Source organism: Kogia breviceps, chromosome 12 (genome assembly GCF_026419965.1).
Source record: "Kogia breviceps isolate mKogBre1 chromosome 12, mKogBre1 haplotype 1, whole genome shotgun sequence".
In the NCBI taxonomy this organism is placed as follows: Eukaryota; Metazoa; Chordata; class Mammalia; order Artiodactyla; family Physeteridae; genus Kogia; species Kogia breviceps.
Window position 1 is genome coordinate 37,456,833 of NC_081321.1, and position 1,059,853 is coordinate 38,516,685.

The 1,059,853-nt window shown below is 44.3% G+C and overlaps 19 protein-coding genes, 1 long non-coding RNA gene, 2 other non-coding genes and 2 pseudogenes across 71 annotated transcripts; 10 read left to right on the forward strand and 14 right to left on the reverse strand.

Annotated features, from left to right (window-relative positions):
* Positions 1-14,400: 14,400 nt before the first annotated feature.
* AMIGO2 (adhesion molecule with Ig like domain 2) lies at positions 14,401-17,785 on the reverse strand. Its single transcript, XM_059080713.2, has 2 exons — positions 17,272-17,785; positions 14,401-16,896 (listed from the first exon to the last, which is right to left on the reverse strand). Exon 2 carries the CDS (start codon positions 16,831-16,833, stop codon positions 15,268-15,270), a length of 1,566 nt encoding a protein of 521 aa, XP_058936696.1. The 5' UTR covers positions 16,834-16,896; positions 17,272-17,785; the 3' UTR covers positions 14,401-15,267.
* On the forward strand, positions 17,245-292,832 carry PCED1B (PC-esterase domain containing 1B). 13 transcript variants are annotated; one of them, XR_010835797.1, is made up of 7 exons: positions 17,245-17,530; positions 40,910-40,988; positions 122,580-122,786; positions 135,109-135,310; positions 258,266-258,439; positions 271,999-272,115; positions 292,622-292,832. XR_010835797.1 is itself a non-coding variant. In XM_067009152.1 (5 exons), the coding sequence occupies exon 5, from the start codon at positions 146,670-146,672 to the stop codon at positions 147,984-147,986; it is 1,317 nt and encodes a 438-aa protein (XP_066865253.1). In that variant the 5' UTR covers positions 17,245-17,530; positions 40,910-40,988; positions 122,580-122,786; positions 135,109-135,310; positions 146,614-146,669; the 3' UTR covers positions 147,987-148,441. The 13 variants fall into 13 exon arrangements, 10 of the variants coding, with proteins under 10 accessions (XP_066865253.1, XP_066865255.1, XP_066865254.1 ...); XR_010835798.1 differs by lacking the exons at positions 258,266-258,439; positions 271,999-272,115; positions 292,622-292,832 and adding an exon at positions 169,448-169,497; XM_067009152.1 differs by lacking the exons at positions 258,266-258,439; positions 271,999-272,115; positions 292,622-292,832 and adding an exon at positions 146,614-148,441.
* A 70,595-nt stretch (positions 292,833-363,427) lies between these two features.
* On the forward strand, positions 363,428-842,198 carry PFKM (phosphofructokinase, muscle). Of its 8 annotated transcripts, none has more exons than XM_067009181.1 (23): positions 363,428-363,437; positions 820,297-820,389; positions 827,814-827,887; positions 828,738-828,815; positions 830,654-830,843; positions 831,072-831,237; positions 831,989-832,033; positions 832,455-832,563; positions 832,675-832,770; positions 833,033-833,125; positions 833,711-833,836; positions 834,938-835,002; positions 835,524-835,587; positions 836,332-836,481; positions 836,991-837,061; positions 837,417-837,504; positions 837,595-837,747; positions 838,244-838,408; positions 839,403-839,464; positions 839,687-839,798; positions 841,128-841,227; positions 841,307-841,412; positions 841,651-842,198. In XM_067009181.1, exons 2-23 carry the CDS (start codon positions 820,305-820,307, stop codon positions 841,793-841,795), a joined length of 2,343 nt encoding a protein of 780 aa, XP_066865282.1. In that variant the 5' UTR covers positions 363,428-363,437; positions 820,297-820,304; the 3' UTR covers positions 841,796-842,198. The 8 variants fall into 8 exon arrangements, with proteins under 8 accessions (XP_066865282.1, XP_066865281.1, XP_066865277.1 ...); XM_067009180.1 differs by lacking the exon at positions 363,428-363,437 and adding an exon at positions 799,067-799,420; XM_067009176.1 differs by lacking the exon at positions 363,428-363,437 and adding an exon at positions 816,931-817,160.
* On the reverse strand, positions 368,075-403,330 carry RPAP3 (RNA polymerase II associated protein 3). Of its 2 annotated transcripts, none has more exons than XM_059082753.2 (17): positions 403,229-403,330; positions 400,312-400,495; positions 399,015-399,155; positions 393,797-393,919; positions 392,836-392,963; positions 388,820-388,941; positions 388,018-388,088; positions 386,878-387,003; positions 385,291-385,418; positions 382,774-382,895; positions 381,378-381,448; positions 381,160-381,261; positions 376,303-376,541; positions 372,422-372,608; positions 371,573-371,670; positions 370,771-370,871; positions 368,075-368,395 (listed from the first exon to the last, which is right to left on the reverse strand). In XM_059082753.2, exons 2-17 carry the CDS (start codon positions 400,462-400,464, stop codon positions 368,310-368,312), a joined length of 1,998 nt encoding a protein of 665 aa, XP_058938736.1. In that variant the 5' UTR covers positions 400,465-400,495; positions 403,229-403,330; the 3' UTR covers positions 368,075-368,309. The 2 variants fall into 2 exon arrangements, with proteins under 2 accessions (XP_058938736.1, XP_066865264.1); XM_067009163.1 differs by lacking the exon at positions 368,075-368,395 and adding an exon at positions 369,069-369,222 and having other exon boundaries at positions 403,229-403,292.
* Positions 418,692-434,479, reverse strand: ENDOU (endonuclease, poly(U) specific). The gene is given in 14 exon segments (XM_059082755.2): positions 418,692-419,465; positions 420,097-420,138; positions 420,140-420,207; positions 420,210-420,236; positions 420,935-421,041; positions 421,707-421,820; positions 424,719-424,826; positions 424,829-424,911; positions 425,294-425,385; positions 425,387-425,466; positions 425,949-426,092; positions 426,630-426,684; positions 429,228-429,343; positions 434,425-434,479. Coding segments are annotated over 14 exon segments (1,215 nt in total). The 3' UTR covers positions 418,692-419,341.
* Positions 436,790-442,549, reverse strand: LOC136792266 (uncharacterized). The gene is made up of 2 exons (XR_010835800.1): positions 441,238-442,549; positions 436,790-437,280 (listed from the first exon to the last, which is right to left on the reverse strand). It is a non-coding gene; the product is annotated as an uncharacterized lncRNA (long non-coding RNA).
* On the reverse strand, positions 445,442-468,893 carry RAPGEF3 (Rap guanine nucleotide exchange factor 3). Of its 7 annotated transcripts, XM_067009164.1 has the most exons (29): positions 468,156-468,172; positions 468,064-468,116; positions 467,386-467,598; positions 460,925-460,978; positions 460,733-460,839; positions 460,401-460,522; positions 460,093-460,261; positions 459,394-459,478; positions 459,073-459,133; positions 458,886-458,962; positions 458,542-458,688; positions 457,877-457,989; positions 457,496-457,584; positions 457,113-457,191; positions 456,756-456,906; positions 456,595-456,677; positions 455,724-455,781; positions 452,829-452,910; positions 452,397-452,543; positions 450,122-450,219; positions 449,547-449,672; positions 449,279-449,460; positions 448,915-449,005; positions 448,725-448,775; positions 447,694-447,781; positions 447,292-447,356; positions 446,785-446,860; positions 446,635-446,706; positions 445,442-445,863 (listed from the first exon to the last, which is right to left on the reverse strand). In XM_067009164.1, the coding sequence occupies exons 2-29, from the start codon at positions 468,067-468,069 to the stop codon at positions 445,745-445,747; spliced, it is 2,811 nt and encodes a 936-aa protein (XP_066865265.1). In that variant the 5' UTR covers positions 468,070-468,116; positions 468,156-468,172; the 3' UTR covers positions 445,442-445,744. The 7 variants fall into 7 exon arrangements, with proteins under 7 accessions (XP_066865265.1, XP_058938732.1, XP_066865269.1 ...); XM_059082749.2 differs by having other exon boundaries at positions 446,806-446,860; positions 455,742-455,781; positions 468,064-468,893; XM_067009168.1 differs by having other exon boundaries at positions 446,806-446,860; positions 455,742-455,781; positions 458,542-458,646; positions 468,064-468,650.
* Positions 481,670-489,523, forward strand: SLC48A1 (solute carrier family 48 member 1). The gene is made up of 3 exons (XM_059082756.2): positions 481,670-481,934; positions 487,476-487,643; positions 488,275-489,523. The coding sequence occupies exons 1-3, from the start codon at positions 481,799-481,801 to the stop codon at positions 488,409-488,411; spliced, it is 441 nt and encodes a 146-aa protein (XP_058938739.1). The 5' UTR covers positions 481,670-481,798; the 3' UTR covers positions 488,412-489,523.
* On the reverse strand, positions 490,459-526,233 carry HDAC7 (histone deacetylase 7). Of its 10 annotated transcripts, none has more exons than XR_010835801.1 (26): positions 525,830-525,948; positions 510,528-510,578; positions 506,686-507,099; positions 506,282-506,393; positions 505,536-505,651; positions 505,184-505,309; positions 504,690-504,781; positions 504,412-504,507; positions 504,095-504,275; positions 503,708-503,904; positions 503,374-503,547; positions 501,987-502,206; positions 500,578-500,711; positions 500,291-500,411; positions 500,005-500,054; positions 499,079-499,335; positions 498,686-498,793; positions 497,712-497,767; positions 497,446-497,533; positions 496,241-496,360; positions 495,919-496,016; positions 494,370-494,488; positions 493,620-493,753; positions 493,218-493,302; positions 491,857-491,995; positions 490,459-491,682 (listed from the first exon to the last, which is right to left on the reverse strand). XR_010835801.1 is itself a non-coding variant. In XM_059082742.2 (26 exons), the coding sequence occupies exons 1-26, from the start codon at positions 525,846-525,848 to the stop codon at positions 491,637-491,639; spliced, it is 2,961 nt and encodes a 986-aa protein (XP_058938725.1). In that variant the 5' UTR covers positions 525,849-525,967; the 3' UTR covers positions 490,459-491,636. The 10 variants fall into 10 exon arrangements, 9 of the variants coding, with proteins under 9 accessions (XP_058938725.1, XP_058938726.1, XP_066865272.1 ...); XM_059082742.2 differs by lacking the exon at positions 499,079-499,335 and having other exon boundaries at positions 506,686-506,776; positions 506,912-507,099; positions 525,830-525,967; XM_059082743.2 differs by lacking the exon at positions 499,079-499,335 and having other exon boundaries at positions 506,686-506,743; positions 506,912-507,099; positions 525,830-525,957.
* Positions 546,192-601,603, reverse strand: VDR (vitamin D receptor). Of its 2 annotated transcripts, XM_059082754.2 has the most exons (10): positions 601,534-601,603; positions 581,111-581,192; positions 578,086-578,232; positions 567,663-567,793; positions 560,375-560,559; positions 560,055-560,169; positions 557,229-557,400; positions 551,098-551,249; positions 550,812-550,928; positions 546,192-549,544 (listed from the first exon to the last, which is right to left on the reverse strand). In XM_059082754.2, exons 3-10 carry the CDS (start codon positions 578,229-578,231, stop codon positions 549,285-549,287), a joined length of 1,278 nt encoding a protein of 425 aa, XP_058938737.1. In that variant the 5' UTR covers position 578,232; positions 581,111-581,192; positions 601,534-601,603; the 3' UTR covers positions 546,192-549,284. The 2 variants fall into 2 exon arrangements, with proteins under 2 accessions (XP_058938737.1, XP_066866746.1); XM_067010645.1 differs by lacking the exon at positions 581,111-581,192 and having other exon boundaries at positions 546,785-549,544; positions 601,534-601,562.
* On the forward strand, positions 640,857-640,929 carry TRNAG-GCC (transfer RNA glycine (anticodon GCC)). The gene has a single exon. It is a non-coding gene; the product is annotated as a tRNA-Gly (tRNA).
* Positions 649,547-654,938, forward strand: TMEM106C (transmembrane protein 106C). 3 transcript variants are annotated; one of them, XM_059080412.2, is made up of 8 exons: positions 649,547-649,689; positions 650,165-650,379; positions 651,323-651,386; positions 651,892-652,051; positions 652,142-652,282; positions 652,725-652,774; positions 653,267-653,320; positions 654,195-654,938. In XM_059080412.2, the coding sequence occupies exons 2-8, from the start codon at positions 650,193-650,195 to the stop codon at positions 654,289-654,291; spliced, it is 753 nt and encodes a 250-aa protein (XP_058936395.1). In that variant the 5' UTR covers positions 649,547-649,689; positions 650,165-650,192; the 3' UTR covers positions 654,292-654,938. The 3 variants fall into 3 exon arrangements, with proteins under 3 accessions (XP_058936395.1, XP_066865274.1, XP_066865275.1); XM_067009173.1 differs by having other exon boundaries at positions 649,552-649,615; XM_067009174.1 differs by having other exon boundaries at positions 649,562-649,611.
* On the reverse strand, positions 673,804-704,679 carry COL2A1 (collagen type II alpha 1 chain). Of its 2 annotated transcripts, XM_059080407.2 has the most exons (54): positions 704,441-704,525; positions 700,058-700,264; positions 698,521-698,537; positions 698,278-698,310; positions 698,144-698,176; positions 697,992-698,045; positions 697,726-697,827; positions 696,659-696,736; positions 695,982-696,026; positions 695,822-695,875; positions 695,180-695,233; positions 694,354-694,407; positions 693,923-693,976; positions 693,741-693,794; positions 693,410-693,454; positions 692,805-692,858; positions 690,317-690,361; positions 689,781-689,834; positions 688,248-688,346; positions 687,882-687,926; positions 687,692-687,790; positions 687,473-687,526; positions 687,028-687,135; positions 686,563-686,616; positions 686,383-686,481; positions 686,178-686,231; positions 685,630-685,728; positions 685,182-685,235; positions 684,741-684,794; positions 684,347-684,400; positions 684,093-684,146; positions 683,806-683,850; positions 683,543-683,641; positions 683,234-683,341; positions 682,851-682,904; positions 682,506-682,559; positions 681,908-681,961; positions 681,511-681,564; positions 681,108-681,215; positions 680,435-680,488; positions 679,951-680,004; positions 679,094-679,255; positions 678,743-678,850; positions 678,428-678,535; positions 678,086-678,139; positions 677,833-677,940; positions 677,631-677,684; positions 677,382-677,489; positions 677,051-677,104; positions 676,488-676,595; positions 675,829-676,117; positions 675,174-675,361; positions 674,609-674,851; positions 673,804-674,154 (listed from the first exon to the last, which is right to left on the reverse strand). In XM_059080407.2, exons 1-54 carry the CDS (start codon positions 704,523-704,525, stop codon positions 674,008-674,010), a joined length of 4,464 nt encoding a protein of 1,487 aa, XP_058936390.1. In that variant the 3' UTR covers positions 673,804-674,007. The 2 variants fall into 2 exon arrangements, with proteins under 2 accessions (XP_058936390.1, XP_058936391.1); XM_059080408.2 differs by lacking the exon at positions 700,058-700,264 and having other exon boundaries at positions 704,441-704,679.
* SENP1 (SUMO specific peptidase 1) lies at positions 737,555-800,144 on the reverse strand. 4 transcript variants are annotated; one of them, XM_067009182.1, is made up of 19 exons: positions 799,403-799,998; positions 795,817-795,864; positions 793,783-793,913; positions 792,434-792,515; positions 791,517-791,558; positions 787,157-787,316; positions 783,249-783,420; positions 775,999-776,102; positions 775,630-775,916; positions 774,031-774,085; positions 770,152-770,190; positions 769,253-769,337; positions 768,866-769,021; positions 767,854-767,985; positions 747,420-747,623; positions 746,470-746,549; positions 745,469-745,553; positions 744,847-744,942; positions 737,555-737,616 (listed from the first exon to the last, which is right to left on the reverse strand). In XM_067009182.1, the coding sequence occupies exons 1-19, from the start codon at positions 799,452-799,454 to the stop codon at positions 737,608-737,610; spliced, it is 2,019 nt and encodes a 672-aa protein (XP_066865283.1). In that variant the 5' UTR covers positions 799,455-799,998; the 3' UTR covers positions 737,555-737,607. The 4 variants fall into 4 exon arrangements, with proteins under 4 accessions (XP_066865283.1, XP_058936392.1, XP_066865284.1 ...); XM_059080409.2 differs by lacking the exon at positions 737,555-737,616 and adding an exon at positions 742,130-743,667; XM_067009183.1 differs by lacking the exons at positions 737,555-737,616; positions 791,517-791,558; positions 799,403-799,998 and adding exons at positions 742,130-743,667; positions 800,036-800,144.
* A 1,403-nt stretch (positions 842,199-843,601) lies between the features above and the next one.
* Positions 843,602-852,275, reverse strand: ASB8 (ankyrin repeat and SOCS box containing 8). Of its 6 annotated transcripts, XM_067009184.1 has the most exons (5): positions 851,889-851,929; positions 851,540-851,599; positions 848,944-849,107; positions 847,381-847,485; positions 843,602-845,525 (listed from the first exon to the last, which is right to left on the reverse strand). In XM_067009184.1, exons 3-5 carry the CDS (start codon positions 849,070-849,072, stop codon positions 844,893-844,895), a joined length of 867 nt encoding a protein of 288 aa, XP_066865285.1. In that variant the 5' UTR covers positions 849,073-849,107; positions 851,540-851,599; positions 851,889-851,929; the 3' UTR covers positions 843,602-844,892. The 6 variants fall into 6 exon arrangements, with proteins under 6 accessions (XP_066865285.1, XP_058936660.1, XP_058936661.1 ...); XM_059080677.2 differs by lacking the exon at positions 851,540-851,599 and having other exon boundaries at positions 848,944-849,103; positions 851,889-852,275; XM_059080678.2 differs by lacking the exon at positions 851,540-851,599 and having other exon boundaries at positions 851,889-852,089.
* A 4,475-nt stretch (positions 852,276-856,750) lies between these two features.
* Positions 856,751-862,444, forward strand: LOC131767222 (ERO1-like protein alpha; annotated as a pseudogene).
* A 1,497-nt stretch (positions 862,445-863,941) lies between these two features.
* Positions 863,942-864,070, reverse strand: LOC131767519 (small nucleolar RNA SNORA18). Its single transcript, XR_009338728.1, has one exon. It is a non-coding gene; the product is annotated as a small nucleolar RNA SNORA18 (small nucleolar RNA).
* A 15,759-nt stretch (positions 864,071-879,829) lies between these two features.
* On the forward strand, positions 879,830-881,266 carry CCDC184 (coiled-coil domain containing 184). Its single transcript, XM_059080982.2, has one exon. It carries the CDS (start codon positions 880,324-880,326, stop codon positions 880,909-880,911), a length of 588 nt encoding a protein of 195 aa, XP_058936965.1. The 5' UTR covers positions 879,830-880,323; the 3' UTR covers positions 880,912-881,266.
* A 14,540-nt stretch (positions 881,267-895,806) lies between these two features.
* OR10AD1 (olfactory receptor family 10 subfamily AD member 1) lies at positions 895,807-905,160 on the reverse strand. Its single transcript, XM_059082441.1, is given in 2 exon segments — positions 895,807-896,745; positions 905,143-905,160. Coding segments are annotated over 2 exon segments (957 nt in total).
* A 40,627-nt stretch (positions 905,161-945,787) lies between these two features.
* On the forward strand, positions 945,788-946,603 carry H1-7 (H1.7 linker histone). Its single transcript, XM_059080648.2, has one exon. It carries the CDS (start codon positions 945,788-945,790, stop codon positions 946,601-946,603), a length of 816 nt encoding a protein of 271 aa, XP_058936631.1.
* Positions 946,604-956,697: 10,094 nt separating this feature from the next.
* On the reverse strand, positions 956,698-964,662 carry ZNF641 (zinc finger protein 641). Of its 3 annotated transcripts, none has more exons than XM_059080634.2 (6): positions 964,540-964,662; positions 961,660-961,868; positions 960,944-961,035; positions 959,625-959,754; positions 958,715-958,828; positions 956,698-957,842 (listed from the first exon to the last, which is right to left on the reverse strand). In XM_059080634.2, the coding sequence occupies exons 2-6, from the start codon at positions 961,841-961,843 to the stop codon at positions 957,088-957,090; spliced, it is 1,275 nt and encodes a 424-aa protein (XP_058936617.1). In that variant the 5' UTR covers positions 961,844-961,868; positions 964,540-964,662; the 3' UTR covers positions 956,698-957,087. The 3 variants fall into 3 exon arrangements, with proteins under 3 accessions (XP_058936617.1, XP_066866747.1, XP_058936619.1); XM_067010646.1 differs by having other exon boundaries at positions 959,625-959,712; positions 964,540-964,618; XM_059080636.2 differs by lacking the exon at positions 964,540-964,662 and adding an exon at positions 964,478-964,529.
* Positions 964,663-1,025,588: 60,926 nt separating this feature from the next.
* Positions 1,025,589-1,028,282, forward strand: LOC131767224 (olfactory receptor 8S1-like). The gene is given in 4 exon segments (XM_059082442.1): positions 1,025,589-1,025,694; positions 1,025,697-1,026,354; positions 1,028,119-1,028,212; positions 1,028,214-1,028,282. Coding segments are annotated over 4 exon segments (927 nt in total).
* Positions 1,028,283-1,032,885: 4,603 nt separating this feature from the next.
* Positions 1,032,886-1,034,627, reverse strand: LALBA (lactalbumin alpha). Its single transcript, XM_067010616.1, has 4 exons — positions 1,034,495-1,034,627; positions 1,033,982-1,034,140; positions 1,033,428-1,033,503; positions 1,032,886-1,032,946 (listed from the first exon to the last, which is right to left on the reverse strand). Exons 1-4 carry the CDS (start codon positions 1,034,625-1,034,627, stop codon positions 1,032,886-1,032,888), a joined length of 429 nt encoding a protein of 142 aa, XP_066866717.1.
* Positions 1,034,628-1,034,754: 127 nt separating this feature from the next.
* On the forward strand, positions 1,034,755-1,048,622 carry LOC131767226 (olfactory receptor 11A1-like; annotated as a pseudogene).
* Positions 1,048,623-1,059,853: the final 11,231 nt, after the last annotated feature.

Below are 1,059,853 nucleotides of genomic sequence, written 5' to 3' on the forward strand. Positions count from 1 at the left end.
CATTGTAAAAGGTTGGTTATCAAATTCAGATGCTTCAGGGAAGGACTCATCTTTTGTACCACAAAATAAATAGTTTGCGTTAGGGAAAGGTTCCCCTCAATGGTCTGAATCATCTTTGACTGGCTAATAATTAAGCCAGTGATTTTTAATTTTTAAAACTACTTTGAGACTGGGAAAGGTTGAATTAATGTAGATTCTGTTATTATTCTTAAATGCTTTTAAAACAATGAATTGAGAATAGCAATGCCTGGATTAGATTTCCAGACCTACAACGATTGAAGAACTTCTACTGCCTTATGTCAGTTAGTCAACAAATACATCTTGCTGCTAAAAACAAACAAACAAAAAACTGAGAATGTGATGATGAGCTACATGTTTTGTAAACCGAGTTTAAGTCATATAATTATTTCTCAGGAACATATTAAATATTAGCTATCATGATTTTGAATGAGGGTTGTGACAATATTGTGGGATATTTTATGACACTTAAAGGAATATTTAAGGCTAGTGAAAGGGAGGTCTGTTGAATTGAATGTAAGTATCTTCCTCCTGCCCTCTGTAAGAAGGACATTTACTGATAAAGGCAGCAGCCTTAGGAACAACACGAAAGATGATCTCTACTGGTTACATACCATTTAAGAAAGACTGGTGGTCAGCCATAAAAAAGAATGAAATACAAAATGCCATTTGTAGCAGCACAGATGGACCTAGAGATTATCATACTAAGTGGACTGAGTCAGACAGAGAAAGACAAATACCATATGATATCACTTATACGTGGAATCTAAAGTATGACATAAATGAACTTATCCACAAAACAGAAACAGACTCGCAGACATAGAGAGCAGACTTGTGGTTGCCAAGGGGAGGGGGTTGGGGGAGGGATGGATTGAGAATTTGGGATTAGCAGATGGAAGCTAGTATATATAGAATGGATAAACAATAAGTTCCTACTGTATAGCACAGGGAACTACATTAAATATCCTGTAATAAACTATAATGGAAAAGAATATGAAAAAGGATATATATGTGTGTGTGTGTGTGTATGTGTGTGTAACTGAATCACTTTGCTGTATAGAAGAAACTAACAGAACATTGTAAATCAACTGTAGTTCAATAAAATAAATTTTTTAAAAAAGAAAGACTGGTGATTCAATGAGTTGAATTTAATGTTAGAAATTGAGCTGAATGATAAAACATAATGTGTTTTCAGACTATAAAGGCATATATTAGCAGAGTCTAAACTATGAGATTCTAAAGAATGTATTAGTCTAGGAGAGTAGTACTAAAGCTTTTCTAGACTAAAATTAAAATAATTATTAAACAAGTAGTGATTTAATTTTAAAAAAAGAAAGAAAGAAAAAGACAAGAGAGAGAAAGAGTGAGAAAAAGGAAGGGATGGAGGGAGGGAGGGAGCAAGGGAGGAAGGAAGGAAGGATGGAAGGAAGGAAGGACAGAAAGAAGGGAGGGACATGGGAAAAGAAGAGAAAATTTAAAGGAACTGACTTAATACTCGGTGGCAAATTCAGTGGGATTTTTTTCACATGAGAATAAAACCAAACATTGGACAATAAACATGCATAATATGTATGGACACAAATTTTGTAATCGCTGCCAAAATGATAATGCTGCTTCTATTTTCAGAAATATTTTTATTGGACACACTCGGTTGATTTTATCCAGCTGTCAGCGAATACTTTCTGGAAGTTGCCAGAAAGTGAATTGAATGTGAACATTTAAAACAATGAGTAAATCATCTTAATCCATCCATGAGCATAAAGAAGGGCCTGTGGGCCAAACGGCTTCCATATCTGCTTTTTGGTACAGGTATCGAGGGGTTCCTAGACCTGGTTTGTGTAGGATGTGCTCTCAGAATTGTTTTTCCAACGGCAAAGCTAGGTTTATGATGAATATCTTCAGTCTTAAAAGGTCTTCCTGGTGGCCAATAGTAGCATCTTTTCCTGAGAGGGCTGCCTGGGACCGGAGAACGTCTGCTGCCTGTGCTAGATGAATTCAGACAAGCTCAGGTAGGGATGTGGCCCTCGAGTTCACACTCAAAAGTTCCCCAATGCAACGATGAGCAATCTTAGTTCTTCTGTTACAAAGAAAAAATAATGGCGTGGCTAAGATGCCTGGGTACCCAGCAGCACGTGGCTTTTGTACCAACCCCTTGAGGAGGGAGGAATGTGAGCCAAGCAGGAGCTTTGGCCAAGGGATGTGGAATCACATCCCATCTCAGCTACCTGCTAGCTCTGTTAAGTAACCTCAGGCAAACTTGCCCATCTGAGAGCGGGTCTACTGATGCCTGCCTCACAGGGATGGCGCACTTCTTTGCAATTCTGTCAGCAAGAATCTGTGTGCCAAGCGCACAGACCAGTCACCGTCATGCTTTTAGACTCTGAGGTGTTGCTGCTCAGACTTTGATAATCGGTTGTTTTTTAAAATGAAGCTAAAAATGATATAGACTCTTTACCTAACACCCAGGGATATCTGGATGCCTGCCTCCAACAAAAGTTATGCTACTACCAAATTCAGACTATGAATAATGAATCAAGAAGAGTGGGCTTTACCCCAGAAACCAAAGTACAGCCAAGGGCTTTGAAACCAGACAAACTTGGGTTCGGATCTTAACTTCTTAAGAGCCATGTGGACTTGGGTAAGTAATTCATTTCTGTCCATTTTCTCCTATGCAAGATGGCTTCATGGTACTTACTTCAGTATGGTGTTGCCTAGATTAAATGAAACGATGTGTATGAGCACTGGCTCTGCCGTTGACTGGCTGGGTGACCTTGGGCAAGTTTCTAAATCTCTGTGCTTCGGTTTGCGTGCATGTCAGAGGCTTTCAGTCTCCCTAATTCAGAGGTTGTTGAGAGGATTACGTGGAAAACGATTAAAACAGGGGCTGCCACGTGGTGAGTGCTCACTCAATGTTAGCCGTTCATTTTTTCATCGTCACTTTTTAAAAGAATAAATTTATTTATTTTATTTATCTATTTTTGGCTGCGTTGGGTCTTCGTTGCTGTGCATGGGCTTTCTCTAGGCGAGCGGGGACTACCCTTTGTCGCGGTGCGTGGGCCTCTCATTGCGGTGGCTTCTCTTATTGTGGAGCACGGGCTCTAGGCGTGCGGGCTTCAGTAGCTGTGGCACACGGACTCAGTAGTTGTGGCTCGCAGGCTCTAGAGCACAGGCTCAGTAGTTGTGGCGCACTGGCTTAGCTGCTCCTTGGCATGTGGGATCTTTCCGGACCAGGGCTTGAACCCGTGTCCCCTGCATTGGCAGGCGGATTCTTAACCACTGCGCCACCAGGGAAGCCGTCATCATCACTTCTTATTCATCAATGTTATTATAATAGCCAGAAATTAGGTTGATTAGATGACAATAGCACAGACTTGAAAAAAATGCTTTAACCATATAGAGTATAAAACGGCAAGAGGAGTAACCTCCTCAAAGCAGTATGCAGATTCTTGCTCTCTTGAGTTTAGCCTTACACAGACTCTCAGTGGAACGGAAAGAGGGGTCCAGGTGGAGGAAAGGAGCAGTAGCTGTTTTGGAAAACACTGAGAGAGGAGAGGACCACTCTACAGGAGCGAACCACCCATGAGCCACCAACGCCGGCCCCGCTGCCATCTTTGAGCATCACCATCATCTTGCATTTCACGGTTCACCAAGCACCTCCCATCACACACTTGACCCTCACCTGGAGCAGGTGGATATTCTGAGTGGCCAACCCTCAATTTACACACCCCACCCCTTTCAGGTTTTGCCTTTTGCCTGGTGTTCTCTGTGGCAATGTAACTTTTTCCTCATACCAGGAACTAATTCAGAAAATATGTTGCCATGGAAGTTGCTGGAAGTTGCCACGTATTGACAAGGAAAAGACTTAATTGACCTGTCGCACCACACCACCTCCCCAGAGCTCATCTTTAGCTGCACTCAGGAGTCACTGAGTAAACACAGCATCTCTGCTGTGTGGCCTCTAAAGCAGGCGGGATGCCTCTTGACGGAACTAGATTTTTAAAAAAACAAACAAAAAAAACACCTGCTCCAAAGATAGGAGACAGCTTATTAAAGCTGTGTCAGGCTTACTGCCTGATACCTTTTAAGCCCAGTCTGATTCTTTACAGGCCCTTGACACATGCTAATCGGCATTACTCACTCAGCACATGCTGAGAGGAGACTGGCTCGCTTCCTGCTTCTCCTGTACCCAGCAGGACATCTTTCTGTAAACACCAAACGGGATGCCTTAAATAATGGGAAAATATGTGAAATGGGACTTAGATGTATTGAGACCGTTTATTCACCACTGAATATGGCCAAGACCTTCTTGCGCTCTTTCGGGGGGTGAAGAAGAGCGTCACAAACCGTGGGACAAAGTAGAAAATGTAACACGTGGAAACCAGCTGTTGTCAGCACTATTTGCCCGCTGTGGTCTTTCCTCACCTCAGTGGGCTGCCTCACAGCTCCTTCCCGAGTGTGTTTCACTCATTGGATAAGTATTTATTTGCGAATATTTATTTCTACTGTTCTTGGTGCTGGGAACACAACACACACAAACCTGCTAAAAATTCTTGCCCTCGTGGAACTCCATAGTAACATTCAAAATACATGCGACGTCAGTTGGCGATGAATTTGATGCAGAAAGATAAAACAGGAAAAGGGGAGAGGGAAAGTGGGCTTGGGGTGGGATATCCAATTTTTTTTTTTTTTTTTTTTTTTTTGCAGTACGCGGGCCTCTCACCGCTGTTGGCCTCTCTCTTTGCGGAGCACAGGCTCCGGACGCGCAGGCTCAGCGGCCACGGCTCACAGGCCCAGCCGCTCCGCGGCATGTGGGATCTTCCCGGACCGGGGCACGAACCCGTGTCCCCTGCATCGGCAGGCGGGCTCTCAATCACTGCGCCACCAGGGAAGCCCGGGATATCCAATTTTAAATAAATTGGTCAGAGGCCTCGCTGAGGCAACACTTGAGCAAAGACCCGAAGGAGGCAAAGCCAGTCAGGCAGGAATCGGGAAAAGAATTCCAAGCACAAAGTGGTAGTGTGCCTGGTGAGCACAGAGGCCGACGGGTGGGTGCAGAACGAGGGGGGATGGGGCCGTGGCAATGAGGCCAGAGACCTGGCAGGGGGCGGGGAAGGGTTGAAGACCGTGATGAGGACCCAACCGTGGCTTTACAGTCACCTGTGGAACTTTTTAAACCAAGTGATGGCTGGATGGAGCCGAGGCCTGGGAGTGTTTTTGAAGTCTCCACTGGTGCCTCCCGGGAGCAGTGAAGGGTTGAGACACACTGAGTCCAGAGGAAGGACATGAGCTAGCTTACGCTTCAGAAGGATCATCGTGGCTGCAGTTTTAAGAACAGGCTGTAGGAGGACAAGGGTGGAAGCAAAGAGACCAGCAAGGCTACAGCAATAATTCAGTGAAGGATGCTGGGGGCTTGGATGGGGATGGAAAAGAGGTGGTGAGAAGAGGTCAGATGCCTCCAGCTAATTCTGAAGGTAAAGCCACGGAAACTTCCCCACTGATGGAATGGATATAGGGTATGAGAGCAAAGAGGGGTCAGACTTGACACCGAGCTTGGGGGCTGAGCGGTTGGAAGGATGGAGTTGCCATTTGACTGAGATGAGAAAGACCATGGGAAGAACCACGTTTATTCAACAACCCAGAAGGCATTTCTAGGTCAAATATAAACACGTTGCATGGAAATGCCCATAGATAGTGAAGTACTCTGCGCCTGGCACTTTCCAGGGGTCAAGAATGCCTTTAAGAGGGACAGGGTGGGGTGGGGCTGGAGGGCGAGTTTCTATAGCCAAGTATGGTTAAGGTAGTTTGATAGCAAATAATAAACACGTGTTCCAAGCATTTTCCAAAAATAAACTGAGGAGATAAAGACATAGCCAGGAAAAACTTCTTCCCATAAATGCCTCTGCCACCATCTTCTCTAAATCTTTAGGACCCCGTGGGAAAAGGCTTTGTTGCCTTGCAGGAATCCTGGCAATGGCCCTAAATTCAAGAGATGTAAGGGATGCTTGCTTGCCTCTCCCTTCTCCCCAAGTGTGCGGTACTGAAAACTGAACAGAATTAGAGACTACTCTGAGTGACAAAGAGCAGGGGAGTTAATCAGCCTCCTCATCATGATAAGCAGGGAATCCTTAAAGGGCGATGCCTGAGTCCAGTTCCTCAGGGAAATCTCAGACCCTTTACAGGGCTGCATATAATCTCATTTTCCAAAACGCTGTCAAATGCCCAAGATGCTTAACGTTGACCAGTTAAATGAGAAAAAACATGTAATAACACATTTGTCATTCAAATCACTTCATACCATATAGTTAAGTCCTATTTAAGGTCCTTATTCAAATTATATATTATGATTAATGATATAATTTTTTTAATTGAATCCTTACGTGAATAAGATTTATTAACACAAATATTTCCTGACAAACTTGACCCGGGATCAAGAACGACATTTCCTCTGGGTTTTAGGAAAGAGTCAAAGTTATTATAAATGGTTGCTTAGGGGAGATATGGCTATTTTCTCCACTTATTGAAGTAGGTCAGATTGAGACCTCAAGGCTTCCCTAAGGTTGTAATTAAGTATAAATATTAAAAAGCTGAAAACAAATAAAAAATAAACAGCCTTCTTAGGCTTTCACATCACAGGCCTTTCATTAAGTTTGTACCTCAGGCAAGATCCTTTTCTTTGGAAAAGAGAATACAGTTAAAAAAGAACAGGTTAAAGAAAACCAAAACAAACGAACAAACAAAAACCCCTGAGCCATAGTTCTTGAAGTCTAGACTTCTAGAAAGATTCACTCAAGCATGAATGCTTTGGAAAGTATTTAACCAGGCAGAGTTGAGGCAAAAATGCACACAAATGCTCAATAAGCAGCCTGAACTGTTGTAATTCAATCCTGCATTTCGGTCACATCTTTCTGTCTCTTCTCACCCAAATCATTTACTCTTATAAAACTGGCTTAGTCAAATCAATATCTAGCTAGCAATGTAAATTTAATTACAGTGAGGCTTGGATAAACATTTGCTCTGAGATATTTCTTGGTCTATAGAGTGATAACTGAATTAAGTAGCATTCTTTCATCACTACCGTACTAAGCCCACATTGTTACACAAGAGAAGCTAATAGTTCTAACTCTTTTTAGCTATAAGCCTTTACATGAGCCAATTTACTATGCATCCTCCTTGAAGAGCTATGAAATAGGACCACACGGAAGCTACATTTTCAGCGAGGGCGGAATGCGGAATGAGAAGGGTTCAGGCTGGGCCGCATCCAGAGGACCAAGTGATCAAACTACCGACAGGGCCCCACTGCAGGATAGTTCCGAGGGCACCAATGCTGTGTGTCCTACAGCCGCTCTGGTTGAATTCCCAGGGCCCCAGGGTACGTTCACAATCCTGCCTTCCATCCTGTCTGCAAGTCCAGCTGTGGAAAACAAACCAGACCTCTCCAAACGCAGAGGCCTCCTTGAAGCCTCCGCTCAGGCCTCCTTTCTTCAGGAAAACTTCCCTGACCTCCCTGTCTTTGGGCACTTCTCTAGCAGCGCACTTGCCTCATTAAAGTTGTGTTTCACCTCTCTTCAAACACTGGGAGCATCTGGATCGTCGCTGATCTCTGGGTCAAACTCAGGGACAGGCACATATTAGGTATTCAATACTGTGTGTTGAATGAATGAATGAATATAATTGAAAAGTTTATACATGCAAACACCTACTATGGGCTAGGTGCTGGATAAAGGGATAGAAGACATCTCCTCAAGTAGCTGAGGATCTGGTCAGGAAGATGAGGAATGTGAATAGAGACAGAACAATAAAAGTCAGCATTGCTTAAGGGCCAAAGCAGCTGAGCTGCCAAGGGGAGGGGGAATCACTGCGGGACAAGGGTACGGAGTCTTGAAAGAAGAGCCAGATCACTGGAGGAAAGGTCTCCTGAAGCCAGATAAGCAGAGGACAAAGGGGACATGATGAGCAAAACCCTCTTATGGACCTGGAAAGTATTACAGTTTAGTATATTACAGTACAGACATTAAAAGGCTGGGTTCTGGATGGATCCAGACAAAACCAGATTCAAATCCTGACTCTTTCACTATATGTTCTTTAGACAAATCATTTTTAAGCTTCAATTCTCCCATTGTGAAATGGACGTAAAAATACCTTCCTCATAGGTATGGGACAAAATATGTAAAGCCCTTATCATGGAGCTTACATATAAAAATGTTATTCTTTTTTGTGTTTTTATAATTTTATTGGAGTATAGTTGATTTAAAATGTTGTGTTAGTTTCTGCTGTACAGCAAAGTGAAGCAGTTATATATATACAAATATCTACTCTTTTTTAGATTCTCTTCCCATATAGGTCATTACAGAGTATTGAGAAGAGTTTCCTATTTTTATTATTATTACTCTCATTCCTCAGGACATGGCTCGGACATTCAGAAGTCTTCATTCTAACTGTGATGGACGTGAAGTTTGGGGCTGTGAGTGTAGATAAAGGACCAGTGTGAAATATTAAGGTCTCTTTCTCCTCTAGATTTGATCATAAATGATAATAAATGAGCAGTCAAATTTTAAATAGAGTCCCTGACATTCATTTTGGAGCACTATTAACTAAGTTTGCACCACCTCCTTACAATATTGTCTTTCTACGGTAAGGATCCCAGCTAATGTAACATTCAGAGCATCTATGGGTTGGCTGTTTAGTGTTCAAGCCTGTGTCACATTAGCCCAACTGGGTAAAGCAAGGTCTCTGCTAATTATCTGCCTTTTCTCATCTCTTATTAGCCAGTTTAGTCACTAGTAGACAGATCAACTCTTACTCTTGAATTGTTTCAGTTTTTTTTTGGTTTCATCTCTCAGTTGTACTGTAATCTCCTTTAAGGGGAGAGAATAGTTATTATACATCATTTACGGCCTCCACACTATGTAGAAATGCTTAATAATCTTCTCCTGGTTACCACTGGCCACTCAACGCCAAGGGTTTGACCCTTGATCTTATGATACTCAACTCCACGACGCCAAGATCCTAGTGCATAGCTGTTAGTGTAACTGACACCATCTTGGGCCCTTACAATTTCTCCTGTCCTTCCACTGACCCTACCCAGGACTGTACTGTGCAGTAAATCACTTCTCTGTCGTCAAGGGCTTTGTAGTTAAAAGATATTGTTTAATAATCATTAGGACCAGGTGGCCTCTATGCCCTGTTGGTCCCCAAACAATGATGGAAACCTTCACTGACGTATTCCTGGCGCCCAGGAGACTAGTGACCCATTCATGAATCTTGACTTAGGAATGCATGTCCTGTTTCCAAGCACCTACCGCCTTACCCTAGGTTAACTACAAAATTGCCTCAATGGCCCCTCAGTGGTACGGTGTATGGCTGCAAATGCTTCTGGATGGTGATCTGCCGGACCCCAATCCCACCCTGTAAGTTACCCTATAATTGACTGATCCATTGATTATACGCAGCTGCCTGCCTCATTTTTCAGTCTCAAGGTGCCCTGTCAGTTCGTGGGCACTTTTCGGTCCCTCCGTCCTATAGACACATACTCTGAGTATGATGTTTGATACTCTGCTGACATATTACCTAATAGAGAAGTTTAATCAGGTAAGCTGATGACGCTACCTTATGCAATAATTTTTAAAATTATTTTGAGAAATCTAATTTGAAAATTAGCTGAAAAAATCCCCCACTGGGGCTAAATTGCCTCCTCCATTCTTCTAGACATTTAAGGCAAATTTTCAGATGCCCCCTCCAATAGGATTATTTTTTTCCTGTAAATTGGGGTCATTTTTAATTTAAAAAATGGAACTCAGTCACTTATTCACTTTAAAATCTTAAATATGTCGCTTATAATGATAAAGCAGATAGTTGCTTTGCATATTAAGCAGTTTCATGTGTGAAGGGCAACCAGACTGAAAAGAGCCAGCAGACTAAGGAGGCTTCGTCTATTAAACCAACTCTTCTTGGGTAGATTTCTAATTTTGCTACTTGTGACTCGTTGTGTTTTAAGGGAAAAAATAATAATCATTTCCATCTTTATTATGTTTGAACGACTTATGATCCCCCCGACCCTTTATTCCTTTTCTCCCAGATTGGCTGTGAGCACTAATTACATTTATGAGTTTACTTATGGCCCATGCTTTACATAGTTGTTCTGTTGGTAGAACATCCCTAAGGGTTCTGTGCAGAGATATTTTTTAAATGATTCTCATGATAAAAATAACTTATTAGCTGAGTCACCTGGGAAATTTATTTATCCCTTTTAAGCCTCTTTTTCCTATCTGTAACAGTGGTGTTGGGGGGGGTTAATATTTCCCATTTCAGGGCTTCTGTAATGAGGGATAATAAACCTCAATTATCACACTTAATAAATTAAAGCCAGTATAAATTCCATATATGTATGTATATATGATACATACACACACGTAAAAATATATATATATATATATATATATATATATATATATATATATATATATATCTCACCTCTTACAATTTATAAAAGGATCTGTGTTTCCATACTCTAATCCTCACTGGATTCCCCTTCTGGAATCTATTCACAAATAACAATGGTCCTGTAAGCAGTCTTCTCAATTAGTCAAGAGATTATTATAAGAGTTTTTGGTTCTACATTTTATACGTTACTAACAAATAGTACTTGCAAGGGCGAACTACCATCATCTTTCCATACTAACTTTCATATTATAAAAAATAAAAAATATGGCTTTGGGGCTCGCTCTTGGGCAAAGAGGGATGAGAAAACCATGAAAAGAACTTCACTGCTCTCTTTTAAAAACATTATTCTAATATATTGAAAAAACAAAGAAGTTTGTTCTCTGTAGCTGAAATCTGCACTCATATCTTTGGAATATGCCTTCACTTTACTATGATCTAATCAAATTTGAAAGCCCCAAAGCTCATGATTAGGAACCAGATCTGCTGTTGCTGCTTTCAAGCCAAAAATAGTTTTTAAAACTGAAAGAATCAGAGATCTAGTCATCTCAAAGTAATTATTCTATATTTCATAATTTAGAAAAATAGAAATCATAAATTATAGCCAACAATTTACTCTAGACGTTATTATCAGAGAATCACTCTTTCGTTTTCCCAACGTATTAGAATTTTTTAAGTGAGCGCTAAAATTCTTTTTATTAATAAATCCATTAGCAAGTAATAATAATGTATTTTGACAGAGCCCCAAACACAAAATTTGCTACAGCCCCAGTTTTTGGGCTGTGTTTCAACAAAATAAGCAGAAACATAATTATTTGGAAATTAAAAAAAAAAATGTATGATATTCAGGCCTTACCTCAGGTGGCCTGAACCAGAACCTCTGGTTGGGGAATGTATAGAGGGTACCTGCTGGAAACTCTTGTTTATCTAAGTTTCCCCTGTGATCCCATGGAGAAGCCTGGGTTTAGACCTATTGTTAGACCACTTGGTAAACCAGATGACACTAAAAGGTGACAATCATCAAGCAAGAGTCATGGCAAAGAAAAGCCAGCAATATTGCAGGGTGTTTAGGCTATAAACTCTTTTAACAGTGCTTAGCAGGTTGATCCAAATCAGACGTCTTTTTAGAATCTGAACTGTGTGTCTTCTTGTCCCTCTTATATTTCCACCCCCATAAGTTACACCTATGTCCCCTCTGATTAACATTTCAGAAAAATGTTTATTTCGAAAAATAGAAAAAAAACATTTTCTGGGCAAATAAGTCAAGCAATCAGAACTAAAAATTAATTTAAAATTTTTTAAAAAATATTTCAATCTCTCTAGGCCAAACGGTGAGGATTCATGTAGAAGTTAACTATAAATTAATGTTTTAGGCCATTAGTTCAGATTATAAGTCTTAAAAGTGTATTTTTAAAATGTAACTCATGATTAACTAGACAGTCTGTTACCATGAACCTAATATCTTCTAATTATAGTGAAAAAATATTGTAAGCCCAGGAAAATTTCACATCAATGATCTTTGCTTGATTTTTCCAATGAGTATCCACCTCTCTCACAACTCTATAATAAAAAATACTAAGTACCTTAAAAGAATAACCCAGTTACATAAATCCAGATTATTACTTAGAAGGAAAATTATATAAAAGTTTTGAGTGGAACAAATTTATAAAGTACAAATTAGTTCCGTTCCTATATTTAAAATACATGTGATCAGGCTACTACCAAAAAAAAAAAAATAAAGGTCCACGTAAGAACTTAAAATTCCACATCATAACAGTCAGTTCTATGCTTTACATCACCGCGCCTTCCTAGTCCTGTCCAAAACAAAGCTTTGCTTTGCAGCATTCAGGATTTTTGTTTTCTTTTTCATTATTTTTATTTTTATTGAAATAGTTGATTTACAATGTTGTCTTAGTTTCACTTGTACAGCAAAGTGATTCCGTTTTTTATATATATATGTTTTGTTTTGGTTGTAAGTACGTTAGTTTTGATCTCAGCTCAGCCTATCCTTTAACCAAGCATCTGGATTAGGACCTGCCAAGATCAGGCTCTCCAAACTCCCCACTCTAGCACTGTCCATGTCCCCTTGCCAAAGGCAGCATGCGTTTCCTAGGAGCAAGGGTTTGAGGGCTGAAGGACCCTAGAGAAAAGGTTGAATTCAGAGAACCTCTGCAAACTCCCTGCCAGCCAGGCTCTTTCACCCTGAGCATTGGGGTCATCACGGGCCCTGGAGGCAGCCCCTCCCCTTGCTGGAGAGTGTCAGTGGTTTGAGCGAGTTTTCCCTTGTGTCCAGACTCCCTCATGACCTTGAACAAATCACAGTATCTTTGAGTCTGAGATTCTCCAAACATGAACAATGAAAGGAGTGATGATTTCAAAGGTCACACGGATCACAGAATTCTTCCTAATTACTTAAATGGCAGGAACTGGAATAAAATGTTTTCCTACAGGGACTTCCCCGGTGGTGCAGTGGTGAAGACCCCACACTCCCAATGCATGGGACACAGGTTTGATCCCTGGTCGGGGAAAGATCTCGCAAACTGCACAGCGTGGCCAAAAAAAATAAATAAATAAAATAAATTAAATTTAAAAAAATGTTTTCCTGTAATATCTTTGGGGCTGAAGGATCTTATCTAACCGCTAAGGTCTGTGTTTAAAAGGCAGAGGCAGGGACTTCCCTGGCGGTCCAATAGTTAAGATTTCACCTTCCAACGCAAGGGGTGCGGGTTCGATCCTTGGTCAGGGAACTAAGATCCCACATGCCTCAGGGCCAAAAACCAAAACATAAAACAGAAGCAATATTGTAACAAATTCAATAAAGACTTTAAAAATGGTCCACCTCAAAAAATAAAAATAAAAAAAAAATCACTGGGCAATAAAGAATTGTCAACGCAACTGAGCAGGGGCTAACATCCTATTCCCTCCGCGCACATCCTGACGGCTCACCCACTCCTTAACCCCCAGCTGACCAGCGTCTGCCCCTGGGAGCCTGGCTTGGCACTTATCAAGCTGTCACCAAGTACCCAGTTGCCCCAAAACCTCCATTGCCAAAGTCAGTCCTCCCTCCTCATCAGGTTCTCCAGTTCTCCAAATATTTGTTACTGTTGCCTACTTCCATCTTTTAAAAATTCTCTTCTCTTGGCCCCAGGGACAACACATCCCTGATTCATTCCCCTTTGCCATTTTCTGACCTCTCTTTTGTCTCATTCTTTGGCTCCTTCTCCCTCCCCATCGTTAAAAATAACCACTTTTTGACCCTCTTATCTTTGCCAGGAAGAATCCCAAAACTGAGCTCTCCTCGAAACCCTGTCACTAACTCACTGTGTGGCCTCAGACAACCCACAACCCTCTCTGGGTTTCATTTATCCCTGAGAAAGGAAAGGAGCTGGACTTGATGATACAACATCATAGTCTCTCGGAGCTAGGCAGTGCTACGCTAGTCTGTCCTAATCCCATTCCTGTCCTCCATCAGCATATGGTACATTTTCAGAAAGCCAGTCCAAGTCTGTAATGCAGCTAAGACCACCAGGAAGTCATCAATTCCAGGGTAGAACAAACCTTAGACATCACCTAGTCTGAAATCTTCATTTCATAGCTGAGGAAACCTAGGTCAAGAGCGGGTACTCGATTACCTCACAGCAGGAATGGGAATAAGGAGGAGGTCTCCGGGGCTCTCACATGTTCCAAAATCAGAGCTTAAATATCTTCCAAACCTGGTTGAAATGTATAATGGTATCAGAGTAAAATGTGATATAAAAGGTATACACTGGGTAGGACACTTTAGAGCCTTTTTCCCTCTCTAAAAAAAAAATAAACTCTGTACTGTAACTCGAAGAAATTTGGAGAAGTATTTGCTATAGAGGGTGCTTAACACAAAAGTAGCAAAATCAGATCACATAAAACATCTTAGATGTATATTTTTAAATAGGCAAATAAAACAGAACATCAAGTCGCAGAACACATATATTTACAATAATTCAAATGTCCAAAGCACAATACAGTGGTATCTCTTTAACAGTTCATATAATTTAAGACATACATTCACACAAGCATATAAACAAATACTAGTCTCCTAGACCAAAGGTTGAAGAAGTTACTCAGACGTTTTGGCACTGACACCTACATATTTATGGCAACAAATAATGATGGCTTTAAACTCTCAGTAAGATTTTTTGCACAAAGATAGGAAATGTACAGAATGGGAAGAAGACAGTCAAACAAATGTACCTTTACAGTACTATTTATCTAACACCATATGGGATGCGGCACTGCTCAGTAAATTTGATCAGGATAGTCTATTTACTCTGGTCTGCAATGATGACATGAACCGAATTATTCCCAAATCTAACTTCACTTTGTGCTTTATAAATAATTGCTGCTCAGTCCTCCCTTCTACATCTTTTAAAAATGAACACAACACTTTTCTTTAACATAACTCAACTTTGATCCCAATAAGTTAGTAAAATTTTTTTTAAGAATACTAATACTTGGAATTTATTTTTTCTTTCAAGAATCCTGAGTGAAAGGACAGTGTCAGTCGTATCACCTCCAGGCCAGCTTTGAAATTATCAGTGGTGCTAAAGACTAAGATATTATCTAGAACTTAAACGCTGAAAAACCACCCCATCTTTCTCTGGCACGAACGTAAGTGCTTTAGCACATTTCCTATTAACCAGGGAAAGAGACCCTTTGGTTGTATTTCAGAAAAACAAAACAACCCCATTTCTGTCCTGCTCTTTATTTCTGCAGACCACACACAAAGCTGAGTATGAAGAGATTCAATCACTACATCATAAAAATACAGGCACAAAATTAAGTGGACGCCACAAAGGGTGTGTCTGAAAACACCGAATTGACTGAATCTGAGTCAGATTTCACCCTCGTGGACTTTAAGATGCCCTCAGCTATGACCGTTTCACTGGGAAAGAGCCTGACTTTCCCATTCTGCCCTGTTGCAGTATCCTTCAGGGGTTCCAAAAACACCACTCTTTTCCCGGCCCCTGCCTTCCGTTCATCGGCGGGGGCATCGCTTTCAGGGCCAGGAGTGAGAATAGATGCATGGGCATTGCTTTGGTTTAACATATTTTTTCGTCTCTTGGGTTTACATTTGCAGGGACACGGTGTCAGATAGAGGTACAGAAGTACCAAAACAATGCTGGCCACACAGGCTGCAAGAGTGGTAAAAGCTGTGTTAAATGCCTCGTGAGCATGGGATCTGTTTACGGTGAAATTGCTCACGTTTATTGTGATATCCACAGTTTCATTTAACAGACGTTGCCGATTCATTGCAACACAGGAATACACTCCAGCATCCTCAAAACGAGGACTTTCTATAACCAGACTTCCATTGGGAAATATGTGAAAGTTTTCTATCTCTTTATCGGGCTCCAGCACTCTGTTATCTGGACCGACCCACATGAAATCGGTATTCACGTTACCAGTCTTGCTATCACAGTGGACAATCAGCCTTTCCCCCACTTGAGCCTCATGAATGAAGCCAAGGGCACGGAAGGAACCATTGATGACACTGTCAGAGCAGTTCATAAAGCTATCCTGGGGCAGAAGCACCTGATGGAAGTGCCTAGCGCCAGACCACAAGCGACAGGTATAATCATTCTTAAAATCCATCACTGAGCTGAAGTGCCTACGATACCAAAAGATCAGCAACGAGTAAAGGGAACAGTCACAGACAAACGGGTTGCCATGAAGGTAGATGCCTCTCAGCTGCTTTCCTGGCACTAAATTTATATGATGCATCGGCAGGGAGGGGATCCGGTTATAAGAAACATCTAGAAACATCAGTTCTGCCAGCTTGAACCTTCCAACGTACAAATCCATGGGAAACTGCGTGAGAAAGTTTCCACTTAAGTAGAGTTTTTGCAGTTGGGAGAGCCCTCCAAACGCTGAAGGGTCGAGATAGGAAATGTGATTGTTGTAAAGCAGGAGCACTTCCAGAACCTTCAACTCTTGGAACACTGCACTTTTCACAGTCTTCAGCTTGTTGGATGATAAGTCAAGACACTTCAGATTTGGAGTGGTGGAAAAACTGTCCATAGAAATGCTCGTGATGTTGTTATGCCGAATAATGAGGGTGTTCAGCTTTACAAACGATACCGGAATCCACTCAGAATCCAGAAGCCCAATTCTGTTATAACTCAGATCCAGTATCTTGATCAGTCTGAAAAGGTTCCCAGGCACCTTGGACAGGTTTTTGTTGGTGCAGCTGACGATGTCAGTGGCACAGATGCAAGCGGTGGGGCACACCCCGGAGGCCCCACGGCTCGCAGTCACCGTGATCACCAACAAACACAGCAGTTCCCTGCAGCCCGGTCTGACAACTCCAGGCAGGCTGGGCAGTGCGTGTAAACGTAAAGACATTATGGTCGCCTCTAAGGCTCTTCCAGACGCCTTTTCCACCAGCTCAGCCTCCCACCAGTGAACCTGGTAAACAATCAATATTTAAAGAGGGGTAAAAAAGCAAAGTTAACTAGCACTAGTTAGCCCTTAAGAGAAATATCTGGCTTTCTTTCCAATAACTTTTGAAATGGAGGATTTTTTTTTTTTTTCCACACTGGGGTGCCTATGTGTCCTTTTACTGTTGGATGCAATTTTTCCTGGGTTACTCCTGCTTACAGACATTTGCGGTCCCATTCTATCAACACAACCGTCTCAATATCAGAAACTCAATTGTTTTTTAAGGTGCATCCTGCGTTGTTTTTTTTAACTCTCTCCAAGAGTCACAAAAATATACAAACGCGTCTTATAAACAATTACACGGAAATACTTAGCAAGCCACCCGTCCAGAAAGCAACTCACAGAGCTGGGAAGCCTCACGGGCTCCGGGGATAGGCCGCCGACGGTGGTGTCTTCGGCAGGTCTGTGCGTCTGTCTGTCTGTCACTCCGGCATCTTACGAGTTCCTTTCCCTTTAGCTCCCGGCGGGCGGCAGCCTCTCGCTGGCTCGCAACTTTGGGGAGTTTCAGGCAGCCGCAGCGGCGGCAGCAACCCCGGGCGCAGGAAACGTCTCGGCCGGCTGCGGTTGCTTCTCCCCGGCTCTCTTCATTGCTCTGCTGAAGGTACCGCCTGGGCGCTCTGGCCGTCGCGTGCCCGCGCGCGGGGCGCCTTGCTCCCGGAGCCCGGTCCGAGGGGCGGAGGCGCGGGGAGGGGGTCGGACTCGGCCCCGCCTCTCCGCGCACGGGAGGCTGCAGGGCCCGGGTTCCCGGGCGGCGCCGGCTGGGTTTTATCCCCGCGCGTCCGGGGTCGGGTGCGGGGCGGGGAGACCGGTCCCGCCCCCGCACGTCCTCCCGCCAGCCGGAACCAGCTCCCGGGCTGCGGGCCGGGGGCGCGCGGCGCGGGGAGAGGGCGGCGGCGCAGCCAATCGGGGCAGCGGCCGGCTCCCCCTTCGCCCCCACCCGGCAGCCCCGCCGCCGTCTCCACCACCCTCCCCCCAATCCCGGGTCCCGGGAGAGCGGCCGCGCGGGCGGGGCGGGGGTCGACACCTGAGGCCGGGGCCGGCGTCCCCCGGGATGAGGACGCGCTCGCGCACTCCTGCCAGTCGCGTCCGCGAGCCCAGCCGGGGTCAGCAGGGTGATAGGGTTGGGGGAGGTTAAGGGACACGCCCAGCCCCGGAGGGAGAGGTCGCACCCTTCAAGACCCACTTCGTCGCGGCAGCGCAGGTCGCCTCCCTCTCCCACCCAGTCCGCTGAGCTTCCCGACCTCTTTACGGCTTGCTTTGGGCGAAGGCCAAGGGGGCTCGCAAAGCGCTAAGTGCAGGAGGTTTTAAAGGTTTACAAAAAACAAACACAGAAGCTGCCTTCCGTCTCCGCCGTCATTTGGGGGCGGGGGGCGGCGCAGAGAAATGGGGCACGTTCCCTCCGGTGCAACAGGATCTCTTCTGGGGGAAAGGAACCGGGAAAGCGCAGCGGGGACACTCCGCACCTCCCTGGGAAAGTTCTATCCCTTTCCTAACTCATGAGGAAGCATCAGGGATGGTCCCCCGTTCGCGAAGGAGAAGCTCAGGAAAGAAGGGTTGGAGCCGACCTTCCGCCTGGAAGGCAAAGATAAAGAGTATTAAGATTAAAAAGGAAAAAAAAAAAATCCCAGAGCCAGACTTTTTTTTTTTTTTTTTTCAAAATGTGTTCGCGCCGGACAAGGGCGGAGGTTCTTCATCCTTTCGCGAGAGGCAGGCTAGGAAAGTTGCAAGCAGGGTGGACAAGGCCAGGTGACAAGACCAGGCAAAATGAGGTGGGGGAAGGGGAGTGGAGCTGATGAGCTTTTCGATTAAAAATCCATTTTTGGTTGATTCCGAGATCAGTTTTAACGATGGGACTTTACTGAGCCAACTGACCCATTTAGCCGTTATATCCGGATTAAAAGAACTAAATTACTGCGCTGACAAGAGATAGTAACCAAAGCAGAAGGGAGGGGGACATTGAAAAGAGGACCAAATTGAGAACAACAGTTGGGGGCAGGGCACATAACTTGTAATATTACTTAAAAAATAGAAGCGATGACGTAGACAATCAACTTCCCCCCACACACACGCACACCCACTTGCGGTACGTGAATTCAGTGAGAGTTGTTCTCCACATTGTCCATGAATGGATTCATGTGGTAGCACAGACCTGCTAGGCCAGGGCCAAATTTAAATAGAATGGTGTGCATCATTAATTTAGTTAGGTTTTTTGTGGGATGAATCTGAAATAGCACTGGGAAATTAAGATTTTTCAGGTGAGAGCAGCTTGATTCAGATTAGTTTCAGTTTTATGAAAAGTTGCAGTTTATCATAAGACTACAGCCTGAAATGCTTCAGAAATGCATTCCTTACTGTGAGCTCCCAGGGGAGAGGAAGAGGTTGAGATTTTCTAAAGTTTAGGCCACACTTCCTTGGGTTCTCAAAACAACTTGGTCTCCAGGCCTTCATTTTTACAGTTAGAATGATTAACACAGAGAAATAGATTAAAATTACTCAGAGGTATACTTTTTAAATGACTAATAAATGACCGGGTATTTGCAGTATTTTACTGAGTAACTAACATCCTATTCAAAAGAAAACATGGGGGCTTCCCTGCTGGCGCAGTGGTTGACAGTCCGCCTGCCGATGCAGGGGACACGGGTTCGTGCCCCGGTCCGGGAAGATCCCACATGCCGCGGAGCGGCTGGGCCCCTGAGCCATGGCCGCTGAGCCTGCGCGTCCGGAGCCTGTGCTCTGCAACGGGAAGGGGCCGCGACAGTGAGAGGCCCGCGTACTGCAAAAAAAAAAAAAAAAAAAAAAAAGGAAAACATGAAAGTGGGAGAAAGACCTGTATTTAAAAGGAAAATAGTCTAAAAACAAAAGTGACTTATGGGGCTTCCCTGGTGGTGCAATGGTTAAGAATCCTCCTGCCAATGCAGGGGTCACGGGTTTGAGCCCTGGTCTGGGAAGATCCAGGGCTCTTTCTGGTATCCCTTCTACCAGATCCACTCTTCCCACTCAAAGGTACATTCCACAAGGGTGAAATGTTATGTCTTGGACACTGCTCTTTTCTTAGCTTCTAGAACCCTGCTTGACACTGGCTTGTCATTGAAGGAATTTTTGATGAATCAACTGCTGAATGGAGAACCTATTCTAGGCTTACCTGACCTGAATCTGCTCATTGCCCTCCTGCTCTTTATACTTCAAAAAGCTTTTCTGAAAAATAGAAGAGAGGAAAAGACGACCCCCGTGAACATTATTTGAGTCCTGGATCCCACAGTGCCTGAAGGCCACTGCACAATTTTACTTCCTTTCTAATTACATTCTCCACCCTGCATCCTTTTTCTTTTTCTTCTTTTTCTCCCCTCCCCCCTCCTCCTCCTTTGCTTAAATTATTTTGAGTTGTGTTGATGTCACTTGTGACTGAAAGAGTCCCAGTATATATAATGATGGTAATAATAAATAAATATGTATTGGGCTATTATGTGCCAGATCTGAGCTCTGTGTTTTACATGCATTATTTTGTTTATGGCTCACCAAAACCCTGTGACATTGTATAATCCTATAACGCAGATGGTAAACAACTGTGTTCCAAGTTATCTGAAAATGGAATGGGACAAAATTAGCTTGAAGCTCCACTTGAAGGATTTAGATTAAACAGAAGAGAGACATTTTTGACAGGGTAGTTCCAGCCTGCAATGGGTTGCCAAGACAGATGGTTGAGTTGCCTTCTCAGGAGTTTAAAATAGGACACACAGATATTTCTCTGGTCTTTTCCACATGGCATAATCTATTGGTTTTTTTGACCATTCAGTAATGACTCCAACGGATAGGAGAAAGTGAATTGACACTTGATGTGATTCTGAATCTAGTGTGCTCAGGCATGTGTGGTCCTTTGAGTGTCTGGCTGGGATTGGAAGTAACTCCTGACTGGGGGCAGGGATTTGAGTAGATGAAATCCCAGGGCATTTTCTAGCCCTATGATTTCCAGAATTTCTCAGGTTGTAATCAAAGATGTAAGGAATTAGGTATATGAGACAATAAATTGTAACAGCACTAGTTTGATGACTTCAAGTCATTTTTACTAATAATGAACACTTTAATAGCACTTTATATGCTATGCGGGGCTTTCACTTTCTGTGTCTCATTTGATTCTAGCACACCTGTAACCAGGTGTAGTTGAGACACCAATCTAAAGTTGCCTCTTTTTTAAAAAACTTGTTTTATGCAAGTATAGTTGATTTACAGTATTGTGTTAATTTCTTCTGTACAGCAAAGTGATTCAGTTATACATATATATATTCTTTTTCATTCTTTTCCATTATGGTCTATCACAAGATATTGAATATAGTTCCCTGTGCTATACAGTAGGACCTTGTTGTGTATCCGTTCTATATATAATATTGATAGTTTGCATCTGCTAACTCCAAACTCCCAGTCCATCCCTCCCCACCTCCCTCCCCTTTAGCAACCATAAATCTGTTCTCTATGTCTGTGAGTCTGTTTCTGTCTCATAGATAAGTACATTTGTGTCATATTTTAGATTCCACATATAAGTGATATCATATGGTGTTTGTCTTTCTCTTTGTCTTACTTTGCTTAGTATGATAATATCTAGGTCCATCCATGTTGCTGCAAATAGCATTATTTCATTCTTTTTTATGGCCGAGTAATATTCCATTATATATATATATATATATATATATATATATATATATACACATATATGCCGTATCTTCTTAAGCCAATCATCTGTTGATGGGGACTTGGGTTGCTTCCATATCTTGGCTATTGTAAATAGTGCTCCTATGAACACTGGGGTGCATGTATCTTTTTTTAATATAATTTTATTTATTTATCTTTGGCTGTGTTGGGTCTTTGTTGCTGCGTGCGGACTTTCTCTACTTGTGGCGAGCAGGGGCTACTCTTTGTTGTGGTGCACGGGCTTCTCATTGCGGTAGCTTCTCTTGTTGCAGAGCACAGACTCTAGGTGTGTAGGCTTCAGTAGTTGTGGCACGCGGGCTCAGTAGTTGTGGCATGCGGGCTCTAGAGTACAGGCTCAGTAGATGTGGCGCACGGGCTTAGCTGCTCCGCGGCATGTGGGATCTTCCGGGACCAGGGCTCAAACCCGTGTACCCTGCATTGGCAGGCGGATTCTTAACCACTGTGCCACCAGGGAAGCCTGCATGTATCTTTCTGAATTATATTTTTCTCCAGATATATGCCCAAGAGTGGAATTGCTGGATCATATGGCAACTCTATCTTTAGTTTTTTAAGGAACCTTCATACTATTTTCCATAGTGGGTGCACCAATTTACATTCCAACCAACAGTGTAGAAGGGTTTCCTTTTCTCCACACCATCTTCAGCATTTATTATTTGTAGTCTTTTTGATGATGGCCATTCTGACCAGTGTGAGGTGGTATCTCCCTGTAGTTTTGATTTTCATTTCTCCAATAATTAGTGATGTTGAGCATCTTTTCATGTAAGTTGCCTTTTTTTTAAACCTTGGAACACATCAGGTGTTCTTCAGGGACAGCTCACAGGAGTTTCTAGCTCTGCAGGAGCCTGACTGTTGCACGCAGAAGCTTTCTGCTGAGAGCCCACTCTGGGGGCAGCACTCCTGGCAGGGTTTTTGCAATGTGACTGCAGCCTAGGCCTGCAGGAAACATAACATTGCTCACCAGCTCTGGAAGTGCGCTCCACTCCTGCAACAGCCTTTTGACCTGTTCCGGTTGGTTTTTGTAAATTGCCCAAGATTTAAGGTAGAACCAGATCTCGAACCCAGTACTATGTCTCTGGCTGTATGGAGACTTGAGCTCCAGCCCCTGTGCTCTCTTAACTCCAAGTGACATATGTCACCTTGTGGCTGGATTCTTTGGAAACTCTGTAGGCTAGAAATGGGGCAGGGAGTGGATATGGAACATGCAAGAAGTACCCACATACCCTCCCCAGGGAGAGCCCACAGGGGGGCAACTCCTCAAGCAATCACCATTCACCCACCTGCTCTTTCCATCTCCTGTCTTCATGGACATGGACTGGAAAGGATCTTTGTTGTTGTTCTTTTTAATTTAGCTGAAATAAAATTCACATAAACAAAATTCACTGTTTTGACCATTTGAAAGTATACTATTCAGTGGTTAATGTCGTGCAACCATCACCATGATCTAACTCTGGAATAATTTCATGACTTCCCGAAAGAAGCCCTGGACCCATGAAGCAGTCACTCCAAGTCCCCTACCTCCCAGCCCCTGGCAACCACTAATTTACCTTCTGTCCCTATGGATTTGCTTATTCTGAACATTTCATATAAATGAAATCATACAAGATGTGGCCTTTTGTGCCTGGCTTCTTTCACTTAGCATAATGTTTTCAAGGTTTGGAAGGGTTTTTTTGGCTAAAGGTTGTAGAACCAGTTGGGATCATCCCTTTGAAAGTCTTGCATAGTTGGGTTAGTTGCACTTGAGCTTAGACGTGGGGCATCTGCCCCTGCCGTTGTCAGCCTTGAGGCCAGAAGTCCCATGTGTCCAGAGTCTTCAATTATGAAACTATCAAGCCCCTGTGTGATTATAGAAACCTAGCAGTCTTCTGAGCTAAAGACATCTAAGTTCTAGGCTTGGGCAAAACTGCTTTCATCTCTCCATAAAACCCAAGAATCAATTAAGGATATGACAATTCATGGTTTCTTAAATTCCTTTTAACTTCAAAAAATGAATCTGATTTTCTGATCACAACCTGTCTCCTGTTGCCCAGGCCCCAGGAAGACAGACGATTAGAACACAGGTACTAACCAGTTAGAGCCGATCTGGGTTTAGTTCCTTCCTCTGGGTCAGTTATCGCTGCACCGGGCCAACACAAACTCCTGCTCTTTCTCCCCAGTGATGTCAGTCTCATGGCTGCTTCAGGAAAAGCAACTGAGGGCACGTTGTCTATAGTTGAGACATCACTTTAATTTATTAAGTATTCAATCATGAAGGGGCAGCATCATTTCTCAGAGGAAAAAAAAAGTGTATCCTTAATGTGCAACAGAGATGTGGGTGAATAAATGTACATGCATCCATCATTGTGCCATATTGTGATTAAAAATAATGTGGCAGAGAAATATCTGGTGACATAACAAAAAATTACCAAAAACGTGCTCTTCCAATTTTTGTAAAAGAAAATACATATGTATATTAATTATATATATGTATCAAAGGTAATCTGAAAGAATATATACCTATCATAACAGTGGTTTTAAAATTTTTCTTCTCTTATCTGCATTTTCTGTTTTTCTGCAATGCTTTTGTGATAAGAAAAATCACAGAGACAACTTATCATTGTTTAAAGTCACCGATGACTAAGTCATATACATCAATGTTTCTTCTTTATTGTGATTACTACTTAATATTCAGCAACTCTAGTTTTAGAGAACAAACCCTCTTCTGGCTTCTCAGGCAGGAAGTGACTCTGATTTTCCCTGGTTTGAGATAATAATTGCTGTCCCCTCTTAGCACAACTGTCATTTATTTGGCAAATATTTCCTGAGTATCTGCTATGTTCCGGGCACTATTCTTTTTTTTTTTTTTTTTTTTTTTGCGGTATGCGGGCCTCTCACTGTTGTGGCCTCTCCCGTTGCGGAGCACAGGCTCCGGACGCACAGGCCCAGCGGCCATGGCTCACGGGCTTAGTTGCTCCGCGGCATGTGGGATCTTCCCGGACCAGGGCACGAACCCGTGTCTCCTGCATCGGCAGGCGGATTCTCAACCACTGCGCCACCAGGGAAGCCCCGGGCACTATTCTTTAGCCTGAGAATTTTAGCAATACACAAGTGCTACTGTAGCTCACAAGTCTTACTAGAATGAGGCACATATAGTCACTCACATATTTCTTGTTGGCCAACTGTCCATATTCCCAGGTTTGCAACTCAACATCCTTGGTTGGGATCAACTCCCAGCAGCTGTGAATCCTTCCCGCTCACAAAACATTTTTAGACCAGCCTTTGTAAGGAGCGTGATCCCCTGCCCTATACCACCATTGGTTTTTCAATGAGAAGCAAAAAAAAAAGTAACAACTAAAAACCTTTTTTCCTAATCCTAAAGGTACTATGCATTCCTTGTAGGAAAAGTGGAAGATACAGAAAAACTGTAGAGAATCAGAGAATGCCATTTATAATCTTACTGGTAAATTTATTTATTCATTTATTTATTTATTATTTCTTTTGCGGTACGTGGGCCTCTCACTGCTGTGGCTCCCACCTCCGTGGAGCACAGGCTCCGGACGAGCAGGCTCAGCGGCCATGGCTCACGGGCCCAGCCGCTCCGCAGCATGTGGGATCCTCCCAGACCAGGGCACGAACCCGTGTCCCCTGCATCGGCAGGTGGACCCCCAACCACTGTGCCACCAGGGAAGCCCTGGTAAATTTATTTTTGCTGAAAGAATAAATCCATTGTGAGGTGCCTGAGAGTGTTGCAAAAGGATGGTTTTCTCTTTGTCATAATTATGTAACAAGAGAAACAAGCAGACCTTTCTTTTCTTTCTTTGTTTTTAATACTCTGAATTCTCAGCCTTCGGAATGAAATAAGCAGATGAAAATTTGCTTTATGAAATTCAGTCTTAAAGCCATGCATGTAGCATTATGGTTCCTTTTATGACTGGTCATAAATGGTAGGTGCTCTAATTTTCACTTTGCTTTTTATTAGCCTGAAGGGATCGTCTATTTGAATTCTTAAATGCTGTTATAGCTCTCAAAACTGGGGCCAATTTTCTGTCTCTGAAAAATAAGGATAATTTTTAACAAACCCAGTTTAGAGAACTAGATGAAGCATTCAGACTCCAGTTTTATGTCCTTTAAAAAATATGATTTCCTGTAGTAGTAATTAATTTATCGTACCTTTGTTAAGGTGATACTTGATTATTCAAGGAACTATCCGATTGGAAGCAATCATTATTTGCTAGTCAACATTTACACAAAATAGAGTAACATAAAATTGAGAGAGAAAATAATAAATACTCTATTATATAACCAGCACTGTTGCAAATACTAATTTAATTATTTTCAGCAAATCCAAGGCCCTCTCTTGGTGAATGCTCCGTGAGTAATTGGCTCTGAAACTCTGACCTTTCAGTCTGTGCTTGTGGAAAGAAACATTGTATTCAAATGGGGAAAAGGCAGAAGGACCTCTGGAAAGATCCAAGGAAGTGGGCTTGATAATAAGACCCAACATTCATTCTCACCATCTACCAGGCTTCTCATTTAATTCTTACAGGGGTCCTAAGAGACGGTCATTAACATCCCCATCTTCTAATGAGGGCCGTGGGGCTTAGTTGATTTATATAACTTGCCCAAGATTAGTGGTAGAACCATATCTGTCACCCAAGTCTACCTCTCTCTGATCTCATGCTCAACCATTAACTCTAATGCTTCCCATTAGGGAGTAGAAGGGTCAGCCATAATTTAAATTCCATTCAGCAAATATTGTTAGTTCTGGCCACACTCCCAGACCCATGATATGGTTGCTCTCCTCTAGGAATTTGTAGTGTTATTAGAATAATTATAGGATATAAGACAATATATAATTCATTCCATTTCAAATTGGATATTACCAAGAGCTAAAATATTTGCAACAGAAAATATGTACTTTGGGCACTGAAAATTCCAATACAAGTAGAATTTTAGGTCTTACTTTTTCTAATTGTAGGTCAACCATTTCTTGGTTGACCAAGTAGCTGATTCAACAGAGTGAATTGGATGCAAATAAAAACATCATTCAGGAGAAACTATTTGAATAGTCAGTGATGAAAGTGAACTCTCAGAATTAAGCAACAATAATATGAATCCTTCTGGCTCAGAAGGATTTTATCCACACCATTCACAATGGAGAATAACAAGCAAGGAAAGTAGCATCTCTCTCCCCTGTCATGTGCAAAGGGCCTGAAACATCCTCTAATTGTATGCCAGAGGGCAATGTATTAAAAAACAAAAAGGGCCATGTGGTAAAATTGAGCATTGAATAAAGAATCATATCTCTGGGTTCTGGTGCCAGAACTTACATTTACTAACTGTGTGACCTTAGGGAAGTTGAGCTGGTCTTTCAGACTCTGAAGTCTCCCAATTGTGAAATGGAAATGCAGTACCCATGTAGGCTCTATTTGAGTTCATGAGGCTGATGGAGATGAGACGTGTGGAAAGTGCTTTGGGAACTATAAAGCTGTAAAAAATATTACAGTGAGTCCTGTTCATGTGTTGTTCAACCTTATTGCCCTTGTGCCTTGGATGTGATCTGACACAGCCCAGATGTTTAACAAATGTTTGTTGAACCTAATGGAACCGAAGCTAGGTCTGTGTACAAAATAAACAGATCTGGAGAGGTATCTCACCACAGTGATGTTTGTACTAATTATATGGCTCCCCTGAGCTGGGCTGTACCAGAGCACAACAGGTCTTCATTTTGTCCTCGTTTGGAGAACCTGTTGTTCGCTAAGCCCTGCCTTACTCTCCATGGTACTCTCAGCTGCTGCAGATGGGAATGAGCCGCCAGTCTGCATGCCTGGGCTGCCCAAAGCCCCAGGGGAATTGAAGCTGGCAGGTTGTGGGGAACATCCTGGGTGAAGACCTTTAGTTAGCAGAGACGACTGGCAATGTCTATACACACTGGAAGGTACCCAAAGGGGTTTTGAACTACAGGGAAAAGCAAAATTAAAAAAATAATAATCACTCTCTCTGGAGAGCAGTTTTGACACGCTGCTGCTTGCCTCTTGCATTGTGATAGAAATGCATGGTAGGAAACTAAGGAAGCTTTCCTTGGAAGCTGTTATGTAGAAGAGGTCAGGTGCAAATCTGAACAAGTTGCTGGAGGATAAGTCTGCTCACTGACATTTCCTACTTAACGGCAACAGCAGGATGATGGAAAAAAACAGGCTCTTGTGGCAGCTGTCCACATTTATCTCAAAGTGGAATTTTTTATTTACTCAATTATATTTATTAGAACTGTTGGACATCTGAACTCCTCTTTCCTAAATCTCCTTTGCTGGGAAGGCACTGAGCACCTTAGTTCTATTTTCATAAGCAGAATAACATTGACACAACGAGTATCAAATGTGTTTGTTTGGGCTTCCCTGGTGGCGCAGTGGTTGAGAATCCGCCTGCCGATGCAGGAGACACGGGTTCGTGCCCCGGTCCGGGAAGATTCCCACATCCCGCGGAGCAACTAAGCCCGTGAGCCATGGCCGCTGCGCCTGCGCGTCCGGAGCCTGTGCTCCGCAACGGGAGAGGCCACAACAGTGAGAGGTCCGCATACCGCAAAAAAAAAAAAAAAAAAAAAAAAAAAATGTGTTTGTTTGCTTGTTTGTAGGCTGTGTCTCGGGGGAAAGCTGGACGGTGGGCTCTCCAGATGGACTACCTTGAAAGCATCAAAATAGCCCATGTTGGCAGGTCCAAGCTTGATATTTTTGATGTCCCAGAGTTAATTTGTTGTGTGGAGAAAGATTTATAATATAAACCAAAAGAATACCTACCTGTGAATTTAAAGCAAAAATCAAGTGGATCAGAACTTGATATGGTCCTAATCATAGTTTCTGCCTAGAAGAAGCTTTGGGAAGCCAAGTTTATAATCACAAACAAATTTACTGAGTGCGAAATAGAAGAGAAGAGTAGTTCGTTTGATGAGTTTAATGTTTAGTGGTATCAAGCATGACAAATCCATTGCCACAGGAGAGGTATGTCTGCCAACAAGTCCACAGATTCAGGTTGGCTGGACTGTCATCCCCGAGCAGAATATGCCAAGCAGTTAATCAGTGAAATCTTAAATCACGCAAGATACACAATGACATCATGACTGCCCCAATCAGAAAATTGCTCTTCCTATTGAAGATAATCTCTCCCTCTTTCTTCATCAGTACAGTAACAGAGTAGCAAAGGCAGAACAACAAAAAATAAGGCAGAATGGTGATCAGAAGAGAGGGAGATGGACAAAGAACACAGAACTCATCAGAAAGAGTTCTCAGAAAGCTGCGGAGCTACCTGGAGAAGAAGTCAGTCTCCAGAAATAATCCTGAGAAGCAGACATCTTGCAGAGCCTCAATAAAACATAATGGTAAATATGCATATCGAAAGTAAACTGAACAATTACATAAGCAGAAATTGAGTTCTGTCCAACCATTTTGAAGGAAAAAAAAAAGTTCCGGCAAAGACAGTCATGAGATAAGAATCATGTAGCACGTACAGAAGAGGATTAACAAAACAAAGTCCCCCAAATCGAGGAACAGAACATTTACCAGCACCCACTAGGTCCCATGTTCCCTTCCAGTCTCTAAATGCCCAACGATAACAGCTCTCCTGACGGCTGGATGAGTTCTGCCTGTTCTGATACACTGTATACATGAAATATATACTCTTCTTGTCTGGCTTCTGTTGCTCAACTCTATGCGTTAGAGTTTCATCCATATTTTTGCAGGTAGTAGTAGATTATTCTCACAGCTACGTAGTATTCCACTATGTGACTATATCACTATTTACATAACCTCTTTTATAAGTCTTTTGCCCATTTTGCTGTTGAACTGTCCATCTTTTTCTTATTGGTTTGGAGGAGCTTTCTAAGATTTCTGGATCTGTGTTTTTTTATCATATATATTACCTAAATGTGTATAAATATATATGTTTAACATTTTATCCCACCCTGTAGGTTGCTGTTTTACTCACTTTGGGTGAACATACGTTCTTAGTTTTAATATGGTCAAGTTTATCACCATGTTTTTCTTTTGTTTTCCTTCTTTTTTATTTCTTATTTTAAAAAGCATTGCCTAGTCCAAGGTCATGAAGATGCTTCCCTCTAAAAGCTTTATTGTTTTATCTTTCAATTTATTTCTCCAATCCAACCTTGCTATGGTCTGAGTTCTCCAATCCATCTTGCTATGGTCTGAATATCTGTTTTCTGCCCCAAACTCATATGTTGAAATCTTAACCCCCAAGGTAATGGTATTAAGAGGTGGGGCATTGGGAGATGCTTAGGCTCCAGAGAGATCCCTATCCTCTTTGCCATGTGAGGTCATAGCAACAAGACACCATCCATGAATGAGGAAGCAAGCCCCTCACCAAACGCCAAAGTTTATGGTATTTTTTTTATAGCAGCCTGAACGGACTGACACGTCTGGAATTGATTCTTGTGTGTAAAGTGAGGTAGAAGTCAATAGACATTTTTTCCCCATATAGATATCCAATTGACCCAGCACAATTTTTTGAAAAGACAACCTTTTTCCTTTACTGAATTGCATGGTCATTTTGTCATAAATCATGTGATCATATATGTGTGGGTCTGTTCCGTTGACAGTTATCTGGTCATGTACTAGTATCACACAGTTTAGCTTTATATTAATATTTCCTGATATAGTATACGTCCTTCACATTTGTTCTTCTTCAAGAATACCTTGGCTATTTTTGGCCTTTCGCATTTCCATATGAATTTTAGAATTGATTTGTACATTTCTGGAAAAATTATCCCATGGTTTGGATTTTGGTTGAGAGTACATAGAAGTATGTAATAATTTGGAGAGAACTTATATCTTTACAATATTGAGTCACCCAATCCATAACAAGTCCATTTATTTGGCTCTCCTTTATTTTTTTCTCAATAATGTTTTGTAATTTTTAGTTTAGAGGTCCTGTACATGTTTAATGAGATTTGTTTCTAAGTGTTTGAGTTTTGGCATGCTATTATAAATGTTTTATTTTCTATTTGTTTATTGCCAGTATATACAACCATGACTCATGTCATAATCAGCTCAGACTGCTATAACAAAATACCATAAACTCGGTGGCTTATAGACAACATAAATTTATATCTCACAATTCTGAAAGCTGGAAAGTCCAAAATCAAGGTGCCAGCAGATTTGGTGTCTGGTGAGGGCCATCTTCTTCATACATATACAGTGGCTTTTCCCTGTGTTCTCACATTGTGGAAGGGGTTAGGTATCCCTCTGGAGACTGTTGTAAGAGCGCTAATCCCATTCATGAGGGCAGAGCCCAAAGGCCCTATCTCCTAATACCCTCACCTTTGGGGTTAGGATTTCAAAATATGAATTTTGGAGGGAACACAAACATTCAGTGTATAGCAACTAATTTTTGTATGTTGACTTTATATCCAGTGTCCTTCTTACATTCTCTTATTAATTCTAAGAATTTGTCTGTAGATCTTTTAGAAATTTTCTATGTGCATGATCATGCTGTCTGGAAATGACAGTTTTATTTCTTCCTTTTCAATCTTCATGACTTCTATTTCTTCCTGTTGCCTTTTGCCCTGGTTAGACGTCCAGTTACAATGTGGCCATTCTTGACCCAGTCCCAATATTAGGGAGAAGGTTTCAGTGAAAGTTTCATTTTCAGTGAAAATGATGTTTGCTGGGGGGTAATTTGTAAACATTCTTCATCACATTAAGATAGTTCTATTCTTACTTGGCTAAAAGTTTTCATCACAAGTAAATGTTGAATTTATCATACTTTTTCTGCATTTGATATGATCATGTGATTTTACTCCTTTTTAATGTGGTTAACTGAGTTTATGACATGTGAATGTTAAACCTGTTGCCCACCTAGACTAAACTGTCCTCAGTTTACTATACCACTGGATTTGATTTCCTAGTATTCAGTTAAGAATTTTTAAATAATGTTTATGAGAAAGATGGGTTTGCAGTTTTCTCAGAAGGCTTGTCAGAGTTTTAAAATCAAGTTCATGCTGTTTTTATTTTTTAAAAGTCTGGAAGTTCTGCTACTGTTTCTGTCTTCATGAAGAATTACATGTGTTATTTTTCCTTAAATTTTTGGAAAATTCATTGATAAGCTCTCTGGGCCTAGAATTTTCTTTGGGGAATGGATTTTAAATAATGGGTTCAAATTTTTAAAGCGTACACAGAACTATTCATATTTTCTATTTCTGCTTCTATCAGCTTTGGTAAGGAGTGTTTTTCAACAAATTTGTCTATTTCATGCAAATTGTCAAGTTTATCTGCATAAAGTTGTTTTTGGAATATTTTTATTGTGCAATCAATAGTGATATCCTCCCTTTTATTGCTGTTGTTGCTGATTTGTGGGTTTTCTACTTTTCTTTATCAGTTTTGGTTTTATTAATTTTGTTAATCTTTTCAAAGCCAGTTTTTGGATTTGTTGATTGTTTTCTATTATATGTTGGATTATTATTTCCTTGATTTCAGTTTTTGTCCCCATCATTTATTTCCTTAGGTTTGATTGCTGCTCTTTTTCTAGTTTCTTGATATTAATACTTAAATCATTGATTTTAAGACTTTTTTCTTCTCTACTATATGCTTTTAAGGCTATATATTTCCTTCAAAGCATCATTTAAATTCTTCCCATAAGCTTTGAAATGTATTTTTAATTATTCAGTTTAAAATATTTTTTATTTTCTTCTTCATCCCATGGATTATTTAGAGTGTATTGTTTAATTTTAGCAGTTGTTTTTTTTCTATTTTCATTATTGATCTCTAGTTCAATTCCATGGTGGTCACTGAGGATATTCTTAAATATGTCAACATTTTGAAATTGTTGAGACTTTATATTACAGTACATTGATTTTAATAAATGTTCCATGTACCTTTGAAACGAATATGAATTGGTCATTAATAGGTGCAATTTTACATGCATGGCAACTAGATCAGGCTTGCTAATTGTACTGTTAATATCTTCTATATCCTTACTGATTTTATACTTTTGGCTTGTCCTACCAGCTATTGAGAAAGATATGTTAATGCCTCCCACTGTGATGCTCATTTGAACATTTTCCCTTTTTGTTCTGTCCATTTTGGTGTGATTTATTTTGAAGCAATGCTACTGAGTGCATAGAGAAGGTGTAATATCTTCCTATTGGATAGCCCCATTTACAATTATAAACTGTCTGTCTTTATCTCTAATAATGTTTCTTATCTTAAAGTTCACATTGCCTGATATTGGTAGAGTTACACAATCTTTTTTTGTTGTTGTTAGTTTTTGCTTGGTGTTATTTGTCTCTTCTTTTACATTAAACATTATTATTATATTTAAAGCATACGGGTTTTTTTTCAATCTAGTCTGACAATCATAGTCTTATACTTCAAATTTAGTTCATTTACATTCAGTATAATCTCTGACATAACTAGCTTTCTAGATAAAATTTTATTTTTCATTTTTTATTAGGCTCGTCCCTTTTATATTCCTTTTTTCTTTTTGTTTTATGTTCCTTTTCCCCTTTTTTTGCCTCTTTTAGATTATTCAAAAATTTTAAATTATTTAATGTTTTTATTCTAATAACTTACAAATAATACATTAGTTTCTTGTTCTGAGAGTAGTTATCCTAAAGAATACAACACATATCTTTGATTGATTACAGAATTATACAAATTATTATTTTACCACTCCTCTGATATTATCAGACCCTTAAAACTTTTAAACTGTTTACCCTTCCTGACTTTTCTGTTCTTCCTGTTTTGCATTTTAGTTCTACATAGATTTTACTCTACAAAAAATATTACATTTATTGTTTTGTACAGTCAATAGTAATTTATAAATACCCATACACTTACCCTTTTCAGTGTTTTTTTTATTCCTTCCTGCATAGTTTTTCAAAAATAAACTTGCAACGCAACCACTATGTGAGTTAAGTATGCTGGTTTAAATATATTTGAGATAGAATTTTGATTAAATAATCACCAAAAATAGACTGTAAGTTTGGGTAAGACAACTTTAGTATCGAGGTCAAGCAGTAATACTGATTTTTCAATAAAGTCCTGAATTTACTCAGTCAAATTCAAACACTTACTGAATGGTGTTCTCCAGTGTTCAAAGAGCATTAACGTTCAGCTCTCAGTTGATACTGTTAATAACTTGATGGATAAGCCAAAAAGACAAAGAAGTGGGGATCATGGGAGGAAAGAGACTTGCCCACATTTACACACCTTACACTGAACCCAAGTCCCCTGATGCCTAGTTCAGGTCTTTAACTATCTGTATCCACTAGAAATACCTAAAATAACTCATCTGTCTACAAAGATAAGTGTGGGTATGGAAAATACATCCCTCAAAATACACAATTTAATTACAACTTCTTAAATGATCACCCTCTTCCTTCTTTTTTATAGATCTTAATCTAGATTTTTAAAACTCAAAACAGACATAAATATCTGCCTGTAGCAAACATAATAAGTTTCCTCCCAGCTGGAAGCTCCCATTAAAGCCGCAGGAGTGAGGAAGGGGAAGTGAGATGGATTATATTATGTTTATTTTAGTCTTTCTGCTTAGTTTTTCTTTCCAGGCACTGGACTGAACTCAGTTTTCAGAACCAGAAATAAGCATTGTTTATGTATCTGTATTTATTAATACTCTGCTTTTAGAAATTTTTAGGTACAACAGATTCCAAGAGTATTTTGGGAACTTCTCACTGGTGATATCTAGATTGTATTCAGTGGAAAGTCAACAAACACATACCCCAAAGAGCCATGAATAAAATAAACTCTTGGAGTATGTAAGGGTCTCCTACTCTTCTAGCAGAAGGCAGAACAGAACAGGTGATTACTAAGGTTAACTAACTGAACGAATGAATGGATGAAAAGAACCTCAGTACCTAGCTCTGTCTCCTCTGTTTACCCAAAGATTCTCTTGGCCCCATTCACAGGGATGGCAGTGCCACCGTTGAAGCAGCAGCTGACGCTCTGTTAAATTTGTAGCAGAGGGAGAAAAGGGATGGAGACTCAGAAACCACATTTTCATCCATGCTCCCAACACAGTGCTACTCGGTTTTGTGCCATAGCAGACAAGGTCCTGCCCCTCTGCAAGTGAGGCTCGCCCACTGCCACACTGTAAGGGGAAAACGTTTGGTCTGGAGTAGTGGTTGACATGCTTTGGGACACTTGTGTGTCTCCTCCCCAGTTCCTGTCCCTGAGGATTCCTGCTGTTCACAGTCTGTGCTATAAAGGACAAGCCCTGAGCCCACCCCATGTCCACCTTGCCCCAGTCTGAATAGACCAGGAGTAGACTCATGGACAAGCACGATCAGACTCTCTCAAGAATTTGAGCCAAATGACAGAAACGACAATCGATGGTTGTGGACTCCCGCTCCGAGCTCACGTCCCGTCTGGGCTGAGGTTGGCACCAGTGCACGCCAAAGTCAAGTACAAACAAAGTTGCTTGAAAGCCAAATTATGAATAATCAGAGGAGGCCAAGTCTTTAGAGGGAAGATATTAGATATGCTTAAAAATCAAGGAGAAGAGTCAAAAGAGAAAGTTAAAAAAAAAGAGAGAGAGAGAGAGAGAGAGAGAATCAGAGACTAGAGACCCAGTGAAATTCTAGTTCCCAGCTTAGGTCGCTATGAAGTCCAGCTGGACTTTGTTTCCTGCCTCTGGATGTCTGTAAGGTTGCCGGTTTTATCTTTACAGTTAACTCCTCTTTTTAATTTGAGTTAATTCGAGTGAGGCTGGACTCCTAGCAACCAGCAATCTCTTGATGGATCCCTTCTCCCCAGGCACCCTGCTTTGGTGTGGCCCCCTCTCTGTCCTGTGAGGAAAGAACATGATCTGAAAAACTTTCCCACTAGCAAAGTGTCTGACTTTTCCAGTAACATTTCAGAAAAGCAGCGCACTGAGAAGGCAACAGAAGGCACTAAGGAATAACAATTCCCAATATCATTTTGGGCATTGGTTGGAATATATTTTAGGAATCTTCCCAGAGCACCTTCTATTATCTCAGTAGCTAACCATTCTGTCTGCCTAAAAGGGCTACTTATCATTACACAGAAACCTTTCCCTGTCCTCCCACACTCTGCGCCGCGTGCCCACACACTTAAAACTCTTCTATCAAATTGTAAGTGCCTGAGAATAGGGATTACGTCCCCACCGTATCTGCCTACTTAGCACCTAAGGACACTGGCTGACACCTATAGCGTTCATTTGGATGGATACATGTCATATACATAAATTGAACGAATATTCTTTCTCCACCTCTCTCGAATGTTTTTAGAATGTCAGAACTAATATTCAGATATTACCTTTTTAGGAACTTTGCTTTTCCTTTCTGCTACTCCATCTGGACTTCCACATGTCCGTAGACTTCTGGGAGCCCTGCTAGAAAGCTTTGAAGAGCATGAGAAAGACAGGAAAGCAGTATTAGCCTTTACTTAGCCCAGGAAAAGAAGACTTAGAGGTGGCCCAGTCATAGTCACAAGGTCGTGATTAAAGGAGCCAATTTAGGCATTTGAAAGGGATTTTTCTGAGCCAGCACAACCTCCTGTTCCATCTGGGCACTCCCAACATTGGCCTATAAATCCACAAGCCCACATCCATTACCTGCCAGTCATAAAGCTGACATTCTAATGAGGACATTCAGCACATTTTCATCAATGCAGGTGTCAGTGCATAAACCCAGTGGCTCCAAAGAAAGGGCTACACTGTGCAATGTTCCACTTCTTCCTTGGAAAAGGGGCCATTCTCACAGACTTGACCTAAGGCCAATGAAGGATTATTAATAGAAACTCTTGAATCCAGTACTATTTATAAATACTCTTTTAGAAAAAGTATTTGCATGCATAAAAGAATGTTTTTTTCTAACAACCATTAACACTGTATTCCCCTTTTCTATGTCATTAAAGGCCAGAGTAATATTCAGAACACTCAAGAAAGTCATATATGGAAATAAAACTATTTTGTGAGCATGTTTGGTTCTCTAGCATATTATGTGCTTGTCTTTTCTGGTACAATAATATGAATTATTTTATAAACATGCCAATTTTTACAGAATGAGTCATTGTTAATGTAGAAACCAACTGAATCATCCATCCGTCTATGAATATACTTATTTTCCTTTTCTTTCTCTGTATGTTTATCATTATACTAAAAGGATATTAGGTATTCTCTTATTTAGGGTACTTCTCCCCTTTGGTTGTGTCATTTGGTTCACAAGTAATATGGTAAAGCTATCGTAAACTTTGTGATGGTTCAGATTTCTATTCATAATATTGAGTCAGAAACGTGAGTCATGTGAAATCCTCATTATCTCAAATCGGATGCCTCCCATACAAGAGGTAAACAGAGAATCCGGAAAGGGTCAGATAGAAAGGAAATCTTTTCTGACCCTGAGAAAGGCCAGTCAGACTTTGGATTCTGTTAATAGATCCGTAGGAATTTACTTTTAAAGTTATTTGATCATCCTGTTTCAACAAATCTAAAGAATCTAGTTTATCCCATCTTAAAATATAATCACCCAGGATATTGAGTTCATTTTAATGTATTAATTTGTTAGGCACAGCTCTTATTATTCATTCCAGATGTCTTCACGGAAAAGAAATGTAGATAAGGAGAAATGAAATATTACGTGGAGCCAGACTATGATTTTAGAGAGGGAAAACATTAACTCAGAAGTCAAGAGAACTGAACGCTAGTCATTGAGGTATCACCAATGAGTTGAATGGCTCTGTCATTTATTTGGCTTTCTTCTGTCTCAGTCTCCCCTTCAGTAAAATGAGATTCTTCCCCTGACTGAAATCTCAGTCTAAGACTCATTGACCCTTTTCTTATTATTTACCTTTTGAGCCAAACTTGTGACACTAAACCGTCCCAATTATGCATTTAACAGTTTACTCTTCAGTAGCCATCACATATTAAATGCAATAATTACTATTAGCCACCTTAATAGTTCCCATTCTAACTATATCAATGGAGAAAATTGTGAATTAAAGAGTTGGGTTTATTTTGCACCATTTTTAAGAGAATGCAGAGACATAATTTGTCATGGACAAAAGCTCCTATCTAAGCCACAATGCTATCGACTTTCAGGTAATTCCCGAGAAACTAAATTGCTCTTGCCAAATTATCTTTTTGATGTATATGTGTTATAGACTCATAGCCTACCTCCTCACTAAAACGTGTGGTCTATCAAAATTATATCTTAACACCACTAGCTTTTTTTTTTTTTTTTTTTTTTTTTGCGGTATGCGGGCCTCTCACTGTTGTGGCCTCTCCCGTTGCGGAGCACAGGCTCCGGACGCGCAGGCTCAGCGGCCATGGCTCACGGGCTTAGTTGCTCCGCGGCATGTGGGATCTTCCCGGACCAGGGCACGAACCCGTGTCTCCTGCGTCGGCAGGCGGATTCTCAACCACTGCGCCACCAGGGAAGCCCACCACTAGCTTTTAAATACTAGAAATCATTTCAGTGCTTGGAAAAGTCTGATGAGCATGATTACATGTGGAGATTTTCAGATAGAATGTATCAGGGAATGTGAGTAGAATAGAGAGTTTTTGACAGGCTTTGCCATTTTTTTGGTGCAGTTTTATATTATGTCCCTATTTGTGATGGGAATAATAATTGGTGGAAAAAAAAATAGATCATTTGACCAATTCCCCTCCTCCTCCTCCCAGTACTGCATTGGAAAATTTTCTGATAAAATGAATGGTGATGTGTCAGAAGGAGATTCTAGGTTTCCTTTCAGGGCCAACACCCTGTAGTAGTAGGTTGAACCATCAAATCACCATTGTTGGTCAGAAATGATTGACAACTGACAGTTTCATATGGCTCAAGCCAAGGAGCCTTGAATTTGAATTCCAGCCCTGAGACTCACTTGCATGTCAGCTCAGGGCAGTTAATTAATTTCTGAGCCTTGGTTTGTGAAGTAGGAGTAAGATCTACTTTGTAGGGTTGATGCAAAGCTTAGCAAATGTATAGAAACACTGTGTCTGGAGATAGTAAACGTTCAAGAAACAGTTAATAGTACAATATTATAATCAAGTAAGTAACTTAGGGAGTTTTTTTCACTTGCCCCTTAGCAATTTCTGCATATAAGGCAAAGGTGACGGTTGCTATGGTAGAGATAAATGGAAAATGTTTGTTAGGCACGATTTTGAAAGCCCCAGTAGCTTTAAAAGGCTTTTCGTTCCCGTCCTGTATGCTCTGGTATGTCCTAGTAAGGTCACAGATAAAGTCTGACATATACGCAGTGGAGTATCTAAATAGGAAATGTACTGTGGCAAATCAAGAACAGAGTTTAAAAAAAGAAAAAAATCAAAGCACTGAGCAAACATTCTTAACTTTTGGCAGAGGAACTGGACTGCCTGAATCTCCATGACTCTGAGTTATTAATAGCGACTCATTTTGCTATATTCGGGGCAGTTATATATTTATATATCATGCAGCGTGTGTGAGGCTTTCAAGGCTCGATGGTCTTTTGAAAAACGTGTTACTCTGGAACAGAGTGGGGCAAGGAGTATGCCATGTTGTCATCTGCGTCGCATCTACCGGGCTGTGCTCATTAAAGCCTGGGGACAAGCCGGGCGCTGGAGCACTGCCCGGAACGTGGCTCCGTCTGCTAGGCCAGAAGCCGTGATGAAGTCATGAGTTTCATAACAGTAGTAATTCGCAGCTATCTGTTACCATTTTTTTTTTTTTTTTTTTTTTTTTTTTGTGGTACGTGGGCCTCTCACTGCTGTGGCCTCTCCCATTGCGGAGCACAGGCTCCGGACGCGCAGGCTCAGCAGCCATGGCTCACGGGCCCAGCCGCTCCGCGGCATGTGGGATCTTCCCACCGGGGCACGAACCCGTGTCCCCTGCATCGGTGGGCGGATTCTCAATCACTGCACCACCAGGGAAGCCCTATCTGTGACCATTTTAATAAAGAAGGTCTAGATTAGAAGGCTGTGTTTACATGCCGTGCAGCAGAATGCTTCCATGAATCATTCCCACTGTAACTTTTGGTCAAACCAATCAACCAAGTAATGAAAAACCAATCAGTTGGTCCTGGGGCTGAGACAAACAGGTCTCCACTTGCCTGATGCTCCTCGAATCTGAGACTGAATGGACCCTGATAAAGGAAATGGTCACGGGCTTCCCTGGTGGCGCAGTGGTTGAGAATCCGCCCGCGATGCAGGGGACACGGGTTCATGCCCCGGTCCGGGAAGATCCCACATGCCGCGGAGCGGCTGGGCCCGTGAGCCATGGCCGCTGAGCCTGTGCGTCCGTGAGCCTGTGCGTCCGTGAGCCTGTGCTCCGCAACGGGAGAGGCCACAACGGTGAGAGGCCCGCGTACCGCAAAAAAAAGGGAAAAGAAATGGTCACATATTGAGGTATGGGGAAGTCATTCTGGCTTATACATGATTTAATTTAAACTTTAAATGAAAACAGCCTGTTTGTGGCCTCTCAAACATACATCGCACATCTGCTTTAATTACCAAAGAAAACGGCACACTGACCAGAAGTAAAGAATGTCCATGCTAAAACTTAAGATTAAACACCCCTCTTCCTGGGATGCAATGCTGGTACTCCTTTGATGAAAAGACTCCTTTCCCAGGTGCCAAGGCCATACTGACTCACTGTGTACGTTCTGGTATTTTTTTTTTTTTTTTTGAAACACTGTAGAAATGTAACCCTGACTTGTTTAATGTTCTTTTTTCTGACAAGATATAAACCTGTGCTGAAAACCCTCCTTCTCCAGAGCAGTTTCTCAGAGTAATCTGGGAAGTAGGCTTCTGGGCTAGTCCTCAGTTTGGCTCAAATAAAACTCTTTTCTGTTCTTATCATTGATTATGTATTGATTATTTTTGTTGACAATTCCCACCCCCATGCACACAGCCTCCCCTCCCCTGTCCTCCTAGCAAGCCAGGGTGCTGCAACCTGTACCCACACACACACTCAACCCCCCCACCCCCACACACACACTCAAAACCCTAAGACAGCAGTGAGTCGGAGGAGCTTTGGAAACTCCTGAAGAGCATCTGTAAACAAACTGTAATTTAGAAAATGTCTATTTTGGGCATATGTTTATTTTTTCATTGTCACTGCTCCATTATGTGACTTCCATCAGTGACTCTGACAGCTCATTTGCATCAAGAGCAGTGAAACACTTTCATTTGTCCATTTCCACTGACTGGAGGTTTTAGTTAATTATCACTTCCTGACAGCCTGAAGGTCAGACTGCTTCCTTTTGTTTCACACGGCAGTTAATCCCCTCATTAAAGGTGATGGAAAATGAATAATTAAACTTATGCCATTTTCATATTTCAGGTAATGAGATGCCCTAAGATCCCAGAGGTACCATATGAGAAGTCTGGAACGTGTTGAGGACTCTACTTCCTGCAAACATGTGAGTTTCTCTCCTGTGGTTTCATGGTAAAGCAGGTTCAGCTAAGGTTCTTCCCCTAAACAAAAACAGCTTTGCCACTCAGTAGCGGTATAACTTGGGGAAAGGCAACTCACCTTTGGAAATGAAAGATTTTCTCATTGTAGAATGGAGAGAATAATACCCAACTTAGAGAAGTGTTGTGAGCATTAAATGCATGAATGAAAGGTACAACAAGAGGGCCTGCCACATGGTAAGAGCTCAATGTAAATGAATTATATCATCACTTTCATTATCACCCTGGGCAAGTCATCTTCTGAATGTTTTGGTTATCGGGCCTCCGCCAAACATCTACTTGCAGAGACCTTGCTCATACCTGGGTCAAAAGTTCACTTTGACCCACTGGGGCAAGGATTAAGGTTAAATTGTGTTAGGCTCTGGAGAAAAAACCCAGGTCTTAAGGAATTCAACTTTTACTCATCCCCTTCTAATTACTCTAAAAAGATTGGGAGAGGGAGGGAGGGAGAAGGTGGTAAAAAGTAGATGGGGGCTTCCCTGGTGGCGCAGTGGTTGCGAGTCCGCCTGCCGATGCAGGGGACGTGGGTTCGTGCCCCGGTCTGGGAAGATCCCACATGCTGCGGAGCGGCTGCGCCCGTGAGCCATGGCCACTGCGCCTGCGCGTCCGGAGCCTGTGCTCCGCAACGCGAGAGGCCACAACAGCGAGAGGCCCGCGTACCACAAAAAAAAAAAGTAGCTGGGACTCAGAAGACCGCACCTGGTAAGAGAAGGTGCCTCTGGCACCTCCTGGGGTTCTCCATCTCCCTGGAAGCTGGCTCATCCCCGCACCTCCCAGTCTCCTTCCGTTGAGACTAGTCAGGGGGGCCACCTTTGTACTTTGACTCCTGTTTCACCTGAGCATGTTTTAGGGGGCCCTTAAGCTTTTAAGTGCTGACTAAAAGCAGACTCAGCACTGCAAAGGAAATCGTGGCCCCATGAGGGAATACTTCTGAGTCTAATGTGGTCATTTTTGCTCTGTCAGGCAGTGGACTATACAAGGTAAGGATAGTGCCCTTCAAGATGCAGAGCTCTTGGAAAGCTCCACAGAGGAAGGGGGGTCTCCGCTGGGTTTTGAAAAACTGGTAGGATTCAAATGCCAGAGAAAAGGAGGGAAGATGTTCCAAGTCAGTAAGGAGAATGAGCGAAGTGGGAAAGGTCTGGGATGTGCCTAGAACTGAGAATCTTCCCAGAGACAGGGCCACAGACTAAGGGGGTAACGATAGCTGGGCTGCTCAGATAGACGTGAACCAGTGAGGAAGTGTCCCAGGGTTGAGTCAAGGCTTTAGACATTATCCTGCAGTCAGTACAGACATGGGAGGGTGGAAGCAAAGTGTGTCGTGCTGCGCATGTGCAATGGGTGGGGCTCGACTCAGTGGGAGGAGCCTAGGGCCTGAGGTAAGGGAGACCTGGGAATGAAAAAGGAAAATAAGATGCCCTGGGATGCTTATATGGTTATTTGCAAAGTGGGTGGAAACCATTGCTCAACACTGAATTTAAAAATTTATTTTGTCAATGCTTTACCCAAAATTGTTATTCAGTAAATCCTGTTCGGATTTTTGTAGGAAAAATATTTTGGTCCTTTAAAAAGGGTTCGAGTAAGAAGCAGCTTTAAAACTGCTTCTGGAAGAATAAAGGTCACAAGGGGAAAGTGAGTGGAGCATGGGTGATTGAAAGAGTGACAAAGTACTGGTGTCTTTTGAAAGAACATGCACTGAGTTGATGCTTTAATGTGACAAGTACAATCTCGTAGCCATTTCATGCCCTCGTCCATGTTGGAACATACTCCCTATATCTTCCCGTAAAGAGTAGAAAAATATCCTAACAATGATGCAGTTAGCAAGTTTTATCATTTTTAATTGAGAAACTTCTATGAAAGTTAGAAAATTAAATCTGGAAGAGAACGTAGGTATCCTTTTACAGAAGGGAAAACAGGACCAGAGGGTAACCTACCACAGAAAGCCACCCAGCTGCGTGTGCCAGACCCATTGCTCAAGGTAACTGCTTTGATGCCTGGTCTGAGCTCTTTCTGCTTTGCTGCGTGAATCCCCCAAGACCATTATTTTGCCGATGTAGAGGAGCTGGTGCTTTCCATTTTCTCTTTCTAAAGTCAAGAACTGTTTCATTGCATAAATTCTTCACATTTCTCCTTACTGCACAATTTTTTCCTGTTTTTCGAATTAAGTCTAACTGCTAGGTACTTGTGTTGAAAATACCTTAACTTGTGGGGGAGAGTTGCACAGTGGGAAGGAAAGTGGGTTCCTATGGGAAACTGCTCTGGCCAGCCCAGTCGACGGGTGTTTGAGGAAAGGCAAAGTCACAAAGCATCAGCAGACCGCTGGCTCTGTACTCACCTGTGCCCATGCTGACTGTCATCGCAGTTCCTTGAGGGGAGGCATGAAACCTCCTGCTGGGGGGGTCACAGGGGTCACTCGCTGCCCCTTCCCCTCTGTGTGAGTCTCATTACCATTCTCAGTGCGGGGATTTGCCTGGAGATAGCATCAGATCCCACAGGCTAAGGGGTCAATCCTACATGACTTCCCGGCGCCACCGCCTCCTCTTCCTCAGACACCCGTCACAGGTCCAGGTTGTCAGCTGGGCTTCTGATACACCGGCTGTAGATTGGAGATTCCAACTACCCCCTCCTTGGGTTCGATTAATTTGTTAAAGTGGCTTACGGAACTCAGAGTAACATTTTACTTACTAGATTACCAGTTTATTATAAAAGGATATAACTCAGGAACAGCCAGCTGGAAGAGATGCATAGGGCAAGGTGTGGGGAAAGAGCGCAGACTTTCCATGCCCTCGCCGAGGCTGCCACTGTCCCCTAATCTCCACATGTTTACCCACCTGGCATCTCTTCCCCCCCCACCATCACCCCCCTGCCCCCGGACTACTATTTTTATATGAGTAGGCTTTTATGTTATGGAGGCTTCCTCATGTAGTGTGATCAATTTTTAACTCCACTTCTAGCCCCTCTCCCCTCTCTAGAGAACTGGGGGCCAGGCTAAAAATTCCAAGCTTCTAATCGTGGCTTGGTCTTTCTGGTGATCAGCCCCCATCCAGGAGCCATCCAGGAGCCCACCCAGAGTCACCACATTAGAAATAAAGATCCTCCGAATGCTCATGTCACTCGCTTAGGAATTTACAAGGGTTTGAGGATCCCTGTGTCAGAGATGGGATCAAACATATATTTCTTATTATAAATCGCAATATGACAGGGACCCTCCCCTGACCTCACAGAAGTCTTGGTTTCCTACAGGGCACCCATCAGCCTCAAAATTTCTCATTGTCCACCTTTCTTAGAAGAAATTTAAAGAAAAAATAAATTCCTCCTGTCAGAGCATGCTTTTTTTCTTTTTCCTCCAACCTTTTTCTTTGTGTCTTGGGCCCTGGCCCTCATCCAGGCGGAATGGCATTTCCCCACCGTGGCAAACGCACTTCAGGGCCCACAGCCTCCCCTGCACGGCACCCTCTCCCCCAGATCTGCGTCTCTCTGTGTGTTAAGAACTATGCTGTGGAGCCAGTGTCATGGCCTGGCCTCAGGAAGTCCAGGTCACCGGGAGCTGAGAGCTTAATTAACAGAAGCTCAAAGAGTCGTGTTTTATTCAAGTGTGCATAGGGCAAGAGCATGTGCGATCGAGAGTCTTTGAAAGGCCATAATTTTTAGCACAACCCAGTGAAGCACCCAAGCAGTGTGTTTTCATGAGTGTGTAGTTCCATTAAACACAGGCCGATGAGGAGATCTCTCTGGATGTCTGGCTTGATGATATTTCCATCTGAAAATTGGGTCAAATAGAAATATAGTGATAGGTGGTAGTTTTTTTAAACAAATTCTGTTTTTCACATAATATAAATGTCAACTTTTTCTGTAAACTTTAATTTCAGAATTAGCTAGAACTTTGAACCTTTTTCTTTTACGACCATCTTAAATTTTTGATGTTTATCTCATTGGACCCTTATTATTTGGTATTACCATGTTTCTGTTCTGTGGATTTCCTGCTGGCCGTGAATGGTGAGGCTAGTTGGGTCTTCTTTTTTTAAAATACATTTATTTATTGATTTTTGGCCACGTTGGGTCTTTGTTGCTGCGCGTGGGCTTTCTCAAGTTGTATGGAGCGGGGACTACTCTTGATTGCGGTGCACGGGCTCTAGGTGCATGGGCTTCAGTAGTTGTGGCTCACGGGCCCTAGAGTGCAGGTTCAGTAGTTGTGGTGGACGGGCTTAGTTGCTCCGCAGCATGTGGAATCTTCCCAGACCAGGGATCAAACCCGTGTCCCCTGCATTGGCAGGCGGATTCTTAACCATTGTGCCACCAGGGAAATCCTAGTTGGATCTTCTAATTCCAGGCATTCATCTAATTTCCTCTTTCTTTCTGTTGCTGTTTCTTATGATTCTCTAACTTTGGAGTCACCTGGTGCTGCCTTACGTTGTCTAGCAAAGGTTGAGTTGACTCTTCATTTAGTCATTCACAGGATGTGTTGTATGCCAACTGTATGCCAGGAATGTTCTAGGTGCTGAGGAAATCATGGTGAATAAAGATATCCTTGCCCTCGTGGAGTTTACATTCCAGTCGAGCAGGCAAGCAATTATCAAAATGATCAAATGATCATACCATAAGCATATAATTAAAATAGTGACAAATGAGATAAAGGAAAAAATATGGATAATAAGTTAAGACCTAACTTCCAATGGGATTTCCTAATTTCCTTTGGGATTCTCTCCATGGGAATCTATTTAAACTGCTTTTTTTTTTAAACAAAATTGATGATGAAAATTGAACAAAATAAATGTAAATCTTACAAACATTTATTCATTATGTAGAACGGTAATGGCCATTTTTCATTTTGTGCCCAGTACTCCTTCCTCTTTCTTATGGTAACAAAGACCATTCCATTTCTCAGAGATGGTCACATGATCCAAAAGAGGACTATTTGAATCCTTCTCCAGGATTTTTCTAAGTGGAGCCACTGGGAAGGTTTTCCCCTTGGTTGTGGAGGGGAGGGGATGTGAGCTTGGGATGCTGTTCTCCATGCCTATCCTCTTCTCCCTTCAAACTCTCCACTAGCACCTCTGAACTCAGACAGAGTGAAGCCAGCCTGCGGAGAGAGGCAGAGATTAGAGACAAAGAGAATCCCAGAGAGGGGTTCCTGGCTTTGGAGCAATCTTCTGTGGCTTTTTCCATGGTTAGTATACAGGAGACATTAAAAACTCCTATTTCCAGCTTAAGTGAATTTGAGTCCATTTTTGCCACTTGCTAATGACGAGTCCACATTAATACAGAAAGCAAGCACTTCATGTTGTAAAAGTTTCTTAGGGTGGTTGGGCTGCCGGGGCATATCTTCCAACGAATCCACTGAAGTTGTGCTTTTCTTCCTTAATCTCCTTGAAGCAAATTTTCTGTACACAGAGTACCTAAATTCTTTGTTTGAAGTCAGTGGGAGGAAGGGGGTGCCATCAGTTTTGATAATCAAGTCTTCATTGTTGATTCATATTCATGAGAGATTCCTGAAGTTCTGATTGGAGAACGCTGTACCAAGTGTCATAAGTCCAAGGAGTTACCGTATTGCATCACATGAAGAGGCTGGGGATCTCGCTGGGATCAGAGCCTCACCCATCTCCACAGGACACTGTCCTGCTTTTCCCGGCCAGCTCTATGGGACAGGATAGCAAGTGCTCTGCTCTAGGAGGAAGGAGGCTGTTCTCTCTTCTCCCAATAGGAAAAGGTGGGAACACATAGGTGGAAGCCCTTGGGGCCCCAATTTAAGAAGACATATGGGGGAGAACTTGTTGAGGTTTTGACCATTGTCCCAGAAGAAGGAGAGGGTGCAATGGATGGAAGTTAAAGCACCAGGGAGGGCCATGGCATGGCCCTGACATCAGCTTGGGCAGAGAGACCAGTTTCCAGCAGGTGGCAGCAATGGCAGCAGAGGCTCCTTCCTTCAGTGGAGGTGGCTCAGGGATTAGTCACTGGAGTCACCAGCCTGGGGTTAGCATCCCACACATTAACTGGTTCCTCAGGGATGTGTTCAGATATAGTATCCCTAAAAGAGGAAATTGGTGGAAGAGTATATTTTCACTCCTCAAAACTATTTTACATGCAGGTGACACTCCTGAATCAGAAAAAAGAGGGCCCATTACACGCTAGGTGTCCTCATGGAAGGCATTTAAACTCTAAACTTCAGCTTTCTCATATGCAAATAGAAATAAAAATAATAACTACCTTATAGGATTGTTGGAGGACAAAATGAGAATATGGCAGAATGAAGTGCTGTCCTGATACCAGCAAGCACTCAGGAAATGGTGGGAGGTGCACAGCCAGCAACTGAGCTATTGAGAAGGTTACCACCTAGGAGTATAGAGCTCGTGGATGTGCACGGTGTTGAGGAATCCAGGATGGAGGAGTGGGTGAGCATTGCTTTCTCCAGTCGAGAACATTGAGATCCATTGCTGGAGTGGGCTCTGGATGGGAGCAAGGGCCCATGAGACGAAGAGTAGCCCAGACACTGCTGAGCTTCTCAGGAGCTGATCCATACACACTAAACAAGGACCTAAGACAAAGAATTAGGGTCCTTTGTGTACACAAATTTTGCTTCAAGGAGATTAAGGAAGAAAATCAGAACTTCACTGGGTTCATTGGAACATATGCCCTGGCAGCCAGGCCACCCTAAGAAACTTTTGCATGAAGTGCTTACTTTCTGTATTAATGTGGACTCATCAATAGCAAGTGGCAAAATGGACTCAAACTCACTCAAGCTGAAAGTAGGAATTTAAAGGAAGAGATATGGGAACATATGTATATGTATAACTGATTCACTTTGTTATAAAGCAGAAACTAACACACCATTGTAAAGCAATTATACTCCAATAAAGATGTTAAAAATAAAATAAAAATTAAAAAAAAAAAGTCTCCTGTATCTGGACCATGAAAAAAGCCACAGAAGACTGGTCCAAAGCTAGGAACTCCCACTTTGGGATTCTCTCTGTCAAGAATCTGAGTGGAAGGCAAAATAACATGTTTAATGAAGAACAACAGGTCTTTCCCAAGGACTTCCTCTCCCAAGATCTTTGGTAGTCTGTACATTCCTGTTCAGAGACTGTTTGGAAGTGACACATGTTCCAAATGTGCCTTGGATTCCCCTTTTCCCCATGTCTTCGCCAGGCCTGGATGTTATCAATTTTTCTAATCTGATAAATCAAGCTGTAGTTTAATTTCCATTTTCCTGACCACTGGTGAGACTGAGGCTCTTTTCATATGTATTGGCCATTTGTATTTCCTCTTGGGTTTCCATTACTTGACTTTTACAGCAGAATGGAATCATCTTTAGAATCAGTCCTGTTATTTCATCTCTGTTTTCTTCTCTTCTTTAAACTTTGTGCCTCCAATTAATCTATTTAATTATAGTAGTGTATAATATTTCAAGGCACACACAGACTTTTTCTTCCTTTGGCAGATTTCTGATAATAGGTAGAATTCTTTCACTTTTTGGATTCATTGCCATTCAGACATTGAAGTGAAAACTAAAATAAACTTTCCAGTTTGCCTTTAATGTCAATTTAAATTATCCTAGGTTGAATAAAAATCACCTGCTTGATAGTACTTTATATTTTTGCACTTTCTACAGAACAGAATTGGAGGCAGAGTACTGTAAAAAGAAGTTTCAAAAGGTTTAGAGTACTAGATTTGGGATTTTAAAATTCCTGTTTGCATCATTCTACTGATTTCTGTGTTACTTTCAGCAAATCATTTCCGTTTCTCTCTCTAAATGGGGGCAAGGAAGGGGTTGAGCTATATCAGTGATTGTCAACTCTGGCTGTACATTAGTTACCTAAAAAACTTTGAACAGTACTGATGCCTACCCCCAGGCCAGTTAAATCGGAATCTCTGGGAATGGGATCTATGCATCAGTATTTTTATTAAGAGCCCTAGGTGATTTTGATGTGCAGCCAAGAATGGGAATCACTAAACTTGATGGTCTCGCATATCCCTTCTAGCAAACATTTCTCTGATCCTAAAACATATTGAGATTTGATCAGTGTATGGAACCCTTGAGTGACTTTTAACCTAGTAAAATGGAGATTCTACTTTATTTTTCCACATAATGCAATGGAGTTTAGAACTGGCTTAAATAGATAGCTTGAAGGATATTTGCTAGTGGCTGAAATTGTTCATGAATCCTCTTGCTTTTCCCAGTCCTCTTATGGTGTTCGTGTCTCTAATGAATTATTACTCTGGACTTTTGTTGAGCTAAAAAGTAGGTAAACATGAAGTCATGTTCATAGCAATGTTATTCACGATGGCAAAAACATGGAAGCAGCCCAAATGTCCATCAAGAGATGAATGGATAAGCAAAATGTGGTATATACACATAATGGAATATTATTCAGCCTTATAAAGGAAGGAAGTTCTTTTTAAAAAATATTTCCCATCTCTCCTCCTTTCCTGTCCTATTTTTTAAAATTAATTAATTTATTAATTTTTGTCTGTGTTGGGTCATCGTTTCTCCACGAGGGCTTTCTCTAGTTGCGGCAAGCGGGGGCCACCCTTCATGGCGTTGTGTGGGCCCTTCACTGTCGCGGCCTCTCCCGTTGCGGGGCACAGGCTCCAGACGTGCAGGCTCAGTAGTTGTGGCTCACAGGCCCAGTCGTTTCGCGGCATGTGGGATCCTCCTGGAACAGGGCTCAAACCCGTGTCTCCTGCACTGGCAGGCAGACTCTCAACCACTGCACCACCAGGGAAGCCCCAAAGGGAGGAAATTCTGACATATGTTACAGTATGGTTGAAACTTGAGGACATACACCGTATGAAATGTCAGTCATGAAAAGAAAAGTACTGTATGATTCCACTAACATGAAGTACTTAGAATAATTAAAATCATAGGGGCAGAAAGTAGCATTGTGGTTGCTGGGGGCTAGTGGTGTTGGGAGCGGGAGGAGTTATTGTTTAATGGGTACAGAGTTTCGGTTTTGCAAGATGAAAAGAGTTGTGTGGGTGGATGGTACTGTTGGTTGCACAACATGATGGATGTATTTAACACATCTCAACTGCACACTTAAAAATGATTAAGATGGTAAATGTGTATTTAATGTACCATTAAGATGGTACATGTGTATTTTACCACAATAAAAAACATTTTTTAAGTAGATGAACAAAGAGAGAGAAAAGAATGAACAATCTGTCATGTAAATTACTGATTCAGAGGACAGCCAACAATCACTTCTGTCCCCACTTGGTTGAGTTTAGAGTGTGTAATGCGAGTTTTGCAGGCATGGGTCAGTGAAGAGGGAAGTCCACTGGTTGCATTGAGACTGACTTCAATAAGCAATTTTCCATTCAGTCAATAGACATTCAACCAATCACTTAATTATGAATTGCAAGCGCATTTCACCCAGGAAGTATTGGGTAACGGTTTGTAGTTGACAAGGACAACGTGTCCAGCATAGTATCTGACCCAACTTTACTAACAAAATATGGTATCTCTCTACACAAGGAACTTTGAGTATGACTAGGGAGACAAGACCCTTAAGACACAAAGATACTCCATCACATTCTTATTGCCTGGTAGAGAATATAAACGTAAGAGAAGGAGCCTCACGTTGAAAGTCAAGTGAGAAAGGTTTCGGGAGGCCTCCGCGTCAGGATGTGAGAGCATAATCAATGCAAGGGTATGATTCTCCTTGAGAAGCTGCTTTGATCATGAAAACATGAGCTTCATTTTTAGATCAAACGAGCATTTTCTTTCAGGTAATTATTGATCAGGTTGTTCTCTGCCAAGTCAATAACCAACACATAGTAGAGGTTGGTCCAATGTGAAGTTTGATTTCCCAGGCTACAGTTTCAGGGAAGCATAGTGTCAGAGCACCAAAGGTTTGAGCTCTTCAGCTCAAAAAAACATATGCAGCATGAAAGAATGTGCTGGTGTTCTTTGAAGTTTGACTTATATAACTTCAAATTTCAAAGAGAAATACATTTTTCTTCCCACTGAATTCAGTTGCTTTAGAAGCAGTCTGATTTTTTTTTGTTTTTTTTGATCATTAAATTTTGGTAAGACTGAAGAGTCCATTTAACATTTGGGTTATCTTAGTAATATAAACCCAGGGACACTGTGAACCTCATATTTTGAGCCACAAGGACACAAAGATGAAGGTGGTATGACACTGCCCTGGAAGGGCTCATGCTCTAGGGAGAACCAACTCCTACAAGAAAGCGTTGTGGAGGACCGTCTCTTAAATGCTTCAACACGCGTCCGCTCTCTTTTTACGATAGGAGGAACATCACTATGGGTTTCACTGACCCTCCGAAGAAATAAGTGTTTATTAGGTTTTTATTTATGTGTCTATTTACATATTTTTTCAAATTTTTAAAATTTAAGTATAGTTGATTTACAATATTTCAGTTATACAGCAAAGTGGTTCAGTTATACATATATATATTCTTTTCCAGATTCTTTTTCATTATTGGTTATTACAAGACATTGACTATAGTTCCCTGTGCTATATATACAGTAGGTCCTCATGCTTATCCACTTTATACATAGTAGTGTGTATCTGTTAATCCCAAATTCCTAATTTTCCCTCCCTTCTACCCTTTCCCTTTTGGTAACTGTAAGTTTGTTTCCTATGTCAGTGAGTCTATTTCTGTTTTTATTAATATGCCTATGTATAAATTTTTATATTGTGGTAAGATACACATAACATAAAATTTATCATTCTAACCATTTTTAAGTGTACAGTTTAGTGATATTAAGGACATTCGTATTGTTGTGCAGCCACCACCACCATCCATCCACATAACTCTTTTCATTGTGCAAAACTGCAACTCTGCATCCATTCAGCAATAACTGCACTCTCCCCCTTCCTCAGCTTCTGGCAACCACCATCTTACTTTCTGTCTCTATAAATCTGACTCCTCCGGGAACCTCATATTACTGGAATCATTCAGTATTTGTCCTTTCATGACTGATTTATTTCACTCAGTGTAGCGTCCTCAAGGTCGAGTTTTTTTTAGAGAGCTAATACTTTCAAGTCTCACAAACGCTCAACTGTACTTGTTCTAGCTAAGGTCCCTCAGTGTATCTACAGATCTTATTAGAAAGCTGCTTCTCTCAGTGGTAAAGGGAACTGATAAGGTGCCATTCCACGCGTAGTTGAAGGAAACTGGAGTCACTCAGGAATTGTCTGAACCCATCCAAGGCTCTGTGAGCTCTCAAAAGCCCCAGCACTGCTCCTAATAACTGTTGGCGGAGGTCGTGAAGCTCTTCCACAAGACGGGGCGGGGAAGGCAGCCGCCTGACTCAGAGCTGCCACAGCCAGACCCCAGCCCACACGGCTCTGCGTTTGATTACGGGTGTGTTATAACCATCTGGTATGTAGGTTTAGCATTAAGAATGAGAGAATCAGGCTCCCATGTCACATGTTGCTATTATTTTATTTAACACTTGTTATGTGGCCAACACTACACCAAGCATAAACCTGGGATTATTCGATAGTCTCTGTCTGTAATACAAGGGGCACCTCTGCTACAGGGGATCGATTCCTGCAATCCACTGAATAGTAACCTCATTTCCTAACGCCTTGCGAATACAGTCTTGTTTGTTTAAATTCCAAACAGAATTTTTTTAAGTGCTATTTCAGTAGGAGTCTCGAGGCACATTTCACTATAGTTCATTAGCTTTCTGTCTCGCAGGAAAATGTATCCCTCCATATTCCATGGTGTTAGTGCAGAAAATGAAGCAACTGTTTCTACCCACTGTATCCCTTGTGGTTTCTATTTAACAAAACAGTTAATTTTGGCTGAAGCTTTATTTGTGATTTTGATCACAATCTATGTATTAGACTTTAGCAAATAGAAATTTGTGTTTTCTTCACAGGAAAGCCGCTTCCGGGGTACATTACTTTACCAGAATGCCTTCCAATGTTGTAATCCTTTAGCCAAAACTTTGTATGGTCCCATTATTTGCAAATATTTAGAACAGACATAAAGCTTGCTTTTCTCTTATGCCCTTTAAAAGATTCCCCATTCTCTGAGCTCCAGGGAGTACTGGAATATTCAAGTGCTTGCTCCCTTCAACTCGGAGACTTAAATTTCATTTCTACAGTAGAGAACCTCAATCTTCAGTAGCTTCTTGGGCAAGAGATAGTCATTGATCTGACCCTGGCACATCCTCCTGCCCTGCTGGGTACAAAACCAGGTGGAAATTCCTTTCTCTTTCTCTTAACTAATATTCCCCCACTCTTGGTACGTTTGTCTTTACAGTCTTTTACCGAAAACTGGCAAATAGAACTAGCTTTCTTTAAAACCACACACAGTCCCCTCCTAATTATATGGAATGTCTTAATCATTTCATAAGTGAATGTTTTTATGACCGGTTTAGGTCTCTGGAATGTACTAAGAGGAATCAGACAGAGTCCTTGTCCTGAAGGAGTGGGGAGAGGATGTCTTTTCCATTATTATAATGCAAGTCAGGACATAATACGTGGAAAAGAGAAGGCTGGCTCTTCCCTGGTGGCGCAGTGGTTGCGAGTCCGCCTGCCGATGCAGGGGACGCGGGTTCGTGCCCCGGTCCGGGAGGATCCCACGTGCCGCGGAGGAAGCGGCTGGGCCCGTGAGCTGTGGCCGCTGCGCCTGCGCGTCCGGAGCCTGTGCTCCTCAACGGGAGAGGCCACAGCAGTGAGAGGCCCCCCCCCCCAAAAAAAAAAAAAAAAAAAGAGAAGGCTGTGGGAAGTCATAAGACAGGAATATCTCTGAATTTAGGATCCACAGATGAGAAGTGAAAATAACCGACTTGAACACATACTGTGTATCAGGCACTGTGTTAGGCAGCTTCCATAAATTATCTAGCTCAATCCTCACACACCCCCAATTTAGAAGTGAGGACACCAAGACTTGTCCAAGTATGATTGTTTGCTCAGCTTTTATCCTTTTCATCACACTAATCCATGCTGGTGACACTTCCTGCTTCATGTCCTGCCCTGACCCTGATCCCACCCCCAAAAAAGAAGAAGAAATATTGGAAGGCTTCAGACAGTCAACTTTTACCAGATTTGAATTACCTTCTCGTTGGCATCAGAAATTTGTGGGACATATAGGCAGAGGAATGCACGTGCTCAAAGGATAGCCAAAAATGGAGTTTTTTTTAAGAATGTGGTTTTGAGTGTCATATATTTTATTTATTTTTAAGGAAAGAAGTATTACTTTAGTTTATTTTATTTTTACAGTACTATTTGTTTCCTTTATTTAAAGTGTTTTAAAAAATAAGTCTATAGAGAAGGGCTTTATTTATTTATCTAAATTTTTATTGGAGTATAGTTGATTTACAATGTTGTGTTAGTTTCAGGTGTACAGCAAAGTGAATCAGTTATACATGATCGTATATCTGCTCTTTTTCTTTTAGATTCTTTTCCCATATAGGCCAATACAGAGTACTGAGTAGAGTTCCCTGTGCTATACAACTGGTTCTTATTAGTTACCTATTTTATATATAGTAGTGTGTATATGTCAATCCCAATCTCCCAGTTTATCCCTCCCCCCACCTTATCCCCTGGTGACCATAAGTTTGTTTTCTACATCTGTGACTCTACTTCTGTTTTGTAAATAAGTTCATTTGTACCATTTTTTTAGATTCCACATATAAGCAATATCATATGATATTTGTCTTTCTGTGTCTGATTTACTTCACTCAGTATGACAATCTCTAGGTCCATCCATGTTGCCGCAAATGGCATCATTTTGTTCTTTTTATGACCTAGTAATATTCTGTTGTATATATGTACCACATCTTCTTTATCCATTCCTCTGTCAATGGACATTTAAGTTGCTTCTATGTCCTGGCTGTTGTAAATAGTGCTGCATGAACATTGGGGTGCATGTATCTTTTTGAATTATGGTTTTCTCTGGATATATGCCCAGGAGTGGGACCAAAGGATCATATGGTAGCTCTATTTTTAATTTTTTAAGAAACTGCCCTTCTATTCTCCATAATGGTTGTACTAATGTACATTCCCACCAACAGTGTAGGAAGGTTCCCTTTTCTCCACACCTTCTCCAGCATTTATTGTTTGTAGATTTTTTGATGATGGCTATTCTGACTGGTGGGAGGTGATACCTCATTGTAGTTCTGATTTGCATTTCTCTAAAAATTAGTGGTGTTGAGCATCTTTTCATGTGCTTTTTGGCCACATGTATGTCTTCTTTGGAGAAATGTCTCTTTAGATCTTCTGCCCATTTTTTGATTGGGTTATTTGTTTTTTTGATACTGAACTGCATGAGCTGTTCGTATATTTTGGAGATTAATCCCTTGTCAGTTTTCTTCATTTGCAGATATTTTCTCCCATTCTGAGGGTTGTCTTTTTGTTTTGTTTATGATTTCCTTTGCTGCGCAAACGCTTTGAAGTTTAATTAAATCCCATTTGTTTATTTTTGGTTCTATTTTCATTACTCTAGGAGGTGAATCAAAAAAGATCTTGCTGCAATTTATGTCAAAGAGTGTTCTGCCTGTTTTCCTCTACGAGTTTTATAGTGTCCGACCTTACATTGAGGTCTTTCATCCATTTGGAGTTTATTTTTGTGTATGGTGTTAGGGAGTGTTCTAACTTCATTCTTTTACATGTAGCTGTCCAGATTTCCCAGCACCACTTATTGAAGAGACCATTGAGTAGCACACTGAGGAAGTCCTTTGTATGTTTGCATAATTCTCTCTTCTCCTGTGATTCCAATTACAAGGGAAAAAACTAAGTTTGGGTCTTTGGTAATTTACTGAAGATTTGTTGGGTGTAGGAAGAGACACAGAGTCATAATAAAGAGAGACACACACTTCTGTAGAGAGAGCAGCTATCAAAATTCAGATTCAGAACACCTCCCTGAGCACCATTACACTTGAGGCTTGTCTTCTACCATTTTTCTTCATAGCAAATCCAGGAGGTGGATGCTAATCTCCTCCAGTAGACACATGACAGAACTGAGGCCCAGATAAATAGTAAGTGATTAACTTAGATTCACACTCAGGCCCTCTGTCTCCACATGCAGCCTCTGATTTAGAAGCAGAGATCTAGTCAGAATCTTTTCAGCTAATTACAATGTGGCCATCAAAGCTGGAAATGCAGCTTTCTCCAGACTCTGGTTTGTCTAGAGACAGAGAATATTGCCCCGGGAAAAGATCTGTGTCAGACTCATAAGATATATGCACACACCTCGATTCTAGCTCAAAATTACATTGCCCTAGGTTAGCAATGGCTGCCTCTCTGCAACTCCTGCTATCACTTGACCTGTAGAACTTCCTCAAGAAAAAGAAAATGTCCCTATCTCAGAAGGCTTAAGGTTGCTGCCACCACACCCTCCAGCTAGAGCAGGAATGGAGGCTCCTGTTACCAGGGACTGCCACCAAGTGACAGTCCTGAGGGTAAGCCTGTAAGAGCTCGATCATGCCAGCATCTGGCTTTCCATTTTGAGCATCTTGCTCCAAGACAAGCAAGTTTCTAAGAGGATCTTCTTTCATGTTTCCTAAAGTTCATTAAGCAAAGTTTAACAGCCTAGTCTGGAGATACAAGTGGGAAGAAGGTTTGGGAAGTTAGACTATGTGCAAGTGAAAACTGTAACTTCGGGGGCTTCCCTGGTGGTGCAGTGGTTAAGAATCCGCCTGCCAATGCAGGGACCATGGGTTCCATCCCTGGTCTGGGAAGATCCCACATGCCGCGGAACAACTAAGCCCGTGAGCCACAACTACTGAGCCCACATGTTGCAACTACTGAAGCCCACATGCCTAGAGCCTGTGCTCCGCAACAAGAAGCCGCCATGATGAGAAGCCCATGCACCACAGCAAAGAGTAGCCCCCACTCAGCAGAACTAGAAAAGCCCGGGCACAGCAACGAAGACCCAACACACTGAAAAATAAATAAATAAATAAAATTGATTCTTTAAGGAAAAAAAAAACTAACTAACTTTAAAATACTCCAAAGTTGATATCTTCTTCAAAAATAATAAAGAAGACATTTTGCAAAATAAGCCAATTCAAGTCTCAATCCCTGTGATCTGAATATAATGTGATGTTACCAGTTTATCTAAGTATCTGAAGGGGTATATAGTAAAGCCTGGCACATAGGTTATCAATATGTGTTTGTATAAATGAACAAATGGACGGTGGTTTTAGGACCTTGTGCAAACGAATGGGGGCAAACTTCTCTGGATATTAGGCCCAGTTTGGAATCTGTATAACAATGATGGAGGAAATTTCAGGCACAAGAATCAGAGAGCAGTTAATATCACCTTTTAGTGCTCCTTTATTGTCTGCCAAAACCAGTATTAAACCACCTTCCGGTGATATCTGCTCTGGATTCTGGCCTCTGCTGGTGTGGTTTCTTCCACCACCCTGTGCCACGCCCCCTCCTTCAATGTCTGTGACTTTTTGTACCTTCCGTTTTGTCATTTTCAGAGAGCGAACAGAGGGTTTGTCTTAAAGCCGTAGTTGTGCTCATGAGGAACAACTAGAAACTGCTTTGAAAAAGCAAGGTATTGTCAATACTGATTACCTCCTCTTGGGCAGAATGATGAGCTCTAAGTCAACCAGGCTCCGGACGCGCAGGCTCAGCGGCCAGGTTCACGGGCCCAGCCGCTCCGTGGCACGTGGGATCTTCCCGGACCGGGGCACGAACCCACGTCCCCTGCATCGGCAGGCGGACTCTCAACCACTGCGCCACCAGGGAACCCCAGAATTTTCTTACCTCACTGGAGATGAGCTCAGTGAGCAAGCCCCTCTCCTGTACACTAAAAGAGTTTTCATGGGAATTTTAAAGGCACCACAAATTCTATCACAAGCAGCAGTTAAGTTTTAATGTCCTCTGGAAGTGTGTTAATGAAACTTTGATGCAATTACAAGGTCTCATTAGTTAATCCTGGTTGTTTCTCGTAAGAGGAAAGATAATCACTTATGGGGTATTAGGGGAGTCAGGTCTATAATGGGGAATTTTATTGAAGTCTTCCAGAACAGTTGGCAAATGAATGGATTAACAGGTGAATGAATTAAGCATTTAAGGAAGGTATAAAGGATGGCTTTATTCATCTGGCCTGCATAGTCTTACACTCCTTTGACAACTTGGCTGAGAATTTTAAATCTTTAATATTTTAAAGAATTTTTAAATGGCTTTTAGCTCCCAGAGTTTTAAGATTCTTCCTTGGTTTGCATTAATTCAAGTACATTGTTGTAGTTCCAGAAATAGCATCCTTTTTAAGATTAAAATTCTTTTTCTTAGTCTTGATTAAACTTCTTTAAAAATATTCACTCTTGGAGCTCTTTTATTTCAACCGTTCATGAGCTCATGTGAAACATTTAAGTTCTCAGCCAAAGTGTATACATAGCACTTGTATTATTAAATCAGCTTTTCTGTATTTTTACTTAAATATTATAATGTACTTTTTAACTTTTTCCAAGGTGTAGCCGTCTGATGCTTACAAACAAAAAAATAAGAAAAAAAGTTATTTGCCTTATTTGTTTTCTCTCCTTTCTCTTCTTGATCTCCTCCCCTTCCTCCTCCTCCTCTTCTTCCTATTCTTATTTTTCTTCTTCTTTTTCTGTCATATTTTTATTCCTCTCCTTCTTCCAGAAAGATTTCAATTAGGAAATAGTCTGTTTCTTTGCTGTTAAAAATGTGGTATGGATTGAATCTCCTTATTCATCTTAGAGATCAAGTTTGGTATTCATCTAATGTGCAAGGATTTATTGTCTAAGTGATGTGATGATTATCTACAGCAGATTGGAGGACCCCTTTCAGATTGATACCTCTTACATCTTCATATAATCCTTTTATGTGCAACTACAATGAAAAACAATTGTAAACACAGTGTGAATGCTGTGCTAGGTTCTGATCCTAAGAAACAGTATAGATTGGTTTTCAGCATGTAAAAGCATGTGTTAGTCAGCTTGGACTGCCATAGAAAAGTGCAATAGACTGAACAGCTTAAACAACAGAAATGTATTTCTCCCAATCTGGAGGCAGAGAAGTCCATATCTTGTTGCTGGCTGATTTAGTTTCTGGTGAGGACTCTCTTCCTGGCTTGCTGATGGCTGCCCTCTTGCTGTGTCCTCATGTGGTGGAAAGTGAGAGCTTTAGCGTCTGTCCTTTTTCTTATAAGGACACCAGCCTTACTGGATTAGGGCTTCACCTCATTTAACATTTATCGCCTCCTCACAGGCCCTATCATCAAATATAGTTACATTGGGGGTTAGGGCTTCAACATGTGAATTTTGGGGAGACACAATTCAGTCCATAACAGAGCGCCTGATCTTTTGTTAAACATCAGTAAAGCCATATTCCTGTAAAGTAACACACTATAAATCTATATTAATTAGATTAATAAAAATTTAAATATATAAGATATATAGAACACAAAAAATATTTCTGAATCACTCCATGATTTATTAGTTTATTTCTTTAGCATTTTGTTTCAAAATATGACATTATTCTCTCAGTGTGTTTCTGTGTTAAAATAATCTTTACTAATAAGATTTTTTTCTTGGGTCTACATGGTGCCAAGTATCCAAATGGCAAATACAGAATTCTATCATCTAAATATTTACTGACACAACCTCTGTATGATGGGCCTTGACTACAAAAGAGATGTTAATAAGTTCTGTGCACACCAATAATTGTTTGTTCCCTTTAGAGAAGAAGTACACAGTCTGTCAAAACACCTGAATTATTTCTAGTCTGCAAATGAATTCAATGGAGGAGATGCTTTTAAGATCACAGTTTGGGAGAGGTGACATCTTTATTATGAAAAGAGCCAAGGTTTATTTTTTAATCTGTAAAACAAAAACAAATAGATTGGCCTAGCTGATGTCTAAGTTTTTTCAGTTCCAAAATTGTATAATGTACTTTATTTTGAGAGTTTAATTTTCAAAAAGCACAGTCAAATAAGAAAATGTGACTTATTTTTGTCATATAAATTTCATCCTAAACATAGTAGATAGCAGGTGACTTTATAACAGTTCACTACTGATACAGTATAAGTTTTAATAGGTAATTGGATTATTTGAGCCAAATTATTTGCCAATCTCAAGGCTAGGTAATCATTTATTAAAAATATTGGAGTTGTGAGGTTCTGGACTGTGTCAATCATGAATGTTTGTAAAACCTCATTCTTTGAAAAGCAACAGTACTGGCACTGACATAAGGACAGACGTACAGGTCAATGGAATAGAATTGAGAGTCGAAAAATAAACCAATGCGTCTATCATCAACTTATTTTTGACGAGGGTGCCAAAACCATTCAAGAAGAAAGAATAATCTTTTCAACCAGTGGTACTGGAACACCTGGATAGCCACATGAAAAAGAATGAAGTTGGACCCTCACCTCTCACCATGTACAAAAATTAATTCAAAATTGATCAAAGACCTAAACTAAAAAGGTAAAACTTTAAAACTCTTAGAAGAAAACATAGGGTTAAATTTTTATGACCTCATATCTGGCAATGGATTCTGAGATATAGCACTAAAAGCACAAGCCACAAAATAAAAAATAGATAACTCGGACTTCATCAAAACCAAAAACTAGGGCTTCCCTGGTGGCACAGTGGTTGAGAGTCCGCCTGCCGATGCAGGGGACGTGGGTTCGTGCCCCGGTCCGGGAAGATCCCACATGCCGCGGAGCGGCTGGGCCCGTGCATCCGGAGCCTGTGCTCCGCAACAGGAGAGGCCAGAGCAGTGAGAGGCCTGCGTACCACAAAAAAAAAAAAAAAAAAAACCAAAAAACAACTTTTGTGCATCAAAGGACACCATCAAATGGCCGGGGATTGGGGGTAATTTAGGAGTTTGGGATTAACATATGCACGCTGGTATATATTCAATATAAAATATGTAAACAACAGGGGCCTACTGTATAGCACAGGGAACTATACTCAATATCTTATAATAACCTACAATGGAAGAGAATCTGAAAAAGTATATATATATATAAAACTGAAGCCCATAGTAATTTGAGTTTTTTAATTACTGCAAAATATTGGAGATTTTTTTAAGAAACCTTCCTTTGTAATTTTTACTTAATCTGCAAGTACAAAACTGCATGTTTAACATGTTCTAATACAATTTCTAATGCAATAATTTAGTCTAATTCAATGTCCAAAGAGAATATTTTAGATAAGTTGGCTAGGCTGCCTCAGGAAGTTCCTTCTGATTGGGGGCAGTAGAGAAGTGGTTAAGAGCACTGAGGACTTAGGCATCTGTCTTGGCTCTGTCAAAACAAGCTGTGAAAAGATGCTCTCAACTTCCCTTTCTTGATCTGTAAAACGGGTGTGAGTACAGGTCAGTCTTCACTGATGTTATAATTAATTGGAATAATAAAATGAGTACACCTTGCATATAGTAATCACTTTAAATGTTTCTCATCATTATTATTTTTAATTAGGCATTCATCACTTGGCCTAATAAGCGTTCTATTGGAGGACAATGTATAATCTAGTGATTCACACTGGCCCTCTTTTTTTTTTTTAAAGCCCCATGGCCGATTTGCCACTGACTTAAGTGTTTACACCACAGAAAATGTGCTTCATTTGTAATTGGAGCCAACAGGATGTTTCCCTGAAGATGGGCAGAAAGCCAACCACGCGTACTTGATTCCAGAACTTGGTATTTCACTTTGTCGGGCTGTGACTTACATCATAGTTGCTCAAACCATATTTTGTTAAGTATGAAAAACAAATGCTTTCCTTATGTCCTCAGTAATAGAAAGTCATTAAACATCTTGCAGCTCCTTAATCTTTTAGTTAAGGTATGTAGTATAGAAAACTAGATTGATGGTGCCTCTCTCCTGGCAACCTCTGCTCTCAATATCTGCCCTTCTTTTTTAGAAAATGAACATTGTCCTCAAGGCATTAGCAGCTTCTCTGTAGCCTATAGTTAAGTCCCTCAGATCTGGAAAATGAGAACCTGGAGATGCTTGCAATCCTTGGTGCTTGGATCAATGATTTACAAGTTTATCTTGTCCCTTTGTAAGAGCTTGGCATACAGAGCAAGTCTTATCAAAAATCTGTTCTATGTTTACAAATTTATTAAGAGCTCTGAAATGTCCTGTCCATTTTTGAGAAGTTGCAAAAGAATTAGTCACTGACCTCCTGGAGATTATAACCCCCTAAATCAAAAACAAATACCATATGCCCATTTTATTTCCCTATTTTCTCATTAGTGGGGGACATTTGAGTTTCATGGGAAGCATACCATAGTATGGGAAGCAGAATATAGAAAATCAGGTTATTAGATTAGAATGAAGAATTTAACATTGTTGACTGAGAAATCTTACTTTCTAATATAACTATACAATTATGTCATAGCCTAGATTATTTGACCAAATAGTTTTCCACAAAACAAGGTGCTACCTTTGACAGCAGTCACACTAAAGAAATCCATATTCAGTTGCAATTAGCGGTCCAAGAGATTTCCTACAACTTTTGTTAGGTAGTAACACTTTCCTCTTTCTGAACATTAAAAGTTATTTTAGAAGGTATGATGACATTATCTGAGCTCTAGCATGGCTCCTTCTAAACAGTGTGTGAGCACAGCCTCAAACAGTATATCCATATATATCTGTCCATGCATAGTTGGATTTTATCTAAGCAGAGGTCATATAGAGATGCTTAATTCTTATGACCTCAATTATCTTTGGAGAACAGAGATTGCAAAAGCATTGCACTTGAAAGAGCTTATTTAATCTATGGTTAAGATATATATACTCTCATTAGAATCAATAAAACAATGCAGCAAAATTCTATAGTAAGTCCACCAGGATATTCAAAAAAATTAATATTTGCGTTTCCCCTTCCTTAATATATTTTATATTCAAGTGAAAACTAGGTGAATATAAGAAGACAAGAACAAAAGTTAAAGATAGGTGATAAGATGCCATAGACCCAATGAATCACAGGTATTAAGCAAACAAGATTTTTCTTCCCATTTTGTTTCTATTATATTTTAACTTACAAAATCAGGATTATCACAATCATTCTTATCTATAATTTTGAATTCTCTTTTTTATTAACATTTGCCTTGTAACATGACCCTTTAATCATGTTATTTTCTTCTGAAAATATTTTAGTGCTTGCGTGATAATTATATTTTATGAATACATTATTATTTATTTAGCCATTTCCCTACTGTTAGACACTTTGTTGTTTCCATTTGGGGCTACTATAAATAAGAGTGCAATGAACATTTTTACACATACATTTTGAACAGTTACTGATATATAATTGACATACAATAAATAATATAAAGTGTATAAATTGATGTTTTCACATGTATACACTCTATAAAGCTATCACTATAATCAAGATAATGAACATATTCATCACCCCCCAAAGTTCTCTCATGCTCCTTAACCCCCTCCTTAATCCACATCCCCAGGAAATCATTTATTTATTTTATGCCACTATAGATTAGTTTGTATTTTCTAGAATTTTATATTAATGTAATCATATGGTATATACTCTTTTTGTCTGGCTTTTTTCACTCAACATTATAATTATTTTGAGATTGATACATGTTGTTTTAGTATTGAGAGTTTATTCCTTTTTATTGCTGAACACTGTTCCACTGTATGGATACCATAATGTGTTTATTCATCCACCTGTTGATGAACATTTGGGTTGTTTCCAATTTCCGGCTATTACAATAAATTCAAAGCTTCTGTAAACATTCATGAACAAATCCTTGTGTAGACATATGCTTTTGTTTCTCTTGGGTAGATAACTGGGAGTGAAATGGCTGGGTATGTGGTAGGTGTATATTTATCTTTTTAAGAAGTCCGACAGCAGTGCATGAGAGTTCCAGTTGTTCCACTTACTGATGCTTACTGATACTTGTTATATTCAGTCTTTTTAAGATATTTTAATAAGGTATGGTGTTACTATATTGTAACTTAAATTTGCATTAACTAATGGCTAATGATGCTGAGCAACTTTTTATGCCCTTATTTGCCATCACTATATCATCTTTGGTGATGTGCCTGTACAAATTTGTTTCCCATTTTCTAATTGCATTGTTTGTTTTCATATTATTGAGTTTTGGGAGTTCTTTATATATTCTGGATACAGATCCTTTATCCGATAGATGATTTCCAAATATTTTCTCTCTGTTTTTGGCTTGATTTTTCAACCAAACCAAACCAAATAAAGCAGTGTCTTTTAAGTAGCAGATATTCTTGATTTTGGTGAAGTCCAATTCACCAGGTTTTATTGTATGGATTGTTTTTTTGGTGTCATACTTGAGAAATACTTGCCTAGCTCAACATCACAAAGGGTTTCACTTATGTTATCTTTTACAAGTTTTAAAATGTTGCATTTTACATTTAGGTCAATGATCTTTTTTTTTTTTTTTTGGTTAAGTTTTGTACACTGTAAAAGGTGTGGAATGCAGTTTGTTGTTGTTGTTGTTGTTATTCTTTTTCTTGGTATATGGATTGCAAATTTTTCCACTACTATTTGTTGAAAAGACTACCCTTTCTCTAGTAAATTGCCTTTGTATCTTTGAAAAAAATAAATTGTTCATATATATGTGGGTTTGGACTTTCTGGTCTTGCTATTCTGTTCCATTGATCTATCTGTCTATCCTGATGAGCAATGACTTGCAGCTTTGATTACAGTAGCTTTATAATGTCTTAATATCAGATTGTGTTAACCCTCCATTTTTGTTCTTTTTAAAATTGTTTTGGCTGTTCTAGGTCCTTTGTATTTCCATATGAAATTTAGAATCAACTTGTCAATTGACAAAAAATCCTGCTTAGATTTTGATTGAGATTGTGTAGTATGTACAGATGGATTTGACAATAATTGTAATCTTACTAATATGGAGACTTCTGATTCATAAACATAGTATATCTCTCCATCTATTTAGGTCTTTAATTTTTCTCAGCAGTGTTTTGTAGTTTTCAATGTACAGGTTTTACACATCTTTTATAAGATTTATCCCTAAGTAGTTCACACTCTTTGATACTATTATAAATGGAATTGCATTCTTATTTCAATTTCTTATAGCTTATGGCTAGTATATAGAAAAAAAGTTGACTTTAGCACTTTGGGCTTGTATCTCACAATTTCACTGAACTCACTTATAAGGTCTAGTAGCTTTTTTTATAGATTTCCTTTGATTTTCTACATACACAATCATGTCATCTGCAAATAAAAGCAGTTTTATTTTTTCCTTTCCAATCCAATCTTTTCTAAAAATGCCTTCTATTTCTTTTAATTTTCTTTCTGCATTGATCAAACTTCTAGTACAATGCTAAGTGGAAGCAATGAGAGTAAACATCCTTGCCTTGTTTTCATTCTTACAGGGAAAACATTTCAGTCAATCTTTCATCATTAGCTATGATGTTAGCTGTAAGTTGTTTTGTAAAAATCCTTTTTTCCCCCGAGGTTGAGAATTTTCCCTTCTATTTATAGTTTACTGTGAGTTTTTATAAGGAATGTCTGTTGGATTTTGCCAAATGGTTTCTCTGTATCTGCTGAGATGATCACGTTTTTCATTTTAGTCTGTTAATATGGTGAATTATATTGATTGGTTTTCTAATGTTAAAACAACTGTGCATTCCTGAGATAAACCCCACTTGTCAAGATGTATTATGCTATTTATGTAATGTTGAATTCAATTTGCTAAACTTTTATTAAGAATCTTGGCACTAAGTTTCATGAAGGATATTGGTGTGTAGATTTCTTTTGTTATGGTGTCTTTGGTTTTGGTCTCAGTATAATACTGGCCTTCTAGAATGTTTTGGGAAGTAACACACCTCTGCAATTCCCTTGGAGAATTTTTTGTAGAATTAGTAGTATTTCTTCCTTAAAGATTCACCAGAGAAGTCATGTGAACCTGGAGTTTTCTTTGTGGGAAAATTTTAATTTCAAATTCAATTTCTTTAATAGATGTAGGATTACTTAGGTTATTTATTTCTTGTAGAATGAATGGGCTTTCATAGTTTGTGTCTTTCAAAGAATTCATCCATTCCATCTATGTTATCAAATTTATTTGCATAAAGTTTTTCATAATATTCCCTCATTATCCTTGTTACTATCTGTTGAGTCATCTCTCATCTCTGATGTTAGTATCTTGTTTATTCTTTTTTTCCCTCTTGATTGGACTGGCTAGAGTTTTTATCAATTTTAATGATTTTTCTCAAAGAACCAGTTTTTGGTTTCGTTCCTTTTCTCAGTTATTTATATTTTCTATTTCATTGATTTTCACTCTGATCTTTATTATTTCATTTCTTCTGCTCCCTTTTGGTTTTCTTTGCTGTTTATTTTCTAATACTTAAGGTGGAAGCTGAAGTTAATGATTTCATAACCTTCCTTTTGAATACAGGCATTTTAGTTTTAGGAACTATCCTTTAAGAATTGTGTCAACTGAATGCCACTGCATTCCACAAATTTTGGTATGTTTTGATTGCGTTGGCATTCAGTGCAAAATGCTTTCTAATTTACCTTTTATTTTTATTTTTATTTATTTATTTTTTTTGCGGTACCCAGACCTCTCACTGTTGCGGCCTCTCCCTTTGCGGAGCACAGGCTCCGGACGCGCAGGCTCAGCGGCCATGGCTCACGGGCCCAGCCGCTCCGCGGCATGTGGGATCTTCCTGGACCGGGGCACAAACCCATGCCCCCTGCATCGGCAGGCAGACTCTCAACCACTGCGCCACCAGGGAAACCCCCTTTGATTTGTTTTATTACCCAGGGGTTATTGAGAAATGTGTTATTTCATTTCCAAATATTTGGGGACTTTCTAATTATCTTTCTGTTATTGACTTCTAATTAAATTCCACTGTGCTGAGAGAATATAGTTTGCATGACTAAATCCTTTTAAATTTATTTAAACGTGTCTCATGGCTCGGAATATTGTCTATTTTGGTAAATTTTCTATGTATATTGGAAGAGAATGTGTATTCTGCTGTTGTTGGGTGAAGTGTTCTACAAATTACTATTAGATCAAATTGGTTGATAGAGTGGTCAAGTCTTCTATATACTTATTAATTTTTTTGTCTATTTGGTCTATCAATTACTGAGAGAGTGCCTGTACATTTTTTCGCATCTTGATACTTTATTATGTTTCATTAATACCTAATAAGAGAGCAGTATTGTGAATGCCATATGGAAAATCTTGGTATCATTTATTAATTTAGTGTTTATCATTTATTAATAAAGTACTTAGAAATGTTGTTCTACAGATTTAGATCTTGAAATGAGAAATTTAAGTAGCTGGCTGATTCTGGCAGTTGACAGCCTCAAGTCAGATTGATCTATGAAATGATTCAGTGGTATGAACACTAGGATCCAAATGAGGTATAATTTAGTGATTTCAAAATTTTTTTTCTCAGTTGTAAAAAACTTCCCTCACATAAAAGTTTACCAGAAATTCAATACAGATAGAAAAGTGAAATTGCTTCTCTTTTATCTGGACTTCAGTTGTTCAGCCTCACTGTGGGCCTCACTCTCCTTCCCCCAGAGGCACCCCCTCTGGTACCTCAGCAGAAGACTTCAGACACCATGGAGAGTATTGAAAACAGTAGACGTAGCCAAATACTCTGCTCACCAAGAAAAAAAAAAAAAAAAAAAAAAAGATGATCCCATTCAAAACATTTACTGAAGTGAAATTGTAAATGGATTTCAACTCTCACATCAACAATAGGGATTGGTAACCTGCCTAGTAAACTGTCTGAAAAAACATCTGCAATTGATTCCTGTCTCATTAGTAACTTAAGGGGTCATGTTCAATTACTGATGTCTGCCAGGGGCACACGTGTGGGAACTGGAAGAGCCCATGCCACACATTTGATATTCTTAGACTTGAGATATTGCCATATCTACTGTTCAGACCTGGTTCCACATGACATCTCCTAGCTGAATAATATGTTTGGCAAATTAGGAAAACTATACAGTGACATTTGTCAGGCTTTTCCAAATTGAGATCGACAAAGAGTGCTTAAGTAGCCTTGCAGGATAAAGATTTTTGTAAGGCTACGTGGGATGGTGAGGAAAACACAGGACAGCCTCTCAGAATTTCCTTCCCAGCATGTCAGAAGTCCCAGTGGTCTGTCAAGGGAACTCTGAACCAGGGGCCTGCTGTCCCCTTCTTTAGTGCTGTGCCAGCATGATGACTGAGCTGCTCTCTCCTTTTCTTTCGCTGCTCCTGCCATAACAAACTAACTCTAATTCTCTTTGCCTCAAGGCTTCTGCTTTCTGCCTTCTTTCTGTATATCTCCTTGCCACGTTCCAATTTCAGATTCCCCATGGAGAATGATAGGTCAACGAACGACTGTCCAGGATGGAGTGTCCCCTTGGGCAGAATTCTCATGCCAGGTTACTTACATGGCACTGGGCAGCCTATAGATAACTGTCCTTTATTGTGGTACCCATCCCTAGTCCAATCACTCATGGTTAAAGTGGCTAAAATCACAAGGTACGAAGGATGGAGAAGGGGCCATGTGTCTGTCAGGACCTCTGAAGGATCCCAGCAGGAGGCGCTTTACCTGGCAGGCCTGAGACGTGGCCTGTCCATCATAACCATGTCCCACAGCATGGTGATCACCAACTGGACTCGCTTGGTGGCACAGAAAGAATAAATTTCCTTATGATGGGCTAAAGCAGTGGTTTTCCAATTGTGCTTGGCAGGAGTCTTGAGTTCTGCCCAAAGGAGAAACTTAGTAGGTGGGACCCTGAGCTCCGTATGCCCTTTTTCAACCACTGCAGTTTCATATTATTCATTTTTACATATTGGATTTTCAAGTAAAATTTTACTTGAAATTAACATTCCTCTATTAACAAATAGTGAACTGAGAGCCACTGAGCTATAGGAGTAGAAAAACTTTCATTTGGATAATTTTTTTTAAGTAGTGAAGCTTTTGTTTTTAAAGAGTAAGTGTTATTAAGATATACAGTGGGACTTCCCTGGCGGCACAGTGGTTAAGAATCTGCCTGCCAATGCAGGGGACACGGGTTCGAGCCCTGATCTGAGAGATCCCACATGCCGTGGAGCAACTAAGCCTGTGCTCCACGACTACTGCCTGCGCTCTAGAGCCCACGCGCCACAACTACTGAAGCCCGTGCTCCACAACAAGAGAAGCCACCGCAATGAGAAGCCCGCGCACCGCGACGAAGAGTAGGCCCCGCTCCCCACGACTAGAGAAAGCCCGTGCGCAGCAACAGACCCAAAGCAGCCAAAAATAAATAAATAAATAAATAAATAAGCATATTACTAAAAAAAAGAAAAAAAAGATATACAATGAAATATAAAATGTCACTGAATGCATTTTACCCAGTTTTCTATAAACTGCTTCTGAGAAGGGTAAAGAGGAAAATAGAATAAGTTTATTTAACATTACTTTCTTCATCACAATTGTTTTTATGTCAGATCTTATCATGGGAAAGTGTTTAATTACGACTGTAAATATTTATTTGATGAGTAGGATAAAAATTTTGATACCAACAAGCAGATTACAAATTCAAACGGTTAAAAATAACATACTATTAAAGCTGTCTTCGTTGCTTTAGTTTACAGATACAGGACTGTAAAGTCCGTATTAATTGCTAGTTACATTGACAGTTAACTACTTATGATGAACTGGGATGCATTCGAGCAGCCGTCCCCAACCGTTTTGAAGACAATTTTCCACGGATGGGGTGTTGGCGGGGGAGTCGGTAGGGGGAGATGGTTCAGGCGGTAATGCAGGCGATGGGGAGCGGTGGATGAAGCTCCTCTCCTCGCTCAGCGGCCCCTGCTCACCTCCTGCTGTGCTGCCGGGTTCCTAACAGGCTGCGGACTGACAGCGGTCCGAGGTCCGGGGGTTGGGGACCCCTGCATTGGAGGACGGAGAGAATGATAAAAGTGCCCACTGAACTGAGAAGGCATCTTGAAACCAAAAAAAAAAATGAGGCAGGCAGCTCTATATAATCAATGGATTGTTTTTTTTTATAGGGTAACTTACAAGGTGGAAGCAGGATCCGACAGACAAAGATCTGGAAGCATTTGCAAATGCGTTCCACACAGCCAAGGGGCCATTAGGACAGTTTTATAGTTAACCTAGGGTATGGGTGTAGGAACTTAGAAACAGGATATGCATTCCTAAGTCAAGATTCATGAATGGGTCACTAGTCTCGTGGGCACCAGTAATACATCAGCAAAGGTTTTCATCATTGTTTGGGGACCAACAGGGCATAGAGGCTACCTGGTCCTAATGATTATTGAACAATATCTATTAACTACAAAGCCCTTGACTTTGGAGAAGTGATTTACTACACAGTACAGTCCTGGGTAGGGTCAGCGGAAGGACAGGAAAAACTGTAAGGGCCCAAGATGGAGTCAGTTATGCTAACAGCCATATGGGATGCATCACAGCAATCACACGTCACTTATATGTTAGGTCAATGTATACATTTTATTTTATTATAACAATCATATTTGTTATGCTTAGTCTTATCATAGAATAGTTATCTCCAAGAACATCTGTTTTTAACTGAAGGCATCTTGCTGGTATTTATAAATATGAGTTACTTTTATAACTGAGGAACCATATCCTTATTCTATGACTTGGGACATGCCAATACTTATTTAAAAGAAGACTGACTCATCCAGTAAAGATTTCATGTCACCGTTACTTGTTGAAATGACAGAACTATCTGAAACTCTCTTCTAAGCATTCCACCCCTGAGGCTGAGCAAACGCACCCCCAGAATGCCCCCCAAGTGCCCCCTTTAACCAATGCAAGACAACAGCCTTCCTATACTTTCTCTCCGAATCTTAGTGCATGTCTGGTTTAAGCAGAAAACGATTCAGCTAGTCTCATTTCCTAGAAACTTGTTAGAGTGAATGTATAAAAACACCCAGATGGGTGCTCTGTTCTATGCATCACCTGTCCTGGCTGGGATTGCACCAGAAAATTCTCAGTGCAGAAACCACTACGAGCAAAAGGGAAAGAAGGTTGGAGGGAGCAGCCTGGCACGGGTCATTTTTGCTCCTCCGTGGCTCATTTTCAGTTTTCTCCAACTTCTGATCGTGCCGAACCTGTTGTCATGTTTTGCTTCATCTTTACATGAATAATGAGGAGGCTGGGGTGAAAGTAAATGGACTTTACATGGAAAGTCATTGGCATCAAGGCCAACTAACAACAGTGGAAACCTTGAGATTTTTCCAGTGTGTTTTCTTTTTTAATAAAGCAGTGGGCTTCCCTGGTGGCGCAGTGGTTGAGAGTCCGCCTGCCGATGCAGGGGACACGGGTTCGTGCCCCGGTCCGGGAAGATCCCACATGCCGCGGAGCGGCTGGGCCCGTGAGCCGTGGCCGCTGAGCCTGCGCGTCTGAAGCCTGTGCTCCGCAACGGGAGAGGCCACAACAGTGAGAGGCCCGCGTACCAAAAATAAAAAATAAAAAAATAAAGCAGTAACTGGCTGCCAGTCTTCATATTAATAAATAATTAATCGCCCCTTCCTTTTTTTCGTGAACTCTTATTTGCATATGAACTTCTAAAAAAGTCAGTTGAGATGGAGCCTTGATTTATTGAAGTGGATCTGCATAAACATTCTTATGGGAAAAAGAACCATGTCATAAACATACTGCACCAATTAATTTTTTTTCCTACGTGTACTTAAGCCTGCAGTCTGGAGCTTGGACTCAGTTTACCCAAACTGAAAATGACCCTAATATAGCTGTAGTAAGACTTTTTCCTCTGACATAAATGCCACTGTAAAAATGTCCCAGTGCAAAGGAAGAATTAAATGGCTTACACTTGGATTTATAGTTCAGGGCTTGAATGCCATCATTATATTATCAGGAAGACAATATTCTCATGCAGACTAAGGGGCAGGCTTCATCTGACAGTGAAGTCAATTCAGTCACTGTAGTGTGTTGTAAGTCGATTTCTAGATGGCCCTAACTACACGCTTCACCCTACCCAACTACGTCAGAAACTGTGCTGTCAGTTAAAAGGGAGACTGGAGGGGACACTGCATGTGACTCAGCCTAAAGGTATTGATTGCTGTTACTGGGATAAAACCCAAACCATGACCTAAGGATGGCAAGTAACATCCTCTTGAAGTTGAAAAACAGCATCACTACCAAAGAAGAACCGCACCCAGCTGGGGCACAATCAACGTCTGTGGAATTCAAGTTAGAAGTTCTTTTGTTAAAGATTATCATTAGAAATATAGTACATTCAGGGGGAAAAAAATGAAAGAAATATGACAATATTGTAATCCCATAACACTGATGACTAGACAGTGGTTCAATATACTATTCTACTTTTATATGTGCTTAAAGTTTTTCATATTTAAAGCTTAAAAATACAGTTTAAAAGTAATTCTCCCATCTTTCTTATAAAGGAGGCTTTAGGGGATATTTTCTTTATGTGTAGTTCCATAAAATAGTACCAAGTTGGGGCTTCCCTGGTGGCGCAGTGGTTGAGAGTCTGCCTGCCGACGCAGGGGACACGGGTTCGTGCCCCGGTGCGGGAGGATCCCACATGCCGCGGAGCGGCTGGGCCCGTGAGCCATGGCCGCTGAGCCTGTGCTCCGCAACGGGAGAGGCCGCAACAGTGAGAGGCCCGCGTACCGCAAAAAATAATAATAATAATAGTACCAAGTTAATTTAAATTACTAAGACACAAATATCATTTTCTGACTATTTTCACCTATTTATAGATCTGCACAAGTTTGGAATTCATCCTGGATAAGCTAAACTGAGTAAGGTAACATGACATCAGCAAGCATACTTTCCAGGTACCTCAAGGGCCATGATTTCTATAGTAGGGATTGTACTAAGAGAAGAAAGACAAGTCTATCCCTGTCTTAAACAGTTTGCTTTGATGGATGCCCTTGCTAGAGCACCCCCCGTATATGGTGCCCTGAAACATCAGAGACAGAATGGCTAGATGGTTGGACCAAAAGCAATTGTATAATTCTTGGTTCACTAATAATGACAGGTATAATTATGGGAGTGGACTGGTGGGAACTGGGGACACATCATGCCAGTGGGATTTGGAAAAATGACCATGGGCATTCTGGGTTCAGACCTGATATTCACTGAGATCTGTTGCTAAAGATAAAGCTGGACACTAGTTAAAATAGTGAAGATAGGTTCTACCCAGAAATAAACTATTGCAACAGGGAAGGAGGTCCAGCATGAACTGAACTCAGCTTTGCCAAAACAAAAGGCAGGAGGCTTTTTAAAGGCAGGGGTGGGGGGCTTCCATGGTGATGCAGTGGTTAAGAATCCGCCTGCCAATGCAGGGGACAGGGGTTCAAGCCCTGGTCCTGGAAGATCCCACATGCCGCGGAGCAATGAGCCCGTGCACCGCAACTACTGGAGCCTGTGAGCCTAGAGTCCATGCTCCACAACAAGAGAAGCCACTGCAATGAGAAGCCTGCACACAGCAACAAAGAATAGCCTGCATGCAGCAACTAGAGAAAGCCAGCGCGCAGCAACAAAGACCCAACACAGCCAAAAATAAATAAATTTAAAAATAAGGCAGGGGTGGGCCAAGGACAAGGAAATGGGGAGTGTTAGGGGGGTTGGTCCCTGTGACTGGATCTTCTGGCTTTGTTTATCGGTGTTTATCTGGAAGAGAAACAGATGTCTCCTATCTTAATGGCAGGAGCAGTGAAGCAAGTAAAAGTGAGGCCCCACCAACTTAGGCCCTGATTCTCCCACTGGCCTGTGGGAGAGTCATCTCCACAGATGTTTGCATTTCAAAGACTCTCAGGCCCTTGAAGAAACCGTAGTAGAATTACATCTGAAAGGGCAGAGAAAGGATTTATAATTGCAAGCTTTCTAAAGTGTCTGCTCAAAGAGAGGGTGCAAGAGCCTGTCTACCAATTACCAGGTTTTGGCCAGGAACAAACAGTAAATTCTCCCGGAAGCACTAGGCTTTTTCAGGCAGATACTTTGAAAAGGAGTGCAGACTTGAGCTGTTAGAAACTGTGCTAGTGTTTGTTTAGGTCTCTTGGTGGTGGAGGGAGCAGGGCAGGAGTAGACAAAATCACTTGTTCTGAGAGCCTGCAAGTTTTATAGGCCAAGGTTGCAGTCTGTTCGAGAACAGGGCTCAGAGGAGCCTGAACACAGGTTGGTCAAGGAGATTGTCTTTGTCACAGCTCAGAGTGTCCACTAATAAAATCCTTTTGCATATAAAGTACATCACTGTTCTCTGAAGACCATTATCGCGGTTCTAGCATAAGACGCCTCACATCAGGTATCTTACTTGCCAGGGCAAGGGAAAGAAAGAAAATCCTAATAGTGACTTTCAAGATACAATTTCCAGTGACTGAGATCCCTGACTGCTTCATGACGTGAATGGTCAGTCCAGAAGTGAGAGCATCTTCAGATGCTCAAGGAAGTAGTCCATAACATGATGGGCATTTTGTGCCACATGGGAAAATAAAGAGATTTAGAATGCAAGGCCTTCATTAGATTAGGATAGGCGATATTGTGAATTTACTTTGTGGACAGGGCTTTATGTGTTTGTTTCCTTATCAACATGGAACACCTTCCTTCCTTTCTCTTTTTCTTCCTTCTTTTTTTTTTTTTTTTCAATTCAGTGAAATGTAGAGAAGACATCTCTTATTAACACTTAAATAGTACACCAAACAGAAAATAATACAAATGTCTGGTTAGAAGACAGGAAATTCAAACAGGGCAAAAACTGTACAAAATGAAAAAAACAAGCAACCCCCCCCCCCGATTGACTCCATCCCACCCAATCTTTGACCTAAAAGTAACTGCTATTGAATAATGTCTTGTGATTCATCCATGACCCAAAAGATACACATATGCATATACACATGTACATGTGTTTATGTCTTTTTCTGTTTATTTTTATATCTATAGAATAGGGATCATACTATACACACCTCTTTACTTGTTTTTCAACTTATTACCAAATATTGAAAATCATTCCATATACAGATTTACATTATCTTTTAGTCATCAGTATTTTCTTCTATGGATTTGTCTGTTTTTTATTTCACCAATTCCCTACTGATAGGAATTGGTTGTTTAGAGTTTTTAGCCATTACAAATAATGCTGTAATTAATAAAGTTTGATGATATACATAGATCTAGGTGAACTCCATCAATCTATCCTTATACTAAGATTCATACAATGGGATTAATGGACTTGAGGACATGGAGAGGGGTAAGGGTAAGCTGGGACGAAGTGAGAGAGTGGCATGGACATATATACACTACCAAATGTAAAATAGATAGCTAGTGGGAAGCAGCCCCATAGCACAGGGAGATCAGCTCCGTGCTTTGTGACCACCTACAGGTGTGGGGTAGGGAGGGTGGGAGGGAGACGCAAGAGGGAGGAGATATGGGGATATATGTACATGTATAGCTGATTCACTTTGTTATACAGCAGAAACTAACACAACACTGTAAAGCAATTATACTCCAATAAAGATGTTAAAAAAAAGACATTGTTCTTTTAAAAGATATATATATGCAATTAAAATTTTTATAGACAATGCCAAATTGCTCACCAGAAGGGCATTCAAATTTACACTTTCACCAATAGGACACAAGAGTCTTTTTTTTCCCTCCTACCTTCACCAGGAGTGAGTACTATCCAACTTTTTTTTTCTAAGTTGATAAGTACCTCATTGTTTTGCTATTTACTTCTTTCATTGTAAGCATCTTTCATATATTTATTGGCCACTTGTGGTTTTGTACTGTAAGATTCATGATCATATCTTTTGCCCATTTTTCTATTGGTTTGCTCACCTTTTAATTTATCTGAATGAGCTCTTTTCCATCTGTCAAAAGATTTAATGGTAAAAATAAATTATTCTCTTCCTCTTAGCAGATGGAATTATTAAGCCCTTTAAAAAAAAAAAGAATTTCAGCCTGATTCCATTTAAAAATGAGATATGGGAGATGACAAAAGCCAGACTATCACTTACTTTAAAGGATAAGTAAACAGTTTACGAAGGCACCGTGATGTACCCAAGGGAAATTTGATCCATCAGAGTTGGGAAAGCAACCAAATATTCATGCCTTTATAATCTGCATAAAACTTGCACACCACTCACCACAACTAGAGAAAGCCCACGCACAGCAAGGAAGACCCAACACAGCCAATAAATAAATAAATAAATTTATAGAACAAAACACTTGCACACCAGAAATTCAAAGAGTGTCTTTCATGTAGCTCTTCAATATCTTTCAGAATCCTGAATCTTCCACATTTTAAATGACGTTTCTGACAATTTTTAAGTTCTGTTTTGAGCATCTCAGTATCATTGTGAAATAGTATTAAGCAACACCTTCAGTTAAAATGGTATCAACTCATATTGGAAGGTAAAGACAGCATAGTACAGCAAGACAGGCAGGTTGAAGAATGGCCATCATGATTAGGGTCAGTAAACTTGGATTCTGCACCTGTCTCTGTCACTTTCTTGCCATGGAACCTTGAGTAACTCCCTCGGGTACTCTGTTTCAGTTTTCTCATCTATAAAATGAATATAATAACTTTCTACCTATCAAATAGGTTATTTTGTGAATTAAAAGAACTCATGGTAAAACATTTTGTAATCCATATGACCCTCTGAACTACTTTAACTGTTGGAAAGTAACATATCTGTAGATTACATTCTGCAATGTCTTATTGGCTTCCTGTTTATTCTCCAGCTTGTGAAAGATCATAGTACTGATTACAAAACCTAATACAAGTTTTTTTCGTGAAGTGGGTATCAACATTACCTTAATTTCACTTTATTTCCTTCATATTTAAACAATGACATATTTTGATTAAATGTGCACATTTTATGTTATCGTATTCAATATATATCTTCAAACATAGAAAGGATCAGAATTGGAATCATCAACAGATCCAAAGCAGTCCTTTGCAAAAACGATTTATCTGTTATAGAAAATAAAATATTTAATGTATATAAAGTAAGCTCCACAATAATGCTATTAGATAGATTTCTATATAAAAAGTATTTCTAAAATGTTCCTATTCTAATTTTTACACATTTAGGGAAAACTTTTTTGGCTTTCAAAAAAGGAATCTTTTTAATGCTTAAAATTACAAGGATTATATAGTCCCAAAAATCTACGTTGTACCCAGAGATGTTTATACTGAAGCTGAGAGGTTTGAGCCACATTAGAGATTTGAAACTTTATTCAGAAACCCTCAAACCTTGTCACTGAAGAGAGCCCTGTAATTTATGTGCAAATGGCCTATTTTGTTGAAATTGCCACTGAACAGTTCTGATGATCTGAGAAGCAGCCCTCATTCTGGAGGTTCATGTAGCATAAAAGCCCAGGCTACCATTCCTAAGAGAATTCTTTCCTTCCAAAGGTAATGAGTTGGATGAAGTGTGCCAGACATGGCAGACAGGACATATCATTAAACATGTAGGGGCTCCTCCAAAATATGTCTGTTCCTTCCTCTCTTTTACACACACACACACACACACACACACACACACACACACGCACACAAATATACATGCATGCCCACACGTGTACCCACACACTCAGATGTTTCTATTCGGTGCCTGCCTCCTGTACAGAACCTCACAAATGAGGAGAGAAAGAAATTATTTTCCGTTGCTTTTTGGTCTCTTCTTTTTTCAGATCTGGTCTGCCATTTTTAGCTGTTATATCATCTGGCCACATCTTACGATGGCACCAGTGGACTTTTACCTTCCAAAATGAGTATATGTTAGGACATTCCTAGATGAGTAGTCTGATTCTGGTCTCGCCTTGTGCATGACCAAGGCATGAAAGGTCCTGCCTTTCAGTAACTTGGCTCCCACTTTTAGACTGTTGATTATTTTCTCAGAAGAATCTGTGTTGCTGGATTTCAAGTCAGCTCTAGCCACTATCAGTAATTGACATTAACAAAAGTATCTCAACTCTACGATGGGTCATTCTGCAGTGTTTTGAGTGAATTCACTCCAGATTCCACCATTATCTTAACTGCAATTATTGCTACAGTGAAAGTCATTAAACCATCTAAGGGTCTTTTACAGGATTCTTGCCTTGAGCCTAGATTCAGAAACTATGCCTCCTTTTCAAATGTGAAGGAACCCCTTGCTAAACTTTCTGTATTCATGAGTTAGCCTGCCACCTGGCTACCATCTTGAATGAGCAGATGTTTTAACATCTGGAGAATTTCCAACAGACTGTATCTCCATGTGCCTTCGGGATAATGTTTCTCAACTATTCCTGGCTCTTTCTTACTTCTGGCTCCTTTTTCCTCCCTCCTGGATTTTTTTTTTTTAAGTATTAATCACTACTTAACATTATGCGATGTGTTTATTTGGTTATTACCTATCTCCCTGAATAGAATGTAAGTTTCCTTGCCCTTTTTGTACCCTTCTGATAACCAGTACTTAGAACAGAGTCGGCACATAGGAGCTTACTAAATATTTGCTGATGGATGAATGAATGATTTGTGTAACTTTGGACAAGTTACTTCTCCTTTTTGAGATTTCCATTTTGTTATCTGGAAAATGAGAGTGTTAAACTAGATTCAATTATTTCTAAGGCTCATTCACATCTTGTGGTTGGGATTAAGAGTACAGATAAATTAAGGCCCGTCTGGAGAGTGATGGGAAGGGGCAGACAACACAGAGATCTGTGTGCTGCCCTGATTACGGGGTCAGGGAAGGGCTTTCTTAGGAAAGCTGAGTAAGCCATGTGCATGTCCGGGAAAGAGAAACTCAGCAGAGGAAACTGCAGATGCAAAGACAGGAGTGTGTTTGGCTTGTTCAAGAAGTGGCAAGGGGGAGGGTGTAGCCAAAGTACAGAAAACAATAGAGAGAGGGTTGGAAAGTAGGTCAGGAGGTAGCCAGTGGCTAGATCTCATTTGTGAGGGTAAGTGCAGCAGGGTGTGTGCTTGGTGTGAGAGGGAATGTGTGTGTGGTATGGTGTGTTTGGTGCATCTGTAGAAATGTCTTGTGTTTGTGTGATGTTTGTGTATATGTTGTGTATGTATGTATGTGGTGTGGTGTGTGTGTGGTGTGTCATGTATGCAGGTGTGTTTGGTATGAGAGGGGAGTATACATGGGGGTCCTGCATGTGCATGGTGGTACATACGTGTATTGAAGTTACTACTCTTGTTACAACAAAAGCTGGTCAAAATTCATCCTGCTAGGGTGTTTGAAAAACCATAGCTTGAAAAGGAAAGAAACATTCCTTTTCTGATTCTGAACAAACTCACAGGATTAAAAGACCGCCTTGCCTATGTTACTGTATACTAACAAGGAATTTTACTTATTGAGCAATCCAGATTTTCAATAGTGCGTTGATGTTTTCTGAAAAAGAACCCTGTTTTGTTTTCTGCTACATCATCCTAATCATTTAAATTTAATGCCTGACAACATTGTCAACACATAATGCAGCAAACACAGATTCCAAAACAAATCCATAATACATTTTAAATAAGTAGAGAGTTTTAAGACCTATTTGTTTGTAATTCTGGTTAACATGTGGGTTTGAAAGCCCAAGGATTCTTGACCTATATTACCTAGACTCTTATGCCCCTGGCATCTTGGGCTGCCAAGAAATGTGTAGCAAAGTGTCAGGGACAACAAAATATGTTGTCACTTTCAACTCTGTTTTATGCATTAATATCTGTACCCCAAACCTCTCTCCTCATTCAGTCAGTGAAATGCAGTGATATCCAGTCTCCATCTTGACCCACATAGAAAAAACAACCAAGACTGAAATACTGAAGGTGTGTTTCACAATTGAGATTTTTAGTTATGTCAGAAGACAGTGGAAAATGCTTCACATATTTGACAGATGATGTAATAGATTTTTCCACTCATGATGGTGGCAAGTTGTATGCAAAAAGGAAAATTTGTCCAAAATACCTGGATAAACATGAAAAGGGAGCAAAGACAGTGAGTCCCCCTTCTCCTGTAGTGTTGTTGGCTGGTGTGTCCCTAAGATATGAGCCAAGATATGTTTACTTGCTAAATATCCTTACCCAAAACAAAACAAAACAGAAAGTTCTTAGGCAAGAGTGGTGTATTTCATAAAGTGTCCTTGATTTAGGGGCGGTTTCTAAGACATTCTCGGTACTTTCAGATGACAAGACTGCACATGTCTAAGGGGTTTCATATTTAAGAGACTGAATTTGCTGGACGTACTTGAAAGGATGGAATTACGCTATAAAATGGTGGATCACTCGAGCTCTGCAATCAGAAGACTGTGTTTTGAGTTCCTGTTTGCTCTTTACCAGTTATAGAGCTTTGGGAAGGTTGTTTAATATCCTCCTCACAAAGTTTCCTACACATATAACATGAGGCAGATGCTAGAGTGGGGATTAAATGAGCCACTATATGAAAATGCCTGGCACAAATTCAGCCCTCAATGTTAGCTATTAAGATTCCACTTTTGTGTCGAGTATTAAAAGTATATAGAACACCTAACGATTAGAAGTCCCTACAATTTTCAAAGTGTTGCCACATGCATTATCTGATGTGCTCCACACAACAACCCATTGTAGTGGAGCAGATATTGTCCCATCTGGCAGAAGAGGGCAGATTAGAGAAGATCTGTGCCTTCCCCAAGGCCCCCCACCACCATGTCATGCAACCAGGATGTGAATCCAAGTCTGCTGTGTCTCAGTGCTCTTTCCAGTAAACCAATGAACCCAGTATAATATTGAGGTGACTCTGGAAAGAATATAAGAGATTCCAAAAGAAATGTTAAGTTTTGGTGTAGCAGGAGTTTTGAGGATTCTGCAAGACCATCCTCAGGTTCAGTGATTCACTAGAGGGACTCACAGAACGCAGAAAAGCTGTTATACACATGGTAATGGTTTATTACAGTGACAGGATACAGATTAAAGTCAGTAAAGCCAAAGGCAGAGTCCAAGGGAAATCAGGCACAAGCTTCCAGTTGTCCTCACCCAGGGTTGTTGGAAAGGCAGCGCTTAACTCTCCCAGCAACGATGTGTGATGACGCACAAAGTACTATTGCCGACCAAGGGGCCCACCCGAGCCTTGGTGTCCAAGGTTTTTATTGGGGTTCAGTCACATAGGCATGGAGCACCTGCATGACTGACCTGGATTACTCAGTGTTCAGGCCTCCACAGGTCACACTGGGACATCGTGGTCCAAGGCCACAGGTCAACAAAGCAGGCGTTCTCCATAAATCACCTCGTTAACACAAATTCTCTGGTGGGGCTCAAGGTCTCAGTTATACAGAGGCAGATATCCTTCTTATCAGGATGGATATTCCAAGGGCTCAGAGGTTATCTCCCTGGAGCCCGTTAAGGCCAGTCCATTCTTTAAAATGTGCAAGGTTTGAGCACCCCCAACTCTGCTGAGCTAATCCTCCACTGCACAGCCGAGGCATAGTATCTGGGCTCTTAAGGATATCAGAGCACAGCAAGACGCAGCTCAGAGGCAGACTCGGCCCGAATGTGAGCCTGGGAGTCAACTTCTAAATTTGGTCCATGCGTCAGTCCTCCGAGCCAATGGGTATTTCTGCTATTGCAGGGGGTTACTGCAACCAGGAAGGTCTGCCTTGGAACCTAGCTGTGATGGGATCTCTTGTCTCTCCTCTGGGCCCTTTAGCATTCTGGGCGTGTCACACTGTCCCCACTCTGGGAGACCTCCCACGGAGTGAAAGGGAGGGAGGACTTAATATTACTCAGCAGTCTACTCTGAAGTAAGGATTTTCTTGCTAGCATGTTCAAAATTTCATTATTAGAGTCAGAAAGAGGTAGGACTCAGGCAACAGAAAACTCAACTCAGCAAGGCTGAAACAGCTAATGGATTTATCATCTCACATAACAAGAAGCCCCAAGGGAGCACAGCCCCAGGGTCGTTCGATACAGCTCCTTGACAACACCACCAAAAACCCAAGTTCTTTCTTCAGCTTTTCCATCCTGAGCATGTTGGTTAGATTTCCTCATGGTTTAAAAATGGCTATAGTAAGAACAAACTAGTGGTTATTAGTGGGAAGGGGAGAGGGGCAATATAGGGGTGGCACTGGGAGGTGCAAACTATTAGGTGTAAGATAGGCTCACGGATGTATTGTACAACATGGGCAATACAGCCAATATTTTGTAATAACTGTAAATGGAAAGCAGCCTTTAAAAATTGTATAAAAATTTAAAAAAAAATTTAAAGAAAAAATGGCTATAGCAGGTTCAGGCATCACATCTTCACAATCCATTACACAGACACAAAAATGGGACTTTTCCTTGTGTCTCTTTTAAAGAGTTAAGAAACTTTTCCCAGAAGCCTCCCTTATCCGCTTCCCTTGATGTCCTGCTGGCCAAAACTGCCTCTTCCAAAGCCAATCACTAGCAAACAATGAACATTTTTTTTCCCACTGGGTTAGTATAATCAAACACAGGACTGGGAATGGGACCAGCATTCCCTAAAGCCTATGGATTCTTGGAGAAGTATAGACACTAGAACAAATTCAGGGTCTGTTAGAAAATACTGAGTAGGGAATCGCTACTGGGTAGGCAACCAAAGCTGTCTGCTGCAGCAAATTCCCAGGTAGAAAAGCACAGCAGAGGCAATTCTCTGCAGCTTCTGAAATCTCTAGTCCTCAGGGGGACCCCAGAGGTCATTTGTGTTGCCTCAGTTTCCTGGAGTTAATTGATTCCTAGGAGAAAAAAAAAGAAAAAAAAGTCTTGAAGAGCCATGTTTGATGCTCATATAAGGTCTATTTTCCCATTTTTTGTTCAGGTGTTCTCCCTAAAGGAAAGCCCTCTGCTTTAGGAAGGAAACATGCCCTCTGTTTCACAGATTTCCTCATCATTAATTCAGATATGCCTACCCCGTTGGCCAGATTCTCGTGCTGCTGACTGGAGTTCCTTAAACCTCAGACATATCCCTGTTACCAGACAGACCACAGCAGTGTTCAACATTTGTGCCCCTTAAGAGTCTTTCCTTTATCCAGTGAGATTTACAAAATCCGGACTTTCTGTCCCCCTTTTGTCTTCCCCTTCCCCAGTTCATTTTTCCATTGTCTACATACCTTCAGGATTGGTAACATTCCATCAGAAATGGGATTGCTGAGAATCTCCCCTCGTGGAACTCAGTGGAAAATTCCATGAATCTAACAATCCCTTTGGCTATTCCTGGTCTTTTCAATTTACAGAAATAAATCTGTGCTCTCAAATGGTGGAAACAACTTTCCAGCTATTATTTCTCAGTTTAGACATTACTCAATTGCTTTCATAATTTGGTATTTTGTGTCTGGCTTCCAAACACCCTAAACCTAGAACTGACAATACATTTCACTTTTCTTAAGTGCTTCCCCTCCAGAGCGATACCCCCCAAAGTCATTGGGTTTCAATGCAGGAAGAGACGTTGACATCCTCACCTGCTATTAGAACTCAATTCCTTTTTCTTCACACTTCTCTCTTCCTTTGTCAGGTTCCCTGAAAACTGGCATAATAGTAGCCTCACACTTTCTCTACCTGTTATTATTTCCTTATTCTGCTGTTCCCTGATGAATGCTTGGGGATAACTGTCTTTTTATCGGCTGGCTTGCACAATAGTAGATGGCCTATCTGTAGGAGCAAATATGCTTCATGATCATTTTCTCAGACAGATGCTTTAAAAGTTGATACTGGAGCCTGTCAGCCTGAAAGATTCCTCAGGAGCATGAGTAGGGAGGAAGGCATCACAGTAGTTCTATGACAAGGACTTACACTTTAACATATGAGCTTCTTGTTTTAATAGCTTTTGCACTTTTTTTCGGATTTTAAAATAGTATATGTTTATTGCAGAGAATTTAGGAGGAAAAACCCATATTTCCTTTGTATAAGGACAGGCAGCTATTAGAAGAGATGTGGAGGAGTATATTGAAGGCAAACATTCTAATGAATAAGACTGAATCACGTACTGCACTGGCACAGTTACTGGAACATGCATGTGAGGCAGAAATACAGATTGTCAGTCCTTATGCTGGCAATGTGTCATCAGCTGACACTCGTCCTTGACATCTAAAGCATCAAAGATATTTTCTTAAAGAAATATGAAGCAGGTTAATTCAACAAACATTCAACACAAATATACATATATATACATATAAGTTCCTACTAAGTTCCAGGTACTGTCCTAGTCAGGAAGTATGGCAGTGAACAGAACAAAGCCCTTGGGGAACTCACATTCTTGTAACTAAGACAGACAGAGAAATCGGTAAATAAGGTGCCTCAGGAAGCCTGAAGGAAGCGAGGCCTCAGCCCTATTGATGTCTGCTGGAGAGCATGTGCAAAGGCACTGAGGTGGGAGTGTGTGGGGGGTGTTGATGGAACAGCAAGGAGGCCAGTGTGACTGGACGGCAGCTGAGCAAAGGGTTGGGGGGTAAGGAGATGAGGTCAGAGAGGCATAAGGAGACCAGGTCATGCACGGCTTTACATTAGGGAATATCTTCTAATTTGACTTAGAGTGAGAGGAGAAGTCCTGGAGGGTTTTGTGCAGATATGATCTCACTTACTCTTTAAAAGGAATGTAAGGGGTAAGAAATGTACAATTACAGATGAACACTAGAACCACAATGAAGGGAGTACAGAAGAAAGCATTAACCTAAGTGATTTTGGAAAAGAGTATTTTGACTATATACCGAAGATTAGTAATCTGGGTTCTCCAGAGAAACAGAACCAATAGGAGAAGATATAGATAGATATAAAGGTAGAAATATATACCATGAGGTCTGTCTATCTATCTACCTATCCATCTATGATTTAGTATAAGGATTTGCCTCACATGGTTATAGAGGCTGAGAAGCCCAGGACCTGTAGTCCACAAGTTGGAGACCTGGGAGAGCCGATGGTAGAGGTCCAGTCTGGGTGCAAAGGCCTAAGAACCAGGAGAGCTGATTCAGTAAGTTCTAGTCTGAGTCTCAGTCCAAAGGCAGGAGAAAACCCATGTCCCAGCTCGAAGATAGGCAAGGAGAAAGAATTATTTCTCTCAGCTCTTTATTCTATTCGGGTCTTCAATAGATTGCATCTGGCTCCCACACTGGGGAGGGCAATCTGCTTTGCTCAGTCTACTGATTCAAATGTTAATCTCCTTCAGAAATAGCCTCACAGACACACCTAGAAATAACGTTTAATCATATCTTGGTACCCCCTGCATGTCCCAATCAAGTTGACACATGAAATAAACCATGATGCACCGTAAAGCTAAAAGCAAAAAGAACTATACAGAAATATTTTATTTGAATTGATAAATTTGTTTTTCACAGAGGTATGGGTTAAACAACTCTGAAATTACTTTATGTGCATTATAGGATTGTGCAAATAAATAACTAGATTGTGGATAATGGGAATCAGGTACCTTAACCAAGGAGAAAAGAAGATACAAATAAGGAAAGGGGGGAGACTGTAATGAAACTTGTCATGTTGTACTAGAGTCAGAGATACCAATGAGAATCATGGTGATAGATAGATAGATAGATAGATAGATAGACAGACAGACATATGTGTGTGTGTACACATACATATATATCCTAGTTCTGTTTGCTGAAACAGCCTGTAAGCAATGACACCCAGTAATGATGAGCACATCTGACATCCACAAGATTTTGGTTTCTAATCATCATTCTCTAATAAAAGGAGCCAGGGCTCCTTGGAAAAATGGCCAATTCCAGGGCAGGAGAAGAGAAGTAAAGGGTGAGCTTGGGCTATTTGTGGTCTCAAAAAATATGGCAGTGCTTAAAAAATGATGGGAGCAAGTCAAAAGAATATAGGAGCCAATTTAAAGGAGCTACCAAGGGCCAAATATGGAACAAATTGAGGAAGAAAATAAAATATATATCCATGAGTATGCACTAATATAAATAAATTATTCAATTGTTCTTTACAGTAGAATTCCAATTAATAAATGCTGAAAGCATAAGGGAAATAGAAAATCACTCTTTAGTAAACACCAGAGTAAACACTAGTAAGTGTTGCAGGCTGGCAATGTTGACAGATGCCGAAATTAAGTGGGCAACACCATGATGAGAAATAGGATATCTGCATAGTCTCAAAGTATCTCCCTGCAAGATACTTATTAGTTACATGGGAAAAAATCATAACATTATGGTGGAGAAACCTTAACCAAAGGATCAAAGTCATCATCACCAATTATGAGGCATACTGACATCATATATGTCCTCATATGCTGCACTAAGACGTATTATCACTTCTGTCGTCTTCTTGACAAAAATGAGTAATCTCTGTATAATCACGAAAAAACATTAAACCAAGTCAAACTGAAGGACTCTTCAATATACCAAGGTCTTTTTTTTTTAACTGAAGAATTGTTTCAGATTGGAGAGGACTGAGGAAACATGAAAACTACTTGCAGTGTGGGATCCTGAATTGAATTTTGGGCCTGAAAGAGAAGAACTGGAGACACAGTATTGGAATAAGGTCAGAAGCTTAGTTAACTGTGCAGTCGACTCTCCATATCTACAGGTTCCATATCTGTGGATTTAATCAACTGTGCATTAAAATGTTTTGGAAAAAAATTCCAGAAAATTCCAAAAAGGAAAACTTAAATTTGCCATGCAGTAGCAACTACTTACATAGCAGTTACATTGTATTAGATATAAGGAGAATGTGCTTAGGTTATATGCAAATACTACACCATTTTACATAAGTGACTTGAGCATCTACAGATTTTGGTCTCCCAGGTGGGTCCTGGCACCAATCCCCCACAGATACTGAGGGAAGACTATTATATCAACGTTACCTTCTCAAATAGCATTAGACTGCCAATTAGTAAAAGTTATAAAGAAAATTATTATTACCTAGGGGACTGAAATCAAATGGACTAATTCTAGGAAAAGGAGAAAATGCTTAGAATTTAGAAATTGAAGTTATAGCTGAATTATGTACTTTAAAACTGCAGAAAATGTTCTCTATGTATATTTTATAGATAATTTGATAGATAAATTCAAAATGATTGGAGTTCCAGTCATCTCACATCTGGTAACTGGCTTTATCTACCAATTCAAGTCCTTGAAGTATGAGGACCAGGAACTGCTAGATATAGCCGAAAGAAAGGAAAAGCCATCTGTGCTGAAAGAAGAAACAGTTTGGTCTCCATAGCTGAATGGTGAACCCTTGCATTGCCCTTAGGCTAAGATTCTTCCAACTACTTTTAAGCATCCAGATTTATTCTCCCCCACTGAATTATGAAATATATAATAGGTGGTCTCTGAATAAAAAGGGAAAAGAACTATTCATTGTTTCCTTTGTCCTATTCCCTTCTCTGTGAATTGACCTTTTCATTCAAGTTCATTCCCGTGGAAAGACTAACCTTGCACTGCTCCAGACCACAGCTGGACCCCGTGAACTTCCTAGGCAGGCTATAATCTATGCCTCTTCACACGCATATTCTTTCAGTACATGTTTCAATATGTTTGTTCTCATATGTAGTTCACTATGTTTGTTTAGCGGGGTGGGAGCTGCTCTACTATATTCCACTATGCCACGTTACTATGTTGTTGCTGGGAGACAGTTCTCCAAGGTCTCTCCCATTTCTATACCTCTTGTGAGCAAGGCACTGACTGCTCTTTGTTCCAAACCATCTGACACATGTAGACTGGTACCATCAACTAGAAACCATGAAACGGTAGCAGGCTAACTCGTTCGTTCACAAGGAGGGCTGCTCTTGACAGTTGTTTGAACTTACTGAACCCAAGCCCTACTTTCAGCGGCCGGGATGTTAGGATTGGTGGCCGATGCCATAACTGCACTATGTGACTTGCCTGTGAGCACCACACAAATACTCATTTCAAACAGGTTTAGCACCTGTAGGGAGATTTTGGTTTTAAACTATTTCTCCTAGAAGTCGGTATCTCCTTTAGTGGGCTCGGAACCAACTTGCATGTCAGCCACCATGTAGAGTTGCTCTCAAACACCTGAGTTAGCAGGTCTCCTAGTTTTGATTTATGCCAATGATATTTTAGTGCCCTTGCAGGTTGGTTTCCCAGGCAAATATCTACTAACCCGTTTCACAGTCTTGTTCTGTTACCTATAAAAGTGTGTGTGTGTGCATCTCCTGTTCCCAAGCAGGTGACACCAGCTACTCTAGAGTCCCACCCACCTACATTCCCTTAGAGCTCTGATTTTGGGGGTTCCTGAAGCCTCAAGGCAGAGCTCCATAATATGGGACAGAGGGATACGTGTGTGTGTGTGTGTGTGTGTGTGCAATAAGCCATGCTGCTGTTACCAACATGTTTCTACAAGGCTGGAAAATTACATTCATCACATTCTTGCCTGGTTTCACTGTAGAAACAGCTTTGAAAATCTCTAAAGTCTTTTTCTGTTTTGTTTAGTTTTAGCAGCAGCACGTGTGGTGGCGAGAAGAACAGTTGAGGAGATACTGAAAGGTGCCAGCAGATGGTATGGATTACATAGGAGACTGAATAGATGGGTGATTCTGATATGTCTTCTCTTAGGAACAGATGTGTTGCCAGGTTGCAACAGCTCAGAAAGATGAGATGGGTCCTTGCCATGAATCTGATCTTCTCTGTCAGAGATTTATTGAATAAGAGTAGGGGTTGGCTCCTTCTTTTATCTGTTGGCCTGGAACCAAAGTCAAATGCTCCATAGGCTGAAAGGGATTACCCTATTTCATCTAATCTGAGACTTCCTCCACGGTAAGATGCTCCACTATTTTATGATCCACTAAGTAAGGAAAATCATTGCCGATTGCAAGATACACCCCAATTTCAGAAACGTTAAGACATGAAAAACAGAGAGGCTAAGAATGTATGAACTATGATACATAAACGGGGGGTTGAAAACTTTTTGCCTAGGCTATTTCACAGTGTTTTTTTAATCTAACTTATCATTTGAGTTTGTGACTCTAAATACATAATAATAGCTACTGATTGTAGAAGATATAGTATATGTGTGCCCACCGCGTTTACATTCCTTAGCCCCAGTCCTTTCAGCTCTACTGCAAAGAAGAGGTATAAAGCCCGTTTTACAAAGCAGAAAACTGAGCTCCTGGAGGTTAGGTAAGGTTTGAAAGGGAAGATGCTAGAAGGAGTGGGAGCCATGACTTGGACCCAGCTGAGACTGCTCTCAAAGCTGAAGAGCCTTCAGTTACCCTAAGGAATTGCCTCTTGGAAGAAGGGTAGCTGTCTGAGTGGAGAGTAGATTTCAGAATGGCACCAAATCTAAATATTTGTGGGTTGTTTTAGAAACAAGTTCCCACCCATAGCACAGCTGTCACACAGCTATAACGGGGAGCCTGGGCTCCTTTCTTTCAGCCAGAGTTAGCAGGGAAAGGAGGGGTGAGGGAGCGGCTGTTCACCTCCACAGAAATCATTACAGACATAATGGAGCTAATGCTTCGTGAAGCTACAAAACGCAGCATCATTGTTTATTCTTAGGAGGGAGAGAAAGTCTTTATTCTTAGGAGGGAGAAAGTCTTTATTCTTAGGAGGGAGAAAGCCCTTTCAGAACTCTCTACCTTGTTAAGGTTTTTGGCCTTTTCAAGGGCCTAAGATGTTAAGGGCTTTGAATTCTTAAAGCATATGCATAAAGTATTTCCAGTACATTATTTAAAAATATACCTTTCTCTCTCTTGCTTTCTTTTCTTTTCTCTCTCTCTCTTTTTTTTTTTTTTTTTTTTTGGCTGTGATTTTAAGAAGTCTTCACCATAGCCAAGAACAGAATTTTAACTGATGGCAAAAATATAAAGCCTTGAGGTAATGTTTTATCACTGTTTATTACTGTATCCAAAGAAGAGGCCTTGACAAGTGTTGGCTGCTGCTGGGTTACCATGGTAGTAATCAGTCAAACAAGGATGGGATTTTTTAAAGCCTGCTTAACCCTTTTCTTTACCCACCAGTGGAAACTAAGAGAGATTTTCATTTTGCACAATAGCGTAGGATGAGGCAAGTGTGTCCCTTTGCTCTGAGATCCCAGTCTTGCTCTCTGATCCTCACACCCCCTCGCACCCTGCTGTAGCCAGAAGGGAACCACATGCCTGGCTGCAGAGTGTGCCCCCTTCTCTCCAGCCTCTGATCACAGATGCATGTGGCTTCTGCCTGGAACCCCCTTTTGCTCCTATCCTAACCCCAACTCCTATAAACATTCTATTCTGTGAAAATAACACCTCCTCCAGGAAGCCTTCCCCATCCTTTTCTCCACTAACTATGGGTTAGAAACATGTCCTAAGTGCTCCAGTAACGCTCTGTATTTACCTCCATCCTAGCATATATCTCCTTAATTACAGTTGTTTGAGACACTCTTGTTGAAGAAGAGCGTCTAGAACTGGTCTGCCTGGGCTTGAAGCTCTCCTTTATTACTTACTGGCTGTGATCTTGGGCAAGTCACTTGACCTCTCTAAGCCTCAGCTTCTCGCTATGAAGAGAAAAATAATATTTATTTCAAAGAATTATCATGGGGGTTAAAGAAGATAAACTAAATAAAATGCCTAGCACCAGTGAATGTTCAGTAAACGTTAGAGTGAAAACTTGTCTCCTCATAGAGTCTAAGCTCCATGAGGGCAGGGACCATGTATTTTATCTTTGAATATTCAGGACCTAACAGATATCAGGCACATAGCAGACAGTTCCTAAGGGTCTATAATAGTATGGACAAGGAATTGGTTTATCTACATAAATGAATTTTCCATATAGCTAAAGCTTACCTCTGAACACAACACACAGAAAATTCCTCCTTGTTTGTAATTAGTAAATTAATTCATATCTATTGGTGAAAATTTGGAAAACGCAGAATTATAAAGGAGGAAATAAAAGCTATCTGTGACCCTACCAACCACTAATCTCTATCTTAATCTATACCTTTTCACATGCACGTGCATCCTTTTAATGTACGTGTGTACATTTATATTATATTGAAATATTCTAATTTAATTTTTACAAATCTTTGTTGGTCAATATTTCTCTATTGATGGGCAGTTTTTCATAGTAAATGTTAATACTGCAGTATACATCCTGTCGTACATTTTTGCAAGCATCTTGCATTGTGCTTAAAACTTTAAAAAACTTTTTAAACAGTATACAACTTTTTAAAACTTAAAACTGTTTGCACCACTCAACAGTTTATAAGCATACCTATTTTACTGTGCCCTTAGCAGCACTGGGATTGATCTTAAGAAAACATCTTTGCCAATTTGATAGAAAAATGGCCTCTCATTTTTCCCATGCCCCTGTAAGCCCAGCACATAGCTCCTCATTTAAACCTTCAGAAGACAGTGTGGCGGTTCTAAGCACCAGGTACAGTATTCCTCTGAATCTCCACGCAGTACCCCAGGGCTCCAGAGGTGCACATGGGCAGAGCTCTTTCTCCCTACACCAAAGGGTCAGTCCCATATAACTGGGCTTCCTCATGCATCAGCCCTTTGATTTTCGTTTCTTCCTACACTGTCACCAGCCATACATGACTTCTTGCTGCTTCCAGCAGGACATCAAATCTTCTCATGCTCTATTTTCGATTCATAGTGTTTAACGAGCATTTATTGTATACCCACAGCATCAAGGTTCGGGGAAAGGCTTTAAAGGAAAGAGGAATACAAACATTAATCGGAGAAGAGCTAGAGATGTAAACAATCGTACAAAGGAGTCAACTGGGGAGAGAGGCAGATGTCCTGAACTAGGACTCGGGATAAAAACAGACAGGTTCCAAAGTGGGACCTGGTATTGCTTAAAGCATGATGCTCTACAATTCCAGCCCAGGAAATTAACATCATATAAAACCCTTCTAAGTTGTGGCGTAGAAACCAGATAAACAAAATTATTTAAATCCTGTGCTAAATGAGATTAAATAAGCTTTGGTTGGGGCTCAGGGTGCTTCTTCTGTGATAAGGGCTTTAAACCTGCTGGCTCTCACTCCAGGAGCTTTGTCTGGCTCTTCAGAGGCCATTCTGGCTTCTTTCTTTGGTCTCAGCGACGCTTCTTAGAGGGAAGATTTGGTGCCAGGAGTATCCAATTAAATTCAATGCTTCTGTGTAACAGTGAGAACGGATGACATTGATAATACGGCTTCTTTGTAACTGAACAACCTGAGCTTCTTTCCCTTTATCATTTGTTTGAAAAAGATGCTTAGTTAGGGCTGATTCAACAGTTTGAAATGTAAATATTACTCAATATCTCAAATACTTTATTTACGTGTGACCAAAAGAGGCATTCTGAAAACTCCACGTAACATATATCTCCAAAATGCCTACTGTGTGCCAGGCACTAGGTATTCTATTATACGTTTGCAAATTCCTACCTAAAATTGCTTTGTTCAATTTTCACCCAGATCTGCTGCCATCCTCTAGGCCCAAATGCAATCTGTAGTAAGACAAGCCTTTGGTTTTTTTCCTGTTGAACCTTCAGCTTACAGTGCAGAACCAATTTCACCAAGGGAATATCTGAAATGTTAGTGAAACATTTATTCTATTTTTCTATGACATATTCTCCCACCTAATGCTTCTTGTTATTGCAAAAATAAGACCATTTTACAACCAGTAATGAATGAATGATGGGCAATTTTTCTAGAATTGCTTTTCATTTTTGTCCGCTTTATGGAGGTTTTCACATTTTCATATATATGTATGTAGATATATATATATTTCTATATAGAAATATATACATATATATATTTCCATAGAGTATGTGTGTACTGGAAAAACATTCTGATAACTAACTGGGCACATATTCTTTTAACAGCTCCAGAGAGAACAGAGATCATTTATTTCAGTTGTTTCAATAATTTTCCTACAGTGACAGGAATGATAAAAAGTTCCATCCTATATTCACTTGTTCAAGTGCCTATTTATAGGCTTTTACGACTAACTCCTTGATTCCCTATCACCACTTAAAATTGGTGGGCAAAAGTTGTCTGTCTGAGTTATGCATCCACCAAACCTTGCTCCTCCATTTAAAAAGATGGTTCCAGATGGCTATCCTTTAGAGCTGGTTCTGTACATATTATGCTCTTACTTAGGAATATCTTCAGGGATTACTGGGGCATAATGTGCAATTAGTCTTCTACTCAATTAAAAAGTTCACATGTAGTATGCATTTGACTTTATTTTAGTAAATGAAATTATAAATTTAGTGACAAAGAGGAATCATATAGTAACAGCTGTATATATTAAGATTATTATTAGCATGATTTCTTTAGGTTACATCTGAGAACTGCTGATTTTGTCTCATCACGAATGATTTTGTCTACCCCCAACACTAAGACTTTGAACAAACACTAACATGGCTTCTAATAGCTCAAGGCTGTGTCCCTGGAATGACACAGGGACAGCCCCCCTTAAGTTCCTGTCTGGGAAAAGTCAAGGCTGACTAAAGAATTTACTGTTTGTTCCAACCAACACCTGAAGACAGGGCCCCTTTTTCCCAGTCCCCGTGGGAGGGTAAAAGCCTCACTTCCATAAGGGCCAGTTAATACTCCCAGGTGGCCTAATCACATTGACATCACCCCCCCACCACCACCACTGCCCCCCTACCCCCACCACTTGCTTTTTGTAATTTTCCACTTTCCTGACTTTGCTCAAGCCCTGACTCCAGCTCTGCACCTCTACATGGATCAGAGTTGAGTTTGGTTTTATACTGAAGTCCTTTTCCCCTACTGCAGTAGTTACTGAACAAAGTCTGTTTTTACTACCTTTAACTAATGTCCAGCATTGTTTTTCTTTTTTTTTAAATTAATTAATTAATTTATTTATCTTTGGCTGTGTTGGGTCTTCGTTTCTGTGCGAGGGCTTTCTCTAGTTGTGGCAAGCGGGGGCCACTCTTCATCACGGTACGCGGGCCTCTCACTATCGCGGCCTCTCTTGTTGCAGAGCACAGGCTCCAGATGCGCAGGCTCAGTAGTTGTGGCTCACGGGTCTAGTTACTCCACGGCATGTGGGATCTTCTCAGACCAGGGCTCGAACCCGTCTCCCCTGCATTGGCAGGCAGATTCTCAACCACTGAGCCACCAAGGAAGCCCCCAGCATTGTTTTTGTTTAGCACATACAGCCCCAAACTTGAAGGAAACCAATTAAATTATGGATGCCTAGAAACTTTTAGCTGACCTCAGAAACATGTCATGGCAATAGTCTCTGAATTAAGTATGGTTGAATGGCCACTGGCCACAGTCATGACAGAGGGTGATTCACAATTCATTCTAGTAAGAGAATTTGAAATAATGCTGTGCTCATCTCAATTATTCTTCCATAAAATGAAAGGATCCAAGAGGGAAGTCTTTTCGAAAGTTGTTTTCGACTGGGTTTTCATGAATATAAGATAGATATTTGGCTCAGTAGTGGCTGTTTAAGTGAAAAAGATCTAGCAGTTTTCAGTGGCCATGAACTCAATACCAGTGTGGTGTGGCAGCTTACAATGATAATGCAATTTAACTGACAAGTAATAAAGGCTTAGGGTGCCTTTAAGGAAGTAGTACATCCATTGTACTTCCTACTGGTCAAGCCACATATAGAATGAAACATGCAATTTCCAGTGCTACATTCTAAGGGGAAATTTGGCAATTAGAACATGTCCTGTAAGATGGAAACAGATGAGTATTAACCCATGATATGTACATGGCTCTGAATAATTTATGACTCACTGAAATTAATGAATGAGAGGTGCCCTGTCATTTGCAATGTAACTGAGAAAATTTTTTTTGTGGACTCAGATTGAGCTGTCTCTAAGAGCTGATTTTTGCTCTTGGGAGACATGTGGGCATAATCTGGTAGAACTCTCAGAAGCAGTGAGGATCATGAGGTTGAAGAAGCAAAGCTCACTGAAGGTCATACTTCCTGGTACTTATCTACCTGGAGTCTTTATTTATTTATTTATTTTTTGTGTGTGTGGTACGCGGGCCTCTCACTGTTGTGGCCTCTCCCATTGCGGAACACAGGCTCCGGACACGCAGGCTCAGCGGCCATGGCTCACGGGCCCAGCCGCTCCACGGCATGTGGGATCTTCCCAGACCGGGGCACGAACCCGCGTCCCCTACATCGGCAGGCGGATTCTCAACCACTGCGCCACCAGGGAAGCCCTACCTGGAGTCTTTAAAACTCAGCCTTTAGGGACTTCCCCGGAGGTCCAGTGGTAAAGACTCTGCGCTCCCAATGCAGGGGGCACAAGTTCGGTCCCTGGTCAGGGAACTAAGATCCCGCATACATGCTGCATGCACAGTGCAGCCTAAATAAATAAATTAAATTAAATTAAATACAGCCTTTAGGCACTATTTTCTCCTGCACAGGTGCTGTGGATTCTCTTTCTGCCTCAGCTTAGTGCCCCCAACTGCCTGATACCACTCCAGTGCCATAAGCCTAGATAGATTCTGTTGAGACTGGCTATTGACATGGAGAATTAGAAAATGTGGAAGCAGTGATAATGAACCGCCACAATCAAGCTGCCTTGGTACATGCTTGTGCTCTGGGTATTCCTGTTGCCCTGTCATCCTTGCAACCCCTGTCCCCCGGCCCCAATCTTCTGTGTGATGTCCGGCAGTAGTGTCTTTCTACCCCGCTCACCCTCGTGTGCTGATTCCCGGCTCCCTCAGACTTCTGCTTCCTCTGTGCTCTCTGTTGGTTGCCCTTTGGCTTACTCTACCCACTGATTCTGGCAAACATCCACTGCTCTTGCTCTTGACTTCGCATCTTTTCCAGCATTTACTTTTTCAGATTCTTAGCTAATTTGAAAGAATGTGGCAATTTTATGAGGGGGTAGAAAAATAACTTCTGGGTTTCCCTGGTGGCGCAGTGGTTGAGAGTCCACCTGCCAATGCTGGGGACACAGGTTCGTGCCCCAGTCCGAGAAGATCCCATATGCCGCGGAGCGGCTGGGCCCGTGAGCCATGGCCACTGAGCCTGCGCGTCCGGAGCCTGTGCTCCACAACTGGAGAGGCCTCAACAGTGAGAGGCCCGCGTACAGCAAAAAATAAAAATTAATTAATTAATTAATTAACTTCTGTATACTTTTGCATGCTGAGATTTAATCTTTTTTTTTTTTTAAGTGGCTTCCTCCTTCCTGCCTCATAGCCCAAGGGTTAAATGCATAATCTCTGGGGTCAGATGTGTAGGTTCGAATCCTGGGCCTGCCTCTAACAGGCTATATTAACTTGGGGAAGTTCTTTTTTTTTTTTTTTTTTTTTTTTTTGCGGTACCCGGGCCTTTCATGGTTGTGGAGCACAGGCTCCGGACGCGCAGGCTCAGCGGCCATGGCTCACTGGCCTAGTTTCTCCACAGCACGCGGGATCCTCCCGGACCGGGGCATGAACGCGTGTCCCCTGCATCGGCAGGCGTATGGTTACCAGGGGGGAAAATGGGGTAAGAGGGAGGGATAAATTGGGAGACTGGGATTGACATATACACACTACTATATGAAAAAAAAAGATAACGAATAAGGACCTGCTGTATAGAACAGGGAACTTTTCTCAACATTCTGTAATGGCCTATATGGGAAAAGAATCTTAAAAAAGAGTGGATATATGTATATGCATAACTGATTCACTTTGCTGTACAGCAGAAACTAACACAACTTTGTAAATCAACTATACTCCAATAAAAATTTTTTAAAAACCTATCTACTGCATAGATTAAATGGGGTAATGTAAGTAAGTTCTCACAAGTTATCCGGTATATAGTAAGCCTCAAAAATGAAAGTTATTATTGTTGCTTATAGCACTTATAACTATATACCATATAATTTTATGTGTCTAGGTACTATAACACTTAGAATTATTTTAAAATACCCCTTTAACATTCCTCCTCAAATTTCTCTAGTTCTGCATTGTTGATGTTTATTAGGAGATTGAATAACAAATTGTAGAAAAATTAAATTGCTAGTCAAGTGGAATATTTACAGGTAACATATGGTACTGGCTTTAGCTTAGGAATCTGATCTTAGAAATTAAATTTGATTTTTTTTTTTTTTTTACATTACATTATCCTAGAAGCAAAGTGGGCCAACTGCCCATAATATCTGGGCAACAAAACCAAGTTCAATGAAAATTTTTTCACTCCTGGACCTTTGTATTATTTGAGTTAGTAATTCGATATTAACTTGCACAGTATCCTCATAGGCATGAATTGAATTAATTCAAGGCTTTTTCGCAAAAGAACCAAACCTCATAATTTTATCTGGTCATTATCTAGAATATGATGGTTTTTAAATGTTGGGTCACAGACATTTCTAATGTATAGAAATTCCATTTGGGAATTCAGAAACCTATCTGTTTGTTCCTTTTAATATTGGTGTGCCCTAGCCAATGGCTCTTTAAATAATATTATTGCTCAGTACTTTTCCTTCTTAAAAAGTGTCTGGTCTTCAGACCAGCTAAAATCAGGAAAACATGAGGAAGAGAAGTCAAAGTTGTCCCCCAGTGAGGACAGCAAGAAGATGGAATTGAAGCTGAGTAAAGAAACAGGCGGAGGGGAGAAAACAAATAAGAAGACGAAAGACCGTTCCTTTGGTGCAATCTGGGATTCGGTGTCAGCTGTGAACTCGGAGAAGACTCAGAACGGAGTGAGCAGCTCAGGCTGCCTGTTTCATGGCTCTGGAGGAGAGGAAAAGGAATGCTACCAGTTGCAAGGCGCCCAACAAACACAAATTCTAGCGTGGGGGGCAGGTGAAGAACTCCTTGTCCCTAAGAAAAATTTCCACAAAGACCCTTTATATTCAACAAAGAGATGACTAAGCCCGAGGCCCTGGAAGGGCTGGTGGGCAGCATCACCTGAACGGTGCCGGGAAGGAAATGGTGTGTGCAGCCCGAGGTGGTTAGGTCTTGTTTCATCACTTCAGAAATAAGAGAAAAAGGATTCCTTCTGTAAGAGAGCATTTAACCCACTGCATTCCATCCCCTCGCTGTGCTCCCGTCACACACAAAACTTCTCTGTACCAGTGATGTCCGTGGAGCTTCTGCTTGTGACTGACTTCGGCTGGAGAGAGAGTGCCAGAGGAGAGGGGAGAGATGACGATTGTGGCATCTTTGCCCCAGCTGATGCCTTAGCCCCAGCCTGGGGGTGGGGGTGGGGGAGGAGTGGTAACTAGAAACTTAGAGAATGTTTCCAGAACAATTTTGGCCAAGGAATGAGTGCCAGGTACTGACAGAATTCGTAAGATTCTGAGTGAAGGTAGAAGCCAGAAGCTGGAAGCGTAGAAAGGACTCTGGATGTAATCAGATCGGGTTAAGGGCCCAGTGACCGAGTGTTGCAGGGAATTAGAGAAAGGGCCTTTCTCCCCTCCTCTGCATAAACCACACCCACACCCCAAGAATATAGCACTTTGGGCATGAACGCTGATGTTCTCACCTCAGACAGTGGCTCCTGGCAGTGGTAGGCAAGTCAGATGGCAGCGAGGCAAAGACATGAGTAAGTGCAGGCCAACAGAAGGGCGTGGTGGACGCCATGTGGTAACTGTGTCTGACAGACAGATGGGTCTGCAGGCAAATGTGAAGCACATCTTCGGGGGGGGGTCTCCAAAATAAATAGGGACAATTTGAGAGAGGGGATGCTAAGTTACTGTTTGAGAAGATGGAGTGCTGCCACAGGAACTTCCACGGACTGGTGAGGCCAGATTAGATCAGGTTTACTTTCAAATAATGAAACAGCAGTCAAATATCCCATATAGCTCTGCCACCATTTCAAAAAATAAAGGAAAAAAAATAGAAGAGGGGGAAGGCACCTCAAATGTACTCATGAAATTAATGTAAGGTTAACTCTCTTCATGCTGAATGATACAAAAATGCCAATACCATTGTTTACAAAAGCCCCCGAGGCAATTGCCTATCATTTTTAATTTTGAAAAGTAAAGAAGGATTAATGATACAAAGTTGTACCCAGACAATACAAATTACAAATGGAAGCATTGCCATAATTTGCTTTATGAAGAGCTCAGTCAGCTACCCTGAGGTTGCATCCACAGTTTAGATCCTAACACCTAATCTCCATCTTCCCTTCCTGCTTCTCATCTTCTGCATCTCTGAAAGGCTCAGACAGGACCTTCTGTGCCAATGTTAGCTAGTCACAATTAAGTTCCAGAAAATTAATATGGAGTTTAAATTGGGGTGGCCGCTTCTCAGAGATAAAACAAGAGACCATCAAACTCATCAGAACATCTGGGAATGCTTAGCTGAAGGATGGATTTTCATAAAGTTTTATTACTAAATGCAAGGTCTGCACCTTTATTCTTCAACTTGAAGCCTCAATTAATTGGAATCGGTAGACCGTTCAGATGAAATGATATTTCTGGTTAATCAATCATTTCTTTTAAAAAGTCAGTACTTCATCAATATCTTTCCTAATACTTTACAAGTCAACTGCTCTGCTTGAAGAGGACCAATTCCATTCCAACATTACTGATATTATGTTGATTATTACAGACCTTGAAATGCCTCTGCTTCATAATTCTGAACTATCACTTCCTATCTTTCCAGTACCAAACATACTGTTTTCATTCATTCATCAATCCATTTGATAAATATCAACTGAATGCCTACTATGTGCCAAGTGTTCTTCTAGAGGCTGCGGGCATAACAGAGAACAAAACAGACAAACATATCTTTCATGGAGATTAAATTTTAATACAATGTTATATGTATAAGGAATAGGAGGTTGGGTTGACTTAACTTATACACGGACATACCCTTGTAGTTGATTTTTGATTAATCACTGAGGTCAGCTAGCTTTATGTTATTTGATGTTTTCTCAGGAAGTTTGTATTTCTAATCTATTTAAATCATGGTTTCAGGGAGTTGAGTTCTGGCTAGTGAAGGTGTTTTCCACTGTATTCTCTTGATTGAGTACAATGACATAGAAAAACCAAATATAGTAGAAAGAATGTTGAATCTCGAAATTCTTTTAAACCTAGAACTTCTTAAACCTCCTCAGCTTAATTTATCCCCTCTCCTGAAAAAAAAAAAAAAAAAAGTAAAACAACTCAACTTTTTATCAGTGCTAAACAGAAGACAGACCATCATTAGCCATCATTCCAACCCTTCTGCGATCTTAGTCCTGTCACAAGAAACATCCTGTAATTTCCCCCCTTCAAAATCAGAACTGAATCCAAGAAGATCCGTGCAGAACTGGATGCTAATAATAGTCCACTCCCACTGACAACAGAAAGGCTGAAGGCTTCACAAACCTTTTCAGAGAACAGTTTGATGTAATTTTGAAATCACAAATGGTTCTGTTTCTCTACGCAGGCATTTTTCAGAGCAGTGAGCTCAGTTAGAAATCCTAAAACTAAAGAGAGCCAGTGAAACTTGAAGCTCGTTCAGAAAAGAGCAGCTGAAATGACTGAAAGCTTGGAAGAGCCTCCTAGTGAGGAACCTGTTAGAGGAAATGAATTTATTTCTTTGACTTAGCTGGGTAAGAAAGAGAGGGCTTGGAATTCAAAGGTGCATGGTAGTGAGTCACTATAATAATAGATCTAAGCGCTTGTTAAGAGAGCTATAATACTACCTTGAGTGCTTTATACGTATTATCTTTTTTAAGCCTTTTAGTAACTCAGGGGCAGATGTTATTGCTATTATTCCCATTGCACAGTTGAGGAAGACTGAGGCTTAAGTAACTTGCACACAGCCACACAGCTAGTAATGGAAGAGCTGGAACTTGAATGCAAGCTGCCTCCAGAGCCTCAGCTCTTCATCAGTACACCACGCTGCCTTACGAGCAGAAACATTCAGTTGTCTGAAAGGATGTGAAAAAAACGAGGCCATATAAACAAATGTGATTTTGATACTTATCACTCCAGAGATTGTAAATGGAAATGGAATGTCTCATTGGGATGGAGGGAGTTCAGGTCTGCCTGAAAACCAAATGCTAAGTTAAAATGGCTTTGAGGTCTCTTTCTTTCTCGTCATGATTGAAAAGATGGTTTTTACTCATTATACTATTTGAAAAACAGTTGACATAAAGAAAATTAACATTTTGATTAAATAACATATCTGATATATTGGGAGTGTTAATTATCCAATTAGAGAGGAGAGTGAACTTTTTCCCAATTAAGGAAATGTGGAATACCTGTAACCGCTGTACTCTAAAATTATAATAGGTAAGTGTTCATGTCTTGATGATTCCGTATCTGTAAAAAGGTGGGCAGAATATACCTATAAAAACTTCTCTGGTTTGTCTGGGGGTGGAATTCCTAAATATATTTTGCTTTAATGCCTCATAGAAAGCCCCTCAAGGAAATCGACATAAACCTTTCAAGAAATCTAAGATGACAATGTGCTCGTGTTTCCTGAAATATGCTCTGTGGAACACTAATTATATGTGATGCACTCAAAAATGGATTCCATGGTCAAAGTAAAGATTCACTACCACAAATTAAAGATTCACAGTATCATATTCAAGACTCAGAGTAGTTTAGCAATAAAGATACCGATTTAACTTGGTTTGACCAACATTCCCCAAATGTATTGCCTACAGAACCATTTAAATTTTTTCAACACCTATAAACCTCCCATTGAACCAGTGTTTAACTGAACATACTACAGTAGATTGTTTAAAACTCACACTCTTGTGATTTTCACTACTTGAAATTACATGGTACTTTTGTTACTTGCATTTTCCACTTAGCCATCTTAGAATGTACACCCCGTGAGGCAGGGATTCGTTTGTCTACAGATCCCTCACTGGTACATATTCTTATGTTACGATAACTTTTGCTTCCCTAAGCATCCTGATGACTGTGGAATCTCTGATAATGATTCCTAGGAAAATGAGGACCCCAGAGCCCACTACGTGCTGTGGCAGGCAGTGAGGATATTGTTTGAATAGACCAGATGTGGTTCCTGCTGAGGCAGAGCTAATATTTTCATGAGGGAAATGGACTGTCAGATAACTCAACAAGCAATGAGAGACAATATTTTACATTGTAAAGTTTTAAGTTACTGAATTAGGTCCATCTCAATCTCATGTATTTTTTAGTCGGTATGAGTTGTCCCTTGCATGCTTACCCCCTGGACACCTGCAAGAGGCAGGTATGGGGCAGTGTTGTGCTGGAAAACAACCAGCTGTGGGAGAAGGGATTGGATTTATAGCATCTGCAGATTTCCATGATGTAAATACTCCCATCATGTCAGATTTCAAGTTACCAAGGTGATGTCAAGCCACTTCCTGGAAATTTAACCACCTACTCTCATGAGCAGCATATCACTAATTCTAGGTTTCAAGGCAAATTCAGCAGCATTTTTATCATCACAGACTTTTGGATTTCAAAAGCTAAAAGAAAAAATGTTTGAAAATTAGAGAAAAACTAACTTTCCAGAATTTTTCCTCTGTCTTTCATTCATTCACTCATTCATTCTTTCCTTCCTTCCTTCCTCCTTTCCTTCTCCAAGTAAGGATGCTAAAAAACAAATGACCTTCTACAATCACCATCATTTCATAAAAGAAAGCATATTTTAATAACAAAAAAGTGAGAATGACATAACTTCAGAATTTTAAAATATCCTTTAAATTTAATGAATCTTGCTCTATGAAAATTTTACTACCTTACTTATTTTTATAATTTTGTTATGAACTAGGGAGATTTTGGTGTATCCATTAGGATTTTTTTACTACAAGTGACAAAAAACCTGGCAGTGACTTAATAGCTCAGGGTCATTTTCTGACAAATCAAGCGGTCTAGAAGTAAATGGTTGCTGGCAGTAGTTCAACTGCCAGCAACCATTTACTGGTTGCTGGCAGTTGATGCTATTAGATGCTATGATGCTATTAGACACCTACCGTTTCCTTAGCTTTCCTTTCCACCATCTGCAAATTGTAGACTCTTTTCAGGCCTATAACCTCATAGTCATCAGATGGCTGCTGTACTTCCAAGAAGGTAAAGTGAAAAGGGAACAAGGCCTTGTGGTTTGAATTGTGTCCACCAAAAAGTGTGATGAAGTCCTAACCCTGTGGATATGACCATATTTGGAAATAGGGCCTTTGAAGATGTAATTAATTAAGAGAGGTCATTCTGAATTAGGGTGGTCCCAATCCAATAACTGACCTTGTAAGAAGAGAAAACAGAGACAGACTCAGAGAGGAAATGCAAAGAATACATGGAAAGAAGATGCTCACTTGAAGACGGAGGCAGAGGAAGCTACAAACCAAGGAACGGCAACCATCAGAGATGAGAAAAAGACAAGGCAGAAGTCTTCCGTAGAGCCTTGATTTCAGACTGATAACCTCCAGAACTGTGCGGGAATATGTATATGTTGTTTTAAGCTGACCAGTTTGTGGCATTTTGTTATAACAGCTGTAGGAAACTTATCACAAACATCATCACAAAACCTTATCTTAGGTGGTCTCCAGATTTCCTTTTACATTCCATTGGCCAGATGTGGGTCAGATGTCTAAACTTAGAACAATCAATGGCCAAGGAGAAGTGGATTTCCATGACTGGTTTGGACCTAATTCATCGTTGTGCCTGGGGTAGGGACAATTCTCCCTGTGACCAAGGGATCTCTACCCACCATCTAAACACACAAGAAGAAGGGGAAATGGCTTAGGGGAGGCAATGGGAAGCAAATATGAAGATGGATGGTTTTGTTGCTCTGCAGCTGGCATGTTAGCAGTGCTGCCCCAATTAATGGGGCACATTCACATTCTTCAGAAGCCCTCAGAAATTTAGGTAAAGGAGGGGGGAGTCAAGATGGTGGAGTAGGAAGACCCTGAACTCACATCCTCCCAAGAGCAAACCAAAATCACAACCTCTTACAGAGCAACTGTCTATGAGAACAACTTGAAGACTAGCAGAAAAGATTTTCCACAGCTAAGCATATAAAGAAGGAGCCACAACAAGATGAGTAGGAGGAGCAGACACATGATCTAGTCAGGACCCATGTCCCCAGGTCATTGACCCACAAATAGGAGGAAAATCATGACTGTAGAAATTCGCCCCAAGGACCAAGAGATCCAAGTGCCACATTGGGCATCTCAGCCCAGGAATCCAGCACTGGGAAGATAAGCCCCCAGAAAGTCGGGCTTTGAAAACAAACTGAGCTTACTTTGGAAGAACTACAGGGCTATAGGAAACTTCACTCTTAGATAGTGTATGCAAAATCTTACATGCTCTGAGTCCCAGCACAGAGGTAGTAGTTTGAAAGGCGCCTGGATCAGACCTTGCTGATCTTGGCGAGCATCTTGGAGAGGCAGGTGGCAGCTGGGACTCCTCCTGGAGACTGAGACTCTGACAGCAGCCATTTTTGACCTCTTGTTCTTCCGTGCTGACACCAGTGCTGGCAAGGACCATTTTGGAATCCTCCCTCTAGCCTACTAGCACTAAGGACTTGCCCTGCTCATCAGCAAGCCTGCAGCAGCCACAAACTGTCAAGCCACACAGTAAGCCACCTAGGGAACCAGCCCATCCACTAGCAAACCCACAGTAGCTGTGTGTAGCCAGGCCACACTGCCAGGCAGGTCAGCAATCAGCACCGCCACAACGGAAGGGCACATGCAGCCCACAAAGGGGATACCCATGGAGCATCTAGCTCCATTGGACAAGGGGAGTGTGCTGCTGGGCCCAATAGGACCTCTCCTACATAAGGCCCCTTATTCAAGGTCAAGGGATGAAACGGACCTACCGAATACACAGAAATAAAATAAAAGACTAGGCAAAATTGGGAGACAGAGGAATATGTTTCAAACAAAGGAATAAGACAAAACCTCAGACAAAGACAAGAAATCTACCCAATATATTAAGGGTAATGATCATAAAGATGCTCACCATTTTCAGGAGAAGCATGGATGAACACAGTAAAAACTTCAAAGAAGAGTTAGAAAATATAAAAAAGAACAAATCAGAGCTGAGGAATACAATAATGAAAACAATACAAAAAAACTACAGGGAATCAAAGTAGATTAGATTATACAGAAGAATGGACCAGTGATCTGGAAGACAGAGTAGTGGAAATCAACCAAGCTGAAAAGAAATAAAAGAAATTTAAAAAATAAGAGTACTTGAAGGGACCTCTGGGACAACATCAGCCACACTAACATTTGCATTATGGGGGTCCCAGAAGGAGAAGAGAAACATAAAAGGGCAGAGAATTTATTTGAAGAAATAATAGCTGAAAACTTCCCTAATCTGGGGAAAGAAACAGACAATGAGGTCCAGGAAGCAAGAGTCCCAAACAAGATGAGCCCAAAGAGGACCACACCAAGACACTTTGTAATTAAAATGTCATATTGAAGATAAGAGAGACTTTTAAAAGCAGCAAGAGAAAGCAACAAGTTTCAAACAAGGGAACTCCTGTAAGACCATTGGCTGGCTTTTCAGCAGAAACATTGTAGGCCAGAAGGGAGTGGCACAATACATTCCAAGTGATGAGAGGAAAGAGCCTAAACCAATAATACTCTACCTAGCAAGGTTATCCTTCGGAATTGAAGGAGACGTAAAGAGTTTTATCAACAAGCAGAAGCTAAAAGAGTTCAACACCACTAAACCAGCCTTATAAGAAGTGTTAAAGGAACTTCTCTAGGCACAAAAGAAAAGGACACAATTAGAAGTAAGAAAATTATGAAAGGAAAAACCTCATTGGTAAAGGCAAACATATAGTAAAGATAGTGGATCAATGACTTATAAAGCTAATAGGAAGGTTAAGAGACAAAAGTAGTAAAATCATCGATATCTACAATAAGTTAAGGGATATAGAAAAATAAAAAGATGTAAAATATGATGTCAGAAACAAGGCATGGTGGGAGGGACTAAAAATGTAGAGCTGTTAGAATGTGTTCAACTTAAGAGATCATCAATTTAAAGTAAATTATCTATCATCTATATATCCATCATCTATCTATCATCTATCTATCTATATATCTATCTATCATCTATCATCTATCTATATATCTATCATCTATCATCTATCTATCATCTATCTATCATCTATCTATCTATCTATCTAAGTTCTTATACATGAACCTCATGGTAACCACAAATCAAAAACCTACAAAGATAAACAAAACAATAAAGAGAACAGAATCCAAATGTAACACTAAAGATAGTTATCAAATCATAAGGAAAGAGAACTAGAAAAGAATAAAGGAAAAAAGAAGAACTACAAGAACAGCCAAAAACCAATTAATAAAATGGCAATAAGTACATATCTATCAATAATTACTTTAAATGTAACTGGAATAAATGCTCCAATCAAAAGACACAGAATGGCTAAAAAAATTAGAAAAAAAATGAGACCCATATATATGCTGCCTGTAAGAGACTCACTTCAGATCTGAAGACACACAGACAGAAAGTGAGGAGATGCAGAAAGATATTCCATGTAAATAAAAATAAAAAGAAACCTGGGGTAGCAATACTTATATCAGACAGAATAGACTTTAAAACAAAGATTGTAACAAGAGAGAAAGAAGGGTATTACATAATGACAAAGGGATCAATCCAACAAGAACATATAACACTTGAAAAAAGATATGCACCCATATCTGAAAAGGAGTTAATATCCAGAATATAGAAAGAACTCATACAACTCAACAACAAATAAACCAGAAATATAATTTTTAAATGGGCAGAGGATAGACATTTTTCCAAAGAAGGCATATAGATGGACAGCAGGCACATGAAAAGATAGTCAACATCACTAATCATGAGGGAAATGCAAATCAAAATCACAATGAGATATCACCTCACACCAGTCAGAATGGCTATCATCAAAAAGACAACAAATAACAAGTATTGGTGAAGATGTGGAGAAAAGGGAACTCTCACTGTTGGTGGGTTGTACGTTGATGCAGCCACTATGGAAAATAGTAAGGAGATTCCTCAAAAAATTCAAAATACAACTATCCTATGATCCAACTATCCATTTTCACTTCTGCGTATTCTCTGAAGGAAACAAAACCCTAATTCAAAAAGATACATGCACCCCTATGGTCATTGCAGCATTATTGACAATTGCCAAGATATGGAAGCAACCTAAGTGTCCGTGAATAGGTGAATGGATAAAGAAGATGTCACACACACACACACACACACACACACACACACAATGGAATCTTAGCTATAAAAAAGAATAAAATTTTGCAATTTTGCCATTTGCAACAACATGGATGAATCTAGAGGGTATTATGGTGAGTGAAATAACTCAGAGAAAGACAAACACCGTGCGATCTCACTTATATGTGGAATCTAAAAAACAAAACAAAATGAAAACAGACTCATAAGAATACAGAGGGGAGGTGGTTTTGCCAGAGGGGAGGTTGAGGATGGGGAGCTAAATAGGTGAAAGGAATTAAGAGGTACAAACTTTTAGTTGTAAAATAAATGTCACCGGGATATATCGTATGGCATAGAGAATGTTGTCAGTGGTACTATAATAGCTTTTTGTGGGGACAGATGTTTACTAGACTTACTGTGGTGATCATCTCATAATGTATTTAAATGTCAAATCACCATGTCGTACGCTGAAACGAACATAATACTGTATATCAACTGTATTTCAATAAGAAAGGAAGGGAGGATGGAAGGAAGAAAAATTTAGCTAAGGGATCTAGTTATATGGTTCCAGGTAAGAAGTTAGAAAAGTGAGGGGCAGTGTTCACAGGGAGAGACCATGGAAGCTCATGGAAAACCAAGAGAGGGATGGAAATTTTCAAGAAAAGCGAGTGTCAGGGAACTGGAAATCTCAGGGAGAAAAGGCAGGTGAAATGATCTGGTACTAATAAAAATCCCCCATCCCTACTCCAAGGGAATTATTAAGCCAGTTTCAAAAAGAGAGAGAATAAGGGAGAGAGAAACAGAGATGTCATTTTAACTGTAGGCAGTATCATATAGTGAAACAAATTTTTCATCTTCATTCAGTGACAAGTTTAAACAGTTAAACCCAGCACTAAACAGTAAAATGTTTAAAAATTCATGTTTTAAAATCTATTTTTTTCACAGTTAAGACAGAGACTAAAGATGCTCAGGAATTTAGCTCTGAGAACCAGAGGCATTAGGGAAGTAGCTGTCTGAGCATTCTGTCTCCCAGGCAACCCCCTGGAATTGCTCTTAAACATTAAGTTGGCTTCATTGAAGGCATATCTGGGAACTATAGACCATCATATGGGGGCCAAGTCTTGTAAAGACTGTGGCTTTATGGGTTACACTCCCACTGGCCCCGTCGGCCACCTCTTCTACCTGGACCTATCCTTTATCCCACCTGCTCCAAGGATAGGATTTCGATTGGTCAACTGGATCTACCTGCATCCTCCTGACTATCCCAAACTCTTTGACCCATGGCTGCTTTATTTATTCCCACAGTTTGCTCTGCCTTGGAGCACCTCCTTGTCCTTTGTGTCCCCTGTCTTCCCCAGACATACATGTCATAGCACCAGAGTACTTTGTGGCATTTATTAAATTAAATGTCTGTTTTCCCTTACTAAATAAGGACTTTGGAAGCAATAGCCATGCCTCAGTGATCTTTGTGTTCCCAGCATCTAACACAGTGGGGGATCTATTAAATGTTGGATGAATAAAAAAGTTTTCAAAGGCTAATCCCGAGGGAAACAGATCATGTTATAAATTCCTCAGCTGGAACCCATAGGAATCAGTGATGTTCCATGCAAAAGCCTTATAGGGATAGGAATCCAGAGTGTTGACCTCAGGTCTTCTTGGTCTATTGAAAAGTGTGGGATATACTGTGAGCCTAAAGACAAATATCCTTTGAACTAATCTGATTTATTTCTATGAAATTCTTTGCTTAGGTGTTGTGAGCTCTGTTTCTAATGTGCAAATTCTGCTTTCCTTAGAAATTGAAAGGGGCTTGAGACATTTCTTAGGCAGTTTCAAGATGCAACTGCTTGTGAGAGTTAAGGACTTCCTTTTCTGACTGTGTACTAGAAAAGTTAGCAGTTAGAGGTGAGAGTGGCAGAGCCTTGCCGATATGAACATAATATAGAAACTCATCATCCAAATTGAAACGTAAAACATTAGCAGTAGCCATCCAGTTCCACTGAGGTGTTGGAATGGGCTGAGGAGGAAGGGATTTTGGATGAAAGTGAAAAGAAGTGCAGAGGACCATTGGAAACATACTCATTTTATATTTTCTCTCTAAGAATAGACTTGCTGCTGGTAAAATGGACTTTTTCTAGCCCCGGTTATACAATTGCTGGATTTAGATGCCAGATTCGTGTTGCTTCTTATTGCAGAATGCCTCTGTGTTGCATTTTGCCTCGTTTTCATTTCTGCCATTTATTAGGTCACTGAATTTTCTCTCCGTGTTTATTCACAATATCAGAAAGACATGGGGGGAGAATCCACTTATCTTATCTCTGCTGTTCTTTTACATTTCGTCTTATATTTGATCATTTTTATCTTCTCTTCTTTCTTCCACTTTATTGCTCACATCATTCGTTTCCTACTCTAGGTCTGGAAGTGACCTTAAGAGGTTACTTAAGCAGAAGAGCATTAACTATGTCTTCAGACTTTCAGAGATGGGCTGCCACTACTCCATGGGGTGCCTTTGTGTGAGGTGGGAAAAGGCATCCCTTCATCTGGGCTGATGCAGCCCACACTCGGGTGCACGGCTTAGTGAGCCCAGGACAGACTGATTTCAGGACCAACTCTATTATTCACTCGTGTGACATGAACAACCAGCCCTACCGGAAGGTGCAAAGCTGTTCAGAAAAGAAGAGTCCACAGTCTTGCTTAAATAAACCATTATAGTGACCATTATTCTCATGATGAAAATACTCTTCTTTAAAGTCCTCTTAAGGGATGAATAACCTTGGACACATTTATTTCTTCAATTTTCAGTAGTTTACAGGTCCTTAAACACTACTCAAGGTTACATCATGGCTTTCTGATGCCAGTAGCATCAAATCCAAACACCATGATCTAATTTGCTAGGCCATCTCTTCTTTTTTTTTTTTTTTTTTTTTTTTTTTGCGGTACGCGGGCCTCTCACTGTTGTGGCCTCTCCCGTTGCGGAGCACAGGCTCCAGACGCGCAGGCTCAGCGGCCATGGCTCACGGGCCCAGCCGCTCCGCGGCACGTGGGATCTTCCCGGACCGGGGCACGAACCCGTGTCCCCTGCATCGGCAGGCGGACTCTCAACCACTGCGCCACCAGGGAAGCCCCATCTCTTCTTTTTAGTGCTACATTATCATCCCACATTTTGTCTTCATTTCAGCAAACAATTAATGAGCATGGACTATGACTCAAACTCTTGAATCCCGTCTTTTGTTCCTCTCCAGCTTGGCATTTTCACTTCAGCTAGCCCTACGACAAAATAGGCATCCTTGAAATCTCCAAACAGAAGGCTCCTGAGCTGTTTGGCAAGCCCTGGGCATAACTTTCTGCTGCTTCAGACCTGGAATCCACAGAAAAGAACTCATGGGTCAGTTCCTCCAGCCCTGCCTGGCATTTCTCTTGGTCACCCTCACCCTCCGCCCCACAAACCCACACGCCCGCTTCAATACAATGTGCTCAGAATCCTGCTTGAAGTGCATAAGCACCGCACTTGAAGTGCACTAGTTCAAAGTCATTTGAGGGGATCTCTAGGTACAAACTCCACACAGAAAATCAATGGTAAGTCTTTATTCACACAGTAGTGTGTTATTTAGAAAACCCTTTCATATGCATTAGTTCTCTACACAGACTTACCAATATTTGTCATCTGGTCTTCGCGCCAACGTGGAGCTTCTCAGCCTTTGTTGCACTTTAGAATCACCTGGGAGCTTTCATAGAGTGTGGGGACCCGGGCTCCCTGCCCCGGAAACGGAAACAGGATCTCTGAGGGTGGGGGCTGGGTGCAGGTTCCTTTGTTTGTTTCTTTAGTACCAGGTGATCTTAATGAAAATCACTGCCTGCCTTTCTCTTTGCCAGTCTTTACCATTTTTAGAGCTCAGAATTATCCAGATACTATACGGAACACCCAGCATAGAACTGGTCAAAGAGATGATTCTTTTCTCTCCATACATCCTCATTAGCTCCTGCCCAATACACCAATTGACTTTGTCTCCTCTGTGTGAACATGTCCAACCTACCCCATATGACCATGGAATATCTATACATTATCATAGAATTATTGTTTTCTCTTTGCATGTAGATCTGGTTTATTTAAACAAAACGGCAACTGTCTCAAAGATGGAGGCTATCTTTTCTATTCTTTGTCTCCTTCCATAGTGCTAGCAAAGAGCTTCTGAACCACAAGAGACAGTAAACGGATGTTGATTACAAGTAGAACCTATCCATTTTGCTTTCATTTTCCTTTGATATGAAAATCAAATAGGCTTCAGAGAATGGGGTTAGCGGGTTGAAGTAAGAGAAATATGTAACCTGGAAAAAAAACAAAAGCAAAACCAAGACGTCCAGTAAGAAAAAGTAAATTTATATGTACTGCAGACTTAGTACCTGTCAAAGTGGTTAATCCTTTTACATATGAGCTCATTCAAATGTTAAATGATTTCATTCAGAACTTCATTTGGGAAAAGTTGCTAAGTTTCCATGTTACACAAAAATATCCAACACTTTCTTTAGAATCTCCAGTAGGAAAACTAGGATGGATGAGTCTAGAGCTCTACTTTTGTTTTGAGCATAAAATTGTGGCCTGGATCCTAGTCTAGTCTCTGCTATTAACTAGCTGTGACCTTGATATGTCATTGAGTTCATCAGAGCTCTTTAGTCCCAGAGTTCTCCATAGTAATAATGTTAATAAAAATAGCCAACGTTGGAGTACTTGCTATGTACCAGGCACTGTACTGGGCATTCTTCAGGGATTATTTCAGTTAACCCTCACAATCACTCCTTGGGATGATTACTATTATTATCCCCAACAGAGGAAACAGAGGCTCTTGGAGATTAATTTGTCCAAGGTCACAGGGGAGATGCATTTTAGTGGAAACGTATTCATTCAAGCCTGGCTCAAATACCCATTCCCCTCTCCCCACATCTGTAAGCAGAGCACCTGACTCTGGGCTCCTCGAACACTTTAGGGAGGCTGATATTTTTGTGCTTATCACTTGCCCCTTTGTAGTGTGTTGATTGTTTTTGCATGTCTCTCCCAGCATACTGGACTTTGAATTCAGGGTTTGGCAATTAACAGACTATCAGTATATGTGTCAAGTTAGTGGTATGAACTCTCATTTAGCTCTCACAACTTTGTAAGTAGAATTTTTCTTGTTTTTACAGATAAAGACTGAGAGAGGTTAAGTGATTGGCTCAAGTTCATACAGAGCATAAAAACTGGAGTCAGTTTTTGACTCCAGACATCAGACTGTGCCTCCTCTGTGCTGGCATCCCTGACTCAGTTGTCTGAGCCAATCCAGAAACCAGTGTTCAGTTAACTCAACAAGGAGACCATTAAGACGGGTGCCACCGGGCTTCCCTGGTGGCGCAGTGGTTAAGAATCCACCTGCCAATGCAGGGGACACGGTTCGAGCCCTGGTTTGGGAAGATCCCACATGCTGCAGAGCAGCTAAGCCCGTGAGCCACAACTACTGAGCCTGTGTGCCACAACTACTGAAGTCCACGAGCCTAGAGCCCGTGCTCCACAACAAGAGAAGCCACTTCAATGAGAAGCCCGTGCACCGCAACAAAGAGTAGCCCCTGCTCACCACAACTAGAGAAGGCCCGTGCACAACAGTGAAGACCCAACACAGCCAAAAAAAAATAAATTAATTAATTAATAAATTTATTTTTTAAAAAAAGACTGGTGGCACTAATGCCGTGGCAGCCTACGTAAGCAAACCCAAATAGAAATGCAAACCTAAGGACAACCAGTCACAAACAGCCAACGAGGCTTTAAGCTATAGTCAACCAATAATTCCTTGCTTTGCTTCCACCTTCTTCCTATAAAGCCTCTCCCAGAGTTTCTGTTGGTGGAGGGTTCCTAACAACTTCCCATCTGGTGCTGCTCCATTCCAATTGATTTTTTTCTCAAAGAAACTAAAAAGTTTTAATATGCCTCAGTTTATCTTCTAACACCAAGTAAGCATTCTGTACAATACCTCCCAGCTCATGATTCCCGCCCATCCCCCACTCCCCTCCAGTCACTGTTCAGTCAATCACCTTGTCCCCATCCCCTCCATCACCACCACCTTCACTCACCTGGATTACTGCAATGGTTAGTGTAAAAGATTTGGAATTTTGGCTGACCTCCAAAACAAAAAGATTAAAAATTATCGGTGACTTTCATAAACTGCAAGCATTTCTTATTATCTCCCTTAGAGACGAAGACATACTTCCACACACTCAGCCCTGTGTAGCTTAAATCATGGTTCACTGGGAAGTTAGAATTGTGTTTTCACCTTGTGACATAAATTTCGGTATGAGAATCAACACACTTCTCCAATCCTATAAAATCACATGAAGCAACTGTATAGTTTCCAAGGTTCTAACCTCGTTTGCTGATTGCATTTACAAGTTTATTTCAGAATCTGCCATTTGGGACCCAATTGTGATCATTGCACTTGTTTTTCTGAGTTGTTGTTTTTAACCCATTTCATTGCTCTTTCTCTCTGGTGCTGGGGCCTTGCCTTGCTCTTACCTTCACTAAGCTGCATTTCTGGTTTCCTGCCTTCCTACCGTGGCATTGAATATCATATGCTCCTGATATGCTATTGCTATGCTCTGTCACCTGTAGGGACACTTGGTCATGTTGTGTTAAGACCTCCCTGCAGTACTGGCTGCCTGCCCTTTGCTGCCAGCATCCTTCAGAAAACTTCCTCTCATGCCCCTGAAACAGATCTGTCTCCCAACTGCCTGCCTCATCTCAGGGTGGCCCTCTTGACAAGCACCGGAACTGGTTTAGACCCATAAATGTCCCTTTGATACCTACTTATTGCAAACACGAGAGAAACTTCTTCAGAGCAAAGGAAGTCAGTCATTTTTGGCAGTCGGCTCAGGCTGTTTCAACAATAAAGCTTCTCCGAATATTAAGGTCTCCTGCTCTTCTGGGAACAAAGTACTCTAGCTAATATTGTCAGATGACCTGCCAGAAAGAAAGGTCACTGTGGTAGGAGTTCCACATGCTATTTAAAGATCAGACGTCCCTTGGATGGGAAAGCCGTGATATATGGCCAGGGTTTTAATGAAGCAGAGGAAGGTACAATGTGGCAAAATTTGATAGTAAATGAAATTGTTCTCTTGAAAAATAACAGTGTCCATTTATTCTGTTTTGTAATTCCATTTAAAGTTATTGTCTTCATTGGAGTATTGTGAATTATTTGTTAGCATTAGGTATTTAACTTGTTAAGTGAAGACGTGTTCTTGAATGAGAGGAAAACAAACTTGTTTTAATCTTTTTTTTAATAGTCTTAGGAATATTTCTAAAAGTTGGAGCTATGTCTCAAGGGAGAAAATGGAGATCATGAGAAAATGAAACAATCTCTCTCCATATTTATTATGTCTACCCTCAACTCCATCTAATAATTGATGCTTGTAAGGCTATTCCTTTTTTGCTCTACCAATCCTTCTTCTTCCTCTGATTGTTCTACATTCATTTAGAAATAGCAACTCCCCAAAACTAGAGTTGTCTGCTCCACTTTCTCCATTTTCCACTTCCTCACCTTTCGTTCACTTGTTTTGTGTAAACATTCATTTTTCCCTTTATTATGTCCATGCAAATAGCATTCACAACAATGTGTGCACTGTAAACATGAGGTTTCTCTTTACCATTTGCTTTTTCCCTATAGTTAATAATTGCCTTTTCTTAAAAATTGCTTAGTTTTCCTTGTCTCATAATTTCTCCCACATCTTCCAATATTCTATCAGTCCACTTTTCCATAAGATCAAAGTACATAATGCATCAATTCCAGTTCCAAAATAAATGAATTCTTTTAAATTTGCAAGAGCTATGACATATAGCTCTATATTATAAAATTTGAAAATCTTGACATTTTAAAAGTAGAGTGTTTGAGTGTCCTTTTTGAAAAATATGTAGACTATTAAAAAATATTGATAAATCATACCATCTTAAAGTGGTAGCACTTCTCTGGGAGGCAGTAAAGCTTAGGGGCTGAGTGTCTGGTATTAGAGTGCCTACCTTCAAATCCTGGCTCTGTGCTCACCTGCAACTAGAGGCTCACCATCTTGTGCCTCAGTTTCCTAATCCTTAAGATGGAGATAATAATACCTGCCACAAGGGTTCTTGGAGGTTTAACATAGATAATATACAGTTATCTATATACTATAGATAACTATGTTATATATATTATATATAATTATATATCTATATATCTATACTCTATCTATAAAGTATGTAAAGTATTATATACTTTATATAATGCCCGATGCACAGTAAACACTTAGTGAATGTTAGGTATTATTTAGCATGATAGCAAAGGAAGAAACAACATTTAAAATACTGAAAGACTTTATTTAAAGCTTATGTATGAAAAATATGAACAGAAAATTAAGAGGAAAGTAATAACTGGAATAAAAACATTTGCAGCCTGTGTGACAGAGCAAAAGGTAAACATTTCATATATCATAAGCCTTAGATAAAATAGAAAACAGGCAAAGTACATAAATTCTGTGGTTTATAAAAGAAATAAAACTGGGGACTATATGGGGACTTCCCAGTGATCCAGCTATGAAGACTCTGTGCTTCCACTGCAAGGGACGTGGGTTCAATCCCTGGTCTGGACTCTAAGATCCCTCATGCTATATGGTGCAGAAAAAAAAAAAAAAAGCTATATGAAAACATATCTGCTTTCACTTATAATACAAATTGCACATTAAAATATAATGTATACAAAAAAAGAGAGAAGACAAATTGCTAATATCAGAAATGAAAGAAGGGTTATTACTACTGATCCACAGATATTAAAAGAATAATAAAGGAGTGTTATCAACAACTCTATGCCCATAAATATGATAACTTGGATGAAATGGACCATTTCTTTGAAAGACACAGTCTACAAAAACTCATACCTAGGAGAAATAGACAATCTGAAAAGCCTATATCTATTATGGAAATTGAATTAGTAATTAATAATATTCCAAAACAGAAAGTACCAGGCCCAGATGGATTCACTGGTGAATTCTACCACACATTTAAGGAAGAAATAATACCAATTCTCTACAATCTCTTCCAGAAATAGAAGCTGAAGGAATACTTCCTAACTCATTCTATGAGTCCAGCATTACCCTAACAGCAAAACCAAACAAAAACATTAAAGAAAGGAAAACAAGCCAATGTCTCTCATAAACATGGATGTGAAAATTCTCAACAAAATATTAGCAAATCAAATCCAACAATGTATAAAAAGAAATATACACCATGATGAAGTAGGATTTATTCCAGGTACATGAGGCTGATTCAACATTTGAGAATAAATAAATGTAATTCATCACATCAACAGGCTAAAGGTGATCATACGATTATATCCGTAAATGTAGAAAAAGCATTTGAAAAAATCCAATACCCATTCATAATTCAAACAAACAAAAGAAACCTTAGCAGACTAGGAACAGAGGGTAACTTCCTCAACCTGATAAAGAATGTCTACAAAATACCTACATCTAACTTCATACTTAATAGAAACTATATGCTTTCTGCCTAAGATTAGGAACAAAGCAATGATGCCTCCTCTCACCTCTCCTTTCCAACACTGCAGTGGAAGTCCTAACTAATGAAATAAGATTAAAAGAAGAAGTAAAAGGTATACAGTTTGGGAAGAAAGAAATAAAACTGTCTTTGCTCACAAATAACATGACTGTTTGTGTAGAAAATCCCAAAGGAAGAACAAAAAACCTCCTGAAACTGATACATGATTGTAGACAGGTTGTAAGATACAGATGAATGATACCAAAGTAATTGCTTTCTTATATACCAGCAACGAACAATTGGAATTTGAAATTTTAAACACAACACCATCTACATTAACACCATTTACAAAAGAAAGAAAAAGAAATACTTAAGGAAAAAATCTCCAAAAATATATACAAGATCTAGCTGATAAAAATTACAAAATTCCGATGAAAGAAATAAAAGAAGATCTAAATCAATAGAGATGTATTCCGTGGATAACAAGAGTCAATATTGTCAAGATATCAGTTCTTTCCAATTGGATCTATAGATTTAACTCAATTCTAATAAAAATACCAGCAAGTTATTTTGTGGCTATTGACAAATTGATTCTAAAGTTTACATGGAGGGCCTTCCCTGGTGGCGCAGTGGTTAACAATCCACCTGCCAATGCAGGGCACATAGGTTCGATCCCTGGTCTGGGAAGATCCCACATGCCACAGAGCAACTAAGCCGGTGCGTAAAAAATACTGAGCCTGCTCTCTAGAGCCTGTGAGCCACGACTACTGAGCCCATGCACCACAACCACTGAAGCCCGTGCACCTAGACCCTGTGCTCCATAATAAGAGAAGCTACAGGAGTGAGAAGCCCACGCACCGCAACAAAGAGTAGCCCTCGCTCACCAAAACTAGAGGAAGCCCGCACGCAGCCACAAAGACCCAACGCAGCCAAAAATAAGTAAAATAATTTTTTTAAAAAGAAATTTTTATGGAGAAGCAAAAGACCCAGAATAGCCAACACAATATTGAAGAAGAAGAACAAATTTGGAGGACTGCCACTATCCGACTTTAATTCTTACTCTAAAGGTATAGTGATGTGGAATTAGCAAAAGAATAGACAAATATATCAATGGCACAAAACAAATAACTCAGAAATAGACCTACACAAATCTAATCAACTCATCTTTGACAAAGGAGCAAAGGCAATTCAGTGGAGAAAAGATAATCTTTTCAACAAATGGCGCTGGAAAAACTGGCCATCCACAGGCAAAAAGAAAAGAAAAGAAGGAATTGACACAGACCTTACACCTTTCACAAAAATTAACTCAAAATGGATCACAGACCTAAATGTAAAATGCAAAACTAAAATTCTAAGAAAATATAAAAGGAGAATGTCTAGGTGATCTTGTGTTTGGCAATGAGTTTTTAGATTCAACATCAAAAGTGCAATCCATGAAAGAAAAATTAAGTGGAACTTCATTAAAATTAAAAACCTCTGCTCTACAAAAGACACTGTTAAATGAATGGAAAGACAAGCCATAGACTAGGAGAAAATATTTACAAACCATGTATCTGATTAAGAACTTATATCTAAAATGTACAAAGAATTCTCAAAACTCAACAATAAGAAAACAAACAGCCTAACTTTAAAAATGGGCAAAAGATCTAACACCTTAACAAAGAAGCTATAGATGGCAAATAAGTATATGAAAAGATGCTCAACACCATATGTCACTAGGGAATGACAAACTAAAACAAAAATGAGACACCTATTAGAATGGCCAAAATCCAAAACAATGACAATACCAAATGCTGAAGAGGATGTGGAGCTACAGGAACTTTCATTCATTGCTGGTGGCAATGCCAAATGGTCCAGCCATTTCAGAAGACAGTTTCTTACAAAGCTAAACTTAGACTTATTGTACAATCCATTAATTGTACTCCTTGGTATTTACCCAAATGAGTTGAAAATTATGGCCACAGGAAACCCTGCATTTCAATGTTTATAGCAGCTCTATCATACTTTCCTGAACTTGGAAACAACCAAGATGTCCTTTAGTAGGTGAATGGATAAACAAACTGTGGTACATTTATAAAATGGAATAGTATTCAGTGATAAAACAAAATGAGTTTGAAGCCATGAAAAGACATGGATGAACCTTAAATGCATATTGCTAAATGGAAGAAGCCAACTAGAAAAGACTATATACTGAATGATTACAGCTATATGGCATTCTGGAAAAGGCAAATTATAGAAATAGTAGAAACAGTAGCGGTTGCTAAGGCTTCTGGGGGAGGGGAAGATGAGTAGGTACAGTACAGAGAATTTATAGGACAGTGAAACTATTCTGTATGATACTGTAATGGTGGATACATGATATGGTGAAGCATGATAATACATGACACCATGAAACATAATGGATGCAAATAAACACTTGTCCAAATTCATAGAATATACAACACAGAGTGAACCCTAATGTAAAGTAAGGACTTTAGTTAAAATAATATATCAATATTGGTTCATCAGTTGTAGCAAATATACCACACTAATGCAAAATTTAATAATAGGGGAATCTTTGGGGGTGGGAGGAACGTGTATGATAACTCCATACTTAATAGTCTATTAATATATGTTTTATATATCATTTTATATAATGATATAACATGTTTCATCCATGACATTTCAAAATTGGTTTTGTATTGCAATATCCACTGTTAGTGAGGATGAAATCTATTCTCCACTCAAGGCCTGAGTTATCCATTTTTTAAATTACAGACGTATTTTTACATATAGTGTAGGGGTGTGTGTGTGTGTGTGTGTGTGTGTGTGTGTGTGTGTGTGTGTGTACACCTTTTTTAAAACCTCTATTTTTCTCAGTGTTCTCAAAAAAAAAAAAAAAAATTCATATTCGCTCCTATCCTTATAGAACCTAAAGCAGTACCTAGTCCATAGTGGATTTCCAGTGAATATTTGCTAAATCAATGTTGAATGATATGTTGAATGTAGATGACTAACTATGAATGCACTAAAATGTGCTGTCATCTAGTTCATGTGTACTTCTCCATCTTATTTCTAATGTTATAATGATAGGCATTACCAAATGCCTTGCTGATATCTGGATACAATGTGCCTATAGCTTTCCCCTGCTGTGTCAGACCACTAACTCTAATCCATCTCAATTTGGCTTATTAGAGAGTATGTGGAAAAAATAATAAGGACAGTTAAACAGTAAAGGGCCCATGAGATGTGGATTAAAAGGCACAGTTGTCCATTTAAATTCTATTTCCCCAGTGTTCTTAAAAACAAAGTAGAGATTTGTTTAAAGTTATTTGGAAGGCTTTTTGAAGTCCTAGACAGTATGGTTATTCATACTGCCCAAACAGTATTTTATTACCATTATTATTCCTTAACAAAAAAAGCAGATATTTTTAAGTTCATCTTTGAGTAAAACTGAGCCTCTGACTGAGCTGTGCCCAACTGTGAAGAAATATTAAAATCCATTTAGATCAACTACAATATCAGCATATTGGTGTTACAAATATCCAATTATCTGTATTTGTTTTAAGCACCACAGATAAAATAAAAACAATGCCTAGAAGAATCTTATGTGGCAGTCAGGCTTTGAGAACTTGACTTCAATGAACTACAAAGACAAAGAAATGAGAATTCATTAAGAACTCTGTACTTCACAGAAGGGTTAAATTTGCCATGACAGGGAGTTGCTACCCAATAGCACCATCTCACCTTCCATTCTTGGGTTGGTTATACTCTGAGAAGTGGTGCCAAAATTTGCCTATCAAGAAATTATGCTGCACTGCAGAAGTACATGAGTTTTCAGTCTATGCCAGCCTGGATGTTGCCTGGGAAACTGTCACTGGTTTGTACTACGACTAGAAGGGAAAGTGTTCCCAAGGCAAGAGTGTTTTCAGAATTCTGTATCTCTCTGGCCCTTCTGTAGCTCCTGCAATCCTCACTGCTTCCCTGTCTTCTACCCACTGCTCCCATTTGATAGGATTCTATGTGGTTCCCCATTCCCAGATTTTTGCTCTAACTTGACTCCCTCACTATCTAGATAGAAGTAAAAAAAACTGGATACTGGAGCCATATTCTCTAATGAAGCAATCTGCTAGAACAGAGTGGCTCCTGCCCACTTAAATGGTACATGTGTTCTCCAGTTTGCCACAATCCCCACTCTTCCCTAATGTCTTCAACACTGAGGCTGAGTATTAAGTTTTTTATTTACCACTATACTTTCACTTTTGTTTTATCCTATGGTAGAGAGGTACTTCTCTGTTCCCATATATAATATTTATCAGAAGTGGCAAAACACAAGATATGAGAGGTTTAATAATTTTTTTTTTTTTAAAGTATAGCATAGTCATCCCTTGGTATGCACAGGTGATTTGTTCCAGGACCCCCAGTAGATACCAAAGTCCATGGATGCTCAAGTCCCTCATATAAAATGGCATATATTTGCATATAACCTATGCACATCCTTTTGTATACTTTAAATACTCTAGATTATTTACAATACCTAACACAATGCAAATGCAATGTAAATAGTTGCCAACACGTGGCAAATTCAAGTTTTACTTTTTGGGACTTTCAGGAATTTTTTTTTTTTTTTTAATATTTTCAGTTCCCAGTTGGTTGAATCCACGGATGCAGACAGAACCTATGGAAACAGAGGGCCAGCTATACAAGTCTTAGAATTAACAAAGACTATTCCTACATGTTTAATATGCAAAATGATTGTCCATACAACGAACAGACCCTGTTCCTGTACCCTCTTCCATCTCACGTCTAATCCCTACAGCCACGGGAGCTTGCAACTCCTGGTCTTGTTCTCAGGCATCTGGGTGTTCCTGGCGTGTGTCTTAGGTTCTGGATTAGTCTCAGTCCTCGCTAGTTTCCTTAATCCCCCACTGCCTACAGACAAGGACAAGCAGGTCAGATATCTAAAAGTAAAGGTTCTGGTGGCTCTAATTCTCCTCCTCATTTACATGCCTCACTGTCCACAAATAAGTTGATTTCCACAGTTGAGCCATAATATTTCCTCCTAGTTTAGCATTCATGCTATATATTCAGTGGTACTTAGTGTAGAAGAATCTGAATACCCTAGTTCAGTTACCTCCCTAATCATTTCGTCTCCTTGTAATTGAAGTTATGTGCAGATTGTTATAACCAGCAATTCATTTAGCCAATAGTTTTTTTTTTTATGAAAATGAAGGAAAGGGAGGGAGGGGAGGAGAGAGCAGAGACAGAAAGAGGAACACAAACAGGGCTCAGTAAATGTGAACCATAACATGATCAATAGTTGGCATCAGCACTAGTGTGTTTTACCCTGAGCCCTCTCTCCTTGGTAATTCCTTCAGCCTACTGGAGACCAGGCAAAACTGTACTTCCATTTTCTGCACTCTCTCTTTATATTAATTAATTATTTAAAAAATCCTCGGTTTTTAAAGGACCTGTTTAATGTTGGAAAGGGAAGTGAAGAAACAGATCTGCGTGTAAGCATCCGCCTTCCACTCTGCACCCCCAAATCTCAGCACACCTCTAGGGAATAGACTGCTTAGCCAGTGTCCCCCTCCATCAATAGATGGCTGTCTGAATGGACAGGGACTTTGATAGACTCATCAGAAGAACTGCAGCCAGCTTCATTGGCATCCAGATAAAATGTCTCACTGCTCAGACTGGCAGGGGCATTGAATGGGATGTCAGCATAACTGACAGATCGTTTCTCCAAAAGCTCATTAGGAGAAGGTGTAGCCCAAGGTGACCCTGGTGGTCTCTGGCTGAGGACCTTTAGGGAAAAAAAAATCTTTTCAGGTCCTAGGAGGCATCCCGTGGTACAACCACCAAGAAAAGGGACTTTAGCCCCAAAGTGACAGACTGAGGACTAAATTAGTTTAAATCTTTGTCCCCAAATGTAAAAGAAATGATTAGGAAATCTCAGTGTTGGCTTGAAGAAGTGTGTGGGATTGGTTGTGACGAAGTGGGGAGAGCCAGCCGGCAGCTGGGCCCATCTGGGAGCACAGATAAGAGTTGAGACTCTGTAATTAGCTCCGGGAAAGAGGAAGCCCTGAGCCATCTCCCCGAGCAGCCTGAGGCCACAGGGCCATGCCCTCCAGCTGGCTGAGGCTGCTGCCCCCACCCAAGCCCTCTGACGGAGGTACCATCTCTCTCCTGATAGGACGAGAGTGACCCAGCAGATGGGCCGGTGGCCAAGAGGAACTCCCAACAGCCTTCTTCTCCTCTGAGCACGGGTGACAGTGTGGTATGCCTCCGACCTCTCTTCCTTCCTCCTCTGGACTAAGCCCTGATGGGACAGGACAATAAGGAAATCGTCCTTGCACGACCCTGTGAGTAGGCATTCCTCATCGGCAGACTTGGCCACAAGGTAAAGGACTTGTCTCAGGCTGGTGAGCTGGGTTCTGGCCCCCGGCCATCAACGATACATCACCTGTTCTTAAGACATCCACCCAGAGAACTTATTCAGACAAAACATTTGGGGGCTTTTTCTATTGAGGGCTTTCCCACTTAAAGAAATAAGAAGCTCCTCATCTAGTTTTGTTTGACAGCCTCAGCAGACGACAGGCAAAGTTTGCAGATTTTTCTGAGGCTACTTCCTCCTAAAATTTGTCTGTGGTTAATCACGCTCTGCAAGAGACAGTTTCTCTTTCAGCCTGGGGGCTAACATTCTGTGACTCCACCATATGTCCAGGACTTCTGAGCCTGCTGTCACCAGACACAACCCCGAAACCCAAACAGGAACACTTTAGGTGATGGACTTGGGGAAGTCAGCTTAGCGCCAGGCTTTGTTCCCCAGAAGTCGTAAGTCAAAACAGTCTGCCTGACTTGGCCACAATATTTTAATTTCCATTTCCATCACCTTTCTTTTTTTTTTTAACTTTTTATTTTATATTGGAGTATAGTTGATTAATAATATTGTGATAGTTCTAGGTGTACAGCAAAGTGATTCAGTTATACATACACATGCATCTATTCTTTTTCAAATTCTTTTCCCATTTAGGTTGTTACATAATATTGAGCAGAGTTCCCTGTGCTGTACAGAAGGTCCTTATTGGTTATCCATTTAAAATGTAGCAGCGTATACATGTCAATCCCAAACTCCCTAACTATCCCTTCCCCCCAACCCTCCCCCCCATAACCATAAGTTCATTAAGTCTGTGAGTCTGTTTCTGTTTTGTGAATAAGTTCATTTATATCATTCCTTTTTAGATTCTGAAAATAAGCAATATCACATAATATTTCTCTTTCTCTCTCTGACTTACTTCATTCAGTATGACAATCTCTAGGTCCATCCATGTTGCTGCAAACGGCATTATTTCGTTCTTTTTTATGGCTGAGTAGCATTCTATTGCATATATGTGCCACATTTTCTTTATCCATTCCTCTGTCGATGTACATTTAGGTTGCTTCCATGTCCTGGCGATTGTAAACGGTGCTGCAATGAACACTAGGGTGCATGTATGCTTTCAGACCATGTTTTTCTCTGGATATACGCCCAGGAATGGGATTGCAGGATCATATGGTATCTCTATTCTTAGTTTTTTAAGGAACCTTCATACTCTTCTCCATAGTGGCTGTATCAATTTACATTCCCACCAACAGTGCAAGAGGGTTCCCTTTTCTCCACACCCTCTCCAGCATTTATTGTTTGTGTATTTCCATCACCTTTCTTGATGTGGCACCACTCTAGGCGTGTAAGTGGTGAGGTGCCCAGTACTGAGGGTGGGCAGAGAGCAAGGGCGGGGAGAGTTGGCTGGCTCTGGACCTTGCTACTTCCTAGCTGACTGGCCTGGGGCAACCCCTGACCTAAGAAATCCCTTCCCTCATTTCATCTTCCTCCTGGAGACAGGAACACTAGCCCTGCATGGTGGTTTAAAAGGTAACAACTAATGGACACCTAATGTCTGGATGGAAATTAGACTCCCAATAAATGATGGCAATTATTATTGTTGTTGACTTTGTAAAAAGAGTTAAAACACTTAAAGTGCTCAGAATAGTATACCGGATAAGTGTTTGTTATTATTTATTCTTCTGATCTAAAGGAACTCAGATGCCTTGTCACTTTGGGATCTGCAGGTCTCACTGAGGTAATGCTATGTATTTGGCTAACATGCCTGATTACGAAAAGGCAGAAGGTTTGATATTTTCAGAAAATTTTTGACATGATTTAGCAGGTTAAATTTAGCCTATGAAAGGGAAGTGAAATTGTATGATCTGCGTCTTAGGAGGAGCAAAGACTGCAGGTCAGAGAATGGGGTGGAGGAAGAAAAGAATATACATGGGAAGATAAATTAAGAAGCCACAGCAGGACTGCAGATCTGAGCTGAGGTCAAGGCTGTAGGGAGAGAAGGGGACTTATCCAAGAGTGGTTCAGCAGGTGGAATCTACTCTACTCCAGGTAGATGAAGGCAAGGGAGGAATCACAGATGACCTTGTAATTTCTGTCGTGGGGCAATTAAGTAAATGTTGGCTTCACTAACTGAGAAGGAGAACAAGCTTGAGGAATAGGCTCATTAGTTTAGAACTGACTTTAAATTGGATCTTTGCATAGTTGCAGAGTTTAGTCAACCAGCAACAAAGAGACATTTCTTTCTTCTTAGGAATTTTTGTCATGTATTTTAAAACTACTCCGTGATTTAACTAGCATGCATCTCCAAGGATAAATGCATATATGGAACATAAACACAATCAAAGTTTTTTGTTCTGATACCAGTATATCAGGTGACTGAGTCAACAGTTATGCAACACTTAGAAATCATGACTAAGAAAATAGAATATCAACATATGATTCAAAGATTTACAGTCATAGGTTAATTAAACTGGTGAACACTAGATTCAGAGAAGTGGAAGTAATTTGTAGCTCTCCATCTTCATTTTTTTAAATGTATTTCAGAGAGTCAACAACAAAATGTGTTAAGGAAAGGAATGTCCTAAAGGAGAAAGAAAGGAAGGCAATAAGAAATAGCCAGTAACATTATTTTTGTAAATAATAATTTGGAAAAATATTTAAAAGCCTACTAGTTTACTGGTAGAATGGAATAGGGATACACATTTGATTTATAAAACAAATGATGCCATTTGGGGCAATCATTATCTTTATAAAGCAAATGTCCTTCTGAAGAGGGTCTGACCAGAAGCCACTTTTCGCAATGCTATTTTCAATCATATTCATATCTTCAATAAGATTTTTCAAATCCTTTCTCAGTGATAGAAGTGATGCCCTAACATAAGGCTGTAACTGCACTTCCAACATTGAATTACAATCATCTGCGCCTGTGTTTCTCCCTGACTGACTGGGAACTCTTGAACACAAAGACTGTATCTTACTCAGCCTCGTATCCTGGTGTCAGGCACTGTGCCTGGCTCTGGAAGCACTCAGTGAGATTTACCTAACAAAAAAAGAACGGAAGAGTAGCATGCCTCAAAAATATTAAGCAATTTCTACCTTCCAGGACAAGACAACTTCAAGTTCAGGAATTCTACAGTAAATAATGTTTAAAATAGTAGAACTTTTCTCTATAAATGTGGTATGACCAAGTTTCAGATAGCTTTGAAAATAAAGGAAATTATTGCATCCATAATCCTCCCGTGCAAATAGATGAAGGGTTAGCATTTTGGTTTTAGCAAATAATAATGCTACCACTGTTAGAATTAATGTATAATGCCACTTAAAAGCATGTATTTTTAAAAAATACACCCAGTTTTATTTTATTGAAGTATAGTTGATTTAAAATGTTGTGATAATTTCTGTTGTACAGCAAAGTGACTCAGTTATACATATATATATACATTCTTTTTCATATTCTTTTTCATTATGGTTTATCACAGGACATTGAATATAGCTCCCTGTGCTCTACAGTAGGACCTTGTTGTTTTTCCATTTTATATATACTAGTTTGCATCTGCTAACCCCAAACTCCCCCTCCCTCCCTCCCCCCTACAACCACAAGTCTGCTCTCTATGTCTGTGAATCTGTTTGTATTTAAAAGATAAGTTCATTTGTGTCATATTTTAGATTCCACATATAAATGATATATGATATTTGTCTTTGTCTGACTTATTTCACTTAGTATGATAATCTCTAGGTCCATCCATGTTGCTTCAAATGGCATTATTTTGTTGTTTTTATGGCTGAGTAGTATTCCATTGTGCACATGTACGACATCTTCTTTATCCATTCATCTGTCGATGGACATTTAGGTTGTTTCCATGTCTTGGCTATTGTGAATAGTACTGCTATGAACACTGGGGTGCTTGTATCTTTTTGCATTATAGTTTTGTCCAGATATATGCCCACGAGTGGGATTGCTGAATCATATGGTAGCTCTATTTTTAGTTTTTTAAGGAACCTCCATACTGTTTTCCGTTGTGGCTGCATCAGCTTACATTCCTAAAATACCCATATTTTTTAAAACTGACAGGGTTATGAATAGTCCCCTCCAATATGACAAGTTGAAAAGTAAAAGGCATTTTAAGGAGAAATTTTTCAAACACAGATCATGAATGTAAAAGGTAAAGGGAGATTCTTTGCCAGCTTTTCTTGGTGAGAGAAAAATGATGTTCCTAGCATTTTGCAGGTCTAGGATGGAGCTTCTTTGTTTGCATAGTTTATGCCAACATGGATTGTGTATAGGAAATGTGTTGTCACTAATAAATAGCTAAGTCAACTGACCCTTAACATAAAACATCTCAAAAAGACTGTCTTCGAGCATTAGCCTGGGGTTGGACAAAGCTGTGTTCTTACAGATATGGTGAGCAGGTGAATTTTAGAGAACTGGATGTTCAATGTTATTCAGCCTGAAAAAAGAAGGAAATCCTGTCACCTACATCAACATGGATGAACCTTGGGGACATTATATTAAGTGAAATGAGCCAGACACAAAAAGACAAATACTTGTGATTCCACTTTTGTGGAATCAGCCAAATTCACAGAAACAGAAAAGTAGAATGGTCGTTCCCAGGGGATGTGGAGAGCAGCAAAAGGGGAGTTATTGTTTAATGGATAGAGTTTTTCAGATTTGTAAGATGAAATGGTCTGTTTCACAACAGTGTGAATATACTTAACAGTGCTGAACTGCACACTTGCAAATGGTTAAGATGGTAATAAGAGAGAGAGAGAGAGACACTGGAATCAGAAAACTAAGCCAGTAGTCTGGAGTCTTCTAATAAAATGTAATATTATTTAGAGGTGAGGGACATTGCTAAAAAAATTCAGGGCCCAATTCTCCTAGGGTGTTAAATTATTTTTTGTGAAAAATGTTCACAAGCTTTTATTTTTCCTGATTTTCCTGAAATTCATGAACCGTGGCTCTGGGACTATGGGACCAAGATTCAGGAGGCCTGGTCCTTGGTTCAAGCTCAGTAGTTAGCCATTGAAAGTCTATTTTTATACTGCTAAATTACTAAGATAATTTAGTAATTATTTTGTATTACTAAAGCATGGATGTATGTATACTAACTCCTAGAATAAATTGAACATTGACCAAGTGCCAAGCACTCTGCTTAGCACTTGGCCTGTTCAATCTCCACAAGTGGATTTGGACCAGAGAGGTTAAGTAACTTTCCCAAAGTCACTCAGCTCGCAGGTTACAAACTTCGGACTCTGAACTCATTTCTTCTGCCTGCAAAGGCCGTGCTTGGAACCATGAAGCTACACTGGAGCAGAATAGAGAAGTCACATGAAACATAAAAATTCTAAGAAAGTTTGCAGAAAAGTTAAAGCAATCCTGACAGGATGAGGTCTCTATAACTTCCGTTCATCCGAAATTGAGTTATTTGTAGTGAAGTGGATGGACCTAGAGTCAGTCATACAGAGTGAAGTAAGTCAGAAAGAGAAAAACAAATACCGTATGCTAACACATACACATGAAATCTAAAAAACAAAAGAAAAAGAAAGTGGTTCTGAAGAACCTAGGGGCAGGACAGGAATAAAGACGCAGACGTAGAGAATGGACTTGAGGACACGGGGAGGGGGAAGGGTAAGCTGGGACGAAGTGAGAGAGTGGCATGGACATATACACACTACCAAATATCAAATAGATAGCTAGTGGGAAGCAGCCGCATAGCACAGGGAGATCAGCTCAGTGGTTTGTGACCACCTAGAGGAGTGGGATAGGGAGGGTGGGAGGGAGACACAGAGGGAGGAGATATGGGGATATATGTATACATATAGCTGATTCACTTTGTTATACAGCAGAAACTAACACACCATTGTAAAGCAATTATACTCCAATAAAGATGTTTTAAAAAAATAAACAAATAAATAAATAAATTCCGTTCCTCTCATTCCATCCATCTTGGTGAAACCACGACCTGGGCTCTTGCCAGCCTGTAACCTCCCAAACTCTAGCAACTCTAGCCTTGCTCCTCTACAACACAGAAGTTTGCACATACCGAATTAGTGCAGAATTGAGTCTAGTTACTAAATTCAACTGAGAAGTTTTGATCCAGTCTCAAAGTTCTTTTTTTTAAAATTTTTTTTCTTTTTATTTATGTATTTTTTATTTATTTTTGGCTGTGTTGGGTCTTTGTTGCTGTGCACGGGCTTTCTCTAGCTGCGACGAGCAGGGGCTACTCTTCGTTGAGCTGTGCAGGCTTCTCATTGCCGTGGCCTCTCTTGTTGCAGAGCACGGCCTGTAGGCACACAGGTTTCAGTAGTTGTGGAGACGGGCTCAGTAGTTGTGGTACACGGGCTTAGCTGCTCCGTGGCATGTGGGATCGTCCCAGACCAGGGCTTGAACCCGTGTCCCCTGCATTGGCAGGTGGATTCTTAACCACTGTGCCACCAGGGAAGCTCTCAAAATTCTTAATATACTCTCAGAGAAGACTTTGTGCCCCCAAAGAGACAAATTATTCATATGTGCTTGAAAGTGCTAAATGCAAATGCTTTGAAGAGAAATGATCAAAAATACGTACTGTTTCAAGTCATACAAGCAAAGAAAGCACATATTTTTTGTGATTTGCCAAATTTGGTCCTCTTTTTAAGGTAACCAGGCATTGATTTGAACACAAACACACACCAGCTGGCTGAAATAAGTACATTTATAAGTAAATATTTAGTGGGCTGATTTCTGGTCCGCTTGAAACACTCAGTTCCAAGAAGATAAGAAAAGTGTTCCTTAAAATAGAAAATGTAGCTATAATGATAATGGCTCATAGAAAGATAAGTCTAAATTAATCAGTGGCTGGAACTATTAAAAAGTTGTTAATATTAAAGGAACCATCATTTTTGCCCTTATATTCAGAATAGTTTTTCACTAAATTACATTTCACTTTTGTGAGTTTGCTTTTAAATAAATCACGGTTTAAAATAAATTATAAATTTTTAATGGCACATTAACGTAAATAGAAACTGAAAGGCAAAACCCCAATCCGACTAAATACCATTCTTGCCTACTCTGCACCTGCACCCACGTGGCTGCAAACAGACTAGAGAAAACCAACCACCCCTGCTGGGCATCCTCGGTCGAAATAAGAGTTCCCAGCTTTAAGTGGGCCTCCATACTCTTGAGTAATGGTAGCCTCCTCATCGCCCAGATGACTATTTCATACCTTCTTCTCCATCCTCCAACCTCTAATCCCACCTTCCCCAGGTTCACTCTCAACTGGTGACCTAGACCTTGCTGCCTATTTCACTGAGAAAAGAGCAATCAGGAAAACCCCAACCAGCTGTCACCTCCACATCACGTGTCTTCCCTGGTGTTTCTCTGGTTGAACTGTCCACGCTCCTACCCAAGGCCAAGCCCTCCACTTGGGTACTAGAGCCCATCCCTCTCGCCAACTCAAGGGCATGGCTCCAGAATTCTCCCCATTCCTCCTGCAGCATCTGTTTTTCCCTGTTTACTGAATCATTCCTGTAAGCATACAGACACGCTACCATTGTTCCCCATCTTAAAAGAAACAAAAACTCTCTTACCACCACTTCCCCTCCAGCTGACTTCTCTCTCTTGGCTTCCCTTTAGAGTAAAACTCCTCTCGAGGGGGGCACTGCCTCCAATTCTCCTCCCATTGTGTCTTAACCCCTCTAACCCACAGTTTTCCCCACCACACTGTCTAGGTTCCCGATGTCCTGCCAATGGCCAAACATCCCACTTGACTTACCAGCTATCTCTGACTCAGACCATCCCTCCTTGGAGTCCTCCCTTGACACATGTTTTTCTCTTGGCTCCTGGGACCTCACACATTCTTCTTCCTGCTTCATCAACTCTTCCTTCTCAGTCCCTTTCCAGGTTCCTTCTCCTCTTCCTGACCTCCCAGGTGTGGAGCGCCCCAGGGCTCAATGCTCAGACAGCTTTTCTTCTCTAGCTTCACCGTCTCCATTGGCAACAGCATCCAAACCCAAACCAAACTTCTGTCTCCAGCCTCTCTCTTCAGCTCCAGATCCCCATTCCACAAATGACTATGGATGCATAAAAGGAATCTCGAGTAGATCAAGCCCTCCACCCGCAAACCTGTTTCTCCCAAAGTTTCTCCATCTCAGTAACTTCATCCGGTAACTTCATCCCTCCTGTTGTTCAGGTCAAGAGCCATGGAGCTAGCCTTGTCTTCCGTCCTTTTCTCACACCCCATCTAATCTCCACAGGCAAATCCTACCACCTCTACTTTCAAAATATATCCAGTATCTGGCCCTTCCTCATTCCTTGGCTAATGTCATTTCGGCTTAAGGCTCAACTCCTGCCTTGCTCAGTAACCTCCTAATTGGTCCCCCTCCTTCCCCTCTTACCCCAGACAGTCTAGACTAAAGTGGTGTTGATTTTCTGCTCAAACCCTGCACAATGGCTCCCCAAATAAAAGCCCAAGTCCTTTCAATGACCTTGATCTGCCTCCCTTCTTCCCTGAGTGTGTCTCCCGTGTCCCCCTCCCTTGTTCACTCAGTCTAGTCACGTTCGCCTCCTTCTCGTTTTCTCTGCTTGGAGCTTTCTCCCCACAGATTTCCACATGGTTTGCTCCGTTACCTCCCTCTGGATACTGTTGGATCCGTCCGTCTTCTGGTTCTCAGCTGGGTCTCTGTAACAAAAGACAGATTAACAGTAGAAAAGCTACAAAGTAGCCTTCCAAAGGAAATGAAGACCTAAAGGAAGGTTCAGCCAGAGTGTTTTCACACTGGGTTTGATGAAGATTGATAAGACAAAGGGTAAGAGCTAAGGGCCGTGAACAGAGGGAACTTAACAAGGCCTGTTTGTTGAAATTCCTCTCGAGTCCCTTTGTCTTCAAAGATAAGGATGCTCCTTTCTTATGAGTATAGAGAGGGTCCCTCCCACACAGGGTCTTAGGACCTGCTTCAGAGGGCATCAGAGTCCTTCCAGTACCTGCTGTTTCTCACATTCTTTCAGCTTAAAATATTTAGTATGTCCGAGGTGCTGTATTCTAGGGTGCAATGTTATGAACCCTGTTGCCACACCATTTAAAATTCCAACCCACAGTCCTCCTCATGCAGCAATCATGTTCCTCTTTTCTTTTATCTAACATATTATTCTACTTCCTTTTTAATTGTCTGCTTCCCCTCAGCCCCAATGTCAACTCTATAAGGGCAAGGTGTTTTGTTTTGTTTTTTTCCGTGTTATTCACAGTGATGTCCCTAGCCCCTCTAATACTGCCTACCACAATTATTTTGAATGAATGAGTGAAAGGGAGAATGTTTTATTTTTTTTTCCATGTTATTCACAGCGATGTCCCTAGCCCCTCTAATACTGCCTACCACGATTATTTTGAATGAATGAGTGAAAGGGAGAATGAATAAATGAGCCATGGTTAATGATATAGATATATTTTATTAGACACCACCGTGTACCTGGTTCTTGTCTGTTTTTCTCGTTTAATCCTTGCATCTCTGTAGTGCTTATTTGTATCCCTGTTTCGCAGATGAGAAAATCACAGAGTCACAGAGGAGTTAAGTGACTACCAAAGACATGCAGCTACAAGTGACAGAATCCGGTTTCAAACCCAAGTCTGTTTGGCCCCAAGGCCAGTGATCTGACATTTCATTTATTTCACAGCATTATAGCTCTGGCTCTAATCCTCACCATCAATAGACATGCAGTCACCAAACCACAAATCAAGATCAGGGTTTCTGAGTGGTCCCCAGATGAGATACCACACCACAGGGACGGCGGCCCACCTGCTCTTACAGGCTGTTGTGAGTCTTGAGTTTTTTGAAAACATTTGAGTGTTTGGAACATTCTGGATGATCAGTTTACCAAAGATCAGTTTCTGCAGTTTAACATAGGTTCTAAGTGATGTTCATATTCTTTCCAAACAACTGCCTTCAATGAAAAGGGAAGCTGACTCTTTCAGAAAGAAGAAAGAGAATAAAATATTTCAGAGAGGTATAGAAGATCTGTATATAGAATATTTCTGGTAGAATAGACAAGAAGTTGATGACAGTATTGTTTCTAGAAAGAAAAATGAGGGCTTCCCTGGTGGCACAGTGGTTGAGAATCCGCCTGCCGATGCAGGGGACACGGGTTCGTGCCCCGGTCCGGGAGGATCCCACATGCCGCGGAGCGGCTGGGCCTGTGAGCCATGGCCGCTGAGCCTGCGCGTCCGGAGCCTGTGCTCCGCAATGGGAGAGGCCACAACAGTGAGAGGCCCGCGTACCACAAAAAAAAAAAAGAAGAAAGAAAAAAAAAAAAAAAGAAAGAAAGAAAAATGAGGGATTAGGGAACAAGAAAGGGAGGGAGACTTACTTCTCACTCATATACCAGTTGTACCTTCTGAAGTTTTGTGCCATGTGCATTAAATAGCTTCTAGAAATAAGCAAAATGTAAGAATCACAATGAGGGCAGTGTGCCCTGTTCTTCCCCGCCCCCCAACTCCCCAGGCCCCCAGAGGGCAGTGACGATGAATCCCTGCAATCAGAAGCACTTCATCCTGTTCTGATCCACCGAGGGGATTTAAGTCACTTAAGCTCTCCCAGGGCCTCAGTTTCACCATCTACAGAGTGAAGAGAATAATTACAGCTTGCCTTACTTTATGTACTGGGATCTGTTGTGAGATAGCACATTCTAAGTGTAAAACATTACACATGCATAGTTCTCATTATTTTTTTGGAAAAAGCCAGGTTTGGTGGATGAGAAAGGCAGCTAGCTCACTGAGCTACGGAACCTGAAATGGGGCCAGAAGAGCAATCATAACTGTCTCCATATATCATAATAGGTTCTTGGAAGTAAGAAAATCAGTGGAAAATCTGTTGCTTGGTCTCAAAAAAATTCATTTTAAATTTAAATTGTACAAGCAAGATTATCATTTGCATTATTACAGCTCCTCTGTTCTCTGGTCTTAGGATAATTATGTGAATTTTAGTCATCCTCTAAATTGTTCTTTTATTCTCACAAAGTACACACTAGCTGGAATTTAGAGAAATGGAAAGATCTGCAACTCATTTATAGAATTGCAAGAATCAAATAATGGCAAGTTTTCAAATTATGTCATAGATTACTCTGAATTTTAAAATACTAAAGTTAGATTTGCAACTCATTTATAGAATTGCTAGAATCAAATAAATGGCACATTTTCAAAGTGATGTCACAGACTACTCTGAATTTTAAAATACTAAAGTTATCAACTGGGTTCTAGATGCAGCCCTGCCTTGAGACACAATAATGATTGTATTAAAACTCATGGAAAAGGCTTCCCTGGTGGCGCAGTGGTTGAGAGTCCGCCTGCCGATGCAGGGGACACGGGTTCGTGCCCCGGTCCGGGAAGATCCCACATGCCGCGGAGCGGCTGGGCCCGTAAGCCATGGCCGCTGGGCCTGCGCGTCCGGAGCCTGTGCTCCGCAACGGGAGAGGCCACAACAGTGAGAGGCCCACATACCGCAAAAAAAAATAAAAATAAAAAATAATGTAGTGGAGACATATTCTATCCTAAAGTGTTTAACACACCTCTAGAGGGTTCGCCATTTAGGAAGAACGTTTAAAACTTAATTTTCTCGTTTTTTATGATTTATTTCCTCCGTCTCTTTTGTCTTGGTATCTGTAGAGGATGTGATATGATTTTCCTCCTCTTCCAAATCAGGTCCTTCCAAAACAAAACAAAGCTCTGAGCTTATCTAATCAATCAGAGGACCACTTCCCTTTTCCCCCTCCTTCACATGCTGGTTTCAAATCGAGCAGGAGAGAAGGCATCCTGGCTCTGCCCCTTTCTGTGTTTACCTGAGGCCTGTGGCTGAGGCCCCTTGCTTTCTGCAGCTGTGGAATTGTCTATTCTTCCGCCCACAGTGGGTGGGAGGTGCAAGGGAAGCGATTTGAAAGTGGTTTGTAAGCTGTAATGCCCCACACAAGTGCAAGATTACGACTTTAAAAAATTAATTAGAAAAGGGAGCGATCCTCCTCTCATCATTTCCTGTGTCTCTCTTCTCACTTCTGCCTCCTGTCCCCTCGCTGTCTTTCCTTCCTTCCCCCCCTCTAATAGCTTTCCCAGCTGTGAGCAAACCACACAAGTAAGGGTAATAAGAGCCCAGGGTCTGAACTGTTAGAACGAAACCAGGCAAGAGTCAATACACATTACACCCAAATTACTGAGAAATGTGAAATGAAAACTAGCTCAGAGCCAAATTCCAGGAAGATGCTGTATTTTGATTTACTTACCACTTTGTGTTTTCGTATTTGCCCAGTTCTTAAAGCTTCGGTCATTAGTCTTCCACTTCGTAATGCAAGAAAGTAAATGCTGACTCGTGTCATTTACCCCAGATGCCACCAGAAATGGCCTCTTCTCCCCAGACGCTGGCTCACAAACGGAGCAGCACCCAGAGGTGAACTTATCTGCCTTGCAGCCCAGGCTCTGGGCTCTCCAACCTGACACGTCAACCTCCAGCTGAGAAAGGAGTCTGTCTAGGAAAAGAACTAGAATCAACTGAGAGGCACATTTTTTAATCACCAGTTACTTTAATGAGTAAGTACTTTCCAGTTTTTCCATTTTATTTTAAGCATTAATTTCGCATTTCTGACCAGCCTTTCTCGGGATCCTGACTTCTTGGGCACTTTGTATAGGAAGAAATCACCATCCTAGCCCACTCCACCCTACCCCCACTTAACTGAAGAGCCCTAAAGAGACCACTATTATTATTGTAATATTATTTTGTAATAAGGATTCGTGACTGATAAGCTACTAAATCTCTAAAAGCGTACAGTGAGAGGAAACAGCCAGCTGTGAACTGGAGAAAGGAGGTGACACGTCTATGGTCTGTGTAATCGTGTATGTTGCGGTTCACCACAACGGCTTGGCATCAGTTATGACTCCCAGCGTCACCTTTTATAAAATGGATGGCCTCGGGCAGATGAATCAATCTTTTAATTTTCAAACGTGTAAAATGGAGAGAATAAAGTACCAATTCCATACGGGTCTTAAGAGGAATAAATACGGAACATACTTTCGGTGTGGGTACTAAATAACGTGACTAAATAACAAGTTAACTTAGTAAATAATAAGGTAAAGACTAGATTTCACTGGAAAGCTCCCTTAACTGCTAAATCCCATCCCCCAAATATGCTGAGCTGACTCAGAATAATAACAATTAACATCGTGGAGTTTACAGGGCATTTCCTTTCATTTCCACAATTAACCCTGAGGTAGGCAGGACTGTTGGCTTAGTTTTGTTACTGAGGGATAAGGGAGACGCTGAGAGCACTCCGGAGCATGTGGTAGGAAGAAACTCTTCGGTCCAAACTCAGGTCTCAAGGGAGGAAAGCACGACTTGGGAAAGGCCTGGTGTGAGAAGTGAGCCGGTGCCTTCAGTTCTCCAGCCTAGATTCTCATTTCCTCAGCCCCCTCCCCTCCTGCACCTCATCCCTCCTCCTGTTCCCAGCCTTGGACTTGAAACTGGGGCAATCTTTGACATATATACACTAATACGTATAAAATAGATAACTAATGAGAACCTGCTGTATAGCACAGGGAACTCCACTTTGCTGTACAGTAGAAACTAACACAACATTGTAAAACAACTATACTCCCATAAAAAACAAAATTAAAAAAAAAAATGCTTCCTTGGGGCTTCCCTGCTGGCGCAGTGGTTGAGAGTCTGCCTGCCGATGCAGGGGACGCGGGTTCGTGCCCCGGTCCGGGAGGATCCCACATGCCAGAGCGGCTGGGCCCGTGAGCCATGGCCGCTGAGCCTGCGCGTCCAGAGCCTGTGCTCCTCAATGGCAGAGGCCACAACAGTGAGAGGCCCGCGTACCGCAAAAAAAAAAAAAAAAAAGTTTTCTGAAAGTAAGAACAAAACCTTTTCACAACCCAGAAAAACATTAAAAATAATTTAAAAAAGAAACTGGGGGAATCTACACGGAAAGCAGTGAGAACCCAGGGCTTCCAGATCCCTCTACCAAAGAGAGGTGGTAGGCAGCAGGGCAGACAGAGACTGGTTCTAAGAATCCTATTTTTCCATTCAAGACCTTTGTTCCCCATTGAAACACTATTGCACCTAGTATCTCAATACTATGTAATATGGTTAATAATAATACCCACAGCAATAATAAAATAATATTCATTTTAAAAGCTCTTCTGGGCAATCTCCCTAGAGAAACATAGGGGCCATTTCTTCCATTTCAAGGTTGAACACACAGACACGAAGTGAGCACTGGAGCTGGCCGAAACCCTCAGCCTGCTGACTCAGCCTAGGGTTCACATCGCTGGTTAAATGGACTTTTGTGGCCATTCCTGAAGACAGAATTTTCAGGATCCAACCTGTTAATCAGTTGAAAGCAGTTTAGTCATTATTAGCACCACCACCCACACTCTTTTCAGTCATGGAAACTTTTACTCAGCCATTGCACCTAGAGTAGTTAGAATCTAGAGTAAGCAACGTAAGAATAGAAAAATTTGAAGCATTAATGTAGCTTTAGTGCGGCACTGACTTTCCCACTGACCCACTCAGAAGAAGAGCTAACTATCAGTGATGGAAACAACTAGGTTGATTCCATAACTGCCTTGTTTTCACATGGAAAAATGGAAAGCTGTGCACACAGCATTGCTTTGTTTTGTTTTTCGACGGAGAATAAAAAGGAAAATTACATGCAAATTTTTTCCCTAGGTGAGATTATTTTTTCCTCTTGATTTCAATAAATCTGTATAGCTGAGGTTAAAAGCCTGGGCTCTGGAGCCATATGTCCTCCTAAAGAAGCAAAACAAAATCTAAAGCTTATCTAATCAATCAGTAGAGTCACTGTCCATAAGGGACCAGTGCTGCCTCTTCTTACTAGCTGTACAACCTTGGATGATTGACATAACTTCTCCAAGCCTCACTTTACTCACCCATAAAATGGAGATAATAATAGTCTCTACTTCACTAGGTCATGAGAATAGAATAGGCCTTGCTCAATGGATAATAACCGTTGGTCCATGAGGGGTACAAGGATGGGTGAGAACCATTTCTGCCACCCAGGACTGGGATGTACTGGGGTAGAAATACACATGGACAGTTAATTATAGAAAAAACAGAACCAAGTGCTAAATAGAGGCATCTGTCAGAGGAAGGGGAGATTTTTCTGTCTGGGAAACTAGGAAAGGCTCTCAGACAGAATTGTACTCTAAACTGGGTCTTAAAGAGGAAACAGAATTTCAGTAGGAGAAGGGGTTAGGGAATGCTCAATGCTGAGTCACGGAGCAAACATGAAGAGGTAAGAAAAAGCCCTCTGGGTATATGCAAGCTCTATAATTCATCCACAGGCTTTGGAGAGATGCACAGAAGGAATGATCATACCCTAGGTTAAAAAACAACGTTTATAAATGCAAAATGTTGTCGTTATGCTAGCGTATCAGATGAAAGTGAAGATATGAAACTGAGAAATATGAGAAAACACGTATAGAATAAAAACTCTCCCATTTTAGAAAGTATTTCAATCAAAATAAGACACACTTCCTTAAGGATTAAGAGAAATGTATGGGAAGTAGAAAATTTAACCACAAAATCTATAACGGAGGTGAAATTGATTACTGTGCACAGCCTCCTAAAATATATTGCATCATTCTCCTCCCTAACGTGTATTTTCAAAAATTACGTCTTATTTTTTTATTGCCAAGAAATAGTTGAACTGATCTATATCCAGGCTGTCACTGAAGGCTTTTGATGTTTTACGAACAGTGTAAATGGCCACAGTCGTGAAAAATAAAAATGACTTGGCCCAAGCGTTTTAGAAGCAGAGTTTGTTTCCACCTCGTTATCCCCAGCCAGTGATGCAAGCATAAATTATATAGCAGTTCTCTGAAAATGCACAGCAAAATATGCCATCATTCCCACGGACGATCGATATTTACCTTTAGGAAGATTGTTCAAAGGTCACAAGAGAATTATGTTAGGAATTCAGCCACAGTGTGATGGGAGGATAATGGCATCTAGAGAATTTAGAAGTGATAAGAGACCCACGCAGACTAGGTCACTCCTTGTCCCCCTCTTGGAACTCACCTGAACTCACCTTATTCTACTCACCAGACTATGTCAGGCACTCGGGAGACAAGTTTGGGCTAGCTAAATTTACTGAGCACTTAAAAATATGATAGACCTCATGTTAAGGACTTTACCTGTGTTCATTTAGCCGTCACTTCTTAAGAAATCTGTAGTAGTATTCTTGTTTTATAGGTAAAAATTCTGAAGGGTTACTCTACCCAGGGTCTCAGAGGCTAGTAAGTGGTGGAGCAGGATATAAACCCAGGGGGGCCGACTCGAGGGCCCACCCCCTCAGCCTCTGTGCTTTATGGCCTCCATTCGGAGTCATCTGCATACTAATAGTAACTGATATGGGGACTGTATCATTTGTTTCTTTCCCAAATAGGACATTTAGGGGGAGGGAAAGCAGAGGTAAACCAGAAAAGTTGGGGCAAATAGGAGTGTATGTTCACATTACGATGGACACCAGGAGCGTGGATGAATTCACCAAAGGAAAGAATGTTGAAGAAAAGAAGGAAGGAGCCAATGAGTGGGCCTCGAGAAAGACCGACGTTTGGGGATGGCCAGAGAAAGAGAAACTCACACAGGATACCGGGAGAGGTGAGACAGAAGACCAGGGTGTCAGACTCTCCAGCAGAGACGTGGAAGGGGATCACCATCAGTGCCCCAGCCCCCAGGAGCTAGGAATGCTACAGATGTGATAACGACGGAGAAGTAGTCGCTGAAAGGAGCAACAAGGAAATCGCTGGGGATTTACTGACAAACGTTTCTTCGCTTTGGTGGAGTTGGAAGCCAGAAATCAAGTCAAAGGAGGAGTGGGAGGTGAGGACCCAGACACAGCCAGCTCCAACAACTTTGCAAAAAGTGGCCTTGAAGGGGAAGCAAAAGATAGGACTGTCCTGGAGGTGGAGTCAAAGACGTTTCCTTTCTTTTTTAAAGCAAGAAACTAGAATGTGTTTAAGGTTTAAAGAAAGGAGCCAGCCCCAGGAGATTGAAGGAAACGTAGAAAGCATAATTCTCCCCTCTCCGGGGGACCTCCTGGAGCAAAGTGCCTGAGGATGTAGGAGGACCAGCCACCAGAGCTGAGGGATCACCTTTACAGCTGAGGAGGTACAGCTCTGCCCCTTTGGGAGGGAGGAACGGGGAGCTGTGGGTTTGAAGTTTGAGGCAGGGAACCAGGGCAAGCTGCCGTCTGCAGGCTCAGCATTCTCCCCACAGGGAGGGGTAGCTGTGCGGGGAGGTTTAAGGGTGCCTAATGCAAGTCGGCACTTGCCTAGGCCTCTGATGGACGCTGACCTTGATCTCTTTTCATCTTCACTATTATTGAGTGAAATGGGGGATATTACCCCTGTTTGACACCAGAAAAATACCGTGGCTCAGGGCAGTGGGCAGGCAGCCCAAGAGCACACAGCTGTTCAAGGCCAGAGTCCACACCTGACTGTGTCGTCTCCTGGAAGTGAAAGCCAGGTCACTGCCTTCCAGTATCTTTCATTCCTGTTAGAGGAGTAACACAAGGTAGGGAGTTAGCAAATGTAGTTTTGTTTTGTTTTGTTTGGCCTCACCATGTGGCTTGTGGGATTTTATCGTTCCCGTTCCCCGAGCAGGGACCGAACTCTGCCCTTGGCTGTGAGAGCTTGGAGTCCTAACCACTGGACCGCCAGGGAATTCCAACAGGTGTAGTTTAAATAATGGTTCGAGACCAGAATGTGGAAGTTCGTCATAGGCTGTACAAGATGGAAATCATATTTTGTCTATATGAATTGCTTTGATTTTTTACTTTAGGAGGTCCTTTTGTAAAACACAAGGTTTTTGTTTGTTTGTTTGTTTGTTTGTTTTTTTAATGGAGCTCTTTGGAAAGGCTCCATAGTTTATCTTTGTTTTTATAGAAGTTACCTGCATATCAGGTATTATGAACCCGCACTTCATTCATACAGGATGTCCCCTGCGTTTCTTTGTATAATCCATAAGAAATTTTTATATTGGACTATTACTATGGGAAAAATATGCTGCCTTAAGGATTTTTAAACTTGGTAATTTTCAGATTCTTCAAGTGTGTGAAATTCTTCTGTTGACACTTTATTACAAAAGAATCACAAATTAAGACTGTGGCCTGGTGAGGATGGTACGGATACAAACGGAATATGTCCACAGTGATTCCTGCCTCCACAAGGAAAACTTGTGGTTACATTAATCTAAATGTTCGAAGATCATTAATCTAAATTCAGTTTTCCATTTATGCCACATGTTGCTGAGATTTTAGCTGTGGTGTATAAGAACTAACTGAATAACCAAGTGAGAAATATAGGCCATATGACATATGTGTTGGGATGGGGTAGAGAAACCATGAGAGTTGTTGGGGGATGTGAGCCAAACTTGCAGAATGACACCTGTCACAGCCCCAGGTATACACGGTGTTTTCTAAATTTTTACTGAATTAATTGATGGGCTGCAGAGCTGAGGCCTATATTAGAGGTGAGGGGTGTGGGATTAAAATCGGTCTTTCCAATGGCTAATATTTGGAAATCATCTTTCTATTGCTTTATTTATCACGGTATCTCACAGTACTTTCATGTATCTTTAAAAATTTCTCCTAAAACCACTTTTAAAAATAATAGGCCTGCATCATTTTCCCATTTTTGTGTTTACAGAGGAGTAGAATGTTAACTGACTTGCCCCAAATCAAAAGATCAATCTCTTGAGAATCCCCATCTGCAGAAAAGAGAAGTTTGCTTTCCCAAAGAGAAGTTTGAATCTTTTGCTTTTCTCTTTCCTTTGGAAACTTTACATGATACGCAATTTAATTTTTGACCAGTTTAAATTCCACATAGGAAACTAAAGAAATACCGAGAACTGGTAAGCTGTATAGGTGAGTTCACGAAAAATCATTTTCTTATTTGTAGCATCTATTCCATTAATGTTTAAGGGGATCTTTGATAGTTCAAACATAGATCTGATCACCAAAAATGCAGTTAGAAGGAAATGAACTATTTATATTCCTAATACAGTGTTGCATTAAGACGGTTAGTCATATGCAAGAAACTTCTAAACTAGTTAGAAGTACTTCCTACAACTAATCAAAACAATGTCCTAATTGTTAGTGATTACCTCTGTGATTTAAGACTTCTTTGCAGGGTCTCCACAGTAACTGGCCTCTGTATCTTTGCCACTCTTCCTTTAACTAAAGATCAATAGGAAAAGAAAAAAACTAACCTAATTTCTACAACACTTGATTAATAAAAAACAATGCTATGTGTTTGGTTTGTGATGGTTATAAAGCAATAGTCAGTGATTTACAAGTGACGGTTTATGAAGCTATTAAAAAACCAATTATCCCCAAATGGAAATCTAAGCAAGATGCCTAAAAGTAATTTATTATAGTAGTAGCCATTATTAATGAAAATTTCTGTCAGAGCTTTAGCCAAAGCCCAAATTTTACTTTGAAAACAGAAAAACGTGGGACTACTTATAATTATGATTTAAGGACTCATCATAAACTCTTTTAAAACTCGATTTTAATTTGAGGCTGGAATCACAGATTGCATTGTATCATCCGTCTATCTCCTCCCTCCCCTTTGACTCTTCTTACTGGCTTTGATATTTCATTTACATACATCAGTTCTAGCTGTTAGCTCCTTTGATATTTGTATATGCCCATTTTCTTACCCCTCCTCTTGAGAGAAGAGACTGCCTTTTTATACCTCCTCCTTCCACCTAGCACAATATCTAGTTGTCAATGAATTCCTTAAGGAATGAATGAATGCGTCAATTGATCTATAAAATAGCTACTACCCAAACTAGTAAGTTTTGCAAATTTGAAGCAAAGAAAAACTCTTAAGCCAAAAAGATCACTGATCTGACTGTTTTCAAATCCCTTTTTTGTTTCATTTTTATAAATAAAAACTTTGAAAATGGAACTTACCAACCTTTTTTTTTTGCCAGACCAGAGAAGATTCAGCTCTCCAAATTATTCTTCCCTCACACCTCTGAAAAAAATCACTTTGTTTCTGTTAGGTTTTGTTTTTAATGCTTGGCATCTTAGTTTTTAAATGATTTTTTTTTCCCACAATGATAGTCCTGAGGATGTCTGATTTGTTAATTCTGTTGTGACAGGAAGTTTATGAAGAATTTCACGAATTTCCTTTCAGTTTCAGCTTCTAACTGGAATGCTTCTTTCTAGTCACTTCCCCCTCCCTTCTTTCCTACAGTCCAATCTTCGTGTTCCATTGTAGAAGAACAATAAGAAATTCTTAGGCGGACATTTTTGCCCGGTTTTGGCTCCAAGCCCTTGGAACAGCATCTGGGTGGATTAGGTTTACTTGTCAGGATATAGGGCAGCCAGAATTTCTCAAACACTGTGAGACTCTGAAATCTGTAGAAGTTTGTTTTGGTTATTCTAAAATCCAGGTCTTTTAATTTGTGCATGTCTCTTGCTTGAGATCAAGGTATGGGATGAGATATATCTATATCCTCACTTGATCCCCAACCCCCTAAGTACACATGGACCCCTCTCCCAAGCAGGCAGAGTAAAGGATTACCTGACTATGCTTAAAGGCACACTGAAACACTCTTCTCCCATCTTGCCCCCAAATATTTCCCTGACATGAGCCAAGCTTTTGGATTCAGACTGACCTGCAGGGGTTCTGCTCTAAGGGATGTCTCCTACAGGAACAGGCTTTGCCAACAGTAGTTTTAAATCTTAGCTCATCACACCAAGATCCTTCCCTATAACATGGAAAGAATAAGAAGCTTCTCACAAATCGGATAATATTTACAAAGCACTTGGCATCTGGTAGCTGTTCAATAAATGTTAGTTTTGCTTTATTCAAAATCTTTCACTTGCTTCTCATTTTATCTTCACAGAACCCTGCTAGACAAACGGCACAAATATTGTAACTCCCCTTTTATAGATGATTAACCGGGTGTTCTGAAACTTGCTCAATGAATAGTAACTCATTCATGCTGACTATTTGTCAAGGCATCATTCTAACCACTTTATATTTAATCTTCAGATCAAATCTCTGAAGTGGGTGCTAAAAGTCGCATTTTACAGATGAGGAAAGGTAAGACAGAGAAAGGCTAAATAAGTTGCCCAGGGATAAAGAGCTAGCAAATAGAAGAGCTGAGATTCAAACCCAGAGAGTGTGGCTCTAATAGCAATGTTCTTCACCAGTATATTTAAAAGCCTCCGTTTTCCACAGCTTTTAGGTAGTGGATTTGACTCACATTGTGAGTTCAGATCTAGGGCACTTCATACTCAGAGAAGGAATGCATTGGGCCGTGTAAACACAGTACCACTGAAGGAGAGAGTGCTGGGTTATCACATCTGCCAGCCTAGGGGAGGGAACTCCAGTGGAAGGGGATGATGTCCTCTACTCAAGGGCAGGGGTCCCCAACCCCCAGGCTGTGGACTGGTACAGGTCCGAGGCCTGTTAGGAACCGGACCACACAGCAGGAGGTGAGTGACGGACGGGTGAGCGAAGCTTCATCCGCTGCTGCCCCGTCACTTCCCATTGCTCACGTTACCGCCTGTGCCATCTCGCCATCCTGCCCCGTCCGTGGAAAAATTGTCTTCCATGAAACCGGTCCCTGGTGCCAGAGAAGGTTGGGGACCGCTGCTCTAGGGGACTAGAACAGAATATGACAAGAGTCCAGCCCAGAGAAGGCACATATAGCTGGGGTGGCATGGGAGCCCTGAAAACACCGGGAAAGTTTTTCCGCTTCACTTTGCACTTTGGAGACTTGGGTCTGGGGTAGTGTAATCCTGTTCACAAGGACCCCTGAAAGTCCACCACACCTGCTCATTCTATTTGCATGGCGCTTAGCACTTCCAACTTTTTATTACAGTTATCAATGAATATATCTGATCTGCTCCTGAAGGGCGAGACCAGGTTTTACTCATTTTTATATGCTCCATGTAGACAATTTAGTCAGTGCTTAGTAAGTGTGAGTTGGATGAACAAATGAATATAAACAAGTGAACGTGCCTGAGCCCCAAGGGGATCTGGAGTTTGCTTAATTACGTTTTATTTTGTTGTACCACAATGAGCAAAATCCTAGTTCTAAGCTTTTTGTCCGATAGCAAAATCATTTAAATGAAGATTCATATAAGCCAATATTTTAAACTGTTCTCTTAGTGGAGCACTTTTGTACTCCATCCATCTTCATGGCTTTTTTTTTTTTTTTTTTTGTACTCATACCCATTTAAAACCACAAATAGTATAGCTTTTAAAAACCAGATGTGTAATTTAATAATAGCTATCCACCACACCTATTAAAATGTTTACTAATGCATGAAAGCCTATGAATATCAAGCCACAGCAGATTTTAACAGCTTCTGTGTGTGTGAAGTGGATGCCATGTTCCTCCCCATGTGAGATTTGCCAGTAGTATTTTAGTGTGTCTCCACCTTTTATTCTACTGGATATGGCTGTAAATGGCAGCTTGCAATAAACTCGTTCTGAAGTTCTGAAGACAAGTTTCACAACTTTTGACGTTTTATTCAGTGTACTGGGGAAGAAAAATCTTTTCCTCTACACTTTTAGGTTCAGTGTCTGGGGCCCTGTTAATAAAACTAACAAAAGACAGATTAACAGGAGAAAAGGCACACAATTTTTGTTAATATTTATGTGCATAAACGTTCACAGAAAAGGAATGACACTCAAAGAAGCGGTCAGACTTGGGCTTATATACCATTTTAACAAAGAACAAAGGATATGAGTTTCAAGGGATGATAAATTGTGGGGAAGGGATTTATGGGGGTACTAATGGAGAATAAGGGCTCTTTTGTTTATGCAGACTCATCTCGGGGTTGACAATTCACTGTCTTCTTCCTTGGCTCTTCTCTCCTTGCTGGGGGAAGGGGCAACTTCCTCAAAAGGAAATTTATGCCCTGCTCTTAGGTTCATAGTGGGAGGGCAGAGAACTCTTCCTGTATCTATTGATTCTCAGTGGCCCTTAGCTAAAATATTTCTTATGCCAAAGCATATTTGGGGGTGGCATATTCTGATCTCCTTCAAATGAAATACAAAGAATATTACAGCTGAAACACATGTGAATTATTTCCAATTTTATTTATTTCTTACAAGTCCCATTAATAAGAAACAGTTGCTCGCTTGTGAAAGAAATCTGTTTTTATGTTTTCTGACCTGGCATATGTGCTCTTCCTTTCTGCGGCCTGTTGCATTTCATTACATTCCTTTTAAGTTATTAAAATCGATTTAAGACTATATAAAGTATAGTTACAAAAAGGGGAGGGGGAGGCAAGTCACCCATAATCCTACTGTCCTATTAAAAACTGGTTTTTGCCTATTTTCTTTCAGTGTGATCTATGCATATCTATTTTATACCATTTTAGGGAAATGGGGCACACATATGGTAACTTCCTCAACTTAACAGTATATATCACACTCTCCATGTTCTTGCTTGATCATAATCCTCAGTATTTAACAGCTGCAAAATTTGCCTAACCATTCTCCAGTTGTCAGACTTCTGGGCTGCCTCCAGGCCGGTGGTGGTGGGGTATCCTGTGGTGGTTGTACCTCCAGCCCGGGAGGGCAGGGCCTCCCCTGGCCAGGTAGAACCTGGGTTTCCTGGGTGTTCAGAGTTATGTCTCAGGCAGAAACTGCATCCAGGGCAACCAGGGCTTCTGGCTCCAGGCTCCCTTCTTTCCGGGCTGACGGTAGAGGGTCCGTCCCCCCCCCCCCCCCCGGCCCTGCAGGTGCCCCAGGCTAAAGCTCCATCCCAGTCCCCGGGCCCTCCCAAACCGTCCTGCCCGAGGTGGCTCCTTCCCATACGCTCTCTCCTTCTGTCCTAGCCATCCACAGACCCACCGAGTGAAAGGAAGGAGCTAGGCGGCGCGTCCCTGGCGTCATGGTCCACCTGCTCGCCTCCGAAGTACGGCAGCTGCTCCACAACAAGTTCGTGGTCATCCTGGGGGACTCGGTCCAGAGGGCCGTGTACAAGGACCTGGTGCTCCTGCTGCAGAAGGACTGCCTGCTCACACTCAGCCAGCTCAAGGCCAAGGGAGAGTACAGCTTCGAGCAGGACCAGCTGGTGCAGGGGGGCATGCAGGGCCGCATGCATAACGGCAAGCACTACCGCGAGGTGCGCCAGTTCTGCTCCGGCCAGCACCTGGTGCGCTTCTACTTCCTGACGCGCGTGTACTCCGACTACCTCGAAGCCATCCTGGAGGAGCTGCATTCGGGTGAGCACGACCCGGACCTGGTCATCATGAACTCCTGCCTCTGGGACCTCACCAGGTACGGGGAGGACTCCTGGCCGAACTACCTGCGGAACCTGGAGAGCCTGTTTGGGCGCCTGCGCCAGGTGCTGCCCGAGTCGTGCCTCCTGGTTTGGAACACAGCCATGCCCGTGGGCGACAACATCAATAGCGGCTTCCTTCCGCCCGAGCCCCGACCCGCGGCCTCCAGACTGAAAACCAATGTGATTGAGGCCAACTTCTACAGCTCTGTCGAGGCCGAAAAGCACGGCTTCGATGTGCTGGACTTGCACTTCCACTTCCGCCGCCACACAGGGAAGTACCTGCAGCCCGACGGAGTGCACTGGAACGAGCACGCACACCGGCATCTCTCCCAGCTTCTGCTGGCCCACGTGGCCGACGCCTGGGGGGTGGAGCTGCCCCAACGCGACCTAGTGGGCAAGTACATCAAGGATGGCCCCGCGAGGGGAGGACCTGGCAGGAGAATTGAGAGGCAGCTCCTGGCCTGCAGAGATCAACCGGCCTTCCCTTCTCCGCCCGGACCTCTGCCTCTACCTGGATGCTGCCCCCTGCCCCCCACGCCATCTCACCGCCCACCCCAGTTCCCACTCCTGCCCCTAAAACCCCGTCCCACCCCCCTTCACCAGGTGACACCCCCGTTCCTAGTCTGTCCCCAAGATGCCCATTTTTCTTCAGACCATCCTTTACAATGGGATCAGTTCTCCTTGAACCATTTTCATTCAGATATTCCCCCATCTACCCAGACAGAATTTGCCTTCGATGGTGACTTGTTTAGTCCCCAGCCACCTAGGCCCCCCTTCCCCCAACCCTGTTATCAGCAGCGGGCCCCTGTGGTCCATAGGGGTTTTCCCCGCTATTGTCCCCGTGGCCCCTACATGCCCTGGAGAGGGGGGCCCAGAACTTCCAAGAGAAGGGCCCCAGCCTATAGAGAGCCAAGGCCTCAGTAGACTGACTTGGGCCTTCCTCTTCATGCACATGGACTGGACAGATCGTCCGACTCTCCCCAGACAGACTGACCTTGTTAACTGAAGCCTTTGGTCCGTTGCTGTTATCAATAATGGCAGGGAAGAGCAGTCTGACCTATTCTTGCTGGCTGTGGCCTCTCACTGCACTCTGTGAGGGGGGACCAGGCATCATTCCTGCCTCCCCACTGCCTATTCTCTTTGTCTTTTCGTAAATATAAAATTGAAATTAACAAGTTGTTTCATAAAAGTCATTGTGGGTTTTGTGAGTCTGTATTTAATGGTGCCTTTCCCTTCCATTGAATACTTAGCTTCATAAGAGCAGGGACAGTATCTGCTGTAGAGTTACGGCCTCTTGATAAACTACTCAAAATGGAATTTCTCTAAAGGGTTTCCATAAAATGGATCTGATTCCTTACAAATAAACAAAAGAACTTGAACTTTTTGTGGTGATATTTTCCAGAGATTCTCGAAGACTCATGGAATTTTAGAACAGAAAACTAAAAACATAAAATTTAACTAACATTTACAAACAGGGAATCTGCGGTCAAGAGGTGGGTGACTTGTTCTAGATCACACAGAAAAATCACTCCTTCACTAGTCTTTCATAGTTTATACTAGTATCCAGTTTATATTAACTTTCAAACTTGATTTATACTGCAACAAACCAAGAAGGGAAGTTTACCAAACATGGTCTTTCTATGGAAGTGATGATGAAAAACCCTTATAGCTCCATAACCAGAGGTTTATTGGTTATGTAAACTAGAGTGAATGGCATGCTTATGACTTTATGATTTCTTTAATAGTCTTGAGTTTGGGGCTTGAGAAAATTAAATTGCACTCAATGACAGTATGAATCATCATAGAGTAAAACTAGGAGTTGGAAGGGACCACCCAGTGCACAAATCCCTTCCTTGCAAATTGGACAGGTGGACACCACCATCTCTTCTCTGTTTCATAGGAATGTTAACATCATTGAGATTGTTTAAATGTTAGGCCCTTTTTCACACTAGATTAGTGAAATGTTAATGCCTAGATAAAACAGTCAAAATAGGACATGACTAAAATTGTCCAGATAACAGGATTTTTCACTGAATTGATTTGACTGTTTTACAGGTCCTCAATTGGACCATCCCTAAATTTGGCAATGAAGGTAAGGAAATGTTATTCCGCAAAAATGGAGTCCATGAAATCACCAGACATGGATGAGATCAGCTAATTATAGAACAAATACGCAGAAACTTTTAATCCACTAAAACACCATAAGAAAATAGGGCCTTTATCTTACTTATCTTTGTGTCTGAAACCCTAGCACAATGTCTGGAACTTAGTAAGTACTGAATAATATTTCTTGGATGAATCAGTGAGTGAATGATGAGGTGGAGTATGTGTTCCTGGTGAGACTACATAAGATGAGGTAAACTGACATTTAATCTTTATGGTACATTGGAGGGAATCTTGCCAAAATAGGGTCATGATGATCTTTGAGGACTCTAGCAAGGTATTTCCTACAAGTTAAAATTTGCCAGAATGTCCCAACATAATCAGGAGGGAAGGGACCCATCTGACCAGTGTAAATGTTCTCATCCCATGGAGATGAGTGCAGCAGGCTATGAGATTTGGTAACATTAGGCATCAAGATGAGCCCGTTGCCATCATTCTGGCTTTACAATTCCCAAGCAAGATCAAGCAGCATTTAGCTGCTGATCTAAGTAAGTTGACCCATTTAGTATTTCTACTTCCATGAATAAGCCAGTTAATTGTTGTGTTGTGGTTTATATCTCTCTCTTGTGAGTTAAGTTAGTATGTATTCATCCTCCTTAATCTGATCATGCCTAATGAACCAAGGAGAATGAGTTCTTAGACATACAGTGCTGAGCACCAGACACTGACTCGATGATGAATCCACTATGTTATGGATTAAGTGGCACTGATCACTTTAACAGTCCTGTTTCTCTTAGCTGTTTAGGAGTACGGGTAGGCTCAGATAATCTTCTTCCCACGTGTATTATGGCTGCTGTAACAAATACTACAAACATGGTGGCTTAAAACAACACATATTTATTCTCTTACAGTTCTGGAGCTCAAAAGTCCAAATCCATTAGCCCAGAGTACAATCCTTACTATGTCTTATGCTGTCCTACATGATCAGGCTTCTGCTTGTCCCTGCAGTGTTATCTTTTGGAACTCTCCTTGTTGTTCTTTACACTTTCAACCCCACAGGACTTCTTTCTATTTTTACAAGATGTCAAACTCTTGTATAACTTGGGTCTATGCACTTGCTATTGCCTTTGCCTGGAATGTTCAACATCCTCTACTCCCTAGTTCTTTGGATATCTAACTCTTCATCCTTCCCCCCACATCTTCCAAGTCGTCTCCTAAGTGGCCTTCCATGACCATCTAAGAGTGCTGTTAGGATCATCATAACACACTCTTTATTTCCTTTGTGTTGCTCCCCACTCAGGGGCATCAATGGCTGCTTGTTTGTTAGCTTCTCCAGGAGTCTTGCTCGCTGTTGAATTCCCAATGCCTACTAGCATGGTGCCTGGCAAAGAAGGTGTTCAAGCATGTTTACTTTAGTAAAATGTTCAAGAATACAATTACTTCACATTCTATCCTTAAGTAAGAATGCAATTTATATCAGAATTGAGTTGTATTTGTTTACTTTTCTTTCCAAACTGTCTACAGAACTCTCCTATAACTTTACCTCAGTCATTCTGGGAAGCTAACACCCCTTGGACCTCCCCACCCCCACTGGGAGTTAGAGCCTGAGGGCACCTTCAGTGGCCTTCCTGTTAATTTCCTACATATCCTGGCCTTATCTTCCAGCCTAGAGCTTTCTTCTGTGCCCATTTTTTTTGCTATTGTCTTCTTGCTCCTTAAGTCAAGCAATGCAATCAAGCTATTGTCTGGTAAAAAGAACCAAAATTATTCAGCCTTTATGAGAGAAATTATTGCTCTATTGTTAAGACTTAGAATTCAGGGTTCATTTGGCCTATTCCCCAGCCTCAAGAAATGACAGCTTCTTTATATTTGACTCTTGTCTGCAGTTTTCTGGGGAAAAAATAAAAAGAGGAAAATTAATGATTAAATTAACATCCGTGCAGCACATTTTTCACAAGATTCTATAATAAGGTATACTATGTTATACCAAAAGCCAAAACTTTAAAGCTGTAACTTTTTTTTTTTTCGTTAGTACAAGCAAAGCAAGGCCCAATATTTGAAAACAAATGGAAACTTACATCCTCCCACAGGATCAGGATCAGCCCCATCCCTGGTCAGCCACAGAGCTCTTGTTTGTTTGCATGCACCCCCCCTCCAACTTCCCACTCCCAACCCCTCCCCCGCATCTGCATTGCATAACAGCAAGGAACAATTTTCATTTTAAATTCTGGAGTTGTATGTAGCAGCAGCTTCATCTCTGGAGCTTTCAGTTCACGAATTCCACAAAGGTAAGTTGTTTTGAAAACTTAGATCATGTCAGAGAAAGGACTCACCATTGTTTTCAGCTACTGTATGTTTGTTGCTATAAACTAGAAACAGTATTCTCATTGTCACAACTTTAAGAAAAGCCTTTATCATGCTTAATTTATAGATATAATTTGTCATGAGACTTTACCCATTAATCTTTAAAGAAACATGTCCCTTTAATCCATAATCTTTACTCCTCATGCATTCTGTGGGCAAGGATGCTTACAAAAGGATTCACTCTACAGTCACCCCACGTGGAAACTCACAATGGCTTTTAACGGATTAGAGGCTCTGAGAGGTTCTGTATGAAATAAACTTGATTAAATGTACTTAACCTAGTATTTCCAAGAATTATTTGACCACAGACACTTTCATATGTAGCATCTTTTAAAAGCATGTGTGGGGAACTATTATGCTAGAGAAGGCCAGATAAAATAGTTGGGCTAAGTGAAGAGAAAAGGTTTGTTGTTGACACTTTATATATGAAGCCCTTTTTTAATGGAGCATTATAATAATCTGTGCCCAAATATGAGCTAAAATTTATCAGATAAACCTGAGACAAGTCCGAGATTAGCTAGTTAATCCAAGTGGGATGAAATGTACAAGGAATGGTTGCCCTCTTCTTCCCCCAAGATGGGGGAGGCATCAGGACAGCCTTCCTTGATAACAAGCATTGGGGTGGGTCTACTCCAGCCTGCAGAGTATTGCGTGGAGTGGAGGTATCCCACCCCAGGTATTTGATGCCCAGCACAGGGTCACAGAACATCCTAAGACACGTCCCAGTGGAGCATGGTAATGGGAAGTGGAGAATAAACAATATTCTGAAACTGAGCAGGGATAGTCATTCAACACAGCACCCTCTGCCAACACCGTGGTTAAGAGCAAGACTAAATCTCTAGGAAAAGGTCTCTTTTTGAAGAACAAGAGCACCAGCAGAAGCTGCTCTGACAACTTGTTGAAATTGTCTGCTTCTGTTATGGACTGAATGTTTGTGTCCCCCACCACCCCAAATCATATGTTGAAACCCTATCCCACCATATGATGGTATTAGGAGGTGAGGCTTTGGGGAAATAATTAGGATTTGATGAGGGCATGAGGATGGAGCCCTCGTGAGTGGGATTAGTACACTTGTAAGGTTCACAAGAGAGCTTGCTTCCTCTCTCTGCTCCTCACCGTGTGAGGACACAACAAGAAGTTGGAAAAAGAGGGGCCTCGCCAGAATCCAGCCATGCTGACCCCCTCATCTCAGACATCCAGGATCCAGCACTGTGAGAAATAAATTTCTATTGTTTAGAAACCACTCAGTCTACAGTACAGTAGACTCCCTTATCCACGGTTTCACTTTCCATGGTTTCACTTACCTGTGGTCATTTGTGGTCCAAAAATATTACATGGAAAATTCCAGAAATAAACAAGTCATAAATTTTAAATTGTGCACCACTCTGAGTAATGTAATGAAGTCTCTCACCCACCTACCCCGACTCCACCCGATCCAGGATGTGAATCATCCATTTGTCCAGTGAATCTCACCCATTGGTCACTTAATAGAGGTCTGGATTATCAGATCAACTGTCACTCTGTCACAGATACTTGTGTTCAAGTATCTCTTATTTTACTTAATAATGACCCAAAGCACAAAAGGAACTATGCTGGCAATTTGGATATTCTCTTACTGTGCCTAATTTACAAATTAAACTCTATCATAGGTACGTATGTGTAGGGAAAAACATACTATATATAGGGTTCAGTAATATCCAAAGTTTTGGGTATCCACTGGGGGTCTTGGAACACATGACCTGCAGACAGGGGCAAACTACTGGACTTGATACAGCAGCCGAAATAAGACAGATATTCAGTCCCCAAAATGTTTTCGACACCTATTCAGATTGGGATCCACTAAAGAATCACACATTGCATTGCTTATTATGTCTCTGGATTTCTTTTAATCTAGAAGAGAACCCAAAGCACTCCCTTCTTTTTTTCATGGCATTGACTCATTGAAAACATTTGTCCTGCAGAATGTTCCACTTTCTGAGCTTGTCTAATGTTTTCTTCATAATGTCATTTAACTTTTACTTTATCCCCTGTGTTTCCTATAAAGTGAATGATAGATCCAAAGGTTTGGTTTAGAGGCAAGTTAAATGTTTTTGATAGAACATGTCACAGACAAGGCAGTGAGCTTCAACTGTACCACAGGAGAGGGCATATACGCTGGTTCCCAGTATTCTATGCTGAGATTGATCACCAAGTAGACGGTGACAGTCGAACTCCTAAACTTCAAAGTTATGTTTTCCTCCTTGCAACCAGCATGTGTCTTGTGGGTGGTACATTGGTACCAAGTCAATATTTCTGTTCCTCATCAATCTTTCACTTAATGGTTTTAACACACATTGATGATTCTTGCTTGAAACAGATTTCATTAGGGGTGGGAAAATGGTGATTTTCTGATTTTACCACTGCTTGCACATTTCTTAGTTTGTCATTCTTTTGTAAAGAAGAGATTTTCTTCATCTACGGGAGTTGTTTGCTTACTCTGAGATACACTTCCTACAGAAAAGCCTGGTCACCATGAGATATGGTAATGGATACAGGTGGACTCTATTCTCAGAACCCCTCCTCCACTCCGCCCCCCCATCAATCATCTAGGGCTCTACTGACACAGACCCAGACACAGGGAGAAAGGAATAACACTGATCATCTGAAATGTGATTCTAGACAGAAGCCAGGTATTTGAAACAACCCCATAAAGAGCCCCAATATTAACACTGGGAAGTAAGCTCGGAGCTAGAACAATACCAAAGATATAGACCAGATGGAGATGAACCTGCAAACAGTGGACAGATTGTCCTGATTTTGCAGATGGGAAGGAATCAAAGTCTGGGGATTAGTTTAGACTCTATAAAATCTACCCAATGGGTTAGTTAATAAATGGACAATAAAGTGGAAAAACTCCTTTGCATGTCAAGTGATCTTTGTTTTGGTATTATATCTTCCTTAATTTACCAATAAATAAATTATTACACATCAGAGTGAGGGTATTTATGTGTCTATGTCAATTTGCAAATGATATACTAGTCTCTAATTAGTTTATTGACAAATACATATTTGTTAAGTCAATAAAAATATTTATTAGGCAATACATTAAATTTTCATGGATAGAGATAAAATTTAGATAAGAAATCATATTATATAAGGTTATTCAAGGAAATTACTACTGGGTGAATTAACTTAATGCTTTACTAAGTAATTCCTTAATATCATGTTCTCACTTTTCCACTGGAATACCTCTAATGGTGGAGGAGGCTGAACCTTTATCTACAGGAGGTCTCCCTGGAGCAGCCTACCCCCCAAATTAAATTTATTTCATGTCTCATATTAAAATATTAATGGATGGAATCTAAAAAAAAGATACAAATGAACTTATTTACAAAAACAGAAATAGACTCACAGACATAGAAAACAAACTTATGGTTACCAAAGGGGAAGGAGGGTGGGTAGATAAATTAGGAGTTTGGGATTAACAGATTCACACTACTATACATAAAATAGAAAAAAACAACAAGGACCTACTGTATAGCACAGGGAACTATATTCAGTATCTTGTAATAACCTATCATGGAAAAGAATCTGAAGAAGAATATATATATCAGTTAGAACAAGCAAGAGATGTCAGAGCATTGAGGCCGAAGTTGACTCTGAAAGTTATCGTGAAGTTCCAGAGCCAGACCAGAAATGAAGATGAGATTACCAAGGTAAGCCAAAACAGCAGCACTAGAAAAGAGTAAACTTAACCTTGCACAATTTCTCAATGAAGATAAAAGTCAGGAGAAGATATGATGGAGGTGGAGTTCTTTGAAAAATGTCCATTAAAATTATGTTCAGTTCTTTGCTTTAATAAAGTTACCCTTGTATGAAAATTTAAAAATATATATATATGTATACACAGACACATATATATATATTCTCAGGGTTAATATATATATATATATATATAACTGAATCACTTTGCTGTATACCTGAAACTAACATAACACTGTAAATCAACTATACTTCAATAAAAATTTAAAAATAAAATATTATTGAAATTCTATGTTCAACTCTGTACAGTTTAATTTAAAAAATAATGCTCTTCAAAACTGGGTAGTATCAGTGCTACAAAAATACAGTGGAATTTAGGGTCCTAATTTGTAAAATTAGGATGGTAGCACCTACCTCATAGGATGATTATAGATGGACATCAACCAAGTTAATGTTTATAAAGCCTTACAGCTGTGACTGGCACATACTTAGCACTATGAAAATATTTGTTAGACAAAATTAAAGATTTGTTCCAAGTTCATCCTACTGTTCTAGCTACCACTGTATAATCACCTTTAGGGTATGAGTAACTTAGTTTGGTGTATTCTTCGTTTTATTTATTTAGTTATTTATTTTTAACTGAAGTATAGTTGATTTGCAATGTTGTGTTAGTTTCTGGTGTACAGCAAAGTGATTCAGTTAGATATATATATATGTATATATAGATAGATAGATAGATAGATATATACATACATATATATATACTTTTTTTCAGATTCTTTTCCCTAATAGGTTATTACAAAATATTGAGTATAGTTCCCGAGTGTGTTTTTAATATTGAAAGAAAAATGGGCATGGAGCCATGCAGCTGGTGGAGGACAGTGGAATGGCCAGGCAGGTTAGTGGGGCAGCCACTTAGCAAACATTTCAGAGCACTGGCCATAGGCCCAGTGCTAAGTACTGGTCCAGCCTCCTCATTTCGCAGATGAGGAAACTGGAGACTCAGAAATAACTTACTTAAGATGGAAGATCTCTCTTCCAAAAGTAATTGTGTAAGATAGACTAGCTATGTACTAGTGTCATGATTTTCAAAATAAAGGTAATAACCTGTTAGTGAGTTGTGATAACAATCTAGTGGTTCTTGACCGGAATTATAAAAAATGAAATAGAGTAGAATAAAATATATCAGAGCACACATAGAGTAGAAATGATATTATGGGGTGTGTGTGTGTGTGTATGTGTGTGTTCTGTGATTAGATGTTAAATGTGATTCTTATTATGGGTTGTTGTCAAAAAAGTTGGAAAGTCCTGCCCTGGAGTTTCTTTAAGTTCTAATATCTAAGGTTAGAAGCTGACATCTGTGTACAGGAGGGATGTAGCTCTTTCCTCTGCCTGATAAGTAGCCCACAGGGAAGTTCTGGATGGCACTGAGGTCAAGAACATGGGATTAAGGATGCAAACACCTTGGAGTAAATGGCATCTTGTGCCCCTTACTGGTGATGAGAGCTTGTATAAGAACCTAAACTCTTTATGGCTCAGCTACCTAAACTTTAAAATAAAAATTATAATACCCACCTCACAGGATTGTTAGTTTCTTTAAAAAAGTTTTTAAATTTTTATTTTTTATTTAATTTTTAAAGGTTACACTCCATTTACAGTTATTACAAAATATTGGCTATATTCCCCATATCGTACAATACATCCTTGTAGCCTCTCTTACAGCCAATTGTTTTTACCTCCCACTCCCCCTTCCCCACTGGTAACCACTAGTTTGTTCTCTATGTCTGTGAGTCTGCTTCTTTTTTTGTTATATTCACTAGTCTGTTGTGTTTTTTAGATTCCATCTTTAAGTGATATCATATAGTATTTTTCTTTCTCTGTCTGACTTATTTCCCTTAGCATAATGCCCTCCAAGTCCCCCCATGCTGCTGCAAATGGCAAAATTTTGTTCTTTTTTATGACTGAGTACTATTCTGTTGTGTGTATATATAGCACATCTTCTTTATCCATCCATCTGTTGATGGACTGTTAGGTTGCTTCCATATCTTGGCAATTGAAAAAAATGCTGCTAGGAACATTGGGGAGGATTGTTAGTTTTAAATGGCAGAATATCTATAATCACTTAGCATAATGTCTGGCATATAGTAATAATAAATACAGACAATTAAAAATTCATTTGTGATGTATCATTTCCTGACTCTAAGAGGAAAGAACTAAAAACATACCAGGATTAGAATAGTCTTTGGAGGGATGTGTATTCTTGGGTCTAATGTTTCTTTTAGAAGGACAAAAGCTAAAAACTGGCTAAAGTAATTGCTTTAATATGCAAAATATGAACAGCAACAATTTTCTATTTTCACAGAACTGGAAATTGTGGTGCCACAAAGCTACCTGCTTATCTTTAGAGACAAAACTTAAATTTTTTTTTTTTTTTAAAGAATGGCGCTGTCTCACAGACGCACAAGCCAAGTGTGCCATCACCTCTTTGATGCTGTGGCTTGTTTAGCTTCGTTCTTGGTTTCTTTCTTTCGAGAAAGATATTGATCAACATCTGCATTTAAAAAAAGCGTTTTGCATTCTTTTCTGGTGGGCAGCTGGATCCAAAATAAAATTTAAAATTAAGCTGTTGGCCCAAGACCTTACTGCTGTTCACGGACCTCACCTTCCTCTATTTGTTCAGATCCTGTGCCTGAATGCAGGGGTGTCTCAGGCACAGCTCTCCACTTTTACTGCACATCTCCTCCACCAAGGGGTAAACGTACCATAGTCTTCCGTGCTTCGATAGCCATCTTGTAAAGGGAGGAGTGCTCAGCCTAGTCTTATAGATGTGTCTGGGATGCTTGACATTTGTGTAGCAGCTAGTGAAAAACCTTAGTTTTCTTTTTTCCTTTATTCTTTTTTTTTTGCGGTACGCGGGCCTCTCACTGTCGTGGCCCCTCCCGTTGCGGAGCACAGGCTCCGGACGCGCAGGCTCAGCGGCCATGGCTCACGGGCCCAGCCGCTCCGCGGCATGTGGGATCTTCCCGGACCAGGGCACGAACCAGCGTCCCCTGCATCGGCAGGCGGACTCTCAACCACTGCGCCACCAGGGAAGCCCTTCCTTTATTCTTATGAGGGCCTATGGTTCTGTATGACATACTATAATGTCATTTACATATACGCACATACGTACATACACACATACATGCATATACACATACACACGTTCATATATGTACACACATATAAAGGACTGTGATTACATGTTAAGTTCATAGGACATAAACCTATTGGGCTAAACATTATAGAAGATTTAGAGATGAGTCAAACACTAGCCCTGTCATCAGGGAACTTAAAATCTTGTAGAGAAGATATAATAGGTGAATGAATAACTCTTTCAGGAGAAAATGCAGTAAATGCCAGGACAGGGAGAGACAGACGCAGCACTGCAGGAGTTCAAAGGAGGGAGAGATTGCAGGCAACTGGCAGATGCAGTAACAATGGAGGTTGAGGCAGAGGAGGTATGTGAGCTGCATCCTGGAAGAGGGACAGGATTTGACTCTGCTGAAATGAGGTGGCATGACACCCTTATGAGGGAGATCATAAACAAGGATCCAGAGGAGTTGGAAGAGCATGCCAGGCACCACGGACGAGGTCACTTTGCCCAGAACACAGGACTCATAAGGAGAGTAGAGGTCAATAACTTGAGGAAAGAGATTTGTAGTAGTTTTCTTGGCTGCTGTAACAAATTGCCGCAAACTGGTGGTTTAAGATAACATAAATGTATTATCTTACAATTCTGGAGGCAAGAAGCCTGAAATTGTTCTCACGGGGCAAAATTAAGGTGTCGGCAAGGCTGCGTTCCTCTCTGGAGGCTCTAGAGGAGAATCCAGTTTCTTGCCTTTTCCAGCGAGAAGCTGCTCACATTTCTTGGCTCCTGGCCCCATACGTCTTCAAAACCAGCCATGGCCAAGTGAGTCTTTCTCACACCATATCACATCACATCAGTCTGACAGGGACTCTTCTGCCTCTCTCTTCCACATTTAAGGAGACTTGTGATTATACTAGGCCCACTTGGATAATTCAGGATAATCTCATCTCCAAATCAACTGGCTAGCAACCATAATTCCATCTGCAGCCTTAATTTTCCTTTGCCATGAAACCGAACATATTCACAAGTTCCAGGGAATAGTACATGGACATTTGGTGGGGAAGAGAGTGGTGGAAGGTTGGAACCAAAGACTAAAGGGTCCTGAGTGTCAAGATTCTCATCACCATTCTTCCTGCTGGGGGAGAAAACACAATGTCTGTTTTCAGATTAAAGATGGTTTTCTTTCAGATATTTTCTTGCTTTTAACTGGAATTATAGCAATTCTGTGTAGTAACCCAGGTTGTCTCATACCAATTGGATGCTCTGGTTGGCAGTTATAGATGACTGTGATTAATTTAAAAAATGGGAAGATAAATTAAACATTGACAAATGCAGTTTGGTGTGTTCAATTTTGCAAAACACAGGGCCCATGGGGATGGGAAGTCATAAAAGAGGATCTCAGTATTGGAAATCACTGCCTTAAAAAATATGGTCTCTGATTATTCCAGTTGGTTCCAGCTGTGTATGTGGCATTTTTCTCTATTACTGACACATCTCTAGGGTTAGAGGATGAAAAGTTTGGAAAAGATTAAAATAAATTGCAAATGCATTTCATCTTCCAGCTTGTTTATGGTTTGATCAATAATTCATCCCTTAACGTCTGTCTCTAAAAGACTATCTTGTCTGTTGTCTTTATGGATGAAAAATTAGGATATTGGGGAAACAAAAGGTCTTCTTTTTAGAGTACACAGCATCTCAAATGAAATGCCCGAAATTTATAGTGTGTAGATAACAAAAACAAAGGACTTAAAACTGTGCAACAGGCATAGGGAAGAAAGATCTGATAAGGCAGGAAGTACAAATAAGATAACAGAAAATCCATCTGGACGTGGGCACCGAACTGTTCAAAGGGCCTTTATTTATGTGTTTAGCCAATCTGAAGATTCTCTCTTTTAAAATATCATTTAAATTAAAATGTTCTACTATGAACCTAGGGGTAGGGGCAGGACAGGAATAAAGATGCAGACGTAGAGAATGGACTTGAGGACACAGGAAGGGGGAAGGGTAAGCTGGGACGAAGTGAGAGAGCAGCATGGACATATATACACTACCAAATGTAAAATAGCTAGCTAGTAGGAAGCAGCCGCATAGCACAGGGAGATCAGCTCCTGCTTTGTGACCACCTAGAGGGGTGGGATAGGGAGGGCGGGGGAGGGAGGAGATATGGGGATATATGTATATGTATAGCTGATTCACTTTGTTATACAGCAGAAGCTAACACACAATTGTGAAGCAATTATACACCAATAAAGATGTTTAAAAAAAAAGTTCTACTATGAACTACTGGAGTATAAGTTTATATAGCTGTTCATTGACCTGAACATTAATACCTTTCTAGTATAGCTGTTTGTGTGGAATATATTTTTCTCAGAATTTTAGTGCTTGTCTTTTTGAGTTGAATAACGAAATGATGAGAAGGCAGAACAAACTAGTTCTATGGAGAGACACATCTAGTCAGGGAGAGGAGTGTCAATTAGGCACGGTGGTTTGTGAAGTTTTTTGACTCATCACAGCTAATACTTCCTATGCACCAGGCATTGTGCACGATTACTCATCTTCGTGGCCACTCCATGAGCCCTGCACTACCATTAATCTTATTTCTGATGAAGACACTGAGGCTTGGAGACGTCAATTTGCTTGTCAAACCTCCCACTGTCAGTGAGTGAAGGAGCAGGGCATCAATCCCTAGGCTGTCTTTTAAAAATGCAAATTTAGAACCCTAATCCTAACCCGAAAAAAATATGTATATATGTAAATACAGTTGTTTCACTCCCCTGCTTTGTAAATATTATTTTGTTTGAACATCACTGTCTTGTGGTTCTCTACCTTGGCTTCACCTGTTACAAAATGCCATTGCTGGGGGAAGGGATAAATTAGGAGTTTGGGATTAACATATCACACTACTATATAAAATAGATAATCAACAAAGACCTACTGTATAGCACAGGGAACTCTACTCAGTATTCTGTAATAACCTATATGAGAAAAGAATCTGCAAAAGAATGAATATATGTATATGTATAACTGAATCACTTTGCTGTACACCTGAAACTAACACAGCATTGTAAATCAACTATACTCCAATATAAAATACAAATTTTTTTAAAATTGACGTGCCACTCGATACTCTGGGCCATGATACATTATTTTATACCAAGGACCACTCTCTGTGCTCATAGAATAAAGCAAACAAACACACAAACAAACAAAATACCATTGCCTAGAATCCATTCAAGACTATTTAAATACAACAATGATATCACTAATAATCAGGAACACTTACACTTGGGCTAACTATATGCCAAGCATTTTTCCAAGTGCTGTATATATTCTCATTCAATCCTCAGAACAACCCTGTGATGAAGACACCATTACGTTTACAATTGACAAACGAGGAAGGTAAGGGTAAATGCTTAGCTCAGAGTCATGTGGCAAAACTGGGCTTCAGAGTCTGCGCTCAGAAAACAAAAATCAAACAAATTAAACAATCACAATGAACACCTTCACTGGTAACCTCTGGACACGATCCTAGAGAATCATGCATCTATTTTTTTTTAATGGCAAATAAAGAGAAAGAATCAAGCATTTATCCTGCCTTTATATGTATAAACTGTACCTCAGGATAACTACGAGGGGAAATCTCTCATTTTAGGAGAATTTCAACTAATAAATGAATGAGAGACAGAATTAGAATATTCTCATTTTGACACCCTCAAGGAAATCATCTAATCCACGATCATCAGTGGATGAAACTTCTCCAAAAGGGATGTCCAGACCCTTCCAAAAAGAAGTACACATTATTACTTCTTTTGAAGTGTTCTTTGCTAGAAGAATCAAATCTCTTCAGGATTCTTGAATCAAATACCACTCTGAGATAAAAAACAGGAGATTTGAAAAACATGTCACATGACACCTTGGGGTCACAATCAGCAAAATCGAGAGTGGGGAACTCAACAGGCAAGACCATTTCTTTCACGTGTAAGTTAAGAGAAAGAAGAGAGAGAGAGAGAAAGAAAAAGAGAGATGGAACCTATAGATTAAAAGATTCATATAAACTAATTGCAATGTAATGCATCATATTTGGATCCTGATTTGATCAAATACCTATAAAAATTAAATTTGGAGAAACGTAAACATTGACTAGATATCTTATGTCATTAAAATAATTATTTTTTTTTTCTTTTTAGTGTGATAGTTATATTGTGGTTACGGTTTTGTTTTTTGGTTTTTGGTTTAGGTTTTGGGACATTATGTATATATTTTTCTTCCAGTTTTATTGAGATATAATTGACATACAGCACCGTATACGTTTAAGGTGTACAGCATGATGATACGATTTACATACATCATGAAATGATGATCATAAGTCAGTGAATATCCATCATCTTGTACAGATGTAAAATTAATGAAATAGAAAAAATATTTTTCCTTGTGATGAGAACTCTTGACATTTACTCTCTTAACTACTTTCATATATAACACACAGCAGCATTAATTATGTTTATCATGTTGTACATTGTTGTACAATGTACAATGTAAATTGTACATTGTAAATGTACAACATGTAAATGTTGTACATTTCGTCCCTGGTACTTTATCTTTTAACTGGAAGTTTGTAACTTTAGACTACCTTCATTCAATTCCCCTGCCCTTTACCCCCCACCTCTGGTAAACACAAATCTGATTTCTTTTTTTATGAGTTTGTTTGCTTGTTTTTGTTTTGAAGTATAAATGACCTACAACACTGTGTTAGTTCTTGTTATACAACATAGTGATTTGATATTATTATACACTTCAACATGATCACCACCATAAGTCTAATTAGGATATGTCACCATACAAAGATATTACATAGTTATTGACTATATTCCCCACACTGTATAGTTCATACCAGTAACTCATTTATTTTGCAGCTGGAAGTCTGTACCTCTTAATCTCCCTCACCTATTTTTTTCCTCCCCTCAGGGGGCCATCAATTTGTTCTCTGTATCTATAACTCTGTTTCTGTGTTATGTTTGTTCATTTGTTTTGTTTTTAGATTGCACTTATAAGTGAAATCAGACAGTATTTGTCTTTCTCAGTCTGACTTATTTCACCTAGCTTAATATTCTCCATTTACATCCACGTTGCTGCGAATGGCAGTACTGCATTCCTTTCTTATGGCTGAGTCATATTCCATTGTAAATGTATATACCACATCTTCTTTATCCATTCATCTATTGATGGGCACGTAGGGCCCTTCTATATCTTGCTTATTGTAAATAATGCTGCAATGAACATAGGGGTGCATATATCTTTTCGAATAAGCGTTTTTGTTTTCTTCAGGTAAGTACCCAGGAGTGGAATTGCTGGATCATATTGTAGTCTATTCTTAATTTTTTGAGGATTCTCCATACTGTTTTCCACAGTGGTTGCACCAATTTACTTTCCCATCTATGGTGACTGAAGATTCCCAAACTAATCCGTTCCTCAGTTTAGCTACCTCTTGACCTGGAACCTTGACCCCATCATGGGGCTTAAGTAGAACTGTGAACAAATATGCTCTTTTGTAGGATATTCTTATCTGACTTCATTCCAAGAGCTCAAATTTTTTTCCACCAAACTCATGTAAATTGATCAAATAAAATGGAGAATGGAGAAGGACCCCAGGGGGTTGTCCAGAGGGCAGAACTCTTCACCTTGGGTTCAACTTTTAAAACATACATTGACACAAGTTCATGGCTGAGACTCAGATGCTTCTGGAGAGTGAAGTGTGGAGATAACAATCCCCTGGTACATGTATTTGAATCCTTCATTTACACTGAAGCTGAGGAGCCTCCAAGGAAAAAGACTTGAACCATGTACACCCTAGGGGATTAGTTTTGTGTGTGTGTGTGTGTGTGTTTTCAAAGCATGCCAGTGGTTCCAAAGCAGCCAGATTACAGTGAGAATTATAGGGACTGCTACAGGAGAACATGTTATGAGGGGGGAAGTTCTCTGGCCTTGGGAGTTCAGGGTGCTGGTGGTTCTAGAAATCAGGAGGAGCCTTATAGTAGAAGTCAGCTTTACTGACACCCAAATACAGCAGGACTCTACCTGTAACAGCAACAACATATGGTGGGATTCCAACCTCATGGACAGATATTAATTTTGGCCACATTAATGTGGCATTAGGAACAATAATCTAGCTCAATGGCACTGTAGACCTGTCAGGGGAGGGACTGCAGAGTTGAGAAGTGAGCAATAAGCAGGGATGATCCATGGACACATGTGAGCCCAACTGGAGAGTTCCAGAAGTTGCTGAGGAGGGGAACTTTGTCCAATCATCTAAGCCCAGGTGCTCATGCCTTTAGGCCTTTCTCTGCTATTGTAGCATCTTAAAAAAAGGCCCATAAACTCAGTTCCAAAAGAATTTATGAATAATGTTAAGGTCCCTGAAGAAGCCTCAAACAGTACTCCTCTTCCCCATGCTGGGTTCTGAACAAGTTGAAAAAATATAACAAAGGTAGAGCAAATGGAATCACCTTTGTTACTGCTAGAGACCAGGCTGGAAGACTAGGCTTTAGGTCTGGCGGTCAAATGGGCTGAAATTAGACAGACTTGCCCATATGCAGGCACTTGCTGGACCAGAGCAGGCCTGCCCAGGCAAGACTTTCAATACAGAGAGATGTTGTGCTCTCTTGGAAGGCTCACTCCAAAAAGGAAGAAGTGGAGCTGATCCAATGCGCCCAGTGATTCTTCCAAAATTATGATCAGATTACTCACTCCAGAGCCCAAAAAGGAAGAAGCAGAGCTGATCCAAGGAACGGAATAAGTAAAGGGGCAAAGCCTGTGTTTCAGGAAATCCTCATTATAGAAACCAGGAGGAGAGAAAAGAGGCTTCTCCTCTGTATCAATCGGGGTCTGCCAGAAAAACAAAATCCACACAAGGGTTATTAAATAGAGGGTATTAAACACAGGGAATTAGTTACAAAGATGTTAGTTACAAAGAGGAGTTGAAAGAATAACCTAGGTAGATGAGGCAACCCGAAAATTAGCAACTGGGAAGCCACTATCCATTCCTAGGGCTGGAGGAACAAATAGAAAAGTGGTGTTACCTGAGCCCAGGACCTGGGACCACTCGGTAGACCCTAATATCATAAGGGCCTAATTTGGGCAAGAGCTGGAGCCACACAGGAGTTGCCGCTGTGGCCAGACATGCCTCCTGAAGCAGAGGAAGATACCCAGCTTCTTCTTTCTTCCCAAACTCCAGTCTCCACCAGTGCCTAATATACAGCTGGTGGTCGAGAGAGCCTGGGAGTCATAGCTCGCAAGAGTCAGACAGAGAGAGCACAGGCAGGGAATGGGTCCAGAGCAAACAGGCAAATAGCCAGCACAACCTTTAACAAGAATAGCTTTAATGTTTCTGTAGATAAAGAGGAATGTATATCTCATATCACACACCAAAAAACCTTTTTGAATGTCATTTCACCATTTCTTTAAATTTCTCTCCTGCAGCAGCTACCATATCGCGCTCCATCTTTGCTCCCCACCTCATCTCACCCCTCTTCCTCCCCTCCGCTCCCCCATAACTCTCTCCTGAATCTTCTTCACATAAGCTTTGTCCATAAGCTGGGGAATTCAGTTTACCCCCTTCTTACCTTCTCTATCAAAGATGGCTCTCCATGGGGCCTCCCTCACTGGCTTAGGGCTTTGAGGTTGGGTAAATATTGAATTGTATACATTGTACACAATAGTATTAATGTAACCAACTTGGTCACTGCAGTTTGGTTAAGCCTGAAGCAGCTGAGTTAGGCACTAAGGAGAGAATATTCACCTGCTCAGAATAAGGTCACCAGCAGGAGCTGTGCTGCTTGCCTTTCCTCTTTCAGATTAAAGCAATTGACCACTTAGTTACCCCTGCAGCAGCACCACCACCACCATCCCCACCACCACCCCCCACCCCCACCCCCGCCTTTAACAGAACTGAAAGGACTTCTGTTTCATTTTCTTGGAACCACAGAATTTAAATATCTGTGGTTCGGCTTGTGGACTCACTATTCGAGGGTGATAATCATTGCTATTTCAAGATAAATGAAAAAAGGTTAGAATAGTGCCTAGGACATAATAGGAATTTTAAAACTGTGTGTTGATATGACACAGATAGATTATATGATTGTATTCATTTACTAAGCCAGTCATAACAAAGTGGTTTAAACAACAGGAACTTATTTCCCCGCAATTCTGGAGGCTAGAAGTCTGAGATCAAGGTATCACAGGGGTAGTTTGTTCTGAGGCCTCTCCTTTTGTTGTTGTCTTCTCCCTGTGTCTTCACATGGTCTTCCCCCTGTGTAAATCCGTGTCCTGATTTCCTCTTCTTCTAGAGACACTAGTCAGATTAGATTAGGACTCACCCAATTACTTTCTTTCAATTCAATTACCTCTTTAAAGAGCCTATCTCCAAAAAAGGTGACATCCTAAGGTACTCAGGGTTAAGACCTCAGCATATGAATTTGGGGGGAACAAAATTCAGCACATAAACCAGAGTCACACTGTATTTCACGCAATGACATTAATATTCGAACTACAGAGAACAACACAAATATTTACATGGTTAACTTTACTGTTGATAGTAGCAGGTTACAGATTTCCTGGAACACTATTCCATGTCTGCTGGCTCTGTTAGACTGTCTTCCCATTATGTTGGGATTACAGCATAATTGTTAGATGATCTGGCAGTGTAGTCATATAGGCATGAGCCCTAATCCCAGACCTGCTACCTATCAGCTGCTTGACCTTGAATCAGCTGCTTCACACTCTTAGTTTAGTTTCTGCGTCGATGTAGTGGGATAAGAGTAGGACTTTCTTTACTGAGAGGGATGGAGGGTTCAATGAGATGATGATGTATATTGTCAGAGAGGAAAAACTTTTCTTCTACTCTCGTAGGTTTACTCTTTGGGGCCCTGCAAGTTCAACTAAAGGAAGGCAGTTTAAAAGGAGAAAACACAGACAATTTTTATTAATATTTACATGTACATGAGTTCACAGAAAAGGAGTGAAACTCAAAGAATTGGTTAGACTCGGGGGTTTATATACCATTTTAAGAAAGGAAAGGAGGTTTGGGCTTCAAGTGACGAGGTAATATATGGCGGAACTAATGGAAGATAAGGGTTATTTTAGTTAGGTCTGTTTATGCAGACTCATCTCGGTTTTGACTCTCCAGCTCCAGAGATCAGAGTCGCTCTTCCCTTCCTGGTGGGGGAGGGGTGGGGGAGGACACCTTCATACAGGGAAATTGATGCCCTGCTTTTAGGCAGACAAGGGAGAGCCCGAGAACTCTTTCCACATCTGCTGCTTCTCATTTGCTTTCAGCTCAAAGTAATCCTTATGCCAAAGTGGCATTTTCTGATCCCCTTCAGTGTAAAGTGCTGAGCACCAGGTCTGGTCACAGTAAATGCTGGATAATCATCTGTTATCAGAGCAAAATGTGTCCTTCCGCTGTAGTCCTAGCCATAGCAGCATGGAAAGGGGACAAAGCATTTTTTTCTTTCCTCCAGTTTTTCTGACTAGGCTTTCCTGCAAACAAGATTTCCCACCCTTCAAACACATTCGATCCACCCTGAGAGCTCATTCAAGTCTGCACCCCTTTGCCACAGTCCTAGTTCAGGTTCATACAGCATTGACTGCCCTCTGTCCAGCTCCTCTCCACCCTACCAGATGGTACACCCGAGAAAATGCAGAATCCTTCATGGGCTCCCCACTGCCTTCAGGGTCAAGTTCAAGTGCAAAGCCCAGCACCATTTGCTCTGCACCTAACTTTTCAGTCTGATTCCCCTCTCCCCCCAGCTCGCCAATGAACTAACAGCTATCACTGACTCAAGGAAACTCTCTCCTGTCTCTGAGCCTTTGAGTTGGGGATCATCACTGCATGAAGCTCCTCTCTCCCCCTTACTCACTCACATGTTGCCTGCTCTTGGTAATATTTCTCAGGTGCCCTGCTGCCACCCCTTCCCATTCTGGCTGATTTAGGTGCCCCTCCCTGCCCCCTCTCCACTACAGAGTTGTAATTGTGCATTTTCTTCCTTGACTCTGCCTTTAAGTCATGAGGTCTTTGAAGAAGGGACCATATTTAGTTCATCTCAGAATCCAAGTGCCCAGCACAGGCCTGGCATAATAGGTGAGGCATTCCTTAAGTGCATATTGACACTATGGTGACACTGTAGACCAATGATAATTTTTTTTTTTTTTTTTTTTTTTTGCGGTTCACGGGCCTCTCACTGCTGTGGCCTCTCCCGTTGCGGAGCACAGGCTCTGGATGCGCAGGCTCAGCAGCCATGGCTCACGGGCCTCGCCGCTCTGTGGCATTTGAGATCTTCCCGGACCGGGGCACGAACCCGTGTCCTCTGCATCGGCAGGCGGACTCTCAACCACTGCGCCACCAGGGAAGCCCCATTGATAATTTAATAGCCTCATCTCTGATCTGAAGTTCCGGGCTTCTGTAGAGAGTATATGGGGGGCAAGATGAGGTGACTGGTAGTGATTCTGCAAAAACATGTGCATGAAAGGAATGGTTGTAATGTAATGAAATAGCCTTCATATGTTTCCTTGTGGAAGATATATGTTAATTTCCCAAATGTATGAGCATCTGTGTATTTTCATGGGGAATACACAGTGCCTTTTCTAACACTAAGATGCTTGAAATGGGGTTATTTCCCTTTCAAATGAAAACCAATTAAATAAATTATATTTTTTTCCCTTAGTGCTTACAAAGTGTGGGAGTTGTCTCCAAACATTACTAAATGTTCTAATTTAGTCATAAATAGGCTGGAAGAATGTAGCGTAATTACTAAGTCCAAAGTAAGTTGTTCTAAATATTTTATCTCGTTCAGCATATGCTGTTTAAAAAAACCCCTCAAACTATAATTGTCAACATTCAATTCACAAAAAGTAAACAACAGCTGAGTATAATGGGATGATAAAGAATCTCTCCATAATTCCCACCATATGGCAAAGAGTATGTCCATTTTGAAGTCGAAGATGGTCACGTTTATCAACTGAGTTATTTTCTTTCTTTGAATTATTCCTATAGGAAAAACATCCCCAGGAAAACTAGAGGCATTTTCCTAAAGCAGACAGGAGGACATGAGAAAAAGTTGTACGGTATGGCTGGATCATAGATGGGAGGAATTTAAAACTCACTATGGCAATTGAAAGGGGTGAAGTTAACAAATTCCACCTATTTCTGTAAGATCAGCCATTCTAGAAACATCACACATGAAATGAACAAGCATAAGTGGAAAATGTATGGATACATTTTTATTTATCAGTTTCTGTGAACAAGCTCTCATGGGCCCAGCTCATGATACTTCTTGTCATGATTTGGATTCATTTTAAATGCATGGACAATTAATCTGTTTCTAGGCAAGAAGAGCCGCTTGAAATTTCTTCTTTTTTTTTTTAATCAGACGTTTTGTATATGTGGGTTTTATGCTCAGAGGAGATACTTACAAACCATTTCTCTTCAGAGTGAAGTACTAGATGGAGAGGGGGACATAACCCAGCCACCGTTCCAACCAGATACTTCAAACCTGTCCTAGAAGAGAAAAGTGGGGCCCATCTCCAAAGAACGGGCTTTGGTTCTTGGCTGAGAGAGATAAGGAACAGAAAAGTCCAGCCTGGGGACAAAGGGCTTTGTGAAAAAATGCTGAAGAACAAGACACCCCCCCCTTGTTTTTCCACAAGAAGGATGGCAATCTACCTTAAATCCTTTTTGGAATGCGCAGTGGGATTTGGGAGCAGGTATAGTATTGAATGAATAAATGAACAAATCATGGAACTAATTTGTTAATTACTAACCACAGCTAGGCAGAGAGGAATGAACAAGATTTCCCAAGAATGCTTGGGAGGAACGGGCAAGTTCTGCATGGTCTGATGGAGGGGAAATCCAGCAATTTGGAGATAAAGGACGGCTATCTGAACTTTAGTTTTCTGGAGATTATAATTAGTACCATGAATATGTTGTGCAACTCTAAAATTCCATAAAGGTGTACTTATTTCATTCTGCTTGTCTCCTTGAGATGCCGTTTGAAAATGATGGCATTATAATTAATCAGAGTAATATCTGAGTAAAAATAAAGGCTGCCTTTTCCAAGAGCTCATCATGCCAGGCAGGGTGTCTGTCCACACACAATGACTCTTTCTGTATAGAGACACTGTTGAGCTCAGAAGGAGCTCCAAGAGGCATCAAGATGGTTGCCATAGAGACAGCACAATAAACAGGCACACACACCGCTCAGTTATTTAAGTCTACTTGAAGGAAACCAAAAGAATTCTAAGAAAACAAAGGGACTTCAGAGAAAAACTCAGGATGATTTGTCTGAAAAAAAATCTGTAATGTTCATTGTAATGATTCTTTTTTTTTTTTTTTTTTTTTTTTGTGGTACGCGGGCCTCTCACTGTTGTGGCCTCTCCCGTTGCGGAGCACAGGCTCCGGACGCGCAGGCTCAGCGGCCATGGCTCACAGGCCCAGCTGCTCCGCGGCACGTGGGATCTTCCAGGACCGGGGCACGAACCCATGTCCCCTGCATCGGCAGGCGGACTCTCAACCACTGCACCACCAGGGAAGCCCCCATTGTAATGATTCTTGATGGGAAAGATGGCATTACCACTGCCTGAGACACAGAAAAGGAAGAGTGAGATTCTGGACAGAAAACATCCTTATCATGAAAGGAGAACATGAGTGACTGGGTTGTTTGATTGATTTCACTTCCATCAATGTCTGAGACCTGCTCAGCGCTGTCCTGGAGGAATTGAGAAACGTAGAAAGTCTGTGTAAGGCCGAGAATTGCTTTAGGCATGACAGTCCCATGAAGCACGCCAAAACTAGGACAGGACCGGACGGGCTGCCAAAGCGAACAGGATGGGTCTTTTCTCAAAGAAAAGAAAGAACACTATGAGCTGAAGCAGCCCGGAAAGAGCCTTACCGTGCTAGCAGGTAGCCCTCCGGGCCCCTCCTCTTATGAAACACATAGTTATTTCTTCAGTGTTGGATAATGATGGTGATGATGATGGTAATGGAAGAAAAAGGTCTTAAAAGTGAAAATCTGAGAAAATGGTGCACCTTGGTCCCCATCCCAAGTCATTTAATCAGGAGAAATAACTGGATTTTATTTAACATGATGTTACAATGACACCAAATTCATGGTATGGATCCTAAGGGCAGTTTCCCAGTCATTCTCTTTCTGGAACAATTTTAGTACTATTGATTCTTCCCCTTTAAGGTGTTCCTTTCCATCTATTATCTGCTCTGAGGGTACTTACCTAACAACTAAATATCAAGTTGGGAGATGGTAATTATATGCCATATCTTCTTCTTCTTATTCTTCAAGCTTAACTTGACCTTTTTATTTTTTTTAAGATGTTGGGGGGTAGGAGTTTATTAGTTAATTCATTTATTTTTGCTGTGTTGCGTCTTCGTTTCTGTGCGAGGGCTTTCTCTAGTGTGGCAAGCTTGACCTTTTCTTGATGATGCATTTTTCTCCCCTTGAGCACTGGCATTTGGATGCCACCTAAGCAAGCTGTTATGGATTGTTCCTTGATACGGAACTTCTCATATGAAGGGTTTCAATTTGAAAAGTCAGTCCATCACTTTTTAAATTAACAACGTTTTTACTGATTTAAACAGGTTCTGCACAGCTCTCTAGACAAAGGCACAGAACATATGTGTATATTACATTACAGATGACAAGGGCTCCCAGAGGATGTAAATATTATTTTAGGTTCTAGAGTTATCTCTATCTTATCTAACTTTCCATTACTGAACAGAGAGTCATAGTGATCTTCCTGCAGAAGATATGTTGTTCTTTATTCAAGTTGGGATTTATACTGACTGACTTAACATATATTTGGGGGGAACACCTGTGCATGGTAGGAAGGGTGAATGATCTATCAAGTTGCTCATTGGTTTTTCATAAAAGATTTCCTCATTTCCTTGTTGTTAGAGAATTATTGATGCTGTGGTTTGTTTTTTTTAAGGCAGATCTTTAAGTTGGTGGAGTAAGTACATTTGCACTTGTCTTTTATGCCTAAGAAATAGTTGATGATGCTTGTGGAATGTTCATATGTCATGTTGCCTGGTTAGATTATTGAGGATGCTTAGTTTTCTGGTCTGTGTTTTCTTTTGCTTGTTTTGTTTTTGAGAGAAAGAGGTCAGCAGGGCACAGAAAGCTACTTCTCTGAGATTTATACAGAGAGACTTATACAGGTCCCTTAAAAAAATTATAGTCTAAAGGCTTGCAGGAAAAAGAGGTCCAAGCAGGGAAAATAAGCAGATTAGTTTCTCAGGAAGAATATATGTTTGGGTGCCTCTTAAATGTTATGATTTTAGGGTAATTTGGTCCCACCATAATCACAATACCACCATATTCTACATAGTGATACTCCTGTTTAGCTCAGCAAGCTTTACAGATGTTTGCTGATTCCTGCAGCAGCCAGAGCAGCTACTGAGTCACTTGTCCATAAATCCTTAATGAGCCCTGTCTAGGAGCAGGACACTACGGGCCCATGCAGGAGACATTTTTAGATTAAATCTTACTTAGTCCTAGTTAAGATCTGGTTAAGAGAGTTAAGCACCATTTTTACAATGTTTAATTACACTGTTCAAATAACCAGTATACATTTGCAAATCCTAAATAAGTGACATTTGAAACAAACTTACTGTGACTCAAGCACTGTACCACAACTCACCACCATGCAATGCTGTGGTCCTCCGATCTTGGCAGTACCTTGCACAGAAATATTTGTTGATGGCAGCCTGACTGAAGGTAGGTATAAGAAAGGTAACTCCCTGGGCTTCCCTGGTGGCGCAGTGGTTGAGAATCCGCCTGCCGATGCAGGGGACACGGGTTCGTGCCCCGGTCCGGGAGGATCCCACATGCCGCGGAGCAGCTGGGCCCGTGAGCCACGGCCGCTGAGCCTGCGTGTCCGGAGCCTGTGCTCCGCAACGGGAGAGGCCACAGCAGTGAGAGGCCTGCGTACCGCAAAAAAAAAAAGGTAACTCCCGGTCCCCGATGCCCTGTGCAATTGATTGCATTGTAGTGGGCTTCTGACCATATTCTTCTAATGAACTCTTGGTAGCTATCAAATGAAATGGGCCCAAACTCCGACCACAAATCCATGTTTATGGCTTAGACCAGATTGACTTTCACTCTTTAAGTGTGTGAGCGCAAAGGAGTTAAACAGCAGAACCCAGGGAGACAGGAAGCAGACAGTTTTAACCATAGCTGTTGTCCCTGAAGGGCAATGGGCAGGTCGAGCTTTACTGCACAAGACAGGAAGCGTCCAGAGAGAAGGAAGGGTGTGAACTTGTACTGAGTGCTGTGGCGCATACTACTCCAGCTATTGACATAAACCGTTCTTGGGCCTAGGGCAGTCCTGAACAATAGGCACTTCCTGGCAGGAAGGACAAGTCTCAGAAGTAGGTAAGTAGGTAAGTAACCTGCCCAAAGCTCCACAGCACACACGTGGCAGATCCTGGCCTGCAGCTCAGACCTGTGTGCTTGGAAGACCATGCCTTTTCCATGATGCTCAGCTGTGTCCATTCCACCTTCTGTGCTGAGGGGACCATTTGAGTTCGGCTCTCTAAATTTTAAGAATAAGACTCAGGGACTTCCCTGGCTGTCCAGTGGTTAAGACTCCGTGCTTCCAATGCAGGGGACGCGGGTTTGATCCCTGGCTGGGGAACTAAGATCCCACATGCCGTGCGGCACAGCCAAAAAAAAAAAAGACTCAGGTCACCTCACGTAATGAAGAATGTGCTGTATCTAGTCTTATAGAAATGAGGAAACAATGATCTCAGCCTCATGGTCAAGTCTCAGAGAACCCCAGAAAAGCAGAACACCCAGGTTTCAGGAAGGTTAGAATGGTGTCAGAGCCAGGCTCAAGGGGACTGCAATGAGGAACTCATTGAGATGCTGAGAACCTTCTGGGAGCTCAGGTGGTGGAGTTTCTGGGTCTTCTGGAACGTGCCCTGCTTACTCTCTGCAGGTTTGCTCCTCTAGGCATCTCTGATTCTCTTTCACTCTCAACTGCCTTTCTCACATGTTACTCACAAGCCTTTCTCACATGTTACTCACAATATTTTCTTAAAGCACCCTTGTGCACATTGATTCTGCTTCCTTTCAAGTTCAGCTTGCTCATGACTCCTCACGGCCTCTGCTCTACTTCAAAGCCTCTTTCTTTTACATAATCTGAACAACTCTTACTGCAAACTGCCCCCTTTTCTCAGTGTTTCTTAATTCTAACTCCTGAAAGTTAGATGGCTGAAGCCAACTGATCCTTGTTTGGAAAGGTTTTTCATGCCAGAATATCATGGACAGTGAACCAGCCTATATGTTTTGACTGCCCTTGAGTCAGGAATTCAGCCGGGTCCAGTCACCCCAGAAGAGTTGTGAGTACACCTAGTTCCTTTAGGAGGGGCTAGGGGCTTGGCTGGCAGGGTGACTGGCAAGAATGAAAATTTATCTCCCATCAATATCAGGTCAGCAGCCGTAGGAAAGATCACAAACTTTCAGTGGCACAAGATGCTAGCTTCGTGGAGTAGGGGGCAGGCAGCGTCAGGCAGAGATGGAAAGACTCTCGGTGGGGAATTGAGAGTGCTTGGGGAATGAGCTGCACGCTGTGAGTCATCGATAAAACATCTGCTGGGAACAGCTTCTTACAAAGGAATCACTAAAGACGGCCAGGATCACTTCTCCCCTTTCTACTGGTTGTTGAGTTTCATGAAAATGTGTACAATCTCATTGAGAGATGAGATTTTCTCTTACTTCCAACCTTGGTATCGAATCTGAGAATATGACACTTATCTTGTATTTTTCTCTCTCAAACTTATTTTTTAAATTATTTTAATTATATAAATAACATACAAAAGTTATGAAAAATTCAAACTTCAAAGGTAAAGCCTTCACTCTCCTTTTCAAATCTTGCTTCTTTCCCAGAGAGCATTCTGGGTACCCTTCCAGACCTGTTTCTATGTGAATAGAGAGTTCCATTTTATTGCTTTGTATGAATGAACGGCCATATTTAGTACTGTGCAATCTAGAACCATTTAAACCAAAGTAGGTAGGTGAGATTTTTCACATCTCAGAAATACCTGCAACCATTCCCCACTCACAAATATTGAATGCCAGCAAAAGCTAAACCATTAAGCAGATAATTCAAAGGCCAAAAGAATCATTTAGTCAAAGTGTAAAAAGGCACACGGATGATATGACCCCTTATCTCAGGAGCAGAGACTCTCCGTCCATGGCTTGGCTCCTGCCTGGTTTGGTGCTGTGAACTCTGTAAACATTTGCCTGATAATAGCAGCTGAATTGAACCAGTATAGAGGTCAGGGTCAGCTGATGAAAACGGAACTTCCCGGACACAAACAACTATAAAAAGTCACACTAGATGATAATAGGAAAGGGAAGACCTAAGTAAACAAATGAAAATTTTATTTGACAGCCCTCCCTCTCCCCACAATTGTTGTTATTTCCATTCCAGCCTCATCAGATAAAATTCTTCAAAGGAGAGTTAAATCAGGAATTTAACCCTACATAGAATTCTCACCAATTTATGATTTAAAACTTCACCGATTTGGAAAAATTAGAAAAGAAAATCCAGAATTGAAAAATTCTCTCTTCTAGAACAAACGTATGGACACCAAGAGGGTGGTGGTGTGATGAATTGGGTGATTGGGATTGACATGTATACACTGATGTGTATAAAATTGATGACTAATAAGGACCTGCTGTATAAAAAAATAAGTAAAATAAAATTTAAAAATTTAAAAATAAAAATTCTCTCTTCTAGAGTGCAGTTTATGGAGGGGTGGTGGGTGGGAGGGAGGTCCAATAGGGAGGGGATACAAGTATACATATAGCTGATTCACTTCACTGTACAGCAGAAACTAACACAACATTGTAAAGCAATTTTACTCCAATGAAAAAAAAATTATGTTGCTAAAAAAAAAATAAAATAGGGACTTCCCTGGTGGCACAGTGGTTAAAAATCCGCCTGCCAATGCAGGATACATGGATTTGAGCCCTGGTCCGGGAAGATCCTACATGCCGCGGAGCAACTAAGCCCATGTGCCACAACTACTGAGCCTGCGCTCTAGAGCCCACAAGCCACAACTACAGAGCCTGTGTGCCACAACTACTGAAGCCCACGTGCCTAGAGCCCATGCCCCACAACAAGAGAAGCCACTGCAATGAGAAGCCCGCACACCCCAATGAAGAGTAGCCCCTGCTCGCTGCAACTAGAGAAACCCCTCGCACAGCAACAAAGACCCAGCACAACCAAAAAATAAATTTCAAAAATATATATACTTTACATACTATCTGTGTCTTTCCAAGAATAATATAAAAATACTCAATTTCTTTAAAAAAATTTTTAAAAAACAAATAAAAGTGCAGTTTAATTACTAATTATAAGTATTCTAATTAAGGTTGTGAGACTTAAAATGATCAACAATCAGGGCATCATTTAGTACTATTTACATATGAACATGTGCTTTTTTTTACATATATATATATTCTTTCTCAGATTCTTTTCCCTTATAGGTTATTACAAGATGTTGAGTAGAGTTCCCTGTGCTGTACAGTAGGTCCTTGGTTATCTATTTTATATATGGTAGTGTGTATAGGAACATGTACTTTTAATCTGTAACATCTATTTGCTTAATCCAAAATCATTCAAGTATGGATTAAACTTGGACTGTAAACCATATGGAGGCGACGATCCCGTTGTTGTATTCCAACACCCCTCCCTTTCCTCCAACATATACGCACAGGGCACTGACTATATCTCACATGTGAACTTGCAGTGTCTGCATATGGACTGTTGAAAACATGATGAGACCCTGGAGATACAGGGATGAACAAGACAGACAAAATAGTTGCTTTTTATAAACAACCAACATTGGGGTGGCTGGTGAAGATAGAAAATAACATGTAAATGAATAAATAAACATCATTTCAGATAGTGATCAATGAATGAAGAAAATGTCACAAGCTAAAGGGAGAGAATGCCTGGGGGTGGGTGTATTTTAGTTAGGGTGGGCTGGGAAGTCCTTCCTCAGGGGCCCATTGAAGCGGAGACATGAATGATGAGAAAGAACTAGTCAGGCTAAGACCTACACAGTGCAATTGGAGAAACCAACATATCCATGTGAAGCAATTAGCAAATAATTAGGGGCTACACTATGGGGTGATGACCACGATGACCAAGAAGCATCCACAGTCAGAGAGGAGCAAGTGACTCTGGTGTAGGAGAGGAAAAGTTTTCATGGACCCTATTAGGGTCCTTGGCTGGGTCTGAAAATTAAACTGACAAAGACAGATTAACAGGAGAAAAGTATGCAAATGTATTTAATACGAGTTTTATGGGACACGGAGGTCTTCCTAAGGAAATGAAGACCGGAAGGAAGAGTTAGATTTGAGTATTTTAATGCTGGGTTTGAGAAGAGTGGACAGTCGGGGGGTGGGTACAATAGGGCAAGGAGTATGAGGTAAGTGTATTAAATGGGGCAACTTAGCAAGACCTATCTGTTAGGATTCTTCTTGGCGTCCTTTTGTCTTGTTTTAGAGACAAGGATGTTCCTTTCCTCCAGGTACAGGGAGGGGATGTTTCACATGAGAGGTTTATGACCTGTTTCAGGGAAGCAGGGTGAGGTGAATGTTAACTCTGAGCTCAGAATAACCTTCCTGTTTCTGCCATTTTCTCAAACTCTTTCAGCTTAAAATATTCAATATAAGAAGGAGCCATATTTTGAGGTCCATGTCCTGAATGCCATCACCGGTCTCAGTGTGTCTGTATCTGGTCTGGTGTGTGATCTCAGTCCCGGCGTGCAGGTTCAAGTCCCAATCTGAGTTGCACGGTTTCACCTGCTCAAAGTAATAGTAACACACTTGAGTTGTGCAGGATGTTGCTGGGGGTGCTTGCTGGCAGGGTTTGACAGAGGTGAGAATGCTTCTGCTGAAGGTGGAGAGAAGCAAGGTGGGGCGGTAGAACCGTAAGCAGATAGGTTGGCGGGTCCCTGGAGAAAGAGAAACAGGAATGGCTTTCTTGACATAAGAGAAGCCATTTTGGCCTAAGGCTTTTTGTGATCTAAGCCTGGCTGCAATGCTTGCCCTTGAAAAGTCTTAGTAATTAATGATCTTAAGGAAACAAAGGAATGCAAGAACAGGAAAAAAAGGCAGTCAAACAATAGTGTAGTGATAAAGCAGAGTCCTATTTCCTCCTCAAGGCATAGGCATAATAATATATCTTTGAGTTCTGCAGGAACTCAACTCAGATATGTATCAGAGTGTTATGTATATCCCTTTGAAACAGGGTGGAAGGGGGCAGGGCACAACCTTTAAAAGAATGACATAGCCCTTGTGGATACAACATAAACTGGTTAGAATCAACTAGGTCCAAGACAGTGGAAGATTCAACTACCAGTAGACCTTGAGCCTCATTATATGCTCATTGTAATACATTAGCATATGCTAAATGACACACCCGCAGGCCCCATGACAGTTCCAAGGCTGACCATAAAAGGCCAAAAAGTGGGTGATGGCCCAAATACTGGAAATCCCCACCTCTTTCTCCAAAATAGTTGGAATAATCCTTCCACTCATCAGCATATGAAATTACCCAGCCCATAAAAACTAGCCACCCCATATTTCAGGGCCTCTCGCCTTCTGAGATGGCCCATACTCTTGTCTGTGGAGTATATCTCTACCAAGGTCATTCTCACCTTTTGAGATGGAATGCATTCTGTCAATGGAATGTGTATCTCTCTAAATAAATCCACTTCTTACCCATCACTTTGTCTCTCACTGAATTCTTTCTGCAATGAGACATAAAGAACCTGGGCTTCATTAAGTCCAGAGACTAGGTGTATGATCTTAATTAAAAGACAGTGGGTTCAAGTCCCAGTCTGGGTTCTGTCTGGGTTCGAGTCCCAGCCTGTGGGTTCAAGTCCTAATCTGTGTGCTTTCACCTGGAGGAGGAACTAGGACTCTGTTTTATCACTGAACTATTATTTCTTGCCTGTTTTTCCTTTGTTTCTGCATTTCCTCATGTCCCTAGTTAGTAACTGCTTAAGTCTGCTCTTTCGAACTCAGGAAAGACCTAGGAGACTAAAGTCTTTTTTATACAAACAAGAAATGGAGGGCACCTAGGTGCTTTTGTACCCAGGAAGGCCCTGCAGCGTCCTGGGCTTGGTTTCAATTTAAAAGGAAAATAGATGTTCTAGGACTAGGTCACAGAGAGAAAGTCTTCTCCACCTTGGAAAGGACAAAGCATGGACCTGTGTTCCAGGCTCTGAGGGAGAAATTGTCATTTCCCTTCCTGGTAGGTCTGTGTGGAACCACCTCTCCCTCTACCCTCAGGTTATTTTTGTGTGTGTTTCCCGCCTTTCTAGACTGGCAGATGCCAGAGGGCAGGATGCCTCACTGATTCGCCCCTGTGTTCTTCATGGTGCTGTTAGCGGAATCACTAACTCAAACTGCTCACCCTGGCCAGGGCTTCTAGAAACCAGTCGCACGAGTTATCTTAGACAGGAGGTACTAGTAAGGAATGCAGGACTAACAAGCTATCACCAACCAGAAGAATTCGGGAAAGGTCAAAAGGAGAGAGGAGACCCCAGTCCATATGTCCTACCCACCTCCCAGAATGCTTCTTGCTGGAATCCAGCTTGGCTGAGTGATGCCCATGCCATCAGGAAGGCCCCTGAGTCAGGGTGATTGGCCAGAGACAACCCGGAAACTAACCCCGTCACCATAAAACCTGAGACTGTGAGCCATCACGTGGCAGAGCAGTTCTCTTGGGTTCCCTTACCCTCCTGCTCTCCACCGGGGTTCTCCTTCTCAATAAAGTCTCTTGCTTTGTCAGCACGTGTGTCTCCTCGGACAATTCATTTCCTAGCGTTAGACAAGAGCCCGCTCTCGGGCCCTAGAAGGGATCCCTCTTCCTGCAAGAGTGTTATTCTAGTGCCTGTCACAAAGTTAGTTCTTGGTCATTGACTTATTGTCTTTGTATCTGTCATGTACTGGAGAAATGATTCAAAAATAGTTGGCTTTCTCTAATGGGAGTCTTGCTGGCTGGGAAGGTGATGTAGGGTAACTTCTCAGCAGGGTTTGAATTTTGAGTGCTAGGGAAAGAACAGCATGATTGGAAGAGAGGCACATTTTACTCAGATACACTCTGTTATTTTTGTTTTACATTTAAATGAGGCATTTGGGTCTACATAAAATTTGGATGATACATTAAGGGCAATTTCCTCAGTGTGATTCAGGTTGAACTGAGGCCTCCTGGAGTATGCTGTTTGTGCTACTGATCGGTTAAGGGCTTTTCCAATGTGGGGTGAGCTCATTTTCCCTAGGAGAACTGAAGAGCAGAGCCTTTCAGGCCCTGCCAAAGTGAACTCTGTCTGCAAAAAGTCAGATCCCCTGAGCTGAAACTCTTGAGTTCTCTTCTTCACTACACAGGAAGCAAAGAGATGTCAGCAGTCCTGTGTAGTGAAGAATTAACCTCCATCACAAGAGGTCTGACCTTTGTCCCCAGCTGCTGGGAGGTGATCTCTGTTGTCTTTCTTCTCCTGGGGAAGTAGAGAGTCTGACAGTGTGATTTAGGGTAGGGCAGGCCATGCCAGAAAGACCAACCACAGAACTCAGGGCCGAGGCTTTGGGTCTCCCGGGATCAGGGGCCTGAACACTGAGATCGACCATGTGGGCAATTGAGCAATCACGTCTATGTAATGGACCTCAGTAAAAACCAAACACCTGAGTTTCCCTGGTTGGCAATACTCTGTGCATATTGTCACATGTTGATGTCACAATACCTCTGATATGTTACATTCATTTGCTCATACTAAGTCTGTGAAATCTGGTGTGTATTTTGTGCTTACAGCACATCTCACTTTGGACTCGCTGCATTTCAAGTGCTCAGAAGCCACCTGTGGTTCCCATACTGGACAGAGTAGCCCCAGATCTCATCCCTTCCTCCCTATCCAAGGACATCACTCGTTCCCTGAATCTTCTACACAGATCTGTTTTCATCTCCCACCTGGATCACTCCTTCTTCCATATAAGTGTGCTGTTAATTTTCCCATTTTAAAATAGCCTTCTCATGACCCCACTTATTTTTCCATAAACCCTATTTGGACTGCTCTTTTTTAAAGTAAAATGACATTGTTCTGCTACTTGTCTTGTCTACAATCATTGTTTACAATTTCTTTCCCACATTCTCCCCTAAATCCACTCCAAATCAGGCTTTATCTGCCAAAACTCCAACAAAACTCTCTTTATTAAATTCTCCAGATGGCCACTGTATTAACCAGTTCGATGCTAATTTCCAATTTTTTGTCTTGCTTGATTTACCTGATGGCACTCCGTCTAAAAAGACTGTTTAACTTGAGGATACCACACTCATGCTTTTCTCCCTACTGCGTTGGTCACTTTCCTTACCTGGTTCCTCTTCATCTTCTCAAACTGAATATTGAGTGTCCCAGGGCTGAGTATTTGGTCCTCTTCTCCAGCCTATTTATATCATTTTACTTGAAATTGAATTTTGTGGCTGTAAATATTATCCATATGGTCTCTACGCACAAACGTATATCTCAGGTCCAGGTATTTTCCCTAAACTTCACTCATGTTTTCACCTGCCTGCTTCTATTAGTTTCTTAGGGCTACCCTAGCAAATTACCACAGACTGGGTGGCATAAAACTGAAATTTATTCTCTCACAGTTCAGAGGCCAGACATCTGAAATCAAGGTGTCAGCAGGGTAGGTTCCTTCTGGAAGCGTTGAGGGAGAAGCTGTTCCATGTCTCTCCCAAGGCATCTGGTAGTTGCAGGCAATCCTTGTCATATCTTAGTTTATAGACACATCACTCCAATCTCTGCTTCTGTCCTCACATTGCATCCTCCCTGGTGTGTCCCTGTGTGTTCACCAGGCCTTCTTATAAGGACAACGGTCATTGGATTTAGAACTCATCCTAAACCAGTATGATTAATTTAATCTAAATAATTAAACTTGCAAAGGTCCTATTTCCAAATAAGGCCATATTCTGAGGTTCTGAGTGGACATGATTTTGCTATTCAGTCCAGTATACTACTCAGCTTTGTCATTTAATATCAAATGGGCATCTAATTTAAGATGTCAAAAACTGAACTGAACTAATCTTATCCATCCCTCCTCCACCCATACTCTTTTTCATCTCAGTTGATAAAAAGTCCATACTTCCATTGGAATCCTACCTTGACCATATATCCCAAATCTGTCCACTTGTTACCATTTCTACAGTTAACTGTGGTCCGGGCCAACATCACATCTTGCCAGGATTATTGTAATAGCCTCTTAACAGGTCACTCTGCTTCTAATCTTATCTCCCTACAGTCTATTTTCAGAACAGCTAGAGTGACCTTGTCAAAACCCAACTTAGATCATGAATCTTCTAATGGCTCCCACTTTATTCAGAGTAAATGTCAGAGTCCTTACAATGTCACACAAGAGACCCCCTACCTCTCTGACCACATCTCTGGTTAATCTCCCACATTCTCACTCTCCTCCAGCCATGGTGGACTCCATGCTGTTCCTTGAACACTCCAGGCACCCTCTGACCTCAGAGCCTTTGTACATGCTGTTCCCTTCACCTAGAATGTTCTTCCCCCAAATATCTACATGTCTTATTCATGGTCTCTTTTAAGCATCTTCTTCAAATGTCACCTCTTCAAATGAGTTCTACTCTGATCACCTTGTTTATAATTACAAGCCCCCACCTCCCAGCCCTTGTCCCTACACTATTGGTTTCCATAACCTCACTCTGGGTTTTTTTCCCCCATGGACCTTATTACCTTCTAATACATCATATAATATACTTATTAATTATGTTTTTTGTCTACTACCTCTACAAGTAAGGTTCATGAGGGCAGGAAATATTGTCCGTTTTGTTTTCTGATGTATACCTAGAACAGTGTCTCACATATTAGATGCTCAATATTTATTAAATAAATGAGATTAATTAGGTGAATGAGAAATGAATGAGGAACTACTTTCTAGGCACAGAAAAGATTAAAAGGAATTACAAAGTAGGGAATTCTACATTTTACTACATACAAATTTAAAATTTTATCATGTATAATAGAACACAAAGATACGCTACTATACTATATATTTTAGAAAAACCTCATATCTCTCTCAAAGTAAGACCTTTTAAAATTTTAGAATACATGAGTACTTATAATAAAAATTCAAACTTTAAGTCATTTTTTCCAATTCTAGAAAAAAAGAGTTGAGGTGATTATACTCACTTTTTCGGAAGGCTGTCTACATAGCTTTATGTTTTCTCCATAGTACTGATATAAATTAGGATTTAGTTATGGGACTTTTACACACTTTTAATTTTCTATCCATGCTTGTTTATCCAAATTCCTATTGGCCCTTTGATTTAAATTTTTATTTTAAACAATATTTTAAGCAGATGAAACCTAAAGATGTAGGAAAGACATTTTGAGACTGTAGGGGCAGGACAAGAATAAAGACACAGATGTAAAGAATGGACTTGAGGACACAGGGAGGGGGAAGGGTAAGCTGAGACGAAGTGAGAGAGTGGCATGGACTTATATATACTACCAAATGTCAAATAGATAGCTAGTGGGAAGCAGCCGCATAGCACAGGGAGTTCAGCTCAGTGCTTTGTGACCACCTAGAGGGGTCGGATAGGGAGGGTGGGAGGGAGAGGCAAGAGGGAAGAGATATGGGGATATATGTATACATATAGCTGATTCACTCTGTTATAAAGCAGAAACTAACACACCATTGTGAAGCAATTATACTCCAATAAAGATGTTAAAAAAAAAAAACAGACACTGGAATTAAAATAAGTTTAAAAAAACTCACATGGAATGATCTTAATGATATTAAATGGCTTTACTATAAATAATCTTCTAAGGAACTTATATAAAAAGGTTTTAGGTAATTAAGGCCAATTTTTGACACTTTTTTAATCAGAAAGGGTTTGGATTGAAGTTGAGAACAGACTAAGGAGATTGCTGGCTGATGCCCTGTGTTATTCCCTGTGCTAGGGCCCCATCCACAGCCAGAAGAGACTTTCTAGCTCATCCCTCACTGTGCAGGTGAGAAAACCAGAACTCAGGAGTTAAGTAAGTTCCATGCTGAGTAGCTAAAACCATGATTTTGGTTTGATTACAATAAAACTCCAGAGGGCAATTCTTTACTTCACCTATTTATTAATTGTTAGTGTTAATATTAAAAATGTAGGAAGTTATGAGGAGTAAGGTATTAAAGTATTCTTTCTAAAGAAAGAATTCTCTCTGAAGAAAGTAACATTTAAATTTTTCTAAATATTCACTTTTTCTATGACATTTTACTGAGAAATATGCAAATACAGGAAAGTGCCTAAGACAAAAATACAACTTAACAAATTGTTGTGATGTAAACACCCATGAGATCACCATTAGGTCAAAAAACAGACTATTTCCAGTATCCAGAAGACCCCTGTGTGCCCCTTCTCAACTGCAACCGCCTCTCTTCCTCCTTTCCCAGAGTAAGCGCTATCCTGGCTTGAATAATAATCAATTCCTTACTTTGCTTTAGAGTTTCACCACCTAAACATGCACCCCTAAGACATAAGTTTAATATTTATTTTCTGCTTATTCCTTCTGTTTTTTGTTGTTGCTGTTGTTTTTCTGTTTCTCTTTTTCTGCATTCTCTTGAGCTATTTGAATGTTTTGTAGTATTCCATTTTAATTTGTCTACTCTGATTTTTTCTATATTTCTTTGTATAGCTTTTAAGTGTTGCTTTAGGGCTTACAATATACATACTTAACTTTTGACAGTCTACTTAGAATTATTATTTTACCACTTTATGGAACGTAGAAATCTTACCATCTTTTAGGTCCCTTTGTATCCCTCCCCTTTTACATTGGCACTTTACTGCATATTGTATCAACATACATTCACACCAATCAGCCAATTTCATAATTTTTGCTTTCAAACACTTTTTAAAGAACTCAGTCTATTATGTATACCCAGTTAATTTTCATTTATGTTGCTCTTTTTTTTTTCATATATTTATTTTACTTATTTATTTTTGGCTGTGTTGAGTCCTCGTTGCGGAGCGCGGGCTTCTCGTTGTGGTGGCTTCTCTTGTTGCGGAGCGTGGGCTCTAGGCACGCGGGCTTCAGGAGTTGTGCCTCACCGGCTCTGGAGCACAGGCTCAGTAGTTGTGGCTCACGGGCTTAGTTGCTCCATGGCATGTGGGATCTTCCTGGACTAGGACTCGAACCCATGTCTCCTGCATTGGCTGGCGGATTCTTAACCACAGCGCCAGCAGGGAAGCCCTATGTTGCTCTTTTTAAAGTACTGATGTTCCGAGTTTCTTTCAGGTATCAGAGTCAGTTTGCCAGCAATAAATCCTCTTAATTTTCCTTCATCTGAGAATGTCTTTATTTCACCTTCGTTGCTGGAGGATATTTTACCTACATATAGAATTCTAGGTTCTTTTCTTTCAGCATTTTAAAAATGTGATACTTCCTTTAAGCCTTCATGATTTCTGATGAGAAATCCACAGTCGTTCAAATTACTGTTCCTCCATAAGTAAGGCATCTTTTCTCTCTGTCCGCTTTCAACATTTTTTTTCATTGCCTTTGGTTTTCAGCAGTTTGATTATGATGTCTGAGCACAGACTTCATTGAATTTATCCTATTTGGAATTATGAGCTTCTTGAATCTATAGGTTTATGTCATTTGCTAAATTTGGAAAGTGTTCAGCCATGAGTTTTTCAAACAATTTTTCTGCACCATACTCTCTCCTCTCCTTCTGGGACTCTGATGACGTGAATGTTAGACCTTTTGGTATTGTCTCTGAGGACAGTCAAGTCCCTGAGGCACTGTTCTTTTTCTTTTTCCTCTGTTGTACAAATAGATAATTTCTATTGATCTATCTTCAATTCCACTAACTTTTTGACTCGTTATTCTGTTGCCTCTGTTACATTATTAAGTCGATCCAGTGAGATTTTCTTTTATGGTTACTCTAGTTTTCAGTTCTAAAACTTCCATTTAATTCTCTTTTTATATCTTCTATTTCATGAGTACTTGCCTTTACTGCTTGGAGCATTTTAAAGTCTGTCAGATAATTTCCACATCTGGGCCTTCTTGGCTTTGATGTCTACTCATCATTTTTTTCCCATCTGAGTTGAGATTTTCCTGATTCTTCATATGCTCAGTAATTTTGGATTATACACTGGATGTTTTAAATATTGTGCTATGAGACTCTGGGTCTTTTCCAAATCCTGTGGATTATGTCATTTTTATTTCAGCAAACAATGGTTATGACGGAAAGTTCTTTTGGTTGTGGTTTCACGATCAGTTTTCCTTTCAAAGCCTTTGCTGTGCTGTTCAGATATGTCCTGTGGATGCACCATGTAGCAGCCAGTCCAGGATCTGGATAGAAGTTTACTCTTTAGTTCAGTCCTCAAAGTCTTTGGTGGTGTTTAGGATTGGATCCACTTTCAGAGGTAAGCCTAGGATTTCATAAAGAACTTTTATGGACTTATGTTCCAAAATTCCTCTCTTTGCAGTCTCCCTGGTACTTTTATGTTCACTGGGCTTCCCCCTTACAATCTTTAGGCCAGTAACCTGGGCTTTAGTTACTCTGTTCTACCGTGCACTTGCCATGATTGTACCACATTTGGCACAGATGGGAGGAGAGTGGAAGGAGAGAAAGAATGAAGAAAACAACAGGGGCTTGTCTTCCCTTTCTTGAGACCTCAGTTCCTTCACTTGGAGAGAAAGTTCTCTCTTCCTGAGAGTTTAGGTCCCTGGGCCTGTCACTGCTGCAGGATTGCTGGGGACTGGGGAGAAAGAAAATGAAGAAAAGAGAAACAAAAGCAAAAACAAACACACAAACAAAACACCATGAGTTCCCCTACTCTTTCTGAGCATGAGAAACCCCCTTGCTTGCTCTTTGAGCTGAGCTAGAAGGCTTCTAGAGCTCTCTCTCTTTACGTCCTTCCAAGTTCAGGCTTACTTGAGTCCAAGGAGATACCAGGGTTAAAGCAGCAAACTGACAGCCTATTCAATGGTACTTTGAATCCTGGTCTTCTTTCCTGATCCTCCTACCACTATTTACTTTTGAGAATCGCCAACTAGCTGTACCATGCATTCTGTCCAGGTTCCATAGCTACACTTAGTGGAGGCACAGGATGGAATATGCTTATTTCACCTTACCCAGAACTACAATGAAACATGTTAACTGAAAAAGTATAAAACTAGAAAATTCACTTAATCAAAATATAAGTAAGAAAAAGTATTAGAAATTCACCATTCTAATAGAACTATTGTGTATGTTTGGCATACACAACTTTTCAGATATTTTCTATGCAAATATATTAGTTTTAATACATAAAAATGTAATTGGTATAGATTAGTGGTAGAAGCATGAATGCTGCCCAGTTTGAATTTCTTCTCTACCATTTATAACTTGTGTGATCTTGAGCAAACTACAAAATCTCTCATTATAAGATAATCATAAATAAATATTTGTAAAGTAGGAATGACATTACCTGTCTACATCACAGATTGTGAGGGTTACTTTAGCAAATACCTGTAAAGCATTCAGAATACTGCTTAACACATAATAAGTTCTATGTAAGTGGGCATGCTATTATGTGTGTTCTCTTTTTATTACAAAAACAAGATCACCCTCTAACCCATTCAACTAAGACACATTGAGTACTGCTATGTTGCTGTCATTAAAAAGCCATAGACACTTTGTTGATGGTAATAGTGGTCTATGGTCATGGAAACAATGATGTGCTGGCCTATAATGATCAGTTCAGATTTTTACCTTGGCAGGATTCTAATAGGCAAAGGCTTGGAAAGAAAGTCAGACTCCTCCCTTGCCTCCAGCTGCATTCCCTGTGAGTGAGTCTTCTGTGCAGAAAAAGATCTCTCTAAATAGCCGGGTTGGAGGAAACTCCGAAATGAGAATTGAGGATGCTCTGGAAATCACGTACCATCCTCTAGTTCTGAATCAGAGAAGCTGGGGTGGAGGTGTGACTGTCCTTGAGGAAGACAGAGGGGGCAGCTGTGCAGCTCATTTTCCCGTTTGTCTTTCAAAAAAGTCTATCTTTCTTCTCTTTTGGCCAGAAGATAAGGATGTTGATGGGTTTCAGAACACGCTCCTCCAATATATGGCACCTTGGCATGTTGAATATTTCAAGCTGAAAGAATATAGAGAAGCAGCAGGTACAGGAAGGTCACTCTGATCTCCCCCATTCTCCCCTGAAGCAGGTTGTAGGACCCTCTTGTGAGAGATACCCTCCCTACACCCAGTAAAAAGAAGCATCCTCATCTCCAAAGACAGATGGAATCCCAACAAACAGGCCTTGATAAGTTTCCCCCAGTTTACCACTCTAGCTTATACCTTTTGTTCTATCATGTTTTCCCATAGCTTTCTACTCTTCATTAAACCTGGTATAAAAATGCTCAGGCTTGGGACTTTCCTGGTGGCGCAGTGGTTAAGACACCGTGCTCCCAACGCAGGGGGTCCAAGTTCGACCCCTGGTCAGGGAACTAGATCCCACATGCCACAGCTAAGAGTTCACATGCCACAACTAAGACCTGGTGCAACCAGCCAAACAAATAAATAAATACTTTTTTAAAAAGTGCTCAGACTTAACCTTGTCTCCAGGTCTTCATTGCTTTATGAAGGCTCCTATGTCACTTAAAACTTACATTAAATAAATTTGTACACTTTTCTCCTGTAAATCTGCCTTTGGCAGTTTAATTTTCAGGCCCAGCCAAGGACCCTAAGAGAGTCAAGGGAAAGTTTTTCTTCCTCTAAAATATTAAAAAGGGGGCTTCCCTGGTGGCGCAGTGGTTGAGAATCCGCCTGCCAATGCAGGGGACACGGGTTCGTGCCTCGGTCCGGGAAGATCCCACATGCCGCGGAGCGGCTGGGCCCGTGAGCCATGGCCACTGAGCCTGTGCTTCCGGAGCCTGCGCTCTGCAACGGGAGAGGTCACAACAGTGTGAGGCCCGCATACCGAAAAAGAAAAAAAAAAAAAAAAATTAAAAAGGAACTCTAATTGTAATTTTTGAAAAATTATTTGGTGTAAAGCCATTTATATTTGTGAGTTTCTATTTTATGAGCTTTACTAGTTCCTGAGGGCAATTCGTATGTCAGCATTGTGCAGTAATGATGTTCGGATCAATGAAGCAAAGTCAATAAGAAAATACCAAGAATAAGAAAAATCATCTAATATGGCCACCTAAAATGTTATTTATATGCATGTGTACACATACATTTAATAAATACTAGACATAATTACATAAAATACATTTAGGAAATATTTTTAGGGTTTTGATATTTAAGGGTTTGGTTTTAGTAATTTGGAAATTTTACTTACGTGGCATGAATGCTTCATTTACTCGTGGTTCCAGATAAAGAAGGTTTTACCGTACTGAAAATAAGTATTTCTATTGGTAATATTTTAAAAAGTGTTTTTTTTTTTTTTTTTTGTTTTTTGCGGTACGGGGGCCTCTCACTGTTGTGGCCTCCCCCATTGCAGAGCACAGGCTCCGGACGCGCAGGCTCAGCGGCCATGGCTCACGGGCCCAGCCGCTCCACGGCACGTGGGATCTTCCCGGACCGGGGCACGAACCCGTGTCCCCTGCATCGGCAGGCGGACTCTCAACCACTGCGCCACCAGGGAAGCCCTAAAAAGTGTTTTCTTTAAAAATATTAATACTGTCATTTAAATTTCATGATCTAAAATTATTAAATAGTAATTCATATTATGCTAAATTTTAGTATATTAAGACATTTAAACCAGCTGCATTCTGAAATGCTATATACTGAAAAAACTCCTTAAAAAAAAAGTTCACATATAAGCATTACAACGAATGGATGTTAGACAAATCCTCGAAAACTAAGGATGATTCCTCAAATTGACTATTCGTGACTATTCTTAAAGTTGACTATTCCTATGCTTTTTCTCTCTGATAAACCTTTTATGTAATTTCCCCCCATTACCAATACAAATAGCCAGAATGTATTGAACATTGTGCTGTGCTTTACATACGTTTTCTCATTTAATCCTCATCACAGACCTACCTAATATGCTGTCTTATCTCCTCTTACTGAACAAGAAAATGGAAACTTAGAACTGTTAAGTAGCTTGCCCCAAGTCCCACAAGTCAATGGAATACAAGGTTTCAAACCCAGGTCTGTTGGAAGCCAAGAACCTTAGTAAATTACTGACTATGATGCAGAAATAAATAACCCATGGACATGTAAGGGAGATGTTCAATTTCTCCTGGGACAACTTCTTACTCTTACATTTAGTCCTTCCATCCCCATCTTCCCTACTTGATTTATACAAGGGAGTTTTTCTTCAGGCAAAGAACACTTTCTTCTGACCTAGGATGGAGAAAAAGAATGGAAAGACAGCTCATGTTTTCCTTTGGGTAAGCAGTTATTTTTCAAAGCCCTTTATCAGTAGTTTCAACAAATGATGTCACGGTAGCCTGGTCTGGTATGTGGCAAGCACTCAGATATGTCCATCTGACATAACCTCTGGGAGAACAAGGTCTCCATTTCTACTCTCTGAAGTGACTCCTCTTTTATGTGGGGCTGGTGTCATGCAAACTGGGGTTTCTTTGATACTGTCATTTTACAGATGCACTGTACTTTCCAGCTGCTAATCTTAGATCTGGAAATGATGATCTCGAGCTTCATTTCCCCTCTGTTAGAGCCAAACCCTGTAATTTTGCTTGTCAGATTTGCAAATGAAGGTTATCTTATTACTGTTTAGCTTGGTTTAAATGTTATCAACGTGGGTGTTTATAGGCCTCCTGTCATGCTGATGAGAAGCGTGCCTCCCTGGCTATGTTCACCAAGGCCTCCTGCTTGAAGGGGAAGATGGTGTGGAAAAGGTGCTGGAAATCCATGGATGGGGCAGTTAAGGAAGAGGAAAGCAGGGTCCAGAGCACTCAGCCTGGAATGTCTCCACCTCCCTGGCTCTTGAGCGTTTAAACACCAAAGAGTGGTCCTTATCATGGTGCTTTACAGATTACAAAACACTTGCACAAATTATCATCTTAATTCATTTAATAAGCACAGTAGCCCTGCAAGATAGGTTTTATTATCCTCATTTTCTACACTGGGAAACAGTTCTATTAAGTGGAAAATATTTGATTCAAATGGGGTTTTCCAACTGGAAATCCAGACCCAAGCACACGACGCCACCCTGGGTGAAGGATTGTGATGGAAACAGGTACTACCGGCCTCAGGCAGTCCTGCCGTCCTTCCCTGCCCCCGACTGGCTGCTTCTCTAACTTCTTCAGCTCTTACAACCCCCTCACTCCAGCTTCAGTCCCCTGGTTCCTTGAATGCACCAGCTGCATTCTGGCCTCAGAACTTTCGTTCTTGCACGAATCCTCCTGCAGACAGTAGCATAGCTCATTCTTTCACTTCCCTGGATCTCTGCTTAAATATTACCTCATCAGAGAGCCCCTCCCTGGAAACCCTACACATAATAGCACCCTCATTACTCTCTGTCTCCTTTACCAAGTGCCCGGAGGTTGGGGTGGAGTGTGCCCCAGGCACGGACTAGCAATAATACAACTGACTCAAACTCAGTCTGCTTTTTTTTTTTTTTTTTAATTTATTTTTGGCTGCATTGGGTCTTCGTTGCTGTGCGCTGGCTTTCTCTAGCTGCGGTGAGCTGGGTCTACTCTTTGTTGCGGTGCGCGGGCTTCTCATTGCGGTGGCTTCTCTTGTTGCAGAGCATGGGCTCTAGGCGAGCGGGCTTCAGTAGTTGTAGCATGCGGGCTCAGTAGTTGTGGCGCACTGGCTTAGTTGCTCCATGGCATGTGGGATCTTCCCGGACCAGGGCTCAAACCCGTGTCCCCTGCGTTGGCAGGTGGATTCTAAACCACTGCGTCACCAGCGAAGTCCCTAGTCTGCTTTTCATTATCACCATGCACCAGGAATTACAAACAACATCAGTGATGGAATACTCTTGAGAAAAAAAAAAAAGCAAAACTTTCCTTGGTCTAAGTTCTAGACAATCGCTGCAATTACTTTTATAAAAATCTATAATGCACACTTGAAATTGGCACATTTTAATCACTTATTCTTTAACAAACATGGTGTTCTACTTTTTAAAAATTGAAGTATAGTTGATTTACGATGTGTTAATTTCTGCTGTACAGCAAAGTGACTCAGTTATACATATAAATACATTCTTTTTCGTATTCTTTTCCATTGTGGTTTATCACAAGATATTGAATATAGTTCCCTGTGCTCTACAGTAGGAACTTATTGTTTATCCATTCTATATATACTAGTTTGCATCCACTAATCCCAAACTCCCACTCCATCCCTCCCGCACACCCCTCCCCTTTGGCAACCACAATTCTGTTCTCCACCTATGTGAGTCTGTTTCTATTTTGTAGATAAGTTCATTTGTGTCATATTTTAGATTCCACATATAAGTGATATCATACGGTATTTGTCTTTCTCTTTCTGACTTACTTGACTTAGTATGACCATCTCTATGTCCATCCATGTTATTGCAAATGGCATTATTTCATTTTTTCTTAGGGTTGAGGAGTATTCCATTGTATATATGTACCACATCTTCTTTACCCATTCATCTGTCAATGGACATTTAGGTTGTTTCCAGAAACAATGTGTTCTACTTGAAAGTGCTTGGACGTGGTATTCTACTTGGAAGTTACTTCAGAGAACTGTGAGCTATACAGTCGGCCCCTGACACAAGTAGACAGGACAATACATGTTGTTTGTAAGTAAATTTGTAATAGTTCAGAGTCACTGAGCTTGCTTTGCGTGCAGCTGGCCATCCCAACCACTGTGTGGTATAGACAAATTCCTATGTAAGGATCAACTATGGGCAGTGATAAATTAACAAATCTAGCTATATTCTGTTGAACATGAATATGCAAAAGAGATCTATTTTGAGGAAGCCACTGACAAATTTGCAGATATCAAGGCTTAAAAACAAAAACCATAAATTTGTTTATTCACTCCTGTGACAGGCCAACATTTCCTCTTTTTCAAAAAAATTAATTAATAATTTAATAATTTTTAATCCATTTTCTCTTTTTTTCTTTTAGTTATTTATCTTTATTTTACTTTTTATTAATTTTTCTTTTTTACTAGCATGATTATAAATGTGAAGTTTGATAAAACAAAAATGTCACCGTCTGCCCTTGTTTTCTGGCCATTATTAACATGTGTTTTGTATTCGTTATCTATTGCCATATAACAATATTACCACAAACTTAGAACCCTTTAAGAGCACACATTTATTATCTCATCATGTCTGTGGGTCAGGAATGAGGGCATGGCTAGGCCGGGCTCTTCAATTCAGGGTCCCCCATGGCCGCAATCTAGATGTCAGCTGAGGTTAGGCTGGGGAAGGACCCATGCTCACGTGGCTGTTGGCAAGATTCAGTTCCGGGTGAGATGTTGCACAGAGGGCCTCAGTCTCTTGCTGGATGTTGGCCAGGCCAGAGGCTGCTTTCAACTCCTTGCCTCATGGACCTTCCCAACCTAACCCTTACTTCCTCAAAGCCAACAGGTGAGGGAGCCTTGGAGCAGGATGGGTTACCCTTTTATGTAATCTGTAATCCCATCCCAACACCTTTGCCTTATTCTATTGGTTAGCAGCAAGTCACAAGCCCCACCCAACTCAAGGGGAGGGGAGAACGCATGTCCTCTTAGCGTGTGTCTGCCACATGTTTCATTTCGTGATTATTAAATATAACTTTCCCCATAATAATTTTGCCATATAAAGAAGGAGTATATTTAAAAACGAGGGCTTCCCTGGTGGCGCAGTGGTTGAGCGTCCGCCTACCGATGCGGGGGATACGGGTTCGTGCCCCGGTCCGAGAAGATCCCACATGCCGCGGAGCGTCTGGGCCCGGGAGCCGTGGCCGCTGAGCCTGCGCGTCCGGCGCCTGTGCTCCGCAAAGGGAGAGGCCACAGCAGTGAGAGGCCCGCGTACCGCAAAAAAAAAAAAAAAATCTGCTCAGGATGTCAAGTGCACTAGGTACACCAGTACCCTGTACCCTACTTGATTTTCTTCATAGCATTTACTTCATTTATTGCATATTTTCATTGTTTTACACATTTAATATTTATATATTTTATTAATATGTTATAACTAATTTTATATTTAAGTATATATTTTATATAATATTATGTTATTTGTATTTCATATATTATATATTTATTTGTTCATTGTCAACTCCCATTTATAACCTTCTTGAGAGCAGAATTTTTTCTGTTTTGTTTACTATTCAGCATCTAGAGCACTGGCTGGTACATAGTAGGCACTCAATACAGATTTGATGTAATGAAATCTGAAATATGTGTAATGTTCAGAAGCATTAGTTTTGATGAAAATAGTTAATAATTTCCTCAGGAGTTTTCCAGTCTCAGATTTTTCAGTTAATTTTCACTGCTGTCATTGATATGTTCCTGGTTTAGAAAAAAAAGGTAACAGCATAAGGCTCAAATGAAGAAGAGCAGTCCTCCCTGTGCCCCAACTTCTCCCCAAAGCAGCTAATCAAGACTTTCAGTCCTTGCCCCTTGCTTCTACCTCCTCATTTCTAAATAATTTGTTTGTATTTCTAAGCCCTGTACCTCATCAATGGGATACTAAAATAGCTGAATAAAAAATAAGGTTTTGGGCAATGGCCCAAGATTCTTTGTTTCAGTAATACCAAATGACAGTTCGTTGTGACAGGTCCATCTTCTAACTGTTCTACTTTCTGAACTTTGTCCTTTGTGCCAAGAATCTTACACCTCTCAGGGAGAGAAAGTGAAGTTGACTTTCTGCAAATTTCTTTTCGGTAAAAATACGGTTAAAGAACAACCCCAGAGGCTGACCAGGAGTGATAATCTTAGTGGTGTATGACTCCTTCAGATACAAAGTTAGAAATCTCTGCAGGAAAACAAAGTTTAGAGCAAAGGACTGCTGTCCTTAGAGAATGATGCTGCTTTGACCATAATCCCAGACTAAATAAATAAATAGATAAATAACTATCTCACAAAACTCTGGTTGGCCTCATGGGTTAGGGATCTGACTATGGCAAGAGAGAAGGACTTAAATTTTATGAGACCTGAAAGAGAGATGTTCTGTGACCTCGGTCAAATGAGAGAAAATCAGAGAGATATATTAGTGATAGTGCAGAACTTGCCTGAATTCTATCAACTTTATTGTGCGTCGGGGAGAAGGAGCTGGGTAGGATGAGGATGCAGCAAGAACTTGGTGGCTTTGCCAGATGTTACTGTGTATTCAAGTTGAATATAGATCCACAAATTATGGAGTCGTTTGTTACTCACAGGGCTCCCAAAGCCTCTATATCAATGGACATCTCCAAAGCATTTTAATACTTTCATAGTATATTAATTGCATTCTCTAAAACTTAATAATAGCCTTATTTTTTAAATCAAAGCCTTCAGCATAAATTTATGTGCCTTTCATGCTTACATACGTCATGGCTGCCTTTAGCCCAGGCTCCTTTCTGCAGGAGGCATTGTGTATTATTATTAAAACATGCAAAAGAAAAAAAAAAGATGTCTTGTGACAACTTTGGATATTCTTTGCAAGGAAATACCTGTCTTGACCTCATAGAACATTTGGAACTATGTCCCTTATAAATAGAACTCTCACTGTTTAGTACCATTCTTTTCCAAAGTCTCCATAGTTCTTAGTTCTAGGAAGAGCAGTATGAATATACTCATTCATTTGAAAAAGAAAGGGTCTGCTCCTATTGCAGATCCAAGTACTCCACAAGGTCTGTCCTTGGTACCTCACTTTAACCTTCTTAAAAGAAGGGACTAGCACTAGAACATTCATTCATTCATGCAAATAAACATCCATATTCTAAAATTAAGGCTTCTGGAAAAGACCTTTAAAGGGAACTGAATCACTTGTCATAGGCCCTTTTTTCTCCTTTACCCTTCTCCTTCTTTCTGCCTGGAACGTGGATGTGATGGCTGGAGCTCCAGCAGCTCACCTGTGACCACAAGCACATGATGACTAGGAGAAAGTATAGAAGAAGCAAGACCCTGATAATATCATAGAGCCATCAGACCATCCCTAGAGGCCAACCTTAATCTCCTTGTTATATAACAAAAATAAATAAATAAGCATTCATATTTTAAAAGCCACTCTTGTCTGGGTTTTCTCTTATATACAGCCAAATTTAACCCCTAACTGAAAAGCACCCACTACTTTTTGGATTTTGTCAAGTCTTCAGATGCCAAAGGGGTTATCTCATGGGCTGCACTCATTCTCTGTAATCTCAGAGAAAATTGTCCCAGACCGTGAGTGTGGCAAAATATCAAACTATTTGACTTTCTCATCCTTTCCATTGCTGTAACAATAGGACCACTTTCATAGACCTACAAGCTCAAAAATGAATTTTCCACTGTTGATCCTTTCACTTAAGGTTAGAATGAGGAACACTGGACAGACCTTGTGGAATACTGTAGCTCATGTCAAGAAAACTCTGAGAGAGTTTTATATATTTCTATAAATTGAAGAAATGTTATAACTGAAGTGCTCTCCTATGGTAGAGTACAGTGATGAAAAACCTGGCTGAAACCATATTGCTGGATTCAAATCCCAGTTCTACCACTGACTAGCTGTGTGATTTGGGGCACAATATTTAACATCTCTTAGCCTGAGTGTCCTCATCTATAAACTGCGGAGAGTAAGAGTCCCCACATCATAGAGCTGTATGAGGAATAAAAGGTACCAGGTACATAATTAGTGCTCAGTAATGGTTAATATTATTATCACAGTCTACCTTAGATTATAATTATTTTTTACTGTGTTTTTAATCCCTATAGTTTATAAGCTTTTTCAAAGCAAGGATGTGTCTTATTTATTTTTGTGCCCTTCCCACCCATCCCAGAGAGAGGAAAGTGGGTGGCACATAGTAAATCTTTAGTACATGTTTAATGTTGGAGTGAATAATTTGCTTCATTTTATTATCTAATAAATTCTTGATTCAGTTAAAAAGATGGCTGGGAAAAAAAGCATTTGGGGACTGATAATATTTATCTACACAGAGTAATAATATCTTATGAAAATCTACTATATATATGTGAAAAGAAAGCCATCAAATTTTAATAGCAGTGAGACTGTCTATTTTCCAGATTTTCTTCACTTGACATGTATAACATTTGTAATTAGAAAAATAGTTAATCTTAAAAAAACAATCTGCTTGGAGAAAGATCAGAGTTTACAGTAGAAGAAAAAGTAATGAGATGCATATTAGTAAATTTGATTTCCCAATAATTTTAGTTCATTATGCCTTCCAAAAAAAACAATGGCCTGGGCTTCCCTGGTGGCGCAGTGGTTGAGAGTCCGCCTGCCGATGCAGGGGACACGGGTTCGTGCCCCAGTCAGGGAGGATCCCACATGCCGCGGAGCGGCTGAGCCCTTGAGCCATGGCCGCTGAGCCTGCGCGTCCGGAGCCTGTGCTCCGCAACAGGAGAGGCCACAACAGTGAGAGGCCCGCGTACTGCAAAAAAAACAAAACAAAACACAATGGCCTAATAAAATTGAGTTTGAAAGTTCTCAATAGATTAACATATTCTGATAAATCTGTAAGAAGAAATGGAAGCACAATCTTTGGTCTAGAAAGTAAATATCCAGTCATCATCTGAGCAAGGAACACTATCTTTCACAAGGTAAACAGCATGCAGCTGTTTCCATCATGCTGACTGTAAGAAGATTATCATACTCAGAATGGAAATTCCAGGAACCTACATTCTAATTAACATGGAAATGAAATCCAAAAAATAAATATGTATCCAAAGTATATGCAGTCCCAGGGTACACGGAGACAGATACATATTGATCTAATCTGGTTGTGTTAGAAACATGAGTGCGTGCTGGGGAATATCACATGGAAAGTTGACATTTGATCCAATTAGGAGGGACAAAGTAAAAACAATGAAAGCAATTTCCTTTGTCCAGATATATTAGGCTACTACTCTTTGACCTTCCTAGGAAAGGTAAGGATGATTTCAAAGTGGTCATTATGAGGGGTGAGATAGGGAGGATGAGAGGGAGGCTTGAGAGGGAGGGGATATGGGGACATGTGTAGGCATATGGCTGATTCGCTTTGTTGTGCAACAGAAACTAACAGTATTGTGAAGCAACTATACTCCAATAAAGATCTACTAAAAAAAAAAAAAAGTTTTAAAAAAAAGGTAATTAAATGTATAACCAGCCTACTCTTGCAATTGCTTAATACATAGGATTTAGGGAAATACATTCTACACTGAAAATCAGCCAAGAAGGAATCTGCAAGAATTTCTCAAATGTATTCTTATTATTTTTATTTATCAATTTTTAATTTGGAGAAAGAAGGACTGGTAAGAGCGTCAGACCAAACTGAATATGGGGTCTATTAAACAAAATTAAGAGGTCACTTTCTGCTTCTTACTAATGTGTGGTGTAACTGCTAAAGAAAGATTTTTTAAAAATAGCTCTTCTGGGTGCTTCTCCAAGGTCTCTCTTGAAATAGTTGAGAGCATCCTTGGCATTTGTAAAGGTACATGATTTCTTTAATTAGACTGGTGACTTGTAGGACTAGAGTTTAAGGGCCCCCTTGATTCTGCCCTAGGTTATAATTCCCAGCTACTGCTACTTATAGCAATGGTCACGCTGCTATTTCATCCAGCAGCCCATGCTTGCAAGTGTATGCAAGTTAAATCAAATCTCTTTTCCTACCCATGAAATTCCAAGTTGCCATGATAAAAACTGATATAAACAATGAATTAATAGGACAGATTTTAAAGCTATTTTCCCCTGATACATACATCTTTTTTACTCCCATCCTCTCATTCAGATTCAGATTCAGCAAATATTTATTAAGCATTTATCATGTGCTGAGTTCCATGCTGGAGATTTCATGAAATCCTTACCTGGCCTTACAGTTAGAGGAAAGCTGAAGACATACCCTGAATTAGGTGTTGTGACTCAAAATCATGGGTCCTTTTAAGTGTCAGTGGATTATTATCCCGGGGTGTAACTTAAGTAACATGAGAAATATTTGAAGTTATATTTTAGTATTATTTTCATGACTGTTATTATTATGCAAATAATGTGTATGTGTACATGATTTTAAAAATTCAAACAAAACAGAATGGTATAAATGAAAAGTAAAAGTTGTCCATCCCTCTCTTCCCCTACTCCCAGTTTTTTTCCACTGAAATATAGTACTTTGTAAAAATGGCTATAATACTATGCAGTTCCTCCTGACAAGAGATAGGATTACTTTGAATGTGGGATGGCCTTGAAACTTACTTTAATAGAACACTGTGGAAGCAGCAGTGTATGAGTTCCAAACCTAGGCTTCAAGAGAACTTGGCGCTTTCTACTCAGAAAACTATAAGACACTGATGAAAGAAATCAAAGAAGACACAAATAAAAGGAAATGTTAATGTTCATGGATTGGAAGAATTAATATTGTTAAAATGTCAATACTACCAAAAGCCATCTATAGGTTCAACATAATCTCTATCAAGATTCCAATGGCATCTTTTACAGAAATAGAAAAACACTCCTAAAATTTATGTGGAACCACTAAAGACCCTGAATAACCAAAGAAATCCTAAGAAAGAAGAACAAATCAGGAGGCATCACACTTCTGATTTCAAGATATACTATAAGGCTATAGTAATTAAAACAGTGTGGTACCAGCATAAAAACAGACAAATGGATCAGTGAAACAGAATTGAGAGCCCAGAAATAAAACCAAGTACACACAGTCAACTAATATTTGACAAAAGAGCAAAGAATATTCAATGGAGGAAAAGACAGTCTCTTCAATAAACAGTGCTGGGAAAACTGGGTATTCACATGTAAAAAAATGAAACTTGACCCCTATCTTACACAATTCACAAACATTAACTAGGAATGGATTGAAGATTTAAATTCAAGGCCTGAAATATGAGGAAAGCATAGGAAAGAAACTCCTTGATGTTGGTCTCGGTAATGATTTATTGGAAATCACACCTAAAGCACAAGCAACAAAATAGAAAATAAACAAGTGGGACAACATAAACCTAAAAAATTTCTGCACAGCTAAAGAAACCAACAACAAAGTGAAAAGACAACCTACAGAATGGGAAAAATTATTTACAAATTACATGTCTGATAAGGGATTAATATCCAAAATATATAAAGAATTTATACAACTCAATAGCAAAAAAAAAAAAAATCCAATTTAAAAATTGACAAAGAAGACTTCCCTGGTGGCACAGTGGTTAAGAATTCGTCTACTGCAGGAGTCCAGCGCCTGCAAGTCCAGGAGTACCCGAGGGATGGACAGTGTCAGCAAGGGGAGGTTAAATAAATCAATAACACTGTGCATGTGCAAGCATGGTCTCCTATTTTATTTTCTCACAGTCAGGTTTATATACCCTAAGTGATCTTAGAATGTACCTAATATTTCTAGATGTACTTTTAAGATAATTCCAAAGGTTCTCAAAACATCATTGTTCTTTCCTAGAGTAGGTTCAATCCGTACTAATAACAAAGCCAAGCTAATATGTAACAAGCCATTAAGAGGAACTATGGAGGAGGAAGTTTCCTGACCTTTCCTATGTGTCCTAGAGGTCCGCATGGACAGGCTTTAACAATGTACCCCCTAAATCATCTACAATATTTTTCACAATTTAATCTATCACTGTGTTCCTCTGGGCATGAAGCCTGTCTGAATAGACGAGTCAACAATTCCAATGTTGGCAGTTGACTCTGTATGATTAATCTTTCCTTATACCAGAACCAACGATACCCATAATCATCTATCATTCCCATGTAGGGCCATTGTTTTTCTATTTCTGGTGTTTTCCATACAAACATCCCTACATTTCCAGGTTATTTATTTTTCTCCCACCAGCCAGGTGGGGTGGTCAAAACATCCCAAGTGGTGGTTTTAGAAGGGGAAGTGGGGAGTTTTGTACGTGCAAGCTTTGGACGAGGGACAAGTCCCCCGTGTACTTTTTCAAAACATAAACACAGAACAACAAGGCAGGTCAGAAGGGATGTGTTTAGCCCCCTGGGCGCAGCACTGCTTTGCAGTGTTGTCTTGGATCGTTGTTCCATGACTTTGTCACGGGACAGAGCCTCCAGGTTGGCTTCCAGCAGTCTACCAATGCAGGGTATACGGCTTTGAGCCCTGGTCTGGGAAGATCCCACATGCTGAGGAGCAACTAAGCCTGTGCATCACAACTACTGAGCCCGTGCTCTAGAGCCTATAAGCCACAACTACTGAGCCCACGTGCCACAACTACTGAAGCCTGTGTGCCTAGAGCCCATGCTCCGCAACAAGAGAAGCCACTGCAATGAGAAGCCCATGCACCACAACCAAGAGTAGCCCCTGCCCGCTGCAAATAGAGAAAGCCCTGCACAGCAACAAAGACCCAACACAGCCAAATAAATAAATTAAATGAATTAATTAATTTTTAAAAATTGACAAAGAAACCAAATAGACATTTTTTCAAAGAAGAAATACAAAAGACCAACAAGTACATGAAAAGATATGCAACATCATCCATCATTAGGGAAACACAATTAAAACCACATGGGATATCACCTCATGTCTGTTAGAATGGCGGTCATCAAAGAGATAAGAGATAACAGATCCTGGTGTGGATGCGGAGTAAAGGGAACACGGTTGGTGGAATTGTAAATTGGTACAGCCACTATGAAAAACAGTATGGAAGTTCCTTAAAAAATTAAAAATAGAAATACTATGTGATCCAGCAATTCCACTTCTGGGAATATATCCAAAGGGAATGAGAACACTAACTTGAAAAGATATATGCACCTGTGTGTTCATAGCAGCATTATTTACAATAGCCAAGACATGGAAACAATCTAAGTGTCCATCATGGATAAATTAATAAAGAAGTTGGGAGATATATATAGATATATAGATATATTTATATTTATATATATGTGTGTTTGTGTTTCCTATATCCCCATATATATAATGGAACATTACTCAGCCTTTAAAAAAACAAGGAAATTCTACCATTTGCAGCAACATGGATGGACCTTGAAGGCATTATGCTAGGTGAAATAAGTGAGAGAAAGACAAATACTGTATGATATATGTGGAATCTAATTTTTAAATAAAAGCCAAACTTAGAGAAAGAAAACAGATTTGTGGTTACCAGAGTCAGAGGTCAGGGGTGGGGAGTTGGAGGAAACTGGTCGAAAGGTACAAACTTCCCATTATAATTTAAATAAGTCCTAGGGATGTAATGTACAACATGATGGCTATGGTTAACACTGCTGTATGGTATATAGCAAAAGTATTGAGAGTAGACCCTAAGAACTCTTATCACAAGGAGAAATTTTTTTCTTTGCGTTTTATTGCACCTATATGAAATGACAGATGTTAATTAAACCTATTGTGACAATCATTTTACAATATATATAAATCAATCCCTCATGCTGTACATCTTAAACTTATACAGTGACATATGCCAGTTATTTCTCAATAAAATTGGGGCAGGGGAGGGAAATATGCCTTGCAGCTTCCTATATTTTTCTCTTGGAACAATGCATTCACCAGATGACCATGCCGGGGAGAACATGCTGGAAGATGAGAACCCACATACAGTAGACAAGGGCCATCTCAACTGAGGCCCCCCAACCAGCCAAATCCCAGCCAACCTGACCTTAATTACCTAGATGAACCCAGTCCAAATTGCCAAACTGCAGAGTCATGAGCTAAAAAACAGTTGTTATTTTAAGTAACTAAGTTTTGTGGTAACTTTTTATGCAGCTAAAGCTACATCGTCCAAGAAGTAATCATTTCTAACATCTTCAGGCTATAAGGACACAGGAACACCTAAAAACCCTTGGAATAATGAAGTGGTAATGGAAAGAAGTAGAAGTGGGAGCCCAGTAGGACCCTGGGGTAGGTAGTATTGTACAACTGTCATGAGGGAAATACAAAGGAAATGGGGAGAGCAGAGACAGAACAAAGTAAGGAAGGGGTTTTGATCTTGTACAAATATGTAAATTCAAGCATGCATCCTTAAGTACTCCTCAGGCACAGTGCCTACCCACCCATGTGTTTGCTGTCAGTTTAAGCAGATTCTTGCTTCCTCACCTTCTCCACTTGACAGAAATGCTGTGTGGATCGGACTATGGTTTGGGAATCAGCAGAGAGAATTCTAGTGATGGTGTGATGGTGTTTATAGATTGACTCGGCTCCAAGCAGGAGAAAAAAAGGGGTTGTCGACATCTTGGTGTGACAAGAGCAGATTGAAGCCAGTCTCTGCAGACACCCGGTAACTGAGGCCAGCTGGCCTGGGGTAAGGAAATCCACATTTATACTCAGAAGATAGGCCTTCAGGAGAAAGGGTTTGACCACAATATTGCCTCAAGTGGAAGAAAAAAAAATCTCTGTGAGTGGCAAGATTTACAAGGCTACAAATAATGCCATTCTTAAAACCAGTCCTTTGTATGTAAAGTGGTTTTCTCTTTATCTGGAAGCTTTTGGGATATTCTCTCTATCCCTGGGTTTTTGAAATTTCACAATGATGTGGCTTTATGGTAGCCATATTTTTCATTCATTGAGCTGAGCAATCAGATCAACTTTTCAATCTGGAGACACTGTGATTTAGTTTGGAAATTTTTCTTCTATTGTTTCTTTGATAGGTTTCTCCCTACTATTTTCTCTGTTCTCTCTTTGGAACTCCCATTTCCTCTTCCTCCTGCATTCACATTCAATTTCTATCAGCTATATCATCAATTTACAGTTTTCAAGGTTTAGATTAAAACATTTACACTTTGTTCTCTAAACATACTTTGTTTATAGGTTGGTTCTGAAAACTGAAAACAGAACACATCACTCACAATCCGTGAGTATATGATCATTATTCACTGAAGAATCAAGTAATGTGATTTGATTCATAAAAAAAAAAGGAAGTATAATTCCTCTGTCAGTACACTTCTGCAACTTCAAGGAGAATGTAAAGGGTCTATTTTTCTTATGTTGCATGAGCTGCTCAAAACACTACCATATTAAATTTGATCCATATATGGACTAACATTTTCTTCTAAGCTTTATGTTTTTCTTAGAGCGTCTACTTGAGTCTGCTGGAGGAATAGAGGGAGTTTCTATTCTTCTAAGGGAATGTTTGCTAGAAAATGGGAATTAAAATATTAATAACCTTTAAAAATCTTGAGAATTAATAACCTTAAAAAATTCTTGACAATTTTCCCTATTTGCCTGTCATGTTTCTCATTGCAGTTAGATGATTATTTAGGTAGAAATGTGACCTGATAATACCGAAATCTGTGTTTAACTCTGGGAAATATAAGCTGTCAAGTTCAGATGTCCTTAAAACTTCAGGAAGAGTGCTGTAAGGCAGAATGTCTTTGAGAATCAATCTCTTTTTTTATATGAAGCATACAAAATATTGAAAACATAAAAAAAGGGACAGTGTTGGGACAAGCTACAAGGATGTGTTTTTCTGTGAGCATACCTGTTGTACATACATGGCAGAAATTATCCCCAAACATTGCCAGTATCTTTTTTTTTTTTTTAATGTATATATTTTGGCTGCACTGTGTCTCTGTTGTGGCGTGCTGGCTTTTCGTTGCAGGCTTCTCTCTAGTTGCGGTGTGCAGGTTTAGTTGCCCTGCAGCATGTGGGATCTTAGGTCCTGAACCAGGGATACAGCCCTCATCCCCTGCATCGGAAGGTGGATTTTCAACCACTGGACCACCAGTGAAGTCCCTCCAGTAACTTCTTGATGTCAGCTCAATCGGTACTAATCTTTAGAGAAGTTTAACTAGAAGGATTTAAGTAACACATCAACTGCTATCGTGATTAAGGAGGAAAGGAGAAATGAGCCTACTATACACTATGTATTGTCCTGATGCTTTTGTATGCAAATACTGTTTAATAGAACATATGTTATCACATACAATTATTTATATTATATTATTATATTATATTATTTTATATTTAAAATATTATTACAAAATATATTTGTTTAAGGCCAGCAGAGTTGGTCCACCTTGCCTGGGAGTTAAGATTGCCTTCTCCTCAGCTTCCTTTTTTTAGCGATCCTGGCATCTGACCTTCTTCCTGGTATGAGCCTATAGTGTAAGCCCTGACACTTGTTTTTTTTTTTTTCCTTTTTTGTAATGCAAGTGCCTGAATTAAAGTTTTGTGAAAGGCATCACTTCAAAGCCGTCTATCTCAAACACATCGCCAGCCACTGGCTAGATAAAGAGCCAGGCGGCCTCCCCTCGGAGGTTCCTTTTTTTTAGAGATCTTGGTTGATTTCAGTAAGTGACCTGTTAGGCTACTTGTTTTCTCTTCCTGTGCTTTTTTTTTCTTTTTTTTTTTTGCTGTACGCGGGCCTCTCACCGCTGTGGCCTCTCCCGTTGCGGAGCACAGGCTCCGGACGTGCAGGCTCAGCGGCCATGGCTCACGGGCCCAGCCGCTCGGCAGCATGTGGGATCTTCCCGGACCGGAGCACGAACCCGTGTCCCCTGCATCGGCAGGTGGACTCTTAACCACTGCGCCACCAGGGAAGCCCTTTTCCTGTGCTTTAAATTCCGCACTTAATGTTTTAAATTCACCAATAAAGAGTGAGTTTGCAAAACCCTAGGCCCCCATCTTCGACCCCAATAAAAGCAGAACCCCAGGCCGGCATGCGTTCTCTCCCTACCCACAACCTCACTGTATGACCTCAGGTGTGCTGGGTAATTTCCAGGTCTTGTAAGTAATAAACCTTTTTTTAAAATTTAATTTATTTTATTTTTTAAACATCTTTATTGGAGTATAATTACTTCAAAATGGTGTGTTAGTTTCTGCTTTATAACAAAGTGAATCAGTTATACATATACATATGTTCCCATATCTCTTCCCTCTTGCTTCTCCCTCTCACCCTCCCTATCCCACCCCTCTAGGTGGTCATAAAGCACAGAGCTGACCTCCCTGTGCTACGTGGCTGCTTCCCACTAGCTATCCACCCTACGTTTGGTAGTGTATATATGTCCATGCCACTCTCTCACTTCGTCACAGCTTACCCTTCCCCCTCCCCATATCCTCAAGGCCATGCTCTAGTAGGTCTGTGTTTTATTCCCGTCCTACCCCTAGTCTCTTCATGACATTTTTTTTTCGTAGATTCCATATATATGTGTTAGCATACGGTATTTGTTTCTCTCCTTTTGACTTACTTCACTCTGGATTCTTTCAAAGTTTCCTGATAATTTTTGCTGAAGGGCATCTTGCAATCATAATAACCACAAGGCTGGCGCAACCACAGCACAGGTTTTTGGTAGGCTGAAATGGGCACAAAACAGAGCCACGTTACGTAGCCCTTCTCCCCATCCTGTCTCCCAGTTCCTGACACTGCTCTTCAGTACTGGTCCTTCCTTCCAGCTTCTCCCTCAGCTCAGATTCTTAGACCCTGAAATCTGCCTTAATTCATCTCTCTCAAAAACTTCTAGTGCTGCTCTTGAGTCTGGTAATATTTAGTGTCAGCTTTCCTCTTGAATAAATGAATGTTTCTAAGGAGTCCAAATTCTTCTGACTTGAATCCCAGAATATCAGAGCCAGAAGGGACCTCAAAGTCAACTAGACCATTGGTTCCAGCCTGTGGCATTTGAACTCAGAGACTGGAGTTACTGCAAATCTTGGAACCAATATACACTTACAGGGTTTTTTTTCTTTCTCTGAGCAACAAAATTGACACTATTGTCACGTGCCATCCATAACTTTTTGAAATTAAGAAGAGTTTTCATATTGTAAAAATCTGAAAACCACTGATTTACACCATTTACAAATGAAAACGAAAACAAGATGCCCAGAAAATGCTTTGATTTGCCCAATGTCGCAGAGTGAGTTAAGATCATGTTGGATTCCCACCTCTCAACCTATTGTTCTTTCAAGTACCCCAACCCCCCAAATACCACAATTCTCACAATTTCGTAACAGCTCCCACAGACTCCATTGCCAGGGGCAATAAAGGGTCCCCATCTGGCCCCGGGCTGAATTATGAGGGAGCAAGTTTTCGCTCCAAAGCTTTATTGAAAAGTATTGCCAGGATATAATAAGCAAATAATCAAATATCTTTAGAGAGTATGCTAGTATTTTAAAGAATTGCTCCATCTTTTTTTAGCTAATCTTATCTTGCTCACGGCCCCTGCCACAGGTGAGTGAGAAGCCCTAGATCCCAGAGGAAACCTAATCCTTCCCTAGGATTCCAGAAGCTCTCTAGATCTTAAAATGAGTTCTTTATACATAGGCTAATTTGACTGGAGTTTGGGGGAATAAATTCAGATCTCATGAATAAAAACCTCAGAGCCCCCTGAGATACGGTGATTACCCATGACGTCTCATGGCTGAGGCGGCCTCATCAGGAACGTGAAGGACAAGAGCACTTTCACTGGAACCAGAACAGCCCAACACGCTTCAGCATGTTTCAGTGCTGATGATGGATGCTGGTCGGGGAACTGAAATCATCTATTACAAGAGTCTCAGTACACACGCGACTCCATGATACACAACACAACTCTGCAGAGACCTCATCTTAGTCCCAAATATTTCTGGATTTTTTTCCTGTTCAGAAGGATCCTCTCTCTAAGTACTTGAGAATAGGAAAGAAGATTTTGTATAAGCGCTCTGGCATCCTTCATTTCAGCAAAAATAATAATAACAATAATATTTGATTTTGAGATCTCTATTCTATAAGGCACTTGATGTGAAACCTCTAGTTCTGAGGCAATTCAGAAAAAGAAAAAAGTTGACTGTGGTGTTGAAATCGATTTATCTTTCTTGATTCTCAAGGGCAAGAAACAAAACTAATAATAAATAATAATAGGTTTCCAGTGTGGTGACAGAAAGAATCGGTAAAATCCCATGGTGGAAATAAAGAAGAAAAGAGAAGACAAAGCGAGATTACTGTTTGAGAAAGATGCGGGGTGGGGGTGCGGTGGAGATACAAAACCAGAACGGAAAACAGGTGGTGATTGTTAGTGATAACCAAGATTCTTTTTGTGTGTGTGTGTGGTACGCAGGCCTCTCACTGTTGTGGCCTCTCTGGTTGCGGAGCACAGGCTCCGAACGCGCAGGCTCAGCGGCCACAGCTCAAGGGCCCAGCCGCTCCGCGGCACGTGGGATCCTCCCGGACCGGGGCACGAACCCGTGTCCCCTGCATTGGCAGGCTGATTCTCAACCACTGCGCCACCAGGGAAGCCCCACCAAGATCCTTAAAAGATAAAAGATACTAATTCATCTACATAAGTAGAGGTAGCACAAAAAACAAACAAAAAACCAAGGGATGAAAACTTGTTGACACTTTGATCGGAAGTCTCAGGGATACAACATTGTAGTTAAATTCTGATTTTGGCTTAAAAAAAAATCAGAAAAAGAGATTTGGGGAAATAAGCAAGGAAAATTGTGTGAAATGAGTTGCTGATAAAATAAAAGCCAGTATATGAGAAACAGTGTAATATCTTTCAACCACTGTCTCTATAATGCACATTCTAAGTTGTTAAGAGAATTAATTAACAGACTTAGAGAAATTCTAATCGTTACATTAGGGATCACTTTGGAGGCAATATTTCAGAAAGCTGTCAAAGTAAGAACAGTTCTTTAAGATATTAGAGGGAAAAATAAGAAAAAATGAGCACACGTGGACCTGATTTTCTTCTTTTCATTCTCCTTCCTAGGAAAGGCCTCCCTGGAGGGCATTTTGTTAAGTGAAATAAACCACAGAAGTATTTTTGTGTTGACTGCTTTAAATCTATGTCAGACAATTCAACATCCCCATTACCTTGGTGTTGGTATCTATTGGTTGTCTTTTTTTTTCATTTAGTTTGAGCTCTTCCTTGTTCTTGGTGTGATGAGCAGTTTTTTAAATTGAATCCAGGACATCTGGGGCATTCTGTTAGGAGGCTCTGATCTTATTAAACCTTCGTTGTCTCTGGCTTCCTCTGACACTACTTCGGCACCACCTCATCATTGCCAGGTCGGGGTAGAAACAATGGTTTCCCATTTGGCCTTTGTTGACACCCAAAGTGGGGCTCCTCTTTACTGTTGGGTGTGGGTGGGAGTTTGGCTCTGCTCTAGGCCAGTAGTGATGGTACCTCTCTGGGTGGGCAGAACAGGGGTCTTCATTATTGCTTCTCTCACAGCCTCACTGACTTGATGGTGGAGATGTGAGAGGACCTCACTACTGCCGGGCCGTGGGGGAAATCCTGACACCCCATTAGGCCTCCTTTGACACTCTCTCAGGGGGCATGGGGAGGGGTGCCCCATCCTTGCCAGATGGCTCTCTGCTGATCTCCACTGATAGCACAGGAGGAGGCCTCACTACCCCCCCCCCCCCCCCGGAATGAAGAGATGAATGTCCTGGCTCTCTGTTTTGCCTTTTCTGACACCATCCTGGCAGAGAGCCTGGGGCTTCTGGTGAAAGCCTCACAAGGTGGAAATCTAGGCTCCCCACTGGCAGGGGTAGAAGGGGTTCCACAGATCTGCTGTAGTGTTTGGCTGGAGAACAGCAGTTACTGTCGAAGAGGTTTCTGTCTTGCTAGGCTGCTTCTCTGACTGGAGAGAGCAGGCATCTGCTGGGGCTTCTTTTGTCCACATTCACTGGCATTTCCAAGTTGCCAGCTTCTTCAGCTACAAGTCTGGGATACGTGAGGCAAAACACAAAATGCAGGCAACTCACCACCATACTGTTCCTTGGATTCCAAGGTCCCTGGTCAGTCTGCCTTCCTCTCTCCACCTCTCAGGGCCTTTCTGTGTTTGGTTTACATACTGTACAGGTTTTCAGTTGTACTCAGCGGGAGAAACAGGGAAAGGTACCTCTACCTATTCCACCTTCGCATTTGTGGAATTCTTTACAGATCATTTAAATACAGATGACAACCACACCTGCCCCATAGATCCTTCCAAGGGCCGCTGTAACATTTAGAACATTTAGAACAGTCTCTGGAACATATTAAGCCTTATATAAGTGTTACTCCTATTGTTATTAGATAAACACTCTAATGTGGATGTTCAAGAAGCAGATTCTGGAACCAGACTGCCAGGGTTTAAATCCCAGCTCTTACACTTAATAAATGTGTGACACTTTGGGAAATTACTTAATCCCCCTGTGCCTGAACTTCCCCACTGTAAATGCCAATAATAACAGCTTCACAGGGTTACTGAGAGAATTAAAATAGTTACTATATCTAAAACACTTAGACAATTGCCCGGCACAAAATAAGCTCTATTTAAGTATTAGATATTACACTTTTAAGCTAAAGTACTTCATTTTTTTCTCCTCAAAACACCTCATGACATACGTAGTAAAGCATCGTTATCTCCATTTATAAATAAAGAAACAGAAGTTCTGAGGCATGCAGTGACCTGCCCAAGGCCGCAGAGCCAGCCTCAGCCCCAGGTCTTCTGACACCAAGTCCAACGCTCCTGCCATCATGTCAGCACTGAGCCGAGGCTGGGTTAGGAGTGTAAGGGGAAGGCCAGTCTTTGTGCTTGGACACAAGGACAGGCAAGCAAGTACAGAAACCACACCAGAGCTGGAAGGTGGCAGGAGGATGGGAACAGGATGGCAAGAGGGGCAGGAAAGGCTATGGTTGTTGGGCTAAGTCTATGTCAAGAAACTGGTGCTGAAGAACCACCAAGATAATTTCCAGCGAGAGACTTTACCCCAGAGAGTATTCCATCAACGTCACCTGTTGGCAGGGCAGGGAAGGGCAGTCTTCCCTAATAGCTCACCACTCCCACTCCAGGGCAGTCAAACACTCTTCAGGGAGACTCTAGTTCTATGAAAATGGAGGCCGTGCCTTCTTCAGTTCAGTGTCCTCAGGTCTCCCTCCTTAAGGATTCTCACAGTCACCCCTGCCCAGCCCGCTGTCTTTATACTTCTGAGCCTGTCCAAGTTCAGCTGGAACCTCTGTGCTTGTATCAGGAGCCACCAAGCCTTTCTGGAGACACCAGCCCAGACTGAGCTTCCTCCTTCCGAAACCCTGAGCAGTAACTATTTCTGCCATATGTTTTGGGATGTGTCTAATTAAGCACCATATACTATCTAGTCTTATATTTTTCCCGATACGTTTCATATGTCTGAGTTTTGTGTAACCAGCAAGACTGTGATTCTTGAGGGCAGTAGTTGCATCACAGAGGTTTTGTGGTATGACTCACGGCATTTGACGTAGAACATGGTACTCTGTAGTGAGTCAATTAATACTAACTTTGAAAGAAAAGGTCACAGACAAGCAGAGCTGCCCCTATTTCGATATTTGGGGGTCCCAGGCTTCTTTTGCACAAGACCCTGTCTAACTAAATACTGTGATTAAAAAATATTTTATAAAATGTGTGGACCCCTGGAAAGTATAGGGATTTATTGACGAAGATTCAGAATAGTGGGTAGAAAGAGGTGGAAGACATACTTTGATATGTATTTATTGTCCAGTCGTGGCAAATGTCCAAGGGCCATCTTTTTCTGTTTAGGTCCAAGATTCATCTCTTCATGTTCTTTATCATTGAATGTGCCATTCTTGGATCATTTCATATTTTCCACCCCCCAAAAAGGAGTAGCGTGCTATTACTACTCACAATGTCATGACTCTGTGAAACAAGTTTATATTGAAGGCTTGCAGATCTCCTCATCTCTGCATTTATTTAATGCTGGTTGTATCATTTATGTATGACACTAGATCATCCATCGTGTGGCCTGTGAGTATCAGTTTCCAAGGACTCTCTCAAAAGTAATGACTATGCTTCGTTGATGATAACCACAGACGCAAGTCTCGCCCAGAGGATGCCAGAGAATGTGAACGATAATCCGTCTGGGGGTCATATAAAGTTTACAGTTTGGAATTTTTTTTTTTTAGCTAATGTTGAATTGTGCAGTAGAGCTTGGAATTTTATAGGATAGAGGTAGAGCAACTCGTCTTCCAACTCTGTCTCCTCTTTCACTGCATTCCCAGAACGTGATCTCTTTCCCTGCTGACCACACCCCTACTTCCACCCATCCCCACCAGCCGGGACTGTAGGAGAGGAGTCTGTGGGCAGAATTAGTAAAGCCAAGAAATATTCTTCCATTACCCCAGGGGGGCATGAAGTCATCATATCCACTGGGAGCAAAGGAGAATCCAGATCAGAAGGGCCCATCAGTGTTCTAAAGCAATGGTCTGAAAGCCCTTGGAGGAGATAGGCTTGACCACCTCTGGGGACTGCCCAACTCGGCAAGGAACTTACAGAGGCGTGGGGTAACCCCTGGGTGCCAGCAGTGAAGGGTTTACAGGGCAAGGGATGCCCTCAGCCCCCTGCTGCCCTTGGGTGTTGATCAGAGGAGGCCACAGAACGGGGACAGGCAAGTGCTGATGCTGCGTGAGCTCAAGTCCAAAGCTGGGGATGGGGCGTGTTCTGTCCTGTCATCCCAGAATTCTGAGTAGCTGTGTCCAGTGTGAGAGAGTCACCTCAAATCAGAGTGTCACACCCTTTGGGCGGTCACAATCTCATTAAAAACATACTGGCCAGTAGAAATTTTTACAGGAAAAAAAATACTGTCCTGCACAGCTCACAAGCCCGCCCTCCTGGAAGCAGTCCAGGTCACAGGCCGGGACTATGACCCCAAGAGCGTGAATCCTGGAGCTCCTTGGGACTAGCAGGGACTTCACCTGCAGGATCAAGGGTCAAAGGGTGCCTCGGAGGATGGAAATAGGAACCAAGACTCACAGGGCTTTGTCCAGGTTGGGTGCGTTCCACCCAGGTGGCACTGCCAGCCCTGGTGGGTCCCAGGCACCCCAAGAAACTTTTTAAAAATTAAGGAAAGCGCTGCACCCCTGAGATGGGCCCAGGGTAGCAACCTACTCCCCCAGGTCTACAGGTCTCTTCCTGAAGAGGAGCTTTCCTGTGCTTCTGTCAATCCCAAGACCAGCAGCCTGAGTGACGAGGGGGGCGGTCTCGGCCAGACATGGACATTGACCATCTGCAGGACCCTGTGCTCCGGACCTGTTTTGGCACAAAGTACCGGCCCCCTTTTTTCTATGCGGGGGCTCACAGCATTGAGCACTTCCTCTGAGATACATATCAAATCTCACCTTGCTTAGTTCTTTGAAAAGAACAAATATTGTGAACTAGTTCACAGGACAATCTACCCTCCCCCCCAAAAAAAGGCCTTCCTTTTTTTTTTCCATGTTAATAAGTGTTAAACAGCAATGAGTTTTTCATTTTTCCTCGTGTGGGCACTTCCCATTATACCTGGCATTTTGAGCCACCTACACGGGCTGGATTCTGCAAAAACAGAGAGGTAGAGGCTAGAGGGTGAAGTGGGGAGAGACATTTTATGCGTCATGAAAATATAAATTTTTAAAAGACACTAAAAGTATCTCACTAAATTGTATCATTGGTAGCATCCATTAAAATATCCCATCAAAAATATCACTGATAGGATCCATGATTTGTTATTAAATCTCATTGGTCACTAGTTGGTTGTCTCTCTGTCACCATCACCTTCACTGCTCAGACAACCACCGGTACTTCTTAGTTTCACTCAAAAGAATGTTGTCAATATGCAAATTTCTGGTTACCCTGAAATCGGTTAAAGCAATGGGCATGCTGGTAAATACAGAACAAAGTATTCGTTTTTAGCTTAAAACAATCTTTGAAGGCCTTGGTCGACCAGTAACTAGCCTTTACTCATATTTGCCTTTGTTTTCCTTTCTCAATAGACAGTGCTGGGGCTTCCCCCGTTTAGAAAAGAGAATTCATAACTCTTATGTCAGTTCAGGCACAGTTTCTAACACTTAACCTCACAATATACAGACAGGACTGGTATTTATGTAATAGAAAGAAACTCTAGTAAACTCATGTTTACCGCGAGCCCCCTGCTCTGCTGGGTGGGTCTCTCCTGTTATTGCGTTTAATCAATTGAGCAACTAATGTTTATCCACTGTTTGGTGTTTCTTTTAAATGCAGTGGGTCTCAAATGTCAGTGGACACTGGTATCACCAGGAGAGGACGTGTTAAGACACAGACGACTGGACCCACTCCCAGAGTTTCTGATTGAACAGGCGGGGAGTGAAGGCTGAGAATTTGCGTTTCTAACAAATTCCCAGGTAATGCTGGTGCTGCTGGTCTAGGGACCACACTTTGAGAATCCCTGGAAGAGCAGTTAAAAACTTTGTTATCACACCGACCTGGATTTGAGTCCTTTAACCTTTTTTTTTTTTTTTTTTGGCTACACAGCGTGGCTTGTGGGATCTTAGTTCCCTGACCAGGGATAGAACCCCAGCCCTGGGCAGTGAAAGCACTGAGTCCTAACAACTGGACTGCCAGGGAATTCCCGAGTCCTTTAACTTGAGTAAGTTATATAACCTCTTTAGGCACAGTTTCCTCATCTGTAAAATTATACCTTCATCATTAGACTGTTTGAGGGATTAAATGAGATAATATACATGTAGTGTTTAGCATGGTGTCTTGTATGAGTTAGAGCTCAGTAAATGTTAGCTGTTACCATTGTAGCAGTTACGACGGTACTACTGTCGTTACTAAAGTTACAAAATGACTGATTTCAAAATAATTTTTAAATTGTTAATGCTATCCCTTCTCTAAAGTGAAGATGATCTCCAACAGCTAATATGCTATGACATGATAATGTGTTTGATAACTAAGACTGTAAGGAATGATATATTAATGGATTTTTCATATTATCGTAGAGGTGCTATCTCTATCATTAGAGATAATATTTCATATTATCATATTATCATCGTAACTAAGAAAAATATGTAAAATGAGTGTCTTCTTTAATAAGGAACATAACCGTGAAAAAAATCTCTAGGGAAAAGAGCTGTAATTGAGTTAATTTATTAGCTTCATAAACTTTATTGAATATGTTATTATTGGCTATCTAAAAAAAAGGATACTTCCATTCAGTGGTTAAACACACACACACACACACACACACACACACACACCCCAAAACAAAACAAAAAGATCAAGAACCTTCACAAAAAATTGCTTAATCTTAAATAATACTTGAGAAGACTTAGCATGTACTTAGACCATAGAAAATTCCAGTAACTTATTCAAGTGAAATTACCCTGCTACTAGTCCGCACAATTTTAGAGTCCCAGAGATGGCAGAGTATATAAGTTGGAAAGATATTCATCATCTATTCGTCAAATACCACCCTAGCACTGCCATCGGTTGTGTGTCTCTGGATACCCGGAGGCTCATCCCAAACTCTTTTCATCATCTGCATCCAGATTCTTCTCTATTTGAATGCAGAGCCACTAAGAAGTACAACAGATAAGCAAACACCAAAGATTTCATCCAAATCATTTAAAACAAGTATGGTAAACATTCACATTACAGAAATGTCACATTCAATGTTGGCTTTGAATGATCTAATATTAATAGTGATGTAAAAAATTAATAAATGTCACTTGGCTTCTTTGGTTTGAAAGTCTCTTGGGCATATAAGTAGAAGCAGCATTTATCATCTGGTGACTTTGACCCTGTAGCCCAGCGATGAGCAAACTATAGCCCTCTACCCTGTTTCACAAATAAAGTTTTATTGCAACACAACCATGTTCATTCTCTTACCTATTGTCTAAGGCTGCTTTCAGGCTACAATGGCTGCAACAGAGACCATGAGACCTGCAACACCCAACATCGTTACTCTTTAGTCCTTTATAGAAAGGTTGCCCATCTCTGCTGCACACTGTTAGTTGGGATACTTTGGAGAATAATGTAGCAAGAAAAAAACGTAATCTGCTTCCTTAAAATATCTGCCCAAAGAGATCATTTGTCTTCCACAACATAGTTTCCTACTACAGTAACCATCAATTAGCCTTACAGTTGGTTTCCCCTTAACCTCAGGCAGTTCACTAGCTCTTCCAAATACTTAACGTCATCAGAGTGACACATCCAAAAGCCATGGGCAACATCCTACTCCAGGCCAGAGGTTGTCCTCAGTTTCGCATTATTCTTGCTTCATTTAAAGAGCCAGACCTAATTTTATTAAGGTTAAGGAAATCCCAGAACCTCATCAATGGCTAAAGAAATAACCTCTGTCTGGGAGCCACACGGTTATTTCAGAAGTAGTACTTCACTTAACGCACCTATAAGCCATTTTCTTCTTTTTTTTTTTTTTTCTTGCGGTACGCGGGCCTCTCACTGTTGTGGCCTCTCCCGTTGCGGAGCACAGGCTCCGGAAGCGCAGGCTCAGTGGCCATGGCTCACGGACCCAGCCGCTCCGCGGCATGTGGGATCTTCCCGGACCGGGGCACGAACCCGTGTCCCCTGCATCGGCAGGTGGACTCTCAACCACTGCGCCACCAGGGAAGCCCAAGCCTATTTTATTGTACTAGAACATGGCACTGGCCTGTGTTTTAAAATAGATTTCTATTTCTTTAACCAGTGTCTTTACAAGTACTTGAGGTACAATTTCTATGATTTTTCCAGAAAAAAAATTGACACACATTAGCTAGGTGAATTTTGCATAAACAAAGCGTAAGTATCAGAGTGCGAAGAGCATGTCCTTTGGGGTCAAAGGGAGTGAGGTCAATTCTCAGGCTTTCCTCCTCCTACTAGTGCGTGACAACCCTCCAAACCTCAGTTTCCTACCCTTAGTATAGAGATAATCCCTACATCATACGTACATAGGATTGTAGGAAGGATTTTAAATAATGCATGTAAAATGCACAGTCACAGCCAGGCACACAGCAGGTTTGCAAGTGGTAATTTGGTGAATGGGAGTTAAGTGGGTGCTATGGTCTGAATGTTTGTGTCCCCTCACGCTCCAAATTCATATGTAGAAATCCTAATGTCCTATGTGACTGTACTGGGAAGTGCTTTGGTCATGAAGGGGGAGCCCCTATGAATGGAGTTAAAGTACTTATAAAAGAGACCCCTCAGAGGTCTGTGGCCCCTTCCCCTATGCCAGGGAGAAGACTGAGATCTGGAAAAGGCCTCACCCGACCGTGCTGGCCCTTGATCTCAGACTTCCAGCCTCCAGAACTGTAAAAAATAAAATTCTGTTATTCATAAGCCACCCAGCCTGTGGCATTTTGTTACAGCATCTCAAATGAACTAAGACAGTGGACATAGTCATTTTTCTTTTCAAATTTCTTTTTGATTTAATTAGATTTTCCTAGAGGTAAATGAGATGCTTAAAAGCAGTGACACTTACATTTATTCAGGTAAACGTTAACAAATCTAGGAAGCTATACCTTTACTGTAAACAGTAGTTTCAAAACACAGTTTCCAGCTTAAACTAGAAAGAGGATCTGGAGATAAGGGAACCCTTTGGTTTCAAGGGTGCCCAGGAGCAACCCTGGTGTCAAGGATGTTCCTCGGCCCCTTTCCTCACTCCTGCAGAGCTTCACAGATGCTTGCCGTTGGAACCATTGCATCCAGGGAATGAGCATTTGGATGATTCCTTGCAAATCTTCCATCCCAACAGGGAAGACAATAGCCATCCTTGCAATATGATACACAGCTGTGTAATACATTCAGCCCTTTGTGGGGAGTGGTGCCAGTAAAGCACAGGCCGCAAGCTCAGAAGTCTGAACTGCAGATCCACTTCTGCAATTTACCAGCTGTGTGACTTCAGACAAGGCACTCAGTGGTTCTGAATCCCAGCCGCCTTTACCGAGGTAAAGGAGATCTCTGTGGTCCTTTCAGATCGATAAAGTCTTCTCCATCAGTGAAATGTAGCATATGCATGGACTCTTTTTTAAAAAAAAAAAATAAGTTTATTTATTTATTTTTGGCTGCTTTGGGTCCTCGTTGTTGCACACTGGCTTTCTCTAGTTGCAGCGAGTGGGGGCTACTCTTCGTTGTGGTGCGTGGGCTTCTCATTGCGGTGGCTTCTCTTGTTGCAGAGCATGGGCTCTAGGCGCGTGGTCTTTAGCAGTTGTGGCTCGCGGGCTCAGTAGTCGTGGCTTGCGGGCCCTAGAGCGCAGGCTCAGTAGTTGTGACCCATGGGCTTAGTTGCTCTGCGGCATGTGGGATCTTCCTGGACCCGGGCTCGAACCCGTGTCCCCTGCATTGGCAGGCGGATTCTCAACCACTGAGCCACCAGGGAAGTCCCATATGCATGGACTTTACTGGAACAGATGACTGACTGTGCTAACCTAAAATACTTGCTCCCTCTGATTTGGGACAAGTTTCTCAGACATTTATACCCTAAAGAATCCCACATTTGCTATTTTCTGAGGAGCTAAAATTGGGCCCTTGCAATTATCTGGTTTTCAGAGGTAGTAAACACAATAAATTAGTAGTCCCCAGCTGGCTTGCACTGGCCCTCTCCTCCCTATGTAAAGACTCATAAACAGTCACTCAGTCACCCATTCTAGAACCTTGTTAGAGGCTGGTGTCAGTCTAATTGGTTTGCTCTTTACAGAAATCACTTTTACCCCCTCTTTGAAAACTAGGACAATATTGACCAATCTCTGGCCATTTGGGTCATTTGCTTATGTGCTCTCAGCTGTGTACTGCTCTGGATTGTAAAGGGCTTGCGTCCTGCCAACTGTGTTTTCCAGGCCCCCTTGTTCTCTGGCTTCCCATTGGATTCAGGCAATGGGGGGCAGTGAGGGGAACCTGGCAGGTAAAAAGAAGGGAGAAGTGACTCTCTTCCCTTCTTGGCTGTCAATTTGGGATACCAAATGGCAGCAGCTACAGCAGCAGTGTCAACAGCATGGGTGATGGGGTGGTGACCTTAGCTGCGGCAGTGGCCTTGCACGGCTCAGCAGGCCAGCTCTGGAAATTCTGCTCCTGACGCCCGAGTCACAGTGGCATTGGTTCAGAGAGAAATTGATTTCCTGTGGTTACTAATCTTTCAGTAAACGAATTCTTTTTTCTTCCTCCTCCAGCCTTACCAATATCCTCATAACCAATTTTTGTGTTAAGTTTCCTCTGTTTGAAATATCTAAATGATTTCTCTTTTCCTAAATGGACCCTAACTAATACTATATACAATTTTTCAGAGCTTGAATCCTGAAACTAATTTAAAGTTGCTCTATCATCTTTATTTTGAAAACTGGAGCTTTAAAAATCTGGATGCAACCCGCTGCTCATTTCATAGAATCAAACCAACAGAATGTAAGGGGGAGAAAAGTGTTCTTATCAAACTCCAATAGACTTCAAGAAAGGATCTTAATTAGTTAATGTATTGAAAAGTGTTCATAATAGCGGCTCATCATTTGCTGTTTGACAATGTACTGGTTATGAAAATATTTTACCATGACAATACTCATTGTGATGAAATTTATTCTACAAACAACTTTCTTTAGAGTTTTTTTTTTTTTTTTAATCTTAGGATTATACAGAACTACCTGATAAAAATAGGCACTATAATTCCTGGGCTTTTAGTTTCAAAATCTGTTTTCCCATCTGTTATCCAAAGTCTAGGTCTGCACAACCAAAGCAAAATGGAAGATTGTGTAATTATCCTTTGACTCAGAGACAAATAAGAATATCAGAGTAGGGAAGGGACATCTGTGCTCATTTGATTTAACACCTGGTCCGATGTATGATTCCTTTGAAATATCTAATAACCATAGAGTGGATATTTATGCTATAGTTGAATACCCTCAATGATGGGTAAGTCATTACCTTTCCAGGCAACCCATTCATTTCCTGGAGAGCTTGGATTTCCAGAAATGTGTGCCTTTTATTGAGCCTAAGAGCAGGCATGACAGTAGCTTCTACTCATGGGTGCTAGTTATTCCACTGAGGTTTATAAAGAATAGCTAGATTCTCTGTTCTACTTAAAAGCTCTTTTAACCAATGTAAAAATAGACACGATGTCTCTTTATGGAAACACTTTCATCATCTCAGAGGCAGGCCCAGTGACCTGGGCACGTTCTCAGTGTCAGGAGGATCCTATGACTACAAACTGAAGGCTTACCTCTTCTCTGGAAACAACGAGCTTGAAAACAAAACAGGTTTTCGTTAAACCTCTGTACAGGTTCCTCCAAAGGCACAGCTCTACCCCTTCCAGAAGAGGGCTCAGCCAGAAGTGAGGTCACCATCAGATATTCTATCTCTAAGGAGCCACCCTTTACCCAGAAACATGAGGACCCTGCATAACCAAGAAAAACATACTTCTTTGAGAATGTGACTCAGAAATATTTATTCAAAATACGTCTTGCACAGCATTGTGCAAGTGTGATGTTGCTAGTGTGAATGGTGGCATCAGAGCAGGATGGAGATGAAAGAAAGAGAAATGGCAAGAAGTAATTTTTAGGAGTTAGATATGGACTTAATTTTAAATGGCTTTGTACGCCATGCCTAAAAGCTTGAGTGTTATCCTACAGCAAAGAGGATCCACTGGAGAATATTAAGTATGACTGTAGAAAGATTTCACTGGTGGGGGGTGGAACAAATTGGTGGGAGACAAGATTGGTGGTAGGGCAAGTAGTCAGGCAATAATTCAGGAAAGAAAGGATAAATCTGTGGATGATATGGTGTCAGTGGAGCTGCACAGTCAAAGGGATAGAATCGACAGGGTTGGATGTGAGGGTAAAAGAGAGGAACGAATAGACCATGATTCTCAGGTTTCTGGTTTGGGCGACTGGGTAGATGGTGAAGCCATTCACAGAAGAAAGCATGGTAAGAGGAATGGTAAGTTTAGGTTATGGGGGTTGATGAATTCTCTTTGGGGCATGGAATAAGGACTCTTCTGGTTACAGATAGCTGACTTAATATATGCATTTACCTCTGCTTCCTCCAAAATCTCACTAAATGACAGTGAGGGAAATTTTTAATCACTTATCCCTCCCCATATACAATTTGGAAGCTGGAAAACATGGAGACAAATGCAACTAAGTGAGAAGATCTGTGAAAGCTGAATGCCTAGCCAGCTCTGGGGAAAACCAAGGAGCAATCATCATAGAACGGGCATAGGAGCAATGGCATCACAGAACACCTAAAAGTCTCAGAAATTTGTGATACAGGTTCAACTGGGAGTGAGGGCTAAAGGTGGGCCTGAGAGTTGTTTAAAAAGGAGTTCCAGGGACTTCCCTGGTGGTGCAGTGGTTAAGACTCCACACTCCTAATGCAGAGGGCCCGAGTTTGATCCCTGGTCAGGGAACTAGATCCCACATGAGTGCCACAACTAAGAGTCCACATGCAGCAACTAAGGAGCCGTGAGCCGCAACTAAGGAGTCCTCAAGCCACAACAAAGACCCAGCGCAACCAAATAAATAAATATTTTTTAAAAAGGACTTCCACACCCAGATGCCCCCACCATCTCTCATAGCTGGGAAACTGACCTCCCCAACCAGGCATGAAATTGCAGGAGGATGAACCAGATATCCACTGGATTTATAGTGAGAGGAAAGATACTGGAGGGAGGTGGTGGGATTACATGACATCAACACACTGAATGGTGAGATACCTGCTGTTTCTTTTTCTGTCACCAACATTTCTTCCCAGAATGTTGAAAACCAGGCTTGAGAGGGGATGATGTTCTCAGGCGGCTCTGATCAGGCAAAGAGAAAAGATGTAAAGGTAACTTATGACTTCAGTCAGCAAGTCCCTCCCGTGCTCTGGCCTGTACACACACCAAGACTCCAGCCATCATTTTAGTGCCCTATTTTTAAATGTGAGTAGATAGCCAAGGACTACTAAACATTTGAAGAAAGCTTCTAACACGAAAGATAGAAATAAAATCATCAAACAAGTTACTTGAAGTTTCAGATTATACAGAGAGAAAAAAAACAACTTGAAAACAAACCATCATTGATAGGAGGTGATATTGGATCTACAAAACAAAAGCAAGATGGTGCAAAAAAAGGGAGGTAAACATTAATAAAACAAAAGGAGTTCTTGGAAATTAAAAATATGATAGCTCTATACAAGGATTGGAAGATGAATTGAGGAAAGCAGAGCAAAAAATTAAAGAGAGGGAAAATAGGCAAGAAAAAACAAAAAAAACAGAAAAATAAGAGGATCAGTCCAAGAGGTCTAACATTTGAAATGTTAGAAGCCTCAGGAGCTCCAGAAAGACGGAACAGAAAAAATAAAGGTGAAGACATCAAAGGAACAACTGCCCAAAGGAAAATTGCCCAAAGCTGAACTACATGAATTTCTGTATTAAAAAGGCCCACTGAAAGTCCAGCATAATGAATGAAAATAGACCCATAGTAAAGCATCTCATGAAGAAATTTTATACCAGTCACAAAGAGATGGAAAACCAGGTTGTATACAAAAGAATAAGAGTAAGAATATCTTTGGACTTTTCAACAACTGTGGAAATTGGAAGTTAATGAAACAGTGTTTTCATAATTCAAGAGAAAATTATTCTTGTTAAAAAATTAATTAATTAATTTTTAGCTGCATTGGGTCTTTGATGCTACGCGCAGTCTTTCTCTAGTTGCGGCGAGTGAGGGCTACCCTTTGTTGCGGTGCACGGGCTTCTCATTGCGGTGGATTCTCTTCCTGTGGAGCATGGGCTCTAGGCGTGCGGGCTTCAGTAGTAGTGGCTTCTCTAGTTGTGGCTCACAGGCTCTAGAGCACAGACTCAGTAGTTGTGGCTCATGGGATTATGTGCTCTGTGGTATGTGGGATCTTCCTGGACCAGGGCTCGAACCCGTGTCCCCTGCATTGGCAGCTGGATTCATAAGCACTGCGTCACCAGGGAAGTCCCTGAGAGAAAATTATTTCTGACCTAGAATTCCATACACAGTAAAACTCTTAAGTGGGAAGGTAAGCTAAGGACATTTTCAGACACACAGGTCCTCAAGCATTTCCTTTTCATAGTTACTGCTGGAGCAATAGCAAAATGAGGGAGTATGTGAAGAAAGGGGACAGCATATCCAGGAAACAGGGGAGCCAAGTAAAGAAAGAGGAGAAGGGAATCCCCAGCATGGTGATGGGAAACCCAGGATGCTGACTGAGCAGCAGGCTCAGAGAGTAACCTGAACAGATGGTGTAGGACAGAAGACTTGGGGAGAAGGGACTCCAAGAAGAGGAAATTGATGTGTCTGACCATATGGAAAGAACATTTACATTTTTGGGAAAGAGACTGGGGTCAAACTCATGATAAATATGGACATAACTAAGCAAATTTTAGAAAAAGAGTATTAACTCTGGGGAAAGCAAAAAGATCTGAAAGAAAACGTAATCAGGATATATCACATGGACCACTTGTGAACAGTGGCATTTCTTAATAATGAAAACACTGAATACTGATCTAACCATAAAATAATTTATTCTTTTGGGAGATAGGGAAACAGGAAGTGTACACATGTGTGCAATGTGATGGAGGAGGAATATGGGAAATGCTAAATCCATATATTCCATAAAGGAATCATGATAATGCCCAAACCTTGGAAAAGAATCAAGAAGAAACCGTATAAGAAAATTTAGAATTATAGACACATATATTCTTTTTTTTCTTTTAATTCTTAATACAGCAGGTTCCTATTAGTTATCTATTTTATACATATTAGTGTATATATGTCAATCCCACACTCCCAATTCATCTCACCCCCACCTCCACCCCACCAGACCCCACTTTCCCTGCTTGGTGCCCATACTTTCATTCTCTACATCTTTGTCTTTATTTCCGCCTTGCACACTGGTTCATCTGTACTATTTTTCTAGATTCCAAGTATATGCGTTAATATACAATATTTGTTTTTCTCTTTCTGACTTACTTCACTCTGTATGACATTCTTTAGGTCTATCCATGTCTTTACAAATGACCCAATTTTGTCCCTTTTCATGGTTGAGTAATATTCCATTGTATGTATGTACCACATCTTCTTTATCCATTTGTCTGTTGATGGAGATTTAGGTTGCTTTCATGACCTGGCTATTATAAATAGTGCTGCAATGAAAATGGGGGCCATGTGTCTTTTTGAATTATGGTTTTCTCTGGGTACACACCCAGGAGTGGGATTGCTGTGTCATATGGTAATTGTATTTTTAGTTTTTTAAAGAACCACCATACTGTTCTCCATAGGGGCTGTATCAATTTACATTCTCACCAACAGTGCAAGAGAGTGCCCTTTTCTCCACACACTCTCCAGCATTTGTTGGTTGTAGATTATCCAATGATGGCCATTCTGACCAATGTGAGGTGATACCTCATTGTAGCTTTTTTTTTTTTTTTTTTTTTTTTTTTTTTGTGGTACGCGGGCCTCTCACTGCTGTGGCCTCTCCCATTGCAGAGCACAGGCTCCGGACGCACAGGCCCAGCGGCCATGGCCCACGGGCCCAGCTGCTCCGCGGCATGTGGGATCTTCCCAGACCGGGGCACAAACCCGCATCCCCCGCATCGGCAGGCGGACTCTCAACCACTGCGCCACCAGGGAAGCCCTCATTGTAGCTTTGATTTGCATTAATCTAATGATTTCTGATGTTGAACATCCTTTCATGTGCCTCTTGGCCACCTGTATGCCTTCTTTGGAGAAATGTCTATTTAGGTCTTCTGCCCATTTTTTGATTGGGTTGTTTGTCTTTTTAATATTGAGCTGCATGAACTATTTATATAATTTGTAGATTAATCCTTCATCAGTTGATTAGTTTGAAAATATTTTCTCCCATTCTGAGGGTCGTCTTTTCGTCTTGTTTATAGTGTCCTTTGCTTGGCAAAAGCTTTTAAGTTTCATTAGGTCCCATTTGTTTATTTTTGTTTTTATTTCCATTATTCTAGGAGGTGGATCAAAAAAAGATCTTGCTGTGATTTATGTCAGAGTGTTCTTCTTATGTTTTCCTCTAAGAGTTTTATGGTGTCCAGTCTTACATTTAGGTTTCTAGTCCATTTTGAGTTTATTTTTGTGTATGCTGTTAGGTAGTGTTCTAATTTCATTCTTTTACATGTAGCTGTCCAGTTTTCCCAGCACCACTTATTGAAGAGACTGCCTTTTCTCCATTGTATATACTAGCCTCCTTTGTCATAGATTAGTTGACCATAGGTACGTGGGTTTATCTCTGGGCTTTCTATCATGTTCCATTAATCTTTATTTCTGTTTTTGTGCCAGTAGCATACTGTCTTGACTACGGTAGCTTTGTAGTATAGTCTGAAGTCAGGGAGTCTGATTCCTCCATCTCTGTTTTTTCCCCTCAAGATTGCTTTGGCTATTCGGGGTCTTTTGTGTCTCCATACAAATTTTAAGATTTTTTGTTCTAGTTCTATAAAAAAATGCCATTGGTAGTTTGATAGGGATTGCATTGAATCTGTAGATTGCTTTGGGTAGTATAGTCATTTTTACAATATTGATTCTTCCAATCCAAGAACGTGGTATATCTCTCCATCTGTTTGTGTCATCTTTGACTTCTTTCATCAATGTCTTATAGTTTTCTGACTTACAGGTCGTTTACCTCCTCAGGTAGGTTTATTCCTCGGTATTTTATTCTTTTTGTTGCAATGATGAATGAGATTGTTTCCTTAATTTCTCTTTCTGATCTTTTGATGTCAGTGTAGAGGAATGCAAGAGATTTCTGTGCATTAATTTTGTATCCTGTAACTTTACCAAATTCATTGATTAGCTCTAGTAGTTTTCTGTGGCATCTTTAGGATTGTATATGTATAGTATCATGTCATCTGCAAACAGTGACAGTTTTAATTCTTTTCTAATTTGTATTCTTTTATTTCTTTTTCTTCTCTGACTGCTGTGGCTAGGACTTCCAAAACTATGTTGAAAAAGAGTAGCAAGAGTGGGCATCCTTGTCTTGTTCCTGTTCTTAGAGGAAATGCTTTCAGTTTTTCATTATTGAGAATGATGTTTGCTGTGGGTTTGTCGTATATGGCCTTTATTATGTTGAGGTATGTTCACTTTATGCCCACTTTCTGGAGAGTTTTTATCATTAATGGGTGTTGCATTTTGTCAGAAGCTTTTTCTGCATCTATTGACATGATCATGTGGTTTTTCTTCTTCAATTTGTTAATATGGTGTATCACATTGATTGATTTGCATATATTGAAGAATCCTTGCATCCCTGGGATAAATCCCATTTGATCATGGTGTATGATCCTTTCAATGTGTGTTGAATTCCGTTTGCTAGTATTTTGCTGAGAATTTTTGCATCTATGTTCATCAGTGATACTGGTCTAAAATTTTCTTTTTTTGTCATATCTTTGTCTGGTTTTGGTATCAGGGTGATGGTGGCCTTGTAGAACGAGTTTGGGAGTGTTCCTTCCTCTGAGATTTTTTGGAATACTTTTAGAAGGATGGTTGTTAGCTCTTCTCTAAATATTTGATAGAATTCGCCTGTGAGGTCATCTGGTCCTGGACTTTTGTTCGTTGGAAGATTTTCAAGTATAGTTTCAATTTCATTACCTGTGATTGGTCTGTTTATATTTTCTAATCTTCCTGGTTCAATATTGGAAGGTTGTACTTTTCCAAGAATTCATCCATTTCTTCTAGGTTTCCCATTTTATTGGCATATAGTTGCTTGGAGTAGTTTCTTATGATCTTTTGTATTTCTGTGGTGTTGGTTGTAATCTCTCCTTTTTTACTTCTAATTTTATTGATTTGTGTCTTCTTCCTTTTCTTCTTGATGAGTCTGGCTAAAAGTTAATCAATTTTGTTTATCTTCTCAAAGAACCAACAGGCCCAACAGGCTCCCTGGTGCCTAAGTGGACAGGGAAAGCACTGGCCATGTTCCCTTCTGTCCCTCTGCACCTGCCCTGTCTGCCCCAGGGTCTTCCCCAGGGTCTCCCCATCCCCACTGGACCTCTAACCATGTGTGGGTCCCACAGCATGTAGGAATTCCTCCCCTCCCCAAGCCACCCCTCGGGTGATGGTCCTGGAGGTCCGGCCTTTACTTTTGCTCCCCCTTCCCTCCCTCTCACTCCTCAGGATCCACAGGGCTGTAGGGGGCCTCAGTGGGCAGAGGATCAGGCCCGGATCTCAACAGGTTCCCAGGGGCCCAATGGGCAGGGGAAACTTGGCCATGCTCGCTTTTGATCCTTGGCCTTCACAATGGTCCCCCATTTCCCCCTTTGGGTGTGGTATCCCTTCCCCTCCCCCAGCCATGCCTCAGGGGTGCCAGTTCCATCTCACCTCCACTTCTCCTCCCCCTCACTTCCCTGAGGTGCTCCTATGTTGGGTGCGTATATATTTAAAATTGTTATATCCTCTTCTTATATTGATCCCTTGATTATTATGTAGTGTCCTTCCTTATCTCTTGTAACAGTCTTTATTTCAAAGTCTATTTTATCTGATATGAGTATTGCTACTCCAGCTTTCTTTTGATTTCCATTTACATGGAATATCTTTTTCCATCCCCTCACTTTCAGTCTCTTTGTGTCCCTAGGTCTGAAGTGGGTCTCTTATAGACAGCATATATATGGGTCTTGTTTTTGTATCCATTCAGCAAACCTGTGTCTTTTGGTTGGAGCATTTAATCAATTCACATTTAAGGTAATTATCGATATGTATGTTCCTATGACCATTTTCTTAATTGTTTTGGGTTTGTTTTTGTAGGTCATTTTCTTCTCTTGTTTTTCCCATTTAGAGAAGTTCCTTTAGCATTTGTTGTAAAACTGGTTTGGTGATGCTGAATTCTCTTAGCTTTTGCTTGTCTGTAAAGCTTTTGACTTTTCCATCAAATCTGAATGAGATCATTGCCAGGTAGAATAATCTTGGTTTTAAGTTATTCCATCACTTTAAATATATCATGCCACTCCCTTCTGACTTGTAAAGTTTCTGCTGAGAAATCAGCTTTTAACCTTATGGGAGTTCCCTTGTATGTTATTTGTCATTTTTCCCTTGTTGCTTTTAATAATTTTTCTTTGTCTTTAATTTCTGCCAATTTGATTACCATGTGTCTCAGTGTGTTGCTTCTTGGGTTTGTCCTGCCTGGGACTCTGCAGTTCCTGAACTTGGGTGGCTATTTCCTTTCCCGTGTTAGGAAAGTTTTCTACTATAGTCTTTTCAAATATTTTCTCAGGTCCTTTCTCTCTCTCTTCTCCTTCTGGGACCCTTATAATGTGAATGTTGGTGCATTTAATGTTGTCCCAGTGGTCTCTTACTCTGTCTTCATTTCTTTTCATTCGTTTTTTTAAAAAATTCTGTTCTGCAACCGTGATTTCCACCATTCTGTCTTCCAGGTCACTTATCCATTCTTCTGCCTCAGTTATTCTGCTTTTGATTCCCTCTAGTGTAGTTTTCATTTCAGTTATTGTACTGTTCATCTCTGCTTTTTTGTTCTTTAATTCTTCTAGGTCTTTGTTAAACATTTTGTGCATCTTCTCAATCTTTGCCTCCATTCTTTTTCCGAGGTCCTGGATCATCTTCACTATCATTATTCTGAATTATTTTTCTGGAAGGTAGCCTATCTCCACTTCATATAGTTGTTTTTCTGTTCTTTCATCTGGGACATAGTTCTTTGCCTTTTCATTTTTTCTATCTTTCTGTGAATGTGGTTTTCATTCCACAGGCTGCACAATTGTAGTTCTTCTTGCTTCTGCTGTCTGCCCTCTGGTGGATGAGGCTATGTAAGAAGCTAGTGCAAGCTTCCTGATGGAAGGGCCTGGTGGCGGGTAGAGCTGGGAGTTGCTCTGGTGGGCAGAGCTCAGTAAAACTGTAATCCACTTGTCTGCTGATGGGTGGGGCTGAGTTCCCTCCCTATTGGTTTTCCTGAGGTGACCCAGCACTGGAGGCTAAAGGCTCTTTGGTGGGGCTAATGGCAGACTCAAGGAGGGCTCACACCAGTGAGTACTTCCCAGAACTTCTGCTGCCAGTGTCCTTGTCCCCACAGTGAGCCACAGCCACTCCCAGCCTCTGCTGGGGAGTGTTGGAGAACCTCCGACACTAGCAGGTAGGTCTGGTTCAGTGTCCTATGGGGTCACTGCTCCTTCCCCCTGGGTCCTGATGTGCACACTACACTACTTTGTGTGTGCCCTCCAACAGTGGAGTCTCTGTTTCCCACTGTCCTGCCGAAGTCCTGCAATCAAATCCGTCTAGCCTTCAAAGTCTGATTCTCTGGGAATTCCCCCTCCCGTTACCGGACCCCCAGGTTGGGAAGCCTGACATGGGGCTCAGAACCTTCACTCCAGAGGGTGGACTTCTGTGATATAATTGTTCTCTAGTTTGTGAGTCACCCACCCACCCAGTGGTTACGGGGTTTGATTTTATTGTGATTGCGCCCCTCCTGCCATCTCATTGTGCCTTTTCTTTTGTCTTTGGATGTAGGGTATCTTTTTTGGTGAGTTCCATTGTCTTCCAGTGTCAATGACTGTTCAGCAGTTAGTTATGATTCTGGTACTCTCACAAGCGACACATATACTCTTTAAAAAACTGAAAGAACTGAACATGATTGCTTGGAGAGTAGAAAATGTGGAAAGGAATGAAAGAGCAGTTGCAGAGCCTTTGGGCTCTCTAAACTATGCACATGTATAAATTTGATATTAAAATTTTTTATTTAAAAAAAGAATGATAGTATGAAGTGAAGATGAAGTATAGAGTAGCACTGTCTAATAGAACTTTCTTCAATGACGGAAAGTACATCAATGTGGAAGTTACTTGAAATGTGACTAGTGTGACTGAGAACTAAATTTTACATTTTATTAAGTTCTAATTAATTATGCCTAGTGGCTGCCATATGAGACACTGCAGCCATACACAATGGCCTGCTCCTAACTAGGAACAACTTTATTTCATTGACTCTTCCTTCTCCTGCTTCATCCATTTTTCTGTCTCTCCTGGATCATTCCCACCAGCCATGCCAAAATATCACTTATCTACCTTTTTAGAAAATGCTGCTTTGACCCCCATCCCTTGTGACTATCCATCCCACTTCTTTTTTCCCTTGATAGCAAAACACTTCTAAGGAGTTCTCCATACCTGCACTGTCTTACACAGCAGTCACTAGCCACATGTTGTTATTTAAACTTAAATTAATTAAAATTCAATAAAATGTAAAATTCAGTTCCTTGTTGCATGCTGCATTTCAAGTGCTTAATAGCCACGTGTGGCTAGTGGCTACTGCATTGAACAGAGACAGAGACAGGACATTTCTGTCATCGCAGAAATCTCTATAGGATAGTACTGGAGTGTGGCAGAGGGTGCAGAGTAAATGCATACAGTTGCTGGTTATTTGGCAGATTTGGTGCTGGATGGATAAGACCATTGTCTTCTGGCTATTTTTTGTCTCAGTGGAAAAGGAAGTGAGGTCATCAACTGAGAGTGAGAAAGGAGAGGGGATGTTGCTGGTGTGAGAAGAAAGCAGATGGTAGGAAAGAACATTTCCAGAGAGCAGGAGAGTAAATTGATAACAGAAATAAAGAGTAGCTTCTTCCAAGAAAAACTGGAGCCATTATATTTCATTTTAATATTATGGTTCTTCAATGTCATTATTAAAGAGGTAATCCTAAAAATTGGCCAGTGTTGATGCAGATGGAAGCATGAGCCAATTTCCCAGCTACTCTTCTTCCCTCATAAAGACTTTGAAATCTGACCATGCTGAGAAATCTCATTGCCACGGCTGTGACCACAACCATAACCTATACAGCAGGAAGGAAGGGGAGGTCCCTTCCTGGAGATGTTTTGCTGTGATAAGGGTTGGGAACTTCCTCAGTCAAGTTTGTTTTGATTTTAAGAAATAAAAACCAATTCAATCAAACTTAAAGAAGAACAGGGGTGTCTTCTGGAACCCTCAGGAATGCAGCTGGTCCTCAAAGGGACTTGAACCAGGGGTAGCCAGGGGGATTAGAAAGCTCCCAGGGACTCAAGCAGAAGCATATTTCTCTCTCTCTTTCCCTTCTCCCCCTATAAATATGGTTTCTTATCTCTGCTTCTGCACAAGAAGCATTTCTTTTCTTTTCTTTAAAAAAAAAGATCTCTACAGAATTCTCGGCAACTTGGTGCATGAGAGGTGGCCACCCCCATAATACCCTTAGCTCTTATTACCACAGAACAAGAAAACAACTCAGACTAATAGGCACAGGGCAGTCCCAGCCTCAAACATCCAATTGAACCTGATGAGTCAAATTTAAGACAACTGCCTTACACTGGTTCAAGCAGCTCTGACAGGTGACAGTGCCATGGGTACAGACTTGACTTCTGGGGCCCATTTCCAGGGTGTGGGGCAGTCCCAGAGCTTCTTGGCAGCTTGACTTCCTCTGAGAAGTCCTTCTGTGCTATTGCCTTCTCAGTCACACCTGAAGTGGGTATTGTGGGTGTTGCCTTGCCACAGAGCTGTAGAGCTTTCATAGCCTACTTCCTGCCCCAGAATGGAGGTTGGGGCCTCAGGCTTTTTAGACCAGGCTCATGGCTTCTTTGTCACTACTTCACAACTCTCTCAAACATACAGTAGACCCAGGCCATGTGCTTCCAGACATTTCCATGAGCAAGGAACCATATTCAGTGTTCTCTTTGAGGGACTTTGATATGAGCTTTATGCCTTTGATTTTTGTCGCCAACCTATCCCAACTCTTTCTGTCTATCTCTGTCTCTTTGTCTGTCTCTTTCTCTCTTTCAATACTTTGCCAAACACAAACAGTAGCAACCACATATAGAACTGAGGTTCTGTTTTCTGACATCTTCCCCCTGAATTACAAGTTCAATAGGTAAATTATCTGCCTTCAAGGTAATCACAAGTAACACCTTTACCAAATGTTTTGCCTTCTTCCCATTGTTTCCTCATTATTACCACTGCTTGCTAAGCCAATATTTTAAGGTTTTTTTTTTCAGCAGCATATCACTTTTGGTACCAATTTTTGTATTGGTCAGGGGTTTTTGTTTGTTTGTTTGTTTGTTTTATTGCAGTAGCAATTTACCCCGAGAGTCTCAGGGACCTTAATACAATAAAGGTTATTTCATATGCACACCAGGTCTGATGTGAGCCAGGTGAGTCTCCAGAGCAGCTGCCTCCCATGAAGTGACTCAGTTATTGAGAAGGTGTCTGTCTTGGGCTCTGTCACATCAATTCATGGCCTCAGCAGTTGACTGACAAGGGAAGAGGTCACACAGAAAATTCACATCAGCTTTTCCCATTGGCCAGAAGCAGTCTTATAGCCAAGAGGGCTGGAAATTCGAGGGAGAACATGGATAAGTTTTGAGCATTAAATCTCTTCCACAGTCCACTGACGCCTCGTGTTGAGAGAGCAAAGCTATAAGATCAAAATAGCTTGGACAGACAGTGGAGGATCCTATCCTGGAGAGCAGTGCATTGGAGTTTGTATGAGAAACAAAATTCTGTAGAATTAATCCACTGAGATTTAGAGATTTCACTATTCTTGTGGCATGGTCAATCCTATCCTGATTAATACAGGAACATAAAAGAAGATGGGGTAAATGAAACAACATAGCTTACTTTCCCTGAAGCAACTGTAATTTCTCTCCAAATACTAGTAGGATTTTTTTGGAGAATCTGACAAAATGATACAAAGCTAATGTGGAATAATAAAGGAGTGAGAATAGCCAGTACAACTGTAAACAGAAAAATGAGAGAGAACTAATTTTACCCAACATAAAGACATTTTATAGGTAGAGAAATTATGGGAAATCGAGAAAGACATGACAGAGAAAGTACAGGAAATAACAAAGATGTTATTGGAGAAGAGAGATCCCACAGATAGACTCAAATACATTTGAGAATTTAGAATATAAATATGCTGGTATTTTAGGTCAGTGGGAGAACATGAATAATTCAGAAATGTTGTTGTGACAAACAAGACATTAGGAAAAAAGTACTGAAGTACCTCACTTCTTTTTTTGTTGTTGTTGTTTTGTTTTTGTGGTACGCGGGCCTCTCACTGTTGTGGCCTCTCCCTTTGCAGAGCACAGGCTCCGGACGCGCAGGCTCAGCGGCCATGGCTCATGGGCCCAGCCGCTCCGCGGTATGTGGGATCTTCCCGGACCGGGGCACGAAGCCGTGTCCCCTGCTTCGGCAGGCGGATTCTCAACCACTGCTCCACCAGGGAAGCCCTCACTTCTTACACCCAAATAATATATCGGTAGATCAATAACTTGATGTAAAACAAATAATATCAACACTGGAAAAATCATTGGTAACGTTTTTTTCATAACTTTGAACTGGAGAAGGTCAAGAGTCATATAAGACAAGATTGACAAATTTACATGAAAGTTAAAGCTTCTGCAAGACAAAGAATACCATACACACAGTCAAGTGAAAAACCACAGGATAGAAAAAAAATGTTTCAATTTCTATAACAGGAAGGGGGTTAATTTCTTTAATATACAAAGTGATCTAAGAATTAGCAAGAAAAAAAAAGAAAAATTCAATGGAAAAATAGTCTAAACATAGAGGGTGTGTGGCAAAGAAAGAAAATAGACAGTAAACATATTAAAAAGTTTTTTCTAGCTTTTTAAATAATCAAAGAAATGTAAGTTGAAATAAGATACCATTTTCCACTTACTCAATTGGCAAAAATAAAACTTTGCTCATACTCAAGGGTATGGGAAACATGAACTCTCACAATTGTTAATGGAATGTAAATTGCTACAACTTCTTTGGAAAGAAATTTGGCAATAACTATTAAAATTTTTAAAGTACATTCTCTTTAACTTATCAATTCCCTTCTAGGAATTTTTACCACAGAAACATTTGCACAAGGAGGCAAATATATACAGTACAGAGACAGCATAATAATATTGCTTGTAATAGTAAAAAACTAGATGAAATTTAAATGCCCATCAAGAGAAGATTAAATAAACTACAGTAGCCCCATAAAATGGAATACTACATAGCTGTTCAGAAGAATCAATACAGTTATCTGAATTGATAATAAAAAACATCAAAACTAAGTTATTTCAAGTGAAAAAATAAGGTAGAATACAGTATTATAAATGAAAATTCCAAGGGTTATATTTTTACACATATATTTACATACATGTACATATATACATACAAATTTCTGGGGAAAGAGAAATAATAGCTCTAATTATGTTCAGCTATAATTATGTTATATGTGAGGGTGTATGTATAGAGGTAAGCTTTTACATTTCATGTTATACTCTACTGTATTGTTACAATGTTTTTAACTTGTGCATTCATTACTTTATTATAAAAAACCAAAAATTTAAACCATTAATTCTTTCATACAAATATCAATTCTATATTTTCACCCGTCAATCTGGATCTTAAAAGATATTAGCAAATACCAAAAAAAAAAAGAAAGAGAAATAAAGTTAGATAATCAAAATATGTTACAAATGAGTAAAGTAGTCACCAATCATAAAGAAAGAAGAGAGCCACAATGTTCAGGAACTGTCAAGTCCTATTCCACTGCCAGGAAAAAAACCCCAGGTTTATATTGTAGTCTTTCCAAAAAGAAAATCAAAAATAATTGTAGTAGCTCATATTTACCGAGCAGAGACTAAGTTGGATTCGGTACATGAATTATCTCGTTGAATCCTCATAGCCTCTGTGCGGTGGGGCACTGCCATCAGCTCCATTCTACTGATGAGGAAACTAAGCACCAGAGAGAAATTAAGAGATATCACAAGAGATCCAGGGCTTGTGTTTGAAAGCATTTGTAATATGGTTCCATGGGCTTCCATGCTGAGTCCACTCACTCTCTGTGTCCTCAGGAAAGTGACTTAACATTCCCCATCAGTAAAATGAGGAGAGTGATAGCACCTACCTCACAGGGTTGTCATGGGGATTAGATGAGATAGCACATGTGATGTGCTTCACTCAGTGCCTAATGCAGAGCAAGCTCTCAATAAATGTCCGCCATTGTGGTGGTTGTGGCAAGGTCTCTTATGATATGGACTCTTTACCTGTCCAATCTGGTACCTTTGCAGGCCCTCCTCCTCCCCTCCTTGAACTCATTTTCCATTCCTTCTAAACTCCTTGCCCTTCCCCCATGGCTTCTCAAGGTTTCTGTTCCTCTATTGCCCCCTCTGCTAGAGTGTTCATTCCCACCTTCCATCACTTCTTCACCTGGCTGACTCTATCCTTAAGACTCACCTGAGATATCACCTCTTCCAGGAAGCCTTCCTTGACCTCAATTTTCTGGGTTAGGTGCTCCCCTTGAGTTCCAATACCATCCGTTGCTTCCTTCTCTCATTGTAGCTGTCAAACTGCAACCTTCTGCCCCCACCCCCTAACCTGTGAGCTCCTGAAGTTAGGTTTTAGTTTTTCTTTATCTGCTTTCCTCCAGTGCTTGGCACACAGCCTGGCAATAACTACTTGCTAAATAAATTAAGTGGTAACTGAAAGAAGAATGGGCTACTTGTCCTGTGACCTCTGTTGACCATTCCCAGGAGGTTATTCCTTTTGGAAAGTAGGATGTAAGTCAGGCAAACAGAGTTATTCATTCATTAAATTCCTATTATTATTTGCTCCTACTATTGTTCTAGGTGTGGAGGCCACCATAGTAAATAAGACAAAGAGTCCTGCTTTCTGGTGTTGATAGTCTAGTATGAATGGGAAAGACACAGAAAACCAAACAAATAAGTGAACAGATAACTTCAATAGCAATGTATTCAAGAACAAAAATAGAACAAGGTTAAGGGTAGAGAGTGATGGAGGACAAAGGGCTAATTTAGACTGCCTGATCTGGGAAGGCCTCCGTGAAGAGGACCTTTAAGCTGAGACCTGAGTGACAGGAAAGAGCCAATCATGCACAAGTCAGGGAGCAGAGCAAGCTGAAAGGCCCTGGGTGGGAGCGAGTCTGCATTTTCACGGGCAAGAAAATGGTCTTGGTGCCTAGAGCTGAGTTTCGCCAGGTGAGATCAGACAGAGACAGGTCAAAACAGGATTGGGGGGCTTCCCTGGTGGCACAGTGGTTGGGAATCCGCCTGCTGATGCAGGGGACACGGGTTTGTGCCCCGGTCCGGGAAGATCCCACATGACGCGGAGCAGCTGGGCCCTTGAGCCATGGCCACTGGGCCTGCGCGTCCAGAGCCTGTGCTCCGCAACGGGAGAGGCCACAACAGTGACAGGCCCGCATAACGCAAAAAACAAAACAACAACAACAACAAAAAAAAACAGGATTGGGTAAGGCCTCCCAGGCCATGATAATGTATCTAGATTTTGTTCTGTCCACAACAGGAAGCCACTGAAGTGTTTTATACACGGCAGTGAGATGATCTGATTTAATATTTTTAGAAGATTACTCTGGCCTCTGTGCAGACAGCAAGAATAGAGGCAGCATCAGATGATCACTGTAGTTCAATGAGATGACTGGAGTTGCAGATGAAGAAAAACATATGGATTGAGGCTGTCTTGGGGAAGAGATGACAGGAATTCCTGAGGGAGTATGTGAAGGGCCTCGCATGGGAGAAGAGGAACGAGGAAGGACACCCAAGTTAGACTGTAGCAGCTGTGTAGATGGTCGTGTCACTCACTAAGAGGGTGATGATTAGAGGAGAAACAGGTCCGAGGGATAGAGGATGGGGAGAAAACAAACGTTCTGTTTGGTGCGCGTTGAGTTGGAGATGCTATGAGACGTCCAAGTAAAGGGTGCAAGAAGCCAAGTAAAGGGTCCTGGGCGCCACCAGCCCAGAGCTCCAGGCCTGACCATCACCTCACTGGCCAACGAATGTTTAAACAGGGGGTAGAAAGACACGTTGGGGCCCATGCACATGGAAGGAGATAGAGGGGGAGGTACGGAAGGAAGAGGAGAGGAGAGGAAGGAAGGAGAAAAGAATAAGGGTCCAAATCAAGCTCAGTCGTGCCCAGAGAGGAGAGTGGGAGACACGAGTGATATAGCAGGTAAATCCACCCAAAAATCCACCTGGGAGAGAGCGTGCTCTAGAAGCCAAGAGAAGAACATGAGGGGTTGAAGAAAGTGCCGAGGGGTCAAGTCAGACAAAAGCAGCAGGCGCCTGGATTTGACAAAAGGGAGGCCTTTGATTACTTGGATTAGAGACATTTCAGGGGCCTGACGATGGGGTGAAAAGCTCAAGGTTGGTGAGTTGAGGGGATGAGGACCGAGAGGGCACAGGCAGCGATTCTAGACAACACTTGAAAGAGGTTTCTTTGTGGGAAAAAGAAGCAAGGCTTGAGCAGGAAGGAGAAGGTCGAGGAAGAGGTTTGGGGCTTTGTTGTTAACAGGCGAGCTTCTGTCACCTTTGTGAGCCCATAGAGTTGGAGAGAGGGGCTGATGGCCTGAGAAGGGGGATGGGGAGGAGACTGGAGCACAGATGGAGGGAGAGGGGCCAGGTCACCTACTGTGACCACAGGGCAGACAGAGCACTGGCCGGAGGCCGGATGGTACACTTGATCACAGGAACAGTCTGGCAGCTGCTATTCGCACAGTGAAGTCGGAGAAAATGGTGTCCGCAGGATATGAGGAGAAGAGGAGGCAGGTGTTGGGGTTTGAGCGGTGAGAAGCTGTGACCAGCTTCCCGTCAAGGGGATGGTGAACCACCAAGGGGCATGTAGGCAGGTGGCCAGCACTGGGAAAGCCATCCTGATTTGTGGTCATGAGTTACAGTGAGACCAGTTTCTGCGCTTTCTTCTTGTCACTTCTAGCTGCTCGGAATAGCTAATGGTGGATGATACCATGGGAGGACTTTTGACCAGGAGCACAGACGCTTCAGGGATGTACATTCCTGGTGTCTGAGGGAACAGAGCTGGCCTGAGGCCACACTGTGAAGTAGGAAAGCTTCCTGTAGGAGTGACTACATCTCTGCCAGCGTCCTTTTCTCTTTCGTCTTCTGTAATAGAATCCAGATGTTTTTTGGGGGGGGGTGTTTTGGGAGTTTCTTTCGACTTGATAAATGAAAGCTAAAATTTATTCTTTCAAATACACATAGTTCTAGAAATGTTTACACTAAAATAAGAGAAAACACAAATAAACAGTTTTAGGAAAGAGAAAGTATACATTAGGAAATATTTGTATGTTTATAAATAATAATAACAAGTACTTGTGGAGAGCTTTCTATGTTTCAGGCACTGTTGTTGAAATATACTATGATTAAATAAACTGTTCATACAATAGAATATTGTGCAACTATTAAATGAAAAAAGGTAAATCTGCACATATGACATTGAATAGAATCCAGTTTTGTTCGGGTGTTCATACAGCTCCTGGGATTCACGGAAATGGGAAACTGAACTTATCTGCAGCTCCAGGAATGGATGCTGGTGTTCAAACCAACCAGCACATGCCACTCCTCTGATGATGGTTATTAAGAAGTCTGGGGTGGTCATGGGGTCCAAGTTGGGCCAGTCAGGTGGAGGGGAAGGACCTGATTCCTGGGTGGATGCCTGTTGTTCCTCACTCCCACTTAATAAGAGAGAGCTGAGGCCTCAGCTGTTGGCCACAGTTTCAAGATGAAGCTGATGTTGCGAATAACAGCGTGGGGAGGTGGAAATAATGTGGGACCCTCCATGTCACTGTGAAATCCCTGAATCCATCAGCCTTGAAACTCATCTTACTTCTAACCTGCCTGTTATTTGAGATAATTAATCTCCTTATTTTTAAAAAAACAGCTTGTGTCCAGGTTTATGTTACTTGTAGCAAAAGCATCCTCCTGGACACAATCATTTTTCTGTATTTACAGTGGATCAGAAACCTTCAAAGCTGGGTTGACCGATGTGTGCCTCGCTCTCAGTTAAACCTTCTGTCTGATGGCAGAGCGAATGCTTGTGTCCACGGGCAGGACTCAGGGTCACTGGGCCACTTCTGCCCCCACGGTTTAGGTTCACCAAGAGGCAGATATGGTTGTCCACAAACTGGTTTGGCCAGTTGTACTGGTTTTTGTAACGATGTAAAGCAAGGAAATATGACTGAGGAAAAGGACAGTTATTGTGTAAAATCCAAGCTGAATTCTTCTAATAAACAGTAACAAGAAAGTATCAATACTTTAAAAAACAAATCAAAAGCAAAATCTTAGAGTTTGACGTGGGCCAGACAAATGTAAAAAATTTGGGAAATTTTGTTCAATCTAGAAGAATTCTGAACTCACATTGATTCCCAACTCTTTCTGAGTTCTCTCCCTACTTTAAAGATGTTGGAACTGGAAACCAGTGACCTTGTGTCAACTTTTACCTTTTAAAAAATCCACACAGGACTCCCATCAGCTGTCACATACTTAAAGAAGAGGGCTCGTCTCTTCAAAGTATTGTCAAATGAAGTTATATTTTATATTTTACTTTTTCAAAAAATGTGTTTTACTTCAGTAAAATATTCAAAGTGATTTCCATTTTCACTGTTTCCCTACGTTAACTAACTGCTTTATCTGATTATTCAACTCACTGCCAGAGTGGAGGCTTCTGAAAGGATGTGTCCACTGTCCGCTCTCAGCACCCTCTCCCACATGGTCAACCTACTGCCCTCAAATTCTCCCCTTTCTCCACCTCTTCAGCATCTGTTTTTACAAAATTATAATTACAATAGCAAGAGCACCTTTCATTTTAATAAAAGGTCTCAAAGGATCTATATTAAAGTGTTAACTGCTATTTCTGCACGAAAAGATTACAGCTTTTTTTTTCTTATTATCATGGATGTGAATAATAATGATGTGAACTAGTATTGATTTGGTGATAAGAAAATAAGAATAAAAGTTTTTCCCCCAAGAACTAAGACTACCACGTCTTTTTATGAGAATTTACTCTTTACAAAGAACTTTTAGGCCCATTGTTTCAATGGTGCTTCATCATCACCCTACGAAGAAATAATTTATTCCCACTTACAGATGAGGAAACCAAGGTGGAGAGAAGGGAACAGTTTGGCCTCAGACGACAGAACTAGTAAGAAATAGAGCCTGTTTAGGATAGAAAGTCCAGAGATAAACCCACCCACCTATGGTCCCCTATCTATGACAAAGGAGGTAAGAATATACAATGGAGAAAAGTCAGTGTCTTCGATAAGTGGTGCTGGGAAAACTGGACAGCTACATGTAAAAGAATGAAGTCAGAACACTCCCTAACACCATACATAAAAATAAACTCAAAATGGATTAAAGACCTAAAAAACTACAAATAGAACTACCTTATGACCCCACAATCCCACTACTGGGCATATACCCTGAGAAAACCATAATTCAAAAAGAGTCATGTACCAAAATGTTTATTGCAGCTCTATTTACGATAGCCAGGACATGGAAGCAACCTAAGTGTCCATCAACAGATGAATGGATAAAGAAGATGTGGCACATGTATACAATGGAATATTACTCAGCCATAAAAAGAAATGAAACTGAGTTATTTGTAATGAGGTGGATAGACCTAGAGTCTGTCATACAGAGTGAAGTAAGTCAGAAGGAGAAAAACAAATACCGTATGCTAACACATATATATGGACTCTAAGAAAAAAAAATGTCCTGAAGAGATTAGTGGTAGGACGGGAATAAAACACAGACCTACTAGAGCATGGACTTGAGGAGGGTAAGCTGTGACAAAGTGAGAGAGTGGCAGGGACATATACACGCTACCAAATGTAAAATAGATAGCTAGTGGGAAGCAGCCACATAGCACAGGGAGATCACCTCTGTGCTTTATGACCACCTAGAGGGGTGGGATAGGGAGGGTGGGAGGGAGGGTAACGCAAGAGGGAAGAGATATGGGAACATATGTATATGTATAACTGATTCACTTTGTTGTGAAGGAGAAACTAACACACTACTGTGAAACAGTTATACTCAAATAAAGATGTTAAAAATAAATAAATTAATTAATTAATTAAAGACCTAAATGTAAGGCTGGACACTATAAAACTCTTAGAAGAAAACATAGGTAGAACACTCTTTGACATAAATCACAGCAAGGTCTTTTTTGATCCACCTCCTAGAGTAATGAAAATAAAAACAAAGATAAACAAATGGGATCTAATTAAACTTCAAAGCTTTTGCACAGCGAAGGAAACCATAAACAAAACAAAAAGACAACCCACAGAATGGGAGAAAATGTTTGCAAATGAGGCAAACAACAAGGAATTAATCTCCAAAACATACAAATAGCTCATGAAGATCAATATCAAAAAAAAAAACAACCCAATCAAAAACTGGGCAGAAGATTTAAATAGACATTTCTTCAAAGAAGACATACAGGTGGCCAAGAAAGCACATGAAAAGATGCTCAACATCACTAATTATTAGAGAAATGTAAATCAAAACTACAATGAGGTATCACCTCACACCTGTCAGAATGGCCATCATCAAAAAATCTACAAACAATAAATGCTGGAGAGGGTGTGGAGAAAAGGGAACCTTCCTACACTGTTGGTGAGAATGTAAATTAGTACAACCAATATGGAGAATAGAATGGCAGTTTCTTAAACAACTAAAAATAGAGCTACCATATGATCCTTCAATCCCACTCCTGGACATATATCCAGAAAAAAACATAATTTGAAAAGATACATGCACCCCAATGTTCACTGCAGCACTTTTCACAATAGCCAGGACATGGAAGCAGCCTAAATGTCCATTGACATAGAGATGGATAAAGAAGATGTGATACATATATTTGATGGACTATTACTCAACCATAAAAAAGAACAAAATAATGTCATTTGCAGCAACATGGATGGACCTAGAGATTGTCATACTGAGTGAAGTAAGTCAGACAAAGACAAATATATGATATTGCTTATATGTGGAATCTAAAAAAATGGTACAAATGAATACTATTTACAAAACGGAAATAGACTCACCGATGTAGAAAACAAATTTATGGACACCAGGGGGGAAGTGGGGGGAAAGATAAATTGGGAGGTTGGGATTGACTTATACACACTACTATATATAAAATAGATAACTAATAAAGACCTATGCATAGCACAGGAAACTCTTCTCAATACTCTGTAATGACCTATGTGGGAAAAGAATCTAAAAAAGAGTGGATATATGTATATGTGTAACTGATTCACTTTGCTGTACAGCAGAAAGTAACACAACATTGTAAATCAACTATACTCCAATAAATACTTTTAAAAAAAAAGAAAGAAAAGAAATAGAGCCTGTTCAGATGTATGGGTCCCTGATGCCTGCTTCAAATCATTCTTGCATTCCTCTAAATTACTAAAAATTTAATGAAAATAAACTGACCAAATCTAAATGTACTACCTCTGCCAGAATAGAGAAGTATGTTACTATGTTTTAGCAATATAAATACGTGCAGTTTTAAACGATAGAAGCACAAGTCTAAAAAGGACACTGGAGGGGGAGGAAGGCCTTCCCAGCAGAGCTGACAACTCCCATACAAAGTCAGTGTCATTTGGGAGATGGCACTTACGACTCCCACTTACGACTTCAAGATCAGCTTTCCTGGAAAATTGAGGCCCTTTGTTTAACCTCTTTAGGCTTTGGCACTGTGTCCTAGGAATTGAGAGTGTTAATACCTAATTACCTGAATACTCTTGTTAGGGTTTCAATGGTAACGTATGTAAAGCCCTTAAAACAGTAGCTAGGGGCTTCCTGGTGGCGCAGTGGTTGAGAGTCTGCCTGCCGATGCAGGGGACGCGGGTTCGTGCCCCGGTCCGGGAAGATCCCACATGCCGCGGAGCGGCTGGGCCCGTGAGCCATGGCCGCTGAGCCTGCGCGTCCGGAGCCTGTGCTCCGCAATGGGAGAGGCCACAACAGGGAGAGGCCACAACAGGGAGAGGCCCGCGTACCGCTAAAAAAAAAAAAAAAAACAGTAGCTAGTAGAGTCTATCGTTTGCCCTCATGATCATGATCATCATCGTCATCACTAGTAATACTGTTAAAAGTAATCTCACTACTACTGTATTCATAGAAGGTAAAGAGCTTGCTGTGTGCCACCTTGGTTGGTGGGCATTAGACCCAGATGATGGTGAATCAGAACGACACTCTCTAAGGATTCATCTTTTAATTCGCACGCTGAGCATTTGGCCTCTTAGAGCTTGGGGAGCAACCCAAACTCTAAGGAGGTGATAAAGAGCAACCTCTTTATCATCTCCAATAGTTATCTCCTCCAATTTAGCCCCCTAAGCCCAATGAGAAGGAAAAACTAGCCAGTTTGTGGAAGAATGGCATGCTTCCTCAGTTCCTTCCATTCTGGTAGTTGATTTTGATACCCCACTGCCATAGAGGGTTCCAGGAGGCTGATACCCTATATATTTCCCTACAGAGAAAACAGAAGACAGGGGTCTCATTCACGGGTGGCCTGAGAAGCCCTAGTGTGAGCCATCAGACACAGCAGCACCCACAGCCTGTCTGTGGCTGGCCCCCATCCTTCTAACAAAAAGGCCAAACCCACCACAGGTGGACATGATTTATAGGTTGCAAGCATTTCCCAAAATACGTCATTTGCGCCGCGACCTTGTAAGGAGTTGTTACTGTTCCGTTTTGTACTTATAAAACCCAAATAGTCCTCGAAAGCTGACCCTGAAGAAAACCTTCGAAGTTAGCCAAACCCCACCCCTTCCTTGTTTCAGATGAGGCTGTTGAAAGGTTAAGTGGCTTGTTCAAAATCACAGTGACACCCATGACAAGAGGGGCTTGATCTGCTATGGCGCTATGCACTTTACTTATATCCTCTCCTCTTGTTCTCAGAACAATCTTACAATGTAGGACTCAGCGGAAGAGGAAACGGAGAGGGTAGGAGTCAAACCCAGGTTTTTTGATGCAAGCGCAGTGCAGGCTCTGCTCCCTCTCCAGGGGGGCCCTCTCCACCCCTGACATCAGGGCATCCAGATGGGGGACGGACATGCTCCGAGCTAGGGAGAGAGAAAGGGGCAAGGCCTGCTGCAGAGCAGGAAGGAATCCGGACAAGGCACAGCACTGGGAAAGTGGGTGAGTCGCAGGGAAGCTTGGCTAAAGATGATGCTTGGAGACGGGTACCAGTAAAATGGACAAAACCACCACTTCAGCGGCTCACTCCAACGACCCAGGAGTCCTCTTAGCAGTGATGAAATAATATTTATATTTTAAGGCAGGACAAGAAAAACATAAAATTCTCTCTGTGTGTCTGTTTGGGGCTCCACCCTCCCTCCTTAATGTGCAGTGTGTATCTGCATTACACATTAACCTGAGCTCCTCAAAGATAGGAGTGTCTGTTTCCCATAAAGGTCTTTTTTTTTTTTCCACCTTAAAGATCTTTTTTTCTCCCCTTAAAGATATTTTCCCCCCATTCTTCTGAAGCTAGCAATGTAACTTCTTAAAAGAATGGCATTCTTGGACTTCCCTGATGGCACAGTGGTTAAGAATCCACCTGCCAATGCAAGGGACACAGGTTCAAACCCTGGTCTGGGAAGATCCCACATGCCGTGGAGCAACTAAGCCTGCGAGCCACAACTACTGAGCCCAAGTGCCACAACTACTGAAGCCCACAGGCCTAGAGCCCGTGCTCCGCAGCAAGAGAAGCCACTGCAATGAGAAGCCCACGCACCGCAACAAAGAGTAGCCCCCACTCGATGCAACTAGAGAAAGCCCACGAGCAACAACGAACACACAACGCAGCCAAATATTAATTAATTAATTAATTTTTAGAAAAAAAGATCAAGGTAGTGATTGTGCTCTCTCATCAAATTCATTAAAAAAAAAAAAAAAAAGAATAGGGTTCTTTTTCCCAGCTCTGCAGAGGGTCATGGTGACTTGCTGCTGGCTTTGTACATGCTTACCTGGACTATGTATTCTTGGTGAACTTTATGGAAAACATCAGGATCTCATTTTGATGTACGATCCTTTGTCTCAAAAATGTACATGACTGTACATTGGACTTCCTGGACTTCTAACAGGCAAAACAGTTTCAGAGCTTTCTGTCTCCCAGGTTATAATCCTCAGTTTGGCTTGAATAATACTCCCATATTTTCTTCTCAACTTGATCGTTAATTGAATTTTTGTCAACAGCAGCAACACAGTATGAGTAAGGTTGAGTTGCACAAGGGTCAAGGAACAGGCCAGAGATTTTTATCAGGATTTATTTTTAATTGAAGTATAGTTGATTTACAAGGTTGTGTTAATTTCTGCTGTACATCACAGTAATTCAGTTTTTTTTTTTTAACGTTTTTACTGGAGTATAATTGCTTTACAATGGTGTGTTTGTTTCTGCTTTATAACAAAGTGAATCAGTTATACATATACATATATCCCCATATTTGTTCTTTCTTGCATCTGCCTCCCTCCCACCCTCCCTATCTCACCCTTCTAGATGGTCACAAAGCACCAAGCTGATCTCCCTGTGCTATGTGACTGCTTCCCACTAGCTATCTATTTTACATTTGGTAGTGTATATATGTCCATATATACACTACCACTCTCTCACTTTTTCCCAGCTTACCCTTCCCCCTCCCCATGTCCTCAAGTCCATTCTCTAGTAGTTCTGCATCTTTATTCCTGTCTTGCCCCTAGGTTCTTCATGACTTTTTTAAAAAATTCCATATATATGTGTTAGCATACGGTATTTGTTTTTCTCTTTCTGACTTACTTCACTCTGTATGACAGACTCTAGGTCCATCCACCTCACTACAAATAACTCAATTTCATTTCTTTTTATGGCTGAGTAATATTCCATTGTATATAGGTGCCACATCTTCTTTACGCATCCATCTCTCGATGGACACTTAGGTTGCTTCCATGTCCTGGCTATTGTAAATAGAGCTTCAATGAACATTGCCGTACATGACTCTTTTTGAATTATGGTTTTCTCAGGGTATATGCCCAGTAGTGGGATTCCTCAGTTGTATGGCAGTTCTATTTTTAGTTTTCTAAGGAACCTCCATACTGTTCTCCATAGTGGCTGTGTCAATTTACATTCCCAACCACAGTGCAAGAGGGTTCCCTTTTCTCCGCACCCTCTACAGCATTTATTGTTTGTAGATTTTTTAATGATGGCCATTCTGATGGGTGAGAGATGATATCGCATTGTAGTTTTCATTTGCATTTCTCTAATGATTAATGATGTTGAGCATTCTTTCATGTGTTTGTTGGCAATCTGTATATCTTCTTTGGAGAAATGTCTATTTAGGTCTTCTGCCCATTTTTGGATTGGGTTGTTTGTTTTTTGGATATTGAGGTGCATGACCTGCTTGTAAATTTTGGAGACTAATCCTTTGTCAGTAGCTTCATTTGAAAATATTTTCTCCCATTCTAAGGGTTGTCTTTTGGTGTTGTTTATGGTTTCTTTGGCTGTGCAAAAGCTTTTAAGTTTCATTAGGTCCCATTTGTTTATTTTTGTTTTTATTTCCATTTCTGTAGGAGGTGGGTTAAAATGGATCTTGCTGTGATTTATGTCACAGAGTGTTCTGCCTAGTTTTTCCTCTAAGAGTTTGATAGTGTCTGGCCTTACATTTAGGTCTTTAATCCATTTGGAATCTATTTTTGTGTATGGTGTTAAGGAGTGTTCTAATTTCATTCTTTTACATGTAGCTGTCCAGTTTTCCCAGCGTCACTTATTGAAGAGGCTGTCTTTTCTCCATTGTATATTATTGACTCCTTTATCAAAGAGAAGGTGACCATATGTGCGTGGGCTTATGTCTGAGCTTTCTAGCCTGTTCCATTGACCTATATTTCTGTTTTTGTGCCAGTACCATATTGTCTTGATTACTGTAGCTTTGTAATATAGTCTGAAGTCAGGGAGCCTGATTCCTCCAGCTCCGTTTTTCTTTCTCAAGATTGCTTTGGCTATTCGGGATCTTTTGTGTTTCCATACAAATTGTGAAATTTTTTGTTGTAGTTCTGTGAAAAACGCCAGTGGTAGTTTGATAGGAACTGCATTGAATCTGTAGATTGCTTTGGGTAGTATAGTCATTTTCACAATATTGATTCTTCCAATCCAAGAACATGGTATAACTCTCCATAGATTTGTATCATCTTTAATTTCTTTCATCAGTGTCTTATTGTTTTCTGCATACAGGTCTTTTGTCTCCTTAAATAGGTTTATTCCTAGGTATTTTATTCTTTTTGTTGCAATGGTAAATGAGAGTGTTTTCTTACTTTCACTTTCAGATTTTTCATCATTAGTGTATAGGAATGCAAGAGATTTCTGTGCATTAAGTTTGTATCCTATTACTTTACTAAATTCGTTGATTAGCTCTAGTAGTTTTCTGGTGGCATCTTTAGGATTCTCTATGTATAGTATCATGTCATCTGTGAACAGTGACAGTTTTACTTCTTCTTTTCCAATTTGTATTCCTTTTATTTCTTTTTCTTCTCTGATTGTCATGGCTAGGACTTCCAAAACTATGTTGAGTAATAGTGGTGAGTGTGGACATCCTTGTCTTGTTCCTGATCTTAGAGGAAATGCTTTCAGTTTTTCACCATTGAGAATGATGTTTGCTGTGGGTTTGTCATATATGGCCTTTATTATGTTGAGGCAGTTTCCCTCTATGCCTACTTTCTGGAGAGTTTTTATCATAAACGGGTGTTGAATTTTGTCAGAAGCTTTTTCTGCAACTTTTGAGATGATCATATGGTTTTTCTTCTTCAGTTTGTTAATATGGTTTATCACATTGATTGATTTGCATATAATGAAGAATCCTTGCATCCCTGGGAAAACACTTGATCATGGTGTATGATCCTTTTAATGTGTTGTTGGATTCTGTTTGCTAATATTTTGTTGAGGATTTTTGCATCTATATTCATCAGTGATATTGGTCTGTAATTTTCTTTTTTTTGTAGTATCTTTGTCTGGTTTTGGTATCAGGGTGATGGTGGCCTCATAGAATGAGTTTGGGAGTGTTCCTTCCTCTGCAATTTTTTGGAAGAGTTTGAGAAACATGGGTGTTAGCTCTTCTCTAAATGTTTGATCGAATTCATGTGTGAAGCCATCTGGTCCTGTACTTTTGTTTGTAGGAAGATTTTTAATCACAGTTTCAATTTCAGTGTTTGTATTTGGTCGGTTCATATTTTCTATTTCTTCCTGGTTCAGTCTCGGAAGGTTCTACCTTTCTAAGAATTTGTCCATTTCTTCCAGGCTGTCCATTTTATTGGCATAGAGTTGCTTATAGTAGTAGTCTCTTAGGATGCTTTGTATTTTGGCAGTGTCTGTTGTAACCTCTCCTTTTTCATTTCTAATTTTGTTGACTTGAGTCCTCTCCCTCTTTTTTTTGATGAGTCTGGCTAATGGTTTATCAATTTTGTTTATCTTCTCAAAGAACCAGCTTTCAGTTTTATTGATCTTTGCTATTGTTTTCTTTGTTTCTATTTCACTTATTTCTGCTCTGATCTTTATGATTTCTTTCATTCTGCTAACTTTCGGTTTTGTTTGTTCTTCTTTCTCAAGTTCCTTTAGGTGTAAGGTTAGATTGTTTATTTGAGATTTTTCTTGTTTCTTGAGGTAGGATTGTATTGCTATAAACTTCCCTCTTGGAACTGCTTTTGCTGCATCCCATAGGTTTTGGATCGTCACATTTTCATTGTCATTTGTCTCTAGGTATTTTTTGATTTCCTCTTTGATTTCTTCAGTGATTTCTTAGTTATTTAATAATGTATTGTTTAGTCTCCATGTGTTTGTGTTTTTTACTTTTTTTGCCTGTAATTGATTTTTAATCTCATAGTATTGTGGTCAGAAAAGATGCTTGATATGATTTCAATTTTCTTAAATTTACTGAGGCTTGATTTGTGACCCAAGATGTGATCTCTCCTGGAGAATGATCCACGCGCACTTGAGAAGAAAGTGTAATCTGCTGTTTTTGTATGGAATGTCCTGTAAGTATCAGTTAAATCTATCTGGTCTATTGTGTCATTTAAAGCTTGTGTTTCCTTATTAATTTTCTGTTTGGATGATCTGTCCATTGGTGTAAGCAAGGGGTTAAAGTTCCCCAGTATTATTGTGTTACTGTTGATTTCCTCTTTTATAGCTGTTAGCAGTTGCGCTATGTATTGAGGTGCTCTGATGTTTGGTGTATATATATTTATAATTGTTATATCTTCTCCTTGGATTGATCCCTTGATCATTATGTAGTGTCCTTCCTTGTCTCTTGTAACATTCTTTATTTTAAAGTCTATTTTACATGATATGAGTATTACTACTCCAGCTTTCTTTTTATTTCCATTTGCATGGAATATCTTTTTCCATCTCCTCACTTTCATTCTCTATGTGTCTGTAGATCTGAAGTGGGTCTCTTGTAGGCAGCATATATGTGGGTCCTGGTTTTGTTTCCATTCAGGAAGCTTGTGTCCTTTGGTTGGAGCATTTAATCCATTTAATCCATATCTTATTCCTTCATCTGGTACATAGCCCTCTGCCTTTTCATCTTGTCTATCTTTCTGTGAATGTGGTTTTTGTTCCACAGGCTGCAGGATTGTAGTACTTCTTGCTTCTGCTGTCTGCCCTCTCCAAGACAACTTTTCTAACAATTTAATAACTTGAAGTTACTGTGTGATATGGTTGTTCCTGTGGCTTCAGTTCATTTCTCACTTCACCAGTCTCTTTAGCATTTCAGGATTTTTTAAAAAAACCCATTGAAAACAAAATGCTTCCACAACAATTTTGTTTTTACAGTCAGTGAGTATCAAAGTTGAGGCATTAGTCACAGAAATCATTATAACCCAATCTTCTGGACATCCTCACTTTCTTTCTGCTGCCTTCATTTGTTTCATCTCAGTTGGCTGTTGTTTGAAATTTAAAATGTCATCATTTTTTCTGGGATAATTTGGACTACTATCAATTTTTTCTCAGATGCTTTTAAATTTAAATTTTAATTTAAATACAACCTCCTTAGTGACATATATACACTATTATGTATATAATGGATAACTAATAAGAACCTGCTCTATAAAAAACTTAATTAAATAAAATTCAAAATGTCAATAAATAAATAAATACAACCTCATCTGTTTCTTCCTAAAAATCACCAGTAAAAACTTCAGCCCTTTATCTTAAGCCTTTACAATTTTAATCTAATTTGACTTAATGTAATATGATCAAGTTTTAATTGCTGCAGTTCAAAATTAAGGTTGACATACCATTTGAAGAATCGGCAAAGAATAGTAAGCACTGAAAAATAGACAATTGATATTCAAATCATTAAAAGAGACAACCTTTTAATTATTAGTAAAATTTTAAAGTTAGATAAATTGGTCATTAGGAAACTGAAATACAGTGAATTGATCTCAAGCCAATTTAGTGTAAAATGTCTCAGATACTCCATTCTGTTCTTAATCCACATTCAGCTCTTTCACTTGTTCTTCTGGTAGCAATTAAATGGTATGTATGTGGTAGGCTGAATAGTGAAACATAATTCCAAATGTGTTCAAGTCCTATTCTCCAGAACCTCTGAATGTTTCCTTACATGGCTAAAGAACTTTACAGAGAGAATTTAATTAAGGACCTTGAGACGGGAAGATTATCCCAGATTAGTGGATGGGCAATGTCATCACAAAGATCTTTATAAGAGGAAGACAAGAGAGTTGGAGTCAATGGAGAAGCTCATCTGTAATGAGCACAGATTGGATGAGCATCTCCTTGAAGATGGAGAAAGGAGCCACAAGGTAAGGAATAAAGGCAGCTACTAAAAACTAGAAAAGGCTAGGAAATAGATTCTCCCCTCAGAGCCTCTAGAAGGAACCAGTCCTGTTGAGACCTTGACTTTATCCCAGTGAAACCATCTTAGGACTTCTGACCTCCAGAATTGTAAGAGAGTAAGTGTTGTTTTAAGCCACTAAATTTGTTGTATTTGTTACAGCAGCAATAGGAAACTAATACAGGGTATTACTGACTCCCGCCTCACAGGGTCCTTTGTCCCGTTGATGTCCAGATTTTTACAGGCAGCCTGTGGACCACCCAGGATGATGTTCATCTTCTCAAGGGAGAAGACCAGAAAAACCTGCCTGGACTTTTGTGAGACCATTCCCCTTCTCCCCGCTCCCAGTCTTTTTCCCAGCTCCTGTATATCCACTTGGAACCCATGAGACAGACACTTGTACAGAGCCTCTTAGGTTGTGTTAATGTTGTCCTAGGAAGTCACCAAAATATACTACAAAATTGTCTCAATTAAGAGCCACTGTACACTAGCCTCTCCATCCTATTTTCCATCTCCAGCCGTGCCTAGCTACATTTTCCCATAAATCTCATCAGCCAGAATGTGCACCAGATAATGGTGCTAAATGATTCAGATAGAATATGGTTAGCATTACAAAAAGCACCCAGTTTGCACACACATCCTTGCAAAATTTAGCTCTATAGATTTCCCCTCTTTTCCTATAAAAGTTCCTGCTATCTTCCCTGCAATCGCATGAGGCAAGCACACTTCGTCTAGCCCCAGAAGATCTGTGAGATTAACTGACATCCCCAAAGCCTCACTGACAGAGACAGGCCAAGGGTTCAAACTCACTCGGGTCTCGTAACTAGCTTCAACTTTGCACCTGTAACTCTGAGCATGGGAGCACACCGGTGGAATAGGCAATTTCAGCGGCACTGCTACCAGAAGCAATACAACCCCACCTGCTGGTTCTAGTCTGAAAAGCCCTGGTAAGAACTTGATCCCTTCTTAAATTGCAAATGACCTGGAGAGAAGCATTCCAGAGCACCTGCCTCACTCCAGGCCCAAGGTCCCCAGCCTTACTTCAGGACTCAGGTGAACTCCTGCATCTGATCCTCCCAGGCTCCTGGGCAAGTCTGGGATTCCCAAAACGGCAGCGGTCCTCCCAGCAGGTTCTTTGTCTGGGAATTGGTCCCTGTGCGCTGAGCATGACTTGTTTGGGGATTCCTTCAAGTTAGAATGTGAGAGGAGAAATTGTGTCTGAATCCTGCCCTGCAGATGAGATGCTGGAGAATGGAAAAACCTGGGTATCACTGGCATTTCCAACTTGCAAAGAAGCTATGATTTCTTAATTACAAGATCCCTGGGTCCTGCTTTCCCAAAGGGCTAAGAAGAGAGAGTTCCTGATACTAACCAAGCGATCTGTGAGGTCATTAGCATTTTCTGTCTACTGTGTCAGATGACAACACAGAGACCCGGAAGGAGCCATCTGCTTCGGAATGTGTGTCTCTGCTGCAGCAGGTGTGTACCAGACCTCCCCAGGGTCCCCTGAAGAGAGGAGTTACTTACAAAGACAGCAGAGGGGAAAAGAGAAGGAAAAGCCCCTTCCCCAGCATTGCATCCAGCAAAGTGGAGACCAAGCAAAGAAAATCCCACCAAAGAAAGAGTGATTACAACAAGAAATTGGAGGAAATTGCCAGCATTCCTAAAGAAGGACTCTAAATTTTTTAATGTTTCTTTTGCTAATTGTGGCAAAATACATATAACAAAATTTACCATTTTAACCATCTTTAAGTGTACAGTTCAGTGGCATTAAGTGCATTCACATTGTTGTGCAACCATCACCACCATCCATCGCCAGAGGTTTTTCAGCTTCTCAAACTGAAACTCTGTGCCCATTAAACAATAATTCCCCTCCCCCCACCCAGCTCCTCGCAACCACCATTCTACTTTCTGTCTGAAAGAATTGAACTCTTCTAGGCACCTCATGTAAGTGGAATCTTATAGTATTTGTCCTTTTGTGTCTGACTTATTTCACTTAGCATAGTGTTTTCAAGGTTCATTCATGTTGTAGCATATGTCAGAATTTCCTTCCTTTTTAAGGCTGAATAATATTCCATTGTATGTATATGTCATATTTGGCTTATCCATTCATCCATCAGTGGACATTTGGGTATTGTGAACAATGCTGCTCGGAGCACAGCTATATAACTATAAGACTTTTACATGTGAATCTCCAACTATTAGAAAATATAATAGTTTGGAAAAGTGGAATTTGGAAAAGAATATCAAAATTTGGAAAAGAAATCTTATATATGTGATGACTGTGGAAAATCATGCCAGAAAAATCCCACCATAAAATGCCACAAATTCTTAGGATCTGGTTCTCTAATAAAGCTAGTCTGATGAACAAGCCAGGGGTCTCCTGGCAATCACATATCTGTGTTTTAGCAGGTGCTGTCAACATCGCTAAAACAGTCAGCCCCTGACTAGGTTGGAATGCGAGGAGCGTCTGAATATGGAGTTAAAACTCCTAGTCCCGCCATGGATAAGAGGTCTGGCTTAACTCCCCTCTGAGCCTCAGTGGCCTCATCTGTTCAATGGGCATAACAATGTCCACTCACAGAGTTGTCACGAGAACCAGGAGAGACGGTGTACACATTGCTGTAGCTCAGACCCTGGCACATAAGACAGGTACTTCATAAACAGCAATGAGCCAGGTAAATGTAGCTGAATAATATATTTACAACAGTAAGATCCGCAACACCAGTAAAATACAAGGCATTACTAACATCGTCCTCAAGTAGAAACATTAGTCACTGCGACAGAGCAAATGGGAGACATAATTTAGGGCACATTAGATCAGTCATTCTATGGGGCAGCACTTGGTTCGCATCAGTGGGTAAAACCTATCCTCTTTCAACCTATCGAGTCCCAGAGGTTAGAAACATGTGTGTGTGATTCCTGAAAGAAAGGCAGCTATATTGTCCCTGTCTTATCTTTCAGGAATCAACTTGCTTAGGCCCTCTTCAACTTGTCAACCAGTTATTCTGCTGGCATAATATGCAGTTTCTTTCTTTTAACGTGACCTTATTTCGCAGTACTGTCCTGAGGAAATGTGAACATCCTAGTTGTAGAAGAGAACGAGAAACAGCCAACCGCGTAGAGACGGGAAAGAGCTGAGGGACTCAAGTCAGGGCAAAACACGAAGAGATTGAAAAAGAAGCGAGGAAGGGGTGAGGAAGGGAGCCGACCAATAATCTGGAAGCCAGCCAAGATGCGGGGTCCCAGGGAGCCTGTCAATCCACACACTGTACCATTTCATGTGCATTTCTGTTTCTTCTTAAGGCAATGATGCGTACTTCATTTCATCCTTTATTTGCTTTATGGTTTAACTAAGAGAAGAGGAGGAATCTAGGCATGAAGGAAGAGTTATTTTTTTCCCCAAGTGCTGCATCTGTTACAGGTTGGATATAAGTGAATTAATTGCCAAAATATCTGAGGGGGAAGGTACATGTTTGTCCTCTGGTTTAGTCACCAAGGAATTGCCAGGGCCTCATTCCAGCATCCTAGCCCTGGTTGAAAAACAAGTACTCACCAGCCAGGGTGCCAACACTTGAACAATGAAGAGGGAGTTTAATCTGAAATGATTCTTTTTCTACTCGCAAATACCACTGCTCACACAATGGAGGAGTCTACTTCTGACTCCTTAAGTTACACACACACACACACACACACACACACACACACACACACAGGCACAGAAAACGTTTGCCCTACCACAGCTGAATTGTTAGTTATTGGAATAAATATAGAGATAAGCAATTTAGTCCTTTTGGTGAGGAGGAAATTTGTCCAATAAGTATACTTTGTTAAACCATTTGGTTTACACTATAGTGAAACTCTCTTGGAACACAGAAACGAATTTCCTGTTTTCAAGAAAATTCCAGGGACAACTCATTCATATGAGTAACCAAAGTAAAAGTGTGATGGGCCAAAAAGTATCAGGATGTGTACTAGTACCAGTGCCTACTGGTATGTTACTAAGTCTTTCTTTCTAACAACCAGTCCTGCTGCCCTCCTCCCTCCTCTCCACCTCCCCCCTTTCCCAGGGAAATGTCCTCTTCCCCAATTATTTGGGTTTTTGTGATACCAAACAAGGGGAGGGGTGGGAAGGAGGGGCACTGAAGAGGCAGGAGAAAAGGGGAAGATCGGGGCCCAGAGCTGCACGCGTGCACAGCACAAGGCAAGCGCAGGTGGCAGAGGAGGTGGATGGGGAAGGAAAGAAAGGGGACTTTATCCGAGCTGCCAGGTGGCCGTTCACTTCATCCTCAGTATCTCACCCTGTCCCCCGCACAGAGCTAAATCATCCACACACTGAAGATGCCGAAATCTGTAACTCAAGCTCTGACTGCTTCCCAGAGCTCCAGACCCACTTGGGTTCTGTTTAAGAAACATCTCATGACTTTTCCAAAACAAACCGTTGATTCGCGCTCCCCCAATGCTTGTTTCTCCCCATTTTTCTCCAACTCAGGAAATAGCAGCAACACAGTTTGCAAGCAAAGACCTAAAGGGTCAGCCTTGATTCCGCTGTCTTCCTCTCCACACCTGCAACCACTCCTTCAAGAAGTCCTGTCGGTGTGAGAGAGCGGCAGGGACATATACACACTACCAAATGTAAATTAGATAGCTAGTGGGAAGCTGCCGCATAGCACAGGGAGTTCACCTCTGTGCTGTGTGACCACCTAGAGGGGTGGGATGGGGAGGGTGGGAGGGAGGGAGACGCAAGAGGGAAGAGATATGGGAACATATGTATATGTATAACTGATTCATTTTGTTGTAAAGGAGAAACTAACACACTACTGTTAAAACAGTTATACTCAAATAAAGATGTTAAAAAAATTAAAAAATTAAAAATAAATAAATAGGAAAAAAAAAAAAAAGAAGTCCTATTGGGTGTACCTCCAATATAATAAAAATGGCACATGGCGGGTCGGGCCGGGTGGGAAATCTACTTCAGGAGGAGCAGAACGCAGAACTTCACGTAGACGCAAATATGGGAGTTCTCCTTCTAGACTTTCCTTCTGCCCTGGTGACCACTGGCCGCCTGGCCTCCTGATCTACCAGCCTTCAGAACAGAATGATACCCCTCCTTCCTCTCCACCTCGTGCTGTCAGGTCCACATTTTTATCTTCACAAATACGTTGTTGAGCAAAAGAATCCAAACACCGAAGTGTACATACTATATGCTTCCTTTCATGTAAAGTTCAAAACCAGACAAAACTGCTACCATCATGCTGGTGATGGGGGTTCATGGCCAGGCAGTGACTGGAAGAGATTTCCAGGGGGTTTCTGTTGAGCTGCTCGTTTTGTTTCTTGATCTGAACACAACGCCCTCACTTCATGAAAATTCATCAAGCTGTATGCTTAGCATTGGTGCTCATTTCTCAAGGCATGCTGTAATTCAATAAAAAGTTTAAATAGGGCTTCCCTGGTGGCGCAGTGGTTGAGAATCCGCCTGCCGATGCAGGGGACACGGGTTCGTGCCCCGGTCTGGGAAGATCCCACATGCCGTGGAGCGGCTGGGCCCGTGAACCATGGCCGCTGAGCCTGCGCGTCCGGAGCCTGTGCTCTGCAACGGGAGAGGCCACAACAGCGAGAGGCCCGCCTACCGCAGAAAAAAAAAAAAAAAAAAAAAAAGTTTAAATAGAAGTGTTATTTAGACATTTGGAAAAGACTAAGCAATTACTTCTGGACTGGGGATGTTTGTAAATCATTAGAAACATCAAAGTGTCTGTATGTTGAAAATATGTGATTTAATCCTTGGTGCCCAACAAGATTCAAAATGCATCCTCTTTCAACAATGAATGAATTTTTCCTCCCATAGTACAAAATCACTCACTTTTTTAATTCAACAAAAACAAAAATAGGAATCAATCACTGCTACACTTCGGAGAATTATAAGAACATCTGAAATATGAGGAATGTTACCAAAAATTGGATAGAGACTGTCTGGGGTAGATGTCACAACTCGTGTAAGAGAAGCCAGCCCTCAGCTAAGCCTATCAAAATTATCCTGAGACTTCCACTGAATCAGACGTTCTTCTTTCCTAAAAAACCCGAGCAGAGCCACTGCGTCTCCCCATATGTCCTCTTCTGATTGTCTGAAATGCGAAGCGTAGAACCAGAGAGATACCCTTATAGCCAGGGACAGCTCCTACTGATGTCCCCAGGCTGGTCTGTGAAAGGCTAGCTGGGCTGCCAAGGACAAAACGAGACCGGGCTTTCTGCTTCCAATGCCAGCAGGTACTCCAAACAGCTGCCTTCGTGGTGGAATTTGCAAAGAGCAGGACGTTCTCCACATAAGTAGCCCCCCACCAGCCTGCTTAGGTGCTGAGATCCCAGCATTAGTACTACTCCCTGTTTGTCAGGCCCGGCCATGACCCTTGTCTCTGCAGCACCCCTCGACCCCCCCAAGCCGGCACCTTTAGACCTCCTCCTCCTGGCTCAGATGGGCCCCGCCACCAGTTCTCAAGACTCACTGCAACCTGAGGCCATGCTGAGTTACCCAGCTTGTAACCCAAATAATCCTTAGAGCATCAGCAAAGCTTAGAAAAAAATGGGGAGAGAGTTTTATGTGTGATTTATTCACTCAGTAAATATTTATGGAGGATTACTTGCCAGGCACTGTTCTAGGCATGGGAAACATAGCAGTGAATTTATAGCATTCGATTCGAATGATGTGACGCAGACAATAAACAAAATAAATAAACGCATTGCATAGTATTATTAGAAAGTGATGAAGTGTGATGAGAAGGAAGATAAGGAAAGTGGGATGGGGTGCTAGAATCTTTCATTAGAGTGATCAGAAGCAACCTTGCTGATATATTTTTCTTAAGCTCTGATATAGTCATCATGGGAAAAATGAGAATTTTGCCAGACCTTCGAACACTTATTCTAAGGCTTAGTATTGTTGCTCCTGTCTCAGCTTTCATCCCTCACCAGCAGTTTCCCCCTTCCTACTCCCCACTCCTTAATTTCACACTCTGTGCTCCAGCCTTTATGAAATACTTTGTCTCCCAAATATCCGGCTTTTTCTTCCAGGATTTTGAAACGGCCACTGCCTCTGCCTGAGCTTCTTTCTCTTTGAGCTGCCTAACTCCTGGTTCCTCAGGTCTCACCTGAGATATCACTTCTTTCTGGAGGCCTCCTCTTGCCTCACGGGTGCTCCCACAGAAGCCATCTTACCTCCGTTATAACATTTATCACGTGATGTACTTGCCTGTTTATGTGTCTGTCTTCCTCTCTGAACCAGAAGTTTCCTGAAGACCAAAGCAATGACCTCTTTGCCAGGTCTCCCCAGCATCCAGCATGGGGTCCAGTGTAGTAAATATTTAGTGACGAAATGCCACCAAGTGTCCAAATAAGGACATATTATGTCCATAAGAGGCAGAGTTGGGGAGGAAAGCCTGGAACAAGAATTCCACTTTATTAAGTCTTTATTAAGTGGAAAATGTTCTTTACACACACAGAGCTGTGAAGAATGGCAGCAACCTCAGCACGGAGGCTGTTTGGACCAGCTGTGGGATTATGTGGGCTCTAGTGTTGGCTCCACATTCGTGAACTGAGAAACCTTGTGCAACTAATTCGGCCTTTCTCCATCTGTCCGAAGAGCTGTTCATCTTGATGTATTATTGGTGAATCCGGTAAGTGAATGTACATTATGGACTTTTAACATTACAAGATGCTACATAAATAGAAGGAATTACTGTGTACTGCAATTGTTCTACTCTTCAGAATAAGCCTTTTCAATCTTAAAGTTACACACACACAATAATTTTATTACTTGGAAAACTTATAACAATAATTCCTTGGATTAGCATCATATTTGGACTTTTCAAAGTACTTTCATGTCCATTATCTCATTCGATCCTCATAAACGAGATGGGAAAAGCAGGAATTAGCATATCTACTTTATAATTAGCGAAACTGAGACCCAGAGATTATGTGATTTGCCCAAGAGAAGCTACTACAAGCTTCAGGGAAAGGGCTGGGTCTTCAGTTTCCTAACTGGGCTCTGCATTTGCCATATCAGACTTCTGAGGATTTCAACTCTGGAATGTTCCATTTCTCACAACCCCAAACAACACACACACACACACACACACACACACACACACACACACACACACACACACACAATCCCTAGGTAATTACCCTCAACTTCACAGAAAACTCCATCCAAGAAAATAGTTGCCTCCAGGAAGATTTAGAAAGAAACACTTAGCAGACTCCAGACTCCCGTGGGCCCCAAGCAGTTGGGCAAAGCATAACACTTATTTCTATATAAATCTAAACCTCTCATTTCATGAGCCAATGGGAAAAAAAAATCAACCAAAGTTCTGCATTGAGATAATAAAAATATCTTTTGTCATCCCATAAAGACAGATTGTAGATATGCTACATGTTAATTTACTGTCAATTTATTCATTTTTATATAATCTCCTCCAGTCAAGGTAGATTTCATTCCATTTTCATCTTGTGTACTTCCTTTCAGAGCTTGGTAATTTCTTTTCTATTTTTATTCATTCCACTTTTGCTTCCTGTCAATTTTTATATCAAAATCTGCTTCAGTTCCATTTGGCAAGGTGCAGTCATAAAAATATTCCTCATGCTTTAATGTTTAAATTTGCCGTTGCACTTTAAAACGGCTCTCTGTTTGTGCCAATTGCGCAATGTCAGCGCTTTGCCTGGCGCAGCTCCCGGGCTTGCAGAAGGCAGGGGCTCCATTTCTCTAACAGCTTTTCATCATTGTCTGAAATTATCTTCTTTTATTTCCTAGTCATTGAGCAGGCATTGAGCACCTACTGTGTGCCAGGCACTCTGTGTGTGCGGCGAGAATACAGATCAGAGGGGAATACAGGTCAGAGGGGAGGTGAAATAGACAGTAGCTAACCAGAAGCCGGTTTATGACGGCAGCACAGGGGTTCGGAGGGTGCTGCCCGCACTGTAGTGAAGGAAGTGGCTGGCAGAGGAGGAAAGAAGACCTGGATACCAGTCTTAAAAACCGGGTGCTCTTCCTGTTACCTAGAAGAGGAATGTAGAAGCAGTGTGTCAAATATTGCATCAATTCTGCAGCCACTGGGCCACGGGACACAGAGAATAATCTAGAAAGAAGCTTCTCTGGTGTGCTTGACTAGAAGTGTGGCCCGGCAGTGGGTTCGGCGGGGATACGGGGGTGCTACTGCACCGTTTGAGACCACAGATATGGGTTACAGACTTTTCATGTTCCCGGCTTTACAGGACACCTGTCATGCCCTGGGGAGGGAGGAGGGCACAGTGGTGACAAGTCGGGCTTGGGAGCCAAACTGCTCAGGTTCAAATCCCAGCTCGGCCATTCACTACCCATGTGCCATGAGAGAGTTATTCGACCCCTGTAACGCAGTTCCCTCACCTGTACAGTAAGTAGGATTCTTACGAGGAATGACTGAATTAATTGAAAGCCGTACTGCTTAGAACAGTGCCGGGCACACAGTAAGCTCTCGATAAGTGTTTGTCATCATGAGGATCTCTGGTTTTGGTTTTTGAGGAAGCAGAACTTCTTGGTTCTGTGGCTCTGGGTCACCCTTTCTAGGTGCCCTGGTGGATGTCGTGCAGTGGCTCAAGGTGCGGCAGGGAGCAGGGAGCTGGGAATATTAGCTGGTACACCATCTGGCAGCTTCCACCATATCTGTAATTGACTTGTAACTTCCTGGTCCCCACCACAAGCCCTTTCCCTCTCACTCTGGGAAAGGAAGAAGCATTTATCTGAGTTTCTGATTCATTTATTTACTAAGCACAGAACAGGGTAACTGCCTCATAGAAAACGCTCATGAAAAAGTCGTGAGATCAAGGTGATGGTGGTTTTAAAACAATTTACTCAAAACCTCACAGTTTTCAAGAGCCAGAAGAGGAATTTGGACCCAGACCTGTCCAGCTTCAAATGCCTGCCCTCCCCTGCTTCACCACACTTCAAGTGGTACGGGAACACACATACACATCACATGTGTTCCTGCACTTCAGGAATAAACTTCAAGTTCACTGTGATCGCTTGCACCTGCATATACTGTGGGAGGGACAAGGGGTGTGCAGGGAATCATTGCCCCCAGGAACAACTAGAAAAGACCACCAAATGTTATTTTTTCCTACTTTGCCACTCACTCACTCACTCATATACCACAAGTACTCTCTCAGGCTTAATTATCTAAATGAACAAATACATTCACTTATTCATTCAACAAACAATTTTTAGCACTTACTATGTGCCAGGCACTATTTTAGACACTTGGGTGAACAGCAGTGAACTAAATGGGCAAAATCATCACATTAAGAGTTTGTATTTATTGGTGTGTCAGAGGAGAAGACAGATAATAAACAAGTATATACATAAACAGGCAGATTTCAGATTATGATGGCTGCTAGTAAAAAGATAAAATAGGTCAATGATATAAAGAGAATCATTCATCACTCAGCAACCAAAGCAAGCTTTTAAAAACGGATATCAGGTCCTTTCACACCCCGGCTTCAATCCTGTCAATTTCATTGTACTTGGAATAAAATCTAGATTTCTTTCCATGTCCTTCAAGGCCCTACATGAACTGGCCGCCCTCTGACTTCCTCTCCTACCATTCTGTCCCTCCTTCAATCATCTCCAGTTGTCCTGGCTTTCTTTCTGTCCTTCAAAAATATAAAGCTCTGTTCTCTCTCCAGGCTTTGCACATGTTGCTTCCCTTTTCTGGAACATTCTCCTCCCACCTCATCCCCACCAGTAGGCCCTTTGTATGTCCCCAGCTCTTTAATTTCTCATTCTCATCTTTCTGCTGAAAAAATAACGCCTCTTCAGAGAGCCATCCCTGATGACTCTACAACCACATGATTCTAAATCTCCTTCCTTTTGTTTTGTTGGGTTTTCTTTATAGCACTTACCATTATCTGAAAGTACCTGAGTTATTCACTTACCTGTTTATTGTCTCCCTCTCCTGCTCATGTGAGGGCAGGGACTCTGTCCCCTGCACCACTGTATCCCCAGTGCCTAGAACATACATAGTAGGTTCTCGCTCAATATTGATTTAATGAATGAAAGCACGTCCACAACAACAGCCGAGAGAGAACCCTGACAGTTAGCAAATGAGATATGCTTCTGAAGATTGCCCTCCAAACACCACAAATGTTCTGTTTAATAAGCCCAGGAAATCAAAATGTTGGGAAATGGAGAATATGTGAGAATACAAAATACCAAATAATATGTTTAGTCTTCAGACTCCACTGGCTCTGAAATTAGGGACAATTTGGAGAGAAACTATCACAGGTTTACAAAGGGATGTTTGCAAACTGATTTTTCATTTTTGAGACCAGAAGCTGGGTTAGCACCCAGCTAACTATTGGTATAGATATCAAAATAAACACATGATTGCTTTTCTAACATGATTTCTTTACATGATTTTTTCTACTCCCAGAAAGAAAAATACCATAAAACTATGAACTGATCATTTGAAGTAGTCTGTAGATCTTGAGAAGAATCACAGAATTTCAGAGATAAAGGAATTTTTTTTTGAAGTAATGTTTTTCAGTAACAGAACCTTTTGTTCAAACAAGGTATTATGCAGAACATGTAAGTACACATAAAAGAGATAAAAGCAGAGGTGGTCTGGCTGCAGTCAGGGCAGCCACCTACCCCCACCCCCTCCAGACATCTCCCTGGTACCTAAGCACAAGAGCACAGGGTGAAACCTATGGGCAGAGCCAGACCCGCGTATTTCATTGGCCACGAGAAGGAAAATGCCAGCCCACATCACAAGGGCAAATAAGGAAGTTTCAGAACTGACACTCAAACCTGGGCTCCTGATGCCTGTTAACCCTTTCAACTAAACCATAGCAGCCTTTCAAAAAGATTGAATAGCATACTTAACTCTTTAAGTTCCCTTGGCTGGGCTCGCCAGGCTTCCTCTAAGTACCATCACATCTTGTAAGAAACATTTCATCTGCCAGTGATCAGGTTGCATCCTCTGTGGCATGCTTGGTCCTCTCAGCCAGCCTCAGCCCAGCCTGCACAACCTTCCCTGTGCTTTCCTTTTCTAACCACTCATATATATCCATGAAGTTCGGGGCTAACGTTAGAATGCTTTTCTTAACTGGTCTCATTAAACACTGCTATACAAAACCACTCTGGACCAAATAGTTTGCAGGATTCTCTTGTTCCCTAAAACCAGCGAGGAGAGGTATGACCCAGAGACTTGTGAAGCTGTGACAAAAGCAGACAGAGCTTAGTGGAAAGCACTTCTTCCTGTGATTCTTCCACACCTCACAGCTGGCATGGGAAGGATGCAGTGCAGGAATTGGGGAAATCAGGGTAGGAGTTTATATCTCACGACTTCATCTTTAGCTCTTCCAGCAAGGATTGGAGTACGTCACTTAACCCGTTCACCCCATCACTGGTCTATCCAATGTATATTTACGCATTAACCAGGAGCTATGCCAAGCTCTGAGAATACGTAAACGCGACTGTAACCCAAGGCATTTACAGTTTGGTAACAAAATTAGCGATCACAGAATAGACGCTGCTGAAGAATGAGCAGAGAGAGTCCCTGTGGTAGACTTTTACTTGTGTGCTGTATCTCCTCCAAATTCATGCGCCTCTTATTCGCGCCGTTGCACAGGCCCTGCCCACACTGATTTTGTCCAGTCAGAGAGCAGCAAGCATGCTGCTAGCTGGTGATTGGAAAATGCTTGCCCGTGAAGGCTTTTTTTTTGTCTTGAAAAAAAGCCCAGACTAGTCATACAGAGAAAGACACATAAAGAGAGCGACTGAGAGAATTTCCAGCTTTCCAACTGTCTTCACTAACTTTCCAGACCAGTGAATGTAGGCATTTTAAATGGTTCTGGCCCCATCCACCAGCTGACTGCAACAGCATGGAGGACCCCAAGGGAGACAGCGGAAGGACCACCCTCAGGTCCCAACCAACCCACAAAATCACGACCAAATAAAATGGTGGTTAAGTCACCAAGTTTGGGGATGATTTGTTACATAGCAATGAAAGCATAAACATGTACTTTTTTTTAAAGATACCCTCTTTTGTTAAAATTGATACCAGGTTGGGGGTTTTAATTTTGATTGATTCTTTTTCCCAATGTGATCTCTTTTTTATTTATTTATTTATTTATTTTATTTTATTTTATTTTTTTTTTGTGGTACGCGGGCCTCTCACTGCCGCGGCCTCTCCCGCCGCGGAGCACAGGCTCCGGACGCGCAGGCCCAGCGGCCATGGCCCACGGGCCCAGCCGCCCCGCGGCACGTGGGATCCTCCCGGACCAGGGCACGAACCCGCGACCCCCGCATCGGCAGGCGGACTCCCAACCACTGCGCCACCAGGGAAGCCCATGATCTCTTTTTTAAATTCGTGTTTTCTGGGCTTCCCTGGTGGCGCAGTGGTTGAGGGTCCGCCTGCCGATGCAGGGGACGCGGGTTCGTGCCCCGGTCCGGGAAGATCCCACGTGCCGCCGAGCGGCTGGGCCCGTGAGTCATGGCCGCGGAGCCTGTGCTCCGCAATGGGAGAGGCCACAGCAGTGAGAGGCCCGCTTACCGCAAAAAAAAAAAAAAAAAAAAAAAAAAAAAAAAAAAATCGTGTTTTCGAAGTGATTATTGTTATGGAATAATGTTGTTTGTTGCATGCATGCAAATTTATTCATATGAGGAAGAAGACTCAGTAGGCTACTGTCAAAGGAAGAAGGCAAAAAAAGGGAATTTTTAGGAGAAAGGGGAGAGAAAAAACTGAAGGCTGTCTGGGAGAGTGAATTTTGTTTGCACATTTTCTAGGTAAACCGATTAGCCTGTTTCTAGCAAAAAAAGTCGGTCTGGACAGTCTGTTCTTCAGTAGGTGGGTGAGGGGTTATCAAAGGAAAGAATTGAACTGCTTATGGATTCTCCCCCCAGACCTTGAGAGTTTATCAGGGAGCTCACAGGTCATGCTGTCCCCGGGCAATGGCTGACGGCGTCCTGTTGTTAGACCTGCGTCATGATTAAGCCAGGTCTGCACTATTTTCCTCATCACAATTTTACATGTTGATTTTGATGCACTTAGCCACTTTATTCTAACGTTTTAATTAATTCTTTTAGATTTTCTCAGCATAAAATTAGATTATCTGCACACAGTGGACATTTTCCCTTTCATTAACCACTGACAAACCGCATCTCATGCAGAATAAAAATGCAAACTATGCAGTACTCAGATCACACGTCCGTCCAGTGGGTGCTGAGACCTTACTCGGATCCCTTCTACTCCCAAGTATATGATCACTATGGCTGAGGCAGCCCTAATTTGGACCAGGGAGCAACAGCATATGAGCCATTTAGAGTTAATTCTCACCACAGAAATTCTTCTGAAACCATCTGACTCCACAGGAAGTTCTATCTTAGAATCTGGGCAGTGGCAATTCTTGCTTCAATATTCAGCAGATGGTTAATTCTTACCACATAGCGCTCCACAATCACCCAGCTCTACAGGATGCTGAGTTTATTTCCTGTAAAATCAAAGTGAAACAAGCACTGTTTGGCTAAAGATGGTTTTAATAATATCCAAGAAAATAGAGTTTCTTTTCAATTTTAGAGCCAAGTTTTAGAGGTAAATATTCCACCAGCCCAGTCTGCCTGCTGGCTCTGGTATGTGCGCGCGCACACACAGACACACGCACGCGCACACACCACCATTACCATCACCGCTGCAGCACGACTCACCTGACACTACATACCGTGCGGCCTCTGTATGGGAATCGGGTTTATATTATGCAACCGTTCACCAAGGGATCTACCACCTAGCTCTAAAAAGTATCTACTCATCCTAGGAAATTTGCTGTGGTGGCAGACTAAGAGGTAGAGTTTTCTGTGGACAGTGTTAAAAGCTGTTTCCTCTATTTAAGAAAATTCAGATTTATTCCACAGGTCAGTGGTTACGTCTCTAGGGAAAGCCCTTTTCTTCCCCTGACCCTCAACACGTCTTTTTGCAATTGGGGAGAGTATGATTCTGTTTCCATTTACCTGATCCTGAGGCAAATGTGCATTCAACCACCTGCCTATGTATACAATCAGAAATGCCAAGAGAGACCCCAACCTTCTCTGAAGACTTTAATGACTGTAATTTACACTTATACCATTCAGCTTGCCAAAAGACAGAAATTTCTCATTTTGAAGACTCTTATGTGATTCTGAAATGATCCTTTGGGGCTCCAGTATCAACCATTGTAACATTATATTAAAGACGTAAGGAAAGGCCGTGGGCTTGATGTGTTCTGATTGGGGAAGTGGGTGCAGAGCTTGAAAGCTGGTGGGGCAGTACCTAGGAGACTCTAGGCACTCAGGGGCTTGATATTTAGATGCATCGGGGTGCAGAGGACGGAGAAAGGCAGGCGGGCACAAAAAGGAGGAGTTATGACAACAAAAGGCAAACTTTGCCCCACTTTTCACTTTCTTCTGGCTCTTCATCTTCACTGTAGCAGCTATCTCTTACTGAGCACTGATACAGCAGGCTTGGGAAGATCTTTGCATGTGTTATCTCATTACGTCTTTACATTTCCTAGTAGGTTCAACGTTGGCTTGGAGTGAAAGGACAGCTGGAAAAATGTTCTACTTTATAGGGTTATAGGATAATGTGAGATAGATAAGTGCTTTGCAGGCTATAAAGCACTGGAGTATGCCAGGTGGAATTTACTTCCACTGTTTGTTTTGCATCATTTCATCTCTGGCAACCATTTCCAGTGTCTGTGAGAGAGGGAGATTTTCTATTCCCATAATTCTTATTTCCCATTGTGCAGACCGTACTCAGTAAAAGAGGCAATGGACAGGTGAAATTGAATACTATGATGAATAAAATTGACCATATGCCATTAAAAATTAAATTGGCTACCATCGATGCCTAGGAGGAGCTTGATACATAAAAGATAGGCAATCAATTCTTGTTAATTGGCTACATGTAAAATTGAGTTATTTTGAGTGCCTGTAAAAGGGAGAGGCCTCAGACTGGTTCACTCACCACCTGCTCCAAACCTCTTCCAGTTTTTACCCTCCTAGACCAGGGGTATTAACTGCAGTTTCTTTTTTTAAAACTTCTCCTCTTCTCCCTGCATTTTCACTCTTTCCTTTGGGCTCACACGCCCCACCTCATCCCCATTGGAGGGCTCCTTTAAATGTGTGGTGGGTCCTTGTTTGGCTGTCCGTATTTCAGAGTGATGCAATGGAAAGCTGGTTTGGAGCTGTGTATATGTGGAAATGGGCTTACGAATTGCTGAAATCTGCTTTAGTTATCAAGTAAGAAATCATCTTTTCTGCAGTGCTAGAATGGGTAAGTCTTTCCCCAAGACCCATTCAATTTCCCCCAGAAGAAACTCCATTCTCCAGCCAGGGTGAGATACCTAGCTGCCATCACTGGTTGTATAAATGTCAGGAGTGAGGTGGGGAGAAAGCAAGGTTTGACCCTTCTCTATCCAGACTGTCAACTAGTCCCCTGTTTTTGGCCCCAAGCTTCATTCCTGCCCTCTACTACATCCAGCAACTCCCATGCAACAATCCTCTGAGGTTCTGTAGAGCAAATTGTCTAGATGCCTCTTCACAAACAATCAAAATGATGGCTTCCTCAATCCATTTCACATCCTCCATTTACATCTTTCAGAATTTTGTTCAAATAGCTCTTCTACTGAGCCTGCCACTCATTCTCTCTGTTGCTGGAGATTTGACATTTTTTGTCTTCTTTATCTCTCTTCAGTGGAATCTCAGAGGGGAAATAAGCACATGTATTCAATCCACCATATTTTTTTTCATCTTTAATCAGAAGACCTCCAACTATGCATTTAGACTTGTGTGGGTCATGGAAGATCATCTGCTCCTGTGTGTTTCAAGGGGAGGGGTCAGAGGAGGAGTTTCTCCTTAAGGAACTATTAGCTTGCTAAAGTGGATGTTCACCTTGGACTGGAAGCAAGGAGCAAATGGGTAGGGGGGCCCTGATTCCAGAGATTTCTCACTGTTGGAGGATGAGCCAGGTGGAGCCTGCCAGGATCGAGGCACAGACCCTGAGGTTTTACTCACGGCTGGACAGCCCAAGAATGAACTTTCCCAACATTCAGTAAAGGGTTGTCAATATCACTGACCAGACCTATTTCAGCTTGGGAATGTTAAGAGAGGGGACTAGGACTTCCGTGGTGGCGCAGTGGTTAAGAATCCACCTGCCAATGCAGGAGACACAGGTTCCATCCCTGGTCCGGGAAGATCCCACATGCCACAGAGCAACTAAGCCCGTGCGCTACAACTACTGAGCCTGTGCTCTAGAGCCCGCAAGCCACAACTACTGGGCCCACGGGCTGCACCTACTGAAGCCTGCATGCCTAGAGCCCGTGGTCCACAACAAGAGAAGCCAACACAATGAGAAGCCTGTGCACCGCAACGAAGAGTAGCCCCCGCTCGCCACAAGTAGAGAAAGCCTGCGTGCAGCAACAAAGACCCAGCACAGCCAAAAAGAAGAAAACCACCAAAAAAAGAGGGGACTGTATTGACACTTGGAATAATGATTATGGGACAGAAAACACACTTGAAGGGCAATTTCATAGAAGGTGTGGGAAGACTAGGAGAGTACCAGAAAATGTATTCATGGATGGGGTCGAGGGACGTTATATCATAAAAAATCACCTGGGGAGGAGGACCCTAAGAGAAAGGTTTTGTCAATCTGGGAGTATTTTTGCATGGTTATGTTTCAACATTAAAATAAATATGATCTTATTTTATGCCTCAAACTGGTGATATGAAACATATTTGTTGGAAATATTTAAAATCTATGTTTTTACTTTATTACATAATCACATTTACCTCAATGCTCTAATTTGTATTTAACTCGAAGGACATTCTTTAGCTAACTTTCAATAAGAATTTCAAAGGGAAAGGGAAATGGGAATTGTTTACTTTGGAGGATTCTGTGTGGATTTGCTTTGCCCTCCTGGGTGACAACTGGAGGTACTGATTAATGGCATGTGGTGGTGTGAGATTCCATGGGGCAGTGAGAAGGCTGCAAGGCCACAAGTCCCTGACCTCTCCCTTAGACTGGCTGCAAATAAAAACCAATGGGGTGGAGTAGCTATGGAAACCATGAGGAAGAATATTTCATTTCATTTTTTTGCACATGAATTAGAGCAAAATGACTAACATCTCTTTTTCTCCTTCCCTCTGGGACAAAAGTTCTGTGTCCTGGTTTCTACCTTCCCTTAAAGTAGATTATGAGGAAAAGAACATCATGAAGACCTGTTATTGCCACTGTGGCATTACCCCTTTCCATCCTTCTATGGATTAATTTTAAAGCCATTTGATAGAATTAACCATGTAAGTCAGTCCCATTTTTCCCGAGAATGTTCACCTTTGTGCAGGTGATTTTGTAGAGAGAAGCTTCTCCAAGGAGCCTCTTACATGGATATGAGAGAAAGTCCATTTTGAGGCAAGGAGGCTAGGATCTGGAGAGACAAAGTCAGTTCCTGAAAGGCCTCTGGGTCCACAGGTATGAGTCCCCTGGCCACATTTGCCTCCATGGCACAGCATTTGAGATTTTTATGAAGTTATCTGTCCTCCGTCTGTTTCTCTCTATATTGGCTTTTAGCCTCAATTGGAAATACACATTTTCTGAGCTCCTCACATTTATAACTTACCCATCTTATTGGAAACTTTCTGCCTTTTGTGGACAACATATTAGCTCTTGGACTCTGAGTTTTTCAAAGGTATAATTTTTGTTTAGCTCCAGGCAATGGTAGTTCTACTTTGCGTCTGAGCCTCCCATCATCAGCTGTCACTCTGTGCCCATTTGTTCTATTAAAGTGTCATCAGGAAGGCACACGATTGATCCAGAGTACAGAATCCTGTTCCAGCAGCCAATGAATCATCCAATGTTGTGTGTCCACTGGCAAAAAAAGAATTCTGTGCAGCACATTTTCTTAATTATCCTTATTATGCACCACCATAAAGAGGAATTTTTATTAATTCACTCTCCCCAGAGATGTCCCCAATCCATTTCAGAGACTATGATACTAATTATTGTAGGAATCTTTACACTCATTTTGTTTCACTCTGTTCTACCTTCTAAATCAGAGTACGTCTTGTTCTAGTCACACATTTTTCTGTCAGTATTCATGTCAGTGATGGAAGAACCTTGGCCAGTGCAAGTAGAGTCCCTAAGATCCTCGTGGATGAAGTCAAACAAGCTCATGAGGCAGGGGGAGAATATCAACCTATGACACATAGACCTGGGAGGCTGGCAGCTCACTCATCTAGAAAAATACGGAACAGACTACTGTGTTCCAGTATCTCTTTGGATCTCATTCAGTTGAGAACTGAGGCTGTACTCCCCAACAGACATGAATATTTCAGTTCTAAGTAGATGATCTTTAGTGTCAATGAAAAAATGTTGCCTGTCATATCAGTAAACAAAGGATGTTGCAGCCATCAAGCCATCGCATTACAGCTGCCCCATGGTGAGCCCTAAGGGAACTCAGGATAGAAACAGTATGTCTGCCATCAAGACATCAGCCACTTAGCCACCTCCCAATGATGCACCCTGAGGAGACTCAGGATGAGCAAACACAGGATACGCTGTGCTCAGACAGCTGAGGTGCATATCAAAGGAATGATTTCAATGAGCCCAGACTTTTGCATCTTCCTGTACATAGGGAAGTGCTAAATTCGTTAACTTGAGTTGTCTAGTTTTCTTTAATTAACAGTACTCTTTTGATGTTCCAACTACCTGGCCTTTGTTGCAAAAACTCCTATATACCCTGGCTCCTCACTCACCTCTTTAGAGAAGTCCCTCAGAGCTATCTGAGAGGCTGCATCCTGGCTTACATCCTCAGTTTTGTCCACCAAATAAAGCATAATTCTCAACTTTTCGGTTGTGCATTATTTTATTTTTCAGTTGACATTAGGAAGAGGAAACGAGCTTAATTTGAGGAACATTTTCAATCATGTTTTTGCGCTTTGGAAAAATGTCAGTGTGTTAGGTAGAGTATTTAGAAATCAACTTTATTGTAGATTTGTACCACTATTGGCCTGAAAGAGCAGTCCACGTTTAGTTAATGTTCTCAGGTAAGGCTGTGGCACCAATATAGGACTACAAGTAACAATTTACAGAATAGATCGATAATTGGATTCCTTGCTCTTATTCATTTAGCTATAAAACACTAGCAAGAAGGGGTAGTGGCTGATTATAGACTTGGGAGTCCAATATATTTGGGTTTCGTTCAGGCTTAAACATGCACTCACTGCTTTGACTGTGGACAGGTCACCTAAGCTTTCTAGCGCTCAACTTCATAATCTTGAGAATGGGGATGATAATACCTATGTCACTGGGATATTACATGCGTCAGTGCCTGACACATGGCAAGTACAGAGTGGTAGTAGTTAGTTTGCTCGAGGATATTACTGAAGTATACAAAACCTTACCTTTCCCACTGACTCTAGGCAAACACCTTCCGCAATGTTTCTGCAAATTCCCCACAGGTGTACATCTTCATTCTCCTGGTTCAGACAAAGCACATCTTTCTTACACTCCTCACAGGATAATGTATTTTGAAATAAAGACTCTGAAAGATCTCATTGCTAATGAATACAAAACACTGGCTCTTCCTTAATATTGAACTTAAATTTACCATTGTCAAGTTTAGAATCTACTTTAAAAATCTTCATTCTGTATTCAATCGTGGACATTGTCGAGTCTCTCTTTTGTGTGGTAAGGACAGCATTGAATGTAAAATGAAGGGCCGATCTCTAGTGTGACATTTCTAAGGGCAATGCCACAAAATGTGTCCCCTGGGTGTTGCAAGGGCTTGTAAGCTGGCTGGGGACCCAGACACATCAGAGGTGATGTTTCAAGGAGAGGAGGGGCTGCAGGAAGCAGCCGGGTCATAGCGTGGGAGAAGAGCATGGCGAAGCACTGGAAAGTCCCCCGGGAAGCCATGTCTGGTTCTCCAAGTGCTAATAACTCTTGCAGTGATGTGATGCCACTCCTCCCCCTTGCTAGCCCTGTCAGAGCATTCTGAGCAATAACAGTAACAGAAATGCAATGACAGCCACACTTCATCCCCAGCTGTCTCTCAAGAAAGTGACAGGTATTCACTAACAGTTTCTCCCAGTCCTGATAAGGTGCTCCACTAGTCCACTCCCTGTAGGATCCAGGAGTGCTGACATGTTCTAACTGCTTCATTTATCCACCAGGATTTGGGTATTTTGTACAGCGGTGGATTCGAGAGCTTGGAGCTGTGGTTTTGGGAGCTGCACTCACCATTTTAGAGTCCAGGATTGTTATGCCTTAAGACCAAAAGCTCACTAAAGGTAAGCACCTCCCCACAACCTTTAGAATTATTTTGTATCCTGAACAAGCATTATCTCAGTGTCCTGTACATAATTATGGACTCAGGATAGTTGGTTGATTGAGTTGAAGCTCCCCTTCCTCTGCCTGTACCATCCTTCTGACCCTCAAAGAGAATATACTCACAGCTTGCAAAGTGTCTCTCACAGTAAGTATGTCACATGGAATGAGTATGTCACATTATTACATGGAACTGTATTGGTTTCTTTCCTTCATTCTCTGTTTTCATATTGTGCTCTTTGGGAATCTGAGAAAATAAAACATGGGCTCAGGGCCAAAACACATGACTCAAAGGTAACTCCCTTTCCATACAGATTTGTTGACGCTTTGAGTTTATTGCTTAGAAGGACACATTTTTTTCTTCTTACCTAAAGGGCTCTGTTCTCCTCAATTTCTGTATTTTTCAGTTTTCCTGGTCTTCTAGTTACCCAATCACAAGTCAGATGGTCTCTGTCCTTTGAGATGCTGACTTAGAGTGATGTCACACCATCAAGCACAAAATAAACCCAAAGAAAGGAGAAGCGATGAAATAATAAAGATAAGAGCAGACATGACTAAAGCTGAAAACAAAAATCAGTAGAGTCAGTGAAACAAAAAAGATGGCTCTTTGAAAAGATCAATAAAATTGACAAACCTCTAGCAAGACTGACAAAAAAAAAGGGAAAAGATACAAAGTACCAATATCAGAAATGAAACAGGATACTGCTGCAGACCCTGCAAACATCAAAAGGATAATACGAGAATACTGTGAATAAATCTACACGCATAAATCTAAAAACTTAGGTGAGTGGATCAATTCCTCAAAAACGCCAACTACCACAACTCACACTGTATGAAGCAGATAATTTGAATAGCCCTATAACTGCTAAGGAAATTGACTCAGTAATTTTAAAACTTCCTATAAAAGAAAGCTCTGGGCTCAGAAGGCTTCATTGAAGAATTCTATGAAGTATTTAAAGAAGAATTAATGTGAATTCTATACAATTTTTTGCAGAAAATGAAAGAGACTGGAATACCTCTCAATTCACTTTATGAAGTTAATATTAACCTGATACCAAAACCAACACAGACAGTATAAAAAAAGAGAGAGAAAACCACAGACCGATATCCCTCAGGAATATAAATGCAAAAATTCTTAACAAAATATTAGCAAGTTGAATTCAGCAATATATGAAAAGAATTTTATACCATGCCCAAGTGGGATTTATTTCAGGGATGCAGCACTAGTTAAATATTCAGAAATCAAACGCTGAAAAATTTCAATAGCCTTTCATGATAAAAACTTTCAGAAAACTAGGAAAAGAGGGGAACTTTCTAAGCTTAATAAAGAACATTTACAAAAAATATATATAACTAACATCATACTTAATGATAAAAGAATGAATGCTTTCTTCCTACAATCAAGAATAAGGCAAGAAATGTCCATTCTTACCACCAGTATTCAACATAGTGTTGAAAGTTCTGGCCAGAGCAATGAGGCAAGAAAAGGAAATGAAGTACATTTAGATTAGAATGAATGAAGTACAATTCAGATTAGAAAGGAAGAAATAAAACTGCCCCAATTTGTGGATGACATGATATTCTACATAGAAAATCCCAAGGAATTTACAAAAATCTCCAAGAACTTATATATTCAGCAAGATCACAGGTACAAGAGCAACATGCAAAAATCAATTGCATTTCTATATACCAGTTATGAACATCTGAAAACTTAAATTAAAAATAACAGAACCAGGGCTTCCCTGGTGGCGCAGTGGTTGAGAATCCGCCTGCCGATGCAGGGGAAAAGGTTCGTGCCCCGGTCCGGGAAGATCCCACATGCTGCGGAGCAGCTGGGCCCGTGAGCCATGGCCGCTGAGCCTGCGCGTCCGGAGCCTGTGCTCCGCAACGGGAGAGGCCACAACAGTGAGAGGCCCGCGTATCACAAAAAAAAATAAAAATAAAATAACAGAACCATTTACAATTGCTCAAAAAAAGTAAAATACTTAGGTGTAAATCTAACAATATACCTTCAGGACTTGTATGCCAAAAACTACACAACACTGATGAAAGAAAGAAGATTAAAAATAAATGGTGACATATTCTGTGTTTCTTGATTGGAAAACCCAGAATAGCAAAGATGTCCAACCAATTTTCCAAGTTGATACACAGTTTAGCACTATTCCTATCAAAATCCAGGCAAGATTTTTTGTAGATTTAGCAAGATTATTCTAAAGTTTACATGGAGAGGCAAAGGAACTTGAAAAGCTAAAATGATTCTGAAAAAGAAGAATAAATTGAGAAGAATTAGTCTACCTGATTTTAAGGCTTTCTATATAACTATGGTAATCAAGACTGTGTGATATTAGCAAAAGGATAGACACATTGATCAATGGAATAAAGAGAGAACCAAGAAATCACTCCATATAGGTATGACTACCTGATTTTTAATAAAGACATATCAAGAAATGTGCTAAAGCAATTTGGTAACCATAGGCAAAAAATATATATATAAATAAAAATAAAAAAGAATGTTAACCTGAACCTCAAATCATATAAAAAAATTAACTCAAAATGGATCATAAGTATAAGTGTAAATGTAAAACTATAAAAATTTTAGAACATAATACAAGAGAGAATTGGGGGACTTAGGGGTCAGTAAAGAGTTCTTTGACATAACACCATAAAAGAAAATATTAATGAATTGGACTTCATCAAAATTTAAAACTTTTGCACTGCAAAAGACCTTGATGAAAAGACAAGCTACAGAGTCAGAGAAAAAAATTTGCAAACCACATACCTAAGAAAAAACTCATATCTCGAACATATAAAGAACTCTCAAAACTCATCATTAAAAAACCAAGCAATCCAATTAGAAAATGGGCAAAAGACATGAAGAGACATTTCACTGTACAGCATATGCAGATGGCAAATAAGTACATGAAAAGATGTTCAACACCACTAGCCATTAGGGAAATGCAAATTAAGAACATGATGAGATATTGGAACAGGTAATATCAAATGTAGTGACAAAATCAAATGTTGGTGAGAATGGAGAAAAACTGTATCTCTCATACATTGCTGGTAGGATTGTAAAATGTTACAGTTAATCTGTAAGATAATTTGGCAGGTTCTTTAAAAATCTAAACATGCATATGACCCAGCAGTTGCACTCCTGGGCATTAGTCTCGAAGAAATGAAAACTTCTATCCATCCAGAAACCTATACTTGCTTCTAGCAGTTTTATTTATAATAGCTAAAAACTGGAAACAACCAAAAAGTCCTTCTGTAAGTAAATGGTTAAATAAACAATGATACCTCTATACCATGGAACACTAACCAGACATAAGTATTTTTTTTCCTTTTTTTAAAGGCCTATCTGATTATATCTCACTTCATCCTCAGACATTTCATGGTTTTCCATTATTCCAAAGGCGCAGATGTGCACATGCAACAAGGCTCAGAGGCCCAGCAGGATGCAGCCCGGTTGTCCACACTCACCAAAAGCTGGTCTCTCTTGGCTCCTTTTATTTCCAAACACACTCAACTCGTTCCCCTCATGGTAAATCTACCTCTGCTCAGGAGAGAAACAGCAGCCTCTGCCACAGTGGTATTCTCAGGGTAATACTGTTCAAACAAAACAAAACAAAAACAAAGTACTTCCTCTCCATCTTTTCATTCCTTCTCCTTTATTAAATCAGAAAATCCAAGGTCAAGTCATTCACCAACAGCAAGGAACTTAAGTTCTCTGAGGCTCAGTTTTTCCACTTGAAAATTAGGGATTAATAATATATATCTGGCTAGAGTCATGTGACACCCAAATTAAATTATGTGCCTGAAGTTGCTTTATATACCATAAAGCACTATATAAATATAGGGAACTATCATCAACAATCAAAAGCTCACCCCGTGAAAGCACTGTGGCAGGAGAGTGGAAGTGAGGAAGAAGGGGTCATCTTGGGAAACAACCAGAATGTTTGCCACCCAAAACTAGGGAAGAAGGAAAGATTTTTCGAGCACCTGCTATGTACCAGTTTCAGTCCTAGATGCTTTTACCCTTGACTGGCACTCATTAAATGTGTTTAATGAATCACATTTAATCTTAAGAATAGGCCTTTGAAGCCTGAAATAGTGAAAAATTGCCCAACTGTGTAGAGATGTCACTAGAAATGGATCACTCTGAGCATCTCATGTGGTCACATATATATATTATCTCTCTTCTTTCAGAGTTTCTTGGGCTGTTATAACTCCTACTGATTTCGTATCTAGTGCAAAGCATAAATGAACCACCACCCCATCACCAGGTTTACACTGGCCTGGACACAGCCCTCCTTCACTTATGGTAAAGCATTGCTGCAAGAGGGTCAGACCATAATCTGATCTCCTGCGATGTTACTTTAATCAATGTATCAATCTATCAAGTACTTATTGATTAGTTACTTGTTACAAGGTGCTATACCACTTACAAGGAGGTAGCCACCAGGGGGTAGAATGAGGCAAGGAAGACAAAGAAGGATAGAGCATAGACCCTGTCCTCAAAATGTTTACAATCTATTTGAAAAAGTAGTGTGTACACATGTCAAATGATGAGTAATCATGCCAAAAATAAATAGAGCTTAGTGAATGCTTAATTGACATGAGAAATTAGACCAAAGGTGCCTTTGGAGTTCAGGGAATGGCAAAAGCTGGAGTAGTCTGCAAAATTTTTATGGAAGAGAAGGTATTTGAACAAGCTTAAAAGATAGTCTAGGAATTATGTGGGAGGATGAAAGAAGCAAAGACAAGACAGATGAGGTGGCAACAAGATAAGCATGATCAGAAATGTTGACATGAATAAGAAATGTGGAACAGACTGACATGGCTGAAGAGAAGGATGGAAGACAGTAAAAACTTGGAGTTAAGAGGAAAAATGAGGTTAGAGTCTACAGTGAAGAAATTGGAATGCCGGGATAAAAGATTTGTTTTCTTATATATGTATGAGACAAAACAGAATTTTTTGGGTGCATTTTGTTTACTGGTTTCATGAAAATTCAATACTACCATATTTTTATTATTTTGTTTAAAAGTTAAGATCTTGGTCTTTCTTTGTTCCCTTGGTACAAGGCCAGAAGAGAAATATGACATGTCACCAACAACAAGATATTCATGACCAGATCCAGCATCAGAATGACATCATTTCAGTTAGGTTTAAGCAGCCATTGCTGGTTCAAAGCTGTGATTTTCTTGATCACTTGGACCTTGACATATGTCCTAAAGGCAGAATTTGCTATTTGGATTCAATGCTTACTTTTTCCAACACAATTCTTTACTGGGAAATGTCTTCAAAGGGAACCAACTGACAAGGAGTTGGCCTTTAAGGCTGGGCTCAAAGGGGCTTCTGTGTGCTGTTTAGCATTCTGCTCCTTGGTGGCAGCACAGAGGCCTCAATGCCTGCCTGGCTGACTATTTAGACTGGAAGTCTCTTGGCCATGACCTACGGTCTACCACATTTTGGCCTATGGCCTAAAACCATTAACCCAGACACCTCCTGGGTGTTGTTCTTCTGCCTTTGCTTAAGAGAATGGGGTGTCATGCCAGCTTTCAGAGGACACCCCAGTCTGATCCTAATTTCCCTCCTAATGTCCCCAGTTCCTGACCCACAAGAATAGCCTGTCAGCTGTGGGCCTCAGAGCCTACTACTTGGGAGAGGCCCAGACTCAGCAACACAAGTGCTGTGGGCTACCCCACCAAGCAGGTCCCTTTTACACTGGCTGGCCACTGACTTCTACTTTTATGAATTACCAGTTCATATCTGTGATATCCAGCCTCCAAGACTGGCCCCAGTGGTCCCTGCCTCCTGGTACTCATGCCCTGGTGTAGTCTCTTGCCACTTGTAAAAGGGTTAGTTTATGTGATCAATAGAGTATTGAAGACGTAATGGTGACTTCTGCCTTGCTCTTATTCTGCCATTTAGGGAGAACACTCAAGCAACACTATTTGGAGAGGCCCATGTTCCTAGGAAGTGAGGCTGCTTGTCAACAGCTAGTGAGGAACTGAAAAAAAAGCCATACGAAAAGCCATGTGTATGAGCCATCCTCCCACCCCACTCAAACTTCAAATGGCTGTAGCCCTAGCCGACATCTTGACTGCAACTTTATAAAAGACCCTGAACCAAAACCACACAGCTAAACCACTCCCCAATTCCTGAGCCACAGAAACTGTTAGATAGCAGATGTTTGTCATTTTAAGCCACTGAGTTTTGAGATCATTTGTTATGCAGTAATAGATAACCAATATAATATCACTTTGCCCATTTTTTCCTCTTATATCTTTTTCTTAGTAATTTTTAAGAGCTCTTTGTATATTAAAGTTATTAATCCTTGGTCTATTTAAAGTCTAAATATATTCCTAAGTTTATTACCTTTATTATTTTTATTTTGGTACAAAAAAGTTTTATATTTATATACTCAAATATATTAATCATTTCTATTTTAGTTTTGCCTCATGTGTCATGTTTAGAGATTATAACATAAATTCTTAATAAGTATTTGACTATATTTTCTTTCTGTAATATTTTTCCTTTAAAACCTCAAAATTTAATTCATCTGGAATTTATTTGGGGTGTGATATGAGATGGGAACCTAACTTTGTTTTCGTTCATTTGATTTTGGGAATTTTTTTCCCCGGTGTGTCTGTTAGTCATCTATATGTCTTCTTTGGAAAAATGTCTATTCAGATCCTCTGCCCATTTCACTCTTTTAAATTTTTAAAAGAGCTAAATGGAGAGACAGAGAATAGAAAAAAAAAAAGCATAAGAATATATTCCCTAATGTTACCAGAAGCTCACCCTGGACAGCAGAATTATAAATGATTTTGATGTTTTTCATGATAATTTTCTGAATTTTCCAAATAATCTACAATGAGTCTATATTACTTTTATAGTTTGAGGAAATATTTTTAAAAGATAGATAGATGTCTGTGGTAGTAAAGAGGAGAAACTGTTCTTTTAATAGCCACATAATCTCATAAACATTTCCCAATAGCCCTCAGACTATCCTGACAACGAGTGATGAAATAGTAGAATAGAGCTAGAGATCAATGAATACTGGAGAGCAAACCTGGTCAGCCTGTAAGACCAGGAACACGAGGTATTTATTTATGTATTCCCTACTGCAACACAAGATGATCTTAGGCAGCTTAAACATTTAAAAGACAGAGAATTATTATTTATCTCTCATCCCTACCCATTTTCTAAGGAGGCTGGGCTCCAAGGAGGGGACCTATTTTTAGTTGATTCCAGAGACGGGCTGCAGTGTATAAGTCCAAGGCAGAAGGTGGAGAAGTACTAAATGTTCTGCAGAGAAAAGAGGAGGGTAATCAGAGTGGAGGTGGGGGACCAGGTGAAGGGAGCTGGCACTCAAAGAAGGAGCTTGGCTGTAGGGAAGCACCAAGGAGAACAAGCCACCACACTGTGAAGATTTAATGGGGAAGAAGTGACCTCAAAAATTTATAGGTTGGGTGACAATTCCAATAGCTGGCTGTGCAGTGTGCAGTGTAACGCCCTCCTTTATCCCTGCCATACGGTCTTTTGGGAAATCTGCTTCCTTACTCATCTTTTGGTGCCGGTAGATTCTTTCTAGGGAATGGGAAGAGGTTTTGTGTTCTGTTATCAGTGTTGATAAAAGGTGTATATGATAACAGGTTATCAACATACATACAATTTTTAAAGTTTCACATAAGTGGATAAGTAAAGCAAGTCAAAGCAAGTGTTAGTTTGGTTTGTTCAGAATGTACAACCCAGGAATCAAGTAAAGGGTCTTATGTCTGGAAACAGTATCATGTATGGTCAGGAGCTGGGGCTCTGGCACAAAGCAGATTAAGATTCCAGACCAGGTTCTTCTACTCACTAATCATGTGACCTTCTGAATGCTCATCTGTAAAGGAAGGATAACAATAAAGGGTTAAGTAAGACAATATAAGTAATGCATTTAACACAATGAATGAGTCAATATTGGCAGTTATCTCATGATAATCAGTCAAAAGCATTCAGCCTTTCTGGGATCCCTGATGCTGACTGTCTTTAGCATCTTTAATTTCTTCTTTTTATTATTATAAACAACAGCCGTTATTTATAAAGTGCCACGTGCAATGCTAGCACTAGTTATATAATATTTCTAGTGCTCACAACAACCCACAAGGTGATTATTATTACTCCTATTTTTCAAATGAGGACACAGAGGCTCAACACAGTTAAGCTAATTGACCTAAGGACACACAAGCTTGTCTGACCTCACTGCCCAAGTTTCGATCAGTCAGAATGACACCTTAGGGTTAAATGGGATCTCAGATCACATGATCTAAATTTTACTTAATAAATGTGAGAAAAGATTCCTTTTTAATAAATTCTATTCTCTACTTTTAAGTTGTATCCTTATTACAAACTTGAACTACCCCTTCTTTCCTATCTCTGTGTTCTCTTGTACTCTTCCTCTTGGTCCTTCCTTTGCAGTCTTTGGAAGATATGGACAAAGGGAGAGGACCAGAGGCCAAAGAGGAAGGCTGGATGGAATGACAGGTGGATGTAGTGGCCTCTGTGGTTTAATCTGTCCGTGATCGGTCAGCTGTGAATATTTCATCCTCCTTGTCCATGCCTAGTTCAAGAATGGCCAGTTCCGACCAAGAAACATGAGGAGAAGTCTGATGGGAGATTTCTAGAAAAGGTTTCCTCCCTTCCAAGGAGGAGATGAAGGAAGAAGTCCCTATTCTTCTGCTTCTGGATTTTGTCTCTGGACTTGTGCAGCCATCTTGCTACCAGCCTGAGACTGGAACAAACTCTGAGGATGATCATGGGAAAGTGGAAAGACCTGTGTCCCCAGGGATATTTTCAAGCCACCAAATCAAACAACTCTAGCACCCATGTGACCTGAGGCTCGCAGTTATGAGAGGTGATAAGTTCCCTGACTGTTTAAGTCAGTTTGAATTGCGCTTACTGTTAGGTGAAGCCAAAAGCATCCCAATGAAGATGTGGTTTTATGGATGGTGTTGTCCAGGTTTGGAGGAAGGCAAAGGGCTTTGTGGAAGCACGGGGGCCTTCAAGAAGACGAGAGAAAGAAGTTTCAGAGAGTTAGTGTACACTAAAACGAGTTACTGATGGAAATTTCCTTTCCAGCCCTCTAAAAATAGGACAGATTCTCATTCTTCTGGTATGATTTCCATTACGCCCATTGAGACGCAAAGGGAAGGGCTAGAATAGATGATCTCTAAAAGGTCAAATTTTGAGAGGTCAGAATGCCTGCCTTAATAGCACTCTGAAGCCTGAATTTTACCCTTTTAATCTTTCAACGGCAGATATATCTTGAAATAGCTTTATTTTTAATATACAAAGAGAAGAAAACAAGACAGAGATGATCAAATTCCTACTATTATGTAACCTACTGTCAGGGAAATAAAAAGATATATTTTCTAGTGGAAAGTACTTAAATGCCAGAATATGACTTTGTAATGCTTTCCATAAATCTCCTCAATAAACTATTTCAGCTTCAAGCTAATGTGGTCTACCCCTCTTCCCTCCCTATATCTTACTCCTCAGTGCATTATGGCTAGGTTATGTAAGGCATTTTCTTTAAAAATTGTATTAATAAAAATGTGATAACTTAATAAAGTAAGTTTTCTTATATCTCAAGGTATAATTTCTGTAGCTGGGAGAATTTTGACAAATACTGGATCATTTTAATTGCAGTAATATAGCACTGGGCTTCCAAGAAATGGGATGAGCAGAGTTTTTTCCCTAATATAAGCAACAAGCTGCAAGACTCATAATTGTGAACCCCTGCTGGAAATGGTCAGGAATAGCCCCTGGTGATCATAAAACAGAACAATCACCGGTGGCCCATGACCTGGGACTACTTGGGCGACATATTCACTGAGAACATGCAGGTGAGGGTCAGGTGAGTGATTAGCCATGACTTTTAATAAGTGACTAATTCCCTGAGAGGAAGTTTTGCTGAAGTACAGCCAGTAAGGAAATGCAGACTATTATGAAGCCTTGAAAGTCTTGTTCATTCAGTGTGTACTTATGGAGCTTCTCACAGGAATCAAGGGCTGTACAGGGCATTGGAAACACTGAAAGAGAAGGCATGAGCCCTCTCTTAAGGAATTCATGGTTTAATGGCAGCGTCTGGTATCACAATACTAATAAAAAGCAGCTTTAATAGAAATGGAAGGTGCTATCAAAGAGACACAGATGGCAAGTCATGGAATGGTGGGATGGACAATATCTATCTGTTTAGGGAGGTCAGGGAAGACTTTACAGACGAGATGACTCTAGAACTGAGACCTATATATTAAGAAGTTTTAGGAGTACTAGTCAGGGAAAAGTGTTTTACCCAGAGGGAACAGCGTCAGCCAGAAGGAGCTGCATGGAGGTTAAAAAAAAAGCGGGGCACCTTAGAAGTAATTCAGTAGGGTTATAACACAGGATGTGTGGGAGATAGAGCTGGTGGGGGGCAGTTAAGTTCCAGGTGATAAAGGGCCTCATAGGACATGTCACTGAATGCAAGTTCATGTACCGATGCACAGTGAGGCCAAACAAACTGAAACGTCAGAGTTTGGAGCAGAGAAAGGTTTATTGCAGGGCCATGACAGAATGGGTGGCTCATGCCCCCCCCAAACCTGAAATCCCTGAGGGGTTTCAGCAAAGAATTTCTGAAGGCCAGGTGAAGGAGAGGGGTCACAGGGGATGGGATCAGCTTGTGCAGAATTCTCTGATTGGTTGATGGTGAGCTAACAAGGCAGTTAACATAACAATCCTTAGATGCCAGAAGGTCTGGGGGCTATGTGCTCCTGATCATCAAGTAGTTAATTTCTTCCATTTGGTGGTGGTTTTTAGCATCTGAAAACCTCGGAAAATATGCATGAGATACTACTATCTAAGTGCTTCAGACAGGAGCAACTGGGGAGAGCATCTGGAGGAGGGGACTGTCTCGGGAAGGCCTCATAGAGTCCTGCTGGGTTCCAGAGATATGAAGGAGTGAAGATTATATTCTATGGGTAACGGAGAGCTATTGCATAGTTTTAAGTCAGGGTGTGACACAGTAGTGTTGCATTTTAGAGAGACTACGCAGTCTGCAGATAGCATGGAGCATGGAAGCTGCATCAGGAGGTGAGGAGATCCCTTGAGGAACTGTTGTATTTATGAGCTAGGGAAGCAGTCACAGAGGTGGTGAAGAGGAAGCAAAAATACAGAAAAATTCAGAAAATACACAGGAGAGGGCTTCCCTGGTGGCGCAGTGGTTGGGAGTCCGCCTGCCGGTGCAGGGGACACGGGTTTGTGCCCCGGTCCGGGAAGATCCCACATGCCGCGGAGCGGCTGGGCCTGTGAGCCATGGCCGCTGAGCCTGCGCGTCCGGAGCCTGTGCTCCGCAATGGGAGAGGCCACAACAGTGAGAGGCCCGCATACCGCAAAAAAGAAGATACACAGGAGAAAGAATCAGCAGGACCTCGCTAACACTCAGCAGCATGTGACCAGCATTTATTCTCCTTCTTGAAGCACTCTTCCTACTTGTTTTCCACTCTGGACACTGACCTCTTAGTTTTCCTTGTACTTCACTGACTGCACCTTTTCAGTCTCCTATACCAGCTCCACATCCTTTTCCTGACCTCTAAATATTGGCAGACCTTTGAACCCAGTCCTGGGGCCTCTTCTCTCTCCACTCTCCCATTCTAGGACATCTCATTCAGTTCCATAGCATTAAGGATTATCTGTACACTGATAACCCCCCCCAATTCTATATCCAGTCCCAACCTCTCCCCTCAACTCCAGTCTTGGGTATTCAATGACATAGTCAGCCTCTCAAGTTCATCATCCCCACAGAAGCATTCCTGGCTTCCCCTGCAAATCAGCTCATTCCTCCCCTAGCGTTTTGCACCTCACTGAAGGCGCCACCATCCCCCCAGTTGCTCAAGGAAATAAACAAATGAAAGAACTCATATGTCTAAGCAGAGAAGATTGTTACAGTTTCTCTCAATTCAGTGAAGTCTGCCCTGTTGCACAAATCAGGTGGGCACCACTTTTATTGTCATCTGGGCAAATGGCACCCTTTTTTTTCTTGCGCAGTGCAGTTGCCATACCATACTACTCTCCATTCTATGCGCTTAAAAAAAATTAGAGAAATATTTTTTAAGTGAAATCTCATGACCCAGTACTTCAAACAAGGTAAGTGTCACCTGACAAAGTAAAATCAACACTTACCGTGTACTTGGACTTCATGAAAACTGAAACCTCCTCCAGTAGTTGCTAGCTGGTAATTGATACTGAATTTTGCTAAGGACTGTAATATAGGACCCTACTTACGTTGGCATTTCAGTAAACACTGAAGGATTGGCTCAGGAGTGTTCACAATTATCCACATATTGGGGGCTGGAGGGGGAAGAGGGGGAATAACATTGTACATTGTATAGTTTATCCCTCTGGTTTGGGTATCAAATGGAAGTTCTTCCTGGTTGTAATAGCACTGGAACTGGTGATACATTGGGGGTTTTCCCATTTATTTCTATTTATCCTTAAGCCATCTTATAAAGCTGGTTTGCAGAGTTCTGTTTGAGAACCTAGACTCCCACCAGCAGCTGCAATTCTGAGACCACCCAGGTTGGAACTGTAGGAGAGGAAGGAAACACCACCACCATCAACAATAACAACAACAAAAAGACAAGTGGCTTTGAATGCCTCAGGGAAAACCCAAAAAAACATCACTTCATTTTTGCTCCAAGAAGAAATATAATAACAAATGGTGTGTAAATCCCACCACAACAGTTGAATTGGCATTGGTGGAGAGACTTGGCATTTCCCAGTTGTCATGACAACACTGATGCCTCCTCTCAGCTTGCATGCCCGTTCAGGTGTTGTATCTAATTTAGGATTTGACTTGCAAGCTGACAGAAAGACTTGGAGATCTTGAAAGATGTACCGGTTTTACTAATTAAGATGACATGTAAAGGTTGAGAAGGTTCTCAGTTGCAAGGAAAGTGTTCACCCGAACGGTGAACACTTTCTATGGTTTCTATGGAGATGCTATTTCCAAGCCAGCACTCCCCAAAATAAGTGTTTACTCATCGACAAAGGCCAGAGGAGGGGATTTCTATGATGCAGGTGTGAACTGGGGCACCAGTGACAGGAAATTCTGTTTCTTTCATGGAAGTTTGCCAATTTTTCATGAGTGCCCAGCTGAACTACAAGTAATGAAGTGTATTTTTCAACTGAGAGATGGCATTTGAATTAGTAGTTAGGATGCAAAATTTTGAAAGGTAAGGAAATGAAAAGAACTTCTAGATGGGCCCCTATTTTTCAGATGAGGAACCTAAATGAGGCCAGGAGGCAAGGCAACTAGCTTCCAGTCACTGAACCCACTGGGGTAACAGTGGAATCTGTTCTCCTCCCAGGACCCCCTGGGGCTTCTCCTGCCCTCACCCCTGGCAGTGTCTCTGCATCATTCTTTCCAAACACTTGAGCAAAAGATTCAGGTAGAAGAACTTTCAAATGCCTCTTTAAGAATGAATAACTTAACCTAGGAAAAAAAATCCCTTCCTCTGGAATCATTTAGAAAATGAAAGTTGACTGTGAACAATCACAAATTTTCCTAATTTCAAATGTGAATTCAGGCACCTTCCAACCATATACACAGAGCGATGAATATGTCACGTGAAGAATTAAAGATACATGTGAAAAAAATGATTTGCAATGCAATTTCTATTAACTAAAACAGTATTTTTTTCCTTTTCATTCAAGTCTTAGGACATAAATCATTTGTAGCTGATATTATAAAAAGGCAATTTTCATGAACAAGATTTTATTTAATATTCATTTTTTCCTAACCTCTGGCCGATTAACCAGGTACCTTAACATTTATTAATCTGGAGGAAAAATAATGCTCTCTGAGGCTTCCCTGGTGGCACAGTGGTTGAGAGTCCGCCTGCCGATGCCGGGGACACGGGTTCGTGCCCCGGTCCGGGAAGATCCCACATGCCGCGGAGCGGCTGGGCCCGTGAGCCATGGCCGCTGAGCCTGCGCGTCCGGAGCCTGTGCTCCGCGCAACGGGAGAGGCCACAACAGTGAGAGGCCCGCGTACCGCAAAAAAAAAAAAAGTGAAAATGAGATTCAGAAGTATAGTGACTTGCCTGAGGAAGCCCTACCAACAGGTGTTGGACTTGGGATTCAAACCCGGTCCTACTGGCCCAGAGCCGGAGCTTCTGCACTACAGTGTAGCACTCCACAGTCTCCATCCTCTGGTCATCTCTGTATGAGCCAAACCAAGGCAGAACTGCTGCCTTGTCGCACCTCACCTGAGAACACACACCTCTACACACCCCAAAACCTTGGGGCACCTCTACACATATCTGCAAATAACTAGGAAAGCACAGAGAGTATTGATTTGGGAGTTACAAACAATTTAGTGAGGAGGCAAATTCACAACAAAGAATCCCCAAATAATGAGGACTGACTGTATATATATACACATGATATAATTTTTATATGTTTTTATAAAATATCAGCTTGTATTCATACACATGTATGTAAATGCATATATATATGTATGTATATATATATATATATATATATATATGTTCATATTTTGGGAAATAGAAGCCTCATTCTCTGGAGGAAATGGCAACAGGATCCAGACTAAACACAGGATTCAGCTGATGCAATCCAAGCTGAATAAGTAATGAGGCACATTTGGAAAGAAGGACTCTTAAATTGGTACTCCAAGACTTTTGAAACATCAGTAGCAATTTTCTTCATGATTAAGCAAGTGATTAGTAGTTCAGTAGTTTGTCTCACATACAATTTCTTTGGCTACCTAACACATTTTTACAAACTGCTCTCATATTAATATTTTTTAATTGCTTTTGATTTGCCTTATAACAATTTTTGATTTATTAGAACTAAACTTGGAAGCGTACGCCATCTTTTGTGTTGGATTCTGTGAAGTGACAATCAATCAATTACAATAAAACGGGTCCTTAGCCATAGGCAGAAGTGTCACTGCCAGTGAAGTGTGACTTAAGGAGCACAACTAGACGTCGCCTGCTCCAAAACATCTCTCTCTCAGGCCCTGATGTTCCCACTGAAATGAGAGGTACTCATAGATGAACAAACCAGGCAAGGGCCACTAGAAGGATCATCCCCACTTTCTTTATTCCTGGCCATCTCTTATTCATTATTTAAGACAGTTGTGAAGTCTCAACCTACAGGAAGCTATTGTGAAAACTCTCCACCCCAAATCCAACCTTGGGTTAGGTGTCTGACCCAGGCCCCCTTGCTTCTTAGCAGCCCTTTCTTGAGCTTATCATGGTGTGTGGTTTCTGCCTGTTCACAGATCCATCTCTCTATCTAGACCCTGAGCTTTTCTAAGATGGGGACTGTGCCTTTCATAGCCATGAGCTCAGCGCCTAGCACAATGCAATAGTCTTGGGGAAGGACCTACCTCTGCTGCTTATAAATATTCTGTGTCCATCTCCAAACCATTTATTTCTTTTCTTTTTTTCATTTTTTTAGATTCCACATATGTGATGTCATATGATATTCATCTTGTCTGGCTTACTTCACTTAGTATGATAATCTCTAGGTCCATCCATGTTGTTGCAAATGCCATTATTTCATTCTTTTATTAAGGCTGAGTAATATTCCACTTCCGTGTGCGTGTGTGTGTGTGTGTGTATACCACATCTTTTTTATCCATTCATCTGTTGATGGACATTTAGGTTGCTTCAAACCATTTTTTAAAAATTTTTATTTATTTATTTATTTTGGCTGCACCAGGTCTTAGTTGCAGCACACGGGATCTTCACTGCAGCACGCAGACTCTTAGTTGTGGCATGCCGACTCTTATTCGCAGCATGCAGACTCTTAGTTGCGGCATGCCGACTCTTATTTGCAGCATGCGGACTTTTAATTGCGGTACGCAAACTCTTAGTTGTGGCATGCATGCAGGATCTAGCTCCCCGACCAGGGATTGAACCTGGGCCCTCTGCATTGGGAGCATGGAGTTTTACCCACTGGACCACAAGGGAAGTCCCCAAACCTTTTATTTCTTTAATCCCTGTATCCACTGTTAAGGAACCCAGTATCACTTGGGGCTATCCTGCCCAGGGAATTCTGGATAAGACAGGTTCAACCCTAATCTCATACCTTGGTTAAGACCAAAGCCCTCCCCCAATTTTCTGCCAATTCCCGGAGGGGTGTGGGGAAGGATGACATTCTCAAGATCTTCTCTATGTCCTGGCTCTTTTTACATGTATGCAGTTTTCTAAGTCACACAAGCCTAAATCTGAAACTGATCTTCAAAAAATTTCCCAGAAATCCTATCTGCTGAAAACACCCTTAGTGCAGTTGACATTTCCAAGGACTTGGGCTCCATAGGAGAGGTTCACATTACACACCAGAGAGCAACCAACTTCAAAGCACAAAATGGCAATTTCTGTTTTTAAGAAATGTCTCAGCCTCCCTGCTTTTAGGTGTTGCCTTTAAACCCAGATTGTGTCCAAATTTCTCCCAGATCACACTCTCCTCCTAAGGGAAATAAAAGTAAAATAAATTTTTCTCTTCTTGACATATACAAAGCTTTTGGGCATCCACATTTGTAATCTTGGTTACTGCCCACACCAAATCCTCAGCCTTTCACTGACACAGCAGGTACTCTTACCAAAATATTTCCCTGAATGAAGATAGTAAATCCTATCATCAGCAGTTAAGATATTCCATTATAGCTGCTGCAGCCACAAAGAATCCTGTGTACAAACACAGGTTACTATCCACACCTCCCCTCCCCGGAAGCTGTGCAGCCCGTCACTGGCAGGGTCCCGTGATCCAGGGACAACTTCCCCGGGAGAACATACAGCATGTGTCAGGCTATTGCAACATCACTGCTGGCCTCTGCCGCCGCAGGCTCACCCCACATTCTGAACCCCTCCTTCCTCCTGGCCTGAGTGAGCCAGAGCTCCTTAATCAGCCGCTCCTTTAACCCCCTCCTCTCTGGGTGAAGAACAGATGCCAGATGATGACCTACATACAGAGGTGGGGTCAAATCCAAAGCTGAACCCTGGGAGCTGTGCGAACAAAGAAGAGAAAGGGAAATCTCTCCCAGCAGCCTCAGGAGCAGCAGATTAGATCTCCACAGTCAACTTGATGTACCCTGCATCTGTGGAATACCTGAATAGACAACAAATCATCCTAAAATTGAGGAGGTGGACGTAGGGAGCAACTGTAGACTTGGGATTTGTTGTATGTGACTGACTAGTTTCTGATTTATATGGTTATCTTAGTTTAGTTTTTAGCACCTGTTATCATTGGTGGATTTGTTTCTTGGTTTCAGTGCTCTCTTCTTTTTTTTAAATTACTTTTAAAATTATTTTATTTTAATAATTTTTTAAAACACCCATGTTTCTCAAACTCTTCCAAAAAATTGCAGAGGAAGGAACACTCCCAAACTCATTCTACTAGGCCACCATCACCCTGATACCAAAACCAGACAAAGATGTCACAAAAAAAGAAAACTACAGGCCAATATCAGTGATGAACACAGATGCAAAAATCCTCAACAAACTACTAGCAAACAGAATCCAACAGCACACTAAATGGATCATACACCATGATCAACTGGGGTTTATCCCAGGAATGCAAGCGTTCTTCAATATACACAAATCAATCAATGTGATAAACCATATTAACAAATTGAAGGAGAAAAACCAGATGATCATCTCAATAGATGCAAAAAAAGCTTTTGACAAAATTCAACACTGGTTTATAATAAGCACTCTCCAGAAAGTAGGCATAGAGGGAACTTACCTCAACATAATAAAGGCCATATATGACAAACCCACAGCCAACATCGTTCTCAATGGTGAAAAACTGAATCCATTTCCACTAAGATTCTTGACAAGACAGGGTTGCCCACTCTTACCGCTATTATTCAAAATAGCTTCGGAAGTTTTAGCCACAGCAATCAGAGACGAAAAAGAAATAAAAGGAATCCAAATCATAAAAGGAGAAGTAAAACTGTCATTGTTTGCAGATGACATGATACTATGCATAGAGAATCCTAAAGATGTTACCAGAAAACTACTAGAGCTAATCAATGAATTTTGTAAATTAGCAGGATACAAAATTAATGCATAGAAATCTCTTGCATTCCTATACACTGATGATGAAAAATCTGAAAGATAAATTAAGGAAACACTCCCATTTACCATTGCAACAAAAAGAATAAAATACCTAGGAATACACTTACCTAAGGAGACAAAACACCCATATGCAGAAAACTATAAGACACTGATAGAAGAAATTAAAGATGATACAAACAGAGGGAGAGATATACCCATGTTCTTGGATTGGAAGAATCAACGTTGTGAAAATGACTATACTACCCAAAGCAATCTACAGACTCAATGTAATCCCTATCAAACTACCAATGGCATTATTCACAGAACTAGAACAAAAAATTTCACAATTTGTATGGAAACACAAAAGACCCCGAATAGCCAAAGCAATCTTGAGAAAGAAAAATGGAGCTGGAGGAATCAGGCTCCCTGACTTCAGATTATACTACAAAGCTACAGTAATCAAGACACTATGGTACTGGCACAAAAACAGAAATAAAGATCAACAGAACAGGATAGAAAGCCTAGAGATAAACCCATGCACATATGATCACCTTATCTTTGATAAAGGAGGCAAGAATATACAATGGAGAAAAGACAGCCTCTTCAATAAGTGGTGCTGGGAAAACTGGACAGCTACATGTAAAAGAATGAAATCAGAACACTCCCTAACACCATACACAAAAATAAACTCAAAATGGATTAAAGACCTAAATGTAAGGCCAGACACTTTCAAACTCTTAGAGGAAAACATAGGCAAACACTCTATGACATAAATCACAGCAAGATCCTTCCTGACCCACCTCCTAGAGAAATGGAAATAAAAACAAAAATAAACAAATGGGACCTAATGAAACTTAAAAGCTTTTGCACAGCAAAGGAAACCATAAATAAGACCAAAAGACAACCCTCAGAATGGGAGAAAATATTTTCAAATGAAGTAACTGACAAATAATTAATCTCCAAAATATGCAAGCAGCTTATGCAGCTCAATATCAAAAAAACAAACAACCCAATCCAAAAATGGCCAGAAGACCTAAATAGACATTTCTCCAAAGATATACAGATTGCCAACAAACAAATGAAAGGATGCTCAACATCACTAATCATTAGAGAAATGTAAATCAAAACTACAATGAGGTATCACCTCACACCAGTCAGAATGGCCATCATCAAAAATCTACAAACAATAAATGCTGGAGAGGGTGTGGAGAAAAAGGAACCCTCTTGCACTGTTGGTGGGAATGTAAAGTGATACAGCCACTATGGAGAACAGTATGGGCGTTCCTTAAAAAACTAAAAATAGAACTACCATATGACCCAGCAATCTACTACTGGGTATATACCCTGAGAAACACATAATTCAAAAAGAGTCATGTACCACAATGTTCATTGCAGCTCTATTTACAATCGCCAGGACATGGAAGCCACCTAAGTGTTTATCTACAGATGAATGGATAAAGAAGATGTGGCACATATATACAGTGAAATATTACTCAGCCATAAAAAGAGACGATATTGAGTTATTTGTAGTGAGGTGGATGGATCTAGAGTCTGTCATACAGCGTGAAGTAAGTCAGAAAGAGGAAAACAAATACCGTATGCTAACACATATATATGGAATCTAAAAAAAAAAAAATGCTTCTGAAGAACCTAGGGGCAGCACAGGAATAAAGATGCAGACGTAGAGAATGGACTTGAGGACATGGGGAGGAGGAAGTGTAAGCTGAGACGAAGTGAGAGAGTGGCATTGACATATATACACTACCAAATGTAAAATAGACAGCTAGTGGGAAGCAGCCGCATAGCACAAGGAGATCAGCTGGGTGCTTTTGACCACCTAGAGGGGTGGGATAGGAAGGGAGGGAGACGCAAGAGGGAGGGATATGGGGATATATGTTTACATATAGCTGATTCACTTTGTTTTACAGCAGCAGCTAAAACAACAATGTAAAGCAATTATACTCCAATAAAGATGTTTTTAAAAAATTCCATTATGTATTTATCCCATTACTCTTATAATATTTTATAAAGCATTTTCACATCAATTATCTCATTTAACCTTAACAACCTTGTGTAGTAGTTGGGCTGGGTGTCGTCATTACCCTCAGTTTACAAATGAGGGAATTGAGGCTCAAAAAAGATTAGATCAAAAGAAAGCATTACTCAAACCTGCATCTTTGGATGATGTAGTGCGTTTCATAGTGTTCCACGAAAATTCATGTCCACCCAGAACCTCACACTCTGAACTTATTTGGAAATACAGTCTTTGCAGATGTAATTAGTTAAATAATTTGAGATTAAATCATCCCAGATTTAGGGGTGGGTCCCAAATCTAATGACTGGTGTCTTTATCAGAGAAAGGAGAAGGAGATTTGGACACAGAGACACAGGGAAGAAAGCATGTGAAGACAGAAGTAGAATTTGGAGTGATGCAGCTACAAGCCAAGAAATGCCTGGAGTCACCAGAAACTGAGAGAGACAAGGAAGGATTCTCCCCTAGAGACTTCAGAGGAAGTGTGGCCTTGATGACACCTTGATTTTATCTGTTCCCCGGAGCTGTGAGACAATAACTTTCTGTTGTTTTAAACTTATGGTTCCCAAAGGGTAAAGGGGATGGTGGGGGTGGGGGGAGGTTATGATTAATAGATACACACTACTATATATAAAATAGGTAAACAACAAGGACCTACTGTATAGCACAGGGAACTATATTTGATATCTTATAATAACTTATAATGGAAAAGAAATCTGAGTCACTTTCCTGTACACCTGAAACTAACACAACATTGTAAATCATCTATACTTCAATAAAAAGTATAATAATAATTTCTGTTGTTTTAAGGCACCAAATTTGTAGTAATTTAGCAGCCCTAGGAAATGACACAGATATCATAAATGGAGATATTCCTTTATGATTTCTTCTTCCCTATAGGAACAGTGGCCACAGCTCAGAGATGTTCTAAATAACCACTCACCATGAAGAATGAGAGACACAATCCAGCTGTGGCCCCTCCAGCTTTGGAAGAAATCACTTCCGCTGTCTCAGCCATAGAGAATGGGTAAGACCTGCTGAGGCTTCACTCAGAAAAGTCACCAGTGCCATTTCAGCCCCTGGTTAAATGGACAAGAGTTCCAACCCTGCCCAAGAACTCAAACACCCACCAGGCTGACACTTTTGAGAAACTTTCATTGGCTAAGAAAGGACATTTTCTTCAGAATTCTTTTCATAGAACTATCTGGTGACTAGAATTTTTGTAACCCTATGAGCAGGAAAATGCCCTAGAAGTTTGGTGTGAGAGGTGGGACTGCTGGCGACACTGAGGGCACACATGCGTACTATGGCTTAGTCAGTGTAGACTGAACACAGAACATTGTTCAATGAAATTACCAACTTTAAAAATAGGTTGACGTGTGTAATTCTTGCTGCATGGTGTGAAAAAACCTTCTAGTTCTCAAGCAGGAAGCACATGTTTTCTGAGCCAGTGGCTATAAAATTGACTCATGTCTGCCTCTTAATTGCATTTTACACATTCTGTGCTTAGCTGCCTATTAATTAAGGCACAAGATGAATATGATCCAAGAGACTCCCAGAATCCTTGTCTGGGAGATTTCTTTTTGAGGAGTCTTCATCCAGCTCTCCACAGCCCTGATGCCTGGTTTCTCTGGCACATTCTGATGTTAAGGAGAAAAATGCAACCCTTAGACCTGGACTTACTGATTACATATATTGAGCTTTTCCCCTAGCTCATCCCTGCCTGCCTATGCACAAGAAGGCCACAGCATGGCTACAGCCACCACGGAGAATGGAAAATAGGGATGGGAATTTGCCCCTTCCCCATCTGCATACAAAACATGCAAACACTGAAACTGAAGAAAGATAAGTTGGAGGGCAGGCCTTTGCTTTACTCAAGGAGACTTTCTGCAATGACCTGTGACACTAACTATCCAGAGTTGGACCAAACTTCACGAGGGAAGGGCACAGTCCTCCTCCACAAGACTGCCCTTGCTTCAGACACCAGCTGCCAATTTGGGGTCCCCAGGTCCACTCTCCCTTCTGATCAGCTGGCTATAAATTCAGGGGTCCCAATGAGCCCCTTTAGGCTCAATAATTCATTGCAATGATTCACAGAACTCAGGAAAGTGCTGTACTCACAATTACAGTTTTATGATAGCAAAACGATACCATCAGAACCAGACAAAGAGAGAACCTACAGGAGTTCTGGAAGAGTCTCAGACATGAAGCTTCCAACCATCCCCTCTCCATGGAGTCTGGGGCGGCACTGCCTCCTCTTGGCTGTGATACGTGATAATATTCAGGGAACCAACCAGGGAAGCTCACCCGATCTTTAGTGCACAGAGTTTTTAATTGGGGTTTTATTACATAGGCATTATTGATTGAATCATTGGCTAGGTGATGGGACTCGGCCTCCAGCCCTCTCCCCTCCCTGGAGACTGGGCTAATATCACAGGGCTTAAAGTCCCAACCCTCTAATCATAGGGTTGGTCTTTCTGTCTGTCCAGCCCCCATGAGTCAGTCACTTCACTGGTATAAGCTATCAGGTGTCATCTGAGCAGCCCACCATGAATAACAAAGGCACTCCTATCACTCAGGACAACTCTAAGGGTTTAGGGGTTCCCACCCGGAAACAGGGGACAAAGGTCAGTCAAATAATTTATCATATACTCCTATACACGGAAGTTCACCTCTAAATGGTAATAATAATAATAATGTCCCCTGGGTTTTTACATGGATTTGCATGGTGTTTTTACAAGGAGTAAATAAAGAAATAAATAAGTTTCTGGTACACAGTACTCATTCAGTGAATGTTAGTTTGTTACTTTACTGAATTTGTGGACCCCGAGCTTCTGAAAACACATCCACTTCTAACTCTATTGTAAGTTCCTTGTGGGCAGGGGAAATATTTGATTCACTTTTACACTCTTCACAGTAACTCGCTGTGTCTTGCACAAAAGGTTTCCAATCCGTATTTACTGGTTTCTAAAAATCTATCTACCTTTCTTTAAGGCTTTCTTCTTTTCTAAGGCTATCTACCTTTCTTCAAGATTAATATCTATTTGACCTTATTTGATTTAAATACCAAAACTCATTCATAGCCGGGGTCAGAGGAGAAGGAGAAACTGCCCTGAAACAACCAGAACATTAGGTAACTCCCAGGTTACTGCAAACATTAGCAAGGACACCTGAATTCTGGATGAAAGGAATATTTGAAGGCATTTCTCCTCGCTCTTTTAAAAGCTGTCAGGGAAGAAAAAATTTCCCCTTACCCCTTCTTGGTTCTTTTTTGGCTGGCTGAAGAATTAAATTGACCTAGGATAGATGAACAAGAGAAGAACAAATTTAATGCTTTCGTACAGGAGGTCATAGAAATATGAGACTCAAAAGAAGCGACCAAAACAATCAGCTTTTATGCCTTTTAGACACAGAAACAATAAATTTGTGAAGAACTGACATGACAAAGAAACTTAGGCTGGGGTACTAATTAGTGAAGAATCTAAGCAAAGTTTATTTACACAGCCTTCTCAGCCCTGAATTCCCTATCTCTGGAGATAAGGATGTCTCTTTACCTCTTGGTGCAGGGAGGAGGGTGCCTTTCACATGGGAGATTTATTTGTTGCTCTCAAAGGGACAAAGGAGGGCCAGAGTGTCCTTCTTGGACTGACTGTTCCTAAATAACTTCAATTCAAAATAATCAACACGCCAAATTGACATATTGTGGGGCAGCCTTCCCTGAACCCCATCAAAGCTTTTTCTCAGCATTGAAAAGGGAAAGTCTTCTTCACATAGGAAACTTCTGTTATGAAAAAAGATTTTAAAAGTACAATCCTTTTCTATACACCTGCATTGAGCAATTGCAAAATACACCATTCACAATGGTAACAAAACTATAAAGTACCCTGAATAAATTTATCAAGATGTGCAAGACCCTTTTAGAGAAAACTATAAAATATTACTGGAGAGTATATCTGGTTGTGAACCAGAAGATTCAATACTTGTGAACACTTAATTCTCCACAAATTAATCTATAAAGTCAATGCAATTGTAATAAAAATCTCCCAATTATTTTTTATGTAACTTGGCAAGACCATACTAAAATTCATATGAAAAATTCAATGCAAAGCAATAATCAAGGTAGTTTTGTAAGTGAAGAACAAATTCTAGGACTTCTCACATCCTACATCAAGCTTTAAATAAGCTATAGTAACTTAAGCAATATAGTATTGGAAAAAGAATAAAGTCGATCTTTGGACTAGAACAGAAATTCCACATATACATGGAAATTTAGTATATGCTAAAGTGGCATTTCAAATCAGTGGGTAGATTATTTAACAGATGGTACCAGATCAACTGAATATCCATTGGAAAAAAGATAAGATACATCTTAATTTCATGCTAGTTACAAGATAAATTCCAGTTGGATTAAAGTCCTAAAGATACATAAAAGTATTAAAAACAAATAAATGAAGATACATGCATGACCTTGGGTAGGTAGTTCCTTCTTAGAACACAAAAACAAAAAATTATAAGAGAAGGACTGCTAAAGTTAGGTACTTCATGTGACAAATAATATCATGAAAAAAAGATTTTTTTAAAGTGGTGTACTAGGAGAAGATACTTCAACATATGTGATAGACAAAAGGTTGGTTTCTGGAATAGAAAAAGAAAAATCTTGAAAATGGGAGGGAGCATAAAAAATCTGTTGTAAAAACGGATTCCACCCCCCCCAAAAAAAATGCAAGCAGGCAATTCACAGAAGCAAAATACAAATAGGGCATCAAGCACCTAAAATATAATTCTCATTTCCACTAAAAATCAAGAAAATAAAAACCAAAACAATGATATACCATTTTTAACCCATTAGATTGACAAAAAATTAAATGTTTGATAATATCAACCATAGGCAGAGTGTAGGTAAATATGTATTCTGATCTCCAGCTAACAGAATTCTAAATGGTACATATCTTACACCCCAGTAAATTTGTTTTTTAGTATCTTCCCTAAAGAAACAATTTGCACAAATGACCAAGAAGTCATGTTCAAGATACTTTAAAGTGAAATTGGAAACATGCTAAATGTCCTTCAATAGGGGAATGGTCAAATAACCTAAGCCTATCTTCACTATGGTATATTACGCATCAGTTAAAAAATAAAAATAGCTGAGATTTATGCTTGTAATGTGAGATATGTTCTATATGAGATAGTGTTAGACATACTAACATGGAGATTATCTCGAAGATGTATTGTTGAAGGAAAAAGAGTTGCACAGCTACATATATAGAATTTACCATTTGTGTTTTTAAAAAAAGTATGCTCACCAAAACAATAATATACATTTTCTCCAGGTAATAAATGTTTGTAAGTGCGTAGGTAAATATATGCAAGAATATACACAAAAATTTTCCTATGCTAAGGGCACTAGGATGTGGGTGGTAGACAAAGAAAGAATTTAGCCTTATCTGTAATATTTTTAATTTGTATGAGGTGGATGGATTAATCTATTACATCTGTAACAGCAATAATTGGAGAAAATACATTCCAACTCCTTCCTAGACTTTACGGCTCTGTTCCCAGCACCTTTGGTTCATTGTGATCTAAGTGTTTAAGGACTCTGTGAACTTATCCTTTACTGATAACCAGATATTGGATTATATTAGGCTTCACTTTTTCCCAATTCCATTTCTCAAGTTCTCTACATCACGTTAATATATTCCATAAGAGATTGTGCATCTACCATTCTATTTTGGGAAGAATGACAGAAAAGTTTTTCATGCCTAATTTTCTCCTTAGCCTTAGTTCACCTGAATTATTCTCTCCCTCCTGTACTGTGATCCAAATGGATTTATCTTGAGAAATAGTCTTGAGGAAAAAGAAAATATTTTCTGCATTTCACGAGGCTTCAGCAGAAGGGTCATTGCTTTGTTGTTTTCTCCCGTGCTTATATTTGTACCTCAAATATTTCACACTTGTCTTCAGAAACATTGTGTCCTTTAAGGTCTTAGCAAATATGTTCTCTTAAAAACAAAAAATTAAAGAGAGCCATCAACGAGTTTGTTTCCACTCTAGACCTGGGTGAAATCTATCTATGCTGTTGCTCTAGAAATGGGGACCCTTCCGGTCATAATATAATTTCTCCTTTAGTTTTCTTTTCCATTCCTCATATTTAGCTTCCTGCTTTTGTTGTTGTAGAGAGCTGTCTTGAATTATAGAGAAAGCCCTATTTTTTACATATCTGAAAAAGACAGGAATATAATTGAACTCTACTGACAGGTTCAGAAAAAAATAAACCCACAATTTAGGCATACCTGGGAAAGGGATGTGAAATGGCTGTTTCTCATTATTTTAGGAAATAATGCTTTAAGCAGCATGTGAAACTGAACTGCAAGGTGATAAGAACATGAGCAGAAGGGAGGTAAGTAAGGTCTGAAGCATCCCCAGGACCATTTATCTCCAGGGGGCAAGCTGCACATATCTCTGGACTTCTGCCCCCCTTGCGGGGGGAGGGGGGCAGGGTGCAGTGTACCAGAGGATGACAGGTCACACACCAGGAAACAGCATTACAAGCACTAAGAAGTGCCCGCTGGCCCTCTGAGGTTGTGGACCCTCTGCTGTCCTCCTTCCCCCCAGGGCCCTGATGCTTTTTTTTTTTTTTTTTTTTTTTTCTGCGGTACGCGGGCCTCTCACTGTTGTGGCCTCTCCCGTTGTGGATCACAGGCTCCGGACGCACAGGCTCAGCGGCCATGGCTCACGGGCCCAGCCGCTCTGCTGCATGTGGGAATCTTCCCGGACCGGGGCACGAACCCGTGTCCCCTGCATCGGCAGGCGTACTCTCAACCACAGCGCCACCAGGGAAGCCCTGGCCCTGATGCTTTGAACCCTAACGAAGAGTGCTAGGCTTATTCATCCTAATCCTACTCACAGGCTTCACAGCCACCTTAGCATCTGTCACCCACCAATGTTCTTTATACCCCGTCACAGGGATGGCTGGATGCAGTGGTGAAATACCTTTTCTCCCTCTCAGGGTGACCCAGGGTCTCAGACCTGTGCACATCCAAGTGTCAAAATGGAAATGGAGGCAAGGAAAGGGATATGGGCAAAAATTAGGGGCCACAATAGCAGGAATTCTCCTTAAGTAGGAAACCACCAACTGAACTGTCTATTCACCACCCACTAAACATGCCTTGAGGTTCACCTCTTCCAAGCCTTGACTGCACCAGAGTCAGAAATACAAATTTCGATCTTATCCTGCACCCTGGCTAAAGCAGGCATTGCCAGTTGATTGCAGCTGCGCTCCTTCCCTTGTCAAAGCGGCCGCTACCCCCTCTAACTTACGCTAATACAATTTCCCTGACCAAATGCCCTGTCCCAGCTTCGCCTGCCCGTTCTACTGCTTAAACTCTGCCACTATTCTGCCTCCTATGGAAATATCCAAACAACCCCAAGAAGAATAACATCGAGTTTCTGTTGACCTTTAATGAGTTTTTTTGTAGCCATGAAGGAGTTAGTCTCGAGGAAGATAGTTGAAGAGCACTGTTCCCCCTCCTGGCAGGATCCAGGAAGCACGAGCCTGCCTGGGTCCCGGTGAAGGACCCCACGTGGTCACGGTACGGGGGAGGAGACTGAATGATGCGGCGACATCAGGCAAGGTGAGGGAGCAAGGAGGAGAAATGAAGAGAGGTAAGGAGGAGGGTGCCGAAGAAGACACACAGTTTCGGCCAAGATTAGCCCTGGAAAACAGCGGAGAGAGGTCCTCCCACAAGGAAGGGAGTTTCTGGGTGGAGGTTATGTCAGAGAGGAACCGCAACGCTTTGGAGTCAGGGAGTGCTGGGTTTAGTCCCAGCTCAGTCTCTCATTAGCTCAATAACTGTAGACTGTAACCATGTAAAAAATAATAATCCCCGCCCACCTCCCACACCCCGGGAGCACTGAGGAAGACTGAAAAGTTTACAAGAGGCCTGGTACAAGGTCCAACCCCAAGTAAAATCCTTGTTCACTACTGACACCTAAGATTATTTCTTTTGTGGAGAGAGAAAGATTTCTGAGGATCTCTTCCAAAGCCGGAGCCAGCATAAATGAACCTTACAAAATTCCCCACATCTTCTCATTTGGGTATCTGCAAACTTGATCATTTTAGGTCAGCTCATCCTAGAGATTCTTTTTAACCAGTAGCACATTATCAGATTTTAAACACTGTGTTACGGGAGTTTGCTTCAATCAATACTCAGAGAATGTTTGTTCATAGCAACACATTCTTTGTAACTTCTAAAAGGCACATTCTGATCTTAACTGTAGATAGTAGTTTAACAAAGGACTGTTCTCTATTCCAATTTCCGAGAAAACCATCATCTTTTTAAGCATTAGGTCAGGGATTGACTCATCTTTCAGCACATGTCTGCAAACAAGGGAAAATAAAGGTCATGGGAAGACAGTTACAGAGCACTAGAAAAATATTAATGATGGCTGGATATATGACTGTAGTTACTGAAGACTCTGAAAAGATAGGGTGGAGAAAAGGGAGAGAGGGCCAAGAAAAACATTGTAAGGACAGAGAGAATTTGTTGAGGATGGAGTGTTTATATCCTTCCAATATGGTTGCAAACAGACAGTAATGAGACCTTTTGGGGAATCACTGGCTTAGAGGCCCATGTTTTGAATGTACTATGTTGTATTAATGTCTTGGTACATGTTTTTCACATAAAATGAATGTAATACTAATGAATGCATAGATTCTTATAGCAGCATCTTCATATGCATTTATCCTTATCTCACAATCTTATGATGCCCATTTTACAGAGAAGGAAACTGAGGCTCAGAAACTTTGAATGATTTGGTAAAAGTATGTAAATGCCTTTCTGTTTTATAACACTACATAGTGGTCTACAAGTGACTCAAGTATGCAGCTGGTCGTGTAAATAGCGTTGTTAGGCTGTCATCAAGTTGTCAAAGGAGCCAAAGATATTCCCAGGATGCTTTGCTGTCAGACAGAAGCTCATAACAGAATCAATAATGAAATTCAATCTCTGATAGCTTTATGTCCTTGCCATCTTTTTTTTCCTATCGTGTCTACATTTCTAAAGAATTGATTTAGCAAAAAACAATGAACACTTTGTACATTTGTATAATACATTACAATATTCAGAACACTTCAAGTATGTGAGTTCATTTGACTGACTTAATAAATTGAGTTACAAGTGGGTTCTGCAACGTTCAGGTCTCCGTGGTTGTTGCGTGGATCTAGAAATCTTCTTAATCTCTTGCTTTGGGACCCTACCATAATTCTTCTTCAATAGAAGGGGTCCTTATCTCTCATATCCTGATATTAACCAAGGTTTCATTACTGTAAAGACACATCATTCCCTGCTATGGCTGAAATCCTACACATGAAGACTAAAAACAATGGAAAATAATTTTAAATAGTAGAAAGTGGAAAATGATGGAATCCAACATGGAAGTAGCCTAATGATTATACCTTTTCTTTTGAGCTTCAAGGCCTACAAATGACAGATAAAATAAGAGTGAAACTATCCCTTCTCATTCTCCAAAGTAGGGTACTAAAATATAAAGCAGTCCTTACAGATTGTTTTGTTTTAGCTCTTTATTGTTTTGTTTTAGCTCTTTATTTGGGAGGCAGTATAGCACCTTAGTCAAGAGCATAGACCCTTGATTAAGAATCAGTCTAGACTGCCTGGGTTCAAATTGCAGCTTTACCACTTTACTATGTAAATATTCACCTGGACAAGTTATTTAGGCAGTTTAAAGCCAATTTCTTCATTTGTAACATGGGCATCAGAGCAGTATTCTCTTCATAGAGTCACAGGGAGAATTTAAAAAGATCATCCATGAAGAGTTCTTGGCTTAGTTCCTGGACTATGTTAGTTCTGTTTATGTTGTTGTCTGTTGAAGCATTTGAGCAACCAAAAGGAAATATTTGTGAAGAAGGAATCATATTAGCTGAACAGGAAGTTGTAATCCTGTCTTTTCTTACATGTTATAGACTTTTATTTCTATGTTGCCTTCTAGGAAAGGAGGAAAGAAGCTGTTCCTGCTACCAAGTGATGGAATGTAGTTTATTTAACTTAATGAATTTGCCAGCGTGACTCTTTTTATTTCTCTTGTTTGTTTGTTTGTTTTTCCTAGATTCAGCCAGGAAGAATAATTCTTAATTCTTGACTAAAATGTTCTAAAGAACATGTGTACAATCTTCCTTCAAGCACAGTAGGCTTTCTGTCAAATATGCATGAAAATGAAAATTTTAATATCTTGATTTTATTATATACACAATCAGTTTGATTTTGCAGTCTATAACAAAACCTTCCCAAACTTGGAGGCTTAAAAATAATTCTACGTTAGTTCAAAATTCCATAGGTCAGCATTTGGGCTGGACTTGGTTAAGCAGTTCCTCCACTGGTCATACCTGGACTCACTCATGTGGTTGCTGTCAGCTGGTGGATTAGCTGGGGGCTGGTTGGTCCTGGGTGGCTCGCTTGCATGTCTGGTGGTTAGCTGGGACAACAGAGTAGCTGGGTCACGTCTCCAGTGTCCAGCAGGCTACTCTGGGCTTTTTCACATGGCAGCTGGGCTCCAAAAACAGCAAGACAGAGAACAAGTCCCAGTGAACAAGCACTGGTCAAGCCTCTGCTTATGCCATGCTTGCTAATGTCCCGCTGGCCAAAACAAATGATATGGCCAAACTGAGATTCAAAGCGTAGAGAAAGAGACTCCATCTCTTGATGATAAGAACTGCAAAATAATGTTGCCATTTGTTTCCTTAGTATTGAATTATAATCCTCCTCAGGGAAAATTGCAGACAGTATGGAACCTACAAATTGAATTATAAAGACTGAAATTCTTATCTCTAGTTTTTGACTACAGTGAAGAGACTGGTATAGTATGTGGGGTAATATTTATGTATGTTGCATCTATCAAGCTCAGGTGGTATATATAATTTAATGGTGGAGGGAGAGGGCTTTGTTCAATTCACATAAGTCATTGTCCCCTCACTCAAGGACATTGTAGTCAGTTGATTTCAGAGACACATGCGGAAGGCCACACTACAAGGTAGTTTGTAGTAAGTATTATGGGAATGATACAGCTAAGAAGTATTGGAGTTCTGCAGAGCATGTGCTTAAGGGGTAGGAAAACTCCTAAGGGGGAGGTGAGGCATAAACAGAGCTAAAGAAATGGTAGGATTTGCAAATAAAACAATACTGTGTTCCAAGGGATGAATGTCAAGTTAAGGGTGTTAGCATGGGCATGAATTCTGCATATTTGGAAACAGTAAGGGGCCCTAAAGGGCTGGGAGAGATGATACAGCCGCTTGTATTTGTAATACATAGTACACCAATTGCTTTCCATGCCTAAATTAAACCTAGCACTGAAATTAAGGATTTCAGGTCTCTGCAGGCCAGATTTCTCCTCTTAGAATACCCAACCCATTCCTCTTTTCCTCATTGAAAATCTTTGATGGCTACCCTTGGTATGTAAGATAGAGTTTGTACTGCAGAGGGTAGCATTAAATGAACTCTTTTGATATGCCTCGTCACATTTTGTCTTCTTTCTCATTCCTCCCCTATTACATTTTAAAAATTTCTCAGGAGCTGTATCCATTAAATATTGTGTGAAATCTCTCTTTACCCAGCTTAAAAATTCTTAGGCTTTTTAGATTTTCAGACTTAATGTTGGGCCTTTGAATAATAACAATAGTGAGTTCTAGTCCCTTAGAAGCAGAATTTGAAATCAGATTACAAATGTTCTCTGAGAAAAGTAATCACGGGAATCTCTACCATGTAACTTTTATTTTATATTTCAAGTATTTTGCTTAAAGGTTTCTTTTACTACATAGGTTCCAGCAAAGGATGGTCTACCATCAATACTGAGTTTCCCACTGAGTACCAGCACTGTGAGGGACTATTTTTAAATCCTATCTCTTATTTAGCCAGGACTATCTGAACCTTTTATTGTCTTTTTTCTTTTTTTTTTTTTTGCGGTACGCGGGCCGCTCACTGTTGTGGCCTCTCTGGTTGCAGAGCACAGGCTCTGGACGCACAGGCCCAGCAGCCATGGCTCACGGGCCCAGCAGCTCCGCGGCATGTGGGATCTTCCCGGACCGGGGCACGAACCCGTGTCCCCTGCATCGGCAGGCGGACCCTCAACCACTGTGCCACCAGGGAAGCCCTACTGCCTTTAAAAAAAAAAAAAAAAAAAAAAGTACATCTTTCACTGCTCTAGAGATATACCCCATGAGCCAAATATGAGTTTTGTGAACTATAGTTCAACAACAGCAAAAACAACAACAAAAGAAAAGCCTTTACCAGCAAATATTACTTTCTAAATCAAGCAGAGAAGCAAAAGGAATTTTTTTTTAAATGTTCAGGGTTGTGAGATGTTTCCAGATGGGCAGTTTTCAACTTTTAAAAATAATAAAATCATCTTTGCCCAGGAACCAAAACAAAGTTTGATAAAGCAGTCTCTTGATTTGTCTAGGAGCTTGGCAGTGGAATTTTTATGGAGTGAAACGTTAAAATAATGTAATTTTTTTTGATGACTTCTAGAAATTTTTGAATGGGAGAGCCTTTGTGTGTAAATTTAGATTCCCTCGCTATTTCTGAACAAAACAAATCAGCACAAATCAAGAACCATCTTCTAGGGCTCGACAGCCCCAAGCCTCCGCACATGCCTGCAGTATGTGTTTATCTCCTGACTACAATGTCTTCAGCAAAGGGATTTACATGAATTGAACACAACCATCGCTAAATAGTGTAGTTACATAGTCCAAGGAATACAATCCAATTACTGCTCTTTTAACATAAAAATCCCAGCCATTTTTATATTTCCTTCGTTAAAAACATATTTTTATTGGATATAGAATTGTATGTTGAGTTTGTTTTTTTTTCTCTTAGTACTTTAAAGATGTTTAAAGTACTTTCTGGCTTGTATCATTTCTATTGAGAATTTGCTGTTATTCTTGTCTTTGAGCTTTTGTACTTAATGTGTCTTCTATGTCTGGCCACTTTTAACATTTTCTCCTTATCACTTTTTGTAAGCAAACTGATTATCATGTAGCTCAATGTAGTTTTCTTGCTATTTCTTACATTTGGGGGTTGTTGAACTTCTTGGATTTAGGAGTTACAGTTTTTATTGAATTTGGGAAATTTGTTGGCCTTATTTCTTTAGGTAATTTTTCTGCCCCCTACCTTTGGTGACTCCAATTACCTAATGGCAGGCTGGGCCATTTGAAGTTTTCCCACAGCTCAGTGATGCTCTGTTCCTTTTCTGTCTCTTTTCTCCCTGTGTTTAATTTTTGAAAAGTTTTTATTGCTAGGTTGTCAAGTCATTAATCTTTTCTTGTGCAATTCTCTAATATGCTGTTAATCACATCCAATACATTTTTCATTTCAGGCATTGTGGTTTTCATCTCTGGAAGTTCAATTTGAATCTTTTTTTATGCTTTTACTTACCATGTTAAATCTTTCCTCTAAGCTTCTTGAAGATGGGGATACAGTAATAATAACTTTTATTGTAGTTGTCTATTCTTTATTAGTTCTTGGTTGGTTTCAGTAGATTAATTTTGCACCTCATCACAGGTTGTATTTTCTTTCCAGTTTTATGTTGGCAAGTTTTAATTAGATGCCAAACATTGTAAATCTAAGTGCTAGATATTTGTGTATTCCTGTGGAAAGTATTGAACTTTGCTTTGGGACAGAATTAAAGCACTTAGAAATGGTTTGAGCCTCTTGGGTCTTGTTTTTAAGCTTTATTAAACAGGACCAGAAAAGCATTTTAATTTTGTCTCCCTCCGGAGGCAAAGGTCTTCTGAGTACTCTACCTGATGGCCCAGTAATTATGAGGTTTTTCACTTTGGCTAATGGGAATAAGAACTATTTATGCCTTGTGTGAGCTCCAGAAATTCCATTTAATTCTTTCAGGTGGTTGTTTCCCTGGCCTTGGGTTGTTTTCTCAACTGCATGCATTGATCAGTGGTCAATTGAGTTCTTAAGGGGAACCCTCTACAGATCTGCAGAGTGTTTCTCTCTCTCTCTCTCTCTGTCTCACTCTCTCTCTCTCTCTCTCTCTCTCTATATATATATATATGTATAAATAATATATATATTATATATATATAATATATATATTTCCTCTTTATTATTTACTCTGCCCCGTGAACACCAGCTACCTTCTCCTACACTCCCAGAAATTTCCCTTCAACCACAAGTCAGAAAGAACACCTGGGTCCACCTGGGTCCCTCCCTTTCTGTGCTAGAGACTAAAAAGTCTCCAGACAATCATAGTACCCACAACATTTGTTTCTTATGCCTCAGGGATCCTGTCCTTTGTTATCTAATATCCAAGGTCTTGAAAACTGTTGTTTCATATATTTTCTTTGGTTGTTCAGATGTGTCAGGTGAGAGGGTAATTACAATTCCTACTACTCCATCTTGGCCAGTAGTGAAAACCTCAATGTACTTATTAATAGTTCTCCCCTTTCATCCTCAACGTGTGTGTTCCTGCTGTTGATGTCATTCTTAGGCACATTCTGCCCTCCTGATTCTGAAATGGCTGCAGCAGCTCCTATCCTAAATGCCTCCTTATACATATCTAGTGAAAGAGGGAGATCACGGGAGCAAAAAGCCACTGCAAAAATCTCGAGGCCAGAATTACCAGCAAAAGTCTCCTCTTGTCTCATTGTTTGCGATTGGCTATGTTGAGCTCTATCGTGAACCAATTACCAGAGCCAGGGGTACAGAATATATTTAGTGGCTTAAGTTTACCCCTAGAACTAAGGGAGACTCTTACCCCAACCTCAAGGCTGAGCATAGAGAAGGAGTGATTACCCCAAAAGGATATCAAGGTAGTGCTGGCAAGCATGGGGACAACAAGCGGATGTCCTATAGAGAGGTACATTTGGCTGCGAGATTTTGCAGGAGACTGGACATGGGCTGCCAGTGCCCACCCTGGACTGTCCTGCTGATGGCCCCAGATATTATTGCTGACCTGAAACAAATACACTGCCAAATATTTCTCCTGCAAAGATAGGTTTTGGGGGGATGAGCAGAGAATGACAATTCAGGGTCTGCAACCATGGCAAGAGGAAAAGCTGTGCCTTATTGAATATTTACCATGTGCCAGGGCTGTTCTTTGTACTTTACCTGTATTAACTCACAACAACCCTACCAAGGTAAGTTATATTTTTAGCATCGTCTTCCCTAATCTACAAATGAGGAAACTGAGGTACAAAGAGATTAAGCAATATGTCCAGCTCCAGAATGTATGCTCTTAATCACTGTGGTGTGCAGCTGTGAGGTGATGCAGATCAGACCCCACCTCCATCCACCTCTCCAAGGGACTGAAGTCCATGCATTCCAGGCTGTGGCAGGTGGGAAGGGCCAGGACTAGTGTAGCCTAAACTTGTGCCTACACAACTCTTAGAGTAAATGCCTACTTAAACCTGTTCCCTAGCGACCTCACTTTCTTCACCCTTGTCCTGGCCCTTTTAGCAGCTAAAAAAGAAGTAGCCCATGGAAAACAGAGAGTGACAGTGCCAACACATGACTTAGGACTGGCTATCACTGGATAACAGTGGAATGAGCCTATGACAAAAATCTCTTTTTTTTTTCCCCCAAATACAGCAAAGGAAGGGATTATTTAAAAGGAAGAAAAAGCTGACACTCAGGCTACACATAAATAAGCTATGATTGCTTCCTATTAGGAGGATCAAAGAAGGCATCCTGTGGGAGAGGACATCTGAGCTAAGACTTGAGGACTTAGACTCTTATTTTCAGAAAGGTCATCAAACCTTTACTTTATCAATGCTTAACTTCCTTGAGTAGCCACTCAAATGCTTTTTGGAATTGGAGGCTGTATAAATTATAAATATCTATTACATTCTACAAGCATGGACAGTACCTCTGCCAATATAATTTAGGGCTAAATATCAATAATTTGAGTCACAAATAAGAGCAAATCATGTTCTAAACTCAAGAAATGTCCAAATTTCCTATACAAAAAGGTGCAGAAGTAGTTTGCAGAAAAGCATTACATTTTGTTTATAAACTGTTCCTGGTCATCATCTTTTCTAATGTGAGCTTGATGGTTCTTCTCAATTGAATTTGGGGATCCTACTGGACCTTACAAGAAAAGAATTTGTCCACATAAAGCAACTGGAAGCTTATTTGAAGAATCAATTCAGCCTTTGAAAGAACATAGTGGGAAGAGTAAACCCAATATAATGGCCTATGAAGGACATTTGTCTTTTGCAAAATACCAAAGTCCTTTTCAGCGTGGTGATTTCATTTGTACTTCAAGCAGCTTACTTTGAGGGAACAAAACAAGAATCAAAATACAATCATTGTGCATGAAGCAGAAAGAACAACACCAGGAGAAAGGGAAAACATTGTTCCCATAATATTCAACAGCTCATATATTTGAGTTATAGGCCCATCAGACAGCTTTTAACAGCCTTAAGTCTGACCATCTACCTCCATGAGACTTTTAGGAATATAGAAATTTCAAATTTCTTTTTGTTATGCTGTCAGAGAAGTGGAGAAGACTTGAAATTAAAGCCCCACAGTGGGCAGCCCTGGTCACGGGAGGAAGCCCTGCATTCAATAACTGGCTCCATTGCTCACTGGCTGCATGACCTTGGCTGAGTTACTTAACCTCCTTTGGCCTCAATTTTCTCATCTCTAAAATGGGGATGATATATGAAGTAAGTCAGACAAAGACAAATATCATATGATATCACTTATACGTGGAATCTAAAATAATGATACAAATGAACTTATTTACAAAACAGAAACGGGCTCACAGACATAGAAAACAAACTCATGTTTCCCAAAGGGGATAGCGAGGGGGGTGGAGGGGAGATAAAGTAGGAGTTTGAAATTAACATATACACAAAACTATATATAAAATAGGTAAGCAGCAAGGACCAACTGTATAGTGCAGGGAACTATATTCAGTACTTTGTAATAACCTACAATGGAAAAGAATCTGAAAAAGAATATAATTGAATCATTTTGCTGTACACTTGAAACTAACACAATGTAAATTAACTATACTTCAATGAAATAAATAAATAAATAAATAAAATGGGGATGATAATAATAGCATCAGTCTCATAATGGATTAAATAAGGTAATACCTGTATTTAGAATAGTGTCTGAATATGGTAAGTGCTCAATAAATGGTAACTTTTGGAATTATTATTATTTTACTATTATTAGAAGTAAATGTAAACAATTTTGAACATTCTTAGTTTTAAAAAATTGAGAAATCCAGTAAATACTAATACTACATGACCAGCTTCATTATTATTTAAGCATCTTGGGGCATTTGGTAACCATCCATGAGACACTTCTATCTTACCTTATATATAAAAAACCACCAGACCCTTTGTGGGTCTTGGATCATTTGCCTTTAGTTCCCCTTATGCTGTTGCTCACCAGTATGCATAATTTATCTGAATTTTTTCCTACTCCAGTTTATTAGTAATTTATGTATACAGGCTGCCTTACTATGTTGCATATATGAAAAGGTTTTTACAGATCATCAACTAACTTTCTGGGTTTGTTTTAGTGGCAGGTGGCTGCTACCTAATCTTTCCAATGTTCTCAATTTCTCAAATTATTCACTGCAGGTTTGACTAGAACAAAAGACTAGAAATAGCCTAAATGTCATGCTTAAATAGATGATGGTACATACAGTGGAATAGAATGCAGCTATTAAAACAAATGAGAACCTCTCTATGTACATATAATGCATTATTACCACGATGTATTTTTAAGTGCAAAGAGCAGATGCATAACAATGTGTATCCGTGGCCACTTGGGAAGAAAGGCGAGGATTACACACACACACACATACACACACACACAACATAAACTGGGCTATTGGGGACAGAGATTTCAGGGAGGACTTCTCACTTCAGACCCTTTTGTCTTTTGAATTTATGCCATGTGAATGTATAATATTACCTATTTTTTAAAGCAGTATTAAAATAAATAAAAGTTAGTACATTATTTTGGCATTAAAAAAATAAAATAGGGCTTCCCTGGTGGCGCAGTGGTTGAGAATCCGCCTGCCGATGCAGGGGTCACGGGTTCGTGCCCTGGTCTGGGAAGATCCCACATGCCGCGGAGCAACTAAGCCCGTGAGCCATGGCCGCTGAGCCTGCGCGTCCGGAGCCTGTGCTCCGCAACGGGAGAGGCCACAGCAGTGAGAGGCCCGCATACAGCAAAAAAAAAAAATAAAAAATAAAAAATAAAAAAAATAAATAAATAAATAAAATAGAAAGTTCCCAGAGAAGGGATTATATCACAGGTAATGACACATGGGCTCAGACATAAGCTCCAGAATGTGTCACCAACCAACATGCTGAGATAAATGTCCTTCATCCAAAAATTTAGGTAAAGACTATTCTTTTTTTTTTGGCTGCGTTGGGTCTTCATTGCTGCGTGTGGGCTTTCTCTAGTTGCCTCGAGTGGGGCAACTCTTCATTGCAGTGTGCAGACTTCTCATTGCGGTGGCCTCTCTTGTTGCAGAGCACGGGCTCTAGGCATTTCACTAGTTGTAGCATACAGGCTCAGTAGTTGTGGCTCGCAGGCTCTAGAGCACAGGCTCAGTAGTTGTGGCGCACGGGCTGAGTTGCTCCAGGCATGTGGGATCTTCCCAGACCAGGGCTTGAACCCGTGTCCCCTGCATTGGCAGGTGGACTCCTAACCACTGCACCACCAGGGAAGTCCCGTAAAGACTATTCTTAATGAACACACAAATAACTGCCCAAGAAGCAAGCTGGCCACAGAGACCTTTTTCTTCTTTCCTCTTAGTTTCCAGAGTAGAGCAGAACAGTCAGTGGAGAGACTGACCCAGACCAGGTCTCCAAGGAGGCTCAGTGGCTTCTCTGACCTGAAGGCTGCATCTTCAGGGCTCAAAGATGTGAGGGGAGATGTGAGGAATAAAGCTCTCTCTTCTGTTGAACCTCTAGGAACCCTTAATACATGAATGGTCACTGTGAACCTCCAAGAGAGGATGTACTATATAGCATTTCCCAAAAGTCTGACCACAAAAAGCAGACTGCCTCATTTGCCTAGGGCTCCCAGAATTCACACTGGAACCCTGGTCCACTCAGGATCATGCTGCCAAGGACATATGGTGGAAGTGCCTGATCTTACATACATACGAGAAACAGATCCTGGCACCTAAGGTAATCACTTCCTCCCTGTGGGCCTCCACTTTACTGTCTGCAAAATGGGGGACAGAGAGAGATTCACCACAAAATCTATCCTCCTCATCCTTTGAAAGACCATAGTATTTAATTTATATTTAAGATGCAACATTTTTCTTCTACCTTGTGTTACATTTACCTGTATCCTTGTCCTATTCAACTGTACTGGGCTGTAAACTCCTTGAGTACAGAGATTTTGCCTTTGTTTGCAAAGCACTCAAACACGTTTAATGGCTTAAATGGTCTAATTGTGCAACACAGACAAGAAATAGAAAAGGATAAAGGAAGGACAGTGGAGTCTGGTAGTGTTCCTGGCAGCAGAAACAGGAAAGGTGGACAGAACAGAGAAGAGTGAAGGGGTGTGTGGGGACACCTGAGTGGATGAAGGAGGTACTGAGCTAGCTTCCACAGTGAGCATAATACCAGTGTGAAGTATTCTGTAATTTTTAAATACTAAAATACTGGTACTATGGTATTAAAGAATCTTTTATCTTAATCATTTACATATTGATGTAGCCAGAGAGACAGAGGCAATTTTTTTAAAGCATTCTCACCACAACCCTCTCTTGGTTTAAACCCTCCCAGGGTATTTCATTATACTAACAAATTAGTATAATTCTTATTTCTTGCATTTCTAATGAAGCTGAGAATATTTTCTTCAGTTTACTTGTCATTTATATTTCCTCCCGCAAACAAGTTTGGACTCCCGCCTGCCTGGTAGTGTCATCTGGGAATGGGGGTAGGGGCGGGGTGGAGAGGCGCGTACTACCCCACAGCACAGGTTCTCAAAGAGCGGCCCCTCATTTGAATAAGAACTTTTCTTTAATGGTCCACAAAGTAAATGGATCTCTGAGCTATGCCTGGGGAGAGATACTATACCTCACTCACTAGAGGATGTCCCAGGGATCCCTGCCACCAAACACCAACGCAGGCCAAACAGATGACAGAGTGACGTTCACCTCTGCTGTGACCCAGCCTCCGCGGCCAGGGCTCTGCGCCAAGACACCGTGCCCCATCTCCTACTCACTGCGCAGGCGCGCTCAGCCCCAGCCTGAGGAGTCCCACGTGGACACACACCCCCTGGCCACGTCGCCCACCAGCGTCTCCCCTCTAATGATGGAACTTTCCTGCCTAGGTTCGTTCTTAATAAGTTAACTGCAGCTATAGGTTAATGTGCTTGACCTGCCAAGACACCTATTTACATTTTAATACGACAGCAACAGTTTAATCCAAAGGAATCATTTCGATGGTAATAATAACAACCACCATTTAATAAGTGGTTAACATTCGCTAAGTACTTAAAGACATTATCTAAATCACATGAAGCCCTGGAGTTAGGTTATAATTTTCTCAATTTTATACTTGAGGAAAATGAAGAGTAGAGAGCCAAGTTATTTGTCCACGGTCACACCGCTGGTGGCACTGAGTCATCGGTGCCCTAAATTGTGCCCCTTCATTGCATTTTAGTTACTGCAGGAAGTGAAAGAGGGAAAAGGTTCCTACAACACAAAAGAACAAAACACTTGGAATTAGAAGGCCTGAATTCTAATCTTTGCATCTGTCCATATTTCTTTTAAAATCTTGGCTAAATGTCAACTTTCCTGGCCTTGATTTCCTCTGCTGAAAATTAGGTAACGACACCTATTTACCTTAAAAGATTGGAGATATTCCAATGAGATAAGAGGTAAAAGCGATTTGTTAGCTGTCAAATTCTACAGGAATGTAAGCTGTTTTTCTTCAGGGAGCAAAGCTTGTAGGACCAGCACTGGTCAACCATTTAATTTACCAAGTTTCTGCGTTCAAGATGTTGACTTTCAGTGGAAAAGTGTTTGTGATCTGATTTCCAATTTCCTGTACTTTTCCCCCTTTTTACATTCATAACTAGGACAGTTAATATTACTGCATTTCTTCTAGTAGTGACAACTCAATTTATATGTTTTCCCTGAATTGTGCTATTACAGATAAACCAATGACATCAAATGAAAGTATTTCTTGTCTTTTTTCTCCACTCCAATGGACCACAAAAATGGACTTTTTTGTCCTGAGATGAATTCAGAAATTGAAGAGAAAGAAGAAATTAAGAATAGGCCTAAAAATACAAATTAATTGGGATTTTGATTACAAATAGAAGAAAACTCCCCCTCAAAAAAGCATTGGACTATCACCCTAACACTGGCTCCATGGTCTCCATTTGGGAAGAGCCACATATGTGAGGCTGCTTCTGGACAAAGCTCTTGAGAATGGACCTGAAGCTCTGAGAAGCCAACTCAGGTAAAGTCTTTGGGCAGTCACCTCTTTTTTTTTTTTTTTTTTGCGGTACGCGGGCCTCTCCCTGTCGTGGCCTCTCCCGTTGCAGAGCACAGGCTCCAGACGCGCAGGCTCAGCGGCCATGGCTCATGGGCCCAGCCGCTCCGCGGCACGTGGGATCCTCCCGGATTGGGGCACGAACCCGCGTCCCCTGCACTGGCAGGCGGACTCTCAACCACTGCGCCACCAGGGAAGCCCAGTCACCTCTTTTAATGTGACCCCTCTTGGCGCCAGAGAATTAGATAAGAAGATGTCCCCTGTTCCATAGGCAGACAAACAGCAGACTGGACAGTGGTCTGTAGTGCAATAGGATGGATGTTGACTTCCTGGACCAGTTAGATTTTCTCTCTTCAAAAGTCTGAATATGGTTCCATAGTGAGAGAACTAGTGGTTGACACTGGAAGAAATATAAGACTATGAGAAGGATATATGTCAAGGAGGAAGCAGCAATTTTGTGTCCAGAGAGGTCTCTGAGTGGCCAGGTTGAACAGAGTGTCCCACCAACTGTGCCAGACAAGTGTGATGGGTGGGAGATAAACTTGCGATGCTGCACCACTGAGATTCTGCAGTTGTTTTTACTATATCGTAACCTGGTCTGACTGATACAATTCTTTTATCTCCTTTTACTCTCAAACTAGGAATGGCCCCAAAATGTGTGCTCTTGCTGTTCTATTCTTTCTCTACATTTATTCTCAAGTGTGATCATCCTTTCATGTGCTTTTAAGTACCATTTTTAAAGAGATACCTCCCAAAAGAAGCCGTATTTCCAGACGCTATAGCTTCACTCAGCTGTCCAGCCATCACCGTAAACTCTACTGAATTCAATTCACTGAGTATTCACTAAGTGCCTGGCTTTGCTCTGGATGCTGAGGTTAATGACAAGAGTCTCCTGTCCTCACAGCACTTACAGCCCATCAGGGAAGACTTTAAATAGGTAGTTAAACAGGGCACTTTAATTTAGACTCAATAACTCCAAAGAAAACTCACCATTCCTACTACACAAATAGATGCTTTTATCTAAATAGCAGATTGCTACCATGGACAGTTCTTTTTCTTCATTCCAGTTTAGTGAATGTGAGATGCAGTCAGTGTTGGCTATCCTCTCATCCTTGTTCCTTAAATCAAAATGGATACAAAGTCCCTTTGTTTCATCTGAGGAAATGCTACTCAGAGAGCCCCTTTACTCTCCTTCCTTCAGACACAGCTTGAGTTCCTCTTCCTTGCACCACCCCTAGCTGGCTTCTCTGCTTCTCACATCTACCTGGCCCAGGTAAGATACTTCTGGACCAGGATTTCTAAAACGCCACTGCCATAATATCACCCATCCAGGAATATTAAATGACTTGCCTAATGTTCCAAACCCCATTAAATCTAAATTCTTCATTGCTGCTTTTGTAATCTACTTCAAGTATATTTTTCTACTTCTCTAAATAACTATAATGAGGTAAATTTACTGAGCACTTACTCTGTATCTGGCACTATATTATGTTCTTTTATTTACTCTTTCTTTAAATCCTTACCAAACTCCCTTGAAATAGAAGGATTATTATCCTTATTTACTGCAAGGAAACTAAGGCTTAGGGAGATGAAGCAAACTCAAGGTCAAATAGTAAGTGGTTCTGAACTTAGGTCCTAAACGTTGTTTCCTCTGTAACATGTGAGCAGAGATCATACTTCATACTTGCTGTAAACTCACAGTTTTCAGCACTGTGCTGGGCAAAGATTAATTATGTTTGCAATAGCTACTGATCGAATAACATACTCTCTCTAGCATATTCTGGTAAAGAATAAGATAATCTTAGAAAGATGTCTGAGATCACTTCTGCAGGGAATACTGTTTCAAAGCAATCTGTGATGATTTTTTTTTTTTCCTGAGAGGAACAAGGCCCATGAGAGATTAGAAGGAGGGGCAGGTCCGAGCCAGTAGCCAGGAAGAAAGAAAGAAAGAAAGAGAGAAAAAAAGAAAAGAAAGAAAGAGGGGGGGGGAGAGGGAGGGGGGAGGGAAGGAAGGAAGGAAGGAGGGAGGGAAGAAAGAAAAAGAAAGAAAGAAAGAAAGAAAGGAAGGAAGGAAGGAAGGAAGGAAGAAAGGAAAGGAAGGAAGAAGCCAAAGTTAGTTCTAGCCTCTCAACTATTTTTTTTTTGTTTTTAAACATTAAGAGATTTTACAAATCAGAGACTGTCTTGGAGAATTGCAAAGGGGAGCTGAGGAGGGTTAGAGACAAGGATTGATTGACAGAGGTGGAGGCGGCCGGAAGGTTAAATGTGGTCCTGCTTGTGAGCAAAGCTGAGGGACTCAAAAGCCAAGGTGTGATTCTGAGCTTTATCCACAGTCCAGCGGCTACTCCACCCTGATCCACACTTCCTAATTAAATGTCTGTCTAAAAATTCCAATTCAGCACTTGCAGTGTGGGAGAACAAAGGATTTCCTGCCCAACAGAAGAGGTATTGTGAGTTCCACTGAGAAAAAAAGGGGATGGCCAGCAGAAAGGAAGGTGTGAGGAATCCTCCTAAAATACATCCTGAACAGACTAAAATGGGGCAGTGTGTACTTTACTCGGGTACTTTACAAAGATTGCCAGTGTTCAGGAATTAGAATGTGACAGAATAATCTAACGCTTACTCTGCTGGTCTCGTGGGTCATTACTAGAAACATCAACTATCCTAATACATGTGAAATATAAAAATGCTGACTAATAGATTCTGCCTGCTGGATGCTGAATAGAACAGTAAGGGCAGTTGCAAGGAAAGTGGTTGGACCCAGAGACAGGAACACAGAGGTCATGTGTGTAGCTTGCTGGACAGCCTCAAGCCCATCACTCAGAGGCATCAGGTTCCACATGTGAAAACAAGAAGTTTGGGTAGCCTCCACCATCCCTTCCAATTCAAAAAGCATATTAAACATGTTTTTTTAAAAATTGAAGGAAGAATTAAGAATTAAATAGGTATAGAACATTTTGATTTCCCTCCTTTCATTTCCTAAATTAGTTAATGCCATTTGAGGAATGATATAAAAACTTTTTAACAATTTATGGGAAAAGCTACAGATTAACATTTACCCCAGGAAATACACCATAAATTAAAAAGCAGAGAGAAGAGGAATGGGAAGGTAGAGTTACAAAAAGACTTGAGAGACACATCAATCAATTACAGTGTATGGACCTTGTTTCCATCATGATTCAAACAAACTATAAGAAATATTGAGAAAAATTGGGGGGATTTGTGCACTGACTGTATATTAGATGATATTTGGGGGATTTTGACTGGCCTTTTACTTATGATAATTTTGATTTTTTGGAACAGTCTGTTACTTTCAATGATGCTGAAATATTTACTGATCATGTGACATGACGCCTAGAATTTGCTTCAGAATAATCTGTTGAGGAGAGGGGAAAGAGGGGGTATAGATGAAACAAGATGCGCCATGAGTTGTTCATTGTTAAGGCTGGTATGTGGGTGTTGGTGTGGGGTACTACTTTAGTATATGGTTAAAAATGTCCCCCACAAAAAGCTTATATAAAACATCCTTACTTTTATTAAAATATAAACATTAATATATTATGACCAACTGGCTTTTGATTTTGTAAGATATAGTGGGATGTGAGAGAGAGTTAGGAGGTAGAATGGGATTAGACAGGGGTCAGGGATGACTCCCAGGCTTCCAGCTTTCAGAACTGCTGGATGGTGGTGCCACTTGCTGATACAGAGAACACCACTGACAGATAAAAAGGACATCAGAAGAGAAGAGAACACCAAGAGAGGTTTGCGTGGGTAGATCCTGACTCAGGTTTTAGATGTGCCGAACTTTGAATGCCTCTGACGTGTCAGCTGTGTTCAATAACTGTCTGCTTAACGAATGAATAAAGTAGCCCAGCCAATGCTGCAGGAATGTGAAATTCAACAGCAGTGCGTCTTAAAAAATTGGGGGTCATCGATTCCCTTGTGAATATCTTGAAAGCTGTAAGCCTTTATTCCCACATAAGCATAAAGTTTCGCACATAACTTCAGAGCCATGCACGGAACCCCAGAGGGCACTCACACTCCAGATGTAGAACTTCTGTTGCCTTTTATTATGACAATTATATCTCCTTTGTCTGGAACTATTCTCTCTATAAAACGCAAATGACAGAATGTCGAATGCCTTTCATTGCCTTTCTTGCTTCGTCATGCTCTAATACAACATAAATCTCAAAACTTAAGGGAAAGTTAGTACACTCCTCAATATCACTCTTAGCAACATTTTTTTGGATCTGTCTCCTCCGGCAAGGGCAACGAAAGCAAAACTTAACAAATGGGACCTAATCAAACTCAAAAGCTTTTGCCCAGAGAAGGAAACCATCAACAAAACGAAAGTGTAACTTACCGAATGGAAGAAGATATTTGCAAATGATATGTCCCATAAGAGTTAATATTCAAAATATATAGAGAACTTATACAACTCAATATAAAAAAAAAAATCTGATTTTAAAAACGGGCAGAGAACCTGAATTGGCATTTTTCCAGAACATACATACAGATGGCCAACAGGCACGTGAAAAGATGCTCGACATCACTAATCAACAAGGAAATGAAAATCAAAACCACAATGAGATATCACTTCACACCTGTCAGAATGGCCATCCTTCAAATGACAGCAAATTACAAGTGTTGGTGACCACGTGGAGAAAAGGGAACATTTGTGCTCTGCTGGGGGGAATGTAAATTGTTGCAGTCACTATGGAAAACAGTGTGGAGGTCCCTCAACAAATTAAAAATAGAGCTACCATACGATCCAGCAATTCCACTCCTGGGTGTTTATCCAAAGAAAATGAAAACATAAGTTTGAAAAGATATATGCACTCCTATGTTCATTGTAGCATTATTTACAATAGACAAGATATGAAAGCAACCTAAGTGCCCATCAACAGATAAATGAATAAAGAAGATGTGGTACGTATATTCAAAGAAACATTAGTCATTAAAAAAAAATGAAATCTTGCCATTTGTGACAACATGGATGGACCTGGAGGGTATTATGCTTAGTGACATAAGTCAGACAGAGAAAGACAAATACCATATGATTTCACTTATATGTGGAATCTAAAAAACAAACAAACAAATATAGCAAAACAGAAACAGACTCACAGATATAGAGAACAAACTAGTGGTTGCCAGAGGGAAGAGGGTTTGGGGGAGGGGTAAAATAAGTGAAGGGGATTAAGAGGTACAAACCACCAGTTATAAAATAAATGAGTCACAGGGATGTAATGTACAGCACAGGGAATACAGTCAATATTTTATAAGAACTTTGTGTGGTATATAATCTATAAAAATATCAAATCATTATGTTGTACACTAATATAATATTGTAAGTCAACTATACTTCAATTAAAAATAAAACATAGGGCTTCCCTGGTGGCGCAGTGGTTGAGAGTCCGCCTGCCGATGCAGGGGACGCGGGTTCGTGCCCCGGTCCGGGAAGATCCCACATACCGCGGAGCGGCTGGGCCCGTGAGCCATGGCCGCTAGGCCTGCGCGTCCGGATCCTGTGCTCCGCGCAACGGGAGAGGCCACAACAGTGAGAGGCCCGCGTACCACAAAACAAACAAACAAACAAACAAAAAACAAAAAGAACATTAGAAGGACATTGTCAAATTCAAGCACAAGATAAACATCTCTGAGGGCACAAAGTTGTGTACAGGAATAAAATCACAGGCCTGCCAAGCTCTGTTCCCAGAGTAAGCTGAACAGCCAGAGATTTTAGATCCCATGAGCCCAGAGAGACTAACAGTGCCTCATGCAAAATATGGATCCCGGGGACTTCGCGGGCGGTCCAGTGGTTAAGACTTCACCTTCCAATGCAGGGGGTGAGGGTTCGATCCCTGGTCAGGGAGCTAAGGTCTCACATGCGTCACAGCCAAAAAACCAAAACATAAAACAGAAACAATATTGCAACAAATTCAATAAAGACTTAAAAAAAAAAAAAAAAAAGATAGGGATCCGGGGCCAGACTTGATTCTTAAAATTCAGGGGTTGGGGTAGGGCTATGCCAACATTAAAAGAAGGCTGAGAATAAAAGCTGCTAACACAAGAAATTTCCTGGGGACTAGAGGTTACATAACTGCACACCGAGATAGACAGCAAAAGCAGCCAGGACCTGGCTCCAGCCTCACTCTGCTCTGTGGCTGGATCTGCTGTTCCCCCAAGAACTGCATGGACCTGTGATACTGTCAATGACACCATGGGAAGAGAGGCCTGAATTGACGAAATAAACCACTAGGTGTGGGGAGTAGAGGAGGATGGTGAGCATAGAGAAAGATAGGGAAAATAATTTCTACACAAGAGGAGGCAGCAAATCAAATAAGGAAGCAAATAGACTAACTAATGCACTGTGGTAACCTAAATGGCAGGGAATTCCAAAAGGGAGGGGATATCTATATGTGTATGGCTGATTCGTTTTGTTGTGCAGTGGGGGCTAACACAACATTGTAAAGCAACCATACTCCAATAAAAAGTAATTTAAAAAAAGAAGCAAATAGAGATGAATGTTAAGAAAGATTGCCAACAAATCAGCCTGCAGATAAGTTCCCTCTGATGAAATGAAAACAATATAAAAATAAGGATATTTGGATACTAAAAGAAATCAAGAAATAGCACTTATTTTTTAAAGAACAGTATTCCATGAAGAAAAAAGGGTAAAATGAAATGAGAACTGATGGGTGTTTAAAAAATGAAAGAACAAATGAAAATTCTGAAAAAATTTCCAGAATGTGGCATTGACTGATAAAGAGGAAAAATAAAAATGAGCATTTAAAAAATGTGATCCTCGTATTCATATCTAACCAAAGTTCCAGAGGAACAGAAAACTGAAAAAGAGAGGAGGATTATTCAAGGAGATAGTGACTAAGAAGTCTCCACAACTAAGGAAAAATATGAATCCTCTCACTGAAAGTTCACACTGAGTGCTGAGCAGCATAAATAAAAATAACCTGAAACCTCATTACATTATAGTAAAACTATAGTACATCAAGAGTAAAAAGAAAACTAAAAACTGCCAGAGGGAAAAGCCAAATTAACTACAAAACAAAAACAAAAACAAAACCAACCCAATGAGACTAACTGGAGATTTCTCATTAGCAACAATACATGTCAGAAGACTAGAGAGTAAGACTTTCAAAGTGTTGAGAGAAAACAACTGTTAACCTAGATTCTATACCCACAAAAACTAACTATTCAAGATTGAGGGCTAAAGACATTTTAAGATATACAAAGACAAAAAATGTTTCTACATTCTTACACTTACATTCTGAAACAACTGGTAAAGGATTTGCTTCAGCAAAAAGAAAAAAAAAATCCAGAAGAAATAAGTGGTATTCAAGAAATAGTCATGATCAAAAATAATTGATAAAAATAAGTTACTATTTATTGTAGCTATTTTTTCTTCCTGATTTATTGAGATATAATTGACATACAGGTCTGTATGAGTTTAAGGTGTACAGCATAATGATTTGACTTACATACATAATGAAATGATTATCACAATAAGCTTAGTGAACATCTATCATTTCATATAGACACAAAATTAAAGAAATAGAAAAAATGTTTTTCCTTATGATGAGAACTCTTAGTATTTACTCTCTTTACAACTTTCAATACATGATGTACAGCAGTTAATTATATTTATCATGTTGTACATTATATCCCTACTACTTATTTATCTTATAAGTGGAGGTTTGTAACTTTTTACTTCCTTCACCCAATTCCCCCTCCTCCCAGCCCCTGCCTCTGGTAACCACAGATCTGATCTATTTTTCTATGAGTCTGTTTGTTTTTGAAGCATAATTGACTTATATACTATGTTACTTCCTGATACACAGCATAGTCATTCAATATTTCTGTACATTTCAAAATGATCACCACAATAAGTCTAGTTATGACTTATTTTGTTGAGGATTTTTGCATCTATGTTTACCAGTGATATTGGCCTTTAATTTTCCCAAAGGCATGGAAAGCAAAGATCTTGACCTCCAAGGACGGGGCTTTCTAGAGTTTCCCTGCCATGTTCTCTGTAGAGAAATGGTATTGTCTCTTCAAAAAATGACTGTCTTTACATATGTAGTGTATCTGTATCAGTTATTTATTCAATCATGACAAGTCACTCCAAAATGTAGTGACTCAAAACAGCCATATTTATTATCCCACAGCTTCTGTGAGTCAGGGGTCTAGGCACAAATTAGCTGGGTCCTTTGTTTCAACATCTCTCATGAGCCTGCAATCAAGATGTCCCTCTGGGCTAAGTCATCTCAAGGTTTGACTGTGGAAGGAGATGCTTCCCAGCTCACTCACGTGGCTGTTGGCAAGACTTACTTCTCCATGGGTTGTTGGACTGAAAAATTCACTTCCTTGCTGCTGGCTACTGGCTGGAGACTGCCCCCAATTCTTTGCCATGTGGGTCTCTCCATAGGGCAGTTCGCAGCATGACAGTTGGCTTTATCAACATGAGCTAGAGTGCCAGCCAGACTGAAGTTGCAGTCTTGAGTAACTTAATCTCAGAAGTGACACCCCATCACTTTTGCCAGATGCATTAGAAGTGAGTCTCTAGGTGTAGCCCACACTCAAGAGGAGGGGATTGCACAAGGGCATGAGTATCAGGAGACAGGAATCTTTGGGGGCACCTGCCTGCCATAGTATCTGAATCATACTCCAACAACGCAGGGGTCCAAGAAACATAACCTTCCTTATTTTCCTGTAACAAGTTCTATTTTGAGCTCCATTCCTAAAAGATGACAGTCTGACCTCTGTTAAGTCAGAGCTCTCTGACCCATCCCTCAAGGCTGAAGTTTCAGGGAGATTGCAGAGGGAAATTACAGGTATGCCTTGGGGAGGGAGGGCTGATGAGTCCTCAGTGTCATCTGTCCTCATGGGTCACCACTGCCATTCCTGCCTTCACAGTCTCTCCAGGCCCAGCTGACCTCCTGGAACTTCTGTGCCCAGCTATAGGGCATCCTTCTGCTTCTTCCTGGCCAATCATGGACAAGGGGACTCTATAGGCCTTGGTGAACCTATTGCCTAACCATTCTCTGAGTCATTCCCTCTCAGAGTTCTTACAATGACTCCATTTCAAGAAGGCAACTTCAGAAACTCAGCCCTCTGTATTTCCATATCCTTCTCTGTCCTCCCTTCTCTGCTAGATGCTGCCTGGAAGCAGCAGCCCATGCCCTTCTCTCTGAAGCTCACTTAATATCTCTTTTCTCTCTCATGAGTCTGGGGGCCTTTCTCTAGGATTAGGGAGAAGGGAAAGCCCTGTCACTCCCTTAATATTTCTCCAAATGTTTGCTTTATGTCCAAAGTCCTTTCAGTGGTCCTTAGGGCTTAGACTTTTGCAAACCAAAGTTAAACAAATGTTTTTTCCTAGCTCTTCACTTTGACTTATCTCTGGAAGCAAGGAACTCTGCACCTCCTAAAAAGAGGGGTACAGTGGGCAATACCAAAAAGCATTTGCTTATAACTGCCCTGAAAAATGTTCGAAGCACCTATATTTGGTCATGAGAAGTCCCTGGAAAAACCAATGTCAGTTGCTTTGTAAATGAAAAGGATTGCTGACATCTTTTGAGCATTTATTATATGCCAGGCACTGTTGTAAGCACTTTACATGTAATAACTCACTTAATCCTATTAATATCCTAAAGATGTAGGAATAATCATTATGAGCGGGGAAATTCAAGCACAGAAAGCTCAAGCAACTTGCCCAATGCTACACAGCAATGAGTGGTGAAGTAGGGTTGGGGACCCAAGAAGCTGGCTCCAGAGACTGGACTCTTAACCACTAATGCCAACTACTATTTTTGGAAACACAAGCCTTCCAAAAGAGAATAGAGATCAATGATTACAAACTTAACTGTATATTTTTATTTTACATTCTGAAATACCTCAGACACTAAAAGGTATGAAGAATAATATCAAAAACGCTTGCATCCACCACTCAGTTTAAGAAATAAACCATATACAAATGATGCCCTATTGAAACCCCTGTTTCCTCTTACCAATCCTCTTCCCCACTTCCTGCCAGAGATAATCACCATCCCATTTGGTGTTGCCATTCCTACGTATAGCTTGAGTTTTCACTGGCCATGTATGAATCCCTACACAGTTTATACCAACACTTGCATGTTTTTATGCTTCAATTTGTCGGTACACATCTTTCTACAACTTACTACTTTCAGCAAGATAAATCTCAAAAACCTCATTGCATTTTAAGTCAAACATTTATATCCCCAAAGATAGGAGCTGTCAGGGAAGTGTCTACTCGGGAGAATTTGCTGTAGAAACAGCAAGATTAAGCTTTGCCTGTATGCAAATTCCTCTTCGCTGAAGGGGAAATGCACCAGGACTTCGCAGGGCCCAGTATGTGACCCCTTCTCCCTGTTATGTTATTGTAAATGTTGTGAGCTGAGATCAAGATTCTGGGAAGACAGAGGGAAAGCATTTGGTCTTTCATGATTAAGTATGATGATATTACCAGGTTGAGAAGATTCCTTTCTTTGTCTAGTTTGTTGCATGTTTTTATCATGACAGAGTGTTGGATTTTGTAAAATGTTTTTTCTATGTCCTATACGCTTTTGTATTAGCTATTTATTGCTGTATGACAAACAACCCAAAACTTAGTGACTTAAAACAACGTCCCTTTTAGTGACTCTTGATTCTGGAGGTCAGGAATTTGAGCTAGACTCAGCTGGTCTTGCCTGGGACTGGAGTTGGATAGTCTAAGATGGTCCCACTCACATGTCTGGCAGTTGATGCTAGCAGTCAGCTAGAACTCTTTTCATGTAGTCTGTCATCTTCTGGGTGACTAGACCAAGCTTCTTTTCGTGGCAGTCTGAGAGCAGTGATGCAAGAAAGTGAGAGCAGCGGTTGCAAGTCCTCTTGAGACCTTGTTTGGAAATCACAGTTTGTTCTCTCACATTCTATTTGCCAGAGGTAGTTGCAAAGTACAGCCCAGTACAGCTCAGATACAAGTTCAGCTAAGGCTCAGACTTCTAATGGGAGGAGTGACATTTTAATCCATCACATTCATTAAAGGTTTTTTATTCCCTCGTCCTGAGACTCTGAATGACATCTTCCCATAGTCTTTCTTCCTCACTCTTCTTTACTTGAAATTCCAGGCACAGCATTCTCTTGGGTAGATAAAAACCAATAAAGATCATTTGTTCCGTGGTTTATAACCTTCTCCCCAAGGGAGAGAAAGAAGCTAAATAAATTTCACTCTTAGAAGATAAGTAGAAACGTCAGATCAGGGCAATGATAAAGTACAATTTACTGTTTGGTACCAGCGCCTATCAACACAATTGAGAAGCATAATCTTAAAGTTGTAAATAGAATTCAATTTCTTCTGTTTTCTCTTTGGAGTCTGGTATTTCTCTTAACTAAGTGCATTTACATGATCTATTTGTTAATTGTTTAGAAGCAGCTGGCCCAAAATAAGTGCAGACAATGATAGTAATTTGCATATTTTTTTTATTATAATTAAAGTTCCAGAAACAAGTTTGAGCCTTTACAATGTAGAGCAGTTATGCAAGACTATATTTTGCAGAATGTGCTCATGGAAAGTAAAGGATGTTGACACCCTGGATTTGTCCAGTTGCCTGAAACCTTAAAGTTAACCAGAGTTTTCAGCACTCCACTGTGGAAAAAAAAGAAAGAAGTAAATCATTAGAAAACATTAACAACTGACTTATTAAAGCAAAACAAAACTTCTTTCTAGAAGCAGTGCATGTTCCATTTCAATCTCTTGCAATTAGAGAGAGGCACTCAGCCCTGTAAATCAAAAAAAGAGGTTCAGTTTTAATCAACACAAGGATGGATGAGGCATATTTAAAAGATTTCAGCATCAGAATGGAAACAAAGTGTCCTCTGGTGCTCAGTTAACCAGAAAAATTGATTGATAGTCTGAACAATCCAATAATGCAAGTGAGTTGGGATTTTTTTAAATTTAAAGTAGAGCCAATTTTATTGTTATTGATAATAATATCTACCATATATTGAATATTATCACATGATTTAGTGTATTATATAAATTATTTAATCCTCACAATAGCTCTCTGGATTAGTTTCCTAGGCCTGCCATAACAAAATACCACATATTCAGTGGCTTAAACAACAGAGATTTATTTTCTCACAGTTCTGGAGGCTAGAATTCCAAGATCAGGATGTCTGCAGGATTGCTTTCTTCTGAGGGCTATGAGGGAAGGAGCTGTTCCCGGCCTCTCTCCTTGGCTTGTAGACGGCTGCCTTCTCCCTGTGTTTGTACGTCATCTTCTCTCTGTATGTGTCTGTGTCCAAATTTCCTCCTCTTCTAAAGGCATCAGTCATATTCGACTAGGGCTCATCCTAATGACCTTATTTTAATTTAATCATCTTTTAAAGACCCTATCTCTAAATATGGTCACATTCTGGAGATCCTACTTCCAAATACAGTACCAGGGGGGTAGGACTTCAACATATAAATTTGGGGGGAAGACACAATTCAGCCAATAACAGATATATATTCCACATTTCACTGCTAAGTAAATAGACTGAGACAGATTGCTACTTGTCCAAAGTCTCCAGTTAGTAGCAGCAGAGCCAAGACAAATCCAGATGTTGAAGTCCAAAGCCCAGCTGTTAACCATGATACTATACTACTGCTTTTACTAATAGTCAGGTGGATCTTTTCCCATGAGTATCCCCACCCAGTTTCAGGCTCCCACACCCCCAGGGGCTTTATTACCTTATACCAGCTATTCCTCCCCTGCCAGCCTCCAGTTATCCCCACTGTCCCCTCCCCAAGGTCCAGTTGAATGTTCTAGCCAGGGCTTTCCTCCAATGAGAGTCCCTGAGTGGTTGCCCCCATTCCCAGCCTCCACCACCCCTGCTTCCATCACTACCACCTCCACCTTCTAAGCACTCACTAGGGAGACACCCCTGGCTTTCTTTGAATCATATTTACACTAAATTTCACAAAGGCTCTCTCTGCGCCTCTCAACCCACTAGCCTATAAATCAAGCCAAGACAATGAATTCAGGAGATCATTTAAGAGGCCTCCGAAATAATGTGTGTGCTCACTGCACACCTGTCTCTCTCTCACAACTCACCTCCTTCATGAGTCTTTCCTAATCCCTCACATACCCCTTCCCAGTAGAACAACTTGGCCCCTCCATGCCTTATAGACCCCAGATAGACTTTTATCAGACAACAGCAATACCTTATTGTGGATATTTATTTTCATATCTGCCCCTCCACCAGACTGTGAGGTAGAAGCTGTGTCTTACTTATCTCTGAATCCCCAGTGTTTAGCATTTTTCAGTACTTATTGGTGAGTATTTAATAAGTGCTTGATGAATGAATGAATGAATGAATGAACTCTACCCTACACTTTAAGATACTTCCCCCACCCAGCCAAATGATGCATAAAATTATAATGCTAGATGTTATAATATGGGCTTTGGTTTAAGAACTTGTGCCTTACTAACGGTGAAGGCTCTTCAGTTGTTTAAGCCTCAGTGTGAATGATTTCCTTAGGGGGATATGTACAGGGATGTTAGGAGACGTGGTTGCTCACGGTGCCTAATAAGAGGTGAAGGAAGGGGAAGATACAGAAAGATAGATTAAAAGACCGGAGGAGCCTTTCCTCTTAAACAGCTTTTCAGAGCAGCAGCTCTGGTTGCCATAGCAACAACATCAATCAGTGGTACTTCCTTTCAGCTTCCCACCTGCCTGTGAGGAGGACCTGAAAGCCACAACCTCTTAACCCAGCAGGGCATTCTCCTGGCATCTCTTGAGAGTGGGAGTCAGGATAAGATTCAGGGAGATGGCAGCCTGGGCTGAACCAGCTTGAAGAAAAGAAGCTGAGGGGAGCGGGGCAGGACCACACTGCTGCCAGGAGGTGAAGGCTAACACGTGGGCACAAGTGACACAGGAATAAAGGAGTAAGCTGCAACAGTCGGCAAATAATCGCAGCTGGGTCCACAGTTCTCAGAGTTGATTACCTAGAGATCCTTTTACTTAATTGATTTTATACCACCTCCTGACTGCAAAATTGGGAGCCTCAAACAATAAAGGCAATTTTCAAAGGACAGCTGCTTGCTCAAATGGACACCCCACACGGAATTGTTTACTGGAGCTTCTAATGACTTATTCTTCTCAACCAAGCCAGAAAATATTTTTCTAAACAAGAAATGGGAAGAATGCCAGATCTATGAATAGGAGATTGTGCATGAGGATGTCGCTACAGTATGTAATTAGTAGTCTTCCTAATCAAATCAGCAGCTTTGTTGTGAGATTTGCCCATTTCTGCAGCAGAAATATGATTTGGAAATGCTAACAAAACAGAATCGTCTTCTAGTTTCTTCTTTCTGCTCATTCTAAGTCTTGAGTATAACTCAGATCAAAAATATTTTTTTTTGCCAAGTATGAGGAAAGGGGAGACAGGGGTAATCATAAATTCTATTTGATACATTTATTAATCAATTTCACTTATTTGTTGCTGTGTAACAACCAAAAATTAAGACATAAGAATTGTGAATTCAGAAAAAAATATTGGGACTTCTAAACGTTTTCTTTTACAGAGAATTATCTTTTCTATCAACACCAGGGGGAAATTTTATCCAAACAATTTCTAGAATTGATCACGGTTCATTGAGGAACAAAACAGCTGAAACATGCAATTTCATGGCAAATCACATAAAGTGCAGCCTCTCATTACCAGCAACAAGCCAAATAATTTACTTAGTGACTCTGGTGCTGTCATTTAGTCTTTGTCTTTCTCACATCTGGTGCTCCAAGTATGATGCATTTAATAAACATGTTTATAAGCTGGTAATTTATTTCTGGCACCATTTTTGCTTCTTTTTACACCAAACGTTATTCATGGGGAGGAAACATGTTAATTCTCTCATTGTTAAGTGACCTTTCTTACTATATTGCTATGAGATTTTACAGAGCATGCGAATCAGCATGGTCTTAGAAATCAAGCCAAGCCTAGTATAAGAGGAAACATGTTAATTCTCTCATTGTTAAGTGACCTTTCTTACTATATTGCTATGAGATTTTACAGAGCATGCGAATCAGCATGGTCTTAGAAATCAAGCCAAGCCTAGTATAAGTGGTAGGTTGACATTTTGTACAACAGTCAGAAGTGAAGCATCAAGTCAAGGTAGGGTGGGAGGAGGATCTACCTCAAAACATTCCTTGAAGGCTTCCCAGAGTCAAAACAACATGAGGAAATCACTCTGATGTATCTCATGACTGCTAGATGACAGTGTGTAGTGTTTCATTTTACTACCATATATTAAGATGAAAAATCAAATAGAGCTAATTTGATTTGGTTTATGAAAATTTTATGTCAAAAAACAGGCAGATGGAGATGCCGGATAGTTACAGAACAACCAAAGATTATTTGATATGTCTTCTAAAATAGAAACTCATTTTACAAAATCTAAATGGATCTCCTTTGCATAAAAATGTCATCCATGCATCCATGTGGCCTTTGTTGACTCCCTGAAGGGGTAGATTACACCAGAGGTTTACTTCTCAGAGGACAGAGGATCAGCTCATCAAGGGGAAGGCAGGTGGATGGATTCAGTAGTCTGGTATGGTGGACAATTCCTAGACAGGGAGTAATAAGCAGCTTGATTCCACTCCTAGCTTTGCCGCCAACAACCTCTGTCATATAACCTGAATCTATGGGTCTCTATATCAGTTAGCGAATTGCCATGTGGCAAAAAACCACAGCCCAAAACTTAGTGGCTAAAAACAGCAACCACTTATGATTTCTCGCAAATCAATGCTGATCTGGGACAGGCTTCACTGAGCTCAGCTGGGCTAAGCTCATTCCTCTGGGGTCAGTTGGCAGATCACTTGGGGGCTGGTGGTTCTAGGATGGCTTCAGCTTGACAAATTGGTTCTGCTTCATGCAGTTTATCTCATCCTTCAGTAGGCTCACCCCGGATTGTTCTCATGGTAGGGGGCTGAGGGGTGGGCAGGGGAGAGATAGAGGAAGAGAGGAGGGGAGGAGTGGGGAGGAGGAAAGAGAACAGGTAAGAGAAAGAGCGAAGGAGGTAAGGAGGGAGGGGGAGAGGGAGAGAGAGAGAAAGACCGTGGCATCTTGAGACCCAGGCTGGGAACTGGCCCTCTGGCTCATCTCCCACATTCTCTTGGCCTGTCCTTTTCACAGTTGTCTTGAGGACTAAATGAGATGGTCTCTGTGTGGACTTTATAAATCATAAAGTGTCATAAGGCAGATATAATGTAATAAGACATCCACTGACACGTCCTGTCTGAGAGCTGTCATTCATAAGATACACAGACTTATACCCTCGCTAGAGGTGAAGCCAGTGATGGCATTGTAGTCAGGGGATGTCATGTGAGATATTTTATGTATTTCTGTCCTTGTTCCACAAGCTTTGAGGTAGCTTGCTACAAGAATGCATATGTAAAAATACCAGCATACCATAAATAAGAACAAAGAATCAGGACTAGGAAAAATATAATTGCTAGTAGAAAATCAAGACCTAGGGTTAGAGGTGGTGAGAGACACCACCCCAAATATGCAAGCCGTAAGGACAATGCCATGACCATATGTGAGTCTTCTATTTGGTTCTGTAGTTCCCAGAAGTAAAGCAAAAAGAGATGTGTCTCCCCAAGTATAGTACCCAAGTACTATACCCAAGTTGATCTGCGGTAGTACAAGGCTGCCAGCACGCACCCACCCTTCCCACCCTCTGTGGACCAGTTGCTGAGAAGCCCTTCAGCAGGTGGCAATGCAACGCACTTCCTGTCCAGGTCTCTCCTCACCACGTTGAATGCTGGGTATTGCAGGGAGGGGAACAAGAAGCACTCCGGGCTCTCAGCTGCAGGGTGTGGGGAGCTCACCAAGGCCAGCAGCGGGGGCTGTGTGCAGGCTGGGGTGAGAAGAACTGGGGTTTGTGAGACAGGATGAAGGGCAAGTGATAGGCATGTTTCCATTCATGCCAGTGACACATGTTTCCTTTTTAAATAAACTTAAGTTTTCAAAGTAAGTTAATACAGATATCAATGTTAATTAACTAGGAGTACAGATGATGTAAAGGTAAGGCAAACTTGTGAAGCTCTGCTGTAAATGCCTGGAGTTTGGGAAGCAGCTCTCAAACATCCATTTATGAGCAGCACTGGTTCCCAGTGAACTTTCCAGGATGAGTTAGTAGCAGATATCTCTCTGCAGAGTCTGAGCGCTGTAGAGGCCATGTAAGACTGGCATGCAGGAAGAAAATATTAGAAATATATCTAGATGTAACAATATGAAAGGAGCCAAGATTTAATGGCACTTAGAGATTCCAACTGAGACAGACACCTCACCTGCTTGGTCAGCTTGTTACATGTTGACTGCTGGGTCGCCCCACCCTGTGGTTCTCAGGGTGTCTTTGGGAAAAAGTGGAAGTTCCCTAGGTAGAGAGTTGACACATTTTTGTTCGCTTTCACCAAATGGCCACATGTTGGAGTTCAGATGTGCCTAATTAAGCAGCTGTATGGAATGTAGCATCTAGTTTCAACTAAACTAAATTTCATAAAATGGAGAGAATTCAAGAAATGTCAGTAATAAACACAAGCAACAAAAACAAAATGGCAGGACTTCCCTGGTGGCACAGCAGTTAAGAATCCACCTGCCAATGCAGGGGACATGGGTTCGAGCCCTGGTCCGGGAAGATCCCACATGCTGCAGAGCAACTAAGCCTGTGCGCCACAGCTACTGAGCCTACACTCTAGAGCCCGCGAGCCACAACTACTGAAGCCCGTGCTCCGCAACCAGAGAAGCCACCGCAATGAGAAGCCCGCACACCGCAATGAAGAGTAGCCCCTGCTCGCCACAACTAGAGAAAGCCTGCGTGCAGCAATGAAGACCCAACGCAGCCAAAAATAAATAAATAAATTTATATGAAAAAGAAAAATGGCAGAGCCTGCACTGCTCTGATTCTTAGAACAGACAAACTTTTTAGGAGCTGCATTATGAAGTAAAACAGGGATTCATCATATCTGACCAAAAGTCAATCTACAAATTTAAAATTAATGAAAAGACTACTTAAAATATGGATTTACCTCCACTCTCGTTAATGATGCGACTGGACTTGAGTGTTTATTGTGCCTTTGATATTAGCTAATGGAAACATGAAGCCAGCAGGATTAACAAGACATTTTTAAAAGGAAGCAGCCTAAACATTCATCATCATAACATCATATTGTTCCATTAATGAATAAAATAAGAAAAAAGTCACATTTCATCTTCATCCCATCCTCTTAAATTGCTATTTTATATATGCTTTATAATATAGATAACATAGTAATAGAATAGCATGTGTAGAGAATTTATAAATAAATCTATACAGATTGGGAGAGCATGCTGACATTTTTTCACTAATGAGGTATGTAATTAAAACAGTTGGGATACCACTGCTTTAAATAACTAAAAATAAATTAGCTGGTTGAATGGAAGTATTAAACTTAGAATCACTACCTTTCGAGAACACCCACAAAATAATTATTTTAATTGTAAAATAGTTGATCTAAGACTAGACTTTCTGTTAGTGGTCTGATCACAGGATGTGTCACCCAGGGGCCACTTCCAGGTTATGACATTGATGTTATTGTAGAGCGAGAAACTCATTTAACTATTTTCTATGGCCAATGGACAGGCATCTGAATTAACCAAAGTAAGCTTCAAACCATTCATATTTAACTTATACAAAAGAGGGTTGCAGAACACAGTCCTACTTTATGCCACTGGACATTGTTAGCTGAATCATTAAAAGATAAGCCAGAAACAACATGTGTCCATCAATAGATGAATGGTAAAGAACGTGTTATGTATAATATATAATATATATATATAATATTATTCAGCCATGAGAAAGAGGGAAATGCTGCCATTTGTGACAACATGGATGGAGCTTGAAGAAATTATGCTGAGTGAGACAAGTCAGACAGAGAAGACAAATATCACACAATATCACTTAGATGCGGAATCTAAAAAAATCAGAACTCATAAAAACAGAGAGTAGAATGGTGGTTACCAGGGACTGGAGGGTGGGAGAATAGGAGAGATGCTCTGTAATGGTACAAATTTGCAACTAGTAGATAAGTAAGTCCCAGAGACCTAGTGCACAGTATAGTGATTATAGACAAAACTCTGTCATATAAATATCAAACTTGCTGAGAGACTAGATTTTAATTATTCCTATCACAAAAAAAAGAAATGATAAGTATGTGATATGATAGAGGTGCTACCTCACTAAAACAGCAATCATGACTTCTATGAATATCAAAAACTATGAATCCATATGGAACTCATTCAGCCTGACCCAAAGCTGTCTTCTGTCATTGTAGCGAGCATTGCCCTCTGAGGAATGTGCCATTAAGACCCTCATAAGCCTCAGGGCCCGATTGTACTCTTTGGTATGCATCCTGGACTTTATGGTATGAACGTAAAAAAGGAGATGGCCTTTGGCCATCTCGCTCCAGGGACCTGCTCAGTTAATGAGAGTCCCTGGTTGTTCCCTAAAGCTAGGAAAAGCAACCCTGGAGGGGAAATTGGTGCCTTTGTGGAACAAGCGATAGACCCGCTGATGCAGATATGGTGGCGACTAAGCCTAAGATGAAAGACTAGTTCCACAGAACAAAGGTTATGCAAAGTTTCTGCTTTACAATGACTATGCAAAGTTCCTGCTTTAGGGGTATATATATGACTATGCTTTGTTATTAAACTTGCCTTGCAACCATCAGTTGCTTGTGCCCTTCTGATCCCATACCTTGGTGCTTTCAGTCGATTTTTGCTGCAATTTGAGGACCCGCCGCGGCTGGCAGCATGTCATAGAGCCACATTTCGAGGAAAGGTCAGTAAAAGCTCAAGCAAAGTGAAAGGTACACAGTGGCCATAAATGAACAGGCCAAGATGAAGCTCCTTTGTTCCTCATATAAAATACTGGCCCTGGAAACCCAGAACTGCAGGATAGAGAGAAGAGAGCTGTAACATTGAGGTGAGAGGCTTATGTTTCATGAAATAGTTGTCATTTTAAAAAATGGGGTCCGGGGCTTCCCTGTGGCGCAGTGGTTGAGAATCCTCCTGCCGATGCAGGGGACACGGGTTCGTGCCCCGGTCCGGGAAGATCCCACATGCCGCGGAGCAGCTGGGTCCGTGAGCCATGGCCACTGAGCCTGCGCGTCCGGAGCCTGTGCTCCACAACCGGAGAGGCCACAACAGTGAGAGGCCCACGTACCACAAAAGAATAAAAAAATAAAAAATAAATAAAACTAAATTAAAAATGGGGTCCTATATTCTCTGAGTCTAACCAGATGGGATGATGTATATTGCTCTGGTCTGAATTTTGTGCACCCCCAAAATTCATATGTTGACTCCTAACCCCCAAATGTGATGGTATGAGGAGGTGAGGTGTTTGGGAGGTGATTAGTGCTTTTATATAAGAGGTTTACAGAGATCCCTCACCCCTTCCACCACATGAGGATACAGGGAGAAAGAGCTGGCTATGAACTCGGGAGAGGACCCTCACCAGAGCACAACCATGCCAGCACCTTGTTCTTGGACTTTCCAGCCTCCAGAGCTATAAAAAATAAATGTATGTTGATTACAAGCCACCTAGTCTATGGGCTTTTGTTATAACAGCCCGAAAGGACTAAGACATCTATGGAGTTCGTTTACGTTTTCAGGTCAATAAGGATTAGTGCTTACCAGTATGAAACATTTTAGACTAGTTCCAATGGGAAAAGGTATTCTTCTGCCACTTTATTGAATTTGAGCAATGAGGAACGTTACCAGATCTCAGCTGAAAGGGGCCAGAGTGTCCATGACATTTGAAACAATTTCCCTAGGACTTTAAGACAGGTGTCCCCAACCCCTGGGCCGCAGACCACTACCAGTCCTCGGCCTGTTAGGAACCGGGCCGCACAGCAGGAGGTGAGTGGGGGGACGAGCAAGCGAAGCTACATCTGCCTCTTGCCATCGCTCCCCATCACTCGCGTTACCCCCTGAACCGTCCATGGAAAAATTGGCTTCCACGAAACCGATCCCTGGTGCCCAAAAAGTTGGGGACTGCTGCTTTAAGAGATAGGTCCCTTAGGGAAGAGCCAACTGAAATAGAACCATTGAAAGATAGTCTGTAACCTTTAAGACATGTAATTTGAAGGGAGAAATGATGAAATGAAGGAAGTTCTTGCAGCAAATGCAAGCAGAGGCAATGGCCTCCACAGAACACCCGGAGTCAGAAAGTAAGAGGTTGTAGCAGTTTTTCAGGATCATCCAAAGAAAAGAGAGTCTGATCATTCTTTATTTTTTAGACCAAAGTAACCATGGATACAGATGAATCATCAGTAAGTGTCTTTTGAGAATAAGCAGCTCTCTTTGCTCTAGTTCTTCACGCATCCAGAAGCCTCCTGCGCTCTTTGGGCTCCTAAATAGATGTAAGCACCAGAAAGGGCACTCCTTCCTCCAGGGGCTGGAGCCGGATCTGGGCCAGGTACGGCTCATCGTAAACACATGTCTAGGACAGACTTGCCAACTGTGAGTTGAGTTCTTGTAGCTCCTTCCTCCAAATCTGATTTTTTTCCATGTGTACAAATACAACTGAGCTTTTTTTTTTTTTTTTTTTTTTTTTTTTTTTTTTTTGCGGTACGCAGGCCTTTCACTGTTGTGGCCTCTCCCGTTGCGGAGCACAGGCTCCGGACGCGCAGGCTCAGCGGCCATGGCTCACGGGCCCAGCCGCTCTGCGGCATGTGGGATCTTCCCGGACCAGGGCACGAACCCATGTCCCCTGCATTGGCAGGCGGACTCTCAACCACTGTGCCACCAGGGAAGCCCACAACTGGGCTTCTTAACCAGCAAACTGAGGCTCCAAATCATCAAAAGATCACATCCCTCAAAATAATCTGCCTGTTTTTACCCACTTCCTCATTCATTCATTTATTCACTCATCATTCTACAAATATTTATTGAGCGCTCACTGTGTGCCAGGCAATATTCTAGCTGCCAAAGTGAACAAAAGGGACAAAAATTCAGACACTGACAAAAAATGCAGTAAATAAGTATAGTTAGATGGTGCTAAGTACTATTAGTATGATGGAGGAGGGGAATGTAAAACAGGGAAAGAGAGTGCCAGTTGAGGGAGGGGGTGTCATTTTAAATAAAGTAGCTAAGGAAGACCTCACTGAGAAGCACACATCTGAGCAAATTCTTGAAGGAGATGTGAAAGAGCAATGCAATATTTGGGCAGAGAGTATTCCCGGCGAAGGGCACAGCCAGTGCAAAGCCCTGAGGTCAGAGCGTGCTTGATATGACTGATGAAGAACTCATGAGGCCACAAGGGAGTGGGCTGGGAGGGAGGCATGTTGTGCAGGGCCTTTGTTATCTACCGTAGCTTATACGCAGGATGACATGGGAAGCTACTGGAGGGATTAAAACAGAGGAGTGGGAGCTTCCCTGGTGGCGCAGTGGTTGAGAGTCCGCCTGCCGATGCAGGGGACACGGGTTCGTGCCCCGGTCCGGGAAGATCCCACGTGCCGCGCAGCGGCTGGGCCCGTGAGCCATGGCCACTGAGCCTGCGCATCCGGAGCCTGTGATCTGCAACGCGAGAGGCCCCAACAGTGAGAGGCCCACGTACCACAGAGGAGTGGTGCTATCTAATTTAACCTTTCTCCTTTAACTATGGAGCGTCTTGAGCCATAGCACCAATTAGGAGACTACAGGAATGTGAGTGTGTAGGAGAGATAATGGTGACCTTGACCAGAATGAGAACAGTGGTAGTGGTGAGAAGTGGTCAAATTCTGCATGTATTTTTTTAAGGAACAAGCAACCAGGTTTGTGACCAAAGAATGGTCAAGCATGACCCCAAAGTTTTCAGCCTGACATGGAAGGATGGAGTTCTCCTTCCCCGACGGGGAGGGCAGTGGGGAGTGCTGGCTGGGAGTCGGGGCGGGATGAAGAGGTTGGTTCTGGACATGATAAGTTTGTGATGCCTGCTAGAATCCAAGGGAAGGTGCCAGGTGGGCAGATAATTATTGGAGTCAGGAATTCAGGAGAAAAGTCCAGGCTGGAGATGTACATTTAGGAGTGTGGGCAGGTCGATGATCTCAAATGACAAATGAGATCACTAGTCAGTGTAGATGGAAAAGGCAAAAGGGCCAAAGGCTGAGTCCCAGGGCATCCCAGTGTCTAGGAGACCAGAAAACGAAGGAGAAGCCGGCAAGGGAGACTGAACTGAGGAAAAGGCAAAATCAGGAGAGTGTGGGGCCCAGAATCCAAGCCAAAAAGTGGTTCACAGAGGAGGGGAGAGCTGTGTCACAGCCGGATGACACTTCTCAGTGGCTGCTGCACTGACAAGGCAGAGGTCATAGTGGTCTTGGCAGCAAGAGCCGGTTCAGTGAAGCAGGGGAAGCAAGAGCCTGAGTGAGTTGGAGTGAGTTCAGGAAAGAAGTAAAGCAGGAGAATCTAGATGGGAGTAGAGAGAACACCCTCAGGGAGCTTTGCTACAAATGGGAAGTGTGGGGTGGCGCCTTTTAGTTTGTTTCGGTTTGTTTTTTAAGATGGGAGTAACAACAACCTATTTGCTTATGGAAGTGATCGTGTAGAGTCAGATTGGTGAGGCCGGATGTGGGGAAGAATTGCTGGATGGGTGTCCTTAAAGAGATGAGAGGAGGGGCTTCCCTGGTGGCGCAGTGGTTAAGAATCCGCCGGCCGATGCAGGGGACACGGGTTTGAGCCCTGGGCCGGGAAGATCCCACATGCTGTGGAGCAACTAAGCGCCTGCGCCACAACTCCTGAGCCTGCGCTCTAGAGCCTGCGAGCCGCAACGAGAGAAGCCACCGCAATGAGAATCCCGCGCACCGCAACGAAGAGTAGCACCCGCTCACCGCAGCTAGAGAAAGCCCACGCGCAGCAACGAAGACCCAACGCAGCCATAAATGAATGAATGAATGAATGAATGATTGGAGAGCGCTCGGAAAAAAAAAAAAAGAGATCAGAGGACATGGGATCCTAATCTTACTAATAAAGAAAATAAGCACGTACCAACTAACATGTATGTGCTTGCTAAGTACAAAGTGCTGTTCTAAACGCTCGACAAACACTATCTCATTCAATCCTCACAGTAAGGCTGCAAAATGGGAGTAATTACAGGTGAGGAAACAAAGGCTCACAAAGCCCCAGAGTTTGCTCACCGCAGGTGCTCTGAATTCCGAGTCCAAGCCCCTCGTCCTCAGGCCACACAGCCTGGTTTTGTTTTTGTTTCAACACCCACAGGAAGGAACCGCTCCACTCCCAGGAGTCAGGTCCCAGCGTGGGTGGAGGTGGAATCAGGGTGGGGACTCCAGCTGAGGGCTCAGGGACCAGATGCCCTTGTCACAGGGAAAAGCAGGATGGTGGCAGGTGTCTGGTGAAGACCCAGAGAAGATCCAAAGAGAGGAGGATCCCCCTGCGGAGCAGCTGGAGGGAATGGGGAAGGAGATGGTGAGCAGATGACAGAGAGACCCGTCTCAGAAGCCAGGCTGGGGGCCCGACTCCATCCTCCAGGCCAATAGCCGTTAGACTCGGTTTGTATTGCTTTGCTCTTGGGCAGTACGCGAAGTCCAGTAAGCAAAGCAGGCTAGGAGTAGCAGGTAGACTACGTTTCGGCAGATGTGGCCCCTCGTTGCCCCTGGAAGCCACTGGGGAGGGGGAGGGGGAGGGGCGCCCAGGGCCCAGCTGTGAAGCTCTTGAGAGTTAGAGCCAGAGAGTGAAAGCAGGGGGCTTGGGGGGCGGCGGAAACGGGGGACAAAAGGGAAATTGCTAGGACTGATTGTTCAAGTCTTATTTTCTTCCTTTCTTCCTTCTTTCCTCTCTCTCTCTTTCTTTTTCTTTCCTCCTTCCCTCCTTCCTCCCTCACATCCATTCTTTCTTCCTTCTTTCATAATAATTTAGGCAAAAGGTGCTGGGGCTTGAATACAAGCACCCCAGGGTTTCTGATCCCCACTAAAATGTGAAACCACTGCTCTGGGTATACAGGTGTTGAAATACCTTTCTGGGCCCAAGATGGAGCAGCTCCTGCCCAGATGCCACATCAGCAAACACAACTCAGCCAACTTTCATGTCCCTGTAAAGGCTCTACTTGACTAGAAATGCAGTCTTTCCAGTCAGCTGATACCCACACACCAAGCCAGCTCCGGGCTCTATATTTATTTCCTTGTTCCTTATTCATTTTCTCCTTCTCTCTTCCTTGTTACTTATTCTTTATCCTATAAAAGTTGCCTGACTTCCGCCCCATTTTCCAGTTCTCTGGACCCTTGAGAACAGAGACTACCTGCTTCATAATGTGTTAAATAAAATTTGTTTGCATCCCCTAAATTTTCTTCTTGAATCATTTTCAACACAGGGTGCAGAAGGGCGTTCTCTCCTCTGCCGCCCACTTCTCCATCTTCACCTTTCCTTTATGTTTTTTCCTTCCTTCCTTTTTTTTTTTTTTTTTTTTTTTAATATTAGCAAAGCATCCAGTACCTACCAAAGAATACACTGTCTTTTCAAGTGTCAATGTCTGTACTGTGAGCACCTGGGGTATAACCGTGTGTGATGTGCATGGAAGCCTGTTGTCTGATCACAACCTGCACGGAGCAGGCACTCAGGAAATGGCTGTTGAGTTATGAATGACATAAGGGATGATATGCAGGATTTTTCAAGTTCATTAATCTCAGACACTAAGGTCCTTTATTCTCATATTTAAAAAGAAAGAAAAAAAGAAAGAAAGGATGGGAAAGAGGGAGGGAGGGAGGGAAAGAGAGAGAAAGAGAAAGAAAGAAAGAAAGAAAGAAAGAAAGAAAGAAAGAAAGAAAGAAAGAAAGAAAGAAAGAAAGAAAGAAAGAAAGAAAGAAAGAAAAGAAAGAAAAGAAAGAAAGAAAGCAAGAAAGAAGGACTTCCCCGGTGGTCCAGTGGTAAAGAATCTGCCTTCCAATGCAGGAGATGTGGGCTCAATCCCTGTTCGGGGAACTAAGATCCCACACACCACTGGACAACTAAACCCATGTGCCACAACTACTGAGCTCACACGTCTCAATTAGAGAGCCTGCATACCACAAACTACAGAGCCCACATGCTCTGGAGCCTGCCTGCCACAACTAGAGAGAGAAAATCTGCATGCCACAACTAGAGAGAAGCCCACACACCACAAGGAAAAATCCCGCATGCCTTAACTAAGACCTGTTGCAGCCAAAAATAATAATAAAAAGAGAGAAAGAAGGAAAGAAAGAAAGGAAGGAAGGAAGAAAGAAAGAAAGAAAGAAAGAAAGAAAGAAAGAAAGAAAGAAAGAAAGAAAGGAAGGAAGGAAGGAAGGAAGGAAGGAAGGAAGGAAGGAAGGAAGGAAGGAAGGAAGGAAGAAAGAAAGGAAGAAAGAAAGGAAGAAAGGAAGAAAGAAAAGAAAGAAAAGTGAAATAGCAGCAGTGATTTTCAGGTGTACAGATGCTGGTGACTGATTTTAATGTTCTCTCCGTCCAAGCCTCTAATAACCAGCACTGCCTGATTTCTACAGAACAATGGCCATTTAATAATGAGCCTGCAGCACTGCAAAACTCTGAATCACTACAGGAGCACAAATTATGTTCAGTGGGATTTTAGAGTTGCACATTGCATTTTGACTGGCAGATGCCGGTACTGACTGTAATGGCCCCTGGAACTACTAGACCAAAGATTGAATGACAATCAGACATGGGAAGAAGGAACTCCTACAACTGCAAGGGGAGGGGAGAGGCAGACTGGATGGTGCTGTGACCCACTAATGGAATATTCCATGGTCATGATTTGTAATTCTTAAAAACTGGCAAAGTTTCCTATCAGTAGAAAACTAGTTAAATGTATTCTGTTCTACCCGCTGGGGCACCACACAAGGAAGGAGGTACAGGTATGTATAATGACATGGAAAGAAGCCCACAATCTGTTTTGTGTTGAAAAAGCAAATTACAGAAGATTATGTATATATAAACAATTTAATTTTAATTTTTTTTTCTTTTTTTTTTTTGTGGTACGCGGGCCTTTCACTGTTGTGGCCTCTCCCGTTTCGGGGCACAGGCTCCGGACACGCAGGCTCAGCGGCCACGGCTCACGGCCCAGCCGCTCGACGGCATGTGGGATCCTCCCGGACCGGGGCACGAACCCGTGACCCTTGCATCGGCAGGCGGACTCTCAACCACTGCACCACCAGGGAAGCCCTTAATTTTAATTTTTAAAAGTAAACTGCGTGTGTTCTGGGGGAGAAAGGGGCTTTAAATATGGCTAGAAAAATCCAGATGGCTGCAGACCAGGCTATTGGTGGTGAACTCTGGGGAGTAAGGTTGAAGGAGGCCAGGAAGTAGCAGGTTTTCACTTTTATATCCTTTTATACACATTCATATTGCCTGAATTTTTTATAAGTATGTAGCATTATAAAAATACATAATCAGTCACCCATGTGTAGGTCACCACTGGTGAGTGGTAACTTCCTGTTAACCAACATATGAATATCCTGTTTCTTTTTTTTCTTAATTTTTTAAAAATATATTTATTTATTTATGGCTGCATTGGGTCTTCTTTGCTGCACGCGGGCTTTCTCTAGTTGCAGGGAGCGGGGGCTACTTTTCGTTGCAGTGCCCGGGCTTCTCATTGCAGTGGCTTCTCTTGTCGCAGAGCACGGGCTTTAGGCATGTGGGCTTCAGCAGTTGTGGCTCGCAGGCTCAATAGTTGTGGCTCACGGGCTCTAGAGCTCAGGCTCAGCAGTTGTGGCACATGGGCTTAGTTGCTCCGCAGCATGTGGGATCTTCCCGGACCAGGGATCAAACCCATGTCCCCTGCATTGGCAGGCAGATTCTTAACCACTGCACCACCAGGGAAGTCCTATCCTGTTTCTTACACAGGGGAGCTTGCAGCATTTGGAGCAAGAACAATAGCCCTGTCAGAAGGTCAAGAGAGGGAACTCTACTCTACTTCACTGTACAGTAGAGCCTAACACAACCTTGTGAAAGAACTATACCTCCATGCAAAAAAAAAAAAAAAAAGAAAGAAAAGTCAAGAGACCTTGTCTTGTTCCTCCTCTGCCCCAGCCAGCTGTGTTCTCTTAGGCAAGTTACTTTACCTTTGACCTCTATCAAGAGGATGGAACCAAATTTCCTCTCAACGTCTTCCTAAGCGCCAAATTTCTAAAGAGGAAATAAACTTCAAGTAAGTGTCCATTTGAAAACCTGATTCAGCTGTAACTTCCTAAATATGATATTTCCTTAGTGAATCAAACAGTTCAAGATTTTGATGAAAAAGAATTCACTGAGTATTTTAAAAAATCTATTGGACTATTATGCCCAATGCTGATTCTACAATAAACAACTGTGCTGGGCTTCCCTGTTGGCGCAGTGGTTGAGAGTCCGCCTGCCGATGCAGGGAACACGGGTTCGTGCCCCGGTCTGGGAGGATCCCACGTGCCGCGGAGCGACTGGGCCCGTGAGCCATGGCCGCTGAGCCTGCGCGTCCGGAGCCTGTGCTCCGCAACGGGAGAGGCCACAACAGTGAGAAGCCCGCGTACCGCAAAAAAAAAAAAAAAAAAAAAAAAAAAAAAAAACACAACTGTGCTTACTGCCCATGAGATTGAACTTTTCTCAGTTCTCTGATGCTGTTTGTGGTTTGCCCAAAGTTACCAAGAACTGCAAATTGCTTTTCCCCACAGCCTCCTGCTCCGTGCGTATTTCTAAGTCTGGGGGAAGAAATATGGAGTTACAAAAGGACTTGCTGTGGAGGGAAATCTAAGCAGCCAGTAAGCCAAACAAACTTTATGACAAACTAAGAGTTAGGAAGGGAGACAAAATGATTTATTTTGAACCTAACTAAACATTTAAATACTAAAGTGGATAATATATCAACGCCACGAGACTTCATATAATCCCAGGAAACAAGGAAATTTCAGTACTATTTCAATAATAAATAAATTTTCGATCAAGCCTGTCTAACAGATTGTGTTTTATCAGTCTGAAGGAGCATAATTAATAAACAAGCGTGCTTAAATGCCTTTTTTCAAATGACGTGACTACCATGTGAAGAAATATGGCCAGGAGAAGAGATACATTAAAACATCCCTTCCAAGTAAAGATTCTATTTCCAAAACCATTGGATACCTGAGTGAATTTAGGAGCTATTTTACATTCCTGGTCTGATGATTTCACTGAGGCAAAATTGACCACCTAAGTAAGTTTCTTAAGAAGCTCTCTAAAACTATTTTCTTATTTGTAAAATTGGAATTACATCTCCTTTCCAGCCTATTGCATATCCATGTCATGAAGACAGATTTTCTATTTCTGCAAGTAATGAAGTATTCACAGAAGTGTAAGCAGTAACATCATTATTACTATGTCCTTCTGATGAAATGGCAGGTAGTACTTCTCTTTCCTAGGTTTTGACATTGGAAGACTGAATCCAGAGAGGTGAAGCAACCTGTTCAAGATCACACAGCTTGTTAGGGACAGAGCTAATAGTAGAACTCAGTCTCCTGAAGCTCAGAAAAGTACAGATACCACTGGACCTCAGCCGGGAAGGGGAATCCACCCCTTAAAAACTCTATATACTCCGAACTCCAGAGTCTACTTCTAGACAACTCAACCTGTGATCTCAGATACTCAGAGGGCTAAAAAAATGTAGTATTTTAGCCTGTGGTTGTGTGTATTCCATGGTATCCCCTTAGTAGACTTTGCACAACGTCTAATATAAAGGAGGCATTCAAAATTATTTATTGAATGAAAGAATGAGAGAGTGACTGAGTGGATGAATGAATAACAGGAATCCCCAGGGAAAGAACAAGGGCCCAATTAAACGTATTAGTTATGCACATATGGGGTCATATGGGCATATACATAAACACCCGAGGTACAAGTAATCAGAAATGTACAAACAGATTTTAAGACACTTACTCTAATCTCACCTGAAGAAAGAGAAGAACAGTTTCAAAGTGATTTTAAAACCATATTTGTAAGAAAGGGGAAGAAATTTTTGTGTCTCATTTTCAGTGAGAATTGCTAATACATCACACAGCTAATTGAGAAGGGCGCTTTTTTTGTTTTGTTTTTCCGCTTGTTTTTGCCAAAGCATAGAGTGCTTGGGGAAAAAATATCTGCAGTCTTGTGGGAATCTTAATTCCTTGAGACAGAAGGGAGATCAAAAACCTTGTACTTCTCAACACATTTCACGTGCCAAGGAATTTTACAAAGGAAGAGGAAGAAATTCATCTATAAAATGTATTTTACAAAGAGAGAAGTAGATGTACTTCTCCCAAGAGAATATAAAGTTGGCAGACTCAACAGTAAATGGCCTGTGGATGAAATACAGCTGCGGGGGAGGGAGGAGAATTGGGGCTAAGTGGTCAAAGGAGAGTGCTAAGGCCACAGGGGTAGAGCCTGGGAGCCTGGAGGGAGGAGTCTGAGGAACCTGGCAGCCAGTGCCCACAATGCTCTCCAAGGAAGGAAACTGAGACCCTGGAACAGAACACCTCCCATGTAACATTACATCAGTAGCCTTCTAGGGGTCATGGCTGGTGACAGAAATTTAGGTCAGTGGGCAAAGAAGACATTCAAGGGAGATGAGGGTCTCAGAGCAGCCTGAGTCCCTCTAGGCCTTGGGCACATACCCTGCATTCAAATGAGGACCCAGAAGAGAGGCAAAGTGAAGGCAGCATTCAACCTGTGAACAGAGCCAAATGGCTTTTTGATGCAATAGGCTGTCAATGAAAATAATCAATAAACAATCTAGAATAGGAATAGAAAAGGGTTTTATTTGAATCAAACTGAGGACGACAGCCCAGAAGACAGCCTCTCAGATAACTGAGGAACTGCTCCAGAGAAGCACGGCTTTCAGCAGTTTTATATCTTGTCAGAACAAAGGACATCAAACAAGTCAGGGATACATTCCTTCAAAGTTTCGACAAAACAGGTCAGCACGTACACAGTGAGTCAGTATGGCCTTGGCATCTGAGAAGGGAGTACCAGCATTGCCTCCCAGGAAGGGAGGAACTTAGGCTTTATTTTAATTTTATTTTCTTATTTTTTATTTTTTTAATTGAAATATAGTTGATTTATAAAGTTGTGTAAGTTTCATGTGTACAGCAAAAGTGGTTCCGTTTTATATATATACACACACATACATATTCCTTTTCAGATTCTTTTCCCTTATAGGTTATTACAAAACATTGAGTATAGTTCCCTGTGCTATACAGTAGGCCCTTGCTACTGTATAAAATAGGTTATCTATTTTATACGTAGCAGTGTGTGTATGTTAGCCCCTAGCTCCTAATTTATCCCTTCCCCTCCTTCCCCATTGGTAACCACAAGTTTGTTTTCTATGTCTATGTTTTCTATGTTTATGCCTATGGGTCTATTTCCGTGTTGTATATAAGTTCATTTATATCATTCTTTTTTTCTTTTAGATTCCACATATAGGCGATATCATACGATATTTGTCTTTCTCTGTCTGGCATACTCCACTTAGCATGATAATCTCTAGGTCCATCCATGTTGCTGCAAATGGATGTCTTTATTTTTAACATGGATGTTCTTTACTTCTGGTCAATGTGCCCTTTTCGTTAATAATTAAAGCAGATGTACAATGTATGTTTGATAGGCTACAAACAGGCTGTTCTCCTTAGCCTCAGATTCAAGTTAACTCATGTATAAACCAGAATGACTTCCCCATACCTCAACATGTGAAAATTGCTTTTATCAAGGCCCTTGCATAAAGAAACAGCCTGTACTCCTGCTGTGAGCAGTCGCCATTCTTCCTAGTCCTCAGGGACCAGAAAGGTCACATCCGAAAACCCCACAGCCAAAGCTAAACACTTTTTCTGACATTCAGTTTCAATCTGTTTTTATTTAATGTCCAGCCCAAGACGGACAACATGATACACTTCTATTTTTCTTCCAGAAAGCAAACAAATATAAGGTTTTGCACAAGAGAAAAACAATGAGAGCCAAATGTGCCTATCATTCCTCATTAAAAGTTGAAGTGTCAAGTTCTAAACCCTGAGGAAGTCGCTGAGAGGCAATAGCTGGGAGAAATTTATGAACTAGAGAAAGGACGTGATAGAGAAAAGTAATACAATTGTGCTTTCCCCATCTCTCTGCTATTTTCCAGGTCTTGCTGAGGGGAGCCTGGGCTGTAGCAGGAGTTTCCATCACAGGCCAAAAGCCACATCTGTCATCCTCTAGCCCCAGCTGCAGAAAACTCTCTCTACTTCTCTCACACCTGGAGGGATGGGGTGGGGGCACTCTCAGCTCAGCAAAGGCCGCCCCGTGGGCGGCAGAGCCTCAGATGAGACCTTCCATAACAACCTAGACTTGTCACCACCAGTAAAAACAAAAATGCCTTATCTCATTTAATCCTTACTACAACCCAATAGAAAGGTACTATTTTAATCCCCATTTTATTTTATTTTATTTTATTTTTTTTTTTGGTACGCGGGCCTCTCACTGCTGCGGCCTCTCCCGCCGCGGAGCACAGGCTCCGGACGCGCAGGCTCAGTGGCCATGGTTCACGGTCCCAGCTGCTCCGCGGCATGTGGGATCCTCTCGGACCGGGGCACGAACCCGCGTCCCCTGCATCGGCAGGCGGACTCTCAACCACTGCGCCACCAGGGAAGCCCAATCCCCATTTTATATGTGAGGAAATTAAGGTTTAGAGAGATCAAGTAACTCGAAAGAGGTTTCAAACTATCAAAGGAAGAGCCAGTATGCAATCAATATGCCTCTTGTCTGAGGATGGGGTGGGGTGGGGTGGGGATGAGGGGAAATGGCAAAGTGCCCCTTTTTAAAAAAAAAAAACAACTTATGTCTCCTACATTTTCTAGTTGCTCATGAGTAACATGAGGAGGGCAGCACGTTGAGAGGAACCCATGAGATGACAGATGTCAAAACAGAGCAGCCCACAGTGAGCTCGGGCAATGGTAAGAATCACCATTAATCCTCAGCATCCCTGGGAGAAAGTGGTATCTCCCCCCCCCCCCGCCCCCCACCCATTTACCTGTGGAGAGACCGAGGCTTCATTCACCACGTGGAGATGGGCCCAAGGCCATGCAGAGAGGAGATAGAGTTGCAGGAAGGGGAGTCCAGTTCCTACCCTGTCTGGGACGCTTGCCCCCCAACTCAGCTGCTTTCCCAACCCTTCCTGCACTCCTGGGGTGTACCCCAAGCTGCTGTGCATGCTTATTATTTTACTTAATGCACATAAGAGCCTGGTGAAGACGGCACATTACTGTGCATTAAAAATCGCCTAGTATGAGAGCTTTGAGACTTCCAAACGAAACGCATGTATCTTTACTTTTCAGGCCCTCTGTTGTTACCAAGATTTGGGCATTCTGATAACAGTCAGGCAGGGAACACATCGTCCATTTTTACACTCTTCCAGCTCTGGGTCTGGAAGACCTAAATTAAAGGAGGAAAAAAATATCGTATAAAATGGGGAGAGGATTAAAGTTCTCTGAGTGTTAAGGGGGAAATAAAGGAGAAAAGCTTATTTCTCATCTTGATTCGACCACCCCAGGTAACAAGCAGTGCCTCCGGCCACCTTTTAACATCACTGCAAGCATAATGACTCTGCAGACAGGCTCTGGAGATCTTACCTTCACTCATTTGAAGCGGGCTCTGAGGTTATTTTAAATAACGTTTTAATTTCTTCATCCCACCACAATAGTATTATATGTTTGCCTCTGAAGATCCTTTATGACATTATGTTCTCAGAATTAGCTGTGAATCAGGAATGAGTCTGCCCCAGAGCTGCTCCATTTCCTTGATACTATAAAGTGAAAATTGCATGTCTAATAATGCATAACTGAATTGTACTGTTCTGTAAAACTGAGATGAAAAACCTTTTGAACCAAAGGAAAAATGTAAAATCTCACTTTGGGGGCGGGGGGTAGAGACATACCCGGAAGAATTTTAAGAGCAGCGTTCTGAACTTTGTCTTTGATTCTCAATAGCATCCTAAAACATACTCTGTGGGGGTAAGAGGCTTTCTGACTGGGCGGTGGTGACTGGGGTGCGGGGAAGGAATGGAAGACTCGTAACTCCTGTGGGAGGCGGGGGTGTGCTGCCTAACAATTCATTAAACTGTGCATCTGTTTCATGTAGTTTTCTGTGTTTGTGTTATAGTTAATGATTTTTTTTTAAGTTTGCTGGTTTGCTTTAAAGATGCCTCCTATGGACAAGGCAGGGTGCCAAGCTCGATGGGTTTAAGATGCCTTGTATCTGTTTTGTTCACTGCTGAATCTTCAGCACCTAGAAAAGTGCTTGGCTCACAGTAAGGACCTGATAAATATTCGTTAAAAAAAGATTATACATAGGAAGAAGACATTCATTCATCCATCCCTTCACTGAGATAGGCTACTTGAAAAAAATGCAGATACCAACTAGGGTTTACGTTCATTCAGTAAGTCTGGATTGGGACCTAGGAATCAGAATGATTTTTAACTTTTTTATTATAAATATATACAAGCATAAAGAAAAAAAGAGAATGGTATACTTAGGTATACTTACCACCTACATACCCATTTCCTAGACTAATAATTGTTAACATTTTTACCATGTTTGCCTCATCTATCTTTTTGTTAAAGTGTTTTCAATAAATTATATTGACACCATGAAAATAAGAACATTTTCCTTCTTAAAGTCGATATCATTATACAGCTAACAAAATTAATTAAAATTCTTTATCGTCCTCTAATACCTGATCCATATTCAAATTTTGTCAATTGCTCCAAAAATATATGTTACTCCTAGTTTAGTCCCACCAGGATCCAATTTATATTATATTTGGTTGTTATATCTGTTAAGTCACTTGTAACCCAGAAAAATGCCCCCCTCCCATTTCTTTGGCCAGGCCAGCTGTTCCTCAGCATGGCCTACTTTCTGACTTTGTCCAACTGTTAAATTTGTAGTGTCATTTAACTTATTCCAGTCACCCAAGCATTTCGTGTAAACTGGAGTTTGGAGATAGAGGCTGGATTACATTCTGGTTAAACATTTTAGGCAAGATATCATTATTGATGCTGTATCATATTGCAACACATTGCAAAGTACATCATATCTAATTGACCCATTATCAGTAAGCCAGAGACAGCTTTCATGCCTCCATCGTAAAGTTCCACTTTTCTTTTTAAATCATCAGATAATGTGTGGAGTAAGACTTCAGCAGCACTGGAGCATCCAATTCTCCGTCACTATGTATATGATGGCTTTTCTCATCTGCTGATGATTCTTGTCTCAACCAATTACTACATTAGGGGCTGCAATATGATGATGTTTTTGTTTCTAACATTCATCCAACATTTATTAGCTGATAATAGGAGAGCGAAAGAAAGAGTGAGAGAGAGAAAGGGAGATTTACCTCATCAACTGCTCCTTCTGGAAAGGCAAGGTAAATAATTATTTATTGAAATTATCACTTTTCAGAGTAAGGGATAGGTGACAATGGTATTTCGTTTGTTTTGTTTTGTCTTATCTTTGTTTTTCTCTTTTCTGAGTATCATTTTATAGACTTACAGATTTGTATCTATTCAGTGTTTCATTCCATTGTAGTCTTTCTTTCTGAAGCTCAAATTGTCCCATCTCTGGCCAATGAGAACCAATTATTGGCACAGAAATGTAGCCCAGTCTCACCTTGTACCCTGACCCAAAATCAGCCATGTCTCTAAAAGAACCCTGATTCCTTTCAGTGGGAATAATGGTTAGAGATCAAAATCTGGGTGTTAGGGATACTCACTGCTACTGAGTTGTTAATGCTTCTAGGTCCTTCCAATGCATAGAGGTAGGGGGAAATATACATGTATATATTTTTAAATCATATGTTCATATTGAAATTTCCAATTCAAATTTAACAATACAGAGGTCTTTAACTTTTTTGATTTTTATACTTAACACTGCTTTTCTCTAATACTAAAAATTTAGTTGCTAACAACAGTAACATATCACTTATTTGCTTTATCTTGCAATATATATTAGTTTCAAAATTAAAACATCAGGGACTTCCCTGGTGACACAGTGGTTAAGAATCTGCCTGCCATTGCAGGGGACACAGGTTCGAGCCCTGGTCTGGGAAGATCCCACATGCCGCAGAGCAACTAAGCCCATGCGCCACAACGGCTGAGCCTGCACTCTAGAGCCCGCAAGCCACAACTCTTGAGCCCGTGTGCCACAACTGCTGAAGCCCGCGTGCCTAGAGCCCGTGCTCCGCAGCAAGAGAAGCCACCGCAATGGGAAACCCACACACAGTAACAAAGAGTAGCCCCGCTCACCACAACTAGACAAAGCCCGCATGCAGCAATGAAGACCCAATGCAGCTAAAAATAAATAAATAAAAGGAATAGATTTATGAAAATAAATAAATAAATCAGCTAACTGGTATGATTTTTTTAATTAAAATAATATTATAACTTGTTTTAAAATCCTGAATTAAATTTGAGATTTTTTGTTCTGAGAATATATCCCACTAAGCAGGTTAAAACATTGTCTTCTAGACTTAAGTAGACATTTCTCCAAAGAAGACATACAGATGGCCAGTAGACACATGTAAGATGTTCAACATCGCTAATTGTTAGAGAAATGCAAGTCAAAACTACAATGAGATGCCAGCTCACACCAGTCAGAATGGCCATCATTAAAAAGTCCACAAACAACAAATACTGGAGAGGGTGTGGAGAGAAGGGAACCCTCCTACACTGTTGGTGGGAATGTGAATTGGTGCAGCCACTATGGAAAACAGAATGGAGACTCCTCAAAAACTAAAAATAGAGTTGCCCTATGATCCTGCAGTTCCACTCCTTGGCATATATCTGGAGAAAACTATAATTTGAAAAGATACATGCACCCCAGTGTTTATTGCAGCACTATTTACAATAGCCAACAGATGGAAATGACTTAAATGTCCAACGACAGATGAATGGAAAAAGAAGATGTCATACATATATACAGTGGAATATTACTCAGCCATAAAAAAGAATGAAATAATGCCATTTGCAGCAACATGGATGCAACTAAAGATTATCATCCTAAGTGAAGTAAGTCAGAAAGAGAAAGACAAATATCATATGATATCACTTATATGTGGAATCTAAAATGTGACACAAATGAATTTATCTATGGAACAGAAACAGACTCACAGACCTAGAGAACAGACTTGTGGTTGCCAAGGAGGGGGTGAGAGAGGGATGGATTGGGAGTTTGGGGTTAACAGATGCAAACTATTATATACAGGATGGATAAACAAGGACCTACTGTATATAGTACAGGGAACTATATTCAATATCCTGTGATAAACCATAACAGAAAAGAATATGAAAAAGAATGCATATATATATATATGACTGAATCACTTGGCTGTACAGTAGAAATTAACACAACATTGTAAATCAACTATACTTCAATAAAATAAATTTTAAAATATTGTCTTCTAAAGCATTTTAAATAATTTGATTTTCTTGGTATGTTTGTTACCTATTTGATATATAATTACATTTATTTATTTTCAAATTTAAGAATTCTCTTTCTGAATACCAAAAGAGTCACTCGGTCAAAAAATCAGAATTAAATAAAAATGTACACGAGTCTTGAGTCAATCCCTGTCTCCTCCATCTTGTAATTTTAAAAAAATTATTTAAATGCTTCCACTTTTTTTCTTCCTCCGCTTCCTCCTCCCAACGTTGCCTTCCTGAACTATTCAGTCCTAAAACTCTTAGCAGGTCAGAGTAAAGCAAGTGGCTAGGGAGGAAGGTAGGCATTGCTGTGATGGCCCAAAACAGGGGGCCAGAGACCAAGCTGGGTAAGGAGGGCATCCACAGGTGGCAGGGGCTGGTCATGGGTCATCAGAGCCCGAGCAGGGTGAGGAGGGGTTCACCTGGGAGGGCTACCTGGTGCAGGGTGCTGGAGCCCCAGCAAGGTGAGGGCTCTGGGCAGTGGTTCCAACTGATGCGAGTAGCAGAGCACAGGTGGAGTGAGGAGAGCATCTGCACAGGGACAGAGGCAGTGATGGGAAGTGGGTTACACCAGGTGGATTGAGCAAATACATGACTATATTAAGGAAAATGGGAGCCAAGTTTCTCAGTGTCAGAGAAGGGAGTTACAAATAATAAGGAGAAAACTAGAATGAATCCTGTGATATTAGATAGGAATTGGAGATATCAAGGTGAACTCAGTTTTGAAATATATACATAGACATAGAAATAAATACAGATGTAAACATATATACACAAACACACATATACATCCATCTGTCCACTGAGAGAGCCTGAGAGCAGTGACACCCCAACCGGACTGGGCACAACTAACACAAAAATCTTAGTTTCTAAACACCATTCACCATGAAAAGGAACCAGGGATCCTTGGAGAAGTGACCAGTTCCAGGGCTGAGTCAGGGAAAGTCCAACATTAGAACATCTTGTGCCAGAAAGCAAGCAAGTACTCCAAGAATAATGACACCATCTAAAAAGGACAAAGAAGCTCCTACTAGTCCAATCTGGGACAATTTGGACCTCAAAGTAAGTAATGATAGGACAAATTATAATCCATGAATAAAATAGGGAATCACGATTTTAATTAGTTAATCAAAGTTTGTTGAGAAACAGGATATTTCCATAGTTTCAAAGTCCCTTCCCACAGATACTTAACAATTACAAGGGAAGGGAGGGAGGGAGGGGAAAGAAAGGAAACCACAAAGAATAACTTCTGTGCATGTGTAATTTTGCACTTATGCAGGTTTATGCTTAGAATATGTTTCTAGGAGTGGAATTGCTGGGTCAAAGAATAAATGTTTCTTTAATGTATTATCCTATAATGTATTGCCACATTCCCCTGCATAGTACCAGTTTACATTCGCACCACCAATACACAAAAGGACCTGTTTCCCCTACGGCCTCACAAACAGAATGGGTCTTGGAGTTTCGTCAATGTGACAAGTAATTTGCGTTTTTGTGTGTGTGAGTGTGGTTGAGAGTTTTTTCATATGTTTCAAGGTCACAGAAATTCCGTTAAGCCCCACAGGCACCCACAGGGTGCCAGGTTTGGAAACTGCTCCGTTGTCCTCTGTGGTTTGCGCAGCGAAGAGGAAGCACTGAACTAGTCAATATTGTTTATGTTTACTGGTTTTCACTGAAGTTGAGACAGACAAGGGGAGATAAGTTTAATCTATTTAAATATCATCTCCACTATGAAACAAACCTACCCCAGCTTCATTGAGCTGGTCTTAGCATGGTGCCTCCTGGCGTTTTGTACATACATCTATTAGCACTTATCTCACTGTATTAAATTTACTTGTCTAAATGACTGTTCCCACCGGGGTTTTGAGTTTGGAAGATAAAACATGATGCCTAATTCAGCTTTAGATCCTTAGAATCAAGTCTAGTTTCTGGCACACGGTAGATGCTCAAGAAGTGTGAGTTTGAATAAATGAATATGCAATATGTATAAGATAAATAAGTACTAGGGATGCAATGTACAACATGATCAATATAATCAACACTGCTGTACATTATATATGAAAGTTATTAGGAGAGTAAACCCTGAGTTCTCATCACAAGGAAAAAAAAAATTTTTCCTTTTCTTTTGTATCTATGAGGTGAGGTGATGGATGTTCACTAAACTTACTGTGATCATCATTTCAAGATGTATGTAAGTCAAGTCATTAATGCTGCACACCTTAAACTTATACAGTGCTGTATGTCAACTACATCTCAATAAACCTGGAAAAAGAGAATAAAATAAAAAACAAAAATCAACTGAAAAAATGAATAAGCAATTGACTAATAGCACTGGTGTTAAATGCACACTCAAATCTAGCATGCCGGGCTTCCCTGGTGGCACAGTGGTTGAGAGCCCGCCTGCCGATGCAGGGGACGTGGGTTCGTGCCCCGGTCTGGGAAGATCCCACATAACGCGGAGCGGCTGGGCCCGTGAGCCATGGCCGCTGAGCCTGCGCGTCCGGAGCCTGTGCTCTGCAACGGGAGAGGCCACAACAGTGAGAGGCCCGCATACCGCAAAAAAAAAAAAAAAAAAAAAAAAAAAAAAAAAAAAAAAAAAAATCTAGCATGCCACTTCTCTATAAACACACACAGCAGAAAGGAAATGATCTTTCTTTCTTGGACACCTTGACCTTTAAAGGACCATTTATTTCTGGCTTCTGATCTCTGCCTAGCATTGCTCAGCTTCACTGAGAAAACAAGTCAGTCTCCAGAGTTCCTTCGCCAGGGCATGGGGTAGGAGCCCAGCTCCTTCCACAGGGATATCTGGGGCCTCCCAGAAGGAAGGCCTCTGCACCCCTGCCTCAGCAGCACATCTGTCTCGTTTCCAGGATATCTGGAGTGAGTAGACTTGTCCTGGGATCCTCTCTGATGCCCCTCTATGCTCTAAGGAGTTGCACTTCTGGCAACTCACTTCATCTTTGAAATTTTCATTACATTCAGGTTAGAGCCCCATCATTTGAATCCAGAAAGTTATAGGCATAATGTTCTGCCTTGACTACTGGGGTTCCATTTTTCTCCCTAAGGGAGAAGTTCTTACACATAAAACAGTTGCTACTAATGATGCACCTTAGGAAACTAAACTCACCGTTTAACAGTCTCCTTCCCAGTTGATGGTCATATTTACTCTGAGAAATCTTTTAAATCTGTCTTAGAAGACAGCCGTGTTTCTATTACCAAGAGTTACTATAAAAGTGTATGCTAAAAACCCCAGGAGCCACAGACACAAACAAAGTAGATATGTTTAGTCACATCCTTTGTAAGTTAATTTTAAAAACGCATAAAGATTGAAGAGCTGGTCTTCAGGAAAGCTGTTCTGTGTAATAATAATTGCATTTGTCACCTCAATATCCTTCTCTTTCCTGTTCCCCCAAATATATGTTTACTTCTAATAGAATAGTGAATCAGTTCTAAACTATCCATTGCTATTTTTAAAAATTTTAGTTCCAAATCAAAAATGCTAGCTAGAATTCCAGCTTGGTCACGAAGAATGTCGGATCATCTCATTTGAGGGATGAAAGAAAGTGAAATGTGATAAGGTGGAAAGAAAGCATCAGGTGGTGTGGTTCCAGCCTGGCTCAGAGATGGGTGAGCTCACAGAAGGCTGCCAGGTGCTCTCGTGTGCTGTTCTGGGCCAGTAACCTGATCGGGCAACCTTAAAGGCCACCGGCAACCAGCACAGATGCAGGATGGAATCTGTACTTTCTGCAAAGTACATGGGCTCTGCTATCCGGCAGCTTTTACTTCTACCAGTTATTAGGTTTATAGTAACTTGACTTCACTGAACCTCTGTTTCCTGACCTTTAGTATGGAGATAATAACAGCTACTGTGCAAGCAAACCAGTCTGTGTCCTCAGTATATGTAGATACTGTTATCTAACAGCATCCAGCAACAACAATAATAGTAACCACGGTTTGAGCTCCTAATATGGAATTGGCATTATACAAAGTGCTTTCCATCCATTATTTCATTTAACTCACTAGATAAGGCTATGGGGTGAATAGCATTGAACTGAATCACCATTTTACAGATGAGGAAATGAAGCTAGAAAATGTTACATTTTTCACCTGAAGTCACATAGCTAGTAAGTAGCAGCTGATGCTGGTAAACCAGCTCACTGGGCAAAAATAAATGAACAAATAAATAAAGGCCTGATTTGTAGCACTTGTCAATTTCCACAGTGTAAATATTCTGTGGCTGATTTCAAGCTACCAATGGTTTAACATGCACCTTGCAAAATTCCTGCATATTTCACTACGGGCTCTTGGGGGCCTGTTCAGGCTGCTTCCCCGCACACCGTTGCCTTAAACCCCAGTCCGATTCCGAAGTCTGCTCTGCTGAACCTTAACCTACTGCCTTCCCAGCCACCTAACACAGCGACATATTAGAGGAGTGTAGTAAGTATCTGTCAGGCTGTGAGAAGTGGGTGGTTTCTATTATAAGGAACTCGCACAAGCCAGTCTTTTCTCAGTGATTTCTCTTCTCTGTTTGGATCCCTATGGACCAGCCTGCGTGGTGCACAGCTGACCTCTACCAAGCTCCGAAAACCCTCATATACAACACGTGACTACAGAATTCTATAATCTAGTGGACTGTTTATATTTACATCAGCATATATTCAAATGTGGTTTACCCCTTTCGACTGTCATCTTGGGCAGACGCAGTCCAATGACGCCCCCCAGTGGGGGGCCCACCCTACTGGGAACAGACCCTGTGGACACCCCCCTCTCACAACAATGCCATTAAGCCTACCTTTCCCTAGAGACCTGCCCCTCATAACAGGTAATACCTGGAACAAGAAATGGAAATAGTTAAGCCAACGCGTATAAAACAAATAGTGTGAAGTGAATAATTTGTACCCACTACTGTCTAATAAAAGAACAGAGTCAAATTTTAATTTTTCAACTTTTCTGTGACATCGTACACATATATATATATATATATATATTTTTTTTTTTTTCGGTATGCGGGCCTCTCACCGTTGTGGCCTCTCCCGTTGCGGAGCACAGGCTCCGGACGCGCAGGCTCAGCGGCCATGGCTCACGGGCTTAGTTGCTCCGCGGCATGTGGGATCCTCCCGTACCGGGGCACGAACCCGGGTACACATATATTTTTTAAAAAGTATTCACAAACTAGAATGACTGGACTGAAGTCGATGAAACACATGCTGCCTGGTTTCTGCCTGAAGCCTGGGAGGAGGGGACAAGGGGTCATTTTTGCACTCTCTGTTTCTTTAGTCCTTGTGACGCCACTGCCTAGTCCTATATACCTTCAGTCCCGAACCTTTTTGGCACCAGGGACTCGCTTCGTGGAAGACACTTTTTCCATGGACTGGGTGGGAGGGGGCGATGGTTTGGGGATATGATTCAAGCACATTACATTTACTGTGCACTTTATTTCTATTATTATGACAGTGTAATATATAATGAAATAATTATACAACTCACCATAATGCTGACAGGAGGCGGAGCTCAGGCGGTAATGCGAGCAATGGGGGGGCAGCTGTAAATGCAGATGAAGCTTCTCTCACTCGCCCGCCGCCGCCGCTCACCTTCTGCTGTGCGGCCAAGTTCCTCAGCCCACGGACCAATAGCAGTCTGTGGCCCGGGAGCTGGGGACCCCTGCTACATACTGTACCTCCTGTGTAGCTCTCGCTTCCACCAACGCCTCGTTATTTCATACCTCATTTATTCCACCAGCCTTGTAATTGGCCTCCCTGCAGCCACGAGCCCACCCCAGACCTTTCCACAAGTCAAAGCTGAGCCTGTCTCCTCTGCCTGATGCCCCTTAATGCACGAAAGGCCCTTTCCTGGCTGCCTTGTCTGTCTTCTGCAGTCTCATCCTTTCTCTCTGCCTCCACCTCCACCTTCACCATGTGCCACTTGCCCCAACCCGACTTGAAGACATGCGGTTCCCCCACACGACACGCTCTTTGATGTACTGAGTTGTGTACTTACTGGCTTGCTTACTTACGGTTTGTCTCCCTTCACTAGAATATAGGATCATGAGAGTGGGAAACTTGTCCGTCTTTTATATAGCGCCATCCCAGCATTTGGAACGATTCCTGCACCTCAAAGTCACTTTTATAAAGATTCATTAGATAAATGAATGAGTACCCCAGTGCTTTTGCACATGCTGTTTCTTCTGTTTAAACTGTCCTTCCCCCACTGTTCTTGATGACTTAAATCCTATTTTCTCTTCCCAAACTCAGTTTAAACGTTAATCTCCTGAGAGGTTTTTACTATCATTTCCCTTCCCAACCCCCGACCCCCTGCACACACTTGCGTTTCTCTTGCTTCTAAGCTCCCATTATACTCCTTCTCCATGCATAAGTCCCAGAAACAGTTGGCTGTTCACCAAAGACTAAAGTTCCTCTTCCATAGTGTAGACCTGTTGCCAGAAAGTGGCTGCCTGGCCACGGCATTACATGGGTCAATGTGACTAAGCTATGACAAGTGGCTGTGGGCAGCACTCCCCAACCTGGCCCAGGAAGTCTTCTTGTGCAGCACTTGGGTTTCCTCTTTCTTCCATCCGATGACTGGAGGCAGAGGATCTGGAAGAGAGCTCGAAGGCCATGGAGATCACTGGAGCCGTGTGAGGACTGCCTTCCCAACAGCTCATTACTCTAACAGAAGAGGGAAACAAGGTCTATGTGGTGAGTCATTGAGGGCTTTGGGGCTGTTTGCTGCAGCAGTTAACCAATCTAGCCACCAAGCCCATCTTTACCACAGTACAGAGGACTGCTGTTGTTCATGTGTCTCTCCTTCTTTACAGTCTGTGCTCCTTGAGGCAGGGACCGTGTGTCACATCCCCACCTTACCAGGGCCTCGTACAGGGTCTGGAACGTAACAGTGTGCAGTTAATATGTCTGGCAGCTGGCTCATAACTACAGGAAAGACACACAGGGCCAACCCTTGGTTTTCTTCCTAACGATATTTTCCCCATAAATCCTCTGCCATTTCCAACAGAGAACTTCTTGTATATGTGGTTTTTACCTTGTGAGTCACTTGGACCCCTACTGAGACACCCCACCCATCTTTCCAAGGACTTCTGCCCTCTGGATTTTGTTAGCAGGCTATTCAGCTCTCAACCTCTACCCAAAGAGCTCGTTCAAGAGAAGTACTTTTGAGAAAGCAACCTATGCCTATGATTAATTCTACCCTTCCCTGGGATGCTTTATTTTTTTGGTTTGTTTTTTGTTTTAAACAGCACTGTTTTCCCGTTAAAAATGAAATAAACTGTGCCTAACTTCTCTTCTCTTTTCCAACCTAAAGTCATCATTACTGCTTCTGACACTGGTAAATTTATTTGGTGAGCCCTACATCTAATTGAGAGCCTAAAAAACCTAGGTGGGAGTTAATTCTATTTCTAAGACAAAGCATAAAACCTAAATGAATTCTACAGTAGAAAACGAAAATGAAATGTTCAGTTCTAAGCTCGTGTCCAGACACACCACATCAAGTAAACCACTTAGAGCAGGTAGAGCATCCTTTCAAATAATTACTACTAATAATGAAAGGTACCATCTTGAGGATCTATGTGCCAGACACTACAGTAGACGGTTGTAATGCCATCCTCACTACAACAACAGAAGGTAACAGTTATCCTCATTTTTAGGGTCACCATATAATCTACTCAGGGCACTTGAGGCAGTGAAAGGAGACTTTTTTAAAAAATTTTTTATTTTTGGCTGTGTTGGGTCTTCACTGCTGCACACAGGCTTTCTCTAGCTGCGGTGAGTGGGGGCTACTCTTCGTTGAGGAGCTCGGGCTACTCGTTGCAGTGGTTGCTCTTGTCACGGAGCCCGGGCTCTAGGGCACGCGGGCTTCAGTAGCTGTGGCTCGCGGGCTCAGGAGTTGTGGCACACTGGCTTAGTTCCTCTGCGGCATGTGGGATCTTCCCGGACCAGATCGAACCCGTGTCCCCTGCATCGGCAGGCAGATTCTTAAGCACTGCGCCACCAGGGAAGTCCAGGAGACGTTATTAATAAGGATGCCAGGACACAAAGCATAAGCCAAGATTGGCCAGGCAAGGCGGGGCATATGGTGACCCAGCTCATGTTCCAGCTAACAAAACCCTGACCTACAGGACCAAGTGCCTGGCCAGTGACACAGCTTAGGAGTTGGCAGGATTCAAAGACAGGTCTGTCTGACGCCAACACTCATGCTCCTTCTACTGCCTTTGTCTGAAGTATTGGGGACAGTGGGAGGAGGTGGGTAGAGGGGGGAAAGTGGAGAGAGAGGGTGATGAGATGATTGGTCTGGTCACATCCACGTGCTCAGCCAGGTCAGCCTGGTCCATTCCACAGGCTGCCTCTCCCACTGCTTAATTCTTATCTCCCCACATTCCAAACCACAAAGAGCCTATACTGGGAAACAGTCAACACATGTTGACTAGCGGTACATTTTCCAAATGATTTTTCTGGGAGAGAGAAAGAGAAAATGAGACAAGAAGGAACTGAAAGAGGCTTAAGAACCACAAGATAATCTAACAGAGGTTCACCAGAGAACCCAAACTAATATATGCAGGAGACTTCACACAGCGCCATGGATTTTGAGCTACAGGAACCATAAGTAAGAAAGGAGAGAAGTATATATACTTTTAACAGAAGGCATAATTTATTTTGCAACCTGTAAGACTATTTCATAACCAACCGATGGTATTAAGGAATTATTTACCATTGCATATGCAGATGGGCTTACATAATAAGGCTTTTACACTAGCAAGTGTTTCTCAAAAGGTTAGAAAATATATCTGACTTCGACGGGCTGCACTGTTTCAAAGCAGTTTCTTTTTAAAGAAGTGTTTCACTTGTGCATTTTATATTCACTAACATGTCTTGACTGCCTCTGAAGAAATAGGAAATGAAAAGAAATGACAGGTACTTCAAATTTTAAAAAAAGGCAAAAAATCAGTCACTCCCCAAGGGGCCTCTTACATGTCAGTTCAGATTATGCAGCTTGCTTGATGTAAATCTGTTTATCACTCTTCAAGTGCCATAAACAGATATTCACTTGTTCATTCCACTCCACACCCCAGCACATCAGTTAAGGGAAGGGCATAATTATTCCAGCAATTAAACCTACCAAATGTTAAAAATGACTTTGCAAGGGAGCACCAGAGAGATTGGACTGTGAAAGCTTCAGGATAGAAACACTCTCGGTAAAGAAGACACCAGCGAGAAAGACTGAAAGAGAGGAAAGACAGAAAGAGCATTGTAAAGAAATCTGCACCTCAAGTCGAGGTGGGCTCAGGGGCCATAGAGACCCGGCTGAGGGGAAAGCTGGGTTTGCCATTTACCTGATGGCTGCAGGGTCTGATGGCTTAATCACATGCTTATCAATTCAAACTTTTCCATTAAATCTCTGAGGTCCCTGAAAAGTCATCACTGACAGTACACGAGATACAGCGAAACAAATATTCATATTTCTTAAACAAGCTCAAAAACTTGTTTGAAACCGATGCTTATGTCGCTAAAATCTAGCTTTTATTTCTACCTTTCTGTGTAGTTACATCTTAATGTTTTCCTACACTAAAAGATATCGGAGCCCCTACTGAAACTCACCTGACAAGCTCTGTTTGATTAATTCTTCTTTTTCTCCCTCTGTGTTCAGGGATCTGAAGAAATTGAGCAAGGCCAGCTCACCATTCACTAATGCTGTGACCCAGATAGGGTCTGTTTCTTTCAAACAGGAAGAGTTTTAGCCTCGGGCTAGCGATACATCTAAGGCTGCAGTGAATCCACAGTTTGTATATGAGGGATGTTTTTGCCTGGGGTAAAATGTAGGCATCAGCCATTGATTTCTTCTGAGTTTATAGAATGGGCCGAGATTCAGGAAAATTCTTTACTCTTCAAAAATGCTCACAAAGGTGTTATCTTTGTCTCTTAACACACTCAAAAATTTTTGTAAATTTCTTCCCCTTCTAAACTTGGCAATTTCTGTCCCCTTCTGATAACTAACAGGAAGGAAAAGACATTGCCCCTCAGCAGTGAGTGCAGAGATAGCACTAAGTCATCCTCAGTTCAATGACTCACTTCCAAGTCTCCTTGATTCACTTTGATAAAATGTTATCATATTTGCACAGCTGCAGTGGGAACTAAGTATTATTTATTGAGCACTTATCAGGTACCTTGCTCAGGGCTAAGCACCTTAGATCCGTTAACTCTTCGAAGCCTCATAAGTACACCATGAGGTAGAAACCATTAATATCCCATTTTATGGATAGCTAACAGTACACGGCTATTAAGTAGAAGAATTAAAACTTGAGTTCGTCTGACTCCACACAGACTTAACTATTATAGAACTATTCTAGGAGTGCACGGGACTGCAGATTCTTAATCATCTCAGCCATGAGTAATGATGGGGTTCAGGACACACTATCCCCAAATATGGCACCTTTGTATGTTGAGTATTTTAAACTGAAGGAGTGTGAGAAAACCGAAGAAGCAAGAAGGTCACTTTGGACTTCTCCCCATCTTTTCCCCCGAAACAGGTCATAAAACCCTCCTGTGAAAAGTGCCCTCCCTTTACCTGGAGGAAAGGAGCATCCTTATCTCTGAGGACCCCAAGAAGAATCCGAAGAAGTAGGCCTTGCTAAGCTTCCCCAGTTTACTATACGTACCTCATACTCCTTGACCTATCCTATTTCTCCATGACTATCCATTCTTCATCAAACCCAGCATTAAAATAGTCAGTTTAACTGGTTTATTACATTCCATTCTTCATTTCCTTATGAAGCCTCTTGTGCCACATGAAATTTATATTAAATAAATTTGTAAAATTTTCTCTTGTTAATCTGTGTCAGTTTCATTTTCAGACCTCAGAAAGGCTGGGACCCAGGACCTGAGACCCTTTGCTGCAGCACTTGCACCTGGACGCACATCTCCTCAAGCAACAAAATCCAAAGTACTTATAAGGGACCAGAAATAACTGAGTGCATGCGCTGTTGGGGCAAATTATGGACAAAAAGACCAAAAAAACCCAACTGCCCCTACTTAAGAGCCAGGAGCAAAAGCAGGGTACTGAGCATGCCCCCTGCGCACAACACCCGCTAAGCGGTGGGCAAACCATCTGGGCCACTGAACCCTGGACCCACCCCTCCCCTCACCCTGTATAAAGAACGAGCTCACGGGCTTCCCGTGTGGCGCAGTGGTTGGGAGTCCGTCTGACAGTGCAGGGGACGCGGGTTCCGTGCCCCGGTCCGGGAAGATCCCACATGCTGCGGAGCGGCTGGGCCCGTGAGCCATGGCCGCTGAGCCTGCGCGTCTGGAGCCTGTGCTCCGCAACAGGAGATGCCGCAACAGCGAGAGGCCCGCGTACAGAAAAAAAAAAAGTGTGCACACTGCTTTGGGGCTGCTGCCTCCCCTGTAACAAAGAGCCTGATTCTCGGGCTGTAGGTAAGTGGACGAGAGCTCAGGTATGATCCTTCTGGTACTGTGATGCCAGTGAGAGGACCCTCATCACTAACGTCTCTCCTTCAGAGTGGTTTGCTGATTTCGGTCATGGGTGTAACGAGATGGATATGACTCCTCAATGAAATCCGTCTGAAACAGGTCTCACCTTAGATGTCACTGAGGCAACCTGCCCTTCACCTCCCCTCTCACCCCATTTATTACATTTTATTGTATTCTTTACATTTATAGATTTGCTCCCCATAATAATAAAACACAAGCTTTATTGTCCCTGGCTATGTTGCAAAACCAATGCCAAGCACTTTAGACAAATTATCTCATTTAATCCTCACTTCAACTCTGTGAAGTAAGTGCTATTATTATCTCCTTTTTAAAGATGAAAAATCTGAAGTTCTGAAACTTTGGGTCATTAGTGCCAGAGCCAGAATTCAAACTCCTGGCTGTCTGAATCTTGAGTCTAAGTTCTGATGCTACACTGCCTCTTCAGACTGTAAGCCCAAACGCAGCAAGTGTTGTTCATTCGTTCACCAATATCTATTGAACAACTACTACAGATTATTCTAAGCTCTATGCTAGGAATAAAACAGGCGAGGGTCCCATTTGCAAGAAACTGACATTCTAGAGGTTAGAAAACAGACAAGAAACAGTTACTGATAAATGAAAAAGATAATCCAGAAAGAGATAAAGGCTAAGACTGCAATAAATGAAGCGAATATGCTAGCTAGAAAATGACTAAAGCAGGTGTGTGGCCGGGAGGGAAAGAGTGACTTCAGTCTGTGTGGGGAAGACCTCAATGAAGACGTAACCTTTGGGCTGGGACCTGCAGGATGAGGAGGGAAGAGAAGGCCAGGCAAAGGCTTAAGGTGTGTTCAAGAAATAGAAAGGAGGATCATGTGGCTAAGGTGAAGTGAACAAGGAGATTCTACCTGATGCTGGAAGTGAGTTTTTGGGGGGTTTTTTTGTTTAAGATCTTTATTGGAGTATAATTGCTTTACACACAATGGTGTGTTAGTTTCTGCTTTACCTATACCAGCTCAATAAAACAATCATGTTAAAAAGGATTTTTAATCAAGTCCTTTTGTTGCCCCAAATTATTATTGATTTTAATCCTACTGATATGGGGATAAACCCATACTATGTATAGTTTCATTTTTCTTCTATTTTCCAAGTGATTTCTGTGAAAAAGTTGTGAATAGTGTAATTCTCCAGTGAATTAGAAATTCTGCTTTATTTTTAATGCCACCTGTTTATAACTCACTTCATGAAAACAATTGAATCTCTCACCTCTTTTTCAAAACCAAATGTTCCTGAAAGTCTACTTTCTACCTTTTCAGATTTTTAAAAGCATGAAAACAAGATTTCTTTAACCACATCTGTGAAGATTAGCTGTAGCGAAGTATCTGTAATCAAAGCCAATCACTAGCAGCCCCCGAAAAAAGGAAGGATTTGGTATGTGGTAAACTAAATCGATAGCTTCTTTCTGGAGCTGGTTTCAACATCACTGAATCTTACTAAGGAGAAACTGTTTTCCAAGAGCCAGGATTAATGAGGGTCCTACATTAAATAACCACAGTGAGAGAAGAAATGCACTAACTCTAACCTAATCTAAGAAGAAAGGTGGTAATAATCTAGACTGATCCATCAGTAAATGTTAACTGAGCCTCTGTCATGGACAAGGCCAATGTTAGCACTAAGAACACACATGACAGTGTCACAACCATCAAGGAGCTTAAAATCTAGTATGGAGTCAGGATGCGCGCACATGAAAAATTAACAAATAAAAACAAATGAAAGGAGGGACTTCCCTGGTGGCACAGTAGTTAGGAATCCGCCTGCCAATGGAGGGGACACGGGTTCAATCCCTGGTCCGGGAAGATCCCACATGCCGCAGAGCAACTAAGCCTGTGCACCACAACTACTGAGCCTGCGCTCTAGAGCCCATGAGCCACAACTACTGAGCCCGCGTGCTGCAACTACTGAAGCCCGTGTGCCTAGAGCACATGCTCCGCAACAAGAGAAGCCAGCACAATAAGAAGCCCGCGCACCACCAGGCAGAGTAGCCCCCGCTCGCTGCAACTAGAGAAAGCCCGCAGGCAGCAATGAAGACCCAACACAGCCAAAAATAAATTAAAAAATAAAATTAAAAAAAAAAAAATGAAAGGAGACTGTAGCCAATCAAATTCAAACTCTATCCCATACAACAGCCTTGATCGTGTACGGAACTGCTTACAACCCTCAGGGCAAGTCAAGGGGCTCATGACATGTTACATGACCTTCACCTATGCTGATCCCTCTGCCAGGACCCCTACCCTCCCATCGTGCACCTGGACCATCGTTCTCATATCTCAAGTCTCATATCAAACACTGCCTCCTCCTTCCCTGTGCCACCCAGTCTGACTCAGAGCTGCACCCTCCATTCTCCCCCAGTGCCCTCTCCAAACTATCAGGGCACTCATGACACTGTACCGTAACTGCTGGTTTATCTGACTCCCCAGCTATACTGCGAGCTACTGGAGGGCAGAAACTGGGCCTGTTTTCCCCAGTGCTTAGTCACCTACCAGCACATTATAGACACTCAAGCAATGTTTGAATAGACGTGAATGAATGCCACCACGCCCTGTGGATTCTCCCTCTTTAAGATATCTTAAACTCAAGGGATATCTTCCATCCCTTTGCACCAGTCAGTATAGTATAGAATGGTGGCTGGGCAAGTAGCCTTTGGATACAGACTACCTGTTACCAGGTGACCACAGGCAAGTTACATAACCTATATATGCCTCAATTTCCTTATCTGTGAAGTGGAAATAACAAAACCTACCTCCTAGGTTTGTTGAGGATTTAAATGAAAAAAGACATAAAGGCCCTAATGTCAGGCAAATAGGCAGTACTTCATGTTACCCATTATTATTAGTTCAAATGTTATTTATCTCCTACATTCTTGTATTCTTCAATTGGTCTCCCTGTTTCTAGCCACACCATCACCATCACCAATCCACCGCTCATCACTGCTACCAGAATGATCTTAAAACTCAAACCACATGTCAGGGCTTCCCTGGTGGCGCAGTGATTGAGAATCCGCCTGCCAATGCAGGGGATGCGAGTTCGTGCCCTGGTCCGGGAGCATCCCACATGCCATGGAGCGGCTGGGCCCGTGAGCCATGGCCACTGGGCATGCACATCTGGAGCCTGTGCTCCGCAGCAGGAGAGGCCACAGCAATGAGAGGCGCGTGTACTGCACCAAAAAAAAAAAAAAAAAAAAAAATCCACATGTCACTCGCTTCCTTAAAACCTTGAGTGGTTCACCATCCCTTTCATAAAACCAGCTTCTCTGTCACTGCATAAAAGGCCCTTCATGACCTGGCTCCCACCCTCTCAGCCAACTCCCCACAGCCAAGCCCCCACAAGCACTCTCCTGCCTATCACCTGCAAAACCCCTGCAAAATCACCTTCTTATTAATGACTTAAGAACAATTCAAGTCATTCAAAAATGCATTATTATTATGTATAAGCTATACTTTATGACTAAATTTCATTGCCTGTTTATATACCATAAGACTATACATTTAGCAACATATAACATTAATAAACTCCAAGCATGTTGTAAAACACTGACCTATACAAATTACGATCATGTTAATAAGTTATACCATGAACTGGGGAAATTATCTTTTTAAACAGATTATTCCTCAAGTAATTGTAGGCATAATAATATGTATGCTGCAACAAAAATAAAGTCTAAAATTTGACTGTCTTATTGATGCTAACAGCTATAGGATGGTGACCTAGTATTTTTTTAACATGACAGCCTCTAAAACTAAATTGATTTTAGCAATATTTACAGGATGCCCCAAATTTGCTAAGTTGCTACTTTGCGGTATGCGGGCCTCTCACTGTTGTGGCCTCTCCCATTGCGGAGCACAGGCTCCGGACACGCAGGCCTAGCGGCCATGGCTCACGGGCCCAGCCGCTCCGCGGCACGTGGGATCCTCCCGGACCGGGGCACGAACCCGTGTCTCCTGCATCGGCAGGCGGACTCTCAACCACTGCGCCACCAGGGAAGCCCTAAGTTGCTACTTTGAACATTTACTAAAATTGATTCCTACCATCAATTCAATAAAATTTTATATTCAATTAAATTTACCAAGTGGGCACCTAACTAAGTGCAAAGGAATGGGCCAGGGACTATGCAGAACACGGATAAGTAGAACGCTAGCCTGGATTTCAAAAGCTCACAGACACCACACTCACATGAACCATGTACACACAAACTATACACTAATTACTACCTTAAACATTCCTAGTTTTAAAACTTTTACACCTTGCTTTAGATTATCTGCATTCAGATGACATATAAGATGGATATCATGAGGAAAAAAAGCTGTAGCACTGAAATTTAAGTATGCTGTGACTGTCCAAGTAACCAATTTAAAAAGTCTAACTGAAAGTCTCCTTTCAACATAAATACTAAAAATACACATCCTGCCACTAAGCAATTTTATTTTAGTGAACTGGCACAATGGTACAGAAACATTTTATAATGAAACAATCTGATTATCTACTTAACTCCCTCTATATAACTTTATTCATATGCTAAGGAAGCAACCTTGTCATGTGGTTACAAAAACTCATGAAAATATTTTTTAAAATTGAACACTTATGGGGCACTGAAGAATGTTATCTAAACTTAACATTTTAAATGACTTATAGGGGTCTTCCTTGGCGCAGTGGTTGACAGTCTGCCTGCCGAGGCAGGGGACACGGGTTCGTGCCCCGGTCCAGGAAGATCCCACATGCCGCGGAGCGACTAGGCCCGTGAGCCATGGCCGCTGAGCCTGCGCGCCCGGAGCCTGTGCTCCACAAGGGGAGAGGCCACAACAGTGAGGCCCGCAAACCGCAAAATATAAATAAATAAATTAATTAATTAAAATAAAATGACTTATAGGACTTCCCTGGTGGCACAGGGGTTAAGAATCCGCCTGTCAATGAAGGGTACAAGGGTTCGAGCCCCGGCCCGGGAAGATCGCACATGCCACGGAGCAATTAAACCCGTGCGCCACAACTACTGAGCCTACGCTCTAGAGCCCGTGAGCCACAACTACTGAGCCTGCGTGCCACAACTACTGAAGCCTGCACACCTAGAGCCCGTGCTCCGCAACAAGAGAAGCCACCATAATGAGAAGCCTGTGCACCACAACAAACAGTAGCCCCCGCTCGCCACAACTAGAGAAAGCCCAAGCGCAGCGATGAAGACCCAATGCAGCCAAAGATAAAAATAAATTTAAAAATTTTTTAAATAAAAATAATAAAATAAAATGACATAAAACACAGATCTTTACAAGTATACCTCATTATTTATATTTTTATTTTCAGAAAAAAACTTATAAATAGTTCACTTAAGTATATTTCTCACTAGTTAAATCACAATTCACTTTATATTTAATTAGCTTATGTCCAAAAACAATACTTTTCCTGTATGATATCATTTTCTTAAAAAGCAAAACATTTTATTTTCAGTAGGAAAAATTTACATATGAAATCCAAAGGCAATAATTTCAGTAAAAATGGAAATCAACCACCGTATCTTTTCTTGAGTTCTTCAACAGAATTATCATTCAATCCTGATTTGTCTATGTGATTGAATAATACACGTGCAACTGAAAAAGAAAAAAAGTTCATTTTAATCTCCATTTTTAAAAAGTAAAGCAAAAATTAAAGGGAGTAATCAAATCTGTTAAATATTTTTTACATTATAAAGCAATCATTAGGATTATTTATAAATTCTAATTCAGATATTTAAAAAGCCAACCTGAGAACAGAAAATTATAAAGCAGTCCAATGATGTTTCTTAGCAGAATATTTTGCTTTGGCAGTAAAATACTTCCCCTACATTCTCAATGACATTAACTTTGCAGACTAAACATAATTCATTCTGTACTACCCTAAAGATTTTTGACCTGTGTAACAGTATACTTTTACTTATTTAATATTCCAATTAACTTTTTCAAAACTTAAATCATTTTATTTAAAAAAAAATTTATATCACTACTATAAATTAAAAATAACATTCACAAAAATCATGTTTGATGGGCAAGCTGTACATTTTTATAATAACAATTAAAAGTTAAAAAAAGATTTGCTTATGAGTCATTTAAAATCTTTATCTTTCATACCACTGAAATGGCTGGTCTACACTCAACACTACAGAAAACGCTATTATAGTTCATACATTCCTCAACATTAAAACTAGCTAACAGTTAACTTAGTGGACAGTGGTGACCCCACCAAGACATACTGTTGGTAGGCCAGTCTGAAGGACCAACTCACATTCTTTGAGCACACTTCACGTTATCACACCATAGTGGCAAGAAATCCATTCAATCATGCACTTATACTACGAGGTCATTTTGTACTAAGCACTGTTCTACACGCTGAGGCCTAGAGAACAGGTAGACAGAGTTCCTGCTGTCATGGAGCTTCCATTCTATTAGGGAGAGAGAGATAATAAACAAATACTTAAAATACCTCAGCTCGTTCTGTATTATGAAGAAAAATAAAGTGGGGTAAGATGACAGAGGGTGATGAGGAAAGGGAGGCAGGCAGTTACTGTGAGTAGGCCTGTGAGGAAAGGTATAAGAAGTTTGGCAATTTGATACATTAAAAAGACACAGTCAGTGCGGTGGGGCAGAATGACTAAAAAAAGTGATAAAAAATGAGGTCAGAATAGCAATAAGAAACAGTAATACTTTCAGGGAATTTCAGGGACTGTTTCTGATTCAAGATTAAGCAGAAACTTCTTTTGGTTTACCCCTATTAGGAATCTCTCTAAATTACATGTCCACTTCCCAAAGTTCAACATACAGAGTATTTTCTGAGTGATTCAGATTCAGTGTCACTGCTACATACATAAAGAAGAAACAGAAAAGGAGCCCAAAGTATGTTTAGTCCAGAAAGTATCTGAAAATCATAGTTTTTGCTATTTTTAAAACTAAAAAACTGGTATTCCTGCATTCTAATAATTTTTCTCTATTTCCTAAAACTACAGTATAGCCTTAAAACTCCAAGTACAATTGATCCTTGAAAAACATGGGTTTCAACTGCATAGATCCACTTAAAGGCAGACATTTTTCAATAGTAAATACTACAGTACTACATGAGCCACGGCTGGCTGAATCTGTGAATGAGGAACTTCAGATACTGTGGACCAACTATGATATTGTACGTGGATTTTCAACTGTGTGGAGGGTTGGCGCCCCTAACTCCCATGCTGTTCAAGCGTCAACTGTAATTGAAGTTTCTCCATAGTTTGATTTTACTTAAATTAGGGTTCCCCAAAACTGACACTTTATGCCAAAAACTGAGATGTAGAAATCAACAAGGGATCTAACTCTTCAGGCTCATCACCTGCCTTTTTTTTTCCCTCTAACTCTACAATCCAGCCACACTGCACTCCTTTTAATTTTCTGAGCTCAATTTGCTCTCTCCTGCCTCAAAACCTCTGCACATTCCCACCTCCTTCATCTGACTCCTGCACTTTTTTGAGAATTCAGCTTAAATCAAAGAAACTCAAGGAAATTAGCTCAAAAAATGGGTGAGACCTCCCATGCACCCATGCCCAGTTGCAAGCTCCTGTGGCAGGAACCCTGCACGAGTTCCATCATGCGAGGAGCCCAACCATTACACCATCACTGTGTTTTCAAGAAGAGCCCCAGAACACCTCGGTTTAACTCTTGGGCCTGGCTTCCTAGCTATGGAGCCTTGGTCAAGTTCCTCACCTGTGTATGCTTCAGTTTCCTCCTTTGTAAAATCAAAATGATAATCATACCCACACCTCACAAAGTTGTTGTCAGGATCAGAAAATGTAACTTTACTTAATTTAACAGTAATTCAATTTAATTAGCTTAACTGTAATTAATTTAATTGTATGCACCTTGTACATAATTGACATTCAATAAATATTTGCTATCATTTGTTTAATAAAGGGACACACAAGAATAAAGAGATATGAAAAAGCTTTCTTCACAGAACTCACTTTTCTTCTCAGGTTCTGACATAAACATCACTGCCATATCAAACCTCCTTAGTTCAGAAAGTCTTTGTAAGATTTCAAAGATGAGTGATGGCTTTTCTTTCCTGAAATAATCCAAATAAAAAAACAAATGATCAATTAAAAGCAGCTCATTCAGTCTGCTTACTAAAATAATATTTCTAATTATATATAAATAAGGTCTTCATGTATCATTTTTCCCTGCATACTGTCTATATTTTAAGTGCCCAAATGAAGAATTTTATCAAGTCAACAGAAAAACTTGTAATATTCTTAAATGTGAGGCACAGCAAAGACGTTATTAATCTGCAATAATATTTGTCACATCCATACTCTATCTTTCTCTAAAAAAAATTTTAAGTCATTTTTCCTCCTAATCATTTCCTTTTTCATTGTTTGTACTCGTCATCTCTTTACAACTTCTGCAACAGCTAAATTTACAAGAGAGCTAATTTTGCTATATAAAAGGTAATACGGGGCTTCCCTGGTGGCGCAGTGGTTGAGAATCCGCCTGCCGATGCAGGAGACACGGGTTCGTGCCCTGGTCCGGGAAGATCCCACATGCCGCGGAGCAACTAAGCCCGTGAGCCATGGCCGCTAGGCCTGTGCGTCCGGAGCCTGTGCTCCACAACGGGAGAGGCCACAACAGTGAGAGGCCCGCATACCGCAAAAAAAAATAAAATAAAATAAAAAAAAAAAGGTAATACGACATCAAAAAGAATGAACTTCCCTAATCACTAGAAACAGCTGAGCATTACAACAGGAAAGCATAACTAAACTTACTTACTCAATGTAAAAGTCATGAAGAATTTTAATGATATGGTTGAATACATCTGGATCTAGATTTTTCTGAAACACCTTGGGATACAAGGATGGCTCAATTTGCTTGGGAAAAATAGAAGGTGTTAGAAAATTAAATTATGGCAACATTCCCAATCACAAATTATTTATATAATAATTGCTTAATTCAACATAGTAAAAAATAACTATTATGAATTAGTATTCAATGAATAATAATGGAGTCACACTGAAATGTAACTATGATACAAGAATGAAAGTTAGAGGAACTATAAAATAATCACTCTGTTCAAGACAGAGAAAAATCTCATGGAGAGATGTGTACTACCCAACAGAAACAGGAAATGAAAGAGAGCTCTCAAGGACCAATAAAAAGAATTAGAGAGTTTAAAAAATAGAACTACTTGAAAAAGACAATGCTAAAAATCCATTATTTGGTAAATTTCATGAGTTAATTCTTTTTCTTGAGCAAATAAAAGCTCATTTTCAGGAGACTGACTGCCTAAATATTGCAAGCATTGCTTGGCACACAGAAGGTACTCAATGTATTTTAGCTTCTTTCCTCATCTTGAAGGATGAAGAATTAAGTTTAAGTCATGATGTATGAAATTAGATTAAGTTATTTTAGAACACAAAATTTAACACAGAACCTTTTTCAGAGGTTCACTGGTTGCAAATATTTAAAATGGTCTGACCAGGCTGATATATGTATCAGGCAAGGGATAAGAGCATTTATACAATCATGTTATAAGCAAATACAGCACAATTATTATATAGTGACCAAAGAAGTTCTTTGACCTCTAACTTATAGGAGAACTACCAGCTTCCTCCCTCTTACCTTCAAATATTGATACAACATATCTGGAGAATTCTTCAGTTGTCTGAAATCAGATTCAAGCTGAAATGAGTTTGCAGGAACTGGAGGAAGAGCAGTCCTGATAAACTGAGCAGGTGTTTTGTCTACCTCTATAGAAATCTTCTCACTGAAAGACTGATATACATCCTTTTTCAAATTGACTTCAGGTCTGAAATATTTCAGAGGCATCAAACAATTAGAAAAGAACCACAAGGCTTCCCTGGTGGTGCAGTAGTTAAGAATCTGCCTGTCAATGCAGGGGACACAGGTTTGATCCCTGGCCCAGGAAGATCCCACATGCCGCGGAGCAACCAAGCCCATGCACCACAATTACTGAGCCTGCGCTCTAGAGCCTGTGAGCCACAACTACTGAGCCCACATGCCATAACTACTGGAGTCTGCGCACCTAGAGCCTGTGCTCTGTAACAAGAGAAGCCACTGCAATGAGAAGCCCATGCACTGCAACGAAGAGTAGCCCCCACTCACCACAACTAGAGAAAGCCCGCAAGCAGCAATGACGACCCAAGGCAGCCAAAAATAAATAATAATAATAATAAAGAAAAACAAAGAGAAGAACCACAAATAGTCAAAGCTTATATAAGGAAACATCAACAGAGATTTTTAAGTTTCTGACTTTATTAATACTGTATTATCTATTTATATTCTGCCAATAGTAAATTCTTTCAGCTGATAATATATGTATACTTTTGGCAAGACAGATTATACTTCTGCAAATTCTCAGATGCTGGTTACGTAATGACTATTCTCATTAGCTGGGCTAATAGCCTGGCCACCTTTTGTCAAAACATTTCTGTACACTGCATTATTATATCACATATACTCATAAGTCAACCTTTCATTCTGAATTACATGAATTACCACAGTTTCAAGAAAGATTCCAAGAAGGAAGAAATGCTTCCTCCTTTAAAACAACAACAACAACAAAAAACCTACTTAAAGTTTTCCCACAATCTATAATATCACTCTAAACAGAACTACTAAAGTTCAAAGTTTAAAACAAAAAAACCTTTTAATAGGATTGTTGTAGCAATGCAAAAATATATAAATAAAATTTCAACACCCCAAAGTAAACGACTAATCTATGTCTTTTATATTCTTATCATTAAGAAAATGCATGACTTTTTGAAAAATTCCGAACAAAATTTAAAGAGCCCATGAATATCTTAAATATTAATGGCTAGAATAATGATAATGCCTAAATTCTACATTGTTTATGAAGCTTCCCTATAAAAAATTAAAAATCCTGAATTACAAAGTGAAACATATTTACTGAAATTCTAGAAAAGAAAATGCACAAAATCAATTTGTTCAAGATACTTTCATCACTGTTTGCTGATGACATGATGTTATACATAAAAAAATCCTAAAAATGCTACCAGAAATCTACTAGAGCTCATCAATTAATTCAGTAAAGTTGCAGGATACAAAATTAATACACAGAAATCTCTTGCATTCCTATATACTAGCAACGAAAGATCTGACAGTGAAATTAAGGAAACACTCCCATTTACCGTTGCATCAAAAAGAATAAAATACCTAGGAATAAACCTACCTAAGGAGATAAAAGACCTCTACTGTGAAAACTATAAGATGCTGATGAAAGAAATCAGAGATGACACAGATGGAAGGATATATACCATGTTCTTGGATTGGAAAAATCAATACTGTCAAAATGACTATACTACCCAAGGCAATCTACAGATTCAGTGCAATCTCTATCAAATTACCAATGGCATTTTTCACAAAACTAGAGCAAAAAAAATTTTAATTTATATGGAAACACAAAAGACCCTGAATAGCCAAAGCAATCTTGAGAAAGAAAAACAGAGCTGGAGGAATCAGACTCCCTGACTTCAGACTATACTACAAAGCTAGAGTAATCAAAACAGTACAGTACTGGCACAAAAACAGAAACATAGATCAATAAAATAGGCTAGAAAGCCCAGAAATAAACTCACATACCTATGGTCAACTATCTACGACAAAGGAGGCAAGGCTATACAATGGAGAAAAGACAGTCTCTTCAATAAATGGTACTGGGAAAACTGGACAGCTACATGTAGGAGAATAAAATTAGAACATTCTCTAATATCATACACAAAAATAAACTCAAAATGGATCAAAGAACTAAATGTAAGGCTGTACACTATAAAACTCTCAGAGGAAAACACAGGCAGAACACTCTTTGACATAAACTGCAGTAATATCTTTTCTGATCCACCTCCTAGAATAATGAAAATAAAACCAAAAATAAACAAATGGGACCTAATTAAACTTAAAAGTTTCTGCACAGCAAAGGAAACCATCAACAAAAAGAACCCACAGAATGGGAGAAAATTGAGAAGCAAATGACGAGGGATTAATCTCTAAGATATACAAACAGCTCATGCAGCTCTATGTCTAAAAAACAAACAACCCAATCAAAAAATGGGCAGAAGATCTAAACAGACATTTCTCCAAAGATGACATACAGATGGCCAAAATGCACATGAAAAGATGGTCAACATCACTAATTATCAGAGAAATGCAAATCAGAACTACAGTGAGATATCACCTCACACCAGTCAGAATGGCCATCATCAAAAAATCTACAAACAATAAATACTGGAGAGGGTGTGGAGAAAAAGGAACCCTCCTACACTGGTGATGGGAATGTAAATTGGTAAAACGGCTATGGAGAACAGTACGGAAAGTTCCTTAAAAAACTTAAAACAGAACTACCATATGATCCAGCAATCCCATTCCTGGGCATATATCTGGAGAAAATAATAATCTGAAAGGTTACATGCACCCCAATGTTCATTGCAGCACTACTGACAACAGCCAAGACATGGAAGAAACCTAAATGTCCATCGAAAGAGGAATGGATAAATAAGATGTGGTACATACACACAATGGAATATTACTCAGCCATAAAAAAGAATGAAATAATGCCATTTACAGCAACATGGATAGACCCAGAGATTATCATACTAAGTGAAGCAAGTCAAAGACAAATATCATATGATACCACTCATATGTGGAATCTAATTTTTTTAAAAAAGAAACAAATGAACTTATTTATAAAGCAGAAACAGACTTACAGATATTGAAAACAAACTTATCGTTACCAGAGGGGAAATGTGGTGGGGGAGGGATAACTCAGGAGCTTGAGATGAACATACAAAAACTACTATATATAGATAAATAAGCAACAAGGACCTACTGTATAGCACAGGGAACTCTACTCAGTATTCTGAGATAATCTATATTGAGAAAGAATCTAAAACAGAATGAATATATGTGTAACTGAATCACTTTGCTATATACCTGAAACTAACACAACATTGTAAATCATCTAACTATACTCCAAAAATATATATATATATATATATATATATATATATATATATATTTTTTTTTTTTTTTTTGCGGTACGCGGGCCTCTCACTGTTGTGGCCTCTCCCGTTGCAGAGCACAGGCTCCGGACACGCAGGCTCAGCAGCCATGGCTCACGGGCCCAGCCGCTCTGCGGTATGTGGGATCCACCCAGACCAGGGCACAAACCTGCGTCCCCTGCATCAGCAGGCGGATTCTCAACCACCACCAGGGAAGCCCTAAAATATATACATTTTAAAGATACTTTCTCTTATTTCTAAAGTCCTCAGTGTGGTAAAGGAATAGTGATCACTCCTCCAGCAAAACCTCTCTTACAGTTAAAAGAAAAACTACAATGTAAAGTTGGATAGTTCAAAAAACTATATGGATGAGCACAAACCAGAAGTCTCATCAGCAATATCAACTTTCTAGTGGGATTATTACACCTTTCTAGATGACCATCAAATAAAAGTATTTCTACTCACTGCAGAGCTGAAGTATCACTGATTTCTTCTATTTTCAATACTTTTGCTTTTGGGATATCGCTTGTGGGCAAAAGGTCATCTTGGCTTGAGTTCTTCTTACTTGTGCCAGTGGTTGCTGTTACCTTAGCTGGATTAATAGGATTACGCTCTGGAGCAGCAGCAGTAGTAGTGCTATCTGGCACATCAACAGTCTGTATCAAATTACCAGTTTCTTCAATAATAAGTTTCTTGAGTGGTTTCTAAAACAATTAAAATCAATTCTTTGCATCAACATACAAAGGTTTCCTATTTTAGGGACACAAATTAAAAGGTTACAGTGTTTTTAGAGCCAATATCCCAGTTGTAAGTAAATTCAATTTGGAGTCATACTGCCAGACTACTACCATATGTAGTTCTAAATGGGGGAAAGAAGATGCATATATAAATAATTACATGGCAATGGAATATGCACTATAAAAGATATAGGTACAAAGTGCTAAAAGAACAGAGGAAGGAAGATAAAAATTGACATCAGGGGGCTTCACAGAAAAAGTACCCAGGAACGGCAGTGTTGGAGGGTATGGCATGGTAAGTGGAAACGTGAGAAGTCCAGTAGGGCTGGTGCAAGGGGAGGAGAGATGGAGACAAAGCCTGAAAGGCTGCTTAAAGGCAGCTTATAAAGGGACTTGTGTGCTGTATCAAGGAGTCTGAAGTTTATTCTAGAGGCAAAAAAGCCAAGAAAAAAATATGACCAAGTGACAACAGTATTGTGGGCTGAAGGCAAGTAGAACAAGGTCAGGCAATAACCTGCATTCTGTATGAAAGAAAAGATCCCGCACGCCGCAACGAAGATCCTGCAACTAAGATCTGATACAGCCAAATAAGTAAATAAATAAATATTTTTAAAAAACAAAAACAAAAACCTAACTGCATCCTCTAACTGCTGGATAAAACCAGCCTAGAATTAAAGATTTGCCAAATAATTTACACAAAGTTGGTAAGTACTTGACCACAATAATGGTTTTTAATTTATTACAATAAATAGCATTCACTTTATTTCAATCATAACAGGTGGCAAACATTTTCAGTTTCTTCATAAGTTTACATGTAATATGCTTTACTTTTTAATAAAAGACGTTCTTCAGTATACTCTTAAGTTTTCATTCCAACTGTACAGTTGAATTTTAAATCAAAAAGCTGTAAATACAAAAACTTTTGACATATATACTAAACTCAGTGTTAAAATCAGGCATTCCACTAGCATAACTAAGAAAAGACCTAATGGTAACAACTGAGTGTTACTAGATGAATGCACATAAATAAAAAAGCTATTAAAAGTCTGTTAACAGAATCCTGTTAGCGGTTCTATCTTTAAGGATAATCATGTTAATCTAAGGCCTTTGCTTTGCTTTTAACTATCAACACCAATAGTTTTCTATCAAGATACTGACCAAGAATGGATATGTGTTAGTGTTAAAAAATAGTGTTAAAGAACAGACTACAAAAGATAGACTATAACTACTGAATTGTATCAATGCAGTTCCATTTAAAACCAAATCCTTTCACTGACAACAGAGGTGCAAACATGATCCTAGTTAATGAATTTCCTAACAGATGATCTCTTTCAGGGTAGACCAGTGGCTACTGAGAGCTGCTCAATGCTACTGATGGCTGGGAGGGATGTGGGGATGACAGTATGCTGGTAACAGGAGTGAAATTCAAAAAGATACCACTACAGTTGAAAGATGTAAGAAAATATGAAAGGATCATTTCATCTCTTTTTAAATTAAGACTTAGAAGCATGTATTTTATTTAACTCTATATTATACCATTTCAAAAAAAAGAAAAGAGACATAAGAATAAACAGAGGGCTTCCCTGGTGGCACAGTGGTTAAGAATCCGCCTGCCAATGCAGGGGAAATGGGTTTGAGCCCTGGTCCGGGAAGATCCCACATGCCGGGGAGCAACTAAGCCTGTGTGCCACAACTACTGAGCCTGCACTTTAGAGCCTGCGAGCCACAACTACTGAGCCCACGAGCGGGAACTACTGAAACCCACATGCCTAGAGCCGGTGCTCCACAACAAGGGAAGCCACAGCAATGAGGCGTCCGGGCACCGCAATGAAGAGTAGCCCCCGCTTGCCGCAACTAGAGAAATCCTGCGTGCAGCAACAAAGACCCAACACAGCCAAAAATAAATAAATAAATAAATTAAATGAATTATTGTTTTTTTTTTAAAAAAAGAATAAACAGAAAAGGAGAAAGAGACAAAGGACCAAGCAGAAAGGTGAAATTTTGATATGGGAAAACAGGAAAATGAAAAAAATAAAATATTTTAGTGGAGGCCAAGAGATCAGGACAAACTCATTTACTACCATCCTACCTAGGAACGCCAGGCCCAGCTGACCAACATTACTGCTCTCCTACAGTCTCTCTAGAGAAGATATATTAACAGTACCCCCCGCTGCAAGCCCTCAAGCACAGGACACCCCAACCGAGCCCCTCGCTTGAATAAAGTAACCCCAGGACTCTTTTTTTCCTCCACCTCCTGGGCCTTCCTTTCTTTCCTGACCACTTTCCTCAGTGTCCAGGTGGCCTCACACATACATGACTGAAAAGGAAATTAACATTAGTTTTATGTGAAACTGCCTTAGCATTATTGGACATTATTTCCTTTGATCTCAACTAATCTATGAGTTAGTCTCAACTTAAGTAGAAAAAGTAAGAATCACATCGGGTTCACGCTCGCCTAAAATTTTAAAGCTTATGAAATGGGGCTCAAATCAACTCAAAAGCATCATACCAAACTGCACCTACTATTTTTTAAATAATGCCCACTTTTTTAAATGGAGACCTATTACAAAAATAAATAGCAATTTTTTCCCCTTCCCACTAGGATAATGATTTTGTTTCTGTTGATCAGATACAAAATGGTTTACCCCAGATCTCTCAATTCATGAAGGTGTTCTGTTTTGAGATCCAGACACAAAAGATTCAAATTTATGTTGCATTTTCATAACTATTAACATATACTGATTTTTAAACTGAGGGAGAAGAGAACCCAACAGATTTATAAAAGCTGTTTAGGGTATACTGGCCATGGGACATTCTTCCATACACAGATATGTGATTTACCACATGGTAATGTCTTTATAATTATGGACAGCAAAAGTCTGACAAAGGCTTTGTTTTTAACTTTTGAATTAACTTCTGTAACAAAGTTTTACAAAGAGATAAAAGTTTAAATCACATTGGATTAAACATTTAATCACCTTTATTGTTAAGAATAGAATAATAGCAAGTGAATATGATGAAAATGAACATGATGTATGAAAACGTATGAAAGCAACTAAGATTTATGCCTGGCACATGAAACAATCATTATCTCAGAAAATTCAAGAATAAAGTCAAAATAAGAACCCAAGAAAAATATTAAACAAAGAATTCCTCTATCTGTTACTAACTTGAACTATGAACTTGGCAAAACACAAACTTTCTTTGCCTCACCTTCTTCCTTTGTAAAAGGATAAAAATATCTGCTCTGACTTCCTTGTAAAATTGTTATTTCTCTCAAAGCATCATCCATGCATAACAGTTACTTCTAGGGTGCAGGGAGCTCATGATCAGTGAGTGAGGAGCACACAGGGAGATTTTTGGAGGCTGATACCTTTCAATTTTTTGACCTGGATGGTGGTTTCATAGGTGTTCACTTTATTCTTTAAATCTTAATTTGTTCTGTGTACTTTTCTATATGCATTTTATCTTTCATAATTTCTATATATAATACCATGTAAATGTTAGAAATTACCATAGAGTCACACACACACTACACACACACACACACACACACACACATAAACAAAACAAACCACTGAATTTTACCAGCTACTCTTTCTGTTCCAATATTGCAGGAAAAAACTGGCTTTGCTGGACTTAATGAAAAACAGTATGGTATACCAAAAACAATGTGCAGTGTATATTCTTAAGAATAATTCTGCCTATACAGGCATACCTTGGAGATATTGCAGGTTCAGTTACAGACCACCACAATAAAGTGAATATTGCAATAACGCAAGTCACATAAATCTTTTGGTTTCTCAATGCATATGAAAGTTATGTTTACACTATACTGTACTCTTTTAAGTGTGTAATAGCATCATGTCTTAAAAAAACATACATACCTTAATTAAAAAATACTTTATTGCAAAAAAATGCTAACCATCATCTGAGCCTTCAGCAAGTCTTTTTGCAATAGTAACAAAGATGACTGATCACAGATCACCATAACAAATGATAGTAATGAAAAAGTTTGAAATATTGCAAAAATTACCAAATGTAACACAGACATGAAGTAAGGAAATGCTATTGGAAAAATGGCGCTGATAGACTTGCTCAGCACAGGGTTGCCACAAACCTTCAATCTGTAAAAAACGCAGTATCTGCAAAGTGCAATAAAACAGGGTATGCCTGTACTAGATTTTTGCCAAAGTGCTAACTTTAGATCAAACCCCACAGAAGATGCAAGACTACTGTAATAAAAACCCAATCTCAAATAACAGTAATAGAAATTAAAATATTCAATTACAAAATGTAAAACTGCTCCAAATTCCTTTAAAGCCAGAAAATATGTAGAAATATTTAGTGTTAAATTAAAAGTCACTTTAAAAAGCTACCCCAGAACTTTAAACAGCTCAATTTTCCCCAATTTGATTATGTCAATATTCCTAAGAAGTATTTTTTAAAGATTCTAAAAATGGCTCTAGGAAGAGATTTCAACATTTCTTTTCAGAGTCTACTAATTCAACATTTGTTTTCAGCTCTTATTAATAGAACACTGATATTTAAATATCAAGGGAAAAAATTAAAGGGCTTTACTTACAGTTGATCCAAGATGAGGTGGATTATCAATGGGTTTTATCACATTTTGCCTTTGAGTAGAATCAAGAAAGACATCATCCCAGTGTCCCTTCTCAATTAATTCCTTGAAAATAAATTTGTAATCATGACTATCAAAATATTCTCAAGTTAATCACGCAACAAATAAATGTGTTTATGCTTCAGAAAATAAGACCATATTTTGGTGGAAAGAATGCATACCTTTTTAATTTTTGAAAGTTCAGTCACTGCCTGCTTATTTCCAGGTTCCAGAAGTAAAACAGTTTCAAAATCTAAAATGAATTTTTAAGAAATATAATAAATTAGTGAAAATACTTTATGGAGTTCAAGAAATGATATATTTAGTTAGTAACCCCATACTTAGCTCAAGAAGTTTTACTCAGGATGCTAGGAAACTGGTGAGCAATAATAAGAACATTTACCAACTGCTATTCTAGTTGCTTTATATGAATTCTCCTGTAACCATGACTACAACTCCACTTTACAGTGAAACAACCGAGGCCTTGATCTAGAGGTCAGCTAACTTACCAAAACTCACACTGTTAACAAATGACAGGGTAATCACCCAACATAAGACAGAATCTAAGAGAATCCCAGATAATGGAATATTATTAAGTCTTAAAAAGGAATCAAAGTCTGATATATGCTACAACATGGCTGAGCCTGAGAGACATGCTAAATGAAATAAGCCAGACACGAAAGGACGACTACAGTATGATTCTACTCACATGAGGTACTAGAATAGTCAAATTCAGAGACAGACAGTAGAATGTTGATTACCAGGGGCTGGAGGAAGGGGGAATGGAGAGTTATTGTCAAAAGGGTAGAATGTTCAGAATGGAATGATGAAAAAGTTCTGGAGATGTGTAATGGTGATGGTTGCACAACAATGTGAATGTACTCAATGCCACTGAACTGTACACTTAAAAATGGTTAAAACAGTAAATTTTATATTATGTCTATTTTACCATAATAAAAAAATGCATGGGCCACAGCTGAAGCCAGACTTAAACTGCCAGATTTAAATGAACATTCAAAACACAAAGGCTGCAAATCAATTATATAAGTACTGATGTGTCAAGAAGTTAGAAAACCAGCAAATTAAGCCAGAAGACAGATGAAGGAAGGAAATAAAAAGCAGAAATATGTAAAACAGAAAACACACAAGAGAAGTAAGTTGGTTCTTCAAAATGACTAACAGAATAAATACTTAAAAGATCATGAAAAAATAAGAATAACTAGTATCAAGAAAAAAAGCAGGGGCAGCACTACAGTCTCATATTATCCTCTACCTCCTGGTTGCTGACTCCCTTTTCATTCTTGCCTTTTTCTTGCTTTTTTCCTTCTCACCTATAATTTGAATTTTTCATTAATTTTGGTCAGATTGTACTGTATGCTACTAAAAGATAACCAGGTCCACTATGGAAGCTAAATTCCTTCAAATCTACAAACGTATTCATGATCTAAACTGTGAAAGAAAACGTACTTCCCTAAGTTCTGTATCCTTGAACCATGGGAAGGCTATGCAAATCTCTGCTTCTATAACAGGAGTGTCAACAGGAAGAGGGAGGGCCGGGTGTTATAAAAATAGTCTTACCTTGTTTGGCCTCATTGAGCTTTCCCAAAAATGTTCTTGCAGTTCCCCTTCTGGCAAAAGCTTTAGAATATGAGCCATCTAATAAAATAGCTTGTGTGCAGTCTTTTTCAGCCTCTTCATACCTATTAAACATGATAAAATGACCAAGTAGAAAAACATAGGTTACAGAAAACTTCATATAAACTGAGTTTCTAATATAAAAATATACATATAATTTCAATTACCAGCTCCCAAATCTGTGTTTGAGGGAAAAGACTAATTTTTAAATTTTTTATTCTCACCAAATTTCGGAATCATCTGGTGAGGAGAGAGAAGGTATCAGATTAAGGGAAAGTCAGGAATGAGTCTGCTGGAAGGATGAAATTAATGATGATAAAATATGAGTAGAGCAGACAAAAGAACACCACTGCTGGCAGTGTACCTCCCCTCCAACTCTCAGTATGTACAGGTACTATATTAAATAATGGTTATGAAGAATGTAGGGGCAGAACAAGACGCAGATATAGACAATGGACTTGAGGACACCGGGAGGGGGAAGGGTAAGCTGGGACGAAGTGAGAGAGCGGCATGGACATATATACACTACCAAATGTAAAACAGATAGCTAGTGGGAAGCAGCTGCATAGCACAGGGAGATCAGCTCGGTGCTCTGTGACCACCTAGAGGGGTGGGATAGGGAGGATGGAAGGGAGACGCAAGAGGGAGGAGTTATGGGGATATATGTATGTGTATAGCTGATTCACTTTGTTATAAGGCAGAAACTAATGCACCATTGTAAAGCAATTATACTCCAGTAAAGATGTTTAAAAAAGTCACATAATAGTTCTTTCAAATTAAAAAATACTGTTAACTTGTCATAATATACTTATGTGGTTATCAACTAAAGCAATAAAACACAATAAATCAGAGTTCTCATAAATGTAAATATAATCACCTATTAGAAGGTATTATTCTTGCACTAGTCAAACCTAAAGCTGTAGGCCTTACAATTTTTAAATCATGTGCAATTCTGCAATAGCAAAATTCAAAATTTTCCTAAGCTAGTAAGATATGCAATGATCTTTACTCTGACTAATCAAAATAATACACTTCTAATGTGTCTATTAGTTTCAATGAGGTTAAATATACAATCAAAATTTTCTTATATGATAGGTTCCTATCCTGAGATCCTGTGAGAGATCTGAAAACTTGGATGGGAAAAATACTGTATCCTTATTTTCATTAACTTTTAAATGAAATGCAGCTTTTCCTTTCAATTACAACTGTACATAACCACAGTAGTAACAACAGTACCTATGACTTTGTCACCAATAAAGAACAGTTATTTTCATATCACATTACATGTGTTACAGACATCTTTGAGATACCACAACTATTTCAGGAATACAGTGGTAGTTTAACCTGCTGTTCCTTTGCATGTGATCATAGCACCCCTGTTTATAAATGCTCCTACGACACAGCTGGCCAACTACCAGGCAACTCTGTCCCTGGCAGTCACTCAGATGCCAAAGAATGAAGCCATATGTTATCACACTGGTATAATGTAATCATCTGTGCTGCTTTCTTGGCATTCCTTAGACATACTGGTTGATTAATATGTGGAAGATGTGTCAAACAACACCCCCAAATTCTAGTGGCTTTATTCAAACTTTCACAATACTAAGTCTTTAAAAATTTTTTTAACTTTAACTTGCCTATATTTTTATTTATTTATTTTTAACTTGCCTGTATTTTAAACATAGTTTCTCATTTTGTATTATGTTAATTTTTAAAAGTATGTATACCAATGTATCACAAATTTTAATATTTTTAAAGCTCTACTTCAACACAGTTGATTTCCTTTGTAATCCTAAATGTATAATTATGCAGTTAAAAATATTAACTTGAGAAAGGTGCACCACGCAGCCAAAAGCAGTCTATGGCACCAAAAAAGTTTAGGATCCTTACTTACAATATTTATAGGAATTTTTAATTCTGTAATTAGTGTGTAAAGTATTATTACAACAGATTCAAAGACATAGTTTCTGTCATCAGATATTATCCTGCTGACTGTCCAACATGGAGCCCTTGAGTGCATCCAGAAGTATGTGGTTGGTATCACAGTACCAAGTTTTAGTTGTATACGTAATCAATCAGCAGTTTCAATGACAGCAATTCCCTTTTGTTATATACGTATACACTCCCAGATAAGATTCTGCTCAAAGGGCTCTGAGGTTAAAAATAACCTTCAAATCACTAATTCAGAATAACATAAAGAAATTAAAGAAGTGTTAAATTGTGTAATTCCAGAGCATTAAAACTGGAAAAATATTTTAGAGCTTTTACTGAATATGTACTATGACACACACACACACACACACACACACACTCTCTCTCTCTCTCTCTCTCTCTCTCTCTCATTTAACTTTAATGCTTAGGAGTAAATGAATTAAATTTAAATTTATTATTTAGCTAAGACCAATTTATGGTAAATTTCATTTTTCATCTTGAAAAGAATTAAAAGTAACCAATACTTACTTCTGAATCTTCAGATAGGCCATTGCTCTGTTAGCTGGAAGAAGGGCATTAGCGCCATCTGCTGCTATCCCTCGAGTATAGCATTCGATTGCTCTTTCATATTTCCCCTCTTTGAAAAATGCATTCCCCTATCATTTTGGAAAGTATGGAGAAGAATAAAAAAAGAAAATGCAAAAGAAAAATTAGTTGAATTCAAATCTTTAGCAACACTTCAAGTATACCCATCATTATTATATCAGTAATTAAACTATATTTTAATTGCTAAAAATCCATGATACATGTTTTAGAATATTAGTTTGGATTGCTTTTATAATGGTGTTAATCTCTTTTCAGTACTAAAAAAAAAGTATGCTACTATATTACCTTGCAGCATTAACCATTATTTTATTAATTAAAGATTGGACAAAGCTTAAATTAAAAACACATTTTAATAAATATAGGCCCAGGGGCTTTCCTGGTGGCACAGTGGTTAAGAATCCACCTGCCAATGCAGGGAACACAGGTTCAAGCCCTGGTCTGGGAAGATCCCACATGCCGTGGAGCAACTAAGCCCAGGTACCACAACTACTGAACCTGTACTCTAGAGCCCGTGAGCCACTACTACTGAAGCCCGTGCGCCACAACTACTGAAGCCCGTGTGCCTAGAGCCTGTGCTCTGCAACAAAAGCCACCACAATGAGAAGCCCGCGCACCACAACGCAGAGTAGCTGCCGCTTGCGACAACTAGAGAAAGCCCGCGCACAGCAATGAAGACCCAACATAGTCAAAAAATAAATGAGTAAATAGAATTTTATAAATAAATAAGTAAATATAGGCCTGAATATTATACTCTTAAGTTATATTAGAATCTGTACAGGGAATTCCCTGGCGGTCCAGTGGTTAGGACTCCATGCTCTCACTGCTGAGGGCCCTGGTTCAAACCTGGTCAGGGAACTAAGATCCCACAAGCCACAAGGCACAGCCAAAAAAAATAGAATTTGTACGGAAGAATTTCAAAACTCAAATAATTTTTGTGAAAGAACAGAGTACCAGACTGTACAGCTCACTCTTCAGTAACATTAATATGCCTAAACATAGAATAAATTAAACTGTATTGGAATGTGTATACTAGATTTCACTGTAACATTTATATTCAGAATCAGATATATCACAATCAATAATCATTCCATAAGTATTTATTAGGAATCTTTCGTGGGTCCATGAAAGGCTATAATATGTTAAATTAAATCTCAACTCAGGATTTCTAAAGATTGATCAGAAATAGTTCAGTGGGAGTTAATGAAAAATAAGTAAGAATGAATTGTAATTTATTTGTATGTTAAATTTATAACCACAATATGTAAATATATGTTAAAATGCTCAAAAATAATTTGTTTCCTAAACTGAAATACATTTTTTAAATTATGTATTAAGTCATCAATTACTCAAAGTTTTAATTAGTAGGCCCCAGAAGTTTTAGTATATTTAAGTTTCAGTTTCTACTGAAAAAGAATTTTAATATAATATTAGGAAAGACAGTAACTTAACTGATACACAAAAAGCTAAGAGTAAGCTCAGAGAAACATATTTGTTGGAATCCTGGATTACCCGATCTTTCTCTGAAATGGCCTGCTGTTTATTCTGTTGCTCTTCGATTTGTTTTTTCTCTCCTTCAGCTGACTTAATCATTGTATCAGCTTCCTCTGGATATGAGTTTTCTTTGGAAGTTAAAGCCTAGGAGACATAGCAGTCAGCTAAAATGAAACGAGTAATGGAAGACACATACATATTTGACTTTAAAAGAATAAATTATTTAAATATACTAGAATTCCTGCCACATTTCAAATAATTAAAATAATATTTACACCAATTCAAAATCTTTCTACTTACTAAAATAAAAAGCAAAGAAGTTTAATGTGCATCTTATTCAAATTAAAATAAGTAATATTCACTAAAGATAGTTGTTCATTTATTTATTCAACAAATATTTATTGAATTTCTACACTGTTCTAGGAACAATTTTCAAAAATAAAGAAGGTAATTGAGACCACATCACCAAATTTCTCAAATTTAATATTCATAGTCATTATTTGACCTAGGACAAAACATGAAAATATACAATACAGTCCACAATTATAATCAAGTTGATATATTTACCAACAGATTTTATGTGCAATAAGTAATGGCAATATTTAAAGGCAGACTTTCCCCAATCATTGTCACTTTTTTATCAAAGTTTCAACAGATGACAAAATAATTATAACTGATTCAACAGCAAAGTAAAAGGAATATGTAACTGTTCAGTATCATTTGACAGCAAACTTTACATTTAAGTATCTATTTTCTTACTGTTAAAAAATTAGTATTATTTTTGCTATATAGACCATAAAGATGGAGCAACTTTAAAACTATACAAAATCAAAGAAATATGCAAAAGTACAAAAATCAAAGCACAAGCCAAATAAGAAAAATCAGTAAGATAAAGAAAAATGATTCTGACATCTAGGAAAAAGTGAAGCAGCAGTAGTTCTAAATATCTCAGACAACTTTTTAAGATAATAACTAATTAAGAATCTTTAAATACCATTATACCACCTCTAGCTTACAAATTTGTTTAGTAGAAAACTCTATAGTACAAAGAATTAAAAGTAGAAAAATGTCTATGTTACATAGTACGAAGTCTATGCAAAAACCTTTATCAAATAAAAGTAATAAGTAACGTACTTAATTTAAATAACCACAGTTTACCTGATTAATTTTTCTGAGTTCATTTGTAGCTTCAAAGTTATTGGGTTCCAGTTCTAATACTTTTTCATAATCTGAGTAAAACAGGAGATAAAGAATATTTGAAAGATATATGAGATTTAAAAACCTGTATAGAACAACAAGCATTTGCTTACATGTAACAAATAGGTAACTATCCTATAGCAAAATTAAGAGGAACTAAGAAACACTAACATTATGCCACTGGACTTCCTCCATTCCCCCAGGACAGACAAAACCCTGACAGAATCCTTGTGACAGATCACCTTCTTCTTCCAGCCCCAGGAAGAATACTTGCTATCATAAGTTATACTTCATAAAATCAAGAAGGAGCACAATCTTTCAGATATCAGCTTCATTCAGATTTTGTGATTTGTACTATTTAAACCTATTTTATGGAATAATGGAAGGCTTAGAATTTACAAATAAATAAAAATTTGTTAAGGCTTTACATGCATTACCTCTAGCCTCACAATAGCCAACAAGATGTTTTAATCCCTATTTTACAGATGAGAAATTGAAAATCAGAGAAGATACATAACCTTCCTCTGGTCACACAGCTCATGGTCAAATGAGAATTTGAACCAAAGTCTAATTGATGGCAAATAACATGCTCTTTTCCCAAAATGTCAAGACACATTTTAAATTGCAAAAATGAGTTTTATTCAATAATAGACAGATCTCTGAAGGTAGTAACTGTGATTCTCTATTATTCTTTGTATAGCATCAGTTAAAATAAAATTTTAAATAATTTTTTAGATAAGGATGACTTGGAAAATATTAATACCTTTTTTGGCATCCTCTAATTTTTGCAAAGCAAATCGAGCAGCACCTCGTCTTGCATAAGCCTTTGTATAACTTCTATTCAAGGCAATTGCTAAATTACAATCAGACTCAGCAACAGCAAATCTACAATTAAAAAAAAATAAAGTTAATAAAAATCATCTGTTAGGGCTTCCCTGGTGGCGCAGTGGGTGAGAGTCTGCCTGCCGATGCAGGGGACACAGGTTCGTTCCCCGGTCCGGGAAGATCCCACATGCCGCAGAGGGCTAGGCCCGTGAGCCATGGCTGCTGAGCCTGTGCTCCGCAACGGGAGAGGCCACAACAGTGAGAGGCCCATGAACCGCAAAAAAAAAAAAAAAAAAATCATCTGTTAAACCAAAACTTCAAAATATTTGTTTCTGGGGCTTCCCTGGTGGCGCAGTGGTTGAGAGTCCGCCTGCCGATGCAGGGGACACAGGTTCGTGCCCCAGTCCGGGAGGATCCCACATGCCGTGGAGCGGCTGGGCCCGTGGGCCATGGCCGCTGAGCCTGTGCATCCGAGGCCTGTGCTCCGCAACGGGAGAGGCCACAACAGTGAGAGGCCCGCATACCACCAAAAAAAAAAAAAAAAAAAAATTTGTTTCTGAAATCTCTGAAAAGGGAATTTACTTCCCAGTTTAAGGCATGTTTCCCATCTCCTTTTAGTGAAGCCCACTAAAATCAATAATTCCTGATGGTGAGACGTGAGCAGTACTCTCTTTAAAGCGAAGAACAAAAATGCCCACTATCACTTCTTTTTCTCAGTACTGTGCTAGAGGTCCGGGCCAATGTAGTTCCATATGAAAGAAATAACAGCCAAAAGAACTGGAAAGGAAGGAACAAAACTGACATTCTTAGATGATATGATGGTCTACCAAGAAAACTCAAAACAATCTGGAGACATTGTTAGAAATAATGAAAGTTTAGCAAGGTGGCTACTCTACTAGAGATCAGCAACAAAAAAACTGATAAATCTAACAAAAGATGTACAAGATCCATATGCAGAAAATTACAAGACTGTCTTCAAAGACATCAAAGAAGTAGAGCAATTTCACATTCATCTATAATAAGACACAAAAACACAACAATATAATTCTCTCCAAATTGATCTATAAATCCAATGCAATTGTAATCAAAATTTTTCAAGGAATTTGACAAATGATTCTAAAATTTATACTGATAAGTTCAAAAATACCCAACATTCCTAAAGAATAATAAGGTAGGAGAATACCCTATACCAAATACCAAGACTTATTATAATTATAATGCTATAGTAATTAAAGACAGTGTGGAATGGTTATAGTAATGGGCAACAGATCAACGTAAAGAATAGAGAGATGAAAAAGTGATCTGTGCAAACTTGACATATGACAACAGTGGAATTGCAGATCCATGGGGAAAGCATGGATATTCAACAAATAGGTCTGAAACAACTGGGATATTCTTGTGAAAAGATATGAAATTGGAATTCTACCTTCAGCATATATAAAAAGACTTAAGTGTGAAAAGTAAAACTTTTAGGAGTAAATATAGGAGACTGCTACGAACTCAGGGAAGGAAACTACTTTAACAAATCATATTTTTCAAAGTGCCAACATTTTACAAAAATCAATAAATGAAACACATTAAAATTAAAAATTTCTGGGACTTCCCTGGCAGTCCGTGGTTGAGACTCTGAGCTCCCAATGCAGGGGGCACAGGTTTAATCCCTGGTTGGGGAACTAAGATCCCACATGCCACATGGTGGGGTCAAAAAAATAATAATAAAAAATATATATATTTTGGGGGCTTCCCTGGTGGCGCAGTGGCTGAGAGTCCGCCTGCCGATGCAGGGGACACGGGTTTGTGCCCCAGTCCGGGAAGATCCCACATGCCACAGAGCGGCTGGGCCCGTGAGCCATGGCCGCTGAGCCTGCACGTCCGGAGCCTGTGCTCCACAACGGGAGAGGCAACAGTAGTGTGAGGCCTGTGTACCGCAAAAAATATATATATATTTTTTTAAATAATAAAATAAAATTTAAAATTTCTGCTCACCAAGACTCCATAAAAAAAGGAAGACCAACTACAAAATTGAGAGAAGATAATTATTATAAATAAACACTAAAGAATTAGTATCTAGAATAAAGAACTCTTAAAAATCAACAGCAAAACAGCCTAACAGAAAAATGGTCAAAATATAAAACAGACATTTCACAGAAAAAAAAAAAGTGGTGAATAAACATATAAGAAGATGCTCAACCTCATTAGATATTGGGGAAATGCAAGTTAAGGCCACAGTGAATTACCATTTTACACCCCCTAGACTGAGAACAATTCAGAAGCCCAATTATACCCATGTTGGTAAAGATACGGAACACTCACTCTTACACACTGCTAACGGGAATGTTACAACTACCCTTGTAGCAACTGGTTACCACCATTTACAGTTGAACCTGTGCACATCCTATGACCCAGCACCAAGCAACAGGTACAAGAGTGTTCACAGTATCACTGTTGTTAAATAAGAAAGGGAAGGAGGGTGGAAGGCAGGGAAAGAAAGCGGGGAGAAGAAAAGGAAAGAGAGGAAGAAAGGAACAAACCAACAATCCAGCAACCGGAGAATGGATACATAATGGTATATTACTAAAAAGGAACTGCATAAAACAGTGAAAATGAGAGATCTATAGCTATATGCAAAATACAAACAAATCTTAGAAAGATACTATTCAAAGAAACAGACAAGCCACAGAAGACTACATCCAGTATGAAATACCTTTAAAGCTCAAAAATAAGCAATGTTATACAATATATTATTTAAAGATACTTACATATATAATGAACTTTTTTTTTTTAATCAAAAGAATGATATACAACTCAAGATAGTGGTTTACTGGGAGGGACAAGGGTCAGGATATGGAAAAGAATATCAAAGGTAGCTTCAAAAATAATATTCTGGTTCTTAAGCTGGATGGCAAGCTCATGCAGGTTTATTTAAAATTATTCTTCATCACTTACATAGTGTAGATATCAAATATTATAAAATGTAAATATTCCCCTAATTTGTCAAGATATAAATAGCACGAGTTTCAAAGATCTAAAAATATGCTATTTAAGACAGTAAAAACTCAGACACCAGGGCTTCCCTGGTGGCACAGTGGTTAAGAATTCGCCTGCCAATGTAGGGGACATGGGTTCGAGCCCTGGTCTGGGAAGATCCCACATGCCGCGGAGCAACTAAGCCCGTGCGCCACAACTATTGAGCCCACGCTCTAGAGCCCGTGTGCCACAACTACTGAGCCTGTGCTCTAAAGCCCGTGAACCACAACTACTGAAGCCCGTGTGACTAGAGCCCGTTCTCCGCAACAAGAGAAGGCACCGCAGTGAGAAGCCTGCGCAATTCAACGAAGACCGAATGCAGCCAAAAATAAATAAATTAAATTTAAAAAATAAACAACTCAGACACCAATATAGTTCGTATTTCCAAATAATTAAAACAGTAAGAATGTCCTCCTTGATGGTATTTGTCTTTTTTTAATGTCTTACGATAGGTCAGTTCCCTGCTTAGGATTAAGACCATACACATTTATGTTCTTCAACATTAAGTATTTATTTAAAGGGCATGACAAACAAATGTTGAAACATATTTTAAGTTTACCATAATAAAAGTTCTCTGTGTTAAATAGTGGATAAATAATTTTTCAAAATAATGGAGCAAAATTAATCTATAAAAAATTTTTACCCAGCTAACTTTTTTTCATCTGTGAATTAGGTAAAGAGCATCATTACTCAACTTTTAGAGGAGGAACACCTCAGTAAAGTGAGCTACAGGAGCGTGCTTTGAGCACCTGTCTATTTAAAATGGCTTAAGTAAAAGAACTCAATAAAAGGGAGTTATAAAAATGTATAGTTGAAAAGAAATGTAAAACGTTTTCAAGCATTCCCACACATTTTATCGCGGAAGATTTTTTTTTTCAGTTTCCATATACACATAAAATATTCACACACGTTACGGAAACCCCTTACTTTTTCAGTCTAAAGTATGCTGATGCTCTGTTTGTTGGCAACACAGGATTATATGGATCAGCACCCATGCCTTTGGTGTAACATTCAATCGCTTCATCATATTTTCCTTGTTTGAAGTGTTTATTGCCCTGAAAAAAGTATACAAGTCAGATATATACTGGCACAGAATTCCAGAGCCATTTTCTTTCATTATTATCCATCTCTTCCTATCTCATTAGCCATGTGATCAAGGCTCACAGGAAAGGCAAGGGAATTAAGCAAAATGGTCTTTTTACAAGTGCTAAAATTCACTATACAGTCATAGTTTGGTCAAAATCCAAGAGCCCTGGCAGAAAAATGAGTAAAATACCTAGCATTATATACTTTTTATTGACAATAAGAACCCACAGAAATGTAACAAAAGAAAGGCATAAAGATAAATTTTAATCTGAAAGAGTGCCACCTCTTTGAAAAGCAATATAGCCAGTTTTACAATAATGAGGCATTCCTCAGGGAGATGTTGAACATTCCAAAAAGCAACCAAAGATGGTCTGTGACATGGAGGAGTGGGATATAAGGTCCATGTCAAGAATCACATGCTGATTTGATTAGTACTTCAGTCTACTACTTAAAGCCCTGGAATAACTCTCTGTATGCTCCAAGTACTTTACACATAATAATTCATTTAATAATACAACCACCCATTGAGGTTTAATAATAATATTAATCTTATTTTACAGCTGAGAAAACTGAGTACATACAGGCAATTTAAAGAATTTGTCACAGGATTTGAACCTAGATAAACTGGTTTCAGAGCACATACTCCTAACCACTATGCTATACTGCCTCCTGACAGGGATATAGCCAATAACAGCTTAAAGTTTGAACACCCCCTAAATTATGCTATAGAAATCTTGGGATGGACATGATTTTCTACATATCCTGCTTACTTGAAGGAACCAACGGCTAACCTAAAGAGTACCTTTTCTTTTAGAGCAAGAGCCTTTTGTGAATCTACATGAATCCCATCTTCTTCTGACTCCGATTCTTGAGACACAGAATCATGGGTACTCTCTTCTTTGTCAAGCTCATCAAGGATACTGTCCTGAAATCAAAAGTAGGGAAACAAACAAACAAAAAAAGTAGGGAAACAGTGTCCATAATTACATGACCTTTAAAAAAAGAAGATAAACTCTGCTCCCCCAAAAGAACATTCAACAGAACATTAAGTTGTTACAATCTAAGGACCTAAAGGCCTACAAAAGCAACTCAAATAACCTCTCATTCTTAAGATTAAATATAGAGAAAAGGGTATTCTTGCTTAGAAAACCAAGAACCAAACCACTTAGAGAATCTGACTTTGAATTCATATAGTAAGCTAAGTCAATAGAGTCTAAAAATCACCCCTAAATCACAAACTATTAACAGTGAAGTATTATTCCTTTACATAAGAGAAGTTTGCAAATAACCCCAAATCTATGTAACTGCATCCAAGAGCAGAGAAAGGTTTTATCTAAAAACCTTTTTTCTCTTATTTTTAAAACAAAAACTGCTTATAGAGCACAATTAACTCCTGATTCTCACAGCAACCTATGAGGCAGACATAATTACCCATGTGTTTCACTTGAAGGAACTGACAAATAGAAGTTAGTTAACTCACTCAGGGTCACACTCAGCTAGTAAGTGGCCAAATGAGGATCTGAACCCAGGCAGTCTGCCTCCCACAGAGGGCTCTCAATGACTATATTATACTGTTTCTCAGTGTATTCCAAAATACAGCTGACTCTACCAAAGAAAATACATAACATGCTAGTCCAGCAATTCCCAATCTCTTCTGACTCACACATTCCTTTCACGGTAATGAATCATTTCATGGATGCCATCAGTATTTTTTTAATCATTTTTTTAGCGCATATAATAAAAGAATGATTTTTGTAAGAGATTTTTCTTTTTTCTTTTTTTTTTTTCCACACCACTTGGCTCACGGGATCTCAGTTCCCCAGCCAGGGACTCAACCCGGGCAACAGCAGTGAAAGCCCAGAATCGTAGTCACTAGGCCACCAGGGAACTCCCTAGTGAGAGATTTTAAAACAGTAACCATTAAAGAGTTCATTAAAACTCATGTAAACAGGGCTTCCCTGGTGGCGCAGTGGTTAAGAACCCACCTGCCAATGCAGAGGACATGGGTTCAAGCCCTGGTCCGGAAAGATCCCACCGTGCTGCGGAGCGACTAAGCCCGTGAGCCACAACTACTGAGCCTGTGCTCTAGAGCCCATGCTCTGCAACAAGAGAAGCCACTGCAATGAGAAGCCCGCACACTGCAACGAAGAGTAGCACACCCTCTTGACGCAACTAGAGAAAGCCTGTACGCAACAATGAAGACCCCATGCAGCCAAAAATAAGTAAAATAAAATAAATAAATTTATTTTTTTAAACTCATGTAAACAAAAACTTATTATATAAAAAAATCCTTTCTGTATTTAACAATATACTATTTTAAATAATTTATGTAGGAAAAAAATTGTTGATAAATTAAAAAACAAAATAAGACCTACGCTTAGTTTCATTGAATGAACATTCAGAGATGGACTGAAATTTAGCTATGTGTTTTAGCATGAAGATTCTAGAAATTCCACCAGCCTACCAAGATTAAAGCCAAGACTGTCTAACCCTGTTACACAGACATGTGTAGAAAACTAACAGCAGCAGAACACCAAAGCAGCTGCTCAGATCTGAACTAGAATGGAACAACCATGACTGCACTGGCCACACAAAGCAGGAGTTCAATCAATATCTGTTGAATGAATAAATGACTGTAGAAATCAACTCTCTAAGAAATCATCTGACATGATGCCTTTTAGGAAAGGGCATTATAAGAAGATTCCAATTTATGAAAAGGAAAAGGTTACATAGAAGGGGGGTAAAGTTACAAAAAATGAAAGCAGACTAAATAATACTCAGCAGAGAATAAATCATATGTTCAGAAAGTATCATTTCCAACAGTAATAAATTCAAGACCCAAAATCATACTTCTCTTACATCAAGACATTACTAAAGCAGATGACATACTATTTAAATAATAATGTGCACTCTCTCTGGACTCAATTAGCCTTGGTTTCATTAAGAAAAATACAACCAGGGCAGAAGACCTAAATAGACATTTCTCCAAAGAAGACATACAGATGGTCAATAGGCACATGAAAAGATGTTCAACATCACTAATTATAAGAGAAATGCAAATCAAAACTACAATGAGGTATCACTTCACACCAGTCAGAGTAGCCATCATCAAAAAGTCTACAAATAATAAATGCTGGAGAGTGTGTGGAGAAAAAGGAACCCTCCCACTCTGCTGGTGGGAATGTAAATTGGTGCAGCCACTATGAAGAACAGTATAGAGGTTCCTTACAAAACTAAAAGTAGAGCTACCATATGATCCAGCAATCCCACGCCTGGGCATATAACCGGAAAAGACAAAAACTCGAATTTGAAAACATTCACGCAGCCCAATGCTCCTAGCAACACTATTTACAATAGCCAAGACATGGAAGCAACCTAAATGTACATCGACAGAGGAAGGGATAAAGAAGATGTGGTACATATATACAATGGAATATTAATTTACTCAGCCACAAAAAAGAAAGAATAAAATAATGCCATTTGCAGCAACATGGATGGATATGGAGATTATCATACTAAGTGAAGTAAGTCAGACAGAGAAAGACAAACATCATATGATATTGCTTATATGCAGAATCTAAAAAATAAAAAAAAGATACAAACGAATTTATTTACAAAACAGAAACAGATTCAGACTTAGAGAACAAACTTATGGTTACCAGGCGGAAGGGTCGGGGGGTGGGCATAGATTGGGAGTTTGGGATTGACATGTGCACACTACTATATTTAAAATAGATAACCAACAAGGACCTACTGTAGAGTATAGAGAACTCTGCTCAATATTCTGTAACAATCTAAATGGGAAAAGAATTGAAAAAGAATAGATCCATGTATACGTATAACTGAATCACTTTGCTGTACACCTGAAACTAACATAACATTGTTAATTGACTATGCTCCAATATAAAATAAAAATTTTTTTTAAAAAAGAAAAAGAAAAAAGTGATACAAATGAACTCACTTACAAAACAGAAACAGACTCTCAGACATAGAAAACAGTTTATGGTTACCAAAGCAGGAAGTGGGGGAGGGATAAATTAGGAGTTTGGGTTTAATAGATATACACTACTATATATAAAACATAAACAATAAGGACCGACTGTATAGCACAGGGAACTATAGTCAATATCTTGTAATAACATAATGGAAAAGAATCTGAAAAAGTACAGATAAGTGTGTGTATATATACATATAAAACTGAATCACTTTGCTGTACACCTGAAACTAAATTGTAAATCAACTATACTTCAATTTAAAAATTAATTTAAAATTAATGTTTTAAAAAAAGAGAAATACAACTAATTTGAAAAACTATTTGGCAGTATCTTCTAATGTTAAATGCATATACAAACTATGACCAAGCAAATACCATCCCAGGTGCTATATCCATCAAAAGACATGTACAAGAAGGTTTATTCATAACAGCCCCAAGCTGAAAACAACTCAGTGTATATCAATAGGAGAATGGATACACAAATTGTGATATATTCACACAACGGAATTCTGATCAGCAATGAAAAAGAACAAACTACTGCTACTGACAGTACAGATCAATCTCAGACAATAATAGCAAAAGAAGCCAAACAGAGAAGAGTGCATACTGTATGATACAGTTGTAAGAAATTCCAAAACTGGCAAAATCTATCTATAGTATTAGAGATCACAACACTGGCCACCTTTGGGAGGTAATCAACTGAAAAGGGAGGTTTCTGGGATACTAGAAATGTTCTATATCTTGATCTGGATGGTAGTTTCTCAGTTTTGTACATGAGTGAAAATTCAGGAAGTTGTACATTTAAGATTTCAGGACTTTACTGTATGAATGTTATACCTCAATAAAAATGTTAAACAAAAAAGTGCAAAGAAAATAATAAACATAAAAATCAGAATAGTAGTTACGTCTGAAGGTAGAGAGGAGAAAAGAAGATGGGACAGGGAAGGAGCACACTGGCAGCTTCAATGGGATTGGAAAAATTCTCTTTATGTTAGGTGGTGGGTTTATGTATTCATTTTATTACCATGCTTTAGAAGACGTATCTCTACAAACTATTTTGTATGAATCAAATATTACATAATGAACACTTTTAAAAAGACTAAAAGCGAGTGTGTATTTCAAATCAACCTAACTAAGTCAACCCTTAGGGTGGGTCAGAGTCTAGAATAAGGCTGGCCAACAGGTTCCCATTCACAAGTTGGCCTGACAGTGGCTGCCTGGAATACTGGGTAGAGGGTTATGAGGCAGAGTAATTAATTCTTCAGCTACACTGTGTCTCATGTGTGGGAGATGGGAGACATGCACCACACCAGCCTAGAAGGGTGAAGCCCACCCTTCCTGAAATCAAGATAGCCCTACTTCTATTGTCACGCAGCCCTAGCCCTAAGACTAAACCCAAAGGCATTCTCTTTTAGCCAGTATTCTACAGGTCCTTCACTCTATTAAAAAAAAAAAAATGTTGGTAGAGCCCTTCTTTTCTCTTATTATTACTATCTTAGAATTCTAGCTGTTTAAGGGTTAGAGATGGTGAAGAGGAAGGAGGTGGGCGCAACTATAGGTGGAGAGCGTAAGGGAGGTCTTTGTGGTGATGTAATATTTCCGTATCTTAATTGCAATGGTGGTTACCCAAATCTACAGGTCATAAAATGGCAAAGAACTATACATACATTGCACCAATATCAATCTCCTGGTTTTGATACTGTACTATAATTAAATAAGATGTAACCATTAGGGGAGATTGGGTGAAGAGTACACTGGATCTCTGTGTACTATTTGTGCAAAAGGAGAAAAAAGAAAAAAATAGGAAAAAAGAAAAGAATCCAGTTGTTTTAGCCACTATTCACTGAAAGAGGACTGTAGGAGAAAAAGTAATCTAGTTAATTGAACAGCTAGGTATTTAAGTTTTTATTCCAAACAAAGTAGGTCCTAAGAACTCTACATTATTTTTCATTTAATCCATTACTCTTAACTAACTCCAAGAAAATTTTACTCAAATACTAAGAAGCATATAACCAGATTAACTTACCACATCAAGTTTTGCCCATGCCTCATAATCATAAGATTTTATCCTGTTTTTTGTGTTTTCATCTTTGGTTTTTTTAGATGACTCTTTAACTTTGCCTTTCTTCTTTTTCCTAAGATTCCCATTTCTAACAGGAGGTAAATTCTAAGAAAGGAAAACAACACACGTTTTAAGACTGCTCTTTTACTTTTCTGTATAACTAGCGATGTTTAAAATTCTCACTAAAGTATATTTTCAAGTAAAAGTAATTTTTAATTTAATTTTCAAGTGGTTAGAAATACCAATTCACTCATTTATAATGATAACTTATGCCTGAAAAGTTTAATTCATCCTTTGACAAATATTGAACATTGTTCAGTCATAAGAAAAGTATTGACATTACCTAGAAATTTTAATTACACACTTTGCATTTTAGGATTTGCAATCCTAAATTCAAAAACTGCCTGATCTTCAGCCTTGGTACAATGATTTAGCAGCAGTACTATGGCACACTGAACTGCCTCCACATCATTGCAAACAGTATGAAAAGACTATCCGTATTTGAATGCACTGTCTTAAGAAAACCATTTAGGACTTCCCTGGTGGCACACTGGTTAAGAATCTGCCTGCCAATGTAGGGGACACGGGTTCGAGCCCTGATCTGGGAAGATCCCACATGCCACGGAGCAACTAAGCCCGTGTGCCACAACTACTGAGCCTGGGCTCTAGAGCCCGCAAGCCACAACTACTGAGCCCACATGCCACAACAACTGAAGCCCACGTGCCTAGAGTCTATGCTCCGCAACAAGAGAAGCCACCGCAATGAGAGGCCCACGCACCGCAAGGAAGAGTAGCCCCCGCTCACTGCAACCAGAGAAAGCCCACGTGCAGCAATGAAGACCCAACACAGCCAAAAATAAATAAATAAATAAAATTTAAAGAAAAAAAGAAAACCATTTGGTTGAGCCTAGGTACTACCTAAGTTTTTACAGCAATACTGTATGTTAATATATCACTAAATATATAATTATATATGATATACATAATTATATACAAACCTACATATTTTATGATTCTGTTCATTTACCTTAAGAATTATCACATAGTCTTCCTTTCAGTAACTATTCACTAAGACTTAAAATGTCTTAATATAGTTAATACAATTAATACAAAGACTTTAAAAAGCAGAATTTTTCAAAATGTTGGCAGAAAGCATATCACTTCAATCAGTATTTCCACAAAACATTTTAAAGGTGGTGCTTTACTTTAAAATAAATAGTTTTGCTGGATGCTAAAGTAGGAATTTAATTAAGAAATTTACCTCTTCAGGAACACCATTCTGTCTTCTAAGTTCCATATCCTTTTGTTTAATATCTTTTTCCCAGTTTTCTAAATCCCTCATAAAGTCTTGTAACTCTTCTGCATTTTGTTTCACTTGTAGTTGTAATTCAATTGCTTTACTTGCTGAAGTCATTGTGGCCTGCACAGTTTTTATCAACCAACCTCTGATAAGAATTAAATAGAATTACTTGGTTTATTTTTTTTGAAACCCAGCTAATTAATGATTTTTACCTCTTCATAAATAGCCAAGATACATGTAAGGAAAGGAACCTAAAGTGATGCAGAAGAAAGAAAACATCAGTATATTATGTTTAAAATGAGTCAATCAATGTTTGCTGAATAAACAAATGCAAAATAAACAGATAGGTTGGGCATCCATGCAATGTGAATGAAAGGCAACAGGGAGGAAATCACTGAAAATCAGCAAACAGCCTATGGTAGCAGATTGGCTGCTCATCTCTAGAGTTTATAAGTTTAGCCTAATTACCTCCTTTACTCTTTTTTTTTTTTCAACATTTATTGAACTTTGGCTCTGTGAAAGGCCCTGTATCAAGATTTAGGGATGCAAAAACAAGACAAGGTCCCTTCTCTAGTGGAGGAGAAAACAAAATAATAGAAGTACTGAGTAACAAAATATTATGCTAGGCAGGGTTTCTCAACCTTCGGACTACTGACATTTGGGGCCAGATAACTCTTTGTTGTAGGCTGGCTGTCCCGTGCATTGTAGGATGGCTAGCAGCATCCCTGGCCTCTACTCACTAGTTGCCAGTGTTACTCCTTTCCCTCTGGACTGTAACAACCAAAAATGACTCTGGACATTTTCAAATAACCCCTGGTTGAGAACCACTGTGCTAGAGGTACATGCAGATGCTATGGGGCTGACCACAAAGGACAGGTATAAATCAGACAGTAGGGTGGCAGGTTCAAGGAAAGAGTCCCCAGAGGTGCTGAAATTTAGCCCTGTTTCAAAAGGGGCCAGCCAGGGCTTCCCTGGTGGCGCAGTGGTTGAGAATCCGCCTGCCGATGCAGGGGACGCGGGTTCGTGCCCCGGTCCGGGAGGATCCCACATGCCGCGGAGCGGCTGGGCCCGTGAGCCATGGCCGCTGAGCCTGCGCGTCCGGAGCCTGCGCTCCGCAATGGGAGAGGCCACAACAGTGAGAGGCCCGCGTACCACAAAAAAAAAAAAAAAAAGGGGGGGCCAGCCAAGTGATTAATGTGGAAGAGTGGGCCAGGAGAATGAGGGACTGGGAGGGAGAATGACGGAAGAGAAGGCAAATATGGGACAGATCAGGAAATGCCAGGCCATGAGATCTGATCTACAGTCTGAAAGCTATGGGAAACATTAAGGTGGTTAAAATAAAAGGGACATGACGACTCATTAGACTGAGGAGTTGGTGAGCGCAGAAGGACTCAAAGTCTTAGATTTCTGGTTTGGGAGCCTGGTAAGATTAATGGTACCACTTTGAGTCAGGAATCACAATTTTTAAAGGAAAAGAGGTTTCAGGATTGCAGAACTAGTGTAAAGACAGTTTTTTTTCAGTTTGGGATAAGGTGAATTTGAGTTCTTATGGGACATCAGGACATAGCCAGTATGTAGTTACAGAGGGCTAGAAATATAAATGTGGGTGTCACTAGCATAAAAGTAGAAGCTACAATCATGAAATTTGGATATGTTTAATCACTGTGACAATGGGGGGGGGGTCACTGGGGGAAACCTGAAGAACACATATCTAGGGAACAAACCAGGGAAGAAATGCCAACACAGTAAAAATCAGGCAGTGGCATCTAGAGAGCTGGGAGGAAAACTTTGGAGTCACAGAAGAGAACTTTCAGGGGTTCGAGAAGACGGAAAGTAAGCAGTGTCAAAGGCCACAGAAGTCACATGGAGGAAATAAAGTGCATTATATTTAGTCATATAAAGATTATTTAGTTTTAATGGGATTTTTTTAAGGACAGAAATAAAATGAGCTGAGTAAATGAGATTATATGGGGATTAGCATAATTTTGCCTTTCATAACCTAAAATTGCCCACGAGTATGGGAGGGAATTGAGGAACAAGATAAAAGAAGATAATAGGAAAGGGGATGCGTGATGGGGCAAGGTCCCCAAAAAGGTGAGAGGGAATTCAAAGCTTAAGTGTGTATGGGGGGGACAGGGGGGCGGGGGTTGGTTAGGATGGGAGAGATAGAAGAGATTAGAAAAGGGATTCGTTTAGGAGGAGGAACAGATGTTTGCAACCGCATATAGGTCTTCTGACCCCCCGGCCTTGCGTCAGAAAGTAAACTAAACTTAAGCTTCTTTGAGGCAGTGCCCATGTTTGATCACATACGTATATCTCATTAAAAAACAAAGCTAGTACAATGTTTGGCCGAAGGACTCAAAAATGTGAATAAAAGCGCAGCAAGCCACTGAGATATGGGGGAGGGGGAAGAAACCTTTTCCATTTCACCTATCACCTCTGCTTCCACGGAACCTGCGTCCAGGCAGGCAACCAGAAACTTCCAGCGCCTGGGGTATCACTTTCATACCCAATATCCGGGCGAGCATTGCACACCCACGCCGAAAGGGGGCGGACCCCACCGAGGTCTCCTGGAGAGGGTGGATCGGCGGTCCTGACCACCGCAAATCGCCTAATAATCCGGGCAGCCGGGGTGGAGAAACCGACAGCAAGGCTGTCCGTCCAGGCCCGGGCTGTTCGGGGCGAGCCCCTCCCGGAACGCGCTCCCCGGTGCGCCTCTACCCTGGACACCACCGCGCCGCCCCAACGCCGCGCCCTGCCGCCCGCCCTTGCCCTCTCCGCCTCACCCGGGACCCACAGCCGCACCCCCTCCTCCCGCAGGACGACCCCAAAAGCCTCCTCGCTGCTGAAGCCGGTGATAACCGCAAAGCCCGCTCACCTTAACACGCCGTTACCGTCCTCACTGCCGCAGCTTCCCGCCCGCGGAGACTCACGCCGGGCCCCGCCTTCCTGGGCTTTCCCACAAGTCCCCGCGTGCCCTCGCCCCGCCCCCTGGAGCCGGGACGGAGCGTGCGCAGAAGGTCAGATACACTGTGCCCTCTTCGGGGTAGAACCATCCTAGAACGTTGACAGGTTTGTTAAAGCAAAATGTGCTGCTTTGCCTGCTTCCCGTATGACCAAACTTCACACTAGGTAATCCAAAAACTGCAGGACCATCCTAACTTGTTCTGATTCCCCAAATAGTAACGCCTTGAATTGTTCCTTGGATTCCCCTCAGTTTTAATATTTGCCTTGCTGTGTGTAATGGTATTTTACAACCTTTGTATGATAATCATGTGAGAAAGTTACTGTTTGTCTACCATAAACAGGCTATGTAAACTAGTAACTCTAGCAATTTTTGTAGTAGTTTTTTTTTCTTTTAAGTTCTTATATTCGGCAGACCAGTTTTTCAGTCTGCCTACCTTGCACCTTTGCAAGTAAACTCTTTCCTTTTCTAAATGTATCTATCTCTGAGTCTTTCTTGGATGTGTGTCGGTATTAAGGTCTGTCTTTAGATTTCCCTGGCCACAAAGAAAAAAGAATATGAAGCTTTTAATGTTTTGTGCTTCTGCTTCCTGTATGAGTGAACTTTCTCCCATTTTTCATAGCAACTCTAAAACTGTAAAACAAAAGTAATTTTAAAAGCCCACAAAACAAACAGAAACAAACAAACCTTTCCATTTGAAATAGCTCTATTGTCTTAAACATTAGACCAAAAATTGAGATTAGTGGCTCTCAAGCTTGGCTGAACTTTGAAATCACCTTGGGAGTGTGGGGAAAAAATACTGATTTCTGGGACCTCTCCCCAGAGATAGTGATTGAATTAGCACAGCCTGGGCATCCTGATTTTTTTTAAAGCACAAGATATAGCCGTGCAGTTGAGGCTGGGACCCACTAATCCAGGTAAGGATCAGTGGAAAACCACCCTGGGGACCTTCCTTACGAAGTCATCAGCACATCTTTCCCACTGTATAATTATTTGGTATCTTTGTATTTTAAACTCATAGTAGTCAAATCATTAACTGTCACCAAGGTGGACAGAAAATTGACTTTTAAGGGGTTTTTTATGTGTGTTTTTAAATTAATCTAATAATAAATAATTTTAAAATAGATATTGATTTATAGATTTTTTTTTTTTTTTTTTTTTTGTGGTACGCAGGCCTCTCACTGTTGTGGCCTCTCCCGTTGCAGAACACAGGCTCTGGACGCGCAGGCTCAGCAGCCATGGCTCACGGGCCCAGCCGCTCTGCGGCATGTGGGATCTTCCCAGACCGGGGCACGAACCCGTGTCCCCTACATCGGCAGGCGGATTGTCAACCACTGCGCCACCAGGGAAGCACTATAGATGTTCTTAACAAAAGCAACTCTGCTGGGGTTTTTATGGATTTTGTTTTGTTTTTGTTTTTTGGCCACAAAGAAAAAAGAATATGTTTCTGGATCTTAGTTCCCTGACTGGGGGTGGAACCTGTGCCCCCTGCAGTGGACTGCAGAGTCTTAACCACTGGACCACCAGGGAAGTCCCAAAGCAACTCTGCCTTTAAAAATTAATTCTGGCAGAGTCAACTGAGATGAGAGAGAAGGGGGCCAGCTGGCTGTTCTAGTAAAACCTCATAAACCCTCTCACATCTTTCTCTCTCTCTCTCTCTCTCTCTCTCTCTCTCTCTCTCTCTCTCTCTCTCTCTCTTTCTCTCTCTCTTCACATAATAATCAGTTGTGGCTTGGTGAGTACAAAATCAAAGTGAGAGGAATTAGTCAGATGGTCTTGATGGACACCATCACCTAATCCTGAGGCTCCCACTGTTCTACAAAAAACTATGCCTGTAATGGCAGCCTTCCCTCTTCAAGAGAGGTTGAGGGTTTTTTACTATTGGCAGTCATGTGCTCATCTAAAAACAAGAATTCAATAAATAAGGAAGGAGAGGAAGGGAGCAGATACTGAGGGGCAACCAGTAACCTCTATCAAAGGCCTTAATAAGTGTTTGTCAAAAGAATAGTGAATGAATGAGTCGATACTGCTAGAAATCCAGGCTCACTATAACCTGAGGAAAAAGGTTGAATTCTGAAATGCTGATTCTTCCACTTAGTGAAAATGTAATCTGAATGTAATCTGTACACTGAGGCTTAATGTAAATTAAAATTAAAATGGAGAAGATAAAAATACCTACTGGGGGCTTCCCTGGTGGCGCAGTGGTTGAGAGTCCGCCTGCCGATGCAGGGGACGCAGGTTCGTGCCCCGGTCCGGGAAGATCCCACATGCCGCAGACCGGCTGGGCCCATGAGCCATGGCCGCTGAGCCTGCGCGTTCGGAGCCTGTGCTCCGCAACGCGAGAGGCCACGACAGTGAGAGGCCCGCGTACCGAAAAAAAAAAAAAAAAAAAAACCTACTGGAGTAAGAAAATGTATGTAGACGGCCTACTTAGCACAGCTTGGGACATGGTAGCAGCTCAACAAATGTTATTTCCTGTGTCTCCCTCCCATAAAGGTAAGGTCCAGACCCGGGGATTTAATAACTCTCTCCCACATCTCTCCCTGTCTCCCACTTGACTATCGGGAAGACCTCTGAAGACGTCTCTAAGGAACACACGTACTGGGCACCAGGAGATAAAGGTTAAGGTTGATAGCAGGGAAGGTAAACTGCCTCTCCTAATGCAAAATGAAATCTGTATAATAAGGAAGACAAGTAAGAATTATTATAAGAAAGAAGCATGTTATTTTATATTCCTTATCTCACAACACTGGTATTATTAACCCCATTTTACTGATGAGGACACTGACCTAAATAATTAAGAAATTTGCCCATACAGCCAGCAAATGACAGAGCCTGGTGAGGTACCTGGGCAGTGTGCCTTCAGAGCTGGCACCTGTGACTGCCTGTTCTACTACCCCCTGTCTTGCTCCTTTGACTGTGACCTCCCTTGAGGAAGGGTAAGAGTAGGCCCTATTTCTTAAATCTGCACTCTGTAACTTACCTGAGGCACTCCTCCATAGCTGGCATTTTCCTAGCATCTGTGGCCTAAATAATCTGTTTACAGGTGAGAAGTCTCCTTGTATCTCTCTGGCACTCCTCCTCCCTCAGTTTGGCCAACCTCTGCAACCACAGAAGCTGCATCCAGAGGCATCCTTATGTTCCCTGTGTATGTGGTCAAGGGGGCTGGTTATCGAGGCTAGGGACCACCAGTCTCCATGTATCCCCTCAGAGTCTATGTGCAATGCTCCTTCCATTCTTTTTTTTTTAAGACTTTATTTTCTGAGAGCAGTTTGGGTTTACAATAAACTTAAGATAAGGGTACAGAGATTTCCCATACACCCCCTACCCCAAAATATACATAGCCCTCCCCCCTTTATCAACATCACTTGCCAGAATGGTACATTTTTTACCAAGTATGAACCTACATTGACACATCGTAGTCACCCAGAATCCATAATTTAACTAAGGGTTCACACTTGGTGTTGTACAGTGGATTTGGACAAATGACTAATGGCTATATACCTATCATTATAATACCATACAGAGTATTTCCACTGCCCTAAAAATCCTCTGTGCTCTGCATATTCATCTCTCCCCCTCCACGCTCACCCCCAGCAGTGATTATTCTTACTGTCTCCATAGATTTGCCCTTTCCACAATGTCAAATAGTTGAAATTATATGGTATGAAGCCTTCTCAGTTTGGCTTTTTTCACTTAGTAATATGAGCTTCAGATTCCTCCATGTCTTTACATGGCTTGATAGCCCATTTCTTTTTAGCTCTGAATTATATTCCATTGTTGGCTGTACCACAGTTTATCCACGCACCTGCCGAAGGACACCTTGGTTGCTTCCAAGTTTGAGCCATTATGAATGAAACTGCTAAAAACATCCATTTGTAGAGTTTTGTGTGGACAGAAGTTTTCAGTTCCTTTGGGAGTGTAATTATGAAGGAGTGCCATTGCTGGATCATATGGTAAGAAGATGCTTAGTTTTGTTACAAAATCAAACTGTCTTCCAGAGTGGCTATACCGGTTTGCATTTCCACCATCGATGTCTGAGAGATTCTGTTACTCCATATCCTCACCAGCATTTGGTGTTGTCAGTGTTCCAGATTTTGGCCATTCTAACAGGTGTGTAACGGTGTCATCTCCCTGATGATATATGAGGTGGAGCATCTTTTCATATGCTTAGTTGCCATCCCTATATCTTCTTTGGTCTGTTGATGGTTGATGTCTGTTCAGGCCCCATTCTTTAATTGGTTGTTTACTTTTTGTAGTTTCAAGCATTCTTTTTATATTTTGGATAACAGTCTTTATCAAATATTTTTGCAAATATTTTCTCCCCATTTGTGGCTTGTCTGCTAATTCCCTTGATATTGTCTTTCCCAGAGCAGAATTTTTTTTAATTGAAGTATAGTTGATTTACAATGTTTCAGGTGTACAGCAAAGTGATTCAGTTATATATATAATTGGGAGCAGTACTTGTTGGAATTAATCGTTTGGTTTTTTTCTGGAAGGAGCTCATAATAGAGGACTCCCTTCCAATTCCACCATATACACAGCATCACCTTCTTTGGATGAAGATTGGCCTTTGGTGTGGTTGGTGATGGTTCATTTCACTTGCCCCACGATCTCTTCCATTACACATTATCATACAGTATCCACTTTTCATCGCCCACACAATTTGTTTTAAAAATGGAACATTTCCGTTATATTTAAGTAGAGAATCGCATGCGGAAATATGGTCAAGGAGGTATTTTTCGCTTAACTTACATGGAACCCAAACATCAAAGCTATGAATATAACCAAGCTGGTGCAAATGATTTTCAACGCTTGATTTGCGTAGAGTATGTCGACTGTCTCCCATGTGGTATAGCCACGTTGATTGTTCTCAATTAATGTCTCAATTTGATCGCTATCAACGTCAACTGGTCTAGCCGACAGTGGAGCACCATACAGCAAGAAATCTACAGCATGAAACTTTGCAAGCCACTTTCAGCACGTTCAATCAGTCACAGCACCTTCTCCATATACTGCACAAATGTTTTTTGCTTTCAGTTGCGTTTTTACCTTTCTTGAAATAATAAAGCATAATGTGCTGAAAATGTTGCTATTTTTCTTCCAACTTGAGTATTAAAATGGCTACACAAAAATTCACCAATTTTGATAAGTTTTTTTTTTTTTTTTTTTTTTTTTTTTTGTGGTATGCGGGCCTCACTGTTGTGGCCTCTCCCTTGCGGAGCACAGGCTCCGGACGCGCAGGCTCAGCGGCCATGGCTCACGGGCCCAGCCGCTCCGCGGCATGTGGGATCTTCCCAGACCGGGGCACGAACCCGTGTCCCCTGCATCGGCAGGCGGATTCTCAACCACTGCGCCACCAGGGAAGCCCGATAAGTTTTTTCTTAATGCATGCTGATATGCTGTCACAATACAATATAAAAAAATTGTTTCAAATGAAGTTAAAGACAAGCACTACTAGAGCCATCGTACAGAAAAAAATCAAACAAACTCTTCGGCCAACCCGGTAGTTCCCTGTGCTATACAATACGTTCTTGTTTATCTGTTTTATATATAGTAGTGTGTATCTGTTAAACCCAAACTCCTAATTTATCCCTCCCCATTCTTCACCCTTTGGTGTCTGTGAGTCTATTTCTGTTTTGTAAGTACGTTCATTTGTATCATTTTTTTAGATTTCACATTTAAGTGATATCATATGACATTTGTCTTTATCTGTCTGACTTACTTCACTTAGTATGATAATCTCTAGGTCCATCCATGTTGCAAATGACATTATTTTGTTCCTTTTTATGGCTAAGTGATATTCCATTGTGTGTGTGTGTGTGTGTGTGTGTGTGTGTGTATCACATCTTCTTTACCCATTCATCTGTTGATGGACATTTAGGTTGCTTCCATGGCTTGGCTATTGTAAATAGTGCTGCTGTGAACATTGGGGTGCATCTTTTCAAATTCGAGTTTTCATCTTTTCCGGATATATGCCCAGGAGTAGGAGTGCTGGATCATATGGTAACTCTGTTTTTAGTTATTTAAGGAAACTCTGTACTGTTTTCCATAGTGGCTACACCACTTTGCATTCCCACAAACAGTGTAGGAGTGTTCCCTACTGTCTGTTTAGGTCTTCTACACATTTTCTGATTCTGTTGTTTGTTTGTTTGTTTTATATTGAGCTGTATAAGCTGTTTGTATATTTTGGAAATTAATCTCTCGTTGGTTGCATCATTTGCAAATATTTTCTCCCATTCTGTGTGTTGTCTTTTTGTTTTGTTTATGGTTTCCTTTGCTATGCAAAAGCTTTTAAGTTTAATTAGGTCCCATTTGTTTATTTTTGCTTTTGTTTCCATTACTCTAGGAGTCGGATCCATAAAACTATTCCTGCAATTTATGTCAAAGAGTGTTCTGCCTATGTTTTCCTCTAGGAGTTTTATAGTATCCGGTCTTACATTTAGGTCTGTAATCCATTTTGAGTTTATTTTTGTATATGCTGTTAGAGAATGTTCTAATTTCATTCTTTTACATGTAGCTGTCCAGTTTTCCCAGCACCACTTATCGAAGAGACTGTCCTTTCTCCATTGTATATTCTTGCCTCCTTTGTCATAGATTAATTGACCATAAGTGCATACGTTTATTTCTGGGCTTTCTATCCTTTACCATTGATCTATGTGTCTGTTTTTGTACCAGTACCATACTGGGGGTTTTTGTGTGTGTGTTTTTTTCTTTTTGGCTGCACCACACAGCATGCAGGATCTTAGTTTCCTGACCAGGGATCAAACCCATGCCCCCTGCAATGGAAGCGTGGAGTCTTAACCTCTGGACTGCCAGGGAAGTCGAGTACCATACTGTTTTGATTACTATACCTTGTAGTATAGTATGACGTCAGGAAGCTTGTTTCCTCTAGCTCAATTCATCTTTTTCCAGATTGTTTTAGCTATTTGGGATCTTTTGTCTTTCCATACAAATTTTAAAATTTTTTGTTCCAGTTCTGTGAAAATTGCCGTTGGTAATTTGAGAGGGATGTCATTGTATCTGTAGATTGCCTTGGGTGGTATGGCCATTTTAACAGTAGTGATTCTTCCAATCCAAGAACACGGCATATCTTTCCATCTGTTTGTGTCATCTTCAGTTTCTTTCATCAGTGTCCTATAGTTTTCAGCATACAAGTATTTTGCCTCCTTAGGTTGGTTTATTCCTAGGTATTTTATTCTTTTTGATGTTATGGTAAATGGGATTGTTTCCTTAATTTCTCTTTCTGATTGTTGTGTTACTGTATAGAAATGCAAGAGATTTCTGTGTTATAATTTTATAACCTGCAACTTTACTGAATTCATTGATGAGCTCTAGTAGTTTTCTGGTGACATCTTTAGGATTTTCTAAATATAGTATCATGTCATCTGCAAACAGTGACAGTTTTACTTCTTCCTTTCCAATTTGGATTCCTTTTATTTCTTTTTCTACTCTGATTGCTGTGGCTAGGACTTCCACTACTATATTAAATAAAAGTGACCAGAGTGGGCATTCTTGACTTGTTCCTGATCTTAGAGGGAATGCTTTTAGTTTTTCACCACTGAGTATGATGTTAGCTATGGGTTTGTCATAGATGGCCTTTATTATGTTGAGATACATTCCCTCTATGCCCACTTTCTGGAGATTTTTGATCATAAATGGATATTGAATTTTATCAAAAGCTTTCTCTGCATCTACTGAGATGATCATATGGTTTTTATTCTAGCAGAAGTTTTTAGTGTTAATGAAGTATAGGTTATCAATTTTTTCTTTCACGGATTTTGCCTTTGATGTTATACCTAAAAAAGCATTACCAGGGACTTCCCTGGTGGCACAGTGGTTAAGAATCCACCTGCCAATGCAGGGGACACAGGTTTGATCACTGGTCTGGGAAGATCCCACAGGTCGCGGAGCAACTAAGCCTGTGTGCCACAACTGCTGAGCCTGCACTCTAGAGCCTGTGAGCCGCAACTACGGAGCCCATGCACCGCAACTGCAGAAGCCCTTGTGCTCTAAGGCCCACGTGCCACAACTACTGAGCCCGTGTGCTGCAAGTGCTGAAGCCCACGTGCCTAAAGCCCGTGCTCCATAACAAGAGAAGCCACCACAGTGAGAAGCCCTTGCACTGCAACAAAGAGTAGTCCCCGCTCGCCGCAGCTAGAGAAAGCCCACGCGCAGCAACAAAGACCCAACGCAGCCAAAAAATAAATAAATATTTTAAAAAATAAAAAATATATAAAAAGGCATTACAGACCCCAAGTCATGTAGGTTTTTTTCTTATGTTATCTTCTAGGAGTTTTATAGCTTTGTGTTTTCCATTTAGGTCTATGATACATTTTAAGTTAATTTTAGTGAAGGATATAAGGTCTGTGTTTAGATTTTTTTACATGTGAATGTCCAGTTGGTCTAACATCATTGACAGGTTGAAAAGATTGAAAAATTGAAAAGATTATCTTAGCTCCGTTGTACTGCCTTGGCTCCTTTGTCAAAGATTGTTGACTATATTTAGGGGTGTCTATTTCTGGGCTCTCTATTCTATTCCATTGATCTACTTGTCTGTTCTTTCACCAACACCACACTGTCTTGATTACATAGCTTTAGCATAAGTCTTAAAGTTGGGTAATATAGTCCTCCTTTATTCTTCTTCAATATTTTATTGGCTCTTCTAGGTCTTTTGCCATGCCATACACACTTTAGAATTAGCGTGTTGATATCCACAAAATAACTTGCTGGAATTTTGATTGGGATTTCACTGAATATGTAGATCAAGTTGGGAAGAACTGACACCTTCAGTATTGAGTCCTCCAATCCATGAACATGAAATATCTTTCTATTTATTTCATTATTCTTAGACTTTGTTCATCAGGGTTTTGTAGTTTTCCTCATATAGATCTTGTCTATATTTTTTTAGATTTATACATACATATTTCATTTTTGAGGGGCTAATGTAAATGGTATTATGTTTTTAATGTCAAATTCCACTTGTTCATTGTGGTATATAGAAAAGCAATTGACTTCAGTATATTAACCTTGTATCTTGCAATCTTACTATAATTGCTTGTTAGTTCCAGGAGTTTTTTCATTGATTCTTTCAGATTTTCTACATAGATGATCATGTTATTTGTGAATAAAGACAGTTTTATGTCTTCCTTCCCAGTCTGTATATCTTTTATTTCCTTTTCTTGCATTACGGTATTAGCAAGGACTTGGGGTACAATGTTGAAAAAGAATTGTGAAACGGATCATCTTTGCGTTGTACCTGATCTTAGCAGGAACGTTTGAGTTTCTCACTATTAAGTGTGATGTTAGCTCTAGGTTATTTTGTAGATAGTCTTTATCAAGTTGAGAAATTTCCCATCTATTCCTAATTTACTGAGAGTTTTTATCATGAATGGGTGTTAAATTTTGTCATAGGCTTTTTCTACTGATGTGATCATGTGATTTTTCTTTTTTAGACTGTTGTACTGGATTACGTTAATTGATTTTTGAATGTTTAACCAGCCTTGCAGACCTGGAATCAGTCCCACTTGGTCGGTGGTGTATAATTCTTTTTATATTGTTTTGGAGTCAATTTGCTAATTGTGGTCTGAAAACAGACATTGTATGGTTTCTATTCTTTTAAATTTGTTAAAGCATGTTTTATGGCCCAGAATGTGGTCCATCTTGGTGGATGATCTATATGAACTTGAGAAAAATGTGTATGCTGTGTTGTTGGATGAAGTAATCTATAGATGTCAATTATATTCAGTTGATCAATGTTGTTGTCGAGTTCAACTATGTCCTTACTGATTTTTTACTGCCGGATCTGTCCATTTTTGAGAGAAGGATATTGAAATATCCAACAATGATAATAGATTCATCTATTTCTCCTTTCAGTTCTATCAGTTTTTGCCTCATGTAGTTAATGCTCTGTTGTTAGGTGTATACAGTTTAGAATTGTTATGTCTTCTTGGAGAATTGACTCCTTTATCGTTATGCAATGCCCTTCTTTATCTGCAGTAACTTTGCTTGCTCTGAAGTTGGCTGTGTCAGAAATTCACATAGCTACTCCTGCTTCCTTTTGATTAGTATTAGCATGGTATATTTTTCTCTATCCATTTCCTTTTAATCTGTACATGTCTTTATATTTAAAGTGGGTTTCTTGTAGACAATGTATAGTTGGGTCTTGTTTTTTGATTCACCCTGACAATCTCTGTCTTTTTATTTTTTTTTTGGCTGCATTTGGTCTTCGTTGCTGCACGTGGGCTTCCTCTAGTTGCAGTGAACAGGGGCTACTCTTTGTTGCCGTGCGTGGGCTTCTCATTGCGGTGGCTTCTCCTGTTGCAGAGCACAGGCTCTAGGCACATGGGCTTCAGTAGTTGTGGCACTCGGGCTCAGTAATTGTGGCTCACGAGCTCTAGAGCACAGGCTCAGTAGTTGTGGCGCACTGGCTTAGTTGCTCTGTGGCATGTGGATCTTCCCAGACCAGGGCTTGAACCAGTGTCTCCTGTATTGGCAGGCGTATTCTTAACCACTGTGCCACCAGGGAATCCCGATCAGTTATACATCTTTTTAACTTTTTTTTTAGTGATTGCCATAGAGTTTGCAATATACATTTGCAACTAATCCATGTCCACTTTCAAATAACACTGTGCCACTTCATGGACAGTGTGAGTACTTTATAATAAAATAATCCTAATTCTTTCCTCTTTTCCCTTGTACCTGTCATTCATTTCAGATAGATAGATAGATATGTGTGTATGTGTATATACACACACACACACACACACACACACACACACTTATATCTAATCAAATACACTATTACTATCTTTTTTTTTTTTTTTTTTTTTTTAAGTACATGGGCCTCTCACTGTTGTGGCCTCTTCCGTTGCGCAGCACAGGCTCCGGACGCACAGGCTCAGCGGCCATGGCTCATGGGCCCACCCGCTCCGCGGCATGTGGGATCTTCCCAGACCGGGGCACGAACCTGCGTCCCCTGCATCGGCAGGCGGACTCTCAACCACTGTGCCACCAGGGAAGCCCTACTATTATTATCTTGAACAAACTGTTATCTGTTAGATTTAGAATCAGAAAAATAAAAGTTTTATTTTATCTTCACTTATTCCTTCTTTGACACTCTTCCTTTCTTTACATAGATCCGAGTTTCTGACCTATATTATTTTCCTTCTCTCTAAAGAACTTCTATTAACATTTCTTGCAAGGCAAGTATACTGACAACAAGTTCCCTCGGTTTCTATTTATTTGAGAAAGTCTTTATTTCTCCTTCACTTCTTTTGAAGGATATTTTGCAAGGTACAGAATTCTAGGCTGGTGGCATTTTTCTCTCAGCACATTAAATGTTTCATAGCACTCTCTTCTTGCTTGCATGGTTTCTGAGAAGTCAGATGTAATTCTTATCTTTGTTGCTCTATAGATACAGTGTTTTTTCCTCTGACTTCTTTTAACATTTTCATCTTTGATATTCTGTAATGTGAAAGTGATAAGCCAATGTATAGTTTTTTGGTTGGATTTATTCTGCTTGGTGTTCTCTGAGCTTCCTGGATATGTGGTTTGACATCTGACATTAATCTGGGGAAATTCTCAGTCATTATTGCTTCAAATATCTCTTCTGGGGACTTCCCTGGTGGCACAGTGGTTAAGAATCCGACTGCCAATGCAAGGACACAGGTTCGAGCCCTGGTCCAGGAAGATCCCACATGCCATGGAGCAACTAAGCCCATGCATCACAACTGCTGAGCCTGCACTCTAGGGCCCGCATGCCACAACTACTGAGCCCATGTGCCACAACTACTGAAGCCCACACACCTAGAGCCTGCACTCTGCAACAAGAGAAGCCACCGCAATGAGAAGCCTGCGTACTGCCACAGAGTGGCCCCCGCTCACCACAACTAGAGAAAGCCCGCGCCCAGCAATGAAAACCCAACGCGGCCAAAGTTAATTAATTAATTAGTTAATTAATTAATTGATTTTTTTAAAAAAGAATCCACCTGCCAATGTAGGGGACATGGGTTCAAGCCCTGGTCTGGGAAGATCCCATATGCCGCAGAGCAACTAAGCCTGTGCACCACAACTACTGAAGCCCGCGTGCCTAGAGCCCGTGCTCCTCAACAAGAGAAGCCACTGCAAGGAGACGCCCGTGCACCGTGACAAAGAGTAGCCCCCGCTCAACGCAACTAGAGAAAGCGCGCGCGCAGCAACGAAGACCCAATGCAGCCATAAATAAGTAAATAAAATAAATGTCCTACTAAAAGATAATATTAAAAATATATGTATCTCTTCTGTTCCTTTTGCTCCTTCTCCTGGTATTCCCATTATGTATATGTTATACCTTTTGTTGTTGTCCCACAGTACTTGGAATGTTCTGTTTTTCTTAGTCTTTGTTCTCTTTGCCTTTTGGTTTTTCAGGATTCTATCGAACTATCCTCAAGTACAGAGATTCTTTCCTCAGCAGTCCAGTCTACTAATAAGCCCGTCAAAGGTATTCTTCATTTCTATTACAGTGTTTTTTATCTCTAGCATTTCTTTGTGATTGTTGTATGATCAGGCCACCCAAGATGGCTGTTCTCTTGCTCTCTGTACATCCCTGTTCAGCCAGTCCCTGCCTTACCTACATCCTACTCACATGACTGGCCTTCCCTCTTAATCATATAGCCTAATCAGTAAATGTCTGCCACTTGCCCCAGGTTCCAGCTAGTGATTGTTCTAACCTTTAGATCACAGTGTCTCCACTATGATAGTTTCACCATCATACTAGTGTTGCCAGCATAGGGGGCGATGAGGGGTGTGCTGAGGTCAATTCCCTCAATCACCGGTAACCTCCCTCTCCTCTACCCACCCACCCCCATGGTAGTGAATACTGCTGTCTGCCACCTGCTGCACAGAGCGGGGTGTTGCTCCAGGACGTTGCTTCAGACAAGTAAGATCCCCCTATCCACTAAGCCATTGATGTCTCTGTCCTTGATTCTGGGCTCTTTCCTCAGCCTTCAGGCTGGGCAAGTACAGGGCTTGTAGGCCTGCCGGGTGCAGCCCAATAATTGTTTCTTAGAGCATCCATCTCTTTGCTTACATTGCCCATCTGTTCTTGCATGCTATGTACTTTATCCCTTAAAGCCCTTAGCATATGAATCGTAGTTGCTTTAAATCCCTAGTATAATTACAACATTCCTGCCATGTCTGGTTCTCATTATTTGCTCTATCTGTTCAAATTGTGTTTTTTGCCTTTCAGTATGCAAGCAGATAGGGTAGGGAGTCCCCAGAGAAAGAGAACCAGGCATGGCTTTCTTGACAGAAGAGAAGCCATTTGGGGCCTAAGCCGTTCTGTAATCCTAAGCCTGGCCACAGTGCTTGCCTTTGAACAGGTCTGAGTATTTAATGATCTTAAGGGAACAAAAGAATGCAGAAACAAAGGACTGCTATCAGGCAAGAGAAGTAACAATAGCAAAGATCAGAAGAAAAAAAAAAAAAGATAGCAAAGATCAGTGGTAAAAACTTTCAGTGGTGAAGATTAGCCTGAAGAGCTCAACCACCACATCAGCTGGAAACTGAGGGATGATGTTGTTGACCTTTTCTGACTCTCGTGACTTCAGTCAACTGAAGCTTGGACTCTGTCAGACAGCCGAAGCCCCTCCGTGAATATGCATGGACCCTTCCTTAGCTTAACACTTGCCCCGTTTTGCTGTTTGGGGTGACACTGCTTTGGGAAAGATCCCCAGTATTCTCCTTACTGGTTGCAAGTGATAAATCCTTCTTCCTCCTGATCTTTGGCTTGGTTGTCTTTTAGCTCGACACCCACCAAAAGGGGAACCCCATTTGGGGGTAACGGTTTTTTCTTGATAGCCAAACACAATGAATGTACCAGTAAAAGAAAGTGCTGGGGCTTCCCTGGTGGCGCAGCGGTTGAGAGTCCGCCTGCCCATGCAGGGGACACGGGTTCGTGCCCTGGTCCGGGAGGATCCCACATGCCGCGGAGCGGCTGGGCCCGTGAGCCATGGCCGCTGAGCCTGCGCGTCTGGAGCCTGTGCTCCGCAACGGGAGAGGCCACAACAGTGAGAGGCCCGCGTACCGCAAAAAAAAAAAAAAAAAAAAAAAGAAAGTGCTGTAAATAGGCCTTTAGTAATGTGGTGGTGAGGTGTGAGGGGAGGGAAAGCATTCTGTAGTCCTCTGTAGGTCTGTCCTTCCGTCAGCCTATGCCTCTGTACTGTGAATTTCACGAGTGTTTCTCCCCGGGTTGTGTGGAGCGATGGCTAAAAGGGGGCTGGAGTTGGGTTATTCTCTTCCTCCACAGGGAAGGCTAGAGTTGGGTCTCTCCCTTCCTGTCAGTTAGACTCTGACAATACCCCAGCAGTTTAGGCTCTGGGCTAACTAGCTTCCCCTCAGGGCAGACTTTGTTAAGAAGGACAGAATGCTCTGGAGTATTTCAAAATGGTTTCTTTTCTCACACCTGTGCAGGAAAGCTGAGGGGATTTTTCTCACACGTTTATTACAGGAGCTCCTGGAGGTAAATTTCACAACATTGTGCAGGTGCCCTGGGACTGGGTCCCCTGGAGTTCTTAACTCTCAGAGCCAACTGCCCTGAACCTCCAGCAATTATCAATTCCAGTTCAGGTTTTTGTACCACGGCACTGGTTTCTGTGTCTTCCTACATGCACCTGTCTTTCCAGTCTTGAGGGCAGCAGTTTGCCTGTGTTCTCCCCTGTCTTACAGATCCAAGAAGAATTGTTGGTTTCTCACTCTGTTCAGTTTTCACTTGTTGTTAGGATGGAATGGTGACTTCCAGGCTCCTTATATGTGGAACCAGAAGCGGGAAGGGCTCTCCTTCCACCCCTTCACATTACAAGTCACCAGGTGAATTCTCCACCCATCTTAGCTAGAGAGACTTAGGTGAGTCAGGAACTTTACCAAGATACCACATCCGCCAGGTCATCCCAAAGAGCCACTAAAGCCAGAAGCATCACTCCCAGCCCTGCTCCACAGAAAAGGCTGGGAGACAGACATTTGAGGGGGGGGCATATGCAAAGAAGAGAGACATTTCAAATTTTCTTGAACGACTTGAGACTCAAGACTCTAAAGCATAGTTCAAGCCTTGCCCTGTGGGACAGCGTCTGGTTCCCAATGTGATTAAGGGAGAAATGCATAACTGAGTTGAAAGAGGGACCCCCAGTCTCCCTGTCTTCCATTCTAAGAGCTTATGCAAATTATGGCTGCTGAATTAGACTTAAAATAATTATGTTAGTGACACCAAGCTATAGGTTCCTTTCTTTTTCTGACGCAAAATCTTCCTCCTATGAGGGGAACTCTTTTACAAACTATTTGGAATCAAAATACAGCTCTGTAACTGCACTAAATATCCACAATTAGGAAGCTTCTTGTTGCAGTTACCGAGCTGACTACCAAAAAATCAGGCCTGGAGGAGTCCACTGCCGCCCCAGCCTACTCACTGCATCAGCCGTTAACCTCGTTACCCTCTCGCAGACCCTGTTCTGAGAGGATCTAACCCTAGAAAAGACCAAATACCCACCCTTGATCTCCATAGCCCGATTTATTTGAGACCCCAGTATGGGGGTGATTACAGTTTGCAGAGCTGTGTACAATAACAGCCATTAGGGTAACCTTGAATTTCTATCAGCCATTCTTCCTAAGAACAATTGAAAACACCTTCACAGTAAGCATGTCATCAGCTTTGCCTTCTCACCAACCCCCCAAAGAGGAAATGGGGCAAACCCCTTCCCTTTGCATTAAAAGGAAACATGAGGCCTGGAGACCTCAAGGACTTATTCACGGTTCCACCTCCCAGCAGGGCAAAGAGCTATTGAGGGTCCCCACCTTCTGTTTCCAAAATGCTGGAGGACAAAGATTTGACTGTTTCTCTAATTTGTATCTTTTCTCTCTTTCTCACATGGGCCTTTCTGGATTGGGGAGTCCTTCCCCGTCTCCTCCATTCCCTCCCCCTCCAGCGCAGAGCAAATAGCATCTCAGTTCGACAAGAGCTCTCACTGCCCTCACACCCCTCTCTAGCTAGAAGCTCTATTGGGTAGAAGACACCACGTCGTAGGCTGTGGCGATGTACTTCTTGCCATTTCCGTAGGTTGACTTGTCCCAGGTATAGGTCTGGATGGCCAAGGGATGTCCACCCAGGCTTAACTGGCACCTGTGGGGGAAGATCAGCAAATCATAGGGACCTGCTTCACCCCACCTCCGTCCCCAAGCTGGAAGGATCAAGTTCAGCCCACGCAGAAGGGCTCCACCCTGTCCTAGCCTCTAAGGGAGCTGCCGCAGCTTGCTTCAGCCTCTGCCTCTGGCTCCCCACGTGCAGAGGGCCCTTTCAAAATCTGTCTTATTTTCCATCTTCTTAGAGAGTACTGCTCCTTATCTTTCCTACGGGAATATTCTCAAATCCAGTGCTAGAGCTGAAACCCCCAGAAATGAAATGTCTGCTCAGGGTTTCAGAAGCGGTTGGACCCAGAGTCCTCAAATGTTAGAGACGATGAGGGCCAGTGGTTTCTAACTGTACTCTCTGGGGCTCCAGGGTTCCCCCAAACAGCCTCAGGGGCCAAACAGAGAGGCTTGCAGCCCCAGGGCGACTCCATTTCTAACTGTTTTGTATATTAAGCTCCCGCGTAGGCTTTGCACTTGGAGGAGGGAGGGAATGTCGTTCTGCTGCTGGGATGGAGGTTGGCAGCCACACGACTGATCTAATCAACAGCTTCACGTTCCAAGACAGAAAACCGAGGCCCAGAACAGTGATTTGTCCAAGCCCTCCTGAGCCACCAGGACTTAACACTCTGCCTGGCCTGGCGATGAAGCACAGGGAGTAAAGTGCTGCTGCCGATGAAAGTTGAACCCACTTCCTTGTAGTAGCCGTCCCAGCTGAACTGCAAGGCCAGCACGTCGGTCGTCGTCGGTCGGGGTAAGAATCCCACTGCGGTGAAGGGAGTCTGGTGAGTGCCACAGTGCAGGGTCGCAACAGAGGGTTGGCTAGGATTTGTCGAGGGCCCGTGGGGGCCTGTGTGAGCTTTCTGGGGAGACTGGATTCTTTTAAATCGACAGAGGATGCAGTCTGCCCTGCTCACACCCTCTCTCTGGAGCCGCCAGCTCGCATCTCCCAGGAAGGCCACAGACAGTCAGCATCCATGTGCCCGATGCCAGGGGAGCAGGGACATAACCGTTCCCTGTGGCCCTCACATGCGGAAGAGAAGGACAGCTTATTGCCCCCAAATTATTTCCAGGCTCAGGGCAGCAAAGGTTTCTTTTTTTTTTTATAAAAATATAAGAAGTTTAACTCAGACTAGCCAGACTGAAACTTCAGCTGACACCACATTCTAAGGAAATTCAGGTCTTTGGTTTTCCCCTCTAAGGATTCTGCCCTGCCCACACTCTCCCATCCAGAGAGGATGCCCCCTACCCCCTGCAGCTCGGGAGCCTTCACTGTTTGGAAGCCTCCTGGCTGGCTAAACCCTCTTTCCAGCAAATAGGGAAGTCCTGTTCATGATCCCCGTTAGGCTGCCAAGAGGGTCAGGGTGGGAGACAAGTCTGCCTGTTTGGAACTCAGAATGAGGACAGGACATCTGGGTACTGACGAGGCTTTTCCAGCCCACGGGGTCAGCACTCAGTACTCACAGGCCCGTCACAGATGTGACTGTAATAATCCACCGGGCCCTCCTTCTCCTGCATGTAGAAGTGGATCCAGTTATGGAAGCCAGTGACCTTGCCTTTTTTGACTTCACCTGTAATAAACAGATCAAGGTGGGTGATCTGGGCCTCCCCTCCGACCTCTTTCCCCACTCCCGTGCCAAGGCTGTACCCCTTCTCCAGTCTCAGATTCCTAGAATGTCCACCCCAACTTCCCGGAGTCCCTCACGTCCCTAACCCTCACCTCAGAAAGCTCCACCCTCCCCCCACACACACACACACACACAACTCCTATTTCAGCTGAAGCCCTGGGGAGAGTTCCTTCTCCCCGCTGACCCTGGGCCAATCGGAGATACTCCTCTAGCCATTTCTATAGGAGTAAGCCAGACTTGGTGGGAGCTTTACAGGGTGGGGCAATGCAGAAAAAGATCATGGCCTCCTTAGGAAGCAGCTGACCAAGCCCTGGAAGCAGAGGACCATTGAGAGGTAGACAGCCAGGGCCTCAAACACATCTCTCTCTTCTTATGTGTGCACCTTGGGAGCCCTGGTATCTGGGCTTCTTTCTCCCTCCAATACTCCAGAAGAAACTGGTCCTCAAAAATGGGCCCTCAGTCCCCTCCCTCTTGGCCAGGGAGTACACGTGCCCCGCCCTGTGAGCTGGCTTGAGTGCTGATTCATCAGTGCTGATGCTGCCCTGCGCCTGAGGGAAGCATCTCTCTTCATCCCTCCAACGCTTTCTTCCCAAGCAGAGTAATCCCACCTGAGAAGACATGTTCAAAGCCACCCAAGTGCCCCTCTTCTTTGCCTCTTGAATACAGCCCAAACCACATGTTTTTCAAGTTGTTGACAAACTCCTGTTCTGTGCTGTAGCGATCTGGGGAGAGGAACACAGAGGACTGAGGAGAGGGGAAGGCAGGGCCAGATCCTGGAAAGCAAGGAAGGGCCACCTGCTCCAGCGTGACAAGAGACAGGTGGGTTCAGCCAACATAGTCAGTTGTTCGCTCAGCAATTATCTATGCCATAGATTCTACGGGGCCCCTGTTTTGTGCCAGGCCCAGATCTAAAGGCTGAGGATTCATCAAGGAATCACAAGGACAAGATTCCTATCTTTATAGTTTATATTCCAGTGGAGGAGACAGATAATAAACAAATAAACAATAAACAGTATGACTTCAGGTAAGTGCTGTGAAGAAAATAAAGCAGATTATCCCATGATGCCTGGAGGTGGGGTTCGGGTGGGAGCTTTTCTAGAAAGGCCTCTCTGAGAAGGTAGCACTGATCAGAGACCTGAAGGGTAAGGAGTCAGCCATGCAAAGACCTGGGGGAAAGAGCCTTCCACGTAGAAGGAACAGCAAGTGCAAAGGCTCCAGGACACCTTCGGTTTGGTGTTTATATGAATTTCTTTTTTTTTTTTTTTTTTTTCCGTACGCGGGCCTCTCACTGTTGTGGCCTCTCCCGCCGCGGAGCACAGGCTCTGGACACGCAGGCTCAGTGGCCATGGCTCACGGGCCCAGCCGCTCCGCGGCACGTGGGATCCTCCCAGACCGGGGCACAAACCCGCGTCCCCTGCATCGGCAGGCGGACTCTCAACCACTGCGCCACCAGGGAAGCCCGAGTTTGGTGTTTAAAGAGCTGAGGGCCCATGTAGCTGGAGCACAGCAAGCAGGAGGGAGAGTGGGAGAGGAGGTCTGAGAGGCAGTCCTCTGCCAGCCCATGCAAAGAAGGTTGGAGCTCAGTCAAAGCTTAATAAGAACAAAAATAGTTTAGATTTACTGAGTATGTTCTGTGTGCCTGGCACTGTTTGAGTGCTTTCAATCCTCACGTTGATTCTTCACGTCAGGTTGTTACCAGGCGATCCTGGTGGAGGAGGTGGAGGTGGGGAGTGGTGAGGTAAAGAGAAGAATCAAATATAACCCCTGGGCTTTTGGCCTGAGCAACTGGATGAATTATGGGGTCATTTGTGAGATGGGGAAGATGAGGAAGGAGCAGTTCTGGAGAAAGAGGTGGAAACCGTGAGTTCTCTTTACACTAAGTTCTGAGTAGATGCCAGTTAGACAGGCAGGGAAATGTCAGGGCTGGGGATCTGAATTAGGGAGCTATCAACTCTCAACGGTTCACTGCCCAGAATTGTGTGTAGAGGACACTAAAGAGATGCCAGGCATATTCCCTCCTTTCAAGGACTTAAAACACAGTTGGGGGATTTCCCTGGTGGTCCAGTGGTTAAGAATCCGCCTTCCAATGCAGGGAATGGGGGTTCGATCCCCGGTCATGGAACTAAGATCCCACATGCCGAGGGGCAACTACTGAGCCTGCGTGCCACAACTAGAGAGCCCACGCACCGCAACTATTGAGCCCACACGCCACAACTAGAGAGACGCCCGCGCACCTCAACGAGGAGCCCGCGTGCCGCAACTAAGACCCCGTGCAGCCAAAAATAAAAATACAATACAATAAATAAATATTTTTTTTAAACCACACAGTTGGAAAACAAGACTAAGAACACAATATAACAGAGAACGCCTTCACAATCTGAATGGCTACAGCTTACCGGGTGCCAGGCTTTCCACTGAGTGCTTTATATGCATGAATCCGCCAAGACCCCATTGCACAGACAAGGCTCAGATGGGGTCTGAGGGTCAAATGGTGCAGGATCACATGCGTCATTAGCAAGTGAAACCAAGTCTCTCTGGCCCAAGGCTATTTTAGGACACACTCCAAACCCTTGACCTCTGAAGAGACTCTGAAAGCCAGCTGTGAGCTGCAGCAAGTGCAGCTTCATAAATGAGGTGGAGTGTGAGCTAGAACTTTAAGGATAAGTGGGATTTGGACAGGGAGAGAGGTGAACACCGGGTGGGTAGTGGAACAGCCTGGACTAGGGCTCAGTGTCGACCTCCAAGATCCTCTCCTGTGTTTACTACAAAGAGAACACCAGGGGGCGGTGCAGGATCGCACCCTCTTCACAGGGCTTGCTTGTGTGTCACCGGCTCTACCTAAAAACAGTGTTACTAACTCTTAACGGGGCCACCGGAGGATGGAATGCAACGGCTCCGAGCAGAGGCGATCCCACGGCCAGCAAGGGATGACCAGGACGGAGCCACCCCCAGGCAAGGCTCAGCTGCCCAGAGTTCAAGAAAGGAATCTGGAGGACACTAACAAACACACCGCATGCCAAGAAGCCCTGCGGCCCAAACCTTTTTTGGTCTGATTCACATGTATCCGTATCTGGAGTCTCTCCAACCAGAACCCTTCCCAGTATAACGTCCCCCTCTGAACCTTTGTTGATTTTCTGTTGCTGTTTCCCCAGCAAAAATGTGGAATGGGCCGGCCTCCTTCCTGGACTTAGTGCCCAGTGAGGGAGCAGGGGCAGGGACCCTAGATGCCTGCAAAGTGTTGCTGAGTCCGGGATCAACTCAGGTGGCGGAGGAGTGCCCTGGGGGCTGAGGGGAACAGGATGACTCACGGCCTGCAGAGAACCCTGAGACTGAAGCAGCCAGTGGGGGGTAAACCAGGCGGCTGAGATTAGGTCAAAAGATGGGTTGACTTCGAAGCCGGACAGAGGATTTTTCAGCTCCTGCTTGGGTCTGTGGTCTCTTCTAGGCCCCTCTCTGTCCCCTCCCAGAGGTACACTGGCCTCCACCTAGTCCCCACCTGCTCTCTTAACCTGCCCACCGTGGAGCCCCCAGGGGTGCCTGGCCCGCTGCGGGCATCACGGGTCCTCAGCAGGGCCTCCCTCTCTCTCGGGGCCTGGGGGAGGCCTCACGGCCTCACTCACTCTGCTGTTGGAGGGAGCTGTAGAGTTCCTTCATGACGGCCGTCTTCATCACGTCTCTGAGGAAGGTGTCCTGCTCAGCCAGCTGCGGGGCTGTGAAGCGCTCCCCGCGGCCCGCTGGTAGCTGTCGAGGAGGTTGATGAAGGCGGCATAGGTCGGCTTAGAGAAGAGCTTCTCATTGACATCCGTGAAGAGCCTGGGGGAGGTAGAGCGAGGCCCAGTGAGAGGCCTGCACGCGGAGCGGAAACCCCTCCAGAACTTCCAGATTCAGGGGCAGGCATGAGAGGGTTGGGTTCAAGGCAGAGTGGGGCCTTCACGTACTCTTGGGGACAACGCATGAGGTCCCTCTTTTCTTCCACTTCATCTCTTGGAAGGTCAGTTCTATTCTCAGCCCAGCCAATCCCAGAAACCCTCCCAAATGGATCCCCACAGGGCCTCAAGATGCCTTTATCTGTCTCTGGAGACCTATTTTTTCCTTCTCCCTTGGGTCCTGCCTGCCTTGAGGAGAAAAGAGCTGAGGCTCCAGAGGGAGCCAAGCTGGGGGAGAGACTGCAGGAAGAGGCTTGAAGGGAACTCACGGCTCTGGGCAGCGGTCTCCTTGGTCTGCGGTCCCCGAGGGCAAGATGCGGTTTTGGCTACTGAAAGCCGTGCCTTCCTTCTGCGCTTGGCTGGGTGTGTGCCCTATAGATCTTCTCAGAGATGCTCCGCAGTTCCTCCTCGGTTATGGCATCGCTGATGTGGGAGAAGCCCTCTGGGAGGAATTGGGGGAGGGATATTTCAGAGCCCGAGGGAGGCCAGGGGGCAAGCAGCTGTCTGTGTGCATCCCCCCCTGGGCACCTTCCAGAAGCCGGCAGCGGGGGACAGGGGCTGCAATCAGGTGCCCTAGCGATTGCAGGGCAGGGGCCTAGGGGCCTAAAGGATCCTTAAGCTCAGCACATGGCCTTGTCCACAGAATGTCCAGGAAATATCCACACTGCCCCCTGCCCCTAGGAAATTTCTCACACTTCGGCACGCATCAGAATTGTCTGGAGGGCTTGTGAGAACAGATTGGTGGGCCCCACCCACCCCCAGAGTTTCTGATTCAGTGGGTCCGGGGTGAGCCCTAGAGTTTCCATTTCTAATAAATTCCCAGGTGATACTCATGGTGCTGGCCCAGGGACCGCACTGGGAGAGCCATTGCTCTAGAGAGTTCCTCTGCCTCTGGGGCTACGCTAAAGGGAGCAGGAGACTGACCTTGGCCACACAGGCTCTCGAAATCCTCGCAGCAGTTTCCAAACTCTGGGCCGCGGGCGTTGCAGTGGCATAGGTGGTGCTCGTCGAAGGCTTCCAGGCAGCAGCCCTGGCAGGAGTTGGGTGCCCAGTACAAGTCTGAGAGGACAGAGGGGAGGTGTGTCCTGGGCTGACCTCTAGGGGTCGCTCCTCGCAGCGGCCAGGCCGTGCCCACTCCGTGAACCCCCACCCCCACCCCCACCCCCCGCTCCCCCCAGCCTTGCTTTCCTGATGCTGCCTATTAAAGAGCTCCAGGGAAGGAAAACAGACAAGCCTAATCGGTGCACACCCTTCACAGTCAGGAAGTCCTTTCTAGAGCTGAACTCTACTTTCTGGCCTGTTGTTTTTATAATCTTCCCTCTCTAAAAATAAAATCTCTTCCCCTTCCCTCTCCCTCTCAGCAGGCCTCGGACTCTTTCCTGCCTACCCCCCAGGTCACTGAGGCCCTGGGGCTTCCTCCCTCCCAGACCCCAAGAGTCCAGCAAGCTGCTCTCACCACCTCCAGGTGCTGGATTTGGGGTCCCATCTGGCTTCGGCCTGAGCCTGTGGCCACTCCCATGGCTGCCCCGCCCTCGTCATCCTCTCATGTCCCTCATCTTTATCCCAAAGGCCCCCCTCTGGGGAGGCAGGCTGGCCACTAGCCGGGGGCCCCCTCCATCTCTTCTTCCACCTCCAGGAATGGCTCTGGCTCTTTGGGGTCCTCATTAGCTGTAAGTCAGAGAAGTAAAGTCACCAAACATCCCCGAGGGGCCCTTCCTCTTTATCACTGATTCTCAGTCCTCCCAGCTTCGGCGACAAAGCACGTGCAGTGGAAGAAAATACAAAACAGGGGCGAGGATACATTGAACAAGTACCAGGTGAAGGAGGAGAAAATCTGACAATGTAGGACAGGGGGATTGAAAACTGTTCGCAGAAGTGAAAGAACATCCCCAGGCAACAGCCCTCCTCACCATTTACCCTTCTGGTACCCAGTGTCCTCATCTGTAGAAAGGGGAGGTGGTGGACAGGAGGTGGTCTCTTCTGGGCTGGAAACTCTGAGGTTGCGGTGACTTTTATTTAATGTAAATTGATAGATAGATAGGCTTGAACTCTCCAAATGACAGGACCCTCGCTTAGGAACATCCCTTACCTGTAATAACTCCCAGAGTCAAGGGTGAACTCCTCCCAGGCCTCATGGAATAAGAACTGTTTCCTGAGATACCAAAGTCCCTTCTTTCTTCACCATCACACTTGGCAATGGCCACAAAGGCTGCATTTGGGAATTAGGCGCATTCAGAAAAGCACATTCCTATTGCTGGCCCATTCCCTTGCCTGCAAGCTGAGTGACTTCAACCTTGGCTCTGGGCAGAGAAGGGTGGAGCGGGGCTGGGGAGGAAGAGGAGGGAATGAATGTTGCTGGGGACTCCGAGCTCCTATCTCATCACAGAGTGGAATAAGTTCTACCCCTACACCACCCCCCAAAACTCAACACTATTACAAAGTCCTTCAGAATCTGTCAGCGCGGTCACCAGGTAGTATCTTGTTCTCACCATCAGAACCGTGGAGCAGGTTGTTTATTCAGTCAACAAACATCTCCTGATCACTTGCTTCCTGCCAGGCTGTGTTTTAAGTGCTGACAATCCACAGGGTTCTTAACTCAGCCACCGTTTATGCTAAACAGACCTTTGTGAGCTGATCTAGAGTCTCAACCATCATTTATAATATTTTTTCTGTGGGAAAAGGATTCTGAGTTGCACATCAGAGACAGTGAAGAAATGGCTGCTAGGCTGAGTATCGTCTCTATCTTGAAATGCCAGCCTGATTGTCCAAAGTGCACAGGCCTCCCTGTGTCTGCTACGTGGGGCACAGGGCAGCAGAAGAGGGGTCGGCTCGTAGCAAACAAACTTATGGTTACCAAGGGGGAAGGGGAGGAGGGATAAATTGGGAGATTGGGATTGACATATACAACTACTATATATAAAATAGATAACTATCAATAATTAGAACCTCCGTATAGCACAGGGAACTCTACTCAATACTCTGTAATGACCTATAGGGGAATAGAATCTAAAAAAGAGTGGATGTATGTATATGTATAACTGATTTACTTTAGTGTACAGCAGAAACTAACACAACATTGTAAATCAACTATACTCCAATAAAAATCAATTAAAAAAAAAAAAGAAAGGGGTTTGGCTCTGATTCTGGCACAGAGCTCTGGGCCTGGGTTTCCCTGCCTGGGTCTGATGAGCAGAACTGCTAGTATGTGTGGTGGTGTTTTCTGTGTAAATTGAATCAGCGTTCCTTTGGGTGGAAGCAGGTCTGAGGGCACATTGCTGGGCCAGCAGAAACCACTCTTGGGCAAATTAGGAAAAGGTACTCCTTTCTCAGCAGACACAGCTCTTCACCAAGACACATGGCTTAGCGAGAAGGATACAAATTCAACTTTGGTCCCGCTCACCTTCTCAACCAGGGGACCTTGTGCAGTGCACAACCTGCACAACCATATGCAGTGGTCTTGCTGGCCATTACCTACCATGGGGCACATGGTTTGACAGTGAACTTAACAAGGCTTCATGTCACAAAGCAGAAGACCATTTATCTGGGAGTCTAAAATATTGGAAGCATCCAAACAAGGGAATTATTCAAAATGAGTTGTTCAACTTTAAAACTGTGTAGTTGCAGTGGCAGAAGAACAACTGGCTTTTGAGCGGGATCCATGTCCCATTTCACCTCTGCCTGGGAACGACAGGTCCGAGATGTGCAACCACTCAGTCCACTCGCGATAGGAAGAGTGGTATGAATTGCGACAGCTACCGATGCCATGCGGTCTTCCTGGTGGCATGCAAGTTGGGAAAGTTCACTACCACTTTTTTACTTTTGCAAATGATCATTGGTAATGTAATACATGCTAAAATGATATTTCCATCCTTTTGCTTTTTTCTTTTTTTGGAATTACTTAAATTTTCCAGATATTATTAATCCTGGTAGTTCAGACAGATATTCCAGGTAAATGACATCTACTTTATTTTAAGTTGGGGTCTTATGTTGGAGACATCCTAGAATACCCAGGACAAGTGGTGGCCAAAGCCCTGACCCCTGCTCTGCTCGTCAGGGTCCTGGTTTGGGCCCTTTGAGCCCAGTCATCAGTCTGGAACCCTGCTCTGGACTGCTGGATGCCCTGGCCAGCAGCCCCTCAGGCAGGCTAGATATGGTCATGGCCTGGCCTGCCGTACCTCCTAGACCCTTCATCCCGCAAGGAACCTCGCCTGTACACAGGCGCTCATAGTCTTCACAGCAGTCCCCGTGCCGGGGACACTGGCAAGCAGCATCCCGGTCAAATTCCTCACTACAGCGAGATGCACGTGACTCCATTTGGCCTATGGGCAGGGAAGGTCACAAACTTAGCTCTATGGGGATCCTACTCTCCTCATCAAGGCACCCTCTGCAGGAGGGTTCACAGATAGGGGCAGGGGCCCCACCTGGCAGGGAAGGTCATTGCTAGCTGCCAGGGAGAAGTACATGCACAGCCTCCCATACACAACATAAGCCTCGTCCCCACCACCCACCACCTGCCACCCCCTGACTAATAATACAGACCCGGATCCCAAAGTCAGGTGCCAGTCGGGGCTAGACCTGTAACACAAATGAGTCAAGAAGCAGAAAGGCAGTGCAAAGAGGTGGGGACGGTGACAGACTTGGGAAAGATGCCCTGCCTGAAACTGGCAGCCACTAGCAGCTCCAGCCAATTGTTGCCATGTTGAGATGCAGGCTCAGTGTTGCCAGAGCCTCCAGTGTTTCAAAAGAAGCCTTCATTTTTATGTGAAATTTTCCAATTTTAAAAAGTTCGGGCAGACCGAACAAAGAGGTCTGTGGGCTGGGCGTGGCCCAGAGGCCACCATTCACCTGTCACATAGAGGATGGTGGAGTCCAACTTCGCTCCAGTGATCCCACCTGCCTCTCCCCTCTGATTTCCACCTCTCATCCTGTCCCTTTTATGTCTTCTTCTTTGTTCTTACCTCCCCTTTGTTTGGTCTCCTCTGCAACCTCCCCCCCACCCCCGTCACGTCTTTCTGTCTCTTCTAGTTTGGATTCGTTTAGCTCAGGGTGGGGAATGAGGTGGGTGTGGGTGAGAATTGGACTTTGGAATAAGATCTCTTATGTAACCACAGACCACATCCCTTACTCCAGCCAAATGGCTTGCAGAAGCCAGCTCTTGGTCACAAGGGACGTAAGACAAGAAATTTTGAAAGAAATGGTACAAACCCACCAGCACTCCTAAAAAAGCAAGCCCGCCACAGCAAAGACGGTGGAGGGGGTGAGCCAGGGCGACAGCTGGCTGGACGCTCTTTCCTTTCGCTCTGGGCTCTGAGGGTGATAACAGAGACTTTGTTTCCATTTGAGGTTCTTGAGGTTTGGATTTAGTGGGTACTGGGTTGAGGGTCAGGCTGCGGGTTACGGAGAATGTCAAGATCAGAGTCAGAGTCACAGTTAACACCGGAATTTGTATGCATGGAGAAACTGAAACCTAACTGGGGGCCCGGGTTGGGGTGGGTTAGGTTTAGATTAAGGGCTAAAGTTAGGATTTGGGCTTGAGTTAATTATTGGTAAAATAACAATTTTGTGTTGCTGTTTGGGTAAGGAATGGGAATAGGTTTAAAACTGCAGGGTTGAGGAATGTGTCAGGACTAGGAGAGGAGAAATAATCCCAATTTTGCCTTAGCTTAGATTTGGGGTTTGGTCCTGGTTGTGATTCCACACAGGTATAGCATTGAAATTTAGCCTGGATTGGGGTGGAGGTAGAGAAGAGAGATATGGGTTTAGTCACTGGTTTGGATTCTGGGATTAGGGTTTATACTGTACTGATGAGGGTGGCACAGCAGAGAGACCAGGAACCCGGACTCTGGCACCAAACTACTCGAGGCCAGAATTCTGGTTCTTCTGCTTTCTAGCTACGTGATCTTGGGCAAGTTATTTGACCTTCTTTGCCTCAGTTTCCTTCGCTGTAAAAGCGTGATAATAATGGAGCCCATCTCATAGTCTATTCCTAAGAATCAAATGAGTTCATTTTTCTAAAGCACTTAGGACACTGCATGACACATAGTAGCACCACTTAGATGTTAGATAAATAAACAGTATTTCAGGCCCATCTTCAAGGTGGCAAGTGTCCTGACGGGCTGGATCAGTCTTCCCTGTCTACATACTCAGTCTAGCTGACTCCCTCCCTGGGTTTCAGCTGGGCCATCGCTTGGGCTGGGGTGTCAGCACATTTATGTTGCTGACAGTTTCTAGCTGGCATCTTCACTACGTGTTCTTTACATCAAAGAGGCGTCAAGATTAACCCAGGTCCTGAGGCAACTTCACACTGTGTAAAGGGCTTCCAGTGTGGCCAGAAAGGCAGATCCAGTGCATTGTCCCTAAAAGAGACCAGGCCCAAGGCCACTTGTCCTTCCAAGCCTAGGGGAACTCACCCTGAATCTTAAATGATGCTCCCTTGGAACCCAAATGCAAAGACCTCAAGGAGAAGTTTTCAGCCCAGGAGGAAGGCTGTGTCAGCTGCCTCCTCAGTCAGCCTGGCAGTACACCCAGAATCCAAAGGGAGAGAATTCAGACAAATCAGGGCAACCTTCTTAATGGGCCAGATCATCAGAGTCCAAGGAAGGAATTCACCCCATTTCAGCAGCTGGCACCAGTCGAGAAGGGCTGCAAGTGAATAGTCAGCTCTGTAGAGCTCAAGGAGGCACCACCCCACTGCCCCTGGCTGAGTGGACTTTTTTTTTTTTTTTTTTTTGCGGTATGCGGGCCTCTCACTGCTGTGGCCTCTCCCGTTGCGGAGCACAGGCCCCGGACGCGCAGGCCCAGCAGCCATGGCTCACGGGCCCAGCCGCTCCGCGGCACGTGGGATCTTCCCGGACCGGGGCACGAACCCGCGTCTCCTGCATCGGCAGGCGGACTCTCAACCACCGCGCCACCAGGGAAGCCCTGAGTGGACTTTTTCATCTCAGGCCAGGGACCCTTCCCACTTTCTTGTACACCTCACCATGTGCTTCAAGAGGACCTTGGGATTTGAGGGGGGGAGGGGAGGAGTGGGAGGGACTTCTCCTCATAGGTACCTCCCCGTGCTGTGCTGGGGACACCCAGGTGAGTGTCAGAGTGTCACCCTGACTACTCACTCCGGAGAGCCCACCCGGTACCTCCCGTTCATACCAACACTCTGTGTGCTCCTCGCTCACTAGCCAGGCGCCTGAATCACTGCTCCAGTAATCCTCTGCCCCATCTCTCTGACTCTCTCTTTCTGCCTTACTCCATTTTGGCCTTTCTTCTCCTGGACAGAGGTGCCCTCTCCATTCCCCGGGAAGAGCTTATCACCAGCCCCCATCCCTACACGAAATGCTAAATTTCTCCATACACTCCAACACCTCAGTATGCCTCAACACCCAGTCCCTAACTACACTGCCCACCAAGAAACTTGGTCCCAAACCTGGGTGTCCCTATATGCCGGTCCTCAGCCCCTCTGATGGCTGGAGACTCCTACATCTGTGCTTCTCTGGGGGCCTCAGATGCTGTTTCCTTGGACACCTAGCCAACCAAGAAGATTCACTTCCAGGACCCGATTCCTGCTTCAATTCACTTGAAACAACCAGGGACCTAAGATCGGCTCCCACGCGATTCATACTCTTGCATCTAAGTTCTCAGATGTTGGGACAGGACAGGCAAGAACCGAGCCTCTCCTCCCACTTTAGGAAAGAAGGAGGCATCACCCACTGGACGCCCTCTTCCTCATCAATCCCACACTCAGGGATGTCCCCCAAGGATCAAATGTCTCCAGTTGCTCTCCTCTCCTGAGACTGGAATGCCTCAACCCCACACCACTCCTTTACGGTAAGCTGGAGGCTCTCACACCCTCCCTCACTCCCTACCAAGAGCTCTGCACCACCCCGGGACCAGCTCTCCGCCATGTGTGCTGGAGAGGGGGTACACGATCCCAACCAGCGTGGGAGGCCTGGGAATGGCTTTCCCCTCCAAACGTTTTCCATTTAGGAATCCTGTCAGGGGTCTCCTTATCCACAACCTAATTGGAAATGATTCCAAGAGTAAATTTTATGTTTATATAAATTATTTTATATAAATAAATACTTGTATATTAATAGAATTAATATGTTCTAAATATACTTATAAATATTATAAATTTGGGCTTCCCTGGTGGCGCAGTAGTTGAGAGTCCGCCTGCCGATGCAGGGGACACGGGTTCGTGCCCCGGTCCGGGAAGATCCCACATGCCGCGGAGCGGCTGGGCCCGTGAGCCATGGCCGCTGAGCCTGCGCGTCCGGAGCCTGTGCTCCGCAACGGGAGAGGCCACAACAGTGAGAGGCCCGTGTACCACAAAAAAAAAAAAAAAAAAAAAAAAAAAAAAATTATAAATTATTTTATATGTATTTATCTTTATAAGCACAATCATAATCAAAGACCCAATTTAGTGAGATCTCACTCCATGTAGGGTGCTTCTTGTACATTATCTTATTTCGCCCTTATGACAGTCCTAGGTAGGAAAAACCTGAGTGGGATTCTTTCTCCTTGGGCAGAGGATTCCCCCCACATCCCTCAGACCAGCCCCCTTCCTCGGCACTCTCCCTACTCACCCAGTAACCACTAATTAACACATCAGTGTCCGCATCTGCCAGCTGCTGAGCAGGAAAATGTTCCCATCCTTAGCCACAGGTCCTGTCCCTGCATCGCTAGTACCTGGGGGCCAGGACGCTTCTCTGCTTTAGGTCCTCTAACACGGGACAAGACTGATTCCTCTGACCACATGACCTGCCTCCTGGTCAGGGGCTCTTCCAGTTTCCCTGGAGCCTGCCCTCCTCCTAAGCCTTTACCCAGGGAAAGGTCCCACCCAGACAACTCACCTACCCCCAGGTAGCAGAGGAAGTGACCAAGGGCGACCAGGCCCCTCAAAGCCAGTCAGCCACAGCCCAGCTTTACGCTGTACAGTGGCCCCAGAAAACAAAACCTTGGTGAGATCAAAAGTCAGGTTGGGGCTTCCCTGGTGGCGCAGTGGTTGGGAGCCCGCCTGCCGATGCAGGGGATACGGGTTCGTGCCCCGGTCCGGGAAGATCCCGCATGCCGCGGAGCGGCTGGGCCCGTGAGCCATGGCTGCTGAGCCTGCGCGTCCGGAGCCTGTGCTCCGCAACGGGAGAGGCCACAACAGTGAGAGGCTGTTGGGGCTCATCTTCCAAGTCGTCGAGAAGAGGCTTCCATGACATCGGTCCATCAGCTCTGCAGCTCCCCTCACACAGGCCAATCCACTCCGGAGGTGACTCCTTGCCTCAGACCAGGCCTGGTCTAATGTGTCCATGGCTTTAGGACAGAGCTGGCTCTCTCTTTTCTCACTACCCTCACACTCTCCCAAGTCCCCCAACTCTCGGCAGGACTCCTGTCATCCCCACCACTAGTGACTTGCCAGCCCAGGCCAGGCCGCAGAGCACGGCCACTGTCAGGGGAACACAGGCCTTCATGGTGTCCAGTTGGAGGCCAAAAGGGGATTGGCTGTTGGACTTTCACTAGAGTCAACGTGACCGTCACAGCTCCCAAATGAGCCTTGTTGTCCAGGCTGATCCTTTTAAAGACATCAGAACTTGTGGATCTGGTGCCTCCAGATCCTTCCAGGTGGAAGGATGTGGAGAGTGGGTAGGTCCAACAGCTGTTTGAAGCCAGAGGCAAGGGAACTAAGCAGGCAGGTAATGCCAGATGTTTAGAACAGGTAATGCTAGCTGTTTGTAGGTAGAAAATAGGTCATGCAAGCAGGCAGAGCAACTTGGGTCTAGTGGGGGGGGGGGGGTTCTCTGTCCAGGTTAGGAGCACTCATGAGCTCATCTTTGGGTGAGGCCTTCCAAACATCCGCCTACCTGCAAGCCGGGGTCTTGACCTTCCGAGGGCCTCAACTGGCTCCATATTTGAACTCCAGGTGGTCAGCATGAGGAACAGAGTAAGATGGTCATTATGTGTTAGACAAACAGGAAGTGCTCAAGCAAGCTTTGGGGTACCAGAAGGAGCGATCTAGGAGGCATAGGTCAGAAACAAGTGCTGTTCTTACTACATCCAGCCACACATAGCCACATCACCCTTGAAATGTCACGCAAATGGGCCTTTAACTCTTACTGAGTCAGCATCTCAGGTTTTACCTCTTTCAGGTTCTCCCAGGCTCCAGGTTTATGAGGCCTCTCAAAGGCAGCCAAAGGGCCATCATTTCTCTCCTCCCTTACACTCCTCTCCCCCAGGGATCCCTCCCCAGAGAAACACAAGGCTCTCAGGGCTCCCACCTTCCCAGGTCTGGGAGCAGAGATGCAGCAACGTAGGGCTGCCAAGTTTTCCCTCCTAATAAAGGTAAAATCTTCTAAGTAAAATGCCCTTTCCAGAAAGAGCACTTCATGGAGATTCTCAGGCCCCTCGAAAAAGAAGTCACATAGAAAAAGGCGAAACTGGTGAACAACTGAGACCACGCTGCAGTAATTTTTCCTGGGGTGGAGTCGGGGAGAGCACATCCTCCTCAACCAGTGTTCTTTAACAGTGGAAGCTTCTTCCTCTCTCCCGTCTTCAGTTTCGCCATCTTTGAAACGATGGGGTTGGAGCTAATGATCCCTTCCAAGTTCTCAGATTTTAATTTTCAGGGCCCCCAGGGTGCACAGCTGCAAGGTGGGGCAGTCCCTACCTTGCAGGGAACTCACGCCACCAGAACCATGGGTAGTAAACCTCGCCATTTTCTCCAGGAAGGAAGCCCAGTTAAAGGGAGTAGGAGCCCTTTGTCTGCATAAGTGTCATCTGCACAACCGGAAAGCAGAGGTGGAGCCACTGCCAGCCAGAATCCTCCCCCTCCCTGGACTGGGAGCACAGGGACATGTCCTAGACCCCAGGTAGTTTAGGGAATAAAGGAGAGTGTCCCTGGCCGGGCAGGAAGCAATGGTGCCTCAGAGTTTGGGATTGGAAGGGCTGTCCCTTCCAGGGCGGGACCCTGGGTGAGGCCAAACCTTTCAGGGTGGGAGTGGGGTCTGGCCAGGGTTACCCTGATGTCCAGCTGAACCGACTAGGGGATGGAGTTTCAAGGGTGGGAGCGCTTCCCTCCATCAGGGGAGTTTTAGGTCAGGAGCAAGGCTGGGTGCCGGGGAGACAGTTGAAACTGACCCCACAGAGCCAGATGGGCCATCTGAGGACTGAAGTGTCCCGGACGGGGTCCTCCAAGAAGAACCAGAAGGTTGACCTTCACCACGACCGCCAGCACTGACTGAACACGTACCACGTGTCACCCACGAAGAGCTTCCTACGTGCTATCCCCTCCACGCTCACTGCAACCCTTTACAGGTACTATCGTTACCCTCATTTGACAGGTGAGGAAACTGAGACACAGAAAGTTTGGGAGATGAGCCTCGAACAACAACCTTCAAAACACATCAGCAACCACTTGATTATGTCTGGGTTGCTATGCAAAGTGGTCTGGAATCAGATTCATCAGAATTAAAGGGACCTCCTCCGTGGTCACCTGGTTCCACTTCTCATAGGATGTTGCAATGCCCTAAACAACACCACCTCGTCACTCTGCCTCCAGGGGAGGGTCTCTGGTGTTGAGGGATCACGGGGCTGCTCAACCCGCCCTTCCCACATCAGATTCCCAAACCCCAAACCCCGAGACATGTTGACATGGACAAAAGTCGACAGGACAGTAGGAAAAACTCCATTTGGCCCATATAAGAGCACACATCCACACATTCGTGCCAAGGTGCCTCATAAACTTCGATGTGCATACGTATGTATACAGAGACAGACACATTGAATTGTATTTCAGACAGCTTTCTTTTCCTGGACAAACAATGCTGTCGCCCCTCTTTCCAATTTCTCCCCCAGTTAGGTCCCCCTGTCAGCTTTCCACCCTTGACGGAAAGCTCTTCTTCCCAAGGAGCTGGGGGCCAGCCAGCAAGGTGGGAATCCCAGGAGGCTGGGTCCCTGAGACCTGGGTGGGGAGAAATTGGCAACAGGTGCTTGTGGATAGTATACCCACGATGAGAACATCAACGGAGGCGGTTTCTCCACACCAGGAAGCGAGGAGAGGCTGCCGCTATGGCCTCTGCCAAGGTTTGGAGGGTAGAGAAGAGGGTGCAGCTGCCTGGGCAAGATTCCAGGAGGCTGCCAGCTGTCGGTGGTGTGAGGAGTGGGGAGTCCAGCAGCAAATATTTACCGGTGCTCACTTTATGGCTGGTGCTATGCTGATACTGGACTGGCAGGGCTCAGGCTGGGCTGGAAAACTGTTCTTGGAACCCACTGGTTTCTGGCGGGATAGAGGACAGAAAAGCCCCAGCATCAGGCCACTGTTTGAAGTAGATTGCACGCACCTCTGGGCTTCCAAAGGGGTCAGGGGTCTGTGAGGACCAACAGGCTATGGGAGAGACTGACCCAGGAGGCTGCTAAAGGAGACGTATGCCCAGACCAGCCTAGACCACCACCCCTGTCCTCCCTGAAACCAAGGCCAAGTCACTTCTGCACAGGACCAGAGACTGGAAGGGCCCTGCAGCTGGTCCAGCACAGGTGAGGCCTGGAGAGTCACTTACCAAGGGGACCCTGGTACCTGAAGGTGCTGGATCTCCAGCCTCCATCCCACCATGACGTGGGAGTGCCCCAGGATGGCAGCCCACATCTGATCACTTGTGAGTCGCGTCAATCTGTAGTCTCCCCTCATTGAGTGTGTCTTAGAATGGCTCCCTGTGCGGTTTTCTCCCACCCTGGTTTGTGTGCCGTGTACCACGATCGGGTTCCCAAGCATTTTTTTTTTTTTTTTTAAGTTTGTGGGCATGCTTGACATTCAGCATCACATTCACCGCCAACCCTAGGCATGTTAGTCAGACATGCCTCCTGTCCCGTCCATCACAGTGTACTATGATGTGCCCAGGTCGTACTTCTGGTTGTGCAGGCCATGCCCCATGCTGGCCCTCTGCCTGAAATGCCCTCCCCGTACTCATCAGCTGTCCCTCTCCTACCCATCCTCCAGGCCCAGAGCAAAGCCACCCTTCCACAAAGCCTGACTTCCTCCTCCATTCCTGCCTATGGACTCAGTTCTTGGTATTTGTCACGTGGGCCTCTGATAGACAGTGTTGCCAATCAAGTGCCCATTAACCCCTGCACTGCCGGTTAACTTCACATCCATACAGGTTGTTTCTTCAGCTGGCCTCTGAAATCCCTTGAGATAGGAACCCTGCCTCCTGGGTCCGCTCTGCGGCTTTGTATTGCCCATGCGATGTGTGTTAGATAACTGTCAGCTCGCGCCTGGGACCAGCAATGACTCAGTGAGTGAGTGAGTGAATGAATGAGCAAACGGAGCCCTTCAGCCTCACTTGTGATAAAGGCCCAAGGGAAGATGACTAGGAAAACGAAGAGAACAGATGGCTCCCTCCAGGAGCTTTAGAGGCTCCAGGGTTGGTACTGGGTGGGTGGTGGCGGCGGGGGGGCGGGGGGGTGGCTTATGGGCAGTGGATGGAAGTAGATGCAGGGATTCATTTTGTAGTGGTATTTTCATAGCAAACACTATTTTCATTCAGGAGTAATGGAAACTTGGCGGGGGTGGGGGGACCCAAAGCCCCAAACCACCTGTTGGCAACACCACCGCCAAGGGCCAAGGGGCAGCCAGTGCAGGGATCGGCTAGAACTCCGAATTCCAGCAGCTTCTGAATCCACAATGTAAAGACCACTCAACTTTACCCTGCTTTTGAGGATCCCAAATAACCAGCTGCTCGCACTTTTTGCCAGCTGTGTTAATGTTTGTTTTGTACCACCTGCTAGTGATTGTAAAATAAAACTTCTGTTTCATGTCCTCAAACCCCAGTGGCTTTGGAGAGGGTCTGGAGGCACAGATGGGAAAAGGAGAGGTGGCAGACAGGGATAAGGAGGCTCGGAGAGACAGAGGCGGAGTGAGCAAAGGCAACATCAGGGAGGGGCGCCGGGCGGAGGCCGGAAAGAGGCAGGCGTGAGGCACCTCTCACCCCTCTCACCCCAGGTGTGTAGGCACAGCCGGCTGCTCTGTCCTCACAAAGGTGACGACAGGACTGGCAGGGGCAGTTCCTGACCCACGGTCTGGAGATCTACAGTCTGTCAAAATTACCGTAATTACTGGGCTGAGGTAGTTGGATGATGGACAACTTCCCCCTTCCTCACGCATCTGAGCATGCGCTCCATTATGCAAAGCAAAGTGGATGAAGTGAGAGAGTGGCATGGACATATATACACTACCAAACATAGGGTGGATAGCTAGTGGGAAGCGGCCGCATGGCACAGGGAGATCAGCTCGGTGCGTTGTGACCACCTAGAGGGGTGGGAGGGAGGGAGACGCGAGAGGGAAGAGATATGGGAACATATGTATATGTATAACTGATTCACTTTGTTGTAAAGCAGAAACTAACACACCATTGTAAAGCAATTAAGATGTTAAAAAACAAAACAAAACAAAACAAAGTGGATGCAAGGGTGAGTTGCTCAGCGTTTTATGGGATGACGGACGGAGTGCACCAAAAGCTCGGATTGGGGCCAGCAGAACACCATGCTGAGACCACTGGTTCTAAGCCAGACTGCCTGGGATTGAATCCCAGCTCTGCCGCTCACCTGCTGTTCAACCCTAGGCAAGTTCCCTGACCTCTCTGTGCCTTGGTGTCCCCTGTAACTATAGAGCGAATAAGAATACCTTACAGGGCAGTTGTGGTGACCTGAATGAGTCAAGACTTGCAAAGCCTTAAAACAGTATCGGGCACATAACAAGACCGGATAAGTGTTGTGTGTTTAAAAAAAAAAAAAAAGGCCACATAAGATCTAATTTACATAGGATGGTTAGGGAAGGCCTCCCTGAAAAAACGACCTTTAAAACAGAGACATGAGAAAGCGGCAATCTTTCTTTTTCTTTCTTTTCTTTTTTGCCACGCCGCGAGGCTTGTGGGATCTTAGTTCCCTGACCAGGGATCGAACCTGTGCTCCCTGCACTGGAAGCGCAGAGTCCTAACCACTGGACCACCAGGGAATTCCCCATAAGGTGATTTAAAAAAATAATAATAATTCCAAAAATAAATTTACATTTCAAAATGTACACTTTGAGTACTTTCAAGTCTCGGGAATGATTCTTTAACGAGTCACACAACATCCAGCTCACCTGGTTCGGTTGCTGAAGGTAACACCTACTTTCTGGGGTTGCAGCTGTAGCCTGGGGAACTGAGCTTTGCTCTGCGGGAGGCCAAGAGCTTCAGTGGGAACAACTCACAGCTCTGGCCTCGGCTCTGTTTGATGAGATTGCCAACAGTTGCACGGCCCAGAAGACAGGAAACGACAGGAGGGACAGAGAAGGCTGGCCTCCTCCGTGGGCCACCAGAGTCCAGCCTGGTTCTGCAGGCTCCCCCTCCAGCACACGGGCTGCCCTGCAGGGCCCTGCCCCAGTGAAGCTGAACCAGTGGGCCTGGCCATTCACTTCTCCCTCCAACTCTCACCCTGGAAGACTCTGCCGTGTTCCCTAAGTCATACTCTGTACCTCGCCCCTCACTTGACGTCATGAAAATTCCCCTTATGCCACTGCCCGGGGCCTCTTCCTTTCCTGTTCTCCCCCTTAAAGTAACCATTAGAATCCTCCCAAGTTACGTACCTACATAAGAGGGGCCTCCTACAGACAACTGGAATTCGGGTAGGCTGCAGTAGGAGATATTTAGGGGCAGAGAACTCTGAGAATGCTTCTAACACAATTGTGCTCACAGCGGACTCTCCCTCCCGCGGGCAGTCTGGCTGGCGGCCACCACTGGGAAGGTGCTCGGGAAGGTGGGGAGGCCCCACAGCCTCATGACCAAGAGGGGTCTGCACCGTCTCACCCCGTGTGACGCCTTGAGCTGTCTAAGTCAAAGACACTAATTGCAGGAAGTCATCCCAAACCCTTCTAGTCCAAATCCCTGTTTATAAATAAGGAAACTGAGGTCCAGGGAGAGGAAGGGACTTGTTCAAGGCCAGGTGCTGCTGAGGCCGAGGCTCCCACACACACAGCCCACCTGCGGGAGGACCGCCCAGACACAGGCCTGCGCTGCCTCAAGCTCTCCCAGAGCACTTTTCTGGGGGGCAGAGTAAGTTTAAAACGTCCTGCTGCCATGGCTACAGCACATAGTCACCCTCTCTCCACCCCTCTGCTGGCTAGAGGCCCCTGAGTGCCAGGAAAGCCTGAGCTCTCCTCCACTCAGCAACCGGGAAGCAGCTCTGGCTGCCCACAACTCACACTCCAGCGAGAAAACTGAGGCCCCGAGCCCTCCTCAAGGGCCAGCAGGATGGCAGGTAGCGTGAACGTCTGGTTCCCTGGCTCGGGGTCCGCAACAGTCAGAGTCTAAACACACACAAGCAATCAGCGTCTCACACTTTCCCCCACAAAGTGGGTCTGGGCTCTGAGCCCAGGCTTCCTCCTCCTTCTGGGGGTCTCTAGGCCCACGCTCCTGCAGAAGCAGCCCCTCTGGCCCCATCAAGACCACCCGGCCCATGCACGAAGGCCTCAGGCGTGGGAGAGAAGAGATCTCAAAGCGCAGGGGAGTCGGACTTGGCTTCTCAGAGAGATCAGTTTCATCATCGCTGGGCAGGACGGTAGCCACCCATGACTTGTACCACAAGCCCCTTCCAGGGCCCTGTCAGGCTGGGCTAGGCTCCGGTCTTGAAGAGCCCAGAATCTCAGAGAGGGTCACCCAGATTGGCTAGGGCAGCTGGACAGGCCTGAGAGGACACTTATGTACTTCCAGCCCATGGCCTTGGCACACGTGAGAAGCCCAGAACTTTGTGCACAGGGCAGGGTCTGAGTACACATTCTGCAAATGCATTTATGCTCTGGCCTCCGTGGAAACGAGGAGAGATCAAGGACAAGGACCAGGTCAGAGACCTTCCCAGCCACCAGCCACCACACCGATACTCAGGTGGTTTGTACCAGTGGTGAGCAGAGCACCCCAACTCTGGAAGGCGGGGCTGTGAGGCAGGCATGCAGGGCTCTGGGGGCCGGATGGCTGGGACCGTGAACCTGCAGCCCAACGGAGCCGCTGTGGCCCTGAATGCTTAGGGGTGAGCAGTGAGAGACCCCGTGGCCCTAGGCACGCACCTCTCTCTGGCCTTGCCCTCTGTGGCATCTCGTCCCCCCTGATGGCTTTGTCCTGTGCCCGTCTGCCTAGCTGGGTGGTCTGCTCCAGGATGGCCAGGACTGCCCGTCTTATAGGTAGGACTTCCCTACAAAGCCCATGGTAAGTATCCCAAAATGAAGGGAGGGAGGGAGGGAGATATATATAGATGCTGTGTCTCTCCCTATGAAAGAAGAAAATGTCGGGGTTCAGAAAGGTTGCATCTGGAGTGCCAGGGGCACGAGGAAAGGCATGGATGGGGAGGCCCATCGCATGGGCATGGCTGATACACATCCAGTTCCTTTGCCAGTCCACCCTGTTATTAACCAGTTATGAGACCTTAGGCAAATCTTTATGTGCTCCAGTTTGACTACAAAACAGAGGTAAAAATACCTACCTTATCATCAGGGTAAAAATTAAGAGAATAGATGTGAAAGTGTGCTGGAAAAGATGAAAACGTGCTATTCAAATCTAAACCTATTAGCGTGATAAATACTGTGAATAATAGCAACATTAAGAAAATTAATCTTTGCTGCTTGGAAGGCAGAACAGGCAGGGGAACAAAGAAGCCATGGGGACTGTGAACACAGCTCTGCCCCCCTCCCCCGCCCCCCACCGTGAGCTCTAACTCTGCTGGATGCCTTGGCAGGGGAAGGGAGCTAGATCACCAGCTCCAGGTCTGTCCTGCTTGGAGGGGGCTTGGGGAGAGAGGGGTGGCTGGCTCCCAGGAGAGAAGTGGGAGCAGCCAGAGGGCTGGGGATCCCCAGGCTGCCCTACCCTTTCACCAGGTCCTGCTCAGCCTGCTGGAGGGGAACCCTCCCTGGTGTGCACCCCACAATTACAGTCCTGGCTCGGTCCCCACGCTGCCCCAGGGCTCTGCAGGGAAACTAAGGATAAGAGGGTAAAAGAGGGATGTTAGAGGCTTCCCTGGTGGCGCAGTGGTGAGAGTCTGCCTGCCGATGCAGGGGACACGGGTTCGTGCCCCGGTCTGGGAAGATCCCACATGCCGCCAGAGCGGCTGGGCCCGTGAGCCGTGGCCGCTGAGCCTGCGCGTCCGGAGCCTGCGCTCTGCAACGGGAGAGGCCACAACAGTGAGAGGCCCGCGTACCGCAAAAAAAAAAAAAAAAAAAAAAGAGGGATGTTAGGAATTACCACCTCTGTTCTTTCTCCCCATAGGACACACACACACTCCCTCTCTGCTTTACCTGCTTTTAGGTAAGAGATTTTTTAAAGGTCTGACCTCAGACTTCCTTCTTTCAGCAGTCCCACGAATTCCTCCCCCCCACTGCAGCTCTCCCAAAGCTGGGACACACCCTGGGGGCCCCCTACACACAGCCTGGGCTGCTAGGGCACACGAGGGATGCCACCCCTCCACCCCATGCCTGGGCAGTCAGGGATACAGAAGGTGACACAGCCCTCAGGGCAAGAGGCCACCGTGACCTGGAGCCTTTCCCTCCGCAGCGGTCCAGCCCATCACTGGGGCCTTCGGCTTCCGGTCTGTGTCCCCTGCCTGCCCTGGGCGCTGTTTTCCTGGCAAGGCCTCTCCCTACAGGCTCCAAAGGTGTCCGGCCCCAGAGACTAAGGCAGCTGGAGGTGGCCAGGCGGTCAAGGTGGAAGGGAAATTCCTGCACCGCGAAAGCTCCTTGGGGACACGGGTGAGACCACAGGGCAGAAAAAGAGAAACGCTGATGGAGGACACCAACCCCACTACGCTTGGCCCCCACTCTTCTTCACAGGGCTGGTCTCACCCTGGGACTGAAAGGATGGAGAAGCGCGGCTGGCTGGCCCGTCTGGCCTTTGCTGAAACGTTGACAGACAATGGGTTTAGGAGAGAAGAAAGGCCCTGGGAGTCCTGACTCACCGGGCCTGCGCCTCATGTCATGACTGCTCAGCTCTGGGAGCTTCCATGCCCCAGGGTCCTCCATCTCTACCCATGGGCAAGGGCACTGGCTTGGTTACCTTGCCGTCTGCTCCACCCCAGGCTGTTCCTGAGGGAGTGGGCTCCCCACTTCCTCGGAGGTGATGCTGCCCCAGCAGGCAGAGGACACAGGACAGCCGTCAGCTGTCACCTCAGCTGCAGAGACAGAGCTGCAGTCTACTTGTTTGCCACTAAGAGCTGACCTGAGATCATCGTATCACACCCATCTTACAGATGGAGAAACGGAGGCGGAGACCTGTTCATTGACTTGCTCAGATGCACTTAGAAACCCGAGGCATAATCCCAGCTGGGCTGCCTCCTGCCAAGGGCTCTGGCCCTTTCTGGAAGCAGTGCGTGTCCATGACCACAGGGATGAGAGGTCTGGCGGTGCGGGGACGAGGAGAGGTGAGGGTGTGTCCAGCCTGAGCCCCGGCAGCTGTACCGGCTGCCTCCTCCTCCCAGGTATGGGCCCACTCCCTCCACATGCCCCAGGACCCTGCTGCTTAGAACCTACTCCGGGTCATCCCCAAGGCCGAGAGGTCCCTCTCGGGGTCAGACAGCGCACCTCCCCTGGCCAGGCTCAGAGCCACAGGGAGCAGAGAGGAGGGCAGCCCCACCTGGGGCTTCGTCACGTGAGTTCCCGGGGCACGAGGGTCCTCACGGCAGCTGGTCCCCAGGGGACATGCCGCAGAGGCAGGGGAGAGGGGACTCCAAGCTGACAAGGCTTGCTGGGACCACTCTCCTCACTGGCAGGAAATCTGACTCCTGGATGCCCTGAGGCCTCAGCAAGGGATGGGCTCTCCTCGGAAGCCTCTGCCTCAGCCTCTCCATCACTGCCGCCTCTCGGAGCACCGCCCAGCGCCGCCCAAGCACCGCCCAGCGCCGCCCAGCTCTCGGAGCACCGCCCAGCGGGCTGCTGGCAGAAGGGCAGGAAGTGGAGTGGGGAGGGGAGGGGAAGGGAGGGAGGAGCGACCTCTCAGACCACTGTGGACAGCTGAGGGCCACTCGGGCCAGCCCCGTGCAGGGCTCCAGGCTCCCGCCGCTCCTGTGACCAAGGGCGCAGTCAGTCTTGGAGCCCTGCAGGGTCCCAGAGACCATCCCGGGCAGGGGGCAGGGCTCGGCCTTCCCTGCCACACCCCCCGGGGCTGGCCAGAGAACACAGCCTCTCTCTGTCTGCTTAGGGTAACAATAAGGCTCCTCAGGGACCACCACTCCCGGACAAACAGCCCCAACCACACCCAGCTGTTTATCTCACAGGCCCTGGAAAGAAAAGCAGCAGGGCCCCCACCCTTCCCTGCCTCCCCACCTCCCCAGGCAGCAGGCCCGCCCCTGCCACCCACATGCTCGGTCCACTGCGGAAACACACCCCAGGGGCCTGGTGATGGCCGACAACAAAGCCGAGAGGCATGGAATCTGGAAAAAGACCTGGTGCGGAGAGCTCTCTATTGAACACACAGAGGGAGCGCTCTGCTCTCCCACCCACTCCAGGGCCTCTCTGTCCCCCATTCCTTGGCCTTGGGCCCCGGCTCATTCCATTCCGAGGTCCTCCTTGGCCACCAGTCATCAAGGGGAAGGCTGCCTCCATGCCGCCCACTCCAGGGCCTCAAGTTCAGTCCGCGGAGAGCCCCTGCCCGGTGCGGCCAGCCCGTGGGCCTCCTGGCCCGGCTCGCCCTGGCTCTCCTGGCGGCCAGTGCCTGCTCCAGCCCAGCCCCTCCTCACGGCTCCAGCTCCCGGGAGAGGCGGGACAGTTCCCGCTGGTTGTCGATGACCTTCAGCTGCTGGACATAAGCCCAGGTGCTGGCTGGACTCCGGGTGCTCAGGGACTGCTCCGAGCCTACGTGGGGGGAGGGAGGGGGGAGGGGTGGTCGGGGGCGGGGCACCACGCACTTTGTAGAGCCCACCCCTCCTCCTCCAAGAAGCCAGTCAGCCGCCCTGTCCTCCACCACCGAGTCCTGCCACTTCCCACGGCCAATCTAGAAGACACCCCGCCCCCCTGCTGGGGTAGAAGAGCATGGTGGTCAAGAGCACAGACTGGAGAAAACAGGGCCCCCAAATTGCACACAGTTTAATACCCCTTTTACTGAGCTCAAAACCAACTAAAACTAAAGAATATTTTGTTGTCATATATATATGAGGTGTTTAAAAGATGTATATGTAAGTGTGTGTGTCTATATATTTTATCATACATATATATAATAAAGCTATTTTAAAAAACAAGAAAATGAGGAGCTCTAGATTCAGGACAGTGGCTTCCCTGGGCGGGAGGGGCAAGAGGACAGGAGATAGAAGTTATTGTCAATGTCAGTTAAAATAAGATGACAGTGTGGCATGAACTGTGGAGTACAATTAATCCCATTTCATGCAACTGAAGGCCAATTAAAAGAATGCAGATCTGGAGTAAGAGTACCTGGGTCCCCGCTCTATCTAACTCTGTGGCTTCCACAGGTTTCTTCAAGGCTCCAGCCTGTTCGCACATCTTTAAGTTAGGATAACATTCTACCTACCTCACAGAGGTGTTGTGAAGCGTTATCAGCTTCATGTATGCACGTGCCTGTAAATGCCAGCCATGGCCAACTTGTCAACACCCACCCCTGCCCGCACTTACACGTGGAAATCCTGGCCACCTGGCTGTCCTCGTGCAGGTGGGAGACTCGGCTTCTGAGCGGTGACAGAGGCACTGGCGGGTGAGAGGGGGGAGTCAGCGAGACAGGACCGAGCCAGTGCCTGGAAGGGGACATCGGTCAGGGGCACCTACCCGGGGAGCCCGCCCTCTCACCGTTGCTGTGGCTTCTGCAGTGGTGCAGTATCCTCGCAGCTCTGGCCATCATTCTCTGCAGGCCAAGCAAGGACATGGGACCCGGTGTGAGGAACGGGACCCTGGTGTGGCCTGGGGGACGGCTGAAGTGCTCGTAGGAACTAGTGGCTGTAGCAGACGGGGTCCTGTCTGCTGTGCCCCAGCTCACCCAGAGACCCAGCAGGGACCAGGCGTTGGGAAGAACAGAGGTCAGGGAGGCCTTAGATGGGAGGGGGCTCTGGTTGAAGAGTGAGATAGTTGAGGCTGTCACCCCAGCACTCCCCAGTGGAGACCAGACCCTCATGAGGGCATGCAATGGAGTAATGGCTATTTTAAAGGAAGAATTCATATTTATATGGTTGAGAACAACTTTAGACCGTCTCCCAGCCCATCCCTGATCCCTTGCAAGGCCATCGTCATAGCCTGCAACCCATTCCACTGTCAGGCACCCACTCTCCTCGGACTCACCATCTTCTCAAAGTTGATGAGATTCTCTACCAGTGTGTGATTTCCCTCATGGATGAAAGTCATGTCTGCAAAGAGATGGGCTTTCCTCATAGGTCCCCAAACTCCTTCCCCTTCCAGCAGCCAAGGAAAGGCGAGGGATCAATAACAGGGAGGCTCGGGCCTGTCCTCTTCCTCTTCCTCCCCGCTAACCTCCTGGAGCGATTTCCTTGTATCTCTTAGGCCTCGTATCATCGGCCATCTAATGTCTGCATGTCTTAACTCTGCTTCTCCCCTGTGAACTCCTAGTTCATCTCTGTGTCCCCCAGGGCATCAGCACACTGGAATCACTCAGAGGGTCGGATGGACACACAGGGGCAGGAATGGATGGGATGGAGACAGGGAGGTGGATACTGGTCCTCTTACCTTTGAGAAGAAGGGGCATGAAGGGGATGAGGGGTGGGGAGAGCTTGGTGAGGGCCAGACGGTACACACGGTGGTTCCATGAGGGGTCCTGAGAGGGAAGAAGCCACAGTGAGAGAGGGAAGGTCCCATACACCATAACCCACCACGTGCCACAGAGCAACCAAATGCCCACCGTCCCAAGGAGAGGCTGTGCACCCATCCCCTTGGAGCTCAGCTTCCTCTCGGCCGGCCCCAGATCTCAGCAAGGCAGGCTCTGCGGAGGCGGGAGGGGGCCTGGAGCTATGACTGCCAGTCTGCATGATGCGGCTTCCTGGCCTCTGATTAAACCCCAAGGACACGTCATGGCCATTATCACAGGGGCCCTGAGGTTTCATGGAAAACCCTCTCTTTTCTGTCCCTGTTTCTCCCTCTCTCTCTCTAGTGGGTAAATTCCTTTGAACCTCTTGAGCCCCAGGAGAATTTTTTCCTCAAGCGTCTTAGAGCCTTGCTGATGAAAGCGCCCTGCACTAGCTCTGCCCTGAATACTGTCAAACCTTTCAAACCGGCCCCCCCTAACAGCTCCTGGCAGTGGGGGGCTCAGCTCCTCAATTATTTCCTCATCTTTGGGCCTAGGCTGGCACATGGGCTCCCTGAGTCTCCTGAGGGGCCACTGATAGGCCCCGGAACACCGTGGGAGCTGCAGTCAGGACCTGCTTCCTGAGTCCTGAGGCAGGTCAGCTGGAAACCAGCATTCCCCAGCGGTCCCCTGGCACCTCAGACCCCAGGGCCGACACTGTCCTCATGCAGGATCTCATAGCCACAGCAAATGCCATCCCCCCAACACACATACAGAGGGATATAGCACACTATGCAGAGCCCCCCATCATGCGAAACACCTGTTCCCCAGCCAGCACCCCAAACTCACAGGCCAAAGGGAACCAGGCCCTGACCCAGGGTTGGAAACCAGAGAAATAGACAAGGACGGGCAGAGAGGCTGCAAGGGAGTCAAGAATCGGGGTTTCTGGAGGGAGGAACCGGGGCCCAGCACTCACCAGCAGCCTCTCGAGGGCCGAGTAGAGCTTCCGGACTTTGTGGGGCAGCCTCTGTGAAGGAGAGGCAGGCGGGGCTGTCACTGCTCTGGGGTGGGAGCACCATCCCCTAAAAGGACCCCCAGAACGGGCAGAGGCCTGACTCAGGACCAGGGTGGGAAGGCGCTGGCCTGGCCCGGCAGACGGCACTCACCTCCCAGGTCTGGGCCAGGCGGCTGATGGCCGAGTTGCTGAGGCCAAACATGATGGCAAAGAAGGAATTGAGATTCTTTTGCTCCTTGAGGCTGTGAACAGAAGACCCAGAGACCCTCAGCCACGTGCACAGCCCCGCACCCATACAACAGCTGGCCTGGGGCCCAGCGCCGGGCCAGGCCAGCGCTGCCCCTGCGGGCACTGGGGCCAGACGGGGTGGGGAGGCAGAGGCGCCAGGGGACCCAGGGAAGCATGGGGCTGGCAGATTTGGCAACAGGCTGACCATGGATCGGGCATTTAAGTAAAGGCAGCCTCAGGACTCTGCCACCCAGCCCACCCAGCCCACCCAACCCACAGGCGCTCACTGGGCAGCCAGCTTGATGAACTTCCTGAGCAGCTGGGCCCGCAGGCTGGGCACAGGGCAGAGACACAGCTCTGTGGCCACCCAGTACTGCAGCTCATTGAAGCGGCGCATGAAGCGCTCCAGGTTGGCGGTGGTGACGTCCCGCAGGGGCTGGGGGCCCAGCACGTAGTGGATCAGCTCCACCTGCGCGGGGACAGCACGAGAGGTCAGCGCGTGGCAGGTGGGGAGCCCACATCGCCGGCCCCCTCCCCTCCGCTCTGCCCCTGCACCTGGTGGATGCTGTTGAAGAGGCTCCAGTCGTGGTCCGTCAGCTGGCCCGCCAGATCCTTGGTACTCACCAGGTCCAGCCCCTCTGCAGAGCCCACGGTGGGCCCCAGCTGCTCAGGGTGTGGGGTCTGTAGGTGGGAGAGTGCTCAGGGGCGCTGCCTGAGGAATCCGGGGGAAAGGTGCAGGGTGGGAGGAGCCTCTGTGCCCAGGGTCGGAGGAAAGTCAGGGAGGGCAGGGGCTGGAGGGGCATCCGATGGAGGGATTTCCCAAGGAGGCACGTCCCAGACAGCTCCCCAACGCTGGGACCCCTCCTTGTAGGGAGCCTGTTCTCTGGGGAACCCCTGATGAGGCAGGTCTCCCTCTTGCCCCTTGAGAGCTCCCAACCAGTTCTCCCCTCCCCCAACCTGGGGACTTTCCCCCTTGGCTGAGGCCAACTCCTTCCTCTTCCTCCTTAAGGCCCAGCAGCAGCCAGAGCCAGCCCTCCCCATCTTCTCCATGTGACCCTCTCCTAGCACCCACTCCTACCACTCCCCAAACTCAGCTCCTCCCCAGGCCCTGGCGCCCTGCCTGTCCCTACCAGCTTGTGCACTTCCTGAGGGTTGACAACAAAGAGCCGCTCATTGAGCCCCAGGGATGTGGCCACACCACGGGCATCTGGCTGCAGGCCAACAGTATCTGCAAAGAGAGCGGAGGCTGTGCTGGGTGGGGACAGAGAGGGAGGCCAGCGAGCAACAGGAGGCAGGGTGGAGGCCCCATTTAGGAGGTTGGAAGGTCTCTTCTCCCAGTAGCAGGGTTGGAGTCCTGGGCAGGTGTTCTAATTACACAGGTGCGCATGCCCACGCGTCCACACACACAGGGCAGCATGGCCCAAGGATGGTGAAAGGGGAGTCTCAGCGAGACAGGCTGACACTGGGCAACGCTGGAGTCTCAATGAACCTCAGCTTCCTCCTTTGTCAGATGGAGACACTAAGATTTGCCCTGACTACTCGCAAGTCAAATGAAATCATTGATATAAATATAAATAGTGGCTATAAATATATGATACATATATAGGCCCTTTGAAAATTGGGAAAGGCCCTGCAGAAATCTTTGCGTGGATTTTCATCAGCTCTTGTGGACTGAGACTGTGTTTTTAGTCATGTTTGAGTCCCCAGTCCCTAGACCATCAGCCTCCAAAGTAAGGTACACAAGACCATCCACGTGTCCAGGAAAAAATATTAGCTCTTTTACTTTATTGATTTTTCTCACCTGTTTCGCATTTCTATTTTGTGTGTTGTGTTGTGGTCATGTAACATTAGGGTAGGACTATATGTATGTGACTTACAAGAAAATATACACATATTATGGAGTTTGTAATAAAATATTGATTACTGGCCTGGGTGTCAATCAAAAGGATCAGTGCTCTGAACAGAGCACAGGCACGAAGGGTCTCAATAAACACTGGCTTAGGACAACTGCAACTTGCCAGGTAGCCACCAGAGGGCAGTGCTTCCCAGAGCAGCACATAGGCACAGGTGACGTCCTCTCTCCCCACCTCCTGAAGGAAGGAGGCTTTGCCAGTCTCCCTGCCATTCCTTGCCATTATTCTCTGGATACCCAGCTGCCTACCCTGGGCTCCAGCTGTGAGACCTGGGCTGCGTCCTTCATGGGCAGTGGTTTTTAATGTCCCAAGTTCTCCAAAGTCAGGTCTTAATAATCCTCATGTTGCCATATTCCGAGCAACAACTTTATGCTGGGTCCCATGCTAACAGCTTTAAACACAGTAGCTTATTTAATAGCCATAGCAGTCCTATGTGATAGGTACAGCTACAGTGCTCATTCGACAGACGAGGAAACCGAAGTTCACAGAGGTTAAACAACTTGCCCAGGATCACACAGCTAGTAAGCAGTGGGTCTGGGTTTCCAGCTCAGATCTGGGAGTCCACAGTCTAGGCTCTTAACCATCAAGCTGCTCTATCTTACCTGCCATGGTACCTCTACCTCCTAACACACTGCTGGCCCACAGCTGTCCCTCAAAGATGACTACAGACTAAATGAGCCACTACCCGAATTCAAAGGCTGTCGACGCCCTCACTGTGTGAACTTGGGAAAATCACTGAACCCCTTTGAGCTTAAGTTTCCTTATCTGAAAATAGGATCAAAATACCTATCTCATAAGATTGCTATTAGGGTTAAATAAATATGTAAGCATGATAATGATGTAGCAGTAGCTATGTAACAACAGATAATAATGTAGTGCTGACTATGGGTCAGACACCATTCTAAACACTTTCATAGATTAGCTCATTTATCCTCACAATTCCTCTAGGAAGCAGGCACTCTTTTTTTTTTTTTTTTTTTTTGTGGTACGCGGGCCTCTCACTGCCGTGGCCTCTCCCGTTGCGGAGCGCAGGCTCCGGACGCGCAGGCCCAGCGGCCATGGCTCACGGGCCCAGCCGCTCCGCGGCACATGGGATCCTCCCGGACCGGGGCACGAACCCGCGTCCCTTGCACCGGCAGGCGGACTCCCAACCACTGCGCCACCAGGGAAGCCCGAAGCAGGCACTCTTTTCATCCCCATTTTACAAATGATGAAACAGAGCACAGAGAGAGAGATTAAGCATCCTGCCCAGGGACCGAGAGAAGGGAGCCAAAGGGCAGAAGTCAAATGCAGGCAGCAGGCTCCAGAGTTCATGCTCTTCAGCACCACATGCAAAGCACTTTGAAGAGATGTAATAAACCTCCCAATAAATGCTCACCATCATTAACATGATAAAGATAATAAAGATGATGATAATCTTAATTCGGGGGATGGGCACGGCTCTGAGGGGGTCCCCTCCCTTGGGGCCATCCTACCCAGAGACACAACTCACCGCCCGCAGAGTTCACCTTCACCAGCACCTGCCCCTTAGACCAGCCGTCCTCCTGGGCCAATGCCGCCATCACCTCTCTCACTGAGGCCGTCACGGGCAGCTGCAGGGTCAGCACTGAGTGGTCCGGCCGGCAGATGTCATAGGGGACTGGAGAGGAAGGCTGGCTGAGCTGGGGGGGAGTGCTGCTTGGCCTCCCCACCACCCCCAGGAGGGAGAGGGCAGTGACTGCAGTGGAGGGAGGGTCCCTAGGAGGCGGGCAAGGGCACTACGGAGTAGCCTGGGTGGGTGGGAGGCCCTGAGCCAAGGAGAGGGGGAGCCTGGAACAGAGACCCCAAGGAGCACGGCATGCCATCCTCGGCCAGGCGCCCCAAGGTCAAAGGTGATGACAGTAGGGTTCTAGCTATGCACTGCTGGCTCGGACAGACCACCAACCTTTGTCCCCGACTCGGATGGCATAGTTGCTGCTGGGGAGAGGTTCATCCTGGCTGGGGAGCCAAACAGGCATGTTCCAGGCCTGAGAGGGAGAGAAAGTAAGGCCGGGAGGACACAGGAGAACATGCAGGGACGGGGAGGGGCCTCTGTCACCAGGAGCATGGCACCCGCGGGGCACGCACACCACCCTCGGGCTCTGCTTGGCCCATGAATCTGGGCCAGGTAAGGCGCTGGGGACTGAGGCTCCTGGAGGAGACAGAGCAAAGTCTGTGGCCCTCTACGTGTGTGTTACCCCCTCTACCAGATGGGTCTAGAATTGGTCTAATACGAACACACCTCAGCTGTTGATCTCGGTTTTTTCCTCCTTCAGCTACCATTTGCTATTTGCTACATGCCAGGCTAAGTACAGGCATATTTAAGTATCTAAATAGTCACAAAAGCCCTTTGACAAAATATTATTATCCCCATTTTATAGATGAGATCAGTGAGGCTCAGAGAGGTTAAGTAACATACCCAAAGCAACACAGCTGCTAATTGGCCCAGCTGGAATCCTAATCTGTCGCCTGCGCCCCCCCCACACACACACCCTGCTCTTGTCCACCAGCACTCAACTGTGTCAGCTGCCCCGTCACCCCAAAACCCTTCCTCCATGGCCCTGTCACAGTGGGCTGCTGGGGAGCCCCTGCTGGCCAGAGGCCTCCCTCACACAGCTCCTCTGCCCACCAACCACTCTTTCCAATTCTTTTTATTTTTTATTTTTTTTTTTGCGGTACGCAGGCCTCTCACCGTTGTGGCCTCTCCCGTTGCGGAGCACAGACTCCGGACGCGCAGGCCCAGCGGCCATGGCTCACGGGCCCAGCCGCTCCGCGGCATGTGGGATCTTCCCAGACCGGGGCACGAACCCGCGTCCCCTGCATCGGGAGGCGGACTCCCAACCACCGCGCCACCAGGGGAGCCCCACTCTTTCCAATTCTTGTACTGACTCTCTAACTGCTCTGAAGGTGGCAGATCAGGTTCAGACCTTGGTTCATGGCTCTTCCCTGGATTTCCAGACCTCTGTGCTCCCCTCTGAGCTCCTCCCAGCCTCACGCACCCTCCCACCGCCCCCACCCCCCCCGCAGATGGAAGACTCTTAAAACCACACCACGGAGCACTGAATTTTCTTCCAAGCCCTGGTCTCAAATGCCTCCTGGATCCTCCCATGTCTGTGCTCCATCACCCCAAACTCAACACACCCCTCGGACCCCTCATCCCATCTCCCAGGCTACTTTTCGGCCATTCCCCTGGGCTCATGGCACCTGCCGCCCAACCCCCGCTTCCCCACGGCACGGCATCTAGTTCTGGGGTCTCTGTGTGCCCCCCTCCCCAGCCCAGGCCAACCCCAGGGTCCACCAGCCCGTGTGTTGCCTCACTCTTTATCTACTAAAACGGCCCAACTATTCTCTGCCAGCCTCACCTCTCAGGTGCCTCCCTCTCTCTCACTCCCACCTGCCTGACCAGAGCCAGATTAAGCTTCCTATCAAGGCTTCCAGGCCATCACTGTCTACTGGATAAAATGCAGGCTCCTCAGCTGACCTATTCAATACACAAATCTGATCTTGTCAATACTTGGCTCAGACACCTTCAATGGCTCACACTGACTGCTCTGGGGACAAAGGCCAGGCCCCTTACCGTGGCCCACGGGGTGGGGGGTGGGGGCGGCCCCACCTGCTCGGGCCCCTGCCCGCCTCCCCCCGCTCTCCTCCAGGCTCCATTAGGACGTGGGCTCCCTTCCCCCTCACACCCGCCTACAGCCTCTTCTCCCTCCACCCTCACTCCCTGCTGCTCTCAGCCCCAGCGGTCGCTTCTCCCTGACCCTGACCTGGAGTCAGCCCTCTCCTTCCTGTCTCCAGAGACCCCTGTCTTTGCCCTTAACACAGCATGAGATTGCCCTGCAGCCCCATCCCTCGCTTCACTGCAAGCCCCTCGAGGCCAGGATGGGTGGCTCCCCCGGCCCCCTACGGCATCCTCGGCACCTAGCGCAGTGCCCGCCGGCCGTTCCCTGAGAGGCAACCACAGGCTGGGGAGACAGAGGTCAAGGCCCTTCACGCGGGCATCCTAGCGGGCATGACAGACACCAACAGACGATAAGCAAGTAGACAAAAAAGAAAACAATTCCACTGGGATAATGCTTTGAGGAAAACCATTAGAGGACACCTTGGAGGGGAGCCGGTGGGAGAGGGGCCAGCAGGTAAGGGCAGGAGACTGAGGAGGGGCTGAGCTTCACCTTTAGCTGAAAAGGAGCCTGCGAGGAGGAGGGGGGAGCAGGATGAGGTGGGAGAAGCAGCTGGGCACTGCAGGACCAGGTGAGGTATCTGGGTGTTATTCCCAATGTATGAGTCCCCCCAGCCAGCCCCAACGTATCTTCCCAGCCCCTTCCACCCCATTCCTCAAATCTCGCGCCGCTCACGGCTCCTCCTCCTGCTTCCCCGCCAGCGCTGCTGGAATGGCACTGAGATCTCAGCCTGCCTTCCTCTGGGCTCCCTGCACCAGCCCCCAGGAACCCCTGGGCCTCTGAGGCTACCCCCAGGCACCACCCCTCACCTCCCCGGTGGGAACTGCTAACTGGCTCTAACAGTGAGCATGGATCACCTCCAAAATGGAATAAAAGCCCCCTGGCTTGCAGGGGTGGGGGGAACAGTGACCTTAGACCTCTGTGTCTCCCTGCAGGGCCTGGCCCCAGCGCCACATGCAGCCCAAGCTCCATGAACACCTATCCCAGACCCAAGGATGTGCCCGGGGCCAACAGGGGACTGGGGGCTTCCCACGCAGAGCCCCTTGGGTAGGGGCCAAAGGAGGGGCCCGGTGGTCCCTGAAGGAGTGGGGACAGCTGGGGCCTCGCAGAAGCGAGAGGACCTCATTCGGGGCAGACACCTTCATCTGCGGAGATGAGTTCCCACAGCCATTTTCCAACCTGTGGAGCAAGAGAGAAGGGAGGTGAGACTGGCGGGCAGGGCCCACTGCAGGCAGGATGACATGAGGTCAAGAGCAGAGAGGACGACACGGGCCCTGGATTCTACCTGCCCTCACCAGAGGCTCAGAGCTTTGCAGATTTGGTGAGGATCAAAGATTTGGTGAGACAGGCAAGACTTGAAATCCAGCCCCTGGATCCTGTGATTTTCCCAGGCCAGCAAGGGAGGGAAAGAGAGCTCAAGGGAGAAAGGGACGCGGTGCCAGGGCAGGCAGCCTGCACAGGAGCTCTCCCTGGACTTCAGCTGCCCCCATGGGATGCCTGGGAGGGCGGGAAGGTCTCGGAGGGCGAGGTAAACGCTAGGAAATTGACCGGGCTGGCCGGCGGGAGCTGGCCCCAAGGGTGCTTGATAATAATTAGGCGGCAGTGAGCACAGCAGGTGTGCTGGGGCTGGAAGGAGGACACACGAATGACTGCGGGTTGCATGCGCATGGAGGAGCATGTGATGGGAGGGTAAGCAGCAAGGGGACGGGTAAGAACACTAACTGAAATGAGCAAGACTAGACAAGTGAGCACAGCATGCCCTGCGCTGCACTCTGCAGGTGCAATGGGGGGTAGGTATTCTCCCAGTTTTACAGACAAGAGCTGAAGCCCTAGGAGGGTGGGTGGGGGGTGAGGGTAATGGGCTCAGGGTGGCATAGCTACAGTGGTGCAGCCTGGATTTAAGCCACGTGTTTGACCCCAGAGGCGGTGCTCTCCAACCCCGCTGCGCTGCCCGTCCCGCAGGTGATGAGTTAACTTGAGCCAAAGCATCACCTGTGGTGTCGCCGCCTCTCTGGCCACTGCTCCCGCAGCAGGTTGCTAAGCCGGGCATCCCTGCTCACCAGGTCTGACAGTTTCTGGGAGGAGCCAAGGTTCACTGAGACTCCATGTCCACCCCGGGCAGCCCGGTCCAGCCCTGCCTCACTCCCAGGTACCTGGAGGAAGCTGGTGGCCACAGGGTCGGTGTGGAGCATGGGGCCGTACAGGGCCACCCACTGGCTGACCAGCCGCAGGATCTGTTGTCTCTTGTTGCAGACGTAGGTGCTGCACTCCTGCTCGCTGCCTCCTGCGGGCTCCGCGTGGAAAGTGGGCACCAGTCAAGGGAACCACAACATCCAACCAGACCACCCACCACACCTTGGGCAAGGGAGGGGCAGGTTGCCCAGAGCCCACGCACAAGCTGGGCCTGGCATGATGCTGGCACTTTGGAGGGTTCGGCACAGCCATGATACGAGGGATTCCTTCTCCCCTCTCCACACACCGTCCTAAATCCCCTGGGGCTGGAAGGATATTGGTGCAGGAGGGCAGCGCAAAGCTGGGCCGTCGGCATGAAGACACTGTGGGTCAGGAGGAAGTCGCTGAGGAATGTCTCTGTAGGGCAGGGACAGGGGACAGGTGGGGGCTTCAGCGGTCAAGTCTACTGAGCACCAGTATATGCACAGCTGGAGCATCCCTTTCCCCAATCCCACCACAGGCAAGGGACCAGCGATGCCCAATCCCTGTCACTGCACTTCCCACCCAAACCAAGAACACAGGAATGCAAACTTCCCGTCAACTGACCAAATGGACCAAACTAGCACCTGATGAGGTCAGACGGCAGGGTGTCTGGCCCTCTCCCGTGTTGTGCTGACCACCCAATGAGTCAGAGAGCAGTCAGGGTATCTCCTGCCCCTACCTGTTGGGTCATGAGCACTGGAATCAGGCCGCATGGCCTCCAACAGAAGTTCTAGGATCTTCTCCGGGGTGCCAGACATCACTATATACCTAGCAGAAGCAGCCAGTCCATAGCACTTATGCCACGACTCCCCTTCCCACAGCCGGGGCAGACATCAATAATCAATCATATCACTCCTCCCTATTTGCCAGCCCTCTCTCACCTTGGGGTGGAGGGGGGACCAACTCAGGGGATGCCTCTTAGTCCCTGGAAGCCTCTCCACCCCCAGGTGGCCAGAGGGGCAGGGGTATGACACGGGGAAGGGAGTAAAGCCTGGGAAATGGAAGGAGAGAAGGTGGGCAAGAGAGATGGTATGGAGAGGGAGCATGGTGGGTATGTTACCGGTTCCTGCCTGGGGTTGGGGGACGAGAAGGGCCAGCGCCCTGAGAGGTTCTCTCCAGCACCAACACCACTTTGCCATGTTCTTCCAGCCTCATGGTCTTTGCTTCCACATCCTGGAGAACAAGCCAACACCCAGTGCTCAACATACACCATGACTCCTTTCCCCACCCTAGAGCTTCTCCCTCTCCCTCCCCCATTCCAAACCCTGAACCCCACAAGGCTCCCACAGGGACCCTCAGCCCTTCTCCCACTCCATTCAGTGCCCATGACCTTGGTTTTTAACCCCCACTCCCACCCAGGCCCATCACCCAGCCTGACCCCTCCTCCACCCCATCCCTCCCAGGACTCCCTCTGTGGATCCCACTCTCTCCATTATGCTGCATCCCCTTGCACCCGAGACCCCCAACCCTCTGTAACCCCACTGCCCTGGTCTCCCACCCGAGCCAGGGTCCCCAGGGCTCGCTGACCCTCCTCAGCATGCTCTGCACCTCCTCACACATGCAAGGCTGGGCTGCCATCTGCAGCCATCGCCCCAAGCTTCTCCACCCTCGACCTCTCCTTGATCCTTAAAGGCTCTCTCTGGTCTTTACTCTTTGCCCCACACCACTTCTCCAGAGACGTGTCACTGCCACGTCCCCTGCCCTCCCCACCCCCAGCAACGGCACCTTGATGATACGGTTGAAGTCCTGCTTGTCCACGCGAAGAAAATGACAGTTGTCTTCTCGCAGGATGATGGTGGCTGCCCGGGGTGCGTCGTTCACCAGAGCCAGCTGTCCAAAGTCGTCACCCTCATGCAGTGTGGTCACCAGGCCCTGCAGCCAGGCCTGAGTCACAGCCCAGCCCAGCTGCCCAGCCCTCGCCGGGCCAGACCCATGGCGGACAGAGCCACCAAAGCAGGAGGAGACCTGGGAGGTCGGCAGCCTTGGGTCTATTAAAGGCACTGCCCATGAGGTCAAGGACCAGAGAGCAGTTACACCGCAGGGGGCTGGGCAGGGAGGGAAAGACTCACCTTGCCGTGGGTCACCACATTGACAGATCCCTTCCAGATGATGTACCATGAGGTGCCCTTGTCCCCCTGGCTGAACACTGAGAGAAGCACAGATCAGACATGCCCCCAGGGCCCCACCACTTCTTCCCTGTGGCCTCCACCCATGTCCAGGCCCCTGGTGCCCAGCTTCCCATCCCGTCTGACTTACACACGGTCCCTGCCTTGCTGTGTGGTTCAAAGAGCAGAACTGCCGCTAATTCCCGCTTCACCTGTGGGCGGGGAGAGGAAGGTCAATGAGGTGAACTCAGGGGAAGAGGAACCAGAGGGGGTTATAGATCCAAAGCCACAAGTGCTCAGGGGACAGAGGTGTAGTTAGGTCGGGTGACCTGGGACTCAGCAGGAGACAAAGCACGGGGAAGAAACGGGCAAAGAGAGGCGGAACGGGAGGGGAATGTCTTCCGGCCCAGCAGTGGCCACAGGGAAGGGAGGTTTGGGGGTGGCGAGGGCAGGGCTGGGTCGGGGGACTGACCGAGTTGGAGAGGTGGGCCACGGCCTTGATGTGCAGCAGCTCCTCAAAGATGAGGTCCAGCTCCTCGTCTGTGCGCTGACCGGGGCTGCGGGCACAGGAAGGTGGGGAAGAAGTGATGAACTGTGGGCCCAAGGCCAAGAGCGGGAAGCCATCACGTACACCAAGCTTGGGCCTGGGCCAGCCCGTGCGCCAGCAGTGGCTGTTTATCAATAATGGGCCAGCCTTTACCGGGAGCGCGCTGTGTGCCAGACACTGGGCCACGCGCTCTACACGCATTACTTCATTCCACCCTCACGACAACCCCGTGACGTGGGTATTGTTACCCTTTGACTGAAGAGGGAGCCGGCATGGAGAGGCCCAAGGTCACCGAGCTAGTAGCCAGTGGAACTGGAATTTGAACGCAGACCTGCCGGCGGATTCCAAAGCCCTCCGTCTCTCTGCATTGCAGAGTGGGAAGGGTCTTCGGAGGCCACGTGTCCCACAGCCTCAGTTACAGAGGAAGGACCATGTTCAGAGGGGGAAGGAGGAGGGCTGGAGATCACACAGCAAGTCCATGGCGGAATGCAGACCAGAGCTCAGGCCTCTGGTCCAGCCAGGGTCCCTTCCCTCCACAAAAAGTAAGGGACCACCCCCTCAGAGGGGAAACAGAAACCACCGAGTCCGAGAGCAGGGCCGTGAGATAGAAGGTGCCCGACTTACGGCTTTCGAAGCGCCACCGTGAGCAGGGCGTCAGGCCCCCGCTGGGAGAGCAGGGCCAGAGCCTCAACGAACTCCTCCTCCAGCTCGTGGATGCCTGCAGGCTCCGGCTCCGACCCGGGGAAACGGTAGAATTGAGTATCTCGATCCTGGAAGGCCCAGTCGTGTTTCACTGGGGGGCAGAGGCCCAGGCGTGGGGGAGGAGAGGAAATTGAGGCCACGTGGGTATGAGGCCCCGGCTGCAATGCCCACCAGAGGCCTGCTCCCCAGGACTGCCCAGCCCCGGGCACCCACCCAGGGCTAGGGCTCACCATGGCAGAGGGCACCTTCATCCAGCAGCACCTGGCAGATTCCCACGGCTTGGCTCCGGGAATGGACCCCCAGCCCCAGGGCCAAGATCCCATCCACCAGTTCCCGGCCAGAGCAGCATTGCCTGGGAGGTGAAGGGGGCAGGGAAGAGGAAGGAGACTCAAATGGCAGGACGGGAGAGGCGAGAGGGAGGAACACTCCATCTGAAAGGCACCTTCTTAGACTAGAAGCAGGGCTGGGCCCAGGTGCCTGGACAGAGTGAAAGGGAGAGAAAACAGGGGGTGGGGAGGCTTTGGAGGGGATGGGCAAGGAGGTAGCCAAGGCCACTACTCACCGGTGGAGTCGGAGGTGGTACTTTCGGTCTCGGATGAGGTTGGGGCAGGTGGCCAGGAGATGCCGATGCAGCTGCCTCCCGGCCCTCAGCACCCGCTCCGTGGAGGCCTGGGGCGGGGAGAGGCACAGCTGCCTCAGGCCCTGAAGCCCTGGTTGGCTGCCGCCTCCCAGCTCCACCCCTCGTGGCTTGTACCTGCTCGAGGCTCACGCTGAAATCCAGGGACTCCTCGCTGTTGTTGAGTGGCGTCTGAGGACAGTGGGAGAGTCTGAGTGTTAGTGCCAGGCCTTTCATCCAGCTCTCAGATGCCCACCCCGTCACTCCCAGCCCCTGCCCAGTCCCCGACTCCAGGCGTCCACTTAGCTACTCTTTCAACAAATACTCACTGAGCACCCCCCATATGCCAGGCCTCTGCCTCACGCCCGCCCTGCTGCCCTATCACCAGACCCTCGTCTTCCTTCCTGACTCCAGCGGTGCATCCCCGCAGATGAGATCCCAGTTCTGCTTACTCGGGGCCCAGGTGTGCCCAGGCTCCCAGGTAAACTGCACCGTGTAGGGAAGGGGCACCGTGGAGCCGGGGGTGGAGCATGAGGGCATGAGATAAGAAGGCCAGGGAGAGGCCAGAAAGTGAGCAGCTCGGGAGGCCTGGAGTCCCAAGGCCTGCTCCCAAGCCAGGGTCACTCCCCAATCACAGGAACGTGGGCGAGACTCCTGCCCTCTGTGGGCCTCGGTGCAGACTGGTAGTTAAAAATACAAACCCTGGGGCTCTCCTGGTGGCGCAGTGGTTGAGAATCTGCCCCTGCCAATGCAGGGGACACGGGTTCGAGCCCTGGTCCGGGATGATCCCACACGCCAAGGAGCAACTAGGCCCGTGAGCCACAACTACTGAGCCTGCGCGTCTAGAGCCTGTGCTCCGCAACAAGAGAGGCCGCGATAGTGAGAAGCCCACGCACGCGCCGCCATGAAGAGTAGCCCCCGCCCGCCGCAACTGGAGAAAGCCCTCGCACAGAAACGAAGACCCAACACAGCCAAAACTAAATAAATAAATAAATTTTTAAAAATAAATTAAAAATAAAAATAAATGTATTTTTTTAAAAAATACAAACCCTGGAGCCGACTCCTGGATTCAAATCCCTGCTCCTCTGTTTACTAGCAGTGTGACCGTGAATATATGATCTAACCTCTCCCTGCCTATACATCTATAAAACATTCGTAACAACAATTCAGGATTTAGGAAGGATTATGTGAGTTAATAGAGATCGCACGGTTAAAGCACTGCCTGGCATATACATGTAGTTGTATATACATGTTAGTTATTATGACTGATCTGTGAAGCAGAGGGTGGGCTGCCTGCTGGAAAGCCCCTTTCCTCTTCAAGATGCTGCTGCTAGCCCCTAACCCTATAAGAGTGAGTCAGTCTTGGTAGGACAGCTACCTGTGTCCTTGGACACAGGACAGCTCTGCAAGACGGGGTTTACGTACAAATCATTGGTGAACGAGGTTTCCCTGCCCTCGGCATCAACTGGGCATCCAGGACTCCTGGGCCTGTGTGCCCTGGGATGTCGGCCATGAAAGCCTCTTATGCCCCGCTTTTCCTGCCACCTGAGAACTGGAATTTGTGGACGTCTCTGGACAGGATGCGCTACCCTCTATGAGCCGTCCCAAAGGCAGGCACTTGAAGTTTACAAAGTATGTCTACCTCGGTGATTTCATCTGATCTCATCATATAGAATAGGATCAGATGGGAAGTAGGCAGAGCAGGTATCGTCTGTCCTCCCTGACTTAGGGAGAAACAAAGCCTAGAGGTGAAGTGCCCTTGTAACTCAGACACGCAGCCGTACAGCCACGGACAAACTCAAGTTCCTACCAGAAGTGCTCACATTCTTGGTCCCACTCCACCCACCACACCTGCCTGTTTCCTCTCCCTTCCCGCTTCTCTCTGCCGCTTTCCCATCTGCACACAGGGCCTGAAGAGGACCTGGCTGGGGAGCTAGGGTACGACCAGGCCCGGGGCCACAGTCCCCTCCCCTGGTCCCAGCATCTTCCCACTGTGTGCCAGGCAGAGGCCTGAGGTCTGGCGTGCGTAGGTGCCTGGCCCAATGCCGGGCGGAAGTCGCTAGGTGTCCCACAGGTATCCCTGACCCGGTCATGGGGCCCATCCTAGTGCCAGACACAGCCCTGGAGACTTAGTGACAGGAAATGAGGAGGAGGAGGAGGAGGAGCCAAGGAAGGAGGAAGGGCAGGAATTCTACCCAGCCAGCCCCCTGTGTTGGAACAAACAGTACCGAGTGCTAATGACTTGTTGTTGTGCCTGTCGGAGTGCCCAGGTGGCCCCAGTCCCTGCCCCAAGTCCCTTCGGTGCCCATGACCCAGGCTCCCGCACACACTCCCTTCCTGGTATTCTTGTGACCCCGGAGGGCTCCTCAGGAGGGGAGGCGCCTGGTCATGTGGCCAGGCCGGTCAAGACTCAGATCTCAGCTCCTCAGGCCTTGCTTAAACCACTTCCTGTCCTGCCCCAGGGGATGTGCCCGAGGCTCAGAGGCTGGGGGCCCTGGCCCATCAGAGCTGAGGACGGGACCTGAAGGCAACCTTCTTATTTTGCGAGGAAAGCAGGAGCCCAGAGAGATGAAGCAACTTGCCCAGAGTCACACAGCTGCTTAGAAATTTAAGATCCTACTCAATAACTCTACCAACGCTGACCCTGAAGTAGGTGTTTGTCTCCTGTTTCACAGCTAGCGAAAAGGAGGCTCAGAGGTTACATAACCTGCCCCGTAAGCCGGTAAACAGGAGCACCAGGGTTCACACTGTGCCTCTCTGATTCCAAAGCCCATGTTCTTCGCCACCGAGCCCTACCGTATCCCATGGTGCCTCCACGGCCCTGTGCTTCTCCCACCGTGTGCCATGAAAGCAGAGGTGACAGAGGTGAATTCTGCCCTCAGGAATGTTCCACGGGCAAAGGAAGTTTGGAAAATACTGGGTTAGACAAAGTTCCATAGGTTTGTCATCACGGTCCCTCTGGACCCCTGCCGTGTTCCCGTGCACCAGGACCTCGTAGGATCAGGGTGGAGGTGCTATTCCGGAGCAGCAGGCAGGTGTGTGGGCTCCAGAGCCAGGCACCTGGGTTCCAATCTTGGTACCCCCATTACCAGGTGGCTGTGTGACCTTGGACTGCTTATAAACCTCTCTGTGCTTCAGCTTCCTCATCTGTAACATGGGGTTGAGGATAATAGTACCTACCCTACAGGGTAATCCTGAGGATCAGACAAGTTAATTACATGAAGCATTCGAAGCCGTGCCTGCCCTGTCGTAATGACTTAGTCAGTGTTAAGTAACTTGATGTAACATTATCATTTCATGCTGGGCACCTGTCATCTGGACACAGTGCAAGAAATGTTGTGCTTCCGCTGACCCTGTCCCTGATCTGATAACCCCGAGTGTCAGCTTAGAGGGTTCTCAGCTGGAAAGCAGTGGCTGGTATGGCAGGGGTGAAGGCCCTCGCCCACCGCCTCCTCTCATGTGTGGACAGGAAGGACTCAGGGTGGAAGAGGAGGTCCTAGCTAGCTTCCCTGGCACCAGCACCATGGCCTGCCCCACCCCCGTCACTGAGGGTCAGAGTCGCACTGGAGGGGCAGGCACAGAGCCAGACAGCTGTATTGGGACCCGTCAGACCAGTTCCCTTAGGCCACAGTTAGGGTCTCAGGCCAGGGCTGTGTATGATGGGACTGGGAAAGGATGCAGGAGTGGGGGTGATGTTTTGGGGTGTCAGTGTTACCATCTGCAGCAATAGAAAGTACACTACGAGCTTGAACTCTGCAGCCAGATCGCCTAGGACCAAACCCCAGCTTTGTCCCTTAGCAGCTGTGTAACCCTAGACCTGTCACTTAGCCTCTCTGTGCTCCTGCTTTCGCATCTATAAAAGGAGATGATGGCATTAGTAGCTATCTCACAGGGCTGTTGTGAGATTATTTGATATGACAAAGTAAAGCTCATAACAGCTCCTGGGATATAAATACTACACAACGATTAGCTACTACCATGATTTGGACAGGTTGGACGAAAGCATGTTTTCTGAGTTAGAGAATAGAGCCACGTCCCCCAAATAAGTCACTCAAAGAGAAGCATCCCAGGCTTCTCTGAACTGGTAGGACCCATCAGAGGTCATCCTGATCTTGCCCCTGCCTCTAGACAGACTGGTCCCTCTGTAGGCTCCCAGACATCAGACAAGATCTCATCTCCCCATCATGTTTTCCAAAGGAGATGTTCTTCCATCCTATTCCAGCATCAGCTTTGCAGTGGTTGGTAAGTCCTTTCTGTATCTAACCTCAGGCCCTCCTGCTGTAACCTGCCTTCATTTTCTCTTGTCCTGGTCTAGTAGGAACCGAAAGTGCTCTCTTCAGACCTCAGGGGGTTGATGGTTTTCCCCCTTGACTTTCTAAGAGGGGGGCATGGCCTGAATAACTCCCACCACTGCCCTCCTGGGACTCTGGACCTCCTTTCAACATCCACCCTTCACCCTGTGTGTGCACGCTCCCTGCCGGGTACGTGTTCCCTCAAGTGAGCCCCTCCTCAGCCAAAGGCATCATCCAGAGAAAAGAGGTATAGCTCACAAGTACCCAGAGTCTCTTAAACACAGATGCCATATGCTAACACATATATATGGAATCTAAGAAAAAAAAAAAAAAAAAAAAGAAAAGGTCATGAAGAACCTTGGGGTAAGATGGGAATAAAGACGCAGACCTACTAGAGAATGGACTTGACACGGGGAGGGGGAAGGGTAAGCTGGGACGAAGTGAGAGAGTGGTATGGACATATATACACTACCAAACGTAAAATAGATAAGCTAGTGGGAAGCAGCCGCATAGCACAGGGAGATCAGCTCCGTGCTTTGTGACCACCTAGAGGGGTGGGATAGGGAGGGTGGGAGGCAGACGCAAGAGGGAAGAGATATGGGGACATATGTATATGTATAACTGATTCACTTTGTTATAAAGCAGAAACTAACACACCATTGAAAAGCAATTATACTCCAATAAAGATGCTAAAAAACAAAAACACAGACGCAAGGGGCTGAAACCACCTCTCACCCCCCACTCCCCAGAGATGATGGTCCTCAGGAGAGGATGTGCCCTGCCTCTAGCCCTGAAAATCTAAGTTCCCTCTAAATCACCAACACCCACACATACCTGGCAGGGGAGGGGCTTTGTTTCTGTGCCTCTGACCTCATTTTTTACTCCACTAACCCTCACCCTCACTCTTCCGGCCTCCCCATGCATACCAGCCCTTCAATTCTGGGGGACTGGGGGAGCCAGGAGACAGCCTGGCGGCCTCCTCCACCCCCTCCCAGACTTTGGGTCCCAGGGGATCCTCCAGTGACCTCATTGTCCTGGCACCTGACCTTCCCCCCACTCCCCACCTTGCCTCTACAAGCTGGGAAGGGGACAGGAAATGCACAAGTAATTATAGCCTGAGAGGGAAGGAGGGAGGGAGGGTTCCAGCCCACTGGCTCCTGGCAATAGCTACTGCCAGTGACCTGGGGGATGAGGGGGGCAGAGAGCGAAGCCCAGAGGGAACCTGGCTCCCCCGCCCCCTCCAGAGCGTCATCTGGAACAGGACCCAGGCCCATGAGGCCCCTTGTCAGGAAGACCCAGGGAGGGAGGAGTTGGGGGAGAGGTGGGGACTGACACCTAGATTCTCCTCCCGATTCGCATTGCAAGGAGAACCCCATCACCTTGGTGGGCTTCAGTTTTCTCAACCCAGCTTCATATTTTGGTAAATATAAATGGTGGTTGGGTGAGGTAGGAGGAAGGAGGCAGAAAGTGGTGGTCATTGTACTCAAAGGGATTTGCTGATAAGAGAGGCGCTCTCCCAAGTCCTGCTTTCTCTCCACCCCTTTGCCCAAGCCCTCTCCCGGCACTCACCTCCACCCGAGCTGGGCACAAGTAATAGACACACCGAATCTCAGGTGAAGAACCTATTAAGTCTGGGTGGCTGGGGAGAGCTTCTCTGCTGATTTGGATCCTGCAACCTTTATCCTGCCCCCCAGCCCCCCCACATCCCTCCCCCACAGCCTTTCTCTCTCCTTCATTCTTGCAGCTCCAGAGAGATTCTTCACCGGTAAAGGGAGCTCCGTTCATCTCAGAGCCTCCAAACTTCTCAGAATTCTCTCCTGAGCCCCTCAAAGCCAGATGCCAAGCAATGTTCACATGACCACCTCACCCCAAGATCCAAAAGCAGACTCGATGCAGTTCAGCCCTCACTAAAGGAGAATGTCGTCACGGTGATGTTTAAAAAACAGTAACCAAGCTTACCTCACCCCCCGCCACTTGACCTGGCCCCCAGTATTTCATACATGCCTCCCACCACCACCTGGAGAACACGCAAGCACCTAACTCAAGGCACACAGAGGAGACAACTAAACGACAATCCCTTTACCCCTCCCCTCATGCCTGAATGGGGGGACTTGGGCACCACATGCACACGCAGTGCAGCTGTGTGAGCCACCCACACGCTGCAGCCAAGCTGCCTGACCCACTGTCCACCCCAGTTGTCCCCCTCACGCCCCCAGAGCAAGCTGGGCCACCAGCAGTATGCCCGTTCTTCCTATCAGGGCCCCCTCCAGCCCTGGTGCCTGGCCCGGGCAGGGGATGGACACTCACCCAGCGAAGGCCCTGGATGCAGCTGGGGCGCTGGTGCTCAAGAAGCAGCTGGTAGGAGCAGCTTCGGGACCGATGCATCCTCCTCAGCACCATGTTGAGCAGCGTCCCCTCCGGCACCACGTCTGGGAGCCCTCCCACCGGCGGTGCTCCCAGAACTGAGCTGTCCTCCACAGCCAGGCCCACCTGCCAGCGGCTTTCACCTGGCCAGCCCACCTGTGACGGGAAGAGGAAGGTAGACAGCCATAAGGCCGGGCCTGGGGCAGCTGGACCAAGGCACAACTGCCCCAGGCAGAAGCACTTCCTTAGAGTCCTCTGGACTGGTCAGGCGGAGGTGCCGCATCCCTGCCAGAAGCCGGGGAGGGACAGGAAGACCTTCACTGGGGCCTGCTGGTCTGGCGCACTTAGGGGTCTCCAGCTGGCGCACCAGAGATCAGGTCCTTCTTCCCGGTCTTCTGGGGAATTCTGCCCCACTCCACCGCCCATGGCCCTGCAGAGATCTCCACCAACTCCCGGTATGAGACTATGGACTCTGGATCCCCCAGAAATGCAGCTTCAGCTCAAACCATTCGTTTCTCCACCTTCCTCACCCCTGACCAAGCCTCTCTCTCCCACCCCAACTCCCCGACCCTGTCAGCTTCCTCTCCTGCCCCTCCTCCCTCCTAACCCCATCGTACCCACCTTCATATTCCTCCTCAAGCTCGCACAGCCGTGCAGCCTCTAGCAAAAGGCGGGGGGTGACGGGAGCCCCCGCGCCCCCCCGCCAACAGCGAGCCCCTGCTGTAAGTCCCAGGCGAAGTGAGCAGGCCAGTTCCTGGCTGGACCCGCTGCCAGGGCAGCCCGAGCCAGGATGGGTTGAGAGGCTCCTTCTGGGTGGGGGAAAAGCTGGGGGCCTGAGTGGGAGTGTTCCCCCACCCCCAGCGACAAGGAGCCCCAAGCCTCCCCTCCGTTCCAGACGAAAGAGCCAGCTGGCACCGGGCGCTGAAGCAAGGCTGCAGCTGGCACTGGTCCGGGCGGGAGCTGTCACACCCCCTGCGCGGCCCGCCCTCTTCCCTTCCCGGGACGGACCGGGAGGACGGGGAGGACGCGCCAGGCCTTACAGTAGGGAAGGGGGCGGGCACGGACGGGGGGCGGAGTCCCGAACCCAGGGTGAGCCGGGCCGGCGGGAGCCCGGGCCCCGAGAAACCCCGGCGGGCGGGAGCGGCCTTGGATTGCGAGCCGGGGCCGCGGCGGCGGGGGTGTCGGGCTAGGGGCTGCGGGCCGCTACACCGGCCGCCACGTGGCCGGGAGGAGAAATGCAAACAAGGAAACCGGGGGAAGGGGGAAGGGGGTGAGTCATTGCGGCCCCACCCGGGAGGGAAATCCGGGCTGGGGCCGCTTCCCGGCCGGCCGGGGGCCTCCTGCCTCCTGTTTCGGTTCAGGGTCTCGAACAGGCCGGGGGAGGGGTGGGGCCGTTTTCCCGCAGGGAATCCCGCTGCCGAGCCTCCCACCGCCGTGCTGCCATGCACACACCCCGTCCGCCCCCTTCTCCCCGCCCTACACACACAGACACCCGCCGCGGGTGGGGACACTGAGACTGGAGAGTAAGGACAGCGCTCGGGGACTGTGGGCGCTGGAGGTGGGGCTGAGATCCCAGAGGAGCGGGGCTAGAAGGCCACGCCCCCGGAGGGTGAAGGCCGAGCTCGGGATTCCAGAGTCTTAGGCTGGCTCTGTGTGGAGAGCCATCGCCTCCCTGGGCCTCAGTCCCCACCGCCGCGCTGCTGGCCCAGCGCCCCCTCTTCGCCCCACTCCTGCTTCTCAGTCCGCGGAGAGACGGTGGCTCCGGGACAGCAGCTCCCCCGGCGTCGGCGCCGTAACTGCTCAGGGCGTCACCGAGGGTTTTGGAAGGAGTCGCACGCCTCGCCCCCGGCTTTCTAGGACTCACCCCCTTTTTGCCCCACCTGGGTCCCTTTCCCTTTGCTGCTGAGCCTGCCTGGACAGAGGAAGACATATCTCTAACCATCCATGGCCCCTGCGCTTCCACCGATAATTATTTTCTTGGAGGGGAAGTTAATTGTGATTAAAATCAATGTTAATGTGTCTTTGAAAATCCATCCAGGAGCTTATCGGATTGTAAGTTCCATCCCCTCAAATTCAGATTCAGTCCTATCGGCGTGAAATGGAAAATCTATATTTTGAACAAATACCCCAATCTGCTGGGTTCCCACTTTAAGAAATGAGAGCGGAGTTTTAAATGAGTCCTTGCAGGGGAGTTTCCAGAGACTGGCAGTCGGGTCAGAAAGGGGTCCCCCCTTTCCTATTCATGCTGCCCCTACTTTGGGCAGGTGGAAATGGAGCCAGTGGGTGAGGCAGGACATCTGTGTCCCTCTCAGCAGGCCACAATAGGCTGTAAGTGCCTGGCACTGTTCCAAGTGCTTCACAGGTATTCTATCTCTGCCACCACCCTATGAAGTAGTACTACTGTCATTCCCACTTCAGATGGTGAAGCTGAGGCTCAGAGGTATCAAGTAGCTTGCCAAGGTCAAGGGTACAAGGATCCAAAGAAAGTCGTTCAAATTGGACCTTCCACTTGTCTCGTTCTTGTCACTGGAGGGCAAAGCCCCCCACCTCCCGCCAAGGCAGATGATGGAGCAGATGTTTCCTTCTCAGGATTCCTGGTTGGGACTGGCCTGCAAGATGAATGCTCGGTAGGTATTTGATGGAGCCTAAGGCCTGGAGGGGGCAGGGGACTAGGGGAGTGTGTCTGAGGAAGACACTTTAAGCCAGATGGTGAGTCATCACAGGGACAATCGTGTCATACCCTGGTGCAGTCTCCACCCTCCTCTGTCTTTAAATGCCTGAAAGTTGTGTTAGGACAGATAAATGATAACAACAGTTACCATGCACCAGGCCCTGTTCTTGGTACTTGTTATACTCGTTAATGTTCTTGATACAGTCACTGATTTAATCATCACAACAATCCTATGAGATAGGTATTATTGTTATCCCATTTTGCAGATGAGGAAGTGGAGACATGGAAAGGTTAACTGACACACCCAAGGTTCCACAGCTAAGAAGTGGAGCAGTGAGTGATTCTCCCCAAGCACTTATGAGTCTGTGTGCTTTACCACTCTGTAATCCTGCCTCTCAAATATACTGACAGCTCCTGCAAAGGGAGAGAAGCCCACATCCAGAGTCATTTCCTTCACACTTGGGTGCACAGGCTCCAGACGTAGGGGGAGGGACAGACAGATTGATGGAGGCTGACTAGCAGGGCCTCTTCACTCTGTCCACCCACATGATGAGCTCTCTGCCAGGGCTTGAGCCTTATGGAACCCTGCCTCACTCCCTCAGGCAGGCGGCAGGGGACAGCAGAGGCTCCCAGGGAATATAGTCCAGGAGGGTTAATGGGAAAGGAGGGCTTCTTGGCCGGCTGTGGCTCTGGGCTGTATTCCTCCCACTGAAGCCTCTTTGCTGAACTCTACACTTGTGGAGCCCACAGCTTCCTGAATCTTCACACTACACGAGTCTAAAACTCCCTTCCCACCCGAGCTGCCTCTCCTCCCGCCTGGCCTCTCTCAGCTCCCTGTTCCAGGACACACACACACACACCACCCACCCCAGTGCCTAAGCAAGGCACCTGATACCTCGCTCCCTCCCTCTCCCACATCCCATCAGCCTCCAATTCTGGTTGATTCAACCAATGGATAACCTCTTGCATCCACCCATCATGCCCCATCCCCACTAAAACTGCTCTAGCCGAACGATGGTCTCTTCCATCACTTACTATGTACAGCGTACTCTGTTTACTACTTTATAGACATCATCTTTTTTTTTTTTTTTTTTTTTTTGCGGTACGCGGGCCTCTCACTGTTGTGGCCTCTCCCGTTGCGGAACACAGGCTCCGGACGCGCAGGCTCAGCGGCCATGACTCACGGGCCCAGCCGCTCCGCGGCATGTGGGATCTTCCCGGACCGGCGCACGAACCCGCGTCCCCTGCATCGGCAGGCGGACTCTCAACCACTGCGCCACCAGGGGAGCCCGACATCATCTTTTAATCCTCAGAACAATCACTATTTACAAGTGAGGAACAGAACTGAAGAACAGAGAGGTGATGTAACTTGGCCAAGGTCACACAGCTAGTAAGTAGCAATGCCAGACTCAGTCTGACGGCAGAGCCTACCCTCTTAATCATTCTTTGGTGATCACTGCTCTCAACCTTGCCTTCCGCAGTCCTTCCTGTGCAGTGCCACAAGAATCTTTAATTCCTTCAACGGAATTTACTGTAAGTGCCAGCAACTCTGCTGTAAACTGGAGATCTAAAACTGGGCAGATACTGGGCTCCAGGGCCACGGAGCCTAGTGGAATTTTCTGGTAGCTCACTAACACACTAATCTGGTCAGGCCTCCGTACCCAGCACAGTGTCTGGCATAAAGCAGGTGCTTAATGATTCCGGGTGGAAATGAGATGAAGTCGGTGGGACAGTCAGCTGGGGCCTTCTGTGAGCCTGTACCAAGGGCAGGGCGCAAGGGAGAGGGGCTGCTTTCCCAGTTCATTTTTCAGACAGTTTGTTTCACCTCCCTCCCGGCTGCGTCCTTGTCTCCTATCTTTTTCTCCTTCTGTGCTGCAAACCTTGCTTACGAGGCTCAGCTGTGTCCTTCGAGGTTGCTGATGGGATGGAGGGTGGGAGGTTGGAGGACGTCTTAGCTAATAGACGGCCAGCAGGACTGCGGAAAAGGGCCATCTTGGAGGCCAGAGGATATAAGGGCTGTGCCTGGGTACCTTGGCCTGCTGCAGCTTCCCTCAGCATCCCTGATATGACCCCCTGGCCATGGCTTATCAACAAATGGAGAGGGACTGAGAAGAGAGCCCAGGTACCCTCACCTGGGCTCTACCTCCCGGCTCTGGAAGGTTGCAGGTCCTCTGGCACTTGTCCAGGCTTCTGGCCCCAAGGATGGTTCCAGTCCAGTTCCCCCATCTCCTCCCCTGCACATTCCTGGGGGGCTGAGGCAGGGAGCTGGAACACTGACGGGCACCAGGCCAAACCTTCCTGGGACCAGCAGGTCACAGCCAGTCACTCTTGAGCCACTATGACAGTGGTAGAGCAGGGACACGGAGGAGAGATGGGCTCCTACTTCTCTGGGAAGTGGGGGGCAAGCTGGAGGGTGGTCTGTGAGGGGGGCATGGGGCTGGGGAGCAGTGGGGAGCTGACTGAGGCGAGAACAGAGTCCCCACACTTTCCTGGAGGCACATTTTTCTGGCTGGTGGTCAAGCTACCCGTGCATGACAGGGGCAAGGAAATGGTCACCAAACAGGCCTGCGGTGCTGATGGCGGTAGCCAGAGGGTGAGGAGAGGCTGGGAGAGCAGGAGAGAAGGCAGGGGCAGGTCTGGAGCTGTGCTAAAGGGAGGGGAACAGGCCTGCCTAGCAGGCAAGTTTGGTGGTATCTGAATGTGCAGGAGGTGCTTTCTCCCTCCAGCTTCTGCTTCTCCAGTGTGTGTGTGTGTGTGTGTGTGTGTGTGTATTCCACATACCCAGGAGACACTACATCTGCCCTTGAGTAATCAGTGCTCTGAAACGGTGGCTCCAGCCCAGTCGTGACCACTTTCCCTCAGGCCCAGAGCCCTCTCCCTGGCCCCCTCTCCTGCACCCCTGTTGGAGCTTCCAGTCTGCGCTTGCCGACCCACACCACCCCCCCGCCTCTCCCTGGGTCTCACTACCCACACTACCTCCTCCCAACATCCCCAGCCTTCCCCAGACCCTCATCTCAGGGGCTCCCTTCTTCCCGGGGCCCTTGCTCAGGACTCGAACTCTGCAGCCACTTTGCCCTCATGTTTTAGAGACTTGGCAGGGGCGGCTGCAGGAGCCCGAGGGAGGGTTCCATGTGGATCCAGAGCCCTGGCTGAGGAGAGGGCAACGCTGTGAGTAACCAGGCAAGCAGGCCATGCAGAGAAGGCCCTTCCTAGCATCGGAGCAGACCCCAATCCTGTCCCCAAATCCCACTCGGGAAGTGCTGGGGCCAGAGGAAGCTGAACACTCCAAAGACTCGGCACCAGACCCACTGCCCGTTTCCTCCCTCCAGAGAGGACACATCGAAAGGCCATGGGAGGCTGCAAAGATGGGGTCTGTAGAGGGAAACAAAAAAGAGAGGTGACGTCTGCAGGTCTGACTGAGAGAGAAGGCTGCAGGCCACTCCCTCCCCTCCTGGGATCAGTCCCCGGCTCCAGGATGGAGAGGCAGCCACCGGCTGCTCAGACTCCCCACCCAGGCCTCAGGAAGTCCTTCCTGTTCCTGCCTCGGAGCCCCCTCAACTAGGAGCTTTACCTCCAGAGAAATGGAGAGGCGGCGGACTCCCCTTAAACCTGCTGCAGGGCGGGCATGGAGCCTACCTCAGCATTCCCCCTCTCATTCCACAGAGGACTGGATCCTGATTTAATCTCCAGTCTCCCCCAGGCCTCAGCTGACGGTGCCGGCTGGGGTCCTGGGTGCCAGGCAAAGCAGCCACTGCTGTGCCCCTGCCGGGTTCTTCTCCTCCTACAGAGCCTGGCTTGTGTCAGTTCCTCCTGCAGGGCCCCATTTCTCTACCACACGCCTGACACTCACCGCAACTGCAATTGGAAATTTCACAGAAATTGCCTAATTGTTAGTCGAGATTCCTGCTCTGAGAGAATGTGAGCCCCCAGGGGGCAGGACCTGGCCCTGCTTTGCTCCATGCCTGCCGCATGCTTAGCACAGCCAGGGCTGTGGGCACAGAGGCCCTCAGGAGGCGCTTCTTCTTCTTTTTTAATTTTTTTTATTTTTTATTTTTTTTATTTATTTTTTTTTTGTGTGGTACGCGGGCCTCTCACTGTTGTGGCCTCTCCCGTTGTGGAGCACAGGCTCCGGACGCACAGGCCCGGCGGCCATGGCTCACGGGCTTAGTTGCTCCGCGGCATGTGGGATCCTCCCGGACAGGGCACGAACCCGTGTCTCCTGCATCGGCAGGCGGATTCTCAACCACTGCGCCACCAGGGAAGCCCATTCTTCTTTTTTTTAAAAAAATCAATTAATTTATTTAATTTTTGGCTGCATTGGGTCTGTTGCTGAGCACAGGTTTTTCTCTAGTTGTGGCGAGTGGGGGCTACTCTTCCTTGTTGGCGCGTGGGCTTCTCATTGCGGTGGCTTCTCTTGTTGTGGAGCACGGGCCCTAGGCACACGGGTTTCAGTAGCTGCGACACGCAGGCTCAGTAGTTGCGGTGCACAGGATTAGTTGCTCCGCGGCATGTGGGATCATCCCGGACCGGGGCTCGAACCCGTGTCCCCTGCCTCGGCAGGTGGATTCTTAACCACTGCGCCACCAGGGAAGCCCCAGGAGAGGCTTCTTGAGTGGAACAGGTAAACTCATCTCCCCCTCTCCCGCCATGGGTCCTTCTGCCTTCCTCATGGCTCCCTCAGCTCTGCCTTTCCTTCTGTTACCTTTCCACCCGGTTCTTGGCCCAGCTCTGTTGCTCACACTGCCTCAGTCTGTCTCTAGACCATCCTCTCCCTCCTCCAGGAAGTGCCCTCAGATTCGCCCCTCAAACCTCTCTAGGGTGCTATTCATGGGTCCCAAGCTCTGGACTAAGCACAGGTGTCAATCTTCTTTCCAGTCCCTTAACTTTACCTGGTGCCTTTACAGCTGGACTAGCTGGAGGATCTGTGTGTACTGATCAAGCCTCCATGGTGACTTTCTCATTCAATAAATCCAGTCCCTCAACTCAAATCTGAAGGACAAATATGTACTAATCCCTGTGCGGGGCTTTGTCCTTTAGGGAGAGTTGATGCCCTCCTCTCCTGCCGTCAGCCTTTGTATTCTCTAACTCCCCACAGCCCCAGGCTCCCGTCCATGCAGAGGTGAACTCCTGGCTATATCTCTCTTTGTCTCTTTCTCTCTCCCCTCACCCAACAACAACCCTACAGTGAAAGGGAAAGGAAAAGAGCGAGCGCATTGGAGGGCGTACCTGTGATTGGGGGTTCAGGTCAGCAGATGGAAGTCACCAGAGGACAAGGAGAGGCGAGCAGGCCTAGGCCCCGGGCCCCTCCTTGTTGCCCTTCCAAATGCTGCGGCGGCTGTGATTGCTGACATGCGTACACGCATACACATCCTCCCTTCTCCACGCTGGGCTGTCTCTGATGCTCATCTAGCTCTGGAGCTCAAAGACCTGTTGCTTCCACTCAGCATCTTCTCACTCAGCATCCTGTCCTCTGCGTGGACCTCCAGGTTGTCAGTGAGCAGGCAGAGGAAGTGGGGTCTCAGTGAGAAGCCAGACTGTGAATGGTTTCACCCTAGCCAGAAAAGGTGAAAATGTCCCCTTCTAGGGGCAGAAAGCAGCCACGGTCCTAGGGAGCAGCTCTGGGGGAGGAGTGGCCAAGGTGACCCCCTGGATCTGAGTCCTCAACTCGGGATTACTTCCTGCAGCCTGGGCAATGGGGGTGCTCACGACGGGGCCAGCTCTTCCCTGCAATGAGCCACCTGCTGTTCCTCTCTAGAACGGTCCTTTCAGCTCTGTGGTCTATAAACCTGACCTCAAGAGGAAGACGAAGCTGCAGGAGGACCAGCTGAGGCGGGCTGGGCCCAGGGGATCCACCTCCGTGTCAGGCGCCGCCTGGGGCTGCCTGAACCAGGGTCCTTAGCCTTGAACTCCACAAGGGCTGGAGGTGAGCAAACGGACCCCGTAAGGTCTGGGGAAAATCTTGCAAATACGATTTTTAGCCCAACCTTGCAGAGCTCGGTCTCAAGGCACAAGGTTGGAGAAGGCTGCCCCCTAGAGCCAGGATCAAAGAATTCTTTATGGACAGCCCGCCATTCTTGCCTTTATTTATTGCACAGATGTTTATTGAGTTCCTACCTAAGCCCCTGGCATTAGACTAGGTACTGGGGATACAGAAGTGATCAAGGCAGGCAATTGGGTGACTAACCATCAGAGTTTTCCCTAGACTCAGGGGTTTCCTGGAATGTTGGACGTGTGTTGGTAAAACCAGGACAGTCCTAGGCAAACTGAGAGGAGTTGGTCCCCAACAGGTAAAGCCCCTGCCCTCATGGAGTTTATATTCCAATGGGATGGAAAGGGTGGAGCTGGAAAGGATAAACAAATACACGAGACAATTTCACATCGTGATATCACTTATCACAAGATGTAAGACAGAGTAGGGGACTGTACTTTAGAGAGGAAGGACAGGATTGCCTTTCTGAGGAAGTAACATGTGACCTGAGGTTTGAATGACGAGCAAGACTTACGAATCTTATGAGCACTCGGAGGAGAGCTCTCCAGGCACAAAGTTACCAAGACCCCGGGGCAGGAACAGCTTGGCACATTCAAGAAACAGAAAGAAGGCCAGTGTGCCTGAAGTGAAATGGGCAAAGGTGAGACTAGTTGGAGGTGGCAACTGATTTCTTTACCCCAATTGCTATGGAAGCTACTGAAGGGACTTAAGCAGGGGAGTGCCATGTTCTGGTTGTTTTATTTTAAAGACTATTCCAGCTGCTGGCTGGAGAGTGGATTGGAGGGGAAGGAACGAGCAGAGGATGACCACGTAGGGAGCTGCAGCAAGTGGGGAGGTGGTGATGATGGTGCCTGGACTGAGCAGTGTCTTGGGGAGAAAGGACAGGGCAGACCCAACCGTACTTGCTAATGAGTTGGACATAGGGCGTAAAAGAAGGAGAGGACCAGGTGGTGCCTAGGTTTGGGGCTGGAGCTACAGTAGACAAGGATATACCCCAAAGGACATCAGAGGTCCCTCTGTGTGGGGATTACGAAGCAAAGAGGAGGAGCTTCCCTGGTGGCGCAGTGGTTGAGAGTCCGCCTGCCGATGCAGGGGACGCGGGTTCGTGCCCCGGTCCGGGAAGATCCCATGTGCCGCGGAGCGGCTGGGCCCCGTGAGTCATGGCCACAGAGCCTGTGTGTCTGGAGCCTGTGCTCCGTAACGGGAGAGGCCACGACAGTGAGAGGCCCGTGTACCGCAAAAAAAAAAAAGCGCAAATTGGAGGAAGCCCTGACACGTCCAAGAAACTCAATGAACTGCCATATAGCTCGGTAGGGGTATCCTTGATGTCGCATTGTGGGAGGAGATCTATGTCTGGAATGTGCCTGCTTTGGGGGAATGAGAAAGAAATGTCTTAGGAGACAAGATGTCTGTAGGTGGGAGTTAGGAGTCTGTCTTAATACTGGTGGGGCCAATTTAAAAGTGACTTCAGAGGGATTGGTAGTTCAGACAGGTTATCCCTAAACTAGACGTTTACATGACCTGAAATGGAATGAGGGATGGTGTGTTAGGGAAATGAGGTTAGCCGTAATGACCCCGAAATCCCAGTGGCTTAGCACGAAGAAAAGGGTTTATTTTTCATTCATATTACGGTCCAATGCAGGTTTGGGGAATGGAGTGGGTAGTTCTGTTCATTCATTCATTCATTCAAGGGAAGGGTCCCAGGCTCCTTCCATCATGTGGTGCAGCTGTCTTCAACATGTGGCCTCTAAAATCATCACAGAATGGGAAGAGGGGATGAGGGCTGCATGGGAGATTGTACGGGTCCAGCCTGGCAATGGCACACATTGCTTCTGCTTTGATTGCACCGCTCAGAACTCACTCTCATGGCATCCGTTTAACTGCAAGGAAGCTGGGAAGCGTTCAAAGTTCCTATTTAGGAGGTCATGTGACGGAGGAAGGATGCTAAGGGTGAACACTGGTGGTCTCTGTCACAGGCAGGGAGAATGGCGATCTCTCTTGGGGCTGGGGGCTGGGCAATGGTGTCTGTCTTGGGTTGGGATGGGAGTGCACTCTCTGAAAGCACCTTGGGAAGGAAGCTGATGTGGGGAGAGGAGCATGCGTGGTGCATACCAGTGTGCTTTGCAGCTTCATAACCCTCCCATGCTTTCCCTTCTCATGGCCTTTCTCAAGATAAGATCTTAATTATCCCACTTCTCACCACAGAAATAGCCTTGTGAATGCTTTCTCTTCTACAATGTTCTTTTCCCATCAAATCCAACTTGGATACCAAATAATCTTCTCAAGGCATGGTTTATGTCATGCTAGCCCTGTTCAATAATAACAAGAACAACGATTTCAACAACAGCGATAATAATTTGTCAGATTACCGTGTTGAGTGCTTTAACTGCAGTATCTCAGTGTCTCTCGATTGCTATAACAAGCCAATGATGTATCATCATTCCCACTACACAGATGGAGCGACAGGGGTTCCGAGAAGTTCCTGTGCTGTCAAATATGGTAGCCACTAGCCACGTGTGGCTATTTACATTAAAATCAATTAAAAATTCAGTTCTTCAGTCATACTAGGCATATATCAAATACTCAACAGCCACATGTGATTCGTAGCTGCCATTCTGGAGATGGCAGATATAGAATATTTTCTTCTTGGCAGAAAGTTCTCCTGAGTTAGGGGAAACCTGCCCAGGTCTCACAGTAAGTGGTGATCCCATCTGAGCATAAAATCCTTCAACAGCTCTGTATTGCTTCCACATTTCAGAAAAAGTGTCAGCCTGCTCTTAACCTACATCCTGGGCCCAGGCTCCCGTTACATAATTATCTCTCGTAATTGTCTTGCACAACCTCACTCTCCAGTGTGACGAGTTCGTTAACTCCTCTCCAATACTCCTGACATGTGCACTCATAATAAATATTTTTGCTCTCCTCCTTTCTGTCTGCCCAGCTAGTTAATTGCTACCTGACCTTAAGGTTCAAATAGCTTAAATATTTCTTGAATCAGTGCCCTCTTCCCCATTCTCACCGCCTCAGCCTGAACCACCTTTCAGGCTCTCCTCATGTGGCAACCTTTCTGCTGCTACTAACCATACTTGCCGACATTTATTAAGCACCTGCTACATACTTGCCACTCTTCTAAGCACTGCCTCTTCATCATAACACGTTGAAGTAGACACCACAGCTGTCCCCTGTCCCCATTTTACAGACGGGGTACCTAAAGCACGGGGAGGTGAAGAATTTGTCCGAATGACCTCTCTGCTTTCTAGTCTTTTCGAAGGAAGTTCACCCTCACACTATTACCCTGGTCACATTTCTAAAACACAGAACCGTTACTTCCCTCCCCTGGCTGCACAGAGACAGGGGAAAGCCTTCTCGGCAGAGCAAGCAAGGCCCTTTATGTTCAGAACATTTCCAACCTCAAAACCCATTACTCCACCCACAGACCACAAACTACTTACAGTTTCCCGAACCTGCCATGTTATTTCTTCCTTCTGGGCTGTCACACAGGCTGCTCCCACTGTGTGGAGGACTGTTATCCCTGCCAGCCATCTCTGGAACCATCCGTGGCAGTGCACTCTGGCCCACGGGGCTCGCTCCCTCCTCTGAACAGCCAGCACTAACTCTCTCCATCAGTGGCTCCCAAAGGAGGGCTGGATGCCAGCTCACCTCATTAAAATCACTTCTCATTAAAAAATATATATACTCCCGAGATTCAAATTTAATAAGTCAGGGGTGGAGTCTGGGGGTCTTTTTTTTTTTTTAAAAAAAGAAGCTCCCCAGACTATTCTGAAATGAGGCAAATGTGGTTTACATTGCTTGCTTGGCAATTAATCACATCCTGCCTAGATTTCTTGTGTATGATCCCCTTTATTGTTATTTAATTCTTACCTTCATTCACTCACATTCATCTATTCAACCAATGTTTACTAAAGGGCTACGATGTGCTGTGAACTCTTCTATGTGTTGGTGTGAATGAAAGAGGCACAGTTGCTATTCATGGAGATTACATTCCAGAGAGATGTGATAGCAGAATAATGGCCCCCCAACATGTCAATGTCCGGATCCCCAGAATTTGTGAATACATTACTTTACATGGCAAAAAGGATTTTGCTGATGTGATTAATTTAAGCATCTTGAGATGGGGAAATTATTTTGGATTATCCAGGTTCTTAATCATAAGGGTCCTTATAAGGGAAAAGAAGGAGGCAGCAGAGCTGGCAAGAGAAAAGGAGATGATGTAATGACAGAAGCAGAGGTCCGAGTTGTGTGACTGTTTGCTTTGAAGATGAAGGAAGACATTCAGGAGTCAAGGGATTCGGGCAGCTCAAGAGGCTGGAAAAGGCAAGGAAACAGATTTTCCCCTCGAGCCTCCAAAAGGAAGGCAGCCCTGCCATCCCCTAGATTTTAGCCCTCTGAGTTCCTTTTTTGGACACCTACCTACAGAACTGTAGGATAATAAATGTGTGTTGTTTGAAGCCACTAGATCTGTGGTACTTTGTTACAGCAGTGAAAAGAAATAACTACAAAGTATATTGGCTACTTATTTTGTGCCAGTATGTGACCCCCCCCCCCCAACTAGATTATAAGTGTCTGAGGGCTCCGTATGTTGTGTTTTTTTATTTTCCCTGCCGGCTCCCAGCGTGGCACTGGGCCCACAGTGGGAGCTCAGTATACACCTGCTATAGATTCCAGTCTCTACCCTAGAATTGTCTGATTCTGATGGGAGTGATGTTTGGTAGATTTGGGGTGGGAGGATGAGGCTTGCGAAGATTAAAGGAGAAGGGAGCTGTCCTTGAGGGTGAGGTGTTTGACGTTAGAAGATGATGGGGCAGAGGTTCCGTGAGAAGAATCTTCTGAAACTCGCTTAATCCCTGAGGAGGGAACCTGATGGATAGATAGGGGTGGAAGGAATCATACTCACTGTGTACGTTCATATATCTTAATTTTTATATCTTGTTTTTTTAAAACAAGTTTATTTTCTTTTTTATTTTTTAATTTTATTTATTTATTTTTGGCTGTGTTGGGTCTTCGTTTCTGTGCGAGGGCTTTCTCTACTTGCGGCGAGCGGGGGCCACTTCATCGCGGTGCGCGGGCCTCTCACTGTCGCGGCCTCTCTTGTGGAGCACAGGGTCCAGACACGCAGGCTCAGTAGTTGTGGCTCATGGGCCCAGTTGCTCCGCGGCATGTGGTACCTTCCCAGACCAGGGCTCGAACCCGTGTCCTCTGCATTGATAGGCAGATTCTCAACCACTGCGCCACCAGGGAAGCCCTTATATCTTGATTTTTAACGAGAAATTTATTTACATCTTAAATTTTAAACGAAAACGTGATAAATTTTAAAAGTAATCACGGCAGCTGGCTTGTACACCCATACATTTCCGGGCCCCGCCAGGGACCAAATATCCTGTAGCTCAGAGGACGAACCCCGGAACCTGCCATTTTAGGCGGAATCCCCAAATGATCAGGGGCCCGAGGACTCAAGGCCAAGCCCAAGACGCGCCCTCCACTGTGGTTCCGGGCGCGGGCGGCCTCCGGCCGGGGAGGGCGCTGTGCCGGCGGCGCAGGGGGCGGGCCGGGGGCGGAGCGCGGGCGGCCGGCGGCTGCGGCTCGGCCCCCGGCTCCCGGCTCCCGGCTCCTGCTCCGGGCCCTGCACCTGTGACTGTCGGCTACGCTCGCCTTCTGCGCCCGGCGCCCGCAGCCCCATGGCCCCGTCCCGCCTGCAGCTCGGTCTCCGCGCCGCCTACTCCGGCCTCAGTTCCGTGGCCGGCTTCTCCATCTTCCTCGTCTGGACGGTGGTCTACAGACAGCCGGGGACCGCGGCCATGGGGGGGCTCGCAGGTACCTCGGGGCGCGCGGGGGTCGCTGGGTCCCGGCTCCGGCCGCGCGGACGCGGGCGCGCGGCTGCGGGGAGGAGCCGGCGTCTCCGCCGGCTCCTCGCGGGCGGCGCTTCCCGGGGGAGCGGGTGGAGTGTTTACCAAAAACTGGCCGTGGGCAGAGCAGGCCCCGCGCGGGCCCGGGCTCCTGGGCATCCTCGGGGGGCCTCAAGGACTCAATGCCCGCCCGAGGCGCCGATGTTCCACATGTGCCATTTGCACCAGCCCCGCCGACCCCGGGTTGGCCCGTCCGCCCTCCACCCTGGGCCCAGTGACAGCGTCCTCCCTGCACTCCCGCTTCTCTCGCCACCTCCTTCGCGCGGCCAGGTGTGAAGACCCGGAGGTCTTCACACACACACACACACACACACACTTGTGCTGGGGGATCCGCGCCCCTTCCCTGGGGACTGGGTGAGGGCAGAGAAGAAGTAAGTGGAAAGGAGGGCTGGGGGTTCCCGGGGAAGCCCATGTGCCTCCTTCCAGGGTGGAGTCCACCGCCAACGGAGTCGCCAGCGGAGTCCTCATCGGAGCCCCGGAGGACCGCGCTAGGGATCTGATGGAAACTGGACTTTTTTTCCCACCACGCTGGTGTCTCTTTGCTACTCTTCTGCTGTGGCTCCTGGGCCAAGGTCGGCTAAGCCCCGCCGACCGCCCTTTCTGTGCCTCAAGGAGGCCAGAGGAGGCTTGTACCGGCGTTGAGAACGTCAGTGTGCTGGTGGCGGTCGGGTGCTTACCAGTGCTCTGTACTCGCTGTGCACCTTTGGGCATGTTGTTAACCTCTCTGTGTTGTAGAATTGGTGTGACGACGGAGCATATTATTTCTACTTGCTAACTTTTTTTCTTTTTAATGCTTGCTATGTGTCAGGCACTGTGTTAAGCAAACTGCTTCCATCATCTCATTTAATCCTTACATTAGTCCTATGAAGTAGGCATTATTATTGGGTCCATTTTACAGGTCAGGCTTAAACTGAGGCTTAGTGTAAATAAATAGCTGACCTAGGGTTACACAGCTACATGAAATTATATGTGTGGGGAAAGCACTTTGGGAAAAAATACATGTAAGGTTCATAGTTTTGCACAGGATGATCTTACTCCATAATTAAACTCCTCTGCCAAAAGAGCCCTAAATGGACTTACTAAAAATAACTAGATTTGCTCATTGCCCCAAAGGTTACTGAGTGCCACACCTGGGTCAAGAAGGGATGGGAGGTGGGGCTTCTGCCCTGTAAGAGGGGTGTAGGTAACCACGGCCTAAGCAATGCCAAGCAGAGCACTTGGGTGCTCCGAGGAAGGGCACATGGTTGCCCGGCTGGGCTGCTCTCATGCCTGGCTAGATGCCCCACCTGTGGTTCCTCCCGGAGGGCCAGCCTGCCACCTCTGCTCAGTTATCTGCAGACGCCTGGCTCCTTTCCCTGCTGCACCCCACCACCCACCATCTTCCTCATGGTTCTCTTGTCCTTGCAGTGTTTTCCTATTTCCTGTCAGCCTGCTGCTTTCCCCTCAGGAAGGCGGTGTGACTCTTCAGGCGAGGCCCAGGGGTTGCCCTGATGAGACTTGAGATGAGGGGGCCGGTTGGGGCTGAGGAGGGAGGGTTGCCCCTGGGATCAGAGCTGGGTGTGTTGGAGTCTGGCCTGGTGGAGTGAGCCCCACCGAGCTGTGTGACCATGGGCACGTCGATGCCTCCTGGGCCTCAGTTTCCTCATCCGTAAGGAATGGAAGGAGATGCCGCTGACAGGGGTGTTGTGGGAGACCCCGTTCAGATCTGGAATGCTACAGCTGTATGTCCTCTCCCCGAGTCATCCATCTTTCAGCTGCCTGTCGGGGGGCAGCTCCAGGGAGTCCCGGGGTTTCCCACTGACCTGAGCCCTGCCCTCTCTCCCTCCCTGCAGATTTCCCTTGGCCTCTGAGGCAGGCCAGCTGTGGAGCTGCCCACAGCAAGAGGTGCTAGGGCAGCAACCAGCTGGAGCAGGGTCCTGGCACCTCCCTGACAGCCATCGCAGAACCAAAGCTGCCTGGTGATGGTGGTGGTAGCAGTGTAGCAGGTGGGGGAGGGTTGCCAGGGCCACACACCCTCTCCGCCCTGAATGGGTGCTGAGAGGGTCTGCAGCCAGTCAGCCTCTTCCTCTTTTGGGGTGAAGCATCAGCAGATTTGTGAGTACCCCACTTCTGACTTGGCATTTTCCAGAAACTGCTGAGTCACCAGAGGGCAGTCCCAGCATGCTCCTTCCCCTGTGTGCCAGGCGGGGCTGCTGGGGGCTGTTGATTTCCTGGAGTCCTGGGAAAAACGTTCATGGGTAGAGACCCAGTCTCTCCCATCCTGGTGTGCGTCTGGGAAGAACTGGCTTGGAGGAGAGGCGGAAGAAATAGTTTTGCTATGGGAACGCTTGGGAAAAAGACTTGCTCTAGGTCTAGTAGACCGAGGAAAAAGAATAAGAATAGAAAAGTTGCCCAGGAGTCTAATGAGCTCTGTGTTCTTCCCCATGAGCTGTGAGTGAGAGAGGAGCAGGGGTGGAGGGCAGGGGTGTAGGAAGGGAGTTGGACCCAGGTCCAGTGGCTCACTTGTCTGTGTTTCCCTGTGAGCTCCCCTGGGCTCCTCCTGGCCCCTCACCTCCAACCCAGCCGCTGGGGGTACTTTCACTGACCGTCTGTGTGCCTTCCTTGTCCTGGGCCTGTCAGCTCTGAGCCCCGAGCCACAGAGCAGAGCCCTGCTCCTTGAAACAGGTGGGGTGGAGTGAGGGGTGAGGTCTGGGGTGGACGTGCATCCGCGTGGGCCTGGGAAACTGTCCGTTCTGCCCTGAGTTATGCAGACCAGGCTTCCTGGAGTCCAGAGTGTCCCAGGGAAGTGAGCAGGGCTGAGGTGTGGGAGGGACCGGAGTGGGGGTGGGGGGCTTGTGCTCCTTCACTGACCCCCTGGGTGGAGTTTGGGGAGATCCCTCTTCTAAGGACAGAGGCGGGAGCCAGGGCCGGTGGGGACGGGCCTGCTTCCAGATGTGGCTTGTGTTTATCTGGAGGCCAGGCCTGTGTGCAGGGCAAGTGAGAGGTGGGGCGGGATGCTCCTGCTTATTAACAGAGAGCTGGGGCCTGACACACCCGAAATGGTCATCTTCCTCTTCCTCTCGCTCAGCCCTTTTTGGTACGTGGATGTACATGTGTGTGTGTGTGGGGGGGGGTTCTGGGGGCACCTCTGGAGTGTGGCCATAAGAGAGGGCATTACACAGGCCTCTATTTCAACATTTCCTAACCCAGAAATTGCTGAGTCACAGGGGAAATTGCTCTGACCTTATTTTTCCCCTCAGCTGGCTTCTAGAATCTTTGAGTGGTAAAGCATCTGAGAGCCAGCTATCTCAGCCCCTCCGTGGCATAGTGAGCAGATAGAGGGCAAGTGGAGCAGTCGCAAAGGTACCCATCCGACGGTTCCTTGGATGTGCTCAGCGACAATACGCTTCCTTCCTCGGGCCCTTTAAGAGACCAAACAGCTCCCCCAGTGACCACTTAGGACCCGTGTGAGAGGATTGGGAAAGACTTCTGGAAAAGGTGGCCAGCACACCATCCATCCAGATCACGGAAAACATTAAGCTGAAGCCGGGGGACTGTTCTTCTGTCCACCTCTGGCCTAACCCAGAAATTGCTTCCTGCCTAAGCCGGGATGGAGACAAGCTTGTCTTGCCTCACCCTGATCCCAGGGCTGGAGGGACCCATGTTCCAGGCCCCCAACCCCTGAGGAAGGCTGAGGGTGGGCAAAGGCAGAGCTGGGAGAGTGCGGGTCAAACAGCGTGTGAAGGGAGGCGGCAGGTGTTGGCAGAGCTGAGTCCTCACTAGCAGGGAACCCTGGGTCACCGTTTCCAGGCTGGCGGCACCTTTGGGCTCCCCCACTTTCAGATGTGGAAGCACCGAGGCTCTGAGAGTCACGAGCAGCACAGCAGTGCCAGGCCCAGGTTTCCTGGCTGGCAGTCTCGTGGTTTTCTGGCCCTTGCCAGGCTGCCTGAATTGTGACAGCTTCTGAGCTGGTAATCAGAGCAGAGATCTGTGATGACATTCCCCCCCCCCGCCTTTTTATTTTCCCCCAACTTAAAAAAAATTATGAAATATTGCAGGCAAGTAAAAAAGGATAGGCAATTTCGTGAACTCCCTCATTCTTACCATTCAGCCTAAAAAAATAAACTATCATAGGTTCAGTGAAAGCACTCTCCCACCCCAATCTCCCTGTCAGCTTCTCTTCCTTCTCTCCCTTGCCAGAGCTGACCACTTTGCCCAGCCTTCCCGTGCTACTCTGCATGCAGCGTGTGCGGCTCACTTTTTGAAGGGCCTCCTGATTCCTAGGATCCAGCGGTCTACACACAGGTGGACGGCTTGCAGCTGGCTCTGCCTCGTCCCTCATTCCTCCCTTGTCGGGACCCTGCGGCCCTGTCCTGGACCCTTCTTCCTTGCCAATGGAACTGATATTTGCTCCACTCTCTGGGCTGCGGCGGCAGGCACGGCCCGGCACAGAGGGCATTCATTGTATTGGCTGAGCGGCAGCTGGCATCGTAGGGGAAGTGCCCAGCCAGGCCCAGAGGGCAGGCCCAGGACAGGCTGGGGGCATCTTGCCTGCCCTTTCAGCAAACGAGTTAGTAAAATGGAGTCTGGCAGGGGACTTCCCTGGCGGTCCAGTGGTTAAGACTCTGCGCTTCCACTTCAGGGAGCATGGGTTGATCCCTGGTCAGGGAACTTAGGCCCCGCATGCCTCGCGGTGTGGCCTAAAAAGGAAATTAATAAAATGGCGTCTGGCCAAGAGCAAGAAGAAGGCCACTTGGGCACTGGGTGGCCCTGGGGGTTTTAACCACTGGGCCTCCCCATCCCATAAAACCAATACGTGGAATTTGGGAAGAGCCCCACTGCCAAGAGCTCAGCCACAGGCCTCTGAAGGCCGGGGAAGTAAGAGCATCAGGGTGGGAGGAACGCTTCCCACATCTGTGGCCCCCAGGGTGGATGGGTAGTGGGGAGTCCCCGGAAAGCAGGGTGGGCTGCAGCAGTCCTCAAACTTTCTGACTTTAGGACCCCTTTACACTCTTGAAAAAGTGGTGAGACCCCAAGGAAATTTGTTTATGTGGGTTATATCTATCGATATGTACTGTATTAGAAATTAAAACTGAGAACAGTTTTAAGCATTTTAAAGTAATATTGAAAATAACATCGTGTTAACATAAGTAACATTTTTTTGTAAGAAATATTCAGATTTTCCAAAACAAAAAAATTAGGGAGAAGAATGACATAGTTTTATATTTTTTGCAGATCTCTTTAATGTGTGGCTTAGTAAAAGGCAGCCAGATTCTCCTAGCTGCTTTTGCATTCACGTCTTCTTCATGTCACAGGCCACGTGGCCTCCAGCAAACTCCACTTTACCGGGAGAGTGAAAAGGCCAACACTACTGTTTTTATGCGAAGAGCCTGGCCTGGGGGACCTGCAGGGCTGTGGGGGGGTCGGCAGGTGAGGAGAGGGGCGCTGCCTGAGCCGTCTCTCCCGGCAGGTGTGCTAGCGCTGTGGGCCCTGGTGACGCACGTGATGTACATGCAGGATTACTGGAGGACGTGGCTCAAGGGGCTGCGCGGCTTCTTCTTCGTGGGCGTCCTCTTCTCGGCCGTCTCCGTCGCCACTTTCTGCACCTTCCTTGTGCTGGCCGTCACCGGACACCAGAGTAAGGGCCTCCGCAAAGGGAGGGCGTGGGAGGGCCGGTGGGTGGAGCACTCAGGAGACCCGGGATTCCTGTCCTGGGTTCAACACTTATGTCCAAGGGACTGGACAGACCATTTAACCTCCCTGTGCCCGGGTTTTCTCGTTGTAAAAGTGGGGAGAATGGACGCCCCCCACCCAAGCCCCTGGGTTGGAATGGATCAACGAAACGCGTGGGAAGTGTGTGCTGCATTCAGCACCCAGGAGTCTGTGGTTAGCTGCCCTTTTTAGCCTCCAGCGGAGCTCTTGGATGGGAGCGCCCCCTGGTGGCTGCAGTCTGCAAGTAGCCAAAGGCTCTTCCTGCCCGCTCTGATGCTGAAGCAGATTGGAAGGCAGTAGCCTAGGGTCAGTGTCACAGAAGCAGAGCGGATGATACAGCCCTGTGATTAGCCAACCCTGACCTTCCCTCATCCCCACTGCTTCCTGCCTGCAAACTCTGAATGCTCTAAAACCTCTATCACACCTGATCTCTCCATTGGCTCAGTTCAGCCTCTGTTGGAGGCTGTGGGGAAGGATGGCCTGGGGCTTGTGGTCTGGTGGCTTAGGGTCAAGGGCAAGGTCCTCTCAAGTCACGGTTGGGTTCTTCTCCCCTGCAGGCCTCACAGACCCCAACAGCTACTACCTCTCCTGTGTGTGGAGCTTCATTTCCTTCAAGTGGGCCTTCCTGCTCAGCCTCTATGCCCACCGCTACCGGGCTGACTTTGCTGACATCAGCATTCTCAGCGATTTCTGACCTGAGCGATGAGGTCTCCGCACCCTGGTGGTCCTCAGGACCTGGACTCAGCCTCTGAGACATCGGGCGGGCCTGTATACCCCCTGGGAACCCCAGAACCGAGGCAGAAAATATACAGCGGGAGGACGGTGGTCTCCCTGGGAGCTGTCCTGTCCCCTTTGGGGGAACCCTGGGTGCCGTGGAAAGGGGTCCTGCCATGTTGCTCATCAGCCTGACTGGAGGGCAGCTTTAGACCTTTTCAAGTGGATCTATTTTCTTAGCACTCAGTGGGCAATCTTTCTAAGCAGGGCCAGGGCAACAGGCAAGGGGTAGGACAGTGGGGCCTTGACCTGTGCCTGGGGGGCAGGGTCCCTGCTGCCCTGGACGCTTTCCCTCAGGCGGGGCGGGACCCTGGGGAGGTCAGGTCAGGTAAGGGATCTCTAGTAGAGACTTCTCAACCCCTTACCCCAGCACCCCCATCTTCTTGTCCCCCAAGAGTCAGGCAGCTGAACTCGCTGGTCCCAGGGATGGTGACATTTGCTTCTCTCCCCAAGGCCTGGGGACCTGAGGGGAGTTCACCACCCCCCCTCCCACCCACCCACCCTGATCCTTGCAGAGGTGGTTCCCACCAGTATGCTAGAGCCGTCCTCCCCTTCACCACACACCCCAGAGCAGGGCGCCCCAAATGAGGCCAGACTAAGGGTCTTGGGGAAGGTGCTCCTGCCCCCCGAAGGGCTTTGGGGAAGGGGGCAGCACGGGGTGGGCTAGAAGGAACCCCCAAACCTGTGCCAGGCACCTCCAGCCCAACATTTCCACTCGGCCTTCTCATGCCTGCCCCTCATGGCACCCAGACTGCCCCTGGCCCCCTCCCCCACTCCCTGCCCCTGCCCTTCACCTAGAGCTTTTTTCTCTTTTAAAATCTCCCTTCTGAAGGACACACTCTGCTTTACTGCCTATACACTGGCCCAAGGGCTCACCTAACTCGGAAGGGAAGGGGCTCCATCCATCTTTTTATCTTAGGTTGTCATTTTGCACGGTCTACCCCTTTCCCACCTGATGTGTCCTGCCCCCCAGCTCTTTGCCTTATCTGTGTCACTGTCACTTTAGCAGAAATACAGCAGGCATTTGTATCAGCTAGCCTCTGGTGCTTTCTTATGGGGTGGACTGTGGGAGTGCTGGGTGGGAATGGGGGTCTCCAGTCACCTCACTAAGCCATTTCCTTAGCTCAGAGGGGACCCTCTCTCTCAGGTCCCACTTGGCACGGGGGAACCCACAGTCCCCTGTGGGCTCTCCTCCTCCAGCCCCCTCAGCGAACCCCCCCAGCCAGGGCGAGGGTGACCCTGGCACAGTCTCAGCAACGTCTGTGGGACTGAGTGCCTGTCGCCCTAGGAGGCCAGGACAGATGGGAAGGGAATGAACCCACTTCCCTTCATATTCTCCAGGCTGTGAGGGTTGGGGCCAGCTCGGAGGTGATGAGGCCACTCCTTCTGCTGTGGCTGAAGAAGCCTGGCCGCCTCAGAACCATAAAGACGGGCGCCATGGGATGAGCTCACCCAGGCCTGCTGTCTCACCCATTCTCTCTTCTAGGCTCAGTAGATGCTTAAGAAGTCAGGGTGCATTAGAGCAGGAAGGAACCAAACAGTTTCTATTTCAGGAGCCTTTAACTGATAAACAGAGGGCCCAGGAGGTGACGTGACTTACCTGAGCTCCCAGCTGGGACCTGAACCCGGGTAGGTCTGATTCAGGACTCTTCAGGAGAGCCTTAGCGAGCCGGGTCTGCAGGCATCCATGTCCCCCACGCCCTAACGGGCCCTCTGTCTATGGACTCAGCCCAGAGCTGCCTCCTCTTCACTACCCAGAGGTGGGGCAGGCGGGGGCAGCCAGGGTGTGTTCAGAATGGATTTTTCCTGCAAGGCAGCGGCCACAGAAGGCCAAGGAGCTGGAGCGGGGGCTGCCCCCCGGCCCGACCTGTCCCTTCTCTTCCACAGTGAATCAGGCACAGGCTGTGCTGTGTAGCTGTAGGCCCGCTGCCCACCCCTCAATCCCTGGGGGCCCTTTCACATGAACCTTTAAAGCAAATAAAACATTTATTGTTCAGATTTTTTTTCCATTTTTTTTTCTTTTTTACAAAAACATGCATACATACACAGGGTATGGTGGTACTCAGGAAGACACACTCATGTGCACATACATACAAACCCTCCTCTTACTCTCTGTCTGTCTGTCTGTCTCTCTCTCTCTCTCTCTCTCTCACACACACACACACACACACACACACACACACACACAAATACTTTCCTTCTTGGCCCCAGGCCTGGGCCCCAGAAGCCTCCCCTCCCCCATGTCTTCCATTCACTCTCCCACCCCCTTTCCCCTCAGCCAAGCTAGTCCTATGTAGGGCAGGAGTCAGCTGGGGTGGGGGAGACCCCAGAAAGAGAAGGCTCATGGAGGGGGGTGGTGACTACTGAGGGGTCCCTGGGGGTCATGCTGTGCTTCTGAGGGGAGATGAAGGGTTTGGCACCATTGGATCAGGAAGCAAAGAACTCCAGGAGCACCTGTCTGCTCCACCAGAGCCCTGAGATGGTTGGCGCAGGTGGCCCCTGGCAGGGGCAGGGAGCAGATGGGAGGCCTGCCGATGACTCTCAGAGCGAGCTCTGTCTCACTGCCCAGTGGTGGGGAGGAAGCTTCCAGAGTCATCTGAGGAAGCAGGAGAGGAGGGACTCCCCCTGCACTCAGGGATATGGGACCCCTTTGCTCCTCCTACCCAGCCACCCTCCCTCCCCCAGAGCCTAGGAAGGGCCACTCTGGCGGAGGCCAAGTTCACATTTGTGTGTGGAGCCTGGGGCTGTGTGCAAAGTCGGGGGTCTACAGAACCAGGAATAGTGGTTGTGAGCGGGCCCGGCTGTGCCAGTCCCCCTCTGTGCAGGCCTGAGGATCGGGGGCCCAGCTAGGGGCCCAGACCCCAGAGGGGTAGACTGTGCTTCGGGGAGAGCCCTACTGGGGCCCGGCTGGCTACGCAGCCGGCCGGCCTCCTGTCAGGGTCTTCTTTGGTCCCTATGCTAGACCCAGGGGCCTTCCCAGGCTCCTTGGGGTGACTGTCAAGAGGCTGTTCTCTGGCCCCGACTACCTGCCCGAAGGATCTCTGAAGACCCCGGGAATGGGTACTGTTGCCAGAGGTTGGAAGAGAACCAGGTCCGAAGGGCAGGGCGGGGCGGGGCGCGGCGGGGGGCAGATCCGTCCTGTAGCCTAAAGATTCATGGGTTCTTCCTCCTCCACCAGCTGCTCTGAGGTCCTGGGGGAGGGAAAGGGGAGGGGGCTGCTGAAGAGCCAGGGGCTGCAGGAAAGGCCTGAGCCCAGCTTCCCAGGAAGCCCGAGAAGGCCGCGGTAGCTGGGCTGGGGCCTGGGCTCCGCAGGTTGGGAGGGTCCGGGGGGGTGGAGGGGCTGTGAGCCAGGGGTCTGGCATTACCGCTCTTCAGTCAGGATGCCCACGGAGAGGGATGCCAGTGCAGTTACTGCCTCCACTTCTTCTGCATCGGCCCCTGGCACCCTGGGCACCCAGGAGTCTGGACAGGAGGCCAGGCGCTGCATGCAGCCCCAGTATTCACCTGGGCAAGAAGCCGAGTCAGAAAGGGCTGGGGGCACAAGGCCCTCCACCAGCCCACCACGCATCCTAGACTGAGCCCGAGGCTGCACATCTCAGGCCCAGGGCCCAGGAGTAGCGGACGCGTCCTCGGTGTGGGGTCAGCTCTCACCTGCCTCCACCCTCAATGCAACACCCTCCCTGACTCGGCCCCCAAAGCCCTGACAGGGTGAGCAGTGTGGATTCAGCATGGCAGTGAGGGGCCCTCGCAGGGGTCCAAGCCAGTCCCACACCCCTTTGGCTGGAAGGCCACCGCTAACCCATTCCCATGGGTGTGGGGTTCCTAAGTGCCCCATTAGGGCCTCCCTTCCCTTAGATGGGGTCTGTGTCATGGTGACCTCACGGAGCCCTGAGCCCCGGCCTGCTGGAGCCCAGGGTCCCCCTCACACATAGCCCCTTGGCAACGCTCAGCCCAGCACAGGCATGGGAGGCCAGAAGGACACGGTGCCGGGAGAGGTGACCAACACCGCAGCCACTCTGTCTGGCTGTTGGCAAGCCACTTACCGCCCTGCGCTCCCACCGCCCCATCTAGACCATGGACACGACCGTCCTGCCTACTGTGGCGAGAAATAATGTGCACGGAACACGCCCGGCCCAGAGCCTGGCCCAGTGGGAGGGCTCCATACCGAGTACCCGCAGCAGCTTCACCGTCATGTGCAGCACCCCTCCTGAGCCCGGATGTGGGAAATCTATTTTGTTCATTTTTGTATCCCTGGCATAGATCATGGGTCTTTACATAAAGAGCTCCACAGATGCTGAGCTGAAGCTGAAAATTTAAAGTGCTTTCCAAATGTGGGGTTAATCTAAGACTCAGCCCCCAAAGCAGGCAGAACTCCTAAGACCCTGCGGCCAGGTCTGAGGGTCAGGGTGGGAAGCAGCACTTCCACAAACAAGGCCTGAGTGTTGCTGTGGGCAGGGCCCTGGCCTAGGGCAGCAGCTGGGGATGGGAGGCCAGTCCTGCCTGGTCCCCACTGGGTCCATCTGGAGGGCTCCGAGGATATCCACTCATGGTGGGTGGGGGGGCTGCCTCCCATTATCGTGGGGTACTTCATAGGAAGCCTACTCCAGAGCAGCAGCACCCCTGGCCTGGCTGGTGTTGGAAGACCTGGGGCCCTGGTCACTGGGGACAGCAGAGCCCCAAGTTTCTCCCAAGTCTGGGGTCAGCGGCATCCCCTCTCCACACTCACTGTGCACCCGGATCACAGCTTCCAGAGAGCGGATGGCATTGAGGTTGGGTTTCTGTTTCCAGCCTTCTTCTGAGAGGGGATCCACCTACAGAAGAAAAGAGTACATCAGTCACCCATCTCTCAGGGACCCCCAGGCCCAGCTCTCTCCCACCCCCGGGCCCCTGCTTTCCAAGCACAAATAGGCATGTGCTCCCGGCTCTACCTAGGGCAGGGGACGCTGGCCCTACGCCTGACCTGGGGAAGAGGCATCCACCCCTCTCCCCTCATTCCAGGCCTGGCCACCTCCACCCCGCCCATCTGCACGCCCTCAGGGAGGCTCCCTGTCTACCTGCTCCCTGGGGCACTCCTGGGAGAGCTGGACGCCCTGCCCCACCGATGCAAGGATCGGGGCAGGCACCTCACCTTGTTGCCTAGAAGAGCAGCCACACAGGCCTCAGAGGCGTCACAGATGGCTGTGAGGTCATGGCCACCCTCCAAGGCCAGCACCACCGCACCTCCTGCCAAGCTCATCAACTGCTGCGTCATGTACCCAAAACCTAGACGGTTGCGTGAGGAGGGTTAGGAGGGGCAGCGGTGGAGGAGAGGTGGGCCCTCTCTACCTCTGGTATTTCCCCAAGCGTGATTCCTCCCTTAGAAATGAGTGACTCAGATGCATAAATCTCTACTCTCCCGAGTGCTTTCACATGGAATCCCCTGTAAATCCTATTAGTATGCCTCACGGAAGGCTCAGAGAGGTTAAGGGCAGCTGGTAAGTGGCAGGGCCAGGACCAGGACCCAGGGCATGGACTCCAGCCCATGTCTTTTTCCCTAAGACACACCATATTCCTCTCTGTCCTCCAGGCCCCAAGGCCCAGTGGGCTGAGTGGGCTCCCTCTGTTCTGAGAACACTGCCCCTCCCCACTCCACACCAGGAGAAGCTGCCAGCCCAGCCTGGGAAGGACACAGTTGGGGTGGGAGGAGTCCTGTGACTGAACTTCCGGTCTATGGGACTTAAGCCCCCTGGGTGTGACTTAGGCCTCCCACCACAAACCGACCTGGTCTGTGCTGGGGCCCCGGGGCTGTGCTGCAAACCCCACCCCTCACGCGCATGGCCCTGGGCCAGCCACTGCTACCTCCCCCAGCCACCTGCTCCCTGGGTTGGGCCCTCCTTACATTTGGCGGAAACATGGTAGCCACCCAGTGGGGGTGGGTGACCCTCGGCAGCATCAAACCCAGCCGACACCAGGACCAGGTCCGGGGAGAACTCCCGGGCGATGGGCATCACGACTATCCTGTGTGAGCAGAAGGGGGCTCGCCACGCGGTGCAGGGCTGCCAGGGGCAGAGGCCGAGGGCCCCGCCAGCCCTCTCCCACCAACTCTGCCGGGGGCACCCACTCTCCCAGCAGGATGAGCAGATGCCTCTGACTTCCTTGACCTTGGCTGGCCACCCATGTCCCCGTTATAGCCTAAGGACTCAGCCACCCAGGGCACTTAACTGGCAAGAGGCAGGAAGGAGCCAAGGATGGGGCACCTGAGGGAATGAAAGAGGAGTGGGTGCGTGGGTGTGTTTGTGTGTGAGTGTGTGTGTTGGGGGGGGGGGTGTGCGGTGGGCAGGGCCACAGGAAGGGGCAGGTCACTAAGCCTCAGGGAAACACTGGAAACACTCAGCACTGAGCTGCCACCCACTTAGGACTGAGTTGGCCACACCTCACCACTCGCCACCTGAGAGCTGACCAGGGCGACAGACTCCCTCTGAGGTCCTGGGCCACCAGGTCCATTCTCATCCTCTGCCCCTGCTGGCCCCTCACAGCTGCCTCCCTCCATCCCTCACCCAACTCTGGGGTCTGTTTTGGTGTCCTTCAAGGCCCCAGGCTCTGGGCACACAGATGCCAGGAACCCCAGCCCAGGGCTCCTACAGAATTAGCTCTCATGGAGAACACTCCAGAAAAGTATATGGAGACCTACTTCCAGGGTTCTCTTTTTCCAAATGGAGTATAGGAACCCTCAGAATGAAAGATATAAGGGATTCTGAGCAAAGTCCCTCTTCTAGAATGGCCTTTTTTTTTTTTTTTTTTTTTTTTTTTGCGGTACGCGGGCCTCTCACTGTTGTGGCCTCTCCCGCTGCGGAGCACAGGCTCCGGACGCGCAGGCTCAGCAGCCATGGCTCACGGGCCCAGCCGCTCTGAGGCATGTGGGATCTTCCCGGACCGGGGCACGAACCCGTGTCCCCTGCATCGGCAGGCGGACTCTCAACCACTGCGCCACCAGGGAAGCCCTAGAATGGCCTTTCTTAAGCAACTCCCCCAGTATGGACATCACCTGCTTGCTCCCCCCCTTTCTCCACAAATTAAGTTTTCAGTTCCTGTGCAGAGCTGCTCACTCCACCCTGCCCGTCTCCCCGCACTCAGGTCAACACTGGCTCTTGGTAACGTGTGACATTGCAAACTTTATAATATAAAGCACCCTTTGACCTTTCATTCGGTGTTTCCTGTCTTCCCACAGGGACTGGAGGCCCCTAGAGGCCAGTGTAACAGTGCCGTTCCCTTTGTTTGTCTCAGTCCATAGGCCCACTCTGGGGCTGGCTTATAATGTCTAGTGATTGGATGAGGACAGGCTGACCAGCCACCTGATCAGCACCTGATCCAACCTGGTGCTGTTGGACAAGGGGAGGAGAGGGTGGCCTTGCTGGGCCAGGCCTCCTCTGGGCCCCCAGAGCACTTACCTGAAGGCGGCCAGGTACTCAGGATCCCCCACTGGGGGGTCCAGACCTCCAGCCCAGGCCACATTGACATTGAAGCCCTCACCGCTGCCAGCTCCCACCTGGAAAACAGGAGCCAAGAGAGACGTGAGGAGAGCAGAGTCCCAAGAGAGGGATCCCAGGATGTCAGTGCTGCAAGACCAGCTCATCCAGCCTCTTCACTTCCAGATGGAGAAACTGAGGCTCAGAGCAGCTAAACAGTCTGCCCAGATCACACAGCTAGTTGTGACAGGGGCAGAGTAAGGGCCACAAGGGAGAGTCAGTGGGGGCTGGAAGGTGTGGTTACCTCATCCACAGCCCCACTGCCTGGGAAGAAGTTGCCATCGTCATGGCGATGAAGGGAGATGTAGAGCACGCTGGGGTCCTGGTAGAAGGTCTGCTGTGTGCCGTTGCCATGGTGAACGTCCTGTGCAGGGAGATGGGCAGTGGATTAGGGCAGGTCTGAAAGCAGAGACATGGAGACTGGGGCAGGTTGGAAAGGTTTCAAGGTCAGTGACCATTCTGAGGGTCAGGAGCCTAGACTGGGGGTGAGAACACGGGGGCTCCTAGAGCTAAACTGCTGTGTGACCCACGGGTGCTCTCTGAGCCTCAGTCTCCCCTTGTATGTATAGATGTGCACATCACACGCTAGGTGGGGGTAGCAATAACACGAAATCCTGAAGGGGAGGAGAGAGTACGTGTCAGGGGAGGATTAGTGCCAGGAGAGGGAAGAGTCCAGGGTCACATGTGTCAGGAACTCTTGCTATTGCGTCTTGCCCAAGCTCATGGAGTGATGCAAGTGATGGAAACCATGCTCCTCTGCAGAGGGGCCGGACCATGAGGCCCAGCGCCACCCCTCCAGGGGGAGCCATGGTAACTCACAGGACCACGCGTGGGCGCAAGTGTGGAAAGTTCCTCCACTCTCCTCCGTTCTGTGTAGAAATGTCCCATAAGCAGATGTCAATGCAAAGCAGAGCACGAGGCCGTGCTCCAGAGCTAACAGGCCTCGGTTCAAATCACAGTCTCAGGACTGACGAGGTGTAGAGCTGTGTGCAAGTTACCTAACCTCTCTGTGCTCACTTTCCTCATCTGTAAACCAGGTCAGAGTCAGGATTAAATATATGAGGCGTGAAACCATCAGTGTCTGGATGCGATTAGTGGTATGTTGATGCTATGGGTTATTACTGGTACTGTCACTACCTGCAGGAGAAAGGCAGAAATGATCAGATCTGCAGAAAGAAGCCAACAGAGGCCAAAAGACGGCATTCAAATGGCTCCTCCCCCGTGGGAGCTGAGGCCTTTCCATATACCATCTCCTCTGGGCCTCCCAACAGCCCCGTGATGGGGGCACCATCCTCACCGCATTCTCCCCGCTTTACACAGTGGGGGAACTGAGGCTCGGGGAGGCTAATGCGGAACTAGGCAGGACGTGAAGCCAGGTCTCCTAACGCCAGGCTCAGGGCTCTTTCCACAGGGCTCTCGGACCTGAGGGGGCCAGGACCCGGGACCTACCCAGTCCACGATGAGGATCTTACTGGCCTTGCCCTGTTGTTGCAGCTGCCGGCAGGCGATGGCCACTGAGTTGAAGAAGCAGAAGCCCCTGGAAGGAAAAGAGAGGTCGTGCCAGCCCATTCCTTCCCCGTGCCGCACCCCCTCCACCTGCCTCTGGCCCGGCCCAGCCCCAGAAGGCCCAGAGGAAGGAGGGGGAACATCCCAACAGGAAGGCCTTGAGGGCCTGCCCCCTACCTCAGCCCTCCCAGGCCTCCCCCAGGCCTTACATGGCTGTGGAATGATCTGCATGGTGTCCCGGGGGCCGAACCACAGCAAAACCGTTCTGGAAACAGAAAGAATGCTTGTCAACCAAACAGCCAGACCTCTGACCCATACCTCCATGAACCTGCCCCCACCCACCCCATCCCCAGGCTCCTCCCCCAAGAAGGGACCACAGGGCAACAGCTGCCAGCGTGACTGACCATGACCAGGCTGGGTATCGAGGGCCCTGTGCTGACCCCCAGGCCGTGAACACAGAACCTCCCACCCCGGTGGCTCCCGGCTGTTATCACTTTGTAATAACGACAGCTATTTTTTGTTGGGCAAAATCTATGTGCCCGGCACTGTGCTAAGCACTGGGCGAATGCTGGATTTCATCCTCACAACTCTCTGAGGTAAATGTTATCTAATCTTCATAAGATAAACATTGTTATTATATCTGGTTTACAGACAGTAGAAACCTGGAGCTTAGGCGGGTTTAATGACATGTGCAAAGTTGCCTGGTTGCAGATGGTGAGCCAGGACTTGGACTAGAAGCTCCTAAACAGCAGGGGAGGGGGGCCCGACACAAGCACCCGTAAGGTGCCCAGCCCAGAGCAAATGAGTAAACGAGCGCCAACCCGGTCTGTAAAACCTCAGCATCACAAAGAGGCGCTCTGCCAGTGCACGGGGCTCCCGAGAGGCCCTGCAACTTGCCCACGGCCACACAACGGGTCTGTGTTAACCGATCCTGGATGATCATGACCCTGTCTCTCTCAGAGACCACAGGGCCAGGGGCACAGTGGCTTGCTTCCCCACCAGGTAACAGGAGCCTAGGGTTCAGATCTCATCTTGGTCCCCAGAGCTCTCAATTTCCCTTTTGAAACCCTGTGGTGATATCCAAGAGGAATGTGATGCTGGGTGTCGGTTCTGGCCTTCCCCGCTACCCCATCCTCTGCCTCCTTCCTCCGTGGCTTGCCCACCCTCCACTCGAACCTCCTACCTTTAGCTCACGGGAAGCCACTTTGAAGGCGAGATCAGTGACGCTGCCGGCAGCCCAGCGGGCCGCATTGGAGGAGTGCAGCTCGTTCCAGATGGTGTCGGTATCCACCTGCGGGGGCCAGAGTCAGGGCCCGCATCATCCAAGGCCTCCCACGGCAGCCAGGGCCCGGGGGGCGGTGCCCACCCCACGGCCAGGACCCCAGGGGCAGGGAGCTGGGCAGACGGCGCTGCCGTCCCACTGCCCCGCCGCCCAGAAAAGCAAGGCCTCCCGTGTCCCCCAGTCCCAGCACGACTTCTTCCCAGCTTCAGTCCATATCACCAGCCCGCAACTGGCCAGCACTCTGCCGGCAGCATCGCGCCTGCCCCCCGCTCAGAGGAGGGGGCATGGCGTTACCTGGGCGGGACTTGGGGTTTGGGCCTGGAGGGGGTTTTAAGCCCCAGCTGACTCTGCTCAGGCCCTCGGGACCGTCGGAGCTCGAGGGGCCGTCTGCACCACTGTCTTCCACTCAGGGCCCCTAGCCCAGGCTGGGAGGCCCCCCAAACCCAGTCCCTGGGCCTCAAGGCTAGGGAGGGGCCGGGGGGCGTGATGGGGAGATGGGGAGGGCGAGGCGGACCGAGAGAGGCGAGGAAGGCAGAGAGAGTCGCAAGAGGCTGGAGAAAGAGAGAGAGACAGAGACAGAGAGGGAGCGGAGGGAGGAGAAAACAGAAGCAACAACAGTTGGAAAAATCAGAAAGTGGCAAGAAATGGGAAGTTGTGAACAGGGCGCTGACCGGCTCCCACGCAGCCCCCCAGCGACAGCTCCCATTTCCCTCCAGGGCCGGGCCTCCGTCCCCTGCCTCCACACGCCCGGTTTGGTTTGCGCAGGGACCTTCTGAGGGGACCTTCTGAGGGGAGGAGAGCACTGCCAGGAGGCAGAAGTCCCCAGGCAGGGTGAGAGGGAGCAGGGAAAGCTAGGGCGTGGGAGGGACAGGCCTGGTGGCCAAGGACACCAGAGGCATCCCTGCAGCCCCAGGCCGGGCAGCCCACTCCAGGGACGCAAACAGCCTGGAGGCCAGCGTGCTCACGACGGGGGACGAGCCCCAGCCCCGCGCTCGGCCCTGCTCTTTGGGCCCTCCTCAACATCCACCAAATGCCTTGCAAGTGTGAGGGATGGGACTCCACCCTCAGGAAGACATGCCCGCCACAGGGAGCTTCCAGCCGGCACAGGGGCCCGGCAGAACCACAAGAACAAGCAGGCAGGGGCTGGGCCTGGGAGACCGGAAGGGAGGAGGTCTGAGAGCCCGTGGCCACGCGCGCGCTCGAAACCTCAGCACACTTACCCCAACGCCACCGCAGGGCAGCATCACGAACATCCGCTGTGCCAGGAGCCCTGTGGAGAGAGGCCACGGTGTGCGAGCTGAATCTGCTCGGCCTGCGGCCGGGAGCGGGGAAGCTCCGAGAAGAGGGCCAGGTGGGGTGGGCAGCGAGGAGAGGGACTAGGGGCGCGTGGGGGGGTCCCGGACGCTGGAGGGACAGGCTGGGCGGAGCTAGGACTAGAGCACAGGGGATGCTCAGGCTGGGTGGGCCGGGGGAGGTCTGGGGGCCCCAAGCACCATCCGCCCCTACCTGCCAGCTTCCCATTGTCCAGTTTGAGGCGGCTGAGCGGGTTGGTGCCATAGAGGAGCACGTGCCGCTCCGAGTGCACTGACTGCAGCTCCTCCAGGGAGGCCTTCCGGCCCCGTAGAGACTGAGGAAGGACCCACGGAGCTCCTGAGCCCCTGCTCAGCCCCTTCCCTGCTACTCCCACCGTCCTGCCGCCCCCTCATCTCACTCTGGCTCCAGGGCCTCCCAGCCCCTTCCCTTCCGTGACCCTCCCCTCCTCCGATCCCACAGCCCCTACGCTGCCTCCTTACCTCACACTGGCTCCGGAGCCCCCGCTCCAGCAGCCGGGACCAGATGCTCTGGATGCGGCCTGCGTGCTCCGGGTGCCTGCTGTTGTCTCCGCAGGAGCACTGGTGCTTCAGCATTACTGAGTCATAGACCAGCCCTGCGGGGAGCAGGGGTCAGGGCCAGGGCCCCAGGGAATCCCCACCCCCAGCCCCACCATGGAGCCAGGCCGGGCACAACCTCCACACCCCCACACAGCCCCACGTGCCCCATCCTGCCCCTCAGAGCCCGTACGCACACCCCCAGCTGCTTACCCAGGCAGCCTTGGGCACCTCACCCACACATCACGCAGCCCCAGCTAGCACAATTGCCACCCAGCCACTGCCTTCCCAACTCACTGACCGCCCCCCCCGCCACGTGGCCCAGGAACCATGACCATGACCTCAAGAGCTCAGAGCCTAACAAAGGGAGGCCTGATGTCAGGGGCTCGCACTGGATGTCATGACCCAAATAGGTGCCCCCAAACTGGGAGCTGGGAAGTTCACAGTGGGCCATGTGACAGGACAGATGCAGTTTTGGGGAAGTGACTGTTTCATCCTGACCAGCGGGACTCCCAGAGGAGGGGCCTGCATGCTGCCAGTGGGAGGGTCACTTTCAGAAGATCTCAGGACACCAGGATCTTCAGAATGCTCACAGTATTTGACCCGGGGATGCCACTCCTTGAGAGTGACCCTCGGGAAACAATCCCAGGGATAAGGGGAGATTTATAGAAATTTACAAGGAAATTCAAATGAGGAAAAATGAGTAACCACCTAACTGCTCAACCAATAGGAACTCTTTAAACAAAAATACTGTGATGACATACTACAAGTTCTCATTTTTTAAGTTTAATTATATCACTAAGTGTTCATAATGTGCAAACTGAATAAAGCAGGGTACAAAATGTAGCCACAAAATGTACTGTATGTGGGATTTATAGATGTGGTTAAAACAAGGACTGGCCTGAAATATGGCAGCATTTACAAGGGGTTGCCTCTGGGTGGTGGGATACTGGCTGGTGATTTTTGTTCCATTCTTAGGCTTTTCTGTATTTTTCAAAATTTCCAAAATGCTCTTGAGTTATTTTCACAAGCAGAGCAACAATAATAAATATCATTTTTGAAGGCCCGGACTAGTTGTCAGGAGACCTGAATTCTTAGCTTGGCCTGACTGCCAGCTTGGGGTCCCCTTCGATTTCCCGAGCCTGGGTCTCCTCAGCTGTAAAATGAGAACAACCAGTTGCTCCACGGGACACTGGGGGGACCTCATAAGACAAAGAAAGTGCTCTGTGGCCTCGAAAAATGTCCTGAGTGAACCATGACACAGACATGGTCCTCTGCCCCGAGCCCCCGTGCGCCCCCAGGCCCTTCCTCCTGCCCTCCAATCCGGGTCTTACCTGTGGTGAAGGGCAGGGTCCGGGCAGGGGTCTCTGAGCTGGGCAGGACACGGGCCTGGCTGGTGGGCTCTGGGGTTGGCAGTGAGGCAGGCGCGGCTGGGGACGACTGAGCCCTGGACAGAGGCCGGTGACCGCCCTGGGCCAGGGGAGGCAGCACGGAGTCCCCAGTGGCTCCCCGGGGGAGCCGTCCGGCCAGTCGCTGCTGCTCCCAGAGGTACACCTGAGGGACACAGGGGTCTCAGTCTCCAGGTTCTCAGGAGCCTGCTCCGTCCACCTCTGCCCACGGCCTTGGAAACCTCCAGGCAGGCCCCTTTTCTGCGGAAGCCTCTGGCCCTGCCTCCCAGCTGGGCTCTGGCCTTCGAGTCGCTGAGCTCCCTGCCCCCACCCCCACCCCCAAAAGGTCTGCACCCCAGACTGACCACCCTATTCCACCAGAGCTCCCTGGGCCCTCGAGACTCCAAGGCGAGAACCTGGATGAGGGGCCTCAGTCTGGCTCTGACCAGGATCTCCTCGTCTCCAAGGACTGCCAACCACCCAAGGACACAGGGACTTGCGTGAGCCTGCACGTGTGGCCTGCTACCACGTGTTACGGGCTGAGTTGTGTCCCCTCCCACCTCATATTTATGATGGAAATCCTAACCCCCAGTCCCTCAGAGTGTGACCGGATTTGGAGACAGGGTCTTTACAGAGGTACTCAAGTTAAAAATGAGATCATCAGGGTCAGCTCCAACATGACTCTGGTCCTTATGAAAAGGGGAAATTGGGACACAGACGTGGACAGGAAGGAAGACGATGTGCAGACCCGGGGAGAAGGTGGCCGTCTACAAGCCAAGGAGAGAGGCCTGGGACGGCTCCTTCCCTCACAGCCCTCAGAGGGAACAACCCTGCCTACACCTTGATTTCAGACCTCCAGCCTCCAGAACTGTGGGAAACAAGCTCTGTTGTTTAAGCCACCCAGTTTGCAGCACTTGTTACAACAGCTCCAGCAAACCAACACCCCATGGCTTGACTTGCACAGTTGAAGGGCTGAGCCCGTCTCTGCCCCACCTCCTGCCCTAGCACCTTCCTGGAAACAGTACAAGCGGTCACAGGGGAGAAGTCCTAGGGCAGGAATGTGTGGGGTTCTGTGAGAGGCCAGTCTCGCTGCTGGACGACGGACATGGCTTCACCCTGAGATGGGAAGGCTGCTGGAGGGTGCGGCACGTGTATGTGTGCATGTGTCTGTCTGTCTGTCTGTAACTTGCTATGGATTTGGCAGAGGAACTGTGGGTCCCAGAGCTGTCCCGTGCGCTGATATCCTATCTCCCTCCCTTCCGTCTTTACCAGGCCCCAGAGTCTCCTGACTACACCACCTTCCCTTCCAAGGGGCACCCGGGCACTACCATACCTGCTGGTGCTGCTGGAGAGGAATAGGGCCTCGGGCCTCATGCTGCCCATGGCTGGACTCCCTGTGCTCCAGGCCGTCATCCCCCAGCGGCCCCACTCCCCCGCCGTCTGTCTCGAGGTCCTCAGCCGAGGGTATCTGCTGCAGTCGGGGCTTCTCACTCGGCTTGGCTGGCCTCTGGGGAAGGGAGATGCTAGCTGAGAGACATGCTGGGCCCCCAGGAGCCACACGTCCTCCCTCTGACCCTCCAGATCTCTAAGTCTCCCTTCTTTCAGCCCCCAGGGTCCCAGGGTCCCCCAGCAACCCCTCACCACCTCCCCTACCCAGTTCCACTCACCTTGATGAGCTGGACATGAGGTTTGAGCCGCTCCAGGCGGGGCTGCAGGGGGCCCAGCAGTGGGGGGGCAGTGGCGCTTGGGGGCAGGGGCTCTGAGCGGGTCCGGCTCAGCGGCCGGTGGAGGCCTGACCCGGAGGGCCGCTCGGCGGTCAGTAAGGACTGGGCAAAGTGGAAGGGCAGGGGCCCAAGCCCGGGCACTGGAAAGAACGGGGTCGGGGGCATAAGGAGGGAACCCCAGGGAGGAGCAGAAGGAAGCAAGGGCGGGGCGGGGCGGGGCGGGGCGGGGGGAGGGGCGAGCCAGGGGCTCAGCAGCGGGGAGCCTGCCCACACTCGGCCCTCAGCAGGGTGCAGGGATCCAGCCCCTCTCCTGTAGAAGCTGGGACTCACCAGTCAGCAGGGGGGCGTGAGAGACCGAAGGATCCAGGAGGAGAATGGGCTGCAGGCGAGAGGGCAGGGGGCCTCCAGCCTCGGGCTCCAGGCCATGGGGCAGGAAGAGGGGAGCATGGGGGCTCGCCAGGACTGGTCCCCGAGGACCCAGAGTCGGATGGGCCCTGCGGTCACCATCAGCCTGGAGGAGAGGTGGGGAGCATCACAAGGGAGAAGATCCCAGCAGGGAGACGGTGAAGGCCATCAGGTGGGGTGTAGGAGAAAGGAGAGAGAGATCTCGGGCGCTTGGGGTGGGGGAGGGCGCCTCAGCCACTCACCCTGGCAGGGGCGGGCAGCCCCAGTGTGATTGTGGGCAGCAAGGCGAACGGGGCCAGAGAAGTCTCCTGCAGCCGCAGCCGCTGGCCCAAGAGCGCCTGCCATGGGAGCAGGGCAGGGGTCACTGGTCCCAGACCTCCACCCCTGGGCACGCCTTCCCCAGAACCCCCAGGAGGCTCCGGTGGGGGCTGCCCAGACCCTGCGGCCCCAGCTCGGTCGGGCCACCTGCTGAGAGGAGCCTCAGAACTGCCCCAGAGAGCCCAGCCTGGCAAGGCCTTACCTCGGAGCCCAGGACCGGGTTGGGGCCGTGCTCGCTGTCATTGGGGGAGCTGCACCCTGACGCCGGCGTGCTGCTACTACTGGGGGAGGAGTCTGAGGGTTGGGGAGAGGGGGACGCGCAGTCAGGGGCCAGGAGTGGGGGCCAGGAGTAGGGGCCAGGAGGCCAGGAGGCGGGGCCAGGAACAAACCCCTTCCCCAGTGGGCGGGCTCTGCTTCCTGCTTTCTTCCCAGCAGGGCGGGCAGAAGGGAGGCCGCCACCAGTCTCCAGTGTCTTTGGACACTTATTGGTTTAGCGTGCCCCTTCTTCTGGTCAGGCGGCAGCTTAGCCAACAGAGCAAGGGGGTGGGGGGTTCAGCCCCACCTCGCCCCCAGCAGAGTGTGTAGGACACCCCCCGACAGACACCCATGGCAGCCCTGAGGCGGGCATCCCTTGTCTGGGTGGGGCCTAACCCAAAGGGACCGGGCCAGCCACCTGCCCACCGCGCCAGGCCTCACCGCCGAGGGTCTCTGCCGGCCGCCGCCGGAGGCTGGGCGGGGCGCTCTCCTTCCGCAGCAGCGGGTTCTTCCTCCGCTCCAGGGACTTTTTGGGCTTGTAGCGCAGCTTCAGGTTGGGCTCAGAGACTGTGGGAACACCGGCGTTACAAGGCCCACACACCCCCGCCCCACCCCGGTCTCTGGCCTACACCCTCCCTCCCAGTCCTCTCTGAGAGAGGCCAGAGAAGGCAGTGCCAGAGAGAAAGCCACCAGGTGCAGACTGTCCCCCGCCCAGCCAGGACCCCTCCCTGACCCTCATCCAAGGTCCTTCCCCCTTTCCCCTGGAGGGTCCCTGCCGGCCTGTCCCACGCACCTGTCTTACGCAGAGGGAAGTGTTCTGGGGGGTCGCTGGGCAGGCTGGGAACAGGAGGCAGGAAGCTGCTGAGCATGGAACGGGCAGTTCCTTCCGTCTCCAAGGGCTCGAGAGTTCTGTGGAGTGAGTGCCAAGGTTGCTTCAGAGGGGCAGGCATGCCCAGAGGCCTGGCAGCCATCTCATTCCACCCTTTGGGACTTGCTAAGGAAGGCAGCAGCCCGCAGGGTCAGGAAGTGCCTCGCCGGCAGGTATAGCAGCCATCTCCAGGTGGCAGCATTGGGCCACCCATCCTACCAGCAGCCCACTGGTGATACCGCCCTCGGACCTAGGCACAGGAGCCAGGGTCCCGGGGCTTGAGTGAGGGCCAGACACAATGGGAGGATCCTGTTCTAGGAATCAGGATATTTTTGTGCTTAGAGGAAGATATAAAGAGAAAAGAAAGCTAGCGTCGTGTGTGTGTGTGTGTGTGTGTGTGTGTGTGTGTGTGTGTGTGTGTGTTTGTGTGTGTGTGAGAGAGAGAGTGTGTGTGCGACAGGCGGGGGAGGAGAGATAATTAAAGGACAAGAGAGCAGGTATCAGTTGGGAGAGGGGTTCGGGGGAGGCCTTATGATTAGAAGTGAGGGGTGAGGATCAGGTGATGAGCAGCTGGGAGGAAGAGGGGGCGAGTGTATTTGTGCTCTCAGGTTGACATCCAGGGAGGAGGGGCGCGTCAGGGACACGAGGGGGCAGGTGGGAGAGGGAGTTACCTGTAGGGAACGCTGGGGCTATTGGGATGGACCGTCCTCTCTAAGGCTGCCTGCTGTTTCTTCAGAATCACCTCTGCCAGCTTCTGCTTGACCACACTGCTGGCTACGGCACCTGTAGGGGCAGAAATCATCTGGGTTGGGGGTGGGTGGACTGGTGGCCTCCCTGGAACATTCTCTGCCCATTGCCCTGACCACGCCCCCGGGGTGAGGCATCCCAGGGACCCCTCCAGCAAGAGCCAAGCCTGAGGCCCCACCTCTTCTGTGAAGCCTACGGGTCCCCCTTCACCCACACCTACATTCACCGGCAGTGCCCAGCAAGCAGAGGGGCACCCAGGCTGGCATCCCCCCCTCCCATGCCCACAAAGGAGGCCATGGACACCAGCTGGGGAGGCCTCCACGCTTACTTCGCTTGCTCTTGTCCTTATTGAGAAGCTGCCGCAGCTCTTGCTCCTGCTGCCCCACCTGCAACTCGGGCAACGGCGTGTCCATTGAGAGCTGTGGGGAGGGCCGGCCGCCCAGGGAGGGGCGAGGAGTTGGAGATGGAGGCGAGGGTCTGGGGAGGCTGAAGGGAGGGAGGGGTGCCGGGTCTGAGCTCCAGGCTGCTGCGTGCGTGGGGAGCTCTATCTTTACCCTCATGGTCTCCGCCGAGCGCTGGGTCTGCAGGCCAGCCAGGAAGAGGTGGTGGTGCAGGCGCTGGGGGTGCTGCAGGGCCAGCAGCGTGGGCTCCGGTGGGGGCTCCACCGGGGGCCGCTGGCCCACCCGCAGGTCCATGGGCTGGGGCTGAGGGCCTGGCGTGTCTGCGCAGGGCCTGGGGCAGCCTGAGCACACAGAGAGGGCAGGGTCGGCCGGAAAGCTCTGCAGGTGCACAGTTACCTAATCAGCCTCCTTCAGATTCACTTGACGATGGTAAAACACCCTCCAGGCCTCTTCCTCACTGCACCCTCACCACAGTCCTGCATGGTAGTTATTTTCAAGCCTGTTTCACCCATGAGAAAGGAGGTCATATAAACTACGCAGTTCGTCTATCGCTGGTGCTGTTTGGATTGAGCTTTCTGACTCCAAGCATAGAGTCTTCCACGAAATACGTTGCCTTTCCAGGCCAGGATTGGGGGCCGTAGGGATTTAGAGATGGGCTGAGGGCCCTTTAGTGATGCATTCTGGGCCCTGACCTCTCCTTCCCTTCTTCCCACCCTGGAAGGAGGATTGGGCCCAGCTGCCCTCCGATGAGCTGTGCTCAGACACAGCGATCGGACAGGCAGTCCCCTTTGTTCAGCCTCCAACCCCAAAGGGCGTCCCAAGCCCTCTCAGTTGCCATCCTCCCTACTCTATCCCAGGCCATAGGATAAAGGAGAGGTGCCTCAAACCCACAGCCAGCCCTGGCCCTGCACCCTGGGCCTGCACAGCCCACATGCCCGTGGAGCCTGCGCCCAGGTACCCTCACGCCAGCTCTGGGCCTGGCGTGGCGAGGACAGCAGCCTCAGCTGCCTCTTCTCGAGTGTCCCCTGCACCCACGCCAAGAGCACCCTGCCAAGGCTGTGGATGCAGGGGCTATTTATAACTAGCTGCCAGACCAGGTCCTATGCCAGCACCGCCTGCTGGGCCAGGCTGGGCTCAGCAGCCAGAGACATTCTGAGGTGCTCAGAGGTGGACAGTTATCCTGGAGAAGGGAAAGCAGGTGGGGCTGGGGGCAGGTGCCCTCAGACAGGGCACACAAGCGGGGAAACCTTTCCGGAGAGGCCTCCTTCAGCTCATCCAACGCTGGGCCTCCCCGATGGGGGCAGCCACAGGCCATCCTCTGGGCCTGAGCTGAGGAGGACTGAGGACTGTGGCAAAGACCAGCTGGGGAGTCAGGCAATGCGGCATCTGGGCCCAACCCAACCATTATCTTAACATCCATAGCACACGTGCACACTCGCTGAGAACACTTTCACCTCATCACCCCTGTAGGCCCTGGGAGGTAGTTATTACTATTCCCACATGAGGAAGCTGAGGCTCAGGTGAAGGGACCTGGCCAAGGCCACCCAGCTCGGGGCACAGTGAGCTCGGGTTCCGCCCTGCGGAGGCCAGCACTCCGGCTCCATCTTCCCATTGACTTCCAGGAAGTCACCTCCCCCGCCCCACCCCCAGAGGGGTCTCTCACTGGGCAAAGGCAGAGGGGCTTGCAGTAGGTGGTCACTAAGCAGCATCTGTTCTCACGTTCTCTGACCGTGACATGGAGACAAGAGAGGAGCAGAGAAGGGAGATGCCCTCACGACTCTCTGGATGTCAAGAGACCAGAGTGGGTGTCTGGGCACCCGATATGGCCAAGAGCAGGCAATGCACTGCTTTGATGTTCCCACCTCTTGTTCACGTGTCCACCCAGGGACCCCAAATTCTCGTTCTGGTTCCGTCTGGGCCTCTGATGCCATTGCACTCCCACCCCAGGAAAGGTCAGTCTTCCCACGTCAGGTGTCCTGGCTTTCTGGGGTGACTCCCCTGGTGATGCAAGAGGGCCCTCAGGGCACCCAGGGCAGGCCACCCAGACTTCAGCCACACAGACTGGGAGAGGCCCCGTCCCTCTCTCCCAGCACTGCCTTGGCCCCCAGAGCAGGCTGCTGGAAACATGGGAGGGGCTCTGCCTGCAGCCCTGGCAATGCCTCTCAGGGTGACTCAGCATTTGGGGGTCTCCAAAGTCTGATGCTAAGCCGGCTTCTCTCAGCTTTGCCTCCCACATCTGAACACGGACCCTCCGCCTCAGCCGTCAGCTCCCGTCCCGTCACAGGCCAGGTACCTTCTGTCCGCTGAGCTTTAGCTCACAACATCCCCCTGCTGGTGCAGTCCTCCTCCCTCGATTCTACTTTTCCAGATCCCACCCTGACTTCCAAGCTCAGCTGGAGTCTTCCCTCTTTCCTGGACCCAGCCCAGTGCCCTGCTGGGTCAAGCCCTCTTCTGGATTTCCATCACGCTGGCTGTTCCGTGCCCTGAAAGCGCCGCCCAGGCAGGTACCAAATCTGAATTAAGCTCCAAGGGCAGGGACTTGGTTTTGCCTATTGCCCACTACCCCATCACCTAGAACAGTACCTAGCAAGCGACAGGCACCCAATAAATACTGTTTGATTCGATGAATAAACCTCTATATCCTCGGTGCCCTGGAACAGAGGTGGGGTTCATAAATGTTTCTTCTTATTTTTCCAATTTCCGTCTTCAAATTTTTAGAAAATTACACAACTAGGAGAACTAAATAACAGTAGGTGGTGAACTTACTGTTTCTTGAATGGATGGGCATACTCCTTAATCAGCTGCCCCCTCCTTTGGAACTGGTCACATATCGCATTTGACTATTATTTCTCTTTTTACTTGTATATCTTGTCTCCCCACCTGCCTGTAAGCTTTTTTTTTTTTTTCTTTTTTTTTGCGGTACGCGGGCCTCTCACTGCTGTGGCCTCTCCCGTTGCGCAGCACAGGCTCCGGACGCGCAGGCTCAGCGGCCACGGCTCACGGGCCCAGCCGCTCCGCGGCATGTGGGATCTTCCCAGACCGGGGCACGAACCCGCGTCCCCTGCATCGGCAGGCAGACTCTCAACCACTGCGCCACCAGGGAAACCCTGCCTGTAAGCTTTTGATGGCTAGGACCGAATCAAAGAGGATAGCGGCCTTCCTTTCTCCCTGCCGTAGTTTGGGTGTCAGGTGTGCACCTTGCACCCAACAGGCCCTCGTCCGGTCCAGCCCCTGCCCCCGCCACATGGGCACGTCCTAAACCCTCCTAGCCCAGCAAGGCCTAACAGCAGCGGGGGCAAGGAATGGTGAGAGACCCACGGAGAGAGGTCCTCTCCCTCCCACCCGAGCAGCACGAGGCATCTTCCCACCCCGCAGGGCTGGTGTGAGGACTGCAGAGCCTACAAATGAGAACGCGCCGCCTTGCCCAGAGCCCCTGAGGCAGGGGTCTGAGCATAAATATTAGCTTCCTACTTGCCTTCCTGTTTCACTGCACCAGCATGGACAAGAAGAGCATCCTGCCTTTCCTTTTCCTGTTGTGCTTCCCAGCTCTGGGGCCAGCCTGGATCCAGAGGTGCCTCTCTTATCCCTCCTCTTACCCCTTCCCCACAAAACCCCAACTTCGCCCCCTCCCCCAGAACCCCAACCTCCCAACTCTCTGGCCAATCAGCCAGCCACCGTTCTGAATGCCCCGTGAGCTCCTCGCCCCCCTTCTGTCCTTTCCGGTGCATCTTCCCCTCCCCACCACACTCTCCCTCAGGCCCACTCTTACCTGTGCCAGGGGGACTGGGGCAGTGGGCACCCGGGCTCACCTGGGTCCCATCTGTAGAGAGAAGAGAGATGGAGTGAAGCAGCTGCCGGGAGGGGCAGGGGAGGAGGAGGAGAGAGGGCCAAGCCAGGCAGGCTGCCTGCTGGTCCAGGAGGCCCCACTCCAGCACGAGGGCACCTCCACCAGAAGCTAACGGAAAAGACCAGACCCCACCCCATTCCTTTCCTCGAACTCCCGTGCCGCCTGAGAGCGATCCCCAGCTCCATCTTCCTCATCTGATCTTTCAAGCGGCTCAGGTATCTTGCTCCGCTGGAGCTCAGTCCACAGCAAGAAACTCAGGAGGCCCTGGTTTACGCAACGGTGCCCTCAGCCCTCCCTGATGTGCTCAGATACAATCTTCCTTGGGCAGCCAAACCAGGCTCCCCTAGCCCGAAGGGGGAGAAGAGGGCTGGGAGGTGAGGTGGGAGAGCACGGCTGCTCAGACTGCACTGAGGGAGACGGGGAGAAAGGGAGAGCAGGCCTGGAAGGGGAGCTGGGGCCCCCTCTGAGGCTTCCACAGTGCGGGAGGGACCGGGTCGTGGCCTGGAGGTCAAGTCAGATCTGGTGGGAGCTGTGAAGTGGTGGGTCTGGAATGCATGGTTCGAGGGCCCCATGGTAGGAGCCCCTTTCCTCCTCCTGCCCCATCCTGGGTCCTGCAGCCTCTGTGCCCCCCGAGAAGAGAACCACTCAGCCTTTTTCGTGGATAACCTGAAAAAGAAGGTCTTTCCTTCTGGAAATGGTCAACTCTCCAGGCTCCTAGGCTCAGCCCAGGGCCCCCCATCCCGTTCAGAACCCATGGAACCCCACAGTAGGGCCGGTGCTGTCAGCAGCCGAGAGGCCCGGGGATCCCAGGGGCTGGCTGGGGTGGGGAAAGACAGAGCTGAGTCCTGAGGCCACCTTTCCCCTCCTGCTCTCCCAGCTCAGGGCCAAGGGGATGGAGCCTGGAGCCTGGAGGCCTCCTGGAGGGGGATGTGGCAGAAGCCCTCCTCAGGTGGAAGGGGTATCTTCTGAAGGACAACTGGCAGGTGCTGCACTACTGCCTAAGGGGCAGCCCCAGTCCTCTTCCAGAAGCTGGAAAAGGAGAAGTCCCTGCAGGCAGGAGCCTCTGGGGGAGGCGGCAACTCTGGGCACAGAGAGACTCCCACCAACTGCCCTCAGACTCTAGTGGCCTGCGCTTCGGACGACGACATTTGGTAGGGAAATGCCTCTCCACCTGTTCAAATGCTGCCCGTTCTTTGAAGTCCAGCGCAAGGCCATCTCCTCATGAAGCTCACCCTGACCCCCCCCCCTTACCGCCCACAGCTCCCACTCTGTGCCCACTACCTCGACACTCCATTAAGCAGGGTCTCTGCGGTGTCAGTGCTAAGCTATGCCCATCTGCTCCTAACACCTTGCTGGGCACCTGGCACGCTCTGTTAGGAACCGGGGACTTGAACACAATGACGCTCCCCTGGCCCCCTGCCTAGCACACGGCATGCGTATTTCTCAGGGTTTGTGAGCCTCAAGGAACAGGAGTATGGGAGGCAGCCTCCCCTCCCCAGGATATGGTAGTCCCCTACCCTGGACTCTCTTAGGACCTCCCCTTTCTTCTGCGGGACCTGGTCCTCCAAGGGAGGTTTCTGAACTGGACTCCCGGCTGCAGTCCCGGAGACCGTGTCTGGCCCGGAGTCCTTGGCCTCCAGTCTCTACCTCCTGGGAATTCTCCCTTAGCTCCCTTGGTCCCTGCCTGAGGGCTGGCCGGCAGCACTCACGCGTGGGAGGACAGCCAGCTTCTCTGTGCCCAGCTCCCCTGGTAACCATGGATTCCGGACACCGTGCACCCTCTGGATAGGACAAAAGCTAATGGCCCTGAACTCTGTAGTGTTTGTTACGGGGCCCAGAAGGGATGTTCTGTGATGATGATCTATGATGATATAAACTCTGTTCAGAAAAGCTCTCTCTGTGTGTGTGTGTACTGCCGACAGGGGCAGCTTCTAAAAGCAATGCCTCGAAAAAGTTCTGCTTCTCCTCCAACCCCCTAGGTTTGTACTGAGAGAGAGTCTTTGGATTCAGAAGAGCCCACAGCAACAGAGATAAGATCTGGGGGACAGCTCTCCTGTGTACCAGAGAGAGGAAAGTATCTAAAGGCACCCAGTCAGTGGCTGAACTGAAACCAGAAAGCTGCATCCCAGGCTTGGGGATGCATCTGGGACCCCTCTTCTCATCAGCCCCTCTCAGAGCGCTGTTGCCACTAATTTGGGGTCAGACTGAAATAAAATCAGGAGTGAATGGACCCGAGGGACAGAAAACACTGCATAGGGCTGGACCCTTCTCCACACAGCTCCGGACCTGGGTGGAGAGCTCTCATTTCTGGAATCCTGGCCACCCCCCTATTTCTACCTTCTTCGGAAGCAACTCTAGTCAGGCTGAAGAGGCAGTTTACCTCATGCTGAGGTTCCTATCAAGTCACCTTCCCCAGCCAGACACCTGATCTTACCCAGAAATCCCACCCTAATGGGCCCACCCTGGCCCTCAGCAACCCCCAGGGCAGACACAAATGCCACTCTTCTGTCCCCTAAGCACAAGCTGGCCCCCCACTCCTCCCTTGTTGCCCCAGGCCCTCACCTGCCCAGCAGATGCGACTGGAAACCGGAGCCTGGCCTGACCACCTGCTCTCCCGGTGCTGCCAGCCCTGCATCAGGGGAGGGCTTCCCCAGGAGCAACGCCACCCACAAGCCCCCTCCTAACGCCTCCGATGTCTTTGTCGAGGCTGTGTCCCCCTCCCTGGTCTCCCGAGGAGCTGAAAAGGGAGAAGCAGGCAGACCCAGGCCCTGCAGGCAGAGGAAAACAGGCAGGAGCGAGAGGCCAAGCCCTGGGTCCAGGGCGGACTCCATCCAACCCCCCGCCCTCCTCAGCTCGGGTCTGCTTCCCCTGACATGGGCGGACAAAGTTTGACTTCGCGGGGGCCTGGCAAAGAAGACAAAGCTGGGGGTGAAATGGCTTCAGGAAGGTCCAAGAATAAATAAACAGAAGAGAGAACATCATGGTTGCCTGACTCTCTGACACAGAGCGAGGACTGAGGACTGTGCAGTGTACATTAGGAGCTGATGGGGCTTTAGAGATTGTGCAGGCCAACGCTCTCGCTTCCCAGAGAGGGAAAGAAACAGGGCAAGGGGCTATGTCATGGTCACCCAGCAGGTCAGTGGTGCAGCCAGGCCAGACCAGATCAGTGCAGGGGGAAACCCAAGAAATTGATCCCCAAAACAGGTACTAAGTACCTCTATGTGGGGTCACTGGTCCAGGTCTTGAAGGGATGGAAAAGTGAATAAAACCTGGTTCTCACTTCAAGGAGTTTAAGGTAGAGCCCACAGTTGTTGTTGTTTTTTAAATTGAAAAGTATACTATTTGCAGACACTAAAGTAATTCAAAGAGCCCCTGAAAGTATGAAACCAGAAGTTGCTCACTCATCCAACTCCCTAGAACTTCCCCAGACTCAACCCCTTTTAAAAGTTTCTTCTGTTCCCCTTCCAGAAATTCTCTGGTTATTAATTCTATTGCTCATTATCTTGGCACCAAGCTGCTTATTACTCAGATTTATCCAGAACCCAGTGGGCTGCACGCTGGCTGGAAACTCCTGCCCCATGAAGTGATAGAAGCGAGGGTCCACAGCACAGAGGACATTGGCTTTGAGGTCAGATGGACCTGGGTTCAAACTCTGACTCACGCAGTGACCGGCAGGGAGGGCCAGGGACACGTTGCAGCCTAGGCAAGCCTTGGCTGTGCCTCTGAAATAAGAGGATAAGAATATGGACTGGGAAGAGGTCGTCTGAGATGAGCAACGCTGTGTGTGAAGCAGGGAGCAAGCACATGGCGGGTGCTCCCGCAATGGTCGGGATCCATACTGCTTGCCCCTCCACTAGTCTGCAGCCTCCCTCTGGCACAAGCATTTTTCAGTGTCTGGTACCACCTGTGTGTCCTCCCCTCATCTGCCACAGTCCACTTTCTCCCAGATGTATTCCCGGTCCCATCTCTTATCCCGACTCTCCCAACCACAGGCTCTTCTCTTTCTCCTCCATCTGAACTTTTGTAAACTCACACTTTACTATGTGCCAGGAGTTTTGCTCTAGGTGCCCTACGTTTGCTAATTCGCCTAACCCTCATGACAAACCTATGAGGTGGTTTCTGTTTTTATCCCCATTATATAGATTAGTCAACTGAGGCCCAGCAGTATTAAATAACTTGTCTGAAGGCACATAACATGGGAGTGGCTGAGCTGGGACTCAAGCCAGGCAACTGGGCTCCAGAATCCACGTTCTCAAGCAATACTCTCCACTGCTGCTCTCCCCAGCACTTCCACTCCCACAGGCCAGCCGGTGGACAGCAAATGCAGGACCCCGCAGGGCACAGGGAAAGATCAAAAAATCCCATAGCCCCCCCCCCAGAGACCCGAACCAGCGGCAAACTCCAGCCCTGCTGCAGGTTGGAGGGCAGAAGCTGCCTGTTCCACCTTTGGGCCCCCATGAAGACAATCCCCCCAAATCACCTATAGAGAGCAACTGTTGACTCTGCAGATTCTAAGAAATGATTTCGTACTATTACGCGGGAACAGGAGCCGGCGACCGACAGGATGGGGACTTGGAGGTGCACTGGCTTCAGCTTCCAGGTGGTCGGGTGCCCTGCCCTGTCCCTTCTTTTAGATGCTCCCAAGTCCCTCTGAGGCTTTCTCAAAGCACGCTCCGCTGGGCGGGCGGGGCGGGCAGAGGCTCGGCTCCCAGGTGAGCGGCCTGGGATGTGGACCTGCCCAGACAAAGGCCTCCAGTCAGGCTGAGGCAGGGGGGACGCCGCTCTGCAGGCTCAGCAGCTGTGCGCCAGGCAGGAGGCTGGACGTGAGGGCCGCAAGGCTGGCCCTCCCGCCTCCGCAGCCAGCATGCCCCTTTCCCCCGCGCCTGAGGCCCTGGGGCAGCTATTTTTAGCTCTTGACACCTGGGTATTTTGCAGCCGCAGGATGTCCGGTTTGGAGTCTCTTTCTGGGAATCCCACATGGGGCAGTTGTAAACAGCCCCACGCAGCGGTGGCCCGAGCTGGGAGTTGGCACCCCCCCTTTCTGCTGTTTGAGATGAATCAAACAGGAAGCAGACGTAACCATGGCAGCGGCGGCTTGAGCTCCCTGGGGGTGGGAAAGCGTCCTCCCTGGCTCCTTGTCCCTGCCCCAAGTCCATTCCATTTTGTGGCCTCTCCTCACAGATGGCCGGGGGGAGCTGGGCCGTTCTGAGTTGTGAGCGGCTGGCAGTTCCTGGGACTGGCGCTCTCTGGAGAGCCTCACTGCCCTCTGGCAAAGAAAAACAGAAGTCCCTCCAAGCCCAGCCGGCTCCCGCTCCCGGGGCCTCCCAGACCACCACTCAGTCTTCCCCGGCTGCCCTCTGTGAAGGTGGGAAGGGGAGGGCAGAGCCACTTGCTCAGGGTGTACAGCGTCCCTGAGCAGGCAGGTTCCCCCAGTCCCAGCCCCAGCCCCTGGTCCAGCAGCCTGCCCTCGGGTTTTCCAGGTCCCGAAAGGCCTCAAAAACCCCAGTTCCCACTTACCCTCACTCCCCTGTTCCAGGAGCACCAATCCCTGAAATAGGAAGTTCAGCATGATGTCTAACCACCATCTTTCCTATCCTAAGCAAAACAGCCCGAGCAGTCAACATGGGGCCCCCATCTGTAACACGGGGAGAAGAGTTGAGTTTCTATCAGCTTCTGCCTTTGTCTCTCCCCTTCCCCCACCCCCTGGTGCCCCACTTAGACCAGCTGCTCCTCCTTCGCCTCCCGCCAGCCCCAGCCAGTCTTTCTCAAGGGCCAGTGCTTGCCCCAACAGGAAGCACGGTCACCGCCCCGGGGCTGTCTCGGAGCCACTCCTTTCTCCCCTCTGAGGTCTCCTGTTCATGCCCTCGCCCTCACTGATCCCTCAGCTTCTGGAGACCCTGCTTCCCTGTGTACCCCACTTCCGCCTGCTGCACGTTCTGCCTCTCCCAGACGTGCCTTCCCGGCTCCTCTCACCTGCGCCGCCCACGAGGCCACTCAGCCCACTCCTGAGACTGCCGGGGAAAAGCTTAAGCTCTGATATTAATGTGCATCGTTATCATTTTATTATTAGCAGTAACTAGTAATATTAGTATGAGCAACAACCGTGTGCTGAATGCTTAATGGGTGCTGGTTACCGTGCTAAGTGTCTGACTTGTACCATCTCATTTGGTCCTCACAACCACCCTGAGGGTCGATACTCCTACCGCCCCCACGTTACAAAGGAAGGAAACTGAGGCTCAGAGAGGTTAAGAAACTTGCCGAGGTCACACAGGTGGTAAGTGGGGCTTCTGGGACTCCAGAACCTAAGCTATAATCACTACACTAGTGCTTACAGCTAGTCCCACCCACCGAGGTGAGGTAAGGCCACCAAGGGGCCACACAGGACATAGTGCGGTCCCAACATCCGAAGGCCTGAGCGTGACTCACATGTTCTCACGGTGCTGGTACTCCATCCAGAAAACAACAACAAAAATAAAAACAGAATCATCTCTGCCCGTGTCCCTCACGTGCTTTTTCATGTCCAGGAGGCACTCCCCGACCCTATCCTCACTTCCTTTTTCATCTTACCCCATCCTCACTTCCTTTTTCATCTTACATTTTTCCCTGCTTTTTAAATGTACATATTACCATTTTATCATTTCCTGTAAGCTGCCCCCAGCAGGGTATAACTAAACAAGCAAACCCCCAGGTGCCCTGGAGGATCAATGCTGTGTGAAAGCACTCTGGAAACTGTCAAGCCCTGTCTAAAATGCAGGTTGCATAACCAGAGCAAGACACCCACGGAGCGGCTACTTGGGAGTGAATCGAATCCCCCAGGGAGGGGATGCACGCGCGAGCTCGCTCTCTCTCTCCCCCTCTCTCATCCAGGCCTCACACACTTGGGCAGGCCATGGGCAAGGACAGAGGCACCCATCTTCAGGGCAGGCTCCTGGGGACTAGGAACATAACCAAACAGCCATCAGCACCCTTGGACCTGGGGCAGGGAGAGACAGAGGCCACAGCGAGACCCTGGCCTGCTCCACGGCCTGGGGCATCACGGATATGAGTCCGTGAATAGCAACAAGCTATGAATGCTGGCACTCATAGCGATGCCACATTAATATTCATGACAGTAAATACCAAATCCCCATCCCAGTTATGCCCCAGAATCCCACTCATTTGGCCTGTTATTTTTGGAAGATGGTAGAACTCTGTCGGGTAGATTCTCCAGGTGACATGATTCCCTTTTGTGGCCAGGGCTGCCCTTGAGACTCGCTCAGCTGGGGTTTTTCCAGACCACAGATCCAGCCAGGGTGCTTACACAGCTTTCAGGGAATTCAAAAGCCAGATGCACAGTCCTGGGTACAGATTTGGACAAACCAGCTGTGAAGGACAATTTCTAGCCAACTGCGAATTTGACAAGATGAAAATTTACTGCACTGGAAGGTGGAGATCACTGACTGAAAAAAATGGCATACGTGGTATGGTCTTGTTTTGGCAGGAAGCACGATATATAAAGGCATGTTGGGAGATGGGAAGGTGTACACTGAGGTACTGTGGCAGTGATCTCCCACTGCTGGGATTGGGATGTTTCTTATTTCAGTTTTGCTCCTCTGGGTTGTCTGATTGTCTATGATGCACAGGAACTACCTCTGTAATAATAAAACAGAACTGATATGTATATGTACACCCACACAATATCAAGATGGCACTGCCAATGGGCGGCAAAGTCAGGATGCGACCTCTGGTTCCCGTGAGAACTAGGACGTAGGGCTTTCACTGATTCCACGTATTATATTCTTGGAGCCCATATCCTCTGGAGTTCTGCTTTATCTACAAATCAGCGTCCTCTGCCTCTCCCAAATCATACAGAGGGCCTAGCACAGGCCTGGGCACAAAGTCAGGACTGACTTAATGGATGCCTGTAGGCTGAATAATGATCATTTCCTGAAAGAAATGCCTCCTGCCTCTTCCAGGACCACTGTGATGGGAATACAGACTGCTGACCTCACTGACCTTCTCATCCCTCCTCTGCCTCATGCCCCTCTTAAAAGCTGCCAGGGAGGGGGGCTAAAATAAAGGTCACCCCAACAGATGCTGGCAAGGTACTTACCGCACAGCAGGGCCCCAGACCCTCCCCAGTGCCAGCTGGCAGCGAGGCCCTCAGGTTTGTTCCCCCGCATCCTGCCTCACTGGGAGAGGCCAGGGGTGGGGGAGTGAAAGAGAGAAGGGGTCCACCCTGTGACTTCTGGCTATAGACTCCTGCTGTTCCAGGCCCTTATGGGTGGAGGAATCTGGAACAGTGAATTTGGCCTGGTTTTTCCTGTGAACTGGGGCTGAGCCCAGTTTCTGTTCTTCATGTCTTTAACATTCCCTATCCCTGACCTTCAAAAATATGAACAATAACATCAATAACAGTGATAATATTCTGTGTGCACTGACTTCATACCAGACACGGTGCTAACCTTACTTACTTTAATCTTGATAACAACTCCAGGAACTTGAAACTATTATTATTTTCATATTACAGAGATGGAGAAACTGAGGCACAGAGAGCCGTGTGCCCAAGGTTACACTTAGTTACACTTTGCAGGAGAAACAGGGACGCTGTCACATTCCTCCCTCTGTGTCCTCACTCGGAAGGCCCTTCTGCCAAGCTTTGCAATGGGCACAGGAGAGTCGAGGGTGATCATTCACATCTGTAGGGTGCATTAGAATCCACCGAGTGTCATTAATACGCGCATATGAGCAAATCCCCACGTGAAAGACTAGGAAATCAAGTCTCAGAGCCCTTGGCAGCTTTGCACGAGGTCCCATAGCCATTCAGCTGGGATTCAAACCCAGGTCTTTGGTCTGAGAATGGCAAGCTTCTTCCCCTTTATCACACAATCTCCTTGGCCCAACTCTCAAGATGGCTCTGAAGGCCTGGAAGGGAGATGCACAGCCTCTAGCACCCTGGAGCTGAAGCCTGCGCCCAGCCCCTCGCCCGGTGGGGGTGGGGTGCTGTGCCAGCACCTCATCAGCGGCTCCACCGTGACTCACTCCTGGGACCCAGGGGAAACACAGCCCTGAGCTGCGGGCAAACACGGCCTGCCGCCTGCCCCGCCTCCAGCTCCCCGCCTCCACATTTGCTAACCGAAACCCGGCTGCTGCTATTTTTAACCCTCCAGCTCCCCCTGGCCTGGGGCTCCCCCCTTCACCCCACCCCCACCCCCTGCCCCAACCGCGTGCTACCAACCCGTCATTCTGAGAGCAGTTCCACAACCTGAACGCCCAGGAGGGCGCAGCGGATGCCCGTGCAGGTTTGTGGGGCAAGCAAAACAAGACAGTTACGGCCCCGTCGCCCCGTCGCCGAATTCCCCCACCCCGACGCTTTCCGAACCTGTGGCTCCCTCCCCGCCTGACCCGCTTCTCCCTGTCATCCTGGCAGTGGGGGAGGGAGGAATGGGACTTCCAGGGCTGGGGGGGTGCGGGCGCTGCAGGAGCCAGAGCTGGCCTCCTCGGGGTGCAAGAGAGCTGAGCTGGACTCCCGAATAGAGATGGGGTCACCCTCATTCCCTCCAGGGCACCGGGCTCGCCCAGAAAGCCCAGGGTCTATGCCCACCAGGGTTTCCAATCCCTGCAGGCAACATGGGGGAAAACGGAAGTGGCTGGTGAAGGGGTGGAGATGGTGAGTTTAGCCCAGGGCCCCCACTGTGGGATGTCCCCTCCCCATCCTGGGCAGAAGGCCTGGGAGACACAGGAGTCCAGGGGGTGACTGTACCCAGCAGCCTAAAGGAGGCCCAGGGATGAAAGACTCCAGGCAGCGGGTTGGAGGGTGGGAGGCCAGACGGGGCCACTTCTCTCAAGTGAGGGCTCCTCTGATACTCTGATAGCTCTCTGAGGAAAGGGCCCTACCATCCTGCAGCCGGCAGCTCTGGAGCCCCAAGGAAAACCTACCACGAGAAGAACCTGGAGGTGAGGGGGTCTGAAGGCTGCTTGCTGATGTGAAGACCTCCTGAGACAGGGGCGAAGGGGTAGGGCTGCCGGGGGACCAGGGAGGCACTGCCTTCTAGCTGTCATCCGCTGCCCCCACCCAACACCTCCCAAGACCCCGCTCAGAGTCTCACCCAGTTTGAGGAGCAGATTCCAAGGGCCCAGGAGAAGCTCTGGAGCCAAAGATCTCCTCTGCTCCCTCTCTCCTGCCCCAGCCCCCTGCTCGGCCAGCCTCGGCCCTCCCTTTGCCCTGTCCTCGCTGGCCCCTGCCCCAGCCCTTCTTTCTGGTGTGTCCTGTCTTCCAGGGCCCAGCTCCTCTCTAAGCCTTGACCCCCCCCCCCCCTCCTCAGTGATTCCTGAGCCAGGTAAATAAATCCCAGTGGCCACAGAGGCAGCCAGGCTAGACCAAGAGGGGAGGGACTTGGCACTGGAGTTGTAGGGTGGGGAGATGGGGAGGAAGGGAACGAGGTGGGAGGAAGGTGAGGCAGGAGGGTCAGGAATGGGCTGGCACTTGAGAGAGGCTGCCGCCTTCCCAACACCTGACATGTCGACAGGGCCCTGGACTCGGCCCCGCGAAGGGAAAGAGGCTGTTCCCCCAAAAGCCTAAGCAGCTGGGTCCAGCCCTATCCAGCTCCCCCTCCTCCTCTCCCCTTCTGCCAGCCTCTGGGGACTGCTTGAGCAGCCGAGACCCTGCTGTTCCACGCCAGGCAAAAGGCTGGCGATTGGGCTCCAATCCTCTGCCAGCACTCGGCCCAGGTCTCTCACCTGGATCCAGGCGGTTGCCAAGAATGGCTCAGAAGCTCTGAGGGCTCACTTCTAGTCTGGGGAGGTGAGAGCAGGCATCGATGTCACTTCTCAAGCAGGCCTCCCCTGGCCACCCTATCTAAGGAAGTGCCACCTTGTTATTCTCTATTGCTGCACCTGGTTCATTTCCTTCTTAGGGTTTATCGCAATGGGTAACTAGATGTATATACTCATTTCTTTACTTGCTTACTTGTCTTACTGTCTCCTCCACTAGAGTGTAAGTTCCCTGAGGTCAGATGCCCTGCCTCTGTGTTCACTGTGTATCTGTGCCTGGGACCTGGCACACAGCAAGGCTCAGTAAGCATCCAATGAGTAACTAAATAGCTGAATGCCTGGCTCAGTAAAGGGGGCCTTCTGGTTGCCAACCTCACTTTTAGGATTGACGAGCAACAGTTACAGGATTTCCCCAGGGAGGAGGAAGCAGGATGTAACAGGAAGAGCAAGGTCAGGAAGCCCGGGACCCCAGGGAAAAAGGTCAAGGCCCAGTAAGCATCCGCACCAGTCCCATCTGGTCCACGGCATCACGCTGAGTATGGACATGTACACAAATGCACATGCAGAGGACACATGGGTAGGTCCTGGACTGGTCTTGAAAGGCTTGAATTTTGTCCTGGTTCTTCCTGTTAATATCCCTGTGTCCTTGGACAAACCACATACCTTCTGTGGGTCTCAGTTTCCTCAAAAGAAAATATGAAGAGATTGGTGGTCCTCAAACACAGCTTTGCACCAGCTCACTGAAGCGCATGTCAAACTCCAGATTCCCAGGCCCAACCCTTGCAAATTCTGAGTCTATCTGGAATGGGGCCTGAAGATCTTTATACATTATACATTCCCAGGTGACTCTAAAGCAAATGCTCCGGGAACTGGCATTTGAGGAGGGATGAAAATGCTTTCCAGCAAATACCTGGACCTCTATTAAAGAAGCCACTCCTGCCCAGGCATACATCCCCCCAAAACGTGTCCATATACCCCACGCAGAGCCATGAACTGCAAAGGTGCACAACTCTACAGACGTCACACATCTGTACTACACGTGTGCATGCTCCCCAGACACCCAACAAAGAGCCACCACGTGGATCACAAACTGCCACGGGATCACCACCTCTACATACACAGGCCAGGGGCACACATGCAGGCCCACCACCACATACCCAGTGTGCACACACACCCATCACATGTTGACCCACACTAAACAGACACTATCCTGAATTTATTTTGCCTCTGGGAACTGGTCCAGGACCAAAGTAGCTATGCTCTGCTAATGAAAACATCCCTCCCGCCTCCGCCACCCCCCACCCCTTGCCCCAGGCAGCATGCTGTCCAGCTCCCCCTCGAAGGGGGAGAGCTGCTGGAGGACAGTGGAGAGATGGGATGAGGGGAGGCACGGAGCCCTCCCCAAAGTCCAGCAGGCCCTCTCTTCCCCGTCCCCCCCAGGAGGTGCAAAAGGGCCTCCACCCAGCCCAGCCCCCCACCCCAACCCCCAGAGCTCACTCAAACCACTTGCCTAGATTCCCAAGCCCTGGGCCTAGGGAGCCAAAATGGCAAAGGAGGTGGCCAGATTGAGGGACTCCTCCTCCTAATACTCAGACCTCTAAGGAAAGGGCTGTCTGGGGGCACTTTCCTGCAGCTCAAAGCCCGAGTCCCCCAGGGAAGGTTGCCACAGAAACAGGGGGAAATATCACAAGGAAACACAATACCCGGCAGGGTCACCTGCTGACCAGGCTTCCTGCTGTGTTGCCTACCCCCCACCTCACTGCCTTCTTGGCCTCCTTCTCTGGCCTCCTACTCTGGCCTTAGCCTAGGCCTCCTCACCAATGCTCTCCTTCCTGCCTCCCCTGGGTTAGGGAAAGCAGCCTTATGCAGAAACTCTGCCCCTTTTGGTTCCAAACAACAACATCAGGGATGGCCCAGAGCTAAGGCCCCCGCTCCTAATCCTACCAGCATCCCCACCACAGGAAATCAAAGCTTCCTGCCCCAGAGGAAGTGCCCCATCTAGTGAATAAATCCAACACATAAACGCACAGTCCCGGAGCCTTGGGGAGGACAGAGGCCAGCTCCCACGCCTTACCCCGGCCCTGCTTCCAGCAATCCCCCACACCCCACTACAGGCCCCAGTCTCAACGCCGGACAGGTCAGGGCCGAGGAGTGACGGGGGCGTGGGCAGGACCTGAGCCAGGCCAGGGGAGGAAAAGGCCAGGAGAATGGGCACGGGCAGAGTTAGAAGGTCTGGTCCCAGCCCTGCTCAGCCTGCCATTCCCTGGCTGGGTGACCCTGGGCCTTGAATTAGCTCATCTTCTCTTCAAACCCCTGACAACTTCAAAATTACTAGCTCTCAAAATGAAAGGTCAGGAAAAGGAAGACCAAGAGAAGGCAGGGGTTACGCAGGCTTTGGCCATGGGCAAGGACGCCTGCAGCTACAGGAGGGTCCCCACTCCCTGGGCCCGTCACACATGCGTCTCTCACTTCCAAGGGCTTCATATCCAAATTGAGGAGAGGAGGCACAAAGAGAAAATTCCAACTCTCATTCCCAGACCAGGATGAAAGCTGGGGTCCACTATTCCTGAAGGAAGTGGTGGGCATAATAGCCCCCACCGATCCATCTCCTCCTCTGTGGTCATTTTACTGATGGGGAAACTGAGCTTCAACGTCCAAGCAGAGTGACCAGTTTAGATTCTTGGAACAGTCAGTGCAAGACCTGAATGCAAACTTCTCAGCCTCAGGATCACAGCTTAAGACTTGGTGGCCAGAGAGACACCCACCCCTGGGCTCAAGCTAAGGAACACAGAGACCTCGGGAGAACACTTCCCGGGGCCGTTCCAGATGTTATACCAAGAAGCAGCTCTGAGCCTGCCTCTGAGCCTGGCCAAGCCAGGGACGAGAAACATCAGGGGACTAAAGGCAGTGGAGGAGTCCCAGCAGGTCCAGGACCTGGTTCCAGTCCAGGTTCACTGGGAAAAACACAGCAAGACTGCTTTGTACCTCACTTTCCCCAGAAGTGACTCCACAGAGGAGGAAACTTACTTATTCATTCAGGTGGGTAGAGGCAACAGAGAGCAGAGTAGGGAGGTTGAGATGCTGAGCAATGAGGAGCTAAGAGATGTCTAGCAGAGGCTGGAGAAGGAGCTTCCAAGAGAGCTGGTATGAGGAGAGGAGTGTGTCAGCCTAAACCACTTGGAGGACCTGGCCTGTGGGGTCCTATGGGGGAGAAATGGGCCACCTAGGAGGTAGGAAACTGAGTCACATTCTCTTTTCTTTCAGCCCAGTGGCTGGGCAGGGGTCTTAGGAAGGTTCCCATGGATCCAGGTGCAAGTCCAGGGAACAGGCTGATGAATCCAGATGTTGAGTCCCCAGCAGGGCCACTGAAACTGGCAGGCAGAGCTGGGCCTCGAGCAGATGTTGAATGAGGGTGTGGAGAGGGATGGGCAGCAGCAAGACAGCCAGTGTGCAGATGCAGGGGGAGGCCTCTGGGGTAGGCAGGACAGCCAGCAGGGACGGGGAATGGCCTGGACTTTGGGAGGAGCACCAGTGGCTGGCAAGGTCAGATCCGAATGGGTAGCCTGGGCATCGGGAGGCAAGGAAATGGGGGTAGGGGGAGCTGGGCAGCCTGCAAGCCCCAGAGGTCTCTCCCTCTCAGCCCACAGGCCTAGAAACTCTGGGTGTCAGGGCCCAGCCCAGCTGCCAGATTTGCCGCCTGCTCTTACTCCCCAGGACCAACAGACCGCAGGCTTGGGGGGGCGCACATCCTGTCCCCCACCACTCACTACACAGCCTGCGGTCACCATCTTCCCGCGCCCCTCCAGCACCGTCGCAGCTCACTCGGGCACAGGTGTCTCTTCACCCTAATGGGCGAGCAAAGGTGGGGGGCGGGGGCGGTGCTGAGAGAAACCTCGCTGTCAGAGACCCTCCTTCCCAGGGACCACTCTTCCCAGCGGAGGGGTCGGAGTACGGTCCGGCCGGGATTCGCGGGATGGGGGCGCTGATGTCCGGGACTAAGAGCCCGGCCCCAACTCAATGGGTCCTGCCCTTTGCCCTACGCTTCCCAACCTTCCGCCCCGGAGCACCGCCCCCTCACGGGGCCGCGGCAGCAGTCCCTCACTCCCGGGTCCCCCGGTCCGTTCTCCCCGCAAACGGGGGTGATGGGACGCCGGGCCCGCGCACCGGCGGCCCGGGGCCTCCAACTCCCTCCCTCGGGCCTGTCGCTGCCCCGCGGCTGGCGGATGTGGGCGCCCCGCTGGAGGCCCGAACCCTCCGGCCCCGGAACCAGCCCGGGCCGGGAGCCTGCCAGAGCCCCGCGGAGACGGGCGGGGCGGGCACGGTCGGGGGGGTGGCGCGCGCCGGGCCGGGCCCGCGGGGCCGCCCGGAGCCCGAGCCGGAGCCCAAGCCGGAGCCCGAGCCCGGGCGGGCGGCGCTGGGTGCCGCGCGCAGGGCAGGGCGGGGCGGGCGAGGGGCGGCAGCCCAGTACTCACCAGCGCCGGGGCTGTGCATCCAGGGGCCGGGGCCCTCAGAGCGGGGGGCTCATGGCGGGGCGGGGGGCTGGGGCGCCGGCCTCACATCCCCCCGGTCGCCGGAGGCTGCGGAGCGACTGTGAGACGGCGAGAGGAAGGGAGGGGGCCGGGAGGGGGAGGGCCCTGGCAGCCCGGCCGGCCGGGTAGGATGACAATGGAAGGAAATGCTTTATCTGAGTCTGAGAGCGGGCCAAGGGGGAGGGGAGGGAGGGGGCCGGCGCTCGCGGCCCGGGGACACACCACCTCGCAGACACGGCGCGGCGCCCGGGCTGGCGAGCGGCGGACACCCCGCGCGGCCGGCTCGCGGGGAGGCAGCGCCGAACCCGGAACGTGGGACGCGGTCCCGACCCGCCCGCGGACGCCGCGCTGCCGCCCAGTCCCGGCCGCCGCGCGGCGCAGCGACCCGCGCACAATTCCCGGAAACTCAGATACCTGAGCGCACGCACCCTCGCAGACACCACGTACGCGAGCACACATCCATGTTTACCCGGGGCAGACTCGTTCACAGACACTCTGCAGGGAAGGACCCCCGCGCTCACAAGCACACATACGTACGGCCCACCAGCCAACGGTTACACAGGGGGACAGCGGGACACGCGTGGAGCCCCCGGTCCCGGCGAGGAGTCCCAGACAGACACCCCCGCCCCCCGCCCCAAGCACGACTTGCCTGAGGAAAGTTCCAGGATCTGATTTGAATCACTGCCCAGCCCTCCCCCTCTGCCACCTCCTCCCCCCACCCCGACCTCGCCAGCTGAGGGGAATCGAAGGGTCCAGCCTGTTCCTATTAAAAGAAAAAGGGGGTGGGGGTGGTGCGGATTTTGAAAGTTTTCTTTTTTTAAAGAAATTTCTCAAGGGATTTCCTTCCCTCCTCTCCTCTTCCTCTCTTCCTCCCATTCCTCTCCCCCCACCACCCTCCCCCCTACTTTCCCCCTCCCGGTCCCTATGAGTCAAACTTCAGCAATGTGCCCAGTGTCTCCCAGTGCATTACAGCGGATCACAGAAATGTTCCAGTCTGTGAGTCGGAATGCAGCCGCCTCCAGCCCTCCCTCAGCTAATAAACTCAGCTCCGGGCTGGCTTTACGCAGCAGCCCTCCCTGCCCCCCCCCCTCCCTTTTAGCGGGACCAGAAAGGTCAGAGTCAGGGGTCAGGGGCTGAGGACCTCGCCATTGTGCTTCCCGGCCTGGTCTATCAGCCCTGTCGCCTTTGGCAATCTGCTGGGTCAGAGACACAGCGGCTCCCGGGAAGGGGAGAGGTCTGCAACGGAAACGCTGGGCTCTCCAGCGCTGGGGGCCTCACTGCTAGAAGGCAGAGTGCAGCTTCCCTCCGACCCCATCCTGCCTCCCTCGGTCCTAGGAAGCCAGAGTCCCAAGATTCTACAGAAGAAGAAGAAATTGAGGCTGAGCCAGAGGTGGAACCATGTCAGATTAGAAGCAAGAGTCCCAGTGGCCTAGGAGGGCTTGGCCGTGCCAAGGTCCAATATGACCATAGACTCCTTGCTTCCTCCAGACCGGCTCCAACCTCACCACCTGTTGCTCCTGCTTCCTACTTCAGGCCTTTTCCTGGTCCCAGCGCTCGCTCAGCAGGCAGATCCAACCCCTCTGCACTTGTTCACTTATCCTCACAGACCCCTTTCCTGGCGTCCAAGGTCTCCTACAACATGGCGGCACACTACACGCATCTCTCTCTCTCTCTCTCTTCCCGTCCCTTCTGCTGTTCTGCTCAGTACCTCCTGGTACTTAGTGCTCACTGATGTTAGTTGCTATTATTACTATTATTATTTCAGCCATACTGGGCTACTGGCTGCTCCCCATTGTGTCCTCATGCTTTCCCATTCCCTTACTGGCTCAGCACATTCCCTCCCAACCCCTTTCTCCTCCTGTTGAAATCTGTCCAATCCTCAATGTCTATATCACCTTCTCCAGGAGCCTTTCCCTGATTCCCTTAGCCAGAGAGATTCTTTCCTTCCCTCTGAAGGACCCCACTCCAGCACCTTGTCAATCTTTCCCTTGTCTCAACTCTCTCCTCCTCCCCAAGAATGTTCAAGAGTGGACATCCCACGAGCCCAGCTATGGCCTTAGTCATGGGTGCATTCCTTGTAGTGTCTTGCTGAGTGCCTTGCACAGAATTCAGTCTCCCTCTGAGTTATTTGTTGAATTGAAACAGATGTTCATGGCCTTCAAGGACCATCCCACAGCTGGACACCCCCAATATACCTTTTTTCCCCAATGACTCCCCATACTGACTCTGAAAGACACATGTTCTTCCACTTCAGGTGTGTTTTTCCCACCCCCACCCCCTTCCTAATTGAATCCCTCTCCTTGCCCACAGCCTCCAGAAAAATGGCTTGGTTGCTTCAGACTCCCAGCCTCTCCCCTGCTTTTTTTCTCCTTTAGCCTAACAATGGCCCCTCCTGACACACACACCCCCCACCACCCAGGACTCCCGTAGTTATTTCTGGACTAAAATCAGGCCCTTGTTTGCTCATTTCTATCATGTGCATCATTCATGTATTTGTTTGTGAGTTTTCTTTTTCTTTTTGACCTAATCACTGAGTTCCAAGGGATTTGAGCACAAAGGGTATCTCCTCCTGCCTCTGCCTGTCGACACATTACCCAGCACATGGCTTTCTACACACACCAGAACTCCCTGCCCCCGAAGTCTAGGCAGAGAGAAAGACAGCAGGTGAGTCCTACAACCAGAAAGCTGGACTGTGCCCCTCCTTCTCTTGCCCCTTTACTTACCATCCCCCCATCCCCACCCAGAAGACAAGTCTTAAGCCAGTTTCTAAGTCACACGTCCCTTTCTGCGATGTGTTAGAGAGCCTCCAGGAAAGAGACATGAGGCAGAAAAGTGCAGGCTACCTCTCTCTCCTCTACCCTGGTTACCATGGGGAGTTGTTTTTTTTTTTTTTTTAAAGGTTCTTGAGTCCAGACCTCTCAGAGACTGCTCAACTAAGCACCTAGCAGAAGAGATTAGTCCCATAGGACCTGCCTTGGCTCCCTGGCATCTTCCTTGAGTCTCTGGCCAGTACAAAAAGCCTGAGGGCACCTGCCTTCTGCTTTCTTTGGGGCTCTGGGTCTACTTGACATTCCCTTTCTCCTTCTTCTCTCCTCCCCTTACTTAGCTACCTTTTACTGACGATTTTCCATATAGCAGCCCTATACCATCCCCCTGGCAAACATTAGATCATTTGTTCTTCACAGTCATCCTTGCTATGCTTGTGATTAAAGTACGGCTCATAACAGTTGAGAAACCTGACCAAAGATACACAGCTAGTAAGTGATGAGGCCACTCATTTATTCAATGAGTGTTATTGGGTACCCACCTTCTGCCAGGGTTCAAAGCTCCATCTAAAGTCTTCTGGTCTAAACCTCAGGCCTCTGAGACCACTCCTGACCCAGCTTTCTAGATGTGGTAGCTGAAGCCACAATCCCTCCCGTAACCCGCACGTCCCCCACACTCTCCACAAGGCCAATCAGAAGGTGTTCATCCCTGGCCTGGGTGAGATCTCAGAGGGACAGCACTTCCTTGGGTGGGTTGGACATTGCATTCCAGTTTCTGAACCTAGAATCAGATGCCAATGCACAGGATTTGGACTTCCATATAAAGAGGGGCGGTAGATCCCCAACTCGGTAAAGGATTTCATGGGGTCAGATATAACAAATGGAAGGAAGGAAGGAAGGAAGGAAGGAAGGGTAATTAGGATTTACTGAGCATCTTTTTTGTATCATGTGCTGTTCAAGGCCCTTTCACTTATATCTCATTATTATCCCCTTTGTTTTAGTTAGCAAACTAAAGCTCAGAAAGACCAAATGATTTGCCCAAAGCCATAGAACCAGTAAGTGACTTAATCCCAAATATGCCTGATTCAGAGCCTGTGCAGTTTCTTGTAGCAGGTCAAAACAGTGCAGAAGCTGCAATCAGGTCTCCCGCTCCAGTGCAGCCTGGTTCCTAGAGGTCCCGGTCATCTAGGAGTGACATTCTAGATGCCGGGTTTCCTTCCTCACTGACCCCAGCCTCGTCCTCTCATCCCTGGTTCCCACCTTTGTCTGCTACATTGCCCAGGAGGGATCAGAGGATCTATGTAAGTATTCTGGCTAGGATTGAGGGGTATGGCTTTGGGGTGCAGCTAGGCAGACTCCCATCCAGGATTTTAGGATCTGACAGAAGAGGCCATACATCCTCCTGGGCCAGAATTGGATCGATAAATCTAGAAGAGGCTGGAGCATGGCTACAAGTTCAGATAGCCCGAGCTGGGAGGTGAGATGATTGTGGGGACAGAGGCAGGTGGAGAGAACTAAGCAAGTTCCTTCCCTGTCCCCCTACCTCCCTCCAGTGTCAACAAAGGTGATGTGGTTTCCCCTGTGGTCTGTTGCCCTAGACACCTGCAGTTCTGAGTATATACGTGTAAGTGTCTATGTGCCAACCATGCCACGGGGGGACACAAGGAGAAAGCAGTGGGACAGGATGGGGAGGGGCAGGAAGCCAAAGGCAAGGTCTCCTCAACCCCAAAGTGAAGAATGCACAATGAATGAGGAAGATGGCAGAGGCCACCCCCTTGGCTACTCCAGGTCCCAGCCAGGAACCTCAGGAGGGCATCGTGGGTGTCAGGGCCCTGGCTGGGACTAGGAGGCAGGGAACTTGAGTTCTGCCATTAACTTCCTGGGTCAAACGTTTCTAAGTCTCAGTTTCCTGCTCTGTAAAATAGCAAGGCCTTGGTTACCTACCTCACAGGGCTGGTCTGAGATCCTATGAATAATATATGCAAAAGTTTGTACCACTTTGAGTTTTAGAACTATTACAATTGCCCCTGCCCCCCCCACACACACCATAGTGGAGATAAAAAACAAAAGCAAAAATGAAAACAAAAACACAGCCTCTGCCCTCATATTGATCACTTTGTATTGAGGGAATAAAACACATAAAATATTTGAAAGCCTCTTGTGAAGCCAACTATTTCAAAAAATCTCACTACTGTGTGATCTTGGCCAAGTTAAGACCTCTCTGAGCCTCAGGCTGGTTTCTCATCTATCAAGTGAGAGAGCTAGTTTAGACCATCTCTACTTATTTTTCTGAGTCTAAAGCAATTTTCTGATCGTGTTATTTCGAGTGCAAATGAGTACATGACAAAGAGGAAAGACCTGAGCAGATCACGGCCTAAATGAAGTTGGTGAGTTTGGGCTGGGTTTTCAAAGAGCCCAGAAATGTGAATCGGTGTGGGGAGAGGGGGTGACATTCCAGGTAGAGAGAATGGCATGTGCAAGGGCGAGGCAAGGAAGCAGAGGGTGGCAAGCAGATTAGTGAGGTTTAGGAATGAGGTTGGTGAGGACTGAGGGAGGCTGGGGAGGAAATGGGGACAGGAGGAGGAGAAGGGGGCAGTCCCCAGGGCTGAGGCCACTGAGACTGAAAGTGGGGGAGGAACATGGATGCGAAGATCCTCTCCCAGCTCCAGAGGCGGGTGCCAAAGCCCATCCAGCCAAACTCCACCCAGGAGAGAGAGACAGAAAGATCCCCTGGCCAAGAGGCCCCACCTACAGGGACGGCCCATTCCTCCCTTCCCCTCTCTCCCAGCTCCACTCCAGCCTGGAGGTAAGCAAGGGCCCCTCCAAGCCAGAGCCCTGTTAGTGGCAGAAACAGGCAGATGGGGGCACTGCCGTGTCCCTCCATCACAATAATGCCAGCGGCAAAATAATAATAGTAATAGTGATGATGATGGTTGGATTATTGAAAATTGAAATATCGAAACACCGTGTTGGGTAACAGGAACTAACATAGTATTGTGGGTAAGTTATACTTCAAAACAAACACACAAACAAGCTCCTAGAAAAAGAGATCAGATTTGTGGTCACCAGAGGCAGGGGGTGGGTGTGAGGGGTGGAGGGTTGGAGGGAGGGGGAATTGGAGGAAGGTAGTTGAAAGTTACAGACTTCCAGTAATAGGATAAGTAAGTACCAGGGATATAATGATGATGTGCAACATGATAAATATAATTAATACTGCTTTATATCTAGAAAAATTATTAAGAGAGTAAATCCTGAGTTATCACAGGAAAAAATCCTTTTTTTTCTATTTCTTTAATTTTGGGTCTATATGAGATGATGCATGTTCACTAAACTTGTGATAATCATTTTATGGTGTATGTGAATCAAATCATCATGGTGTACACCTTATACAATGCTGTATGTCAATTATATCTCAATAAAACTGGAAAAAAATAGTAATTGACGGTGATGATGAAATAAACCACTCAGCACTTGCCCTCTGATAAAACCCCACAGCACCAAAACCTCTTGTTATGGCCATTCCATTACTAGAATCTTTGCTTCTAAGAGCTGCAAGTGATTGCTAAGATTATCTAGTCTGTAGGATCCCCCAAACCTGACACTATATCAAAGTCACATGGAAGAACCTGTGAAAAACAGATGCCGGGGCTCTCTCACAGTCTGCATCAGACTCTTAGGGGTGGCAGAGGGTACCTAGTAATCTGCAGATCCCCGGGTAATTCTAAGGTGTGGTTAGCTTTGGGACGTTCTGATCTAATCAAACCACCCCTTTATAGATGAGGAAACCAAGGACCCAGTCTCCCTGCCGGAGATGTGATGGTTAATCCGTGGCGGGGAGCAGGCAGGGAACTCAGGCATCCCAGCTTCTAGGTCAGCACTCCTTCCCCAGCCTGCACTGCCCAGCCCCGAGATGCCTGTGCCAGCAGAGATTATGGTCAGGGAGGCAGCCACTGGGCCATACCCTAATCGTGAGCGAGAAGAAATTCGTCTGAGTTGCAAAATGCCTTTCTGTAGCCAGCTCACAATTACTCGCTCCAGTGGCCCCTGTAGGGATGCTGCAGTCCACCCACCGGTGGGCGCGGGAGTTCAGCCTTGCTACGTGCTCCCAGCAGGGCCCTCTGTAGCCCCTGTGGCTGTATTGGCTGCAGGGCAGGATCTTACCTGTTACCAACCTTAATGGTTCCTCTTTGGAGGCACTTACCTCTGGCCCTAGAATCTCCAGGAAGGACCTTGAGGAGGTCCTGGCCTAAGAACACTCACCTCTCTTCCCCAGGAGTGTCTTTTAGGGTGGATTTGGACTAGTAGCCCCTGAGTGTAGGAAAGGAGCTATGAGCTGAGGGGAGGGTAAAAGGGGGTGAGGGTAGCTACGCAGGGACGTGAGTGGGAGCATCCTTGCTGCAACCTTGAAGCACCCACCCACATACAACCACCACTATACTCATTTTCATTGAGTATGATGTCTTATTTATTGAACATCTCCCCTGCCCAAGCCAGGTTCTTGGGCACAGAGGCAAAGGGAACTGCAGTCCCTATCCCTGGGGAATTCCTCATCTCCTGGAGAGCAGGATACAGCCAAAGAAAAGAGCCTGGAATGGAGAAAACTGTCAGAGGAGGGACCCCACCACTGAAGCTGCGAGAGTTGTTGGGTTCACAGAGTTGTGGACGCACCACACTGGAAGAGACCCGACGGGCCATCGGGTCCTTGTGCGCGAGGGCAGTGGTCCTGCTCTGACCTGCCCCCTCTGTGCCTGGAACGGCGGCGATTGTAGTAGTCTCTGCCCCATCCTCGCATCCCTCACTCTAGCTTGGCCTGAGCGTCAGAGGTTGGAAGGGACAGGAGGCAGAGAGATGGCCACTCTCCCGTTGGGCAGAGCCTGAAGCTGGGCCCCAGTCTTCTCTGCACAGAGCTTTCAAGGAACCATTTAAAACCCATAGAGGACTGGCTGAAGGAAGCTGTGTTGTACTGTGGTTAAAACTGAGACTCCGGAGTCAGGCTGTTTGGGCTGGAATTTCTCGGTTTCCTCATCTGCAAACTGGGATATGAAGTGCCTGCTGTATTAGCGTTGTTGTGAGGACCGATCAGGACGTGAAGTGCTCAGTGTGGAGCCTGCTGTCCACTGGGCTGTCAGGGATGGAGCCCGATGCCGACGTTAGTAATAGAAGATAGCGTCCTGTCCCTTCTGTCCCTCTAAACTGCAGTTTTCCCCTACAGATTCCATCTCAAAATGAGTACTGACCTAATTTACTCAAAGAAATCCAAACAGGTCTAGAGCCCTAGCTGTCCCCTCTGGGAGCCGGGCTATGGGAGTGGAGAAAATATGTGGGACCTTCCCTGACCAAGCCCCCCGCCCCCACCACAACCCTGTCCTCATACTCAGGTGTTGTTGACTCAGAGTTGAGGAGGGGACCCTGAACCAGGCTGCAGGGAATGCCCACACTAACTGAAGAAGGGGCCTCGCCTGCTCTTCCAAATCCTGGCACTGCACATCTGGAGTGATCTGCACATCTGGCTGCATCCCTGGGGCAATGGCCACAGCTGCTGACATTGGACGGAGGAGAGATCTACCTCCTCAGTCAGGGCCTGGGGGGGCTATAAATAACTAGCTAAGAGGACCAGAGGGATGAGGTTGACCTTTGGGGGGCGGGAGCGGCTGGCGACTTCCCCCAACCCCTTGGGTACAGAGCCAAAGTTTTAGCAAAACAGGAAGAGGCAGCAGCAGCTGCTGGGAAAGTAGGAGTGGCTCCTCTTCCCCCACTTGCCTGGGGCCTTCGGATCCCAGCCAGGACCTGGGAGAGGTGGAGTCTTCTAGGCTTGGGGGAGAGGAGGGGGCAGACCCATGCAGACTGTGGCCCCAGTCCCTGGTGCCCTCCTATGGCTCAGCTGGGGTCCGGGCAAGGGAGGATGGGACAGAGCAGGGCAGCCCGGTGAACTGTGCCCGCCAACCCAGCTACCTCCTGTTCCCTTTCTGTTTTTCTATCAGTGGGACAACAGGAAGGACAGACATTAGAAATGGAGCATAAAATATGTCTGTGGCCCAGCCGGTGTATCTAGAGGCCCACCATCCTCTCTCATCCCCTCCCAGCCCACAGGTGGGCTGAGCCTAAGCCCTAGTGGGTGGGAGGGAGGGCTCTAGACAAAAGGAAGGACGCTTCCAGCCTTCTGGAGAGGGGCCCAGGGAATGATGGAGATGGAATGATGGAGAACTTCCCCATGAACTATTGAGGTGGGGAGATCCAAAGCTCTGGGGGACTATTTTTCCTGGACTAACTTGTCCACGGGAACAAGCTCTGTAGAGCCGAGAGCCAGCTAAGGGGGCCTCATGAAGTCCAGGATGGAAGTTGTTGTCCAGGAAATGTTGTTTTGCTTTGCCTTGCCTGGGGGAGACTGGCCACTGCCTGGTTGGTTACATCTGATTCGACCTTCGGCTGGCCCACGTCTCCAGTGGGTCTGTATCTGTATCTGTCATGAGCCCTCATTGGAGCCACTCAGCCTGGAGCCCCTCATTTTGCCTGCTAGGAGGGGCTAGACGTGCACCGCCCAATAGAAACAGAATGGGAACCATGTGTGCAACTTTAAATTTTCTTAAAAAATAAAAGTAAAAATACATCAGTGATGTTCATTTTAATAGTATATTTATTTAACCTAATATGTGTAAAAACATCATTCCAGCCTGCAATCAAGACAAAAAATTGTTAATGAGACATTTTACATTCTTTTTTCATACTACCTCTTGGAAATCCAGTGTGTATTTTACACTTGTAGTACATTGTAGCCGTGTTTCAGGTGCTTGATAACACCTGTGCCTGGTGGCTTACTGTATCGAACAGCAGAGGTTTAGACAACAGTAGCTTAACCTCCTCTTCAGCCCTTCTAGTCCCTTGCTGGGGAAGAGGCTCGAGAAGTAGAGGAGGAGGCCAGTGAGGTCAATGCCAAGGGTTAATTTGCTCTAGGAGGAAGGCTGCCCACTTTGACTCTCAAGCATCTGTCTCTAGACCTGGAACCAGTCCTAGTATACAGGCAAGCAAGGAGACTGAATCACAGAGTGACTGGCCGCCTCCTCCTCTTCCCAGACCTGGTCCTCTTAAGCTGAAGATTGATAGAATCTCATTAATTCTTCAGGTATGCTAGCCTCTGAGCTCCTCTTTCTCCTGCTGAACATTGCCCAAAGGTCCTCGGGCAGCAGAGTTAGGGAATATGGGGGGAGAAGCAACCTTGGAGGAAAAACACAGTCAAGCTGTGGACACATGGACTGAGGTGCTGGTGGGATGGTCATGGGGAAGTTGAGTGGACAGTTGCTCTCCAGAGCTCAGAAGAGGAGGGAAAGACAAATCAAGACAAGAGATCACCGGTGAGAGCGGACAGGGAGGAGTCAGAGATTTAAATGAAGCAAGAGGAAGCGCCATGTCAGAATCCAAAGTGGGGAGAACATCACGAATGAGAGATATGCACTCGATTGCAATGGACAATGCTTTAAAATCTTTATAGAGAGAGCTCACCTCACACAAATTGGTAATAAACACTGAAACAGGGGTGGGCTCAAGCTCAAAGCACAGAAACGACTCTTCAGGGAAAGAGGAAACGCAGCCAGTAAGCAAAGGTAGGGGAACATTCAACCTGATCACCATCTAAGTAATGCCAATTAAAACAAGATGAAGGCAGGCACCGTTTGCAAACATCAGTGAGAATGTGGTGAAATGTACATGTCGTTATTGGTGGTGTAACTTCTTTTGATATCAGTTTGGCAATATATAGTGAGAGCTAGAAGATGTTTTCACCCTTTGGCTCAATAACCCCACCCAAAGTACCCTAAACTAGATTTCTATAACCAAAATTCAGGGCGGGGCGAGTGGAATATGTGCATAATAATACTCATCACCACATTCTTTACCATATGGAAAATGAGAAACAATTTTAACACCTACAACTGGAAAATTGCGAAGCAAATTATATTTCCACTCAATAGAAAATTATGAAACAGTTAAAAAGATGTTTTGAATGTGACATAGCATGGCAAGAGAATGCAGATTTCTACATGCCTGGTGATGGCCACTGCGTTTCAAGAAACCCGACATAAGCACAGAGGAAAAGATTGAGAGGAAATACGAGTAACAGGTAGTGACTGTGTTGGGTGGTGTGAAGGCACACTTTTTCCTAGTCGTTTAATAACCGTCAACATTGTGAAGAGCTATGGAGAATGGGGATGAGGGTTGACCAGAAGCCTAGACTGGGCTACAGGGAGTGCCCAGAGGACCTGATGGAGGTCTTGAATTCATTCCTCTAGCGGGTATATTTACTGGGCTCTGTCCATGTGCCGGCTGTTAGGTCACTGCGGGTATTAGCTCAGCACCCTCCAGATGGAAAAGGCCCAGATTCCCTGTTGGGTTCCGGGTGTGCTCTGTTCACTGAAGGCCCCTGGAGCTTGGTTGGCTCGTGTCCCTGCTCGGGGCAAAACCCTGTGCTGGGCCTGGAGGGACAGTCCCAAGAGGACAGGTGTCAGGAGCAGGCACTGGGGCAGGGAAAAATGTGTGTGGGTAGTAGTGGCCCCAGGGAGGTTAAGGGAAGGTTGGGGGGATCACCAGGGAGCTTAGGGTATGTGAGGGCCACTCTGCCCTGGGGGACGGTTTGGCAGGCTGTGGTTGGCCACCTGCTGTTTCATATCACCCCGAAGGTGACGAGAGACGTGAGTGGGCCATCACCTCCACTGCCCCCCACAGGAACTCTACCTGGGCCCCCCACTACAGGCACCATCCAGCCTGGGCAGCCGCCTGTCCCGGCCCCCTCAGCTCTCTTCCAGCAATGCACACTGGGGCCTGGAAATAACACATCTTTATTTATGCCATTATTTCCACGTAATTTGCCTATGATTCATCTCATTTATGTCAAGAGGCATTAAAACGTTCAGCCTCAACTCCCAGACACCCACAAGTCCCTGTGCCACTCCCTCCTGTGTCCCACTCCACCCCCTCCCACAATATATTGACCAGCTGTCCCCCAAGCCCGGCACCCCGCACTCTCAGCACCTCTTCCACCACGGGGGTCCCTACCCCTAGCCCCTCCCTACCCGGCCTTTTCTGGGGAGTAGGAGGCAGGGGCTGGGACTGTGAACGACCCAGACTGTGTCCACCCACTTCCCCAACTCGGACCCTGGCCTGAGGCAGGCCCTGCCGAGACTCCGGATGAGCTCACACAAGCAGGAAAAGGGAAGAAGCTTCTCTTGGCCTAGAAGCGGGGAGCTATGGAACCCCTTTCTGCGACTCCCGCCCCCTACTTCCTTAGGCTGGATTTTCCTCATACCTCAAGGTTGGCCCCTAGGTCCCTCCCTCCCCTTCATTCTGTTTCCACAGGGCACGGGGGTATAGAGTTTCCAGTGTGCGTGCATGTGCGTGCGTGTGTGCGCGCGTGCGTGTGTGTGCATATGTGTGTGCGTGCACGTGCGTGTGTGTGCATGTGTGTGTGTGCATGCGTGTGTGCACGCGTGTGTGTGTTGGGGGGGCAGGAAAAGGAAGAGTCGTCTTCTCACACCCTCATTAAACAGTAAGGCTTTACGGCTTTGGGGACCCCCCTCTCCATCCCTCCCCAGGGAAATCTAGGTGAGTCAGGGAGCTACAAGGTGGAGGAGGCGGGGGAGGAAGAGGGCAGGGGGCGAGGAGGGGCTGCTGGAAGCGGCTGGGGCTGCTGTGGTTGGGTTATCTGATGTGAGGAACCAGGTGTGCTCTGGGCGTGGGGGGAGAGCAGCCTGAGAGAGAGAGAGAGAGAGAGAGAGAGAGAGACAGAGGCAGAAACTGCAGACGCGGCCTGGAGACGCAGAGAGGCCGAAATAAGACAGAGAGAGGAAGCCTGGGGGCCTTTGAGATCTCTCCCCCTTTCCTCTCGAGCTCTGGACGCAACCCCGGGGTGGGGGCCGTGTCCTCCTGGCCATCCCCCCTCTTGCTCCCCCAGCTCCCCGAGAAGCAGGCGGCCTCCCCTCCACCTCGGGACAGAGGTGGGGTAGCCGGGGGGGATGGGGTGTGTGTGGCGTGGCAAGGGTCCAGCCTCATCCTGAATCAGGGCAGTTGGAGACAGTTGAGGGTCTGTAATCTCTGTTGGGGGTTGATGGGTGGAGGTGGCTTTGCAGGAGGAGATAATGGGAGGGAGCTGTGGGCCCGGCCCTGCCCCTCCTTGGGTGGCTGGAGCAGGGCTGGGTCTTTCACAAGAGGAGTCCACCTGTGAGTCCCAACTTCCACCTCCTCTAGTCCTGACTCGGGATGTGTGTGTGTTGGGAGGAGGATGACTAAGGAGAGGAGAGGATCCCCGAGAGAGTGATGAAAGTTTTAATAACCAAGGCTAATAGTCGCCAAGCACTTACTGCGCACCGGACCCAAGTCTAAATGCTGCGTGTTCACTTATTACTTTTCGCAACACCTCCCAAGTGAGTACAGCTAGTATCTTTGCTCTGTAGAAGAGTGACAGAACAAGTCCAGCGGCCAGCAGTCCGGCAGGCAGTTCACATCCTGTTCCCCCTCCTTGCAGCTTCTGCTATTCTCACCTGCTCCCCTAGAGGAGGCCCTGCAAGCTTCCTCCCATTGCTTCACAAAGACCCCGTTCATAGGTGGGGAAACCGAGACCCAGAGGGCTCAAGTCACTGCCTGCAAGTTACACAGCCAGGACTGTATCAGGACTCATCCTTCACCACCGTGGCTGCTTCCCTCAAGGCTGGGAGTGGTGTGGCGTGGGCAGGGGGCGGTGTGAGGGAGCACCTGGGCCCCCTCTGCCAACGTGCCCACAGCCCAGTGCCTGCAGGCCTGCGGAGGGGGGACAGCAGTGGGGGGGCCTCCGAAAGAACCAACAGCCAACTGAACGGTCCTCTCCCAAGTCTACTGACATCCTGCCCACCGACAGTGCTCCCCTCCCATCCACTCCTCCGCCACCTCAAGGCCTTCCTGTGAACACAGCAGAAGGCAGGAGCCCCTCGGGGCGGGGTCCCTATCAGAGAGGAAGTGGGGCTGGCTTCTTTCCCATCCCCTTTATCACTTCTCCCCATCCCCACTTTATCAGCCAGGGCTGTTTCACCATCTCCTCTCTGCTGCTCTCCTAGGGCTCCAGGGTGGCAGAGGGAAAGAAATTTAAATCTGTGGGGCTGGGGGAAACAAAGGGGACAGCGAGAAGGGGTTTCCCTGACACTCTGAACCCGGTTGCTTAGGTTCCTCCACACCCAGGCTGGGCTGGCCTCAGTGGCTGAGCCTTCTCTGATGGGCTGCTTGCTCTACCTGGCCCTCCTGGGAGACAAATAGCAAAATAGGAGCCAGGTGCAGATGCATTTGGGGCCCCTGCACTCACTTCACCTCAACTTGCCCTTGCCCCAGGCCGGCTGCTGCAGATGTTCACAGGATTTGTAATTAGATGGGGTTGGGTCAGGGTGGCAAGGGCCTTTCCAGATGCCCTGTAGGAGTCTGAGTGCAAGTGAAGAGGACGACGGGGAGACCCCGCTGAGCTAAATAAGGGCTGCCAGGCTGGGCTGCATGTGACTTCTCCATTTCTCACCAAGGTATGGATGCCTCAGGAGAGTTCGGCCCACTGTCCACTACCTTCCCCTCTCAGCAACCAGAATCTATGGAGAAGACTAGGACTTTCTTCCCTGGGTCCAGCTCAGACAGTATTTGCAGAACAATCCAGCTTGGAATTTGATACTTGATCCACCCCTTCCTGCATCCCCTATATCATATCAGGTATCCCTGGATCCCTGAGCCTCGGCTCAGATCTGGTCTAATTCTATAAGAATCTGTTCAGACTTGGGGTAAGAGTGTTGGATCCTGGGGTTGTGGGAGCATTGCCAAGTTTCCCAAATTCCTGTGGATGCCTGGGTTTTTGCAAGGCATCCACTCGCCTCCCTAAGACTCAATCTCATTACCCACCCCTTCCCTTTCTCCCAATGAGGTCTTGAACAACTGAACCAAAGTCAAGTCCCTCTGGTAGGGACCCTGTCCCAAGTCTGGTCAGTGCGCTAGTGTCAACCTGCAAGAAGGCATCATCTTGGCTCTGTCTTAGCCAGCTCTGTACGTGGTCTGCGGAGCAAAGTTTTGGAAGATGCAAGGCCAGGAGGGATGGTCAGAATGTTGGATGACAAAATGAAGATTCAAAAGATTTGAGCAGGCTAAAATGTGGGAGAAATCAAATCAGATAGATATGAATAGGGATAAATGCAAAATTCTGCATTTTGCACCAAAAACCCAACCATCCACATACAGAATGAGGGAGATATGGCAGGTGCTGTAGGGAGAGGTAGTTAGCATGTGGGTTCTGAAGCCACAGGGACTTAACTTCTCAGTTTCCAAAGTTCGGGGGAAGGTACTGAAATTTGCATAAGACTGTTTGCATTTCGTCTTCCAGCAGGGACCCAAGCAGAATTTTTTCTTTTTAATTTGACATCTATTGTGAAGATCAGATCTTTTAGATGCTGACAGAGTGGGCAGCACATTGCCTCAGACTCATTCGTTCATTCATGTATTTATTCAGCTACATTTATGGAATCCCTCCTTTGTTCCAGTCTGGTAGGGAGCCCTGAAGGCAAACCAGAAATTTAAAACACACAACAATGTCCACTTCATTCTACCACAGAGTGGGTGCACCATTCTACCCAGATGGGGCAAGGCAGGGTACGGCATTGTGAAGTTCAGGGAAGAATTTGTGCAAGAGATGAAGCCTGAGCTGGAAACTGAAGGAGCAGGAGGAGTTTGCTGAGTTGAGAAAACTGGGGGATGGAGAACAGGATGGGGCATATCTGGCCAAGGAAACAAGACCTAGAAAAGTGTGGGTCTCAGAGTGTAGGCTGGGGACCCCTGTGGATCCCTGAGCCCCATTCGGGGGCTTTGCAAGGTCAAAACTACTTTCATAATAATACTAAGACATCATTTGCCTTTTTTTTTTTTTTTTTTTTTTTTTTTGCGGTACGCGGGCCTCTCACTGTTGTGGCCTCTCCCGTTGCGGAGCACAGGCTCCGGACGCGCAGGCTCAGCGGCCATGGCTCACGGGCCCAGCCGCCCCGCGGCACATGGGATCCTCCCGGACCGGGGCACGAACCCGAGCACCCTGCATGAGCAGGCGGACTCTCAACCACTGCGCCACCAGGGAAGCCCTCATTTGCCTTTTTAACTCTCATTCTCTCACTTGTGTACAGAGGAGTCTCCCAAGGTTTCCATCTTGTGTGATGCCCTAACAGATGGAACGCAGAACCAGTTACGAGAATCTAGCTGCCTTCTATGAAGCCAGACATCAAAGAGATTTGCAAAACTGTCAAACAATACCTCTTGTCACTAAATGTGTTTTGTTACCTTTAATAAAAATTAGATTCATTATTGTTTAACTTAGATTCATCATTGTTTATTTTTAAATTTAATGAGTATTTAAAATTCTTCTCAATTTAAGTTCCGAATCTGGTTAATATTGATGGATATAACCCACATAAACAAAAGCTCTTTGGTTGGGGGGTTCTTTATTTTTACTAGTCCAAATAGGGGTCCAAAGAACAAAACGTTTGAGAAGGGCTGGTGTGGAAGCAGCCTGCCGAGTGCACGGTCAGAGCTGCAAGTGGTTGGACGTGGCCGTGGCTCGAGTCCCACAGTCTGGACAATGACACGTCTTCCTGGAGCTGCAGACAGGCGGCATCGTGTTGGCTGTGCACCTCACCAAGGGAACATGGGTCCAGTGAACGCCAGGGTAAACGAATAGAAACTGTGACACAAAAAAATACATGGAGCAAACCTGATTCTTGAGGCTCATCTTGATTTCCCCCTCTCTGGACAGGAACCACTTCCGTCCAGAGAATACTGACGTTAGTTATGGGTCGGTAATGTGCGTGCAGTGAAGTCGGTGGTAGTGGTCATTGATGGAGCGAAGCTGGCAAAGAAAGACCATAATTGAAAGAAGCCGGGGAGAGTATTAACTAGAGTTCCCCGTGTTTCTGTGCCTACCTTCCCATCTCTTTCCCACGCTTTTCTCTCCAGCAAGGTTGTTTCAATTCGGGCCTATTTGGCTTATGAAGTCTCACACCTGCCTCCTGGTGGCCACATCGAGGAATGACGCCTTCCCCCAGCCCCTGTAGATATTCACGGAGCAGGGGCTCATAGCTCCAGAGGCTGAGATCTGCATGGGGGGGGGGGGGGTGTCAAAGGGATCCCCCTGGAACCAGTCCAGAGAGCCTAGCAAGGATCAGTGGTCAGAGGGCTGGAGCAATGTCAACTTGCAATGAAAACTTATTTGACCACCCTTTCACTCCGCAACCTAATAATGACGCTGGCAGCACAGTTACTGCGAAAAGTGGTTTACACAGATTATATCACAACAACGAACCTAGGAGTAGGCGCTATTATTGTTGCCATTGTATAGATGAAGATTCTGAGGCTCAAAAATATTAAGTCACTTGCCCAAGGTCACACAAGGTAGCAAGTGGGAGAACCAGGACAGGGACCCAGCAGTTTATGCCATGAAGTGTTTGGCTTCGGCTTGTGCTGCTTGGAGATGGCCTGTTTGCAGGTCTGTCTTCTCCCCAAGGACTGTACCTTTTTGGGGGGCGGCGACTGTCCTATTCATCGCTGTATCCCCAGCACTGGGCTCAGTGTGACACTTGGAGACACTTGTGCTTGGAGACACTGAAAGGACTGCACAACCAAGCTGGACCTCAGAGGGAACGTGGGACCAGCAGGGAAGGTGCTCAGAGGCCCCCGGCACAGCAGGCCAGGCACCTTCACAGAGATAAAAGCAGGAGCAGGATGTAGAGGGAGGAGGGAGTGGGGGAGAGCGTCCCGGCGAGCAGCCCAAACCTGTCCCTATAGGGCAGTAGCACCACCTAATGGTGAAGCTCAACATGACTTCGGGAGGAGAGAAAAAACACTAGACAGTCCCTAGCTGGGGAGAGGCTGGGAACGCCCCCCTCTGGAGGGAGCTCCAGAAACTATTGCTACCCCCTCCCTAGAGCCAAAAAGAAGGGCCTGGCAGCATTCTGGTCCTCCCCAAGGCGTCAGGTTGTACACAATGTGAAGAAACAACCCCCAGTCCTACCTGCCCTTGGCTGAAAAGAGGTAACTCTTTTCCCGGGGACAGCCTGCCTCCAAGGACCGCGCGACGTAAGAATGTAAAAGCCGGCTCCCTCACCTCAACTTGGGGCAATCCAAAGGGCCATCCCAGTTTCAGATCTCCCCATAAGGGATGGTTGACATCTCTGCTGAGATTGCTTGGCAGCCCTTCTCCGTCTCTACCCAATCCCACTTTCTTCCCTGCCGCCCACGCTTGAGACCTCTCCCCAGTAAACTTCCTGCACTGCCACCTACATTTCAGAGTTGGCTTCCCCAGAACCCGATCTGCAACACTATCTCGTATATCATATACGGCATGTCTGAGTGCAGAGATTCTGAGCAGCTGTCTGGAGCAGTGACAACCCCCCATCACCACTCCCAGCCTTTGCTCTGCATCCTGCTGTGCTTCTTGGGCAGTTGGAGCACAGACCCCTTCAGGAGCCTCACAGGCTTCTTGCTCACAGTGATGCTAGTTGGCATGAAGAGGCAGCCCTTTGGCCGTCCTAGGAGTGCCAGATGTCACTCATCACCCTTGTCCCCTGCAGGGCCATGGGGCAGGCAGACAGACCCAAGGTGCATAGACAGCTTCCAGGGAGCCCCGGTAGAAGCTAGAGACCCTGACCTGAGGGATCTGGTCGCTCCAGGCAGGCCCTGTCTGCTTGTCCCCAGGACTGAAGGAATCAGTATTTCCTGGAACAGTGCTGATGTATTTATGCCACCTGAAGCTCTGAGCCTATCAACCTCATGATCTGTGAGCTGTTTCTTCGTTAGGTCTCTTTTGAGGAGCAGACGTGTTCCCAGCAGTCCCGCTGCAGCATTGCTTGATGTAAAGGGAGGATGTTCCCTGGATACCCTCTATATGGTGTCGAACACGTGGTGGCCACCTGCCCAACAGGTCAACAGCACCATATACCATCCAAACATAGGACCAGATAAGAATGCATTGTGTAGACCAACACCGTCCCATAGAACTTTCTGCAATGAGGGAAATGTTCGGTATCTGCACCGTCCATTCCCATAGCCCTGGGGCTACTGAGTGCTGAAAATGTGGCGAGTGCAGTTGAAGAGCTTAATGTTTACTTTTATTTAATTTTAATGAATTTTAACGTAAATAGTCATATGCAGTTACCTTACTGAACAGCACAGATGTAGACCCAAGACTTGGAATGTGAAAACTTAAAATCACTTTCTCCTAAGTGGGTGCATTCCTCTCTGTTTACCTGGAAAAGTTGATGGTAACACATGGCCGTGGAGCTTTTGTGTTCCTCTGGATCATCTATAAAAACGCTAAATAAGAGTCTCCTAACAGTTTCTAAGGACATGTCTTCACACTTCTCCTGCCAGAGCCCGTGTCCGTTTATGCAGCTGCTCGTTTCCTTTCTCTAAGTCCATTCACTTTTCTTGACAAAACGGCCCTCAACCCCCACCCCCACTTCTTCTATTCCCATCCCATCCCCCACTGACACGTTTGGTTTGAAATCTTTTCAGACGCTTCTGAAAAATTAAATCACATCCACAGGTTCCTAGGCCAACTTATTGTAAATAAATACATTGGTTATGTTCTCCTTGCATGATTTTCCCTGCGGATGACCGTGTGTGTCTTTGGTTAGTTCTTTTTGCTTGTGTGTTTCACGAAAGCTGCCCTTTATCATAAACCCCACTTTCTTTGGAAATGGAGGGGGTACATTGGTTCCTCAGTGCCCTTTGGGAGTCCTGTATATTAGTCACTTGAAGTTTTGCCAAGTCACTGGCACAGCATTTCAAATACAAGACACATTTTTTAAAATTAATTAATTAATTTATTTATTTTTTGGCTGTGTTGGGTCTTCGTTTCTGTGCGAGGGCTTTCTCCAGTTGTGGTGAGCGGGGGCCACCCTTCATCGCGGTGCGCGGGCCTCTCACTGTCGCGGCCTCTCTTGCTGCAGAGCACAGGCTCCAGACGCGCAGGCTCAGTAGTTGTGGCTCACGGGCCCAGTTGCTCCGTGGCATGTGGAATCTTCCCAGACCGGGGCTCGAACCCGTGTCCCCTGCATTGGCAGGCAGATCCCCAACCACTGCACCACCAGGGAAGCCCGACAAGACACATTTTTGTCAACAGCTGCCTGGTTTCCTATTCTTGAGGTTCTCAGGTAAGGGCCACACAGAAATGGACCCAACACGTGTGACTGAATGCTTCCTGAGAGTAGAGTCCTGTTGGATCCAGCACCTCCAATTTCTCTATCCCAAGGCCTGCTTTAGGAATGGGAATCTCCCTTACATCCACTTTAATAGAGAGCTGGCATGGCTAGCTGTCATCTGTCAGCCCACTCAGCTCAATAGGAAGCAGTACAGCATAGGAGGTAATTAATGGCTTCTGGAGCCAGCTGCCAAGGGTTCAAACCCTATCTCTCACTTACCACCACTGTGGCTTTGGGCAAATTATCCCCTCTGCGAAATGAGGGTAATAGTCCATCTCCCCTAGGGTCCTCATAAGGATAAAGCAAGCTGGTTTGCATAAAGCATTTATTTACAGCAGTACTTGCCACAGAGTAAGTGCTATGTAAGTATGCGCCATCTTTACTACCATAAGCAGAGCTTTCTTCACTGGTTTATGTGACAAAGTTCTGGCAAACTTTTTTTCTCTTTGGAAATCACTCAGGAGGCACTCTTCAAAGCTTTCTTTGCTGCTTTATTCCCAAATCTAACCAGATCTATTGTATGTCCCAAGCTTCCCTGTTGGCCTCATTCAAATTCTCCTACTTCTTCCAGTCGGCCAGAGAAGGGTTTTCCTATCTCCCAGAATCTTGTTTATTTGGCATGTTTGGTGCAGACTTTCCTAGCTTTCCAATACTATAGTTTAAAAAGGTTGAGATTTATGAATGTCTACCTTCACATTCTCTCATTCTAAAACAGAAAAGATGATAATATTGTCTCCCAATTCAGCCCCAGGGAGTCTCACTTTTTCTCATCCTCCCAGCTGCTGGACTTCGCTTTGGGACTGGACTGAGCTGTCACGGGCCCCAGGGCTGAGGAACTGGCGTTCTCAGTGGGTCCTGTCATGTTCCCTGGGGAAGGCAGGTCCAGGGGAGCGCTGGGAGAGTGACGGTAGTACAAAGACAGATGCACTTTATTGATAAGGCAACAGCATTACACTGAGCTGCGGCAGAGACCCCATCTGGCCAAGGCCACACTGGGGCGGGCGTGTGATTCACATTGAGACACAGGCTGAGGTGTCCCTTCTCCTCCTCCTGATGGGTCAGTGGGCTGACAACCCAGGGGGAGCGAGGCAGAGATCTGGGATCTGGACATGCTCTGTCTGAAACCCAGGGCTTCCCCCAGAGATGAGGTCAACCACGAGGGGAATGGGACATGGAGTCTGCACTCAAGCATGATGTAGTGAAAACAGCACTGGACCGTAAGTCCAAAGTCCGGGTCCAGCCCTGGGGTTGCTTTGAACTAGTTACGTGAGCTTGGGTGAGTCCCACCTTCTAGCGTCAGTTTTCTTTAACAAGGGGATTGAACTGGCTCAGAGATTTTCAAGCCCTTTCTACCACTGACTGACAACTGGACCAATGTGTTCTGCAGCTAAAATCAAATCCCAGGGGTCTCTCCCTCATTTGTAAAATAACGACAACAGTAATTAACGTGTAGAATTTTCACAACGTACGTCCCCATCACCCATAAATATCGCTTCATCAATGGTGCCTACTACCCCGCTATATTAGAATGTGGTACCAAATGGAGTCTGAAGACAACCCCCATCTAACAGACATCAGACTGAGTCTAAGGACGGTTCTGCAATAGGGACGGTGGCTGTCAGATGAAGAAACACTGGCCAGCAGACACTGGCTGCTGTCGTGGAGGTAAGCTGGTTTGCTGCCGGGGTCTTCAGGGAACAGCGGACACAGGCAGAGGGACATCCTGCTGACACCACCTCCTCCTGGCTGAGACAGCAAGCGCGGCTGCACTTCCCAAACTTGAGTATGATCTGAAGGTCCTCTGTCGCTCCCGGAGGAGCCCTCTCTGCTCTGCTCCCGCATGCCTGCCACCCACGCCCCAGAGAAGCCCAGCCGGGTGTGCGGGGCCGGGCAGTGAGTGCCCACCTCCTGAGCTGCTTTGCATATGGGGAGTTTGAGGTTCGCTGCCCCTACCCTGCCCTGTCTCACACAAGTCCCTTTTGACGTCAGGGTGTGGCGTGGGAATAAGGAACTACCCCGCCTGACTCCCCCCGAAGTGCTCTCACTAACCAGCCACCAGGCCGACCCGCTGTCCCCCCACCAGGGGTGCTGGAGCACTGCCATCTGCTTCTCCGGGGACAGCAGTGTTAGAAGGAGAACTAGGTGGGCAAGGGAGGGCTTGGGCTTTTGGGGGTCTGGGAATTCCTCTCTCCCATCCCACCCTGCCAGGTGGGAAAGATGAGGCCCTGCTGGGAAGCAGAGCAGCACCTGCTTCTCCAGACTGTTGGGGGGCTCAGACAGTGGGCTGACCTCTGGGTCGCCACCCTTGGCCACCCCAGGGTCAGGCCCCTTCAGCGCCCTCAGCCGCTGCGCAAGGGCTCTGGAGCCTGTGGCCGGTTCTCTCTCTGTGGTGGGGGAGGTAAGGCACTGGCAGGGTGAGGATGAGGATGGTGCCCACGATTCTCTGAAGCCTGGGGGCCATTCAGTCCTGCCATGTGGATTGTCGGAGGGAAAGCCCCCGCCTGGGTCAACCCCTTAGCTCCAGGCTGAGGAGCCATGGACTTGGCGGCAGGACGGGTGTGGCCTCCATCTACTACTGTTATGTTCAGGCCGGGTTTGCCTGTCCCCTCACTGCCTGGGCCCCGCTCTCTTCCATCCTTGGCCTCTCAGCACACGGGTTCCGGGCCAGTGGCCCCCGCCATGCGGAGAAAGCCCATCTTACCACAGCTACTTCCGGGGAGAATGTTACCATGGCGATGGGATAAAGGTGGTCATCGTTGGGTTAGACAAATGCCCTTTGGCCAGCAGAGGTGGATGAGGGGAAGCTGTGACCTTAGTCACCTTGACTTGGGTCTTCCTGGGCCGGGAGTGTCCTAGGCAGGCCAGGCTAGGAAGGCAGAGAAGGTCCCATGGGGGCACACTGCCTTGGGGCAGAACAGGACAGAGCGTAGCAGGATGAGGTGAGGCTCATGGGTCAGTGCTTATGGTGGGTGGGGCGAAGGAAGGGTGATCCCACCAAGCTCTGGAGCTGGGTAGAGGTGAGGGTATCTCTGTCCCTGAGGAATGGCTGCGTCTCTCCCGCCTGCCTGTTCCCTCGGCATCAGCCGGCAGCCACTTCTAGAGTGTGTGTGTGGGGGGCATCCCCGGGCACGGGCCCACCTTCAGCCTCTGCCCTCTGCCCCCACTTGAGATTCTTTGTCAAATAAAGAGCAATTCCTCATGACTGAGGTCTCGAGGGACCGGGGGCAGCCCGTGGCCTGCAGGTAAGGGGGACCTGGTGTTAGATTGGGCAGGAGGGAGGATGGGCTGGGCCTGGAGGGGGAGTAGGAGAGGAGGGGCTGAACTCCGGAAGGAGGTGGGAAGAGCTGCTGGGCAGGCTCCGGCCCCAGAGAGGCCACTCCGCCCAGGCGCCAGGGCAGGCTGCCCTACTCAGGAGATCTCGTTGCCAAACACCTCGAGCACGAGGGGCGTGAGCTTCATGCTGCATTCGGGCTGGAAGGAGAGGCAGCGGTACTGCTTGGAGTGCTCCTCGTTCAGGCTACGCAGGTCCGCGAGCTTCTGGATCATCTTGGCGTAGAGCAGGTGGCTGCCTGGGGGCGGGTGGCGGCAGTGGATGTAGGTCTGCAGCGTGTTGGACAGGCGGTCCTGGATGGCCTCGACCAGCGCAGCGTCCTGCACCCCGGGACGGTCTGTGGGCGGAGGGGCGGGCGAGGAGCTCTGAGCCACAGCTCCCTCACCGTTCAGCCTCACACAGACAGACACCCAGCCTCAGCATCCTCCCAGGTCACTCCTGGCTGCCTGCTGACCTGTGACACCACAGTCCTCCCCAGCCCCTCGGCCACTTCCCATTGCATGTAGGATCAAGTCTCAGGCCCGTTTGCGGGCCATCTGGGCCTGTCCCCACCTGTTCTCTCTCCTTCTTTCTCTGTGCTCCATCTTTCATCAGGACCCCGATGAGCCATACTCTCTGCACTCCAGGCTTCACATTTGTCTTCCTTCTGGCCAGAACTCAGCTCTTTTACCTTTGCCTGACTCTTGCTGACCCTTCAGGTAACAGCTTAAAGGACCTTCCTCAGGAAGGCGATTCCTGATGACCCCGGACCTCCATGCCCCAGACGACATCAGGTTCCCACTTTCTGCTATACACTCTGTAGCATCATGTATCATGTACTTTCTTATTTTTAAAATAAAGTCTTTGTTTAATGTCTCTTTCTACACTTCCTGAGAGAGAAGTCTGTGTCCTGGTCGCTGCTGAGTCCCCTATATGCACAGCATACTGCCTGGTTCCTGACAGAGGCCAGTAAATCATTGCTGAGTGAATGAATGAATGAATGGATGAGTGCATGCTCACTGGCCAGGCGGAGGGGCGCCCATGTCCTTTCCTTGGGCCCCCAGCCAAGGCAAGCATCCCTGCAGAAAGGTCACTGGCTTGTTCTCTGAACACAGTCCCAGGGGAGGCCTCATCAGCAATCCAGCATCCCCAGAACCACAAGACCTCCTTCCTCGGCTTCTCTCTCTCTTCCCAGCCCAAACAGGCAGAAGAGCTCAAGGATCACAGCACCCTGCCTCCAGAATCATTCAGCTAAACTGTCTGTCAGGCCAGCAGAACCTCCTCTCAGGCCCCAGGCTTTTGTGCCCTATCCCCAGGGGACCTCAAGTGTCAGCAGAGGTCAGTCCAGTTCACACAAGAGCAGAGCTTGAGTACTGTCTGTGGCCTGAGAAACCCCATCTATTTGGTTCCTCAGGATCCCACCCACGAATCACCAATGGTCTCGCTAGGGCAAGGCCAAGGGCAGTGAGGGAACCCTCCACATACACACACCACACGGGCTGGGCAAACCCAGCAAAGTGGGTGCTTCCTTGCTGGTCTCCCCTTGTGCTCACTTCTCCCTCCAGACTTCCCTGCTGGCCCTCAGCGGGACTTCCCCCTTCCTGCCCCCCTACACTGCTAGGTACCTGGGGAGACAATGCAGATGGCCATGAGCAGCACGTGCTCCTCCTCATGCAAGTTCAGCTTCTTCAGCCCCACCTGGAACTTGATGAGGGGCTCAATCAGTTCCAGGCTGTGTCCGGCTACGAGAGAGAACGGCCAGCCGCTGTGGGCGCCCACCCCGCCCCACCTCCGGCCTGACCCGCACCCTTCTCTCCCTGGTGCTGCCTCACTCCCTCTGATGTGCCTGGTGGGGCCCGTGACGCCAGGAGGGGTGGAGTCGGGGCGGGAGGGGGCAGAGCCCAGCCTCACCTTTGGTCACATCACTGACTTGGTACTTGTAGTCCGGGCTGCCGCAGGTCCAGGACATGTCGTCCATGGTGAACGACTGGTTGGAGCGCAGCATGATGACCTCAATGGCACTCGACTTCAGCAGCACGATCTGGTCCTCAGGCGTGAGGTCTCTGCCGGGGAGGGGGCGGGGCCGGGGGTGGGGGAGGTCAGGTTACTGGTCAAGACCATCAGGTCATGCAAAACAGTGCAGTGCTTTGACAGGTATACACCTGCCAGGTGACCCGCATGTGCCCTGGGTCCTCCATCGAGGAGCTTGCAGCCTGGTTGGAAAGAACGAGACTGTTTCTTGAGGGAGAACGACCTGAGAACAACTCAAAGCTGTGACCAAATGCCAACTGATGTAGCTCAGCTACTAAGACAGGGAAAACCCAGTGACTTTCCAGGGTCTCCAAGGTCAGAGCAGCCATGGCTCTTCTAGGGTTAGGAAGATAGAGCCTGAAGAAGCTCCCAGGGCTATGGCATGAATATGGTCGTCTGCAAAAGCATGGCCAGAGCCATCCCCAATGGTTCCCATGCTTTCTTTCCCTCTCCCTCTCTCTGCCCTTCGGTCCACCCAGTAGTGAAGTCAACTCTGTCTCCAGGACATCTCTGGACCCCCACTCCCACTGGGCTGCTCTGATTCAGAGCTCCATCAGCTTTTTCAGTTGCCTCTTACTGGACTCCTGGAGTCAGGTCTCTCGTTCACCTTTCTTACTCCTGCTACAGGGACGTGTCACTCCTGCGCTCAGAAATCCCCACTGACTATCAAATGCCCCAGGATCAAGTCCATACTCTTGGCTCCAACCTGTCTTTCCAGCCCCCGTTCCCATCACAGACTCCACCAGCCCTCCATGCTAACAACATCGGACCACTCCACTTTCAGAGGCTAGGCATTCTCATGGCACACCATGCCTTTGAACATGGGACAGCTCCAGCTTAGAGCGCCCATCTTCCGCTCGACCCCACCTTTCTGGTCCTGAATCCAGTGAGGTCTCCCTTGGATTCCTCCACCCTTCGATTCTCTTCATAGAATTAGAGCCATTCCCTTCCGACCTGCTGCACGTTGACTGTAATCCTATTTTGCCCTTTCCCCTTCTTTGCCTCTGTCCTTTAGATACTTGTCTCTGGCTCTTCATCGTAAGCTACTTGAGGACCAGCACCTCTTCATTACTTTAGTGTTGCCCTCACACTGTTCATTGAGCCCCGACCATGAGGAGAGGGTCAACAGCTATGTGTTGATGAGTCAAGAGGCTCATGACTAGTTACATTATTCTGAGTCACGAGCTGGGCTTGTCGGAACAATGACAAAGAAAAAGCAGGACCCACAGATCAAATTGCTTCCTCTTTTTTCCTCCCTTTCTCTTTCTGTGTATTTCCTCCTGGATATCCTGTCGACCGGCTGTCATCCCCTGTGGCTGCACTTTGGAAAGTAAAAAGGTGGGAAACGGATATTCACTGAGGAGAGTCCTGTATCAACAGGTGATGGATGAGGAGGCGTGAAAGGGCTTGCGTGATTAGATGACCACCAAAGGGCCTACACTGAAGGAAAATCACAAAGTGCTAGGGTTGGAAGGCCCCACTTAGAGGCTACGTGGTCCAATTCCTTCCTCAGCATTCTTGACAGACGGCTCTCACGCAGCCTCTGCAGGACTCCCCCGGTGCCAGGGAGCTCCTGGCCTCTGGATACAGCCATGGAGTGCTTGGTTTCTGGGTTAATAGCCTCTTCTATTGGGCTCTAAGCCACGTGATCACACGCTCATCCATTGCTTGTAGTTCTGTCCTCTCAAGGAACACAGAACCAGACTTCTCCATTAGCCGTGGGACATCCCTTTAACCATTTAAGGAAAGCCACCATGTCCCTCCTTGCCTTTTCTCTGAAATAAATAGCCCTGATGCCATGGCATCTAGATGTCTCACCATCCTTGTCACCTTTTTCTGGGTGCTCAATCCACATTGAAAAAATAAAAACTAACACCACCCCCGTTTGGGTTTTAATTCATTATACGAGTAAAACATGTTCATTATCAAATCTTTGGAAAATACAGTCTCCCACCCACTTATTTTTGGGCATTTTGGTTGTTTCTAAGTTTTGCTGTTATAAGGAATTCTGTGAGGAACAATTTTTTTTTTTTTTTTTTTTTGCGTTACGCGGGCCTCTCACTGTTGCGGCCTCTTCTGCTGCGGAGCACAGGCTCCGGACGCGCAGGCTCAGCGGCCATGGCTCACGGGCCCAGTCGCTCCGTGGCATGTGGGATCTTCCCGGACCGGGGCACGAACCCGTGTCCCCTGCATCGGCAGGCGGACTCTCAACCACTGCGCCACCAGGGAAGCCCTGTACATAACCTTTTGTTCAATGGCCCACTCAAAATGGATGGCCAGAAGTGAACAAACATCCCATGGGTGCCTGGCTAGAGAGATTTCAGCAGGACCACTGCCTGCTGTGATCCAGACATACTACGTCTATGAAAGCAAACCTAGAATGACCTCAAATTATCACCCACAGCCTGGAAATACAGGGACTTTCTAAGTGCAGCTCACAGCCAGAACTGGCAATGGTAGTGGGTGGCGGTAGCGGTGGAGATAAAGGGGAACTCAGTAAGAGACCTCGTTCCTGCTGTGATGGGCACCAGCTCCGGCTCTGGGCCTCCTCCCTGGACCTGAGTAATATTTACACCCTGATCAGTTTCCACACCTGTGGCCACTTCTGGGCACCTGTGAGGTGTTCTGGGGATGTCTCATCTCCCCCACCCCCCTGGACAGGGTCCAGCCTCTCCCCATCTGCCTTCCCTCGGTACCTCTTGGCGCCCTTATCTCTTCACCGCGGCTATTCATATGTCTATCTCTTCCATCAGACGTTGAACATCTGGAGGCCAGGGACTGTGTCCTAGTCATCTTTTATCCCTCACAGTTTATGTAATAAGCAAGCTGATTGTTGGACAGATGAATAAGTGAATATAGAGGAAAGGGCATAGGAGGGTGGCACTATGACCCCAGGCCTCTGACCCAGGAAGGAGCCCCTGGGGATGGAAATGGCAGTGAGGTTGAAGGCGGTTAGCCCTCTGGGGTTGTTTGGGCCTGGTCCCTCATGCACCCCTCTGGGCATGAAACCTGTGGTTCTTGGTTCTTGGATCCAAGATGGCTCCTGGCCATGGAGTCGCTGCTCCTGACACCGCTTCCTCCATGCATTTCTTTTGCAGGGCTGAAGGAGGGGGATTTGCGGGGTGTAGACCGAGAGGCTGAGGCAGAAAAGGTGGGAGCCCGGGGCAGGGCCAAGGCCACACCACAGGGCAGTCCACACCCAGCACAGCCCATCCAGTCCTGCCCACACTGGAATCTTGTCCTGTACTCTCCCCTCCACTCACCCACACAGATGTCTCATCCTGCCCTCCCCACACCCTCCACCCCCGCCTCCATGCAGCAAGATCAAAGCCACCAGGGACACAGCAACTGTTCTTTCACTTCTTGGAAAAACAGAACCTCTAAGTGCAGAAACCGGCAGAACCAGAGAACTGTTGGGCTGCCCCCGCCTGGGTCCTATGGAAGCCTGGGCTCTGGCCCCCCTCCTGGTGCAGCATCAGCTCCACCCATTCCCAGAGATCCTCCACGTAAATGTCCCCACAGAGCTCTTGCTGAAGCCTGCTCCATTTTTGTTGGAAAGCATTCCACTTCTCGAGACATGCTGAAGCCAGAAAAGTTAACCCAGGTGCGTTTAGGATCGATTTAATTGATTTTGCTTCCATAGCTGGGTGGCTCCAATACCTGCTCATATATACCTCACTTCGGCCAGGACTGCAGGGCTAGACCAGGAAACTCTGGAGGATGAGGCTTGAAAGGGAAGGAAGGGGGTAGACTTCAGCTCATCCTTGGGGAGAGGAACTCAGGGGCAGGTGGTGCTATTTTGTGCGGGGGTATATGTGGTGAAGGGAAGGGATGGGAGCCAAGAGAAAAACTGGGGCTAAGGTTACTTAGTGGAGGGGGCTGCATTGGGGTAATCTGGTTAAATGGGTCACCTTCTTTTTAGGACAGTTTTCCCATGTGGGCAATCCCAGCCACCAAACCTTAGCATCTGGACAGGGCTTCAGGTGCCCTCTCGTCCAGCTCCCCACTAGGCAAGGTTTGGGGACCGTGTAGATGAGAGCTTCTCCTCCGGGAATTAGGATGAGAGCCGCCTGCTAGAGTGTATCCATCAACACCTTGCAGTGTTTTTTCTCTAGCTGTTTACACAAAACAAGACTTTGGGAACACGTGCAGTTTGCAAACAGTAATGAAAAGAGTGGGGAGGGAGGTGGAACTTGTACTAAGAGGGATGTTGTCATCAGTTCCAAGGAAAGACTCTGGAGGGTAAATGCCAGGCCCAGTGTGATGCTGACCTCACAGGGGACACCCGTTCTGCTGCAGAGTGGCCTTTACTCTTTTTGATGTAACCAAAATGTGTGATACAGTAAGAGTGTCTCAACACCATTTGATGGTTTCTCTCCTTTATAATTTTCACATTAATTCCAGGAAAGAACATTGGTGAATCCCTGGTATTTGAATTGGTGCGAGGCATAAAATAACACAGAGCAGGTGGTCTCAGGACAGAAACAAACTGGGATGCACTGGGTTTAGCTGTGTGAATTACCAGCATTTAGCTGGCAATGCAGCAATTTAGACAGTAGCTGATGGCTTCCCTACGCACCAGAGATTCACCAAACGATAAATGGCACCTCGTGGTAGCTTCCATCCAGAGCTGGCCAACGTCCAGTCATTTTCCAGCTCCCAGTATTCTAGTGCTGAATCCAAGCATCAGTATTGAGGAAGCATTCTACCCCTTCTGCTACAGCTGCAACTATTGCTACTACTTGAAATGATGAGAGTATTGCTTGATATTAATTAATTTCTTTCTTTTTTTTTTGGCCACGCCACATGGCATGCGGGATCTTAGTTCCCCCACCAGGGATTCACCCTGCAGTGGAAGGCGGATCCTTAACCACTGGACCGCCAGGGACGTTTATTCATTTATTTCTTGACCACAATGTATATCTATTTGATGACAATGTTCCAAATGAACTTTTAGAAAGAATGAAGCTATTGATATACATAAATATAGATATAACTGCCTCCCAACATATCTACTAAAAGCGTCAACTTGTATGTACCTTTAAGAATATTTAACACTGCATGACCATTTAAGTATAAGTATTATAGATAGCATTATTACCAAAACAATAGAACATTTGAATGAATGAATGAAATTTGTATGAATGAATCCATAAGGGGGGAGGGTCTTTACTCCAGTAGAACTCCTTATACTTACCTACTTTGGCAAAAAACATCTCAGTATGATTAGGAAACAGCCTTGGATGAAGGGTAAATTGGGTGAAAGATGCCCAGGTTACATGTACAAGTGCGTCTCCCTCTAGGATTCCTAAATTACATCACAAGCCCAACCTTTTTCCTCTCTATCACTTCATCCTGGTTTCAGAATTGGTTGTGCAGGATTAATGTAGGTTTAATTTAAAAGGATAATATGAGGAATAGATTCAAGGCAGCTGGAGTGGACACAGCAGTGAACTAAGAGTTCTTAACCCGGCTCTGACACGCGCGCTCCAACACTAGAAATCCTGGTATTGGCCATTGAACCTCACTGGGCTCCTGTTCCATCACATAGAAAGTGTAAGGGATGGATGGCTCTCCAGTGCTAGGCTGCCAAGTAATGCTGGATGGGCTGCGCTTCTTTTTTTTTTTTTTTTTTTTTTTTTGCTGTATGAGGGCCTCTCACTGCTGTGGCCTCTCCCGTTGCGGAGCACAGGCTCGGGACGCGCAGGCTCAGCGGCCATGGCTCACGGGCCCAGCCGCTCCGCGGCGTGTGGGATCCTCCCAGACCGGGGCACGAACCCTCATCCCCTGCATCGGCAGGCGGACTCTCAACCACTGCGCCACCAGGGAAGCCCGGGCTACACTTCTTAAATACAGATTCCTGTGCCTTGCCCAGAGATTCTGACTTAGGAGGTCTGGGATAGGGCCTGAGGCTGTATTTTGGGAAGCAGTAGATTGGTACTTTCCGAGCCTTCCTCGGGCTCAGTCTAGGATTCTGACTCTGTTCCCTGGATGTCCCAGAAGCTCCTTACCTGAACCCTGGGATCATCTTGGCAAAGCCGATGACCTTTTGGATACTGTAACTGACCAGGTCAGCCAGGTGGGGCAGCATGGAGAGCTGGGACAGGTCCAGGGTCACAGAAGGGTCATCAGAGTCTTCTTCACTCAGATCCAGGCTGGAGAAGCCGGTTGGCTCCATCGTATCTGGGGAAGGATGAGGGAAGAGAAGGAACTACTTGAGCCAGGCTGCCTTCTGTGAGGCCCCGCGAGGCCCTCCTACACCCTGGCAGCAGGGTCGGCTGGGAATCCCACAGTCACCACCTCTCTCCAAGGTCACTTCAGCCCAGGCTCCCCCCTAGGGTTGCCTGTGTCTTCCTTCAACAGAGTGGGGCAGGAAAATCAAATATGAGACACACTCTAAGAGATTTCTTTAAGATGTGATTTTACATGTTGTTCCTAATGATCTCAAATCAAAGATGCATTTGGAACCAATAAACTTGTGGAAAACAATGTTCAACCTCACTAGTGATCAAAGAACGGCCAAGAAGAACATCTACTTTTCACCTCTAAACTAGAAGCAAGTACGTTTATATGTTGACACCAGTGTTTGTAAAGATGCAGGGAATTAGGCAATCCTTGTGCAGCGCTGGGGTGTAAAGGAGGCATACATTTGTGCAACTAATCTAGAAAGCTTTTTGACCGTGGGGGTCAAAAGCCTACAATTATGTACACTCTATGACCAGTAATCCTACTTCCATGAATTCAACATAAGGAAAAATTCAGAATAAGTGCAAATATTTAGCCACAAGCATACTGTTATCTTAATGAAGAGCTGGGAGAAAAATCTAGATATCCAGTGATAGGGGTTTAGATATGTTATTGTACATTACACCCCAGAATACTATGCAGCCTTTAAAAATTATATTCTAGGTGTGTACTGAATGGTATGAAGATATGACATAATATACTATCAAGAGAAAAAAGCAAGTTACCAGACTGCATATAGCACAATTCCATTTCTGAACATATATATGTGTTTAAAAATAATTGGTAAAAGATACATCACAGTGTTAACAGTGATTATCTTTGGGTGGTAGGATTAAAGATTATATATAATATATATAATATACATGATTTAGTTTATATTTTCTGAATGTCTACAATGAACACATACTACTTTTATATAATAATTTTTTAAAAGTTAAAAATGTTGGGCTTCCCTGGTGGCGCAGTGGTTGAGAGTCCGCCTGCCGATGCAGGGGACACGGGTTCGTGCCCTGGTCCGGGAAGATCCCACATGCCGCGGAGCAGCTGGGCCCGTGAGCCATGGCCGCTGAGCCTGCACATCCGGAGCCTGTGCCCCGCAATGGGAGAGGCCGCAACAGTGAGAGGCCCGCGTACCACACCACAAAAAAAGTTAAAAATGTTAACTAGTTTGAATTTTTCAATAAATATATGCTATACTGAACATACCATGGGGGGGATGGTAAACACCTCAAATTAATTAACCTATGAGAAGAAATCAAAACTTCTAAACAATATGAAATTATTGTGAAAAGTTGAAGTACAGACCAATGTATAGCATGCAGATTGGCCCTCTTTTCCCCACCCACCGGCTGTGCCGCAAGACTTGTGGAATCTTTGTTTTCCAACCGGGGATTGAACCCATGCCCTTGGCAGTGAAAGCGCAGAGTCCTAACCACTGGACCACCAGGGAAGTCCCCAGATTGACCCTCATTGATAAAAATGAATATACCATAAAGTAAAAAGAGCAGGAAAGTGGGTAGAGAAAATTACCACAGGCGAGGGGTTACTACAAGGTGAGGAGCTCAGAGGATCAGTTATCTGTGCAGTGGTCAATGCAGGTGAGTAGACACAGGACCAACTCGACTGTTATCTCCGTCTAGTTGACACAAGGAGCCCTCCCACCTACTCTGGATCCGGGCACAGATCCATCAAATGAGTCTAGAAGTACCATATCTGAGGATTCTAGTTCCCCCGAGGGGAGGGGGCTTTTCCATCCTTGCCTTTCTACAGGCCCCAACCAGAGGGCAGCTGGGTTGGGTGAGAGAGGTAGAAAGATGAAGGCAAGGGCAGGGGAAGATGAGGCAGAAGATGAAGAGGAAGGTAGGAAAGGACCATAAGAGGAAAGCAAGGATGAGCTGGAAGGGCCAGGTCCTCCAGGGCCTCAGGGGCCCCCCAGCGCTTGAGGGGAAGGCGGGCTGTAGTGGGACCCACATCTTCTCCTTCCATGCTGAATTCCACCTTCCAAAGACTCAGGCTCTGGTGACTGTAGGTAACAACACTGTTTGTTGTATTTGAAAGTTGCTAAGAGAGTACGTCTTAAAAGTTATCACAGGGGGGAAAACATCTTTGTAACTATGTGAGGTTAAATAAACTTACTGTGACAATCATTTTGCGATATATACATATATCACATCATTATGTTATACACCTTAAACTAATACAATGCTATATGTCAATTATATCTCAATAAAACCGGAGAAAACAAAACCCCAAGTGAAACAAACAAAAAAACCCCAAGGGCCCGGGCTCAAAGTACCATTTAAAGGAATCCGGTCACTCTCAGGAAGGGAGCCAGGGGCCGAAGGCTGGCTTAGAGGAAAGAACAGAGGTTCTGCAGGCAGACCCCAGCCACCTGACCCCTGTTTGGCCTCTTCTTCAGGGTCCTCCACGTGGGCCCTCAGGAAAGCCCCGCCTCTTCTCTAAAAAAGGTTTTTTTCTGAGGACGCTGTGTGGCCCACAGTATGTAAGTGCTGTCCTTCCAGCTGCAGCCAAGGACAGGTGGGCTGGGGAAGCTCTGGGCTCTCTGGGAGGGGGCTTACAGTCCCACTTACCTGGAGAGGAGGTGTAGCGATCTGAGGAGGATGAGTTTGCAGAGAAGCTGGGCGTGTGTAACAGGCAAGGCCCTGAGGGATGGTTCCCTTCATTCTCACCCTCTCGAACGGGAGGCTGGAGGGAAAGGTGGAGTGTCAGAGGCTCACACTTGGAGGTCACCTTCCTACCCCAGCCCTGATCTCTGACAGCAGGGGGAGTCCTGGCCAGTGTCAGAAGGCCAGAGCAGCCTCCGTCCCTTCCCGGGTTCTGTGCCCAGACCACCCCCCCTTGCCCTCCGTCCCCCTCCGAGCCCGGGCTCTGCTGGTGGCTCATGCTGTACTCGGAACTGGCTGAAGTCGGCGTAGGTAGGGTCATAGGTCTTGTGGTGGGCGTCCAGCAGGATGGCGATGATGTGCTGCTGCTCTTCGGACAGCTTCGGCCGCAGGCTGTCCTTCAAGGCCTCCTCCTCCTTCCTCTTGAGGATCATCTCCCGCTTCCTCTGCACCTCTTCATCAGTCAGGATGACTGTGGGGCGGGAAGGGGGAGTCAGGAGGGCTCCCCTGCAGCGCCTCCAAGGAACCTGCCTCCAGGTAAAGGCACGAGATGGAAGGGGCCGTGCCTCACACTTGGAGCTCACTGGGCCGTCCTGCCACGGGGACCCCAAGCCCACAATACGAATGGAAGATTGCGTGTTCTATGTTGAAAAGGCAGGCGCGTGAGAGAGGAGGAGATAGAGGATTTGAGAGATGGGATGCTTGGGCATTGTTAGGGAGCCTGGGATCTCAACAACAAGGTGTCTGACTCTGCACAAACTGAGCTCTCCAGGCTTCTGTTTGCTTGTTTCTAAAATGAGAAGTTTGGACCATAGGATCTCTTCTAAGTCCCTGTTTCGTTCCTTCCTCCATAAAGCATGCGTATGTGGGGATCCTACCTCAAAGGACCGACTGCTTTGAGACCTGAATGCAGGCCTACCACAGAGCAGACGCTCACTAAACGTTTGTTCTTCTCGCTTCTACCCCCTCCCTGTATTCCCTGATCCTGAGGGAGACACTGGGGGGAGGGAGGGCGCACAGTCATGGCGATAGAGGCTAGGTAGGAGGTGCTGAGAAGACCTCACACGGCCTTCCCCGCATCCAAGTTTCCAGGCTTGTGATCTACTGTGACCAACATAGAAAGACTTTGCCTCTTTGGTTGGGCCAAAACAACCCCTGCCTCAGCCAGTCCAGTCTTGAAATGACTGCCCAAGGAAGTTTTCGAGTCCTCTGGAAGTCCCCAAGCATAGCAGCTCACAGCTCTAATCTGGGAAGCTCTCTCCAGCGGCTGGCCAGTGTCTCCGACCTCAGGGGTCCCCTGCCCCCTGCAGGCTGTGCAGGGGCTCCGGGCCTCCCCATGCTGGGGCAGCTGCCCGGAGGGCGGGGCTGGGAGCAGAGGTGCTTAGCACAGCAGCCGGGCACACAGACCTCCCGGCTGGGGCTTGCAGAGCCCTGACGGCCGGAGTGGGCGCTGGGGCCCTCGGCCTGCAGCTGCTTGCTCTGTGCTGGTCTTGCCAGGGCATCTGACCACAGAACCGAGAGTTTCACAAAAGCAGGGAAAGGAACCAGAACCCCAGAGTGGGTGGGTGCTCGGCTTCGAGAAAGGCCTATTGGCCTAGGCCCCTTGGGTTGGGGGAAGGACGAGAGAAGTTGGTGGGGGCGGGGAGGGAGAGCCTGTCGGGGGTGGGAGTGGGCACAGCAGGAAAGGGAAGCCTGCTGCGAAAGATGGCCTGTTTCTTCCAGAGCTGAAACAAACTATACCTAGAGGAAGACTGGGGTGGACACCACGCCCAGGTTACCGACTCACCTGCCCAAAGAGCTGCCAGCTCTCCTCCCACAGAGGGTGTCTGCTCAGACCCCAGGAGATCGAGCAGGGTGAGAAAGGGAGAATCCCATTCAAGGTAGGGTGCAAGGCCCTAGCCTGGGGAAGCCAGGATTATGTGTCGGGTCTTTCCTGCTCACCTGAGGGGCAGGCAGAGGAGGTGATAAGGCTGCAGCCAGGGGTCTGGCTCTGTGTGCCCACAGACATGCTTCTCAGCCCCGACAGGGCTCTGATAACCCCCTGTGATTCTATGATGTCACTCTCCTGCTCAGAAACTTTTTCTGGATCCTTCCCGCTTACCATGCCCCAACTAAAGTCAAGGTTCTCCGTGATTTCCCTTCTTGCTAACTTTCCAACCTCATTTCCCGGTGCCTCTGGACACAGCTTCTGCTCTGGTCGCGTTGGGATTGCTGACCTGTGACCATGACCTGCTCACTCTTGCCACCGCATTTCTCCTCGTGCTGGATGCCTGTCCAGCTGGGTCTTCTCTCCCCAGTAGCCACGCAAGCTCTATTGGCTCTCCAGCACCCAGTTCACAGCCCTCTCGTAGGACGAGAGGCTTTGTTATGGCCTTGATCTGCAGTGAGCCGTTTTTCCCACACACACCGGCACCCGATCGCTTTTCACTCTGTTACTTTTACGGTTAGTACAGGTCCCAGTAAATGCCTTTATAGAGAGAGCCTAAGAAGTTCAAGGTCTCCTTCAGTGGAACTGCAGGCTACCTAAGGGTGGGGGCCACATCCTACAATGCCTGTGTCTTCCCCACCAAGGCTAGCCCAGCGGGGCTTCCTCAATAGTCTGATGCACTGGACACCCAACACATCAACACTGGCTGTACCTACTATGTGCTGGTCGTCAACCTGGCTCAGGAAAGAATGGTGAGAAGTATCGCAATGCTGCATGTTCCCTACCATGTCGGAACGGCACACGCCACACGTCAGTCCACCAGACCACTGAGAAAAGCTTACATTTTTAATTTAAATAATTGTGATTGAAGTATTTTCAAGACAGAATACCTTGTAACAGAACACCCGTAACATCATGTAACCTTTGCTTGATGATTCAGAGGTATCGTTCTGAATAATTCTTGGACTTTGTAGGGACAAGGTTATAACCTCAGAATTGTATGGAGCTGTTTTCCTGCACTACATGACTCAGCCAGCTGTGATTTGGGGTTCTTGTACTACTTTTCATACCAGTCTAGCCCGCTCTCTTCAGCTCTCTTCTTATTTGTGTGTCTCTAGAAGTATGCCTTTATCCCCCTCAAGAGTTACTTCTAATCTGTTGGGAGCTGGAAATCCTGGTGATCAAGCTGTATGTAATAAAAATAGAGGTTTATTTGAATGTACCGGGCACTATTCTAAGTGCTTCTATATATTAACTCACATTATTTAGTCCTTGTAATAACCCCTAAGGCAGGTACTATTATCCTCACTTTGCAGATGAGGGAACTGAGGCCCAGAGAGGCTGTAGAGTTTGCTCAGAGTCACACAGCAAACAAGTGGTGGAGCTGGTATTTGGGCCTGGGCAGTCTGGCTCTACAGTCCAAGGTCCTAACCACTACCCCATACTGCCTGTGACTATAATTGGCTATGAATGCTCGGCAGGACCCTGGTCCTCAGCCATGGAGTCCTGACACACAAGGTGTTCCAATCCATCTGAAGAGAGTGAAAATGTAAATAAAGTCGCAGAGCTCGTAAGTGATCTATCTTAAAAGGAAAAAGTTAAGAGATTTGAGGTTAACCTTATGACACTGATCTTCTCCCTCACTTCTAGCAAATAGAGACCACCGTCCCATGTGTGGTACTAGAGGAAGAAATGCTAAGATCCACTGGTTTCAAATAAAGGCTGCCAATCCATGGGCCTCCCTCCAGGCAACGTTTTCTGGGGACTAATAAGTCATAAGTCTCTCTCATATGCAGATGTTGTTGTGACTTATGAAATAAGTCATTTGTTTAAAGGGGCTGTCAATTTCATAGGATTTAAAGAATCACTTTCTCAATGAATTGCTACTAAAAATACCATTATTATCATGTAGGAGGACACTCTTTTTGTTCGTTTGTTTTATTTTTTGTGTTTTTTTTTTTTTGGCTAAACAATAGAAATTTCTTTCTCACTAGGAGGCACATTTTGAAGTTAAAAGCCACTCAAGTTAAAAGCCCATTGATGGGCTCTCCAGTGAATAAAGGACATGAGCTGTGTACAGCTCATGTTTTTTGTGAAATCCATATGGCTGCTTCGTCGCTTCCCAGGTCCTTGCTGAGTGTGCAAACGCCTTTGCTCAAGTTAATCCCAGGCAAGATATTCCCTGTTCCATAAAGTCTAGAACAGTTAGGGGGTCAAGATCTGAAAGCACGAACAACTTAAAAACATTTCAGTTTGCCACAGGTGGCCTAAGGACAACATTAGGGAAACAGACATAAAATTTTCCCAAATGAATGACATTGACAATATCAGATGTGGGAGATCTTCCTGATATATAAATCAGTGGGAGACGCAGAGTTACAAAGAAGCATAATGGGGAGCTAATATTCAATCATTCAACACATATTTACTGAGTACCTACTAAGTGCCAGGGGCTGTGCTCATGCTGGGCAGAAAAGATGTACATGTGTAAAAACATTAAACAAGTTCACATGTGCGGGCCAGGTCTACAAGAGGCCAGAACTCAACTGTGAAATGTCTTGGGCTCCAAGGACATCAAGCCAACCTGGACTTGAAGAGAGAGAGAGAGTCTTTAGCAGGGAACAAACTCTCTTCTGCTCATCTCTTAGGGCCCCAGGCAGTGCCTGGAAATGCACAGTGGAGGAGCTCTGGCCCACTGAGGGGAGTGGGGGGAAAAGGGGAGGGGGGCCGAGGGGCTGTGCTGGGGTGGAGCCCACAGGCTTGACCTTTGGAAACAGGCCTAGATTATTAGCTTTGGAGGCATGATATTTTAATTTCTCTGAATTTTCTCATCTACCACAAAAAATAAAAACAGAAGCATTTACATATTTAGGGATTGTTGTTGGACCTTAACAAGAAAGTACTAGTGCCTGACACTGGTACAGTAAGTGGTCAATAAACATTGGTTCCCATAGGCATCTCCTCCGCTTCTTATGCCTCCTCTAGGAAAGAGTCACCTCCCTGTCCCCACCAGAAAGGAGCCTGGGTTTGCAGCTCCCTTCAAAGGAAGCCCTGGGGTGCCCTGTGGTTTTACTAATGTTGACAGTCAGTTGTCTCTAGGAGGCTAGGCCTTGAGGATGACAGCCAGCATGGGTGATACATAAGCAGCTCTCCTAGGGACCTGAGCTGGGGAGTTCCAGGCCCCCCAAAGCTTGGCTAACCTGAGGCAGGAAATAGAGCTCTTCCTGGCGGACCTTCCCTTTGGGGCAGCGGAAAGAATAAGCCTCGCATTGGCCCAACATTTCTATTACAAATGGAGCTTTGGGGCCCAGACCCCAAAAGCGCAGCTCTACCAGCCCATCCCTAACTCAGCACAGCTCCCTGCACCAGCATGGCAAGAGTGGTGGGTACAGGCTGCCCTGGGCATAGAGCAGGAGGGGGGCACGGGGCTCCATCCGAGGGACTGAGGCTGAGATTAGGGTAGCTGAGGCACGAAGCTGACCAGGGGCTGGGGGTGGGCATCCGCTTCTGGATAGCTGGCCCCCTCCACGTGGTGTTCCTGGGGTGGGAGCACCCTGAAACACTCAAGGCCTGCTCATCACGGTGGATGCAGTGCTCGCCACGGGGACCCAGAGTGATCTAGGAGGGGACAAAGAGTTGGATTCTAGTCTCAACACGCTTTCTGACTCCAATCCTGGTATTAACATTTTTGCCTTTCTGGGCCTCAGATGATTTCTAAGTGTGCTTCCTGTTCTAAGCGGATGGAACATCTCTTTTCTCCTGAGATATAGGAGAGGCACTTCTGGGACATCAGTGAGGCTGGTCCTGACCAGAACTCCTGTGGCAGAGCCTTACTGAGTTCCAGGTGTAACTCTGGGCCATTCTTGGTTGGCTGGAGCCTTAGAACCATGGCCCCCTGCCCTGTGGAGGCTGTGTGCTCGGAGGGGGCAGGGGCAGGGGCGGTGTACGCTGCTTCCTGTTTACGTTCAGCCTAGCACCTTGAACAGAGCAGGCTGCACTAAGCCAACGTGTGAGAAGCTCCACGAGGCACCCAGGCCTTGAGCCTCCATGACTCCAGGATAAACAGGAGTTGGGCGGGGCAGGGGGTCTAGGCTAGGAGTGATCAGCGTGCCCAGGCCTGCATGCTCCCGTGGGGGCGAGGAGGAACGATGGCCTGGACGCTTCTTCCAGGGCTGCTGGCATTGGCTGGGGAGCTGTTATCGGGAGTGAGGGGCCGTGGCCCACCAGAAGGGAGCCTCTCAAGGCCCGAGGAGGCCTCACTGGGGCCGCCACTTGGCCTCTGTTTCCCCAAAACACAGCATTTTTTTCCCATCAGGGAAGAAATTTCCCATCCCCTCAGCCCTGTCCTGTGGCTTTTTCCTTGTTCCGGACACATCTCCCCGGTACCTAACCTCTCCAACGCCCACCCCCCGCCCCCCAGAATTGGCCCCATGGCCAGAAGGGCCTCCAGGGGTGGCTGTATCTGAATGTCTCTGCTGAGTCTCCTCAGGCCCATAGCTTAGCAGGGCACAGCCCCCATCCCAGGCCCTGGAAGGGATCAGGGTACAGCTCACAGGTGGGGGAAAGCAAAAGGCACAGAGCAGGGAATAGTGTGCAGAGGGCACCCATGACCAGGCCAGCCCAGGGCCCTTGCTTCCAGCCCAGGGAGGGCCTGGCCAGTCCTTCCCAGCGTCCACTGAATTCAATGGTTACTCTGCTTACCAAGTAACTGGCACTAGAGCTCAGATGCAAAGTCCAGGGGTTATTTTTAGTTTAGCTTAGTTTTGTTTTGTTTTGTTTTGGCCACGCCACACAGCATGTGGGATCTTAGTTCCCGACCAAGGATCCAACCCCGCCCCCTGCGTTGGAAGCACGAGGTCTTAACCACTGGACCTCCAGAGAAGTCCCCAAGGGTTGTTTTTAACAGTGGGTCAGAACATGTAAACCTGCCACATTGGTCCTCTTCTGCAATGCCAGTGCTGGACAGGAAGTCCTAGAGGATCGCTCCTCTTTTTCAATCTGGATCTAGAGGGTCCTCCTAGAGTCTAGGGCTTCCCCTTACAGGATCTTTCCACCTAGTCCTGGACACCAGCCCTCGGATCTGCTCACTGGGCCAGAGTGGCTGGAAGGCCAGGGTGGGGCGGAACCCCCATGACAGCCAGGCTCTGAATATTTCTCCTCCCCATCACTCCTGCCCCTCCCCACTCACAGCAGCCCTCTCTCCCAAGGTCCAAAGAACCCTGGGGTCCTTGAGCCTCATCCCTTCCCCGAAGGTCCTGGAAAGAGGCTGCTGTAACAATGGCGATGACATCTTAGAGGAAGACAGACCTTGGGGGGGCTCATGAAGGCAGTGCCCTGCCTGTCCCTCCTCACAGGTCTCGCACAGGAGGGCCCCTTTCTGGGCCTCGGGACACACACACACACACACACACACACATACGGATCCTAAAAAGGCTGGCAAGACTCCTCGGGCCTTTGACCTTGGAGTTCCAGCCGCCCTGCCTGATGCTGCTGGTCCCACTCATGCCCGGACTCCCGACTCAGGCCCCAAATGCCGGCAGCTGCAGAGAAAGGGCAAGAGGACCTCGCTGGCCAAACCTGCGTAAACGGCAGCCACCTTCCCCCTGACCCCGCCCTCGCCCCGCCCAGGCCCCGCCCCTCAAACTCACACTCCTTCATCATGCCGATGTCCACACAGCGCTTGAGCCGGCAGGCCTGGCAGTGGCGGCGGTTGTCCTTGGTGATGCGGCAGTCTCCATTGAAGGGACAGGTGAACAGTGCCTTCCGCTTCATGCTCCGTCTGCGGAGAAAGCACAGGCCCTCGGCTGGGTCACCTACTTCCCAGCCCCTTTGCCCTGCCTGTGGGAGGGTGGCCTGAGAGGGCTGTGATCAGGAGACCTGCCAATGCCACCCCAACCCCCCCACACCCGGGGCTCTATGTGTCCCAAGGAGGATGGCGGCCCAGCCCAGTCATTTCCTATTCTGCCCCCATCATTGGTTTTACTTACCTTTATAGTACTCTCCTCCTCCCTTTCTTTTTATTACACAGGAAATATGAGTGGATTAGCTAGCAAAAAAAAATTTTAATACTGAAGTCTGCAGAGTTGCCCTCACTGCCTTTAGGGCCATCATGAGAGGCGATGAAGCTGGCCTCACCTTTAAGTCTTCTAGAGTCAGAGATCTGTGACTAGAGCATCCCCGGTTCAGGGACAGACATGTGCACAGGTGCACAGAGAAGGGAGAAAGGGCCCAAACCATACATAGCTTCAGACATCCACACAACCTGCCCAGAAAGAGAAGCAGCCAGATGAGCAGGTGGGTGCCTTGAGGTTTGGCCTTGGCTTTCTGAAACGTAGAGGAAGTTAAGAGTTCTGTAAGAACAGAAAACTACCGAAGAGCCCTTAGCTCTTAGCTGGCACCCCCCGCTCCACCCTGCAGCCTATGTAAATTGTGTGTGTGTGCGCGCGCGTGTGCATATGTGTGTGTGTGTGCGCGCACGCACGCGCGTGCACACGCACAGGCATGCGTGCAAGCCCAAAGGCTCATTTTCCTAATTTTCCTAATTCCGGCTTTCTCCCCTGCTCCCAGCCACAGCACATGGGACGTTTATGAGGCTGCATAAAGGACAGCTCCCCAGAGGTTTCTCAGCATCTGTATCCTAGAGGTTCCTCTTACTGTCCCCAGCCCCAGCAAGGGGAGGCCCCACTTTTTCTGCCCCAGGACAGATGCCAGGATTTAGCTGGGGAAAGATGGAGGTAGAATCACTCTCTCTGTGAGCAGCGGTATCCTCCAAGGAGCTGTGGAGATGCCCAAGCCTTAGAAGCCAAGGTCCAGGCTCAACCCTTTCCCTCTCCTGGAGATGAGCTACCGATACCATCTTCTCCAGTTGTCATATACTAGTTATGTTTTTGGTGAAAAATGACTTATTGCTCACATTCACTAGAACACATACGGATTTAGGACAAACACGTTCATCAGTCGATATGGACATATGGGGACCAAACCAACTTGACCCATGGGAGAAGGGAGAAGAGACTAGAGGAACAGTAAGTCATAGGTAGTCGGACCCTAAGACCCTTAGGGCACCGTTCATTTTATGGATAGGACCCCTGAGGTAAAGAGACTTACTTGAGGCAATTTAGCAAAGAGTTGAGGTTCCCAAGTTGGGACCTTAGGAATGTGAGGCTCAGCTTTTAGCTTCCTGGATTGGACATACTGTTTCATACCCAGAAACTCAAGGAGCTCAGTGAAGCTGAACCCACAGGCGAACGGCTTCAGGCAGCTGGCCCTTGAGCACAGCTCAAGGCAAAGGACACCCAGGGGTCTGGGAAGCAGGTGCTGTTGGCTTTGGACCTCGGCCCTGGTAGCCTCCCAACACAACCCTCATACCCAAAGGGTCACCAGCAGACTGGTCAATATGGGGAGGTGGAGGAGTGCTAGGCATTCGGGTGATTTAGCCCTCAGTGCAGCCCACCGAAGGCCACGTCCTGCCCCTGCGATGACTCCCCAGGGAGGGACTGTATCCCAGGCTCTTGCCTGTGGAAACAGAGAGCCTTTCTCCTTGTGCTTCCATACGTTTACCGCAGCTTCCCAGAGGGACAGAAGAACATGGAAGCACCTTGGTTAACCTGAAATGAGATACTGGCATCACCACAGGGCACATCGATATGTTCCCGGACATAAGATTGGCTCCCCTTTTACTGCCTTCTCTCCTTCCCACTTGAGGCGCTACCTGTTACCACAAATGCTTGGGCCCCGGAATGTCCATAACTCTCTAACCCTGCTCAAGGACCAGAAGTTTCTAATTAGAGCAAACTCTCATTTCCTTTTTTTTTTTTTTTTTTAACAACCAGGCATTTTGCCTGGGGGCTGAGCTGAGGGGCTGCTCTGTCCTCCTACCCACTGTCCTGTCTGGCTCAGAGGGCACCCTGTTCATTCTCTAGGGCCGCGGGCACCAAGAAGAACACACATCACAGCACCTCTAGACACATGAGCCAAAGCTTCTCACATCCCTGCGCTGGGGGCTGAGAGCTCCCCGAGGGCCCAGGAGGGAGGGGGCCCCAGCGTCCTTTCGAGGCCCGTCTCTCCTTCCTCAGACTCTACGGGGCCTGCCCCTGACCCTCACGAGTGGGCACCTCCCCCAGCTGCAAACTTGCTTGGAAAAAGATTTCGAAACTTTACTCTCTGTTTTATCTTTCTCATGTTGTAAATCTGAAGCCTCACCCAGGCTTCCACACACAGGAGAGTGGAAGATAGCTGCTCAGCCCAACTTTGCCTGACAGCAGCACTGGACTCCAAAGAGGCTGGGGTAGGAATCCAGAGGATGCAGATCTGGGTTAAAAGAGAATACTGGGGGAGGGGGACCAGTGCCCTTGCTTTCAACCTTATATTAGGAGTATGAAGCCCAACAGGATTGAGATTGAAAGAGGAGGAGGAGGACGACCAAGACCATGACAAGGAGGGAGAGATGGAGAGAAAGGAGGTGGTGGAAGGGGGAGAGAAGAAAGGAGGGAAGGAGGGAGGGAAGGAGAGACAAGGGGAGAGAGACAGAGACAGAGACAGAGAGGGAAGGAAGGAAGGAAGGAAGGAAAGGAGAAAGGGAGGGAGATGTTAAAAATTCTACTGGCCAGGCTCACTGCAGGGCTCAGACGGGGGGTAAGAATGCAGCCTGTGGTTTTCACCCATTGCCACACCTTGTCCTGAAGCCCTCAAACCTTGTACTGTGATTGCATATTATTTGAGCAAAGCAGAAAGCAGCCTATAAATATATGGCACTCTGAAGTTATTATTATGAAAGCATACGGTAACCAGCTCTTCCGTGGCTCCTCGACAGACAGATTCAGAGGCAAGGCGCTGGATAGTGTCTGCGAAGACGGAGGCTGCACGTCACGAACAAAGTCATCCTGCTCTGGGTTGTGGGGTCAGCCTTTGGGGCGGGGAAAGCTCTCTCACCAACTCCAGCAGGCAGACCCAGGCCCTTCCCGGAGCCTGGGCTCTGGAGCCAGCCTTTCTGGCTTGTCTGGCCCAGCATGGCTGTTTGGCAAGACACAGTTTCCCTGGTCTCTGAAGCCCAGTTTTTCAGCGTTCTCCCACCTTCTAAGGGCACTTGCACACATGTGGCTGTCAGCTAGCCTCTGCCCACGAGGACTTAGGGCAGCCAGACTGGCCAGCCCTGGCTCTGTGCTTTGTCCTGAAGATCCACGCCCTGCCCTGCCTTCCTCCTAACACTAATTGCCTGGGAGCTGGTTTGGTTTTGAGAAACAAGAGCCTTGGGTTTCCAAGGGAGCCCATTTCCTCAGCAGCGCTCTCAGCCTGGACCCTGTCATTTTCTGGATGGTTGGCAATTATACCCCAGCTCAGGAAGCGGAGGGTAGGGGTGGTGCAACCAGGCTAAATATGGAGGCAGTTTCTAGAAAGCCAGGGTGAGAAAGTACATTGACGGACTCTTTGCACCAGAGACGAATTCATAAAAACATGAGACAAGCAGCTCACAAAAGCATCAAGCGCCTGGGGCCAGGGTCTCGGGTCTGGGACAGGAGGGTCCTTTTTCAGTAGGTAACCCCTGACAGCAGAGACACACCTTGTAAAACCCAAAACTGGGATGTCTTACAGAGTTCCTGATATGAAAGGCCCGCCTGTGTGATCTGATAATGAGACCCACTGGGCACATTTGTGTGTGGTGACATCAAGGGGTTCTCAGCAGGTGGGTTAAGAAAGAAAAACCAACTTTAAGGGAAGGTAGGTTAGCACTGGTAAAGAGCGCAGGCCTCTTTTTTGGAGGGCAATTTGGCAATACAGGCATACATTGAGACATCACAGGTTTGGTTCCAGACCACCGCAATAAAGCGTGTCATGCAAATTTTTGGTTTCCCAGTGCATATAAAAGTTATGTTTACACTATATTGTGATCTATTAAGTGTGTAGTAGCATTACATCTACAAAAACAATGAATACACTTTAATTAAAAAATACTTTATCATTAAAAACTGTTAATTATCATCTGACAATGCAGGGTTGCCACAAACCTTCAATTTGTAAAAAACACAGTATCTGCAAAGTGCAATAAAACAAAGCACAGTAAAATGAGGTACGCCTGTATCTACCAATATATAAAGTGCACAGAGCCTTTCACACAGTAAAGCCACTTCCAGGAATTCATCCTGTGGGTAGGGACCTGAATATTGGGTTGAGAAGGACACTTATTTTTCACTTATGTTCCTTTTTGAACTGTCTACATCTTAAAAAAAAAAAAAAAAAACCATTCACAGGCATTACTAAATGAGACAAAAAACAAAAACAAAAAACCCCACCCTTTATAGCTATTTTAAAAATTTAAATGAAACACAGGCTTTGGTTAGATGGATCTGTTTGGGTTTAAACTCTAATGCACAACCTTGGGTAAGTTACTTAACCTCCCCATGCCCGTGCCTCAGTTTCCACACCTGTAAAATGGAAACAACCCTACAGAGGAGGTTGCTGTAAGGATTAAATAAAGGAAGCAGGACCTGGTACAAAGTAAGCACTAAATAAAGGGAAGGGAGAGAAGCTGGCAGGGAGGAGCAGTAGGAAGGAGTGCTGAAGGGTGGCTGAAGAAAGCAGTGAGAATCCAAGACCCTGGAAGCAAAGAGCACATCTCACACCAATGCCTGGAGTGCCTGGTGTGGGGCTCTGCAGGCGTAGAAACTCGAAACATGCCGTTGCTTCATGTATTGTTGCTCCTGATGTCTAGACCCACAGTCCTTGTGTGAGTTACAGCGAGCAATGTCCAGTTTCTCTGAGCCCCAACCAGGTCTCACAGAGTCCTTGACTGACATGAAGGTCTCTAGGGCCCCCGGATCAGCCCTCTCTTCCTCATACCTGATATTTAACTCCTGTTCAGGGACCTTTAATCAGAGACCCTTGCTGACACATAAAGTCAACACATGTTCCAGTTTCCATGATAGAGGAGAGGAAAGGACTGTCTGTTCTCAGAAACTCAGACACTACAAAGGGACAGTGATAATAGGTACCACTTATTGAGAGCCTTCTCTGCCAGTACTTTACATATTCTCTCCAATGCTCTCAACAACCTATTAGGACAGGTATTATCCCTATTTTACAGGTGGTACAAAAAGGTAATGGAAAGTTAAATAATTTGCTTAATGTCACACAGCTAAAAAGTGTAAAAGCTGAGATTAGAATCAAGATCTGTTTGATTCCGAAGCCTCTGGTATTCTTACATAATATGGTCCTTATCATGAATCCATCATTATCTCAATCCAAGCCAGAGCAGCCGTCAAAAGTATGCCCCCCAAAGTCCATGAGCAGGAAGGAGGGGCTGTTTGAAGGACTTCTGCAGGACAGAGAAGCCACTGGGATAGAGGCAGGATCTGAGATGGGTGGGTAGGAAGTAGGGGATAACATATGGCCATCCTCTCCACTGGCACCTCTACTGCCATCGCACGGAGAGGATTCCCAGCATGTGTCGAGAGGGAAGTCACACCAGTGAGCCCTGAGGAGAGCGCTGGCTTCCTAAGGAAATAAAACACTGACCAGAAAGAAATGTACCCTCTTCCTCATGTCCACGTAGCTGCCTTTCTTGACACCTCCGGTGGCGTTCCCTCTCCAACTATTCTGGCCTCCTCCCCCCAAGCTTCCAAACATCACCCTTGGCTGATCCGTAGCTGACCCCTTCGTTCTCTTCCGTTCACATCTTTGAGCAGTTATGGAGAGAGGCCAGATGCCAAGCTGGCCTGGACAAAGTTCTCTCCAGCAGCACCAACCTCTTGGTGACTCATTCACTTGTGCGCACAGAATGCCCCTAGCGGCCACTCATCCCCTCTCTATTTACTCTACTACCTTTAAGCACTTTGAGTCGCTGGACACCTGCCCCGTTGCCCTGCTCCCTTCACAGCACAGCTCCTGCGAATATTGTCAGGGTGAACTTCCTGAAAGCCAGAACACTCCTCATGTTCCTGGATCCTCACCAGCCTGCTCTCCCCAAGGCCTGTCATTAACAAGGTCCCCGAGAACCCTGGGGGTCATGAACAAGAAGACATTTCTCCACACCGTCTTTGTTGGCTTGGTGCTTGCTGCACATGTCAGCTTCACGGTGTCCTGATGAGGAGGAGGGAGACGACATATCTGTTTCTCAACCTTGCCTTCCAGGTCCACCTCTTAAACGTCGCCAGTATTCTTCCTTCTCTTCATTAGAAGGGTCTTTCTGATTTTTCTTCTCTGTCCTTTACACCCTTCCCTTATATCAAAATCTGCACAAAGCCATTCATGACCAGAGATTCATCCACATCCACAGATCATCACTATATATGTGTGTGTGTGTGTGTGTGTGTGTGTGTGTATATATACATGCTTTGTAGTGGGCTTACATATTTTCCTCCTATGGCTCTTGCTATGCTCTGGTTGTTAACCTATTACCAAGACATATAACCATCTAGAAGCCTGCCCATGCCAAACTTTTACCCACACTGGAAATCTTTCTCTGAGGAAGTACATGTATTCCAGAGGAGCAAGAAGCAGAAACAATATGAAATAGCTTGCAGGAGGAATTGGCCGGCAATAGTCTCTGACCAACCCCCATAATCACACTTTGGTTTGATTATGAGTCTTGGACCTGCTGGGATGACCAGAGCTCTAGCTTCTAGAGTGGTTTAGCTTGACTTAGAGGTCAATCAAACACTAAATGATCAAATGGGCTTATACCCCAGGGCTTAGAAAATAGTCAGTGACTCAACACCAAAGTAATGCTCTTGCCTTGAGAACTGCTACTGTAGGGTTGAGTGAGCTCCTTGAGAGCAAGGACTTGTGTTATCTTTGTGTTCTCAAGGATGTGGTACCCGACACAGAGAAGTACCTCCCACTGACAGAGGCCTTCCTTCCCAGGATCAGGATTTCACAAACAGATATAAGTGACAATGGAATTCTCGAACAACTATTTGAAATAGACTAAAGTGGAAGAATATCAAACAGAATTTGTATGAAGCAAAGGAGGAGAAGTAGGGGAATGGGGGGAAAGAAGAGAAGAAATTACATATAGATGGTCTATTCTTGTTATTCAAGGTAGTTATGTTCTATCAAGCAAATACTGAACCATCAGCAAATATTGAACCATCACACTCCTGAGAGAATACGGGTTAGGTTCCTGAGAGCCTCTGGTCACAATATTTTCATCAATCCATCAGTACATAACTTTGTTTCATGTGTGTTATCTGTTTAAAGGCACCTCATTTAATACATATTGTTGATTCATTAACATTGAACTCACAGCCAACAGCACTATAGCCCACGTCTGAACAAAGCTTGTCTAACACATCATTTCTCTGTAAGGCAACTCGTAGCTTTCCTGTGCTTAGGAACACTTGACAGAATTTCAGCACCAGGCTTGGGTGCCATCTTGAACAGTGAAATCACCATCAGGTACAAAAATGCAAAAAGGGTGGCACTAAATAGACCAAGAAAAAGACACCTGTTTACAGGGTGAGAGCTGAAGGAGGGGCAGGGTGTCCTGCGTGGCCGCAGCCGGGAACATGTGCATCGGGAGACTCGAATTTTTCTCCACTCTGCACGTGTCCACAGATGAGCACAAAAGTGCTGCAAGTACTGATTTGGGGATTACAAGTAAATTTTAGCGGGTAGTCAAGTTTGCAGATACGGGTTCCACAAACAGTGAAGTGAAGATCAATGGCGCATGCATGCGTGTGTGCATTTGTGTGTGTATTTATAAAACAAAATTCAAGCCAAACAACAGAGATGTTGGCTCCTCAGAAAGTGCAGCCTGGCTCGGTCATCAAGGCAGAGATAGTAAAGATATAAGGTAGACCGAGGACAGGGTCACAAGATAAAAGCAGCCTGCTGCTGGTAATGCCAGGCCTTGCAGGCAGGGCTTGTGGCCATCAGCCAGCAGCAGAACTCTGAGGCATCTCAGAGAGAGGGGCTAAAGCTGGGTTACAGTAGCATAATGTGCCCACGTGCAGCAAGCCACACTGTTGGTCCATGGTGCCCTGGATGTGCAAACCTGCCGTCCCTGTCCTTTTGGCATCTCCCACACCTGGCTCTGGACATAAGGGCGACTGTCCTCCCTCCACCCGGATGCCTAATGGGTCTGTCCCAAGGATTCACCGCCTAGTGGTGTGTCTGAGGACAGCAAGCCCAGGTGCACAGGGGTCGGAGCTACGCTAGTGAGGAACTCCCTCATGTCATAATCCAATAAGCAGCCACCAAAGAGTCCCATCTCTGAGAGCAGAACCCCAGTGGGTGGTGACCTGGAAAGAGAGGGGATTTGGGGTGGGGTCCATGAATCAACCGAACAGCCCTGAGAGCAGTTGGAGACGTTTGGGTTACAGATTGACGAGATATGACCTTTGTCTGGGTCTCCATGTTCCTAGTCCAATGCTTGGATCACAGATGCTCATTAAAATCTGGGAGGCAGTGTGTGAAAGAGAAAACGAAAGGAGGGTGGATGGCTGGAGAGACTCTTGTTTATTAGGGCAAGGTTCCACAAAGGACATCGGTATTGACCCATCAGGCTCAAATATGTATATATTTCTATTGTGCTTTGTTTCTCAAAACACCTTTGTATACGTTATTTCATTAATCCTCAGTTTATTCTATATACTAGAGGGGTCGAGTATTTATACACCCAGGTGGTTAGTTGGGGTAACTGAAACATAGAGAAATCAAGAGATTTGAGCAAAGACAGACTATTAATTAACGGCACGGTAGCACTATAGCCCACACATTTCTGCCTGGTTTTAAGATGCGAAGCAGGCCCTGATGAGAGAACCCAGACTCCTTCTCCATCTTCACTCTGAAGGCAGCTCCCCCATCACCAGGCCCTGGCAGCAAAGGGTCCAGGTGGCACCTGGGACACAAGGCCTGGGCTCGGGAAGGCCCACCCCGCAGAAAGCACGGGCTTCAGGCCAGAGGAACAAGAGACGTGGCAACAGGACCTGGAACCAGCAATGCTGCCAGTCTGGTTCCCGAGCTGAGTAGGCAACCAGTGCCAGGCCACACCGGCAGTCAACACCCACAGAAACCCTGCCCGCGGCCCAGCAGTTGCTCAAGGCAGTGAAACTCCAGGCCTGCCAGCTCATGAGACAGAGGGCAGGTGAGTCGGGAGCCTGTATATATAGAGCCCAGGGGTCCCCGAGCTGGAGGAGAACACTACAGACGTCCTGAGGCCTCTGATTCTCTCTGCCCTCGATGCCCGTTCAGGGAAATGGGAGTCCTTGTTCTGGACTTGATTGACTCCTCTCTTTGATGGCTAAAGCCTTGCCCTTAGTTTTACTCACCTCCAACAAGCCTATTATACAGAAGCTCTTTTTTTGGTCACCTTCTTTCAGGCTTCTCTCTCCCTCTCTCTCTTTCTCTCTAAAATATGCCAAATGCTAATTTCTCATGGTTCACAATCCCATCCTGTAATTCATCACTTCCCTATCCTCCCTCCCTGGTTCTGGATGGGAACAGCCTTTGTCTAGCCTTTCTAGCACTTTCCCATACTGTTTGCACTGGTAATGCCGGGCTCACAGGAGAAGAGAGGAGGCTGCTCATAGAGAAACTGGCCCTGACCAAACAGGAATGCCTGTGCTTCCCGGGCATTCTGAGGTTGGCTTTGCAACCTGCGACAAGCAAGCCGTGGATGCGGATCTGGGCGCAGATCAGCTATGGAGGTCCAACCAGGGATGCAGTTTCCCTTGTTCCAGGGAATGGTTTGATTTGGATGGGGGGTGGGGAGAGGGCAAGCTCTGAGGCCAAGTTCTTGGGCCTCCCGGAGGCCATGCCGGTCTCTTGGATTAGGAAGCGGTTTGCTCCGGGAGGACAGACACGTGGGTTGGTGCAGGGAGCTGCGGACCAAGGGGTAATGGAAGGATGGGGACCTACATGCCACCTCAGGAAAGCAGTTTCTGAGGGTGTCAGAGGACGAGCTGGAGTTGAGGGCAGAGGAGGAAGAAGACAGCCTCGGGACCCTATCGCCCCCGGGGGCTGTGAGAGCTGGCGTGTTCCTGGGCCCGGTAGGAAAGGAGACGCGAAAAACACAGGGTCTCTGCCTGGGAAACCCCATTCCTCTCCTGCCCGTCCCCCTTGGGGAGGACTTACCTGAAGAAGCCTTTGCAGCCTTCACAGGTCATAGCGTTGAAATGGAAGCCGGTGGCTCGGTCTCCGCACACGCCGCAGATCCGGGGCACGTTTCGGTCGAAGTCGCCGGTGTCAGGTAAGGAAGCGCCGGCTGCCATCTCCTCCATCCTTGCAAGGACAGCAGGCAGGGGTGAGACGGTGCCAGGGCCGGCTGGCGGCCCTTCCGCCAGGAGCTCAGCAAAGCTGGGCAGCTCCCCGGGGCCCAGGCTGGAGCAGGATTCTTTGGTGCCCTCCCTTCGTGGCTCTTGGCCCCCAGCTCACCCTCCTGACACTCTGCTGGCCACAGGCAGAAGGCGGGCTCCTAACCCAGTTCGGAGCAAATCTGTGGAGGGGCGCTGCAGTGGTGCTCATGGCGTGGCCTGGAACCAAGGTGCCAGGGAGCAGAGGCTGTGCCTGCTGCCTACAGGCTGGGCTGCTTTGGGTGAGATGTTCAGCCTCTCTGCACCCCACTGTCATCTGAGGAATGTGTTCTTCTTCACCGGGTGTGAGGAAGGATTATGCGAATGAACATCCGCACACCACTGGTCTCAGCTCCACCTCAGCAGCGGACCTGCCGCAGGTCAGAGGCCTCTCTTGCCTAGTGTCCCCTCCAGGAGGCACGAGGGCCCTCCAACAGCCTCCAACGCAGAGGGAAACCCTCAGCCCCTCTTTCCTTCAGGGCGAGGGGAAGAGGATAGACTACATGCCCAAATCAGACCCTGTCGTGCCAGCTCCTCGCCTCCCTGCAGCTCACGATGGACAGGACTTGTGCCCCTGCGGTCCTGGTACCAAATTCATCAGTCTTTTTCTCTCTCTTTGTTTTCAATATAAATTCAACACATTGTTCTGAACGTCCTTCTGAGTAATGTGAGTCATATACAGTGAACTAATTTTGTTTTCAGAGATGGCTTTTATAAATAGGCATTATCTAGAGATGGATTTCACACTTGAAGAAAGGGGGGAACGAGATAGAGGGAACAAAATATATAGCTTTGGGAGATCCTTCTCGGGAAGCTGCTGACAGGTCTTGCCTTGGGCAAACTGGGGCCTTGGCTTCACCTGCTGCCCCTGATCCCCCACTGCTGTCAGCTCAGAGCTGCTTCTGGGGTCCCTCCTGCCTCCCTGAAATGGTTTCAGACCCTGCTGCCTCCCAGTTTTATCTGAGTCCTCACATGGGTTGTTACAGGTTTAAGTGCCTTGACTCCAGGGCAGGAGGGTCCCTGAGGTCAGAAGAAAAACAAGGGAGAAAGCCAGTGGTGAGGGGACAAGCACCCTACCCCCTCCTACCCTGGTGCCACGTCCTCCCACTGAGGTAGCTTCCGGAGGCCCTCGGGAAGCTCCAAGCCTCTTTCCAATGACTAGGCTCTCAATCTGAGCTGAGGTTTGACACATCAATGCCTGGGAGGGTCTTCTTTCAGTCCATCTTCATCTCACCCCAATGAGGCAAAAGTACTATTACGATCACTTGTTTTACAAATGAGGTCCAGAGAAGCCCAAACATTGAGGTTTTTCTAGCAACTCTAATTACAAAGTGCACAAAACGAATACTTAATTTTACAAAACAAGAAAAATCTCCCCAAGAGCTTCAAGCCAAACAAAGGAAGCTGAACAGATAAGGACAGGTATTGTCAGTCCTGCAGGGGCAGAGGCGCCCTGATCACAGACAGCTGTATTGGATTCCCTAACTTTCTCTTTCAGCTCTTCTTTTCCTGGGAACTTTAAAGTAATAAGAGTGACCCTGTCGCCCATCCCTATCACAGCTAGGTTGATACTTGTTAAACAATAATGCTTATATATATACACATGCAGAGACAGAGAGAAACACTTGAAAAAAAAAGAACAAAGGAATGATTAACAGAAACTTTTGAGGGAGTAAGATTGGGGAGGGCATGCAGAAGCATTATGCAGCAGCCACATTCCATTTCTCTGAGTGGTAGGTATACAGTGTCTTATTATTCTTATTACTACTACTAAAACTCTATTTTCTGTTTTATATGCTCCATAAAAACATTGCGTAACTGTAAAACAACTAAAAATAAAAGAGAGTGCCTTTGGGTTTGTCAGCACTGTCCCTATAGCCCATATGAAGTCCAGGCTGACTCCAGGCTCCTGGGGTGTCACTCACATCCCAGAAGTGGGCAGGGATCCCAGACTCCCAATACCATTGTGGGGCAAGAAGAGAAACTGTCTAGAATGCTTGTGGCTTGACCCCAGGTCAGCTGAGATGATGCAATTCCCAGTCATCGTGATGTTGCTACAGAGTCTGTGTCATCCAGCGGCCAACCATCCGGTGGATTTGGTGGAAAAAAGAGAAATTAAATGTGAGGGTGGAAGGAAATCAGTCAGATCAGTCCAACAAGTATTCAGCATCATCTGGGCTCACTGGAGACGTGAGGATGCGAGAGAATTGAAACAACACGACACCACAGCCGGGCAACTGCGCCTTCCCGCAACAGAGTGATGGCAGGAAGGCTCCTGGCCCAGGGGTGGGACCCCAGGCACTGGGTTAGGCCTGACAGAAGGCTGGACCCGGCCGACAGAGGCCCAGAGCGAACAGGACAATTTCAGGTGAGCTGAGAGACAACTCAGCCCTGCTTGGGGTTATGCGCTGCTACCAAGAAGCCAGGGCCCAGGACCAGAGTCCAGAGGTGGAGAAGAGTCCCAGGCTCATATGGCCTGAGAGCTGACAGTGCCAGGAGTGACAGGCAGAGACCGTGGAGAGCAGGAAAGAGAAAAGGAGTTGGGAGCTGGATAGGAAACCTCACCATGCTGGATGGCCCCCTGGGGTCCTGGCCTGGGCATCTGTAAGCCCCCTCCCTCTGAGGCCTCACCCCGATCAGCCTGGCTCCAGGTCTCGGCCGCGGGCTGCTGAGGACTCTGCTGACACAGGACTGGACCGACCCACATTTGCCAAGGGCAAGGGAGTATCTCCTCTTCCCCTGCCCGCCTCCCCTCGCCCCCGGATAACGGAAAGCCAGGAGGTTGTGGCTGAGGAGGAAACACCCACCTGAAGGAGCAGGAGGGAAGGGAAGTTGAGTGCAGAGGTGCCCTTCTGTGAGGGCTCACAGGGGCTTCCAACCAAGAGGACTCTGAAATGAAAAGGGGGAAGCACTTTACAGCTCAGCACGGACCTCACCGCTAGAGAGCTCATCACGCAGGATGAAAGGCTCTTTCCAGGGGCTTTAGTCCCCAGATCAGGGATTGAAAACTTGACGGAAGTGATCTGTTGAGGGCAGACATGTGGTGTCATCACTGGCAGGGCTGAAGGGGCAGGAGCCCAGGCGGCAGCCAGGAAGAGCTCTCCCTTGAGGCCGGGGGGTGGGGGGAGCGGGCAGCAAGAGCGGCAGGAAGGAGTGGGAGGTGGCATCCAGCACATGGGCAAATGGAAAGAGCCGCAGAGAGTGTTGGGAGGGAGGAGGGGCTTCTTCCAAGGGAGCTCGACTGCTCCCGCGGCCCCACCCCCAGGTTTTAGGGATGCTCAGAGAGGCAGAGCCAGAGGGGGGCCTGGCAGGCTGCTGAGGGCGGGAAGGAGACAGGTGCGTGGGCGATGGCAGAGGCCACTCGGGCGCTGGGAATGGTGCAGGTTAGCCCTGGCCTCTTGGGATAGCTTCAAAGACAGGTGTCTGGGATCTGCTGTCTGTGGAGACTGGGTGTAGGCGGAGCAGGTGCTGCAGGGGTTAAATACAGCAACGCACTGCTTTCAAACAGGATGTTTTCTGCCACTTTTAGCTCTTCCCCAGACATGCTCAACACCTCCGGCCTCGGCGAAGGCTGAAGGTGGGCTGACTCTCGTGTCCAGACTCTGGGTCTTAGTGGCGTGATGGGTCACCAAGGTGGGGCTGGTGGAATTTCACCCTCCGCACTTCCACTTGCCCACCCAGACAGACAAACACACGCACACTTCCTCCCTTCGTTGATGCCAATAGGAAGTGGCTGGGGAGAGAATAGATATGCGGGCGCCTGACCCCGAACCCTGGCAAAGGCCTTTCAGGCAAACCCCATGTGGGGAAGGTTCAGACCCCCAGCTTTTGTTTCACTGCCTCCTAGTGGCCCAACTAGGCAGAGAAGGGGAGAGCCCAAGGGGCATCCAAGACCCAGGCCCAGTCCTAAGACTGCAGGCCCACTGACCCATCTACCACCCCCTCAGGCACTGCCCACCCCCAAGGAACAACTGAGGAAAGTGTCAGTGGACCCTACCGAGATAATGTGAACATGGCTGGCCCACTCCCAAGGACTGTGGGTGGAGGAGGGGTACCTGGCAGGGCACAGACATGTGGCCACTTCCTCCAAGCCAGGCTCTCCTCTGCTGTACTGCCCAAGGCCCCCCGGCCAACCGGGCTCTTCTGGCTTCTACCCCATGGCCTTAGCAATTTCCCAGACTCCCTGCTTGCTCCTCAGGAAGGCTGAGGTAAGGACCAAATGGGTACAGAAAAGACCACTGCTTTCCTGCTCTCAGCCCCTAAGATATTTAGAAGTCAGACCTGAGATCCAGGTAGCCTGCCAGCCCTGAGCTTAAAGAGAAAGTGTTTGAGTATCTACTACGTGCCACCCGGGATCGCACGTAACCTCCGAACAGTGCTGTGAGATGAAGAGCAGTCTCATTTTACAGATGGCAAAAGCAAACTCCAGGTAGGGCACTTTGAGAGACTTGCCCAGGGTCCCACGGCCAGGCCAGTGGTGGTGCCAGGGACCAAACGAGGACAGGCTGACTGCCTGCAATGGCCAAGGGCTGCCCTTGCCTCCTGCCAAGTCAACCCATCCCAGTGCTAATCACCAGCACAGGCGCTAATACTCACGCCAGGCCCTGCTTCAAGCTCCTCCTGTACCCTCACTCATTTAATCCTCACAACAACCTCGCGGGAGGGTACTGTTATTACCCCTATTTTAGGCATGGGGAAACTGAGGCACAGAGATGATTGCCTTTGGAGCCCAGATCTGAACCGAGGCAGCTGAGCCCCGGCTCTCTGCTCTACTTTTCCTAAGGGAGATAACTCAGTCATTTCCTCACCCTGTGCCCTGGACACCCTTCACTTCCACTAAGTCAGGGAGGAGCAGACAGGACAATCCCCAGGTCGTGACAGAAGAACGTCGGGGCACTTTTCCTTCCAAGGCTCCCAAAGCAGCCAGGATCTCTCTCCTGCCAGCCAACCCCTCTTACCTGGGAAAACCCCATTCAAAAGATGGGCCTCTCCTCCCCATGCAACTTTGCACTACTGGGTGGTCCTTTTAGGAAAGATTGTCCTAGATTTAGCCCGTAGGTCCAAGTGCATGCAAAGTGGGGCAAAGACACAGGGAGAAAAAAAACAAGTGGAAAAACCCCCAGCTTAATACCACCCACTTTGCCACATCATACACCCCCCACCCCCAATTCATGTTCTGAGTGTAAGAGCATCCCACTGCCTTTGCTGGGGCTGTCCCCAGCGCCAACCCCTCCTGCCCTGCTTTAGAAATACCCAAACCCCTAGTATTGAGCCTCGGAGAAGCAGAGGGGTAGCAGCTCAGCTCTGCAGAAAGTCCCTGGCTTCCATTCCTCCAGGGTCAGCATCCCACATCAAAAGCCCTGCCTGAGCCTGACCCCAGGCCTGACCTTGCTTTAGCAAGAAATGAGGAGATAATGCGTTTCCTTCCAGTCATCAAAGCCGCAACCACTGCCTCTCCCACATGTCTGCCCGTCAGCTCACACAACAGACACCCCAGCTTCCAGTGGCTTCTGCTGTATGGGCATCCCCAGGCAGAGTCTCACCTAGGACAGTCTTGTAGGGTGGTGGGGACTGCAGGGTGTCCTGCAGAGATCCCTGCCAAGACAAGGATCGAAGTGTGCTACGGGGCTCGGTTTAACTCTGCTGCATTCACTAGACCCTCTTCGGAGTCCTGAAGGCAGTAAAGCTGTGACTCCAGGAGGACCAAGTGGCAGACAGAGGTCTGACTTCTAAGGTCTTTTCTAGCTCTGAAAGTACGCAACTCCAAGGCTGAATTCCCATCATGATGAGGCCTTAGGACCATTCAGGAAGTGAAATTCCTTCACCGAGCGCTCTCCCCAACCCTCCCAGTAACAGGTGAGGCCCACTCACCCTCAGATGCTAAGGGGCAGGAAGGGCGGGAGTGATGTGGCCCCTTTGGGTCCTGTGGGGACGGGGAGCCCAGGAGAGGGGCCTCCCTCATCAGGGTTGGGACAGGACTGATCAAAACAGGCTTTCTAATTGTTGACATTAGCTCAAAGCTCCCTCTCCTCCTAGAAAGAAATGCAAAGCTAAGTGATTTCCCAGCAGAGGGGGAGAAAATTCCTCTTCTTCCTAAAATTGGCGCACACAGAATCAACCACACGCTGGGCTCTCTCTGGAGTGGACGGGCCTGTGCACACGCCAGCCACAAGCGCACATGTGCTTATGCGTGCACGCCCTTTTCTTGTTGTTTTCATTTCATCATCCTTGCAACTCTGCCCATAGAGTGCTGAACGCTGTATGACCTACCCAACTTCTTACTTGCTGTCTCTTTATTCTAGTATAACTTAGGCACAGCAGTATCATGGCCAGTTGAGGTGATGCCTTTTCTTCCTTCTTCACCATCCCCAACATAAGCCCACATTCTTCCTCCGGAAAAGTCTCAGCATTACTTCCCAGAAGAAGCTGAGGGGGGATAGAGTGGAAATGAGGGCAAGGAAAGAGGAAAGTGTACTGTAGAGTTAGAACTTGGCCCAATTCTTTCTCCCCCCACTGTCTCCCCAGTTCCTACACACACACACACACACACACACACACACACACACACACACACATTTTAAACGTGGCTGAGAACATTTGGAAATTATTTTCCGAAGACTACAATTTCCAAAGTAAAACCCAGTGGATATCAGTCATCTCAGAATATCTCAAGATTGTAAGGAAACTCAACACCACCTACTCCAACCATCTTAAATCGCTTCCATAATATTCTAGCCAGTTTTCTAGCCTGGACTTAAATATCTTTTCTGTTGGAGAACTATCTCCCATGGTAATCCATACTCTTTGGATGGCTCTATGCTTAGAAAGCTCTTCATTATGCACAGATGAAATAGCCCCTACAGTTTTCAACCACTGGTCCTAGATCAGCTCTCCGCAGCCATCTAAGATGAATCTACTAGGCCATTCCCACAGTGTCTCTGGAGGAGGGGTTGGTAGGGCTACCATGAGGTACTACCACACACATTAGAAAAAGAAGTACACTCCTCATCTGCTGGGAAATTATCATGAAAAGATAGAAGAAATCTACAAAGTTTATGATGCGAGTGAGGTTTTGGAGAGAAGCACAGGAAGCTAGGCTGGCTACATTTAATTTTGATTTAGACCTCATAAATGTCCCAGGTACGATCATGATTCCCACAAGGGCAGTGAATAAGGTGGTGAGTGCAGACAGCATCTGCCTCCTTGGCTTCACCTGGAGAAAGGTTTCCAGCCCAAGAAAAGGACCCTGTGGAAGAGTGTGAGTAGCTGCATAAGTTCTGCCAAGGCAGCCTGCCGCCTCTGTCCTGGCTCCGTTGTTTCCAGGGGAGGCTGGCCCCCAGCACTGCAGCTCTAAGAACACGCCTGAGGTGGACCAAGCTGTTTGACGACTGACTGAAGGATGGGAAATTAAGTGGCTGATGATCCAGCAGTTTCAGGAATAACTTTACCCCTGAAGGCGCTTCTTAATTAATTTGGGGGGAATATACCTCGCCTTTGAGAACCTGGTAAAGGTCAAGAACTGACACCCCATACGGTGTCACAGGTTAGCAGGTCGCTCCAGAGAAGCCATGTTACAGACTCCCACTCTACTGGCCATTCATCAAGGCTCTTTCTTAGCAGACGGTCCTGTCACTCTTGGGAGCACTGGTGGCTTCTTGGAGCTGAGCAAACCCCAGAGGCAGGAACCCACGAAGCTCTAGGCAGTGGGACAGCAGATATGTAGCTTACTTAGATATATTTCCACTTCTTATCAACAGCAATTATTCCTGCAAGCTGCCTTTTTCCAGTGGAAACTCAGCCCTCAGCTTTGTCAACAAGATTTCTGGGTTGATTACTCTTCTCCAGGTAACAGGCAGGCCATGCCCTGTCCCTGCCGGAAAGCGTGGGCAGCAACAGTGGCCAGTGAAGCATAGGGAACCAGCCCATCCGTAGCTGCAGCCCAATCTCTCTGGTCTTACAGCAGAAGAAACTGAGGCCACCAGAGGGGAAGCGAGTTGTCAAAGGCCACACAAGGAGGGAGGATGCTTCTCCAACCCCACCCTGGCCAGGTCCCAAGACCTCTTATCACCAGCCCGAGCATCTTCCCAGGGGAACAGAGTGAGGTGGGAGAGAAACAGGCCACGGAAGGGGGCATGAATTTCATGCTTCAGAGGAGGGCAGTTGTGGAGAGGCCACGAGGAGGCCCTGAGGCAGACTGCACTGAGACCACCCAGCACTGACTCCATCCTTACAAGCAATATAGAAAAACAAAGTGATGGGTGAGGGGTACCCACTCGCTCCTGCCTGACCATCTCTGCTCCCACATCCGGCTTCTCTGGCCTGAAGAAATGGATGAGGACTCAAGACAGTCAGGGACTATTTTAGAGGGAGGCGGGATACACCTGGCCTGAGTGTATCTCACTCCTCTGGGTGGCTTTCCTGGGATACTAGGGTGAGAGTACTTCCCCGGGGCATCTGCCACAGGTGGAAGTTGATAGGACAAGGAGGCTCTTTGTCCAGTGACTTGGAGACCAAGGAGTAGAAACTGAGGCAGCCCAAAGGGAGAGGACCAAGAATACGGGGAGAGCAGATCTAGCCCTCCTCTGGGGACAGCTGAAGCCCCGGGATTGCTGGTGCAACTGACGGCTAAATGGGATTTTCCTTGATTTTCTTAAAAAAAAAAAACAAACAAAAAAAAACCCCAGGACAACAGGAGAGAGCTGTTTCTTTCTCCCAAGCGATTCCCAAGGCCAATTTTTAGTGCCCCATGACCCTCTACCCAGCTTAAGCATCTTTCTGACTGCTGGTCCCCAGACCAAGTTCATGTAGGCCTAAATTTATGCCTGCTGGGATCAATGTAATCTCTGAATCCCTCAGACTCTTCCTGCACTGTGGGAAAGGTAGTACCCAAGTCCCAGGTCCTGCCAGCTCCAAGCGAGATATCCGGGATCCTTGGCATCAGGTCCTTTGCTCACCTCCACAATCACCTCGGCCAGCCTGACACCCTTGGCTACCTGACGACTGTCCAGCTTCCCCCAGAACCCGTCCCTGTGTCTTCATCTACAAACAGGGACATGATAGTGCCCAGGTCACAGGCGGTCACAGGGACCGAGATCTCTGCACAGCACTCAGCACAGGGCCCGGCACACTGCAGCTTTGTATGTTTGCTCTCATTATGAGAGCGGTTACTGTTAGTACAATTGCAGAGAGTTCAGGGCCCAGAGAGGTGCCGTGGAGGCCAGGAAGCCTGTTCTCCATCCCAGAGGCTCCACCCCAAACAAACATTGCCCAGAGAGCCACGTATCTGCTGAACTGGGAAAAAAACGGACTACCCCACCCATTGGCTGTGACTCCTAAAAATCTGGCTGCTCGGGGTGGGGAGAATGGATCGTTCTAATCTCTCCCTGACAAGCAGAGAAGCTGAGCTACACATCTGGACTTTTCCTCCACAAGGAAGATGAGGCCGTGACTCCCAAGGTGCCACCGATTGCTCACTGCTTCTGAGCATAGCGCGTCCTTTCCCTCTCTCAGCCCGTGAGTCTCTTTCCTACCTCCTCCGGCATCCAGGGCTTATAGGGCATCTGTTCTCCCCTTAGTGTGACCCTGCTCAGCAGCCCGGGGGCGCCCCCTGTCGGTTATCAGGTCAGCGGCACTTCCTCGCCCCATTCAAGAGGCCAAAGTGGGGAGGTTCCCATTTATTTTAGAAGGTAGCAGCAGACACCCCCAAGCTGCTACTCAGTTCCTGTGTCGAATGATTTCCCCAATAGAGCTTTTCCAGAGCTTCTGTTCGGTCAGAATTCCAGCCATCCTGCTGTGCCGTGTAGATTTCTTCTTGGGGACCATATTGGAGGGCCAAGGAGGCCACAGAATTTCTTCTTGGCCTCACACTGTGCTGGGTATTGGTTCTGGCCTCTGATGCCTTATCTATGATGGTGACCTCTGCCTGGTTTTAAGCACTGACTATGTGGCATGCTGTATACTAAGCCTCAGAGACACCATGGTGAACCGCCCAGAGACCCGGCCCTCACGAAGCCTACAGTCTACTGAGGGAGACAAACAGGAATCTCCAACTCAGATCCGCACTGCAATACAGGTAGGCACAGGTGTGACGGGAGCACGTGGGAGAGCACCTGGCCTGGTCCTGGAGAGGGAGAGAGGCTCTTTAGAGGACATCACTTCTCTGCCCCTCAACTGAGACAGAAAGGGCCATAGTTTAACATGGCAGTGGTGAGAAGGGTAAAGAGGGGTCCGGGCAGGTGATACCATGTGAGCAAAGGCCATGAGGCAAAAGGGAAAGAGCACTTTGGAGGTGGAGAAACTAGCTCCATATGGCTGGAGAGAGAGAGGGGACACAAGAAAGAAATAGACCAACTGACCACACTCATGTCAGTCGGAAGTAAATTCCATTCTTTCCTCTACCGACTGTACTTCTTCTCGTAAACACACTGAGTCTTGAATACCAGGAATTTTAAATTACTGCAATGATATTTTGCAACCAAAGACTTTCAGACTCCATTCAGCTTCCCATTCCAACCGGAATTGACCTTGAGCTTTGCAAAGGAAGTAAAAATGGGCCTCCTTCCCGACTGCTCAAGGAGAAAGGGCCCCCCAGGTCAGGAAAGCAGTGGGCCTCTTCTACCGCCCTGGTGCACACCCCTTGTTCTCCTTTGCGGGGGTGGGGGGGGGATGCTTTTACCCTGGGATTATTCCATCAGTAATTGAGCTGGAAGGGAGAGGTAGAGGAGCGAATTCTGGAAAATCCTGCCCAGTTAAATAGGAAAACATACTTTTTGTGAGAGAAAACCCAAAGAAAGAACAAAAGGTTCAACAAGGGCAGATGGAAGTTGTGAACAATTCAGTGGCACATCACCAGTCAATCCTTATTTGATGCACCAATGTGTCCAGGGTGGCCAGATGCGGTTGCCGGGCACAGGGACAGCTGCCTTACCATGGAAACCACCGGTCCCCACATTTGCGTCTACCAGTGCTCTCAGCTTACTCCTCTCTCCCAGTCAACAAGGTCACTTCCCTGTTGCCAGGAATCCCTCTAAGGGCACCAACCACACATACACGATGGTCAAAAACAACTTGCGTCGTGGACAGGTGTGGGGAGTCCACTGCACGTGTGGGCACACGCCAGCCCCTACCCTGGGTCCAGATGTCCACGTTCACTGCTGGCCGATGACATGACACAAGCACAGCCTTCCCCTTAGAGCTATCTTTGAAGATAACCCTCTTGTTTCAATGTTTCAGGCCAAACCGCTGGAGGATTCTTCCCTGGGGCCACAAAGCGGTAGGAAATAGTGGCCTTTGTCCTAACCCATGAGCCCTCTCCACACTACCCCCCCCCCCCATTGGCTATCTTCCTCTTCCTGGTTTTTCTTTGGTACCCAGGGGCAAAGATGGAACAGATTCGCTACACAGAGTGGCATTCAATGCTGCCTCAGGGTACAGGAGAAGCTGAGCCCAGGTCTCCAACAATCCTCTCACAGGATTGTTGTGTCCACTGAGATTTTTTTAAAAAGCGTGTTACAGACCTACTAGAACATGGACTTGAGGATATGGGGAGGGGGAAGAGTAAGCTGTGATGAAGTGAGAGAGTGGCAGGGACATATATACACTATCAAATGTAAACTAGATAGCTAGTGGGAAGCTGCTGCATAGCACAGGGAGATCACCTCTGTGCTTTGTGACCACCTAGAGGGGTGGGATAGGGAGGGTGGGAGAGAGGGTGATGCAAGAGGGAAGAGATATGGGAACATATGTATATGTATAACTGATTCAGTTTGTTGTAAAGGAAAAACTAACACACTATTGTAAAACAATTATACTCCAATAAAGATGTTCAAAAAAATAAATAAATAAAAATAAAAAAATTTTAAAAAGCGTGTTATAAAATTGCTATACTCCATACCAATGTTAGTTATTAGCTTACAATTATTTTCCCAGGTATTTAAGAGGGGGAGGAGGCCTATACTCCAGAACCACAACTTCTTTCCCTCCTTGGCTGCCTGCAGCCCCCTCAGCTGCCCACCTGGACCTCCACACCAGGTAACAGAATTTCCACTCCCTTCACTCAACCCTCCTTCGGGCAGAGGCAAACATCCCTGGAGAAGAATGTGATGGACCAGCTCAGGGCCTGCACTCAATCAAAGGAGCTGTGAGGGAACTGCACTCCAGCTGGCTGGGCAGGCTGCACACTGTCAGCTGGAGTGGCCGCTGGTCAGGCAGCCCGATGAACAGTATTCTAGGGAGGAAGGCCAGTGCCCGTGGCCATCGCAGCCTCTGGGGGAAGAGGTGGTACCCCTCCACCCACCGCTTCCCCTTTGCTCCCCGACTCATCACTTTTCCCAGTACTCCTGTCCTGAAACACTTCTGCAGCCAGGCTTTTCAGTAATCCCAGGTTGAAGTTTAACAGACACAAAAATAATTCTCTTGAGTGAGCTATTTTCTGCCCAGCTTGGGGAATAATAGCTCAGGGTGACAGGCGGTCGGGGTGGGCGTGGAGAGGAGGCTGGCCACGGGCCACCCTTTGGTTTCGGGCCTTACCCGTGCCTCACACCACACTCAACCCGGAGCGGGAATTTCAGGGAGGTGGAGACCTCAGGCAGGGGCTCCGGACTACCAGCTGTCCCCCTTACCCTCCCATCTGTGGATGCCAGGTGAGGGCGGCAGGTATGGGAAGGCCTGGGGGAGCCAGGGGCTCCCCGCACACCAGGTTTCAATCCTCCCTGGCTACGGCTCTCTTATGGAATGGAAGGAAAAGAATTAAACACTGCTACTTTAGCAAGCCTCCAGAAGGGGATTCTATACCCACTTGCCTATCTCACAGGAATGGTGTATCAGCTGAGATTTTTCCTAAAACTGTGTTATAAAATTGTTATACTGCATACCAATGTTAGTTATTAGCTTACAGTTATTTTCCCAGGTGTTTAAGAGGGGGAGGAGGCCGATTCTCAGGCATAAAGGGGAAAACTGTGAGAAGACATTTCAAGTATAACATGGAACGGGATCCCCCCTCTGACAGCATGAGGTCCTCACAGCCCGGGAGAGCCCACAGTGCAGTGAGGGTTGCAGACCCGGCCTGATAAGCGTCATTCATTGCCTATGGAGCCCAATCCCCAAATGCCACTTTTTGGGGGTGGGGGGGTGGGGGACGGGGGCTAGAGACCCTTTCTTTGACTGTTAGTTTCCTTTTGATTTTTCTACATCGAACCTGTCTTCTAATATCTATAGGGAAATATCTGACTGGGAAGACACAGTAGAGGAGGAAGGAGGAAGGAAGGAAGGAGGGAGAGAGAAAGATAAGGAGGAAAGGGGAAGATTTATTTTTTATCATCAGACTGAAAGATTTCATTATAACTCTCCAGAAAGAAACACTCTGCATTGTAAAGTATTATCACACAATGGGAGGGGTACTCATGAAGAGGAATCATTCATGCCTTTATTTTTATTTAGTTATTTATTTTGCGGTACGCGGGCCTCTCGCTGTTGTGGCCTCTCCCGTTGCGGACGGAGCACAGGCTCAGCGGCCACGGCTCACGGGCCCAGCCGCTCCGCGGCACGTGGGATCCTCCCGGACCGGGGCACGAACCCGCGTCCCCTGCATCGGCAGGCGGACTCTCAACCACTGCGCCACCAGGGAAGCCCCATTCATGCCTTTAGTAAGGAATTCTATATACACAAGGGTTTTCCTGGTCCCGCTCCAGGTAACAGTCATCTCTTAAAAGAAAGAAACTACCAAAGGACACACAGGAGGCCTGCAGGCTAAACCTGACCATGAATGAGTTCTGTTTGTCACCCCACTACCTATCACCACCAGTGATTATACCTTTTTTAATTGGCTGTCAATGTTTCCAAAACCTAGAGAGATTTGACTTTTGGCAAAAACCTGGATGTCCCGCTTCCTATTAAAAATATTGTGTAATCTGGCCACACTGCACTGCAGTTCCAGTGGCCACCTTGCTGGCCTGAGGCGAGGCTGTCCCTCTAGACCAGGCTTGTGCCATCCCACCAGGCTTTGCACTCACTGTTACCTACCTGGCCCTAGTTCCCGGAACAAGCCCCCAGCTTCAGCCGAGCTCTGTGATGAGGGAGACCCTTGAGAGAAGAGGCTCTGGAGGCAGCCTTCCAGGGGGCCAACCCTGCCTTCCCTCCCCGCCAGAGGTGTGACCAGAACCAATGACCTGAGCTCTCTACGCTTCCGTTCCCTCGCCTGTCCAATGAGAAAAATAACAATACCCACCTCATTCATCTGTGAGGACTAAATGAGATAATGTATGTAAAGTGCTCAGCACAGGGCCTGGCACATGGCACCTGCTCAGTGTTAGTGCTTGTTATTATGCACAGTTGGTGCAATCCATCTGAGCTGCAGTCCAGATGTTTAAGGATGTTTTAGTCACACGAAGTGATTGCCCTCCAACTCTCCTTTCTAGCTTAGAGGACCCGGTCTACCTAAAAAACAACCCAATAAACAACTACTGAGCCTATCCATGATAAGTTAGGTATTGTGTGGAGTGGTGACACCTCAGAGATGGGGTTCAGACCTGTTCTCAAGGGCTCACAGCACAGTGGGGGAAATGGACAACTGGACAGTCACAGCCTTGCTCCCTCCCAGTCCTGCCCAACCACCGGGGAGCCTGGCGTTCAAGGAGAAACGGGGGTGCATCTGACCCTCCTCCTAGGCTCCAAACCCTCCCAGAGCCTTCCTAAGAGACACTCAAGGGCGAATCAACTCCATTTCATTTCTAGTTTCTCAGGCTGCATATTTGAGCTCTTCCACTGCACCCAGGTTAAAATAATTCCATTTTAACCAAGCCATTCAGATCTTAGATGGCATTCATTATAATGGAATTTTACCTGAGGCAGCCCATCCCCCAGTTCTCAACATCATGGCACCTAAGAAGTTGGCAAGCTTGCCAAATAGGCTGGGCAGAAGTAACTTCCCTCCTCTGGCAGAAGTCCGGAAATTCAGAGACTTTTGGAACAAAGACCTCTGCCCCGAAGGTGTTTTCCAGCATCATCCTGGCCAGCCTGGAACTGTCCTGTTCCCCCTCCACTGGCACCACCTGCTGCCTCTTTTTCCAGTCCTCTTCAGACAGGAAGGGGTGGGGAGCTGAAGGACTGGGACGCAGGGCAGGACAGGCAGTGGCAGGTGAAGAAGGACCCCATGTCGGGTCTTAGAAAGACCTGAATTTAAGTTCTGGTTCTGACTTGGGAGCTTGATGGCTTTGGGCAAGAAATTTAGCCTCTTAACTTGTTCAAACTCAGTTTCCTCTTCTGTAAAGTGGGGATAATAATATTACCTACCTCATAGGATTATGAGGCATATATGAGAAGATGCACGAAAAACATTTAACCCAGTGCCTGGAACATATTAAGTTATAGTAACCTTTTGGTTTATTATGATTATCAGGTATTATATGATAGGCGAGCTTCAAAAGGGTCAAAGGTTGGTACAGAGAGAGACACTGGGGCAGAGTTGGGGGTAGAAGTGGCTGAAGGATAGGTGAGGCCCTGCTACTGAGCCCAGCATGGGCCTGGTGACCAAGATAAGGCCCAGGGCAGAGGTGCTCGCCTGCCCGTGGAGCTGACAGGTACAGACTAGTTGGGTAATTACGGGATTGTGGGCTGGGGTGGCCCATGCTACTGACCTACCGGCCACATTCTTTTGTCCCGTGGGTGGCTGGGTGGGCGGGCAGCTGGCTGTTTATTTGGCTGCCAGGACACTGAGTATATCTAACACCTTTCAAACCGGTACCCTCCACCCCCGGGCAGAGTGTTCAGCTCTTGGAAGGGGAAGGGATTCTCTGTGGGCATTCACCTCCTCCTGTGGCAGCAGGTGGTGCCAGTGGAGGGGGAACGGGACAGTTCCAGGCTGGCCAGGATGATGCCGGAAAACACCTTTGGGGCAGAGGTCTTTGTTCCAAAAGGCTCTGAATTTCCGGACTTCTGCCAGAGGTGGGAAGTTACTTCTGCCCAGCCTATTTGGCACCTCTTCTGTTCTCTTCACCCCACCTTCCAGATGCCTCCTGCTCTCCAACCAGACAAGTCAGAGGGTCAGAGTTCAAGGCGAGACTCTGAACAATTGGTCAGTAGCGACTACTGACTTCGGTTCACCTCACCTGGAGCCTTCAAATGATCAAGAAGCCCAAGACAGACATAAATCCCATCACTGTGCCCAGCTCCAGTGCTCTGGTTAGCTAGCACATACATGATTCTGATACTTCCATGTCTTGTTCTTAAAATCAATGCTCAGGGAAAATATACATCCCTCCCAATCCATTTGGCAAAAGTGCAATTCAGTGGGTATTAATTGAGCACCTGGTATGTTCTCAGCCCCGACATCAGCCTCTCTGTTGAACTGAACAGAACACCAAGTGTTGGGAAGGATGTAGAGCCACGGGATCCCTCACCCACTGTCGGTGGAAGCCCAGTGAGAAAGGGCTTCAGCTGCACCTGGGGACCCTGCAAAGGGCTCTCAGAGTCAGGCTGTGACATTTACGGGGCCACCTGTGCACCACACATCAGACAGGCACACGCATAAGCCAGAAACGAGGTCCTAAGGTTAAGAATGATACACTTATTATAGCCGAAAGAGACTTTCGAAGCTCATCTAGTACAACTTTTTCATTTTAGAAATGAAGTCTATATCAAGTGTTAAAAAGGATGGGGAACCATGGGAACTTTTATCTTAAAGGAGTGTTTTTGGTACAGTCACTGTGGAAGACATGTAGAGTAATGCCAAACAGGGAATTCTGTGTGACCCAACAACTCCATTCCTAGGTATGTGCCCTAGAGAAAAGCCTACACGTGCACCAGAAGAGAAGCACAACATCTTCCTAGCAGTATTAGCTTATCATAATAGCCCCAAACCGGAAACAGCCCAGATGTTCATCAACAAGAGGAAGGATGCACAAATTGTGGCATATTCTTATGGAATACGACACTGCACTGAAAACTAATCAATACAGCTGTGTGCTTCGAAGCGGATGAATCTCAGAAACATGATATTGAGTGAAAAAAGTGCATCGCAGACAACACACATGTAGGTAAACTCCAAAGACGTAAAACTAAACAATACACTGTTTTGTAAAGCATACAGAGATGATAACTTGCAAAGAAAAGCAAGGAAATATTAACTAAAATTCATAATATTAGTTACAGTGTGGTGGAGAGTGAGGAAGGGGATGCAAATGGGAAGAGGAAAGGGTGCTTTTAAGCTTCTGTAAATGTTCCCCTCCAAACTTAGGTGGTGGGTCAGGATATATTACACTACTCTTTAATGTATATACACAGGCCTATTGTGTACTCTTGTGCGTATGATGTATTTCACAGTTAAAAAAATAGAGTCTTGGAGAAGCCAAACGACTTTTCCAAGCTCATCAGCTAACAAATAACAGAAAGAGAAATCAATTTACCGAATCTGAGTTTAACCATTCCTGGCTTCTAAAAGGACCTCTCACAATGATGAGTTTCTGGTCTAGGACATTTGAAAACAATTGCAAGAGTCTTTTCTTTTCACTGTTAAATTCCCAGTGTTTTGAATAGTACCTGGCACACAGTAGGTCCTCAGTGCATATCTACTGAATGACTGCACAAGCTCTTCCGGGGCTTGCGTCTTGCCAGGCGCTCGACCTGTATCATCTCTAATCCTCACACAACACTGCAAGGCAGTTATTCTTATCCCAGTTTACAGATAAGGAAACTGAGATTCAGAGAGATTAAGAAACATGCCCAAGGTCACGAGCTACAAAGTGACAAAGTCAGAATTTAAACCTTACAAAGTGACAAAGCCAGAATTTAAACCTAAGTGTGTCTAACTCAAACCCAGTGTTTCTCCCATTCCGCAAGACTGCTAGCACAGCTTCTAATAGCACTATCTAAAATTCAGTCATTTACCAAGAAACCCTGGGAACCCCAGCTGAGGGGTAGGCTCAGTGTTTTCTCCTCTTTCTACCTGTCTCCAGGCTCTGCCTCTGGCACTTAGAGTGCTTTGTACAGCCAGGCCCATCACCAGCACACAACTGTACAGCTGTGGTCATCGGTTAACTTTACAGCACGGGGCAGGTTACTGCATCTCTTTAAACCTTGGTTTCCCATATGCATGCTGGAGACAATACTAGTAACTTACTCCAAAGAAAAGCTGGGAAGATTTAAGGAGACAAGGAAAGAGATCAGCACAGTGCCTGGCAGAGGCTGTCAGGTGAGGCTGGAGTCTATTTCTCTTTCCAGGTGGGTAGGTTCAGGAGTGTTCCTTAAGGGGTAGCCAGGAGAGGAAGAGGTAAACAAGGTGAGAATAGCTCCCAGGTGGCCGGTGGGACAATGGCCTTTTCTTCTTTGGTGCACTTAGCACATAGAAGGCCATCAATAAAGTAGTCTGTTTGAAACTGAGAGTTTCTTATTTGCCTTCCAGACCATCCAAGTCTTCTTTGATCCCTGCAATCTCTCCACACAGAGCTATCTCTCTCAGGTTCTTGTCTGCTGTTTTTACCCAAGTAAGGTACCCAAGACTGCCAGAGAGGCACCGAGGCCTGGAGGGTATTGTAGAGGGAGCCTCTTCTGAGAGGCCACTGTCCCCAGAGTAACCTTTGGACAAACCGAACTTGCTCCCAGGTCAGTTCATTCAAACTGCTATGTAAATCTAAGTCTGCTGCGCAGGGACATTTCTGCAGGCCTATTATGTGTGAGGCAGGCCCTGCATGCTTGTGGCCGCCGGGTTAAGAGCAGAGGTGGCAGGGTCCCGTGAGGTTAAGACAGACCCAGTGTGAGTCCTGACTCTTCCTCTCACCAGCTGTGTCACCTCGGCACATGGCTCCACCTCCCCGACCCTCGGTATCCCCATTTTTGTAAAACGAACATGGTGGTGGCTCTTGTCTCACAAGCCGTGACAGCTCTGGGGGGCAGTGCACGCAGCGCCTGGGGCCCAGCACCTGGTACCACTGGGCTGAGTGCTCAGTAAGTAGCTGTTCCTGGAGCTACAACTCCAGTGCCAGCAGGTGGCACACACTGGATGTGTCACCAGCTAAGCTTTGGGCCTCATGGGTGCCTCACAGGGCCTAGAATATCACACTCTGCCTAACACCTCAAAGCTTCAACCTGTCAACAGAAGGCCAGTGAGAGGCAGCAGCTTCCCAGGAACTGGCTGCTGGGTCCCCCCCAAACGCCGCTTTCCCACTGGTGCAGCTGTCTGCACCATGCTCAGGACCAGGCCCCTGCCCTGCGTAGAATGGGGACTTTGTGTGGCAAAGACTGTGGAATAGACTGCTTGGTCTGTTCCTTGGCATGGGACCTGTCGGGCAGGTTTGCGAAGGTGTGACACACACTCAGACTCCCCGAGCATCTGTTCCTTCTGCCTTTGACTCCTGCCGTTCACCTACCGGCCTGTCACCCCTGCCACCCCTGAAAGCTCTCTCCTCTCCCCTCCCCATAAGTCGCTTCAAAGGGTGGGACTTCCCAAGAGGTCTTCACCTGCCGTTTTCATTTGTCGCTGATGAGAATGACTTCCTTCCTGCCACAGTAGACAGTCACCACACACTCATCAAAGAGGCTCCACCCTCGTGCCCACGCCCCGTCTCGCATGCTGAACCTCTGGGGACTCTCCAGAGAGCCCTGAGCATCTGGGCCACAAGGACCGAGGAGGGAAGGCAGTTTCTCTTCCACGTGTCTCCACAGAAGGCTGCCGTCGCCCGCCGCCACCAACGCCTTTAGTCGGGATTGAGAAGAGTCTGTCCCTACCCCGGACCATTTCCCCAGTAGTCAGACAAGCTGAGAGTCAAGCTCCAGTGTCCAAGCTCCCTCTCCTGCTATGCAGCTTCTCTCGGCCCTGACCTCCACGCTGCTTACCATTTCCCCAGAACCTGATTACAAGTGACCTGTGCCCTTTAAACACATGGGCAAGTTTTAACTACCCTTCCCTTCCTGGTTGTTTACCGGCTTTAATGCTGAGCTTTCCCGTGGGACGCTGTGGCTCCCGGAGGTCTGGAAAGACTGCATGGACAGAATGAAGAGGCTAAAGATTTGGGGGAAGAGAGAAGAGGCAGCATGAGGCTGAGTCTTGGCTTCAATATAAATCCCAGCTCCTCAGGGGTTGGCAGGCCTTCCCGTCCCTGTCTGAGGTAGGGGTGGGGCAGGAGAACCAAAGGTGAGGCCAGTCACAAGTCAAGGGTGAAGGGAAGTCACAGGCAAGGGGAAGGGAGTAAACAGTAGGCTAGTCCAGAGAGAGGGCAGCCCTCAGGGAGAGACTGCAATTAGCGATAACACCGCAGAGCAGGCTACCCGCCTCTTCCCCTCATCATTAAGCACCACCCCCATCTTCTCCTCATTAAACCCACACCCACCCGTCTTCCCCTCCTCACCGTGACCTCCCGCTGGGTCTGGGGTGGGGCTCGCTAGAATGCCTCAATGTTCTAATTTGTCCTGAACAGCTTGGGTTTAATTATTCATCACACCCCTTTCACTCTCAAAAGTCTCCCAGTTTGGGCAATAAATTATAGAGTCACTCTCTCTAGCACATCCAAGAGGGCACTGAGACAGGAGACAGTCAGTGGGGAACCTGAGAAAAGCATAACTAGAAGCAAGACCTTAGTGTTCCAGAGCTACAGCCAGGCTGGCCTCCTGTCCAGCTGGACCCCCTGAGAACTGGACTGTAGTGGAAGACGAGCCCGTCAGCCACTGCCCAGCCTGAGCTCAGACCGTCTAGGGGGGAGGAGGCCCGGTCTGGTGGATTCTGTTCCCTGTCATCCCTCAGAAGGCCTAGTACCATGCTGGGCACACAAGAGGCTCTTAAGAAAATCTTGTCATTTCCTTACTTCTCTTTACCTGCCTCCAAAGCAGACGTAGGCAGTAACAAATGGAAAGCTGGAGCTCCTATAACTCATCCTGTCCAGCAACACACTGGAGTGCCATCCTAGCTCAGACTTCAAGGTGCTCATGACTCTGGCTCTCTGGCCACTAGAGCCCACCTGCTGGATGTAAGCACCGGCCCGTTTCTTGCAGAGAAACTCTGGCTCTCAGGCAGGATGACCTCTGCCTCCTCAGGATGTGGGGTAAAGAAATGAACAACTGCAAGTCCTTCTCCTGTCTTGGAGAACCACTTGGTCTGGCCCACTAGACCCCAGGTCTTCCTCCAAATGTGAAAGACATTGGCTTTTACACTGGCTATTTGTTCTGGGAGTGGACGGTGTGGGTCCAAGAGGTCTTCCTGGTGCTTTCTCTGGGACTCGGTGCCCAAAGGAGATCAGTTCTGAGGTTGAATAGGGAAAGAAGACCGAGAAACCATAAACACAAGTAACTAGGGCACCTCAAACAGCATCAGAACTTCCACAGTATTTCTACGAATAAAGTGTGATGGTCTGGGCTGTGAGCGGTGAGGAAAGCTCCCTAACCCTAACCCTCTTCTTTCCCTCCTTCCTTATCCCACTCTCCTCTTTTCTTATCCTTTTTCTCTTCCCTTCTTTCTTATGCATTGCCCTGGAAAGGGTCCAAGTCATGGCTGATGAGGGACAGCCAAACTGAAGCCATGGGACCCAGCCAGAGCACAGACTGTGAATTCCCCAGCTGTTTGCAGTTTGAGTCAGCTCCCTAGCCTGCTTGTGGATTGTCTTCAAATGGGTCCAGAGAGGCCACTGAGTAGGGGGCAAATGGGGCCCCTACTTCTGCTCAAGGATCTGAAACACCCAAAGCAAAAGCCAGAGAGAAATCTGCAGTATTAATAACCTCCTGGTCTGGCTGCACACAATCCTGACACCATTCCAGAAGGACTCACAATCCCCTCCAGCACTTGGACAGGGATGGGCTGAGGAAGGTTCCCTGAAACACAGCACTCTTGGTTCATAAAGTTGAGGCTCCAGCGTCCAGATAATCCATTTCCACCTCAGCAAACCACCCCCACTTCCCAGCCTGACTTAAAACCTTTGCCAGCACCACGGCTTCCCTTATCCCAGAGTCTTTCCCAATCTCTTGTGCATATGCCCACCTCCCTAACACACATAGGCAGCTAACAAGATCACTAGGCAGAAATGGCATGAGGGGCTGGAAGATTCTGCCGTGCTGGGATGCACCTCCTGATCCCAGGAGAATAAGAGATGTGGATTTACCACAAAGCCACAATCCCTTCCCAGTCAACCCATTCTGGAGTCATACCATAGCCATCCCGTAATCATTGCTGTGCAGAGTGTCCCCTTCAGGAGTGGCCACCACCAGCCATGAGGAAGCCGGCATTCCAGCAGGGAGCTGGCACAGAGCTGAACTCTGCCCAGGAGAGCTTTTGCAATGCTCAGAAAATGCCTGCCCAACTGCTTGCCTGGGCTCTGGCCCCTCTGGCTGCTGAGCCCAGACAGGAGGTTGACTCACTCACCGCATGGAGAAGGAGGAAGAGGAGGAGGAGGAGGAGGAGGAGGAGGAGATGAGGGAAGGGCCTGGGTTCAGAGACCCAGGGCTCTCCCAGCCCAGGCAGCCTAGGTCTCAGCCTCAGTGGTCCATGGGGGGAGGGGGGGCCATGTCAAACTGCTCCCCGGAGACCATATGATGTTCCCTCCTAGATACTTCCCCTGAAATCCTTCTCATCCACCACCCACAGATGTGGGACTCCACACTCTCCCAATAGAAGCTACTCCTTGAGCCCCCTCCTCCATTAGATGCTTGCCCCTGAGTTCCTGTGGACAGCTATGGATGGGCTTTCCTGAGAAAATAAGTCCAGTGCACTGCATCAGCCAGGTCTAAAATAATTGGTGGCTTTAAAAAAAAAAGCAAGAAAAGAAAAGGAAAGAAAAAAACCCTCTACTTAAAAGATCCAACTCCATCATCGCAGGTAACCATGCGGGGGTCCTATAAGATAACAAGGCTTACACACTCCATCCCCAGAGACCGCAGCACCGTAGAGAGCCAGTCCCTCGCTTTCTCATTCCTCCAGTCCATGCCAAGGCGGCCCGACAGAGGAAGGAAACAAATGTTTCTTGTTGCCCAAGTGCCGAGCACCCTGCTGGAGGAGCATTTCTGTGATCCGCTGCCTGAGCCCCGAGGAGGTCGCTGCTCCCCTCTCCAGCCTGGCACGAACTTCAGCTTTCTCTCAGACCTCAGGGTCCCCTTAGCGCCCCAGCCTCAAGGCACGACAGCCCAGATCTCAGTGGCCAAGTTCGCCCAGACTCTAGAGCTTGCACACAGGCACTCAGGCCCTGTACCCCCGACGCCCCCACCCCGCGCCTAATCCCGATACTAGGACCCCCCCTCCCCGCCGGTCCCGGGTCCGCACCTGGTCCTGCGTGTGGGCACGCTGCTCCGCGCTCCCAGCGCCTGGGGATCGGCGGCTGCCTTTTGACAAGCAGAGACAGCCCAGCTCCTGGTCCCGCCCCTTACAGGCCCCGCCCCGCCCCTGGGCCCCGCCCACAGATCCAGTCTTCTCTTGCCCAGCGCTCCAACTGCGCTGCAACCATCTTGACTTGGAATCAACCACCGCACTGTCTCCTGGGAGACTCTGCCCAGTCCTCCAAGACTGCCGTCCACGGGGCAAGGCAAGCTCTGCCCTCCGTGCGTGAGAGCTTTCGATGGTTATGTGTGCGCAGATCCACCATTCTGCCTGCGATAATCCGTGATGCCTCCCCTCTCCCCCCAACTGCAGTGGTTCTACCCAGCCTGCTGCGGACGCCTCTTCCAGGTGCGTCACCCCCACCTGGGCTGACCTGGCCAGGACTTCTCCGTCGTCTGCGGGGCTCTGTGGCGGGGATGGAGAGGTGCTGCGGCAGGCACCAAAGGTTCTCTCAGTGCTCTTGGAGAATCCCAGTGCAGCCCGCCGTCGTGTTACTCCTGCAGAACGTCAGAGAGCTCAGCCCGATCCCACACGCTAGTGTAAAAGAGCGAACGAAAACGGGGGCCGAAGAGGAGGCTGGAGTTGCATTGTCACCCCTACTCGATGTCCCCTCGGGCGCGACCACGGCTGACCACGTTCTCGGCCCGTCGCGAACCTCATCCAAACAAGCTTAGTCTCAGCTGCCCTGGGCCCTGGGCCCCAGCCCCACACACCCATCCCATTCGACATTGGTGTGAAGGGATGGAAGGAGGTAAAAAGTACATCTGAGACCTGGGATTGTAGGTGGATGTGGAAAATTCGCCATAGAAAATCTTGGCTAAAAATTACTCCGTTTCCTTGGCTATGTGCTAGGCACCACTCTAGATGCTAGAGGAGAGCCGAAAAAGATGTGTTTCCCTCCTTAGAGCTCACTGTCCAGTGGGAGAATATATAAATAAATAGTAGTTACAATGTAATGTTCTATAATAGAGATGCCCAGGAAGTCATCCAGCAGTTGGTGACCCCCTTTAGGCAGGGAAGATGTTGTCATTCACCTTTTACAGAGGAGGAAACCATGGCTCAGAGGGACAAGCCGAACACGTGGGAAAATGAGGTATAGAGAGAGGTTGATTTGCCCAACATTACATACGTATTCAATGAAGGGCAGTACTAGAGCTCAGCAAATAATAGCCTCTGATCCATTTCTGAAACAGTTATGCTAGACTGTATGATAACCAGCCCCTCTCAAACTCTCAACTGGATCAAGAGAAATGGACTGAGGCTAAACAGAAAAAAAGGACCTTCAAACAGTGAAGTTTGTTAAGCACTGAAACATTTCATTAAGGGAGTATCGTGGACACTTTCTCTCTGGACAGGTTAAAAAAAAAAAAATAGAAGAGACACAGATTGTTTGATTGACCTTGGGAGTGGGCTATCCATTCTGAGAAACAGATGAAAGGAAATGCCCCTTTGGAGGTCCTGCCAGTCTGATGGATGGATTAGCTGCTTGTAATGAAAGTAAAAGAAAGAATCCCCTTGCCCAGAGCATCATGGTAAAGCTAGCAGTGATTCTCGTGGGCAGGAAAGTGTAAGAGGAAATCTCTAACAACCAACACTTTGGGACATCCTCAGAAAGTTCCATGAGCCTCTGGAAGAGGTTGATCACTCAGAAGTCACTTTCGTAATGCTTAATTGGCCAGACAGGTGAACCTGGCATCTTGAAAATAACCCTTATCAAAAAATGGTGGTAGAAGATGAGTCCTAAGTGTTCCACAGTAATTGGCAGTGTCTTTTCACAGCTCTTCATTTGATCTTCCTCATGACCTTTGGAGTCAGGCCAGCTAGAAAGTACTCTCCCCGCTGTATAACTGATGTGCGGAGTTGCCAAAGCTCTTATAGCCGGTGAGTGACAGAGCCACTTGAACTCAGATCTCTCTGCACTTTCCACTGTTCCATGCTGCCTCTCAAAAAAAAAATAAAAATAAAAAAAGTCCATAGGCTTTCCACCTGTTTCACCAATCTAGATAACCCAGCCTTGGAGAACTCAGAGGTTCTGAGTCTGACAGATTTGCGGGATTATCGATGTGATCACAGTCCCCAGCATATGCACTCATCAGCTCATCTCTCTATGCCTAACCAACTTCTTTTTATCTTCCCCCATTACCTGAACTGCTCCGTCTCACCTGTCCCTCCAGACCCTCTCCTCTTCCAGGCTGCTCTCCAGGTAAAAATGTGCCCTTTGAGTCCTCTCTGGAGTACTCCCATCTGTTTCTTTTTCCCTTTTTTAGGGCCATTTTTTCTCCTTAAATATTTTATGGTTATAGGTGTGGTGGGAATGAAGGAAAGACTGTCACTCAGCAAACGCCAGAACATCTGAGAGACACAGAGTCATGGATTCACAAAGACAGAAGCTACCAGGCCATCCCAGTTAGTTCTCTTGTTTTAGAGATTAAAAAAAATTAAGTCCAGAAAGGTGAACTTATTTATCTTTTCTAAGCCATGTTAGGGCTGTTCTCTCTGTTTATGTTCCGGATGGTGAAAACGGAATGAATTAATGGAAGAAACTGTAAGCAATGAAAGCAACCCAAACAAAAGGGTCTTCCCAGGACAGTGTTTACCAAAATTTTAACTGCAATCCATAGTAAGAAACAATTTTTTGTCATGACCTAGTATACCCACGCAGATATACATTTTATAAAACAAGAGATACCCTGCAATGTTGTCCATTATTTTTCCCTTCCTTCCTTCTTTCCTCCCTTCCTCCCTTCTTTTTGTCTTTCTGTCTTTCTTTTTCGGATCCACCAAACTGATTTCACAGACCACAGTGGATTGTGACCCAAAGTTTGAAAAAGTCCCTATTATCATGAGATCCCTTCATTTAGAACCTGCAACATGAGATTCACAGAAAGGCCTTTGAGAGCCCAGCCTGGCTTGCACAGAGCACCCTCAGAAGCCCATGGCGGCTCCAAGGCTTTGGAGGATTCTACTTGCAAGGCCACGTTGCCAGGATTAGGTCACTGAGGCAACGTGTGTCTACCCAGTGTTTGCCTTTATGGCCTTAACTCAGCTGTTATCCTACCATGCTCGTGCATTTTCTAGCATGGGGGCTCCTTTCAGCCTCAGAAGCTTTATGGCATCTCAGAAACCCTGACTTCCCCAGAGCAGGACAGCTGTGGGGGAGCAGTGTGCAAAGTCACGAGAAGTGAGTGTCCGCAGACTCAGCTTGCCCTAGAAAGTGTAGCTCACCCCCGGTTGTTCAATCCAAATGCATGTGGCTCCAGGGCTCCATTCCCAGTAGCCCAGCTCGTGTCTCCATCCTCGGGGCTTTTGGCACTTGTCTTTCCCATCTGCTCCCACATCCTTGAGCCCTAGGCTGCCTGCCTGCTGGCCCGCACACGGCGTCTGCTGGCATGGTAAAGCAGAGCCTAGGGGCCGGACGAAGGAAGGTGGAGACTCCCACCTGCATCTCCAAGTAGAGGGAGCTCCAGAGCTCTCCTAGGCTCCCTCCCAGGTATTTGCCGGGCTCCCATCCAAACCCCAGCAGATAATGATGACTCTTCAAGCCCTGACATCAGCTACAGAGACCAGTGGAATACACAAGAGGCTCAAGATCCTTTCCCACCTATGAGGGTCTGTGGCTTTAAGTTTTGCAACAATTACGATCACTCTAATAGGAAATGAAGTGACCCTATCCCCTAGCCCTTGGGGAATTCTTATTTTGCTCCTCTAGGGAGGAATATCTTGGAGAGCCTAGTGAGGCAGGTGGGTGGAGAGGCTCTGAGGCATGGAAGTAGGTATCCTGGGAGCAGGTGAGAGTGCCCTTAGTGTCACATCACTGCTGAAGAAGTCAGTAGGAAATGGCTGACTGTTTTCAAAGGAAGCCCCCTTTACCCAGAGGAGAGTCTCCAACAAAGGCGATTATGCAAAGATCTCCTTTTCTTCATACCAAGAAGCAGAAGCCTCACAAGCCCCATCCTGGGCATGCCTGCTTCTTTCTCCAGAAGAACTGGAAGGACATTCCGTAAGCAGCCCAGGAATGCATTAAACAACTCTTCCCTGGGGCCTTGACTCCAGAAAGATGTGGCTACTGACAGCTGTTTTCCTTTGCCTTTGGCCTCTGACCTGGGACAAACACTACTGAGCATGGACACCCCTCTCTTTGTATTTGCCTCATTGTTCCGTGTTGTTAAAGATGTCACCGTTGTTAAGACTGGTGTTTCTGGTATCCATCTCCACTTCCAACAGAGTTTACTCTGGACTAAATGAGAGTGGTGTTGTGCTGCTTTGTATCATCCACATGTCCTACAGCCAAGAAGTGGTCTCTAGACACTTCTGATTGTAAAACCTTATTGGCAAAAAAAAATTTGCCATCCCCATATATGAATATGACTTTAAAAGTTCTATCATTAACTCATATTTCAAGTCAAACTACACAGTTAGGGTGAGACTCATCATCAACATTAATGAATGTAAATTCGTATTTCAATTGATATTCTTGATACTTTTTACTGACTTCCCTAACACTTCTTTGCACTCCGATATCTCACCCAACATACCTGACACGGAGACCATCTGATACGAGGACCAAGTGAGGGTTCAGTGGCAATCTGTATGTTAAACATACTAAAGCTTAATTTTTAAAAATTAAATAATTAATTAATTTTAATTTTTGGCTGCGTTCGGTCTTCGTTGCTGTGCATGGGCTTTCTCTAGTTGCACCAAGCCGGGGCTACTCTTCATTGCAGTGCATGGGCTTCTCATTGTGATGGCTTCTCTTGTTGCCGAGCACGGGCTCTAGGTGCGCGGGCTTCAGTAGTGGCGCACGGGCTTAGCTGGTCCGCGGCACGTGGGATCTTCAGGACCAGGGCTCAAACCCGTGTCCTCTGCACTGGCAGGCAGATTCTTAACCACTGCACCACCAGAGAAGTCCTAAAGCTTAATTTTTAAAAAAAGAAAAAAAAGAAAAAGGAAGTCTTTGATTTTGTCCTCCCATACCCAGTGGATGTGTAACATATCCTCCCTCGGAGATCTCTGCTCTGGAGAACAGAGAAACAGGATTTGGACCTAGAGTGTTCAGCAAGTTTAGGTGACCCATTCAAGTTTATAATTGGTGAGTTGCAAAGCAGGGACTAGAGGCCAAGTCTCCTTCTTTGAAATTCAGGTCTTGCTCTTTCCACCACCCTGTGCCTCCTCTTCCCTCTGCTTTGTGGAGAAATGGAAGCACTTTGTGTGTGGGGGGTGGGGCAGGGAGAATCTCTTGAAGGCTGGGAAGCTAAATTTTTTGATCTTATTGGCTTATTTAAGCAGAGTCTGAAGCAAGATCCAGGTGCAATTGACTGTGGTGTGTGTCTGGAACCACAGCTGCCAATAGTCTGATACCACAGATCCCCAACCAGATTAAACCAGAGAGGCAAACAGGACAGTCTCTCCCAACAGTGGCTACCAGGGTTGGGAGAAAGGGTGTGGTGGCCACTTGTGGGTAACTAAGAGTAGGAGAATAGACCTTAAATTCTTAGCTTGGGCACCACCAAGGACATTCCTTCGACCCACATTCTCGAGGAGAGGTGTTGCTCAGTTGGGGTTTCTGGAACCTGGGAAGAAAGGGTTGCCTGACCTCTGAGCACCAGCTGCCAAGCCCAGAAAGAATGTGGTGAAGAGGCCTGAACCATCAGGGGTTTCCATCTCTTTACCCTTTAACCTTCCTTTTCCCCACCCATCTTCTCAGTCCAGACAAATCAGTTACTCCTCCCTAGATCTTTCTTTCCTGCTCTCCCTCTGCTCCTCAGTTTACTTCACATACACATGCCTCTGTACCTTATTCATCAGCAGGCTCCTCATCTGTCAAGATATGGGGAGTTTGAGGGCCATCAAGGGCTGATGATCAGCGAGTCTATGACTTGGACCTGCCCAGAAAGGAGAATAATATCTCAGTTGCCAACACTCCCCCACATTCTCCCTGCCTTTCCAGTGAAACCCAAAATATGGGTGAGGATGAGTTGAGAGAGAACATTTAGGCGAGGAGTCCAGGTGCCCAGGCATGAAAATGCCAGCTGTAGCCTCCTCACAGGGTTGAGATGGAGTTCCTGAGCAGGATGCTAGACCCAGAACAATGAATTATAGCAACTGAGTCTTTGTTCTGTGTCCTTGAAGTAATCTTGGTATCCCAGTTCCCTGTCCTCTTCTCTTCCCAAGAACCTTATGCTTGATCTTGACAGGAATTAGAAGTGAATTCCAAAGGCAAATACCAAAATCTCCACCGTAGCTTCCTAGAGATGATCAAAGTGATTCAAACCACTTCCGCCATGTTAGGAGCTGGAACTCTAGAGAAACACATGTCTCTACATTATTTTCACTCTCCCGTCTTCTCTCCCATTCCATGAGGCTTAAACTGTGGACTGATACCATATACTCTGTCAGTTGTGACAATGCAATCTAGCCAGATAGAGAGGCTAATCTGGTGCCTACAGCTTGTTTACTTCCTTGTCAAACCCCTGAATGTGAGGAGATACAATTCCTGCTTTGTGATTAATAATAATCTCCCCTCTAATCACTTGTTATCTTACTGCCTTATACTATACGTTGACATTTGATCTGCAGCAATTAAGGATTTATTGCCATGTTTCTTTCTCCCAAATAGCATACACCCTTTAAGTAGAGGGCATTTGAGGACGAGTGGTGTTGGAACCAGAACAAATGACAAAGAATTGTATGTGTCAAGGTTGCATTACCTCTTTCTCAACCTCAGTCTAAAAAAGATGTTTCATTTCTAATAGTACAATGGATTAGATACCTTGAATGACCCTTTCAGCTGAAATAACAATTTTAAACACAACCATTTAAGTGAAACAACATTTAACCTTAAATGTATCACCAAGCTGGCACAAAAGAAAGAAATCTGCAGAACTCAAAATGAAGTGAAAATAGGAACAAGGTTGGAAAGCAAGGACCAAAGCTGATCTTCACCCTGAGAGAGTCTTGGGAAGCTTGAGCTTTCACTTTGATGGTTTCACAGGTCATGGGACAACAGGTATGGCCAAGGGATTATCCTGCATAAATTTGGGCTCTCAAAGGGTATACCCCAGAACTCTCTGTGTAAAGAGAATGAGAAATAAACCTCCATATAGAAAGGAGCAGCAAGGAATTTGGCCTGTGTCATTCTGGATGGTAGGAAAAACAATAAATATTCCCTCAGAATTCACAACCACAAGCCAGTGCTCAGCTAGGTTTGCAGTCCAAATTCATGTGCTATGTGATTTTTTAAAAATGCAAAAAACAAAAGCTCAAACAGAAAACTTAAGGTTATCCTAGGTTGGTACTATTCAGGTAACTTGCTGAATCAATTGTAATCCTCTTTGTAGGAACTCAACCACATCCTACTACTCAAAGCCTTGCCACAGGTGAAATCTCAGGGAAAATTACAGCTTATGGTCCAAGTCACAAAACACACATGGAAATAAAGCAGGTTGAGTGAAAATCAGCAGAAATAGACCCACAAAGGCATTAGATATTTAAAGTTTTAGACACAGAATATAAGGTTTTTGTCTGTTTGTTTTAAAGAAACAAAAGAGAAGCTCAAAAAAGTGAGCAGGAAATAAGAGACTATAAATAACTAATTAGACTTGGAAAATAAGCAAAAAGAATTTCTGGATAAAAAAATAATAGGTGTTGAATCTTAAAACTCAGTGGATAGATTTAATAGCTGATTAGATATGGCTGAGCAAAAAATTGGTAACCTGGAAGCTAGAGCTGAAAAAATGACCTAGAATGTAATCCAGAAAGACAAGACATGGAAAATATGAAAGATTAAAAGACATAAAGGAGAGAGAAAATCAAACTGTACCACATTAGAGCTCTGGAATGAAATAGAAGGATAGGAAAGAGGTAATATTCAAAGACAATGGCTGAGATACCTCCAGAACTGTAGAGAACTTCTGGAAGCTCAGTGAATGCCAAGAAGATAAATAAGAAAAAATTCACATGTTGGAACACCATAGGAAACTAAACATCAAAGAAAAAAGAGAAGATTGTGAACATTGTCAAGGAAAATGATCACCAACCAAGGAATGATGATTAGACTTATGGCTGACTTCTCAACAGCAAAAATGGGGGCCAGAAGACAGGGATATAGCAGTATCTTCAAGGTGCCGAAAGACAATTACTATGGACCTAGAATCCTATATCAGTGCAACTATCTTTCAATAATGAGAGAAAACAAAAATATTTTCCAGTAAAAATTGAGAGCATTTATAACCAACAGACCCTCACTAAAGGAAATTCTCAAGGATTTATTTCAAACAGAGGTAAACGTTCTTAGATTGACCATCTGCAATACAAGAAGGAATGATGAGTAAAGAGATTGGTGAATACCTAGGTAAATCCCAACAAACAGTAACTGTTTAAAATAGTAATTATAACGTCTTATTTATGTGTAGTGGGGGAAGGCTAGTACTAAAAGAATGGATGATAAAAGCAGGTAGGTTGGGTAGGGATGATTAAGTTTAAAGTGTTTTCAAGATCTTTGTATTGTTCAAGGGGGAGACACAGATATTGATTCATTGCACACTTTATTAAAGTAAGAACGAATATAAAGAAATAGCTAGGCTAATCATTTAAAAAATGATACTAAGTGGATAACTTCAAGTAAAGGGGAACAAAAGAAGTCAAGAAAAGTATAAAGAAATGAATACAAAAATCAAGATAAAGCACTTAGGAGGATTACTGGACTGAATGTCAATATTATGACATAGAAAAAAATATATATATATGTATGTGGCATCTTGGGCATGTTACTTAACTTCTTGTCTCATATGTAAGATGGGATAGTAGTAGTATTGTTGGGAAATTATTTGAGATAGTATATGTAATGTAGAGCACTTAGAATGGTATATGGTTCAACCAAAGACTATATATGTGTTTGCTTTCTTCATGGTATTTTATTGTGTATATGCAATATAATTAATTTAGCTAGTTTCCCATTGATCAACGTATAGCATTTTCAATTCCTCTGCTATTCCAATGTTGTTGTCAATATCCTTACATATCCATTTAAAAAAAGATAAAGCACTTAATAAGATGGTAGCAATAAATCAAAATATGTCAATAGTCCCAGAGTTGTAATTAAATAAATGTTCCAGTGAAAGATGAAGCTAGATCAGATTTTTTAAATTCCAGATATAAGCTGTTAAGAGTCAATTAATCAGGAAGCTAAAATAATTCTAAATTTATATGTGTTAATAACATAGCCCCAAAAATATAGAACAAGAAGACAAGATGATAAGAAAATGATAAGCCCACTATCAGAGTGGGAAATTTTTACTACCTCTGTCAGGAATTGATAGATTAAGGAAACAAAAAATCAGTGAGGATGGAGAAGATGGTTTGCAAGCTTGATCTAATATGCATTGAAGGAACATTGCACACACAGTTAGAGAATAAATATTCTCTTCAAACGTTACAAGGAATGTTTATGGAAACTTGACACATAGTATGCCATAAATCCAGCCCCAACCATTTTAAAGGATGACTTTCAAACAGATTGTATTCTTGGACCATAATTCAATTGAAATAGGATTAATATCAAGTAGGATAGGCTAGATTATGGTGTGGTAACAACATCAAAACTTGTGTAGCTTGACACCATGATGTTTATTTTTTGCTCATGGTGTTGAGAGCCCTCCAGAGCAGCTGCCCACTATGTGTGGCTTTGTGTTCCAGACTGCTCTGAACTAGTGGCACCTGTATCTCAACATGTATTTCCCCAATCCCTGCAGAAAGGGAAAGAGCATGGAAAATTGCATGCTGCTTTCTTAAATGCTTCCACTCACATTTCATTGAGCAAAGCAAGTCCCTTGGCTATGATGAACTCCCAGGGGTCTATGAAGTGTAATCTTCTCATAGGTCCAGGAGGGGAGGAAAACTGGAAATACTGACAACTAACATTTTAAAAACACACTTCTGAAGAATAAATTATAATGCAAAAGAGAAATTACTAAGAATTTAATAATAACCATACTATGTATCCAAACTTATGGAAGTAGCTAAAATAGTACTTAGAGGAAAATATATATTACTAACATTTACTTAGGATTTACTGTGTGGCAGGCATTGGTTTATGAGCTCTACATATTTTACTCATTTAATTCTCATAGCAACCCATGAGGCAGGCATAAATGGGGAAATTGAAGCACGGAAAAGTGAACGAAGCCACACAGCTAGCAAGTGGCAGAGCCAGGAATTGGACTCAGCCAGTGTGGCTTCCAAGTCCATATGTTATAGTTTGCAAATGCTTACATTAGAAAAATGTCAAAGCTTAGAACTAATGTGCTAAGAATTTTTTAAGGAAGTTTGGGAGGAACAAAAGCAAAATGGCCCCAGAAAAGTGTAAGAAAAGAAAAAATGAACAGGGTCCAAATTAAGTTGAAAAAGATACATTATAGGGAAAAAAAATCAACAAGTTGAAAGTTGGTTCCTTGAAACAACTTTGAAACAGTATAGACAAACCTATCACAAGATTAATCAAGACAAAAAGAAAGAAGTTGAAAAGAAACAATATTAGCAGTTGAAAAGAGGATCTAACTAGAGATGCTGTGGAAATTAAATAGTTGAGAAAATATTTTTAAAAATTTATGCCAATAAATTTGAAGTTTTCAAGGAAGTGGATAAATTCCTAGAACAATACAATTTGCTAAAACTGACTAAAGAAGAAACAGAAACCTGAATACTTGTATAACCATTAGAGAAAAAGAATTGAACTGGCAGTTAAAACTGTTCCCTCAAAGAAAACACCAGGCCACACAACTTAATTACAGGTAGTTGTTGTGGCCTGGGTTCCTCCAGAAAGCAAAGCCAGAGTCAAGGATTTGGGTGTAGATGGTTTATTTTGGAAAGTGAAATGTTTTATTTTGGAAATGGAGAACCAGGAAAAATGAAACAGGGAAGGAGGAACAGCCAACACAAGGGAGTCACTACTATGGGCAACTAAGGCTCAATCTTGCTGCATGGAATGTACCTTAGAATTGTTTGCCCAAGGGATGGAAGGGGAAAGCCACCAGTTTCCATCCTCCATTGGTCAAGGGTTGCCCCGTAGGTTATTAACTTTCTTGAACTTCCAGATTTGCAAACCCTCAAGTGCTAGGGGTTTTACCAGGCTCCCCTCAACGTCCATAGTGGAGAAGCCATAGGACAGAAAGTGAGAGATTGGTGGGGTAGCTGAGGCAAGATTCTGTCACGTTACACCTGTATCAACCTGGTTATCGCTGCCATAGCTGGAGTGCCAAAAGGATGTGAGGTGGGCACAAGAGGTGGTACATATAGGAAGTTCTAGAAAACATTCAAGAAAAGACATTCCTTAACTCATGTTATGAGACTAGTGTAACTTTGATTCTAAAACCAGATAAGAACAGTATAAGGAAAATTACAAGCTAATCTCACCCATAAACACAGACAGAAAAATCTTAGACAAAATATTAGCAAACCAAATCCAGCAATGTGTGAAACACTAACAGATTAAAGAGGGGAAAGAGCCATGTGACTATCTAAATAGATGCCCCCCCCAAAAGTGTTCAATAAAATGTAACATTCATTCTTGATTTAAAAAAAAAATTTGCAAACTTGGTAGAGATGGGAACTTCCTTAACCTGATAAAACGTATGTAAAACAGTATACTTAATAATGACACTTTGAAATATTTCTGTTAAGATCTAGAACAAGATGAGAATGCCCATTATTACTGGTTCTATTCAACATCATACTGGAAGTCTTAGACAGTTGATATAAGTCAAGAAACAGAAATGGGGCTTCCCTGGTGGCGCAGTGGTTGAGAATCCACCTGTCGATGCAGGGGACATGGGTTCGTGCCCCGGTCCGGGAAGATCCCACATGCCGCGGAGCAGCTAGGCCCGTGAGCCATGGCCGCTGAGCCTGCGCGTCCGGAGCCTGTGAGTACCGCAAAAAAAAACCCCAAAATAACAGAAAAAACCAGAAATAGAAATGAAGTCAAGAAATAAAAGTGAAAGCTATGAGGATTAGAAAGGAAATAACTAAACTGTCATTATTTGCAGTTGATGTGATTATCTGTTTGGAAAACCCGAGATCTTTTACGAACGAATTCTAGAATTAATAACAATTTAGGACAATTGCTGGATACGAAATATGTAAAAGCAATTGCATTTCTATATTCCATCAACTATCTGATGGAAAGTTTAAAAGAGTGAAAAGAAGCACCTTACAATAATAGCAAAAATATAAAGTTCCTAGGAATAAAATCTAACAAAAGGTGTTCAAGTTCTTCAAGGAGAAAAATATAAATCTCTATAGAAATATATTAGAGAAGATCAAATAAATGAAGAAATACAGCATGTTCTTGGCTAAGGCGGCTCAATATAATAAAGCTGTCAATTATTTACAAATGGAATTATGAATTCAATGCAATTCCAATAAAAACCCCAACAGAGCTTTTCTTGGAACTGGGTAAGCTAGTTCTAAAGTTTATTTGGAAAATCAAGTGCCAAATGCAGGCAAAACAGTCCTGATAAAAAAAAGAACAAGGTGGGATACTCTACCCAACATCATCATAATATAAAACTCTAATAATTAATATTGTGGGATATCAGTGCAGAGAAAGACAACTAGATCAGTGACTCAGAATTGAGAAACACATGTATGGAGACCTATTTGTAACAGAATGAGTATTGCATATTAGTGGGGAAAGAATGGACTATTGAATAGGCTGGAACAAATGGTTATCCATTTAGAAAAAGATTAAATTGGATCTCTACCTCAAACAGTACACTCAAACCCATTACAAGTTGATTCAAGCCTTAAATGGGAAAATGCAAACCTAGAAAACTCTTAGTAGGTAATATAGAAGACAACTAATAGGACTTTCACATTAAAAATGGATTTCTTTTATACTTTGGGTAATAATCCAATACTCCTTCATTTACTGTATTGTTAAAATTATTCCAGCTTTGGCCATCGGGAGCTCTGAAGGCTGCTGTGTCCCTTTAACATACCCCCATCATTCTGGGGGGTTTTGAGTACTTCCTTACTTTCTGGCACTATAAGATGCTCCAGGCTCATCTTATATATTTCCTGCCCAGTCCTAGAATAAGCTATTTCTCTAAAAATCCCTGGTTCTTTTTGTTGGAGAATGGTATTAGAAATTAAAATCCTGGTGCTGGGTCTGCTCATGGCTATTGGGGTACTGTAGACCCTCTCAGCAGACAGAGTTAGGGAATATATGTATGTATACTATACATGTGTATACATACATCTATAATTATTTCTGTATCTCTATTAAGCTAGACATGGGTTCATATTAATGTCTCCAACTCTCATCAAGAACTACATGGTTCATTCTAGCTTTGTCCCCTTGCTTATCTGTAACCTCTCCAGTAGTGAGAAGCTAAGCTTCTACTATTCATGTTCCATAAATAAATATCCATGATAAATAAATAAATATTAATTAATGATTGAATAAGTAAATAGAGGAGGATAGACCACTTTCCATACAGAAGAATTCTAAATACTTTATAGATACTCCCCTTTTAAGAAAATGAAGCATAACTCCCTACTTATTAAGTGTGGTATGTACATTATGATTTCCTTCTAAAGAGTATGGAAAGGGGTAGGGAATGTAACTTTACAGTGGAGAAACCTGAGAAACACTACCTCAGCCAGGGGATCAAGGTTAATGTAATTAATGATAAGTAATATTAATAGCATATACCTTTCATATGATATGATGAAAATGGCACTTTACCTCTGTGGTCTTCTTTCTGAAAATCCATAATCCTGTCTAACAATTCTTTTAGACAAAGAAATCCCAATTGAAGGACATTCTACAAAATACTTGACCAGTCCTCAAAATGGTCAAGATCCTCAAAAACAAGGAAAGTTTGAGAAATTGTCATAGTTTAGAGGAACCTAAGGAGACGTGAAGACTAAATGTGATGTAGTATCCTGGATGGGATCCTGGAACAGAAGAACTAAGAAAATCTGAATGAAATATGGACTTTACACTATTTACAATAGCCAAGACATGGAAACAACCTAGATGGATGGATAAAGAAGATGTAGTACATATATACAATGGAATATTACTCAGCCATTAAAACGAATGAAATAATGCCATTTGCAGCAACATGGATGGACCCGGAAATTATCATACTAAGCAAAGTAAGTCAGAAAGAGAATGATAAATACCGTATGTTATTACCTATATGTGGAATCTAAAATATGACACAAATGAACATATCTACAAAACAGAAACAGACTCACAGACATAAAGAAGAGACTTGTGGTTGCCAAAGGGGAAGGGGGGATGGGGAGGGAAGGAATGGGAGTTTGGGATTAGCATAGGCAAACTATTATACATAGGATGGATAAACAATAATGTCCTACTGTATAGCACAGGGAACTATATTCGATATCCTGTGACAAACTGTAATGGAAAAGAATATATATGTATAACTGAGTCACTTTGCTGTGCAGAAGAAATTAACACAACGTTGTAAATCAACTATACTTCAATAAAATTTTTTTAAAATGGACTTTAGATAACAATGATATATAAATATTTGTTCAGTAGCTGTGATAAATGCACTGTAGTAATAAAGTAAAACGTTAAAACAATAGAGGAAACTGGGTGTGGGGTATATGAGAACTATCTGTAAGACTCTTGCAACTTTTCTACAAATCTAAAACTATTCTAAAATTAAAAGTTCACTGAATGTTTAAAAGGAGGATTCCTTAAACAAAAAAGAAAATGGGCAAACTTAAAGAAAAAGACTCTCTACTCAATACTCTGTAATGACCTAGGTGGGAAAAGAAACTAAAAAAGAGTGGATCTATGTATATGTGTAACTGATTTACTTTGCTGTACAGCAGAAACTAACAAAACATTGTAAATCAACTATAAAATATAAAAAAAAATTATTTTAAAAATTTTCCAATAAAATTTTTTAAATTTAATTTTATTTATTTTTTCACACAGCAGGTTCTTACTAGTCATCAATTTTATACACATCAGTGTATACATGTCAATCCCAATCTCCCAATTCATCACACCCCCACCCCCACCCCCCCTCTGCTTTCCCCCGCTTGATGTCCACACGTTTGTTCTCTTCATCTGTGTCTCAATTTATGCCCTGCAAACCGGTTCATCTGTACCGTTTTTTCTAGGTTCCACATATATGCATTAATATACCATATTTGTTTTTCTCTTTCTGGCTTACTTCACTCTGTATGACAGTCTCTAGATCCATCCACATCTCAACAAATGACCCAATTTCGTTCCTTTTTATGGCTGAGTAATTTTTATTAAAAAAAATTTTTTTTAAACTAAATAAAAGAAAAAGACTAACAAATCTGACTGTATTTGAATGGAGAACTTCAATTTACAAAAAGATGCCACCAAAAGAATAAAAAGACAAGCCAAAGAGTGGAACAAGATATTTGCCACATAGATAACCAATGAGGGATCTGTATCAAGGATATATAAAGAACAACTTTGAGTCCATAAGAAAAATACAAATAATCACATAAAAAGATGAGCAGAAGACATGAACAGGCATTTCATGGTAGAGGAAACACAGATGGTCCATAAACATATTGGGTGGGGGGCTGGGAAGGAGTCCAACTTCATTATTAATCAGGGAAATGCAAATTAAAACCACAATAAAATACCACTTCACACCTCCCAGATTAAAAAGTCAGTCAATTCCAGTTTTAGCAAAGACGTGGGGCAATCAGAACTCCAATCCACTGCTGAAGGCAGGGTAAATTGGAACCACAATAGAGAACACAGAAAGCTTATGACTGCCTAGTGAGGTTTAATGTGTTCAGACTTTACAACCAACAAATCCACTCTTAGATAGGAACTCTAGAGAAACTCGTGTCCATGTGCACCAGGAGACAGGCACAAAATGTTCACTTCAAAATTATTTACAATAGCCCCCAAATAATAATAAGCTAGAGGAAAAACAGATATCCATCAATGGCATAATGAATACATAAATAGTGGTATGTTACGAAAAATGAAATACCACATGGCAGTGAAAAATGAAGGAACTAAAACAACACATGTCCACATGGGTGAATCTCCAAAATATATTGAGTAAAAGAGGCAAGTGACAGAAGAATACATACAGAATAGTTTCATTTATTTAATGTCCCAAATATGCAAAATTAGATCATCTAATATCTAGGGATACATACACAGGTGGCAAAACTATAAAGACAAGGAAAAGATTAACACAAAGTTTAGGATAATGGTGAACCAATGGGGGGAGGAGCATACAGGGGCTTCTGATATACTGATATTATTCTCTTTCTTAATCTAGGTATATGAGTATTCATTGTAATATTAGTATTAGTGTTTAACTGTGTGTGTAATAGTACTTTCTTTTGTGTATTGTATGTGTGCCCATTAGTCAATAATAACTAACTAGCTCAATGAAAGATGTGCTGATGAGCAAGTTATGTGGACATTTTTTTTTTCCTTCCTTCCTTCCTGCCCTCCCTTCTTTCTTTCTTTCTTTCTTTCTGTGGACATATTTATTTTATTTTATTTTATGTTTTTTTTTTGTGTGTGTGGTACGTGGGCCTCTCACTGTTGTGGCCTCTCCCATTGCGGAGCGCAGGCTCCGGACGCACAGGCTCAGCGGCCATGGCTCACGGGCCCAGCCGCTCCGCAGCATGTGGGATCTTCCCGGACCGGGGCACGAACCCGTGTCCCCTGCATCGGCAGGCGGATTCTCAACCACTGCGCCACCAGGGAAGCCCCATATGTTTTTTAATTTATTTATTTTTGGCTGCATTGGGTCTTTGTTGCTGTGCGCAGGCTTTCTCTAGTTGCGGCAAGCAGGGGCTACTCTTTGTTGTGGTGCGCAGGCTTCTCATTGCAGTGGCTTCTCTTGTTGCGGAGCACCGGCTCTAGGTGCGAGGGCTTCAGTAGTTGTGGCACGCGGGCTCAGTAGTTGTGGCTCGCGGGCTCTAGAGTGAAGGCTCTTTTAAAATAATCTTTGACAACTGAGGCATGTTTTATCATTCAAACAAAAATCAAAAGAAGAGAGAAAATACTCTCCAATCTGCTAGCTGAAGTCTGCAACTCTACGTTAGAGCTTTATTCTGTCAGAATAAATCCCTGTTAGAATGCAGATTCCTCCAAAAAGATGCAAACATTCTGAGAGAGATAATGCCTTAAACCTGGGTTTTGCAACCTATAATCCACAGCATACTAGTCCAATGGGATGTTAACAGATACGTTTATACCAGAAAAAAAAAGTTCTGTGATCAAATAAGGTTGGAAAATGCTGGGTAAATAGCTCACTGTAGATGACAAGGTTGTGAATGATCTGGTCCCTTCCTGCCTCTCATATCTCACCTGGTACCACTCTTCTTCTCTCTGGTCTAGGGCACCTGTCTTCCATCTTTCAGACCCAAACATGCAAAAGCTCACTCCAGCCTCAGCACCTTTGCATTTGCTAGCCCCTTTGCAAGGGATGCTCTTCCCAGCTCTTCACATAGCTGGCTTCTTCTGATTATTCATTCAGATCTTGGTTCAAATGTCACATTTGACCATGCCATTAACATTCTTCATAACAATCTTTAACACTATCTGAAATTACAAGTTTTACTTGTGTATTATCTGCTCCACCAATTAAAATGAGAAACCATATCTATCCTATTCATAACTATAGCTCTGGTGCCTAGAAAAACATGTGGCACCCTGTGGAAACTCAATAAATATTTGAATGAGTGAAGGAACCAACATTAAATAGGTTTTTTCAACACAAGACTTCGCAGGGCCTTTCATGCATGAATCTGTATTGGAACTCTTCAAGCAGGAGACGTAGTGTTCAGGCTTTTCCAAACCGAAGTGTTCCCTGGAGCATTGAGTAGAAAAATTTTTTATTGCTTATACTTTTGGAATACTGCTTTAGGTTATTTTTTTAAAGAGATTGCAAGTTCTAGAAGGAGGAAATTTTTTTGTGGGGGCTGCTTTGGGTCTTCGTTGCCACGTGGGCTTTCTTTAGTTGTGGCGAGAGGGGGCTACTCTTCATTGCGGTGCATGGGCTTCTCATTGCGGTGGCTTATCTTGTTGCAGAGCATGGGCTCTAGGCACGCGGGCTTCAGTAGTTGTGCCTCGCGGGCTCTAGAGCGCAGTCTCAGTAGTTGTGCGCACAGGCTTAGTTGCTCCGTGGCATGTGGGCTTTTCCCGGGCTAGGGTTCGAACCCGTGTTCCCTGCATTGGCAGGCGGATTCTTAACCACCCCACCACCAGGGAAGCCCTGCTTTAGGTTTTATGAATGACTTTATACCTAAATGAATTTTAGATTGTCTGAAAGCTAGTTTAGAGGATTGCAGAATCAAGATGATCCATGAAGCTATAAATAGAGAAAAGATGTGTAGATAACGGGAGTGGGGATGAAAAAGATCTCTGAAGCAGTAGATGGAGACCTTTGCCCAAGGTTGATCCCCAACATCTAGATCATGAGATCTCTCTTAGAATATGTCTTTAAATTAACAGCTTGCTCTGCTCAGCTGTACCTAGCACTGGCCTCACTTGCTTCTACTGAAGCTTTATTTATAAACAGAAAGGTTGCCACCCTGAATAAAAACAAAGTTACACACACACACACTTCAGTAAATGCTCCAAATTATATCCTATCAGGTAAATTAGAACGTAACTAGCAAGGATGTTATTTTGTAACTAACAAGGATCCTTGTGCCTACAACGTCATGGCTGTTAATTATTTGAATATCTCAGTCATTGCTTTCTTGCTGCGTCCATGAAGGGCTGAAGTCAAGGCAGATGGGAAAGTATCAGGGAAATGGTTTTGTCCACATTCTATCTCCTGGAGAGAAAATATTGAAACGTCCTTGAAAATGTCTTTCTGAACTTCTTGACTGCTTTCATCTGGGTAGCAGACAGATGAACTGGGAGATGAGAAGGGCATTGTCGTGGGGAGGAGGAGAGGAAGCTGTTATCTGGGGGATTAAAATAACACGGTTCATGGTCATCTTGGATGAAATGTAAATGGGTTCAATACTTTAATTTGCTTGGAAAATGGTTTTTTTTTTTTTTTTTTTTGGAAAATGGTTTTGTTAACCGCTTCTAAATTGGCTTAATGGTTCGGAGAAGAGAAAATGATCTTTATGGAAATCAGGCCCCAGTTAAACTGTGTACTAGCTGCAGAAGTATTATTATTATTATTATTATTATTTTTTTTTTTTTTTTTTGCGGTATGCGGGCCTCTCACTGTTGTGGCCTCTCCCACTGTGGAGCACAGGCTCCAGACGTGCAGGCCCAGCGGCCATGGCTCACGGGCCCAGCCGCTCTGTGGCATGTGGGATCTTCCCGGAGCGGGGCACGAACCCGTGTCCCCTGCATTGGCAGGCGGACTCTCAACCACTGCGCCACCAGGGAAGCCCAGAAGTATTATTTTTGAGCTTAAAATGCAGGTACCATAAAATTTTTTCTCTGGAAGGAGTTATAAGTAACTGTTAACAGCGACAGCATTTGGAGAGAGGTTCCTTCTCCGAACTTAGCGTCTGAAACTTAGGTTGGGTGAGGGATACATAGAGGGAGATTTTTACTTTTTCTCTAATCTTTCTGCTCAGTTTGTGTGTTTACTATATCTGTGCATTACACCTATTAGTTTTTTAAAGTGTCAATGCATCAAAAGAATGCATTTCCCTAATCAGGTTACCTCTCTCCATTTTGGCACCTGGGGCCGGGGTAGGACAAAAAGGAAACTGGAAACATGTGAGAAGAATCAGAAAAGGCCAACTTAGAAGCCCTGCAGGCCCTTTGAGAGAGGGAATGACAGCTGGGCTTACACAATTTAGGACGAATTTCTTGAATTGGTTCTTTCAATGAATAGACTATGCACTTTGCTGGGAAACAAAGGTATGAAACATTAATTCTTGACCCCTTGGTGTAGTAAATGAGTGCTGAGTCTGAAACTTCCAAATCAAGTTTGAGGAAGAAGGAGAAGGAAGAGAAAGAGGAAAAGTAGGAACAGGAACAGGAGGAGGAGGAGGGGGAAACGTTTTTTAAAAAAATGAAGTGGTCCTAATATCCTCAATATCTTTATAGAGATGTAATCCTTCAGACTAGGTGACTTTTCAGGTGCTAGACATTATGTCCCTTATAGCCTCTACCTCTGCCTTCCTTCCTTCCTACCTGTCTTTTTTTCTTTTTTGTTGTTTTTTGTTTTTTGCGTTACGCGGGCCTCTCACCGTTGTGGCCTCTCCCGTTGCGGAGTACAGGCTCCGGACGCGCAGGCTCAGCGGCCATGGCTCACGGGCCCAGCCGCTCCGCGGTGTGTGGGATCCTCCCAGCCCGGGGCACGAACCCGTGTTCCCTGCATCGGCAGGCGGACTCTCAACCACTGCGCCACCAGGGAAGCCCTGCCTGTCTTTTTTTTTTTTTTACTTAAAAAAAATTTATTTATTTATTTATTTATTTATGGTTGCGTTGGGTCTTCGTTGTTGCGCGCGGGCTTTCTGTAGTTGCGGCGAGCGGGGGCTACTCTTCGTCGCGGTGAGCAGGCCTCTCATTGCGGTGGCTTCTCTTGTTGCAGAGCACGGGCTCTAGGCACGTGAGCTTCAGTAGTTGTGACACGCAGGCTCAGTAGCTGTGCCTGGCAGGCTCAGCAGCTGTGGCGCTCGGGCTTAGTTGCTCCCCTGCCTGTCTTTTAATAAATGTTTATTGAGCACCTACTAAGTGGGAGGCATTGGTGCAACAGAAGATACAAAGATGAGTAAGACATGATTCCTATTCTCAAACTGCTCATTAATATTGAATACAATGAGATAAGAGGTTGAATGGAGGGCCAGTGATGTGCTAGGAGAGCAGTTAATTCTGAGTGGATTAACCAGGAAGACTCTACAGTGGTGGTAGCATTTGAACTAAGGACAGAAAGTGTGGAGAGCAGAATTTTAAGATGGATGGTATTACTCCTATGATTATATGGCAAAAGGGAAATTGTCCATATGGGCCTAATCTAATCACACGAGCCCTTTAAAGCAAAGGATTTTATCTAGCTGGTGTCAGAAGAGTAATGCAGAGAGATCTGAAGCATGAGGAGGGCTCAATATGCCATTGCTGCTTTGCAGATGGAGAAACCACAGGTGAAGGGATGAGGATGCATTAAAGAAGCTAAAAGAGACTCCTGGCTGACAGACAGCCAGGACACCAGGACCTCAGTCCTTCAGCCATGAAGTAATGAATTCTCCCAAAAGCCTGAATGAACCTGGAAGCAGATTCTTCCCCAGAGCCTCCAGATCTGAGCCCACCCTGGCCAACACTTTGATTTTGGCCTTGTGAGACTTTCAGTGGAGACCTCAGTGGAGCCTGCCTGGACTCCTGACCTATAGAACAGTGAGATTGTAAATAGGTATTGTTTTAAGCCATTACCTATGTGATACTCATTACACAGCAATAAGAATCTCAAAGAGAAGCATTTTCTATTTGGAGGGAAAAGCATGAGGGCTCAGAGACTTAGGGGGAGAGCAAGTAGCTTGGAAACGTGGGGTGCCTGAGTGCACAGGCAGTAGCCTGGAAGTCTAAAGCTGAGTTTGAGTCAGACCAGGAAAGTCATTGAATGTCATGCATGTCGAGGAGTTTGGGCTTTATCTTGAGCACCACATTCTACCTTCCCTTCCCTCCTACCAGCTCCATCATCTCCTGCCCAACACGGAAATACTTCTCTTATTTGACTAGTGTCTGGGATGTCCATACAATTTTTTAATGCATCTGTCTTTCTTTTCTCTTCTTTCCTTTCCTGTTTAATATCCACCTGCATCAGTCCTGCTCTTCACTCTGGCACTGTTTCCCTTCAGGTAGGAAGATGGCCAGGAGTCCTGCCTGATGGTGGCCAGAAGAGGACATGGCTGTATGGCCATAGCCATGACAACGTCCACCAGTGTCCACCACCAGGCCCTTTTGAAGGGACTGGCTGATGGTGAAAGGGAGTAGAATCTTCTCCAAATGGAAGGAACAGAGTGGATCAGAGCCTGGGTGTCTCATATAGGAAGTAATGGAAGAATTATGGGCAGGGAGGCTCGGCGACTGACCCAAGGATCCTATTAGCCAGAGAAGTGCTGTCTGTTTAGGAAATGGAAGAGGTGAGATGTGTCCATCAGAGTCCCACCCGGAAATATAATTTTCCCCAGAGGGCTCAAATGAAGAGATTTTGAAGAAAGATCACTGACAGATGTGTGGGGCAAGGGTAAGGGAACAAAAATGGAGTATAGGAGTGACAGGAAATCATTACCACCTCAACCTCAATGGTCCAAGGGATAAGAAAAAAGTAACCAGTGCCCAATGAGAGCTGGAGCCATGGAGAACGGGCCGCCTGGATGAAACAGTAGTCATGGAGGCATGGAACTATTACCAAAGAATTAGTTTTGAAGCAAGGAGGAGCAGGGAGAAGTACCTAATCTCTCTCTCTCCTCCCTCTGACACCCTGAAAGTGCCTCCCCTAGCTGGATCCCATCAGAAGCCAGTCAGCAAGGGAGCCCAGGAGGATGTGGTCCAGAGGTGTCATCCTCCTGGGGCACAGAACAGGCCAGAGAAAGGTGGGCAATGGATCTGGGAGAGGTGCAAATGAAGAACAGAAAATCATCAACACGGCAGGGAAGCAAGAGGCTCATTGGCCTTGCCATGATGCTGACTTTGCCATGACCTGGGTCACATATGGGCTCAACATGACTGCTTTTACCCCTGGGACCCTCGCTATGGCTATACTGGTGGGATCCAGAGGAGGGATGATCTGAAAGGGGAAAGACCCCATGACAGCCAAGCCCACATGTTGGCCCTCCAGTTCAGGGACCTTCTATGAGTACAGTCACCTCCCATATGAAGAGAGGGTCTGGGGAAGTGAACACAGGGATATCATATGTCATTGTGGGAGCTTCTAGCCCAAGGACATTAGGGGCTTCCCAGAGATTGCAGCCTGAACTATTTAGGGTCTACATACTCACAGTGGTGGGAAACCATGCTTAGACCTGTGGGCTGGACTGACCATTTGTGCCAGGGCTGTAAAGCTGTGTTTTGGAGGGAGAGGGGCAGCAAAGAGATGGCACAGGGGAAGGATGTGGTTAAGTCCTTCTTTAAGAGCACAGCTTGTTATCTTTTGGGTCAAGAAAATTATAGGGGATTGATAAATTTACTAGAACAGCAAGAATCACACTTTTATTTTTTCAGCTTTAAATAAGGACATTCTTCTCCTAAAATATCCTCCTTGGGCTTAGAATGATTCTAGGAAGGTTTCTGACCATCCGGAGACTTTAAAATGAATTCTGATGAAGAGCCACAGTCAATACTATTAGGACAGATGGAGCCCTTAAGTGACCCAAATCCCACTACATGCACTCCAGGCTGCCTTGTCCAGTTTGGACAAACCCCTGCTCCCTCACAGCATTTGACTCAGAAAGGCTAAGCATTAGCTCGAACTTCTAGCCTAATCCCACAGCTGAGCCAGCCCCCAACAAGCTTCAGGGCAAACTTCTCCAGCCCTGTGGGACTTTAAGGACCAGCTCCGGGATTGAAAACAAAGATAAGGCAGACTGAAGCGCCACATGAAGGGCCAGGGAAGGCGTGAGGCCCAAGAGGGGGCTCACCTTTTGGCTGAGTCCAGTCTCCCCCGCCTCCAGATGATTCTGGGTGACCTGGCCCCCTGGCTCTGGGTCTGGACACCGGGCCCTCTCCCTCAACCTCAAGCAGCTGGTCAGGGCAGTTCTTCCCGGGAACGTGGCCTGTTGACTCCACCCCGTGGCCCAAATTCCCTCTTGAGCCCAGAGAAAGTCCCCACAGCAGAGGTCTGGACCCAAACTTGCACAATCAGGCCCTCTTCCCCGGGTCCCCAGACACAGAGGACAGGCCAGGATGGGGTTGGGAGGCCTGGGTCAGCGCGGCCAGTGGGGAGGGTGGAAGCTGAGCCCCAAGACCAAGCTGCCCCGTGGTATTTGCCACCTGCCTGAGACCACAAGCGAGACACATTTGGAGGCGTCACAGCTCCTGCCGTCCAGGGCCCCCATGGCTCCCCAGGGACTCCCGGAGCCCATGAGCTTGACATGAAGCCTTCAGCCAGATTTTGGACCCATTAAGTGCAGGCTCGAAAGATGGGTGGGGGGACTGGGGCTGGGCGGAGTTGGCAACCACCATTAGATCCTCCCTTGTTGATGTCCGAAGGCAAACTAAGGGCCAGATGTGACTTAGAGTTTATTAGCTTATAGTGAAGCAAGAAAAAAACCACTGTAAGCAAGCGATCCAAAGTTGGGGATCTCTGGGTACCATCAGTACCTCCAGCCTCACTCTGACCCCTGACTCCAGGACCCAAGGCCCCCAGGGCCGAGCACCAGGTGCAGGGGTGCTCTCCCTGTTAACAAGCCAGCTCTCAATTTCCTAGACTTGCTTTGTTAGGTTCCGGTCCCCACCACACACACACACACACACACACACACACACACACACACACACACACCCTAGCCCAATTACACACCTCACCTGCCATCGCGGTAATCAGTAATCTGGACAATTACTCTAACTGCATGTGCTGGGGAAGAAGGGACCCACCCATGCACCCGCCACTGAGACACTTTCTTCCAGAGCTGTTTTCCTCCTCTGAGTGGGGCTGACACCTGGGTGCTCTCCAGGAACTCCGTGTCCCCTCCGCTCCCGATGACTCTTCTCCCCAACCCCACCACAGGAATCAGGGCCCAAGGCAAGTCAAGGGGGGGGCAGAGAGCACTTCCAAGATGCTACAGACAAACCTTGAGTCTGTCTCAGCCGAGCAAGTAGGCGACACAGGGGCCTGCACAGAGTCCATGGAAAGATTTGGGTTTGTGCTGAGCTGCCTGAGACACATACCCTATGCCGCAGGCTGCTGCCCCCGGCCCTGTGTTCTTGCTACCCTGATCCTGGGCCCAGAGTGCCATCCTTATCTAGATCTGTCCACCCAAGTCAGTCTTGACCAGCTGATGCCAGATGGCTCGGTGATATCTGGGTATGCTTGGGGGCGACCCAAGTGAGAAAATGTCCCCGTTCCTGGGGTAGATGAGAGGGCCAAGGAGCTTGCTGGGGATCAGCACAGGTGGAAGCTTTGATCTCTCAGCTTAATCAGAAGAATATGTTATAGAGATATGTCCACCCACAAGGTTGCTCCCTTTTATCCATCCTTGAGTGCTGAAAACTCGGATGATTGGCCATAGGACATTGTTCAAGACTTGTATCATTTTGGGTCACTGATAGGTGTGAATATACATTTTGAATGGGGTTGCTTGGTCCCTAACATAGGTTATAGTTTCTGAGAACCCTCTTGTTACCGAGAAAACCTGCCCCCTTCCATTGTTTCCTCCCAGCAGGAAGACTTTCAAGCAATGGAACTCACCCCCTGCCCCCACCCCAGTAGGGTCTCTGATGAGCTAGTGTTCAGATCCTGCCAGTTCAGTGAAGGTTAGATGGTAGCCGTGACCCTGATGATACTTATAAAGTCCCCTTCAATACACCCACCCCCAGGATCTGCCACCCCTGTCTCCCTAGGTCCCTGCGAGTCACCTGGCAACTGATCAGGCCCTAAGAGAGCCCCCCTTCTGGGCAGAAGGTAGTGTGGGTTGTGAAAGTTTAGGTGTTCGTTTGCTCACAGGTCTCTTGGGGCCTCCTTTGACTTGCCCACATCGCGTCCCACAGTTTCCTGATGTGCTGCACGCACCTCAGGGCCCTTGCCTCCTACCTTGCAGGGCTTCCCCAGACCACAGACACTCATACGGCCTCCAGTCTCCAACCCCTAAGCCTCTAGGGTGGGACTTTCAGAAACAACATCACGCCCCCAACTCAAGCTCAGCTTGAGGTCTGGCCTCAGGTTGGGTGGGGACAGAGCCTGGATACTCCAAGCCCAACCCTATTGTGGGACCCACAACTGAGTAAACATGGGTGCTTCTTACATCTCCTCCACCAACATCATTTGGTCAGTAGATCAGTGTCCCTACCTGTACTTCCCCTCCCCAAACAAAAATATCTGTTTTGCCGACTTCAAAGAAATGCAGACACATTCCTGACAATGACACTTATCAGAGCAAAATTCTCCTTAGCCAGTCTACACTGGAGTCAGCAGAGGAATCTGAGGGTGTGTGTGTGTGTGTGTGTGTACACGCACGCACGCACGCACGCACGCCCCTGTGCATGCTAGGATGGAGGTTTGTGAAGGGACCTATGAGATAGGAGAAACCACAGTGACACTGTGGGGAGGGGAGGACAGAGGAAGATCCAGGTGGACAGAGCCTGGGAAAGCAGAGGGTTTGGCTCAGACTTGTAGATGCCAGTGGGGCTCACTGTGCAGAACTGCATCAACCCATTCGTGCACCCCTCGTATGTGCTGAAGGAAATGGACCACCAAAGTAAAATGCCCTCCTGTGGGTTGTGGGAGCCAAGCAGCGGGGACAGAGGTACACAGACAGATCCAGGGCTTATAGAGGCAGGCAGCAGTGAAAATGATTGTACCTTAAATGGATGATAAAGATAAAATAAGTACAGGATAAGGTAACTCCCAGGACCAGGGCTCAGGAGAATTGTGAGAGAATAATTCACATTCATTTTCCTGGGAATAGCCATGTCATCCTCAATTCCTCTGGATACCTCCTGTTTAAAACCCAGGGATACAAAAAAGTAAATGTGGATAAAGCTAATAGATGTAATGTATCTGCTAAAGGACAGAGACTCTCAGATTGGATTTTTGAGTCAATCTATATTTTGTTCATAATTCATAATAACACAAAAATGTTGAAAGTGAAATGATAGAAAAAGTTGATATAGCAATATTAATATCAGCAATAATAATATTAATAATTATTATCAAAGAGACTTTAAAGCAAGAAAAAAATACAAGCATTGTAGGGATAAAGAGAATCATTACTCAAAGATATTATACCAGGAAGATATAGTAATAACTGAATCTGCATGCATTTAGCATGCAATATAGTCTTGAAATACTTGAAACAAAAATTGACAGACTTACAAGGAGAAATGAACAAATCCACAATTCGAGTGGGAGATTTCCATTTAGCTTTTGCAGAAACTCAAAGCTTAAGAAGTAAAAAAATTGAATAAGAACATAAATAGTAAATTGTTACAATAGAACTTATTATTGTTTTGATCCGAAGGCCATGTGTAAAATCCTTACCCCGAAACTGGAGAATACACATTCTTTTCAAGAACACATGACAAAATATTCACAAATATAGACCATAAACCAAGTCTCAAAAAAAGACCAAAAACATTTTTTTACATGTTCTGTGACGACAATGAAGTAAAACAAAAATTCAGTTTCAAAAATACAAGCAAAATTTTTATTTGGCAAACTTCAAGTGCTCTCAGAAATAATTTATAGGCCAAAGAAAAATAATTACAGCTATGAAAATTATAACTAAAGAATAAAAACAATACACCTCAAAATTTATGGATGAAATCACTCTAGTGGAAAATGTATAGTTTAAAATATATTGATAATAAAAAAAGACTGAATGTTAATCAGTTACATATTCAATTTAAAAAATCAAAAGAATATTCAAAGAAAGTAGCAACATAAAAATAAAAGCAAAATTAAGAAATCCAGAGACAAACAATAATGGACAAACTCAAAAGCTGGTTTCTGAGAAGACTACTGAACTTGACAAACTTAATGAAAATAAAATAGCAAGATTCATTTAGGAAGAAAAAAGAAAAGAAAAAAAAAGAGGTGGCAGAAACAGCCTTAATGGCAACTAGAGACAATGTAGATACGACAAAGCCTGAAAGAATAGCACGTCCTTAGGGGAGACAGCTCTCCCTCCCCTTTCCAGCTGGCTACTCAGTGCCCATGTCTTATTTATCTTTGTATTTTCAAAGGCTGGCAGCCTGGTACAAAATAGATATTCAGTGAGTTTGTTATATAAAATCAAATCCTCTGCTTGAGCAGTCAGTCCGTGGCCCCAATACTGGAGCAGAGTCCATGGACAGAGTTCTCAACAACTATCCGATGTCACTATTTGTCCTTGCTGTTAAATAAAGCACCAAAGTTTAGAAACCCCATACTTAAAAAATAATAATCAGAGTAAATTAAAGTTACCCTTATAGTAATAGTCTTCTTCCTTACTTGGATGAGACCGGTCTGAAAAAGAGTGAAAAGGGTAGAGTTATACCTGGGGCGGGGATGCGGGGGGTTCGTATTCATCACCCAGGGCACTTGGAGGAGATTTTGTCCCACACGTGACCACCGACTAACGAGGCTGTCGAGGGGGGAAGCAGGTTGGAAACCCCAGGTTCATCATGACGTCTGTGTCAAGGCTTGTACGTGGTGAAGAAACCTGGACCTGCCAGGTTTTCTCATCAGTCTATGAAATCAAAGGAGTTGGTCTCGGCTTTCACAAACACCCATGCGGGTCAAGAGCAAGATCAAGAACACCGCAAGGTTGGAATGTTTCTGGCTGAAAATGGAACACTGCAAGGCTGACAGATGCAGGACACTGAAGTCTAGGATTTCAGAGGTAGTAGAGAGGCCTCCTGACCCCTTCCAAAGATGCCCTTTCCAGGCACTGAGGCCTGAACCGTTCCCTTGTGGTTCTAACCGCATCTTGGCTTTGTCCTCTAAGGAGAGGTCACCCTAAGTGTTATCAACGTGAGGATTTGATGGGGTGGGTTGGGTGGAGTGAGTTGCAGGCATGAGGACATGAGGGCACTGGCTGCCTGAGGGAGAAAGAGCGAGTTAAAACTGCATAGTGCAGAGTGCTGCCTGGGCCAGCCCTGAGCACGTAGAGAGCTAAAGGGAGAGTTCACAAGAGGGGGCACGGGGAGGAGGGGTGGAAGGGTGGAGGGGAGGAGGAATGTGTTCTGGATGCCCCAGCACAGCTGGAAGCCATGTGGCCTCTCTGGGTCATGGGCCAGGAGAACAAGCAGACCGGCAATTGGTGGGGTGGGGGTGGGGGTGGCGGGGGGGGGGGCGCAGGGCGCGCAGAGGGAGAAACACAGAGCATCTGGCTCTTCAAATAACAGCTTCCAGGGAAAAGGCTTCACGTAAGCACGCTGTGGAACCCATGCAAGGAGGGAGGGATGCTGCCTGCTATCACTCCTTCGGTCCACCCGCCATGTCAGCAGCTCTCAGGAGTCTTTGAAGGTAAAGCTTTGCAACCCCAAACCAATCATAAACATTTGTAAGACACTTTACAATGTAGAGAGGGCGTTCAAAAATATGTTATCTCCTATGAGCCTCACAACAACCTCTGGGGGTATGTATTTAAGACTGTTTTTATTTTGCCGAAGAGGAAACTGAGGCTCAGCAAAGATAAGAAACTAGGGACAGACCTGGGACTTCTCACGCTAGACCCAGGAGGTTTAATGCCTTTGCTTCTCAAAGTGTGGTCCTTGGACCTGCAGCATAGGTCTACCCCGGGAACTTATTAGAAATAAGAAATTTCAAACCCAGACTTAGTGAATCAGAATCAGCATTTTAACAAGATCCTTAGGTGATTCACATTTTAATACATTAAAATTTGAGGCCTACTATGTCCACCATATCAGACCGTTCTCATAAACACCTGATGACCCACATGAGTTAGATGTTCTTGGGAAGTCTCCGTATTTTAGAGCTGGAAGGAACTTCTCAAAAGCACCTACACCTACTCCATCATGGTACAGATGGTGACGCTGACAAATTTTCACGACAAGTCCCTAGCAAGGCTAAGGTGAAAGTGTAAGTCTCTCTTTTGACTCAAGAGGCTTCCATTATACCTGCCCTCTTCCTATTTCTTTAAGAATTTTCCTATTTGGTTCTTCTTATCTGGGGTTCTGTTATAAAAGCAAGCTTTCTTTGCCACTTATGTGCAATTTAGGCTAACAGTAAATGTCATTTCATTTTCTGACACACATTAATAGGGAATGAAAACAGTAGCAAGCACAGAAGCAACCGTGGCCTTTTCTTTGTTTAGCATGTCCTACTTTTTCAGTGTTTTATACCCAGGGTTCAGTCACATGCTAGGCAGCTGTAGAAAACCAGCCCTCTATGAAAAATTGGTTCTGGACCAATCTGGGACAATCATCGAGTTGGTTACAAATACAAATTAGATGTAATACCATGTGGAGAGATCTACTTAATAGTAATGTGTGGAGAGATATCTATGTATCTATAAGGATACAGGCCACGCTAAAACTGTGTCTGTCCAGGACAAGTGCAGGGCTTTGGCAATTTTCTGGTTAATTTGCTAAGTCAAGAAGGCCAAACCAGATCGTTCAGGCCAGTAGTAGCTTTCCGAACCTAAATATTCTGGTTTGGCTGTCTTCATTTATAAAGTTAACCTGATACTTGCCAAATCACTGTCTCATTCACGCTCTATCAGGGGGAAAGAAATTCTCATGTGAGTGTGAACACACACGTTTTAATACGTGCATTTACACGGAACTCGACTTGGGTCATTTGTTCTTTGAGATGAGATATCAACTCAAACATTCATCCCACAGATGGTGGGAAATCCAGGGTCCCTCCCGATATCTCTAGGAATGTTTGGGATGGGAAGGGGGCTGGCCTAATGTCCCCCCACCCCACCCTGGCCACCCCAGTCACTTCTGGCTCTAAGTTCATGCTTCTGTGGGATTTTCTCTTTTATATCTTGCCTCCAGTGGACATTTCCACTCTCCACCTGTATGGATTCAAACATCTAATTCAGTCCATTTTCCTTGATTTCTCCCAAACATCACTCGCCAAAGTCAGTGGATGCAGCCAACTTCCCCTGTGGATGTGGAAGGAACAGAGGGGCTGTTCTTTGCCGCACAATAGAATAGTTCCTAATGTGGATTACTAGAACTTTGTCCTTAAAAGTCTTCCAGCTCTTCCTTTCCCTCACATTCCTGTCACGGGGAATTGCCTTCTACTTGGGCTCAAGCCTCCTACCATGTTGTGGCTCCTTCCTCATCCACGTGCCTTCTAAGCTAAACAGCCCTCACCCACAAATTCCAATGTTGATTATCTCTTTGTCTCAGTCCAAGCCTGTCCCATTCGAGGACTGCCTTCCAGGACTCAAATGGCCCATCGCGATGTTTGTTCAACAAAGGGCCCAAGGATGAATTCTCCCACAGGTGTCAGTGACAGTGGGCCCTTTCCCGACACACCAACGCCTCCTGTCATAGGATAGATAGATGGATGGCATCCGGCTGCTAGTGTCTGTGTGTGAATGTATGTGTAAGCATGGCTGAGAGAATGTGTATGTGCAAGTGTGTGTATGTGTGCCTATGTGTGTGTCTGCACATGTGGGAAGCAGCCCTAGGGATCAGACCATATGTGACTAGGAAAATGTGTAAAGTGTGTCTTTAGACTCATTCATTAGGTGTTGGAGCCGATGCTGGGAAATCCTACGTGTCAGTCCCGTGAGGACTCAAGGAGGGGATCCCCCCACATCTACATCTCCTTGAAAGTTATTAATTGATTGGGAAGCAACATAGAGACACAAAGGAAAATAGATAGAGCCATGGGGAATTGGAAAGACAGAAAAGGAATGAGCTGAAACAGGGTCATCTTGGTGCTCAGAGACCTGGACTACATATCGTAACTTGCCACAAATGCCAGTGGGAGGGACAAGACCGGGAAGAAGTTTCTACTCCTCAGGCATGGAGGATGCTGGGAAGGGTGAACAAGATAGGCTGTGCAGCCTTTCCTGCCCAGGCATCTCTGATGCCTCAGGAGCCTGGTCTTCCTGGAGGGAAGAGGAGGGCAAGGATGCCCTCTTGGAGCCCAGCCTGATCTGAAAGGCTATGAGATCTGGGGTTTCCAAGCAAAGGAATGTGAGCTTGCCTGTAGCCCCAGAGTTGGAAGGATCAGAGACCCTTGGGATGGGAGGGGGGTCAGGGTGGCACGAGCATTTCACCAGCCACTTCTCCATTCTGCTTGTATTCTCCAGGCCTTGGAAGCCTCTGAGGGACTGAGGTCACTACACAATGTATTTAATGTCACTGGGAGAGGCTGGTGAGACCAGGACACCCCTGAATATGTGCTGATGCCCTGTTCCATCCTGCGTCCAGGCAGATTCCCTGGGCCTGGGTGTAAAGGGGCCGCTGGAAGTTTGTGCTCTGTTCCTTCTTGCAGGGAGCATTGTCCCCGGGAGTCCTCCCCTCCCCTCCCCTCCTCCAGCCCCTCAGACTGACCCGGCTCTGACAGCTGAGACCTGGGAGGGCCAGTGTGGACAGGACAGTGAGGAAATCCTTTCTGAGGAGATGAGCAGGTGGCGGGGGAGTGGAAATTCTAGGCCCTGAGGCAGGAAAAGAACTTTGACCATTAGGAACTGAAAGAGCCGAGTGCCTGGCCAGTAAGGAGGGCAGAAGATGAAGCTAGGGATATGGGAAAAGTCCAGAATCACTCAGGGCCTGCCTGATAGGCCACAGTAACATTCTGAACACACATACGCACACACACAAACACGGGCGTGCTGAAAGGAAAGGCTTGTGGGGAAAGTCTGCAATGGTCTGAATGATGATTCTTTTTTTTTTTTTTTTTTTTTTTTTTTTTTTGTCGTACGCAGGCGCAGGCCTCTCACTGTTGTGGCCTCTCCCCTTGCGGAGCACAGGCTCCGGACGCGCAGGCTCAGCGGCCATGGCTCACGGGCCCAGCTGCTCCGCGGCATGTGGGATCTTTCCGGACCGGGACACGAACCGGTGTCCCCTGCATCGGCAGGCGGACTCTCAACCACTGCGCCACCAGGGAAGCCCTGAATGATGATTCTTAATGCTTCACGGAGATTGAAATGGAGGAACTTCAAGTTGGGAGCAGGGAGACCAGTTATGAGGCCACCATAGATTCCAGGTAAGGATAGCAGGGTAATTTAGAAAAAACCGGGAAGGTTGTGACAATTGAGAGAAGTGGGGGGATTAGAAGTACACTTTGGAGGCAGAGTTTGCTGGACCTGATGATATAATGGAGGTGGAAGGTGAGGAGGAATCAAGGACCACAGTCTTTAGCAACTAGGAAGGCGAGGTGATATAGGCAAGCGTGGTCGGGGAGGTAGCAGTGGAAATCAAGGGTTCTTGTCGGGACAGGTTAATTTCAAAACGTCTGGAGACCTCAAGTAGTAACGCCACGTGGGACCTGCCTCTGAAAGTCGGACCTCAAAGAGGAGGAAGGGGCCAGTCAGAAACGTGGACTTGCCACCATGTGTGTCTACAGCCATGGAGGCATGGAGAGAAGAGCCCAAGACCAAGTCCAAGGGCACTGGCACTAGAATCTCTTTGAAGCCACCAGCGAGGCAGGAAGAAAACCAGGAGAGCACCAGGTGGGGAAGCCAGGAGAAGGGAGGGCTTCAGGGTGGGGTCAGCTGAGCTAAAGCTGCTGACAGGGGACACCTGAGGTGAGAGTTTGGTGAATTTAATATGAATGGTGGTGGGGCAGAAGCCAGGCTGGGGTGGAGTGAAGCGGGCGGGGGTGGGGGTGAGGGGGCGGAGATGGCTGGGGAGGAGGTAGAAGCAGCGAGTGTCATGCACTCCCTCCCCCTGCCCCTGGGGCCGTGTGGTGTGGTAGATGGATTCTTAGAAGACCCGTCCCTGGAGGAAGCCAGAGAGAAGGTGTGAAGGGGAAGGGGGTTGTCCTCCCTCAGATATCCCTGCCTCTTCCAATGGAGATAAGGAATCCCCTGCCCTTGGACCCAGACCCGGGGGCCTCAGGGCCTCGGCCCCTCCCAGGGCTGGATGCAGAGGATAGTGCCAGGGCCTGGGTGCAAGAAGCCAGGAGGGGAGGGCCTGCCTTGCTCTGGAAATAGAAAACCCATGTTGGTAACTGAGTAACTCCTGGAGATGGGGCAAAGGCCCTGGCAGAGTCTGAAGGAGCCAAAATAATCTGTGCCGCTTGGGCGGTGAGGCAGATCGGATGTGGGGGGGTGGAGAGGCCTGGTCTGCGGTCCCTCATCCCCTGGCAGCCCTCCCCGGCCTGCGGGGGTGAGCGCCGCTCTTCTGTCTTGCTCTGGCCCGGCAGGAGCGATGGTTCCCGGCAGACAGAACATCCTCAAGTAAAGCCCACGCATCAGTGCTGAGGCTGGCGAGCTCAGTCCCCTCTTGCCCCACGCACAGCACCGCCTGCTCTGGACCCCAGGTGAGGACACCACCCAGACAGACAGACAAGCAGGGCAGAGCCCCACCGAGCCTCAGCCGGGCAGATGTGGCCTGAGCGGCCCCAACTGCCTGTGGTCAGGGAGGGGTGGAGTCCCACCCCACTTCAGGAGGCGGGCCTCGACGACCCCAGCCTCCCTCAGATCTCCGTCGCCCCCGAGGTCCAAAAGCTTATGCACACATCCCTCCCGCCACCCCTACCCACACAGCGCAATACACGTTCCTCAGAGGGGATGCCGATCTAACAGCATCTATGAATCGATGGAGTGGTGGGTTGGTTTGGGGTCCTTCTCCCTTTTCGTTTCAGCACCGCTGTCCTCCCTCACCTTGGGGCAAAGGCGCCCCAGTCTCTCTCTGCTTCACCTCCTGCTCTCCAGGCTCACCTCTAAGATCACAGGAAGCAAGAGACACATCTTCTCCTCCAGCAGATGGTGTCGGAAGATGGGGGTGAGGCCATGGGGTTGAGGCTCTGCCCTGGGTCCAGCCCCACGCCTGCCCCTCCTCCCCATGGCATGTCATCCCCGAGGAAAGCAGGGCTTTGAGGGAAGGAAGGTGCCAGGCTCCAGAGGCGGGGGGGGCGGGGGGGGCGGGGGGGTTGGGCCCCTCTCTCCCAAGGAGGAAAGGAAGGTGAGAATCAGTGACCTGAGAAGTTTCCATGAACTCTGGCCATGTGGGAGAAGCGGGGGGAGAGGCCCAAAGGAGCTGGGCAAGGCGCAGGGGAGGGAAGTAACTCCCTTAGTGGTTTCCTTACCGTAAACTTCTAACTGGATCCCGCGGTCTAAACAGACACACTGGACCTGCCCGAGGAATGAGCACGGCTAGGGACCACGTACCACCAGGACATTAGAGAAGTAGAGGTGTTGGCAGCAAGCGACCCAGTACCTGGCCCCCCGGGGGACTGGCCCTGGGTGAGGGGAGACAGTTTGCCCACGAAGGACCCAGAGGCCGTGCCCATTCTCAATCCTCCTGCCTCCTGGCACAGAAGTGCCCTCTGTTTATAGGCAAACTGTGAGTGTTGGTAAGAGAGAGAAGGGGCCGTGCTTGGGCCTTGGACGCACCAGGCTCTGAACCCACAGCTGCTGACTCAGCCACTTCCTGCTCCCCCTCCCAACACCTCCCTCCCAAGCTGATGGGAACACAGAGGCTGCAAGTTTCCAGTTGTAAAAGTCGGGAGGAGCGATCAAGAACGAAGATCAAGGCTTCGGATTTTCCATGACACTTGTGCAGGGGCGGGGGCACCGTGCCTGCCTGGCACGGTGCCCATTACCCGTGCCCTCTGGGAAGCAGGAAGCTGCCATCTGGGCCTGGGGCAGTGCCAGCCTCAACATCAGCATGGCGCCCTCTCCTGGGGCTGCCTTGGCAGGAGGCGAGCTCCCTGCCGTTGCAGTGTCCGTGCAGTCTCCTGAACCTCTGGGTCCCCCGAGCCCGGTTCCTCCCAGGTGTCTGAGATCAGACAGTCTTGGAGGCCAGAAGCGCACCCAGCAGCCCCCCAAACCTGCAGCACTGGGCAGAGGTAAAGCGTCCGGAGAGAGAAGCGGGAGGGGACAAATGACAAAGGATAGGAGTTGTGGGCTTCAGGTGGGGGAGGGCGTTGAGGGGAATCCATCTGCAGGCAGCCAAAGGGCAGCTGGGCCTGGCCTCCGCACACTGCGAGGCCAGTCTCCGTGTCCTCCACCCCCGGTTGTACCCGACTAGCTCGGCTTCTGGGGGATCTGGGACACAGAGGGGTCCACCCAGTTAAAACATGTGATGGTACATCTATTTAATGGAGTACCCTTCAACTTTTTAAAAAAGTCAAGTAAATCCATGCATCCTGACAGGAAGGATGACCAAAGTATAGTAAGTGGAAAAACAATAAGAAGATACTGATGCAATTTTCTTAAAAATACTTAAACCTCAAACCACTGCACTTGGATATGCGTATCTAAATAACTACATATTTTAATGAGCTTAGAAAGAAAGATAAATGTGCTAACGTATGCCTGGGGTCATTTGGATTAGAATTAGAGTAAAGGAGAGACTTTTGTATTAGAATTTTTTAAACTAAGCGTGTATAATTTTGAAATGCAAAGGAAAAAGATGAGGGTGGGGGACATGATTCAGAGCAGTCCAAGTGTGTAGACAGAGCTGGGCACACACACAGACATGCCAGATGCAGGCACGCACGCACACACACACACACACACACATGCTCACACCAAGCACATCTGGCCCACCAAGGAGGGCACACCTGGGAAATCTGGCAAAAACGTGGGCGCACACCTGGCTCAGGCACATCCCCACAGTGCCTTGGCATGTGTCTGGCAGGGCCCGAATCTCTCTTTAGGCATCGATCCCATCCCAGATCAGCCCCCAGCTCCTCTTGCTTCCCCAACCTCCAAATGCTCTCCCCTGGGCCTCCATCATTTCCTGCCAGGTACTCACACAGCAGGACCCTGGGCAGTCAGGAGAGTCAACAAATGCAGGAGGGGAGCCTATGGCCTGGCCATGAATATGGCCTCCCCCTTCTCTGGGGCACTGGGGAACCCATATCCCAAACCGGGGTTGTTCCAGGGTCTCTTGGATTCTGGTTTGACTAAGAAACCACCTGGGCATAAGCCAGTCCAAATATGACCCTGGTTCTGCCGCTTACTTGTTGGGTGACCTTGGGCTAGTTGTTAAAAGTTTCTGAGCCTCAGTTTCCTCATCTGTAAAATGGGAATAATAAGGTTATTGTGAAACTCAAAGGTGATAATACCTAAGAGACTAAATGCGTTGGAAGACAAACAAGGAAATGACCATCACAGATGTCAGGATCCTGGTTCCCTCCAGGGCAGAGGGTTAGGGCTGTGATCTGGAAAGGACACACAGGGACCTCTGAGGTGCTGGCAGTGTTCTAATTTTTGACCTGGGCTATGGAAACATGGATGTTTAATTTATAATTATTTATTAAACTGTATATATATTTAACATATGTATGTTATGTTTTATAATAAGAAAAAATGCTTTGGAAAGTTTCGTGTTCAGCGTAAATGTAACATAATATTAACAAGCATAAATTCCCGTTCTCATACCCTCTGAGAAGCCTCCGGGACTCTGAATTTTGCCATGGTCAGGCTGAGCTGGGTGGCAAGGATCAGCTAATAAGCAGGGATTTCAGTTATAAATCGAGACCAGTGTTGTCTTCCTTGCTAGGGGAGGCCTCGAGGGCAGAGGTGCCTAAGGGGTGTGGACCCTCTGGGGGAGGCCTTGAAGAAAGCAGTCAGTTCTGCCCTCCCTCGTGGCTCCTCCCTGCCGCAGAGTGCTGAGAACCACAGACACATCTGCCCACCCAGACTTCCTGGCTGGCATAATCCTTGCCCTTGCAAAGCTCCCTGAACCCCAGGCGACCTCCTTTCTGCACTGGCCACCACCCCATATTCCTCAACAGCACAGCCCCTTCCTTGGTCCTCAGGCCCAGCACTTTCCTGCTCCACTGGCGTCCTACCTTGTGCCTGGAAGGTCTGCCCCCTACTTCCCAGCTTTTCCCGGGCCCACTGCTGGCGCCCCTAGATGGGGAGAACTCTCTACCACCCACAGCATCCTGGGACTCCAGAGCCCAGTCCGCACAATGCCATTTCCCCCCCGCCCCATACTGGCTCTGACTCCAGTGGAGGGGGCCCTCAGGAGACCTGGCATGGAGGGCAGCCCCCCCACCCCACCACCCTCCCAGGCCAGAGACCCCATGTTGGGCCCCAGCACCCAACAACCTTCAGGGCTGACTGAGCCCACCCTGCCATCAGAGGCCACAGGAATTTCCATGGCAGGGAAATTCAGCTCTCTACCCCCTCATTGACTTGCTCCCCGTCTCTTTCTGACTCGGCTTCTGTTCGACTCTGTGATTTAGTCTGTCTCCCATCCCTGCTTTTCTACAGGCCTCTGTCTCCACAATCCTCCGCAGCCAGCAAAGGGGCAGCAGGAACCTCCCATCTGTGTGTGGGGCAGCGCATGGGCTTCTGGTCCTGGCCATCAGCCTGAGCTGCTGCCTGCTCCTCTCCCACCTGGGAAGTAACGGAGGTGAAGACTTCAGAAAAGAGCCTGAGGGCCTCAGTGGCAGAGCCGAGCTGAAAGGGAAGAGGAAGCTGATGAAACTGGGGTGCAGGAAGATGGAACTTCTGCTGTTAGGGGAATGAAGAGCAATGGGGGGTGGGGGTGGGGCAGGGGACAGGCTGCCTGAGGTCTTGCGCAATAAGAGCTAAAAGCGGAGTTGAGTTCTGGAGTATCACAGAGTCTTGAGTGACGTAATCTGGGATAGGTTCTGATATGAAGTTTTTTTCAGGGTCTGACCTCAAGCCTGCCTACTGCAGAACTAGCTCTTTCTCATCTGTTTTTTCTTGTATCCTCAGAATCCATGCCGGGCGTACAGTGAAGGCAAGTACAAGAGGTGCTTGTGAGGGGTAGGGAGTCCTTCTCCTTGGCCTGTGAAGCCACCAGGGTGTCCCCTCCCCATCCCCGACCGCCTGATAGCTCCCCAGTCCTGGGCACAACCCAGAGACCAAGCTGGAGGAAGCGGCCACTCCAAGCCATTTAGACAATCTTCCTTTCACGAGCTTATTTGTTATTCTTTTCCCACCTCTCCGCCCCTTCCCCACCAGCTGCTTAAAATATTTTTCAAACAGAAAAATCCAACCACAGCTGGAAACCAACCCTAAAGTTAGTCCAGAACGTGGGAGCTGCCAGGGAAAATTGCCGCAGCTCAGGCGGGGCAGTGAGAGGGAAGGCCTCGGCCACGGAGGCAGTCCCGCTCTTCAGGGGCCTGGGTGGGACAGCAGACGGGGAGAGGGCCCTCGGGTCCCATCACCATTCCACACATGGTCAGTGAGGACCCACAGTGGCCAGGCCCCCTGCTGGGATCCTGGGGGGACACAAATTAGCTTAAGTAATGAGACCTCTCCTCAAGGAGTTGCAGGCGCCATGAGGAGGTAAGGAGCAGATGCAAATGCTTCACTGACAACAAGAACATACACTTAGAGAATGCTTCCTACGTTCGAGGTCCTGGCCTCAACACTTCACATGTATGACTCAATTAAAGTCCTATCAGCCCTGTACGGAAGGTACTTTTGTTCTCTCCATCTAGAACAAAGGAGGAAACTGAGGCACACAGAAATTAAGAAACTCTCATATGAAAAAAAAAAAGGGGGGGACTTCCCTGGTGGTCCAGTGGTTAAGACTCTGCACTGCCAATGCAGGGGGTCTGGGTTCGATCCCTGGTCAGGGAACTAGATCCCGCAGGTCGCAACTAAAGATCCCGCATGCCGCAACTGAAGTTCCCACGCTCCACAACTAAAGATTCTGTATACTGCAGTGAAGATCCTGCGTGCTGCAACTAAGACCCGGCCCAGCCAAATAAATAAATAAATATTTTTTAAAAGAGAAAGAAAAAGAAACTCTCACCCCACCATACAACCGGTAAAGGCTAGAATCAGAATCTAGGCCCAGGGTGTCCAGAATCCATGCACTCAGCTCTGTAATCTGCTGCCTCTGTACCAGAGTGCAAGAGGCAAAGCAAAAACCCCATGAGAGCATATAAACAAGTTAACATGAAAATTCAGAGATGGCCCCTGGCAGAGGGTCAGAATCAAGGAGGGCTTCATGGAGGAGGTAACACAAGCACTATTTCTGGAAGGATAGTGAGGATTTTGAGCCTATGCTCAGTGGCAGGGACAGAAGGTATAGAGCCGTGAAAGCTGAGGCAGGAGCAGAGACAAAAACAAGACCCAAGAGACCCAGCTCCCAACATATGGCCCCCACCACTCAAGAGGCTGGCTTCACCCCTGCCCAGTGCCCAGAGGGAAGGACGCACAGCTGAGCCCAGGCCTGGCCACTGTGGACCATGATCCAGGTTCACCCTCCATCTCTGCAGCATCCTGGGTTGCTTTCTCACCTCCCTCTGACACCTCCCATGTAACCCTCTCACTCGTCCTGTTTGTACTGGTCTCCCTGCACACCCATTCACAGGAGTGGGTGAGAGGCAAAAGTCACAACACTCTAAAAACTCTTAAAATACAAATGTTTGGCGTCATCTAATTTGGACCAAAATCACCAAGCTGTCTTGGTTGGGATGAATGGCCCAGAGGGTGGCCACACAGCCATGTGGCCCCAAGAACCCAAGAGGTAGGGTTGCGGGTCAGTGGACCGGGCCCTTATTCTCTCTGCCCTGCTTCCACTTGTCTCTGTGACCTCTTCCAGTCACTGGGCCTCTCTGAGCCTCGGTTCTCCCTCTGGATCTGTTTGGTGTGTTCCCTCTCAGGTCTGAAGTCCCCATGAGCACGGAGTACTCAGCCCTCTTCTCCATACCTAAGGACTTGCCAGCTGGGAAGCTGGGAAGGCCAGCTGGGTGGGTGCTCAAGGCTCATCCAAAGATGGTGGCAGTGGGCGGTCTCCCACATCCACGCAAGCTTCTAAGGGCTTGTAGATAGAGACTCATCATCATGATAATAGCTGATAATAGCTGCCCTTTATTGAATGCTGATAGCCTGACAGGCATTTTTCTAAGACATTCTCATCGATTACCTCGGTTCATCATTTTAACAATGCTGCATATGATGAAGCTGAGGCCCAGAAAGGGTTAAGGGCAGTACCCAAGGTCACACTGGGGGGGGGGGGCAGGGCTTCCAGGGGGAGGGAGGAAGCACCTGGAGGGCAGGGACTATGTCCTGCTCAGCACTGTCTCCCAACCCCAATTCCCTGGAAGATTGGCCTTGAATGGCATGGGGCTGGGGAGGAAGACAAAGCTGTGAGTTCTAAAGTGTTGCTTACTGTCCAGGAATTTGTGCAAACTACCTCCCCCAGGTCCATGATGTGAAGGGCTCTGAGCCCTTTCCTGGCTCTGGACCAACTCAACTCCAGCCATAGCCTCCAGCTGCAAGCACCCACCTGCCTCAAGGTGGTCCTTGTCTGGGTGCATCCAGATCCCAGGATGGGGAGCTGGCTCCTTCCGGCCCCACCAGGCAGGGCAGGCCAGGCCAGTGCCGGGTCCGCTGCTGCAAGTAAACCAACTTTGGATGGGCTCCTTCCCTCGGATCTGGGCTGCCTCCAGGATTCCTCCAGAATCCTTCTGTGGAGGAAAACAACCCCAAACCTCTGCGGGTGTTAGCGCTGAGCCTCAAGGAGAAGAGAACTAAGTCTGAGGGCCCCGGCTCCTGGGCCTCTCGCGCCCCCTGGCGGAAGTAACTGAGCAGAGCCAGGCCTGCACTGCATTCTGAGTCCAACCTTCCCTCCTCTTTCTCGCCTCCATTCATTCACCCTTGACTGCATGTCCGCTGGGTGCCAGGCACCTGCCACGAGATGGGGGCACAGACCGTGTCCTGTGACTGTGACACTGTCCCTGCCCCGAGGTGCTTGCCATTCATTCACTCAACTCACTCACTCATTCGACAAATATTCGTGGAGCTCCTACTCTCCACCAGGCTCTCCTCTAGGCTCCAGAGACACCAACCTTGCCCACACGGAGTTTACAGCCTAACAGGACGTTCAGCCTGGGTAACAGAGAATTATAGTGGAGAAAGCACAGGTGCTAGAGAGGAGTCCAGCAGAGGAGACAGACAGATGGGAGGACAGTGGTGCTGACACAGAGCAGCGTGTGTGTAGGCACGGCAGGGGATGGGTGTGCAGAGAAGATTTCAGGGTGACCGCTGGGCTGTGTTTGGATGGTTGCGTAGGATCTCTCTGGGAATAGGAAACGGGGTGTGCAGTGAGGTGGGGCAGGGAGTAAAGAATATCCTGCACAAAGAAGACAGAACGAGTAGGCGCATGAAGTCCCAGCGTGTTTAGGGAGCTACAAATAGTCTTCTGTGGTCGGAGGGTGTGGTTAGTGGGAAGAGGGCAGCAGGAGAGTGGAAAGGGCCTTGCAAGTTGTGGAAGGGGTTTGAGTCTTTTCCTGCAGCCTGTGAGGAGCCATAGAAGGTTTTAAGAGACAGGATGATACCACCGCGTTGGCATTTCAGCAAAGGACCCCTAGACCAATGGAATGTAGAGGAAGGGCTAGAAGAGCAAGCAGTGGAGACTGGTGTGGTGCTCGTACCCCAGCTGGGTGCCATGCAGCAAGCCACTTCACTTCTCTGAGCCGCAGAACCCCCTCATCTGTCAAAGGGGGTGATGACGCCCAGCCTGCAGAGCTGTTGAGATACTGTGTGGGAAGTGCCTACTCCAGTGCTTGGCACATAATAGACACTCAGTAAATTATCATTTGGGGAAGTCAGAGAGCCTACTAGGTAGCCTATTACAATTGTCTAGGCAAAGGATGTAGAGGGCCTGAATCCGATCACAGACTATGGACAGGTAGGGAGGGAAGACACCAGGAGCTATTTCAGAGAGTTGGCTTTCAGGATGGTGTTGGGTATGGATTTTGTTTCTCTAAACACCTCTTGGAGTTTACCTCTGCCTCCAGTCCTCAGGCTCTCCCTGGGGCTCCATTATTCCTATCACCCCCTGCGTCCTCACTGCCTGCTTTGCACAGGATGCTTTCTTGTTCAGGGCTGGTCCCTCCTCTGGGCAGAGGCTCTGCTGGCTGAGGCCCTAGGCAAGTGCCCAGCGCCGCAGCAGACACGGACAGGAGTTGAATGGCAGTTTCTGATGACAATCAGATGTGCAGCTGCTCAGCCACCAGGTTTGTCCCTGAAGCTGGCACAGGGGTGAGAAAGGCAGTGCTGGGGGAGGTCAACCAGGAAGACTGGCTCACTGCTGCCAGTGGTGATGATACAATGATGATGGCTGGTCTCATCACTATAGAGTTAAAATCCAGCAATCCAGCAAGCCCACCTCTGGCCTCCCCGCTCAGGCAGGCTTCCCAGATTCTCCAGCCCAGGCAGCCTTCCTGCCCCGAGGGTGCCAGCTCTTAACATAATTCCCATTCAGGAGGTGGTCCAGAATCTCTTGGGTGGAGGGAGATGCTTAGGGGTGGCAATTCCTGGAGGGGAGGGAGGGCCACGCAGTTTACATTACGTGTATATGGCACATATGCCGATGTGACTTAGAGTGTGTTCATCTCAGGTCACTGTCAGGGGAGGGACTTTTGGCAGTTATAAGGATCAAGGCCCCCGCAGCCATCACATAGACCCTGGGGAGGGTTGTGAATAGTGTTCAGAGGTCAGGAATTAGTCTCCTCCATCTGCAAGTCCCCCTACAAGAGAATCTGGTTCAGGTGTTCCTTTTAAGATGTCATTTTGTTTTGTTTTGTTTTCCCTGTATTCCTGTTCCCCTGTTCCAAGGAGATAACAGCCCTTTGGGTCTCTTTGATTTATGTGGGGTAGAAATTGTCTTAAAAGATTGCCTTAAGACTACCTCTTAAACTGTCTTCTATCAATGGCTCAGCTCATTAGAGAGATGCTACTGAGGTGCCATTGAGGAGAGAAAGGAAAATATGGGGAGGGCAGGGAGAGATGGAGCCTGCACCAGGCAGGAAAGGGACTTCCCTTGGGTGAGCCCGCTGGGGGGGCCAGGAGGCTCTGAGACCCCTGCTCTGGCTGGGTCTGGCCTGTGCGCTGGGCATGCAGGACGCTGGGTACCAGCTCTGCCAGCCTGAGCAAAGATTCCCAGTCCCCAAGAAAGCGGTACCATGCCCCAGATCAGAGGCCCATGGGGTGTTGAACGAGGAGGAGAGAGCGTGACACGGTGGGCTGAGTGCGAGAGGCCCTTCCTGCCCCTGCTTCCTGGGTTCTTGAGACAACCTGGGGAAGGGAAGGCAGTCTCAGTGACCAAGACCCAATGCCCTGCCAGCCAGTCAGGATGGGGCTCTGAGCTCGATTTAGGTTGGTTTCCAGTTTTTTTCTAACAGGACATCTTTTGTCCACCTGGGTTTGTGGAAGAAGGTTCATCTCTTCCATGCAGCCAGCACTCAGAACACTTTATTGCCTCTTCCAGGGTGCACCCCTGAGCCAGGTGAGCATTAGCCCCACAATCAGCGTCCTCTGTGGCCCTCGGGAAAGGAGCTGAGGAAGACCTTGGCCTGGAGGACCACCATGGTTGATTGCAGCTTCGGTAAAAGGCTAAGACCTTCAGTGGCTTGAGCTGGATTGTCAGTTCCTCGCACACACAAGCCCCTGCATCCCAAGGGGTCTCTCCGTCAAGGTGACCTCTCTGGGCAGAGCTCCTGCCTTCAGCTGCTATGGGCCCAGGACACAGTGCAAACCACCAACCTAGACCCGCTTCTGTGTATAAGCACCCGCTGTGCCACTTCTCTTCCTAGAACAGGCCTGTAAACTTTCTTTCTGTAGCCAGTCTTCCTAGGAAATAGCACAATAAAGTAAAAAGAGACAGCACTTGGGAGCAGAAAACCCATGATCCAGTTCTGACCTGGCCACTATAGCAGGGGCAATCAGCTTTCCCGACTGTGTCTCAGTGTAAAATGGAAATAACAGCTGCTTCACATAGACGGAAGCACAGTGGCAAAATGCTCCGTTGCTAGGAGAGGTTCTTAAATGCAAGGGACCTTCTTCTTCCCCTTCTCCCTCTAGACCTTCCTTTAGAGAACTGGACCTGGAACTTTGGAGGGTGGGGTCGATTTCTCTCTTTATCTGAGCAACTCATGCAGCAGAACTTTGAACGCTGAGATCTCTGATGTGAGTTAGGATAAACACAGACTCCCTTAAATGAAAAGGGTTGTGTGCCCCTGAAATCTGCCTGTGGCCACAGTGGCTGCAGCAATGGGCTACGACCTGGCTCTGCCCCTTACTGCCCACACTCTAACTAGTCCCCTGACCTCTTTGATAAGTCTACTGAACAAGGAAATAGAGGATTTGGTTCTGGTCTGGATTTTTTCCCCAACTGGCTGTCATTTAACCTCAAGCAAGTCTTCTCCACTGTGGACTTAATAAAGGGGTCAGAATGAAGACCATGAGGAACACTTCCAACTCTAAGCCCTCGGTTTCCCCACGTGCAGGGCCTTTCAGGACCACGGCCCCCCAATACCTTGACTCCCCTCAGCCTGTGGGGCCGGTGGTACATAACGCATGTGGAGAAATCGAGGAGGCTGGGAGGGCAGGGATCCCCGGTTTATCCCACTCCACCCCGGCCCCCCCGCAGAGAGCCCCCCCTGAGCTCATGTCTGCAGTACCCTCACTGCTCATAACTGGGATGCTGAGACAACCTTGGAAGCCAGGCACAAGTGAGAAGTGATGGGTGTCTCCTGGGAATGTGCTGCCCAATTAAAACGGCCTCCTGGATGGCGGATGCTGGGACTACTCCCCCAGGCACCGCAGGCCAGTTTCCAGGTGGAGTCGGGGTCTGCAAGTGTTTATTGAGGGCCTACTATGCCTCAGGCTGCAAGCTGGGTGCTGGGGGAACGAGGGGGAATAGGAGTCACACTGGAGGGTACAGTCTATTTGTCCCAGACAGTGGACAGAAAGCCTCAAGCGTTCTGCTGGTTCTGCCCCCAGACGCCCTTTACAGTCCCCAGCAACATGAGCCCTGCTTTTCCTCACCACAGGCCCAAGCCCTTAGCCTGTTTGCCTTCCTTTATGAAGCATCCACAGCCCTCAATCTCCCCCTGGCCTTCTCTTCCTCTTGAGCTGGTATGAATCAGGCTGCTGCCTCCTCACCTTCCCTGTTCCTGGGACAGCCTGGACCACCCTCTGCAGTGTCCATCCATAGTGTGGACATTAGGCTCACTGCCTCTTGCCCTTGGCAGGGTTCCAGCAGAGGCCTCAAAGTGAGGCAATCCCCGTGTGATTAAAGGATGGCCCCATTCCCCAGATTCCCCAGGTGAATTCCCCGTGAGAAGTGGGTCTTCAGACAAGAAAGCCAAACTTGGAAGACAGGCCTCAGACAGGCAAGAGGCCTCCCTCTCTCTAAAGGCTTGTGCCCTAAGGGCGGATGTTAGAAGAGGATAGAAACCTAAGTGTGGCCTACATGGTGTTTGGGTAAAGCAGTCAGACTGCCTGTGTTAAAATCCAGGCTTTCCCCTTAACTAGCTCTGTGTCTGTATCTTTTAGGGTTGCATCCCCCTATGAGAAAGGCACACACACAAAACACAATTTGTCGGGGTGGGGTTGGTTATTTTTCTCATGCAATGAGAAGTCAGAAGAAAGGTAGTCCAGAGCCTGAGTGTGGCTCCAAATGTCATCAGGCACCCAGGCTCTTTTAATCCCTCTATCCAGCCTTCCTTAACATGCACTTCTTGCTTCATGGGCACAAGATGGCTGCCCCCTCTCCAACATCAAGTTTAAATTCCAAACAGGAAGAGGAAGGTCAAAGCACAGGTTGAGTCTCCATCACGTTTAAGGAGCTTTCCTGGAAGTCCCACACATCTCATTGGCTCAAACTGTATCATATTCTAAGTAGGCAGGGAAATGTAATTTTCATTGAGCAAATCACTGCCTCCAACAAAATCAGATTTGTATAAACAAGGAATATAACCTGGTATAGAGCTTGCAAGGAGAGAGGTGAAGATCGATTTCAGGAAGGGGAAGGTATGGGCCATAGGTGGAAAAAGAGGAGCAATGGTTTCTTGTTGCTTCTGCCAAATATTCTTTTCTTGACCAAACTTTAGTCAGGTTCCTGAACCTTCTCCTAGGCCCATCTGTGCATTTATTGTATAATCCAGTTTTTGCATGAACCCTGCTAAGTCAGCTTAGCAAGAACCCCTCTCAAAATCTGATCACCGGGGCTTCCCTGGTGGCGCAGTGGTTGAGAGTCCGCCTGCCGATGCAGGGGACGCGGGTTCGTGCCCCAGTCCGGGAAGATCCCACATGCCGCGGAGCGGCTGCGCCCGTGAGCCATGGCAGCTGAGCCTGCGCGTCCGGAGCTTGTGCTCCTCAATGGGAGAGGCCACAGTAGTGATAGGCCTGCGTACGGCAAAAAAAAAAAAAAAAAAATCTGATCACCTTCCATATCTGATTGGATTCCTCATCCTCCATCATCCCCCAGGTGATGTCTGATCACCATGGTGTGTCTTCAGCAAGAATCCTGTTAGGTCAGTTTAGCCAGACTTCCCCTTACCGCTGATGGTTTCTCTTAGTAATTTTCCATCCACTGACCAGCACCCTGTTCCTTGACTCTAAATTCCCAGTTACCCTGCTGTATTCAGACTTGAACCGAATCTCTCTCCTCCACTGGAAGACCCCATTGGTGCAGCTGTCCCTCCACATCTATCACCATCTCCCACCTTGATCAAAGTCTGCCTTACTGTCTCCAACCAGTGTCATCCAATACTTTTTTCTTTACCATTTCTTATTCTAAAGACTCAGTGGGCTGACTGGGACCAGCGGTTGCGCAGGTGGCTAGACAGCAACAGGTCATCAGCCTTCCTCACAGGAGAAGGAGGAGAGAGAAGTGGAGACGGCAGAGACCTCGAAGGTCGCCAGCCTCCCTCCACGTTGCAGGGCATGCCCCCCATTCACCCAACTCAGAATCTCTCCTCTCCCCAGCATCGTCTTTATAACTTCACCCGCTTAAAGTCTGCCCTCGCTTGCTTCCTTCTGCTGCGAAGCTCAACCAGGCAGTCCCTACAAAGAAACCCGCCCTTTAAAAAGTGTCCTCTAACCCCTTATGTGCATGCCTTGTGTGTGTGTGTCTAGGGCTGGGGAAGGGGACGCCCTAAAGCAGGATGAGGGCAGGTTCAGTGTCTGATGCACTTTTTACCCTCGGCGTCTACACAAGCACTGTGCTCAAAGAATAGCTGAGAATGGCTTTGGCTGCCGGCTCTTTCCGCCTTCCTCTTCCTCTGGAAACTTGAGCCTTTCCCAGCGTTTCGGGAGGACTCAATCATCTCCACTGGACCTGCCTCAAGCCCCGAGAGGCGCTGCTGCACCCCCGAACTCCACTCCCCAGCTCTCTGCCGCCCTCTCCCGGCGCCGGCAGCAGGGCCGCGAAGAGCGCACGCGCGCGCTCACGCCGGCGTCCCCGGACCAGCTTGCCATTCTGCGCATGAGCATCGAGTGCGGGCCGGTCCGAAGACACAAGAGGCAGGTAAACCCGCTGAAGCGGGTAGGTGGCTGGCGGTCCGGCCTGTGAAGGAGCTGCCGGGAGCTCGTGCCCTGCAGGTCTGGAGCTTTCGGCATTTGCTCCCTCCTGGGCGACTCTGGTGGGCTCGGAGCGCGCTTTTGGCCAAGGGGCGTGACCTGAGCCCGCCTCCTGGGTCTGGGAGCGGAGGGGGATGGGGAATCTTTGAGGCCTGTTATTAATTTGGTGCCTGTTGATTGTTGGGGAGGTTTTCTCGAGGAGGGCACAGAGTTTGAAGATAGCGGACAGGAAGGGGTGAGGCTGGACTACGCGGGAGCTGAGGTGACCCGAGCCGTGGGGCTGTGAGGAGGTGGCGGCCCCGTTTCTCCGCCTGTGTGTGTCAGGAGTCGAAGGGGGGTTGGGGAGCACTGCTACAAAATGAGGAGCCTGGTAGAAATTGTGCAGGTGTTTGAGATCACATTCAGGACGGCAATTTGGTCATTTTTGTGTTATCACTTTTCTCACAGAAAGATGCACGGCCACCAACACGCACTCACTTGCCTCTTTGTATCCTAGGACATGACACAAGTGGCACATCCTGGCCATGGGGTCCCAGCAGTCCGCCTATGCTCACCCCCCTTCTTGCAAGCGGAAGAGAGCAGATGACAGGGAGGATTTGCTGGCTGAACGGGAGCAGGAAGAAGCCATTGCTCAGTTCCCGTATGTGGAGTTCACAGGGCGAGATAGCATCACCTGTCTCACGTGCCAGGGCACAGGCTACATTCCAACAGGTGAGAGTCTTTGGTGATCATGGGAAGGATGATTCCCCAAGGAGAATTCCAAGATACCCAGAGGGCTTCTCCGGTCTCCCAGGCAGAACTTTTCTCCTAGGCGGCAGTACCACAGTCATAGGCCATGCCTGGAGCAGGAACCAGCTGAGCTGACTTGATAAACTTGGGCAGGTTCCACAACTTCTCTAGATTTCCCAATATTTGAAAGCCTTGCTTTTCTTCACTTCCACTGTTTTGTTCGTTGTATCCTTGGTTTGGAACATTGGCTTGTTCTCAATTGTGAGATTTGTTGACAGGCACATTTCTTTATTGCTCTCACTCATAAGGCCTGGCATGGCTTTGTGGGGGAGGAGCAGACACCATCTTGGAAGCTTCTGTTCAAGGAAGCAGGTAGTGAATCATTAACAACCTAAGATCTGAAAAATAAATCAAGTGGAGGGAGAAAAACATGCACAGGAGTGGAGCTTGGATTGGGTACAGAATCATCTATCGCCAAGTTGACTCTCAGAAAGTCTTAACAGTGTAGATGGAGGGTCCCAGAGGTTTAGAGCTGGTAATGAACCTTAGAAACCATTTAATCCAAAGCCTTCATATTACAGATGAGGACACAGTGGCCTAGAGAGGTAATGACTTCTCCAAGGCTATGCAACAGCTGAAAGCCATGCAGCAGCTCAAGGCCATGCAGTAAAGCCAGAACAAGATCCTAGATTTCTCAACTTCCACGTCACTGCCCTGGGAGCACTGATAGATGTTTTGTAATTTGTAGCGCTCTCTACATATTTACTTGTTTCTTGTTCATTAGACCCCAAATATAAATCTGGTATCTTAGAAACATCTAATTCCAGACAAGTATATATTTGTGACAGGCTGCTGTGTATGTGATGGAAAGTACTGCAACGCACGGGGTTTATTTTACCAAAATTGTTGTTTGTTTCTTTTCTAGAGCAAGTAAATGAGTTGGTGGCTTTGATCCCACACAGTGATCAGAGGTTGCGTCCTCAGAGAACGTGAGTCACCTGTGTCTCTCCTGTCAATGCCTACGGTTGTCCCTAGTCCCTTTTTCTGTGTATGAATGCCAGTTAACTTCTTGAAAACGTTTTCTGTTCCTGTAAATTCCCCACTTCCTTTAATACTGTTTGATCAAGCAAACAATATTAAAGTCTCTGCCCCCATCACAATCTGGGGAAGGGAACTTGAAGCTAGAAATGTTTTGAGGACAGAGGGCCAAATGAAGGAACTTGAATCGGAAGGAATTGGAGAAGAGGGTGTACTGGCAGGTGAAGAGATGTTTCTGTCCACACAGTTCCTCTCTTCAGCTTCTCTTCCCAGACTGCAGACAGCATTCAGATGGGTTTGTGAACCCGCTCCACTGATTCTTGCGTGGTTTGTGATTCCTTGCTCTTTTCACTTTCTTGTCCCTCCCAGCCTCATTCCTGGTTTTGCATTTAATCTTGAGTGATTGGACCTTGATATCTGACTGCCTGGGTTGGTCATGTGCTTTGTCATTTGCAGTAAGCAGTATGTCCTCCTGTCTGTTCTGCTCTGTCTCCTGGCATCTGGTTTGGTGGTTTTCTTCCTGTTTCCACATTCGATCCTCGTGGATGATGACGGCATCAAAGTGGTGAAAGTCACGTTTAATAAGCAGGACTCCCTTGTAATCCTTGCCATCACGGTAAGATTAGGGCCTCCCTTCCTGGGTTGTGCACCTGTGAGTCTTGTACCCAGGACACTTACACGTGTTTCCTCTCTTGCCCTGATGCAGGCCACCCTGAAAATCAGGAACTCCAACTTCTACTCTGTGGCGGTGACCAGCCTGTCCAGCCAGGTTCAGTACATGAACACTGTGGTTGGGTCATATGTGACAACTAACATCTCCCTCATTCCACCTCGGAGTGAGCATCTGGTATGCCATCCTTTTAGGATCCTGGCCCCGTGGGCCTGAGAGAAGAGTAGGCGCTGTGGAATACTGTCACCTCATTACTTTCCTCTTCCTCTCCTCACTTCCACTTGTAGCAACTGGTTGATGAGGAAGACCTGATGAGCTCTGTAATTATGAAAAATTAGGGAAAAAAATCAGCTAGCATTTAAGTGTTACAGGAACAAAAGAATTTGTCGGAGAAAGCAATTTGCCAACAATCGAGAAGAGGCCATGTGGTCCGTTGGCCTCTCAACAGGGAAGAGGTTGGAAGATTTGTTAGAGGCTTATCATCTGGATCAGGGACAGTCTTGGGGAAATATTTTGTATGTGATAGAAGAATGCTCTCAGGTCCTTGGGTTGCTGATAATAGTACTGTTCTTTGTCAAGCCTCCTTAGCCACAGACTGACTCTGGTGTCTTATTTTCAGGTGAATTTTACCGTGAAGGCTGAGATGGGAGGACCATTTTCCTATGTGTAGTAAGGACGATGTTCTCTACATGTGTGCTTTCTACTGGATGAAAGGGGTTCAGAGTTGAGCTCAATTGTTGGGGGCTGGTCCTGCCTTAAGTTCCAGCCTTGCGCCTGGGGCTTCCCTAGTTTTGGCCATCTTGAGGTTTATTTGGAGGATGTGGTATTTGATATGTGACTGAAGTGCTCAAATTTCTGAAAGAACATTAGGCCACTAGAAACATTTCCAAGCTGCAGCATTTTGTGATGGGTATGAACAAACAAAAAGATGGGGATGTGGGAGGATGGAAGGACACTTGTGGGGACTCGGAACTAGTGAGCCAGGGCAGCACTTAGGCCAGAAGGGCGGGTGTGGGGCAGGGGAGGTACCCAAACAGGGCTGACTGCTCCTCAGTTTGACAATGTAACTCAGCACTCCTGCTGATTCGCCTTTTTTTAAAAACAAAAAAACAAAAAAACAAAAAAAAAACAACCACCATTTCTCTCTTTGCTGTTTGGCAGCTTCTTCTGCACGTTACCCGATATCCTGGTGCACAACACAGTGATCTTCATGCGGTACGTTGCTCATTTCCCGATGTCCAGGGCCTTTGTGTTTGAGCCTGGACCGTCAGGCCATGTGAGCTGGCCACCTTTGCTCGGGAGAGCCTGTGGGACCCGCAAACCAAAGAGGGGTTGTCCAGTACCTTACAGGCACAGACACAGCAGAGCCTTGCTGTCCTTTAGATACAGTGTCCAAATCCCTGTCACAAATCACCAGGGTCACAGTGAACGGTTAGATGTAGAATTCTCCATGAGATGGGGTTGAATTGTGTGATCCCTTTAGAATCCTGATGGAACTAGTAAAGAAAAGAAAAGCTTTCTCAAGGCATAAGCCCTAGGCATCTGTCCAGACTTACTCTGTAGCCACACAAATTACCACATGTCATGGACTGGTAGGGTAATTTCTAGAGCCATGACTGTCAAATTTGCAAGTGACAAGTTTCTGCTGCAGACATTTGAAATAGCAGGGTTAGAGCAGGGTCTCTTAGCCTTGGCACTGTTGACATTTTGGGCCAGACAGTTCTTTGTTGCGAGGGGCTGTTCTGTGCATTGTAGGACATTTTACAGCCTGGCCTCTACCCACTAGATGCCAGTAACACCACCTCCTCCCCCACTCAGTTGTAACAACCCCAGATGTTCAGACATTGCCAGAAGTGCCCTGTGGGTTAAAATCGTTCCTGGTTTAGAACCACATATTTAGAGGGTCAGCTCAGGGCACAGTGTCTCTGGGGATGTGGAAAGATCCTCTGACCTCCTGGTTGTGTAACCATGAAGATAACGTATCTAGGACCTGTGGATATTATTGCCTGAGCTTGCAAGAAATTACTTGGGCAATCTTTCTTATTTCATCTCAGAAACAATTAATTCTCATTCGTTTTCCTTTCCCTAGAACTTCAGTGAAGATTTCCTACATTGGCCACATGACCCAGAGCTCCTTGGAGACACATCACTATGTGGATTGTGGAGCAAATTCCACAGCTGTTTAGAAACTGCTCGTGGTTCTTCCATGGCAGCACCTGTCAGAAGAGACACAGCATCTGTTCCCGGGGCCTGAGACCTGTACTTACCCCAGGGCATAGAACCAGAGGAGAAATTGGTTCTCTCAGTCCCCAGCAGACATCCTCCTGCCACTAGGGAGGAAAACTCCTCTCTGTAGCGCCATTTACTTTTCTCAGAACCAGCAGGATCACTGCCTAGTGCCTAGCCTATGCCCAGCAAATAGTAGGCACTCAGAGAAGGTTTGAAGAGTTTAACTGAGATCTTTTCAGCTGTTCTTAGAGCATTATCAGTTAAAATCATACCATGGTTCTAGGGTATCAGACGATAGAGTGATCCGGAAATAGGACGGTCAGTGAAATTGCAGAACTATTTTTGGGGCCTCATCACAGAAGAGGCAGCAGGGAGGGAGCATTTGAATATATTAAAGAAGAAAGCACAGACCATTCAATATGTGAAATTTATTCATCTGCTTCCAAATGCCTAGGAACTTTATTAAAGAAAAAAAAATAACTTTTCCTGTAGAAAGGTAAAACTGTTTTTACCAAGAGTCTGTGGGGTCTGGTTTACCCTTCATCCATTGGCTGGAACATGGATTGGAGAATTTGGTAGAAAAATAAACCCTGCTTTTGATTCATCTGTGTCTCTGATTGCCTGGATGTCTCAGTAGGCACCTCTGGGGGACCATAGAATAGTTGCCTGTGAAGTGTATCAGCACACGATGGGAAGGGAAGAGAAGAAGCCCTGCTTGTGTAAGTACAGTCCTTCTACCTCTGATGGTGACAGGTTGGCCTATTGCTGTTCTAGAACAGAGCACTTAGTGCCCCCTGGAGGTTGGATGAGGTAGAGCAGTGATGCCTGAGGAGTGAGAAGCTGCTTCCCTGAGGAGGAATAACTTGCTAAATAAGAGGACCTGGTTTGAAGTTGAAAGTTTCTCCAACAGTCTCCACCCTCTCCAGCACCCAAAGAGCAGGCTCCAGCCCCATGATGGCAGGGTATCTAGGGGGAAGCTTGAGTAGTCAGTTTCAGAACTCCGCTGAGGTGGGCTCCAGCTCCTTCTCCAGCCCTGGTGCCTCGGGAAAGCCGAACAGCAACAGGTGGTGGCACGGGGTCTATTTTCTTTTTTGTCCCCATTCACATAGCTTGATTTTCAATATTAATGATCTTTGCACTCTGAATCTGCAGGCTAAGGCTAAATTTCATGGCTGTTTGGCTGATGCTGACCATGCTTGAGTAAGTAACCCAAGAGCTGAGCGTTGAAAGCCGAGTTTCCCTGTTAACCTGGATCCTTTAACGGTCTGTATGTACACAATGGTGATGACTGTTCTGTGTGTAAATGATGGAACACGACTTGTATGGAAGCAGATGTGCCCCATTTTTGAGGACCTGTCCTAAACACATGAAGATGTACACATTGCTACATTTTTTTATTTTCCCATTTTCCAAACAGCCTCTAGCATATTTTTCATGTGATTTTGAAGAAGTTACTCCTATTGGTACTTCAGTTTTGAATAATTTTTTGTGACCATGTGCCTCAGTAGCATTTCTTCTCAATGTTATCTTTATATTTTTATTTTAGAACTTTCAAGTTGTTTACTTATTTTTTAAAAATTGAGGTATAGTTGTTTTATAATGTTGTGTTAGTTTCTACTGTACAGCAAAGTGCAGTTCCCTGTGCTATACAGCAGGTTCTTACTATCTATTTTATACATATTAGTGTATATATGTCAATCCCAATCTCTCAGTTCATCCCCCACCCCACCCCCCCGCTTTTCCCCTTTGGTATCCATACATTTGTTCTCTACATCTGTGTCTCTGTTTCTGCCCTGCAAACTGGTTCATCTGTACCATTTTTCTAGATTCCACATATATGTGTTAGTATATGGTATTTGTTTTTCTCTTTCTGACTTACTTCACTATGACAGTCTCTAGGTCCATCCACATCTCTTCAAATGACCCAATTTCGTTCTTTATTATGGCTGAGTAATATTCCATTGTATATATGTACCACGTCTTCTTTATATATGTACCACATCTTCTTTATCCATTTGTCTGTCGACGGTAATTTAGGTTGCTTCCATGACCTGGCTATTGTAAATAGTGCTGCAATGAACTTAGGGTGAATGTGGCATGTGTCTTTTTGAATTATGGTTTTCTCTGGGTATATGCCCAGTAGTGGGATTACTGGGTCATATGGTAGTTCTATTTTTAGTTTTTTAAGGAACCTCCATACTGTTCTTGATAGTGGCTGCATCAATTTACCTTCACACCAACAGTGCAAGAGGTTTCCCTTTTCTCCACACCCTCTCCAGCATTTATTGTTTGTAGATTTTCTGATGATGCTCATTCTAACCGGTGTGAGGTTGACACATTGTTGTAGTTTTGATATGCGTTTCTCTAATAATTAGTGATGTTGAGCAGCTTTTCATGTGCCTTTTCTTTGGAGAAACGTCTGTTTAGGTCTTCTACCCATTTTTTGATTGGGTTGTTTGTTTTTTTGTTATTGAGCTGCATGAGCTGTTTATATATTTTGGAGATTAATCCTTTGTCTGTTGATTTTTTTTTTTTTTTTTCCTGCGGTACGCGGGCCTCTCACTGTTGTGGCCTCTCCCGTTGCGGAGCACAGGCTCCGGACGCGCAGGCTCAGCGGCCATGGCTCACGGGCCCAGCCACTCCGCGGCATGTGGGATCTTCCCAGACCGGGGCACGAACCCGTGTCCCCTGCATCGACAGGCGGACTCTCAACCGCTGCGCCACCAGGGAAGCCCTGTCTGTTGATTTGTTTGCAAATATTTTCTCCCATTCTGAGGGTTGTCTTTTTGTTTATAGTTTCCTTTGCTGTGCAAAAGCTTTTAAGTTTCATTAGGTCCCATTTTGTTTATTTCCATTACTCTAGGAGGTGGGTCAAAAAAGATCTTGCTGTGATTTATGTCAAACAGTGTTCTTCCTATATTTTCCTCTAAGAGTTTTATAGTGTCTGGTCTTTAATCCATTTTGAGTTTATTTTTGTGTATGCTGTTAGGGGATGTTCTAATTTCATTCTTTTACATGTAGCTGTCCAGTTTTTCCAGTACCACTTATTGAAGAGGCTGTCTTTCCTCCACTGTATATCCTTGCCTCCTTTGTCATATATTAGTTGACCATAGGTGCGTGGGTTTATTTCTGGGCTTTCTATTCTGTTCCATTGATCTATATTTCAGTTTTTGTGCCCGTACCATACTGTCTTGATTACTGTAGCTTTGTAGTATAGTCTGAAGTCAGGGAGTCTGATTCTTCTAGCTCCGTTTTTTTCCCTCAAGACTGCTTTGCCTATTTGGGTTCTTTTGTGTCTCCATACAAATTTTAAGATTTTTTTGTTCTAGTTGTCTAAAAAATGCCATTGGTAATTTGATAGGGATTGCATTGAATCTGTAGATTGCTTTGGGTAGTATAGTCATTTTCACAATATTGATTCTTCCAATCCAAGAACATGGTATATCTTTCCATCTGTTTGTATCATCTTTAATTTCTTTCATCAGTGTCATAGTTTTCTGTATACAAGTCTTTTGTCTCCCTAGGTAGGTTTATTCCTAGGTATTTTATTTTTTTTGTTGCAGTGGTAAATGGGAGTGTTTCCTTAATTTCTCTTTCATATTTTTCATCATTAGTGTATAGGAATGCAAGAGACTTCTGTGCATTTTGTATCCTGCAACTTTAACAAATTCATTGATTAGCTCTAGTAGTTTTCTGGTGGCATCTTTAGGATTCTCTATGTATAGTATCATGTCATCTGCAAACAGTGACAGTTTTACTTCTTCTTTTCCAATTTGTATTCCTTTTATTTCTTTTTCTTCTCTGATTGCCATGGCTAGGACTTCCAAAACTATGTTGAATAATAGTGGCGAGAGTGGACATCCTTGTCTTGTTCCTGATCTTAGAGGAAATGCTTTCAGTTTTTCACCATTGAGAATGATGTTTGCTGTGGTTTGTCGTATATGTCCTTTATTATGTTGAGGTAGGTTCCCTCTATGCCCACTTTTTGGAGAGTTTTGGAGAGTTTTTATCATAAATGGTGTTGAATTTTGTCAAAAGCTTTTTCTGCATCTATTGAGATGATCATATGGTTTTTATTCTTCAATTTGTTAATGTGGTGTATCACATTGATTGATTTGTGTATATTGAAGAATCGTTGCATCCGTGGGATAAATCCCACTTGATTGTGGTGTATGATACTTTTAAAGTGTTGTTGGATTCTGTGTGCTAGTATTTTGTTGAGGATTTTTGCATCCATATTCATCAGTGATAGTGGTCTGTAATTTTCTTTTTTTGTAGTATCTTTGTCTGGTTTTGGTATCAGGGTGATGGTGCCCCCATAGAATGAGTTTGGGAGTGTTCCTTCCTCTGCAATTTTTTGGAAGAGTTTGAGAAGGATGGGTGTTAGCTCTTCTCTAAATGTTTGATAGATTTCACCTATGAAGCCATCTGGTCCTGGACTTTTGTCCAGATTTTTTTTTTTAATTTTTATTTATTTAATTTTGGCTGCGTTGGGTCTTCGTTTCTGTGCGAGGGCTTTCTCTAGTCGCAGCGAGTGGGGGCCACTCTTCATCGCAGTGCGCGGGCCTCTCACTGTCATGGCCTCTCTTGTTGCGGAGCACACGCTCCAGACACGCAGGCTCAGTAGTTGTGGCTCATGGGCCCAGCCGCTCCGCGGCATGTGGGATCTTCCCAGACTAGGGCTCGAACCCGTGTCCCCTGCATTAGCAGGTGGACTCTCAACCACTGCGCCACCAGGGAAGCCCCTGTCCAGATTTTTAATCACACTTTCAATTTCATTACTTGTGATTGGTATGTTCATATTTTCTATTTCTTCCTGATTCAGTCTTGGAAGGTTAAACCTTTCTAAGGATTTGTCCATTTCTTCTAGGTTGTCCATTTTATTGGCATAGAGTTGCTTGTAGTAGATCCCTTATGATGCTTTGTGTTTCTGCAGTGTCCGTTGTAACTTCCCCTTTTTCATTTCTAATTTTATTGATTTGGTCCTCTCCCTCTTTTTCTTGATGAGTCTGGCTAATGGTTTCTCAATTTTTAAATTTAATTTTATTTTATTTACTTATTTTTTTGAATTTTATTTTATTTTTTATACAGTACGTTCTTATTAGTTATCTATTTTATACATATTAGTGTAGATATGTCGATCCCAGTCTACTCAGAGAACCAGCTTTTAGTTTTATTGATCTTTGCTAATGTTTTCTATGTTTCTGTTTCATTTATTTCTGCTCTGATCTTTATATTTCTTTCTTTCTACTTACTTTGGGTTTTGTTTGTTCTTCTTCCTCTAGTTCCTTTAGGTGTAAGGTTAGATTGTTTATTTGAGGTTATTCTTGTTTCTTGAGGTAGGATTGTGTTGCTATAAATTTCCCTCTTAAAACTGCTTTTGCTGCATCCCATAGGTTTTGGATCATTGTGTTTTCATTGTCATTTGTCTCTAGGTATCTTTTGATTTCCTCTTTGATTTCTTCAGTGATCTCTTGGTTATTTAGTAACATATTGTTTAGGCTTCATGTGTTTGTGTTTTTTACAAATTGATTGTAATTGATTTCTAATCTCAAAGCATTGTGGTTGGAAACGGTGCTTGATATGATTTCAGTTTTCTTAAATTTACCAAGGCTTGATTTGTGACCCAAGATGTGATCTATACTGGAGAATGTTTCGTGTGCACTTGAGAAGAAAGTGTAATCTGCTGTTTTTGGATGGAATGTCCTATAAATATCAATTAAATCTATCTGGTCTATTGTGTTGTTTAAAGCTTATGTTTCCTTATTAATTTTCTGTCCAGATGATCTGTCCATTGATGTAAGTGAGGTGTTAAAGTCCCCCACTATTATTGTGCTACTGTTGATTTCCTCTTTTATAGCTGTTAGCATTTGCCTTACGTATTGAGGTGCTCCTATGTTGGGTACATATATATTTATAATTGTTATATCTTCTTTTTGGTTTGATCCCTTGATCATTATGTAGTGTCCTTCCTTGTCTCTTGTAACATTCTTTATTTTAAAGTCTATTTTATCTGATATGAGTATTGCTATTCCAGCTTTCTTTTGATTTCCATTTGCATGGAATATTTCTTTCCATCCCCTCACTTTCAGTCTGAATGTGTCCCTAGGTCTGAAGTGGGTCTCTTGTAGACAGCATATATACAGGTCTTGTTTTTGTATCCATTCATTGAGCCTGTGTCTTTTGGTTAGAGTGTTTAATCCATTCACATTTAAGGTACTTATCGGTATGTATGTTCCCATTACTATTTTCTTAATTTTGGCGGGTTTGTTTTTATAGGTGATTTGCTTCTCTTGTGTTTCCCACTTAGAGAATTTCCTTTAGCATTTGTCATAGAGCTGGTTTGGTGGTGCTGTCTCTTAGCTTTTGCTTGGCTGTAAAGCTTTTGATTTCTCTGTCGAATCTGAATGTGACCCTTGCTGGGTAGAGTATTCTTGGTTGTAGTTTCTTCCCTTTCATCACTTTAAATATATTGTGCCACTCCCTTCTGCCTTGCAGAGTTTCTGCTGAGAAATCAGCTTTTAACCGTATGGGAGTTCCCTTATATGTTATTTGTCATTTTTCCCTTGTTGCTTTTAATAATTTTTCTTTGTCTTTAATTTTTGTCAATTTGATTACTGTGTGTCTCGGCAAGTTTCTCCTTGGGTTTATCCTGTATGGGACTCTCTGTGTTTCCTGGACTTGGGTGGCTATTTCCTTTCCCATGTTAGGGAAATTTTCAACTATAATCTCTTCAAATATTTTCTCGGGTCCTTTCTCTCTCTCTTCTCCTTCTGGGACCCCTCTAATGCGAATGTTGTTGTGTTTAATGTTGTCCCAGAGGTCTCTTAGGTTGTCTTCATTTCTTTTTATTCTCTTTTCTTTGTTCTGTGACAGTGGTTTCCACGATTCTGTCTTCCAGGTCCCTTATCTGTTCTTCTGCCTCAATTATTCTGCTATTAATTCCTTCTAGTGTATTTTTCATTTCAGTTATTGTACTGTTCATCTCTGTTTGTTTGTTCTTTAATTCTTCTAGGTCTTTGTTAAACATTTCTAGCATCTTCTCAATCTTTGCCGCCATTCTTTTTCTGACTCCTAGATCATCTTCACTATCATTATTCTGAATTCTTTTTCTGGAAGACTGCCTATCTCCACTTCATTTAGTCATTTTTCTGGGATTTTATCTTGTTCCTTCATCTGGGACATAGTCCTCTGCCTTTTCATTTTGCTATCTTTCTGTGATTGTGGTTTTTGTTCTGCAGACTGCAGGATTGTAGTTCTTCTTGCTTCTGCTGTCTGCCCTCTGGTGGATGATGCTATCTAAGAGGTTTGTGCAAGGTTCCTGATGGGAGCAACTGGTGGTGTGTAGAGCTGGGTGTTGCTCTGGTGGGCAGAGCTCAGTAAATCTTTAATCTACTTGTCTGCTGATGTGTGGGGCTGAGTTCCCTCCCTGTTGGTTGTTTGGCCTGAGGTGACCCAGCACTGGAGCCTACAGGCTATTTGGTGGAGCTAATGGTGGACTCCAGGAGGGCTCACACCAGTGAGTACTTCCCAGAACTTCTGCTGCCAGTGTCCTCATCTCCAAGGTGAGCCACAGCCACCGCCTGCCTCGGCCGGAGACCCTCCAACACTAGTAGGTAGGTCTGGTTCAGTCTCCTCTGGGGTCACTGCACCTTCCCCACTGGGTCCTGGTGTGCACACTACTTTGTGTGTGCCCTCCAAGAGTGGAGTCTCTTTCCCCCAGTCCTGTCGAAGTCCTGCAATCAAATCCTGCTGGCCTTCAAGGTCTGAGTCTCTGGGGATTCCTCCTCCTGTTGCTGGACCCCCAGGTTGGGAGGCCTGACACGGGGCTCAGAACCTTCACTCCAGTGGGTGGACTTCTGTGGTATTATTGTTCTCCAGTTTGTGAGTCACCCACCCAGCAGTTATGGGATTTGGTTTTATCATGGTTGCGTCCCTCCTACCATCTCACTGAGACTTCTCCTTTGTCTTTGGATGTGGGGTATCCTTTTCAGTGAGTGCCAGTGTCTTCCTGTTGATGATTGTTCAGCAGTTAGTTGTGATTCTGGTGCTCTCTCAAGAGGGAGTCAATGTTATCTTTAAATGCAGCTATGATATTCAAATGAGAGCAGTTAAATTTTTTTAACATACAGCAGTAAGTCTAACTCTCATACCTGTTTATGTTCTCAGCATCCCATACTATACTTCTGGATGCTCTGCGTAGTTATATCATGCTCTCTGTTAATTCTTGAACAAATACATAGAATTTGCTCTCAGCAACACCAAAATAGAAAAGGGAAGTGGTTGGCTCCGGTGTCATTGCTATCACCATTGTATTTGTACTGGATTGAGATTTGGAAGGAGTGTGTTTCTTTTTAAAATTTTATTAAAGTATAGTTGGTTTACAATTTGTATTAATTCCTGCTGTGCAGCAGAGTGATTCAATTATACATATATTGCGTGGGCCAAAAGGTTCATTCCATAAGATGACTCTAGTAGCACTTAGTTGTCTTTAACTTCATCTGAAACAATTTTGCTAGATTGTACGTGACAGCTGTCATGTCAGCATGCATTTAAAAAAAGACATCAAAATTGGTGAATTTTTGTGTAGCCATTTTAACACTGAAGATAGGGGGGGAACCCTAACATTTTAGGCATATTATGCTTTATTATTTCAAGAAAGGTAAAAACGCAACTAAAACGCAAAAAAAAATATTTGTGCAGTGTATGGAGAAGGTGCTGTGACTGATTGAACACATCAGAAGTGGTTTGCAAAGTTTGTTCTCGCTGGATGATGCTCCACAGTCGGGTAGATCAGTTGAAGTTGAAACCGATCAGTTGAAACAATAATTGAGAACAATCAACTTTATACCATATGGGAGACAGCTGACATACTCAAAATATCCAAATCAAGCACTGAAAATCATTCACACCAGCTTGGTTATGCTAATTGCTTTGATGTTTGGATTCCACATAAATTACGCAAAAAAAAACACCTTCGTTGACCATACTTCTGCATGTGATTCTCTACTGAAACCTAATGAAAATGTTCAATTTTTAAAACAAATTGTGGCAGGCGATGAAGAGTGGATACAGTACAACAATGTGGAACAGGAGAGATTATGGGGCAAGCGAAATGAACCACCACCAACCACACCAAAGGCCAGTCTTCAAACAAAGAAGGTGATGTTGTGTATATGGTGGGATTGGAAGAGAGTCCTCTATTATGAGCTCCATCCAGAAAACCAAACGATTAATTCCAACAAGTACTGCTCCCAACCAGACCAACTGAAAATGGCATTCGACTAAAAGCATCCAGAATTAGTCAACAGAAAATGCATAATCTTCCATCAGGATAATTCAAGACTGCATGTTTCTTTGATGACCAGGGAAAAACTTTTACAGCTTGGCTGGGAAGTTCTGATTCATCCGCCATATTCACCAGACATTGCATCTTCGGATTTCCATTTATTTCAGTCTTTATAAAATTCTCTTAATGGAAAAAATTTCAGTTCCCTGGGAGACTGTAAAAGGCACCTGGAACAGTTCTTTGCTTAAAAAGATAAAAAGTTTTTGGAAGATGGAATTACTAAGTTGCCTGAAAAATGGCAGAAGATAGTAGAACAAAAGGGTGAATACGTTGTTCAATAAAGTTCTTGGTGGAAATGAAAAATGTGTCTTTTAGTTTTATTAAAAAACCAAAGGCACTTTATAGCCCACCCAATATATATTCTTTTTCAGATTCTTTTCCATTATGGTTTATTACAGGATATTGAATATAGTTCTCTGTGCTACACAGTAGGACCTTGTTGTTTATCCATCCTGTATGTAATAGTTTGCATCTGCTAACCCCAAACTCCTGATCCTTCCCTCTCCCACCTCCCCTCCCCCTTGGCAACCACGAGTCCATTCTCCATTTCTGTGAGTCTTTTTTTCTGTTTTGTAGATACGTTCATTTGCGTCATATTTTAGACTCCATGTATAAATTATATGGTATTTTTCTTTGTCTGACTTACTTCACTTAAACTCTAGGTCCATCCATGTTGCTGCAAATAGCATTATTTCTTCTTTTTTATGGCTGAGTAATATTCCCATATATTCCATGTGAGATACACACACACACACGCACACACACACACACACACACATATCACATCTTTTTTATCCATTTCCACACCTTGGCTATTGTAAATAGTGCTGCTATGAACATAGGGGTGCATGTATCTTTTTGAATTAGAGTTTTGTCTGGGTATATGCCCAGGAGTGGGATTGCTGGATCATATGGCAAGTCTATTTCTAGTTTTTTGAGAAACCTCCATACTGTTTTCCATAGTGGCTGCACCAATTTACATTCCTACCAACAGTGTAAGAGGGTTCCCTTTTCTCCATACCCTCTCCAGGATTTATTATTTATAGACTTTTTAAAGGCCATTCTGACCAGTGTGAGGTGGTACTTCATTGTAGTTCTGATTTGCATTTCTCTAATAATTAGTGGTGATGAACATATTTTCATGTGTCTATTGGCCATCTGTATGTCTTTTTTGGAGAAATGTATATTTAGGTCTGCCTAATTTTCGATTGGGTTGTTTGTTTTTTTGTTATTTAATTGTATGAGCTGTTTGTATATTTTGGAAATTAAGCCCTTGTCAGGTGAATCATTTGCAAATATTTTCTCACAGTCCATAGTTTGTCTTTTCACTTTGTTTCTGGTTTCCTTTGCTGTGCAAAAGCTTATAGGTTTATTTAGGTCCCATTTGTTTATTTTTGCTTTTATTCCTAGTGCCTTGGGAGACTGATCTAAAAACATTGGTACAATTTATGTCAGAGAATGTTTTGCCTATATTCTCTTCTGGGAGTTTTATGGTGTCATGTCTTATGTTTAAGTCTTTAAGTCATTTTGAGTTTATTTTTGTGTGTGGTGTGAGGGTGTGTTCTAACTTCATTGATTTGCATATGGCTGTCCAACTTTCTCAATACCACTTGCTGAAGAGACTATCTTTTCACCATTGTATATTCTTTGTTGAAGATTTACTGACCATAGGTATGTGGTTTATCTCTGGGCTCTCTCTTCTGTTCCATTGATACATATGTCTGTTTTTGTGCCAATACCACACTGTTTTGATTACTGCAGCTTTGCAGTATTGTCTTAAATCTGGGAGGGTTATGCCTCCTACTTTCTTCTTTTCCCTCAGGATTGCTTTGGCGATTCTGGATCTTTTATAGTTCCCTATAAAATTTAGGATTATTTGTTCTTGTTTTGTGAAAAATGTCATGGGTCATTTGATAAGGGATCATGTTAAATCTGTAGATTGCTTTGGTTAGTGTGGCCATTTTAACAATATTAGTTTTTCCAATCCAAGAGCATGGGATATCTTTCCATTTCTTTGAATCATCTTCAGTTTCCTTTATTAATGTTTTATAGTTTTCAGCATATAAGGCTTTCACCTCCTTGGTGAGGTTTATTCCTAAGTATTTTAATTTTTTTGATGTGATTTTAAAAGAGATTGTTTACATTCCCTTTCTGATATTTCACTGTTAGTGTAAAGAAATGCAACCAATTTCTTATCTTAATCTTGTATGCTGCTACCTTGCTGAATTCATTTATCAGTTCTAGTAGTTTTGGTATGGAGTCTTTAGGGTTTTCTATATATAGTATCATGCCATCTGCATATAATGGCAGTTTTACCTCTGCCCTACCAATCTGAGTACCTTTTATTTCTTGTCTGGTTGCTGTGGCTAGGACTTCTAATACTATGTTGAATAAAAGTGGTGAGAGTAGGCATTCTTGTCTTGTGCCAGATTTTAGCAGGAAGGCTTTCAGCTTTTCACCATTGAGTATTATATTGGCTGTGGGTTTGTCATAAATAACTTTTATTATGTTGAGATATATTCCATCTATACCCACTTTTGTAAGGGTTTTTATCATGAATGGATGCTGAATTTTATTGGATGCTTTTTCTGCATCTATTGAGATCATCATACGGTTTTTGTCTTTTCTTTTCTTGATGTGGTGTATCACATTCATTTGTGTATTTTGACCCTGTGATGATCCTTGTGACCCTGGGATGAATTTAACTTGGTCATGGTGTATGACCTTTTTTATGCGTTGTTGGATTTGGTTTGCTAATATTTTGCTGAGAATTTTTGCATCTATATTCATCAAAGATATTGACCTGTAATTTTCTTTTTTGGTAGTGTCTTTGTCTGGCTTTGGTATCAGGGTGATGGTGGCTTCATAGAATGTCTTTGGGAGTGTTCCTTTTTCTTCAGTCTTTTGGATGAGTTTGAAAAGGATCAGTATAAACTTTTTTTTTTTTTTTTTTTTTGCGGTATGCTATGCGGGCCTCTCACTGTTGTGGCCTCTCCCATTGCGGAGCACAGGCTCTGGACGCGCAGGCCTGGCGGCCATGGCTCACGGGCTTAGTTGCTCCGCGGCATGTGGGATCTTCCCGGACCAGGGCACGAACCCGTGTCTCCTGCATCGGCAGGCGGATTCTCAACCACTGCGCCACCAGGGAAGCCAGTATAAACTTTTCTTTGTATATTTGGTAGAATTCACCTGTGAAGCCATATGGTCCTGGACTTTCGTTTGTAGGGAGTTTTTAAAATTACACATTCTATTTCACTTCTAGTGATCATTCTGTTCAAGTTATCTATTTCTTCTTTTTTTACAATTTATTAATGTATTTATTTTTGGCTGCATTGGGTCTTCATTGCTGCGTGCAAGCTTTCTCTAGTTGCAGTGAGCAGGGGCTACTCTTCATTGTGGTGCACAGGCTTCTCACTGTGGTGGATTCTCTTGTTGCAAAGCACAGGCTCTAGGCATGCAGGCTTCAGTAGTTGTGGCTCACGGGCTTAGTTGCTCCACGGCATGTGGGATCTTCCCAGACTAGGGATCGAACCCATGTATCCTGCTTTGGCAGGCAGATTCTTAACCACTGAGCCACCAGGAAAATCCCTCTATTTCTTCTTGCTCCAGTTTTGGTGGGCTGTATGTTTGTAGAAACTTGTCCACTTCTTCCAGGTTATCAAATTTGTTGGCATAGATGTGCATAGTATTCTCGTGGTTTGTTGTATTTCTCTGGTAACAGCTGTGATTTCTCCTCTTCATTTCTTATTTTTTTATTTGGGTCTTCTCTCTTCTTCTTGGTGAGCCTGGCCAGAGGTTTTTCCATTTTGTTTACACTTTCAAAGAACTGGCTCTTGGTTTTATTGATTATTTTTAATAGTTTTTTAATCTCTATTTTATTTATTTCCTCTCTGATCTTTATTATCTCCTTCCTCCTGCTAATTTTAGGGTTTTTTGTTCTTCTTTTTCTAATTCTTTTAGGTCGGTTGTTTATTCGATTTTTTTCTTGTTTCTTAAAGAAGGCCTGTATCACTATGAACTTCTAAGAATGCTTTTGCTGCATTCCGTAGATTTCATATGATTGTGCTTTCATTGTCATTTACCTCAAGGTATTTTAAAATTTCTTCTTTGATTTCATCGTTCACCTGTTGGTTTTTTTAGTAGCATGTTGTTTAGTTCATGTATTGTTTTTTTTCTCGTTTCTTTTTCTTTGGTTGATTTCTAGTTTCATGCCATCATCGTCAGAAAAGATGCTTGAAATAATTTCTATCCTCTTAAATTTGTTGAGGCTTGTTGAGACTTGTGCCCTAGTACATGGCCAATCCTAGAGGGTGTTCCATGTGCACTTGAAAAGAAGGCGTATTCTGCTTTTTGGCTGTAATATCTTGAAAATATCAATTAAGTATAACAGTTCTGTTGTATCATTTAGGATCTCTGTTACCTTATTGGTCTTCTGTCTCAAAGATCTGTCTATTGATGTGAGTGGGGTGTTAAAATCTCCTGCTATTATTGTATTCTGTCAATTTCTCCCTTTATGTCTGTTAGTATTTGTTTTATGTATTTGGGTGCTCCTATATTGGGTGCATATATGTGGATAAGTGTAATATCCTCTTCTTGTGTTGATCCTTTTATCATTATATAGTATCCTTTATCTTTCTTTATAGCCTTTGTTTTAAAGTCTATTTTGTCTGATATGAGTATTGCCACCCCCGCTTTCTTGTCATTTCCATTTGCATGAAATGTCTTTTTCCATCCCCTCACTTTCTTTTTTTTTTAAATAAAGTGGTTTTTAAAATTTTTATTTATTTTATTTTTGGCTGTGTTGGGTCTTCGTTGCTGCATGCAGGCTTTTCTCTGGTTGTGGCGAGCAGGGGCTACTCTTCTTTTCAGTGCACAGGCTTCTCATTGCAGTGGCTTCTCGTGTGGAGCACAGGCTCTAGGCACACAGGCTTCAGTAGTTGTGGCACACAGACTCAGTAGCTGTGGCTTGTGGACTCTAGAGCACAGGCTCGGTAGTTGTGGTGCATGGGCTTAGTTGCTCCATGGCATATGGGATCCTCCTGGACCAGGAGGATCACAGCGAATCTGTGTCCCCTACATTGGCAGGTGGATTCTTAGCCACTGTGCCACCAGGGAAGCCCCATCCCCTCACTTTCAATCTATGTATGTCCTTTGTCCTAAAGTGGGTCTCTTGTAGGCAGCGTATTGTAGGCTTTTGTCCTTTTAATCCAGTCTGCCACTCTGTCTTTTGATTGGAGCATTTATTCCATTGACCTTTAAGGTAATTACTGATAGATATGTTATTTATTGCCATTTTAAACCTTGTTTTCCTGTTAATTTTATATTCTTTGTCCCTTTCTTTTTTTGTTTTTCCTTTGGTGGTTTGATGATTTTTTTTTTTTTTTTTGTAGTGTGCTTGTGTTCTTTTGGTTTTTTGTGAATCTATTATATGTTTTTGATTTTGGGATACCCTGTTTTTGAAGTATATTTAACCCCTTCCTATATCTACTTGCTTTAGACTGGTAGTCATACAGGCTTAAACACACTCTAGGAAAAAAAAAATCTACATTTTTTTTACTGTCCTCCCCCACATTTTATGATTTTGATGTCCTCTTTTACACCTTCACGTTCATCCTTTTGCTGTTCATTGTCGTTATCATCACTTTCACAGAAATTTTTTGTTTTGTCTTTCTTTAAATCTGTATACTGGCTTATTTAAGTGATTTACTTTCCAATTGTGATTTTCTCTTCCCTGTAGATTCTTACTTCTTTTCTATTTAGAGAAGACCTTTCAATATTTCCTTTAGGATAGGTTTAGTATTGCTGTATGTTAGTTTTTTGCCTGTGTGAGAAGTTCTTTATCTCTTCTTCTATTCTAAATGATAATCTTGCTGGGTAGAGTATCCTAGGTTGCAGATTTTTCCCTTTCAGGACTTTGAATATATCTTGCCGCTACTTTCTGGCCTGCAACGTTTCAGTAGAGAAATCAGCTGATAGCCTTATGGGGGTTACCTTGTAGTTAACTCTCTGTTTTTCTCTTGCTGCCTTTAGAATCCTCTCTTTAACTTTTGCCATTTTAATTATAATATGTCTTGGTGTAGGTCTGTTTGGGTTCATCTTGTTTGGACCCTCTGTGCTTCCTGTAACTGGACATCTGTTTCCTTCTCTAGGTTTGGGAAGTTTTCAGCCATAGTTTCTTCAAATGTTTTCAATTCCCTTTTCTCTTTCTTCTCCTTCTGGGATCCCTATTATGCGTAGATTGGCATGCTTTATGTTATCCCATAAGTCTCTTATATTGCTTTCATTTTTAAAAATTTGGCTTTTTGTCTGCTTCTCTGATTGGGTGCTTTCCATTATTCTGTCTTCCAGATCACTTATTTGTTCCTCTGTGTTATTCATTCTGCTATTCATTGCCTTTAGCTCAGCTTTCCTCTTGGCAAATGAGTTCTCTAATTTTTCTTGGTTCCTTTTTTGTAGTTTCTAGTTCCTTTTTACAGTAATCTGCATTTTTGTCAATAGCCCTTCTTAATTCCTTCAGCATTTTCATTATCTCCTTTTTGAACTTTGTGTCTGTTAGACTGAAGAGATCTGTTTCACTTGTTGTTCTTTAAGGGGAATTCTGATGTTTTAACTGGGAGTGGTTCCTCTGCTTCTTCATTTTACTTATATTTCTGTTGCTTTATGAGTTTAGGAGAAACAATTATCTACTGTGGTCTTGGAGGGCTATTTATATGTGGGAACTTCCCTGTGTAGCCTGCTTGGGTTTAATATTTTTGGTGTGAGGGCTGTTTTTAGTATGGATGCCTGTCACATCTTTCCTTAGTGTATGCTGGCTATTATCCCCTTGATAGGAGGTGTGACTGGCGTTGTGGTGATCAGAGCCTGCACTAGATGTTGAGCGAGGCAGCCGTGCAGGGAGAGGTTTCAGCCCTGCTTCCTAAGTTGCGTGGCACCTGGGCTCAGCTGTGATTTCAGCCCCTCCTCTGCACGTGGGCAACCCGCTGGTGGCTGGGGCGTGGGACCCCAGCCCAGGCGGGAGCCCAGCCCAGGTGGGAGCCCCCCCCCCAGAGCCTGTAGAGGCTGCTGTGGCGGCTCCACCCCTCCCTTTGTACACCGCTTAATGGCGCTTCACTTCTATGGTGGGCTCGAGCTTCTTCTGCAAACACCCCCAGTTGCGGCTGTACCACTCTCCAGCCCCTTCAGGCTGTCTCCATGCAGCCAACAGCAGTCCTCTCCCCAGGTCTGTTCTCTAAACCCCGCGTTCCAGCCCCCAGCCCCCACCCATGCCAGCAGCTGCGCATCTCAGGCTGGGGTGCATAAAGCAGTGGCACAGACCACCTGTGTACGTCTCTCTCTGTTCTGCCTGCCACAAACCAGTTGTGCTCTCCTCTGAGCCTCTGGAGCTCCCTTTCTGTCCTGGCTGATCGCCCCACCAGTGAGGGGCTTCCCAGGGTGCAGGAACCTCGCCACTCCTTCAGTTCCTTCCCAGGGGAGCAGGTCCCATCCCGCTTCCTCTTTTTTTTTTTTTTTCTTTCATCCTGCCCGGTTATGTGGAGATCCTTCTTGTTCTTTCAGGTGTTTGAGGTCTCCTGCCAGTGATGGGTAGGTATTCTGTGAGAATTTTTCCATTTGTATTTTTTGATGTATTTGTGGGAGGAGGTGAGTTCCACATCCTTCTACTCCACCATCTTGACTGGAGTGCAGGAATGTGTTTCTTGGAGATGAAGCTTCACCAGAGATCTTTCTGTGTAGCTTCTGGGTTGGCCTCTGCTGTGACCTCTTTCTTACTCTCAAAGTACTTACACCATGTCACCTGGTTGAAATCTCCATTTATTCATTTACTCGTTCCAAAAAAGTATTTATTGAGCACCTGCTATATGCTAAGGATTGCATTTTCTATGTGTTTTTGTCCAGAGTCATAGGTAGATGTTTCATATGCCATCATAAGCCTTTGATACTCACTGGGTCCCATATAGGCCACAATATACTTCCACCGTCTGTTCTGTAACACTAGTTACCCCAAAGCGGGATTCTTGAGACCACTGGGTCAACTGTCCTTCTAGGGATTCTAGCCCCAAATGTGAAACACTTATTAAAAGAATCAACCTGGGGACTTCCCTAGTGGTCCAGTGGTTGAGACTTCGCCTTCTAATGCAAGGGGTACGGGTTCAATTCCTGGTCAGGGAGCTAAGATCCCACATGCCTCAGGGCCAAAAAAACAAAACAAAACAGAAGCAATATTGTAACAAATTCAATAAAGACTTTAAAACTGGTCCACATTAAAAAAAAAAAAAAAAGAATCAGCCTGTTTCTAAAAGCTCTACATGAATCTAAGGGGTCCTAAGTATTTCTCTGGACAAAATAATCCTTATTCTTTGCCTTTATAAGTAAGATTCTTCGTAACCTCGAGATTCATTCTGTGCATTCTGTGTTTCTTCTCTTGTTTAGAAGGGGAAACTATTTCAGAAGTTGGTCTGTGATTTACCCAGGATGCAGGGTCTTGAGCAAGTCTTCACTGGAGTCAGACTCCTGGGTTCCACTCAGTGCAAAAAGCAAAAGCCCTTTGAGGCAGGACACTTTCGAAGAGACGAGGAAGCTCAAGAAAGGAACAGTAGCCTGACTGAGGCCTACAGCTAGTAAGCCAGGTGTGTCCACTCAGTCCTGCTGGGGTCAGAAGGTTATCTGAGAGGTTTTTGTGCCTGGAGAGGACTTCTGCCTTTCCTGGGGCATCAGGGATCACGGGAATTAGTGGTGAGCCTCTGGCCCAGGTCGGGACCAGGGGGCAGTAATACTGTAGTGCAGCCCTGTCACCCAGGGTGGTGCGTTTTGATCTGACCACAGATGCAGGGCCTTCAGCTGCTTCTCTTCCCTTCTGGTTCATTCATCAGTTACGTATGCAGCAGTTGCTATTATTTCTAGGTTTTACTGGGTACCCGGGAAATGGGGATCAGCTGTATATCCTGATGCAAATGGGACTCCTGTTACGAGAGATCGAGCTGATGCTCACAATCTGTTGAGCTGCTTTAGAGTAAGTAGCTCTGACACGACTGTGGGCAGTGAAGTGAGAGAGGCAGCAGGATAGGCTTTGAGTGTGGCTGGCAGGTTAGAACCAAACTCCACTCTTCAGCTCCGTATGTGGTCTGAGAGGTTTCCATAAGCGTCCGCATACCTCTCCCTCCCCCTTGCCCCCACTAGCTCTCTTGGTATATGGAAGGGTTGTTTATTTTAAATTATGAGATAGCTCTTCTAATTGTGTGTTATGTTTGCATTTCACTCTTTTAGTTTGTCGGGAACTAGCCCCCTCTAGTGGAAAAGGTGACCACTTCCTCATTTTTGCCCGACGTACACAAGTCTTTGGAAGGCAAGAAGGGACGGGCTGTCCCTCCGTGTGTTGAGAAGATATCCGTGGAAGCTTTAGGTGCCAGCGCAGCAAGCGAGGAGGAACGGGGCCCGAAAAAGGAATAAGGGCTGGGGTGAGTGTTCACCACTAACACTTCTCCTTGAACTGAAGTCTGAGGGAAAGATACAGATAAATAGATTGTCTGACTGTGTGCACTTAGCTCGGGCCTCTGTGGATTCCCTGCCCTCCCCTCCCCGCTGCACCGTGCACCCCTCCTCCCTCGGGGCGTCTCTGGTCTCTCCCGAGTGGCTCGAAGCAGGCCCCACCTCCCCGTCGGAGTTCAGAGTGCATCTTTTCTCTTGCGCTGGTCTCGCCTGGAGGTGTGTCTGGGCTTATGCTCAGGAACAAGGCCACCCCCTCTCGTGTGCCTCCCTTCTCAAACCTTGGTCTCTGTTCCTAGTTCACCCCTGGGTTCCACTTGGTGCCAAAGTTTACGAAAGAGGAGTCTGTCCTGCCCACAGACTCCAGGACTAATGAAAAATAAAGAACAAAGCACAAGCCAATATGTACTTTCCAATAATTTTTTTGTTTTTAATATCAATTGACATTTTAAAAAATACAGAGGTGTTTGACACAGAATAGCACCATTGTGTAGGACACACACAGTTCCTGCGCCCGGCACCTGAAGGTGGGGTTCTCTTGCCTGGGCTGGGGGGCAGTCACTCAGGGGGCGTTTGACTCACACCAGTTAATTTCCTGCCTCTGCCTTGACCCAAAGGTCTTACAGGAAGACAATAAATAAATAGAACACCGAGATTTTATTTTGCAGTCTGCCCAGTTCAGGTCTCTTAGAGAAGGGAGAAAAGTCCAAACCGTGAGAGGGTGGGATGAATGGACATCAGGTCAGGTCAGCCATTCAGTGCAGAGTCCTAGAGTGACTGGGGTTGGAAAGTACTTGGGTCCTTTGGGTTTGCAATGGACCGTGTTGTTTCTGGGTTCGGGTTTTTACAAGAAGCAGACAGGCCCTATGTCCACACCGAATTCCTGCTCGGGCCCTCCTATGTCCATGGGTGCAATGTCAATGATGGGGAGGCGTGAGGTCTTCTGCGACCGGTACTCGATCATAGTCTTGCCCCACTTACCGGTGTGTTTCTAGGGGAGAAAGAGGAGAGTCGGTGGATGCCTTACAATCTGGTGCCAGCCGCCCTGGACCCCCAAACTGAACACAAAGCACAGAACACACCCGGGGGGCCTAGACCTCTCTTGGATTGGCCTCCGTCCACCTCGACTCCGGTGCTCAGCAGCAGGGCCTCCTCCCCCCGCCCTTCTCCCCCCCACTCTCCACAGTGACCCAGCCTGCGAGGGCAGAGGCCCGCATGCGTGAGTGTTCCTCCAGGTCACCGGACACGCTGAGCCAAGGGAGGGGGAGGAGTCAGAACAACATGCTCCTCCCCCTCCCCCGCTGCTCTGCGTGTCGTCCCCACGTAGCCCATCACGCTCGTGCCCCTTTAGGACTACGATGCCTGCTGTGAACCAGCCCTCTGCCTGCTCCGGCCCGGGGCCCCGGGCGGCTCATCTCTCTGGCGGCCCAGCCGGCCTGACTCACCGTGCAGCCATCCTTCAGGACAGTGTACGTGAACCTGCTGTTGCCCTCAGCCCGGATCTCCACGTCGTTGGAGCCCTGGATGAGCAGGGCCTTCTTGAGGTTGCCAGCGGCTTCGTCCAGGTAGGCAATGCTGTTCTTGCAGTGGTAGGTGATGTTCTGGGAGCCCTCGGTGGACAGCAGGCGCAGGAAGGTCATCTGGACGTTGGCGGTGTTGGGAGCCAGGCTGTCATCTCCATAGCTGAACTGGGAGGGCAGAGAGCAGTGGCGTGAGGCCCGGGGACAGGGGCCTCCGACCAGGGTTCGCAGGAGCTGAAGGGGGCTTGGGGAGGGGTCACTGGAAGACATCTTTGCTTCCAGGGAGTGCAGCCTGGGAGCAAAGCCTCCAAGGACTGTTCCTCCACCTCGAAATGGGAAAAACTCCTGCTCCTCCTCTTTCCTTCTTCCCCTGAACTCTCCCCCCACCCCCACCCAGTGAGAATGTGAGCAAGGCGCTAAAAACTGCCAGGGAGAAGGCAGAGAAGGGTTCTGAGGCGCCGTCCCTGGCCCAGAGCAAGCAGGGACTCACGTGGAAGCCACCGTTGATGGTTTCTCCAAACCAGATGTGTTTCTTGTCCTTGCTCTTGCTGCCCCACCAGTTCTTCTTGGGAACGCTGGCTGGGCGGGGGTAGACGCAGGTCTCGCCAGTGTCCATGTTGCAGAAAACCTTCATGGCGTCCAGGGTGCAGCCCTGGTTCGGGTCGATCCAGTAATCTCCTGCAGCGGAGAGGCAACACCCCATCGGGGCTCAGACAGGCACAGACACGCTCCCGAGAGGGCCAGGCCTGCCTGGGGTGACAGAAAGGCCTCCGGGGACACCAGGGGGAGAGGAGCAGGGTGTGAGGGCCACATGTGGCCCAAGGGAGGGGAGAGGGAGGGATCCGGGTGAGGAGACCCGTATGGGAATGTCCAGGGCTAAACGGGTGCAGGCAAAGGGGCAGGAGCAGGGCCTGCCCGGTGGGTGGAACTCTACCCTGAAGTCACTTCCACCGTGTAGCCATGGCAGGACGGGACGAGGGCTGCAGTTTCTCTGCTGTGAAATGGGGGAGCCACCGGTGCCAGAACCTTCCAGGCCCAACTCTGCCTGGCACTAAGAGATGCCTGCTCCCTCCTTCTGAAGGGGGCCATGCCCAGCGGGCTGACGTCCTATTCTCCGGGGCGGGGATCCTGCCTTCCAGGCTCACCGCTCTTCCACTCAGGGTGGCAGAGTTTCAGGTCCCGACAGGTGCGAGCGGGGTTCTTGCGGGATCCCTCGGGGCTGCGGATGCTCTCGATCTGGTTGTTGAGGGACTTGAGTGTGGCGTCCACCTCGGCGTCGTGCTGTCTCAGGTTGCCGGCTGCCTCATCGGCCCGCATGTACTGCATGGGGTCGGGGCCCTTCTCTCTCGGGCCTAGGCCAGCAAAGGCGGACATGTCAATGCCAGGGCCAGGGGGACCTGGAGGGCCAGGAGGTCCAGGATTTCCAGGAGGACCCTGCAGCAGGAAACAGAGAAATCAGCCAGGAATTACAGGGAGACGCCCCTCCTGTGTCCATCCCCACCTGCTAGAATATACTAGGATGTCTTCTTCCCAGTCCCATGAGGTTGGGTGTGTGCATGTGCGTGTGCGTGCGCGCGCGCGCGCGCATCAGGCCAAAACCAAAAAAACCATAGAATGCTCCCTGTTTTTTCATTAGCCCCTCTCTTCTATGTCTCATGGACTCTTTGAACTTCCAGGGAGCTCCCAGGATAAAGGATGCTGTCACATCAGCTGCGGGCTGATGCCCCGAAAGAAGCCCTTAGCATCAGAGACCTCAAGCCTCCCGGTGCTGCGAACACCCCCAGACAGCAGGAAGGACACTCACAGCAGGGCCAGTTTCGCCTGAACGTCCACGGGGTCCAGGAGGTCCAATGGGGCCGGGGATTCCATTAGCACCATCTTTGCCAGAGGGGCCGATGGGGCCAGGAGGACCCTTCAGGCCGGGAGAGAGAAAGGCAGTGAGAAGAGAGCCATCGACAAAGGGAAGGTCCGGGAGAAGCCGGGGCTGGTGAGGCGGCCGTCCTGGCGGCACTCATAGCTGCTCTCTTCCCAAGTTTTCCCATTTCTCAGTCATAGAACCCCGCGCCGGTCTCCGTGCGGCCAAGAACCGGCAGGACGGCTTCACGGCTCTCCGACTGCCTACAATCCTCTTTGTAAAATCCTCTTCCCGGGGAGTCTGTCTGACAGCTGAGAGCTGCTCTCGTGTTCATCCTGTGATCTCAGGTACTTCTCTGGCCACAGTCTCAGCAAGCCAGTCCCACTTCTGCTGCTGGGTGAGGGCCCTGAGCCCGAGGCTTCCCCAGAAGCAGCCACATCGCCCTCCTCACCAAACACCTGTCCAGCACCCTGGTCCCACCCCGGAGGAAGGGTTCACTCGGTCTCACTTACTCTGGGGCCAGAAGGACCGGCAGGACCAGAGGTACCTTGGTCTCCAGCAGGACCCTGTGCAGCAGGAAGAGGCAAAGGTCAGGGGTCAGCACAGACAGGGCCCCATCTTCCACGTCAGGAGGCCTTCTTGAGTATGTATCTATACTGGGAGTTGGGGGAGCACGTACATGTCCCGCCCCTGTGCCCCTTCCATGTGCTCCTCCCTCCAACCCTGAGGAGGTCCTGGACATTTCTCAGGATGATCCCAAGTGGCCTTAGCAGCATGGGAAACTCAAGTGGGCTCTGTGAAGTGGGACGCCTTGGGGAACCAAGCGCGGCCTGCGGCACTCACAGGGGGGCCGGGCAGACCCTGCAGACCAGTGAAGCCACGGTGTCCCTTCAGTCCCCTCTCGCCAGCCTCTCCCGTTTCTCCTTTGTCACCTCGGGGGCCTTGAGGGCCCTGGGAACAAGACACAAAGACACAGGTTTGGTCAGCTCAGGCCAGCCTCCGCCAGCCTCACCCGAGCCAAGGAGCCCCAGGTCCCTGCTGCCCCCTGAACGTGCCTGTCGGGGACCCAGCACAGGACGCTCAGATACTCACTGGCATTCCCCGGGCTCCAGCCGGTCCTGAGGGCCCCATGGGGCCTTGCGCACCCTGTGGGGAGAGTGGGGGCGGCGTCAGAGCACAGCCAGGACAGGGACGTGTCCGGGGCCCGGGGCGGGGGAGGGCGGGTGGTGCAAAGCTCCCTACCCACGCGGCCACCCTCCTCCACCGTGGCTTTGACCGACTCGGAGATACTCACAGCTTCTCCTCGGTCTCCCTGCTTGCCGACTGGGCCGGCGGGGCCAGGAGAGCCAGGGGCCCCTGGGGCTCCGGGGGCACCCACGGGGCCGGTCTCACCACGATCACCCTGTCAGGAGAGAGGTCTCAGGCTCAGAGACGAACGTTCCAGAAGAGGCAAGGAGAGTCGTGACTCTGAGCCCGGCCCTGCCAGGCCAATGGAATGTCCTCCCCGCCCCACCACACCCACCTCGAGTGAGACCCCAGATACTCACCTTGACTCCAGCTGCACCGTCTCTGCCAGAGGGGCCGTCAGCACCAGGGCTTCCCTGCGCAAAGGGAAACAGACGCCATCAGAGCTGCCCACCACCCCCGCCTCTGCTTCCCGTCCTCCCTCAGGAGCCCAGGTGTGTGCCCTCCATCCAGCCAAAGCTTTCTCAGCCAGCCTCCTCCTGCCTCCCCGCCGTGGGCCCAGCTCTTAGTCTCCGTGCCCCCTCTCTCCCATCACCACCCTCCCGTGACATCTGGGCTCTTGGGCTCGGCCCCTCTGTCACCCCCTTCTCCAGGGCTCCCCTCTCCCTAGAGCGGGCTACCCCGCAGTGGGTCCCACTGCATACCTCGCGTCCAGGTTCACCCGCAGGACCAGTCAGGCCGGGAGGACCCACGGGGCCAGGGGGACCTCGGTCTCCAGATGATCCAGGAGCTCCCTGCTTGCCGGGCTCACCCTGGGGGACGGTGAGGAGGAGGATGAGTGTGCGTGCCGGGGCCCCTCTGAGCCCTTCTGGGGAGAGCGCTGACGGGGGGTCAGTTCAGACGGTACGCAGCGATGGCAGCCTCGGGGTGGCCAGGCCCCCGAGAGCACCAGGTGAAGAGCCTCCACCGGAGCCAGGCTGGGCCCAGCTCGCCCGGGGGAAGGGGCACCCCCCACTCACCGACGGGCCGGGCAGGCCGGGGAATCCTCGCTCACCACGCTGCCCAGGCAGACCAACGATGCCCCTCTGACCAGCCAGACCCTGGGGACCTGGAGGACCGTCGGGACCCTGAGGGAGGAGAGGAGGGAGGTGAGAACTTGAGAAGTGACACGGAGCCTCCCCCCACCCACCCGTGAGGTGGCCAGCTGCCCACTGCAGGGGTCAGGGCACTTCTCTCTGCAGCGCCCACCCCTCCCCGGCACCCCACAGTCCTGCCCCCACCCCCACTCTGGGCTCTGAGAGCCCACGTGCCCTTCACACTCCTGCTCCAGGGACCCTGGCCCTGGGCTCCCCGCCTGGGGCGGGACTTACAGAAGGACCGTCATCTCCAGGCTCTCCCTTCTCGCCAGGGGGCCCAGAAGGACCTTGGAGGCCAGGGTCACCAGCTCGGCCAGGGGGGCCGCTGTCTCCTCGAGCACCTTTGGGACCATCTTTTCCAGAAGGACCAGGGGGGCCGGGGGGTCCAGGGTTGCCCTAGAAGGAGCAAATGCGGGACATGAGAGCTCGTCTCACCCTTCGCCATCCTTCCAGGCTGCCAAAGCCACGGTGACCCTCTGGGGGCTTCCTCCACCCTAAGGGCAGCTTGACCCCCCACCCCTGGCTACATCTTCCGTCTTCACCCCTCCGTGAGCTCTGGCTTGAAGCCAGCCTGGCTTCGCCAGCCTCTGCACGCTTTCCTTTTTCTGATCTACCTGGACTCCCTCCTGCCTCCTTCCCTGTGGCTTCAGTCCCACCACTAGTCCTCAAGGAACAGCTCCAGCCTTGCTCCTGGCCCCTAAGCCCCTAAGCCCGCCCCCTCTGCACTTGGTGGTGTTGGTGAGCTGGGGCACCTCTCATCATCTCTCCTCCCACTCCTGCAAACTCCCCAAGAGCGAGGTGCAGACATTCTTACAAAGCACAGTGTGCTCAAGAAGTGTGCATCCACGATGAAAGCAACTGTACCAGCCCTGTCCTGCCCACGGAGCCAGAAGCCCGTGGCCAGCAGGAGGGCACACCGCCCTGCTCCCAGCTGTCTACAAGGAGAACGGGTCCCTGTGGTCAGTCAACTACTGTTCCCAGGAGTGGGGATGGACACAAAGACGTGTGGGGGACTGGGCCAGACTCTTCGACCCCTGCCAGCGCCTCCCGTGCCTGGAGTTAGGGAGGAAACAGCCGGGGGCAGCACTTACATTGGAACCTGGGGGTCCGACGCGGCCTGCAGCTCCGGGGAATCCGGTGGCCCCCTATGTGACGAGAGGAGGACCCTGAGTACCTCAGACCCTCAGGAGGCCCAAGAATCAAATATGGGGGCGGGGGTCTCGTAGGCTGGTGTGGAAAGGGGCGAGGGGTGCACGGCAGCAAGGGGAGAGCTAGAGAGGGAGAAAGGGCCCCCAGGTCTGGCCACTGCCTCGGGCAGCTGCAGCTTTTCAGCCTCCAGCCCCTGCAGTGGGAAGATGCAGCTGGGGCAGCCAGCGCTGTAGGGGCGCCCTCTCTCCCACCCGGCCGTGGGATGGGCTCTGTGTGGGAGGGGCTCGGGCTGAGAGGGGAGGAGGCAGAGTGGGGTCTCTGGGGCCAGGCCTCCTTTGTGAGGCCGGGGTGGGTGCGAGAGAAGCCACTGCCCCTACAGTGCCCTCCACCCGGCCCAGTGACGGTGGGAATGGGGGCCTCGCTCACCGGGGGGCCTTGAGCACCTCGGGCTCCTTTAGGACCAGTCACACCAGTAGGACCCTGGGGAGGAAGGAGGGAGACGGTGAGGCCCGGTCGCCCCAGGGGAGGGCTGTGGGCTTCTGGGTGTGGGTTCCTTCTGAGCCCCGACCGTGGACTCCCGAGAGCTAGGTTCTCAAAGACACAGCTTTGTCAGCACTAAAATCCCAGCCTGGAGAGGCTGTCACGGGTGGGCCTGCCACCCCGACCCATAGGAGACTCGTGTTCTAGGAGACCTCGGGGAGGGCAGGCCCATCAGGTGTCCTCAGAGCCAGTCCGAGGTCTCCCTGGCAGACTGGCCGCTCTGCCCCAGGCCATCTGTGCTCAGGGAGACCCAGAGGCTAGTACCCTGTGTCGGCCCCCAGCCACACATCCACACCCACACCCACACCCACGGCACTGAAAGCTGGCTTAGCTCCTCGAACCTTTACCCCTGAGCACAAATTCCTCCTCCCTGCAGCCTCCCCCTCCTGTGGCTGCAGCAGCAGGCTCTGGAGTCTGCTGCGTGGAGGGCCCTAAACACAGGCGGGCATCCCCAGGCCTCCTAGCCGCCTCTGCCTGCCCCGGCCCCTCTCCCGGCACCCAGCACGGCCTACCCTGTGGGATCGGTTGCCGGGGGTGGGGGGAGCTCAGCGTTACCCACCTGAGGCCCGGGAGCTCCAGAGGGGCCCTGAGGACCCGGGGCACCAGCGTCACCTTTCTGGCCAGACTCTCCTTGCTCGCCTTTAGCACCGGGCTGGCCGTCAGCACCCTGTCCCGGGAAGGAGGACGCCAGTGAGTGAGGGCAAACACTCGAGGTTCCTCCAAAGGGGCCAGAGACTGTGTGAGTGCGTGCGTCCACCCTGGGCCTGGACACCGAGTCTCAGGTAGGACTGTCACATCGGTGTGGAGATGTGGACAGAGAGGAGCCATTTCCCTCTTCTTCAAATCCTGTCGCTTCCCACCCCCGACCCCTGCAGGCGGGAAGGTGTCCTTGGGGAATGACTCAAGCTGGCCAGAGTGGAGGGCATGGGAGGGAGGGAGGGAGGGTGGACAGAGATACTCACAGGAGGACCGGCAAATCCAGCAGGCCCGGGGGGTCCAGTCTCTCCACGTTCACCCTGTGAGAGAAGAGGGCCGGGAGGGGTGGGGCTCAGCTGCCTGCTCTGTTCCCTCCTGTGAGCCCGGGGCCCGCTCTGGCCCAGCCTAGCCTACTGCACAGTAACCCCCAGAGAGAAGGGGGTCAGGAAGCTCCGTCCTAAATAAAGGGACCCAGGTCAGAAAGCCTCTCACAGTCAGAGGATCTGGGGACCTGAAGGCCCTCGACCCTGATCACATCATGGGGGGGGGGGACGTGCCTTCTCCCTTCCTTTCTCATCTCTCCTCCCACCCCCAGGCCCAGAGGGCAGGGTGGGGGCCGTGCCCAGGGGGCCTGCAGGGCCAGGCTCAGGGGCAGATACTCACCGGGGCACCTCGAGCACCAGCAGTTCCTGAAGGACCAGGAGGTCCAACTTCTCCCTAAAGTGGGCCGGCGGGGGGGTGGGGGTGGGGACAAAAGCCAAGGATGAGGGATGTGGGGTGAGAGGGGTGCCTTTCCAGAGCAAAGTGCATCGAGAGAGCCCTGACGGGGGACGGGGGCTCCGATCTCCCCTCCGACCCGCGGTATGGTCTCCCCTTGTTGCTTTGGCCAGACCTGCACCTACTCAGGGACTTTGCTGAAGACACCCATACCCCCATCCAACTGCTTCCCTCGGTGGTGCACACAGCCGTGACTTTGCCTCTAAGAAGAGCCCCCCACCCTCCACTCCTTGCAGCCGCTGCAGGGCAGGAGCCCCCCACCCTCCACTCCTTGCAGCCGCTGCAAGGCAGGAGCCCCCCACCCTCCACTCCTTGCAGCCGCTGCAGGGTAGGAGCCCCCCACCCTCCACTCCTTGCAGCCGCTGCAGGGCGGGAGGCCAACAGGTATCAAGCGAGGGGAAGAGAGAGCAGTTTTTGGCAGGAGATGAGAAGGAGATTGGATGGGGGAGGCGCGGCAGGGCCAGGAAAGGGATCCACGACTCACCTTCTCACCGTTGGCACCGGCCGGGCCAGGGGGGCCAATGGGGCCAGTCAGACCCTGGCAGGGAGAAGGCGGAGTGAGGGGCAGGGAGAGGCAGCCAGGGACGCGGAGCCCAACAGGGAGCCTGGAGACGCCGCACCCAGCGGACCCTGGTGTACCCTCCCATGGCCCCCCGAGCTCCCTCTCACCCTGGGGCCCCCACTTTTGACAGGGAAGCCCCTGTAGTTGCCCAGCCCACAAAACTGAGATAGAAGCAGAGGCCACGCTCACACGCCGCCCCTCTGTCCCCTGAGTGCATGAGGTCCCCTGCATCCATCCCCAGGGAGCCTGCAACCAGCACCCACTTACTCGTCCACCGTCCTTCCCGGGGGCTCCCTCGGGGCCTTTCTCACCAACGTCACCCTGTGGTATAGAGAAAAATGGGCCACCTCAGGGAGGCACTCCAAGATCCCCTTTGCCGGCTCAGTGCCCCCCCGAAAGGGGCTCCAGGCAGAGCTCAGAGCCTGGCCAAGAGGGGTTTGCTACAGTCTCAGGGTAGGTGACGAGGAGTTACAGAAGTGAGACTGAGGGAAGTGTCAGGGCAGGATGTCACTCAAGGTCAGACGGAGAGCCTGGGAGGGGTCTCCAAGTTCCTCAGGAGGGGGGAACCCTCACCCCCAGGTGCCGTGGGGAGCGGGAGGGAGTGTGGGGAAGCCCAGCCGTGGCGGAGGCGCACTCAGCCTGGCACTCACCCTGTCTCCCTTGGGCCCAGCGATGCCAGCTGCTCCTCTCTCACCGGGCATCCCCTGCAGACCTGGAGGGCCCTGAGCCCCAGGGGGGCCAGCTGGGCCAGCTGCACCCTGCGGTGGGAGAGGAATCTGTGGAGGGCAGCACTTCCACTGGGCGCCCCAGGCCCCAAGCCCCCTTTCCTTCCCTCCCTCCTCTGCTCAGACCCCTTTCTGTCTCATCCTCCATCCCTCCCTCCTTCCATCTTCATCCCCCCTGAGCCCCCTCCCCTTCCAGCCCAGAGGACCCCGGCCAGCAGGACCCGCCTCACTCACTTTGGGACCATCAGTGCCAGGAGTGCCAGGGAGGCCGCGGGGCCCCTGGAGGCCCTGGGACCCGGGAGAGCCACGTTCCCCTGGGAAACCTCGTTCACCCTGTGGCAGAGACACCAAGGAGCAGTCAGGCAAGAGAGATGGGGCGGAGGCCCAAAGAGAGAGGAGACCCAGGACAGCTGTGCTGGGATATGCACGGGCAGAACCACACGGGAGAGAGCAGGGGCCCAAGGAGGCCGCGCAGAAACAGCGGACGGGACACTCACCCTGGGACCCACGAGGCCGGGAGCTCCAGCTTCACCAGGAACGCCCTGAAGAACAAAGAAGGATGTGTGAGAGAGCAGAGGCTTTTCTGTCCCAGATCCTTGGCTGAGCTGCCCTCCCGCTGGGGGCTGAGCTCAGACTGTCCTCTGTAGAGAGCTGGGCAGGCAGGTCCTGGACATTCCCTGGCCTCATGGGGGCTCCTCGTGCCCCCTCCTGCCCTTGCCTCCTGGGCATGAGAATAGATCTTCCCACCTAAACAGGCTACAGGTTCAAAGAGCCCTAAACTCACCTGGTCACCTGGTTTTCCACCTTCACCTGGGGGACCGGGCGGGCCAGGAAGTCCCTAGAAGCCAAAGTGACTTAGTTAGGAAAGGAGTGCGTTGGCTGCCACGCCCTGCAGGGAGGCCAGCACAGTGCGAGAGCAGATGTAGGTGAGGGGGTTCAGGGAAGACTCATCCCCTGCTCCCCCTCAAGGGGGCACTGCTGCTGCCCCAGAGCCCTGCATGTGGACGGAGACTGAACAGGACTGATCCAGCCACCTACCTGGAACCCAGATGGCCCAGGAGCGCCCTGCTCGCCTCGTTCACCGGCAGGTCCCTGCAGAGGAAGACAGAGGCGAGCTGAGCCAGCCTCCAGAGAATCTGGGAGCCTCATCTGGGCCTAGAGGGGCCTGGAGCCGGCCCGCAGGAGGGCAGGCAACACCTTGCCTCACTGCCCAAGCAAGGTGTGCATGCCTCGCTGTTCTCCCGCCAGTGACCCGCACCTCTGACCACCCCGATGGGGTCCAGACTGCCTCCTGGGATGCCTTGCCTCAGCTCAGGCTGGGTCAGGTGTCCTGGGTCAGCCCAGATCCACAGCCGTCAGCTCCATGACTCCCCACCTCTACCCGCAAAGCTCCTGCCCACGGGCCACCTGGAGAGGCTGGGCAGGTACTTACAGCAGGTCCAGGGGGCCCTGCAGCTCCTGTCTCACCATCTTTGCCAGGGAGACCCTAGAGGGGAGAGAAAGGGATGATGTAGTGATACACTCTTCTTCAGTTCTACAGACCCCAGGACCAGGCAGGTGTACTATGTGGCCCAGAGTTTCTAGATGATCCCCCCGCCTGAACTCCATTTCCACACCTTCCCTTCCTGTCCTTCCCGGCCCCCTTCTTTCCCTCAGTCCTTCTCAGCATGGGAGCCTCCTCCATCTCTCTGGGCTGCTGTCAGCAACCAGATGTCTCCCCGTGCGACTCCCAGAGCAGCGCCCAGAGCAGCATGGGTTCAGCCACAGGAATCCACACTGCTAACTAGGGGTCCCAGAAGCATGCCAGAGGGATGCTCTCTCCTTGCAGGGGTCCAGCAAACGCTAAGGCATGGGCAGTGGGGAGGGTACTTACTCTCAGACCGGGAGCACCAGGCAGTCCTTTCTCACCAGCTTTGCCAGGCTCACCCTGGAAGAAAGAGTGCAGGGCCATAAGGTGGAGGGCTCTGGTGGGAGTGGGGGTACAGCCAGCTTGGGAGATTGGGGCTTGGGGTCACTGCCTCGTGGACAGCAAAGGCCAAAGCCAAGCGTCAGCCCCTCTCTTATGCTCAGAGGTGTGAACTGATAGCGCTGCCCCATGGATCAACGTCATGGCTGAGATGTCCCAAGGGCTCTAAAGAGCCCTGGGTTTCCCCCGATCACACGCACTCCTACGGGGCGTGGAGGTCCAAGCTGCCCAGGGTACCATGGGTCCTGCTCCTCATGGCCCTTGGGGTAACTCTATTCAGGGCCAGCCCTTTCCCCAGGGGCAGGGAGGTAGTGGCACCATATGGAAGGAAATGGAAGGGCAGGTGATTACTTACATTGGCGCCTTTGGGGCCAGGGAAACCCATGACACCAGGCTGCCCACGAGTCCCCTGCGAACCTGGAGGTCCAGGGCGACCATCTTCACCAGGGGCTCCCTGAAAGAGAGGACACCATTCTCAGAACATGGACGCTCGACCACATTTGTCCATCCAGTATCTACTAAGTGCCTACTACGTAGCAGGCTCGGGGCTGGGCACTGGCCAGACAGACAGCACGTGGGATTGACCAAGTTCGCAAACAACAGCCCACATCACACACAGGCCCCATCAGCTGCAAGGCACTCCTTCGCTTATAAGTTTTGTCCCTGAAAGTGCACATCATGCTTTGTCTTCCTCCAACAGAAGGCCCAAATGCACAAAGGGGTGGCATTTTCAGAACTCACAGCCACTGCACAGGCCACACCTGGCCCTAGTACCTACCATCTGTCCCCCACCCCAATTCTCAAAATTCACAGGCTGCCCCTATCCAACTCCTGTCTCTTTTTCCATCTGCCTCCCCGAGGATTTCCCCAACCCCTCCCAACGACCCCAGATGATGGACTTACAGAAGGACCAACTTTGCCTTGAGGACCAGCATCACCAGGGCGACCAGTGAGACCCTTTGTTTAGGAGAAAGAAGAGGATGGGTGTCAGGGCAGCCCCAGGACCTCCCAAACCTGGCAGCACAGGGGTGGAGGGACCAGGTAGGGCAGGGCATGAGGAGTCCACTCAAAGTCAGAAGCCCAGGACAAAAGCAGCTCTGCTACTTACCCGGGCTCCAGGGAGGCCAGGTTCTCCAGGACGGCCAGGGTCACCATTGGCTCCCTTGGGACCAGCAAGGCCATTGGGCCCTCGCTCTCCAGGGGCTCCCTACACAAGAGGAGGCAGGGGGTCAGCAGAAAGCCATTTGACCAGTGATGTGGGGACCCCAGCCCCTGTGGCCCAACTCACCTTGGGACCTGCCAGACCATCCTGACCTGGGAACCCACGGTTGCCAGGAGCGCCCTAGGAAGAAGTGGAGAGGAGAGGCTGTGAGTTACAGCGGCCCCTGACCCAACCGTGGCTGCAGAGAGCCTCGCCAGACCCCAGGGGGTCCATCCCATGAGCCCGCCAACCATAATTTCTGTGGCGCAGTAGCTACGGCCTGCAAGATTCTGAGAGATTAACTTCTTGGGCCTGTCCCCACCTTTCTGGGAAGGAGCTCCAACTATTTCATGCCATCCCGGGAGGCGGGGATGGGGGGTGGGGAGAGGCACAAAGAAGGAGAAGGTTCCCTATCCCCATGGTGGTGGGTGGAGAAAAGAGAAGTAGGACGTCTAGGAGGCCACAGACTCGGCAAAGACCCAGAGCCACAGGGACCGGACTTGCATCTCCAGGTCACACCCCAGTGAGCGTGGGGACCCCTGGCCCACTTACTCTCTCTCCAGGGGGACCAGCGGGCCCAACACCACCAGGCTCTCCACGGGCCCCTCTTTTGCCTTCTTCACCAGCAGGACCGGGGGCTCCTTGGGGACCAGAAGGGCCCTGAGAACCAGCGCAAAAGAGAAACAGGGTGAGTCTTCGCCAGGCCCTGGGGCGAACAGCGGCCTGGTGTGTGGAGGAAGTGGCCGTGACTATAGTTTCAGGGCCGGGGGAGCCTGGGAAGTGAGGCCACAGAGGATCAGCTGGGGGAGAGCAGAAGTGCCCCAGGGGGAAGAGAGAGGGTATAAAGTTCAAACTGGTCAAGCTGGTCAGGCCAACGATGGGAGCTGAAGCTGCAACAGCTTCTCAACCTTGTCACAGGGCCTGAGACGACCCGGATTAGGGGACAGAGCTCCTGCAGAGGTGGGTAGTGGGCCAGGGGTGATGGCCAGATACTCACCGGTTCTCCCTTGGGGCCTTGTTCGCCTTTGAAGCCAGCAATACCAGGCTCACCCTTAACAAAGGAGAAAGGCAGGTTCTCACACTCGGTTCTCTCCACGGCCCTGTCCCTACCCCGCGAAACCCTTCAAGGCGCCCCACCAAAGGACCTGGTGCGAGCGCAGGAAGGAGGGATGGTGGGTTTGACTCTGGGGCGCTTGGGGTTCATCCTGGATCTTACCGTTTGACCTTTCGGGCCCAGAGGACCAGTTGCACCTTGAGGGCCGGGTGGACCACGGGGCCCGGGGAAGCCGGGCGCACCAGCAATGCCAGGGGCACCCTATCAGCATGAGCAGAGAGAGAGGCATCAGGAGTGGGGCAAGGAGGGACTGACCCCACCGGGAGGTGCCAAGTCCAAGGGCGGCACTCACAGCAGATCCTTTAGCTCCAGGAATTCCATCAGATCCAGGGTTACCCTGAAAAAGGAGACTGTCATTATAAAATAAGCAGTGAAGAATAAACCCCAGCCATCTCCTAGCCCTCCAGGCCCCAGGTCCGGGGGCTGCAGCAGCAGCTGTCCATTCCAGGCATGGCCCTGCTGGACGTTTCAGGGGGAGGACGGGCAATGGAGGGAGACATGTCTCTAGAGATGGGCGGGGGGTGGGGGGGTGGCAGGCATTCAGCCAGAATGAAGGTTTCATGATTGAGATGCCATTTCCCTCATAGCTAAGCACAGAGTCAAGTGTGCCAAGGCCTCAGTCCCCAGACCCTTCAGGCAAAAGAGAAGCTACACTTACAGAGGCACCAGCCGGCCCGGGGGACCCAGGAGTACCAGGTTCACCGCGAGGACCTTGGGCCCCTTCAGGACCTCGAGCTCCGGTGGGGCCAGCTTCACCCTGGGAAGAGATGGGGAGGGATGGAGTGAGGGCAAGTCAGGGGGACAGAGACCTCGTGGGCCAGCAACAGTTCAGGGCAAGCTGCACACACGCACCAAAAAGCTGAGTCCTGCTCCTGAGCCCCTGGGTTCCCACATGGGCTGCCTGGCTGAGCTCGCTGCCCTGATGACTTCCTACGCCACCCACTCTACTCTCCCCCTGCCCCCTGTCCGGTGACGACCAGGAGCAAGCACACAGTTTCATGCCACAGCCTGGGCATCGTGCTCTTCCCGTCGGCACGGCTCAGAAAAGCCCAAGCTGGGGGACCCTGCCGGCCCAGTGTCGTGGGGATGAGGGACAGATGGCTGAGATGGGCCGGCACCTCTACCTCCCCTTCCCTACCTATTTCTCTTTTATCGAGGCTCTCAAACAGCTCAGCTCGGGGCACCACTTGGCTTGTATCTGGCTGATGTGTGACCCAGGCTCCAGGCCAAGCCTGTTTGAAGGGAGCCAGAAAACCAGGGCCAAAGCAAGCTGGGTCCAGCACCCCAACACTACTTTTCCCAAAATGGCCTCTGCTTTTACTTTCATTTTTTCCTGAAAGTTACAACTGGCTGCGATCTAGGCTCTCTGGACAGCGGAGTCCCTGGGGAGGACGGATGACCTGGAGGGAGGGCAGAGCCTCCTCAGGTTTCTTCTCAGAACATTCTTGCTTTACTTCTGTAATTATTATTTTCTAAAGGTCAGGCCCCCTCACCTTCCGCTGTCCCTCTTCACAATGGGTCTCCTTCACCCGGCTCCTGGGGCCTCAGACACTGTCTGGTTGCCATGGAAACCCCCAAGAGGGAAAAAGCAACCTGATGCCAGTGACCGCACGGAGGCTCCTTATTCATCTCCTGGCGGGCACCAGGAGAGAATTCCCAGGGACACACGCGCACTGGAATCCCTCCTGGGCCGCAGGGGCCTTTCCCTGAACTGGCTGGCCTCCCACTGGCCTCTGTTAATCGTTGGAAGAAGTCTATTAACACGGCTTGGGAGAGCCAAGGCCCCCAAATGAAGCAGCGGCGACAGGGAAGCGTGGAGCCATCTCTGAGCCCATTTCCCTCCAACTCTCTTCCGGGTCTAAGTCGGCTGAGCTTTGCCTTCTTCCCTTTGGTTCCTGGTCTTCTGCTCCCTCGCAGGTCTCAGGTGTCTCCCCACCTTTTTCTGCCTTGCCCCACTCTGATGCTGTAACTGTATCTCCAGCTTTTTATCATTCCATCTTACTTTCCCTTCCAGCTGGTGACTCTGCCCAGTGCCTGGCTTTTTCCTCGTTTCCGTGGAGAGCGGAGGGGGGGAGGGGGTGGGGGACACGCCTCCGAAGGGAAGGGGGCAGGGAAGGGGGTTCACCCAGGGGGCAGTCAGCAAGGGCTAAGGGGAAAGCGGGGTTCCTGACACAACGGGCGGGACACGCACCTTGGCACCAGGAGCACCGGGGAAGCCAGGACCGCCAGCAGGACCCACGGGACCCTGGAGGAAGCAAGTGGATGGAGAGGTGAATGCTGATTCGGGACAGACTCTCTCCAGCCTGCAGAGTGAGACCCGCCCCGCCCCCCACCTCCCACGCCTCACATGCCGTCCCACCTTTGTACCGATATTGCCCTACATCCATTGTGGCCGAAAGTCCCTGGGTGAAAAGTGTCCCCACTGCCGGTGTCCCCAAGCCTGGCTTCACAAGGCAAAGCAGGTTTCTGACTAAATACATGGTGAGAAGCAGGTGATTCTTTCACCTCCCTCTCTATCCCTCCTCAAGGAAACTACCGAAAGGGTGGCTGAGAAAAATGCCCTGCTGCTTCAAAGCTTGTTCAACATGCTCTTGCAGTCATGAAAAATTATTTCTCCTCCTTTCCAGTAGAAGCCAGAGCATGGCCTGGGTACTGAGTAAACACTGCAGCTTCATTGGGCTGCTGACCGGGACGCAGGTAGACCTGCCGGGGCTGAAGCAAACTTACCGGAGGCCCTGCGGGACCGGGTTGGCCATCGTTGCCCCGAGCGCCCTGCGAGCGAGAAGGAAGCAGCCACCGTCAGCGGCGCGCACACGTCCAGGCCACCCCCATGGTACCCCAGCGTGGAGCAGGAGGCTGGCAGGTCCTCCAAGGCGGCTGGGAGAGCCGGGAGGGCAGTGGGCTTGTTCTCAGCTTAACAAAGCCTGGGTAATTTTCCAGCTATTTCATCATTTCTTAAACTTCCGTTTAGACCCCAAGTATCCCTAACTTCAAGGCCGAGCGATCATGTAAAGATTCGGTGAACCCGGCCAAAGGAGAACGAAAGAGCCAAGCATCGACCCCGACCGAGTGCTTCCTGCCTGTCACAGCAGGAAGCACTCCCAGGACCGGGGTAACCTCCCTGGTTAAGGCTTGGTTAACTTCAGGATCTGCGCCCCGCCATCCTCCGACCCATAAAACCACCTGCTTCTATGGAAAACAGAGAAGCTGCAGGACATCTGCCAGCAGCCCAGGAAGAAGCTCTGTGATGGGGACAGGGCACCGGGCACAGCCCGAGGACCACATCTGCCCCAAGACTTCCTTCACAGAAAGGCAAGGCTGCCGGCATTTCCTCTACAGGCCTTGCCCTTTTGAGGGTTTTCTCCTGGGTTTGTGGTGAGCACCCCTAGTGCCTCTCTCAAGGCCCCTCAAGGCCCAGGGGACCGTGAGGCTAGGTGGAGCTGGGCCCGGCACCTGGTCCTTGGAGGACCCCGGCTGAGCCCCGTCTGCTTGCCTCGGCCTCTCCTCGGAAGCTGAAGAAGGATGCTTTAGGGGGAGCTCCTGTTTTAAAGAAGACTCAAATCTTCCTCCTGGCTATGGTTCATTTCTCCTGAGACTCTCCCCACTAGCATTAAACAGGCAAGCAAGAGAAGACTTAACAGAAGAAAATGTCACAGGGAACATGAAGCCTCAGCACTGGCCAGAGCCCCTTCTGGACTAGCCTGGCTGCTTCGAGAAGCACCCACCCTCCAGGGGTCAGCCAGAGGAGAGGCCTGGGCTGACCGTGAGTGAGGGGGAGCTGCAGTGCTGCCCGAGAGGCCAGAGCTGGGCGGGCATCCAGGGTTCCTCCTGCAGCAAGGCTGGGGATTGGGCACCATCTGGCCCAAGGTGGGGGACACGTGACCACGGCAGGCAGAGGCCAACCCAGCCCAGTCCCTGGCCAGGCCTTGAACCCTGGCCTGCGCTTGGAACTACGTGACGTTATCAATCTTCTATGCCCAATCCTGTGCACACCCTGCCAGCCTGACTACCACGGGGACAGGAATCTGCGAGGAGCGAGAAGCGGGGTCTACTGTGCCCGGGAAGGAGGGAAAACGGGGATGCAGCTCATCTGTGCCCCTCACGGAGTGTGGCCACCGTGTTCCCCACAAGCCAGGTCTTGACAACCTGCCGAAATGGCAGTGTTTCTCGGCAGGTCCAGAGCTCTCTAATCCCCTCACACAAAGCGACCCAGGGACAAGCCACTTCAACAGCTGTGGCTGACAAATGGGGGTCGAGGCTGCTTGGTATTTCACTGACCTGCTTTTGAGGGAAAGTTCTGCCAAAACAGATACATTATCTGGAAAGCAGTAAAACCGAGTGAAGCTGATTTACTTTGGCCGGTCCTGCAAGGACCCATGAGGAGGGGCCTCAGAGCTTGGGTGGCTGGGTGTGAAATCAACAAGAGAGCATATCTTTCTTAAACACAGCTTCCATCGCATCACTCGCCTGACCAGGCGCCCACAAGGGCTCTCGATTGCTAAGGGATCAGAGCTAAACACCTGCACCCTCCACCATGGCAAACTCCCGTGCTCTTAACTTCCCCCATTAACAAGAGACCACCAGAGTCTGAGGCTGCAAAGCATAGTTTGTCTTAAGCTATTTAACTGTTCGGTGCCTCGGTTTCTTCTCCTCTAAAATGGGGAGGACAATAGAATCTACCTCACAGGATATGAGGGAAGATTGGATGAGACTAAGCATCTCAGGTATTAAACAGAGGGAGTGCCCGTGAAGTGGTGGCCACTGGTATACCATAGTGTCACCAGCAGTGCACCAATGTCAAGTACGTGAGCTGACCCTGGACTGTTAATACTTTTCTAGGGCAGCATCTGAGCAACCAGAAAGAACAAAAAGGAGCACAGTACTCTAGCCAATTAAAGTCTGCCCATAAATTCGAACGGGATTGACAGGGAGCGGGTGGGGCTGTTGAGGGGATTACCTGAATAATCGAGGCTGGTTAAGGATACTCCTGCCCTTACCAGCCAGCCCTCCCCTGGCGCACTCCCAGTCCTCTGAGTGCAGACCCAGCCCGGGAATTTTTGACGGGCACACTAGAGTGAATCCTCACGGGAGGATGATACTCTCTACACCTCGCAGGGTTGTTTTGAGGGCCAGGCAGAATAACCCTAAATGCAAGTGCCTCGTAAACTTGAAAGTGCTGGACAGATGGTGGCTCTTGGTCTTGTCAATTACTCACCGCAGCGCCAGCAGGGCCAGTCCGTCCTCTCTCACCAGGCAGGCCACGGGGACCCTGGAACACACACCAGGACAGCACAAGCATGAGTTGACTCAAGGACACGCTTGCACCATCACTTAACCTGCAGGCCCTTCCTGGGTACCTGAGGGGAGGGAGCGTGCAGTGCCCAGGAGGCAGAGGTGTGGCTGCCCCTGACCTCACCTTCCTGATTCAGGAAGCTCCCGTCACCCCAGAGGTTCTCCTGCCATGGCAGAGCACACAGGTGCACCTGTTGTTACCTACCGGGAGCCCTGTTTGAGGCACATCTTGCTTCTCGCAATGGACGAGCTCCCCAAAATGATGAAAATAAACGAAATTTGTAAAAAATTGAAGCACACCTCAAGTGTGCTAACAGGGCTATTTCAAGGAAATGTTGGTGAAACCTTGACCAAATCATCTACTTGATACATTTTGCCTTTTGCTCATAATCCGATCAATCTACAAAACTGAGTATCTACTTTGCATAAAGGGAGCCATGGCACTTAGGGTGAAGCCACCTGCCGGACTTTAGAAGGTATCTGAAGCGTGTCTGGAGAGGCCCTTCCGGGGGCAATGCTGATACTCACCATTGGGCCTGGAGAACCGTTCTCTCCTGGGGAACCACTCTCACCCTGGAAAAAAAGAGACAGAGGGTCAGTGACTGGGAGCCCAGTGCTAGCCCCCAGACAACTCCCATGGAAGAAGCCGAAAGCTCTGGTCATCTCAGCTAGCGCTGACACCCCCAAAGTTTAGTTCTGTGAGGGGCAATTCCCAGAGCTCTCCAGAACTGCCGTCTGTACATTAGGATGTAGGTACTGGTTGTCCTAATCCAAGCTGTTCAGATGTCCTAACTCCACTGAGCTCAGTAGCACCTCCTCATTGTCCGTCCCCCATCCTCGTGTGCTTCTTGGTCCTTACCTTCACACCTGGAGCACCCGCTTCTCCCTTAGCACCGTCTAGACCTGGGTAACCCTACGGGACAAGAGGAGACATTCAATCGCACTTCTGGGGAAGCCAAATAGGGAGATTCATGTCCTCAAAAGCTTTTTTTCTCCCTTGGTCAATCCCTTCCTTCCAACACCCTCCCCCATGATACTTACTCTGTGACCTTTGACACCAGGAAGGCCCGGGGTTCCTGGGAAGCCGCGAGCACCCTGCAATCCAAAGAAGAGGTTCTCAGGGCACCAAGCAGAACCGGGTCAAGACTGCCCTGGGCTGCTACAGAGCCCTCAGAGCCAGGGAGCCGTGGAAGCCCAGCACTGGGACCACCTTTCAGCCAATCCCAGAATCCCCCTCACTGCGCCTCACCCCATCTTATGCAAAGTGGGTACGAACAACTGCCAGCCTCCCGGGGCCCATGCTAGGATCAGAGACGTGGTCATCAGCATGAAGGTGTGATGTACGGGGAGCCTGCTGGAATTTTAGGAGTGAGCTCACGGAACTGGATGAGCTGGGTGGAAGGCCACCGCCTTGGCTGCAAGGAGGGAGACTCTGGGAATGATGTTGGAGGCTGGGGAAGGTGGGGCCTTACCTGAGGACCAGGAAGGCCTCTCTCGCCAGGTTTTCCAGCCTTTCCAGCTTCACCCTGAAGGGAGAGAGATGAACCTCAGCTTCCTCAGAAGACACGTTAACACGGCTGGCACACTCCAGAACACCATCTCTCCTCCCAGCCCGCCATGCCTTTGCCCACCTGCTTCCTCATCTCCAACCCCCCTCCTTCAGGTCCCAGCCTTCCCCGAATGCCTTCCCTGGGTCTTCTCTCACACAGCTGCCTGTGCCCTGGGCAAGCTCCTCCACCCCCAACCCCACTGCCTCCAGCCTCCCCTGGTGGGCTCCCTGTCTCCTCTCATAGGCGCTGCTGACTGGCCTAGGGCCCCCTAACCTCCGAGCCTTTCACTGCCTAATGGGATTCACAAGTGCCAACTCTTGTCTCTTCCCTTTGTTTCCATCCCTTGCAGACATCCTGACTCAGGCTGAGCTTTTCCTAACTCATTTACAATTAAGATAATGTTGGGCTGTTGAGTGTCTCTTTCTTTGTTTTTCCTTCTCTATATCTTTCCCCTTGTGTTTTCCCTCTCCCTTCTCTCCTTCTCAATTTCCCTTCCAGGAGTTAATGATGTTTTAATTATTTCCCTTCCCAGTGGGTCCAAAGCAGTCCCCAAGGCAATTGCAAGCTAAGTTGCCAGTGGAAATATGGACATTAGGCGGAGTCCGAGCCTCTGACAGACCAGCTCTGCCCCTCAGGTTGCCTCCCCCTTGGGTCAAGCCAAGGGTGCCTCTGTATCACTGCCCAGCACCCCCTCTCTGGGCCCTTTCAAGGGAGGCGGCCAATTGTTTGACTCCTCAGAGGTACTCACATCATCACCAGGTTTTCCAGGGGGGCCAGAAGGACCGCGGGGACCCATGGGACCCTACGAATGAAATAAGAGAGTTTAAGAGGTGGTTGGGGGGGGTAAGACACCTAATCAGTGGACAAAATTTGGGGATTGTAGCTTTTGGAAGCTAGTTCCTCTATAAGGAAAAAATGATGGAAGAACCCTGGGACTTCCCTGGCTGTCCAGTGGTTCAGACTCCATGCTTCCAATGAAGGGGTTGCGGCTTCGCTCCCTGGTCGGGGAACTAAGATCCCGCATGCGGGCGTGCCGCGCGGCTTGGCCAAAATATTCAACTATACTCCAATTTAAAAAAAAAAAAAAGATGGAAGAACCCACTTTGTGCTGAGAGAGAGCAGAGGCACAGAGCATATCATAGTGGGAGGCAGTGGACAGCAAGGGCCAGGGGTGACCCAGAAAAAGGACTGAGATGACAGAGTCCTGCGAGGTTCTTGCCACATCTGGCTCTCTGTTCCCCCAGAGCTAACAGGGGACACCTGAGTTTCCTTTGAGCCCTCCACCGTGGAAAGTGCTGGGCAGAGCCCGGGAGGCGACAGGATCGGGGTCGGAGTGGTACATCATTGGAAGCTCCCCCGCAAGGAGGGCAGGGCCCACGGAGGTACTCACAGCAACGCCGGGTTCCCCAGGTTCACCAGGGTTGCCTTGAAATCCTTGAGGTCCCTAGAAAGTAAAGTGAGGACACCAGGTTGGGCCCCCCCAAACTGACATCAGAGAGCTTGAAAGCATCTGTGTCTCCACCTTCCAAAAGGAAAGGCCCAGTACTTACAGGAGCACCAGCAGGGCCTGGAGGTCCCCGAGGTCCCATGGGGCCCTGCATTGGAACAGAAAATGAGGAGCTTTACTGGAAATGCTTCACCCACAGGCTCCAGGGTGCCACCTCCTCCCAGCCAACAGCCCAGACAAAGGACAAGGAGTTACTCTGTGAGCAGGGGGCCTGCAGTGGCTGCTGCCTCTCATTTCCCACTCCCCTCGCAACAATCTATTTTTATTTATAGGTACCATTTGGACAGAGAAGCTGGCCTTGCTTTTCCCTGGACAGCAGCCATGTTTACTAAAGTCTGAGTTTCATTTAGCATGTGCCAAGTGGGAGCTGCAGGGCTGAGATTTCCTGCTGGAAGGCTTGTGGATGCTGGAGAACAGTGGCTGCTGTCTGCATTCTTCAGTTCTCATTCCAAGAGCAATAGCGACTGGCCTTCTCACAGATCAACCTATATGCCCCTCTCCATCCTCATTCTTCTCAGTCACTCCAGCGCATCATTAAAACTGGCATCCATCGCAGTTAAAACCCAAATGCTTTGGGTTAGCTAAATGGGAGGTTACGTAACTGTTGGGGAAGAGCTGCTCTAAGCAATTACCTGTAAAGTGAGGTTGTCAGAATCCCTGGCTCTGCTAAGGGCCACCTCCTGCCATTTTGGCTGCAAAGAACTGGTGTTTTTTTCTTACCATTGGTCCCTGCATTACTCCCAACTGGGCGCCACCAGCCTTCTCATCAAATCCTCCAGCCAACTGAGCAGCAAAGTTCTGCAAGTAAACCCAACAACATTAAAAGCTTGAGAGGCCCTGTGCTTTTCCTACTTGGCTAGGTAAGCTATATCTGGATAGAAAATACTCTATTTAGATAAATTCAAATTGTTGGAGACTAACCTAGCATTGATCTGAATTACTAATGATTCCTGAACAATAGTTTTGGAAATGGGTTATTAGATGACAGTGGCATAGTCATTTCCCTGGGAGATGAAGTGTTATTTGGAAGAGTATCCATTACTTGCATTTCATTTTATAAGTTTTTAAAAACTTTTGTAAAATATTAAATACATTATTTAACATAAATTGAGAAATATAACGAAAAATATCACTTTTAAAGTTTCTTTTTTTCTTTTCCAAGACTTTAACGCCCAGCAAAAGACTAAAATGAACAGTCTTGAAATATCTTAGCAGGGGATGTAGTAGGCATCTATGAGCTATTCAAGTTTAAAAATTTAAATCATAGCAAACATCAAAATGGCAAACCTGCAAAAACTGGGCAATAATATAATTTGTTGACTGGTTTGATTCCAAAAATGACTTTGGCCACACACCTTCACTCGGTGGGGCTCTTTCATGAGAATAAATAATTGCTTGGAATGTACTTGGCAAAGATGAAGCTTCAATGTCTTCCAAGGACAGTGGTCACTCTTCTTCCAGGGAACTACAAGTGCCCAGTCATCCTCTCCCCCAAGCCCCACCCCCACCCCCAAGAATCAGCCACACAAGTACAGACGCCAGGAAGCCAGGTACATGAAGACTTGCTTTGCAGAAACCCAATGAGTGAAAAGAGTCACCCCTTAGCGCCACAGTCTCATGCCTACTATGTGATTCCACTAAATTATAGGCCTGGGGGAGAAGCCCATGGACAGGCTGTGTACACACTGCTGGCAGCCCTGGGGGCCATCCAGGTGAGTGTGGCTAACAGTTTAGAAGCCACGTTTCTGGAGGGACGGCCTGAAGGAAGGGGACATGAGGATACTTACTCCACCAAGACCAGGGGGGCCAGGGGGGCCAGGAGGGCCAGGGGGGCCAGGGTTTCCAGGGGTCCCAGGCTCTCCATCTCTGCCACGAGGTCCAGGAGCACCCTTGGCAGAAAGAGAAAAAGGCCCCAATGAGGAGCAGTGTTTATGCAAGAACCATCTGTCTACAGGCTGCCCTTGAGGAGGTAGGTAGTCAGTCATTTGGGGAGGGGGAGCTTGGAGAACCTTGGCGGCCCACAAGGGTCAGACAGCATTGTTTCTCTACTCACTTTTTCACCTTTGTCACCACGATCACCTCTGGGTCCTTGTTCACCTGCAGGCCCCTGAAAATGAAGAAAATATTGAGATGACAGCAAGACCAGGGGCCTGCAGTTCAGTAACTCAAGGAAGACACGGAGGAAGGGGTTTCTCCCTTTCTTACCTGAGGCCCAGGAGGTCCTTTGGGTCCTACAATCTGTGATAGAGAGACCCACAGGATGGCAAGTTAGAGGGAACCTCAAGGAAATGACCCAGTTAGAGCAGTAGATGCAGCATGGGTGTATAGTGCGTACTTACATCCTTGATGTCTCCAGGTTCTCCTTTCTGTCCCTGAAACATGAAACACTTGTCAGGATTGAGCCAAGCAAGCCCACCAAGCCCCAAGCATAAAACCTTGCCCAGGAGCCCTTGCATCGAGATGCCCTCTGAAACATATCCCTGTTGATGTCTAAAGACCACAGGCTGAATGAGCATAGCACTGCTTCTAAAGAAGGAAATATAAAGGCAAATGAAAGAGCAAAAAACAACAAAAATCCTCACCTTGGGTCCTGGTTGCCCTGCAAATGGAAAAAATAGAGAAGGAAAATGTAAGATTCATGAGATGGATACGTACAACTTCTTGTCACTTAGACACTCTTTAACGGATCAAACAAAGAAAGGGACACAACCAGGGAAGGAGGCAGCTTCCTAGTACTCCACTGAACCCCTCTGTTGGGGTGTTAGGGTCACTGGGGTCCTGGAGTTGCTGAGGTCCCATGAGGAATGGGGATGGTCCAGACTTTGTTATTCAAAAGGCAGTCAGCATGCACAAGAATGGAGCAGGGGTGGTACAAAGAGAAAATGAAGAATTCAAGATCTAATCAGCCGCCAAGAAAGCAAGCACCCAAAACTGAGAAACTGAGAGGTTCAGTCTCTTCTCTTCCTCACAGGTTAAGAAGCCCCTCCGTAGCCCAAGTGCCACCCCCCACCAACCTCCTCCACCCTAGAAGAAGAGTTAGGTAGTTGGAAAGGTCTTACATTCAAGCTGGATCTCCATGAAGCAAGCACAAAAAAAAAACCAGCAGAGCATAGGAGTTACAGAGGGCACTGGAGCCAGTGCCACCCCGAGTCAATAACCCCTTCCCCCTTTGTAGCAGCGAAGCAGTAAAGGTGATCAACGCTTCACTCACACAGGTCCCCTCAGAAATGATCTGGGAATCTGGACCATCAAAGCAGCTTCCCCAAGCAGCTTTCCAGGGTGGGTGAAGTGTTAAGGAAAGGCAACTGCTCGCTTCCCTTTCAATTGTCTTCTCTACTTGAGCAGGAAGGGAAAAGTGAGGGCCACCCAAGAGGCCTAGATGTGTATCCCCAGCCACCCTACAGGGAGATAGGGCATGTGTTGCAGAGCTGAGGAGGGGTCACCTGCACGCCCACCAGCCCCGGCTCCAGCTGGGAGTTAACAACCCAGCAGAGTGCAGGCACACGGGGCTCTGTCCCAGCCCCATCTCCGCCCTTCACCACTAGAACTCCCAGACCGCAGCTCCTCCTTCTCCTAGGAACTTGCTTCTTAACTGGCAGTCAACGCCAACAGAGGCAAAACCAAAAGGAAACTACCACCAGTGTTCCATATTTCCAGAAGGGGGCCTGCCCTCTCTGTCTGCCCGCGCTGGCCAGCAGAGCTCGCTCCACACTGAAGACCATACATTTGAGGCCTTCTACAGAGAAGCCAAGGTGTGGGTACTGGAGGAGGAGTTAGTCTGTGGTTTGGCCGGAAGGAGCACTGGATCTCCACGGTGGCTCTAGGGATCTGCAGAGGTGATTCCAGTGAGGATACTTGTGTGCAATGACCTCTGTCCTCCGTGTCTTGGAAGCGTATTTTTTGGAGCTGTTGGGTGAGGAAGGACCCCTCTAAGTGTGTCAGGCTCCCTCAGGGTCAACCTGAAAGCGAGAAATGGCCTTTCCTTTCAGCCTCAGCTGCTGGGGTCCCATGGATAACCAGCCCCTCTGCTTCACAGAGATGATCGGCATCCATGGCAGGGCATTTGCTGCCCCTGCAAGTAATTTATTTATGTGGAAGAGGAAATAAATAAATTACGACCACTGGCAGGGGTGAGGTCAGTTGAGCAGACGGGGCAGCACTCTCCGAAGGGGGTCTCGGGGCTGAGGCAGTCTTTCATGTCTTCACAGATTATGTCGTCGCAGAGGACAGTCCCAGTGTCACAGACACAGATCCGGCAGGGCTCGGGCTTCCACACATCCTTATCGTTATACCTCTGCCCGTCCTGCACACAGCTGCCAGCCTTCTCTGCACCGGGGGTGGGGCAGGGGAAGCAGACGGCCAAGGGAAGGAGGGGGTGAGGAGCCAGAAGGGAAAAAGAGAAAGAGGTTGCAAGTCAACTTGACATCATTCAAATGCTCGAGAAGGTGGGCTCGGGCCACTCGAACACAGAGAACTCGAAAACGATTTTTCTAAGACATCACTCATTCTTCCACGGACTCGGCAAACATTTGTTGTGTGCCTTGCACTCTGCTGTCTATTCACCAGTGGAAATCCTGACCCAGCAGGGAAGGCGAGGGGGACTGACTGTGCCGTACAGTCTTCATGCATCTAGCACGGGGGTGGGGGGGGCGGGGGGGCCCTGATGATGTGGAGGTCAGGGGCAACTGATAGTGGGAGCAGGAGGACAGGAGCCTCTGAATGGGAACTCAGGACTGTAAAGACACAGGGGAGGGGGACATGGAGAGATGCCCCCACCTGCCCACCCCCAGCACAGGAGCAGAGGCCTTCTTTTTCCTGCCTTCCTCTAGGAATTATGGAATTTGCTAAATACAACTGACAGCCAAAATTTAGAAGGCACGCAGAAAATCCTACTCACGAAAATGAGACTCTGCGAAGAGCCAGGCTCCAAAAGTGATACACGGGGGTGGGGTGTGTGTGAAAGGAGGAGCTGTTACAATTAGGGTCTTCTTCCATTCTTTAAATCATATTAGGATTAGGACCAATTGGGGGAGGGGCATAGGCCCAGTTAAACAATACACCTGGGACCCAAGGGTATAACCAAATGCCCTGGGAGGCAAGCAGGGCCAAAGAAGCCCGCCCCGCTGCCGGCGCTGACCTCCAGCTGTAGCCCTCTCGGGAGAGACCCTGCTTCCATCTGAAGACAACAGCCCAGCTTGAGGAAGGGGGGCGTGGAGGGGGGCTTTGAATGCCTGGTCCGGGCTAAGATTAGCCAGTCCAGGCCTGGCCTCCTCCAGGAACGCAGACCAAGAACGGCATGCACTAGTCCCTCTCCACAAGCGGCCTGCCCTCCGGAATTCGCCCTGCAAACGAAGCCTGTGCTGACAAGAGCGCCCCGGAGAGCGCCAAGCGCAGCAGAGCCCGTGCCACGTGCCGAGGAGCGCCCAGTGCTGTTTTTCTCATCAAACTCCCCAAAGCCCTGGCGACTGCGGGGGTTGAATAATAGGAAAGGGCCACAAACCAGGTGGGCGGAGAGAAAAACGGCCCGCCCCCTGCTCTTTAAGGAGACTGAAAGATAAATCTTTCTGTCTTTTTTTTTTTTTTTCCTCTAGAAAAACTCCACCCAGCCTTTAGGCGAGATGATCACGGGGAGGGAGCCTAGGGTATATACAGCCGTTGAGGGGCACACGCACCGCTATAAAGAGGTGGAGCTGTAGAAAGCGAGCGGCGGGGAACGACTGAGGAAGAACCCCCACACACACACACACACCTCACCCAAGAGGGGCCGTGGGAGAAGAGAGTAAAGTGCTGGGAGAGCGGGGTGCACCCTGAAGGCGTATCCCATTTCCCTCGGAAGGGTGGCCGGGGATGAGCGGGCGCAGGGGCGGGGCCGCAGCGCTGGGCGTGAGAGCCGTCGGCTGACTCTTTGTAGCTGCGGCTCTGGACACGGCTCGCCCACAGACACTGGGAGGGTGAAAAGTGGGATTAAATGACTGCCCCAGAAAGGAGCCAGCGCCGTAACCGGATCCCCTAGGTGTGGACGGAGGAGCCCAGCGCCACCATAATTGCTGTTCGAAACGGCTGCCGATAGCATCCCGGCGCGCCTGATCGGGTTCCCCTCATTACCGCAGCGCCACATAAGTGATTCTTTGTAGCAGGCCAATTAAAAAGTTACCTCTTTCGGGGAACTGTTTTGCTTCGCAGCCGCTTTGCGCGGGGCTGGAGCCCGGGAGGTGTCGGCGGGCGGGTACAGGGGAGCATTGTGGGAGAGGGGGTCGGGGAGTCCTGGGGAACCCACCGGACCTCGTCTCTCATGAATGCGGCTTTTCTCGAGTGCACACAGAGCCCGATTCACAGGTCTCCGCAAGGAACCAGTTTAAATAAATACGGGCAGCGTTTCAGCCCCATCTGGAAGCCATCGCTGCCAATCTCCCAACGCAAACAAGCCTCACAATGGAGGATTGAGGTCTCTCCCCTGAGCCGAGGGGCACATTCAGAGGCGAGGGCTGTGAAATGCAGATGTGGGTCAAAGACGCCGCAGCCAATAAGTTTCTCAAACTTGTGGAAAGATGGGGAGGAGGGGCGTGCCAGAGTTCTAGGTTTCTGACATTCCTGATGTCCACGCAGACTGCGTCTTTCCCCACGTCACGTCTTTGGGTCCGCCGACCCAGGGGAGGGGGATACGGAGCCGGGATGCGCCAGGGCGCAGTCAGCGGCTCCAAAGCACTCCCCCTGGGGCGGAGGAGGAACGACTGGAAGATTTGGGCCCAAGAAACTGTGGAATTCACTACCTCCTAGGAAGGTTGTGGCGCTGAGACGCTCTGCCACTTAAATGAGAGCCTCTAATACCAGATGGAGAATTGGGGAATTATTTTAGAGTCACCTAGATAATTCCACTGCGCACTGAGGCAGAGGTCAGTCAAGAAGACAGTTTTGTGAGTGTGTACATGCAAATTTAGGACAAATATATAGTCAGTCCGAGCTGGGGCCACTTATAGACGCACCGTATTCCAACAAGTACCCGGGAGTGGGCCTCCAGCTTAATGCACCATCGACCGCCTGGCCAAAATCTCCTGCCCGGAGCTCCTTGAAGCTGCACCGCGGGCCCCAGTCCTGACCCTGTCCCGGTCAACCAGCCTAATGAACGGAAAGTCCTTCTGGGTCCGCAGCCTTCTAAACTGTGTCTGGAGGTAGCCTAGTGGCAGATGAGACTGCAGACAGCCTCGTCGGCAGACGGACTTTGATTTCCATTACTCCCCCCACCAAAAAATTTCCCCTGCGATTGATTTACAATCTGTGACATACAAAGAGAGGGCTGGAATCCCAGCCGTCGGAAACGTGCCCAAACACGTGGGAAAAAAATAACTTCTCTACCTAATACACTTTCCAGGCTTCATTTGTCCTAAATATAATCCCAGACAGTGGGACTTCACCAAAGGAGGCGATGGAAAGGTGGGGTTCGAACCGCCTTTGGACCAGACTGTAAAACTGCCATCTCTAACTATATTCGGTTGAAATTGTTATAGCAATCGACCAACAGTGTCTCCCTCCTCTGCTACACACACACACACACACACGGCACACGGTTGAAATTGTTATAGCAATCGACCAACCGTGTCTCCCTCCTCTGCTACACACACACACACACACACACACACACACACACACACACACACACACACACACACACACACACACACACACCTGGCAGAGCCTCGGTTAGTTCCAGAAACTTTTAGAAAAGTAACTCATTGTAGTACCTGGGCGGGGGTGGGGGTGTTACGGGGGAAGATGGCGGGGAGGGGGCGCTATTTTCCTGGGCGTTTGAAAAGCACAGTCTGGTTGGAATGTTATCGCCTTTCAGATGGCCTATCCTACGGGAAGTTTCTGTATCCTTTAGAGGCAAGGGGAAAGCCGAGATGCGAAGAGGGCTGCACTTTGCTCCTGGCCCAGCCGTGAGGGGGAGGAAACCCGCGAGAGGCGCTGAGGTCTCAGAGTGTCTCTCCGAAGCCCTTCTTTGTGGCCTCGGATTTCAGCCCACCAGTTTCAGAGCATCTCCTTTGTCTAACTTCCCTTTGAACCCCCAGGCACCAACCCCTGGACACTACTGGGCCGTCAACCCCTTGGCGCTTGCTCGCTCCTTTGCTAGCGCTCTTTCTCTCCTACTTTCCCTAAGCTCGATGGGCCGCAACCTGTTTTGCTGAACTCTGAGTGCTTCGGGAAGCCAAGTGGTGTGCATGTGCGCCTAATTATCAAAGCTGGTGGGAAAGAGCGCGCTTGAAATCCGTGCGCAAACCTCGGACCCGACGCTTGGCTTGTTTAGTATTCCTTTGCAACGCAGGGACCCGCAAATGCCTCCAACCACGACCGGCACGGAGGACGCTCGGCCAGAGCCCCTGACTTGCAGAACTCCGCTCGATGAGCTTCTGAGCATCCGCAGGCTCCAGAGCGCGAGAGGGCCAGGGAAGAGGATGCGGAGGGACGGCACAGAAGGGTGGCAGGCAGGGGCTGCGGGCAACTTACGGACATCCTGGCCGTGACACCGAAGGACAGCGGCGACGAGAAGCGTCAGCAGCACCAGCGTCTGGGGAGCCCCGAGGCGGCTCATGGCTCACGCGGGGCCTGGCGGAGCCGGGCCCGGGCGGAGCTCAGCGAGGCGGCAGGAGCACGGCGTAGGTCCGGGTCTCTACCGCGCCCTCATGCAGGAGGCCCTCGGAGCAGGAGGAGGAGGCAGGAGACCCGGCAGCCCAGCAGCGCTCTGCGTCTTCTCTCCGCCGCGGCGCCCGTTATATGCGCCCGGCCCTACTCGAGGCTGGAGAACTCGCCCAAACCGCGGGCCGCCCCCGGCCCCCTGCGGGGTTGTAACCTGAGACCCCGCCCCCGGAGCCCGCCCGGGCCCAGCCAGAGCCCGCACCTGCCCGGGCCGGACCCCCCTCTCCGCTAGCCCTGCTTCCCGCCCCCCACCCCTAGTGTGCCGAGTGGCCTGATCGGGCGGGGCGCAGAGACGGCCCCTGTACTCCCCTCCACCCGGGGCTGCGGCGCTGCCCTCTCCGACCACAGGCGGGAAGGGGGGCCTCCGGCCCCTCCCCTCGGAGTTCTGCCCGGATTGGAGGGGCGGGGGGTGTTTGCAGAGGCGCAGGCTGCGAGCCCTAGACCGTGGACGGAAAAGACTTGGGAGGGAGGAGGGGAAGCGGTAGAAAGGAGCAGCGGGGGAGGGAGAGAGGGGGCATCGCGTTGGGACCTTGGGCGGGAGGCGAGGGGAAGGGCGCAGGGGGAGCCCACGAAGTAACTGGAGCCATAAATCTTGGAGACTGGCAAGCAGGGCCAAGTTTGGGGGCGTCGTCCCGACCTATCTTCTAGCAGCCTCTCGGGGCACCTGGCCCCTGGGCTCCCACCTGGAGGTTCAGAACGACAGCCCCCCCAACCCCTCCCCCATCCAACTATGCTATGAATGAGCCTCGTCTGGAACCTCAGCAGGCGTTGACCCGAGCCGAGCGCCAGGAAAGGGGCCGGTGTGTTACAGCACAGAGGGAGACCTGTGTGACGGTGTGGAGGGCGGCTTCCGACCCCGGGGAGGGGGCTCGAGGAGACATAGAGGGCCGAGGGAGGCGAGACTAAACCGTGCGCGCGGCCTAGGTGGGGGACTGTCTAGTTCCAGGCTCAAACTCGGTGTCTGCTCTTCCTGGCCGGGGTCCGGGAGTCCTGGGGCGGGGGGGAAGTGGGTGCTGCCGGCCGGGGTTGAGCAGCTCTGGCCAGGGACGGTGGGCCATTACTGTAGCCCTGGCCAGGGAGGGAGGAGGCTGCTCCAGCTGGACGGAGTTCTGTGAGCCAGAGGAGAAGCCAGAATTCCCTAGGTGGCCCCCTGGCCCTCACTTCCCACCTCATCTCACCTTCCCCGGTGAACGCCCTTCTGGCATCTTGGCCCGAATGCTGCCTTGGAGAAGGGCTCAGCTGTGCTATTCTCTTGGCTCCAGGTGTCTCCATTAATACCAGGGAGGAAAAGCCCCCAAACAGACCTTCTTCCTCTGGACGGTTTTCTATCCCTGATGATTGTAAGGGCCCCCCACCAAAGAACTTTAGGCAAAAAGGCAAACTTTAATGCAACTCAGAATTTGGAGTTTGACTTAACCAGAAATCCCCTCCCCAGTGGTGGGGTTTCTGCAACGCTTTCCTCCTTGAAGCTGAAGGAGCTTAGGAGCTGCTTCTCCACTCAGGCCTCAGTCTTCACAGGAGGCTCTGGGGTTCTCCTCCCTCTCTCCACCCACCTTGGGCTCCGAAGCTTCTCGGAGTAGAGCCCTGAATTCCAAGAGTGCAGAGTTTAACTTCAGTGCAAGTGTGCTGGCTCAAGAGTGAAGGAACTTGCATTGTTTAAAGAAATACCTCCACGCTTTGTCTACTCTGGATGGAGGTGGGTGAAGGATTAAAGCACTGGTTCCAACTTCTCCTCTACCTGCCATGGGCCTTCCTTGGCTATTTTCCCATCCTCCTGTTCAAGACCTTGCATTAAGCTCTGAGCCTTTCCCCAGCCCCAGCTGGGAGAAGGCCAGTCTCACCCCCTGAGGTGTCCCATGCCCTGCTTGGAGCAATGGGTCCTATCTTCTCCACCTGGAAGGTAGAATGACCAAATCTCACGCATTATTCAAGACCCCCTATGTTTACGCCCCTCTGAGAGCCTTCTCTGATATCTCTAGAATGCAATGTCTCCCTGCCTTTCTGAATCCCTCTGGCACTTATAGCCTGTATCCACAACTATAGTCTAAGCTACATACTTTTTTGTGTGGTTTTCATTCTCTCCTCCCCCCGTATTCATTGGTCTTATCTTACTAATGAGCCTAGAAGCTCCTTGGGGACAAGCACAGTTGCCTAGCACAATTTTAGGACATAGGAGGATTTTTTTTTTTTTTGACATCGGAGGATTTAAGAAAGCCCGTGTGGACTGCTGCATTTAGATGCAAAATATGATTTATTTTCTGATACAAACAATACATATTTTCTGATACAAGCAAATCTAGGCATTTATACAACTGACCTCAAATACAAGTGGCTATAAAAGTTCAACCAAAGAAAGAGTTTGGGTGAAAACACTAAAATAGATGAAAAAATTGAAGCCTATTTCAAAATGATCTGATTCAGTGGGCAAAAATTATATATATTTCTGTTGGTAAGTTGCTCTTGATTTCATCCTCTAACTCTGTGATTCATCTTTGCAGTGAACTGTGTCTACATGTAAGAGCTCTGGAGTCTTCCCAGTAATAATGGTTTATTTGTGAATACAAAATTTAGTTCTCTACTCCCCATGGCGGGGGGGAGTTTTTTCATCAGAAATGAGAATTGACAAAAGCAAAATAAAATTCAAATTGGCAAAGCCAAAATAAACTATGGAAATTATTTAAATTCTAAAGTCAACTAAATACCAATATTAATATTTTACCCATCCATGAAACCAAACAACTACAATTTAAAAAACCCTAATTTGTGACTCAGACTGGGACTGAGCCTATATGTGGGAGGCAAAAAAATCACTGATTTGGAGATTACTTACCCAGCAATCTCACTATCCAGAACATAGCCAACAAACTGAAAAGAAGGAGAAATAAACCTGTGAGCTGAGGGGAGAAGCAGCACTCACAATTCTGGGCACCCAGAATTTGTGTTATGTGCTAAACTTTATGCATTTTATGCATAGCAGAGCCCCTCTTATCCCGTGTCTATTAATTCATATTTTAGATACTGCATTAACAGATAGTCACCTGACCTCACCAATTAGATGCAGAAAAATCGAGGTAAGACAGGAGAGCAGTTGGTGAAACACAGGAAGAACAGCAAGAAGGGACAATAAGACAGGAGATAGGGCTTCCCTGGTGGCGCAGTGGTTGAGAGTCCACCTGCCGATGCAGAGGACGCGGATTCGTGACCCGGTCCGGGAAGATCCCACATGCCTACGCGTCCGGAGCCTGTGCTTCCGCAAGGGGAGAAGCCACAACAGTGAGAGGCCCGCGTGCCACAAAAAAAAAAAAAAAAAAAAAAAAAAAAAAAGGCAGGAGATAGAAAAGGAACCAATAAAAAAACACGGTTGCCTAGGGCCAATAGGGTAGGGGTCAATAGTCCTAAAGTCCTCAGTAGTTCCAGGGAGTATCCTGGTTTATAGCATTTGCTGCTGTCCTTGTGGTTCATATGATGAACTTAAATGTCCAATAAAATGTTAACTCAAGTTTAATATGGTCTCTTTGGGGAGATAGGGAAATTTGTATTCCATTTTAGAAAGGTTTCCATTAAACATAATGAAAGTAAATGTTTGTTCAGTTAATGTGGAAAACCTTATATCCTAGCAGTGTTAAATAGATGTGAAGCACTGCACTGTCTAGAACTGTAGAAGTGGAATCAAAGAGCTGCTCTTTCCCCCCACTTAGTGGAAGAAAGGCATCGATGGCTAAGGATGAAGGTCCCACGTGGCCTTCATTGTTCACTTACATCTTTAAGTACGGCAGGCTTGCTAGAACAGTTAGAAATTAAACAGACACAATCAGTGTATCTACCCCAAATCAGACCAACTCAGTGAGACAGGTGGATTAAACCATTTTGTGTTGTATAAACGAAATAACTATTTCACTATTTTTCTCTCTTTTACGGGGATATTAAATTTAGACTTATAGTGAACACAGCCTTATTGGGAAAGCTATTTGTAGGTAAACTGCAAAGAAAAGATCGCTTTCTCTCCCTCTACACAAATCCCATTTAAAAATAGTGATAAAGTGAGGAAGTGTTCACATTCCAGAGGTAAAGCCCCAAATATGGCAGGTGGTGAATGCATGCACCTCACACAGCCAGCCGCGGCGGTGGAGGGAGAGCTGGGCCAACTTGCTCAGCGACATTCAGCTTCTGTTGGTTGGGCTCAGTTCAGACACCTTTTCAAGATGTGTTTATGTTTTCCTTTGGCATTTTGGGGGCAGAGTAACAGGATCAGGACTGTCCAGGGTAGGGTTTCTAGATTCATGGCGTACATTCCGTTTCATGGGAGCATAAATGTGTTACTATGTAGTCTCAGCGCAAACAGCATTAAGAATCCGACTCTGTCTCTTCGGTCCTATCCCAGCGCCATACGCATTCAGTTTAGCGCTCAAACTGAACACCCACTTCTGTATGAAATGGAGATACAGTGAGGATTAAGAGACTGTCTTTGAATCTGCAGGGGAAATGAGAAAAAAAAGACTGTGAAAAACGCCGCAAGCAAGGGACCCTCCTTCCTCCTAAAGACCAGACCAAACAAAAACAGAAAGAACAGCATTCTGGAAGCCATAGAGCAAGCTGGGGAAGGTTTCCTAGGAGAAGTGAGTCTCTAAGGGTGGGTGGGGTTTTGAAATGCAGAGGTATAGTGAGAGGACAGGAGGCACCTGTAAGAAAGCAAAGGAGGGTAGATGAACCAGAAGACATGGTAGGGGGCTCAGAACAGCGTGGAGTCAGCCATGGGGACCAGTGGGAATAAGACGTAGCCCTAGGGATGAGATAAAGGCCAGACACAGAGGACTCCATGAGTGTCCCTAGTTGTCACTGGGTCTGGCTCAGACCTGCCTTTTTTACTTCTCATTTTTTCCTTTTCTACTTATCTCCTACTAGGTAGGCCTTTGGGGCAAAAGAGAAAGATGTCTGGGTTTTCTAAAGGCTTACTTTTTGAAGAAATAGCTGTACTTTTACACGGAAATACCTTCCCATTTCACTTTTTTTTTTTTAAACAAATCCCTTTCACACAATATCTTGCATTTTCTTGAAGTACGTGGTTTTCTGGCTTAACGGAACATGTGTGTCTCTCATCAGCTCTTGCTGGTTATGGGGTGAAGGGAAAAATATCAGTGCCTCGATGCAGAGATGCTGGAGCATTCTCAACAGAGGTTACATGTGAAGCAGTCATGGTTGTCTGGCCACATCTGTCTTCAAGAGCCAGGGAGCATTTGCTCTGGGCACTCATCAGGCAATGGCACAGCATGATGGCTCCAGGGGACACCCTTCGAGGGGCTGACAACCTGCCAGACATGTGAAAGTGGGTGGCTTCTACCTCCTATCTCTCTCCTTCCCTTGAACTCTTTGCACTAATATATAGCCCATACCATACCGTTGTGCCCTCATTCATTCATTCATTCATTCATCTATCCCTCAACCATGTAGAAAAATCCTACTTGAGTCTATTCCAGCCGAGATGGACTGGAGGCTGATGTCTTACCTCTTTCCCACCAGCCCTGCCACTCGGGGTCGTGACCTATGAACTCTTCCTGGGTGGGAATTTAGCATGGAAAGCTAGGAGCTAGACTGCTAGCCCCCCCTAGCAGGGCACATACCCCTGCCTCTCCCCCTCTCCCCCCTCAAGAAAGCCAGGCACCTACCTGGAAACCAAGTTTCTTCTAGCGCCATGGGTGGGGTGGACCTGCCCTCCAAGAAGTCCTTGAAAAGCTCAAGGGAATGTGTGGTAAGCTTCTGGTGGGTTCCTCTACCAAAAACCACCTCAGGAGGGGGCAGAAGGGCGTATGTGCGCCCTTCCCCATCTGCAAACCCAGTGAAGGCTCCTCGTCTGTCCTGCTGAGCGACGCACCTGTCTAGGGCCCCCCACAGGACACCCCCCCTGCTCTGCACGCCTGCACCCCACTCCAGCCTGGAGGCCAGGCCCTCTTCTGACGCCCACGCACTACCCATGACACCGCCCCCCAGACTCCTAGGCTCAAAGCCAGGGACTTCTCTTTGACTGTCTCCCCTCACTCTGTACCCCTTCCTGCCCGTTTCCCTCTCCCATGCCTCAGCTGGCATTCGTTCCACTGCACTGTATTGAGCACCAACGCAGAAAGATCTGTTTGACGTGGATCCTGTCCTCAGGGAGATCACCACCTCAGGGGAGATAGTCACATAAAGAGGCAAACTACGAGGTAAACGGGTTGCAACATAGCGTATCGCGACGTGAGGCAGCTCAGTGCAATGCCGGACGTGGAAGGGCTCCGGCCTGGCGTTTAACTGAGAATAGCTCTGCGCACAGCTTCGGGTAGTGAAGGCAGCTTGGTCTTATCTGTGCCAAAGTGTTACTTCCTAATCGTTAGAATCTCCAGAGATCTGCCATCAACCCCACCTCCACATCCCCAACTGTAAGTTTCTTCCTCGGGCAGCTTAACGAAGACACCACCCGCAAGGCCCCGACAGTGGCTTTGTTCATTGTCACTTGGGGACCCTGCCCGGGAATCCTCAGCCAGTTGTACAAGAGCTCCGTTCTCATGGAAACAAGAGTAAAGAATCCCGCTTACACCCTAGTTCCCTCCTATGCCAGCCCGTCAGGACGCCTGTCTGGTTTTATCCTAAAAGTTCTTAGAAACGCACTTACTGTTGCCCTTCGACTTGCCCAGGCTAGGTAAGGCAACTGCACTTCCCAGCTCTGTCCCCTTGGGCGAGCTACTCGGTTTCTCTGAACTTCATCCATAAAACAGGGATAATAGCCATTTTCTCCTGAGCTCATTGTGAGGATAAATGAAATACAGATGTGGAGCCTCTGCAGCGCACTCCACAGAGGACGGTCAGAGTCACATTCATTATCTTCATCCCGGCTTTCCGTGGTCTCCACCCTACGTGTGTACCCTTGCCTCACCTGCCTACCATACCATAAAGAAACAATCTCACTTCTCTGTTTTTAATTTAGTCTAGTCCTGTTAACGTTTTTGTCTTACCAGTTACGTCTCCATGAGTTTGGATGACAACTGATAGTATCTAGGTTGATTGATGAAGATCCTGGGATTTGAAGTATAGAATTGAAAGTGTTTTCATTGTTTTGAAGTCAGTAACACAAACTCGGGATTCACAAACATTTGGTATTACCTGAAAAGGAAACTTGGCACTAGGGATACATGGACCCAATATTTGGACACAACTTCTCCCTAAGAAGGAAAACAGGAGCTTCTAAGTTTACCATGAAAGCTAGGAAGACTAGGATAGTGGTTAACCTTTTCAATACCTATCAGTTTAAACAAAAACATAACTGTGGAAAGACCAAGATTTGGGAGGAAATTACCCTGTAAGTCTTTTTGATCCAGCTTGATGAGAAGCTCCAGAGGATCTAACTCAAAGATGGGAGAGAGAGGAGCTGGTTCTTCTCAGGTCACAGTAGCACCAATGCTCTACAGTTGACGGGGAGAGGCATTAGGGGTGCCGACCCTCTGGCAGTCGAAAATCGGCATATAATTTACCCTGACCCTCTGTATCTACGGTTCCTCCCTATATACAGTTCTGCCTCTGAGGATTCAACAACTGTGAATTGTGTAGTACTGTAATATTTACTATTGAAAAAGTAATGGGTTGGGGGGAGGTTTAGTTACCCCAGAAGCAGTGTGTACAAGGTGAATCCAGCAGCAGGATGTGGTGGCTGGGAGTGAGAAGATGAGAAAAAAGCAATTTCATTATCATCCTTACTAGCAAACATTTAAAGAACACCTACCTACATTATGTATTGTACTAGAGATTAAAATTTATGTAATATTTTATTTCTTCTCTTGAATGGCTTATGCATCCTTGCAAATCTCTTGGGCATGGAGTAGTGGAAAGAACACTGGCCTTGGAGTCAGGAAACCTAAATTTTACACCTACCCATGCATCTAACTTGCCTCGTGATCTTGATCTAATTGCTTTACTCGGTGAGCCTCAGATGCTTCATCTGTAAAATGAGGTAGCTGTGTGTGGTTTTACAATGAGAGGCACCAGCTCCAGTATCTTTTCCTCTATCACTTCACCCTAATCCTAGTTTCGCTATCAGTGACCCATCAGTTGAATCTGAAAATCAACCACTGTGAAGCTAAGGGATCAACTGGCTGAGGGTTTAACTTTCCCATCCAGTGTGACTAAGTCAGATGGCACTTCCTCTGCCTTTGGGCTCAGCACCCCTCTCCCAGCTCCACCTGGGTCCATGCTAGTCACCCAAGGAGAAGCAGAGCGGTTACTCAGACATAGGAGGCAGGCCGCCTCCAGTACTTCCATTTCCCCAAGACCCAGAAAAAAATACCTTGAGAAGAGAGAATATGTCTAGATTTGTCACCTCTGAGTTGGGCTTGGAAGATGAAGCGCCCGTCAGCTGCACCAGTGTATCCTGGTCCATCTTCCAGGCTGTAATGACTGACAACAGCAGATGCTCTGAGAGGCGATCGCCTGGAGCCCTGCATTTTCTTGCCTGAATCAGCGGCTGGCCAGAGGTAGGGGAGGCATCCCCAGTGCAACCTGGTTATCAACCTCTGATAAGCGCATTGAGCTGTTCTGTATAAAACTCCATGAGAGTGCTAATTGATGCCCAAGTAGACATCAGTCAATCAGCCAGTGTTTATGTGATGCTTGTCTGTGGACAAAAGCCTGAGTGCGCTAACCTGAGCGAGTGTTAATGAAGCATCGTCCACAAGCCCAGTGCACAGGTGTGATGTGAGGAGTGCAGAAGAAGTGTTTTGTAGTCCTCGCACCAAGAAAGTTTGACCCACATTTCAAGCTGCTCCAATACAGCTTCAGAGACAAAGAGGTGCTCTAAGACAGAGCTGCCTAACAGAACTTTCTGTGATGATGGAAACGTTCTACATCTGTGCTCTCCAGATGTTAGTCACTAACCACACGTGATGATTGAGCACTTGAAAAGTGGCTAATGCAATTGAGAAACTGACTTTTAAAGTTTTAATTGGTTTTAATTTTAATTAATTAGCTACATGAGGCTAGCAGCTACCGTCTTGGACCACATGTCACAACCTCACTACTCAAAGTGTAGCCTGGGGCTTCCCTGGTGGCGCAGTGGTTGAGAGTCTGCCTGCCGATGCAGGGGACACGGGTTCGAGTCCTGGCCTGGGAAGATCCCACGTGCCGCGGAGCAACTGGGCCTGTGAGCCACAACTGCTAAGCCTACGCGTCTGGAGCCTGTGCTCCGCAATAAGAGAGGCCACGACAGTGAGAGGCCCGCGCACCGCGATGAAGAGTGGCCCCCACGTGCCGCAACTGGAGAAAGCCCTCGCGCAGAAACGAAGACCCAACACAGCCAAAAATAAATAAATAAATAAAAATTTAAAAGCCTGAGTTTTACTGTATGTGAATTACATCTCAATAAAAAAGGGTGAATTTTCCTGTATGTAAACTACATCTGAATATTTTTTAAAAAAAGAAAAAAAGAAAAAAAAAGTGTAGCCTGCAAACAAACCAGCAGCATCACATCGCCTGGGAGACTGTTAGAAATGCAGAATGTCAGGCCCCACCCCAGACCTACTGAGTCAGAATCTGTATTTTGACAATATCGCAGGGTCATGTGCTTGCACATGAAGTTGGAGAAGCACTAGTCCAGGGGCAGCGCTTCCCAAACTTGACTGAGTATTCAAATTCCTAATAAGGGGAGCTTTTAATACTCCCAAAGCTGTGACTGCACCCCAGACAAGTTAAATCAGAATTTGAGGCACCAGTGCTTTTTAAGCCCCCTCCTCATGTGATTCCAGCGTGCTCCCAAGGTTGAGAATGGCTGCTCCTGGGCCATGCAGCCAGCCTGGGTCACACTCTGATGCATGAGCGTGTGTGAGGCCCAGTGCCTCATCTCTCAGCCTCTAAATTCACTTGTTGGGCCCGGCTGGCTGGGAAGCCAAAGGGAGTTATTCATCCTCAGCAAGTAAAAGAACTGGCTGGGGCTTACATTTGTTTCCAGTGCCTAAGTGAGATGTTCATAAGTTTTTGACAAGACACATCCAAATGCCACACCACCAGAGGATACTGAATGGGCTTGGTGACAGGAGGGCTGGGAAGGGCTGATTCACTTCCTTACTCTGGGACTTGGATAACACTGGCATCCCAGAGCAGCCTCGTGAAGGGAGATATTCTTCCCATCCAGGGCGGAGGCGGCTGGTTTTTCCAATGCCACTCTCTTCAGCTGTCCTTCCCTGTAGCTCAGCAAATGTCCGGGGGTCACTGGAGCCAAAGAGAAAAGGTGGATTTTCCTGAAGAGCCGGACTCTCTCATCCTGTTGATTCGAACAGGACCTTAAAGGCCCCAGTCACTTTCCAGTGATGAACGACATTTTAGGAGACGAGTCTTCATCTTCCAGCTGGCAAAGACTCGGGAAAAGCATATCTGAAATCAGGCTCTGAGAAAACTGGGTCCCATGAAGAGCATGGCTGTCCCAAGGGATGGAGCTGCGGCCCCCGTATGGAACGTCAGTTTCCAGAGTCTCACTGAGGAATTTCATCCTTGACTTGGGTAACTTGGAGATGCAAGTGATGCACTGTGGAAATGGGATCCACAACTCTGTGATTATTTGCCCCTTTGTCTTGACGTGTCCATAGAATTTCTTAAGCTTTCTATCTGTAACTCTTCTCCGTGTCGACCTTAGAAGACTCTGTCAAGACAAGCGTGACCTCAGAAACAAGGGAACTAGCTATGATGCTTTGCCCATTTGGGGCAAGGGAAGAGTAAGGGCCAGAACTGGGAGTGTCCTAGGACAGCCAGAGCAAGGACATCTGCTGCTGTCTCCTCCAAATCCACCTCCACCTGCAGCTTACCAAGCATCCTGCAGACATCCAGACAGCCGTAGGAGGTTTTGTTAGCCAGCAGGCCCCTGGCCTCAAGCCACAGGTGAATGAAGCTCTCTCTTTGCTCTGACTGGATGTGAACCTAATTCTAGGGGGAGAATCAGGAAAAGAGGCAGTAGGAGAATTTTCTTCCCTCCATGGCTGCATAGGTAGGTTATGCCCAGAGGGAACAGAGAAAGAAAGCTGGCTAAATGTTATCTCCTCCAACTCTCTTAACTTTATTGCTGTCCCACTGACTTGAGGAAGACTCCCTGTCACCCACCTGTACTGTTATCTATGAGCACTTTGCTAAATGCTCCCTAATTCTTCAATGCTACTTCATTACTGAGCCGTAAATCATCAGGGCCCAGCAGGCTACTGGAACGTCAAATGGTCCAACCCTCTTGACTTAGAGATGGAGAAATGAGACCTAGGGAGCAAAGCTGTGAGCCATAACGGAGCCTAAAGGTAGAGCAGAAATCAGTAATGCTGCCCCCATCTTTATTTCAAAGGTGGACATTCTGTTCATCATGGATTTTTTGGTATTAATTTTTATTTTTAAAATATTACCTTAAAATACTCTTTATCTTGATTACTAAGGCTTTTGTGTGTGTCCTTCAAAGTCTGCACCCAAAGCAAGTGCCTTACTTGCCTCTCACCCTAGGCCTGGCTGGCCCTGGCAGGAAGGGTAGGGACTTGACCAGAGCAGTGCTAGTTTTGACCAGAGGCAAAAGGAGAGCTTGGGCCTTCCAACTACGTCTACCTCCTTCTTCTCTGTCGACTTCAAGTGTGAGATCTTGTTTCTCCAAATAAGTGGAGCGTTTCAACAGGCAGGGAGCTGAACTTGCGGAATAATAACACTCTTGCTTTGGTATTGTCCAGTCAGAGAAGCAATATTTGCACATTTAAGAAACTGCAAAATTATTCCCTAAATAACAGATTGCTATTGATCATAGTATCAGACTAGTGATACCGCAGTGAGGTAACAAGAGATGTAGAAACACAGGCTAAAATGTGGGCCAGTTCCCCTGCCCAACCCTCTCTCACCTGTACTACTTTGGAAGTGAGGAAGCCCCTTCCATCCTTTCCAAACCCAGGCTGGCGTTCTTCAGAATACTTTCGTTTCTTTGCTAAAGCTTCACCATACCTGTGGTTCTTTCCCTCACCCCATGCCCATGGTATAAAGCACAGCCTTAGGCACGTAAAGCGTGAACAATATGCAACAATATGCACCTCTTCTTTCGTCGTGTGGTCATGTGACACGGCGTTCCTCTGCATGGATGCACCGCGGTGCACCAGTCACAGCTTGATGGACACTCAGTTGCTTCTCTTTGTTTTCTCTCTCCTTCCCCTCCCCTCCTCTCTCTCTCACTCTCTCTTTCTCTCTCCTCTCTAACTTTTTGGCTGGGGATAACCCTCTTTTGTTTCTCCAGGGTTCTCGAATTGCACAGTCATGCAAAGCACACAGTTTTCTTAGAAAGAGTACATGGTCCCTGCCCAGAATCAGTGCTGGTTGTGATTCACATCCTCTAGCTATAGGATCAACTGTCCCCCACTCGAAAGAAAGGCTTGGAAACCCAAATTTATGGAAATCGTGGTTTGGTGGTAAGCTTTTACAGACAACTGTTCCCTAAAAATCTCTGTGAGCATGGCTGCTGGGAGAGCCCATCAAGGAGAGAAGAGTGCAGTGAGGGGTGCTATCTCACCATGAACCAGGCTGGGTCAGCTTTGCATCATCTACAAAGAAAGGAAAGCACGCTTGGTTTTTCTCCTTTCTTTTCTCGTCTTTTTTTTTAAAGAAAAAATATCATAACTTTGCTATTATTTTTAATAGGTAATTCATTCACATGATTCAAGATTCCAAAATTACAAAAAGTGAAGTCTCCCTCCCAGTCACCTACTTCCCCTCCCAGAAGAGACCAACATGGCAAGTTCTCAGGTATCCTTCCCGAGAGATTCCAAGCATGAGAGATTCCAAGCATAGCTCAGCAACTGTTCCCCCCCTCGCATTACAAATGCTAAATATCATCCGTCCTCTGTTTTAACACAAATAGTAATATACTCTACACACTGGTCTACATGGGACTTCATTTTTTTTTTTTTTTTGTATCTTGGAGATGATTTCATATCAACACATTAAAAATGGCCTCATTATTTTATTGGTTGCTTAGTATTCCACTGTGTGGATAAACCATAATTTATTTAACCAATCCTCTCTCGATGGACATTTGGGCCATTTCTAGTCTTTTGATGAAATAATGCTGCAATAACAGTTGCAAGTATTTTCTCATGGTTTAACATTTTGTCTTTTGAGTTTGCCTATGGTGATTTTTTTTGTTTTTTGTTTTGCCATGCAAAAACCTTTTATTTTTTAGGGTCAAAATTATTTTATTTTGATTTCTGGCTTGATTCATAGATTTAAATTTTTCCTCATGGTTTCTTGGAGTTTTTTCAGAGTTTAATTTTTACATTTAAACTTTTCATCCATATGCAATTTATTTCATTTTAAGGTGTGAGCTATAAATCAGACATTAACTTTTTTCCCCCGAGTGTCTACCCAGTCGTTCCAGAACATTTACTGAGAAGTCTATCTTTCCTCACTGGTGGAAATGCCATCTTTACTATGTTGTCACTTCCAGAGTGTGTTTGCGCCTGTCTCAGTGCTTCCCCTGCTGCCCCACTGGCCTAGGTCCCCGTGCACCAGCACCACAGCCTGTCTTTTCTTTAGGTGCCACTTGGACTTGACTGCAGGTCTCTGGGTTTGCAGACACTGGGGTGGGACGGGATGGGGGTGGGGGAATAGCAAAATTTGGCTATTAAGATCAGAAAGATTCTAAGCTCTCTCCAAAGAACCCCACATCAAAAATGTCTTTGCTCCCATACCTCCTCTCAAAAGAAAATCAAAAAGAGAACAAAGTTTGTTTCCTCATTAAAAAAATCTGGCTCTTTGTCCAGCCCAGAGGGAAGCCCTTCTCCCCTGTGCACTGGAGGATCCTCGCAGTGTCTTCCTTGCCAATTTCAGGCGCCCAGGAAGGCCTTTGCTCACCGCCTCGCTTCCCTCACAGGTACCCTAGGCCCCAAGCCCAGTTCTTGAAGGTGGAGTGTAAACTGAGCTGGTCCTTATCTTAGAGACATTACAACAGACCCTAAACAAACACATTAACAGCCACTAAGAGACCTAACTAATGCTGGCCAATAAACAACCCCCACCCCCACCCCGGGAGAGATTATGCAGAAGAGGTTCCCCCTCCTCTCAAGGCGGAGTTCTTCCTCCCTCAGCCTGTGGGCTCCTTCCTGCGGCTCCCACCTCTCCACCCCATCACCGGACTGAAAGCACCTGCAAGGCAACTGCCCTGCCCTGGCTTCTTTCACCTCCCCCCACAATCACCCAGCATGCTCCCCTGCACTCAATAAACAGCCACTGCAAATAAAATAAGTGAGTCCATCTCCTTAGAAGGAACAGCTGAGAGTTCCAAGATATCAAAAGGAAAGTTTTCCTTTGGAGATAGAGATGATCCTATATAACAGAGGTTTTCCATTTAAGGCCTTTGGATGCACTTCGGATGTTCCCTGAACCCCTGCAGTGATTTGCAAATGTATACATAGGCCTAGGGGAAGGAGGGTTCTTGGTGTTCGTCAGAGTCCAATACTTAAAGGAAAAAAAAAAATCTAGCTATCTATGGATAACATGATGTCTAGAATTTGCTTCAATAGATTCCAGCTGGAGGACATGGAGTGGGTAGGGTAGGTGAAGTTATAGGTGAAACAAGATTGGCCATGAGTTGATCATTGCTATTGATGGGTGCTTGGGAGTTTATTATATTATTCTCTCATGAGAGAAATGATGGAGGAAGGAAGGAAAGAAGGGAGGGAGGGAGGGAGGGAAGTGGGGCGGCGGTGGGGGGAAGGAAACCCTTGCTGCAGACCACATTGCAAAAACCAGACAGCCCACAGTGGGTAGCTGCCATCTCACAGTTCTAGCTTTACAGGAACAACTACTGCCCAGTGGTTTCCCTGATTAGTGTTTGGAAGCCTGGAAATATTTGTGGGTGCAGAAGCATGTCCCCTTCACTCTCACCTCCACCGTCTCTCCTCAGCATCACCCAGAGAGGGGCACCAGAGTCCCTGAGGCCATCTTTGTTCATCTGCATCCTCTCTGCTAAGCCTCCAACACCCCGGCACAGGCTTCGTGGGATCAGGGAGCCGGTCATCCGAGGCCCTTGGCCCTCCAGCCCCTGCCCAGGCAGACGGAGCCCCAGTTGCCTGAGCAAGCTTGTGCTGAAGGGGTCCGTGGCTGCTCCGTTTGGATGTGCTTGGAGTTGAAGACTCACAAATTCCTAGCTCTGCTCCCAAAGCAAACCTCCTCGGCCCAGGTGCTGCTCCCCTCACCCCTCCGACGAGCTCCTCGGGCTGCCAATGGAGTGGCTTTGAAAACCAGCTTGTGTCCGAGTTGTGAAAGCACCAATGTTTGCTGTGTTTGCCCAGCAGAGAGGGAACATATTTCCTCCCTTCCAAATGCACGCTCAAAAGATGCTCCAGAGGTTTTCCTTCAGACTTTCCACAGGAAACATAAATAAGGAAGAAAAATGACCTTAGGTACTGAGACCTGAAGTGGAATTTCAACCCTGCAGAACTGCTTGTAATAAGTGCTCTCTGTCCTTCAGTGAAGCCGTCCAGAGCCTGGGTCCATGATTCTTCCCTCTGAGCAGCCTTCATAGACCAGGCAAAGGGAGGAACTGGACCAGTTCTCAGGCCTGACCCCTGGCCCAGGGCTTCACCCCCATCCATTGGATGGCTGGTACTTGGGCTCATCAGCTGCTGAGATTCCTTAGCTAATGTTTTTATCTTTCCATCTTTTGTCCTTCTTGATTGTGTTGGAGTAGAACAAATGTGGGTCCTCCAACCCCAGAGGCCCACAGCCCTGCGAGCCAAATGCTAATCAGAGGGTGACACATGGATATGGCATCCCATGGACCCTGAGGACCTCTCTGACTTGGTCTTCATCTTGGAAGGAGAAGGACTTCCCTGGCCCATGGTCTCTGCCCAGAGGAAGCTTATAATCTGCGTGCAAACACAAAGTAAGAGAGGTCATGGCAGGGTTTGAGTGCACACATATATGCATCAGTCGATCCAGAGTTTTGAATAATCTAAATTGACTTTTTTTCTGCACAGAGGATGAGAGCACCTCCTCTTCATGGGTTATAACTACCAGCTGGTTGCTTCCTCACTGGGGGTTTTTGAAAATTATACATTTACAGATCAAATGGGCCCTACAAAACTCCAGACCCAAGAAATACAGGGTTGAAGTCAGTTTGGCTAGTTTTCGTGGACTAGACACAACAGGCTGATTGATTCGTTATGAGCTGTGTGTCGAGGGTTTACTAGGGCTGTAGATGGAATGCTTCAAGGCCACCATTTCTGCCTCTTGACAACTGAGAACCTTTCTTCTTGAGATGTTTTCGTCTCCTGTAACATTCTATCTTTGCATAGGCCCAGCAAGGCCATTAAGCATCTATAATATTTTTTTAAAATTATTATCAATTCATATACATCAACTAAACAAAGCAAGGGACACCACTGGAAGGTGCTTGTAAGAAGATCATGCTTCCAACTAGAACTTGGTTGTCTTTGATGCACCAGATTCAGAGAGAGACACCAGGAACCGTTTCTTTTTTGGCTGAAGTATATTTATCCTGTTTATTTGAAGCCAGAGCCAATAATCCAAGTGGCTTTCAATGGCTCAGAAGGTTTCTCTGCATTAGATTAATCAGTCCCATCACAGAAAGGTCAGCTGCCCTATGGACCGGCCTGCTATATTCATGAGTGATGCCCGTTCTGACACCTGGGGAGGGAGGAGGTATTTCCTTAGTGATGTTTGAGAGGAGAGGCACCAGCTGCGATTGGCTTTGAGAGGAGAAGTAGAGGAGGAAAGGGCAGGCAGTGTGCTGGCATGGGCGAGAAGGAGTTATCAGGTGGCTCAGAGCATGGGCTTGGGGGTCACACAGATCTGGGCCCAAAGGGCTAGCCAGGCCACTAAGCAGCTCTGCAACCTGATGTGCTTACACGTTTCCGGACATGTAAAAGTGGCACCGTTCAAGCACCTGCCTTATAAAGTAATTGTGAGGATTAAATAAGGCACAATGTAGACCACCACGGACAGCGCTGGGCTCAGCCGACACTCAGCAGACGGAAGCTATTCCAATTATGACAAAAACGAAGAACAAGGGGATAAGTCGAGGATGGGGAGAGGGGACATCATGGGAGAGGTGCATGAGACAGCAGCCCCTCCCCAAGCCCCATCTCCAGGAGCCTGGGATAATGGATGTTCCAGTCCAGACAGATGGCTCAAATGTTTATTAAGAAACCATCCATAAAAGTTATTGGAAACTTTACACTTGCAGCATGGTCTCTGCACACTGCCTAGCTGCCACGCCTCTCAACAAGGCCTCATTCACTTCCCCGGGCAGCTCTCTCTGCTGCCCCCAGCCCCTCAGTCTCACACCTACCAGCACCGGCCGGCTGGGCCTGGTTTACAGAGCACCCCACCCCCCATGCCTGGCCTCCTCCCCTCCCTTGGCTCTGAGTGATTTCTGACTTGCTTTTTCCAAATGTGAAGTCTTTGAATGAGGTCACTTCAGGTGGGGAAGCTGGGGGAGGGTCACCAATATTTCCTAAGTGCAGAGGTCCCTGGGGTGATTTTAGGTGGAACACGGGTAAATATTTTTCGTCTTAATAGTTATACATTTTTGTAATGTATTTATTTTAATGTGCATTGGAGGAAAAGGTAGAATATCAATGCCATGAAATAGAGTTTTCAGTTCACGTCAACTTGAGCAAAGGAAAAGAGAATGAGAGAGTTGACTTAAGGAAACTATAAAATCAATAGTAGTGCAGGTGGCCCTCAGATCTGACAGATCCATCTGGGAACACTGCATACTTGATCTCAACCCTCACCTAAAGCTTCCTAGACATGGACAAGGTTTTGATCTAAACAGGAGGGTCCTACCCTGGGCTGGGCAGAGAGAGGGGCTGCTCTGTGTCCAAAGAGCTCTGGTGACATGTCACAGTTCCCTGGATGGTGGTTCTGTCTGCCCCCTATGGTCTGCACCCCTGGCCCGACTTGCTGTCCTCAAATGCTACTCTCATGGAGTTTCGGTCGAACTGCTCAGAAGCCCTCTGTAAGTCCCCATTGCGGGCAGGATGGAGGCCGACTCCCCAGCCTGGCACTCGAAGCCCTTCTGAATCCGTCTTTCCGGTCTCTGCCTCAGGCCCAGTGCACTCACTGCCCAGGCATCCGGTCTCCTTCCTTTGATCTCCCCTCTGCTCAAACTGTTCCACCGCGGTGAACTGCCCACCTGCCTCCAACCTGTCCTGCTCCTCCTCAACCTCCTCCCAGGCCCCCAAACCTCCTCCCCCCCCCCTGCGAGGAGGGACAGCTACTACAGCGTAATGCTCACAGGCAGGCTGTGAGTTTTGATCCTGACTCTACTGCTTACCAGCTGTGTGTCCTTGAGTCAGTTACTTACCCTCTCTGTTACCCAATTGCCTCATCTGTAACGAGTGGGTAATGACAGCAACATCTACCTCCTCCCAGTTTTGTTGGGAGAACCCAATGAGATGCTCCTGGCATAGCACCAGACACACAGTAACAGCAAGTAAACTGCGGTGGCTGTACCTTCCTTGAATTAGTTCTTGCCCAGAGCGGCCTTTTGGCACTTGTTTTCCAGGGAGTAGGTGTTTGATAGACATTTGTTGATTGATCGTGGCCGTCCTGTGATGTGTTTTCTTACATTCTCTTGATAGTAGGCTCCATGGAGCCTGAGAGCTGCGTTCCTTTTCCTGGGTCTAAGGACCCTTTGGAGCCTTGAAGAGCATCTATTCCTGGGCCATCTCATGGCCTTCTCTTCTCTGGACCAAGTTATCTTTAGCCTCCAGGGCTCTTTGTGGAACCATCTACCTCTTATCCTTCAAATTTGGCCGAATAGCTGGGGTCCTCCCAGGAGCATGAAGCATCCCCAGAGCAGCTGGGTGGGAGACAGGACGGTGCCTGGACACGTGCAAGGCCACCTGTGTGGATGGGGGAGAGAGGCCCGCAGCCCACACCCACCCAGGACTCCTTCTCCCAGGCCCTGTGCTGGGCGCCCCCTGCAGGTCCAGGCCCTGCTCCCTGGTCTGGCCCCTTGGCCCTTGTTCAGGTTGGCTATAGAGACAGTCCCAGAGCCTGGGGCTTAGGACGAATTCTCCAGCAAATGGCCCGTGGCCACCCTGGAGCCAGCCTGGAGGAAGCAGCGTGCCTTCCCTGCCCCGCCCAGGCCTCAGCCTTTTCTGAAAGAAATGCTGTGTTTCCTCAGCCCTCCCCTTTCACCCACAGAGCCCGGGTCCCCAGGCGGCGTTCCAGCGGTCCCTCTGTGAGCAAACGCCGGTGACACAGGGCTTTGTTAGAAAGCCTCATTAGCAGAGACGGAAAGGCGCGAAGCAGCTCAGAGCGGCATTCCAGGTGTCAGATGAGAGTGGCCGCAGGAGGTAAAGGCCAGTAAAACCATACTGAGGTCAGCCCGCAATCGAATGAAAATAATCAACTGAGACCTGGGAGAGGGTTGGGATGCGAACTGGGGGCGTTCAAAGGGGATGCCCCGGGCTCAAGGCGGGAAGGGAAGGCCCTGGGTCCTGGAAGCGCTGCCAGCTCCTCTTGCCTGATCCTAAGGGTCCCAGAGGTGAGGTCTGAACAGCTTCCATTATGTGGACATCTGGAGATGGAGGCTGGGCCTCAGGGGACTCCGAACCCCCAGAGGCCGGCACTGGCATGTACTCAGTGCCAGCATGCGCTCAACATCCGTTTGATGAATGAATGTATATTTAGTCTGGTCCTCGGGGAGTGGGGCCGGCAACAGCTCAGACCTCCAGTGCATCAGGCGCTGTGCTAAGCACTGCCTATCTAGAAGCTCTTAGTAACCCCACCGCCCCAGTATCCTTAGCTCCGTTTCAAAGATAAGGGAGTGCAGATACCAGAATGTGTTATTTGGGGCTCCTCTGGCTCTTCAAGAACTCACTAGAACGTGACCTCCTGATACTCGAGACTGCTGAACTGGGGACACATTCCTTTCACTCCACAATTAGTCATAAAAAGGCTGAATGAGCACTGCGGCTGAGGCAGCACTGAAGCTCACTCCTCCTGAAGGGTCATTAATGTGAACACTGGGATCTGGAATTCCCTGTCCTGGGGGCGGCGAGGACCTGCCCCCTAGTCAGGGACTGGCTCTGTGAGGGCTGGGAGGGTGCCGGCCTGGGGGAGCTGTTTGCCTTCTCTGGGCAGGTGTGCTCGGGGGCTGTATATTTCTGTCCTTCCCAACAGGGAATGTGCGTGATTTATGAAGCCTTTTGAACCTGATGCTTCCTCATAAAGGAGCTTGGAGGAGACTTCAGGGAACCTAGTTATGAAAGGCCTTCCTTTCTGGGGATCTGGTAGACAAGGCATTGCTGCCTGCGTGCCTGCCCTCAAGGGCTGGGAACTGTGTGTGCCCCAACCCTAGGTCTGGAATGTGACGATCAGGGACCCCAGGAAAACTGGATGCGGACTTGTGCCTTGTCCTCCACCCCTGCTCTGGCTTCTTGCCCTCCTCATCCTCTTAGCAGAAACCTGCCCCGAGAAATCCCCGATGCCCTTGATTTCCAGGGCCCAGGCTTCCCTCGGACAAGCCACTTTACCTCGTTTGAGCCTCGGTTTTCTCATCTGCAAAGTGAGCATGACAATACCTCCCTCCGGTTCTTGTAGCCCCGTATTGCACCTCTCCCCAGTCCAGAAAGCCCTCTGAGGACTCACCTCTGTGTGTCTTGTGTATTCTTGTCTCTCAGGCACCTGAAACAGGGCACATAGCGGTGGATGCAAAGTGGCAATTTGTTGAACTGAATTCTACTGGATGCAGTGATGAGGAATAAATGAAATGTGTTTGAAAGCTCCAAGCCCAGTGACTGGCTTTGGCGGGCAATTAGAAAATCGGGGTTAAATTTGAATTTAAATCTGACTCTCCCCTACAGATGCAGAACCCAAGACCCTGGCCCAGATGGTGAGATGGGGCCCCAGGGTTTCAACACTCTCCTCCCGGACCCCCTTTGGACGACCAGGACCAGCCGCAGAGGGCTTTTGTCTGTCTCCCTCTCAGGAGCCCCTCCCCCCACACGGACCTCCCGACCTCTCGCCATCCAGGCAGCAGCTTCCGTGGCCCCTCTGGGGAGGTGGGTGTCCCTGTGTCGGCACAGCCAGGCTGGGCCCCTCTCCAGAGAAGGGGCTGAGGAGTGTGAAGGACTGGTGTGTGTGACTTTGTTTATTTTCTCTGAAGGCTCCTGCCTCAGCCCTGCTATAAAAATAACCTGCCTGGAAACCTCATCTCTGAAGGGGAGAAAGAAGCTTTTGTACCCAGAGAAATGGCTCTGACAGCCCCCGTGTACCTTCGTCTCAGCCCCACGCATCAAGGAGGAGCTAGCTAAGGAGAGGAGAGTCCAGGGCCCAAGTGAGAGGGGTGCAGGGCAGCTGCTGATGGAGGGCATGGGGGGGGAGGGGGGAGAGGAGGGGGAGGGGGGAGGGGGGAGAGGAGGGGGAGGGGGGAGAGGAGGGGAAGGGGAAGGCAGCTCAGCGGCCTCTCTCCCCTAGCACTGCTGAAGCATCTCCCTGCCTGCTTAACCCAGGAAGTTCTGAAAAAGGAGGGAGAGAAAAGGCAGAAAGAGGAAATCAACAAGAGATAAAGGCCATCTGAGATACGCCGGATATCAAGAGAGAAATTAAGAGGAAAATCAAGTTCAACGGAGAGGAGACCTGGGGAGGAGACTGAAGTTAAAGGAGAAAGAAAAGAGTGAGAAATGTTCACCCACACAGCTATGGAGCTCGAGGGATCAGAAGACACTGCTGCCATGTTTACAGATGTAACTAAGGATTTGGTCCAATTCCCGGGATCCTCACTGTGTGTGCCCTCAGCCCCAAGGGAAGGCCGCACAGGGGCAGAGCTGGGCTTTAGGGCCCATTCCCGCTTAGCTGCACCAGCTCCTGCTCTGGTTCAGGCTGGGCTAGGCAGGAAGACAAGCCTGACTGAGGTTTCTCAGGGTATTCCTTCCCCAGAGACAGGTCCAAAGGCAAGAAACAAATCTGCAGGAGTAAAAAGAACACTGGCACTGGATTCAAGAGGCCCTAGATTCAAGTCCCAGCTCTCCCACTTTTGAGCTGAGTGGTCTTGTACAAACCATTTAAAGTCTTCCAGCCTCATTCTCTTCTCTGTAAACTAGAAAAATAACAACTACCCCCTGCCATCCCCAACTGCCAGGGCCACCGGGCACACCCCTAGAAGGGTGTCCAATGGACTCTCTAAGCTGTACGGTGCCAGCAAGATGACAAGAGGGGATGACCCATTCGGACACATTTCTCCAGGCACTGGCAACGGGCTGATGCTGACCTAGAAGTCATTACAGTCTTTGTAACCAGATCACTCACGCCACCTGAAAGCTGCAGGAGAGGCTCTCTGTTCTGCAGCCAGAAGGTCAAAGAGGAGCCTCCAGCATCAGCCCTTTGGAGAAGAGTAGGTTCTAATATTAACCAGGTTAAGTGAAATCCTTTGCGGTAAGAAATCTCCCATAGTTTTTTTATCACCCAAACTTGGGGTTGATCCACTTCAAATCAGAGGTTGGTAGGACATGTGCCATTGAAGACACCCTTGAAACTTTTGTCTAGGAGGGAAGGTTTATCTCTCCTGAGATAATTTATGGGGCCAGTAGAGGGGACATATTATCTCCCTGGGACTTGGAGCTGGTGTACTTTGAGTGACACAGATCAAAGGGGAGAATAAAGCTGGGGTCCTGCATACCTTAAAGCAACTTTTGGAGGGAGAAGTTCAAATGTGGAAAGACTATAAAGGAAGCTCTACTTTGGGAACAAAGAGCCATGCAGCACAGCTGTCCACCAAAGCTAGGAGAGCGCTAGGGAGCTACAGAAGCCATAATCACAAGCAGGCTGTTGGCACTGCAGGGCCTAAAGGGTTCCCAGTGGCCTGAGGCTGAACAGAGTCCTAAGGGAGAAAGAAACAAGGAGTAGGGCAGCAGCAACATGGTTGCTGTGAAATAGAAAGGAATAGGCTTGGTGATGCTGCTGGGACTATACCCCAAACTGGCCATCAGAAATGCATTTGAAAACTGATTCACGGCATGAGCTCAGGATGCTAATAACAATGATAGTTCATAAAAAATGGTTAGCACTGGGACTTCCCTGGTGGTCCAGTGGTTAAGACTCCACGCTTCCACTGTAGGGGGCGCAGGTTCAATCCCTGGTTGGCGAACTAAGATCCCACGTACCACATGGTGCTACAGACAAAAACAAACAAACACACAAACAAAAAAACCTGTGGGTCAGGTGCTACTCTGAACACTTTTCATACCTTATCTAATCCAGCCCTGACAAATGTCCTCTGCAGAGGACATGGTGGTTACTTCCTCAGCATCCATCACACCCCACGCCCACTATGGAGCAAACTTACAGTTTGGTAGGGTTGACACCATGCCCAATTCCAAGGGTAGAACCTGGTAGATCTGAGCCAATCAGGGTAATCCCGTCGCTCATGCCCGAGAAACTCTTTCAGGCTTGATCCAAACGAAGTGTAGAGCAGAAGTTGATTTAATGATGAGGAAAGAAAAGACCTCTCTTCTCTTTCCTTTTTTTTTTTTTTTTTTTTTTTTTTTGCGGTACGCGGGCCTCTCACTGTTGTGGCCTCTCCCGTTGCGGAGCACAGGCTCCGGACGCGCAGGCTCAGCAGCCATGGCTCACGAGCCCAGCCGCTCCGCGGCATATGGGATCTTCCCGGACCGGGGCACGAACCAGCGTCCCCTGCATCGGCAGGCGGACTCTCAACCACTGCGCCACCAGGGAAGCCCCTCTTTCCTTTTTATGTTAGACTGTGATATGTGCAGGTGTGAGGCCTGGGACTGCTGGTAGCGATCTTAGGATCACAGGTAAGCCATCGTCACAGGTGAGGATGAACCAACATATCAGCAAAGCCAAACCAAGCCAAGAGAATCACAGAGTACAAGCTGAAGCCCTGATCAGACTATTCCTAAAACTCTTACGACCTTAGGATTTTCTGTTATGTGAATTAATAAAGTCCATTATTATTTAAGAGAGTTGAGTTGGAATTTTTTTTTTTTTTTTTTTTGTAACTTGCAAGTATCCAAACTGATGCAGAATGTGAGGCCCAGGAAAGTTAAGTAACTTGTTCGAAGTCAAGTATGATACATAAATGAAGGAGTGAAGGAGCTGCGATTTAAATGAAAGCAATATGAATCCAGAGCCTATGCTCTTCCAACAGCATCAACAAACCACATTGCTTGCTTTCTGACCAGCTCCGTGCTTAATCACTTTTCATATTATTTCGTTGCATCTTCACAACAGCCTTTAGAGGTGGAAAGTACCATTATCCCTGTTTTTGCAGATGAGGGAACTGAGGTTAAGTAACATGCTCACCATCACATAGCTCTTAAGCAATCGAGTGTGATATGAATCCAAGTATCTGTGATCAGGATGCTGGGCCTTCTCTACAATCTGGTGGCAGAGGCTGCCCGGGAGAGACCCAGGGCGGTCTGCTCCACTCCCTTTGAGGATGAACTGATTTCTAGATTGTTCTTTATGGGTCGGTCCTGTCTCTCCATGGAGACTGCACAAAAAGATGAGCACCAAAGGGAGTCAGGAGGTCAGTTTTAGCCCAATGTTAGGAAACGTTCCTAGCGTTCCAGCAATGGAGTCGGCTGCCTGGGAGGGTCCCAGCTCTCCATGGCCGAGAGGCCAGCGGGCCAGAGAAAGTGCCGCCTGCACAGCTTAAAGGAAAGGCTGACGTTCTGTGCTCCTGAAGGACTTCCCCTCCCTAGGCTTCAGTTTCCCCAACTGTACAGAGGTTGGGGCAAGACTAGGTGAGGGCTGAGGTGTCTTCCAGCTCTAACATTCTCAAATTCTGGAATTCCCGGAGGCAGAACTCCAGGCCCCAGGGTCTGGCGGAGAGAACAGAGCCACGGCTGTTTGGCCAGCTCCATAGAACAGTGGAACTCATTGAGCTAGCAGTTCCTGAAACAGAAACAGCCTAATGGTGCACGCAGGGAAGATAAATTCATCTGTGGGTCTGGTGAGACTTGCTGGAAAAAAATGCAGTGCTTGAGGGCCATCCAAGGAGAGCCAATTTTCAACTAGTAGGCTGTGACAGTGCATTCACACGATAGAAACAGTACACGGGGCTGCACTCTGCCCTGGCCAGAAGGAAGAGGGTGAACTCAGAGATCACAGTCTCCGCTGACACCACGGGGACCAAGAAGCCCTACTTGGACAGGGCTCCTTACGGTGGGGTCCACTCTCCCTGGAGGCCCGGTGACACTGTGTTTGTAATTAGCAAAGGGAGTCCTTTTGGAAATTTACCTTGAATTAAACTGTTGTTTACTAACCCAAAGGTGTTTATTTCAGCAGTAGAGAGAGACACCACCCTCACAGTGTGGTGAGGCCAGAATTAGACTGAGAAGGCCTGGGGTCTTCTTCCCTGTGTATATTTGGGTTGGTCTAGAAGCCGAGAGGTGGACAAGATGCCATCATAAAGCGTCGGATGGTCTTTCTGGGACATTCCCTCCACCCTTTGCTCTAATGATGACTGACATTGATGTTGTGACTATTTTCAACATGCCTGGGCATCTGCAGTCCTACTGACCCTCATTACAATCCACTGAAGTAGAGTCAAATAATGCTGCACCGTCTAGAGGGGAGAGAACACAGGGTGAGCTGAGGGTCTCTCAGGTAGCACATTATGGCTCTGGGGCCTGAACCTAAGCCCCTTGGCCCCAAAGCCTATACCCCTTATTTCTGGCACACTGCCATCTCTCCACCCCCATTTTGGGGGCCACATAGGACTGATTTTTCCAGGTTGATTTTCCTTTTGCTTAGCGACAATGCAGAGCCCTTGGAGCTGGATTAAAACTTTTACAAGTGCCAGCTTTGAAAAAACTGGTATTCAAATAAAAGCAATTCAAACGGTAAAGTAAGTATAAAGAAGTCCAACAAACTTTTGGCTTTTACCGTGATGACCACCTGTATGCTTAAAAAAAAAAGCAAATATCAGAGATTACATGATTAATTTTTTATTTAGCGATCCTGCCCTACTGGTGTCCTGAGTAGTTTCTAGCCCATCTTTGGACCACCCAGCTCCAAGGACATCCCGCCATCACAGGTCCCTGGGCCCCCAGGCCACATGCTGCTCTGCACTGAGAGGACATCTCTAGAATTGTCTGTGAACAGGGCAGCAAGATGCCTGTGCTGGAGCAGGAGGTGACTGCTAAGCAGAGAACAGGGGGACCTGAAGGAGGTGCTCTGTGAGGTGAACCCAGGTAAGCAGGAGGAGCAAGCCCTGTTTGGGAACAGCCTCATGTCCTCCCTGGCAAAGGGGGCAAGGAAACGAGGCCACAGACATGGAGGCTCCTGCAAAGCTGTCAGTCATATTCTTCCCGGGCTTGGGAAATGCAGCCATGACTACCATCCCTACCCTCAGGAAGGAGATGGAGCTCAAAGCTGGAAGGGCCAAGGTAACAGTGTGAGAAGAATGGAGTATTAGGAGTGTCCAGCAAGGGGCCCAGGAAAGGAGTTGGAGATTTCCCGACTCCCCACTCCCTAGTGGAGTGGACCCCAACCTCCAGAACTTCCTAGAACTAGGGCTCCTTCCTGTATTCTCTGGTTCCTTCTAGAAGCCAGTCTGGGGAGGAGGAAGCTGATATTAAGTTCTGGGATATCTATCAAGAGTCCAGCTGGCACATTTTCCCATCTTCCCTTCTCTTTTTGTTACTTCAGCCGAGGCTGAAGGGGGCTGAAGGATTATAGGGAGAAGAGGATAAGGGAGCTGTATTAACAAGCGTTTGGAGGAATCCTGAGCCCCTTTAGTAAGCAAATTAATAAGAATTTGTAAAACTCTTTTAAGTAATATAAAAATAAACGCTAATAAGTCTTTGATTCTCTGCCTCAAAAGAAGTAAAGCCTGTTTGTTTGGGGAGCAGCGGGTGTGCAGTCCTTCCACTCTGATTCTCCCGGACACGGTCCCTCCTGCCCACCCCATCTCCTGAGCAGTCCTGCCCCTGGTCCCCGAGCCACCCACCCTCTTAGGGACCCCTCGGCATGATGGGGGCTGGATGTTCTCTGGCTGAGGGTGGGAGGGACTGGAGACCCCCGTATATGGGTGAAGCAGCCCAAGGTCCCTGAGGATGGAGATGGAGGACCCTGTAGAAGTCAGAGCAGTGAACAAAGAGGGCTTTGAACCAGGCCTTGGCAAAAGCTCTGAAGAGCCAGTGCCCTTGGCCCAGCCTTCTTGCTGCCCTCAAACTCCCAAGGACTGGCTCAGACAGACTTCTGTCTCTGGCCCTTCTCTCCAAAGGAGATTCCTTATGTAGCTTTGTACCTCCAATGCTGAAGAGTGCTGTGCCCAATTCCTCTGAAATGTCACCAGGGATGGGTTCATCCCCTTGATGTCCTTCCCTTTTAAGAGTAAAGACTTTGGAGTCAGACAGTCCTGATTTCAGTGTTAGTTTCTGCCACTTATTGGGCAAGTGATCCTGAGCAATACACAGGGTTGTATTGTATCCCTGAGCCTCAGTTTCCTCACCTGTGAAAGGAGAATAATGATATTATTCACGTCATTGTTTGGTCTCACAATGCCTGGCACATAGAAAGCACTCAGTAGACCTAGTATCATGGTTATTATTCCGAATATCCACCCCATCCTCCATTCTCTCTTGCTCCATGACCACTACCAGGCTTGACCCTCCAACCTGACGACCCCAGCCCAGCAAACGGGTCTGTCAGATGAGAGCACCTCAGTCTGAGCCTGAGCTAGACTCTCCACGGAGGTGATGGGTATGGGGGGTATGGGAATGGGGGTCGTGTGGGAGAACTTCAGACAGTAGGTGTCGGGTGAGGCTGACACTGACCTTAGATGATTGAGTGGACTGACCATGGCCATTTTGCGTCGCTTGCAAAGCACATGACTCATACAAGTAGAGCCCTGAATGGTCAAAAAAATTCACTGATTCTTTGGTTTTGAGGGAGTTCAATGGACCTATGAGAAGCTGGCTAAACTCATGAAACCTCTTTCCAGCAAAATATAGACTTCTACACGTTTTGCTTATGATTCTAGTAGGTTTCCTCTATGGACCCCAGGGTGGCCTCTATTCATCTCACAGTCAGAGACTGGAGCCCAGAGGGGCAGACTGACTTGCCCGGGGACCGCAGCTTGCAGGCGGCATAGCTGTGACTTGAACCCAGACGTTCGGAGTCCTCGCTCTTCCTTCATGGGGAGGAATGCCTTCATCCAGCGCTTTGGCTGAGAGTGTGTTCACTTCCCCTCCCGGGTACTCGGGGGATTTGCAGGCCCGCGGTGGGCTCCCTCCCCGGGGATCCTGAGGAGGTTGTTCAAGGGTTAACTCAGGTGTGGCCGGGCTTGGGTAAAAGGGATTGAGAGAGGCAAGGCCAGAGCCCAGGCTGGGAGCCAAGAGCCCCCCGCACGTGGTGGTGAAGGGTTAACAGAGGCCAGGTGTGGCTCTGTGTGTGTGCTCGAGGGCAATGTGGCGTGTGCAAAGGCGCACGTCTCTCACTCGCGCGTGTGGGAGCTACGGACTGCAGGCCAGCCTGGGAGAGAGGTGCCGCAGTGTCCTGGGATGAATGGGTCTCTGTCTTCAAGGCTGTGTGAGTCTCTGTGTGTGCAGTCCCATTAACTCGCCCTCGGCCACATGTGGAAAGGGGAGGAGAGGCCTGGAGAAGCCCAAACCACTCAGAGTCCTTCTGATTTTAGAATGAAGTAGAAGGCACAGAAGAAAGAAAATTATACTGACCCAAACTCATATATTAATAGAGTGTGCACGCGTGTGCACGCGCGCACACACACGCACACACACGCATGCACACACGCTCTGGTGCCCTATCATAACCTCCTCTTCTCAACCCTGCTGTCAACCTCCTGTTACGCATCTGGGTACTTTGGGTGAAGGATCTTTAGCTAATACCCTAAGACAGATTCTAGAGACCTGAGCCTATTTGCTTTCGCGGTGGTTTCAGTTTCGTACCCTGTGTGTCTGTCTTCTCCTTGTCTGTGAGTCTAGGTGTGGCTTCTCTTTCCCCTGCCTCACCTGCAGCTCCCGCGATGTGCGCTCAGAACTCCAACTCAGCCAGCAGGCCTCACTTGCACCGTTGTGCCTGTGATGGATGGGCTTGGCCCAAGTCCTGTCCGAGCCCCATGTCCCTGCTCCCCCTTTCGAGTCCTCTCTGGGCCCCTGTTGCCCTTGGCTGTGGTTTGTTTAATGGAGTGACTGCTGTCGGGAGCAACCCAGAGCTCAGGACACAGGGAGACACTTGTCCAAACGTGCTATTTTTTTTCACCAAAAAGAGCCAAGCCACAGTGGTGGGCTCAGTGGCCTGGCTGGGAGCCTTCCTCATCCCTCCCACCACTAGCCTGGCCTCCATTCTCCTCCCTCGCCCTTGTTACCAGTGGCTTCTGGTTCAGGACTTCTAGTTATCCATCGGGAGTCCTCCTCAGTAGGAGTCTGGCTTCTTATGTGAGGAGAGAAGGGAGATCTGGGTTCTGTGGAAGTAGCTGAGGCTGAGAGAGATGCCCTGGGGACCAAAGAATAGGCCCCCAGAGACCAATGACCATACAATATTCATCCATCTCTCCCCAGTGCCTGGCACAGAGTAGGTCCTAAAAGAATGAAGAGTGAATGTTGGATGGATGGATGGATAAGCAGATGTGTAGATGGGTGAATGGGTAGAAAGATAGATAAATAAATGAAGACTCTTAGATCCGAGTAGACATTCTGATAAACCTAATCTGATTTCTTGGTCCAAACGTGGGACACAAGGAAGGAGAAACCTAGGTCTAGGAGGTGCAGCCAACTTATTCCTGAATCTAAAGGAAATCTCTTTTCCCAGACTCTTTACAGAGTGTCCTTGAGACTCCCCTGGAGGTCTGGGGTTGGGTGAAACTGGCCTTTTCTCCACCCTCATGTTTTGCTTCAGGCCCCTTCTTGCAGAGGCTTCTCTGCCCACTAGAAAAGTGCTCTGCAGCTGGGCAAAGCAGCACTGAGTTAGGGAGGAGATAGATGGGAAGAGATGAGGCTCAGGCTGATGGGGGTGCCATGGAACGGGACCCTGGGCACAAAATGTTTTAGGCTGGGGCTAGAACAGACTGTTATGTGCTTGGACCAGGAGGTGGAGAACATTTCCAGCACCTAACACAGGGGCCTGACATAGTAAGCGCTTGTATTTTTTTGAATGAATGAATAAAACAGTCCTATGTCCTCTTCTCTCTAGATAACTCCCCCAAATCCTTTTCCAAAAGGTATCGAGAATTCTCAAGAGAGCTAGACCGCTAAGGACCTTCCTTTGAGGGTAGAACGAATCAGGGTCAGCAGCCCTGCTGAGGGAAAAAGGGACCATGGCATCTCTGCCCCCATCCAAACTCTTCTCACCCCCACCCCTGCTACCCATGGTCCCCCCTCCTTCGTCCTCCTCCTCCAGCCCCATCACTAGCTATCACGGTGCTGATCCAGAAGCTGGGGGTGCCAGGAGCGGGCAACACAAAGCTGCCGTGTGTACATGAGTGCATGTGTGCATGCATGAGTGGCCGTGATGAGGGGCCTTGACTGAGGAGACGGGCGGCTCCATACCACCAAGGCCGGTGCCGTGGGGCTCGGAAACCCCATTCAGGGGTCCTGTCCCCAGGCCAGATCCCGTAGATCTTCTCTGGTGCTGAGATCTTCATGGAAGGAAGTTTTCTCAGAGCTCCTCAGGGGCTCTTGTTGCTGGGATGTGCTCCTGAAGTTTAATCACTCTTCCCTGCTGCAATTTGTTTTGGGAGAGTCCAAGTAGAGCCTTCCCTTAAAGTAGATGCATGGTCAAAGCTGCCCTCTGAATCAGACCTAGAACGCCTGGGTTTTAAGGCCGGAGGGGGCTTGCCTCTGGTGTGTGCTGAGCCCATTTTCTGAGCAGACACAGAACTGTTGGCTCAGGGCAGGCAAGAAAAGGCCTCCTGCGCCAGGGGAAAACAATTAGGAGTAATTACCATCAAGAGAGGCCCCCAGTGAGGGGTGAGGGTGGGAAAGGCCGTCTGTTTAAGAGGAAGCTGAAAGTGGCAGACTGATTTTGGGGAAAAAATCAGAGGCAGAGGGTGGGAGGAAGGGTTGTGTGCTTTCTTTTCCAGGAAGACAGCAGGACTCCTCCCCCTCGGCCTCTACAGGGGCTCTCTGTCCGGAGGTGGGAGGGGAAAGCAGGAGGGCACTGGACTCTGCATTCCTGAGATTCTCAAACCAGTCGGAACGGAATGGCAGAGGAAACTTCATACTGAGGGGACAGAGCCCTAGACACAGACAGAAGTGAAAAGATAAAATGGAGCACTGTGGAGCACCCAAAATGTCTCCAAGTGCCCCCCCCACGCAACGCCCTTGATCCCTGAGAATCCGTGGGGATGCGCTGGATCTGCTTGGTGTCTCCCTACTCACCACCCTCGTCCTCAGCCCTGCCCCTTTCGGGATTAGAACCAGAGGCCTCAAAAGACAAGTGTTGCTAGTATGGGCAAGCTGCAGTTGGGGACAAGAGTGGGGGGGGTGGTGCAAAAAGAAGGGCAGTTGCAGAAAGAGATGTCGAAGGAGGGGTGAGGGAATTCCTTGGTACCCCTTGCTAGAGAAGTCAAGAGGAAATGAACCCCAAAGGAGAGGTGCCCTGACATTCCCCTTGACCTTCCAAACTAAGCTGAAGAGACAAGTAAGGGCCTCAATGCTACTCATGAGGGAAAAGAGGGAGGCTTGGCCTTTGCGGACCTCGTGGAACGCTCTCACTGGCTTCATGCTGGTGGAGTCCCGTGACCCCTGCTGAGTGAGACGGAGCAGGGCTGGCTGTGTGAAGTAGCAGGCCACAGGCTTCGGGGACACGGGCTCTTGGCTTGGAGTCTCTGTTTCTCTCCCTGACAATCTGTGAGAATTTGGGCAACTTATGCAATCTCTATGCTCCTCGTTTTCTCATCTGAGAAATGGGGATAAAGTACCTACCTCATACACTTGTAAGGATTAAATGAGGTAATGTATATAAAGATTTGGCACATAAAGCTGGGGCCAGGGCCTCAATAAATGCTTGGTCTTATTATTATTATTAGAAGAAGACAGCTCTAAGTGCTCAGTGGATGATGAATGTGAAGCCAGAGGCCCTGGGGGAGGCTGCCCTGTCAACCATATATGAGGAAGTGAGTGAGGACTTGATAGGGTGGAGGCTCTCAATACGGAAGGTAGGCACTGCTCAGACATGCTGAATAACTGTAATTCGTTCACTCCTTCAACAATTCTCTCCTTCCGTTGTTCTAGGCACCTGGGATGCAGCATAAACAGAACAAACATTTTAGCAAGAGACCGACAAAGCAAATGAGTAAATAATAGATATGAAATGCTACAGAGAAAACATGAAGGGAGCTAGGGAGTGTGAGAACTGGGGTGTGGGAATGACAGAGGTGAGGGAGTGAGTCGGGGGGAGAGTGTCTGGGGGAAAGCCCTCCAGCCACAGGAAGCTGCAAGTAGAATGACCATGAGGCAGAAGCAAGGTGGGTTTGTTAGACAAACACCAAGCAGGCCTGTGCGGCCGAGACCAAGGAGCCGGGGCAGAGTGATAGGGAAAGCTGTTGGAAAGGTGGTGAGCCACCGTGCAGGGCCTCGTGGGCCCGTGTAGGCATAGGTAATTGGCCGGTGGTAGGCTGACGGGAAACGGAGCTCAGGTGTACAAGGAAGCAAACTTTCTTTCCTGGGTTTCAGAAGAGCATCTGGTACAAACACTATATATAAAATAGATGAACAACAAGGTCCTACTATCTAGCACAGGGAACTATATATACAATATCTTGTAATAAACTATAATGGAAAAGGATCTGAAAAAGAATAAAAAGCGCATCTGGAACACGAATTCCTTAAGGAACGTGAATCCCACCCCCCCTTCCCTTTGTAAATTTCTGCGGGGCCCAGGACCAACCCAGCCACCTCGGGGTAGAGGCTGATTCTGACTCACGATTGGGTCCAGGTCCCCAATGAGATGGAATCTTCTCCCCATCTGTAGACCCAGGCAATCGTCAGCTATCTTTAACCACACTGGGAAATCAGAAAACAAGAGTGGCTTGAAGGTTTCCCTCCTCACGCCAACCATTTTCAAAGGGCTGAAAAATCTTAACTGTGTCAGAAAAATGTTAGAACTCAAGAAATGTCCTGGAGGGACTTCCCTGGTGGCGCAGTGGTTAAGAATCCACCTGCCAATGCAGGGGACACGGGTTCGAGCCCTGGTCCGGGAAGATCCCACATGCCGCGGAGCAACTGAGCCTGCGTTCTAGAGGCCGCGTGCCACAACTACCGAAGCCCATGCACCTAGAGCCTGTGCTCTGCAACAGCAGAAGCCACCGCAATGAGAAGCCCGCACACCGCAACGAAGAGTAGCAGCCAAAAATAAATAAATAAATTTATTTTTAAAAAAAGAATGTCCTGGAGATGACAAGCAACTCTTCTAACTCAACACAGATAAAACTGTTTCACCAGAATAGTGGAAGATTTGTCCGAAGTTGGTGCTTTCTTGTTTTACTCTTTGGAGTGTGAGTTTTACAGGTAGACCAGCGGAAGCACTTCCTGGAGGTTAGATGGTGAGGAGAAAGGGGTGTGGGAGGGGGCAAGGAGACAAGGGATGCTGTTAGGTATCCAGGGTGGGTTGGAAGCCCTGCCTGGTGTGTTTGGCTCAGGAGGGCTCTCTGGCTGGCTCCACAGACAGGTCTGGTTTTAAAAAGTGCCAAGGAGCCACAGATTTGCATGTTATTTGTGTTTCAAACTTCAATTCCAGGTATGTGGAATGAAATGAATGAATGAACAGTATTCAGACTCCTGGTTAAGGCGTGGACTCCGGAATCCAGACCACACTGAGGATCCAATCACTGGTCCAGCTTGGATCAGGAGACACAGACACAGACAGAGACAGAACAAACAGTCAAAGAGACAGAGAGACAGTCAGAGAGACAAACACCATTGAGTCCTTTTTTTACCAGGGAGTTTCCAAGTCAAAGCAAGAAAGCAAAATCCACAGAATTTATTTTAAAATAAATCAACTTTTAAAAACTAGGGAGAGAGTCACACATAGATAGTCAGATAAAGGCAACATCATCCTTGACTCATCTCCACCTCTGCCTCTCCATCATCCATACCCAGCTTCAAACTGGACCATATGCCTATGAGTCTGCCTTCTTGATAAGGTCCATTGCTTGGTATCTGCCTGGCCTCCTACATGAGTTAGACTCTAAGGTCTTTGAGGATGGGTGGCTTTTATTTCCACCAAATGGTCAAACCATTTGCACCAGGTGGTCAAACCATCTCTTCACTCCACCCTCCAGGACCCCCAAGCCCAATGCTTAAACACAGGCTTATTAAACACCTAGCATAAGGGGCTCCCCAGAAGTATTGGATGAGGAAAATGCCCTCCAGGAGCTTAGCTCTGGCTAATAGACAAGACACAGGCAGCATGTAAAACAGTCCATTTAAAGGACAAGGCAGACAGAAGGGGACCCACAATCCATAATGGATGTACATCACTGGAAATTTTAAAAAAACATAAAGAAAACTGTATATAATAGAAAGGTGTGTGGTTAGGGAAAAATACTTTGATTAGGTCCCTTGCATAGAGACTGAAACCCCTGAAGGACATGCCAAACTGCTGAGGAAGGGGCTTTTGTTAAGGGCAGAGTGAGGCATTAGGTTTAGGGCCACAAAGGAGGTGCAGCCTCACTGCAAGCTGATGTGAGTGGACCTTCTACCCGGGACTCCTGCAATGTTGGTTAAGTAAATGTTTAGTCAGTTACCCCTACTCCTCCCTAGCAGGCCAGAGAGAAGCAGCTTGCACTCGTGGCCTGGAAAAAAAGCACCACATCATTCACCTGCCTTCACTGGCAACACAGGTTTCAGTCCATTCTTGATGTAAAGGACAGATTACAATTCATATGCCATGTGGAGTTGTATTATTTTCTAAGCGCTGCAGATGTCCAGATGAGAGATTTTAACGTAATCAGGGAAGGCTTCAAGGAGGTGAGATTTGGGTGTGCGCACGCTGTGTATACGTGAAAGCAGTAAGAGTAAATCGGATGAGGGGTGCCCAGGAGGTTGAAGACTCTGGGCTCCTTGTGTGCCTCTCCCCGACAAATTTCCTTTCCCAGCACTAAAGTTCTGTGAAGGATGGAAGGACAATCTCCAGAAGTCAAGCTGTTGATGATGGTTACTCCTCAGTTTAGAATGGAGAAAAGTCAGCAGCTATGATCTGTTCCATTAGGAAAGACTGACCTGGGGCCTTAACTCTAAGATCAAGCCAGTGTTAACACTGGCCTTAAACTTGACTTTGAATCTCTACCTTGACCAATTTCTATTCCAAGCAGCATTATGACCCTCAATAACATTTCAGAATCTTAGACTTTGACCAGACCCTGGATATCTCGTTCAACCACTCCCAACTGGAACTCTCCCCACCCTCTCCCTGACAGGCCAGAGAGGCAGCCTGCACTAACGTTTCCTCGAGGTTTATCTTGTAGCTAAAAGTCTCCTAGTTTCCTATTTCTCTCGCACAGGGGATGCATGTCTAAGTACTCTTTTCTTAGTGGTGACCAGCATAACCCCATTTACCCTTATGTTATGTCACTCCCCACCTCCAAAGCTGGGAATAGGAATCATGGGCTCTTAACAGACACATATTAGGATTCAGCACAGGTGAAATAAGGCCTGGGCTATTTGGAAAGCTGTTGGGTTGAGTCTTACTTGTCCCTTCCCAAATTTTAGGATGAATTTGAAGCTGTGGACAGATTGCTCCTGGGTAGGGAAATATGGCCACTTTGCCAGGAGCTCAGCATGTAGTCTGAGTCAACAACAGGGCCTGATAGCGTTACATGTCCTTTCCTGACTCTCTTGGGTATGTGAGCTCCCAGGATGAAAGCATCATATTCCACCCTACCCCAACCCCCCTGGCCCATCCAGGTGGAACAAGGGAGAAGACAAAGGTTGAGTGTCAGTTGTCTCTCTTACTCTGGGTTAAGACATATTTGAGAGCTGGAGGGATGGCACAGGAGAAGGACCAGAAGCTGAAACATTAAAAACATTGGGGCTGTGAAGTGAACCCTCCCTCTCTACCCACTAGAGCCTTTTATGGGCCACATAGAACCAGGTGGCGATGGACAGACTATGGAATATGGCTGCTGGCAGTGCTTTTCCAGGCAACCTGTTTCTATTCCAGAATACTAAAACTTTGGGGCTAATCTTGCTAGGGGCAGTGGGTAGAAGACGCTAGCACAATTACAAGGGCAAAATAAGAGAGAAGTTGATACCACAGAGAAATATGTAGCACCTCATATACAGAGGAGTCAGTTTACACAGTCTCCAGGCCAGATGAGGGAAAAGCGCTTACATTCAACCCTAAACAGGGCTCCCAGGAGCAACGGTGGGTCCCAGGTGACAAATGGGATGGAACTAGCCTCTGTGCCTCACACCATCTATCCTCAAATGGGCAGGAATGGTCTGATTTTCTCTGTACAGGGTCCAGGAGTGATTGTTGAGACTGGTTTCTGCTGAAGGCTTCATATCTGGCAACTAGAGCTTATCACCATCAAGTGTTCCCTTTTTTAGGAGAGGCAGGTAATTATGAGCACTGGACACAGAGGAGAGGGGAAGATCGGAGAAAAGGAAAGCAATAGGCTTTAGTTTAAAGCAGGTTAAACAAGACATTGGTAACATGCCCTTGGCCATGGAATACAGGAACGTCGTATTTTTTCCCCCCGTCATCAAGGTCCGCCCTTAAATGAAGAAGAAAGTTTCCAGATGCTAGTCCTGATCTTCTTGGGCAGCTCTCTGGAAAGAAGGCCCCCACTACGTTAAGTCTACTTGGTTCCCACCCTGGACCACAACCTGTGTCTCAGCCTGGCCCACTCATGCAGGGCATCTCAGGATCACTAACTTCACCTTGTACAAAACTGCACTGGTCAGAAAGTGGGGCCAAATTCAGACGGGCTTAACAATTCCTTGTATATTTTTCAAAGTGCTTTTGTTGCATGTTTCATTTTCTGCTGTACATGGTAATAAATATTTGTTGCTTTGGTCTGTACAAAAAGTCTGTGAGGAAGGTAAGACAGATGTTATCTAAATGGACAAACAATAAATACAAAGAAGTATCTTGTTTTGAGTCCCCCAGACAATAGCAAGAGTGCCTGAAAAACTCAGGTCTTTTTGATTCATGGTCCAAAATCTACACCATATTGTCACCTTTCAAGTTGTCACTTAAATACATTAAGTACCAAGAATCAATGTTCAGGAGTCCCACAATGAGCCTGCGTGCCATAGTTCTCTAAACGAGAATGTGAAAGTCCCAGGAACTCACATATAGAAAGCTATTTATTTCCTATAGAAAACACCAAAAAAACCCAAAACAAAACAAAACAAAAAACAAACCAAAACAAAACAAAACAGGCAAGAAAGAAAGAAGGAAAAAAAAGAAAACAAACAAAAGGTGGTCTTCCCCCCAAAGGCAGGCAGTATGAAAAAGGTAGGACATCTAGTTGCTGGAGTGGAAAACAGTAACATTCAGTTAACAATGGAATATTTAAAAAAAATAGTTTTCTTTTCAAATTTTAACCTGTGGTAACACATAGAAAAATGTACTAAACAAGCTTGATATAAAACAGAGTAAAATTTTCAAATAAGCCCAGGGAGAAAGCACAATGTTGGAAAGGATGAGGTACATGGGAAGAGAAGAAAAGATTTCATACAAAACTACCTATTACAATACAGAAAAAAGTATAAAATGTTCCTATTTTGGAACTTAAGTACAAAATGACACTGGCATTGGATCATTTCACTATCTAGCCTGAGGAGCGCTCAGAGGGTGGGGAGATGCCACAAAGAACAAAAGGAATAGCAGTTTTTCAATCTCAAGTTGATCAGTCCAAATTCCACCCGTTTTCCAGTTGAAAATCTCGCCTCCCTCTGTAACCTCTACCCCTAAGCCAAAATTCATCCAGGAATCAAAATATTCTGTTAGGAAGTCCACAAACACCCTACACATAGGGGCTGGGATCTGTGCGTGCTGGAGCTAAATTTGGAAAATGGTAATAAACCTACAGGCTAAAATGGTGAACACATTCAGCCTTCAAAAAAAAAAATCCCTGTGAAATATATATATATATTAAATTCTCTGTGGTTAGAAACATATTTAAACTAGCTAGCCACAGACCAAACTAGACCTGCATTCATCCAATGCTGGAATTTTATGCTAAAGACTGAGGTCCTTCTTCTTGGTCAGAAGTAGGTAGCAGTAAAAGTGGTGCCTTGTCGCTCCACTAAACTGCTCCCTGGGTGGGTCTTCCCCATATCATGTGTTGTGAGCACATGCAAGCCTCTGCTTTTAAGGAAAGGACTGCTTGGGACTTTGGGGTCCATCCAGGGCTCACGTGTTGTGCCTCAGGAGAGGAAGAAGCTACAGATGATAAAACAGCCTTGTACAGAAGCAGACGGATTTCACAAAGGGTCATATAAATAGGAAAAGTCCTGGAGGAGGGAATTACACAGGTGCCCCAAAGTCCAGTTTACAGTCACTTTCCTAGTGACATATCTTGAAAATCCTGTGTGTATGTATGTGTGCGTGTATATGCTGGTGGTTTTCATCCCTACCTTTTTGCCCATGCCCTTTCCTACCTCTTAGTAAGGCCTAAACAAGAGTTTACATGAAATCAAGAGTCTTTCCAAGCTTCTCTCAGGCCCCTAATTAGAGACTGAGTTAGGCTGGAGCCCTTTGAAAATAAGATGGCAGAACTGAAGAAGTGAAAAGCAGTCTCTCTCTTCATCTTAGGGATGTCCCTCACCCCTTTCACAGCACCAAAGTTTCTTTGCAAAAATAGTATCTGAGATACAAAAGGAAAGGCAGATGTGCTTGTGAGTGCATCTCTCCAGGGCCTGGTCCAGGATCAAGGACTTTACAAGAACAGAGGGTTGGGAGCAGCTGTTTCCAAGGTCTCTGGCCGTAGACAACAAAGAGCTGGTCTCCCACAAGTCCACGTCTGCTAATTGAGACAGTCTTTACAAGAGCTTTCGGTGGAGGATTTCCCAGACCATCCGCTTCCGGAAGTAGGGCATGTGTTGCTGTAGTGACACAGAGAGACACCCTTATTTTCATTTCTTGTATGCAGACCTAACACTCTTTTCCGTCTTGAGGTTTTCAACTAAAATAATCTCAGCTGAATTTCTGATCTTTCAAATGGCTCATTCTTCATCACATGTGATTTTTTTTTCTTTCTATTGCTTTTTTCTATTACTATCTCTATTGCTATTTTCCATTGTTGTAACCTTAAATGTTTTGTTGGGCATTGCCAGGAGTCCCCAGGGTGCACCCAAATGTCTCCAAGAATTTTGAGAACGGTGTCTATCAAGTCCTCTATGTTAAACTTTTAAGAGGATATGAGGGGCTTCCCTGGTGGCGCAGTGGTTGAGAATCCGCCTGCCGATGCAGGGGACACGGGTTCGTGCCCCGGTCTGGGAAGATCCCACATGCTGCGGAGTGGCTGGGCCCATGAACCATGGCCACTGAGCCTGCGCGTCCGGAGCCTGTGCTCCGCAACGGGAGAGGCCACAACAGTGAGAGGCCCACGTACCACAAAAAAAAAAAAAAAAAAGAGGATATGAGATCCGACCCTTGAAAATCAAAAACTCACTTTTTACAGGAGGAGTTATAGGAATTGCAAGAGTGAGCTCCACCCAAGGGCTATGGTGGAAAAATCTGGTAAAGCCATTGATTTAAACAGAGGTAAAGAGTTAAGTGGAGGATACAGAATAACCCCTAATCTCTAGTTTCAATCCACTTTGGTCTCCGAAGGACCACATGGACAGAAATAAACAATCACAAACTATAAGAAGACTGACTAGCTGCATCAAGCAAGGGGCAGGGGAAGAGGGAAGCATAACAAATTACACTAGATCAAGGTGTGGCCTGTTCCAAAACTTAACTGCTATCCAAATAAAGGGAAACTATAGGAAACTTGCTCTGGTCCCAGTTCTCTGCTTCTTACAGGATTTGAGGTAGGTGGGAGAGATGGGCGGAGAAGGAGGCTCTGCCCATACATCGCAATATGTGATATATGGTAACCCAGGATGTGGCCTATCACTACCCTTTTCCTTGTGATGCGGTACAGGCAGTAACCACCCATGTTATGAGCCACAAGCTGAAGTAGAGCCCCCTAAGTGGAGCAAGTGGAGGGAAAAACATCTATCTGGCAGCCTGCAGACAGGGTGGTCATAGAGCTCCCTCCTGAAGGCTTGGCTCACCTGTGTGAAGTTGATTGGTCTGTCTTTGGTAATGCAGTCAGCGTATTTGCAGGCAAACATGCCACAGTCGCTTCCATTCATCTGCTGTGGAATTTCCTGAAAGGCCAAAAACAATTAAAAAGTGACATCTTTCCAAGCTTCCTTATTTCTTATTTGATTATAAATAAGAGCCAAAGGATATAAATTTTACAGGTTTCCCTGAATTCTGAAGAGATGACCCTGGTCCCCCACTCAGAACAACAGAGGCTCAGAGAAAATAATTCAGCATCTCAGTCCAGCCTGTGTATTTCATATTAATCACACAGGAGACTATCTTAGATTTCCATGAACACCCAAAGGTGTAAAAGCTGGCTCCTCCCACAAGGGCCAAACAATCTGCAAACATTTCCCACAGATGAAAGTTTAGCAAAATAGCTGGGCATGTATAAAACCTAGTTCTTCATAAGAAACACATTACTAGTTTCCCACAGCTAGCTTACTCTATCTTCCCCAAGGAACCAAATGACTAAGCTGAGGTAAGGCTAGACACTAACACAGAAGGTCTCTGGGGACCAAGCAGTAAAATCCTTTTCTTTCCAATACCCTAGTCTCAGAATTTCCATCTCATCAAGAAGAAATGTACCTGGCTTTTCTTGCTGCAGAGTTGCCAGCCATTGGTGTCAAACTCTTTCCTTTTCTTGTCAATGCTTTCCTGCTTCAGGTATTGCCTAAAGGTATTGGGAGAGAATGAGATGAGCTTGGGGAGCAGTGCTGCCACTGAAAGAATGGGGCAGACAATCCTTAGGAAGAGTTTTCTTCCGCGCGTCTAAGGAAAACAGTATATTCTACTGGGCAGGGAATCTTTGGACTGCTAAGTTTCCTTTGGAGGTCCCACAGTTCAGGCCTGCCCTGTCAACCCCAGAGAAGGATGACATCTGCCTTTGATACTCAGGCTCCTTCTACCTACTGTCCGTCCTGAGGAACAAGTTTTGATTCTTTTCCTTGGCTTATATGGGCCTACAGAACTCAATCTAATGGAAGAAAAATGTTTCTCCAGCAATACTGAGGTATTTATTTATTTATAGTCTTGATTCTCCTGTGTGCAAATTCAATCCAAATCAACAATTTGTTGAGTGCATACCTCATATATAGCACTTTTAAGTGTGAACTGCTCACCATTCTGGAACCCAGCCCCCTCCTGGCTGCCAAAATGGTAGAGTGAGGAATAGACATTTTGGAAAGAGAAACAGATGGGATATAAAGAGATTTGCATTCTGGTTCCCAGTCGACCCACTAACTAGTAGGACCTGAGCAAATCTAAGTCACCTCTGTGAGTCTTAGTTTCTTCATCTGAAAAATTAGGAGGTTGGAGTAGATGATTTCTAAGTAGTTTCTATATCTATATGTATATATCCACTCTATATTTAGAGCACTGAGACAGTAATTATCCCCATTAGGGAGTATTTTTGGTATTATATTATTATTAAACTTTACTTACTTAGATGGAAAATATCCATTCTTACTCAAGATAAAGATTTCCTTTATTAATCACTACACTGAAGGGATCAGAGAACTAAGTTCAATAACTGGAAAAACATAACATATACCCAACATCAAACTCTTTGTCCTCAACTCCCTACTTACAAGAGGATCCTGCAGGCTTCATTGTTTATCCCACCCATGGAGTCGTAATAGGTAATATTCTTCTTTCTAAAGTCTACAACCTGGGAATTTAAAAAAAAAAAAAATCTGTGTTTATGAAGTGAAGAAAACTGGTTTCTCAGCTTTTCCCTTCCCTGGAATTTGGAAACTTCTGCCAGATTTCCTATGATATCATGACAAGTTTGATGGATGCTTAGCATTATACCATGCTTAATCTGCAGAGGAGAGAAGAACAGGGGGATTATTTACTCAGAACTACGATGAGGGCTGATTGACTGGTGGCTCCAGTAATTGCCCTGAAACCTTTTTCTAGTATTCAGGTTCTCCATCTGCACTGTGGGTAACAGTGAAGACACAACATGCTCTTCAGAGAACGTAAGTTCAGTGAGATAATCTCCATACATTTTCTGAAAGATGGTAAAAGAGTCTAGGTTTTGTTTCTTTACTTGGAGAATTTTCTTTTGGCTTATGCTTTTCAAATGTAATTCAAAACAGACTGTGAAATACTTTTCATACTTTTATTAATATATTAAGCTCATATATCCATGTTCTCAGAGTCATAAAAAATATTAAACTACCAAGTATGCAACAAGACAAGTCATGATTAGGCAGAAAATTACAGTCATAGAATCTGAGTTGGCAGCATCATTAAGAAGTCACTTTTACTCACCATGCCTTGCCTTTAGCCTGCTTTGACTTATAACTCCCTTTTAAAATATTTCCAGAAAAGGAAAACTCCACAGCTTTCTTCAAAGTCTAAGTATCTCCCACTCTTGACAGGGAGTTCACTGATCTATCCAATTTTTAGACAACTAAATGCTACTTTTTCTCTCAGTCATCTAGTGAAAATGTACAATATTCACTACTCTCTGTGTATTCTATAATTACATAGATTTCTTTTAAATTTTATCAGTAATAAAAGAGGCACTCACAGCAAGACACCAGTGCACTCCCAGGTGAATGGGCACCAAAAGAATGTCAACAGAAAAGACATCCACTTTCTTTGTCCAACGTTTCACTGCTTGATAACCAGCCGTTTTTAACTTAGTGAAAAAAAAGGTATTAAATGCATGCACACTTGGCAATCCCTTCTCTTTACTTCGCTCCATAAGCATATTCATGTAGAAATTGATGATCTGTGGGAAGAAAGTATATGTATTAAAATAGATACTCCAGCCTTTCAAAATAGTTGTGTTGTAAGAAGGAAACACAGTTGCTATATTGCACAGCATAGGTTAGTTTCCTAATCAATTCAATTATGACTTCAACACCCAACAGCCTCATGTCCCTATATCAAATTCTGACTAGAAGGGAGGAAGGTGTTGAGGTGGTTATAAACAGTAAAAACAGACAAAGCTGATGTGTGTGTGTGTGTGTGTGTGTGTATACACACACACACACACACACACACACACACACACGTGTATATATATGGTTCTGGATACATATGGGAAGATGCTGGCCAGACTTGTAGAAGACTGAAGATCAGGTTAAAAAAACTGGAAAATGAGGAGGAAGGGGTGGTACAAGGTGAGACTCAGAGAAAAGGAAAGGAAGGAGTACAAGCAGTTTAATGAAGTACACACTAGCAGTTCCTTTAATCTATCGGGACTGTGCGAGTAATTTAAATAAATCCAGAGCTCAGAGTCTAGTGTTTTTTTGTTTTTTGTTTTGTTTTTTGTGGTACACGGGCCTCTCACTGTTGTGGCCTCTCCCACTGAGGAGCACAGGCTCTGGACACGCAGGCTCAGCGGCCAAGGCTCACAGGCCCAGCCGCTCCACGGTATGTGGGATCTTCCTGGACCGGGGCACGAACCCGTGTCCCCTGCATCGGCAGGCAGACTCTCAACCACTGCGCCACCAGGGAAGCCCCAGAGTCTAGTGTTAATAAAGCTAAGATCAGTAGTTCAATCCTTCTGTGTAGGTCTCCTGATTCTGCACAAAGATAGAAAATTCTGCTCCATGACTAAGGATTGCATTTTCAGCCTAACAAGCCACCTAGCAGAAGCAAACTGTTTTGGCCTCAAGTAGAACTGAGTGACAGAATAAACCATCAACTATATTGGAAAAACATCTCTAAACTGGTAGTAGCTCAGCAATGTCACCTTTATAGAGGCAGGCATGGATATAGTATAACCTACATTACATGAGACCTGAAAGTAAAATGACAAACATGAAGAGTAAAGTTCTCCCGTAGAATCTATATGGTTAGCTGCCTCATTTTTGTTGATTCCATTTATGCCTTCAATATCAAGTACAAGTGAAAGAAATTAAAATGCTTGATACAGGAGATATGTTAATGAAACCATGTGTTCTTAACAATGACTATGTCATCCATGGTTCCTTTAAGTCCAGGACTCCTTGGTACCAAAGCTTGAAAGTTACTGTGCCGGAAGTTACTGCATACTTACTTTATGTGGCCAGCTGAGGTCAGGCCAGTGTCTGTCAACTGCAAGGAATGAATGGGCTAACTGATCCAAAGCTTGGAAATATGACTAAGAAAACAGGCACATTTTTCAGAATGCTTTTTGGGGAATGGGAAAACACCCCCGTCCTTTGACAAATATTTACACACTAGAATGCCAGAGCGGTGAGCTACTGCCCAATAGTAGGCAACTACATACTGGGGAGGCAGCAGGGAACACTGCCAGGAACACACCGGAGCATGGTCTAGACCAGAGAAAGGGCCTATAGATGAGGATGCCTAAGCAGTTGCAGGGAAACCACATTCACCATGAAGCAGAGCTCTGAGGGTAGTGGGAGGGAGAGCCAGGACTGAAGAAAGACACTGTTCTTCCTGCATCTCTGAAGACGGAACAACAGGCACAGAGGACTCAGGCTGCGGTTAATTCTCTGCTGAGTGATGCCCAATAGGTAAATGGAGCTCAGTTATTTAAAATAATGATAATGAATTAAGACACAATTAGGATCACAGATTTCTCCAATCCAGGTTTTTTTTTTTTTTAACATCTTTATTGTAGTATAACTGTTTTACAATAGTGTGTTAGTTTCTCCTTTACAACAAAGTGAATCAGTTATACATATACATATGTTCCCATATCTCTTCCCTCTTGCGTCACCCTCCCTCCCACCCTCTCTATTCCACCCCTCTAGGTGGTCACAAAGCACAGAGGTGAACTCCCTGTGCTATGCAGCAGCTTCCCACTAGCTATCTAATTTACATTTGGTAGTGTGTATATGTCCCTGCCACTGATACAGCCACTATGGAGAACATATGGAGGTTCCTTAAAAAACTACAAATAGAACTACCATATGACCCTGCAATCCCACTACTAGGCATATACCCTGAGAAAACCATAATTCAAAGAGTCATCTACCAAAATGTTTATTGCAGCTCTATTTACGATAGCCAGGACATGGAAGCAACCTAAGTGTCCATCAAAAGATGAATGGATAAAGAAGATGTGGCACATATATACAATGGAATATTACTCAGCCATAAAAAGAAATGAAACTGAGTTATTTGTAATGAGGTGGATAGACCTGGAGTCTGTCATACAGAGTGAAGTAAGTCAGAAGGAGAGAAACAAATACCGTATGCTAACACATATATATGGAATCTAAGAAAAAAAATGTCATGAAGAGATTAGCGGTAGGATGGGAATAAAACACAGACCTACTAGAGCATGGACTTGAGGATATGGGGAGGGGGAAGGGTAAGCTCCAATCCAGGTTTTTAATCTAACCCTGCCCCGGAAGATAGTGGTGCTAAAAGATGCTTCTCGGCTTGTGAAGGCAGCCAGGAATGCAGGAGGATCTGCTCAGCAAGCACAGATTTCACAGCTATAATCTACATCCTCTAGTGAGAGAAGAAGGGACTGATTCCTCCGGCATTCTATCCCACAATATTAGCCATACTATGAGGCTAAATAAACCTCAATCCAGGGGATGAAGTGAATAGGCAGACAACCTGTCAGTCACTGTAAGCCAAACCCTCCATGGGGGCAGACAAGTTATATATTACAACAGGCAACAAGGACTTAGGATGGAAGTGGAAGAAATCAGAGAGAGATAAGGCTAGCCAAGCACATGAAAGCCACGGAGCTATATCTCCCCATCAGACAGGTATACCACCTTCGGGATAGTTACCCTGAAGTGAAAAGGATGACATAAATGAGTGTCATGCTACACATGACTATCCTATTTTTCAGGAGGAAAGAGTGCCAGAAACCAATTAAGTTTAGTTGGATGTACACAGACTGAGTTGTTTGGCTTCTTATTTCATTTTGTTATTTTGAGAGAGTGGACCTATAAAGCTAAAGACCAAGCCAGCTGAACAGGAACAGAGACCTAGTGATCAGGACACCACACTAAGAATCCCTCTTCCACTGCTTCAGTTCTGCCTCCAACCAAGGTTTCTACACTGAGAGGGAAATGGCTTCCTTCAAGGTCAGCTCATTAATTAGCTCTACGGAGTGGTTTGGGTTCTTTTTCATTTCTACTGTATCTCAGTAGGAGGGAGTTTAGTGGCTTCAATGTTCCCTCCCATTAACTGAGGACATGTAATCTGACATCTGAGGCAGAATTTAGATCCGAGTTTCTCTCCTCAGTTTTTCAGCTCTTACTCTATCCAAATGAGGAAAATTGCCGTAGTTCAGCCAAGACACAATCATACCAAAAAAACAAGCTAGGAGTTAGGAGAACAAAAAGAATCCTACACGTCATCTCACAGAGGGCTGAAGATAAAGGAAAAAGAAATGAGAGAAGGGATCACAGTGCTTAAGATGAAAGAGGAGCAATGATGGTCAGAGCATTTGCTTGTATTTTGTGAAGACAAGGGTCCCTCCCCTTCCACGGTGAGAGCCTTTCTGCACACAGGACTCTCTTAGCTTCAGAAGATCTTCAATTCCCTTTGGAATAGGGGGCTAAGAGTAATAAGTCAGCCCTGTGCCTACTGTTTGTCTTGCACTTGTCACTCTTTTGGGGGCCCACACTTGCCTCTGCTTGCTGCAGCTCCCGGTGCCTAAAGAGCTGCCCTTCCTGCTGCCTTTGCAGCTTTGGCCATGAGGGCCTACTTGTCTATGCAGTCCTGTCTGGGGGTGGAATGGTTGTTTATAGTCTTATTCCTTTGTGATTTTATTTGAAGAGCTGCCAGGTTGAAGCTGAAAAAAGCTCTTTAAAAGAAAAGTCTACCATGTTTTCAAACTAAGGACTCAATCCTTTTCCTGTATGTTACCACAATGACATAAATGACTGCTATTTGTATCCTCCTTCTCACGCAGTAAACCAGCCAAACTATTGTTTTCTCATGCATTTAGAAGTAAAACATTTCACAATACAATCTGACTTTAACCCTTTCCAATTTCACACTCTGAACCCTTGTAATTGACTTAGGAAATAAATGTTCTAAAAGTCCTGAGCATGACAGTGTTCCTGAGCAGAGACCAAGATAACTTTCAGGGGGAAAAAAAGCTGTTTTCCTATTTTACCCCTCCAGATTTTCCCCTCTACATACTCATTCTGAATTTTTATTTTTTTAAAGATTTAATTGTATTTATTTTTGGCTGTGTTGGGTTTTTGCTGCTGTGCACAGGCTTTCTCTAGTTGTGTTGAGTGGGGGCTACTCTTCCTTGTGTGGGGGCTACTTGCAGTGGCTTCTCTTGTTGTGGAGCACAGGCTCTAGGCACGTGGGCTTCAGTAGTTGCGGCACACGGGCTCAGTAGTCGTGGCACGCAGGCTTAGTTGCTCTGTGGCATGTGGGATCTTCCTGGACCAGGGCTCGAACCCATGTCCCCTGCAATGGCAGGTGGATTCTTAACCACTGCGCCAATGGGGAAGTCTCCCTCATTCTGAATTTTAAATTAGACTTATCCGTGTCAACCACAAAACCCAAAAGACTAACCAAGCAACAACTCCTGAATATTATGAGTCAGAAGGTCACTCACTCCTAAAAGATCTAATCTAATAATATAGAAACCAAGAAGGCAGACTTCAAGTAAGGTCTATGTTACTGCATCCCTCACTGTGTCCAGGGTTTTTTTCACATGTGAATTCAAGTAATAAATTATTAGAATTACTGCCAAGGTTTTAGAGAAAGAGAGGCAGGCAACATCTATTTTCATGGAGTCATGACAACTGTAATTATTCTCCCTGTGACCTCACATAAATCCCTGGTTTATCAATAGGACTAGTTCTACTAAGAAACACTTTAAAGAGGTAAACTATAATGACGTGGAATCTTCCCATGAGTCATGTTAGAAACACTATAACTTCCATTCTGGTCATTTTATTCCACATGTTAGAGTGCATAGCATATCGCAGACCCCATCATATTCACTTAACGAATTTATCTCATTTTGTCTGATTTTTTTCCCTTCTTATGCAGTTTTTATTTCCTAAGGAAAACCTACTCCCTGTGCTAGGTTTGTCTAGTTGGGCTTAATGTTTGGCAAGATGTTTCCTCTCTTACCAAGTATCACTTAGACTTAACTTCTCCTTGGAAACAGTTAATTATTGAGAGAGAGGTGTTGAAATCTTCAACAGTAATTATAAATTTGTCGATTTCCCCTTCCAATTTTCTCAGTTTTTACTTCATCTATTTTGAAGTTCTGTTAGGTGTGTACATATCTAGGTTGTTAATCCTCTTGATGAACTTACCCCTTTACCATTATGAAAAGTCTATCACTGGTAATATGACTTGCTCTGAAATCTACTTGGTGTGATATTAATATAGTTACTTCATCTTTCCTTTGTTTAGTGTTGGCACAGTATATTTTTTCCATCCTTTTACTTTTAACCTATATGTATCTTCATATTTAAAATAGGTTTCCTGTAGATATTTTTTAACCTAACCTGACAATCTCTGCCTTTTAACAGGATGTTTATACTGTCTAACATGATATCTACTAGCCAAATGTGACACTTGAGCACTTGAAATATGACTAATGCAAATTGTGTTGTAAGTGTAAAATACATATATTTTAAAGAGAAGGTAAAATATCTCATTAACAATATTTTCAGATTTATTACATGCCAAAATAACATATTTTGGATATATTGGGTTAAATAAAATATATTATAAAATTAGTTTTACCTGTTTCTTTTCACTTTTTTTTAATGTGACTACTAGAAAACTTAAAATTACATACATGGCTCACATTATATTTCTATTGGGTGTGCTGGGTTAGGTCATTTACATTTAATGTGATTACTGAGATGGTTGGTTTTAAATCTACCATCATGTTTGTTTTTTTTTTTTTACTATTTGCCCCATCTGTTCTTTGTATCCTTCCTCTTTCCCTGCCTTCCTTTGGATTGGGTATCTTTTAATTCCATTTTATCTCCATTACTGGCTTATAATGATACTTCTTTGTTTTTTGTTTTTGTTTTTAACTGGTTGCTCTAGGATTTATATGTCTTTAACTTATTGTAGTCTACCTTCATATAACATTATACCACTTCATGTATTGTATAGGAACCTTAGACAAGTATGTACTTCCATTTTCCCCCTCCTTTGTGTTATGACTGTCATATACTTTACTTCAACATGTTATAAACCCCACAGTATGTTGTTTTATTTTTGACTTGACTAGTCAATTGTCTTTCAGAGATATTAAAAACTGAGAGCATTTCCACTGCTCTTCACTCCTTGTGTAGATTGAAACTTTTACCTCATATTTTTCTTCTGCCTGACAAATATCTTTTAATATTTCTTACGGTAGAAGTCTGCTGGTGATGAATTCTTTCAGCATTTGTTTGCCTAAAAAAGTATAGCCTTATTTTTTGAAAGATATATTTGCTGGTATAGAATTTAGGTTGCCAAGCTTTTTTTTCCCCTCCTTCAGTACTTTAAAGATGTAGCTATATTGCCCTCTGGCCTACATGGTTTCTGACAGATCTCTGTTCCTCTGTACATAATACGTCTCTTTTCCTCTGGTTGCAGTTTTCTCTTTATCAGTGGTCTTTAGCAATTTGATTATTATACATTTCACTATGGTGCTTCTTCTACACTTGAGGTATGCTGAATTTCTTGGATCTGTCAGTATATTCCCAAATTTGGAAAATCTTCCACCGTTATTATTATTATTTTTTGTGGTACGCGGCCCTCTCACTGTTGCGGCCTCTCCCGTTGCAGAGCACAGGCTCCAGATGCGCAGGCCCAGTGGCCATGGCTCACGGGCCCAGCTGCTCCACGGCATGTGGGATCCTCCCAGACCGGGGCACGAACCCGCGTCCCCTGCATCGGCAGGTGGACTCTCAACCACTGCGCCACCAGGGAAGCCCCACCATTATTTCTTTAAACATTTTTCTGATACCACTTACACCCCACCTTCCCTTCTGGGACTTCAATTACACGCTTAGGCTTGACACTGCCCCAGAGCCCACAAAGCTCTAGTCATCTTTTTTCAGCCTTTTTTCTATTTCATTTGAATGGTTCCTATTGCTCTATTTTCAAGTTCACTAACTGTTCCTTCCACAGTGTCTAATATGTTAAACTCATCTCAGGTATTTTTCATTTCAAATACTGTATTTTTCATCTCTAGAAGTTCAATTTGGGTCTTTTATATTTCCAATTTTCCTCCTCATAATGTCCACTTTCCTCTACTTTCCTGAACATGTGAATATGTTTATGATATCTGTTTTAATATCTTTGTTGGCTAATCCTATCATTTTTGTCTTTTCTGGGTATTTCTATAATGACTGTTTTTTCCCTTTGTTATATTTTTCTTCTATTTGCATGCCTGGGAATTTTTAATTGGATGCTAGACATTGTGAATTTCATGTTGTTGGGTTTTATTGTTACCAGAATTTGCTGTGTTCCTTTAAATATTGTTGGACTTTGTTCTGTGATATAGTTAAGTTAGTTGGATCAGTTTCAAGCTTCCCAGACTTGTATTTAAGCTTGTTACCATGGGATCAGGGCAGCCTTTATTCTAGGGTCACTTTGGCCCCACTCTTGAAGCAATAATGCCCTTTTGAGGACTCTATTCAATGCCCCACAACTTTTCTACTCTAGGTGGTTGGGACATGAACTATTCTTGGCACCTGTGTTAGCTCTCAGGCTTGTTCTGATTCCTTCTTTCTGGTGGTTCTTTCCCCAGGCTCTGGTAGTTTCTTCCCATATATGTACAGATCAGTACTCAGCCAAAGATTTGAGGGGGGCCCACTGCACATCTCTGGAACTCTTTGTTCAGCAACTTCCCCTCCAGTATTTATCTCACAAACTAGCCACTTTGGCCTCCCTGAACTCTGTCTCCTCCACTCACAAGACTGCCAGGCACTGCCAGGTTTTACCAGCTCTCTCCCCTCAACACACCACCCCAGTAAGCTGTGGAAATCATAGGCTCATCATCCTTTTCATTTCCCTTCTCTCAGGAATCACTGTTATCCAATGTCTGAAAATTCTTGCTTGATATTTTATCTAGTTTTCTAGTTAAGTTGAAAGAGTAAATCTGATCCATTTTATTCTATTAAGACCAGAAGAAGTCAGATTCATTTACTTGTATGCCTAAATAATTTCCATATATTTCTAAATTTATCTGATGCTTTATAAAACAACTTTTAGGCCCTCTAAGAAGCAGAATTAGCAGGCCATAAAGAGAAACACAAAGCCTAAAGTAGTCCTCTCCTCAGGATCATTAACCTAAAATCTTCGACTTGGATTCCAGAAGTTATTCAATTCAATATCCAGGAAATAATAAATAAATTCTAGTACTGACATACATTTTAAAATATTTCCTTTTGTTTAACTGTGACTTTCAATCTACTTTTGCAACTAATTCCTCCTCTCTTTATCCCTGTCTTCCTTCCCTTAATTAGAAATTTATTTTAATAACTAATCACCAGACCTGGTATAGAAATCCCCATCTATATGTTATTAGCTTTCCAGCCTCATTTTCCATTCTTTACAAGGCAGCCACTTCCCACATTCCAATTTTGAGAAGTTTCATTTTCTTAGAGTAAGGTAAAATGTTAATCCTGTCAATCATTAGTGCTTTGAAGCTGTATAGAATTTAACTATTCACCTATATAAATATCCATTCTTAAAAACATGTTGGGGAGGTGGAGTCGAGATGGCATACTAGGAGGACATGGAATTAGTGTCTCCTCACAACTAGGGCACCTACCAGGCATCAGTGGGGGCCCAATGACACCTAAGGGGGTGGGAGGAACCCCCAGCAATTGGGTAGGACGTGGGTCATTGGGGGAAGGAAGGGGGAGGAGAAGCGGAGGAGGGATGGGACTGGTGCCCTGAGGGGTGGCTGAGGGAGGGAAAGGGGTAAATTGGGGTACCACTGGGAGGGCAGAGGATCAAAAGGGAGTGAGGCCAGGTTTCCCCTGCCCACTTGAACCACCAGGAACCTGCTGAGATCCTGGGCCTGATCCTCTGCACACTGAGACCCCCTCCAGCCAGACGGGTCCTGAGGGAGTGGGAGGGAGGGAAGGGGGAGCAAAAGTTAAGGCCGGACCTCCAGGACTGGTACCCCTGAGGGGTGACTGGGGGAGGGGAAGAGTTCCTACAACCAGCAGGACCCACCCACGGTTAAGGGTCCAGCAGCAACAGGAGATCCTGAGGGAGATAGTGGGGGTGGGGCACGAAGGAAGGGAAGGGAACAGGGTCAGTACTTTCCCTGTCCACTTAGGCAACAGGAAGCCTACTGGGCTCCCAGGCCTAATCCTCTGCCCTTGGAGCCTCCCTCCTGCCGTGCAGAGCCCAAGCCCCACCCCTACACCCCCACCCAGGGCCCTCAACTCTACACTCGGAGACCCACTCCAACGAGCTGGGCCTAAACCCCACCCACACACCCTCACGCAGCGCCCTACCTCCAAACTCCGGAACTCCACACTCCTGCGGCCCTCCTTCCGACATGCTGCCTCTCCTCTTCCCCACAGGTCCTAAGCAGAGGCCATGCCCCACGCTTAAACATCACCCACCTAGGCCCCACCCCATCCTCAAACGTCACCCCCCACCGGCCTAGGTCCCGCCCCACCCTAAACACCACCCCTGCCTAAGTGCCACGCCAGCCTAAACTCCACCCCCATGGTCAAGGCTTTTTTTTTTTTTTTTTTTTTTCTCTTTTCCTCTTTTAGATTGGGGTTCTGTTTTACCTTGTTGATTCATTGTTGTTGATTCTTTTATATTTTTATTTTTACTAATAAATCTTTTATTTTTCTAATTTTATTTTATTCTTTATACTTTGTTAGTGATCGCTCCTTTTGGCTTGTGCTCCAGCCCCATCTTCTCTTCCTTTTTTCTGCTGTGGTTTTATTTTGCCTTGTTGCAGTTGTTTCAATTATGCTTTTACTTTTCCTAATATATTTTTTATCTTTCTACTTTTATTTTTTCTTTTATTCTTTGATATTGTACTACTCCTTTTTTTCTTTCTTCCTTTCTTTTTCTTTTTTTTTTTACTGTGCCACAAACCTTGCGGAATCTTGGTTCCCAGGGTGGAGGTTGGGCCCGAGCTCCCACAGTGGGAGCTCTGAGTCCAAACCACTGGACTAACAGGAATCTCAGACTCCAGGGAATATTAATCAGAGTGAGACCTCTTGGAGGTCCACATCTCAGCACAAAGACCCAGCTCTATCCAACTGCCTGCAAACGCCAGTGCTGGATGTCTCAGGCCAAACAACCAGCAAGACAGGAATACAGCACCAACCATCAAAAAAACCCAAAAAATGAAATGACAAAACAATATGTTATAGACAAAAGAGCAAGGTAAAACCTACAAGACCAAATAATGAAGACAAAATAGGCAAACTACCTGAAAAAGAATTCAGAGTAATGATAGTAAAGATAATCCAAAACCTCAGAAACAGAATGGAGAAAATGCAAGAAACATTTAACAAGGATCTAGAAGGACTAAAGAGCAAACAAACAGTGATGAACAACACAATTACTGAAATTAAAAATACTCTAGAAGGAGTCAATAACAGAATAACTGAGACAGAAGAACGGATAAGTGAGCTGGAAGTCAAAATGGCGGAAATAACTGCCAGGGAGCAGAATAAAGAATGAAAAGAATTGAAGACGGTCTCAGAGACCTCTGGGACAACATTAAATGCACCAACATTCGAATTATATGGGTCCCAGAAGAAGAAGAGAAAAAGAAAGGGTCTGAGAAAATATTTGAAGAGAGTACAGTCAAAAACTTCCCTAACATGGGAAAGGAAATAGTGAAGCAAGTCCAGGAAGCACAGAGAGAATCATATAGGATAAACCCAAAGGGAAACACTCTGAGACACATATTAATCAAACTATCAAAAATTAAATACAAAGAAAAAGTATTAAAAGCAGTTAGGAAAAAGCAACAAATAACATACAAGGGAATCCCCATAAGGTTATTAACAGCTGATTTTTCAGCAGAAACTCTGCAAGCCAGAAGGGAGTGGCAGGACATATTTAAAGTGATGAAAGGGAAAAACCTACAATCAAGATTACACTAACCAGCAAGGATCTCATTCAGATTTGAGGGAGAAATTAAAACATTTGCAGATAAGCAAAAGTTATGAGAATTCAGCACCACCACACCAGCTTTACAACAAATGTGAAAGGAACTTCTCAAGGCAGGAGACAGAAGAGAAGGAAAAGACTTATAAAAACAAACCCAAAACAATTAAGAAAATGGTAATAGGAACATACATATCCATAATTACCTTAAATGTAAATGGATTAAATGCTCCAACCAAAAGACATAGACTGACTGAATGGATACAAAAACAAGACTTGCACATATGCTGTCTACAAGAGACCCACTTCAGACCTAGGGACACATACAGACTGAAAGTGAGGGGATGGAAAAAGATATTCCATGCAAATGAAAATCAAAAGAAAGCTAGAGTAGCAAGTCTCATATCAGACAAAATAGACTTTAAAATAAAGGCTATTACAAGAGACAAGGACACTACATAATGATCAAGGGATCAATCCAAGAAGAAGATATAACAATTGTAAATATTTATGCACCAAATATAGGAGCACCTCAATACATAAGGCAAATGCTAACAGCCATAAAATGGGAAATCAATAGTAACACAATAATAGCAGGGGACTTTAACACCCCACTTTCACCAATGGACAGATCATCCAAAATGAAAATAAATAAGGAAACACATCTTTAAATGACACATTAAACAAGATGGACTTAATTGATATTTATAGGACATTCCATCCAAAAACAACAGAATACACTTTCTTCTCAAGGGCTCATGGAACATTCTCCAGGATAGACCATATCCTGGGACACAAATCAAGCCTTGGTAAATTTAAGAAAATTGAATCGTATCAAGTATCTTATCTGATCACAATGCTATGAGACTAGATATCAATTACAGGAAAAAATCTGTAAAAAATACAAACACATGGAGGCTAAACAATACACTACTTAATAACCAAGAGATCACTGCAGAAATCAAAGAGGAAATCAAAAAATACCTAGAGGGCTTCCCTGGTGGCGCAGTGGTTGAGAATCCGCCTGCCGATGCAGGAGACACGGGTTCGTGCCCTGGTCCAGGAAGATCCCACATGCCGCGGAGCAACTAAGCCCGTGAGCCATGGCCGCTGAGCCTGTGCGTCCGGAGCCTGTGCTCCGCAACGGGAGAGGCCACAACAGTGAGAGGCCCGCATACCGCAAAAAAAAAAAAAAAAAAAAACCAAAAAAAACCCTAGAAACAAATGAAAATGAAAATACGATGACCTAAAACCTATGGGATGCAGCAAAAGCAGTTCTAAGAGGGAAGTTTAGAGCAATATAATCTGACCTCGAGAAACAAGAAACAACTAAAATAAACAACCTAACCTTACACCTAAAGCAATTAGAGAAAGAAGAACAAAAAAACCCCAAAGTTAGCAGAAGGAAAGAAATCATAAAGATCAGATCAGAAATAAATGAAAAAGAAATGAAGGAAACAATAGCAAAGATCAATAAAACTAAAAGGCTGATCTTTGAGGAGAAACAAAATTGATAAACCATTAGCCAGACTCATTAAGAAAAAAAGGGAGAAGACTCAAATCAACAGAATTTGAAATGAAAAAGGAGAAGTAACAACCGACACTGCAGAAATACAAAGGATCATGAGAGATTACTACAAGCAACTCTGTGCCAATAAAATGGACAACCTGGAAAAAATGCACAAATTCTTAGAAAAGTACAACCTTCTGAGACTGAACCAGGAAGAAACAGAAAATATAAACAGACCAATCACAAGCACTGAAATGGAAATTGTGATTAATAATCTTCCAGCAAACAAAAGCCCAGGACCAGATGGCTTCACAAGCAAATTCTATCAAACATTTAGAGAAGAGGTAACACCTATCCTTCTCAAACTCTTCCAAAATATAGCAGAGGGAGGAACACTCCCAAATTCATTCTAAAAGGCCACCATCATCCTGATACCAAAACCAGACAAAGATGTCATAAAAAAAGAAAACTACAGGCCAATATCACTGATGAACATAAATGCAAAAATCCTCTCAACAAAATACTAGCAAACAGAATCCAACAGCACATTAAAAGGATCATACACCCTGATCCAGTGGTGTTGATCCCAGGAATGCAAGGATTCTTCAATATATGCAAATCATTCAATGTGTTACACCATATTAACAAATTGAAGGAGAAAAACCATATGATCATCTCAGTAGATGCAGAAAAATCTTTTGAGAAAATTCAACATCCATTTATGATAAAAAGTCTCCAGAAAGTAGGCACAGAGGGAACCTACCTCAACACAGTAAAGGCTATATATGACAAACCCACAGCCAACATCATTCTCAACAGTGAAAAACTGAAACCATTTCCACTAAGATCAGGAACAAGACAAGGTTGCCCACTCTCACCACTATTATTCAACATAGTTTTGGAAGTTTTAGCCACAGCCATCAGAAAAGAAAAAGAAATAAAAGGAATCCAAATCAGAAAAGAAGAAGTAAAACTGTCACTGTTTGCAGATGACATGATACTATACATAGAGAATCCTAAAGATACTACCAGAAAACTACTAAAGCTAATCAATGAATTTGGTAAAGTAGCAGGATACAAAATTAATGCACAGAAATCTTCTGCGTTCTAATACACTAATGATGAAAAACCTGAAAGAGAAATTAAGGAAACACTCCCATTTACCATTGCAACAAAAAGAATAAAACACCTAGGAATAAACCTACCTAAGGAAACAAAAGACCTGTTTGCAGAAAACTATAAGACACTGATGAAAGAAATTAAAGATGATACAAACAGATGGAGAGATATACTATGTTCTTGGATTGGAAGAATCAACATTGTGAAAATGACTATACCACCCAAAACAATCTACAGATTCAATACAATCCCTATCAAACTACCAATGGCATTTTTCACAGAACTAGAACAAAAAATTGCACCATTTGTATGGAAACAAAAGACCCCGAATAGCCAAAGCAATCTTGAGAAAGAAAAACAGAGCTGGAGGAATCAGTCTCCTGGACTTCAGACTATACTACAAAGCTACAGTAATCAAGCCACACTGTACGGGCACAAAAACAGAAATATAGACCAATGTAACAGGATAGAAGCCCAGAGATAAACCCACGCACATATGGTCACCTTATCTTTGATAAAGGAGGCAAGAGTATACAACAGAGAAAAGACAGCCTCTTCAATAAGTGGTGCTGGGAAAACTGGACAGCTACATGGAAAAGAATGAAATTAGAACACTTCCTTACACCTTACACAAAAATAAACTCAAAATGGATTAAAGACCTAAATGTAAGGCCAGACACTATAAAACTCTTAGAGGAAAACATAGGCAGAACACTCTATGACATAAATCACAGCAAGATCCTTTTTGACCCACCTCCTAGAGAAATGGAAACAAAAACAAACAAATGGAACCTAATGAAACTTAAAAGCTTTTGCACAGCAAAGGGAACCATAAACAAGATGAAAAGATAACCCTCAGAATGGGAGAAAATATTTGCAAATGAATCAACGGACAAAGGATTAAACTCCAAAATATATAAACAGCTCATGCAGCTCAATATTAAAAAAACAAACATCCCAAGGGCTTCCCTGGTGGCGCAGTGGTTGAGAATCCGCCTGCCGATGCAGGAGACATGGGTTCGTGCCCTGGTCCGGGAAGATCCCACATGCTGCGGAGCGGCTGGGCCCGTGAGCCATGGCCACTGAGCCTGCGCGTCCGGAGCCTGTGCTCCGCAACGGGAGAGGCCACAACAGTGAGAGGCCCGCATACCGAAAAAAAAAAAAAAAAAAAAAAAACAAACATCCCAATCCAAAAATGGGCAGAAGACCTAAACAGACATTTCTCTAAAGAAGATATACAGATCGCCAACAAACACATGAAAGGATGCTCAACATCACTAATCATTAGAGAAATGCAAATCAAAACTACAATGAGGTATCACCTCACACTGGTCAGAATGGCTATCATCAAAAACTCTACAAACAATAAATGCTGGAGAGGGTGTGGAGAAAAGGGAACCCTCTTGCCCTGTTGGTGGGAATGTCAATTGATACAGCCACTATGGAGAACAGCAGGGAGGCTCATTAAAAAACTAAAACTAGAACTACCATATGACCCAGCAATCCCACTACTGTACATATACGCTGAGAAAAGCATAATTCAAAAAGAGTCGTGGGGGCTTCCCTGGTGGCGCAGTGGTTAAGAATCCGCCTGCCAATGCAGGGGACACAGGTTCGAGCCCTGGTCTGGGAAGATCACACATGCCGTGGAGCAACTAAGCCCATGTGCCACAACTACTGAGCCTGCGCTCTAGAGCCTGCGAGCCACAACTACTGAAGCTCTTGCACCTAGAGCCCATGCTCTGCAACGAGAGAAGCCACGACAATGAGAAGCCTGTGCACCGCAACGAACTGTAGCCTCCACTCACCACAACTAGAGAAAGCCTGAGCATAGCAACGAAGACCCAATACAGCCAAAAATAAAAACAAATAAAAAAATAAAAATATTTTAAAAGTAAAAAATAAAAAACAGAGTCATGTACCACAATGTTCATTGCAGCTCTATTTACAATAGCCAGGACATGGAAGCAACCTAAGTGTCCAGGGACAGATGAATGGATAAAGAAGAAGTGGCACATGTATACAATGGAATATTACTCAGCCATAAAAAGAAACGAAATTGAGTTATTTGTAGTGAGGTGGATGGACCGAGAGTCCATCATACAGAGTGAAGTAAGTCAGAAAGGGAAAAACAAATACCGTATGCTAACACATATACATGGAATCTAAAAAAAAGTGGTTGTGATGAACCTAGGGGCAGGACAGGAATAAAGACACAGACATAGAGAATAGACTTGAGGACATGGGGAGGAGGAAGGGTAAGCTGGAATGAAGTGAGAGAGTGGCATGGACATATATACACTACCAAATGTAAAATAGATAGCTAGTGGGAAGTAGCTGCATAGCTCAGGGAGATCAGTTCAGTGCTTTGCAACCACCTAGAGGGGTGGGATAAGGAGGGTGGGAGGGAGACGCAAGAGGGAGGGGATATGGGGATATATGTTTACATATAGCTGATTCACTTTGTTATACAGCAGAAACTAATACAACACTGTAAAGCAATTATACTCCAATAAAGATGTTAAGGGAAAAAAAAACATGTTAGAAAGCCTGTTGTATGAACAGGCACTGTGGCCTACTCTTCTTTTAGGAAAGAGAGCAGAGAAAGGGTAGCCTAATGGCTTTCTGTACATATCCCAAATACAGGACTTCTGGATTTTATTTTCCTTATAAACTAAACATGATCCCTTTCATTTCTAGGATCTTATACTCCTTGTCTATAAAGCAGTAGAAATAATGTGTCAACCACCTTCTTTTGGAGAAAATTTTAATGCAGCCTATAAAACTGACAAGAAAACAAAAAGAAAAGAAATGGTTATTAATGAAAATATCTGTTTGCAGGAAGGAGAACAGCAGTGAAGAGAGAGCAAATTACTTGCAAAAGATTGAGAATTCACAATTGAGAAATGGAATTAAGTATTTTTAAATGATTATGAATAATTAAGGATATCTACTAATTCCCCTTCAGAGTGGTATTAGCTTCTTAAGGGCAGTAATTCTAAAAGCCTAAGAAATGTGGTACTTTGAAAACAGTGCTTGTTAAAATAGTTAAAATAGTTATTAAAGTACTTATTATAACAGTTCTCATCATCATTATAGACATGTGAATTGGCACCTGCTTTCAAGGTTAACATTATTCTGAACTCAGAAGACAAGTACTCCTTACAAAAGTTATGGGTAGGTGTGGTAGAGATAAAGTAGGCAAGGAATCTTTCCTTTCCCTTGTCTCTTCTAAGTAATGTAATTTCCATGAACTTTGGTAAAAATCCAGCCTCTGGTGGGCCCAGGGAATGGAAAATATGTCCTGATGAATGCTGCCTCTGTAAGGGAGCTCACTGAGGTAATACCAGAATATATACCAAGAACTCAGCTCATATCCTACTCATTGCTGCCCCCTAGAAGGTTCTGTATAATTTACAACAAACACGAGCTACAATCCCTATAGAATAACTGACTCTTCTCCATTTAGCAGTGGCAGTCAAAAAATGGTAAAAGACCACAGATTAATATCTCCAAATCAACAACACTTAATTGGTGGATATTTATGACTGTTCTTGATTTTCATTTTGCCTTTGATTTGCTGAGCTCTTTTTTTCCCCTGTTATTTGGCCCAATGTTCTAATATCACTATTCTGAGCCACAAGAAGCAAGGGATGTTTCCCCTAAAGCAAGACAGTATCAAACCATAATTTCTTTACTATTCTTGGTCAAAGATATTACTCAGGGAGTGATGAACTTCTGAAATTTATATCTTATAAACTCACCAATGGCAAAGACGGTAGGGTTAGTTCAGCTGGCCCCATTGAAAATCAACCTACTAGACAAGACATGGTTCTCAAATCCTATACATCTAATCCTAAAACAGGATCCAATTTAAGATTCTGAGGCAGTATGACATAATAGATAAGACCCAATGCTTGAGTCTAAATCCTGGCTCTGCTACTTACTAGTCATGCAAACTTGCAAGTTTCTTAATCTTTCTATGCCTTGTTTCTTTATTAAATGAAGATGATAAAATTACAGTATCTACCTCCAAGGGTTGTGGTGACTATGACATGAGGAGAACACATAAAACACTTAGAATAAACCATAAACAAGACGAAAGACAACCCTCAGAATGGGAGATAATACTTGCAAATGAAGCAACTGAAAAAAGATTAATCTCCAAAATATACAAGCAGCTCATGCAGCTCAATATCAAAAAAACAAACAACCCAATCCAAAAATGGGCAGAAGACGTAAATAGACATTTCTCCAAAGAAGATATACAGATTGCCAACAAACACATGAAAGGATGCTCAACATCACTAATCATTAGAGAAATGCAAATCAAAACCATAATGAGGTTATCACCTCATACTGGTCAGAATGGCCATCATCAAAAAAATCTACAAACAATACATGATGGAGAGAGTGTGGAAAAAAGGGAACCCTATTGCACTGTTGGTGGGAATGTAAAATGATACAGTCACTACGTAGAACAGTATGGAGGTTCCTTAAAAAACTAAAAATAGAACTACCATATGACCCAGCAATCCCACTACTGGGCATATACCCTGAGAAAACCATAATTCAAAAAGAGTCATGTGGGCTTCCCTGGTGGCGCAGTGGTTGAGAGTCCACCTGCCGATGCAGGGGACACAGGTTCGTGCCCCGGTCCGGGAAGATCCCACATGCCGCAGAGCGGCTGGGCCCGTGAGCCATGGCTGCTGAACCTGCGCTCCGCAATGGGAGAGGCCACAACGGTGAGAGGCCCGCGTACCGCAAAAAAAAAAAAAAAAAAAAAAAAGAGTCATGTACCACAACGTTCACTGCAGCACTATTTACAATAGCCAGGACACAGGAGCAACTTAAGTGTCCAATGGATAGAGAAGATGTGGCACATATACACAATGGAATATTACTCAGCCATAAAAAGAAACAAAATTGAGTTATTTGTAGTGATATGGGTGGACCTAGAGTCTGTCATACAGAGTGAAGTAAATCAGAAAGAGAAAAACAAATACCGTATGCTAACACATACACATGGAATCTAAAAAAAATGGTTCTGATGAACCTAGGCACAGGACAGGAATAAAGATGCAGATGTAGAGAATGGACCTGAAGACATGGGGAGGGGGAAGGGTAAGCTGGGACGAAGTGAGAGAGTGGCACTGACATATACACACTACCAAATGTAAAATAGATAGCTAGTGGGAAGTAGCTGCATAGCACAGGGAGATCAGCTCGGTGCTTTGTGACCACCTAGAGGGGTGGGAGGGAGATGCAAGAGGGAGGGGATATGGGGATATATGTTTACATATAGCTGATTCACTTTGTTATACAGCAGAAACTAACACACCATTGTAAAGCAATTATACTCCAATAAAGACGTTTAAGAAAAAAAGGTATTTGAGTTCCAAAAAACTACTGAATAACATGAGGTAAATGCCCAACAGACGCTGGCCAATATTAGTACTTGGAAGGTCTTAAACATACAAGGCCAGGATACAGATACCTAGAATATCTAGTGCTTACTATATTGAGCATCTAAAAAGTATCCATAGCTATGAAGCTTGAGTTCATCCAAGATATCAAGCTGGAATGCTCCTACTGGGCCTAAGAAGGAGGCAGGTACTTAGGGAAAAAATCCCAACCCAGCTCTCTTCTTTTGCTGTGAAAATATCCTTCCTAAACCTGTAGGCTCCTACAGGTTTAGGAATAGGACAGATCAGTTTAAAGATTCTAATGTAACTAATCTACATAAAATAATTAGAACTCTCAGGAGCTGAGAGCCATACCTTTTCTCTTTTTTAACTTAATACAACAAATATTTAATAATGTAACTTCTATGTCAGTTTAAAAAATAACACGTATAAATGTAGGCTATTTTAGAAAGCTTCCCACTCATAACGTAAGTGACCTAAGTAGAGACAGAAAGGGTAGTAGAAATGGATTCCTACATGGAAATCCCGAAGTATTCCTTCACGCTGCAACATGGTCAGCTATTAAATATTTGCTCAAAAGATGTGAACTGCAGGGCAGGTGGTGCCTTAAACAGAGCGAGAATACCAATAATCGAATGTCCTCTCCCTCAGCGTCCATATCTTCAACACATAAAAAGATAAATGAGCAGTTCTCAGACATTAAGGTACATAAAAAAAACACCTGAGATGTTTAAAATACATAACTCTACCACACTGACTCAAACTTATCCATGAGAATGGAGAGGCCTGTCTGAAGCAGGTCATCCAGGGACCACACTTTGAGAAACAGTGAAATAATACCTTTTGTTTCCACTTGATGTTCACTTACACTTTGAATATAAAAACAAGTGTGAGATTACCTCATCATTGAGCCAGTTCAGATGGTTTAGAGTTTGAATATCTTTGCGTGTAATGGTCAAGCGGAATGCTTCACTCAGAACTTCATCCTGGTTCCCATTACAAAATACATTCTTTATTTCTTTCTCCATTTCCTAGGGAACCAAGAAGTGTCAGAGATCAAGCATACATGGCCTTAGACATCTCTCACCAATCTCTCACCAAGCTCCATGTAATCCCTAGACTTAAATCAACTATTTACTTCTAACATTTTGTTTTCTATTCCTTCCAGTAATCTCCCTGATTACTTCCTTCCATCCTAGCTTGTCCTCCCTTCTCTGTTTCAGTACATTTCAGACCCTTGTTTCATATTATTCCTGAAGTCTGAAATAATCTTTTGCTGTCAAATTTCCTAAGTTCATGAGAAGACCTAATTATATTTTATATCTTTGGTCCAAACAATTTCCTGAGAAATAGAATCTTTCTCAAAGGCAATAAGGGAATAAAGGTAGTGAAGTCTTTTAGAAACATTTTCCTAGAAAAATTTGTTTTACTTTTTTAATGTAAACCTGTGGAATTCAGCACAACTATAATAAATGTGTTATACTCACCAGCTATATGACAGTTTTTCAAACAGAAGAATGAATTAAGGAACAGATTTTTAAATGTATGCAGACTTTTATGTATTTTCCAAATTTTTATTCTGCATTTTATTGCTTAAAAAAAAGGGTAAGGCTCAACTTACTATTTGATATCAAAGTACCAGACACATGCATTAAGTAAAAGTGCACATGAAATGAAACACAAATTTATTAAATGCTTTTTTACTGAAGTCACTAAAAGTCACCCATAATTCTTTCCTGAATTTTCAATAATCCTTTAAAAATAAAGCCAAGATTGGTATGCAATACATATGAAAGCAGGAGTATGCAATACAATTTAAATACCAAATTACTTTTATGTTTGAAATTTGTCCAAAGAATTCTCTCTAAACACAACACTTGCTAGTGTAGGAATTTAGAGTATATAATTTACCTCTGTGATTTCAGGAAATTCATCTTCACTCTCCGTTAATTTATGACCTTTTTTTCCTGTTTCTTGGGCGATCGTGACAGGAATCTCCTTTTCAAGAGGCACACGAAGATGCAGTTCTACTGAATCATGTACTGAATGTTCTTGTTCCTGCAGTCTCTGAAAAACAGAGCTTCAAAATAAGTGGAATAAAGAAATCTACTATTTCTCTATGTATACTAAGTAGTACTAGCTGGAGAGACCAAGAACATAGACCACTTATCATACAATGCTATGCTGCCACACTATCTTGCAGTTACAACAACTTTGATCCCAAATCCAGGTAACCTTCTAAAATTAGTTTCAACCTGGATGTGCTATTCATTTATTATCTCAAAAAAATTGTTTTACCTCGTTTTGAAGCTGTAATGCCAGTGCTTTCTGTTCTTCAATCTGGCGCAATCTTTCCCGTGCTCGAGAATCATAAACACTAGTCCTTAGAAATGAAAAGGAATGTGACACAAATGCAGACCCCTCTCTCAGCGTCAAGAACGTTGCTGACGCACAATGAGCGTTAAATATAAAACCCTCAGAGAGAAAGTCTAAAATCTTTATACTAACTTATCACTACACTTACTTTAAGACAAAGTGAAACCACATGGTGTTACTGAAATTATCCTATTATTTTTATGAAATAATGAAAATTACTAGTTTGTTGCTAAACGTGAACAAGTGACTTTTGTGTTCGTAAATGTGGAGTCCTTTTTTAAAAACATGCTTCTAAGATTATGGAGAAAGTGAAGCTTCATTCTAGAAATCCAAAAATGAAATTGAATCCCAAAGAAGAAAATAATACAAGATATCATCGAGGTTTTAGATCAAATATTGTATTTATGATCCAGAAGAAGAAACATGGGTTTCTTTTTTTCTTTAAAAAAAAATCAACTAGAAACTAGAGACTAATCAGTGATTTCGCAAACTCCAGAAATAAAGATTATTCAATAAATTAGTTTTATCAATGTGAAAATAAAGGCACTTACTTTCCGTTCTATATAATAGCTAACTTTGAAATATTTTTCCAATTCAGTTGAGCTTCAACAATTGTTACAGATTTAATAAACCTGAGCATAGATATGTCCCAAACCCAATAGAACCTTTAAAACCCAATAACTTAAAAGTTATTTTCTATATAGACAAACATAGGAAATTTTTACTGACTAAAAATAGGTAGGGTGATTGGCTAATTGATTTCTTCTAACTGAAAAGAAAGTGATAGAGAGGGAAAAATGATACCAAAAATAATAACTTACAATTCTTTGATCCACAGCTCTGCCTGGAAAAAAGTAGGACTATGGGTGGGAAAAGAAAAATGTGACAAATGAGCAGGAGACGTAAAGGAAAATCAAATATTTTCATCAAGAAAACCAATTATTTAAACAGTTTATAAAAATGCTTTACAAGTATGCAATAAATAAAAGGACCTAAATTACATAAAACAATTCTAACTGGGAAGTAAAGGAATACAAATATGAGTCATCTGCACATGTACAGTTAAAAGACGACCCAACGTTCAGCCTAGAAATTAAGTTTAGCATGCTCCTTACTTGGAAGAGAGGCCAACACAATGTGAAAGAGTACATCACTTGTCAAGGCAATATAGTAAGCTAGAACGTTCCTCTTTCCAAATGGCTCAGATTGACAGATTTATTAATGGTTTAATAAAATCTTATGGGTTCTTGGACTTCTCGTAGGTCTACTTGAGTAAAAATACATTCAACCACATCACATTAGATACTGAAAATCCCCGCCCACAGAATAGCCCATATCAAATGGCTAATAAGCCAACGAACCAAAGCGGATAATCAGCAATACAACTCCATTCCAAAGATGAAAGGCCAGTTCTACTCCATGCAGCTCTTGCTGACAACCCAAGTGAATAGTGCTTAGCAGAGTCACAGGTATGCTCTCTGTTCTAGAGACTTTTGCTCTTCTCAGAATTTCTTGTCTCCTTTCTTATCTCCTTGCCCCTAACTGAAGGAGTTCTCATAGAACCAAATGAAAGCAGAGTGAACAGTTTTCCAAAGAAAACTTTCAGATACGTAGAACAAGAAAACAGAGCATCAAATTGGAATTTAAGAGACCAGTATCTCCTGGAGCTGCTTTGTGACCCTGAGCAAGTCACTTCCTTTCCATGGCCTCAATTTCTGGGTTTGTAAACATGGAGATTAGAGTCCCTTTCAGTTCTTAAATGTCTACAATCTGTCCTGTAAAGGAAAGAATAAGGGCTCAGAGATTATCCCCTTGCTCCTTAGCCTAACTTCTGAGAATTAGTATTCCCAATCATCCTTAGTTCTGGGGTTTGGTGATAAACATGCTGTTCTATTACCTCCCCACTGTCGGTAGCCTACCTCCTTAACACAGTGAACGACTGATATAACAGCCAAGAAAGAAGTCACAGAGATCAATGGAAGCACTGTGAGGAACTACTTAGTGTGGGATACTAAAAACAAATGAATGTGAGAATACATTTATTGAACAATATAATGAAGTGACAAGAATCACACAGAATTTCATGGTACTGGATCATGCTATTCAAATTTGTCTGCTCCCCTTATTAGAATATAAACTTGATGAGGATAAGAATTTTTCTCTTTTGTATTTACTACTGTATCCTCTGCACCAAGAATAGTGCCTGACACATAGCAGGCAGTCAGTATTTACTGAATAAATGAATAATGTAAGGGCCAAGCACTTCTCTTTAACAGATCAAGGTATCTGCTGGCGCGGGAAAGCAAAATGCAGAGGAAAAAGCAAAATCTGTTTGCTTTTCAGAGATTATATATTACTTCTCATATAACTGAAGCAATAATAATTACAGCTACTTACTGAGCACCTACTTAGTGCTTTATGTATAAAACTCTCTTTTGGGGGTTTTACATATTAGTTAAGCCTCACAATAAACCTCAAATTAATTAAGACTCAATATAATGTATAATAAGGAAATATTACTTATACTGTACAGAAAAGGAAATTGAGTTCAAAAGAATAATTTGTTTTTGAAGAGCCAGGATCAGAAACTATTAATGTCCAATTCCAAAGACTGTGTTCTTTCTATTATTATAAACTGTCTTCTAAAAAACCAAAGTATTAAGCCAAAATGGAGATGATGAGTATTTGGGCTACTCAAAGAGAGTATTTCATGCTTTCTAGGAAATTCATTTATTTAACACAGATTTATTTACTAAGTACCCATGATGTGCCATGCACTATTATGGGTACCAGGTGGTAGTGCAAAGTTACTAGTACCGAACAAAGTACAGAGATAGAAGTACTGGAAGGGAAGACTAATGCTATCAGGAGAAGCCAGAGAAATGTCCTGAGAAAAAAATAACACCTGAGTCAGATTCTGAAAAGCAAAATAAGAGTGTAACAAGTGGACAAGGAGAGAAAAGGAATTCCAGGCAGAAGGGGAAGGGTTGGAATGTACAATGGCACAAAGGCATACAACACATGGCACATTCTGGGAAATAAGGGCAGATCTTCATTGCTGGAACTTAACGGAGCGGGAATGCTGGGAGATTAAGAATAAAAAGCCAGTCAATCAACCAAGCCTTGGGAGAGCAGGCTCCAACTTTGATAAACAGCATCATCCAATAAGCCTTACCCAAGACTACTTCTTGTCCATCTCACTCTTCAGTCATCACTAGGAGAAATTCTCCATAAAGGCAGACTCAGTAAAGAACTGAAGAACTGAGAGCACCCATTACATGAAATCAACTTTTTCCCAAGAAAGAACACCTATTTTTGCACATACATGTAAAGCACTTTTATAAGCATGTTATCTGTAAGTTAATCTTCACAACAATTCAATCGTAAGGTATTAATACTCGCATTTTATTGATAAGGAAACTGAGGTTTAGAAGAGTAAGTTGTCCAAAGTTACATGAAGCCTGGAAAAGGCAAGATCAGAACCCAGGTCTAACTCAAAAAAAAAAAGTATAAAGAATAAAGCATCTAAACTATAAAGTCTCCTTGAGAAACTATAACAACTGGAGAATTTTTAAAAATATCTAAAGTTTAGAACATACAGGGGAGCTGCAAAGACATAGAGGAACTGAGATGAGAAAGAACATTTTATTACCCCTAATCTTCTCAATGGAAAACTGATACCATTATTATTCTAGCAATTGAATTGCTAAGGCCAGATATGGCAAAGACATAACAATCTGAATAGCAACTTATTGGATTACAGAGGAAAAGTACTTGGTACCTCTCAGAGGGGTCAAGTTTCATATAGAAGATCACATTTGAATTGAGACTTAAAAGATAAGAAAAAGACTACTGCCAGATATACAAGTGGAGGGGGGAGAAGGGGAGCATACCAGGCATAAGGCACACAATGTGAAGGTAAGAAAATACCTATCATCTTATAAGTCAGCATATAATAAACACATGAAAGAATCCAGTATTTACATATGGTTCCTTCTCTCACCTCCACTGTGTCTCTCCTCAACTGTCACCTTATCAGAAACTTGCCATGATTATCCTAAATAGCACTCCCAAACCCCAGTCTATATACTACCCTGCTTTATTTTTCTTTGCAGCACTTATCACTAACAGGCATGTGTTTATTTGCTTATTTGTTCTCTATCTGTCCGCCATCCCTCCCCTTATACCCCTTACAATTAGAATGTAAACTCCTTGAGAGCAGAAACTTCATTTTGTTCACTGCTGTTATCTCCAATGTTTATACTAGTACCTGGCACCCAATAGACTATCAATAAATACTTGTTGAAGGAAAGAACACATGACAGGAAGCAAGACTTGTGGAGGAAGGGTGTTATATACCATACTAGGAGTTTGGGCTTGATTCTACGTCTGATAAGCCACCCTTGAGGGAGTTTAATGAATGATTAGATAAGCATTTTAGAAAGATCACTCTGCAGAATGGGAGATGGTCTAAAGAACAAGGCAAAGAATGGATTAGAAAACATGGTGGAAAATGGAATGAAGAACAAAATGGAGGCTGGAGGAAAAGAGATTAATCAGGAAGCTACTGAAATAATTCAAACAACATATAAGAGAGGTCTGAGTTGAGGCCATTTTATATTACTTAGATCTTAGTGAAGAAACGGTGATTAAACAGAGGGAGAACAATATGTTAAAAATGTCCTTTAACCAAAGTTTACCTGGGAGTTGGAGTCTGGGAATCTTTCACTTTGAGTAAAATCACAGAGTCTGATCCTAAACAATAAAACACAAGAGCATATCATTATTAACAAAATTCCACATGGTCGTACCTTCTAGATGTCTGTAGTTTAAGTTCCTATACTTTGTTATATTCTATTTCCATAAATATAACACAGCATAAGGATAAACGTAAGATGGAAGAGAAAGAGAGGCAGGTCCATTTTCACTGAGCCATAAATAGGGCTTAGTGAAGAGCCTGCCTCACAAATAAAGAAATCACTCTAAAAGAAAGTGTATATGCCCTTCAGCATCTCCTCCTGGGCTGAGCTTGCTCCCTGTGCTGCTTCTTTCTATTCCTGGGAAGCAAGAATGTGCCAAGATTTCTCAAAAGTCTTTAGTGCATGAGCTACCACAAGACTGAATAAGGTGAAAGAGGGAAGGGGAAGGAGGAACGGAAGAGAGGGGAGGGGACAAGAAGAGGAGGGAAGGCAGAAAGAGAGAGAGCAACCGCTATGTGAGAAGTAGCAGACTCTAAAGAGTATAAATTCTATCATTCTAGCATTTATTTTCTATTGATAGAGGAAGAAATCATGTCCTTCTAAAGCACTATGATTAGAATCTCATTTAGAATATTTAATAAATGGTACAAGGAAAGTAATTGAACAGTTCAGTGTAGTATATTTGTTCCAGTTTAGTTGTATCTAAGCATCTGCCATACAGTGCATGCTTCTGAAATTAACAGCTTTTAATAACAGTTCTCAGTAAATCACCTCACAAAATTTAATTTTTCATGAATATGTGTAGCTATATAAGGATGTCACCAATAATTTTAATTCTCAAGTGAGAATTTTAAGAAAGTGAGGAATAGATTTAAAGAAAAATTAAATGACCTGAAGGAGGGGGGGAGAGCCTTAGAGACTGATCTAGCAAAAGATCCCTAATGTCTAACCTTAACATAAAACTTGTTTTAAGTTACATGCCTAAATTCATACCATAAATACACATATAATGCAAACTTAAAGAAGGGGAAAACTAAGCAAACAAAAAAAGACTACCAGAGCAAAACTTTTAATTAACTGGAATGCTAAGAGACTGAATATTTTGGTCAGCTGAGGGTTAGGTAGAAAACTGTTTCCCAAACTTGCCGATGACCATTGCAAAATGCATAAACCTACTATACAGGTTTTATAAGTAGTACTTGTTTAAGAACTTTTACTTCAGTTCTTAATTGATGTTCCCAAACTCCTAGAACTTCAGAGTACTTAATTTTCATTGTAAAGTACTAGAAACAGAGACAGTACTGAAGTAACTGGGCTTAATATACTCTGACACAAGACTGCTCAGGAAGTTAATCTTTTAAATAAAATATTATAGGAAATCATTTGCATCTCCATGTAAGAAAAAAGTAAGCTACTTATATGCTTCATTTACTCGTGGAACAGCTAAATGAATTAAATGTATTTAAGGTATCTTGTATCTTATATCTTAATTAAGTTACATGTGTATTACTACCTTACCTATAATTCACATGGATCCATCCAATAAACTGTTAATTGGCTATTAGGGTTCAAAATACAGTTATACAACATCATTTTTACCTTCAGATTGTGTATTTGAAGCTGGTAAGTTATCTGGCTGATGTGAAAGAGAGTGGTGATGTTGGGGTTGATGGAGAGGATCAGAATCTTTGGATCCAAATGCAACAACATCTGGGGTATAAGGTGATATGGAAAACACATCGTGGGACAATTGTGCCTGGGCAGTTGAAATGCTGGCCGATCTAGATGATGAAGTATCAGAGCCAATGATCTGGGTTGCACAAGAGTTTCCATTCTTAAACAGTGAGTCTTTCAAAGTATTCTTACTGGAACTAAGACATCGAGACCTAGCAAGAGAAGAATACAACTTCAATATCAAATAACAAAATGTAGAATTAAATTCATTTGAAAAATGTTTCCGTGACTCACAAGTGTAAAGGAAAGTGCATGGTGGGTTTGGCTACAGAAAACTGTTTCCCTGTGACCATCTGTAGCAGCTGTCTGTAAATCTCTCGTTCTTCCTCTTGAACTGTCTATAAAAGAAAAAAAAAATCTTAAATACATCCAACGAGGCAAATGTTTCTCAAAGTAGTATCTAGACTTCCAGAAGCTCTGTCAAAGCTCTGGCAGCGTCCTCACGATAATTAAGAATTATGGTTCATTAATAATATTCTAGAAAGTTATAAAGTATACATAAGAGGAGTTGAGTGAAGCAAATACCAGACAGTATATTTTGGAAAATTATGGGGCATATACGTAAATAACAGCATAGAGAAACTACAGGATATGAAAGCAGAAGGCCACTTTTGTGTCACTTATAGAGTGCCAGAAATAAAACATTTGAGGACCTCTAAATAGGACTCCAACAAATCCCTTGACTCCTAATACCTATAAGAAAAACCACAAGGAAGTAACCAGAACAGTCAAGTGGGATATCTTGCTAAAGTTTCCTATTCTATCCAATTTTTAAGAGTGTAAGTATTTTCCAGAGATGGTTTTCATTATTTACCTTTTTTCCCCACTCAAGTCCCAATACTGAATTTAGGGAAAAGCACATACTCTACATCTACAACATAATTCACTTATTGACTTAAACACCTACTATGCTCCAGTCACTAAGATACCACACTGAATAAAATAAAGGCAATGCCCTTGTGAAGCTTACATTACAGCTGAAAGACTGACAAATAAACTAGTCAAGTAGTATGAAAGATAAGAGAATAGAAAGTGATGGAGGACGAACAGCAAGAACAGGTAAGACCTTTCTAAAAAGGTGATATTTCAATAGAAACCTAAATCAAAGGAAGAATCAGTCATAGAAATTTATAAAGTGTTCCAGGTAGAGTCAGAGCAAATGCAAAGGCCCTGAGACAGAAATATGCTTGATGGAATAGTAAGGTCAGTGTGAATCAGGAGAAGAATAGTAAGAAATGAGGTCACTTACTAGAGAACCAGATTACATAAGGACTTGTAACTATAATCATGGTAAAGTATCTACTCTGCACAGATCCCCTGAAGCAATGGGCTGCATTCATTAAATAACATGCCCCAGTATTTTCAAAATCTTATATAGAGTTTAATACAAGCACCAATCTTCACAAAATAATTTTAATACTTTGTGCCAGTGCTAGCAACACCCTACACTGTGACATTTCAATATGCACATAAGCATTTCATTCAGTTTCAAATGTTCCTTAAAAGCACAGTGAAGGGACTTCCCTCGTGGTGCAATGGTTAAGAATCCGCCTGCCAATGCTGGAGACACGGGTTCAAGCCCTGGTCTGGGAAGACTCCACATGCTGCAGAGCAACTAAGCCCATGCGCCACAACTACTGAGCCTGCGCTCTAGAGCTCACGAGCCACAACTACTGAGCCCACGTGCCGCAACTACTGAAGCCCGCGTGCCTAGAGCCCGTGCTCCGCAACAAGAGAAGCCACCTCAGTGAGAAGCCTGTGCACTGCAACGAAGAGTAGCTCCCGCTCACCGCAACTAGAGAAAGCCCGTGCACAGCAACGAAGACCCAACACAGCCAAAAATTAATTAATTAATTTTTAAAAGCACAATAAAGCAATTATCTATGCAAAGTTAAAAAGACACTAAATTTTTTCATCTTGAATCTTTTTTTTGTACATAGTAAATTTCAATTACATTGTCAGTATAATGTTACTGATCTAACAAGATACACATTGTACTGTGCTGCATGACAACCCCTTATGAGAAAGTGCTATCCTTAAATCTGAATAGTTGAGTGATCAGAAAAGGTAGAACTAGTTGAGCATTTGGTGGCAAAATAGACCCAAGAGAAAAAACAAATTTGCAATGCTCTATATGAAGAAAATAAACACCATTATTTTATCTCTTAGACATTAATATTATATTCAAGATGATGGTGGTCTTCTTTTTTAGTGTTTGTGAAGAGACTGTCTACAGTATTAAAAAACATAATTAAAATAAATGCCTCTTTGTTAAAACATAAATTGGCTATTATGAAAATTCTTCAAGTCGATAATATGAAGAATGAAGCATCATTACAGATTATTAGATTGTAAGAGAGATCTTTGCCAACCAACTCCACTGTGATCTATATACAGGAAAGTTGTGTTATCTGGCACTTTAACAACTGGAATTTTGAATACCCCTCCATGTAAATCTTGACTCTACCTTCCCACTACACCAAGTAACCTAATCCACAATACTATGGGGTTAACAGTATGTTGTTTTCAGGGGTAGTAAAATGGAAGGAGGGAAGGGAAACCATAAGTGGAATACCACACCTGAGTCATGGATATTAACTCAATCATTTTAGTTCATTTGCATTGTCCCAAGAAACTACATCTTAAAAAGCTTTGACTGTATTATCATAACATAGGGAGGAAAGTAAAGCAGATAAACTGGTGTAGGAGGTTACTCTGTATACCAAGGGAAAATAAAGAAATATGCCCATCACTTAAAGACCTCCAGAGAACACCAAGAATAATGAGATAGAAATGACCTTTAAAGAAAAAAAGAAAAAAAAGAAAGGACCTTTATTTGTGGTACCCTAAACACTTCAACCAAAAAGGGAAACATGAGGTGGGGGGAAGAATAAATCAGGAGCTTGGGATTAACGTACATCTACTACAATATATAAGATAGACAACCAACAAGGACCTACTCTATAGCACAGGGAAATCTACTGAATATTCTGTGATAACCTATATGAGAAAAGAATCTGAAAAAGAATAAATATATGTATAACTGAATCACTTTGCTGTAAACCTGAAATTAACACAACACTGTAAATCAACTACAATCCAATAAAATTTTTTTTAAAAAGACTTAAACCATAAAAAGTTAGAAACATTTCCCTCCTTCCTGATATCACACAGTGAAATGTTTTCTTGAAATAAATTTTTATACTTAGGACTTCCCTGGTGGCGCAGTGGTTAAGAATCCGTCTGCCCATGCAGGGGACAAGGGTTTGATCTCTGGTCCGTGAAGATCCCACATGGCGTGGAGTAACTACGCCCACATGTTGCAACCACTGAGCCCACAGCTGCAACTACTGAAGCCCATGTGCCTAGAGGCCGTGCTCCGCAACAAGAGAAGCCACCCCAATGAGAAGCCCACACACTGCAACGAAGAGTCACCCGTGTGCAGTAACAAAGACCCAACGCAGCCAAAAAAAAAAAAGAAAAAAATTTTTTATACTTATAAATAAAACATGAATAAACCAAGGATCCATTAAGCAACTCAGCTAATGCAAATTACAAGAAATCTAGATTAACTGAACGCAGAGTTGATTTTTAAAAATAATTTAACATACACAAAAGTCCCCACAAATCTTTTTCCCCAATAAATATATCTTCAAAGAAAAGCTTCTGTCTGAGCCTGAACAACCTCAGTCATTAGACAACATAAAATGAAGAGAAATAAATCCATATTCCAAATAATTATCTGAACTCCTTCAAATCCCATACTTTCAGTTTAAACTGATTTATGGTTTTAAAAAGAAATTACAGAAAAAAGGTTAAGAAGTTTTCACTGTTCTACATGTTTATTTGGAAGTTTCAAGAATTTATGTTTTTTTAAAATGATGCAAGGCACTTTTCTTTTGGGGGCTTCATTAAACAAAAAAACACTGGGTATATTACATTTTATTTAGAACCATTTTGGACAAAGAAAGAATAGTCTAAGCAACTCTCAAAAGAACACATAACATTTGGCTTTACCAAAAGCAAATGCAAGATGCAAGGAGGAAACTTCAAACATAATCCTTTTTTGGAGCATCTGGTACTATAAAGTAAAAAAAAAAAAAATTCTTTCTATGTATATAACTTCTTAAACTATTTTCTATTGAGAAAGCAAATTAGGAAATTGAGAGGAAAGGAAGCTATAATTGTATAAAATGTTAAAGGAAGTTGGCTAACGTTATGTTTCAAACCTAATAAAGGACCAAAGAAAGTTTAGTAAGTATAAGGACAATTAGTAAAGGATGTTTTTCTTAAAAAAAAAAAAAGAATAAAACCATCAGTGACATCTGTAAGGCAGTCTAACATCTTAAAATGCTGCTCAATATGTAGCAGAGAAGCATGTCTGGAAACAACATATAATTGAAAAGAAACTACTTGTGTTTTTACTATTTAACATTTCTATTGTCCCTAATATTTTTTTCTTTCCTAAACAGAAACTCTCATCCTCTGTAACAGTGCTAAGAGAACCTTCTGTGATAATGGAAATGATCTGTTTGTACTGTCCAATATGGTAGCCACTAGCCATATATGGCTAATGAGTACTTGAAATATGGCTAGTGTGACTGAGAAACTACACTTTTATTTAATTTGAATTAACTTAAATAGTGCACGTGGCTGGTGGTAACCCTACTGCAGTGGTCCCCAACCTTTTTGGCAACAGGGACTGGTTTCATGGAAGACAATTTTTCCTTGGAACGCGGGGAGTGGGGGATGGTTTCGGAATGATTCAAGTGCATTACATTTATTGTGCACTTTATTTCTATTATTATACTGCAATATATAATGAAATAATTATACAAGTCACCAAAATGCAGAATCAGTGTGAGCCCTGAGCTTGTTTTCACTTGCCACTCACTGATAGGGTTTTGATATGAGTCTGCAAGCAGTTGACTTATTATGGTCTCTGTGCAGTCAAACCTCTCTGCTAATGATAATCTGTATTTGCAGCCGCTCCCCGGTGCTAGCATCACCACCTCAGCTCCACCTCAGATCATCAGGCATTAGATTCTCACAAGGAGCGTGCAACCTAGATCCCTCATATGCGCAGTTCATGGTAGAGTTCAAGCTCCTATGAGAATCTAATGCCACCGCTGATCTGACAGGAGGCAGAGCTCAGGCGGTATTGTGAGTGATGGCGAGTGGCTGTAAATACAGATGAAGCTTCACTCGCTCACCTGCCCACCGGCCACTCACCTCCTGCTGTGCAGACCAGTTCCTAACAGGCCAGGGACTGATACCGGTCTGTGGCCGGGGTGTTGGGGACCCCTGCCCTATTGGATAGTATCGTTCTTTAATGTTGCCCTTGAATCAGCCAAGTGGTACAGCCACCACCTGCATATTTCCAAATTCTTCTTCCTCATGTATTATCTTCAAACCCGTTGTAAGACTGAACAGCACAGTGGTGACTTGTTAATTCCGCTGATAGCTTCATATTCCTGAAGGTGTTAGACAACTCCAGAAGTAAGATTCATACACAATTCTCCTTCTTTAACATAAGCAACAGATGTTTCTTAGAGATCCCAATATTTCCATGGAAAATAACTTTTCCTCCAGCTTATAAGCTCCCATCAATAATTTTAGTCCAGGGGGGAAAAGTAACATTTTAATCTGGATTATCTGTAATATCCAAGACTAAATATCTAATCTGTTGAGAGTTTCATTTAATAAAGTTTGGTCCAATATTTCACCTCGTTCATATAATACGGGTTACTCCATATTTCTACACTACAGGTGACTTGCTTTTCACAGCAGATTATAGACTTAAAAATGACTGAGACAAAATTCCCTGCATCTCTTGTTCCATAGGATAGGTTCAATCCTTGGCATCTTTTTGACACTGCAGAAGGAAAGAGAAACCAGCTTCATGTCCTCCCTTGACCCAGACTGTGGCCTGGAAGATGGATTGGAAGGATGAAAGTATTGGGTCAGTCCAAGTCTTCAGGCTGGAAGTGGAGGCGAAAGGAGGAGGGGCTGAGTGGTCCCAGGGACTGGTTGGCTAGTGGGTGAATGGGGGGCTTACAATGAACACATTCTAAAGGGCACTGGTGATGCCAGCAGCAGCCACACGGGGCAGGAATGGGTTTGGGAGGCCTGTACCAGCTGCCATGCTGTTACCGTCTCGGTCCCCACAAGTCTCTCGGTACCCTGCTGGCTGCCTGCACTCTAGCACAAGCACAACCCCCACAGCTCCAGTAACTAAAAAAGAATTATGTATGTAGTAACTGATACACAGATTGTACTAAATTCAATGTTACAAAAGGTACAGTGAAAAATCGCCCTTTCATAACTGTTGCTCAGCTCTTATCACCAAATGCAACTGGTGCCAGTTTCTTGTCCATCCTTCCCCCTGATAATTATGATTTACTAGCTCTGTCATCCTCTGCTTGAATATTTTAGATTCAATTCAAATTTAAAACCAAAAAATATACAGCATTTTAAACTAACTATGTAACATATAATCAAGTTTTGCCACCTAAGAGATCTTCACCGCCAAATTACATAATTATTTAGCACATAATGCTATATTCTTGACTCCACGGTCTGTAAGCGCCAATGGACAGGAACCACATAACCATGCTGTATAACAGAGAGCATACCTTCTACACTCCTGTAGAAGAACTGGGCTGCAGACTGGTCATTTATTAGTTGTGTGACCTCTGACCTTTACTTTCCAACTTTGTAAAATGTGGTTATTACCTCATCTCTACCTATTTCACAAGGTTAAAAGAATTCAAAACAATAATACATGTGGAAAGCACACTGGGAACTCTAATGCTATATAAGTATGAGGTCATTATTATTCATTTGTATCTCCACAGCAACCAGTCCAAAGCTGACTAGATGCACAATAAATATTTAATTGAACAGGTGTAAGCACATCTCCTTATTGTATAAATTATATGTTATATATAAGGAACTGATTTTTTCCTAAGTTTGCTGAATGAATATAACATAGTGTCAACACAACATCTTTCTTGTGGAGAAAGTTTATGATCTCAAAGATCTTACTCAAATGAAAGGATGTAAATTATTTAGCTGGCTTCTGGATTTTTCTTCTATATTGAGGAAAAATTATCCTAGTAAGAAGAGCAGGTATCAAATCCAGCAAGGTTAACAGCTTTGCCACATGAAACTAGAGCTTTAATAAGGGTCCAAAAGAGAACAGAGAGAGTTTGATGTATGAGAAGCCACTCAGACAATACTGAAGATTAAGTGTGCTGTCCAACAGGAATAGAAGATGGTAAGAAAAATACTGAAGTCCTGATAAAATATCTCCTTACTTTCTTTAGAAGAGATGCTGGCACTCAAAAAGAGCAATTAAGAAAGAAAAAAAAACACAGAAAGGATTAATGGAATGGTTAATAAACATCTAAGTCAGAGGGAACAAATGGCTGAATGTAGGGAGAGTCTAACTTTTAGTAGCTTTTGTTGCAGGTTTTCCTTACCTCTTCTGCTGTACTAATGTGTCGCCTCTGAGTTTTCTTGGGGCTCAAAAGATTTCGACGACATGAACCACTCCAAGATGGACTTGGAACAGGCTTAATAGGAAAAGATTTTTCATATGCAGACACATGACAGTGATGGTTTGACTTTCCTGTAAAAGTGTTTGATAATCCACTAAAAAAAAAAAAAAGTTTGTAAGAAAAGACAAGAACAGTAAGTAAAAATCTAACCAGGTGATTATTTTCCCTTTTAAGAAATAACAAAAACAAAAAATGATCAAAATGACAGATGTACCCTGTGAGGGAAATACACAAGAAATGATATGAGTTGCTGCATTAAGTTCTGCCACTTAGGAGGTCTTAAACTGCCAAACTATGTAATTATCAAACACCTAAAACTGTATTTCTTAGCTTCACCATCTAGAAGTTCCTTTGGTCAGGAACCATAGACCTGTGTGGTATGACAGAAAGACTATCAGATTAGACTTCTTCAGAAAACCTGGGTTCTAGGTATGTACCTGGGTTCTAGGTGTGCTAATACGTACACACTTTCTATTTACTCCCTGCGGTCCCCTCTCCCAGCCTTCTGGAGGGAATTATTTTAAGATTACATATGCAAAGATGGATAAAGCTGAAGCTTCTCAACTGTTTTTCAACTGAATTTAAGTTTCCTAAAAGACCAACAGAGGGCTCCCATCCTCCATTAAAAAAAAAACGAGATGGCTTTTTATGAGGCTGCATCACTGTGACTGCTCCTTCTGCCCTATCTACTTCTTTTGAAGGAGAATTTTGCTTTGTTTCTTTATACCATATGTGCCTCAAATAATGGGAAAAATTGGCAAGAAAAATATTTTTGTGGACTCAAAATCCAGTTCTATCTCTAAGGTTAGGTTAATAATTTAAAGTTTTTTTCTATGTGCTCTCTTTCAAATATCATTACCCAGCACAGGTACTTGTGCTCAATATAATTAATTTTCTTTCTTTCTGCTGAGGATGAAGAATAAAGTACATAGCTGACTAAGCTGAACTTATTGAAATGAACTCTTTAAATCAGTACATGTGCTCTGATCCAAATGAAATCAGACTAGGTCTAACGAAAATTAAAAAGTACATCTACTCCCTCTAACTCTTCAAACTCTAATGTTTCCTATGTGTGTTAGAGTGGGGAAAGGAGCAAGAACTTGGAATTTCAGAAACACGGTTCTTTTCTTAGGATGGGTAGATGTGGCTAGGAAAAAATGGCAAGGGCAATGTAATTTGCTTGGTAAAGATATAATGAATTCCCTACAATGTCTTTTGTATTTATTTTTCCTAGAGTGTGTGTGTGTGTTTAATGCAAAAGATTCTTCTCTCTAAAGAAACAGTATGAGGGCACTTGCGATGCCAGAAAGCAAGGGTGCTGCCAACAACTAATGAGGTTGAGTCAGACACAGACATAAGCCTGAAGGAACTTCCACTAGCCAAAGTTGTGAGAATGTAAGCACTAAAAGAATAATGATTGTAGTAGTGGATTAAAACACACTGAATCCATGACACTGAAAAAGGAACAGAAAAATTCATTTGAACCACATGAAGTGGCGATTTAAAAAAAAAACTTACTTTGAAAATTGGTAATGCAAAAGAAAGATCTAATCACATACCCTGCTTTCCCAGTAGGAAAACTATTTCAGGGTAACCAAACAGCCCTAACTAATGAGGAAAAAAGCTCTCCCTTATAGCAGAGTGCCAATTAATTAGTGTAAAAGAAATGATAAAATTAGAAAAATACTACTTCATTAACTACTAAAATTATTATCAGGTCAAAGGAGGTCAAAAGGTACAAACTTCCAGTGATAAAAAAAGTAAGTCATGGGGATGTAATGTAGAGCATGGTGACTACAGTTAATAATACCATATTTCATATTTGAAAGTTACTGAGAAAGTAGATCTTAAAAGTTCTCATCACAAGAAAAAATATTTTGTAACCATGTATGGTGATGGATCTTAACTAAACTTATTGTGGTGATCAATATACAAATATTGCATCACTATGCTGCACACCCGAAACTACCATAATGTTATATGTCAATTATACCTCAATTAAAAAATTATTATCAGCTAAGGATTATCAATTGATATTAGTAACTCCTAGGCTGATTTGAAACTGGTCGTTCATAAAATGCCAAAGTAACATCATTTAGATTACTTTCTAGTCACAAGGGGGAAGAAAATCTAACTGTACAATTAAGGACCAGAGCGCTATCACTCTAATCTAGAGGTCAATCCAGCATCACTAATGATAGGACTGTAGGTTTTCTAATATGATGTAACACAGTATCAGCTTTTATTAAAGTCAAAAATCTAGTTTATAAAATATACAGAGGATAGAGGACAAAATAATGATACTATGGGAAAGCAACTTGTCAAATCCAAAAGGTGGAACATTCTGCAGAAAAAAGTCATGTCATAAAAAAAGGGGGAGCTGTTCAAGATTGTAAGAGACTTAAGGGTGATAAATACCAGATGCAATTTTAAACTGCATACTGCTTTGGACAAACTAGCTGTAAAGGATACTTTGGGGTCAACTAGGAAAACTTAAATATAACTCATTCAGTGTATAAGATAAAATTTACTGAATGAAAAAGAGAAGATGATTGAAAAAGATTACAAAAGAATATGCACAATATGAACTCATTTTTGGAAAACAATGTGTGCAAACAGAAAAATATCTGGAAGGACATGTACTAAGACATTACAAAGGTGACCTCTGACTGGTGGGAATATGATGTTTTTATTGTTTATTTGTGCTTATCTGTATTTTCTGATTTTGTACAAAGCATGAGCACTGTTTCTGTAATAACATTATTAAAAAAAATAACAGTATGGCATTATTGAGGAAAAAAAGCAACTTGCCAAATGATGCATACAGAATATCTTTAATGAAGATAACATATTATACATTTTATAGTATTACACAGCATATATATCATTCTATATCTAAGCAAGAGAAAGTGAAAGAGAAACAAGCATAGGAAAAGATTTGGAAGGAAACGCATGAAGGGGAAGGGGGTAAGACTGTGAGTAGTGGTCAAGGGATCTTTGGCTTTATTGGCAATGTTTTAACTTTTACAATGTGACTGTGTTAATGAATTATTATGTAACTTTAAAAAATATTAAGAAGTGGGGAAGACAATCCCTGGGAGTACTCACACATGTTTCCAGAGTCCATGTGCTAATAATTATAAAATAAAATAAAAACCATCTTGCTGGTTTCAATCAGCACCAGAAAGCTTAGCTTTGACTAAGCAGGAAATTGAATGATCCCACATGCCTAAAATCCATCACCAGAGTAATATTTAAGAAGTCATAAATACCATATTAAAAAAGAAATATTTACTAATAAAGTACTTGAGGGAAAAGTTTCTAAGCCAAATTTCATCTGCCTTTAATAATCAGTAGAAGTTTGGTGAGGGAATAAGCAGGGCTTATAAGTTAGGCTACATATGATCAAGTTCTTTCTGAGTCTAATTTTATAATAGAAGTAGTTGACTAAGGTGTGAGGTTACTATGGTTTAAGTCAGGTCTCTGCTCACATGAGAGCCTACAAAATGTGCTGGTTTCTTTGCTACTGAAGTTGCAGAAATTGATCAATTTTCACTTTAAGGTTCAAAATAGTCATATTGATTCTGAAGGGTCCCAATACACTCATATCCACCAAGGTTTCCCTCAAAACTCTCTCCCTCTAATTATAAGATTTGGCTGTCACCAAAATCCAGCACCAGATAAATTAAAAGTTGAAAGTTCAAAATGAATTTGTCCATTATCTCTATGGTTTAAAGTTCAAAAGTGGTGTTACTTTTAAAAAATGCCATATAGCCATTTTCCCTTATATTGGAGGAAGAGCTTGTGAACTGAGCAGCCAGAATACTTACCTTGAGGTCTTTCGGGTTTCGAGGTAAAGACTTCGGCTGTTTCTTGATTTTTGTAAAGTTGAACCTGATGCTGGAGTGGAATTTCTCCACTGGCCATTTGCACTCTGGCCAAAGGTTCTTAGGTCTCCTGAGCCAAGAAAACTGTCTGAGGAAGGGTTGTCTAGAAGAATAAAAGTTTGAATAAATTAAACAAATACCTATACTGGTTCTCCATATGACTGCAACCATGTCCAACATTGTATTCCAAAGTAATGTGGCATATCACCATGTCTCTAATGGAAGAAAGATCCCGGTCTCAACTGCCAGTAAAGTCTGCAGTAAGGGAACTTCTACAAACTATAATTGATTCAGCCATACTAACCTGAAAATTGATGAAGGAGCTGAATCCTGCCACAGCCATGTGCCTTATCTGCATCAATGTGACTCCGTGGTGTCCACCAAAAGTCAACATTTTACCCCAACTATATCTTGCAAGCACTCCCAGGCCTGGGCCTGAAAGAAGGTAGGCCAGACCAGTAAGAAAGCAGGTGGAGGGCCAAGGTGAATTGTAATTCAAATGAACAACAGTTATTGCTTAATAAGCAGCTGGTGTCACTTTCTTGTTTTAGTTACCATGTTCACGACTCAGGGGCTCTGTCTAAGAGCAGAGATAACCTAATTGCTGCTTATTCTGGCCGGCTTATGGCAGGAATGACCCGTCATTATGCATTTGATTCTGGTATGATAACCTTCAGTCACTTAATGTTATAATCATCAGACATATCAATACTCGGATGCTTGCTATTGAAATCAGACTAAGCGAGGATTAATTATTATTTGAATTTTCTGACTTGTGGCTTACAAACTGGGGTGATAAAAATCTTTCAGAGTTTCAGCTAGGAGTAGTATAATTTTTATAGCCTCTTCTCTCCATCAGCAGGATGGGACAATTTAAAACACCTTCAAAATAACTTCAGATGTTAGGCTATGTAACCGAGGAGCACCAGTAGAAAGACAAAAATGTAACTCTCTACTCCCTGAATTTTGTCTAATGCCAATATCACTTTGAGGATCCTCTTTCAAAGCACATTACTATGGAACTTTGCACAATATTATGTATTTATGTTATTTAAACTATTTAACATAGCTTTTGATACTCTATCCAAAAAGTTTGGCAGCTGACAGAAGTATCAGTTTTGTATTGTATTGGAATTTTTTTTTTAAGCTGATCAGGATTATCAGAATTTAGGCTAAATAAGATGGAAACAAAGCAGCAGTCAGGGGTGGTTTTAGTACCAGTTGATGCACCAGTGGATGACCTAATTAATAATTAAATTAACTTTCAAAATGAATTACAACCTTTTCCCTTTGTAATCAACTATGCTTGATATCTATTACTATTACTGTAAAAATAAGAGACGTGAGGCTAATGAGTTTCATTAAAGGACCAGAAAATCATTATCTTAAAGCAAAGTAATAACAGTAGAAATCTTCATCTCTCATACTTTTTTTTTGTTAAAATTTGATTAGGGAATGATCTAACTAGAGATGTCAAATTACTTGAGGAATAAGCCTACCAAAAATGCAAATTTGAGACCAAGATAAACCAGAGTAGCCTCCTCAATGGCATCTGACAGAGGTTTTGGCTTTAAAATTCAAGGGAAAAGCACAGGATCAGGCAATCTGTTCCACCAGAATAAGGTGGTTCCGTCCCCACTCAATGAAATCACTGAATAGTGCTCTGCTGCTGATGGGATCAAGCAAAGCTAGAAAGGGACCAACAGGAGGTTGCACACATTCTTTTTTAGTTGACTGTTTAACCCAGCATTCTGTCATCATTAAGAAGTCAGATTGCAAATGTCACAAATAAGATTACTTATGTGTACATACACACACATAGAACTATAGGGAAATACACCAAAATTTTAACTTTGGTTGTGTTCCAATGATAGAATGATGGGGATTTTTCTACTTTTCTCTACAAATTTTCTACAAGGACAGGCAGTAATTTTATGGACATAATGATATTTTATATTTTTAAAAAAGTGTGTCAGGCAATCAGTATGAAAGTAACCATCAGTTTGTTCCTGTTAACTTTCAGATTTATTTAGTTATTATGAATACAGGATGCTTTAATTCACCTTACCTACTAAATGCCTATTTGGCAACCTAATTTAACATATTTTCCAAAGATAAGACATTGACAATGGTTCTAAGCATGAGCAAAATCATTTCTTTTCATCTTAAGCTACTTTTCTTTAAGGTTTAAAATGTTTTAATTTTCTTTTCAATTGTGCTCTTAATAAAATCAAGAGGTCTTCAAGTCTGACCAGCACTAAGTTATTAAAGTGAAAATGTTGCATTTTCTCTGCTTTCTAAATTTAAAAAATGTTTTTAACAATCTAATCTTGAGATTAAGAAGCAAATATTTTAAAAGCTTGATACAGAGAGGCAGATCCAGTAAAGTATAAATGGGAAGCTCCAGATTCTAGGTTCTGAAGTTTGAGTTTTTCCTGTGTTTGTTTTCATCTTAGTGGAGGAGAGGATAGTAAGGTAGGAGAGGAGACAAAGACCAGTACAGTCAGAATGAGGAGACTGAGGCAGGTAAACTGGGGACCCACATCTAGTGCAATTAAGAGGTGAGTCTCAAGGTGACTGACCACAGAAATCAATGTGGAATTATTGGAAAAGAATAGGAGGTAAGAGACAATATTCTGCAGGACTTGTAATGAACAAGAATGGGTGTGGCAAAGGAGCAAAGTTGAAAAAGTACACAGTAAAAAGATTTGAATTAAAGTCTTTATTATAAGAAAAAAGTATACAGACCCTTGGCATTCACAGATTGAAAGTTCTGATTGTCAGTGAGCAACCTAAAAGGTCTGTGGCATGTCATAAGCTTGCTTGGTCAGGGGCTAGATTAAACTTGGCAGAGGCATAAATCTGAATCCTCTGCTTCAGGCTGTATTTTAGAGAATGAATCTAATAGCTCAGCAACCCCATTTCAATATGGTTTTATTATTTGCTGTTGGTATTCTCTAGTCATCATCATGTATAAAGTAACTGTTATGAATTTTTTTCTTTTCCTAAAAAAATGGCCTTCAAGTGAGAAATAAAAACTCTGGCATAAAATTTTGATATAGGGATCAAGTTGTGGCATGAGGACAAACAGAAAAAATATAACCCTCAAGAATCATGTAACTGAGTAGAAAGCCAGCACTCTGGTTAAATACCACCACAGTCAAGAATATAGGAACCTGAGATGATCTCAGAAATATCCTTTGTGAATATCAAGGGTCTACTGAAATTTAAAAGAAAAAAGCTAAAACAAATTATTTTAAGTCATGTTATTTATAACAGCTGAAAATGGAGAGGGTGAAGGGGACCTAAACCATAGAGAAAATGAAGGAAATGAAGACGCAGACCCATTATCCTAAATCACAGCCCCCTGGATCCAGTTGTGTTTCTACATTAAAAATTTTGGGGATTTTACAAAGATAACCTGGTATATACTATGTAGCACTTCTAAGTATAACCTGAAGCAGCACCCTGTTATCAAACATACTGATATATCTACAGTAAAATGTGTAAATATTCATATTTACAGAGATAAATAAAAGACAAAACATAAACAGTTAAATGTCAGTTCATGTAGCTTTTGCCAAGTAATGAATTGAGCTCAGGTCAGGTTCTGATGTCAAATAAATTATGAAAATATTTTTTGGTTTTCAGAGCTTTTCAGATTTTGGAATTGCACATAAAGGACTGTGAATGTGCATATAAATTCCATGGATTATGAGAAATCAACAGAAAAAGGTAAATAAGAAGAATAACAGGTAAGCAGATAGAAAATTTTAAAAAAATATATTGGGCTAAAAAAAAATCACGTTTTGAATTATACAATGTGTACATAGATATATACTCAGATAAAAAAACAGAGAAGACCACAGGGTTAAGTAAGAGTTGAGTTAGCCAGGAGATCTTGAGTATAATTTTCTATATATGATTGTTTACTATTAAGCAATTACTTTAAACAAAAACCAAATATTCTGTCCAATGGTAAATCAGCATACAAAATTACAAGCAAACACAGCCTGAGTTCAAATGAAAATATTATCCACTCAACTGTCCTTCCCCTATGATCAATACTAATAAGCTATCAAGCCATATTTCAGGCTCTCTGCTCATCAGAAAGGCCTTTTCAACAATAATGATGGCAGAGTTACTTTCTGAAAAAATTAGCTGATTTTTCTATACAATTATGCACATACTATGTGGACACCATTTCCCACCCCAGAAGAGGAAATCCAGTGCCCAGGGTAAAGTACCACCCACCTAAATGATATTTAAATATAAGATAAATCTAAAAGAGCATCATACTAACGTCTTTTTAGGGGAGGAGATCTCATCTTGCTGACAAAGAATCCTGAGGAAGCCAAATAACAACAATAATTATTATTTGCATTTCATATTTATTATCTCAACTTATCCTTATAAAAATCCCATTGAAACAGGTTCAATGGTATGGCTAATATTCCCATACTTGGGTCAGGTGAGGAGATTAAAGCATGAGGAGTGAAAAGACTTTGGAAGACCACTATAATCTTCCTGGGTCATACTGCCAGGAGACTAACCAATAAAAAACTCTTAAGTTTCCCCAAGACAGAGCCAGATCATTGGAAATCCAAACCTTAGAAAGGGGGCAGATGAAAAGTCAGGCAGGCCAGGGGCTAGGAAAAGCCTAGAGAATGCTGACTTCTGTCATGGATCACAAGTTGAAAAGGCAAGCCCTCGAATATGCAAGCATGGCTGTGGCAGGTGCTAGACAGAAACATGTAGTTAACATTTCCTGCCCTAATGGAGGGACAAGCTTGGGTAGAAATAAATTTTCAGGATTTATGATTTTAAGCAGAATACAAATAGGCTAGCTTTGTGCTTCAAATCAGTACAAGTAACCTTTACATCACATACACATATCTTAAAAAAAAACCAAAAAACCAAAAGCCAAAAACAAAGCTGTATTGCTTTTAACAAGGGCATAATAGACAAGTAAGAGAATGGATTCTAAAAAAAAAAAAAAAAAAAAAAAAAATCTCCCTTTAAAAAATATTTGGTTGAGACTAGATCAGTGAAGTATTATAGCAATCATACACAGAGAGCTCATTAAAATGATGTTTTAGTGGAAAAAATACCATTTTGCTTTCAACAGTGTTTTCACTTTTAGAGACAGTAAACACAAACAACTTGCTAGGAAGAAGTCTGAAAGGTAGAAATGCCTTGACTCCAAGTAATGTGTCATACCTGAATAATAATTTGGATAAGCTGCACTTCTTGTAGAACAAGTATAAGATCGGTCCAAATTTCCTTGCCTGGAAGGTAAAATCTAAACAAAACAAAAGTTTTTTCTTAAACCATATTTTTTACAATAAAACAAAAATTTACACTAGGAAAAATATATAATTAAACAAGATTTTGACATGTTTCAGAATGCAATATAATTAATTACAATTATATATATTATAAATAAATTAAGCTACATACTAGTAAGAAAGGAAAACATAATGAAATGATTAAGGCTTCAAGGGGAAAAATGGGCAAAATATCTGTTATACAACTTTAATTCAAAGAATGCTCATTAGAAGGTAATACGTATTTAATATATCCTGTTCTCAAAGCCAGCTGTACCACATATCGAAGCAGCTGACAAAATCAACCTGGTTTTGATTCTCTTGATAACTTTACAGGACAGTTCTTAATCAGGGGTGCTCCTGCACCCCAGTACAAATCTGCAAATGTGTAGATATTCGGTTATCAAAATGATTACTGGGGGCAGATGCTACGGGTATTTAGTGCCCAAGGGTGCTAAACATTCTGCACACAGCAAAGAACAGTCTCATCCTAATTAATAATAGCTTCCTACTGAGAAAGACTGCTTTATTAACAGTCCTCAAACCTTGGAGATTTTTTAAACTGTAGATTCTGATTCAGTAGGTATGGGGTAAAGCCTGAGATTCTGCTTTTCTAATAAGGTCTCAGGTGATGCTGCTGCTGCTGGTCCCTTGAGAAACTAAGCTTTATAGAAGAGAGAAATTTCAGAGCTACAGTATATTTTCATAGTTTCTCCCCATTTAATGCTCAGTTTTTGGGTTTTTTTGGGTTTTTTTGTGGTACGCGGGCATCTCACTGTTGTGGCCTCTCCTGTTGCGGAGCACAGGCTCCGGATGCGCAGGCTCAGTGGCCATGGCTCACAGGCCCAGCCGCTCCGCGGCATGTGGGATCTTCCTGGACCGGGGCACGAACCCGTGTCCCCTGCATCGGCAGGCGGATTCTCAACCACTGCGCCACCAGGGAAGCCCAATGCTCAGCAATTTTAAGACACCAGTTTAAAAGAACGCTGATCTGTGTATTAGTAATTGTAACATTAAGAGGAATAATAAAGAGTTTCTAAAAGGTATCATTCTCCAAGAATTTATACATAGCCTGGCTCTTATTTAACTTTAACGTATCAAATAGAATTCCAAATACTAGCATTACTGATTGTAAAAAGTTTACATATATTCTTGTGCCTTTGAATGTGGCATTTAAACTCTATCAGATGAAAACTTAAGCCAAAATAATTCATTAATTAAGGAAAGAAAATTATTACTAACCTGATGGTCAGAAAGTGAAAGCTGGTCCTCTGGAAAACCTGTTTGTGACAGGAGATGGGTTTTGAATATGGAGTTGTGGTTCACTAAAGTTACTTCTCCAGCATCCATCCTCATCCTATCAGCAGTATCATCTGGGGAAAGAGTCCGGATTAGTTCAAGTCACATAATTCTGCAACACCTACTTTCCTATGAACGAATCTTCTCACCTAATAAAAATGATTTCCCCCAAACACCTCTACAGTCAAATAAAACCGCTCCTTCATAACTATTGGCAAGAAATCTCAAAATGTCACTGTCAAAAAAACAGGCCCATGTGCAGAAATTGGTTAATTTGGAATTGAGATCATCTACTAAATAGTTCAAAACTTGTGCAAGAATAAAAAGAGCTTAATTCAAAGTTTTAAAAGTAATGAAATTTTCCCCAAAGAAATTTTTTTTAAATTTTAACTGTAGGGAAAAAAAAAAAAAAAACGGGAAAAATTTCACCATTCAAAACAAATACTCTTAAACCTGGTTTATTTCCTCTGTTTCAACTCAACAAGGTGCTTTAAAATTTAATCCACTTGAAAATTTTTTCTGCAAAAAGAGTAATTTATTCATATAGCTCTTAACAGATATCAGCTCAGTTACTGTATACTGTGGCAGAACCGTACTTTATTACCATTTTTGAGACCTTTGTTACCATAAAAGAGTTAGAACAGGAACAAGTGAGAGTAAGGGAACTCAGTGATTTATACTGCTATCAGCAATGAGAGAAAAGGGAAATAAATGACCGGGAGAAAGAAGGTAGACTAAACAAAAGGAAAAAACAGTAGAAAGAAGACTAATGTGGACTTAAAAGGAGCATATGGGAAGTTATAAGATCTAACTGTACAGATTTTTCAACCTATTCCTAAATTGACTACTAGTCTTGACCTTATACTGTTCCCTGTTATAGACATAAAGTACTATGAATAGCAGAAAATGTTCCAATCACAATTAATTCTCAATGCCACTAGCTAAATGAAATTTAAATTTTACCTTAATCAAATTATTTATCACATAGAAGGCAGTATAACAGTACGAAAGAACACGGACCCTGGAACCAGTCCCTGAGTTTAAATCCTGGCTCTGCCAGTTATAGCTGTATGATTCTAGGCAAGTTTCTTAACCTCTGTGTCTCAGTTTCTGTCAACAAAATGGAGATAATAATAGTACCTACTAGGTACTAAAGTAAGTCTGCTACATACAAACGAGTTCCGTTCCAAGGGCGCGTCCGTTAAGTCCAATTTGTTTGTAAGTCCAACAAAGTTAGCCTAGGTACCCAACTAACACAATTGGCTATATAGTACTGTACTATAATAGGTTTATAATACTTTTCACACATAAAAACAAACACAAAAAATAAAGAAAACATTTATAATCTTACAGTACCCTGAAAAGTACAGTAGTACAGTGCAGTAAAACGGCAGGTGCTTCTTAGCATTACCACCTACATTACTGCTGCTTTTACACTTGTTTCCAGACATCCTGGGCTTGAAATAAAGACACCGCACTACTGTACTCTATACAGTACTGTACAGTAAAGTACACAAAAGCACAAGAACTTGTAGAGGATGCATACATGTGACAATGTATGCTAGACATGTGAACTAACATGTGATTGGACACGCAAACACATGTTCGCATCTTTGAAAAGAAAGTTCACAACTTGAAGGTTTGTATGTAGGGGACTTACTCTGTTAGGTATTTTAAGTACTTAAAAAACAAGGCCTTGCACACAGAAATGCTTGCTACTGTGTATTTAGCTTTTTCAATACAAGGAATGAGAAAATGCTTTAAAATGTTGCTATAAACAATATCCCAACCAAAAGAAAATTGTTTGGTATACTGTATTACATAATTAGGATGAGATCTCCTTTAAAATTATTACTAAGCACAAAGACACAAATATTGAAAATATTATTAAGCACAAAGATGCAAATATTCTTTCACTCCAGCTTATCTAATCAGAGTAACTAAAAGGATTGAACACTACTTCATAGTCAGTCTTACCCATGTCAGGTGTTTTCACATCACTGGCTTCAGCAAAGATACAAAGTCCTATAAAAGAAGACAGAAAATAGAAATGTTACATTCTGAAACATCTCTTTCATGTCATTACAGAACAGGAAGCCACTCAGAAGTGACACCTGTATTCTTAGTGGAGAAAAATATAACATGGTAAGGCAAGTTGATGGGAAGAGAATGGGAACTAAAACTAGCCTGAGGTAGTTCCAAACATTTCTGCAACCTGTGTAATACTAAAGAGCAATTATGGACTACCCACAGAATCAAAGAATATTACAGCACAAAGCAGGTTAGGAGAGCCAACCCTCTGCAGATTAATTTGCATATCATCATAAAGTTAGTGACTGCACTGAAATTACAACCTAAACATTCTTCCCAATACATTACTCTTTCTATTACCTCATGCTAAACCATTTTATTTTATTTTATTTGGACCATTTTTAAAGTCTTTATTGAATTTGTTACAATATTGCTTCTGTTTTATGTTTTGGTTTTTTGGCCCCAAGGCACATGAGATCTTAGCTCCCTGACCAGGGTTCCCCCTGCATTGGAAGGCCAAGTCTTAACCACTGGACCACTAGGGAAGTCCCACTAAACCATTTTATAACCAAGTGACAGATCTTGTGGTAGTCCTGTTAGGACTTCTCTTCCATACGTCTCAGCAGCCAAACAAAAAGTTATCAAGGAACACTTCGCAGTTGTACTAAGTACCTTTTCTCCCATCATTACTCATACAGTTGCAAACCAAAGCCCCTTTGCCTACATGAAATTTTTTTTTCTTCGATATATCCAATTTGCCCAGAAAAAGAAGTTAAAAGCCTAACTGGCGGAACTAGGTTAATAAATGTACCCTTGGACACAGGCTTCTTGGCAGATTTACAATAGGAGGAGACTAGAGATGGTACATATATATAGTCATAATCTTAACACATATTTTTAAAAAGATTGAGCACTTCACCAAATACATAGCACTATCAGAGCTTCAATCTAAGGAAACTGCATGATGATGACAGGAATTCCTTATGGCCCCAATAACGAGGTACACACATGAAAGAAGGCTGCTTGAGCATTTCCTGGCATAGGTACGACTAAGCAGAGTAATCATCTGATTACCTAGTCTTGCCAGAGAGCTTTCTGAAAGAATTTAAGCCCTAGACTTAGGCTTCAAATATATTTCCAAATGCTCAACTTACTAAAATGTTTCTATCTGGTAATTCTACAGATTCTTCTTTCCACTTCTTTCTTTTTTAATAAAGCCAAATTCCCTGGGTCCCCCATTAAGGGAAAAAAAAATCCTATCAACCAATAAACTAGCAGTGGCTTTTTCACATTTCATTCTTTCAGGTCATCCCCTAACTGTCATCGCTAGTCTTTTTTTTTTTTTTTTTTTTTTTTTTTTTTTTTTTTTTTTAACAAACCCACCCTTTTACTATTTATTTAAAGTTTCATAACACACCTGTTTGGCTTGGGTGGGGAGGGGTGAGGGGACTTTTTTTTAGGTTTAGTTTTAAAATATTTGCTCATTTTCTACTGTCCAATCATTTCAGCACTTCCAAAGGTTCCCTAGGACACTTTGCCTCTCTTCTCTCCCTGTCCCCCAGCCGCCCCCAGCTGGGGACCCATGGGCCAGGAATCATCACTAGTCTTTTTTGTTGTGTTAAGAAGAATGCCAATTTTAAAGCCTGGTGCCCATTAGAACAATCCTATGTTAACTTCCTCTGCATTGCCGAGATAGATGTGAAGAGGGAAGCAAGCAAATTAAAGAATGTTAGAGATTATGTCCAGAGAATTTAAGTGACTTGCCTGAAATCACAAAGATGGGGCAAAGGGAAGACAAAAATCCAGGCAACCTCACTTCCAAGCAAATGTTCTTTCAATAAACAACACAAAATTTCACATCCTTTAGCATATCCTTATTCAAGGATTCATACACACTGGCAAGATAAAAGTAATCCTAGCTAATTCTGGGGAATCCACACTTTTAAAAATAATTTTAAGAATTAAAGCCCCACATTTACATTTTAATACAAATACATCCAACTTCTTCAGTGTGTTACTTCCTTTTTGCCACTTTGCAAATACAATGGGAGAAGGAATATTTTACCCCAAGATTCAACATAAAATGTTGGACCTGGAACCTCTGATACCACCGAATTCTTTCAAGCATAAGAATTTTTTCCCTCTAAGAAGAGCATTCTAGTAACACATTTTCTACTTCACTTTGTTCATTTAATTTACTAAAAGAACATAAGTAGTTACAGGTATTCAGGTGAAGTCAGGTAAGAAGCTGAACACAAGATAATAGGAAATCTGAAAGAAAAAAAAAAAGATGGCAAAGTCCTGGCAATAACAGAATGTAATGAGTATGGTAAAATATTTATAAGTTTACATACATGCAAAGAGGTGATTATAAAAGTGAATGTTTAGAGCTATGATGAAGTTTTTTGAAAGTATATATTGAGGAGAGGCATTGTACAATTAGCTTTATGCAGGACCAAGATGTAGTAAGAACAATTTATGATATGAGAAGGGCGTGGAAGTGATCATATGAATTATCCTACTACGAACTCTGGGAAATTATGTTTATGAGACAGTTTGTACTATATCATTATGTATTTTTTTGTTGTTTTTCATATTTTTACAGGGAATCTCTCCAATTGGACTCTAACACCTTAAACACCAAAGATTCACTTTCTTTCATACACAAACATTTACTGTGCACCAATAACATACAGGGGACTGGTGATACAAAGATGAGTAAGAAATGGTCCCCGCTGCTGAGAATCTCACTGTCCACGGGAGGAAACCAGATTGATCAACAGATACTTACAACCATACAATAAAGCTGGTGCAATTGGTAGGAGGTGTAGGAGTCAGCTAAAGAAAAGGAAAGACTTCCAAAGCAGCAGTCAAGAGTTACATCACCTTAGCTTGAGGCAGAAGAACCTGTCTTTTAATCCATTTGCTCCCTCTAGATTTGTCATCGGATGGGTGATACGAAGACCATCTTTGCAGTTGGGATAATTAATTGGAATTAGGTAAGAGTGAATGAGGCTTCTCAAGATAAAAACAAATGAAGCTTCCAAAATGGGACTAGAGGGAAAAAAGGGAAACTAAATTGTAAGGTTAAGGGATCATGCTTAAAGAGATGCTTAAGGTTTCACGGTAACTGTAATTTCAAATTCAGTGTAATCTATCTTTCAACACGAGTCCTTAACACAAATTATCTTTATAGAGAGTAAAGATTTAGGAGATGATGCGATCTACTCCATCCAAAAACATCCAATTGGAAGAGGGACCCTAAATCAAATACTTAGTGGCCTATAAAAGGCTTTATATAAATTTCATAAGAATCACCACCACCCCAAATATAAGTGAACCAAACGTGAGGTGAAATGACTTAACAAGGCTGACGTGAAAGTGATAAAGGAGCAAGTTATTGCCAACAAGATAGTGGAAATACTGCAGAGGCACCGATAAACAGAAATCACCAAGCTCAAGACAAACTGGGCATATATTCAGAGAGATCACGTTAGGGGACCCCAAGAAAGAGACGGTTCAAGGGAATTACCAGAAGGCGATGAGCCAGGTAAGCAAACGGTGGCGGTTAAGGGGATTTTCATAACCTGGGCAGGAGGGTCCAGACGTTTCTCTCTGGTGGTGGCACTAGTGGTATCACATCTCGGGGAGATACCACAGAGTAAAAAGAGTTGGAGAAATGTTTACGTGAGACGCAGAAGTAGTCGAGAAATATCTTTCAGGTCTCAAGGAAGGCGGGAGGTGAAGCAGGTATAACAGAAAAGCTGAGCTTCCCGGTGAAAACAGCTTTCCCCTGAGAGAAGACCTGCTCTGGCGGGAAAGCCCCGAAACCCCAACCGGCCTTTTCCTCACACGTAGGGCTGGGTGCTGAGATGGGGCCGGCCGTGACCTTAGGGAGACGGCCTCTCCTCGACTCCGGAGAAAGAGGCCTCAAGGAACGGCCTCGGGAAACCTAACTACCGGCCACCGGCCAGACCGCGGCCGGCAGACAGGAGGGGTGAGGGGAGGTGGTCCCAGGGGGCGGGGCAGAGGAAAAACTGCCGTCCCCACATCCGTCCCCACTTCCGTCCAGCCCAGCCCAGGCTGCCGGGCCCGGGCCCGCACTGCCTCCCAGCCCAAGCTCCCTCCATCCTCACCCCTCCCCCAGCTTCCCGCCGCCACTCACCGAACCGGAACCGGCTGCTATGCGAAGGGGTTTCCGGCCGGGCGCGGAACGCAAAACCCGGGAACCGCCGCGAACCGGAACCGCCTCCACAACACCGGAAGAGCTGTTCGGTGGCAGCGGAGGAGGGGGGTGGGGCGAGAGGTCAAAGAGCAGAGTCGAGGACCCGCGGAACGCCTGCGCAGTGTGGCGAGGCCTGAGAAGCCAAGGGATCATCTAAGGCTGTGGTTATAACTTCCTCTTTCCGTTTAGGCTTTTTCTCGTTCTCGTTGTTAGAACACTGTTAGTTTGCCCTTCGTCCTTCGCTTTTCTCTGTTCCCTCGGCCCCCTCACTTGCTGCCTTCTGGTTCCGCTCTGGCGGTTTTTGCTTACGCTCTGGTTTCCATGGCAGCTTCTTGCTGTGGCCCTTGATCTGCGGGAACCTGTGGCCACCTTGACAGATGTTGACCTGAGAGCTAAATCTGACTCAGGCTAGATTTATGTTTTATTGAGAATCACAAAACGTTAGTGCTTGTAGAGGTTTTTGGCGATCATTCAGTCTGAGTTTCAGAGATGTGAAGTCTTTTCCCAAAGTTATAAAGTACATGGCAGATCTGGGCCTAGTAAACAAGTTTCTTAACTTGCAGCCCTATACTCTTTGCACTACATCATGCTTGATTGGTCATTGGGGAAAAGGGGGCGGGGAGCAGCTTGGGATTGGCTTAGGTTGGACTCTAGAAACGTGTAGAAATTTCCAGAACTCTGGAGAAGTTTGAAACACTCCTCCAGGAGGTGTGAGGAAAGCTATCCAGGGTCAAACCCAGATTTCTGCCCTCTGAAGAACTAAATGGCCATGTTGTTGTTCCTGGGACTGAATTGATTAACCTTTAATCTTTATTTTTAAGAGAAAATGAGAAGAAATATGTTTGTTCATTTAGACTTGTTACCAAGTCCCTCAGCTTGGCGGGCCTTAGGACCCAGGCCCTGTCTAGAAGTCTTGGAGAAATGCTTCTGAGTAAGCACTCTAGACCCAGATGACAGCCACAGTCTGAGGTCAGACTTGGCTGAGCTGGAGGCCCCCAGCTGTTTAGCTACACCCAGCTGCTGGAGAAGATGCTTGCTGAATTCAGGATATCTTGCCCTGTCAAATGTATAAAAGTAGATTATATGTATCACTTCACATGCTGACATTTTATACTGTCAGGTCCTAAGTCCTGTTAGTATTGAACATAGCTGGTCCATGTCACTTTTGTCCATCTTAATCATTCCACAGATCTGTTGATTTGCATTAAACTCTGTCTCTGTTTCTAGGAGACAACCGTGCATAAAGAGGAGTTGCATCTGAAATTTTTCATGTGTGTGATTCAGTCTCGCCAGTTAGTCAGGACTCCTCAGAGAACAGGTACCAGTGTCTCCTGATCATACTCCAGTGACAGAATGGGTTCTCTTGCAGGGAATCGCAGTACAGGATATGAGACTTACTAGTGCAGAGGCAGGCTTTAGCAGTCAACTGACCTTGTTTATTCCATCCCCACTATGATAAAATGTTTATGACTGAGTCATGTCTTTTCCTTGTACAAGTATCAGGTGAGATTTTGGCCTGATGTGTGGGGATAGGCCCCAGGCAGGCAAGGAGGACTTGGGAGTTGAGGGAGAAAAAGATTTATAGCACATGAGCTGGTAGTTGATTTCTCTGTCCTTTGTGAGTTATTTCAGCCTTTCCAGGTTCATCTGTGGGAGTCCTTGTTGCCATTGGAATTGACAGTCCAAATCCTATAAGATAAATAGAGTCCCAAAGAAAAATGGCTTTCTCTTCCACCCCAGCCTTAAAGTTTCTAGTTATGTGTTCTGCTTTTACCTCATTTATGTCAAAATAGTAGAACCTTTTGGAGGTAAGATAGTTGTTGATAAGAGTCATCACTTCTCTAATTTGTCACTGGATTTATGCAAAAAATGCCCTGGAAAGCTAACTGAGAGCCATAGAGAAAGTGAAAGAGAATAAAGAGCACTCCCCTCCCTGAATCCCACCTTGAGGGTGACCTAGAAATGTTGCTTCTCAGCTGGGGAAGCTTCAACTTGCAGCATGCTCATACAAAAGCCACCACCTGAGACAGACGCCTTGAAGAGTCTAGATACTATGGATGATCCAGACACCGTGGAAGGCATACCTATTTTTTAAAATGGTGAGGCGTGTGGTTAAACAAAGGGGAGGAATGTGGAAAGGAGTGTTGGAAAGTGAAAAATTTATGAGTAGCATTATAAATTAGGATAGACTTACTAAATTCAAAATATGAGTTAAGACACAGGGGAGAAAGGTGTGTGTGTGTGTGTGTGTGTGTGTGTGTGTGTGTGTGTGTGTGAGAGAGAGAGAGAGAGAAATCTGTAAAACTACAGAAAGAGGGACCGTTCCCTCTATGAAGAATAGCTTGATTTAGTCAATAGTAAGTCATTTGGCTCCCTCATAACTGTAAGCTGCTAATCTGGTTTAACCTATTATTAGGAAACTTGATATATAAAAATGTGAAATTTAAAAAAATAAGTTAAGGAGTTATTATATCACAGAGTGATTCCAAATATCATAAAAAATATTCACCTTCAGAATCCACTTAATAACAAATTTCTCTTTAAGTAGTGTCCAACTCTTAGGCAATTTATATGAAACTTCAGAAACACATTTCTGTGTTTGTTCTCAACTTAAATATATCTGTATTGGAGTCAGTTCCCTGCAAACATTTATTGAGTTCCCACTATGTACCCAATAATATGATAGAAATGATAAGAGAGGTTGTAACATAACCTTGTCATTGTCCCAGTAGTTTACAATTTGGAAATGCCTTAGGGATTATTTAGTCCAGCTCCTTATATTTCCAGAAGGAATTCAGGTCTAAAAAGGTTTTCCTCAAGAAGTTAACCAATTCATTGGAGTAATTACTCCCAGCACCTATGAAGTATATAGCAATATTTATTCAATAATTTTTGAGCACTTACTATTTGAAGTCATTGTACTAGACTCAGTAGGAGATGAGAAAATAACAAGATGCTTTCCCTCTCCCCCAGGAGCTGATGATCAAGAAGGGAGATAATAAGTTAAGAGCTTGATAACTTTGGTTCAAAAATGTTGAATTTAAAAAGAGGATGCCTTGGAGATGTAGGAAAGGGAGGGGCCAGCTGACTGCTTAGGTAGAGTTTCACTGAGCTCCAGCATGTTGGCAGGGCACCATGGTCCAGGATCCAGTCCTAAGCTTTGAAATGGCATACACTCTAACTTAATTCAGTCCCCTTAGTGTACCCAGGGTTAACCAGACTCACAAGAAAATGGTTTGTGTACAAGAATCCCAATTCATTAAGCTGTTAGAAGAATGCATATCTATATATGGCAACTGTGTGTGGTCTGTGTCCCTTTAATCAGACATTTCTTTGCCCATACATAAAAAGCTGCTAGGTAAAGAAATAAACCTAGCTGGTGGACTTGTCCTACAGTTTCCAGAATTTGTATAGATTATTTCTTATTTGCCCTCTTCTTCCCTGCTTTTCCCATTCTCATTTTGCTCTATACTTAATACTCACCTCAGACCCCCTTTGCTCTGATGACCCATTTGGAACTGCTTCTGTGGTTTGAACTCAGCATTATCCCATGGACAAAATTTTGATGTTCAACTTCTGCCTTTAAGCACTGAGGCCTCAGGTAAGAGCTACATTTAACCCTTTCAACTCTCCCATTAGAGACTGAGAATCAAATATCTTCCCAATTTGCCCCACTGGGGCCTCCATTCCTCCTTTTCTTCCTTTCTCCCTGCCTACTTCCCCTCCTTCATTCCCTCCTCTTCCCTTCCTTGTTTTCCTTCCTCTCTACCTCCCTCCTTCTCTCCCTCCTTCTTTTTGTTCCTTCCAAGAAAGCGTGTTTAGCACATACTATGTCAGGCACTGTACTTTGCACTGGGAATAAAGTAACGAAAATCAGTACATTGTCTGCCCTCATGAGGTTTATGGTCTTGTGGGAGGAAGACAGTAATCACATGATCACACATGTGGCTAGATAATTAGAATGATGCAAGTACAATGAAGGGAAATAATACCATGTAATCAGAGTGTAAAACAGAGCACCTAATCTGGCCTGAGAAGTCAGAAAGACCCTTTCTCGGGAAGACTCGAGAGATGAGTATGCACTAGCCAGGCAAAGGGGGAAGAGGAGCTTTCTGGAAAAAGGGACAGTAGGCTCTGAGATGAGAAGGAGTTTGGCTCACTGGAGGAGTAGAGAGGCCAGTACAACTTGAGTGAGGGGAGGAGTAGCTGGGGAGCCAACTATAAAGATAGTAGAAGAGCCAAATCATGCTATGCCTTCTGGGTCTTACCACTTCTAAGCTGTAAGAACCTGTATTCTTTCTAAAGGAAAATCAGTGGGAGCTCTGCCTCTATCAAGATTGCCTTCAGGGGCTTCCCTGGTGGCGCAGTGGTTGAGAATCCGCCTGCTGATGCAGGGGACACGGGTTCGTGCCCTGGTCCGGGAAGATCCCACATGCCGCAGAGCGGCTGGGCCCGTGAGCCATGGCCGCTGAGCCTGCGCGTCCGGAGCCTGTGCTCTGCAACAGGAGAGGCCACAACAGTGAGAGGTCCGTGTACCACAAAAAAAAAAAAAAAAAAAAAAAAAAAAGATTGCCTTCATCTCAACCTAGTCACCATTCAGCATTGAGCTCCCGATCCCAACCTCCCAGGACCAGCTCCAAGGAACTTGTGTTTTCATGAAGCTAAAATTCTTAGGGCTTTTATAGTGTCAACTAATTTGGAAAGATCACTGGGTGGGAAAATAGCCTTAAAGATGCTTTTCTTCCAGTCAAATATGCAAGGATACCAGTAGACCTGTGGAACACTTTTTTTCATCTTCCATTGGTTAATAGAAATGATCTTATTTCTCCTCTTGGACCACCCTACTCTGGGTGGCCCCCTGTTAAACTGCCTCTCAGTTAACCCAGGGAAGTGTGAATAAGAGCCTGAAGGTATATCCCTTGGACTTGCTAGACAGCTAGGCCTTTCACATTATGCCCAATGAGGTGAAGCAGAAGATCTGAAGTAGAAGACTCACTCCCAACATTGTCTTATATAATGATTATTTGTCTTCTCTTCTCTGATAGCCCCCCAAACTTTCTTCTTTAAGAAAAGAAAAAGTGTATCTGGTCCAAGCTTGAGTCTTCACACCTCGGCTAAAGACTGTTTACCTCTGCCCTTATCAAGACTTGAATGTGGTGCTTCAGACTGCGGTAGGGGTCATCTTGTTACCTGTAACCTCTTTCTTGAGCTAGCTTTCTCAAGAAGTTGATCCTCATTGGCAGAAATGACTCCATAGGAACCACCCAGGCCTTTGAGACATGCAGATTTATTCTTCAAATGACTGGTGTTCTAGACCTCCACAACTTAGAACAATGGTTCTCAAACTTCATTGTGCATCTGAATCACTTGCAGGGCTTGTTAAACCACATTGCTGTGCCTCAGCCCCAGAGTTTCTGATTCAGTAGGTTCCAGGTAGGGCCCAAGAATTTTCATTTCTGACAAGGATCCAGGTGATGCTGAATCTGCTCGACTGGAATCAAGAAGCTTTGTCTTAAACCAGTGCACTGTGTCAGAAACTTTAATATTTGTTGCTAGTAGAGGCTGCAGTGTCTCCAGGGATCATCCTATGCCAACTAGAGCTAAAGATGACTCTCCAGTGCAGACAGTGGTTTCATGCTTGTGCCCAGGGTCTGTCCTCAGGGAGCTTACATTCTAGTGGAGGTAAACACACAATAGCATATTAGGTAATGACTAGATGAGATCCAGGGGTTGTGTAGAAGTGAGAGGACCAGATAGATACTTGTTTCAACCCAGAGAGAGACCCATACCTAACTGCTACATATGTTTCACAATATGAACCCACCAAGTCATAGTAACCCATTTACAATTCTGACTCTAGTCCAGAGGAAATCTTGGTGATCCTCTGGTATGATACTCCTAACTTCTTCCTGCCTCAGAACCTTTGCATTTGCTATTCTCCCCATCTGAAAGCTCTCCCTCCAGCTGGTAGCATGGTTTTCTCTCCTGTTTGTTCAGACTTCTTCCTAGAATGTCATTTCAGCAAGGTTTTTCCAGAAAGCACACTTGTTGCTCTGCTTCTTTGCCCTGCTTTATTTTTCTTCAAAGCATTTATCACTAATTGACTAATTTGTTCATTATCTGCTTTCCTCACTATTATTTAAGCTCCATAAGGATAGACAGGTTTTTTTTCCCAATCCTGGATCCCCTTGTGTCTAGAACAGTGCCTTACATGTAATAGGTGCTCAATATTTGTTGAGTGAACACAAGAAACCTATAGTATGCTATTTCCTCTTCTCCTGGGTTAGAGTTACACCTGGATGACTGACATACCTACTTCTCATTCCTAAATGATGGTCCTGGTACACCATCACTAGTATCATCAACATAATCTTTATCTTCTCCTACCATCCTAGTGGTAGTGAATGGACTCATGAGTATGGCATACAACACCCTCTTTATTGCCCCTCATCTATACCAGCCTTTAGTAATCATTGTGAAACAGATCTTATGTCTTCATGGACTGCTCAACTTCCTGGCAGTAATGTCTAATTTTATCCTAGTTTAGAGGGTCCTCTCCAAAGCTCTCTATATGTTTATTTAACTACCATTACTTAACAGGGTTAATGGGCAGAGCATATGAACCAAGTACTTTAGGATACCTCAGCTGGTTTACTCAAGTGCTCTTCCTATCTAGCTGCTGCAGAATTCTCTTTAAACATCTTCTTGTACTTCTTTCTCCCAGAATGCCTTATTTCATGATAATTATAATTTTTACCCCTATTATTTGTCTGGACTTCATGCCAATATCCCAAAGAGCTGTCTAATACCTAGAAAGCTCTGGGGAATCTAAGAGGACCTTCTAAATGTCTTCCTGTACTATGAGGATCTATGTAAAGAATATGTCTTTCATTGCTTGGTACCAGCGTATGACATATAAGGTGAGCTGTCATATAAGGTAGCTCTCCTTTGTGCACATTAGCTTTACCCAATGTGCTGAAAACAAGAAGACCACCAACAGATAGTACAAGGTAGAAGAAATAGTGGACTTTAACCACATGGCCTTCTGGGTCCAACTGACTTACTTTCTTCTTATGGGTTCAAGTCTTTTTTCCCCTCACTCTCTGCCAAGTCCCCTAAAGCCTGAATTCTAGCTACCAACCTTGACAACTGAAGAAAGCTGATTATATTTTGGACAGAGTTCTAGATTTCCAGCAGAACCCTAGCTAATTCCTATCATTGAGTCATTAGAATGGGCATAAGCCCCTCTTGAGAAGCCTATTTGAGGACCCCGGTTTTTTTCCAGTGCAAACCCAGGACATTTTAGCTTTCTCCTCTGGAAGAGGGGTCCAGGGTGTCCTTTTTAAGCCCCATTAAACCATACCAGTAATGAAAATAATCTTGTAATAAGGGCAAATTCAGCTACTGGCTTAGTCTGGTTGCCTCAAGGTTTTTTGGGGTACCATCTCTTGTTTGCCTAACTTGCTGCTTTGTTTTTGTGACTCCTGGTCCTTAACTCTGCTAAGCTGTGTGCTTTACTCCTGACAGTTTCCTTAGGCACCCTAGCTTGTATGACAGTGTTTAGACCCCTTTCTCAACCTCTTCTTCCTTAGTCAGCATACTGTGTTTACCTGTAGGCTTCACATACCAGCACCATACCCTGAGGGATCCTTCTCAGCCTCCCCTATTAGAGGCCCGAGGATTGATATATACCATATTTTTTAGAACTTCCCAGATCTCAAACATTCCCTTCTGTTATCAGTCCACCATCAAATTATACATCCAAATTTTGATTCATAAGTCAGCTATAGCTCACTAAAATGCCCCTCCCAAGTTGTTAAGCTTCCTGGGAAACTATATTTGAAATTTAAAAGTTTTTTGATAAACAGAAAATTATGAAAAAGTGAAATGTATGGTCTTGGAGTTTAAGATTAAAATTAAGGAAGATCCAGGGCTTCCCTGGTGGCGCAGTGGTTGAGAGTCTGCTTGCCGATGTAGGGGACACGGGTTCGTGCCCCGGTCCGGGAAGATACCACATGCTGCGGAGCGGCTAGGCCCGTGAGCCATGGCCGCTGAGCCTGTGCTCCGCAACAGGAGAGGCCACAACAGTGAGAGGCCTGCATACTGCAAAAAAAAAAAAAAAATTAAGGAAAATCCATATAAGGAGCTGTCACGGTTTTTTCATATCATCCATCTCTCTAATACTGGAGTATATATATCCACTGGTGTTCTTCTATCAAACAGTACTAAATAAGCACTGCCAAATTCTTACTATCCAGGTCCCATTTTTTTCTTACTCCATTTTCCCTCAACTAATATATTTATGGCATAAGAATTTGATATATTATAATTGTTAATTGGGTTACTGACTTCTTCAATTATATCCCAGGTCCAATAAAATATAAGCTTCCTATGAATCTTTGATAGCCCCTCTAGATAAGCTTCTTGAGAGCTTATTATATCTCCATACCTGACACAGTGGCTGGCACATAATGAGTCCTCAATAAATATTTGTTGAATGTATGAATAAATTAATAATGAATAGGGGTTTCTCAAAATTCTTATCAGGAAGACATTTACAGCCATTTCTTAATATGATGTATTTCTTCCATTAGCTACTCTCTATTTTGGGTTGGTTTTTTACTAATTTAGCTCTCAGAGTAACATCTTCAAATTTAGGGATTACACCAGGATGACCATAGGCAAGGCCTAAGTACTTTCTGTGATTCTAACCTCCAACTGACCTGAAAGTTCCCTAGGTGCCTTTTGAGATGATATTTCTTTGAATTGTGCTCATATAGTTTTCTAGGAACTCCTAGGGATGATTGATCCCTGGACAGAAAAAGGGATCTAAAGGATCAAGTATCTTGGGATAAGGCTATGAGTGAGTGACATTTCCTTGTCTTTACCTAATTAAGGTAGACTCATTAATGCAGTAAATCATTAAGAACACTTTCAATGAAGATATAGGAGTCGGTAGTGGGTAGAAAGGGGAAGGGGTGGATTGATTTTTAAATTTCAGCCTTTAGATTAATTTTTGGAGTTAAAAACCCCAGAATGTATGGAGAGCTTTTCCAGCCTGCCTTTTTCAAGTTTTAAATACATATTTATTGAGATGTAATTAACATATCATAAAATTCACCCATTTAATATGTATAATTTGGGCTTCTGCCTTCCAGTTCCCCATGTAAGGCGCTTGGAAGTCACACTTCATGCTAATGTCAAGTAATAGTAAAAAAACTGAAAAACCAACAACTCTTCTTGAATCTGTAAGAGAGGGGAGGACAAAGGGCAAACTGTTGACCCCAAAATTGGAGAAACAAACGGGTGAATACAGTTTATCACAGCTTACTGGAGCAGAGGCCCAGGAGTGGAAACCTTGGGAACCAGAGAAGGGGTAGGAAAACCTGAACTGTAATTGACAAATTGCTGGAGGCTCAGTGCACACGATTCTGGGAGTTAAAAACTATAGGGGGATCTAGTCAAAGGAGGACCTCACAATATTGTGAGATTTACTTCCAGGAGTTTGACCAGATTCCCACAGTAAATATCAGAGAAAAAACTCCTTGGGCTTCCAGCAGGGAGAGGAGAAGAGGAACCATTTTGAACTAAACCAGAGTGCTACCAAGTTCAATCTGGTACTGCTTGCCTCACGACAAGCCAGAAAATTGAGAGATGAGTTGTTGGGGCAAGGAATATCAGCTTTATTTGGAAAGCCAGCAGACTGAGAATATGGTAGATTAGTGTCCCCAAAAACCGTCTTCCCTGAGTTAGAATTCAGGCTTCTTTTATACTAAAAGAGGGGTAAAGTCCTGGTTCCTACACGTGTTCATTTCTTCCTCCCTGCAGCCATTCACAGGTGGACCTGGTCAGAAGGTTTCCTGTGAGGTAAACAAAGGTTAATGTTCATTACATGGGAGGCGGGGTTCCCCGAGATGGACCATTATGTATAATTTAAGCTTATAGGCAACATCCGTTAGTGACTGACTTGGAGCAAAAGGAATAGACTACAAAGTTTAAAGTAAAAGAAATAGATCCAATATGGAGTCAGATTTGTTCCTGCCTGTTACAAGAGCACTTTATTCTTCTTAACAAGGCCTGCCTTCAGGAGAAACTAGTTAACCAAAGCCTAACTTACTGGGGTAAGTTATCAGAGTCTAACTGACCTGAGGAAGGGAAATACCCAACTCCAGCCCACTCTAGCTGTCCTATCCCACCTAAGTGGGGTGGGGAGAAAAAAAATGCAAAAAACACTTGTGAAATTCATAGTCTAGAGGCATAGGCACTGTAAAAGACTGAAATCTAACCATAATACTGTAGAATGCTTTCCCTCCCCCCATATTTAAGACCACATCATTAAGGCCTATTTACAGCACTTTCTTTTATCTAGTACGTCATGTCTGGCTGCCAAGAAAAAGTTATAAGGCATATAAAAAGGCAAAAAAACACAATTTGAAGAGACAGAGCAAACATCAGAACCAAATGTGGCAGTGATGTTGGAATTATCAGACCAGAAATTTTGAACACCTATGATTAATGTGCTAAGCGTTCTAATGGATAAAATAGATAGCATGTAAGAACAGACAAGCAATGTGAGCAGAGAGATGGAAATCTTCAGAAATAGTGTTATTTGAAACTTGGATTAGTTGCAAATGTATATTGCAAACTCTAGGGCAACCACTAACAGAAGGGATAAGGTATTACTGATATGCTAAGAAAGGAGAGAAAATAGAGTCACATAAAATATTCAGGTAAAACCACAAAAGGCAGAAAAAGTGGAAGACAAAAATAGGAACAAAGAACAGGACAACAAATAGAAAATGGTAATGAATATGGTAGATATTAATGCAATACTCATTTTGAATGTCAGTGGTCTAAATGTACCAATTAAAAGACAGATTGTCAGAGTTGATCTGAAACCATGACCCAACTATGTGTTGTCTACGAAAAAACCCACTTTAAATATAAAGATATCTATAGATAAAAAGTAAATGGATGGAGAAAAATATCCCATGCTAACACTAATCAAAGAAAGCAGGATAATTTTAATTTTCGACAGAGCAGACTTCAAAGAAGAGTTATCAGGGTTGAAAAAGGGCATTACATAATGATAAAGGGCTCAATTCTCCAAGAAGATAAAATAATTCTTAATGTCTATGTGTCTAACACACAGCATCAAACTACATGAGGCAAAAACTGAGAGAACTAAATGGAGAAATAGATGAATTGACTATCAGAAATGGAGACTTCAACATCTTTCAGGAGTGGACAGACGTAGCATACAGAAAATAAATACAGATAGAGTTAAGCTCAATGCCATCACTGAACTGAATATTATTGACATCAACAATTCATCCAGAGATTGGTTCAAGATGGTGGAGTAAAGGACATGCACTCACTCCCTCTTACGAGACACCAGAATCACAACTAACTGCTGAACAGTCAATAGGAAGACATTGGGACTCACCAAAAAAGATACCCCACATCCAAAGACAAAGGAGAAGCCACAATGAGGTGGTAGGAGGAGCACAGTCACAATAAAATCAAATCCCATAACTGCTGGGTGAGTGACTCACAAACTGGAGAGCAATTATACCACAGAAGTCCACCACTGGAGTAAATGTTCTGAGCACCACATCAGGCTTCCCAACCTGGGGGTCTGGCAACAGGAGGAGGAATTCCCAGAGAATCAGACTTTGAAGTCTAGAGGGATTTGACTTCAGGACTTCGACAGGACTAGGGGAAAGAGAGACTCCATTCTCAGAGGGCACACACAAAGTAGTGTGTGCACCAGGATCCAGGGGGAAGGAGCAGTGACCCCCACAGGAGACTGAACCAGACCTACCTGGTAGTGTTGGAGGGTCTTCTGCAGAGGTGGGGGTGGCTGTGGCTCACTGTGGGGACAGGGACACTGGCAGCAGAATTTCTGGGAAGTACTCCTTGGCATGAGCCCTCCTGGATAGCCCCACCAAAAAAACCTATAGCTTCCAGTGCTGGGTTGCCTCAGGCCAAACAACCAACAGGGAGGGAACTCAGCCCCACCCATTAGCAGACAAGCAGATTAAAGTTTTACTGAGCTTTGCCCACCAGAGCAACACCCAGCTCTACACACCACCAGTCCCTCCCATCAGGAAGCTTGCACAAGCCTCTGAGATAGCCTCATCCACCAGGGGGCAGACAGCAGAAGCAAGAACTACAATCCTGCAGCCTATGGAATGAAAACCACATTCACAGAAAGACAGATAAAATGAAAAGGCAGAGGACTATGTACCAGATGAAGGAACAAGATAAAACCCCAGAAAAACAGCTAAATGTAGTAGAGATAGGCAACCTTCCAGAAAAAGAATTCAGAATAATGATAGGGAAGATGATCCAGGACCTCGGAAAAAGAATGGAGGCAAAGATCGAGAAGATGCAAGAAATGTTTAACAAGGACCTAGAAGAATTAAAGAACAAATAAACAGAGATGAACAATACAATAACTGAAATGAAAAATACACTAAAAGGAATCAATAGCAGAATAACTGAGGGAGAAGAATGGATAAGTGACCTGGGAGACAGAATGGTGGAATTCACTGCTGTGGAACAGAATAAAGAAAAAAAAAATGAAAACAGCCTAAGAGACCTCTGGGACAACATTAAACACACCAACATTCGCATTATAGGGGTCCCAGAAAGAGAAGAGAGAGAAAGGACCTGAGAAAGTATTTGAAGAGATTATAGTCGAAAACGTCACTAACATGGGAAAGGAAATAGCCACCCAAGTCCAGGAAGTGCAGAGAGTCCCAGGCAGGATAAACCCAAGGAGAAACGCTCCGAGACACATAGTAATCAAATTGGCAAAAATTAAAGACAAACAAAAATTATTGAAAGCAAGGGAAAAATGACAAATAACATACAAGGCAACTCCCATAAGGTTAACAGCTGATTTCTCAGCAGAAACTCTACAAGCCAGAATGGAGTAGCATGATATATTTAAAGTGATGAAAGGGAAGAACCTAAAACCAAGATTACTCTACCTGGCAAGGGTCTCATTCAGATTCGACAGAGAAATCAAAAACTTTACAGGCAACCAAAAGCTAACAGAATTCAGCACAACCAAACCAGCTCTACCACAAATGCTAAAGGAACTTCTCTTAAGTGGGAAACATAAGAGAAGAAAAGGACCTACAAAAACAAACCCAAAACAATTAAGAAAATGGTCGTAGGAACATACATATTGATAATTACCTTAAATATGAATGGATTAAATGCTCCAACCAAAAAATACAGGCTTGCTGAATGGATACAAAAACAAGACCTACATATATGCTGTCTACAAGAGACCCACTGCAGACCTAGGGACCCATACAGACTGAAAGTGAGGGGATGGAAAATGCAAATGGAAATCAAAAGAAATCTGGAGTAACAATACTCATATCAGATAAAATAGACTTTAAAGAATGTTACAAGAGACAAGGAAGGCCACTACGTAATGATGAAGGGATTAATCCAAGAAGAAGATATAACAATTACAAATATATATGCACCAACATAGGAGCACATCAATACATAAGGCAAATGCTATCAACTATAAAAGAGGAAATTGACAGTAACACAATAATAGTGGGGGACTTTAACCAATGGACAGATCATCCAGACAGAAAATTAATAAGGAAACACAAGTTCAAATGACAAAATAGACCAGATAGAGTTAATTGATATTTATAGGACATTCCATCCGAAAACAGCAGATTACAGTTTCTTCTCAAGTGTACACGGAACATTCTCCAGGATAGATCACATCCTGGGTCACAAATCAAGCCTTGGTAAATTTAAGAAAATTGGAATCGTATCAAGCATCTTTTCTGACCACAATGCTATGAGATTAGAAATCAATTATCAGGAAAAAAGCATAAAAAACAATTCATCCAACAACAGCCGAATATAAATTTTTCTCAGGGTCACATGATTCACCCATACATATTCATTCATACATTCATACATACATGATAACATATTTACCAAGCTAGACCACATTCTGGGCTATAAGAAACATCTTAACTAATTTAAAAGAACAGAAATTATACAATGGCTGGTCTCAGACCACAGTGGAATTAAACTAGAAATCAATAACAGAAAGATAACTGGAAAGTCCCCCAATACTTGGAGATTGAACAACATACTTCTAAATAATGCATGAGTCAAAGAAAAAAATCTCAAGGAAATTTAAATATATTTTGAACTAAATGAAAAACACAATTATTAAAATTTGTTGGATACAGAGAAAGCAGTGCTTAGGGAGAAATTTATAGCCTTGAATGTATATATCAGAAAATAAGATGATCTAAATCTCTTATAGTTCCCTAAGTTTCCATCTTAGGAAACTATAGGTGAAGAGTAAATTAAATCCAAAGTAAGCAGGAAAAAAAAAAGAATTAGAGCAGAAGTCAATAAAATTGAAAACAAGACATCAACAGAGAAAATTAATGAAACCAAAAGCTGGTTCTTTGAAAAGATCAATAATGTTAATAAATCCCTAGCTAGGGTGACTAAGAAGAAAAGAAAGAGGACAGATTACTAATACCCAAAATGAAAGAGGGGACATCACTACAGATCCCATGGAAATTAAAAGGGTAATAAAGGAATACTATGAACAACTCTATGCCTACAAATTTGATAACCTAGATGGAAAGGACCAATCCCTTGAAAGACACAATCTGCCAAAATTCACACAAGGAGAAACAGATGATTTGAATATACCTATATCTATGAAAGAAATTGAATTAATAATAATCTTCAAAAAAAGAAACTGTCTTTTCATGTATTTATTGGCTTTTTGTATATATTCTTTACATAAATGTCTGTTCAAACCCTTGCCCATTTTTTTAATATCACAATTTTATTTGATATTTCATTGAACAGAATATATTTTTGAAATTAATAGACTTTGTTAGAGAAGTTTTAGGCTTACAGAAAATTGAGCAGATTGCACAGAGAGTTTCCATATATCCTCTCTGTTTTCTGCTCAGTTTCCCCTATTATTAACTTCTTGCAGTGGTGTGGTATATTTGTTACAATTGTTGAACCAATATTGATACATTATAATTGACTAAAGTCCATAGTTTACACTAGGGTTTACTCTTTGTGTTGTACAGTTCTATAACTTTTGACAAATGCATAATGTCATGTATCCTCCATAAGAGCATCACACAGAATAGTTTCACTGCCCTAAAAATCCCTTGTGTTCTGCCTGTCTATTGCTCCATCTCTACTCCGAGCCCTTCGCAACCATTGATCCTTTCACTGTCTTTATAGTTTCACTTTTTCCAGAATGTCATATAGTTGGAATCATACAGTACGTAGCCTTTTCAGACTGGCTTCTTTCACTAAGCAATTTGTATTTAAGCTTCCTCCATGTCTTTTCTTGGCTTGATGGGTCATTTTTTTTTTAATTGCAATATTCCACTGTATGGATGTACCACAGTGTGAGTATCCATTCACCTTTTGAGGGGCATTTTGGTCGCTCTCAGTTTCTGGCAATTATGAATAAAGCTGCTATAAACTCTCATGTGCAGGTTTTTGTATGGATGCAGTTTTCAACTCAGTTGTGTAAATATTTAGGAATGTGATTGCTGGATCATATGGTAATACTATATTTAGCTTTGTAAGAAACTGCCAAACTATCTTTTAAAGTGACTATACCATTTTGCATTTGCACCAACAAAGAATGAGAGTTCTTGTTGCTCCACATCTTGTCAGTATTTGGTATTGTCAGGTTTTTTTTTTTCATTCTAATAGATTGTAGTGGTATCTGTGTTTTAATTTGTGGTTCCTAATGACATATGATGTTGAGCATCATTTTATATGCTTATTTGCCATCTTCTGTCTTCTTTGGTGAGGTATCTGTTCAGATCTTTTGTCCATTTTTAAATTCGGTTATCTTTTTATTGTTGGGTTGCCAGAGTTACCTATTCTCGATACCTGGTCCTTTATCAGATATTTGATTTGCAAATATTTTCTCCCATTCCATGGGTTGTCTTTTCACTTTCTTGATGGTATCATTTGCAGTACAAAAGTTAATTTTGTGTAGTCACATGGTTTTATCTCCTAGTCACTTGCATTCTTATTGTTTGTAGAACGTGCTGGTGCAGAGATGAAAGAAAGCAAGAGGAAGGGCAGTAGAAACAGCAAGGAGATGAGAGATGACTGTGGAGACGCATTCAATGCATGGGTGGAGCAGTGGAAAGAGTAAAGAGGATCTGAGTAAAGGTTGCACCTCTTGCTGCGGTAGTACTGGACCTATGTTCCCAGAATGGATTCTGTTTGCTTTGTAGCTCAACAGATATGCTTGCTTCACTATCAGAATCCTGCAACCCCTTCTAGTGCAGTTTTGAGAATGAGGCTATCAAGGCAGGGGTCTTGCCTCTTAGTACTCTCATAACTAGGTAGCTTCTCCGTATTTTCTCTGAGAAAGGTACGTAAATGTAAAAGGAATTCTTGAGGTCCCTCCATAGAAAATACCAGTGATTAATGTTCCTCAAGGGCAGGGATTCTGTTTCACTTGTCTTTTCATCTCTCAGAAGCTAATACAAAACCTGGCACACAGACTTCCAATAAATGTTTGTTCAAAGAGTGATAGAGGTGGGAGACAATGGATAGGGCCAGAGAGGGAGGCTTAGTATTGGTTGCGGAGGATGTTTGAATGCAAGGAGTCTCGGGCAGCCTCCGCTCGGGAAAAAAAAAGTGTCTCTGATGATAACAAGGGAAGCAACTAAATAAATTCTGATTCCCACTGTACACAGGAGCTGATGGCTCCCGAGATAGATGTGGGGACTCCAAGAACCCTCTGCGGAGTGAAGAGACTAAGCCGGTGTCACATTTGAGCTGTGTTCTTAGCGGGAGGGGGAAGGGGAGGAGAAAAGCGACCAGCAGGAGGCGGAGCCTCTGGGCCAGCATCAGCTTAGTGGAGGCTGGAAATGCTCTTCTCTTTCCCCTCCCCTGTTGCCTCCACCTGGCTCCTCCCCGTGTTCGCCAAGCTCCCCTCCCCCCTTCCCCAAGGACAATCTGCAAGGAAGACCGGGAGGAGGAGAGCTAAGACTGTAAGGCAAGAGGGGCCCTTGGGTAAAGAGCGAGGGGGAAAGCTGAGAGCGAGGTGGGCATGAACGTGCTGGGAGGAGGCGGTGGGGAGAACAGAAAAGAGCAGAAGGGAAAAAAGAGGTGGCATGGCATCAGAAGCAGGAGCTGAGGCGGGGGATGGGTGAAGAATCCCAGCCCCTTCGCTCAGCTTGCACGCACTGCCCCTTTGCCTGGAAATCACGAATGGGTGGGTGGTGTTCGGACCTAGCGGCCCTCGGCTGCCCGACTCCTACCTTGGCGCTCATCCAGTTCAAATCAGTGCACCTAGAATGCTGCCTCTCCAGTATTTCTCCCTCCCGCGTGCTTATCTCCGCACCTGTGATTTTATATATAGGTTTTAACACATCTGTTTCTACGTGTGTGTCACTGTTGATCTGTTTATTCATGAATCTGCTTGCATACCTGTGACTGGTACCTCTATAACAATTTTAGAGATGCAGAAGAATTTGAGCTGTATTTTGCCGGTCAGCACTCCTAACCTTCCCCGTTTATGATGAATTCTCTCCCTCACTGAAGCCTCTGTGGGTGGAAGATCCCTCTATGGGTTTCTGCCAGTGATGAGCTCCCAGAGTGACTGAGAAGAAAAAAACTCAGGGAAAAAGGGATCGGAATAGTACTCATATGTTTTGTTCTTTTCTTTCCAAAATTTTGCCTTCCTATTTGCAACCACTTAGTCTTTCTTTCTTTTGAGAACTGCAGAAATTTGCACCGGAGCACTCTGGTTGAATAGGAGTGGTTCTACCTATGTGTGTTTGTATTCCTCGCACTGTTGGTCACTATCTGCTTTCTTAAGTCCTATTTGTATCTGTATGTGTTAGAAGTAGAGGGAATATAGAGGTACCTCTGTATCCAAGCATATTTTTAAAATTTTCTATATTTCTGTGCATTTCCTGTTGTCAGTTCACTAATGCTTTTGATAAGAGTTTATTGAACTCCTGTTATGTGCATAGACTTCTTTAGGCTTTGGCAGGCCGTGGGAGAGTTTAAAAAATGAACATGAACTCCCGCCCCCCCGCCCAGGAGTTTTCAGTCTAGTTGGGGAAATGACTTTAGCAATCATTAGTCCAGGTGTCTGCAAACTTTGTCTGTTAAAGGCCAGATAGTAAATGTTTTAGGCTTTGCAGGCTATCTCTGTCTCTGTCTCTGTCACAATAATCTCTTCTGCACAAAAGCAGCCATAGTTAATATGCAAAAGAATGTGAGTGGTATGAGCACTCAAATCTGGATTTCATATAATTTTCACATGTCATGGAATTGTTTTTTCAACCACTTAAAATGTAAAAACTTTTCTTAGTTTGCTGCTGTACAAAAACATTAGAAGGGCTTGATTTGGCCTGTGGGCTGTAGTTTGCTGACTCCTTATCTAATCCAACCTTTTCAGTAAGTAAGAAACAATTAAACTATCACATAAAGTAGTAATTAAGTGCTAAGTGAATGATCTGGTTTCAGACAATATGTGATTAGAAGAGGTCCAGAAAGAAGCCCTCCTTGACCTGTGGTAATCAGTGAGGGCTTAATAGGTTTAACAGGGATGTGACTTAGGAAGGGCCTTAAATAATGGAGTAGGATATTGATCTGTGGAAAGAACCAGGGTGGCCTTCTGGACAAGTGATGCAGTGTGCACAGGCACAAAAGTGGGGAGGAACAAAGAAACGTTCAGGTGATAATGGAGCAGAGAATTCATGGGAGCAAAGGTGGAAACTCTAGGCAAGAGTTAGATCATGGAAATTTGAATGCCCAACCCAAAAAGTTTGGGTTTATCTGTCAGCACTGATTATATGTAGCATGTCTGTGAATCTGTGTTTGTTAACAGCACTATGTGTGTTTCTGTATGTTTATCTTCATGAGTGTCTCATTGCATGTATTTTATTGGCATGTGTGTGGATCTGTATGTGGATGTGACCTATGTCTTTATCAGCAGCTACCCTGATTGCCCTGGGTTCACAGCAGAAACATGAGCTGTATTTAAAGGTCATCAGCTCCTGTTCGTGTGAATGAATCCTCCCTCCACTGAGGCCTCAGGGGCCTATGACCTTCCCATGGAGGTTTATTTTGTGTCTCAAATAGAGTGGAGAAGGGAAGCACAAGCAGAGGAAGACCAGCTATTGTAGCAAAAGCAGTTCAGGTGGAAAGAGGCAATGAGAACAGAAAGGAAGAGAAGGATAAGGGAAGATAATAAGAAGGAAGAATAATAGGGTTTGGTAACCGTTTTGATTCTGAGAGTAAAGAGGAGATACATTGAAAAAAGAACAGATTTCAGCCCGGATAACTGGGACAGTGATGATTCCATTGGCATTTTTATGGATACAAAAGTATGTCTTTTGTTTTCCTTTGAGAGAAATAAGCCCTAAAGACAAAAATATGAAGGTGTTCACATGTCATGTGTACATATCTGTGTATATGTGGCAGTGATTTTGTGTTACTCTTCCCATTTGATAGTATTTAGTGTGAGGAGCAAGGCCTGAAGATAAAGGATCAAGAGATGCTCAGGAGGCAGAGACCCTGAGAGGGATGGGAAAAGCCAGAGAAAGTCCGTAACCGTTCCTGAGCCTGAACCATTATTTTGCCCGAGCTCCAATGTGCTTCTATAACCTCAAACTCCTGTTCTAACTTAGCCCAATTCCATCACACCCAACCCTAATCTTCACCATAACCCACCCTACCCTTGCTTTTCTGCTTCCACTTTGCTAGTTTTCAGTGCCCCAAGCCTCATCTGATTCCTATCCTCTGCAACAGCCCTTCCCTTCATTAAAAGGGAGGAATCTTTGAGGCTAACTTAACTTTTTCCTTTCTCATTTCTGTTCAGTCACCCACCCTTCTCCTTGACCTTAGCTCATTCTCCAAATAGGCTCCAATTGGGGTGGGAGGGATTAGCGAGGGTTTTTGCAGTCTTAGGCTTGATTTCCGTGACATTTCAGCTTGTCATTCTGTGGGGTGTGGCTCTCTTCTGGAGGAAGTCCAAAGATCCCAGGCTGCAAAGCTCAGACTCAGTGCAGTGGGAGAGCCTGACTGAGGTGGCTCTAGCCAGTCTAACAGAGCCATCCCCTGGGCTCATAGCACCTTGATCCCACTGTGTCTTAACTGGCCATTCTCTTGACTTTTAGAGTGGATCATGACCCATGAAGAGCACCATGCAGCCAAAACCCTGGGGGTTGGCAAAGCCATCGCCGTGTTAACGTCCGGTGGCGATGCCCAAGGTAAGGAGGAGGGCCCAGCTTGGGGGGAGACAAAAGCCATGGCTTGGAGGCTGCCTTGAATTTCCTCACTTCCCTAGCCTGTAGAACAGAACTGTCCTCCTCAAGATCCTCCTGCTATAGATTCACACTGGAATCTTGGGCTTCTCTAAAACTCTGTTAGGTCTAAGTCCACAAGTGCTTCTGGATTTCATTCGCTCTACTTTTATTTACTTAAGTCTCCATAAATCTTCTTTCCAAGTTTCTCTGAAGATTTGGGACCATTTGGTCCTTTGGTACCTAGAAAACTGGTGTTTTCTCAAGCAACATTGGAAAGAAATAGACTAAAGAGATAAAATTGTTGAGGGGGCAGTAGGTGGATTCACTTCAAGTACGTTGGAAATGATGGGGAAAGGAGGAGATTTGGCATTGGTATTTGGTGGGCCCCAGTGAATCTTCAGGTACCAGTTCTGATGTCTGCAGAGCTCCTGCACTGACCAGGGTCAGGTGCCTCACTCTTACAGCACAGTTCCTTCTACTAGGCGCACTTCTGCGTCATTCTGTCATTCTCTGGCCTTTCCTCCCCTTCCATTCCTTTAACCCTTGAACAGACGGGAACATCAGCAGTTAATCAGTACATATCCAAGGGACTGGGGCAGGAAGCAAAGCCAGAGAGAACCTGTCTCTGGGTTGAGTCCAAGAAACCTAGGAGTCAGAAATATCAGGTATATGGAAAGATGAAGTGGCAGATAGGGGATGTGGTGTTTTTTCCTTTTTTTCCCAATTATTTATTTATTTATTTATTTTTACTGTTTTCCCTCTTTGATGTATGTTCTTGTATATCGTAATCTGTGATATGTTGAAGAGAGGCAGAATTTCTTTGAAAGGGATACTAGGACATGGAGACTGTGATGAGGAAAAGAGAGAAAGAAGGGGATTTCAGCTAGCCTCCCCTTCCCTCTACACCACTCTCCCTAGGTTTTCCTAGACTTTGTGTCAAGCACCCACTTTGTATAGCGCCCTGTCCTGTGTGTTGTGGAGAAGTTGATTTCCTTTGGGAACTTTAATGAGGAAAGATATCATACATTACTAGAATTCTTACGTAAGGCACATAAATAAAAATAATCAAGTGTGTCTTAACCAAGTAGAATCCACTTATGTAATGAAATGATAGGCCTTGGTTGGATTAACCAGGGAAAACTTCATGAAAAAGATAGATTTCAAGAAACTGAACTCTTCATTTAAGTAAAATGCTTAGAATAGTGCATAATGCGATCAGTGCATTACTAATTAAATAAAAAGTGAATCATTGAGCATCTGCTGTGTGCCAAACAGGATGGTAGGCGCTAAGGCTACATCAGTGGGAAAGTCACGCATCACCTTTGCTCTTATGATCCTTCTTATTGGTATATTAGTTATGCTAGACTTTTGAGTATATTTTAAACTAATGTTTATAATTGTGATATGCATTATGAACAGGAGAACGCTATAATGAGGAAACAGAGGAAGGAGGGCACAGAGGCCTGAGTTTAGGAATAGTAGCCAGATTAGGAAGGCAGAGCCCTCCTTGAGGCTGTAGAGACTGCTGACCTGGTTTCTGTTGCTTCTCTCTCCTCTCCTGGAAAGAATCCCATGCCAATAATGAGTTCTTCAACAGCAACTCTGAGCGTTGATCCTAAAACCTTGGTAGGATGGCCTGTGGAATTGGATTGTCAGATTAGGGGAAGTGAGAGCCTGCTAAAAAATCCAGGTGAAGCACACAGAGTTATGCATTTATGAAAAAGTAGAGCTTCCTGGAGAGGGCAAGAGGTTAAAAAAAAAAAAAGGTCTAAGATTTAACGTGGGTCCAAGAGCAGCAGAGCCCTCCCAGCTTCTGATCCTGAGCAGAGAGACCCTCATATTCTAGAGATGCCCATCACCCACTTTAAGGGAAGGATCATCTTCTGTGGAGGCAGGGGCTATTGATAAGCTCCTTTCTGGAGGGCCCAACTGGACCAACGCCTATGGGATTCTGTGACAGGCACAGTGTGCCCAGGGTACACCTCTGGAATTCTAGGGAGGAAGGAAGCAAAACAGAAAACTCAAAGTAGAGCTGAGAGGTCCCAACTGAAAGAGCAGCTCAAATGCAGAAGTGACCTTCCTGGAGATAGGTTTGAGGGGCTCTAGTTCTCACAGGGAAAGGGCACAGAAAGGTTTTTCCCTAGAGCCTGTGGGCCACATGGGAAAGTGAGTTTGGGCTCTGTAAGATCAAGAGGGGCCTCAGCTCTGTCATTCCCTGAACTTAGCAAGGCTAGTAACCTCTTAAAGTAGAAGAGTGGCCAGGAATCAGACATCCTGAACTCAGAAATGGGGCCGATTAGATACCAAATCCTAACTCCCTTTCCAGCCCAGAAGTGGTCCCAGTCCTCTTAAAACCATGCTACATTTGGCCTTATGAAATCGGCATATTCTGCTGGAGAGGGCCTTAGTCATCTACCCTATCCCTCTGTCTTCGGACAGGCAGTCCATTCCAAATGCATGTTTATCCTATTTTTAAAGGTTCATAGGAACAGGATTCTGTTCCCTCTCTGGATTGCTGTTGTAGGATTTACAATTTTTAATTGCATATCCATCAGGAAGTATAATTCACACCTAACAAACATCTGCTTCTCATGTCCTTTATTTCTTACTTAATGTTCAGTTAGGGTAGAAAGAAACTTTTTAGCAAAAAGGTAATGACCAAGTCATACGTTGTTTCTTCTTCTATCTCATGTCATAGAGACCCATCACCCATAGTTCACCCTAAAGCCTCTTCCCAACAGGCTGTAATTGGAGACTCCAAAGTATGTGCCTCTGATGCTCTCCAGAGCCCCTCCTGGCTGTACCCTGAGTACCCCCTGGATGGTGCCTGTAATCTTATCCTTCATCTTGCTTCTAATAAGTCAGACAGCTGCTCATAGAGGGTTATTTAGGGCAACATGGAGCAGCCAAAGACTGGCCTGGGACCAGAAGAGGCCAGTGATGTTAAGTAGGAGAGCCCAAAGAATTGCTGGCACTTTCTAGTGTAAGCTATCTATACAGCCCAGTCTGTGATTTCTAGGGAACTAGGGGTTTGAGACACAGGCACAGAGGCACAAAAGGGGTCCTAAAACTCGATTTCTAGGGAAACACTCAGATATCCAATTCAGAGGCAGGAAGGATGGCCTCTGGAGGTTGATACGGTTGAAGTGAGAAGGCAGAGGGAGGAGAAAAGAGAATCTTCTTATGGGATTTTTCTTCTGCCCAATGGATTTGGATATTTCCTGTGCACCATCTGTTGTTTGCTTTACCCTTAAAACCTTTTAAGTGATTTGTTTTCCTTAAATGTTTTCTCCCCTACTCTTGCTCACCTCTGGAGCAGGAAACAGCATTCCAGCCTATATGTTTCAGAAGGTTTTTTCCATACTTCTTAAGATTGCAGATTTATACTCTGGGACTCCAGGTATCCAAAAGAGAATTCCACAGGCCTTGTGAAAGTCTAGAAAATAAATAAACAAACAATAGTTTCATATCTGTTCTGATCTTTTTAAGTTGAGTTTATTCATCTTTCCTAAAGCACTGATGGCTTTGTGTTGACTCTAACCTTTTCATACACACAGGCTTTTCCTAAAGCTTCTGAGAAGCCCCTGTCCTTTACAGATTTTTGTTTTGATTCGTTTAAGTCCTTCAATTAGACTTCTAGACTTCATGGGGCTTTGCCTTAGTGATGTCATAAGTTTTTCTTTTTTTTTTTTTTTCTAATAGGTGTTAACATTTATTTCTTTTTTTGTGGCCTCTCCTGTTGCGGAGCCCAGGCTCCGGACGCACAGGCTCAGCGGCCATGGCTCACGGGCCCAGCCGCATGTGGGATCTTCTCGGACCGGGGCACGAACCCGTGTCCCCTGCATCAGCAGGCGGATTCTCAACCACTGCGCCACCGGGGAAGCCCTCTTTTTTTTTTTTTAACATCTTTATTGGAGTATAATTGCTTTACAATGGTGTGTTAGTTTCTGCTTTATAACAGACTGAATCAGCTATACATATACATATTTCCCCATATTTCCTCCCTCTTGTGTCTCCCTCCCACCCTCCCTATCCCACCCCTCTAGGTGGTCACAAAGCACCGAGCTGATCTCCCTGTGCTATGGGGCTGCTTCCCACTAGCTATCTATTTTACATTCGGTAGTGTACACATGTCCATGCCACTCTCTCACTTCATCCCAGCTTACCCTTCCCCCTCCCCGTGTCCTCAAGTCCATTCTCTACGTCTGCATCTTTATTCCTGTCCTGCCCCTAGGTTCTTCAGAACCTTCTTTTTTTCTTTTTTAAGATTCCATATATATGTGTTAACATACGGTATCTGTTTTTCTCTTTCTGACTTCCTTCACTCTGTATGAGGTAAGTAAGTTTTGACATCAGTGCTCACCAATGACCTCTTGTTGGCAAGCCCAACCTTCTAGTCCTCACCTTAGATCAATTATCAGAAGCATTTGGCAATATTCCCACTTCTTGAAACTGTCTCCTTTGGCTTCCAAGACATTGCTAAGTCCTGGTTCTCCTCTTGCCTTTCTTGCTAGTTAGTTTTCATCATGTTAGTTTTAGTTTTAGTTTAGTGTTAGTTAGTGTTAGTTTTCATCATGGAACTCTTCTTTCTCTGCCCATTCGTTCAATGTTGGTTTTCCTCAGGGTTCCATTCCTTGCCCTTTTCCCTTCTAATTTTACATATTTTCTTGAGACAGTCTCTTCCAAGTCCACATCGATGTTCCACAAGAACTTCAAACTCAACAGATCCAAATATAAATATATCACCCCCACCCCTACCTTCCCGAACCCAAACCCGCCTCTGCTCAGTTAACTGCACCACCGTTTTCCCCGTGGCCTAAGCCAGTCATGGGACATCTCCTCCTTCCTCTCCAACACCTTGAAATCTAATCACATGGCCGATTAGATGGAAGTGCTGTTGCTTCTGTTTCCTAGGCATCTCGTGTTCTCTTGTCCAGTGTCTCTGTTTTGTCCTAAATGCCACTGTCCCAGTCTAGGCCCTCATCGTTTTTGTCTAGGCTGCCATCTAACCCTAGTGTCACCTCTTTCAGTCTGTCTTTCACGTTGCTGCCAGAGTGATCTTTCTGATACATAAATCTCATCATGTCCCACTACTCTCAAAGTCCTTCAAAGATTCTCTGTTGCTTGCAACTATTTTTTTAAGGTTACAGACCCCTTTAAGAATCAAGTGAGGGACTTCCCTGGTGGTCCAGTGGTTAAGACTCCATGCTTATACTGCAGGGGCTGCAGGTTTGATCCCAGGTCCGGCGGGGAACTAGGATCCTGCATGCCGTGTGGTGCAGCCAAAAAAAAAAAAAAAAAAGAATCAAATGAAAGTTGTGGACCTTCTCCCAAAAGAAATGCCCGTGCCCACAAAGCTTTTCATATAGTTTCATGGGGTTCATGGATTCCCTGAAACTATCACCCATGGATCCCCAGTCAAGCCCTGGCCTTCAGAATAAAAGCCAGACTTCCTCACTGGGCACACAGGTGCCTGCCTATCTGTGTAGCTTCATCTCGCCATCATTTTACATTTTATTCTTTATAATACTGAATTTCCTAAGGTTATTTCTTGACCCTCACCTTTATTTGTGCTATTCCTCCTGTCTATAACACTCTCCCCCAAATTCATCCACCTAGCAAAAAGATTTGAAAGGAAATTATCCTTTAGGCCTCAGGACAAATGCTGTCTTTTCTATATCACCTTCCTTGGCTTCCTCCTGGCAGCATAGATGTTCCTTTTCCTTGTCCCCCCTGCACTTTGTACAAATCCCCTCCATATGGATCCAATTTGGAATAACACTATAATTCTTCCCAAGTCTTGAGGACCATTCCTGAGTCCTTTATCTTTGTATCCCCAGACTCTGTTATTCCGTGATGCATACCCAGTGCCTACATAGTGTCAGGAACATGAGAGGTATTTAATAAATATTTGTTCAGTAAGTGAATGAACCTTCAATTTAATTTGGAGCTTGTCACCGTGTAATACCAACCTTTGTCAGCCTGCAAACAAATAAACCCCCAAACAGACATTCTTGTCTTTTTGATTCTATTCCATTCCAGATAGCTTTGGAGAATGCAATCGTTTGTTATGGATTTTAGTCTGCTGCTGCAGATTTTTCCAGTTACTGACTTCTCTAGTGCTCATTGGTCTATGATATTTCCCCAGGCAGGGTTAAGGACCATATGAATAGATTTTAGACTGAAACAAAAATGTGTAATGTATACAGGGGTATCTGAGGGAGGGCGATTAAAGTGGTTCACAAGAAGCTGATCCATCACAGCATCACCTCCTCACATTACCAGGTAAGACAGGGTTACCAGGATCAAGACCCAGGAATGTCTCACCAGTGAGGCTGTGCTCAGCACAGTAAGCAGTGGCATTGTTTCTACTGTGGAGGTCTTCACAGCCATGTGTTGTGTGTTGAGACAGGTCAGCTCCTTTCCATACTCTTGGGAGAGAGTTCTTGTCATTGAGTAGCTACTAGGAGAAGGATAGTAGTCACACGGGAAAGGCTCTCCTCTCTGTTTCAGCCCTAATTGTTTCTCCCAGTGGAAACAATAATAGGCAGCGTGATTTGTAAGTTCCTCATACACATGTTACACACAGGGTCACAGGAGAAGATCAGCATGGGAGAAGGAGAGCACAGTCTCCACGAATTCTGTCTGCACACTTGGTCGCAACCTCTTCTGGTAGTTTGGGAGCCAGAGAATCTCAGTGTGTGGTGCACACTGGAACATACACCAACTCAATGACACTAAAAAGCTGTATGTGTGTGGAGACTGGGAGAATCTGCCAGCCAGTAATTGTTGTGCCCAAGAACAGCCTGTGAATGGTCAGGTCCCTGAGCCCCAGAGAGCCATGTCTTGGTCCTGAAAAGCCTATACAATCTGGATACCTAGATTCAATGCAGAAGGCAAGGAGAAGCCTCATACAGCCATTGGGATTAGCATGGAGGTCAGCAGTGTTTGGTTTAGACATTTAGGATTTGGATTAAAAGCTGAGCTGTCTTAGCTCTGTGACCTCGACCTCTTTGAACTTCAGTTTCCAAATCTGTAAAATGGAGGCAACTCCAGAGCTGTGGATAGGATTAAATGAGTTGGCGATCGACAAGCATCTAGCAGCATCTAACCCCACAATAAGCATTCAAGATTATTATTCCCCAGATTGCCCTGGCAAGGAAAGGTCTTAGGAAAGATGGGGTTTTGGGGGCAGGGGAGAGGAATGGAGGTAACTTGTGCTGTGTTAACATTGAATGAAGTAAATCAGTGTTAGTGGGGAGGCCAGAAGAATTGGATGAGAGGATTCTAGATTCAGAGAAAAGCCTTAGAAAAGGACTGTCTCAGATCTTAGAGTCCAGGGCCACTTTTCTTAGGATAACCTCTCTCTGACTCTTTCCTCCTTGCAGGTATGAATGCTGCTGTCAGGGCTGTGGTTCGAGTTGGCATCTATACTGGTGCCCGTGTCTTCTTTGTCCATGAGGTTGGTTCTCTGCTCCCCATTCTTTCTCTGGTTTCTGCTCCCCCTCCCCACCCTCTTTCCTTACCTCCCAGTTACATTGCTGTGTCTGGTTAGTCTTGGTTCCCTGTCTTCACAAGTCACCCCTCCCCACTCGGGGCTCCAGTAATGACGGTGGGTCTCAGGGATCTGCAGGCTGGGTCCTCGTGTTGCCTGTTCGATTTAAAGTAAGAAGTAGCTCTGTCCTCCCTTTACTTCCCCCAAGAGAAGAGAAGGTGAAATGAGTTAGTATTTCACAGCAAATTCAATACATCCAGCGACAGAGCCCTAGGAGGGACAGAGCCCTAGAGTCCCACTGTGTTTCTGCAGTTTGCCTTACTTTCTGAGGTTCTGAGTCCTCTTTGGTTCCCTCCTCTCCTTTTCCTCTCATCCTTTATCCACTCTTCTTTCCATAAGGTCTGTCTGCCTTTCTTCCCTCAAACGTTATAGTCTCTTATCTTTTCAAGTCACATTTATCTCCCTTCCTCCTTTCAACATACCCTTCTTTTTTTCCTCCATTGTTGGTTATCAAAACCATCTGGCATCTAGTTCCCCTGGGAGGAAATGGGATGAACCAGAAATAAGAGGAATCAAGATCAAATATTAGGAAGGGCATTCTGATGTTTAGAGAATGAGAGAAACTAGAAGAGGGTATTGAAAAGGCTGACGTCTCCTTCCTTGGACTGTGTTATTCTCAGGAGCACCCAGGCATCAGTAGTGGGAGGCGGGACGGGTGACTTGATTCCCAGAGGACCTCTTCCCAGGGACTCTGTCTTAGCCCTGGGAGTTCGGGGGAAGCCTAGCAGAGGCTGAATGGGTGTAATGTACCCCACAGGGTTATCAGGGCCTGGTGGATGGTGGAGATAACATCAGGGAAGCCACCTGGGAGAGTGTTTCGATGATGCTTCAGCTGGTAAGTTCCAGAGGATTCCTGTCCCGTGTTTGTCCTGTCCTTGTCTCACCCCCACTTGGATTGGGGCTCATGGTTTCCTGAATTCCCTGCCATGTGGTTTGATGAGAAGGGATTCTGTGACCAGAGAGGGGCTATGTTTGTCTTTTACTCTTTACATTTGAAAACATCACCCTGGTCTCCTGGGGCAGGATGGAGGATGGGGTGTGTGATCACAGGACACTTTGCTCTTTGTAGAAAGGTCATAGGCAAGACTTGAGGAACTGGCACGTAACAGGTCCTGCTCTGGGGTCACAGGGAAGGTCAGGCCCTGAAAATAACCTCACCAGAAGACTGGAGCCAGAGCCAGAGTAGAGCTGAAGTTTGCCAGTCCTCATGTGATGACGATGAGGTGACCTGATACCAGACCTTTTAAGGAAGGAAGGAACCGAGAGAGCATTTTAGAGTTTAAAGAGAAAAATCTAAGATGATTTGAATTGTATCCACAGCCCTTTTTGCTACTTTCTCTACATCATTCTATACTCATCTTCTGATTTACTGAAAAATCTGCACATTACATTTGTATCCTCATTCTTTACCTCAATCCCCTAAAAAAAATCCATGGGAAGAAATTTAATGAGCAGCACTTTGTGAAGGTTTTATACAGGCAATGGTGCCTCCATACAGTGGTCTGAGAATGAGCCAGAATTCTCCATCAGTACCCCCGAAGTCAGGGATGCCAGGAGATCATATGATTTGTGAAAATCCTAAGTGTACTTTCCTCTCTTGGGGTATCTACAAGCTCCTGGGGATTTAGGGCCTTCCGTATTCAGAGCTGTTTTTCCTGTGAATGCCTGGGTCTTGTGGCTCCTCCCACTAGCACACAGATCCCCAGGCGCAAAGGGGAAAGGATTAGCGGTGCCTTGTCCCTGTTGAAGTCACTGCTGCTGCTTCTTACACATCTAAGATGAGAAAGATGGAGATTATTTCAGAAGCCTGCAGATATGTGTGTATTCCTAGTTCTCTTTAGGACAGTCACAGTGACAAAGCCTTCAGTGCAATGGGCCCATCTTAGCAGTCTTCTAAGAAGTGTAGCAGAACATGGGAATGACCCTGTGATACTTCAGCCAGCACCATCTCGCCTTTCTTTAGAAGTGGCCAGAAACAAAACAAAACAAAAACCAACTCAGTGAACTACAAGGAGGTTACAAACAGGGAAAGCTATGGGTAGGCCCATGCAAATCAAGCTGAAAATTAAGATAAAGTGAACAATCTTGAATGCAGTGAAAGGAGTTAGGCAAACGAAATGGAAACATGTCTAAGGCAATCAAGACTCTCATGTCTTCTATTAATGGCTAAGCTTGTACAATTATGTACCCTCAGACAACAGAGTTAAACATCAGTATTCGTGACTCCGGAATTTGAAACTCATGTGAACTTCATTAATCCTTTTCATGAAGAATAAAACTTTAAAACCATACACACACAAAAGAAGGGGCCAGGGCTTCCCTGGTGGCGCAGTGGTTGAGAGTCCGCCTGCCGATGCAGGGGACACGGGTTTGTGCCCCGGTCCGGGAAGATCCCACATGCCGCGGAGCGGCTGGGCCTGTGAGCCATGGCCACTGAGCCTGCGCGTCCGGAGCCTGTGCTCCACAACGCGAGAGGCCACAGCAGTGAGAGGCCCGCGTACCGCAAAAAAAAAAAAAAGGGGGGCCAGTGACTCTTCAGGATGTCAGGGAACTTCCTAGGGAGCCACGTGGTGATGCCAGCCCATCACAGTGTTGGGATAGGGCAATCTTAGCATGTTGAGCCCAAATTTGGCCGTGTCACCTGGGGAGCTGACTCCCACCTCTTCCCCAAAGGGAGGCACAGTGATTGGAAGCGCCCGGTGCAAGGACTTTCGGGAACGAGAGGGCCGGCTCCGAGCTGCCCACAACCTGGTGAAGCGCGGGATCACTAACCTGTGCGTCATTGGGGGTGACGGCAGCCTCACCGGGGCCGACACCTTCCGCTCTGAGTGGAGTGACTTGTTGAGCGACCTCCAGAAATCAGGTGAGACGTTGCTCTCCTGAGTGTGGTTTCTGCGTATGTGCACACACACCCGCCTTTCCCTCCCATGGAAGAAAACTGTTGCCCAGACACAGAGGGCCATCTTTGCCCTCTTTTATCTGTCATTTTCAACAACTGCCACTGGCTGCAGCCCCTTCCCTCTCCAGTCACCTGCTCCCTAGCATGCCAGGGACCTCACCCAGTGCCTCCTGCTTTGCTTCCCCTTGTCAGGTAAGATCACAGCGGAGGAGGCTGCCAAGTCCAGGTACCTGAACATTGTGGGTCTGGTTGGCTCAATTGACAACGACTTTTGCGGCACTGACATGACCATCGGCACTGACTCTGCCCTGCACCGGATCATGGAGATTGTAGATGCCATCACCACTACCGCTCAGAGGTGAGGGCCCAGTGGGGAGGAGGCGTGGGACAGACCAACCAGCTGGGGACGAGAGAAGATGAAAGTGCTTGAGCTATGGTGACTACAGTGACCAGTTTTCTGGGACTAGAACATTGTTTTTAACTAAAAATTATCCATAGAGCACTGAACTGCACTGCTCTATAAATGCCATAAGACTTGCCTCTGGCCACTATCTACCTACTGTCCAAATGTGTCGCTCTGAGGTCTTTAATACCTGTGGGGTCTCCTAAATGATTAAAAATGATCTGTCTAAATGATTTGTCTCCAGACTGAGACAAATCCAGGGAGCCCCAAACCTTTAACCGTGTCACAGAGATAGTCGCGGCCATTACGCCACTGCTCAGAAGGGCGGGGACTTGGGAAGCAGTGCAGGAGAATGGGAGGGCGGGTGCGGGTGACAGTCTCCTGCGGATTGATCCTGGAGGATTCGAGGTTAGTGGAGTCCTCCCTCCGCTTCTTTTCCCTTCACTCCTTCCCTTCCCAGGCCCCCTCCTTCCCAGGCACAGAGCCTCAGTACTGACACCTTTTTCTGTGGTGTTTTCTCAGGCCTGGGACACCCTGTGGCTAAAGTGTTTACCCTGGGCCTTCCAGGTGTCTCAGGAGACCTGCTAGAAAGCCCACAGCATAAATGCAGCTCGCCGAGAGGTTGCTTGACCTCAGTGTGGGTGGGCGCTTGGTCCTGGCCATAGGACCACTCGGACTGTGTAAGCCCTACGTCTGTCTCTTACAGCCACCAGAGGACGTTTGTCTTAGAAGTGATGGGCCGGCACTGTGGGTAAGGTCCCCGTCCTGGCTCGTTTATGCCGTGGACCAGGCAATAGCCCTTTCCTCTTCCCCAGGGAGTCCAGGGAGGCCTCCCCATGGTGGCAGATTGGAGGTGTACACGCTCCTCTTGGGGTAGCTGCCTTTCTCTGTCTCCACCCAACCTCCCTTACATCCCACACATGCACGTGTGAAAGAGCAGACACTGCTCTGAGGTGGGGAGCCGCTGTGGCAGGTGAGCGTGGATAGAAGGGGCTCTTCAGGGACAGAATCTCGCTGATCAGCGGAACCAGTGGGACTCTTCCCCTCGCCCCAAGAATGAAACGGCGGCTCCTCAGACCTTTCACGGGCTGTGGGACTGGGCCTTGTCAGGAACGGGAGAGGCTGTTTGTGGGGTGTAGCTCCTGGTGCAATGCTTCTGGCTCTCGTGTCAGATACCTGGCCCTCGTCACCTCTCTCTCCTGTGGGGCCGACTGGGTCTTTATTCCTGAGTGTCCGCCAGATGATGACTGGGAGGAGCACCTCTGTCGCCGGCTCAGCGAGGTACCGGCGCTTGTTTGCCCTTTGAGGATCCCTCACCCTGTTCTGCTGCTGACCCCTTTCCTGTCCATCAGTTTCATAACACTGGCCATTTTTTCCTTTGTTCTTGACCAGACAAGGAATCGTGGTTCTCGTCTCAACATCATCATTGTGGCTGAGGGTGCGATTGACAAGAATGGGAAACCGATCAGCTCAGAAGACATCAAAAATGTTAGCATGAATGGAGCCGGAGAGGCCTTGACGCCGTACCCACCCTGGCCCCATTCCCTGGTGGTTTCTGAGTCTCCCCGTAGTCCTGCACATCTCTCCCCAGGTTTTCTGCCCCCTGGTTTCCTCCCACCCAGGAATCTTTACAAGATAAGAGGCTAAGTCATCCTTGGTTTATCTAGGTCCCTGCTTGTTTAGGGACCTTGACTTTAAGTCTAGGTCCTTGACTCTGTATCTCTCTCTGTCCCTCTCTCGATCCCTTCAGCTGGTGGTCAAGCGTCTGGGATATGATACCAGGGTCACCGTCTTGGGGCACGTGCAGCGGGGTGGGACACCGTCGGCCTTTGACAGAATCCTGGTAAGTCAGGGGGCTCTGGGGCCCTCCCACCGTGGAACCCTCGACCTGCTGTCCCTTCCCAGCAGGACAGTGCTTCACCAGCACAGGGGCTTCAACCGTTGCTCATGCCACCCTGCCACCAGACTCTGGACTGCAGTGGCCCTTGACCCATTCCCATGTGCTCAAGAGTTCTCTTTTGTTGCAGAAAATGATGGGAAACAATATGCTCCCCGAAGGTCTGATATCTTAGAGCTTTGAGCATGAGTGAAAGTATTAAGATCTAACCTCAGATACTCAGTTTGTACCCTCTTATCCTACTTTCATCAGGAAGGGAATATTATTCAGCCCCAGCAATCCCCTTGATTACTATAGTGGATATGTCTCTCTGGAACCAGGTAGAATCCTTGGGATTCTGGTGGCAAAAGGATGAAGAGTCATCAAGCTTTAGACAAAATCTGGGTCGGGAGGTAAAGCCCAGCGAGTTCTTGGCCACAGTCCTTAAATGCGGAACTCAACTCGTGATTTGGAAAGGGCCTTGAATGCCCAGGTTCTCCAGGCCAAGACTAGATGGGGAGGCTCGAACCAGACTGTCTCTGCTCCCTGCAGGGCAGCAGGATGGGTGTGGAAGCAGTGATGGCACTTTTGGAGGGGACCCCGGACACCCCAGCCTGTGTGGTGAGCCTCTCTGGTAACCAGGCTGTGCGCCTGCCCCTCATGGAGTGTGTCCAGGTGGTGAGTACTGACCCCAACCTGCTTCCTGCCAGCCCCAAACCCGTCTCTGAGCTAGAGCTAATGGGGAAAGAGAGCAGCTTCCGAGGCTACCAGGGCGGGGGCAGGTGGAGAGGTGGCGCAGCACAGGAAGAGGCGCGTGGGGAAGGCACACGACGGGCTTTGTGCAGGAGCTGTCACCTCTCTTAACTAAGCCTCAGTTTTCCCATCCACCAGATGTTGCTAAAGAAGATGTGAAACTCTGCATCCTATCTAGTAATGAGACCCATGCAATCTCTCTCCAAACTTACTAAAAATAGGGGAATACTATTAAGGTCTGGCTGGATAGCTTATCCCTCTCTCTGATTTCTCCCTTGAACATGTTTCTCTGAACCAACATGAGGTTACTAAGAAACACTCACCTCGAGGGTGAGTATAAGGACTGGAGAGAAGACATGTAAATGGTCTGGAAGATGCTGAGTACTCAGGAAGTGGTGGCTCTAGTCACGGAGGAATCGCTCCTCTGATACCACAGGGCAGACGCTGCGGCTGGGAGCTCAGGTGTCCGGCTGATTCTCAGGTCTGGCTCTCCGTCTCCTGGCTGCTTCTCTCTGAGACTTGGGAGTCCTAATGACCTACAGCCCAGACAAGCTCCAGCCTTGCCTGGAACCGTATCTCTAAAAGCCCCAAGCTGAAGCCCTGGCTAGCAGAGCAGAAAGCAGCAGTTGGGAAGTACATGGCAGGGATCAGCCTTTCCTCCTAACTGGTTACCTGCAGGATCATCTTCATTTAGTCATTAGTTTAGAGGCTACTCTGAGGCTGGGGCCCTGGGTGTGGAATGGAGGAGGATGCTATCTTATCTGTGTGTACTCCTCCACTCGGCCCATCTTCGAATAAATAGAGCATAGAATCAGCCCTTTTCTTTTGCTGCTCATTACTCAGAAAATTAAGGAAAAACAAAGATACTTCTTCTATGAAAGTTTGGGGGGCATAGAAAAGGTGGGGTACGGGATGGGCAGGATCCAATCACAAGCCCAGAGATGGGCAGGGTCTCAGCGTGGGATGGGAATCCAGCGCTGCGGAACCCTGCCCTGGAGTCTGACTGTTGCCGTGCTCCTCCCTCAGACCAAAGACGTGACCAAGGCCATGGATGACAGGAGATTTGATGAAGCCTTGAAGCTGAGAGGCCGGTGAGAAAATAACCAGGAGCTCACTAGCTACAGAAATCAGATGCCAGAATGAAGCCAAAAATCAACGTAGCTCCAGACCCAAAATAGGAGCTTCTGCTTTTTTCTCTTCTTATTGTCTCTGCAACAGTTTCTTCTGAGAATTAGTTGTGAGATGACCAGGTGGCTCAGTTCACCCCAGGGATTCTCTTCCTGGCCTTAGCCTTTCATAGTCTGTTATTTCTATATGTGGACCCAGCTAGATCATAAGTTTCTCTAGGCGAGGTGGGAAGAGTGCTCAGGGTGTGTTTGGTGAGTTAGTGGCCTCTTTGTAGCCCCACCCAGTCCCTGCTCGGCCCCAGTTATGTCCTTAGAGGTTTGCCCTGTGGAACTTCATTCCGGGAGCAAAACTTCAGACCAGATCCTCTTGGCTGCTGGCCTTGGGGAATGGCCTGGAGACACCACCCTTCTCTCCCTCTCCCTCCCTCCCTCCCTCCCTCTCCCTCTCTCTCTCTCTCTCTCTCTCTCTCTCTGTACTTTTTTAGGAGCTTCATGAACAACTGGGAGGTATACAAGCTTCTGGCTCATGTCAGACCCCCAGTATCTAAGGTACTGGCAAGTTGCTCTCTCCCCTTATTCTCCCATTATGAAGTGCTACCCTCAATCCACACAACCTACTTCTTTGCCCGCCTGTAATCTTCAGTGCTGAGTCCTAGACCCCACTAAGATAATTTTCTCTCAGTCACCCCAGATATAAGCCCATGTTCTTAGAGTGCCCTGAAAAGCCAAGACCCACATCCAGTTTAGGGCTGACAAGGTAGCATGCAAGGAATGGGAAAGAAGGCTCATGTATTATTTTCTCTGGGCAAATCTGGAATAATCACATCTAAGTGTATTTGAGCCACATCTTCCATTGGCGTAGTGGTTCTTAATATTTACCGTATACCAGAATTATCTGGGTTGCTTATTAAACATGCATATTCCCCTCCCTCAGAGGGGATTCAGATCAGGGGTAGGGTCAGGAATATGCAGATTTAACAAGCTCCCTGGGTGGATCTGATACAGCAGGTGGTCCAAGGCTCCCACTTTGGGAAACAGTGCTCTGGAGGGTCTCCTGTTCATTTTGCAGTGATACCTGGGATCAGGGAGCACAGCTTTATGTATTGATCTGTGATGAAGACTTTTGCTTCCCTCGTAAGGGGGAGGGGACAGGCTGTGCTGGCGTTCCCTGGGGGAGGGGTGTGCTTGTCAGGACCATAAGGGACTCAGAGTGTAGCTCCCCTCACTGACCTGTCCCCTGCCCCCCGCACTGCTGTCCCCTCTTTCCCCTTTCCCTTCTGCTTCCTCCTCCAGAGTGGCTCTTACACAGTGGCCGTGATGAACGTGGGGGCCCCGGCCGCAGGCATGAATGCTGCCGTCCGCTCCACCGTGAGAATCGGTCTCATCCAGGGCAACCGAGTGCTGGTTGTACACGACGGCTTCGAGGGCCTGGCCAAGGGTCAGGTACAGGGATACAAGGAGGAGGGCGCTTACTTTGGGGCCAAGGAGCAGTGGTGCAGAGGAGAAGTAGTGGCTGGCCTGCCTGTTCTCTTACCTTCCCCCGTCCCTCACTGCCTTTTTCTCCTCTTGGGGTTCAAGCAGCGGTAGATACAGTAGTGCCCCTGGACTGAGATTGACCACAGGTAACTGAAAGCTTGGAAAGTGGAACCACAGGTAAAGGGGGCTCTACTGTACTTAATTTTAGGTCAGTGGGAACAGGCAGGAGCCACTGAAATGAACCCTTTGCAAACACATGTCTGATTTAATTCTCTGCCCCAGAGTTCAGCACAGGGCCTGTCGTAATCTAAGGTGCTTAAGATTTGTGAACATGCAGACAGGGGAGGAAGTTGAGTGAGATGGGAAAAGCTGCTGCCTGGCGTTCCTCTGTCCGGGCAGGTGGGCGTCGGGGCGGGGCCAGAGCTGAAGGAGTTGTGTCAGGCCACCATGCGGACCTGTGCGACCTTTCCCTGCAGATCGAGGAGGCTGGCTGGAGCTATGTTGGGGGCTGGACTGGCCAAGGTGGTTCTAAACTTGGAACTAAAAGGTCAGTGCATTACAGGAGCGCCTCCTCCTCGTAGCCCTGAAAGGTGGGCCTCGGCACGCGGGCGTCAGTTCATGCAGTCAGGCTCTGCCTGACCAGTGCTATCTCTGGGTCTGCTCCTCGCAAGCTCACAGCTGCCTCATGAGGGCAGATGTGCCAATCCAGACATCTCTTAGCAGCTCTGGCAACTCAGAGCCCCAGCGTGTATCCTCGGATGGGGGTGAGAAAGTGGGGTAGGGAAGGGGGCACAAGTTAATACACTATAAGCGAAGTGCCTTCTAACTCTAGCGTTTCTCTCCTTCAATTTTGCTGTCTCTTCCCCAAATTCTATTCCCCTCCCCCTGCCCCAATCAACCAGAACTCTACCCAAGAAGAGCTTCGAACAGATCAGTGCCAACATCACCAAGTTCAACATTCAGGGCCTTGTCCTCATCGGGGGCTTTGAGGTGAGTGCCCCCCCGCCATTTCTTCCTCCCCCACGCCCTGCCCCCGCCCCCGCCCCCCTCATTCCCACCGTGCCGCTCGTACCTTCTCAGGCGTACACGGGGGGCCTCGAGCTGATGGAGGGCAGGAAGCAGTACGAGGAGCTCTGCATCCCGTTTGTGGTCATCCCCGCCACCGTCTCCAACAACGTGCCCGGCTCGGACTTCAGCGTGGGCACCGACACGGCTCTCAACACCATCTGCATGGTGAGGGCCACCGCTGCTTCCCAGCCGCTGGCCAGGACTCTAATCCCTGGACCGAGTCTGGGCCTAGAAAGTGAGCCACTTGTTTTGTAGCAACCAAGTGGCAGTGTTAGAAGAATGCTTCTTCAAGCCCCGGCGTTTACACACACTGCCTTTAACTGTACATATGGTGTCCATCCTCCACGCCTTGTGAGTCCTCTCACCTAGAAAGGCGTCTGTGCTCTGCACATCAAATGATTTTTCCTCTCTGAGGTCCTTCAGCCTAGTTCCCCTACTCCAAGCAATAGGAGGGGTAGGGACAGCTTCCTTCCAGGGGAGGAGTTCCACACTGTGCTTAGCAGACGTGCCTGCCGTCCCGGATGGCACGCACTTGATGAGGCGTACGGGCCCCGCTGGCCTGGGGAGGATGTCGCTCCAGAGTTGGGTGATGGCAGGGGCCAGCGAAGTGACAAGAATCACACCCCTGACCGTGTCTTTCTATGACCTGTTGTCTTTGCAGACCTGTGACCGCATCAAGCAGTCAGCGGCAGGCACCAAGCGCCGGGTGTTTATCATTGAAACTATGGGTGGCTATTGCGGCTACCTGGCCACCATGGCGGGCCTGGCAGCCGGGGCCGATGCTGCCTATATTTTTGAGGAGCCCTTCACCATTCGAGACCTGCAGGTAGACGGCTACCCAGAGCCCCTCTCCCCGCCCCAGTCTCTCCCCACTGTCCCCACAGCGACCTAAGCTGTGAGAGCCCAAGGCGAGGACAGAGCTGATGTGCGGTCTGTGTGTGGAGTCCTAGAAGGAGCACCGGGCGGGCACTCTCTGGTGTAACCTCCTGTACGTGGCCGCCGCTCCTGTTGCTGGAGCATCTGTTTGAAGGGTGGTATGCAGCTAAGAACTTCACGTGCGTTTTTGCCTTTTATTTTCATAACAGACATGCAAGGGAGCTATTATCTCCATATTACAGATCAGAAAGGTTTAGTGAGGTCACAAAACCTTTCTAAACTTTGAGTAGGCGGTTTAACTGATTGAGAAAGTCACGTGCCCACCCACCCCACCCCCGCCACCATAGTTCCCTTGCTACCAAACCGGAGTCCTCATTCCATTTTTTGAGGGGATACCTTTATGATCCTCGTTTTCCAAGATCCCCGTTCACTGGAGGGAAAAAGAGCCACAAAGTGGAGGGCCGCAGGCTGAGGGAACTCCCTAATCCAAGGGCCCAGCCAACCCCTGCCTGCAGTGGAGGGTGACCTTTTCCCTCCTTCACCCCCAACTCAAAGCCCAAGGAAGGGACTGCTTCTGGGTGAATCACTGCTGTACACAGACGGGTGCAACCCGGATGCAACCCGTTTAGAGACCTACACGGAGAGCAGGGTCAGCCCTCTGAGGGAGGGAGAACTGGAAACCCCTGAAGGGGCTGAAAACTGACCGTTGCCACGCTTTGTCCAACTTCCCCTCTGCCTGTTCTGCCTGTCGCATCTGGAGTCTTAATTTCAGTCTGCGCTGACCTTCTTAAAGGGCTTAGGCACGGTTCAGGCCCTGGGCTGTAAATAGCCCTCTTCATGTCCCTCTCCCTCCTGCAGACGCCTGGCGGGGAAGAAGGGATCTATGAGCCTGCCCAGCCAGATCCGCTCTCAGCCGGGCTTTGGATTTTCTGTTTCATTTTCAGGTGAATGTGGAACATCTGGTACAAAAGATGAAAACAACTGTGAAGAGGGGACTGGTGTTAAGGTACCTCATCCCCGGTTTGCTCCTAAGTGAAGAGAAGCAATAGTCAGGCTTTGGCCCTAGTCAGGGTGCATCTGTGGCTGGGACACCCTGAGGAGTCTGGATACAGATGGAGAGCGCGGACCGTGGGGGGAGATGGAACCGGGAGGGGCAAAGCTGACCAAGGCAGAAGGCGGGTGGAGGGAGGGGGACAATGCCCGGCACAGGCTTCGGTCTCTCCTGCAGGAATGAGAAGTGCAATGAGAACTATACCACTGACTTCATCTTCAACTTGTACTCTGAGGAGGGGAAGGGCATCTTCGACAGCAGGAAGAACGTGCTTGGCCACATGCAGCAGGTGCGGAAGACACGCCATGCCCGTCACATGCCGACAGCTGTAAATAACCCCCAACAGTCCCTGAATCTCCCAGTAGCTTCCGACCCGCTGGGGGCTATGGGGGCTGCCACAGAGCGTGGGCCTGCAGGCTTTTACAGTCACAGGATCAGAAATCTTTACCTTGCAAATGGCCTTAGACATTCTGTGGTTCATCCTCTATTTTAGGACAGGGTTTCTCAACCTTGGCACTCTTGCCGTTTTGAGCTGGAAAATCCTTTGTGGTGGTTCTGTGTGGTGCAGGATTGCTTACTTAGCAGCATCCCTGTACTCTTCTTCACTACATGCCAGCAGCACACCCTCCCCACTTGTACGACTGAAAAAATGTCTCTAGACGTTACCATATGTCCCCTGGGGGGCCGAATCGCCTCCAGTTGAGAACCACTGCTTCAGATGAAGAAAATGAGGCTCACAGAGGAGAAATGCTTTTTCCAGGGCCACTAGTCAAGCTGGAATGAGGTCAAAATGAGCTGGTCCAGTGCTTTCGCCACCACAGCATGCTGCCTTTTGTGGGGGAACCTGTGAGATGAGTACAGGCACCTTGCTAGAGTTGGGCTCCGTTGCTACTGACTGGAGTTTCAAGGGGAAAGGAATCCCTTTCTATCACCCACATTCAATCCCCACCCAAGGCAGGCCTCACTCACAGATGATACTAGTGGTCTGAGGCCTACTCCATCCCAAACGTCCCCGCAGGTGCCTCTTAAGCATTGACCTTTGACCTTTCTATACCCACAGATGAATTCACATTATCTCAGTTTGAATGGGCTTAGCAGCTCCTGTGGGAATGGGGTACTACTGGATAAAGTATGAAGACCTATTTTCTGTTTTTCCTTCCTTCCCATTTTCCCACTTCTGCTTTGTTCAGAGAAACTCTGCACCATGTTTTATATTATCCTGAGGTGCTACCAAGAGCATCCAAATTGGGTCACAAGGAAAACTTGTGTCATCGATGATGGTGACTGACAGAAGCTGCTAAGCTAAGGAGGGGCAGGGAATTGACTGAATGGCCAGTAAGACTAGAAGGAAATGAACAGGGTCATGCAGCTATGGAGCTGGAAGAGGCGACTGTGAGACCAGTCATCCCCTTGTACTAATTAGTTACTCTGAAGTCTGATAAACGGCCAAATACACTAGGCCAGCTTGCCCTGGTTCCCGGCCCTGTTTCAGGATTTCCTTTCATAGATAGACTTCTGGATTCCTATTTCTGGTTGTAAACTTTTCTCTGTGTATTCCCATATCTTTGCCACTTCATTAGAGTCCTTCCCCGTGTAATTTTTATGATTCTTTTTCCAGGGTGGGAGCCCAACTCCATTTGACAGGAATTTTGCCACTAAGATGGGTGCAAAGGCGATGAACTGGATGTCTGGGAAAATCAAAGAGAGTTACCGTAGTGGTAGGTGTGGTAAGAGGGTGAGCCCCCTTCCTAGAAGCTGGTTCCCACTATAGAAGCTGACTGACCATCCCTGTTGCAGGGCGGATCTTTGCCAATACCCCAGACTCGGGCTGTGTTCTGGGGATGCGTAAGAGGGCCCTGGTCTTTCAACCCGTGACTGAGCTGAAGGAACAGACAGATTTCGAGTGAGTACCTCTACCTCCTGCGGTGGTTCCCTCCCCGGTAGTTTCGAGATTTACCCTTCCCAAGCTGCTCACTCTCTTCAGTCCTTTTCTTTTAGGAGTAACACCTGTAGTCGTACCTACTTCAGATCCGATGCCCAGGCCCCAAATCCAGCCTCTTCTGCTCAGCTTCTTCCCATAGCCTTTGATAGAAGTTGACTGGGGTGCTAAAGATGAAATCATCTACCTCGTTCCTCTGTAGGCACCGCATCCCCAAGGAACAGTGGTGGCTGAAGCTGAGGCCCATCCTCAAAATCCTAGCCAAGTATGAGATTGACTTGGATACCTCAGAGCACGCCCACTTTGAGCACATCAGTCGGAAGCAGTCTGGAGAAGCTGCCGTCTAAACCTCTTTGCAGCGAGGGGAACGGATCGTCTGATCGTGGTCAGCTCACCCTGATAGATCCAAGTCCGTGCATTCTCAAGTGTTTCAGCTCAGCTCACTTTCAGTTAGGTTTCCTTTTATGCTGTAACTGCAGCCATGGTCAGCTCTGGCCAGGGAGCTGGGGCAGGGGGCAGTAAGCGTAAGCTCCTTGTAGGTAGAATTTATCCTGACTTCTACCCCAGCTTCACGTGTCACACGAGGCTGGGCTCCTCTAGTGCTACTGCTTGATTTCAGTTACTCGGTTAGAATTTTCCTAAAAATAAGCTTTATTTATTTCTTTGTGATAACAAAGTCTTGGTTCCTCTACTACATTTACGACAGTGACAAACCATAACTACACTAATAAATGCCAACTGGTCACTGTGCTTTTGGTTCTCCTGTTATCATCTTCACAAGTGCATTCCTATCAGCCTCAAGCACCAGACGCTGCCCAGCGGACACCTAGGAAAATGCAGCCCATGCGCTAACCCCATGTGCTTCTCTCTGTTCTTGGACATCTCTTGACGCGGTACACAGGGTCCTAAAACATAGGACACTGTCCTTATCCTCATCCCGCAACTAGTCCCTCCTGCATCCTCTGCAGCCAACAGGATGCTCCCGTCTTCCTTAAGCATGAAGTTGTGTTTCACCTCTTGATCATCTACCCATTACCCAGCGTTGCTATTTTCCAGCCATCCCCCAATCTCTACTCTTCCTCTGACAATCCACGGTTCTTCCTTCTCAACTTTTCCCCTGTGCTCCTTCCTCGATGAAAGCCAGACATCATCCGTGGGGAGACATGTACATCTTGAATGCCTGGGAAATAGAGACACCCAGTCCTGGACCTAGTTTGGTGGGTTGCTTGAAATACTGCTTAGGAAAATTGTCAGTTCTTATTCAGCTCAATTTGTTTTCTGTCCCATACTTCCTCATTAGCACGTATCCATGTAATACAGTTGGTTCTTAGGATTGGGACTACAGACTGTTCCCCCAGTTGATAGGATGCTGCCCTGTCAATGCCAGGCTTGAGATTAGTCTCCAATCATCCGATCCTGGCTCTTGGCACAAGCATACATATTCCTCCCAACCTACACAGTTTCCTTGCTTGCTTGCTGAAGCAGGATGGAGGTTTGAGGTTTTACAAGGGATGGAGGAGAGGATTATCTGTAGTACTTCACTTTTGCAGGCTTCCAAAGTATAACTGCTATAACCCTAAAAACAGTTCTAAAAAATGACCGAGGGCTTCCCTGGTGGTGCAGTGGTTAAGAACCCGCCTGCCAATGCAGGGGACATGGGTTCGAGCCCTGGTCCAGGAAGATACCACATGCCACGGAGCAACTAAGCCCGTGGGCCACAACTACTGAGCCCGCGTGCCACAACTACTAAAGCCCGCGCGCCTAGAGCCCGTGCTCCGCAACAAGAGAAGCCACCACAATGAGAAGTCTGTGCACTGCAACGAAGAGTAGCCCCCGCTTGCCACAACAAGAGAAAGCCCACGTGCAGCAACAAAGACCCAACGCGGCCAAAAATAAATAAAATAAAAAATAAATTTATAAAACAAAAAAAGAATGACCGAGAAGTCTCGTCAGAGCCCAGCATTAAAGCAATCAAATGCTCTTTGTACAGTTCTTTAAGGGGAAGAAAAATTAATAAATATCAAGCACTGTTATCGCTGATTCTTCAAAACAGCCAATGCAGGTGGTGGTGACAGCCCCATTTCAGAGATGAGGACACTGAGGCTCATGGTAATTAATGTACAGAAATGTAGGAACAGTAGAAATCGCCAAACTTGCTTTTAGAATTGTTTATTTCTTTTTTTTTAAGTGAGCAAAAAACACCAACAGCAAAATGACAAAAGCAGACAAACTTTTTCAAATTAGCTGTGTCAGCAGATTCTGTTCATTTTTATTTATAGTTCCCAATCAGTTAAAAAAAAATGTTTTTCACATTTGCATAAGGTCATCTAGGATCAATAACAACTTGATCTAGTTTAGGAACATGAAAAGGGAGAGTACTGTAGACTAAGTATTGTTCACTAAAACAGATCTTTTTTGGGTAGGTGGGTCATCTCAGAGGAAGCTCTTATAATGCTCCTCCCCCACTCCTCAACTCTCCACCCCCTACACCAATGTCTAGTATAGATCAGTGAAGAGTAAAGTTTCCAAAACACCTGAAAACAAAACAAAAACAAAACAAATTCCAAACTCTTAGCAGAGTGAATGAAGAAGACCAGAGAGAAAAGGCAGCCCAGCCCATGTCCCTCCTGTGCTAGAGCAAACACCTTTGCCTATGGTGCAGGAAGTGCCTGTCAAGCCCACTAGAGCAAACTGGCTGTCAGGAGGAGAAAGAACTGCATTAGAAGAAAAGTTCTGAGGACTGTTAGTTCTTAGGACTGCTTAGAACCTCCTATCCCTTCTACTATATGGAAAGCAGCAAGACAGTCTTTCTAAAATAATATTGCTGAACTACTGTAACCCTTGGGCAGACCCATGGAAAAGAAGCAAAGGCTGCCCTTCCCTTCGATGGTGAGAAAGGGGGCCAGGCCCTTCTGAATGCCCCAGGATGGTTCTAGGGATATCATACAGCCCAATTCAGAACCTGCACACCATCTGAGGTGGTAGTATCTTCATTTTGGGGCTGCAATTGTTAGCTGGAATTTTCTTAAACTTCTTCACAGATCAATTAAAATGTTTCTAAGAGGGATTCTTCTGAAAACGTTAATCAGGTCCCCAAAGGAAAACCAAACACATGTTCTATAAATACGCTTCACCTTCTGAGACAAATTTAGTCTCACTGTTGACTTTTTCCCTAAAGGGAGGGTCGGGGAGACCTCTTCCTTTTCAGGGTGCAATAGGAAAGGCCAGGTAAGCAAGAAACAGAAACAAAAGTGAGGGACGTTTTTGGTTGCTTGGTTTGGGGAGGGGAGGTGATGTGGAGGTTACTGTTGTGACATATTGCCTCGAAATAGAAACCACAGAGCACGAACAACTGCTTTCCCTGTTTTCCAAGACAGAAACAGCGCTGCAGGGCAAAACCTCACCCAGAGTTGCCTGCCTGACGGTACACCCGTCTCCTCTCGGCTATTCTACGAGTAACAGGTACTCCTTCAGAGAAGCTGGCAGTGGAAGGCCCTTCACCGCATCTGGCAGATATTGGAGTCCCAGGCTCCGGCGCACAGCATAGCGAGAGAGGGTTTTGAGGGTCCCTGGGGCTGAGCACAGAACAGTCAGTTTTTCACATAGCTGCTGGTCTTTGGCCACTTCTCGTGGCATGGTGCCATTTTTCCTTAATTCAAAGTGTCCCACAGCTCTGTGGAGGAGCTCAAAGCAAGAGTCCTCTTTCTCTGTTCCAAGTCCCCTGACTAGCAGAGCCACCAGGCGGGAGATGGGCGTCTGGCCTTTTAGGTTGATGACTCTGACCTCGGCACCATAATCAAGAAGGATGCTGACGCTCTCAAGATTTCCCTTCATGGCAGCCCAGCTGAGCGGGGTGTCATTGTTGTAATCCAGGGCGTTGACAGAGGCCCCGCTCTCTAGGAGGGCCCGCACACACTCGGCATTGTTCTTAAAGGCTGCCCAGTGAAGTGGGGTGTCTCGGTTGCCGTCCAGTGCATTGGGGTTTGCGCCATATTCCAACAGGACCTCCACACAAGCCTCATCTTTCTCAGCTGCATAGTGGAGGGCTGTTCGGTTATAACCATCCAGGGCATTCACCTGTAAAGGGGGAGCAACTACATTACAGTGTATAGACGACTGAGAGGACAACAGGCTGACAAAGACGCTTGCATGTGTCTATCCACTACCTTTGCTATGTAACGTTCTGAACATGAGCGTCAACAAGCCATTCCCAGGGAGTCGTGGTGATCAGGGTGGAGCTATGACAGGAGCTGGGGAGCAAAGAGGAAAACAACTGTCCCCAGACAACCGACACTGATGTCCGCTGGATTAGCTGGCCTGCATTATCTAGGATTTTGCTTCCACGTTCTTACTGACTATTCACTAGGACCTCTACCACAGAGTAGGGGGAAAGAAAGAGAAGATGAAGTCTAAGTCCTTGTAACTACTGTGAAAGACGTTTATTGGAAAGCAGCTTGAATATACTGGCCAGAGAAAAGGTTTTGGATTATTTTACTTATCCTGACTCACTCTGTATCCTGTGGCTAACGGCAACCAGACTGAAAAATAATGAGGTCAGGATTCTGCCCATGTAGCTCTGCTGTGTTCTTTAACCGTCCAGAGAAGCTCAGATTGTTCATCCAAGTCAGCCCCCTGCAAACATATGCTGGGAGGTCACAAGAGAGCCTGGAGGAACGCATGTGGAGGAAAGAACACAGATCTTCCAGTGGTGGAAGAGCAGCTGGCTTGCTAAAACTCAGCATCACCTATAATTTTTGAAGGCTACAAAGACTTCAGATCCCAGGTTTAAATAGCGAATTATCTCCTCCCATGAAAGGCACTGCGATATTTAATAACCCCTGCGATATTTAACTGAGTTCAACCTTCCACTTAGCTAAAAACTGCCTCCCTCACCGCCCCCCGGGGTAGTTTCCCTTTTATCATTGACATTAATCACTGGCTTTCACTTCAGGGTCACTCATAAAAGTTACGGGATAGTTAATGACAAGTAGAGAACAACATGGCAGTGTGGAGATGAGGATGCTGGGGGCTGCAGCAGGCTTACCGACCAGTGTGTCTGGGGCCTGCGCACCAGCTTCATGGCATGTCTGATTCAAGTGAGTGCCGCAGCGTGTGCACCTGCACCTTGAAGATGCCTCAAAAGCTGTCGAAACTGCTGATTTATTTATTTAACGGGCACTTACTTAGTAATTACTACATGCCAGTGCTCTAAACAGTTTACAACCTTATGAAGAAGACACCACTATCATCCTCATTTTACAGATGGGGAAACTGAGGCAAAGAAAGGTTAAGTAACTTGTTCAAGGTCACACAGCGGGAAGTGACAGAGCTGGAATTCAAATTCATGAAGTGTGGTTCCAGACTCTGTTCTTTTAATCATTCATTATGCTATGCTGCTTCTTGCTAATGCCAATAAAAAGTAACCGATGTTTTTTTTATGTTAAGATACATTCGAAAGAAAATAGGAACAAGATATGCTAAGACAGAAAACAATCAGTGGGCAGAAAGAGTACAAGTAGCTCAATCCTGGGGAAGGGCCTGCCTAGTGATCTATTTTCCAGTGACAGAGGCATTAGAAGTGCACATCCAGTAGCAGACCTCACGTGGTTTACGTTGAATCAGGGTTGAGGGGCCTGGATAGTCAACAGGCAATGAGAGGATTAAATGGAAATATAAACAACCCTAGAAGGAAGGCTGAGAGATTAAGGGGAGATAAAAATTCCCTCTTCCTGGAGTCATGGCCAGTGTAAGAAAGAAAGGCAAAGGAATGAAATACATCGGATGATTCACCGTTACATTTTGTTTTAATATTGGCCATGCCAAACCAGGAGGTAGAAGGTGGGGAGAAATGGGAGAAGAGACAAGAAATTTTAAGAAAGTGTGAAGCTCAAGTTTTAGTGACTCACTGATGTGACAGTGTTAAAAACATCACCTCAGCTCCCTTCTCCAGCAGTAACTCCACACAGTCAGCATCGGACACCATGCAGGCACAGTGCAGGGGCTTCAGCGTGCCGTGGGTACAGTTCACATCTGCTCCCTGTGGGCAGAAGGGAACCTCGATCAGTGTGCTCAGCTCTGGCTCACCACGCAGGACGAGACTCAGAACAAGGTCCGGGGGGAAGAGGGTTCTAACTCCGTACTGTAAACATGCTACCAGCCCCAGTTTCTGTTCCTGTTCATTAAATGATATTATAATGCCAATATCCAAACCAAGAGAATACACTGAAGATGAACGAAAGGAACTGTCGATTCCTTAGATCCAGTCATTAAGTTTCTCCACAAGCTAGACTGCCAGATGGTCATTTGGACATCACTGAGGACATAACCTTATACGTAAAAGCAGTGGAACCTTATCGTCAGGCAGGAAGGTTGGAAAAGCAATCAACTTTCTATGGCTACCATGCTCTGAAAAAGTCAGGAAAGGGAGTCTTTCAGACTGAAGCCAGAACTGGCTTGCTCTTTTGCCACCCGACAGATGATCATCACTAACAGTAAGGTCATCTTAATGTTATCTCTGTTTATAAACATCTTCAGAGTAGCCTATTATGATCAGCATTCTCTGCCACCTCGCCCCCACTGGTACTTCTATTTCAAATCTGGTAAAGAAGATGGAGATACCACAGCAGACCAAAGTCACGTAATGACTCAGCAGCAGAGCTAGAATTAGAACGTGACAAAGTTTCTACTGCTGAGTCTTCTGATACCACTTTTGCCGAGAACAAGCTAATGCTGTATGACTTTTTCTTCTCACAGCTGTGCCACACAACTCTGAAGCAGCTACAGGGCTCTAGGCTGTAAATAAGGACTCTGGAGTTGTCAAAAAGAAGGTACAGAAGTAACCATCTGGATGCATTCTCTAGTGACCAGAAAAATTACCCTGTAACTTCTCTTCAACAGGAATAATACACAGAAAAAGGCATCAAAGCCCTTCTAGGATACTAGTCATTCAGCAGAATTACTGAATAGTAGTGGTTAGACATCAGATAGTTAAGGAGTTTTCTTTAGTCAAAAATTACCATGCATTTTAGGGGTTGATCTTCTCTGTGGAACTGTAAGTGGTGGCTGTTGGTAAGACAGAAGGCCAATGATATCTCTCCATGTAATTATTACAAAACACAAGAATCTGAAAGCCGCTTATGCTTTGCTTGCCTCCTTCCTCCCTTAGTACAGCACGTGTTGAAGACTTTGAGCTTGCTGGGTCCCCTATGCACCATATGCAGACGGAGATTTTATAGAGAACAGGGGACTAGGTTTATCTAGAACATAATTCCTGAAGAAAAATATCATAGGTGCAAAGTGAAAGGCAGAAGGGAAGAGAAGCAAAACATAGGCTAAATATATTTTAATGGTCAAGTTAATACATTTTAGAAGACTGTAAAACCTCCCTGTGATCTTGTGCTGAGTCAGAGCTGCAAATCTGTCATCCATTAGGATTCCCCGGGAGCTTTCCCACTTCACCTCCCCAAGGACTCTTGCATCAACACAGCACACTCACCCCTCTGATGAGGTCCTCTACATTGTCATGTGGGAAGGAACGAATGGCAGCGATTGTTCGGATTAAGCGCTCTGAGAGAGAGTATTTGCTCTGAATGCTCTGCATAATATACCACATACTGGAACTCATCAAGGCTCAGAGTACGTTCACATGCTCCAAACTGCCTGAAACAAAGATGTTTTAGGCATACACAGTCTCACTGAGCACACCTGTCCTTAGGGTTAGAGGTTCTCTGAGGCCTTCCCACTACTAAAACCAGATTTCAAATAGATCAATGATTCATTCATTAATATCATTTTTTCTTAATCATAAGAAATAGATTATAATAGTTGCTGAAGGAGCTGGGTAAACCTGGATGCAGATGTTCTGACCCTTGAAATCTCAGTTCTACTCTCCGACCTAGTCTAGCACAAGATTTCCCCAAGAGGCTCCAAGCTCCCCATGGAGCTCTGTGTGGTGTAAAAAAGACTAGGCAAGGAAGGGGATTCTTTTAAAGACTAAAGATGCCACAGAACATTCTTTTCTGCCTCTGAATTATGTGGTCTTTATTATCAGCACCCCCTTTAGGTTACTTGTTACATTTGGCCTTGCAGTATAGTTAGTCATATTGTCTTTCCATCTAAAGTGTAATCAATTGGAAGGCAAGGTCCTTGTCTTCTACTTTTTCGGCCCATATAAGGCCAGCCACAGAGTCTTACAAAAAGGAATTATTTAATAAATACTGGTTGATTGACTGACTAAAGGGTATGGGAGTGATTGCTACTTGTGAGAAGAGATGGAACAAATACAAATGACAAGGCATCTGTGAAACAGTTTAAAATGTCTTCAGCAAAGAAAAAAATAGGAAGTTTTTAAGGTAATATTCTAAAATAAGGAAGGAACGCCAAAGTATAATTACTCTGGGGTCATCTATATAAAATTAGAAAAAAATGTCAAAGTTCACACCAATGACATATGCTTGCAGTTGTACGAAAACAAGCATATTTAAGAGTGAAAAATGAATTTAAAAATTGGCCATTTGTGACAACTGTGAAGCAGACTTGAGTTCGGCATTGGAAGAAGAAAATAACGCAATATACTTAAATTCAACTATGATAAGTTTCAGCTGTATAAGAGCCATGTATCAGTTAGGGAACATTTTAGATTACAGCAAAGAAGGTGGAGTATTTCTATGAAAAAGCATATATCAAACTGTAGAGAAAACATGGTATGCTGTACAGCTCTCTAGGTATAACTGTTTAGGAATCCATGTTCTTATCAAACTATAAGCTCCTGGGTGGTAAATATAGTGTTATTTTTAATAGTGCCTGGCACATGGCAGGTTCTCAATAAATATCTGTTGAACCAGTGTAAAGCTTATTACTTTGGATCCTAAAAAAAATCCAAGACTTGCAGTAATTAAACATCTTATGCATATGATGACTACTAAGGGAAAAATCCAAAAATTATTTTGGTCATTTCATACTATGTAATTTTTGCCTTTTGTGAAGGACTATCCCCTTATACATTATGTAACTCTAATAGTTTCTATTTTGCTAATCAGTAGCCATTTATCTGTTTAAAATATATACAGTACTAATTAATGGAATGCAAGTCAAAAATATTCAATTCATAGGTATCAATGATTCAAATTGGGTATTCGCCCCTACTTTATTAAGAATAAGGGCTTCCCTAGTGGCGCAGTGGTTGAGAGTCCGCCTGCCGATGCAGGGGACACGGGTTCGTGCCCCGGTCCGGGAAGATCCCACATGACGCGGAGTGGCTGGGCCCGTGAACCATGCCCGCTGAGCCTGCGCGTCCGGAGCCTGCGCTCCGCAACGGGAGAGGCCGTAACAGTGAGAGGCCCGCGTACCGCAAAAAAAAAAAAAAAAAAAAAAAAAAAGAATAAGTAAGCTACACACTTGTTTATATGCCTCCCTGAAATTTCTAGATAGTTTAGACTTGGCATACGTTTTAATCTCTCCAACAGCCACGAAACTCCTCAGAGACAAAGGGTCTGTATCTTACACTTCTTTGTTGCAAGGAAAAAGGGGGAAAAGGCATAGCTGCATTTGAGTCAGAGATTTCAAGAACGGGGGCATTAAACGGAGCGTCCAAAGTGGAAGGCTTACACCAAAGTGGTTCTGTTAACCATTCCTGGGTCATGATAATCTGAAAAAACTAGACCCTGCAGTCATTTTCGGAGCTCCCTTGGGCTCCAGGCTAAGAACTCCTAACTCAGAATATGACCACTGGTCCTCTGCTGCTGCCGCCTCGAAGCTCGTGCTGTGAAGAGTGAAACTTCGGGGCACATAGACAACATTCACTGTCAGGGAGGGTCAACGAAATCTAAACTCGACGTATCTCCGGGCAGCAGCCTATGCACGGTTTGACCCCAAGTCTCCCCTTTCCTCTGCTGGTGCTGAAAGTCCTCTCTCTCCCGTTTTCTTTCACTTTGGATCCAGAGACAACCCCAAGGTGGTGGGGTTTTTTTTGTTTTGTTTTTTTGTTTTATTGCGAAGCTAGAAGCAAAGTAGGAGAGAGGTGACGTTCAAGAGCTCTGGTGCTAGTGAGGCCAGGCTTCCGCCCACCCAGGCGGGCCCCCGCCCCACCGCACCTGCTTGGGGGAGGACTCGCGGCAGCTTGGTCTCGCCGAATCTAGGGGGGCGGTGGACAACTGCACGAAATGCGAAAACATGTGGTGTCACTTTCCGCACGGGCTCCTCAGAGACCGCAGCATTTCCAGCAGGTTTCCTGGGGCCAGTATTGAAACGGGGTCGCGAAATCTGGCAGGGGAGCCCCTGAGGCGGACCAACCCCTGCCCCGATATCCCCAAGGCCCGGAACGAGGTCCCAGCCTCGAGGGCTGGCAGACCCCGAACTGGGAGTGGAGGAAGCGTTACTGGGCGTGGTGCCCCGGATTAGGGAACCAGGCTGCAGACATTTCTTCAGCGGGGAAACACTCACCGAACTGCCGGGCTGACCTGGGTGGTGAAAGCCGCTGTCAAGACGTGACCCGGAAGCAGAAGTTGTCTCCTCTGGTTACAGGATGGGTAACTAGAATGGGCGCCTGCGCAGCGACCGGTGTCCGAAGGCGGAACGGGCCTGCGCAGACTTGTGAAGCCGCCTTGGCCCAACCAAGGCTTAGTTAACCGCTTTGCTATCTAGCCCCGCCACAGGGTTTGCGCAGGCGCAATGTGGCGCTGTCGGCTGCAGGCCGGGCGCTAGGTCCGTGGCGGTGGCGGGCAAAGAGCTCGCTCCCCGCTGGCTGTTCGACCAATTCCGTGGGGCTTTGCCTGCGAGGAGCAGGCCTGCAATGAGTTCATCCGAGCCCTCCGCTGCCTCCCACTATCTGCATCTGATACCGGACCTGAACAGTCAATTCCCAGACTCACTACACCGATGCGGTTCGTTAGGAGAATAAACTGTTAGTAAGAAGTGTCTTTGGCAAATAAAATACACGTCCAGCATTTTTCATAACATTGGAACGCATCGACGCTCCTCGGAACCCTTCTGGATATTGTCCACCCTCCCTCAAAGGAAATTGTTGATATATCAAAGATAAACAAGCACTCATGAGGAGTACTAGCCCAAATGTGGAGGGCTGAAAAAATACGTACGTGCTGACATTAACCTTTCCCAACCAGAGGGATGCTGACACCTCCGAGTAATGATTTTTCCATGCAAAGCATAAACATTTCGAAGCCAGCAGCACGTAGTGGTGCATGCAAAGAGTAAAGCAGCCCACACAGGCAAACTGTTAAGAGCCGTGATCTACCCCGCAGCCCGTTTAACCAAGAGTTCCCCAGAACCCCTTCCCCAAAGCTTGCTCTGAGCAACAGAATTTAACCAGTTTGAGAGTAAAGCAGGGCCCAGATAGTTCTTGTATGTCAGTGAGGGAATGGCGAACTGGAAAAGTTCAGTGAGCCTCCTCCCAGCATCTTATAAATTAAGGATGCTTAGTACATTTCCTTATTATTAAGGATTGGGAGACAGATTAGCAAACAGTCAGTTGCAGTTAAAGATCACTATTTCAACAACATTTACTGTACAAAGCTGATGTTGAAGAACAGTTCTACTTCATGGTGAGATCAAGAGTGTAGAGAGAGAGGGTCTGTGAAGAGGTTTCTAGTGGAGAAATGTGTTTTGTTGAGATCCCTCTCCCGTCCCACCCATAGGCAGAGGCAGTGCTGGTGCTGCATCCTTCTCAAGCCTAAAGAGGGGCTCTGTGGTACCAGAGAGCTTGGAAATTGTTTCCCATAGTTGTAAAACACAGAGGATTGCACTGACTCTTGCATATAAATAAAAGAAGACAGTGGCCATAAAACAGAGGTGGCTGCATTGGGATCCACCAGCACACCCAGATTCGGTAGGGATGACAAATGTGAAATGTTTTCCTGGACCCAGTGTGGGCCAGGTAGAGGACAGTCAGCATGAGGTTGCCTTTGGTCTATTCAAAAGACTTGTCTAGAGGTGTAGAGGGACCCAGTGACCAGAAGCTAGAGATGAATGCAGGAATCCTAGAACCCAGAGATGCTGTTGCAGGCAACCACCTGTGTCTGTCTAGGCCAAAGGGACTCAAGTGAGAGGTCTCTGATGATGGGAATCTCCCAAGAACCCCTAAAAGCACCTTACAAGAAAAAGAGTAACCATCTACCAGACCCAAGTAGTACAGACCCGTCCTATCAAAACAGAACCACCCTATCCCCTTGGCTGTCCTGCCTCCTGCCACTTTTACACACTAGATCAAACAGCAGTTAGCTAGTGGTAAGTTGAGGAGAAAGCTGAAGGCATCAGCCACCAGCCACAGGAGGCAGCCACCAGCCCTCCCCTCATGAGGGAAGGGAGGAGAGGGCTTAGACTAGCACCTTAGAATGAAGCCTGATGTATTTGATTACCATCTTGGACTGGAAACATTCTAATTACTAAATCAAGACTCTTTTTTTGACTTAAAATGACTGTTACTTAAAATACTGTCCATTGTCAAAGAATAACCCAAAAAGTCAGAGAATCTGCCCAATTTTCCATTCAGGGGTATGAATTATCCCCTCCTAATAAATATCTTTAAAAGATGGTAAAAGCCAAAAAGTAAAGTGGTATTTTGATCATATCCCATGAATCTTCCATTCAACATCCCAACACCATCTCTATATATTTCAGCTTATTTATGATCTTCATGCTTTGATTACAAGTGATTCCCTGAGTTTGGTTTTTTTAAAAAATATGTTGTGTCTCTCATAAGACTTTTATTTTTTCTTCTCTCCCTTGCTAGTTCTAGTTCTGTTTTGAAGAACTGTTTGTGAGATGGTGTTGATTGACAGTACAACTAGTGTTCCTATTTTCAGACCTTGGCATAAACTGGAACTAGAAATTTGATAATAATGTTTTGCTTGTAATGAATGCTGCTATCACTGTTCAACATATATTAGTATCCAGTCTCCGTAGATAGATGCCATTGAGCTGTCCCAGGTTACAGATCTGGGTGTCTTTCTTCTTGAATGCTGCAGCAACCTAACAGTCGTGGGCTTTTGTACAACTCCTTTTTGGAGTGAAAAACTCCTTTTTTCACCAGTTGGCTCCAAACTGTTTCCTGATTTTGAGTGCAGTCCTCTAGAATGACAATTCCTGGAGGAGAGGAATTCTGCCCTGCAACCTGTTTTAAGTGGTAACACAAAGCACAAGTTTTCTGGCTTCTGTCTAGAACTCATCAATTACTCTTCTGACTAAAAAGCCTCATCCTTCTTCAGGGGCTGCTTAACTAATGTTGATGAAAAAGTTACGCACTTAAGTAAGAAGAAATGATTCCTTCCAAAGAAGCTCTTCCCCCATCACCAAAGAAAATGAAAAGAACCAAAAGGAAGTTTGAGATACCCTAAGAGTGAAGGAAAGCTGTCAAAATTAACAATGTAGAGTGAAAAGATAAGATCCAAGTGTCAGACTGGTTGGGAAAAATAGCTTTCTTTCATTAGTATAATGGTGCATTTTCTCTTTCTATTTTGAATTTCTTTAAGTTTTAGGATTATCACTTGTAGTGTATTCCTTAATTTAGAAACAATGAAATATCCATGAAAACACCATAGGGACCAAGGTTCCAAGCTACTGATAGTAGCTCTGGTTACCTTACTTGTCTAAGCAAGTTACATTATCTTAGTTTACTGATGACTTTACAACAGGATAAGAGTAGCAACACCTACCCCAACAGTGAATTTCACAAAACTTAGATCATATTTGTGAAAAGTGTTTTTCTAAATTATATAAATGTTGGTTCTTATCTATGTCATCTATGTATTTGTTCAAGGAGGTTACCAAATGTCTGGGCCTCTCACTTACACTGCAGGCTAAGGCAGGCATTTAGATTTCCTGCACTCACCTCTCCCCATAGCACAGTCCCAAACACACAGTAGGTATTGAATACATGCGAACTGAATTGAACTATGGTGAACTGACTTCTCAAAGACAGGGATAGCAGAATGCCTCTATGTACTGGTTCCTGATATAGAGAAAAAAATCAGTGGCACATTTACAAGGAAAGTTGAAAGAGGGCTTTGGAAATAGAGCAAAGGAAAAGAAAAAAAAATAGTTCAGGGAACTATAATGTAAACCTCATTAAACTTTTTATACACTTAAACCTTGTCCTAGAGAAAGTAGTTCAGTGAAGAAAAGAACAGTATTAATGTGCAGCAGGGGTAGTCTCCCAAGACATGTTATCTAGATGAAACAAGCATTTCTTTCAGAATTGCTCAGAGGCAGACATGCTCTCAGTATTCAAACTCTGCTCTTTTTCCCTTAAAATTTCCCCAAGACTTGGGGAAAATCATGAATCATTGTTTTTCTTTCAGTTAGCTTTTCATCAGTATTTTCTTATTTTTTGGCCCTACAGGGTACCAGTAGTTTCTACTATCAGAATAATTTTGCTAATTTTGAGACTTTAAGGGAAAGACTATCTAAGGGAGTTTGAAAAAACGTTACAGTAAAAATACAAATAACAATGTTAATGATAATATTTAAATTACATATACATGATACTATTTTTTTTTAAGGTTGTGGGCCGTTATTTCCTAGCAAACCAAGACTGGAGTAGACAAACTCTAGCAGGAGAGTTTTTTTTGTTTGTTTGTTTGTTTTTTGCGGTACGCGGGCCTCTCACTGCTATGGTCTCTCCCGCCGCAGAGCACAGGCTCCGGACGCGCAGGCTCAGCGGCCATGGCTCACGGGCCCAGCCGCCCCGTGGCACGTGGGATCTTCCCGGACCGGGGCACGAACCCGCGTCCCCTGCATCGGCAGGCGGACTCTCAACCACTACGCCACCAGGGAAGCCCAAGCAGGAGAGTTTTTAAGATTGTTCAGGGGAGGTAAATTAACAGAGGACATGACCATTTGTCTGGTTTCAGTGGGTGGTTCAGACTGATCCGGAGAGTCCTACTAGCAAGGAAATGATTGGATTCTTTGGATCAGTTTTAGGGACTTGAGAAGCAAGTTTTGGTTGATCTCATAATTTTGTGCTCTCCTAGGCCTGTGCTACTTCTAGTAGGAGTATGTCTCCCCCTGGAGGGGAAATAGAGCATTTGTTCCTTCAGGTTTCTTGCTCAGAGTTCAATAATTAGGTTTTTTTCCCCTTATTTCCTTCATTTATCCATTCATTCAACAAATACTTATTTAATCCTATTATTTTGCTGTTTGTTATGATCCAGCTGAAAATAAGTTCAGCACGGTGTCTGTCTCCAGGGAAATTATTGGTTAGTGTGAGAAATGAACATTAAAGAATCACCTGAATGCCTAAATAATCACAATAGTGATAAGTTACATAAAGGAAAAGTGTGGAGGATAATATGACCTTTCAAAGAAGACCTCAAGCAGACTGGGAGTTCAGGGAAAACTTCCCTAAGACCTGGAAGATACATGGATATAGACAGATCAAAGGTGTGGAGGAAGGGAAGGGAATGGGTCTTCAAGCAAATGGAAAAGAGTATTCAAAGACTTCAAGAAGGAAAGAGCTTAGGAAGTTGGAAGAAGAGAAAGACGTTAGAATAAGGAGGCTGGGGCACAAGTTGAGGCCAGAAAGGTAAGGATGCTCCAGATCAGGCAGTGTCTTGGGGGCCATGTGAAGGATTCTAAACTTTATCCCCAAAGAATAGGAAGCTATCGATAGGTTTTATGCAAGTGACATGATCACAACTGTGTTTTTAAAGGATTACTTTGACTTTCTGTTGAAGAATGGATTATAGAAGGGGCAGAATAAGGATACCATTAATAGATTACTTCAATATAATGTAGCTATGCAAGAATGAACAATGGCCAGAAGGAGCCCAGAAAAGAGGCAGCTTAGCACAACCTGGGGGTTTCAGAGACTTTTCAGAGGAGATGATAACTGAGCAAAGTCTTGAAAGATTAGAAGGAGTAAATAAGGTAAAGAAAGGTGGGAGTTTTTCCTCAGGAAAAGAAGTAATAACTTATTTAGACATTATTTAGTCATTCTTCTGAAAACAATTAAAATACTGGATAGAATATTTTTTAAAATCTCCCTAAAAATACCCAAGGTGGTTTCAAATGGGATTCTTTAAAGACCTATAATCTATTTTATTTTATTTCAAATTGAAGAATAGTTGATTTACAATATTATATGAGCTTCAGGTGTACAGCATAGTGATTCAGTATTTTCATAAATTATACTCCATTTAAAGTGATTATAAAATATTGGCTATATCCTTGTAGCTTATTTATTTTATGCATAGTAGTTTATGTCTTTTGATATCTTACCCCTGTCTTGTCTCTACACCCTTCCCTCTCCTCATTGATTTGTTTTCTGTATCTTTGAGCTAAAGACTTATAATCTCAATTCTATTCCAAAACACAGAAGAAAGACAACTTCAAAAATTCTTTAAAGAAATAAATATAACACTGAAACCGGAATCGGATAAAGATTGCACAAAAGGGAACACTACAGGCCAATCTCATGTATGAATACCAATGCAAATATCTTAAATAAAACATTAGCAAATGGAATCAAACAGCATGAAATGTCATGACCAGTGTCAACTGCTTCAGGAATACAAAGATGGTTCAATGTTAGAATATACATTAATATATTTAATAATGTTATTATATATAAGAAGAAAAGATCTTGCAATTATCTCCATAGTGCTAGAAAAATATTTGAGAAAATTCAAGATGTATTCCTAGTAAAAATAACTTTCAAAAGAGGAATAAAAGACTATTTACTTAATGTCACAAAGTATCTTGCTTACCAACATCTATCTTACTATTTTCATGGGAAAGCACCTGCGGCATCTGTACTAATATCTAAAACAAAACGAGGCTATCCACTACTCCTGTAACATCTAACATGTTGTTGGACGTATTTGCCACAGCACTGTTACAAAGAAAGAATTAAATGTATGAGAATTGTAGATAATCTGATGGTGAGTCTAGAAAATGAAATAAATCAGTGGAAAAACTACTGCATACAAAAAGATGATTCAGTAAAGCAGCAGGATATAAAAGCAATTTGCAGAAGTCAGTAGGCTTCATAGAAACAAGGAAGAACCAATGAGAAGATAACATAGAGAACACTCACATCCCATTTAATAGCAACCATAATCACAAAATTCCTAGGAATAAACTTAAGAAGAACTATGTAAAAATCTATGAGAAAAATTTTATAATATTACCCAAAGACACAAAAGTGGACTTGAACAAATGAAAGACATACCTTAAGTGAATTTGTAAATTTAATATAATTCCAATAAAGATTTCAACAAGATTTGTTTGTTTTTTAGTTAGACAAATTGATTCTTATGCTCATATGGAAAAAATAAACAAGAACTTCCAGGGAAACCCGGAAAAGAAGAGCAATGAGGAGGGGCCAGTCTTACTAGACATTTAAAGTACTATAAAGCCTTCATAATTAAAATGGTGTAGAATTGGTACATGAATAGACAGACACTAGTGGAACATAATATAAAGTCAATCCAATACATGAAGAAATTTATTAATTATAAGGACATTTCAAAATAATGAAAAAATGGACTCAAATAAATGCTGTTGAGACAACTAGGCATCATTTGGAAAAAGATAAACTTGTATCCATAGCTTATAGTGCACACCAGGATAAACTCTAAATGGATCAGTTAATTAAACATAACAAAAATGGAAACCATACAAGTTATAGAAAAAACATGCATAGATTTCTGTATAGTATTCCCATGGGGGTGGTGGGGAAAGCATTTATATGATTCAAAATATAGAATCAATAAAAGACTGATAAATTCTATTACATACAATTTTTAAAAATTACATGGCCCAAATACTGTAAGACCAAAGACAAAGAATTCACTGGACAAAATATTAACAACTCTATCATAGGAAAAGGTTAATCTCCCTAATATATAAAGATCTTCTAGAAATAAAAAGACATAAGCCCAGGAGAAAACTGAGCACAAGACATGGACAGATAGTTTAAGAAGATTCATGCAAGTGGCGCTTAAAATAGTGAAACACACTCAACTCACTCAAGAAAGAAAAGCAAATTACATTACACTGAGATAGAATTTCTTGCTGTGTTGGCAAAAATCCAGTAGTTTGAGAGAACAATTTGTTGCCAAAGCTCTAGGGAAAGAGACATTGATATGCTATTGGTGGAAGTGTAGAATCATACAGCCCTTAAGGAGGGGAATTTTGTATTTTGAATTAATTCTTTCTTTTTTTTTTTTTTTTTTTTTTTGCAGTACGCGGGCCTCTCACTGTTGTGGCCTCTCCCGTTGCGGAGCACAGGCTCCGGACGCGCAGGCTCAGTGGCCATGGCTTACGGGCCTAGCCGCTCCGTGGCATATGGGATCTTCCCGGACCGGGGCACAAACCCGTATCCCCTGCATCGGCAGGTGGACTCTCAACCACTGCGCCACCAGGGAAACCCTGAATTAATTTTTGATTGGAGTATAGTTGAGTTACAATGTTGTGTTAGTTTCTGCTGTATAGCAGAGTGAATCAGTTCTACATATACTTATGTCCACTCTTTTTTTGTTCAAATTCTTTTCCATATAGGTCATTACAGAGTATTAAGTAGAGTTCCCTTATTAGTTACCTATTTTACAGGGAATTTTGTATTATCTAGCAAAATTACAAATAGATGCATTCACCCTTTAACCCAGCAATCACATTTTCTAGAAATCTATACTCAAAGTACACTGCACAAACTTGAAATAATATGTGCACAAGGTTAGTCATTGTGGCATTATTTTTTTTAACATCTTTATTGGAGTATAATTGCTTCACAATGGTGCGTCAGCTTCTGCTCTACAACAAAGTGAATCAGTTATACATATATATATGTCCCCATATCTCTTCCCTCTTGCATCTCCCTCCCTCCCACCGTCCCTATCCCACCCCTCTAGGTGGTCACAAAGCACCGAGCTGATCTCCCTGTGCTTTGCGGCTGCTTCCCACTAGCTATCTATTTTACGTTTGGTAGTGTATATATGTCCATGCCACTCTCTCACTTCGTCCCAGCTTACCCTTCCCCCTCCCCATATCCTCAAGTCCATTCTCTAGTAGGTCTGTGTCCTTATTACTGTCTTGCCCCTAGGTTCTTCATGACCTTTTTTTTTTTTAGATTCCATATATATGTGTTAGCATATGGTAAATTGTTTTTCTCTTTCTGACTTACTTCACTCTGTATGACAGACTCTAGGTCCATCCACCTCACTACAAATAACTCAATTTCATTTCTTTTTATGGCTGAGTAATATTCCATTGTATATATGTGTGTGGCATGATTTTTAATGGCAAAAAAACCTAGAAATGTCCCCAATACTATCAACAGTGGGGAGTTGAATAAACTATGGCACATAATGGAATACTACGAAGCTGTAAACATAACAAAGAATATTTTTATATGTTGCTATAGAATAATTGTCACATTGTGTGAGGAAAGATGCAGAACAAGTTATATGATAGTTACTCTTTGAACAAAATGAACCATTAGAAAGATAATCCAGAAATTAATGAAAATGGTTATTTGTAGAAGGTGAGGAGGAAGAACTGGGATTGGGGGGTAGGAGTGGAAGGGAGACTCCTCTGAGTTTATTTTTGACTTTAGAATCAAGTAATTATTTTACATATTCAAAAAAGAAATTAAACCAAAAAGGACAAGCCCTAAAATTGAAAACAAACAAAATAAACCTAAATGTTTATGATATCAGTAACTTAACCAAAAAGAAAGATTTATTTCAAATGACTTTTGAACACAGGACTTTGTTCTTCTTTAGTGGAATATATTCTAAGAACAAAACAAACTGCAAAGAACTCTTAAAACTTCATTCTGTAGTTTTATTGTTAGTACTAATACTGGTATTTATTATGAAACTGTTTTGTGTATGTTATAGGATAAAGCAAATAAGTTCAGTGTAAGAAGTAATAAAAATGTAAAATTAAATATGTTAAAAATTTAGTGTTTTAATTAAATTTAAATCAAATCCACAAGATACAGGTATTCTGAAGAAGCCAATAAGCTCACTGAAGAATATGAACAAGCTCAGTGACATGGAGTTTGGAAAGACTCTCTAAATGAGGAAACACAGAAGACTGTTCTTCAGTGGGCCAAGTATGATGATACCTTAGACAACCTCTGTGAGGCTGATGACATATAGTACCCTGGCACTGAATATGTAGATGCTCTTAATCCTAAGCATTACATAGTTAGAATGGACCAGATGCTTGGAAGATAGGGAATATCATTATCTATGAAGAAAATTATTTCAAGTCACAGACAATAAAAGACATTTAAATATTTTGGTTTCTAGTAAAGGGAAATGTGAAGAGCACACTTTTCACAGCTGGCTAGGTCTCTGTGTAAAAGAAGTGACATACTACAGACATATCTGGATTACATACAAGCAATAATGTGTGTTTGAGTGTGAGAGAGCTTTTACAAGATACCTGTTTGGAAAAGAAAGGGGGCACACATTACAGAATTTCACCAGTAGGTTTGATGGAATTTTGACTGAAGGGGAATAACCAAGAAGGACTAAGAACAAATATTTTCCCTACTTAAAAGAATTAAGGACTTTATCTCAATTGCTACCATTCTCTGGGCACCCAGATTTCCAACTATTCATTGAAAATGAAGTTTAAGGTTCATAAAACAAGATTCAAAAATTACTCTTGGAAATATTTCATAAAGTCAAATTTGTTTCTTTTGCATTTTTATGGAATTCATTTTCCCCCTTAGGATTAAAAAAAAAACAGGCACACTTTAGGCTGCATTATAGAAATGTTCCCAAAATTATGGATTATGTTGGTTGTTTTAAATGTCGACTGTGGAAAATATTCAGACTCAGGGTTTGGGCACTGCTTTGAAGGTCTTGTTTTCAGAGAAATTGATAGCAAATAAACCGGAAAGTGGGTCCACATATGAAATCCATCCAAACAGGCAAGAAATAGTATCATTGTTTAATGTATTTGAAAGAATTTATACAAATATGAAAGAACTGGAAAAATTCAGAAACTTGTTGCAAAATACCCATTAAAGAAATGAGTTAAAATGTGCCTGTTTCTGGACAATGGAGGCCAAAGAGTGAAATAGCAATGGAAGTTTGAAGTCAAACCTTTTATTTAAAGCTATTTTTATTAGAGGAGAATTATATTGTTTAAGTAAACAACTTTATTTTGTAATTGTGCTGAATTTAAATATGTATAATATTATTGTGAGTCAAAGTAAGACTTTGACAATTTGGCACAAATTTTAAAGTTTAATATTGAATAAAATGAGGATTATCAAAATTTTAAAATGAATAAAATTTAAAATTTTCATAGGGGAAATATATCAAATTATAGACTATAGAAGAAAAGATTAGAGAGCTTGAAGACATAGAGATAGAAACTATTCAAAATGAAGCAGAGGAAAAAAAGACTGAAAAAGAAAGGCTCAGAGTAAAAGTGATCTGTGAGATGTATCAAGCAGTTTAACATACATGTAACTGAAGTTTCAGAAGAGCTGGAGGCTATACGACTATTTAAAGAAATAATGGCTAAAAATTCCAAGTTTGAACACTCAATGAAATCCAGGCATAATAAGCTTAAAGAAAATCATGCCAAGGCACATAATAATCAAACTGCTAAAAACCAAGGATAAAGAAAATATTCTAAAAGCAGCCAGATAAAAAGGACAAGTTAAATATAGATCGGGGATTGGCAAACTATGGCCATGGGTCAAATCTGGCTCACCTCTTGTTTCTGTAACTAAAGTTTAGTTGGAATACAGCACGTGCATTCATTTATGTATTTGCTATGGCTGCTTCTGTGCCACCTTGGCAAAGTTGAATAGTTTCAATGAAGACTATATGCCTTGCAAAACCTAAAAGACTACCTGAACCTTTACAGGAAAGTTTGCCATCACCCACTACAGAAAAACAAAGAAAATAATGACAGCTGATTTCCTATAACAGCTAAGCAAGGCAGAAGACAAGGTTGACCTAGAATTTTTTACGCAGCAAAAATACCTGTCACACATAAAGATGAAATAAAGACCTTTTTTTTTCTGCACAAAGTGTAAAGGGTTGTTTTTTCTATTATGTGTAACATAGGCAAAATTATTTGTCAATAAATTTTTAAGGAATTTCACATGTGCTGATTCTTTCCATTGCCAATCACCTTAGTTCCTCCAAACTCATAATCTTCAAGATAAAATAGCCCTTTCAAAAAGAAGTTGTCATGTGAGTCAACCCACAATTCTTTTAGTTGGGCTTCTTTGATCTCCAGTGGAATATGGACACACTTCCAAATTCCCCACCTGTAATCTTTGGGATCCAATTTCCTCAAGCAATTTACTTTAGGACCATATTTAGGGTCAGGAGATTGATCTGCCTGGTTCTGAATTTGACACCCTCTAAAAATGTATTAGGTTCAAATCGTATTCACTCCTAAGCCATCACACCCTAGAACAGTACATAGAGATCGTTGGGATATGCCAATCCCGAAGATTAAAAAAAGTTTGATTGTTAGGTTTTTCATAGTTTACTTGGCAGCTCTGTCTTGTAGTTCTTCCCCACTGATCTAACAGGTAGTTCTATGAGTAAAGGAAACCACAGTTACTCTGTGAGGCGTTTCCAATGATGTAGGTTTACAGAAAAAGCCTCATTGGGATAGACCTCAACTAAAGACCATTTTAAACAAACAAAAGATGAAATGTTAAAGGAAGTTCTTCAGGCAGAAAAAAATAGCATGAAAAATTTGGATCAATGCAAAGGAATAGAGAGTGCAAAAAATGATAAATACTTGGTAAAATATTTTAAAATATTTTTCTCAAATTTTATCTCTTAAAAAGATAAATGATTAAAGTAAAAATAATTAAAGTGCATTTGGGATTTTAGCTTATGTAGAAGTAATATATGTGACAACAAAACCACAGAGAACATAAGGGAGGAAATGAAAGTATGTCTTTGTAAGTTTCTTGCACTGTGACAAAATAAGGGTGTATATTGTAAACTCTTGAACTGCACTGTCTAATACAGTAACTGCTCGCCATATGTGGCTATTAAAATTTACATTAGAAAAAAATTTAAAAACTCTGTTCCTTAGTCATACTAGCTATATTTCAAGTCTTAAATAATCATATGTGGCTAGTGGTTACCATACTGGACAATGCAGACATAGAACTCCATCTTCACAGAAAATTCTGTTGGAAAGAACGGCTCTAAAGCAATAAAAACAAAACAAAACAAAGAGAAAAGAGGAGGAAGAACTAAAATGCCAAAAGCCAAGGTAAAAAAATCATTTTAAAATTCACTTAGTCTAAACATTGGAATGGAAATAAGAAAAAAGAAACAAAGAACAGATGAGACATATAGAAACAAAATAGCAAGATGATAGATGGAAATCCAATCTTATTAATAACTATAATAAGTATAAATGACATCCCAATTAAAGGGTAGAGATGGTCAGGTTAGATAAAAAGTAAGACTCAAGTACATTCTATCTATAGGAAACCTACTTGAAGTGTAAGGGCACAGATATGACAAAAGAAAAAAATAGAAAATATATACCATGCAAACACTTAAAAAAGCTGAAATGGCGCCATGAATATCAGACTAAGTAAATATTAGAGCAATGGATATTACTAGGAAAAAAGAAAGGCCATTTCATAATGATAAAGTGGTCAATTCAGCAAAAGGACATAACAATCCTAAGTTGTTAAATATATAATAAAAGATCTTCCAAAATATAGGAGGCAAAACCCAATAGAAATGAGAAATAGATACGTCCACAAATTTGGTTTAAATCCAAATTATTAATATTAAATATAACTGCATTAAATGCACTAGATAAAAGACAAAGGCTGCCAAAATGGAAAAAAAGCAAAACAAAACAAAATGTGACTATATGCTACCTGTCAGAAATACACTTAAAGCTTAGGAAGTTGAAAGTAGAGAAATGGAAAAGGAGATATGCACCCCATTCAAAATAAAGCTGGTGTAGCTATATTAACATCAGTCAAAATTGACTTTAAGGCAAAAAGCATTATTAGTGAACAAAAACACTGCCCAATAATGAAAACCATTCAATTCACCAGAAAATATGACAATTCAAAAATTTAAATGATACTTACAACATAGCACTAGAATATATAAAGCAAAAATTAACAGAACTACAAAAAACTTACCAGAAGAATAAATTCACAAACATAGTGGAAGATTATAAAAAACCCCTTCTTAGTAATTTGTAATATATATAGAAAAAATCACTTAGAATATAAAAAATTTTAATAAACAATTTATAAATTTGTTTTAAATTTTGTACTAATAGGTGTCTCTAAACCTTGCATCCAACAAACGCAAAACACATATTCTTCCATGATGCATATACATAACAATTGCAAACAACTTGTCTATTAGAAAAATTTCAACAAATTTCCAAAGGTTGATATTGAACAGGAAGTGTTTTTCAACTAAAATGGTTTTAAGTTTTAATAACAAAAAGATAATTAGAAAACTCCCATGTTTGGAAATTAAGAAATATTAGTTTATTCAATGAATATTTAATGCATGCATACTATAAGCCAGGCACGGTCTAGACACTTGGGATTACTATATCAGAGAGAAATTTATAATTAAAAGTCTGACTATACCAAATGTTGGAGAGAATGTGGAGTCATGAGAACTTTTACCCTGCTGGTGGAGTGTAAATCATTACACTTTTGAAAATAATTTGATACTTTCTAATAGAGCTGAAGTTCATGCCTTATGGTTCAGCAAGTCCATCTGTATGTATAAACTTTAGAAAAACTCGTTATGTGCACCATAAGATATGTACTAGAACATTAGTAAGAGTAGTAATATACTAAATTTTAAAACAAGTGAAATATCCATCAACAGTAGAATACAGCAGTAGAATACAGATAAATACGTTGCAGTATATTCATGCAATGGAATATAGTAGAAAAATAAATATAAAAAATGCACAGGTATCCCCAAAACACTGATGACTTTTACAAATATAATGTTGTGAAAAAGAAACAGGACACAAAATGATAAATTTTATGGTTTCATTCATATAAAGTTCAAATGAATGAATTCATTGTGATTCTATCCATATAATGTTCAAAAACAGGCAAAATCACAATACATTTTTAGCACTGTATAAATATGTGATAAACTATAAAGAAAAGCAAGACAATTATCATCAAGGCAGTGGTTACCCACAGGAGGTAGGGAGTTTTGATTCCAGCATAGCAGTGACGGACATTGGGGAGGGGAGGAAAGATGATTGCAGTACTCTGTTTATTGACCTGGGTAGAGTGATTATTCATTAAAATGTACATGTATGTTTATTTACTAATATATATTTGTCCTATATTTCACAGTTAATAAAGTTCCAAGAAGGAAAGGGAAAGAGGGCAGATAGCAGAAGTAAGAAGAACTACAATCCTGCAGCCTGTGGAACAAAAACCACATTCACAGAAAGATAGACAAGATGAAAAGGCAGAGGGCTATGTACCAGATGAAGGAACAAGATAAAACCCCAGAAAAAAAAACTACATGAAGTGGAGATAGGCAATCTTCCAGAAAAAGAATTCAGAATAATGATAGTGAAGATGATCCAGGACCTTGGAAAAATAATGGAGGCAAAGATTGAGAAGATGCAAGAAATGTTTAACAAAGACCTAGGAGAATTAAAGAACAAACAGAGATGAACAATACAATAACTGAAATGAAAACTACACCAGAAGGAATCAAAAGCACAATAACTGAGGCAGAAGAAAGGATAAGTGACCTGGAGGACAGAATGGTGGAATTCACTGCTGCAGAACAGAATAAAGAAAAAAGAATGAAAAGAAATGAAGACAGCCTAAGAGACCTCTGGGACAACATTAAACACAACAACATTCGCATTAGAGGGGTCCCAGAAGGAGAAGAGAGAGAGAAAGGACCAGAGAAAATATTTGAAGAGATTATAGTCGAAAACTTCCCTAACATGGGAAAGAAAATAGCCATATAAGTCCAGGAAGCATAGCAAGTCCCATACAGGATAAACTCAGGGAGAAACACGCTGAGACACATAGTAATCAAATTGGCAAAAATTAAAGACACAGAAAAATTATTGAAAGCAAGGGAAAAATGACAACATACAAGGCAACTCCCATAAGGTTAACAGCTGATTTCTCAGCAGAAACTCTACAAGCCAGAAGGGAGTGGCATGATATACTTGAAGTGATGAAAGGGAAGAACCTACAACCAAGATTACTCTACCAGGCCAGGCTCTCATTCAGATTTGATGGAGAAATCAAAAGCTTTACAGACAAGCAAAAGCTAAGAGAATTCAGCACCAACAAACCAGCTCTACAACAAATGCTAAAGGAACTTCTCTAAGTGGGAAACACAGAGAAGAAAAGGACCTACCAAAAAAAAAAAAACCCAAAAGAATTAAGAAAATGGTCATAGGAACATACATATCGATAATTACCTTAAACGTGAATGGATTAAATGCTCCAACCAAAAGACACAGGCTGGGCTTCCCTGGTGGCGCAGTGGTTGAGAGTCCGCCTGCCGATGCAGGGGACACGGCTTTGTGCCCCGGTCCGGGAAGATCCCATATGCCGTGGAGCGGCTGGGCCCGTGAGCCGCATCCGGAGCCTGTGCTCCGCAGCAGGAGAGGCCACAGCAGTGAGAGGCCCGCATACCGCAAAAAAAAAAAAAAAAAAAAAAAAAAAGACACAGGCTTGCTGAATGGATACAAAAATAAGACCCATATATATGCTGTCAACAAGAGACCCACTGCAGACCTAGGGACACACACAGACTAAAAGTGAGGGGATGGAAAAAGATATTCGATGCAAATGGAAATCAAAAGAAAGTTGGAGTAGCAATACTCATATCACATAAAATAGACTTTAAAATAAAGAATGTTACAAGAGTCAAGGAAGGACACTACATACTGATCAAGGGATCAATCCAAGAAGAACATATAACAATTATAAATATATATGCACCCAATATAGGAGCACCTCAATACATAAGGCAACTGCTAACAGATAAAAAAGAGGAAACCGACAGTAACACAATAATAGTGGGGGACTTTAACACCTCACTTACACTAATGGACAGATCATCCAAACAGAAAATAAATAAGGAAACAGAAGCTTTAAATGACACAATAGACCAGATAGATTTAATTGATATTTATAGGACATTCCATCCAAAAACAGCAGATTACACTTTCTTCTCAAGTGCACATGGAACATTCTCCAGGATAGATCACATCTTGGGTCAGAAATCAAGGCTCAGTAAATTTTTAAAAATTGAAATCATATCAAGCATCCTTTCTGACCACAACGCTACGAGATTAGAAATGAATTACAGGGAAAAAAACATAAAAAACACAAACACATGGAGGCTAAACAATACGTTACTAAATAACCAAGAGATCACTGAAGAAATCAAAGAGGAAATCAAAAAATACCTAGAGACAAATGACAATGAAAACACGACGGTCCAAAACCTATGTGATGCAGGAAAAGCAGTTCTAAGAGGGAAGTTTATAGCTATACAAGCCTACCTCAAGAAACAAGAAAAATCTCAAATAAACAATATAACCTTACACCTAAAGGAACTAGAGAAAGAAGAACAAACAAAACCCAAAGTTAGCAGAAGGAAATAAATCATAAAGATCAGAGCAGAAATAAATGAAATAGAAACAAAGAAAACAATAGCAAAGATCAATAAAACTAAAAGCTGGTTCTTTGAGAAGATAAACAAAATTGATAAACCGTTAGCCAGACTCATCAAGAAAAAGAGGGAGAGGACTCAAATCAATAAAATTAGAAATGAAAAAGGAGAGGTTACAACAGACACCACAGAAATACAAAGCATTCTAAGAGACTACTACAAGCAACTCTATGCCAATAAAATGGACAACCTGGAAGAAATGGACAAATTTTTAGAAAGGTATAATGTTCTAAGATTGAACCAGGAAGATATAGAAAATATGAACAGACCAATCACAAGTAATGAAATTGAAACTGTGATTAAAAATCTTCCAACAAACAAAAGTCCAGGACCAGATGGCTTCACAGGTAAATTCTATCAAACATTTAGAGAAGAGCTAACACCCATCCTTCTCAAACTCTTAAAAAATTGCAGAGGAAGGAACACTCCCAAACTCATTCTACGAGGTCACCTCACCCTGATACCAAAACCAGACAAAGATACTACAAAAACAGAAAATTACAGACCAATATCACTGATTAATATAGATGCAAAAATCCTCAACAAAATACTAGCAAACAGAATCCAACAACACATTAAAAGGATCACACACCATAATCAAGTGGGATTTATCCCAGGAATGCAAGGATTCTTCAATATACACAAATCAATTAATATGATACACCATATTAACAAACTGAAGAATAAAAACCATATGATCATCTCAATAGATGCAGAAAAAGCTTTTGACAAAATTCAACACCGATTTATGAAAAAAACCCCTCCAGAAAGTGGGCAGAGAGGGAACCTACCTCAACATAATAAAGGACATATATGACAAACCCACAGCAAACATCATTCTCAATGGTGAAAAACTCAAAGAATTTCCTCTAAGATCAGGAACAAGACAAGGATGTCCACACTCACCACTATCATTCAACATAGTTTTGGAAGTCCTAGCCATGGCAATCAGAGAAGAAAAAGAAGTAAAAGGAATACAAATTGGAAAAGAAGAAGTAAAACTGTCACTGTTTGCAGATGAAATGATACTATACATAGAGAATCCTAACAATGCCACCAGAAAACTACTAGAGCTAATCAATGAATCTGGTAAAGTTGCAGGACACAGAATTAATGCACAGAAATCTCTTGCATTCCTATACACTAATGATGAAAAATGCGAAAGAGAAATTATGGAAACACTCCCATTTAGCATTGCAACAAAAAGAATAAAATACCTAGGAATAAACCTACCTAGGGAGACAAAAGACCTGTATGCAGAAAACTATAAGATACTGATGAAAGAAATTAAAAATTATACCAACAGATGGAGAGATATACCATGTTCTTGGATTGGAAAAATCAATATTGTGAAAATGACTATACTACCCAAAGCAATCTACAGATTCAATGCAATCCCTATCAAATTACCAATGGCATTTTTTAGACAACTAGAACAAAAAAAATCTTAAAATTTGTATGGAGACACAAAAGACCCCAAATAGCCAAAGCAGTCTTGAGGGAAAAAACCGGAGCTGGAGGAATCAGACTCCCTGACCTCAGACTATACTACAAAGCTACAGTAATCAAGACAATATGGTACTGGCACAAAAACAGAAACATAGATCAATGGAACAAGATAGAAACCCCAGAGATAAACCCACTCACCTATGGTCAACTAATCTATGACAAAGGAGGCAAGGATATACAATGGAGAAAAGACAGTCTCTTCAATAAGATGCTGGGAAAACTGGACAACTACATGTAAAAGAATGAAATTAGAACATTGCCTAACACCATACACAAAAATAAACTCAAAATGGATTAGAGACCTAAATGTAAGACCAGACACTATAAAACTTTTAGAGGAAAACATAGGAAGAACACTCTTTGACATAAATCACAGCAAGATCTTTTTTGATCCACCTCCTAGAGTAATGGAAATAAAAACAAAAATAAACAAATGGGACCTAATGAAACTTCAAAGCTTTTGCACAGCAAAGGAAACCATAAACAAGACGAAAAGACAACCCTCAGATGGGAGAAAATATTTACAAACGTATCAATGGACAAAGGATTAATCCCCAAAATATATAAACAGCTCATGCAGCTCAATATTAAAAAAAAACCCAATCAAAAAATGGGCAGACCTAAATAGACATTTCTCCAAAGAAGACATACGATGGCCAAGAAGCATATGAAAAGCTGCTCAACATCACTAATTATTAGAGAAATGCAAATCAAAACTTCAGTGAGTTATCACGTCACACCAGTTAGAATGGGCATCATCAGAAAATCTACAAACAACAAATGCTGGAGAGGTTGTGGAGAAAAGGGAACCCTCTTGCACTGTTGGTGAGAATGTAAATTGATACAGCCACTATGGAGAACAGTATGAAGGTTCCTTACAAAACTAAAAATAGAATTACCATATGACCCAGCAATCCCACTACTGGGCATATACCCAGAGAAGACCATAATTCAGAAAGACATATGCACCCCAATGTTCATTGCAGCACTATTTACAATAGCCAGGTCATGGAAGCAACCTAAATGCCCATCGACAGATGAATGGATAAAGAAGATGTCATACATATATACAATGGAATATTACTCAGCCATAAAAAGGAACGAAATTGGGTCATTTGTTGAGACGTGGATGGATCTAGAGACTGTTATACAGAGTGAAGTAAGTCAGAAAGAGAAAAACAAATATCGTATATTAACGCATATATGTGGAACCTAGAAAAATGGTACAGATGAACTGGTTTGCAGGGCAGAAATTGAGACACAGATGTAGAGAACAAACGTATGGACACCAAGGGGGGAAAGCCACGGGGTAGTGGTGGTGGTGGTGGTGGTGTGGTGAACTGGGAGATTGGGATTGACATGTATACACTGATGTGTATGAAATTGGTGACTAATAAGAATGTGCTGTTTTAAAAAAATAAAATAAAATTTAAAAATTAAAAAAAGAAAAGTATTATTATTCATATTTATTTTGGTATGTAGTTAATGAAACTTTTATAAATAAATATATTTTTTTTAAAAAGAAAAGGAAAGGGAGAAAAAGGTGAGAAAACTTAGAGAACAGCATGAATAAAGGTGGGGAGGCTGGGTGTATGTGCATCTAGAAGGCAAACAGTGAGGCAGAAAGCGGTGGGAAAAAATGAAGCTGGAAGCTATGGGAAACCTTTCGAATATTTTAAGCTCGGTTGTGAGAAGGCTCAAATGTGAATTTTAAGTAGATTCTTCTAAATGCTGTGAGGAGAGGGATTTATAGGGAGGAGAGAGGGGAGGGGCAGAGAAAAGGCTGCAAGTGGAACTGTCCCAATCCTCCAGGCATAAGATAACCAGGGCCTGAAGGACAGCATTGCCTATAGAAAAGGGAGGAGGGAATGGATTAGAGAAGGGTCTCTGGGATCAGAGATCACTGTAAATCTTCCTATTTTGAAAAATACACAATTGCTTCAGGACTCTTTCAGCTTTGGGTCTGTGCTTCAAATGTGGGCAGTGGGGTGCCAAAATATCACAGAGCTGGTCTCAGGGGTAAATAAATCTATTTCTTTCCAAGCTAAACTCAGACAAGTAAGAATCTCCCAGTTTTCAAGTCCTCCTGGAAAGGAAAGGCAAGCTCCTTCCTCTCACGGATCCAGCACTCTCAAGAAGTCCTTTAAGAAATCTTACTTAAATGCTTCATCTTGCCTCTTGTCCACATAGTGGAACCAGGGTATGATGCTGCCCTCTATCCTCTGTGCTGGTTTGTTTCAGAGTTTAAAATCTATGGAGAATCTCCTAGCTTTTCCTTCTCTCTCACCTCTGTTGATTATTTCCTTTCTTCCCTTAGACTTTAGACTCAAATTATAGCTCTGGTATCATCTCCATGCTCCATCTCCATCTGCATTGAACCTGTCTCCTTAATCACCCTTTTTTATGAAAAGAATATCCCCGGAACACTAATAAAAATTCACAAGTATGAAGCAGAGAGGCCTTATGTCCCAGAGATCTCATTACACTTGAAACACCAGTGATTTCAATGTTCTAGTAATGTAAAATTGTGAGCAGTTTATTGTCTTTCACACCTGCAAGTGTCTTGGGCGGTACTCATTGTTCTGCTGAGCAGCAAAAGCCACTAATGTCCTTGGTAAGAGGGAATTGATTTTTAATAATACATGCAGTAACTGGAAGGGTGTGTGATATGGTGATGGATGAGCTAGGATGAATAGGAGATTGGGTATGTGACTCAGGATCACCCTCTGAGGGGAAATGAGTCCTAGTTTAATGCATTTTATCTGGGCAATTACCAGTGAAATTGCCCTCTGCTTCTTGGATACCCAGATAACACTGCTGAGAATAGCAAGTTCTTATTGAAATTGTCCTACTAAGGTTGTTTAAGACTAACCTCAATTCCTGGAATACTGTTTTTCTGATCCAGGTTTGATGTTTGGTTTTTAATTTGATTTTACTATCCTGGAAAAACTGATCTTTATATCTCCTTTGTTATATATTTGATCAATGTGGAGAGTTTTTGTTTGTTTGTTTTGGTTTGGTTATAGAACAGAAGTAGGGAAGGCATAAGCAGAGGACAAAAAGGCCTCAATTTTATTATAGTATAAAGTACCCTGGGCTAACATTACACTAAAGTACTAGCCTATCAGCTCAGGAACTCAAAGGGAAGAGTAACCCTAGCTTTACAGCACAGTAACCTTTCTCTTCATAATATCCCTTCTCAGTTAGCTACCGATCTTATAACCAGTAGCAGGGTACTTTTTCTGAGCCTGTCTCTAGTAGACTACGAGTATAAATCAGGAGTTCTTCTCTGTGACATACAGGATGGGGATACAGGCTTGGCATCATCCCATTCTCAAACATTTGAGGGGAGGGGAGAGCATGCAGTCCTCTGATCTTGAAGTTGGACTAAAACTTGGCCCCATTCTTTGACACTTTGATGGGGATAGTGGTGGAATATGCTGCTGGGGGTTCCAGTGGGTGGCTAGGTGATAATTCTTATTTCAAAGCTACAAGCACTTTTTTTATCTTGCAGGAGGTAGGGACTTCCATGTGTCTTACAGTAAGTATTCCTTTGTACAAGGAAAGCCAGTAAAAGGGTCATTTAACTGTGTGAACATAAGCCATAGATCATCAAAGTAAATGGCTAAAACCAAAGATAACCTGCTCTCTAAGATAAGGCAGAGTTGGAGCTCTGCAGGCTATGTATCCTTAAGGTAGATGTTTCTTTTTCTAGGTATGGATTCAGGCTTCATTCATTCATCTATTCAACATATATTTATTGAGCATCTCCCAGGTGCCAGGCCCTATTCTAGCGCTGGAGATATTGCAGTGAACAAAACCAAACCTCTGCCTTAATGGATCTGACACCTAGTTGGAGGTGAAAGACAATAAATAAATACATAAATGAACAAACAAACAAAAATACAGTATCACAGATGTTAATGGCTATGGAGATGTATAAAGCAAAGTAGAGGGACTAGAGCATTCCAGAGCAAAGGTGATCCTAGTGCCTTAAAACAAATAAAGCAGGCATTGTGTCTATAAACTGTGACTGTGTAGTTGACCACAGAAGATGGAGCTGCTTTCATGTAAAACTTCTTAAAACAGGGGCTTCAGGGTCTTTGTGAAAAAGTTGGAGAAAGGGCCCTCCTCCTCACTTCTGCCTAAGATGCAGCACCTTTGCAGTCCTTTGAAGATGTGGATTACTTTTGGACGACCTTGTTCACAACATAATCATGAATACTAGTGTAGTTGTGTGTGTTGAATAGAACCATAGTGCACCCTCACAGTGGTTGCTCTACTAGTGCAGCTGACAGTGCCTTGCTGGCCCTTGGAATACCACCTCATAGCAAAAGGGAAGTGGTAGGAACCACTTTTGATAGTATTTTTAGGGCCTTTGAGAAGTCTGGAGAGAGCATAAATAGAGGTATCAGCAAGAGTGAGACCTGAAAAATTTTTTATATATTGTCCACAGACTTCCTTAAGATATGACAGATGAGAAGGGGCCTAGAAATTTGCGTAAGTCAGTATTAAGGAACTAAATTTCTAAAAATTTTTTTAAATGGAAGAGAAGTCTGAGGCATACATACCACAGTCCATACTCTGCCCAGATACTTGGACATAATTTCCTCCAAATTTGACTGATACTCTGGGAGAGGCAATTTGCCAAGCAAAATTGCCCCATGGCGCCAGAAATTGTGGGTGTTCTCAGGTGGTACAGCATTATCCATGCCTGATGAGGATCCTGACTTGGGGACAAACCAGCCCTGAGCTATTGGCAACTTTCTGGGGGCAGAAAAATATATGGAGAGGATGCATGAGGAGGGTGCACCAGGCCCTGCGCCAGAGGTCATGGGTGGCTCCAGAGCTTGCAATGTCTGTGTCTATGGCCAACTGCCCAGCGACACTTAGACTGGAACTAGTCATGTCCAGAGTGGTACAGGATAAATGACTAAACATGCACTGAAAGGGGAAAAACCTTTGCAAGTGTTGATACAAGAAAAGCTGTTGCAGTGGGCAATGAAGAAAGGGGAAGTAGTGTAAAAACAAGTAAAGCAGGTTTAATTGAAATGACAGGTTATTTTCAGTGGAAGTGCAGACTGCATGAGAAGTCGGAAGGTCCCCTGGTATTCTTGCTCTGAGTAAAGTTAATATGAGTGAAAAAGAAATGGGGAGGGGTGGGCTTTAGGATTCCTAAAATTAGGTTGAAGGCACAAAGCAAGCAACTGAAAGCCCAGCTCTGGGCTTAAGTGAGGGGTATGTGTATGTGTGTGTGTGTGTGTGTGAGACCTCATGACCATATCTGTGACAGCAGAGACTCCTGAGTGTGTGAACAGTTAGACCTCCTCTCCAGTCAGAGGCTCATATGGATTTCGATCTTTGCAAATGACCACGCCATTTCTCTGTACAAGTGTGGAGGAGATGAGCAAAGCAGGTTGGCTGTAACACCAGCCCACCCACCCTCTCATGATTAGAAAATTTAGTCTATGTGACAGACAAAATCCACAATAATGTGATTATTCTCAGCCTCTCAGTCTTTCTTACCATCTTGGAAGGAGACCCCTGTCACTGACAGCTGGGGCTCCTGGTACCTGTGCAGATCAGGGAACTGAAGGACAGAATCAAAGGAGCTGAAACAAGGACAAGGAGCTTCTTCTTGCAGAAGAGAAAAAGAATACACTCAAGAAGTAAAGGGGGTGTGGGAGTGAAGAAGCAAGAGCCAGCCTTGAGAGAAAGTTTGCGTGTGTTGAGGGAGAGGGGAGAGAGAAGGGCAGCAACAACTATGGTCACGAGTGAGATGAACAGAGAAGGAGGAAAGAGAAGTTTAAGATGTTTTGCTCAGTGCTAAGAATGTAAACCCCTTTAGAGTTTTTCCAGAGACATAATAAAAATCTGAATTGCTTTTTAATTCTTTTTTGTTATTAGATGTGTTTCTTTTGAATGCGATATCATGCTGAGATGGGCCACAAGGCAGCTCAGCTTCATAAAATTTACATTTGGGGAGTACTGTCTGGGATTGTGGACCTATGGTGCAGCAGTCAGCTGTTCCTTGATTTTGACCATCATTCTAGATCTGAGTCAAGCGAGCATCTTTATTACAATTGCTGGATTTATAGTGCAAAAAGTACACCAGCCATATAAAATAGACACTGGAGATAAACTAGACGTGAGACAGAGGAAACTGGCAGAGACTACTAAGAATCACAATTTTAGTGACAATTTGAGGTTTGGAACTAGGTGTACCTGACGGAGACCTTTATCTCTGCAGCATGGAGTCTCTTCCCCCCATGAGCTGATGAGATTGGGATGAAGGAATAGAACAGCTAAGGTGATTCCCAGAGGAAAAGAAAAAGGCAGGAAGCAGAAGAGGAGTGCATAGGGCTTATTTTTTCTTGCTGTGTCCGAATACTCTAGTGATATGGCCAGAGTACCTACCCATTCAGCTTGGGGATGGACCCAATTAACAAACCCCAGGGCCCTGGCTTCCAGACGGCCAAGCACTGTAACCCAAACAGCTAACTGAGGCTCTGCTCCACTCTCTGCATCTGTCTCCCTTACTTTTCTGAGACTAGACCTCTCCTATTTCCCCTTGTCTCAATTTCACACAGAATTCCTACAATTATCTGGTTCTGAATCTGAGGTGCCAATTGTCTCCTTGTATTTTCAAGTCTTGCTACTAGTCCACACCCCCAGACCCCACATACCCTTGGCTCTCCAATGTCTGACTTGGAACTTGACTGGATCAGCCACACCCCTTGATCTCTGCACTGTTTCCCATATACTTTCATGCTTCTCCAATAATTTCTCCTCCCTCTAGGCTCAGACCCCCTGTACTCTCAACAGACCTTATGCCAGCATCTCTGGGGAGCATGATGTAATCTTATGCTGAAAGCCTTGACATACATGGTATCCACAACAACAGTGGCAAAGGGCCTTGTGTGATGGCATAACCCAGCTCCTACTGTATGGGGGCTATGTTTAATGTAAGGTTAAGGCTAAGATGGGAGGCCCTGTGTTGGGGACAGGGTCAGTTCTTGTAGGTAGAAGGCAGGGGCCTATCTGAAGAGTGAGGAAGCTGGCAAGGTGAAATCATCCATGTGAAGTGCTGGTCAAGAGATGTGAAGTAACAGACCCAGGCAAAAAATCTGAAAATCATGCCAGTCTTTTCTGACTATAGCAAAAGTCTCCAGGGAAAGACAAACAGCAGGGTTGAATCCATAAGCCCTGAGAATACGCTTGCTATAAACTTATACTGTGTAAGCTCAGCTGTTTTTGTGTGTCTTGTCTGTTTCTAGTTTTCCTATAGCTCCTTTTTGGTAAAGTCTTTTCATGAATACCAGCGCACTTTGGCTGTGCTTAGGGAAACCAAGGAAAAGCATTTCTGTCTTCTCCTGAGCTTTAGCAATAACCTGTGGGACACATGGTGGAGGTGGGAGTGATAACTGAGGTGAGAGTCACAAGTCTGTGGAACGGAGGAAGGATGAAATGAGCAAGCAAATAGGATTGAATCATAGAAAATACAATAGGTTTTAAAAATTTCTCCATACATTTGTTTTGGGAAATCAAAATTCTAATGGCTGCATAATACTTTATTATATCAACACTGCCTTTGATTAAACATTTTGCTGTTTAGGATATTTCCCTACTTGTTTCTATTTTAATAGCAGTAACACAAGGAATAAGCCAAAGAGTTTTTTAGTGCCAGAAAAGTTTCTCTGGGCCAGCCCCACTCCTCACCACTAGAGTATGCAAGCAGGGAAACCTCAAGGTAACACATTTGCTATCACTGAACCACTAGTATACGAAACACTCACCCATACCTAGCTCTTCCCTATCTTGAAATGATACAGCTTTTCTCTTCCCCAGATTTACTTCTTCTTGTGAACTTCATTTTTGGTTTCTGAACACTTGGCTTCTCCAATTTACTAAGGTCATTATTAGTTAATATGCTGCTGCCCAAGTATTGTTTGCTTTGCAGTCTGAAGTCATCTGTAAATGTATTAAATTCAACTTTTCTTCCTCCTCCTCCTTTCCCACTCCGCTTCTCAAAAAGGGAAAGGCATTGTCACAAAGGTTGAGACACTCAGTGTATGTCTGTACATGGGTGGTGGGACTGTTGAGGGGGAATTACCCTTACATAATCCCTCCTCCGCATCCCTTCCACACATTGTCGACAGTTCGCCCTTTCAACTGTGAGCTGATGCAGGGTTATTCAGATTTAGAAATAACATTACCCAGTATCACCCAGTCCAACCCCCTAACAGATCAGGAAAATGATTTATTCAGGGTCTCTGAACTAATAAATGGAAGAAACAAAACTGAATTCAGGTCTCCTAAAATCCGCTACCTGTGAGCTGGAGAGTAATGGATGAGGGACTGGGACGCAGTGGTTCTTGTTAAATTATTCATTCAACAAACGTACTGAGCATTTACTTACTACGCGCCAGGTTCTATTTTGGGTGCTGGGGATTCCGTGCTGGAGGACACGGAGGAGACAAAAATCTCTATTCTTACGGAGCTTTCTTTCTCAAAACTGAAGCGCTTTGCCTCACCGTGCTGGAAGAACCCCCAGTGCCCTGAGTAGAAGCTGTTGGGTCTCATATGCGAGGGAATCCCATCTTTTCTCGGCTCCTGTACTATCTTATCTACAGCGAGGGCTGATTTACTGCAGAAGCAGAAGGGAGTGGCGGAAACCTCCGTAGTGCCCGCCCGCGCCTCTGCACCTCTAAGGCCGGGCGGGACCGGCTCCAGGGCGCCGTCGCGCCCCAGCTCTAGTCTGAGTAATAGGGTCGGCCTCGCCACCCGCTCTGCTTCCCTGCTGGAGGACAGAGAAGCAGTACCCGGCTCTAACGTCATCCTCAGAGAAAGGATTTCGGACGGGTGAAAATCCTTCCAAGGCAGTCGCACTCAGTGTCTACTACCCAGGCTAAGGGAGGGACGATGTCTCCCGGACATTTATGCAGGGGATTTATGCAGCAAACTGCTCTCTCATGCTTCCCTATTAAACATTGCAGCCACACGCTCTTTCAGCCTCAGCTGAGGCCACTGCAGCGTCCCCTCCCCTCCCGCTCCGCCCGCTAGCTCAGACTCCAGAGCCCCACTGCAGCTTTCCAACCATCCTCCCTTTTCTTCTCCACTTCCTAGTTGCCATGGAGACACACGTCATTTAAGTGCCGTGCGTCGCCTTGGAAACAGAGGAGCATCCGCGGCTCGGCTGGGAGACCCGCCCGTGTCACTTCCAACCACACTCGCGGGCGCTGCCCGTTAATGGCCGAGGGGAGTCCCGAGCTCGACCCGCTGCTAGTCCCTGCCTCGACCTGAGCCCCTGTGCGAGGGCTTCCGTGACCCAGGGAACCCGCAGGCACTTGCCACTCTTGGCGCCCAGAGGGCGGAGCTGACACGGGTGCAATTCAGGAGGCTAGGTAGGGCAGGGCGCTTTCGCCCCGTGGCGAGCCGGAGAGACGCCGGCCCTGGGACTGTAGCGCGATCCTCGTCCCGCAGGCTCTTCTCGGCCTCCCCGATCCCGCCCGCACCCTCCGCCCGAGATTCACCTCCTCACGTCGGCTCCCCGCCCCTCTCGGGAGCCTCCTCTTCCCAGCCCCTCCGGGCACCTCTCCCCCTCCCCGTACCTTCCCCCCAACTCGAGGCGGGGCTGGACCGGACCCGGAGCCGCCACCGCCCGCTTCTGCCATTCAATGGAGGACGGTCTGCTGGAGATCATGACCAAGGACGGCGGCGACATGCCGGCACCTCTGGAGGTATCCACAGTGCCGGCCGTGGGGGACGTGATCTCCGGGGAATACAACGGCGGCATGAAGGAGCTGATGGAGCATCTGAAGGCCCAGCTGCAGGCCCTGTTTGAGGACGTGAGGGCCATGCGGGGGGCCCTGGACGAGCAGGCCTCGCACATCCAGGTGCTCTCGGACGACGTGTGCGCCAACCAGCGAGCCATCGTCTCCATGTGCCGGATTATGACCACCGCGCCCCGCCAGGGTGGCCTGGGCGTGGTCGGCGGCAAGGGGAGCGTCCCAGGCGCCCCCCAGGAGCCGGAGACCCCTTCGCTTGGGATCGGGGACAGCGGTTTGCTGGGTCGCGATCCTGAGGACGAGGAGGACGACGATTTAGAAGAGAAGGAGATGCCCAGCTCCGCCACACCCACTAGTCACTGTGAGCGCCCCGAGAGCCCCTGTGCTGGCCTCCTTGGGGGGGACGGGCCACTTGTGGAGCCCCTCGATCTGCCCGACATTACCCTGCTGCAGCTGGAGGGAGAGGCCTCTCTGTGAGGGGACTCCGAGGGGGCACTACTTTCCCGGTGGCTTTGGGTTTCCGAGCGCATGTCGCGAGAGGACTGAACCGCGCGGTGCAACATGCTTCACTCCGACCGCTACTCTTGTGGGTCAGGCAGAAGAGACTCCCTCGAGGACGCATTTATAGGGTGAAGGACTTTGGGAGCATCAAGAATTCTTTCTGCCTGACCAAGCAAGACGTAGCAAACTGCGGAAAGGTGAGGTTGCGGGAGAGGAAGCGCCCATCTCTGCACTCCCATCCAACCCCCTACCCTGCCCTTTCCCCTTCTCCAGCCAACAGGAGAACCCCTGAATTGTGTAAATAAAATTCTGCTTTTTCTATTCTGAAAAAGGACTTATCTAGGACTCTGGCAAATAATCTTTAACGATTTACCTAGAAATTAAGGAGTTGGGGGTATTCTGTTCTGGCAACAGAAAATTTACCCTTCTGATGAAATCCAAGCTATTCAGCATTCTGCAGAAGCCTCTCCCCCTCACAGATCTCTGCGGCTGCTGATTGGTAAAAGAAGCTTGAGGAGGGAACTGCAGCCCTAGGAGTCTGGGTGAATGGGGTTCCAAGGGCCTCTGGGCTGGGAGGAGCTGGCTATCAATGTGCATGAAGACATAATAGCTCAACCTCTAGGATTTTGCATGCAGAGTGGATCCTGCCTTGTCACTGACTTCATCTGGGATTGTTTTATCCACTCACTGAGACTTAGAGAACAAAGAGCCCAGTTCACAGGCAGAGACTTGGGGATGCTCAGCAACAGCCCAGATTTAGGGGACACTGAGGGGCTCTTGGGGGCTGCAGCCAAAAACTGTCTCTTTCCTGGCTATACCTGCTTAACTTCAGTTTTCTTTTCCCGTCAACACTTCCCTGCCCGCTGCCTCTTGGTGCTGCCTCCAGAATGTCCTGCGTGCGTTATGTGTGTCAACCTGTGTAGTAGTGTGTGAGCCCTGAGGGGCAGGGCTTGTGGCTCTGGTGTTAGGTTCAGGGGGCTTCAGACCCTTCTGTGAGTCCCAGGCTCTCACGGCGCTTTCCCCTCTCCTCTCCTCTTTCACCCCCACAACCAGGGCATGGAGCATGTGGCTGCCCTGAGGTTCCTAACTGACGTGCTTCCTTCCTACCTCCTCAAGTGGTGACTGTGTGCCCTTTCTACTCCTCCGTGTATCCCTTCTCAGTGCTTTCCTTGGTGTTAACCTTAATAAAGAGGCGTCATCTCCCCTCCTTGCTGACTGGTACTAGGGCAATGTCAGGGTGGGGCTTCTGGACCCACTGCATGGACACAGGCTTAGCGGGAACTACAGGGACCATGCCTTTCCTCCTCTCTTCTTGCCTCTGGTTCCAAGGAGTTGACCGTCCCTGCCCTGATTGGGACATGCGTTGCCAACTCTACCTGCTGTCATTTCCAACCTGGATCTTCACCTCAAGCTGGAGAGGGTACGTGTTGAGACTCCCAAACTAACAAGGGTTTTTAGTAGCTAGAACTCCAGATGTGCAGGAGACTTGTTTTCAGTGAAGCACCTGGCTCCTGGGAGATGATTTCCAAATCTGAATCCTGGAATGGTAGGCATGACACTTGTTCCATGGGAGGGTTAGGGAAGAGGTATTTTTCAGGGGGGATTGCCTGGAATCTCTGGCAGTAGAGTGACATATCACAAAGGAAACCACAAAAACTGCCTCAGGCCTCTTGTGGAGAATGCTGGTAAGGTGTTCCCCCGGGAGCTTAGATTGACATCAGCTCTAGTCTGCTCCCTTGGGCACTGGAGATTTTCCAGGCTGCTCCAAACAAAATCTGGGAGAAGAATGAGCTGGGGTTCTGTGTGTCTGTGTGTGTGTGTGTGTGTGTGTGTGCACTTGCACTTGCATATCTGCGTATGTATGTATGTGTGTTATGTGTGTGTGTGTTCTTGCTGTGTGGTTGTTGCAGAGAGATGGAAAGAGCACTGGCATTGAATCTCAGTTCCAACAGTAAATGAGTGCTTGAGACTTGCTTCCTTGCTTGAGGCTTAGTTTCTGCCTGTGTAAAATGGGGACAAAAATTGTTGAGGAGAAAAATGTCTAAGATCCCTGGGAAGTCTTGTGCAAATGTTAGTTTTTTCTTATAGTTCTCTTGGGATAGGCGGTGGTGGTGGTGACTGGCTCCTCTGGGAAAATACAATTACTTAGGGAAGGTTCTAGAAGCTCTTGTTTAATATAATCCTTCCCTATCTAAAACTCTTATCATTCAAGATAGTCAAGGGGATGATGAGATTCCCAAGCTGACATGGACTTTCTTCATAAATGTCATGTAGTTATGGGTCAAAAAGGACTTAAAGTCAGCTCTTTACACATAGGATGACCAGAGGAAGCCTTGAGTTGTGCAGTGGTTGGGGAATATGTGCCAGGGCCCTAGAGAGGGCAGCTAAAGTATATTAGTGGGGAAGTGTCCCTGAGGGCAGGAAGATAGTTTCCTGTTACAGTTCCAGCATTCTGCACCACTAACAACAATGATAGCTATCATTTACTAAGCACTTACTGTGTGCCAGACACTGTGCCCAATTTTATCTCCCAACAACCCTATGAAGCAGGCACTATTATTATTTTCACTTAACAGTTCCAAAAACAGACTCCAAGACTTGGTCAAGGTCATACAGCTAGTACTTGCAGAACCAGGACTTAATCCAGATCTTCTGACTTAACCCTAGATGCTAACCCCTCCGCTAATTGCTCTATTATATCATCTTCAGAGAAGGAAATCCCTTACTTCCCCAATCAAGAGTCTAAGAGTCCTGAACAGGAAGAAATGTTAGTTTTACTTACTTTTCATCTTCTCAGTTGGAACAAGTAATTGCAGATCAGGTTTTGGTTAGTGAGCCTTCTCAGAGTCTAGTGGGTGATAATTCAATAATGGCACGGAGAAGATGGTCTTCTGGACTTGCTTCTTGAGTGGAAGAAGCTGATGTCCCCAGATATTCCCTGACACAGATCTATTCTTGTGCCTCTTTCCTGTTCCCTGTAGCTCAGATTCCACAGAGAGTGACATGAATCTCAAGGCAGCTTAGCTCTTTAGCATCTGTAGAAATGTCTGGTTGAGGCTTTTAACCCTTGATGCCAATTCAGTTCCTCTTCTTATGCCTACCATCCTAAATGGTCATCAGTCCTTTAGCCCAGGGCTCCTAGAAGTTCTTTAGCTCTTCCTTCCAAGTCCAGATAGATAAAAATCTCCCCAGATAAGGCAATTTTTCAGCTTTCTTTAGTGACCTGCATCAGCATTTCAGAGGGATACGGAACAGGTTTCTCTTCCACCTTCTCCTTTCTCCAGATTCCCCACTCTCCTCTGACATTTCTCCTTTGTAATGCTTCTGATGAGTGAGTTTCAGGTGAGGTTTCTAACCTAGGACTCATGGATGGGGTCACTATGAATTTCAGGGGGCCAGAGCCCCTTGAAATTGAATGCAAAATCGTGTATGTATATTCTCTAGAGAGAAGATTTATTGTTTTAACTTAATTCTAAAAGGTAAGAATTAATTAAAAAGGTAAGAATCACTGAGCTAAAAGATAATGAGACTTTTAAATTCAAAAAAATAACAAAGAAGAAACGACCCTGCCTGAACTGATACACCCTTGTCTCCTGAGGCCTCCAGAGTATTTCCTACACTGAATTGAAATCTTTGCATAAAACGGATTACTTACCACTTATTCAACAAATTCAAATTATACTGATACCCATTAGAATGCACTAAGGATCTTGTCTACCATTATTTCCAAGTCTTCCAGTACTTGGGAGTTTGTCAGAGCACTGCTGATGTGTGGCAGTGAGGTAATGGTTCCCACCCCCTCCCCCCATAGCTTTGTGCTGCACTTTATGTCTGAGCCCAGCGCAATGCTGCATGTAAGTCACCACAACTCTTTCTGTTTCTGGCACTCCTATCTCTCACTGGGAAATCTCTCAGGGTTAGCTCTAAATCTCAAAATGAAAACATACAACTTCATAGAAATAAGCTACAACTTTAGCGTGGTACAACTAAAATCTGTTCTAGAGAAATAGTTATTTCTCTAAGAGATGTAAACTGGCCTACAACATAAATATGCAGTTTTATGTGGCTTCAGTATCACCAGAGTATGGTCTTTGCTTCATATGTACAATGAAATGCTCACCTAGAAGTATTCCCAGAACTAAGGGACAGTTCTTCCCCAGATATATTTGAGTCTAATATTCCTTGCAAGACAGAAAACTGCTTGCATCTTTGAAAAGGCAGGTTTTCCTAAGCATATTTCTCCTAGGAATAGAAATTCAGCCAAGATTCTCAGCTACAATAAGAAATGATATATAGAAGTACAAAAGGAATATTTTTAAAAGTTGAGGGATAGTTCAGGTACAATACACAAAGAATATTCTTGAATCTTTAATCCCAGCTACCATTCCCTCCACCCCACTCCCCATCCCCACACCTCTAGATTGTCCCCAGAAGGTGAATTCCCTCAAAGAAACACAGCCTTTCTGCTTGGAAGCACTGTGCATAGGACATCTGCTCTGTAAGTAATGCTGTAATGGTGCCACCTGGTGAGTAACAGGGACATTGCAAGGAGACCCTCAAAGTAAATTTGTGGTTTTCAATTCAGCAAGCGCCGCCAAATGCTTACTAAAGCCCTGGCTCTGCCAAATAGTGGGTGGCGAGGACAGAAGGGGAACCGAATAAACAGAATGTATTTGAAGGATATAAAAACTAACTGCAATGAACTCCTAAATGGTCTCCCCTGGCCTCTCACACACCTATAATCCTGAAGATTGATTTTCCTAAACCACAGCTCTGAATATTCATTCTCCTCAGAAATCTGCATCATGTCCAATTACTTCTCGAATTAAGCATAAAATACAGTGGCGGTAGTCAAGCTCCCCCCAGTAAGGCCCTGGCATACTTTTAAACCCATACGTTTCATTTCCCAGGTATATTTTTTAGCCATCATACCATCAGTTGGAAGCCTATATCATCCAGTCAGCTAGAAATGATTCCCAAGTGTATCTCAGCTCTTTTAATCTCTGGATGAGTGAACTGGATGTGTCCCCCTGGCCCTTGCTGCAATTTCTCTTAGCCATTCTTCCCAAATGCAGTCAGATCCAAATTTCTCTTTCAGAAAAGGGACTTCTGCAGCCTTGGTCACCTGCACCAGCTTCTCATGGCGTGTCCTGCAAGGCTGCTTTTCCCTCCTGTCTCTTATGCTACCTGTAAATGGGAAATCCCCAGAAACAGTATGCAAAAAACCTTTTGATTATGAAATTTGTGCTTTTATTTCTAGGAATTGGGTTCATAGTTTTCATAAAATTCTTAAAGCCAGAAAAGGTTAACAAACGCTTGAATCAAAATATGCTTTTCACCATTCTCTAGAAATGCCCATTTTCCTGCAGCTAATTTCTTGCTCTCTATTATTCTTACTCTGTTCCATTTCTGCCAGTTGGAATCTTATCAGTTTTTTGAGGCCCTTCTCAAAGGCTACTTCCTCTATGGAACCTTTCCTAATGTGATCTCTTCCTCCCTTAAATATCTAAATCTTTTTGTTTGTAACTCTTTGGGGGGACAATTAGTATATTTTCCCTCACTTCTACTATTCTTTATGCTTGTTATCCCCCCTTCCAGATTATGAATATCTTGAGCCGGAAGTGCTTTCTCATTTTTACAGTCTCTGAAATATTTACATTTTTTAATTGACTTTAAGGTACTATCAATTGTGTGGCATGTCATTATTTTAGGTACCATTAAGAAAGAAAAAATACTGCCAATTCAACTATCACCATGCTTTCTTATCACATATTTTAAAATTTCATTCTTATTTGAAGAGATTATTTAGACTTATTTAAAAAATGAACTTTTTAATATCACTACAATGCACACAAACATAACTGAAAGTCATTATAGTATTATTATAATTTCTTCATACTGAGTCTAACACTCCTGAATCACTTTTTGACTCAGAGTTGTTGATGCTTGTATTTTTCATGCATTTATATTCTCTGGGCCATTTTGAATGTTAGTGAAGCAGCATTTCTTGAAAGAGAGGGTGACTATTATCTATGGGAATTTCTTCCAGACCACACCACCTATGCTGAAAGTTTTTAAATGGGGACTTTTTTTGATCTTGCCAGTGAGAGGTTAAGAAAGATGTTCAGACAACAACCAGGACTAATATTTCTTCAGAATATTCAAGAAAGCAAATTCAAGCAAATTCTTTTTCTTATCAAATAGTTTATCTCACATTCAGACCCCTGGGTCAGGGACATTTACCTTATTTCTACCTCAAGTACTTAAAAAAATGTATGGTCTCCTTTTAAGAGGGTTAATAGTGAATAAACATTATGTCATTGCTTATAAATAAAGTAATAGGTGGAATGACATGTGCAAGCTTGCATAGTCAATGACAGCATTAGGACTAGAATCCTGTTCGTCTGAAATAAAAATCAGGGTTTTGTTGTTTTGTTTTATTTTTTTCTCATTAAATGGTTCTGCATCTGACTCCATTATAAGTAATTACAGTATGCTAAGGGAAGCTTATGGTGGCTTGGATTCTGCTTTGGGAATAAAAAGGGAAATTGAAAATTCCTTTTAGAGAAAGTGAATAATTCTTATAAGGATGATGGAAAAAGACATCCAAGAAGAGAACCATGACTGACTCAATCTACCAGGAAGTATTTACCAGCTGCTTACCATGTCTTCTGGAAGGTGGTAGGCTCTGGGGCAGACTCCAAGAAGTCATGGCCCCTGTCCTTATGTTGCTCACAGTCTAATGATGAGGGGATGATATGTTCTTGAACTGGAACACAGTGCTTCTCAGAAGATTGAAGGGAATGTTTTCTGTGAGCAATGTTAACTGAATTAAGAGAACGTTAATTTGAAAATGGGAATGGTGTGTGTGTGTGTGTGTGTGTGTGTGTGTTTGGTGTGTTGGGAGTCAGTGGGAGGGTGGGATGACAAGATAAAATGGAGAGGACAACAGTGAAAAAAATGCTCACAAAATTTTATACCACAGAGGATATCAGATATGACACCAGAAGAAAAGCAGTAGCTGAAACGGCATCCCATAATTCTCTGGAAAAAGTAAGTAGAAAAGGGTTGGGGAAAAAAAAAGTAGTTTTGGCCTCTACACCAGTGCACAATGTACAGGTAATATAAAATAGAACTTGAGTTTTTACACAATGAGGAAAATAAAATGTCACATATATAAAGAAACTTGGTAGGATGGGACTCATGCCTGGACCATGGCAGTGAAAAAAGCTGGAGTACGTTGTTCCAAAGAAACAGAACTGGGTTCTGATGTGCAACTGGAAAGGAATTGCCAGTCATGTGACACACACCATCTGTTTGTGAGGAATTTGCTTCTGGGATAGAAGCAGCTTCTTTGCTGTGATCTACAGAAAGCCTGCCCTGGCCCTCAGTATTTGTAAAATTCAGAAAGGAAAGAAGGAAGAAAAAGGTCAGGGAGGGAAAGAAGGAAACAAGAAAAGAAACACAAGGAAGTAAGGAGGAGGAATAAAAACAAAAGAAAATGATAGAAGGAAAGTCAGAGTAGTACTTTAACATCACGAAGATAGAGTCTTTTATGGGATTTTATAACCTTGAGAGTGGAAACAAGAAAGGAATTATTTAGGTGAGGATAAAGGAAAGAAAAATAAGTAATATCATTGTAAAAATGTGCTAGAGTCTGCCAAAACAGATAAACTCTATTACAGATCCCAGGACAAGTCATGAAATGGCACAAAGCCAAGTTCCAGAAGTGAGGAGAATGTTGATTTAGTGTAGTCTCATCCTTCATAAGGAAGAGGTTGGCAGAGAAGAGAGTGCAACTCTGGATCTAATTTTGACCAGAGAAGATGAAATTGACTAGTGGAATGGGAATGAAGAAAATCTTGAAAGACAGTAACTATGGTGATTTGGTTCTCCCTGACAGCCAAGGAGATAAAGTGAGATGTGTGTCCAGGATTATGGGAAAATTGACGTCAAATAGATAAAAGATATGATTTTTCATAGCCTGAGATTCTATGGAGGAAAAGGCTCAAGGAAGATGTGATTCTCTTAAGAATGAAAGTCAGTCAGTGCAAATACTTTGGAGTCCAATGAAGAGGAGTAGATGCAATGACTACAGGGACCTCTCCAGTGAACTCAGATTTAGAGATGCCAGGCTGAGAGTAGGCATAAGTAAGAGAGTAGTCCACGTATTTCAACACTTTCAAAAGCATAAACCATATGGCAAAAACTGAGGAATTCGATTATAAAACAATTAAAGATTTATGTTCTATAAACAGCACCAGGGACAAAGTTAATAGGCAGATGGCAGAATGAAGAAAATATTTGTCTAAAACTGACAAGGATGTAATATAATCCTAAAATATACATGGAGCTCCTGCAAATGAGCAGGAAAAGGACAGCAACCCAATAGAAAAAAAGGGTACAAATAATATCAATAGGCAATGTACAGAATAGAAAAAACTAATATGGATATGGAAATTTGATCAAAACCATTATTAATCAAATGCAAATTAAACCAACGATGAGATCAGTTTATATCTACAAAAACAGCAAAAATTAGAAATCTAGACAATTACTAATGTTGTCAGGAATGTGAAAATGTAGAAACTTGCGCTGCTGCAAGACTAGTTTCAACACTTCTGGAAAGCAATCTGGCAAAACCTGGTTACATTAAATAGATTCATACCCTATATCCCACGAATTCCTGCCCTAAGAAATATAAAACAAATTCTTTACAAGTCCAGCAGGGGACTAATAGGAGGATGTTCTTTGCAGGGTGACTTGTAGTGGTATGGAGTTGGGGGCAATGTGTGTGTTCATCAATGGAGGAGTGGATAGATGCAACAGCGTGAGTGAAGAGTGCACAGAGTGGAACAGCAGGCAACAAAGTGAAGCAACAAATTAAATATTAGCATCTGGCAATGTGGATGGAGATGAAAAATAATGCTCAGTGAAAAAAGTAAAACACAGAATGAGACATGTAACAGGAGCTTTGGAGTACGTTTTAAAATAAATGCCTACAAAATGATAACTCTCTTCTGAAGACACATTTAAACAGAAATATACACACTAGAAAACTGCCTATTGTGGGGGGTGGAGGGAGTGAAGATACAGGGTATAAAGATAGAATAAAGCAATAAATAAAGACATAAAACAAGAGAGCCTTTCCTTGCAGGGACCAATGATGGTACCTCGTGAACTGAGGATTATGATTAATTCCATCCATTGAGGAACAAAAACTTCAAAACAAAACACAAACACAAATATATCAGCACTTGGACCATGAACAGAATAGCAACTGGAAGAGGAAAAGCAGGAATGAAGAAAATCTCGCAAAAATACTGACAGCGAAATGGGCTTGTCACTCCAAATAAGAAGTACAAAGAACAGAGAAGTCTGATGCTCAGAGCACATGGGTGCCATTTACAGTTGAAAGGGAGAAAGTAACATTTTTGGAGGCACTGATTTAGATGTTTGAAATACTTTATCTCATTTAGTCCTTATAACCACATTGCGGTAGATACTGCCTCAGATAAGACTTTTTTGGTTGCAAGAAACAGAAACCCATCTGTATTAGTTTTGAGGGGGAACAAAAAAGGAGCTTATTATAAGGACGCAAGGTTATCTCATAAAACCCAAGAGCAAGAATGCAGGTGGGCCTCCAAGGCTGACTAAAACCAGGGCAGTCATTATCTTGGGCTCTTTCTTTAGAGACATGGTGTTTTATCTCTGCTTCCCTCTCCTCTGACTTCAACCTATTCTCCCTGCTAACTTTCTTTGTTTCTTCAGGTACATGGCAGAAGACAATTGCTCCATAGGTTGGGTGTCTGCCTGTTCCAGCCCTGAACTGATTATACCCACTGCATACCAATTCCAAACTCCTGTGAAAGAGGACTTAATCCATCTAGCTTTGCTGCACTGATTGTGCTGATGGTGGAGGATGGTGTCCCATGGCACTTACTAACTTGATTGCCAGGTTCACCCTTATGGGAGGAGAAGAGGGTTTTTAGGGAATGGGCTGTGTGCATAGCAGATACTCTCTAAAATCTCTACCACAACTGATAGGACTGTGCAGTATCTACCAAATGAATGAATGATTGAATGACAGGAGACTCAGGTTTCTCCAACTTCAAAGCGCATGCTCTTTCTAATATATCATGTAGCCTTCAAATGTTTGCATGTGAGATAACTGTTTCCATTACCTCAGCAAAAGAGAGTGGTCTTGTATAAGGGCATACCCAGGAAACAGATGGCACATTCAAATCACAATAATTTGAGGAAGTTTAATAAAGATTTATTTGCAAAGGTGTGGGCATGGTGTAGGGAAATCACAAGGGCAGTGGGCAGTTCCCAGAATCTAGTATTAGAGGGGCTGAGCCTGAAGAGGTAATGGGAGATGGTGGTTCAAACTTAGAAACAGAGAGCTAGGTAGAGCGGGTCACATGGCAGGAGTGAGATCTTAGCAAGGGGACTTGAGTGAGTCCACAACCCTCATAGGGGAACAGGATTAAATACCCAACCTCACACTCCTACTTCCCTCTGATATTCTGCCTATGCTACTTACTGGCTGAACCCAATAGAAAGCCAGGGAAGTAAGGGAATCTGTTGATGTGGTCCATATAGGTTAGCCTCAAAGCCCAGAGCTGGGTGAAGAAGGAATTAAACAGAAGAAAGAAACAGCTATGTAGGTCGTTAGACTGGAAAATGAAAATAAACACGTGTAATCAGATTTGAAACCCCAAAATGAGATTTTTAAGGGTGTTCCTAGAGGCTCTAGATATGTTTAATTTTCATGTCCTGGGTAAGCCATATATATTAAACCGATTACTTCAGCTTAAGTCCCTAATTATGGTACCTCATGGGCTTCCTTGGAGGTCCAGGACTCTGGACACTCCCTCTCCACTCCCATGAGAACAGCTTTCCTTTTATTCGGTTAATACAACAGCATTCTGCTTAAGATTTCATTGAGGAAACAGTGCTATAGCACCACCTATAGTCAGGCAATGTGCTAAGTACTCGAACCACAGACTAGTGGGGAAAACAGAAAAGTAAGTAACAGTATAGTGTTAGGAAAACGCACAGGTGATGAAGGATTAAAGAAAGTCCAGTGAACCCAGAAGGGGTGAGGGATCAAGGAAGGATTCCTGGAGTCGGTAACTGTAAAGGGAGGCAAGGAAGCTCAGAGGACACTGCCGTTGTCTAAAGAAGGAAGAGGAGCCCAACATTATGCAATTCGCTGAAAGGGGGCTATTACTTGGAAAGAACTAGGATACAGATCCGCGGACAAGGCTGGGAGCTAGGGACTGCACGTGACGGGCAAAGATCTTCGCTCAGTCCTCCCTCCAGCCCTGCTCCGCCCCCATCCCATCCCACCCCACCGTCCGCCAAAGGGGCGCAGCATTTCAACAACTGCACTCGGCTAGGAGGACATCCCAAGCCCGAGGCCCGCTTCACCAGCTGAGGCGGATGTCTGCAGAGTCTCCCAGAATAGCTGGTGTCTCCCAGACTGGTCTGGTTAGGGCTCTCCTTCCCGGGAGGGGTAGCCAAGGAGAAAGCGCTCATTGGTTGCCATAGAGGCGATCCGAGAGGCTGGGGAAGGCTGATTGGCCGCAGGTTCTTGGCGCGGACCACGCCCACCTCCTCCGCCAGCTGCAATCAGGTCAGGGCCCCGAGGCCTCTTGGGTAGTTTAGTGGTGCGGCGCCAAACCGGGCTGGTTAACATGGCGCCGGGTTTAGATGGGAGGAGCGCAGGGCCGGACCACAGCTGAGGTCGGGCTGAGTCGGGACTCTAGGTAGAATTCCTGGGTTTTCTTCCGACATTTTCGGCCCTTCGGCCGGGCTGTGGTAACCCTAGAGCCTGGTCGCGGCGTCTGGTGACCAGTGACTTTGCATCGGGAGATGACGCGCAATTCAGGATGGCTTCTAGTTAATGCATTTCAGGAGTTTTCGCTGTCCCTTTGGGCTCTTCTTGTGCCCCCAGGGACCAAGGCAGAGGATGCAAGGGATACAGGGCCAGGGCGGTTTATCTCTAGCGCTACAGCCCCACCATGCGTCGGTTCCCGTCTGGCGCCCGCGGCTCCTGGGAGCCGGACCTTGAACCAGAAAGTGCGTGGCCTTGAGAAGACAGTTCTAGGTCACTCAGCCTGGTTTTCCAGCATTCCTGGCCATACTTGCCCTTCTCCATCCACGTTGAACGCAACATTTTTATGACGAATCACATAGTTCCTCTTGCCTGGAATTACTAGTCCCTGACAACGCCGCATCCTGCCCCATTTTCTACCTTTTAATTCACTACTTATTCTTTAAGGCTTAGATCTAATATCACCTCAGTATAAAGCCTGCCCATTCTTCAGGACAGATATTCTATTACCTCTTAAGGAGTGCAGGCTCAGGAAGTGGTGCCCAGTTAGTATCGCGGCTATGCCATTTGAAATGCGCTGTGATTTTGAGCAAATTACTTAACCTCCTTGAGCCTCAGTTTTGCTTCTCAAAATGGGGGCAGTAGTATTACTTCAAGGGTTTTGTTGAGGTTTAGATGTAACGTTGTTAGAACCTAAGTGCTTAATAGTTGTGAACGCTGTTATGTCATCCCAATGTACTTTGTACATTGTACTCTTATTATCTGTCATCCCAGTGTACTTTGTATAGGTTTGTTATTAAGTTTGCCCATTGTATTACCATTATTTGTTCTTATCTGCCCTGTTAGATCTTAAAAGCTGGAACTGTGTTTTGTTTATAGCATCAGCGTAAACAGTGCTGGGAAAATGTTATATTATTTCAGAAAACTGTAAAAAGCACCCTTTTCCTCTTTTTGCTTTTTTCCTTTCTTCTTTTTTTTCTTTCCTTCACTTTTTCTTTTTACTCTTAAAGGCTCCTTGAGACAGTAATTTTCAAACTTGGAGAAGGAGCTGAGATCCTGAGGCAAGAATACGCACTTCTTTGTTCTCCACGGTGACCAGGAAAGCCTTAACATTTCCCTTTCCCTTGACTACACTTAGGGCAAGTTTCTTCTTGACTGTTGTCTCCTAATCTCTTTTTTCTCAGTGCATTTACTTTAGAAACTTGCAATTACAAATTCTTTCTCTGCCCCTTTGAGATGTATAGAAATCTCCCTAAAAGCCCCTTGCCAGTTTTAAGACCCAGGGAATGTCTTTCTCAAGAGCCATCCCTTTGAAATGTAATCCTCAAGGAAGATAGCACCCCTGTTTCCTAGTCTCTGTGGGAGGGTAGGAGCCCAACTTTACTGGGTGTCTTGCTCCAAATTGTAAACTACAGCATGTAAACTTACTTTTCCTTTGGGTAAGAGCAATTACCACCCACAGGTGGCCTAAGATCTCCCTACTGCAGCTCTTAAAAACTCTCCAGCCACTTGTTTCAGCAGTTGAATTCAGTCTCCTACCTCTTGCAGTAGCCTTAAATAAAGTCTTGCTTGCCTGCTTAACTTTGCCTTGGTGTAGTCTTTCTTTGATAATGTAAATGTTTGGGTTCTGTGCTTACTGTTTCTTCTTAATTACAGTGGTGTCTCATTTCTTACTCCTTGCTGTCTGAGAAGTGCTTCTCACATGTCCTCTATTATCTAGAGATTCACCAATTTGGACTGAAAAGAGTAGAGCTTTGTGGAGCGAAGCTACTGCTTCAATTCAGTGCAGGGTAGTTAGTATGTGATGTGCAGGATGTGGAAAGGGTAGTTCATCTATTTGAGGGCATCCCAAGTGAGGTGTGTTCATCTTATGGAAGTAGCACCAGAAAACAAAGCACAGGCCTATGCCCTTTCCTTTCCTATCTATTATGAAAGGAGCATGAGAAAGATGCAATTTTCAAAAAAAAGAGAACAGCTGGGAATATAATGTCCTATCAAGGGACACTGGGTTTTGTTAAGAAGAGAAGCTAAGCCAGAGGGGAAGAGTTGCAAATAGAAAGGCTTCTGCAGTGGTAGAGGTAGTGTGGAGAGGTGTTCCTTAAAGTACAGGGAATTAAGTGGACCCATTTATGATGAGGAGGTAAGGTGGAATAGGACTGAATTGGAATGAAATGAAAGATGGTTGAGAAAAACAGGCAGTAGGGAGAGGGGAGTTAACTAGGAGTATGGGTAACAGGGAAGGAAACTGGTAGTCTGAGAAGCTTGGTAGAGGTACTTATTAGTTGGATCTGAAGGGAAATATCAAATAGTCATGTACTTAAGAAACTAGAGGACTTAGGAAGAAGAGGTTTGACACTGGCCTCTCCCACTTGCCCTTCCCCAACACACACAAGCATAAACATACAGCGAATGCAGTGTTGGTAATTTAATGCCACCACAAATTCTCCCTTGTGGGCTGGAGGAGGCAAACAAGATGAAGTTCAGGCTGCTGATCCTTAGTTTTTCTTTTTCTTCTTTTCTCGAACTGACTTTTCTTAATGTCAACACTTCTCCCTAATTCCCTTTTTCTTACTTCTTCCTCTACTGTTTCTCATATAGGAGCAGGGTGGATAAGGGCAGATTCAGGAAGTGAGAGTGGAGTGTGAGAAAGAAAAACAGATTAAAGTGTAAGTTGAAAGAGAAAAAAGTTTACTCCTAAACATATATGCAGAACTCAGGCTGGGAAGAACATATAAAAGTGCTATAGAACAAAAATGAAATAGAAGTGCACTTATGTGTTTATAGATCCTGTTGTGGTAACTTAGAAGAAAATCACTCAGGAAAGTCTCAAATTCTCCTGAGGAAGGTCCAAGAGAAAACAGTGCTTAAAGTTACATCAGACAGATGAGCATTATAATCAATAGGATCTTCCAGGTCTGATGCTAGTGCAAAGGAAGCTATGAATGCTCTTTCTTGGAGCCTTTCGGCACTGGAGAGTTACCCAACTGTCAGGGCTGGAGGAGGGAGCTTCCGCTCCAGGAGTCTTCCCACTAGACAGACTCTGCCTGGGAAAGGCTGCTCCTCCCAAGGGCCCTCACCATGGCCCCTTTCATTTCTTTATTTCGAAAACTGTAGATGATGGTGTTGCACATGGGGGTGATGATGGTGTAGAGGAGAGAGAAAGGCTTGTCTTTGTCAGGACCATGTATGCTGCGGGGGTTCATGTAAGAGAACATGGCTGAGGTGTAGAGAAAAATGACCACAGCCAGATGGGAGGCACAAGTAAAGAAGGTCTTCCCCCAACCAGCGGAGGAGGATCTGCCCAGGATGGAGGCCAGGATGCGGGCACAAGAGATGACAATGAGCACCATGGGGCTGAGCAGCACCACGATGGCATCGGCAAAGATGCCTCTCAGACTAAACTGGGGGTCTCCACAAGGGAGGGTGATCACTATGGGGGCCTCACAGAAGAAGTTTTCTATGTGGTTGTCTCTGCAGAAGGGATTTTGGAATGACATATACTCAAGAAAGATGCCATTGATCAGCCTGAAGAACCAGGCAGTACTCACCAGCCTCACACAGACCTGCTGGCTCATGATCTGGGCATAGCTAAGTGGGGGGCAGATAGCAACATAACGGTCATAGGCCATGAAAGCCAAGAGGATGCACTGAGCCACACCCACACAGAAGACCAAGTACATCTAGGTCACACAAGAGACAAAGGAGACAATATGGTTCTTCACCATCGGGTGGATCAGCATCTGTGGGATGGTGGTGGAGGTGAAGCAGACATCCAGGAAGGACAGGTGGCCAAGGAAGAAGTACATAGGGCTGTTGAGCCTGGGGTCTGTCCAGGTGATGAAGATGATGCGGCCATTCATGGCCATGGCAAGGCTGTAGAGGGCAAAGAGCAATGCCCGAGTGGAAGGGGAGCTCTGCTCAAAGCCCACGAGGAGAAACTCTGTCACCATGATGCCATTCCTTAGGTCCTATGGCTTGGACCTGTTTGAGGAGGAAGGACAGGAAAAGCACAAGACAGACAGCTGTAGGGTAATGCAAGGTACTCACTTGGGGACAGAAACCCAGCTAACATAGATGGATATAATATAATATAATATAATATAATATATGGATGAGTGGTGGTAAATGTTTTGTATTAAGTGAAGATTATTTAATTGGCAATATTATGGGGCAGTGAAAATGCCAGGGTCACTATAGGCTGCATCCATGGAATCACAGTATCAAAAAATTAAAGAAGTGGTAGTTATACTTTATTCTAGTTTAATCAGGCCTCAAGTCAAATAAAGTATCCACTCCAGGATCCTCTATGTTGAAGGATTAGCCTTTAATCAAAATGTATTCAGAAGTGAAAAAAACAAGATAGTTTTTCAGAACCCATGCCAAACAGAGGAATGAGGGGAGGGTATGGTAGCTATTAGTTTATAGAAGATCATATTGAGGACGTACTTGAAAGATATTTGAATGTGTATTTTTCTAGAAGAAAAAAATGCTCAGTCTTACTGTACCTATTTAAAACAATGAGTGGGTTGAATTTTTAGAGAAAATAAAAACATGCTAACCCTCAGGACTGTCCCTTACGTGAGAATGATTTTCATATCTCTGGAAACTGTCACACTTAACTCTTCCCAGTCATTCCTACCTCTTTCCAGACTCACTCTCCCATTGGTTGCTGCTGCTGCATTAACCACCCACGCTGTGCATGCTGGAGATGGGGCCTGGTTGTGAGCACTTGCAGGCTTCCAAACAGGAGATAGTTTTCCTGCTGGGGTTGGAATTTAGGGCTCTACATCTATGCATCATTGGGTGAAAAGGATCCAACCATCCCTGTGACAAAAGGGAAGTTATGAGCAGGGCACTAATTCAATCTTTCTGGATAGACCTTCAGACAACTTCAATCTGTCCCTTTACTAATAGGAGTAAATATTTTTCTTTTTCAATAATCAAAGAACAAGCTTTCAGAATTCTCAAGCTCTTTTCTCATTGTTTAACTTTTAGGAAGTCATTATGTTCATATTAAATCTCTCCTACTGTTCATCTTATTTTGGAGTTAGTATATATTTGATAAATCCCTTCCACTTTCAGATGCTTATAGACAGTATATTCCTTCTTAACTTTCAGTTCTGCCAACCACTCTTCTTCATTTTCTCTTCCACTCCCTTTCCTACACACTCTCAATTTCCCCCCTCTGTTGTTTTTCCCCTGGTTTCCCCACTAACTTCCATTTCTCACTCTTTTCTTCTCCTTCTCCCTTTCTCATCTCTGGTGGTGGGTATCTGTCATTGAGCTACCTTTGGCTGAACTCCCTTCTGTTCTCCATGTCTTTAAATCTCTCATGTTGCCTATCTTAATTTTAGGAGATACCTATGTCATTACTGTCACTCTTTTCAGCTCTGCATTCCCTCTAGGTATTTCCTGATACATCTAAGCAGTGTTTGGGCAGTAGGCCATTCCCATCATCTCTACTTTGGAATGATCCCCTGGAAGTTCTCCTCTTGGGAGCCCAGGACGAGAAAAGGGAGGGACAGAGAGAACTGTTTAATCCAAGATGTGGCTTTGAATCCTGGGCCCAGTGGATATGTTGAAGCTGAGGTCAGAGTCTGGGCAACAGAAGTAAATGAGCTACACTTCAGACAGCTGGGACTTGACCAAGAAGAAACTGAAGTTCAACCTATGGAATCACTAGGAAAGTAGTGTATTATACAGCAGGATAAATGCTTATTTGTGGTTCACTGTGCCAGAAAGAATATTCAGTGATACTTGGCATCAAGTGCCTTGTTAACTACCATCAGGGGTTAACCAATCAAACATTTGTGTAATTAAATGATACAATATCCTGAAAATCACATATTACCTCATTCTGTTGCTTGGCTGGTAATGATGTTTGTCACTGAATCACTGTGACAAATAACAGAGAAACTCTCATGGTGTTTGAAGAATTTTTCCACAGAGGATGGTCTGAACTGGTGGGCCACTCTGGGAGAGAAGTTTTGTCTGATGACTTTGCTAGTAGTTCTTTGTCATCTATACCACAGGTGATGAATGTTTATTTAAATATTACTAAGTTGGGCTTCCCTGGGGGCGCAGTGGTTGAGAGTCTGCCTGCCAATGCAGGGGACACGGGTTCATGCCCCGGTCCAGGAAGATCCCACATGCCGTGGAGAGGCTAGGCCCGTGAGCCATGGCCACTGAGCCTGCGCGTCCAGAGCCTGTGCTCCGCAGCGGGAGAGGCCACAACAGTAAGAGTCCCGCGTACCGCAAAATAAATAAATAAATAAATTAATTAATTAACAATAGTTTATAAAATAGTTTACACCCACCATCACATCTGAACCTCAAATTTATTACTGTAATTTAATGATGTGATTTAATCTCTTTGAAGAATCTCTGTTATGTTGGACGGTGTGGCTGAACACATTTTGGTAAGGAGAAAAGAATAGGGAATGAATTTTCAGCTGTGCTCTAGACTGACTTCAGATTTGATTTAATTAACTTACTGTTCTGATCCATCTTAGAACTGTCTGCAAGCAAAACAGAACTGCTGAAAAGCTCCAAGAACCTTTCAACAGTGCAATGATTTGTATTGGAGGAGCAGCCACATGAAGGTGGAAGTAGGACTGTCTTGATACACCACGCCCCTGGTTAACCAAAGATTTAATGGGGCAAGAGAACATAATGTTAGATATGGTTAGAGGTGGGTAGAGTGGGGAATAACTTCTTCTATATTCCTGATATTTCCTTCCACGTGAAAGGAACTATAGTAGCACCATACTCCTGACCCTTCCCTTCTCCTTCATTCACACCATCTCCTGGGAGATGGGGCAGTTACCTGATTTTAGAAGGAAAACCGACCACATGTGTCTGTCTCTTTCCTCCAGCCTTCCCCTTGGGAGTAAGTGGCATTCTTAAGGGCAGGCCCTACCGCTGTTTGGGGAGGCAATGTTCCTATAGCTGCCAGCTACAGGGAAATAAGTCTGTTTAACTCTGTGTTTTGGCATTAGGAAGTCCAATTGCTCAAATTTCTGCATTGGTATTAATAAAGTTGATATTTTACCCTCCATTTGCAGATGCTACCTTATTTCTCAGTTGATTAAGAAGTGAAGGGAGGAGTAGTGTTATTTACTGGACCCATCAAAGTCCCAATTATTAGTAATATTATCACATACATGGAAATAAAATTGTAAACAAAGAAATATGATAGAGCTTTGGGTATAAAAAAACCAAACTGAGTCACAATGATGTCTGGCAGATCCTGAGAGGGAAGAATTCTGCTGATACACATGTACTGAATTCTCAAAGAACAGTGCTGGTGAGTTGAGAGAAGTCTACATTCCATGACCACAGGAGCACAATGAACAAAGTGTGCTACTGTAGACTAGACTGGTGGGAAAATGTCTCATTATAAAGTAAGACTCTGACTCCTGTCATATTTACCAAAGGGGCCAGGACACTTTTGAATAATTCAACAGTTAGCCACTATGTTTCTGTTGCCTTCCTAGCATGCTATGACCACAGGAAAGAAAATATACTTAGCATAGTATTGCTTATTTATTCTGTAGAATACGTTTCTTTTAGGGATGAGGTTAGTTCACTCATGTTGTAAGGGAAGTCACCAGACTTGTTTAAAATCATGTAAGTTCTTCTCTTCGAAAGTTTCAGCCTCTGTGAGGCTTGACTATCTTCTTACAGGTCTGCTTTAAATAAAACGGGCTTCTAGTAATTTCAAATCTTATCAGCTTGAAATCTGTTTCCTTTTCTGTATACTCTTAATTCTTTACTTTTTGGATTAAATACTCATTTCATGGGCTTCCCTTGTGGCGCAGTGGTTAAGAATCCGCCTGCCAATAGAGGGGACACGGGATTGGGCCCTGGTCCGGGGAGATCCCACATGCTACAGAGCAACTAAGCCCATGCACCACAACTACTGAGCCTGTGCGCCACAACTACTGAAGCCTGTGCGCCTAGAGCCCATGCTCCACAACGAGAGGCCACCGCAATGAGAAGCCCGTGCACCGCAATGAGGAGTAGCCCCCACTCACCGCAGCTAGAGAAAAGCCCGTGCGCAGCAAAAATGACCCAGTGCAGCCAAAAATAAAGTAAATAAAACAAATAAATTAAAAAAACAAACACCATTCATTAAAAAAAAAAAACTCATTTCATGACCTTAAAGCAGAAAAGCATCATTTTTCTGGATGAAAAACCTTATGGTAGATATATTCATACTTGGGTTCATGGACCCAAGGGAATCAATAGATATGTTTCAGAATGTCCATTCATGCATCTCTGAAAGGTTATAGGAAATGTTGTGTGTGTGAGAACTATTTTCTTGTAAAGTCCACCGTTTAATCAACTTCTAAAAGGCAGCTGGAACTCACAAAGGGTGAAAAAAATTGTGATTTAGAGATTTAAAGTCACCGAAGTCCCATAGACTTCTCTTCTTTAGACTGAACATGAAAGCACTCTTTCATCTCACAGAACTGTTTGTTTCCTCAAAAGTGTCTCCTGTGCAGAGTGATTGAGCGATGGTTGAGCACCCAATTCCACTGCCAATAACTTCTTGAGACTATAGCTACTCCCAAGATGTCTTAAAGAAGTCCAGGCAAACAGTTTGTTACTGGCTGGGGCTTTGGCTCCCAACCATGTGTGGAGGTACCCTAGTTGTCAGGTTTGAGGGGGACCACTTGGTAAGCTTTTTTCCCTGGGCCACTCGGCAGCCTAAGGCCTACAATGCCTAAAGTAGCTGAGAAGCCTCCTTGTTGCTCTCCTCCAGACCTATACTGCAATCTTGCTTTCACAATTAAAAGGAGACTAAAATGACCGCATAGAGAACTGAGTTGGGGTGGTGAGAAGAGTGCGATAAGATGAGTAAATAAATAGCATATTTATGACATAAGTTCAGAAAATGACATTCTAAATCACCACGGAGGCAGAGCCCCTGGCCATATGAGTAGCCAGATCTTACCCAGAGAGAATATTAATATTTTTTATTGGGAGTAGAAGTGGGAGGAGGTGATGGAAGGAAAAAAAGCACTAAAATGGAGCTTCAAGGCCCTTAAAGAAGTTCATCCTGGGGAATCCCTCTATAGTGGCCAGTGGTTTCCCATTTCTTTCAAGGTTAGGGCATACAGATATGGTAGCTAGAGGAATTTCCTGTCCCAAAAGTGCTTTTAAACAATAATATGACTAGCTAAGGGGTGTAATTTCCTGCTCTGTAGGTTTTTGAGACTATTTCTATAAAAGTTTCAGTGTGTCAAGTCTGGTTTAGATTTGGTCTAGTAAAAGACTAAGGACAGATAGCAGTCTGCACAGTTATCAGTGCACCTAGGAGCATGGATGGCTCTTTGTATTAATTTCCTCCTTAGTTAACGGTATTAATTGAACCCTTAGTAACCTAAATCAAATACCATAAAGTCACTTTCCACTCCCCTCTTTCTAACCTCTGTATTATATTGCTATTAAGTGCTGATAAATACTCTTTATCTTCCCCTACTCTCCTACAGACACCCTATACCCCAGCTACAACTTTTGTTTCCCAAATACACTGTAGTCTCCTAAGCCTCCAAGTCCCAGCTAGTCTTCTTTCTGGAATTCAGTCTTCATATATTTTCTCCATTTCACAAACTCTTGCTTCTACAAGACCAATCTCAAGTCTTGCAACCATAGTGAAGTCTTCAGTAACTCTTCCCATGTCAGCCTATTTGAAGTTGCACTTGTTCCTGAGCTCCTTAACTGTAGAGATTTTACATCTCTCTCCTGGCACACTGCCTAAGACATAGTAGTTGTTCAATATATTGAATACCTATGTTGAAGGAATAGTGGAGTAAATGACCATCTGAGTCCCAATTTTCTACATTATTTAATGTTGTCTATGACAAAACCTTAAAAATCAACTCCTACGAACCCATTCTGTCATCTGTAAAATGAAGAAAACTATATTTGTCTGTATAGTTGTGAAGATTAGGAAATTATTTACTCAATCAATAGATATATTTATATAAAAATACATGTGTAAACCACACAGAACAATATCTACAATAGGAAAAGTGCTCAACAAATTTTAATCTCCTCTTCCCTTTCGTAGGTCGCTGATTAAACGAAAAATATTAATTAGGACATTCATGTTTTTAAATGTCTGTAATCCTCAAATTCCTAAAGCCTTTTAAAAACTGAATCTGCATATTAAAATGTGTTTCTCAAATACTGTTAAGTTCTGGCAGAGCATGCAGTACAGTTGAGGGCAGGGATGTGTTACAAATTAAATATAATATGATATGGTTAAGAGCTCTAATAGGACTTCAGTAAAATATTGGGGGATCTGAAGAATAATGAAATAATAAAGTACTCAGGAAAAAATGTGCACAAGAAGAAAAAATGTCACATGCAAAAAAATATTTTCTAATGACTGACATTAAAAATGGCTGTTCTTGGAAAAAAGGCATCTTTGGTAAAAGAAAAAATGATCACTCTAAGTGAGAACCTAAGTTAAGCTCAAGTTTCAAATTAGGTATAAAGCTGAAATTACATCTAAATTTTGAAAAGACTTTAAGAGGCAGAAAGTACACATAAAACGATGTTCTTTTAGTAAATTGAATTGTTAGTGGATATAAAGCAGTTTCTCTTCAGTCTTTATTAGGGAAGATAGAAATTCCTGCTCCCAATTTGACAATGTGTGAATAGACTGTAGGTACCAAATTCCATAATGGCCAATATGCAATAATTTTGAAATCAAATACATACAATAAAAAGTGTAAACTAATTGGGGCTTATTTGAGGATTGAGTGAAGATTGCCCTTTCTTCTCAAGGCCGGGAACTAAAAGCCTGCTCTTAGTACTTATAAGGCTTGTATTCCCTCTTCCAACTCTGAAAATTCTCCTAATCAAATAGGAGTAGATCAACAGGCAGCCTGCAGGAAGAAGGCAAAGGCATCCACCCACCTGATTCCAGCTCAGAGAATGTATAGTTCACCCTAAAGTGGCTAATCAATTTCTCTTTGCTAACTAAGAGTGAGAGAACATAACTTTTTACTAAATAGGAAAACTAAGAGAATTTAGAAATCAGATTTTAAAATGTAATATAGAGCCATTCATCATTTAAAAATACAGACATGATGACAAGCCCCACAAATCAATGAGGGATGAGCCCTGAATTAGCCCTGTTAAAATCGAAGGGCAACCAGGATCTACAGAGATCCTTGTTAGTGAGACCCCAGTCGACCACAACCAGAGATGAGAGAGAATGCACAATTGCAGGGCTGTTTGGAAGATTTTGCCGCTTATCAGTCCACAGGAAGAGAACCAAATAGTTGTCGCACAGCAGGAATGTCATAAAGAGAGGAAACTACAGTGGGTCCTTTCACTAGAAGCAAAAAGGAGAGAAATTAGAAAGACCTTGTAAGACCAGAGCCCTTGTTCTCCAGGCTTCTCTGACCCTGCATCCCATTGCACTAACCCCATCACTATAAAGACAGGCCAGGGTCTTACCAAATCCTTAAATGGTCGGAAAAGAATAATTGTTTTCCCTGCTGATTTCACATATTATTCATAATGCCCTGGAATTATGGCATTTTTAAAGGTTTTAAAATGTGACATGTAACTTTGGAACTCAATGATTTTCACTAACACATCTACATGAACTTTGAGGAATTTAGGAATCATATTGGGAGATAATAGGAAATAAAATTTTGCCACGTATTACTTAACAAAGTTGTGTAGACAAGATCATATGGATCCATGGATGGATAGATATTTTGAGGACAGATGTAAATGACTTTTAAGGAAGGACAACTAATTGTCAGTGTGAGTCCCTGGAGGCCTCTGCTGGTAACTCTGTTACAACTTAGCAAGCTATCCCAATGTCTTAAGAATTTACTTAGAAGTATTTCTATAGGCCTACCTGTTTCCTCTCTTCTCTATATTAACTTTATTCCCATTTCCCTTTTCTTAAGCAAGATGGACAATGCTCTTTTTGCTCCTCATAGTGCCTTGCTAATAATCGGCTTGCAACAGAGATTAATCCAATTGAGTTAAATTGTAGAAATCTTCTAAATTCTCTCATCTCTCTCAGTCTTCTGCCTTCTTTTTGCTTCATCCTCCTCCTTGCTACTGGATCCACTTCAGTTTCTCTATTTCTTTCTGAAATAGGACCTCTGAAGTACCTGAATCCCCTGATGATGGCCTGGCCAGGACTAAGTGTTATAAATGCACCACAGCTGGGCATTTCAGATGCCTGTGATGACAAGATCCCTGTGATGTCCAAAGGTCAATGTAGGTCACAAACTCTCCCAGAAGACCATTCATGTAGATCTGCACTAATGGGAGACACCATAAATAATGGAAATACTGAAAATAACCTCAATTTCATTTTATACCTGAGGTTTTAACTCCATATTGTACCTCCTTCCATCTCTTGAAACTTGATCTCCTTCCATCATCCCTGTTCATTCTCCAGCTGACCCCTAAAGTGAATTCACTATTCCAGTAGAAGCTGTAATGAAACCAGACTAGATCTGTTGCTCCTCTCCCTTGTCACAGTCACCTTCAATATGGAGACTTAAACAAAGTGTAAAACAACTAGATAACCAAGGAAAAGAAACAGGAAATGATACACAAAAGTATCCATAATGATGTTCCTCTGAATATTCAGAGCCTGTGTATAAGTCCAAAGATGGATTAATAAGAAATCTGGGAGGAGGGACTTCCCTGGCTGTACAGTGGTTAAGACTCCATGCTCCCATTGCAGGGGGCCCGGGTTTGATTCTTGGTCAGGGAGCTGGATCCCACGTGCATGCCACAACTAGGGGTTCACATGCCACAATGAAGGAGCCCATGAGCCGCAACTAAGGAGCCCACCTGCCGCAACTAAGGAGCCCACGTGCTGCAACTAAGGAGCTGGCAAGCCGCAATTAAGGTGTCTTCAAGCCGCAACTAAGGAGCCTGCTTGCTGCAACTAAGACCCAGCACAACCAAATAAATCAATGTTAAAAAAAAAGAAATCTGGGAGGAGGACTTAGTAATCAAGGAGAATTATTGAACATCAGTGGATTGGATAACTTCAGCTGTTCCATGTCATTGGTTAATTTGAGCTATTTTGGTACTTAAAGTGTGTGAAAAAAATTTGCAATGACTCTAGCTTCGAGAAGGGAATAAACAGAGAGAGAAAGTGAGGGATAATAAGAGAGAGAGAAGGAAAGGGAAAGAGAGAGTGAGATGTGTACCAACACAATAGAAGAGAAAAAAGCTGAAACTCAGATTCTTAGACTAGGAAATAAATGATCCTGAGAGGTAAACAGATATATTTAGAGATTAAAAAACATGATCTTGGGGGAGCTGCAAGATAGCGGAAGAGTAAGGAGTGGAGATCACCCTCCTCCCCACAAATACAACTACATGTGGAACAACTCCTACAGAACACCTAATGAACGCTGGCAGAAGACTTCAGACCTTCCAAAAGGCAAGAAACCCCACGTACGTGGGTAGGGCAAAAGAAAAAAGAAAAAACAGAGACAAAAGAATAGGGACGGGACCTGCACCAGGGGGAGGGAGCTGTGAAGGAGGAAAGGTTTCCACACACTAGGAAGCCCCTTCACTGGCGGAGACTGCCGGTGGCGGAGGGGGGAAGCTTCGGAGCCACGGAAGAGAGCACAGCCACAGGGGTGCAGAGGGCAAAGCGGAGAGATTCCTGCACAGAGGACCGGTGCGGACCAGCACTCACCAGCCTGAGAGGCTTGTCTGCTCAACCGCCGGGGCAGGCGGGGGCTGGGAGCTGAGGCTCAGGCTTTGGAGGTCCGATCCCAGGGAGAGAACTGGGGTTGGCTGCGTGAACACAGCCTGAAGGGGGCTAGTGCGCCACGGCTAGCCGGGAGGGAGTCCGGGAAAAAGTCTGGAGCTGCCGAAGAGGCAAGAGACTTTTTCTTGCCTCTTTGTTTCCTGGTGGGCGAGGAGAGGGGATTAAGAGGGCCGCTTAAAGGAGCTCCAGAGACGGACGCGAGCCGCGGCTATCATCGCGGACCCCACAGACGGGCATGAGACGCTAAGGCTGCTGCTGCTGCCACCAAGAAGCCTGTGTGCAAGCACAGGTCACTATACACACCTCCCCTCCCGGGAGCCATGTAATATCAAACGGCGAAAATCTCCCAGAGATCTCCATCTCAACACCAGCCCCACTCAACGACCAGCAAGTTACAGTGCTGGACACCTTACGCCAAACAACTAGCAAGACAGGAATACAACCTCACCCATTAGCAGAGAGGCTGCTGAAAATCATACTAAAGTCACAGACACCTCAAAACACACCATCAGATGTGGACCTGCCCACCAGAAAGACAAGATCCAGCCTCATCCACCAGAACACAGGAACTAGTCCCCTCCGCCAGGAAGCCTACAAACCCACTGAACCAACCTTAGCCACTGGGGACAGACACCAAAAACAACAGGAACTATGAACATGCAGGCTGTGAAAAGGAGACCCCCCAAACAGTAAGTTAAGCAAAATGAGAAGACAGAGAAACACACAGCAGATGAGGGAGCAAGGCAAAAACCCATCAGACCTAACAAATGAAGAGGAAATAGGCAGTCTACTTGACAAAGAATTCAGAACAATGATAGTAAAGATGACCCAAAATCTAGGAAATAGAATGGAGAAAATAAATGTTTAACAAGGACCTAGAAGAACTAAAGCGCAAACAAACAGTGATGAACAACACAATAAATGAAATTAAAAATTCTCTAGAAGGGATCAATAGCAGAATAACTGAGGCAGAAGAAGGGATAAGTGACCTGGAAGATAAGATAGTGGAAATAACTACTGCAGAGCAGAATAAAGAATGAAAAGAATTGAGGACAGTCTCAGAGACTTCTGGGCCAACATTAAACCCATCAACATTCGAATTATTGGGGTCCCAGAAGAAGAAGAGAAAAAGAAAGGGACTGAGAAAATATTTGAAGAGATTTTAGTTGAAAACTTCCTTAATATGGGAAAGGAAATAGTTAAATCAAGTCCAGGAAGCACAGAGAGTCCCATACAGGATAAATCCAAGGAGAAACACACCAAGACACATATTAATCAAATGATCAAAAATTAAATACAAAGAAAACATATTAAAAGCAGCAAGGGAAAAACAACAAATAACACACAAGGGAATCCCCATAAGATTAACAGCTCATCTTTCAGCAGAAACTCTGCAAGCCAGAAGGGAGTGGCAGGACATATTTAAAGTGATGAAGGAGAAAAACCTACAACCAAGATTACTCTACCCAGCAAAGATCACCTTCAGATTTGATGGAGAAATGAAAACCTTTACAGAAAAGCAAAAGCTAAGAGAATTCAGCACCACCAAACCAGATTTACAACAAATGCTAAAGGAACTTCTCTAGGCAGGAAACACAAGAGAAGGGAAAGACCTAAAATAACAAACCCAAAACAATTAAGAAAATGGTAATAAGGACATACATATTGATAATTACCTTAAATGTAAATGGATTAAATGCTCCAACGAAAAGACACAGACTGGCTGATGGATACAAAAACAAGACCTATATATATGCTGTCTACAAGAGACCCACTTCAGACCTAGGGACACATACAGACTGAAAGTGAGGGGCTAGAAAAAGATATTCCATGCATATGGAAATCAAAAGAAAGCTGGAGTAGCAATTCTCATATCAGACAAAATACACTTTAAAACAAAGACTATCACAAGAGACAAGGAAGGACATTACATAATGATCAAGGGATCAATCCAAGAAGAAGATATAACAATTGTAAATATTTATGCACCCAACATAGGAGCACCTCAATACATAAGGCAAATACTAACAGCCATAAAAGGGGAAATCGACAGTAACACAATCATAATAGGGGACTTTAACACCCCACTTTAACCAATGGACAGATCATCCAAAATGAAAATAAATAAGGAAACACAAGCTTTAAATGATACATTAAACAAGATGGACTTAATTGATATTTATAGGACATTCCATCCAAAAACAACAGAATACACATTCTTCACAAGTGTTCATGGAACATTCTCCAGGATAGATCATATCTTGGGTCACAAATCAAGCCTCGGTAAACTTAAGAAAATTGAAATTGTATCAAGTATCTTTTCTGACCACAACGCTATAGGACTAGATATCAATTACAGGAAAAAATCTGTAAAAAATACAAACACATGGAGTCTAAACAATACACTACTTAATAACCAAGAGATCACTGAAGAAATCAAAGAGGAAATCAAAAAATACCTAGAAAAAAAATGACAACAAAAATATGATCCAAAACCTATGAGATGCAGCAAAAGCAGTTCTAAGAGGGAAGTTTATAGCAATACAATCCTACCTTAAGAAACAAGAAACATCTCAAATAAAAAACCTAACCTTACGCCTAAAGCAATTAGAGAAAGAAGAACAAAAAACCCCCCAAAGTTAGCAGAACGAAAGAAAACATAAAGATCAGATCAGAAATAAATGAAAAAGAAATGAAGGAAATGATAGCAAAGATCAGTAAAACTAAAAGCTGGTTCTTTGAGAAGATAAATGAAATTGATAAACCATTAGCCAGACTCATCAACAAAAAAAAGGGAGAGGACTCAAATCAATAGAATTAGAAATTAAAAAGGAGAACTAACAACTGACACTGCAGAAATACAAAGGATCATGAGAGATTACTTGAAGCAAATCTATGCCAATAAAATGGACAACCTGGAAGAAATGGAGAAGTTCTTAGAAATGCACAACCTTCCAAGACTGAACCAGGAAGCAATACAAAATATGAACAGACCAATCACAAGCACTGAAATTGAAACTGTGATTAAAAATCTTCCAACAAACAAAAGCCCAGGACCAGATGGCTTCACATGCGAATTCTGTCAAACATTTAGAAGAGCTAACACCTATCCTTCTCAAACTCTTCTAAAATATAGAAGAGGGAGGAACACTCCCAAACTCATTCTACGAGGCCACCATCACCCTGATACCAAAAACAGACAAAGATGTCACAAAGAAAGAAAACTACAGGCCAATATCACTGATGAACACAGATGCAAAAATCCTCAACAAAATAATAGCAAACAGAATCCAACAGCACATTAAAAGGATCATACACCATGATCAATGGGGTTTATCCCAGGAATGCAAGGATTCTTCAATATATGCAAATCAATCAATGTGATACACCATATTAACAAATTGAAGAAAAACCATATGATCATCTCAACAGATGCAAAGAAAGCTTTCAACATAATTCAACACCCATATATGATAAAAAACCCTCCAGAAAGTAGGCACAGAGGGAACTTTCCTCAACATAATAAAGGCCATATATGACAAACCCGCAGACAACATCGTCCTCAATGGTGAAAAACTGAAACCATTTCCACTAAGATCAGGAACAAGACAAGGTTGCCCACTCTCACCACTCTTATTCAACATAGTTTTGGAAGTTCTAGCCACAGCAATCAGAGAAAAGAAAGAAATAAAAGGAATCCAAATAGGAAAAGAAGAAGTAAAGCTGTCACTGTTTGCAGATGACATGATACTATACATAGAGAATCCTAAAGATGCTACCAGAAAACTACTAGAGCTAATCAATTAATTTGCTAGAGTAGCAGGATACAAAATTAATGCATGGAAATATCTTGCATTCCTATAAACTAATGATGAAAAATCTGAAAGAGAAATTAAGGAAACACTCCCATTTACCATTGCAACAAAAAGAATAAAATATCTAGGAATAAACCTACCTAAGGAGACAAACGACCTGTATGCAGAAAATTATAAGACACTGATGAAAGAAATTAAAGATGATACAAATTGATGGAGAGATATACCACGTTCTTGGATTGGAAGAATCAACACTGTGAAAATGACTCTACTACCCAAAGCAATATACAGATTTACTGCAATCCCTATCAAACTACCACTGGCATTTCTTACAGAACTAGAACAAAAAATTTCACAATTTGTATGGAAATACAAAAGACCTCGAATAGCCAAAGCAATCTTGAGAAAGAAAAATGGAGCTGGAGGAATCAGGCTCCCTGACTTCAGACTATACTACAAAGGTACTACAAAGGTAATCAAGACAGTATAGTACTGGCACAAAAACAGAAACATAGATCAATGGAACAGGATAGAAAGCCCAGAGATAAACCCATGCACATATGGTCACCTTATCTTTGATAAAGGAGGCAATAATATACAGTGGAGAAAACACAGCCTCTTCTATAAGTGGTGCTGGGAAAACTGGATAGCTACATGTAAACGAATGAAATTAGAACAGTCTGTAACATCATAGACAAAAATAAACTCAAAATGGATTCAAGACCTAAATGTAATACCAGACACTGTAAAACTCTTAGAGGAAAACATAGGCAGAACACTCTATGACATACATCACAGCAAGATCCTTTTTGACCCACCTCCTAGAGCAATGGAAACAAAACCAAAAATAAACTAATGAGACCTAATGAAACTTAAAAGCTTTACACAGCAAAGGAAACCATAAATAAGACGAAAAGACAACCCTCAGAATAGGAGAAAATATTTGCAAATGAAGCAACTGACAAATGATTAATCTCCAAAATTTACAAGCAGCTCAATATCAAAAAAACAAACAACCCAATCCAAAAATGGGCAGAAGACATAAACAGACATTTCCCAAAAAAGATATACAGATTGCCAACAAACACATGAAAGGCTGCTTAACATCACTAATCATAATGCAAATCAAAACTACAGTGAAATATCACCTCACACCAGTCACAATGGCCATCATCAAAAAATCTACAAACAATAAATGCTGGAGAGGGTGTGGAGAAATGGAACCCTCTTGCACTGTTGGTGGGAATGTAAATTGATAACAGCCACTATGGAGAACACTATGGAGATTCCTTAAAAAACTAAAAGTAGAATTACCATATGACCCAGCAATCCCACTACTGGGCATAGACCCTGAGAAAACCATAATTCAAAGAGTCATGTACCACAAAGTTCATTGCAGCTGTATTTACAATAGCCAGGACATGGAAGCAACCTAAGTGTCCATCAACAGATGAATGGATAAAGAAGATGTGGCACATATATACAATGGAATATTACTCAGCCATAAAAGAAACGAAGTTGAGTTATTTGTAGTGAGGTGGATAGATCTAGAGTCTGTCATACAGAGTGAAGTAAGTCAGAAAGAGAAAAACAATTTACCATATGCTAACACATATATATGGAATCTAAAAAAAAAAGGTCATGAAGAACCTAGGGGCAAGACAGTAATAAAGACACAGAACTACTAGAGAATGGACTTGAGGATATGGGGAGGGGGAAGGGTAAGCTGTGACAAAATGAGAGAGTGGCATGGACATATATACACTACCAAACGTAAAATTGATAGCTGGTGGGAAGAAGCCACATAGCACAGGGAGATCAGCTCGGTGGTTTGTGACCACCTAGAGGGGTGGGATAGGGAGGGTGGGAGGGAGGGAGATGCAAGAGGGAAGAGATATGGGGACATATGTATATGTATAACTTATTCACTTTGTTATAAAGCAGAAACACACCTTTGTAAAGCAATTATACTCCAATAAAGATGTTAAAAAAAAGGTGTGGCACATATAAAAAATGGAATATTACTCAGCCATAAAAAGAAATGAAACTGAGTTATTTGTAGTGAGGTGGATGGACCTAGAGACTGTCACAAAGAGTGAAGTAAGTGAGAAAGAAAAATAAATACTGTATGCTAACATATATATATGGAATCTAAAAAAAAAGGTTCTGAAGAACTTAGGGGCAGGACAGGAACAAAGACGCAGACATAGAGAATGGACTTGAGGACACGGGGAGGGGGAAGTGTAAACTGGGATGAAGTGAGAGAGTGGCATGGGCTTATATATACTACCAAATGTAAAATAGATAGCTAGTGGGAAGCAGCTGCATAGCACAGGGAAATCAGCTTGGTGCTTTGTGACCACCTAGAGGGGTGGGATAGGGAGAGTGGGAGGGAGATGCAAGAGGGAGGGGATATGGTGATATATATGTATATATAGCTGATTCACTTTGTTATAAAGCAGAAACTAACACACCAGTGTAAAGCAATTATACTCCAATAAAGATGTTAAAAATAAATAAATAAAAATTTAAAAAATAAAAAATCCTTTAGCCAGACTCACCAAGAAAAGAAGAGAGCCCAAATAAACAAAACCAGAAATTAAGGAGGAAAAATTACAATGGACACTACAGAAATACAAAGGATTATAAGAGTATACTATGAACAATTAAATGCCAACAAATTAGGCAGGCTCTAAGAAATGAATAAATTCCTAGAACCATATAATCTTTAAAGCCTGAGTCATAAAGAAATAGAAAATCTGAACAGACTGATTACTACTAATGAAATTAAATCAGTAATAAGAAAACTTGCATCCTAAAATTCCAGGTCCAGAACACTTCACAGGTGAATTTTTGCCAAACCTATAAAGAAGATTTAATACCTATCCTTCTCAAATTATTCCAAAAATTGAAGAAGAAACATATTCAAACTCATTTTATGAGGACAGATTACAAAACCAGACAAGGACAATGCAAAAAAATTAACACCAAAATCCTTGATGAACATATTTGCAAAAATTCTCAACAAAATTTAGAAAACTGAAGTTAACATTAAAAAAAACATACACCATGATCAAGTGGGATTCATTTCAGGGATGCAAGGATGATTTTACATCTGTAAATTGATCAATGTGATACATTATATTAACAAAACAAAGGATAAAAGTCATATGATCATCTCAATAGATGCAGCAAAAGCATTTGACAAATTCACATTCATGTATGATAAAAACTCTCAACAAAGTGGGTGCAGAGGGAACATATATCAACACAATAAAGGAAAATATGACAAACACACAGCTAATATCATAACTCAATTCTCTAAGATTAGGAACAAGACAAGGATGTCTACTCTCACCACTGTTTTTTTTTTTTTTTTTTTTTTTTGCAGTATGTGGGCCTCTCACTGTTGTGGCCTCTCCTGTTGCGGAGCACAGGCTCTGGACACGCAGGCTGAGAGGCCACGGCTCACGGGCCTAGCCGCTCTGCAGCATGTGGGTGGGATCTTCTCAGACTGGGGCATGAGCCCGTGTCCCCTGCATCGGCAGGAGGTCTCTCAACCACTGTGCCACCAGGGAAGCCCTCTCACCACTTTTATTCAACATTGTATTGGAAGTTCTAGCCAGAGCAACTAGGCAAGAGAACTCAAAAATTCAACCAAACTGGAAAGGAAGGAGAAAAAACTGTCACTATTTGCTGATGACATGATACTATATATATAAAATTCTAAAGACTCCACCAGAAAACAATTAGAACTAATAAGTGAATTCAGTGGAGTTGCAGGATACAAAATTAATATACAGAAATTTGTTGCATTTCTATACACTAGTAATAAACTATCAGAAAGAGCAGTGAAGAAAACAATTTCAATGACAATTGCACCAAAAAGAATAAAATACTTAGGAATAAATTTAGCCAAGGAGATGAAAGCCCTGTACTCTGAAAAGCATAAGACACTGAGGAAAGAAACTGAAGATGACACACAAATGGAAAGATATACTGTGCTCATGTATTGGAAGAATCAATATCATTAAAATGTCCATACTGCTCAAAGTAATCTACAGATTCAATACAATTCCTATGAAAATACTAATGGCATTTTTCACAGAACTAGAACAAATAATCCTAAAACTTTATAGGAACCACAAAAGCCAAAGCTGGAGGTATCACATGCCCAGACTTGAAACTATACTACAAAGATATAATAATCAAAACAGTATGGCACTGGCACAAAAAGAGACACATAGATCAATGGAACAGAACAGAGAGCCCAGAAATAAATCCACACTTATATGGTCAATTAATATTTGACAAATGAGGCAAAAATATACAGTGGGGAAAGGACAGTCTCTTCAGTAGATGGTGTTGGGAAAACTGGACAGCTACATGCAAAAGAATGAAATTTGACCACTTTCTTACACCATATACAAAAATGAACTCAAAATGGATCAAAGAGTGAAATGTAGGACCTGAAATCATAAAGCTCCTAGAAGAAAACATATGCAGGGCAGTCTCTGACATAGTTCTTTTTTTTTTTTTTTTTCTCGGTACTTGGGCCTCTCACTGTTGTGGCCTCTCCCACTGCGGAGCACAGGCGCCAGGCGCGCAGGCTCAGCGGCCATGGCTCACGGCCCCAGCCGCTCCGCGGCATGTGGGATCCTCCTGGACCGGGGCACGAACCCGTGTCCCCTGCATCGGCAGGCGGACTCTTAACCACTGCCCCACCAGGGAAGCCCTCTGACATAGTTCTTAGCAATATATTTTTGGATCCGTCTCTTCAGGCAAGGGAAACAAAAGCTAAAATAAACAAATGGGACTCTATTAAACTAAAATGTTTTTGCACACTGAAGAGAACCACCAACAATATGTAGAAGATAGAAAATAGCAGATGTTTGCAAACTATGTATCTGATAAGTGGTTGATATCCAAAATACATATTCATACAACTAAAAAAAATTAAAAATTGGGCAGAGGACCTGAATAGACATCTTTCCAAAGAAGACATACAAATGCACATGAAAAGATGCTCAATATTACTAATCATCAGGGAAATGCAAATCAAATCCACAGGGATGGACCTTTAGGGTATTATGCTAAGTGAAATTAGGCAGACAGAGAAAGTCAAATACTGTACTATTTCATTCGCATGTGGAATCTTAAAAATCAAAAGAAATGAGCAAACAAGACAAAACAGAAAGAGACTCATAGATGGAGAGTACAAACTGATGCTGGCCAGAAGAAAGATGGGTGCAGGGATGGATAAAATGTGGGTGCAGGTGAAGGAGATTAAAAGGTACAATCTTCTAGCTATAAAATAAGTAAGTCATGGGGATGTAATGTACACATAGGAAATAGAGTCAATAATATTGTAACAACTTTGTACGGTGCTTGATGGTAACTGGATTGATTGTGGTGATTATTTCGTAATGTATAAAAATACTGAACCTATATACTTTGTTGTACATCTGAAACAAATATAATACTGTATGTCAAGTATAACTTAGTAAAAAAAACTCCAAAATACCTGAGGCAAAAGTAAATAAAACTAAGAGAAAAAGACTACAAAAATTACAGTCAGAGATGTCACAGTAATCAATTCTACAAGTAGATGAAATCCTCTATCACTCATGTTAACCAAAGTGACATTTACGGAACACTGAACCTAGCATTAACAACATAAATACCATGTCCTTTTCAGATGCACAAGGAGAATTCACCAAGATAGATGTTACTCTGGGCAATAAATAAGGAATTTTAAAGAACTTAAATCATTCAAATTATGCTACTTGATAATAACAAAATTATATTAGAAATCAATAACATAAAGATAGACATTTAGGTTGCCTCCATATTTTGGCTACTGTAAACAATGCTGCTATGAACATTGGGGTACATGTATCCTTTCAAATTAGTGTTTTTGTTTTTTTCTGGATGTATACTCAGGAGAATTTCTGGATCATATAGTAGTTCTATTTTCAGTTTTTCTGAGAAACCTCCATACTATTTTCCATAGTGGTTGCACCCATTTACATTCCCACCAACAGTGTACAAGGGTTTCCTTTTCTCCACACCTTTGCCAGCAGTTATTTGTATACTTTTTAATGATGACCATTCTGAAAGATGTGAGGTGATATCTCATTGTGGTTTTGATTTGCATTTCTCTAGTAATTAGAGATGCTGAGCATCTTTTCATGTGCATGTTAGCCATCTGTATGTCTTCTATGGAAAAATATCTATTCAGGTCTTCTGCCCATTCTTTGATTGGGTTCTTTGTTTTTATAATATTGAGTTAATATGAGCTGTATACATATGACCATTTATTGGTCATATCATTTGCAAATATTTTCTCCCATTCAATAGGTTATCTTTTCATTTTGTTAATGGTTTCCTTTGTTGTGCAAAACTTTAAAATTTGGTTAGGTCCCATTTGTTTATTTTTGCTTTTAGCTATTTTGCCTTAGGAGACAGATCCAAAAAAATATTGCTATGATTTATGTTGGAGGGTGTTCTGCCTATGTTCTCTTCTAGGAGTTTTATGGTGTCATGTCTTACATTTAGGTCTTTAAACCATTTTGAATTTATTTTTGTATATTGTGTGAGGAAATGTTCTAATCTCATTCTTTTACATGTTGCTGTCCAGTTTTCCCAGCGCCACTTGTTGAAGAGACTGTCTTTTCTCCACTGTATATTCTTGTCTCCGGTGTCATGGATTAGTTAGCCATAGGTGTGTGTTTATTTCTGGGCTCTTTGTTCTGTTACATTGATCTATGTGTCTTTTTTTTTTTTTTTTGGTGCCAGTACATTACTGTTTTGATTACTATAGCTTTTTAGTACAGTCTGAAATCTGGGAGGACTATACCACCAGCTTTGTTCTTTTTTCCCAAGATTGCTTTGGCAATTTGGCGTCTTTTGTGTTTCCATATGGATTTTAGGATTATTTGTTCTACTTCTGTGAAAAATGTCATAGGTATTTTGATAGGGATTGCATTAAGTCTGTAGATTGCTTTGGGTAGTATGGATATTTTAAAGATATTAATTCTCTTTTCTTCTTGAAACAACTGACAACAAAAGTTCTTTGTGATTATGAGATGACCTCGAGGATACTAGCACACTATCACTTCTGCCTACATTCCATTGGTCAAAGAAAGTCACTTAGTAAAGTTAGATTCAATGGGTAGAAATGTATAGTCACATGATAATGGATAGGGATTATTATCCTATTGCAGGGAGATAGAAACTATTCTATTAAATTAATCTATGCAATTGCCATTCCAGAAACCTAGGAGTCTCCTTTGATTCCTCCATTTTCCTCACTCCTCACATCTACTCCATCAGGACATTCTGTTGAATCTTTTGTCAAAGTACATAGAGTCCATTCATTTTCTTTCTGCCACGCTAATCTAAGATACCATCATCTCTTGCCTGCGCTCCAAAAGTCTCCTAATTGGTCTTCTCACTTTTACTCTTACACTTAGCCTATCAATTTTCCTCACTGCAGCAAGACTGATCTTAAGATGTAAATCAGTTTGCATTGTTCACTCACTTAAAAAAAGACTTTCTATTGTACTTAGAATAAAATTTAAACTCCTAACAGCATTGGAAGCCACGTATTATCCTCCTTCTGCCTATTTCTCTAATCTCATCTCATTCTGGTTTCTTCTTTTATTCACTATATTCCAGCCACAAGAGTCTTACTTCGGAAAAAAATTTCCAAGCTCTTTCCTGTATCATTCCCTTTGCATATGCTGTTAAATCTCTCTAGAATGCTTTTTTTTTTTCTCATCATCATCCCTTAAGTCTTAGTTTATGTATCATTTTCTCAGATAGGCCTTCTGTGACCCTCCTCTCTAAAGTCTGTCCCCCTGCTATTCTCTACCTAGCTCTTTGTTTGATTCTATCATAACTCTTACTTGTTGGTTTACTTATCTCAACTAGAGTGTAAGCACAATGAAGGCAGGGACCATTTCTGTGTTGCTCACTGTTGTATCCCCACACCTGGCCTTGACCCTGGTACTTTGTAGGTTTTTAAAAAATGCTGAATAAATGAGTGTATTAATGAATAAATGAAATAATAAAGTTGTTATACAGTGCAGTGGCCATGGGGAAAGAAAAGAAAGAACATTTGAAACTTTTTAGACTCAGGTTAAATGTCCAATCCTTTCTGAGGCCTCTGCTTATCTCTCTATTAAGAAATTGAGTATAGTGTTCCATGGCTGAACAATCTCTGATTTTTGTTTGTACCTAATTTGTGGTACTTAACATTCTCTAACTCTTGTAGTGATTGTTTTGAACAACTACTCTCTCCTGTCAGATTTTTACCTATCTTAAAGCAAAGACTATATTTTATTCATCTATCTCCCATAATATGCAGCACCTGGCTTGGCAAATAGTAGACTGAATATATGTTTTGAATGAAAGGATGAGGGGATGATCTGAACATTTTCCTGTTCTAGGATGAGGGGAGGGAGGGGCTCATGCTGCTTGAAAGTTTTCCAATCTCATTATAAAAGTTCTTTGCCCAGGGCATGAGCTTGCCATGCTTCACTTTCTGAGGGAGACCAAAGAAAGATACAAATAATGGATTGACCTTTTTCCAGAATTAATAATCTTAAGTAAAAAGCCTGTTATTTCCCAAATGATTATAATACAGAGCATTTCCCAGCACAACCCAGTAAGGCCAATAGAAATTACTTTGAACTTGCAAATTTTTCTCCCTGGGGAAAAACCTGGTAATAGTCTTGAACACACTCTGAGGAGGCACTTGGGTCCCAGCCAATCTCTTCCCTCCTTTGGTGTGTGTGGGAATAGGTTTAAGGCGAAGAGAAGGTAGAATCAAACTGAGACCCTCAGGGCCTCATTAGCATTTGTTACTTAGAGATTCCCAGAGGTTCCAAGTGTGGACATCCCAACAGGAAGCTTTACTTCAGACCAGTTAAGGCCAGACTGAGTTTTGCTTTTATTCTAAATGAGTCTCAGGAGGTTGGTTAGGAAGATGCCTACAAGAACTCCCTGAGTGACAGCCTAAAGAGGATCAGGAGCAGCTGGGATTTATTAAAAGAGTGAGCAAAGGGCACACATCCAGGAGATGTCCCTGCAGATCTTGTTCTGAACATCCTGAGTAGCCTGGCAACTCCAGGGCCAACTGTCACTGCTAAGTAACTTAAAGACTGTTCCTGGAAGACTCTCTCTACTCCCACCACAAATCTTTCCTTTGCAGTCTCTTTTGGATTAGTCAGGAAAGGCTGATCTCTGATTTTGGGACATCCCTGTTAACTGTGCATTTCTCTAATCCATCCCAATCACCAACAGACAGATTAAGTTCCTTCTGGAATCAAGACTTTCATCTTATTTACCCTGTATCACAGATTGTTTGCAATAACAAAAAAGTAAAAGCAATCCAATTATTCAACAATAAACTGTTAAATAACATATGGACCACCTATATAATGACATTTTATGCAGTCATAAGAATATTTATAATGAGTTGTTTACTCCATGAATACCTATTTATCTATAATTTTAAGTGAAAAGTCAGAATGAAGAATTCTATATATAATATGAAAAGGCTATATAAAATCATTTAGGCATGGAATAAATGGAAATATACCAAAATGAGAACAATGGAAGTACTATAGATAATATTTCCTACTTGTTATTTTTCTTTAAATGTTTCTATAGTTTCAACAGCATGTATTACTATCATGATAAGGAAAAACACTTTAAAATGGTAATGGAGCCATTCAGCACAGAGTTATGATTGTCTCAAATAACACCAAATTAAAATTACTGATCAATGTATTTGTTTCCTAGAGCTGCCATAACAAATTACCACAAACTGGGTAGTTTAAAACAACAGAAATTTATTCTCTCATAGTTCTGGAAGCTAGAAGTCCAAAATCAAGGTGTTGGCAGGGTTTGTTCCTTCTGGAGGCTCTGAGGGAGAATTTGTTCCATACAGCTCTCCTTCTGGTGGTTGCTGGCAATCCCTGGCATTCTTTGGCTTGTAGAAACATTACTTCATCATCACATGGCCTTTTCCCTGTGTGTTTTTGTCCAAATCTCCCTCTTCTTATAAGGACACCAGTCATTAGATAAGGGTCCACCCTCATCCAGCATGACCTCATCTTAACTTGATTACATCTGCTAAGACCCTATTTCCAAATAAGGTCACATTCACAGAGAGGTTGCCGGGAGAATAAATACCCAGACTTTACTCTGTTCTATCTCTCATCTCTAGCCAAATGGTAGAACCTAAATGGAAGCCAGAGGGCAAGGAAGCCTATGATGGAGACCATACACATCATCCTCTGGGAGCACTGAGCAGAGTGAGGAATGGAGTTGTAAGGACAAAAGGAAGCTATCTAGAACACTGGATATTTTTTTAGTGTCATGAATGTTTGTATGTTTGGCCTGAGGCCTCAGTTCCTCCCTAGTACTTGTTGGGAGGCTGTTCCTTGCCATGTGGGCCTTTTACATTGCTTCATCAAAGATTCAAGAAGATCCAGAGAGAGAAAATCCCAGCCAGTTGGAAGTTGGAATCTCTTATAACCTAATAATGGAAGTGACACACCATCATTTTTCCTGTACTGTATTCATCAGGAGCAAGTCAGTAGGTCTAGTCCACACTCAAGGGGAAAGAATTAAATAAGAATGTGAACAACACGGCCCCCTTCATTCTCTCTAATAGAGTGCTAATTTTGTTCCCCTCGTCCTAACAACCAAATGCTTCAGAGGTAGCTGGGTCCCTTCGCAGCTCCAAGTGGTCAATCTTTTTTTTTTTTTTTTTTTTTTTTTTGCGGCACGCGGGCCTCCCACTGTTGTGGCCTCTCTCGTTGCAGAGCACAGGCTCCAGATGCGCAGGCTCAGCGGCCATGGCTCACGGGCCCAGCCGCTATGCAGCATGTGGGATCCTCCCGGACCGGGGCACGAACCTGTGTCCCCTGCATCGGCAGGTGGACTCTCAACCACTGAGCCACCAGGGAAGCCCCATCCTTCCTCTTTTAGCACCTTTCTGAAATCATATTCCAGAAATACATGCACATATAAGCTAACACACACTCTAAACTATCAGAAAATCATCTTTAGCTTCACTACTGAAGCTTTTTGTCAGATTTCATCACTGAAATTTCATGGCAGTCCCCATTTCCCAGCACTATGATTTTGGAAGCAGTAACTTAGTCTGTCATCTTCTCAATTAAGAACAGAGAAAAACTGATGACCTGACTGTAAGAAAACTAGGGATGCCATATTCCAGTCTAGTATTACTGTCAGTAGGAAAAGAGGGAAACTAGGAAGGTGAACGATCCGTAAAAGAAAGTAATTAGAAAAAAGCAATATTCTGATTTTCTTCATTACAAGAGGGTCTATCTCCCCAAAGGTAATACTACTAGCGACCCTAAGAAAATGAAAACTGAAACGTAGTTTTTTTTATCATTAATTTGAAATCTAGATCTACTCTCCATAAAATTGATTCTAGAAAGTTAGTTTGGTTGGTCCCAATCTGAATATGCTTCTCAGAAAGTGAGATTAAAAAGTTTTGGGTGGGGACAAAGGATAGAGGTCATAAACAGTTCTCTGTCCCGTGAGTCCATATCCGGCTTAAACTTCTGAAACTTCCACTCACTTACCTAGGCCTTCCCTCTTCCTCTAACCTGGGATACAGATGTTGTGATTCCTCTTCTTCTTCACGTTATGGTAGTTTTCGCTACTGGGGAACTCAGTGATGCTAACTCCACCAAAAGAACTCCCTGGTCCTATTTCTGGATTGTGACCTGAACACCATTCCTTGTTTGCTGTAGCATTCAGGATTGAGGCTTCTTGAAAAATGTGGCCTGACTTTTGCATAGAATAAGAGAAGGGAAAACAGAAAATAAAGTCCTGTTTTCAGGGGTTATTAAGGAGAATAAAGAAATTTCCAAAAACTTCTGGCCTAAAGCTTGAGCTAGGATCTACAGAGATATAGGGTAATGAAAGTTAGCAGGACCTTCCAGTCACTACTCTACTTTGTTGCCCTCTAGTTTCATTCATACCTATTATGACCTCTGCTGTGCTTCAATATTTAATAAATTCAAGCAAAGAAACAAATCAATACTGGGGGCTAATGGGCCTCAGGAAAGAATCACTAACCTCTTCTCTCAAAAGATTAGGGGCCCAAAAGAAATATAAATCTTCATAACATGAAGGAAGGGTACTGGCCCAAACATAAACTCCTTCCTCTCTGTTCACTGTTTTCCTTTCTGGGAGAAAATTCTCAAAAACATTTACAAGTATTCTACATACTATTTGTATGTGTCCTTACAGAAAACAAAGAGGCAATGAGATCCATTCCTTTTCTCCAACTCTGCCCTTCTAGCCCCACACCCCCCCTTAATACGAGTACCCCATTTCATCTACTGTGTGAGCTTCCAGGACTCTTTCTGCAAGTTTTCTCTTATGTTATGGTCACAAATTCTTCACCATATTTTGGATGCTGCTACTGAACCCAGGACTAGATATTCTTGGTCAGAATCTGTTCCTTGGTGTGGTTCTGACCTGAACTCAAGACACAGCTGCCAGAATTGAGTCAGAATTATCCAAAGAAGCAACGGCAGGAAATATTGGGGCCAAAAGAGTTCCCACTTAGGCTGAAATTCTTATTCCATGGGGGCAATGTTCCTGAGTTTCACTGCAGGGTACACTTCTGGCTCCAATGCCTGGCCCTAAAGGCATTATCTAGCTCAGAGAACAACTTCAGGCCAGGGGGAAGCCAGCTTCTTTTTTTTTTTTTTTTTTTTTTTGTTTTGTTTTTTGTTTTTTTTTGCGGTATGCGGGCCTCTCACTGTTGTGGCCTCTCCCGTTGCGGAGCACAGGCTCCGGACGCACAGGCTCAGCGGCCATGGCTCACGGGCTTAGTTGCTCCGTGGCATGTGGGATCTTCCCGGACCAGGGCACGAACCCGTGTCTCCTGCATCGGCAGGCGGATTCTCAACCACTGCGCCACCAGGGAAGCCCAGCTTCTTTTTTAAAAATTATTTTTTTAAATTAATTTTTATTGGAGTATAGTTTCTTTACAATGTTGTGTTAGTTTCTACTGTACAGCACAGTGAATCAGCTACACATATAAATGTAACCTCTCTTTTTTGGATTTCCTTCCCACAGAGCACTGAGTAGAGCTCCCTGAGCTATAAAGTGGGTTCTCATTAGTTATCTATTTTATACATAGTATCAACAGTGTATATATGTCAATCCCAATCTCCCAATTCATCCCACCACCCCTCCCACCATGGTGTCCATACATTTGTTCTCTACTTCTATGTCTCTATTTCTGCTTTGCAAATAAGTTCATCTGTACCATTTTCTAAATTCCACATATAAGAGATATTATATTTGTTTTTCTCTTTCTGTCTTACATCACTCTGTATGACAGTCTCTACGTCTATCCACGTCTCTGCAAATGGCACTATTTCTTTCCTTTTTATGACTGAGTAATATTCCATTGCATATATGTACCTCATCTTCCTTATCCATTCCTCTGTTGATGGACATTTAGGTTGCTTCCATGCCCTGGATATTGTAAACAGTGCTGCTATGGGGTGCATATGTCTTTTTGAATTATGGTTTTCTCTGGGTATATGCCCAGTAGTGGGATTTCTGGTCATATGGTAGTTCTATTTTTAGTTTTTTAAGGAATTTCCACAGTGGCTGTATCAATTTACATTCCCACCAACGGTGCAAGAGGGTTCCCTTTTCTCCACACTCTCTCCAGCATTTATTGTTTGTAGATTTTTTTAATGATGGCCATTCTAACCGGTGTGAGATGATACCTCATTGTAGTTTTGATTTGTATTTCTCTAATAATTAGTGATGTTGAGCAGCTTTTCATGTGCCTCTTGGCCATCTGTATGTCTTCTTTGGAGAAATGTCCATTTTGGTCTTCTACCCATTTTTTGATTGGGTTGTTTGTTTTTTAAATATTGAGCTGCATGGGCTGTTTGTATATTTTGTAGATTAATCTTTTGTCCATTGCTTCATTTGCAAATATTTTCTCCCATTCTGAGGGTTGTCTTTTCGTCTTGTTTATGGTTTCCTTTGCTGTGCAAAAGCTTTTAAGTTTCATTAGGTCTCATTAGTTTATTTTTGGTTTTGTTTCCATTGCTCTAGGAGGTGGGTCAAAAAGGATCTTGCTGTGATTTAGGTCAAAGAGTGTTCTGCCTATGTTTTCCTCTAAGAGTTTTACAGTGTCTGGTATTACATTTAGGTCTTTAATCCATTTTGAGTTTATTTTTGTGTATGGTGTTAGGGAGTGTTCTAATTTCATTCATTTACATGTAGCTGTCCAGTTTTCCCAGCACCACTTATTGAAGAGGCTGACTTTTCTCCATGGTATATCCTTACCTCTTTTGTCACAGATTAGTTGACCACAGGTATGTGTGTTTATCTCTGGAGTTTCTATCCTGTTCCATTGGTTTATATTTCTGTTTTTGTGCCCGTACCATACTGTCTTGATTACTGTCACTTTCTAATATAGTCTGAAGTTAAGGAGCCTGATTCCTCCAGCTCCATTTTTCTTTCTCAAGATTGCTTTGGCTATCTGGGGTCTTTGTGTTTCTATACAAATTGTAAAATTTTCTGTCTAGTTGTGCGAAAACTGCCATTGGTAATTTGATAGGGATTGCATTGAATCTGTAGATTGCTTTGGGTAGTATATTCATTTTCACAATATTGATTCTTCCAATTCAAGAACATGGTATATCTCTCCATCGGTTTGTGTCACCTTTGATTTCTTTCATCAGTATCTTATAGTTTTCTGCATACAGGTCTTTGGCCTCCTTAGGTACAGGTCTTTGGCCTCCTTAGGCCTCCTTTATTCCCAGGTGAAAAGAGATACAGACTTCAGAAGTGCAGCCCTGTGAATACAGGAGCTTTATGGAAATTAAACACTATCTCAGTTTGTGTGATACCATTCCAAATTTCTGTTATACACTGTTCCCTCAGGGAGAAAGATCTTCTCCCAGGATTTCCTCTAAAAGCTTTTATTTGTGTATCTTGCTTTTCTAGTTCTTCAACTATAATTCACGGACATTTGGGGACCAGAGGGAAGCCAAATTCAAAACCCTTGAAACCAATGTGCTTTCTACTATGTGTTAGTGCTTTACTCTGATAAAAATCTCATTTGTGAGGTTTTTTTTCAAGACTATCTACCACAGCCTTATGAAGTATTCATATCCCCATTTAGTAGATGAGAAAACTCAGAGAAGTAACTTGATTGTGTCAGATTTAATGATAGAGCTGGGACTGGAATCTAGGCTTTTCTAAGACCAAGGCCTCTGTTCTTTCCATTTTCCATGTTGGGGGTCATCACTCAATTAGGAATTCAATTTCTAAAGTTATCTAGGAAAGAAAGAATGAATCCCTCTAAACCCATCATTTCAGAGGTTTAGAATTGATAAGAATCATTCGGAGGAGGAAGAGAAATGAAATGGAAAGGATAATCTAGCTTAGGCCGGACTGTATGATACACCTGAATATGTCCACTTTACCAATTTCATGTGTCCCAAGTTCCTTGTCACTGGGGATTCAAACAGTTAATCCTCTTGTCCTGAAGCTCAAAGGAAGGGTAAGCTCTCTTTGTAGAGCCAAGCTACACAACATATTCCCTAGGAGCAGGAGGCTTCCATTTGTCTAGGCAGAAAACCCAGATTCTAACATTACCTTTCCCTGACACTGCCTGCCTGGCCTTTATCCACCCCCGGAGGTGTAAGAAGCTGATTTCCATACTTCATTGGCTCACTTAGAGCTAAATCATTGGAGGGAGAGCCCTGGGTACTAGTTTCAATGTTTTTGTTGTACAGTGGTGGAACCCTGGGCGGAGCCTTTTATCTCTGTTTTCTCTTCTGTGAAATGAGACAGCTGGCCAAGACCTATTGTCAGTAGTCAAGCAATGGACAAGGGCAGATCCATGGAGCCTCTGACCCCCACCATATATTGCTCCCTTCCAAGTTCCTAACCCATAATGGGTAATACTTTTATTCCCAGAGCCCTTTACCATGTTAGATTCAACAAACACCAATATCTACTAGCTTCTTTGTGCCAAGCACTGTGCTGAGCATCTTCACACATTTGGGCCTTTCCAACTGGCACTCTCGGGGAGAAACAAAAACTAAACACATCCCCAACTTCCGCATCCTAACGCTTGGGTGAACAAAATAAAAGTCCTAGTCAGATTCTGGAACACTCCGCAGTTCCAAGGCAAGAGACTGAAGGAGAGTAGGGTCTGTTCAGGAGGGTGAAATTTAGGAGGCTGCCAAATTCTACTCCAGATTGTCTATAGCTATTTTTTTACCCATTTTTTATTTTTCTTTGTCTCATTAATAAGGAGCACAACAGCCTTTTTCCTTCAGAGGCAAATGACCACGACAGCATCTGGAGGCTTAGCGGCCTCTCAGGCTCCACATCAGATTCAGGACACAGGAGGCTCTGAGACTACATTTCCCAGAAACCACCGCTCCGCTTGTGGTCTCAGAACAGCCTTTTGAGGGGGTGCGCATGCTCTATTAGCACCAGTTTTTCCTCCGCCCCCTATCTCCCCCAACCCCGCGACTGGAGTATTGACAAGTTAGACCCACCCAGCCTTCAGAGTACCGGAGAGGGGTGAGCAACAGGACCGGAGCTTTTGGCTCTCACCCACTCCAGGCACCCAGTCTTTCTCTACCTCTTGTGGTAGTCCCGGGACCCCACATCGTCCCTCTTTTCAATGCCCGTCGTCCTTTGAGGACGGGAGTCCGCTGCATGCGTCCCCTCAGCCTTAAGACAAGAAGGAGGAGCCAAAGCCCCACAAAAGGGCTTTTGCGAAGCTTCATGTAAATTATTCCTGCAGCTTGCATAATTTTAGTTTTAAGTGTAGTAGGTGGGGAGAAAATTGTTAACAAGAATGAGATAAGCAGTCAATTTTTTATCCAATTGTAATGCACAAGTGCAGTTGCAGGCCTGACAGGCCCGCCCCGTTACCAAGGCAACATAAATAGCCCAGGGACAAAAATTTCTCTTTTCTTTCATTCTCAGATCAACAAACACTGGTAGAGGCCCATCAAATAAGATCTGGCCCTTGTTCTCTAAGAGACGAAGTAAAGATGACTGTCAATCGATAAATACTTATTAAACTCCTATGTCGGCAACACATTAGACACGGAGGTAAAACAATAAATAAAGTGCTGCCCTTGCTTTCCTGCAAACTATTCTAAGACAGAAGCGATGATTGTTGTGACATGTGGTATGGGAACAAAAGGCAAAGACTCCTAACCCAGACCGTTAAAATGGAGGGGGAGAGAGTCAAGGAAAGCCGTCCAGAGAAAGTGATGGATGTGAATTAAGATCTGAAGTGACCTATATTTGTAAAGAACTTCAATCCTCATTATCTGTACACAAAAGTCCAAAAAAAAATTAAAGTCCAGATGATTAAAGAGCTAAACATTTTAAAAAGTAAAAGTATTGAACGAAAATATAGGATACTAATACTCTTTCTATGATCTAAGACAGGGAAACAAGTCACAAAACTAAGAAGTCATCAAGGAGAAGACTGATAAAACTGACAACATAGAACATACTGTATAGCACAGGGAACTCTACTTAATACAATGTGGTGACCAAAATGGGAAGGAAATCCAAAAAAAAGGGGATATATGTATAGCTGATTCATTTTGCTGTACAGTAGAAACACAACATTGTAAAGCAACTATGCTCCAATAAAAATTAATTTTAAAAAACTGACAACATAAAATTAGAAACTTATCAATAACAGAAGATACCATAAACAACGTTAAGAGACAAGAGAAAGACAAGGAAAAAAATATGTGTCATGCATGAGAGCAATCAACATCCAGATGTTTGTGCCCACCAGCCAAAAGTACCAAGAAACACAACAGTAGGCAAGCAGAGTTGAGTCTAATACTTACTGCAACAAGGAAGACTGCACACCATGGGCAACAATTGGGACATTTCCATAAGATGGGGTTAAGAGGGGATTTTTTGTGATTTGGGCTTGTGTTACATTTGCGGAGAGTTTGTCAGAAATCGGGGCAATTCTATGATATCTTAATTTTTATCTAGGAGGTGAGAGAAACCGAATGGAGCTAAAGCTGTAATTGGTAAAGCAGCAGCAGGTCCTCCTGTTCCCTGGGAGAAGGGGATGTTTGGTCATTTTTTGTGATTGTACAGTGTTCTTGTTTTTATCTGTGCTCAGACAATTTCAGAACAGTTGTATTTTTGTCCTGTTCCATTGGAATCACAGAATAACCTTGTCTGATGTTGGTTATTCTCTGTAGTTGTTTATATTAAGTAGGGAACGCCTGGTCCTAGGTACTAGTTGCAGGCTAGCTCCTCCTATCTGACACCTGTCATTGTTTCTCGTAGAAGTCAATAACAAAACAATAGACAACACAATAAAACATTAGGGAAGGATAAGAACAATAATTCACAAAAGAAAAAATAAAAATGAATAATTAAACACATGAAAAGATGCTCAACTGCACCAACAGGAAAATGCAAATTAAAACAGTAAAACACTGTTGGTGTTAATTTAAATTGGTCCAGGCTTTTTGGATGGCAATTTGACAATATCTACCAAAATATTATATGCAAGTACCTTTCAACCAGGAATTCCATTTCTTGAAATCTCTCCTAGAGAATTATATGCACATGTACACAAAGAGGAATATAAAAGGATATTTATTGTAGCATGTTTATAATAGTAAAAACTGGAAAACCTAAATAACTGGCAAAAAGGAATAATTCACAGTAGTTTAAGTTTGATATTATTTAACCTTCTGTTATTTAATTAAAAAAAAAACACTTGAAAGTCAATATTTATGGCTCTAAGTAGCAACATATGAACACAATTATGCCATAACATTTAATGAGGAAAGCAGCATTCATAGTTATACATCAGTATGATTCTATTTTTAAAAAAACTTTCCAAAGGAAAAAAAAGATTTAGGAAATACTCCTAAATACGAATAGTATATTTAGATGGTGGAGCTATGGGAAATTTTTTCCCTTCTTTCTAATTTTCGGTATTTCCAAACTGTGATTAATTAGTATGCATTTATTTTAGAAATGAATAGGAACATTTAAAAATGTAGCAGCCTACAACATGTCAGCAAGTACTAATCCAGACTAGCTGGACTGGCTAAATTATTGCCAAAAAATAGTCCCTATGCAGAGAAGAGTTCACAAGGGAAAACAAGATTTTCCAAAAGCACCCAGACTCCATGACCCATTTTATTTGTTTGTTTGTTTTTTTGTTTTGCGGTGTGCGGACCTCTCACCGTTTTGGCCTCTCCCATTGCGGAGCACAGGCTCCAGACGTGCAGGCTCAGCGGCCATGGCTCACGGGCCCAGCCGCTCCACGGCATGTGGGATCCTCCTGGACCGGGGCACGAACCCGTGTCCCCTGCATCAGCAGGCGGACTCTCAACCACTGCGCCACCAGGGAAGCCCTCCATGACCCATTTTAAAATCTGGTTGCTCTTATGCACAGGTGCTGCCCTGTTCCAAACTGATTTAGTGACCCTGGTGACATGTTAATACTGCTTTATAAAGCTTTTGTTATTTTTAATTACCAAGCATCAGGCCCTCTTATTTTTATCACTGAGCCTTACCCAAATCCTTGGCTTTATTCCAATTCTGAGTTTTGCCAAATAAGGTCAAGGACTGAGTGAGATTTCAGGAATGAGGTTAGGGAAAAATGTGTAATATACTAATAGGATATAAATCTATTCATGATAAAATATTTAAAACTGTTTCTATATGCTTAACTTTCACTGAAGCTAAATTTTCATATTTTCACTTCTTTCTGGAATATCTCCTTTTATTAACTCAAATGCAAAATGCTCAAAACCAAATATATCATTTCCTCTCACCATGAGCCATTATTTAATAATTAACACAGAACTTTGAGAAGAATATGATCAAACTCCAGGCCTTTTAAAATTTTGACAAAAGTGTATCCCACGGTTGCAGATATCATCTGAGCTTATGCAAATAATTCCACCATAAATAAGAAGAGAATAGAAAATGTAACCAAGAAGCAAGTCTAAGGAAGTCCAACTGGTAAAGAGGAGTAAGAGCAGGGCTCACACATATTTCAGGGTTATGGTGTGGTAAGGGTCAGGCTCCAAGTGAAACTGCCACATAGACTTTGAAATGGTTTTATAGAGAGGGGTAAGAATAAGGGCTTCAGTGGGTTTGCTGAAGGAGTTCACTATATAACACTGTGATGACAGGTTAAACTTGATGGTAGAAAGCTTATGAGCATAATCAAAAGTTTAGACCCAATTAGAAGATATAAGCAAAGTACAGCTGCTGTAATATGACTGGATCAAAACAGTATTATAACTACATGGTACAGCTCTAGAGAGTGAGATGAATGGGCAATTTCGTTTGGGTAAAAGGATATTCTCATATCCTTATGAGAATAATAATAGTGATAACAATAAATATAATAACCAACAGTTTTGAATACTTAATATGTTGTAAGGCCATGATAAGTGCTTTACATTCAATCATTTAACCAATATTTATTGAGCACCTGGTATGTGCTAGTAGGCACTGTGCTAGTGAGAATAGGGTGGTTAACAACTTGGACAAGATTCTTACTCTCATGGGCTTATTTTCTAGTAGAGCTCATGAGTTATCTTATATAACCCTTCCAACAATGTCTCATAGGTATTATTAAACCTATTTTATAGATAAGGAAACCTGATGAACAGAGAAATTAAACAACTTTCTAAAAATCACAAAGCCAGCAAGTGTCAGAGTTGAGAAATAAACCTAGATGGCCTGACTCCAAGGTCACTTTAAAACCTTTATGTTATGATCATGGTTAATTAATCAAGGCAATAAAATATTTCTATCTACATGTACATCAAGGAGTTCTTATAATACTGCTCAAAATGCAAAACTTTTGAGGGGAGAAGAAAGTTCCCAAAAGGAAAAGTTTTTCTTAGGTCCAAGACCAATTAGAGAGCCCTCCAACACTTATTTGTGATAGCCAAAATCTTACAGTTCAACAACAAGAGCAAAGCAAAATTACCTTTTATAATTTTTGAATTAGAAACATCAAATGAGGTTTTTGTAAGTGAAATGTGGTAAGAAAAAAAAAAAAACTACCCTTAATATCCAGGAACCGATTCGATACAGCTAAGCTATGTTGTCCCTGGACGTAAACAATCTCACAAGAACATCCACTTCAGATAAGATTATTCAACAACCCCAGAAAATACCAAATATTTCCCTGTCGCCAATGAATGATTGCTTCTTCTTTACCGTTATAGCTTTATCTTTGCTCTAGTTTGCTCTCCCTATAGATAAAATTTATTGAGATATCCAATCATAGTGTTGTCCCTGCTTCCTGACACCATCAAATCTAGAATGTCCGCTTCCTTAGACTCTCCCCAAAATTATCAAAGTCAAAATCCCAGAGTAAGTTTTTCCTAACATCCTCTTACTGAGACACTGCACAGCTTCCCATGGTGTATGTTCTCCCTTGCTACAATGAGTAATAGATTCAACTAATTTAACTGCAGGTGCTCCTGTAGCTTTTGGCTGAAGAGCATAGACAGCATAAATATAAAAGTAACTGGTGATGAATTCCACTAGACATGTATTGACCCTATATTATATGCAAGGTAATGTGTCAGGTTCTAGGAAGTATTTGTGCCAAGGAGCTTATAATCTACTGAGGGACAAAAGGAGCACACAAATGAGGCACAAAATGCTTGAATTTTAAGCAGAAGCAAAGGTTATATTATATTGAGGGAAATCAGAACAACTTCATGAAGAGGTATATTTTGAAACTGGTCTCAAAGTAGAGGAGGATTTATGATTTCCACATGTTGAAATGAGAAAGAGGATATTAAGAGCTAAGGTAAAAGACTACTGTATTTGCTTTCTTAAATGATAACAACACTGTCTATAAAGCACTGAGCGCTCTAGAAATATTAGCCTTATTTATTCCTCAAAATATCTACATTTTGTAGATGAAACTGAGAGGGGTTAAGTCACTTCCCCAAGGTCACACAGCAAATAAGTGACAGAACTGTGATTCAAACCCAAGTCAGCCCAACTCCAAAGTCTATGCTCTTAAGCATTACAACAGTGAAAGCCAGGCTTTGTGGCTGAAGTTTGTGCTCTGACTCTTTGAACTGGGCTCCAGAACCCAAGCAATGTGTTGATATAAACTGAATTTCATTTTTCTGAACTCCATTTTCACTTCTCATTCCTATTTCATCTCTGGGCCAAAGTAAAGAAACAGAGATATCTATGGATTATCCTACAGACTCAAGCCTTGGTCAAGCCAATTATAATTGATGTAGTATAAGTTTCCATAACCTTATGTCAGCACTAAGCCTACAGGAAGCCAGACCTTCAGAGAATCATAGTATTTGGAAGATTAACCTAGAAAATCAAACATTTCTGGGATGTCAAGCCTGTGGTCTCCAAACCTGTAGGAATTCATAAACGATTTTCAATATTTCAAATGTTCTCAGAGAAATCACATAGCTACCTAAGTCTGTGCATGCTAAATAAAACCTTGTTTTTTGGTTTTGACTGACATAGCAACTCAGGGTGGCAATTATGTTTATCTTATGCTAATCAGAAACAAAAATGTCTTTAATTAATAAGAAATAGAAAACAAATAGTTTCTTAATAAATATGGTATGTACCTTACAAGACAGAATCTTTCAAAGCATGAGCCCCAAGGAAGAAAAATAGTAACAAGTTAGGGTTCCTGATGGTCTCACTGCTGTAGTCAACCTGACCATTTTGAGGATACCTAGGCTTGGAGAGGTGAAATAATTTGCCTAAAGCTACTCTCCTAGGGAACACAGTTCAGCAAAGGTATGTAAACAAATTTTTTTACTGTGTTAAAATATACATAACATAAAGTTTACCATCTTAACCATTTTTAAGTGTACATTTGAGTGGTATTATACATACATTCATTCACATTATTGTGCAGCCATCACCACCATCCAACCCCATAAATTTTTCATCTTGTAAAATTGAAACTCTATACCTATAAACAATAACTCCCCATTCTCCCCTCCCACTCACCCCTGGCAACCACCATTCTACTTTCTGTCTCTATGATTTTGACAACTCTAATAAGTACCTCGTATAAGTGGAATCATACGGTATTTGTCTTTTTGTTACTGGCTTATTGCATTTAGCATAATGTCCTCAAGGTTCATCCATGCTGCAGCATATGTCAGAACTGCCTTCCTGTTTATGGGTGAAAAAAATTCATTAGATATAATATATACCACATTTTGCTTATCCATTTATTCATCAATGAACATTTGGATTGCTTCCATGTTTTAGCTATTGTGAATAATGCTGCTATGAACACGGGTGTACAACTATCTCTTTGAGACCCTGCTTTCAATTCTTCTGGATATATACACAAAAGTGGAATTGCTGGATCATATGGTAATTCTATTTTTAATTTTTTGAAGAACAATAATGTTTTCCATAGCAGCTATACCATTTTATATTCCCATAACAGAGCACAAGGGCTCCGATTTTTCCACATCACTTGTTTTCTGTTTGTTTGTTTCTTTGTTTGTTTTCAGCAGTAGCCATCCTAATGGCTGTGAGGCTGTATCTCACTGCAGTTTAGATTTGCATTTCCCCAATGCTTAGTGATGTTGACCATCTTTTCATGTGCTTATTGGCCATTCCTATATCTTCTATGAAGAAATGTCTATTCAAGTCCTTTGCCCATTTTTGAATCAGGCTGTTTGCTTTCTTGTTGTTGAATTTTAGGAGTTCTCTGTATATTCTGGATATTAATCCTTTATCAGATATATGATTTGAAAATATTTTCTCCCATTCTGTAGGTTGCCTTTTTACTCTGTGGATAGTGGTTTTTGATGTACAAATTTTAAAAATTTTTGTAAGTCCAATTTGTCTGTTTTTTCTTTTGTTACATGCCTTTGGTGTCATATCCAATAAATCATTACCAAGTCCAATGTTGTGAAGCTTTGGTCCTATGTTTTCTTCTAAGAGTCTTATTATTTTAGGTCTTACATCTGGGTCCTTGATCCATTTTGAATTAATTTTTGTATATGGTATTAGGTAAAGGTCCACCTTCATTCTTTTGCATGTAGATATATAGTTTTACCAGCTCTATTTGTTTAAAGACTTCTCTAGTCAATGATCTTGGCACCCTTATCAAAAATCATTTGACTGTGTGTGGGAGGGTCTATTTCTGGGCTCTCTATTCTGTCCCAGTAGTGTATATGCCTGTCTTTATCTGCACAGGTATTTTAAACCATAGGGCAATAGTGTTCTGTGACTGCTTATTCTTTAGATCAGAGAAGAATGTGAAGTTGGTGGCTGGCCTGAAGGTGGAGAGGTGTGTTTTTTGTAAACTTCAGTAGCCTTCTCTGAGAATGAATAATATCACTCATTATGTTCAGTCAGGTTTCTTCTGCTATTAGAGAAATATTAACCCCTATCTGCTACAGTTTTTATAAGAATTGCATGTAAAATAAACCACTCACTTAGTTGAATGCCTGAAATTCAGTAAATTCTACCTATTAGATATGCTAGACAAGTAGTTCTCAAAATGTGGTCCCCAGAACAGCAACAGCATCAGCTGGGAATTTATTAAAAATGCAAATTATTAAGACATAAAGATGGCTAACAGGTACAGAAAAAATGCCCAACATCACTAATCATCAGGGAAATACAACTCAAAACCACAATAAGCTATCATCTCACACCTGTCAGAGTGGCTATTATCAAAAACACAAGAAATAATGAGTATTGGCAAGGACATGGAGAAAAGGGAACCCTCGTGCACTGCTGTTGGGATTGTAAATTGGTGCAGCCACCATGGAAAACAGTATGGAGGTTCCTCAAAAATTAAAAATAGAACTACCATATGTTCCAGCAATACCACTCCTAGAAATTAATCTGAAGAAAACAAAAACACTAATTAGAAAAGATATATGCACCTCTAATTTCATCACAGCTTTATTTAAAAGAGCCAAGATATGGAAGCAACCTAAGTGCCCATCAACAGGTGAATGGATAAAGATGAGGTATGTACATGTGTACACACACACACACACACACACACACACACAAAATGGCATATTACTCAGCCATAAAAAAGAATGAAATCTTGCCATTTGCGACAACATGCATGGATGTGGAAGGTATTATGCTCAGACAGAGAAAGACAAACACCATATGAGCTCACTTATCTGTGGATAATCTAAAAAAAATAGCACAAGCTCATAGATACAGAGAACAGACTGGTGGTTGCCAGAAGTAGGGGGTGTGGGTGGGTGAAATAAGTGAAGGGGGTCAAAATGTGCAAATTTCCAGTTATAAAATAGCTAAGTCATGGGGATGTAATGTACAGCATGGTGACTAGAGTTAATTATACTGCATTGCATATTTGAAAGTTGCTAAGAGTAGATCTTAAAAGTTCTCATTATAAGAAAAAAAAATTTGTAACTAATATATAGATGGTAACTAGACAATATATACAAATATAAAATCACTATGTTGTACACCTGAAACTAATATAATGCTATATGTTAATTATATAAAAACAAACAAGTTGCAAATTCTTGGGCCTAACCCTAAATGTACTAAACCAGAAACTTCTGGAATAGGACCCAGCAATGTTTTTTTAACAGGCTCTTCAAGTGATTCTAATATGTATAGCCAACATCTGAGAATTAGTTCCCAGCATGACAAAAACAAAAACCGAAATTCTCCTGATGATATATTTACAAGTATCTTGTTGATCACTTATACATTCTCAAAGGCATAAACTATCAGTAATACCGGGAGTTAATTTTAATAACACTGCTAGTCAAAACTTGCTGATGGGCAGGAGAATGAGGTGAAAAGAAAGGCTGAGTGCTCAAGGCCACTACAAGCACGCTAAATAGAGAGGCTGTAGTGGGAAAGAACATCAAAAGGCGGAGGAACCGCAGGAAGGGAAAGGGTATTTTCGTTAATTATTCAGGAATCTCTAAGCGCTGGGGAAAAGGCCGTCTCCTGGCTCTGCCCAAGCCATTCATTCTGACTAAATGCCTTGTTTCCTTTTCTCTGCCCAGCCTAGTCCTTTGATAAGCAACTCTTCCTCACCTCAGAAGTCTCCTCAGCGGTCCACTTGGCCAGCGTGTTCCTCTCCCCGGCCTAGCGAGGTAACCTTTGTTCTCTGCGTTCCTTTTGCTCTTTGGCCTTACCCTAATAGAGACTTTTCACGCCTTAACTGTTTGTCTATTTTTGCTCCGGGTATCCCTCTCGGCACGTGCTCTTCGCCGGTGGTTACCAATTTCCTTCACAATTCCCCTGCTAGGCTCTGAGGAGCTTCCGCCCTCCCGCCTCAGGGCAAAGGGTGGGAACACAGCAGGGGCGGGGCCAGGGGAAAGCTGCTCTCATTGGCCAACGTTTGCTTCCCCTCCCCCCACCTCTGGGGAGGCGAGGGTTCCTGGGAGGAATAGCACTGTCCTAATTACTGGGCTTCACTGCTATTGGGCACATGGTTTCCCGGTCCTCAAGGCACTGGGTTACCTTCCTCTGTGGGCGGGGCAGCTCTGGGAGGCTCTACCCTCTCTCTGAAGAAGGTTTACTGGAAGCCATTGTTTTAATGTGGACTACTCTGAGCTCCTGAGGGCCCCGCAACCTCCCTGGCAGCCCTTGTGCCTACGTCACTCACAGGACTTCCTGTTGTGACCCCTCACTTCTGGAGGTGCGAAAGATTAAGAATTTTTGAAACCGGTTTTTAGAAGACCCGTTAATGGAGGTTTTCTGATGGTTATTTGCTGTTCTTTCCCACTACAGGCTCTCCATTTCGCGTGCTTGTAGTGGCCTTGAGCCGCTCAGGCTTTCTCTTTACCTCATTCTCCTAACCATCAGCAAGTTTTGAAAAGCAGTGTTATTAAAATTAATTCCCAGTGTTACTGCTAGTTTATGCCTTTGAGAATGTATAAATGATAAACACACTATGGAAGGAATGGAAGAGGCAGATGGAGATTCATTATGTAATCAGTGCGGGTAAAGTGAACAGGAGGAAGATTCACTTTTTTGAGAAAATTTCCCTGTCTTCTATGGATTGAAAACCCCTACATCTTTGTGACCACGGGAGGAGCAGTCCTCCTTGGAATCTTAATTTATTGGGGCATTCTTTCCCTGTTCTTAATTTTCTCTTTCTAAAAAAGGCCTGCCCTAACTTCTTCAGAGTAGATGCTTTCATTTGTAAGGCTCCTTTAGGAATACTCCTATTTATTTATCTATTTTTATAAAATAGATAATTTTATAAATTTTTATAAATGTATTTATTTATTTTTTTAATTTTTGGCTGCATTGGGTCCTCGTTGCTGCACACAGGCTTTCTCTGGTCGTGGCGAGCAGGGGCTACTCTTTGTTGCGGTGCACGGGCTTCTCATTGTGGTGGCTTCTCTTGTTGTGGAGCATTGGCTCTAGGCGTACGGTCTTCAGTAGTTGTGACATGTGGGCTCAGTAGTTGTGGCATGCAAGCTCTAGAGCGCAGGCTCAGTAGTTGTGGCGCACGGGCTTAGCTGCTCTGCAGCATGTGGGATCTTCCTGGACCAGGGCTCGAACCTGTGCCACCTGCATTGGCAGGTGGATTCTTAACCACTGTGCCACCAGGGAAGCCCCTATTTATTTATTTATCTGTAGCACTTTTTGTATTTTCCACATTCTTAATAATGCACCTATATGAATCAGAAAAATAGGATATAAATATTATTTGAAAAGAAAAATAACTGTTGAAGTTCAGAAGCTGCAGACAGTGCAGAATTAGTTTATCTAACATATTGTTTCAATTTTTTAGGACTCAAGGTGCCTTCTTCAACCTTATCCAACTACAAGCACAAAGAGACTTGGTACTGTATCTTAAGGATCTTAAGGCAACTGAATCCTGGTGAAAGGACCCAGGTGAGGAACATATGAAGAATGGCTAAATAAAAGCAACTAGTAGATTAGGAAAAAGGAGCAGCTGTATCTGAAAGTTCTTAAAGTGCCGAAATAATAGTTCTCAGCAGACTAGGTATTTTATCTGTAGTCTGGTCCTTTTCTTCTGGAAAGTCATATTTTAGAATTCTGATATATGAAATGAATGTGATTTTATCCTCTTTTGGATAATTAAGGCCTTTGGATACTAATCCTGAAACCTAACTTTTTTTGCTAATGTTTAAACATACTTTATTGACAGAGACCCTAGAAGTTTTTTCCCTTTTGGTTTTAAAAATAGTTAAAAAATAAGTTTAAACCATAACTTTTATTCTTTTGATGGTTGAAGGAGGAAGCATATAAGAAAGTGGGACAGGAACTATGAAGGGGAATGTTTCCCAAGCATCCAATAAGGGAGACTGGAAATGAGTGGCAAAGAAAGAGTATCTCGGTTTTCCTGAAATCTATGAAAGGTGGAATCTGATAGGCCAAAGGAATCCAGTGTAAGAGGAAAAACTTGCCAAGTATTTTATATATGAAAACTTTGGGTTGATTTTAAGTTGGAGTTATCCTTGAGTGTTGGACCATCATATCTGTTGTTTTAGAAGAGCAGTATAGTTGTTGAAGGACAAAACTACTTCTGGTGGTGATGAGGGTGGGGATTGAAATATGTGGGATTTGTTTCCAGCACGTGCTGTTTTGTGTCAGTTTATGCTAGATAAATGATTCTCTAGCACATAATACGAATAGTAGAATTCTATGTTTTTAATAGTATAACTTCTGAATCAGTTTAAGTGCTTTGTAAAGTTAGTTATTTAATCTGTTAAGTTTGTAGCCATCTTGCAGTTGTAGTATTGGTAAATAATCCAGATTTCTAGCCTAGGTCCGCAGGTCCATGTATTTATTTCTTTTAGTATTTGTAGAGAAGGTTGCACCTCTTTTGGGCATTTTTTTGTATATTAGTGTTAAAGGAGACTTTTTTGTATAATATGTAGCTGTAAAAATAATTTCATAACTCTCATATATATTGATATAGAGAATTTGTCCCCAAGAGGCAGGGGGTGGTATGAGGCAAGACTATGCATGAGCTTCCAGGCTTCCAGCTCATGCTTAATTGTCTCATACAATTTCACTTACCAGACACAAACTCAAAGATAAAGTTATTAAGAATTTTAAGATAGCAACCTCAGTATTAAACTTCACACATGGAGCCCTGTGTGACTGCACTAGTCACATGCCCAAGAACCTGGCCCTGCTAATTATATTAAAGAAATTTTCTCCAGTGTAAAAGATGAGGGATACACATTCCTTATGTATTCCTGTTGTGTTATTTATCTTGTGCAAAATAGAAGGCTCATTCACACTGATGACATTCAAAGTGTTTCTCTGTGGTGTGACTGCTCATCCATTACCTAAGGATAGAGAAATTGCCCCCTACTCATTGGTAACATTCATAAGATTTCTGTCCAGTGTGAATTCTCTTAGGCTGTCTAAGGGATGAAAGATCAATAAGTGCTTTTCAACACTCATTGCATTCATAGGAATTCTCTCCACTGAATACTCTCTTATGCACAGTGAGCAAAGAACTTCAGTGGAGGGACTTTCTGTACTGATTACATTCATAGGGCTTTTCTCTGATGTGGTTTGTCATGTTTCCTAGGGGCTGAAGTAGCACTGAAGGCTTTCCCACAGTTACTGAATTCCATTTTGTGTTCTTTTGTACACAGTAAGGGAAAAGCTACTCCTGAAGGATTTTTCACATTGATTACAAACATAGGGTTTTCTCCAGTGTGAGTTCTCATGAGAGCTTCCTGAAGATTGTTCCACAATCATGGCATTCATAGAGTTTCTCACCAGTCTTATGTGTGCAGTGCAGGTAGAATTTACACTGAAAGCCTTTCCATATCAATTACATTTATAGGGATTGTCCCCAGTATGAATTCTTATGCCCTCCAGGGACAGATCTAATGCTAAAGACTCAAAAACACTACTTATGTTCATAGTGTTCTATTCTAGTGTGAATTCTCATATGTATCCAAAGGGATGAATGATAAACAAAGGCCTTCCTATAGTTCTTACACTCTTAGGGTTTCTCTTCATTATGGTATTCCCATATGCATAGAAAGTTAAGAGTAGTACTGAAACATCTTCCACATTAATTACATTCACAGCATTTCTCACCAGTAGGAATTTTCTAGTGTTGAGTAAAGGAGGAAAACCCTTTTCCTCCTGCAGTGTCTCTCCAGTGCCCTCTACTGACAAGGCTTAACATCATGTCAGCTGGAAAAGGAAAAATATTTTAAAGGCCCAGATCCATTTTCACATATCCGGCAACAAAGGGTGAATTTGGTGGAGAGGCAATAAACTGGTAACTGGAATTTCTAGTATGGTAGAAATTATTGTAGGAAAAGGAGAATATGTATTGCTTGTTCAAAGCTTTGATTAGTGAGATGATATAAGAAAAGAGAGATGGTGCTGCAATTTCTCTTCCCTAGGTGGAAGAGGAAAATTTGAGATCCTTGTTGGGTTTACTTGTGAGGTGTGGAGAATTCTCATTCTGAAATTTTTCTTTAATATGCCATTTACCTTCTCATCTGTAAATGTGAATAATATTATCTACTTTTCAGTGTTGTTGAAAGAATTAGTGACAATTTATAACTAATTATAATGCCTGGTCCATAGGCCTTCAATAAATAGTAGCTCTTCTTCCCTAGATGGATCAAAGGCTGACAAAAATCCATGGGAGAGTAGTTGTGTTAAAATTTAAAAATGGGTATTATTTTCCCAGGAAATGGAGAATTGTTTTTTGAATTGAAATATTTAGAACTGGAATTTTGAAGAAAAAATTGGGGGAAGTTATGCAATATAATACAAGAACGTGTATTGTTAAATGGGAATGCAAATAAAGCCTGCTTTTGGCTGTATTCTTTAGCATGGACATTTATTTACATGGTTACTCAATTTGGTGGAAAGCAATTTTTAATAAGTGAATTCAATTTTGTGGAATTTTAGGTGTTTAGAGATAGGATAGAAATAAAGTTCTTCATGGTGGGATTGGTATATCAAATTGGGCATGTAGGTATGAGATGTTTTAATTCTCAGACTATAGGAGTTAACATATACATGGTAAATGATTGCTACTTTGCAAATTTCTGTTTCTGCTTTGACTTCATTTGTACAATATTCTGGGAATTTGAAAAGGGGTGGATGGCTGGGAATTATGATAACAGAATTGAATGATGCCCAGAATGTAGTGTTATTGGGGGGCTGCAGCATGACTGTGTCTTGGGATTTCCCAAGCCTCATGTTGAAAGTATAAATCCTCAGAGAAATGGGTTTTCAGCTTGAGATTTAACTGACTGTAGTAGAACAGTTCTTAGTTGTCCCATATTTTAGACTCATGGAAAGACTTAACTATTAATAAGCCTTGGATGAAAGGCTTAATTTGTGTAGCATATCTTTGTTTGGGTTAGGATTTTAGTAATACCAAAGCCCATATTTCTTTCTTGCTGTCATTTTTTGGGGGGATATAGATTTTATGTATGTGGGGATGGGTATGCTTAGAGCTTCTTGGGAGGGGTTAGGGAGACCAGATCTTCATATCTGCAGGCTAATTGCTGAGAGGTTTGCCTGGTCCTCCGGTAAGATCACCTGGATCTAGATTCTCTGTACTCCCTTCTGAACAGTTGTGCTGAGGATTAAAATGATGAATGTCCAATTGCCAGACTGTCTCCATGCTTTTAAGGAATCTTGATATTTTATCTTCGCATTCCTTTTTGTGAAACCACTTTAGTCCTCCCGAAAGCCACGAGTGGAGTAGTGGGCTTATTTGCTCAGATGACTGTTGTGGGGTTATTTGCATTAAAGTGGAAGGCACAATAGTAGTTCAGGAGAGGAAAAGGGTTTTAGAATATAAAACAAAATGAGATGGCAAGTTACTTTTGCAAAAAAAGAGCTAGCAGTTTAAGGTCAGTTGTAATAGATTGTTGAACAGGTTTCTGTCATTCAGTTTGGGGAGAGATAAATCAAATCAGTGCAAGATAACTGAGTCAGAAAGACCTAGCCCCTGGGAACCCCAGGCCTGTGGATTGGGGAGGGGCAGTGAGATATAGATTGAGGTTAGATCAGAGTGTGCTACTAAAGTTTGCGTGCTCTGACATGGAGTTATCCTTGGTGAAGTTAGAGTTATATAACTCTGTATGAGGGAATGAGATTAATAAAACCTTGATGTTCTTAGAATTTAGTATAGTAATTAAAGGTTGTTTATTGTCTAAATCAACGAAGATACTCTATAGACACCTCATAGAGGCATGACTACCCTAGAGGAAGGGTCTTGTTTCCAACCAAGGACAAAACGATCTTGCTGTGGAACTTGAAGCAGAAGGATTATGACCAGACATTATTCCCAAGTATGCTTTTTCCTCTCCCCCCACCCCTTGCCACCTCCAGCCCCCAGGACTTCCAGAAATTAAGAGCTATTGCTCTTTCTCACAACAGGGTGGTGCTGTCCTCTCTAGGTGATAACTTCTAGTTTGTAATCATAGACTATTAAAATTGGCAGGGATGGTTCAGTCTTATATTTCTGGAGCTGGGGTTGGTATTTCCTGATTGGGGGTATGATGTTGGTTTGCACTGACTCTTTTCCTGAAGAAATCATTTTTTCCTGAAGTATCTTTTCCTTTTGGGGTGTCAGATGATGGGGGCTAGCAAGTAGATTTATTCTAAAGAGGGAGGGATTGGTGCTATGGAAAATGTCAACTGGCTTTCTTGTCCTCTGAACCAGCTGAGTGGTGGTGGGGCATTTGTTTCCTACCTCCCATTTTTGGTTATTCCTCTATTACTTACAGCATATTTATACAGAAATCTATGTGAAATGAATGGTTATATATAAATCAAAATGTTTGCGCTTTTTTGCCATAGGTGTTTTTGATATTTTTTTCATGTATTTCTTTTCCTTTGATTTCAGCCTCTCCCAAAGGTTTCCAATTGGCCTCCTTTCTAATCACAGGGGTATCAATAAACATGGTTGTTTGATCTGGTTCTTTTCTTTCTTTTGTGATGATACCATTATGTGCAGCCAACCTGTGTTTACCTGGAGTCAGCTAATTTGAAGGTCAGACTTCATTGACTTTCTTCCTATTCTCAAAGCAAACGCTTTTGTTTCTTTTTTTCTCTGGTGGTTGCCCCATCCTGTGACCACTGGCCTATGAAACCATGAAAAATAGCCAGACCAAGAGACTACACAAATGGGAGAAATCAGCACCATGTGGTTCTGCCTCTCCATCTGGCAACTCTTCCTTGATGCACTGTCCCTGTGCTGATGTATTAGCCCCTGCCCCTGGAGATCCTCAGCGTCACAGTACTCTGCCCTGATTGAAAGACTGGGAGAAGGTACAGTGAGTGCTTATAGATACTCTTGATTCTGAGCTGTGATTATAAACTTCCCTCTACTCTATAATGTAGAGGAGATATATAAGGGGGTGGGCAGGGTCAACCTTGGAGAAAAGGAAACCTAGCATAGTAGTTTTAAGAGCTCAGGCCTTAGAATTAAGTAGACTTAGGTTTAAATCCAAACTCTACCACTTACTACTGTGTGACCACTGACATCTGTGTCATTATTATTGTATCTGTCCTTCACACCTTGGCCCTAACCCACCTTTCCAGCCTCATCTCCTGCCACTTCCCTTCTCACTGTCTACTCTCCCCCACCCCCCAACACTTGTGTTTTAACCAGGAACTACCTGGGAGCTTGTTGGAAAGGTAAAATCTCTGGATCCATCCCAGATCTAATGTATTGGAATCTGCACTTTATGAAGTAAGTGCACATTAAAGTTTAAGAAGCACTAGTCTAAGCAACTTCCTGGAACTTTGATTCCTGGAAGAAACAATGCCACAGTCTAGCCTATGATTGCTGATTATATGTGAATGTTCTCTGGAAAAGTATGATATGCTTTGCAATTTGAGGTATTCTTTGAATTATTCCCAGCTAAACTGTGTCCAAAATAAGAGGTCCTTGAGCAGCTAGCTTCCTTGGTTGCCTTCATTTCCAGTCCTTTTAAATTCATCCTGCTCTTTTCTCCTGATTTTCTGGGAGTTTCCTTCTGAATCCAGAGAAAGCCTCCTCACCAGCAAGGAACTTAAGCAGACTCAATCAAATGCCTGATATATATAATGAAGGATAGTGTTAGGTACGGCATGGGGCATAGAAATTCAAAGACTGTCTGACTCTCAGGGACCTTTTTATTTAGTTGGAAAGATATAAACATTCAGAGCAAAATAACTTTATGCTAATTTTATGCTTTATATTTGAGTAGCCCTTTGTTATCTACCATCACCTCTTTTGAATCTTTGCAATAATTCTGTGATATTGGTAGGAAGGGATTATTAAGGCTTTTTATTTTTTTTTTTAGATAAAGAAGTAGCATTCAAAAATATCAAGGGATTATTAATGTCATATGGCTATTAAAGAGCTAGGATATGTATCCATATTTTCCAGGTCCAGGTCCAGGTTTTTTTCTTTTTTTAAATATTGTGCCACATTGTACCATCTAATACCAAATTAATTTAAAATAAAGAAAAAACAGTATAGGACTGCAGAAGTAATTGTAGGAGTTAAAAGGAGAGAAATTATTTGACTGAAAGAGTCTGAGGAGGCTTCAGTGAAGGAAGCATTTAGTAGGACTTTGAAAGATGAGCAGGATTTATCTGGACAGGGAAGGGATAGGCAATCCAAGAAGAGGACAAGAAGCAGAAAAGCACAAAGTCTGTTCAGAGAATAATGATTAGACCACTGTTCTTAGGCTATTTGGAATCTGGATTGTTCCAATCCAATTGAATGAAGCTTCCTAGGTGTGGGAATTATGTTTAAGATAGAGGGACCACCGTGGTTTCATACTCTTGCAAAAATTCCACCGTGCCAGAGAGTCAGGGAGATATGACTGCATATATCTATTTGGTGGGACCTAAAAGTGGGAGTTTCTCGGCCGGGCTGTGTTTTATAGACTACTACACCTACTTTCTAAAGGCATCGTATTACTTGTGGATGGTTGGGAGCAACTTCTCTCACTTTGGGGAATGTGGGTAGATGGCGTGCCGGACCACAGGAAAAATAGTGACTTTCAGAAAGTGGCTGAGATCAAGATCAATGAGAAGTATAAACATAAGAGCAGGAAACAAAACCCTGGACATTATGAAGGTGATTCTTTAGGTCTGCATAGGCTCTGAAAATCCGGATTGGTTTAGACCTAGAAGGAAGTGGCGTCTGATTGGTTATTCAAAGTGAGAAAGACCCGCTACCTGGGTGGAGTCTGCCGCCCTCTTACTAGGACGTGACTTACCTGCCTTTGTGACGTGGCCCAGCTGGCCTCAGCCTTAGCTCACATCCTGGTGAGTGAGGTCCAAAGCCAGCGGCCCCACGGAAGTGGGAGCGGGGCCATGGCTGAAGGGGCCGAGCCCATGGGCGAATCCCAAGGTGCTGAAGTTAAAACCCAGCAGCCCACAGAAAACGTCCTCCGGGAACCGCCGAGGCGGGGCCCGCTCTCTGTGCTCAAAGTGGCCCAGCTGTTGCTCGGAGCCATTGCTGCGCACAAAGGGCTGACTCTGGCAGCTCTCAAAAAGGAGCTCGGAAATGCCGGCTACAGAGTGTGCAGGAAGTGCGGCCGCCACTCGCCCGAAGGGTCCAGGTCTCCTGTGAAGGGCACCCTCCTCCGGGTCAGCGGCAGGGCCCCCGCCAGCTGCTTCAGGGTTTGGAAGATTATGAAGTCGAAGAGAAAGCTGGGACGCCCGAGGTTGGAGGAGGGTGTCCGCTCGCCCAGGAGAACCCCTCTCCTGACGCAGAGGCCACGCAGGCGCTGCCAGAGACGCAGGGCGGCCAAGAAGGCCCGGGAAGTGTGGAGACAGAGCTTGAGGGCAGACACGACGATGAGGAGGATAAGGCCAAGGGCCAGGGAACCGGTGAGTTCCAGAGCCAAGGAGGAAGGGAGTGCCAAGGCAGTGGACGAGGGGACAGGATGGACCAAGAAGGAAGACATCAGGCCCGGGACCCGAGACGAGAAGAGGCCACGCTCGAAGCCCAGGGAAGAGAAGAAACAGGCCCCGGAGAAGCCGGTAAAATGGACCAGACAGAAGCCAACCTCCGTTAAAATCGACAGGGCTTCGAATAGGCAGGGGAAGACTCATGACCCAAGGGCTGCTCGCACAAAGACTTCCACTAAATCTGAAGGTCCTCAGAATGCAGCCGGGAATCCATAGTGCAGTAACAACTTCCCTTCCTCCAGGCACAGATGCCTTTCCCCATAGGCTCCAATGAGAGCAGCTCCATACTCATTGAAATGGGCAAAACTATTTGCATAAACTTTCCACCACATTGTGTCTGTTTCCTGACTCTGCTGCACCTGGAAGGGAAAGGGTGGGTATTGAGGTGAGACCTGTAGCAGAAGCAATACGGGTGAAGAGAGGAAAAGGAGTTGAGATTCGGTTCCTGTTGCAGGAGCCAGGAAAATGCCTTTCAGAAGGAAAGAAAACAGGTAGAAGAAAGCCAGCAACTTCGTGGGGTTAGACGAAATGTTGAATTAATGTTAGATACCCTAGCAAATACATATTGAGTTCTTGGGGGACGGGCATGTAAGGAGAGAAGTGTGGGCATCACTGGGGCGAGAGAAGAATAGACAGCCTTTAGGTTAAGTGGTCCCACTGATCCAAAGTGTTCTTACCTGAAATTCCTTTTAGGGAAAAGTCCCTTCTCCCAAAATTGATTGTAATGGGTTTGTAGTTTTTGCCATGATTTGATAATTGTTTTAACTTAGAAAATATGTCTTATATGTTAATCCTTAGTTAAATAACAGTGTGTGTGAAAGCTAGCACAAGGCTTGACACATGGTAGGTGCTTATCACAGAGAGTTAAATATGAGTATAAATAATTCGTGATGGAGTGATAATGTGCTACAGCAGAAAACTACACTGGATCAGTACTTAATGAGACCAGGATTCTAGTCAGAGTTCTGCCACTCTGACCTTAGCTGAGTTATTCACTTAATCATTCATGGTCTTGGTTTCCTTCTCTGTAAAAAAAGTTGGAATTGGACTAGGATTATTTTAGGTGATATTAAGTGTCAGTAAAATGATAAGAGGGACTTAGACATCATGGTATATGCTTTGATTGACAAAATTCATTAAAGGAATTATCAACTGGGAAAGTAATAGCTCCTAGAGAGGAAACTATTAAGATATACAGAATGCATATCAGAAATATAAGACGAAGAAGGCTAAATAATGAATAGCTAGGTCTTTGCTCTTCCTAAAAAAACAACATGTACTAAGCATTATATACCACATTGGAGCAAATGTATGATTTCTTTTGGTTCTGAAAGCAGGGGTTAAGCACAGTGTGAGAGTAGTTCTCAGGCCATAGGCCATGACAGGACACAGAAATGATGCCTAGGGAAGTAAACATCAGTCGTTTTTTAGAGTATACCTGACCAGTCTTTTCCCAGGAAAGTCTGATATCTTCTACAAGGGGGAACAGGATTTGTATTTAAAACAAACAGACTTAAGTGATGCTAATACTCATTCTCACACCCTTAAATGGGAATCACTGCTTTAAGCCTATACAGTGTAACAGCAAAATGCTTGCAGTGTATCTCATTAATAGATGATTTGAACTTTGAAATCTGCCCCTGCTGTAATTAGGTTTATTGTGCACTTGAATTGTCTGTGAGTGGCGGAATGAAGGAAACAGTCAGAAAATAGACACCTGAAAAGAGGCAATGAGAAACATTGTCTATTGAACACAGTTAGAACAAAATTAATCAAATGCTTTTATGATAGCCAGATGTATTGCTCCTTTGTAGTCCCAGGATGTTTTTACCTAAAGAACAAGATGGTCTGGAATTAGAAATCCTTTTCCCCTAAGTTAGGATGGGAAGGACACTGACAACAATTTGTTTTCTACATTTCCTAAGAATCTTCCTGCTAACTGTTTGTATTATGATGATTTCTTCATTTAAGCAAACTTCATTCACTCAGTAAACTTATCAAATTTATTAAGTGCCAGACTTATATAACTTACATAGCTAACAATGGTCATTTCAGATTATTTTTCATTGATAAGCTTTAGGGTGGTTCTGATGAAATATGAGAAATGACCTTAACTACTAGGTAGGCTATGCAGATTATCTAGACCATACTTCTGTGGAAGAAATTCCCCCAAATAGCTCATCTCATCCCTGTTGTTCACAAATGACTAAGTGTCTGCAAGATTCTCAACCCTTTGCTGGGAATAAAGATGGATAAAACGTAATCCCCACTTTTCAGTGCTCACATTCTAGTGGCATATTTGGGTATTTAACCTTGGTCAGAGCAAATAGAACATCCCTGACATCAATTCTTTGCTCTCCTTTTATCTCAACTGCCTAGTGTAACGATGATCAGAAAATTGTTGGACTTTAGAGTTTTAATGCCCTCTAGCATCAAATATTCAATAGTTGTTGGAAAAAACAAATACAAATGGCCTTTAAAAATATGAAAAAAGTGTAACTTTACTCATAAGGGGAATGCACATCAAAACAATAAGACAGCATTTTTAATCTAAAATGTTTAAGAACCTACTCCATTGGTGAGGCTGTGGGGAAACAGGCACTCACATACAATGCTAGTGGGAGTGTAAATCTCCATGACCCCAGTGGAAGAAATTTGGCTTTCAGAATCACAAATTCAAATGTCCTTTGACCCAGTGGAACCACTTTTAGGAATTTACATTTTAGATATTAATGCATTTGTGAAAAGACTTATGTCCAAGGTATTTAGTGCAGCATTGCACTAAATGATATTAATGGAAATATCACTAGGGGACTGGTTAAGCTGTGAAACTTCAATACAGTGAAACAGCATACAGCTACAAAAAGGGGGAGATTCTCTATGTATTGTTATGAAAAGCTCCCCAAGATAGATTAAGTGGAAAAAATTCAAGACATTGAGTATACCAAACTACCTTTTGTGTAAAATAAAGGAAAATATATCTCTTTGCAATTGTATAAAGAAACTCTGGAAGATTACACAAAAAAAATCTAAGTGGTTCTCTATTGTGAGGGAAGGTGATGAGAATTGTAGGAAACACATAGAAATGTGTTTCCTTTAACACAGTTTCAGATTCCTATAAATTGTAACTTGTTCAAAAATAAGGTAGAAATTTCCACATAATTGTCAGTTATAGCTTTTTTGTTTATAAGGTGGTTTATGATTTCACATGCACTATTTCATTTTACTTCACTACAATCTCTTAGATTTTAAATTAAAAAGCTAATGTTTAGAAAATGTACAATTTAGAAATTGACTTTTAACTGCAAATCCAGTGCTGTCTTCACTACAGTTATAGACGTTGAGTGGGGTCTCACCATCTACTCATTAACTCTACATCTTTTTTTATGTAGGGAAAGGTCAGAAGTTTAGAATTCATTTAAACACTTGAGTGTTTTAATAATTTAGTGGTTTCTTGTAGGGAAAGGTGTTCTCCAGCACATTGGGGGGGAGTGTGTTTTCAGAACATGAAAATATTTCCATTTGTCAGTGGTCTCAAAGCAATAGATTTCTCCTATTCTTCTTTTTCCTCTGAGGACTTCTAACATGGCAAGGCTGTCTGGTTGGGCTGCAGATCCAGCCAAAACCTAAGTGCCTAGCAAGGACAGGAAGACAGGCTGCTTGGGGAATTAATTGAGGGACACCATGCTGGAAAGGACTTTTAAAAAGCCAAAGGATTTGGAAGAGAGGAACTGAATGCTGACGGAGTGTCAGCATGAGTCCTGTCAATGCTAGGAAAGACACTGATAGGAGAGTAAGAAGAAGGAAGTCAGGATTTCAATCGACCACTGGAACTGGCTGAGAGAACAGGCCCATCAATGAACAATCACAGTTGTGTTTCTCCTCCCTCTGTCAATTCCTTCCCTCTTCCCCGTTTTGGTTAGGGGAAAGACCAGACATGTCAAACGTTTTACTCCAAGTGCCTGCGTGGGAAGTAAGAGTGAACGCAAGAAAATAGTGAAACATATGCAGTACGAGGCAGGTAGCAAAACAGCCTGGCTGGTGTTAAGAAAGCTGCAGAGGCAGATCACCCCCTAAGCAGTAGGACTGAAGCTCTTGAAGGCAACTCCCATGAAGAAGAGCGAAGCCTCTGGGCTGCACCCAATGCCTGCAAAGTGATTCCCTCTCCCCACCCCAGTGAAGCTCCACAGGTGAGAGGCCATGTCAGTGGGTCACAGGCTGGTGGTTTTACCCAGGCCAGGTTTCCATGTTTTTTCCCCACACTGTTTCTTACCCTGTCCTCTTGATACCCTCTACCAGAGGCCCATCTTCTTCACCCTCAAAGGTGAATGCATCTGGTGGACCCAGTTCCTGTCTAACCCCATCTGTGCAGGTTTCCTCTGGCTCCCCCCAAACTTCCAATAATTGCAAATTTGTCTAAGGGGTCAGTTCAGTCACCACCACCATCTCAGGCTGCAGACTCAGGCTCAGCACTCTAAGGGTCTCTCAAGAGTGGATCAGCACTTAAACGACCCTGAGATGGAAGGCCTCCTTAAATTCATGTGCTCGGCCCTCATTCACCTCACCCTTGGCCTGGCCTGCTCAGCACTCTGCTCCCTGAGTCTCCAGAATGAGTTGCCTCCCTAGCTGATGGGAGTGACATCTGGGAGCCAAGACACTAGGAGGGAGATGGGGAGATCTAACTTGTGGTATCTTGAGGTGTGTGTTTTGGGAGGGGCAGCGAGGGGGCTCCTGCATGGCTGCGTGACTCCCCCTGGAGCTGTCTGGTGTTTCCCACTCTGCTGCAGCCTTTTTATCAGGAGAGAAGAGCTGAGAATGGAAGGGAGAGGAGAGGATGGAGAAAGGAAGTCAGCGACACAGCCAATACATCCTTTATTCAACTGACAGGGATCATACTGTATTATAGATCTCTAAAGATACAGATGAAGGTCCCTGGTTGGGTAATCCATGGGAAGTTCACTGTCCGTCAGAGGGAACCAAGTCAGACAATAGCTAGAAATCTGGCAGGCACTAGGCTGTTGGGCTGGATGGCAAGTGGGCATACACCCCCAGAGTTGCCTGGAAGAGGGTCCCTTGGCGCACAGTGTCCTGAGGTGTGGCAGGAAAGTGGTGGCAGTGGAGGGGTCGGCTGAGGAACATGTTAAGTACAGGGGCCATCGCCATATTCAGTTTCCCAGGCCTGGGACAGCCAGTGCCTGGGACATAGTAAGCACGCAAAAAAATGGAAACTTCATCAAGGGAAGAAGAGCCTGTAGGGAGGGAGTAAAGAGCCTGGATTTGGCAGTACAGGCAACCTTGGCCAAGTCCAGATGTGGGGAGATGTATATGAGAGAGAGAGGTAGAGTGGGGAGATGGCAGCTGAGATGCTACAGCCAAGCCAAGAATCTGAGAGAAGAAAGTGGGAAATATGAGCAATGGACTCTACTTAGTAGGCTTGAAGATGACAGAAAAGAAACTGGACAATAGCCAGAGGGACAGGTAGCAAGTGGGCTCACGATGGAATGGAACTGGCTAGAAACTTGAAGCAAGGAACTACAATGGAAGAAGAATAGGAATTGGGAAGAACAAATACCCTTGGAAAGGTGTGGCATTCCCCAGGCAAAACAAAACAGAAAGCCAAACCAAACCAAACCAACTGAAAAACAGAAGTGGGAGTGAAGAGTGGAGGAAGAGCTCTGCTTACTGGATGGAGGCTGTAGCAGGAAAGGAGAGAGGGAGAGCCTGAGGCCTGGAGTTGAAGAAAGCTGTAGCCAACCTTCTCTGCCTTAGGAGACAGGGTTTGATTGCCTCCCACAAAGAAACCTGGGTTCACTCTAACCTTTTGACCTTGCAGAGCCCCACAGAGGTGGCAGGTTTGCAGCTGTCCTCATGGTATGTCTAGGAGAGGGGGTGGAGGAGGTATCAGGGCCAGGGCCTGCAAGACAGATCCCTTCCTGTAGCCTGAACGGGACAGAATCTTCAAAGCAGGAGGATGCAGTTTTGACATAGGTACCATGGTTTAATTGGTTACAACCTCTACCTAGTAAACAGAGTCTAGGTTCAAATCTTGCTTGTGTCATATCTTACTAAATGAGCCTGGTTTCCTCTTATGTCCTGGGGGCTCTCTAACACTCCTGCTGCCCTTGCCCATGATTTGGGTTGGCCAAATCATGGTTAGGAATCCTTTGCATGGCCCCTTATTGGTCTCCAATGCAATTGTGGGGTAGGAAGACTTGGGTCCTTAGGGGCTTGGGACAGATGGCCTTACTCTCTACCTTTGTGCTGAATGCCCACCCCGCCTGCCTCCAGCGCAACTTACTAGGCCTGAAAAAGGACCAGATAACTAACAAAGGAGGACCATTTCTTCGGATTTTTCAGTTTTACACTGGATTTACCTTCTTTGAGGTGTCTGCTCCTTTTTGTCTTTTCAGATTTCTAGACCCATGAATTCTCAATACCCGTTTAAGAAGCTCCAGCCCCAACCAATTACAACAGCTTGGTAGTTACCCCACCACAGTTTCTGAAATTGGTGACTAACCCAGTTCTTTCACTGACTTAAGGGTGGGGGAATAACTTGGGACTCAAGAGGAATTGAACTGAGGAGCAACTAGCCTAGGATTTTGCAGAAAATAAATCTGAGAACAGGGGTGTGAAGATTCCATCTCTCCCTATTTGAAGACGGTGAGGAACCACTGATTAAAATGGAATTTGGGGCTTCCCTGGTGGCGCAGTGGTTGAGAGTCCGCCTGCCGATGCAGGGGACATGGGTTCGTGCCCCGGTCCGGGAAGATCCCACATGCCGCGGAGCGGCTAGGCCCGTGAGCCATGGCCGCTGAGCCTGCACGTCCAGAGCCTGTGCTCCGCAACAGGAGAGGCCACAACGGTTAGAGGCCCGCGTACTGCAAAAAAATTAAAAAATAAATAAATAAAATGGAATTTGAATCTCCTAGCCAGTGGTTCTTAAACTTGAGCCTACATCAAATACCCTGGTAGGCATGTTAAAAGACCGATTGCTGGGTTCTATCCCCAAATTTCTGATTCAGTTTGTCCAGGGTGAGAATTTGCATTTCTAAGACAAGTTTCAGGTGATACTGATGCTTCTAGTCCAAAGACTGCATTTTGAGATCCATGGCCTAGTACAGCACTGTGAGGAATAGAAGTAAACTTTGCCATCTCAGGATCTCTAAGGGGCCTAAGGGAATAGATTTCACTTTTCCGTTGTTGCCCAACCCCACTCACCCCCATCCAGTGCACTCAACTGAATAGAGATGGAAAGAACTTGTCTTCTGGAACCTCTGGTTCTGAGTCAGGGCTCACCTTGCCCTTGATGGAAATAGGAAACAGTTGTTTGATTGTAGGAGTGCTGGAAAAGGGAGGATTTTGTCCAAATTATCACCTCTTTGCTCCCTGAAGGCATAACATCACTTTAACAAGGGGAAATCTTTTCCTTTTTCCACTTCAGAACTACAGCTTAAAATGTAGATAGCTCTGAGAAGGCTAACCCTTTGGTTACAATCTCCATTGTAAGGGATTCTTTGCAGAGATACTCTGATCGGGTGGAAAGGCAAGGATACTTGGGCTCTGAATAGGGTAGAGGCACCACACAGAGGGAAAAAGGTGACAGGTTCCTAAAGATGGACTTCCCTATTTTACATTTTGCTCAGAGAGAACACGAAGATATTTTTTATTTAAAGGGGATAGGATAGGGTAGACATATGGCAGAGGCAGTTGGGAGGAAGATGGGAGTATTCCCTGTGGGAAAAATCACTCAAATCTCTTTGCCCAGCTGATGGCTGTTGCTTATTTTATTTTTCATCCAAGGGAAGTGGTGTTGGACGGAGGTAGAGAAGACAGCAGTACAGTAGAAGTGACCTAAAGGGATGCCCCTTCTGCAGAATGCCCTTAGACGCCATGTTGCCTTTCAGTTGGGTGCTATGAATGCACCTACACTTTGGGGGCTTCACTTTCTCACCTTACAATTACTAAAACAGATCAAAAGGCTGGAGGTTAACACCTGGTTATTAAGAGGCATGATCCGATGGTATGGACAGTCACCTCATACAAGTCTTTAAAACAAGGTTCATGAGGAGCTGGATTTGTCAGCATGTCATATGAATTCTTTTAAAAACAGAGTAGAATGTAAGCAATACTCTTCAAGTCATTAAAGACTAGACACTCCTTATATCCTATTGCCTCTGGTATCTTAGTCCTTAAAATGTTTTGTGATCCTTGCCTTGTAATCCTTGACACAAATATATAATGACCATATTGGGTCAGGGTGACTCCCTTTCTTTAACCCCTGTGTAGTGAATCCATGGATGGGCTCTGAACCTGTTAAATGTGTATGCAAAACTGAGTGAATTACTAATATCTTTTTTTCTTCAAAAGTGAGTTTCTGGTTTTTATCAGATTCTCAAAAGGGCCTGTGATCCAAAACAGGTTCTGAACCATTGCTCACATAGAGCTGATTTGTATTAATGACTGAGGCATAGTGGGAGGGTAAAAGAAATGGCATAGTCCAGTTTTGCCAGTGGAACCCAATATTTTCCTGTGCCCTTGGGGCATCTCCTAATACCGATCCTAAAATGCTCCTGTCTCTGAGGACCTGGGACAAGGATGCCTTACAAAGGGCTGGCTATTTTGCTCTATTCATAGGAACATAAGCAAGAGAAGTACATTCTGGGCAAAGAGGGAAGGCTGCTCTGAGCAGAAGGGAGGTAGGGGCTGGGTTGCTCAAGTCATATCCACTCTAAGAAGCCCAGTGAGCAAAATGACCCTATTTTTGGCTCCATTTGGGCCCAGGACTCTAAGGAGCTATGATTCACCCAGTTTTTCCTAAGCAAGTGCAACAGTCATTAAACTAGACTCTTGCAGCTAACTTCCTCTCGCCTCTCTGGTTAATTCCACCAACTGTGGTTGAGAAATGTGTGTTAAGGAAAAACCAGAATCTAAGCATTAAAGAGAAAATATCCCACTTCCATCCTCTTTGCTTTTCTCCCTCCCTAACCCCAAACTGCTCTTACATACAAGGTAGTTTTTAAATGATAAGATTGGTATTAACACACCATCAACAAAGAGAAACAATGACCAACTCATCAACTAATGGATGCTAGAATACTTATGCAAGTTCTGGAGTTAAGAGTCTTAGTGCAGACACCTTTCCAGAACTGGGAGGAAAACCAACCAGAAAGCTCATTGCCCTGCATCAGCTGAATAGCTAAGCCACAGCCATTTCCCCTAAGGTTCTGTTTAGGGGAATGAGATCCACAAGAATAACTGCCCCCTTGATGAGGCAGTCAAGGTCAAACAAGAGTGATGATAACAACCTGCAAGCACTGTGACTCCTGCCTTAATTTCCCAGCACTTAAAACAAGACCAAAAAATCCACTAAGCACAAAGCTTCTATATGTACCTTGCTTGAGATCAATAAGAAACAGCTCACCTCACTGAGGGTGTCTCTTTCTCTCTCCACTTTGGCAAAAATAATCTGTGGCCCAGAGATTCAGACCTAGACTTAAATATCCACAGTTGTCTTGATCTCAGTGACACTGGGGAAGCCTTTATATCTCAACTCCCGCAACTTAACCCTTTCCACTAGGGCTCCCTCGATCACTCAGCTTACTTACTATCTTGAAACAAAACAAAAACATCCTTACAATCCCCACTACCCTCATCCCCAGAACACAGCCCCTAGAAAATCTAGCTTATACAGTTTGCACTTTGCATGCTCTCGTCAAAGACCCTGCACATAGATACACAGACACATAAAGACACTGTCGAGAGGAAAGGGGTCTGTTCAAGGGGATAAAGTATTTTTCTTCTGTGTGGGCCTGGGTTACTTGGTGGTATAAGGTCCACCTCTTAGCACTGTAGTGTGATCTCTCAGCTGGATATATGTATATGCAGGATGAAGGGAGCAGGAATAGGGGTGAGGTTATTGTTTCTGTTTTTCAGCAGGTTGGGTGAGAGGTGTGGATGTATATTCAGATGATCGGTGTAAGGATGATGGGCCCACACAAGAATGAGGTCTGCCCCCCAGCTTTCATCTGGATAAAAAAGGGGGCTCTGGGTGCCTGATCACTGTCTCTTTCCTGTTTCCTCGTTACTCTCTAACCCAGTGTTCACCAATATGTTTCACGGAGTCACCAGTTCTGTGGGATGTGAGATAAAAAGGATACTGAAGTCAAATAAATTTAGGAAACACTGTATTAAAAGAGGCTTAACCATTTGCTCTACTGCATAAATTTTCAGAGCCTTTAATATGCCAATATGGTCTTTCTCTTCATATATATATATATATATATATATATATATATACATACATTCATACAGAGAGAGAGAATAGTTATGTTATGGAAGGGTGATACTCAAAATATTTAATGACTGGTATGGCATAAGCTCCAACCAACCAATCCAAGCAGTTTGGGCCTTAGCCAAAAACTGCTGGTACTACAGTACCCTGGAGAATGGGCTCAGGCTGAATATCAGCCTATGCAGTAGGCATTGTTTCCCAAAAGTTTTGCCCAAAGAACTCTACTTTATGTGGCATCTCATAGAACTGGTGAGAGAAATACTCTGGCCAATGCTGGAACCTCATCTTTCTAGGGATGGACTGGGACTCATGACTCTGGCCACGGGGGTGCAGGAGAGGGTCAGCTCTGGCAGAGACTCCTGGTAGCACCGGTTGAAAGATGTGACCACAGCTGCAACAGAAACAGATTTCAAAAGACAGATGTCCCTCTGTCCCAGCTGCTCCGGGGACTCTGTCCCTGGTGGGTCAGCAGGTGCCTGTCCAGGTGATGTTTACGGCCGAAGCTCTTCTCACAGCGCGGGCACTGGAAGGGCTTCTCCCCGGTGTGTGTCAGCCAGTGTCTCACCAGGTGGTGCCGTCGGCCAAAGCTCTTCCCACACTCAGTGCACACGTGGCACTTTGGCACTGGTGGAGCGCGCTGCCGCTTCCGAGCCCCAGGGCTCTCTCCAACCTCTTGGCCCTTGCAGGACTTGCCTTCTGCATGTACTCTCTGGTGGCTGGCCAGATGGGAGTTGCATCGGAAATTCTTGCCACACTCAGAGCACTTGCTGGGCTTGTCATGTAGGTGGGTTTTCTGGTGTCGGATCAGGTGATGTCTTCTCCCAAAGCTCTTCTCACACTTGAGGCAGCTGTAGGGCCTCTCCCCAGTGTGTGTTTGCTGGTGCCTGGCAAGGTGGGAGCCCCACACAAACTGTTTCCCACACTGGGGGCATGTGTGTGGTCTTAACAGGGAATCCATTTCTGTGCTACACAGAAGGTTTGAGAAGCTATCTTCCTGAAGAAACGGTGGGCCAAGGAGCATGCCTCTGGAGCTCCTGGGCATGGAATCCCAGCTCTCATCCTGCTCTGGGTTCCAGAGAACGGTATCTTCAGACACACTAGATAACATTCTGGGAGGTTCTGCTTCTAGTTCAGGGGTATCCCCTTCGTGCTCACTTCCATCTCCTGTGGAGAAGGGAAAATACCGACCCCAAGAGGGGAGTCACAAGGGAGTACCCCAGGACCTGAGTCATAGGTGAGGTTGTATGACGCCTATTAGGGCCTAAACCTCACCCCATAAAGGCTGAGAGAACAGATTTTAATGTTGTTTAAGACAGTGCAAGAGGTACAGAGGTTAAAAGCCTAGGCTTAGGAGACAGATACCCAATTTTGAATCTCAGCTTTCCCACTTAACTTCTGTAGGCTTTCATTTCTTCTTCTGTAAAATGGGAATCATTATAAGATAGATGTTATAAGACAGATAGGATAGCACCTGCATATAGTAAGCACTAGTAAATGGTCTATGCTATTGTTGTTACTTATTTATTACTGTTATTTATTTAGCACTTAAAAAAAACTATTAATCACCATCTTCCTGCCTAAGCATAGATGGAGAGAGTTAAGAAATGTGCTACAGTCATCACTGGCTGGGTGACCACCTGTCAGCACTAGAGACATTGTGGAAGGCATTTCCACAATGGGTGGCAGGTTGAACAACAACAACAATTAACATTTATTGAGTGCTTATTATGTGGCTGGTACTGTTCTACTATGGTTACATATTTAAATCTCACAATAATTTATAGATGGGGAACCCAAAGATAGTTAATGACTTTTCCAGGGTTCCACAGGTATGGTCCTGGATTCAGATCCACGAAGTTTAGCTCCAGAGCCTGCCCTCTAAACCACTGTGTTACACCCTCTTGCTTTTGAAGAAAAAGATCTCTAAACCTTTCAGTACTATAACTCTCTGAGGCAGAGGAGGGATTAGAGGGACATGTAATGACGAAACTCCAAAAGGGGTGAAGGCCGTGGTTGCGTGTATTCTACGTCATTACCTGTATATGTGACCTTCAGAATGTCCCTCTCTTCTAAGTCCTGGGGGTCAGGGACCCATTGTTCTTCCCCGCCTTCTAGTTGAGAAAGCATATCCAGTTTGGGGATTGGAAATCCTGCCCATGGGAAAGGAAAACAGAGATGTCAGTTAGTTCAACTGTAATTCTCATTTCTGAAAAAAGCTGTTTCCTAGATTATTCCCTGGAACTCTATAGATTAAAAAAAGCCCAGGGGACTTCCCTGGTGGTACAGCGGTTAAGACTCCATGCTCCCAAGGCAGGGGGCCCAGGTTCGATCCCTGGTCAGGGAACTAGATCCTGCATGCCGCAGCTAAGACACAGCACAACCACATCAGTAGAGAAATATTAAAAAATAAAGACAGAAGGCCACATACAAGCCTTTCCCTCTTCCCGCCTCCCGTTTCTGTTCAGTCCCTCTTCTTTCTTTCAGAAAATCATACTTTCTTCCCAATAAGTGTTCTCTTCCACTCAGATTTCAAATACTTCCAGTCCAACTGTCTTTTCTGGTCATAACTTCACTTAATTAGCCCTACTGCAGCTGTCTCTCCACCTACACTCCCATCTTTCCCTAGGCGGTTTCTGAGTTTCCAAGGACTGAGTTCCATCTCTTAGGTGTCTTTCTCTCTGCTTTGAAAGAACCTCCCAATTCCCAACCAAGAAGAGCCTAAAGTTCTCTTCTCTAATAATTCACATCATTTTGTTGTTTTTTAAAATATGACACTTTACTTCCATTCCCTTTGAATTAACTCTAGTGTTCTTTCTCTAGTGGAAGCCTAGACAGATTCTCTGCCTAGAAAATAACCCCAAATAGACGCTGTCCAACAGCCCTGAAGCAGATGACTCCATTCTCCCAGAGTACAGTCATTTAGTAGCTGGGGAAGGTCATGCTTACTTAGAGAGACCACTATCCCACAGTTTTCCTGCATGACGTATTCTCCATAAAAGTCTGTCTGAGAAGGGTCCAGGCTCCGCCACTCCTCCTGAGAGAAACACAGGGACACATCCTTGATGGTTACCAGGCCCTGAAACAAAATGTAGCATCATCTGTCAGCAGCTGTTCTTTAAGGAAAATGGGTTCTCAGTATAAAAGGCTGAGGTAGTAGTAGAGGGGAGAGGGCAAGAGTGTCTAGAAAAAGAACTGCTCAGAGGTCCCTGGGCAGGGCACTTGGTTTTGGTGAAGAGGAAATGAGGAAAGGGGTAAAGGTAATGGTCTGGTGAATGAGCGAGGATAACGGCTGTAGAGAAGTCTCCCAAATTGGGACCATAAGAAGTTGGAGGCACCACAAACTCTTTGGTCCCTCTGTTTAGATACAGGTGTCTGCCCAGTCTCTTCTCACTGGCCTTATTCTTTACCTTGTAGAAATTGTGTACTAGCTCCTCCTTTCTCCACTTGACCTTTCCTTTCCCATCAGCACAAAAGAATATAGATAAAATATTCTTTCTTGCCCCCTTCCCCTATTATGCCATATCCTTATCTTTTAAGGCAGCATAGTATGGCAGTTAGGAGCCCAGATTCTGGAGCCAAATGACTCCTAGCTCTGCCACTCTTATTAGCAGTATGACCTTACACAAGTGCCTTAATCTTTACCTGTCCAATTTTCTCATCTGTAAAATGGGGATAACTGAGTTTCTCTCAGGGTAAAATGAGTTAATGTACATAAAGCACTCAGAGAACAGCAAGCATGGTAAGCACTTTGGGAGTATGGATACTACTACTACTATTGCTGTCTTCCCATGGCTCTCCCCTTGCCTTCTGAATCTAAACCTGTTTTCTCTCTCTGGCTCTGCCCCTTTTTTACATCTTTCTATCTTCTATTCTTTTCCATAAATGCTCTGTCATCCACCCAATCCTGTCTACTTTATGTTCTTCCAAGTTTCCTTCAGGTCCTCCTTTTCTAATCTTTCCAGATTTATTTCTTAAAGGACATTAATGAATTGTTCTTAAATTCCCCCTGTGGATAGCACAGCCATCCATTAAGGGAAAAAAACAATAACCTAACCTCTAGGAATTCCCTTCTTCTCATCATGCCTCCATTCATTTTTTAAAAGGGTATTATGAGCCCCTTGGAAGGGGACAGAATCTGTTCAGACATAAAATGGACATACCATTAGTGATCATGTGAAATGACAAATCAATGGAATGACGCAAAGGCTGTAGAAAGGCAGCGTTGAGAAAACCCTGAGAGGGGCCAAGGGAAGAACACAGCCCACCTGTGATCCAGCTGCAAGAAGTGCAGCTGCCATCTCCCAATCTCCAGTGCTCCCTTCCTGGGGAATGGCAGGAACCCAGGGAGCCGACTGAGCTGGTGAGGGGAGAGAGGAACCATTAGAGATGGAGCATCCATCCTTTCCCAACTAGAGCCTGGGCCCTATTTTAGAGGGGCTTAAGGGTCACTTTTTTTTTCTATATTTATACCCATTGGTAAGACTCAAATGCATAAATGTAGTAGAAAAGACCCTCCCTCAAAATATCCTGAAAGGGTACTGAGTGGTTGTTAGTAGAGCATTTATCTCATCCATTTCTACTCAACTAGCTGTGGTTTGAATTTATATTATTTGAATGTAATTTTCATCTTGTGAAGTACATTTTACTGAGTGTGTTTTCCAACAGCAGTCAGTGTTTCTGTCACTTCCTTTGTCTCCCATATTTGTTACCACTAACCATGTAACATGTGGAGGGAGTGATTATGCAAGAAACGGGAGAAGCCCAGTTACATGGTTTGCAGAATCCAGGTGTTCATTATATTAATATTTCTGTGACCAGAGCCCAGAAGTTCCTTATATTTCTGTGACCTAGTCCTGGTACTGACTATGCTGTTCAGTCAGTCCATGGCAATTTGGGGATTTTTAACTCTGCTTTTTCAACAGAGATTAGAAGACTATTCTCTGCACTGTGCTTCCCACACACACCCCCTCCGGGCTCTCACCCTTGTCCTGAAGCGACTGTGGCTCCTCTTCAAGGTCACAGCACAGGTGCTCCAGTGCCCCTGGTGCTGTTCTCCACGGCCCCTCTTCCTGGCTTCCCCTTTCCATCTGGGGCTCTGCTCCATCCAGCTGAACACTCATTGACTCCCATCCTGTCCCCAGGGCTGCTGTCTGTTCTGAAAGCATTTTTGCTACAAACCCAAATTGTGACCTGGAACAAATTCGTATCAGTTATGCCCATGAAAATGGAAAGGGGTGATATTCCTAAGGGAGTTATGGAGAACAGCCCAGGGATAAAAGATGACACGGGATAGGAGGAGCTTGATGAAAGATGAACTTTAAAAGCTTGATGTGTTCCAATCAATTGAACCTGAGCCAGAAAAGAGCAGGTGCTACATAGCAAAGCACAAATGGTTATTTTGGGGCTGGAAGAACTCCATTAAAAAAAAAGAACAATCCTGGAAATTCAAAAGCTATCAATTAACTTCAACAACTGAAAATACTTAACTGGAAATTTCAACCACTGAATGTAAGCAATCTGGAAATATGCAGGACGGGATGCAAACAGAATTGCACTCAACAAAAACAGATGTAATTACACATAAGATTTTCTGCCACAAATCCCATTCTTATCAGTTAGTTTAGAATGAAATGATTACTATAGGTAGAAGTCCTAGTCAAAGGGTGTATTTTTTATGAGGCTGTACCAAATGGTGCCTTACTTAGGACAAGCCTCAACAAACAGACATATAACTTGTCACTCTGTTGTAGAAAATGAGAACTGGTAGTAAATATGGTAGAAAGATCAATAACTTGGAAAGCAGGTATAAGACTCTAAAGCAACCCTAAAAGATAAGAGAAACTGTTGGTCAGTGAGGAGCTAATGTCTGATTGGGAAAAGAAAAAAAGAACAGAAGGTGTTTGAACTAGGTAGAAAAAGGGGAAGCAGGTGCTGCTAACATGACCCTGGGGTGAATTAACAGCCCTGTGATTTAAGACACAGGAAAGAACCTGAGACACAGCATAGAACCAGTCATATCTCATTATAAAAACATATTCAATTTTAAAGAAGCGTATGGTGAAGCCAGAGTGTGTTCCATCAAAAGAAACAAAAGTGAAGAAAGGGATGGGAAATATGTACATTGGGGGAAAGTTCAAAACAATGGACATAGTCTTCTCTTGACTAGGGAAGAAGGCTGATGAATGATGCGGCCAATGAATAAAAAGAGAGGTGTTTTCTCTCTATGTAGATCTCTTCTCCTGATTGCAAAAGAAGAGATTTAAGTTAGATTTTTTAAAATGCCTAATAATCCTGCAGTGCATAGGACCTGGTTGAAGGCCTTTTGCTCTGGACGTCTTAGGAGCAGGACAGGTTGTGTTGTGATAGCGGTCTCCCTGCCTCACAGCAGGGAAGTGGTCTGTGAGACTGTGAAGAGTCCCTTTTTGCTTGGCAACATCATATTTTTGTGACTCTTACTCAATGCCCAAGCAGTCAGAGCCAGTGAAAGTCTCCCCAAAACAGGTCATAACCTTGGTAACTGTTCTGGCTCACTCATATCCATCCAAAAACATTTGCAAGAATCCAGGAGCCCAGGATAGGTAATGACAACTGTCAAGTTGTTCATTTTCTTGCCTATTTGTCTTCGACAAAAGAGGTAGGTGGGAACTCTAAGGTCAATGCACAGGAAGGGAACAAATTTCCCTTTCATCTCAGAAGTCCAGAGATGTCTCAGGGCCTCATGGGAGCATCCTGGACTGATTCCCAGCTTACAAGGTTTCCTTTTCAGAGACTTCTCATGAGAAAGGAAAATTCCCAATAAAGCAATAAAGGGAAAGTTCCATTTTAGCTTTTTCCTCTGAATTCCAGCCCCTGTGTTCACTTAACTTTTAACATGTAAAGCATGGATTCCCCCTCTTCACCAGATGTCTTCCTCATTCTCTAGCTCCGTTTGAAAGTCCTCCTTCAGGACTTTACCTCTAGGTAAATATCTGGACACCTGAGACCCACTTCTCCATCTCTCCAGAAGCAGAGTCCCTTGATAGGAAGCCTCTTTCGCAGGCCAGATGTGAGCCTCTCCAGACCACTGACAGAAAACCTGTGGAAGTGCTAGCAGAAATATCAGCAAAGGAGGGGGCAGGTACTTGTCCTCAGACTGCATTTGCTAAAATATTTTCTCTCTCAGAGCCAGCACCTGGGCAGTTAAGGTGTCAGCCCTAACCTGGTTTCTCCCGGCTCCAGGATGATCCCAGGCCTACTGGAGTCGGGGTTCTAAGACTTTCACTTCCCCACTTTTCTCACGTATCTGGGGGGCATGGCACCTGCAAAAGTTGGTTTCTGCAGCGAGTGTTGTTTGATAGAGAAAGGGCCATGCTACCGAAATGAGTAGTCCAAGGACACAGGGACAGTCGCGCTGTCAGAGAAGCCTGGCCCCTGCCCCGGGCGGGGCGTGGGCGGGACGGGCGCCCGCTCCGGAGTAAGGTTGCTTCTGCCCTCCTTGTCACAGTGCCCCTGGAGAGGGTCAGATTTCAGAGAACCCGAGAGAGGCAGAGCTGGAGCAGGGGAAGTGAGGTCAGAAAACAGGTTTCTCGTGAACTGGGGCATGAGCAAGTGAAGAAAAAGGAGCCGCGGGGTAACCTGCGCGCGGTGACAGCGGCGGGAACCCGCGGGGCCTGACAGCGACGATGGGGGAACGGGGAGGCAGGAGAGGGGCGAGCACAGAATGTCAGTGTGGTCGACCTCCCCCCCGCCCCCGAATGGCAGCGACCCAGAGGCCGCGACGACCCTCCTCCCCGCCCCCACGGGTGACCGGCCCCACTCACCGCCCCGGGAAGCCAGGCGTCCCTCCCTCCAGCCGCGACTCCCTCCGCCCGGCCCCACTCACCCCGGTCGTCTTGGCCTGCGGCCCGGTGCCTCCCTCCCGGGCGCCGCCTGCCCCTCCCCTCTGCCCTCGCTTCCTCGGAGCCAGCGGCCGCGGAGCCAGCGACAGGCGGAGACGGCGGCCCGGCGGGCGCGGGCGCGGGCGGGGCGGGCACAGGAAATCCCCGCCCGCTTCCGGGGCTCGGCGGCCGCGGCGGCGCCGAGGGGCGTGGGGGCCGGGGCGGGGGACAGGCTGCGGCTCCAGGGACCCCAGGCCGCCCGGCCCCGCATCTCGGCGCCCGCCGCCCCTGGACGCCGCGGGCCCAGGCGCCAGGATCCCGGCTGACCTTGGCGGCTCGACCCCGCCCTCTCCCTGTCTGACCATCTTCCGTCCCGGCCACGCGGCCTCCCGCGGGGTTCTCTGCACATAGGTTCATTAATTACCTCGACATTTAACAACCGCTCCTCACATGCCAACGATCGCTGTGAGAGAGATTTCTCGAGACAACGGTCTGGAATTCCTCAAGAAGCTCACCTTCTAGGTTTCAAGATAGCCAGGGTGATGATAAGGGGCTGGAGAGAGCGTTGAGGAGGAGTCACTAATTCTGAACGAGGTTGACTTCACCAAGACGTGTGTCTGAAGTCGGCCTTGCGGCTGCATTGTCCAATTTGTGGGAGCCACCAGCCTCCGGATTGAGGTGTGTTGTAACATACACACCAGATTTAGAAGACTTAATTAACAAAATACGATAGCTAATAAGCAATATTTTGAATATGTTCGGCCAAAATGTATTGTTGATATTCACTTCACCTACTTCTTTCAACTTTTTAAATATGGGTACTAAGGTGTTTATATTTGCGGCTTACATTATATTTCTACTGGACAAAGCTACCTCGAAGCATTAGACAGATTTGACTGGAAAAGATGAGAAAGGGCCTACAAAACAGAATAAACAGGTTACTATTAGAATCTGTTTATAATCTACAAATCACATTCATTACTTCATCATCCGAACAATTCTGTACAATTTTATTGTCTATCTGTGGATTCAAGAACTCAGTCTGTGGAAACACATGTCAACAAATATTTGCAATAAAATGTGATAAATGCTGAAGTAGAGGAATATACTTTGCACTAGGAGCAAAGAAGTAAACATGTATGGGTGGAAGGTCAGAGAAGGCCTGACAGAAGTCTCAAGGGAGAGAAGAGTGGGGAGGGCTCCATTAATGAAAAAGAGGAGAATGTGCTAGACTTGCAGTTGAGAAAGGGTATAGACCATGTTCTAGAGCAGATCATAGGGTATTTGGGGGAGGTGGTAAAGCCAGGATTTGTATCTCAGGTCCTGGAACTAAGTCCAGGGGTTCTTTGCATTTGTTTCCACAGGTGAGAAATACAAGGTATGTTAATCTGGGTATGTCAACAATACCAGTGTCTCAGTGGTTTAACATAATAAAAGCCTATGTTTCACATAAGCCACAGTGTGTAGCAGGCTTGTTGGAGCCAGTGAGTGGGGTGTCTGCTCCTTGCAATGATGGAAAGACCAGGTTTCTTCTATCTTGTGGTTCCACCATCCCCTGTTGCCTTGGAATCATCCAATCTGTGGGCCTCAGATAAAGGAGGAAAGCTGTGGCTGACTTATTGGAGATATCAGGGACAAGCCCTGGAAGTGCTGTACATCATTTTCACCCATTTCCTTAGCCAGAATTCATGACTAAGGTGCATGATCATATGGTTCCACCTAACTGCAGGGGTGGCTGTAAAGTGTGTGCACCCCAGTAGAAAAGGAAATGGGGTTTGATGAACAATTAGCATTGCCTCTGTCACACATAAATTAAATTAAATAACCAAGCTGACTTTCCTTGAAAGAGAGATTTGGGGAGAGCTGGCAGCTTATATCAAAAAAGGAAAGAAAAAGGAGGCAAAATAGTCATCTTTGACCTGATGGCACAGTAATGGGTCATTAATATTTAATAAACATCTACTTTATGCCAGAACTTTGTTTTGTTTTGTGGTACGCGGGCCTCTCACTGTTGTGGCCTCTCCCGTTGCGGAGCACAGGCTCCGGATGCGCAGGCTCAGCGGCCATGGCTCACGGGCCCAGCCGCTGCGCAGCATGTGGGATCTTCCCGGACCGGGGCACGAACCCGTGTCCCCTGCATCGGCAGGCAGACTCTCAACCACTGCGCCACCAGGGAAGCCCCAGAACTTTGTTTTTTAACATCACAGGGAAAAAAACTATAAAATACCTTTATATTTAGCTTATTAGCTTTAATGTGCCATCTCTTTAGCTTTCAATTGGCAAACTGTAGATATTATCTCAGCATGGGTTTAGGAGCATTGAGTGAGCCAAAAGGCAAAATTAGGAATTGAACCTGGCCTTAGACTTATAATCTGGTGCACCTGTCACCAGAGTGGTACTTTACCTTTCACAGTAATATATGGACGAGTCCAAACTCCTGTGTAAGGTGGGGTAATTAAATATGCAGTGAGTAGCTGGCAGGTGATTCCATCTTTTTAAGACTTTCTGGTGGAAGAGTTTCAAGATCAGCTTTGAAGGCAAAATGTAGGAACAGCATCTTGGGTAGAATCAGAAGGCAGAAGTGTACCTGCTGTGGGGTGAAGAACACACAGGTGTGGACATGCCTATCTAGAGTAGAGAAGAAATGGGGAAATTGATAGAAAGATTGGAATAGTGGGTCAAAGTTTTTTAATTTGCCATGTCAAGTAATAGAGAGTCACTATATTTAGTGTTATAAGGAAGTGATATACCTGGTGGGTCCAGTTGTATCATTCTAAGGAAACTTGGTCATCCAGGGCTGCCCTGTTGATAGAGTTCAGAACGACAGAATGGGATGAGTTGGACCCAAAGCCAGATTCTAGTGTGTGGAGTACAGAGTTCCTCAAGACACAGCAGTGTTCTTCCTGGGGCTCAGGGAGAGGTCACAGTCATTTAATGTTTCAAGTTCTCCGTTGGACTTCAAAAGACCTTAAGAGACTCAGTATCTTGCCTATCAGCCTTAGCTCCTTCATTTCTGAACTCTTGTTCTGCTGTGGTTTGAATAAAAAGGTATAAGGCAGGTGTTCACCAGTTTAGGATTGTGTTATAAGAGTTTCTTTATTAGTCAGTTGATTGCAATGAATTAGCAGCTTGGCTCACAAAAACCTTTTCCGCTATAATAAACCATACCTCTAGTTGCTAATTAGAGCCTAGTCACCATTTATGACACTGCTTTTCTTCCATTCAAAGTTTTGAAGCTTGATGTCAGAGATGAGTTTTCTACCAACAGGGCAGTGCAGCTGTTTGCGTCTTCTATGTCTAGGACTATAAAGGAAAGAGGAAGGTTGAGGGAAGTGTCAGGTTAGGATTCCTGCGGAAAGAAAGGGTAAGGGTCCCCTAGTCAGTAGTCAATAATTAAAACTGGTATTTGTAGAGCACTTCACAATTTACAAAGTGCTTTTGTGTACATGTGATCTTCACAACTCAGGGAGATAGATAAATTATCTTTATCCCTAGTTTACATTTAAGGAAATAGTGGTTCAGACATTTAAAATCGTAGAATCTCACTTTTTATCTTTATAATCCTGGGCAGATTTATGTAGATATACCTGTTACCTAATTAATAAAATGAAAATAATTATACCTACTTTGTAAGGTTGTTGTGAAGAGTAAATGAGATGATGTAAATTGCCACCTTAAAATTGTCACTCGCCATCTGCCTCTACAAGGATTAGGTCACTAGCCAGTGTAGTTGCTGACCTCAACACACCCTAAAAGGAGTTCAGGGTGGAGGTCAGGAATGAGGCACTCTGTGCTCTGGGAAAAACTGACAGAACAGGCCTTCAGATAGTTAGATATTTTCAGGAGAAGGTTTTATGAGCCCAATTTCTTGCATCTTCTCAAATCTAGGAAAGCACTAAAATCATTAATGAAGACATCTATTCCTTGTGACTGTCAGCAACCTTCTTGTGACCAGCAGTAACCTTCTGCCAAAGTGTGTGTTTGATTGCATGTATCGCCCTTCAGCAAAATCACATATACGCTGACCTCCCCCCCTACCTCTTCGAAGCAATTCCTCAGAGCTATCTGAGCGGCTGTCTCCCAGGCTATAGTCCTCATTTTGCCCCCAATAAAACTTAACTCACAACTGTCACATTGTGCATTTTTTTCAGTTGACAAAATAGACAATTTAATACATAGTAAGAATATAGTAAATGATAAGACCTAGGAATTGAAGCTGTATAATGGATGCAAAGAAGACTTTAGTAGGGTGGGACAGAGCAAAGATGGGATGAAAGATAAATTTTATTCCTGAGTCTCAGTGAGGTAGACAAATTGGTTGAAGCTGAAGGTGTAGGTGGTAGAGTAGGATGCTTTAACTGGAGATTAGGATGGGGGTTGCAGCTGTTGGTAATAACTAGATATAGGATATGATTGTAAAAATGGGTGACTGAGGTGGTAGACAAGATCATTTAAGGTAAGAAAAAGTCAAGGAACTGAGAGGCTTGGTATTAGCAGGGATAGTAATCAAAATATTTAACTGCCAGTACTAGGGTAGGCATGGATCCATCAAAATGAATGTAGCCTATCGTGCTTTGCAGGGTCTCAGAGGCACTAGTGGCTATGAAAATGTTTCAGTATTTTAACGATCATACTTGTGCAGTCGAACCCAGGCCATAAGATGGATCGTCCACATGGATATTACCAGGAATGATGATGGGGTTATGGAGAGTGAGATAGCAAGCTAGTTGAGGGAGTCTTTAATGAAAGAAGGAGAATGACCATGACTATTGTAGGTGATAATAACAAGGAAAGGTAGTGTGTGGAATGGCTTGATGTCTCAAAGGATCAGGACATTATTTAGGGAGGAAGGAGGAAAGTGGTACTTGAGGCAGCAATGAAGAGCAAAGAGAATATTTACTCTACTTCTAACCCTAGAAGGTGTAAAGCAGTGGCTTTCAAATTTCATATATTGTATATGAAAAAATATTTGAAAAAACATATATTTGAAAGTCATCATTTATTATAATTTTAAAAAATCTTTCATGGAACAATACTCACCTTAACCTCATGCAGTATATGCTGATGTTTTCTATTACTTTACTTTTAAAGTTTTCTATTTCCTACCCACGATTTAGATTTCATAAACCATAGATGGGTTGCAGTTTACAATTTGAAAAGCATTGGTGTGTAAGTTGTAGGAGAAAAAATAGTCACGCCCTTGAGAGGACTGCAAAGGAAGCATGCTTTTTCCTCAAGAGGTAGCCAGGTTTCAGTTAGATAAAGGAGGTGAAAAAAACATCTATCAAAGAGGTTGAAAGATATAGGAGTATCTTAGTCTGTTCTGGTTGTGGCAACAAAATACCATAGACTGGGTGGCTTATAAACAACTAACATTTGCTTTCACATTTCTGGAGGCTGAGAAGTCTAAGATTAAGGCACTGACAGATTCAGTGTCTGGTGAAAAATGCTTTCCGGTGTCTTCTTGCGGTGTCTTCACATGACCAAAGGGGTGAGGGAGCTCTCTGAGGCCTCTTTTATAAGGACATTAATCCCATTTATGAGGGCTCTGCCCTCATGACCTAATCACTTCCTTGAAGGCTGCACATCCAAATGCCATCACATTGGGGATTAGGTTCCAATAAATGAATTTTGGGAGGTCACAAGCATTCAAGCTATGGCAAGGGGATTTTATTGATGACAGATCCTGAATTCCAGAGGTCACAGTGGAAGGAGTTAGATGTTATTTTGGGGGTTAGAGTCTAATTCAAATTAGGCAGTGTAGAGGACTGTGCTAGGGTAAGAATCTCTATGATGAGGAATGATCTGGAGGCCAAGGATTCTTGTGTTGTAAGCAGAGATATAGGACATGAAGGGATTAGTACTCTCAGGGGTAGGTGGATAATCAGTTCTAATTATAGCCCCCTTCTTGGGACTGGTCCAGTCATCTTGTCAGTGGTGAGGTGAGGGATAAGGGTTGGCTGGGAGTGAGTAGATGAGGTGTGTGTGGTAGAATGAGGATCTCATTAGAAGCGTGCTGCACTTGTGGACCCTCTTTCAATCCTATTGTGGACAGAGTTAAGGCTAGAGGGGCTGTCTTTCCACAAGTGCCAGAGTTCCGAGGTCCCTTAAATCATGCTTGGCAATGGTGGTGATGGTGTCAAGGCTTAGGGAGTTCTGTGGCTTACCCTTAAGTCCTATTGTCCTTGATATTGAGGGGGAGGAAAGGAGTGGCCTTACAAGGAGTTAAGTTTCTTGTGTACTCTTTAAATAGGAAAATTTTAATTTAAAAGACAGTGCTAAATTGAATGGTGGGCACAAGGTTGTGCTAGAAATAGCACTAAACTAAGAACCAGAAGATTTGTTTTTAGTTCTGGCTTTGCCTCTGGGTGACAGATCAGAGCCTTAACCTCATCAATCAAATTGGTGTAGTGTCATGCCTTTTTTTCCTTAAAAGCTGTTGTGAGGACTAAATTAAGTAAAAATATAGGCATATGGTGTAAAACTTATAAAGCACTATTTAAAGGCAAGAAGTTGGCAATTGGCACTACTTGGCAGAAATAATTTGTAGTCAGTGTAAATAGTGAACCAAGTACAAGCAGCTGTCAGTTAGTGACAGCTGGTGTTGCAGTCAGGGTAAGACTAGATGTTTTATAAGATTTAAAGTTTTTTTTATGGTGGGACACAACTCAAAGACAGATAGATGAAAGGCAGAACTCTTTGTTACTTATAGCTCCAAACCAGACAAGGCTGTCACACACGGCCACACAGGAATTTGCACCCAGGGACAGGTAACAGTAAGCTGGAACTGCAGGAAATGCTTATGTATGGCAAACAGGATGGAGTAGCTAGGTTTCATAAGCTTCTAGGGTATTGGGTATTTTGAATAATTCTTCAGGCCTAAGAAAGAAGGGGCTGTCCCTCGGTATAGGTATGGAGAAGGGGGCCTCTGGCACTTGGGTATATATGTATTATAACCCAAGAGTGGGCACTTCCCTGGCGGTCCAGTGGTAGAGAATCAGCCTTCCAATGCAGGTGATGTGGGTTCATCCCTGGTCCGGGAACTAAGATCCCGCATGCCGTGGGGCAACTAAGCCAGCGTGCCACAACTACTGAGCTCGTGTGCCTCAACGAGAGAGCCTGTGTGCTGCAAACTACAGAGCCCATGCACTCTGGAGCCCATGCGTCACAACTAGAGAGAGGAAACCTGCAGGCCATAACTAGAGAGAAGCCCGCGAGCCACAACAAAGATCCCGCAGGCTGCAACGAAGACCCCTCAGGCCGCAGCTAAGACCTGACACAGCCAAAAAAAAAAGAAAAATAACCCAGGAATGTTAGAGCCTGATAAGGGAAGTACTTGGGATGGGGATTTGACAAATTGCAGGTTAAGTGGAATAGAGGGTTTCAGTGATGGCAGGAAGACTGGGTCAAGACAGCACTTGTTTTTTCTTTTTTTGGCTGTGCTGCAAGGCTTGCAAAATCTTAGTTCCCTGACCAGGGATCGAACCCAGGCCCCCTGCAGTGAAAGCACGGAGTCCTAAACACTGGATCACCAGGGAATTCTAGCACTTGTGAAATATCATGTTACAGGCAGACGGCTTCAAAGTGGTGTAATCTCAAACTGCCATTATTTTATAGTGCAAAAACTTACTCTAAGCAGATTTCTCACTGACATAGTATAGTTTCTTAATTTAGGTTTTTGTTGTCTTTTTTTAAATTGAAGTATAGTTGATTTACAATATTATATTAGTTACAGGTATACAGCAGTGATTTAATATTTTTATAGATTATACCCCATTTAAAGTAATTATAATATATTGGCTATACTCCCTGTGCTGTACAATATATTTGTGTTGCTTATTTAATTTATACCTACTAGTTTGTACCTCTTAATCCCTCTCCCCTATCTTGTCTCTCCTCTCACCCCTCTCCTCACTGGTAACCACTAGTTTGTTCTCTGTACCTCTAAGTATGTTTCTGTGTTGTTATATTCATTCATTTGTTTTATTTTTAACATTACACATGTAAGCGAAAACATACAGTATTTGTCTTTCTGTCTGCCTTATGTCACCAAGCATAATACTCTTCAGGTCCATCCATGTTGTTGCAAATGGCAAATTTTCATGCTTTTTTTAATGGCTGAGTAATATGCCATTGTGTGTGTGTGTATGATTTTATATATATATATATATATATATATATATATATATATATATATATATATATATATAATCACAGCTTCTTTATCCATTCATCTGTTGGTGGACACTTAGGTTGCTTCCATATCTTGGCTATTGTGAATAATGCTGCTATGAACATTGGGGTACATATATCTTTTCAAATTAGTGTTTTTTCATTTTCTTTGGATATATAACCAGGAGTGGAGTCACTGGATAATATGATAGTTCTATTTTTATTTTTGAGGAAACTCTATACTGTTTTCCACAGGGGCTGTACCGATGTACATTCCCACCAACAGTGTACTAGGGGTCCCTTTTCTCCACATTCTCGCCAATATTTATTATTTGTTGTCTTTTTGATGATAGCCATTCTGACAGGTGTGAGGTAATAACCCATTGTGGTTTTGATTTGCAGTTCCCTGATGATTAGTGATGTTGAGCATCTTTGCATGTGCCTGTTGGCCATCTGTATCTCCTTTGGAAAAATGTCTATTCAGGCAATCTGCCCATTTTTAATCAGGCTGTTTTTATGATATTGAGTTGTATGAGCTTTTTACATGTTTTAGATATTGCCCCTTATTAGACATACCAATGTTAATATTTTCTCCAAGTTCGGTAGGTTGTCCTTTAGTTTTGTTGATGCTTTCTAAGCTTCTAAGTTTAATCAGGTCTCATTTGTTTGTTTATTTTTGCTTTTGTTTTTCTTGCCTAAGGAGACAGATCCATAAAAAATATTGCTAAGACTTATGTCAAAGAGTGTACTGCCTATGTTTTCCTCTACGAGTATGGTTTCTGGTCTTACATTTAGATCTTTAATCCAAATTGAGGGTTAACTTTTGTATATGGCGTGAGAAAATGTTCTAATTTTGTTCTTTTACATGTAGCTGTCCAGTTTTCCTGGCACCAGCTATTGAAGAGACTGTCTTTTTCCCATTGTATGTTTTTTCCACCTTTGTCATAGATTAATTGACCACAAGTGCATGGATTTATTTTGGGGCTTTCTATTCTGTTCCATTGATCTATGTGTCTGTGCTTGTGCCAGTACCATACTGTTTTGATTACTGTAGCTTTGAAGTATATTCTGAAGTCAGGGGGCATGATTCCTCCAGTTTTGTTCTTCTTTCTCAAGATTGATTTGGCTATTTTAGGGTCTTTTGTGGTTCCCTATAAATTTTAGGATTGTTTGTTCTTGTTCTGTGAAAAATTTCATGGGTATTTTGATAAGGATTGCATTACATCTGTAGATTGTTTTCGGTAGTATGGTCATTTTAACAATATTACTTTTTCTAACTGTAATTCATGAACATGGGCTGTCTTTCCATTTATTTGTATCATCTTCACTTTCCTTCATCAATGTCTTATATTTTTCAGAGTACAGGTCTTTCACCTCCTTGGTTAAGTTTATTCCTAGGTATTTTATTCTTTTTGATGTGATATTGAATGGGTTTTGTTGCTTTCTCTTTTTGATAGCTCATTATTAGTGTATAGAGAAGCAATGGATTTCTGTATATTAATTTTGTATCCTGCAACTTTCCTAAATTCATTTATTAGTTCTAAATTTTTTTGGTGGAGACTTTAGGGTTTTCTATATATAGCATCATGTCACCTGCAAATAGTTACAGTTTTATTACTTCCCTTCCAATTTGGATGCCATTTATTCCTTTTTCTTGTCTGATTTCTGTGGCTAGGACTTCCAATACTATATTAAATAGAAATGGTGAGAGTGGGCATCATTGTCTTGTTCTTTATTTTAGAGGAAAAGCTTTCAGCTTTCACCATTGAGTTTGACATTAGCTTTAATTTTGTCATAAATGGACTTTGCTATGTTGAGATATGTTCCCTCTATACCAAATTTGTTGAGGTTTTTTATCATTAGGGATGTTGAATTTTGCCAAATGCTTTTTCTGTGTCAATTGATATGATCATGTGATTTTTATCCTTTGCTTTGTTAATGTGGTGTATCACATTGATTGATTTGTGAATATTAAACCATCCTTGCACCCTTGGAATAATCCCACTTCATCATGGTGTATAATTCGTTTTATATATTGTTGAATTCAGCTTGCTAATATATTATTGAGGATTTATATATATTAATCATGGATATTGGCCTATAGTTTTCTTTATTTTTGGTAGTGTCTTTGTCTGGTTACGGTATCAGGGTAATGGTGAACTCATAGAATGAATTTGGTAGTATTCTGTCCTCTCCAGTTTTTTTGAATAGTTTGAGAAGTATAGGTCTTAGCTCTTCTTTATATGTTTGGTAGATTTCCCCTTGAAGCTGTCTGGTCCTGGACTTTTGTTTCTTAGGAGCTTTTTTCATTACTGATTCAATTTCAATACTAGTAATCAGTCTGTTCAGATTTTCCGTTTCTTCCTGGTTAAGCTTTGGAAGATTGTATGTTTCTAGGAATCTATCCCATTCCTTCTAGTATGTCCAATTTGTTGGCATGTAACTGTCTGTAGTGTTTTCTCATGAATACTACATGAATACATTGCTTGTAGTATTTGTACCTCTTTGATATTGGTTGTAATTTCTCCTCTTTCATTTCTTATTTTATTTGGGCCCTCTCTTTTTTTCTTGATGAGCCTGGCTAAAGGCTTATCAATTTTGTTTATCTTTCCAAAGAACCAACTCTTGGTTTCATTAATCTTTTCTATTATTTTGGTCTCTATTTTATTTATTTCCTCTCTGATCCTTATTATTTCCTTCCTTCCCTGACTTTGGGCTTTGTTTTTTCTCTTTTTTCTAATTTCTTTAGGTGGTAGTTTAAGTTGAGATTTTTCTTGGTTCTTAAGGTATGCCCATATCACTATAAATTTCCCTCTTAAACTGCTTTTACTGCATCCCATAGACTTGGAAAGTTGTATTTTTGTTTTCATTTGTCTCAAGCTATTTTCTAATTTCCTTTTTGATATCTTTGTTGACACATTGGATTTTTAGTAGCGTATTGTTTAGTCTTCACTTGTTTGTGTTTTTTCCATTTTTCATCCTGTGATTGATTTCTAGTTTCATGCAATTGTAGTTGGAAAATGTGCTTGATATAATTTCTATCCTATTACATTTGTTGAGACTTGCTTTGTGATCTAGCATGTGAGGTATCCCAGAGAAAGCTCCATGTGCCCTTGAAAAGAATATGTATTCTGCTGTTTTTTGATGGAATGCCCTGTGGATATCTATTAAGTCCAACTGGTCTAATGTGTCATTTAAGGCCATAATTTTCTTATTGACTTTATGTCTGGATGATCTGTCCATTGATGTAAATGGGGTGTTAAAGTGTTCTCTTATTATTGTATTATTTTCAATTTCTCCCTTTATGTCTGTTAGTACTTGTTTTATATTTTAAGTGCATATTTGTTTATGAGTGTTATATCCTCTTTTTGTATTGATGCCTTTATCATTACATGATGCCCTTCTTTGTCTTTTGTTATAGACTTCGTTTTAAAGTCTATTTTGCCTGACATGAGTATTGCTACTCCAGCTTTCTGTTTCCATTTGCTTGGAGTATATTTTTCCATCCGTTCACTCTCATTGTGTCTTTATCTCTGAAATAAGTCTCTTATAGCAGCATATAGATGGGTCTTGTCTTTTATACAAACAACCCATCCTGTTTCTTTTGATTGGAGCATTTAGTTCATTGACATTTAAAGTGATTATTGATACGTATGTACTTACTAACATTTTGTTAGTTGTTTTCTAGTTGTTTTGGTAGTTCTCTTCTGTTCTTTTCTTCTTTTAGTCTCTTCCCTTGTGGTTTGATGATCTTCTTTAGTGGTACGCTTGTATTCCTTTCTCTCTAGTTTTTATGTATCTATTGGAGGTTTTTGATTTGTGGTTACCATAGAGTTCATATATGTTGACCTATTATAGCTTACCTACTCATTTTAATCTTGTTATTTCAGTTCAAACACATTCTAAAAGCTCTACATTTTTACCCTTCCCCACTATGTTTTGTGTTTTCGATATCATGTTTTACATCTTTGTGTCTATCCTTTAACTGTTTATTGTATAGTTGATTTTACAATTTGCCTTTTAATCTTTGTACTAACTTATTTAAGTGGTTGATCCACACAGCCTTACCATATATTTGCCTTTACCTGTGGGATTTTTCCTTTCCTATAATTTCTTATTTTTGTTATAGTCTTTTCTTTTTCAGTTAAAGAAGACCCTTGAACACTTTGTAAGGTCAGTTTAGTTTTGATTAACTCTTTTAGATCTTGCTTGTCTGAGAAGCTCTTTATGTTTCCTTTAATTCTGAATGATAACCTTGCTGGGTAGAATATCCTAGATTGTAGAGTTTTCCCTTTCAGCACATTAAATATATTATTCCACTCCCTTTTGGCATGCAAAATTTCTGCAGAAAAATCAGCTGATAGCCTTAAGGGGGTTCCCTTGTATGTGACCCTTTGTTTTTCTCTTGCTGCCTTTAAAATTATCTCTTTATCTTTTGGCATTTTAATTATGACATGTCTTGGTGTAGGTCTTTTTGGTTTCATCTTGTTTGGGATTCTCTTTGCTTCCTGTACCTGGACATCTGTTTTTTCTTTAGGTTCAGGAAGTTTTCGACTATAATTTCATCAAATACATTTTCTACCCCCTTTTTTCTCTCTCTTCTCCTTCTTGGTGCATGTTTAATGTTGTCATAGAGGTCCCTTAAATTATCATTATTTTTTTAACGTGTTTTTCTTTTTGCTTTTCTGATAAGGTTGTTTCCATTATTCTATCTTCCAGATCACTTGTGTTTTCTGTATCATTAAGCTGCTGTTAATTCCTTCTAGTGTAATTTTTATTTCTGTTATTGTATTCTTCGTCTCTGACTGGCTCTTTTAAAATATTTTCTAGTTCTTTTTAAAAATTCTTGCTGTGTTCATTTATTCTTTTCCCAAGTTGAGTTAGCATTCTTATTACTATTGCTTTGAACTCTTTATCAGGTAAATTAATTATCTTTGTTTCATTAGGGTAGTTTTTTTCTTGTTCTTTTGTTTGAAACATATCCCTTTGTCTTCTCATCTTGTTTTTAACTTTCTCTTTCTTTATGAAATTAGGTGAAGCAGTTACCTATCTCAGTCTTGAAGTCATTTCCTTGTGTGGGAGCATCCCTATGTAGTCTGCATGTGCCCAGTGGCTTTGGTAGGAGAGCTGGATCTGAAGTGAGCATGGGCCACATCTTACCCTGGGTTCTGCTGGCAACCACCAGCTTGGTGGGAAGTAGGGATGGATTTGAAGGGCTAGAGCCAGAGCCAAGTGTGACCAGGACTTTTCCTATGCTTAATGGCTATTACCACCCTGTTGGAGGCAGGTTTGGGGCCCAAGGTGCTGGAGCAGGACCCCTGAAGCAGTTGTATTTCTCCTGGATGTGATGGTAGTCTTTGCCTTGGTTAGGGTTATGGCTGGGGCCTGAAGGACTGCACTTCTATGCTGGATTCACTTTGTCCTCTGTGTACATGCCTTAGTTAGAGGCTGGTTTGGGGCCTCAGTGCCTGGTGCTACACTATTAAGCTGGTTTTTCTCCTACAGGCTTTGGTGGTCTCCACCCTGGAGCTAGTTTTGCTCCTCCCAAATGTAGGCAGAGACACATACACTGGAAATGTTGCTTCTGTCCTGGTCAGAGGCAGGTCTGGAGTTCAAGTCAGCTCTGTTCCCTCTATGTGTGCACACTCTTATTGGCAATGGCAGGCTTTGCCTTAGTTTAAAAGTAAAAGGATGGGAAAGGATATAACATTATATATAATTATAAGAAAGCAGAAGGCATTATAGGGAAATCTAGGGCAAAGTAGACTTCAGAACAAGCCATAGTATAGGGAAAAGTAGACTTCAGAACAAGCCATACTACTAGGTATAAATAAGGACACTTCGTGATAATAAAAAAATCAATTTTCCAAGAAGACACAACAGAGCTTCAAAATAATGAAGGAAAAACTGATGGAATTGAAAGAAGAAATAGACAAATTCACAATGATACTTGTGAATTTATTTTAACTCTCCTTTCTCAGTAATTAATACAAAAAGTAGACAGAAAATCAGTAGGGATATAGAAGACTTGAATAACATAACCACAAACTTTATCTAGTAGACATTTATAGAACACTCCATTCAACAACAGCTGAATACACATGGAACAGTCTCAAGCTAGAACTATGATTATCCATTAAGCAAATTGATCACAATGGAACTAAATTATAAATCAATATTTGAAAGTATCTGGAAAACCTCAAAATAGTTAAATGTCAAACAACACACTTTCAAATAACCCCAGAGGTCAAAGAAGAAACCACAAAGGAAATAGTAAATTATTTTTTAACTGAATGAAAATGAAAACATCAACATTTGTGGGGTACAGCTAAATTAATACTTAAAGGGAAATTAAATGCTTATATTAGAAAAGAAGAAAGGTCTAAAATCTGTCTTAAGAAGTCAGAAAAAATCAACTTAGACTGAAAATAAATATAAAGGAACAATAATGAAAAGTTGAAGTCAACAAAATAAGAAACAACAAACAATAAAGAAAATGAATTAAACCAAAAACTTTTCTTAAAATCAGTGAAGTCAATAAATCTCCATTGGATTGATTAAGAGAAAAAGAGAAAAGACAAATTATCAGTATCAGGAATTAAAAGAGTGTATCACTACAGATCCTTCACAGACTTGAAAGCTAATAAGAGAATGTTATAAATGATTTTATGCCAATGAATTTGACAATTTAGTTGAAGTGGACAAATTCTTTGAAAGACACAAATTACCAAATTACAAGAAAATATAGGAAACGACAGTAGTCCCATATCAACTAAATAAATTGAATTTGTAACCATAAATCAGAAGGAAACCCAAGGTCCAGGTGGTTTTACTGGTGTATTTGATTAAGCTTAAACAAAAGGATAGTAATTCTAAAAAAAATTTGTTTTCAGAAATTTTTATTCAGATCTTGTTTTATGACACTAAATATAGTTTTAGTCATACAAATTCTATACCTGTTTTGGTTAAATTTATTACTAGTTATTTTATGATTTTGTTGCTAATGTGAATGGATTTTCTCCTATTTTCAATTCAAATTGATCATTAATAGGATCATGAAAGACTATTTTTGTGTATTTATTTTTTGTGTTGCCAACTTAATCTCTTTTATTAATTCTCATTCTTCCCCCCAACCCTCAGCCTATTGAGTCCAAGAATATAATCATATCATATGCATACAAAATAAGTAATTTGGTATTTTATAATTATTCTAAGTATTTCATCTTCATGTCTATTACATTAGTTACAACTTTCAAAACAATGTTAGGAAATAGTGAAGAAAACAGGCATCTCTGCCCAATATCTGGTTTTAATAGAAATTATTTTAGTATTTCACCATTTATCTTGTTGTTTACAGTTTATTCAAGAAAGTAAAATATGCCATATATACTGAAAAGTACATGCAACATATATGTACAATTTAACAAATAATTGTAAAGCAAAGATCTATGTGACCACTGTACAAGAAAAAATTTTAAAGGTTAAGAGATAGTACATTACCAGCACTTGGACTGTACACAACTCTGCTACAAGAACCCTGTTCCTTCTCCTCTTAGTGATAACACAGGTTGCCCTAACATTCTTACTGATTTCCTTTTTTAATAGTTTTATCATTTATACGTGTAAACCTAAATAATATAGTCCTGTTTGCCTTTATTTGAACTTTATATGAATGGAATAATGTTTTATGTATCATTTTGTTCAATATTATATCTAAGATTGATCCATGCTACTTCATGTGAAAAGGTTTATTCATTTTCTTTGGTTGTATTCACTTCACAGTATGGGTATATCAAAATTTATCTTTTAATTTCTATTGTAGGTGTCCATGAGTTATTTCCTATATTTGGTTATTGCAAACATGGCTACCATGAACATTTTTGTACATTTATTTTGGTGCAGTGCATGTGAGTTTCTCTAGGATAAATCCTTAATGGTAGAATTTGGGGCCGAATTAACTTTACTACATAATGGGTAACTAAACCTTTTTCCCAAATGAGAGTTAACATTGTTCTACATTAATGCTCCAACCAAAAGACACAGACTGGCTGAATGGATACAAAAACAAGACCCATATATATACTGTCTACAAGAGACCCACTTCAGACCTAGGGACACATACAGACTGAAAGTGAGGGGATGGAAAAAGATATTCCATGCAAATGGAAATCAAAAGAAAGCTGGAGTAGCAATTCTCATATTAGACAAAATAGACTTTAAAATAAAGACTATTACAAGAGACAAAAAAGGACACTACATAATGATCAAGGGATCAATCCAAGAAGAAGATATAACAATCGTAAACAAATATGCACCTAATATAAGTGCTGTTTTCTACAGCCACTGTACCAATTTACATTCCCACCAACAGAGTAGACGGTTCTAATTTCTCCAGATCCTTGACAACACTTTTTATCTTTTGTTTTTGTAATAGTCATTCTAATAGGTTTGAGGTGATATCTCACTGTTTTTGATTTGCATTTCCCTGATGATTACTGATATTTAGCACTTTTTCATATACTTGTTGACCATTTGTATGTTTTCTGTGGAAAATGTCTATTCAGTTCTGTTGCCCATTTTTAAAATGTGGTTATTTACTTTTTCTGCTAATCTCTTTATTTATATTGGCCAGTTAAGGTTTTCTATTTCTTCTTTTGTTTTTCTGGAAGACTTTATCTTGCCTTTATTTCTAAGGGACAGTTTTACTGGGTACAGTATTCTTGGTTGTTAATTTTCTTCTTTCAGCACTTTGAAGGTACCAGCTCAATCTTTCCTGGATTGAGAGGTTTCTGCTGAGAAATCCACTGATAGCCTTATGAGGTTCCCTTATATGTGATGAGTTGCTTTTCTCTTGCTGCTTTCAAAATTCTTTATCTTTGAAAATGTGATTATAATGTATGAGTATAGACTTCTTGGTTTCTTCTATTTGACATCCTTTGGCATCCTGAATATGGATGCCCATTTCTCTCTCCACATCTGGTAAATTTTCAGCCATTATTTCCTTAAATAAGCTTTCTGCCCCTTTCTCTATCTCTTTTCTTTCAAGACTCCTAAAATGTGTATATTGGCTCAGTTGATGGAGTTCCCTGCCCTTTAGGCTTTCTTCACCTTTTTCATTCTTTTTCCTTTTTGATCCTCTGGCTGTATAATTTAAATGCTCTGTATTTGAGTTCATTAATTCCTTCTTCTGTTTTTTTTTTAAGTCTGCTGTTGAATTTTTCACTGCAGTCATTGTACTCTTCAGCTCCAGTATTTTTATTTTATTTTATTAGTTTCTTTTACAGGGTATGGCAGATTCTATTTTCTAAAGATGATGCAATATCTCCTTTGACATTCTCACTGATTAATGGGTCTGCTCTTGACCTCAAATCTGAGTGGGCTTAGACTCACTTGTAATCAGAGTGAAGTAGAAGTGATGCTGGGTGACTTCCTAGGTAAGGCCAGAAAAGGCCATGCTACGTTTACCTTCTTTTCTTGAACTCTCATACTCAGAGCCCAGGAATGCCATGCATAAGTCTGACTATCCAAAGGGTACCATGCAGTGATGAAGCCAAACCACTCTGATGGGCATTCTCTGTCATCAAGAGAGACACAAGAAAAGGAGAGTACAAATGCAGGATATTAGAAATGCATCTGAAATTAAAAGACCATTAACTTTAAAAAAATATTGTTTACATACAGACTGCTATATCAAAACCTCATGGTAACTGCAAACTGAAAAGTTACAATAAATACACACACAAAAAAAGAAAAGGGAATCCAAACACAACCCTAAAGTTAGTCATCAAATCACAAGAGAAGAGAACAAAAGAGGAAGGGAAGCAAAAGGACTTACAAAAATAAATCCAAATCAATTAACAAAATTGCAATAAGGACATGCATATCAATAATTACCTTAAAATTAAACAGATTACATATTCTAACCGAAAGACATAGACTGGTTGAATGAATACAGTAAGACACATATAAATGCTGTCTACAAGAGACTCACTTCAGACCTAGGGACACATACAAACTGAAAGTGAGGGGATGGAAAAGGATATTCCATGCAAATGGAAATCAAAAGAAAGCTGGAGTAGCACTTTTCATATCAGACAAAATAGACTTTAAAATAAAGACTATTACAAGAGACAAAGAAGAACCCTACATAATGATCAAGAGATCAGTCCAACAACCCCTCAGAATGGGAGAAAATATTTGCAAATGAAGCAACTGACAAAGGATTAATCTCCAAAATTTACAAGCAGCTCATGCAGCTCAATATCAAAAAAAAAAAAAAAAAAAAAAAAGGCCTTACAACCATCAGTTGTTTGTGCCCTTCTGATCCCATACCTTGGTGCTTTCAGTTCCCTACCCCCTCTCGTCGATCGTTGCTGCACTTTGAGGACCCACCGTGGCTGGCGGCAAGTGGTGCCTGAACAGGGACCTGACGAGAGGGACATCTGAATCTCGAGACTTCCGAAAAAAGATGGCGGAAGAGTAAGACGTGGAGATCTCCTTCCTCCTCACAGAGACATCAGAAATACATCTACACGTGGAACTTCTCCTATAGAACACCCACTGAACGCTGGCAGAAGACCTCAGACCTCTCAAAGGGCAAGAAACTCCCCACATACCTGGGTAGGGCAAAAGAAAAAAGAATAAACAGAGACAAAGAATAGGGACGGGACCTACACCAGTGGGAGGGAGCCGTGAAGGAGGAAAGACTCCCACACACTAGAAGCCCCCTCGCGGGCGGAGACTGTGGGTGGAGGAGGGGGAAGCTCCGGAGCTGCGGAGGACAGCGCAGCCACAGGGTGCGGAAGGCAAAGCGGAGAGATTCCCGCAGAGGATCGGTGCTGACCGGCACTCACCAGCCCGAGAGGCTTGTCTGCTCACCCGCCAGGGCGGGCGGGGCCAGGAGCTGAGGCTCGGGCTTCAGTTGGATCCCAGGGAAAGGTCTGGAGTTGGCAGAGTGAAAACAGCCTGAAGGTGTAGTGCGCCACGGCTGGCCGGGAGGGAGTCTGGTTGAAGTCTGGAGCTGCCGAAGAGGCAAGAGACCTTTTCTTCCCTCTTTGCTTCCTGGCGCGCGAGGAGAGGGGTTTAAGCGCGCCGCTTAAAGGAGCCCCAGAAATGGGCGCAGAGCTGCCGAAGAGACAAGAGACTTTTTCTTGCCTCTTTGCTTCCTCGGGTGCGAGGAGAGGGGATTAAGAGCGCTGCGTAAAGGAGCTCCAGAAACGGGCGCGAGCCGCGGCTGTCGGCATGGACAGTAGAGATGGGTGTGGGACGCTAAGGTTGCTTCTGCCGCCATCAAGAGGCCTGTGTGTGAGCACAGGTCACTCCCCACACCGGCCCTCCCGGGAGCCCGTGCAGCCCGCCACTGCCGGGGTCCTGGGATTCAGGGACAGCTTCCCCAGGAGAACGCGTGGCGTGCCTTGGGCCGGTGCAGCGTCACGTCGGCCTCTGCTGCCGCGGACTTGCCCCGCACCCATGCCACTCCCTCCCCCCAGCCTGAGTGAGCTGGAGCCCCCGAATCAACTGCTTCTTTAACCCCGTCCTGTCTGAGTGAAGGGCAGACGCCCTCGGACGACCTACACGCAGAGGCGGGGCCAAGTCCAAAGATGAACCCCAGGAGCTGTGCGAACAAAGAGGAGAGGGAGAGGTCTCTCCCAGCAACCTCAGAAGCGGCGGATTAAAGCTCCACAATCAACTTGAAGTGCCCTGCATCTGTGGAAAACCTGAATAGACAACGAATCATCCCAAGTTGAGGAGGTGGACTTTGGGAGCAAGATATACTATTATTTTCCCCTTTTTTTCTTTTTGTGAGTGTGTATGTGTGTGCTGATGTGTGAGATTTTGTCCGTATAGCTTTGCTTTCACCATTTGTCCTAGGGTTAGACCGACCCGTTTTTCTGTTTTCTTTTTTAATAGAAATTTTTCTTCTTAATAATTATTTTTTATTTTAATAACTATACTTTATCCTACTTTATTTTGTCTTCTCCCTTTCTTTCTTCCTTTCTTCCTTCCTTTCTTCCCTCCTTCCCTCCTTTCTTCCTTCTTTCCTCCCTTCTTTCCTCTGTTCCTTCTTCCCTTCCTCTCTTCCTTCCTCCCTTTCTTCCTCTCCACCTTCCTTCCTTCCTTTCTTGCTTTCTTCCTTCCTTCATTTCTTCCTTCCTTTCTTCCTTCCTTTCCTCCCTCCCTCCTTCCTTCCTTCCTTCTTTCCTTCCTTTTCTTTCCTTTCTATTTTTTCTCCCTTTTATTTTGAGCCGTGTGGATTAAAGGCTTTTGGCGCCCCAGCCAGGCACCAGGGCTGTGTCTCTGAGGTGGGAGAACCAACCTCAAGACACTAGTCCACAAGAGACCTCCCAGCTCCATGCAATATCAAATGGCGAAAATCTCCCAGAGATTTCCATCTCAACACCAAGACCCAGCTTCACTCAAGGACCAGCAATGAACGGTGCTGGACACCCTATCCCCAACAAAGAGCAAGACAGGTCTACAGCCCCATTCATTAGCAGAGAGGCTGCCTAAAATCATAATAAGGCTACCAACATCCCCAAACACACCACCAGACGTGGACCTGCCCACCAGAAAGACAAGATCCAGCCTCATCCACCAGAACAGAGGCACTAGTCCCCCCAACCAGGGAACCTACTCAACCCACTGAACCAACCTTAGCGACTGGGGACAGCCATCCAAAACAGTGGGAACTACGAACCTGCACCCTGCAAAAAGGAGACCCCAAACACAGTAAGATAAGCGAAATGAGAAGACAGAAAAACACACAACAGATGAAGGAGCAAGATGAAAACACACCAGACCTAACAAATGAAGAGGAAATAGGCAGTCTACCTGAAAAAGAATTCAGAATAATGATAGTAAAGATGATTCAAAATCTTGGAAATAGAATAGACAAATTGCAAGAAACAGTTAACAAGGACCTAGAAGAAATAAAGAGGAAGCAAGCAATGATGAGCAACACAATACATGAAATGAAAAATACTCTAGATGGGATCAATAGGAGAATAACTGAGGCAGAAGAACGGATAAGTGACCTGGAAGATAAAATAGTGGAAATAACTACTGCAGAGCAGAAGAAAGAAAAAAGAATGAAAAGAACTGAGGACAGTCTCAGAGACCTCTGGGACAACATTAAACACACCAACATTCGAATTATAGGGGTCCCAGAAGAAGAAGAGAAAAAGAAAGGGACTGAGAAAATATTTGAAGAGATTATAGTTGAAAACTTCCCTATTATAGGAAAGGAAATAGTCAATCAAGTCCAGGAGGCACAGAGAGTCCCATACAGGATAAACCCAAGGATAAACACACCAAGACACATAATAATCAAACTGTCAAAAATTAAATACAAAGAAAACATATTAAAAGCAGCAAGGGAAAAACAACAAATAACACACAAGGGAATCCCCATAAGGTTAACATCTGATCTTTCAGCAGAAACCCTACAAGCCAGAAGGGAGTGGCAGGACATATTTAAAGTGATGAAGGAAAAAAACCTACAACCAAGATTACTCTACCCAGCAAGGATCTCATTCAGATTTGATGGAGAAATTAAAACCTTTACAGACAAGCAAAAGCTGAGAAAGTTCAGCACCACCAAACCAGCTCTACAACAAATGCTAAAGGAACTTCTCTAGGCAAGAAACACAAAAGAAGGAAAAGGCCTACAAGAACAACCCAAAACAATTAAGTAAATGGTAATAGGAACATACATATTGATAATTACCTTAAATGTAAATGGATTAAATGCTCCCACCAAAAGACACAGACTGGCTGAATGGATACAAAAACAAGACCCATATATATGCTGTCTACAAGAGACCCACTTCAAACCTAGGGACACATACAGACTGAAAGTAAGGTGATGGAAAAAGATATTCCATGCAAATGGAAATCAGAAGAAAGCTGGAGTAGCAATTCTCATATCAGAAAAAATAGACTTTAAAATAAAGACTATTACAAGAGACAAAGAAGGACACTACATAATGATCAAGGGATTGATCCATGAAGAAGATATAACAATTGTAAATATTTATGCACCCAACATAGGAGCACCTCAATACATAAGGCAAATACTAACAGCCTTAAAAGAGGAAATCGACAGTAACACAATTATAGTAGGGGGCTTTAACACCCCACTTTCACCAATGGACAGATCATCCAAAATGAAAATAAATAAGGAAACACAAGCTTTAAATGATACATTACTCAAGATAGACTTAATTGATATTTATAGGACATTCCATCCAAAAACAACAGAATACACATTTTTCTCAAGTGCTCATGGAACATTCTCCAGGATCGATCATATATTGGGTCACAAATCTAGCCTTGGCAAATTTAAGAAAATTGAAATCATATCAAGTATCTTTTCCGACCACAACGCTATGAGACTAGATATCAATTACAGGAAAAGATCTGTAAAAAATACAAACACATGGAGGCTAAACAATACACTACTTAATAATGAAGTGATCACTGAAGAAATCAAAGAGGAAATCAAAAAATACTTAGAAACAAATGACAATGGAGACACAATGACCCAAAACCTATGGGATACAGCAAAAGCAGTTCTAAGAGGCAAGTTTATAGCAATACAATCATACCTTAAGAAACAGGAAACATCTCGAATAAACAACCTAACTTTGCACTTAAAGCAATTAGAGAAAGAAGAACAAAAAAACCCCCAAATTTAGCAGAAGGAAAGAAATCATAAAGATGAAATCAGAAATAAATGAAAAAGAAATGAAGGAAACAATAGCAAAGATCAATAAAAGTAAAAGCTGGTTCTTTGAGAAGATAAATAAAATTGATAAACCATTAGCCAGTCTCATCAAGAATAAAAGGGAGAAGACTCAATAGAATTACAAATGAAAAAGGAGATGTAACAACTGACACTGCAGAAATACAAAAGATTATTAGAGATTACTACAAGCAACTGTATGCCAATAAAATGGACAACCTGGAAGAAATGGAGAAGTTCTTAGAAATGCACAACCTTCCAAGACTGAACCAGGAAGAAATAGAAAATATGAACAGACCAATCACATGCACTGAAATTGAAACTGTGATTTAAAATCTTCCAACAAACCAAAGCCCAGGACCAGATGGCTTCACAGGCGAATTCTATCAAACATTTAGAGAAGAGCTAACACCTATCCTTCTCAAACTCTTCCAAAAGATAGCAGAGGGAGGAACACTCCCAAACTCATTCTATGAGGCCACCATCACCCTGATACCAAAACCAGACAAAGACATCACAAAGAAATAAAACTACAGGCCAATATCACTGATGAACACAGATGCAAAAATCCTCAACAAAATACTAGCAAACAGAATCCAACAGCACATTAAAAGGATCATACACCATGATCAAGTGGGGTTTATTCCAGGAATGCAAGGATTCTTCAATATACGCAAATCAATCAACGTGATACACCATATCAACAAACTGAAGGAGAAAAACCATATGATCATCTCAATAGATGCAGAGAAAGCTGTTGACAAAATTCAACACCCATTTATGATAAAAACCCTGCAGAAAGTAGGCATAGAGGGAACTTTCCTCAACATAATAAAGGCCATATATGACAAACCCACAGCCAGCATCGTTCTCAATGGTGAAAAACTGAAACCATTTCCACTAAGATCAGGAACAAGACAAGGTTGCCCACTCTCACCACTCTTATTCAACCTAGTTTGGGAAGTTCTAGTCACAGCAATCAGAGAAGAAAAAGAAATAAAAGGAATCCAAATAGGAAAAGAAGAAGTAAAGCTGTCACTGTTTGCAGATGACATGATACTCTACATAGAGATTCCTAAGGATGCTACCAGAAAACTACTAGAGCTAATCAATGAATTTGGTGAAGTAGCAGGATACAAAATTAATGCACAGAAATCTCTGGCATTCTTATACAGTAATGATGAAAAATCTGAGAGTGAAATTAAGAAAACACTCCCATTTACCATTGCAACAAAAAAGAATAAAATATCTAGGAATAAACCTACCTAAGGAGACAAAAGACTTGTATGCAGAAAACTATAAGACACTGATGAAAGAAATTAAAGATGATACAAATAGGTGGAGAAATATACCATGTTCTTGGATTGGAAGAATCAACATTGTGAAAATGACTCTACTACCCAAAGCAATCTACAGATTCAATGCTATCACTATCAAATTACCACCGGCATTTTTTACAGAACTAGAACAAAAAATTTCACAATTTGTATGGAAACACAAAAGACCCCGAATAGCCAAAGCAATCTTGAGAACGAAAAATGGAGCTGGAGGAATCAGGCTCCCTGACTTCAGACTATACTACAAGGCTACAGTAATCAAGACAGTATGGTACTGGCACAAAAACAGAAATATAGATCAATGGAACAGGATAGAAAGCCCAGAGATAAACCCACACACATATGGTCACCTTATCTTTGATAAAGGAGGGAAGGATTTACAGTGGAGAAAAGACAGCCTCTTCAGTAAGTGGTGCTGGGAAAACTGGACAGCTACATATAAAAGTTGAAATTAGAACACTCCCTAACACCACACACAAAAATAAACTCAAAATGGATTAAACACCTAAATGTAAGGCCAGACACTATCAAACTCTTAGAGGAAAACATAGGCAGAACACTCTATGACATAAATCGCAGCAAGATCCTTTTTGACCCATCTCCTAGAGAAATGGAAATAAAAACAAAAATAAACAAATGGGACCTAATGAAACTTAAAAGCTTTTGTACAGCAAAAGATACCATAAACAAGACCAAAAGACAACCCTCAGAATGGGAGAAAATATTTGCAAATGAAGCAACTGACAAAGGGTTAATATCCAAAATTTATAAGCAACTCATGCAGCTCAATAACCAAAAAACAAACAACCCAATCGAAAAATGGGCAGAAGAACTAAATAGACCTTTCTCCAAAGAAGATATACAGATTGCTAACAAACACATGAAAGAATGCTCAACATCATTAATCATTAGAGAAATGCAAATCAAAACTACAATGAGATATCACCTCACACCGGTCAGATTGGCCATCATCAAAATCTCTAGAAACAATAAATGCTGGAGAGGGTGTGGAGAAAAGGGAATACTCTTGCACTGCTGGTGGGAATGTAAATTGATACAGCCACTATGGAGAACAGTATGGAGGTTCCTTAAAAAACTACAAATAGAACTACCATACGACCCAGCAATCCCACTACTGGGCATATACCCTGAGAAAACCATAATTCAAAAAGAGTCATGTACCCAAATGTTCATTGCAGCTCTATTTACAATAGCCAGGACATGGAAGCAACCTAAGTGTCCATCAACAGATGAATGGATAAAGAAGATGTGGCACATATATACAATGGAATATTACTCAGCCATAAAAAGAAATGAAACTGAGTTATTTATAATGAGGTGGATGGACCTGGAGTCTGTCATACAGAGTGAAGTAAGTCAGAAGGAGAAAAACAAATACCGTATGCTAACACATATATATGGACTCTAAGGAAAAAAAAAAGTCATGAAGAGATTAGTGATTGGACGGGAATAAAACACAGACCTACTAGAGCATGGCCTTGAGGATATGGGGAGGGGGAAGGGTAAGCTGTGATGAAGTGAGAGAGTGGCAGGGACATATATACACTATCAAATGTAAATTAGATAGCTAGTGGGAAGCTGCTGCATAGCACAGGGAGATCACCTCTGTGCTTTGTGACCACCTAGAGGGGTGAGATAGGGAGGGTGGGAGAGAGGGTGATACAAGAGGGAAGAGATATGGGAACATATGTATACGTATAACTGATTCACTTTGTTGTAAAGGAAAAACTAACACACTATTGTAAAACAGTTGTACTCCAATAAAGATGTTTAAAAAAAATCCTATACCTTCAGTAACATAATATGTCTGTGTAATTGCCACAAAAAAACAAAAAACAAACAAAAAAAACAACCCAATCCAAAACTGGGCAGAAGACCTAAATAGACATTTCTCCAAAGAAGATATACAGATTGCCAACAAACACATGAAAGAATGCCCAACATCATTAATCATTAGAGAAATGCAAGTCAAAACTGCAATGAGGTATCACCTCACACCAGTCAAAATGGCCATCATCAAAAAATATACAAACAATAAATGCTGGAGAGGGTGTGGAGAACAGGGAACTCTCTTGCACTGTTGGTGGGAATGTAAATTGATGCCTCCACTCTGGAGAACAGTATGGAGTTTCCTTAAAAAAACTAAAAATAGAACTACCATATGACCCAGCAATCCCACTACTGGGCATATACCCTGAGAAGACCATAATTCAAAAAGAGTCATGTACCAAAATGTTCACTGCAGCTCTATTTACAATAGCCAGGACATGGAAGCAACCTAAGTGTCCATCAACAGATGAATGGATAAAGAAGATGTGGCACATATATACAATGGAATATTACTCAGCCATAAAAAGGAGCAAAATTGAGTTATTTGTAGTGAGGTGGATAGACCTAGAGACTGTCATACAGATTGAAGTAAATCAGAAAGAGAAAAACAAATACCGTATGCTAACACATATATACGGAATCTAAAAAAAATTGTCATGAAGAAGCTAGGGGCAAGATGGAAATAAAGACCCAGACCTACTAGAGAATGGGCTTGAGGACATGGGGAGGAGGAAGGCTAAGCTGGGACAACGTGAGAGAGTGGCATGGGCATATATACACTACCAAATGTAGAATAGATAGCTAGTGGGAAGCAGCCGCATAGCACAGGGAGATCAACTCAGTGGTTTGTGACCACCTAGAGGGGTGGGATAGGGAGGGTGGGAGGGAGGGAGATGCAAGAGGGAAGAGATATGGGTACATATGTATATGTATAACTGATTCACTTTGTTATAAAGCAGAAACTAACACACCATTGTAAAGCAATTATACTCCAATAAAGATGTTAAAAAAATAAATAAAAATTTTTAAAAAGAGAGAGATCAGTCCAAGAAGAAGATATTACAATTGTAAATATCTTTGCAGCCAACATAAGAGCACCTCAATATATAAGGCAAATGCTAACAGCTATAAAAGGAGAAATTGACAGTAACACAATAATAGTGGGGGAATTTAACACCTCACTTTCATCAATAGATCATCCAGATACAAAATCAATATGGAAACAAAGGCCTTAAATGACATATTAGACTACAGATGCACTTAACTGGTATTTATAGAGCATTACTCTGAAAGCAGCAGAATACACATTCTTTTCAAGTCCACACAGAACATTCTCCAGGAGAGATCACATGCTGGGACACAAAGCAAGCCTTGGTAAATTTTTAAAAATTGAAATAATATCAAACAACTTCTGACCAAAATGCTATGAGAGTAGAAGTCGAGTACAAGAAAAAAAAAAACTGTAAAAAACAAGAAGACATGGAGGCTAAGCAATATTCTACTCAAAAACCAATGGATCACTGAAGAAATCAAAGAGGAAATTTTAAAAATACCTGGAGAGAAATGAAAGCAAAAACATGACGATCCAAAACCTATGGGACACAGCAAAAGCAGTTCTAAGAGGGAAGTTCATACCAATACAATTTTACCTCAAGAAACAAGAAAAATGGTAAATAAACAATGTAAGCTTACAATAAAGCAACTAGAGAAAGAAGAACAAACAAAACCCAAAGTTAGCAGAAGGCAAGAAATCATAAAGATAAAAGCAAAAATAAAAATGGCATAGAATCTAAGAAATCAATAGAAAAAATCAATGAAACTAAAAGGTGGTTCTTTGAGAAGATAAATAAAATTGGTAAACCTTTAGCCAGACTCATCAAGAAAAAATGGGAGAGGGCTCAAATCAATAAAATTAGAAATAAAAAAGGAGACCTTACAACAGATATCACAGAAATACAAAGGATCATAAGAGATTATTACAAGCAACTATATGTCAATAAAATGGACAACGTGGAAGAAATGGGCTAATTCGTAGAAAGGTACAATCTCCCAACACTGAACCAGGAAGATATAGAAAATATGACCAGACCAATCACAAGTACTGAAATTGAAACTGTGATTTAAAAACTCCCAAAAAGTCCAGAACCAGATGGCTTCACAGGTGAATTCTATAAAACATTTAGTGAAGAGTTAACACCTGTCCTTCTGAAATTCTTACAAAAAATTGCAGAGAAAGGAATACTCCCAAATTCATTCTATGGTGCCAGCATCACCCTGATGCCAAAATCAAAGACACCAGAAAAAGAGATTACTGACCAATATTACTGATGAACATAGACGCACAATTCCTCAACAAAATACTAGCAGACCGAATTTAACAATACATTAAAAGGATAATACACCATGATCAAGTGGGATTTATCCTAGTGATGCAAGGATTCTTTAATATCCACAAATCAATCAATGTGATACATCACATTAACAAACTGAAGACTAAAAACCATATGATCATCTCAACAGATGCAGAAAAAGCTTTTGACAAAATTCAACACCCATTTATAATAAAAACTCTCCAGAAAGTGGGCATAGAGGGAACAAACCTCAACATAATAAAGACCATATATGACAAATCCACAGCTAACATCATTCTCAACAGTGAAAAGCTGAAAGCATTCCCTCTAAGATCAGGAAAAAGGCAAGGATATCCATTGTTGCCACTCTTATTCAACATATTTTTGGAAGCCCTAGCCACAGAAATCAGAGAAGAAAAAGAAAAAAAAGAATCCAAAGTGGAAAAGAAGTAAAACTGCCACTGTTTGCAAATGACATGATACTATACATAGAAAATCCTAAAGATGCTACTGGATAACTACTAGAGCTCATCAATGAATTCAGCAAAGTTGCAGGATACAAAATTTAATACACAAAAATCTCTTGCATTCCTATACACTAACAACAAAAGATTAGAAAGAGAAATTAAGGAAACAATCTCATTTACCATCACATCAAAAAGAATAAAATACCTAGGAATAAACCATCCAAGGAGACAAAAGACACGTACTCTGAAAATGATAAGACGCTGTTGAAAGAAAGCAATGACACAAACAGATAGAAAGGTATACCACGTTTTGGGATTAGAAGAATCAATATTGTCAAAATGACTATACTACCCAAGGCAATCTACAGGTTCAGTGTAATCCCTTCCAAATTACCAAAGGCATTTTTCACACAACTAGAGCAAAAAATTTTTTAATTTATATGGAAATACAAATACCACAAATAGCCAAAGCAATCTTGAGAAAGAAAAACGGAGCTGGAGGAATCAGACTCCCTGACTTCAGACTATACGACAAAGCTACAGTAATTAAAACAGCATTGTATTAGCACAAAAACAGAAGTACAGACCAATGGAACAGGATAGAAAGCCCAGAAATAAACCCACAAACCTATGGTAAATTAACCTATGACAAAGGAGGCAAGAAAAAACAATGGAGAAGAGACAATCTCTTCAATAAGTGGTAATGGGAAAACTGGACAGCTACATGTAAAAGAATGAAATTAGATCATTCTCTAACACCATAAACAAAAATAAATTCAAAATAGATCAAAGACCTAAATGTAAGGCCAGACACTATAAACCTCTTAGAGGAAAACATAGGCAGAACACTCTTTGACATAAATTGCTGCAATGTCTTTTTTGACTCACCTCCTAGTGTAATGAAAATAAAAACAAAAATAAACAAATGGAACCTAATTAAACTTAAAAGCTTCTGCACAGCAAAGGAAACCATTGGCAAGACAAAAAGACAACACATGGTATGGGAGAAAATATTTGCAAACAAAGAGACTGACAAGGGATTAATCTCCAAAATATAAAAAACAGCACATGCACTTCTATGTCAAAAAAACAGAGAACCCAATCAAAAAATGGGCAGAAGATATAAATGGACACTTCTCCAAAGAAAACATAAAGATGGCCAAAAAGAACATGGAAAGATGCTCAACATCACTACTTATCAAAGAAGTGAAAATTGAAACTACAATGAGGTATCACCTCACGTTGGTCAGAATGGCCGTCAGCAAAACATCTACAAACAACACATGCTGGAGAGGGTGTGGAGAAAAGGGAACCCTCCTACAGTGTTGGTGGGAATATAAATTGGTACAACCACTATGGAGAACAGTATGGAACTTCCTTAAAAAACCAAAAATAGAACTACCATATGATTCAGCAATCCCACTCCTGCACATATCCAGAGAAAACCATAATCTGAAAAGACACACGTACCCCAGTGTTCATTGCAGAACTATTTACAATGACCAAGACATGGAAGTAACCTAAATATCCATCGACAGAGGAATGGACAAAGAAGATGTGATACATATATACAATAGAATATTACTCAGCCATAAAAAAGCATGAGGTAATGCCATTTGCAGCAACATGGATGGACCTAAAGATTATCATACTAAGTGAAGTAAATCAGACAAAGACAAATATCATATTGTATCACTCATATGTGAAATCTACATTAAAAATGATACAAATGAACTTATTTACAAAAGAGGAACAGATTTACAGATATGAAAAACAAACTTATGGTTACCAAAGGGTAAGTGTGGGGGGGAGGGACAAATTAGGAGCCTAGGATGAACACACAAACATTAACGTATATAAGATAGATGACCAACAAGGACCTACTGCACAGCACAGGGAACTCCACTCAATATTCTGTGATAACCTATATGAGAAAAGATTCTAAAAAGGAATGAATATATGTATATGTATAACTGAATCACTTTGCTGTACACCTGAAACTAACAAAACATTGTAAATCAACTATACTCCAATAAAATTAAAATAAAAAAAGAAAACCATCAAGCCACAAAGGGACTAAAAGTTGAAAAGAGAAGAACTACAAAAACCACCAGAAAAAAAGTAACAAATTGGCAATAACTATATACCTATCAATAATTACTTTAAGTGTCAAAGGGCTAATGCTTCAATCATAAAAAAAAACAAAACAAGACCCATCTACATGCTGCCTACAGAGACTCAGTTCAGAGCTAAACACACACATGGACTGGGAGTGAGGGGATAGAAAAAGATATTCAATGTAAATGGAAATGAAAAGAAAGCTGGGGTAGCAATACTCACATCAGAAAAAAAAATTAGACTTAAAGTCTATAATAAGATACAAATAAGGGAATTATATAATGATATAGGGATCAATACAGGAAAATTCTATAACGTTTGTAAACATACATGTACCTAATATAGGAGCACCTAAAATATAAAGCAAATATTAACAGGGATAAATTGACAACAATACAATAACAGTAGGGGACTTTAAAACACCACTTACATCAATGGACATATCACCCAGACAGAAAATCAATAAGGAAACAATGATCTTAAATGACACATTAGGGCTTCCCTGGTGGCGCAGTGGTTGAGAGTCCGCCTGCCAATGCAGGGGACACGGGTTCGTGCCCCGGTCCAGGAAGATCCCACATGCCGCGGAGCGGATGGGCCCGTGAGCCATGGCCACTGAGCCTGCGTCTCCGGAGCCTGTGCTCCGCAACGGGAGAGGCCACAACAGTGAGAGGCCCGCGTACCGAAAAAAAAAAAAAAAAAAAAACTGAGACAAGAATACAAAACTCAGGTATACCAAATGGAAAACTAATTTACTAAGGAAATACAGTAGGATTAACTGGTGCTATATTTGCCTATTTGAGATTCTGGAACCAATCTGGACAAGTGTGTGGTTGTCACAGTAGTATTTAGCTGCTTAAGCACATGTGTGGAGCAGACGGATATTTGGCTTTAAATGGGCTTTGTTTTCTTCCAGGCACATGCAGTGATAACGAAAAAAGAGGTAGGGAAGAAAAGCATGCTTACAAAGTGAATGAATCACAGAAACAAGGCTGTGCAAGGAATTAAATGGGGGGGCCAAGCAGAGGATTATGGCTAGGGCAAAAGTCATATAGTCATTGGTTTGGGTTTGAAGAATTGCTTATGTAGGAACACTAGGTTAAGCAAATTTTAAGATTTGGAGATAGTCATTAGATAGAGGGATGCTTGAAATTCAGATTTTGTAGGTATAAGTAATCCTGATGACAAAGTGATGGGCATTATTGTGGGAGTAGGTGGCTAAGATGAGGTAGAAGATTCAGTCTCTGGCACTGTAGAGGTCAAAGTCTAGGTTGCTGAGTTAGTGTGGTGAGGAATTTTTTTCCTGTTTTGTTTTTGTTTTTTAATTTTACTCCATTTTCTTTAGTGATTAATTATTTGAATTGCAGATTTAAGACTGTGGCTGATGAGGAGAGAGTTTAAGGCATGAAGAGTGGGAAATGTGTTCCTAATGTCCTACCATATCCCTATCTGGGCTGCTCTCAGCTGCTCCAAGATAAAACACAGGCTTTATGCGTGAGGTTCAGTAAGTGCAGTGGCATGTTGCCAACATCCTGCAATTTAGAGACAGACATGTGTTGTATAACCCAATTGTGTCATTTACTATCTGTTACTTTTGTGATATTGTTTGTTCTTTTAAATCATAATTTTTCCACACGTAAATTGAGTAAACTTGGGGGAAGTAATATATATCTTACATTTGGAAGGACTGAATTAGCTTATACATAAAGAGCTGGAAACAAGATTTCTGACATATTGTAATTATTAATGCATACCAGAAAGAGGAAGAAGAAGGGTATTTCAGAGGAGTAGATCAAAGCATGTTAGGGAAGTGATAATATGAAGCTGTATTGCAGAAAAGCTGTCCCTAGACCTGGAAGCAGTGTTTAGCTGGAGAACAGTGAGGAGATGAGAGTCTTCAAAGGGAAGCTAAGTCTCTTAGGAAGCAAGAAGAGAGGAAGGGAGTATAGGGAAGAAAGAAGTTACCTCAAAGAGTAAGTTAGGAGGGGACAGAGCACCAGAGGGTTCAGTAGAACATTTTCATGCTCTTGGCTTCTCTTGGTGGAAACAGTGTCCTGGAGCTTTGAGTCAATAGGTGAAGAGATCAGAGATCAAGTGATATTCATTAGAAAAAGATGTAGCATAACTTCCCAACTCTGGGAATAGACATAGTTTTCTTTCTAGGCAGCTGAGAGGGGAGAAAAAAAGAAATACATTAGCTCAGGCTCCAAAAAGCTTGTCATTTGTACAGAAAGTGTTATGAATTTTATTTGAACTCTTACCCCATCATGGCTTTGAAGAAAATACAGGAGAAATATCTTGAAAATTTCAAGTTCTTGATAGGTTGTACGAATTTCTCTCATAGTGTCTCAAGCTTATGTGAGTCAGTGAGTACAAGATCATGAGTTCACACATTTTCCTCAGCGGCTCTAAATATGTTGCTGATAGTGTTATCTGGACAAAGTATTCTGATGTCTAGACAATTAAAAGAGCAGTCGGTTTAGGCTGAACTAAGGAGCCCAGAGGACTGGTTCAATAATCTATATCCCTAGAAGTTACAGCTTGAAGCTAAAGTCTAAACTCATTTGCTAAGAAGCTTGAACTTTTAAAAAGACATAAGGGATTTTCTCATGTGTGACCTTTGCAACTTGTGAACTGAAACAATCAGCTTGAACTCCTAGATGAGCTTTCCTGCTAGTCTGCTGGGAGCTGAAAAGAGGAAGGGTAGGAGAAGGGAATTTGGAACGTGCAAAGAAAGCCAGAATTTTCCCTTAGGGACATACAGGCCATGTGGACCCTCAGAGAATTCACTTGGGATCTGAAACTAGACTCACAGCTAACCTCCAGGTTAGCTTCTCATGTGTATGAGAAATTCAACTGGATTTAATGTTAATCAGTATTAATATTAATCAAGTGAGGTAACTTTTAAAAATTAGTATTGTATTATGCAAGAAATAGATGATGATGATAAAGTGTACAAGCTGAACATAAGCTTCAATAGCTTTCCTGTGATTTCCCCTATTCTTATTTCTCATAGATCAGGGAGCCAGTAGGGGAGAAGTATCCAGTTGTTAAAGATATCTGGTCTAACTATACCCAGAAAATATCCATAGGAATCAGAATGGTGCTGGCTCTAGGAAGTATAGGAACAGCAATGACATTTTTTGATGCCAAGGAATTACTGTTATCGCAAGGGCTAATATTAAGTAGACGTCAAGAGGTTTTCATAATTTGCTGTATGCAGTTACCTGGGTAAATGGCCCCATGTCACTTAGTAAGGCAGGAAGAAAGGTTCATGTGTACATCTGTGTAAAAGTATTCATTGAGGGCTTCCCTGGTGGCGCAGTGGTTGAGAGTCCGCCTGCCGATGCAGGAAACACGGGTTCGTGCCCTGGTCCGGGAAGATCCCACATGCCGCGGAGCAACTAAGCCCGTGAGCCATGGCCGCTAGGCCTGCGCGTCCGGAGCCTGTGCTCCACAATGGGAGAGGCCACAACAGTGAGAGGCCCGCATAACGCAAAAAAAAAAAAAAAAAAAAAAAAAAAAAAAAAAGTATTCATTGAGACACCATTTATGATAGCAAAAAATTGGAAACACCACAGATACCCATAAGTAGAGACTTGACACTCACACAATGGAGTACTTTTAAGCTGTAGAAAGGAATAGGAAAGATCTCTATGTATTTCTATGGAGCAATATCCAGGATATATTGTTAAGTAAAGAAAGCAAAATGCAAGGTGGTGTAAATAGTATGCTAACTTCTGAGTAGCAAGCACACACCCATGTGCATACAATACACACAGTTTAATTTTCAAAAAAGAAACACTGGCACTATAAAATAAAAACAAAAATGATTACATGTAGGAGGATGGAGAAAACAAACAGGGTGGGGGAAACAAGGATGAAAGTGACACTGCTTTGAATGTACTTTGTTTTATAGTATTGACTTCTGAGTAAAACTTCTGAATTTTATAAAATAAAGAAGATTAAATTTAAGAATCCTAAAATTAAAAACTAAAACAAATGAGCTTAGCTGTATATCAAAGTAGTGACATAACCACAATGGAAAAGAATTATTTCATCTGACCTTAGATCGTAGAATTTTGACTGGGCTGACTCAGTGAGAGATTATTTCATTCGGTAGTATTATTATTAGTAATAATATTGGTATTGTTTTTGAAACTATTAGATGTACACTTGAAAGATAAAACAAATAGTATGCTAATATTGTTAGGAATATATATTTCAGCACAAGAATAACGTGAGACAATATAAAATCAAATAGAGTTTTTGTAACCTTAAATTTGAGTTTGAAATATTTATGAACTTGTTACATTGTTTTCTGCTTTAAAAGGCTCTGTCCATTGAAAAAGCCTAGAAGTTATGATACAGTAGTAGTGATCACCTATGGTACCCTGAATTTGGTTTCCAAATACTATTAAAGGAACTAGGATTCTTTAGAAAAATGGCTGATTACAGGTTTAGGACAGGAAGTGCACATAATAAATCTGGGATTTTTGTGTGTGTGCCACAAAGTAAGAAAGGCATCAAAGCCTATTATAATCATCAGGTCACAGCAACCAGCCCACAGGCCAAAAATTGAGTATTCTAATGAAAATTAATGACTGAAATTGATTAAAACACATGAATATGTAAAAAGACATGATTTAATGACAACGTAAAATCAATCATTCAATTAATCAATTCATAAAAAGAACAGAAAGAGAAAACTCATTGGACATCAGTGGAGGCTGCACTGAAAGTTTATAATTAAAAAAATGAAATAAAGTAGTTGTCATGACTTCTGGTATGAATCATATTTCAGAGTAATCAAAGAAACCCTAATGGATATGAAAACTTACTTTTATTCAGATGAAGTCCAGCCAATAAATGCAGAAGAAATAATAAAATTAGAAAATTACCATTTTGAAACTTCTAATGAAATAACTGCTACAGGCAATGGTCATAAATGGTCTATAAATATATAAGTAAATATCTAAGTAAAAGAAGATTGGGGAACTTTACAATTAAGAGATGTGATTATCATCACCTGAACCCACGGATCAATTCTGTCATCAAAATAAGTAGAATAACCAATATCATATTTCTCTTGATGTAATGCAACATGAAGTACACAACTCCACTTATGAAGATTTTTAAGAAAGGATTCAAGTCTAAGACAAAGTGTGGGACAGGACAAGGTAAATAACACAACAATAAATCAAATCGGCTAAATCCAGAATATACATATTCCACAGGAAAACTGTATGAATTTCTGCAACAAATAGCAGCAGTCACAGTTTTCAAATCTGCTCAGAAACTGTGAAGACTCCTGCCTTGGCAGTGAAGTAAGCTTGTTGTAGCATGCATTACAGCCCCGGTTCTCCTCTTTAGTAAGATCTCCTGAATCCATCACCTTCTCTAGTATCTGGCTCTGCTCTCAGGAATATTCCTTGTCCATTATCCTGCACAGCCACATCTGAGATGAGCACTGGAGAGAATGTCCTTCTTAGCAGCTGCAGAGCTTTCACTGCTTGCTTTTTATTGACACCTGGTGCTTCAACACCTAGAATTTTCTTTAGGGATTGATCTAACACTGGTTTTTGTAAGGCAAGCGTGTAGTCCCTGTGTAGGTAATCATAGCTCTAAATCTTGAATAGACTTGATTTTTAAGTCTGAGGACCCTACTATCTTAATTTTACTTAGCAAGCATGATCTGCATCACCTCCCTGCACTCTTATTAGTTGGGCTACCTTGAGCCTATCTGTTTCAACAGGCTTAAGTGAGAAAGTAACACTCAAACCTTATTTTGCCAGTAGGTTTTTGTCTTTTTTTTCCCATTGGGGTATAGTTGCCTTATAATGTTGTGTTAGTTTCTGCTGTATAATGACATGAATCAGCTATAGCTCATGCAGCTCAATATCAAAAAAACAAACAACCCAATCAAAAAATGGGCAGAAGACCTAAATAGATGTTTCTCCAAAGAAGACATACAGATGGCCAAGAGGCACATGAAAAGATGCTCAACATCACTAATTATTAGAGAAATGCAAATCAAAACTACAATGAGGTATCACCTCACACTGGTCAGAATGGCCATTATCAAAAAATCTATAAACAATAAATGCTGGAGAGGGTGTGGAGAAAAGGGAACCCTCTTGCACTGTCGGTGGGAATGTAAATTGATACATGTTTTTGTCTTTTTGTGTGGAAGGAATTTAGTCTTATCTCCTATTATGGCCATTGCACCAAAACCAGTGCTTACCACTGTATCAGTTTCAGATAGAGAAGTAACCAATATTTCACTCCTGCAAGACTCTAAATTATAGAACTCTCAGTTAATATAGGTTAACTATAGGCAGGAATTAACTTGTAAGACTGTATTTCCTTCCATTTCTGTTTGCAGGCAGGAGTCCTAGCCAGAGTTTATTTCTCATAGCACTTCGCCAAAATTGGCAGAAGGTAGTCAACACCCACCAATATCTTATATTTTTACTATAATTTCCTCTAATGTTGTCATCAGTCAGCACGTGGGCTCTGTCTTTCAAGCTGCCACAGATAAAACTTTGGTCAAATAATTTACTATAGCTTAACCTGTGTGTTGCACTTGCTAGTCAGCAGTCTCTAAATCTTTGCTGCCTGTTGCTTGACTGCTTGTGCCAACCTATGACACATATTATAGGTTTTGTTACGTGGAACACTCCACTTCCTGATGTCAAATTCTATATGCCTTAGGATAAAATTTATTTACAAGTATCTGAGACCAAAATGATAATAGCTTAAACAATATCGAATTTTATTTTTATTATATAAAAGTCTGAAGGTAGCAATTCGGGGTGGGTATGATAGCTCTATTGCCCCAAATCTTCAGCATCTCAGCAATTTATATTTGTACGTATATGAGTGACCTCCATTCCCAAAGTCATGTAGTGGACAACATGGGTATGCTAGCTTCTGCATTATACATGCAGTCTAGCAACAGCAAGGAGAAGGTACAAGAAAGAAGTGCAGAACAGCAAGAGACAGCACTCTTTCAAGAATGATTTCTTGAAACTTTCACTGTATACCTCGTTGGTCTGATTTTAATCACGTTGTCATATATACCTGCAAGAAGGACTGGCTAAAGAATTATTCTGTATATACATGTGCCTGGATAAAGAACTGTAATAATTCTGGGATGAGGCAAAAATGGATAACAGATATTTGGTGACAACAAGCAATTTCTGCCACAAACAGGGAAAACTATTAATATAAAATGCAAAAAGATAACCAGAAAACTATAGAATAATATCTATTATGAATAATGATACAAAAATTCTGAGTAAACTATTAACAAATGGAACATAGCAATGTATCAAACTAAAATTCAATAAAACCAAACAATGGTTAATGTCAAAATGTAAGGATGGTTCAATATCAGGAAGCTTACTACCAAAAACATGACATTGACCAAGATGGCCTTAATGTTTCCTTCAGCTTGACTAATCTTCAGATGAGCTTTTTCCTGCCTCTAGGCCCCTGACCTCCCTTTTCTTAGGGCTTTTACTTTTGAAAACTTGTCATTATAAATCATTTCTCTGCCCTTTTGTGATGTGAATATTTTAAAAGGCCTCTTGCCAATTTTACAACCCAGGAATGTCTGGGAACCATCTCTTTGAAATGAAATCATCAAGAAAGATAAGCAGCTACCTCTCCATTTCTGTGGGAGGGTAGGAGCCTGATTTCTAGGGCACCTTGATCTAAGTTGTAAATCGACCTCCTGTCATGAAGACACAAGAAAGTGTACTTTTCCTTTGGGTAAAGCCAATTAGCAAACACAGATGGCCTATGATCTCCCAGTCACCCCAATTCTTAAAACCCTACTGACTTTTGTTTCAGTGGAGTTGAGTTCAGACTCAGTTCTGGCCTCTCTTCCGCTATTGCAATAGCTTTCAATACAACTTTCTTTGCTTTTCTGCAATTTTTCTTTGACAACATCAATACATCAAAGAAGTAAAACTGTATGCCAATAGTAATAGGTGCTGAAGAGTAATTTGTAAAATTCAGCATCTATTGATAATAAACAGGAATAGAAAGAAACTAAAATAAAATAAAGATACCAACAATTACAGGAAATATTATTTTAAATATGAAACACTAAAACAATATCAGTTAAGTTCAAGAATAGGCCAGGGATTCCCATTGATACCATTATTAAATATTATTTTAGAAGTTTACACAAAATAAAAACAGAAATGAAATTACTATATGAATATTGAAAAAGAAGACTATAAGGTATTTCTTTTTTTTCTCCAGTTGTATAGTTGCATGTCTAGGAAACTTAAGCAATTATAGTAAAAGAAAAACCAAAGAGTTAATAAGATTTTGGTACTCTGGCTTATTGCATCCATTGGGTTCAGCTGCAATCACAGAAAGAAATTTGATACAGGAATCAGCACTTACAAAAATCATCAAGTAGGGCTGGAGGAGCCAGCACCAGGATGATCTCCTAGTTAATAAAGTACCCAGAACCTAGAACCGCTCCTCTGCCATAACAGAAAAAGCTGCTGCCACTGATGCAGACAGCCAAGGAATCAGGAAAGTTCTGCTGCTGCAGTCGAGTGTAGAGTCATACTACTTTCAACTAGCCAAAAGCTGTCTCTACTATTGTAGAAGGTGCTAAATCAGTGAGACTTCACAGTTATCGTCTGTAGAGCCATGCCACCTCTGCCATGATCTAGGTCAGCAAAATGAATGCCCCACATCTTGCTTCGATTCTCCCGGGATTCAGGTTCAAATTATCATCTCAATGAATGCGTCTGATTGAAACCTCAAAAAAATCTTGACACCTGATCCAGTGGAGTTTGCAAATATAATTTTTACCTTCTAGTTTCTACACACTAGAATAGGATTGAAAGGGATGCAAACAAATGCCTTCCACAGTAACTACCACATTGGATACAGTAGTAAGTATATAAAATTTACCAGCTTATCACTGTACTAACAGTAAGAACAGTAAAAAACAAAAAAGGGAAAACATCTCATTTACAATAGTGACAGAAACTTTAAAGATGTATGGGTACATTTAATAAGAATGGCATGATAATCTATGAAATTTTATTTAGGGATATAAACGATGTCTAACAAATTGAAAGAAATATTCTTGTTGTAAAAGTATTCTTACTGGGATGACTCAACATCATTAAAATATCTACTATCCCCAAACTAGTTTTTAAATTTAAGGCCATTTAAATCGTAATCCCCAAATAGGACTTTTTTGAAACTGAATAACGGATACAGGAGCTCATATAAAATAATGAGAAAGAATAATAGTGGTTGTGGGGGGATGTTGTTGAAGAAGACTTATCTTGCCAAATATCAATATAATATTTTAACTAAAAGATGAATAGAACATTGATTAAAAAATTAAAAACAGGGCTTTCCTGGTGGCGCAGTGGTTGAGAATCCGCCTGCTGATGCAGGGGACGCGGGTTCGTGCCCCGGTCTGGGAAGATCCCACATGCCGCGGAGCGGATGGGCCCGTGAGCCATGGCTGCTGAGCCTGCTCGTCCGGAGCCTGTGCTCCACAACGGGAGAGGCCACAACAGTGAGAGGCCCGCGTACAAAAAAAAAAAAAAAATTAAAAACTGTAAATTTATCTCAGATTTTAATGTGTGACTCAAGTGCTATTTTAGTTCAGTTAGAAAAGAATAGCTTATTTATTAAATGTTACTGTCATCATTGTTATCCATCATAATCTAATGTAGTTAGACAGCTATTTCACACCAAGTAAGTACAAACATGAATTCCAAATGATTATAGATGTAAATGTAACAAATTTTTTAAAGTAAGTCTAAGAAAGTATATCTAGGGAACTATTTTTAAATTCAAAGTGAAGTAGACCTTTATCTCAGTAAAGAGATTTATTGTTTGAAGAATATAAATTATGTATGAATATATAAAAACTAAGTTTCTTCATGGCAAAAGATACCATAAACCACAACAAGAACAAGTAGCAGAACAGAAAAACGCATAGAAAAAACCTGCTGCATAGAATACAAATGTAAATATACATGAAATGTGAAATGCTCTAAAACTTTGATTTAAAAACAGCAAACAAGCTGAAAAAAATGAGCTGTGGATATAATCTTCACAAAAGATCAAATGCAAAGGACCAACTAATATGTGAAAAGATGTTAATATTGCCTAGTGGCAGAGGAATGCAAATTGAAATAAAAATAAAATAGCACTATGTAATAAACTATAACACATTGCAGGCTCAGTGGGAGTTAAAGGGCACTCTTTGCTGGTGGAGTATTATAAAAAATTAAAAACAGGGCTTCCCTGGTGGCGCAGTGGTTGAGAATCTGCCTGCTAATGCAGGAGACACGGGTTCAAGCCCTGGTCTGGGAGGATCCCACATGCCACGGAGCAACTGGGCCCGTGAGCCACAACTACTGAGCCTGCGCGTCTGGAGGCTGTGCTCCGCAACAAGAGAGGCCGCGATAGTGAGAGGCCCCCGCTTGCACAACTAGAGAAAGACCTCGCACAGAAATGAAGCCCCAACACAGCAAAAATAAATAAATTAATTAATAAACTCCTACCCCCAACATCTTCTTTAAAAAAAAAACAACACTACATAGAAATTAAATTCACTGTAATTTGTTAAGAAAAAAATAAAATTTATCCCCAGAAATATTCTGTAGATTATTGGAGATAAAAATTCATCTATTACTATATTTTTTCCAACATGTAATTCTTTTCTTTTCTCATTCTGATCTCATCTTTCAGGCCATGTTAGTTTTGAATCCTGGACTTCAACAAAGCAACCGGGAAGAATATAGGCTATGAGGAGTAACTAGCTTTATTCCATTAGGGAGTCACAGTATGCTAAGGCAAGGGAAACATGGTGGTTTTAGAGAGGTTGGAGGTTCTTTGTTCTCCAGGTCCTCCAAATCCACGATGTCGCTATTCCGCTATTCCATGATGCTGAGATGATGTAATTCCCTGGTCAACATCCATTTCTCCGATAAGCAACCTGCTGCTATAGTGAAGTCACTGCGTCAGTCTCTGAGTTATTTTTGAATAGTCGCTGCTCTACATCTATAAAAGGACAGGCATCCTTTCAGCACAGGGAAAGAAAGTCCCTGAACTTCATTCTGAACCTTAAGGTCAAAAATCAAGAAATGTTTGGGCTTCCCTGGTGGCGCAGTGGTTGAGAATCCGCCTGCCGATGTAGGGGACACGGGTTCGTGCCCTGGTCCGGGAAGATCCCACATGCCGCGGAGCAACTAAGCCCGTGAGCTATGGCCGCTAGGCCTGCGCGTCCGGAGCCTGTGCTCCGCATCGGGAGAGGCCACAGCAGTGAGAGGACCGCATACCGCAAAAAAGAAAAAAAAAAAAAAAAAATCAAGAAATGTTTTTTAGATGTTGTGTCGTATGAGCTGTTTATATATGTTGGATATCAATCCCTTGTCAGTCATATCATTTGCAAACACTTTTTCCCCAACAACCAGATTTTTAAATGTGCAGAAGAACTAAATAGACATTTTTTCAGAGAAGACATGCAGATGGCCAACAGGCACATGAAAAGATGCTTGACATCACTAATCATCAGGGAAGTGCAAATCAAAACCACAAGGAGATATCACCTCACACACAGAATGGCTATCATCAAAAAGTCTACAGATAACAAATGCTGGCGAGGATGTGTAGAAAAGGGAACTGTCTGTGGAAATGTAAATTGGCACAACCAATTACTGTGGAAACCAGTATGGGGCTTTCTCAAAAACACTAAAAACAGAACTACCATATGACCCAGCAATTCCACTCCTGAGTATACAGCCCCAAAAAACAAAAACACTAATTTGAAAAGATACATGCACCCTAATGTTCATAGCAGCATTATTTACAATTGCCAAGACATGAAAATAACTTGTGTCCATCAACAGATGAATGGATAAAGAAGATGTTTTACACACACACACACAATATGGAATACTAAGCCATAAAAAAGAACAAAATTTTGCCATTTGTAGCAACATGGATGGACTTAAAGGGCATTATGCTAAGTGAAATAACTCAGACAGAGAAAGACAAATACTTTACGATATCACTTATATGTGGAATCTAAAAAATATAACAACAAAAATGCAGACTCACAGAGAACGAACTAGTGGTTACCAGTGGGGGAAGGGGTAACATAAAGGTGGGGGAGTGGGAGATGCAACTATTAGGTGTATGATAGGTTCAAGGATATATTGTACAACACAGGAAAAATAGCGAATATTTTGTAATAACTGTAAACGGTAAGTAGCCTTTAAAAATTGTATAAAAATTAAAAATTTAAAAATCAAGAAATTGTCTTGACAACAGAAGACCCTGTGGTGTTGGCATTCCTCTTTCTCTTGTACTTGCTTAATTTTAGCATCTTTCCCTTACTGAAAGGCTTATTAGCACAGTGTCCATGGTCTCAGGCAATGGATCTTAACAGTGGCAATTACATATGACAAGCAGCAACGATGGACAGACGGCTCACTTCATTGCGTGTGTCTTAGCACAGTCACGAATTCTACATATCCTCACTTCCCTGATATTTGTTGCCTACAAATCAATCTCCCAGTTCCAATTTCAAAACCAATCATTTTTCTTTGAAAAAAAACCAGAAACTGACTGCAAATAACCTGATTAAAGAGAGAAAACACATTTTTGGAAAAAAGGATAGTTCACAAAATAGAGGAAGGGCAGCATAGCGATTACTGTCTTTTCCCAAATCTTAACTAAATATCTAAATACTTTTCATTTCACCAAAGTTCTGTTGCTTGAACCTCACCTTTGGTATTAGTGGTATTAATTACCATTCTTTGTAAGCAACTGAATCCAATAGCAAATATAATTATAGAAAGTATTTGCGAGCCTCATAGACTTAATGGAAGCAGCAGTACAGTGATTGGGAGCTTGGACTTGATTCAAACTGCATGGGTTAAAATTCCAGCTCCTGGCTTCCCTGGTGGCGCAGTGGTTGAGAATCCGCCTGCCGATGCAGGGGATGCGGGTTCGTGCCCCGGTCCGGGAGGATCCCACGTGCCGCAGAGCGGCTGGGCCCGTGAGCCATGGCCGCTGAACCTGTGCGTCCGGAGCCTGTGCTCCGCAACGGAAGAGGCCACAACAGTGAGAGGCCCGCGTACCACACACACTCACACACACACACACACACACACACACACACACAAAATTCCAGCTCCACCATTTCCTTGCTATGAATCGCTGGACAGCATACAAACATCCTGAGTCTCATTTCCTCATCAGTAAAGGAAAGCTAACAATAAACCTATCTCCTATATCTGTTGAGATAACTAAGTAGGATAATAAAAGGTACTATATTAGTTTTCTATTGCTGCCATAACAAATTACCACAAACTTAGTGGCTTCAAATGACACAAATACATTTTCTGATAGTTCTTTAGGTCAGAAATATGGGTGCACTCAACTGATTTTTTGCCCTGGGTCACAAAACGCCAAAGTCAAGTCAGTAGGTCTTACCTGGAGGATCTAGGAGAGACACCATTCAGGTTGTTGGCAGAATTCAGTTCCATGAATTCCATGGACTAAAGTTCCTATCTCTTTGCTGGCTCTTGGCTGGGGGTTGTTTTCAGCTTCTAGAGGCCACCCACAATCTCTGGCTTATGGACCCATGCCAGCAATGGTGGGTTGAGTCTTTCTCATGCTTATATTATCTCTGACCTTCCCTTTCTGCCTCATCATAACTGCCTACAGCTGGAGAAGTTTCCCTGCTTTTAAGGATTCATGTGATTAGATTGAGCCCACCTGGATAATCTATACTACTCGACCCCTTTTAAGTCTATAACCTTATTCATCTGCCCAGCCCCTTTTGTCACATAACATATTCACAAGTTCCAGGGATTAGGAGATCATCTTCAGGGGTCCATCCTGTCTATCCCAGGAACTTAGCGCACTTTGTGACATGAGTTAAGAAATGTAACAAATTAGCTATTATTACCATATCTATTAAAAATACGACCCCAGAAAGGACAATTGCCAGGGGAACAGGGTTTCATGGTCTCTTTAGGCACTACGGGCAGATTGGCTTTATTCTGAATGATGGGTTTTTTGTTGCTGTTGTTGTTGTTTCTTCCTGCTCAATATTTGAATTTCCTAGAGGATTCTAAATAACCTCACTTGGGTCAGAAAGAGAATAGTCTAGAGCTTTACTACTAGTAGAGAACAGATCTGATTAGGAACCAGTAACGGATTTAGACATCCTGAGCTTGCATGAAACCAGTTGTGGGAAGGGCACAGGCAGAAAAATTCTGCCAACAGGAGAGGTTTGCCCCAATGCAGTGTCTCGTGCCCTCAACTTCCACATACCTATGAGTATATAATTATAGGGAATACCTATAATTAAAGGTACAATTAGTTTCTGGACCCTATATGTTTAGAGGGCTTGGAGAGGGTTATTTTCGACTCATGAGGTGCCCAAAGTCTATCATTTTCCTGATCTCCTCCCCCCTCTTATAGACAGTTCTCAGGTATTAGCCTCCCCAAGCTTCCAGTTTTCTGGTATAATGTGGGCTTTCAGCATCAGAAACAAGGAGTATAGTAAGGTATAGGGAAACTCTTGTCTTAATTGTCCCATTTGTGAAATGAAAGCTAAAAATAATTAGCTTGGAATGTTGTGAGGACTTACTAACTGAAGTGTGGTGCTGAAGAATCATTAGATTCTCTTTTCTTCACCTCTAACCCAAGTGTTTAATTTTCCCAAAAGGAGGACAAGAAGTAATTTTGAGGAACAGACCAACAGTCTAGGTAACAGAAATGAATACCATGTCAGAGAGACTTGAGGGGGGCACTACCTCAGCCCAAGGGAACAAAGGTAAGATGATAGAACTGCAGGAGAAAGGAGGGGCCGGATGAGGGAAGGGTAGGAAGTGGCGGGAGCTGAGGGAAAACGGGGAGCACAAGAGCAGGAAAACAACATTAGAAAACAGATGGAAAATATTACCAAGTTTCTCTCTTCCTGGTGCAGAATACATCCTGGTTTTCTAAGCTGGTGGGCATGCCTCTGAGTGCAGGAGAAATTCACAAGATAGAAAATGCACCACAACTGTCCCATCGTGTAAACTGACATTGATTTTTCTATTAGACATTTTGTGCATAAAGACAAATGTATAAGCTCAGTCCTTAAAAGCCCCTACAAATAAAGACTTCAGAAAATTCTTCTGAACTTTGATAGCATTTTGCTCTTATCCTTTATGACTCCATAAAATGACAAAGAAGAGGAAAACTGAGAACTTCAAATTCCTAACAAGGAATAAAGCAACCTCTTTCATACTTCCCCTAGCATAACTGCACAATCATTTCTTTACATATCTCTATTACTGTTGATATACTGCTGTGAACAGCATCCTAACAAAGGAGGCTCAGGTCTACCAGAAGGGCCTGTGTGTTAAGGTGGCCAATGGGATGGCAAGGTGTAACCTGAAAGCCCAGGCAGCATCTAGGTCCTTCCTGATTGCTGGAAAGCTCAGCCTGAAATATACTTTGGACTTATTAGCTAAAAACAGTTCCTGGATGATCCCTCTGGGAATTAACCATTGAAGCTAAGTGACTCATAGCTTACCTTTAGATAATTTTGCTAATGTTGTCAAGTGTTTTATCATGATACACATTAGACATAATTATTATACATGACATTATCACTATTATATGATCAATGGTCATTTAAACTTACCTACATGTTTGACTTTTTTTTTTTGCTCAATTTTTTCTATATCTAGAATTGAAAGTTCAATACCTGAAAATAGATTTCAATGGATAAGTTTAACACAAATTAGACAAAGCTGAAGAGGTGACTCAGAAGATAAGCCAGAAGAAAATAAGAACTTCCATCTGTGGGCATTTTCCTTCTCCTTGAATAACTCCTTTCAATTTTCCCTTTAGTGCAAGTCTTCTAGTGATGTATTTATTTCACCTTCATTCTTAAAGGATATTTTACTGGGCACAGAATCCTAATGGGGGAGGGCTGTTTGTTTTTTTTTAATCCAGTACTTTGAAGATACTAACTCATTGTCTTCTGTCTCTTGTTAGTCTAATGTTTCTCTTGAGAAGTCAGTTGTTGATCTAATTGTACTTCTTTGGAGCTAATTTGTCTTTCCTTTCCCTCTTGCCACTCTTAATATTTTCTGTTTTGACTTTCAGTAATTTTATTATGATGGGACAAAGTGTGACTTTCTTTTAATTTATCATACTTGGGGTATATTTATAGAATTCCTAGCATTTATAGTTGATATAATTTTTCAGTTTGGAATATTTTCATTCGTTGTCTTACATATTGCCCTATTTTCTTAGGTATTGCCTAATTCTTTCTCTTCTTTAGAACTCCATGTAAACGTATGTTATCCTTCTGCATCTATGCATTATGTATCTCATACTCTTTTCTTTATTCTTTCTGTGCCTTACTGTATATATTTTCTTCTTGACTATCCTATAAGTTATTAGTATACTCCTCAACACTAAGTTCCTTTAAACTTATCCATTACGATCTTTTTTTTTTTTTTTTTTTTTTTTGCGTTACGCGGGCCTCTCATTGTTGTGGCCTCTCCCGTTGCGGGGCACAGGCTCCGGACGCGCAGGCTCAGCGGCCACGGCTCACGGGGGCCCAGCCGCTCTGCGGCCTGTGGTATCCTCCCGGACCGGGGCACGAACCTGTGTCCCCTGCATCGGCAGGCGGGCTCTCAACCACTGCGCCACCAGGGAAGCCCCTATCCATTAAGATCTTATTCAGCCATTGAGTTTTTCTTTTTCAAGATCTTCACTAAGATTATTTATAGTTTCCAGAAATATTATGCCAAAATTCTCAAGCTTTTCTTTAATCTCTATAAATATTTATTTTAAAGTTAAGCATCTGGATCTGTTTCCACTGTCTCTAGTTTCTGTCTCCCCATATTCTTGTTAAATTTTTTCTGTTTAGAATAGGATATTACTGTGAAAAATTATGGAGATAACTTAAGGCTCTGAATTATATTCTCTTCCTCCGGAGAAAATTTTTACTTGCTTCTGTCAGACAGCCATGGGCATCAGCAATACTGGATGACCCTCATGTAATTTGGGGACTGAAATGAAGCTGGGTTCCAACCCACACAAAGCTGGTCTGCTTCCAATCCACCTTTACTTCAGGGTATTGCCCTTTAAGGTTCCAACCCACCCTTGTGGTCCCTGAATTCCATTTTCCCCACTAACTTTAGGAAACTGTCAAAATAACTTTTCACATGTTCAACCACCTCTTCAAGATACCCTTACAGGAAAAAGAGACCCCTAAATGCAAAGCTTGCTTCTCTGGGTTTTCTTCTTCTTTGGGATGACAGCTCCATAATTACTCACTGCCTCCTTAGCTTTCAAATATCTTTAGAGCAGATCTTCAAAATACGCTGTTCAGCTTTTTAAAATTTTTTTAAATGTGTATTGGTCCAAGTGATCTAGTTAGTAGTTACCCGAAGTGGAAGTCCCGGATAATTTTAGTCTATTCCTATTCTATTATTATTATTTGCTATTGCTAATTTACATATTTTATAATACTTTACTCTTCTGTCTGCTTTTTCTCTAATCTCAATTTTTAATCATTCTTTCTTTGCTCCCTACCTTTTTAAAAGCAATGGATGTTCTTATTACATATTTCTATCAAAAGAAGTATATGCAAAGAATTTGAAGCTTCTTAGTTTATTTTTTTTCCAAGATTGGTTTCTTCCTCTTTCTTAGCATTTCATATCAGTTAGGATGCATTTAGATGAAAATAAAAGAAAACTTAAATAGCCATATTCTAATCCATAAGAATGTTTATTTTTACTTGAGAAGCCTGGGAATGGGGGGGTAATGAGATTTGGAGTTTTATTCAGCATTTCCATGATAAGTAAAGTTATTGCTTCAATGTGACTATGGTATTTTTCCCTTTCCCTCATAATCTCACTACAGGTTCTGTAGCTCCTAGCATCACATTCTTTTGTTTTTTAACTGTGTAAGTTTTTTTTAACATCTTTATTGGAGTATGATTGCTTTACAATAGTGTGTTAGTTTCTGCTTTATAACAAAGTGAATCAGCTATACATATATCCCCATATCTCCTCCTTCTTGCATCTCCCTCCCACCCTCCCTATCCCACCCTTCTAGGTGGTCACAAAGCACCAAGCTGATCTCCCTGTGCTATGCAGCTGCTTCCCACTAGCTATCTATTTTACATTTGGTAGTGCACATATGTCCATGCCACTCTCTCACTTTGTCCCAGCTTACCCTTCCCCCTCCCCGTGTCCTCAAGTCAGAGAAGAGTGCAAAGATTATTCCTCTAGAGGGTGCCCCTCAGACTCCATTGGCTAATAGTGTGTCACATGGAAGACTGGGAAACTGATTATCTGGGAAAGAAGAGTGGAATTTCATGAATGGTTTAGACAATAACAAAGTACCCCCTACTATTGGGTATCTAAATAAAATGAGAGATGTTAGTGAGTAAAAAAGCAAAATAATAAAATAAGCAAGCCATGGTGTCCCCTCCCAAATGGCATGTTTCTTTCCTTCCTAATTTTGAACGTCTTTACTGTAGTATGCTAGAATTCTCACTGATACCCTTACCTTTCTATTTGTCTTTCCTTTTTTTGTTATAGATTAAGAGCTTGGATACTTCACTGAATGCATTTTTTGGTATCCAATATGTAAGAACATGTTTACCTATCTGTGACTACATACTTCTGTATAGAACTATTTTTACTCCCTCCTTCAATTTGATAGATGCTGTGGTCTGAATGGTGTCCCACAAAATTCACATGGTGCAGTTCTAAGCCCCAATGTGATTTTATTTGGAGATGTGGCCTTCAGGAGATAATTAGGTTTAGATGAGGTCGTTAGGTTGGGGCCCTCATCATGGAATTAGTGTCCTTACAAGAAAAGACAGGAGAGCTTGCTGACTCTCAATATCCACCACTCAGACTATGGCGTTTTGCTATGAAAAATATGTACTGAGCTAATACAGTAGAGGAGATGTCCTTCTCAATCCAAGACAAATGCCTCCACCTATGCTTTAGATATTTTTCCATTCTGCTTCCTCTGGGACCAAGTTCCCTCAAACTTGTTATTTTTCTAGTTGGTATTCAATTTTTCCTCTCTATTTGTCCTTTACATTTAGCAGTTAGCACGTTCAAACTGTGTTCTCTATTTGTGTGTGTTTTCATAGCATATATTATTTTCTAAAACTGCTTTCCTAGTCCCATATACCCTTGCAGCATCTAACTTAATTCTTGCATTTTCTCACACCCAAATGTACCAAAGTAATAACTATATTATCGGGCAACCATTTCTGCACCAACCACTCTTCCAAAGCTTCTCTATGGTTTATTTATGATCTCTGACACCAGAATGAATTTGTTCTAAAACACTGAGATGCATAAAACACCGTTTTCAGTATTTTTAATGTTTTTTGTTTTCATTTATTTTAAAAATTGTTTTTATTATGACATTTCAAATATACATAAACACTAGAAAAACATAAATAACATCCACTACACACCATACATACTTAACAAATCTTAACTTTTACCATATTTACTTCAGATTATTTTTCAAAAATAGGACACTATAGATTTGAAGTCTCCTTTTTATAACATTTCCCAATCCCTTCCTCCCTACCCATAGATAACCACCATCCTAAAGTCTGAATGTAGTCTCCTGTGGTAGACAGGATAGCCCCCCAAAGATGTTCATTCTCTAATCTCTGGAACCTGTGAATATGTTACCTTACATGGCAAAAGGGACTTTGTACAGACTTTAAAATAAGATTATCTTGGATTATCCAGGTGAACCCAATCTAATAATACGAGCCCTTTAAAGCAGAGAACTTTCTCTCACTGGCATGAGAAAGTTGAGGTAGAAATGGAAGTCAAGAGGAGTGGAAGCATGAGAAGACCTGGCTCATCATCTCTTGGGGAGGGATACATAGAAAGCATGAGAAGTAATGCAACCAGCCTCTAGAAGAAGAGCCTAGCCCACAGCTGAGAGCCAGCAAAGAAACAGGGACCTTAGTCCTACAATGTCAAGAAACTGAATTCAGCCATCAATCTGAGCCTGGAAGTGGATTCATCACCGGTATCTCCAGAAAGGAATGTAGCCCTGCTGACACCTTGATTTCCACCTGCTGAGACTCTAAGCAGAGGACCCAGTTGTGCATGCTGTACTTGGACTTCTGAGCTACAGAACCTTGAGATAATAAATAGGCATTGCTTTAACTTGCTAAATTTGTGATAATTTTTCACAACAGCAGTAGGAAACTAATACACTTCTTCATGCATGCTTTTATATTTTTTTATTACACGTGTCTGTGTTTTTTAAACTCTACATAAATGTCTCCCACTACATGAAACATTTGAAATTAGTTTTTATTTTGTCAGCATGTTTTAGAAATTTATCCAGGTTGATATGTAGAAATAGTTCATTCATTTAATTGCTAGATACTGTTCTACTGTAGAGGTATACCACATTCTATTTATTTTTCAGAAGATTAGAGCACATGTGATGAATCTGGATATGTTTTGGTTTATCTGTAGATTCTATAGCATTTTCTATGTAGAAAAGCACATCATCTTCAAATAACTAACACTTTTTTTTTCTTTCCAATTCTTAAATTTTAATTTCTTTCATTTCCTTATCCTGGGCATTTCAATACAATATTAAATTGTAGAAGTGATAGTGGCCATCCTTGTCTTATCTTAATTGAAGACAAATTTCTAAAATGTATTGTTTAAGCAAAAGTTTACTGTAGGCTTTGTAATTACTCTATCACATTAAGAAAGATCCCTACTATTCCCAGTTTGCAAAAACCTTTATAATGAACAAGCGCTGCATTTTATCGAGTGCCTTTCTGCACTATTGAGATAACATGATGCTAGAATAAGTTGAGAAAAATACTGCCTTTTTAATCATTTTAATTACTGCTTTTTAACATTGATTCCAAATATCATATTTTTAAAATAGTGCTTGAGTAACCATTGTAACAGAGATTCACTTTTATATATATATATAAATGAAATACGCAAAACTCAAGGTTATAAATCTGGGGCGGCATAACAGTAAATATGACAGCTGGTTCAGACCTAATGGCTAGGACACCACTGCCTCCTTGTGGTAAAATTCCAAAATGACAAGTTCTGATTATTGGAAGTTAATTTTTCAAGTCAAAGTTTTGACAACAAATGTCACAGAAGCCATGGCCTGGGATAAAAAGAGAGTTGTTACAGATCTCAGAGAGACATGAAAAGAATAGAAATTTGGGACAGCCACACAAACAGAAAGTTATCCAGATTTTTCTTTCAGGAATTCCAGGTATAGGGGCAGAGGTTGAAGAAAAGACTTGAGTAACATGGAACTGTGGAGTTGGGAGGGGATCGGGATGGTGGCATATAAGGACTGGGCTCACCTCCCCTCATGAACAAACCAAAACTACAACTCCATATAGAGCAACTCTCACTAAAATCAACTTGGGAGGTAGCAAAACAGCTCTTCTACAACAAGGGCTGTAAAGAAATTTCCACATGGAGTCTGCTAAGAAGAAAAGAGAAGTGATCTGGTCAGGAACCACAACCACCAGGGGAGGATGAAAAGAGAAGGGGGATATCACAGGCTAGGGGATCCCCCCTGGGAAGAGAGAGGTTTGAGCCACATATCAGACACCCCAGCCCCGGGGTCTGACACCAGGAAGAACAAGCCCCCTTAGCTGGTTTGAAAACCAATGGGGTTCACCAGAGGTATGGGGGCAGCTGAGCCAGGGGAAACAGAATGGAGAAGAGGCGCTTTTTTTTTTTTTTTGCGGTACGCGGGCCTCTCACTGTTGTGGCCGTTCCCGTTGCGGAGCACAGGCTCCGGACGCGCAGGCTCAGCGGCCATGGCTCACGGGCCCAGCCGCTCCGCGGCATGTGGGATCTTCCCAGATGGGGGCACAAACCCGCGTCCCCTGCATCGGTAGGCAGACTCTCAACCACTGTGCCACCAGGGAAGCCCATCACCAAATGTTTTTAAAACAAGCTTGGTGTGTGTGTATGGATTGAGTGGGTGGGAGATATATATATATATATATATATATATATATATATATATATATATATATATATATGACTATATTGTCAAGCAAGTCTTAACTCAAAACTTAATTTTTTTTCCAATCTCTGTTTTCCCCCTTGCTTTATCCAATATTCCTTTTCCATCCCTTAATGATCCCTCAGAATTATTTCACAACTTCCCAGTTACTTTCAATTATTAAAAGTCTGTGCACACAAATATTTTAATCTCAGACTCAATGCACATTGTACCTGTTCCCTTTCCCCCAGCATAGACTTGACCTGTGCTTTGGGGAGGGTGCAGTGGACCAGAGGGTTTGCCACTCTTCTGCTCCTCGTCCCATTCAAAGCACTCGAAATAGAGACAAGTGGCCTTGTCTGTCTCTCGGACATCTTTTTCTTCTCCCATTTCTAAGCTGTAGATTCTCCACTGTTGCAGAAGAAAAAGAGATTAGGGTAAAAATGTTTACTCTACTGGGTGTGAATTTATCCTGTGTCTGTGAGGTATACCTGTTCAAACCCAGATACCTTCTGAGTGTCTGTGTGATGCACCAGATACTCACAAATTTTTATTAAACCAGATCTTGGTTTGCAGGCCTCTCCTCTGTTGTCACTCTACCCCTACTTCACTTCCTGTGCCCTGCCATCTGTCTCTACTCCTCTCTCTGGCTCAATTCTTCACTTATCCAGGCAGAAAAGGACATCGACCCATGAATATGAAGCTACTCTCTTCATCTTTTTCTTTTTCAGTATACAGTGCAGTATTTTTTTTCTTCAGCATCTTTATTGGAGTATAATTGCTTTACAGTGTTGTGTTAGTTTCGGCTGTACAACAAAGTGAATCTGCTATATGTATACATATGTCCCCATAGCCCCTCCCCTTGCCTCTCCCTCCCCTCTAGGTGGTCACAAAGCACTGAGCTGATCTCCCCGTGCGGTGCAGCTTCTTCCCACTAGCTACCTATTTTACACTGAGTAGTGTATATATGTCAATGCTACTCTCTCACTTCATCACAGCTTACAATTCCCCCTCCCCGTGTCCTCAAGTCCATTTTCTACACCTGCATCTTTATTCCTGTCCTGCAAACCAGTTCATCTGTACCATTTATCTAGGTTGCACTTATATGCATTAATATACGATATTTGTTTTTCTCTTTCTGACTTACTTCACTCTGTATGACTATCTCTAGATCCACCCACGTCTCTACAAATGACCCAATTTCGTTCCTTTTTATGGCTGAGTAATATTCCATTGTATATATGTACCACATCTTCTTTATCCATTCGTCTGTCGATGGGCATTTAGGTTGCTTCCATGACCTGGCTATTGTAAATAGTGCTGCAATGAACATTGGGGTGCATATGTCTTATTGAATTATGGTTTTCTCTGGGTATATACCCAGTAGTGGGATTGCTGGATCATATAGTAATTCAATTTTTAGTCTTTTAAGGAACTTCCATACTGTTCTCCATAGTGGCTGTATCAATTTACATTCCCACCAACAGTGCAAGAGGGTTCCCATTTCTCCACACCCTCTCCAGCATTTCTTCTTTGTACATTTTCTGATGATGCCCATTCTAACTGCTGTGAGGTGATACCTCATTGTAGTTTGGTTTTGCATTTCTCTAATAATTAGTGATGCTAAGCAGCTTTTCATGTGCTTCTTGGCCATCTGTATGTCTTCTTTAGAGAAATGTCTATTTTGGTCTTCTGCCCATTTTTGGATTGGGATGTTTGTTTTTTTAATATTGAGCTGCATGAGCTGTTTATATATTTTGGAGATTAATCCTTTGTCCATTGATTCATTTGCAAATATTTTCTCCCATTCTGAGGCTTGTCTTTTCTTCTTGTTTATGGTTTCCTTTGCTGTGTAAAAGCTTTTAAGCTTCATTAGGTCCCACTTGTTTATTTTTGTTTTTATTTTCATTTCTCTAGGAGGTGGGTCAAAAAGGATCTTGCTGTGATTTATGTCATAGAGTGTTCTGCCTATGTTTTCCACTAGAGTTTGATAGTGTCTGGCCTTACATTTAGGTCTTTAATCCATTTTAAGTTTATTTTTGTGTGTAATGTTAAGGAGTGTTCTAATTTCATTCTTTTACATGTAGCTGTCCAGTTTTCCCAGCACAACTAATTGAAGAGGCTGTCTTTTCTCCATTGTATATTCTTGCCTCCTTTATCAAAGATAAGATGATCATATGTGCGTGGGTTTATCTCTGGGCTTTCTATCCTGTTCCATTGGTCTATATTTCTGTTTTTGTGCCAGTACCATACTGTCTTGATTACTGTAGCTTTGTAGCATAGGCTGAAGTCAGGGAATCTGATTCCTCCAGCTCCATTTTTCTTTCTCAAGACTGCTTTGGCTATTCGGGGTCTTTTGTGTTTCCATACAAATGGTGCAGTTTTTTGTTCTAGTTCTGTGAAAAATGCCAGTGGTAGTTTGATAGGGATTGCATTGAATCTGTAGATTGCTTTCAGTAGTATAGTCATTTTCACAATGTTGATTCTTCCAATTCAAGAACATGGTATATCTCTCCATCTGTTTGTATCATCTTTAATTTCTTTCATCAGTGTCTTATAGTTTTCTGCATACAGGTCTTTTATCTCCCTAGGTAGGTTTATTCCTAGGTATTTTATTCTTTTTATTGAAATGGTAAATGGGAGTGTTTCCTTAATTTCTCTTTCAGATTTTTCATCATTAATGTATAGGAATACAAGAGATTTCTGTGCATTAATTTTGTATCTTGCTACCTTACCAAATTCATTGATTAGCTCTCCTAGTTTTCTGGTAGCATCTTTAGGATTCTCTATGTATACTATCATGTCATCTGCAAACAGTAACAGTTTTACTTCTTTTCCAATTTCTTTCCTTTTATCTCTTTTTCTTCTCTGATTACCATGGCTAGGACTCCCAAAACTATGTTGAATAATAGTGGTGAGAGTGGACATTCTTGTCTTGTTCCTGATCTTAGAGGAAATGCTTTCAGTTTTTCACCATTGAGAGTGATGTTTGCTGTGGTTTTGTCATATATGCCTTTATTATGTTGAGGTATGTTCCCTGTAAACTTTCTGGAGAGTTTTTATCATAAATTGGTGTTGAATTTTGTCAGAAGCTTTTTCTGCATCTATTGAGATGATTATATAGTTTTTATTCTTCAGTTTGTTAATATGGTGTATCACATTGATTGATTTGCATATATTGGAGAACCCTTGCATCCCTGTGTTAAATCCCACTTGATCATGGTGTATGATCCTTTCAATGTGTTGTTGGATTCTGTTTGCTAGTATTTTGTTGAGGATTTTTGCATCTATATTCATCAGTAATATATTAATATACAGTAATTTTCTTTTTTTGTAGTATCTCTGTCTGGTTTTGGTATCATAGTGATGGGGGCCTCATAGATTGAGTTTAGGAGTGTTCCTTCCTCTGCAATTTTCTGGCAGACTTTGAGAAGGGTAGGCATTAGCTCTTCTCTAAATAGTCAATAGAATTCACCTGTGAAGCAATCTGATCCTGGACTTTTGCTTGGTGGAAGATTTTTAATCACAGTTTCAATTTCATTACTGGTGATTGGTCTGATCATATTTTCTCTTTCTTCCTTGTTCAGTTGGTCTCATCATATTTTCTATTTCTTCCTTGTTCAGTCTTTGAAGCTTATACCTTTCTAAGAATTTGTCCATCTTTCCAGGTTGTCCATTTCATTGGCATAGTGTTGCTTGTAGTAGTCTCTTAGGCTGCTTTGTATTTCTGTAATGTCCGTTATAACTTCTCCTTTTTCATTTCTATTGTTATTGTTTTGAGTCCTCTCCATCTTTTTTTTTTTTTTTTTTTTTTGCGATACGCGGGCTTCTCACTGTTGTGGTCCTCCCGTTGGGGAGCACAGGCTCCGGACGCGCAGGCTCAGCAGCCATGGCTCACAAGCCCAGCCGCTCCACGGCACGTGGGATCTTCCCGGACCGGGGCACGAACCCGCATCCCCTGCATCGGCAGGCGGACTCTCAACCACTGCGCCACCAGGGAAGCCCAGTTCTCTCCATCTTTTACTTGATGAGTCTGGCTAAAGGTTTATCAATTTTGTTTACCTTCTCAAAGAACCAACTTTTAGTTTTATTGATCTTTGCTATTGTTTTCTTTGTTTCTATTGCATTTATTTCTGCTGTGATCTTTATGATTTCTTTCCTTCTACTAACTTTGTGTTCTCTTTATTCTTCTTTCTCTAGTTCCTTTAGGTGTAATGTTAGATTGTTTATCTGAGATTTTTCTTGTTTCTTGAGGTAGGCTTGTATAGCTATAAACTTCCCACTTAGAACTGCTTTGGCTACATCCCATAGGTTTTGGATCGTGTTGTTTTCATTGTCATTTGTCTCTAGGTATTTTTTGATTTCCTCTTTATTTCTTCAGTGATCTCTTGGTTATTTAGTAATGTAATGTTTAGCCTCCACGTGTTTGTGTTTTTTACTTTTTTCCCTGTAATTGATTTCTGATCTCATAGAGTTGTGGTCAGAAAAGATGCTTGATATGATTTCAGTATTCTTAAATTTACCATAGCTTGATTTGTGACCCAAGATGTGACCTCTCCTGGAGAATGTTCCATGTGCACTTGAGAAAGTGTAATCTGCTGTTTTTGGATGGAATGTCCTATAAATATCAATTAAATCTATAGGGTCTATTGTGTCATTTAAAACTTGTGTTTCCTTATTAATTTTCTGTCTGGATATTCTGTCCATTGGTGTAAATGAGGTGTTAAAGTCTCCCACAATTATTGTGTTACTGTCGATTTCCTTTTTTATAGCAATTAGCCATTGCCTTATGTATCGAGGTGCTTCTGTGTTGGGGGCATATATATTTATAATTGTTGTATCCTCTTCTTAGATTGATCCCTTGATCATTATGCAGTGTCCTTCCTTGTCTCTTGTAACATTCTTTATTTTAAAGTCTATTTTGTCTGATATGGGTATTGCTACTCCAGCTTTCTTTTGATTTCCATTTGCATGGAATATCTTTTTCCATCCCCTCACTTTCAGTCTGTGTGTGTCCCTAGGTCTGAAGTGGGTCTCTTGTAGACAGCATACATATGCGTCTTGTTTTTGTATCCATTCAGCGACCCTGGGTATTTTGGTGGGAGCATTTAATCCATTCACGTTTAAGGTAATTATCAATATGTATGTTCCTATTACCATTTTCTTAATTGTTATGGGTTTGTTATTGTAGGTCCTTTTCTTCTCCTGTGTTTCCCACTTAGAGACGTTCCTTTAGCATTTGTTGTAAAGCTGGTTTGTTGGTGCTGAATTATCTAAGCTTTTGCTTGTCTGTCAATCTTTTGATTTCTCCATCGAATCTCAATGAGATCCTTGCCAGGTAGAGTAACCTTGGTTGTAAGTTCTTCCCTTTCATCACTTTAAGTATATTGTGCCACTCCCTTCTGGCTTCTAGAGTTTCTGCTGAGAAATCAGCTGTTAACCTTATGGGAGCTCCCTTGTATGTTATTTGTCATTTTTCCCTTGCTGCTTTCAATAATTTTTCTTTGTCTTTTATTTTTGTCAATTTGATTACTATGTGTATCAGTGTGATTCTCCTTGGATTTATCTTGCTTGAGACTCTCTGAGCTTCTTGGACTTGGGTGGCTATTTCCTTTCCCATGTTAGGGAATTTTTTGACTATAATCTCTTCAAATACTTTCTCGGGTCCTTTCTCTCTCTCTTCTCCTTCTGGGACCCCTATAATGCAAATGTTGTTGTGTTTAATGTTGTCCCAGAGGTCTCTTAAGCTGTCTTAATTTCTTTTCATTCTTTTATCTTTATTCTGTTCCATGGCAGTGAATTCCACCATTCTGTCTTCCAGGTCACTTATCCTTTCTTCTGCCTCAATTATTCTTCTATTGATTCCTTCTAGTGTAGTTTTCATTTCAGTTATTGTATTGTTCCTCTCTGTTTATTCTTTAACTTTTCTAGGTGTTTGTTTGGTCTTTAATTTTTGTAGGTCTTTGTTAAACATTTCTGACGTCTTCTCGATCTTTACCTCCATTCTTTTTCCGAGGTCCTGGATCATCTTCACTGTCATTATTCTGAATTCTTTTTCTGCAAAGTTGCCTATCTCCACTTCATTTAGTTGTTTTTCTGGAATTGTATCTTCTTCCTTCATCTGGTACATAGTCCTCTGCATTTTCATTTTGTCTCTCTTTCTGTGGATGTGGTTTTTTTCCCACAGGCTGACAGACTGTAGTTCCTCTTGCTTCTGCTGTCTGCCCTCTGGTGGATGAGGCTATCTAAGTGGCTTGTGCAAGCTTCCTAATGGGAGGGACTGGTGGTGGGTAGAGCTGGCTGTTGCTCTTATGGGCAAAGCTCAGTAAAACTTTAATCCACTTGTCTGCTGATGGGTGGGGCTGGGTTCCCTCCCCATTGGTTGTTTGGCCTGAGGCAGCCCACCACTGGAGCCTACCCCACTCTATGGTGGGGCTAATTGCAGACTCTGGGAGGGCTCACGCCAAGAATTACTTCCTAAAACTTCTGTTGCCAGTGTCCTTGTCCTCATGGTGAGCCAAAGCCACCCCCCACCTCTGCAGGAGACCCTCCAACTCTAGCAGGTAGGTCTGGTTCAGTTTCCTATGGGGTCACTGCTCCTTCCCCTGGGTCTTGATGCACACACTAGTTTGTGTGTGCCCTCCAAGAGTGGAGTCTCTGTTTCCCCCAGTCCTGTCAAAGTCCTGCAGTCAATTCTCGTTGGCCTTCAAAGTCTGATTCTCTAGGAATTTCTCCTCCCATTGCCAAACCCCAAGGTTGGGAAGCCTGACGTGTGGCTCAGAACCTTCACTCCAGTGGGTGGACTTCTGTGGTATAAGTGTTCTCCGGTTTGTGAGTCACCTACCAAGCAGTTATGGGATTTGATTTTATTGTGATTGCACCCCTCCTACCATCTCACTCTGGCTTCTCCTTTGTTTTTGAATGTGGGGTGTCTTTTTTGGTGAGTTCCAGTGTCTTCCTGTCCATGATTGTTCAGCAGTTAGCTGTGATTCCAGTGCTCTCGTAAGAAGGAGTAAGTACACATCCTTCTACTCCACCATCTTCCATAGCACCTTCAGCACAGTCTTCATGGACTCTCATGTTAAGTCCTGAGATTACAGTGCAAACAAGTGGACATTATAAATTCAAAGATATCCTGGAATGGGAAGCCCTTGGAGTAACTGATGTGCACAGCTCTCCCCTCCAATTTGAGGGCATGCTCCTGCCTGGCTTCCATGAAACCAGACTACTCATGTGCCACTTCTTCTTGGGTTGACACAGAAGGAGAGATTTCCATTTAGTACCAGAGATACCCAAGGAAGATTGTCCCCCAACCTTTAGAATTTCTAAGCTGAAAAGGACTTTATAAACCATCTAGTTTTCCCAGATTGTTGTTTGTTTGTTTTTTTTTAATGAGAAACCCAAGTGACTTATTCATGAACTTACAATGTCAGAGAAAAGTATTGCGCCATCATCAGGTGTCACAATACCTCTACCAATCATTCAGGCATGCATCGTGGTCTATCAGCCAGATGGTCAGCCAAAATGTTTATTGCTTACTCACTATGCCAGTAAGCCTCCCTGTGGTTTGAACTCAGTTCCTTTTGGAACTGAAGAACAGCACTTCTCAGTGCTCTGGAATCTATTTCCAACTCCCTTCTTTTCCTTCTCCAATCTGAATAATCTCTTTTCTCTTCTCCTTTCTTTCTAGGTTTGATTCTCTACACTCTTCCTTTCCACTTCTCCACCTTAGGCAATAGATTATTGCCCTGAGCTGGGAAGGGTTGATGAGGTCTGACATGACAAGGTTGCCTCTGCTACACGATCTGTCCTGGGTCAGCCCTAAAGCTTTATTCATAATGCCTCATCCCCAGCCATGCTCTGGGACTCATAACACATTTGAGCATTCTTTTCTGTTCTTGTCCCTCTGAAGGGAAACTCAAATGTTCCATGGAAGTTGGCAACATAACCACAGTCACTGCGTTTGTTCTCCTAGGACTACTCAACAACCCTCAGATCCAGGTAGTACTATTTGTAATATTACTGGTGATTTACAGGGTTCCCTAACAGGAAACCTGCTGATGCTGCTGGTGATCAGGACTAGTTGCCATCTCTGCACCCCCATGTACTTCTTCCTCAGTCACGTCTCCTTCCTGGATGCTTTCTATTCCTCAATCATGCCTAAGCTGCTAGAGAACCTTCTTTCCAAGTGGAAGACTATAACGCTCCTTCAGTGTTTCACCCAGATCTCCTTGGTCGTATTTTCCAGGGCCACTGAAGCTTGCCTTCTTTCAGTCATGGCCTGTGACCAGTTCCAGGCCATGTGCCACCCAGTGCTGTATGTGGTGGCTATGAACAAAAAGGTGTGTACTGGCCTGGTGGGAGCATCCTGGGCCATAGGAATGGGGATGGACCTTGTTAACACCATCCTCCTTGCTCAACATCACTTGTGAAGCCCCAACCTCATTCACAGTTTTGCCTGCGAGCTTGCCCCAGTGCTAGTGTTGATCTGTTCTGAGCCCTACTTTAACATTGCCTCCATCCTGACCACCATGGTGGTCCTGGGCCTTGGTACCCTTGTCCTATTGCTGGGATCCTACACCCGTATCATGACAGCTGTGGGGATCAACTCTGCCACGGGTCAGAGCAAGATCTTCTCTACCTGCTCATCTCATTTTCTTGTGGTCACCATCCTTTATGGTTCAGGAGTTTTCAGGTATGTCATTGCTACACCTCCGGAAAGTAAATGTAGGGTATTTTTCACTCTAAAGTAACCTTGGTCTGTAGAACAGAGCACTGCAAGGTAGCAGGAAAGAATTGTACTGGAATTCAGAAGGCCTGGGTTCTAGTTCTGGCTCTGCTGTGGACTAGATGTGTGAATTATTTTTAAAAATCCATTTTCTTTCCGAAGGCTCAATTGTCTAACTCTAAAAAATAAGCTTGTACAAGGACTAAAGATTTTCATACTTTCATTAACCTATGATTTGGCAGTCCTCAAAAGGAAATCAGAGAGCCTTTGGTAGACTTTTATTCAGTGTTAGACAAAAAAATAAAACATATCATCCTTGAAACAGATGCCATTTCTCTTTCCTACTGGAAGATGATGTCTCCAAAGCTTATTTGTGCTGTAAATATTTATTAGGCACCTACTATACAGCAACAGCTTTACACAATCAAGCTCAATTTTAGTATATGTCACACCACAAGAGAAATATTATTAACCTCATTTTCGGATATTAACCTGAGTTTCAGGAGTAACCAGGTACTTTCTCAAAGTTCCCAGAACAAGCTAAGAATGAGCCATAATGTAAACCAAGTCTTACTGACTTGAAACCTCATGCTCTTTTCTACCATGTTTCTATCAAACATAAACAGCTCTAGTTGATGAGTCCTTGCTTACCAGGAAACAGAGTAACTAATGGTCTGTGTTCTCTACTAGTGAGCTGGAGATGGATTTGCACAAATTGCTCTATACTTTTTTCACCTGCTTGTTACTTGAAGTGAAGTCAGGGGCGGGAAAGGATAAGGAATTGTCCAGGAGAGCTCACCTGAGCCTGTGGACAAATCTCTTCAGCTCTCTTTGTCTCAGTTTCCTCATTTGCCATAAGGGTATGATAAGATTTCTCCCACCTACTTCACAGAAATGTTAGGAGGGCTAAATTAAAAGATAAAAAATGACAGTGAAATGAATATCTTTTTAACCAAGCACACCAGAACCCACAAAGAATGTTCCAATGATAATAGCACAATTGCAGCAACAACCAAAAAAAATTTATTGCTTCTTTGGGAAATACTCCCAGTGACACTTAACAAGATGCATCCAAATTTAATCTTATTATTTTGGATTCACATCTTGTGCTAAACACATCTTTATCTTTCACTTTATTTACAAAGCTTGGTTTCTTTTCTAAACCAAAGAAAAACACATCTAAAAGGACACATGTTTATTCCACTAAGCATTATAAAAATAATGTGCTGTGATTCTGGGGTAATTCCCAGAGCCATAAATGTTAGGGAGAGTGACAGCATTATTGGACTAGCGTACAGTTTTATAAGAAACAGTCATCACAAGGTGGGAACATATAGTTGTATATACAGGGAAAAGAAGAGAAAAAAATCCTCATTATCATAGTAACTATTAAGGAAAGACACTTTCAAAAGTATGAAGTGCTACAGAAATGTATGAAATTGTTTTCAGTTCTGACCTGTAGCACTTGATATACTGCAGAACCTCCTTTTTCCTCAGGGCAGCTCCTATAATGTTCTGTGTAAGATCACTCATGTATGGAGGTGTTTGAAGGCAGAAATGACTGACTTCTCACTGATAATTCAGTCATTTCTAGATGTTTCTACCCTTAGTGGTTGATTTAGCTCTGAGGACACTTTTTGCAGAGTCTGGGATGGGATGGACTGTGGCTGCCAACAGCATTGTGACCGTTGTCCTGAGCTCAGTTTACTCCTTTGTGCAATTCCTTTCAAGGTACATGACTTCAGCTTCTGACTCAGCCCTGGAGCAAGTGCTGTCAGTGCAGTACAGTGTGGTGACCCCGCTGCTAAAGCACCTTATCTACAGTTCTGAAGAACCAGGAGGGGAAGGCAGCTCTGGGGAGATTTCTGGGCAGGAATCCCAGGCTTACCTTCTAAGTCAGGCTCTACTGACTCCTCATAATAGGAGGAAAATTATGGAAAGGAAGAGGAGACAGAAAGAGCTATCACCACTAAGCTATCTTAGCATGATTTCTTGTCCAAAACAGAAGCCTTAGTTCCTCTGACTCCAATTCCCTCCCCCAGTCAAACGAGATGGGCAAACCTCCACAGAACTGATGGCACCCATCCACAGGGAACCCAGTCACTACACAAGAAAATCCTCTCAAAAACGTATGGAGGATCTTCAAAAAACTAAAAACAGAACCACCATATGATCCAGCAATTCAACTCCTGGGAATATATCCAAAGGAAGTGAAAACAGTAACTCAAAAAGATAATCTGCACCCCCATGTTCATAGCAGCATTATTTACAGTAGTCAAGACATGGAAAGAAGCTAAGCATACATCAATGGATAAATGGATAAAGAAGTTATGAGCAAAGCAATGGAATATCATTCAGCCATAAAAATGAGGAAATTCTACCATTTTTGACAACATGAATGGACCTTGAAGGTATTATGCTGAGTGAGACAAGTCATACAAAGAAAGACAAATACAATATGATCTTACTTATATGTGGAACCTAGGGAAAAACCAAACTAATAGAAAAAGAGATCAGACATGCGAGAGATCAGGGGTGGAGGGTGGGAGGAAGGGGGATTGGAGAAGGTGACCAAAAGGTACAAATTTCCAGTGTAAGTACTAGGAATGTGTTGTACCATATGATGACGATCGTTAACACTGCTGTATGATACACAGAAATCTGCTAAGGGAGTAAATCCTTAGAGCTCTCATCACCAGGAGAAAAGTTCTTTCTTTTTTTTCTTTTTCTTCTTTCTTTTCTTTATATTGTATCTTTATGAGATGATGGGTTTTTTTTTTTAGGAATAGAAAAGAGTTTTATTTGAGCCAAACTGAGGACTATAGCCCAAGAGACAGCCTCTCAGATAACTCTGAGAAACTGCTCCGTTGCAGCATGTTTTTTAGCATAGTCACATACCTTATCAGAACAAAGAACATACATCAAACATGACGGGGTATATGCCTTCAAGTTTCCAAAAGAGACAGGTTTAGTATATATAGCGTGAGACAGCAGAACCCTGGTGTCTGGGAGAGAACCTTATCTTCGAGTGAGTGTTAATATGGATGTCATAAGTAGAGAGTTTTTTATCCTTATCTTCAAAGGAGACATTCTTTACCTTAATGGTTAAAGCAGGCGTGCTGTGTGGTTTAACGCGCTGTTCTAGTTCACACAGAGTTCAGGCTGAACGATGTATAAGCCAAAATTACTTCCCCATACCTCAATGTGTGAAAATTTTCTCCATCAGAGGGAACTTTCAGGATTTTCCTAATTAGGAATTTTGAGATAATGGATACTAACTGAACTTCTTGCAATACTCATATATATATATATACATATATATATGTATATATATATAAAACCATCAAACCATCATGCTATATACCTTGAAATTGTACAGAAATGTACGTCAATTATCTCATATATATGTATGTATATATATATATATCCATCAAACCATCATGCTATATACCTTGAAATTGTACAGAAATGTATGTCAATTATCTCTCTATAAAACTGGGGGGGAAAAGTGAAGAAAATCTTCACAGCTTCACCAGCCATTTCCACAGCTATTGATTTTTCCTCTCATTTCTTGTCCTTTCTACCCCTCCCCTTTTGCCTCTCCTACACTCTTTTACTTTTGTCTATGCACAAAGTGTAAATCAACCTATCTGACCACTAGTAAATATCCCACTTAATTCTGGGAGAGTCCCTTCTTAGTAATGAGACCCAATTCCTCCTTTGTTCCCATACCAAAAAAATCTCTGGCAAAATCTACAGCTCCAGAGTAACTTAGAAAGAAGTGAAATAAAATAAGTGTGTCTCCTGCTGTCTTTGTTCTTAACAAGTAACACCTAAATAGAACATAGCAAATAACAAATCCTCAATAACTATTTGTTGATTAACGAGTGAATGCAGGAATGAACGATGGATCTGTCTGAAGAGTCCTTTCTGTTGCATGATTCTAGGAAATAGGAGGGAGTATCCTCCTCTAAAACGTAAGTCTTTAGAGCAAAACCCCTAACAGATTCTGTATCCCCAGTGTCTAGTATGTCCTGTCACTTAATATGCTCTCAATTAGTTGTGGAAAAAAAAAAAAAGAATGGATGAGAGAGGAGGAGGGGGTGAGAAAAGGAACATATGAAAAGAAACAATTTTGTCCAGTAAAATTCCTGCCTTCATGACAATATAGATGACAGAGGAAAGTAGCATGGAGGAGAGATCAGGATAGAAAGAGAGAAAAAGAGTCCATATTTTGGGACACCATCCAGGGTCCTCTTCACACAGAGCTCGGTGAAACGTGTGCACTCTGACAGCCTCTGCCCTGAGTCTCTCCACCACCCATCTTAGCCTGGGCTACTTCCGACCCCTGCCTGGTTCAGGACTTTTTCCAGGCCTAGAGGAAGGAGAAGGAGTTAGAAAAAGGAGAACAAATGCTCGGCTACCACCCCACCTCCCATTCAGCTCCCAAGAGGGTTCTCTGAAAGAGAACAACAGCAGTTTTCTGTCCTGCTTCTACCCAAAGGCAGAGAGATCTGCATCCGTCAAGACCACATCCATGCCAGCTCCCTAGTTTCTACCTGTTCTTGATCCTTTGACCCTCAGGCTAAGATCCTCTCTGCAATTGTCAGTTTCCTTCAGCTTTCAGAGGGTTTCCTTCAAAACCCTCTGAAAATCATGGCCTCATATATGGTACATTCACAGATGAAATTTCCAAGATCAGGATATTTCTCTATAGAATGTAGGCCCGGGCTATGGAGCTGAGCAAAACAGTCCCAGCTTTAGTTGCATTTCTGCTCTGCCCACTTGGTGGAGCTGGTCCCTTATATTTTCCAGAGCATATACCTTCCTGAGGGTGTAACTGAGGCAAAGTAGTAAGTAGATGTGTGAGATCAGTGGGAGGAGTGGCCCTTCAGTCCTGCCCTCCCACACACCACCATGCACAGGGGTTATTCCTAAAACCCTGTAGACTTGGGGAAAAGCCTTTTGTCCCATAATTAGGGAGGGAATAGCATGCAATGCCCCTGGGAGATGTATCACATTGTGTTCAAATTCAGACTAAAATCATGTGATGAATACCAAGTTATTTCCTGAGAGTTTGTTTTCATTAAGTATAGGAGAGGGATGGCCTGTCCACCCATTGCCTGGCCCTATAGGTCCCTAAACAGGCCATGGGGGATTCATTTGGGAGCTGCTGGTCTCTGGGACAAGAGAAATATGGCCTGAATGCCTAAAGCCCCAGTGGGTATAGAAGGTAGGAGGAGGGAATTAGAAGATATAACTTAGCTAATACAGAAATGGGGTAATTCAAATTGGAGTCTTGGAATGCTGGATTCTCAAAGCAGGAAGAGATCTCAGAAAAATCACTAGACTAAAACTGTCATTTAAAGATGAGGAAATTGAGCCCCAGAGACAGAGATGACTTACCCAGCTTTGGACCATCAATGAGAAACAGAAACAGACTTTAGGAATCAAATCTCCTGACTCTCCTTCTTCCACATTTCTCAAAATCAAATTAGAATACAGTTCTGCAAAATTCCTCCTTAAAGACCAGCAAAGCAGCAAGACAAGATAATGGAGTGCAGGGTCCCAACAAAAAGGCCCCAGGTGTCCAGATTCTTCAATTGCTGAGCTGTTCTCATCTATTGTTTTTAGAAAGAGTTCCTCTCACAGCAATTTGCGAAAGGTATTTCATTATCTCAGGGGTAAAGAAATACCTCAACCCCCCTCAAGTCACCCATTTCAGATTCTTGGAGCCCCTGCCCTTGCTGTTCTTTTCCCACCCTACATCTCTACCTGTCAAAATCCCAACTTCAAACAAGCTTAAATGTCACTTCTGTCATGAATCTTTCCTTGAGCCCTTTCCCCACAGCCCTCCACCAAATATAAATGATCTTTCCTCTTATGAATACTCAGGGCACATTTCTAACCTCTCTCATGATACTTATGACGCTCTTTCTTGTATTATAATTATTTATTAATGTTTATCTTATCTTTCCTACGAGTCTTTGAGGCAACAGATGCTTTTAGCCAAATTTAGTTCCCCTCCATAGTTTTTTAATATGCTCGGTGATCAATAAATGTTCGTTGAGTTGAATTGATACAGAAAGTAATCTGTGCCTTTGAGTTATTATAAGTTCAGCCCATTTCCTCTTTAGCAGAGATGAAGGTGGCTCTGACCCATGGCCATGTCCACCTACTCACCCTATTTCCTCCCTCTCCCTCCAGGAAGAAAATACAGCCAGCCACTCAAAATCAGGCCCTTTATTCAGGATAGAGGTAGAATCCACTGTTGTTATGAAAGTGCCACTGGGGGCACTGAGCAAGGGTCAAAAGTCCAGAGCACCAGTCACTCATCCCTGGAGAATAGTCCTTGCATGTCCAATGGTGTCACTACAGGGCTCAGGGCTCAGAGACAAATTAGCTTCAAGGGGGTACAAAGAAGCAAAACGATGTAGCCATAGGGAAGAGGAGTTCCAGGGACATAAAGAGGGCAGAAGCAGCAAAGACAGCAGGTGTTCACCACTTCTCACAGCGCCACTGATCCAGCTTCTCAGAACAGAGTGCTTTATGGGCCAACCTGATCATGAAGAAAGAGACAAGGCAAGTTGACTGGCTGGATCTTAGTTCAAACTTCCATCTAGCTTTATCCCCAGGAGGGATGAGGTGGAAGAGTATGGGTGAAAATTACACTTTCCTAGCCAGATGGCCAGGGACACTGAGCCACCTAGTGGAGTAAGGTCCATTTTTTTAAACTCCAAGAAAATTGTAGGGCAGCGGTACAAAGGGCTTGCTTTAGAATTAAATATTCAAATCCAGGTGAAGAAAATCCTGGGTCTCAGCCCTCTATTAGGGAACACTTGTTAGGAAAATTGCTAAACAGGAGTGGAGTGAGTGAAGTGTGAAAATTGAAAACCTGAGTCTGCTTGATGAGTTTTGTTTTGAAGACTACATTCTAGCTTAAAAGACCAGGAAATAGAGAGAAAGGGGAATGGTGCTGGGACTAAAGAGGTGAGAAGAAAGAGGAGAAGGGTAAAGTAGAAAATAGAATGGGGACTCACCAGTATTTAATTCCTACATTATCCAGAATCTTCTTGACACATATAATGTCATCAGTAAGGTCATCATCCAAGAACTCTGGCAGGAGTTACAGGGGGAAAAATTAGAGAGCTAAGTATTACCCAGAAAGGTAATGAGTTTCCTTCTTGCCTGGTCCTTCTCTGATCTAGAGGCTTATGCCTGTTGCCTTTCTATATGAGAAATCCAGTACAATAATGCCTCCCCCTAGGTAAGGACTCCCTTCGCTTTTCTGGGGGCATCTCTAGAAGAATTATCAACTTCATCAACTGACTTACTCTGAAAATGCAGGGTATTAGACTTCAAGATCCCCAAACAGCTCATATCATCTACCCGTGAACTTTAAGGGACTGTCTGAGGATTTGATGATAATGAAAAATTCTAATAGCCTCTTACTCAGTACTATCAATTGAAGTCCCACAGTTGATGTGGAGTCCAAGGCAGTGAAGTTAGAAGTGCGCTTGGACGCCAAAAAAGGAGATTATCCCAGGAGTAGGCTCCAAAAAAACACAGGAACATGGTAAAAGTGGTCACTCACTGTCACAGGAGATGCCACAGATGTCCCTTGAGTGAGGGGTCTGGTTGTCTCTGCACCAAATTTTATTATTGATCTGGAAGAGTCCATATTCTGTGCTGCCATTGTTATTTACTGTGGTTTGTGTGTCACAACCACTGGTATGAAATACAGTACAGACCCCTGAAAGAAAGATGAAAAAGAGATATCACAGAGATGTCCACATATAGCATAAATGAGGACCTGTATTCCCAGAGAGAAAAAGGCTTTCCAGCCAATCTCCAAATACGGCCAACCACAGAGTATCTTGATAAGATTAAGAGTTCCAAAAAAAAAAAGATCAGACAATGGGAGAAAGGAGAGATAGGTGAATAAATGTAATAAGAGAGTAAACAAAAAAAAAAAGAGTAAACAGATGAGCAGATAAGAGGATTATTAGATAATTGAATTAAAAGTAGAGAAAAAAAGAGGAGGAAGAGAAGGGTGGGGAAAACAGAAGATGAAGTATGGAACAAAGCAACATCACAGGGAACTCACATTCAGGCAAGGTGACGCCTCCATAGCCATCCAGGTCTTTCAGCCTCTGGAACAACTCACATTTTGTTAATTGTTCAGCCTGGATGGCTTGGAACAGGATGCCCACCAGGAGCAGAGAGACAAAGGACATCATTTTGGCTGCTCCCAAGATTCTGAAATGGGGTCACCCCACAACTTCACCTCCTTTTATTTGTGGAGAAAGCCTCAGGGGTCCTGGCATCAAGCCCTACATCCAGGAAGAGGATGAAGAGAGACTGGTCATGCCAACAAAGAAACATTTAGCCTGCCAGCTTCCTACCGTAATTTCACCCCATTATTCCTTTCCTTCCCAGGATCTCTAGACCATACCAGGTATTGTTACCTGTCCAGAGAGAGTTACAAGCATGATCCTACTTCCCATTTGGCTTTGTTTATACCTTTATTTCTTGTAGTGTTGGTTCTAGGAGGCAGGATGTCCCCAACCTACTTCAGGAACAAAGGAGGCCTCAGGCGTAATATGAGTGAAGCAATTAGAAAATACAAAAAGGGTCCATGGCCAACTGCCCCTTCTCCTTAGAGAAATACAGAATTTGGGAAAGGAGTGCATATCATCACTTGTCATAGTTCCAGGATCAGAGCTGGCACTTGCCCAGTCGACCCAGGCATGAAACAAAGGAAGAATTCTTTGATATGCCAGTTCGTGTCTGAGGGCTCAGGAATAGAGATAGAATATGGCAACATAGACTGAGAGTCAGATATAACGTGGACCCAGAGACTTCCTATTTCACGAAAATGGAGAACTCGAAAAGTGTGTATGACAGTATCTAGCAACCCTGTGAGATATTATCAGCCTCCCCACATCCAACCACCACTACCACTAAATAGCCAGATAACATATTGTAAACCTAAAAGTAATAACTTGTAACAGACTTGTTCATAAACGTATAAACTTGTAGAAAGCTTCAGAGTTGGCCACAAAATGTTAAAAAAAAAAAAAAAGAGTGACCCAAGCCAGTGGGAAGATTGGACTTCAAGCACTTTAAGGTTGGAGTAGTATATGTCTAGAGCCTATAAAACAAGATTCTGGATCTGAGCTTTCAGATCAGTGTCCTTGAGCAGTAGAGTTTAGGATACTACTTCTAATGATTCCTTCGACTTGCTGGCATCAAGCTTCATGTCATGGTGCCAATAGCTGTTAGCTTCCTTCATGCAGGGGGTCATTATCTCTACCTCAATGTCTAAACCTGATTTCTTTTTTTTTAAAACATCTTTATTAGAGTATAACTGTTTTACAATGTTGTGTTAGTTTCTGCTGTATAACAAATTGAAACAGCTATAGGTATACATATATCCCCATATCTCCTCCCTCTTGCGTCTCCCTCCCACCCTCCTTAATCCACCCTTCTAGGTGGTCACAAAGCACCGGCTGATCTCCCTGTGCAATACATTGCTTCCCACTAGCTACCTATTCTACATTTGATAGTGTATATATGTCAGTGCTACTCTCTCACTTCGTCCCAGCTTATCCTTCCCCCTCCCTGTGTCCTCAGTCCATTCTCTATGTATGTGTCTTTATTCCTGTCCCTCCCCTAGGCTCATCAGAACTGTTTGTTTGGTTTTTTTTTTTTAGATTCCATATATATGTGTTAACACACAGTATTTTTTTTTTTCTGACTTACTTCACTCTGTATGACACACTCTAGGTCCATCCAGCTCACTACAAATAACTCAGTTTCATTTCTTTTTATGGCTGAGTAATATTCCGTTGTATATATGTGCCACATCTTCTTTATCCATTCATCTGTCGATGGACACTTAGGTTGCTCCCATGTCCTGGCTACTGTAAATAGTGCTGCAGTGAACATTGTGGTACATGACTCTTTTTGAATTATGGTTTTCTCAGGGCTTATGCCCAGTAGTGGGATTGATGGATCATATGGTAGTTCTATTTTTAGTTTTTGAGGAACCTCTATATTGTTCTCCATAGTGGCTGTATCAATTTACATTCCCACTAACAGTGCAAGAGAGTTCCCTTTTCTCCACACCCCCTTCAGCATTTATTGTTTGTAGGTTTTTTAATGATGGCCATTCTGACTGGTGTGAAGTAATACCTCACTGTGCTAGATATTTATATTTTATTTTATATTTATTTTCCCAAGGCCGCGCGGACCCGCCAGGCCCACCTCCGTCCCCGCCGCCTGGAAGAGCAATGCTATTGATTTTTTTTTTTAACATCGTTATTGGAGTATAATTGCTTTACAGTGGTGTGTTAGTTTCTGCTTTACAACAAAGTGAATCAGTTATACATATACATATGTTCCCATATCTCTTCCCTCTCGCGTCTCCCTCCCTCCCACCCCTCTAGGTGGTCACAAAGCACCGAGCTGATCTCCCTGTGCCATGAGGCCGCTTCCCACTAGCTATCCACCCTACGTTTGGTAGTGTATATATGTCCATGCCACTCTCTCACTTCGTCACAGCTTACCCTTCCCCCTCCCCATATCCTCAAGGCCATGCTCTAGTAGGTCTGTGTTTTATTCCCGTCCTACCCCTAGGCTCTTCATGACATTTTTTTTCTTAGATTCCATACCTATGTGTTAGCATACGGTATTTGTTTTTCTCCTTCTGACTTACTTCACTCTGTATGACAGACTCCAGGTCCATCCACCTCACTACAAATAACTCAGTTTCATTTCTTTTTATGGCTGAGTAATATTCCATTGTATATATGTGCCACATCTTCTTTATCTATTCATCTGTTAATGGACACTTAGGTTGATTCCATGTCCTGGCTATTGTAAATAGAGCCGCAGTGAACATTTTGGTACATGACTCTTTTTGAGTTATGGTTTTCTCAGTGTATATGCCCAGTAGTGGGATTGCTGAGTCGTATGGTAGTTCTATTTGTAATTTTTTAAGGAACCTCTATACTGTTCTGCATAGTGGCTGTATCAATTTACATTCCCACCAACAGTGCAAGAGTGTTCCATTTTCTCCACACCCTTTTCAGCATTTATTGTTTCTAGATTTTTTGATGATGGCCATTCTGACCGGTGTGAGATGATATCTCATTGTAGTTTTGATTTGCATTTCTCTAATGATTAATAATGCTATTGATTTTTAATTTACTCTCCTGTGGTCAGAGAAAATACCCCTTTTATATTGTATATCTACTAACAGATTTATAATGACTTTTTATGCTTTTGTTCTTTAAATTCGATACCAGATTTGAAAATGATTTACACACCTACATTACCATACTATAGGATTCTGTATTTGTCTATATATTTACCTTTACCAGAGAGTTTTATACTTTGGTATGGCTTTGTGTTGCCAGTTATCATCCTTCTGCTTCAACTTGAAGGACCTTCTTCCGTATTTCTCGTAGGGCAGGTCTAGTGGTTATCAACTCCTTCAGATTCTGTTTATCTGGGAGAGTCTTGATTTCTCTGTTTTTGAAGGACAGTTTTGCTGGATACAGTATTCTGGTTGGCAGGTTTTTTCTTTTAGCACTTTGACTATATCATCCCACTCCCTCTATATTGTGAGGTTTCTACTGAGAAATAGGATAATAATATAGTAGGAGCTCCCTTTTAGGTGACAAGTCACTTTTCTCTAACTGCTTTCAAGATTCTCCCTTTGTGACTTTTGGCAGTTTGGTTATGATATGTCTTAATGTGGATCTCTTTAGACTGATCCTACTTGGAGCTTTTTGAGCTTCTTGAAATTGTATGTCCAATTCTCTCCACAGATTTAGGAAGTTTTCAGCCATTATTTCTTCAGATAGGCTCTCTGCCCCTTTCTCTCTTTTTCCTCCTTCTGTGACTCCCATAGTGCATATGTTGCTCTGCATGATGGTGTCCCATAAGTCCCTTAGGCTATCTTCATGTTTCTTCTTTCTTTTTTCTTTTAGCTCCTCTGCCTCGGTAATTTCAAAACTCCTAAATTTGCTGATTCTTTCTTCTGCCTGGTAAAGTCTGCTGTTGAGTCCTTCTAGTACATTTTCCAATCCAGTTATTGTATTTTTCAGTTCCAGAATTTCTGTTCGGTTCTTCTTTATAATTTTATCTCTGTGTTGGTATTCTCATTTTATTCATGCATCATTTTCCTGATTTCATTTTGTCGTCCATCTGTGTTCTCTTTTAATTCATGAACATCTTATGATAGTTGTTTTGAATTCTTTGTCTGGTCATTCACATATTGCCATTTCTTTAGGGTTGGTTTCTGGAGGTTTAATCTGTTCCTTTGAATAGGCTATGTTTTTCTGTTTCTTTGTGTGTTGTGTTATTTGTGTGTTGGGACTTAAGCATTTGAAAACTCAGCTACCTCTCTCAGTCTTTGTGGTCTGGTTTCTGCAGGAAGGACCTTCTCCAATCAGCCCAGCTAGAGAATGTGGAGACCTCTCAAGCCTTTTCTGGGTATGCGTCCTCTTTGGGTTTGCACGTGTCATCTCCTAATTAAGAGGCTTACCAGTTTCTACTTAAGATCTCCTCCTTGTGTCTGTCTGCAATACTTCAGCCTCTCTGGTACTGTAGAAAGTTGCAGTATTGGAGTTCCACCTAGTATCTATCTGTGCAGACTCTGGTGCTAGGCCAAGCCACCTTGATTGCCTCTGTTCTCTATGACCTGACATCCCATTCCTCTCAGTGCTTAGACTCAGGTAAGACAGAAACCAGTCCCTTGGCATCACCACAAAAAGAACACTTGATATATGTTCCACTCCATTCCCTCCCGAGGAAGAAGTCAGGAGTTGGAGGTTTCTCTTAATCATGCCAAGCCATGCTGAAGAGAAGTGCTCTGGTGAATGAATGCAAGAATTTTCCTGCAGGGCTTCATGCTTGCCTGGGGTGCAGAAATTTCTCCCTCTCTCTCTCTTTTTTAAACACAAAATAGCTTTTACCACTTTCAGGCCAAAAATAGAAATATTTATTTTCTGTTTACCCCTGTTTACGGTCTGCTGGCCTCAAAAGATTAGACATAACAGTTTGTACCCATTTTCAGGAATACACCTAATTGGCATAAGCTTTCAAATCTGAGGTGTTCACTTTCAGAAAACCACAAATGACTTATTCTTACAAATATCCACAGTTCTTCCTCTGATATAAGAAATGAGGAATTGGGACTTCCCTGGTGGCACAGTGGTTAAGAATCTGCCTGCCAATGCAGGGAACACGGGTTCGACCCCTGGTCCAGGAAGATCCCACATGCCACAGAGCAACTAAGCCCGCGCGCCACAACTACTAAAGCCCACGAGCCTAGAACCCGTGCTCCACAACAAGAGAAGCCACCACAGTGAGAAGCCTGCGCACCACAACGAAGAGTAGCCCCTGCTCACAGCAACTAGAGAAAGCCCGCACGCAGCAACGAAGACCCAACACAGCCAAAAATAAATAAACAAATAAATTGAAAAAAAAAGAAGAAATGAGGAATGGAAGATACCTTTCTTCATAACCATTTGGAGAGCAGTTTGGTGCCACCGTCTCAACACTCAGGGCAGTTCTGTCTCCAGCTATGATGGAAAAACCTGCAGGTTAGTCTCATGGAATCACCAGCAGGAGAGTTGAGGGAGGATATTTTACCCACTCACCAAACCTGAGGAGTACCAGGGTTTCCCATACCATTGGGACCTGCCAAGTTTTAATGAAGTAAAGCACTGGATTACTCTGTTTACGTTGTTTCAGTTCATCATTTTATTGAAAGGCGAAGAGGGCAGCCAGTTAGTAGCTGAAGCAGAAAAAGAATCTGAACTCCCAAAATCTAACAGGAAGATCTCTATCCAGGAATCTCTTAGCTGTTTTCTGATTTTCTAACAAAAGTAACTTGTTCATATATTGTTAAATCCTTGTCTCCATGGGTGAGGGAAGGTCTGGTGTTTCCTATTCTGCCATCTTGCTGATGTCCTTTATTGCCTTATTTTTCTCTGCCTAGCAATCACATTTCTCTCCTTCTTTGTATTTCTACTAATTGTTTTATTGGATGCTGGACATTATGGGTGTTCTGTTATTGAGCGTCTGAATTTTGTTGTCTTCCTTTAAAGAGTTTTGGCTTTGTACTGGTAGACAGTTAGGATACTTAATGTTCAGTTTAATCTTTTAAGACTTGTTTTTAAACTGTGTGAGAGCAGGTCAAGATTAGCCTTTATTCTTGGGCTAATTTAACCCTATTCAAGTGTAGCCTTTCTGAGGTGTCTACTGAATGCTCCCAGTTTTCAATGAGATGTCTCCACTCTGGTTGATTAGACCTTAAATATCTCCCACTCTGTGTGAATTCGAGTAGTTACTCAATTTACACTCCTAATAATACATAGCTACAGTCTTGTGGGTATCCATATACAGGCTTCTAGAATTCTGTTTCTGCATATCTCCCTCCTCTGCTGCCCACAGATTCAAACTATCTCTGCCTCCCCAAACTCTGATCTCTGTCTCTTCAACTCAGCGAGACAATCCTGCCTTGCCCCTTCTTTGATCTTGGGTCTCAAAAGTGTGTGAAGACCGAAAGCCAAGGTGGTGGAATAGCTCACTTCAGTGGTTTCCCTTCTCTCAGGGGTTACAGTCCTGTGCTGTATGTTTTCCAATAGCTGTAAACAGATACTTGATATATTGTGTCCATTATGTAACTGCTTACATTAGGAGACCTAATCTGGTACCAGTTTACTCCTTAAGAGGTGGAAGCTGAAGACACTTACCCTCATTTTTTATTTTCAAAAACTTTTGCTATCCTTTACATTCTAGTTCACATTCCACTCTATCCATTCATTTCTTTTACTCCCTTCTCTATAATTTCAACAAACTATGTAGTTCTTTTGTGGCAGTTATCCCATTCCATACTGTACCATAGTTATCTACAGGAAAATTCTGTGTCTTGACCAACCAATAATGCCCTACATGTCATGGGGTTCAAAACTACATTTGTTGAATAAATGAGATACCCCAAAATATATTGTCTTCTTATCAGTAGAAATATATAAGAAGAAGATAAATGACCCTCCCACTTAGTGAAAGGTTGGACTATATATGGTCTATATATATGGTCTATATATAGACTCAAAGTTTCAGTGAAAAAATGATTAGGCAAATGGTGCTGTATCTACATAATGAATATTGTATGATTATTTTAAATGAAGAAATAATACAAAAAGCTGGGACTTCCCTGGTGGCGCAGTGGTTGGAAATCCACCTGTCAATGCAGGGGACACGGGTTCGAGCCCTGGTCTGGGAAGATCCCACATGCCACGGAGCAACTGAGCCCATGAGCCACAACTACTGAGCCCGCGTGCCAAAACTGCTGAAGCCCATGTGCCTAGAGCTCGTGCACCACAAGAGAAGTCACCACAATGAGAAGCCCATGCAGAGCAACAAAGACCCAACGCAGCCAAAAATAAATAAATAATAAATAATTTTATTTTTAAAAAAACTGTAGGGCTTCCCTGGTGGCACAGTGGTTGAGAGTCCGCCTGCCGATGCAGGGGACACGGGTTCGTGCCCTGGTCCAGGAAGATCCCACATGCCACGGAGCGGCTGGTGATGGAGTTATTTTAATGTATATGTGCTGTTCACATGTTTTTATTGCCATGATCCAAAATTAGTCTTGAAAGACAGTTGACCTGGCTATCTAACTACCTTCATGAAGGATGACATAGGATGATCAGTAATTCCAAAAGCCAAACTTTATTTTTATTAAATATCCTCCAACATCTTACTGGCTCAAACTAACAGTCTTATTGAGAAAATTAGTTCATGTAATTGCAAACAAGTTTATCCTGATGAGTTCACCAGGAAGTTTTACTGTCATAGTGAGGTATTGTAAGAGTGTTTTATTGAGACTGTTTGTTAATGACTGAGGCTATTGTTTGATAACATCCACTTTACTTATTTTTTCCAGGATGAAATTTTGACAATCAATAGGAGCCAAGTTAGGGTACATTTCATGTATGTCTGTAGATCTGTGTGTCTGTTCCACAATACTTTGGAGGTAGCAAGCGTCTGAAGATAGTTTTTATGGACCAACTTAATCATATTTTCAGTCCAACCCATCAGTTTTCTTCTTTTGCTTAATATCTTCTATTTACCCTTCTCTATTATCCAAAGGCAATACTGTGGAATGTCAGCTTTGAATTTTGGCTTCACCAGTTACTAATTGTATGATCCTGGACAACGTACTCAATCTCTCTATGCTATACTTACCTGCTATATATAAACTGTAGATAATGATAATAACTACCTTCCTCAATTCTTGTGAGGCTTCAATGAGATAATTTTGTAAAACTCTTATCAGAGTGCCTCCCACATAAGAGAGATTCACTAACTGATCTCTTTTAGTATATAGTTATTTTGTTTTCTGGTCTTCAGATACCCTCCTCTTTATATTTTCTCCATTCATTCTTGATGTTTGTATCAGTTAGCTGATATGAGGCACATAGGAAGCTGGTCCTATGAAGATGATATTTTTCCCAGGCAGGATTTCTGCATTCAGGAAAGCCAGCTCTGGATGAAAGAGGTTTCTGATGAGGGTAATATGTATCCATCGTCAAGACGCGGGTAACTGAAAGTAGTTCAGATAACTCCGCGAACCAAATTTTGTTTTGTTCACTGCCTTATACCTAGAGTCTAGAACAGTGTCTGAAAGGTCATAAATACTTGGTAAGTACAATATTTCTTGAATTAATTAATGTATGGCACGGTTTTATACAAAAACTAATCTAATACCTAGGAAACAGTATGTAGACCCTTCATTTCCACTTTAAACTCACAGATAACACTTCAGGGGAAAAAAGCTGAAATTAAACTTTTAAACACAAGTTGGATATTTTTATTACTATTATCATGAATTCTACATTAATAAACACTGGGCTTCCTTTCTACCTGGGAAAGTCTCTTATTCTGTTTCTCAGCTGGCATCTCTCTCAGGCTCTTTACAGCAAGCCAAGACTGAGGCAGCCATATTTACTCTCAGCTACTCTCTCAAAAACAATATTAGAGTTACTTCCTTGCAGGTCACCTTTTCCTCATCCAAGTCTGTCCACTCTGCCTTTCAGCTGTCAAAGTAAGACACTTGTCCAGTCTTCTCCAGGAAGAGCCATTCTAGTCTGTTACTAGGAAAAATCCAACCTCTGCTGTAGCCCTGTGCTGTCTTCCTTCTGGCCTAGGTCCCCTCTCTGCTTTGACACGGAAGGAACTCAGTGCTGTATTCCTGCAGCAAGGTTTCTTCTTTATATCTGTCATTTAACCGCATTTTACTATCTGCCTGGACTCTCTTTAAGAGGACTGACCAGGTTTATGTAAATCTGTGATGTTAAAAACTGTCAAACTAAACAGAAAAAATTATCTACAGAATTATATCGCTGTCAGCTTGATGCTTTGTGACCACCTAGAGGGGTGGGAGAGGGAGGTGGGAGGGAGATGCAAGAGGGAGGGGATATGGGGATATATGTATATGTATAGCTGATTCACTTTGTTGTACAGCAGAAACTAACACAACATTGTAAAGCAATTATACTCCATAAAGATATATTTATTTTTTATTATTTATTTATTTATTTATTTATTTATTTGTGGTACGCGGGCCTCTTACTGTTGTGGCCTCTCCCGTTGCAGAGCACAGGCTCAGCGGCCATGGCTCACGGGCCCAGCTGCTCCGCAGCATGTGGGATCCTCCCGGACCGGGGCACGAACCCGTGTCCCCTGCATCGGCAGGCGGACTCTCAACCACTGCGCCACCAGGGAAGCCCAAGATATATTTTTTTAAAAAGAATTATATGTGTGTTTTCTCCTGCCTCCTCTCTGTTTAGAGATTAAAGCAGGGCCCAGGTCCTGACCCATGCCAGAGTAGGCAGACTGCTAATCTAGCCCTTAGAGGTCACACTCTAGATAACCCATCCCAATGATGCAAGAACAAATGATAGCATACACGCATTTCACATTGGGGTTCATTCTGAGTATCAGATATTTATTAAATAAGTTAATATTTGCTTTATGAATTATAAAGTATTAAATATTGGTTTTAATCGCGAATATTCTTATGTCTTTCCAGTTTTTCCCTAACTCATAAGGAAGAGGTCATTAGATTTGAGGGAAACATATGGATGTGGGGTCCCTGATGAATGAACCAAAACACTTCCCTGGAACAAAAACATAGATGCACCTGATCTGGTTGGCTCCACGATACATCTCCTCCTTAGGGAGGTTCTTCTTCAACCCCCGGAAGGGAAGGAGGCTGTCTTGCTCTAGAAAAGGCAGTAGTGTCCATAGCAGCATATATAGAATAGCATCAACAGTCTGCCATGAGTACCTTGGAGTGGGGAGAAGCCAATAACATGGAGCCTTCACAGGAGAGAAGCAGAAAGTCCACAGACCTGTAAGCTGGCAGAAGAATTTAGTCCAGGGGTAAGACAACCAGGAGAGAAGGCATTGACTCCAAGCCCAAAGCAGGTCATGTCCCCTCTCTACTGAACCTGAGTATCTAGAATTTATCTGGGCCCAAACTACTCTCTGCCTCCAGACAGGACCACCTCTGACACAGCCTAAACAAATTCGAAAGCATGCCGTATTTTTTTTAATGTCTTGTGTTTGTTCCAAGTACTTCCAATGAATGGGGCCCATACTTGCCAACAAACTTCTAGAGGCTCTAGGAAGAAACTTCATTGTCCCCACTTTTACCCTCTCTTAAAGTGAGCCTTACCTTATTTTCGTACCCCAAAAATCATGCTGTAAATAACAATTGTTAGCCCCATAAGAATCCCCTCTGTGAAACCAGCACAGGTATGGGGTTTCTACCACCACCACCCCCATGGTCCTTGTTCTGTCCTCTGAGCTTCTATGGGATAACTATAATCCCTCTTCTTTATAAGAATCCCTCCAATATTGAAAATAGCTATCATAGTCTTCCATTAGTTTAGTCTTTTCCAGGTTAAACATCTCCACACTCTTCATATGTTCCTCCTACTTTATACCTACTAAGTCCTAATTCATGATGGTCAAAAAAAAAAAATCTCAAATCATTTTTCACAGAAGTGGCTACCAAGTCAGGTCTTATCCTTCCTGTAATTTTTCAACTGATTGTTAAAGCCTGTCTGCAGATTTTATATGTGCCCTTGTTAAATTTCATCTTGTCTTTAGCATTCCAAAAGACAAGATTATTTTGAATTATAATTCTATCACCTATAATATTGGTTACCCCTCTTTGATTCATATCAAGTTTGATGAGCCATGCATATTTGCTATGTCTAGATAGGTGAATGAAACAAGATCTACAAAACTTTCTCCTTTTCACTAGACATCTTTCTCAGACTTTCAGAGGGTCATTAATGAATACTTTTGCTATATAGTAAACAAACTAAGAGTGTTCTTGTTAAGCTCACAGTCATCATGTTTTCTGTTAAGTTTTACTGAAATTAATATGCCCTTTTCCTACCCCTTTCTCCTGATCTACTAAATAATTTTTTGATCTACTAAATTATTAATACTATCAATAAAAGACATTATGTGAGGTTTCACACTGTAATTCGCTTTATATAGTTCCTAATGATATATCCTTATGAGAATTCCAAATGTTCTGTAAAACATCTATTTAAGAATTTTAACAGGGGCCAAGGTCAAATTCACTGGTTAGCAAGAACGATAGTAACTTTTTGATCATAAGCATCAATTCAGAGTCCAGATTTGAAACGTTTGGGGTCAGCTGACTGGTTTGTTGGTTTGGTTAGTTTTACTAGCTTCTTCCCTTGCTCCATCTCTCTGCTAAATCCGGAGTCCTATTCCACTCTCATTTCAAGTCTCTGCCTAGTTCTTTAAGAAGTCACTAGTACATAGAAGACAAAATATGTTCCAAAACATATGAAAGTACTCTATTTGCTCTATGTCTGTACCGCCCATGTGACCAATGTGTGTCTGCATGGTGTAAGCTCAAGTCCAGAGGAACAGGTAGGACCAGGAAAACGCAAAAATCCTGTGTTCTTGCTGCCATCTGCCAATGTGGAAAGCCATCTTTCTTAACTTTAAAAATGAGAAAACTCTATATTGTGTTGGGCTTTCTGGTTTCTTCAGCTTAACACACACACACACACTCATCTCTTTGACTTCCACGTACAACTTTAATCATGGTTCCATCTCAGGCTCTGAGTAGCAATATTGCAATATTCCCTCAGTTAGGGGAGGGACCAGAGATTCCCTCTCTCTTGGTAATCATTTAAATGTCTCTTTCTCTAGCCCAAGCATTAATTTCAGATGCTGAAATTTTCCATGGCAATTTACTATTGGAAATTTCTTATAACTAATTCATTTATTTATTTTTTCATATATTCCACAAGTACTTATCAAGATCTTCCTGTGTGTTGGTATTATCTTCCTGCAATAACTGAGAGAAAACAAACCAGGGTAGAAATTTCTAAAGAATCTACAATTAGGTGAGATAAGCTGAACATTTTGGCCTGTATAGGAATATAAGACAGGAGAATCAAGAAAAAGAAAGTATCCCCAGCTTCCAGCAAACTGATTAGAGACTGGGCAAAGTTTGAAAATGGCTTTACCAACCGTCACCAGGGCACTTGTCCAAGGAAAAAGAATGGCTTCCCAGGAGAGTGGGATCTAGGTTAATTCAGATCTTTCTATATGGCCTCTCTCATGGAGTAGATGATATACATTTTTTGTCAGGATTTCCAAGTCTCATTTTCTTGGAAAGGGAAAAAAATAGTCTGAGATGAGTGACTGCTTCAGGAATGTGCATGACCTAGAGCAGGACCACCTCGCAAGAAGTCCTGGGCCCTCTTCCTACCCTTCCAGAAGAGTTTACCAGGGATGGTTCTCCTGTTGACGCTCAGTGAAGATTGTCAGGTAAATAGCTGGTTGGAAGAGCCCTATACTGCCCTCTGATATGGACATTTCTATCACTCAGGAAGGATTTCAAAAAGCACTGTAGGGGCTTCCCTGGTGGCGCAGTGGTTGAGAGTCCGCCTTCGTGCCCCGGTCCGGGAAGATCCCACATGCCACGGAGCGGCTGGACCCGTGAGCCATGGCCGCTGAGGCTGCGCGTCCGGAGCCTGTGCTCCGCAACGGGAGAGGCCACAACAGTGAGAGGCCCGCGTACAGGAAAAAAAAAAAAAAAAAAAAGCACTGTAGGATAGAGTTAGGAGCTTTGGAGTCAAGCAAAGGTTCAAATCATGACTCCACCATAATGACCTTGAATAATCGACTTAAACTCACTGAGTCTCAGTTTCTCTTCTATAAACAGGAGACAATAAAGCCTGTACCCAGTGCTTGTTTGATGAATAAATTAATAAGCCAAACATGCTGTGTGGTCATAATACAGTCTTGATTAATATCACCTTCCTCTGTTCTCTTGAGGACAAATCTAGGTGAGAAAGCAGCCCAGTAGTGCCAGCAAGAACCAGACCACCTGGCTAATCCTAGAGGGCTTTCAGGAGCTGCAACACCTGGGCTTTCTCCCGTTCACCCTCTTTCTGGTCGTCTATGTGGTAACAGTAGGGGGCAGCAACCTCATCGTGCTGGCTGTGGCCTCCAGTCGGACTCTTCACACACCCATGTACTTTTTCCTCTGCCACTTCTCCCTGCTGGAGATTGGCTATACCTCAAACATCGTGACTCAGCTGTTGCAGAGCTTCCTGGATGGGCGGGAAACCGTCTCGCTGGTCACCATCTGGTCCAGTTCTGCTCGTTTGCCTCACTGACTGCAGTTGAGTGCCTGCTACTGTCTGCCACGTCCCATGATACTACTTGGCCATCTGCCACGTCCTTTGCTACCCTGCCCTGATGAGCAGCCGGTTGTATGGCTGCCTGGAGCCTAGTTCAGTGGCTTCTTCTCTGCCTTCACTCTGGCCCTGGCAGCCCTTCTGCCTCTCTGCCCTGGCAGCAGGGAGATCGACCACTACTTCTGTGAGTTTGTTCCAGTTGTAGGGCTATTCTATGGTGATGTGGGGGTCATGTGGGGAGCTGGAGCGAGCATCTCAGGTTTCCTGACACTGGCCCCCTTCTTGTGGATTGTGGCATCCTATGCCTTCATTCTAAGCGCTGCACTGAGAATACCTTCAAGCTATGGATAGCAGAAAGCCTTCTCCACCTGTTCCTCTCACCTCCGAGCCTGGAGATCCAGCCTGAGAACCGCAGGTGGAATCCACTGGTGCCCTGGCGCCCTCTAGTGGCCATCTGCTCTGATGCCCACGCTCAGCCCTTCTTCCTGCCTCCCTCCCCAGCCCTAGGGGCTGCACTGGCCTTGGGCACCTGCCAGCCTGATTTCGTTCCTCCTCTCTCTCTAAGTGCAACGAAGTACCCTACAGAGCTTTAGGATCTCTTGGAGAAAAGAAAAGGATAATCCACCATCTAAAATGGCACAAGATGTTTGCAAATCATGTATCTGACAATGGTCTGTAGCCCACCAGCCAAGCCCCCTGCTGCCCAGTGAGGTAACTGCGTGGCCCCTCCCATCCCAGGTGATAAGGGGATTTCAGGACCACAGCACCCGAGGGGTGGACACTGGTCATCCTCAACACCCTCAAGGAGTGAGTGCTGGATTGTTTTGAACCCAGATTACTTCCCATTTCTGCCCTCAAAGGCTGGGGGCTTCAGCATGCCTCCGGAAGAACACACAGTATTTGCAAGTTACCTTCGTTGGAGATTAACCCAGACTCAGCCGTAGACTGAACGTGACGCCCCTGCTGTTCCCTGTCACCACTTCTCATCTCCTTCGCCTGTCTCTTTTCCTCCAGCTTTTCAGTTTCAGAGTTAGCTGACTGCCACCACTCACAGTCCCCGCAGAGTCCAGAGACTTCTCGAAGGACAGGTTCTGGAGAAATCAGAGGGATAAAGCATGCAGCCAGTTCTTGCCTCGTGCTGATGCCAAGAGGGTGAAGAAAGTGAGTGTTTTCTCGTTAGAATCTTTAAATCCTCCAAGTAATAGATCATTTGGGAGCATCCTGTGTCTTCCTGCTCGTTCTAATAATATGGTGTTCCTAAATTTTAATGAGGGAAATTCTTTATCTCATAAATATGACGACTGGGAGATCCATTTAAAAAATGGTATTGAGGTAACTCCAAGCGTTTACAAAGAATGAGGACGCAGCGTCCTGTGTTCAGACACTGGCTGAGAGCTTCCCACCTGGAGCCAGGGACCCATCGGAGGGCGGGACAGACAGGACCCTCCTCCCACAGGTGGGCCTCCTCAGGATCATCCCAGACGTGGGCCCACCTCATTGCAAACTCCTCATTCGGCCAGTGGCAGGCAGCTGGCTAGAGATATGGACAAAAGAAAAGTGCCCAGCAGCCTGGGATCACCCCAGGGCATGGCCTCAGGACCCTGGCCCAACCCATCAGCACCTCTAGGGAGCAACACACCTTGGCAGGAGCTCTTCTGGTCTGGGATGTGGCGGGAAAGGGAGAGGGAGATGTGCTGGAGAGGGTGGCAGAAGGCCTGAGAGTTGGCGTTCTAGAGGATGGCCGCTAGAGGGCACCAGAGCACCGGCGGAGCCCACCTGAGGTTCTGGGGCCCGATTTCCAGCCTCGGAGATAAGGTTGGCAGACCCCAAAGAGGTGCCCAGAGGAGAGGGGTTGATTACCGTACGCCTCTGACTCTCCGACCCACATTGTCTCGCCTCACAGAGGGGACAGAAGTCTGCCTTCATCATCTGATGAGGGCACTTCCAGCCTGGTCGAGTGGCCCAGTGGCCAGAGAGCCTCACAGGCTGTCTGCGGTCTGACTGCCTTTTGTTTCTCCAGAGGCAGTACTCTGGACCCAGAAATACCTGGCCTGAGTCTTGTGCTTGCAGTTTTCAAGCTGCAGGCCTGCGTGAGTGGTGGCATGTGGAAAACAGGGACAGTGGACTTGAACTTGGAACATGTAAAGGTGGTGGTATTTTGGTGGGCAGGCTGTGTTCTTCCCTGTGTGCCCTCTTTCTGGAGAGTTCTCCCCAAACCTCCTTCTTCCCTTTCCAGCTGAGCCTCTTCCTTTTGTCCCCACACCCCTGCTGGATGGAACAGACACATGCACCCCAATGTTCCTAGCAGCACGAGTTACAATAGCCAAGACATGAGAGCAACCTAAATGTCCATCAACAGAGGAATGGATAAAGAAGGTGTGGTATTTTTATATATAATGGAGTATTAGTCATAAAAAAGAATGAAATAATGCCATATGCAGCAACATGGGTGGACCTAGAGATTATCATACTAAGTGAAGTAAGCCAAAGACAAATATCATATGATATCGCTTATATGTGGAATCTAAAAAAAATGATACAAATGAACTTATTTACAAAACAGAAACAGATTCACAGACATAGGAAACAAACTTATTGTTACCAAAAGGGAAAGGGGGGTGAGGGAGGGATAAATTAGGAGGTTGGAATTAACATACACACTTCTATATATAAACTAGATAACCAACAAGGACCTACTGTATAGCACAGGGAACTCTACTCAATATTTTGTAATAACCTATAAGGGAAAAGAATCTGAAAAGGAATATATATATCTGAATCACTTTGCTGTACACCTGAAACTAACACGATATTGTAAATCAACTATACTTAAATATTTTTTAAAAAATTTTTAATTTTCAGTTAGCAGGAAAAAAAAATATCTTGAGTGTCCAAACCAACATTTGCCTCAGGCCAATATCTGATTCTCTAATGAATTCTCTGCAAAAAGGAGACACAGTGAGCTTCCCTTAATGTGAGGGAAAAACAACAGCCCCCTTTATTTTTATTTTTTTTAACCTTCTTTTATATTTTATTCACTTTGGGGGAAATGTTTTTCTTTCTTCAGCATTATATATTTTTTAACATCTTTATTTGAGTATAACTGTTTTACAATAGTGTGTTAGTTTCTCCTTTACAACAAAGTGAACCAGTTATACATATACATATGTTCCCATATCTCTTCCCTCTTGCGTCACCCTCCCTCCCACCCTCCCCATCCCACCCCTCTAGGTGGTCACAAAGCACAGATGTGAACTCCCTGTGCTATTCGGCAGCTTCCCACTAGCTATCTAATTTACATTTGGTAGTGTGTATATGTCCCTGCCACTCTCTCACATCGTCACAGCTTACCCTTCCCCCTCCCCATATCCTCAAGGCCATGCTCTAGTAGGTCTGTGTTTTATTCCCGTCCTATCACTAATCTCTTCATGACATTTTTTTTTCTTAGATTCCATATATATGTGTTAGAATACGGTATTTGTTTTTCTCCTCCTGACTTACTTCACTCTGTATGACAGACTCCAGGTCTATCCACCTCATTACAAATAACTCAGTTTCATTTCTTTTTATGGCTGAGTAATATTCCATTGTATATATGTGCCACATCTTCTTTATCCATGCATCTGTTGATGGACATTTAGGTTGCTTCCATGACCTGGCTATCGTAAATAGAGCTGCAATGAACATTTGGGTACATGACTCTTTTTGAATTATGGTTTTCTCAGGGTATATGCCCAGTCGTGGGATTGCTGGGTCGTATGGTAGTTCTATTTGTAGTTTTTTAAGGAACCTCCATACTGTTCTCCATAGTGGCTGTATCAATTTACATTCCCACCAGCAGTGCAAGAGTATTCCCTTTTCTCCACACCCTCTCCAGCATTTATTGTTTCTAGAGTTTTTGATGATGGCCAATCAGACCGGTGTGAGGTGATATCTCATTGTAGTTTTGATTTGCATTTCTCTAATGATTAATGATGTTGAGCATTCTTTCATGTGTTTGTTGGCAATCTGTATATCTTCTTTGGAGAAATGTCTATTTAGTTCTTCTGCCCGTTTTTGGATTGGGTTGTTTGTTTTTTTGTTATTGAGCTGCATGAGTTGCTTATAAATTTTGGATATTAATCCTTTGTCAGTTGCTTCATTTGCAAATATTTTCTCCCATTCTGAGGGTTGTCTTTTGGTCTTGTTTTTGGTATCCTTTGCTGTGCAAAAGCTTTTAAGTTTCATTAGATCCCATTTGTTTATTTTTGTTTTTATTTCCATTTCTCTAAGGAGATGGGTCAAAAAGGATCTTTCTGTGATTTATGTCATAGTGTTCTGCCTATGTTTTCCTCTAAGAGTTTGATAGTGTCTGGCCTTACATTTAGGTCTTTAACCCATTTTGAGATTATTTTTGTGTGTGGTGTTAGGGAGTGTTCTAATTTCATACTTCTACAGGTAGCTGTCCAGTTTTCCCAGCACCACTTATTGAAGAGGCTGTCTTTTCTCCACTGTAAATCCTTCCCTCCTTTATCAAAGATAAGGTGACCATATGTGTGTGGGTTTATCTCTGGGCTTTCTATCCTGTTCCATTGATCTATATTTCTGTTTTTGTGCCAGTACCATACTGTCTTGATTACTGTGGCCTTGTAGTATAGTCTGGAGTCAGGGAGCCTGATTCCTCCAGCTCCATTTTTCGTTCTCAGGATTGCTTTGGCTATTCGGGGTCTTTTGTGTTTCCATACAAATTGTGAAATTTTTTGTTCTAGTTCTGTAAAAAATGCCAGTGGTAATTTGATAGGGATAGCATTGAATCTGTAGATTGCTTTGGGTAGTAGAGTCATTTTCACAATGTTGATTCTTCCAATCCAAGAAAATGGTATATTTCTCCACCTATTTGTATCATCTTTAATTTCTTTCATCAGTGTCTTATAGTTTTCTGCATACAAGTCTTTTGTCTCCTTAGGTAGGTTTATTCCTAGATATTTTATTCTTTTTTGTTGCAATGGTAAATGGGAGTGTTTTCTTAATTTCACTCTCAGATTTTTCATCATTACTGTATAAGAATGCCAGAGATTTCTGTGCATTAATTTTGTATCCTGCTACTTCACCAAATTCATTGATTAGCTCTAGTAGTTTTCTGGTAGCATCCTTAGGAATCTCTATGTATAGTATCATGTCATCTGCAAACAGTGACAGCTTTACTTCTTCTTTTCCTATTTGGATTCCTTTTATTTCTTTATTTTCTCTGATTGCTGTGACTAGAACTTCCAAAACTAGGTTGAATAAGAGTGGTGAGAGTGGGCAACCTTGTCTTGTTCCTGATCTTAGTGGAAATGGTTTCAGTTTTTCACCATTGAGAACGATGCTGGCTGTGGGTTTGTAATATATGGCCTTTATTATGTTGAGGAAAGTTCCCTCTGTGCCTACTTTCTGCAGGGTTTTTATCATAAATGGGTGTTGAATTTTTTCAACAGCTTTCTCTGCATCTATTGAGATGATCATATGGTTTTTCTCCTTCAGTTTGTTGATATGGTGTATCACGTTGATTGATTTGCGTATATTGAAGAATCCTTGCATTCCTGGAATAAACCCCACTTGATCATGGTGTATGATCCTTTTAATGTGCTGTTGGATTCTGTTTGCTAGTATTTTGTTGAGGATTTTTGCATCTGTGTTCATCAGTGATATTGGCCTGTAGTTTTCTTTCTTTGTGACGTCTTTGTCTGGTTTTGGTATCAGGGTGATGGTGGCCTCATAGAATGAGTTTGGGAGTGTTCCTCCCTCTGCTATCTTTTGGAAGAGTTTGAGAAGGATAGGTGTTAGCTCTTCTCTAAATGTTTGATAGAATTCGCCTGTGAAGCCATCTGGTCCTGGGCTTTTGTTTGTTGGAAGATTTTTAATCACAGTTTCAATTTCAGTGCTTGTGATTGGTCTGTTCATATTTTCTATTTCTTCCTGTTTCAGTCTTGGCATGTTGTGCATTTCTAAGAATTTGTCCATTTCTTCCAGGTTGTCCATTTTATTGGCATACAGTTGCTTGTAGTAATCTCTAATAATCTTTTGTATTTCTGCAGAGTCAGTTGCTACATCTCCTTTTTCATTTCTAATTCTATTGATTTGAGTCTTCTCCCTTTTTTTCTTGATGAGACTGGCTAATGGTTTATCAATTTTATTTATCTTCTCAAAGAACCAGCTTTTACTTTTATTGATCTTCGCTATCATTTCCTTCATTTCTTTTTCATTTATTTCTGATCTGATCTTTATGATTTCTTTCCTTCTGCTAAATTTGGGGGTTTTTTGTTCTTCCTTCTCTAATTGCTTTAAGTGCAAAGTTAGGTTGTTTATTCAAGATGTTTCCTGTTTCTTAAGGTATGATTATATTGCTATAAACTTGCCTCTTAGAACTGCTTTTGCTGTATCCCATAGGTTTTGGGTCGTCGTGTCTCCATTGTCATTTGTTTCTAAGTACTTTTTGATTTCCTCTTTGATTTCTTCAGTGATCACTTCATTATTAAGTAGTGTATTGTTTAGCCTCCATGTGTTTGTATTTTTTACAGATCTTTTCCTGTAATTGATATCTAGTCCATAGCGTTGTGGTCAGAAAAGATACTTGATACAGCCCCCTTTAAATGGTCCTTCATACTATCTGCTGTGGTTAATGAGCTGAAGGGAAGGTTGAATCACGAGTCTTGTAAGCATGTATAGCCCATATCCAGGGACAAGCATACACTGGTCCATTAACTTGGGGCCATTCCATTCGAGTTAGCCTGCCCTTCCCTTTAGCAGGGAATGGGTCACTGCCAGAGGATCTAATTAACGGGGAAGGGAATAAAGTGTGAGGATGAACTCTTGAGAACCCCACAGAAAATCCCCAGAGTCAAGCTTCACCCGCCATATCATGATGAATATTAGTATTCCACGTGTTACTAGCTGTTCTGTGGAAACATTTTAAGACATATTCCATATTGCATTCTAAGGAATTCAAAATGTTTATTACAGTAAAGTAAATCAACCTAGTTATTTTGAACAAATAACTTTTAAATTCTCAAGTGAACATCATTGGACACTAACTTGATGAGATATAATTTGAAAAATGGAGCTCTTTGATGTGTGATTATAGCTGAAGGGCCAGTTTTTGCTGCTGAGAGCAAAGGAAGAGGTCCTATAAAGTTCAACAACAGGAAAACACTGGTAGTTTCAGAATTCAGTAAAGTGGTTGCCCTGGGGGAAATACGTTCTGGAAGGGTGGTCATGGGCTCTGCCGGGACACAGTAATATTTCTTTTCTTGGTCTGGTTCCTGGTTACCTGAGTGTATTTACTTTGTGAAAAGTAATCAAGCTTTACAGCTATGATTTTTACATACACGTCAATGGATATTATACTTTAACAGAATTAGACTTCAAGAAAAGAGCTGCTTTGAGGTGGAGACAGGAGTTGGAGTTACACCTGTGGGCCACCTGGCACCTACACTCTGTGTCAAAGAGGTGAGGAGCTTACAAAGGTAGTGTAGGCATTGGCTAAGAGCACTGGGTTCAGAGCCACATAGAACTGGATTTGAATCCCCGTTTTGTGGCTCCTGGCTACGTAAGCAACAAGGAGAGCAATAGATTAGGCCAGAAACAGTCAGGGGCCAGACCGCGAAAGACCCTGTAAAGTCAAGATAAGGATTTTGACAATTGTAAGTATTAGAATATGTTGAGAAATCACCATATTGAGGGAGAATGAATAAAATGGATTATCCAACCAGATTAGTTAGTACTGTTATATCTTTTTTTAAAATTCCTCAAATATATAAAAATTTTTTCCAGAGAAATAAAATTGGAGCTGTGCTTGCATTACATCAAAAGAATACCAACCATTATGTTGATTTTGGGGAACATTGACATATGTGCTAATAAAAAAACTATAAGAACTTGTATAACACCCATTAAGTGTTCTATAGACTTATAAGCAGGCAATTTTTATTCTCAGAGAATATGATAAACAATTCCACAATATTCTTACTGTAATTGTGAGATATATAAGCATATAAACATTGATAAAACATGCTAAACCTATATCTTTTAACTAGTAAAAATTATCTTGTGCTAAACTGACTTTTTTGAACTGATCATCTTTCTTAGGGGAAGGTGAACAATTTAATCAATTAGTCTTGATTACATGTTCCCTGACCTTTCAGTACAAATGCAAGAATGGATCCGGATAGTCACATTTCTTTCTTTTTACATTAATTGCTGGGTATGTTTCTCCGTATGGAAAAAAATGAAAAACGTTAATTTTTTGGTGTCATCACAGATAGAAAAGAAAACCTGCTTTTACATTTCCAGTGTCATCACTTCACACATTAAAACCAAGTGACAACTAACATTCCAATCTCACTTTAACAAGCAAGCATCTCAGGTATACTTTAGAACAGGATGACCCAGAGAAATTATCAGTGTGGTGTCCAAAAGAGAGTGTGGTGTCAGAGTCCAAGTGTGGCTTTGAGCACTGGCTTTGCCAGTTAGCATCTTAATGGCACTACTAACACATTCTAAACCTACCAGAACCTCGTTTTTCTTATCCATATAATATCACTAACAATATCTACCTCCTAACATTCTTTAAACAATAAAACAGATAACATGAAGTTGTCTAGCAAAGAGTTGATATTATATGTTTAGTACTTTCCTTCTTTCCCTTGTATATGGAAAGGAAATTTAACAATATCATGGTATTATTTATTCACAATATAACTTTCAAAGTAGCTGCTCTTCTAGGTAGAGTCTTAGGAACTGGACATTAAAGCCACATGATCTGAAGTAAGATGATAAATCTTATTCTTGTTTTTTAATTGATCTATAAGATGAAAGATGATATATACATTTGCTAGGGCTGCCATAACAAGATTCCACAGACTGGGTGCCTTAAACAACATAAATCTATTTTCTCACAGCTCTGGAGGCTGGAGGCCCAAGATAAAGGTGCTGACAGTTTTGTTTTTTCCAAGGCCTCTCTCCTTGGCTTGCAGATGGCCATCTTACTGCTGTGCCCTCACGTGGTCCCTCCTCTGTGCACATTTCTGGTGTCTCTCTGTGTCCCAATCTTCTCTATAAAAACAACAGTCATACTGGATTAGAGCCCACTCCCACAGCCTCATTTTAATTTTACCTTAATTTTACCTTAATTACCTCTGTAAGGGTTCTATCTGCAAATACAGTCACATTCTGAGGGACTGGGGTTTAAGGTTCAACAGATGAATTTGAGGGACACAAATTACATTGTTGGGGGAGTGTGGGAAAAATTTCAATATTTTCAAATATTTAAATGATTTTAATCCTAAGAAGGAACAAAATGATACTTTAATAGAGAAGTTTTCTCCCCTACAGTATTATTTTTTTCCCTACAGTATTATTGAAGGTGAAAGATGATGTTAAACATCACCTGCATCCCGTGGGAGCTGTGGATCCTGACCTGGCTCTGGGTCTCCTGCAAGAGGAGGTGCAGGTTCTCCCTGCTGGGGTAATGAATTCTCATCTAGCTGTGGGTCTCCTGCAGGATATTCCTCAGGCTCTGGTTCTTCCTTTCTTTTTTCTCTGGCTTCTGCACCTGCACCTTACTCCTTTGAATTTATATATTCTGGAGGTGGAGCCATATTTAATTCCTGTGGAAGTGCTGGAGCTGTGAGAGCAGAAAAGCTTACCCAAATGCCTGCCTTTCCATGTGCCTTTCCAAGGACAGAAATCTTCCCAGAAATTTCCATAGACATCTTAGCCCAGGAACTCACAGCAGGGTATCTTTTCTGACTGCAGTCCACCAGATGGGTGGTCTGAAGCTAGTCTTTGCTTCTGCCTTAACACCAGCCTCTGAGGCCTCCTCCCGGAGTGGCCCAGCACTCACCCCTCCCCACACACTCATAGGCCCCCACCCCTGGCCTTCTTACCTTCCGGCTCTGCCTCGCTGGGCTCCAGGTCTTCCAGCTGACTCAGGGGAAGGTTGACATGGCGCTGCAGGTCTGAGCCAGGTGTGCTGAGCTGCACAGCAGCCCAGGACAGGACGCTGAGGAGCGGCCTGAGTGATGTATGGGCAGGAGAACTTCCCCATTCATTTCTGGGCCCTGATTCTGGAGAACCCTCCGGGGCCACTCTCGCCTGGAGCCTGCGCTGGCCCTCCCTGGCAGTGTGGCTCACCAGCCCTTCACTCGGGGAGATGGATTGGATGTCCCTGTCCACCAGCTCCTCGCTGATCTCAGGGATGAGGCTCTGCAATGGCAGTGACCAGCAGCCAGCCTGGCCCAGAGGCCTCAGAGCTCGGCCCAGCCACTGTCAATGCTTCTTCTGCCCACTCAACCTGCTCCCAGATCAGGCACAGACCTGTGTCTGCTCAGGTATCCACCGTGGAGGAAAGAGATCCACTGAGAGGGCTTAGGATAAACCTCAGGCAGAAGGGCGCTGCCCCAGCTCTCCGCATCCCACCCAGCCGGCTTTGACCTGCCATGTGGACATGACCACCCAAATGAGCTCATTTGGGTCCATTGCACCTGGACACTTACAGCAGCCTTAGTCACATCTGCCAGAACTTGGAAGCAACCAAGATGCCCTACAGGAGGTGAATGGACACAAAGACTGGGATACATCATGCAACAGAATGTTCTTCGGCACTGAAAAGAAATGACAGAGATATGGAGCCACGGGGAGACAGATGAGGTACTTAAATGCATATTAAGCACTGACAGAAGACAATTTGGAAAGGTGGCATACCTTAGGTTACCAACTCTATGTGACATTCGGGAAAAGGCAAACCATGGAAAGGGTGAAAAGATCACTCGCCAGGGGCTTGCGGAGGGGTTGAGGGGTGAGGGGTAATAAACAGGCTGAACACAGAAGATTTTTAAGGCAGTAAACTACTCAGTGTGATACATTCATGGTGAGATACGTATGTCAAAACCCAAAGCATGAACAACACCAGGAGTGAACCCTAATGTAAACCCTGGACTCTGGTGTTAATGATGTGAGACCAACACCCAGAATGTTGACAGGATAATTAGGGAGCAGGAGGCTCTGAGCACCTGCAGGGGGGGGCGGGATGGGGGAACCACCAACAGCAGAGCAGAGCATATATGGGACTTCTTTGTACCCTGCCCGATTTTGCTGTGAACTCAAAACTAAATAATACAGCTTATCGAAACAAAGAAAGAAGAACTCCAGTAATACCACATGGCTGCTCCTCTTCGAGTCCGCAGCTTGTCTGGGCCAATTGAGAATCAAACTTCAGCAGACATTGTCCTTTCAACATACTTCCTTTCAAAGTTTCATCTGACATCTGCTTTTCGTCTCACTCTACTCTCTTCCTTTTTTAAGATAGTATTTTTTTCTTCTTTTTTTTTAAAATTGATGTATGACTGGCAACATTATATTAGTTTTCTGGTATACAACATAGTGATTCAATATTTTTCTACATTACAAAATGATCACCAAGATATGTCTAGCTATCATTCGTCACCATTACAGTATTATGGACTCTATTCCCTATGCTGTACGTTACATCCCCATGACATTTGTTTTATAACTGCGAGTTTGTACCTCTTAATCTTTCTCACCTATTACATTCATCCCCCCACTCCCGTCCCCTCTGGCAACCACCAGCATGTTCTTTGGATCGATGAGTCCATTTCTGTTTTGTCGTGTTTATTCATTTGTTTTGTTTTGTAGATTCC

Excerpts from the sequence above, each read along its gene's own strand:
- VDR (XM_059082754.2), bottom strand. The coding sequence starts at position 578,231 with ATGGAGGAGATGGCAGCCGGCGCTTCCTTACCTGACACCGGCGACTTC. Across the intron at positions 557,401-560,054 it reads TCGCTACACCTCCTCTCCAG|ATACGATGGAGCCAACCGGC; the intron begins GTAAGTGGGACT and ends ATCCTTCCCCAG. Across the intron at positions 550,929-551,097 it reads AGTCAGTGATGTGACCAAAG|CCGGACACAGCCTGGAACTG; the intron begins GTGAGGCTGGGC and ends TCTCTCTCGTAG.
- SLC48A1 (XM_059082756.2), top strand. The coding sequence starts at position 481,799 with ATGGCCCCGTCCCGCCTGCAGCTCGGTCTCCGCGCCGCCTACTCCGGC. Across the intron at positions 481,935-487,475 it reads GGCCATGGGGGGGCTCGCAG|GTGTGCTAGCGCTGTGGGCC; the intron begins GTACCTCGGGGC and ends CTCTCCCGGCAG. Across the intron at positions 487,644-488,274 it reads GGCCGTCACCGGACACCAGA|GCCTCACAGACCCCAACAGC; the intron begins GTAAGGGCCTCC and ends TCTCCCCTGCAG.
- COL2A1 (XM_059080407.2), bottom strand. The coding sequence starts at position 704,525 with ATGAGCCGCCTCGGGGCTCCCCAGACGCTGGTGCTGCTGACGCTTCTC. Across the intron at positions 680,005-680,434 it reads GAGGTGCTCAAGGCCCCCCG|GGGGCCACCGGATTCCCCGG; the intron begins GTGAGCGAGGCC and ends CTCGTCACATAG. Across the intron at positions 677,490-677,630 it reads CTGGAGCCCGGGGAATGCCA|GGCCCTCAAGGCCCCCGAGG; the intron begins GTGAGTATCTGA and ends TCTTGTTCCCAG.
- RAPGEF3 (XM_067009164.1), bottom strand. Across the intron at positions 460,262-460,400 it reads TGAAGGTGCCCTCTGCCATG|TGAAACACGACTGGGCCTTC; the intron begins GTGAGCCCTAGC and ends TCTGCCCCCCAG. Across the intron at positions 457,585-457,876 it reads CCAACCCCAGGCAGGAACCG|GTATATAGTGATGTCTGGCA; the intron begins GTAACATACCCA and ends TGCTTCTGCTAG.
- HDAC7 (XM_067009172.1), bottom strand. The coding sequence starts at position 516,174 with ATGCTGAACTTCCTATTTCAGGGATTGGTGCTCCTGGAACAGGGGAGT. Across the intron at positions 506,394-506,685 it reads TAAGGACAAGAGCAAGCGAA|GTGCCGTAGCCAGCAGTGTG; the intron begins GTAAGCGTGGAG and ends CTGCCCCTACAG. Across the intron at positions 493,754-494,369 it reads CTACCATGTTTCCGCCAAAT|GTTTTGGGTACATGACGCAG; the intron begins GTAAGGAGGGCC and ends GCAACCGTCTAG.
- SENP1 (XM_059080409.2), bottom strand. The coding sequence starts at position 799,454 with ATGAAAATCCCCTTAACCGCCACCGTTTGCTTACCTGGCTCATCGCCT. Across the intron at positions 769,022-769,252 it reads CATTACAGCTTCAAAACGAG|AGACTGCAGGAACAAGAACA; the intron begins GTAAAACAATTT and ends TCTGTTTTTCAG. Across the intron at positions 746,550-747,419 it reads GAGTGCACTGGTGTCTTGCT|GTTGTAGACTTTAGAAAGAA; the intron begins GTGAGTGCCTCT and ends TTAAATTCCCAG.
- ASB8 (XM_059080677.2), bottom strand. The coding sequence starts at position 849,072 with ATGAGTTCCAGTATGTGGTATATTATGCAGAGCATTCAGAGCAAATAC. Across the intron at positions 847,486-848,943 it reads TAGAGGACCTCATCAGAGGG|GGAGCAGATGTGAACTGTAC; the intron begins GTGAGTGTGCTG and ends TTCTGCCCACAG. Across the intron at positions 845,526-847,380 it reads TGCTGGAGAAGGGAGCTGAG|GTGAATGCCCTGGATGGTTA; the intron begins GTGATGTTTTTA and ends CCCCCTTTACAG.
- H1-7 (XM_059080648.2), top strand. The coding sequence starts at position 945,788 with ATGGCTGAAGGGGCCGAGCCCATGGGCGAATCCCAAGGTGCTGAAGTT.
- AMIGO2 (XM_059080713.2), bottom strand. The coding sequence starts at position 16,833 with ATGTCTTTACGTTTACACGCACTGCCCAGCCTGCCTGGAGTTGTCAGA.
- TMEM106C (XM_059080412.2), top strand. The coding sequence starts at position 650,193 with ATGGGGTCCCAGCAGTCCGCCTATGCTCACCCCCCTTCTTGCAAGCGG. Across the intron at positions 652,052-652,141 it reads TTGTAATCCTTGCCATCACG|GCCACCCTGAAAATCAGGAA; the intron begins GTAAGATTAGGG and ends GCCCTGATGCAG. Across the intron at positions 653,321-654,194 it reads AACACAGTGATCTTCATGCG|AACTTCAGTGAAGATTTCCT; the intron begins GTACGTTGCTCA and ends TCCTTTCCCTAG.
- ZNF641 (XM_059080634.2), bottom strand. The coding sequence starts at position 961,843 with ATGCTTTCAGAACAGACAGCAGCCCTGGGGACAGGATGGGAGTCAATG. Across the intron at positions 959,755-960,943 it reads TTCTTGCAGCTGGATCACAG|GGCCTGGTAACCATCAAGGA; the intron begins GTGGGCTGTGTT and ends ATTTTGTTTCAG. Across the intron at positions 958,829-959,624 it reads TGGGATAGTGGTCTCTCTAA|GATTTCCAATCCCCAAACTG; the intron begins GTAAGCATGACC and ends TCCCATGGGCAG.
- RPAP3 (XM_067009163.1), bottom strand. The coding sequence starts at position 400,464 with ATGACTTCAGCAAGTAAAGCAATTGAATTACAACTACAAGTGAAACAA. Across the intron at positions 392,964-393,796 it reads CTCTTGCTCTAAAAGAAAAG|GGCAATAAACACTTCAAACA; the intron begins GTACTCTTTAGG and ends TACTTTTTTCAG. Across the intron at positions 372,609-376,302 it reads AGTGATACTTCAGCTCTGCA|ACCTGAAGTCAATTTGAAAA; the intron begins GTGAGTAGAAAT and ends GAAATATTTCAG.
- CCDC184 (XM_059080982.2), top strand. The coding sequence starts at position 880,324 with ATGGAGGACGGTCTGCTGGAGATCATGACCAAGGACGGCGGCGACATG.
- PFKM (XM_067009181.1), top strand. The coding sequence starts at position 820,305 with ATGACCCATGAAGAGCACCATGCAGCCAAAACCCTGGGGGTTGGCAAA. Across the intron at positions 835,003-835,523 it reads GCCTTGAAGCTGAGAGGCCG|GAGCTTCATGAACAACTGGG; the intron begins GTGAGAAAATAA and ends GTACTTTTTTAG. Across the intron at positions 837,748-838,243 it reads CTCTCAACACCATCTGCATG|ACCTGTGACCGCATCAAGCA; the intron begins GTGAGGGCCACC and ends TTGTCTTTGCAG.
- LALBA (XM_067010616.1), bottom strand. The coding sequence starts at position 1,034,627 with ATGATGTCCTTTGTCTCTCTGCTCCTGGTGGGCATCCTGTTCCAAGCC. Across the intron at positions 1,034,141-1,034,494 it reads AGGCGTCACCTTGCCTGAAT|GGGTCTGTACTGTATTTCAT; the intron begins GTGAGTTCCCTG and ends TCTTTCTTTCAG. Across the intron at positions 1,033,504-1,033,981 it reads CTGTGGCATCTCCTGTGACA|AGTTCTTGGATGATGACCTT; the intron begins GTGAGTGACCAC and ends AACTCCTGCCAG.
- PCED1B (XM_067009152.1), top strand. The coding sequence starts at position 146,670 with ATGGTCCACCTGCTCGCCTCCGAAGTACGGCAGCTGCTCCACAACAAG.